The following is a 1,153,433-nucleotide window of genomic DNA, read 5'->3' on the forward strand; positions in this document are numbered from 1 at the left end:
GGGGAAATAGAAAACACAAAAACTTTTCGGAGATGGGGGAGTTTAGCAGAGATGCCCCATTCCACCCTCTGGGGTGCTCAGATCTCCCGCCCTGTGGTCTTTCTGATGAGCTTCCTCCAAACTCTTGCAGAAGAAAGCCCCCTCTCTGCCCAACTGCTGATAACAGTAATCATGGTGACAAGTAGCTGCTCCCACAATGCATCACTCTCCTTTGTCTCCTTCCTCTGCAGAAGCCACCCCTCCATCTGCCTGGAGACCCCTTCCCTGGTCTCCTTACCCACCCCTGTCCACCACCATCAGCCTTGGAGGCAGTCTCCAATACTGTCTCCCACAGGAAGTCATGACTGTGCCCCTGTCTGTAGTAAGAGCTTCCCTAGTGGGTTCCAGTGGTGCCTTGTTCCAATCCCTGTGGTGACAATGATCATACTGTTACACTACTACCCCTTCCAAACACATTTCGTGCATTTTTTTGTGTTTTTATAAGGGTAAGTCACCACCCTGTTGTGATAATGACCACTCTGTCCCTATTGCTCCATTTTGAAACATTTTTTTTCATATTTGAACATTTCTAAAATCAGAATGTTTTGAAAATAATGTGTACATTGAGTGTGTATGTGATTTTTTTTTCTTCTAAAAAAAGGGTGTTATTATGTTGAGAGCATACCTTAAAATCAAATAACTATGTTTCAGGTGTCTTGCCTACACACTCCCAGGGAGCAGGAACTGTATTTTAGTCGCCTGTGCATCTCCATCCCTCAGAAGAGCACTGCCATGTCAGGTAGTCACTGACAGGAGGAGGTGAGAAATGAGAATGGCTTAGTCCTTTCTCTGCTGCTGTAACAAGTGATTACCCAGAACACTGAATTACCTCTGAGCTCTAAAGCTGGGGAAGCTAATTAGGGTCAAGGTGCAGCCAGATGCAGTGTCCGATCAAACCATTGTCCTTTTCTGTGATAGTGTCATCGTAGGCTGTGTCTATGGCAGAAGGTAGTAGAGCATGAGAGAGCATGCTCTCCTACGCCCCTTTTTACAGGAATGTGAGTCCATTCTTTACGGCAAAGCCTTCATGACCTAGACATCTCTCTCCAATGAGGTCCTAGGCCCAAAAGTTGGTTTAAGAATGTTTCCAGTGCATGAATTTAGGGTGCATGTTGAGACCACAGCAAGGGAGGAAGACAGGGGAAAGGGAGGAAACCCTAAAACTTAGAAAGCTCCTTCACTTACCTATTCCATCTCCCTGGAGGGTACATGGGGCTTCTCGAAGAGTTCCTCCTTATCACTCCCTACATTTCCCTGGGGAAGAGGATGTGAAGACAACACAGAAGTCACATACCACATGGGACACACTCCTGTCATCTCAGGAGGCTCCCACAGGCAGGTACAATCCCAGTCACCGTCTCTTGATGGCTTCAAGAAAAGAATCGGGACTTTCTTTTTACTGCTACCTGAGACCAGACCTAGGACTCCACGCTTGCTGCTCAAGCCCTCTACCACTGAGCTACATCCTCTGGGGGCTTTAATTCACTTCTTCTCTCCGAGATCTTTGAGGCCTGGCATTTGACTACCTTGGAAGCTCATTTTTAAAAGCAGCAGCCGTTTATCATCTCATCTCAGTCCCTTACGCAGTCCTTCCCGGATTCAGGAAACAGTGCCATCAACCCTAAAGCCACCAAGGCAGAGAGACATTCCTGATTCTTCTTCCCTCTGAGCCCCACAACTGGGCTTCATTCGGTTCAGTGCCGGGGCCACGGATGCTACATCCTCAGTCAAATTCAGCCCTTCAGCTGCTGCCCCTTTCCTAATGGCCTTACCTTCGCACACAATCCCCTTGGCCTCTGTACTCTTCCCTCCTCCGTCTGCTGCCCTTCCACACTTCGGACCTCTGCTTAAACTTTATTTCCTTCAGGAAGGCTTTGCTGCCCTGCAGTTTTAGTTCAGGGCCCCCCGGCGCCCACTTCCCCAGCTCGATGCTGTCTCTGTCATGTCCCAACGCACCACGTCTTGTTTGCTCGGCTACACCTAAATGATATGGGGACAGGGAAAGAACCTGCTTCACTCATAATAGCTCCAACAATGGGAGATACTTAATATGTGTGTCTCGAATTATTGCGTTCGATAAAGGAACTGTGAACTTGATTGGGCAAGGCTTAATTCACTGGCAAATCATTTGGCTGGGCGCTGTGAGGCATGAAGAGAAGGGAAGAGACCAGCAGCTCTGGAGGTGCAGGAATGGAACGTAGGTCACCCCCTCAGGTTCAGCATCTCATGAGGCTCAAGCTCTTCAACTGAGAAATGAAGATAAAACGCATCGTCTAGGACTCCCACAAGCTCAAAGGAGAGCGTGCACAGCGGCACGTTTCTCAACAGCTATGACTTCTGTCCAAATGTATCCATGGTCTCCTAGTCTCTGAGCGACCTCGCCCTGGCTGCTGCAGCTGCAACAAAGGCCGTGGGGCTCTGCCTGAAGCAGCAGAACTCACAGGTACGGCAGCACCATCTCTGCCCTTTCTGCTGTATCATACCACAGCCCTGCTTCCAGAAGTCCTCATGGAGGCCCCTTCCAGGACGCTGTCTCTGTCTCGGTGGAGGGTTTAATGATCCTGAAGGCCTGGGAAATACACTGAATTAAAAGACAAAACAGATAGCGTTGTGCATTTTAGTGAAACGGCAATTAGGAGCAGCAGCCACCATGTACTCAGGAGGGCAAAGAGAGACGAGGAGAAACGGGATAAAGTGACCTCATAAAGACACTTAATTTCATTACCACCAGACACCGTTTCCCATTATTGCTCTTGGTGTTTAATGGTTTTATGATTCCATCTATCGATGCTTAGCTAGTTCATTAACCGTGCTGCTAAAAATACAATTATCTCCAACAAACCTTTCATCACTAATAAAAGGAGGTGGGGTAAACGCCATCATTACCAGAAAGCAATGGGGTGGACACATTGGTATAGTAATACCTTGGCCCCAAACTAAGACTCTGCCTCCAGTTCAAAAGTGAACCAAGCAACTTCTTTGCTTTTTTTTAAAAAAAGAAAACTTACTCCAACTATCCTGTTTGGCTGATTTTGCACATCCAGTTGGCACTGACTTTGAGGCAGCTGAGTAAGTCTACCTTCAAGTTAGGGATGAATCTGAGATGTGAGAATCTACTGAATGGCTTATTCACTCATCAGGTATCTACGAAGCCTTTCCCGGATAGCATGAGACAGATTCCAGACACATAAAAGAGGCACAGGGCACATGGATCCCAACTTCAGAGAGCCTAAAGATGAACAGAGAATACATCTGTACTAAGATTGGAGAAGCAAGCTCTGGTTATTGAGCTGAGGGTCAATATCTATCCGTGATTTGGAACAGAGGGGAGAAAGTGAATCCTGAGTAGAGCAAGAGATGGGTGTGGCTTTTCATCTCACTTACCAGAGAAGCCCAAATCCACACAATAACCTTCCATACGTAGTATGGTGGTTTGAATGAAAATGGCCTCCATAGACTCGAAGAGAGGAGCACTATTAGGAGATGCGGCCTTGTTGGAGGAAGCAAGTCCCTGGGAGGTGAGCGTTGAGGTTTCAAGTACTCAAGCCAGGCCCAGTGTCTCTCTCTTTCTGCTGCCTGCTGATCTGGATGTAGAACTCTCAGCTCCTCTCCAGCACCATGTCTCCTTCCTGCCATGATAAAAATGGACTAAGCCTCTGAGCTGTAAGCCAGCTCCAATTACATACTTTCCTTTATAAGAGTTGTCATGGTCATGGTGTCTCTTCACAGCAATAAAACCCTAGCAGTCGAGGGTCTGGTCTGCCCTCCAGCCACTTTGTCTTTACCTCTAAGGGGAGCTAAAGTGGAGGAAGAGAAAGCCAGTGCATATAGTCCAGGTCTACAATCCAGAGAAGCCAGAGGAATGATAGAAGTCTGCGTAAAGTTTTAGGCAATCTGTTTGCCCCAAGGGTATTATTTATGAATAGAATGTGAAGCATTTACCTCTAGGTTCATGTGTGAACATTTGCTCCCCAGCTGGTAGCACCATTTTAGAAGGTTATGGAACCTTCCAGACATTACTGATAGCTGGAACAAGTAGCCTTAAAGGCAATGCTTACTTCCAGTGCCAACCCCAGTACTCTGCCTTCTGCTTAGCCAGGATATGAGCAAGCCACACGAAATCTCATCCCCACCATAGCCCAAGCTGTTTCTGCTGCCATACCTTCCTTCCACAGAGCTGGGAGCCCATCTTCCTAAACGTGTCATGCTAGGTTTCTCAGTCATGGTGGCAGGGAAAGTACCTTCTACAAAGGAACCCCATTTACTCTCCTAGAGCCCAAACCGTGGTTGGCAACCATGTACTACTCCTGGCCCCGACTCCTATGGTTCCCATGTTCTCTGTGTGGGCATCTTCACTCTTCCTTGGTGTGGCAGTCACTGCACGTTACCTGTCTCTGTCTAGAGTGCTCCTTCCACCCTCTGCTCCCCTTCCTGTTGCCTCCTTCTGTATGGGTTTTCCTGCCATTTGAGCTAGAGTGTGGTTTATGGTGGTGTTTCTGCTGACAGTCGCCTGCGCTGAGATGCTGGCTCCCAGACGGTAGGCATCCCTGCTTTGCTCGATCTCCAGCACCACATACTCCCTGCCATTTAAATGGTAATAAGTATCTTTTGGCCTGCTGATGTTATCAGTCCCTGTCTCCCAGCCCCAAGTGTACCCTCTGGATACTGTAATGCCAGCATCCTTCTGCCAGATAACTCCGTCAGATGATCTCTCAATAAAATTCTGGGGGAAGGTAAGAGACTAGAGAACAGCAGGAAGCCAGTGTTGTCCAGCTGTGTCCATTCACTCCCCTGTTCACATCCTAAGGCAGGGATGTTGTCTGCATCTGCCCAAGTCTAACAAAAACAGAACCTCTCTGCACAGAGTTCCTTGTGACCCATTACTCAGAACCCCTGCATAGCCAGTGCTCCCTGTAACCCCTACTCGGTGCCCCCAGCTCCTTATAATGCCTCTTTCTCCTTTTGCTTCTCAGCCCCAGCTACTGTAACCACTTCCTATGGGAAATAAGCTCTGGGTCACTTTAAAACGTTACTTTATCATCCAGGTTTCTACACCTACTCATACCATCACTAGGGTTAGACTCCCTGTTTGACATACCCAGCGTGGTTTCTATATCCCTGACTGCATCCTGGTGGATGTGATGAATCCAGAGGGGATGCAATGAATCCTGGCAGAGGGGAGAGTCAAGACATCAGCATGGCCCAAGGGACCCAGACAACCTGGGGGAAGGGCAGCACTCCGATGGATAGGATTCTACCACTCAACGCTGAGAGGAAGCTCTAAGGAGTACAAACCGGTCCACCAGTAGCCAGCAGCCAGCAGTCAGGTGCAGGCTGACCACCCTTGATGATGGACTGACACTGGCTCTCCTCCCTCCCTCCCTCCTTTCTTCCTTTCCTTCTGTGTGCAGATGAAATGTGATCACGTGATTGGTCAGTTTCCTGTCCCTGCCCCGATGTCTTGCTCTTCAGGCCATGAATGCTCTCCCTCAGGAATCATAAAGTAAAGCAAACCCTTTCTTCCTCAAGTTGCTTTTGGTCAGAGTATTTTATCACATCAACTCCATGAGCAGTGTGACTCAGACACTCTGACCTGGGGATACCTCCCAGGCTTGAGGTTAATGGCTGGCTCTCTGCTAAGCCTCTGCTTGCTGCCCAGAAGGAGCACTGGGTGGGTTAGATAGCTGTGCTCCCAGGATTCCAGAACCCCTCGTCCATAGGCTGTGCTTCCCATGTCAATGAACATCCCCTTCCCTGTAAACAACTCCTGGATTCTGTAATTACTCAGGAAATGTCATGTTTGCCTCTGTGCTGTTAGTAGAGCAAACAACTCCACACCAATGTAAATATTTTTCATGGCGCCATTCCAGCTCTCTGACGCATGTGCTTCCAGATGCTCACACAGGGGATGGGTGCACAGCATCATCTGTTAGGAGATGCGCTCACAGGAGGCTGCCCAGAAGCCAGTGCCACTCTGCTGGGAAGTCTAGACTGGTTCCTGCATTAGAACCCATGACTTTGCTCTCTCACTAGAGACTGCTCACCCTCTGTGGATGTGGAAATCATGAATTGGTGTTCCAGTAGTTTTCACAGCAGCCCTTAGTGCAAGCGTCACAAGGACAGGAGCAGCAGAGAAGCGAGTTGCCTTCAGGCAAGTCACTGGACTGCACTTGCCTCTGTTGCCTGATCTGTAAAATAAGAATATTGATCTCGTTGCCTAATCAAAATGAGGTTACTGTCATGAGTTACTGCCCTCTGAGCCAAGCAACTGCCATCTTGGGAGTTCATCTGTGCCCCTTAAAAAGATCATTCCAGTCGGGCTGATCGACAGTTTATACTACTCTCCAACAGACAAACAGATCTTAAAAAGTGCATTGTGGGTATGTGATGGAGTTTCACACAGCCATGGGGAGGGGGGAGACACACAAATGATATCATCTGAAGAAACATGAGGAGAACTGGACACTATCATGTGAAACGAAACAAGCCAAAGTCAAAAAGATAAGTATGACATGTTTCAGAGTGGAACCTAGATCGAGCATACATGTATACGTACTTGATATGTGAACTGGATATATTGTATATCATATCTATAATATTGTAAGTAGTATATCATGTCATATATCATATGGAGGTAGAAAGAGAACCATGGTGAGGAGGAAAGGGAACTGTGGGAAGCAGGAAGGAGGACAGAGTAAGAGAGTGGGAGAGCCAGCACAAGCCAAGTACAGTGACATCATAGATAGATAGATAGATAGATAGATAGATAGATAGATAGATAGATAGATAGATAGATAGATGAAAATGTCATGAAGTTCAATATTTTATGTGTTCACTAAAAAATTATTTAAAACAAAATAGGTCCAAAGTAAAAACAAGCCAACAAGCAACAACAGAAAAAAAAATTCTCATCATACACATTCTAGTGGGATGACAGGCAGTATGAACTCTCAGAAGCAGCTTGAAACTTCCAGAAAGCTTTCAAATGCAGAACTGAGCCCAGGCCATGTGGATAATAGCAAGTGCCACATAGGCCTAGGCAATATAAGAAAGGTTGCTAAGTAGGCAGGCAAGCCAGTAAACAAGCACTCTCCTATAGTCTCGCTTCAGTTCCTGCCTCCAGGTTCCTGCCTCCAGGTTCCTGCCCCCAGGTTCCTGCCTAGGCTTCCCTTGGTGACGGACTGTAGCTATCAGCCAGAAATCCCTTTCTTACCCCCAAGTTGCTTTCGTTCAGTGTTTAATTAAAGCAACAGAAAAGCAAATTAAAACAGTCTTGAACTTAGCAATTCCACATATAATTATAAAACATCATCAAGAAAATATAATATTATGGCAGTTTGGGGTTTTTCATTTTGGTTTTACCCTGTTTGGGGGAGGTGGTGTGCTGGCTAGTTTTGTGTCAGCTTGAAACAGGCTAGAGTCATCTGAAAGGAGGGGACCACATTTTTTTAAAAATGCCTTCATAAGATTGGGCTGTAGGCAAGACTATAGAGCATCTTCTTAATTAGTTAATTAGTTTCTTAATGATGTGGGAGGGCCCAGCCTTTTGTGAGTTGGGCCACCCCTCAAGTAGTTGTTCTGGGTCCTATAAGACAGGAAACTGATCAAGCTGTGGGGAGTAAGCCAATAAGCAATACTCCTCCATGGCCTCTGCTTCAGCTCCTGCCTACAGGTTCCTGCCCTGCTTGAGTTCCTATCTTGACTTCCTTCAATGATGGCGAATGATGGGAAACTGTAAACCAACTACACCCTTTCCTCCCCAACTTGATTTTGCACATAGTGTTTCATCATTGCAATAGAAACCCTGACTAGACGTGGGGTTGGGTGGGTGGGTTGGTTGGTTGGTTGGTTGGTTGGTTGGTTGGTTGGTTGGTTAGTTGGTTGATTGGTTGGTTGGTTGATTTGTAACAGCACAATCCTAGAGAGAATCCAAAGGTCCACAATGCAGAACTCTTTAACTCAAGAGCTCCCACCCACACCACACAATGAAACAGAAAAGCAGAGTCTGCCATGTGAGATCCCACACATAGCACAATTGTCAGTGTGCATTTCTAAGTGATGCTCTCAGAAAATGCACAAGACAGTGGCAGTGTGCTGTGACTTGTGTGGAAAGAAAACACACATGCACCTACATTCAGTGTGCAAAGAATCTGAAAGAACCCACAAAAGACCCCTGTGAGGCTGCAGGCAGGTGACCTGCCCATCTGACATAGCTGTGGACAGAGAATCAACCTTTACTCTATCTCTTTTTGTGCCTCACACTAAGTTTATATTTTACTTACTAGAAAGCATCCAAGGAATAAATAGCAAAAAGTTTAGCCCAGCCCTGAATCTCAACCTTTCTTGATGGTTTGTATCCTTTCTACCTATGTCATCATACTTTATGACCAATAGATAGCATTTTCTACATTTCACTGTGAGCACAAATTCATATAAAATATAACTAACATGCTTGAATACATATCTTATGCCAACCCCCATGCCTAATACTTCCCATGCATTATTTCTTTATGGCCTCTGGCGGTAGTGGCAGTTATAGCCCAATTCCACAGTTGGGGACAGGGGGGAATGGAGGGCGCAGTAAGAGCACCAGGCCTAAAGCCACTAGCTGCAGGCTGGACACGTCGTCTGATTCCAAGGCTATTTGACTCCTGTTTCCAACTGCCTTCAAGTTGGCGTTAACTGCCTTGCACCATTGCTCACTTTGCCAACCCCCTCAGCACCCCACACACAGTACCTGCAAATTTAGGGAGACCTCACTGGTGCTTTTTGAATGGGTGGCTAAGTGAGTGAACAATGTTCCTACCACAACAACCTGAACACTATACTTCTAGGTCCTGCGCATGCTGTTCCCAGACATAGAGAGGAATGCAAAAGAATAGGACTGCTTATAAATAGACATAGGTTTCAATTACTGCCTGGAGAAAAATATAAAGCAGCAGTTTACCAGCCTAACAACGATGAAGGGGCTGGCGGTTTCACACAAGAAAGGATAGTCTTAAGCAAAGGTGCCATAGCTTACACAAGATCCCAAGAACCTAATCTGTCACTTCCACATAGAACACCTTACATTTTAGTGCTTGGAAATGTCAAAGAACCAAATGCCCGGTCCCTGCCATACAGAACCCACAGGTTCCCTCCAAAAGCAGCCAGAGAGCTACACAGCAGGAATCACATCTGGGACCCCTCCTCTTTCAGCAAGGAAATGAAAGGTTCTGATATCCGTGACACACCACCATCTCACATAGCTGATGTATTCACCTATATGTCTGTTTTACAGACTTACAGCAACTGCACCTCAGGCTTCCATTGACGACTTGAACCAAGGCCACGATTCTCGTCTTACATGATTTATGTGGGGTTTAAATAATAAATTGCATGGATGTTGCTCCAAGTAGGTCATTAAATAAATCAGTGTATAATTTATATAAATGAACCTAAATCGTGGAGTAGAAGGATTTCATTAGAAAATCTATCCTGTGGGTAGCTAAACAAGAAGAGAGGTGGGAACACGGCTGTTCTGGAAAAGTCCCTGTACCCATGTGCAAAGTCCAAGTACCCTGTACCACAGGGCCATTCAGGCCTGCTGCCCACTAACATTTCATCCTTCGGAAAGATGGGCTTCCACCTCTAAGCTCCCAATCTTGTAGCACAAGACAATACAACCACAGAGACTAAATCAGCTCCAGGCCAAGCCAGCTCCTTACCATATCGGTGGCAGATCCCTGGATCAGAGAGGATGCCTTGTGCATTCTAAATGAGAGAGCCCCTGTGGTGCTTCTGCTGACTGCAAGCACGTCTCCTGCTTGAACACAGGCCAGAAAACAAACCCATGAATCTTCGACTGCCAGGTGTATTCACCTTGCCATGAGCAGATGTCTGCCTGATGTTGCTGACTGCAAGCTAATGCAGCCCCTGATCACCCACACAGAACACATTCCAGCCTCCTCCTCCTCCTCTTCCTCCTCCTCCTCTTCTTCCTCCCTCTCTTCTTCCTCCTCTTCCCCCTCTTCTTCCTCCTCCTCCTTCCCCTTTTCTTCCTCCTCTTCCTCCCCTTCTTATTCCTCCTCCTCCTTCCCCTCTTCCTCTTCCTCCCCTTCTTCCTCCTCCTTCCCCTCTTCTTCCTACTTTTCCTCCTCCTCCTCCTCCCCCTCTTCTTCCTCCTCCTCCTTCTCCTCCTCCTTCTGCTCCTCTTCTCTTCAGAGGTATAAATGATGGAATGATCCAATAGGTTAATCTAATTACACCAGATTATGCTCCTCTGTACCCTCACCTCATGACAAGAGCACCCCCCTCCCCCGTATCATCACCCCACAGAGAAAGGGACATTGTTAACCTAAGCCTCCATCACCCAGGACTTGGATCCTGAAGGCTGACCCCTAGCCTAGATATTATAGGAACAAGAATTTCAAGGGAGAGGAGAGCATCCTACGCTCCCCCTTTTAAAGGAGCTTTTGGTTTTTTGAGGCAGAATCTCACTATGTAGTCCTGGTTGGCCTAGAACCCACTTTATAAACCAGGCTGGTTTCAGACTCACAGAGCTCCTCCAGACTCTGCCTCCTGTGTCCTGATTTCACAGTGCACCACCAGACTCATTTAATCCTCCATTCTTTCCACCATAGTTTCAGAAAGATCAATAAGATGAACCTAACAGTGTAAAAGATGAGCACAATATTCCAACAAAGTCCTCATGGAGAGAGAGAGAGAGAGAGAGAGAGAGAGAGAGAGAGAGAGAGAGAGAGAGAATACCTTGTGACTCCACCAATCCCATTAGCTCCCACCTTAGTTAGGGTTTCTCTTGCTGCAATGAAACACCAAAACAGTAAACTGGGGAGGAAAGGGTTTATTCAGCTTTTGCCTCCACATCACTATTTGTCATCAAAGGAAGTCAGGGCAGGAACCTGGAGGCAGGAGCTGATACTTAGCCATGGAGGAGTGCTGCTTACTGGTTAGCTCTCCATGATTTGCTCAGTCTACTTTCTTATGCAACCCATGACCACCAGCCTAGGGATGGCATTGTCCACCATGGGCCCTCCCCTGTCAATCAATAACTACGAAAATGTGCTACAGGCTCCTCTGTAGCTGAACTCACTGAGGCATTTTCTTAACTGAGGCTCCCTTTTCTCAGATGAGTCCAGTTTGGGCCAAGTTAACATAAACTAGCCAGCACAGCACTAAACCTATTTCCTTGGCTTTTGTGTGGTGTGTGTGTGTGTGTGTGTGTGTGTGTGTGTGTGTGTGTGTGTGTGTGTGTGTTCGTTTTGGTTTGGGGAGATTCATCTTGGTTTTGTTTCTTTTTGTTTTTGTGTGGTGTTTTGCTTTAACTTTCATTTTGCTTTTTGTTTATTTGAGATGTTATCTTGAGTCTGGCAGTCTGGCCTCCAACTCCCTGTGTAGCAGATGACCTTGAACCCCTGGTCCTTCTTTCTCTACCTCCCGAGAGCTGGGGTTGCAGGTGCGCACCACTGAACCCAGTTTATAGTTGGGGTTTTTTTTCTTGTTGTTGTTCTGTAGCACTGCAGTTCAAAGCCCAGGACCTCAAGCATGCTCGGTTAAGTGCTCCTACCGTTGAGCCTCAGGCTGCAGCGGCGGACCCCACCTGCTGCCCTCTCTGATCCAGGTTACCCTCCCTGCACCACTTTCCTCCCTGATCCCTGCTCTGCGAAGACTCATCCCTCCTCCGCTTGCTCCTCCGCGCGCTCATTTTGGCATCTAAACTACGCTGGCACCCCCGGACCCCTGCCCAGCTTACCAATTTTCTCTTTTCCAGAAGACATACAGGGGTGCTTTGTCTGTGGTCTTTAAGGAGCCTCATCGCTCCCTGTGCCTGCCTGACGCTCTTCCCTAAAACACGCCCACAGACGTCGCCATTGGTATTGCCATGGTGAGCCTGCTCCAGCCACAGCCCTGCTCTAAGCATCTGCCATGCATGTCCCGCTTAGATGTTTCAAATGACTTACCCTTTCTGCAGCACCCATTCCCTCCTCTCCAGTGTTCTATGACCCTGCCTCCTGCTAAGCGCTGCTCAAATCCATTTTCCCTGGAAAATTCTCCTGGTGAACCTCATCCAAGATTTCCAGCCCCAGCTCAGTGCCCCATTCCTACAGCCAATTACTTCACGAGGGCACGCTCAGAAACACCAATCCAGGTACAACTTCCAGATGTGTGTCCTGACTCTGAGGGTCTTCAGCAACAGAGATGCAGCAACTCGGTCTACAGCATCCGTGGGAGGATGGGAGGAACTTTGCAATACAGTACATACTCAATAAATGTACTGACTAATACAGATGAAACCCTAGGCCCAAACCCCCTCCACACAGGCCTCTAACTGCCCCCCTGAAAATTGCAGGCATCGTGAGCTCCAGGCCCTCCACCTGCTCCCAGCCTCAAGCCACAGCGCATCGTTGTGTGACTGACTCAACCCTCTGGTGATCTGAGTGGGAATCAGGAGAAAGGCAGAGCTAAGGGCTGCAGGGCCTCATCTCAAAAGGTCAGGCCTGTCACGGACTGCACCATGTGAAGGCTCTCAACTAAATCCCCAAAGCAGGATGGGAAGAGCCTTGGAGAAGCCCTGGCAGCAGCTTACCACGGGCCCTGTACTTCCTACTACAAACCCTTCCCTGCCATCAGCTTCAGGGGCCTTTCCTGTTCCTACTTGATCTCCCTCCCCATTGCTTTTAACCCTTGTTCATTAGACTCTTTTTTTTTTTTTTTTTTTATTAACTTGAGTATTTCTTATATACATTTCAAGTGTTATTCCCTTTCCCGGTATCCGGGCAAACATCCCCCTCCCCCCTCCCCTTCCTTATGGGTGTTCCCCTCCCAACCCTCCCCCCATTGCCGCCCTCCCCCCACCAGTCTAGTTCACTGGGGGTTCAGTCTTAGCAGGACCCAGGGCTTCCCCTTCCACTGGTGCTCTTACTAGGATATGTTCATTAGACTCTTAAGGTCCAAAGTCCCACGTGTTAAAGGCTTAGTCCTGTGGTGCTCCAGACTGCTGGAGGTGTGTGTGCTCTTCGGAGGGAGGCTAGAACCCCTGCCCTGCCTGCCCCATGAAGTGAGCAGGCCTCTGCTTCCACCCACTCCTACCACCATGTCCTGACCTGTCAGGAGCCAAGATCTGACAATGCCCAGCAGCTGAAACCCAGGAACAGAAGGTGAGGTGAGCTCTCCCTGTCTTCATTATTAGTTATTTCTTCTCAGCAGTGCAAGGCTGGCTTTACAGCTCTACAACTACCTTTCTCAAACATGGAAATGGGAAAAATCTAAGCAGCTCAGCTGATGTGTGTGTGTGTGTGTGTGTGTGTGTGTGTGTGTGTGTGTGTGTGTGTGTGTCTGTCTGTGTGTGTGTGTCTCTGTGTGTGTGTCTGTGTGTGTATGTATCTGTGTTTGTGTGTCTGTGTGTGTATGTGTGTCTGTGTTTGTGTGTCTGTGTCTGTGTGTCTGTGTGTGTGTCTGTGTGTGCATGCTTTCTTTTTAACCAAAAATAAACACTCACATTCACTTAAGGTTCATAATTTATGCCCAGATCTATATAACTCTTACTTACCTCATTGAACATATACAATTCCCTTAGGTAAATTACCACCACTACTCCTGTTTTAAAGAAGGGGACTGGGGCTAGAGAGAGTAAGTATCCTGAGTTTGTAAGTCTTTCTAAAGCTACACAAACAGAAGCGGTGTTGTTGGGATTGGGATTAGCTCACGCTGAAGACATATTTCTCACACATTTTGCTGCCTCTCGAGATGGTAGGAGTGCTTTTCCAAACAGTAAAATGAGCCCTGCTTAGACAGTAGCAAGTCAAGGTGTCAGCAGAGGGGAGGGTGGCCCATTGAAAAGAAACTAAACACAAAGGGAGTTCAAGATTCCTAAAGACCACAGGACTGGAGAGATGACTCAGCAGGTAAGGATGGGTACTGCTCTCTCAGAGGATCCAAGTTCGGTTCCCAGCACCACACCAGATGGGCCTGTATCGCAGCAACTCCAGGTCTAGGAGGACTCCAAGCCTTCAGTTTCCTTGAGCACCTGCACTCTGGTTCACAGATGTACACAGGTACATGCACAAGTCCACATAATTTTAGAATAATACAATAAATATTTTTAAAAGACATTAGTAACATTTACCAGACTCTGGCCCATCCCAACTGCTATGTCCCCAGATAAGATAGAACAGTGGGTTGGTGGAGACTGGAGGTTTAAATAATAAAGCTGCAGAGATTAGCTTTGAAAGCAGCCCTGCGGTGCTTCGAGAGTGGAGAAAGGGATCCAGCAGTTGGACTTTACCTCCACCACCATCATCATCGTTGGTTAATAACACTCTGTACCTGTTGGATGCCATGTATGTGATATGGATAATCTAATTTCCTGGGGGTGGAAGGGAGTGTATGTCTTCATTTCCACATGGGGTGGTGCATTCATGCAGAAGCCAAAGGAGGGCATTAGTTGACCAATTGATTGGCGCAATGTGGGTCAGTGGTGAGCACAGCTGCAACTCAGAGGAAGGTTTTGTGTACCTTTTATCACTCACAATCTCATTCTTTTAAGATGAGATCACCACTTTCATCTCGGCTGAATACCTGTGGAGCTCCCAGGATCCTCCTGTCTCCTCCCCACTGCATGTGTTCCAGGCCCACATGGCCATTCACTTTTATGTAGGTGTTAGAGATTCAAACTGAAGACCTTATGTTTGCACAGCCATTTCTCTAGACCTGGTTTATCTAATTTAATCCTCACAACAACCCAAGAAGGGGTATTACCAACCCACCTTCAACAGGAGGAGGAGACACAGAAGACTGCAACAACTTTCTCCAGACTCCACAGCAAGTGGACAGAAGGACAAAGGCGAAACCCCCATTTACTGCCTCTTGAATGTGGGTCTACACAATCCCAGAGAGGATTTCATTAGTCAGCATCTGAGTGGCTTGAAGCTCCCAACACAGGCTCAGGACATGGATGAGCATGTAAAAACACCTCCCACAGAGGACAGAAGAGACCTGGGTCACGTGTCAGCCAAGGACAGACCAGAGGGAACAAAGCAGGAGGAAGAGTGTATTCTGGCATCAGCCTGTAACCCAGAGGCCTCTGAAGGGCCAGCAACACCTGGAGACAGAGCATTGAGTCCTTTCGTCTCCCATTTGCCACATACTGGTTTCATCCAAAGCTCCTCTCAAATAGTCATTGAACTGTGGGAGCAGAACTCTCTCATAACTGAGAGTTCTCAAGATCAAAGCTAGCTCTGGGGTCTAGCAAAGAGCTTGAGCAGTGAAGAGGAGCAAACACAAGCATGGAATCCTGATATGATCCCCAACACACATGAGAAAGCAAAGGCCAGGGGTGGGGGGACTATATGCACTTATTACATCCCGCACTGGTTAGGGTGGGAGGGAAGCTGAATCAAGAAGATCCCTGAAGCTTCCTGGCCAACCAGCAGAGGCCAATCAGCAAGCCCAGGTCCAAGGGAGAGAATTTGTCTAAAACCAAGGTAGATGGCTCCTGAAAAATGAGCCTAACATGTGTACACATGCGCGTACACACACACACACACACACACACGCACACACATGCACACACATATACACATGTGCACACACATTAACACATGCACATACACATACATACATACATACATACATACATACATATATACATACATACACACACACGCATATACACACCTCAATTTTGTATTTTTTCTTCATGCTATAAGAAATTTTTGCCTTTGGAGGTTATTTGGCAAAGCATCTGAAAACCTACCAAGAGAAAGGTCTTGAATTTACGCCTATTTCCACACCTTAGAAGGAATTGTCATTTCAGTAGGAAAGGCAGGCATGAGAGCTGATTGTAATGCTGGGTGCAGGCTGGGCTTGATGGCTGCACGAACGGTCTGTTTGCATTAGGACACAGGCCTGTTAAGCAGGGTAAGTGCTGATGACTGCATAGAAATTATAGTGGAATTTCAGCCTGGAAGATTGAAGTTGTAATTGATCTCCATTTTCATATTCTTTTGGAGATTGCCGTAATATAATTATCATGAAAAAATTCCACAAATACATATAGAGCATTTGCAACATCAAATTGCTGTGCCAGTATCTTAAAAAGTATGCCAGGTTGGTGGTTCAATAATCCCCTGCTGTCCACAGAGGACATATTCCAAGACTCCCAGGGGATGTCTGAAATAGCAAATGGTGCCAAACCCTGCGTGTTATGCTTGTATCCATACATAAGTATCATCCACTTATAATTAAACAAACAACAACTAGTGATAAACTAAAGCAATAATTAATACAATATTGAAATATCCATCATTAGGCAAAGTACCTTGAGCACAGCCCTGTGATGGGACCGATTGGTAGGGAGCACATGGCTACCCAGGACACGGGATAGGTCACAGGCCAGCTAAGAAGGAGTGGGGAAACATGGGATTGCATCAGACCACTCAGAATATCACATGATTTAAAGTAAACTGTTTCTTTCTGGTATTTCCCTTTTAATAGTTCAGACTGCTGTTAACCAGGGAAAGTTGACACCACAGTTTGTGTTGTGGTCAGTGGCACAGTACAAGGAGCTGCCCTTTCCCATTTGGCACACATGAGAGCTACAAGGCTTCCCTTTTTTGTCTGTAGCAAAGCCAGAGGAAAGACCACCCAGACTCCCCTTCTTTGCTTCATGTATGAACCACTGACCTGCTTCAGCCCCGACTGTTCAGCTACAACAGTAGGAGCAAAATGTTTGTTAGCGAAGCTTGAGTTGTACCTGGGGATTCGGTTCAGTTGGTAGCATGCTTGTCTAGCGTGCACATAGCCCTGGGCTCAATTCCCAGAGCCTCATAAACTCGACACGGTGGTATTTACCTGTGATCTCATCTTTCTGGAGATAGAACAAGAGGATCAGAAAGGCAAGGCCATTCCTAGCTATATAATGGATTGAGGACTAGCCTGGGCTACACAAGAACATCTCAGAAAAAAGAAAACTTGAATTAAGTTTTTTTTTCCTTTTCCCCAGGTCCCTGATCTTAGGCAATTCTAAGTCTGAGCCAGCAGACAGCCCTTCAAAGACATTGTGTCCTCCAGGCAGATCATGTCTAAGCCATTGTCACGATCCTGTCAACACACAGCCAGCTCCCTCCAGCCTTGTTCCCTCCTCTGTGAAAGAAATGACATTTGGCCTAACTTCTGAGACACTTGTGTGTACTGTGGTCAGAGCGTCCTTCCTGTAACAGAAGGCGCTCTCCATCCCCACCCCAAATCCTTGCAATAATTCTTCAAATAAAGCCAAGGTTGCATTTTAACAGCCACAGGTACCCGTGAATGTGCTTGGCCTGTGGGAAGTGGCACTTTTCGGAGGTGTGGCCTTCTTGGGATAGGTGTGGCCTTGTTGGAGGAAGTGTGTCACTGTGTAGGTGGGCTTTGAGGTCTCCTATTGTTCAGGCTCCGCCCGGTGTGGAAAGAGTCTCCTCCTGGCTGCCTGCAGATGGCAGTCTCCTTGTGGCAGCCTTCGGATCAAGATCTGCATCTCAGCTCCTTCAGGACCATGTCTGTCTGAATGCCGCCAGGCTTCCCTCCATGACAATAATGAACTAAGCCTCTGAAACTGCAAGGCAGCCCCATTTAAATGTTTGTCTTTATAAGAATTCCCTTGGCCCTCGTGTCTCTTCATAGCAGTGAAACCCTAAGACAGTAACACACCTTGCTGCAGCTCCAGGACCAAACCCTGCAGGTCACTCCTGTGGCCCCATGAACACAGGCTAACGAAGCCTTCCTTTGCCTGTGCTTTCATTTTCAAACCACGCCTGCGGGTTCACACCCCTGAGTGTCTGATTGACTAAGCCCAGGTCACGTTCTTGGGCCTAGAACAGGAAGAGATCCCTAGGTTGTCATCCTAGGAATGAAGCAGTAGTGCATACCCCATCGACATCACTCGCAGATGAGGGGGGGGGGGGGCTGCTGTAGCTTCCTATCTAGATCCTAGATTTTTCTTTGCATTTCAGTCTTGTTGTGAAATGATTTTCACTTAGGCCATGATATTTATAGAAAACTCACAAGTGATGATGAGCTTCTAAGGGCTTTCCAAACCAACATGTGCGTTCACAGATGACTCTGCCACCCCACCTCCCTTTACCTCTTGCCCACACCTTGCCCTTTGACGGATCGGCCCAGGTGCCGAGACACTAAGGATTTTTTTGTGAACCAGTGAGTTCTTCAGTTCCTGACACTCTTCCCACAAGCCGGATCCACTTGTCACAGAAGATTCGAGCCCCACGAGGCAGGAGAAAGAGAAGACGTCAGCATTCACTAGCCAGTTACCTGCTACTGCCGGGACTTCCGCCAAAGGCCGGTGGGGATGGGCAATAAATTGTTGTGTAACATGCCAACATGGCAGCTGGTGACAAGGCGTTAGAGGAAGCCACCAAGCATGGGAATTTCAAGGAGCCCTCAGCACACACCAAAATGAGAGCTATTGCAAATCCAGGTGTTCGGGTCTAATTGCACGAAGCGGTTTGAAATGTTAATCTGCTCTGACAAACTTTTCTCCTCTCCTGAGGAGTGCAGAAGAGAGACTCTAGGCCAAGACTTATCAGGGAAAAGTAAATGCCTTGTTTCCTCATTTGCTTACTCCTTCCAGGTCGCTTGACAGTTTTTGAGCCATAGATTCACAGACCTAGGTGACTAGAATTGACCTTGAAGGCATAGCTCTATGTCCTGCAGGAGGCTGGCAGCAGTCAAACTGTGCCAGCCTGGCCCCTGGCAGGGTGAGTGTATGCTTCCAGAGACCTGTCCAGGGATGCCTCTTGTGTGACACAGCAGCCAGGCGTGCCTGCAGTTTGCCCACGGGCTCCCTTTAGTGCGGGATGAGTTAAATATACCTGTTCGGAGAAGCTGTGAGCCTTGAGCATTAAGGGAACTTCAGAGTCAGACACACTGCCTTCTACTCTCGTCTATGCCCCTGCCAACAACGTGACCTGGGACATGAACTATAGTCTAGATGCTGTGACACCCCCCCCCCAAAGTCTGTGGTTAAAGATTCTATCCCCCCGAGAGGTGTTATGAAGGGCTGCTGTGCGTATCTAGAAGGAAAAACCATGTAGCAAGTCCTTGGGTTGTTGAAAATACACCCTTGAAAGGAATTATGGGACTCCAGCTCCTTCCTGTATGTCCGCCATGCTTCCTGAAGATAGAATGAGCTGTTTGCCTTTCCATGTGCTCCAGCCATGATGCTGTGCCTCCCCGCAGGCTCAGGCCTGGAGGTGAATCCATCTTGGATTGGGACCTCCAAGACTGTGAGCCAAAGTAAAGCTTTTATCATTAAAAACTCGTCATCTCGGGCGTTTGCTGACAACAGTGGAGGGCTAACCATTGAGGCACAGGTCTTTACCTGCCTATGCTTCTTGGAGTCTCTGTTTCCTTCTCTGTGGGAATGGGGATCACCCCACGAACTGCTGTGCCCAGATGGTAACAACCCCAAAGACCAGCAGGACCCACAATTCCTATGTAAGCACAGGAGGATCTTTATTCGAGCTCGAGCTCGGGACACCCACCTTCCTGTTGGAACAGGAAGGAGAGTGCACACCAGGTCTAAGTGAGGGGAGTTTATAAAGGAAAGCTCCACAGACAGGGATGGGGGTGGGGGTAGGGGGATGGGCAGTAGGGGGAGATTCCAAGCCTTGGCATTACTTCAGAGGGTAAAGGGATGTCGGCCTTTAAGCTAATTGGTTCACAGCACCTGGTTAAACCACAAGGAGGCAGCATACATCAAAAAGGGGTACCTTGACCTGGGAAAGACTTATATTTTCTTTGCCCACTCTCTTATCAGACAGCTGCAGCTGCTGTGTTTTTGCAACTGACAGGGACATTTTGTGATTTTTCTCAGACCTCAAGGGAGGGGGCCGTGCCTTTCTAAGGGCAAGTTAACTTAAAATGGGGTCTTAAGATCAAAATGGAGCTAATTCTGCTACCTCAGTCCCTTCCTCATAATCTGAGGTAAGTGTCAACTCAGTTACATAGACAAAGCACTTACATGAATTTGTGACACAAAATAACCAAGTATTCTCTATAGCAGGTTCTTTTTCTACTCCTCAGACATTGTTTCTAAGTTTTTGGTTTTTGTTTTTTTCTTCGAAGCTGAGGACCAAACTCAGGGCCTTGGGCTTGCTAGGCAAGCGCTCTACCACTGAGCTAAATCCCCAACCACTTCTACGTATGTTTAAACTTCCTTGGTAAACATACAGCTTGTTATCCCAATACAAAGTTACCATAACTGGCTTCTGCTGGGGTAAAGAATCTAGGGGAGAGTGAAATGGATTACGGGTGCCCTTTCAAACAATCCACCTCTACATAATACCGTTGGACAACTCCCAGGACAGAGAAAATGGGCAGAACCCAACAAACCTCCAAGGCCACAAGCAGACTGTGGTGTTTACTTCGTTACAGAGACTTGTAACAGGACTCCCCCGCCTGCTTGCACCGCCTCTTTACCCAGTGTCCTCTGTGGCTTAGAAGATGCTTTCCAGGGAGGATGATAAAATAGGAGATGTATGGATTTGCCTCTGCTCATAGAATCTTTGTTATATTTCTATTCGGAGACAAAATGAACAAGGAACAGAAAACCTGGGTCTCTTAAGCGCTGGAGAGCTTAGCCGACTACCCCTCCATGCCCCCCCTGTGCCCCACTGCCCAGCAGTCAACAAAACAGAATGGTTTAAAAGGCTAAAGGGAGCTGAGGGCTCAGCGAATGAAGTACTGGTCGGACAAGCATGAGTCTGTTGGTCCAACCCCCAGTACCCACATAAGAAAGCCTGTTCTATAGTGTATCTTGTGGGGATATAAGCGATCCCTGAGGCTCCCTAGCCAGCCAGCCTCCCCTACTCACCAAGCCTCAGGGCCCAGGGAAAGACCCTCTATCCAATAAACAAACAAATGGAGCCGGAAGGAAGGCTCAGGTAAAGGTACTTAACGTGCAAGCCTGACAACTTGAGTTTGAGCCCAGAGACCCATGTAAACATAAAAAGAAAGCCTACTCCGCAGAGTTGCCCTCTGACATGTGTGCTGTGGCGGGCACGCCCACACATAACACATCCTGCGTGCACCCACGACAGTGTTATTTTAAAATGAGGCAGGGGGACAACGCCTGAGTAACCATAGCTAGGGCTCGCTTCCGCCTTCACATGCACATGTACATATCTGTGGGCATGCGTGGACACACACAAATACACACACACACACACATACACACACACACACACACACACACACACACACACACACACACATGCATGCCACAAGGAAATTCATTCACACAAATACTGAGAACAGAAAAAAAAAAACCGAGGAAGCCCAAAGATGTCACAGTGAATTAAGTCACTACTGACAGCAAACAGCACCATCCCTCCAGGGCCACAGTGAGGACAGAGTCATTTTTTCAAATGAATTCCATCCCCAAATTAGTATCTGGAGACCTGAAGCAGGTAAGGGAGCCGCTGGAGAGGCCTCTGAAAAGGGAGGCTCTCTGGAGACTTGAAGGGTTCATCTCCCCAGCATTCGAGAAAAATCACAGTTCTCCCGGAAATAAGCAGGGCTCCCTGGCGTCCAGCAGAGGGCTAGCCACTCTGGCTGCACGTGAGCTCAGCCCCTTTCGTCACTTGTCCTGTTGCTATGACCAAACACCTGACAAGAAGCAACTTACAGTAAAGAAGATCTACAGTTTGAAGGGATACATTCTTCCTGTGGAGGGTAAAACATGGTGGCAGCCCCTTCCACAGTGGCAGCTACTCCGGCAGGGATCTGCACTTGCCCACATCTTATGATGGCTGAACACATAGTAGGCACACAACCTAGAACAGTCCTTTCAAGCCACAGTGCATGTGAGTGCAGCAAAGACCTAAAAAAGTCCTTCAGCAAACAGACTTCTTCAACCCACAGGCACCCCCCCAACTCACTTTACCCACTCCTACCCACAGGCCCTCTAGTACATCCCCACCCCTGAGTCCACTGAATTCTAGAAAAGACCAAAGAACACGCACTGTGGATTCAGTTTGGCTCATGTGACAGTTAGGAGTCTTCACTAGTTCCTTAGCCTACAATACAGTTCCCTAGACAGGAGCAAGGCCCAAACCACCCGTCATGGACCTGACTGTGAACAGCCAATTCTCTGCCAAATGCCTTAATAGTCCCTGGACAGTGGAATCTTCCAGAGCCCAGGATGCAAGAACTGAGAACCATATTGAAACCCTAGGAATTCCTGACATTGCATCAAATTCATCCCACGCTCCCATCTGACCTGTGCTGGGGAATCTAAGACGACCTGCTCCTTAAATAGCCAACCAGCCCTGCAGAGACATCTGAAACATAATGTCACTAGGGGATGGCCTTAGAAGAGGCTTCCAATATCCGCCCAACTTTGACCTGCACCCCCACCCAGCCACACCCGACTAATGCAGCGAACTTCCTCATAGCTTCAGACGGAATTTTGTCTTTGTTTTTGTTTTTTAAGTTGTCCTTGGACTACATAGGAATGGACAGAAAGGAGTTTAAGGCACAAAACCAGCAAATCAAAGGGCATGCCTGGCGTTCCCTTCTGTCTTTGTGACATCTTCATTGGAAGCAGAGAGTGTAGTTCAGAGAACACTGACAGCTGCAGACCCTCCGGCAGGAGGCCGGAAGCCCACGGTCCCTCCAAATGGCAAATTCTGCTGTTCCCTCGTCACCTACAGTGGCCCGCAGGCTGCCACCTGGAGCCTTGCTGACCTTTGTTCCCTTCCACAGACTCAAAGGCAGCGAGGCGTGTTCTGCTGACACAGGTGCCACGCCAAGGAGCTGGGAAGGTGATACAAAGTAAAAAAAAAGATACAAAGTAAAAAAAGTAATCAGTAATGCGGGAGTAAAGGGTAACCGGAACAGGAGCCCTTCTCCCCTCTAAAACATCCCATCCTCCTAGCAAGAGTTTAACTGCTCTACCTGGAGACACAAAACTTGTACCACTGCCCTGCAGAGCCACAGCAGCTGTTTAGTCCTGTAACTCCCCCTGCCTCCCCTTCCTGCTCCCTCTGCAGCCCTTCCCAGCCAGTTCACCCTGTACTTCCTGTGAGGTTTAGTCCCAAGAATCCCTGGATGTGAGGAACTCTTTAACCCTAAATGGAAGGTGTGGCTCAGTTAATAGTGTGCTCGCCTCACCTGTTTAGCACCCTGGGTTCTCTGTCCCAGCATCCCACAAACCAGGTACACATGCCTGCAGTTCCACCACTCGGGAAGTGGAGGGCTTTACAAAGTGTTCAAGTTGACTCTACTTAAGAAAAATCATAGCCAGGCACGGTGGTGTGAGTTCGAGGTCAACCCCGGCTAAGTAGCCATACCTTGTTGAAAGTGGGGGAGGGACTTAACAGGGAGAGGAAGCAATAACATCGAAGTGAGGAGTGTGACACTGAATGAACGTTGGCTCTCAGCAGAGCTGGTCTCTGAAGCATGAGTGGGTTGGGTTTGGTTTGGTTTGGTTTTTTGTTGGTGGTGATGGTTGCATGCGTTTGTTCGTTTGTTTGTTTGTTTGTTTGTTTGTTTGTTTGTTTGTTTTTGCCATTCACCAGCTTCTGTCAGTTGCAGAAGCCAAGGACCTGATCCAAGTTAGGAGTTTAAAAGCTTGTGCACCAGCCCACTTGCTGCTTCTGTGGGCCCAGCCTCTTCAGCGTTCGTCACTAACCCTTTCTCTGATCACAGGACACCGGGGGACCTGGTCCCAGCTTCAGCAGACTTAAAAGGACCCCTTTCTCACTCACTATGTGTGGAATTGTTTTCCAGCAAGCCTCTCAAGTAAAGCCACCCCAGCCTGGGAACCCAACATCTTCTCTCCCCTGTTAACCTCGAATCATTTCAAAACAGAGTCAGGAAAAACAATGAGTTCTCTCACAGCCTTTGTGTCCTTGTTTCTTTAGTTTTAACTCAATCATTTTCACGTGATGGATAAGTGCACGAACATAATAGAGTACACACCACTTCGTGCAACGCCGTGGCCATTCTACCTGTGTTGGAGTTCATTGAAATGTATAGAGCTTGGGACAGGGCAAGTGTTTGAGTGGCTATGTTAATCTAGCTGGACGATGTTTCTACTGGTGAATTCATTGCAATAAAGTAGTTTTTATATTCTAAAAAACAGAAAAAAAAAGTAACTGTGCCATAGGAATATCAATTCCAAAAACGTTCAGGAATCAAAGTCCTCTTAAAGAATTGTCATAGTGCACATAACAGAATATGTGTGCGGATGTCAAAAGGATGAATTAGATCGGTAAAAGCTGAGACAAAAAATAATCTCCAGGATATACTATTTAGCTTGTGGCAAAAGTCCAGTTGCCCTAAGGGGACAAGGTCATCCCCTGCCTAGCAAGGAAAGGCTACCCATTAATCACCGGAACTAACGCTGGCAAAGCGGGCCTCTCGGCTGACATCCAGATCCAAATGGTTAAGCACAGTGACACAGGCTTTGGGGATAGTTTTGTTCCAGGAAAAATCAAAGCTGTTTCCTTCTGAACAGAAACCTGACCACGGTCGAAAAGAATAAAGACAGGCCCAATTTTTGGCGTGTATTTGTGCTTCTCGGGGATAGAAAGCAGTTGACTTGAGATCAAAGCCAGAAGTTTCTAAGCACACGGAGGTGGGGACTATGCAGTTTCATGTGTGTGCATGTGTGTGCATGTGCATGAATGTCCTTCCCTTGAGTGCCATGGTTTTATAAGATTTGTTCTTAATATTAACTTACTTGAGTCTCTTTCTCTTTCTCTCTCTCTCTCTCTCTCTCTCTCTCTCTCTCTCTCTCTCTGTGTGTGTGTGTGCGTGTGTGTGTGTACCCTGTGTACACAGATACCCTCACCAACCAGAAGAGGCATCGCTTGGCCATCTGAGGTATCTTACCAGCCTCCAGTCATATTTCCTTCTTTCTACATCTCTTAAATTAAAAAAAGAAAAATTAAAAAACCCAAAGTCTAGGCGATCCCGTCCCTAGAGTGGAGAGACACAGAGAGCTGCCATGTTACCTGGGTCTAAGTTTCAAATGGAAGTTGTCCACCCCCCCAACCCCCACCCCCGGCAGGGGAGATTCAGGGAGTGAGACCCACAGCAGGAGTGCTTCAAGAGCCAAAGCTTTCCCCTTTCCTCGAATCCAAATATTCTTCCAGCAATTCTTCTGTGCGAGAAATCCCACGGCTACCTCAGCAGCGCAGGACACGGACTGCCACACGCTCACTTTGGACCATGTATATTCTCTAATCTTTGCCCAGGCAAACGGGTGTGTGGGATCAAGACCGTACTTCCCAATATGCCTGCTAATAGCTATGGAGAATAGGCCAAGTCAGAAGAAAAGTAAGGGCTGGTGAGGTAACTCAGTGAGTAAATCGTTGGAAGACTCTGCTATTAAGGTCGCAGTCCACACTGTATCCTGATAAGGTCTCTGAGCTTGGTGCAAAATGGAGGCCTCTCTTTCTCAGCAGGGCTTCCTCTTCTCTGGCTGATCTTATCTGGAGAGCATCTCTAAGCTCAGGTGACCTTATCTGGAGGATGGCCCTGCAGGGAGCTTCCTGCAGGTGCTGCATGACTCAGTCCCACTCAGTACTTCCCAGCGTATGGTAATTAGGTGTTGTGTTATGACCAATCAGTCCTCCCCACCCTTGACCCCCGAAGAACCTCTGAGGACACTCACGTCATCTATGGCCAGATTACAGGTTCAACTTTCTCTCTCCTGATAAGAGCTTCCCTAGCAGGTTCTTAGAGTTCCTCTTCCTGCAAAGGAAGCATTCCCAGGCCTCCACCCTAGGCAATAATGTATGTCTACCCTGAAGTCCCTCTCCGCTCTCCAAGATCTATATCGCCCTTGTTCAACCCGAGTAAAGTCGAGCTGCCTAGCTGAATCTGAGCTGAAGTCAGTAAGTCAATCCTCAGGGCTGACAGCCAACAGCCCCCAAGGATAAGGGAGGGCCACCAGTAAAGTCACTTGCAGATTTCCTGAGTTCAGTTTCATGGGATAGAAACAAGGGCTGGAGGTCTTGGGGCTACAGATCACTGGGTAAGTGCTGCTGCTTCAACTAATCAGAAGAGAGCTGTGTGGGTAAGCACAAAAGCACAGCTATTTTAAGAGTTTTAATACCAAACACTTGGGAATCAGGGTAGATGGATCTCTGTGAGTTCGAGGCCACCCTAATCTACAAAGTGAGTTTCAGGACAGCCAGCCAGGGCTACACAGAGAAACCCTGTCTCAAAAGGGGGATGGGCTGACTTTTGTTACCATCTTTTAAATGCAAAAGTCTCATTGTTGAAAAGACAAAACTATAGTTTTGGAAAACACACGATCAATTGCTAGGAGTTCAGGTGAAGAGGTTTATAAATACGAAGGGGCAACGTGAGTTTGTAGGACTAAAGAAATAGTTCTGTAACCTTATACTGGTGTGACTCCATGAATGTGTGGAAAAAACTCATATATTGAAAGCTCAAGTTTACAAAACGGGAGCTTGAATTAAATTTCAAAAGGTCTCTGTCTCTAAGATAATTTCTAAGGTGTCTAAAATAAATGGGCCCATGGGGTAGTTCATTGCAAAACTAACAAGGGATATATAGCCACTCCTTCTGGGTTCTAAGAATCAGGAATGACAATACCTACACCCACAGAGCCCACTGTGTCCTTCAGAGATGGCAATGAGAATGACCTCTTAGGTCATGGGGTCCAAGTCACTGGTAACAGCTAGACAAGAGCAAATCCCAAGAGCTGTTAGATCCTGTATGGGGCATTTTCTGTACATGTGATTCATGGGAGAACTTCAAAGTAAACAAATTTAACCAACAGAAGAGAAAAGGAAAACATGTTTGTTCACTCTATGCAGTTGACCATAAGAATCCTCCCATCACTCTTCCCATCACTCCCATCACTCCTCCCACCGCTCCTCCCATCACTGTCTCATCATCACTCCTCCCATTATCACTCTTCCCACTAGCACTCCTCCCATCACTCCTCACTTCATCACTCCTCCCATTGTTCTTCCCACTGTTCCTCCCATCACTCCTCCAATTGCTCCTCCCATTGCTCCCATCATTCCTCCCTTCATCACTCCTCTCATCGCTCCTCCCCTAACCCAAATAAAAGGAAAATGGAAGCATATGATCTGAAATAGATGCCCAAAGACTTCCAGTGACTTCCAGCAGAAACAAGGAGTTAGAAAAGAAACTAGGACACAAGAAAAGACACTCCAGGAGTGGTGAAGTTTATAATTTAGACTACTTATCAGCCCCCCCAAGGACCTCAGCCACAGTTCTGAGAGATGATTCTCGAGCAAAGTCCAGCTAGCCACTTAAAGCACCCTCCTTGTCTTGCTAACCTGCCTCTGGACTTTTTCTCCTTCATTCTAGGAACTAAGAACGCAAGTACTCTAAAAGTAGAGACTAGCCCTCAACCACCAGAATCAAGAAATAGATAGGCAGGGGGTTGTCTGGCAGTTAAGAGCATCAGCTGCTTTTCCAGGAGACCTGGGTTCAATTACCAGCACCCAAGAAGTGGCTAACAACTGTCTATATCACCAGTTTCAGGGGATCTGGTGCCCTCTTCTGGCTGCCATGGGTGCTGCATGTACATGGGAGGCAATCGTACAGGTGAGATACCCACAGACATTAGATAGGAAGGGAAAGAGAGGAGCAAACACACCAGTTCCACAGTGGAGTGATAGCGCTCCCAGAAGGTTCTCAGCAGGCTGAGCCCAGGTCCCACTTGAGCTACCAGCCACATGCTGCCTGACTTCCCCCAGCTCCTTTTCACACATAAACCCACTGCTCCCAAGCCCTTATTATAGGCCCGGTCTCCAGTAACACCAACTAAGACACACAGCTGGGCTACTCTTACCCCTTGCACCCCGAGAACCATCTTGGAACATAATTAGGCATTTCCATCAAATGCCGCTGACCGGAAAAAGTGAAACCTCTTAATGTCAGTAACTAGGCTAAGGGACTTCGACGGCTTCTAATTAGGAGGCTGAGGCTATTTTTCGTTGCCGCTTCAGGAAACTGCAGATTTCCACTTCACACATGCACGGTCCTCCAGCTGGGACTGCCCAGGGCCCTCGGCTATAACCAGCAGTCCTGACCACCTCTCTCATCTGCCCTGTTTTGTGTAACAAGCCCCAGGAGACCGACGCTCTAAGCCTTGCAGTGACCATCAGAGGGATGGAAACTCTATCACTGATGCAGGAGGTGAAAGGGCTTTGCAGAGCAATGTTTACCCACATCCAACTCCAGCCTGGCACCAGGTGGCACCTCCGTCCTCCCTCCCTCGCCCGTCTGTTCCAGCCCATCGCCTCCCAGCCGCAATTGCTCAGGTTACAAAGCATCAAGATGGAAACTTGCCACTTGATTAAGATAAAAATAAAATAATCAAAATATGTACCACGTTCCTCCTCAGAACAGATGGCTGGGGAGCTTACCTCATATCATGGAGCATCAAAAATGAATCCGAGGCTCATCTTCCCGCATAATCAAGAACGTGCCCGATGTCTGTGCATCAGTCAGGCAGGAGTTGGAGACACTATCTATTGGCGAAGGTTGAGAAATGACAAGGAAGCCGTTCGTATCACAAGCCACTCACTCAGTCTGTGGGGTGACACTAGTCTACATCAGACCTCCTGTCAGTATGTGCGGAAGGCTACGAGCATGTGGAATAAATGACAGATGTTCCTAGAGGGCCCCGAAGCAGCCCTTCATCACATGGATCCACTAATGCTTCTTCCAAAGAGTGTCCCCCACTACTTTGTGCTTTTTATCTCATGGAGACATCCCAGTCTAGACACTTTTCACCCCACCCCAGCGACAACACCCAAACCCATTGTGCTACGATTTATGTGTTTGCGTGTTTTCACTCCCTCGAGCTCCTTGGAAGCAGGGAACATTTCTTATGTGACTTGATAAGCCAGGGCCTAGCAAAGACCTAAATCAATGTTTGGTGAATAAATGAATAAAAATAATCAGAATTATTCAAAGAGTCTCTTAGTTTGTCTGGCTTCCTCTGCCATAGTCATTCCATTCCACTGGGGCACCAGCTTAAATCTTTTCAAAGCCTTCAATAAGACAAATCTGTCTGTGCTATGAAATTATTTCTAAAATATATGGAAAAGTAAAAAAGAGATACAGAATAATGTGTACTAAAGACATAGATAATTGAGTTAGAATGGAGAGATAAAGCAAACACACACACACACACACAAACACACACACACACACACACACACACACACACACACATTCAATATTCTTGAGCTATCCAAGGAGTACACAAGGAAGTCTCTCTCTCTCTTTCTCGGTGCACACATGTGCACATGTGCTTGCGTGCATGCGTGCATGTGTGCATGTGTCTGTGTATGTGTCTGTGTTTGTGTGTGTCTGTGTGTGTGTGTTCCTCAATATTCCCAAGATATCCAAGAGAGTGAAACAATAATTCAGAGAAGGGTAAGGTAAAGGGAAGGTAAAGAAGTCTGTTTTTTTTTATTTACATATCTCTCTGGATCCATAATTTTAACCTTGCATATGAATTTCTCCTTTTCAATTTAAACACCAGTTAATAATAATCATTTTAAGAATCACTACTTAATGCTCATCTATTAAAAACAATGACTTCATGAAGTTCTTAGACAAATGAATGGAACTAGAAAATATCATCCTGAGTGAGGTAACCCAATCACAAAAGAACACACACGGTATGCACTCACCGATAAGTGGATGTTAGCCAAAAAGCTCAGAATACCCAAGATACAATTCAGGAACCACATGAAGCTCAAGAAGAAGGAAGACCAAAGTGTGGATGCTTCAGTCACTCTTAGAAGGGGAACAAAAATACTCACAGGAGGAGATATGGAGACAAAGTGTGCAGCAAAGACTGAAGGAAAGGCCATCCAGAACCTGCCTCACCTAGGAGATCCTTCCCAGTTACAGGCACCAAACCTACACAATATTGTTGTTGCCAAGAAGTGCATGCTGGCAGGAGCTTGATACAGCTGTCTCCTGAGAGGCTCTGCCACAGCCTGACAAATACAGAGGTGGATGCTCACAGCCAGCCATTGGACTGAGAATGGGGTCCCCAATGAAGGAGTTAGAGAAAGGATAGAAAGAGCTGAAGGGGTTTGCAACCCCATACGAACAACAATACCAACCAACCAGAGCTCCTGGGGACTAATCCATCATCCAAAGAGTACACATGGACTGACTCATGGCTCCAGCTACATATGTAGCAGAGGACGGCCTTGTTGAGCATCAATGGGAGGAGGAGCCCCTGGTCCTGTCAAAGATCGATGCCCCAGTGTAGGGGAATGTCAAGCGGGAGAGGTGGGAGGCAGTGGGTGAGTGGGTAAGGGAGCACCCTCGTAGAAGCAAGGGAAGGGAGATGGGATAGTGGATTTCTGGAGGGGAAACTGGATAACATTTAAAATGTAAATTTAAAAATCCAATAAAAGGGGAAAAAAAGAATCACTAGTTAAATGACTCCCTTGCTCAAACATATTCAATATTTTCCCGTTTCCCTCATAAGTTATGCTCTTAAACTCCAATAAAGGGTTAATAAAGGTTGATTTACTTACCTTTGCTTGATTAAAACTCTCCATTGACCCTCTCATGAGTTAGGCACGTCTCTATGCCATAGGAACACATGTATCATCAGGGCTGTTCACAGATATCCCAGTTAACCTTTCAGCTGTGGGGCAGGATTTTATTTCTCTGCTTCTCCAGGGCTAACAGTGTCAAACCTCTACACGGGCAGGCAGTGGTGGAAGCATGAAGAGCCTACAGTAGACAACTATTAGGATGTGTCCTTGGCCCTTGCCTCCTGGCATCTGTCCATTTGTGTGGCCTCCTCTCCTTGAGCGTAGGCTGATCCTGGCAGCTAGTGTATAAGGAACAGACCACAGCAAAAGCAATGCTCACTCTTCCTCCCTCTCCTCTTCCCCCTTCCCACATCCACACTGATCCTAATGAAGGTCACATAACAAGAAACTACAGTTGCCCTCCAGCCTTGATGTAGTGAGTCCTGTCAATGACCAGGTGCATGAACTTGGAAGTGGATCCTGAGCCCAGTTGGGACTTGAGATGATCATGTCCCCAGGAGATATTTTGACTGTGATCTTATTAAAGAGCCTGAGCAAAAAATCCAGCTAAACCACCTCCAGATCCCTGACTTCCAAACGGCGACGTGGTAGTCTGTGTTACTTAAAGTCGATAGTTTTATGCTATTATGCTGTACAGCAGTAGAGTCCCTGCCCCTTGTTCTCCCCTTGATGACTATACGTTGGGTAGTCAAGGAAGTCGTCTTTTACTGGACATGGTGGCCCATGCCTTTAATTTCAGCACCTGAGAGAGAATTGAGCTCAAGGTCAGCCTGGGCTACACAGAGAGACCCTCAGAAGACAGAGCAAGAGTAAGAAAGCTCATGTGTTTGAACAGACATTCCTAAGAGAACAAAGGGATGACTTAGCTGCTTTCAGTGTTAGGCACCAGGCCAGATGCTATGTGTTCGTTTTTTAACTTTCAAACCAGCCTCAGCCTCTATTCTCCTTACTTTGCAAATGAGCAAACTGAACACAGAGATTAAGTAGTTTGTCTGAGACTGGGGTGCTAACAAAGAGCAGGCATAACAACAGTCACAGATCTGCCCCTTTCTAGAGCCCATCTCTGCTGCACTGGCACATGTGGACCCTACCACGCCGGTACACACAGAACCCACCAGGCTGACACACAGAAATGGATCTTCAGGGACAAAGATCATGAGGAAAACCTGGCATCAGGTTCTAGCTCTGCACACAGCCTTCTTGCTCACAGCTCCAAAGAGAAGGTGAGGAAGCCACTCACAGACCGCTTTCTCCCTCAGCTGAGGCCCATTCTGATCCACCCTTGAGAAAGGTTAGAAGTTGCTGGAAGCAGTGCCTAATGAGAAGGTGGGGGTCATGTTTCAGTGGATGCCCAGACTTTAAAGACAGCAACCTGGAGCATTAAACCAAGCTTCGGTCCTTCTGAACTGAGGGTCCATGGCCTCAGCGTTTACCCATGAGATGGTTCTTGTCTTCAGACCCCTCTGGTAGGGGTCAAAAAAACACTGTAAGAACTAATGGGCCAGGAGCCAAGACATCTCCCACGTGACTCCTCTCCCCAAGCAACACCTAACACTCCAAACCCACATTCCTCAGAATCTCCTCAGTATTTTGATTCAAACCCACGATAAACTTGTGGGTTCAACAAAAGAAGAAATTGGTGTTTTAATACAACACATTATGGCACCTTTAATTAACCGCAGAAATAGAAAGAGGATATAAAATAGAAAGATTAGTTTAAAATCAACACTGTGCTGGTAAGGGCAGCTCGCGATTCCATGAACATTAATTGCTAGGTAGTCTCATTACTGATTAAATAAGAAATCTCAAATACCATTAAACAATTGTGATTAAATGCACGTCATCCTAATTGAATGTGTGGTTTATTGCCTTCCTCTGGATCGGCGGGTCACCTTCCTATTTTGTGCCTTTGAAAAGGGCACATCTAAGCGGTAACAGCATCGTGCCATTACTTCTGAGACCCTGAAACCCTCAGAACTGTATCCTAAAATATGGCTGTATGTGCAGGTGGGGAAGGAGGGTGCCCCACAGTAGGGAATCTGAGATAATAAAAAATAAACCCCATTTTATGTCACAGCCAGGTACATTTTCCTCTCCTCTCATTTCTCAGCTCTGGCTTTACAGTCTGTCTGTCTTTGGAGTCATTTGAGAACTGGGGGAGTCACTCTCTTCGTGGTTTACAGAAGGGCTCTGCACCCTGCAAGCTCGCTCTAATGAGGCAAAGACTGTGGGGCAACAGGAGGCCTCAGGTCTGCTCTCTTCTCTAGACAAATGTCTGCTAAATGTCATCCTTTGGGGTTTTCCAAACACAAGGAGACTAAATTGGCCATTTACTCTTTGGATCCGAGCTTTTTCTGATTCATACTTCCTGTGGTATGGTCTCTCCTACTCTGGCTGTCCCTTGGCTAGGACTAAGTACCAAGATGAAGTGGGAGAAATGTCGTTTCATGAATGCCTATGGGCTGTATTGTCCCATGTGATACACTATCCTGGGAGGCGTCTGCACAGCACCAGTCCCAGCCCCAGAACTTGAAAACAATTGCACAGTAAATTGTTCCTTACTGATGAGATGGGGTGGGAGGGACAGGAGAAAGAGGGAAGAGGGAAGAGGGAGGGAGACAGGGAGGGAGAGAGGGACAGGGGGAGAGAGAAGGAGAGGGACAGGGACAGGGAGAGGGGAAATTCTAAATTTCAAAGCTGGTGACATCACTACTCTACTTCAGGTAACAGCTCAAATTTCCCCACTTCTGGAACCTTCCCAGCCTCTCCCTCTCCCACACTCTCTCCCTCCAGTGGCAAACCACACTGTACCTCACCAACTTTCAGTAGACACCACTGTGTTTGGCCTTTGTAGTCTGTTTCCCCCCTGAGATGCTCTTCTCACTGGTGGGGAATTTGTTTCCTATGGGTAGAGCTGCCTTGCCACCAGGGGTCAGTCAACAGCATCTCTTGTGCTGGATACCAGCGTTGTGCAGTCTAACAGTCTGCTGGTGAGTACTGATTGGTGGATGTGGATGACCAGGTGGTGCCAGGAGAGAGAGATGTAGGCATAAGGATAATGAGACTAAAGTCATCCCCAAAGGCTGTCTACAGACTGGCCTAGGCAGGGAGCTGTGCAGGTGCCACAGTGATAGATGCTGAACCTAACACCTAACTTGGCTTAGAAGAGGCGTGAGTAGGTGACTGAGAGAGGGAGGGAGGGAGGGAGAGGGAGGGAGGGGGAGGGTTGGAGGGAGGGATGGAGGGATGGAGAGATGAAGGTAAGGGAGAGAGGGACCAGGAGGGAGGGGGAGGGAGGGATGGAGGGGAAGGGAGGGACAGAGGGATGGAGGGAGAGTTGGAGGGAGGGAGGGGGAGGGAGAAATGGAGGGGGAGGGAGGGATGGAGGGAGGGAGGGAGGAATGGTGTTAACTTTATCTCTGCATGCAATATTATACAAGCATGTAGCAGAGATGGTCCAAGGGCTGTGGGTGATGTCAACTTTAATTAAGACTGCTTGGTAAAGAGCAAACAAGTTTGTGATAGGCTGGGAAAGCCGAACAGAATCTGCAGGGGAGCTGGGGCCTCCTTAGGGTAATTGGAGTTCCCAAAATAATAAGACTGAGGTGGCCCTGGGAAGAGACAGAGAAGGAAGTGGCTGCATCAGCTTCCCCACTCCCCACTCTGCAGCTGCAGCTCTCTCATCTCTGGGTCCCTCTGCCTCCCTCCCAATTCTCAGAAAGAACAAGACACAGCCAGGCTGAGAAAGAACGTGCCCGGGTCACTCTTTTTGTGTAGGTAGACACAGACAGAAAAGGCTTAGGCTGAAATAGCCGTTGCTGCTTTCCTGGCCAGCCTTCTGGGGTGGAGAAAGCCTCTGCACTTCTGTGAGCCAGAAATAAATGATGGAGGAAGGACGGCTCGATGGACAGCTGCTGCTAGGTGCTCAGGAAGGAAGCCTTTCTTCCTGAGCCTTTCCGTTCTTCCTCAAGTGCGAGACAAAAATCAATAACTACTCACTTCAGATTTACAGTGTTCCCAATTTGGAAGTTCGAGTTTTAAACCTACCTTAAATATTCTGCCCAGGGCCCTAAGTCTGAGCACAGAATGTTCTATCCTGCAAACAGAGAGGGTCTGACTGAATCTGGATGCTTCTCCAGGGTAGAAAATGAAGTCAGGAGAAGGATGAGACAAGAGGAGTGCTTTGTGTACAAGGGTGTACAAGGCTAGCCTGGGCTGCATAGGAAGTTCAGGACAGCCTGGGCTACTTAGTGAGACATTACAAAAAAAAAAAAAAAAAGGAAACCGTTTTGGAAGTCAGAGGCCCTGGTGCATTCCAGTTCCAAAGCCTTATTTCACTTCTGCCGTGCATCACAGGTCAGGAGGCGTGACAAATTATCTTACCTTTATCTAACCTTTGCTGGACCCAGTCTTGCTTCGGGGTTTAACTTTAATGTGTGGCTTCAGTTTAATAGCAAAGTGGTTCTCTTAAAAATGTCAGGTGATGAAATGCTGAGTCACAGAGAAAAGGGGAGGGCTGAGTAGAGATGAGAATCACTGGGGGGTGGGGTGGGGTGAAGAGGGACGCCACACATCCTCAGTCTAAAGAGAAGGAGACAGAGCTGAAGTTCAGATCAAATTTAGGAGGTGGTGTTCAGCCGCCAGGGGACCGTTCGCTCTGCAAGACGAGAATGAATTGAATAGGATGATCCACCATCACTTGAGATACTGTCACCCAAACTGTAAACACAGTCGTGTGTATGTGACAGTCAACACTGTGTACTTCACAGCTGACTAAGCTGTACCAAACAGAACCAAAACTACGAAAAGAATCAAGCAAACAGCGTCGGGGATGAGCAAGATGCTACAGCATGGCCGATGAGCCCTAGAAAGTTCGTCTGTTTTTCTGTTGATAATTGTGTTGTCTTTATAAGTGAATCCAACTGCACGGTAATAATCGACCCAAGCAGAATCATTAATGAATCCTGAACTCATCATGCAAAACAACAGGGAGAAAAGGGATGTTTGTATCGTACTCATTCATGAAATGCACAAGAAAGACTAAATTAAATTTTTTACCCAGCTAGAAGGACCTCGACTTACACAGGGAGGGAAACCCTTGCCTCAGGAAGAATTTTGGTTACTGAGGAGAAATAATAGAATGATCAAAATTCTGTAGGGTATTTGGCAGAGCAGTTATCTGTCGCACACAAGGCCCCGGGTTCAAGTCTCATCATTGCATTAACAGGATGTGACATCATATATGCGGTACCTCAGCGCTCGGGAGGTAAGGGCCAGGAGGATCAAATGTTTAAAGCCAGCCAGGACTATAGAAGACCCGGACAGTAAGAAAGAAAGAAACAAAGAAACGGAGAAACAAAGAAAGAAAGGTGGATCTAGCTATGCAATAAGGCATAAACCACGGGGTTTGTATCCCTCCTCGTGTGTGAGAGATGCAGAGACTCCCAGATTCACAGCTCTGGAGCTTCCAGAGCTAGTGGAAGATGAAGCCAAGTGTTTTCCCACCAGCAAAATCAAGCCAACACCTGCACGATGAAGCTTCCTCCCATCCTCTATGAAACACATTTGTCTTGTGCCTGTACCAAGAGGTAAGATGGCGCAGTGTGCACTAAGTGTCACTCACTGTCTGGGTGTGCCGCAGGGCATGGCTGTGGTGTGCAGGAAGGGTCATCGTGGCCATCCCAGCGCACCCACCTGGACCTCACACTAAGTAAACCAGCTCCACTCCAGAACAGCGCATTTGAAGTCTCTGCTCAGACTCTATCTCCCTGTAGGATTTCTTCAGACCCCGGGTGAGCCTGGGGTAGGTGAGAGTCCTCTGTAAAAGACCAAACAAGCCCCACAGTTGTTAGCACAGCACAACCCTCACGGGTGAGGTGCCAGGTGCCTGAGCCTCCAGATCCACTCATCAGCATGTTCCCTGCTGTCAGGCTGCAGCAGGAGACATGATTTCCATTTCTCATCATCAGCCTGGTTCCACCTTGCATGCAAAGGCAAGGGCTTCAGATGCTCGCCCGTGACAGAAGAGGCAGCTGGGAAGTGGGCTGCCCACCTCCAGGGCTCCTTTACATGGAGACGGCCTGGGAATCTTCCAGGTGCCATTCCCATCCAGGCTCCTGTCAGAGGGAGCTGTCACTCATCCCCACCCACTACAGTCACACCCACTGCAGATCACTTCATACACACAAAACTTACTCTCTGTCCTAAGAAGGGTCAGAAGGCCATGATCCTGTGGACCCCATGCTCTGTGGCTCACAGGCCATCAGGCAGCATGTTACCGTGGCTCAGTGCTAAATCATCTCATACAGATGACATGCTGGATCTTCAGTGAGAGCTTGTTTCCAGTGTGGCTTATCCCGGCACTGAGGCTGGCAGATCTCTGTGTACACCAGGCTAGCCTCGTGTACACAGTGAGTTCCAAGCTAGCCAGGGCTACACGATGAGGCCCTGTCTCAATAAAGAAAGGGGGAGGGACTTATTTCTAATCTCCCTCGTAACATAATTATTGACGTTGAGCGGAGCAGTCTCTAATGCTGGCACTTTGGCCATATCATCTCAGGTCACAGGGTTGTCCTGTAAGGTAGCCGTCTTCGTGCCCTGTGTGTTAGGACAGTGCTCAGAGAAATCAGAGCACTTGCTCAAGGGCACACGTCCAGGAGGTATCAAGGTCAGAGTCAAATGTACTGAGTGCAAACAGCAGACTTTTGCATCTTCACTGCCTCGCTCCCTCTTGCCTTGTAAAACCCCAGTGGGACTGACACTGACCAATGGGCCCCTGGACACAGCAGGTCCTAGAAGCGGAAGCAGCCAGGTTTGTTTGGTAGCAAACTCAGTGGCAGGAGAAAGGAGCTTCGTGCAAGTTGTAAGGGATGGTTTGTTTTTTCTAAGACACCTAGTAAAACGCATACCGTTTTGGAAGCTAAGCCAGGTGACACTAAGTGTCCTGCGGGTGGTCGATGTCAGGGAGGTATGGTGGTCAGATTATCTCCCTTTTACTGGAGATCCCTGGAGCCACAGCATCACCTGGGAGCTGATTCCTAGTACAGAATCTCAGGCGTCAGAGAAGAACCTGATGTGTAATGTGATCCTCAGGTTCTTGCCACTGGATCAGCAGGAGGTGACCACCAGCTGCTGTGGGGAGAGCGTGCAGCCTGGTTGGAATTGCCTGGGAAGCTTTGAAAATCCCAGCAGCCGAGCTGCAACCCAGCTTCCTTAAATCAGCCTCGGTGGGAATGCCACGCAAGGTCCCGATTTCAAACTTCCGCTGCTGTGCGACTGTTAAGAGAAAGAAATCTGATGACAGGGGACCCAGGTTCAAATTCTGACCCTGTTTACTGACCATTTCACCAAGGGCAGGTCCCCTCGTGTCTCAGGGCTCCAGGGTTCTCGTGTGAATAGAAGTGGTAATAACCATGTCTAGCCCACATAAACCATAAGCACCCCCATAAACTGTGAAGAGCTGTCATGGTGGTCCCTACGCTTCTGGCCTTCTGTGTCACGTTTCCTGCCAAACCAAAGGAAGAGAGAAAGGCCTTATATCTTTCCGTTTTGTCATCGGTCATCATCCTAGTTGAACTCACAATGTCGCTGGAAGGCTCAGAGGAAAAGAGTGAGTCGTCATCTCCTGGAAGTGTCTCACTTGGTGCTCCGTGAGTCTCCTGCCTGTGGCGGTCCATTTCATTTCCCTCCCTCGTCCCACAGTGTGTGAGGCAGTGAACCAGAGAGGTCGGACCTCACAGGCTTTGCTGTCTGATGGGCCAATAGCTTCCAACTAGCAATTCATGTCCAGGACCCCCACCAGCATACTCCACGTGTGGACCCGGGCCAAGAACTCTTCTTCGGTTTCAAAACTGTCTTCCTTCGGTCCAAACTAGATGGTTCACTGAGAGCTGAGGTGGGAGCAATATGCCGGAAGAAGCCATGGAGACCATCTGCGTGCTTCTGCCTGCTTCTCCAGCATCTCTTTCTAACGTCGCCCGCTGCATATCCCTAGCCGCCATTGAAATCTTGTTAGGCAGTGACAAGTATTCCACCCAAAGTCAAGCAATATGGAGTGTCTTCGACTCGGGTATGAAATCACGTGATAAATGGTGAACAAACGGGGAAAAAACAGCCATTGTTACCCATCTACAAGTTCAAAGCTGAGATTTGTGTCCATTTTGAAAATGATCCATGGGGGCTGAAGATGTGGCTCGACCACTGAGAACACCGGATTTCAGGTTCAATTCTCAGCGCCTGCGTGTTGGCTAACAACCGACTGTAATTCCACTTCCAAAGGCTCTAATCTCCCTCTCTGGACTCCACAGACACTGAATGCAGAATGTGTAAGCTAAACACCCACACATATAAAATAAAACATTTTTAAAAATGTTTAAAAGAAAATTACCCACGCCTTGGAGCTTTACCTGAAAGGCAATGTCAAGAATAAAATCCAAGGCAAACATTATTATATATAATATACTATATTTAAATATAAGTTATTATATTAAGTTACATATTATAATAGAATAAAAATTAAACATTTGCTAAACATGATTATTAGCAATATGCATGCATTTAGGAATTGCTACATCAATCTAATTAGCGTATGAATTACCTCACATGTTCAGATCGCATGAACTTACTTCCCCTTCCCAAAGACCTTTTAAATGCCATCCTGTGGTCTCTTTATGAACTCAGTCACCTTGGGTCTAAAGCACTGTTCGGCACCTGGACTATTTCACTTAAGCAGCATCTTCCATTTCATCCACATTGCTACAGGAACCAGAGTTCTCCTTCTTTTATGAGGCTGGTCAGTATTTCACGCCTTAGCCAGCCAACGACTGACTGGAAATTTACGTTATTCTATATTCTGACCGTTACAAAAAGCTGCACGATGAACACAAGGATGTAGACTTCTCTTGAACATGCCGGCTTACATCTTTTGGATATGAATGAAATTGGTAAATAATGTGCTGGCCCTGTGTTTAAGTTTTGAAGAGCGTCCACATGGTTTTCCAGAATGGCTGTATTAATTTACATTCCCGTCGGCATTATGCGTGAGTTCTAACCTATTCACATTTTGTTGATACTTTTCCCTCCTCCTTCTGATAATAGCTATTCTAATGGTGTGGGTGACGTCTTGTGTGATGACCAATATGCAGCTTAACAGGTTTAAGGGGAAGCTCAGTTGAAAAACTGCCTCCATCCCATTGGCCTGAGGACCTGCCTCTTGACTGTGAACTGATGTAGAAGAGCCCAGCCCCCTGCTGTCCTTAGACAGGTGGGCCTGGGATGTATTAAAAAAAAAGGAGTAGCTGGGGGCTGTAGAGACGGTTCAGTGGTTAAGAGCACTGACTGCTCTTCTAGAGGTCCTGAGTTCAAATCCCAGCAACCACATGGTGGCTCACAACCATCTGTAATGGGATCTGATGCCCTCTTCTGGCGTGTCTGAAGACAGCTACAGTGTACTTATACATAACAAATAAATCTCTTTTTAATATAAATAAATAAATCACCTGACCTCCTTGATGACCCGCTGTAGGCAGTAAGGTGAAGTACACCCTTTCCTCCCCAGGTGGCTTTTGATCATGATGTTTATTAAAGCAGCAGAAAAAACAAACCAGAACACTTAATTTGCATTCCTGATGGTTAGCTCTTCTCATGTGCCCACTGGGTGTCTGTAAGTAAAAACAGAATTTATTAAACAATCGAAAACTGTCTGTGAGAAGCCATACCTGAGTAGACTGGATATGGTATGCATCCCAAGATGTATTGTGGGTGACAAATATTGTCAGGACGGTCTTATTTCATGGACTCCACAGGGTCTGTTTTCTATAAGCTAATGATTCTGAAAGGGTGGAGGCATGCAGTCAGCGGCATCTGACCACCCCAGTGTGCCAGGGAGCTGTCATGGTAAGGTTGTCACACACAGCCCGGGCTTCGGTGGACTTGGTCTCAGCTGTGCCTGTTGTGAGCTCCTTAATTGAGTTATGTACGTGGTTGTGATCACATGTGAATTTAATTGCCACTTAAAACGTCTTTTAAAGGATTCCGCTATGGTTTGGCATTGAAACAAGAAGTTACTGAGCACAGAGAAAGGTGTAGAATTAGAGCAGCAGGGCATAATTTGGTATTCCTGGAGCAAAGCCTGTTAGTGGAGTCATGGTTGGAATCCACCCTTTGGGGTTTTGTGGGGTTTTTTTAATTGAGGAGAAAATACATGTTTTACAAGACATAAGAAAGGAAGCTATTATGTGTTATAACTTATCTATATGCAGATATGTCACATACGCATATATGTGTTCATTACTTGTCAAACAAAGCAAATAAAGACAAAAGATACTACCCTCGAGAACGGGTGAAACTGATCGAAGTGACCGTGGGATTGATTTAGCAATTTCACAGGGCTCTAATTATAGCATTATGCCATAGATTGCACTATAGTTATGAGTCTATGTACAAGCAATGAAGGAGCGTGCTGTCGAAGCACATGCAAGGCAGGTATGGACATTCATGTCAACTCAGGAGTCAGAGGACAAGAGAACCATGTGAGCCTAGGAGTTTGAGGACTGGACTAAAACTAATTCAAAGTAGAGATCATCCTAAAATATTTCAAATTAAATTACAAGACAGCGGTTTCAAAAATATAATCAATACTAGAAGCATTAATCACATTAGAAACTAATTGTCAGAAGACCACGGCAACAGAAAACAAAAACAAACAAACAAACAAAAACGTCAGCCTAAGAATCAGGTTTCTGAAGAAGAATTCAGAATGGGAAAGAGGAGCAACAACTGAAGGTTTAATAAAAAAAAGAACACTCCAGAAATAAACATTAAGGGAGGCTATGAAGAAAGAAATGTTCACCAGGTACCAATAACAAAAACAAGAGGAAGGTGTCACTGTTAGTCCCAGTTACTTAGGAGGCTAAGGAAAGTGGATTGTTTGAGCCCAGCCATTTGGGTCTAGCCTGGGCAACACAGATAGGCTTCCCACTTCAAAAAAGGGTGAGGTGAGGTGTGAAGGATGAGGAAGAGAAGACAGAGGGGAGTCAAGCAAGAGTTGTGTCTGTAAATACTCCAGCGAGTTTCTTCATTCTCAACAGCAGCAGTAATGAACAATTCCATCTGACCTGACCGAGACAGAGAGCAGGGGTGGGGGGATGAAGGGGAGGATGAAGAGGAGGAAGAAGAGGAGGAGGAAGAAGAAGAGGAGGAGGAGGAGGAGAAGGAGAATGCAATCATAAAAAGTCATAAAGGAATTACATCATACTGGTCCTGGTTCATTTCTCCAACAATAAAGCTACTGAGCTCTGACAGGGAAAAGATACAGAATGTACTCTCCAATAGGCTCCAGTGTTTTAAAAGAAACCACATTCAGAACGCCTGTCACTCACATTTTCTTCAAATCACTTTGTTAATTTACACTTCACCTTCCCAGGTCACAAGTTAACATTAGGAAATTTAAAAGAAAGGAAGGAAAAAGGAAAGAAGGGAGGAAGGAAGGAAGGAAGGAAGGAAGGGAGGAAGGAAAGAAGGGAGGAGGGAGGGAGGGCGGAAGGAAGGAAGGGCAGGCAGGTGGTAGAAGGATAAGCAGTGGGCATAGGATCCAATTCAACATAGAGATCAGTCACGTGATTGTTAAAGTCTGGTTGCAAGACAGAGTAATTTCAAAATCATGCTAGAATGAGAAGCCAAATAACACCAAAAAACTGGTTAGATAGTAACTCAGACCCCAAACGCAATAAGCTTCGTGCAGGCAGGAGACACAGAGTAAAGTGGAGACACACGGTCTCTTCATTCTACCCAGCTGAGGGCTGAAAAGTAACGACTATCAAACCCCTTTACTCTTTAAAAAAAAGAAACATCGGGAACAGCATACATTTATTTTTTATTTTATTCTTTAGTAATTTAGACACGAATACAATGTGTTTAGATTATATCCACCCCCATTCCTCCTAGACGCACCCACACCAATACACACACATCAATGTGCACACATACCTCCCAAATTCACACGCTCTTTTTTCTTTTAATGGCCCACTGGGTCCATGCTGTGCTGCCTGTGTGTGCAGAAGTCTAAGGTGCCATTGCTGGAGCATAGGCAGCATTCCATGGCCACACCCCTTGCATACATTACATAGGAGAGCAGGGGCTGGCTTTTAAAGTGACACTAGGCCTCTGCCACAAGGTATTCCCACCCAACAGACAAGAATATTTTTATTTGTTATGAAAAGAAATGAACATTACATTCCTTGAAGAAATCTGCATCTTTACCTAAAAGAAACCCATCTTTACTTAGGCCTGGCTACCTGTGGTGGTTTGAATGTGCTTGACCCAGAGAATGGCCTTTGGGGAGTAGCTGTGACCTTATTGGAGGAAGTGTGTCACTGTGGAGTTGGGCTTTGAGACCCTCCTCCTGGCTGCCTGGAAGACAGTCTTCTCCTGGCTGCCTTCAGATCAAGATGTAGAACTCTCAGCTCCTTCTCCGGTACTATATCTTCCTGGTCACTGCCATGCTTCCCTCCTTGACGATAATCGACTGAACCTCTGAACCTGTAAGCCGGCCCCAATTAAATGCTATCCTTTATATAAGAGTTGCCTTGGTCACGGTAGGATTTCACAGCAATGAAAACCCTAAGTAAGATACTACCTTCTTTGTAAAGATTCCTGAAGCTTGCTATCAAGGGACAGCAGAATTACTGGTGATCAGTGTGGCCCCTTCCACACCTGCGGGCAGATCCACCTGATGCCAGGTTCATGACGGTCCATGTTTGTCTTGTCCAGTGTCATCCGTAGCACATCTCCCTCAGACTGCAGGGACAGCTCTCCACAGTAGCTAAGGTAACACTCAGGCCTGACATTGGAACAGGTAGCAGACAAGAACCATCCCAGTAGGTAACATTTGTTTCCAATTTTACAAATGAGTCTGAGAAAAAAATTATTTTTTTCAAAATTACTACAATGAATGGCAGGGAGGAATCAATTTCTGACAAAGTTCTTCAGAGCCTACCACACCATTTCCCTAATCCCAGAAAAGAGAGAGTGGAGAACAAGTCGGTAAGTTATCGAAGTATGAGAACAGGGGCTGCCTTCTTCACAAAATAATGAGATTAAAGCAAAAGCATCAAACGGCCCACACTGTCCTCAGAGCTCACCAATCCCCCTCAAACCTTCGCAGATTGGGTAGCGGCTCCTCCAGGGCAACCAGCTTTTTAATAAAAAGGGTCCTGACCCTCCCAGGCAATGTGCTGGTCTCCAGTTCGCCTGCCAGGGACCAATTAAAGGGCCGTCCATCCTATTAGCATCTGCAGTAGCTATACTAACCTTTCTCTTGCCTAGAATGGCTTGACTAAGCCACTGACTCACCCTGAGAAATCTAAGCTCTAAGGGTCTCTTTGCTGGAGTCTTAAAGAAAGGGCAGTATTTCTGATTTTAAAAAAAAATCTCCAGGGGTTTCTCGTCTTTTTAATCTTTTTTCCTATCCCCCACCCTCCCCCCACCAAACAATTCTTCACACCACAGCGTACTGAGGCAGCAGTGTACGAGGATCCTGGCTAAGCTCAGAGTTATCTAGCCCATGACTTGCTTCCCCCAGATCATAAGGACTAAACCAGGGTGTGTCATGCCCTGCTGATCGATCTAACTCCAGCTCCCAAGTCAAGCCTCAAGACGCATCGGGCTGCCTTGGATTGCACTAGAGACCGTCCTCGCCCCTAGGGCCCCTTGTCCAGGGCCCAGGAGAGGAGCCGCGCCCATCCCAGCCTTGGTCCTGTGTCCTCGCTGCTGGGGCTGCAACTCGGCTGCTTACGGGTCGCTGCTGCCACCTGCCGGCTGCCTATCTAGAGGCGCGCTCTCAAGGAGGCCCTGGCCCTGAAAGGAGGGGGCTCTCCTGGTAGGAGCTTCCTGCAAAAGGAGACATATTTCTGATCCATCCAGGTCATTCGTACTGCCCCTGCAAACCTCAAACTGGACGTGCAGTTGTGTGTGCCTGTGCCTAGCTTCTTCTGGGTTCCTTCCAGAGGCATACCCCTCGCCCTTCCTAGCCCAGATCAACCCCTAAAGACCACACACCTGGCATCAGGTACCTCATAACCACCAGGACTCACAAATCTGGGTAAGCTAGCCCTTAGCTGAGACATTCTGGGGGCACGAAGAAAGGCAGACAAAGATCTTTTAAGCCAAAATGCAAATGTCAGAATTCCCCAGAGCAGAAACCAAGAAGCTATTAATTAATACTGTCACATGTTCCCCAGATATCCCCAACAGTAAGGCAGCGTGGTGACCCATAGAGTAGTAGATCTGAATGACCTTTTTCACACACACACACACACACACACACACACACACACACACACACACGGCTCTGCCCTTGTAGTAGGAAAGATTTTTACCAACCTGCCCAGCAGACTCAAAACTCACATGGGTCTCCTACCTAGTTAAGCCAACTCTAAGACATCTGTGTCCTAAAGACTGAGTAGCCACTAGAAAAAAAGAAGAAAATGTGTACACTGGAAGGGATGGCTTCATTTCATTCTTAGTCTCAGCCATGTTGGAATGGGATGTGTGTGGCTTGTGAGTCCTGCCGAGCTTCTCGAACCCTGGAAGTAAGTTAGACACTGGCTGCCTCCTCTGTTCCTACACTTACTTTCCAGGTTTCTAGCACAAGCGCCCTGCTCTCTCTTTCTGTAGATGCAATGAGACCGCATGCTTCATGCTCTTGCTGCTGTGTTTTATCCACGAATTCCTTCTTCAGCCTTAAGTTGCTTTTGTCTGGCGTTTTGTGAGAAATGTAACCAGTATACTGGCTTTCAGTGACCCCTGAAAACCCAGCATCATGAAGATGTTATTAAAAGGCGACATAGAATCTGACAGTGAGAGCACGAGGCCTCCTAAGCTGGAGAATCATTTACATGGAGTCGTCTTAGTCGTTTTCTGTGGGGCCTGTGGATTCACTGCGGGACCCAAGCCCCTCAGCTCCAGGTTTAGGAACAGCATGGCTACTCTTACTTGTGGTCTCACCTCTCTCCACACTGCCCAGCTCCGTGCAAAGACCTTCTCTCTTCCTCTGAACAGGCCAGGCATCTTCCCACCACAGTATGCTCTGTCCTGTCACTTTCTTTGCCTGGGTGGCACTTCTCCAGCTTTTAGCAGGCGTAAGCTCTTAGCCCTAGGGCCTCGATCCCAGTACAACCACCCTACCCACCCTGAAGCCCACTAGGGCCCAATACCCAAACATTGTCCTCAGATCAGCCTGCCCATGCAGGCCCCCTCACTGTCTGCAATGAGCCTGCTTCTCTCTCGGCTTCCTTGTTTTCTGTCTCCCTGAGAGAATGTGTGCTTCATGAAAGCCATAGCATGCAGGCCAGCAGTCTGCAATGAGATGACTGTTCTGTGAGTGAATGCAGTCACCCCACCCGGCTCAGACAGATAAAAGATATGAAGACTGTTCTCCGCATGTCTTATCCTCTGCAGTCGTCACAAAGGCCTTTTAAAAATAAATATTAACGTTGCTTAATAGACAAGGAGTCAGACACGCAGAAATGCTAGGCTTTCAAGGCTGTGTAGCTGAGCTGGGGGTGGGGAGGCAAGAACAACGCTTTAGAGATACATTAACGTATTGTTTTAGAAAATATTTTGGATTGGAACTAGGGAGATAACTCTGTAAGCCCTTTCCTTGACAGCCCGAGGACCTGAGTTCAAGCCCCAAAACTCACATTAAACAGCCAGGTGTGTTAATGTGTCCTTGTAATCCCAGTGCTGGGAAGTAGAGATAGGTGGATCCCTGAGGCTCGACTAGCCAACCAGCCCTGCCTACTCTGAGAGTCCCAGGACAGAGACCCTGATGGATAATACAGGAGGAATGGCACCTGAGCTCATCCATTGGCCTGCACGCACACACACACACACACACACACACACACACATGCACACATACACTCACACATGCATACACACACATGACATGCATACACACATATACACATACATTCATACACACACATACACACACATGCATACACACACATGACATGCACACATCATATACACATACATACACACATACACACATACACACACACATATGACATGCACACACAAAAGGACAATATTTTAAACCATGGGCAGTGCTTCCCAAGTACCGTCTGTGACAGGCCCTCAGTAAGATTGGTAAGTGGGCTGACAGTCAGTGTCCTTAGATTGGCATTGTCTCCTAACACCTCAGCCCCTCTGTGGACAGCAGCATGGGGGTACCCCTTGGAAGGCCTAACCCTGCTAATGGCCCTAGAAGTAGCTGGTACCACGGAGGCCTCTGGCCGCACATCTTCTAGCCTGGACCATGTTCCCTTTATACTTAACAACAAGTGTGACTGGCATGGCTGCTCTAGCCGCTGTGTTCCTGTTGATTGACAGGCACACACTGGCAGACACAACTGCAGGCGGTGACCTGGCAGGGACCAACCATGTGCCCTCTGCTGCGTGGGATGCTAAGGAGTCACGTGTTTAGGCAGTCCTTCAGTAGGACAGGGATTGTTGGGGACCTCATCTGCAGGCCCCAGGGGATTAGGGTTGCCTTGGCCCTCTGGGAGGAACTGCAAAGGAGATACACAGACCAGGGTTCCAGTAGATGAATAAAGTTTAGGACACTCACACAAAATAAAGGTTTAAAATGGGGAGACTGGGGATGTAGCTCATTGGTAAGCATGGCCCAGTTTGTCTAGCATGCGTGAGGCTTTGGGTTTGATTCTCAGTACCACATAGACCTGACGTAGCAGTGCCCACCTGTAATCAGCACTTAGGAGATATAGAGGATCAGGTTCAAGGCCAGCCTAGGCTACTTAGTGAATCCAAAGCCACCCTGGGTGTATGAGTTAATTCGAAAGATAGACAGAAGGAAGAAAGGGAGAGAGGGAGGGCAGGAGGGAGTGTTTCAAATATCCTACATATAACTGGATGCTGGGACTCGTCTAGCCACAGTATAGTGACCCGTGTGGGGTCTGTCTCTCTGCTGAGACTGTGAGCTGTTCACATGACCTAACAGGTGCTTGGCAGACACAATCAGCTGGGCTTTGGCCTCTGTGCAGAAGAGTGTTCATAAGACCCCAGACCATAGAGATCATCTCATGCAAAACATGGGGAGCCTGCATCCGGAGATCGCTGTTGTGAGAAGGGGTAGCCTGGAAGAGCACAAAGACCAAAGTAACAAAGACTTAGGAAAGGCTAGCCGCCTCCCCGAAGGCCTCCCTCACTCTGAGGCTCTGAGCCTGTATCTCCAACTGTTTAGAACAAACTGTCCATGACTTAGCATCATCAACCTTCACCCCAGGTCAGAGGACCAGCTTCACCTTGGCTCTGCACCAGGTCATGGTGACCACCTCCCCCACACACTGCCACAAACTCAGCCTTCTATGTGGCACAAATAGCTTGTCAGGGAGCTCTTAGCATGGGACTCAGGACGGAGAAAAAAGTACTTGGGAACAGAGGAGACGGCCCTGTCCTCATTTTGCCTGCTGCAGAGACCTGGCACTGGGAAGCCTTGGTTGCAGGCCTTAGTCAGCATCTTCTGCCATGGGGCCTGGCCTCTTCAGAAGCAGGAAACCTGTCAGTGTAGGACCTGAAGAGGCTACCTGAGGCAGGCCTGAGAGAGCAAGGCTGCAGCTCAGGGGATGGGCAGACTTCACCACAGCATGCAGAGGACTGGCTGCAGAGTGGTTACAGAGGGAGCAAATGTTTCAGGAACTCCGGATGACAAAATGTCTGCATGCACAGAGAACATGGAAAGAAAAGAGAGTCGGCAGAGGGAGATAAAGCCAAGCGCTTTATCTTGAAAGAGATAGAAGAGAGAGAGATGAAGTTAAGAACTTAATGAATTTGGAGGGAGGGAATAGATAGGTTTTTATCATCAATTAGAGTTGCCAGGGTGTATGAGGCCCGCGAGAGAAAGAGGATTATGGAAGGTAACTAGAATGTTCTAGACCTTATCACGAAAGACTGCAGACCCAGGCCCTTTGCTTTCAGCCCCCAAACTTGGGTCACCTGAGTCTGAGATCCACAGGCCCCAACCACTCAGTTGTCAGCAATCCGAGTTTTTGTAGTCTTGTCTAAATAAAAGTTAAAATGAAGGCCCAATACCACTGAGGTTCCTCTTCCCATGTAGACACCAGTGAAATCTTTCCACAAAACCACCAACCTGCAGCAAACTTCGTCATCCACACTTCATGATCCGACTCTGCCTCTCAGCTCCCCTGAGCTACTTGGCCACAGCCAGATCTTTCCATAGCCCACCTTTGCACAAGCTGGTCCTTCTCTCCCGACTCTAGACTCACCCTTCTTTTAAAACCAACCCACCCCACGCCCCCACATCTCCCCAGAGACATCGCTGCTTCTGGGGAGTGAACTTGCTTTGAGTCATCTGGTCAAGACGCACCTCCTTCATACACAGGGGCTGCTCAGTAGGCCTTCGACCACAACAGGAGGGAAAGGGGCAGTGGGAAAATGACCCCTGGGTAAACAAGTCAATTGGTGGTGAGATCCGATGCTGAAATGTCTTAAAGTATAAGGAGTAGGAAAGGCAGAGAGAACACAGTGAGCTGCGGACATCAAGAGTTCAGAAGAAGCAGAAGCTACCAGAAGCACTGGCAAGGGCAGGAGACAGGGCAAGAGAGAGCTCAAAGGAACCTGCAGAGAGAAGCCTGCTCACTTGCCTGGGTCAGGATCAGTGCAAAGACTTGGGACTCATGCTGTGGAATCTCAGGTCTGAGGCACGGGACCCTATCCATCGTCTCTGACTTCATGAGCTGCTGTGAAGGGGACTGTGGCAAAGAATTTACCCTTGTTCTAAAAATCTTCCTGAAGCTAAATTGAAGGCTTTTGGATTAATAGCGTTGGTGGAAATTTCAAGACAGCCAAGTATTGATTAGGTCATGTGGTTATTAGTAGTCACTCTTGTGACTCTATAATCAGAAAGAGTAAGCCGGACAAAGAGAAATAGAAATGTGTGATTTGAGGGCACCAGGAAATGGAATGGAGCTAGGCCCAGTGCTCTGGGAAATAAAAGATGTAACAAGAAGCCAGAGACCGTTTGCTGAAAACAGTGGGAACTCAACTGGTGTCAAAGAGAGATGGACAATCAGGAGGTGCTAGAAATGGAAGCCTCCAGAAGGGAAAACCTTGCTGGAGTTTCTGGGAATTGTGCTAATTGTCACATATGCAGCAGTGTTCAAATCTGGCATACGAGAACTGGGGACGTGGGGGGCGAGGGGCGCACTCTCACCAGCCACCATGCAGAATCATTCATCAAAAAGAGATCGCCAAAAAGCTAGATGGTGGGCTCTGCATTTGTAGTTCTTCAAGCCACAGCTCAGCACATGCCCTTGAGCTGTGAAGAAAGCTTACTGTGACCCGCACAAGAATGGGCCAATGAAGATGTACCCGTGAGGATGTACCCATGGGGATGTGCCCATGAGGACCGTCAGTTTCCCCTAAGCCAATGACTGTCAACTGTTGATGGGGTAGGAGCCTGTCAGCTTCTCTAATAGTCACTGAGGGATGACTCGGTGGGAAGGAAGGGATTTCCAGGGCGTAAGAGGGTGAATATACTCACAATGCATTGTGTATGTATATGAAACTGTCAAGAACGAGAAAAAGGAAGGCCTTTGGAGACAGAGAAAGCGTCTTGTTATACGCCCAGGTAGCCACTAGAGGGCGAAGCTACTTCATGAAACATTTCAGCAGCTCAAGGGCGTACAAGGTTAAGAAAACCACATTCCATACACGCCACAAAAAAAAAAAAAAAAAAAAAAAAAAAAAGCTTTCTTGGGCGTGGATGGATTCCACAGCATATTTACCTATAAAATTCTATTCTTATCTTGTGCTTCCGTGATGCTAAATGTCATATCTCAGCGACACGGTTTCTTAGAACCAGTTTTACTGCCATCCTAATCTCAGGCATCAGATAAAAAGAATTCAGAGGTCATGGGCTATGATGAAATGTAGCACAAAGAAACACAAAAGCAAATTCTGCCTACGTTAGACTTCACAAGTCTGGAATCTTAGAACACTAAGACATAATCTCAAAAAGTGTTACTGTGAGAGCTGTCTCTGTTACTCCACCTTTCTCGGTCTCTCTTTCTCTCGATCTCTCTCTGTGTCTGCATGTGTATCTGTGTGTGTCTGTGTGTATCTGTGTGTGTGGCTGTGGCTGTGTGTGTATGTATGTTTGTGTGTCTGTGTGTGTGTCTCTGTGCGTCTGTGTGCCTGTGTATGTGTGTGTATATATGTGTGTGTGTGTGAGTGTTTATGTATGCACAAGCCGTAGCACAAATGTGGAGCTCAGAAGACAACCTTGGGGAGTCAGTTGCTGCCTTCCACCCTGCAGCTGCAGGGTCTCTCTCATTTCTGCTGCTGTGCAGACCCCTGGCTTCTGGCTGGTTCTCTTGTCTCCACCTCCATCTCAAAGGAGCAATTACCAGAACTAGAGGTCCATGCCACCACATCTGGCTTTTTATGTGGATTCCTAGGGTCAGACTCAGTTGTCAGGCTTTCAGGGGGCACTTTTACCCACTCTGCCACCCCCAGGCCCACTGAGCCACCCCCAGGCCCACTGAGTCACCCCCAGGCCCATTGAGTCACCCCCAGGCCCACTGAGTCATTCTCAGGCCCACTGAGTCATTCCCAGGCCCACTGAGCCACCCCCAGGCCCACTGAGTCACTTCTAGGCCCACTGAGCCACCCCCAGGCCCACTGAGCCACCCCCAGACCCACTGAGCCACCCCCAGGCCCACTGATCCACCCCCAGACCCACTGAGCCACCCCCAGACCCACTGAACCATCCCCAGACCCACTGAGCCACCCCCAGGTCCACTGAGCCACCCCCAGACCCACTGAGTCACTCCCAGGCCCACTGAACCACCCCCAGGCCCACTGAGTCACTCCCAGGCCCACTCTGCCACCCCCAGACCCACTGAACCACCCCCAAGCCCACTCTGCCACCCCAAGACCCACTGAGCCACCCCCAGGTCCACTGAGTCACCCCCAGGCCCATTGAGTCACCCCCAGGCCCACTGAGTCACTCCCAGGCCCACTGAACCACCCCCAGGCCCACTGAGTCACTCCCAGGCCCACTCTGCCACCCCCAGACCCACTGAACCACCCCCAAGCCCACTCTGCCACCCCAAGACCCACTGAGCCACCCCCAGGTCCACTGAGTCACCCCCAGGTCCACTGAGTCACCCCCAGGCCCATTGAGTCACCCCCAGGCACTGTTAAGAATCTCTTTATTCTGTGTTTTCATTTCAGTGACAATCTAAAACCTTTTATTTAACATTTGGGATCAAGCAGATGTCTACCTTAAAACTAAATCCAGTACCTGAGTCTGGGGCATAACTGCTGTGCACCCCGATGAGAAAAGACACCACCTTCTGAGCTTTGAGAGCAATGGTTCACATGGAGGAGGCCCCCAAGCCAGCATGACTGTCTAGACGCCAGCAGAGCAAATTATAAAGGGGTATCAATCCCGTAAAGTGGATGTCATCTGCCTGAAGATTATAGGGCTTCAGTTTTGCTTTTCTCTTTGGATTTGTGAGGATTGTATTAAAGCCATATTCATGTAAGTGTACATATATAATATATAAAGGAGTTACAGGTTTAAGTACAGTCAATGTAGTGATTTTAAGTAAGATTAAGAATTTTTGGTGAAAAGATGGACTTCACTGATTTTTTTTCTACTTAAATGACAAGATACTGACTTTCCAGTTTTTGAGAGAAACAGACTTTTTTCTGCCTTTATGCTCTCTCTGGTGATTTTTGCAGGCCCTCCTGGGTTCTGTGATTATTATAAAACAGTGCAATGCAAATACCACAGACATTTTACCAGACAGCTCAGCTGGAGTGTGAGTCAACGGTTAGTGCTGACTCAGTCCCGCTCCTGGGAAAAGAGCAGAGAGCCCTACTGTGTGAGTCTGGATGACCCCGAAGAGACCCTGTGAGTAACTCATGTGTCTTGTGATCACAGAACTTCATGACAGGAAGTTGAGAGAGTGAGCATAGAAACCCCTGGGTGGAGCTGGCAGGACATCCCACACAAGTGCTGAACCTGGATGTGAACGAGAGATGGTTCTGATGTCCAGGAGGAAACAGCTCTGTGTATACAGCCGGGAGTGTGCTCCGGACACAAAGCTTGCCAAGTACAAACTCACATAAGGGGCAGAAAGGGGGAAATGTAGCTGTGAAGATTTGCATGTGCTTGGCCCAGGGAGTGGCACTATTAGAAGGTGTGGCCTTGTTGGAGAAAGTGTGAAATGAAAGTAAGTAATGAAAAAAGGGAAGTTGAAAAAGGAAAAATACAAAACATTTGCTCTGAGCATTAAAGGGGCACCCAGAAGTGCAATGGGGCTGACTCCTGTGTTCAAGGATGTTAAATTGAATTGAGGGAGTAATGACCTTGGGGCAAGATCCCACCCAGCTAAATTAGCTCCAGGCAACTTAGTACAAACCTTTAGTACCAGGAGACAGACACACAGATCTCTAAATTCAAGCTCAATCTACAGCAAGATCCAGGACAGCCAAGCTTAGGCAGTGAAGGAGTTAGAAAAGAGGAAGCTAGTGATAATGTAATGGAACAAGGGGGCCATGTTCCAGCTCCTGCAAGCAGCAGAACTCAGCAGCTTCAGCCATGTGTCTCTGGCTTTATACTCAAGAGGAGAAGGAGACTACTGGGACAATTGATGCTGGTTACCTGGAGCTAAGAAAGAGATCAGCATCTCTGAGGTGAAATCTTCTGGGAAGTGTTTTCTGAGAGCTGTGTTCCGAAGATGCCAAGGTTGTACCTGGTGCTGCGGCTGGACTTGGTAATGTGTAAGAGTCACCCAGCTGGTACTGGTTTTGAAGGCATGAAAGGGTCATAAAGAACAGCTGAGGCTGGGCACCGTGAAAGGCCGTGGAAGGCCATTGGTGAAGGTGCACCCTTGGATGCAATTGATGGTCCAGGACTGAAGGGGTCAGGCAAAGGAGTTGAGTCTTGACACCATGAAGAGAGCCTAGGAGAGGCTACTGGTGAAGCCTAGATCCAACAGAAGACCCCAGTGTATTGGAGACGCCAGTACCATGGGATGATCACCAAGAACAACAACAACAGTGGAGTGTGGATCAACCTGAAGTTAAACTGCTACAGAGGGCAGAGCTGGCCCTGGGTTCGGTCCCCAGCTCCGAAAAAAAAAAAAAAAAAAAAAAAAAAAAAAAAAAGAACAGAGGGCAGAGCTGGAGAAGTGAAGCCAGCCCTTTGGAGGACCAGGTGTGGATCCCAGACATTGAAACAAGCTGTAACGTTGAAGCTGCCTTGGAGACCCAAAGATGTTAAAGATGCCAGAGCCACCGGATCTCTGCTGAGGAAAGCTGCTAACAGGGAGAAAGAAGTGTATTGTAGTCAACAAAGGTGAAAAAGGAGTTGGAGATCTGAAGACCGCTTTGACATCAGACATGAGATGCAGAGTTTGGAGTGTGCCCAGCTGGTTTCCTGTCTTGCTTTGGGGACTACAGTTAAGTGATTGGATGAATCTCAGAAGAGACTTTGAACTTTGGACTTTTAACGTTGTTGGTACTGCTATAGACTATAGGGACTTTGGAAGTTGAACTAAATGGACTTTTTTATTATGCTAAGTTTAGGTATGGCCTCCAATGACTCCTGTGTTTAAACCAGACTATGGAGGCCAAGGAGTAGAATGTGATGGTTTGCATATGCTTGGCCCAGGGAGTGGCACTATTAGAAGGTGTGACCTTGTTAGAGGAAGTGTGTCACTGTGGGATGGGCTTGGAGACCCTCCTCCTAGCTGCCTGAGGATGCTCACTCTGTTCCTGGCTTCCTTCAGGTGAAGATGTAGAACTCTCAGCTCCTCCCGCACCATGCGTGCCTGGATGCTGCCATGTTCCCCTTGTGATGATAATGGACTGAACCTCTGAACCTGGAAGCCAGCCCCAATTAAATGTTGTCCTTTATAAGACTTACATTGGTAACGGTGTCTGTTCACCTCAATAAGACCCTAAGACAGTAGCTTAGAGTTATGGTCTGCCAACAATTTTGCTCATTAATTTCCTCAAAGAATTTTAAGGGGAAGGGGCGTGTTCTTACAGCTTTAAGTTACTATCTGAAATCTTTCCAAATCTGATCGCTTACAAGAATTTATATGCCATGATGAAACCCATTTTGTATACAACCTCTTCCAAAAAAAAATGTAAAAGTGGATGTAATGTCTATAAAATTCATGTTTTGAAATAAACACTGTTCTGTTAGAAACACCCAGTGAATTCTAAACACCGAAGGCATTGATATTCACAAAGTAAAGTCTGAAGAATTTCCTCCTAAACAGAGAATGTATTTTCCTTCCCTCCATTAACCTCCACTTCCATTTCCTGGAACCCCTCCTCCTACAGATTTGTATCCTGGGTCTTTTTTTAACACTTGTTTTCCCTTTGCATTATGTATACATGTCCACGACTGCGTGGGGACAGGAGCACATGAGTACAGGTTCCCTAGGAGACCAGAGGCATTGGGGTCCTCTGGAGCTGAAGTTACAGGAGATCGGACCTACCCAGTGTGGGTGCTGGAAACCAAAGTCAGGACCTCTGCAAGAACAGTACATATTCTTAACCACTGAGCCATCTCTCTAGCCCCTATACTTGGGTTTTAAGCATAAAAACCTTTTATTGATCACATTATTAAGCATGAATTCCTACAACAAAAAGCTATCAGTCTTACCTTTAATTTCCTGCGTCCCTGGGCTGTATTAACTTTCTCCTCAGACTGAGAGATTATTACCTTACCACTGATCTGACAAAATGAACAGCTGTTGAGATTTAATAACCGTTACACAGAAACACAATGGTTGGTAAATATCACTCGGTATGTAGCTCCCTCAGGCTTAGGACTCTCCTTAGCATATACTCCTAAATGAATACCATTGACGCCAGGCTGGGAGGAACTTGACGTCACTGTTTTCCTATCTTCTCTAATATAGGAACGAAGGAATGGCGTTCATAGAAAGACAGAATATCGATTCAAAGAAAGCTCAAAATTTCTAACTCCTTTCATGAATGCCAAAAAAGTCACGATGCAAGGCAAGTGGATGTCACATAAAGAGTAAGAACTTCAGTGGCACAGCGTCGATCACAAGAGCCGTTCACTTTCTCAGCAGAAAAGACACCAAAGTCAGGAAGTTCTCTGACTCTGGGACGATGTACCAATAAGATCAGAGATAAACGAACTCATATAGTTTTAATACAAAGATAGACTTAGAGATGCTGGGAAAGTGGGGAGAGGGACTCAGGCCACAGATGTCTGGGAAACCATTAGACATCCGTACACATTAGTGAAGAAGGAAATGAGAAGTCCTTCCATGTCTCACTGTGTGGTGATGGCTAGAACGTAGCAAGCCTCACTGTGGGGTAACTCCTAGAACCTACCCTTAAGTAAAGATTCGGACATGGACCGCAGTAGGACACTGTATGTGAGATTTCACGTAGGCGGGGGATACTTATATACATACATACAGTATCTGAGGTACCTCTGTGCTTAATACCAAGGCGAGAAGGGCACAAACCAAAAGAGGGGAATGGTTTAGATACCATACCAAGGGCATGATCTGATCTGTAACAGGAAATCGATACACTGAACTCCAAAACATCTAAATTCTAGTTATTTATGATAATACTATCAAGGGAACGGGAAGAAGATAGGTCGTGCGTTCGCGTAACCATCTGATGAAGGACAGGTCTCAAGTGTGTAACGGATGACAGGCCAGCATTTGCCTCCTATGAATGAAAGGACAGAGATAACAAATATGAGACCTTGTTTCAAATAGGAGGTTGGAAGAGCATCACAAATCAGATAGGACCGCTAACGAGAGCAGAGACTGCGGGAAGCCCAACACAGACGCAAACAGTGCTCAGCTCCCCCAAGCGGCACTCAGCTCCAGTGCCAGCTCCACAGTTGGGCTGGGAAGAGTGTCAAGTCTAATCCACAGGGTAACCCAGGCATCCCTGATGGAAAGAGAGTGACTGGCTCACCCACAGGACATGCGGGCATGGCTGAGGGGTTCATTTAATCACATGGAATGTCCCAGAGGGCTGTGGCCCAAGTACTGTCTTGAGAAGGAACACAGATAAGATTGTATAAGAAACAATCTCAAGTCAAGAGCGTGAAGTCACCCGCCACGGTCCCTGGATCGGAGGGAGACAGCTATGCAAGGCAATCCTGCATGAGGGAAAGGCTAGACCCAAACACACGGTAAAACTGGAGTGCCTGGAGGCTACAATGGTGGACAGGTCCTCAATCGGTGGCCTCCTTCCACTTTGTGGAAGATTGAAATAACTGCCACCAGATTGATTCTGGGAGCCAGGAGTCAGTGAAGGGTGTGAACTCCTTGGCAGGTAGCCAAACGGCTCCCATTCCAGCACTGGGAACTCCTACGCTGCAGTCCAAATAGGCACTCCTGCAAGTAAAAGCCACGGTGGGTGTCCACCAAGGTTAGGAGAGAACCAGGAAAAGACTGGCCCCAAAGTCCAAATGCCAGGCAATATCTGCAGGGGAGGGGAGAAGGCCAACAGGCCACTGTTGTTGAAGCTCCATTCTATGCTTGGTACCCACCAGCCCCTTGCTTTCCACTCCAGTCCTGATAAGGAAGGTAAGTTCCCAGTAACCCGGACTCAGTGACCCCACCCGAAAATGTGCAGCTGTGAACACCTGTTATGGTGACTAATGGCTTTTTTTTTTCGCTTCCGTAACTTGCTTATGCAGATACCCAAAGATTGTTCTGAGTTTCCTCAATCACTTAACTTGATAGAGTGGAACAGCTTAAAAACAGTGGTTTTCCTGCTTAAAAGCCCTTTCCCACACCCCTCCTACCCGGCAATCTCAAATTGGACTCAGAGATTGTTCGTCCTGCAGCAGCTAATCAATAAATCTTTTAATTATAATTGGATTGAGCCTGTGGTCTTTTCCCTGGAGTCACAAACTCCATAATAACCACAACCACATTTTAGCTAAAATCCAAAGGAAGAGTTGGATGGATTTAATACACACACACACACACACACACACACACACACACACACACACACACGTATGTATATGTGTATGTGTATGTGTATATGCATATATACATTAAATGTAATACTAAATCTCTATTGGCCAATGGCATGCTCAGAGATCTCTAACATGAAGTTTTCCCTAATCCCTATGTCCTCCCATATGTGTGTGTGTGTGTGTGTATGTGTGTGTATGTGTGTGTATGTGTGTGTATGTGTGTGTATGTGTGTGTATGTGTGTGTATGTGTATATGTGTGTATGTGTGTATGTGTGTGTATGTGTGTGTATGTGTGTGTATGTGTGTATGTGTGTGTATGTGTGTGTATGTGTGTGTATGTGTGTATGTGTGTGTATGTGTGTGTATGTGTGTGTATGTGTGTGTATGTGTGTATGTGTGTGTATGTGTGTGTATGTGTGTATGTGTGTGTATGTGTGTGTATGTGTGTGTGTATGTGTGTATGTGTGTGTGTATGTGTGTGTATGTGTGTATGTGTGTGTATGTGTGTATGTGTGTTTGTATGTGTGTGTATGTGTGTGTATGTGTGTGTATGTGTGTGTATGTGTGTATGTGTGTGTATGTGTGTGTATGTGTGTATGTGTGTGTATGTGTGTGTATGTGTGTGTGTATGTGTGTATGTGTGTGTGTATGTGTGTGTATGTGTGTATGTGTGTGTATGTGTGTGTATGTGTGTATGTGTGTTTGTATGTGTGTGTATGTGTGTGTATGTGTGTGTATGTGTGTGTGTTTGTATGTGTGTGTATGTGTGTGTGTATGTGTGTGTGTGTATGTGTGTGTATGTATGTGTGTGTATGTATGTGTGTGTATGTGTGTGTATGTGTGTGTGTATGTGTGTGTATGTGTGTGTGTATGTGTGTGTATGTGTGTGTGTATGTGTGTATGTGTGTGTGTATGTGTGTGTATGTGTGTGTATGTGTGTGTGTGTATGTGTGTGTGTGTATGTGTGTGTGTGTGTGTGTACATACATATATGGAATATGAAATGGAATACAACAAAAATCCCATCTTTAGAGAATCCCACAAACTATCCAATGGAAGTTTGTGACTAAAGAAGGAAAATTCAATAAATCAAAGTAAATACTGACACTTCCAAGAAATAACAGCAGCTCTCTGGTTTGAAACATATGTGTAATTAAAATATGTGTCAGCAAGGCTAAAATAGCAGGAGGTAAATTGACTTTAACACAATATACTGTCTACAAAGGGGGCTGGAAAGATGGCTCAGTGGTTAAGGGCACAGGCTACTCATCCAGAAGACCCAGGTTTAATTCCCAGCACCCACATGGCAGCTCACAACTGTCTGTAACTCCAGTCCCAAGGAATCCAACACCTTCTGGCCTCTGCAGGCCCAGGCATCTGTATAATGCACAAAAATTCATGCATAGAAGGCTAGTGAGATGTTTCAGCCAGTACAGTGCATGCCTTACAAACACAAGCACCTGAGTTCAGTCCTCCAGAACCCCATTATGTAAAAACTAGACTCGGTGGTACACAGATGTTATCCCATCACTGGGGAGGTAGAGAGGGGAGATCCCTGCAGCTCATTGGCCAGCACACCCTACTCGGCAAGATGGAGGCCAATAAGAACCCTTGTCTCAAAATAAGGTAGACAGTGTTTCTGAGGAACGATGCCCAAGTTTTTCTTCTTATCTCTATATAGCATACACATGTGCATATGCACCCCACACGCATAACATGTATAGGATGATGTCATTATGCAGGTGAAGGCAGATATGAACAAGGCCTGTCATTGGACGAGAAGGAAGAATGGGCGGGTGAAAAGTTTTAGAGAGGAGGAACAGCCAAGAGAACATGGAGGCGGATGTTAAGATTCCTCTCTGCACATTTACAGGTTGTTACAAATATTCTTAAGGGATGGATGTGTACAGGGCTTTGTATGTCTAGGTGGGCAATTACATCTTATCACTTGGATCAGAGATTATTGTACTGTGTGTTCTTTCATGTGGCGATTTAATTGAATTCAAGAGAGAGTGTGGTGGCTGCAGACATTGGGCTGCCACAGAATTGGGATGTGTGTGTGTCTGGCATGGTGGCCACCTGCCTTGGGAACTAGACAGGTAGAGAGATTGTTGCTGGGCTCAGAGAGAGTAGCCATCCGCAGTGTGATAGGGGATGGAGCAGAGCAGGTGAGACGCTTTGCTGACTGAGATGAAAATATCAAACAGATGTCAACGGTGCAGATCTAGTGGGGTGGGGATGGGGCAGAAAGGCATTTATTTTAATTTTATGGCAACACACATGAACATACAGACAGAAAAATAAAAAAGGAACATTATAGAATACTTGCCTCAAAATAACCTTAAATGTAATACTGCATCTCTACTGGCCAATGGCATGCTCAGAGATCTGTAACGTGAAGTTTCCCCTAATCCCTAAGTTGTCATATCCTTCACAATTGGAATACATATGCTCTGTACTGGATTACAGTATACTTACAGTAACTTGTTTAGATCTCTGTGGTGTGTTAACCAAAGGGACGTTGTGAATGGAGAAAGTCCATAGTAACATTGCACCAAGTTCCCAACAGCGTCTACTCTACAATACTTCTTAGACAAAACGGGGAGACCAGTCTGTCCTCCCTGGGACACCGGGCAGCTCAACCAGTGTTAAACTGTCAACACCATTAAAAATCATCCAGTGCTATTCCTTTATGTTTTCATTGTGAGCCCTCCTGATGTTCATTGCCCTGTAAGTAAGGGAAGACATTGGGGTGTGAGGTAGTGTGATTCCCTAATTGACAGCTGTTGGACTCTCCCTAGCTGCCCCACGCCCTTGAGCAAAAACGAGCAGCATTCAGACAAACAGGAAGACTACGCTGGCCATTTTGAACACTCTGCTGACCCCTAAAGGAGGGTATGTGCCCATCACAGCCTCGGGCTCTGCCTCCTGAAGGCGGGGCTCCACACAGGACTGATTTAAGCTGTTTGCACTGAACTTTTTAACTATCACAAGATTTAGTAGACTTTCAATGATGGAAACCACTTCCACCTAGACCAGAGAAAGCACTGCCCCAGGACCCAACAGGGGAACACTATGGGTGACGCTGAAGGACACGTTTGTTACAGATATGAGAGTCATTTTCATGTGCAGTGTGCTGTGATTGGTACAATCTCTCTCCCCCTCCCCTTCCCCCTCTTCCCCTCTCCCTCTCTCCCCCTCCCTCTTCCCCCCTCACTATACCAGCAGGTTTCTCAGCTCAGTTAGTTACCTACTAGACCACCACACACACACACACACACACACACACACACACACACACACACACACACACACGGTGTTGCAATGTCAGGCCACAAAATGCTCCTCTTGAGTGGTCAATTCTTGGACTGAGCTGGAACAACAAAGGAAGAAGCAGCAGGTGGCAGGGGCAGAGGAGTGGCAGCAGCCATGACAGCTGGGCGACAGACAGAATAAGCTGCAGCGGTGGTGGTGACGGGGCAGCTAGATGCTTGGTGCCTAAAGCAGATCCAGAGCTGAGCAGCTGTCAGATTGACCTGCAAAGGCAACAGGAGGTAGCCCACCACTTGACAGCCAAGCAAGGGGCGTCCGGACAGTTCCAGACAGGGCAGGAATAAAGTCACAACCAAAGTAGAAGGGTCAGTGAGCTGAGGCTGAGAAAGAATGGAAAGATGTAAAGACCCAGGGAGGAAAAACTTCAGACCCTGATCCCTAGAAGAGTGTAAACCAGAAAGCTGTGAAACATTTAGGACTGGGCCTCAGACACCCTAGTCTTGGGAACCAGCTGTAACACTGGCTACCGTCAAAGGCTAAGGAATAACCATAGCCAGGCCTGCCAAGAAGCAGAAACACTGACAGCCACGTGGGATTCTCGACTCCTTAGGCCCACACAACAGGTGCAACACATGCTAAACTAAGGGTTCTTGTGGCCTAGGCCTGCACAAGAGCTCTCTACCACTTCAGCTGAGGATCTCCATGTGCAGGTCATTCATGAGTCTGACAGTAGAGGGCGCCACCAGCTGCCTCTGCTGCTCCTACCTGCCGCTTTGCCCACCCACAACTTCTCACTGACAAAGGACTCCTGCCAGCTGGTCTGTAACACTCCCAGCGACTAAGCATGGCTGAGTAATGCCCTAACTGTTATGTAACCTGTGGTTTTTACATTGTTACTGCACATCAGCCTTTTCGAAATCTTCTCTGAGAGTCACATTTGTACAAGTTATAAAAATAATTACCTTTCAAGTCATGTGTAATATAAAAATCAAAGTCTTCGCATCAAACTTTTGTAACATGTTGTGGTCCATGGACAATAGGCTCCCTTATCTGTAGCGGTTAGAGTGAGGATGTAAGTAATCCTAAGTAATTCTGTCTAGCTGATCTCAATCCGATTTACATCATTTAGTTGCAACAAAGTTGTAATAACTATTTCAACAAAACATGGAAGACTTCCTCAAGAGTAAGCCAAGGAAGAGCTGATACTCGCATGCATCTCTGCCTACTGAATTCCCGAGTTCATGTAGCAAAATCTGTGAGAGAGCCAGCGAGGTGTCCCCATGGGAAAAGTGCTTGTGTGACATGAGTCTGATCCCCAGAACCCACATAAAGGTGGACGGAAATGACTGGCTCCACAAAGTTGTCTTCTGACTCTACACATGTGCCATGGCACATGTACACACATGCACACACCACACCCACATCATCATCATCATCAACACCATCATCATCATCACCACCACCATCAGCACCATCATCATCACCACCATCAATACCACCACCACCATCATCATCATCATCAACAACAACAACATCAACTCCATCTCAAGATTTATCCGTCAAGGTCACTCAGGACAGTGGAGTTTAGCTTCAGGCTCCATTTAAATCCTTTAAACCTTAGATCTATTCAGCACACTGCCTGGGTGTTCATAGTTTCCTCAGTTAAAGACTTTCAAATAGGGTAACAGAGATCCTTTTTTATAATTTTTTTAGACTAACATTTCATAGCAAGAATAAATAGACAAATAACGATAAGCTTGGATCCATACTGACGTCTTCACAGAATCCAACTTCAATTCACTGGAAGACACTTCCTCCGTAAGCCCATTATGTCTCTAATCCGTGTTAACTCACACCGACGCACCTACACCTCGAGCTGTCATATCAAAATACAATTTGAAACATATTTCCCCTATCCGTTTGCATTTCTGAAACACTCATAATTTACCCTCCAACTTTTCATAAGAGAAAGACAAAATCAAGATGGCTGGGACAATTTTAAACAGACAGGTGTTTTGTTGAATGTTAGTGCATTTGCTATGATGTGTCCCATCAGTCCTGCGTGCTACTGAAAACAGTGATTCTGTGCCCTAATAATTTAGACTCGCATTCCATGCAATAGCTACCTCCCACTGCTTTGGGTGCCTACAGCATCCATGAGTGTGTTAGAAGGCTCTGATGGGACAGGGTGTGAAGGGACACATTAGTAATCCCAGCTTTCAGGGGGCTGAATGGAGAAGACTTCGAGTTCCAGGGTCCCCGAGTGAGACCCACACCCACGTGATAGAAGGAGAAAACTAGCTCTCATAAATTACCCTTGACTGCTACGATACACCATGACCCATGTGCCTGCCCTGCCAACCCACACGCCACAGAATAGAATTTAAAACAATTACTTGGCACTGCCTTTCTAAAAGTAGAACTAAAGAGAAATTTTATTTAGTAGTGCCTGGGACAAGATTGTCATTTTTCAGGGCCAGTGATTTTGTGGAAACCGTGAGATCAAAGAAACAACTGAGATGTAAGTGAATTCTTTGCAGCTCTACCCACTCCTGCTGCTAAGTACAGTGCCCATGTTCCAGGAAATACTCCGAGATCACCCAAATCCTCTCGATGTGAGCGAGAGTTTCAGCCTTATTCTAGCCGAGTGGCAAATCCAAATACCACTGGCAGGCTTGCAAGGGTGAGAGCAGAAACAGCTTTCCCCACGGGGTCTCCTGGGAATGACATCGAATGGAATAACCCAAGCAGAGACAGAACAGGACCGTTCTACACCACCACCATGGAGTGTCCACCTCCCTCAGAAGGCAATGGCTTCTAAAGCTTACTGACTCATTCACCACAGTACGTTACTGAGTGCCTCCCATGGGCAAGGCACTGTGAGAGAAGCTAAGGAGTGTGAGGTCGGGAAAAGAACAAGATAGATGTGGCTCCTGTCTGGTCAGGAACGCCAACGTGAAACAACTGTTTACATAACCGTCTGCTTTGTTGTAGGTACAGGATGTCATAAAATCATATAAAAGAGGCTCTGATCCACAACACGTGTACTTACTGGAACGAGAAAAGCCAAAGTCTTGCCAGACCCAGTTTTGGCAGCTCCGAGCACATCTTTACCTTGCAAAGCCAACCCTATGGTCTGCTTCTGTATCTCTGTTACCAAGCGGTATTGCGCTTCTTGCAAACCTGGCAGTGTGGAGTGGAGAGTGAAGCTTTAGAAAATTTCTGTAGGATGGCTTTACAGGCTAAGCCCTCTGTCTCAAAGTTTCTACATTGGCAGGGTGTGGTGGTGCAGCATGTCTGTAATCCCAGAGTCTGGGAGTCTGAGGCAGGGGACCACAAGCTTCAGAGCTACAACAAAACAGAACTTGTCTCAAAAGAGGAAGGAGAAGGGAATAAATAAATTTCATTTTTAAAATTCAAAACATACATAGCATGCACTGCCTTGAATATCTACATCCAGAATGTTAAAATAATAAAGTGCCACAGTGATTGTGGAGGGAAAATCCACTTTGGTCATCCTTCAAGGGCCAGTTTAAGAAAGAACAGACATCTATAAAACAACTCCCACACCTAGGCTCAGGAAACATTGAGGAAGAAGGGGAGAAAAGAAGATAAGGAAGTTTGCTATGAGATTGTCAACTAGTGATGTCAGAAGCCACACCCATAAAGCCTCATCAACATGACTACCTACACATGAGATGAAGAAAAGGGCAACAGTAGACATGCTAAACAGAAAGGGGGAAAGCCCATGGGGCCTCAACCTTACACAAAGAGCTGCAGGCAACTAACAGATGCTGAGAGTGGGGAGATCGTCTTCTCCAGGAAAGAGCACACAAATAGGTTATCAGTAACAAATGATCAGCATACATACATACATACATACTTGTATGTTACATACATACAAGTGACATACAGACTGAGTGGGTGGTATTTAGGAACATATGCATATGTATATATGCATTTAACAATAATTAATGAAACAAGAGGCCATGAACTTGGAGGGTTTGGAGGCAAGAAAGGGAGGAGAGGAATAATATTATTATATTATTATAAAGAAAAAAAATAAGAGGCGAAATGACTTCAAGCCACAGCCCATGGCGAGAATGACTCCATGATCACACCTTAAGGGAGAACAAAATTGAAATTAGCTGAAAATTTAAATTCTGACAGCACACATCTCTCAAAGCTCCAAGAATGTTTTCATGCTTGGTAATTCCTGGTTGATAATTTAACCTGATAATTCTTAACTGAAGCATGCTGAAGGAGGGGCAATGTTTTAGTTTGCTTTTGTTGTTTAAAAAAAAGTGTTTTCCTCCCCAAAGCAACTTGGGGAGGAAAAGGTTTGTTTGACTCGTGTGTCTTGGTCACCATCCATCCATCCTAAAGGGGATCCAATGCAGGAACTGAAGCAGGGCAGGAACCTGGAGGCAGGAACTGAAGCAGAGACCATGGAGGAACACTGCTTGCTCTCAATGGCTTGCTCAGCTTGCTTTCTTATATGATCTAGGTTGACTTAAGACACCCAAACATATATACACATACCTACATTGATGTGGGCCCCTCCTACATCCAGTAATGAAGAAAATGTTCCCAAAGACTTGTAGACCTGTAGGCCAATCTCAGCTTGGACATTTTCTCAATTTAGGTTCCCTCTTCCCAGATGACCAGGCTTGTGTCAGGTTAACTAAAAACCTAAGCAGCCCAAGCATTCCTTCAGAACAACCCGAATGTTCAGGCTGCATGGAGGCTGGAGGCAAAACCGTCACGTCACTCATGACCCATCAAAGGGGGAAGCTATGTGGGTAGTGTCTATTAAGTTATACTGTAGGTGATATGGGGATGACCGCTGAATTTCATTGTACAGTCTAAATATTACCTTTTCCACAATTTTCCTTAAGATGTGGGAAGGGTCTTCTTTTTATCCAGCTGTCCTTGAACTTGAGAGTCAACTAGAAGATGCTCTTCTAAACAGACATCAGTAATTGTTCCTCCTTCCATGCACTTGTGGTGCCGCCAGCTAAGGAAATGTCTCCTGGAGCAATGAAATACCCAAGGGAAAAAGCATAGGCAGTCAGCTCTTAGGTGCCCTGTGGACATAGCACAGGCAGGTGACAGGGGGGTTATCAAAATAGAAAGTCCAACAACCCTCCTAAGGCCTGTTAGCCTCTTAGAGGGATAGTCAGAGAGATCAGGATTGTTCCAGCACAGCCAATCATTCATTGTGCTACAGAACTAAGCACACAATATGAAAAGAGAATACCGGGGCAGGAACAAGAAGTTTTAACTGCTGTGCTGCCCTAGAATGGGTTTCAACAAATCATGACTGAACAGTTCCAATCTAATTTGCTGCCTGGTTTCAAAAGCTCACAGAAGCACAGCTACAACTGGTCACGTAGACATCATCATAGGTGTGGCAGGGTCTATAGCTCACAAAACCTAATGTTGAGTATCTGATCCTTTCCCAATCCCCACCACCATCACTAGAGGATTCCATTCACAGGAATACTTGAAAACCACAGCAGAAGATAGTCCTGATCACCACGAACAAAGTCACACTCTTTCCTTTCTTTATCCATTTCTTAGAAACAGCGGGACAACCTCCAGCCCTGGCACTATATATAGATAGACATAGACATAGACATAGACATAGACATAGACATAGACATAGACATAGACATAGACATAGACATAGACATAGACATAGACATAGACATAGACATAGACATAGACATAGACATACATAGACATAGACATAGACATAGACATAGACATAGACATAGATATACTTTCCTCAATAAGCTTAATATCCAGGTCTCTCTCTCTCTCTCTCTCTCTCTCTCTCTCTCTCTCTCTCTCTCTCACACACACACACACACACACACACACACACACACACACACACACCATAGAACAGCCTCAGAAATACACCCCACAGATCACTTGCTTCAGGGACAGTGGTTGACCAGCTGGACGTTCACCTCATCACTCAGAAGGCCCTCATTCCTCTCAGCTGCTCCCAGTGAATGCCTGAGCTCAGCAGCTGTAACTCTCTCACTTAGGCATGGCCCAAAAATATTCCATAAAAGTCTAGGGACAACTCCTAAGTGGCTGGCTACGTTTATCACAGTGCACGGTTATAATGGTTGGTATTTTATTGTGACTGATCTCTTACTGCACCTAATCTTAAGTGAACTTTATCACAGGTGTTTCTGTATCTGGAGAGAAATGTGGGATTTAAGGTTTTGTGTCTTCACATTTCAGATCTCCACTTTGGTCTTAAAATTCATTCTTTGAAGTATGGAAAGGCAACTCCCCTACCGTTGTTCCATTGCTGCATGGGGGTTGGGGTTAGGAGGTCAATTCTTTAGGCCAGTTAAATTTAATGCCATTTGTTTGAGCAAAACAATGTATGATTCACTTGTTTCTAAAACCAGGGAGGTCTGGGAATAAGATTAGACAGCCCTTGGAGGAAAACAGAACTGAGCCACTGAACATGACCCAACTGGTCAACCAGCCAGTTAATGCAGCCTAGTTTGTTAAATGTTGACAGTTCAATCAGCTCTGTGGCTACAAAGATCTCTGAAGGCATCCTGACCTTGTATTAATATTAAACTACATTTTGTTTGTCTTGTTGGCCCAGAGTAGAAAGTCAGTGCACGCTATGGCCTCCTACAAAACTTAACACTATCAACTGAAACCAGAGTCGCCGTCAGCCTGGTAGAAATGGTCTTAAAATTGAGCTCCAAGGATTAGGGGTAAAACTCAGATGGCAGAGTGCCTTCTTGATGAGCCTGAAGCCCTGGGTTCTAACGCCAGCACCACATAGACCAGACACGTAGGGCACACCTATAACTCCAGCACTCAAGAAGTGGAGGCAGGGGGATCAGAAGTTCAATGACATCATCAGCTACATAGTACTGCATGAGACCGTCTTGCAGAAAGAAAAGGAAGGAAGGAAGGAAGGAAGGAAGGAAGGAAGGAAGGAAGGAAGGAAGGAAGGAAAAAAGAAAGAAATGTTAAACTAAATGCTTGATACTTCAGAATATGGAGAGGACTGTCAACATTTTCCAGAGTTGGTTGGCATTTTGGTCTTATACTTGCCAATGTGGAAAGTCTGCTTCATGTAAAATAAAATAAAAATGATCATGATAATTATAACAATAATGACAGAACTGTGTTTAAAACCATTTCAGAAACTATAGGAAGTCCTGTCTTAATCATATGCCAAAATTCATTAGAAGATTTTTGATGAAATTCACCAAATCCAGCAGCAACTTTTCAAATCAAGTTTTCTAACACAATACAATCCCAAGATGATTGATATTCGAAGCTGAGGAATTGTGGTGGAGAAATGGCAAAACCCTCTGTTTTCCAGAGCTAAACCATTCCCTTTCTCAAAGAACAGAAGCTGCCCTACGGTAGAAACACCGTCATGGGTAGCATACAAAGATTTGAATCTGAGCAGAGGGCCACAGGCAGCACGTGCTGTGATTATGGCGTAATGGTGGCGTGTACAGTGCAAAGAGCGTGTGTTGACCGTCCAGAGACGCAGTGCAGCCCTGACGCAGCATGGAGCAGCACAGCCAGGCACACTGAGATCCGCTGCATGCTTTTTGGGTTAACTTTTGACTGCTGTACTTAGAGGCTCCTTTTACTGTTCCCAGGTTCCCTTCACCTCCACATGCGGCTGTGCAATGGGCCACAGCCTATTTAGGAAGCTAGACTAGACCAACAGCCAGCGTCCTAACTGGCCTCTCAGGCTCCAGGACCCTCAGATCTTGAATGACTCCCCTGAGCACTGGCTGCCTCTGTAGACATTTTTTTATTCTTCCTATAGTGAGTGTTCAATGCAAAGGAGACGTAAGTACAGTTCTGCAGGTCCCAAGTCCAAAAAGGGTTTCACTTTGCTGAATCCAAAATGTCAGTAGGCCTGAGTTCTTTCTGGTGACTCCAGGGGAAGCCCCATTTCCTCCCCTTCCCCATTTTCCCTGGCTGTAGCCTTTTTCTTTCTCCTCCCTTTTCTCCCCCACCACACCACCCTCGTTAAGAGGTCTCATTACCTCACTGTGTTTCCCAGACTGGCCTCAAACTCCTGGACTCAAGATATCCTCCTGCTTCAGCCTCCAAAGTAGCTGGGACTACAGGAAAACACCACCAAAGGCCAGCATCATCTTTGGTCCTTAAGGACAGAGATGCCTGAAAAAGTCCAGGGTCTCTCACAAGACATGACTGTGGCCCTTCTCCTCTTCCTCTTTCCCATATTAGGGCACTGGTGATTATGTCGGGGCTCACCCCGTATCCTTTAAGATACTTTGATTGGCAGTGATAAATCCACTAACATCCAACACCTTCATAGGTTCCAGGGATGAGAAAGAGGCCATCACATGAGGCCATTATGTGTGTTGTGTGTCTACCACATATAACAGTCTCCAACACTAATTAGAATTAACCACTGTGATGGTTTGTATATGCTTGGCCTGGGGGCTGGCACTGTTAGGAGGTGTGGCCTTGTTGGAGTAGGTGTGTCACTGTGAGCGTGGGCTTAAGACCCTCACCCTAGCTGCCTGGAAGTCAGTCTTCTCCTAGCAGCCTTCAGATGAAGATGTAGAAATCTCAGCTCTGCCTGCACCCTGCCTGCCTGGATGCTGCCATGTCCGCACCTTGATGATACTGGATTGAACCTCTGAACCTGTAAGCCAGCCCCAATGAAATGTCTAAGACTTGCATTGGTCATGGTGTCTGTTCACAGCAGTACAACCCTAACTAAGACAACCACCAAGCCCTGTTCAGTACATTCCAAGGAATATTTCCTCCCTGGAGAACACCATGGGTTTCCTCTTCCTTTTTCATTTTCTTTTGCAAATCATCTCCACACAGTGAAGTCGTCATCAAAGACCAAGCTCCACTCATGGTCATCACAGGAGTGACATAGAGAAAACTTCAAGCTTTTCCCCCTCACCACACCGTCCCCTAACTCCCTGGGCTCCATGCTTCCCATTCATTATGATACCTTATACATATTTGCTATTACAGCACTTGTCAAAATGTATCAGCTTCAATGTCCTCTTAAGTGCCTGGGGACCCGGTTGTGTAATCATTTTGCCATGCGTATTTAAATAAACTTCGATTAGCACTTGTCAAATTGTTCCCATTTCTCTGCATCAAGTTGCTCACCATTCCTCCAACAAGGCTATGCAGCGCCATCTGTGTGTGTGGCCCCTTAACAGGTGTTAGGCACAAACAGTAGCATCCGAGGCAGCCAACGGTGAGGGTATGCATCGGTCACCTACAGGGTACAAATCTGCTCTTCCAACGCGCGTGCTCTAGCCCTGCCTGCTTGGCAGCTGCTCAGATCAGCTGAAAGAAAAAGAGAGAACTTGAAGGAAGACAATCCTTCAACTTAGTAATTTGAGATTTACTTTTACTTTTTAATTATGTGTACATAGTGGGTGGGTGCAGGTGCCTGAGGAGTCCAGAAGGCAACAGATCCCCTGGAACAGGACTTAGGAGTGTCAGAAACTGAATTCAGGTCCTCTCCTCTGCAAGTTCAGTATGTATTGTTAACTACTAGGCCGTCTCTCCAACCCCATTTTTTTTTTCAGCAAATTCAACTGAGTATATAAAACATAGTGGTTTGAAGCTCTAGTGTCCTTCAGACCCAGACTCCTGGTCATCCTTGCTGTATCTTGAAGATTTCTTCCCCTGTGTAATGGGAGCAAAATCTTAGAATGAGTTTGTGAGGAACTGGCAGGTCAGACATAACAGCAAGGCTCTGAGGCTGAGACAAGGAGGGCCTGGGAGGGGGCTGCTTCTCCTCCATCTCTTTGCGAGTGACAAGCCACGAGCATCCTTTCTGGAACCAAATAGTCTTCTTCAAGGCAAGGTGATGGAAGTTCACAGAGGCAGGCCACAGGAATGGGCACTGTGTGTGTGCGTGTGTGGGGGGGGGGGGTGTTAAAGAGGAATCCAGAGATGGCTCTGTGGATAAAAGACCCGATGGCCTGAGTTTGACCCTCGACTCCACAGCCAGAGATGGTGTCTCACATCTGTAATCCCATCACTCCTGAAGTAAGATTGAAAGTGGAGACAGGAGGATTCCTGTAAAGTCACATGGGCCAGCTATGAGCTTCAGTAAGAATGCGGGCCACCAGAGTAACAGAAATAAGAGATACCCTGCCTCGACAAGGTAGAAGGAGAGAAGAGCACCTGAAAGCTGTCCTTTGACCCTTCCGATGCCTGCCATGTGTGGGGATGCAACAGACACACGCACACTATATGTATACATCATACATATCACATGTATACACACCACACATCATATATACTACAAAGAGCTCACACACACCACACACACATACATAGCGTACGTACGCATACCACACACACACACACACACACACACACACACACACACACACACACATGAAATAAAATTATATTTTAAAGAAAAGAAAAAGAAATCTGGAAGAAGACAGCCTGCAAACCACTGAGAGAATAGAGGGAAAGGTCATGGGTGTCTACAGCTGCTTCTCCAAGCAGAGGTAGGCAGACCTATAGCCAAGAGACGCAAGGAGGAACTTGGCTGCCCAATACAAGAATTGTTGGACCAAGAGCTGATGGGACTGACGCAGGCCATCATTTGGGTGTGAAATAGATGGGGCCTGTTACAGGAAATCACCATTGTCAACTTGGCTGGATCTGGATCACAGCCGAGATAAGACAGACCCACACCTCCGGGTGTGACTGTGAAGGCGGTTCCAGAGAGCAGTTAACTGAGGGGGAAATTTCACCTTAAATGTGGGTGGTGCGCAGGAGTTGGAGGCCTGGGGGGGAATGAGGGAGGAAAGGAACCGGGAGGGTTATTTCCCTTCCTCTGCTTCCTGGTTGCCTAGGACACTAGCTCGGCTCTGCTTGCGCAGCGTCCCACTGACCTTCTGAAGCCCCGAGGCAAAATAAATCTTTCCTCTGTTTAAGCTGTTCTGTTGGGTATTTCATCGCAATTAAGCAAACGTAACTAGTAAAAAGAAACCAATACAGGACATGAGAGGGCTTCGGCTGGATTTTGTGGGAAGTTTTTTCTCAAGCCTCTGAGGTCCTCCCCACCTCTGAGAAGTGACCTTGGGCCCCCTTTTGCGTGTGGCTTCATCGGCTGTACTATAGTCTGCCACTAGGGGGCACAGCTGCTCCAAAAGAAGTCGGAGCTAACGAGATTTTTTTTTTTAATCATTTATTTTATGTGTATGAATATCTTGCCCACATGCATGTGTGTGCAACACATGCATGCCTGGTGCACACGCAGGCTCAAGAGGTGTCTTATTCCTAGAATAAGCACTGGGTCCCCCTCCTCCCGTTGCAGAATCCTCCAGTTAAGTGTAACAGCCTCCAGCAGCAGCAGCAGCAGCAGACAAAACGCTGCAGGTAAGATGAGTCGTAGGAAGCAGCCTGCAAATATACCCAAGTGTGCTGAGGATGTTTGAGTCATAAATGATGTGAACCCAGTCGTACAAACAACGGTGAATTACTTATTAACAGCACGCACTGCCGACTGCTGGAGCAGCATCCATCGGCTGAGCCCACCCACTCAGAGGACCATTAGCACACCAATCCTGGTGGCCCATTCGATTGGGGGCGTGACCAAAGAAGTATGGCCCTGACTGAGAGCCTTTGAAGCTGTTGACTGGGCAAACATTATTCTCTTCCTGGAATAATTGGAGTGGGGTGCAGCATCTGCAGGAGAGGGCAAAACTGGGTCCAATGTTCTCAGCAGGGGGTAAATGCAAACATTTCTTCCTATGTTTAGCTTCTGAAGAACCAGCTTTTTGTTCGCAACTGCCGAGTGTAGCAAGACTGTGGCAGGTATGCATGGCAGGAGAAACATGGTTTCCTCGACCGACATAATGGGCATTGAAGGCGCGGGGCAGGCCTTATTGTCCACCAGGATTGTCTGCTGCAGCACTGCACCAACCTCTGTGGCTTCCTGCAGGAGCGAACTCCTTTTCTGGGAAGTTCATCTATAAAGAATCAAACTTAAGCAAGTTGACCCTTTTGGCTTAGTACTCAATAACAACAGGAAATTTTTTTAAAAAATTAATTTTGGAAAAGAAAAAAAGTCATTACGTTTAAAAACAAAAGAGTGCCCAGGCCTGGTGATGAACACCTTTGATCCTATCACTCAGGAAGCAGAGGAGCAGAAGCAAGAGACTCTCTATGAGTTCAAGGCCAACCTGGTCTACAAAGTGAGTTCCAGGATAGCCAAGGACTCTATGTAGAGAGAGCCTGTCTCAAAAAGCAAACAGCCAAAAAAAATCTCTACACTGGTCACAATCAGAGTGGTAACCGATATTTTTAAGGCAGGGTTAGGGAGATGCTCAGTGCTCAAAGGTCAAAGGCAAAAACGGCTCCTCCAGAGGACCTGAGTTCAGATTCCAGCTACCTACATCAGCCTGCTCACAACCATCTATAGCTCCAGTTCCAGGGGATCTGATGCCCTCTTCTGCCTTCTGAGGGGGTCCAAACTCATGAGTGCCTACTTTACACATATACATAACTTCAACAATAAAATAAACACATACATATAATAGGCACCATAGAATCACCCAGAATCCAACCACGGAGTAGAGGAGGTAAAGGTGTGACCAATTGAACTGGGCAAGATTGCACACATCTATAGTCCTAGCACCTGTGAGGCACCGGTAGGCCATCCTGCTTTATCTGGATTACATAGTGACACCCAGCCTCAAAAGAGAAGAAAAGAAAAATCTAAAAGGGGCGGGTGGATGAAGAGGCTCTTAACCATCCCGTAGAAGTTCCAGAAGAAGATGGAAGGAAGGTTGAAAAATCCTCCCGCCCACTTCTAATCCACTAGCAGATTTTCTAGCCTAGCCCTTCCAAAAGCACTCCAAGTTAGGCAAGTCCTTCCCACCTCAGGTGCCACCCTGATTTCTGCCACTACTATCTCTTGCCATCTGTGTGATTACCAACCCCTTACTGTCTGGGGTCCACACAGAAGCCAACATGGTTGCTTAGAACATAATTCTGTTCACAACTCTCTCTTCTCTAAGGCCTCTAACACTGTTCTCACGTTAGAATGAAGTCTGGGTCTGTTTATAATTGTTAAATCCAAATTTTAGGGACTGACAAGATGGTTCAGCTGTAAAAAGTAGTAGCTATTCTTCCTGTCCTAGTTAGGGTTTTACTGCTGTGAACAGATGCCATGACCAAGGCAGCTCTTATAAGGACAACACTTAATTGGGGCTGGCTTACAGGTTCAGAGGTTCAGTCCATTATCATCAAGGTAGGAGCGTGGCAGCATCCAGGAAGCCATGGTGCAGGAGGAGCTGGGAATTCTACATCTTCAACTGAAGGCTGCTAGCAGAAGACTGGCTTCTAGGCAGCTAGGATGAGGGTGTTATAGCCTACACCCACAAGGCCACACCTACTCCAACAGGGCCACACTTCCTGAGGACCTGGGTTTGACTTCCAACTCACATGGTGGCTCACAGCTGTCTGTGACTCCAATAATGGAGGATCCAGTGTCCTCCTGTGTGTTCTTCACACACATGGTCACAGCCACAGATGCTAGCAAAACACCCACACACAAAATAAAATAATAAAAAAAAATTAAAACTACTTGATGGACTACTTGGTTGGATTGAGAACAGTTGTAGTATATCCACAAGGGCAAGTCCAGATGATTAGACAGCTCTGACCTAATGAATGGTTTAATCTACTGATGAATTGAAATTCTGAATGAATTTAGGAACCAATGAAACTGAAAGGCAGGGAGTAGTTGGAAGAAGTCGGTCACTGAGGACATGTCATAGGGGACTTGGTGTCACCTTGGCCCCTACCTATTGTACTTCTACTCTGAACCCTGTCTGCTATACCTGTCATGGTAGACTGAAACCGTGAGTTAAATAAATCATTCCGCCTTTACATCATTTGGCTGAGGTATCTGATCACAGCGAGGAAAAAGTAACTAATACACTACACTCTCCTGTTTCATCATGATCAGGCTGAGGCAAGTGCTCCCTCACCTCTGGTCTAGCCCACCGGGGTCCAGATCTGCTGCTCTGACTTCCCGGCTGCTCCTCCAGCCAGCAGTGACTCTCCATCTCAGGGTATATGCCACTGGTTTTCCTCTGCCTGGAGGAAATAGCGTCCAAATCATTTCGAGAGTTCCGTCACATCATCAAGGTATCTGCCCACGTACCCCTTCACCAGAGAAGACCTTCCTGTCCTTGTGTGTAAGCAGCCCACCCCAGGCCCGGTCACTGGCATTAGGAATCAGAAGAGAGACTGAATGGCCTCTTAAGTAAATGCTGTTGATCTAAATGGTTACCCACAGAAGAAAATACCAGAGTCTTCTCGGCCACAGTTACCAAACACAAAAATTAATCTCCGATAAATTCAAGACCTAAATGGAAAGTAAAATTTCTAAATTTTAAAAAAACGTGGGGAGAGGAGGCTGGGCTACAGCTCAACTGTAAAGTGCTGGCCTAAGGCACAGGCCCCGGGTTCCATTTCCAACACCGTGTAAACGAGGCTCCACAGTGCACACCTATAACCCTAGCCCTGGGTAGGAAGACCTCATTGTCACCCTGGGAAACACAAGACCCTCTTCACAAACAATTTAAAGAAAGAAATCGCTTTCTAAAACATCATTAAGAAAAAAATTTTTAAACTCAAAACAACACTGACTACAAAAATAAAGATTAGAAATGTGATTTGTGTGGGAAATAAAATGCTTATTCCAAAATGTATGCACGAAGAAAAAGCAAAAGAAAAAATAAGCCACGTGAATTGTTTTTTTTAGTTTCATTCGTGAGTACTGTTCTTAAATCATCTCCCTCCTCTTTCCAGCTCTTCCTGTGTCCACCCCACTCCTTCATGAATTGATGAGTTCTTCATTAGCATTTTATACACGCATCGCACACACTCACAGACACATGTATGTGTGTGTGTGTAACAATACTAATATAACATCTCTCTCTCACACTGAGTTCACAACCGTTGCTCTGGTTAGCAGCAGGCTTCCCGGTCCTCTGGCTCTCACGAATTAGCCACATTTTAAAAAGGTATAACTCAGAAAAGTTTAGTGTTTCGTATCCAAGTAGAATAGCAAACAAAGGTATGAGCCTTGTAAAATGGGAACCCAGACAACGACATCGCCTGGCAGAGAACGCACAAAGCGTGCACTCACTCACGCGAAGGAAATTCGCTTTAAACAATGAGATCCTACTTTGCACAGGATTTCCAAAAACTGAAGTCTGACAGTTTCAAGAATTAACGATGCCGTCGAGTGCTACAGTCGCTCCTGGGAGGAAGTGGCATGGAAACCAGAGCCCTGAAAACTGAGAAGGAGCTTTCGATTTGAGAAGCTGGGGGAAGAACTTCCAAGAAGCTTTCTGAGGAACCAAGAGAAGAGCCAATCGGTTCATCAGCCACAAGAAGCAAAATATCTCATGCTGCAGAACAGAATGAGGTGGTGATACAGGGTGCAGAGAAAGTCTGAAACTGGATGACAGATTCGTGACGGATGAATGGCATTGCTAGTGACATGCCCATCTAAGCATGTCCCTCCCCACTTCCTCATTCTGCATCTCATAGAGCCAGCAGCATCCAGGTGACATCAGACCTGAAGCTTAGTCAAACGACCTAAAGGATCTTCCTTACTTTACAGAGAGACTCCGTACCATTCGGCCTTAAAGAATGGAAATCCTATTGGCTGTCGTTGTTTGGCTGGAACTGAAAGGCGTTGTGCTCAGTGAAATAAGACGAGTATCTACGACGAACGCCGCACATTCTCTCTCGTGTGTGGAAGTCACAAGTCCGGCTGGGTGTCATGGTGCACACCTCTAAACTTAGCACTCAGCATGCTGAGGCAGGTGGACAAAATTTTTGATGCCAGCGTGGGCTACAGACTTACACTAAAGAAGAAAAATGAAAGTAGTTACTTGATGGGGAAATCATGATTTCTAGAATCTTGGAAGGGGGGATCTTACAAAGCAAAGGGAGACTGGATTTCAGGTTTGATCAATGCATGCTGTATGCAGGTGTTGGACTATGCATACACAGATTCACTAATCTGTACAGTTGATATGCATTCATCAAAAATGCAATAATTTTTTTAATTCCAAAATCACAAATTCAAAACAGTTAGGCCTGATGCAAGTGAAGGAGCTAAGACAAGGCACCACTGGCTTCACAATAAGTCTGTTTCTGGATCTATTCGTCATAGGCTGCAATAGAATGTTGTTTGCCCGTCTATACCACTGCCCTGGATGGTCCTGTTTGGGGGGGGGCAGTTCTGTTTTGTTCCCCACTCAGCACAGTAGGTGAGTCTCAGGGGCTAAACTACAGGCACAGACACCACAGCCCAACGAAGCAAAAGTAAAGCCTTTGGGACTGGTCTCCACACTGCTGCCCTTTCTCAGACCCCTGGCCGCAGGCCCTGAGCTCGGCAATGCAGAGATACCAGCATCGTTGCTCCTCACGTAAGTCTGCATAAGCTATGTCTTCACCCGGCTGCATAGTGACCAGCAGCTGTGTGGAACAGATCAGGAGGGCCCAGGCCCTTACTGCAGCTCCAACACGGACTCTATGCTACCCAAGGGCACCCTGAGGTCAGCCCAGCCACCCACCACGGGTTTGATGGGTTTATTGTTTGTGGTAACTGTCATGGTTATTGCTTTCAACCCTGGCTTTGGGTCCGAAGCAGGGAACTCAAGCTCTGTCCCCTTCCAAATTTGACAAGAAGATGGGGTGCTGTGCGTTGTGCTTCCACATTCCTGTTATTCCGAAATTAAGGTACACAAAATAAACTCGATGAACACACACAGAGATGGAGTCGTCACTTCCTGGCCTCTTGGCTAAGAGCAAATATCAAGATATGATTCTACAAATGCAGACGCCCCTCTCCCAAGGACAAGATCCTTGAGGAAATCACTGAGGCGCCTGTTTCCTCCCACCTTAACCACTAGCTATACGGGGTGTCTTGCTCTTGTTAACTCTGGGAAGGGCTGAGTGAGAAAATAATCAAGTAAATGACAGCTGATCTACCCAAGGCCCTGGTCATTTATTTGTTTTACAATGTTTATTGTGAACAACATGCATTGTGAAACAATGCATTTAAAGTTGAGTGCCAGGAAGCAATAAGCAAGACATGTTTGTCCAAAAAATTGAGGAAGTACAGAGAAAGGGCTTTGGCGTAGACTTGGGGCCAGGAGAAAAGTTTCAGGGACATACCGAGTTGAGCTGGTGGGCCAAGGTGAAGCTAGGATTATCTCGGGCAGTGACACCTGAGACCTATGTACCAGTGTCCTTTGGAACTTGAAACCAGGCTGGAGGAGAGGCACAGAAACACAAAAACTTCCTTACCACCCATCTGTTCTCTGGCCTTTCACCTCCAGGTCGCACACCCTATAACTAACTACCCCCCACGGTTCTAGCCAACAAGGAACCAGGAACCTAGAGTCTCTGGGTAAATTGTTGAGTTCAAAGGCAGGCACCACCTTCCCATTCAGTATCGGAATCTCCAATAGTGAACATTGCTCCGTCCTCCAGTGTACTGAGACCCCTCTAGCTTTATGCCCCATTTCGCAGCTGCTTTCTCAACCTCCTGAATCACGAGGAGTATGATGTCAATCCATAGAGGTCCTGTTGGTTTGATCATTAAACACAAAAGGGTCGATCATTTCGTCTACATCCTTAAGAGTTGGGTGCCAGAAAACCATAAACTAGCAAGATTTGTTTGTCCAGGAAACTGGGGAAAGTACTGAGAAAGGGCTTCGGTGTAGCCTTAGGACCTGGGAGAAAGCTTCAGGGACATACCACTGAGTTTCTGGTGGGTCAAAGTGAACCTGGGAACATCCTGTTACTCAGGGGGCCAAGAAGTCGAGCCACGGGATTTCTGTTGGTTTGACTAGTGAAACAGGCGCAGCAATCGCTTCATCTACACCTCTGAGAACCACAGCATTCCTCTGTTGACTTTTTTTCCCGCTAAGTTATTTGGCTGCCACTTCCTGTTAGTGCAAAGGCAGAATCTAGCTTCTACTCGTATCCCTCTGGAGGAAACAGGGCAGAGTTCTGCATGCCTCACATTTGATAACATCAACAGAGTCCCCTCTTTGCCCCCTATCTCATACCAGGAAATGGCCAAACACATCCTCCACTCAGAACACTCCTGATGGCTTACCCTAAGGCAAACGTTGGCTAAGACAGAGATATACAGGAGAATTACGTCAGACCTGGAGTCACTCACCAAGGCAAGCCAACCCTGACTCTCACGGTGAGGGTGAGAAAGCTGATATTTTCCCCAAGATGACTCAGTGGTTATATAAAAATATAATTTCCATACGTTAATCTCTGCTATAAGACATGACTCTGCTTTTTCTGTTCTTAGAGAGATAGAGATCCCTGAGGCTAAGGCACTGAGGCAGCTGACCAAAAGACTAGATAAAGTTTATGTCACAAGCAGACAGCCTGCTCTCTAATGCTTCGCTAAACATACTGTGAGTTCCCATCCAGCTGCCCTATTTCGAAAGAGCACTGGGGGGAGAAGGGGGAATATCTGAGCTGGGAGCTGAAGTGCGGGCATGGGGAAGAGATCTCTTGCAGATGGGAGATGCAGGAAGAGGTAGCCGATGGAGGGTTTATTGGCTCTATTTCAGGTTCTGGATTGTTCTGTAGAGGGCTGCAGAAGGACTCATGCAGGGGCTGTGCCATTAGCTTTGCCTCAGAAGACGTTCTTTTCTTAGTCTAGGTGGGAGACAAGGAGGAGCCAAAGGCAGAGAGAGCAGTTAGGAGACCCTGTTGTGTAGACGGAGCAAGAAGGAGCGATACTAAAAGCACCAAACGCCACATAAAGTGCTGTGGAGGAACCCAGAGTGGGTTTAGAAGTCAACACCTGCCAGATTACTCAGCGCTCTGTGAGATCTCAGACGGCGAAGGGTGGAGACAGCCTCCCGAGTTCCGCAGCTGCCATTTTCCAAGGCAGAAAACAGGAGGAGAAACAGGTTTGGAAAGGAAGTTCATAGCTGCCTTTGAGACACATGCCTTTTGGTCACACACGTAGGACACCCACCTCCAAGGAACAGGTGGGCCTGACACCAGGAAAAAGGTCCGGCCTGGGAACAACACAAACAATTCTCAGTGACGCCGCTGTCCCCGCTTCGTGAATTTTTTAAAAGTAGACATTGGCGGGTGACTTGTCCAAACCTGCAGAGAACGCAGCTGTGGATTTTATCTGCACTGCGCTGCCTGGAGAAGGGAAAGAGGCGGCAGTCACTTCCTGGGAGAGGCAGGAAGAGACGTGCCTCCAGGACTTAGGGTTATCAGGACTCTCCTCTGCAGGCCCACATTCTCAAGGGGGCTGGGGGAAGGGTGGAGTGAAACACCAGCTCAAGAAGCATACTTGAAGCCTGCTCACTATTTCCTTAGACAAGCCATTTTCCCTCTCCAAGTCTATAGAGCTGTAAAACAGGATTACAGAGATGACCCCCATGGCCCCATAATACATACACATACAAGCAAGAACATGTCTCCTTAATTCCTTTTTCTTTATTCTTTCTTTTTTGGGGGGGCGAGAGGGGTGCATGATTTTTTTCCCCTTGCAGTACAGAAGATCAAGAAGCCTGGGCCTTTCTCTAGGCAAGCACTTGACATAACCCCCAGCCTTCCTTCATTCTGTTGTTTTCTTAAAGTAAACCCAAGAATTATGTCTTTTCTAAATACTTTAGTTTTCTTACATATTACATATATTAATTGTAAAAAAAAAATTAGCAATAATGGAGAACTCAAAGGAAGAAATAAAAATCACTCCAATAACAACCATTTAGAGATGGCACCCTAACATCTTGTCGTGGCTGTCTCCCATCTTTGACTATGCAAATATTCTTGTGTCCTCTTCTCTGCCCTCTGCGGAGAAACGGGGAGTAACATCCAGAACCAGCCTCTCTGCTACTCATGAGATGCTGGACTAAATGCTTGCACACAGCCAATCTTCACAGCCACACTGCCCGGGAGAGAGCCGGGGTTCCATTTAACAAGAACACTGAGCTGGTCAATGGCGATGGCGCATTCCTTTAATCCCCACGCTAGAGGAGGCAGAGGCAAGCCACAGGACCAGTAAGGAATGGAGTGGAATCCCTATGAGCCATCTCTGTGCTGTCTTCTCTGCTCACAGTGTCTTAACTTCTCACTTTCAAATACTTGCATGGCTCATTATTACAAATGGCTTCAAGCTGTTGCCCACAGAGTCCCTTTGAGATGTTCTCCATTTTCACCAACTTGAAGAAGGCTGGGATTATCTTCCTCCTCTGTAATTCTCTCCACTCAGCAGTGGCTATTTCTTTAGAGCAAATTGTTGCCCGAGGGGTTTGTGTGTTCTCAACACAGGTGATATATGATATCAACACGGCTGGATGGATGTTCTTCCTTTTACCATGTACGTGTTCCGTTGGTTGGCAACCCTACCGATAATGAGAACTGTCTTACTTGTGCTAATATTCAGTGAAGTCAGGAATAAAAATTTTGATTTCTAGAATCAATAGGGTTTTTTTTTAATAGAAATTCTTGATTCCTGGTGAGACAGAAAATGTTTTCTAAAGCCATTTACCATTTCATAATTGGTTTTAATTAGCATTTACACACAATCCTTGAGGGACTTGGGAATTAAAGGAATGTGGTCTGAGAGAAAGATAATTACTTTCATTCATCTAACAACAACAAAGCAGCCGCCCAACACATACAGGGAAGGTTCTAGCCCTTTCAGGTATTAAAATGAGTATAAGCACGTGAATGCAGGACACCTACACTATACTGAGCGCTTACTCTAAACACCAGGGGAACTGCAAAAGGAGACACAATGTCTATTCTCCGAGAACTTTAAAGAGAGCTGGGAGAGAAAGCACAGCACCAAGGTATTTTAACTTAATTGCCCTCCCATCGCGTGTCCCATGGATGGGGTTTCCCCCTGCTCTATGGCCTGGTTGGACCAACCTTAAAACGCTGTTGTTATCCACATGCCTCTGTTCACATCACCTGGGAGCTCAGAGGCAGGACTGGCATCTAACTCCCAGACATGTCACATCACGTCCGTGACTGGTCTCATAATGCCTTCCTAATTACTCAGTGATGTACACCAGGGACCAGTTGTCATGTCCTCAGCCCACTCCCTGCTGCCCACCCCTGTATTAGTTCACCGTGCACCTGAGAGCACCAGGAGCTCAGGCCAAGTCCTCAGACATTATACAACAGCAACAGACATCAAATTACTGTCGACAGCATTCCCTTCTGTTTGGTTGAACCCATTACCCTGCAGACTCTGGGGATTTCCTCCCTACAGCTGTTGATGCTGCAGATTCTAGGGGATTAAGAGTTCTGGGTTTTTACTATTTCTTATCTCTTGCTGGTGTCCACAGCTCCCTGCCCTTCTGGGATTCCTAGAACTCATGACTATCACGAGAGTGCTTACGAAGGGAGTCCTCGGACCAAGTCCACTTCACCGCCCTCAGTGTCATAGTGTTTTCTCCTTTTCCCTGCTTGACTCATCCAGGTATCTCAGGGCTCTGTCCCTCTGTAGCCTCAGAGCCACTGTAGCCCAGCCAATCCGAGGTCTCCTTTCCTTTTCTCAAAAACAAGTCCCACATCACCACAGCCGGTCCCCCAAGTTTTCCCTTAAGTACTTGCTTAAGTAATGCACTGCCTCTAGGACCAGCTTTGCTGAATAGGCACTTACTTAATTCAAAGTCAGTGAGCATCCCACTGCTCAGAATGACAGAACGTAACATAGGACTGGAGAGGGGAATGTGGTCAGGGAAGGGTGGAAAATACTAGTTGCTACTGCCAGATTCGAACCCCACTTAAAAGTACAAATAAAGATGACTCATGCAGTGGCTCAGAACTCTCTCAGACTCCAGTTCCAGAGGATCTGACACCTGCTTTTGGCTTCCAAGGGCACTGCGCACGTGTACATGGACATACATGCATGCAAAACACCTGTACACATAAAATTTAAAAACAAAAACACATTTTTAAGGGTAACTATGATTAAGAACTAAATAATCAGGTGAACAGGTTTGCCCCATCATCTCCTCCTTTCCTTCTCTCTTGCACCTACTTCTGAGAGGTCGTCAGTACGCAGAGGCAAGGCACCAATCCCTGTTGACAAAATATCGCACTGAAGGTCGGGAGGTGAGACAGGCAGGTGTGTGCGCCTTGTCGGAGGTCCTCTGTGAAAAATAACAAAGGGCCTGAGGTTCCAGGCATACACACACCGCATAGTGACCTCAGCCCTTTCCACTGTGGCACAACCTCCCTTCTGGAGAAGCTTGCAGTAGCAAAGAGACTGAGGACTGTGGAAGAGGGAAGGAAGACCGCCACCAGAGCAGGTAAGCCAGTGCCCAAGTGTGTCAAGTAAAAACTGTAGGAATAGTACATCCCATCCCTTAATGTGTCTGGGGAGAACTCGAAGCTCTCTTACTGATAGCAGTCTCCCCCACCTCCTCCTCCCCCACCCCCACCCCTGGGTGCTGGTGCATATCATAGCCAACACTGACCACAGCAAGGCTGCACTTGGCACTGAGTCCTGTGACCTCATAAGACAGCAGTAGGCACTGTGTGTCTTCAGTCCGTCCTTGATCCAGCCCAGGTCAGGCCTGTGTTCTTCCTGCTTGGAACTACTCTGATCATGTTTCATTTATCTTTCCCTCAGCACTAGACCATCTTCCTTCCTTCCTTACTTCCTTCCTTCCTTACTTCCTTTCTTCCTTTTTTTTCTGTCTGCTCTCTATCTGTCTGTCTGTCTGTTTTTCTTTGGATGGGGGTTGCCTTTTGGCTTTTTGAAACTCTGTAAACCAGGCTGGACTTGAACTCACAGAGATCCACCTGCTCCTGCCTCCTGAGTGCTGAGATTAAAGACATGAGAGACCACTGCCCAGCTTCATGCCTCATCTTTTGATCTCTCCTCCCATATTTCCTTGCCATGTATCCTAGAGATACAGTTCCAGTTTACAATGCTTAAAAGCAAGTACAAGAGCTCGAGAGCTGGCCTAGTGGTCAAGAATACTTACTGCTCTTACAGAGGAGACAGGTTTTGTTCCCAACACCCACATGGTGACTCACACCCATCTATAAGTCCAGTCCCAAAGGATCCAGTGCTCTCTTCTGTCTTCTGGAGGAGTGACATGCTGCACATAGATATGTTCAGGCAAAATACTCGAGAACACCGGTGCCAGCCCGGGATCGATAGCAAGGTTCTTTCTCAAGGATGATGGATGGACAGACGTTCAGATCAAGTATAAGAATTTCTCTTTATGTGTGTTCCCAAAGAAGAAGGTAGAGTGAAGAAAGGGAAGTTAGGCGAGAGGGACTGGCCCCAGGGTGACTCTGACCCCAACCGTCTGGAAAACTCCCGATGCCAATTTCAAATGCTCCGAGGATCAAAGCCTGCTGGGTAAGGTGCTCCATGGGTCATGGCAGCTCTGCTCCAGAGCCTTTAGAAAATTATACAAGCTCCTGACAGAGCTCCAGCGCAGGGAAGAGGTTCCTCACGCTGTGCGCCAGGAGACAAATCGCCTTTCCCCGGTTACCCACTACCGTTTTCTTTGTTCTGTAACTGTTTAAAGACACATAGCCCTTCCCACCTGAGTGGTGTCCCCTCTCGGGACCCCTCCTGCTTTGGGCGTGTCACTTTCCTTTTCATTTCTAATTAACATCAACATGGTTGGCTGCTGTGCTCAACCCTGGAGTCCTCTGGCTTTGTTCTTTGTGTCCATCCACAGAACATGACCTCTGTGGTTTTCTGTCTGCTTTGTTACATCCCCAACCCCACTTCCTCAGCTGCCTCCTCTCTGCCAAACCCTACACCTGCTCTCCCCACTTCTCTGCCTCAGTTTACCAGCTCAATCCACTGCTGTCTGAGCTCACAATCACCCCAGGTGAAGCCAACACCCACCACCGTCAGACTCTTTGGGGAAATTCACTCTCGCCAACCAGGTTGCTCATTCTGTCTGTCACGATAATGCTACTCTGTCTGTCATTGTGGGGTCCCTCAGGGACACTGCATCCACCCATTGCTCAGTCATGGAGTTTCCTGTCAAACAGTGCTTAATACACTGGGCTTGTTTGTTTGTTTGTTTCTGAACACTAACACTCCTTATTGAAGTTTTCCTTGTCACCTCTAACTCCCAGATTTATCTAGTTTGGACTTTCCTCTTGAATGACACATTTGCATATGCAAATGCACATCCTTGTCATATTTACCAAGGTCACCTCAAACTGAACTACTTCAAAATGAATTCAGTCTCCACCCTGGCCCTAACCCTGCTCCTCCTGGGATCCCTGTCTTACTCAGTGGCTCCCATCGCTACTTGCCCATCCAGGCAAACCAGACACCGTGAGTCATTCGTAGCTTCACCCTCTGTTTGGCAGTCTACCTCTAAGATCTACTCTCTGAATAGCTCTATTCTTTTCAATCCGTTCCCAGTCTTAGGCTCTTCCCTGACTGTTGTAATCATTCATCTGGAGAATTACCGAAACCTCCTAATTAGAGCCTCTAGTTCCACAGTTACCTCTTTGGTACTCATTTCCCTATTCATAAGCACTAAAGTGATTATCCGACCCCAGATCTGAATATTACATCTTCTTGCTTTAAAACTCCCTGTTGTCTGTGGATAGGACTCAAAATCTTTGATGTGACCAACAAGGCCTCTGGGACTTGCTCCATTCATTCACCAGCACCAGCACCAGCACCAGCATCTGTCTCTCCTTGTCTGAACATTTACCTGATACTCATCCCCTGCTCTCACCATCCCCTTCTACACCCCACACTTCTCTCTTCAGGAACACTCACCCTTTCTCTCCCAACCTTCAAACCAGCTCACCTACTGTTTATCTAAAAGGCGTCACCACCCTTCCCACACGCCCCTGAGGCATTCTCTGCTTACCTCTACCTCAGCGATGGGTTGCTATTTTGAAATTACCTCTTGATTGACCTGAGTTACAACATCAAACCAAAAGCTATTGAAGAGGAGCACCTACAAGGGTTGGTCGGCACAGTGCCTGACATAAATTATGCCCTCAAAAATATGAAACTGGGTAACTCTGATGGCGAGGATCTGAGGTAGTCTTCCACAGGAAGAGTTGGGGCGCTTTCAGATTTAACCTGGGAAATATGAAGCAGGCACAAAGATAGAAATGAAGGAGGTGTCAGGGCCCTGACTCAGAAGATACTGTCCGTGAGGAATCTAAGGAATCTAGGGAAGATGCTAGCAAATGAGAGAATAGAGACTTGAGTTGTGGCCTCGGCATTGTTGATAACTCTTTTCTCTTTTTCTTTCTTCCTTTGTTTTTACTGTGTAGCCGCCAAACAGGTCTGGAACTTGTGATCCTCTTGCCTCAGTCTCTTGAGTGTTGAGATTAGAAGCATGTGGCACCATATCCAGCTACCCTTATCATTTCTAGGTAGAGCCCTGAGACACTAAACTACAAGGCAGGGCCTACTCATTGCCTAACTCTAGATGCTTCCAGCTCAGACACAGCCAGTATGCCCAGGAACATCTACAACTCTGAATCACAAGCAACACTTATAATCACAACCCTTGCACTTACTCACTCCCTGCACGCTGAGCAAGCGGACGTCACCTCTCTGACACAAGCTCCCAGGAGATTCCTCATTTAGATCATGACAGGGAGTGTCCACAGACTATCCAAGTGGATGGAAGGTACGTACATGTGGACCTGTGAGGACTAGAACTGCCATCTCTCAGCTTCTGTGGAGAAGATTCTCTATCTCTCATACCTACTTTCCAACAGCCTTCCCTACAACCAGAACACAGTGGGGAGACAAGGAAAGGATTGGAGAGGCTGAGACATGAGACAAGTCAAAGAAAACTGAAGCCTAAGACCTCAGAAAATGATGCAATATCGTGAGGCAGCAGCAAAAGAGAGGGGTAGTTAGAGCCAATGATCCCACACCTGCACATGTCAGAAATACGACCCCCACTGCCACCTCCTTGCACTCCTTCCTGCAGTGGTCTTATGGTACAGAAGGTAACACTTCTAGCTGAGAAAAACAAGGGTGATGAGTTGGCATAATTACAGCTAAAAAACCAAACCAAAACAAAAAACCCTTATGTCTATAAAACACAAAAGAAGGCAGGAGTTTGCAGGTAACAAGGGCTAAAGGTATTGTAAACCCCAAGCCAGAGGTCCATGCTGAGGACATCCTACCGACTCTCTGTCCTTCCTTAATTTTTTGACAGCCAAGCCAACTTCTCACCTCCTCGAGGTGTCATATCCTTGCTTTAAAACCCAGGGTTCTAGGGGCAGAGAAGGTGTTACATCCTGGAGGGGACTGAGAAGATTTCTGGGACCTTCAACCAGCCTAGGCCCTGTTCGCTCTCCCCTCCCTGCCCCCCATCTTCCTCTGAGACTGAGATAATGGCCTTTTGTTGACAAAGTTTCACAAGGAAATGGAATTTGTTGTCCTCCTTTCCACCTCCCTGATTCCACCCCATGTCAGCTGCAATAGAGGGCCCCAGCTGGGTGAGCCTCATCCCCACTTCTGTGACTAGGACATGCAGCCCTGACTCAACTTTCATTGCTCAAGAAGGGAAAGAAGCCTTGGAAACTTGAGGTCCCCCTCCAAAGACAGAAGGGGCAGCTTGTAGGCACCACCTCAGTAGAGTCTCTCCAGTAATAAGAAGAAGCGCAAACATTCTTTGAGTGTTTTGTCTTTTCAGATGTTATTTCATTAAAAGCTCCCAGCAAACACGGAGTGGGAAATCCCCTTTATTTCCTCTATCAAGGACACACAGGCAACAGTCACAGAGACGCAAGAACACATCTCCACTTCAGAGCTCTGGCTGTCACCACTCAGTGGCCTTTCTTCTTGCTCTGAGGAGGAACCTCCTCTTTGCATGGATGATGGTGGTAATCCTCTTATCCTCACCAGAGTCTAACTCTCCCAAGGTTAGAAACCACTTCCTGGTGGTGTCTTGGGAGTGACGGCAGGAACATAATTCTAACAAACTAAAACACATTTAATAAGGGTGATAATTTAATAATTTATTGGCCGCTGTTGAAATGCTATTTCAACAGGTCATGGGTTTCCTCTACAGCAAGGTTTTGTGATCACACTACTACTGACATTTCAGGCCAGTTCTGTTTTTGTCACAAGGATTGTTCTGTGTTGAAACACTCCTGACCTCTACCTCCTAGATTCCAGTTGTACTATAAGACCCTGCAGATGTGACAGCCTCAAATACCCCCAGAGGTTGCCAGATGCCCCCTCGGTGGCAAAATTCACTCTCACAGTTGAGTAAACAATAAATAAAATAAAAAAGAGCAAGAAAACTTATTCTCTCTACCTCTAACCAAACAGCTCTCCTTACTCACAGTCAATACATGAAAATTCTTGAAAATGATCATACAAGCCCCAGGTTATCAATTTCAGGAAACCAATACAAATCTTCCTATCATCCTGAACCAATCACTTTCTGTACGTAGGAAATTTCAAGATGGGATGTCACGAGCTAGTAGGAATGTGTAGCCAGTCGAACCTGGGTTCAAATTCCAGCGTATGGTCCCAAGTTGCTCTGTGAAGAGGTGGGGCAAAAATAACAGTCTGACTCTCAGCCCTGCACACGCTAGCTTTGCTCAGTTTCCTGGGTTTCACCTCACCTCCATACCTGCTATGAGGATTAAATACAATGAGTAAAAGCAACTTAAGAACAGCTTGACTCAAGAAGTCTTGAAAATATTCACTTCTTTCCCTCCTCTCACATCTCACCAGACCACTGAGGTCATCAGAAACTTCTGATTTGTTTGGGCTTTTTTCTACCTGAACTAAGCCTGGAAATCTCTGTCGTGGGGGTAAATAGAATCACTGTCAATATATTCCTTCATAATAAGTAACCTATTATCTTTCATGTAAGTTTATTGATGACAAAGGTTACATTAGTTATATTATAAATATTAGTATAATATTGGTGTTAATTCTAAAAGTGTGATACTACACTATTTTTATATCAGTAGAGTATATATGGCCTACGTGAATCAATGCATCTTCACATGTCACCTATTATATTCTGAAAATATTTCACTAATAGGTCTACATATTTGTCTGGCTACCTAGCTTTCTGTCTCTAGAAAGGGTCCTATGTATTCACTATGTACATGAGAATGACCTAGAACTTTTGATCCTCCTGCCTCACCTCCCAATCGGTGCTAGATTATAGGTGTGTACCACCATGGTCAGTTCACTAATTTGCTGAGAAGCAAACCTAGGGCTTCTCAGGGAAGCCCTCTACCAACTGAGCTATATCCTTGGCCAGAGTGATTGATGGTTATTCAAAAATTTTGTGATTATATCAAGCAAAGGTAGACATAGGTTATATAATAATTGTGGTGGTTTCAATATGCTTGGCCCAGGGAGTGGTACTATTAAGAGGTATGGCCATGTTGGAGCAGGTGTGGCCTTGTTAAAGGAAGTACGGCTCTGTGAGCATGGGCTTTAAGACCCTTGTCTTAGCTGCCTAGAAGTCCATCTTCTCCTAGCAGCCTTCAGATGAAGATGTAGAATTCTCAGCTCCTCCCGTGCCATGCCTCCTGGGTGCTGCCATGCTCCCGCCTTGATGATGATGGACTGAACCTCTGAGCCTATAAACCAGCCCCAATTAAATATCGCCTTGGTCATGGTATCTCTTCACAGCAATAAAACCCTAAGACAGCAATGATAGTTATTTGTATAAATAACGCTTTATTAACATTAAAATCATAAATGATTGCTTTTAAATAAAGTTACTCTTTAAATTATTAAATATTTTATACAATATTAAAAAGTATTGTTTAGGGGTTGGGGATTTAGCTCAGTGGTAGAGCGCTTGCCTAGCAAGCGCAAGGCCCTGGGTTCGGTCCCCAGCTCCGAAAAAAAGAAAAGAAAAAAAAAGTATTGTTTAAGTGGAAACCTTCAACCAAAGGACATGCTCAGAATATGACTTTTTGTTCAAGCCCTTCTCGGTGTTTGAGGAAGCAGTCCTACAAATAATCCTGAAATTAGTGTATCAATAACGAATTATATATAGATTATATATAAACATTGCAGCTGTGCATGTGTCTAAAATAGGATCTGTTTGTTATCAGGAAAGTAGATACTTTGCTTGTTCTGGTTCACAGGAGACTCGAGCTACCACACACAGTGATGACATCTGACTGCTCCTATACAGTACCACATCAGTACCGAGGGAAAAGTGACACTTGACCAGTAATGGCAAACACTCGTAGCCTTTAAACCAATAAAATGAATCCAGGAGTCCTCCTGTGATTCAGTTCATCAAATGATACATACTGGAGACGGTTTGAGGCTAGACTTGGCTGGCTTTCATACACGAGTGTATGCACATATCACACACCTCTTGAGACAAGGGCTTCTCTTCTTATCTCAGGGTCAACAGCAGCACTGAACGCAGAGACACTTGGCAAATATTTGCCAGGATGAATCCCATCCTTCCTTTGTATGCTTATTCTCCCTACATTTCTTCTCCCTACACTCTTTTTTTTTCTCTTTTTTTCCTTTTTTTTTCCTTTTTTTTTTCTCCCTACACTCTTAACTTTATTTTTTTTTCTTTTTCTTTTTTCTTTTTTTTCGGAGCTGGGGACCGAACCCAGGGCCTTCCGCTTGCTAGGCAAGCGCTCTACCACTGAGCTAAATCCCCAACTCCAACTTTATTTTTTTTTAATCTGGTGTTTCTCTAAGATATTCAAATACTGCCAGTCCTGGTTAGGGTTTTCTGTGAAAAAAACACCATGACCAAAAGCAAACTGTGGAGGAAAGGGTTTATTTCAGCTTACAACTCACTGAGAGAAGTCAGAGCAGGAACCTGGAGGCAGGAACTGAAGCAGAAGCCGTGGGGAAACACTGCTTACTGGCTTGCTCTCACAGTTTCCTCAGCCTACTTTCTTGCCTGCCTGCCCAGGGGTGGGATCACCCACAATGGATAGGGCCCTTCCACATCAATCATTCATCAATCAAGAAAATGCCAGATAGACGTGCCTATAGGCCAGTACTGTGGAAGCAGTTTCTCAACTGAGAATCTCTACCCCCAAATGGCTCTGACATAAAACTATTCAATGCAACTACCGGAATAGTTAGTTCATAGGCTATTGGAAGATCAGTATATTCTTCAAGAATTGAAGTGAGCAAAGCCCCCTGGGAAGTCTCCTTCCTTGGATTTGTGCCTGGAGAGGAGCCTCCATCACAACCTTGTCAATACCCTCATTAACTCACAGCTCAACCTGGCCGTCCCAGTGTACACCACATGGACCGGTTTGCCATGTATTTTCTCAGCGTGAAGCTTTCTGCTTGAACAGCAGGGACGGCACTCTTCTGGAGTTCCTTGATAAAATGCTATGTTTTCCAGAGACATTTCTAAGCCTAGTTGAACAGGAACTAAGAGGAGCCTGGCATTTCCTTCCCCTGGTACAGGTTTGCTTAGCTCTGGAAAGTGCTGCGATGGGCTTCTCTTACATTCTTACCTCTCAGGGAAGAGGCCACATAGAGCTAGCCTTGTTGTGGTCCAAGCACCCTCTCCCACCCTAACTTCTGTTCCTCCTCTGTGAGAGACATCTTGCCTCCTTCCTCTTTAGCCATGACTTCTCTTGCCCTATTTCACTTCCTCATCCACCAACCCACCCTCGCCAGACCACCAGTGTCCTCAACACTCCAGTGTCTGCCTTGAAATGAACGAAATCAACTTCTTCTTTTGGGGAGGTGATGGAATCTAACCACGAGAAGACAACCAGGTAGTGTATACCCTTCCTGAGACACAGCCTTCCAGGTCCCCGTTAAATGCCACCCATGCCTTTACCACAGCAACACAGGGCATTTGTGAACACTACACGGCACAAGGCAAACTTTTTAGGTTTCTGGTTTCTAGACTATGGGATATCAAAGGCCTAGATGTGGCACCAATTTTTTAAAAAATTTTTCCAAGTAAGGGCATTAATAAACAGTTGAAATGAGTGGAAACCCTTTCACCTACAATAGATATGATTTCATTTAGAAGGGGCTGTCAGACAACATCAGAAAGCTGAGGTATAGCATCAACTGATCAACCCTGAAAACATTGTAACAAGAACTCAATAGGTTATAGTTAGGAACAGATATACAGATACAAATAACCTAATTTCCATGCAATAACACCTGGTAGGAAATGAGGTCACGAATTTAAGAGAGCAAGGGTAGGAGTACACAGGATGGTTTGTGGGGAGGAACGTGTTATAATTAAGTAGCAATTTCAAAAATAAACAAACAGGAAAACTGGGGTGGTAGAGACAGCTCAGCAGGTAAATCTGACTGGCGTCAAAACTGATGCCTGCCTAGAGTTTGGCTTCTAGGATCCACGTGGTAGTGAGAGAGTTAACTCCACATTCATGCCATGGTCTGTATGCCCACACAGATACATACACACACAATAAGTGCAGGAGAAATAATTTGAAATGTCAATAACCTTTAACTCCAGTTGTTGAAGTAGAGTTCCTTCAGACTCTCACCTCAACACCAGTGTTGCTGCGCTACAGAACCTGTGAGATTGCTCAACCAAGACCAACTAATGAAGACAAAGAGGTTGAGACTTCTGCTTTACAGGCAGAAATTGTCCAGCTGACACTATTGGTTATCAATACTCTCTACTCAAAGAACTCTTCCTGTGGGAACTCATTTCAAAGTCATCAGACATTCTAGATAAAATCAGATGAGACAGTTTCACAGCTCCAGGTACCTACATCTGAGAAGGAGTCACACATCAATCTCATCCCTAACAAACAAGTTCACAACAGGGTATTCTAGAATTGGAGCATCCAAGGCCAATTTGGTTGATAACCTTGGCACCACCACCACACCTGGAAATGCCTTTGAGGAGACGTGGCAGGCTGGTGACAGCGTCTCTGTGATTAGCCTGTTAGGTGATGGTTTTGATTCTCTGTGTTCATTTGCTGGGAAAGGATCATGATCACCAAACAGGATGATGAGCTGAGAATTCTTAGCAGGGGACCAGCCACAGTGAGGACCTGCATGCAAGACTGTGTATGGGTCATAGAACTAAAGTTACCCTATCTGAAAGAAGCCCAGATCAAAATCTGGCAGGAAAGGAGAATAAAGGAGATTGTGAAGAGACGTCCTCAGGTTGTTAGCTGTCCCATTTCCTCTCTTCAAGGAGAACAAACAGGATTTTAAAAGTCAGTGGTGATGAGGTTAAAGAAAAAGAAAGAAGAGGACAGAAGGGGAGAGGGGAGGAGAGGTCCTCTGATGTAAACCTGAAAGAGTGCTGGTTCTGAGGAGGAGGAGAAAGGAGGAGGAAAGGCAAAGAGAAGAGGGTGATGAGAAAGATCTAAGGGAAAACACACAGATCAGGAGGAACTCAGAAAAACAAAGCCTATTCTGACCAGAAATGCCTTGACACTAAGTGCCCTGCATGCTGCAGGAGCCTGGCCCACAGTTGGGAAGATCCTCTGGTGGTGGACATCTTTTCTGTTGAAGGACGGTTGGAATACTCAGTTCTGTTGTTGTTGTTGTTGTTGCTGTTGTTGTTGTCCTAAGATGTTATCCTCTTGATCCATTTGAAAATACAAGGAGGAGGAAGAAGAGGAGGAGGAGGAGGAGGAGGAAGAGAAGGAGGAGGAGGAAGAGGAGGAGGAGGAAGAGGAGGAGGAGGAGGAGGAGAAGGAGGAAGAGAAGGAGAAGGAGGAAGAGAAGGAGGAGGAGTGAGAGGAGGAGGAGGAGGAGGAGGAGGAGGAGGAGGAGGAAAAATCCAGTATTAAGCTGTGTGTCCACATTGTGTGTAACTGTAAGGAACCAATTCTTTTGAGCCTGAATTTTGTTAGAAGAGTGGCGGGTTCCAAGGAGTTCCCTGTAAAGAATTCTCATGAAGAGCTGGAAAACAAAAAAACAAAAGAAAGGGAAATTTTGAAAGTTGTCAGAAATAATTTAATGGGAAAATAAATGCTTAGAATTGTCCACAGGAGTTGGAGAAGACAAAAAGGGACTAAGAGTTTTGTAAGCATTTCTCTAAAAACGTGGAATTCACCGAGACTCCTAAAGTCAGAGAGTTTCGGAGCTGTAATCCTGTCTCTGACTACACACCTAATTCTGACAGCGAGAAGCACCAAAATGAAGGAAAACCAGAAACATGTCTATTTTATCACAAGGCTAAGTCAGTGTCTGCAGAATCACCCCAAACCGTGGCTTAACAGTGATCTGTACTTCTGAGCTCATTGATGTGCAGTGTGCTCAATGGCTGAAGAAATCTAAAGGGAAGACCTTAGAGTCAGTCACCAAAGAGGACTTGGATCTTCCAGAAAGATGGAGAAGACAAAACTAAAAGAGCAAGTGTGAAAACCTCTACATGATCACCAAAGATCCCGTGGCTGGGTGAGGGGGAGATCACGGCAAACCAATTGCTGATGTCCCCATGCTATATTATAAACAAGCATGGATAGATGGACAGCAATGAAGGGTAACCAGGCAAAAGAATGTTTGGCAGAGCTGACAGGCTGACAAGGCTGTGGAGAGCCTCGCGCCATCTTACTGCCTGGAACTGCCTTCACGTCCATTGACTTCCGTGTGGAAGATCCCCAGACTTCTGCTGACAAGCCCCACAGGCTGGTCAGACCTGCTCTCAGAATGAGAAGGACAACCTCACTGTGGACGACTGAAGAGTGGCAGCTTTTGAAGGGGACAACACATCATGCATGAAGGAGGAGACTAAGGTTCTCTGAGAGAAACCTTATACACCTGTTCAATGCTTACCTTCACTCCCTCTGACACATTTCCCAGGATGCATTGTTCTGGTTTGTGCTAGCCTCTGAGGTCCTCTAAGGCAGATAGGATTTCTTTCTTTCTACTTTTAAGCAATACCTCAAGCCTTAGGCAACAAAGCAAAGCTAGTGACTTTTGTTTTCCAGTTTTGCCTTGACTTATTTACTCTTAAAATATCTGTAGCTTATTCTTCTTAGAATTTTATGCAGTATATTTTGATCTTATTTATTTACCTCCCAACTCCTTCTTTGTTGTAAAGTCTTTCTTCATAGATTTATTTTATTTTATGAGCATTTATACCTATATGTATGTCTGTGTATAACATGCATGCCTGGCGCCTGTGGAAGCTGTAAGGTGTCAGACTTCCCCTAAAACTGGATTTACAGATAGTTTTGAGCCACCATGTGGTTCCAGACCCTTTGTTGTAAAATTTAGTGTAAGGTCCTATTTATCCTGTGCTCCAAAGTGTTTTGATACTGATAGATTTCTTGGTAGATCAAATCTTTTGTCATCAACATGTTCTGAGATATATCTTAATTTTTAGAAATAAAAATAACTGTTAAAATGGTTTGAGTCTCATCCTGTCAAGTCTTCCGTCTCCTGTGGCTCCTTCAACATGGATTAGTTAAACTGAATGGAAGAAGCATGGAATAAGTTAAACTGAAACACGTTAGTGGGAGGGCTCCCCCACAGCTTCTCTTCCACAGTAAAGTATTGAGGAACAAAACCCTAACTTCCCCCATGACCTGTAAAACCGGATGAGAAGTAACTGAGCCAGGCTGATGAATGGAGATGTCCTGTCCAAGTCAGTCTGTTTTAAAAGGCAAATACAGTTAGAGGGAGGGTGGGGAGGGAGAGGGGGAGAGGGCAGACTGGGGAGAGAGAAGAAATAAGCCAGAACAAAGGCAGTGAAAAGTTGCCTGTTTTGAGTCAACAAGACCATCTGCATTCCTTTTGAAATCTCCCTGCTTTGCTCTGGTGTCTGTCACTCTACAGAGACAAGTGAGGAGCTTTCTAGGCTCTCTGGAGCTGGGGCCAGCCTCGAGTTTGATAACTGACTATAGCGTCCCCTGAGACATCATCCCCTAATACCCAACACCAAACCAAGGACCACCGACACAAACCCAAGCATCTCATCCTATGTCCCACTGTGCACTTAAAGCACAGTCATGTAAATTGAACACACAGGTGCGGTCAGAGAAATCCTCGGGCAAAGATGTGACAACTGACTGTTGTAACGGTAAACTTTAAGGCCCACAGGTAACAAGTAGGCTAGGCAAAAGTCTTCGATGTAGGAGAAACACGTGGTTAGTTAAAATACACTGCATTTTGGCTACATCTGAATAGAAACTGCTAAGCAGATAAAACACATGCGCACTATTGAACCAGGAGAGCCATACAGTAGAGGATCTGTATAGTATGGAATCTATACCATCGGGGACCTATACAGGAGGGAGCTATACAGTAGAGGACCTGTATAGTGTGGGAACTGCACAGTAGAGGAACTCTGGCCAGTAAGAAGACACCAGGATCCATGTACTCTTCTGCTTGAGCCAAATTCATCTTTCTGTGCTGTTTCCTCAGTCATACATGACAATTATCTCTTAGGAGAAGATGAGGTTAAATTTTGTAATGTGACATCTAATAGTGAACTCTACTGGGGAATGAGAAGTCTAGTCTGCGTCTCCTAAACACTGGCCGCTGACACCCCTGAAGCACAGAGGATGTGCTCAGGACCTTGGAACGTACCACCGGAAGGCAACAGTGAAAGGCACGGTTAAGCCAGCATCTATGAACTTGAAGGTAGAGGGTCTCTGGCCCCATCTCCTCTGGCCTTTTTCCCTAGACTAAACCGTGACCTGCCATGGTGGTTTAAAAAAATATAATAAAAAGCTACCACGGGGAAAGCCTCACTTGCAGCAATCATGTTGCATTATTGCCTTCAAACCTGGATGGCACCTCCCCCACCCCCAACCCCTGCAAACGTGGTATGCTAATAGGAATCAAACAAAAGGCTCTGGAATTAACTCAGGTTCTGGAAGCCCCAGGTTCTCTCCCAGGCCTGCGCTCCTAACCACATCATAAGCACACTATAGACATACTTAGGAGACAAGATCAAAACCCCTGGGGCGCCTCAGATCAGCAATTCCTGCCTTCACCACTGGTCACTTCTGCTAGACTTAAGGGACTCTCCTTTTAAGCTTTGACCTTGGGAGGACAGGGGCTTTCAGTTCCCTGACAGTGGTCTTTCCCAGTGGCACTAGTGAGGTACTGCCCCAACTGGTAAGCTTCCTATAGAAGAGAGGGAGGGGGACAGAGGGAAGTGGGAAGGAGAGAAAAAGCAAATTAACATTTCAAAGCTTTTTAAAAATACTGTTCTAACATCCTACTGACCCCTCAAAGTAATTTTCATTTAATATTCATAAAAAATGAAAACGTAGTTTTCATTTAATATTCATAAAAAATGTCCAGAATTGGTATTATCACCCAATTCCCAGAAAAAAGGGACTGGAGCTGGAGAGGTAACTTAGGGTAGGACCCCCTCTACACTTAGCAAGCTCAAGGTCCTAGATTTAATTCCTAGCCCCTACCTCACCCCCTAAAAACATGGAGACTAAAGGTTTTTTTTGTTTTGTTTTTTAAGATTTATTTATTTATTATATATGAGTACACTGTAGCTGTCTTTAGACACACCAGAAGAGGGCATCAGATCTCATTACAGATGGTTGTGAGCCACCCTGTGGTTGCTGGGATTTGAACTCAGGACCTCCGGAAGAGCAGTCAGTGCTCTTAACCACTAAGCCATCTCTCCAGCCCGAGACTAAAGTTTTAAATAGGATAAAAAACTAAAACAAACAAACAAACAAAACCAGTGTTGAATACAACACTGGATACTAAGTCCTGTTGTGATCCATCGCCCCAGCTCCCTATGTAGCTCACAGAATGAATAAATAAAAATGTGTATTGAGATGAAATTTTCAGGCCATAAAATTCACCCTGGTGGGCTTTTGGCTCATTCTTAGGACTTCAATGACGACATCATCACCGGTTCCAGAACATCTCCGTCCCTTCCAAAGAAGCTGCAAGCCAATTAACACTCACTTCACTTCCTTCTCACACCTTTCCCCCAGGCCTGACTTCCTGCTTCCTGTATCTGAAGAGTTGCCTATTCTGGTCATTTCACAGAAGGGAAATCAGACAGTGCGTGGCCTTCTGTGTCAGCTCCTTGCACAAAGTACGACCTACCCAAGGTCTCTCCACTCGCAGTTCGTGAATCCACACTTCACTCCCACTTTGAAGTGACAGTCCATTGAAAAGATAGACCACGTTTTCTTTATTTCTTCATTATTTATTCAAAGTCAATTTTTGGAGCTACTGGGAGTAATTCTTTTATAAATGCTCATGTAGAGATTTTTGTGGGGAGTCAAGGTTTTGATTCCTTTAGATAAATGCCCACGAGTGGAGTTCCTGATCCATACAGTAGTAAACTCTCTTTAATGGACTAGATGCCAAACATCTTCAAAAGGCAGCCACATCATTTTATATTCCTGCCAGAAATGCACAAGTGTTCAGGGAGGGCCTCTATACCATACCAACCATTGAAAATGGTTGCCCGGGGTTGGGGATTTAGCTCAGTGGTAGAGCGCTTGCCTAGGAAGTGCAAGGCCCTGGGTTCGGTCCCCAGCTCCAAAAAAAAAAGAACCAAAAAAAAAAAAAAAAAGAAAAAGAAAATGGTTGCCCATCTTATGGGCACAATTGTGCCCATATCCAGGTTCAGCCATCCATCTGCAATAAGACAAATAAAACAAACAAACAATCAAACAAACAAATTAAAAGTTAGAAAGGGATATTTACCGAACTGTAAACACAGACTTGAGGGGTCAATGACTTTCCTTGTCTTCCCAATGTGACCACATTGAGTAAATCTCCCTTTCCTGTTTTCCATTTTTAATTAGCTCTTATTGGCTCATTGAGGGCAGGTGACCAGACCTGATGTGGGGCAAGGCTATGACTTCCCACACCAAGTTTCATACCATTATTGTGGAGTCTGTAGTGTAGGATGTCCTAGTGGGTTTCATTTGTACTTCTCCAATGACTAATCCGGCTGAGTGCCCTTCTACACACATATTAGTTACAACTGTCAGCTATCTTCTTGGAAGAAAGTGTTCAAACTCTCTGCCCATCTATAGACACACACACACACACACACACACACACACACACACACACACACACACACACACAGAGTGAGAGGGGGTATTGAGAGAGAGAGATTATATCCGGTACATAAGATTCATAAATATTTTCTCCAATTATGTGAGCTATCTTTTCTTTCCTTTATGTTGCCCTTTGAAAAACAAAACATTTTAGTTCTGATAAAGTCCAATCTTTTTTTTTTCTTTTCCTACTTTTGTCTTGGGTAGCACATCTAAGGAGCTATTGTCCCAACCAAGGCCAGAAAGATTAAACATTTTCTACAAGTTTCCTAGTTTGACATTTAGATCCAAGCTTGGTCCATCAAGAGTTAATGTTTATGGCCCAACTTCATTCTTTTGCATATGAATATCTACTTATTAACAACATTAAAAACACTGCTTGTTCTTCCCTCCTTGAACTTTTTTTTCCAACATCGGTTGATCGGGGTCAGGTTACGTGACTCAGTGGTACAGAACTTGCCCAGCCTGTGTAAACCCTGGGTGTAAGTCTAAAAACCAGAAACTACCAAGTAAGTCATCTGCTCATAAACACAAGGCTTACTTCTACTCCGTTGGTTGATCTGTGTGGCTGGACGTAGGTCATTACCGTCCTCTCCCACAGGAGCTTCTTAGCGAGTTTTAAAGACAGAAAGTGTGACTACTCAAACTGCACTGTTTCGTTCTCCCCAGACCACTTTGGCTGTTCTAGTTGCCATTTTCAGTATAGAAACCTTGCACCCCTCTTGTTGACTCTATTCAGGTGAGATCTGTTGTCCAATCTCAGTAGTTTTTTAAACAATTTATTATTAGAGGCTGGCCTAGTCAGTGCTCAATTGCTGTGACGAGACACCATGACCATGGCAACTCTTACAGTTTCAGGGGTCTAGTCTATTATCCTCACAGCAGGGAGCAAGGCTTCACAGAGGTGCCGGAGAGAAACTGGGAGTCCTACTTCTGGATTGGCAGGCAACAGGAAGGCACTGGGCCTGGTTTGAGCATCACAAGCCTCAAGCCTATCCACAGTGGCACACTTCCTCCAACAAGGCCACACCCCCTAATCCGGGTCAAGGAGCACCACTCCCTCACACCAAGCATTTAAATGTGTAAGACTGTGGGGCCATTCCTATTCAAACAACCGCAGGGACAGTCTGTGGTGGCTTGTGCCTTTAATCTCCCCACTCAGGAGGCAGAAACAAATAGATGTCTGGGAGCTCAAGACCAGACAGGGCTATAAAGTGAGATCCTACCTCAAAAATCAACTAATTTAATTTACTATTGGAATTTTAACTGCAGAACTTCTATTTGGTTCGCTTATGTTTTTAAAACAGTTCTGTCTGTTCACTATAACTCTTTATTTGATCAGACCCAATGTTATGTACCTTCCTTTAACTCTTTAGACACAATTCCTAAATACTTTAAATACCTTAATATATTATCTATTAAATTCAATAACTGGATTCATCAAGTACACTTTCTGCTTACTGATAAATTTATCCTTCTTTCTGGATCATATTTCTTTTCATAGGTATGTGTTGAAGTTTGGTTCATTTGCTTTTGTTTTTGTTCCAGTGCTGGGAATCAAACTTGAGGTCTTGTGTAAATTAGGCCCGCTTTCCTTCTATCAGTGAGCTATACTCCCAGCCCCATCTCCGAGCTCTCTGTGGAACTCTAAACTCTAGACCCCCCCACCCCCACCCCCGCAGCTGTTGTCTGTTATTCTTCCTGGCTCCTGAGTTTCTTGAATTGATTCCTTGAGACTGAATTCCTTAGCACGGGTGGCCCCTGAGTCTTCCTTTAGTTAACTTAGTTGTGGACTAGTGGACAGAAGAAATTCCCTTCAGTATTCTAAACAAGAATCCTCCCAGGCTTCGCTGAATGCTTCCCTCCCTCTATATTTGGGTTATGTCTTTCGTGGCCAGCCAGGCAGTTTTATGTCTCTAACCTTAGCCTCCTCTTCCTGTCTGTGAGAGTCTGTGTGTCAAAGGTGAGAGGGGTTTTCTCAGTGCTCGCTTTCCTAGTCTAACATGTAGAACCGTGCGCAGGCACACCCTAGCTTCCCAGGAATTGTTGCAGCATTCAAAACTCTTACGCTTTTTTCTTTTAATTCAATCTCTTGGCCCCACATGGAGTCAGTGCCTCATGACAATGCTTAAAATCCCCACTGTCTTTGACCAGCACCCTATCAATAAGACTGTCCATAGAGAAAGTTCTGAATCCAGTCAAATGGTTATAAGTTCTAAGAAGGCAATTTTACAAGCAGATTCCAGGAACGTCACACAGACCATTCCCAGAGACGTGGCTATTTCGGAAGACTCCACACCTTGACTGTCCGTCAGTTAGTTACTAGTCTCCTGGTCTCCACAGCTGCTGTAGTAGATTTGTCAGTTTCCGTGGCTGCCATGGAGATGAGGTTAGAGAGTGTGTCTAGACAAGCTACAATGCTATTGTTTCCAATACGTTTCCAATGACACTCAGCCACTCTTTTTCTTTAAATACGTTTCTAGATTATTTGAAAGCCTTTGGTTAATTTCTAAAGGTTTCTGAAAAGCAGATCTTGATCATTGTCGTGGATATTCCCATGGCTAATGTTGAACAGATTTTCCAGAGTTCCTCAACCCAAGACCCCATATTTCTCCTAAAGGGACACTTAAAAATATGACTGTGATTCAGCCCCTATAAATGCTTCAGCAGGTAAAGGGTGTTTGCCACCAAGCTTGATGACCTGAGTTCAAGTCCTAGAACCCACTTGGAGGAAGGAGAGAAGCAATTCCCATGAGTTCTCCTCTGACCTATACACACACACTCGGGGGTTTGAGGGTTGGGGCATACACAAATTAACTAAAAATTTTAAGAATTATTGCCTTGGTCCTATAGTATTTTCATTTCTTTTCTCTTTACTTCTCCTACTTCTCCCTCATCTCCTTCAGTGGATAAATTATAAAATTTTAGGAGGGGTTGGGATATTTAAAAAAAATACTTCCCAACTTTTCAAAATCATTTCCCTGTGCTCTGGCACTGTGGAGGGAAGTTTCAGGAACAATGGGGACTCAAATGTTTCTTTCCAAATAAATACATAAAACTGTAGGCACTGCAGATGTGTCTCCATTGGTAACGCCTGCCTAGCTTTCAGGAAGGCCTAGATTCAGTCCCCAGTGCTGTTTCAACTAGGTGTGATGGTACACCCTTGTAATCCCAAAAGCTGGGATGTTGATTGAAGCAGGAGGAACTTAGGTGGCAACGATGACTCAGTAGTGAAGAGCTCAAACTGCTCTTGTAGAGGACAGGAGATCCATTCTCAGAACCATGTCTTAAATGCCTATAACTCCAGTTCCAGGAGATCTGATGCCTCTGGCCTTCTAGGACAACTGCTCTCACATGCACAGACCGCACCCACTCACATGAACATGAAATCTTGAGTGTGGTTGTTCACACCTCTAATCCTAGCATTCAGGAAGCAGAGGCAGGCAGATCTCAGGGACTTAGAGGGAAGCCTGGTCTACATGGTGAGTTTCAGGCCAGCCAAGGCTACGTAGGAGAACCTGGCTCAAAAATTAAATGAATTAAAAATTCAAGGTTCTCCTCATGTACAGAGGACTCAAAGCAAGCCTGGAACACATGCAACCCTCTGTGTAAAGAATAAGTAAGTAGGGCCGGTGTCCAGGCTGTGACTGAAACATTTGCCACTAAACCTAACAGCTTGAGTTCAATCCTAATGGTCCATGTAACGGAAGGAAGGAAAGACTTCAGAAAGTTGTTCTCTGACCTCCCACTATACACCACACACACACACACACACACACACACACACACACACACACCACACACACACCACATACCACACATACACACACACAAACACACAATGTGTCCTGTGCAACCCCTCCCCATCTCCCTGACCACCACCACCACCCCCACTGCAGAAAATCAACAAATGTAATTTAAAAAAAATAGGTAAATAAATATCCAGTTTTTCCAGCCCTGGGCTAGTCGTGAGAGGAAGAAGAAACTAGAGGCACATCAGAAACAGCTATGCAATGTTCTGAGATAAAAAGGACACCCATGCCTGAGTTTCTGACAGAGAAAAACGGGCCTTCCAACCAGACCACCTACGTGGTAATTACTCAACTGTGGACTTCCACTTTCGGCATTTACCACTCCTCACCAGCCTTTCCCACTTCTTCAGATAGTAGGTGCTGAGACCGGGGGGCCTTGTCAGATCATTTGGCCAGTCCTCTTCTTGAGCAAAACTGGAATTGGTAGAGGATTGTTGGTCACAAAAGTGGAGGCTGGGTGATTCATCCCGAGTGATGTCTTGGGCCAAAGAAGGCAGTATTTTCAGGAGGGAGGGAGAAAGAGAGGGAGGGCGATTTGCATGCATGACCTCACCTAGAAGCTCCAGCCCTAGAGCATATAAACAGGAGCCTGTCACTCTTAGTCTTACTACTGCCAGGTCCTGCAACCCAAACAGACCGGAACCATGCCTGCACTCCGCACCTTGCTGCCACACCTGGGGCTGTTCCTGTGCCTGGCTCTGTGCTTTTCCCCTTCCTTCTCTCTCAGCAATAATGAGTCCTGCATACTTTACGATCAAGTCTACCCCTCTGACAACTTGATCAACGCTTCAGCTGAGGAGGTCTCTGGTGAGAATACAACCTACACAGGTGAGTCAAAGCCACTCGTTCACCTGCTCTTTGTTCTTCGTGGAGCGTTAACCAGGCCCTCCATTTGTGGGTGGACATGATGGAAAATGGGGAGCAGGGATTGATATGGGGAGCACAGTGGATCGGGCGGACTATTTCTATAGCTTCCTGTCCATAACTGAATCGAGGTGGTGTAAGCTGAGCCCCAGGCAGACCACACCCCGGCAAGATACGGCTGCATTAAGGGAACGTTATGTTATTTTTTTGAGGGAATTCATTGCAGTCTTTTCACATCCACTTGACAGAATGAGTGTACCCTGCAGGACAACAGGAAAGATGATTTGCCCTTAGTGTATGGGCAAAGCCACGTAAGCTAGAGGAAGACATCAGTAGCACACCTTATAAGTGAGGGGCCTGAAAGGCAGAGATGTTAAAGGACTTGCTGGGGACCCCTGCCAGCAAGGGGCAGAAGCTCTTTGAGTCCTGGTTGTTCAATCTTAATCCAATGTTTTTCTTAGAAGTATCTGGAAAGTATTTCATAACTTTCCCTTTTGGGATTCAACAAACCAACAAGTTAAAAACACGTTTGCTAATTAGTCAAACCTGTTAGTCAAGGAGTACACTTTCCTACCTAGCTTTATTTATTTATTCATTCAGTTTTTTTTTTAAAACTTCAGTTGATTTTTAATTTTTTTTTTTTACTATTTTAGTATGTGCACCCTTCTGGGGGGTGTGTGTGTGTGTGTGTGTGTGTGTGTGTACACTCGCACAGTCATGCGCATATCCTGGCACTCTTGAACAGGCCAGTGGTAGCTTTGTGGAGTTGTTTCTCTCCTTCCACAATCATGTGGGTCTGAGACTTGAACTCAGGTCACCAGGTTTTCACAGCAAGTGCTTTACTCACCAAGCCCTCTCATCGGCCCTGCCTCCTCCGCCGCCACCCCCTTGTTCCAGTCACAGAGTTGTGGAGACAGAGGAACTAGACGTACATCCACATTATAACGCTAACACGTGCTGGATTCTGCTCTAAGGGGAAAATGTTATCATTAACTTCCATTTTCCAGAGGAGAAAGAAAGTATACAGAAGGCAAATTTTTACTCAAGGTCACTAGAATGTAACAGAACTAATATTTGAGCCTCAGGAATGTAGTCAGAAGCCAGCGGCTTTCTTAGCTCCTGTGCCACCCTTCCTCTCAGTCTAAGCAAACTGTGCAGAGGTCACTATGGTGACTGCCACATGCGTGATCTGCAGGAGTCCTAGCCTGGAAAGTGAGCCATCGCACCATACCTCCCCACTCTGCTGCTCTCTCCAGTTTCCTGGCGACTGTCACTAAGCAAATGCTCCTGCTGTAACAGGACTATGTCCCATTCCCTGGGGAAGTGGGTCTTTTCATATCGGAGCAGGGAAGATAAGTCCGTAATTCAAGATGAACACTAGGTGAGTACGTGTATGAATCCATTACCGAAAGGGTGATTGCAGGCCCCTGATGTGAGATGGCAGGAGACAGACAGGCCTGCAGCTGAAACGGGAGAAAGAGAAGTCTACTGGGGAGAGATAAGATGAAGACCTGGGAGCCTTTCTGAAAGGAGGGAGGCCGGAAGGAGAAAACACAGGACAATGGGGGAAGGTGGGGGAAGGGCAACTCCACAGTGGTCCCAGAAGCTTGGAGAGAAAGAACTTAGCTTCCTGAGTGCCTAAGCTAGCTTTGCTCTTTATCAGATTCAATTTCAATCCAAGATGTGTTTGAGCTTTGAGGAAAATCTGACTTGTACTTTAAATTGAGGGTCAAACATCCTCTGTCCATGGAGGTGAGAAGAGGCAAATTCCACACCTACAGGCTTTACAAATACCTTTGTGGAGTGCTGAGGCCGGGACTCAGGCTTTCTGGAGACCCGGAGTCAGCCACCTTTCTTTGCTTTGGTTTGAAATCCTTTACCATTTCAGTGTAGTGTCAACGCTGGCAAATCACGTATAAACGGCTTGGCAGATCCTAGAAACAGTACAGATTAGCCAGCCTCTCAGAGGGCTCACTCCACCCCACCCTACCCCCCCCCCCACCTGTTAAGGAAAGAAGCCTGCAATATTTACACTGAGACACTGAAGAGTCAGCCTCTGCCCCATTGTGCACTTCCCCGGACAAGGATGTAATTTATTACTTCCTCAACTTTCCAGCTTCTAGAACAGCGAGTTCCATTGGATAAAGGATTTTTTTTTAAGTGCTAGAGACTGAACCCAAGGCTTCCAGCATGCTGGACAAATGCTCTACTACTAAGCTAGTGTCCACCCCAGCCCTGTCGGGGGGCGTTAGAATCAATGAAACCATAAAATATAATTAGGTATTCAATTCTCTAGAAAGGGTGTGAGTATTTCAAATGTGAGGAGGAAAGAGGCTAAGTTAGTCCAGAGGGAGTGTTGTGAGAAAGATTTGGTTGTGGAAGTGAGTATGTAATGAATGCTAACCTGGAAGGAAGGCTCCAGACAGGCACCCAGACATAAGCAAACGCCAGGCCCAGGTGTGGGACAGATAGGAACCAGGTGCAGAACAGCTGGGGGCGAGGGTGGGGGAGGTCGGAAACAGCAGCTGTCCGTAGAGTAGAAGGCAGACAGATGAGGAAGGCTGGACTCTTAGGTTCCTGAATGCGTGCTGGGTACTATCATTGATGTTGAAGAGACAGGAATGAGAAGGCAGGAGCGTTTAGATTCTCTAGGTGGACAGGTTTTATGAGGAAATCTGGTCTCACTGCTGAATGGTCAAGGCATCCAAGGGAGATTGAAGCCACAGATCCAGAGACCCCAAGTGGAAGGGAGGAAGGGAGGGAGGAAGGGAGGAAGGAAGGAAGGGAGGAAGAAAGGAAGGAAGGAAGGAAGGAAAGAAGAAAGGAAGGAAGGAAGGAAGGAAAGCTGAGTCCACCTGAAAGGGGAAGCTGAAAAGGAGACAACAGCTGGAGAGCCAAGAGGATCCCTGGCTATCTAGATGACTCCATTGTACATCACCTTCCTTCCGCCACACCACCATGCAGAGATGTAAGACAAAAGTCAGTTCCTCTCTGAGTGAGTCAGAACGTGTGGGATTCAGGTCAGCTGACCTTCCTGGCAGAGCAAACCAGGGCGAGGAAGCACAACGCACTGAAATTAGTAATAACAATCAGTTTATCTGATACGAACCACGGACGTTAGCGTCTTCTCTTCAGTGCTAACAGTACTGTGAGGGACAATGTGGTTTCCAGAAATACGGCAAGCACAAAGTGGGAACTTAAAAAAAAAAAAAAAAGCATAGCGGTCAGAGACGTAACTTAATAAGCAGACCGCTTGCCCGGCACATACAAGTTCAGGTTCAATGTTCTGCATTTTATAAACCAGGTGTGGTAGCATATACCTTCAAGGTCTGTACGCAAGACGGAGAATTGGGAGTTCAGGGTCATCCTCAGTTAATCTGATGAGATCCTGTTTCAAAACACACAAATTGTGTCCAGTGGCCGCTGAGCAAGAAGCCAGGATGTAGAGGTGACCTGTCTTGCTCCTAAGTACCAGAGCCAGGATGCAGATCCAGGACTGTCTGACCTGCTACGAGATCCACTGGCTTTGCTTTAGAAGGAGTTTCAGATGACTAAAGGGACCCAGTATTGAGGAATTTATTCATGCAGGCTCTGGGAGGGGAAAGAAAAATAGACACACTAAAATCTGCACGTGTTGAAACTAATAAAATGTCAGCAAGGTCCCCTGTAAGTGCAGGCAGGCTGGGTCATAGACCTCATCTGAGTAGAGAAAAACCCTAAGAGGTAATTTGGTCCTTAGATTAGGACCCTGTGGCTCAGACCTCAGTGTCTCATACCTAATCCAACCCCTGTCCTACCCAACCCCCTCCTTCAACAACCCAGAGGATGAGCATTTCTGGGGTCAGGAGCAGGCCTTTGGTTTTACTTAGCAACAGTCCTCCCTTGCATCTCTGGAGCACTTCCCAGGAGACCTCTGAACTCTTGGGGTGTCCACCTTTGAGGAGAGACTTAGCTCTTCACTACTAGGATCTCTTCCCCTGTAGCAAAACCAGGGCTAGAGGATGTTCGGGCTCGTAGCTGCTGTTCACTGGAGATTATTTGGAAAGAAAAAGCATAAAGATGCTTTATATTACACATTAAAATCACCAGTAGCCCAGGCGGGCTTCAAGCTTCCCTGTAGCTGAAGAGGACACTGGACTCACAGTCCTGCATCCCTCACCTGGAGTTACAGGCCTGGGACATCCTGGGTCCCCAGTCGGGAGCTCTGTCCTTTCTTTGACAGAAGTGGGAGCACACCATTCACTCTCCGCAGCTTCCCTTGCTCGCACACCACCGTGGTTTCCGCTTGGCTCACACTGACTGCTTCCTCGTATCCTTTCCTCCTAGTGACAGTCCCTGTGAACGATTCAGTCAGTGCTGTGATCCTGAAAGCTGAAAAAGACAACAAACCAGTGGGCACCTGGAGCGGAGCATACGAGAAGTGCAACAACAGCGTTGTCTACAACTTGACATCTCTAAACAACTCAGCCTTCCAGACAAACTGGACCGTTCCTAGTTCTGAGGACGTGACTAAAGTCAACCTGACGTAAGGACTGCTCTCCTGTCACTTTGGGCTTTGGAAAATTTATAACAGGTTTATATGGTTTTGCCTTAACCTAGGACTAAAACTAGACTGGGTGTGAGTGGAAAACCCTGCAGTGGCCCTTCACACACAAACACACGCACACACCACACACCACACACACACACACACATACCACACACCACACACACACACACATACCACACACACACATACACACACACCACATACACACACACCACACACACATACCACACACCACACACACACACACCACACACACACACACACCACACACACACACACACCACACACACACACCACACACACACACCATACACACACACCACACACACACATACACACACACACCACACACACACACACCACACACACACACACCACACACACACACACACACCACACACACACACATACACACACACACATACCCACACACACACACACACACACACACACACCCCAATGCTCTACATAATCAGGAAGAGTGAACACTTTCTTTCAAGTTGTCTGTATTCAAACTGAAGAATATTTTAAAAAAACAAAACAACTTTTGTTAGCATACAAAACAATAGACTCTCGTGACATTTTCATCTCCATGTCATTATGCTTTCCTCCTGCTCACCCGCGTTCCCTTTTCTTGCTGCTCGTTCCTTCAGTGATCTATCTTCCTGCAAATTGCCGCTCCTCCACCTTCACATACACACGCCATATATAATATATTAAGTATATTTAATATGTTATTAATAATAAATAATTATATCGCAATTAAACATATTGATTAACAATTATATTAATAGACTGAAAAATTAAATATATCACCACATATATAATTGGAATGAACAATTGAATATTTAGGTGTATATAACATTAGTGGATAATCATTTGCTAAACACACACTCATTTGGGAAACCGGTTGCTAAGAGACAACTGAGTAATTTCCTCCTGTCATAAAAAAATATGGATGCCCTAAGGTGTTGAGAAGAGGTCACCTAGAGGTTACCTGTATCCTTTCATAACAAATGTCTCTCACTCTGAGGACCTGATGTTGACTTTAGAAACCAAGTGTTGGGAAGAACTTTGTGCCCCAGAAAGGGCAACCCTGACAATCAGCTGGTCCGCTGTCAGCATCCTTGTCTCTGTGGGAGTTGGTGATGCTGTCAAGCCATTCTTCCCTCTCTTGCCACACTCTGGAACTAGCCAGGCTCCATCGGCTTTGGAGGAGGAACGATTGTGCCCCCAAAGTGATGAGAGAAAGCAGAATCCAGAGGGAGCTGCTTTTATCAGCCCTACCACGACAGCAGTTGTGACCACATTATGCTGGAGCACGTTCAGTCTGCAGGGACACAGCCATGACAATCTACATCATCATTACGTAGTGAAGTCCCACCTTCCGTGCAATCCACGTCCTCACATGCACACTCACTACGGTACACCATGTTTGTATACACTCATGCCCTTGGTCCGCAAAACTGATTCAAGGGGACGGGATGCAAGGAACACCACCACGGACGGCACTATGCTCAGCGGGGTATAAAAATGATGTCAAAGGTCTCTGCCCCTGGGATTCACTATGGTGAGGCTGGGGAACCCATCCCACACACGTGAGTACTGAGGTGAAATGCTTCCTTTGCTTTTCCTGAACACGTAGGTTCAGAAACAGTTCTGTTACACTCTCTCCGGCTTTCCTCTGCTTCTTCGTACACATCATGACTCTGGCTGACTCCTTAACTCATTACCTGAATATTCATCAAAATCTGTGAAGACCCTAAAAATGCTACGAACATGAAGCCGTTGACTGTTGGGTTCACTGCTATCTGCTCACACGAAGCTCAGCGACTGACATACAGATTCTGTCCTTTCGTTAGTGGCTCCCTGGCTGTATAGACAAGGGGCTAATATTCCACCAGGCTCGTTGGTTTAATAACAGAACAAGCTCTGAGGATAATTTAATGGGGATGGGCGATGGGAGAGCTGTTTGGAGTTAAGACCCGGAGGGGTTCTAGTCAATATGGACTAGATCGATAGTCAATGATCTGCTCTATTGTGCTCAGAAGAGATTGACAGGACGGGGTGATCCAGAAAGGCAAGCAAAGGAGTGGCTTGTGAGCTGCACAGACCAGGCCCTCACCGTGTCTCTTACTGATTTGTTCTCCAGGATCTTCATTGTCATCAACCGCACAGCTACAGTGTCATCTGTGAAACTGGAGCCAAGTGAGTTCTATTGCAAATCTCTGTAGATTTGGCGTCAGACTCAAGCAGTCTGGAAAGTTATTTTACTCACATATCAGTTGAGTTTCCCACCGTCCTGGAACCTATCTGAGATTTGTTTCATGTTGTGCGGAAAACAAAAACGCTGTCTAAGATTTGTGCCATTTTTCACAAATCCCATGATCCAAACGCCTGCTTCAACCAGGGGATGAGTTGGGGGGAGGAGGATATCTCCGTTCAGTTCCAGATAGGCATCAATATGAAAAGTCAACCTTATTCTCGTTTTCCACACAACGTGAAACCCCCTCACACAAGGCCTTCACATGGTCAACTTTAACCAATCAGTTTTTAAGGGAATTATGGGGGCGGGGAAGGGGGAGACGGAGGCCACTAGCTACACAAAAAGAGTTGGTATCAAAGAAATATCATTATCATTAGTGCTTGTGAGATTGTTTCTATTTTTGTTTTTCTTTTGGAAAGAGTGGCTTGACCCTAGCACCTTGGCACAAGCTAAAAACGTGCACATCCCTAGGCTGCATCATGACTTCTTCATGAGTTTTTTTTTTTAATTTTCTTTGTCTTTGTCTGTCTGTCTCTGTCTCTCTGTCTCTCTGTCTGTCTCTGTCTCTCTCTTTCTCTGTGTGTGTGTGCGTGTCTGCGCATGTGCATGTGTGTTCACAGATCTGCATATGTCTGCGTTTGTGAAGGCCATTGGACAACTCACCTTGTTCTATGAGACAGGGTCTCTCCCTGGCCTGTGACTCAACCAATAGGATGGTGATTTCAGGGATCTTCCTTCTTGGTCTTCCTGGTGCTGTGATGACAAAAGCATGTACCTCTACACCTAGAATTTTCACGGGGGGGGGGGGGTTGGGGAGCTCAAACTCAGATCCTCAAGCTCATGTGAAAGAACTTTACAGACTAAGCCATCACCACAGACCTTCCACAAGTTTCTAATCGCCTCAGCTAACTGTGGTCACCAGCAGGAGTTTTCACCATCTTTCCCCAGGGCACAGACCCCAGGCCCACACTTTCTCTGGGCTCCATATCCTTCTCTCTATCCCCCCCCCTTTTTTTTTCTTATTTCTGGGTAAGACACCAAAGCATTCAAAACTGGAATTCAGAAAGGATGGTTTACTGGCCTAACAACACAGAGAAAATCCACAGCAGAGTGAGGTCTGAGATTCTTCATTTTACCCGTTTGTCTGCTTTTTCTTAGAATTACATTAAAACTAAAGAGATAATGTTAAGGCAGTTTTTATTGTAAGATTCAGCCAAGAGCATGTGTGAAGACTTGGATTCATATCTTCAGCATTGGGGGCTGAGGGGGGTGGGAGTAGAGACCCAAACAAGAACCATTAGTCTCTCCCAATGTCCAAATCCCTAGCCTTCCTCGAGAGCCATAGAGCACTAAAAGACACACAGCGTGCTGCTGGGTTTTCCTGTAAGTCATTTACTACAAAATGCACAGATGGAATAATTATTTCCAACAGCACATTTTAAAGTACTCATGCCTGATCAAACTATTACATAACAGTGTTTCCTGTTGGAGGTTTTCCCTCCATGAGGTTATTATTTTCCTCAAGGACATTTTTGAGAAAAACACTTGCAGAAATTCTAATAGAGCAGGAAGTATGTATTTCTAATCAGGACCCCTTGGCTCTATCCCAATAAAATAGAGGTTAAAAAAATCAGAAGAAAGGGCTGGAGAGATGGCTCAGTGGTTTAGAGTGTGATCTGCTCTTCCAGAGGTCCTGAGTTCAATTCCCAGCAACCACATGGTGGCTCACAACCATCTGTAATGGGATCTGATGCCTTCTTCTGGCGTGCATGAAGACAGCTACAGTGTACTCACATACATAAAATAAACACATTTTTTTAAAAAATCAGGAGAAAGGCCAAGAGTGGTGGCACACCTATGTTCCCAGCAGTTAGAGGCTAAGGCCAGGTCACAATTTTAATGCCAACATGGGATACCCAGAGAAAGCCTCTGTCTCAAACAAAACAAAATAGTGAAAGGAAAGAGGGAAACATGGCTGTGCTCTGCTCTCCAGATTCATGGAATGCCAGAACGACACTTGTCCTGGAGAAATGCTAGAGAGAGAAGGCATGGTCTCGACCACGAGGGCTTCCTCCAGCGAGGCAAAAGGATGCCTGGTCCTATGGCATTTTCCTTCTACCTCTTATAACCAAGTTTTAAAGAGGAAGAAAATGTGCATGTGTGTGCCTCTGTGTGTGTGTGTGTGTGTGTGTGTGTGTGTGTGTGTGTGTGTGTGTGTGTGTGTACACACTTGAGAAGAACAAAGGAAAACATTCTGTGCCTTCAACTATGGCTCTCCTTCTTGTGACTAAAGATACAAGTTCTCACTGAACCTAGAGCTTCCTTTTTTTTTCAGCAAGCCCCAGCTATTCTCCTGTCTCTGCCCTTACCCCCAAGTGTTGCTCTACCCAGATCTGGGGTTATAGGCCCCACTCCCAGCTGAAGGCGAGACACCCTTGAAGTGTCTGTGTTCCAAACTCCATGTTTTCTGGCATCAGACAAGTCCCTAAGTGAAGAGCTGGCTCCCTTTGCTTCTCTAAGATCACTGCTGAGCACCAGCACGTAGCCAGAACCTACCTGAGAAACAGTCAGTGACCTGCAAGCCAGAGAAACAAGGTCAAGGATTCAGACAGGGCACCTGCCACTAAGTAAGGCAGAGGTCACTATTCTTGGTTCTGCATGATACTGACTTCTCTCAAGTCCTTGGAATTAGCAAGAAAATTAGAAAAGTGTACTACCTTGGTTCATATTTGCACTACAGGTAAAAGAGTTATCAAGATAGTTGAGGGCAGACTACTTACCTAATAACAGACTCATATGTTTTATAAACTCTTTGGGTCTTTTCTTCTTCTCAACAGACTATATAGGGGCTGGAAGGATGGCTCAGCACAACAGTTAAGAACATATAGTTGCTCCCCCAGAGAACCCAGGTTCAATACCCAGCACCCAAGTGGGCCTCACAATGATCTAAAATCCCAACTGTAGGGAGTCTGATGCACTCTTCTAGCCCCTGAGGGTACTGCATGTAGGTTAATACACATACAGCCAGGCAGGGAAATGCTTAATATGCATTTTAAAAACAAATAATCAAAATAAAATGAAGGAGAAAAGATGGTGGAGACCTTAAGGACAGAGGCTTAGCTACTTTTTTTTGCTTGACAATCTGAACCTTTTAGCTGTCTACAGCTCTCTTCCCTGTGGGCACCGGAGAAGTGTTGATTGATGTTTGCTCTGGCTTTACTGTCTTAAAAAGACTATCATTATTGTGTGTGTGTGTGTGTGTACGTATGCAACTGGTGTGTGAAGGTCAGAGGTCAACATCTTGAGGTCAGTTCTCTTCTTCCACCTTTATGTGATATTGAAATCAATGACAAGTGGTCTTTACCAGCTGAGCCATCTTGCCAGTCTTTAGCCTCTTTCTCTAGTGCCCACCTTCAAACAAAGGCTTGATAAAATTGTTTGATTTTTGTTTCTCCCCCAGAAGAAACTTCAAGCTTGGCCTCTACTCCTGAGAGCCAGACCTCAGCCATGACTACAGCCATGACCTCAGCCATGACTACAGCCAAGACTACAGCCGTGGCCACAAACAGTAGCACAGACGTGACCTCAGACAATAGCACCGCCGTGACCACAGCCAATAGCACCGCCGTGACCACAGCCAATAGCACAGCCGTGACCACAGCCAAGACCACAACCATGACCACAGCCACGACCACAGCCAAAAGCCTGGCCATCCGTACTCTCTGCAGCCCCCTGGCAGGCGCCCTCCATATCCTGCTTGTTTTTCTCATTAGTAAACTCCTCTTCTGAAGGAAACTGGGGGAAACAAATCTCCAACCTCCAGGGCATCCTCCCGAGCTCAAACATACATGAATGAAGGTTTCATGTCCTCAGTCTGCAACTCCACCACCTCGGACCACAGACCTGAGACACTAGTGCGTTTGAGGGACACAAACATTTGCCTGGATCTTTCAGGCCACAAATTCTGCTTTTTGTAAATACTTAGTCCATCCTGCTTGTAACCTGAAGTTCTGACTCTCAGGTTAACATGTTAACAGCCAATCTGAACTTGCGTTTCTTGCCAAAGTATTCCCATGAGCCTCCTGGGTTTGGGGGTGGGGAGGGGAATATCCTTCATTCAAGCTGATTTCAGATTTCTGGCCAAACCTACTCAGGTTACAAAGGACTTATGTGACTGAAGGAAAAAGAGAAATGAGTGATAGTCCTGTGGCTACTAGCACATTCCCACCATGCCCAGACCAGTCAGTAGGTTTCAAAGAGAGAAAATATATGAAAACTATGCCTCAGAAGTCAATGACAGGACACATGACTTTTTTTTCCTAAGTCAAATAAATGGTATATTGAACAAGAGTACTGAACGTGCTAAATTGAAAGATAACCCTCAGTGAGTGATAAAATAGTGTTACCTAACTTTGGTTTTAGAACTATGAATGAGATTGTGTGTGTGTGTGTGTGTGTGTGTGTGTGTGTGTGTGTGTGTGTGTGTGTGTGTGTTCAAGGATAGATACAGGGCTAATTTATCTTAGTTTTGTTTTGTCCAGTCCAAGCTGGTCATTTCTTCCTTGATGATAATTTCCACTAAGAAATGGGCCAAAAAAACCCCAAATACTTGTAATATTTATAGTATACCGTGAAACCAAAAAAAAAGTTACTTCCAACAATAAGCCTGTAATAAGAAATAAAAGTTTTCCTTCAATAATTCCTTTTTCTATACCATCCAGACCACTACCCAGGGGTAGCACCACCCGCATCAGTCGTTAATCAAGAAAATGTTCCTCAGTTTAAGTTCTCTTTTCCCGATGACCCTGGCCTGTGTCAAGCTGACAAAAGTCTAACCAGCACACAAAGTGCTAGTTCCCTCCTAACATCAGTCTCTTCTGTGTGCTGATTCTGTTCACTGCTTTCGTGTGTGCCTCGTGGGCAAGTCTTACCAAAACGTGCTACTCTGAAAGTTGCCTGGTTATTCTGTCCACTTCTGAAGATAAGAAGTCTGAGGGGTCAGAGAACTTCCAAAACCAGCCCTAACCACAGTGCTTAGTACCTGGGCACAGCAGTCCTCCCTTGACCCCAGCCCTCAGGAGGCTGGGGACAGGACTACTGGGAAGCTTGGGGACAGTCTGGTCTCTGAGGAAGTTTGAAGCTGGTCAGGGTTACATAGCAAGACCCTGTCAGGAGGGAAGGAGGGAGGCAGGAAAGGAGAGAGAGGCCACAGAGATGGTGAGGGGCAGGGCAGGAACGCAGACCTGCTCCAAAGACTTGGTTTCCCACATGTTCACAAGGTTTTGAGTTGGCCCTGCCCCATAGCCAGCCAAAATAGGAGCTGGCCTCTGCTTCCCGTAGGGTAGACTGATGGCAGTGTCCCTCATGGCAGATACAGTTACTACAGAGTCAACTGGAGCCCTGACCCCGATACCTCTCAGTGTACGTCTTTGAATTTCTGGCAGTTTATTGTTTTTCTGAATGGAGACTGCCATGTCTTTCATGATCTTTGGTCATTTTCTTTTTTTTTTTTTTTCAGAGCTGAGGACCGAACCCAGGGCAAGCGCTCTACCACTGAGCTAAATCCCCAACCTCTTTGGTCATTTTCAACCCAGATTTCTTTGTTCTTTCAGCTCCTTCTCTGTCTCCTGGAACTCCAGCTATAAGTATGTCAGTCCGTCTGTATCCCACAGACCGTTCTTTCTTTTTTCTTTTCTTTTTTTTTCCTGCTCCTCAAACTAGATCTTTTCAACTGACCTGTCTTCAAGCTCACCAGTTATCCTGCCTTCTCAAGTCTGCATGTGAACTTTGGAATTTTTCTTATCTTATTAGAATATATATATATATATATATATGTGTGTGTGTGTATATATATATATATGTGTGTGTGTATATATATGTATATATATATGTTTATGTATGTGTATGTGTGTATATATATATATGTGTGTGTATGTGTATGTGTATGTGTGTATATATATGTGTATGTATATGTGTGTATATATATGTGTATGTATGTGTATGTGTGTATGTATGTGTGTGTATATATATATTTTTTAACCTGTTACACTTTTCAGCTCCAAAAGTTCTATCCGGCATCTTGCTATAATCTCTCTCTGCTCACCACTGGTTTGTGTTCAGAAACAATCACCTGGCTTCAGTTCTTTGTCACTGTTTCCTTTGAGCACAGTTAAGATGTTGACATCAAGTCTTTGCCTCTTAGGCCCAACGGCTGGACTTCCGTGGGAACAATGTCTGCATTGATTTTTTTTTCCCATTTATAAATTTTTGTTGAAAACTGGGTGTTCTGAACATTACAGTGTCTTGACTCCTGAAAACCTGATTCAGTTGTCCAACTGCTGTTGTTGAACCGCTGGTGATTGTAGCTGCAGACTGCATTGCCTTGGAGATTTTGTTAGATACCAAAATTTAGCACTTTTGCTGAAAGCTGTTTTTTGTGTTTGTTTGTTGGTTCTCTGTTGTTGCTAATAGACTGCAGAATTTAAAAAGTTCTGACTGATGCTGTCATCTTAATGGTTGGTGTGCTGGAGAGACCAGTACTTGGAACCTCTTGTTCCTTGGTTTCTCTTGTATCACCAGGTGCTTCCTGGTGACCGTGCCAGTCCCTGAACAAGTATAGACCTAAGCACTGAACACGAATCATCTCATTCGATCCTTCACCAAGCCGGGGGTGGAGATTCACCTCGAGGTTCCCAGCACTCCAGAGGCTAAAACGAGAGGATTGCCATAAACTTGAGGCCAGTGTAGGCTACATGAAACACCCTGGTCGTCAGTGCAATACCTTGTCTCAAAACAAACAAACAAAAATGAGAGGAGAGAGAGACAGAGACAGAGACAGACAGAGACAGACAGAGAGACAGAGAGACAGAGACAGACAGAGACAGACAGAGAGAGAATAGTCAGTCAGCAAGAAAACAGGGAAGCTGGCTTTTAAAGATATTCTATCTCACTTCGGAGCCTGCCTCTTAATCAAGACACCTTGGGATTCCTCAATAACTCTTCAATTACTAGGGGCTCCCCCACCCAGGAAAAAGAAGCTCACCAGGTCATAGGATGAGCAGGTGTCCCCTGCTGACACACAGCTCTATTCTCTGGCACTCTTTCTCCCAGGACCCACTGCTTGGTACCATCTCCAAAATAAACACTGGTGAATCCTGACCCAGCAAGCCAGGAGCAGTTTCGTATTTACCTTTCGTGGCGCACCCTGTCTTCCTGTCAAGTTCAATGTGAAAATTGTGACGAATACTGACTTTGTCACCGGGTGCAGTCCTGGCAAAATAATGCTCTGAACATTCTTAGATGCAAAGAAATCTAGGTGGAATACAGCCAGGCAGCTGACCAAGAAAATGGGATTAGGAAATCTGAGTCAACAGGCCTGACCTTCTGATAAGTAGGAGGGCGATCATAGACAAACGGCTGTGCCATCTCCTGCCTTGGTTCCCTATCTGTTAAACAATGCTCAACCCTTGTGTCTCAGCTCTCTTCCAGGTCTCACCTTGGGGTTCTCTCTCACAGCCAATCCTGATTTTTTAAAGAAATAAAGAAATAAATCTTTTTTTTCAATTTTTATTTTATGTGTATAAGTGTTTGTCTGTACAAATGTATGTGCACCATATGCACACGTGGTACCTATACAAGTTAGGAAAATGCCAGATCCCTTGGAACTGAAATCATGAATAGTTGTGAACCACAATGTGTATGATAAGGACAGGACCCTGGATCCTCTGCAAGATCAACGAATGCTCTTAACTACTGAGGGATTTCTCTCTGTTAAGGCCTCGCTAACTGTTGGCTGTCTAGGTGGCCATTTTGTGCTGTTACTAGGAAACGTTCTCATCCCAAGTTGATTGCATATTCTGTTATGTTCTGTACTTTGCTGTTCTTGGAAACCAATCACAATAGAAGTCAGGTAGAACTGCTTTGCATGGTTTGCCACAATAAGCTTGGATCCAAACCAACTGCCAGATAGTACTTCCTGTACCTGCGTATGAACTTTTGTGGTTGGACCCCAAAAGGACGCCAACATAAGAGAGACACCTGCACCAATATAAGAAGTCATTCGAAATAAGGGTTTCATTTTGAGTAGGGGTTGAGTAAAGTTTTAGTTGCCAAGACCTCTCTAGGAGGTTCCTCTCTAGGCACTGACATCCTCTTTGGCAGAGACATGTACATGGGTAACTGACATCCTGGTTGGCAAATTAAGACATAAATGTTAGGCGAGGCAAAGCTACTATGGTTGAACACCCCAACCAATCAGAACAGGATAAATGTGCAACAAAGGCATGTTCCTAAGGAAATCCCTATTCCTAAATCCTGATTGGTAGAATAACTTGGCACAGATGTTTGTACACTGTAGTCTTAAAAGCCCTACAGGATCTTGACTCATAGTCAAAGTTCAGCTCCCAAGTCTGACTTTATCCCTGATTGATCAGTCTTGGGGTTTGCTTTCAGTAAACCAGCCCTGGTTGACTGAGATTGGTGTCCAAGCGGTTTGTACGGTGATTCCCAGACCCAAACACTCAGTCCTAGTTTTAAAAATCTCGTCAGGGAAGATAACTAGGTGTTACCTTATGGCACACGTGACTGACTAACCAGGGCTACCAGGAGCACTCTTGCCAAGAGCATGCTGCCAGGAGCACTGCTTTAGACTGTGAAGCAGAGCCCAGGCTGGGAGGAAAGCAGTGTTACACAAGAGGCGTCACCCATGGACTCAGGAGGCAGACCTGAAGCAGTCCAGGATCTAGGGAACCGCCATGCCTGGTTGCTCTAGGACGTGGTTCACAAGCAGCAAGCACGGTAGGCAGCAGAGTTCTGGAAAGCAGGGGCAGCTTCAGCAACAGAGTCCTGGTTTCTTATTTGCACTCGCTCTTCAGATTCTCATTCGTTGGCCAGTGACAGCTTGCAAATGCACGCTCACAGAAGTGAGGAAGCCCAGGGGTAGCACCTTGGTCCCAGGAAGAAGACAAGACAGTTGTCATTCGCTGTTCAACCTTGTTTTCCCACAAGAGTGCTTTGCTTATAGATTTGTGCTTTCTAAAAATCAATAGTTTCAGTCATTGGGAGCAAAAGCATCTACCCCCCATAAAGGATGTGATCCTTCTCTCTGAGAAAGAAAAGAGACCAATGCCTTCCAAACCCAGTTACTTCCAAGATCTTCATAAAGAGCCCCAAACCAGGTTGACGGACCAGTTATTATGTCAATAATTGAAAGCAGATAGAAAACCTAGAATTGTGGATTATTAACCCTTAATTTTTTTTCATCTAACCAAGTGCTAAGATTACAGTGCACCACCATATTAGGCTACTTTTAAAGTAAATGTTTAAAATACTAGTAATTAAGGGAAAATCTGCTCTTTTGCAATATGGGTAGCATGCTTTTTTCATAGATTTATTTATTTATTTATTTTATGTATATGAGTGTTCTATCTGCATGTACACCTACCTGTGTGCCAGAAGAAGGCATCGGGTCCTATTGGTTGTGAGCCAACATGTGGTTGCTGGGAATTGAACTCAAGACCTCTGGAAGAGCAGGCAGTGCTCCTAACTCTGAACCATCTCTCCAGTCCCAATGTATGGTAGCATGTTACGTGGTTAAATAAAACCTTTTGAAGGCTCATGCCCGGGTCTGGTCTCATTTGCTTCTTATCAGCTGTGGGACCTTGTAGAAGTGACTTAATTTCTGTGTGACTTGGCTTTGTTGTATAAAGACCACAGTGACCATCTGATAGACTTCTGTGAAGGGAAAGTGAATTTGTACACACAAAACGCCTGAGACAGTGCTAGCACCAAGGGTACACCATCCAAATATTGCTGTTTGATGCCTAAAACAATGTCAGAATAAATACTGACAGACAAGACAACCAAGCATTGCAAACAATGTAGCTATGCACAAAATGGAGTCTAGAACAAGGGCTGAAATTATAAGAAAGTAGCTACTGCAGGATGTTGTGCCTTTGTCCCTTCCCCCAGCCCCAGCTTTACCTCTGTGTCCCCATTTCTCGGCAGAACGCCTCCCAGTTCTCTGAGTCAGTTCCCAGCTCCATCCTTTTATAGAGAATTCAAAGAAGGGATAATGGGGAAGGAAGATTAAATTGTTCTACATATTTAAGGGCTCATGTGGGAACAGGGGCCCAAGGGAAAAGAGCCAAAGCAGACTTTGGGCTGGGTATTTTGGAAACTGAGGCACAGAGATCAGGGTCATTGAAGAAGTCCTGGGACTTCCCAGAGGCCACTCGGGGTTACAGACTGCATCACCCTTGATGCCCTTTGAGGGGTACAAATGAAAGTGAACATTCTTTGACTTCTGATTGCTGGACTATTTTTCCATGGCTATAATTCAGTAAATCTAGCACATGTGCACATCCTATACTGATTTTATGTCCATCCATACCAATAGGTATAATGTGAGTATATATATCTACTCTTGATAGAAGTGGGAAATAAGTTAATATATGCAAAATCTCCATATTCATTTCTGTTTATACACATAACTCATGCAAAAACAACTATGGGTGGAAGCTGGAGTCCAACAAAACCTAAGGCCTTTCGAGGAAATAAAATATTCATGAAGTACATATTTAAACAACTTGGAAAGTTTTTAAGGAGTCATTCTAACTGTTGTCCTTAGAAAGTGTGCATGTACGTGTGTGTGTGTGCATGTGCATGTGCAAGCATCCACATATGTGTGTGCAAGCTCACTCATGTTTCAAGCAAAAGACACCCAAGGTCAGCTTTGGTTCTTTGCTTATGGGGTGACCTTCAGCACAATTCTGGACACGGCGAGGTGAGGTGGTGCACTGTAATTCCGAAAGTTGGGAGGGAGAGGCAGGAGGCTCAGGACCTCAAAGCTACAGGAGACCCTGTCTCAAAAGAAGAGATTCTTACACTGCTTGAGCCTCAGATTTGTCAGCGAAGTGGAGATGAGTACTACCCTAAAGTCATGAAGTGATTAACTGAAGTATAGCAAATATACTGTGGGAGCAGGGACACAACACTCATTCGCAAGCCATGGTGCCAAATCCTGAACTGTGCAACCATAGGAGCAGCATAGTCTCGAGTGGTAATGGACTCCTAGAGCCTACAGCTTGGTTTCCTTTTCTTTTCCTTTACATTGTATGTAGTCCGTGTATGCAAGGTGGTAGGGAATCCTTGGCAGGCGTATGGTGGTCAAAGGACAGCTCAAAGAAGTCCATTCTTTCCTACAACCATTTGGGTCCCACCGTGTGTGTGTGTGTGTGTGTGTGTGTGTGTGTGTGTGTGTGTGTGTGTGTGTGTAAGCATGTTTGCATGTGTGTGGGCACATGTGAGCATACACATCGGTGCAGGTGCCTGTGGAGGCCCAAGGCTGAAGATATCAGGGATCATCCCTGACTGCTCTTACTGAGGTATTAGCCACTAAGGCAAGGTTTCACAATCAAACTAAAGCTTACCGATATTGCTAGTCCCAGCTTGCTCTGGGGATAGAGCCCATTCCAGATGGGCCACCATGCCCACCTAGTACATGGAATCTGGAATCTGAAAGCCATCCCTCAAGCTTGTCTAGAAAGCACTCTAATGAGCCGCTCCACCCTAAATTTCTCTTTCAAGAATGGAAGCTTGGGCTGGAGGGATGGCTCAGTGGTTACTTGCACCGACTGCTCTTCCAGAGAACAGGGGTGGGGGGTGTATCTTGGCACCCACATAAATACATGCAGGCTGATACTCACACACATACAAGTAGAGAAGCTGGAGCTCCTGCCTTCACACTAGTATTAGAGAATCCGTAAGCGAAGGAGTCAAACCCTTCTTTGCTGACAAAGCACACCGCCTTCAGCTCAGCATTCCACAAGACTCCCTGCTTTCTCTAGGCCAGAAATAGAGATCATCCCGGGCTCACTCTGAAGCAAGCCTACGAGGACAGCTGGAGGAGGACAGGTTGCCATCACTGCTGCTGACGCCTTTCCCCGGAATCCCTCTGTAAGAGGAGTGGGGGCTGCTCAGGCCAGTGTGGGCGTGATGAGGGCTGTGAAGGAGGAGAGACTGAAAACTCCACATTGGTAGTGAAGGACAGAGGTCTGACTCAGAATGGAAATGGAAAACTTCTAGGAAGGTAAAGTGAGAGGGACAAACAGGTTGGAAGGGAATCTTTCTTCGGGGCTGCTCTCTGAACTACAGAAAAAGTATCAAAGTACTCAATGCTCCAAACGGTTCTCAACCATCTACCAAGCCAGGGTCAGGCAAGCTCTCAGAGATAGCGGGTGCGTTCATTGTTCAGTGAGTGAGTGTAGTCAGGCTCTGTGTCTGTGGGTTCCACAACCATGGATTCCACCAAGTACTACTCGACAATACCTTGGAGGAGGGGCTGCATCAGTTTTGAACATATACAGGCTCACTAAACAAAACAGTGTAACAGGTACTCACCAAGACTTCTGTGTTAGGTATTACAAGCCTACAGATGACTTAAAGTCTGTGCGAGGGTATTTACAGGCTCTACGAAGTTTTGGGCTGTGGCTGAGCCATACAGACTTTGGGAGGCAGAGTGGAATTTGTATTATATTCCACAAGTAAGGGGGTGCTTCCTGGGTGCAACATGGGGGAGAGAACAAGCTGTGAATCGCACAAGTGGATGTGTGAGCACCAGAGGAGCAAGTCGGATCCTCTGGAGCTGGAGTTACAGGCATTTGTTAGGCTGTACAAGGGTGCTGGAGAGCAAGCTCCAGTCCTCTGGAAGAGAGGGGTCTCTCCAGTCTCTAGGTCACTCTTTTAGAAAGGTCCTCTTCAGAAAGGAGTGTGAAGGAGAAACAAGTGAAAGCAGACTAAGAGGCAACGTCAGAATATAAGAAAGAAAGGATGGCAGCTGGTTTGGTTGTTTTTTCTTGTTTCTGAAATAGGACCTCACTGTGTGACCCTGACTTCCCTGAAACTTGGTGTGTAAATGAGTCTGGCCTTGTCCTGCCATTCATGGCAGGCATCACCATACCTGCCGTGGTGGCAGTTTTGACTAGGGTAATGGCATCAGAAAGCTAGCACTAGACAATAAACACACATGCATTTGGGAGGTGGAGCTCACAGGACTCTGACAGGTGATACAGAAGTAAGAAGGTAGCATATGTGTGTGGGGTGGGGGATGTCAAGGACAATGCCCAGCTTTCTGACATGAAGAAAAGACTGGATGGATGGTGGTGGTGTTGGAAGACTGGCAAACAAGGAGAAATTAGAGCCCTGTGTTGGGGAAGGCTAAGACTGACACATCTGTGAGATAGCCATCTATAGTTCTGTGTTCAGATAAAAACAATAGGTAAAAAAGAAAGAAAAGAAGGAAGGGAGGGAGGGAGGCAGGGAGGGAGGGAGGAAGAGAAAAAGGAAAGAAGGAAGGAAGAAAGGAAGAAAGGAAAGAAAACAGTCTCTCCCATTTCTCCCAGTTGTTCTTACAATACTCTTATTTAAAATACCTTGAGAAATAAAAAGGAGCTTGCAATGTTGGTTCATGCTTATTATCATACTGATCTTCCCAGGGAGAGATCAAAGGACTGAATGAAGATGAACTTGGGCATAATAAATGAGAACTGTGTCTCTATGAACAAGCCTAGGATGCCAGCTCTTTTTTTTTTTTAAGATTTATTCATTTATTATATATAAGTACACTGTAGCTATCCTCAGACACACCAGAAGAGGGCATCGGATCTCTTTATAGATGGTTGTGAGCCACCATGTGGTTGCTGAGAATTGAACTCAGGACCTTTGGAAGAGTAGTCGGGTGCTCTTAACCGCTGAGCCATCTCTCCAGCCCAGGATGCCAGCTCTTAACACGTGTGTACATAAAACATTTAAGGCCGGAGAAACCTGGCCTTTCACTCCTCTGACAGTGTTCCTGTGCACAGGCCTCTTGCCCACACCCCTCTGTTGCTGACCGTCCTCTCCACAGCTACGTGGAGACTTTAACTCTGAAACATTTCCCAAAACTGTACTGCAGCAGAATCGTACTATAAAGTGAGACTAACAGTGAGGGAAGCTAGAAATATCTAATATTACAGCAGCCAACTGAGTATGATCTGTTTCCCATCTTTAAGGTACTTTTGGTTTCAAGAAGAACTTAAAAATCTAGGAGTTTGAAAGTCTAATCAACTGTGTACGAGCGGCCGCCGGTATACCACTGATCAATACCCATCTGCTTTTGTTTGTTTGGCTGCTTGAGACAGGGTTTCTTTCACTAAAGATCTGCCTGGCTCTGCTTCCCAAGTGCTGGGATCTGAGGCATGTGCCACCGTGCATGCTCCATTTGGCCATTTTTATAACTCATTGGTGGTTGCCACAAAACAATACAAGTGACGGGTAAGCTTATTCATTGTGCTCACGAGATGAGTTAACAAGCCAGGCAGGGTGGCTCATACCTGTAGCCTCGGTGCTCAAGGAGGAACGCCATGAGTTTTGGACCACTCTGGAATACACAGTAAGACTCTGTCTCAAAAAGGGGGAGAGGGGTGGGATGGGAGAAGCATAAATAAATAGCTCAGTCTAGAAGGCACTTGCTTCACAAGCATGAAGACCCATCCCAGAACCCACATAGAAAAGAGTCAGGGGGTTGGGGATTTAGCTCAGTGGTAGAGCGCTTGCCTAGCAATCGCAAGGCCCTGGGTTCGGTTCCCAGCTCCGAAAAAAAGAAAAGAGTCAGGCGTGGTGGCATGCATCTGTAATTCTTGCAAATCCCCGGGGCTCACAGGCCTAGCCTACTTGACAAGCCCCAGTCAGAGAGAGACCTTTTCTCAGAAAATACACTTGAGGTTGTCTTCTGCCTCCACAAGTGTCCTTGCCCTTGTGTGTGCATGTGTGCACGCACACATCCTCAAACGAAAATCCAACCTAAGATATAGTGATTACTTTTTCCCAATTTGTCCCCTAGAGCTTTTGGTGTTTTTGTTTTATTTTGTTATGTTTTGCCATCCTCGCCACCCCCACCCAGGTTTCTTTGTGTGGTCCAGGCTATCCTTGAGACAGGCTGGCCTCAGATTTACAGACAACTGCCTGCCTTGTCCTCCCAAATGCTGGGGTTAAAGGTGTGGGCCACCATGCTCAGCCTTAGAATCATTTATTCTCAAGAACTGTGCTTTCAAGAACTTTCTGTTTCAAACCGCCACAATTCCTTCTGTAAACAGCCACTACCAATGAGACGACTTACGAGGGGAATCGTGTTTTCCTCCCCTTCCAACTTCACTCCTAGTTATCTCTGTGTGAGAGTCTGCCCACTAGCAACGCATGTGCGATCCCTTCCTCTTGAGTACAGGTTAGACCTAACAATCTGCTTCTAAAGAACAGGATACAGAAACAGCTATGAGATACACGCAATGGCAACTCTGACTTTTCAACAGAGCCTCCCTTGTTCACTCTGAGGAAGCAGCCATCATGATAGGAAACGCTTCGAAAGAGGGAGAGCCTGAGGTCTAAGTTCAACCATCCTGAGGAGTTGGGTTCAGCCATCCACTGGCTGAGTGAACAGGGACGTAGATCCTTCCTGGTCAGGCCATGGATGGAACCCTGAACCACAAGTCACAAGCTAACCATCCCTGACTTGCTGGCCCACCGAAACTGAGATAACAGCACTGTGCTGCGTTGAGTCATGGGTAAGCTATGTTATTTGTTATGCAACAGTGGATAACTAACATGCTGGCCCAACAGGCTGCTTACAAGGGTAAAATAATACAAAGCACCTAGGCCAGGTACAGTCACCTGCCTGCACTCCCAACACCCGGGAGTGGAGGTTATGCCCGGTATTCAAGGTCATTCTTGACTACACGGGGAAGCCCAGTCATTTCTAAAACTTTATTTTTGAAACGAGGTCTTAAAACCAGGAAAATGCCTGGCGCCACAGAAAGCACTTCACAGTGCAGGCTCGGTGCTCTTCCCATCTGTATCCCCTGCCGCCGCCACAGTGGTGACACCTACAGCTTCACGGCTAGATTCCTGCCGTCACTTTGCCCGTCACTTTGCGCAGCTTTCTTCCCTTCCCTGTCCTCTGGCTATCTTTTTAAAATATAATAGTGAAACAAAATCTTCAACAACTTCCTATCCCTGGAAGGAAATAGAGTAAGTTTCTACTCAAAGCCCTGCAGGCTGCCCTGCCTGTCCTGTTAGCTTACTTCCCATGATGCTCTCACATGCCACCACTCTGTTAAAATTAACCTCGCAGTAGCTCACGTGTGTCTCGCGTCCTCACCTTAGCAACTCTGCTAACCAACACTTATGCTTTTGCTGTTCCTTGCCTCTCCTCTCCTGGATTCTAGACACCACCTCCTAACACCCACACTAAGTAGCAGCGAGGACTCTCATTTCCCTAAGCTTTCCCAGACCCTATCACCCTACGGTAACCTTTCTTCTCTAAATTAATAACGTTCACTCATTCGGCATTTAAAACCGTCTGATACAGGGACCAGGGGATCCTGGAACCAGTGGAAGAAAAAGACAGATTCCTGAGCATAGACCTCTACTCTACCTTTACATGCACGCCATGGCATATGTGCCCCTAAAACTGAATAAATGTGAAATAAATTATTATGGTTGTGTTAAAAAAATTTTAATCCTTGTAACAAAAGCAGCAGCGGGGCTGGAGAGATGACTCTGGTTAAGAGCACTGGGTGCTCTTCCAGAGAACCTGGGTTTGATTCCCAGCACCAACATGGTGGCTCACAACCATCTGAAACGCCAGTTCCAGGGGATCCGGCAGTAAATGTCCCTGGTAGACACCACAGCCTAAGAAATAAAAGGCCTGGTGCTGGAGTGGTTTACTTCCTTCGCAGTTGTTGGCCAGTGACCCCCATAGCTCCAACCCCCACCCCTAAACATTATAGGATATTGTCATTGCTCTAGGTTACCTCCAAAATTTGATGGTAAAACCCTATTGCTGAAGACGCAACATGATGAGACCAGGCTGGCTCTGACCTGGAAGCTTCATCCCGACTGTCTCTCCTAGTCCTGGAAGGTGCTGTGTTCGCTACCAGAGGGAAGAAGCAATCATTCATCATACCCAGCTGTGAACCCTGAAAGCTTCAAAAATGACTGGCCTGGAAAGACATGCATTGGTGCAGCAGAGCTGCAAATATCCACTAGAGCGGTGAGAGGAACTGTGGTGGTGAATGAGAATGATCCCCATAGGCATGTCTGCATGCTTGGTCCTGAGCTGGTGAACTGTTTGAGATGGATTGGTAGGCATGGCCTTGTTCGAGGTGTGTCACTAGGGCTTTGAGACTTCAAAAGCCCATGCCAAGCCCACGGTTGCTCTCCTCATTCCTTTTTCCCTCCCTCCCTCCCTCCCTTCCTCTCTTTCTTCCTTTCCATCTCCCTCCCCCTCCCCCCCTCGAGACTGCATGTCTGGATGTAGAGCCCTCACTCCTGCTTTCCTGCTACTATGTTCCTCGTCATGATGACAGCATACACAAAGCTTGTGCGGGCCTAAGCCAGACCAAATCCCTGCATGGAGAGGGGAGTGGGTACACAATCTCACCACTAACTGCGGAACAATTGGCAGCTGGTACTTGCTGGGCGAGGGAGTAGCCCTCTAAGAGTAGCCCTGAGTAAATCAACTACGCTCCAGTGGGAAACAACAAACCCAAGAACATTTGGGCGACACAAATTGTTCTTAAAAGGGGGAGGGGATCAAACCATGGAACTGAGAACGGGACCGCCTGAAGGAATCAGAGAAAGGACTGAAAGAGCTTGAGGGGGCTTGAGACCCCATATGAACAACAATACCAACCAACCAGAGCTTCCAGGGACTAAGCCACTACCCAAAGACTATACATGGACTGACCCTGGACTCTGACCTCATAGGTAGCAATGAATAGCCTAGTAAGAGCACCAGTGGAAGGGGAAGCCCTTGGTCCTGCCAAGACTGAACCCCCAGTGAACGTGATTGTTGGGGGAGGGCAGTAATGAGGGGAGGATGGGGAGGGGAACACCCATATAGAAGGGGGGAAGGGGTTAGGGGGATTTTGGCCTGGAAACCAAGAAAGGGAGTAACAATTGAAATGTAAATAAGAAATACCCAAGTTAATAAAGATGGAGGAGAAAAAAGGGGTGGGGAGGGGAGATAGAAAGCTAGGGGATGGGTCTGAGAAGAGTTAGGGGAGGATGAAAAGAAGGAAAAGGAGGAGGCGGAGGGGGAGGAGGGGGAGGGGGAGGAAGAACCTTTAGAAAGCATGTAGTCTACAGATTCAGTTTACAGGTTAGAGAACTAAACCTAAGACGAAGGAGAGGAATACAGCAGTCCTCAACCTTCCTACTGTTGCCATAGTTCCCCCATGTTGTGGTAACCCCGACCACAAAATTATTTTCATTGCTACTTCATAACTGTAATTTTGCTACTGTTATGAATCATAATGTAAATATCTGTGTTTTCTGATGGTCTTAGGTGACCCCTGTGAAAAGGCCATTTGACATCTAAAAGGGTTGCAACCTACAGGTTGAGAACACTGCTCTAAATAGTAGCCACTTTGGGACCAACGCTTGAGCCCCAAAATGTTCTAATTAATCAAATCTAAAAATATATGTCAAGTGTGATAAAATTTTAATAGTTACATCTCTCCATTCATTTGTCTATGTTAACAAAACACAAATATATTATTATTACATACATACATTCACCTTATGGAGTAGACAGAGTTTAACGGGAAAGAAAATAGAAAAAGGATCTTTGGGCCCGCAAGGCTGCTAAGTGAGTCATTGCACTTGCTGCAAAGCCTGCCGAGTTCAGATGCCCGTGGAGGCCAGGCAGAGGCTGGCATTCCATGGAGCTGGTGTTACAAGTTGTGAGGTAGATGGGAACCAAACAAGAGCAGCAAGCGCTCCTCATCTGTGACTGTGTTGAAGGCACAAGTATCTTCAGTGAAAATGGAGACACTCATGTGAGACAGAGAACGATGTGCACACTGACGGTGTATACCAAGACGGATGAAAGCACGGCCTCTACATGCATTCTCCACTGGAGTCCTCAACAGCTCACTGAAAGGAGAGCTGCCACTGTGGGACAGTGTATCAAATATACCACCAACGTCTGCAAACTGCTTGTTCATATTCTCTGGAATTCCAGATGCCATGGGTATCTGTGTAACTCTAACCTAGAAGACTGCATAATAACCAATTTTAAACCTTGTTCAAAACCGTCAGCAGAGAAGAGCTGTACTACTCAGTAAAGCATCTCCTATACACACTCTTTTCCTGACTCATCCTGCGTTGCTCTGGTCAATAAACTTACCTATGTAAGTTGAACTATATCCCTAGTATTCCTCACTATGCTTCCATTATGACTGAATTCTCTAGAATATATTTGCTTACTTTGCACAAGCAGTTGTTATCTGGCATCCAGTTTATATTCTATACGTCTTAAAAACAGGACTCTATATTTCTCTTCAAACCACAATCTCAGAATATTGCCACCTGATGGTTCCTGAGAGAACGCATGCACCAATTATGATTCTAGAAACATCTTAGAAAAATAGACCTGTGGAGAGTAAACAGGACTTTTATTACAAATTTTGACAATGCAATGCCCACTTAGCTAAATGTGAGTATGTTTTAGTTGTCAAAAATGTTATACATGTGTGACACTTTGTATTGATTACTTGAAAGGTAGAATTGCTGCTATTACTTTGAAAGGTACTTTGTGTTTCAAGTCCTATAAATACCATCTAAGAAAGGCATTTCCCCCATTTTATTGATAAGTTTAAATTTAAAAAATTTAAGCTATTTGAGATCACTTAGCAAATAAATTACAAATGGGCCATGACACCAAATACAGATTAAAAAAGAAAATATATATAATAACATATACACTCTAAGATAAATATTTAAAAAGAAATATTTATTTCCAGACTTTGTGCCCCTCTAAGTTTTCTCCTTTTCTTATAATATTTGTATTGATTATTTGGAAATTTTACATCATGAACCCTGAGAACACTCTCTTCCCAATCCTCCCAGGTCCATACCCCCTTAACCATTGTGACCTCCCCCGACCCCCAGAAAAAGATGAAAAAGAAAAAAAAAGCAATACAAATCCAAAAACACATCCAGTTTGTGTTGCCTATAAATTCACTGGAGCTTGATCAAACTCACGGTAGGCAGACTCTTAAAGAAAACTGAGTCCTTCCCTACCTGCATACCACCCCTTCCCCAATCCCCATCTCACCTCCACCAGAAGTCATCAACTGTAGAGAGCTACACTTCACAGTTAGTAAGTATTCTCTCCAGTGGCTTTCTGTCTAAGCTGCTACTTTCTTTTTAAGTGGGTGAGAGTAGGGGTTGTCACAGTTGTCTTCCTCAACTGTGAGTGTACAGTCATCAATACCATCAACAGATCATTGACTTACACATGGTTTCTGAACATAGCACAGACCACAGACATCCACATGGTCTCCATCTGGAGTCAGCACATGCCATGACCCTCAGCATGGTCTCCGGTGGCAGTACAGACCACCACATCAACATGGCCCACCGTTATAGTAGGACCATGAACTAGACATGGCCCTAGGTGGCAGCACAGAATTAAACATCACCAAGGCCTCAGGTGGCAGCATAGGCCACTCACATTAGGATGGTCCCTCACTAGCAGCACAGACCCAGAAATCAGCATGGCCTCAGGTGGAGGCCCAGACGGAGGACATTTATATGGTCTTTGGTGGTACCTTGGGCCAGGAATATCAACATACCTCCTTGCTGCTGTAAGACCACAGATATGCACATGAACCTAAGGCTTTAATGTGGCCTGGGACTGGGGACTATGGACACCAAAGTAGCCCCCAGGGGTGACACAGACCATAGGGAACTTTTGAGGAGGTTGAGTCCAGGTTCTTCGTCTCAGTCTTCCTGTTATTGCTCAGAACCAAGGTGATCATGGGGATAGGGGCACTTTCAGGGACCGAGTGGGAGTGATGCTGCAGGCTGTTGCACACCACCCTGTCAGCCCCGCTTAGCAACGGCAATGACATGTTCCCCATCTACCACAGGCTTCTTTCACGCCCATCACCACAGCTGCATCTCTAGCCCCACTCCTCTCTACTACTCACTAGCAGCTTTGCTCCCTTTCCCACCTCTTCACGGACATTCATTCGCAGTAGTAGCATTACAGACTGCAGTGTGTTATATACATTATGCATAAATATTTATAATGTATATAAATATTATATATAAATTTCCTTTTTTTTTTTTGCTTAGGCAGCTGTGCATGTAAATATTCATTGTAATAAGTCCTTGGTCTGGTTCAAGGTTTCTGAAGCACTATAAAGTAGAAATGCTAAATCATTGTCAAGATTCAGATATCACACTGTTGACAGGGTCGCAGTAATCCTGTAGCTCTTGTTCTGCAGGACCAGCTCCTTCATGTGCTCCAGAAGCTTGTAGATAGGGTAGATATTGGGGTAGGTAGACCAATTCAAAGCCCTGGATGTAGGCCAGATAGTAGCTGAGTTGGTCAGCCTGCAGCAGGCCCTGGCCCAGCAAAATTCCATAACTATTTTTACTATTTATATTATACCAAGAAAAAAAATAAATGCTGAAAATAAGGCAGACAATAAAAGTGGGTTTATTTTACCTTTACATAATTCCACATCAAAACATTTTGCTCAGATGAAATAATTTTTTTTTTTTTGGTTCTTTTTTTCGGAGCTGGGGACCGAACCCAGGACCTTGCGCTTCCTAGGTAAGCGCTCTACCACTGAGCTAAATCCCCAGCCCCAGATGAAATAATTTTTGAAACTTATTTATGTATTTTCTTAAATGTAGGAATGCTTTGTCTGTATGTACACCTACACACCAGAAGAGAGCATCGGATCCCATTACAGACGGTTGTGAGCCACCACCGTCTAGTGGGATTTGAACTCAGGACCTCTGGAGAAGCAGTCAGTGCTCCTAACCACTGAGCTGTCTCTCCAGCTGAAGATAAAACAATCTCTATCTCTAGGTAAAGATCCTCTAAACGGCCTTGGCGGACTGGGATGCATGTCGGAGCAGAGTATATGTTTCACATGTGTGAGGCCCGGGCTTCAATCCTCAGTTCTCCCCTGCTTTCTCACCAAGAATACACTCAGGATGCACTGCGAATTTGCTTCTTAATGCATTTACATACAGACCTCACAATCCCTTTAACGCTCAGGCACACCAGAACACAACATGGAGACACGGGTAGGTGATGACTGCTGTGTACTTTAAAAGGACAAAGAGCTTTTTCTAGTAAGAAAAGAAATTAGCTTTTCTACAATATTAAACCTAAGATCTATTCTCCTTTGTAGACCACAATGTTGTTGTCAGTTTCATACACTTTTACTTTATAGAGAGCTCCCACTGGAAGAAGTCTCTGCAGGTTCTCCCAGATATAGACAGCTACATTTTCTGTCGTGCTGAAGAAAAAGAATGAAAGAAGTTCAAAATTCATATAGTGAACAAAATTTCAAATTTAATATTTATATAAAACAGGAATTCCTGAAACAAAATCTACTGTGACACCAAAATTTTAGAAATCACAGGATAATCACAATGTTAATTTGTTTCATTTCTACTGCCCAAGGCCAGACAGTGACACCCACCTTACAACATCTGCAAAGTATGGCACATCCAGATCCAGGTTCTTGTGATCAAGGGGCTTCATAATGGCCTCCTGCAAATGGAGAGAAGGGAACACCACTCATCTCATTTAGGACTCAAACTCCAAAGGGTTCCTTTCCCCCAAAGTCTCTGAGCCTCCCCCTCTCATTAAGCCAAGACTTAACACTGGCAAGTATTCCTTCCAGGTTCTACAGAGCAGTCTTACACGATTGTGAAACAAGGTCAGACCTAGTTCCCTGTCATGACTGTGTGTCCTCGCCCCTGAATGCAGAAGGAAGAAACCACAAAAACAGAGATAGAGCTCCTGGAACTTTCTAGAAACACAGCCATCATGAGTCACAGTTCAGTCTGGCACTTCTTGAATTCTGTCTACAATGTTACTACAAACCACCTTCCACAGCACAGTGCACCTCCATTAAGACCTGGTCTGAAATGATGGTAATCTTCTAAATTCTGCCCTAAAGAATAATTTATTGATCCTCTGTCTTAGAAAAAAAATAAACACGGAGATTACACTTCCTAATGTTTATATATTCTGACATCCTAATGTTTATACATACTGACATAATGTTACTTCTTGTCATTAGCAGAGATTGTTAATTTTCTTATTCTAAATTTTTACCATGAGCGCTTGTACAAAAACTTAACCATTTGTAAAACTAATTTTCCACCTGGTCTGATTTCAAGAAGATACACTAATAACTGGTTTTCTTCAGTAAAACTGGAATTATATATGTAAAAAAAAGTAGGTCCTAAATCAACTCCTAAATTAGCTAATTTTTAAAAAAATAAATCAAATAAAGAGATATGAATACCAAGAAAATAAATATCTTTGCTCTATCTTGGATCCTTGTTCTGGTCCCAACTTCTCCATCAAAGTTTCTAGCAGACTCTATGGCCACAAGAAGTCATTACTGGTGGGAGTGTGTAATAATTTAGGCTCCCAAAGGAGGAAGAAAATCCCCAAAGCTTCCTAAGTATTCAGTCCTTTGAATGCTGAGGCTTCTCCCTGCTGTGTAAGAGTGCACAGTATTGCATGCATATATTCTGTGCCCCAGAGAATGCACAGTCTCTGTCTTCAGAAATTCTCTAAATTAATAAGCACTGCACTATTCATTCATTCCTTTATTTGTTTATTCAATAATTTTTGACCACTTACTATTCTCTACCTCCCAGAAAAGGTAATGTATATAGTCTATGGGAAATGTGTTATTCACTCATCTTTGTATTTCTAATAATAAATTAGCTTTTTAAAATGATGCAAAGAAATAAATCTGATGAATAATGAATATGAGAAAGTAATTATTAGTAACACTTTTAACAAACATCTGTCAACCTTGAGAACAGAGAACTAGACAAGCAGGTTCAAATGGGGGAAGAATGGAAACAACGAGATCAACAAAAGTTCCCAACTTCGGGAACAAGAAAGACCACATAGGTTAACTGTCCGACGTCCCTCAATTTTAATCCATGGAATGAATTACAACGCAAGAATTTTACAATGATACAATTAAGAAGCTTTTTGGGTTTTTTTTTTGTTTGTTTTTTTCGTTTTTTTGTTTTTTTGTTTTTTTTTTTTCAGAGCTAAGGACCAAACCCAGGGCCTTGCTCTTGCTAGGCAAGCGCTCTACCACTGAGCTAAATCCCCAACCCCAATTTAATGACTACATTCTGATGTGTTGTCTCTATCGTGAATTGTCTCAGTAACTTAGCATAGAGCCACAGTTGGGGCTGCAGAGGTGGTCTGAGGTTAGGCAGCTGGGAGTGCTTGATGCGCTTTCAGAGGACCCAAGTTGAGTTCCCAGCACCCCCAGGGGATGGCCCATAACCACCTGCAACTCCAGCTCCCAGAGACCCAAGGCTTCCAGCCTCTACGGTCACCCAGACTGGTTTATTTATGGGGCTCTGCTCCTTCATTCCTCTCTGCATTCCAATACTTAAGCTTTAATAACCTGACTTACATAATTAAAAGTAAATTTTTAAAGGAAAATATGGTTTTTTTAATTTATTAATTGTACAACATTCCAAGAATGAACAAAAATCTTTAAAGAAAAGGTTTTGTTGTGAAAGGGGTAAAATGTAATAAGAAGAAAAATGCGATTGGCAATGAGACCAGGAAATGAGCATACAGCGTTTCTTCCCATTACTGCAGCACAACTTCAACTGCAAACATTCTGTCACTGCCCCACCCACCCCAACTCATACAGTCAGGTCACCTCAAGAGACGGGTGAACAGGGGGTACTAAAAATTACACTAAGGGGATATCACTAATAAAGCACCCAACAAGGCATTACCTCCATGTATTCTTTGAGGTCAGTCAAATTCATAACCATTCCTGTAACCGGATCGATCTAAGAAAAAAACGAGCGTGAATATCATTCTAGGCTCTCCATGAGGACACTTTCACAAAGCTGGGGCGTGGCTCGTGCCTGCAATCCTGGCACTTGTGAAAACAGAATCAGGAGGATCTGGAGTTCTCGGCTACACAGGAAGTTCAAGTGCAGCCTAGGCTACATGAGACCCTGTCTAAATGTGAAAGACACCTCGAAGATTATTAAAGGCTGTACCACATGCTGACTGTGCTCACACTGCCTCATCCTAGAGACACTTAATATTCTCAGTACAGAAGTACCATGTCCTGCCAGCACCCTTTCTACTAGATGGCTCTTCTCCCCATGTGCACGTGACAGCAGGTCTGGCATGGCAGGAGCTCACCACAGTCACGAAACAACTGAAACAAACACAAGCTTTCCACACACACCCCACCATTGTCTGGAAGGCGGCCCCATGTTCTGAACAAACCCAGCGCCCTTTCCAACACCTACCTCTCCATGAATTGTCACCACAACTGTGAGAAAGAAAACAAAAACAGCAACAAAACATATGACTTTCAACAGATTAGCACATACACACAAGTTAGTCACATAAACATTGATCTATGGTCCCCAAGGCTAGACTTCAACCTTTCTCCAAATATCTATTCCTTTCGTTAAAATCTGTTTATCAATCAATGCAAGACTCAGCCCAGACAGAGGAGCTTGGAGGAAGCTTTGGCTGAGCGGAGAGCATTAGCAGATCCAAAAAATGTGGGGAAACTTCCTGCCTATAAGGTTGGTGTCCCTGGGAGGAGGGAGATGCTACTCAATCTTGTGTGTCCAGCTATGTACCAAACTGACCCATCTCCTCAGCAGGCAAAAACACTCATCTGTTACTGTCGGGAGTGTGTGTGCTCAGAGCATTCACATGAAGTGCTTGGAAATTGGTCAGCACCTTTCAAAGTTTGGGTTTTTCCCCGTTCCACACAAACACCACTAGATATTGCACGTAAGTCCACTGAGGCTGAGAGGTTACAGAGAAAAGGAGAGTCAGGCCCTCTCGAAGCCTCCAGAACACTCCAGGGCCTATTCTGAGGCATTAGCCATGGCTCAAAGAATCACATCCCTTTTCCTCCGACAAGTCACTTAGAATACTACCAGGAAGTTTTATAACAAACTCCTTTCCTGTCATACAATGTATTCCGAAGCAATATGCCCGTTCATTGGCCATTATTTACTCAAAATAATAGTTTTTTGTTTTGCTATGAAGTTTTAAAATTTTTACATTTTAACTAATACATAAAAATATAAAAAAGTCTATATATGAAGGGACACTATTTGATGTTTCAATTAATATATACATAGTATCAAGTTCAAATCAGGCTAGGCATATCTGTGAACTCAAACACTAACTATAATCAAATTTTAACATTAGTTTCTGACCAACATAATTAAAAGGAAACAGTTAAGGGCAGTTTTATTGTGCATTCCAATGGCAAAGAAAAGGCTTTAAATCATTTTGTCGTTGTTTTCTACTGTCTTTAACACAGTAGACAATTGTGAGGTAAACCAGAATGCTTATCCAACCAAGACAATGGCTCTTTGTCTTAAATTCCCACTGAAGGGCTCAGAGCCCTGACACTGTCCAGGCTCCCCACTGACAAACTCTGGATTTACACTCTCCGTTCTTCCTGACAGGTCGGTTGAAGGGCTGGGAGCCCTGACACTGTCCAGGCTCCCTACTGACAAACTCTGGATTTACACTCTCCACTCTTCCTGACAGAGAACTCGTTCCTCGCTCACCTTTATAGTTGTGCCCATGGCCATTCGGATTGTTGCATTTCCCAAACACTTTCAAGTTCTCCTCAGCACTCAGAGATGGGCTGACAAAAGAAAGACAGAGAGCAGTCTGACGAAATTAAGTCCTCCGAATTCCTCCATTGGTTTTGCTTTGGCCTGTGAAAACTCTACAATTTTACTTCAGATGATCAACCGGAGAGATGGCTTGGATCTCATTATCCGAATTTCCATCAAGAACCAATGTGCCACTCTCTAAATAAGCTACAGCACCACATAAGTCACCAAAAGCCTTAAATCCAACCCACTTATTCCACAGCAAGATTTCAACGAATCTTCTCAGTCAGCCCTTGCTCTCCTGCCTTCTCTCTGTCAAGGTTCCCTATATCCCTGGCTGGCCTCAAACTCACTAGGTAGCTTAGCAGGACTTTCAACTTCTGACCCTCTTTGCCTCTGCCTCACAAGCCCTGAGATCTACGTAAGCAAGCACCACATAGTCAAGCACTCTATCTACTGAGCTATATCCCAATTCTCCTCTTTCCAATTCAACGAACACTGATAAGAGACGAAGCAAGGAGCAACGAGAAGCACGAAGACATACATGTCCTCCAGCAGCTTAAAAATGTTTGTTCCTCCTGAAAAATAACCACCTCAGGCTCTTCCTTTAACTATCTTGCCCTTCTCTGCCTCAGCAGCTGCCTAGCGGAAACTTTACCAATGTGTTTGGGGACGCTCAAATCGGGTGAAACTTTAAAACAACTATGCATGGCTGTCATTCAAGACAGAAAACAACTAGCCTAATGAATTTGTGTCAGCCAGCGTCTTATCTTGTGCATCCTTACTAACTCTGCGTGTAAGCTTTGTATTATAAAAATCCCTTTGAGAGGCTGGAAGGGTGGCTTAGCAGTTATGAGTGCTTACTGCTATTGCAAAAGATCAGGGTTCAGTTCCCAGCCAACCCACGCGGCAGCTCAGAACTGCCTGTAATTCCAGTTCCAAGGTATCTGGCCCTCTTTTGGCTTCCACAGACTCCTCCATGCAAGCTGTACACACAGCACACAAAACCACAACTTTTTAAGTTTAAACTCTTTTAAGATCTTTCTTATCCCCCTTTACTTTCTACTACTGCGCACACTCAGCGCACTACAGTTCACAAGACTTTTGCAGATTTCTCACTGCACCAAACTTGGCCACATTTTAAACATTTTAAAGACAAGTGTTTGCTGTTCCCTATAACAGCCCTGTCCCCTAGCATGGGACAAAGCCGTGCCCAGTAAGGAGTGGATGGATGCTATTAGAAATGACTGTTCCCAGATGACGAAATGCAGGTTCGGAGAGCAGAACTTCGAGTAACGAAGCTCCCTTTGAAACCAACCCTGAGGTGCGGTCTTGTGTCTCTGGGATTCAATCACGACTGTGTTGCTCCTTTGGAAAGCATCAAGGCTGGCTTTATTATTTTGGTTAAAGGGGGATGAAAGCTACCCTGTGTTGCACCTGGTAGCCCATGCTCCTGTCATTGTGCCTCTGGATGTAGGCAGCCTCTGAAGGGAATCTCTCCTGAGAGGATCCTCCGGGATCAGAGCTATATCGCCCTCTCCTGGGTGAGGCCCCATAGTGCGACTCCGCACCTTCACCATTTCCTTTTCCGCCCGCCCCAGCTCGGCTCTAACCCACCCGCGTGGCCACGATCCCAGGGACATAGCGGGACAGGCCCCGCAGTGCGGTGACACACGTGGGCACACCCCACCTGTGCAGCCGGTGGCTCGCGCTGAAGGACACGAGGCGCGACAATCGCGCGCGGCGCCGAAGGCCAACCGCCGCGTTCATGGTCTTCAGACCAAAGACCCACAAGCTACGGGTTCCGGCTTCCGGGACCGAGGCCAGCCCGGTTCCCCCGCGGCTGCGCAGTGCAAACTCGGCCCTCCCCGCCGGAAGTACTCCTGGGAGCGGTTTCGGCGCGTGGCACTTTTCGGTCCACCTGGAGGCAACACTGGCGCCCTTCCTGTTCAGTCTTTGCTAGGCTATAAGAACTAGCCTGAGTTGGGTGGGTGAGGAGCCAGAGGCCTGGATTTTAAAATTGCCCAGGATAATTTGTGTCTTCCTCGAAAGTGAAAACTCCATTTTGACAGACCTGGGTTAGAGTAGACAAATCCAATGTCAGGGTGCCCTTATCAGATGCGCTCCAGCCCAGTACCACATTGAGAGTGTCTTTAACAAAAAGGAAACCTTTGCCAAGGATTAGAATTACTCTGCAGGCTGAGGCTGGGGCATCCATTTCAGGAGTTCCGGTCTGTTCTAGGCAACATAGTAAAACACTAGCTTAAGTGGAAAATAAAGGAAAACTTTGACACTTCAATATCCAAGTGAGAGAATGGCATGCAAAGAGACTTCCTCAAACCAGAGGCAGCCTGTTCAGAACCCTCAGAAGGAACAAACTGTTCCTAGTTTTAGATTCCTGGCTTTCGGGGTTTTGAAATGGAAAGGCATTCCAATGTAATCCCCACCGTTCTTGTGCAACATTTACCGGCTCCGGGTTTGCATCCGTTGTCTCAGGAGGTTAGTTTCTATTAAATGCTATCAGTATGGCATATGTCTGTAATCCCAGCCAGCACTGAGGCTGAGGCAGGAGGATGGCAAGCTCAAGGCCCAACTCAAAAGAATAAAATCCTATAAGTAATTTAAATGGACACCTTTGACACGACAGCCCTCACAGCCATCACACATCCATTAATTACATTTAAAAACTAAATTAAAAAATGTTTGCCTAAGTAGCTTTGGCTCTCCTGGAACTTGGTCTGTCGACCAGTCTGGCTTGGAACTCACCTGCCTCTGCCCTCTGCCTCCTAAGTATTGGGATTAAGGGGCCTGCATCACCACCACCCAGTTAAGACCTTAATCCCAGATGCTTTAACTATTAGACACATGCACCTCAGAATAACGTAATGGTCCTTGTTATCTGACAATTCAGTGTAATGGGGCAGCCAAACAAGTAACATGTCAAGCGAAAAATTACCAATTTTGTGCCAGAGAGTAAAAGAAAGCTCCTAAGAAATTAGTCTAAGGTGGGTTTACAGGAGTCCAGCGGATGGGTGAATAGAAAATTCCAGGAGGAAAGAGTTTAAGCCAGAGAAATGTAGAAATGTAGCTTACTTAATGCTTATTAATAAATTCGTGGCTATCTTGGGGTGCATGCAAAACAGAGGAGAGTGTATTGGAAATATTGACTGGAGACCAATTAGTGGAAGAATTGTGACTGTCTTTCTACATATAAAGGAAAAGAGGCCCCACCTTTTGCCTCCAAGAGAAAGGAATGTCCAACTGTTTAAATAACATTTTCAGGCATAGCTGAGTCCTGCTTGCCCAGATAGCTGCAGCTTACTCTCTGGAGCTATGCATACAGGAAAGAAGAGGAGGATGAAGATGAAGAGGTTGAAGACAAAGAGGAGGAGGAAGGGAAGGACAAGGACAAGGAAGAGGAGGAAGAGAGAGAGGAGGAAGCCAGTCCTGGCCATCTTACATTCTGTTCTGTATCTTGCAAGCTGATCCAAGATCAGGCTGCCTCATACTTCTTTTCCTCTCGCTTGTACACTGAACATCACTGTCGTGTTGAGGTGAAGTAAAGGTTCATGTGCAGGAGAGAGATGCATTCAGATATGTGTGCTTCCCAGAAGTCAGAGACCCCATCGACCTACATGTCTAGACAGACTATGTTAAACCTCTGTGTTTTGTCTGAGGAAATGCATGGAATGCTTTTCCCCGTAGACTTCTGTGAACTTCAGGAGACCTATCCTCGAAAGGCTTCCATGCTCCCACATCTGCAATAGCTCTGTCGATGCATCACACTCTGCCTCTCACAAAACATAGCCCTGTATGTTACTGTCATGGTGCAGACCTGCACACCGGGCATTTACGTGTAAGGTATGCTTCACTGAAGAGGAAAGAGTTAATGGGGTTTAGAGTAATCCCTACAGAAATTTATAGAAGAAACTGACACTCCAGGACTGTGCGGTCCAGGACTGTGTGATTAAGTTAACCAAATCACATCTGGAAGAATTTCTTCCAGAAACATGAACAGACAAAAGGACCCTGGGCAGTTTCGCTGGCCCAAGGTTAAAGCTCAGCCAAGGGGTAACGGAAAGGAAAGAGAACATGGATGGCATTTGCTGGGTAGGGGAGCCTGCAGTTTACCTGAATGAGTAAAATTAGCCTTAGAAATGAGACAGTTATATGGTCTCTCCTGCCACCTGCTGCACAAGTAAAGAAGGGAACCTCTTGACTCTCCAGAAAAAAACCTGGAGATTGCTTTTAGCAATGTCCCTCCAGACAGCCACTTCTGAAGACTGAGCTGAGGGAGAGGTGGGGGTGGTGGTGAGCAGTCTGTAAGAGGGAAACTGGAGTGAACTGGCATAGCATCTGCCACAGAGAGCAGAGGAACTCCCAGTTCAGAGGCCACCAGATGTGATAGCTCTGGCTTCTTGTCCCAAACTCCTTAAGGCCAAGGATAACAGATTGACTATGTATGACCTACTACAGACTTGGAGAGAGCAAAGTGCTGGTCTAGATTCTAAGTTAGTGGTTCTCAACATATGGACAACAACCCCTTTGGGGGGGTCAAACAATCCTTTCACAGGGGTCACCTAAGGCCATCAGAAAACACTGATTATAATTTACTTTACATTATGATTCAGAACAGTAGCAAAATTGCAGTTATGAAGTAAGAACGAAAATAATTGTGCGGTTGTGGGTCACCCCAACACGAGAAACTGTGTTAAAGTGTCACAGCAATAGGAAAGCTGAGAACCAACGCTCTAAGTCTACTACTGTCCTTCGCCATTCTGCATTTCTCTTGCCAGGGCCTCCATCACCTACATGATAGTGGTAATAACCTAATTTTAATCTTTCTATATGTATTCCTTCTTCAAAACCTGTGTGTAGCAGGGGATAGCATGAGTGCCACAGCACATGGGTGGGGAGTCAGTTTTCTCCCTCCATCTTCATGAGGATTCCAGGGACCAAATTCACCTTATCAGGCTTGCACTGCAAGCACCTTTTACCTGCTGAGACGTCTTGCCCATTCTGTGTTCTTTTAGCTAGAGATGAGAATATTCGATATATGTTAGACTATCCTCAAAATATTCTCCAGAGATGGCAAGGTGGCTCAGTGGATAAGTATGCTCACTGCACAACCCCGATGACAGATGCTACAATCCTCGCACTCTGATGTGGAGATGGGAACTGCCCAGAAGTTTCCAGGCAGAAGGAAAGGACCTTCTGTAGAAAGTTGTCCTCTGGCCTCCTTAAACACCAATGTCTGCACATATACCCACATTGTCCATAGACACAGTGTAGTAATAAAAAATCATTTTTAAATCTTAAATATTTTATTTATTTATTTATTCATCCATTAATTCATTTATTTTGGAGACAAGACCTCACTATGTAGAAAAGGCTGGCCTGGCCTTAAATTCATACATCTGCCCGCCTCTGCTGGTAAAGGTGGCCTCCACATCTGGCTCTGCAAAAACTTTAAATATACCAATGCTTGCTTGATGGCTTCAAAAAAGAGGCCTAAGACAATAGAAACCCAGGACTGAAGGGACCACTAAGCAATTGAGAACATGCAAACCTGAGTTTGACTTCCAGCACTTGTATTGGTCTCCAGGGATTCCGGTACTCACGTTCAAGTACACACACACACACACACACACACACACACACACACACACACAAATACACACACACACATACACGCACACACACGCACACACACGCACACAAATACACACACACATACACATACACACATACACACACACACGCACAAACATAAATATTTTTAAAAACATATAAAGGGGCTGGAGAGAAGGCTCAGGATTGTTCCTCTTACAGAGGTCATGGGTTCAGTTCCCAGCCCGTAGACAGTGGCTCACGACCATCTGTAACTCCAGGGCATCTGATGATCTCCTGACCTCCTCAGGCACCAGACATACATCTGATACACATACGTATATGCAGGTAAAACATTCACACACATAAAATAGATATTTTAAATGATATTAAAAACATACACGGGGTTGGGGATTTAGCTCAGTGGTGGTGCGCTTGCCTAGCAAGCGCAAGGCCCTGGGTTCAGTCCCCAGCTCCGAAAAAAAAAAAGAAAAAAAAAACATACACGATCATAATTATCTCACAAATTATGTTTTAATAGAAATGTAAAGCCATACATCGGGGTTCTTTTTTATTAATTATTTCACCACTGCTGCAAACCAAAAGCAAACTCAAACTGACAGAACAACTTAAGGTGCAAATATATCCTTGGCCCACAGACTGAGGGGACTCAGTAGGGAGGCATGGAGGAGAAACCCCATCAGCCACAAGGCTGAGAACATGGAATGAAGGCTGTCCACATAGTAGTGGACCAGGAAGCAGAGAGAGAGCATGAGAGAACCAGGGACCTCAAAGGCTGGCTCCTGGTGCCTGTGGGGCATCACCCCCAAAAGTTTACACAGCCTCCCAAAGTGGTGCCACAACCTGGGAACAATCATGTAAAATATGAGCCCATGGTGGTCAGGGTCAGGGTCAGGGTCAGGGTCGGGGCCAAACTACAGTAGCTTTTGGGTGAGACCCACTGGCATGGTTTGAATATGCTTGGGCCAGGGAGTGGCACTGTTAGGAGTTGTGGCCTTGTTGAAGTAGGTGTATGACTGTGAGGGCTTTAAGAAGCCAGTCTTCCACTAGCAGCCTTCAGATGATGATGTTGAACTCTCAGCTCTGCGTGCACCATGCCTGCCTGGACGCCACCATGCTCTCACCTCGATGATAATGGACTGAACCTCTGAACTTGTAAGCCAGCCTCAATTAAATGTCCTTTTAAGACGTGCCCTGGTCATGGTATCTGTTCACAGCAGTAAAACCCTAAGACGCCCACCATTTTCTCTTTTCCATAGAAATGTGCTCATTGAAGCCTTATCTGAGTCCTTCCTTAAGCTTTTGCCATCAGATAGGCACAAATGTGCCGTGGAACCCATAAGGCATCCGCACAGGTACCTCTGCTCGCCCCAGTTCTGTAAAGTTCTTGGCATCCAAGACAAGGAGAAAGTTGCTTTCACCCTAGAAAAAGAACGCAACACTGAAAGTCCCCTCTTCACTTGAATATCCATCTCCATTGGCTGAGGGAGAAAGCATGTCTTCTTACTTATGTTCATATCTGCTCCTGGCACCTACTGCAAAGACTCACCTAGACACTCACCGAACTGGACCAAAAACCATGACTAAAGAAGTTCACACCCTGAAGCAAAGAAATAAAACTGTGCCAATCCTCCTCATAAGACGGCTTTGAGTCTAACAATGTTTTTAGTCAGCGCTTTCAAGTCTCGTAAAATACATGGGAAGTTCTTTTTCCCAAATTAGAAACCCTTACATTTTGTGTTACTTGGGAGCTGGACAAAGATCAGCTTTGTAAATCAGTCTGAGATTTGTGCAGACCTAATTACTGGAGTGCTAAGCTTATGGAATAAGCCCCTGGCAGACATTACTAATTGATCACAGCACTTTTTGTTCCTAAACCATTAAAGGGCTCAGAACCCCATACCCAGGTGCCACTAATAATTGATCAAAGCTTGTCTTGAGGTGAACACATTTGCTTTAAGATTGTCCAGGTAAGGGGCTGGGGATTTAGCTCAGTGGTAGAGCGCTTGCCTAGGAAGCGCAAGGCCCTAGGTTCGGTCCCCAGCTCCGAAAAAAAAGAACCAAAAAAAAAGATTGTCCAGGCAAGTCAGTAAGTAGCGTTATTGAGATCCTAGCCAGGGCTTATGATAGTGGCCTTTTTTTTTTAGGTCAGTTCACTGAAATTTGAAACACAGATGGTGGTCTGAACATCAGGACAGAAGCCAGGTGCTTTACCACTGTGAGATCAGATGCAAGTCGCTTGCAACTTCTTAAAGTGACAAACTCCACGCGTATCCCACAATTCTTAATAATTATCCTAATACATAGGAAAGTGTGTTGTATATAACAAACTCCTATGAAGATATCATGTGGCTATGATTTTACAAATAGGACTTTAAAATGTGGTAAAGTATGGCTATGATTTTTTTTTTTACTTAAAGTGATTTTATTGCTTGTGTGGGCAACAGCATTTATGCCACTAGAGCAGAGGCTGTGGATGACTCATATTTCCAGTTGGGTGCGAGCACCCGCTTAGTTTTTTTTTTTTTTTTTTTTTAATTCTTTTTTTTCGGAGCTGGGGATCGAACCCAGGGCCTTGCGCTTGCTAGGCAAGTGCTCTACCACTGAGCTAAATCCCCAACCCCCCCCCCTCCCGCCCCCCCGCCCCCCGCCCCCCCTCCCCTTAGTCTTATAGTGGCGAGCCAGCCGGTGAATTCTACTCTCGTTTAGAATCGGGCGGAATTTGGCATCCTTATCTTTTCTGTTCCTCTCAAGGTGCTTTCGGACAGCAACTGCTTTCTTAATCAAATGGTAGAAATCCTCAGGGAGATCAGGGGCAAGGCCTTTGGACTTAAGGATTCTCAAGATTTTATTTCCGGTCACAAAACGGACCTGTGCCACACCATGTGAGTCCCTCAGGATCACACCTATCTGGGAAGGAGTCAGGCCTTTCTTGGCCAACTCATAAATTTGTTCCTTTCACATCGTCAGACATCAACTTCAGCCACATGAGCACACTACGGCGGTAGGGCAGCGCCGACTGGGACAGGCCCTTCCCGGGAGCGTGCATGCGGCCCACGATGGCGGAGGTCTGGAAGCAAAGACGGCTATGATTTTTAAAGTGGGGGAAATTACACAGCAAAAAGAAGAAGAGGATGGAGAAGATGTCATCCATAAGGCATCAAAATTAATTATGGGCTGCATCACTACATATCACACTCCAATAAATCATTGATGTACTTCCATGACCAATGATGGGTAAATACACTTACCTGGTTGGGAGTGATCACCACAGAGAGTATAGCCCCACTGTCTTCCTCATCGGCTCCTGGCACCGGAACAAAAACGGGCTCCGAAGGATAACAGCCTTCTTCTCTCCAAACCTGTGAGTTCCCCCCAACACACAAAAGACATCTGACGAAAGGTGAGAGGTGACTGAGAAACACTATCAGAATAAAGTGGACCATCAGCAGAATGATCCCACAGCAAACACAAACCCAGGCTTACTGCATTGGATACAGGTAGGAGAAACGTCTGCTGCCTGTAGATCCCCATCTAAGGTCATTCCCATCAACCTGACATACAGGGGTCACTACAACCTTCACCCCATCATTTCTCCAAAATATGACATCAATGACCTCTTGCTTAGATGATCTGTGATTCTCAAACTTATGAAAATAGCTGAGCTGTTGTAATATTAAAGGACTCAAAGAACCAGGCTGCAAATGGCTCAGTAGAAAGAACACTGTTTACTCTTTCAGAGGACCCGTGTTTGATTCCCAACACCCATATAGCAGCCCACGACTTCCTGTAACCCCAGCTCCAGGGGATCCAATGATTTCTTTTGACCCCTGCAGGCTCCTGTACACACATGGTGCACATAATACACTCGGGTGTGCGCACACACATATGTAAAATAAACAAATAGATATTAAAATTTTTGAAAAAAAAACATCTGAAGAACTACTTTAAACAAAACAGAAATTAATTCAAAAGGCAAAATGTGTCTTAGAAAAAAAACGAGAGAAGAGATTTCTTTACCCTTAGTGTCTTGTTCACCACGTCAACCTTAATCAGAGAATCCCCCACCAAATGTCGAAAACCGCAGCCATAGAAGAAACTATACTTTTTGCCACTGAATCGGCCATAGTTGATCTGAGGAAATTCAATTCCCCCTTCCTCTTCCAGGTCCTCTTGGTGTAGATTTTCAGGAGAGCACCAGATCTAAGAGAGATCCCAAAGGATATAGGGTGGTTGCTTAATTCTCTTTATTTTCTCTTATTTCTCTTTCATTTCTCTGTAAGTTGTGACTAGACCTGAGAACTATGTTCCCCTTTCCATGTTGAGTGCCCGTGTAACGATGGTGTCAGTTGTGACTAAGATCCCAAATGGTCCAAGAAGGAGAGCTTTATTCTGCTAAAGCAAGGCAGTGACATTCCCGTGGGAAAAGCGGGGTTTCCAGAAGGTACAGATGGTCAGGTCAACCTGGAAAACGCACACATCCCACAACCACTGGCCAGCTGCAGAGATCTGGCTCAAGATACAGAAAGTACAATGAGCCACCGTGTCCATCCCACCCAGTTTCTGTGGCTCTTGTGCAAACAAGTTTCCAGGACCTCACCCAAGCTCAGCCAAATGTTATATAACCCTCAGGGCACCAAACATTTGGAGGGCAGCCAAAGAATCAAGTGACGCCTCTAAAATCCAACCTCGGTTTAGTGTCCTCCGTGAGCTTACCTCTCTGTCACCCTGTTTCACGACACTGGCTGAAGAATAGGGCAGGGGTCTGAGGTTCTCTCCCTCGGGGGCACCCACACTGATATCCAAGGGCAAGACAAATCTTCGAGGGAAAGACTTTGCCTTTGCCTTATAGACCTGCGCAGAACAGAGAAATAGACAGATGGGGGGGTCACCCCTAGGATAATAAACAGTGACTGAAATTCAGTCATTACTAGGATCGTGCAAATAATAATTCCAATTCATCCACTCAATAGCTATCTACTGAATACCTACTGCAGGCTAAGTAGTGTTTAGACACTATACATGAAAATTAGATTCTAGTGGTGGGGTCAAAACTACAAAATTAAGTATTTATTAATTAGTATAAAATAAGCAAATGATTAAATAGCCAAAGGTTCCAAGGACTAGACGGTAGCAAAGAAGGTCCCCTTTTCGAGGTCACTGGTTCAGAAAAGAGCCGTCTCAGCAGACTAAGATTGCTCAAACCCCACACATTCTCGAGCAAGGCCAGTGTTGTTAATAATATCAGAATATCGGCCGCGCCCTGTGGGGAAAGAGCACACCAAACCAACACCAACAGGGTTCCATGTGGTGAGATTTTAATGGGGAAGAAGACAAGGGAAGGGGCAAGAGAAAGAAGAGAAAAAGAGACCTAGGGGGGCGGGAATCTGCCTTTTATTTGGAATGTGACATAAGGGTTCCCAGGTGGAGGTGCACATTGAGCCAAAAGGTCAATTGAGCAAATTGAGTCTTCTGGGAAATGTATGGCGGTTGCCATGGCAACAGTGACCAAAAGGTGTCCCTGCTAGGGGCAATTCCTGATACCAACATAGGAAGTAGTCAGAGATCACGATGACCCTATCCCTGCGGCACCATCGCCTCTAATTTTTCTTTTTAAGTAAACAAAAACGGGGGAATGTTGATATTCTGTTTAAGCTCCACCCCAACAGCTACCTGGCAGCAGCCAGGTATGCTCCTCCCCACAGTTGCCTGGCAACAGCCGGCTGTGCCCCACACCATAAAAGGGGCTGCTTGCCCCTTTCTCCCTCTCTTATTCCCTCTCTTATTCCCTCTTACCCTCTCTTTCCCCTCTTGCTCTTTGTTCTTCCCTGTTCTTGCCCTCATCCCCACTCCACGTGCCCATGGCCAGCCACTTTTGCTCTCTTCTACTCTCATTTAACCTTCCACGTGGAACCATGGCGTTTGAGTGTCTTATGATGGGCACGGGCCAACTAACAGCCAGTTTTCAAGACCTTATCTGGTTCCTAGAAACAGACTTCTTAGTCTGTTGTAACTGATAAGAGTAGGAGAGGCCTTGAATGGTACAGTGACTCAGTAAAGACAAAGATATGATTTTAACAGAACACCTGCGAACTAAAGACGTAAATAGTACAGGGCTTCAGTGAAAAAGAAAAATAACTTAACATCTAGTGGTCTGGAACTTCAGGGCCTGCAATCAGCTGTGTAGGCCTGGACACCTACATGCCTGATCCCCAGTAAGACGCTGAAATGAGCAGCCAGGTCTTGAACTTGCCAGGAATATAACAGGTTACACACGGCATCACGACTAGTTCCTTGTGGAGAGGATTGGCTCTTTAAAAATTAGCTTTTATCTTTTTTTTTTTTTTTTTTGGTTCTTTTTTTTTCCCGGAGCTGGGGACCGAACCCAGGGCCTTGCGCTTCCTAGGCAAGCGCTCTACCACTGAGCTAAACCCCCAACCCCCAAAAATTAGCTTTTATCAACATTGTTTTCTTTGGTAAAACTTTGGCCAAACCAAACCAAACCAAACAAAATAATGTTGATAAAAGTTGGGTCAGGTGACTTGAATCAACTGTTCTTCTGAGAAGAATGTAAAAATAAATGAATGAATGAATGGAGCGATCCGAATAAAAATGCCTCCAATAGGCGTTTGGAGGCAAAGATGAGCTAGAGAGATCATGAAAGACATTGAGGTGGAGATTTAGAGGGAAAGAAAACTGGCAGGTGTTACAGGCAACTCTTCCCCTGAGGCTCAACAGAAGCTCAAAGCCATTAGTCATTTGAGAAATGTAAATCAAAACCACAACCACCACCCCACACCCACTGGGGTGGCTATACTTTTAATAATAAAAAGGAAAACAGTCTTGAGGCTAGAACAGTGGTTTAGTGGGTAAAGGCGCCTGTCATGCAAGAATGTGGGCCTGAGTCTGAATTCCCAGAATCAATACAAAGTCAGGGTAAGATGTTTGCTTAGCATATCTGTCGTGGCCCCCACCCCACACCCCCGCTTCTGCTGGGAAATGAGAGGCAGAGAGAGGCAAACACCCAGGAATTGTGATCCTCCTGCCTCAGCCCCTAAAATAGCTGGGATTACAGGGCTGCATCACCAGCACCAGCTTAAACTTGTTTTTTCTTTTAAGACAGGGTCTCACAATGTATCTTCAGCTGGCCTGGAATTCACTATGTAAACAGATTGGCCAGGAACCTAGAGAGACTGGACTGCCTCTACCTGCCAAGTGCTGGGATTAAAGGCATCTGACATCATACCTAGTTTAAACACTTTACAAGAAGGAATCCGTGCACACTAATAAACAAGGGCTAAAAGCCACGTGATGCCCTCAATAGTGAGAAAAAATAAGAAGTGTTGTATCTATCCATGACCAATATTCTTATTAATATAGAAATAAAAAGAAAACTTTCCTAATCTAACAAAATATACCTTTTTAGGGAAAAAAAATCTAGGGCTGGATGTATTGGCACATGGCTGTAGTAATCCCAGAACTTGGAAGACAGAGGCAATAGGACCAGGGTTCAAGGCCAGTCTTGGCTATACGATGAGTCCAAGGCTAACCTGCTGTTCATGAGACCAGTCTAGAGGAGACATCTATTGATAGTTTATGTTTACATGCAATCTGTGTAAAATGTTTGTAATAACTTTTGTCATAGTCAACTAGTATAACCACACAAAACACTATTGCATCATCACCACCATCATCATCGTCATCGTCATCATAAACTACTATCAAGATCATAAGAGGAAGACATGGAGGAACCATAATCATATACTACTTGGGAGGAAGGAAGGAAGGAAGGAAGGAAGGAAGGAAGGAAGGAAGGGGAGGAAGGGAGGGAGGAACAAAGGAAGGAGGGAAGGGAAAGAGGGAGAGAGAGAGAGAAAGAGGGAAAGAGAGAGGGAGGGGGGAGGGAGTCAGTCAGGCTAAGCTGGGTATGATGGTGCACAGCTATACCCAGTCACTCAAGAGATCAAGGAAGGAAGACGCTGCATGTTCAAGGCCAGTCTGGACTACAGAGTTTGTGAGACAGAACTAGAGAGACATTGGATTGACTATTTAACACAAAGTGAGCCCTAAGAACTGGGTACTCTAGTTGGTAATAAGAGATCGGTACTAGTTCATTGACCATGGCAAATGTTTTACAACAATGTAAGAAGCCAATATCGGGCCGGTGAGAAAGTGGTTCAAAGGGATGAAGGGTTTACTGCACAAGCCTGACAACCTGAATTCAATTCCCAGCTCTCTCACACATGCCATATGCATATACATGCATACAATAACAGTAGATAAGACAAACATTTAATTTGGGGAAACTGGGGAAGAGAAGCACTTGGGGAAATGCTCCATGCTTTCTGCTTGTTTTGTTGTTGCTGCTGTTAAAACCCAAGTTTATATGGCTCTATAACAGTCCATTCATTAATATACAGCAAGCAACGTCCTTAAAAGTAAAACATTAACACCTGGCATGGGGACATACACCTTTAAGCCCAGCACTCAGAAGGCAGAGGAGTTCAAGACATTTACCTGATCGAGCTCTTCTCCGGCTTTCCTGAGATTCTGTAGTTGGTAAATGTCTAGGCTTCTCCCATCATCCTCACAGCACAGGTCAATCACAATACAGCCCTGGTCCTCGAAGGCATTGATTTGATGATAGGTAAGAAAAGGCTTGCTGTAGTACACTCCTGGGAGAGGCTGCAGGACGCACGGACATGGCAGAGACACAGTCAGTTCTCCTTCCTTTCCCTTCCCCTCCCCTCCATTCTGTCCCCTTACAGAAATAAAGCTGCAAAGCTCAAGTTAGGAGGATACACAGCCCACTTACAAGCCATTGTCAGTGGGGATAAAGGAAGAAATGTCAGAATACACATGCCCGCCTACATGCCATGGTCAGGGATATGCACCCCCACCTACATGCCATGGTCAGGGATATGCACCCCCACCTACGTGCCATGGTCAGGGATATGCACCCTCGCCTACATGCCATGGTCAGGGATATGCACCCCCACCTACATGCCATGGTCAGGGATATGCATAAATAGATCAAAGATCCCCCAATTACAAGATTAATAGAAAATACTGTTACTTATGATGCTTATTATAAATTAAGTGTCTAATTGAAAAGTACATTCATTATTCAAATACTTTTGTAATGAAATTGGGGTAGGTTAAATTTAGAATGCTATCCCCTTAGAGATAAACATAGACAAATACGATTCCCCCAAATACTACTGGGGAATATGAGACGATAATCAGCCGACATTCATGGACTTCAGTGGGGTAATGGTACTGGCACACGAAGAAGTCCCAGAAGCAGCCATTTTAAGCCCTAAAGTCTTGTTGCAGAAGTGGCAGAAGGGCTCTGCACAAACCGCACCCCTCTGCACGATTGTGGCATGGGAAAACTCATGACCACAGAGCTTCCTGTGTCCTTCTAATTCAATCCATTGAAAAACACCCCCCCCCCACAGTTTCCCAACACACAATGTCCACCGTGCTGATTAACAAGCAGCCATCCCAACCAGCAGAAGAAAATAACACCCTTAATTAGAAACGTCTTTAAAAATAATGCCCGGCAAAGGAGAAAAATCAGCCCCGTGAAAATTGAGCTCCGGGGGGGGTGACATTTTCGTTATAAATACGCTCAGATACTCAGCCTGTCCAGTGTGCTTATCCACCACGTGAAATCGCGTGTTATACTGGGGTTCCCAGCTTATGCCATCGGCGAAGGACTTTCCCCGGATTTTAGAAGTAATTATTTTCCACAGCTTCATCTTTAGAGGCTGTTCGACAAAGACTATGTAGTTTTTTGTCATTCCTAAAAGGTTCCAGGAAACGATAAATTGTTACTTGGCAAACTAGAGAGAGCTGAAGTGTAGCAGGAAGGGGACCCATCTGACCGACTGCGCATGATACTGCTGACCTGAGCAGACGCCAGCCAGCAATACCTCACTCTTTCCCGGCTCAACCGGACACATTTCCTGTTTCTACATAGAAAAGAGAACTGCTAAGAACACTTGGTTTAATGTTCTTAGTTGCTTCCCCCCACCCCCCACTTTAAATTATTTTGGTTTAAGAATAAGAGAAAGAAGCACAATATTAAAGTGTTCTTTATGCTCCGCCCATTTAGTCCTTAATCCTTTTCCTGTACACGCTGGGAGTAAGGACCCAGGAATATTTTGGCTTTCGCAACTTATAATAAATAATAAAGTAAACGTTCTGAATAAAGGCTAAATCATCTCAAAAGCTAGCAAGACGTTATTTTTAAAGGCTGAAACAATCCGTGCAGAATATAAGGTTACACACACACACACACACACACACACACACACACACACATGAAATGGTCAAGATCTTTTCATGTGTTTTATTTTAGGACTTCAACATTGACTAAACATTTCTAGCGACTGCTTATATGAAGTAGCCATGTCTCTTCAAGCAGTCTGCAGGCTAGTATAAGGGATTTATGACTGGATAGAGTAAGTTAACTGCTATTAGTGCAATCCGGGTCTCACTATCATAATACTCTCCTAAATTATCAAGACGACACTTGTCAAAACTAATCTGTCTGATACAGCAACACGAAGGCAGAGCCCAGTGCAGTCGGCCCCGTCTACAGACTCACCAAAGCTATGGTAGTAAGAAGGCTTCATCTTCTCAGAGGAAGCTATAGAACATACTACCTGCGCCCCATGAATCGTCTCCCCGGGTTCTTTCTTTTTTGGAGGAACACGAATAATATTATAGCAAGAACCTGGAGAAGAGAGAATTCTTCCTTTACATTCTTTATTTATACTCTTTATTTACATTCTTTATTTACAAGGGTTACAACGATAACCCTTGCAAGGGCTTGGTATTTAGTGGGCTTGCTGTACTCACTGATAAGTCAACTAATAACGCGTGTTTGTGTAGCTACTCGGTGGGTGAATATTTAAGTGATACTGAATTATCTTCCTGGAATTATAATTTGCAGTGTAAGACGTGATGAACTTGCATAACACGGAATTTCACAATCGTGATTGTTCTTGGGGAACAAAATAACCAGCGATGATTTTTTTTTGTTGTTGTTCATTCATTTACTTTGTGGCCATTTACTGGTCACCAATCCAAACACTGCTGTAAATAAGTATTCTAAACACTATATCCCAAATTAGTGTTTAGAGCAGTACACAGAGCAGGTAAATTCTATTCATCTCTAAAATTCAAATTCTAATAAAACACATGAGCAAAAACAAACAAACAAAAAAAACAAAAAAACAAAAAAACAATGCATCTGATGGCAATAGGAACTATAACGTAACATGGTTGTGTACGGGTGGCCATTCCTGTTTACGGTTACTACACATACAACGGCAGTCAAGTAAGAGATTTGAGAGTATCGGGGAGAAATGCCATGTCGTGATGATGTGAGGTGACCCAGGAGGAGTGATGCGAGGTGCTGATTTTGAAGGTCATTGCTGAGATGAATCTTTTGATTAACTGGATGCAGATATGAGAGAGAAACATGAAGAATGATCCCAAATTGCCGTTAGCAATTGGAAGGATGGTATCGCCATCAACTGAAATGGAGGAGGCTCGTTTTGAGAAAGCGTAGCAGGAAAGATCAAAGGTTTGGTTTTGCAATGCCTGTTGACGTCTCGGTAAAAACACTGAGTGAGCAATGCGTGCAAATTACTGCAGATGTTCAAGGTGCAGATACAGGCGGGTTTCGAGAGATCACTGTGTATATAGGAAACATGCTCTGTACAGTGAGAGAAAGAGAGAGAGAGAGAGAGAGAGAGAGAGAGAGAGAACAGCAATGGATTAATATGAAGAGCACAGTTTTAAGTATTAAAAAAAACTAGGTTAATAAAGTGTTCAAAGGTTTTTTTAAAGAGGATCTTAAACTATCTGAAAAGGATAAAGCTTTGTTACGATTTGCACATTTATTCCTTAGTCCTCTTTCTACACTTTTTAGTTCCTAAAAGTAGAAATTAATTGCAGGTACTTTAAAATTACAATCAGAATTATTATACTTCCCAAATGTAGTATCCCGGGCCTTCATGCTTCCTACACCTACGTCCACACTGAATTCCAGTTCAAAACCTCCTCACTGAACCAGATAATCAAATTAAAAAGAGAAGCATGCCAAGCCTTAGTTAGAATCCCAACGTTGGCAATTGAATTACCCAATTCACTGAAGGTAAACGCTTAGTCACTGAACTATTCTAACTACAAGGCCCCCGAAGGCTGAGGAATGCAAAGTAGCCCTGCCTTGCTCAGCACTTGAATATGGTGTGGCAGAGTCTCCGGGACTTTATATGAACGGGGAGCTGAGGCAGAGGAACAAGCCTAGCAGTCATGACTGGAGCCTGGGTTTCTCAGTGAGATACAGAGGCTCTGCGTACCAAGGTCTGCTGGGGTCTGCAGTAAAGATTCTTGGCCTCTTTTCAGTTCTGCTAAACCAGAACTCCTACAGCTGGACGGAGCCCAGTGATCTACCCTGACAGCAAGCATTGTAGACGATTCCCTAGCTGTGTTAGGTTGAGATTGATGATATGGTGACTATTTTAAAACATATAACTAAAAGTGACGCTTTTCATATTTATACGTAAGTTTCGAAATAAACTGGTTAAAAGAAGTGGATTTTTTTTTTAATGATCAAAAACTGGTGGACGGAACAAAACAGGCACCAACTACTGAGCCACTAGACCCGATGAACTATTTTGTCGAGGAGGATCTCTGCTGGTTCCTGTAACAGTTTCTGAGAATCAATGCCCCTCTGAAAGTAAAGAAAACAAGCTGGGTGGAGGGTCTTAGGGACATCCCATCTGTACCCAAGCCTATGAAAACTAAAACTGTGGCATCTTCTTCATAGACATTCGTGTGTGCAGATGTACACATACAGAAGAGCAACCTGAAAGGCCAACTAACTTCTCGCCAAAGCTATAACACAACTGTTGGAGACAACAGTCTGACTACTAGTCAAGATAGACAGCCATATCTAATACTCCCAGCCAACATACTCTTGTTCAGAGACACGTCTTCTCAAATACAGGAGCCCGAATTTGCCTTCCCTGAGAGAGTGGGCGTACAAGTTTCAAGGCCCTGAGCAAGTGGAGGAAGAAATGATGACTGGGTGGAGACTGGATGTTAAATGTATCAGCATAGCCTTCTGGACCTGGTGATGTAAAACTAATAGGATAGGCTAATAGAATGACTCACAGCAAGCCTTTGTGTGTAAAGTCAGGCCTGGTTTCGGGTCTGGCTTCAGAGACTTGGAAACCGGCTCAAGCAAATGACCTAAACATCCTGGGAGTTCACTGACCTCATCTGTAGAATAGGGGGCCTTCGAGAGTAGGTGTGTATGGATTAAAGAAGAAAACACAGAGAAATTCGCTTATCCCTAGCCTCTTTGGAGGCTGTTTTCTGACACCTTCATGCCTATATTTTAAATATAATAGAGCTTTGGGTAAGTTTACTCCCAGTTATTTCTAAAAACACCTCCACCTTCACATCACCTCTTGGTCCATAGGTGTTCCCCATATTGTATGCTGTCCCGTCTGGGTCATAGTGAGGGTGTGCGGTCGCTCCATTCACAGCAACGAATTTGCTCCAGTCCACCTGCAGGTTTCAGACCACGTGTGACTTGTAAATGATACACAATGGATCTTTAATAATAGCATAAATTAGCAATAGATCACAAACCCTTGTCATCTATGTTGTAAGTATGATCTGAGAAGCCTCCGAGAAATCTAAATCGTCTAAATCCTACTAAAGAAAAAGAAACAGATGAAAACTCCAAACAGTTAAAACCAGCAGTGTCTGTATGGATTTATCTAATATCACAGCAAACTTCAAAATAAGCATAACAATTATAATCAAAAATAAAATTAAAAATTTGCACTGAGGTGGGGAGGGGCACACCTATAATCCTAGCACTTGGGAGGCTAAGGCAGGAGGATCACAAGTTCAAAGCCAGTCTAAAGTCCGTGATAAATTCCAGGTCAAGCTGAACGACAGCGCAAGATACTGTATCAAAAACAAAATGGTCCTGAAGTGTTATTAATTAATGTTTCAAGGCAATATGTGTCTATACGACCTCTAGTCTGACAGTTATTGTGCCTAGGAAGAGTGTGAGCCTGTCAGGGGTATTTCCCTTACACCAGTCCTTGTGATGCTAAAACTGAGGTAGGGATTGGGATTATCCTTAAGAAAAACCAACCCCACAATCCAATCAAGTGATGGCAGAGGGGGCTGGTAACCTAATGGATGCCTTTGCTTGGTGGGAATGGACCTCTGACTTCTTTAGCTGTCTAGATTCTACAAGTACTCTGAATAGAAAGAAAAGTAGGATCTGTTTTATTCACTCCGGGCCCACACATTACCTTTTCTGTTCTTTCCAGTGTTTCAATGTCCACTTTATTCATAAAATTGGTCTCTGTGCTCATGTAGTAATCACCTTTGTACTGCACAAAGTTGACGCTGGTGTTGTCGGTCATAGCTGAAACCAGGGAGCAGACATTGAGCACATTATCTGAGGGAGAAAATATTTCACCCCTCTCTTTCACATGAACACACACACACAAAATGTGTATTTTTCAAGGGCTGGAGAAATGTCTCAAAACTTAAGAGCACTATTGTTCATCCAGAAGACCTGATTCTGTTCTTAGCACCCACATAGAGTGCTCACAACGATCTGTACCTCCAGCTCCATGGGATTCAACCCCCTCTTCTGGCCTTCATGGACACCCATCACAGACACATCAACATAAATAAAAGTATATATTTTTAAAATATATAATTTCCAAGATTTCTATGTGTATAAATACTAATTTAAAGAATGATCATTGTCATTTTAAGGGCTGCTTACTAGGTGGCTCAAACCTTGACATGAAACGTTCAAAGATGCTCTTGCATGGGTCAGGAAGGGCCAGCGTGCCAAATTCTGAGATCACGATTCTATCTCCCGCACTGTTGGCCTTGTATGTATCACTCTGTAGAAACTTGCTCTTGTATGTCACTGTACCCTTCTCCATTTTGAACTGGTGAAGCAAAGCCATTCCATCAAACCAATGATTGTATCTGCAAACGGGAGGAAAGAATAGGAGTTCTCTTCCGAGTAAGGAAAGACGGGTCAAAATGAGTGGAAGAGTATTTCTGCCATCCAATACAAAGACAGTAGAGCCAAGTGTCCCCAGAGCCGCCCACTCTCTCAGAGAACTTGAAATTATGGAATGGCAGTGTTCTGAAGTCCCTGGGCTACAACAGGAAGAGCAACTTGCATCCTCCTGACCCTTACTCTGTGACCTGCCTTTCAAAAATCTACCATGGGCTGTCTCTGACTCTGTTGCCTGTTATTGAATCCCCTTCCCCTACCGGAACTGCTTTGTGGGGGCTGAGTGGGAAAGAATGTGCTTAGTTCTTCTGGGACTAGATGTCCCAGAGTAGGGTGGTCCCCAGGTAGGGCTTCCTCTTCTCTGAGGAGTAAGGGAGGGGGTAATAGGGGAAGGGACTTGTAAGCATGGTACTGGAAGGAGAGGAGAAGGGCTGTAATTAGGATATAAGGTGAATTTTTTTAAAAAATTAAAAGAAAAAGAAAAAAAATCTCACTTTCCAATGGGCTGAAGTAAAACCCTACAGGTAGGCCCTAAGAGTCTGCTCTTGGGGCTGGGGATTTAGCTCAGTGGTAGAGCGCTTACCTAGGAAGCGCAAGGCCCTGGGTTCGGTCTCCAGCGGTCTCCAGCTCCAAAAAAAAGAACCAAAAAAAAAAAAAAAAAAAAAAAAGAGTCTGCTCTTTTCTCTTTGGTTAAGAGGACAGAAAAACCTTGGCATTTCCCAAATCAGAATGAGTTCCCAAACCGAAACATTCATCCTCATATCGTAAATGCGTTAAATTTTCTGTTTACTCTAGTTTTTCTGTTTTACTCTTTGCACACTCACTCCGCCCTCATGGGTGTACTGGGTATTGCCTAACAAAGTGATGAAGCACGGTGAGCAAGACGGTACAAATGCTCGCCACCAAGCCCAGTGACCTGAATTCACAGGTCCCACTGACCCAGCACCCACAGGACGAAAGGAGAGAACAGATCCCTGCATGTTGTCCTCTGACCTACACGCGTCTGCCATGGCACGGGTGAAGATAGAAATTAAAGCACATCAAAACCCTGTAAACATAAAATAAAATAAAAAATGTAGTCTTGTTTTTTCGGGGAAAAAAAAGTTAGCCAGTGTAGTGAACCATTCCGGTGATCTCATCCCCCGGAGAAGTGGATGCAGGAGGATGAGTCCCGAGCCCACCCTGAGCTAAGACCCTGTCTCATATGCTTCATATTGTCAGCATGGCAAGGGAGGCTAATCTCATTGTCTGAAAAGACAATGGCTCCTGAAGTCAGGGCTGGTGTCTGTTCACCCAGGCTCCAGTCAGCATTACTCACAGGAGCCAAAAGGCAAGCAGTTGGAGGTATTTAGTGATGACTGAACCCAAATCAACTGTAGAGGTTCGCTCATGTCACCCCAAGATATGCCACTTTGGCACACTTTTCTGAGCTTGAAACACTTGAAGATCAGCTGCTGCTAGGTAAGCAAGGCAGCCTTCCATTTTCTCTCCAAAAGTGAGAAGTTAAACTCCCTTGTGAGGGTCACTACTGAACTGTACAGTTAAAATGGCTGACCTTTCACCACTGAACTGTAAAGTTAAAATGGTTAAACTGGAGCTTTCACAGGCTGCGTATCTTATCACCTTTTTTTATTAGTGTAGGGAAAAGAAGGACAATGTCCCTCTTAGTCCCATGGCTTCAGGTCCATCTTTATCAGACGCTCATGTTTATGCTGGTTGGGTTTCTGGGTTTCCTCTTCTGTTACCTGTCCCCTGTTCATGAACCACCACCGCCCTAATGTGTCAACGGTAGAGGATTTACGATGTTTTTAATGTCTTGTAGAACACTAATAGTTTTCATTTTTAGTGTGTTCTTGATGATCCTTGCATGTTTGTTTCTAATGTGAACTTTAATAATAAGTAATCTAACGTCCTGTAAATAGCTTGTTGGAATTTTTACTAATATCACATTGTTTTTATAAGGAATGGGAAATGCACCTTTAAAATGCCATCCTTCTGTTCAAGAACAAGAGGTGTTGTTTTTTTCCCCATTTGTCCAGATGTGTCTTTCATCTCTAAGCACAGTGGTACAAACCTGCCATCATGGCACTTGGTGGCTGAGAGTTAAGGCCAGGCTCCACCCTGCTCTAAGTTACTCCTATTGTCATTCAGTGAATTATGAACTGTGGAGATTCATGTCTTAGCACAGCGGGCTCATGACACTGAGGCAGGAAGTTCGTCTTGGCTTCAAGGCTGGTTCAGGCTATATAGCAAGACCACATCTCCAGCAAACAAGAACGAGACCCTCTCCTAAATACAGTCAATCTGCAGCTACTCGGGATGATTTCCTCACCGCACAGTTCTACATCCTGTCACCTTGAAGTCTACTGCTGTGTTTGGTTTTATTGTTTAGTTTGGTTTCTTGGGTTTGCTAACCTACCATCTTGGTGGGGCGGGGGGGTTGACTGATTTCCTTAGGTTTTGGCCCCTAAATCAATACCTTCACTTTAACTGCATTACTTACATTGGCCATTGAGTTACTGAATAGCAGCAGAAACCCTGAACTTCTCTCTACCCTGGGTATAGAAAAAACATCACTGGTAGCCTTACTATTTTAGCATAAAGGTACGGGAACGAAGAGAGAGAGAGAAGATACTATATATTCACATGTATATGAAATCTTGTTAAGAAACTGTTAAGTCCATTTTCCTGTAACATTTCATGAGAAACAAATGGTGAATTTTGACAGGAAGACCTCCCAGCACCTATGAAGATAATTCTATTATTTTTCCTGAGACCAATTAATAATGCGACGCGGGCACATTTCCTAACAATGATCTAGCTTTGCTTTCTTGGATTTAATTCCACTTGATCTTCATGAATTTTATTTGTAACGTTATGCTAGATTCTGTTTGTTAAAAAATAATTCATTGGTATCAAACCGTTTTATATTTTGTTCCTCTGCATATATATTTATAAATATAGTTAATCTGAGGTTTCCTTTCTTGCATTGTCTTTCTATATTGAAAAGATGCTTTCTTCATTAAATCGATGGAGACATTTTCTTCCATTTCCAGTGCCCAAAAATAATTTATAAAGCAATATCAGGCTACCTAATATATGGATTTTTCGTAGAATCATCTTTGAAATAATCTGAGTCTTGTGCTTATATGTGTATGTGTGTGTGTGCCTAATAAGTATTCTATTTCAGCTGCCAAAAGTCAGTCTGCTTAAACTCTTCATCTCTACCCATTCTAGTAATTCATATTCCCTAGAAAGTTATTCAAGGTTTCCAAATGTATTTGCACTGAGACCTATAAAATCCCTTACTTTTTTCCCCTTCTTTTCAGTCTCAATGGCTACTTCTCTGTTCTCATGTTTGTGTATCTATGTTTTACCACTTTTTCCCACTCTGTTATCTATTGGCTTGTGCACTTTGATTTTCCTCCACTTTCCACCTCTCCCTAGGCCTCCATCCTCCTCCCACCTGCTACTTAAGGACCTCTAAAGTCACTCCTTACAGGCCTCTTGTAGCAATCTGCTGGGGCCCCTCTCCGCACTCCATGCATGTATACCATTCAGTGAATACAATGCTCTGTAAGTTAAGATGTATGCAGTTATGAAATATATATATATCTTAAAGATATCCTGAGAATGTCTCCTTCTCTTGGTCCTTGGCCTAGGTCCAAAAGACAGATGGAGAGGCATGATAGGATGTGATGGCTGGGCACAGCCTCTGGTGTTACAGCTGACAGAGGTAGAATGGCACTTGGTGAGGGAAGGGAAGAAAGGAAAGAATTAACTCTTCTGGTACAGCGTTCAGTTCTGTAAAATGAAACGAGCTCTGTGGACGACTGTAATGATGATGGCGCAGCAGGCAGAGAACTTGAAATGCCACTGAGCTGTACCCTTCTCGGCAGTTATGACAGTAAGCTTATGACAAACATATATTGCTCAACTTTTAAAAAGATAATAACCCCCGGAATACATCAAGTCTTTAAAAATACTGATCTCCCTATTTTGTAGCAACATAAGGTTATGATAGTGTGAATGATAGTGTGAATATATATATGTGTGTGTATATATATATATATATATATATATATATATATATATATATATATGCCACAGAACATGTGCAGAGGTCAAAGAACAACTTGCTGGAGTTGGTTCTCTTCTTTGCCATGTGGTCTGCACTCAGCTCCTCGGGCTTGTTAGCAAACACCTTTACTCACTGAGTCGTCTTGCTGCTATGATAGCATAAATTTTCAAGAAGCAGAACCGAAAAATCTACTGATGATTGCAATTCTTTTCTTATTGAACTTGATTTTGATTTTTTAAAATTTCATGTGTACTAGATTGCTTGCTTTCACACATATAGGGGCACCACACGAATGTCTGATGCCTGGGGAGGTCAGAAGAGAGTTTCATCCCCTAGAACTGGAGTTATAGATGGTTGTAAGTTACTATGTGGGTGCTGGGACTTGAACTCAGGTCTTCTACAATAGCCACAAGTGTCATAAACCACTGAGCCATCTCTCCATGCCCCCAAGGTGACTGCAGTTTTCAAAGTAAGTCTATAGAAATAATGGAGAAGACCAGCAGGGAGTAGCCTTAAGTTGCTAACGGTGACTGTGACCGACCCCATCCCACCCAAATAACTTTGCTATAGTTCACTCTTTTTCATACAAAAATTGTCTAACATTTAAAAACGTCACAGAGCAGATTACCTCCTAGCCACAGGCATCTTTTCCCACCATTTCGTATCCCTCTTGGACACACATAGAAACGATACCCTAAAGACCCTCTAGCCACCCATTGTATCCACTTACTGAGTGCTAGCTGGGTACAGGTGACTGTTCAAGTTATTGGGAACCTTTGGATCAGTCGGGAAGCTTTCTGCCCTGGTGGAACTTACTTCCTAGTGGAGGGACACAGCTAACATACATAAACAAAGAAAAACTAACAAGACTGGAGAGATGGTTCGGCTGTTGATAGTTCTTGTTGCTTGTACAAAGGCCATGGGTTCAGTTCCCTGCACCTACATGGTGGCTCAGGATCATCCACAGCTTCAGTTTCTGGGGACCCGGCACCCTCCTACGATCTCTGCGGCACCAGGCATGTCCACGATGCGCATACTTAAAAGTAGGCAAAACAATCATGGAAATAAAGTAAATGATAAATAGGTAATTTGAGAAAAAATAAACAAACCAAGGGCATGGGCACTGGTAATAAGGGTTTGTCCAGTGCCAAAACCCTTTCCCCCCTGCATTTTGGCAAAGCAGAAAACTGGCAACGCAACCAACCTTGGAGGTTTTATGATGAGAAGCCACAAGAGAAGCCACAGGAAGTGTGGTTTGAGTTGACATCAGAACAAAAATCAGTCCCGGGAGATTAGGGAAGACAAGTAAGAAAGCATCCGTGCCAAGATACTGGGGGCACCAAAAGGAGAAACTGAAAAAGGTCCTTGTGACTGGGAGGGTCAGGGTGATAGAGGAACAGGTAGGAGGTGAAGGAAGTTGCCCTTCTTTCAGGATCTTGTGGTGAAATGGCTCAGTCTCACGGAGATTCTTGTGTGCCTCCCTTGGGGCCATAAACCCAAAGAGAACTTCAAATTCATAACTTGAACGGCGAGTGAGGGAGAAAAATGGTTTTAAAGAATACTTTTTTCCCTTCCTCTTGGTAACAATTTCCTTATCTGTAACCAAAGGGAAGCGTGCCAGTAGTCATCACGGAAATGAACGGGAAGGGAGTGAATGCCTGGTCTATAGACTCAAACCACACCATGAAGCCCAAATTGTTACTCTAAAATCTAGGCTTACCTATCCTTTCCAAACTCAAATTTCCCAGGTCCAACTCGAAGTAGATAGCCATTGAGCCATTCAGGAATGTGTCCTCGGACCCGAGCGGAGACAGTGCTCAGCGTCTCCTCCACCGTGGTCAACAGCGGGGCAATGCACGGCAGACTCTGCTGTGGTCCCAACATGGTTTTCCGGTGAATATTCCCCCACGTAGTTCTTCAAAACTGTGAAAGAGAAGCAAAAAGCACACAAATGTATACACACACACACACACACACACACACACACACACACACAAATAAACATGCATGTATGCACACACACAAACAAGAAGACACACATACGGGGTTGGGGATTTAGCTCAGCGGTAGAGCGCTTACCTAGCAAGCGCAAGGCCCTGGGTTCGGTCCCCAGTTCCGAAAAAAAAAAAAGAAAAAAAAAAAAAAAGAAGACAGACATACATACACACACATGCATACACGCACACACACATTGTTACAGGAGCTCCTGTTAACACGCTTATTCCCCCCACAATTCTGTGAACTGGAAGCTTGAGGGAAGTGTGAACATAAACCACATAGTCTCCAAATTCCTCTCTCCTCTTTCTCATTCTCAAGGTACCACCATGCATTCTCCATTCTGAACCATACCAACCCTTGGCCACACGAGTAAAATCCTATCCTATAATCAGGGGATGAACATCATCTCTGTTTCTTCATACTTCAAAGGCTTCACAAGACAGCAGTGCATGAATACAGAGAGGGGTGGTCAAATATAACTCCAGTTATTACAAAGTTCCTTGTAACTTTACCCACAATCCTTTACTTCATAGAAGTTTATCAGTGGTACACGAGTCTACACTAGAAAAATTAACAGATAACTCATCCAAAGACATGAGATCTATGCTCCTTTGGCAATTTGTTTTACAGTATATAATCCAATTTCTTTGAAATATTACATTTACATCACATGTGACCTTTTTATTTCCCCAAATATAACAATTTAGTCAGGCCCAGCTCTTTCTTGTTTTCCCAAATAACACTCGTTTCACCCTGAATGCCCTTCCCAAAGCCTCTCCCTAAGAAAATTATAGCTGAGGATATAGATCAGAGGTAAAGTGCTTCTCTAACATGCACGAGGCCCTGCGTCGGATTTCAACACTGAAAAATAAAGCAATATTAGAAGAACGTCTGGCAGCTGCTGTGGTGGCTCGCAACTGTAATCCCAGTGCTCAAAAGGGAGGAGCATAACGGGCCAGCCTGGGCTACCAAGTAAGCTCCTGTCTCAGAAGGAGAGAGGAGAGCAGTGGGGAGTGGGAGAAGTGAAGGTACTTCAGTCTGTAAGTTGCTTGCTATGCAGCTCCAACACCCACATCAAGAACAGCGATAACAAAAGCACTGGGCACAGCACGAAGCCATGTTATCCTAACAGTGAGGTGGAAGATTCCACAGTTCTTTGGCCTGCTGGTCTAGCCCAGTTTGTGATTGGCTTCAGGGTCAAAGAGAAATCTTATCTCAAAAAATAAAAGGGAAAAAGCAAATTACTATCCACCTCTCACCTTTACATATGCACGCACGCAAATACACACACACACACTCTCTCTCTCTCTCTCTCTCTCTCTCTCTCTCTCTCTCTCTCTCCAGAAAAAGTAAAGAAAACTCTACCTATTGTTCAAGGTCTAACTCAAATGTTACTTCCTTTAAAGAGCATAGCCAGAGTGCCTAGGTTCAAATCTTAAGTCACTTCCAAAGTAAGGTTTTCAACCTCTTTGCTTTTGCTTCTTTTCTAAGTCAGAGAAATAAAAATTCTTACCGTGCTGAAGGTTATAAGTAACCGTGCAAGTTTATGGAAAGCTTTAGAACACAATAGATATCCCTAAAATGTTTAGTATTATTTAACTTTAAATGATCACTACATTAAGATGCGCTACGGATGATTTTCTTTCTCTGAGTTATTTCAATTTTTCAAGGAAGAGTCAGACACTGCTGAGAGACTGAAAAGCTCCCAACCCAACAAGAGGAACTTGCTGCCTAGGGCGTCAGATGAGTCATCCCACTGTCCTATCTCAGTCCTGTCTGAAGATTCTCTGCAACAGAAGTGCAACCCATTCCTCTGTGGTACAGGAGCTGAAATCCGAATTCCTACACTCCCGGCCTCTACCCCATTCCTAAAACATAGTCTCTGGGGTGAAACAAGCAGGGACTGAAAGGTAGGAACGAGAAGTAGTATTCAAGGTCTTAAGAAAATGCTTTGGAAAAAAAAAAGCAAAGAGAAATCTAGACTTTCCTCACTCTTCTTTTGTAAACAGTGGTGAATTTATCTTCTCCTTTTCGATTGAAACTCTGTGATTAAAAAGTAGATTAGCTATTTTACGCGGAGTGAACTTGAACAGCCTGACTAGATACACATGAATTATAAATACTTTGTGTTTTATGTCTTTGCACCATGTGTATGCCTGGTGCCCTCGGAGGTCAGAAGTGGGTGTTGGATTCCCAGGGGCTGCCATTAAGAATGGTTGTAAGCCACCATGTGCATGCGGGCAATCACATCACCTGAATCATTTAGAACAGCAGCCAATGTTCTTAACCACTGAGCCATCTCTCTGGCATCTTCATGTTAGACTCCATTTACATATCTGTTTGCTCTATGCTCCACGTTACTGGCACCGTAATACTATTCGAACTTTTTGTAGTACTTGATATGGCTGCCACCATCCCTTTAGGCCTGTTTCCATTCTTGGCTTGGGAGACAAGCTATGCTAACATTTAATTGCTGTTTTAACTTTGCTGCCCTCTAACTATGCGGCTTCCCATCAGCTTCCTTATTCATTAGCTGGTAACTTTAGGCAAACATCTTAACCCTGTCAAACCTCAAGTTTTTTCGAAGATAAAATAAGGGTTAAGAGAGGTTAATGACTCCTGCTCAGATCTCTCATCAAAATGAAACGCAATGATACTTAGTAAATGTTAATCTCCTCTACTGATCCTTCCCCACTTATCACCACGCAAATGTCAAGGTATAACCTTAGACCTTTACCCTTTAATTTCAACATTCTCCCTTAGTAACCTTGTCTCGACTCTTAAATCCTCTGGTTATGGGTTAGACCTGACTCTCAACTCTTCTCTTCTCTTCTGAATCAGCTCTTCTACCAGCAAACATCTCACTTCAGTGTCTCTGTGAGCACTGAATTCATCTTGTGCACTCTCCTTACAACACAGCTCTTCTGACCACCAGGGCACAGGTCAGTAGGGGAAATTTGAAAAAAGATGACTTCCATGGCTTATGTATAAATTGCTCAGGCTTGAAATTCTGCCTGGGTGACTTTATTTTCATCAGTCTCTCCCCTGGGACTACACATTTTTTTCCTATCCTAAACCCATCTTCCTCAGCACTGGTGCCTCAACTTCTTCCTATGTGTCACTTCCGACTGCCTAACTCAGGCCCTTGACTCTTGACAGCCTCTCAGTTGGAAGTGAAATTGGAAAGAGAAACTCAGTGAGGTAAGTTCCTGGAGCCACTGGACCATCTTAAGGGTTGGAGACTTCAGACAATTGCTTCCAGCTCTAGATACCTCATCAGGACTAGAGATTCTAATTTATCTGGATGAGCAGGGAAGATGCCCTCCCACCAGTGCGATAATATGAAAATTAAATTTCCTACATATAAATCAGACTGCATCATTCATTCCTCCATAACTCACAAATCACTTGTAATTGTTGAAACTACCTGACCAGGAGCTTGAAGACCCCACTCTAGCTGTTCACTCCAGCCTGGCTGGATTGCTCCCTAGTCTCGTGACCATTCTATTCTCTTCACCTAGGATATTTCTCATCTCCTTCAGATGAAATTCACATATGCAATTTAACCTTCGAGTTGCAATTTCTGGGTTGCCTGCTTCTTAAGCAACACATTCCTATTTCCTCCTGCAGCTTTGGACAGCTTTCTGGTGGCCCTTATCTTGCTGTCCTGTGTGATAAAGGCCAGTGCACTTTACAACCTCTCCTAGCAGTACTCTCTGAATACAAAGTCTAGCTATACCTCCCCGCTCCTAGCACCTAACATGCTGTCTTACATACTACAACACTAAGTGGGTAGATAACTTTATAATTGACTGTGCATATTGGTGCCTTTTCTGGCAGTTCGATATTAACCAATTACTGCAAACAAATTCTTGACGTAGTAACTATGATAGAAAGCTTCAAAACAAAACCACAGGGTTTGAGACAGTTCCCCAGAATGCAAATAGGAGAACCAAACATTTGCATCCGAATGCAAAAGCAGTGGTTGTCCGTTGGGAAAAGTCAGAATAGAGAAAAGTCTTTGAGGCCTTCAAGACAAATCAAATCTCTGGACTGAATCCTGCCCCGGTGCGTCACGTTTAGCTGACTGAACACTGGCTGTCCCCACAACGATGAGTACACCAATCCTGTTGTTCGTAAACCAGGCTTTCACTTCTCCCCTGGGGAGTGCTGCCTGCATCACACAGAGACCTTCAGAAGCCTGCTATAATCTTCAGGACCCACGTACAGCAGTCCAACGGCAGACTGGTAAGAAGTGGACCAGGAAAGGAAGTGGGGGGGGGGGTGCCCTACCTGGGAGATGGTACACTGTCACAGAAAGAACCCCTGCAGCACAGCGTCAGGAAGGTTGCTGAGGAAACGCAGAAAGAGTGGAGGAAATATTTAACTCAGTTCAGGGGCGGCAGCTGGTCTTGAGATTTCCAAATCTGCAGCCACTGGCCTTATTAAGTAAATAATGAGCCTGGGTTGTCCCTGGCTCTATGATTGAATGAGACTGGAAGGGAGGGAAGGTGAGGGGTGGAGCCTCAAAACACTGTTAAACTTAGTCTCAGTTCTATGGCAAGTATCCTAACCAACTATAATCTTTGACTTAAAATCAGACCAATAATAGCTTCCTACCTTAACCATCCCTTTTTGGAATTTGCCCCTACCTGTAAAGTCCATGGAACCAGATATATGGGTTCATTATACAACTTCTCTCCTCTGAATGATTCAGACAGAATGAAGTCTCAATTTAGACCAGCAGACAATAGCTCACCCTTTTCCCTTTCGTCTCCTCCCTTTTCTTTTACATTCATTTGTGGTTTTCTGAGGGGGGCGGGGTGGTTATTTTTGGTTTGGTTTGGATTAGGTTTTCAAGTTAGAGTATCTCTGTAGTCCTGGAGCTCACACTGTACACCAGGCTGGCCTACACCAGGCTGTAGATCCACCTGGGTCTGGTGGTATTAAAGGTGACATTCATTAGTTTTATGAAAAGCATTCTCTTATAACAAAGCACAGACAGGACACTATGAATACATGTCACGATACATAATTTTATTCCTTTAACAAGTATCTTTGAGAACCCAAATAACAAATACTGCTAGAAAGCAAAAATAACAAAAAGCAAGATTCAGCACCCCATTCTCGTTGTTGTTCCTTTTCTCTTTTAATTCCAACAATATATACAGAGCAGCTGGAACTCGGAGAGCTCAAGGCCAGCCTGGCTTATATAGTGAGTTCTAGGCCATCCAGAGTTACAGAGATCCTGCCTCAACAAAACAAGTAACTTGATGGAAAGAAAAATTTAAAGTTTACAACCATCCAGGTAAAAAGATACTGCCTAATTTAAAACTACAAATTCCTTGTGGTGTCCTATACTTATATTAGAAAATATACATAGAAAAGACCAAATTGTCTATGTGATAAAAAGTGGAGATAGACATTTTTGGATCCAACTAATGTAGTTATATGTTGCATAGATCATTTTGAATAAAATCAGAGCTTTGTAACAAAGGAGGAATTTTCTTAGTCTGATAATAGATCCTCTAGACCAGCATTTCTCAAACCTGTGGGTCATGATCCCTTTGGGGTTGGACGACCCTTTCACAGGAGTCTTCTAAGACCATCAGAAAACAGTGATATTTACATCATGATTCATAATAATAGCAAAATTATGGTTATGAATCAGCAATAAAAATAATTTTATATTGGGAGTCACAACATGTGGAAATAAAGTGAAGGGTTGCAGCATTTGGGAGGTTGAGGACCACTTCTCTAGACCAAATTCAACTTCCCATTATCATAGGATTGAAGTGGCCTGCCAAAGCCATGTTTAAGCCATGATCTCCTGAGTCCCACATTTCTAATTTCCATATCATCCACCCTACAGCTAAAACTTCTAAATATAATTCATAAACTTTACAAATCAATGTGGTTAATAGGTAAAAAGCCACTTGACAGCCGGACTTGGTGGTACATAACCTTAATTTTGATTAAGGAGGTTGAGGCAGGTACACCATGAATTCACCTGGGTTCCATATAGCATGACACTTAAAAAATAAAGAAATAGACAGGCTATAGTAACTTCCAGCTTTTATTTTTACCATAAGAAGATATTTCAAGCCAAATTTTTATTAGTCAAATATAATGGTTAAAAGTAAAAATAATCAAATGGTAATATTAAACAGCAGTAGCACATTGTTATATTTTATTAAATGTTAAGAAATTGGACAAAATATCTTTATTGTTTTGATGTTCTTCTATAATACCAACCAAGAAAACATTTTAAAACTATCTCAGAAATCATCTGCTATTTAAACAAATATTGTTGGGCATAATCAAATTAACAGAGTCCTCTTCCATAGTTTAAGAAGGGCTAAGCAATTTAGGAGTAAAGGATAAAGAAAAGAACATGTATATAATTTTTAATTTACATTTTTATACAATGTGCCAGATATTTGACCCTCAAAATAAATATTACACACTTCATGTTAATATCTATCTTAAAACCCCTTTGAAATTTAGAAAACGTTACAGTTTAATACATATTTTCTCTAGCAAGAAGAGCCCAGCAGTAACAGAAACAACTTCCAGCTGGTGTAGGCACATTACTTGTGCAGGGTATTTGTGATCACCGTAAACCTCTGCTTCAGGAACTCTCTTTTTTGTACTAGAAAGTTTTCAATAATATTGGCTTCTTTGAAGAGTCCATCTATCTCATCAATGTAAGATGCATCTACTGCTGCTCTTTCACTAATAGGGAAAAAGTTGATATTAAAACAAGTTATAAAGTCTAGACACATCATCAATATCATATTCTTTATAATGTATCTGTTAGCTATTTCATTTTCATTGCTTTGCCCATGAGAGAGCTTCATTAATTTACTAATATTCTTCAGGATAAGTTAAAGCAGTCTAGAAAATATTTTGGGTTATTTAAAACACAGAAAGTGTATCTTATGTACTATAACTTTAATAACAAATTATATAAATTATTAAAATTAAGCCATTGTTCAGGTATAGTGACTATCCAGTAGCTTATAAAGCACCTCATAATACTTCATATTCTCAGACCAATATTTAGATTCAGCCTTCAAATGTATAGTGATAAAATATAAATATGTGAAATATTTATTTTTACTGTAACCCCATTAATTTCACCAAATCATACCATTCTCAAAGAGATATCTGTATAAAATGGAGATAACACTATCATCTAGAGACCAAAATATATCCACTCTGGTATTAGCACTAAAAATGTGACAAATGATGTTGGGACAAGTTAGGGATTACTCCCTTAAAATAATTAACTGATCTATTGTAAAGAATAGAGACAGAATTGTAAAACTTTAAATTTTTAGTTACCAGATACATTTTTAAGCTATATAATTAAATTTTTCACTACTAAGTTTTCAGGAGAAAAGGATTTCTAATAAAAAAAAACTTTGAAAATACCATAATTACTTGCCTTAAAACCTTTGCATATGTAGACAACATCAGATTAATTTCCTTGCTCATATCTGTTCAAAAAACGGAGTAGGTTATAAAATCTACCTTCTGCATGATACAGTCAATATACATAAAATATGCATTGTTTATACATCACCGCTCAAATCCTTCTCCAGAGCTTCCTCTTTATAAAAGAGTCCAGAACACTCAGAGAGAGATGAATCTGATTTCCCAAGAGAGGATACCTGTGGACTCTCAGACAACTGAGGCTAAAAAAAGAAAGAAACTAGATCAATGGTAAGATCTTTAAGACACATATATTCTATTTAAAAAGCAAACTGAGCATTTTTCAGAGGGACTGGGGACATGGTTCTGTACAACAGTTTATCTATCACACTATGGCTCTAGGTTCAACCCCCAGTACTTCAGAATTAAAGATGAAGCTCTATGCTTGGAATTGAGGGCTAGTTCAGTGGCAAAGCACTAGACTAGGTTCCAGCACTGAAAAAAATACCAAGGGGAAAAATACTAGAGATGGCATACCAGTCATTTAAATTTTTATCATCAAAGAAACCTTTAAACACAAGAGACGCCTTCTGAAAATGCTAAGTTTTGTTTAGATTTTGATAATGACTATTAATTCAATAAAAAACAGCCTTGTATCTCATGACAGTGGATATTTTTTATAATAATATGATGACAATAATTTAAACAACAGCCAATTGGTTGCAAAATTATGCAATGTAGACTGGCAGATAGCTCGACAGTGAAAGAAAGCACTCATCACTAAAATCTGAAGATCTGAGTGTGATTCCCAGACCTGCCTGTAAGAATTTTACTCATCTTAGCAAATAATTATGCATGTAAAGTCCCATGTACCAAAAAAGATAAAGACTTACTCTGGTTACATTTAAGGCCACAAGCTACCAAGAAATCCCCACCTAGACTTTTATAGGTCTGTTCTCAGTGAAAAAGTTAAGTGGAGTCAACAAAGTGGCTGCTAGTACAATCCTACCTCTGTGACTATGAGAACACTAAATTCTACTGATCAAGAGCACTTTCTTGAGGAAAAGAAACTTCAGAAATAGATAAAATACAGTAAGAGGCTCCAGGGGCATAAAATATACCTCCAATTCTCTTGTCCTCTTGCAGTTTCTAGAGTCGGGTTTTACAAGGTGGTTTGCCATCATCCTCTGAAGACACAAATCTTAAGTTTAGAGAAATTCCAAATTTAAGTATTAAACCTCTTGTGTTGTGGGAACACTTCTGTTATTAATTACTGTTCTGCTGGTGTGCCTGCTAAACTTAATTTGCCCCCTAATTTATTCTACCTCTCAAAACTCTTCATTAAAAAACCCTCTGGGTCAGTAAACTCAAGTTTTATCACACGGCATCCAAGGACCTCCATCATCTGAGACCAACTTACTAATTGTACAATTTTAACTACCAGCCTATATAAAACGAGCTCAACTAACCTCATTGGTAAGTCTATCTTGTTTCAGCACTACAACATTTAAGATTCTTCTATCTTTATACACTCTTAATGTTAAAATTAGATAGAGCTCCCCTCTTTCTGTCCTTTCTTAGTGGGAAGAAATGGCTGACCACGTTTAAACAAATAAACTGGCCTATCCCAAAAACAAGACCTCTTCATTCTTCTAGTCAGACACTGTTTCCATTGCTGTACCCTTACCTTAACATGCTATAAAACTGCTTTCCCATAAATTCTGAAGCTATTATCCTAGTATCTGAACTGTTAAGGTTCAAACTTGAAAAGACATTAGAACTTAAAAGGATAGACTAAATCTCAGTGCTGAAGGACTATTTACATTCACATTATCTCTTTCTTTCTTTTGGGGGTGGAGGCTAGACACAGTTTCTTCTCTGTGTAGCCCTGGCTATCCTGGAACTCACTCTGTAGACCAGGCTAGCCTCAAACTCAAGAGATTCACTTGCCTCTGTCTCCCGAGTGCTGAGATTAAAGGCATTCCCTACATACCCAGCTCTGTTTCCTTTAAATACAATGAATTGGATAACTGTTGAGAGTCTGAGTACTTATATTAGTATGCCTATGACGGAAACAAAAGCAAAACGCAAATTATAAAGATGCTTCTAAATACAGCACAGTACTTCTGCGTGCCTACCATTATTTTCCCAGTACTAAGCTGAAGTGCAAAAAAAAAAAAAAAAGCACATGTGAATGCACCGGCGTTCCTGAAGAGTATTTCAGAGACACCAACCCAAGGAAAATGTCTCCTTCCCCTTTTAGTTTTCCTTTTTCTGCTTCTTTCCTATTTCAAATTAACAGAATGTATACACACGTCCGACAAAACTTCTATAATTACGTAATTCTGTATTTGTAAAAGTGGTTTCTGTCATAACTTAAGACTCCTGAATAGTCCAAGTCTGAGTTAAACCTGTGTGAAAACCTGAGTGACGGGCGGCCATGGCCATCGCCCTGTGCAGGCAGTAGTTGGTTCAGCTTCGGGTTTTCTGGGACTGAGAGTCACCACATACACTAAGCTAGCCTGGAACTCACTGGGTAGCCGAGGCTAAATTCTAATTCGCAGCAATCCTCCTGTCCCTGTGCCTCGAGTGCTAGACTGCTCCTCCAGCATTCTATTGTTTTCTTTCCAACGCTATTGTCTCCTCGCGCCATTTCCTGCCTCTTTCCCTCCCTCCCTCACATCTGCGACCCCACACCAGGCCCCAGACCCAGAGAGACCGCTCCCATCCCCACTCACTGCTTTCTTTCACACTCATGACTTCCCTGTCACGCGCGCTTACCCTCTTGCCCCACTCGCAGTCGAAGATTCCGCCACGACCCGCCTCCTCAGAGTCGCAACATGTGAGAGCTTCGCGCTCCTTGCGCAGGCGCCGAGGCCGCGGCTCCCAGCAGGCAGCGCGCGAGCCACGTGACAGCCTCGCAGAGCCGATCAGCCTGGAGCCACTCTTCCGTTTATTTCCCGCCTTTTTCTTCCAACTCGGAGTCTTCAAGAAATAGAAAGGTCCCTTCCCACACTGTGGAGAAGGAAGGGTAACCTTCAAAACTGGTCTGTATGAAGGAGAGAGGCATTGCTCTGGAAAGCCAGTCTTGGACCGGGGCCAGGAATCTCAGCAGATGAGCATTAAATATTTCCCACCAGCTCCTCTCAGGAAAGAGCATTCTGGGCATAGTGTGTGATAACACAGGAAACTCGGCCGGTTCCTCCAACCCACAGTCTCTGTCAGTGTCCCTCTTTATCCTTGATGCTATCAAACTCACCAAATCACACCCTTAAAGAAAATAAGTTTATGAACTTAAAAAAAAAAGTCAATTTGGCTGACCTAATTAACCTTCAGAAAGTATTTAGTAATTCACATGGTTCATACATTCGTGACTTACCTTTATTGGGTACTGTCACATGCCGACTTTGACCTGCAGTTTCACAGACAAACTTCCTAAACTCTTTGCAGTTAGTTGACCTGGCACTGAACCAAGTATATTGCCTCATAAAACAAAGGTCAGTGGCACACCTCCACGAAATCCGAGAGCATAATTTTACATTTCAGAAGGCTGTTATTTAACACGTGGGGTTTTGTTTTGGTTTTTTCCTTTTGTTTATTTAAAGGTTAGCATTAAGGCTGGGAAGTGAGCAGAAATAGAGAACATTGGCCTAACGAGAATGTATCTTGCTCGATATGGTAGGTGTCAGGGTACTTGAAAGTTCGTTATCTGTGTTGAAATTTTTACTACCTATATATAGTGCAATAATGGGGAAAAGTTATACATTTTTCATAAAGTTGATTATATTCATTTTACAGGGCTTCCCTGGCCTTGGGTTCATTCTCCAGCACCCATTAACCAATGCATACATGTAAATCCAGCACTGGGGAGGTGGAGACTAGAGGAGAATACATTTAAGGTCATCCTTTGCTACTTTTGAGGCTATCCTGGAATACATGAGATCATATCAAAGTTTTTAAGAAAGTCCCTCATTAGAAGACTATGGGTTTTCTTTCTTTCCTTTTTTTTTTTTTGATATAAACATGAAATAAAAATGTAAGGATTTAACATTTTTTAGCTTTATATTTATATTTATACTTAGTAAATATAAAGTTCTCCGCTCAGTATTTTGTTTTGGTTTCTTGTGTGTTTGTTTTGGGGGTAGTCATGCTTCCTAATCCAGGCTAGATTGGAATTTATAATCGTCCTGCTTCAGTCTTAACTATTCTATATTATTATCACTAGCACTGTTGGTTTTTAAAGCCCATTAAATCAAAAAGTCTGGGCGATGTTGTATTATTATCTTCATACTATAGTATATCTAAACAGGCAATTAATTATTTGGTTCTTAAAATATTTCAAAGGAAAAAGACCTACTGCGTAAATTTTTACCAGACTAAACGAAAACATATTATTGTTGTTGTTGTTGTTGTTGTTGTTGTTGTTGTTGTTGTTGTTGTTTTAATGTTACCTTCATTGTGTAATAAGTGAGTAGTGAGAGGGTATGGAGGGTTATGGTAAGCCAGTGCCTTAGAATCTTCCAAGGACTGTCAACAAGTCAATAAAATACACAGGGTACAGAAATGTATAGCTTACTCTACAGCATAGAAATCAAAGAGCCTTGCATCAAAGTACAGAAATGTACCAATTGTTTCTGTGCATCTCTAGAGCTGGAAGACGCTTTCTGGCATCTGCTTCTGATCTGTTGCTGCGTGTGCTGGAGATTGAACCCAGAGCTGTGTTCTTGCTAGCTGAATGCTCTATATCTGAGCTGATCATTCTGTGTGACACTGCTTCATTCAGTCTTTCGGATCACTTGGGGAATGAAAACTTGTCTAATTTAAACTCGGTCACACTGGTGTTTCTACCACATTCTTTAAAATGTTAGTTTTTCTTCTGGTAATCCATTCACCACGCCCTTCCAGCCATCTCACTGCAAACTTCCTTTGTAATCACAGCTATGGACATGATGGTTTCACTTTAGGAAATGAAAACTGTACCCTGCTTTAAAAAAAAAGAAAAAACCTTCAAAACCACCTTCTTACACAGCATTTTATTTCCTAACTTTAGAAGCTCTCATACTATTTCCGTACTGGCAGAAATAATTCACTTTGCTAATTCCACTGCTAACCAAGCAACAATTTAGCTGTGTCCCAGCAAAAAGTCTCTAAGAAATACTGCTATTATTTCAGGGCAATATTTACACTCTGTTCTTTAGAAATAACACTTTAGAAGATGACCTCAATGAGTTGGTTGCAAGGCTGTATCAGTGAGTTAAAGAAAAGACTTAAAAATCATATTTCGTGTATTTTAAGTCAGAAATTTGCCACCATCCTAGGAATATCAATTTTGTGTCTGTGTTGGGAGACGGGAGCCTGTAGATGTCCCAAGGCTACAATTTGCATGTGGTAGTAAGGGGGCAGCCTAGGATGTCTTTGCTACTGCATAATCCAGGCTACCCAGCCCTGGAGCTTCTGGGGGTCCTCCTGTTTCCATTTCTTGTTTCCTGTAAGTACACTGGGGTTAGATGCTAAAGCTACTACGTCCAGCTTTCAGTCAAATTGTTACTCAAATCTTTTATTCAAAAAAGTTCTAATGGTGGGGCTGAGGAGAGAACTCAGTCAGTAGAGTTCTAGCCACACAAGCATGAGGACCTGCATACAGCTAATTCAGATTAAAAATAACAATAGTGCCTGGCATAGGGCCAGTGAGATGGCTCGGCACGTAAAAGCACTTTCTGCCAAGCCTGAGTTCAGTCCCTGGGACCCATGCGCTGTAAGGACCGAACCTACTCAGGCAAATTCTACACACACACACACACACACACACACACACACACACACACACACACAGAGAGAGAGAGAGAGAGAGAGAGAGAGAGAGAGAGGAAAACAACTTGTAAAATAGTTTATTAGCATAAAGGCTAATCTTGTCATCCCAGCACTGGAGGTCATCAGTTCCCTGGGTCTCACTAGCCCACCAGCTTAGCTAGCCAAATCATGTGTACCGCATGTCCTAGGGAAAGACTCTGTCTCAAAAACCATTATGGATAGTTCTGAGAACAACACTTGAAGTTGGCCTCTGCCTCTACATGAATGTACAATTCCCCTACACCCCACACATATACACACACATGCACACACACATGCACATACAGGAAAAAGTATAATGCTTCAGATTATAATGCTATAGGCATCTCATATGGTAATGGAAAAGCTTTACAAAAGTAGTCACTGAGAAGTAAATCTGAAGGGCTTCTATCAAGGGTCATGTGACACCATGTTGGCCTGGGAAAGTAAAATCCTGAATAAGGTCTTAAAGAGGAAGAAAGAAAATACTAAACAAAAAATATTTTATCCCCCCCAAATATATTTTAGGTATAATGGCTATAGTATAAAAAATTACTGCAGTATGACTATTATTCAGTGGTATTAGATAAAGAAAATTCATGTTGAAATGTGCAAGAGCCTCCAAATCTATAGGCTAATAGAGAAAGGATGCTCTAACTAACCAACCGGATTCATTTTCTTACATTGTATGTACCTGGCTTTCTGAAAGAGGCATGGGTCCATTCCTTGCAGAAGAGATGGTTCATTGAATAGTGGCATTTACAGTAAAGGAAATGCCTTTGTTTTCTAACAGTTTGCATCAAATCTCTCATGCCAGGGGAAAAGAGGCACCATGTGAAGGCGGGCCTGAGGCGTGCCAAGGGCAGTCTCCTCCCTTTGCCTGCCCTCTTCCTCCTCTGTGTTTCTCACAGGCGCAGCTGTACCCCAGGGTGCAGTTTCTCTGTAGCTCCATGCTTTCCGTAATCCTAGCTGCCTGCTCCAGCTGCTGACAGGACTGCCATCTTCTGCAACCTCCAGGATCAGGAAAAAGAAAGAGGCCTCGAAGCTTCCAAATCACTTCCTCTTGGCCCAGGTAAGATGTGTTCCTCTTTATTTGGACACGCTAGCATGACGGTAATCACAGAAGGGACAGAAGCAGACATGAGGTTGTTTTTCTCTATCTTTATTAGATGTGGGAGAGTGTCACTTCAGGACAGAGATTCTCTTTTTCTCTCTTGAAAACTACTAAGGACCCTGAAGAGCTTTTGTTTCCCTTGGCTATTTACCATATTACTGTAATGCACTGTGTTACTGTGTGAGGAAGTAAAGCTGAGAAATTGTAATCTGGTGGGGTTTTTGTAAATAGATCACATGTATCCTTAAATGACAGTTTTTAAAGACAGCCATCTATCCTGGACACTTTACAGCCTTTTGTATATTTGCAAATCTCTTTCATGTTTAGCCCAATGGAAGGAAGTGGGGTTCTTCTCACTTTTTCCTCAGACTGTTGCAATGGTACATGGAATTCGCCTCTAACACTATCTTGTCCACTTGTAATAGTAGGAGACCTAAAAAGCAAACAGCATCCAGGATTACTAGAAACAGCTCGGGCTACTCTGTGAACCACTAAGAACCTCTGCTTTGGAACGTTGAAACAAGCTTTTCTTTCAAGGAAGCCTCAAATCCAAACTCGGTTCTCTCAGAGCAAACAAGAGCTTGTGCAAGGTTGATAATCAGTGAGCTCTGCAGCAGAAGACTTGGGCTGGTCTGTGCCTGGATAATATGATAAGATTCCCCAGCAAGACTTTTATTTCGCAGGGGAAGGGCTAAATAAATAAATCATCTTCTATTTTCAAGTCATATAACAAAACCAATTAAGACATCCTTAATCTCTTTACTTTCTGCCTATTTTCAGCTGGTCAAGTCCTACGCTACGCTCCTTCAGAATATCTTTCTTTCTACCTGCAGTGCCTTCCTATTGCTGTTAACATAACAGTCTGAGTCTTCCATAAAACCCTCCATGTTCTCCTGCTCACTTTAAGATAGGACTGCTCCACCTGCCACCCCACCCCACTCTGTTCCCCTCCCACACAAGGAGGAGGGGAATATGGAACACCCAGTCTTCTTTCACACGTACTCATTCCAAGTGTGTGAGTTTCACTTGACCTTTTTTCATCAAGCCTATATTTAACAGTTGATTAAATATACCTGTCATTAATGATCTAATTTTCTGGTGTGTTCTGCCCCTATCCCGTCTACATCCCACAGACATACGTTTGTCAGATGGAGCAATTGTCAAGGGTTAACTGACTTGCTAAACTGAAATATCACCTGGCCAGTGAGACGGCTCAGCAGGGAAGCCGTGTGTCACAGCCTGCTGACCTGAGGTCCGTCCATGGATCCTTTATAAAGATGAAAGGCATCCCTGACCTCCACACAGGAGCCACCATAAACTCATTACACACACTAAATACAGGTTTTTTTGGTTTGGTTTAGTTTTGTTTGTTTGTTTGTTTGTTTTGAGACAGGGTCTCACTGTGTATATAGCTTTGGCTGTCCTAGACCTGTGTAAACCACGGTGGCCTCTTACAGAGATCTGCCTGTCTCCCGGTGCTTGGATTATAAGCGTGGACTGCCACAGGTGGCTAAATAAGGGTGTTTTTCTGAAAAAGGAACCGAAATGTTGAGTGTTGGTCTTGCTGAAGCCAGGCTGACTTCCCATGTGATTGTGGAGACCGTATCAGACCCAGCTGTCCAGTCCATGCCTATTCCACAGAACTGGAGTTCCACAGACAGGACAAATGGGATCAGAGTCTCTTTCCAAGTTCAAGGCATCTTACTTTTAATGCAATATTACCTTTTAAAACTCCTAGCAATTTGAAAATACTGCCTGAATAATATACTGTAACTGTGTGTTGCCTTCCAGTGGTCCTCAACCTTCTTCAGACATTCCTCAGGTTGTGGTGACCCCCCACCATAAGATCATTTTGTTGTTATTTCATAACTGTCATGTTTCTACTGTTATAAATTGTAATGTAAAATATTTGCGTTTCAGAGGCGACCCCTCTGAAAGGGTGGCTCGACTCTCACAAGGGTGGCAACCCACAGGTTGAGAACCACTGTAAGAGGAAGTGGCTACCGGGGCATTGGTCCCCCATATAAATGGCTCTTTCCTGGCAGCTTTAACTATAGCCTAGAATTGCAGAATGATGGGGCTGGAAAAAAAACTTAAAGTTTGACGTCCAGCTTCCTTGTTTTTCAAATGAGGAAACTGAGATCCCCCACCCCCAAAATTAAGTAACTTGTCCCAGGCAAAATTAGAACTCATGTAACCTAATTTTCCTCATGATATTCTGTCACCTCCTCTCTGCCAAAGGCTTTTCTATGATTTTCAAAGGCTTTTTCTATGATTTTTTTTATTTTGAAAATGTAATTTTTTCCTATACACTCCTGGAAGGCTCTTTATGAGAACATTAGGTGAACGCAGGGGAGATGAGAAGGCTGGCAAAGCACTCAAGGGCCTGCATTCAATCTCCAGAACGCAAACTTGAAAAGCAAACAAACTGTGCGGAGGGTTCACACTCCCAGTGCTAACATGACAGAAACCGTGGGATCCTTGGAGCTTGCTGACCGTCCAGCACGTTCCAGGACACTGGAGGTCTTGTCTCAAAAAATGGGGTGTGGCCAGCAAGATGGTGCAGAGGATAAGAATGTTTGCCACCAAGTCTGGCCCCAGAACTGACTTCTGCAAGTTGTCCTCTAACCTTAGACATGGGCACGTGCGTGTGCGCGCGCACGCACACACACACACACACACACACACACACACACACACGAAATATTTTTTCTTTATTTTTTAAAAGGATGATGGTACTTAATGAATAATACCCACAATTGTCCTCTGGCACACTCATGTGTGCACACACACACATGCACATGTGCCTTCATAGACATTTACACACACATACATGTGCAAGAGATTACTAGATAAAATGTTCAAGGCATTCTTACCCACTGGGAACTGTACCTCATAGATTAGAATTAAGAAAGCAAAGAAGCATGCATGAGAAAGAATCAGGGTGGGGGAAGGGAAGAGGAGTAAGGAAGAGGAAGACTTGACATCAAGATACACTGAGGGCTAACCGGAGTAGGAACACAGTGAAAAATTCACAGTGGATACATAAAATTAGTCAGGAAACAAGGAGAGTGTATTTGATTCATTTCTTTTCTTCTTAGGTCTATTTTATGTTTGCAAATGTACGGTTATTCTCTTTAGACACACCAGAAGAGCACATCAGATCCCATTACAGGTGGTTGCTGGGAATTGAACTCTGAGCCTCCTGAAGAACAGTCAGTGCTCTTAACCGCTGAGCCATCTCTCCAGCAGGGAGAGTATTTGATTAATGTGTTTTTAGGCTTCCATTCTTTCTTTCTTTCACTGGACTTTAGAGGACAGTTTTAAGGACTGTCCCCCAAATAGAATGTATTGGTTGCACTATGGCCCAGGAGAATTTTTAAAATTCAAATGCTTTTCTCCTCCCCAAAGAGATCAAGCTTGCATAAACAAGATCTATTACCTAACTCTCCTCCCCTGGTTTTTTAATCAAAGGAACTGCAAGATCCTCTAAATTAAATTAGGCAAAATCTAAATAAGGTAATAGGAAAATAATGGTTTTAACTTTATAAGCAAAACGAAATAATAGGAATGTTTTCAAATTAAACACTCGATCTAGAGTGGCATGATTTCAGAGCTACTAGTGCAAACTGCTAGCACTAATGCTGGGTAGAAGACGGTGTGCCCTTGTGGGATCATCTGCCTCCACCATTGTGGAGTAAGTTGAACTATTGCTGACCTATCTCAGAAGCTCTCCCACTGAGCCCTTGCTCTAACATCTCTCCCCATTTTTTAATTTTTTTTTTAATTTGGGTACAGGAACTGAGTTACCTAAGCTGGCCTTGAACTCACTCTGAGTTACCCAAGCAGGCATCCTGTCTCATCTGCCCTTGTGACTGGTGTCACAGGCCTATGCCATCAGACTGTAACTGGTGTCACAGTCCTGTGCCATCAGACTGGATTTTAGTGCTATTATTAAAGCAGTATTTTATTACAGTGTGTGCATGTGCATGAAACAGGTGTGTGGGAGTCAGAGCACAGCTTTTGTGGAGTCAGTTCTTTCCACCTTTATGTGGTGTCTGGGAATTGAACTCAGGTCTCCAGATACAGATGGCAAATACCCAGAACCTTCTTACCAGCCACATAATACCATTGATGTCCTACTTGCTTTATTTTCTTTTTGCCTTTTTGAGACAGGGTCTCCCAAAACCCATACTGGACTCCAGTTTACTGCGTGGCTGGGGATAATCTTGAACCTCCTGCCTCCTTTCTCCCCTGGCCTTTACCTACCCTATGTGATTACTGATTTACAGGAACACACCCAGGCTTGAATATTTTCTTAAATGATAACAATGTCACCAAGGTACTAAGGAGCCTTGTTACTATTTGTGATATGAACAATCTCTGGGTATACAAGCAAGATGCAAGAATACAGTCCTAAGGTGACTAAAGCACCACCGTGACAAGGCGTGAGGAGGATGAACTTTTCAAAGCATGGTTAATAACGCCTCACCGTGGGCGGAAAGAAGGCATGCATCCACGTTAGTGGCCATAAACATGTGCACCCTGAGAATGGTGCCTCCACACTGTTACATTTATTACCAAAGAACAAAATAATCATGGAAGCCCGTGGGGTCATCAGAAACCCAGCCCTTTCTGAGAGCTGTGACTACACTTACATCTTGTGTGGTAAATGGTGAAACCTCAAGCCTTGGTCCTCCCAGCCCCCCTGCTCCCCAGCTCTCCTGCCTGATCGCTAGCCCTCCTTCATAGAAGCCCTCCCCTGCCCTTGACGCAGCTGTCCTCTGCTCATGCTGCCCTGAGTGACGTCACTGTGAAAGCTTCTCCAGCAGCAGCACAAACCGGACCCTACAGCATCTGTCCTGTTTTGTCTTGTCCACAGACACGTGAGTCACTGGATGCTGGGAGTTAAGTTTTGTTCAGAGCTAAACCCACAACTGACTCATATTAGCGAGTGATTAAATGATTAACAAGAACTGTGGGAGAGAGTGTTTTGTTTCTTTCTTTGTTGTTATTTCAATTTTTAAAGGGCAGAGCCTCATGCATGCCAGTCAAGGCCACTGAGCCACATCCCTAACCTCTGTTTTTTTGTCACAGGGTCCCATTATGTAGCCCAGGGAGGCTCCTCTCTTAATTCATGATCCTATAGCTTTGGCTTCTCATCGTTGGGATTACAGATGTGTACCACCAGGCCCATCTAGGAGTAGTTCATTAATAACTTATTTTCTATGTATGGATATTTTGCCTACATGCATGCCTGCTGCCTGTGGAGTCCATGAGAGGGCACCAGGTCCCCTGGAACTGGAGTTACAGATGGCTGTGAGTTTCTACGTGAGTGCTGAGAATGGACCAGGGTCCTCTTGAAGAGTAGCCAGTGCTCTTAACCGCTGAGCTATCTCTGCACATCTAGGAGTGGTATTTTTAGGGTAACTGAATCCTTTTCTAAGGTCATTCACCTAATAACTAATTTAATAGTCACTACAGTAAAGTAAATGCTAGTCATTTAAAAATCCAATCTTTGTCTCTTGTGTTTGCTGTATTCCAGGCAAATCGCTTTTGAAAAATATGTCCATTATATACATTAAAGTCGAGAAGACAACACAAGCCGTTATCTCACTAATAACAAACCAATAGAGTCCTTTTACTCCTCCTTCTAAAGTCTTCTATGCTCATATTTTTTAAATCTAGATTTTGCATCTGAAAAAAAATTTGTTTGAATCTGGCTTATTTCACATAAGATGGTGACTTCCAGTTTCAGCCATTTTTCCATCGTTAATGTAATCCATCCTTTTTGCATCTGAATAATACTCTGCAGTGTAAATATGCTACATCTTTATCCACTCACCTGCTGACGGGCACCAAGGCTGATTCTATAACTTGGGCCTCGTGAAAAGTGGCATGAGTAATGCAGATATGCAGGTATCCCTACTGTGTGTGACTTGATCCCTACTGTGTGCGACTTGATCCCTACTGTGTGGCTTGGGTATATTTAGGTGTACACCAGGAGTGATATAGCAAGTTAATATGATAGTTCTATTTTTTTGGTTTTTTTGAGAGACCTCCATTTTTATTTCCACAGAAGTTAAACTAAGTTACATTTCTACCAGGAATGTAGAAGAGCTCCTTTTTCTCTACATCCTCACTAACATTTGTTAGGAACTTCTCTTTTGTCTTGTTTTTCTTTTTCTCGATGATTGGTATTCTGGTGGGGTTGAAATGGAAACTCAGTGTAACTTTTACAAGATTTAATTTTTATTATTTTAGGTTGCGTGTGTGCATGCAGCTGTGGGAACTAGAGTCAGGTCCTCTGCAAGAGCAGTGTGTGCTTTTCCCACTGAGCCATCTCTCCAGCACCTCAATGTATTTTTAATATATATTTCTCTGCTGGCTAAAGATATGAACTTTTTTTCATACATTTATTAGCAATTTGTACTTCTTTTGAAAACTGCATATTCAGTCCATTTACCCATTTATTGACTACAATATAAATATATTTAATAACTATTCACACTTGAATATAAGTAATGAACCTAGATTAAAGTGTTAAAACATCAACCAAGTAACAAATACTTTAGGTTAATTTAATTAAAATTAAGTTTTTCAACTGAGGTTTAATTTCCTTCTTCTATTGAAACTACTTGACCTCAGATTTTGCTAAAAAAAAAAATAAATGTAGAGCACATATTTATAAATACTATTGTTTTAGTCAGCTAACAAGCTGATTAGCTAGAAAGAATACATAAATTCAGACAACACATATGCGCATGCATGCGCTCGCGCACACACACACACACGCACAGAGACAGAGACAGACAGACAGAGACAGAGACAGACAGACAGAGATAGACAGAGACAGAGAGACAGAGACAGACAGAGACAGAGACAGACAGAGACAGACAGAGACAGACAGAGACAGAGACAGACAGACAGACAGACAGACAGACAGAGAGGGGGTAATAAGTTTTAAGTGCTCTCTGATGTGAAAAGGCACATCCTGTCCATCCTGTCCATCCTGCCCTTGGCTCCACTCTAATTACCTGAACATCTAACCAAGGCCGCTCCTCCAGCACTGACATAGAGACCAAGTCTCGACCACAGTCTTGGTAACTACAAACCATCAAAACAATTAAGAATTTTGACTCGGTCACCACCCTGCGTGCTCCATCCATTAAGTGGCTTCACCGCAGGAGACACCAGCTAATCCTCTGGTGTAGGGAAAGTTTGAAGTTTTCCCCTGAAGGTACCATGTTTGAGTCTGCTGAAATAAAACTGTAATTAACAGATTACCAGGAGCAAAGGCTACAGAAGATTAGCAACACACACAGGCACCTGAGCTCCAGAAGCCAGAGAGGAAGTAGGAGTAAGGCTTGCCCGTGGTGTTAAAGGCAAAGAGTGGACCCAGAGTCAAATACAGCTGTGGTAGCACACAAGGCTGTGCCGGTGTACACTTATACTCCCATCCCTCAAGTGGCTGACACAGAAGGACTGGTATTCCAAGGCCACCGTAGGGTAACAGCACCTGTCTCGAAAGAGAAAAGGCAGCAAACAAGACTGAAGGTTTAACTTCGTCTTCTTCAGTGGATCCTGAGTTTAGGGGGCAGGGAAGCCCAGAGGGTTCTTCCGCATGTACTGTAGGAGAGAAAGAGATCAAAGGAACGTGCCAGTGACCTTGGGGAGCGAGCAGGGAGACCTGAGGCTGCTGCTATCACCTAGCCTGTTATTTGTCACATTAAGTTAAATGCAGGAAACTCATTTAATTGGAATAGTTTTTAAAAGCCAAGGAGGTGGATGCTATACAGGGACTTATGTAGCAAACTCATTACATAGCCCTGAACTCCTGGTCCTTCTGTCTCAACCTCACCAGTGCTGTCCAAAAAAACTTTAACAATTTTATGTAGTGTTTTTGTGTTCCTTCTTAATACATTAAGCAACGAGATCTATCGGGGTAATTTCAACGTAATAGAGAACTTAAACCATATTTGAGGACTCCAGTAGCAACCGTAGCCTGATGATAAGGGGGCATTTCTATTAGTGGCAGTGTTGGGGTTACACTGAAGACACTGTGGTGTATTTGCCATATAACACAAGGAGGGGTGCTACATTTCAGCTTAGAAACAGATGAGGATAAACATGTGTGCTTTCTCCCCAAAGTCAGGGATTTCTCATACATAGAGCTCCAAGACAATTCCATGACAAAATTCTGAAAGGCTACACATGTGTAACTGTAGAATAGGGTGAGGGAAAGCAAATTCAAGAGTATTATTTGTTTTTGCAGAAATGTCATATTTATGTATTACTCATTCACAGACATAGACAACCCAGACTTCAGATCAAAAGTTGCTGCTGCCTGGGGAGGGGACCCACCTTTCGGCCATCTCCCACCCTGCCCCAAACGCCAGGTGGAAGTGCCACTTTTTATCACCTCCTCTCCTTTACCAACCAAGTCCTGAACCTTCAGCGTCTCATCTACAGGAGGCCGCTGAGTTTTAAGTTCAGACAGAACCGGTTCCCATTTAAGGGTGTATTTCTAGCATCCTCAGGGAACACCAAACTAATAACTCACTAGTGAGCCATAGTCACCCTTTAAAATATTATTTAATGAGATGGCACTCTCCCCATTCCAATCGCTAATGATTTGTGAAAGAATACAAACACACGTGTTATAGACTGATGCTTCACATTTATCAAGCACCTGCCGTGGTCATCAGCATCCTGGATGATGAATGACGTTCAAATGTGGAGGCTTAGAAAGGCAGCATTAAGGGGCTGGAGGGATGGCTCAGCAGTTATTGGCACTGGGCTACTCTTCCAGCACCCGCCCCCCTGCCATGGTAGCTGGATCCAGCGCCCTCTTCTGGACTCTATAAGAACTGCATGTGGTGCATAGACATGCATATAATCAAAACACCAAATATATAAGACAAATTAAAAAATCTTTTTATTAAAAAAGAGAAGGTCAGGCGTTCATTCATTTCATGTGTACAAAGAGCAGTCTTGGCCTCCTCACAGGTGACCCTTTGCCTTCCCTAGGAACAATGGCTGCCATACCAGAAGAAGGCTCTTGTGTCAACTTCAAAGAAATGATGTTTATTGACAACACACTTTACCTTATACGTAAGTCTAAACCAGCATGACAAATGCAGGGCTCCAATACGGGTACAAGAAGAGAACTCATAAAGTGAGCTTATGCTCCTGTTTGTCATCAAATTCTACTGCAATGTTAATGTCCCCCAAGGTCTCAGTGCCTGGTCCCATCTCAGGGGTGGCACTCTGACAGTGGCTCACCAAGATGGTGCCTGGGGCCCGTCATGAAGATCCCACGAAATTGTGTCATTGAGAAAACCCTGCTTCCCAAAAGAAATGCTAGTCATGATATTCTAGGCCTAGAGTTCTGTGTACACCATTCATGTGAATATACTTAGCCAGAGAGAGGGAGGGAGGGAGGGAGGGAGGGAGGGAGGGAGGGATAGAGATTCTTTTGATTAAGTTTCCATGGGGGATTTGACTTCACTGAAAGTTCAGCTTTCTTTGGAAGCTTCCTGGAAAAGTCCTTAAATATTTTTCCATTTAAACAATAAATTTAAAAGAAAAGTTTGCTGCTTTATTAAAAAATACTCTAGCTATGTATTGAGATTTACAAATCCTGGAGTTTTAGCTCTCTTTATTATTATTATTATTATTATTATTATTATTATTATTATTATTACTATTACTATTATTATTATTATTATTATTATAATGTATGTATATGGGTGTCTCTTCTGCATGTATGTCTGTGCACCACATGTATGCAGTGTCCATGGAGGTCAGAAGCAGACACTAGATCCCCTGGAACTGGGTGGTGTGAGCTGACATATGGATGCTAGGAATCAAAACATGGGTCCTCCAGAAGAGCGCTTACCTCCTGAGCCATCTCTCCAGCCCTGGATTTCAGTTTTATACCTAACATATCTAAGCACACATGAACCCTAATAGGCTTAGTTTTGTGGGATCTTGAATGCTTATCAAATCTGATATTCCTACTGGAGGCCAAAAGAGTCCATCGCTACTACACAGAGGCTAAGGAGTGAGGAGTGGGGACCAGGCAAGTCCCCACTGTAAGTCTGGGGCCAGTCTAATCTACAGAGTGAGTTCCAGAAGAGCCAGACCTATATACTATGTCCCTGTCTACAGAGAGAGTTGGGGGAGGGGAGTGGAAGGAAGATTAGAGCTGCAGAAGGGCAGGAGAGAGGGGACATGTTGAGCTGAACTGTATAATCTAACATACTGTGTTTCTCTTTTCCTCCCTTTAGCTGAAGATAATGGTAAAGTATACATTTATTTTTCTTTCTTTGGAAATTAGAAGGCATTTGAGACACATCCACTGTCAGCAGGGAGAAACTGTCCATAGGGTTGTTTCTAAGGTAGTTAATAATTACAGTTGTATTAAATTCCTACGGTGACAGCATAATAAAGCTGTAACTCCTCGGCTGATAGACTTATAAGTTGTTTCCATCTTATAACTCTTGTCTACAGCACCAGCGCGGGATTCTCGGAGATCTCAGCTGTCCGGTTTGGTTTGACACTGGTTCAATAGACTGACCCAGAACTCACTATATTACCTGGACTGGCCTCAACCTTGTGATCCTCCTGCCTTAGTGTTGTAACAGTGTTAGCACAATGCGTCTAAACTCCCTGTCCAGGATAGGAAGTGGAAATGCCAGGTTGACAGAAGAGAAGGAAGGGTTGGCAAATCAAAGCTTCGGCCCACTACTCGGAGTGCAGGTGGGCTCTGTCGTAGACGCTGGGACACTTTCCCAGTATTTTTCTTTAGACAAGGAGAAGAACTGGTCTAGTGTAGTGGAGCACACGTAGGAGGCAGAGGCAGGCAGATCTCCGAGTCTGAAGCCAGCTTGGTCTACAGAGCAAGGTCCAGGACAGCCAAGACTACACAGAGAAGTCCTGTCTCGAAAGAGAAAAGAGATGGGGGTGGGGGTCAGGGGAGGGAAGGAGAGGGAAGGAGAGGGAGAGGGAGTGAGGGAGAGGGAGAGGGAGTGAGGGAGAGGGAGAGGGAGAGGGAGAGGGAGAGGGAGAGGGAGAGGGAGAGGGAGAGGGAGAGGGAGAGGGAGAGGGAGAGGGAGAGGGAGAGGGAGAGGGAGAGAGAATTCCCTGTAGGGAAAGTATAAAGATCCAGAAAGCAGCAAGACTTGAAGTTGCAGCTGTAAACTGAGACAGTGCTCCACTGGAAAACCAAGTACTGCCCACGGGTGAGCCTGTCATGGGACAGTTCCCACATCTGCATAAGCAGGTTAAGGATTCACCGTACTGACAAGATGCCATAATGAAGTACAATGCGAAGTTAGAAGGGAAGGGCAGGGCAGGAAGGAGACGAGCTAGGGAAGAGCTCCCAGGGGCAGGAGACGGACGGGACAGCATAAGTCAAAGCGTAAGGAAACAGAAGGGTAGGAGGCTGCTCAGGAGAGTAGTTCTGAGCACAGACAGGAAGTTCTGTGTCTCAGAAGCAGATGAAAACAGCAGTTGGCTTGCTTGTTGCTGCATCTAGAGGTTTAGACTGACTCTGGAGAACGGTAGTACTAGGTCTATTTGTTGATCTGGGAAAAACAAAAGAACAAAAAGCCCTAACCATCAATGACTCGATGTATATTTTAGGAGACTTGGAATCAGACCACTTTGGCAGACTTCACTGTACAACCGCAGTAATGCGGAGCATAAATGACCAAGTTCTCTTCGTTGACAAAAGAAACCCGCCTGTGTTCGAGGACATGCCTGATATCGACCGAACAGGTACTTTCCCCCTGCTTACTTATAAACACAGAGATGACCACTATTCTCTCTCCATTTTACTGCCCATACTTTCAAATATTGCCGCCTTTGACCCATCCTTAAATGGAGAGAGAGCCACAGTAGTAAATATAATTCCAATTTCGAGAGCGCCCATATTTTTAGTTGGAAGGAGGAGTTGGGTCCAATACAGGCACTGCAGAGGCCACGTCACTCTGAATCTACGTGTGTATCACTCCTTCCCTTGTTTTAACCGCATCCTCTGAGGAAGAGCCCTGTCAAGTTGGAGGCTTCATCCCCATTGGTTATAGCTAAACACACTGCTGACACCATCCAAACTCAAAATGAAAAGCAAAGCAGAAGCCATAATTTGAAATAAATGAACCTGCCGTCTGTCAGAACACAGAGCACCTCCCTCAGAGGATGGCACGCTCACCGTGTGTCTCAAGATATAAGTTCCAAATCACATGCTTCGGGGCCTGGTTGAATGCATATTTTTGGGGGGGGGGGGAAATCCTATCCTAAGGTTTTTACCTCAGCAAATAGGTTTTTAATATTCTGTTGAACATTCAACAGTTAAACACAGTCTTTAGATTCAGAATAATGTTCTGTTTGAGGGTTGGTTTTGTTTTTGTTTTGGAACAGGATCTCACCATGTATCCCTGGCAGCCTTAAAACTCTATAGACCAGACAGACCTAAAATTCAGAGATCCGCCTACCCCTGCCTCCTGAGAGGTGGAAACAACAGTGTCTGCATCCACACCCAGCAGGGCTCGTGGAATCTTTAACACACTCAAAAGGATATCAGAGTATCTTTAACAGACCCAGAATATCTTTTTTTATGTACGTTGGTGTTTTGCCTGCATGTGTGTCTGTGTGAGGGTGTCAGATCTTGAAATTACCGACAGCTGTGAGCTGCCATGGCCTCAAAGCTGAACTCGGGACCTCTGGAAGAGCAGTGCTCTTAACCACTGAGCTGTCTCCCCAGCCCCGACTCAGAATATTTTTAGCACACTCATGTTGCCTACTCATGGTTCATAACACCTTGTAAGTGTGTTTTAAGGGGTGTCTGGCCAGTGGGGCATCATGTCTGTCGACTGGCCAAAACTGAGTGCAGGTTAGCGATTGGTCGATTAAGGTGGATCTAGCCTTTGGCTAAATTTCTACAGATGCTGATTTGGGGAAAAACTATTGTAAGCAGTGGTCTCACTTATTAGTATTTGTTTCAGCCAACGAATCCCAGACCAGACTGATAATATATATGTACAAAGATAGTGAAGTAAGAGGACTGGCTGTGACCCTATCTGTGAAGGATGGAAGGATGTCTACCCTCTCCTGTAAAAACAAAATCATTTCCTTTGAGGTAAGATTCAGTTTCATTTGGGTTTTAGTCCTATTAATGGACAAAATGATAAAATCCAGGGGTCTTCAGACCAACCTTTTATCTAGAGCGGAGAGCAGAGATAGCCACTGAAATGGATGGTAGCGGGGAACTGTCAAGCCCTTTGGCCTAGTGTGATGATACTTGGTTGTCTAATTTTATCTCTGAGCTGGTCAGAGAGAAGTGACAGCTGAGTGTTTTCTTTTCAGAAAGGGTTTTTTATATCCTAGACTGACTTTAAACTAGGTTTAGAGTTGAGGGTGACCTTGAACTCTTAACCCTTCCATCTCTACTCCCAGATGCTAGGATTAGAGGTGTGTGTCACTGTGCCCGGGCTGATGCTCCGGGTCTCCCACTAACACAGATCCTAGCTACTGTGGCCATAGATGGGGTTTGGATAAGGCCCAACTGCATCTCCTGATGAATCACTCGGGTTTCATAGTTCTCAGCTAGACTTTGAGCTGAAACTTGGTCCTAGATCAATCCTGCAGCTTACAGTCTCTCCTTAGGCTGTGGTTTAGCCGACCCAGTTTCAGAAGCAGATGCTAATGAGAGAGTACTCTATGTGACATCAACGCGAGGCCATACTTGTTCATAAAAAACCATGACTATCAATTCTAACGACTAAGTTGAGTTGAAAGCCCCCCCCCCAACCCCTCAGAGTCATCTACACATCTTAGGGGGACAGGATGCTTTTTCACTTCTGAGATTTCTCCATCAGTCCATAGGATCGTGGCGATCTTTGCTACCATGGAGTGGAAATTAACTCCAAAATATTAGTTCTATGACTGACATGGATCGAGCAGTGCCCATATTTTCTAACACACCCTGAGAAATAGACAAGATGTAAGACTAGGAAAAGCCAGGCGCTGCTAGCAGTTACAGACCCAGTGTGAGGGACCTACAGCTTCCAGACACCTAATCCTGATAGATCCTGGTGTCTGAACAAAAGAAAGAGGAAGCAGCACTTGGCCTTTCTGGGCAGGACCCAGCTAAAGGACTGCACTCAGGACAAAAGTAGAGACTACTGTGCAATGTCACGCTTGGCAGAAAGGCAGAGTCAGGGGCCATAGACTGAGTCAGTACAGCTGGGCTATTGGGAAACCAAGACTCAGTCACAGCACAGCCACTGGGTTTAATCATGCCACAGCCTAGTTCCAGGGTCCGAGGAAAGAGGAAGCTGAGCCTCCTGACACCTCCTGCATCTCGCCCAGAGCTACAGAGCTTAAGGAGGAGGTCATCAGTGTTTTTAGCTACTGACAACGGAGAAAGGCAAGAATGGAAATTAGCCCGAAGAGGTGGCTAATTTTGCTAGAACTTTACTTCATCATTAGCAGACACAGACTCCACTTGGTGGAAGAGAACAGAAGGAAGCTCTCTAGGCATAGGGGAGTCAGGAGGCCTGCGTGCGAGAGAGTGTTCCAGGGTAGAAAAGGTCAGAATGGATGGGAAGAGTGGAAGTTAGGAATTAAAGGTGGTCGGCACTCATACTATTCTATATGCAGAGTGTTTTTTCTTAACTTTTGAAAAAATTAAAACTGTTTTAGGTTTGTTTAGTAATATACTTCTAAAGAAACTTACATATTCAATTTGTCAATATCCTCTTTTAAAAAAATATTTCATTTCGCGCGCGCGCGTGTGTGTGTGTGTGTGTGTGTGTGCGCGCGTATGTATGTATGTATGTATGTATGTATGTATGTATGTATGTATATATGTATGTATTCTGTTTCTTCGGAGGTCAGAGGAAGAGTCAGATCCCCTGGTGCTGGAGTTCAGGCATTTGTGAGCTGCTCCCACGTGGATACTGGGAGCCAAATTGCAGGCTTCTGAGAGCACAGCAGCAAGCACTCTTTTTTTTTTTCCAGAGCTGGGGACCGAACCCAGGGCCTTGCGCTTGCTAGGCAAGTGCTCTACCGCTGAGCTAAATCCCCAACCCCGCAGCAAGCACTCTTAACCTCCGATCCATGGCCCCTGTCCCGGCTGTTTACATCCTTAAAAATTATGTGTTTTGGGGCTGGGGATTTAGCTCAGTGGTAGAGCGCTTACCTAGGAAGCGCAAGGCCCTGGGTTCGGTCCCCAGCTCCGGAAAAAAAAGAACCAAAAAAAAAAAAAAATTATGTGTTTTGTGTTTTCTCCACAGGAAATGAATCCACCTGAAAATATTGATGATATAAAAAGTGATCTCATATTCTTTCAGAAACGTGTGCCAGGACACAACAAAATGGAATTTGAATCTTCCCTGTATGAAGGACACTTTCTAGCTTGCCAAAAGGAAGATGATGCTTTCAAACTCGTTTTGAAAAGGAAGGATGAAAATGGGGATAAATCTGTAATGTTCACTCTTACTAACTTACATCAAAGTTAGGTATTAAGGTTTCTGTATTCCAGAAAGACGATTAGTATACACGAGCCTTATGATAACCTACTCTGTATTTCTATGACAAAATACCTGAGGCCGCATGATTTATAGAGTAAACAAGTTTAATTGTCTCACGTGTCCAGCCCAATTCCTACTCCCTGGAGAGTTGTCCTGGATGCATCACTACATAGAAGAAAAAAGGAAAGGAATCAGCCACATGTGAATTAGCACATGGATGAGCCTTACTTCATAACAACTGATTCTTGAGAGAGGTATTCAACCCTTCCAATGCTGAGGCCTTACACCCTAATCATCTCCCATCTCTTAGATATCTCTCTGGCCACATTATGTGTTATTTAGCCGTTATAACCGTTTCACTGTGAAAAGTTTAAACACATCAACCTTATTAGACAGTTCGTACTGCCTATTACCTCAGCTCCAGCACCTTCTTCTGGGCACCCAAACTCACGTACACACATGTACACATACGTATGTACACACACATCACTCCCGCATTAAGCGACTATCCAGCAGGCAGTTGAGGTCCCAGCGGAGAGACTTCCAGGTGAACTGGCACAAGAACAATGGAAGGTCACCCCACACCCTGTTAGTCCACTGAAACTGCGACTCCAGTGTCCTGATCCTGCTGGCTTGCTGCTTAAGCTTTGCTGCACCAGCCACTAGCCCCTCACTATTGGGGTACCCCCAGGGGACAACGCAACAACCTTGTCATCAAGTTCACAGTGGCTGGCAGGAAGGCTGGACAGCAGGTTCTTTTTGTTTGTTTGTTTAAAGAATTTACTTTATTTATATGACTACACTGTAGCTGTCCTCAGACACACAGAAGAGGGCATCAGATCCCATGACAGATGGTTGTGAGCCACCTGTGGTTTCTGGGAATTGAACTCAGGACCTCTGGAAGAGGAGTAGGTGCTCTTAACCACTGAGCCATCTCTCCAGTTATATATCCACGTCCTGATCCTGTCTACCTTAACATCGTGGTCAGGATCACAGTGTGGGGCCCTTTCCAGGGAAGTTCCAGAGAGTCTTGTGGCTACATCTCTTAATCCAGACTTCCTCACCTGGTTCAAAGGAATAGGGGTTAGGGAAGGAGCAGACTCATAAACCTGGCAGATGGCTGGCCAGAGTTGCTTCTGGACTCTATGGGGGGCTTCTAAGGATTTTAAAAACTTGTGTTGGTCCTGTTCAGCTAAAATAACAGACTGCAGCATGGGAGGGGGCCTCCCATATAGGATCTCAAAGGGGATGAGACCTAAGTATAGGGGGTGTTCCCCGCCCTATATAAGGCATAAGGTAGGAGAGATGCCCAGGCACTACCATTTCAGGGGTTAATTTGGTCAAGGCCTCCTTCAGGTCTGATTCAGTCTCTCTACTTGCCCTGAACTCTGGGGTCTGAATGCACGATGTGATTTCCAATTGGCCCCCAGATTGCTAGAGATTGAGTTACCTGAGAGATGAATGCTGGTCCACTGTCAGATCCAGGCAGGGCAGGCAAACCATACCTGGGTATGATGTCTTCCAGAAGCTTCTTTGCCACTACGCTGGCAGTCTCCTCCTCTGTAGGGTAGGCTTTTACCCACCCTGAAAAGGTATCTATAAAAACTAGCAATTACTTCCTGGTTTTATTTCTGTACAATTATTTCCCAATTAGCCCCTGACCATTGACCCCTGATTCTGGTTCTTGGAGCGGCTCCTTGATTGGGGCCTGAGGAGTTCATGGACAATGTGACATTACCTGACCAACCAAGGGTCCTCAGTCAAATGTTTTGTACCTTGTCCCTCACAGCAGTTCCTTCAGTTTTCGGTGACCAGGTGTGAAGCTTGATGAGTCTGAAGGATGAGTGGCTTAGCAACCTCCTTGGATAGGATGGTGCAGCCCTCCGAGGTCAGCAGCCATCTGAGTCTTCTGTGAACTCCTTGGCTTTGCACCTCATTGTCTTCAGCAGTACATTCATGGATGGCTGGGAGCTGGCGGGTGGCAAGACTACCAGGATGTTGGCAGTGGAAGCCTGGGCAGCCTCCTTTTAGCTTCATCAGCTAACCTGTTCCCTTGTGCTATCTCTGATGCCTGGAGCAATGAATTATGGCCACTTTGAGAGGAAGCCCTGGTGCCTCCATAAAGCAAGTATTCCTTCCTTATTTTTGATGGTTTTCCCTTCAGCGGTCAGTAATCCCATCTGCTTTCAGTAAACATTAGCTACAGCTCCTTTTGTCAGTTTTAAAGCCTGGGTTAGAGCCTTTAGTTCAGCTTGCTGGGCTGAAGTTCCTGGTGGCAAAGCAGTTGCCCATAACAGGGTCCACATCCATTCCTGCCGCCCCTTAATACCTGATTCCACTCTGGATGAAGCTGCACCTATCCGAGAAGTAGATACATTCCACATCTGGCCAGGGTACGTCAGTCAAGTCCGGCCTGATGTTCTAGATGTGCCCCAGAACTATGAAGCCATCATGCTGCCCGTCTGAGGACGGATCAGTTAGCAGGGTGGCTGGGTTTAGGGCAGATAACGGGTTATCTGTTATGTGAGGGGGATGCAAAAGTAGTACCTGAAAGTACCAATCTGGCCTTGGACAGCCCCTGGCTGGGTGAATTCTCGGGCGTCCCCTCAATAGAACAGGGGGTGGCGATAACAAGTCCCTGCCCTCTGGTTATTTTGTCAGCATCCTTGACTAGCAGAGCAACAGCAGCTGTGACCCAGAGGCAGGCGGGCCGTCCTTGGGCCACCGGGCCCAGCTTCTTAGATAAATAAGCCACAGGTCTTTTCCAACGTCCCAAAGTTTGGGTGGACAAACACGCATGCACACACACGCACACGCACACACGCAGACAACACGTACAAAATGAATAAATAAAGTATAACTCATAAGTCTGCAGGCCCCTAGAGCTCTGCAGTCTGGAGTGCCACAGTGAAGTATCTGCATCGAGGGGCAGAAGGCGACATCTGTCACTTAGGCTTTGCTTGTCACTTATCAGCGGCCGGTAGCCTCAGATTCTTGCACGGTTAAAGATTTACTATAGAAGACAGGATACCCATACCTTCCGGCCCAAGAGCAGTGAGGTCACCACCAGCATGGGCAGCACACAATGTACAGAGTCAACACATCGGCCCCGCCTGGCCCTTCCACCCTGATAGCACTGCACGCCCAAGCCTTCCAGTAAGAACCTGGAAAGGTGCCACCCCTCTCTCTCCTGGCACCTTGACATGGGAAGTTGAATGAACCCAGGCAAGGGATCAAACTTGCCCCTATGAAATGAGTACTACATGGCAAGCAACGTGTCATTTACTACACAGATGGCCACAAATCAAATTCTCAACTCAGTGTCCATGGGCAGGCTAAGCGCAGGGAGGTGTGCACAAGTTGCTTAAGGAAGCGAAAAGAGCCTGAAGAATACATGTAAGACAGAGTAGGGTTTCCTCGCTTTTCTAGGTAGTCATTAGGCCTTTTACTACTACTACTACTACTACTAGTAGTATGTTCGTGTGTGTGCGTGCATACACCTGTGATTGTCATTGCATGTTCAGCATGATTCATGTGTGGAGGTGAGAGGACAACGTTTAAGAGTGTACTTTTTCTCCTTCCACCATGTAGATCCCGGAGGTTGAACTCAGATCATCAGACTTGGCAGCAAGTACGTTAGCTGCTGAGTCATCTCGCCTACCCAGTTCTGAACCTCTGATCCTGCTACCTCAGTGCCCCAAGCTCCAGCACTACAGACATGCTCCCACCATGCCCAGCCTGATGATGCGTTCGTTTATGTTTGCATAAAGATCATAACTTTATCTCACATGGGAAGTCATCATGGAAGTACGCGAGAGGAAGACGGCAGTCTAAAAACAATAGTGGGATGAAGGAGACAAAGTTCTCCAGCGAAACAAAGAAATGAACCAGAAGTCAGGCAGGTTTCCTGAAAGACTCAGAGATATCTGTTCTTCTTTTTTCAAAGCTGTTGTTCATTTTGGATTAGAGCCTGTCAGTGTATAGGGAAAATACAATTAAAAACAAAATCTTGGGACTGCAGAGATGGCTTAACTTTTAAGAACACTGGCTGCTGTTTTGCAGGGCCTGGATTCAATTCCCAGCACCCACATAGCAGCTCCAGTTCCAGGGGATCTGACATCCTCTTCTAGTGTCCCTGAGCACTGCACACATGTGGTGCACAGACATACATCCAGCCAAAATGCCCATGCACATAAAATAAAAATAAAGGGAAAATTAAAGGCAAAAGTCTCTGGTCAAGTAAAGGCACTTGCCCTCAGCTTTGATGAGGCTGAGCCCAATCCCCAGGAACCACACGAGGAAAAGAGAGAACCGAGCCCCACAGGTTGTCCTCTGACCACCATACAAACATGGGCCCTCCATTCATGCAAATAAAATTAAAATCATGAAACACATCTTAACCATAAACACATGCTTCTGAGATGAATCATTCACTCATCCTCAATTAAGAGGTCTTCATTACCATCCATGGCTGACTGAGTTTACTAAGTTGTTCTAGTTTCATTCAATCCCTCCCACAGAACAGCGCAGTGGGGTGGTCCTTGTTTACAATTCCAGACCTCAATCCATTAATAAGGGAAGTCAGGTCAGGCTCTCTCTCTCTCTCTCTCTCTCTCTCTCTCTCTCTCTCTCTCTCTCTCTCCTTCCCTCCCTCCCTCCCCTTCCCCCTCCCCCTCTCCTTCCCCCTTCTGTGTGTGTGTGTGTGTGTGTGTGTGTGTGTGTGTGTGTGTGTGTGCATTGAGGCAGGGCCTCCTATAACCCCAGGCTAATCTCAAACTCTACATAGCTGAAGATAACCTTGAGTCCCGGATTCTCTTGACTTTGCCTCTCAGATCCTACAGTTATAAGAATGAACTGCCATCCCCAGACTTACTTAAGATAGTATCTGCTGTAGGTGCTTTAATGCCTCAACTTAAGTCAAGCAGCAGCACAATCTTAAACTGCCTTTGCAGGCATTCAATTACACTTATAAATAATTAGTTTAGAACTTAGATTTTGTTTGTTTGTTTGTTTGTTTGTTTTTGAGACAGGGTTTCACTATGAAGCCTTGGCTAGCCTGGAACTTGTAATGTAGACCAGGCTAGCCTTGAACTCACAATGATCTTCCAACTTCTGCCTCCTGGATGCTGGAGTTGAAGTTGTGAACCACCATGCCTGGCTTATCAGAAAAAGCTTTGCATTTCTAGTGCTCAAATTCTGACCCTTGAACTTGAAGCCTATGTCCTTGTCAAATGTCTGATTTCTCCCTCTCAACTCATAGAACATCCCACTTGTCTGTACCACTAACCAAATAAGGATTCCTGAAGAAATAGGAGTATCCCCCAGCCCCATTTGAGAGTAAAGTTTAACCTTCCTTACAATAAAAAAAGGACTGATTGTTTCCCTTTTTCCATTTTTTTGTTTATGTGTGGTGTTCATATGTGTGTTTACATGTGTATAAGCACAGAAGTGTGTGGATGCATGTGCATATGTGTGCACATGTATGTGCAGGCCTGTAGCTAACATTAGGAACCATCCTCCAAAGCTCTTCCACTTTATTAATTGGGGCAGGCTCAATCAAACCCAGAGCTTGGCAGTATGGCTAGCCATACCAGCCAGCTTGCCCTGGGGAGCCCACTCTCCCTTCTAAAGCTGGAATTACAGGCAGGCCGCAGGGGTTCTGCAGATCCAAACTCCAGTCCTCACATTTACAAGACAAGTATTCTGGTTTTTACCTTTTTTTTTTTTTTTTTTACCACCAACATCTCATTAAGAACCCAGGCTGACTTGGAACTTACTCATTCACTAATTCACTACCCAGGCCAGACAATCCTCCTGCCTCAGCCTGCAGGCACAGACATGTACGACCATATCCACCCAGCATAAGTTAAGCTTTAGAAATGGGCTGTGTGTCAGCCATTCTTGGTTGTCAACTTAGCTACATCTGGAAACAAACTACAATCCAGAAATGGAGGGTACACCTGTGAGAGATTTATTACTCGATTTGAGTGGGTGAACCCACTTCTAGTCCAGACATTTGATCCAGATCTTGGGGCAGGAAGACAGGTGTCTTTAAATCAGATCTTGAGGTGGAAAGATACACCTTTAATCTGGGCCATACCTTCTGCTGGAAGCCGATGGAAGGGGAGGGAAGGACACTTTCCTCTTTGCCTGTTCGTCCATGCCTTGTTAGCAAATCCATTCCTTCACTGGCATTAGAGCCTACTTCTCTGGGATTCCAGAAACTGCTGAAGATCAGCAGAGACATGCAGCCTGTGGACTAAGCTATTTCTGAATTCTTAGACTTCCTGTTCATAGTCAGCCATTGTTTGATTAATCAGGCCACAGTCTATAAGTCACTCTAATAAATCCCATGCATATGTAGAGAGAGGGAGGATTCACTCACAAGTTCTGCTACTCTAGAGAACTCACTAACACAAACTCTGAGGCTTTAAGACAGATGACTGCCAACTAGCTCTACTGACAGCTCACTGGTAGTCACATCCACAGCTCTGTCCCTTTGTTTAAGAGCACAGAACTAATTCATTCCAAATGACCTCCAAATTAGAATTAGATTCATCTCCCCCCAAAGTTTTCCATGTTTTATAACTTTTCCTTTATAGTGGCCTTTAAAACATTCCTGGTCATTCATGTTGGTTCTCAGCACAAAGAGGAAGGCTCCAAGCAGAACGGAGCAGCTCCCGGCACCCTGAGCTGCTCATTGTCTGCAGCTGCCAGATTGAGCAACGAGTGTGGGGATCCCCGATGTCAGCGGAAATGGCCCCAAAAGAAGGCTGCGTTCACATTAGGTAGCTCCACTCTCCCTATGACTAATATTTTTTTTATTTCATAAGCTTCTTGGGCTCTGACTCACTTCTCTATTTAAGATGTTTATTTCTTGGAACACAATGTAACACTTGAGAATTCAATTTCACTTTGAATGATGCTAAAACTCCAGGACAGCCAGAGAAAAGCTTTCTCTGCCTCTGCTTCATCTTTTTGTTTTGTTTCTGTCGAGACAGGGTCTCACTATGCAGCTCAGGCTGGCCTCAGACTCACTCTTCTTGTGTCTGCCTCCCAGCTGCCGGCTGTATAGGCAGGTGCCACCACATCCTGCTAAGGCTGCCTCTTCGGTGTTAGTTCCAAGTGTGGTGCATGCATGCATGTCTGTGCATTTGTGCTGTGTATGTGGGTGCCCATGCACTTGCACTCGAAAGCATGAATGCCTGTGGGTTGTATGTTCATTGTGTGTGTGTGTGTGTGTGTGTGTGTGTGTGTGTGTGTGTGTAACATATGGGAGGGAGCAAATTCCCATCTCACTTTCATGTCTCCTCTCTTTTGTTTTTTGCACTGTGATCCACTGGGTCTCCCTGGGTTTGCTCCCATGGGTTTGGAACAGGGCTATCCACTAGTGCACAGGTCACTCACCAACGGCATTGCCACAACAGTTTTATTGAGTAAGTTTATTAGATGAAACAAAAGGACCTAAATAGAAATCTATTGAATTCTTTGAGCTCCTAAGTGACTGGGGGAGGGGGAATTTAAGTGAATAAGCACAAAACTCTACAGTAAGAGCCCGTAGGGCAAGTGACCATGCAGGTCTATGTGGGAGTGACAGTCAGTCTGAGGGAGAGGGAGTCAATACCAAGGACCACCAACAGAGTTGAGTAACAGCTCCTGTCAAACCATCAGTCACACCCATCTCTCCCTCTCTTGTTTGTTTGTTGTTTGTTTTCTGAAAGACAGGTTTTTCTGTGTAGTCCTGGCTGTTATGGAACTCACTCTGTAGACAAGGTTGGCAATGAACTCAGAGATCTGCTGGCCTCTGCTTTCTGGGTGCTGGGACTAAAGATGTGTGCCCAGCTCAGACCATCTCTTTAGAAGAATATTCAAACCAGAAATATAGTTGGAAAATGTTTTTAAAAATGTTATGTGTCTCTTGCTCTCTTGCTCTTGCCTTCCTGCCTGTTCCACTCTCTCCCCATTTCCTTCCCCCCTCTCTCCACATGCTCATGGCCAGCCTCTACTTCTCTCTCTCTCTCTCTCTCTCTCTCTCTCTCTCTCTCTCTCTTTCTCTCTCTCTCTCATTCTGTGTGTGTGTGTCTTTCTCTATCAACTCCCTTCCCCATGCCCTGAATAAACTGTGTTCTATACTAATATGTATGTATGTATGTATGTATGTATGTATGTATGAATGTATGTTATGTGTATGGATGTTTTGCCAGCATGTATGTCTGTGTACCATTTATGTGTAGTACCCAGAAAGGCCAAAAGAGTCTGATTTCCCCCTGGAATTGGAGATAGAGAGGGTTATAAGCTGCCATGTGTGTGGTTGGGATTGACTCCAGATTCTCTGTAAGACCAGCAAGTGCTCTTAACCACTGAGCCATCCCTCCAACCTATCCTGTCCCTTATTCACATCTGAAGACATGAACTAGATAACAAACAAAAAATAAAAGCTAAGCTAAAAGGTGAAGTAGCTGTGACACAAGGAGAGGAAGAAAAGCATACAGTGAAGTAAAACCCTGAATGTGAGAGCACATGGCTGCAATCTCTGTATGCAAGAGACTTAGGTGAATGGGTCAAAGGGGGTTTGAGGTGAACCTGGGCTACACAGTTGAGTTCATAGCCAGCTTGGACTATGTAGCAAGACCAGTTTCAAAACAGAAATTTCAAAAAGCAAAATTAGGAGCTAGAAATGTGGCTCAGTGGTGAGACCACTTGTTGGTACAGTAAGAGGACCTAAGTTCAAATCCCCAGCTTCCATATAGAAAGGGCAGGACATACCAGTAACCACAGCACTGAGTAAGGGATCCTATGAGCTCACTGGGCCTCAAGACCCAGCATCCTCCTCTGGTCTCCACGTGAGCACAAACATGTTTCTCCTCAAACACAGGCACACAGCTACAAGGTAAACTTGAATACGTTCCACAAATACAGAGGTTAAAGAGGAAGCTGAAAAGCCACGCTCATCACAAGACAAAGACACAGATCCAAGACCATTTATCACGCCAGTGCTTATGATAGAAAATAGATTCAAGCTAGAGATGTAAACAAAAGGATAGACCCATAGATGATGAGCCACACTAGGGGACTTCCTAAACTCGCCTTCTCTGGACAAGCAACTCTATTGCAGAAGATTGCACGGAAGCACTGTCAGAAGTCAGCAGATGTGGATGGGCCTGATGGTACAGTGATGTCATCTTAGACTCAGGCTCCTCTGTGAAAGTCCTCTTTAGCATCCTGATTTGCACTCACAGTGGAAATAGGGGAACAGAGTCCCCCTCTCAAGTTCTTTATCTTATAGATAAAACTATTTTGAAGCTGGACGCTCTGAGACTCAGGATAGAGATGTTGGAGGAAATAGAGGCGGAGGTAGACAAGCCATGCCTTTAGTAGAGTAAAAGTGCAAGATATACTTAGTAGAGTATATCTATTCTGAAGAACACACCAGAAAGAGAACTGGTGCCCACAGCCTTTGCTCCTTGTAATTATTACCAAAGGGCACGAGATTGCCTTCTCCCCAGAGTGGCATGTGATTCTGGCATGAAAGCAACCTTCCCTCCTTTCAGGCCAACCGAGGAGGAAATCCATCCTAATATTACTTGGGAGGCTAGATGGCCCAGTGGTTAAGAGCACTTGCTCTTCTTCCAGAGGACCCAGGCTGGTTCCAGACTCACAAAAGTCTGTAACCCCAGTTTCAGAGGTTCTTGCGCCCTCTTCTGGTCTGCATGAGCACTGCACTTGTAGTGTTTGTGTGTGTGTGTGTGTGTGTGTGTGTGTGTGTGTGTGTGTGTGTGTACTTTTGCATGCACGTGCATGCATACACACACATGAGAACTGCATCAGACCCTCTGTATACATAATATGGCTGTTAGGTTGGTGTTTTCGTGAGACTCCTAACAGTAGGAACGGGTGTATCCCTGACACTTTTACCTGTCCTTGAAACTTTTCCTATTGGGATGCCTTGTCCCAAGCTCCAATAGGACTTTTGGCTTGTCTTATTGTATCCTGCCCTGTCTGGCTGACCTCTCTTGGAAGCCTACTCTTTTCTGAAGAGGAAATGGAAGGGAAGTTGGTCTGGATGAGAGGAGAGGTGGAGGAGAGTTAAGTAAAGTGAAGGAGGGGAAACTGGTTGGGATGTATTCTATGAGAGAAGAATCTATATTCAATTGTAGAAGCTTGAAAAAAAAAAAGATCTGGCTTAGGGACAGGATGCTGACTCAGCGGTGCTTGATCCTGAGCCTGTTGACCTGAGTTGGGTCCTCAAAACTCACAGGGTGAAGAGAGTTGACTCCTGCAGGATGCGTTCCGATTTTCACAGGTGTGTGTCCCTCCTTGCCTCCGAACACATACAAGATAAATAAGTGCTTAAGAATTCTTTTTGGGCCCACAAGAGAGCGCCAGTCACTGTGGCTGGAACTCTGGATGTGCCTAAGGCATCGTCACCATTTATCATTCTCATGGTTAGCTCTGTGGTTAGGAAGCTCTCTAAAGCACTGCTGCCCTCGGTTCCCCTTGGAGCTTTGCACCGAGAAGGCACAGCTTTTCACGTTTACTGGTGCTTTTAGCCCTGTGGTCATTGTGAAGCCCCTACCGTTGGGTCACATTTAACCTTCCAATCGGTCATCAAGTGGAGCCTAAACACTGACTATATAGCCACTGCTGGCCCACCTTGAGTCTGGCCACAGAAGGCCAGCACTTAAAAAAAACATACAGGCAGCCAGCAGCCTACCACAGTAGCTGAACTGTGCCTTCTTAGTTTGTTACTATGTATTGTTTGTATGTGCTCCTGAGGTGTGTAAGGTAAACCGTGGGTCATTTCACCCTCAGCTCTGTGGACCCGGAGGCTCAAGTTCAGGTTGTCATGCTCGGCAGTTAAATGACCTCACCTGCAGAGCCTTCTCGCCCACCTCTATCTTTTTTATTATATTGACTTGCTTTCTAGGGGCATGTGGTTCATGTGTCACAGCATACCTGTAGAGATCATGGGACAATGGGAGCCATCTTTCCACCATGGGAATCCCTGGGATCGAACTCGGGCTCTCAGGCTTGGCAGCAAGTGTCTTTACCCACTGAGCTGTCCCTCCAGCCCCCCTTTAGTTTTTCAATTCCATGACCATTGACCATGCCACCTGACATACTGATACCTGTTGCAAATAGTGCCTGGAAAGCAGATGGCTCTTTCATTTAGACACTGCCTAGCCCTGCCACCCAGTATGGGAGCGAAATGCACAGTGCTGTTCGAGGCTTACAGCCGGTGCATCCAGAACAGACTTAGAAAGCTTGGCACTCACACAACACCCTAATAATAACACAGAACACTACCTACCACTCCACCGTCATACTCTAGTCAGACGTAGGCTGCCCGTCTCTGCCTCTCATGGGTCCTCTTGTACTGTGGCATTCTATGTTGGTGTTCTCACTTGCTAAGCCACACAAACAAACACAGTTCTAATTCAGAGCTGTGGATGTGCTTGCTTTTAATTATTCAGTTTTGGTTTTGTTAAGTAAGGGTCACTATTTAGCCCGACGAGCTGTCTTGGAATCTATTGTGGTCATGTCAGCCTCAAGCTTACAGCAATCCTCCCCCAGGCTCCCAGAGAGCTGGGATCACAGGCGTGTACCACCACACCTGGCCCAACAGTTTCAATGACTAAAATGATATCCAGCCATGCACGGCAGACCACTACTCGGGAGGCTAGTAGAGGGCTTGAGCCCAGGGCTTTGATGGGTAACCAACAAGGCGCCATCTCCAACTAGAACAGAACAAGTGAGCTTTGTGGTTCACAACTACAACTCCACACGTGAGAGGCAGATGCAGAAAGACTGCGGGGTTTGAGGCCACCCTGGTCTCCCTACAGAGGGTTTATCAGCATGAGCCCGCAAGACTCTACTTCAAACAGATAAGCACCAACCAAAACCCAATACTAAAGAATACTAGCAGATTAAAGAGTGCAATGTATAATCATTATATAATATTTTATTTAAAAATTTTGCTTTTCCAGAGTACACTTTCTCATTGACAACTCCCACGGTGGGAAGACAGTTTATTACTTAGTCTTACTTTTTTTGGACAGCTCATTCCTGCACAAGTGAGAGACATTTGAAGAGTAAGTCTGTTTGCGATCTGTCATATTTGAACCCTTCTACAAAGGAGAGCTCCCTAAATTGAACTTCCCGAAATCTAACTTTCCTCAATTTCCTTCCTAAGACTTAAAAACATCAGTAATTGAGGGCATCTCCTGATTAAAAGTCCCCTAGAAACAGAGCCACCAACAGCTGGGGCCACCTGAACAAGAGTGGAAGGTTCCAAACAGAATACTGTTCAATTTCATGCAAACTCTGACTCACGAATGAACAGTCCTCCCTCCCAGTCTGAGGAGAGAAGTCTACTCTTATCCTGACAGCAATTAGCTGGCTCTCCTTAAGAAACAGTGATCAAAGGCAACATGAGCTTATGAAATGTTCAGTTACACCATGAGTCACATGAGCTGGCGACCAGACTCAGTGACAATGGAACTCAGACTCACGAATGAGTGAACCTAATTCCTCAACAAATAAATTCTGAAAATAGCCATGTAATTACAAGACATTCTGCCCACCAACGGATTTATTCTTCATCCCTCCTCATTGTGAGGTGAACAGCATTGATAAAGCAGAGGCAAGGAGGCATACAATCAAAGTGCTACACCAAGAGGTCAGAGCTTCCACAGCATGGCAACCGCTCTGCAGATGCCTACATCGTGGTAATTGAAGTAGCAAAGCCCAGCAAAGGTCAAAGCTGAGACTGCCAAGAGGCCTGCCTTGGTAGCCTTCTGCAGTGCGTCCCCATGAACGTAGTCAGTAACCACTTGTCCAATGCCCCTAATGAAAAGAAAAGTCAAACAAAAGGGCAGTTAGAGGTCATGCAGACAAGTTAAGTACCCCACTCACCCCAAAGAATACAAAACATCCCAAAACACAAAGTCTTTATCAATGACTCCAACAACTGCCTCTCGCATGGACCCTGTGCAGCCACCTTCATGGGTGGGATTATTTCTATGCTTTGATGTAACAGCCAAAGCAACTCATGGTTAAAAAGTGGAAACCAGAGCTGGAGAGATGGCTCAGCGGTTAAGAACACTCACTGCTCTTCCAGAGGTCCCGAGTTCAAATCCTAGCAACCACATGGTGGCTCACAACAACCAGTAATGGTATCCGATGCCCTCTTCTGATGTGTCTGGAGACAGCAACAGTGTACTTACATATAATAAATAAATAAATCTTTTTTTTTTTTAAAAAGTAGAGACCAAAATGCAACAGAGTTGCTAATAGCCCAGCAGTGGTAGTGCCGGCCTTTAATCCCAGCACTAGGGAGGCAGAGGGAAGTTTGAGTCCAGTTTGGTCTACAGAGTGAGTTCCAAGATGGCCAAGGCTACATAGAGAAATCTTGTCTCAAACAGCAAGAAAACAAACAAAAAACTAGAGTTGCTAATGACAAAGAGATCTGTGAACTTCCCTCTGCAGGGGACTGACTGCTCCTCCATGTGTCGTCCTCTTCTCATCTCTAACTACAGCAAATGCCCTACAGAGCTTCACTCTGAAGAGTGACGAGGCATGCAGTGTGTGTCAGGAGTGTGGAGGGTACAGCAGGTAGCAGGTGCCCCTCTGTGCAGAAACAGACATTCTAGTGAAACAGAAGACCACCCAAACCGTGGCACGGATCCTGGCATCCCTAAGGAACAGTCAGGACATGAATGAGGCTGGCGTCTGCCAGTCAAGTAAAAAGCAAGCAAAGCAGAGGCAGACAGCAGAGGCCCCAAGGAAATAATGACCAGGTTTCAGCACAGAGCAGCCTGAGTAAGGGGTGGCCTGACTTTACCATTTTTATAGCAGTTTTATTTAGATGTAACTCACGCCACAAAATTCACCTTTAACAGTATAGAACTGGGCAGTTTAGTAGTCAGCATTTGAAGCACGGCCACTAATGCTAGAGCGTTTTCACATACTTGGGAAGCACTAGCTGTCCCACTCACTACCCACGCACTGACTTGCTCATTGCTGTAGCTGTGCCTATTCTGGCAAATATTTTATACAGTACGACCACACAAGATGTGCCCTGTGTCACACTTCTTTAGAGTGTATTCTGCTTTCAATGTCCACACTGCAGCACACCTCAGAACATCACTCCTTCATGTGGCTGAATAATACTCCACTGTATGACCGTGACACCATACTCCATGCTCTAGTTAGGCCAAACGGATGCTTTCCACTTTTACCTAATTTAAGTAATGTGCTATGGTGTTCTTGTGTAAGTTTTAGTGCAGACATAGTTTCCTTTCCTTTTTTTTTATTACTGCTTTGTTTTTTAAAATGAAATCTTACTAAGGATGACTTTGATCTTGTGATTCTTTTGCCTCCTCCTCCTTACTGCTAGGATTCCAGGCATGCACCACCATGCCTGGAATAGTGGGGACAGAGCGAGGGGCTTACAAATGCTCGACAAGCACTAGACAACTGCGGTACACGAGCAGCTCTGTATATGCACTTACACAATAGACAGGGAAGGGACGAAGGCACAGAACGATACACACAAAATGGAACAAAACAAGGGCAAGATGAATGACAAACGGCAGAGTGCATAACTCGTAACTGAAACATGGTGTTTAAGACCTCCAGATGGCGCTGGTGAGGTGGCTCAGAGGCCAAGAGCACTGGCTGCTCTTCCAGAGGAACTGAGTTCCAACTCCTAGAACCCACACAGTGGCTCACAACCATCTGTAAAGGGGTCTGATGCCCTCTTCTGGTATGCAGGTGTAATATGCAGACAGAATACTAATTTTTTTTTAAAAGGACATAAATTAAAACATTATTTAAAAAAGAAACCAAAAAGATCTTGAGATGGGGAACAAGCCAGATGTGTAACTAGGACACAAAAGAGTGAAGACCAGAGTGGAGGGTCCCCAACACATCTGAGGAATAAGAAGAAAGTCAGTGTGTCTGTAAAGAGCATCTGGAGATGAGAGGAGTGCTGTGCACGTGTGTGCACGTGTATGCACATGTGTGCACATATGTGCACGTGCGGGAGGAGGGTCTGGCTGGGGTGGGGTGTTAAGGGCTCTTGGGGCAGTCTTTTGTTTGCTTTACCTTGGTTTTTTGGGTTTCTTTATATACATGACTTACTTCTGTGTGTTCATTGTTGTCTTACCTACATGTATGTGTTTGTGAGGGAGTCGGATCCCCTAGAACTGGAGTTACAAACAACTGTAAGCTGGGGTTGGGGATTCAGCTCAGTGGGCTCTGGGTTCGGTCCTCAGCTCCAAAAAAAAAGGGCAAAAATATAACTGTAAGCTGCCGTGTGGTTGCTGGGAATTGAACACAGGTCCTATGGAAGAGCAGCCACTGCCCTTAACTGCTAAGCCATCTCTCCAGCCCTTTATTTTGGTTTCTTTTTTTTCTTTTTTCTTTTTTTTTTTTTTTGGTTCTTTTTTTGGAGCTGGGGACCGAACCCAGGGCCTTGCGCTTCCTAGGCCAGCGCTCTAACCACTGAGCTAAATCCCCAACCCCTATTTTGGTTTCTTGAGACAGGGTCTCATACTGTTGCCCTGGCTGGACCTGAACTCACTATGTAACAGAGCTGGCCTTGAACTCAAGATGATCCTCCTGCCTCAGCAAATGCGGATTACAGGGGTGTGGTACCACACTTGAGAATAGTATATTTTTGGGTTTTTTTTTTTTAAGAAGCTCTATTTATTTATTTATTATATACACAGAGTTCTGAATGCATATCTGCAAGTCAGAAGAGAGCACCAGATCCCATTACAGATGGTTGTGAGCCACCATGTGGTTGCTGGGATTTGAACTCAGGACCTCTGGAAGAGCAGTCAATGCTCTCAACCTCTGAGCCCTCTCTCCTGCCTGAGAATAGTAAGTTTTCAATAGAGACAAGGTCTCACTATTGCCCTGGATGACTCTGAACTAGCGGTCTTCCTGCTTCAGCTTCCTGAAACAGACAAGACTCGTAGGCATCTAATGCCACATACAGAGTCTATTCAAAACTCTAAGAATTCTTTTAGTTTGAGTAAGATGAGCTAGGTATTGAGAGAGAAAAACTATCACATAACATATTAACAGGTCACGGGGGCTACTGTGCTGGCAACAAACACAGAGGGGATCAATTAAGGGGGATGAGCAGATTCAGGGCTGGAACACATAAGGGCACATGGGCTGATAATAAGTCACACAGAAAGAGAAGGAGCCAGGTGTGTGTGGTGGGCACACCTGTAATCCCAGGTCAAGGAGGCAGAGATCCCTGAGTTCAAGGACAGCCTAGACTATTTACTAAGTTCCAGGTCATCCAGGGCTGCTGAGTAAAACCCCATCTCAAAAAAGTACACAGGAGGAACAGACAGGGAGGCAATCGGAAACTCGGCTTTATGAACACTGCATTCAAATTGCTTATGAAGATTGTTAAAATTTAAGACAGTAACCAAGCAGATGGATACATGCTAGGCATGCTAGTTGTGGTAGCTTGAATGAGAATGGTCTCTATAGGCTCATATATTTGAATACTTGGTTCCCAATTGGTGGAGCTCTTTGGGGAAGATGAGGAAGTGTGGCGTTGCTGGAAGATGTATCACTGGGGATACCTCTGAGGTTTCAAAAGACTCCCACCATTCCCTCTCTGTCTGTCTCTGTCTCTGTCTCTCTCTCTCCCTCTCTACCTCCTGATTACAGATCAAGAGATAAACTCTCAGCTATAGCTCCAGTACCACGCCTGCCTGCTGTCATGCTCACCACCACGATGACTCTGGACTCACCCTCTACACCTGTAAGTCCCAAATGAACTCCTGGTCACAGTGTCTCTTCACAGCAATAAAGAAGTTGCCTAGACAGAAGTGCACATCTGTAATCTCAGCCCTTGAGGCTGAGTCAAGACAATTTCAAGTTTAAGGCCAGCCTGTGCTACATAATAAAACCTTAATTCAAGGGTTGGAGATTTAGCTCAGTGGTAGAGCGCTTGCCTAGCAAGTGCAAGGCCCTGGGTTCGGTCCCCAGCTCCAAAAAAAGAAAATAAAAAAAAAATAAAAAATAAAAAAAATAAAAAAAAAAACCCTTAATTCAAAAACACTTAATTCCAATAATCTACCCACATACCCAGATTTATTTGGCCACTGATAGTTGTTTGTATGTTTTCAAGTTTTCTACAAGTCTTAAGAATTTCAATCGATGTTTTCTTTCTAAAGACAGGCTTGCAGCAAACAGACCAAGCCGACAATGCAGAGGGATTGTGGTACTTGCCAGTGACTGTGCAGGGTGAGGGCTGCAGCCAGAGAGTAGTCCACCACAGAGCAGGGATTCAAGTACCCAGCTGGAATCAGGCCCAAGAGCAAAACACTGACAACCCTCTCACTGGTCCAGTGGAGAGATGCGGCCTTGGAACCAGCTACAAAAAGAACCACATTCACATGAGTTGAGAAAGAACAAACACTTCAATCACATGATTACCAGAACCATCAGAACGGTAGATAGTATACACAGCAAATGCATCTGGAGCACAGAGTGGGGCAGAGTATCCTCTGTGTCTCTGAGCACAAGACACATTTGCTTATAAGCAACAAGGCAGGCTGAGTATCTGTGAAATTAAGGTAGTTTTTTACTTCAGTGACGCAGGTATCTTATGAGTGTAATTTAGCAATTCCTAATGAAACCCCTTTAAAATAATAATGCTAATAACTGTCTAATCTTTGGGAGTAAATGTGTTATGTATTAAAAACAGCTCAAACCAGAGTGAAAAGAGGCAAAGGTGTAAGGCTACTTTTGAAGGTTACGGTCCTTCTTCTGTCTGTTTACAACTCAGTGTCAAACAAATGAAACATGAAGATGATCGCAGACAGGTCAGAAACAGCAAAGGCTCTAAGCGTCTCTAAGAGGCTATGGACTCCTAGAAAAACCTCTCAAAAGGATGGAGCTCCTGCCTAGCATGTACACAGGCACACACAGCAAAATCTGTGCATACTACTTCAGGGGACTTTCTTCAGCCCCATGTACTCCAGAACCAGTCTGATAAATCTAACAAAGGAATCCAGAAACAAAAACTAGTCAAAACCAAAAAGATTTTAAAAGGCAGAAAAGCCCTACAGGCAGAATTTCTCATCTGTTAAGTGGCTGACTTAAGAACCAAGTAGGACTGAAAGGCAAAAAATAAAAAAAAATAAAAACAGAGATGCTTTACAAATCTCAGCAGCCAAGCATGAAGGCCTGGAATCGTGGCACCCGCAGGCGGAGTCAGGAGGACTGCAGTCTGGAGGGCACAGTGAGTTCCAAGCCAGCCTCACAAGACCCTATCTCAGAAAAATGAACAAACAAAAAGGCAAATCAAAATCATGATTTCAGGAAGATCACTGCAAGTTTGAGGCTAGCCTGGACTACAAAGCAGTTTTCAGACCAGCCAGGACAGAATAAGTATTTCTCCCTCCAGACTTCAGCAGAAATACAGGTCACTCATTAAGTCATGTCTAGAGTATCTAAGGTGGATATCCACACAGTATTTAACCTACGAAATCCCATTTGGTTTTAATCAACCTAAAAAAAAAAATAATCTCAACTATAAATCCAGGACCCAGTCCACAAGATTAGATTTCGTACAGTTGGCTCCTTTCCACTGGCTAAACAGACAGACTTCCCACAGGGTTGTTTTCTTGACAATAATGTAACACATTTTGAAGAGTCAGGCCAGAAGGTTCTCTGTGAACGTAAGTGGTGTTACTCTAACATGTATGCACTGTATGCACAAAGGTTTGTAAACTGGGTCTGTATTTTACTAGCAGACAATGAGAGTCTCCCTGAGAAGAGACACCAAGACCCACCAAATGTATTATTAGCCCAGGTAAAGATGGCCAAAGCCCCCAGACACTAGCAATGCACAACTTAACTCCCTTCCAGGGAGTCCAACACCTTCTTCTGGACCCCTGTGCATCAGGAATGCAAAGGCACAGACAGATATGCAGGCAAAACACCACCACACTTAAAATAATAAATGAAACTGTTGACGAAACAGAGGCAGAGAGAACTTACACTGGTGGCTTGGTGACAGGTGGATGTGCTGGGTGCCACGCCATCCTGGGGTAGGCTGGTCCTGGAGAAATGCGGACACAAAAGCAGGTCTGACCGCCCGGCTTCGGAGTGACAGAGCTGAGGGAAGAAAGGGAGGGTTCGTAAGTACTGCCTAACAGGACCGTGAGTGTGCCACACAAATTAATCATTTTACTTTCTAAATGATTTATTCTAATATGTATGAGTGTCTAACCGACATGTATGTCTGTGCACCACGTGCATGGTACATGCCATGGGATGATAAGCAGCAAACTTAAGTAGCTGTAGAAGAATGCTCTAGTTTGCTTTCTGTTATTATGATAAATACCATGACCAAAACCAACTTTGGGGAAGAAAGTGTTTACTGTGGCTTCCGGTCCCAGGTCACTGTCTACAGCTGAAGGAAATCAGGGCAAGAAATCAAGTAGGAACGGAAGCAGAAATCACGGGGGGAGCGCTGCTTACTGGCCTGCTCCATGGCTCAAACTCACTAACTTTATTATTCAGCCCAGGCACAAGTGCCAGGGATAGGGCTCCCCACAATGGCCTGGGTCCTTCCACATCATCAGGCAAGACACTCTCTCACAGGCATGGCCAAAGGCTAAGCCAGTGGAGACAGTTCTCTTTCCCACTGACTCTAAGATGTATTTCAAGCAGGCAAAAACTAGCCAACACAATCGACAACTGCAGTTACTTCTTAACACTGCTGAAAAATTAGGCAAAGCAAACAAAGGTTTAATGCGTTCCCAGGATGCTAACTACATACATACACAAAAAAAGATAATTTAATATTTTCATCTTTTTTTTTTTTTTTGGAGTCGTGCATGGGCATGTGGGGTAGGAGTGGAGGGGTAGATGGTGGTTACAGGGTTTCACTGTGTAGCCCTGACTGGCCTGGAATTCTCTATGCAGACCAGGCTAGCTTCTCACTTAGAGAGTCGCCTTGCTCTTCATCCCTTGCCCCATGACCTTGGACTTTGTGACTCCATAGAGTCAATTCCAGTAACAGCCAATAGCCAGCCAGTGTTTCTCTCTATAAATCACCAAGTCCTGTTGACAAATCTCCTTAACTTCCCAAGACTGCCTTCTTTTCCTTGTACCTTCCAAGCTCAGGACTTCACCTGCCTGGCTACCACAATGGTGCTTATCTCATCTCCACGACTTGGGTCTAATCTGCTCTCTATCCATCAAGACCATCTACAATGTTACTAACCCTAAATCTAGGCTGAGGCTGAGACTATATAGTCTGGCAACAAGGCTTATGTTTAGCAAGCATGAGATGCTGGGCTCAAAAGGAAAAGACTGTGAGGCCTTGTGGTGCACACCAGCTACTCAGGAGGCTGAGACAGGACAAGTTCCAGAACAGCCTAAGCAACGAAAGTAACAGCAAAAATAAACCAAGATTGTAAACCCATCAAACTTTTCAAACTTACCCCCAACCTGGGCAACACGGAGAGACTGTATTTTCAAAATAGAATAAAATAAATAAGTTCTGTGGCTTAGTTCCATTTTGCCTTTCTAGGCTAATTTCACACTCTGACTTTCACAAATCTTACTGTATTTGCTCCATTTTATCACACCCTGGGAATCTTTATATCCCCTCACTTTGGCTTTTGCTGCTCTGGGTTACTGCAACTGTAATGTAATTCCCTGCAGAATCAAGGCACGTTAGTCTTTCCAAAGCAAGTACCCCAAACTTTCTCTACACTCATTATTAATGTCTATATAGCTCAACAGGTTTTGCCTTACTCTACCTGTACCCCCCTCCACACACATACACAAGATGTTCTTCGAGGGTTGAAACAGTTTAATTCATGCTTGTACACCAGCCTCTTAAGCGCCTGGTATAACGAAAATGTCTGGTTAAAATAGTTATCGAAGCCCTGAGTGATGGTGCATGGTTGTTATGCCAGCACTCGGGAACCAGTCAGGGAGCTACCGGCTAGCTCTAGGTTAGTCTTGTCTACATGGCTAGATCGAGGAAAGCCAGAACTACATATAGCAAGCCACTAAAAACAACTATCAAACAGATTCCTTCCATCCACACACGGATAGGAGTTTGTTTTCACATTAGCCCGGTGTCACAACCACAGTCCAGAAGCGAAAAGTACGAGCAGGGGAGACCAGCCAGGTTGTAAACACTTGGGCCCTGGGCTACCGCGGTCACCGCTGCGTCCGCAGAGGTGCCCCGAGGGCACCAGAGGAAGTTTCTTCCTCTCAAGACGTCCCACTACCCGGCAGTCGAGCCCTCACTCCTTCCTTTCCCCTGCTCCAGGCTGCAGCAAGAACCTTTGATGGCCAAGACACCTCACCTCGAGCTCCTTGGCCACTGCAGAGAACGCCCAGCTTTAAGAGAACCGCCATTTCGCTTTTGAGGGCTCAAGGTCACCCTACGGCCCGGAAGCAGTTATGTCGTAAGTCCCGCCCCCGAGTAAAAGAACGGCGAAGCAACCTCAAGAGTGAACCGGAAGGCAGGAGGTGGTGCTCTGCCACCGCGCGTGCGTACTCCAGTGAACAGATTGACGCTGACCATGGCCGAGCTTGGTGAAGCGGACGAAGCGGAGTTACAACGCCTGGTGGCCGCCGAACAGCAGAAGGCACAGTTCACTGCGCAGGTACGAGGATGAAGAACAGGGAAAGGAGGGTGAGACGCAGATCCCGGGCACTCACAGAGCCCTGGACACTGCAGCAGAGCGGGCCCACCCGATCCCGGCTGCGCCTCCCACCCTAGCGACCGCCCGTGAGGCAAGCGCTGTGTGGGATCAAAGGGTTGGAAAGCAGCAGAAAGATTTGGGCAACAGAAGCATGCGGTTATATTAGCCGGTCGCTGGTTCGAAATAGCAATCGGGATCTCTGGGTTCTGACCTTGGAGCACAGGTGCCTGTAGGCAAGACTCGGTTCTCAACATGGGTTCTGGGTTCGTTGTAGCCTGCTGCCTCTGCATTGGATCATGTGATAATAATGTATTTGGAAGTGATGATCATTATTAGAGAAAGATGAGCTCTGCAGCAATCAGTGTAGACTCAGTTGGTGTGGGACAGGGTTTGGAGTATTTCAGGCATATTTCAAACTAGGATTTTAACCGTTTAATCAAGATAACCTTGGGAATACTGATAGCTATCAAGAACTGACTGCCTACCATTTTATAATATTACTAGTTGCTTTGAGAATTGTGAAAGTATGAGTCTTTGGTTTGGTTTTTCAAGACAGAGTTTCTCTGTAGCCTGGCTGTCTTGCAACTCCCTCTGTAGACCAGTCTGGCCTTAACTCAGGCCCACCTGCCTGACTCCCAAGTGCTGGGATTAAAGGCATGCCCCAGCATCGCCTGGCAAAAGTATGAGCTCTAATGAGAATTTACTGTCTGTAAGGATGCAGATCTGGGGCCATTACTGGTGACAAAGAAAGGGTAGTGATCCTACAATATATTACAAGTGGTTTTCATCAAGTCACAGAATGAGGAACTAAGATATCTCATAGGCTAATGATTAAAAGTTTTTCTCACCCCTTAGGTGCATCACTTCATGGAACTATGTTGGGATAAGTGTGTGGAGAAGCCAGGAAGTCGGCTAGACTCCCGAACTGAAAACTGCCTCTCTAGCTGTGTGGATCGATTCATTGACACTACTCTTGCCATCACCGGTCGTTTTGCCCAGATCGTACAGAAAGGAGGGCAGTAGGCCATACCTTGGAATGACGGAAGACCAAAAGACTTGTTACTAAGCAGACTGAATGGCCAGTGGTGAAAGACTTGTCAACATGTCAGGTTAGCGTCAGGCAGTTACCAAGTCTGTTGGTGTTAAGAAGTAACAAAGCAAATGTTCAAGTGAAATTTTATTTATTGGAATTCAGTAATTCCAAGTTGTATCACACCAGTTAATAAATGTGAAGTCTCCGATCAATTCTTTTTCTTCTAAATCCCAATTTAGGATTCAACATAATCATCTCTAAGGAACACTGACAAGAAATGTTCCAGGACTGGTAATGCAAATAGTTTTCAAAAGTGGCTTTAAACCATTGTTAGGGGATTAGAGGAACCATCAAAGCCTTAGCCTAAGGCATGGATTAGAACAGAAACAATTTTATTGCTTATGTAACCAAGAAAGGACTGAACGTGGTGGGGAGGGGCGTCAAAATAAATCAGGCAAAATGTGCTTTCCTTGGGGAAAAGATAAGTCTGTCAGTATGGAAGGAAGGTAAGGTCAAAACTCAAACTTGGAAGTACCTTATTCTGCAGGACCATCTTCCTGAGTCTGCGCTTAGAATCAGTGCATTTGTAGCACAAAACCGCACTAAAAATGCATGCCCAAAACTACTTCCAACAAAGATATCACTTGCTTCTAGAAGGTTATGAGGTAGTAACTAGACTCTCCTCCACTAAACCCAAGGAAAAGAATATACAATGGGACATTGGCATTTGAGTACTAAAGTAATTAGTGTTTCAGTATCCCAAAAGGCGGCACCTGCTCATAATCAAGGGATAGGGCACATCTGGCCAACCATGTGTTTTAAGAACAAGCACTTTATTAGAAATATGTTCCATAAAGAGCACAAATTTAGTTAGAACTATAAAATGCCACTTCATGGGATGTCAGCATTGTCATATTCTATTGCTGGTGTCTGTCATGCTAACCATGAAGTATCTTTGTATTAAACATGCAAAAAGTAAGGCCAGGGAGGTTAGTTAACCTGCTCTAGAACTCAATCCATTAGTGGCAGAACCATGACCCATAATCTTTTGAGTTGCAATGCATTTCACTCAGTACCAAAGTGACAACCTCAAAACCCTGACAATGTCACTTTATCTTTCCTCTTAATGAAAAGTCAACTCTTCTACCAGCCACTTTCCAGTGGTATTTTGGTTTCTTTTAGTATCAGGATCACAGTATATAGCAGGGGAAAATAATGTTCTTGGTACTCAAAACACAAAGACTGGGAAATGGGTATGTCCCTGAGAAGTGTTTCATTTTGGAATTGATTCAACTGGTTTCAGGGAAAATCTAAAATCCATTAATAGAATTAGAAATGAAAAGGGTAAACAACAGGACTGGGGGGTATGGCTCAATGGTAGAGCACTTGCCTAGTATATGCAAGGCCTTTCGGTTCAATCCCCAACTCGACAAAAAGGGGAGGAAAAAGACATTTAGATGGCTGTTGCCCTGAATCTCTTCAGCATCATTGGCAACATAACTACTTCCTAATTCTTTTCATGTGATAGGTAGGACAACTAAACAAATAATTTCAAACACAAGCCCATTTAGGCAATATACAGCAATGGAACTAGAAAAACATTTACTATCCAGTTACTGTTATGTTCGAGTTATGCTAAATGTAGCTGTAGACCCTCCCTGACCAGCAGGGAAATTAGGCTGAAAACCCTATGTTCCTTAGCAGTCATCTGTAGATATTACCACGAAGAGAAAGGGTTTGTTCTTATAATTATTTCCTCACTAAACTAGATGCCTATAGGGCCCAACTGCAGAAGAACCAAAGCACCAAAGCTGAAGCCAGTCTACCTCCTGTATACACAGCAAGGTCTCCTTGTCAAACCATTCTATTTAGCACTACTGCAGTCCTCCCTTCATCCTGGACTCCTGATTCCCCCAAATCCAACATTCTGATTGGTGTGCCCAGGTCATTACTGAGTTCAGCTTTCTGGGTTCTTTAATTTGCTGTATAGGTCTTCTACCCTAAGTGATTAATTGAAAAAAAAAATAATCTCTTCAAGAAACCTTAACAAAATACCAGATTCCCGATTAACAAAAGGGGATGGAGACTAACAAGCCAAGGTAGGAAAAAGGGCATCTGGCAGGACAACTCTGACCTCTGACCTCAGACTCCTAAAGGAGTCACCGGCAACCCACCCCCCTTTTTAAGAGTCAGTGGGAAGAAGGACCGTGGCTCTCCCACTTAGTCATCCTCTGAGCTCTCAGCAGACTTTGCATCGGTAGCCACCTTCCAATTCCTGCGCTTGCTTGTCCTCTCGGGTACCTCAGGGTCAGGCATGGGAACATGGACATTCTTCTCTTTCTTTTTCCTTTTAGTTTTCTTAGTGTCTCTTTCCTCCATTTCCTCAGAACTGCTAGATGCAGAATCATCTGTCTGAGAAGTATCACTTTCTCCCCCTAAAGGTGAAGATTTCTTAGGAGACTTTTTCCTGGACTTTTTCTTGCTCTTGTGTGGTTGCTTCCTTTTCCTGGCACTAGAAGCTCGAGTTTCCTCTGAGGGCTCACTCGATGAATCTGCTGTTATGTCCGGAGCTTCCTTTTTGTTTTTCTTCTGTTTTTTGTGTGACCGTTTTTTCTGCTTCTTCTTATGGGATTTCTTTGACTTCTTATGTTTTCGGGATTCATGGGCAGATGATTTTACTTGGGGAGATGTTTTTCTCCCATTGGTAATGTCTTGCTGATCACTACTAATACAAAGAAAGGACAGATGAGTGCTCTGACAGTTACCATGGGGCTCATCTACTATTACTACAAAGGTTTGTTTCCTTGTCTTTAACACCCTAACTTGAGCTAAGCATACTGGTATACAATAAAATCCCAATATTTAGAAGGTAGAGGCAGGAGGGTCAGGAACTCAAGGCCATCTTGAGTTATAAGAAATCCTGTCAAAAAAACAAACACCCAATGTGCCTGGCTAAGTTATATATGAAATACCAAACACTACTGCTCCTTTATTCATAGCTTCATTTTCTCTGAATCCTGCCAACCAGGGTCAATTCCAGAAATAATTCCTAAGATTTTAATTGCATATATTTCTGAATAAGAGGATGAAAATCCTCACTATTCCACTGTGCCTCACCTAGGACCTGAATCATCTCTGTGCCATCTACTTCCAACCACCTTAGGTCATACACAGCCATCTGGGTTATCAGATCACTGTTTGGCATAGCTTGTTTTTTATTTAACAATGGCCCCAAAAGACATGCATGAATGATGCTGACAATTTGGATATAGCTGAGAGAAACAGTAGACTATTTCTGTGGATTGATGCCTATATGCAGGTGAGGGCAGGCACAAGATAAGGCAAAGCCTGTGATTGGGCAGTGAAAAAGAAAAGTGGGGACCGAGTTTTTGTAAAGCGGGAGAGATGAGAAGGTAGAACCAAGACGGAGTCAGAGAAGAATGACCCAGATCTGTGTGGCTTTAAATGGCTACAGATAGCTATAAATATTTCATAAGGGACGGAATTTTATAGGACAATTTTTCTTATCTAGGTGGGCAGTTTATATCAATATTAATTGGCTCTGAATTTACTGTGTGGATGTTTTGTGGAGTGAGAATTTACTGATATGAATCTGATTGATAAATTACAAGCTTCTAGAGTTTTGATTTTACCGAGAAACTGGGAATTATGACAATAACCACAGGGGGCAGATGTTGGGAATGTGAGCAGAGTTTGCAACAGAGAGCTGCAAGAAGGCGACCTCTGCTGGGGCCAGAGAGTGGCCAGCAACAATGTGGGACTAGCCATGGAGGCGGAGAGGTCTCCTGAGACAGAGAGTAGCATGGGTCAGAGGTAGCATGGGATGGAAATTGGGAATTTATTGAGTCTGGTGGAGACGATTTGAGAACTCTGGGCCAGAGTCTGCCATTACTGGCTGGCTGAATGAGACCGCTGAAACCAGGAGTCTAGCATGAGATGGAGTTTCCATTTTTAATATTTATAGCTATAAACTTCCTTACAGACCAAAGAAGGTTTTAACATGTACTGTATAATAATTTTTTAAAAAAACAGAATATGGAAGATAGGTAGACAGACCACAAAATGATTATAAAATATGTAAGGTTTGGAACATCTTGGAACATGTTCACTACAGAATATGGTGCAGTTATTTTTTTAAACCCTTATGCTTACAGAACAAACTTCAGTCTGGAAAGATACATCAGGATCGTCTTCCAACTAAATGTTACTCATTTTCTTTGTTTTAGAGACAACATTATGTCCCAGGCTAGACTCAAACTCCTGGACTCAAGCAATCCTGCCTCTCAAGGCTCCTGAGTGGCTGGGACTACAGCCAGGCACCACCATTCCAGGTTCTAGTTAGTGTTTTCAACGGCAAACTCATCCCTTTGTAGATATTAGGATGCTACCAATGGCACAACTTTATATTCACCTGAGGTGTTTGAATTTGTTCCAGTAAGTGCATTTACCTACCTGTCTGTTTCAAACTCTTCAGGATACAACTCTTTATAACCACTGTGACCCCATCTGTAAGGTGACATAATACATGTATTTTATAAAGCAATGCGTATCATTTTTGCGAATTAAAACTAGATTTTTGACTGCATGAATACTACACACACACACACACACACACACACACACACACACACACACACAGAACAAAGGGGCACAGTAAAACCACACAATACCTCAGTAATTGCTCTTTCTATACCACTATCATATCAGACACAGGAGGTACTGTTCTTTACCAGACACTAAAGAATTTATATGCTCTTTTCTTTAGCAGTGAAGTTCTTCTCCCAAATTACTTTATAACAAATTACCAACTCTGGGATACTCTAAAGTGATTTGCATACCAGGTGCAGAACCTGTAGCCCAAAAACAAGCCTGAGTGTTTCTCTCTCTATGGATTTCCCATTCTGGACATACTACATTATACAGAGAGCATGTGGCCTTTGTATCTGACTTCTTTTACCATTTGTAAAGTTCTCGAGGTGAAGCATGTATAATTAGTACTTGTTCCTTCTACCCCCAGGTATTATTCCACTAAAAGGAAAGCATACATTCTGTTTAATGCATTCATCCAAGTGGCAATAGTCACCTCTTAGCCATTGTAAGCACTGCTATGAATAACCACTGACAAACTCTTATGGGGACAATTAGTTTTGAAGATTTATTTTTGCTTATTTTTGTGTATGAGCGTCTTGCCTGCCTGCATATACATGCCCGATGCCTACAGAGGTGGGAGAGGGTGTCAAGTCCCTGAGCTGGAGTCATGGGCAGTTATAAGTTGCCTTGTATGTGCTAGGAACCAAAATAGGTCCCCTACAAGAGCAACAAGTGCTCTTAACCACTGAGCCATCTCTCCAACCCTAGAACAATTAATTTCAACAAATAAGTATCTCAAGCCAAACACCATTAGGGGGTCACAAGAAAGTAATCACAAACCTGTCTGGTATATTGGATTCATAATCATATAACTTCTTGTTCCAGGATTTAGCCTTAAGAAAATCATCTTCCAGGGCCCCAGAAATTTCATTCTTTGACCTCCAGTAGTCTCTCTGACTTTCTTCATCAAAACCATCACTTCTCATCCGACTATAAATGAAAAGAAACAATTTATAAGCAATCTGTGATGTCACTTTATGAAGTAGCATGAACAAAATTCATGGAACATGCTGAGACCCTACCTTTGCACCATATAACATTGATACCAATCACACTCAGCCTAGTACTACACACCAAAGTCCACATACACCAAACACACTCACTTGTAATTCTTTTCTTCTAATATTTTCCTAGCTTTAGATTTCTAGCTTTAGAAATCAGGATTCTGACCTAGCTCATGTACCTATCTTTTATACTTAAAAAGCATATGAAACCCTAGAGATATTCCTAATTACTCATAATACACCCTACACCTTCCAGAGAACAGTCAAGCCTACAAATTCCTTTCTATTCACACTCAAATTATTACCAAGGAGATATAAAAGCCCATGAACCTGGCAAAGATATAAGTGTGGCTTTGAAAAGATGCCTAGAGTTGGAGCTATGGCTAAATGGTTAGGACATTCATTGCTCGTCTGGAAGATGTTATTTCAAATCCTAGCACCCATGGGAGTCAGGCAGCTTACAACTTCAGGGCATCCAATGTCTTCTTCTGGCCCCTGCTGAGCACCCACAGACCCACAGACCCACAGACAGACAGACACATATACATGAATAAAATAATGTTTTTAAGGTGTAAGAGACTAAAGGTGGAACAGTATGACTGACTGAATTAACTATAAGACTCCAGGATGGCTAGAGGTAAAAGTGTGTGCCTGGCAAGTCTGGTGACTTGAGTTCTATTCCCAGAACCTACAGTTGTTAAGAGAGCAAATCCCTGAAAGTTTTGCTCTGACTTCCAAGTGTGCACTGGAACATCCATATACACTCACACATCATACAAAACATTGCCAACACAGTAAGTAAAACAAATTAATTCTGTTTTTGTTTTTGTTTTTTGAGCCAGGGTCTCTCTTTGTAGTCTTGGCTGACCTGGAAACCACTATGTAAATCAGGCTGGCCTCAAACTCAGAGATCGATCTATCTGCCTCTGCCTCCTGAGTGCTAGGACAAAGGTATGACACACCATGCCCAGCAAATCATACAATTTTTATAAGATGAAAGAAAGGAAGGGGGTGTGGGGGAAAGAAACATACTCCAGTAGAAAATCTTAAGTTACAAGTTATTAGACAAGGTTGGATTCCATAAAACCTAAAATTTCAGTAGTGCGAGGAAAATGTTTAATTTCCCATTGAGGATTAGTATAGTCTAGTCATGTTATCACAGCCAGCATTATTATGCTTGGACCTAAATTTAGGACACAAGGAAAGCTTACTGATTTGCAGAACTGAATGCATCTATCCTTAACACACCAGAATGTCTTAAAGCTAAAGTCAGTAATTCTACAAAGACAAGAGCTATACTTCACCTTGAGCTGCTGGGTACTGTGTTCCTTCTGGTCCCCTGGTAAGCATCCTCCATTTGCTTCTCTAGTTCTCTGATTTTCCACATGTCGGATTCCTCCTGAATCTAGATATTTTTAAAAAGAAACAAAAACCCAATCCCTAAAAACAGCTTTTTGCATTACAGAAAACAAACTAACTGAAAGTACAATGTGCCCTAACTATTAGGGTATAGACTAGGATATGCTCTGAAATGTAAATTCTAGTTTCTGTATGGAGTTTAAAAACTGACTATCCAGTTCAATGCAGTAAATCTACAATTATGCAGTAACAGGTTTTGAGCCCTGCAGAGACACACTGATCACCTCATCAGTTTTACAGTCCTACTGCAACCAAAAAATAAAAACCCTCTATGGTTGAGACACAATATGATCTTAATCAAAACAGTAAGTGATCTTTACAGGGAAGTAAAGCAGGCACCATTAGAATATTTTACAAAAAAGCCACAAAACCTTACCAATATTCTTAAAACAATCAAGTTTTCTTTTTGCTTTGGGTTTTGTTGTTGTTTGTTTCTTTGGTTTGGTTTGGTTTAAGACTGGGTTTCTCTATGTACCCCTGGCCTGGAACGCCTTCTGTAGACCCGGCTGGCCTGGAACTCAAGAGATCTGACTGCCTCTGCCTCCTGCTCTGGGATCAAAGGTGTGTCTCCACCTCCAGGCTTGAGACAGAATTGCTTAGTTTCGTTTCTCTTCTCAGTGCAGTACTCTACCACTGGCCTGGCATCCCTTCCCAACTCCTGACTTTTGGTTTTGTTTTGTTTTTTATTGGTTTTTTTTTTTTTTTTTTTTTGGTGGTGGTGGTATTTTTATTTTGTGGTGATGTTGTTTTTAGACAAAACTCTGAATTACTTAGGCAGGAATTCAACTTGTGTCTTCCAGCCTGGCCTCACCATCCTGATGGTGAGATTATAGGCCTATACCATAGCACAGTAGGAACAAATCTGGAAATTCCCTAGGCATAATCTCTTTTTACATTAAGAAAAGGCAGATAAGTAGATGATGATAGATACATTTTATTTACTTATTTTGTGTGTGTATGGCAGTGAGAACAAACAAGAGAGGGAAGAAAGGGAGGAAATGGAGAATACTCATGCCATGGCACACACAGGAATAGGGGAGTCAGAGATAACTTTCCAGTTCTTGATCTCTGCTGCTGCACTGCACGCTCCAGACGGGCTGGCCCGTGAGCTTCAGGCCAGTCCCTCCGTGTTTCCCCACCGTGCTGGGGCACTGGGGTTATATACTTGCACCACTGCATCTGGACTCTCACCTGGGTTACCAGGCTTGCCACAGCAAATGCTTTTACCTGTGCCATCTTCCCACCCATTTTGTTTCGTTTTTAACTTTTATTTTATTTTATGTGACTGGATGTCTTGGCTGTGTACCATGTGCATGTAGTGCTACAGAGGCCAAAAGAGAGTGAACGATTCCCTGGAACTAGAGTTACAGATGGTTGTGAGCTCCATTGAGGAGCTGTGAATCAAACCCCAGCCCCTGTGGAAAGCAGCCACCTCTCCAGTCCCTTTTTGTTTGTTTTCTGCATTCTTGCCACACACAAGCTAGCCATGTACTTGAGCGAACTTCCTGTTTCCTCAGTGCTGAGATTACAGCCATGTACATCATACATGGCTCACATTAAAATTCTTGTCACAAACAGAAACAATGCGACATAGCTACTCGAATTTAGACTGAAAGTAGATGACAACTGCCAGAAGCAAAAGCTTTTATTTCTGAGTCCTCTTCCTATGCTAGGACTACCTTGTGTTTAGCTGTCACAGGTCCCTATGCAACTGGAAGTAGAATTAACATAACTGTGTAAGCAGCAAGAGTGACCGTTACACTTCCAGCCACCTGCTACTCAGGAACAGCGGGGCACAGGTCTATAATTATAGTCACTGTGGAAGTGGTAAGTTCAAGGCCTGCCCAGAATATACGTGAGATCAAGACCAGCTAAACAACAAGCTTAGTGGTTCCCAGTGATTCACAGGTTCAATCCCCAGTACCTAACACCTAAGTACTATGATGCTGGCAGCAATAGGAACGATCAAATCAGGAGTACAGTGTGTTGACGAAAACGGGACAAGGGGGTCTTAATCTTTTCATTACAGGTGCACTATTAGGTGAGTTCTAAGTTCCCAAACTCCAAGTCTGAGTTTTCAACATCAAGCTCCTGTTCATAAATATACTGAAAACCAAAGTGTGTCTCTCATGCTTGTCCTTTGTCATTGTTGTCCCGTCATTATCTCCTCCCCAGTCACAGAGGGTGGTCTGCTGGAAGTCACTCTCATCACAGTATCTCATTACAGTATCAGACAGTCTCCTAGTCTGTCTCCTAAGCTCCGCAGCATCAGGCACCACTCACCCATCGTCTGCTTTCTACCACACATCATGTTGTAACTATCTTCATGATATAGCAATGATACTTTTCAAGCTATAATTGTTTCTTATGCATCTTTGTTATCTCACTACAAAATCCATGGTTAACTGTAAGCTTGCAACAAATGTTGACGGTAACGAGATTGTATTGCCTACCTTATTGTGAGCATCTGTATGCCGGATGACATTCCTCAGGAGGACTTTCCCCAATGGAACCCGTGACATTCTTGAATCTGAAATGAACCAATATTATGCAATAAATTTATTTTTATTAAATTACAAAGAAACGAAGAAATGAAGAAAGAAAAAAAATCACCGAACTAGAAAATCTAAGGGAAAAATTTCCTTTCACCATTATAATACCCGACTATGGTATAAGTAAGGATGAAAGGGAATGATGTAAGGCAAGTCTTTAAAATTACACAAAGCTGCTCAAGATTGTTTCTATGAGCACCGTGTTGTTTAGACCTCTCAATTCTCTGTCAAGTAGTCAAGATCCATGGGGAATTGGTTCCAGAAATCCAAGTATGGGCTGGTAGAGCACTTGCCTAGCATAAGAGCCACCCCTGGATCCAGTCCCTCTGTAACATACATGCACACACACAAAGCAATCCTAGGGTGCTCATCTCTCCCCCAGAATGTATTTGCATATAAACTATGCTCCTGTGTATTTTAAATTTGGACTGTTTTCTCAAGACAGGGTCTTAAGTGGCCTCAGCTAGCCCTTAACTCCTCTTCCTCTTACGGCTGCCAACAGACATGCTCCTCCACATTTAGGAGGAGTGGGGGTATTTAGATTAATTATGATACTTAAAACTATACAAATGTTATGTAAATGTCATGACAGAGATTAGAAACGACAAAAGAGGGAAAGGTCTGTATGTGATCAATACAGATGCAATTTTATTCTCCAAGTTGGCTGCTGTTTTAACCTATGAGGATCCCCAGTTTGGACTCTACCCCCACTTCTCTTTTCAAAATCAAGTTCCTTAAAGCTGTAACCTGCCCCCAGGCCGCATGGACCCAGGCTAAGGATATGTCAGTATACAGGCTAGAAATCAAATCTCGAATTGCCCAAAATTCGCTTGCAACGCTATAAACACGTAGATTTGAACGTATCAAACACCACGTATGACAACAGTTTAAAAAAAACCTGAATTGTAAAAAAAAGTTTAAATGACCTAAATATGTCTACTCAGGGCATTTTGTTTCCTACATTGTACAGAACTTTTCAAAACCCAGAAGACAATGATAGTCACATGTGTAGCTAGCAGGGGCTTGGTGCCACCGTCCCGATGCTCACTCACCCCTCGATCCTGAGGAAATCAGGCATCTTGTTAGTGTGAGACGAAGAACCACTCCATTACAAGATCTCCTCCGACCCAGGAAGCCAAGGAGTCAGGGCTGAAAGGCAGCTCTGCAGCTTCACCCGAGTCCTTCGTGAAAACGCAGCCTTCCCACCGGTTACAGTGCCCTCACCCGAGGCCCAGGCTACGGCTGCCTTCCCCCAGCCGAGCCCGCCAGGCGGCTCTCTCTCCGGGACCCAGGCCAGAGCGGGCGCAGGCGCGGAACGCGGCCTGCGGGCGGACCGGGGCATTCCCCGCTCTCGCTGGGCTGGGACGGCGCCCGGCGGTTCGGTTTCACTCCCGGGACAGAATGGGGACACGGGGCATGGGCACGGCCTTCCGTTGGGCCCCGGGAAGTGTCTAGCGTGCCTCAGGGGGAGCTTGAGGTTTCCAAGGGGAAGTCGGGGAAAACACCCCCATGTCTGTCAGCGGGCTCCCTGCCCCGCCACAGCCTCGGCGCTCTCCGCAGCCTTCCCTCGAAACGCCCTCCCCACACAAACACACACAAACACACCCATACCGTGCGCCGCAGCCTCGCGTGGCGGGGTGGGAGAAAAGGCGGCGGCTTCCTTCCGGGCCGGAAGTCGTGCTCCGGAGAAACGCTTCCCTCCACAGGAGACTCCCACAGAGCGGGCTCGCCGGTCGCCGTGGAAGCTGTCAGGTGCAGGAAGGAAGCCGGCGCTCTCCTGAGAGAGAAGCGGGACGAGCCCGCTGAGGAGCCAGTCCGGCACTGGAGAAAAGAACCGGAACTGGATATAGAGACACCACTCTAATTTGCACTCCCCGGACTCAGTTAGACGGTGTACCGGGCCTGGTTACCATGGTAACTAGAGTCACAGTTTGTCTCCAAACTGAGAGAAGAGGTGCGTTCCCCCACGTTTGGATTAAGTGTGTATTCGTTGTTTATTTAATCTGACTTTACTATATAATTTGAAGACTCTAAATCTCTTTTTAAATTTTGGGCGACATTTCTCTCTTACGGGAGGAGGGTAATGGCGGGATCTTTGACTATTACTTTGAGGTAGTATTTATCAGGTGTTCCAGCTTAAGTATTAGTGTTCTTAATCCTCATCTTTGTTTTGAGAATAGGTGTGGGGTTGGGGATTTAGCTCAGCGGTAGAGCGCTTGCCTAGCAAACGCAAGGCCCTGGGTTCGGTCCCAGCTCCGAAAAAATGAGAGAGAGAGAGAGGGGAGAGAGGGGAGAGAGGGGAGAGAGGGGAGAGAGGGGAGGGAGAGAGAGAGAGAGAGAGAGAGAGAGAGAGAGAGAGAGAGAGAGAGAGAGAGAGAGAGAGAGAGAATAGGTGTATATATACACTACTTGCTCAAGGCAATACAGCTGTCTGTAGTTAGGAAGAACTTAAGCATATTGACTGCAATGCGCCTAGTTTTAACTACTGTACTGCCACTATGTATTTCTCCCCCTTCCCGTCTCTCTGTCCCGTCCCCCCCCCCCCCCAACCCCTCTCTCCTACACTTTCAGGTCTGGAAGGCACCAAGTCAGCCAATATTCCAGCTATTGGAACAACAGTCCTTTCTGTTTCCTCTGTATTTGTGAGGACCAGACAGAAGTACAGGTACAACGTGGGTATTTAGGAAGCGGCTCAGCTCACAGACTGTAGAAAAGCCAAGATTAAGCAGTACGTGTACACTGTTTTAGACATAGGAAGCAAGACCAGTTAAGAGCCTCCCCCAGAACAACTGCAAAAACCTTCCTTCTTCCCTGAAAGAGGAAATAAGGCCATAGCTACCCTACATGCCTTTCTCAAGTCCTGTCTCTCTAACAGGTTCCAAAGGCCTGAGTCATCACCATCATGAAGGCTTCCTCAAAGGGTCTTCTCACCCACATCTCCCAGTTCTGGAGCATGCTCGATGATTTGGCAGAAAATGATCCCGAGCGCTACCGGAACTTCATTCAGCAGGAGCTGAAAGATGGCAAACAGCTCTGTGCCGACCCAGAACCTCAACTCTGTCTACAGACAAAGATCCTAGTATGTGGAGCTACTGCAAGGGAGGAGAGGTCTTCAATAAAACTACTCCGGCTTAACCAGAGGATACAGTAGCCTTTTCTAGCGCTACTTTAACACGAGAGAAGTTTATTAAAACTCTCTCTGAGCAGAAAATGAAACCACATGGAAGATTTCATTGAAGGAGTAAAAATGAGAAATTCATACTTGGTATTTTAGAAATCCCAAATGCAGTTTTATTGCCCTGATAGGTGGAAAAGCAGTGCTATAACGAGTTAAGTTTTTTAAGAAAATATTTGTATTACATTTTATGGGTTGGGGTGGGGGTCAAGAGATTGCATGTGCTGCCTAGGAAGCACAAGGCCCTAGGTTTGGTCCCCAGCTCCGAAAAAAAAAAAAAAAAGAGATTGCATGTGCAAGAAAAGAGGACCACTCTGGGGAGTAGGCTTTCCATGAGGTGAGGAGAGAATTCAGATCATCAGCCTGGAACCAGGGGCTCTTAATCCCATCAAACTGGCCTGGATGCAATGAATGTTTGTTTGTCTCTTTATGTAGACATAGGCTGTCCAGTGCTATGTAGACCAGGCTGGCCAGAACCTCCTGCCTCTGCATCCTGAGTGCTGGGATTAAAGACTTCCTGGTTGTGATTTAATAAGACTCAGGAGCTGGGGACTTTTTTAAACAAAGAACTTACTATTATTAGTTAAATAATGAAGCAGTGACAGGAGGTCCAAAACACATACAGCAGTTGTTTACTTCATCTCCTCTTCCTCTCCTCTGAGAGAGAACAGCAGTTGGACTTAGGATGAAGAGCCAGAAGCTTTGGGAAAATCAAGTAACAAACAAACAAAATGTCTCAGCAGTAGAATGCTTGCCTAGCGTGTGAGGCTCTAAGTTGGATTTGATTCCTGGCATAGAGGAAATGAGTAAGTGAATGAATGAATGAATGAATGAATGAATGAACCAAAACACAGAAAGAACTTCAAATACTTTGCTTGGAACAACTGTGCTTTGTAGGATGTCAGGCACAGTTTTAATATAATCACTGAGTGGATGACTAGAACTCCCTTGGTGGGAGATCTAGCTGAGCGTCAGAGCACTTCCTTTGCATGTAGGAAGGCCTGAAAAAAAGCGATGACTTGCTTTCAGGATATTGTCATCAAATCTCATTTGGCAATATCAAAATTATTCACTTTCTAGAAACCAAAAGAAAAAGTACTTTTTATCAACCTATGTCAGTGGGAAAGGATCCCCGCACCACAATCAGCCACTCATCCTGTACCTATAAGTGTTGGCAGACCAGAAGATTTCCCTGAGACATCAGGTATAAAGAATTAAAGAAAGCATGTGTGGGTTTTTGTTGTTGTTTTTTCCAGACAGGGTTTCTCTGTGTAGCTCTGACTAGAACTCACTCAGTAGATAGGCTGGCCTTGAACTCAGAGATCTGCCTACCTCTGCCTCCAGAGTCCTGAAATTAAATGTGTTGTGGCACCATTGAACAGCTATATGTGAATTTTTTTTTTTTTTTGGTTCTTTTTTTCGGAGCTGGGGATTGAACCCAGGGCCTTGCGCTTCCTAGGCAAGCGCTCTACCACTGAGCTAAATCCCCAACCCCGTGAATTTTTTATTGAACATATTCAAAGACCAGAATTTACTTGGTAGGGATATTCTAATTAAATTATTTCATTTGGTGACTATTAATTGTTAATAAATAATTGAAATAGTCAATAATATTATTTTAAATGTTAGTGTAATGATTTATGAAATAATATTAATAATTACCAACAAATGGGTGTGCTTTATGCACGTTTAATATGATTTCTAATAGTCTGATCTGCTTTTGACTCAAATAGAAATGGCAGCATAGACTTGGAATTTTGTGTATATGTTAGAACAGACACCTGCATCTTTAGGCCAGATCATACAGCTTGAATCAGACCAGGCCTCCCTGCTGAGACAGAGTTAAACTCAACCTGTGCTGTGACCTCACAGTCTTTAATTCATGGTCACCTGTCTCTTCCATGACCTAATGTGCACTATACGGAAGTAAGTTATGTGACATGGAAATTACTATCACTCCTAAAAGGTTGTTAAAAAGTCAGCTTTTTGTGTTGTTCGTCGGGTTGTTCTTCAGGAAGATTTTGGTCATGCAAATGCTCTGATGCTGCCCTCTGCAGGACCCTGTCCTCCCTGCATATCTCCCATCTCCAATCTCCTGCAGCTAGCTTTCTCTCCACATTACCTCTCATTCTCAACCTGTGAAGCTCCTCTCCAGGATATAAAGGGAAGCCATAGTTCCCTTTAAGGTCCCATCATGTTTAGATCTCCATATATTGCATTGTTGTTGTCTAAGGCTTTGTCTTACTTCAAAGCCCTTTCTCCTAATAACCTTTGTGTCGGCTTCCTTTCTGACGAGCCAGTGCTGGCTTACCATAGTGCTTCTGTGATTGCTCTAAGAACACAGGGATGGAACCTGTGCTTTGCAATGTTGCTAACGTGGGTTAGAAGACTGCCGGACAAAATCCTTATAGAATCAAGTTGTCTCTGAATTACACACAGATGCTTGTACCATCATTGATGTTGCCTACAATCCTGGTGTTCTGCAAGCGGCAGAAAAAGACCAAGGAATCAAAGATCAGCTAATTAGGATGGCCATGCGGTGCATCGAGGAGCGACTCCAGCTCACACTTGCACATTCATACCATGTTACTCATTTTAGAGTGAAAGGAAGCATTCAGAGAATGAAAGAAAGGCTGATGGGCATTAAAACTCACTTCCCAAACTTCAAAGAGATGATGAGAAAAGGTAAGTTGATGGATGTAAGCTAAAAATGATTACAGATTCTGGGTTTGTAGCATGCGCATAGTTTTCAAGCCACACGTCTCTAAAAATAATGAGAAGCTGGACTGGAGAGATGGCCCAGTGGTTAAGAGCACTGACTGCTCTTCCAGAGGTCCTGGGTTCAAATCCCAGCAACCACATGGTGGCTCACAACCATCTGTAATGAGATCTGAGGCCCTCTTCTGGTGTGTCTGAAGACAGCTACAGTGTACTTACATTATAAAAAATAAATCTAAAAAATAGAATGAGAAGCTTGGAAGAATATACATTATCCAGAAAGATGTCAAAACCTTGCAGGATTCCCAAGCAAACTCTTTGGCTTGAGGTTCTGGGTATCTCTCTGTGTTTAGTTGAACCAGAATCAAATCCAGCCCCAAACTTCAGATCCAGGCAGGTTATCACTGAGCAGCGTGGCCAGCTTTAGAGCTAACCTTTCCAAATAATGTAACTGCGGCCTCATCAACTGTCTGTGTGAACATTACATATCCTAAAGCTCACAGCCTGATATTTGCATCTCCTTCCCCTCCCCCTTTTCTCCTCAAAGACAACACTCTTGAAAGGATCAGAAGCAGTACTGTGAGTGAACCCAGTCACCTTCCTGAGGTGCTATTGACAAAGAAACAAGTGTCGGCCAAAGGGAGATGTCTTATAGAAGAGATTGCTAGTTCAGAAGTCCAGGTGGAGGCTAAGACACCTGCCTACGAATTAAAGGTTGTAAAGGATCAGAACGAGAAGCCGCTGAAAATTGAGCTGAAAGTCGAGTTACCTGGGATTAAGGCAGTCTCTCTCTGTGAGCTTAGTGTTTCTGAGGTAAGTTAAACAAACACTGTAGTACTCCTGAGGAGGCAGCTCTAGGGGGTTGTTTTCAGGAACTCCTGCAGATGAGAAAAATCCACTGATGACCAGTTTTTTTATTGTTTGCAAGTAACACTTGCACTTGCATGTCCATGAGGTTTTTCTACCATTGAATAACATGTAAGTGCTGTGTAAATTCAGTGTGCATCAACTACGCTTCACCAGAACAGGGACTTAAGATAACTTTAAAGAGGAAGGGTTCGTTAGGGCTCATGATTTCAGAGGTTCCAACCTTGTTCAGACAACTATCTTCACACCTGTGTTGAAGTGTCAAGCACATTGTGACACAAATACATGACAAAGCAAAACCACTTTTCACTTAGGGACAGTACGGAAATGGCCATCATCCCACAATCCACTTTCCAGAAATATACCCAATGATCCAAAGACTTGGCACTAAGTTCCACCCCCTAAAGGTTCCAGCATCTCCAAATAGCATTTCTATGGTGGGAAAAACCACTTGGAGATTTGGAGAACAGTTAAGATCCAACTATACTGAGGCATGGTGGAGCACATCTTTAATCCAGAATTTAGGAGTCAGAGGCAGGCAGATCTCTGTGCTCTTGAGGCCAGCCTGATCTATTTAGTGATTTCCAGAACAGCCAGGGCTATGGAGAGAAAGATCCTGTTTCAAACAAAGACACAAACAAACAAAGACATCCAACCTATACCAAGCTGTTTTGACTGTATCAATTACAAAATAAGAAAATACTCTGCTACATGATTAGTGGAGATGAAGTCACTGTACGCCTAACTGTGTTCCAATACAAGGTAGGCTGCATCCACAGATTTAGAACCAGTACTGTGGAGGGCCAATTATACAGCAAACTTGTACCTATATTATGCTGCAGTAAAGTCAAAGGCTTATAGTAATTTGCTTAGGCTGCATATTACGTAGGCCTTCTCTGCCTCATTAGCTCTGTACATTCAGAAACCTCAGATGTGCCATTCTTTTTTTTTTAAAAAAAGATTTATGTGAGTACACTGTAGCTGTCTTCAGACACACTAGAAGTGGGCATCAGATCACATTACAGATGGCTGTGAGCCACCATGTGGTTGCTGGGATTTGAACTCAGGACCTCTGGAAGAGCAGTCAGTGCTCCTAACCGCTGAGCCATCTCTCCAGCCCCTGACATGCCAGTCTTACGGTAAAGGGAAACAGAAATTGCTGCTCCACGTAGTAGACCTAAAACTCCTATGAACATATAGCATATATCTCTTCTAATTTTATCCCACTGGCCCAAGTACATCAAAACATCAGTAGGACTGGGACTCTCAGGAAGTGATACATACATGGCATAGATGTATAGACAGAATTCTCTTACCTTACAGAAGAGGAGCAGATAATTGGGACATGGTACAGTCTACCCTCAGACTGAGACATTTCCTTCATTCTTCAAGGACAACTCTAATCCTAGCCTCAGATTCCAAAGAACAGGGTCTTTATCACCACAGTCTGTGTTCTCCTTTTTTTAAAAAAAATATCTTTTTTTTTTCTTCTTTTTTCTTTTCTTTTTTTTTTTTTTTCAGAGCTGGGGACCAAACCCAGGGCCTTAGCGCTCTACCACTGAGCTAAATCCCCAACCCCTTAATTTATTTTTATGTTTTACCTGTGTGTGTGTGTGTGTGTGTGTGTGTGTGTGTGTGTGTGTGTGTGTACATTAGATCCCTTGGAACTGGAGTTACAAAGAGTTGCGAGCTGCCATGTGGGTGCTGGCTGGGACTTTGAGAGAGCAACCAGTGCTCTTAACCACAGAACTACCTCTCCAGCCCGCTGTGTTCTCCTTTTAAACCAGACCGATGATATATCAAAACAAGTGATCTGCTGTGAACCCATCCACCATAGAGGGAGAGAGCAACTATAAAAAAAGTCTCACTTCAGAAATGATCCAAAGGTCTAGTTCCTGGGGAGCAGCAATCCTGAAATTGTAGCAACCAAAACCTGTGAATGGCCCACATGAAGATGGGTGGGAGTGCTCTTTGGGTCCCGGTAGAGGGCCCCTTTAGCTACCCATTGTCAGGCCGATTTCAGTTCCATGTGGGGAAGGTTTTTCCTGTTTCAGCATCCACGTTGGCCACACATACAAAAGGGATATCATAGACTGTGTCGGCACTGGATTTTCTGTGGGTTCCCTGCTGATGGAATGTTGAGGGCTGTACAATTTGAAGGCAGTTCCTTTTCCTTTTAGCCCATTGTGCCTGTATGATTGTAGTCACTACTCTACCCACAATTCTTTGCCCAGACTAGCTGCTCCAAACTTTTATCTTTAAACTTATTTTTTAGGTTTAATACATAAAATGACTCGTTTTCATGAAGGCACTTTCATGTCATTAAACTGAATTGCTGCCATCTTAACCAAATGTAAGGATTGGCTGACCTCTCCCTCTGCCTGTCCACGCACGGGCTTTTCAACAAGTGCTGCTTAACCTTTGTCTTAGCCACTGTAGCTAATAGCAATTTCTTATTTTATCCTTGCTGAATTGACTCCATTTTTCAGCTGTTAAGTCTTAGCATTTGGAGGCTGCATATAAACTGGTTAGTGTCTATTCTCCCTCTCTGTGATGCCTTATGAAATGTTCCCAATAAGAATTGACCTTATATCCCCAGTTCTTCTAAAGGCATAAGATAGCTGATTATGTGCATTTGAAATTCTCAGGCGAGCGAGGTTCATTGAGGGCGTTACTATGAAACATGGGTCCTTTCTTCCAGGCTCCAGTACATTTCCTTGCCATCTGACAGTAAATCCGGAAGACAGCCAGTGTTCAGATGCAACACTCTACTTCTGCTACTGTTACAATTAACTCCCTGGCCCAACCTCTCAGACAGGGTTTCTCTATGTAACAGAGCCTGGAGTGCACCACCATACAACGTTAACAAAATGTTGTGTTAGTGAGCAAAATCTCAAGAGTCCACAATTCCAAGTCTCGTGGCACCGACGAGGTTTCCATACAAGTGACTGCACTGATCTACTAGCGGGTTACGATGGTCTGGTATCGTGATTTTAAATCTATTTTTTATTTTTAGGTTGATTTATTGATTGAGGTCTCTGAGATGTACCGATTATGCCTGAATCTTCCAGAATCGATTAATACAGAAATGACTACAGCAAAATTCATAAAAAATAAATCCATATTAATCATTACAATGCCCCTGGCATAAAAACAGTTTATTTGGTGTTTTCATTGTTACAGCTTTTATGAGTTACAGGACATACATTGTGAGCAGGGGTAGTGGTTTTCTGTTTGTTATTGTTTAAGGATCTCACTATATAGCCTGGAACTTGCTGTTTAGATCAGGCTAGCATCAAACTTATAGAAATAAGCCTGCCTCTGCCTCGTGGGTTTAAATGATTATACCACCACACCCAGAAATATATATATTTTTATCTCTGATAAAGGGTCCCAGGTAGCCCTAGGTCAGATGACCTAAACTTGCTACTTGGGTGGGACTGATCTTGAGTCCTGATCTTTCCGTCTACAATCTCCAAGTTGTAAGATTGCCGTGATGTGTCTGTCCACTTTCCAGTTTTCTCAAACTTTGTGGCGTAGAGAGATGGTTAAAAGTGCAGACTGCTCTTGTAGAGGAGAGGGCCTGGGTTTGGATCTCAGCTCCCTGTAAGTCCAGCTGCAGGGATCTGAGGTGCTCTTGTGGTACCAGCACTTATTTGCATACCCCCTCCATATACACAAACATATACATACAACTTAAAATAGAAAATAAAAATCTTGAAAGAGGTCCATAATTTTGCATCAACCAGAAATTTTTAAGACACTATAAGCACAAGATTCCATTTTTAAAGATGTTTATAACTATCTCAAGTAAGTCAAAAAGTCATTTGGGAAAATTTCAATTGTTTGCAAGTGTCTTAAGGGTTTCTATCCCTGTGCTAAAACAAAAAGACCAGAAGCAACCTAAGGAGAAAGGGTTTATTTCAGCTTACAGTTCCACCACACCATCAAAGTAAGTCAGGGCAGAAACTCATGCAGGGCAGGAACCTGGAGGCAGGAACTGATGCAGAAGCCATGGAGTACTGATTAGTGGCTTGCCGCCCAAGGCTTACTCAGCTTGTCTTTTTGTTCTTGTTATCTTTTTATTTTATGTATACCAAAACTCTATTTGCATGTACACCTATAGGTCAGAAGAGGGCATCAGCCCACATTACCATGTTGTTGCTAGGAATTGAACTCAGGACCTCTGGAAGTGCAGCAGCCAGGGCAATTAACTGCTGAGCCATCTCTCCAGCCCCAGCCTGTTTTCTTATGCACCCCATAACTACTTGCTCAGGGATGGTATTGCCTACAACAGAATGGGCCCTCACACACCAACCACTAACTAAGAAAATGTACCAGACTTGCCTGCCTGCAGGTGTCCACCCTGGGGTAGCCAAGCTTGTTGAGCATGCTGAGCTGGGCTGCAGAGAGAGAAGCTTAACCTGGTGGGTGGGTGCCAGCAGGGTCTTAGTCTGTGGTGAGTGTGCAGGTGTGTGTGTGTATGGGGAGCGAGAACTTGTGGCTTTTAAGGTCAAACAAGGAATGAAGCATGATAAGTGTCAGGGTAATACACTCTTAATAGGGTTGACGGTGGGGCAGCGGGCTTTACGGTGCCAGGCTGGGCTGTTCTCATCTGAGGTAACCTAGATTGAAGTCTCTTTCACCCTTCTTCCTCTGTAATCCTGGGCAATTACAGTCCCACACTTAGAACACTTGCAAAGCCTTCACTAACAGCCATGTTTCCTAGAAAATACAAGACTGGAGAGATGGCTTGGGGGATGGGGGTGAGGGAGTTAGAGCACTGGCTGCTCTTCCAGAGGATCTGGGCCGAGTTCCCAGCACCCACATGACTGCTGACAGTGGCAGTCTATAATTCAGGCACAGAGGTTTCATCGCCCTCTCCGGCTTTCAAGGGCACTGCAATAATGTGATAGACAGACAGGGCACTCATACAAATTAAAAAAAAAAAAAAAGATTCCTAAAAGAATATAGTATCACTCAATCATTTAGGGGGAAAAAAAAGAGAGAAAATGCCCCTTACAAAAATCACAACTCACTAATCAACTCTCTACTTTCTTAAAAATATTTTTACATTTATTATGTGTGCCCACACATATAGGCATACACATGGTACAGCATATATGTGGAGATCAGAGAACTTGCAAATTTCTATTACATGGGTCCACAGGATCATCTTCCCAGGCTTGGCCACAAACACCTTGCCCGCTGAGCCAGCTTACCAGCCCCTAATCTCTACTGTCCCCAGCACCCAGGCTCTGTGAGTTACATGTATTCACACTGGAGCTGCGCACACCTGACATCCTAAATTCAATCCCTGTACCTCACGGAAGCAGAGAGCTGTCCTGCCTCCTCACACACATGCACACTAAAAAAGATTTTAAAAGTCCAGCATATTAAGTTGCTCTTCAAACTGATTCCTAAAATACTCTTCTTTGTGTACTTCAGTGAGTTTTATGTTAACAAAACCACATCTCCCTCTCCTTTTAAAAGTGAAATTGTTCAGGAAGGGCATTAATAACGAAATGTAGAAAAGTTTCAATAAGAAGGTTTTTCATGTATGACCTTGTGTGGCCTGTCTGTATACACATGTACCACATGCAAAGCCGGTAAAGGTAGCTTCCGATTCCCTGGAACGAGAGCTACAGAAGGTTGGAAGGTTGTGAGCACCTGTGGGTGCTGGGCCAACCGCTGAGCTGTCATCAGCTCTTTATTTCTCACTCACTGTCAGTGTTTATGATTTTCCAGTGCTCATACGTGGGTTCAGGATGACTACTCCTTTCCTGTCATGTCTCCCAGGCTGTTCTGCTTCTCTTGTGATTCATACCCTGGCAAACTCCACACTCACAAACCGCAGGACTGGGAGTGAGTCTTCTAACAACTGGACCGCACCTTCTGTCTTGGCAGTAGGTGCTATGCCCCATAAAGTAGCTCAGGCTACTGTGTTAGATGATAGCCTGATGACATCACTCATCCTGATGCCTGATGACATCACTCATCCTGCAGTTCTACAACTGAATTGTCACCTGTATTGGGAGCTGACACTTGATATTAATCATATAATGTGAAAGAAACCAGAAATACATCAAACATTAGTTCAGACATACTGAAAACATGTTTAATTTTTAAACAACTGTTCATGACCCAAAACACTATTTCTAACTTCTTTCAGTTACTGAGTCCAGATTTAGATTACAGGTGAGATTCAGTCTTAACTGAGAACATTTTTGTCAAATGACAACCTTTTATTTTTCTTTCAAGAGAACAAAAGAGCATTAGCAAAGAATGAGTCATTTTTCAAATATTTCACATTTGATCAGATTTGGCTCATGCTAATGATGTGCCCCTGTGATAAGCATGTTCTTTCTGTGGTTTTCAGTACTAGAATATCTCCGTGCTGAAGCGGCAGGCCACTGAATGGGCCTGTCTGTACAGAAACATGGCCATTGGAGGTTTGCGAACTATTTGGAGTGTCACTTGTGCACCACATGATAACGAACATTTAGAAACAGATTCAACACCAATGAAACACTTCAAATTTCAGGGAGTGGCCCCCCCATATTACACACAAGGTGAAGGCTATTTAAAGTCACAAATAATCCCAAACATTTATGAAAACATATCAACAGGAAGTCTGCTCCCAATTTATTTTTACCATCCTGCATGTCAGCCCTACGTCCCTCTAACACAAAGGTCAAACATGATAAAACGAAAGAGCGTTCAGGACAGGAATGAGACACCTATCTAAGGTTTCTGTCCACTGGGGTCTTAGGGCTCTTATTTTACATGAGACAGGACTGGGTGAGAAAATGAACACTCTTAATATACACTTTTTAAAACACTTTCTCCAACCACAGATTATGTTGTTTTGGGTATTGTTTCTGTTTGTCTTACTGAGATAGAGACTTGCTCTGCTGTTGAACATCCTCCAGCTTCATCGTTTTGTCTAGCGGCAGCTACAGCACCAGGTGCCTGTCACACATAGCGCTGAGAAATGCCCACTAACATCCTCTCTCTCCTGATCCCTTTCAGGCAATGTCTGGTGATAAATGAACTTTGGCACATATACAACTCTAAAACCATATATTACATATGTACACTTCTCCCATTTATATTCCATAGTCATTCCACAGAGTTCTCCAGTTGAGTAATAACATGATAATTGGGTTCATGTACAGTCAACATCCAGTTCATCTCAGAAGGAAAGTTCTATTTCTACAACTTGTTCATTTCAATATGCATGTTCTTTTATTTGGAGGAAACTGCAGAATTCTCAAGTTATACATTGAAATTGTTTATAAATAAATACATAAAATTTCATTTATACCAAGAAGCTGGTTTATATCTTTATCTTGTGGGGAAAGCTATTTTATTTAGAGATTCATATAAAAATAATAGTTGGTTTGAAGAGGTCTAAGAAAATGCTGACTCTTAAAAGTTTCACTTACTGAGTGATAAACTAAGGTCATGTGACAGGAGACTTTAACTGTTAGATTCCAACGTAAATTCAAACTCCTCCCATAAGAAGTAATTTTCACGACTGTTTCCCTCACACTTAAATAAGTTGAATCAATTAAATCTAAACTCCAAGATCTCATCCAGGTTACTTTTATGAGTCTGTCTGCAGGAAGCCACAATCCTGCCCATTCTATACTCCCAGGAAGGTCTTCTCACCAAAGAGTTAGGCCACATGTCCCTTCACTAGGAGTACACAGCTTTAAACCGATGTGTAATTATTAAAGGGGTAAAACATTTGGGTGTAACTGGCATTTACAAAAGATTCATTTATGTCTATTACAAATAATTTATCTGGACTGACTCAATAATAAAATTAACTAGTGAAACTTTAAAAGAACCACCTGTTTAATAACATATAAATATAATGTCAGCAGAGGAAGAATAGAAGTTCGCAGGGAAATTATAATAACATAGTTACAGGCTTTTCAAGGTACTTTTTGAATTCAGCAAGCCACTGGGCTCCAACTGCTCCATCCACAACTCGATGATCACAGCTGAGTGTGACAGACATCACACTAGCCACGTCAAAGCTAGAAAGAAAAACATTGGTGGGTATTCTGAAGGGAACCAATGAGCCCAAGACAACAGCCGCCCACATGCTGATTCCTACCATAATCCTACCCAGGTAGATTATTTCCCTTTTATAATTTAGAGGACTAAATTTAGATCACTTACATGATGTGCAAACAAACAAACAACAAAATCTAGTTTTTAAATATCTGAGGCAGTTAACCAAACTGGTCTTGAACTTGCTATATAGTTGAGGTAGGCTTTGAACTTCTAACCCTCTTGATTCAGGCCCTAGAGTAGCTGTGATTGTAGATATGCATATGGAAACTGGTTCCATTCACCATTTATCTTTGGCTCAAACTATGACCTTGCAGAAAAAGTAAATACATGCCTGTGAATACAGGTTGCCAAACTACAAAACAAGCCAAATTCTGGGGTTTTTTTCCTATTATGATGTGGAAGTCATTAGCATTTTGCCTTTGACTACTGTCATAGTGCACTGGCAAGGACTCAGTAACAGATCATTTGGTCCAGAAAGCTATAATGCTCACTATCTGACTAAGAAGAACAGGCAGCTAGGTAGTGGTGGTGGTACATGCCTTTAATCCTAGCACTTGGGAGGCAGAGGCAAGTGTATTTCTGAGTTTGAGGCCAGCCTGATCTACAGAGTGAGCTCCAGGATAGCCAAGGCAGCACAGAGAAACCCTGTCTCCAAGAAAAAGAAAAAGAAAACACACCAACTCACCATCTAGAAATCTCAAGAGCACATCTCAACTATGACTGAAGTTAGTAAAATTGAAGTGGCTTCCACTGCATCTCACGCTGTCTTTACTGATTCGACTTAAAGCCATATGTAAAGCTATAATGACATAATGCGATGGCATTCCCAGCCCTCTCCACTTCCCCACTCACCCTTTCTCATTATCTGCAGGGATCAGTTTATCCTCGGAAGCACCAATTGCCAAAATACATGCCTGAGGTGGGTTAATAATCGCAGAGAAATTCTTAATTCCGAACATCCCTAAGTTGGAGATTGTAAATGTCCCACCCTAAAGGAAAAAAAGCATAAAAATAGATTGCATTGTCACCATAACCAAGAAAAAAATTTCAAACATTCTCTAATGGGGCCATGAGAAAACCTTTTATTTGAGTAGGACACACATTATATAAACCAAAGTCAACTGACTGAACCAGCTTTCCCATGCAGTTATGGGACTATGTTATGAAACTATGTTTTCCGGCTTTTCCCATGTAACTCAATCGCTTTGTTTTGAAGACCAAGTATCATAAGATAGAAAATGCAACAAGAGAAGGAGGCTGAGCTTCAGAGTAATGCATGCCTTACAGCTGAGGAATGGCATCCTACCTGGAACTCGTGAGGCTGAAGTTTACCCTCTCTTGCTTTGGAGGCTAAAGAAACAACATCACTAGCAATGGTTTCCAGTCCTTTTATGTGTGCATTAAACACAATAGGGGTGATAAGTCCTGCAGGGGTACTGACAGCAACGCTGACATCAACCACATGATTTCTGTCAAAAAAGAAAATAGAGTCAAACTCATCACCATATAAGACTTAAGAGCTGCAGGGCCAGAGGAAGGGCTCATAGCTGACAGCATTGGCTGCTTGCTCCCCCAGAGGACCCAGGTTCAATTCCCAGCTCACAGCTATCTGTAACTCCAGTTCCAGGGAATCTGGCATCCTCACACAGTCACACATGCAGGGAAAACACCGATGCATATAAACATAAATACACCTTAAAAAAGTAGCTGGAGTGTCTCCCTCAATTCTTCCATCCTGTGCCTTGCCAGAAGGAAGAGGAAGAGGAGAAAGAAGAGGAAGAATAGGAGGAAGGACCACCAAAAAGAACCAGCTTAAAGAAAATATGAATCCTGAATTTTTACTTCATACTATAGGTGTTTAGGATGTAGCTCAGGCAGTAGAACACAGAGTTCCAAGTCTGATACCCAGTGTCACTAATCTCTCTCTCCCTCTCTCTCTCTCTCACACGCGTGCGCACACACGTGCGCGCGCACACACACGCACACACACACACACACACACACACACACAATTTTAGAAGCAGTTGTGCTACTGTTCAGGGATGTCTATCCTATGTGTTAACATCTTGATGTATCTTCTCTTTCACTTATATTTTTTTAAAAAACTGAAAGGGGACGGGGAAGAAATGTATCAGAAGGTTGCTTTCACACTTATCCCCCTTGCTGTTCTTGACTAACACACCAAGTAGCTTACAAAAACACCACCCTAATCAGCATGAAACAAACTGACCTTTCTGGGTTGTAAGTACAAGTACATGGGCTGGAGTAAGTCCTCAAGAAAGCCTGAGCACATGGAAAAAATGAGTGAGAGGAGGGGCACTGAGGATGGGGCTGGCCAGGTGGCTCAGTGGGTAAAGGCACCTGCCGTCAAGCTGGCAGCTTCAGTTCAATCCTGGGAACTCACACGGTGGAAGGAGAAAACGTACTCCAGAAACTTGTCCTGAAGTTGGCCATGGCATACATGTACATCAAAGAGCAGGGGTTGGGGGTGGGATGAGGTAGAAAGGTAGGTAGAAGGGAAATAGAAAGGGTGGGGGAGAAAGGGAAACAAAACAAAAAAAAGCTGAGACACCATGGGAGAGAAACCAGAGTGCCCAGGACTCAGAGGTCATGACTCAGGAGAAACTAAGGGAGGCCTCCCAATCTTTTCTGGAGTAGATCAGCAAGGTCCCTATACCCTGGGCAGCATCTCTGGCTTTTATTTATTTGTTGAAATGTGTTTCACTCTGTAGGTCAGGATGGCCTAAATGTTATCTGTACCCTCTGCAGAGTTTCCTCAGTGAGACACTACATGAGCATTTCTCTGAGCTCCGTGACTTGTCCTGCTGAAGGGGCCATGGGGACCTGTTTGTAGTCAGCTGCCAGAGAAGAGCATCTAAGAGGGGACAGTTATGTGGGTCTAAGGCCCAAGTTCTGAGGCCTAATACGATCTCCAGGTAGATGGAATTAGAATGAAGAATCTAGTTGCTGTCTACAACAAACTGACTGGCTGTTCTCTGAGGAAACGTGTGAGTGGCAATGTGAGTGCATGAGCACAGGAAAGGGGGAAAGGAATTTTTTCTTTTTTTAAAAATATTTATTTATTTATTTATTTATTTATTTATTTATTTAGCAGTCAGTGTTTTTAATCACTGAGCCATCTCTCCAGCCCTGGAATTTTTTTCTTTTAATAATAATTGTAATAATGCTGGGGTTAGGAGGAGGATCCGAATTTGGTTCTTAGCACCTATGTCAGGGAACAACTCCAGTTCTAAGGGATTTGGTGCTTCAGGTTTCCTTGGGCATCTGCATTCATTTGCACACACCCATACCCAGATTCAGATATATAATTTTAAAAAATTAAAAACTAAGTATAAAAGTGCCTACCTACATTCTAGAAAGGGCCAGGGCTTGAGTTGGAATTCTGACACTGATCAGCTTACTAAACTGGGACAAACTACAGAACTCCCTGAGCCTCCAATCCTTCGCGTAAGCCATGGAAGTGAAAACACTCACCTGATAAAGTGGCTCCAAAGACCTAACGTGTGGTACCCAGCCTGTCGCATGCTGACAGAACTTACTGGTGTCCAGGGAACGGATTCCACCCTGCTTCCTGACAGTCATTATCAGTGTAACCAGACTGTTTTACACCAAATCCCTTTTACTGAACCCATCAGTCCCCACACCCCTACCTGCAGTCAGCAGACACAGCTAGCTCAGGTCACTGTGCAGTCTCCAGTCACTTACTGTCGTATAACTGTGTCCATCCAAGATGAGTTTGCTTCAGGAACTTTCAGGCAGGCCAAAGCTGAAGCTTTTATGATGAAGTCATTGACGGAGATTTTTCCTTTACCTTCAAGCATCTGTTAAGCACAACGAGCAACTGGTTTTATTAGCCCGATCGTCTGTCCCACACACTCCCACCCCCCCCCCCCCCAGCCACCCAAAAAGAAGCAGGTTCATTTATCTGCTGACTGGAAGCACAGCAGCAGCTGGACATCATGATTCATGGCATGTCCCTATTTTCATTCAACTGAACCAAGGCAGGGTTCTTTTGTTTTTTTGTTTTGTTTTTTTTTTTTTAAAGATCAAGTGAGCAACAACCACACTAACAAATGTTTGAAAAAGAGGAAGTAGAAAATTCCTCAAATCAGGAGTGAACTGGGGACATACTATCTTTCCAACATAAAAAAGAAGTACTATGAATACCCAACACCAACAAATTACAAAACCCAGATAAAATGCACAGGTTTCTAGAAACAACCAACCAGTAAAGAGTATAAACTCAGAATAGATGAAACTGGTTGTGCAATCTGCTAACATAAACTAGACCCAGACTTTTTTTTAGACAAGGTTTCTTTGTCCTGGAACTTGCTCTGTACACCAGGATGGCCTTGAATTCAGAGATCTGCCTGCCTCTGCCTCTTAAGTACTGGGACAAAGGCCTGTGCCACCACGGCCCAGCAACTAACCCACACTACCAAACATTTAAAGGCTAACATAAATCTTCACCAAGCCTTCTAAAGAACAGAGACTCAATGACCTAACAACTCCCCAGTGTTAGTCTGTCCCAAAATCAGACAAAAACAACAGCTAAAACCTAAACATTACCTTATGAATATAACAGCAAAGCCCTTAATAAAATACTAACAGACCAACCCTAGCAATATAAAGGAAGGCCCATTAGCTATGACCAATGGGCTTCGTTTAAAGAATGCAAGAGTTGGTAACACTGAGGACCAAGTGAAGTGTGCAGAGCACCACGTGCCTATTCTTCTGTCTCCTCTGGAAGCTTAGACAGGAGAAGCACTGGAATCCAGAAGCCTGAGCATCAATCACTGTGAGATCCTTTTCTTAAAAGGGAAAAGTTCAATTACTGTGGAATGCCCTAACAGAACAGAAAGATCACATGACTGCTTCAACAGCCCCAAAACACAAGAAAATTCAGTACAAAACAGAACAAAACAGTTACTGAACTTGGAGGTCCTGATGAGAAAAAGATCTGCAACCTCCCATAATTATCTAGCCTCATACTTCATGGTCCAAAAGTTATTCCCCCTAAGATCACAAGACAGGCTGTCTCCAGGGGGAATCTGTCATCCTCTTGTGGCTAGCCGCTGTAGGAACCTATAAGTACACACACACACACACACACACACACACACACACACACACACACACACACACACACACTTGCACAGATACAAAGCACAGAATAAAGCTTAAAAAGAAAAAGACAAAAAGGAAAGGAAAGAAGGGAAGACAGGAAGAAGGGAAATGTGCTGCACAGCTGAGCCTCGGCTATGGTGAGCGACAAGCACGTGAACAGACTTCCTAAGATCATGGGCAGAGAATTCCATTTCGCCTGCTGGTAAGTCTTCCAAGACAAAAATGTAAGACTGAGGAGAATGGAAGGATTGTGGCAAGGAGCTATTTGGGGTGGCAAAAATGCTCCAAAATTTACCATGGTATTATGGATATATTCTGAAATAGACGAGGGCACTTCAAATATGTGAATTGAACATGGCATTAAAATGGCATGAATATCTCAAAACTCATTCAAACTAATACACTAAATACAATGGATACATTTATCTGTCTTAGTACTTTGATTTTTAAAAATATTTTAGTTGTAGCTGGGCAGTAGTGGTGCATACCTTTAATCCTGGCACTCAGGAGGCAGAGGCAGGAGGATCTCTGTGAGTACAAGGCCAGCCTGGAGTACAGAGGGAATTCCAAGGCAGCCAGGTATATATAGAGAGACCCTGTCTGGAAAAACAAAACAAAAAATGTTTAGTTGTGTGTGTGTGTGTGTGTGTGTACACACATGTACATGAATGCATGTCATGTACCACATGCAAATGGGAGCATGTGGGTATTAGAAGTACCAGATCCCCTGGAAGGAGAGCTCCAGACAATTGGAAGTTGATGTGTTCATGTTGGGAACTGAACATAACATGTGTCCTCTGCAAGAACAAGTGTTCTTAAACCTGAGCCGTCTCTCTAGCCCAGTTCAGAATTCTGACAAGAGTGACCACCATCATCTTCAATCCCTGTGGCCACTCACGAGCTGTGCTGCTGCCTCAGTCATGCAGTCAGTGATGTGCCTCACATGCCCACTCTGTGCTGGGTACAGCATGTGTGAGGCACTGAACAATAAACAAACCTGTGCTCAGGAGTCACTGTGTGCCACACAGCAGCTTACAAAGTGATGTGTGAATGGGGAGGGGAAAAGGCTGTAGATTTAGAAAAGGAAGACCAGTCAAGTCCTTCAGGAGGTCAAGGAGAAAAGCACATGGACACAGTGGGGTCTATATGGAGAAAACACAAGTACAGAGTGTAAAGTCGGAATTCCAAGAAGCAGCAAGACAACCGGCGTGCCTTCAGTGGTGGGTAAAGAGCTCAGAAAGGTCACAAATACCCTGTGAAAGGCCTGTATGCCACTCTAAGGAGCTGATGGATGGGGTTCTTTTGCTCTACTATTTTTTTTAAGAACTTTTACATTTATTCATTTTACACAGTTGAAGATGTTCCTCATTCACTCTCTGCCTCATTTATTTTTAAAGACTTATTTTATGTGCATGCACAGATGTGCGTCCTGGGTGAGCCTGCTGCCTACAGCAATGAAGCACCAAGACTTTGGACTGGAGTTACAGGTAAGTTACCATGGGTGCTCAGAACTGAACCCATTCTCTGCAAGAGCAACGAGCACACCACCAAGCCATTCTCCAGCCCCTCTGCCTTCCTTCTTGAGACACAGTCTCTTGCTGAACATAAGTCACAGATTTAGCCAGCCTAAGCCAGCACCAGGGATCCTGTCTGCACAGCAAAGTGCCTGCTGTTTTACGTTAGAGCTGGGAGCTTCACAGTCATGTACCGAGTACTTCATGGCTCTCAGTCTCCCAGTCTTATTTCCATTTTTACAGTCCTTGACCCTTCTGATTCTCAACCATTAGCATCAGTTTTCTTCACCTCTCTGCTAATCCAAACACGTTACATTTTCCACAGTTTGGCCACATTTGTCTTACAGCACTGTGAATTCCCCAACTATCACTGGTCTCCTTCAACACTCTGCTGAATTCACACAGTTTTACTCAAAGTGTATTTGAGTAAAAATCAAGAGGCAGTTTTATAAAGAGCCTGGTCTACAAATGAATACTGCCACCTTTATAAACCACCTTCCTTCCTGTCACATTTAGTAGTGCCCTAATTCCATCATAAACTCGGCTGAACACAAACTGCTTTTGCTCTCTATCCTCAGAAGTACCTTATGCTGAGCTAAGAGCACATGTAGTGTCTGACTATAAACACATGAATACTATTTCTAAACTACCAAACAGCCCAAGCATCAGACCACAGAGAACTTGCTAGACTAATATCCATCTATGGCAAATGAGCTTCAAATGCTACATTCTCGTCAAGGGTTAACAGAAAAGCCAGAAAAGGTGGTGTACTCCTGCAATCCCAACATTTTAGAGGCTACAGCCTGTCACAAGGTCACTGCAGCCCTGGTTATATGGAGTTCCAGGTGTGAGGTACATAGTGAGACACTGTCCAGATAGTTGCAACAAATCAAAAGAAGTTAAATGAAGTTTTCCCAGGATATTCTCTATTTAACAATTTCGAGTGGCAATAATTTTCTATCATTAACCAGTTTCTAAAACAAAACACATGGCAACACAGCAAAGCTTTCATAGGAAAGACAGAATTTCCAGGTTTTACCTTATTAAGTTCCTTCCGCACCAACAGCACCTCTCCCATATTTACATCAACAGAAAGGTAATAATGAGGTATAGTCTGCTTCGACTGCATGAGCCTCTGCGCAATCACCTGAAACCAGAGGGAATTCAACATCAGTTCTCAGGTGGCACAGACTGTACCTAACTCAGTCTGCTTGCCTCTTCTTTGGCTCCCTGGTAGCTTACCTCACAGAACAGAGTAAGACAAAGGACTGCTCCTCCTAGGAGATTAGCCGAAACAGAGACTTCTTTACCCCCATTACTCAACTGACCAAATCAAAGTTCCTTAAACTAATAATCTAGCATTTTCAACTGGCAAGGTCCTTTTTGGTGTTTTAAACTACCACACACACAACTAAACAACCAGAGTGGAGATGCCCACAGCCCCGGTTGCAGACTTCGGTGGTTCTCTTACTCGACGAATGTTGCTGATGGGGATGTCTATGAAGACACCTGCAGGAGTTGGTGCCACTCTTGGACCCGGGGGAGCAGCTGCTGCAGCGGCCTAAGAGGGAAAAGAAAAGGCTCTCAGTGACTGCTAGATCTTAGCATGTGACATGCTAAAGTGGAACAGCAAAGTTCTGAGGAGTAGCTGGTTCCACAGGAGTAGCTGGTTCAATCTCCATGGAGCAAAAGGGACTCGGATTAGACTATTTGAGAATATTGCTCTTAATTCTTTTACTTAAGAGTTTTAAATCATGTTTTAAGAGGTAGCATTTTTTGAGGAAGAGTATATTCAATGACTAGTTTTTATTGATGTTGTAAAAGAAGTCAAGGAGTGGTGATATGTACCTAAATTCCCAGCACACAAGACGCTGAGGCAGGAAGACTTCGAGTTCAAGGTTAGCCTGCTTCCTCAACATAACCAGAAGAGGTGGGGTGTGGAGGTGAAGAGAAAACAAAGCATTTTTAAATTGAAGAATTAAAGAAAGAAATATAAAACAAAAGGCTGTGGACCAGGATGTAGCTCAGTTACAGGAGTGCTTGCCAAGTGTGTATGAAGCCCCCAAGATTTGGTCCCCACAAGAATAATAATTTTAAGTTGACTGTGGCTAAAACCAAATGAATGAATGAATGATAACTCACAGGAGCAGCCTTAGTAGGCACAAAAGAGTCAATGTCCTTCTTGATGATTCTGCCTTCTGGTCCCGTCCCTGAAGAAACACATGAGTATCACATATGTGACAGTATACCAATGGATCTCCAAGGTCAACACTGTGACCCTGAAAAGACCCTCTCTCCCTCAGAACAGTGGCTTTGTTAATTGCTCATTAATCCACAGAGTTCCCTGGATCAATAGGAGTTCTTCTGTTTGTTGGTTGTTTTAGTTTTTTTTCGAGACAGGGTTTCTCTGTGTAGCCATGGCTGTCCTGGAACTCTCTGTAGACCAGGATAGCCTCCAACTCAAGAGATCCAACTGCTTCTGCCTCCTAAGTCCTGTGATTAAAAGGCGTGTATCCTCCTGACCCCCCCATAGTAGTTCTTTTTAACTATGGTAAATAGTTTTATTCAATTAAATAAAAATCTTTTATTTTCCTGCATTTTATTTTATTTCTTTGCTTTTAAGTTCAGAAACACTGACATAAGAATAATACTGATTATAGCTTATAAATCAAAAAGGGAAATTAGCTGTTGACTGTGGTTATCTTAAAAAGCAAAACAAAGAAATCAAAAACAAAAACAAAACAGAAGCCCAACTCACTGAACCTTGAAACACTCTTATTTGACCATAAAGTACAACCTTTGTGTAAAGTTGACAATTTTCTGAAGAAATAAACCTTTTTTACTTCAGAATAGTATGAATAATGTGTAACACAATGATCTCATTCTTAGAATCATTCATTTCTCATAATTTCCAGGTCTTTCACACCAACTAAAACTATATCAACCCACACTACAAACCAGGGAGGAAATATTACAATGTCTCTAAGAGACTTTCAAGTTCTCTCACAGCCTTAGTTTATTCAAATTCCCCTCCCTCCTCCCATCTTTACCTCAGGGTTAGGGTCTCAGTTTTAGGCTTAGGCCCAAGTACATCATCCTGACTTTGAAGCAAATTCAGAATTTAGTTATTATAATACCTTTTACACTGGCCCACTTCTAGAAAAAAATTGGTCAAATTGATTCATCTTCCCCCATGGCAGCCTTTTAAAGGATTCCTGTTGTGTGCAGTTCTTCCCAATTCCTTTCCTTCGTTATGAAAACAGAGTTGGCTAGAACTGTCTCTCCTCACCAGGAGCTCTAGAACAGAGGTGGCAGGCAGGGACCTCTATTAGATTCCCCACCTTTTAAGCACAGAGAAACCATAACCTCCCCTGCAACCGGAGCTGAGCTTGATGCCACGACCCTCTCTCCCCTCTCTCGACCCCTCAAGAGAAAACCAGCTACCCATCACAGTTAGCGGAATTAGCATGTTTTATTGCTTTGCCAGCTCCCCAACAAAACACAAAGGGTGATCATAAAGCAGTGTGGTATAAAGGGCAGAGCTTTTTTTCGGAGCTGGGGACCGAACCCAGGGACTTGTGCTTCCTAGGCAAGCGCTCTACCACTGAGCTAAATCCTCAACCCTGGAAACACGCAGCTCTTGTTCAGAGCTATACTGTGAGAACAACAGGGCAGTGAGGCAGAAGGTGCACCATGTGCAAACACTCACAACCATGCACTGGGCTCTCAACACCAGAAGCCTCAGTTTCTTCCTCTATAGTTAACGTTTTGGCTAAATTACTATGCCCTTCTATCTGACTTTTGGTTCTTCTACAATGTAGTTTTGTTTTTTTCCTTCTCTTGCTCCCTCCTCCACAACCCCAATAATGAAATAAATACATTAATTAAAATAAAATCCCTGAAATCCACAACAAACACATTCTCTCTTTGTTGGTACTGTCATAAGATAAATATAGATATATTTGGTTTTTTCCCCAGGTTTTTGGCATAAGCCTTCCAAAATCTAGGAAATTCCCCAAGTGATATTTGCTTTTTCCAATCAAACCTCTTTACATCACACTACTTTGTGCTGATGAGGTGACTGAGGGTGGAGCTTCTGGATAAGGGACATCAGTCTTGTTAGCCTAAAGACCAAGTACTTGATTAGTGTGATAACTTTCAATCTTCTTTCCATTCCCCTCCCCTGCTTCTTGCACCAATTCCAACTAAGAGGAGAAAGAGTGGAAGTTGAGTTCAATAGCCACTGACCAGTGATTTATTCAATAATGTCTGTATGACATGTGCATGAAAATAATGCTGTGACATCCTGTGAGCTTCCTACTTGGTGAGGACAGCAATGTGGTGGCAGGATGGCAAGTCCTCAGAGTGCATGCGTGCACTGTGAAGCCCTCCAGAGTACATGGTGCTGCGGTATCTCTCCCTGCTATACCTTGTCATATGCATCTGTACCACTGGCCGAGCCTGAGCTGGATTCTTTACAATATCTATCAGTCATTTTAGCCAATTACCAAACCCATGGAGACCTGGCAATCTATGATTTATTGCTAATGAATTAAACATGCAGGTGGCCCTGGAGACTTGGAAGGAATCTGAAGGAAGAGCTGCCCTCACCTATGGAGTCTCATTCTAACTGAGTCGTTAACATCAGAAGTGAACTGAACCACTGGACACTCAGTTGGTGGTTCTATGGAAAAACTCCAAATACTTGGTGTCAGTGAATCACACAATCCTGGATCCTGAGCTTGCTGAGCCAGGGCCACAAAGTCTGGTTCAAGTCCCAGGACTAAAATAAAAGTGCACGGAAGGAGACTACACTCTGCTGACCCTTCCACTCTTCCTAGCCCTGACCGTTATCTCCACCCCTTCCACCTTTCCTTCCCTTCCCCAAATGACATTTCTCAGGCTGTTAGAATCATCCCCTGCAAGACTTCCCAACAGTGCTAATCTTCCTTCAACACCAGGGGGACTAACTGTTGCTTGGAATAAAAAGTAGGCACTTGATTGAAAGCTCAGAACTGAAAACCTGAAACAGTGTCACAGAAATTTCTAGAAACCCAACAGTCCCCAGAAATTGATCCCAAGCCCTAGGCTACTTCATAATCTCTTTAATGTCAGCCATTCTCAGACTCTCTCTAAACTGATAACCTTAATTTACAGAAAAACACTAGCAAGGAGGGCTTCTTCCATCACCAAACCAACCATCCATAATCTCATTTAAAGCAGATAAACTGTTCTAAATTCTACTAAAGGCCAATCCTACTTCTTTTGATTGATACTCAAGAATGCTGTTTCCTGCCAAATCACTCTACCCCCAACTGTCTCTAATGGACCAGGTTCTCAACGAGGGGACCCCTGGCAACAGCTCAAGATGCTTTCTGTGCCTCGTGATGCTAGCGCTCACACAGTGCTAGACAAGTGCCCTACCACTGTGCTGCAGCCACAGCCACCTCGGTCTGTGCAGCCCAGCAGACCTTCTGGTCCTTCTGCCTCAGTTTTTTGATTATAGGCCTGTGCCAAACGGGCCCAGCTTCTGATTCTTCTCACCCTGGATTTCTATTCTCCCCTTTCCTCCTCATGCTCCATTATGTTCCTCAGACATGTCAAGGTTGTTTGATTCCAGACCGTGGGATACTGGCATAGTGCCCTCTGCCAAAATGCTTTTCTCCAACCCTTCACAAGGCTGGTGCACAGGTGACTCCTTGTCTGGAGAGGAGGTCCTGTATCACTTCCTCAGAAAGATCTTCCTCACCCATCCTAAAAGTCACCACTCCTGTCACTGACCGGTTTGTCACTGAGTCTATTTCTTTTTAGTCTTAAGTCACCTCAGTTCATAATAAAATGCAGAGCCAGGATAGCACATATGCTTTCTCTGCACAAGCACTGTTTACTTATTAATCTTCATACCGTATTAAGTGTTATTTTTATATACAAGTAACAGCGCCAGAAAAGATCACACTGTTAGCATAAGGCAGAGCTGACATTTAAGCCTGAGCATTCTAGCTCTGGATCCCACGCTTAGCTATAATGCTAGACTTTTGTTATTTCAATCACTCCTGTTGGCCAGTGGAGTCAGAATGTTCTCCATCTTATGAACAAGTACCTGATGCACAGATGCTTCTCAATAAATATATGCTTAATAATAAAGCAATCACTTAACCCAGCTGTAGGATGATGTCATTATGCAGCAAGGCAGGTCCAGGATAAGGAGTACCCTATCACTGGACGAGAAGGAAGGGTAGGCAGGGAAAAGTCTCAGAAGGAGGGAGGAGAAAGAGGAGTGAAGAGAATCAAGATGGAGACAACAGAGCACGACCCAGATCCAGATGGACTAGGTCAATTTTATCTTGTCCAGGTGGGTGGCTTATATCTTTATTAATTGGCAGTTAATTTATTGTGTGCATGTATTGTAGACTGAAAATTTAACATATAAATCTAATTGTTAAACTACAAGTTTCCAGAGCTTTGATTTTACTGGGCTACAGGGGATGTGAGCAAAGTTCCTGGCGGGCAGAGACAGTCTGTCTCAGTTCTGGAAGCTGTGCTAGGCTACAGAATGCCTGGGGCTAGTGTGGCATGGCATGGTGCCATGCTAGAAAGGCCCATGGAACACCATATTTGTCAGGCATGGTAATAACCCGCCAAGGGGATAGTGTGTAAAGTGACTGGCATAGAAACAGCTGGAGCAAGTGGCTCCCGCAGATCCTTGCGGAGTGGGAACGTGCGGGTACTGGTAGCCGCCAATCCATTTTTATTTTTACCGCAACACCTAGCCTGCATGAAAACAATACCAAGGTTCTTCAACATATCCCTTTAACAAAATAACCAGCACTGCCACCTCTCCAACAAATGACCTGACTAGTCCAGGCTCTTCAGGCACAATTACTAACTCAGCCCCTCTGTTCTTTAAAACACCTTAAACTTGTCTGATAATAAGCATAGATATGTAAAGAATGCACCAACAAACAGTAGCTTGGTGGTGAGTGAGAACCAGACTGAGGGCAACAACTGCAGATCTGAGGACAGCACAGGGTAGTAGGAAAAATACAGAAATTAAAATAGGACTTCTAATCCTAGCTACTCAGGAAGCTGAAGACAGAACATTGCAAGTTCAGGGCCAGCCTGGGCAGTTTTTTTTATTTTGAGATGCTATAACAAAACAAAGAAAAGAGAGGGGCCTATGTGTAAATATATATGTGTGTTGCAGTGCCTGCCTACTATGATCCTAGGTTCCTGTTTTAAGAACAAAAAGCAACAACTGGGCTGTTGAGAAAGCTCAGTGTAAGGCTATTACTAATAGCCTAATGACCTGAGTTCACCCCTTATGCATAAGGTGCCACACTGCACACAGAGGTCAGAGGACAAACGACAGGAGCAGTTCTCTGTTTCTACTGTGGGTTCCAGGGACAGTACTCAGGTCAGCAGCCGCTAGCACTTTTACCTGACGAGCCAGTTTTGCTTATTGCTACACTCAGTTAACCAAATCCTGAGATGCAGCCATGTCTATAACTCAATATTGCTCAACAAACACATATACTTTTGCCAACACTTAAGCAAGACAGGATAAAGACAAGGAAATCGTAGGGATATGAGAAGGGAAAGGATACCCCTCTCTTTGAAGTAGACAGAAGCCTCTCAACTCCTGAGAAGCAAGAATTCCAACATTAACATCTGCTAAAGCTGATTTTCCTCCCAGTAACAAACCAATAATTTTCTAGGAAGCTCATCAAAAGCCCCATTTATAGAAAAGACTTATACTATAACCCTTATGGCTCCTGGTTTTGTCTATAGAGTATAGTTCCATCCACGACATCTCCCCACAATTCCACTCACCAAGGGGAAAAAAGAGACACCACAGTGGTGTGCATGGCTAATGGTGGCATCTAACTGCAACTCTCCCTGTGTACCCACACTTATACTTGGGTATGTCTGACCTTCTCTGACTGTCTCTTAAAAAGCCCATACTCACCTTTGGGTATGAATTATTATTTCCCAGAGAATATTTCTCTCAATCTCCATCCTTAAAATCTTCATTAAAAGAATCTTTTAATAAACAACACTGTTCTTTGATGTGCTTTTGATTTTTGTGTGAGCACGTTTCTTCTTTTAGTTTTTTAAGACAGGGTTTCTCTGTGTAGCCCTGGCTGTCCTGGAACTCACTCTGTAGACCAGGCTGGTCTTGTACTCAGAGATAGGATTATAGGTATAGGCCACCATGCCTGGCTTGTGAGCATTTATTTTTAATAAAACCTCAACTCAGCTTCATTCCAACAAGTCCCGAAATTCTTTTCTGCCCAAAGCCACAAAGCCTGGGTTTGCCTGAGTCCAGGTCCATAAGATCACAGGAGTTAGCCCCTCAGAGGTCAGAGGGCAAACGTGAGTCACTACTGTTGAAGATTTCCTATGAATCGAAGAAAGTTTGAAAAGGCACACAGATTACATAGGCAATAGAACAAATAGAACACAGTAATGCTTTCCCTACTCCATGAGAGCGAGAGCAGCAAGGATGCCTCCTTCCAAGATGTGTACAGCTGGCCTTACACTCTGCATTTAACTAAACTCTAACTGGATAGCCCCTTTCTTCAGAAAGAAACTTACCTTTAACTTGGGTGAGGTCAATCCCTTTCTCTGCTGCCAATTTCTTTGCAAGAGGGCTAACGAACACCCTTCCCTTTGGTCCAGCAGGAGCGGCTGAGGGGGTAGGTGCTAAAGGCTGGGGGATGGGAGGAACAGCTGCCACCTTTGGGAAAAAAGTTAGAGAGTATCTACTCATCACTGCAAAGATAATCTGACAAAACACATGTTCATATTTTATAATTTAATGATATTTATGCACTTTCCTGGTTTGACTAACATAGAAGACGAATGGCAAGAATACTTTCTGTCAGACACAGAAACAGTTTATGCAAACAAGAGAGGTGTGGAATTAAAACTGACCTAAGTATAACATACTTACTGCCTGTCACTTCTTGTCATTTTCCCCTTTGAGACAATGCAAGCCACTGTGACCTCCCTGCTGCGGCCTCCCAAGTACCTGAACCACAAAACACCTTGCTTCTGGTCAATTCTTTACCTTCACTGAGTATATAATTAACCTGAGTTCTGCTTTATTCAATCTCATTTCAGGATATAAAATGATAGCATCAGGTCCCATGTTTCAAGTACTTAAGGAATGGACCCCACCGTTCCCTGACAGCATCTGAATCAATGAGAGTCTGAGAATGCAAGCTTCCTCTGAGGAAATGCACAGCTCTTCTAACCCCATGGAGATATGCAAGTGTATGATGCTATTACAAGTCATGTCACATCAAGGTCCAAAGTCCAAAACATAGGCTTCATCAGCTACCATCACAAATACCAGAACTAAGAGTGGAAACAGGTCGTTAGTTAAGCAACAAAAGATGTGGGGTGAAACCATCACCTCCTCCCATGGACATGACCATCACACCACTAACAGGACTTTTAACCTAGTTTTGTTCTCAGCAAGGCTTAGGATGGTGGCAGAGTAAAGTACTAATCATCAGGTGGGCAGCATAGCGCGCGCGCGCGCGTGTGTGTGTGTGTGTGTGTGTGTGCGCGCGCTCAGATTAACATGTATTGCCAGTCACTTTCCTTCGTGTAGGATCTGGACCCACAGAAACCTGAGCTATCATCTGCCTGAATGGACAACCCAGGTTCAGAAGTATACTTACTGGGGGTGGGACAGGTGGTGGTGCCTGTGGCTTTAAGCTGGTCACTTCTGTTGGCCTGTAGTCTGCAAATGCTGCTATATCTTCCTGTTTTTCTACTATGATACATAGCGGGGTTCCCAGAGGAACATCCCTTGTGCCTTCAGGGACCAGGATTTTTGCCAGATAACCTTCTTCTTGTACTTCAAAGCCTTAAATAGAAAGAAAATGGTTATGGGACTCAGGCCTCCACCACTCCTACATTCTCACTAGGGTTTCAGGTAAGACATTTTTCATATTCAAACTACTGGTATTGTTTTTTTGGTTTGGTTTTATTTTTTGCAAACTATTTAACTTCTCTGTGCCTCCCTTTCTGTCTTTAACATGGGAACAGGAATAGTAGAGCCATCCCTCTGTCCTGCATCCCTAAATCCATTAATGATTAAAAGTGTACAGGGCTGGAGGCATAACTCGGTAACAGAAGTCTTACAAATTTGCTCAAGGTCCAAGGTCCAATTCCAGTGACCCCACCCCACTGTAGCCACTCATTTAGGGAACTTGCACATACAGACTTTCATCCTTGAATCAGGTTGCTAACATATATTCCAAGGAATGACTGACCATGCAATCCTTACATAAATGTTATGGACTTAAATCAATTAATGCTTTTAAGTACTTACCCTGCACAAAGTATAAATGAAAAATGCAATTAGCCCTCCAAATCTATGAGATCAAAACAATTTGGGGAAAAAACTGCACTTGTGCTGAGCACACATGAACGCCCTTCTGGAGCCAATCCCTTGTGCATATTGACCTTGTCTGTTCTACAGACACAGTGCAGACAGTGGCTCATTCTAAGAGTTACTGGAAATGCCCCAAGGGCGGCCTTATGTGGCACTCACAGGACACTAAGATAGTATCAGCTAGAAGTCAGCGTTACATGGAAGTCAGATTACAAGAACTACCAGCAGGACAGCAGCATGGGACTTCAGCAGTAAGTGTTCTCAGAGCTCCTCAAAGCCTATAGCTGGCATCAGGCTAAGTTTTCCAATGTGATGAAATACACTGGAGTATCACTGGAGTCTCTACATTACCAGGTAAGGTGTTACTCAGCTACGGCCTCTCGTAAACACTGATGATGTATAGAAGTAAAGCCTAAAGCTGGGCGTTTTCTTGTAACTACACCATCAGGAGCCTGAAGCAGGAGGATGGTAGCTCAAAGGTAGCCTGTGCAACATCAGTTCAAGATCAGACTAGATCACACAGCAAAAAGTTCCCTGTAAAGAACTAGCAGCAGCACGGCACGATAATACCTGATTGTTATGGTAGTACTCAGATCTCTTGTGAGTCCCAGGCCATCCACGGTGAGTGAGACCCTGTCTCAGAAACTTACTAATTAATTTAATTCAACTAAAAATGGCAAAACCAAGCTACTGACAAGGGCAAGTTCCACCACCCCAATCTTGCTCTCTGCAGTTATGTACTTCTTGATGGACAGACACATCTCTAAAGATTCCTTCCACTTCCAAACTGGAAATATTCAAGAGAAGATGTGTTGAAGCTGGGCAGAGGAAATGCACATCTAAAGCTTGGCAACAAGCACCTTTGACCACACCAAACCATGGCGCTGGCCCTTGCTTTTCCTTTAAGGCAGAATCATTTCTTCTAATAGCTATGAGGGAATCAGGCACAGTAGTACACGCCTGTAATCCCAGCACTTGAACTTCAGTCTCATCTCAAAGAAAAAAGGAGGAGGAGGAGGAGGAGGAGGAAGAGGAAGAGGAGGAAGAAGAAGAGGAGGAAAGAGAGGAAGAAGAGGAAGAAGAGGAGGAGGAAGAGGAGACAGAGCATGAGGAAGAGGAGAGGAAGAGAAGGAAGAGGAAGAGAAGAGGAGGAGGAAGAGGAAGAAGAGGAGGAGAAAAAGACTATTAAAAAGTACAGTATGTCAAAGAATAAGCTAGTGAGAAGGGGTCTTACTCTTTGATTGGCACTTGCCCTAGGCTACCAAGAGAATGGTGAAGAGCACTGTCTGTGACCACTACTGCCTGATGATGATGTCCTGCTCTGTCACTATGGCATAGATAAGCCTTCTGCTTCTAGAAACCATGGAAGAGTGGAAGGAGTTAATGACACCTAGGATTACAATAGACGCAAGCACAGATACATGACTGCATAGTGGATAAATCAATGAAGGGGCACATGGAACTGTGATACACATGAAGACCAACATCCCTGTCACTTTCAGATTATGAGACTCATCTACACCCTGGGTACTGTTTTCTCTCAGAATTACCTGAAAGGCTTTGGTATTCTCCTGCCCTAGAGGGCGTAACTTTCTTCCTCCTCTCTCTTTCTTTTCCCATGTTAAGACAATGGCAGTTCTGGTACAACTTCTGAGTACCATAAAAATATAGCCATGAGAGCGAACTGGGCCTAAGAATAGACCCTGACATATCCTCCAGCGATGAGTACAGCTCAGAACTGACATGTGTGGCTGTGATGACTTTGCTGTAAAATATGTTCCAGGCAGCAAATCTCAGGACTGTAAACGTCACATTATCACTCACTCAGTTCAGGAAAGGATGGCCATCCTCCTCCTCCTCAACTACCCAGAGCTGAAGAATCTCACCTATGGTGGCCTTGTCGGTCTCTATCTCTGCCAGCAAGTCTCCTTCACTCAGCTTCTCTCCCACTTTCTTTTCCCACCTCTGGACGGTGCCCATGGTCATGGTTGGGGAGAGGGCAGGAAGAACAATCTGCAGAGACAAATGCCACTCATCAATGCTTAACCAGAAAGCACTACACAGAAAAGCATTCAGTGCAGTGAGACCTTGTCACCCATCACAAGTCTTTGTCAATCCTTTTCCCAATTAAAGCATCCTTCAGAACCAGACACCCTAACCCATCCTCTATCCTCCAAAGTGAAAAGCAACAGGGAGACAGGAAAGATTTCTTTCATATGGTCAAAACAACCCCCCTACACACACACACACACACACACACACACACACACACACACACACACACACACACACACACACACACACAGTATCTTTGCAACCAGGTTACTGGTTCTTAATTTCTAATGCTGCTACAGGGAGACAGGAAAGATTTCTTTCATATGGTCAAAACAACCCCCCTACACACACACACACACACACACACACACACACACACACACACACAATCTTTGCAACCAGGTCACTGGTTCTTAATTTCTAATGCTGCTACCCTTTAATAGTTTCTCATGATATGGTTACCCCCAGGCATAAAAATAGATTTGTTGCTACTTTATAACTGTAATTTTGCTGTTATGAATCTAATGTAAGTAGCTGATATGCAAATATCTGATTGTGACCCATGTGAAAGGGTTGTTTGGCCCCTGAACGGGCCGTGACCCATAGGTTGAATGATCTTGGTGGAGACAAAGCACTCTGCTGAATTTGTTGTGTTCTTCAATAAGCATCTTTTCACCCATAAGAAACCACACTTATTTCACACACACACCTAATAAGTGTGTGTGTGTGTGTGTGTGTGTGTGTGTGTGTGTGTGTGTGTGTATTAAATTAAGGGCTAGAGAGAGGGCTAAGTGCTCAAGAACACTTGCTCTTGCACAGGACCTGAGTTTGGGTCTCCATGGGTCAGTTCCCAACCACCTGTAACTCCAGCTTCAGTGAATCCAATCCTGCCTCTGGGAATACCAGCATGCACATGACACACATGTGCACACACGATTTTTAAAAATGAACATTAGAGCTCTTCCTGGAACAAAGGATGAGGTTCAATAGTAGAAGAGTAGCTGACTAGAAGAACAATACATTATATTTTTTGAGACTTTTTAAAAAAAAAACAAAAAACACTCTCTCTCTCTCTCTGCGCGCGCGCACGTGTGTGTGTGTGTGTGTGTGTGTGTGTGTGTGTGTGTGTGTATGTGTGTGATATGCACAGGTGTACATAACATAAATGTCCAGTACAGAAGTCTGTGCTATCTCCCTCATTTCCTTGAGATAGGGAAGTCAACAAGCCTTGCTCTCTAACTCTGTCTTTGCTCCTTATAGCACTATGGTCACAGAAGAGGACTTACCCCCACGATGACCTCTACACAGATAAATGCAGTGTACCCACACACACACTAAATGCATATAAAAAAATTTGTATTTTGGACATGGTTTCTCTGTATAACAGCCATGGCTGTCTTGGAACTCAATTTGTAGACCAGGCTGTCCTCAAACTCACAGAGATCTGCATGCCTCTGCTTCCAGTGTGCTGGAATTAAAGGCCTGTACTACCATGGCCAGCTGATACATATACGTTTTTACTTGCATTCCTATTTATATAATTGTGTCCACTAAATTTGGGTGGCTGTCAGTTATCTGCTATCTTCTTTGTCTTTTAAATAGGAATAGCCTTATAGTAAGGAAAAAAATCATTTCAGTCAAAATTGTTTCTAGAAGTGGGGGAAAAAAATAAAACAAGACAGAAAATTCTTTTCTGGTTTTTTGTTTGTTTTTGTTTGGTTTGTTTTTTGTTTGTTTGGCTTCTGCTTGAGTGCTGGGATTAAAGGTGTGAACCACCACGCCTGCAAGACTTAGAAATTCTTTAAAAATTATTTTCGGTTCATAGTTTCTTTTCTTTGTTGCATAATCACCAGTGAGTAAGTGAAAGTATAAGTGTGTGTGTGAGTGTGTATGTGTGTGTGTATGTGTGAGTCTGTGTGAGTATGTGTGTGAGTCTGTGTGTGAGTCTGTGTGTATGAGTGTGTATATGTGTGTGAGTGTGTATGTATGTGTATATGTGTGTATGTGTCTGTGGGGGGGTGGGGAGAAATATACTCATTTATGTATCTTTACCATCTCAAAGGATTCTTAGGGCCCAATTCTAACACTTCAACACAAAGTAGGATAAAATGGAGAAACGAGGTCTTATGCAATAAAATAAGGTTGCTGAACTGAAAGAAATAACCATGAAAGCTAAAGACCAAGAAAAATGCCATCATAAGGGATTGTTAGCAATAGAAATGGAGCATGATTTCCAGAGAGAAACTGATTCACCCAGAAAACTTCTCATAGGGTTAAGGAAAGGTCAAATCTTTTTTTTTTTTTAATTTATTTATTTATTCAGACACACCAGAAGAGGACATCAGCTCTCATTACAGATGGTTGTGAGCCACCATGTGGTTGCTGGGATTTGAACTCAGGACCTGTGGAAGAGCAGTCAGTGCTCTTAACCACTGAGCCATCTCTCCAGCCCGAAAGGTCAAATCTTAATCCTGTACATTTTACTTCCCACATCAAGACCACACAGGGGGTTGGGGATTTAGCTCAGTGGTAGAGCGCTTGCCTAGCAAACGCAAGGCCCTGGGTTCGGTCCCCAGAAGACCACACAGACACACAGAGGAAAGTTCTAATATCTAATAATGTGATTTAGTGCATGTGCTTTGTCGTCTGTAGACATTTTTCTTCTTTGGCTCTTTTTTCCATTTGTTTGGTTCTATTCTAGTTTATTTTTATTTTATTATTGTTTTTCTCGTTTTTAGATTCTAATATAAAAGAGAAGGAAAAGGTACAGGTTTGGATAGGTTAGGGAAATGGAGAAGATCTGGGAGGTAGGAAACTGTAATTAGATTATGTAAATGAAGGAAAATCTACTTAACAAAACCATGACTTAGTTTCCTAGACGATATTAGGTTCATGATAATCACATCTATGGACACTAGCATTGTTACAATGTCATCCTGTAGACGTATTCGATACTGCTTGTTCTTTTTAAATGATTTATTTTTATTTTACATGCATAGGTGTTTTGCCTGTATGTATGTCTTTGTGAGGGTGCTAGATCCCCTGGAACTAGACTTACAGACAAAAGTAAGCTGCCATGTGGCTGCTGGGAATCAAACCTGAGTCCTCTGAAAGAGCGGCCAGTGCTCTGACCATTGAGCCGTCTCTTCATACTTATTTTTTCTTGTTATTTTCTCATTAATGAGTATTACTGAAATACTTCATCTATGCTTAGAAGTAGCCCACTCTAGGGTTGGGGATTTAGCTCAGTGGTAGAGCGCTTGCATAGCAAGTGCAAGGCCCTGGGTTCAGTCCCCAGCTCCGAAAAAAAAAAAGAAAAAAGAAAAAAAAAAAAAAAAAAAAAAGAAGTAGCCCACTCTAAACCAAAGGAAAATATCTGGGGACTTTCATTCAACAGAGAGCACCTCTTCTCTACTTAAATTCTACTTGTATAGGAAAAAAAAAAAAACATTTGCAAAACCTTTAACATTGTTTGCAAATGAGAAAAACCAAGCATGATCCTGTATCCTGAGCTAAGGCTGAGAAAGGTTAAAGAAACTGTCCAAGCTCACACACTTGGAAACAACGAGAGTACAAGCTGTCAAGCTTCACAGTTAAATCTCTGTGGACTGCCAGTGACGGGCACTTACATATAACAAGTTTTCAGGATGCAATCACCACCCATAAAGAATATAAAGAAGCAGTCATCAGGAGCCGGCACTCAGAAGCTGAGTCTTACCTGCATGTGAACGGGATAGGAGCTACCTGGAGCACTTGCAGAAGGTGCAGCTGGGGCAGCAGCTGGAGCTGCAGCTGGGGCTGGGGCTGCCTGTGTGGCAGCTGTTGCTGAATCCAATGTATAATTTTTAAAGGCCTCAATATCCTGAGGCCTGAAGAAAAAGAATACATAAATATAGAATTTATGAAGCAAATTCAATCCCTAACCTCCCAGCAAGTCCTCAAATGTCTTTAACTTCCGAATTGAGTTAAAACGTTTTAAAAGCACAAATTACAAGGTTTTTTTTCCAACTCACTTTTCAACTGTGATACAAATGATAGATCCTACTGGAACATCTCTGGTCCCCTCAGGAACAAGGATCTTTGCCATATAGCACTCCTCCAAGCTCTCAAATCCAACAGTGGCTTTATCAGTTTCAACCTGTTAGCACAAGGCACTGGCTTAGGTTTGTACTGCCAACATGCAGTTAATTAGAACGTGTCTAGAAATCCACACCAAGATAAACCCACTACCACAGACTTGAAAGAATGGTTTTAAAACATTTTGGGTAGAGGCCAGGCATTGCTAGCATTCAGCAGGCATGGCAGGCCAGCCAGAGTTACATGGTGAAACCTTGTCTCAAACAGTCACTTTAGCTAGCTGCTGACAACTTAGCTGACCAATCATCTCTAATAACTGGGAAGAGGGGAGGGGAGCAGCTTCTTAAAGAGAAAGAAGTAACTACCTACCAGAAGGCTAAGCCTCAGTCTATTGACAAAGCCACTCCCTTAGAATCATCTGCATATTTTAAAACTTACCTCTGCAATTAGATCACCCTCACTGATTTTTTCCCCTTCTTTTTTTTCCCAGCGGGCTATGGTGCCTGCCTGCATTGTAGGGGAAAGTGAAGGTAGTGGAACCTGCAAGAGAAAAAGAAGCATACATTTAAACAGGGATACTCAACTCTCTTTAGTGTGCTTTAGTTTCATCCCACCCAATTCCATGGAAAATATTTACTGAGTCCCATTACAAATTGGTCACTGTTGATACAAAGGGAGTTCTAGCACCCCAGAAATTTCATGACTTTCAATGGCAGGTTGATCCTCCAGTCAGTCTGGTGAATCTGAGAAGCACGTGAGACTTCATAGACCTTTTGCTTATATCCCCAGGCTTAAAGCTCTTCTTTCAACAGAAGAGATCCCCACTCGGAAGGTCTTGGGCAAGGGACCATAATAGATCTGAAAGGGAGTTGGCTGACGGAGGCCTCTCAAGGAGGATTCCCCGCGCCAAGAAGCGGGCTCTGAAGGACAACAGGCTCCGGGGTGGATCACTCACCTTCTGGTGCGGAGGGAGGCTATAAGAGCGGCGGCTGGGCGACCCCAGGAGTTGTTGCAGTATGCGGTTACGTGGGACGGTGGCAGAGCCGTAGCTCCAGCCGCACAACGAGCGGACCCCATAGCTGGGTATCCCACTGCCGCAACGAACTGCGGCGGGGCCGGTCCGCGGGCCCTTCAAAGTTGCCCACCGAGCCCTGAACCCGGCCCTGGGAACAGCACTCTGCACCCTCCGCGCACAGACGCGCCACATACTGCCACCGACCCCACGCCCCAAAGGCTCCGCCGTCTCCGGAGTGACCTCTCCAAGAGCAGCGCGGCTCTGCCGTCAGCCGCGCACTGCGGTCGCGCAGTGTCGTAAAAGCGGCTGCTTGGACTGGCGGGCGGAACGCAGGGCGTCGGCGTGGGTCTGCCGGGGAACTGGTCAGAGACAGCCGGGAGGGACCCGAGGCGGCAGCTCGGATCTACGGTGACGAAGGCGTTTCCAGGCAGTGCGGGGGCAGTGCACGTTTGGTAGAAACGGGAAAGGCCCTAAGAGAGGTGTCGCAGAGGTTGGGAAGTACGGCCAGCTCTAAGGTGGTGGCCTAAGGGACCGAGAGTCGGACCGGCTACAGCCTGCGGTCAGGGAGGCGGTGCCAAAAGGAATGACCGTCTTTGCTTTAAGAAAAAGCTGGGGAAAGGAGTCTGGACGGACAGTAATCCAAAGCTTTAGGTCAGTGGGTGCGGGCGCACCTCCAAAAGTTGGAGAAAGGAAAGGCCCTCGAGTGACCTCCGGGGATTAGAGGGTGTCCCTTGACTGCAGAGCCCGCCCAGCGCAGGCTGTCGTAGGTCCTTAGCCCCCCTGAAACGGGAGCAGCAGGGTTTTCAGTCAAATGATATTAAGGGCAGCCAAGAGAAAGGTACCTTTTTCACATTTCGAGTTAGTCTCAGAGGACTAATTATAGTCCCAATATAAAGATACTTGTTTGTAAAAATTGTTTTATTACCCCCAGATGACCACTGTATCCTCTTAAATAGCGAAAATATTTAAGACATACAGCAGACAAGGTGGCACATTCCTTTAATTATAGCATTCCGGTGGCTGAGGCAGGTGGATCCCTAAGTTCCAGGCCAGTCTGGTCTATATAGTTAGTTGCCAGGCCAGCGTGGGCTACAGAGATTCTTTTTTAAAAGAAAGGTTTAAGATACAACTTTGCAAAAGCCATTGTCCTGCTATTCTGCAGTTCTGTGAACTCAATGGGAAAACATCAAAAACCTTTCTTAAACTATGGAGTAACAATGTAAAGTCAAAAGAAAAAATGGCACCTTAAGCGTCTGAACTGAATCACACCAACCTAGGTTGTTTCTAGATAAGGCTGCCTACACTGAATTCCACCGAGTCACTGCAACTGTGGCTCTGAGGACACCTTTGCACTGCCTTGCCCTCGGTGTCACACAAGGCCAGCCAACACCGCTTGAAACACCTTGGCACAGATTCACCAAGCATGGTGTGATTCGCACTGGTTTTACTGTACAAAGTTTTCTGCTCTCACGTGAACATAATGGTTTTAATTGCAGAAAGCAGACATTTCCCACAGTTATTATATATAAACATTGTAGCAGTATAATCTTTAGGTTGAATAGTTAAGAGTATTTGAATCTTAAAATTGCTGTGGCTTACTTGAATTTCATCGAAAAATCAATCAATGAATTTTGGTTTGATATTAGGACAAAGTTTTCCAGTAAATGTCCACATTTTGTTACCTATTTTTTTAAAAATTGACATGATTTTCTGTATATATGCTAACACACTCAAACTCTGAGCCATCTCTCCAGCCCAACACTGAGCTATCTTGCCAGCTCATGTTACAGATTTAGGTGAGGCAGCAGCCTCAATATTAACAACTATAAATCAAAATATTTGTCAACTTTATGTATTGCAATATCATATATTTAAGTTGTTTTTTTAAACTTGCAGCACAGTTAACACACGATATCTCATTTATAAACCTAAACTATGTGTCCATACTAAAAGAATATCTAACTAAAATGGGTATATACACATTGTAATTTTTTTCAGTCATTAATAATGGAGTTTGACATTCACAAAAATTATTTTCTCTCATTTGTGATCCTAGACTTTTGTTCAAAATCATATATGTCTGCCAAGGACATAGAAACGAAACAAACGGGATTAATGGGAAGGAGAAAGGGAAGAAGAAGAGGGGTAAAGACCATCTGATGTGGCACGAACATCATATAAATAAGGTTTTTCTTTTACTAATCTGTAAGGCAGATCAGGATCCTATGTGTTTCTCATTGTCTTCTGAATTAGCATAGTAGTAAGTGTGCCTGACTTTTCAGTTATCAGTAATGATTTATGTGCAACATTTATGAAATATGTATCCATTGTATGGTCTATATAATTTGAAAGCCTTATCATTTCTGAACTGAAAGTGATATTAAATTAGGAGGAAGCATGTGCTGTATTTATACCAACTTCTCAGTGTACAGATGGTCAGAGAACACCAAGAACACAAGAAGAAACTGGAAGAAAAAAAAAGTTAAAACTGATAGCCAGTATGGTGTATATGACTGTTGATCTGTTGTTCCAGCACCAGGGGGCCAGTTTTAGGCTAGCCTAGACTACCTACAAGTACTCTATCTTTTTTTTTTCTTTTCTTTTCTTTTTTTCGGAGCTGGGGACCAAACCCAGGGCCTTGCACTTGCTAGGCAAGCACTCTACCACTGAGCTAAATCCCCAACCCCACAAGTACTCTATCTTAAAAAAAAAAAAAAATGTTAAAATTGCTCGCCCTTGAAAGAGCAGGTGGATCTCTGTTACAGAGTTCCAGACCAGCCAGCCAGCCAGCCAGCCAGCCAGGTCTACATGGTGAGACCCTGTCTCAAATACAGCAAAGTTGGAAATACGTAATCAGAAACCAAGTGAAAGAAAGCACTCGGAGCTAAAAGTTAAATATGTCAAGCATTTAAATTGGTAACATTAAGTGATAAACGAAGCCAGCTTGAATTTGGGAGAGGCAGCACAGCCTTTAAATTGATCTGTGAACCCCGTATTCATTTCTGGGCTGGGATGGCAGTCCATGCTTATGGTTCCAGCTACTGCCGAGGCTGAAGGGAAATGATTAATAATCTGGAAAAGAAGTAGATAGATAGATAGATAGATAGATAGATAGATAGATAGATAGATAGATAGATTTAGATAACATAGTAAGATGCTGTCTCAAAATAGAAAAATAAATATACATTTCTGACTAGGATCCTCAGCGTCTTGGTGACAGAAATTATGATTCGCACGCACAGGGTTCAGGTTTCAGTTTTAAACACTTCTGAGCTAATTAGGGTTCGAATTGCATTTGAAGACTAATGTTACAGTTTATAACCTCAGGTTCTTCTGTCTATACATTTACATATGATTTCAAAAGAGGTGCAAAATTAGCTAGTCCTTTTTTATAGTAATCCACCTTAAGGATCTAGCTTTCGCTTACATTAGAAATACCAACAGTAAAATACCTCCAGCAATAAAACAGTCCTTATCTCCACCCTCCTGATAATGAGCAAACAAGCTACCAGGGCGGTCACTTGAGATTTACCTTCACTTCATGTAAATGGCTTCCTGGCTGATCTCCGGTAACAGAAAGAAATGAAGATGATGAGGTGGATTTAGTTTGCAAACTCCCTTTTATTCAGAGTGCGTGTGTTTGGTTTTGACTTGTTCACAACTCTGGTACATATAGGCAGTTAAAACACGTTATTACTTTGATAATCGGAAACCTCTGGTATAACAGTCTATGAAAGCACAGTAAAACAGAATACGTGGTAAGAATCTCTGAAAGCCATGGTTACAAACATCCATGTTTCTAAGAAAATAGAACTTTACACATAGGTATTTTAAGCAAGCTATACCTCTTAAGTTTGACAAGTAAGAGTGTGTAATGATGATACTTATGAGTAAGATGAGAATTTTGATTATAACTGGTATGTTGTTCAGTAACTGATATTCTTAAGTTGGATGTAGAACATAAAGATCTTTTCATAACTTAGTTATCCCAGTCAAAAGAGCTGAAAACTCAGTCCAAAAGGAGCACTGGAGTTGCCAAATGTATCTAACGCATCCTTCTATTTAACCCGGGCACAGATCTCATTATAGGCCAGATCGGCACTAACCAGTACTCCTGCCTCAGCCTCCCAAATGTTGGAATTACAGGCATGTATCTATGACCAGGCAGAAGCTTCAGGTACAAACTGTAAAGTGTTCCCAATGATTGAGGGAATTGAGCAAGAAGATGATACTCTTCAGTTTTTAAATAACTAAATTAGCATTTGAGGTCATTTTTAAGATTTATTTTTACTTATGTGTATATAGGTGTATGTAGGAACATTTCTACAGATGAGTACATTTGTTTTGGTTTTGTTTTCTGTTGTTTTTCAAAGCAGAGTCTCACTATGTAGTTCTGGCTGTCATGGAACTTACTGAGTAGACCAGGCTAGCCTTAAACTCAAAGAGACCTCCCTGCCTCTGCATCCCCAGTGCTGGGATTAAAGGGTTGAAACCACTTTTCCCAAGGAAAGAGGATGTCAGCAATGGCAAAATGGACTAGCCCATACCAGTATCACCAGGAAGCAATAGTTTTAAGCCACAAGTTCTCCAAGAGCAGTGGTCTCAACCTACCTAATGCTGTGACCCTTTAGTACAGTTCATGTTGTGATCCCCACCATAAAACTAATTTTGTTACTGTTATAAATCATAATGTAAATATCTGTGTTTTCCAGTGTCTTAGGCAGCCCCTGGGAGTTGTTTGATCCCCAGAGGGGTCACAACCTACAGGTAGAGAACTGCTGTCCTTGAGTTTAGCCAAATAAGATATTATTTAAAAGTGAATGAATTTATGCTTGCCCCTGTTCTGAAGATTCCAGAATTATGGACCGGAATGAGGATGTCTGACCCACTATGTACAGGAATTAATGAAATACATCCTCCGGGAGAGATGCTTGGCCATTTTACTTATGGTACATGAGGCTAATGAACTCCATTCGACCTCTGCTCTGTGTGTAGGCATTGAGGCCAGGCAGGTCCTTTCCCAAAAATGAAAAAAAAAAAAAAAAAGACGATGTAGAGGGCTTGAAGTTTTTTCTCTGATTTAATTTTGGCTGAAAAGTTAATTTCACATAATGTTAAGACTGCTGAAAGGAAACGGACAAGGAAAACCTTATTTAAGAGCAGACATTCAAGGTAAGTTGTATCTGGACTACAGTATTGAAGTTTAGCCTGATCACTTTCATGCTGTCAGATAGTAAAACACTAAAGTTCATGCAACAGAGAAATTGGTGATACACGGACTTTTTAATCCCTCCAATTGACTTGGAAAAAAACGGAAATAACATTTTTCTTCTGTTGGCTTTCACAATGAGTTGTTCTTGCTTATGGCTGACTTTCCTGAACTTTCCTAGTTACAGCTGATGAAAAATTGTTCTTCAAAAGAAGACCAGGGTAGTGTGCATGGAAGACATCAGGTCTTTTTGATCTCATGTCTTTTAGAAGAGCAATCAACTAGAAAAAATAAAATAAAAAAGATCTCCACCACTAAAAGCAGGGAGAATTGGACAGAACAAACTGCCATTAGTATACTCGTAACAAAATAAAGCTTGTTCTGAAACCACAGGAGGCAGTAGGAAGAGAAGGTAGAAAAGCTACTGGGTGTTGTAGAAAATGGATAGAGTACAGGGAACGTGAGATTACACAGAAGTCATTCAAGTTAGAAAAATAGACATGGTTCTCAGACAAAAGCAAACAAGTACAAAACAATTCTCAAACATGGACTATTTTTAAAAGACATGTCTATAAAAAACAATAAGACGTTATCTCAGCGTTCCAAAGAATATGCTGTTCAAATGGCTGAAAATGGGAGACAGAGACAGGCAGGCCCCAGACTGAGCCCTCTGTCCCACTCTTCTGTTTGGCAGTGTACAGTGTGGTTGCAGACTGCTTGAGGGACTGTATAAACAGATAACCATGGCTGACTGGCAGATGGTGCTAGGTGAGTGAATGAGAAAACCCAAGTTAGTGAGGAACCTCTGGAAGTTGAACTCTTTAGCTTCATACTCGGCAATGTTGCAATAAGAAATGACTTCACCTTGAATCAACCCTGCCATTCACAACTCACTCACGCTCCGTGCCCAAGGGTTCCACTGGGCATGGCCCTCAGGGAGCAGCCCAAGCTAAATGTGTAATAGAAAGTAACTCCAGCCGCGAAGGGAGAGGCAGACCAGTAAGTCGTGCTCAGTACTCAACTCACAAACACAAATTAAAGGTCTGTCTCCTTGCAAAGGCGATGCCATGAGTTCGTGTCAAGGGATGTGGGTAACAGCACCTTTCTGTATCCTGGATTCTTAAGGAGCCTCTCGCTTCTCTCATCCTTTTCAAACACAAGGTTTATCTGTTTGGAGAAAAATAAAATGGCTCTAAAGTTAAAGAGTCCCCAGAGAAAACCAACAGCATGTGAAAAATGCCCACAGTGGGCTAAGGACAAGCTGCAGAGCCAGTTAAAAACAGGAGGCAGCCCAAGGTCTGAGTTATGGTTTTGGCGTAGTATAGCACAATATGGGCGGCCCTCTCCCCACCCAGTCAACAAGTCAGTATCGTTCACGTCCAGGCCAGTTATGCATTTAGGCTCTCATCTTTGGTACCACCTCACAAGTCACTCCTGGTTTGCAGTGTCTGCAAAGAAGCAGCAAAGTTGGTACCTCTGCCTTGTCTGTAAGCACAAATGCTGGGCTCTGATTGCTGCAACCATCAAGGCCAACCGACGGACTGATGCTTCCACTCCAGGTTCCGATCATAGCAGCCATGCCCCTACGAGAGAGGGGTCATCCTTCCCTGGTGGTTAAGGCCTTCGGTTTGATGTCCTCAGAGTAGAAGAAAACACTGTTCCCACTGACAAGGAGCTCCAGATGGACCCATATTCCTATGTTTTGGACAGAGATTTGAAGTACCAGATATGCCAGGCACACAAACAGGACTGGCCCGTGACCATCATACTTGAAGAAGCTTCTTTTTGGCAGCACGAGTTAGAAACTTCTCAGTGTCCTCTGGTGTTAGTCCTCTTTCCTGAGAGAAGCAGCCAGGGAGTGTCCAGGTCCAGTTAATTCTCTCTATGATCTTCTACCCAGGCTACGATTTTCCCTTCCCATCCAGGGATGGCATCATCATCATGGAAAACCTAGTTTAAAAAAAAAAAGCCATAATGGAAAAATGCAGCCCAAAATGCGGTATCTGCCTATAATTGGAGAGCCCTACTGGCTGAGGCAGGAGAGGAGCTATGAATTCCAGACCAGGTTGTGTCACAGTGTGATTGATACCCAATCTCAACAAGACAGAAACTACGATACTGGTAAAAGAGGCCTAAGGGCTCTAAGGTGGCCCAGTGGGTAAAGGCACTGTCACATGACCTAAATTCAATGCCAGGACCCACATGGTGGAAAGAGAATCACCTCCTGACTCCACAGCTCATGCATAACACAGACATGGGGGTGGGGGTGGGGTGTAGGGCTAGCACAAGAGAAGTATGTTGTAGTCAAAAAAGCTGAAAGGAGTTGGAGATGGAAGAGTGCTCTGACCTCAAACATGAAGATGCTAATACGAAGTGCGCCTTGCTGGGCTTTGGGCTGGCTTTGGTCCAGCATTCCCTCACTGCTCCCTTTCCTCTTGCAAGGGAAATGTGTATCATGTGCCACTGTTTGTCGGAGGAATGTGATCTGCTTTTTGATTCTGATTTTACAGGGGGTCATAGTTAAGAGATCGCCTTGAATCCCCAAAGAGACTTTTAACTTTGGACTTTAATTTTAAAGTGTTGAGACCCTGATAGACTGTGGACTTTTGAAGTTGAACTGAATGCATTTTTGCATTATGATATGGTTACAAGCCTCTGGAGGCCAGGGAGTTGAATGATTTGAGTAAGAATGCTCCCCTTAAACTCCATACCTTGGAATGCTTAGACATCAGTGAGCGGGACTACTTGGGAAAGATTAGGAAGTGTGGCCTTGTTGGAGTGGGTGTGGTCTTGTTGGAGGAAGTTTGCCATTGTGGGTGGGCTTTGTGGTTTCTAGGGCCCAAGCCTGGTTCAGTGTTTCTCTCCCAGCTGCCTGCAAATCCAGAGCAGTTTTTCTCCAGGTCTACCAATCAACAGAACTCTCAGCTCCTCCTGCACCATGTCTGTCAACACACTGTCATGCTTCCCTCCATGATGATAATGGACTGAACCTGAAACTGTAAGCCAGGCTTACAGTTAAATGCTCTCTTTTATAAGAGTTGCTTCAGTCATGGTGTCTCTTCACAACAATAAACCACTGACTAAGATGGGAACTCAGGTACTTCTGGGAGCTAATTCAGGAGTGACCAGTAATACTCCCAACTTGCTCCTGGTTTCTGTACCTCCTCTTTGACAGTGCCAAACTCGGGATCCAGTGCTTTGAAGTGGTACCGGTGACTCCCTTCTCGATCAATAGCTGCTTTAAAGTCCTTCAGTGTCACCTCCCCCAGCCTGTAATACAGAAGAGTGTACCAAGAGTCTGTTAATCGTAGGCTGGGAAGGTAGTGTGTTAGCTTTAAATCCAGGCCCCGACCAAAAGTCAACAGGCAGAAACAGCATGGCTTCAATCCTAGGTCATAGCCCCTGATAACCCAGGTATCACTAAATAGAGTTTGGGCAACCACTGAACACTAGGAATGAGCATGGCATTACCCATCAGGCGACCCAAGAACTCAGACGCATTGCTTTTGCTGTTATATAACCTGAAAATAAGGTATTCAAAATACAACTCATTAAATAACAATATTAAGTTTTCTCAGTTTCTCGCCTGACAAAATGGCCCAGTTTTCTTAGGCTGATAAAATTAAATTCATCAGGCATTTTTTGTTTTGTTAATTTTGGACAGGTCTCTCTCACTCTATAACCCAAGGCTGCCTTGACTTTGCTAGCAGCGTAGGTGACTTCAAATTCACAATCACGTTTCCACCCCCAGCTGATCAGGTTACATGTAAGTGCCACCCAGCTCAACACCAGCATTCCCTCCATGTTTAGAAAATACGGAAATGCCCTGTGAAGGCTCACGCCTTTAATCCCAACCCTTGGAGGCAGCAGCAAGCAGGTCTCTGAGTTCAAAACCATCCTGGTCTACAGTTTCAGGACAGCCAGGACTACACAGAGAAACCCTGTTGTGGAAAACAACACCCACCCACCCCCCAAAAAAATACAAAACGAAATTTTAAAACCCTCACTTCTATCTAGTCCAAATAAGTAGACTCAAAGAGAGGAGAAACCTAAGAACCTCTCTTGGTAGTTCTTCAGGGTTTATTTCATTTATAAACCTAGAGGCTTAAGCAGTTCGAGGCAAGCACCCTATCACTGAGCTGCACTGGGAGGAACTGTACTGAACTGAACTTCTGGGATGTTTTCCACGTAAATTCTTACAGGTATGACTTGCGGCATCACATAGAGGTAAACACCCATGAATAGTGCCCACGAGGACAGGCTAGAGGTCATGGCTACCAGAAGGAGCTATTTTGAATACTTAAAAAAAGCAAATTTTTCCAAATGTGTGTTATCAGAACAAGAAGCACAGTTATTTTTCCTGTGGTGCAGGCCTTTAATCTCAACACTTGGGAGGCAGGGGCAGGTGGATCTCTGGGAGTTCAAGACCAGACGGGTAAGTGCAGGCCACCCAGAGCTATACAGTGAGACCCTGTCTCAAAAAAAAAAAAAACAAAAAACAAAAAACAAAAAACAAACTAAACTCAAAACAACATAGAGTTGTTATTCCTGTGCCTAGCAATACCTCCTGCTTATCCATTACAACGCCATTGGCTGCTGGGTGTGGCTTTATCCTCAGCACTCAGGAGGCAAGGCAGGAGGACCTCTACTAGCTGGAGGGAGGCCAACCTGGTCTGCATAGAGAGTTCAAGACCAGCCAAGGCTACTAGCCCCCTGCCCCCGTGCCCAAATAACAACAGTCCAAGCAAGCAAACAAAAACCTGCCAAGCCAGGAGCAGAATCTTGAAGTCCTGAGCTCTGGCTTCCTCACCAGCTGCTTCTCAAACACCCCCAGCTGCTCATCGGGCTGTTGCTGAGGGCCCTGTTGCTGAGGGCCCTGCTTCTGTTCTGTTTGTTTTTTACAGTGAAATAATGACATGGGTGTCTCACCTCTTTGGTATATTGACCATGAAGGGCGTGAGTGAGCGGTCCGTGAAGTAGAGCACTTTAGTGCAGGTGTTGCTGACGGCCGGGGAGCTCTGGGAGTGAGGCAACGCTGCAAACACAGAGTTAGGACATTCGATTCCAGCCACTGTTCACCCTCCGTTTACTCAAAATGTCTCCCGAGGCTGAAGCTGCCGAGGTCACACAGCTCCTCCATCAGCACTGCCAAAGCACCACGTCCCCAGAGCATGGCTCAGGATCGGCACGAGGACAAGAGGTGCCTTGGGCATGAGCACAGTCGTGGGGCCCCATTTCTCATTCAGTCCAGGGATTTCTGTCAGAGGAATGCCACCCACTCTACAGCACTGTTGCTAAAGGTCAAGAGGTCAAAGAGTGTTGCCTGCCTGGATTTCAGGGGACTCAGTAGACATCCAGCAGGACCTGTAAACTGCCTACATTCAGATTTTAGAGTAAGAATATTTACATGATTTGTAAAAAGAAAAAACAATTGAGGGACAAAACAGAGAAAACGACTATCAAAGTTCTGATCCCAAGGGCCTGTACATCAGCCTACAGAGGTGTGGTCCTGTGCTGTGCTTTGAGTTTGTTTTGAGACAGGGTCTCCCTATGCAGCCGTCTGACTTAGAACTCGATTCAAAACACCTAAATGACCTTGAACTCAGAGATCTATTTGCCTAACTCTGCCTCCTGAGTGCTGGGATGAAAAGCATAGGCCACCACACCTAGCCTTACAAGTATTTTAGTGTGGGCGTGTGTGGAGATCCGAAGACAGATTTTTGGAGTCAGTTCTCTCCTTCCACCTCATTGGGTCAAGGACTAACTTAGCCAGTCAGGCCCGGCAGAGAGTGCCTAAAGGACTCTACTGGATGATATAGATGGTTCTGGTAACATCCATCCAGTCACCAAACAGGAGCTCTACTAGTAACGGATATGGCGAGAACAATCAGACCAAACATCTAACCATGCTTTCTGGCACTCTGAACATTGTCAACCTCACCTTCTAAACCACACCTTACAGTCAACGGCTGTCAGAGAAGAAGGAAGAGAAAGAGGAGGAAAGAAGAAGAGGGGGAGAAAGAGGAGGAAGGAGGGAGAGAATTCTAGGAAAAATATGAATACCAAACCCCAAATACCTTCATAGGAAAGGAATTTTGGACTTTGATATTTTTATTATTACCTTGACAAATAGACTCTTTTGTTATTAAGCTTCTCTATGAATATGAAAATATATGCGATTTTATAAATGCCTTAAAATCTGATAAAGCATCAGGAAATATGCCTTTAAAATAAGAGTTGGGAAACTGATGAGATGGCTGCCTCAGTCTCTGGCAAGAGAACTGGGTCACCATAACCCACATGGTCCTGTTCCAAGGGTTCTGATGCCCTCTTCTGGCCTCCAGAGTCACTGCATGTATGGTGTCTACAAATGCATAAAAAGAAAAGTAAATCTTAAAAATAAAAGGTAGAGTTGGACACAGTGATGCACACCTTGAATCCCAGCACTTGGGAGGCAGAAAGAGGCAGATCTCTGTGAGTTCAAGCCAGCCAGGGCTACATAGTGAGACCTTGTCTCAAACAACCACAACAAGCACTAGAGGCCTAAAGACCCATTAAAGAAGAATAAAACTGAGTCTTACACCAGGCCTCACACTGTACAGAAAAATGACTCTAAATGAACCACAAGCCTAAACTTAAAACCTAAATACTGCTGGGCTTGGTAACATATTCCTTTAATCCCAGTACTGGGCAGGCAGAGGCAGGTACATTTCTGTGAGTTTGAAGGCCTGTTCTATACAGCAAGTTCTGGGCCAGTCAGGGCTACACAGGGAGTCCCTTAATGTCATTCCCACTTTAGGCATGTTAGACTCCTTTCTTCAGTATCATGGTGAGTACTCAGAGGGGCTGGCCCTGTGAGGGATCAGCCGTGTACTATAATCCTTCTAGAATCTTCCTTAAATGGATAGATTCCTAGCATATTCCACTCCCAAAGGAGGATAAGGCTCTAGGATCCAACTCCTAAATTTTGACTTTATATCTCATTTAGATCGGCTCTACAAACACGTCCCCTCGAAAATCTGCCTAAGGGGTGTCCTCTCTTCTTCTGGTTGCTGTTGGATCTCCACTATATTCCAGCTGCCTCTGGTGGGAGTGGCTGACAGTAGGGGGGCTTGATCATGTCTGCAGGGACAGGTTTGTGGGTAAGAGCACTTACTGCTCTTGCAGAAGGCCTGCATTTAGTTCCCAGCACCCATGTGGCAACTAATAGCTGCCTGTAAGTCCAATTCCAGGGATTCCAATCCCTCTTCTGATCTCCATGGGCAATAGGCACACATGTGTAGGCAAAACACCTATACAAATTAAGAAGCAAAAGCCATGACTAACTGTTACGTGTTTATTTTTCTCTCTCTCTCACAGACAGGGTCTCACGAAGCCCACGATGGCCTCCAACTTCCTGTGTGGCCAAGGATGACCTTGAACTTCTGATTCTCCTGCCTTTACTTCCCCAGTCCTGGGATTACAGGCATGCAGCACCACAACTAGTTCATGCAATGCCAGGGATCAAATCCATGGCCTCGTGCACACTGGCAAGCTTTCTACCAAGTGAGCCACATCGTTAGCCCAATTTTTTGTTTTACTCCAGAATTGTGTTTTCTAACCAAACTAGGGCTCTCTTAATTACTATTATGCTGGCCACAAACTAGCTATGTATCCCAGGCTGGCTTCAAACTCATCATTCTCCTGCCTCAGCTTCCATAGTGGCACTGCACATATGTGAATGGCAACAGGTTTAGCTATTCAAAAAGAATTTCTATCCTACTGTTCTCCTTTGGTGACTCCAACTGCTCACATCTTGATCTGATGTCATTTGATTCGCTCTGCTCAGGCCCGGCTTCTTTCCTGTCCCTTGTTTTTTCTCTCCTAATGTTTACATTTTGCTAATTTCTATCACCACATTTTTAAGTTTGTGGATTCCTCGGTGGCTGTGTTGAGACTACTGAGGCCTATGTTGGAAACCATCTTCATATTTATCTGCTCTTTTTTGCTTGTTTTGTTTTTAAAGATTTCTTTATTTTATGTATGTGACTATACTGTAGCTGTCAAGACACACCAGAAGAGGGCATCAGATCCCATTACAGATGGTTGTGAGCCGCCATGTGGTTGCTGGGAATTGAACTCAGGAACTCTGGAAGAGCAGTCGGTGCTCTTAACCACTGAGCCATCTCTCCAGTCCCAAACTTTTGTTTTTAACCTTTTTATTTTATTTTTTATAATTTCTGACTCATTACTAAAATCTCTCATTGGTACATTTTTATCACAACAATGAACACATTAATCTGTTATTTATTTATAATTCCTGGTCTCAACATACCTGCCACACTTGGGTTTGGCTCTGTTGACTAACCTGGTTCTGGCAGTGGCTTTTTCTTTGTTTTTGGGATGTCTCTTAATTAAATATTTTTTGTTTGGGGGAGGGCAATGGGACAGTGTGCACAAACATGTTGAGGTCCATAGGACAATCTGAAGAAGTTAGCTCTTTCCTACCACGTAAGCTGTCCTGGAACTTGCTCCGTAGACCAGGCGGCCCTGAGCTTAGAGATCAGTCTGTCTCTGTCTCCTGAGTTCTGGGACTAAAGGTGTGTGCCATCACGCCCAGCTGGCCCTCATAATTCTTTGTATCAGCCATCAAGTGTTAAGGCCGTAGATGATCCCAGTACTCAAGAGGCTGGGGCAGGAAGATCGTCGAGCTTGACCACAGTAGCATGACTCTGTCTCAGAGAGGGCAGGGGGAGAACACGTCTCTGGCTGTGGTATACAGTGTCCTCTGCCAACACAGGAGTGGCAACGAAGTAGCTGAGGTTAGGCCTTTGGTTGCTGCTTCTCAAAAGCTAGGGTTAAAGGCCCAGGCCACCACTTCCCTGCTTTCCAATTCCTTTTAGGCAAAGACATGTTGTTTGTGTAACAGCTGTTCTAATTTTTTCTTTAGCTGCATATGCTTTTGATGCCATATCTAGGAATTCATTAATGAGTCCTAAAGTATATTTCTCCTTTTCTGGAAGTTATATAGGTTTTTTTAAAAACATATATGGGGTAACTTGTAAGGATCCCATGTTATAGGACAGTCACTTGACCTAACTCGAATGACTATACATATATGGGTTTATAAACGAACTCTTAATTTTATCCCACAAGCTTACTGTGTTACTTTAAATCTGAAATAAGGGGCAAGAGCGAAACCTCAGCATATGCCAGTCCAGTTTCCAGCACCCAGGCGGTGCACAACCCTGTGTAACTCCAGTTTCAGGGGTTCTGAAGCCCCACTCTGACCTCTGCAGACACCTGCACAACATATGTAGTATGCATAGACACACACACACACACACACACACACACACACACACACACACACACACATTTCAAAGGCACTGAAATAATTGTTTCACCTCGTGAAACAATAGGAAAGGATTTGGCCGGAGCACAGCCAGAGCGGGATGGAGGCACGGCCTCACATACACTGTGTGCCCCCGGATTTTGTAGTGATTTTCAGGGGAATTCTCACTCAATGCTCAGATCTTTCAAGATTAACTCCCTTAGACAATAAAGAAACTTAGACTCAACACCATTAATTAATGTTCTTGTCTGTGGCCATACACTGTGGAGTGGCTACCCCAAGACTGCACTTCAGTTGTCTCTGTCTGATTTTATATTCTCTATTTTCCTGTTCTGTTAGCTTACATTCAGTTTGAGGAACTCCAAGTGCCTTTGACCTTACAAAGAGGACCATCTCATTGGCATCCAAATCCATATCCTGGAAGCTCAGGAAAGGCTGGGATGAGAATAAACTAAAAGTAATCCACACATAGGAATGCCTGAAGTCACGTGGAAGGATCCTGAAGGAGACTGAGACAGCTTAGGCATGTGGAGGGGAGGGGATGACTCGGAATTAGCATTCCAGAATGTGAGGAAAACTGTGGACTCTAGCTCAGCAGACTGCAATGAAAAGTGGCACCAGGTCCACCTCGTGCCAGGCCACATCCGCACAATCTAATACTGCAGGCTACAGGGCGCTCAATGTGCAGCTGTAGTGAAGGATGCTCAGTACACCGTCACCAGGACAGGCTGCTCAGCCTGAAACCAATGGTGGAGAACGTTTCTCAGACTACTCAGGAACGTTAGATGCATTTGAAAAGACAATGGAAGGCAAGGCTTGAGACGCAATACTTAACTAGACAGTAAGAATGTTACCTGCAGCCCAACAGTGAGGATAACAGAATAACTGGGTAGAAGTAAGGATGAGCTAGATGAGGTGATCCATGGAAGGAGGAAGACAAAGACAGGGCCAGAGAGATGTTAGGAGGAAAGACTTCTTGCTGCAAGGCTCAGTGTGGTTCCCGGAACTGACAGGGTAGAAGGAGAGAACTGACCCTTGCAAGGTGTCCTAAAGCTTCTACCTACGCACTGTGGCACATGGGCATGCAAACACACACAATAATAATAAGTGTTAAAGTGTAAAAGAAAGAAAAGAAGAGGGTACATATAGACCTGTTAGTTAGTCTGATAAATGGGGGCTGGAGAGATGGCTCAGTGGTTAAGAGCACTGACTGCTCTTCCAGAGGTCCTGAGTTCAAATCCCAGCAACCACATGGTGGCTCACAACCATCTGTAATGGGATTCAATGCCCTCTTCTGGTGTGTCTGAGGACAGTGTACTCACATACATAAAATAATAAATAAATAAGTCTTTTTAAAAAAAAAGGCAGTCTGATGTAGGAGATTAAAAGACATCCATAGTTAAGGGGCTTCCACAGTTGCACAGGTTCTTAGACTTGATAAGGGGAGGGACACGCTGGCCTGTTTGTGAGGATGGGTGTCACTGGGAGTGTTGGTGGTTGGTCTGGTGCTGCTACATATTCAAATGTTAAATCCTGCTCCCCAGACCTGGTTGCCCCCAGACCTGGTTGCTCCCAGAATTCCCAGTACACCAGTCTTTGTTGTATAAACTTTGCTTCCAAATGTAAAGCTAAATAAAAGCGGCTACAGCCAATTACTGGGGAGAATAGAGGTAGTCGAGTTTTCAATTACCAGGCTGGGTGTCACAAGTAGGGACCATGAGGACAGAGAAAAGAAGGAGGAGAGGGAGAAAGAACAAGGAGAAAGAAGGAGGGAGGAGGAGGCTACCATGAGGCTGGGTGGACCAGGAGCACGTGGCCAGGAGAAACAGACCCTGAGGAGCGGCTGATGGAGCAGAAATTACCCAGACGAGACTCAAACAGCAAGTGCTAGAGGAGTGCAGCTGGGGCATTAACAGTCTAGAATATAGAAAATAGTTAGGGGTAATTCACCAAGTAACTGTGCTAAAGCCGGTTTAAAACATTCACAGGGCTCTGCCTTGATTATTGGGGGCTGGCTGGGTCATATTAATAACTAATAGAACTTATTAAAACCCATTCACATGAAAGTTCTGGATTAACATTCAGATCTCTAAGCAACTATAAACTTAGCCTAATCCTTTAAATGATACTATATGTATGCATGAAATAATTAGTCTAAAAGGGAAGGAGTTATTATTTGAAAAAGAATTTCTAAGAACGTTTAAGTTTACATTGGCAGTTTATATTAACCTTGAATAACCACCAAAGAGGATAACAATCAAATTAGAATTCTAAAGAAGCATGGTAGGGCATGTCTTTAATCCCAGCATTCAGGAGGCAGATTCAGAAAGATCACTTTGAGTTTGAGGACAGCCTGGTCTACATAGGCCTACAAACACCCCAGTACTCCTAGCACATAGGAGACAGAAGTGGGATCAGGAGTTCAGGGTCATCCCAGCTCCATAGTTTGAAGTTAGCCTGGTTTACAATGAGACTCTGTTTCTAAAAACAAAACAGTTAAATAAAAATCAGACTACAGAATAAAACCCTTAAAATATTTGCACAAGTATGAGATGTAAAAATTCTTGTAGAGTAAATTGTGTTCTCAAATTTCTGACTGCAGCATTTCTCTAAGTGAGAATCTGAGGCTGCTGGGAGAGAAACCAATTATTTTAGTTACAAAAATTAGCTGAGGAATCTTTTTTTTTCCTAAGAGTTCTTTGAAATACATTGAATTCTCTTGCTTGTTCAGTTGGTTTGATTTTCTTTCATTTTGTTTTGGAATTTTGTTGTTGTTGAGACAGTCTCACTATGACTGGCCTCAAATTTGTAGTCTTTCTGCTTTAAGCTCCCAAGTGCTAGGATGACAGCATGAACTGCTGTGCCCAGCTTTTATATGGTTTTGGAAAAGCTGCTCTTCTAGAGGACCTGGGTTCAATTCCCAACACCCACAAGGTGGCTCACAAATGTAACCCCAGTTCCAGGGGCGCTGAAACCGGAAGCCCTCTCCCAGCTTCCCCTGGCACCGGTTGCCAAGTGGTACACAGTCGTACATGCAGGCAAAACAACTCATACACATAAAAGACAAATAAAAACGTAATAAAATTGTGTATACACCAAAAAGGGGGAAAGGAAAACTAAATTATACACACAAAGATAATGGCTCTAGTCAGCTATTTGATCTTCATTTAAATTGTTTGGATTCTTTAAAATTGGGCCTGGGTAAAAGAAAAAATGTGAGAAAATTCAAACTTTACTGAACCAAGATTCAAAATGTCTACTGCTGTGAGACTGGCAGGGCGGAGGGAGCAGCATTCCAACCAGGTGAACCAACCTGAGGAAAGTGGGTGCACAGGAACTGGTCCAAACGCACCTCCTAACCATGCCACTGGGCGGTGCAAAGATTTAGCAGGCCTTAAATGAATGGCCTGGACACTCAGACATTTTAAAGAAAATCCACGAAGAATTTGAACTCTGAGCCCCTAGGAAAAACAGACACTTTTCACGTGTTCCATAGGAGACTGGCATGGCCTAGATATATGTTTGTTGCTTTATGGTTTATTCAGTATGAATGTTTTGAACTTGCATAGTCTCCAGATAGTTTAGCCCACATCAGCAGAATCCTCCAAATGGCTGATGGTGGTGACGTCATGAGTGTTCATAATCCTAGAGCTAATGTGACTCTAGTTTGCTTAAGGAAAAAATCATAAAAGTGAAAGAAACACTGCCTAAAAAAGGAGTCTACCCAGAAGCTAGAAATATGGAAATTACAAAATGTCTGATTGGCACAAGAGCAGACACAGTGATCACTGGAATCGAATCGAAGATCTAGGTGTAAAGTCACACTCCTACAAACATCTGATTTTTGATAAAGAAGCCAGAAATACACACTAGAAAAAAAGACAGCATCTTCAGCAAATAGTGCCGGTCAAACTTGTGTGTTTGCATGTAAAAGAATCAAAATGGGTCCATGTTTATCACCCTGCACAAAACTCAAGTCCAAGTGATCAAAGATCTCAGCATAAGGCCAAGATACACTGAACCAGATAGAAGAGGAAGGGGGGGTTGTTGTGGATTGGTTCTAACGCTATTTGTATAGTCGGACTCCCAAAACTACATGAGAACCAGCACATCTGCCTGTAAGAAGCTGCGGGTCCCTGTCCCCAGTTGGCTTGATTGGTGAAATAAAGTGGCAGTGGCTGCAGCCAATGGCTGGGCAGGTAGATGGCTGGGCAGCCAATGGCTGAGTAGGTAGACAGATGAGGGGCTTTCGATTTCCCAGGCAAGGGAGCAGGAGAGGAGGAGTTTTTAGAATTACCATGACAGGGAAAGTAAGTAAGTAAGTAAGTAAGTAAGTAAGTGTGTGTGTGTGTCTTTGTGTGTGTGTGTGTGTCTGTGTGTGTCTGTGTGTGTCTGTGTGTGTGTGTGTGTGTGTGTGTCTGTGTGTGTATGTGTGTGTGTCTTTCATTCTCGAATCCAGAGCATTTTGCCAAGTAGTATCTATCGAGAAGCACCTGCCACCGGCAGGGAGTTGAGAGTGGATTAATAATTTATGGCTTCAGGGGATAGCTTTGAATGCACTGGCACAGGGGGACAACTTTCTAAACAGAACATCAATAGTGCAGACACTAAGATCAACAATTAAGAAATGTGACTTCGTGAAACTGAAAGGCTTCTTCATGGCAAAGACATGGCAGCTACAGAATAGGAAAAGATCTTCACCAGCCCTACACCCAGCAGAGGGCTGATACCCAAAATACATAAATACAGAATAGGAAAAGATCTTCACCAGCCCTACATCCAGCAGAGGGCTGATACCCAAAATCCATAAAGAACCCAAAACTAAATATCAAGAAAACATACAACCCAATTAAAGGCGGGGTACAGATCTAAACAAGAATTCTCAAAAAAGGAGGGGGGGACCTCAAATGGCTGAGAAACACCTAAAGAAACAGTTAACATCTCGACCCATCAGGGAAATGCAAATCAAAACTACTTTTTTTTTTGGTTCTTTTTTTTTTCCGGAGCTGGGGACTGAACCCAGGGCCTTGCGCTTCCTAGGCAAGCGCTCTACCACTGAGCTAAATCCCCAGCCCCCAAAACTACTTTTTGAGATTTCATCTTACATCCATCAGAATGGTTCAGCTCAGCTACACAAGTGGTGTTGAGGATGTGGAGAGTGGGAAACACGCACCCCCTGACGTGGGAGTGTGCAAACTTGAACAGACTCTGTTGCAGTCAGTGTGGCAGTTCCTCAGGAAGATGGGAATCCATCTGCCTCTGGGTCCAAAGGACATGTCACCGTCCCACAGGGACACCTGCTCAACTGTGCTCATTGTTCTCTACTCCTCACAGTCAGAACCTGGAACCAGCCTAGATCCCCTCAACAGAAGAATGGCGTACATTTACATAATGGAATATTACTCAGCCTTTAAAAAGAATACCATCAAATGTGTAAGTAAATGGAGGGAAGTAGGAGAAATCATCCTGAGCGAGGTATCCCCGGCCCAGAAGACAGATATGCTGCGTGTTTGCTTACTGTGTATGTTGGCTGCTAAGCCAGTATGTAGTAGCACAGAGTTAGGTACAGACTAAGGGACTTGAGGGGATGGATAGCTCTCCGTAGGAAAAGGAAACAGAATGGATAGTTATGGATGGATGCGGGGGAAGGATTAGTGAGGGGAGGAGGACAAGGGAAGGAGTATGAGGAGAGAGGAAAACCTAAGGGTCATTTGGGGAGTAGCATGGAAACCTCAGGAAAACTTGCTAAAATATACGTATACGTATATGAAGGTAATTTAAATGAATTTCCAAATAATGGGGGATATGGAGCCACAAACTGGACATCTCTTGTCAACAAACAAAGCTTCCAATACCAAGATTGGGTTACATCTAACTGAGTTGTTGGCCAAAGGGTCCCACGGGAATCCCAAAACCACGCAGGCTGTTGCCACGCCTCTAGGTCGCTCTACACAAACTGACAGCAAGGCCCTATTGCTGAAGACGACGACACCTACACTGAATGTGACGAAGTCAAGATGAGGTCTACATGGGGCCTTTACCCCTGTGTGCTAGTGTCTGTGTGTGGTACAGAAAGGTAATCTGCACCTTACCAGAGGAGAAACAAAAAGCCGCCACCAACAACAACACCCTTACCTCCCCAAAACAAGAAAAGAGAAAGAGAGAGAACCAACTTTCACACAGGAAGGACGTCGAATATCCCAGACATCCTTCACTTACTGGAATTGGGGGGCCAGGAGGCTCGATATTCACTGCTTGCTTGATTTCTGGGTGACCGCCCCCGAACCTGCAAAGCCACAGTGATATCAAGAGTTATTTATGATCGATGGAAGTATTTACCCACAATATTTAAAACACGAAACGAAGCATAAATTATATCCTCTTCTAGAACGTAGGAAATGTGGCATATTTATCTTGGGAGCATGCACAGCTATTAAAGGTTCGCTGGTCTTAAGTGCAAGTCCCAACTATTTTCTCACCCAGAGTTAGCTCCCCTTGGAGGTGGGGAGGCGAAAGCAGCACGGCTCTCGGGACTCAGGTACCACACTTCCTCACGCAGCTGAGCATAAATTACTACACATTCCTTCCCTGGACTATCACACTACATCCAACCATCGGCGCCACTGAGACGGAAGCCCAGCCGGAGCACCGAGTGGGGTCTTGTACTGCGCCATATGAAAGCAGACTCCTGAGACCAGGCTGCCTCAGGGGCTTGCCCAAGCAAGGCATGCAGTATTACCTTCCTTTCCTGTTTCTTCTGTGTCTCTATGACATGCAGACGCTCTATGAGGCTAGAGATTCCCTGCTCCAGGCTGTCAATGGTGTGATGCTGAGGGTCATGACCACTGAAGCTGTTTCGCAGGCTACGTAGAGCATCTCGGACGAGCTGGAGGTCACTGCTCTGTGGCTGAAAGGAAAGTGCAGGTGGAACAGTACAATGTCATATTTCTATCCCCATCCCCAGCCACTGAGCTAAAGAGGATTAAAGGGAAAATTCCTAGGATAGAAGCCTGAGTTCTATGGAGGAAAATCTGCCTCAAGTACCTACTATTCACCCACTAGGTAATGCTTAATTTTTAAAAATTTGGGTACTAAATGCCTCACACGTGAAAACGCCCTTGCACATGTAATCAAAGGCCTGAGATATTTAAAGCTTAGCAGCTAGCGATGCCTGGGGCATTGCTCTCGCTTCAGCTGGTTCTCTAGTCCTAGGAACCTACCCCTCTGTGGGTGGCAGTAGTGGCGGCTCTCCCTGCCACCGGAAGGACAAAGCCATTGCGCTGAGAGCTGTGACTGTTGTAATTTGTCACCTAGAGCATCAAGAAGAAACAAAGGTTGTTAACAGGAGAATTCCAAACCAAGGCACCTCTTCCTTTAGCTTCCTCACTTTCTGGTGTAGCATATAATTACATAACGGTTTCCTACTTACATCAAAAGTGTTGTGTGGGGGCTGAGGACAGGGCTCAGTGAGGAAAAGTGCAGCAAACCTGAAAACTGGAGTCTGATCCTGAGAACCCACATGCAAAGCCAGCTGAAATGTGCACGTGTAAACCACACCCTCCACAGTGACATGGGAGTTAGAGAGTCACACACACACACACACAGAGAGAGAGAGAGAGAGAGAGAGAGAGAGAGAGAGAGAGAGAGAGAGAGAGAGATATGAAGATGTGGTCTCCTTTTCCCCACTGCTGTATCAAGGCCGCAGTTGACATTTGGTCATTGTGAATCAGAATGAATGATATGGCAACCTTGGCCTAGAAGCCCCTGGCTACTCTAGCCTTCTTTTCTTTAAGCAACCAAGAATGCAGAGTGAATGCATCTTAAATCCAACTCTGTGTTAAGTGGCTTAGTAAGACTGTAGTCAGTTGCTTACACAGTTCAATACTCAACAGAGAGGGTCACTGTCGCTTTCACATTTCATTTCTAAGTGTTAGAAGCTAAGTACCACCCTGACCCTGTGGCCTGGGTGATGGAGAGGGAACCTGAAATGTTGAGCAGACCAGGCAAGGGCTCTACCACTGAGCCACATGCCCAGGGCCCAGAGCCTGCCCACAGTCAGTGCCCACTCTGGGGAGAATCCTAGCGTTCTCGGTTACCTCATCTGTGTCTCCTTTCACGCGGTGAGCCAGAAGGACATCTTTTTGCTCTAGCTCCCGTTCTAGATCCACCTGAAAACAGATCAAATCAGGAAAGTGTTTCCTTCAGGCCAGAGGGCCAGGCAGGCCAGTGGTTGATGCATCCTGACCTGCTGGTAACTGGCGTCTGAGAGTTTCCGAAGAGCATCTTCCAACTTGGCCTGCTGCTGTTGAAGAAGGCGGTCCTTCTGTCCCAGATCTTTCTGCAAAAGAGAACCGCAAAGAATATCAAGGCAAACCCAAGGTTATCAAGGGGTTCACACCCTTTTAATGCAACCTAAAAGAGCCCCTGGGTACACATTTCTTCATTCTGTACCCAGGAGGCTTTCCACACAGTAACAGTCTCACGTGGTGCCAGGATTCTTAGAAAGACAAAGAGGGAGCAAACTGCCTTTGGGAGAGCTGCTATGGGCGGGCCTGCCACTGGCTGTTGCCAGGCTCCTGTGCTGTGCTCCTTTCCAGAGCTTTGCTATCTACGCTGCTTTGGGGCTAATGGAAAGATTTCCTACCCGAGAGCAAAGACCGAGCTGAATACAAAAGTGTTCTTTGCGCACTGGCTAACAGGAGCTACTCACAAAAGTCACCTGGAGGGCATTTCTTACTTTATATTCTCCTAAGAGCCGGTTCCTCTCGTCAAGCTTCCTCTGCAGATCCACCTGCAAGGCAAAAAAGAATTCAGTGGCCTGTAGGTATTATGCACAGATCCTCAGGCAAACCAGCCACTTGGTAACCAGATTTAACAGACAGTTACAGTATACAGCACTCGGAGGGTAGGCCTTGACAAAAACACACGCCAGCCCCACGCGTCTTTAACAAAATAAGCAGACTGTACTAACACAATTAGGCCTTAGTGTTCTCCAAGCTGAGTCAAGGACCATCCAGGGTGCTGTAGACTTAGGTGCTGTGGCCTAAGACCAGAAATGAGTCTTATGGGAATTAAAATAACTACAGACATGGAAAGAAGGCACCCCAGGAACAAACTAAGAGAGATTACAAGGGCAGCTCATGCACCATCCCACTTGACTAATGGGTTCTCTGAGGTCAAAGGTCACACATTTAACTCACATTCTGGTTGTGCAGCTCATCCTTATCCATATTTGCCCTCAGCAGCTCTTGCTTGAGCTGAAGAACGGACGTGTCCTGCTGAGTCAACCTCTGCTGCAAGGCATCCTGGGGAATAAGGACACTATTTGACTCCACCCATCACACAGCTGGATGGTACATGTTACTGACCCCTCCACGGTGTGTGGAGCATTGATTGTACTGGCAAACTGGGAGAAGACAGGAAACAACAAGGGCCTCTCCACAAGGACCTGGGCAAAGATTGTTCCCTCCTCTTCAAGACACCATCATCTATGAGGAGAATCACATGCATGGTCCTACTGTGAGAAACTTGGTTTTCCCTCACCCGCCTACATACATGCCTGGCATCACGGGTGTACTATTCAGACAAGGAGTAGCTTCTGAGACAGACAGGCCTAGCTTTATATTAAATGCCCATGACTTCCTACTTGGAGGCACTGTCCTTGAACGTGTGATCTTCCTCCTAGTTTCCTCGTCTACCTCTTGGGTATATAAATTCTCCACCTGACTCAGAGCCTTTTCCTCCTCTCTCTGTCCAGTCCCCATGTCCTAGAGCAGTGGTTCTCAACCTTCCTAATGCTCTGACACTTTAATAAAGTTCCTCATGTTGCGGTGACAACCAACCATAAAATCACTTTTGTTGCTACTTTATAACCACACTAATGTAAATATCTGATATTTAGGATATCTAATATGCAACCCCTGCAAACCCCAAAGGGGTGATGATCAGGTTGAGGACCACTGCTTTAGGCAGGATAGCCTGGCCTTGAATTCATGATCCTCTTATCTTAGCCTCCAAAATGGTGGGACCACAGGCCCCATAGGAAACCCATTTTAAATTATCCAGCTGACAGGACAGTACATGACAGAGGCAAACTAAGATATGCCCGGCACTGTATCCTGGACATTTCCAAGTGCACCAACAGCATGTGTGTTAGTGAGTGACTTAGAGAAAGAGGAGCTGTTACACTCAGTTATCCTAAATGTGTTCAGGGCAATAGCTTCAATTTCCAAAGATTTTATATTTATCTGTGTGCCTGTGTATTTGTGTGTGTGCATGTGTGTGTGTGTGAGAGAGAGAGAGAGTGTTTGTGTATGTATCCTGTGTGTCTGTGGGTATTTGTATGTCTGTGTGTCTGTGTGGTCTCTGCATGTGTCTGTCTGTCTGTAGAGTCCATGTTCTCTGTAAAAGCAGTATACTTTCTTACCCACTGAGCAATGTCTCTGAGCCAAGAACAATCACTTTCTGAGGTCTTTCAATGTGAAATTATTTGCAATGAATCTTCAAGCCTATCAGAAATTTCTCAAACTTAATCAACCAAAGGGCACATTTCTGTTTTGAAATACTTCAGTAGGTTACTAAATATGCTTTGGAAAGTGTTACTTAGTTAGGCTTGGCTAGCCAATGAAGGTATGTGCAAGAAAGAGGGGAACAGTAGAAGCTTTAGATGAAGACTTGGATGTTATGAGTGAATAACATATATTCAAAGTTATTAGCACAAGCATTGTATATACCAGCAAAATAGTTCCCCCAAAGCAGCTAGTCTAAAATACCACCAACAGGAGAATGAGTAAATACATATTTAATTACACACACACACACACACACACACACACACACACACACACACAACTATTATGGGGGCCAAAGAGATGGCTTAGTCATTAAGTGGACTGGCTGCTCTTCCAAAGGACCTGAGTTCAATTCCCAGCACCCACATGGAGGCTCACAGCCATCTGTAACTCCAGTTCCAGGAGACCCAACACCCGCTTCTGTCTCTTTGGTTACCAGACATGCACGTGGTGCAGACATACATGCAGGGAAAACACCCACACACATAAAACAATTATAAAGAAGAACATTATGCAAGTGTAAAGAAACCCTAAAATGGTTTTTACTCCCAAACACACAGCTAAGTAAAGCAGCACAGGGCTCAGCTGTCTTCAAAGTATACTGTTACTTAGGTTGAAAAGCAGGAGAAAGTTAACTAGAATACTGGATAACTGCTAAGTTGCCTCAAGCAGGGAAAACAGGTTGTGGTGACAGTGGTAGGTTGGGGGTGGGGTGGGGCAGAACTAGTGGAAGAACTTCCCCGGTGCTTTTAAACCATTTGAATATTATTAACCACTCCAACATGGTTCCTTTTTCTTTTTTCCTAAAAAGGACATTTTTAAAACTGAGAGTGCTTTCTCAAAGAGCAAATCAAGGTGGCCCAGAGGCAAGTGACAGCACCGTGAGTCACAAGTAGGAGACATAAGCCTCAGCAAAACAAAGATATCTTCCTCAGCCTGACTCGCTACCCACCGCAAAGCCCTTTCCATACCCCCAGCACCAAGCCTGTAAAAGAGCCCTAGCAAAAGCCCAACAGTCCCAAGGCTGCCTGATGCTCTCAATACTCACTAATAGAGCACATTACCTCACAGAGGCTTACAAAAAATAAACCTAAAAAAGACAGAAGGAAAGAATTCAATGTCTTCATTTTACCTTTATCCCCTGTAAGTTTCTGGCTTCTTGTTTGCATTTCAGCAGTTCTTTCTACAAACCAAACATAGTGAGATCAGATGGTGGCTTCTGAGTTGCTTCATAAGCATTACCTCATTCTGTCAGCAAGAAGACAAAACCCAGTTGGCCGATCCATGAAGATTAACCCATCAGCTGAGGCACAAAGCAGATCCAGTCCTGTAAGCAGTAAAGACTGACCCTCTGTCCTCCGGGTACCCAGTGCTGAGATCCCAGGCAGGGAGAAGGCACCCCTCCAGCCACACAGGCTTTCCACATGCATCGATCCTTGTTAAGAGGAGGATGGGATAAGACCATCTGAACCTCCGTCCAAATCTGTGCTATGTTTCTCTCTTCTGCTGCCCAATACTTTATTTTGATTTTATTTAACTTCAGTAAAGGGTTGGCATACTTCTGATTCTCCAAAAGGCTATTGTCTTCTTTTTTTTTTTGACTGAGGCTATTGTTCTTTGTGGTCCAAACAAAAATGAACTTGGCTTTATAATGAGAAATTGAGTAATTGAATTTCCATATATATGGATGCAACTAAAAATAGAGATTTGAGAGAAGCAATGCCTGTTACCGAGACTCGGGTCGCTTCCTCTTGTGTCACATAAAAGATTCATAAGTAGCTGATCTAAAATGGGATTCTTACCCTGGCCTGCAACAGATGGGATCAAACGTTATCAAAAACGCAGGTCTAAGTGTGTACACATGCACATAGGCATTTGTCTGGGGAGATTTGTTCAGTCACAGTGCTCTACCATTGACCTAGAAGAACTCCAGAAAATGTTCATAAAAAAGAACCACACTAATATTAGACACTCTCCCCCCTTTTTGAGGCAGGTTCTCATTATGCAATTCTGGTTAGCCTGGAACTCAGTATGTAGACCAGGTTAGACTCTAAATTATGTACCACAATGCCCAGTGTAGAGTCATCTTTTTCTCTCAATTAAAAAAGGGATCTAGAAAAATTTCAAACTTACAGAAAGATATACCCCAAAATAGAATAGATAACTACTATGTAGGTTTAAGATTAAAAAGGTTGTCATGAGCGACAAACAGGTCAGATGTGTCTCTCTCCTCCAAAGATAGACATGACACGGATAAGGTTCAGGTAGCCCCTGGCACCGCATGCCTATCCCTCTCTAGAATGTCCCAAAGCTGGCACATTCTGTCCCCACAATTATTTTCAAAGGGGAAAATGTACACGTCATATCCTACCTTAAGGTCCTGATTCTCCTCCATACTTTGATCCAGACGGCTTCGGATTATAATCTGAACACAAGACAAGAGACGGCCATGCGTCAGTACTAAAGTTCACTGGCTGTCAGTCAACAAACACTCACTGGGCACCTACCAGATGCCACTCCCATCAGGGGAACACATGCCCTCTTCATACAAGCAAGTGCTCCATTGCATGACATAAGACAATACGGATGAAGCTTACGGCAAGCATGTGTCCTGGAAGGAGCCGATGGAATGGGGAAAGAGGAGCTGAAGCTGAGGAGGACAATGGGAGTCAGACCATGAAGGGCCGATGAAGACATGGGGAATTAACACAATGGTATTTACAAGATATTTATGTTTATTATTTTTATGTGTACCTGCGTGTGTGCCTATGGGTATGTGCTCATTGAGTACAGGAGCCTTGGAGGCCAGAGGCAAAAGATCCCCTAGAGCTGCAGGGAGCCACCTGACATGGGCGCTGGGAATTTAACTCCAGTTAAGTGCTCTTAACTGCCGAGCCATCTTTCCAGCTCCATCAATAAAAAAGTTTATACAGAGGGAAGACAAAATAATCCTTAAATTATTCCTATAATTTCATTGAAAATGGGCAAGCAGAAGTTAGGAGAATCTCGATTCAGGAAGACCCATTTCGAGGCTGCTGGGATGCTGGATGAATGAGGGCCCAAACTGAGAAAATGGAGACAGTGGATATGAGAGGAGGAGGAGAAAGAACTCAGGGATGGTATTCAGGTTTCTGTTTGGGGCATCCGAGTAAACGAGGTGATGTGAGCACAAGCAGGAGGACAAAGGGTCAGTGGCTAAGTAGAGGACAGAAACACTTAGCCGAGGACCCACAGAACCCACTGCAACTGAGCACCGATTAATGAGAAGCTTTGTCCTGCTCTACAACTCTGTAGAGACCTGAACTGGAAATCCATCTATGAGAAGCAGGTACAGAGTGAGTGAAAACACGGAAGGCAGATGGCACTGCCTAGTCACTGTAAGATTGATGAGGACCCAGACAGGAATGCCGAGGAGATCCATATTATGACAAAGAGAAAAGGAAAGTTTCGGGGGAACAGGCCATAACCTGAAGGGCAGTAGGGCCATAGGTTTCTTTGGTCATTACCATATCTCTAGCACTGTGGCCTGGTGTCTGACTCAGAGTCAGCACTTTCTGGACGTCTGCTGATTAAAGCAACAGGGAAACCAGGAAGGAGTAACCAAGAATGCAAACAAACTCTAGGCATCAGGAGAGAGGACTTCAAGGAGGTGAGGTCAGGTGTGAGAACAGCCAGGCCTAGTACCCAGCCAGACATGGAGTTTACCAGCTGTTCCTCGGGATTGACTCCTGGTTCACAGAGGGCCACCGGTCTTTCCTGTTCATCCTCCGGTAGAGAGCCATTGAGTAGCAAGGCCTGGATAAACCACAAAGAGAGGAAAAAACTGAATTCCCTGCCACCTGATTCGGTCTAGAGTCAGGCTTGGTAAGTTCACCACGAATACAAATCATCGGATAAAAAAACACGTTTCTGGAGGAAGCCAGCCGATAAATAACCTCTGCTTGTTTCCAATGGCCCTGATGACACACTGCTCCCTCCATAGGCCCCTCCCCCCAAGTTTAAAGAGTCTCATGTATCCCATAATGGCCTTGAATAGCAGAGGGTGGCTTTGAACCTCTGATCCTCCTGTCTCTACCTCCCATGTGTGGGGATTTCAAGCATCTATGCCTAGTTTACATAGCAGTATGATGAGACCTAGAATTCCGTGCAAGCTACAGAGGCACTGTACCAACTAAGTTACATGCCCAACCCCATGGATCGCTTTTATCTCTCTGGATACACGGACCCTCTGCTCTGAGGATCCTAGACTCAGGAGAACTAATAACAAACCTTCCCTTTGGAAGTGTCCAAACGCATTTCAAATTCAAACTGCCCACATATAGCTCTACCAGCTGAAGGGGGATCTAAAAATCATGTGGAATTTTCTTGGCTGAAAGATTACAGTATATTACAATGAACTGTCTGAAATCCATTGAAAAACAGGGTCTTGGGACTATTTGCTTTTTGTTTGTTTGTTTTAATAGTTCTGCATTTCACCCCCTGAGGCAACATGAATAGAAGAAAGAGCTTTACAGAGATGGCCTCATTCATTTCAACACCAGGCTGTTTTTCATTAGGGCATTAGTGAGTAGAAAAGGGGGCAGATATACCCAGAAGCTCAGGAAGCTCGGGCTTTCAGACCCTAGTACATTGCCTCTCTCAAGAACCCATGCCTAACATTGCATTAATAGTTTGTAATCTCATTCCTTTCCTTCAAAATTTACTTTGAAATTTATTTTTATTATTGATTGATTCTAGGTAAGTCCTCACTATGTAGCCTTGGCTGATCTGGAATTCACTGGCCTCAAACTGAGAGAGATCTATCTGCCTCTGCCTCCACGTAGCATCTTGTTCTGTTACAGTTTATTTTTATTTTTAATGTCTCTGTGTGGATTTCTGCATGTGACTTCAGTGCCCACAGACACCAGAAGAGGGTGTTGGATAGCCTAGAGATAGGTACAGTCACTGCCTGACGTGGGTGCTGGGACGTGAACTCAGGTTCCATAAGAGCAGTACACGCTCTTCCCAGACAAGACATCTTTCTGTTGTGTCTCGTCTCCCCTCTCCCTCCCTCCCTCCCTCCCTTCCTCCCTCCCTCCCTCCCTCCCTCCGTGTGTGTTTGTGTGTGTGTGTGTGTGTGTGTGTGTGTGTGTGTGTGTGTGTGTGTGTGTTCTCAGTCTTGGCAGTCCATGGCTTTGCCTGTGGGGCCATCTCACCAGAATCTTATTCCTAGAGCAGCTTCCTGATATACTTTAGGGCCCTGAATTTACCTCCAGGAGGTATTATGAGATGTTATCAGGTGACTTAAGGGTGGGAAACTGTGTTCTCCTTGTCAGAGTTTTGTTTCAACTTGAAAGACAGCTTCAGAGGAAAAATACAACCTGTCTGAATAAGTAGAACGCAAATTCATCAGATGTGTTGATGGAGAATGTTTAAAATTCAGCCAATGGTTTCTCTACTAAAGACTGACGATAATGTTTGAGAAAATCAAATGAACTTGTTTTTCCCATGGAATCCTGGGGAGAGGGGTGTGCGAGCAGGCACAGTGCCTCAGGCTGCAGGGAACCGCAGAATCGGAGACGCTGTGAAAGCAGTAAGCCTGGCGACTGCTCAGTAGTCTCTAAGGATTGCAGACCAGTAAGTCACAACTCCTCAACGCTGAAGCAGCTGAGGGGTTGGTGGACACTGCCAGCCCTTTTGTACTCCTCAGTGTCACTGGATCCTCGCATCACAGAGTGGCAGTGACTTACGACTCCTCCGTTGGGAGGAAAAGTTAGGCCATTGCCTTTTTTTTTTTTTTTTTTCTTTTTCTTTTTTTTTTTTTTTTCTTTTTTTCGGAGCTGGGGACCGAACCCAGGGCCTTGTGCTTGCTAGGCAAGCGCTCTACCACTGAGCTAAATCCCCAACCCCGCCATTGCCTTTCTGTTTGTCGACTTTCTTTCTTTTTTGTTATTTCTGCTTCATCAGTCACTGAATTTCTCATAATCTAAGGAACACGACTCAAACAGAGCCAAACCGATAGTTATACATGCCTTGCTCAAATAATGCAAATTATTTCAGGGGAGAAAAACCTGGTTAAGTAACTCCACCCCCGGATTCATGGAACACTTCTTATTAAAACAAGAGTAAATCATTAAGTACGTATTACTGGAGTTGCAGAAAGGGATCCAACAGAATGCTTTTTAAACACAGAGCAAGAAGCAGACACCATAAACTTCAGGAATGTTTAGGATGTAAGCCTTCCTCCAATTGGCCTGGGTTCCTGGGGCATACATTATGCAAATCATTTTACAGAAGCACCAATCTCCTTTTTCTTGAGGAACCCTTTGTGTACCCACCCTGTCACTGACTGGGAGCACGCCCTCCACCACCCGCCAGAGCCTCACGCATAATGTGGGCTTTGTTTATGTGTCCATAAATATTTCACAATTCAAAACCGGTGCAGTTCCCAGCACAAACAGAATGGAATATTCCTACGCAAAGTCAGGGTCATCAGCACACTATCAGAGCTCCTCCAAACAGAGCCAATCAGAAAAAGGACAGAGGGTCGAAGGGGTCACGGTGGGCTCTTATGTCAAGTGGGTCAGCCAGTGTCTGGGGGAGATTTCCCTAGCCGATAGCACAGGTATAGAAACAAACGAAGGGCTGTTTGTCCACGGCAAACCTCTGCTACCATAGCACTTGCCTTGGCATCAGGTGTTGGTGTGAGTAGGCAGCCAAGTCCCTCAGCCAGACACAAATGGAAACCTGGTGGCATTGCTACCTTCTTCCCCGTCTGCTGCAGAATTCCTGGGTGACAGTCTCTGCTAGAAGCTGCAGTTGCAGGTCGGAGAGTGCATAAAAGATACCCACCTACCCAGCGGGAGTCAGTCAGAGCTCCCTGTGGAGCGTCCACAAATCCTAACAGCTGGACAGTAAACAAGAGTCCCAAAGTCCACTTAAAACATTCACGACAGGCACATTTCACTCTTTGCTACAACTCACACACAGCTAAAACCAGGTGTGTGTGGTTTTTTTCTTTGCAAACGGATACTACCAACTTAAAAGGAATAATTAGCTAGGGCACCGAGAACAAACTGTGAAGGAAAGGGCTACCTGTAGTCCTGAAATCATTTTCTTGGCTTCCTCCATTTCTTTTTCCAAGTGTTCTTGTTGCTCCAACAGTTGTTCTTCCCATGTGGCTTCCAGGTAGGTTCCTGGGCTTCCCGGCCTCCAGTCTCGGGATAATGGAGAGCCTGTCTCGTCTGCGAAACGAAAGGTGGGACCGTAGTTCATGATGAAGATTTCCGGCAGGCAGGCAGAGTGCAGTGTACTTCAGAGGTTCAGGTCACCTGCCTTCTGAACCCGTCTGCACAGACGCACTGGCTCTCCACTAGGTGGGGTTGTGAGGCACAAAGAACTGGTTGTTAACTGAGGTACCCGGCTCAGGAAGGCACTGTAGGAAGCAGCAGGGCTCCTGCCACAGAGACCTGTTACAGCACACAAACCCCCAACTCTGGAATTAACGTCAGACTTGGCTTCCCCTCATAACCGACTATAATTTTCAAGCCAAATTAACCCTTTCCTCCCCAAACCACTTTTGGTAGTGGTGGGGTTTTTGTTTTTATCAGAGGGGTAAACTAAGACCCTAGCACCCTAACTAAGACAATCCTATTCCTTTCACCCCTTGAGTCATAACTAAGTCCTTTTCACACAACACCATGTGAGTCAATCCTGAGAAAAATTAGCAAAGCGTGCTCACAAAACTTGAATATCACTCCCCAGTTTATTTCCTGGCCTTTAAGACCTCGTTGAACCCCAGAGAAGGGGGATTCTAAAGGGGTGAGGAGGGAGTGGTTGAGTGGGTAGAGGAGCACCCCCTTAGAGGCAAAGGGGAGGGGAATAGGGTGGGAGATGGGGAAAGGGGATGACATTTGAAATGTAAACAAATAAAATTATTAATAATTAAAAAAGAAACAGAAACAAAAAAAACAAAAAAAGAAGAAAAAAACTCAAAAAACCAAGAAGACCTCTTTGCTCCAGCGTCCCTGTCTGCTCTGCACCACTTACAGGCATCGCCACTTACGTGCACTGTGGAGTAGAGGGTGAGCCCTTCAGTGAGCTTCTTTACTGCTAAGAAGTGCACAGTAATCATCTGGGTTTAGGATTAAAGATGTTAACGTACACCTTTAGTCCCAACTCTAGGGAGGCAGAGGCAGGCAGATCTCTGTGAGTTTGAGGCCAGACTGGTCTACAAATCCAAGTATAGGACAGCCAGGGCTCTATTATACAGAGAGATCCTGTCTCAAAAATAAATAAATAAAAAACAAACAAAAAAATTTAATGTAAAGATTAAGGAGTAAAGCACAAAGGACCCGGCAGTATCTAACAGTGCAGGTACTCAATAAATACTGCTCTCCTCCCTCTTCATGGCCTTAAGAGTTTGACTCTGTGGGTGACTCTTGGTCTTTGAGACAGGGTCTCCCAGGATAGTCCAGGTTGGCTTAGAACTCACTAGGTAGACTAGTTGGCCCCAAATTTGTGACCCACCCGTCTCCATCTCCTAGGTTCTGAGAGTATGACACCCCACCCTACAAGTCTACAACTGGTACAAATGTTCGGCAAGCAGAGAAGACTTTCATTTCAGTTCTTCTTTTGCAGGGTTCAGTTTCATTACAAGTGGGCCTCAACCCAACGCTTGCACTTTGCTTTATCCAAGTTTCTTTTCGTGTTTAAGTAGGGGGAAAAGAAAAAGATACTTGAGGCAGACTCAGAAGTTCGAACAAAGAGAACTCTGTGGTTCTTTTGTAGCTAGCCCTGTACTCTGTTGCATGTTCGCCGGCATTTTGGTTCAAACTATGTATTCCTGACTCCAACCTAAGTCAGCGAAGCACCAGAATTATCTTCATGAAATGGGCATAATAGAGCTATTTACACAAACAAGGCTTCTGACTGACAAGGCTTCTGACTGCTCCAATGCCATTTATCTAATTCGTAGGCAGCCAGCTAAGGAGGCTCCGTGAGACTGGTGTGAGCTCTTCTGACAGCCTAATACCAGAACTGATGTTCTGTAAGAGGATAACTACATTAATTGGCTCAAAGGCATTAGAGCCCGCTGGAGCTGATGCTCCATTCACAGACAGTGAAGACAGACATGGTCAGGAGGCTTAGTAGTCAGACACACTAAAAACTTCAGGCTTTAAAAAGCTCCCCTGAAACAACCCAGGCAGGCAGGCAGGCAGGCAGGCAGGCAGGCAGGCAGGCAGGCAGGCAGGCAGGGAGACGGTACCTGTTCTGTTCTCTATTCCTTCAGAGGGAATAATCACAAAATCGGCCTTTTCCTCTGACTGGGTTATAATGGATTCGCTCTTTGCACTGTGAATTGGACTGGGTGAAGTCAGACTGTGATCAAACAAAAGAGAAGAGAAGCAATCATTATGAACCGGTATACAGAAGACAGTTTTCACAGCTCATCTCAGAGCTGTATTATTTACACCATGCCTAACATGATTCCTAGCTCACAATTAGAACAAATGAAATAAATGTTGAATGAATAAATTAAAAAAAAAACTAGTCCTTCCGAGCATTTTTGTTTTTCATGTCATTTAAAGACCTTATTTTTAATTATATGTAATTATATATATGGGTGTGTGTGTGTGTGCAGTGAGTGTGTGTATGTATGCAGTGGGTGGGGGGGTGCAGCAGGGGTGTGCATGTGAATGCAGATGCCTGTAGAAACCAGAACAGTGTTGCGTTCCCTGGACCTGGAGTTTCAGAAGTTGTGAGCCGTTCTAGGTGGGCACTGGGAACTGAACCTGGGGCCTCTAGAAGAGCAGGAATCACTCTTTACCACGGAGCCATTTCTCCTACGCCCTAGGGAGTCTTTTCTATAGTAAGACTGCCTTTAAGCATACTTGATTAAATGAGAGTTACCAGAATAGGCAACAAATCGTTTTTTAAGAATTGTGTGTATCGGCCACTATCAGTTCGCAGACCCACACTGACAGGGTGATGCTTGTGTTCCATTACTTTTGGTGCTGGGTCAAAATCATATTTCCAATAATCTGCGTCTCTGATAAGTAACCGGAGATCATCTCTTAGCTAATCCCAAGAGGACCAGTTTGGGAAAGAGACGGCTGGAGTGGATGCGACGTCAGGATGGGCAGAAGGGCAGGAATTCATCCACAGGTGAGCAGAATATAAGAAGAGTGCGGACTGGAAAGACAGCTGACTGGGCAAGAGCACTGACTGCTTTGGCAGAGGACCCAGGTTCAGTTCTTAGCACCAAGACACTGGCTCAAAACCATCTGTAACTCGAGTTCCAGGGGATGTGACATCCTCTTCTGACCTCCACAGGCACCAGGCACATACGAGGTGCACAGACATAGAATGCAGACAGAACAATCATACATATAAAAATAAACCATTCTTTAAAATAGGAGGAGCGATAGGGCAAAAGGAGAAAACCCTGCTAGTGGCAGCCAAATCGAACATTACTTGATTAGTTCTAACTGAAGAATTATTATCTTTGCCATAGTTTCCTAGTTTTTTTTTTTCTTTTTCTTTTTTTTTCGGAGCTGGGGACCGAACCCAGGGCCTTGTGTTTGCTAGGCAAGCACTCTACCACTGAGCTAAATCCCCAACCCAGTTTCCTAGTTTCAAATCATCTTGAGACACCTTTCAATAATTCTTGGTCTGATGTACCTTTGGGAGGAACTGCTGAGATTTTTCCAGGAAGCAGATTTTAAATCTTCCCATGGACAAGACAAGATGGGAGCATGAGGCTAATTATCTCAGGGATCAGGAGTCTGCGGGGCCCTTTCTCCTCACGCTACACTATGAGAACATCAGCTCTAACACAATCTCAGGGGCTGTGGAGACTATGGCTCTGCCCCCTCTTAGGAATTCTTTCCAAATCCATCACCCAGACAACAGTGAAGTGTCTAGGACTCACTGACCCCCTTAATGTGCCCCTGAAGTCTCACAGGCTAATCCTCACAACCACAAGCAGGAGTTAACATTTCCTCTTCCCAGAAACCACAGAAAAATTAAAGACAAGCACAGCGGAAGTAGCCAGACTTCAAAACCCGTGTGTGGACCAGTGTCTCACAGGTCTCCAGAGCTGACCAACTTTAGTGGAGAGGATCTCAATTGGTGCTATGCTCTCTTCTTTTTTAAAAACTGTAAGAAAAAAAAACTTTAAAGCTTCACACCACTGCAGATCATTGCTTTACCTAAACCCATAGGTGCATAGATCAAACAGGTGAGACAAGTGAGGGGCTGCAAGTAGCTTTCAGAAATGTTGAGTGTTTTCTAGAACCCTCTTTATCTATTTTCACTATGTAGGCAATCTGACCTCCAGTTCAACATGAATTCACAGCCAAAAAGCTGTAAAGGGGCTGTGTTCTTGATAAAAAGGGATTTATGAGTGCCCAGACCCCAGCATTTACCACTTACAAAACTGGGAATCTAGGCGCACAAAGTCCTTGTCAGCTGATCCTCTTCCTCAGCTGACAAGGTGCTAGGACGATAACAAGCCCCACTGCCTGCATCTGGCTGGACCGCAGGAGGGATGTGCGAGACAAACCAGAGGGAGGGCATAGGGGATCTAGGATGCTGAGAAACCGCTTTCCTAAAAGCAAAGACGCATGCTCAGTTCCACCTCTCCCCTCCAAGTGAGCTGCCTCCCATATAAGGGCAGAAGGAGGCGGCTGTCTGGATACCCAACCCCACCGGGGGAGTGGCAGAGCAGCCAAAAGAAAACAACATTTCTTTTTCTTGAAATGAGACTGCCAGGGTAAGGCCACGGAGGTAAGACTAGGAAATTAGATGACCAAGATCAAGGACCTCGGAGGGAGGAAAATCCTGAGGCGTGTGTCAGGGCAGCAGCACCTTCCTGGAAAAGGAAGGAGCTTTTAATCTTCAGCCTCAGGTCAGAGAAAAGTATCTTCATGCTAATTAATTGTAAGACTTGGGCTCCTCCCTAACTAGCTTAAAAGTAATATTTGACAAACAAGTAATCTCTATTTACCATCATAATGCTCTGAGAACTATAATAATCTTGTCAGAGAACTGCTGATTACAAATGGGTCCTATATATACATTTCTTAATCTACTATCTCACCAATATTAATTTATTATACCAGCAAACCCCAACAAAGATATTGCTAAATTAGACTTACATCAATTTTTGAAATGGGTAATAGACGAAAAGGAAGAGTCCTGTCGCCCTTCTAAGTGCCTCCATTAGCAGACATATAGGCTCGGTCTGTGTGTGGAGCCTCGAGTCGGCTCCAAATTCCTAAAATCACTCTATTTTGTAGAGCTAATCCCACACCAGCAGCCTGTCCTCACAGAATAGCGCCCCCAATCATCTCTTGTCAGGGGCCAACCAGGACCCCATCCTGGCCCTGCTTCCCCTCATTTCCCCACCTCAAGAACCAAATTGGCTTCAGCTCACCATTTGACTTGTGTCCCTCCCATGGTCCCCTCCTGGCTCTGGCTTCAGGAAGCCTGCTTCCCTGGGTGAGGTAGGAGGCTGAGCGTCACATCACTCCTAAATTCTGGCATATCCCCCCCGCACCGGAGCTCGAAGAACGGTTCCAGAGATCAGCCAGCCAGCGGAACGGTTCGCCCGGGTCTCCGGAGAAAGTAGGAAAGGGAAAAGGTGGGCGTCCTGTCCCGGGGGACCGGGATGCTCCCTAGGGTGAAGCGCGCTGTCCCGGTAGTTCAGACACCGCCGCAGCCGAGCCCCAGCGGAAGCTGCCTCCCATCGCCCGCGGCTGGTCGCTGGCAGCAGCATCTTGGTCCTTGCGGTCGCGCGGCTCCGAGCAAACCCCCGGACAGCCGCATTTTAACCTATCTCCCTCGGGGCAAGAGGCTCCGGTAGCTCCAGCTGAGCGTCGAGTGGATCTAGCGTGCGGTGCTCCGGCTCGGCGCCGCCTCCCGATCCCTCCCTGCACCCACCCCACTCCCCGCTCCTCCCCCTCCCAGGCTGTCACACGCGGCCAGGCAGCGCTGGGCTTCGACCCAAGCGCTGCCGACGGCTCTGGGCGGAGAGGTAAGGGTACTGGCCAAGGCCGGGGCCAGGGGCGCGGTCCGGACCTGGCGGGGCTGAGGGCTATGGAGCCTGGGGAGCGGCGGGGGATGGGCGGCGCGCTGGCAGAACCTGGTGGATCTGATAGTCCTGGTGCCTAGAAGCCCAGCATCGAAGACGTTGCCGTTCCTCTCTGACCCCTCCCTTCTTAAACCCGCGGTTTCAGGACTGACCTAACCCGGGGATAGGAATCCTAAGCCCTACTCTCCAAGGACTGGGAGATGCTGGCAGGATGGAGATTGGAGCTCTCCCACAACCACCAGCAAACCTACAGAACGCCCCCCAACCCACCCCCACCCTCGTCTGCAGCTCCCACCTTCCTTCCCCTCTATCAGTTCCTGTGTTGCTTACCCCCACCTCCCTTACCCCCTCCCCCAACTAAAGGATTGTTCTGCTTGGATACAGAGAGAGGGCTGGTGGCCTTTTTTCTGGAGCAACAGGAGGATTGAGCTTTGCCAGGGCATCCTTGAGAAGCAGCCAGGGAAGGTGTTTTGACACCACAAGATGTCTATCTTATATTCACAGCTACACTCCATCCAAAGCTGCAACATCTCCAAGATTCCTGGTTTGGGGGGGGGGTCACAGAGCCATTAGGTGGTGATGGAAGTGGGCAAATGGCAGAACCTGCTAAAAGCTCTTCTTTCTTGAGGAATCAGTAAAGAAATAGGCAGAGTGTTGGCTCTATACCAAACAGGAAAATACTCTCTTTTGGCACTGCTAAGACTGTTGCCATTGACCTAATGCAGCCTTATGTCCAGCGTGAGTCCCTCACGCTAATCTCTCTCCTGCTGCAATCTGAGTCCTACCTAGAGCAAGGAAGCAGTCACCCCTAGGAAACTCAAACTCTCTTTCCAATTCATAGACACACTCAGGCTTGGGAAAGCCAAAGGCCAGCAGGCATGCAGGAAGCAATAGACCTCATTATACAACAAAACTGCCTTTGATTCTGTACTGACATAGACAGTCACAGCCACAAGCAAAAGAGCAATGGTTTGGAGTCTCATTAAAAGCACACCTACTGCTTCACGGGAGAGCTGCTTTGGGGGCTGGTCAAAATGCCCTCAAGTGGACAGAGATGAACTTTACAGAAAATTATGGGGACACTACACTGAACACTGAAATGTTTAAAGGTGAATGGTATGTTGTAGATCCATTTCAGAAAGAAAAACTACACCCATTATGTGTAAACATTTTAAAGTGGAGCTGGGCTAGCAGTACGCTAAGATGATAGAAAGAGTCCCACAGGACCTCAATACATCAGCAGACCATCTGTCAAGCAGGATGAGTGGAAAAAAGCAGGAGAAAGAAAAAAGATAGAAAAAGCACATAAGGCACAACGAGACTTAAATAGATCAGACCATGCTGGATTGGAGGGAAAAGTAGGAGGGAAAAGATCATCAGAGGATACATTAACTACAACTCAGCATCAAAACCAACTTCGCAAGTAGACTGGGGATGTGTTTATAGGGGCACAATCTCCATGAGCCAGGACAATCATCTTTTTCTGCCACTACACTTGGCATTGGTCAGGCTTTTATTACTGCAGAGTGTCCTATTCTGGCCTCTGCACTTGGCTCTAAGAGAAGCAGTCGTCCTCTCGACTAGAGTCACAAACACCCATAGCCCACTTAAATGCATACTAATGTGCCCCAATTCTTAGCCCTATAAACGAATGTGGAAATGCTAATGCGTCAGACAGTCGTGCATAATTCCCTTTCTTGCTGGGAGCTTTTTCCAGCCTTCTGTGGCTCTAACTAAAGACTCAGACTCAGCCTGCAGGACTGTGCCAGGGAAATGGCTATCATAAACACTAGCAGCTCATACACAAACACTGGGCTGGACTAGGTACTGAAGGGCCCAGTCACGCCCCCATGTGGTCAGAGCTAATTACTGTCCCTGGGATACTGCAGTTTCTGTGGGTGGGGAATTCACTAATACTGTATCCCATGCTTCTGTCGACACAGAACCCACAGGTAGTGCTGAGAGCTAGCCCTTGAATACCAAGCATAAACTGAGGATGGCAAAGGAGGTTAGGTGCTTTTAGCTTGTCAGTACTAGGGGTTGAATGCAGGACCATCTAGCAAGGCAAGCACTCTATTACCAAGTAATACACACATCCAACGGCAGGGAGCTGAAAAGCCATGGGTGGACAGTTAAGAAGTGGATGAACTCCTGAGTGAATGTGTATTACTGACCCAGGCACTGTCATGTCAAGGACCAATGCCTCAGACCCGTGGGAAACTGGCAAAGCCTACCCCAGCTTGGCCAACTGGTAAAGCCTTCCTCTGGCGTAAATGCAAATGCCGACAGTAGGCAAGTATGAATATTTACTAATGATTGACCAGTGTGTAGAAAAACTAGCAAGTCCTGGATGCTGAATGATGACAGCCTGAGACTGTTCATTTAGAGACCTACAAGACTAACTCATTCTTCCCCTCTATGCTATACCTAAAAAATACATCAGGGGTTCCAGGCTGCATGTAGTAGGTGGTACCACTCCACTAGAGTGTGCACACCTCACCTGACCCAACTTTTTGGCATATGTGTGGATCATTTCTTTAGTGTTTGCCCTTTCTTCACTCCCTCACTACCCGTCAGGTTTCCAGGCCCAAGCCTAGAGGGATATATGGTACACAATCCCACAGATGCCTTCTTGCTTTTGGTCTTGGTACTTGAAGCTTAGAATCCCCCTGAAATGCAGCTTTCTGCCAGACCGTAAAGTTAAGAATGGGAAGCCATGGTTACCTGGAGCAGCTGGACTCAGATGGGGACCTTTGCTGGCCTTCGTATTGCTGCACAAGTGCTCGCACACTCCAGTATGGGTTCTCGATCTCCTCATCCACACTGGCATTCCTAGGGGTGAAGGCGTGGGGTGGGGACCAGAAGAGAGGACAGTATTAGTTAGCTCTGCAGTTCAGGTCAGCTCTGCAGAAAATGCAGATGTCCTGCCACTCAGTCTGCAGTGCAGGCAAGAAGATGAAAAAGGGAGCCGGGTAGGCACACACCTGTCATTCGAGCATTGGGAGGCAGAGGCAGGAGGATCAGAAGTTTGAGACCAGCCTGGGCTGCACAGCAAGATCCTGTCTATAATCAATCAATCAATCTCTCTTTCACACACACACACACACACACACACACACACACACACACACACACACACACACAGGAATAAATATAGAAGGTAAACAATTAAAAATATTGACCTCTTTCTATGTCATTTAAAACCTAGGAGCGAAGGCATTGTCTGTGATACCGTGGGATCATGTTCTCCTTTAACAACTACATAACCCTCAAAGCACTTCCTACCGAGAAGTTTCAAGGCAGTCTGGCCTTATGGATACAATCCCAGGATACAACCTCCCCAAGATGGACTACATATCTCCCAGTGAAGAAAACACACTGTGCCAATCACATATATTTAAGTTTTCAGGATGAGAGCAAATTTCCACACATGGTTCCTTACGTTCTGCTAGCTGCAAAATAAACAGCTGAGAAAAAGAAGGCTCAGCCTGGCTTGCTGCTGTGAGCCCGTAATCCTATCTATTCTTGAATTTAAACAGCAGGAGCCTGACTGGACCACAGACCGAGTTCAAGGCCAGACTGAATAACTTAACAGAACCCTGTCTCAAAATAAGGCATAAGAAGGCCAAGGATCTAACATAAAAGCAGAGGTCTTGCTCCACATGTAGAAGGGCTCTAGGTTCACTCTCCTGTATCGTCAGAGAAAGCCACGTTTTCCTCACTAAGATCTCCCTCCCAAACCTCCAGTCACTTATCTTCACTGCAGTGTGGGGGGCTGTTCAGTTGGTATTTCCATCTACTCACACTGTGATTATCTAAGCAAAGAAATGCCAGAGAGAGGAGCCAGTTCCCCTTCCCCAGACTTTTACCTCTGTCTGTATCTGAAGACATCCCGTCCTGACCGTGACACGTCATGGCACACATCAGCCAGAGCAGCCGCTGCTCCTTGGGCCACAGCGGTGGCACAGTGTGGTTGATGACTCTGCACAGAGGTTCTGGAGTCTCGCCCCTGGCTCACCGTCCTGCTAGAGCCAGGTTTAAAATGAGCTGCCAAGGCAAGGACCAGCCTCATGATAGACTTCAGGTTTCCTTCCACAATATCTACAGGATAAGAGAGATCAACAGGTGCTGAGAGGGAGGCAGGGTAGATGCATTTAATATCTATCGCTGGTACTATGGTCAACCAGGCAGGCAGTCTCCATAGCATAAAGCCATGTTCAGTGAGGGACACAGAAGGTTTAAAAGCAAGTACGGTGAAGTATCACAATAAAATGGTTAGATCAGAGAGGCACAGGGGGTCTTCGGGAGTTCGTGGGGAGTTACCTTCGAGGTATCAAGGATGTATTACTAGAGGAAGTGAGTCCTCAATTGGGGCTGCCTGGGGGTCATGCTTTAGTAGCTAGTAGGAGAAGAATAAGAACAGTCCAGGAAAAGATACATGCAGAGCTCCAGAGATCAGTGTAATAGGGTGATATCATCTGCTAGGAAAGCTATGGGGCACGTGTGGCTGCTGAGCACTTAAATGCTACTACTCAGAACTGAAATGTGCTCTAAGTAAGTACTATAATTAGATATATAGTAAATATCTTACACACACACACACACACACACACACACACACACACACACACACATACACACACACGGGAATGCAAAAGATCTCAGACAGTAAAAAGAAGATAGAATGTGGGGCTGGAGAGATGGCTCAGTGGTTAAGAGTACTGGGTACTCTTTCCAGAGGACCCAGGTTTGATTCCCAGCACCCACATCTGTAACGGATGTTCACAACCATCAGTAACTCTAGTCATAAGGGATCTGATGCCCCTCTGGCCTCTGAGAGCACTAGCACACACACAGTACACTGACATATATGCAGGCAACATTCCTATACACATAAAAATAAATAAAATAAAATGTAAAGTATCTCAGTATTAACTTCATGGTAAAGTGATGGGCATAGTGGGCTAGATAAAATATATTATTAAAATTATTTTCAGTCCTTGTTCTTTATGATGTGGCTTTGGAAACCTTTTAAGTACTTATATGACATGTGTTCTATGCCTATGGTCCAGCACTACGCTGGAGAAAGGGAGAGAGTTGGGTGTGGTGCGAGCCCCAGAGCTCACAGCAGAAGTGAAAGCTGAGAAAAGGGAGGGATGAATGGGTGGGTCCTTTGGGACCAGGGAAGCTATAGGAAAGGTGCTGGAATTTTCTCCAAGTGACTTCCAGATGCACAGGGGTAGGGAGCCCATGATACCTGCTCTTGGATCACCCCAGCTGTGGCACGGAAAGCTGAAGGGAGAGGAAACCAAGGCAGCAGGACTAATTAGGAAACACAGAGCTTCTTCAGGTAAAAGACAATGAGGCCCTGAGTGGAGTCTTCCCTTAAAATAGCCCACTTTACTGGGCCAGATCCCCAAGCCCACTCCACATGGGGACTGGGTTAAAGCTATCACTGCTTGCTGCCCTAGAAAAAAAGAGGGAAGAACACACACCACACACACACACACACACACACACACACACACACACACACACACACGAGGGAACACACGTTCTGAGAAGTGCTGGTTAAAGTTAATACAAGCAAAGGAAGACATTCCATTGTTTGGCTTTATAGCCTTTCAAATGGACAAAGCATGCACAGGATTATTTGATGTCCTCTAGCAGATGCTCTTAATGGTCACTGTTTGCTCACCTGAGTGACTTCAAACACACAGAACACCAATAATACAACATGAAAGGGCTTCCTCCCGCCCTCATGCTCAACAAACCAACCTACAGACAACAGACCCAGAGCTGGTGCTGAACAGAAGCGGATCTAGTCAGTTCTAGAAAAAGCATCAAAAGAAGGAGGCCTCTGCTTTCTAAGGATCCCAGCCTGTGTGCTTCCCTACAGCACAGGCAAAGGGTTGCACCACTAGAGAAGAACACAGAAATAAAGGCTGCAGGGCTCTTTTTGTCTGCATGGAATGGTCTCACAGGAAAAAAAGGAAGCTAAAAAAATAATTGCTTTTTAAGTTAAATGTAGCACATACCTCTAATCCCAGAATGTAAAACAACAGAGGCAGGAGAAACACCTACTTTGCGGAAAGCCTAAGATACAGCAAATTCCAGGCCAGCCAGGGCTACACAGTGAGACCCTCACTGTGTCTTGAAAAAAAATATATATGATAGACTATATATGTACACACACACACACACACACACACACACACACACACACACACACACACACACACACATGCTGAGGCTGGGAGGTATCAGAGCTGTGTCTGAGTTGATCCAGTGTTGCCTAACATTCACAAAGCTCTGGGTTCAGTCTCCAGCACTAGCTGAGTGATGGTGTAGTTTTGTAATCTGAGCACTGAGGAGGCAGAAGCTGGAGGGTCAGAAGTTCAAAGTCATCCTCGTTTCTTCTAGGAAATTGAATGGAAAAAGCATAAGTTATGGTGGTTTGTAATTGTACTTGATCATAAAACCCAAAGAACTCAAAAAAAAAGAAAGAAAGAAAGAAAGAAAACTGCAATCTGTCTTCATCCTTGATCATTTAAACGAGACATTCCAAAATTAATACCTCAATTTTGTCATTTATTCTTATACCATTAATATTCCCACACACATTCAAGCAGACCTATATTCAACTCAAATTAGTGGAGAGCTTTCCCCTCTAGCCAGCTCTCTGAAGCACTGGGATCTCAGCACTCCATCACTGTCTCCATGGAAAAAATGAGAATACCGTGCACCAAATCCTATTCCAGTCTGCTCAGCGCCGCTGGTCAGGGCCACGTGGCCAAGGGAGCGCTCTACCTAGAAGCTGAGTGTTTCTTCCCCGGATTAGGTGCTCACTAACCTTTAGCCGAAGTCTGGTGCATACGAATATTTTTGGAAGCCACAAACTGTAGGACCCTCTCCACATTGCTCTTCATCTCCTGCTGGTTACTAGGACTCAACTGTACTCCGCTCAGTTTTTCTCCTGCTGTTAGGAGAAGAAAAACAACAACATCGACAACACCTAAGATCAGAAGGAAGAACATCGTCACGGTCTCATAACGGCCAGGCTGGGGATGCAAACACTAAAATTCTCTATTAATAAATGAGTGAGTGAAGTCCCAGTGTGTGCACCAGGGGAAGTGGTTGGAGAACGGAAAAATGAAAGCCTTTCAGAACACTTCAGTCTTTCAAATGGAAGCCCATAGTGAGGTTATCTGTGCACATTGATTAATAAAATAAATATTCACTGTGTGCCAAACACTGTTGTGGGCATGACAGAAAGCAGGAAGGTAAACAGAGTCTCTTCACTCCCCATTTATACACGAAAGGTAAACAAGTCAATGTTTAATATAATATAATATAATATAATATAATATAATATAATTTAATATAATTTTGGGGAAGAATAAAGCCTGAGAAAACCAGGACCTTTCTGTTAATATGGTGTTGCAGAGTCTGAGTAAGATGTGCTTATATTTAAGAAGGGCACGTGCCAGACTGAAGAGCCATACAGGTGAACCCCAAAATGGGATGAGTTCAGACTCTCTGAGAGGCAGAAAGACAATATGCTCTTTAGGCAGGAAGTGCACACCTATGACTTCAGCAGTAGGGTGGCTTAGGCAAAAGCATCAGGAAGATTCAGGTTAATCAAAGTCAGCCATGGCTACATAGCAAGTTCTGGGCCAGCCTGGGCTACATGCGACTCTATCTCAAAAGAAAAAAAAAAAGGCCAAATGTGACTAGAGTGGAGTTATCAGAGTCAAGACCCAAGAAAGGCCCTGTGGATAAGCAAGGTGGGTCACTCAGGGCTCTGTGGACCACAGGAACAACCCTGAGTTTTATTCTAAGGGGATGGAAAGCCATCAGGACTTCCACACAGGTCAGTGACACTATCTAGTTTGTGATAGTGACTGTGTATGGATATGGCTCATAGAGGGAATGAAACAGAGACACAATTGGGAACAACCGTCAAAACAGTCAAGGTGAGAGATAAAGGTGGTTGGGGTTTAGGTGGGAGAGGGTGCTGGCCGGAAGTCAGGTGCTGAGCATATTTTGAATACAAAGCTGACAGCACATGTTAAGACCTGGCTGTGATACCAGAGGGGAGGAGAATCCCGGGGAATGCCGTCTACATGCTGTGCTTGATAAGTCTGAGAACGGTAACACTGAAGCGCTCCTGGACAAAGACAGAATATGCAGGTGGGCATCGAGGCTAAGGAAGTAAGGAGCATGGTATGGGTGAGGAAATAAAAGGTTCTGATTGGCTGTAGGTAAGACATTTGAGCAACGGTGGAGAACAGGCTGCTATGGGCGTGCCTAAACCCAGGGAAGAGCTAAAGGCTAAATACACCAAGCTGGGGAGAGAACATGAGGTTTTCTCTTCTCTTAGGTATATGTGCGAGTACATGAGGTGTGTCGGGTGTGCACACGTAGGTGGGCATGGCTGCGCAGATGGGAGAAGCTGCTGTCTTGCTCTGTCACTATATTCTTCATTCCCTTGAGACAGGTTTTAATTTTTTGTTTACTTGGACTAGGGTGGTAGTCAGCAAGAACAGTGATCCTCCTGTCTCCACTCCTCGAGTGCTGGAGTTATAGGTATACTTGTGACCATGCATGGCTTTTTAAACATGAGTAGTGGGGATTCGAACTCCAAACCTCATGCTTGCACACGAATCACAACTCAGTCCTGTTGAGGTTGTTTCAGGCTGGTTAAAACTGGATCTTGGGAAAATAAAAACAGACAGATTCTGCTTCCAGGTTCATGGTCTACCTCTGGGAGTTAACTCTGGCTGCCAGGAGGGAGGATGGGGAACTGTGGCCACTAACATTGATTATCTATCAAGGGAGAGGACATAGAATCACCTAGGAGACAAGTCTCTCCGTTGAGGAACTGTTTATATTAGGTTAGACTCTCTGGCCATGTCTGGGAGAGGATATCTCAATTAAGTTAATTGAGGTGGAAAGAACCCCCTAAACGGGCGGCACCATCCCCTGGGCTTGGGCCCTGGATACAGGGAGAGGAGAGAATGAGCTGAGCCCAGCATCCATTGTTCGCTCCTCTGGATGTGGCTGCAACTTGACCAGCTGCCTCAGAGCCCTGTCACCACTCCTTCCCCATTACACTGGACCTCTCTTCAAGCTGTCAGCCAAGGTAAACCCTTCCGTCTGTGAGCTGCTTTCGTTACAGAGACAATGCAAGCTACATTAATACAGTATTTGTTAAAGAAATACAGGTGGAAGAGCTTTTGGTTTTAATCCTTTGTGCCTAGATTTCCTGCCAGGCCACATGTAACCTGTCTAAATAAAGGAAAAAGAAGATGCTTAAAATGGACTTTGGGTTTTTTTTATTTTATTTTCAGTTATGTACATGTGTGCATGCTTGCGTGTGTGTGTGTGTGTGTGTGTGTGTGTGTGTGTGTGTGTGTGTGTGTGTGTGTGCATGCGTGCCTGTCTGTATGAATACAAGGGCAGGTGACCTTGGAGTCCAAGAGAGGAGTGACCAGAGGCTGGAGTAACAGAACTCTGTGAGCCACCATACTGGGATGGTGGGAGGCAGACTCAGGTCCTCTGCAGACTCAGTGTACACACTCTTAATAGCTGGGCATCTTTCCAGCTAGGAATCTGGAATTAAAACAGAGCTAGGTTTGGACCTCTACCTGGACACTCGTTATGTGAACTCGTGAACTTGCTAAGCCTCGTAAACCATCAGTAAATAGTATTGATCATTCATAATCTACAAATTTGAATTCACAAATACTCCAAAATATGAAGTATTATTATTATTATTTTATGTACATGGGTGCATGTATGTCTACGAATGCTCAGTGCCGAGGGAGGCCAGAAGAGGGCAGCCAAGTCCCAGCACGGGAGTTAGAAGTGACTGACTCACTATTTTGAGTTCCAGAGGACCATGGGACTCAACCCTGGGCCTCTGAAGAGCAGCCAGAGATCTTCACTGCTGAGCCATCTCCAGCCTAAAAATCTGAGGTGTTTTAAGCATTACATTGTTGCTCAAAAGATTCCTGATTTGGGGGCATTTGGATTTTCCAATGCTTAGGTGTAAATGCTCACCTCATTTTTTTTTAAATCCATAATCTGAAGCATTTTTGGTCCAAGAATTTTGAGTGAGGGATATTGTCTGAACTCAAACCCACATCACAAATAAATCAAAATAGCAGACTTGGCTATATTTTTGACACATACTTAAGTTTGTTTATTTATTTATTTGTTTATTTATTTATTTATTTATTTCCTTTTGTTTCCTGAAAACAGAAATAATAATATCTATTATTATTATTATTATTATTATTATTATTATTATTAGGGTGTTATGGCCAAATAAATTCACACAGGTAGAAAACAATCCACCCTAGAAGCTGCAGTTATGACCACCGCATGAGTGCTCAATCATGATCTGTCTCCAAAGGAAGTGTTCACAGATAGGTTGCCTGTTGCAAATCAGCTTCATCCACACCACAGACCTCTGGGGCACCAAGCAATATCAACAGACCAATAACAAATGTTGGAGAACTTATTCTGTGCAGTTGCCTAGGGTTTGTGGAACCATAAAAGCAAATTACAGTGTATCATTCTCTTCAATAGCTCAGTCTATACCATGGCTAATTGCTAGTCAAGTGAGAGAAATCATAGCAAAGCCATGGACAAACATCATGGGTATAGTGCTATGGAACTTACAACATCAGCCCCCAGAAGTGAGGAGCAAAGCCCTTCCATAAAGGAGGTGAGTCCTTTTGCTGGTGACTTTCTCTTTTGGCCTGAATGCTACTCCCTTTCCTGTGTTTTTTTTCCCGTTCTTGTTCTTGTTCTCTCTCTCTCTCTCTCTCTCTCTCTCTCTCTCTCTCTCTCTCTCTGTGTGTGTGTGTGTGTGTGTGTGTGTGTGTGTGTGTATAAGTGCATGCATGTATTTTGCCTGCATGTATATTTGTGCAGAAGAAAGTATTAGTTCCCTTAGGACTGGAGGAGTTGCCATGTGGATGCTGGGAATTGAACCCAGGTCCTCTGCCAGAGCAGCCTGAGCTCAATGGCTGAGCCAACTCTCCAACCCTCCCACTTCTGTTTCATAATTCAGACAACAGTTCTTCTGGATGCCGTCCTCCCCTCTTCAGACACTAATTCTGCTCTGCCATTCCTGCGCCCCTCTATGTATCCCCTCTGCTTCCCTCCATCAGAAGGACAGTAATAACGCAGACCTCACTCTCTAGACTTTCCAATTACACTGGGAACAATGCAGTGCCCGGCACACAGCGTTTACTGGCCCACACGTGAGTTAACCTGGGGCAAGTACTTTAAGTTTTCCCGACTCCATGTATTCTAAAGAAGGAACAACCTGCTCTAAAGGGCGTTTGGAGAAGAAAGAAGTCAGTTCACGTCTACACTAGCACCAGAGTCCAAGGCCAACTGACCAACAATCTCGATGAGATAGGCCAGGATTACTCCATCTCGGAGATCCTGTCGCAGGTCCTGCACAGGCTTCACGGATGGCCTCTTCTTCAGCTGGGCATTCACCCAGGCCACATAGGCCTGTAGCTGTTGCTGGAAAATAAAAGGTGGAGATAAGGGAAAGATGGCATATCAGTCTCATCCCTAGCCTGACGCTGTAATGCAGCTCCAGATGGTGAGGGACAGGACAAGATCTCTATTGGGAAGCAGAGAAAGTTCTTAAGATATCCTATCAGGTCCAGAGCATGCTCTAAAACCCCTAGCTTTAGGTTAACACCCAGGGATAAACTGACCTCTGACTTACTCAATACTGCAGACACAGAGAGACCAACGTTCCCAGGTCGTCACTCCCACCTCTCGTGCTTTGCTTGCTTATTGAGGCTGAGTCCAGGTCCCCAGTCAGGATTCCGGTTCAGTCACTGCGCCCGTAGCCCACCCTAGTTCCTCATGGACTTTATGCAATGGACCGTGACACTCCTACTCATTGATCTTGTGGAACCAGACACAAACCGCGTCCCGAGCACAGCACCACCTCCCACAGTTGCTTCCCTTAGGACCACCAAGGTTTGGTCACCCCACACTCAATGCAACATTCACCCTCCCGAGGTCATAGCCCTAGGATTGCTACAGAGTTCATTTTGATCTGTGTTTCATATTGACAAAGGATCTGATTGCAGAAGACTGGGGCTGAGAAGGAAAAGGGAACCATAAAGTGAACAGGAGCTCCAGGGACAGAGGGGAGTTTTCCTTTCCTTCATACAAAGTTGGGACTCTGTATTACCAGGAACCAATGAGACTTCCAGGTTGGGACATCTTAGGGTCGCTTCCTAAGTCTTACACAGTCGTACGCCTTCCATTTTCCACTTGACAGAACTTGTACTCCACACAGTTAGCCGTTCAAATCTCAAGCTGCTTTCCGGGGCTCACATTAAGTCTTTAGCTTCTCTGCTGGTTTTTGGACATCGCCATTGGGAGACAGCGCTAAGGCGAGCATCCATCAGCTTCTGACACTAGAGGACCTGCAGTGGCCAGCAGGAATTGGGAGGAGGAAGCTAACATTTCCTGAGAACCTGCTATGAACTAACCACCATTTCTGGTGGTGTGTTCTGATTTTTGTGGTACAGAGGAATTGAACCTAAGGCCTGCTGTGTGTTAGCCAAGTAATCCACCCTTGAGCACTATCTACAGTCCTGTTTCTGGTATTCTAATTTGATTACGAACACAGCAGGCCTGTCTGTTTTGCTTTACGAGGTACTTTGTCTGTGCAATAGAAGAAGACCTTGGGGCATCTGTGATCAACCCCTATTCCTCTATGTCCCTGCCATGCTTCAGCCTGTCCAACCACAGTTCCCCAAATGCAGGACACTTTCTCACCACCGTACCTCCCTCTGCCTGCCAATGCTTTTTAAAGTCTCAACTCAAGCACCACTTTTTCAGAAAACCTTCCCTGACCCTCTCACATACCTTAGACTCAATGAGAACTCTTCAACTCAATGAGAACAATTCAACTGCTTCACCAATAACTTGAGTGCAAGCCACGGGACAGAAAAGCTCTCATACCTCTACACAAGCATAAGAACCCGAGTTTGGGTCCTGAGCACCCACATAAAAAACTGGACACAGTGCGTTGTGCACACTTAAAACCCCAGCACTGGGTGTGAAGACAGGCAAATCACAGGAGCTCACTGGCCACACAGTCTACCAAAACTCCAGGTTCAGTGAGAGAGCTTGTTTGAAAAAATAACAGAGAGTGACCGGAGAAGGCATCCCAACATCAGCCTCTGGCCTACACACACACACACACACACACACACACAGAGGCATGCACACACCCCTGTATACATACACCTATACACACACACAACACTTGCAGACACACACCCCTGTACATACTCCTGCATGCACATATCTGAACAGACAACTGAACACATACACCTATACACACACACCTACACATAACAGAACACCTGCACACAAACACACCTGCACACACATCTGTACATGCACACAACACTTGCGCACACACCATGAACATACAAACACCAGCACACACACCTGCTCACATCCCTGCGCGCGCGCGCGCACGCGCACACACACACACACACACACACACACACACACAAACGCGCCTGCTGAAAGAGGCAAGCTCTGTAAGGGTTTGTACAGGTGCTGAGACAGCATTAGTCAAGCATGAAGGCCAAGAGATTAAGGAGCAAAGGAGGCAAAGCGTGAACTCAATAGGCCTAAGGTGTGAAATATGATCTCTGCAGGGAGTCACGACAGTTCACAGTGATTTGCCTCTTAAGTACCCAGTGCTCACAAATATTTGCTTCCTGAGAGAAACATTTGCCGTGTTTCATCAGGCCCATAGCTAAGTTACTGCAGAAGCCCATTGTGCTGTGACTTTTCAGTAGGGCAAGGTAATTTCTTCTTAAGTAACCGCAGCCTTGTCTTGGATGCAAAACTGACCATGGGTTCCAAACTACTTCTTGGGCACATTAACCCCTGCTGGGGTCTTCCAGCAGACAGGGAGCCCCAGCATGGATGATAGCAGTCACCACCTTTTCAAGTTCTGGAGCAAAAGCTATACCAATTCCCTTAAACACATCTTTCGCTCATTTTTTTCTGATTGATTTAGATGGTCTATCTACGATGAAGACTAAAAACTGGGACTCAGAATAAGGTGAAATAATCCATTCAAGGCTACCCAGATAGTGAAACACGAATATGAGATTCAAATTTAACATCCAGGGCAAAGTTGGAGCTCTTCCCACTCCTAAATTAATGCATCTCTGAGCTGTAAGTGATTCTGGTGAACCTCGAAGGATGCTCTTTAGCTTAAAGTGCCCCTCCCACAGGGGCTTCCCAGGTCCCCTGTGCACTACTCCTCTACACTAAGTGGCTCAGTGTGGTTCAGATCAGCAATAACAGCATCCCGTGGGAATCCACCGGAAAGGCAGTGTCTTGGTGTCTCCCAGCTCTACCAGAACTTGCATTTTAATAGGATCCCCTGATGCCTGTATGTGCACCTGAGTGTGACGAACAGCAACTCACACCACAGGTTCTCTCTCCAGATGCATGGCATGGCCAGGATGAGCTGGGATGCAGCTCAGTGCCAGAGTCCCTGCAGTTCACAGGGATTCTTATGCTTCTGGCCTGAAGGTGCTATAGTGTGATGTCTATAAAGGACAGGTGCAGCTCACTAACTCATTTTTCTGTTTTTTATCCCCTCTCTTCTGTCTTTCCTTCTTCCCTTGTTCCCACCAGACCACACCTTTAGTTCACACTGATGGGTCATTCAAAACCCATAAGGATAATTGTCTTTAATTTAATAACTTTTCATTGTGAAATAATTTCTGACTTATGAAAAGGTAAATGTGGGCTGAGGATATGGTTTCACGGGTGGTCAGTTTGCCTACCAAGCAGAAGGCTCTGGGTTCAATCCCCAGCACTATATAAAGTGGGTGTGGTTATGACGTAATCCCCTTCAGGCAGAAGGATCAGAAGTTTAAAGCCATTAGGTACACAGCATGGTTGAGGCTAGCCTAACTATGACATTCTGTCTTTAAAACAAAAAGGGGTGGGCTGGAGAGATGGCTTAGCGTTTAAGAGCACTGACTGCTCTTCCAGAGGTCCTAAGTTCAATTCCCAGCAATGAACTTAGGTTGCTCACAAGTATCTGTAATGGAATCTGATGCCCTCTTCTGGTGTGTCTGAGGACAGCTACAGTGTACTCATATACATAAAATAAACAAATAAATCTTTAGAAAGCAAAAAAGGTTAACAATAAAAACTGCCCATCTGTACTCTTGCCCAGGTCACTAGAGAACCACCACCCAGTGGTCAAAATACAAAACTGCCCTTGACATAATCTGCAGACTTCCTTTGATTTTCTTTCTTACTTTTTTTTAAGGACCCATGTGAGTCCCTGGATCAAACTGAAGCATAGTGCCACCTCACAGCCCTTTAATTATTTTTTTCTGGTTTTCTCATGATGAAATTCAGGTTGTAGGTTCTTGGCAAGAAAATTCTACCTTTTGGAAGGCTTTCTAATTTTTATTTATTTATTTTGAAATAGGGTCTCAGAAGGGTCCCAGGCTAGTCTTGAACTTGTGATATAGCCAAGGATGCTGAACAACTGATCCTCCTGCCTCTACCCCCCAAATGCTGGGATTTCAGGCAGGTGCTACAATGCCTGGTTTTTTTTTCTTATTTATTTATTTATTTATTTATTTATTTATTTATTTATTTATTTATTTATTATAAGTACACTGTAGCTGTCTTCAGATACACCAGAAGAGGGCATCAGATCTCTTTACAGATGGTTGTGAGCCACCATGTGGTTGCTGGGAATTGAACTCATGACCTCTGGAAGAGCAGTCGGGTGCTCTTAACCGCTGAGCCATCTCTCCAGCCCACAATGCCTGGTTTTATGTGGCGCTCAAGATCAAACCCCAAGCTCCATGCATACAGGCAATCAGTCTACCCATCAAATATCTCCACCAGAGAATGTATGGCAGACTTCTCACATCCTGACAGACCTAGAAGCAGACAGAAATGATTTTGGGTGACCTGAGCATTCTTTATACATTAAGAATGTCAGTTTAGGGGCTGGGGATTTAGCTCAGTGGTAGAGCGCTTACCTAGGAAGCGCAAGGCCCTGGGTTCGGTCCCCAGCTCCGAAAAAAAGAACCAAAAAAAAAAAAAAAAAAAAAAAGAATGTCAGTTCCAGGCTGGAGAGATGGCTCAGAGGTTAGAGCACTGACCGCTCTTCCAGAGGTTCTGAGTTCAATTCCCAGTAACCACATGGTGGCTCACAGCCATCCGTAATGGGATCCGACGCCCTCTTCTGGTGAGTCTGAGGACAGCCACTGTGTACTTATACATAAATAAGTCTTTAAAAAGGAGGCTGTCGGTTCCTTGTGGGGGCTTCTGTCATCACAGATTCCTCCCTGTTCGCTCATGGGTTATCACTTCAGTTATGATGGAGTGTTAGGAGGTTTTTGTTTTTAATTCTTGTTAAGCCTCTAAATTGTGAGTCATAGTTAGAAAGTCAAGTTAAGAGATAAAAAGAAAAAAAAATCTACCCATTTTCTCTAGACCACGTATGCTTTCATTTTTACTTTTAGATGTTATATTCAGTTGGAGTTTATTCTTATATATGACGTGAAATTTAGCTCTAATTTATCCTTTCACAAACAGTTAACCATTTGTACAAACACAGTCCTTCTTCAGTCCAGTGATTTGAGATGCCACTCTGTCACATTCTACACAACCCTCAAGTTCTCTATTTCTGGGCTTTCTGTTCTTTACTTGGCTACACCTACCCATGCACCAGCAGCAAAATGTGCTATTCAGAGAGTCTATTTATTAAGAGGCAAAGCCTCACTATGTGGCCCAGAGCTAGGGGGAGGAGGGAAGGCCTCCAATTCACTAGGTAGCCTTGGGTGACCACAACCAATTTAGACCATGACCCTCACAAGGGTGGTGAGGGTTGAGCCCTGGGCCTCACATGCCAGGCAAGCATCTGCCAACTGAACCATCTCCCCATCCCCATGCAATCTATGTTAATATTGTCGCGGGCCAATGCTCTCTCCTTGAAATTTTTCTTGCTGTTTTCCTAACTATTCTTGTCTACTTATTTCTCCATAGAAACTTCTGGTACAACTTCCTAAAAATGACCACTGGGCTTTATGTCTTAAAACATGTTCATAGAGGGGTCTACCAACTCTTTTGTGATTTCTTCCTCATTTCAATGGTTCCTTTTTCCATGTTGGTTTCTGATTTTATATATCGTTGCTTTCTCCCCCTTTCTTCTTGATCATGGTAGTGAATGGTCTGTCTTTGAAATTATTATCTTTACTAAAATACATCCATTGCTGAGGAAGGCAATGAGCGGACTGAATGAAGAAGATGGGATCCTAAACAGAAGCATCACCAGGGAGGGGAGGACACACTCCAGAAACAAACCAAAGGCATGTCAGGAAGCAGCACGGAAGGAAAGGAAGGCCCAGAAGCGATGCCTGAGGACTGGCTGGCGGGCAGCGCCATCGGGGGCAATGGTGACAAGGAGTGAGCAGCGGGCAAAGCAAACAGTTAAGAGAATGGAGGGCACGAGAAGAGGAGAGGCCAACGGGACACAATTGTGAGGTTCAATAAAATGAGTAGCAGAAACTGGGTTTGAGCACAGGGTCGGGGTTCAAGATGCCAGGCGTAGAGCCAGTGCGAGAGCACTCACCTGTAAACCACCACACTCAGAAGACTCTAAGAGCTGTGTGTTTAAGGCTAGCCTGGGCTACACGGTGAACTTGAGGACAGCCTGGGCGACAGAGTTGAGTCCCTCCCTCTCTCTAAAAGAAGAAAGGTTCCTTGTTGCTGCTGTGGCTGCTGTTGTTGTGGTGGTGAGGTAAGGTCCAGATGTGGTTCTGATGAAGTGCTGTGGAGATGTTGGCTGAAGCAGAAGGTCACTAAAGGAACTGGGAATCCAGATCGTCATTAGGATGGAGCCTGAAGTCCTCCCAAGGGAGGAGGAGGAGACATTAAGATGCTGGGGCTATTTTGTATCACGCCCAGATTCATATAAAAAAATGGATAATCAAGCCTTAGGTTAAGTCAGTGATTTTTAAAAAATTAATACCTGGCATTTGGGATGTCTACTACAAATCACGCTGGTGTAAGTAAGCCAAGTGGACTCTAAGCAGCGTGCTTAAGCTGCACAGATGCGTCGGGCAATTCTTACCCCCAGTGAAGCGTCAGACGGCTCTTCTCCAGCTCTCAGCTCCACCGTTTCATCTAACGTGGCAGAGCTCAGCATCTACACTGGGAGGTCTAGACTCCCTGAGGCCTGAGATAGCCACACTTCTCACTTCAAGGGCAGGAAAGACTTTGTTTCTTTGCTACCAAGCACCTGCTGCCGGCTCTTAAAAACCCTAAAGAACAAAGTCATATTTTGAGGACCAGCACAGCACCCACTTCCCCACCAAGATGCTTATCTTAGAAGGGGCTGTGGTGTGAGCCCAGCACTGCTTGGCTTAGCTGCTTGGTTTTTATGCCAGGTCAGGCCCCTCTGCCCACAGCAGAGGGAACACTATGTGCTTTCTTCAAGAGGCTGTCATTCTGCAAGCCCTGCAGTTGCTTTATTTTCTTCTCCCCCTCCCTTTTGTTTTTTTTTCTTTTTTTGTACTATAGCATTTAGTAAATTATAATTTATAGCCAATCTAGTGGTGGTGCATGCCTTTAATCCCAGCACCTGGGAGGCAGAGGCAAGCAGATCTCTTGTGAGTTCGAGGCCAACCTGGTCTACAGAGTGAGTTCCAGGACAGGCAGGGTTACACAGAGAAGCCCTGTCTCAAAAGAAATATGTAGCTTTTATAAAGCTAGTTGTTGGTTTTGCATTACAGAGTGAAGTATTAAACCCTGGGTCTCAACATACTCAACAAACAAGCACTCTACCCCGAGCTATGCCCTCAGCTCCCCAAACCCAAGGGTTTTTTAAAAAATTGTATTGTCTTTACCTACTTGTGTGTGAATGAGTGTGTGTAGGGAAGTTAGGGTGTGTGAACGTGACAGAGCTTGCATGTGGAGGTCAGAGGACAACTTGGAGGAGTCAGTTCTCTCCTTTTCCCATGTGGGTATAGGCCATCTCGCCAGCCCAGATTTTCAGTTTAGTTAGCATAGCTTTTCATGGTGGGTGTTTTGCCTGCGAGTGTCTCTGTGCACCACCTGAGGGTCTGGTGCCTGCAGAAGTCAGAAGGTGTTGGGTCCCCCGGAACTGAGTAACAGATGGTTGTGAGCCATCTTGTGGGTGCTGGGAATCAAACCTGAGTCCTTTGGAAGAGCAGCCAGAACCCTTAACCATGAGCTGTCTCTCCAGCCCCAGATTTTTTTTTAAAGTAGGTCTTCTCTGGTTAGAACCCAGATGTGGGGTTCAGAGCTTAAACCACACTCTCTTTTTCTTTCTCCCCAAACCTCCCCTCCAATTTACCTTCCTCACTCTTGTACTTGGCTCCTTGGAAAACTAAAAAGATTCATTTTAAGTGTGTGTGTGTGTGTGTGTGTGTGTGTGTGTGAGAGAGAGAGAGAGAGAGAGAGAGAGAGAGAGAGAGACAAAGACACTGAGAGATAGAGAGAAGAAGTGTCCACCGAGTCCAAATGAGGGCATCTGATCTCCTGGAGCTGGGGCGTGTTGGAACAAGTGTGTATTCCCAGAGGTGCTAAAATGAGATGGACCAGGTACGTCCCTGAAGTTCCCTGGCCAGCTAGGCTAGGCCACTTAGCATATCCCAGACTAGTAAGGGAAGTTATTTAAAAAGGTGGAATGCACCTGAGGAATGACACCCGAAGTTATCCAGTAACCTGCACACATACATGAAGTGCACACACACATACACACACACACATTCACTTGCACCCACACTAATACACACAACCTAAGTGATGTGCCAAGCAGGCTGTCCATTTACTAGTGAAAAGCCGTGGTAGAAGGAACGAAGGCACCATGGAGAGGGGCCACAGCTCAGGAGCCTGGCAACCAAAACCTGAGCATTTGCTTTTCTCTAAGTCTGAAACACTGTTGTGGCCCTGCCCTCTCTATGGTTTAATTTTTCAGATTTTCCTAGGAGTGTGTGAGTCAGTGAAATCCACTTCCTAGCTCTTCTTGTTCACACTGGGGTTATGGCACTTGCAGCCAGAGTTTTAACAAAAAGAAAGGCAAGACTGGCAGTTGGTACATCTTGAGTCCACAACAGGACAGAGCCTGGCTTTCTCTTGAGTTTCTCTCTTTAACTTGCTCAGGGGAAACTGTAAAGATGTCAGTATCCAGGGCTGGAGACACAGCTCACAGCCTAAGGACACTTGCTGCTCTTACAGAGAGAGGACCCTGGCTTGGTTTCCAGCTCCTAGGTGTCGGCTCACAGCCAGCTGGAGCTCCAGTTCCAGGATCTGATGCCCACTTCTAGTCTCCACAGGCACCAGGCACTTATGGCATATATTATATTTTATATATTACCTACTACATGTTATATACTATATATGCAGACAAAACATTCATATACGAAAGAACAAATGATTTTTTTTAAGAAGATGTCTGTGTATGGATAATTCCAGAAAGAGAGAGTTTTGATGCTAGCTCTGAGTCAGGCCTCAGAGGAAGGAGAAACAGAGGCAGCAGCAGTCTCTGCTAAGCACAGTTTGAGTCTCCCAAGGCCCATCAATTCCAGTCTCTCTCAGCTTCCTCCAAGATACTCCATGTACCTTATAATCTGAGTCCAAACCCTCAGTGTAGACAGTCCTATTCACATCTTCATCTGGTCAGGGACCCTTGACCTTGGAAGCCATCTTGCTGCCAAATGTAACTTTCCCTCTGTTTTCCTTTAGGATCCACCCTTCCTCCCACACAACTTCATACAGTCTGCCTCTGCCCCTCAAGGCCTCAGATCAAAGCCTGTTTCTACGGAGGATTTGTTTGGTTGGAGCTGCCAAGCAGGGAGTAATTTCCACCCAGTGTTCCTAGTGTACAAACCTCAGGACTGGCTGGGCCTGTGACTCCCTGCTGGCCACCTGGAGAGCGGCAAGCTAGAGACAGTGCAGAAGGAGCTAAATGGCGGCAAGAGGAAATTAGTTTAACAGTGACGTCAACTCCCTGTTTAGAACTCACACCCCAGCAGCAGAAGTTAGAAAGACAGCCACATGAAGTTCCTCAAATACAAAGCCTCGGTTAAGTTATAACGGGACTAAATTCAGTACAGAGAAGAAAAAAAAAACCCTGCAATACTGTACTTCTTTTTTTTTATTTATTTAGGTGGATTTTTGTTTTGTTTTGTTTTTGAGAGACGGTTTCTCTGTGTAGCCCTGGCTGTCCTAGGAACTCACTCTGTAGACCAGGCTGGGTTTTTTTTTTTTTGGGGGGGGGGTTCTTTTTTTTCCGGAGCTGGGGACCGAACCCAGGGCCTTGCGCTTCCTAGGCAAGCGCTCTACCACTGAGCTAAATCCCCAACCCCACCAGGCTGGTTTTGAACTCAGAGATCCACCTGCCTCTCCCTTCCTAGAACTGGGACTAAAGGTGTGAGCCACCACCATCCAGTTCTTTTCTATTAATTCTTTTGGTTCTTTGCTGAGCCTATGTTCTTCGTTCATTGTACTTGATGGCCAGTTGGGTCAAAATAAAAGTACCATTAAAATTTCTTCTTCCTCACATGGGCAAGGCCATTCACAGCAATGCCCAGCTTTGTGACCCAAGGATCATATAAAAAAAGAAGAACTAAAGTTTTTCAGAATGATACCATTTCATAAACTTATCCTAATATTTCCATCAATTAGAAGCTCCATAAACAGTCTCCGTTCCTTCATGAATACATGTTACGAGGTTAGTGCTCAATAAATGCATGAGAATGAACCAATTCACCTATTCACAATCAATCAATCTGTAGTCTAAGGGTGTCTCTTAGTTTAGAAACAGAACCTCTGGCCCACCCTGAGCGCTTTGGTACTGGACTCACCCCCTTAGCAACTGTGGCTGATGAAGGCTATGAGTATGACCACTTTAATAGGGATTAACATAGGGGCTAACACAGGAATGCCTTCAGAAAAGCATAAGTCTGAGCCCTTGGTCTCCACAGCCCAGATGAGGCCCAGCTCCGGCTCCCGCTCCACAGATGAAGTATTACTAGCCCTCAAACTCTCTAAACTCTCTAAACCAGGGAGGCGGGGGGAGGTGGCACCTGGCACACTGTGCCCTATCCCGGCTCCACAGCTGGGTCTGCCCATCACAGGGCACCAGGAACACCAGGCTCCCTGATAGCTTTCAGCCAGGGAGCATCTGTTGAGCTGGCACCAGTGGGGAACAAAGCCAGTGAGCTGGGGTGGGTGGGGGTGAGGAAGTCAGGCTGGGAGGCAGGGGCTTTGTTACAGTAAATACTTAACTGGCATTTAATTTCTGTAGCAAAGCGCTGAGGGATTCATTGTGGAAATGGATGGAAGCTTCTTTTTGGCCCAATACTGCAATGCTCCTCCACGGAAAGCAGGGGGAACTGAAGAGAGATGCTCCCGGCAGCTACTCTGCCTGTCAGTTCTCCTCCTTACTAGGTATCCCCTCTACAGGGAGAGCCTAGACAAAGGCTCACACTTTGTTTCTCAGGGACTACCAAGCAGATGAACTCCCTGCCCCCACTCTTCCTTTTAAAAAACAAAACATTTTGTTTGTTTGTTTGTTTATTTGAGAGGAACTTCGTGTGGGCGGCTGTACACCTGTCATGGTGCATGTGTAGAGATCAGAGGACAATTTACAGAGCTCAGTTCTCCCCTTCCACCATGTAGGTTTTAGATAGGTAAGTCAGGTCATCAGGCTTGGTAGCAAATGCCTCTGTCTACTGACTGATCCATCTCACTGCCCTTGCTCCCCCCACTCCCTATTTTTTTCAAACAAGGACTCAAGTGGACCAAGCAACCCTCTGCCTCGACCTGCTGAGTAGCTGGCACTGAAGCACCGTGCTATGGAGGAAGTCACACATACGAGCCGTAGGGTGAGTTTTCAATATATTCCTTTCCTACTTGGAGAAAAGCTGGTCGGTTCACATGGTCAGACAACTGGCTTCCTCCTAACCGAGCTTTTTGTAAGTCCTTCCCTTGGCTTCTGGCCTCTTAGTCATCCACATCCTAACTAGGCAGAAGTTCGCTCTCTCTCACAAGAAGGATGTCTGTTACCACAGAGTTCCCAAGTATGACGCTTTCTTTATCTTCATCGGCTGGTGAGGTCCATTAGGGAACAGACTCTCTTATTTGGCTTCTATTCCCAGAGCCTGGCACAGTGCCTGGTAAACACAGTAATTCAGTGAGCGTCTGGTGAGTGATCGCCTGCACGCGTACATCAGCCAAGCACCGGGAGGAAAATCTGGCCTCAGTGTACACAAAGGTGGATAAACATTGCTTCTTTTCATGGTTTTATTAATTAGAAAGTATCTATATAATCTCCCATAAACATTGCTCCTTTGTGACATTTATGACCTTAAGCCTCCTACTGGGGCTTTTCCAGTAGGTTCTGTCTCTCCCAATAAAATTTTCAGTGGCTGTGTACATTTCCCTCATCTAATGAATGAATAAACAAACGCTGGTTCGCTAAATCATATTATAATCGCAAGTCTATTAAAAATCTCCCAACTCAAACACCAAAGTTTTGAATAAGAAGTTTAGCCCCCAGGAAAAACACTGGCAGAAATTCATATTGTCGATGGCCAATCGGCTTGGACTAGGTGTCGTGGAGCGTGCCTGCAGTTCCAGCACTGGGGAGACAGAGATAGGAGGGTCAGGAATTCAAGGCCATCCTTAGCTGCATATGGGCCAGCCTGGGATACACAAGACACTGTGTCAAAAACAGCAGGGCTAGGGAGATGGGTAAGTTGGTGACGTGCTTGCTATTTAAGCATGAAGACCTGGGTTTAGATGCCCGGCACCTGCATACAAAGCCAGGCACAGTAGCATGCACCTGCAACCTAGCACTGGGGAGGCAGAGACAAGTGGGCTCTCCAGAGCTCGCTGGCCAGACAGGCTAGCTCAGTCAGTGAGCTCCATACTGTCTCAAAAAACAAGGTTGAGGTCAACTGAAGAACACCCCTGACATTTAGGGCCGTATACACACACACACACACACACACACACAGAGAGAGAGAGAGAGAGAGAGAGAGAGAGAGAGAGAGAGAGAGAGAGAAAGAGAGAGAGAGAGAGAGAGAGAGCGCTTGCTTTGAGGCATAAGCAGAATGGAGAAGTAAAGAATTATAGAAAACCCATCATAGTCAAAGTCAGTTTCCAACGACAATAGCCAAAATCTATGGATAACTCACAGTGAAATAACCATATCACCATCGTAGCCAAGGTGAGTTTCCAACAACAGCAGCCATAATCTATGGATAACTCACAGTGGACATTAACCATGTCAGCGCAAGAGACTGCTTTAGCATCACCAGCACGAGTCAATTCCGTGACTTCTTGGCCGGCACGCCAAGGCCAGCTCTCATCTCAGGTGGGAGTGTGTGTGTGTGTGTGTGTGTGTGTGTGTGTGTGTGTGTGTGTGTGTGTGTGTGTCTGAAGAAGATTCTGTCACACACGGTTATATTTAGGCACATATGGAATGAGAAGAGACCAGCAGTAAATAGAGGGAAGCCTTGATTCAAAGGGCAGGGCTTCTCTCTGCTGCTGCTGCTGCTGGCTTTCCTTCTAATTAACCAATTAGGGCCAGATCCCTGCTTCCTGTGGGAGTTTTCTCTGCCGTGGAGAATGAGGTTGCAGCCCTAACCACACAGAACTATAATAAGCCATCTGGGTGATGAAGGATAGCTTCAGATATACTTAGATTATTCCCCGAGAGGTGGCTGAATACATGTGTGGTATTCTTAGCCTCAGTACAAAGACTTTCTCAGAGGGATTAAGTGTTTGCTGACATTATCTTTTAAGTGCCCAGTTATAGTCTTATCACATGACTCTAACAAAAGAGATTGACTATTACTGTGTCTACTAAGAAACCTTGAGTCTGGAAGATCAAACGAGGCTCCTACCAACCATGCCAAGTACTTCCCTCAGACTGCTATTCAGTAGGATGTAATATTTTGCTATTCAGATTACATGTGATGGTATACATATGGGGAATGGAGACAATTTATTCTGCATGTGGATCTATATTAACTAAGGGACCATTCAAGTTTAACCTATTAATGATATTTATATTATTTAGAGGCATAAAATCAAGAGTGCTATTTTCGTTTTCAGAGATCAAATCTACTACGGAAAAAATGTACATTAATTTGCAGAGAGAGCAATTTATGGGATGGGTAGACAATTCCAATATCACAGAGGCAAAGACACATTGCTGAGCTATTCTGAATGGAAGAATTGATTATAAAGTTGTCTGAGTGTTGCTTTAGGAAGACTCCATTACCACCACAGGGGGGAAATACCTTCCACTCTCCTTTCTCCGTGTTTTGGAAGAACTGAATGTTAGGCAGTATTTGTGTACAGAGACAGGGAAATGACAGCCAGGTCACTTTGTTCTTACGTGAGTCTTAGGAGGAAGACTTAGAGATGGAGAAGCAGCAGGAAGTGCAGATGCGGACTTGGCTGTGTGCCAGCTGCCTTCTATTCAGAAGGTAGGTTCTGACGCCAGAGAGCTAGGCCACTGTGGAAAAGGGGAAGAGGCCAGGAGAGGACCAATGAAGGTTTTACCACAACTGGTGAATGAGTAGGATTGACACAGAGAAGGAGCAGAGAAGGCCCAGGGGCAGAGAGTGAGGGAAGATGACTGAGAATCCTGGAGACACTAAAAGAGGTGTGCTTCCTGGCTTTTCTGTGCTCACTTCTGTGTCTGTAGCTCTTTGTTAGCGATTCCCTTACATGTGTTCAGTCAAGAGTGATGGGGGATGAGGAGGCCTGCTGGGCAGGCAGGATACAAGCTCTGCCCTTTAATGAAGGTTGTGACACCCCTCAGCTAAAGGAAAATTCCAGCACAGTTGGTCACACTGGCAGAACATTTCCATTACACTTTTTTTTTTCTGTGTGTGTCAGGAGTAAGGCTGGGGCACAGGGGCCAGAACTGGGGAAGGTTCTAAGGCAGGTCAGAATGTAGGACTTCTTAATTAGAAACAGGGATCAAGGGGGTGGGGAGCCTGTCGTGCAGCTGTAGAAAAAAAAGCCTACATGGAAATTCATGAGAATGGTTGGTTGCCTCTAGGGGAAAGGTTGGGAAGGGGGTGAGAGCCAGTAATGGCACAAAGGCTCATCCATCTTGCCTGTAATGTTAACATTTAAGACAAGAATGGGTTTAGGATGTACCTTAGTGATACGGCCCCTAGTCATGTATGCAAGGCCCTAGTTTCAGTCCCCCAGATACAGGGGTGTTTATATTATCTAACTAAAAAAAAAAGATTCTAAAAATGCAAGGGCTGTCTTAAAGGGTGGAGGAGTGGGGTAGTGGTATGGTAGAGCACTTGGGTAGCATGCCCAAGGACCCCACCACACAAAAAATCTGAAATTTAAGAAATCCAAAGAGAAGGAAGAGGTGAACCGAGGGAAAAGGCAGGAAGCCATGACCATAGCGTATGCCTTTGAGGCTGCTGGACTAAGGCAACCAAAAGGATGAATGAGGAGCAAACAAGAACAGCCTGGGTCACAAAAGAAGCAAATGGAAGAGGTAACCAAATTCTGAGAGAAACTATAGTAGAGAAAATGGAGCCTGCCTGGGTCAATCCTGGCCCACCTTTCCTGTCAAGTTGCAGCTCTCCACTGCAGTTCTCACAGAAGGAATCACATATTAGCTCCTGAAACTGGGCCTGTGGCCCAGGCTGGTCCTCTTTGCCAACCTTGTCCTCCTCATTGGTGGAGAAATCTAACGTGTAGGATTTAGGAGATTCGCACGTGGAAAGGGCTCCTCGTGTAGACCACCCACAGTCTCCTGCCCTCTTTCAAACTTTCTACCAATGCCACGCCACCGCACCCCTCCCGTGACTCATCCGCTTAGCGCCTGAAATAGAGCTCTGTTGCTTCTGTTCAGGGCTTACCCCCAGGATGTCCCTGGAGAGTCCCCGAGAGACGTGGGGATCACCTTTCTTGCAAGGAGATGCCTTCTGAGTCCGTGGTCCTGACTGCCCTTCCCACCTCAGGAAGGTAAACCTCCAGTTCAGGGGAGGCCCACCGCCCTTCTGATGTCCTCGGGTTCGTGCATCTGCACCACGCCTACCACCTTGGCTGTACAACCCCAGCTCCTCAACTGGGCTCCCCGGAGGATGCCCCTCCTCGCCCCCCAGGATTCCCTTCGGGAGATTAGGCGGGAGGCGCGGGGTGACCAAGAGCTGGGGGTGTGGGAGGAGCTGGGCAGTTACCTCATTGAAGCCCTCTTGCAGGACGTCCAGTAAGTTCCCGCGGGTCAAGCAGGCTAGCATTGTTCCTGCCGCGGGGCTTCCCGGGTGGGGTCGCGCCGCCGCCTCCTCCCTCTGCACACAAAGGCGATCGGCTCAGCTCCCTGGGAGCTCTCCGGAGTCCCGCATGCCACTTACTGGAAACCTAGACCCGAGCCAAACTAGCGGCTTGCACTGGGCATGCTCGCGCGCGGGCCGCAGCCGAAGGGGCCCGGCGCTGTGCTGGTTCCTATAGAAACAGCAGGGCGCGCGCTGAGCAGACAGGCGATAGGCGCTCGCAGGCAGCCCCGGGCCGCCAGGGAATGCGGGGAAGCCGTGGGCGCGCACGCAGGCTCCGCACTGGGGTTCGTGGCGAGCACTCACACATGCGTGAGCACACACACACCCGCGCTGACACAAGCGGGTTTGCCAGTCTAACCATATGCTTGCAATCACTACACTGCAGGTTTGGAGGCGGGCGTCCCCGTGCGCGTGCTCGCATATACACGCACGTTACACACACACACACACACACGCACGCACGCACGCACACACACACGCACACACACGTATTCACTCTGCTCACTTAAGGTTGCAAGCACCTCATCACAAGATGGGTGGGAAAAGGAGTGAGTCACAGGATTACCCCACCCCATCCCTGACTCCATTCTCCAGACTAACAGCATCCTTTTTTCCACACTGGGCTTGAGAGTGAGACAACCAAGCAACCTTTTTTCCACGCGGTACTGGAGAACGAAGCAATTTAAATAAGAGGAAATAGAAAAACAAGAAATAACAAAGGGAGTCAGAGGAGAGAGGCTGGGGGGGGGCGCTCTTTAAGTATTAGAATATAAGTAACTGAACAGCACTAAACAAATCATACCATCGTAACAAAAACGGCCGAGACACACCAAGGATGACGAAGGCATTACCACCTGCATCTCTTCTATCTTCTTTACAAAATAACTGCTAAGCGGTAAGGGTGGGCAGGATGACTCGGGATAAAGGCTTTTGTAAAAGCTTGACACCTAAATTCAATCCAGGAGCCTTGTAAAGGTGGAAAGCGAGAACACGATCCACTTGAGTATAGGCACACATCACTCACAGGAGCGCGCACATGAACACACACACACACACACACTAATTAATTGATTTTAATAATAAAATAATTGCTAAGATTCACATGGTGGTATACACCTCTGATTCATCAGAAGTCATCCCTGCTGCATAGCCAGTTTCTGGCCAGCCTAGGCTACACACATTCCTTTTGAAAATAATACACACACATATACAAACACACAGAGACACTAACACTCTAGAGGTTCTGAGTCCAAAGCTACCCCGGTCTATATAGCAAGTTCCAGGGCAGCCGCAGATACATAGTGAGACCTGGTCTCAAACAAAAAAGGAAACCATACTTTGTAAGTGATCTTTAAAATAAAGTTCCCAAAACGCCCTGGTACACTGACAGGTAAAAGCATCCCTGGGTGTAACAGGACCTCTCTTTTGTGACCTGGCTGAGGCCACAGCTTTGATGCTTAGTTTTAAGAACACTATGCATTTGCATATTTGGAGTAACTGATCTTAAAAAGAAAGAAAGAAAGAAAGTCCATTTGACATTGCACTTGTGATCCTAGATAAAAGGGGAGAAATTACAGTGTTAAGACCCAGAGGAGGGCAGAGCCTTGTCCAAGGACACAGCTGGTCGGGGACATGAAATTCAATAATCAAAGAATTACAAAGCATTTTCTAGCCATCCTGGATCCTCCTCAAACTGCATTAGGACCTCAGCAAGAGAAGTCATATTTAACCCAATGACCTCCTCCTTGGGTCACTAGAGAATAAGAAACCCTACCTTGGAGCAGCCTGACTGGACATCTAAAGCTACCCTTCTGACCACAAGAAGCCGGAAGCAGGGTGTCAGCCTGCCCCGAGCCGTGTGCTCGGCTGGTTTAATCCTGCGGGTTCCACTCTGGCTGAAGCTGGAAGAAAGCAGTGACACCAAGTGAGACTCATCCTGAGGGCTCTGTGAGTCAGAAAACCTCTCTGTCCTCCATCATCTAGCTGGGGTGGCTCATCAAGACTCGTCACTGTTGGGGTTGGGGATTTAGCTCAGTGGTAGAGCGCTTGCCTAGCAAGCGCAAGGCCCTGGGTTCGGTCCCCAGCCCCCCCCCCCCAAAAAAAAAAGAAAAGAAAAAAAAAAAAGACTCGTCACTGTTCCTTCAGTTCAAGGCAAAATGCCACCAGGAAATTCACTAACCTATGTTTAAGACGATGGGGCCCTTGATGAGAAGAAGCATAAGACTTGCCATCGAATAAAACCGCACGTGTCACATCCACGTACCTAATGATGCCAAACCAAAGCATTCAGAGAGAGAGAGAGAGAAAGAGAGAGAGAGAGAGAGAGAGAGAGAGAGAGAGACCGAGACCTGCAGGCAGGCATCCGAGGGAGACCTACAGTCATCTATGCTAAGCGACCACTGTTTCTTAAAAACCAGTCTTCGGTGATAACAATGCTGAGTGCTTTGAAGGGAAGACTTACTAAGCAACCAGTTTGCTTATCATTTTGGTCTTTTGAGGTATGGCCTCCGGTAACCCTGGCTGGTCTCCAGCTCACTAAGGTCAGCCAAAGATGACCCTGAACTCCAAATCCTCTTGTCTCTGCCTCTCAAGGGTTGGGATTACAGGCATGTGGTACCACACCTAGACATAACTGACTAAAAACAAAAAAGAAAGTCTGTGCCTTGTGTGTGAAGGTCCCCATTGGAGATCAGACACCAGAAGAGGGTGTTGAGTACCCTGGGGTACAGGATGCTAAGAGCATCCCAATATGGGTGATGCGAACCAAATTCAGGTCCTCTGGAAGAGTGAAGAATGCTCTTAACCACTGTGCCATCTCTCCAGTCCCCATACTGGATTTCAAATCTCCAAAATAGAGATCTCATTTGGCCCGCTACCTTATTTCATACAAGAAAGAGCCAACACCAGGAGCGGTGCTAATGGTCACTCAGTAAATCGATACAGGGAAACCATATCGGGGCTGAAAGATAGTTTGAGGCGACATCTCAATAGTCTGTAGGATAGTGGAACAAAATATTTTTAAATTATATCACCTATATTTAAATGAATTAAATGAGATGGCGTCAACATCTTAGTTGCCTAATTGCCTTAGCTAGATTTCAAGCATACAGTAGCCCTACCTGGCTAGAAGCCACTGTCTTGGACAACATATAGAATATGGAATATTTTCAGGGATTGTACAACTTTGTCTTTGCCATATGCCTCAAATAAGTCCCTTGTCGAGCACCATGATGCCCTCTAGTAGGTTGTTGCAAAAGAAGGGTTATTGCAAAAGACCCAAGCCCAGGCCTCCAAGGGCTTTATTTAGATCTCAGCCCCATGCTGTTGCAATGTCAATAAAGAGCTGGGACAGCAAGTGGGTTAGATTGGAAGTGGGTTAGCACAGTGACTGAGGCGATAATCAATACAATGTAGTGCCCGTACAAGGGATAGCCACAAAGCACTCTGGGAGCTGCAACCCCTTCCTTCCACTGCAGCAAGCCTGGGTGAAGGCAAAGACTGACTGCAGCAAACTGCTTCCCACAGTTCCAGCTCCCTTTTGATTCTGTGTCTGTTGGACCTCGTGGTCCTGCATTATCTTGGCAGCAATGGCAGGTACTTCTTCCACAGACTAAAAGCCGGTCAAATCTCTTAACGGAACAGCAAAATTGATCTCATTTCACTATGTTCCAAGTTCTATATGAAGCATCAAAACGTACATGTTTGATGGTCACAATTACAATGAACAGTTGCTGTTTACATGTGAAGAGAGGTTAGGGAATAAATATTTTTGCTCCTGACCTAATTACTAAGTGGTGAAGCCGGGAACTGAACCTATGGCTACAGGTGCTAGGCAAGGGCTCTGGCACTGAGCTCAGCCCAGCAAAGTACTTTTACCTGATGCCTGCAGCATAGAAGGTACTAGCCTAATGTTCCTAGATGAATGAATGCACCAGTGAAACATTAGAACATGCATTCAATCCATCTATTAATAAATGTAATAACATGTTTGCGTAATTAAGACATTAAGCCTTAAACAAAGCTGTCACTTTGGTGAAAACACTGCCTGTGACTAAACTAAAAAGTGTGAGTTTCACACGTATGAAAAATTTAACATAGCCATTACAGCTGTCGCTCATGATGAAAACACCAAGAACTAAAACTAACAATGCAACAGTCAGTGACCCCTGAAATAATTTCTTAATCTTCCTTTTGTTTCTGCATAACATCTGGGTTCTTTAAGGGCCACACGCTTACACCTTCAATCCACATTTACAGTCAGAGACAGCAGCACAGACACACAGACAGGCTTGTACCCAACAGCCAAGATGGCAAACACACCCTAGCTTCTAAACTGTGTGTGCGTGTGTTTACTCATTACGGTGCAGGGGGCTGAACCCAGGGCCTCGTGCATGCTAGGTAAATCCTCCACTGGGGTACACCTCGTGGTTAAACTGCTCTTTTGTCTCCAGAGTCTTCCCCTTGCCGGTCTATGTTCCTCATAACCATTCTCAGACAATAGATTCATCTTGCTACCCCAGGGCCTATTGTCATTACACACTTCCTTTCTGTAGCACATCAAAATAGAAATTCTTTGTGTCTGGCTCAGAAGGCCTCCCCTGGGATAGCTTCTATTCAGGCTGGAAGGCTCCCAGATTTCCAAGGCTCATTTTTACCTCTGAGTTTTCACACTGACTCTCAGCTTTAAGTGCCCCACATTCTACTCTCCTGTTCCCCATGTCATTAGCATGAGTCCTCCAACCTTTGTTCTCTCCGAAAAACTTCTTTGACCACACTTTTTGTTTGTTTGGTTGTTTTGTTGTTTTGTTGTTTTGTTTTTGTGTGTGTGTGTGTGTGTGTGTGTTGCCTTTTGCCTCTTTTCCTCTCCCCTTTATTCTTTTAGTGCTGAAAATGAGCCATAGCTTTGTGCGTATTAGCTAAGCACGCCACCACTGCCCTCTATGACCTCTTGTAACCACTCTTGATTATAGTCTGTCTTACTCATCTCCATATAACCACGGCTTGTTCCTGCTCCTCCTTCACGTGCCTGCTCAAATATTCCTTAGGCCCTGGTCTATTTTCATTGACAATACCCCCCCCCCATACCTACACGACTAGGTGTGTCTGCCTGATTTATTTTTATTTTTCCCAATAACCTTCACCATCACTGTGGATAGTCCATATTCACTTGTCCTTTTCCTTGTGGGGGGAGTGGGTGGGTACATGTGTATGTGTGTAGGCACTCATGTGCTTGTGTATTCACACAAGTAGAGGCCAGAAGTCAGGTACCACCACCTTGTTTTTTGAGATAAGGGCTTTTACTGGTACTCAGGACTCAGCAATTGGGCAGAGCTCGTAGACACTCCTTGTCGATGCCTCCTGGGGCTGTGATTATAAGAGGACACTACTACATTGGCATCTCTACAGGACTTCTGGGATTGAATTTAGTTCCCTGTGCTTGCAGATGAGACGTTTTACTGAGTTATCCCCCCAGACCTCTTTTTCTTTTTTTTTTTCCCCTCAAGGATAACATCAAACTGGCTATCCTCAGGATAACATCAAACTGGCTATCCTCCTGCCTCAGCCTCCCAGGCGCTGCAATTGAAGGCATCCACTGCACATCTCGATTACTGTTTGCTTATCGTTAACTTCTTGCTCTTAACTAAGTTAACTTGTGCAGGACTTTGGTATGTTTTGTTTAATCCAGAAGTAAGAAGACTTCTCGCCTGGCACACCGCAGATGCTAAATACAAATCTGGATGAATTCTGTAATCCTTTTCTTTTGAAAACGAGAGGGTCAGTGAGACTGGGTGGGTACCTTGAGGGTTTAAAGCACTGGTTACTCTTGCAGAAGACCTAGGTTAGGTCCCCAGCACCCACACGGCGACTCACAACCATCCATAGCTCCAGCTCCAGTCCATGTCAGGACATCCTTTCTGACTTCCACGGACACCAACCACTCATGCTGTGTTTGAGTACAGTAATACATACAGATGACAAAATACTGACATACATAACATAAAATAAGCCTCAGAAAGAGTCAAAGATCAGGCCAGGCATGGTGGCACATGCCTGTAATTTTAGCACTGAGAGGTAGCTGCAGGAGGATCCAGAGTTTAGTGTGATCTCTGAGTCGAAGGACAGCCTAGGCTATCTAAGACTGTTTCAAAAAAACAAACAAACAAACAACAAACAACCCAAAAGATAAGATAAAATAAAATAAAACAAAACTCGAAGGTCTGCCCAGGCCTGACAGTACCTACTGATAATCTCAGCTCCTCAGGAAGCTGAGGAGATTCACATGTTCAAGGTCTCAGTGGGCTACAGAGAGCTGGAGGTTAATCTGGCAATTTAATAAGACGGTGTTTCAAAATAAACAGTGTATTAAAAGGGCTGCGGATGTCGCCCGATGGTAAAATGCTTGTTGGTGCGTATGAGAACCTGTTCAATTCCTGTCACTGGGACAAACAAACAAAAACAGATGAATGCAGAGGTCTAGACCCTTCAGTGCTCTATCACAGTGAGCCTATGACTCTTACTGTATCCTCAAGCCGAGTCTAACGAATGGTACCCTCTTGCATTTTCTTTTCACTTACTCATGCACTCTGTTGTTAAACATACGTTGGCTCCTCGTTGTATGTTTATGTGCCGGGCGCCATTCCTTTAGCAAAAACTGGAAGGAAAGATCCACTTATCTAGACACGTGTCATATACTGAGGTAAGAAACCAGGGTGGAAGGCAGAATGGAGGGCGGAATAGACGACCTAAGAACTCAGCATTAGATGAAATGGACAGAGAGCACAGGGTGGATCTGACAGCCAGAAATGGGCGAAAGGAAAAACGGTAGAATGTTGCCAAAGTAACTACCAGACGGCAGGGTTCAATATAAATCATGGCAGAACAGATTCGCCAAATGATTCAGAAAGGCTGTCTACATTTTTTTTTCCTAAATCGCGTGTCAGGTTGTCTGCCAAACATCCAGTTGACAATTGGACCGAGACAGCGACATCTGGTGGATGTTTGTGGAAATGGCTCAAGTCTCTCAACTAGGAGGATAATGCTCCCGGGCTTCTGCAAGGCCCATCACCACCGGCCTCACCATTACTAAACGCTGGTAAAACCCAGTCTTTCGTTAGGGCTCAGGGTCCTCCCATCTTGGAATCCTTATTCTGATGATCAGTAGCCCTTTGAAGGATGTACACAAAATCTGAAACCACCATTCTTCCTTATTCTGTAAAATGCTCAGGCCTGGATAAATGAAACCAACTTGCTTTGTATTCAAACAACAAGAACCACTTTTGCGTTGGAAAGTAAATCCCAAATGTGCTCTTCCTCCAAATGCATGGCTGTGAGCACTAGGCTTTCTTTTCAATCCCACTGACCATCAGTGTGGTAGGAACTAGACACGAATGGTTCCCGAGTGTATTGCCACACTGATCCATCTAGAGTTATGTTTAATCTTTTTCCTGTGGAGAGGGATTCTGTAGCCTGAAAATGTTCCCTTTTTTATTCTGTTTGAAACTCTAACTGCTCTGGAGAGATGGCTCAAAGGTTAAGAATGCTGCCATGGCAGAGAATCAAGAGTTCCATTAGATTTCCAACCCCCACTTTGATATGCACACACACACACACACACACACAAGCAAAATATTAAAAATAAACTCCTTCATTAAAAGACTATCAAATAATTCTATTATAATGTTTTTTAATATGTAAGTTATATTATTATATATAATAAAGTATTGTTTTAAGGGAAAAATAAAATGCCAATCAGATCCCTTAGAACTGGACTTAAAGGCTGCTGTGAATGCTGGGAATCAAACCTAGGTCTTTTGCAAAAGTAGCCAGTGCTCTTAACTGCTGAGCCATCTCTCCAGCCCCTGGGTTGCACACTTTCAAAGTGATTGGTAGAGAGATTAAAAAATCCAATGAAAAGGGACTGATCGACAGGATGATTATAGCAAATCTGGCCATGGTAGTGCATACTTGCAATCCCAGGTCTTCAAAGGCTGAGGCAGGAAATTTGCCTCACTGTGAGTTACATGGTGATTTTAATGCCAGACTAGGCATAACAAAACTCTGCCTCAAAAGGCCAACCAAGCAGGGGTTGGAGAGATGGTTCAGCAGTTAAGAACCCTGGCTGATCTTCCAGAGGATCCAGGGTTGACTAGTAACATCTATATGCCAGCTCTCAGCTGTCTGTAACTTCAGTTCCAAATGATTGAACACCCTCTTCTAGCCTCTGTCAGCACCAGGAATGTGGTGCACAGATATATATAGAGGCAAAACACCCATACACAAAAAATAATAAAACTAAAAGACAAATATACACATCACAAAGTAAACAATATCAAAGTTTGGGGCTGGAGAGATAACAGCATTTAAGAGCACTGACTGCTCTTCCAGAGGTCCTGAGTTTAAATCCCAGCAACACCACATGGTGGCTCACAACCATCTGTAATGAGATTTGGCGCCCTCTTCTGGTGTGTCTGAAGACAACTACCGTGTACTCATAAAGAAATAATCCTTTACAAAACAATATCAAAGTTTGCATACAATAGGGTCTCATGGAAAACATTTGCATAAATGAAAAGACTAGGATATTGACTAGAATATTCGCAGTTTGCTTCTGGATGGGAGACTCATGAGTTATGATTTTTTGTGGGGTTTTTTTGAGATAGGTTTTCTCTGTGTAATTCTGGCTGTTCTTGAACTCACTCTGTAGCCCAGGCTGGCCTCAAGCTCAGAGATCTGCCTCCCAAGTGCTGGAATTGAAGGCATGCATCACCACTGCCCAGTTTAATCACAATTTGTGAAGCTTCTCAGATGCTCTGTAATTAACATCATTTTTTCCAAAAGTTTTTTTTTTCCAAAAGGAACATTATTTCTGAACAAACTTTATTGAGATCTTTTAAAATAGTGCATATCTACTGATCAGTTTTCCAACCTCTCCCTGGTCTTATGAATCCCAAGAAAAAAGTAAGGACTCAATGCTCAAGTGAGCTAGAATTCCTACAAGGAGGAAGAGCAAGAAGGGAAGGCAATATCCTGTTCTAGGCTCTACACAGATAGCACGGACATTCCTATAAGGTAGGTCACCGCACTCCTGACAATGCACCAGCACTTACAGAGGGCGCTCCAGGCAGAGAGGAGTTACAGACTCTCATAACCACTTGAGTCCCCATCTTCAGATTCCCTAGAAGATCCGACTCAGGGCCACCTGAAGACAGGAAAAGGAGATGCGTGAAGGTACATCGGAGAAGAAAATTCAAAAGCTAAATTAAGGCCTGGAGAGATGGCTCAGTGGTTAAGAACACTGACTTCTCTTCCTGAGGTCCTGAGTTCAAATCCCAGCAACCACATGGTGGCTCACAACCATCTGAAATGAGATCTGATGCCCTCTTCTGGTGTGTCTGAAGATAGCGACAGTGTAATCATAATATATAATAAATAAATAAAATATTTTTTTTTTAAAAAAAGCTAAGTTAGGAGCCAGGTCGCTTCCTTTAGTCTATCAACTTAAGTCATCTTGAAGTATCAGACTTAGGACCCTGATGAGCAGCTAAGATGCTATAATGGCAAGAGAGTCATCCTAGTTGCATTTTCTTTTATCTATGTGTTTGTGCGTAGGGGTAGAGGCGGGCTGGTGACAGTGGAGGTCAGAAGAAGGGATGGACGTCCTGCAACTGGAGCTACCGGAGGTTAAGAGCCACTGCACGTGGCTGTGGGAAACCTAACTCAGGTCCTCCAGAAAAGCCTTGATAACTGAGCCATCTCTCTAGTTCTTCAGTGACACTTTAAAACAATTTTAACTTAGGTTTTCACAGAAATAAGAAGGATGTTTTCTTGGCTCTACTCTCCACCACCTCCCCCAACACACAGTCTTCCCCACACTTGTCCAAAAAACAAACAAACAAACAGACAAACAAAAAACCATGGGACTTATTAAGATAACCAGAAGAAATACCAGATTATCTGCTCTGGGCACATTTTTTATTCATCAGAAACTTCTTCGGGCTGGAGAGATGGCTCAGTGGTTACGAACACTGACTGCTCTCCCAGAGTCTTGAGTTCAGTTCCCAGCAACCACATGATGGCTCACAACCGTCTGTAATGGGATCCGATGCCCTCTTCTGGTGTGTCTGGAGATAGCTAGTGTACTCATACGAATAAAATAAATATTTTTTAATAGAGAAACTTCTTAAACTTACTTTTATTTTTATCCTGGGAAACTTTTAACCTGTCACAGGAAGCATATACATTGAAACTGGGTGTGGGAAGTTGAGAAAGGGTCCCATGAAACCCAGGCTGGTCTCCAATTTTCTATGTAACAGAGAATGGCTTTGAACTCCTGAACATCCTGTCTCCACGTTCTAAGTGGAGGGATCACAGACACACATGCTGCAACTGGTTCAGCATTTAATTCTATGGCAGAATTTGCCTACCCAATTTTATGTCAATACAGTGTTGCCTACAGCATTTTGAACCTCAAAGCTAAGAACCCTTGAAAAGGGTTATTTTGTTTACCCCTAACTAGCACATAGAAAATAAGCCATAGAATTGCCCCAACAATTTGCAACGAGGGTAGTTTTCCAGCCCACCTCTTCTAAACCCACTCGAACTAACGGGGTCGGTGTCAGAGAAAAGGCCTAGCAATTACTTTAAAGGTGGTGATAGTGGCGGCGGCAGCGACGACTACTGAATTTTATGTGATACTACAACCATTGTAAATTAGCGTTGATTCTCTATAAGGTTGATAATAGCAACACTAATGTGTGGTGTGTGTGCGTGCGTGTGCGTATGTGTTGCAATTCCCTTGTCAGTATTCTACTCATCTTCAGGGAATCATCCTCATATTGATCCAACAGGTATATTTGGGGAGAATGGTACGATGGGTTAAGGAAGGGGAATGAGTTACAACTCATCTCCAAGCTCTAACGTCTGAAGCAGGAACTTCACACTAAGACTCTACAGGGTCCTGAGAGGACTCAGACCGAAATATTCTGCGTTTTCCCCTTCGCACCCTCGTCTCTATGCACATCTCTATTTCCGATCTGGAGGCTCAACAAGTGGTAATATTTCTCAGCTACTCACCACTTTTCAGCACCTACCTCATAAATTATCGGCCGGTTTGGTTCAGCATCTTCCTGGCTAGCCCGCACTTTTACGGAGCTGCGCGTTCCTGCTGCCATGGCGACACGAAGGCTTACGTAGGTCGGGCCTGCCTTCCCTGGACAAAAGCCAGCCCCCGCAAGCCTAGGCTAGGCTCCTGCCTTCCAGGCCCCGCCTCCAGTCGACCAAAAACCCGCCCCTACCACTCTGGACCCGCCTTCCAGCATCCGTATCAGAACCCCCTACCACCCTCCGAGACCGTCATCTTCTTGTTCCCACCCCTCATTTAGTCCCGCCTACCGCCCGCCTTCAACCAATAGAAGCTTGCCCTCTGTTCTCAAACTCACACCCCAACCACTGACCAGTGTAGGCTGATAAACCTTACAAAACTCAGCCCCGGGAACAATCAATTACCAGCCTGTTCTACATATTATTTATTGACTGATTCTAAAGGTTCCTCAGACTTGCTAACAGTCTTGCAAGGAGAGTTTCTCCGGGATGTCTTCTGAGGGCTGTTAGTATCGACAACTTGAACTCCTTGCGGCTTAGTGGTTGGAGTCTCATCTCTGTGATAAAGGTTGGAGCCCTTGACTTAGCTATTAGGTTAATTGCCTACAATAGTCCTGGGGCTGTGTGCAAAAGCTCAGAAAACTTTCCCAGAGCGTTTCTCTTCGGCTTTGGGGTACAGGTATATAAATTGGATAGAATTAGTTAGCAGAGTGGCCACATCTGTAACGCCAGCACTAGTAGTAGGAGGTGGGGATAGATTATGATGTCAAGGCCGTCCTCAGCTATGCAGCCAGTTCCAGGCCAGTCTGGGCTACATGAGATCCTGTTTCTCAAAAAAAAAAAAAACAAAAAAACAAACAAACAAACAAACAAACAAAAAAAAAAAAAACCAACCAAGAAATAACCAAATAAACAACAAAAAGTCCAAACAAAATCAAATATCATTAAATAACTCCTATCAGAAACAGCCAGAGTGCATAGAGGGTTCTTGCTGCATTTGAGATTTCAAATAATATTAGGGCTCAAAGAGCAATCTTTTTGCACATAAATATTTTTTGGAACTCAGTCCACCCATAGTTAACCTTACCACAACAGTGGCGAACCAAAAGATTCATAGTGGAGTGAGTGGTGGGGGGACCCACAATTCCAGATGTTCTGGTGTGCTTTAAGATAAATACATGGTCAAGGTCCTTGTTCTCGAGAACAGTAGATTATTCCCACAGTGGTAAAATCATACAAATCAGAACTTCCAAGGGCTCACACCAGGGTTCCATTGTTGCTGTCATACTGAGGTGTGGCCTGGGGGAAGCGAAGGGTGGCGTACTCCGTAGCAGATTCTGAACGCAGGCATTTCACCTTGAGAGAGTGCGGCCGCATTTGGCTGAGCACATGAATGTCTGCATAGTGCAAGTCATTCTCCTCCGATGTGCAGTCTGAACTTTTCTTTTGCGGCACAGACGGGTGTAGCACTCGCTCGTACATCGGGGCCGTTGTTTCATAGTCCTGGTAGAAATCAACAGAATTAAGGGAGGTTCCCACGCAGGACCAGTTAGGCTGAGGTCCCCTTACTATGTTCCTTTGGGAGGCTAGGGAACACAACATGAGTCTCAGTCTCTCTCTCTCTCTCTCTCTCTCTCTCTCTCTCTCTCTCTCTCTCTCTCTGTGTGTGTGTGTGTGTGTGTGTGTGTGTGTGTGTGTGTGTGTGTGTGTACACCTTGGAAGAGGGTCCCTGCGTTCCATCTTGTTAGAGACAGGCTCTTTCTTGTTTGCTGCTACATAAGCCAGGCTAGCAGGCTGGAAAGAGTCCAGTGATTTCCGGCTCTGTTTCCCATCTCCCAGTAGGGATGTGCTGGGATTATAGAAGCTTCTGTTACTGCCTCTGGCTTTTATGTGCATTCTGGAGATCTGAACTCAGATAGTCAAGCTTGCACGGAAGGACTTTACCTTCTGAACCATCTCCCTAACCTGACACAGCAATTTCTACAGATGGTTGAGATGAATCTGTCTCGGGGTGAAAAAGCTGAGCACTGGGATCCAACATCTGAGCCTGAGGCCAACAGAGGCCTACCGTTACCTTCGTGCCATTCTGCCATAACTGTTGCTGCTTCAGGATGTTCAATGTGGGTCTTGTTTGGCTCCCTGTGAGGAAAGAAAGCCAGCTTTAACTTTAATCTCTCTTTCCATCTCTGCTAAGACTGTCCTCTTCAAATGTCTATTGGCGTGGGAGTCGAGCAGATCTCTCTGGCTGCGTGCCTACTTACTTGTCTCAGGTCTACTGACCTATTTCCAAACTCCGTCTCAGGATATCCAATCTGGCCCATTCCCTGTCTTCTGTCCTCCTTGCTCATGAGCCCTCAAACATAGTTTCATGAATATGCAATGACAGCTCATCCTGTGCTAGGCTCTGGGCCATGCTCTGAGAGATAAGGAGGAGTAAGCTATTTCCTCTGCCTTGGGAAATCTACTGTGTGCCTGGGAAGCCATGTGAGGCAACAGACTACTAGAAAAATATAGTGCATGCTGAGCTATACCAGTGGGCCACTTTCAGTCAAGCCATTCTCTCCCAAGCGTCTGCATGAGGTAACTCCTCTGCCCCTGCTGGCTCTCTCTTCTGTTGACCTATGAAGAGATTACTTCCACAGCCTCAAGGGTTTTTTTGTTTGTTTGTTTGTTTGTTTGTTTTTTCTGTATTCTGTTGTAGAACCAATAGATATTACAATTATGTATTTACATGAATCTGCCTCTCACAGTTGGTTTTCAGCTCTTCCAGAGCTCTTAGAACACTCTCCTGGGCCTCGCTTCCTCACTGGGAACCTACAGAACAGCTCCCAGACAACACAAGTGCTCAACTGTATGGTGTAGCTATGAGCAACCAACTCTGTCCCTTGAAGTAATGGGAAAGTCAAGGCCAGCATGTTAGAGGCTAGCCTCGGACCCAGTAAACTAAATTCCTCTCTGTCTTGTCCAAGGTCAAGTCTCTTTCTTGTCTTCTCCTGGGTTTTACTGTCTTCTCTGATTTCCCTTGCTCTGAATACCCTCTCCCCTATTACCTGTCTTGTTTCTCTTCTGGAAAGTCGATGGGCAGCTCCTGTGTGGAGAAACAGATCACTGGTGTGCAAGAAGGACTCTGCACATTCTCCCCTTCGCATTTGCCCCGCCATCTCTTTCACATTCTTGGATGACATCCCCCCGCCATCCCAAAGATTCACTTTGTGCCAGAGTCAGCCTGAAAGCACTTGCCAAAGGTACAATGCCTCTCCTAGATGGATGGTTCTGGAAAGTAAAGCGGTAGAACTGAGATAATCGCACCCAAAATACTGGTTTAGCCAACCAGGCGCGACATGCCAGGGATCTTGCTGGCCTGAAGGTTATTCTGGGCTTGTCTGTCAAACTAATCCCAGTAGAGTCTGAGGGACATCTGCCAAATTATGGAATATATTCCTGGATCCAGAGGCTGCGTCTTCATTGCTATTTTTTTAAGGTGTGTGTGTGTGTGTGTGTGTGTGTGTGTGTGTGTGTGTGTGTGTGTGGAGGGGGGTGTCTTTGGAAACCCGAGACTTCCATTCTGGGAGTCATAGGAGCTGTCACAACCAGGGCTCCCTAGTCAAGGCCCCTCAAAGCTCTATTCCAGTAAGTGGCTACCCTTCCTACTTCCCTGTCCTTGTTTTTAGTTAACAGACGAAGTGAGAGATGCTTAACCTTTAATGCCCTTTGGAGCACTCTGTCTACAGAACTGGGAACATGGACTTTGGGGAGTGACTCAGCAACCTTGCTCCTGGGGTCCCTCGTGGCGCCTACATGTCTATGTGACTGATGCACAGGGAAACAGCCCTTGTCTGAGGAATCAGGGTGAATAGTTTCAAACTCCCTTTGGCTGTCTATTCTTGCTAGTATATTTCCAAATCTCACAAGAGCCCCATCTGTCTGATTTTGCCTTTCCTCAGGAAGTTTCCTTCTCATGGATTAAAGAGAAAGGAAAAGAGAGACACGCAGACATCTAAATCATGCTTACTGTACTACTGTGGGGCAGATTTTTCCACATGTTTGATAAAGAGCTGTTTTGGCATGATTTTCAGTTGTGAAGCAATTTGCTGAGAACCAGGGAGTTGGTCTAGCCAGTCTCTGCCTCTGCTCCTTCAGCTCTCCCTTTGGGTCAGAGCTAGGTCATTGGAAACAACGCCCTGTCCCTTGTCACACTCCTGTTTTCCTGCTTGTTTGTATTGAAGTGGACAGAGAGAATATGGATGGGATAATACATGACCAGAGTCATCCAATTTTAGTGAACAGAGCCTGCTTCTGAGTTGGCTATTACACAGAACTTGGACACAACCCGATAACCATAGGTGACAGAATTAGTTTGAGACTAGACTTAAAGAATCTAAATGGGCCCATCCTCCACAGTGGTCATAAGAATAAAAATGCAAACAGTCCTTTCAGAATGGCAAGGAGGATAACTACCCTTAAGCATACATGCATTTACTGTCTGATGTAGCAATCTCGTGTCCCAGGACAGGACCACACACAGGTAGATATGACTTCTTATTACAGCATCACTGCTTCAAAACAGGAAACATCCTAAATGACCGATATTGATGAGTGACTACGTAAATGGTAGATATAGAGAATGGCAAACCGGGCAGCCATGTTGAAAACGGTGCTGGAAGAACACCTCAGCACGGACAGTTTTCACTGTTTATTAAGCTAACAAAATGGCGTGCTTTGGGGATTAAAAACTATGCGAGTTTCAAAATAATGCGAAGGCTGGCTCAGTGGTTAAGAATGCAGACCGTTCTTGCAGCGAACCCACGTTCTGTTTCTAGCACCCACATGTGGTGCTTCACAACCCCCTTTTAACTATGGGTCCTGAGCACCCAACACCCTTTCCTCAATCCACCCTCCAGATCCATACCTAAAACTTTAAAAACCAACATGGGGACACGTGAAAATGTTCTTCTCTTTGCTATGATCTCTCTTTCATATATAAAAATGACGTATCTATTTAATGTGCACTGGTGTTTTGCCTGTATGTATGTCTGTGTGAAAACGTTGGGTCCCCTGGAACTGGAGGAACAGAGAGTAGTAAGCTGCCATGTGGTTGCTGGGAATCAAACCAGGGTCCTCTGGGAGAGCAGCCAGTGCTCTTAACTGCTGAGCTATCTATCTCTCCAGCCCTTATGATCCCTTTTTATTTTATACTTGCTTATCTTCCAAATTTTCTGCAGTAAATGCTTACTGCTTCTATATCAAAACCGGCAGTAATGAATATTCTATAAGAGAGCTCATCAATTATCATACTATGTTGAAGTCTGGGTTTTTAATATGATATTGCCCATTAAAATCTGTCCAAAATTCTACTAGTATTTCAGGGTGCAAACCAGATTTTGGTTAAACTGTTTGGCACAGTGTTACTAGAATGGGCTCTGGAGTTAGAATGGCCATATCTGACTAACTGTGAGACTTTCAACAGGTTTTTAACCTCTCTGAGCTTCCTCCATGTTCTTAAAAATAAAGTGGACACTGTTAATAGAATCTAAACATCATGGGATTGTTATTAAGGATTAAATAAAATAGCGTAAGATATTAAGCATGACTTCTAACATTTTACGAACATCAACAAAAGGCAGACACAAGACTTGCCTGTGATCCCAGCACTTGGGAGGCAGGGGCAGAGGGATTGCCACAAGTTCAAAGTCAACTTGATCTAAGTAGTGTGTTACAGACCAATCAGGGCTACAGATCAGAACCACCCTCTAAAAGTAAGTAAACCAGGGCAGGGCCGCGTGTAGTGGTGCAGACCTTTAATCCCAGCACTGGTGAGGCAGAGTCAGGCAGATTCTCTTGTGAGTTCAAGGCCAGCCCGGTCTACATAGAAAGAACCTGTCTCTAAAATCAAACGAACAAAAGAAGTAAATAAATATACAAGTTAGCAAATATACACGTATACGCAGGGACCTATTTATTTGTCCAAGTTTGGGTTTTTGAGACAGGATCTCACTATGTAACCTTGGCTATGCTGGACTGGCCTGTCTCTGCCTTTCAATAGCAGGGATCCAAGGCATTCACCACCGTGTTTAGACAAATGTCCTTTTATAACTGACTTCTGCATCTGTCACTTCCTGGTGCTTAGCACATGCTCAGTTAATACTTGTTTAATAACCAAGTAGATTAATGAACTATCAGGCACAGGACTGCAGTCCAGTATTGTTTTCAAGTTTTAGGTGCTTCCCAATGTATCTCACTTCTCTCTCTACAGGCGATGTTTACTTGTAAATAAGTAGTCTTTGAACTCTGCCCCAGTCATGGAATTATGTAGCTAAGAGGCAGCTGACAAGATTAAGCCATATTTGGGAGTCGTAGTGGTGGTGAACACCCTGGGGGAAAAGTTACAAAAACAACAAATTATTCGGTTTTTTTTTTTTATTTATTTTTTGTTTTTACTAGCGTTTGCTCTCTAAAACCAACCTATGATGCAACAATAGGGATTGTATATTTTAAAAAAGCTAGGACCCGGGGTTGGGGATTTAGCTCAGTGGTAGAGCGCTTGCCTAGCAAGCGCAAGGCCCTGGGTTCGGTCCCCAGCTCCGCGGGGGGTGGGGGGGGGAGCTAGGACCCAGTGCAATGACCGGACTACCTGAGGCCACACAGCAAATAGCATGAAAGTTATATTCGCATTTCCAATGGATACTCTTCCTTCCTACTTCGGCAATTTCAAACAAACATTTGTCCAAATGCGGTTGCTCAATCCATGGTCACATCCCTGATTACCTACTAAGGAAAGAATGGACTGTGAAGTCTAGCCGCTGCACTCGGAATCTTGTTTTACCGGCTAAGTTACTAGCCATGTGACAGTCATTAACTTCTCTGAATCTCCGCTCCGCTCCTTGACTGGCTATTCAACGGTAAGACCACTCACTCCCAGGAGTGCTGGGACAATTAGTCGAGATTATAAAGTGACTGCGCAGAAAGAGCACTCGAATGCTCCCGTTATGACGATCTAAGGAAGAACGAAAAGGAGAGCATCAGAAGGAAAGAAGAGAAGAGAGAAACAAGGCTGGCCCACCAGTGCAGCCAATCTCTGGCCACTGTACAGCTTGCTGTGTTTTCTAAGCGTCCTAAGGTGCCGCTCTGTGTTCGACCCAGGACACGGCAAGTGGAGGAAAGCACGGTCTCCAGGCTGTCTGATTCTCAGGGTTTCATATCTACCACTGGAGGCGGTCCCCTCCACCTTTCGGCCCTACTCACCAGCTTCCCCCACAGCACAGCCGGTTTCCCATGGCGGATGTGTCTCACAGGGAGCGCAGCTGGTTTTCAGACATAAAGAGGGTTGCGCATTTCCTGGTTCCTGGCTGAGCGAACCGCCGCGGCTCCCAGGGAGTCTGTCAGTGTCAGATTTCAACAAAGGAGGTTGGACCTTAGAAGCCACCTGGTGGAATGATTCCCAAGTGATTGTTCCCAGCCAAAGGGCAAAGAGACACACGGGCTCCAGGTGAGAGTTATCTCACCTTTGGGATTTGAAACGTCTTTTGATGAAGCTGCAGGCTTCGATTTATAAAGAAACCTGAGATACAAAAGGGCTCTGAGTTTCCATAGGAAATGTCTGTCACTGTATCGCGCGGCCTTTGAAATACACCCTCCATAAGGGAGTAAAGAGTGGTCCCTTATGTTTACCCTATCACACTCAGGTTTGAGTTTCACTGTCAAGGTAATTGGTAATAGATTCATATCTTCTCAGTGTGGGTTTGAATCCTAGAGGCTTTTGGAACCTGAAATGTAGGGAAATGAAATGCTCTTATATTCTCATTACTAGAATTAATGTGTGCATATCTCCTAACTATTTACCGTCTAAATTTATAAGTACTGAATGCATCACCTAATCCTCTTTCTGGTATAAACCAGATGGCTGAGTGATTGGCACGGAGCACTCACTCAGTCACTATAAAATCTCCACTTACCCCTGCTTGTAGCTTCTGCTTCCAATGTCCCAAAATTGGACTCATTCCTCACTGGCTAGAGGCTATAAGGCAGCTAAATGAATTCCCCTTAGAATTGACTATGGTGGTGTATGCCTTAAATCCTGGCACTTGGGAGACAGAGGGATAAGGATCTCTGCGAGTTTGAGGCCAGCCTGGGCTACAAGGAGCAAGTTCCAGGCCTGCCAAGAATTCAAAGAATTTATAGAATTCTTTGAGAATTTCTGTCTCAAATAAACAGAAACAGAACCAAACAAGAAAGAAAGAAAGAAAGAAAGAAAGAAGAAAGGAAGAAAGGAAGGGCGAGCAGACTGGAGAGATGGCTCAGTGGTTAAGAGCACTGACTGCTCTTCCAGAGGTCCTGAGTTCAATTCCCAATTAACGAGAGAAGAGTAGAAGAGGAGAGGAGTAGAGGCCGGCCATGAGCACGTGGAGGGAAGGGGGAGATGGGGAGAGAAGGGACAAAGGGGAAAGAGGGCAAGAGCAAGAGAGCAGAGAAGAGCCAAAAAAAGAGTGAGGAGGGGGCAAGCCCTTTATAGTGCCAGGCACAGCTGGCTGTTGCCAGGCAACTGTGGGGGTGGAGCTTAGACAGAATACCAGCACTCTCCATCTTTGAAAAATTGGGCATGACAGTAACACCTATAGGGCTGTGATAACTGAAGGAGAATGTGTATACAAAGCTTTAGTCCGGGCCTGACAGATGGGACGTCCTCAGTAAGTCTTAGCCACTGTCACTATTATTAATTCTTGTTCTCAGCCAGTTATCAGATGGCAAGGCATTGTACTTTACTATCTCATGTTCCAATCCCTCAGACCATCCTGTATCCTACTATTAACTATATTCTTTTCAGCCTGTAACCTGCTTCCCCTTCCCCATCTCGAAAGCCAGCGATAATCCCCTGCCTCTTACAGGATAGAATTCTCAAAGCCCCTCACAATCCGCTTCACTTCCAGACACCTTCAGCAACTTAAAGGACTTTATACAGATTCTTAGAGGGCCAGAAACTCCACGGAAAAGACAAAAAGCACCCACTACACCTTAAAACACATCAGTCCAAGTGTAGAGGGATTACAAAGGCTGATGAGGATTCTCTCAAAATCTGACCCGGCCAGTCCATATCTGGAATTATTTGAGGCTCCTCATGGATGCTCAGGGTCTATTGTCAGTCTATTACGAGAGAGTTGTGTGTGTAAGAAGAGGCATAGAAAGTGACACAAGATATGGCTCAGTAGACTAGTCACAGCTTTACTAGGGAGAGGGAAGCTTTAGAAGAAATTAGCCAGGGGTTGGGGATTTAGCTCAGTTCCCCAGCTCCGAGGAAAAAAAAAAGAAGAAGAAATTAATCAGGCCTGGTTGTGCCAGCCTGTCGGCAGCCCCATGTGACTGAAATCTCGAGTGAATGTGTACTTTGATGTGGGCTCAGCCTTTTAAATATGGATATTTATGAACGATTGATCAGTGTGTACAAAGACTAGCAACTTCGGCTTCCTCCTCCCCAGTGTTCGAAGCCCAACATAGAGCCTCCTACCAAGACCAACCCCAGTGCTGTATCTAATAAACATGCTGAGGGGATGGAGAGCCTGTCCCAGATTGACTATTTGTCTTTGTGTCTGTCCTTTCTCATTTCCTCAACACTCTTCACTAGGGTTCTTGGGCTTGAGCTTTTAGGATGTTGCCCCTGTAATCTCAGGTACTCTGGAGTCTGAGGCAGAAGGGTAGGCCAGTCTGGGCTACACGGTGAATTCAAACCCAACCAGGCACCTTAGTCAGATTCTGTCCTAAAATAAATGGTTAAGACTGGTCAGTGGTGGAATCCTTGCCTAGCATGTACAAGGTCCTAGGTTTAATCTCTTGTCATATGTGTGTGTGCTCATGTGCGTGTGTGTGCATGCCCCAAAGGAAAACGGAGTGGGCTATTTGTGAAGTTTGAAGTCTCTGCAACTCAAAAAGACACAGAAGCAAGTTGATTAATAACTTTAGAAGAACTTTGATGTTTTGATGGAGTGGAGGTTTGAATTAAATCAGTGATTTTCAAATGTTTTTTTTTGTTTTTGTTTTTGTTTTTTGTTTTTTGTTTTTTGTTTTTTTTACTTAAATAAGGCTCAGGGCTGAGTGTGGGCTTACCGTGTGTGAGGCCTGGCTTCCCCTCAAGCAAATAAGTAGCCCAATTAAGTTCAACTCTAAAGGAAATTAGGAAGCTCTTCCGTTTGAAATCTGAAATGGAGATTTGAAAATATTTTATCATCATTATTGTTTTTTAGATAGAGTCTGCTGCAGTCTAGACAGGCCCTAAACTCATGACATAGCTGAGGATGACTTCGGGTTCCTGGTCTTCCTGCCCTAACCTCTCAAGTGCTGGGATTGGGTCACCGCACCTAACTTTCATTCACTTATTTATTTTTGCATAAAACTTTGATATAGGGCTGGAGAGATGGCTCAGTGGTTAAGAGCACTGACTGCTCTTCCAGAGGTCCTGAGTTCAATTCCCAGCAACCACATGGTGGCTCACAACCATCCGTAATGGGATCTGATGTCCCCTTCTGGTGTGTCTGAAGACAGCTACAGTGTACTCATATACAAAATAAATAAATAAATCTTTAAAAAAAAACTTTGATATAGATTTACAAAAGGTGGCTATTTTTTGTAGTGTCACAGTTGTAGGACTGAAGAGGCAACATACCTCCTTTTCCTTAAACATTTTTTAAACTTTCTGCATGAAGATAAAAGTTTTTTTTTTTAAATCTCATAGCTAATAATACAAGTCAGAAAACTTTTCTCCAGAAGGCTAAAGAGTAAAATATCTTAAATTTTACAGGCCATGCTGTGTATCCTTTCTTTTTATAGTCTTTAAGAATACACAGACACAGACACACACAGACACACACACACACACACACACACACACACACACACACACGCACGCACACGCACGCACACGCACACGCACGGTCTGTAAGTGGTCGTTTTCCAGTCAGGGCTATCACGTATGGGCGTTGTCAGAGACACTTCAGTCTTATGCTCATCCAGAGGTTAGGCTCACTGAGGGTAGCTCATCAAAGGTACCTGTTTCTTACGACTTACATTTACAATGCTTGTCTCCAGTACTTGATTACCCGGTCTGCGTATTGCTTGATAAATACTTACTGAACTACATGCTACATGAAGAGTAGAGTGTAACCCCAGTTGTTTCTCTGAGGTGGGCTTTCATTTCACTCAGTCTCTGTAGGGCGCAGGGGCTCTAACTGAGCCTGCGCCTCTCAGGCAAGCGCTCTATCACTCCAGGTCTTGCTTTTGTTTTTAAAAGAAAGCGATTTTAAAGCCAATAGTCAAATTATTTGAAGAAGAGCTCTTAACTCAGGGGTCCACACACCCTTAAGAGGGATATGAATGGATCTCAAAAACTTTGTTGACAAATTTGCATGTGTGTATTTTTCTGGTAAGAGGACTGATAGCTTTCGTTGGGTTTCAAATAATTTTTTTTAACCCCAAAAGCTAAGAAACAACCACATTAACGAAGGAATTTCAAATATCCGCTATGACATGGAATGCATAGTCATTCATAGAAATATATGAATGACTAAAAGGAACCCCTCAAATCATACACATGTATGAAGCTCTCTTGATTGTAAAGAGCGTGGCTACAGCCTACCCCCACCAGCTGACTTTTCTGAACACACCATACCTCCAGCACTAAAATCACCTCAGCCTTTCCTGACCATTGCCACTACAATATGATAGTAGAAACTGCAAGTCTTAGGTTAGGTACAGTGTTCTAGAGTTCCTCTCTATGGGTTATTACTAAATCAGAAACAATTGCTTTCTTGCTTGAGTCTTCCCTGTACTCAAATAGGAAGGTTGTAGGTTCAGTGATAATGGTGGATTAATGTGTCTGTGTGCCCATGTATGCACACCCCTTCCCTCTCTCAGAGATCTTTCCACGAATATCCCATTGATGTGAGGAGCAAAGCACTCACTCTAGAGCTTCAGGCTACTCTCTCCAGCCAAAAAAACATTTTTCCTAACCCCTACCCAAAAAAGGGCCAGACAGCCTGGAGACCCTTGTTTTTGTGTCCCTAATCGCCAGCTCAGACAGTGCCCTCTGGGCTGTTTGGATGGCCTATCCCCTATCCCTCCCAGGATCACCCTCTCTTTTGTTGCATTGTGAGAAAATTATGGCTAGGAATTTGATCTGGAGCCAGTGTCAGCTTCCGGGTGTGATCTCAGCATCCAAGTGTGAGCTGGGGATGCTGAGACGATAGGCATATTTCACAGTGGGAAGAGCAGCCTATGACTTTCTGCCCACACGGACGCCATTCGGTCTACCAGGTTACAGACAGGAGCAGCACAAACAAGGCCCCTAGATTTTGGTTTATTTAGCCTCACCCAGAATTAAATCGAAGGCTACGATTCATCAAGGGACCAAACCATACACTGTGGACCATGCACCTATCCCATCTCCCAGGAATGCTGCTCCCTCTGGGGTGTGGTGGATTTCTGGAATCACCACGGGAGGTAGACAGGGGATTCACCGGGTTCTGGGTCTGGCAGTCAGGGTTCAACTCTGGCTACCTCTTCCTCTTCCTCGGGGTCAGGAGGTGCAGGAAGCAGGGAGATGTAGACCTCATTGACTTCCGTGTCCAGATGCCGGCCACCCCGCGGTGCCTCCAAGTTAAGGATGCCATCATGGGAGAGAGCAGCTCTGACCCGCCAGGGGTCCACATCTGCAGGCAGGACATAGGTGCGACAGAACTCTCGGGACACGAAGCCGTGGCGGTCCAGACGTTGGGGGTGTCGGGCAGACACCTCTAGCAGGTTGTCCACAGTCCTCACGGTCACCTCATCTGGGGTAAAGTGGCTCACATCCAGAAATGCCTGGAACTTGCCTTCACTGAGCCTGAGCTCTGAGGCCCCTGCCCTGCCGCCCTCCCCAGCTCTGGCGGCCCGGGGCCGAACATAGTAGCCATGGTAGAGGGTGGGGGTCAGGATCTCTTCTGGCAGGAGGCCTGGGAGCAGAGAAAGAAAGAGAAGGCAAGAGGCAGGATGAGGAAGAATGCAGCGGGCACAGACAGGGCTGAAAGGCGATATCTGGAGATATGGGCTAGAAGAGCAGGTGGGAAACTGTAGAGGGGCTGGGAAAGGAGAGGAGATGGTTACGGAAAAAGCGAGCTGGAACTGGAGGACAGAAGCAAAACCAGAAAATACTCTGAAGCGTGCAAGGCCCGGACACCGAAAGCCCTGCCGATCTAAAGTTTGGTCCTGAAGTCTGTTAGCAAGACCAGAGAGAGTCTTGCTTGAGGGGGGAGTCTGGGGTGGGAGATGGCTCACCTCAGGAGTTCACTTAAGCCCCAGGTAGAGTGGAGGCCAGTGAAGCTGGGCAGTGAGCCCAGAATTTCCGGAGGTGGGGGTAGGAAGCATCTGAGCCATACCTTCTCCGAAGCGCTGCTCGCCCAGGCGGCTAGGGTTGGCAAATTCGTACTCGGCAGTGGCTGGGTGGGCGTGTGGCACTGTGCGGCCCGACATGACTGCTGTTGCGACTAGTAGCCCTGATCCCAAGTGTAGCCCCAACAAGATCAAGGCGACCCCTCCAGCTTCAGAGGGAGAGCCAGGACTCAGTCAGAGTGGGGGCGGGGTCTACACCACCCAAAATAGTGCAGAGCGTCTGGGGGATGGGGGAGGGGTGGGAGCCTAAGTCTAGAGTGCAGCTATGAGGGTGTGATCAGCGCAGCCTGGACCCCCTAAGTCCCCTCCTCTGTATACCCTTCAGCTGTCGCATAGGCCTGGAAGAACAGCTGAGGGTCCTGGTCCTAGAGTAAGCTGGGAAGAGAAACTGGTGCGCTGCAGGAGGGCAAGGAGAGGCCTGGTTGGGCCCTTCACCAATTGTACATTCCACATCACCCTTTGTCCTTATCAGTCTCAGGCACTGAGCACATTACTTAGAAAAAAAAAAAAAAAAAGACAATGTTCTATGAGCCACAGAACGTCAAAAATACAAGAAACATTTTCTGTCTTTTTAATGTCAGGGTCTTCTGAACCTAGATCAACTCGGGGTTCCAGTCAGACACCTAGTTCTGACATATTGGTGGTCACAGCTCTCCTCTGGGACTCCACAAAGAGTTAATGTCCCTGGGGCTCAGCCCAGGAAGATTCCAGCCTCTGCCCAGGCCCAAGATAGTTGCTGGCTCAATTCCCCTGGCATGCAAGACTGGAGAGGAGGAGGGGCCCACCAGCAGCTGCTTGGGATTCCAGACCCTGTCCTGGCTCCAGAGAACAAGGATGGGGTGGGTGGGTGCCACTAGGTGTGGACAGAGAGCTAGTGAAACAAGACCGTGACAAGTCACCGGCCAGCTCAGCCCTGCCCCGTGTTTCTCTTTTCTTAGCTCAGTGAGTACTGGGTATGTGTCACCCTGCCAAATCCCTGATCACAAGTCCCCATGAACTGTCGGGGAGCTGGGATAATAAAACCCCTGACATCACCGTTCCAGAAGCTTCACAAGACTGCATATATAAGGGGCAGGCTGTAGCAGCGGCTGAAGGAGTTGACCGGCTAACCGACTCTACACTCATCTAGCCATCATGGACATAGCCATCCACCACCCCTGGATCCGGCGTCCCTTCTTTCCTTTCCACTCCCCAAGCCGCCTCTTTGACCAGTTCTTCGGAGAGCACCTGTTGGAGTCTGACCTCTTCTCTACAGCCACTTCCCTGAGCCCCTTCTACCTTCGGCCACCCTCCTTCCTGCGGGCACCTAGCTGGATTGACACTGGGCTCTCAGAGGTAAGTCTCCCTTGTGCCAGGGCAGGAATACGTATCCTTCCTGGTCTCTCCATTCCTTTGCCCTTTCACCCTGCCTAAGTCATTTTAGGCATGTGCGTGTGCAAAGGTACAGAGAAATGAGGTTACTGTTTTCTTCTTCCTGTGGGCACCTGTTTCTGTTTGATGCTCCTGTTTCCTGGTCCATTTTTCTGTGCATGGTGCCTCTTTCTCCTCTTTCAACTCCTTTACCCACCTCTTTAATAGTCCCAGTCCTGGCAGATTTTATCATCTCAAACTGTAGAGATCAGATAGAAACCCACTCATTCTGGGCTTTTCCTGTCTTCTTTCCTCCCCACTTCCTTTTGATGGAGCTGGATACATCAATCAATATTCTCTCTCTCTCTCTCTCTCTCTCTCTCTCTCTCTCTCTCTCTCTCTTCCTTGGCCTATGACTTTCCGGGTTCCTCGGGGCTGAGACAGTGCATTGACTTCAGTCCATGCCTTAAGAGGACCGCTCTTGGGAAGCCCTGACTTCTTATCTCAGCAGCGTGGGAGATAAGATTAACAGAGGTTGTCACAGATAACACTGTGGTTTAAAAATATTCGCGTGTGAGGAAACAGGAGCTGAGTGAGCAAGGGCTTTGGAAGGACAGAACATTCCAGATCGAGTGGGTTGGAAACTTGGCAGGCAACTGAACAAGAAAAAGGGGGCTTTTGTTTTATAGACAAATGACAAAGCCAGCACTGGGTAGAGAGGCAGCAGATGCCATCCCCAGACCCATTCTTGTGACTAGTCTCCTACTGACCCGTCTTCTTCCCTGTGCCTCTCGGTAAAGTTTGGGACTGATGGATGACTAAGAGGTGTCTTTTGGGTATCACCATGGTGGCTCACATATACCAGTGTCACTAGTCATAAGAGGATTTTTCCCCCAGCAGCCAGGTAGAGGATGGATTACCAGGGCAGGAAGTAAATCTCCTGGACGATGAGCCTTCTCCAGCTTAATGGACATTCTACCATCTTTTCTCCTCCGCCCCCTTGTTATTCTAGATGCGTATGGAGAAGGACAGGTTCTCTGTGAACCTGGACGTGAAGCACTTCTCTCCAGAGGAACTCAAAGTCAAGGTTCTGGGAGACGTGATTGAGGTGCACGGCAAGCACGAAGAGCGCCAGGTGTGTGGACCTTTCTGCCTTCTCTTGTGAATTCATTTAGTGCCCTGCTGGATGCCAGGGACTGCCGCCACCAGCCTCTGAGGCTGGCAGAATTCCAGTCCCCAAACATAAGACTAGATCAGGAGTTATAGATCAATGGCTGGGAAACAAGTTAGGGCTAGATCTGCTGTTAGTGTTGTGGCTGTGCTGAGAGAACTTTCCCCTGGATGTTCCTTTTGATTGCCTTGTCTTGTCCAGTGACGTCAGAATAGCAGAAGAATTCTCAACATTCCCAACCCTCAGCACATCCTAGGCCAATTGAATCTGAAGTTTTAGGGACATAGCTCAGGCATCAACCTTTAAACAAACAAACAAACAAACTCACTCCTTGGGTACTTTCTGTACCCCAAACTGGCAGCCATTGCTCTAGGCACAGTGTGCTGTACATAATGGCTCTGCGAAATGACAGTCACCACGGAGTCGAAGGCAATAAAATCTGTGGCTTTTGAATGTTCAGGATTCCATGCCTCTTCTGCTCAGTTTAATGCTATGCTACTTGGTTTGTCTGCTTTTCAGAGCTTCAGGCTTATGGCTGTGAGGAAGTTAATTGAGATTTGTTTGTGTGGATGCTTGGGGTACTTGGGATTCAATAGGTAACAGGATTAGCATCCACAATTCCTCTTGCATTTTTAGCATTTTTTTTTCTTGACTTCCTAAAAAGGTGTTATGATTGCTTCTTAAAAATTAATGACTTGGGGGGCTGGGGATTTAGCTCAGTGGTAGAGCGCTTACCTAGGAAGCGCAAGGTCCTGGGTTCGGTCCCCAGCTCCGAAAAAAAAGAACCAAAAAAAAAAAAATTAATGACTTGGGGTTGGGGATTTAGCTCAGCGGTAGAGCGTTTGCCTAGCAAGCGCAAGGCCCTGGGTTCAGTCCCCAGCTCCGAAAAAAAGAAAAGAAAAAAAAATTAATGACTTAGGGCCTGGAGAGATGGCTCAGCAGTTAAAAGCACTGACCGCTCTTCCAGAGGTCCTGCATACAATTCCCAGCAACCACATGGTGGCTCACAACCATCTGTAATGGGATCCAATGCCCTCTTCTGGCATGCAGGTGTACATGCAGATAGAGTGCTCATACATAAAATTAAAAAAATCTTAACAAAAAATAACTCAGCTGTGCCGTGGTGGTGCATGCCTTTAATCCCAACATTTGGGAGGCAGAGGTAGACAGATCTAAGTTAGAGGCCAGCTTAGACTACAGAATGAGTTCCAGGAGAGCAGGAGCTCAACAGAGAAACCCTACTTATCTCAAACAAAACAAAAAACAAAAATCAATACCTCGGTTTTGCTCATGATTTAGGACTGGACCACAGTGTCACTGATAGGGTCACCTTATATAATATCAGCAATATTATACTAGAAACATTCTGAGACATTCCTGAGCAATTAGAACAATTTATGGGCTTCCTATAAGATACAGACATACTCGGGGTTGGGGATTTGGCTCAGTGGTAGAGCGTTTGCCTAGGAAGCGCAAGGTCCTGGGTTCGGTCCCCAGCCCTGAAAAAAAGAAAAAAGAAAAAAAAAAAAGATACAGACATACTCAATGCCAAAGTGGGAGTCTAAATTCCATGGTCCAGTCAACATGGATTCATTCCTTTGTGGAAATGCCCTGAATTGTAGTTGTGTCTCCGAATATGAAGATCTATGAAATTCGGGGCTGTTTCAGATTTCCTACACTCTGATTGGTAGGTGTGTCCATCTGGACAGTTTATTCTAGCCTTAAACCTGGACAAACAGCTCTGGACTTAGCTATCTGCATATTTACAGTGTTGGAGGTGAACTCAGGCCTTTCACTACTAGACTGAATCCCCAGCTCCAGATATTTTTTCCCCCCTTAGGGCCTTTTGTTCTAACCCAAGGGCAGGGGATGTCTGAGTCTGGGGCAAGTGGTGGTATTTCCTGCTCTTATTTCTCTCCCTTGCCCTTCATTCTCTCGGATTAGGACGAACATGGCTTCATCTCCAGGGAGTTCCACAGGAAGTACCGGATCCCAGCCGACGTGGATCCTCTCACCATTACTTCTTCCCTGTCATCGGATGGAGTCCTCACTGTGAATGGACCAAGGAAACAGGCCTCTGGCCCTGAGCGCACCATTCCCATCACCCGTGAAGAGAAGCCTGCTGTCACTGCAGCCCCTAAGAAGTAGATTCCCTTTCCTCGTTGCATTTTTTAAGACAAGGAAGTTTCCCATCAGCGAATGAACATCTGTGACTAGTGCCGAAGCTTACTAATGCTAAGGGCTGGCCCAGATTATTAAGCTAATAAAAAATATCGTTCAGCAACAGACCTGCCTCGTGTTTGCAAACCCAGTGTGCTTTAAACCAATCTGCAAACATAGCAGATCTGCTGATCCCCACCCTGTGATTCAGGGGGCTCCGAGGATACGTTTGGTCAGAGTGATTGGCTCCAGAACTTTGTACAGTACAAACCCAGGGAAAACCATTCACTCTCCTGGTATTCCAGTCTTCAGTTTATAACACACTGTACTGGTTAGGACAGAGTCCTTAGGAGTAGACTAAGAAGGGAGAAATGGTGACGTCCCAGCAGGGGTCATGATGAATCAGCTCTGGCTAACTCCACATAAAAGACTTCAGTGCATTTCTGAGATTAATTACTTCACCAGGGGGACACGGTGGCCTTGGTGTTATTTGAAGAGTGTCCTCAGCTAATTCACAGGACAGTAAATAGCTCGTGGGTGGTGACTGTCGAACGAGAGAGCCTCTCGGGAATGGCACAGAGTAATCAACAGATACCTTTTAAACCGAGACCATTCTCTACCAAACATGAAAATGACAATAAGAAATCCAGCAAAAAAACAAAACACCAAAATCAGAAGAACATCTTCCTCCTAAAGTTACTAACCCCTGGGGTGGGGGGAAGCCCACACAAAATAGAAACCCCCCAAAAACCTCTCTCCATTTTAATGGGTCTAGACATAGTTTCTGTCAGATTCACTGAGCCCTGCTACACGATATCTGGCAAGCCTGTAGCACCAGTTCTCATCTCTACTGTAGTTAACTTTAGGTTCACTTGAGGATGTGCCTTTTGAAGATTTTTTTTATTTAGTAATTATTATTTTTTTATAAAACTTGATAAAAAATAGTATTTCCAACTGTACAGTCACTAGAAGTACACAGTTATCCAAAATGCACACACGTCACTTGGCCTCTCCAGCACCTTCGGCTTTCTGTGCCTGGTCTGTTTTGGAGTCTCTGTTTTCTGCAGGATTATTCGCATCCTTACCCACATCGGCTTTCCCCTCCTTCCCTTGGGTTCCTTCTCTCCCTTCTTTGCAGGGGCCATTTTAGGCCTGGCCTCTGGCTTTGGAGGAGAAAGTTTAGCAGACAACCTTGCAGATCTTCTCTGTGGCTCGTCCTTCACCTTGGCTTGGTTTCCGTTAGCTTCCCCTTCAGTCTTTCTTTTGGATGTGGCGGTGGCCCAGACGTTAGCACTGAACACAGGTATGCAGCGGCGCGCGGGTTTGGTCCGGCCGGGGTCGTCCTCACTGCTTTTTCACACTAGCAATTATTATTTTATGAGATGGGGTATGTGTGTGCGTGTGCGTGTGTGTCCCACAGCTGGGGTATAGAGGCCAGAGGAGAACTTGGCAGTCTATTCTCTTCTTCTATCTTGGGTTCCAGGGATCCAACTCAGGTTGTCAAGCTTCTGTGGCAAGTGCTTTAACTTGCTGCACCATCTTGCCAGCCCCACAAGAAATTATCTTAAAGTGAGATAATTGCTTTCACAAAGCATACAGTTTGGGAACTAATCCTGTGTTGCGGTAAAATGAAAAAAAAAAAAAGGTTTCTTTTATACCGCACTAGTGCTGGCACCATAGGGCCACATGGCATTCTGTAGGATATTTTCATCTCAGTCAACAAAGCGTTTCACCTGCGAAGCTCTATCCCATATTGCTACTCTCTGGCTAGCTCAGCCGATAGAGCATGAGACCCTTAATTTCAAGGTCATGGGTTCGTGCCCCATGTTAGGCGCAAATTTGTTACAGTAACCTCTCCAACCCAAAAATAGCCCGTGCAAAGAAAACACAACACTATTAATATGAATACAGGCTCGTGCCTAGATTGGGCAGATTTACCACTACACCACTGTATTCCCCAGCTGTGATATCCCTTATAGCTTGCGGTTTCTCCAGGCTATGTGCCCCATCTTCCTTCTGCCTCCTCCTTTCCCATCGACCCCCTCTTGCTCTCTCTTCCCAACTTTTCTGCTCCACTTTTCCTTCCCCTGCCCAATCACCTGCTCTCACCTTTATTTTACAAGTTAAAATGGGGAGAAGGTTCTGAAGAAGTCACCTGAGTCCTGAGTATGTGACTAGACAGCCCTTCTTGGGGCAGTGGAATTAGTGTCAAAATACAAACAACTCCGGGGTAACCCACAGCAATCCTGATTTTGAAGTTCTTTTTTTTTTTTTTAAACAGTTGCTTCAGGTCTTTTTGATATAGGAGAGAGGAGCTGGGGTAATATGAGCTTTCTGCTTTTAGTTTGTTTGTTTGGTTTGGTTTGGTTTGGTTTCGAGACAGGATTTCTCTGTATAACAGCCTTGGCTTTGTAGACCAGGCTGGTCTCGAACTCACAGAATTCCACTTGCCTCTGCCTCCTGAGTGCTGGGATTAAAGGTATGTGTCACCATGCCCAGCAATGTTTCAAGTCTTATAGGTTAAATGATCCCTTATAAAATCAAAATAGGTCTCCGATAATCTGCTGTCCCATGATCTACTCAGAAAGCCCCTTTCTCTAACACCAGAATCAATTTCTGTGTTTGTGCAGCAATCAATACTGGTTACATAAGGAAATGCTAATGTTCCCTTTTGGTCTGGCCAATGGCAAGATTTGTTCCAGCATTCATTTCACCTTCCAAGCCATGTGCTTCATGTAACAGAAACCAAGGGCAGCCGCAGGTGCTTCAGAGAAAGCAGAGAAATTCCTTCGGTCTTTGCTGATTCTTGAAAGGGCTGTGACCCAATTATGGTAAAAGAGACAGCAAGGAGGTCTACTTGAGATGCTTCTAGGAACTATTTTTAAACTATGAAAGAGGGTTGAGGGAATAGCTAGTGGTAGTGTTGTTTAGTATGTGTGATTGTGTGATGTCTTAGTTCTCATCTTTGACATAGCAAAAATAAAACGCTAAGAAAAAGCTGAGAAGAGAGGTGGGGGTAGGAAGGGTGTGTGTGTGTGTGTGTGTGTGTGTGTGTGTGTGAGAGAGAGAGAGAGAGAGAGAGAGAGAGAGAGAGAGAGAGAGAGAGAGTCCGGGATAAATGTCTACTTTGAAGAAATCTTGGAAATGGTAACTGAAATTCTTTGTCTCTGCATGTGTGCATGAGTTCACATACACATGTGTGCAGGTGTGTTCAGGCCAGAGGTTAATGGTGCTACGTGTCTCAGTTGTTCTCTGCCATAGTTTTGTTTTTGCATGTGTGTCCGTGTGTTCATGTAAACATTTGCATATGTAAATGAGGGTGCGTATCAGGGTGCCTGTGTGTCTGTCAAGGGTCAACCTCTGGTCCTTGCTTTCACTTCTTTTGAGTGGATGTCTTGGTTTTTCCCATTGCGCACTCCAGACTAGCTAGCCTTCCAGCTTCCTGGGATTCTCCTGTCTGGCTCCCCCTTTCCTGTGGGACCTCTGGACTCATAGACACGTGTGCTGTTGTGTTTGGCTTTACCTGGGTTCTGAGCATTTGAACTCAGGTCCTTACTGTGCACATCAAGTGCTTTTATTCTCCCACCATCTCCCCTCATCTGCAGCCTACATCCTATCTCCCTTGAGCCTCTCTCACTGAACCTTAAACTCATAGATTTGGCAGAACTGGCTGGCTAGCAAGCCCTAGGCATGCGGCTTCCTCTTCCTCTCCAGTGCTGGGATGGCAGACGCACATCTCTGTGTCTTTTTTTTTTTTATTTTTTATTTTTTAATGTAGGTGCTGGAGCAAACACTTTATTGACTAATTGACTGAATTTTCTAGACAGAATTACTAAGATTCTATTTACCTGTGACTTAATTTACTCATTCAAGTTGTACAGTGCACTCTCAATAATACATGCATAGACTTGCACATCTATCTCTTCAGACAATTTTAGATTTTAGTACTCAATACCTTACATACATTCAGCTCTAGATGACCATGTGTCTGCTTTATTTACTGATTTGCCTATTTTGGATACTTCCTAATAATATAACCTTTAATATATGGCCCTCCGTGACTAGCTTTAAAGTTGGTTTTGGGGTTTTGTTTTGTTTTGTTTTTAGATTTTAAATATGTTTGTGGTGGTGGTTTTTGAGGCAGGGAGGGTTTCTCAGTGTAGCCCTAGCTGTCCTGGAAGTTGCTCTGTAGACCAGGCTGGTCTTAAACTCTGAAATAGCCTGCCTATGTCTCTGCCTCCTAAGTGCTGTGTGTGTGTGTGTGCGTGTGTGTGTGTGTGTGTGTGTGTGTGTGTGTGTAACCCTGTGCTTTTATACATTCAGCTTCCCGAGAAACTGCCAATGCTTCCACAGCAGTTTGTCATTTTCCACACACACTAGCAGTGTGCACATGTTCTAATTCCTCCATTCCTGCCTCAGGACTTGCCTCTTCTTTTTTCTTGTGCCCATCTAATGAGGAATCTGGCAGTTCCTATTTGTGTTAGTTTTGGTTTGGGAGCTGGGGTAGAACTAAAAGAATGTTGAGAATCTTTGCTCATTCCCAATAGTTTATCAAAGTGAGCAAGAGATACATGGTATAGTAGGGGCATGGATTTAACCAGAGAGCATGAAGTGCCCAGGTATTTTGAGGATTGAAGAACTGGTTGTCGGGTTGGGGATTTAGCTCAGTGGTAGAGTGCTTGCCTAGCAAGTGCAAGGCCCTGGGTTCGGTCCCCAGCTCCGGGGGAAAAAAAAAAGAACTGGTTGTGTGAAAGGGAATATGGATCATGAGGCAATGGAGAAAGGGCTCTACTAAACTCTTCAGGATTTATTTGGAAGGCAACAGAAACCAACACATGTGCATGAGTGCACGCGCGCGCACGCACACACGCATATGCACACACACATACATACACACTAATTAAAATTTAGTAAAACTGGACATCTTATTCATCAGTTAAAGGCAGGGCAGATGGTATTGTTACCTGGGCTCAGCACGAAGAGTGGAGTGAAGACAAAGAGCAGAATTGTTGGGAAACTTCAAGGAAGCGTGTAGGAATGTCAGCTCATGAAAGAACTGGAGAAGTAGTCAGAGAAATGGGAGGGGACAGCTGGCCACAGTGTCGTGGACACCAAAGGAACGACAGCCAAGAAAAAAAGAGATGGGTGGGCCAGTGAGCGGAGGAGCCTGCTCACACAAAGAGGGCCTTACAGACAGGAATACCTGTGGCGAGACCGGGCTCAGATTGGCCATTGGCGGTGTGCATGGCTTCTAGCTTAATGAGAAAAGAGGTTGGAAGATGTGGAGAGGGAAGCCTCCGCAACCCCCACTGTAATCTGCAGCAAGAAGCCAAATGCAGTGTAGACGCGTCAAATAAAACAGTCACTGAAGTAGCCACTGGGTTTGGCAAAATGTCCACTTTCATGGATTGTTCAGGGCAGGGTAGGTTAGGGAAGTAAATGAGAAACAGATTCTTGCCAAGAACGGAAAGAGTTGTCCTTTTTCATAAATGTCAGGTACAGTGAAAACCTAGCATGCATGTTATGTTTGCCCCAGAGAATTTAAATACATTCCTTTTGATATCCAGAGCAAGGTGAGGGGTCCTTGGTCACTCCTGATATTTGACTCTGCTTCAAGATTCTGACCAATGTCACAGTAGAACAGATGCAAAAGTTGCAAAGTTAGGGATGGAACTATTGTTTACAAAGAGGTAATCATCTGTCAAAATAAACGAAGAAATGAATTCTAGAAAACTGGAATTCAAGAAGTCTGCAAGATAAAAATCTACACTTGATCTTAGCCAAAAGGCCGAGAAGCGATAAGATAAAAATCTATGTATAAAATTTTGCTCTGGGTTTAAAATCTATATTTTTTTTTCTTTTTTCTTTTTTTTTTTTTCGGAGCTGGGGACTGAACCCAGGGCCTTGTGCTTGCAAGGCAAGTGCTCTACCACTGAGCTAAATCCCCAACCCCTAAAATCTATATTTAATGATGGTTCTTAAAACACTTAACCTCCCCTGAAGCCAATTACTCACCAGAGGTAGTGGGAAGAAAGGATACAGGAGAAGTGGCCCTGTTTAGAAAGGTTCTTTGGAGCAACTCCCATCTGTGTTGTCTGGAAATCAGCAGTTCAGTGCACAGGTCAGTGGCGGTAGCTCAATCTGGTTCTCTATTCCTACCTTTTAAACCACCCCATAAGTGGCCTGAAATAACAATTGTTCTGTTAGACTTTGTTGTGTAGTGTAGGGATTGCTAGGGCCACTTGGTGATAGCCTAATGATATATACACATGCATATACATATACATATATATTTACACACACACATTTATCTGAGAGAATCAAGAAGAATTAGCTCTTTATTCCAACAGTTCAGCAGAGGTGGATACCAATGTATCGAAAATACAGATGAAGCAGAAAAATTCCAAGATACATATAAATACTCAAAGTAAGTCCTGATTATCTAAGAAACAGATTATCTAAACAGATCTATCACTGGAATAAGATTGAACCAGAAACCAAAATAGTACAACAAAGAAAGCCCCAGGCTATAACAAGGGTACTGCCTCAATCCTGGCTATTCCACTGCCTCATGCAGTGTACTCCATAAACCTGTGTTATTCAGACACACAGACACACACACACAGACACACAGATACACACACACACACACACACACACACAGACACACACACACACAGACACACACAGACAAGCACACACAGGAGAGAGAGAGAGAGACAGAGAGAGAGAGAGAGAGAGAGAGAGAGAGAGAGAGAGAGAGAGAGAGAGCTCTCAAAAACTTATCTTTCTTAACTCATTCTATTAGGCCGGTATGACTTTATTATTTAAAGTCAAAGACAGTAGAAGAAAAGCAATCTACAAATCAACACAAACACACACGCAGAGATTGAAAATAAAATTGCCGGGGTTGGGGATTTAGCTCAGTGGTAGAGCGCTTGCCTAGGAAGCGCAAGGCCCTGGGTTCGGTCCCCAGCTCTGAAAAAAAGAACAAAAAAAAAAAAAAAAAAAAAAGAAAATAAAATTGCCTTAAACAACATTATAGAAATTACAATCTTTAGTTAGTGATGGGAACAACTAGATATCCATAAAGAAAAAGACACGAAACTTAGTCATTGCTTAACATCATAAACAGCACAAACTAATGAGGGTTGGGGAGATGACAGCAGCTCTTTCGAATCCTGTTTAAGGAGAAGTTACAGGCACAGATGTTTCTGGCGACTGTTCTCGTACATTAGACAGGAAAGAGGAAATGGTGCTTGTTGTGTTTTATAAAAAAGAAAGAGTCAGTATATGTTTGGCAGAGGTGCAGTATGGTGAGGTGGAAGGGGGCGCCTCTGTGGGCCCATGCTGAGGTAGCCTTTCCCCCTGAGGTACCAGCCATACGATGGATATAGTATGGAATAGAGTTGAGGGACAGGAGTTGAGGGAGTAGAAGCAGAGAAAGGCAGGGGGGAGGGGGAGGGGAGAGAGGACACAGGAGAGAGGGGGAATAGGGGAAGGGGGAGAGAAGAGGGAAAAGAGAGGAGGGAAAGAGGAATGACTGGGCAGGGAAATGTGGAGATTTGGAGAGAGGGGGGAGGGGAATGGTGAGAGATGGGACAGAGAGGGCAAGAAAGCAAGAGAGTAAGAGAGTAAGAGTGAGGAGGGGGCAAACAACCCCTTTTACTGTAAGCCAGGCATATCTGGCTGTTGCCAGGTAACCGTGAGGCGGAGCCTAGAAGAAATACTAATGCTTACTGTATCACAATTAAGACTGCTGCCTCCCTACATTCCCTGACCTGAACTCACAATTCTCTTTCCATCTTCTGCTTTGCAGCATCTACCTCAAACCAGTAGCTCACTCCAGCATCTTTTTGAATCATCACCAAGACGCTGTGGCAAGTTGCTATACCTTGACCTGCTAGATTTTGTATGCTGAGCTTTGTTTGATGAGCAGATTTCCTTGGTCCTCTCTGTGGAGGAGTTAAGAACTGGCTGTCTCCTCCTTATCATCCTTTTAATATACACAGAAATTATTAAGATGAAAGTGTATTTCTGGGGTTGGGGATTTAGCTCAGTGGTAGAGCGCTTGCCTAGCAAGCGCAAGGCCCTGGGTTCGATCCTCAGCTCCAAAAAAAAAAAAAAAAAAGGAAAAAAAAGAAAAAAAAAAGAGAAAGTGTATTTCTGAGATGTGTTTCAAAATCAAGTCAAAGGAGAAAGTACATGGACATCAAACCATTGATGATGGTACGTAGTGCACAAGAAAGGTCATTAACCTTGTTGGTCTACTTTTATGCCTAAAATTCTCTGTGCTGATAGGGAAGCTGTTTTCTTCAAAGTCCTCTCATCAAGGGTTATTCAGTAAGGACATAATAAAAAGCTCTTTGACTCCAGGAACATATAAACTATGCTGGGCTTCTCAGATTTGCTACTGATGGAAAGTGGAGAGGAGTTTAACTAGAAAAGACATCAGGTCATACTCTCTCTCTCTCTCTCTCTCTCTCTCTCTCTCTCTCTCTCTATATATATATATATATATATATATATATATATATATGTGTGTGTGTGTGTGTGTGTGTGTGTATGTGTATGTGTATGTGTATGTGTATGTATATGTATATGTATATGTGTGTGTAGTCTACATTTCTCTCTCTGTTGCCCTCTGGTGCTGGGGATCCAAGTCAGGGTCCTAAGCATGCTAGGACAAATGCTCTTTGAAGGAGTCCTAGGCCCAATCCTGGTTTTGGTAGAGAGCCTAGGCAAATGCATGTTTCTTAGAGAGCTGGAGATGTGTTTCATGGTACTTGCCTACCATTCATGAACCTTTGGTTTGATTCTGTTTTAAAAATTATTTAATATTAGAGATTATAGTTACAACCTTTCCCCCTTCCCTTTTCTCCCTCCAGAACCTCCCAAATAACCTTGTTCTTTTTAGATTCATATCTTTCCCCTTATTGTCACCACACCACACACACACACACACACACACACACACACACACACAAACACACTGACACCGCAGTTATATACTGTCCTAATTAGGTTCCTACTGATGGGCTAAAACACCATGGGGAGGAAAGAATTCATTTCAACTTACAGCTTTTAAGTTCATTATCCAGGAAAGTTTGGATAGGAACTCAAGACTGGAAACTGGAGGTAGAAGATGACATGGATGTTTACTGGCTTGTTCTCCAATGGCTTACTCAACCTGCTTTCCTAATGCACTCAGGGCCACCAGCCCAGCAGTGGCACTACCCCCCAGTGGGATAGGCCCTCCCACATCAATCATTAATCAAGAAAATACACTTATTATAGGCTTGCCTACAGGCCAATCATATGGAGATAATTTCTCAATTAAAATTCCCTCTTCCCAGGTATGTTTAGGTTTGTGTTAAGTTGATAAAAATTCACCAGAACAGTGAGTAAACAAAAATAGAGGTTTTTTTTTTTTTTTGGTGCGTTGTGCTTTATTTAGTCAGAAAGCATATTAAGAATGATGTTTGAGACTGCTCAGAATGTGCTCCTTTCTACAGTCTACTCCAGAAAAAAAATGAAGCTACATCTTCTTTCTTAGATTCCTGGATCCTAAGATTGGTTCATTTCGGATCATATACACACCAAGAGTAATGAGTGGGTTGAGGCTTTGAGTAGCTATTCATAGAAGTTGACTTTTCTGTGCATTTGTAATGAGGAGGATCCAGCTCAGGTTGATGTCCAGGGAACCAATGAGGCTCTCGTTTAAACCCTATGGGAAGGAAAGACAATGGGAAAACAATCAACGAAGAGTTTAGTGACAGCTCATACCTTTTCTTAGGCCTGTCAAAACTGAGACGAAAGAGAAATTGTTCACGTCATCACAAGTTCATCTTGGGCTTGAGTTCCTTCTATATGCCCGGAGCTGTGATGAGTGCTTAGAGTTAAGGAATAATGACAGGAGTCCACCTACTATGTGTTGATTGTGGCTTTTTGCTGTTGTAGCTTGCATCGTATGTTGTTTCGAAGCAGTGTCCAAACTAGAAAGAAAAAGTAATAGATTGAGAATCTATCTCTGTAGATAGTAGTTGGGACCGGAGAGATGACTAAGCAGTTTGGAGTACTGACAATTCTTCCAGAGGATCTGGGTTCAGGTCTCAGCATCCACATACCAGCTCACAACTGTAACTCCAGTTCCAGGGGATCTGACACCCTTGCACAGATCCACATGCAAGCAAACACACACACACACACACACACCACACACACACACACCATACATACCACACACACCACACACACACACCACACACACACACACACACCATACATACCACACACACCACACACACACACCACACACACACACACCATACATACCACACACACCACACACACACACCACACACACACATACACACACCACACAAACACACACACACACACACACACCACACACACACACACACACACACACGGAGTTTTTGTTTTGTTTGTGGTATGCTTGCCTCTGCCTCCTTCGTGCTAGGATTAAAGGCACGTGCTACCATTGCCCAGGATAAACCTTTAAAACAACAACAACAACAACTAGATTCAAAAGAATCTAGTAGCCTATAGCTAACATCAAGAAGTAAGGGACAGGGGGTTGGGATTTAGCTCAGCGGTAGAGCACTTGCCTAGCAAGCACAAGGCCCTGGGTTCGGTCCCCAGCTCCAAAAAAAAAGAAAAGAAAAAGAAAAAAGAAAAGAAGTAAGGGACAGTGTAACATGAATTCAGTCGCTCTGTCATATGAAGTAGATTAGAGGTTAACCATTGGATGTTTGTTTAGGCGACTGAAGGGCAAGGTTCAGGTAAACAAGTCGAGAGGAGAAGCTAGCCTGAGTCAGAAGACACTGTCCTTCTGCAGATTAACCGGCAAGATCCAAACACAGCAAGAGAAAATGAGATCCACTTATCATCTGATAAGTGACTGGGACTATTCAACTTGATGCTAAAGTGGGTTAGGTGGTCCTGCTGAGGGATGGTCTCTCATCATTCTATAGAGAAAATCTCACGTGGCCAGTGCATTCGTTTTCTAAGAGAAAGACACAGAAGAAGAAAAGGCTACATTACCTGGGAAGGCAAGGGTTTGGGCTGCACAACATTCTTTATATCATATCTTTCCTGGTTCCAGTTGCCTATCAGGGTACGGTCCGAATACGAGTTCTCATTAGTGGTGCACCTCCATCCGTACTGAGAAAACTTGGACATGTTATTCCAGTCTGTCCACACCTCACCGTGACCATCAGCATAAATAAGGCTGCCATAGTGTGGGTTTCTGAGGTAACAGACAAGGTTTTGTCTCTGGAAAAACAGAAAACATAAAAGCTTACCAGAGAGCTGGAAAGTTGTCCCTTTCTCCTCTGCTTTAAAGGTCAATGTGCTAATATGGGCGCACCTTATTAACATGCTACGCTTTTGTTCAAGCATAACTTATATGGGTCTGATTCTTCCTCTTCGAGAATCTGTGCCCACTGGTCTGTCCTGTCAGTCAGCAGCACTGGATGACTGACTATATAAATGCCACCGTCCCACATTCCTTGATCCACATATCAGCATCCCCAACATTGTCTGAACAATTAGCTGAATGTTTTAGTGAGATCGAGATGTAAGAGCTGAGGTACGAGTCTATTGCCTCTGAGAGAATGAAAGGTAAAAAACTGAGTTACCAGATAACAGGATAAACAATTAATGATAACTTTTTTTAGGTCAGCCTGGATAAATTAGCTCTCTTTTTGCCTGACAAAGATGTTCTGTTCACATTCTTCACTTTCTGTGAACATTTATGTATCTTTCCATCTTAAATATATAGCTTATTTCTGTGAAAATTTATATCTTTGTCATAGGTACAAGAACAAGCAATATGTTATCTACTGAACACCATATGTATAAAGGACAGATGCTGTGTTTTGTTCATTGTTTTTACATATCCTCCCAAACAATAGTTCTTTGCCCACAGCAGACAGTAAGTATCTGTATTTTAGACTGTTGGCAAGCAACCAGAAGCCCAACCTTTTGTTACTAAGTAAGTCTGGTCCTTGGTCTTAGGAGCAAGATGGTACCTGTATTATTGATGTGTAACTTGATGGTGAATACAGTGATTTGCTGGAAATTTTCAGAGAGCAGGGATTTTTATATGGCAGTTCCATGTTCATTAATGTCTCCAAACCTGATCTTTCCAGTTCTGCTAACAAAGGTGTGCAGATCACCACAGACAGATGGTCATGGTTTGAGAGACACAACCCGACTGCCTTTCACAGGCAGGCAAACCCAATACCATAGCAGTGAAGGATGGGACTGTAGGTGACTGTCCTCACATCATCTACCTTTGTGAAGGTATGAGCCTGATGTCACCACCAGCAGGATGACTGGGTATGTGGACCCAGAAAGCCCAGCAGGCCTAGTGTTTAGAGGTGAGGCTGACCCACAGTCTGAGAGGACAGCCATGCAGTCAGTTGTCAGGGACATTTGATCAGTCAGTCACTAAGTCCTGCTGACTTTTGAATCAGTCTGCTACTTTTCATCTTTATGGCCAATTTGCAGTTCAGATCACTGTCTCCTTTTGTCCCTTGTACTGCAAACAGCCTTTTATTGGGTTTCTTTGTCATTAACCTTGTTTGTGACTAATCCTTTTTTCCATAGGAAGAGTGGGATTTTGAAAATAAATTATATTGGCTTCCAAGTTTAAATATCTTAGTGGTTGTTGTTAGAACACCTGGATTTTAAAAAATGATTTATTATATATATGACTACGGTGTAGTTATCTTCAGACATATCAGAAGAGGGCATTGGATTCCATCACGGAAGATTGTGAGCCACCAATTGATTGCTGGGAATTGAACTCAGGACCTCTGGAAGAACAGGTTAGTGCTCTTAACCACTGAGCCTTCTCTCCGGCCCATAACACCTAGACTTTTAAATTTTACTTTATAGGCTACCTAGACCACTTTTGACTAAGAAAACGACAAAGTTAGCAACTGCCACAAACAATAGGTAGGGAAGTCAGCTTCCTGGAGAGTTCTCCTTTTTGAGTATGTGAATTACTGATTGAGGTCTGTGCTCAAACTTGGTGGGACCACTCATGGGAGAGTTTAGTCTACAGGTCACTTCCCCCCATATTTCTTTGCATATCCTTGAGCATTCTGACATATTTTCTATGGTCTTTAGAGACCAGGGTGGGTGCTTGGGCTGGGAATCATTGCCCAGCGTTGTGAGGAAGTGGAATACCTTATCATTCTTGGTGGCTGGGAATCATTCAGTTTTCAGTTAACTACTGCCAGACAGACACGCCCCATCTCCTCAATGTTAGGGTGCTAGATCTTCTTTTCAAATGTGATCTTGGGCAGAAAGTTGGTTTTTCTGAAGGCCACCTGATCAGGATTGTCAAGAACAAAAAGCCCTTACCAAATCAATAAGGTAGCTTCAGTGTTTTTTTTTTTTTTAATGAGTTCAAAGTTTTTCACTTTACATTTTGAGAGCTCTTATAAAATTCCTGCATCAGCCTCCTACTGGCTGCCATACTGGACTTTTAGTGGCTTTCTATATTCTCAGAATAAGGGTTAGGTTATTAAATGGTTACAACACTATTTGGCCCGGCCCCTTTTTAACGCTACAATGTCACCTGCTATTCACTCTCCAGCCAACTGTGTTCAGCCAGTCAAACTTTTTTTCACTTTTATGAACATTGTTCCTTCTGTCTTTTTAATTCTTTTTATCTGGATAAAATGAGCTCCCCTCCCCCAATCAACTTTTAGTTCAGGCTGACTTCAGGGAATCTATACCTCCCTTCCCCAACTTGGTAGAGCTTCCCCTTGTGTACGGTTCATTTATAGTGTCCCGAATTCCTGCATTCACGGTAGGTACACACACCATTCTATTTGAGTTGCCTCTTTTGCTGTGTCCATTTGTCATCTTGACAGTAGGTAGGTCAATTGTAGTCCATCCATATACCTCCTAACTGCTCTCACAGTGCCATGGAACAAAACAGGCGTTCAAGTTACTTCTTGAAAATAGGATATACAAACACCTGGAAATATGATGAGTAGCTGAGAGAACAGGAGGCAGCCATTTCAGGAGATAATACAGTTCCAGAGCCCTGTGCCTCTGGAATACGCAGGACTCGCCTCACCCCTCAGTTAGTGACTGTTAATGTGACCTCAAGCAAGGGTGGCGAAAACACTCAGGGCTGTCCGTGTACGACCGTCCGTGCACTGAAAGGAAAACGAGCCTTTGGAGGCGCACGAAGGTGAAGGGGCAAGGCCAAGAGCTCCATTTCACTTTTACGCTTCAAGTTCCCCTAGCAGGGACTCTATAAATGTTTATCCAGGTAACTACAAGCTGTTTGTGCGTCATCAATTAGTGCCGGGTGGAGTAGGGAGGGGGAAGGTGAGGTCTATGAGAAGGAAGTGACGTAAGAATGTGCGCCCTAGAGATCGCCGTAAGGGAGCCGGAGGAGGCCATGGTTCCTAGGCGCCTCCTGTTGGTTGGGGAGGGGAATTTCTCCTTCGCCGCTTCTCTGATCGACGGCCTGGATCCCGACGTCAGTGTTACCGCTACCGGCTTCCAACACCGGGCGGATCTGGAGGGAGATCCCGTAGCTCTAGAGAACCTACGGCGCCTGCGCGAACGAGGTAGCGGGTCCCCGCCCTCCGCGAGGCCCCGCCCAGACCGTGGGGGTGTGGCTCGCTTGAGGAATGCGAGTGCACCTCCTGGGAGCGCTCACGTGGATGCATTTGTGTGCTCAGGCATGGGCTGGTCTGCGTGGTTTGCGGGGTGGTGGTGTTTGTCCAGATTACAGATTTTAAGACTTTTGGTCTACATTTCACGCCTTTAAACTTTGTCAGGTGTTGAAGTGCGTTTTGGTGTGGATTGCACCCAGCTAGCAGACGAGAGGGAGTTTGATCGAATTTATTTCAATTTCCCGCACTGTGGACGAAAAGCTGGAGTAGCTAAGAACAGGGAACTGCTTGCCAAGTTTTTCCAGAGGTGAGGAAAGACGAGTCCTCGCATGGAAAATGTTTCCAGGTGTCCATAACCAAGTTATCGTACACAGACTTTGTGGTTGGGGAAATAAGTTGCTGGGATACATGAGGAAAGAAGATAAAACCCAGAGAAACCCATAATCTTGTCTTAAAGAGATACATATAACCCTAGTTCTTAAAGTACAAATAGGCGTTACGAGGAAAAGGGCAAGATTATTATTTTTATTTTAAATTAGTGTGTGTATGGGTATGGTGGCCAGAGGACAAAAGTTGGCCCTCCTTCCATCCTGGCTTGGTGGCAAGCACCATTACCCATTGGTCACCTAGATAGCCTCAAATTGTTCGTTTAAAAAAAATTATGGATATGGGTGTTTCGTTGGGATGCATGTCTGTGCAACATTTGTGTGCCACCTGCCCAGGGAGGTCCCATGTAGAGGGCATTGGATCCCCTGGGACTAGATGTACTACTGATGGGTGTCGCCCTCATGGGTGCTGGGAATTGAACTTCTGAACAGCTAATGCTCTTAACTGCCGAATCCTCTCTCCAGCCCACCTCAAAAATGTCTTTAAAATGCAAAATAGTAAGAGTCATTATAGCTTGACTACAAGCATGAATTTAAGAGCCACAGGGCCTGGGTTCAAATCCCAGCTCACCATTTACTAGTTAAAACTGTCGGCAAGTTTAGCCCTTACCCGCCCCCCCCCCCCAATCTATAAACTGGGGCTGCTAATAGCTGCTTCTTAAAATGATTTTGAATTTAAAATAGTGCTTTACATCAGTATACCAAACTGATAGTGGTGGAAGGCCCCACTGGGCTATAGGTGTTGAGAAACCTTTAGCAAAGGCAGTATTTTAAGTTAGGGAGTTGGAATATAGACGAGTTGTGTGGATGGTGATTATTAAAGCCAGAGCCTCATGCACGATGACATAGTGCTCAGCCCAGCCCTGACCTGTAGAATAGGCAGAGAGCATAGTGGGGAGAAGCAATGCAAATGGTGAATTCTATACAAGAGCTTTACCGACTCCGGGCCTTTCTGTGGCACACAGGAAAACAAAGCACAAGCAAAGCTGGTGACTAGTGTTGTTGTGGGGGCACTGGTAGACTTGTTATGTGCTTAGGTTTACTAGAGCATGGCAAATAAGATTAACTTTAGTTATGTCAGAGTTAGACCATGTGTGTATTGTTCATTCCTTTGGTAATTTCTGTTTCTGATAACTTCCTGGTGTTTGTCCCTTTTAAGCTGTGCTGATGTCCTTGCAAAGGAAGGAGAAGTCCATGTGGCACTGTGTAGAGGACAAGGTGGAACTCCTGCTGACAAGCCCCAGAGAGAGTGGCACAACAGTTGGCAAGTAGTTGCCATGGCAGCCCTGGGAGGGCTCATTTTAAGTGATGTGTGTCCCTTTAGCTGTGAGGCTGTGCCAGGATACAAGTGTACTGGGTATAGGTAAGTAATGCCATGGGCCTAAACCGTCTCCCCTTTCAGCTTTTGCATGAAGCATTAAAAAATAATTAAAAGCAGACCTTTTCATTTCCAATTTCCTGATGTAATGGAAGCCTTCATATATATATATATATATATATATATATATATATATATATATATATATATACATATATATATACACATATATATATACACATATCTATTAAATTATATCTATAATCTATATATATGTTTGTATGTATAAACATATGAATATATTATATATGTGTATATATAGTTAATTTAACCTAAATTAAATATAAATATATAAGGCTTAAAGTTATTTGTTCATTTATTCTGGCAGGAGTCAGGATAGGCCTTTTCATATAGAAGGTGCTTTGACCTATATCTTCACCCAGAGCCTACCCTTTGAAAGCTCTCGGCCCAGAACATTCAGAGTCAGACTGGAGGACCGATGGTTTTACTTTACAGAACCAGAAGCCCTTCTAGGAAAGCTGAACAGGTAATCTTGCGTGTGTTGACATTTTGCCTGCATGTCTGTGTGAGGTTGCCAGGTCCACTGGAACTGGAGTTATAGACAGGTCCGAGCTGCCCTGTGGGAATTGAACTCAGGTCCTCTGGAGAAGCAGCCAGTGTTCTTGACCTCTGAGCTGTCTCTCCAGCCCTGCAGTTAATCTTTCATTTAGCTGGGAATCTCTTCTGTCCCTAGTTGTCCCATGATTGTCTAATGGTTACTGCATTTTGAATGTATGGTAGTGATGTTGGTTCTGTGGGCGCTTGCCAGGCTGTTACAAAATAGGGGTGGTAGCAGATTATATGTTAATTCTCTGGCCTGGGAGTATAGTTCAGTGGTAGAGTAACTTGCCTAGCATGCCCAAGACCAGAATTTGCTCCTGTAATTGAAAAAAAAAAAAAAAAACCAAAAAATCAAAAAACAAAAACAAAGCCAAACAAACAAAAAAACCCCAAATATTAAAAAAACCCAAAACAAAAACAATCACCCCAAACCAAACCAACATGCTATTTCTCCATATGACAAATGATTCATTTTCAGGATCAGTTTAAGGATACTTGTTTTCTATATAAGAACAGATGACTTTAATTCTAGCACTTATAATTATTATTGTCAGTGAGAAGTTATTTTATGTGTTTAAACAGGCGGTTCCTTGAAGCACCTTCCTGTCATCCTATCAGAACCATCAATGAGAAACTCATTGCTGAATTGGGCAAAACTTTTCCCTTAAAAAGGCTGAGGTGTCCCCTCCCTTTGTTGTCACAGGGAGGCCCCAGTGTCCTCCCTCCAGTAGCCTGTGACCTTCTGCCTACCTTTTGGATTTGTCTACATGAAGATAGCTCATGTTCTGAGCTCCTGAATGGTGAAATAACAGAAGACATGGAAGAAATTCCTGACTCAGGTTCAGAGTGTACCCTTCCCAAGAGTCCTGCGAGAGATGGCTGCAAAGCCGCTCAGGAAGGAGTCTGTGAACAGGTCAAGCTCCGCCTCAGGCCTTCTCTTCTTGTCCACGCTGAACCTGTCATCCATTCTCCAGAATTCCTCCCAGGCTCTCTGTACGTCCTCAGTGGACCTGTCTTTCGGAAGTGCCATATTTTACCCTTTACGATGCCAGCATTCCACGAGACTTTATTCATCCTTGGGTTTAATAGGAATACGAAGGAGAGCTGCCTTCTGCCACTGCTGGATCACCTGAAGGATACTCTAGGTAACTTTCTGACCCAGACGTTGCAGGAGGACTCCAGTTTGAGCACGTCAGTGGATTTTGTCCTTCAACCAAATGGAAAGGATTATGTAATTCATGTGAAGTCTCTTGATTTTGGCCCAGATTGTACTGAGAATCTTATTATTGGGTCTATTGTCACATCCACGATTGTTAAACACAAACACCAGTGTTTTGTGTTTGTTTCTATAAATTTGGACTTATTGGTTATGCTTGCCTATGATATTTCTGATTGGAGAATATTGTGGACTTTTGATAACCGTTTCCTGAAAAGATTTGCCCCTGGGAAAATAGAACACTTTAAAAGCTATTCTCTTTATCCTCCATGCTATGTGCATGATGTTAGTTTCTGGTTAGATGAAAAGAACACATTTGATGAACTGGAGTTTCACACTGTAGCCCGAGCAGTGTCCCGGGACACTATCGTTTCCATACAGTTCCTCGATCGTTTCCAGCATCCAGAGACTCAACAGGTCAGTCTCTGCTACAGATTGACCTATCAGACTTGTGATAAGGCACTCACCCCACAGCTGGCAGCAGCAATGCAGTCCCAGTTCAGGAAAGAGATTCAAAGAGAGCTCCACGTTTCACCTCGATAGGCTGCAGTGTATGTTGTATGTGGGTGAAAAAGAGCAATTTGAAGCTTGCTCCTTTCCAGACTCTGGTGGGTTGTTTTGTTTGTTTTGTCTGTTTTGTGTCTGTTTTTTTTGTGGTGACCCAAGTATTGTTGATGGACCCTAAAGATTTTATACCATTTAAATGTATAGATGGGCCAATGTATAGGTGATGGTGTGCTTTGATTCTGGTACTCAGGGGACCTGTCAAGGCTACATAGTGAAGCCTTGTCTAAAAAAAAAAAAACAAACCAACCGAACAAAAACACCCCTACAACCCAATGGCTGGTGACTTTATTGTGCTTCAGTTTTTTGATCTCGAGTAATGACTGAAACAACAAACAATATAAGAATTTTGTACTTTAGCTGCTCTCTTGCTGAAGAGGCTATGGAACCTGTACATCTCGTCACGTGTATTTAAATATATATACCATATATACATATACCACATTTCCAGTTCCTCTTTCTGGCATGTGTTACACATTTGAGATTATCACTGTGAGACCGCTATTCTTCATCCTTGGCTGTTGAAGTCATAGAACCCAAAGTGTCAGAACCAGGGCTGGCATTTGCAGACGGTCTGACCAAGGCTCTGCTCTGTTCACATCCTTGCTGCTCTCTCCTCAGTCTTCATCAAAGGAAATACGGATACATGTGTGTCCTACTGATTGGATGTGGGCTGGTAATTAATGACTGTATGGGAACTGACATAAATGATCTATCTCCATTTTTAAGATACAGGAAGTGGCATCGTAACCCTTGGGGACTTCATCAAGCTCAGTGTTTCCTCTAGAATCCTCTATGCATGTATCTCTACAGTCGGCAGCACTGCTGTTAGGATTGGGTGAGCAATCACCTAGAGTTGTCTTTGTAAAGTAGCTTTGGGAAAGGCCCCTGAGACCAAGTCCAGACCCCTCCCCCTTAAAAAACAAAACAAACAAACAAAAAAACCACTCCCAACAAGAGCTTTTGTTCTTTTTTCTTTCTTTTTTTTTGTTTGTTTTGTTAATGTAGTGAGAATAGTATGTGTTTGTACTCAGTTCCCATAATGGAATACAGCTCCATTTATTATCCAAGCACTTTGGGCCTTGGCTTCCTTAACAGTGAAAGCAAGGAGGGTGAGAGAATTAAAAAGCACGTATGTAAAAGCTACCTCCAGCCCCGTTATAGCAGTGTCAGTGACATCTGCCTGCTTTTATTGTCTGCATAGCATTTCTTCAGGTTTTCACTTCTCAGTCTGAATTCTGGCCTCACTGGTTTGTCTCTCAGGAACTATTGGCTGCCTCCATCACTCTCAACTAGACAAGGCACGGCATTAAATGTTGAAGTAACCTTTTAGAGACCTCTCCTTGGGTAGGCAGTTGTGCTATGCCTCCTCACACTACATTGTAGCTTTGGCAAGGTGGAGTGCTGAGAAGTGGAGGATGCAAATTAAAGGAAGGAAGAATATCCAGCATCAGAAGTGGGAGGGCTAGCGAGTGCTGCTGCTCTGGTCTTCGTCCCAATTGGTCCACTGACACAATATTTCAGTTTTTATTGCGCATGTCAAGGATTTTTGTCCCTCGGCGGACACCGTTTCCCAGCCAAGCAATGTCTGCGCCTTCACTGATTTCGTAGCGTGCAGAGTTCTATCCTTTCCCCGGTACTAGGCATGGCGAGCCGAAGGGCCCGGCAGCGCCTCAAGGGCGGCGGTGGCGGCGGCGGCGGCAGTGGCGGCGGTAGCGGCAGCGGCGGGGACGCGGGCCCAGCCGCGGAGAAGCTACGGGAGTTACTGGGCAGCCGAGAGGCAGGCGTGGAGCCGCGGCCAGAGTGCGTGTGTGGCTGGAGGGCGTGGCCGGCGGGAGGGTCGGGCGGCTCCAGGGGTCTCGGCCGCGAGCCGGGGTCTGCACTCGTCTGCTCTTTGCTGCGGGCCGTGGATCTGCTCTCCACCGGGGTGGGTGGGTGGGTGGGGGTGTCTGCTCTCTGTCGGCGGTCTGCTTACGCAGTCCGGCTCTCTTACTCCTGCCTCTTGTGAGAGCGTCCGAGTTCGCGTCGCTCTTCTCCCCTCTGCAGGTCCTTGCATCTTTGCAGCGAGGGTCTGCCATGCTTCAGGTTCAAACCTACATGAGGAGGCTTCGCGTTGGTAGAGTTAGCCGAGCCTTTGTGGGAGCCTTTGGCAGGAGAGTATGCCTCTTATACCCGAGTCTCACTGCAGTTTACTGGTTTCTTCCTCCCTCTGGGCCTCCAGCTCTTGAACCCATCAGCCTCCTTGCTGGTAACCTGTAGGTTGTTAGCATATGGGAACAGAGAAGCTCTGCACCTGCACCTTTTATTAGGCCTCATTCATTTGAAGGAGGAAGAAATAAAGTCGTCACAAGGAATGACTTTAAGGAAGAAATGGAGAGTGAGAGCATTGTGGTCTTCATGTGAGTGATTAGCTGGCTTGAGGCGAAACAAGCCAAGGTGTATGAATTAGTGTGTACCTCAGAAGCAGGAAGTGGAAGGTGTGATTGAAAACGCAATTCCTTTTTCATTCTCAAACATAACAAAGCCTTAGTTCTTTTAAGTGAATGGCTTTATTGTTTTGCTGTCTTTTGCCATTCCTGTCTTTTCTGTCTGGTTTTAGTGTCCCCTAGCAGGCCTTCCTAATAACACTAATGATTTTGCTTTTTCCTTCTGGGCAGGTCTGGAAATAAAGCAGGGCAAGTCTGGGCCCCCGAAGGATCCACTGCTTTCAAGTGTCTGCTCTCTGCAAGGTTGTGCGCTGCCCTTCTGAGCAACATCTCAGACTGTGATGAAACATTCAACTACTGGGAACCAGTAGGTGATCTCCTTGGCTGGCTTTTAGTTTTCGCAATCCGAGGGATCTAACCCACAGTTTTGGGCAATCGAAGCAAATGCTTTACCACTGGGCTACATCCCTAGCCCCTAGTTCTGGGATTTGGCCTTTGATCTTGATTTGGTACTTCGGACTAATTAAACGTGGAGAATGTTAAGTGTGGAAAACACTAAAGTCAATTGTTTTCACTTTTATATTCTGAAAAAATGTTGATTTGTGTTTGTGATGAGGATTATAGTTCACGGTCCAGCAGCTCAAATGTAGGCGACTCCAGCGCCAAAGCAGACTATGACACCCGTCGTGGTGGCACAGGCCTTTAACCAGCCATCTAGAGGCAGAGGCAGGCAGCTCTTATGTTCTAGGCCAGCCTGGGTTACATACATAGACCCCGTCTCAAAATAAAAATAATCTGATGCCCTCTTCTGGTCTCCACAGGCACACAAATGCTGTCACTCATGCAGATATGCACACATTAATAGCATAGGTCTAAAAAGAAAGCCCAAATTGTTGATTTGATTATTATTGAAGTCTATGACTGTTAGCTGACACTCAAAGGTCAATGATCTTCTAAATGGTTTTATAAGTCTTAAGTAATGCTTGTGGATGTAGGTTTTAAAGCTAACGATCACTCCAAAAGTTGAGGGAAGTAAAACTTGAGGCATTTTCCTTGTGCCTAGATCCCATTTCCTAGACAGAAGCTACATTCTTCCAGCTTTGAAAGTTTATTTCTTCTTATGTTTGCCAAAATAATTGTGCTGGCTAGTTTTATGTCAGCTTGACACAGCCAGAATCATTAGAAAAGGAGCCTCAATTGAGAAAAGGCCTCCATAAGATGAACTGTAGGGCGAGCCTATAGGGCATTTTCTTAAGTAGTGATTTGATGGAGAGGGTCCAGCCTACTGTGGGTGGCACCATCCCTGCTGGTAGTTCTGGGTTCTATAAGAAGCAAGCCGAGCAAGCCATGGGGAGCAAGGCAGTGAGTAGCACCCCTCCCTGGCCTTGGCCTCAGCTCCTGCCTCCAGGTTCCTGCCCTGTGTGAGTTCCTGTTGTCACTGCTTTCTATGATTAACTGTCACATGGGACTGAATTCCCTTCTATTGGTCTCGTCCAACTTCAATGCGGTAGTTTTTGTTTTATTTTACTATATTTTATCTTGATGGGTTTTTTTTTTTTTAAGTGAATGAATGAAAACCTAGCAACTAGGGTAAAGGTTAACAACTGAACTGTCGTTTTTCCCTACCCAGAGAGGGAAAATCGGTTTTGCCCGATAAAGTGGCACTGGGTATATCAACGTCTCCAGGACAGGCCTCATGTTCAGGAATAGTGACCAACCTATAACGGACCCCACAGTTTTGTTGTGTGTGCTTTGATTTGGTTACCATTTGGTGTTTGTTTGTTTTTCCTTTCTGGGTGGGATTTTATCTTGTTTTCTTGTTGTATTGAGTCTTTGTTTCTTTTTTGAGAAAGAATTTAAAAATGGGGTGAATAGGGATGGGGATAGGATCTAGAGGCACAGGGGAGAGGAAGGATATGATTAAAATGTATTCAAATTGGAAAGTTGTTTTAAATAATAAAAAATATAATAATAATAATAATAATAATAATAATAATAACACAGAAGAAGGAATGAGCCCTTTCTTCAAGTTGCTCTAGGTCACAGTGTGTCATCACAGCAAGCGTGGCCTTCACGAGGACAACAGTGTTACTCAGACTCCACTTGCAGTGCTGTTTCTTGAGCTTTTTGTTTGTTTATGGTTTTTCTTTTTTCTTTCTTTTTTTTTTTTTACTGACTTCCTATTACAGAAAGTTTGGAAGTTACCAGATCACAGTTCGTATCAAAAAAACAGAGGATGCTTCCTGCGTATAACTGAAGGAAAATAAAAGCTACAGTTTCTCTGTTTTGGTTAAACATTATTTTAAGAGAATAAATCCAGTAAAATTTTAGCTTCTTGATTTAAAAATATGAGGTCATGTGTTTCTTTTCAGATTTTTATTTATTTTATGTTTATGAGTACTCTATTGTATGTACACTTGTGTGTCAGAAGAGGGCATCAGACCCCACTACAGGTGGTTGTGAGTCTTTGTGTGGTTGCTGGGAATTGAACTCAGGACCTTTGGAAGAGCAGTCAGTGCTCTTAACCTCTGAGCCATCTCTCCAGCCTCAGTGCTTCTTTTCTTATTCATTAGTTACAGATGTTAATGCTCGTCATTTTGTGTTTAACAATTTCAACACAGGCTCTTCACCTGCAAGCCCTCTGAAGGGGCTTTGCTAGCATAACACATGTGTTTCTGTTTTCAGACACACTACCTCATCTACGGGAAGGGGTTTCAGACGTGGGAATATTCCCCCGTGTATGCCATCCGCTCCTACGCTTACCTGTTGCTGCATGCCTGGCCAGCTGCATTTCATGCACGGATTCTGCAAACTAACAAGGTAAGGGCTGGCTGACCTGGTGGTGCACTCACACCCATCTTGAGGTAAGTCTTGGGGCAGTTTGAAAAGGGAACAAAATCTGTTGATGGCCAAGAGGCTGAGTTCATTCTTTTCTCTTTTCATTTTCTTCTTTGAGATGGAGTCTTGCCATGTTCTGCAGACTCAGGTGCTCCCTTCCTCCCCCATTTCCCAGGTTACTGTGTCTGTGGGCGGTTGGACCCAGCTGGTTTCTTTTTTCCTCTTCTAAATTGTGTATGTATGGTCATGTGTGGATGTGGGTCTGTGAGCCATGTGGAGGTCAGAGGACAGTCTCTTAGATTCCATTCTCCTCTTCTATTCTTCTGATTTAATGTCTTGGACCAAGCTGAGTTTGTCAGGCTTGTGCAGAAAGCACTCTTTAACCTGCTGAGCACCTCACTGACGTGCCTCTTCTCCGGAAGCATTGTTTGTGCTGTCGTCATTCACCTACACCAGTAGAACAGCTTTTATTTAGTGTACATTGTGTTACGTGATGCAACAGTGGCCAAGCCTGGTCTGCCTTCATGCCTTACAGTTCTTTGAGGGAAAAGTAGGAGAAAAGTACAAGGCAATGGGGTAGCATTTTAAGAAGGTCAAACGTAAGTAGAGTGCTCAAGACCACGCTCAGGGTTAAAGTTTTTGACAGTGTGTGTTTTGGTATGAAAAATTTTTTTAAGTTTGTTTTGTTTGGAGTTCACTAAGTTACTTGAATATTTAGGCTTATGCCTTTTGTCAAATTTGGGAAGAGGTGTGTGTGTGTGTGTGTGTGTGTGTGTGTGGTTGGTGTGTATGTGTTATGCATGTGTGTGTGTGGTTGGTGTGTTTGTGTTATGCGCATGTGTGTTATATATGTGTGTGTGTTTGGTGTGTATGTTGTATGTGTTTGTGTGTTTTGTGTGTTATGTGTGTTTGTGTTATGCATGGCGTGTGTATGTGTGTGTGTGTGCTCACATGCAGTTCTGCGGGTCTGTGTGAGCACATGTGCCTGTGCACATGTGCAGAAGCAGAGGAGATTCCAGGTATCTTCCTCTTTTGCTCCCTACCTTAATTCCCGGATACAGGGTCTCTCACTAAACTGGAATCTCCACTTTACCTAGGAATGGTCACTGAGCTCCTAAGAGCTGTCTGTCTCTGCCTCCTGATGCTGAGGTTACACATGGCCATCCACACCTGGCTTTCACATGGGCACCATGCCTGAGAGCATGTCTTCTTGCTGGTATGGTGTGTTCTCTTGGTTCTGGGAGGTTTTTAACTGTTACTTTTAAGTGTGTGTGTGTGTGTGTGTGTGTGTGTGTGTGTGTGTGTTTGTGTGTGTTTCTGTTCGCATGCGCTCGTTCGTTCATATGGGTGCACACCTCCTGCCTGTGGAGTCCAGAGATCAGAACCCTTGAAGTTGTAATTACAGGTTGCTCAGCTGCCTGACATAGGAGCTGGGAATTGAACTCTCATCCTCTGGAATAACAGCCCAAACACTTAACCACTGAGCCGTGTCTCTGGAACTGCCTTTGTAGATTGGAGATCTAAGGATGAGAAAAAGGCCAGCATTATTTTTCATCTAAATTAATCTGATTATGGAGAGAGAGTGGGGTGGATTGAATGAGACTGAGAAGTAGGAGGAGTCCAAATCTGTGTACAACCCAACGGGATTTAGTGCTGTGGGGTTTGTTCATGTCCTCCCCCCTCCCCCCACAAGTCTTTGGAAGGAAGGTGTGGTTACAGTTGCACTTTTTCACAATGGTCAGAGGGAAACACACAGAAAGTGGCAGGTCACTGTTTCTCCCTCTCTACCAGGTATCATGTTTCTGGCCTTGTGGGTTTTGCTTTTGCTTATGAACTTGCTAAAGGAAAAATAAGATGGAGGGAGGACTCAATGGAGAACCAGCAGCTTGAAGCACATACAGTTTCTGTTTCTAGTTGAGTGGCCACTTCGCATTGAACTTGCTGTTCCCAGAGCCCTTCTGTCACTGTCACCTGAGTATGTGATGTGAACAGCACATGCTCCAGTTTCATCCTGTGGCTGTGTATATATTCTGAATAAAAGCCACTTGGAGGGAAAAGGGGATATTTGGCTTATACTTCCAGGTCACAATCTGTCATTAAGGAAGTTAGCTCAGGAACCCACTCCGAGTAAAACAGAAACCATGGAGAAATGCTGCTTACAGGGGTGCTCCCTGGCTCCTAATCAGCTGGCTTTCTTGTTTTTGTAGACAAGGCTTGTCCCAAAGTCACAAAGATCTCTCTGTTTCGGCCTCCCTAGTGTTGGCCACCATACCTTTCTAGCTAGCTTTCTGTACAGTCCAGGTCTATTTGCTAAGGGATAGTGCTGCCCGTAGTGGGCTGGGCTCTCCTACATCAGTCACTAGTTGAAACAGTCTTTCATAGGTCTGGCCTCAAACTAGTTTGAGTAAGGCAGTTCTTCAAGGGAGGTTTTCTTCCCAGGCCATGCTAGGCTATGTCAAGTTGGTAATAAAAACTAACTGGGATACATGTAAAGAATCCCTATGTAAAGAATACATAGGGAGGGGTTGGGGATTTAGCTCAGTGGTAGAGCACTTGCCTAGCAAGCGCAAGGCCCTGGGTTCGGTCCCTAGCTCCGAAAAAAAAGAAAAAAGAAAAAAAAAAAGAATACATAGGGAGGATTTCTGTTATTATTCCTACTTCAGTCGTTTCCCTGTTAGCTCTGCCAGCCTGAGTTGATAGGGACCCACTTGTAGCTTGTAGAGCAGTGGCTCTCAGCCTGTGGGTCTCAACACCTTTGGGGCTGCATATCAGATATCCCATATTAGACATTTACATTAGGATTCATTACAGTAGCAAAATTATAGTTATGAAGTAGCAATGAAAACAATTTTATGGTTCAGGGTCACTACAACATAAGGAACCATATAAAAAGGTCGCAGTGCTGGGAAGGTTGAGAATCACTGCTGTAGTCGGAACCCTACTTCCTAATGCTGGAGATAGGGTGGGGTGTGGGTGAAGGGCAGGGTATAATGCTTGGCACTCTACTCTGGGCTGCCTTTCCCCCTTGCTACTCCCTTGGAGTATTCTCTGCTCTGGATCTGTGTGTGAATTCCTCTGTCCTATGCACGAGTGGGACCCCACACCCAGGCCCTGGCTCTGGTCTGTGTAGCCTTGAAGCCTAGCCTTCCTGTTTGTCACCTCTGACTTTCCCATGTATCTGAGCTGCTTCCCACTGTGGATGTATCCCCTGGATTAGCAGGTGGAATATTCCTCATGTTTTTGTCACTCAGATATCCCTTTCTGTAAATTACCCTTTCACATCCTTTGCTTCCTTTTATTTTATTATTTTTAGTGGAGTATACTTTTATCTTTATTTTATTTCGACAGATTCTTACAAGAAGGCAAAGGCACAGAGCTTCCAGTTTGCTTCTCTGACCTTCTCTTGTTTTTTTTTTTTTTTCCGGAGCTGGGGACAGAACCCAGGGCCTTGCGCTTGCTAGGCAAGCGCTCTACCACTGAGCTAAATCCCCAACCCCTTCTCTTGTTTTTAAATCAGGTTTCTCATTTACTCTTAAGATGGGCTCTCACTTCGTAGTGGTGTCAGCTACTTACCTTTATCCTGTTGTGTATGGAAGGGGAGTTATGCTGGAAGGATTCAGTGTGCCTAACATACCGTGCTCTGTAGCATAACAACTGATCAAGGGACTGGAGGGGTGGCTCAGGAGCACTAGCTGCTCTTCCAGAGGATGTGGGTTCACTTCTCAGCACCCACACAGTGCTTCACAACCATCTAACTGCAGTTTCAGCGGTCTGATGCCCTCTTCTGGCCTTCTTGGGCACCGCATGAAAGTGGCGCACAGGTATGAACTCAGGCAAAACACTCATAAAGTAAAAATAAGTAAACCTTAAAAGCCATCAATTCAACCCTTATTGTTATTCTTATTAATCTTTCGCCATTATGATAGAACTGGTTAACCAGTATTACAGACACGTAGGAGACAGGAGTTAAGCACCTCAGTCCCCACCTTTCCACATGCACGAAGTTTCCAGAGCTGTAATGCTGATGCATTTTGTAAATATTCAGTGTTAAAATTTTATGGCTTTTTGCTTTGTGCTGTTGTAGCCAGATGAGGTAGCTCACGTGTACAGTCCTAGCACTTGGAAGACCGAGGCAAGGGGATTACTATAGGTTTGAGGTCATCCTGTGATCCACAGTGAGTTTCAGACTAGCCTGCACTGCAGCGTGAGACCCTGTCTTAGAAGGGGAGAGGGAGGAGAGGGAGACCAACAAATGAGAGCACTGATCAGCCTCTTCATCGTGTAGCCAGAGTGTTCACGCTTGGTTAGCGCTCTCTAAATTAGAGGTAGCAGGACTTATAATTGGACATTTTGTTCCTTTTACTAAATTAATAGTTGCTGCAGTCGGTGTGCTTATGAATGGAGGCTCCCAGCCCTCTTCTAGTAGAAGAAGTGGGTACACTGAGTCTGGGGATTGGAAACTCCGTGTGGTTCTCAATAAACTCAGCTCTCGAAGAGGCTTGTACCAGTTCATAGCACAGTTCACTGACAACAGCTGAGTGAGACCTTTTCATCTACATAAGCTTGCCGGCTCCTGTTGCTGACCTCGGTTTCTTAACTCTGGGTTTCTTTCAGATTCTTGTATTCTACTTTTTGAGATGTCTCCTGGCTTTTGTGAGCTGTGTTTGTGAACTTTACTTTTATAAGTAAGTATCAAAACTCTACATCCAAAAGTGCCAGGGGCCCCTAGCAGCACGGATGCTGTGCCAGTTCAGGCAGTGCTCCTCCTTCTCCCGGTTCTGGCTGAAGGGCTCCTCCTTCTCCCGGTGTTCTGGCTGAAGGGCTCCTTCTCATCTGAAACGTAATCGAGGAGGAGAACCAGCCTCTGCTCCCCTTGGCATGTGCTGATTGTACTTTTCGGTACATGCCGTACTGGTCCTTGTAGCGTTTAGTAGCGCCTTATTTTTGACTCTCCGTGTCGGGATGGTTCCTCCTCCCCTGGAGTTGAGCTCACAGAGACTGTCATCAGGAGGATTCTGCTCCTGTTTGCCCTGGGCACATTGCCTCAGATCAAGTAGCCCTCAGTTATTGAATATTATCGAACCCAATGCATTTAAGTAGTCCAGAATAAAGTAGCTGCCTTTTAAAACATGTAACACCTAAAAACCATTTACATTTAATAGTGCCTTAACATATTAAAAGATCCTCAGATGTGGGGCTGGAGAGATGGCTCTCCAGTAAAGCGCACCAGCCGCTCTTTGAGAGGACCAGGGTTCAGTTCCCTGCACCCACATGGCAGCTCACAACAGTCTGTAATTCCAGTTCTAGGGGATCTGACACCCTCACACAGACATACGTGCAATATACAGGAAATTAAAAAAAATTAAAAAACCAAAACCAATAACATTTTAAAAATCAGAAATTAAAAAAAACAAAAAGATACCCAGACTTAAGGATCATTATAAAAACTCTTTATATAGCTAGATGTGTCAGATTAAAATTAATTTTTGGCTTTGACTCTGGCTAAAACAAAAGTAAACAGAAAACCAGTGTTTCTGCTGGAGATTTACCCATAAATTGGTTTTCGTGTGGATTTGGGCCTTAACTCAAATTACTCATGGCATCTCCTAAGTCCCGTGATGAGGATTCATGGTAAGTTGTCCTGGGTTAGGGAGGCCCCATACGTCATGTAAAAATTTCTCTAGAGAATTGGACTCTTAATCGAAATGACAAAAAAAATCATCAGGGATGAAGTTGTAACGCACAAGAAAGTGTGGGAAGTAAGTCTGGAAAAGTGGCTGTGCGGAGAGCACTGTCTGCACGTGTGCGGCGCTCTGGGCTCAGGCTCCAGGGTGGCGAGAGACAGAACGAAGAGGCCAGGATGGGAGCTCCTCACACACAGACCAGAGGAACTGTAAAAAGAGACAGGGCGCTGAGGAGCCAGCAGAAACAGCAGTCAGTCTAAAGGTTGGCCTGTGAGCCTTGATTTACTAGCAGTTAATCAAGTGAAGACAGTATTTACTGCGTGTAGAGATGTGGAAGAGGGAACTGAAACCATAACGAACAGCAAGAGCCTCCAGAAATGACCAGGCTAGTGGGACAAATGGAGAGAGACCCTAGGGAGAGGGTGCGTGCATGTGTGTATATGCAGCTGCAGCAAAATTCATGTAATACTGATATTTAAAACTCAGTAGGTAGCCTAAACAGATTAAAACTGCGAGTAAATAGAGTAATAAAGTGAAAGATTAATTTGAAGAAGTTTGCTAGCAATAAAGAAGAGATGAGGAAATACAGAGGAAGTAAGATGGAGAGGGTATTTACACCTGATCCAATACAGAGAATGAGAAAAGGCAGCTTTCCAGAGGCGGTGAAAATTGAATCCATAGACTGAGTAAGCCTTGCTTTTTAACCTGTAAATAAGGAAAGTGTATAAAACACCAGAGATTAGAGAAACCATCTTAAAACCGACCTGGAACTAATAGAGTAGTACCTCTAAGGACCATGAGACTAATAGGACTTCCCAAGAGCTGGAAGACTCGGGGTCAAAAGCCATCAACAGCATCAGAAACAGAAGTGCTTCATAGTGCTGAGTTGGGGCTGGAGGGTGGCCTCGTGGCTTTGTGCCGTGGTGTTTAAAAATTAATGTGCATAGAAATTTTAATTTCATGTATGTCTGTGTACTTTGCATGTGCCTAGTGCCCTGAGAGGCCAAAAGAGTGCTGGATTTCCCAGGAACTGGAGTTACGGATGGTTGTGGATCTTGGTAATTGAAATCTGGTCTTCTGGAATAGCAGCTTGTGCTTTTAACCATTGGATCGTCTCTCCAGCCCCAGAAGGCGCTTGACATGTTTATGTAGCAAAGCCAGACTCCTCACTAAAGCCCATGATCTTCCTAGCAGTGGACTTTTGGCTGGGTTTACAGTATCAGGCATGGATTCCTCCTGTGAAGGAGGACTCAGATTCAGTCAGAAAGTGCTTGGTTCACTCCTAACAGTTATGCCCCTCTGGCCGCTGTGGACCCATCTTGCCTGGCAGGTTTGTACCACAGCATATAGGGTCCACTGCTGGAGAAGACCATCGATGACTTTCTCCTTCAGCTGTCTCTAGAGCGCCTTCCAGCACTAGGGATGCCAGCCGGCAGGGAGGCAATTTCCGGGTTAGTGCTAGCTCGATTTCAGTCCTGCAAAGTATATGGTGCCTTCAGCAATAGGGTGTTACCGAGTCGTGATGGGAATATGGTTACTGGAAATAGCATGGGTTGTTCTGGGGACCTGTGACCTCCCTGACTGGTGACTCATAGGGAAGTGTGCCATGTCTGATGTTGATATTTTCATGTAATAATCCATGTTTCTGGGAACAACATTGTCTATTTATGCAAGATGCCTCTGTTGAAACCTTATTTTTTTTTTTTTTTTGACGAATAGGACATATTTTGATTACCTTGCACAGCAGTAGGTTTCCACAAGTTATCACACATTTCTAGTTTTGCTTATTCTGCCCCTCCTCTTCTTCATCCCTGCCATCTTCTTCCCCCATCACTGCTTAAGCCTTTAACTCCTCATACTATTCCTCTCTGCTTTTGATTTGTTTTGTTTTTGTTTTTCCAGACAAGATTTCTCTGTGTAGCTCTGGCTGTCCTGGAATTCTCCCTGTAGACCAGGCTGGCCGCAGACTGGGAGATCTGCCTGCCTCTGCCTCCCCAGTGCTGGGTTAAAGGTGAGCTCCACCACCAACCTGGCTTCCCTCTCTGCCTTTATATCACCTGTGCTGAGAACGTCCTCTTACCGAACAAGTGCTAGGTGCTTTACTAAGGATTTTCTGGTATTAATTCTCACAGAAACTTCATGTAGGTGTGGCCACTACCCTCCCCTTACAGATGGCAGATTATATATCTAGCCACCGCTGGTAACTGCCTGAAACCAAGATCATGCCATTTCCCTATTGGTAGTAGACATAATTTTAAATATGGAGCTTGTCTTGAAGGAGGAGCTCTTCTTCTGTGCCAGGAGTAAGAAGCTGTTTCTTATACACATGAAATTCCTAATGAGTTTTAAGCCCATATCCTCTTAAGTAAGGAGCTCTTTTTGGTGTTAGCATAAGAGACTCAGGTGTCTTGTACACATGAAATTTTTAAGGAGTCTAGACAGTTCTGTATTTTACATTAGGTCCTTAGTGTTATTTCCCATATCGGCCTCCATTTCTTCTTTGCAATGTCTGTCTCTTAATGCCCACACTATTAACGGTCTTTATCTTTCTTCAAGGGCTGTGTGCAAGAAGTTTGGGCTGCATGTGAGCCGGATGATGCTGGCCTTCCTGGTGCTCAGCACAGGCATGTTCTGCTCATCGTCTGGTAAGCACCGACAGTCGAGGGGTAGTGGGTTTACCAACCTTCTGTACAGGCGCATCGATGAAAGGAAGCACCTGCTCTTACAGCATGAATGCTGGGTGGTCACTGTCTGCTTCATCACGGTCAGCAGACGCCTCAGATATTTCTGTTCTTCTGTGATCCATATTGGCAGCTAGCATGACATCATCGTTTATCATCTTCCCATGAAAGTTGCATCTCACTTGTAAATGCTTGTTTGTTTACTTTGCTAATCCAGAGTTGTATGTGCAGGAACTTCCTGCGAGCATCTTCAGTCTTACAGTGTCAGTTGAGGCACTCACGCGTGCAGAGGCTTTGCTATAGAGCCTTTGGAGTGGACCCTTGCTGAGTGTCTTAAGCCTCACTGCCTATCCACTGGGGTTCCTGCTAGGATCAGCTGCCTTTTCTGCCTGAGGGATGGTCCTTTTGAAGCGTGACAGCCACATTTTTGTCTAGAGTTGTTAGGAAGAGTTAGGTTACTGTTGTTGCAGAGGCCTAGCGTGCGTTCAGACTGTGGCATACCATGTCAAGGTCATGGTGAATAGGATAATCAAGGGGCTGTGCTAAGGTCAGAATCTGACTCTGAGCCTTGAGAAGACTTCCTGGAATGTCTGAGGAGTGCAGGGGTGAACCAGGGCATCACATCACATATCATCAGCAAAGGTGCTGAGTCTTTTGATCACATTCACTGCATGGAAATGAGTCTGAGGTTTCTGGGGAAACTGGATTTTTGTAAGCATTACATTTAGGTGTAGGCCAGAAAAGGAATGGCATGTGTAGTGTTGTGGAAGTTACAGCCTTGTGCACTCGAAAAACAGGTGCGAAAAAATAAAAATGAGTGCGTTTTGTCTTTTGAAAAGCACTGTCTCCTGACTGCCCATTCTTTCCTTTCCTCTCCATATTTCTTTCTGCACAGGGTCTCGTGTAGCCTCAGACTTGTTGTACAGCCAAGGCTGCCCTTGTACTTCTGATCTTCTTGCTTCTACCTTCTGAGGGCTGGAGTCATAGGTGCGCGTCACCATGGTCCTTGGACTTGAACCCAGGGTTTTGTGCACCGTAAGCACTCTAGCAATTGAGCCACGTCTCCAGCCTTCCTGCTTGTTTCTAATAGAGTGTTTTCCAAAACACGTTCATAATTATTGGCATTTTGTCCTGCAGGTGAAGTTTTTAAAGTCAGCATTAATCTCAGGCTCTTGTTTCTTTCTCCTCCTTTACCCTGCAGCATTCCTTCCTAGCAGCTTCTGCATGTACACCACGTTGGTTGCTATGACAGGATGGTATATGGACAAGACACCCATTGCTGTGCTGGGAGTAGCAGCTGGAGCAATCCTCGGCTGGCCGTTCAGTGCAGCTCTCGGGTAAGAAACCAAAGTTCTTCTTCTCTGTATCACTGGGCATCTGGTCATTCCTAATGTTGGATACAGATTGCCACAGCATCATCTGGAGTTAAAGGAAATGAGTTGATTTACAAAGACGGGAACAGAAGCGTATTGTTCACCCATGTGATTTATTCTAATGAGAACGACTGCTGGCGTCCTGATGAATGCTAGGTGTTACAAGCATTACCAACCCTTTGCAGAGCCTTATTTCTAAATCTCAGAACTCTGTAAGGAAATACAGTAAGACTAGTATTTTATAAATAATAAAACAGACACTAAGATGTGGAATAATTTGCCCTTCAGATTCTGCTTGCTTTTTCACATGCTTTGCCAGCCCAGATGAATTATACATATCAGCATCACTGTGATATTTTCATACACATATGCAATGTGTTTCAGTCATGCCTCGTGTTAAACTCTTGTCCTCCTCCCTCCTTTGAATCCCAAGCTTGCTGCTGTTTCCAACACTGCTCCATTCTGTGCTGTGCGTTTTCCTCATCACCCAGGATCGAAGTGTTTCTCTTTGTCTTTCTCTTCCTTAAAAAAAAAAAAATGTATGTTCAAGTGGTACATGCCTATCTGTGCACACATGTGTGCAGTATTCCTGGAGGCCAGAGAGATGTGTTAGATTCCCTGGAACTGAGCTGCCATGTGGCTCCTCTGGGAGAGCAGCTCATGCTCTAACCCACTGCGGTGTCTCTCCTGCACCCCTACTCCTCTGTTTCCACTGCTTCTGGTTTGTGCTAACTTAACTTGACTATCCTAGAGAGATGGCTCAGTGATTAAGAGCGAGCCTGGGTTTGGTTCCCAGCATCCATGTTGGATGGCTAACAACTGCCTATAACCTCAGTTCCAGGGGCTCTGCCACCCTCCTCTGGGCTTTGTAGGTGCCAGCACCCACATACATAAATACACATTATATAGGTAATTAAAAAAATAGATCTTGGGGCTAGAGAGATGGCTCAGCAGTTAAGAGCACTGACTGCTCTTCCAGAGGTCCTGAGTTCAATCCCCAGCAACCACATGGTGGCTCACAACCATCTGTAATGGGATCTGCTGCCCTCTTCTGGTGTGTCTGAAGACAGCTACAGTATAGTTGTGTACATAAATAAAAGATCCTAAAAAATAGTCTGGTTGTTACTGAGGTTATTTTAAATATAGTATTCCATGTTTTAAAAAAGTACCTACCTGTGGGGTACAGCTCAGTGGTAGGGTGTTGGCCTAGAGTGTGTAAGATAGCAGCATGTCGACTGACAAAGCAGACTTAATGAGGTAAAAGGCGTTTCTGGAGATTGGGCCTCCAGTTCGCTCCCCCGTAGCCACTTTGAGGGCAGGTGTGATGTGGTGCTTCTGCTCCTGTAATTCTTGTGCCGGGGGAGACAGATGAAGTTCTAGAGCATGGGCCAGCTAGCCCAGCAGAATTGATGAACTCCAGGACCTGTGGCTGACCCTGTCTCCGAGAGTGAAGTGAGGTAGCTGAAGGAGAGTTGGCTTAGCAGTAAAGACACTTGCTGTGCAAGTCTAAGATCTGAGTTTGATCCCTGGAGTCAACATACACGTGGAAGGGCAGAACTGACTCCTCAGTGTTACTCTCTGACTTCCATACATGCCATGACACGTGTGTGTATAGACCCCCCCCAACACACAAGGCATGACGTGTGCCTACAGAACACCCCACAGTAAATCATTTACAAGTTAAGATCGATCGATCTATCTATCTATCTATCTATCTATCTATCTATCTATCTATCTATCTAAAATAAAATCCTCGTTAATTTCAGAAGGGACAGAGGGACAGGGCAGTGTTTGTTTATGAGGCATAGGATAACAAGTGTACATGAATTTATAATGAATGTAGCTCATATGTCCAAAACATACAGGTCAGTGTCGTTTGTCCGGCAGTTCAGTGTCTGGTTTCTTGTCCATCTGTGGCATGTCCCCTCTGATGGGTCCGAGGGAAGACCAGCTTATCTTTTAGAAGACATCTTGGGACAGCCGTTTTGTTCTCTGCTCAGCGTGTGTGTATGGCTCTGTCCTGAGTAGTTGGTGCTGTGCTCAGGGCCTCCCTTTGTTTCTCTGTTGAACAGTTTACCCATCGCCTTTGACTTGCTGGCCATGAAGCACAGGTGGAAGAGTTTCTTCCTCTGGTCCCTGGCGGCCCTGGTTCTCTTCCTGGTGAGTCTCCTTTGGTCTGGCTTTGCTCTCATGCTCTCAGCAGCTTCTGCTGTGGGGAGGGAGGCATCAGGGGGCTCATTTTTTTTCTTTTTGATCCCCAAGTTTCCCACCAGTGTCCTGAGGACTTCGTCTGCTGTTTTTCCCTCTGCTTCAGGTGCCCGTGGTGGTCATTGACAGTTATTATTATGGGAAGTTGGTGATTGCCCCTCTCAACATTGTTTTGTACAATGTCTTTACTTCTCATGGACCTGATCTTTATGGTAAGGCTTTACAAGTTTCATAATTGTAATCCAGTTCTCTCATTTCATCAAGTCCACTGTCCTCCCTCTTGCTCTTTCTCCTCCTCCTCCCCCCTCTCACTTTTCCCTCCTCACCCTCCATCTTCCTCTCTGGGCTTCAGCTGTAGCTCAGCCGGCCAAACCTCCTTCCCTGAAGAAAAACTAACTTTGGATGCGAGTAGAGTCAGCCAGAGGGAGTGAGTACATCAGCTGGTTTAAGATGAAGAGAAGGCTGACGCCTGTACTTCCTCTGGGAGGTAGTCTCCACATAGCCAGGTAGCTCGTCTCTTACCCACCCCACTCCAGTCTCCTCCTATTTGACCTCTGAGGGCATCTGAGCTGCCGAGAGTTACGGACAAGGAGTCAGAGGTTTTTCTGGATCAGCCGAGTCAGTGACTACTTTACCAGTGAATTTCCCCCGTGAAATCAGTGTGGTTCCTTTTCCTCCAATCTCCTAGGTCTCTCCAGAGCATTGCCTGTATTTAAATGTCCTGGCTTTGGTAGGAATCAGGTTGATGTTATCTCTGTATCTCAGGTAAGCTTCTGTGTCTGGTGTTTGCTTTGGGAGCCTCTAGATGTCTCCCTTCAGCTAGGGACAGTTTGCGTGTTTTAAGTACCTTTTTTTTTTTTTTTTTTTTTTTAGGTTATTTATAAGATTTCATTTGACTCCAGTCAGTCCAGACTGCATGGTGAAAAATCCACTTACATGTAACCAATTAGAAATATATTCATTCTCATCGCTTCTCGGCCTTTTGGCTAGATCAAGTGTAGAAATATATTCATTCTTTATAGGTGAATAGATTAGTTTGTGTTACTTTTGAGAGACTGACTTCTCCGTTTTCATAAATGGGCCCTTGTATGCTTTATAGAACTTTTGTGAGAAAATATGAAAGTGGTGCATTTTTTGTGTGTGTGTATCCCTTTAAATAGCTCTAGAAGTAATCAGGCTAGTAGGGACAGCAGGGATTTGATGCTCCTGGTTTAATAGGGGCTTGGTCGAGGGCCCTGTGCTAGATTTGGGGGACGTAGTAGACCTGTATCCAGTCTTTCTTGGATACGGGCATCTGCTCACCATTTCACCCAGTGTTTGGCTGAGAAGAGTCCTAAGATTTTGTGACACTTTATTTAATTTTGTTATTTTGGATGTAGAGTACTGGTTAGTCTCTCAGCAGTGGCCAAAACTCTCTGGGGATCGTCTCCACAACCGTGGAGGCGATCGTGTACCTGTAGGTACTGTAGGGAGCTGGCCTTAAGGGCCCCTGCATAGGAGTTGCCAAAGAACAGAGATTCTGTTCTGACCAGAATTTGAATTTTGAGTTTTGGTTTTTAGACAGAATTTCTCTGTGTAGCCTGGGTTATCCTGGAATTCTGTAGCTCAGAGGTCTTGACCTCGTGCTCCTCTTGCCTCTGCCTCCTTCAGTAGATCCTACTGTTGACACCATAGCTGCCAACAATTGTTTTAAAAGTCTGATTTGCGTTCTTTAAGAGTGTTAACTTGTTCTCGCCTCAGCATGCCTCTTGCAAAGAGAATACTCCTAGCCTAGCCTTAAGTTGGAACTCCTTGGGCATTGTAGTTTATAGTAAAAAGGCATCAAGAAGGAAGGAATGATGGTTGGTTTCTAGAGTATCAGTCAGGATCCTTGTTACTGTTATGTCTTAGAACTGCTTTAGAGGGATAGAGTGCTGACTTGGGGTTTTTCTTGACACCGAATAAGAATAGCCCATATAAATTAGTTTAAAACACTTGGTGGCTGTCCTTTGGATCAGTATTGGTGACCAGCCTTTGTGGGCACTTTGCTGCTGTGACGTTATCAGGGAGGTAGAGTGCTCTTATCCTGGGAGCTCCGGCTTTTTCGTGAAGGCTCCACCCTATTTTGTATTCTTCTTGCTATTTTACAAGAGTTTCCTGTTTGAAGTGCCTTACTAGCTATTGTAGGCACCTGCTTCACCTGGAAATTAAAAGTTTATTATGGTGATAGTGTTTTGCATGTTCTTCATATGTAAGAACACAACAAGCCTGCTTATCCTTTTTGGGTTAATGTGTAGTCTTCAGTTAAAGAAATATTGAATAAATTACCTTTGAGTGCTTGGCTCTCATCTCACACAACCTGCTGGTTTTTTTTTTTTTTGGTTCTTTTTTTCGGAGCTGGGGACCGAACCCAGGGCCTTGCGCTTCCTAGGCAAGCGCTCTACCACTGAGCTAAATCCCCAACCCCACAACCTGCTGTTTTATAAGACTGCCAACACTGTGAGATACTGTGAGTATAACACAGAAGATTATCTACTGTGGGCAGACTGTCACAGGGACAAGGCCCTCTGGTAGAGTCAGCATCAGTGTGAATCTGGAAGAGCCTGCCTTAGAGGAGCGGGGGCAGGACTCCTGGTTCTCATGTCTACCCTGCTTTGGAGGAAAGGTAGAATGTTAGGATTGGCTTGCTTGCTTGTTTGTTTGTTTGTTTTAGATGCCAGGGATAGAAACGAGGTTTGGGACATACCAGACAAATACTCTACACTAACCTACATTTGCAGCCTAAATACATGGTTGATGGTTCAGCCATGAGCAGGGTGACTTGACAGTCTTTGTTAAATTGTAAGCATGGAAATAGCCTCTATTGTTTCTGGTGTCAAAGGGGTCCTCCAAAATTTGTTGGCTTAAATAGCATTTAACATTAAGTTTTGCTTTGTGTCTGTGGGTATTTTGCTTGCATGCACGCCTGTCTACCAGGTAAGTGCCTGGTCCCTTCTGAGGCCTGCGGTGGCCAACAGACCCCTGGACTGGAGTAAACAGCCTGACGTGGGTGCTGGGATCAAACCCTGGTCCTCTGGAAGAGCAGCAAGCGCTCTTAGCCACTGAGACAGCACTCCAGTGTTAAATAGCATATAACTCCAGGCCTGAGGTGACCCCTTGCTTTTAAAACCAGTGGACAGAGCCTGCCCACCTCTCCCAGGTGTTAATGTGAAGTCTTAGCCTTACTGAATTAGCTATTACCTGGGAGAAATTTTACACATATTATGGTCTTTTTGTTAGAAAAATTATGAGCTAGGCGTTATTTTTATTTCTTGATGAGGACAGTGAAATTGAGATAGGGAGGAATGTGCGAATGATTAAGAAAACAGCAGAGGGGCTGCAGAGATGGCTCAGTGGTTAAGAGCACCAACTGCTCTTCCAGAGGTCCTGAGTTCAATTCCCAGCAACCACAACCATCTGTAATGGGATCCAATGACCTCTGGTGTGTCTGAAGACAGCTACAGAACTCATGCATAAAGTAAATGAATAAATCTTAAAAAAAAAAAGAAAGAAAGAAAGAAAGAAAGAAAGAAAGAAAGAAAGAAAGAAAGAAAAGAAAGCAGCAGAAATGGATGGAAGCCCGGGGTTCTCCTGCTTCTGTATGCCTGTGCTTTTTTCTCCACTGAAAATATCCTTCATAAAACTCTGGGATTCGGTCATCAAGGCTACAGCATAGGCTCATCAAAAGGAGGAGTGTGGGGCTGGAGAGGTGGCTCAGCAGTTAAGAGCACTGGCTGCTCTTGCAGAGGACCCAGGTTCGGCTCCCAGTTCGTGCACATGAAATAATAAAAATAAATCTGAGAACACGAGTTGCAGGACGTAAAAAGCAGGTCTAACCCAAAGGACAACTGAGAAGTTACACTTTTGAATTTTGGCTGAAGATGGTCAGGAGCCCTGGCCGATGTGAATGATGGAGGGACTGAAGAGAGGACACTGGGTTTTCTCCAGACCTGCGCTTTGCACGTTAGGTCAGGGTCCCCTACACTGTTGATGTTTGTCACTGTCCCTCCTGTTACCCCAGGGAAGGTTTCAGAAGGCAAGGTGAGCGATTGCTTTTGTTACAGTGCCCACCATTTTCTATTCTTAAGCTGAAGTTTGATGCTTCATGGGGATCTGATGGCGCCTGCTTAGAGTTGACTGGCATTCTCTGCTCTTGGTTATCTTGATTTCTTGGTGGTGCCAATGTGACATTTGTAAGAAGAACAATTATTAGGTTCCACTGTTGTATAAAATTATAAGCCTTTTCAAAAAAGGTTTCCCATCATCCAGTCTGTGGATCAATAAGCATTATTCCTTCTTTTAGCCTCTTTGAAGATTTTCTTATCTCATTTGAGTGAAAGGAATTGAGGCACTTTCCCTACAGAGGGAGAACTGGTGAGTCACCCTGCTGCCAGCCTGCTGTGCCCTTCCCCCCCACATGTTCAGCCTGTCAACCTGAGGTGTGCTTTTCCTGCACTGTCAGTTTGGAGCTCAGCCTTATGAGCACCAGCATGGTAACACTTGAGGTGGAAGCTGGCCCTCCGTCAGGGCGTGCCAGCCATTGACTGGGGGCACCAGCTAGCAGAATTCACGTTCATCTTTTTTTGTTCCTTTTTGCTTTTTTGTTTGTTTTGGGTTTCTTTGTTTGTTTGTTTTGTTTTCGGTCAGTTGACCTTTCTTCAGTTTTGGCTTTTCCCCAGTGCTTGCTCCATCGTTCAGGGAAGTAAGCCTATTAGGAAATGTGCACTGACTAGCTGGGAACTTGATACATGAGCTCATCAAGATCACACAGGAGGTATGCCGCAGTGAGCGGTGAAGCCACAGTTGCATGAAATGGGAGTGCTCACTGAGAGCCTCCGTATGAGCAAGCATCAGGGAGAAGGCAGCCTCCCTCCACTGATGCTTAGCATCATGGCTGCCAGAGAAGGACCCCATCTTCTCTGGCTCGTCTCTCTTCTCCACAGTCCAGGTTTCTAGACTTTTGTTAGGAAGTGCAGTGCGTCAAAGGTTGCCCTGTCTCCTCATGCTGGAGAGAGTGGATGCTTATCTCTCAGGAAGCTGGGTCCTAAAGGATTCAGTTTAGAAAACATGCTGATACTAATTGAAAGCCAGAGAAGACAGTTTTCTGCCTTAAAATTGTAGTCATCCAGAGTGTTCAGCTCAAAGATAAGTGGGGGAAAGAGGTTAAAGATGTGCTGAATGAACTGCTTGAGACAGACTCCATTCCTCACGTTTAGGTGTCTTTGAGATGGCACACAATTGAACCAGGCCCTTCCTCAGTGAGCCCTCCAACTCCTCCAGGTGTTGCTGGCATTATGATTTTAGTTTCTGACCTTATTTTTACTGCGCAGGCCACAAAGCGTCAGGTTTCTCTGCATGTTCGCTGCCTCCCGATTACCCTTTTTAAGCAATGCTGATTGCAGGAAATTGCTATGGCGCAAGTCGGCTGTTACAACACACACTGATTAAAGCCCACGTGTGTCACTCACAGCCTTATCGAATTAATCGTACTGAGGGGCAAGCAGATCAGAAAACAGCTAAGTGTGCAGGGAGGGGCAGGTTCTTACCATTCAAGTTTAAGGATTCTGAACTACAGGATAAAAACTAGTGTGAGCTACGTGTTTCAACCATTTTGCTTCTTTCTGAATCCTTTGAGTTCTGAGCAGGTCCTGGATCTCTGATCATAATCCGTAGCCGGGGTTGGGGTGTGGACCTGTCGAGGCTGGAGAGATGGCTCAGTGGTTAAGAGTGTCTGTTTCCTGGTACCAAGTCAGGCAGCTTTAACCACATGTACCTACACTGGTAGGGCAGTCAGTCTCAACCTTCCTAATGCTCTGACCTTTAATACATGTGTGTATTATACATGTGGTGACCCCCAACCATATCATTGTTTTCCTTGCTACTTCATAACTGTAATTTTTCTAATGTTATAAAGTATAAGGTTAGTATCTGAAATGCAGGATCTCTGATATATGACTTGTGAAAGCACCATTCGACTCCCAGGTTGAAAACCACTGCTCCAGGCATCTGATGCACTCTTTTGGCCTTTATGAGTACATGCGCGCACGCACACACACACACACACACACACACACACACACACACCCTGCTAAGCTGTTGCTTTTTATTAAATGTATACATAGCTATGGTGTGTGTATCTCGTTCTACTGAAGACTGAACCCAGGACTTCATGCGTGCTAGGCAAGTACCCTACCACTCAGCCGTATCCGTAGACCTGCCGCTGAGTTAACTTCCTCTTATGGCGCCCTCTGTGTGTGACTATAAAATAGGAGTTGAACTTTTCAAGGGGCTGCATAGCTCCAAGCAAGTTTATCTGTTGGTTTTGATCATTTGGTCTACATACTTAATGCAGAACTTGAAACCGCAGTTAAATTCACATAATGTTTTATGATTTTTTTTAGCTCTGTGTATCTCTGTGCTCTTAAGCTACGATTAATATTAGAAAGTGTTTGTCCCATGTGGGCATGTGTTTGGGAGTCGGCACAGCAAACAGTTGAGTTTGTAGGTGCTGTCGTAACAGAACACTTGGGACACGGTGATGAAGAGCAGAGACTTGTCTCTCCTGCAGGCTGGGAGCTCAGAGCCTGGTGAGGGCTGAGCCTGTGCTTGTGCACTGACCCCACATTGCTGCATCCTTCAGAGGACAGATCCGCATCCCTGTGGTAGAGGAGAGGATGGACTAACTTCCCGTTGATGGGGATAAAGTAAAATAGTCCAGGCCCAATAGTGCGCACTCCCAGCACCTTAACCAGTCTGCCTTTCCATCTTCTGCTCCTACACTGCCTGTGCCTGGGTGAGCGCTGAGGGAAGCGTAGGCTCGTGGGTTTCCACTCAGTTGGGTGTTGGGTTGCCAGTGTTATTGAGCAGGACAGAGTAAGGAAGGGTCAAATGCTGTACCAGGTGCTGAAGGCATCACTAATGATCTCCCATCCGATTATCCCCTCAGGTACAGAACCATGGTATTTCTATTTAATCAATGGATTTCTGAATTTCAATGTTGCCTTTGCTTTGGCTCTTCTGGTCTTGCCACTGACTTTTCTTATGGAGTACCTGCTGCAGAGATTCCATGGTGAGTGGTGGAAGGGACAGTTGGTTTTGGGGAAGAGAAAACAAGTAGCAGGTTGTGTAGTAAGTGGAAAACCTGCTTAGTTTCCATTTTCTCTCTATGGAAATGGTTGAATGACTGAGCTTCCAGTCAGCATTTGTAGATTGTATGAATTTGTAGAGTATTTGCTAAGGTTTGGTTAATTGTTTGAATTAAATAAGCTGGGACTTTGTAGCCTCTTAGGCTGTGGTTCTTAACCTGTGGGTCACATCCCCTTTGGGGATTACATATCAGATAGCCTGCATATTAGATGTTTACATTATGATTCATAACAGAAAAATTACAATTATGAAGTAGCAATGAAAATAATTTTATGGTTGGGTGGTCATGGTCACCACAGCATGAGAAACTGTATTCAAGGGTTGCAGCATCAGGAAGGTTGCGGACCACTGTCTTAAGGGAGGAGGTCAGCGCGGTAATGCTGTCACTGGGAAGCAAAGACATTTAGAAAAGGCTCAGGAGAGTAGCCTGACCTGGGTCTCACAGCTGCTGTGCTCTCAAGCCATGGAGCTGGATTTCCCTTCCTGCACTGTGGAGGACAGGTCTGAGCCCAAATCCCTGAGAACCTAGGCAAGATTTAGCTGGATTTGATGCCCGATGGTTGATCTTCCCTGCTCACCCCTTCAACTGCTCTGGCTAATGGTTTAGAAAACACGAGCTGTCTAGACAGTGAGGGGCTCTGCACTCATTTAAAAAGATTTAGACAATGAATTGGGGGATGGGTTGGGGGGAGTTGGGGGGGAGAGGAGGGAGTTGGGAGGGAGAGAAGGGAGGGGGATGTATAGCACACATGTAGAGGTCAGAGGACAACTTTTGGGGGGTAGGATCTGGGGATTGAACTTAGCTTGTCCAGCTTATATGTTAGTGGCCCAAGGTCAGCAGCGTTTCCCTCCAAAGAGTTCTGTACTGGCACCAATGGTCTGGGGAGCTAATCAGTCAGACCCTGGGGGCTCTTGCCTTCCCTGTTATAGACATAATGAACAGCAGGGGGCGCTGTGTGCCCACCTCTTCTTAGCATTCTGTGTGCACCTCTCTGTCCACAATGTTCCTGTATTCACGGCTCCCTCCCTCCCTCCCTCCCTCCCTCCCCTCTTCCCTTTCCTCTCTCCCTCCCTCCCTCCCTTTCTTTCTTTCTTTCTTCCTTCCTTCCAGATTCTTTAGGTACATGTTGGTTCCAGTTTTGTGATTGGAGTAGATGCATTTTATGGAGAAAGAGAGAAAACATAACCAGGAAGCTTCCTTTAGAGTATTTTATGTTTACTCTGGAACAGTGTCACTGAGCATGGTGACACTCCAGAGAATAGGGATTGGAAGTCAGTTTGGGACAGCAAAACAAAACATAGCAGACTGGACTGGGCCTGACAAGGAGTTCAAGAATTGAACTTTCCCCCTTTATCCATGCCTACTTTACCAAACCCACTGGTGTGTGGATAAAATGATGACTCAAAACATGGTTTGGCTAGTTTGAGGAATCCTGAGTGCTAGTGGCCGGCAGGACACATTACAGACAACATGTTTTTTGTCTTTCTCCAGCTAGAATTTATTAAGCTCTCTTATCCATTAACTGTACTTCCCTTGTGTTTTAACCAAAATCTAGCAAGTTATACCTCCCTCTAAGCTTTAGACCTCTGGGGAGATCTCAAGGAGTGTGTTCCTTTCTGTTTGGTGTCTCCAGACCGTTAGAATGAGGGTAGATTCCTAAGCTGAGACATTTTATGGGATGCCCTAGGACATAGTATCACGTTTAAATAACACAGAATTGAAATGGCATATATCTTTTTTTTTTTCATGTGATGACGGAATGTTTTTCTGTCTTGCAGTTCAGAATTTAGGACACCCATATTGGCTGACCTTGGCGCCGATGTACATTTGGTTTATGATTTTCTTCATCCAGCCTCACAAAGAGGAGCGGTTTCTTTTCCCCGTCTATCCACTTATATGTCTCTGTGGCGCTGTTGCCCTCTCTGCACTGCAGGTGAGTGTCAGGGAAAGTTCGTCTGCCCCATTTTGTTTGACTTACTAATTGCTTGTAAAACTTTAAGGGCAGGTGAATGTCTGTGAGTTACAAGCCAGCCGTCGCTCTGGGACAGCCAGGGCTATTCGGTGAGACCCTGTGACAGTCAGCAGCAACAACAAAAACACTTAAAGACCAATTACGGGGTCTGGGGATTTAGCTCAGCAGTAGAGCACTTGCCTAGCAAGCGCAAGGCCCTGGGTTCGGTCCCCAGCTCTGAAAAAAAGAAAAAAAAAAAAAGAAAAAAAAAAAGAGACCAATTACGGAGTGCAGCTCTGTCTGTAACATAAAACCCATACAGAACACTCTGAAAGCTCTGTGGGTTAACAAGACGCATTTCACTCTGATTGCCAGCTTGGTTTATAACGTTTGTTTGTCTCCTGTCAACAGGCTATATTTACTAATGCTTTAACTTATCACATGGGCCCACTACATATGATGGCAGTAGGGCAGACTAACCAGAATGTCAGAGTCAGATGTGGCGGGGACTTAGGGATCATATCAGACAGTCAGCAGTATGGGACAGTCTGTAATCCTAATTTAAAGCTGGTCCAGGTCAATTCTCTGGTAGGTAAATCTTACACTTGTTAGATTCTGTGTTTATGACCTAAACAGTTTAGAACTCTTTCTTGCTACCATTTGCAGTTGTCAGCTAGAAAAAAAATAGAACAATAGGGTTTTTTTGTTTCTAACATTTAATGAGAACTCATAAAGTGTGAGTTCAGTTTTTCCAAGTATATATCTTTTTAAAAACTTAATATTGACTCTATTTGAGTTTTACATTATGCTCCCAGTCCTGTTTATCTCCTTGTCCTCTCATATCTGCCCTTTGCTCTTGAAACCACCCCCCCCCCAGCAAATTAAACACACACACACACACACACACACACACACACACACACACACACCATAGAAAACGTCTCATGGTAGAAGCTGTAATATGTCACAGTGTGTCCCACAGTCTATCCCTCTGTCTACACATCTTCACTTGAAAATGCTCATTGCAGTGAGCCTTTGGTCTGGCTTCCACACTGGATCCTCACCAGGACTCCTCCTGGTTATCCTGTTGTTGCCCTGTGTCATGGAGATCCTGCAGCTTTGGATCATCAGGACTGCTCTTGCATGCATCCCAACTGTTCACAGATGATACACATGTTGGGGTGGACTCACTCAGAGCCCTGGATCTGGGCTTGGGTGGCAGCTAATCTGGTCAACCCTCTGGCTTTCCCTTATCTGCACCACCAGGTGAGTGCTTCAGCTCTGCCCAGACTAGACCATCCAGTGCTGCCACACACGTGAGGCAGGGCCAGCTCTCCTGACTTTCGTGGGGGGTCGAGGGAGGAGAATATCACCCCCATATTCATGCCACCAGGGCCAGCTCCAGTGCACTGCCTGGGAGAGGTGCAGGGCCTGCTCACTGAGTGCTGCTGCCGGTGAGCAATGAGAGATGAGGCCAGCTCTCCAGAGAGTCTCATGGGGTGGGGGTGGGGTTTCCCAGCAGCTGCCCAACCAGGGACATGTCATGTTCACTAGTATAATATGACCCACAGACACCAACCCCAGCTTCTGCATAGCCATGGAGCATGGTCCTCAGTGGCATCTCAACCTGGGACCTCACTCTGGCCCTGGGAGGGAGGGCTGGCCATCCACAGCAGGCTCCTCCTCTCGCCCTTGAGTGTCCAGTTCCAAGTCTCTTCACAGTGCTCAGGCTGCTCCACTGTTTCTTCCCCATCCGTCCACCACACACTCACACATTGTGGTGGGTCCTGCTGCAGGCTGGCCCCTGGGTGATACATTCAGTTTGCGTTGCATGGCGTAGTGGCAAGCAGGTGTGTCTGCCTGTCTGTGCCATGTGCAGGAGGGCAGGTGTGTGGGTGGATGGCAGTCTTTATGTCTGTCTTCCTCCTCCCTTGCTGTGCTGCGTGGTGGAAGGCAGGGCTTTGTGTGTCTATGGCCTCCCTGTGCTGTGGGGCCGAGGGCAGGTCTGTGAGTGTCTTTTCCTGCCCTCAGTGTGGCTGAGCACAGATTTCTGTCTCCTTCCTCCCGCACTGTGCTGCCTAGATTTGGTTTGCCTTGATTTGATTGTTGTGTGTCCTAGGCATGAAACGGCCTTGGTCACTAAGTCAGGCATCAAGTTAGAACACACAGAGGACTGCCATCCGCTCTGCCCCTGACTGATACCAGAGCACCACCACCACCAAGGCGTTTCTGCCCATCGCCAGGGCGTCCAAGTGTGTATCTTAGTGGCTTTAGCATATTTGCAGACGAGGAACCACCAGTTTAGGAGATTTTATCCTCTCAGAAGCCCTCTGCCCTTTACCTGTTGCTCCCACCCCTTTGTCATGGTGTTTCTGTGTCCTCAGTGCACTATTGCGAGTCTCCTGTGTGTATGAATGCGTCTGGCCTGTGCATCCCATGTGAAGTCTAAAACACATGTTCTTTTGACTTGCCTCCTTGTGTGGCGTAATGTTTTAAGGTTTGGTATCTTAGGCTGATATTACAGAGTAATTACCATGTTTATAATTTTCCTTTTGAGATGGAGTCTCCCTGTGTAGCCCGGCTAGCTTGGAATGTGGTGTGTAAAGCAGGCCGGCTTTGGGTTCACAGAGCTCCACCTGCCTCTACCTCCCTCAGGCCGGCTTTGGGTTCACAGAGCTCCATCTGCCTCTACCTCCCTAGTTCTTGGATTAATAGTGTATACCACCATGTCCATCATGGCAATAGTTTTAAAAGATAACTTTATAAAAGTATTCCTTCATGTGAGATAATTTAAAAAAGGCTGAAAGCATCTCGTCTTGTATAGCAGCACCTTGCACTTTCGCATGTCACATCATATACCAAGTTTACTGTGATCGTAATAAGCTTGCCTATAGTGTAGATTATGTTTAACTTTTGTTATAGTATGTCAGTATTGCCATATCTAAAATACTGGTCTTACTCAGACATTTTCAAGTAAGCCATTGAAGGCCAGGTGTTGGACTCACATTGATATGCTACACTTGAGAGGCAAAAGCAGGAGGATTGCAGACTACCCTGAGCTACAGAGTAAGAGCCTGTCTTGAAAAGCCGAAAGAAAAAAATTAGAACTTTCTGCAGTAGTGAAACCATGCGCATCATTTTCCTCTGATGCTAGAGGTCATTCTTGGCAAGTTGGCTGGCTGGGCTGACTCATGGATGGTGCTAAAGAAGTTGGCTTTGGACTTTGAATTTGGAATGGGCACCACACCAAGTGTCTGCAAATGCTCAGGCCCTTCTCACACCCGTTGTTCTGCTTCTGCCTCCCCAGTGTTTCTGTGATGGTGTGTGCTGTGTGTGTTGTTTCTGTGATGGTGTGTGCTGTGTGTGTTGTTTCTGTGATGGTGTGTGCTGTGTGTGTTTTTTCTGTGATGGTGTGTGCTGTGTGTGTTGTTTCTGTGATGGTGTGTGCTGTGTGTGTTGTTTCTGTGATGGTGTGTGCTGTGTGTGTTGTTTCTGTGATGGTGTGTGCTGTGTGTATTGTTTCTGTGATGGTGTGTGCTGTGTGTGTTGTTTCTGTGATGGTGTGTGGCTGTGTGTGTTGTTTCTGTGATGGTGTGTGCTGTGTGTATTGTTTCTGTGATGGTGTGTGCTGTGTATGTTGTTTCTGTGGTGGTGTGTGCTGTGTGTGTTGTTTCTGTGATGGTGTGTGGCTGTGTGTATTGTTTCTGTGGTGGTGTGTGCTGTGTATGTTGTTTCTGTGATGGTGTGTGCTGTGTGTATGTTGTTTCTGTGGTGCTATTTATCTTCTTTATCAATATGTTGTCTTTCCTTCTAGAAATGCTATCACTTTGTGTTTCAACGATACCGCCTGGAGCATTATACCGTGACGTCCAGCTGGCTGGCACTGGGGACAGTTTTCCTGTTTGGGCTCTTGTCGTTCTCCCGCTCTGTGGCTCTGTTCAGAGGTAGATGTGCTGGGAGGGTCTTCACCCACACTCACAGAGAGCTTTGCTATAGGGTTTACTTGTGGCATGTAGTTGGCTTATGCTGGGAAAAGGCTGTTCCCAAAGGGAAGTCAAGTTGACTTGATCGTGAGTGGGATGTGACCTCCGCACCTCAGCACTAAAAAGGAGAGTGCAGTTTCTTTTTCATGTCACGACATATTTCCCTCCAATAGCATTAACCCCACCCCTTTTATGTAGTTTTAAATAATTTTATGTGTATAGCTATTTGGTCTGAATGTATGTGTACCACATAGGTACCTACTGCCTGTGGAGGCCAGAAGATGGCATTGGATTCCCTGGAACTGGAATTACACACAGTTGTTCCAGGGATTGAACCTGGGACCTTTGGAAGAGCGACCAATGCTTTTAACTACTGAGCCATCTCTCCAGCCTCTTTCCCGCCTTTAAAATGGCTACTGCTAATGTATAACTCACACACACACATACACGTATACACAAACACACATATATACTCACACATATATACACACAAACACACACACATATACACAAACACACACATACACACACATATATATACACACACATACACACACATACACACATACACACATATGCACACACATATACACACACATACACACATATACACATACACGCACATACACACACAAACACACACACATTACACACATACACACTCATATATATACATATACATATATACACGCACATATACACACACATATACACACATATACACACACATGTATACACATACACACACATATATACACATATACATATATACACGCACATATACACACATACACACATATATGCACATACACATGCATATATACACACACATACACACACATATACACACATACACACATATGCACACACATACACACATATACACATATACACATACACGCACATACACACAAACACACACACATTACACACACATACACACATACATACACATACACACATATACATACACACTCATATATATACATATACATATATACATGCACATATACACACATATACACATATACACACACATATATACACATACACACGCATATATATACACATATATACACGCACATATACACACACACATACACACATATATGCACATACACATGCATATATACACACATACACATATACACACATATACACATACACGCACATACACACACAAACACACACACATTACACACACATACACACATACATACACACACATACACACACATATACATACACACTCATATATATACATATACATATATACACGCACATATACACACACATATACACATATACACACACATATATACACATACACACGCATATATACACATATATATACACGCACATATACACACATACACACATACACACATATATGCACATACACATGCATATATACACACACATACACGCACATACACACACAAACACATACACATACACACATACATACACACACATACACACACATATACATACACACTCATATATATACATATACATATATACACGCACATATACACACACATACACATATACACACACATATACACATACACACGCATATATATACACATATACATATATACACGCACATATACACACATACACACATACACACATATATACACATACACATGCAAATATACACACATATACACATATATAATAGATATATAATAAAAATTAAAACTAAGTTCTTATGGTTACATATTTCCTAATAATCATTATTGGAATCATAATATGCCCAAAGAATAGAAAATAGAAATGTATAGAAAGAACAAGAAAACAACTTATATTTGGCGAAATAAAGTTTCCACTGTGGTGGTAGAGCAGGCTCCCTGCTGCACAGGGCTGCTGTGGCCTCACACGCTAGATTTCATGTAGGTTATAGGGATAGTAACATGAATTAAACGCTAGAACCTTTTCTTTGGTTTTTATGAACTCTTCTTCCTTTTAGGATATCATGGGCCCCTTGATTTATATCCAGAATTTTACAGAATTGCCACAGACCCAACCATCCACACTGTCCCAGAAGGCAGGCCTGTGAACGTTTGTGTGGGAAAAGAATGGTATCGATTTCCCAGTAGCTTTCTTCTGCCTGACAAGTAAGTTGTCCTTTAATTCATAGTATTTCTGTATGTGTGGAGGGTATGTTTGTGTGTGCGGGTGTGTGTGTGTGTAGTGTGGTGTCATCTTATATTGCTCTTTGCTGCTTTTATTTGTTTTTGTTTTTGAGACAAGGTCTCACCGTGTGGCCTTGGCTGGTTGGCCTGGAACTTGCTATGTAGATCAGGCCGCTCTCTAACTTACCGAGATCCACCTGCCTCTGCCTCCAAATCCTGGGATTAAAGCAGTGCACCACCATGCCCAACTCCGTCTTCTTTTTTGGGAGAGGGTCTTTCTTGATGTACCCAGAGCTCAGGGTTTTAACTAGCAAGCCCCCTCACCCCCAGAATCTTTCTGTGTGTCCTCTCTGCTGCGCTGGGGTTACCAGTGCCGTGCCCAGCTTTTATTTGGGTGCTGGAGATTCAATCTTCGGTCCTCATGTTTGCATAACAAGCACTTCATCCAAGCCCATCTTCTGGAGGGCACATATTTGCCGTTCTACCATGGATATTAAGCCACTCTAACAGTGCGTATGAGACCCTGGCAAGAGGGACAGACCTAGAAAAGATTATTTTCCATTCAACAGTACATTTCCACACTGATTTATGTAGGCAGCAGGGAGAGCTGTGATTAAGATGTTCCAGTGTCCTGGGTTAGATGTGGCAATATGCAACCCTGGGCTTCTGTGGCTTTCCTATTTGGCCTGTGTTAGGTGAAAAAGAAGTCTGGGTAAGAGGAGTGGTGTTGCTGACTCAGCAGCCTATCAGTCACTAAGGATTAAGGTGGAACTTGTCCGTTAACTGTTGGCCTTGCCTTTGCCTTGTGTATTTGAGACAGTTTTATGGCTGAAGACCTTTCGAGGATTACCCAGATGAAAACAGTCTTGTAGTGTTTTCCTGGTGGGTGTCCTATTACTGTTTTCTGTGCACCTGAGTTGGGGAGTTAGTGGCATTCTGAGACCCTCCTGTTCAGTGGTGGGCCATCTGCTTGTCAGTTTCGAAGCTGAGATTTGAGTAAAGGGATTGAGAGACCTTTGGTTGTAAATTTCTTGGTGGCTTCAGACTGACTTGTGACCTCTGCTCCTGTCCTGACTGAAGTTAGCAGAAATCATGTTTTCTTCAAGTGAGATGTTTTCCTGGTGATCTGGGGTGAAGGGTTGTGTGTTAAGCAACATGCCCACGATGTGTTCTTTTCATTCTTCTTGTTTGTGTCTCTGACAGTTGGCAGCTTCAGTTCATTCCATCAGAGTTCAGAGGTCAGCTACCAAAGCCTTTCGCAGAGGGACCACTGGCCACTAGGATTGTTCCCGCTCACATGAATGACCAGAACCGAGAGGAGCCTTCCAGATATGTAAGGGCTGCCAGCCTTCTCTTGTTTCCTAGAGAAACCTTCACCCCAGATCTCTAGGCATTACTACTCTGCAGTGCTGACCAAATGAGCGTCTCAGAAAGTGGTTTCTGAGAGTGAGAGATGAAGTGATATGTGCACGGAGGGAGTCAACAGCATCGTCTCCTTCCAAGTCACTTTAAATATCTATGGAAAGCATACAATTCAATTTACTGAGAAAGTTCTGAGGGGAGCAGGGCTTTCTCATGCGAGCGTCTTGAGCTGAGGACATTGAAACTCACATCTTTCCTGGTTCTGTTGAAATACTTGGTGGTGAAGTTCTAAGTGACTGGGTTACCTTTGACCTCCCTTTTGCACTGTTGAGCTTTTAGCACAGGAACACCCAGAAAGGCTGTTCCCACAGTGAGGCCCATGGAACAGTCGCTCTCAGTGCCACAATCTTCTGTCTCCCCGCCTTTGCACACTCCAGAGTCCTGTGACTTTTATTGGCTCCTTTGAAAGATAATACTTTTGACATTTGATACTGGTAGGATCTCTGATGTTAAAAAAGGTGAGAGCTGGCCTTTAAGATGGCTCAGTGAGAAAGGCAAGCATCGTCCTCTGTGGTGCCATGGGAGTGAGTGTGTAAATCAGTGAATAAACTTTACAGTGGGTGATAAAGATCCCTTTCTTTCTCATTAGTAGGCAGTGAAAGACCACTGGCAAAATGGTTGGAAGGCACTGTTTTGGGGCAATCTATTACTAAGTAGGTAATAGCTTAGATGTCTGTGTGCTTAAGTTAGGTTCTCTTGTGTACTCCAGGTACACATAATGAGACCTCTCCTTAACTTCCGAAGCAGACTGCTGTCACAGCAGGCCAGGTGTCACCCGGTTCAGGGTGGCTTAGGATCTGCCCTGTGTGAACATCCTGGTATATGCAGTGCTGGGAATCAGATCCAGGCTTTGCACAGCCTGGGCCTGGCCCTGCCAGCTGACCTCCATCTCCAGAACTCTTTTATTTAGCACAAGGTCTGGTTTTTAGGCTTTTCTCACAAATGCTCTTAATCTAAGGATCCCTTACAGAAAGCTTCAGTCTGCCCAAATCTTTCTCCTTCCTTACGGTTAGCATCCCTACCCTAGTTCTTCATCTCAGACTGTCTGTGCCCATTGCCTTTCCTTACCAGTGTCTCTTCTTGTGTGGGTAACCCTGCCTAAGGTACTTGTCTCCACCTTATGCTATCAGAATTCTCGTCAATACGAAGTGCACATGTACATCCATGTTTAGCAGGCTTTCTGTTAAGAGCATGAAATATTTGTCTGCACAGCCAGTTACTAGCCTTTACTGCATGTTTCTGGTTTCTTTGTTCCATTTTTTCCTGAGGTGCCCAAGTGCTATGATGTGGGTGACTGTCCCTTGTCCCTTCTGTGCTCATCACGGTATATAGATAGGGTAGTAACCCTAGTAGCTAGCCAGGTGGTGTTATTCTAGGAATTACAGTTAGTGTTACTCTGCCTGTCTGCAGGCCTGCCTGTCTGTCTCTGTCTCTGTCTGTCTGATTTTTGAGACAGGTTTTCTCTGCTATGCCATTCTGATGGTCTTAAAACTTCCTATGTAACTCAGACTGGTGGATCTCTAACTCAGATCCACCCGCCTCTTGAGCGCTGGGACTACAGGCCTGTGTCATCGTGTTTAGCCTTTTGCCAGTTCCTTTTCTAGCATTCCCCAGTGGGTCTATGAAACTTTGGACTTCTATAATTTTTTTGTACACACATCTGTGATAAAATGTAATTCATAAATTCGGCACATCAAGAGGCCAATGAGAGCTGGGCACTGTGTACACCTTCAGTCGGAGCACTAGGCACCAGGACAGCTAGAGCTGTGAGACCCTGTCTTGAAAAACCATCCCCCCTAAAGTAGAAAAATTGTACACTATAATAAAAATGAGTATTTTGGGGCTGGAGAGATGACTCAGTGGTTAAGAGAACTGACTCCTCTTCTAGAGGTCCTGAGTTCAATTCCCAGCAACCACATGGTGGCTCACAACCATCTGTAATGGGATCCAATGCCCTCTTCTGGTGTGACTGAAGACAGCTACGGTGTACTGATGTACATAAAATAAATCAATCTTTTAAAAAAAAAAGAGTATTTTTTTCAAAATATTTTACTGTACTATAAATTTTAATTAAAAAACTCTTAGCCCTAAAGTAGAAAAGTTATAATAGTACACTATAATAAAAATGGGTGTATATTATCTCAAAATATTTTACTGTATATACATTTTAATAACCTCATATTAGAAATTTTTTTCTTTCATCGGTAAGTTGAGAATTTGTCTTTTTTACTTAAAGGAAAATTTTGTGGCTTCTTTGCCTTATCCAAATTATCAACATCATTTCCTTTATGCTGAGGAACCATTGCTGAGTAAAATTAGAGTTGCCTGAGTGTGAACACTGATATGCTGTGATGCTGGATCTGATAACCAGGATGCTACTTTGAGATTAATGGGCGGGTGTATAAGGTTTGGAGATCCAGGACACAGAAATATTCAGGTGCTCAGTGGAACTCTGAGATCTCATCATGGGAGATGTCTTCGTTTGGGCTTTAATTAATTAATTAGTTACTTATGGTGTGAACTGACACTGTGACTGTCGCTACTCTTATAAAGGAAGACACTTAGTTGTGACTGGCTACAGCTTCAGTCCGTTATCATGGCAGGACATGGCAGCAGCAGGCAGACGTGGTGCTGGAGAAGGAGTTGAGGGCTCTACACCTGGACTAGCAGGCAGCAAAAGATAACTGAGACACACTTCTTCAACAAGGCCACACCTCCTAACAGTGTCACTGTCTATGGGCTTATGGGGGGCCATTGTTTTATTCAAACTGCACAGCAGACTTCATCATGATACTTAGCAGTGTGCAACTGAGCACTTTATGAGTTGTCTATTTCTGGAATATTCTGTTAATGAAGGCTATTGAAGCCATGAAAATGAAACTTTAGAGGAGGAGGGGAATGGGTTAGGAACCTAGGTAAATGAACTTTTCAGCCTAGGGATAATAATGGTGAGAGTAAGGTGGATATAAAATTTATAGTGGTTGATTCTGGATAGATCATGTTTTTATATTTCCTGCTATCAGACATTGCTACATATGATTATGTGACTCTACAATAGCTTTACCCTAGACGGGGAAGTTTTTATAGTGCCAGTCGGAATCACCAAAATGCTGGCCGTTAAGAGCAAGGACAGGCAAGCCTACGTATCTGCTGGATGCTTGGTACAAGCCTGTGCTTATCCACGTTCCTACAGTTGAGAGTTTCCCACAAACCCCTTTGTGCTGTAGCTTAAGTCAGTTTTCATGTGTGCTAGGGAAGTGCCTTCCGCAGCCAGTCCGTGCTCTTTGGACCTCTGGGAGTTTGTAGGAGCATTTGATGGCTTAACATTGATTCCACATGAGTAGGACTAGAGGTTCATCTCTTGGAGCTGCTACTTAGAGATTTGTTTTCCTGGCAACAAAAAACACATTTGTTGTGTAAAATAATGACGTCAAGTTATGGCCAAGAAAAAAAGCCATTTTGTTGCCCAGAGACCACCAGTGTTATGGTTTTAGCGTTTCTTCTCTTTTACCCTTTAAAGCTTTTGTCTTTTATTTATGGGAGATCAAAGGACTACGTGCGATTCTCTCCTTTCCGTGGGTTCTGGTGCTAAAGCTCATGCTGTCAGGCTTTACAGCAAGACCTTTGCTTGCTGACTGGTCTGTTAGCTCTGTCTCTTTTTCCTTCTTTCTTATGTATTTTCATTTAGATAGCAACAAAATAGACTTATTTTAAAGGTTTTGGTCATGTTTATTTAAGAAAAAGTGGCAGAATTCTGAGTGTAACAGCCAACACCTTTACGTAATTGACGGAAGCACACGCTTTCCCTTGCCCACGCTTTCCCCTCAGCTACTTGCTCATGTGTCATCTTTAGAAGAAATAGATTGGTCAATAAAGTTTTCCCGTTCACCAGTTGGGACAGCTCTGTTATAAGATGGCATAGATTAGCTAAATGTCATTGTGAAAGTAAAACCCACAAAATCGATGGGGAATGGGATGAGGGCCACAATACTTAAAACACTTCGTTAATAAGAGGTCAATTGGTGGAGCGCTTGTCTGGCATCTACAGGACCCTGAGTTTGGTCCCTAGTACTACATGGTGACACATCGTGGTAACTTGGAAGTCGGAAGTTAGAGGGTTAGCTCAGGGTCGTCCTTGGCTCGCACATTTGAGGTAAACGTGGGATACATGAGATCCTGTCTCAGAAAGAAGAAACACGATCTGACCCCAGGAAAGACGTAGCACGTTCATGTTTGCTGGATGTTTAAAGGCCGCACCTGTGGTAGTGGCTGTGGGACTTGTCTGTAAGGTTGAGACAGCATTTGCCACAGTGAGGGGTCCTGTGAGACCTGGCACAGCACCAGAGGTGCATCTGGGAGAGGTGGCTCATCTCCCAGAGCTCAGGGGGCAGGAGATATGGGTAATTGCATGGTCTGTGCACTGATTGATCGGTTCAATGACATGCCGCTTTCTGCATTTGCTTAGCATTTCTTATGCATAAGCAAATCTAATAATCAAATTATGCTCAAAATACTCCTCATTATCTTCATTGTTCTGGTATGAATTTATATCTTCAAAATGAGTATCAAAAGAGAAGCCCTGTACTGGAGAGATGACTCAGCGGGTAAGGTACTTGCCACTAAACTTGATGACCCCAGTTCCATTTCTACTTCTACCCACTTGGTAGAAGCAGAGAGCTGATCCCTGCAGATTGTCCTCTCTGAACACACACACACACACACTCACTCTTTCCCTCTCAATGATAAATAAATGCGTCCATCCATCTAGTCTGTCCATCCATTCATCCATTCCTTCATCCATATATATACATTCATCCATACATTTATCCATATACCCATATATGCACGCACACACCTATATACATATACACAAGCATACATATATACATACATAAATACAAAAAAATTAAAAACAAGCTGAGAAGCGTTGTTCGTGGAGTCGCAATTCTCCCGACTCTTTTCTGCACACAGGACGTGGGTTTGGAGGGAGCTTAAGGTATCGATGTCAGACTCCCCATCTTGTGGGTGAAGGAACTGAGGCTCAGGGTCGCCGTGACTTGACACAGGGTAGTGCTGGACGAGAAGCTTGGTCTCAGGATTCCCCACGATCTCACACCGTAGGTGGGTGTTCCCTGTGGTGGTGAGCATTCTTTGATGCAGTCTGACTCGAGAGCATAAGTAGCTGAGCATTACCTTTTAATTTTTAAAAAAATTTTCATTTTCTGAAGCTCTTTTTCCTTTGTGCTAGGTGCTTGCAGCTGATAATATATTTATCAATAAACAGAAATAACCAGGATCCTTCGTCCTCTCTTTCTCTCGGCATTCTGCTGACCTTCCTGGATCCTTAGTTGAGGAGAAAATAATTTACCCTGTTGGTTTTCTGGCTGATTGTTAACCACTCTTGGTTATCAAAGTAGGTGTTCACACTGCTGTATTCATGCTGTAAATAAATTGGAAGAAGGGAAGGTACTAAAACCCTAGTTGAACAGCATTCAAAATACTCCAGAATTATTTCTGTTCTATCCATGGTATTGACATTTAAAATTGGCATTTTTATCATTTGTAATGATTGGGTGAATTTTTAACCTGTGATTAAAAATTCACAGTGTGCTAAATTTTTGCTTGTGGATTTAAAAATTTGGTCAGTAAATATGTACTTAGCAAGGCAAATGCATACTGAACAAGGCTGTGTGTGGGACAGAAAAACTGTAGGCAGCCTGTGCCTGGCTTTAGAGTTCGACTGGAGCTGTCCTGGTGAGGAACTGAGGGCTTGAGCAGTGGAGAGCATGGTGTCTGCACTAGCCCTGGACCTCGCCCTCGCCCTCATTCCCCCCCCACCCCAACCACTTGCTCTTCAGAACTTAGTCGGGCGGTAGAAACAGAAGGAAGTCCCAGAAGGCATTTCTCTCCCTGAGCCAGCTTTTCGGAGCCATTGCTTCATTGTTAGTCTGGTTTTGTTAGTTTGAACATTCTTTCTTCCTTTTGGTTTGGCTAATGGCTGTCCATCCTCTCTTTGCCAAGAACTACCTCTGTCTTGTTGCTCCTTTCTGTTGGTTTCCTCTTTTATTAATTTTAGGTCTGATATTCTTTCAGTGGACTGATTTTAGATTTGGCCTGTTACTTTCTAGAAACATTCAGTTGTATTGTTGACACTGTTTTATTTGATCTTTGTCTTTTTTTTTTTTTTTTCTTCTTTTTTCGGAGCTGGGGACCGAACCCAGGGCCTTGCGCTTCCTAGGCAAGCGCTCTACCACTGAGCTAAATCCCCAACCCCTCTTTGTCTTTTTACTCTTGGTACCTGTGCTGTAAAATTTCCTCTTAGAATTGCCATTGCTGGATCTTTCATCTTTCTGATAAGTGGTGCTTTTGTTTCAGTTTGATTTTAGGAATTTTAAAATTCCCTCCCAGTAGTGCTGTGCACACTGCTGGTGTAGCAATCGGTCTCATCAGATGTGAATGCAAGAACTCACTAGTGAGATAGGCCAGGGGTACAGTAGTGGCCCAAATCAACTGCTTTCCACTTGATCCACAGCCCATTTCACAAGACAGAGCTCATGCCTGGGGCTGGTCATGGGGCCACAGCCGGTGGCTAGGTAGGTCATGGGACGTAGGGGGAGAGCCTACTGCTATTACTATGCCGTGTGGGCATAGTGTTAAACTGACTAATGACTTACACCCTCTACTCAGATAGTGTACCTCTCACTCACCCGTTAGTGAAGTTTATTTTCTTTTCAGTAATGGATGTTCTGGTACTTGTTCAGTAGACCAGGCTTGCCTCTGTAATTGAACTTTTTGGGCTACTTTGTTGGGTTCTTATATCTGCTACCACTCTCTACCCCAATCCTTTCTAACCCCCCAACATTAGGTAAGCAAGGAAAAGATTAGAGGGGAAAGGGGCAGAGATCTCTTTAGACTACTCACTGCTGATTAGAGGTGTCAGTTACTAGGGGGCCAGTCCAGTCTTCTTCATCAGGATATCCATCCAGTGATCCAGCAAGCAAGCAATAGCAAAAGCAGCAAATGCAGTAATAGCAGGACCAGCGGCGGCAGAGGCAGTGGGGACCAGCAGCATTTGGGGCAGCAGCAGTGGGGGCAGCAGCAACAGCAGCAGCATTTGGGGCAGCAGCAGTAGGGGAGCAGAATGGGGGCAGCAGCAACAGCAGCAGCATTTGGGGCAGCAGCAGTGGGGGCAGCAGCAGCAGCAGCAGCATTTGGGGCAGCAGCAGTGGGGGAGCAGAGTGGGGGCAGCAGCCTCCACAGTCCCTCTCCTGGCTCTCACATTTAGACCCTTTCAAGAGTCCCCAGAATTCCAAACATAAACTATCTGCAGCTGGCAGAAATCATGCCCCTCTTGGAGCGTGAGACAAATCATAGTCAGCCACTGTGGACAATCTGAAACAGCCCCATATCTCATACCTAGAATTAAAACAAAAACATAATTGCATAATATAACTGGGTTTTTGAAGAAACCAAAATTCTCACTACAGGCCTCAAACTCCACAGAAGTCCACAAAGTCCACAGAACTGCTTTCCTTTGGATTTTTTTTCTATTCTATATTGAAGTCCCCCTCCTCTCTGTTTCTTTGCTGACTCTCATCTAGTTCTTGGATTTATTTTGCTTATTCATGCCTTCTTTGAAGTAATTGGTTGCTTAAAAAAATTATACTTTTGAATTCTTGGGCCAATATTTCAACCATTTTGATGTCCTCAGATTAGGTTTTGGAGAGTTAGGAACTTTTGGAGAAGTCATGTTGCCTTGTGTTTCTTACTTTGTGTTATGGTTTGTCTATTGGGGTGGATACTTATCCTGCCTTTGTGAATATTCTTGCTGTGATCAGCCCCTGCTTCTGCCTTGGGAAGGGCAAGCAGACTGCAGCAGCAATGCTGCTCTCCAAAGGAGAACAAACGAGATGATAAAGGTGGGAGAGGTGCAGTGAGGGAGGGGGACACGTGCTCAGCAGTGCAGGAAGGAGAGCTCTGCTGTGCCTGGGGCTCTTAAGATAGGTGAAGGGATTTCAGAGTCCAAAGTAAAGGACAGTGAAGTGCCTGTGAGAGGAGCTTGTAAAGAGGAAGTTCAGCCGTGGGAGAGCTGACTGAGCACTGTCACAGGGATAGGTAGATGTACGGGATTGACACTCAAATGGCTCACATGGCAAGAAAAGCGAGTGACCTTTCCGACCTGCAGAGCCCAGTTGTCATTTGTCAGCAGAGTCTGCCACCGTGGTTGTCTGCCTGTCATCTAACATCTGTCATCATCTATTTATCATCTACCTATCTGTCATCTGTCAATTTGTCGTCCACCAGTCAGTCTACCATTTATCAGTCTATCATATCAAGAGTGGTGCAAGCCCAAAGATCTCCAGTGTTGCAGCTTCCCTGCCCAAGCCAGATAATTCATCAGCTCCTTTGTGAGGCTCCTCGGGGCTCCAGTTAACAGGCTGAGGAGCACGACATTGCTTGACAGTGTCCCAACCTGAAGGCAGTGGTGAGTTAATCTGTCAGGATAGCGATGGCAGAGATTGATAAGAAGCAAAGTGCCTTGACAGTTGGCTCTTTGATTGCTCAGTCTCTTGGTAATTTGGCATAGTCTGCATTGTAGCTGTGGGAAAAGTCTACTTTTTTCCAACTTTAATCCTTGTCTTGGATATTGTAGGACATTGGATTTCTATTGTCACATTCTCTTATACTCATACAGATTTTTTCTGCAATCGTTTATTAGAGATTCTGAGTGACATTAGAGAAATAAGATCTGTGATATATGTGGAGATGCTTTCTGATCCTTCTGAACCTTGCACTGGCCCTCACCAGAAATCAGTGTTTACTGTATGTGTGTTACTGTCATTTCCGGCTGACAGATGCCTGAATGCAGTCACACCCTTCTACGTTGGGACTTGGGAGATTTGGCTCAGGCTGCTGGATGTACAGCAGGGGATGCCACCGAGAATAGGTTGGGCTATTTCCTTCATAGGACATTCTAGTGGGTATAAATACACTTGATATAACTTGACCATCGATAACACTCGACCATTTCGGGAGATACCTTCGCTCAGTCTTTAGGCTTTGCACAGCCTTTCTGTGGGCTTGAATCTGTTCCCTGGTGTGTACAGCCTTTTCTCTCGAGTGCTCTCTTACTCTCATGTACTTCATCTCTTCCTTCTTCCCTCCTTCACTCTGTCAGGGGTGTGGGATGGGAGTCTCTTGAGGCAGGACCTCACTTACAGCATAGTGTGGCCTCAAACTGCCTCAGCCCCGAAATGGACTTTCAGGCATGTGCTACCACTTCTGGCCCTCCTCTCCTTTCTCTTTCTCCCTGTGTCTCTTTCCTCTTCCCTTCCCCCTCTTAGTATGCAGGGTTTTGTTTTTCTGTTCATTTGTTAAATATTCATTTAGTAAATATCTGCTGTGTGATTTAGAGCACGAGAGTGAATCAGATAGACTCCAGCTTTTTGTAAAGTTCATAGAAATGTTACTGTTTGTAGATAGTTGTGAAATGTTGTGAGGAGTACTTGATGCTATGAGAATGTGCAATCTGGGGACTGTTCTAGTTTTAACATCACTGAAGTCAATTCTCCCTCCTTCTCCTCCTTCTCACCTCTTTCTCCCCTGCAGGCTTTTTTGTTTAACTGAGTATGTATGTATGTATGTATGTATGTATGTATGTATGTATGTATGTATGTATGTATTTGTGTGTGTGTGTGTGTGTGTGTGTGTGTGTGTATGCATGCGTATGCACGTTTGCACACACCCAACTTGGGTCCTCTGCAAGACGAGTGCTGTTAACTATTGAGCCATCTCTCCAGGTCCCTAGTGATTTTTGATATCATTTAGTGGATGCTCCTGATTCAGTCATGGGCAGTCAGTGGCTCCAGGCCTCCATTTTCCTGCTGGGTTTAACTTGGCTTGGCCATGGGTGTCAGTCAAAGTTGAAACTGGGACATTGGAGCGGATGGACTTTTGCTTCGGGTTCTCCGTTACACCCCCTTTTTTGCAGCCCACCAAATGCTCCTTTGTTATTTAAGCCGTTGGTGTATTTGTTCAGAGTTGATATGATTTGTTCAAACATTTCATTAGTTTTCAGTGGCAGTGTGTTCACTTTACAGATGAAGAAATTATATAAAAGCCTTAAATGAGTGTGGAACACATGATTTGTGTGACCTCAGTGAAACTAAGTCTAACTCAGCCTGTTGCCTTAAAGTTCCTCAGTGTTCTTTAAAGTTCCTTTTCTTTTCCTTTCTTTTCTTTTTTTCCTTTCTTTTCTTTATTTTTCCTTTCTTCTCTCTCCCTAAACACCAGAAGTGGTTTTTCTGTGTATCCCTGGCTGTCCTAGAACTTGCTCTGCAGACCAGGCTGGCCTCAAACTCACAGAGATCTGCCTGCCTCTGCCTTCCCTGTGCTGGGATCACAGGTGTGCACCACTGAGCTTCTTTTCTAATAACTTTATCTTCCCTTGAATGAAGAACCTGCCTGATTGTTCCTAAGCCCTGCCCCTGGAGGCCCTTGACCTGGGTTTTAAGTTTTCAGCAACTATTTTCTAAGGGATATGATAAAGACTGAAGTTTTTAAAAAATGCATTGTTATCTTTATATGGCATTGCCTTGATACCTTTCTAAGACCTCTACTTAGAATTTAATTTACTTAGGATTTCCTGAGGGATGATTCGGTGGGTGGAAGAGCCAAGCTGACTGCCAAAAGGATGATGATAGTTACCCTCTCAGCCACAGGAGACTGCACCAGTCGACCTCGTAATTAGACCTGTGGTGTGCTTGGCAGGGGAAGGTCAGACTGTAACCATTCAGGCTTGGACTGCCTGTGGGAAGGTGTCTAAACATGAGGTCGTGAGACCCTCTACTCCTTGCTGGGTCCCCTCAGTAGAGGCATGGTGTTGGAAAGCCTACGGAAAATTGCTTCATGTTCTTACAGTTGCCCAGGAGCTGCAGAGTGGGTGTTCAGACAGGAAAAAAAAAGTCACTTCCTGAAATGTTTATGCAGAGGACCATTTTTAGAGAGTTATGTGGAATGGAATTGGGTCTGACGCCAATCTCAGTGTGTTTTCTCTCCCCTGGAGGAATGGCCCATATGTAGAGACAGATGTAAGACTAAAGTCTTTCTTACATATAAATAATCCTGGGGGAGAATAGGAACAGTTCTGTGAGGTAGAAGTTGGAAAAGAACAGCTTGCTGCAAGCCACTGAAAACCAGGTTGCTCTTATATGCACGTTAAGAAGTCTTTCCTCACATTTAACCTGTAATCTGAATGTACAAAGTTTTAATATACAGTTAATTGTTTAAGAGGACATACCTGTGAAGCCATTTCCTAAGACAGGACTAGAATGTCGCCATACCCAGGGGCTTCCCAGTGATTCCTCTGTCTGTCCCTACATCACCGATGAGGTAGCCTGCTGACTTTTATAGTGATACTTTTCTTGCTTTTGTCTTTATTTTAAATTTCTTTCCATTTATGTACTTATATGTGTGCACATATGTTGTTGCTTGTGTACATGAGTGAGGGCACACATGTGCCATGGCATACATGTGGAGATCAGAGGACAACTTAAGGAAGTCAGTTCTCTGCTTCTAGTTCTGGCTCCTGGGTACTGTTCTTAAGTGCCCAGGCTTGGTTGTAAGTACCCTCACACACTGAGAGGCTTGGTTTTAAGTACCCTCACACACTGAGTCCTCTTCCCGGTCTACTTGGAACGTCTTTGAATTGTCCTAAGGATACAGGTATTTTTGTTAGATATGTTTTCGGTTGAAATTATATGAAATTATGATTTCCTTGGAAACCATATGAAATGGTTACATGATAAGAAATACAGATGTTCTGTTTTGGTAGATCTACCAACAGTTTTCTAAAACTTTTGTAATACCTTAATGTTAAATTGTCGCTTTATATTGTGTCCGACATTTTCTGATGTGATTTTTTTTTCATTGTGATTTAACTTAACGTTTTCTGCTTACTAGTGAAACTGAGCACTTTTTCATTTGTTCATTTAGAGATTTTGAAATACCTATTAATGTGTACTACAGCTCTGAGGGAAAGGCTTCCTTCCTCAGTAGAGGTGTTGCAGCTCTGAGGAGAACACCTCATCCTTAGGACCATTAGAGAAGGTTCAAAGTAGGGCTGCCAGGGAAGGTGTCCTGGCAGTTAGAAGCCAAGGAATACCACAGAGTCACTCTACACAACCAACCTCACACAAGAGAGACTCAGCAGGGTGCCCCCCCACCCCCCACCCCCCCTGGTGAGAAACAGCAAGGAACTGAGCAGGAGGTCAGACCTTTATAGGGCTTCTTGGGCAAACCAGTTTTCCAGGTAGAAACTTTGAGGGTAGGGATTGGTGGGATTTCAAGCTGAGCCCAGGGTGTAGTCCCTGAAAGATAAGCCTCAGGAACTCTCAAAATGTCTGCACCTATCAAAATGGTGGAGCCTGTCAAAACAGGCATTTCCCACCTCAGCCTGCAGCTATCTACAGTGGCCACACCACCTTTCTAGCCTCCCCAAGCAACTCGGCAGTGATGGTGTTTCACCAAAGCTGCCTGTAGCTAGGAAATTCTTCCCGTCCCAACCCATGGGCTCAATGCAGGGAAAAGAGTGTGTGTGTGTGTGTGTGTGTGTGTGTGTGTGTGTGTGTGTGTGTGTGTGTGTGTGTGTGTGTGTTTGGGGGTGGGGGGCATCAACCCTTGAGCAGAAAACCCACCAATCCCTGAGCATGGAAACCCCTCCAATCCTTGAACAGGAAAACCCTCAAACTCAGGACTTGAAATTCCACCAATCCTCACTTTGGAAATTTCTGCCCTGAAAAGCTCCACCCCCTAAGAAATTTTATATAAGCCCTGCCCTTTATGTAATCCCTACTGTCTGGTCCCGGAAGCAGAGGCAGCCACTCCTGGATTCATCTCTCCAATAAATTTCTTTTATGAGATTTGCTTCCTGGTGTGACTCTTTGATCAGATGAAGCCAAGAAGCAATAAAGGGAAGAAGTGAAGGGGGAGTGGGGCTGAGGCTCCTGAGCTCCTCAGCCCAGCTGGGGATCCCCCTCCCCTGGGAGCTGCACTGTCTCTGCTGAGGAGGCTTCCTCTCAGAGCTCTGTGTCTCAGGATGCCCTTCCATTGGGATACCTTCTCCCCTCAGAACTGTTTGGTTCTTCCTGGGCTCCCAAGTCCCATGGCACCTTTCCATCCAAGGAGGGACCACTAACACAGGGATTGCTAGGATTTTGTGCTCAGGGATTGGTGGTTCTTGGTAGGTTTTTAAACCCAGAAATGGGCTTGGATCCTTTATTCTGCAAAAGTAGCTTGCCCATTCCTTGTTGGGTGGTTTCTTTTGTTTCACTGATTGACAGGAGTTCATCATATATACTATGAAACTTTATTTCTTGATGTCGTCTGTTTTCTAGTCTGTGCATATTGTCTTTCATAATGGTGATTTTGATGAACAGGCCTTTTTGATTTTTAAGGTGGAGTGTGTTTATAGTCACCTGTAGGTCCTGGGGTATCCATGTTGTGAGCTATTGGATGGCTGCTGGTATCCTGTACTCTCCTGCCCTTCAGTCCTGCAGCTGTACTTCCTCAGCTGTTCTGAGCCTTGCTGTGGAGACAGTTCTCTCTATGCCTCTGTCCATTCTATTGACTTCTTGCAGAAGCTCGTGCTGCATTGTTCTAAGGTGCAGTGTAGCCTTTGTCTTCCTCAGGAGAGTCAGGCTTCCTCACAGACTGGTACCTCTGTTACTCAAGCCCTCTAGAGCTCTAGGATCAGATAGATAGAAGGAAGAGAGCAGTGGTAAGCACAAGACAGGTTTTCTAGAGATAAGCTGTACTTGAGTAGGCTTCCTAAGTGTCTATGGGCTATAGGGACTTAAAAGCAGACTAGCTGCAGACCACCCAGTGTCCACATGCCTATCTGAGCAAGTGTGCGCTGTTCCCAGGAGCCTCGGTGATAGCCCGTGTGTTGGGTAAAGCACAGGTGCCTGTCCCTTCACCACCTTGAGGGACTTCTTAGGGTCTGCAGGAATGCCACAGTGCCTGACGGAGAGCTGACCCTTTCCCTTTCAGATTGACATCAGCAAATGCCATTACTTAGTGGACGTGGATACCATGAGAGAAACGCCTCGGGAGCCAAACTACTCATCCAACAGAGAAGAATGGGTGAGCCTGGCCCACAGGCCGTTCCTGGATGCATCTAGGTATGTGGTTCGGTTGTGAGAGGAGTCTAATCAGTCGTCAAAGGAGTGCTGGAGCCATCTCGAGAACTCTCATTTCCTTTTATTTGGCCCCAAGGCATCTTACACTTTTGTCCATGTGTACTGAGAAATGTTAAGAGTTTCTCTTCTGAGGCCTCGGAATGCAAGTACTTTCTATTATTATCGTAATGAAAGGCTCTGAGTAGTACAGGTAGGTCTACTGTGGAAACTCAGTAAGGCTTTAGTTAGTTTTGATGACTGATTTTAACTGTCTTAGCTGAGCATTCTGGCATTGCTAACAAGATTAACTGTGCACCTTGAGGACCCTGATGTCCATAATTTTCAGAATCAAAGCTCAGCAAGTACTGGGTAGGACTTGCTTGGTTTTGTTTTGGTTGTTTGAAGCAGGGTCTCCCTTTGTAGCTCAGGGCTGGCATGGAGTTCAGTAGGTAGACCAGGCTAGTCTTGAACTTGTGGCTATCCTCTTGCTTTAGCTTCCCAAATGCTAGACTGCAAGTGCGCTACATCACGCCTGGTAGATCTAGTGAAGATTTTAAACTGGAGAGCCAGGACATGGCTGGCGCTTCAGAAGGATCTCAGAATTAGCGGTAAGGAGAATGATGGGAAGTGTGAATTGGAGGTATGAGCGTGCTTGTAAGTGTGAACTGGAGGTGTGAAGGTGTTTGTAAGCCCCTAGACTGAGGGGCTGAACCTGAAGACAACTTATTCCTCATGGTCTTGGAGGCTGAAAGTTTAAGGCCAGTGTGTTAGTAGATTCTGGTGTGGATCTCTATTGTTGTAAAAATATAAAAAAATAAAAAATGTATGGTTGTCTTTTATCCCCCACTAAATCCGACACCGCGGTGCCCCAGGATATCTGCTGGATATCTTAAGTCTCAGTCAGCAAAGCGTCTCTGCTCCATCCCATATCACACTGCCAAAGGCCTCTCTCTGAGCCTGACAGCAATCTCTCTGCCTATCTAGTTCCCAAGGCAGGTTTCCATGCCAGAAATATACATCCCAACTCCATGATAGCCCAGACTATCCGCCCCACACTCCATTACACTTAAATCTACACATGAAAGGACACACACATAACCTTTGACCCAATTGATAAGATATAATTGCCCACCTAAACATACAGAACCCAGTACACATCCATCCCTTAAGAACATTAATAACAACCTGTAAATACACAGAGTGGAATCTTTTAACGTCAGCTTCCATTTTCCCTCCACTGTGACTGCCCTCTCTGTCCCTCCTGTCTTTTCCTCTTTCCGTTCCAGTTTCCTCCTCTTCCTTCAAACTTTTCTCCCACCCATCCTTCCTTCTCATCCAATGACTGACCTCCTTCTATCTTGTACCTGCCTCACCTGTGACATCACCCCACAGCTCTCCTGTAGGTTTCAGATAGTGACTTCTCTTACCTAACATAGGGAAGAGGGTAAGACAGTTCTCTGTTCTCTTCAGGGAACTAACCCCATTCTGGAGAGCTCTGCAGATGTGGCTGAGTGACCTCTCAGAGCCCTTCCCTCCACACAGCACCACACCAGGGATCAAATTATTAGAGCACAGGAAAACAGTTTTGTTATGTAGCCTTGGCTGGCTTCAAACTCACAATTTTCCTGCCTCTGTTTCCCAGCTGCAGGGATTACAGATGTGATCAGCACATGTGTTGCATCGTGAGTCGAGGGGCTGCACACATGTCTGTAATAGCAGCTGAGTAAAGCGATTACAGACTGACTGCCTCTTGTTTAATACTGGGACCAGCAGTATCTCACATGTCATATTTTGGAATGCAAGAAACAAGTTTTAGTGGTACGGCACTGAGAAAGTTTTAAGCTTTAGATTGTTCGGGTTTCCAGTGATAGCCACATGCACATTTTGGGCAGGTGAGTTTTGTCTTCTCGAGGTCCTCACTGAACATGAGATGGCTGAATTGTGTGGTGTGAGTTTGTTTAGCTGAGTAGGAAGCTGTTGGTGTACATTCCTGCCAGGCCAGAGTGAGGTTGGTCTGGCTCTTTTCCTTTTGTCTACTGATAAAGAAATAGGAGGAATGTCTTCTTCTTTGCCTGTTTGGCATCTGTAAATCTGTCTGGATGAGGTGTTTTTAGAAGCCTCTGGACCACCCCTCCCAGTCTCCCCCATGCCCCCTTCTCCTCTCCTCTGCTCTCCTCTCCTCTGCTCTCCTCTCCTCTGCTCTGCTCTCCTCTCCTCTCCTCTGCTCTGCTCTCCTCTCCTCTCCTCTGCTCTCCTCTCCTCTCCTCTGCTCTCCTCTGCTCTCCTCTCCTCTGCTCTCCCCTCCCCTGCCCTCCCCTCCCCTGCCCTCCCCTCCTCTGCTCTCCTCTCCTCTGCTCTCCTCTCCTCTCCTCCTCTCCTCTGCTCTCCTCTCCTCTGCTCTCCTCTGCTCTCCTCTCCTCCCCTCCCCTCCCCTCCCCTGCCCTCCCCTCCTCTGCTCTCCTCTCCTCTCCTCTGCTCTCCTCTCCTCTCCTCTGCTCTTCTCTTCTCTGCTCTCCTCTCCTCTCCTCTGCTCTTCTCTTCTCTGCTCTCCTCTCCTCTCCTCTGCTCTCCTCTCCTCCGCTCTCCTCTCCTCCCCTCCCCTCCCCTCCCCTCCCCTCCCCTCCCCTCTCCTCTCCTCTCCTCTCCTCTCCTCTCCTCTCTTCTCTTCTCTTCTCTTCTCTTCTCTTCTCTTCTCTTCTCTTCTCTTCTCTTCCTCCTCTTTCCTTTTTTCCAGTTCTGGGGCTTGAACCCAGGGCCTTATGGTTGCTAGGCAAGTGCTCTGCCACTGGCCCTCTTTCCAGCACATTTGGCTCATTTTTTCATTTTTAATTTTATTAATTATATCTCAGCTTCCCCTTCCTCCTCTCCTCCCAGCCCCGAACTCCCACATCCCCTACCCCTATCCCACCTAAATTAAAATTCTGCTTGTTCATTGCTGATTTGTAAAAAAATGATTGACTTTAATATGTTAATTTTTAGATTCTATAATGTAATTGTTAATTATTTCCAGGAAATTTAAAAATTATTTTAAAACCCCAAACTATTCTTTAAAAAGGTAGATGAGAAAACACATGAGCCATGTGCTGATGAGAAGACTCTTGTTACAGCTAAAAGCAGGTGACGGGGAAAGGTGACATGGGGGAAGGAAGGAATTGCTGTAGCATTGCCATTGAGTTAGACGAGGGAAGAAACTCCACAAGTAAAGGCTCAGGCCGTTGTGTAAGACCTACCTGCTAGAGCTTTCTGCATGGCAGGGGTGGGGTGGGGTGGGTGGTCTGTCTGTGTCTAATGTCATGGCCTCAGGGCACATGTGCCTCTCCAGCTAATGTTCTTGAGGGATGGTTTGAAGTTTTATATAATCTTTAACACCATCCTTGTCATCATTATCTTTTTCTTTTTTATTTTATTTTTTGTTTTTCCTTGAGACAAGGTTTCTCTGTGTGGGTTGCATTCTTTGTTATTAATTGTAAGTGGGATCATACAATGTGTACGGTTTTGTGTTTGGCTTCCATAAGAGTTTGTATGAGGAAAGTCTCCCCAGTTGGTGGCGCGGTCTGTGACGTTTTAGGAGGTGCAGCCTTGCTGGAGGAAGTCCATCACTGGAGTGAGGGGGTGGTCTTTGAGAGCTGGAGTCTCCTCCGTCCAGCTGTTGTTGTTTTTCTGTGTGTGAATGGAAATGGTCAGCCAGCTTCCCCCTCTGCTGCCATCATGACTCTACCTCTGGAACCATAAGCCAAAACAAGCTTTTTTTTTTTCCATAAATTACTTTGTTCTCAGCAACAGAAACTAGCTAATGCAGCGTCTTTCATCCAGCGTGTTTCTAAGGTTCACTCAGGCGATAGCATGCACTGTCCAGCCTCAGGCAGAGTGTCTGCTGCTGTGGAGAAACACTGTAACTGAAAGGCAGTTGGGGAGGAAAGGGTTTATTTGGCTTATACTGAAGGAAGTCAGGACAGGAGCTCAAACAGGGCAGGATCCTAGAGGCAGAAAGCTGAGGCAGAGGCCATGGAAGGGTACTGCTTACTGGCTTGTTCTGCTTGGCTTGATCAGCCTGCTTTCTTATGGAACCCAGGACTGCCAGCCCAGGGATGGCACTGTCCACAGTGGGCTGGGCTCTTCCCCATTGACCACTAATTAAGAAAATGCCTTACAGCCGGACCTCGTGGAAGCATTTCCTCAACTCCCACTGCTTCCTCTCTGATGACTCTAGCTTGTGTCAAGTTGACACAAAACCAGCCAGTTTATAGCCCTTGTCCCTTCCTATTGCTGACCATGTATTTTTTGTTATCATTTCTTCTTTTGGCTGACAGACTTTTGGTTGTTTCCACTTTTTGGCGTTATGAATAATGATGCTGTAAACACATATGTAGGGTCGGTGATCAGAAACCACAGCAGAGCAACAGAGACTGAAAGGGTGAAGCTTTCTGTGAGAATCTTACTAGTGGGCATGGTATTACATTGATAACAAGGGAGATGGGAAGGAATTAGGGGTGAGAGGTTGTGGAAGGTGGCAGGTTGTTAATGGAGGAGCATGCTAGGACAGAGAAGCAGTAGCAATGGTGTTGGGGTCTCTGTTCAGTGCACTCCCCTGGTGCCCAGCCTCTGCCTCATAGACTACAGGGGTGAGGGGTGTGGGGTGTGGGGAGGGGGTTGTGACTTCCGGTGTCAGGGCCTTTGCCTCCTAGAAAACTGGGAACTTCATATTCTGTGTATACAGTTTTAAGTTGGGAAAGCTGTGACAGTGAGACCTGGCTTAGGAAAGATCTTCCTCTCGGAGGATGCTTTCAGGATGGTGTTAATTCACCCTTTCTCCCTCTCTCCCTCCCCTCTCCCTGCCTCCCTCTCTGTTCTTTCTTTTTGTTTCATTGTTGGTTCTTTGTTTCCAAGACAGGGCTCTGCCTGACTGGCCTCAAACTAACAGATCCACCTGCTTCTGTCTCCCAAGTGCTGGGATTAAAGGAGTACATCACTATTCCTGGAGAGTTTTAATTTCTTATAACTTGTGTGCAGGGGTAGATTTTTTTTAAAAAAGATTTATTTATTTATGTATATGAGTACACTGTAACTATCTTCAGACACACCAGAAGAGGGCTTCAGATCTCATTACAGATGGTTGTGAGAATTGAACTCAGGACCTCTGGAAGAGCAGTCAGTGCTCTTAACCACTGAGCCATCTCTCCAGCCCCAGGGGTAGATTTTAAGATGATGTGGTAAGATAAAAATCCATTGGCTTCTGAATTGAAGAGGTCTGATTCTTACAGAGAGACATGGTGTGCTAAAAGCGTAGAGTTTGATGACCTGTGACTTTAATCTTGGCTTCTTGCTGTTAACCCAAACTCTCACATCCGTAAAACAAAGGTGTCATATATATTTTGTAGGGATTAAATGAGAGGACTGTGTGAAAATACTTTTAAATTAAAAGCACTCTGGCAAGTTAAACCTTTAAGTAAATTGACAAGCTCTGCAGGGTTCTGGACTATGCTGCCTTTACATTTCTTAAGTACATTTGCACAGTTTTACTTGATTCATTTTGCAACATTTCTTTTTTTTTTTTTGGTTCTTTTTTTTCGGAGCTGGGGATCGAACCCAGGGCCTTGCGCTTCCTAGGTAAGCGCTCTACCACTGAGCTAAATCCCCAGCATTTTGCAACATTTCTTGCTGACAGAGTCTAAATAGTCTAAATAGGACCTCAGCTGTCTGAAAGGGAAGCAATCAGGCTAATTTGAGTGCCAAAACATTAAAATACATACTCTCAAGAGAATGTTACTGGAGAACCTTTGCAGGAGAGAAGCAATGTAAAGATTATTAGGGTATCTTTGTGATTGGAGCAGATTTTTAATGTGCTGGACTGCTGTGGCTGAGTGAGGAAGGCCATTCTCTGTTAAATGGTAAGGAAGGTAGGCCTTGGCTGCTGGACTCTGGAGACATGATTCGCCCACTGGGAGGGAACATGGCAGCCTGTGTCCTCTTTTCTGAATTGACTTCTCTGCTTTCCAGAGGCCTAGAGACTCCAGGCTTCTAACTGGAGCATCCAAGCAGAAGATTTCAGTGACCAACTTGTAGTTCTGCCATGTAGGGCTGGTTCTAGCCCCAGCTTCCAGACTTTGAACCTCTCATCACATGGCTGTGCTTATAAGGACTGTCAGACTCATAGGAGATGGGATCGATCTACCTGACAGTCTCACTTAAAAGTTTTTCCTACATGTGTGCACTTGTGTGCTTGGTGCCCTCCAAGACCAGAAGAGGGTGTCAGATCCCCTGGAAAAGAAGCCAGTGATTTTAACTGCTGAGTCATCTATCCAGCCTCAAAAGAAAATGTACAGATTTGCTATCCTATAGCAGGCTCGTGTTACATACTTTATGAAACAAGAGGGTTTTTTCTTTAATCTTTGAACTAGGACATAACTGCTACTTGTATAGAATAGCTTGGATGTGAGTAGATGTAATACTTCCTCTGAGTCCCGAGAGGAGTGAAAGAGAGTGCTGGAATAAATCAGGAGCTCAGGGGTGACTATGGAGCCTCGGAGCCTGGTGGGAAAGCCTCTCCAGTTGTTGTTGTTGTTGTTGTTGTTGGCCTTCTGAAGAGTAGGATCTGTTTGCAGGTTTGGAAATGGTCTAAAAGCCCTGCACTGCTTGGTTTAGTGCTCTACCTGTAGGCACTCCTCATAGGCACTTCCATTTTGTTTGCATGGCTTCCCATCTGTGCCTCTTCCCATTTTAGAGCATTTTGGAGCCTCATCTAGCTCAATTCTAGACTTGCATGATTAGAGGCTTCAGTAGTCTGGGGGAATTTAGGCAGGGTTTCAGACTCCTGCAGATTTAATTACAGGTGAGGAGCAGAGGCAGATTGAACCAGCAGCTGGCAAGGTAGAGTAGGGGCCCTTTCTAGTCAAAGGACCTCAATTGTAGCCAGGTGGGGAGTGCATGATAATGTTTGCTGCTTTGTTCTTTCAGTGCTGGCTAATCTAGAGAATTTCTATAGGCAGTGTGTGGCCTTTTAATTACCCTTTAAAAAGTAAACCCAGCAACTCTGAAGCCTGAAGACCAAACACCTGTTACACCTGTATCCGTTTGTGTCCTATGTGACAGGGTGGTCTGGTTGATGGGAGCCAGCATAGGCAGAACTATTTCTTTCTCTAAAATACTAAGTTCACCAGAGTAAGTGTTGCGAAGGGTGGGTTAGTTGGAAGCTTACTGCACTGTAACAGTCACCCACCTTAAAGCTGTAAGAGGAGACCACAGCTGGCTCATCCGGCCAGCTCTTCCTCAGGGTCTGTCCTGCATTGGCCATGAGCTGATAAGCTGAGGCATCCCCACCGTCTTGCCCACACCTCTGGCCGCTGAGACTAGCGATTGGCTAGATCTCAGAGGAGGCCATCACCCAGAATTCCGTGGTTTTTCCTTTTCCTTGGGGCTGAATTCCATTGCTTTCTGATCTAGCCTTGGAAGACAGAAAGTATCACTTTTCCCTCATCCAGCTCTGGTGGGAAGCCAGCGACATCCCTGCTCAAGGGGTGAAGAGTAGACTCGTTCTGCTTATGGCACAAGTGCCAAAAATGTTTGGACATGTTACAGAATCCCCAGAGCTTGTTTAATGCCATTCTCCTTCTAAATTGAGTTTTCAATTCAAAGATTTCTTACAAGAGGGAAAAGGGCAGCCCCAAAGGTCATTTCCCCTTCCTACCCAGGTGGAAAGGATTTGACGAGCAGCAGTTGGCATGCTTCAGATGGCATCTGGTCTCTTGGGAAGAATCAGTTCTCCACATGACCAGCGAGTGGTGGGCTCCAGTCCTCTTCCTGCTTGCCAGGCACAGTGGTGCCCTATGTTGGTGCTGAGGACACCAAGAAACAGGAAGGGCAGAATTCATGTCCTGTTACACTTAATCAGCTCACTGCTGTCACAGTCTTTCATTCTCTGTCAGCTTCTGCCTGCTGCCTCCCATTCATTCCCTGTTCTCGCCCCTAACCCCCCACTTGCCCCCTAGGATACTTTTCCAAGACCCCCATCTAACATAGCTACCCTTGGCCAGATTTGGCTTCAAAACATATTGTATGTTGCCTAATGTCTTAGTTCCTTAATCATTGAAATCTGCTGACATTTAGGAAGAGTAAAAAGAACAAACCTTTTAATCTCTTGTGGAGCCCAGAGAGCTCTGCTTTCTCCTGTTATGGGATGAGTTCTCTAGAAAGACCCATCCCCACATCTCCTCACTGAGCGAGTGCTGTGGACTGAAGAGGGGATTCAATGGCCCTGACATCATCAGTTTTTGTCCCAGCTTCTTTATGATTCTCGGCACATTAGACGGTCTTAAGTATATGACTTGATGGGTTTTACATTCTTTTCATTATTTTTCCTTTTTTATCTTATTTTTTATTATTTATGTGTGAATGCATGTATGTATGTGCACCATGATTTGCAGGAGGCTGAGCCACCTAGGATAGATGCTGGGAACTGAACATAAGCTCCCCAAAAGAGCAGCAAGTCCTCTTAGCTGCTGGGCCACCTCTCTAGCCCCAGGCTCACTTTCTTAGAGCTGGCTTTATGTAATGGCGAAAGCAGAAGGGAGCAAGCAGAAGGGAGCAAGACAAGGGCCTTGTCAGAGGCCTTGTACCTTAGTGAAATAAAAATTGTTCCGGCAAAGTGTACTCATTGTTTACTTCAAAACGTTAATGCTTTCCAGAGTCCTTTTCTCGAGATGGTTTCCAGTGCTGTTCTGCCACACGGATAAGGCCCCGGTAAGAGTCTGAGGGGCAGGCTGAGGCTGAGACACTGTTGTGTGCTTGCCTGTATCTCAGTCGCTACCAGAAGGGAACAGACTGAAGAGAGCCTCCCCCAACCCTTGGCAGGACCAAAGGTCAGAAGGGTCCACTTGCCTAATAGCAAGTCTTTCCCAACTCTGCTGTTCTGAATATTGGCTAAAGGTGACTGGTACAGAGGCTGTGATCGTTGTGCCAGATGCTGCACACATGAGGGCATGATTCACTGTGTGCCCGTGTCACAGAGCTGCGTGTTCATCTGTGCTTCAGCAGGCTTCCTGATCTGAGTGGTCAGCACTGTGGCCGTACTTCCCCACATGGTCCGAGTGCTGGATAAACTGCTGAAAGTTGTGTTACACCAGTTACATGGTCAGGGCAACTTGGCAAACTCTGTGAACTAGAACCTGAAGGTCGTTTGGCCTCTTAGAATACCATTTTTCTTTATCATGGACACTGAAGCAGTTGTACTGCCATACCGAGGGCTGCTGTAACTCCGTCCTTCCTGACTCCCACACGTGCAGGTTCTGTTCTGCTCTGCTCTGCCTCATGGATTTAGGACTGAAATGTTTGAGAAGAAAGAATCTATTTTTCCTTTTGAAGCTTCGTTTCCTTGTGGAAGATGAACAGTAGATGCTGGGGAAGTAGACTAGATAAGATTTGAGAGGCCGGCATTTCTTCCGTTTGCAGAATCTCGAGTGTTTTCCATAGGAGAGTTCTAGAAGCTGGAGATGCGGCATTGTGTCCTCTCCCTAGGGCGGGCCCTCCAGCGAGCACAGCGTGTTAACTGTGCTGCTGTGTCCACGAGTGGGAAACGGGAGTGTGACTCGTCTCTGCACTGCTTACTGACCGTAAAGCAGTGTCCTCACCCATGTCCTGTTAAAGGGTAGTAAAGTGCCCTTATGCTTGCCCAAAACCAGCCTAGTGAATATTAGCATTGCTCAGTAAAGGATAGTAGGTGAGTATGACTGAATCATGAAGGAAAACCCAGATTGTCTTTAGATCTGAAGGTGCTTTGAAGGGCCAGTTCTGCACTGGGCGGTGTGGGAAATGTCTGAAAGTGCACTACAGGGAAGAGGAAGTAAGGAACAGCTCCAGGAAGTCCCCAGTGGGGTTGAATAACAAGGCTAAATGTGGTTTAAGGTTTGAGTGAGGGCCGAGTGGTTGGACGGATGACTGGTGTGGACAGGGAGAAATGTGAGGGAAATCTGAGTGTCAGGAGGCCGTCTAAGCTGACAAATTGACTCCATATTTCCACTTGTGCTGGCTGGTGGTATCGGGGGTGGGGGTGGGGTGGGGTGGTGACTAGCTGCCAGTCTGCTGTTCATGTCAGCAAGTGCAGATTTAAGTCTCTACAGCAGAATGCTCTCTGACCCTGATAAATGGGACAGTAATTGGATCAGAACACATTCTGAGCTGTCAGCTAGTTAGACCGAGTGGATGACTGTTCTATGCATATCTGTTCCATTCCTGCACTGCTTAAGAGACTCTCTTCTGGGGTAGAGTGGGTTTCTATGATGGTGACACGTATCTTACATCTTGTTCCTTACAGATGCAATCATAGTCAACCTACCGTCCTTTGTTGAGCAACTCTAATGTTCAACACGCGTCACACTGACATTCATGGGTCTTGCGGCATGAACTTTGATGGGCATCACTGTCTTAGTTGTGATCGTTCTGATTTATGTTTCCACACGTGTGAATGGGTGCACGACTGCAGACTCCGTCTTCCAGTGCTTAGCTGTTCTTTTGTGTATTTGATTTTACTTCCTTCAGAAACAATGTAGTATAACAAGTCTTCCTTAACAGTTAAAGCTACTGCAGATACTAGTGGTTAAGAAACTAATATAGTCAGGGATTCCCTTCTTTCAATGTCAGAGCAGATAAAAGAAGGAAGAAATGCAGAACAGCAGCTGCTGTCAGACAAGGGGAACTCCAGTCAACTTGTTCTACAAACTGAGTCAGATAGCCACAGACTCGTCCCTTCGCAGTTGAGAGGTGGGCATGCATATAATGATAGCAGCTTCTGTCTTACTTCTGGAAGCCATCAGCAGGGGGGGCTCTGTGTGGTGGCTGCAGAAGACCTGTGTTCTCAGGATGCTCAATGCTGTGCTCTGATGAGACCCTTGTGTTTTCTCCTTTTACAGTTGTGTGCTCAGGTTTACCTATAAAAGTCTCCTCACTGAGTGCTGTGTTTAGGATTTAGTGCTAATTTTTCAGTGGCCCACACCGGGTGAATACCGCAAGTTGGGGTGACTCTTGATTGACTTCCTGTCTATCTTTGACGAGTTGCTTAACCTGAACCACAACTTCCTGGACTTGGAATTCCTCATTGGGAAAGGACTCGTCTGTTACCTACCCTTCATGTCTGCATCTATGCTGTTACCTGACGGCCCTCAGTATGGCTGAGCTCAGCTGAATTCTTTCCTGCGATATCCTTTCCCCACTTTCTTTATCTACCTGCCTGTCCTCCACCCACCCATCCGTCCTTCCAACATGCCTGCTGTTCATCACAGAGTAGTTCCAGGCATAGAGAGCACATCCTCAGTCCATGAAATCTAGATGAGGGAATAAAGGGGCATTCAGCAAGCTGATACGTTCATACACATTTGAAAGACACACTGAGAAGACCTGGCTGTACCGGAGCCAGAGGACCACGCACCTCCAGTGAGGTGCCTCAGATGGAAAGATGTGTACTGAGTGCTTGCTCAGCCCTCTCCAGTCCTCAGCGGTTGGCTTCTCCTCTGAACTTGCGTGCCGGTGCTTTAGTAGTATATACGCTAAGTTATAGCTTTGTGCCATTCATGTTCAGATACAAATGCGCACTCAGTGAGACCCTTAGCCCATCTCGAAGAGAAGATGATGTGTCTGTGTGGCAAGCATGCAGATCTTCATATAGAGTTGTCATATTGTTTGCTTGTTTAGTTTTTGAAGAATTTGAGGTTTTCAGGATGGCGCCTGGTAGTGCACATCTTTAATCCCAGTGAGAGGCAGGTTGATCTCTATGAGTTCCAGACCAGCCAGGGCTGCTCAGTGAGATGCTGTCTTCTAAATTAATTAATTAATTAATTAATTAATTTCTAAATTTGGGACAAATTTGTCTGTTCATTGTAAACGTTATAAATAACATTTTGCCAACTTTATATGTTTGAAATTTTCTGGTATAATAAGCAGAAAACAAAACAAATTATTTATGAAGCATGGAAACAAACGGACAAGTCATCATAAAGTAACAAAGTCCCCATGATGCATGCTGCCTATTCTGACCGATTCTGCTCAAATCGCCTGTGCACGTGGCTGTGGGCTTACCCTCACTGGCATGCGTGTTTCCTCTTTCCGCACTGGTGTTAGGCACAGTCAGACTGCATAGTTTTTGCAAACATGGCTGTTGAGTTGATGCCCAGGCTTGCATTCTGACAGATCACATTAACTGTTCCCGTTTCCCTTCTCGATTCTTTTCCTTTGCGGTCCTGAACTGTAGGAAGCTCACATACTCTAGATGGCAAGCCTCTACTGTATGGGTCGTAGATATCTTGTCCTAGGCTCCTTCCTCTTTCTTATTGTTCCAGCTTGCTTTTTATACCCAGCAGTAATGTATAGCGGGCCTTCCATTTCAGTCTTGTCAGTGCTTTTGGTGACGTATGTTCTGTGTGCAGCCAAAAAGTGTTCTGAAATATATGGGCCTCTGTGGTGTTACCTGTCAGCACACCAGGAAAGTGGCCATCAGCATTCATGGTCTTGGTCCAGTAGACCCTGTCTCTTTTTATGTTTTTTATTTGTTTTATAAATTATTTACAAAAATAGGAATAGGAGGGTAATGAAAGATTCATTTGAAAATATAATAAATGGGGGCTGGAGAGATGGCTGAGAGCACCAGCTGTTCATACAGAGGACCTGCACTCTGTTCTCTGCACCCACATCTTGCTTCACAACTCTCCATAACTCTAGTTCCAGTGCCTTGTTCTGGCGTAGTTGGGCACTAGGCATGCGCGGGATACATAGACACACATGCAGACAGACACTTGTACACATAAAAATACACTTTCAAAAAAAGAAATAGAATACATGAAACTTTCTCCATATTCTTTTGGTTATGGATACACACACACACACACACACACACACACACACACACACTCACACTCTCTGGGTGTTTTTGTTTCATTTCTTCAGACAAGGTATAGCCAGTCATATAACTCTTGGAACTGGCCTTGTAGGCTGGACTGGGCTTGAACTCAGAAGGCTCATTCTGCCTCTGCTTCCCAAGTGCTGCCGTTAAAGATGTGTGCCACCGTGCCTGGCCATATATTCTGAATTTTTATTCTGTATTCTCCTTGTTGGGAACATACACATATTCAAGCATTACTCCTGAGATGGATACCCCAAATTACAGCCAGCTGCTGTTGTGCATGAACCCGATACGTCCATCTTGAAGTCTGGTAGGTTTCAGACCTGTCACTAATGAAATCCAGCTCATCCTTGCTCGTGGCTCTCCTCATTCTTGCTTCATAAAAAGAGCATTTAGGTATTTTTGAGAAACCTTTGGTGGTTCACAAACCTCCATTGTTTCTTAATTCAAACTTTTTTTTTTTGTTTTGTATTTAGAGTTTAAAAGTCAATTAGACCGGTCAGCGATTTTTAAATGTCTCTGTCATCTATGTTCCTCTGTTGTATCCTTCCCTTCAGCCCGTCCACTTACGACATTTTGGAAAGTGAAAGAAGGGCACAGGGCGAGTCTCTTTATTGTACTGGGAATCGCCCAGGGTCTGACTGCCAACATTGCATGATGCCGTCCTTCCTGGTGAGGGCTAACTGGGTAGAAAGAACGCTGCTTCCTTTTTGTGCTAGGAGCTTATTGTTTACTGATCGATTAGTTATTAATCACATTTACTATGTGTTTTGTGTGTTATGGGGGGTGCACATGAGGAAGTCAGAAGACAGCTTGTGAGTTCAGAAGGGAAGTTTGAGGAATCTCATCCCTTTTCCTACCATGTGGGTTCTGGCCATCAGCCTCAGGTCACCAGGCTCAGCAGCAGGCGCTGACCCAATTCTCAGTTCTTGAGTTTGAGGCCATTCATCTAGCTCACAGCCACCTGCAGACCACAACGTGAACTCTGCTTGCACATCAGTCTCCCTGTTTCAGTGGACATGTGCTGTCTGATTCTCATCTGTGTGTGTGTGCATGTGCATGTGTGTCTTTGAGGACCGTGGAGTGTCTTCCTGTGCCGGTTTTCCTCTTAGGACATGAGAGATGGAGTATTGAGATAAGGATTCTGACCGGTGCTCTGTGGGGATATAAGTGCCTCCAGTGGTTCCTTCTGGACTGAAAGGGGCTGCAGAGCTGACTCTGCACACCCTGAGCTGGCCCAGGGCTTGAGGCCAGCCGAGCCTGTGTGACCTACTGAACAGGAGTCGTCTCTGTTATGGCCACTGACCTGAGGGAATGGGTGCTGACTTTAGACTTTCTGCTCAGAGCATCACTTTATCTGTGCGTTGTGAGCAAAAAGAGGAAATTAACTTTTGTCTGAGCCAGGTGCATCCTCTTCCTGTTTACCCTGCTCCCAAGAGCCCTGCTTTATCCCCAGAGTCTCCTCTAAGCCTCTTTTCTCTACCCAAGCCCTTGAGCTGTTGGCTGCTGACGTGAAGTGTGTCTCTGTTGAGCACAGGCACTGCCACCACCTCAGTTGGTAAGTATCTCTAAGAGGTGTGTTTGCCCAGTGTGATACCATTGTGTGCAGGCATTGCAGGAGTCTGCCAAGCCCACAGGTAGGCTGCCAGTGCAAATGCCACGTCGACCTGACATTTACAGGTTTAGAATCTGGAAAAGGACTGGCCGTGGACACCCTTTAGCTCTCTCATTTCCAGTATCAGTAACTGAGCCAACTTGGATTTTCAGACTGAAAAATTCAGTCAGGAAGTAATACTTGATGCCTTTGAAGCTGCCGTTACAATCTCTTCAGGAAAGGATAAATCTGTAGGCTGCAGGATGAGCCATTATGGTAAAGCTTGCAAACTCTAAACTCAGACCTGGATGAGACTCTTACATGAGGCTCTTATCAGTCACTCTACCACCTTGAACAGGCTGCTGATCCCTGCGTGAACCTGGGCAAGCTTAAACTCTGCTCTCCTTCTGTGAAGCCAGGGTCAGTGCCACTGTCCTCATATATTTATCAGACGGAGTAAACACATTTAAAAACAAGTCACTCTCTAGTTCTCACACATCAGTCATGAGTAGAATTTTCAGGAACATTCTGTGCTCTCACACTTGGGCATAGACGAACTGCTCAACTGAGGCACTGCTGGGATGTTGCGCAGGTACCCAGGACACAGTTTTCCTCTCCTCTCAGGAAGACTCAGAACTGGTGGAGCATTTGGCATTTATATGATTGTCCTATAATTCCACACTTTGTTCTATATTTCTAGAGTCAGAAATTATTTGGGTGTTAAGAGTAGATTTCAGTCATTACAGCCTTTGCATTCCCTGTAACTTCTCTGTGTCACCTTCGTATGCAAACTGCAGACCCATAGCTCATGTTAGGCTGTGCAGACTTATTAGGGAGAAACTTTTTTGGGGGGGCTTGAGTAACAAAGTGTGTGGTCTGTTACTATGATCTGGTACCTAAATAGTAGACTTTTCTGTATTCACACAAAACATTATCCTTGATATAGTGCTTGGTTTCTTTTAATTATTTTCAGAGTGGTCAGTAAAATGGTGTAATCTCTCCCCTTCCCTTTCTTTTCTCTTTCAGGTCTTCCAAGTTGCTTCGGGCATTCTACATTCCCTTCCTGTCAGATCAATACACAGTGTATGTGAACTACACCATCCTGAAGCCTCGGAAAGCAAAGCAAAGCCGGAAGAAAAGTGGAGGTTAGCACACCCCTGTGGCTCCAGTGGACAGCCTGTGTTAACTAGGGGCTCCACTGAGCTGACTTCCTCCAAGGCATCATATGCTGTAATAAAGGTCGTCTGCCAAGAATGCCAGATCTCCGGTGCTCTGAGCTCGTCATGGTGTATCTCAAAGTCTAATCAAAGTCATGCACTTCCTGCTCCTGTGTCTCTTCTGCATGTGAGCTTTCTGCAGATAGGCACAGTCCTAACTCCTGGGGAGGTACACTGCCCCACTGCTCCTTGTTCTCCGAGTAGTTCTTTACTAGAGCGGAGAAGAGCAGAATGTGCTCACGGGAAGAGCTGAGAATCCTTGACTCGGTGTGTGCTAGCCTTTTCCACTTGCTGGCTTGGGTTCTGAGAACTCCCAAGCCTTCCTTAGGCTACGTGGTTTCCCTACCAAAGCTGTTTGGCAAATGCCAGTGCTGAAAAGAAGCTCAGCCTCATTGCCAGCCGGATGTCCTTTACCCGCCAGCAAGACACAGCTTCTAAAGCGTCCACAGGACTAACACCCTGTCCCGAAGCTCAGGAAAAAGGCGACCACTGAAGAACTGTGACCTAATCATATTATTTATGATGCCTCTGATTTTCCTTTTATTTTCTTTAAAACTGGTCTTAATTATATGGCTTTTTGGGAAGCGTTGTAAGATTTTTTTGATGTTTCAGCATGCTATATCTTGAATTCTAGAATCTGTACAGAGACTGTAATCTGTAGGGCATCTTTGGAGGAAAAGTGATCAACAGACTTGGTGACAACACACTTTAAAGTAGTGGAGGCCATTTTGGGGAAATTAAGAATTCCTTTTTGTAACATGATAGCCCCAGTGAAATGAAAATGCTTTACTTCGGTTCTGCTGCAGGGTGTCCTCTAGTTGCACAGGCGTTGTCAAGAGCAACCCCAACAGGTGGGCCTGCCTGTAACATCACCTCTTACAGCATGGCACAGCCCGTAAGCCATTCCCGTGTCTCATTTGATCCTCACAAGTATTGTGAGGAAGACCTACTTCACAGACTCGGAAACAGATGAAGGTGCAGGGGTGACGTCTCTCCAGTCCCGTGTGTGGGCAGTAGGTAACATCACAGCTGTCTGACTTCTCATGCTTGCACAACTGCCGTTGCCTCTCCACTCATTGATGAAGAAAGTGCTGCTTGAAAGGAGGATGAGGTTGACCAGAGAGCCAATTAGCTGTCAGTTCTTGGAGTTCTTGGAGTTCTGTGGCACCTGTGGTTTAGCCTTTCTTCTCAGCACTATGTGTTATTTCTGGCCCTTGCTTTGGAAGTCACAGGGTCTGCTGTACAGTGTTCTTGTCCCTGTGGGTCATGTTATTCCTTAAGGGTGTCAGGTTCTAGCAGTACAGAGAGGAAGATCTGATTTCCACAGTTTCCATTTTTTCCTTTTAAAGAAAATAACTTTCTAATGTGAACCAGTCCCAGTGAAGAAGACAGAAAATCATGCATGTGAATGAGTCCTCTTGGGGGTTCTCCTCTAAAAGAAAATCTGCTTGGAGATGAGTGAAGCAGAGGTGAGGTGGTGGGCCCAGATGGACAGAGTGACAACTGGATAGGAAAGATAGATTTCAGCCCTACTGTGTGAATGATCCCTGAAGTGTCATTTTCAGTGTTTGGTACTGAGTGTGATGTGACTGAAGAAGTGAGAATGTTTGAAAGCCACGGCACTGCAGGATGACTTGGCGATGGAGCTCAGTAGAGAGCTATAATCCGGGGGTGTGGCTGGGTGGTAGAGCATGTGTTTACCATGTGCAAGGACCTGGGTTCCATTCCTAACATATGCAGACATACACACCTACAAGTGGTATCAAATTGAGTGATTTGATTATCTTACATACCTGGAAAATGTAAAGATCCCAGTAGAGGTGCCTGACATCAACCTAGGCCTCTCCATATACACACACGCATGCACACATACATGCACATATGCAAACATAGGTCCCCTGGATGCAGAGATTTCTTGGAAACATCGGTTCCTATCCCTTTGCAAATCTCACTCTGGTTTTCTCCATTCTGTTTTCTGCTGAGCGCGTGGTATATCTCAGACAAGTGCCTTTTAGCAGCCCACAGAGTTAGCTTCACATGGGAAAAAGAAAGGTATCTGATCCACGGCTCCTGTCTTCCGCAAAGGCTGTTGTATTGCATGGGTACCGCTGCCCCAGCACCTAGACTAAGTACTTATCTGTAGATTGTTGCCATATCTGTAATCTACGTACGGCTCATAAAGGCCTTTGATAGCAGGACAAGGTAATGGGCATGACTGTGTTTACCTGGCAAATCTAGACTTCTCTGACCTCTGGCACTAAGTCGGCCTTATTTGAACCTAAACCCCGTGACTCTGAGTGCCAGTATTGACCCAGTCTAGGCAATAGGAATCCATTTTCAAGGTCTGACTCTTAACCATTTTCATTATTTGATTAAAAAAAAAGATGGTTTTTTTTTAAGATTTTTTTTTTTTTTATTATTTATAAGTACGCTGTAGCTGTCTTCAGACACACCAGAAGAGGGCACCAGATCTTATTACAGATGGTTGTGAGCCACCATGTAGTTGCTGGGCTTTGAACTCAGGACCTCTGGAAGAGCAGTCAGTGCTCTTAACCACCGAGCCGTCTCTCCAGCCCAAGACAGGTTATTTTAATCGCTTGGGATAATTGCAGAAAATTGCAACCTGTACTCCTCATTACTGAATTCAGGCATAGTAGCAGGTGTGATTTTAAATCAAGGTCGTTATTGATCACAAACTTAGGTCATATTTTCCTAGTCTGGCATCCTGGGAAAGACCTTTGAAGTCCTTTTGTAAGATACTAGGCAGCCACTTCACCAGAGGGAAACTTCTCAACGTATTGTGCCTGCTAGGGTCCAGTGAATGAGACTCATTGTGCTTCTGTAACAATCTGGCTAATACCAGCCATCTTGGCTTTTAGTTTTATTTCTTTAAAGAGGAAAGGAGGCAATTATATGTGAGTCTGCTGGGCTCCCACACAGAGTCCCTCAAGTAAATAGCTGAAGTGGGTGTGTACTCAGCTTTAATGGTCTGTAACAGGAAGATCAAGGCTTCTGTGAGGTGTTGACTGGGTTTCCGGGCTTCGCTGTCGTATCCGTAAATCAGAATGTTCCTTTAATCTTCCCAGCCTCCGTGACCATGCAATTCTTGGTGGAGATGACATGAAGAAGCAGCGCAGTGCTGTCTGACACCAGTGTCATCCAGTTCTTTCCTCTTCCTGGTCCTTGTGCTTTATTTCACACATCCATATTCGTTGCATACTGACTGTGTTCTTGTGAGAGAAAACATTAATACATTCGACAGTTTAGTTCTTTTGAGACAGGCTTCTCTGTGCAGCCTGGCTGCCCTGGAACTCACTCTAGACCAGGCTGGCCTCGAACTCAGAGACCCACCTGCCTCTGCCTCCCAAGTCCTGGGATTAAAGGCGTGCACCACCATCCCAGGTTCCACCCCCCTTTTCTAAGGCATGTGCCACAGCTCTAGGCTCGGCTTCCCTTTTCTTTAGGTGACTTTTTTCTTTCTTTTTTTAGGTTTATTTACTTATTATATATAAGTACACTGTAGCTGTCTTCAGACACACCAGAAGAAGGCATCAGATCTCACTATAGACAGTTGCAAGCTACCATGTGGTTGCTGGGCTTTGAACTCAGGACCTCTGGAAGAGCAGTCAGTGCTCTTAGCCACTGAGCCATCTCTCTTTAAAAGGCAGGTGACCTTTTTCTTTTGCATTCAGCTCCTAATCTTCCTTGGGAATTGGAATGAGAGCAGCTGCCGCGTCCCTCTGCCGCTGCCCCAGTTCGTAGATGACACTCCAGGTCAAAGGACTGAGAAACTTTGGGGAAGAAGCCTTCTGGAGTCACAGTGAAAGTAGGTTTGCTCCTCTCAGGAGAAGCAAAGCACAAAAGGAATGTATTTCTGAGCACTGTGCTGGAAAGACAATGTGTGGTAGGCCCAGCTTATCTCACGTGTGCGTATCTGGAGTACTCCGGTCTAGTTTTCATAAAAACCTCAATCCAGTTACAGCTGACATTTGGATAATTTCCCGCTTTGGGGAGGTGTTAGATTTCCTTTCATTCTTTATTATTTTTTTATTGCCTAGCGAGTTTTTAATGCCATTTTCTTGTCGCTCTTCACATTCAATCTTGTCACGTGGTTCTGCATCACTACTTTTAATTTCTCTTCACACATGACCCCGTGTGTCCTGAGACTTAATTTGACTTATTTCTTCTATGTTATTTGAGATGCTTTTATTAATTTAACGCCAGGTGGGAGCAGGCCACTGCAGTCATCATTCTGTGTTGTGTAGGACACTGCTTTTCCCCTGTCCGTCTGCTTCCTTATCTTTAGAACCATGTCCAAGAACCACTCTCCACTTCAGACCTCTCTGATGACTTCCTTTTCTGCCCTTTATTAGGGTCAGGCAACCTGAAGCAGAACCCTTGTCAACCTGCCTCAGTGTTGATTGGCGGTGTAAGCTCAATGCTGTTGTAGTCCAGAGCTCAGGGGCCCCGTGTTTTTAATCCCATGCATGTTTATTGACAACTAAGAAAAGTAAAAGAAACCTTTTCACTAACAGGCAGCTCTTGCTTTCAGTTTGGCACGGACTTTTAATTTTTATTTTTCGAGACAGGGTTTCCTTCTATAGCCCAGGCTGGCCTGGAGCTCAGTACGTAGCGGAGGCCAGCCTAGGATTCACAGCATTCTGCCTCCACCCGCCAGTGTTGTGATCATCAGCGTGAGTCACCACGCCTAGCATCTTGGTCTGAATTCTTAGAACAGAAAATATAACAAATTACAAGTCTTGAGATCTCAAAGGGCGACTTTTAAGTAAGCCTATTAGTGTGTGTGCGCACGTGTGTGTGCGCGGGTGTGTGTGCGCGGGTGCGTGCTGTTCTGAACTCCAGGCTTTGTAATGAGAGCACATTCCCCAGGGTTGTGTCTAAAAAGAGCCACAAGGCCCTTCATGAAATACTTATATTTTTATATTTCCTGATTTTGGAGGGCCAGACTTGGCACAGGTCACCTTTGGGACGAGCCTGGCTCAGAAACCTTCCTTGTGGGTGTGAGGAGCTATCAGGTCCTTCCTGTCCCCTGTCCTGTGTTCAAACCTGCAGCCTGGTTTGTTGTCACACATTCAGGTCAAACATTAAGTAGCAAATAATATTTAAGCTGGAAGCTGCCCTGGACCTCCCGGCTGTGGGATTCCACCCAGATCTGAGACTCAAACAAGTTCAAACTGACCCATCTGAGCAATGGGATGGGAAACTCAGAGAAGGGACGTTAGGGCCTGGCGCTGGAGAGGCAAGGACAAGTGACCATTTCCTGTGGGAGCCTTGTAAACGGAGCAGTGTGTGTTCAAATGAGCAATTTGGGTGTTGTAAGTGAACATTTCATTTCAGAGTTTTTTTTTTTTGGTCTTGAAATTTAAGTGCATCTTGAATTATCTTTAAAATCAAGGTAAGTGGGGACCCTTGTTGACTTTTGGTTTTGTTTATACTTTCTGGACTTCTGTAATTTCTTACATGCAGGTAAGAAGCATAAACTAGGCAGCTTTTTGATGGGCCTTAAGAGCCCGTTGAAGGGGACGGGCAGATTTCCTCAGTGTGGGGCTTCTCAGGAGCCTGTCTCACCGGGTCCAGACTGCCCCTGCAGTGAGAAGGGCTCTGATTTGCAGAAACGGTGGAGCAACTTGCTCCCTTAACCTCCAGTCAGTCCTTTAGCTCGCCAGTCAGCTGCATTGCCAAATACCAGTGGGGCCTCTTGGTTTATTCACTGACTGTTTTAGAAGCGTTGTGCCCAACCCCGGAGAAATCATAACCAATAAAGCAGCAGTTCATAGCCAGAGCTGCACATCTCCCTCACCGGTAAGGAGTTAGTGACTGGGCGAGCACAGGTATTGCCATTTAGAAAGCTCTAGATGGTTTTCCTAGGGTGAGCCTAGAGTTCAACCCCACTGCCCTTGATAACGGCTGGGTAAGCATCACATTGAAGACCACAGCTAGTGAAGGCGAGTGCTAATGTCCTTTTCTAACTGCACCCCTAGTCTCAGGTTCATATTTGGGCCTCTCCCTTCGCTAGGCCTTACCTGTCCTGTCTTCTCTGTCCTCTGTCCTTTTTATCTGGAAAAAGCAGTTAACAAATGCGACACTAATGCACAGTAATGGAGCCTACTTGTCTCCTATAAGGTTCATTCTTTCCACTTAACACATCTCTAGAAAAAAACAAAAATGTTATCGTCTGTGGATTTATGAATTAGGAAAAGAAGGTTTGAGTAGGCAGACTCCACTTCACCCCAGGCTCGGCCCTGCTTTCCTCTTCAGGATCCGTGATGAGCAGGACCTTTGGGGTAAAATGTGTGCCATCTTCCCTTCTCAAGGCTCAGCCTGGAGCCGGCTTGGCTTGCCTGTCAGACACACTTAGCTTTCCTCTGGAGCCGAGTCCAGGGAGACCTCATTTCCTTGTCTTGTTACAGGCTGCAGACAGCCCCTTTGCAGCTGCTGCTAGCTGTCCCAGGCTTGAGAGCAAAGGTTAATCCCACTGAGAGAAGTGACCTGAAGCGTGTTCACTCAACCACTAAGAAGACACCAAGTACCACTCAGGAGCTCGTGGTACCTCTTTCTTGTTTATAAACTGCGTGTCTCTTAAGTTTCCCTGGAATCTTCTGTAGGGTGTTCCCATTCTCTCCAGAGAAATACTTGTGAAGATACATAGTGTGTCTGAGTGTGTCATTTGGGAGAGAATCTTAGAAACTTTGCTGATGCTGCCTACTCACATTTTCTTGGGCAACTTCATAGTTTGTGATGACTGGGTGTTCAACAGTGAGTGTTTGTGTGTGTGCACGCGCGCGCGGGCGGGTATACAGTAATGGAGATTAAATTCATTGCCACACCTTTGCTTCAGTTTTATCCTTCCGAGGGCTTAAGCTGTCCTGTCTATATAGCCATCATGGAGAATCACCTGTTTCCAGCAGAGGGCGCCCCACTCTCACTAAAAATCACAGAGTTCATTTCCCTCCAGGAACTTAGTTGACTTGGTAGTTGCTGTATTCCCAGCATGTGTTGAAATATCCCAGCCGAGTGCTTTGAGACATGTCCTTATATTGCCTCGTGCATTTCTACAGCTGCAGATGTCTCCTACGTAGACGAATTGCCCGCCGCACCCACGATCCCCCAGTTGGTAGGCAATCTTGTAGGTTGCTACTTCTCTGTTAGTCTCAATTGTATTTGGTATGTCCGTGATTATATTTGTAGGTAATAAAAAACAGTGTTCTTGAAGAGGAGGCTCTCTTAAGGGGCAATTACCCGCTACCTGCCCATTTTTTAAGCATGCACATACAGCCAGCCTTATCACATATACACTCCTAACCCTACCACTGTTGACTTGCCGATGCTGACACGGGCAGTCTGGAGGATATATGAGTTTCCTGAGTCCTCGTCTTCTGATGCCAACATGTCATTTACAGCACAGTAGCTCAGTGGAAGGTAATGGTGTTTAGCAGGGTGTGAGTCTTGTGCAGTAAAAGGCCTTAGAACACCTTTGATGATGATTCCTCACACCTAGCCTAGCCCACAATGCAGAAAGCAAACATTTGCAGAAGGAAGGAGCTGTCCCATTTTAAACGTGCAGGTAACTATTACAGGCAGATTCAGGGCTTAGACAGTCAGCTACATCAGATAGGGCCTGAGTATCCTCTCCTCAGATGTGCCACCTGATATTTTCCTAGCTTAACCCTGTAGACACTGAATGGATTGAGGCTGCTGTTTTGTTTGTGGATTGGGGAAGGGTTTTTTGTTTATTTTAGAACCCTCTAAATCATCAGATTGAATTTGTGGAAAAACATTAAGAGTAGCTAATAGTAAAGTGTGGGCCTGTAGCTCAGTTTAGAGCAGTCCTTGTACATTGCCTTTTTTCTTGTAGATGGGTTAATTGATACTCATAGATCCTGTACCCCTCTCCCATCCCTTCTTTTGTCCCTCCCCTTGGAATCCAGCATGGGTGTCAACTGTGCTAGCCATTACTCTGCTACTGAGCTCATTGCCAGTCCACCGGGACCCACTGGAAGTCTCCATCCTTCACCTGCACTGGTGCTAGAATGGAGATCCTGTAAGAACAGATGAGCAAAAGAAAGATCCAGTCAAGGTCAGCACACATTTTTGTAAACCACTTTAATCCCTTCGGTAACCACAGTCTGGAGTTTGCAGACAGCACCCTCAGTCTTTGTTGGGGCTTTCCTAGAACATGTGGACCCCAGCTAAATCTAATCTTACAGTCAGATCAGAGAGGGAGCAGCTTTCCTGAAGCCCTAGAGATCAGTATACATTCTGGTTTGTGATTACAAGTCTCAGCTATATTTCTGCCAAGTTATGAGAGGCATGCGCAGGGGATCTTGGCACAGGTCCTTTTTTAAGACTGGTGACTCTTCTAAACAGTTCTCCCGAGCACCTCTGAAAAGAAAGCGAGAAGGAACATCAGCTGGGGTGGGGGTGGGGGGCAGGAGGGTGACATCAGGCCAGAGCACCCTGGAGAGCACGAACACGTGAAAGTTACTCCCGCTCTTTGCAAGATCAAATCTCTGGCTGGGAACAATTGTACAGGCTGCCTGCCGAGGGTTACTACTAATGCTAGGCCGAGAATAAATTGTGATAAGAAGCTGGGCTCTACCCTGCGGGCACAGGGGAACTGAGCAGAGAATAGATGGGTATCTATGGATGCCATAGGTAAGACCAGCTCAGGGAGGCTGCAGTAGGGCGATCGAGCCCCAAATGTATGTAACAGTCTCCATGTTTCAAATTCCAAAAGCTTAGATGCAGTGAGTCTAGCAACCAAAAAAGGGTATTATCAGGAACACGGGAAAATGGATGATATTTGAGTAAGATGTGAAGTTTGTGTGTGTGTGTGTGTGTGTGTGTGTGTGTCTGTGTGTGTGTGTGTGTGTGTCTGTGTGTGTGTCTGTGTCTGTGTCTGTGTCTGTGTGTAATAGATCACTGGCTGGCTTCAGACACAAAGACATCCACCTGCCTATGCTTCCTGCGTGCGTGCTAAGGTTAAAGGTGAATGCGGTGGCTGGATTCTTCTTAAGATTGGCTGAGGGGCTGGGGATTTAGCTCAGTGGTAGAGCGCTTACCTAGGAAGCACAAGGCCCTGGGTTCGGTCCCCAGCTCCGAAAAAAAGAACCAAAAAAAAAAAAAAAAAAGATTGGCTGGAACTCTTGTTCTTCCTATTTATACCCTCCAAGTGCTGCGCCATGGGTGCACGCTGCCACATCGTGCTCTAAACATCGGATGGATGTAATCTTCTGAACAGCCACACAAATCAACTGGACAGGCTACAGTCACACAAACTAAGACTCACAGAGTAAGTAATTCACTCAGCATCATACAGCTGGCAACTGGTAGAAATGGCGTTGCAGCCTACAGCATCCCTGGCCCCAAGGATGTCCTCTCAATGGTCATAGGTAGTACCCTACAAAGACCTAATTAGACCAATCCTTTGATTTGCTCTCACCGAGAATTCAAGTGGTGTTTTACCCTAGAGGCCCAGGGGATGAAGGGTGGAAAGACAGCCGCCATGCTCCTGAAACCAGGCCTTTGCTGTCTGCCCTCAGCTAAGTCCTGTGCTCGCCGTTGGAGTACTGCCGTCTCAAGGAGGGGAGGGGGACTTGCCACCAAGAGAAAAAGGTAAAAATCATGAAACTGTGGGGGAAATATTTGCATTCCTGAGAATGAGATGGTGTTCCCGAAAACACAAACTGAAGCCGTCACTAGAGCCACCATGGAAACTGCTACGTGGTAATGAATGAAGCATGGACCCGGGAGTCTGTGTACAGGGTCATCCTGCTGAGTGAAGGCCCAGATCTGTTTTATCCATAGGTCCCACATCCGTAGATCCAAACGGAAGCTTTCTGAACAGACTTCTTTCCCTGTCATTATGCCTAAACAGGCAGAGCATTGAGTGTGTCAGGGAAATGACCTGGAGATGATTTGGAACACACGGCTGGGTGCAGACTTTACACAGGCACCGAACCACTTCACAGAAGTGCCTTGAGCTTCACCGTCTTTTGTCACAGAGCTGTGTGCTGCAGCCAAGCCCTTGGCCGATGCTAAGGGATGGCCATCTTGGGAAGGCACCGTGCGGCTCAGCTCCATTCACAAAGTGAGAAATTCATCCCCTTTCTTGTTGGTGCTGCTGGTGAGACACAAGTCTAGGTGTGCTATAACCCACAGGCCTCTCTCTGCGCTAGCCAGTGGACGAGGTTGGGACCAGCATTGTGCCTGAGGAAGAGGCAAAGGGCCTGTTGAGGGTGACGATGCCATTCAGGCTTCCTTAGGATTGGTCCTTTTCTGTGTGACAGAGAGAGCTGTGATGGCCGTGGATTCCTCCAGCCTGTGTATTCATATTCTTGCTGTGGTATTGTGCAGTTCACCCTGGGTGAGTGAGCTGCTGTGTGGGTGTCAGAGCTCTGGTTCTGTACTGAGACAGTCTCGTTCCTTCCATCCTCAGTCTAGACTCAGCTGCTGCCCCTGGGCTCCCTGGTCACTAGTTTTTTTGTAGTGTGTGTGGGAAGTGGAGAGGAAGCTAAGCAGCCTTGAGAGGAGATGGGGAATGAAAGTAGTTCATCGCCACAGGCTGTATTGGTAGACACGGCAGGCTGCCAGGAATTAATTTTGTAATCAGGCAAAACCCATAGCCAGTTGGAAAGAATTGCTTATTGATAAGCAGTTAGGATTATTATTTGCTTTTCCTGGACAGAGGTGGACTCCAGAGAGTTCAGCTTCCCCCACCCCCCTCTGTGCCAGTGCTCCTTGCCTGACCTGGTGATTGTCTTCCCAGATAAACCCCTTTTTTTTTTTTCATGGAAAATGTTTGCATTTAATTAACCTCTGAAGTGGCTTTAAGCCACCAGAACACAGGCACCTCCAACACCCTTCATCTTCTCCTCAGCTCTTCTGCTGAAGAATTTGGCCTTCACCATGACAGGTTGCTTAGGGAGCTTCCCCTTCCCCAGAACTTTGTAGTAGCCTGATCGAACAACATCAATGATGGGAGCAGCTCCAGTCTTGTTTTTTGCTGCATTGACCCGTGTCTGCTCGCTGACCAACGTCCATAATTTATCCAGGTTGACAGTTGGGCAGAAGCTCTGGTTCCTCTTCAAGTGGTAATGCCTCATGCCAGCTTTGCCGAAGTAACCAGGATGATATTTGTCAGAGTTGATCCTGTAGTGATGCACGCCTCCAGCATTCCCTCGGCCTCCTGGGTGCTTGCGGTGCTTACCAATGCGACCGTGGCCGTGGCTCACGTGGCCCCGGAGTTTCCAGGTCTTCCTCAGTCTGGATGGCATGGCGGTGGCAGAAAAGAAAGAGCCCAGATAAACCTTTTAATGAGCTTCAAACATCTGCCACATTAGAGTCTCTGGAGAGCCCTGGAAGATGTCTGGCTCCAGGTTTAGGAATTCTGACTCAGTAAGTCTGAGGTAGAGGCCAGGAATCTGCACAGGTATCACTCTATAGCCCTTGCTGGTCTGGAGCTCAGAGAGATCCACCTGCCTCTGCCTCCCGAGGGCCGGGATGCATTGCATTGTTTTCTTTTAATAAAGCACGTGTGTGTGGTGAGGCCTATGCGAGGGCGTCTTGCTCCATCATTCTCTACCTCGCTCTGTCTACCACTTCTTCTGTTAAGACAGCCAGCGTCTCTCACTCAACCCAGGGCCAGGCTGGCTGGCAGGCAGCAAGCCCCGTGTTTACGTAGTCAGTGCTTCCCCCCCCCCCCCCCCCACTGAACTTCCTAGTTAACCTAGTTAACTTCTCATTTTCATCCTGTAGATTAAGTCCAAAACCTCGAGCAGGTGAAGACCATGCTCTGTCGCTGAGCTACACCCACAGGACATCCATGGCCCTCAGTAGATGTCAGTAGGTCAGATTCCCCCAGTGCCTGCCTTTGGGCTTGGCCCCTCCTTCTCCCTGCCATGGCTCCTTTTCGGTTCTTTGTGGGAGGGTTTATTAGCCTCTCTGCTTTATTACCTGCTCTGTTCTCACAACTTCAGTTACTGCAGTAGGAACCAGGTGGTTAGCTCTGTTTTACAGGGGTGAGGGGGTGGAGAGTGTGACTGAGGCTTGGTGAGAAGGTAGGTCACGGTGAGTCAGAGACAGGTGGGAACTGAAGTCTGGCCTCCGGGACTCTCAAACCAGGCAATTTCTAGGCTCTGTTTCCTCAGTTTGTGATTTCATATTTAATCATAGTCATTCCCTAGGCCTCCACTCATTGTGCTTGGGCGAGCAGATCACAGCTGCCTCTGAGGCAGCCTAGCTTAATGCCAGTGTGCCAGGTTTATAGGCTATGGAGGGGTGGGGCTGACTAGTCTTCTCTCTGTGCTGGTGTCTCTTACCATTTTGGAACACATTTTAGATCAGGGCCTAAGGGCCTAGAGGGGGATGGAGCAGTGTCTGCTGCATGCTAGGCAAGTGCAGGTAAGACCGCAGGCCTGAGCGACCCACCCACGCCTGGCTGGACCCATCAGTGTCTCTCTCTGAACGCTGGCCAGCCTAGAGCTATCCGTCCCCACCTCTGCCCCCTAAGCACTGAGATTGTGGGCAGCCCCTGGGTGTACTTTCTCTGGGAGTTGAGGGGACCTGGAGCTCACTATGTAGACCAGGCAGGCTTTAAATTCACAAAGCCCCACCAGCCTCTCTGTCTTCCTCATGCTGGGATTAAAGGCATGGACCTTTAAACATGGCTGGCTCCACTTTTAAAGAGAAAAAAATAAAAAATCCCAAGAACTCGGTCAAGTTATTAAATGTTACTTAAATTTTCAAATATAAAGCGATATTATATTCTTTTAAAACTACAGTCTTTAAACGTCTACAAAACCAGATCTACAAGTTAAATACAAATGAAGCCACAAGACCAATATTATTAAAATCAACAATGTTGATATTTTTGCAATTCAATATGACAAATGTGTCTGATACTTAAGCCAAGTCTCGCTTTGTGAGTCTGGGCTCGCCGGCTGAAGCTCACCTTCTTTAGGGTTGGGCACACTCATGCCTCGAGTTTCTTCATTTTCTCACCACGTTTAGAAACACTGAGACTATAATTGCTTGATGCCCTTTAGCTTTTATTTTGTGCACAAAAACATATTTTTTCATTTAACTGCCACCTCTGTTCACTTCTTACGAGCCCAGAACAATAAAAGCTGTGTTGAAACTCACGCAAATACAGGTGCTGAAATCGTGTGGCAAGGCTGATTCAGGTAGTTCTTGGGGGCCAGCTAGATGGCTCAGTGGATAAGGGTGTGTGTCACCAACTCTGACAACCAGAGTTCAGTCACTGGAACCCACTTGGTAAAAACCCGCTCTGCAAGCTGTCCTTTGACTACTTGTTCAGCGGCTCCTGTGTATATAACACACATACACATTTTTTGTAATTAAAAAATAGCCACCCCTGCGGTCCAGACCATGCCTTAAATGATTTTTAAAAGTTATCGAAATGAGCGCCTTTAAGCATTCATTCGTGTACAGAAGTTGAAAAACAAAACCAAACAAACCCAAAACTGAAGTCTGTTGGTTTTCAAGCTTTGAATATGAAAGACTAACTATCTCCCATCTTCTAGTAGGAGTCCCATGCTTTAAAAAGAAAATAAAAATCTTACCTAAGTTGCATTTATTAATGACAATTTCCTTAATGCACAAAATCGTGTCATCTGAGAACTTGGACAGAGCTTCCAATCTAAGTTGCTTATATCTAAGTTGAAAAGAGAGATAGTCACTTTGTGCTGTTCCTTAGGGTAAGTGGAAAATTTCCATTAAATTCTGTGTGAAAATGCTCAGACCACCTTCTCCTGGGGCCCTTTAAACTCCTGGAGGTTTAGGGAGGCCAGTTTCCATCCGCACTGAATTGGGGAGAATAAAACTGGGCCCAATTACGCTAGGTTGTTGTGTTTCTTGGTAAAGGAAAAAAAAAAAAAAAAAAAAAAAAAAGACAATACAACAGAAGGCGCCATTCCAGTACCACACTGAAAAAGAAACACGAAAACAAGAGAGCAGCATGTTTTGAACAGCTTGCGTGGAAAAAATATTGACTGGGGAGTTTGGACAGCACGGTTCATTTTCTCTCACCGCCCTCATTATTTGTCTTAAGGAGCAGGAGCCAGCCAGGATTCTGGCAAACAGACCAGAGGAAGATGTGTGTGTGTGTGTGTGTGTGTGTGTGTGGGCTTGTCGCCCAGGGGGAAATAAAGGCCGAGACCCAGCGGCTCAGGGCCAGCATTAAGTTGGGGGTGGCGGGGGAGGTGTTAAAGCTTCTTCCTCCTGGCCGGTCTTTGAGTTCTACTGAGGCTCAGCACCCATCATTAAGGCCCCTCTCCTTCAGAGCACAGCAAGCAGACGATGAATCCCTGCCCTTGTTTCTTTCGGCTGGGGAAAGGATGCAGGGGTTCCATTGGTTTTTTCAGCCCTCCCTTCTTCTGGAGTTCAGACCTTCAGTTCCAGCAATGGGGGTCAGGCCGGAGCCTCCACGCGCAGGGAAAAAACTTGACTCCATCGGTTCCTCAGAGCCGTCGGATTGGATTTAGCCCCGCCTGCTTGTGTGTGGGGCGTGGCCTGAGCGTGGGGCGTGGCCCGGGTGCTGGGCGTGGCCTGGGCGCGGGGCCTTCGGCGGCGACCAGCCAGAGGAGAAAGAACATGGCGGGCGCAGCAGGGCCAGGGACCGTTCCGGGGGCAGCGGGCGGAGATGGAGACGATTCACTCTACCCGATCGCGGTTTTAATCGACGAGCTCCGCAATGAGGACGTGCAGGTACTAGGCTGGGCTGGGGAGCCGAGGCGAGGGCGGAAGCGCACATGGTAGGGAAGCTGGAAGGCCGGCTCAGCCTTAGGGACGACCCCGGGGTGGGAGAGTCGTATTCAGCCTCGGGACCGAACGGGACCAAGGCGTGGGGCGGCGGGTCCGCGGTGGTCCCTCTCAGCTCCGGCTGCCCTCCCTCGACCCTCTGGGGCGGTGGCGTCCATCTGCTCCTGGCAGTGGGCGGGGAACCAGTTCGCGCCTCGGGTGAACGAGCGCTGACGAGTTGCGGGGCTGCCCGGAGCAGGGGAGCGGCCCGGGGCCAGGGTTCCCTTTGAAGTGCTGCGGAGTGTCTGTCGTCAGGCAAACTAGCTGGGCTGGTAGGGTGGAAAGAGCTCCGCAGCTGATTAACCCAGATGAGAGGTGCATCATCAGTTGTGATGGAACTTTTCCCTGAAAGGGAGGAGTTGTACTTAACCGTTTCACCTGCTTCTTTCCGTCCAGAGTTCTCTCTTTAAAGAATCTCTCACTGTCCGCGTGTTTTCATTCATTCATTTCTTCCCCGGCCCTTCAGTGTTCTCCCTAGGATAGCTTCTGGCTAATAACGTGTTAAACGGTCCTTGAGTTTTCCTAGGAATGAGATCTAAGTGAAAGTCTCATTCATCCATCCTTGTATACTGTGTCCCAGTCATCTCACCTATTTGCTTCTTTGACCTGAATTGCAATAATCGCTTTGCTTTGTTCTTCCTCCCACTTTATTTTTAAAGCTCCGTCTCAACAGTATTAAGAAGTTATCAACTATTGCTCTAGCACTCGGGGTAGAAAGGACTCGAACTGAACTGCTGCCTTTCCTTACAGGTATGTGTCCTTTGAAAGAAACACGCCCCATTTCCCTTTGGCGCTCTCTCTCTCTCTCTCTCTCTCTCTCTCTCTCTCTCTCCTCTCTCTCTCTCTCTATATATATATATATACATATATATATATATATTTATACATAGTTACCTGGAGTATTGATAAGTACTAGATTGAGCAGGTGTGCAATCCTTCTTCAAGGTGTACAGAAGTGCTACATACAGCTAGACATACTCAAACAAAAACCGTATAGTTAATGGGAAGGTAATTGATGTGAAATGTGAATTTCTTTTGAAATGATACTAGTGTTTTGCCTGCGTGTATGTCTGTGTGAAAGTGTCAGATCCCCTGGGACTGGAGTTAGAGACAGTTGTGAGCTGCCATGTGGTTGCTGGGCATTGAGCCCTGCTCCTCTGGAAGAGCAGCCAGTGGCCTTAACCAGCAAGCCATCTCTCCAGCCGCAGGACATGAATTTCTTAGTAATTCTGTGAGACATTCAGGAAGACTTCTGGTTTAGAGGGGGAAGACAATGCTTTTAGGATTCAAGTTGCAGCAGCCTTGTGAGTACCAGCTCAGTGGCACTTTCCCCCATGGGTAACCAACTGTCGTTCTTTTCAGATACAATTTATGATGAAGATGAGGTGCTGTTAGCTCTTGCCGAGCAGCTGGGGAATTTCACTGGTTTGGTGGGAGGCCCTGACTTTGCCCACTGTCTGCTGGTGAGTACTTGTCTCTGTTCTGCATGCCTTTGGGAACTTTGTAGGACCCGCAGTGCCTTTATTAGCTGGTGATAGACACATTGCAGCTTTTTATGCAGCTCTTATGGGCAGAGGATAATAATGTAGTTGAGTGAATAATGTAGGTGCTTTAGTAATGATGACACTCAGTTCTTATTCTATCAGCCGAATATAAGAACTCATTTCTATCTCTACAGACTTACCAGTTTAGCGATGCGGAGGGAAAGAACTTGATTTGGTTTCCCCCTTTTCTTTTGTTTGTATTTTTTGAGACAACCCTTGTTATGTAACCTTGGTTGACTTGGAAGTCTATTTAGACCAGGCTAGCTTTGAACTCGCAGAGAACCTCCTGCCTCTCTCTCCAGATTGCTAAGATTCAAGGTATGTACCATTATGCTGATGAACTGGGCTTTAAAGAATGACTAGAAACTGACCAGCTAGACAAGGCAGGACTGTCTGTTTAGGGGTTTAAGCATTGCGTATTCAATTCTGGCTCCCGTGGTTCCTAGCTCTACCTTGATGGTTCTGTAGAACTCCAGACATAGGTGGATAATAGGTAAGTGGAGACTTGTAGAAAGCAACAGATTTATATACAGGTTGTCATTTTCTCCTCAAAATATGCCTCTTGGAGTCATATCACTAGCTACCTAGCTATACAAGGCCAACCTAGAAGAGAGCTTCGACCTTAGTGATGCTATAGGCGTGTATGCTAGGCCAGTGCTCTCTCACTGAGCTGCAGCCTAGCAGGAGAAGGCCTCCTTAAATGCTCTTTTCCTCCCTCAAGGCTAGGCTATTAGTCTTGTAGGCTTTGCATCCATCCCAAGTCAGTCTTAAAAGCACATTCATGTGCTAAGCACTTGTCCCCAGCTAGTGGCATTGTTTTGGGGTTTCTGTTCTTGGACTCTTTTGTCTCCTTGCTGTAAGGCAGAGAAGCTCTTCTTTATTACTGCCACATTGTGCTGAGGCTCATGGGGCCAGGCCATGATATGAACCCTTGAAACTCAACCAGAATAAATCCTTTGTTTCTGTTAGCTGTTTGGGTTCACAGCAATGAAAAACTCACTATGTATACACGTTTCTCTTGATAACTTCACTCCATGCACGTTGGAATGTTCCTTATAAGCCCACCTCATTGTTGCCCTAAGACGTTGGCTACAGGCATTATCTCTAGAGAGATACTATTTAGAATTTTCTATAGGAGCCCATGTAAGTCTGACAACTTCATTTTGTATCAGAGAGGCCTTGCCTGTTACAACCATCCCCTCGCCCGTCACCCTTGCTCTAACTTGATGTCTCCCCCATTACAGTGCAGGCTCCTTTGGAGCAAGGTGCCCTGTGTGCTCGTTCAGCACAGCAGCAGTCTTTGATGGGAAGTGAGTTTCAGGCTGCACGGGAGTGTTTTGAGCTCAGAGCTGACAGAGTATAAAACCCGGGGCTAGTGAGCAGAAGCATCTCGGGCTCAGAAACGGGCACTGGGAAACAGAATTCAAATGAAGGGACAACTCCTAAGCCATTTCCCGGAGGTTGGCCATCTCCTGTGGTAGTTCTAGACTGTGTCACAGTAGGCAGGGGACAGATCGTGAAAGACTGACTAGTAAGAAGCGGTGTTTTTTCAGGGGACCTCTGACACACCCTCTAGGAAAGCACAAAGCTCTCTACTTTTTTGAACCACATTAGGCAGCACACTTCTTCTTTTCAAGTCCCAATCGTCTTTCTTGGTCAGTCTGCCATGGAGTTTTGTTCTAATTTCACAGCTTTAGCTTCTGCTCAGTCAAGTGGGATCAAATACAAATTTAGAAAGGCAGCTAGAGATTCAGAGGAGCAGCCCGTCTCCACTGTCCACCAGGCCGCATCGCTAGGTTACTGATGGGCCAGACCTTGAACCTCCTCTTGTCCTTTATGTCTCTGGATCTGCAAGGTCACCACTACCTCTGCATTTGTTTCCGATTGTCTGAAACTCCCATTCTTTGGCTCATGGAAAGATTCTGAATACATTTGGGGGGAAAGTGGTGTAGTCAGCTTTTTATTGGTTAGGAAAGTTGGGGCTCTTGAGCTCTCCTGGACAGGGTTGTTCACACCTCCAAGAATGGTAGGATGGTGCAGGGAAGGGCATGGACTCTGTACCTGACAAGAATTGACCATGCAGTGTGGCACCCACGGCTGGCCGTGGTTTTGGACTGGTTCCTAAGGAAGTAGCAAACTCCTGTCTCAATGTGGCTGCAAAGCATTTCAACTCCAGCTCCAAATAATCGTGATTCTGTGTCAAGTCTCTTCCACAGTGTCATTTGTAGACACCATCTGGGAATTGCCATCTGGGACATTCCATCTTGGCTTTTCTACAGAAGTCGTGTCTTCAGGTTGGCCACACCATATGTTATCACTGTGTTATCTGAAAGTAACCATTTGGTATGATGTAGTTAACATTCTGGTTATATGTACCGTTTCCCTTCAGTCACATAAAAGGTGGCATTCTGTGTCTAACCTGATTTAGTAAGTTGTCATCTCTGGTTTTCCTTTTCGATCTCTGCAGCCTCCTTTGGAAAGTTTGGCTACGGTGGAGGAGACTGTCGTTCGAGACAAGGCTGTGGAGTCCCTGAGGCAGATCTCCCAGGAGCACACTCCCGTTGCCCTGGAAGCTCATTTTGTACCCCTGGTGAAGCGCTTAGCAAGTGGGGATTGGTTCACATCTCGCACATCTGCATGCGGTTTGTTCAGCGTTTGCTACCCCAGAGCTTCAAATGCTGTCAAGGCAGAGATCCGACAGTAAGGCAGTTTTTAGTGTTTGGGACTCACAGCAGGGTTTACCCAGCTCTCTGTTTCCAACAGAGCTTCATACGAGGCTAGTGGGCTTGGCGATCTTTTCCATGTAGTTACATATACTAATGGCTTATTTTGTTCATGCGCATGTGCAAGCATATGTGTGTGTGTGTGTTTGTGTTTGCGCGCGCATACATGCATGCATGTGCGTGCATATTTCATGTGGCAGCCTCTGGTGTTGATCTTCAGGTACCTTTCTTCCTTTTCTTTGACTCAGGGTTTCTCATTAGCCTTGAATTCACTTCATAGGCTAACCTACCTGGCCTGCACACTTTTGGGGGACTGCCTGCCTCTGCCTCCCATCTTGCCCCTCTAAGGTTATAGGCACTCCCACTGTGTTCAGCTGTGTAAGAGGGTCCTGGGGACGATGAGTGGGCTTCATGCCCGGGAGGTAGACACTTTCCTGTCTAAGCTGTCTTTCTAGTCTTTTCTTACCCCTGTGAGTAGAAACCTAGTCATTGATGTTTATAAGAGACTGAAAGGTACTTGGTGCTTGCTTGCCCATGTGTATGACAGGAAGTACCTTATTTTATGCTGCAGGCACTTCCGTTCCCTGTGCTCGGATGATACACCAATGGTGCGACGTGCTGCTGCTTCCAAATTGGGTGAATTTGCAAAAGTTTTGGAATTAGACAGTGTTAAAACTGAAATTGTTCCATTATTCACGAATCTGGCTTCAGATGAACAGGTAACTGGAGACCTTTGATGCTAATGTAGGATTGTTTTGCAACATAATACTCAGTTCCTACCTGGTGTTTCTTTCTTAATTAGGCCCCACTTTTCTTTGTTAGTAGCTGTTAAAAGGAAGAGTTGGAGAAGAATTGGGTTCCATCACTAGGAAGCCAGGGCTGCATCAGGGACAGGTGTCTTGCAGAATTATGGGCTCTGTTACATATGGAGATGAAGCATTTCCTGGAATTCTGACTTTGTTAATTTCTGCATTAGAGTATGGTTGTACTGCACACAACAGTGACCTTAAATCCAAGGGTCTGGGTTTCCTTGGTGTAGAAATGAGAAAAATTGGGAATTCCTAAATTCTTTAATACAGTTGTTTGTCAGTACAGAGTGTGGGGATGGTTCTAGGATCATGTAAGAGTGCTTATCTTAGATTTCAGGTCCCATATGTAAAATGGTGTACACAATCTCCAGAACACAGACACTCAAGGAAGTGGAAGTCCAGCTAGTTTATGAAGCTTGGTTAAGGCTATATGTAGCTAGTTGAGTGTACATAGGCTTTAGCCACAGCACGGGGGCCGGTGTGGTTTCTTTGTGCTGGGATAGGAGTAGGCAGGCGTAGAATCTTTATTTGGAATTTAGCTGGTAATATTTCCCATGATGTAATTTGGCATTTTCTTTTGTCTCCTATACTTCCTGTTTGCAGATTTTAAAAATTTTTTTATTTATTTTTTTGATGAAGGCCAGCCAGGAAATGCTTTGAGGGGCCTATAGTTCCTATGAAACTCCACTCCCATGGTCCAAAAGCAGCCAGAGTATGGGAACCAATGGGCATGAAACTTACCCATGTCCTAGGTGGGAGCTGGCTGTGAGCATTTGGTGCTCAGAAAATACTCCATGTATTTTATTTTGGAGAAATGGAAATACACTGTGCTCCCTCTGACTGTGTATAGAAGACCTGCTCCTGGCTTACCCGTGGACAGAAACATTAAGTACCTACATATATATATATATCTATGTAAGGCATGGTTCTTATGTTAACTGCTGTGTTAAAGGCAGACAGGGTCCTTACTCTCATGGAACTTACATTATAATGGAGGAAAACAAACATGATAAAAATCAGGCATAAATGTTATAAAAATCAATGTAACACAGTAGAACACTGGCTGCTAGTCAGCAGAACTCTGAAGAAGTGACAGGCAGGCAGGAGACAACTAACATTGGAACATGGTGGTTGAAAGAGTCCAGGGAAGACAGGAGTGGAGAAGGAAGGTGGGAGCAGATCATAGCCCAGGGAAGACTTTGCAGTTTTGATTTTCTACTGTAGACTCAGTGAGGCTGTACGTAGATGTGGAGAAGAGGTGTGGTGTGTAATTTACATTTTTGAAAGGTCATTCTGTCTTATGAGTGGAAACAAAATTGTAGGACGGATAAGAATAGAAAGAGAAGGCCAGGTAGGTGGCATTGATAGGAGCCAGGCAAATGATGAGGGTGCTTTGTTGTGTGTGTGTGCTCTATTGTATCACATAGACAGCAGTTTCTTGTCCCATTTTTCCTTTGGTGCTCAGAGGATTATATGTCTAAAGTTTTACTTTATCTGATTTTCCTAAGTCTGCAGTCATGACTTCTAATGTCTGACTGAGCTTTAATTTAGTGTTCTACTTACTCAGAAGACATCCAAGGGTCCCGCTTGGCGCCTAGCAGCTCTGTACACAGAGACACAAGTTAGCTTCCGCCTTTCTGTGCACACTGGAGCCTGACTGTGTCACTTGGCTGTCACCTTGTCCCTTGTCCCATCTCATGCTGCTGTGATCAGCTGGAAAGAGCTGTCATGGTGATCTCCTTTGTCCTTTAAATTCTTCAAATGTGTTATTAAGTACTTAGGCAAGGATAATTTTTCAACTCCTTATAATGCTTTGAATATAGCATAGTTTAAAAAAATTACTCTTTATATCAGATGTGGGTAAAATGTTTGCCTGATCAACACTCAGAACCCATGGAAAGGTGGAAGGGGAAATCTGACTTACGGGTGTTGTCTTCTGACTCCCACACACATTATTAACATACAGTAAATAACATTTAGAGCATCTTCTTTATGTTAATAAAATCTTGGTGCTGCAGTCAAGATAATTTAACCAGATTACCATTTGTGGTTTTCACATGCCAGACTAGGCAAAGGAAGAAGTTATGCAGCCATTTGAAGACTTCAAGCCACAGCATCATATCTTAACTAGGGTTGCCATTGCTGCCATGACCAAAAAGCAAGTTGGGGAGGAAAGGGTTTATTTGGCTTACACTTCCACAATGAAGAAGTTCATCATTGAAGGAAGCTAGAACAGGAACTCAAACAGGGCAGGAACCTAGGAGGAACTGGTGCAGAGGCCATGGAGGGGTGCTTGCTCCCCTCCCCATGGGCTTGCTCCCCTCATGACCTACTTATCCTACTCTCTGATAGAACCCAGGACCATCTGTCCAGGGATAGCACCGCCCACAGTGGACTTGCCCCACTCCCATAAATCATTGATTCGGAAGATGCCCTACAGGCTTGTGTACAGCTTGATCTTCTCTGGCATCTTGCCAGTTGAGGCTCCCTCCTCATGGATAACTCTAGCTTATTGTCCCATTGACAACTCAGCAGCACAGTGGTTTTTCTCTCCCCTGCTTTCTGAAGTAGTACCTGTGGCAGAAATCTCATACTGCACTCCGTGCAGCATTTCAGCAAATTGACCAAACAGACTGTTTTTCTCTTTAGGATTCTGTGCGCCTGCTAGCTGTAGAAGCGTGTGTCAGTATTGCCCAGCTACTGTCTCAGGATGACCTGGAAGCCTTGGTAATGCCTACACTTCGGCAAGCAGCAGAAGATAAATCTTGGCGGGTTCGCTACATGGTGGCTGACAAATTTTCAGAGGTAAAATGTGTTGGCATTTCAAGGATTAAAAACCTCAAAGGCATTTGCCCCACAGATTTTCTATCGGACACAGCTTACAAATTCTGTTGAATGGTTGTGAATTAAAAAAATAAGAGAGCCTGCTTAGTTTTTCCATTTTCATTACTCTATGATGATTGTACTAAATTTTGTTTTTACTATTTTGTTAGTATACATTACACCTGTATAAATTGTTTCCTAGCTCCAGAAAGCGGTGGGCCCTAAAATTGCACTCAGTGACCTCATCCCCGCCTTCCAGAGCCTCCTCAGAGACTGCGAGGCCGAAGTCCGAGCAGCCGCTGCCCACAAAGTAAGAGGTGAGACTGGCTGTGGAGTCCTGTGACTTTGGCGTTGTCCACTCACTGTAGTTTGGATGGCGTTTTGCTAAAGTAGGACCCAAAATGTATAAACCAGAGAAAAATGAGTCTGTGCAGCAACATTTCCCACTCTGATGCAGTTGTCATGGTAGGAAGTCTGGCCTAGTTTTAATTCATAAGACGCTGCAGACAGATGATACCAGCATGCGGAATGTGGCACTGTCCTCGAGAGCTGAGGAAGGTCCCATAGTTGAGATCAGAGGACTTTCAGCTCTGCTGTGAGAAGTAGGCGTATTGCCCCACAGAGGTTGTTTGCTTGGACTTATGATTTAACTTGGAAGATGTGGTTAATTGTCCTTGGCTCCTTGACAGCACTGTGTTTCCTGTTTCAGAGCTTTGTGAGAACCTGCCCACTGAAGGCAGAGAGACCGTGATTATGAACCAAATCCTGCCCTATATAAAGGTGAATGTGACTTCATTTTATTTTGTTTACCCTACCTATGAAGCTCTTAGCATTTAAAGAAGAAAGAGGCATAAATGAATCAAATGCATAATGTGTGAAAATATTTATAGTTGATTTGTGCATGTTATACTTGTAAAGCTTGTGGACGCATAGTCTGTTACTCCAGACGGCTGGGTCGGCCGCTCTGCTGACCAGTGCTGCTGTGGACTGCTTGGGAGGTGGTGTGCAGGCTTTCGTTGTCTTTAATTTTTATTCTGTTTTAGGAATTAGTGTCTGATACCAACCAACATGTCAAGTCAGCCCTAGCTTCTGTAATTATGGGATTATCTACAGTTTTGGGCAAAGAGAATACCATTGAACATCTTCTGCCTCTATTTTTAGCTCAATTAAAGGATGAGGTGAGTCTGGCTATGAATCCCTTTGCTTTGGTGTAATTGATTTGATAGGATCTTGTTTCTTCTCCTTTTCTTTTTTTCTTTTGGGTTTTTTGAGACAGGGTTTCTTTGGGTAGCTCTGGCTGTCCTGGAACTCGCCACTCTGTAGACCAGGCTGGCCTTGAGCTTAGAGACCTGCCCGCCTCTCTGCCTCCCAAGTGCTGGGATTAAAGGGACTGGAAAGCTTTGGTTTGGTGATTTTGCTAAGATAGGACCCAAAGTGTGAAGATGGGGCGGGGGAATCATAGTTTAGATGTTTGACAATCCTTCTCTTTGGGTATAGGGTTACAGGTTTCCCCAAAACTGGGCACAAGGAGTAATTAAAAACAAACCCAATTGTGTGTGGTGGAAAATGCCTTTAATCCCAGCACTCTGGAGACAGAGGCAGGTGGATCTCTTAAGTTCAAGGCCAGCCTGGTCATAGACCAAGTTCTAGGAGAGCCAGGGTTACTTAGAGAAATGCTGCCTCTAAAACCAAACCAACCAAGCAACCAACCAAGAGCGGCTGGAGAGGGAGCTGCATGGTGAGCTGCATGAGCTCTTCCAGAGGACGTTGGTTTGCTTCCCAGCATGAGCTAACAACTGTCAGTGAATCTGGTTCCGTGGGGTCTGAGCCTCTTCTGGCCATTGCAGGTGCCAGGTCCACAGAGCATAAACATGTTCATGTAAGTCATGAAATACGTCAGTCTTAAACTAGCCTGAACTACCTGCTAAATGTTTTATGTTATATCACTGGTTCCTTATAGTTAAAGTTCATATATCTTTGCTTAAACAGTATCTTTTTACTTATGTTTAAAATGTAGCTTCAGATATTAACATTTAGTGGCCTGAGGTGTGGCTCAGCAGTTAAGAGGCCTGCTACTTGTAGAGGACCAGAGCTCCAATTCTGGTGTCCATATTGAATGGCCCATAAGTGCAACTCCAGTTCCAGAGGATCCAACTCCCTCGCTGGCCTTCATGGGCACCCACACATTTGGGCACACATGTACACTTTACACAGACAGTACATACATACAGATGAACAAATGATGTGAAAGTTAGTGTCAGGCATGATCGGAGTGCTTTGGATATGCCATTCACACCCAGCGGGCTTGAGGCTGACTCCTCATGCAGAGGAAGTGAAGCACAGGGATAGACATCTGAGGTCTCCCCGCGCAGGGGCAGACCTAAGACTTGAGTACATAGAACTGAACTCCAGGGCCTGGGCTTTTTACCATCGCATAGACTTTATGCTTAATTATTAATTAAAAGTTTTTTTTTTCTATTCTTTTTTTGGAGCTGGGGACCGAACTTAGGGCCTTGTGCTTGCTAGCAAGCGCTCTACCACTGAGCCAAATCCCCAACCCCTAATTAAAAGTTTAAACTTTATTATTGTGTGAGTGAGTGTGCACTCGTGTATACATACAGAGCTCAGAGGCTATCTCTGTGGAGTCTGTTCTCTCAATCCTCCTTTATACGAGTTCTGGGGATTGAATCCAGATTGCCAGTTTGTGAGGCAAGCCCCTGTTCCTGCTGAGCCTTCTCACCTGCCAATTTGTTAATTGATTTTTAAATTACAAAATCATGACTTTTTACTGATACTGTGGTTACGATTAGTGACACTGTGTTTTGGATTACCTGTGTACTTAGCACTAAGGATTTCTCTCTGCCGGTATTCCTCTGGTCAGTTCTGGCCCTCAAGTCCATGGCTCTGTGCAGGCTGGACAAATGCCTTTCTCACAGCCTCACTGCAGCTTACCCCACCTTTTAAAACCTGAGCCGAGACTTAATTTCTGTTTTCTGTTTTGGTTTGTTTGTTTTTGTTTTTTTTTCAAGACAGGGTCTGTCTGTGCAGCCCTGGCTGTTCTGGAGCTCATTCTGTAGACCAGGGTGACCCCCACCTTAAGAGATCTGCCCTCCTGTGCCTCCCAAGTGCTGGGGTACAAGATGTGGGCCACCCCCCAGCTTAGTACTTTTCATTTGAAGTTCTGTTTAGCACTTTTTATTTTCTCATGCTAGGAGAGTACTGGGCAAAGCAGCTAATTTTCACATGGAGTCTCTGGGGCTTGTGTGTTTATTGTAGTGTCCAGAAGTTCGTTTAAATATCATCTCCAATTTGGATTGTGTGAATGAAGTGATTGGAATCCGTCAGCTCTCTCAGTCTCTCCTCCCTGCCATTGTGGAACTGGCTGAGGACGCCAAGTGGAGGGTCCGCTTGGCGATCATTGAGTACATGCCGCTGCTGGCTGGCCAGCTGGTGAGTACCGTGCCGGGGAGTCCAATTGTGGACTTACGGCGAGTGGGGGCTCAGGTAGTCAGGCTGCTGTGTCTCCATCAGATGCACTGGAGTAAATTCTTGTGGCCTGCAGGATGCTTTTGTGTTTGCTTGCTTTTTCAAGACAAGGTTTCTCTGTGTGGCTTGGTCATCCTGGCTCTCCCTGTAGACCAGGTCTGCCTACTCTGCCTGCTGGGATTAGAGGTGTGTGCCACCATCTCAGAGGATGGTTTTTATTTTCAGTGGTGCATTATGGCCTAACAGGAGGGTGGTCCAGAAACACATTCACCTTACTGCCTCCTCATGATAAAGGTGTAGAATATGTAATTTCTTTATTAGTTTTATTCTAATAGATGTGAGTAGTTAACATTTCAAAGCTGACTCTACTGCACACCTTTCCCTTTTTTCTCAGTAGGGGAAGACGAGGGCAAGCTTGTTAGCCTCACCCCTACCCATGGTAGCTCTTAGACAGTTAACTGTGGGGTGGTTTCTGTGGCTTCATGGTGCTAGTTATTAATTAGACACTTGGCATTTCCTACGAGTTGGATGAAGGGAGACCTGAGTAGTTTCAGAATGCTCATGGATCAGTTTACTGCTGACATTTCTGTACTTTGCCCCCCAACCCCAGTGCCCTGCCCTGCCCAAAGGTTCATTTCCACTCCTTTCGGATCACAGCACATGGGCGGGCTCGTATTTTCTTGACCACTGCACCATTACTGATTTGGGTGGTTTATGAGCATGCGTCTTGTAGATAGCCATGTTTTATCAAATCTGAAATTCTCTGTTCCTCAAAATGAAGGGCAAAGATCCTAACTTATCCATGTGTCAAGTGATGTCATCTTATCATGTTTCTTCACCATCCATTCCAAATGGGGGTCATTTTCTGTTCCTCTGTCATCTTCTGTGTCACTGTCTAGAGTGGAAAGCAGCAGTGGCTAATGATGGGCTTGCTAGGTGGAACGAAGCCCCTGTGTGGAAGGAGGTGGAGGAGGTGGATTGTGTTTACCATTTCTTTGAACCTTACCCCACCAGACCTGGAAAGTCTCCAGGGCTGCCAGCAGTATGCAGAAGAGTGTGGAAAGAAGACAGATGTCGTCTTGGCTGGTTAACACCTTCTGGCCGGGGCAACATCCCTCAGTCATGGACACTGGCTGGGGTGGCATCTGTCAGTCATGGTCACTGTGTCTTTCTCTCTAGAACTGGAGTTACAGTTGTGAACTGCCATGTAGGTGCTTGGAACCAAAACCAGGCTTTTTGTAAGAGCTCAAATGTTCTTAATGGCTGGGCCATCTCTTGCCTCCATATTAGTATTCTTAATTTTTCTTTTTGTGTAAACTTTTAGTCAATAACATTTTCTCATGACTCTCCAGCCCAGCTCATAGGCCTGATGAGTAAATACAGAGTTAAACCACAGACTGTCTAAAGGAGATCACAGGGAAATCCTCAATCTGGAATAAAAGTAGGAGTCTGAGAGCTGATGCTGTGGGCGAAGTGCCTGCCAGATTTGGTCATGGCCTGGTGAAGCCGTCCTGTGTAAACACAGAACCCTTGTTGTTGGTCTTTCTTTACATACATCGTCACTGGTCAGGAATGTCTCAGACGTGAACCAGAAAGGAAGGCACCAGTTAAGTGTGCATCCTGGGCTTACCTGTGTGGTGTGTATGTCCTATGGCAAGAGGTCTTCGTTTGTTCCCAGCCTGTGTGGGGACCACAGGCTGAGAGTCAGGCGCCAGCTATCACTTCTACCTTTGTCCTGCACACTGGTGCCTGTTTTTTCTCTCTACTGCCTTCTCTCATGCTCTAGAAACACTGTCTTCTGTTGGTGATCTCTTGGTGTCACTTGCTGCGTGCTCAAGGACTTGCTAACTAAAAAGGAGAGATGAGAATTACCAAGCCCCTCAGCAGCTATTTTTCTGGGTAATTCACTTTCCCATGGTGTCTAGATTTGCTCTGCAGACTTCTTCCTGTGCTGTGCCTGTTCTGCTCAGCCCTGTGCGTGTGCATGTGTAGTTCAGTTCTGCCTTCCATAAGCTTGGCTGGCATCACTCTCGCCTGGTTTTGCCTTCTCTGATAGTATCATAGTTTGTAATTCTATGCTACTGTTTTTATGGCTCTTTTGTGGTTCAGCTTATGTGCAAGTGTGCCCTTAGCTTTTAGGTCAATATTGTACAGTGTAAATAGAACATCTTGTCCTAACTCTGGAAATGTTTACTAATGGAATCTTCTATATCCATAGGGTGTGGAGTTTTTTGATGAAAAGCTGAATTCTTTGTGTATGGCCTGGCTTGTGGATCATGGTGAGTAGACAAGTTAAAAACAGATATTATGAAAAAAAACAAACAAACAGATATTATGGGAAGTCCAGGCTTCTGCATGTTTGTGATGTGCACACATGGCTGTTTGCAGAGGAATCCTGTGGGACACACACTTTGCCTTGACAATGTAATGCTGAAGAAAGGTTGGTGAAGTTCCACTGGCTTTCCCCGACTCCATAAACATTTACTTAATCTGGGACAGGGTCTCACTGTGCAGCTCTGGCTGGTCTTCTGCCTGTCTCCTGAGTGTTGGGAGTAAAGACAGGTTCAACCTGGCTACAGATCTGACATTTGTACTTCTGTTATTTTCTGTTTTCAATGTGTTTTCTGGGCTGAGTAGCCCTGCCCTCTCTACCTCTTGAGACGGACATTTCCTCCAGAGCCAGGGCTTGCAGCTGACCTGTTGCTGTCGGCGTCCTGGGTAACTGGAGACCAGGCTGACAGATTGGAAAGGCCTGGGTGGAAAGGGTTGGCTACTCCAGCTTTCTCAGATGAAGTACTCATGTGCAGTAGGAGTTGGGGACATGTGCGTACCCTGAGGCAGAGCCAGGGTTTCGGTGTTGTGAAAGGAAAGCTTATTGTCTCTTCTTTGCCAGCTGCTGCTGTGCGGAGAGTGTGAGCTCAGGACAGTTCCAATTGGTCAAGAATGCTGGTGATGCCTCAGGGCAGTGTGTGCATAGATCTCTGTCTCCCTGGTGGCTGAAGGCAGGTGGGGCCCTCTGCACCGGGTCCTAGCCTTAACCGCTTCAGTCCCAGGGAGTGCCTTCAGTTCCCATGTGATACGTCCCATGAGCTTTGGGTCCGTGTTTGGTGTGTGTCATAAGCATCCTGTTGTGGTCTCAGTGTGCTGCGTATGCTTTATGTACTGCTTGCTTATAGTTGGGTACTTGTGACTGGGTAGTTGGGAAAGAATAAGAATATCCTTCTGCTTACACTTGCAGGTGACTTTGTTAAAAGCACATTTGCATCATGTGTACGAGTGTAAAAGGAAGGTTGTGAAGCCATGTATGACAATGTGTTAGGGCGCATGTATGGATACATCTGTGCTTTTAAATGACAGTGTAAAGACCTCTTTATTCCTTGTTTTCTCAAAAGTTACATCTTTAGTGATCATTTATTAAAAAAAAAGAAAAAAAACAAACAAAAGAAACGTGGTAACAAATAGGAAAGCATCTTTAATTTTTCTATTTTAAATCATGTGTAAGAATGTGTGTCTGTATATGGGCTTGCACTTGTGCTTGAGGGGCCTCTCGGAGGCTGAAGAGGGCATCGGATCCTGGTCAGGAGCTGAAATTGTTGTGAGCCCTCTGGCTTAGGTACTGGGAACTGGAATCCAGTTTTCTATGAGAACAGTATATATTCTTTACCACGGAGGCATCTTCCAGTCCAAGGAATTTTGTTTTTATTTAAGAAAGTTTTCTTTGGGTACGTGTTCTTGTCAGTGGCATTCCCAGAGACCTTTCTATTATTATTACTTCCTTTGAATGCAGTTAAGGAATAGACGGGCCTTTTTGTCCCTCACATTTTGAAGGACCTTTAGGTTCCAGTATTTCACAAGTTGAGAAATGGCACCTGTTCTGTGTAGGTGATGGCTATAGGGGACCCAAGTGTCCTGCCTCCTTCGTTCCTTCCAACTTGGGAGTTAGTAGGGTGGAGTTTATGTAATACAGCAGCAACACACAAACTGGGGACTGCAGGGTTCCCTGATGCAGTGGGTGGGTGGCAGCTGGGAACATCCCCTTCACCTGGGCTTCCTGAAGCTTTTGCGATTTAGGTTAGATTTCTGTAATTGGAAGAAGAATGCTGTTTTTCATGTAAGTGGTGCACAGTGAGCAGTGAGCAGGTTTTTTGGGACACATCCCCCTCACCCCTCCCTGGCATGAAACTGCTGTAAGATCAGTGTGAACAGTCTGGAGAGGCTGAGGGGGTGGGCATGAAGGCTGTGTTTCTATCATTGGGCAGAGTGAGAAGGAGGCAGGGCTCAGTGAGGGAAATTTGAAGTTCCAGATTTGTTTTCTAAGTGGTGGGTATCTCACTTATTAATTTATCTTTTATAGGACAAAGATAAGTATTCAGTCAACGTTAGTGAGAATTGATAGATACGTAAAGAAACCTTTCAGATCAGCCTAACCTTAAAGGGAAAGACAGACACACAGACAAAACAAGGAGTAAAAACTTGGGAAAGGCTTGCATTCCTCTGAAAACAGAAGGGAGAGGTGCCAGGAACACAGTAGGCATCTGGCCAAGTAGAGTTCAGTGCAGTTGAGGTCTTGGTCAAGGCTCAGTCTGTGGTTACTTTGGCAGTGGAACCCTGCCACATGGCATTGTAGAAAGAATAATCATTAAAACCGGTAGCTTGGAGCAAAACACAGGTGCTGCCCATTAGTTCCCCTTTACTCTGTGTGTGTGTGTGTGTGTGTGTGTGTGTGTGTGTGTGTGTGTGTGTGTGTGTGTGTGTGTATGCATACATGCATGTGAGTGGTCTGTCTTCCTATATGTCTACAGGACAGAAGAGGGCATCAGATCTCATTACAGATGGTTGTGAGCCACCATGTGGTTGCTGGGAATTGAACCCAGGACCTCTGGAAGAGCAGTCAGTGAGCCATCTCTCCAGCTCCATTAGCTGCCCTTTAAAGGAAGAATGGAGGAGAGGTCTGGAGCAAAGATTATGTGTGTGACAAGAAAGAGCCCATGTGTGTGTAGGGTAAGGCACTTGACTTGAGCTTGCCCTGAGGATACTTCTGGGCATCCTGGTGTGTGTTTCTCTGCAGACTGAAGTCTGAGCATTGGCTGTTCGAGTACAGCTCCTTGTCTCCTGTCTCTGTGTTTTCCTGTTCTTAGTCTTTATAGCAGGATTTGAGTTGGGAAAAGTTGACTATCTCTTATCTTTCTGGAAGCTTGCATGGATTGTCAAGGATTGGGGCCTTGGCGTTTGGAGTTTTTGTGCTTGCCAGGTGAGAGAAGGAACCAGTAACCTGTTCCCTTTGATTGTTATCTAAGTGCAAGTTTTGAGTCTTACCAAGTCCAAAGTGAAGGGGAGCCAGGCCTTTCTGTGTTCAGGGCTGCCCAGAACAACTCATTTTGAGGGTATAACAACTCAGACTTCATGGTTTAGTTTTCTGAGGTCTTTGATAAATTACTATGAACGGGATTATTATGTGCTGACGCAGGCACACTTTTCTTTTTTTTTTTTTTTTTTTTTTTTTTTGGTTCTTTTTTTCGGAGCTGGGGACCGAACCCAGGGCCTTGCGCTTCCTAGGTAAGCACTCTACCACTGAGCTAAATCCCCAGCCCCCACACTTTTCTTAATTAACACAAGCATTTCCAGTGGGGAACAACTTTGATTTGCAGCTGTGGAGGTGACAATGGGGACCTGTGTAGGATTTCCTCAATATCCCTCTCAGCTACTCTCTGATGCCACTTGAATAATCTTGCTAAAATCCTCTTTCGATGCTTTTGAAGTCTGTTGTGTTAGAAATGCTCTGTGGTCAGGGCTGTCCCTGAAGTCTCAAGGGTTTGGCTCTTTCCCTTGTGTCCTCGCTCTCTTCGCTGCACTCCGAGGTCCCACACATCCTCCAGTCATGGAGGGCAGTGCACTCCTCTCTTCCCAGAGTCCCTTCTTTCCGCTCAGCCTTCTCTGTCCAGTGATGACTGTGTGTGACGACTGTCCTCTGTCATGTGACTGTCTGAAAGCCTCGTATTCATTCTCTGATGGAATACTTGGTCTTTGAGGGAAGGCATCTATCTGCTGTCGTCTTTGTGTAGCACATAATAAATACCTAGTGGGCAGCTGGGTTTGTTAATGGATGATGCAGGGACCCAACCCTCCGTCCGTTTCCTCGGTGGACACAGACACTTATGACAGACTGTAATAGCTGGCGTCAGCAAGGCTGTCACCTAAGTATGCGTAAGTTAGGCTTGCACAGTTTATTTGGGTCTGTGTGCTCTGGATGAAGTAGGTAATGTGTAGAACAAGCAGCCTGAAGATGTTCTCTTGTGCTCTCCTGCAGTCTATGCCATTCGGGAAGCAGCAACCAACAACCTCATGAAGTTAGTCCAGAAGTTTGGTACCGAGTGGGCCCAGAACACCATCGTCCCCAAAGTGTTGGTAATGGCAAATGATCCGAACTACTTGCACAGGATGACCACCTTATTCTGCATTAATGTGAGTATTCCCTGGGTTACTGCTAAGCTCGGGCTTTAAAAACATGTCTTTGGTTATTCATGTTCTAAGTGTCCGAGTGAGCTGTGGTATGTTAGAGTGCATTTCTTATTCTGATCAATTTGAATAATTAGAGAAAATGTTGATTTAAAATTTTGGATCTGGAGCGATGGCTCTGGACTGTGCCAGGTGATTCACCACTGTCCGGAGCTCAGCTGGTGCTGAGGACTAGACTGTCTGTCAGCAAACATCACCCTCCCAGAGCCACACATCTATAGCGAGGTGACACTAAGTATTTCAAGTTCCAGTTTGTTAGAAGTTACAGTTCGCCGTATGCAGAGCTCTTCCTTCTGAGCCACTTCATGTTCCTCAGATGCTCAAGTAGGAAACACTTTTCTGTTGGTCAGCTACCTTCCCTTTAAATATGAGTTTATTTCTCTAGACTTGGGGCACATTAAGCAAATTTTAAATGTGCCATCTTATTTATTTTTCTAGGCCCTCTCTGAAGCCTGTGGTAAGGAAATAACCACTAAGCAAATGTTGCCTATCGTGTTGAAAATGGCTGGAGACCAGGTGGCAAATGTCCGCTTCAATGTGGCTAAGTCACTGCAGAAGATTGGACCCATTCTAGACACCAAGTAAGGCTTCAGTGTCGCCAGCTGTTGGTTTGGAAGAGTAACCTCCTGGTGGGGCGTAACCTCAAATAAGTCCAGCGGTTCTTCTTTGCCTAGGATGCGGGCTTATTCAGAGAATAGAATTTAGCCCTCAGTCTTAAGACTGCACGGTTTGACTTTTGCACCTACGTTCTGGGTGTGTCTAGATCACTGCCCAAAAGCGAGCACATTCCTCCAAGAACTTCTTTAGAAATTATGTGATGTGCTTGTCATGTTTGTCAGTGTTTAAAAGTATTTTCATTTTAAATTTAAAAATTGCAATAGCGCAAGCCCCAAGTTTGATTCAGACTGTATTGTATTGAACTCTGCCCTCAGCCATCCTTTTCACTGTGACTTTTGACTTTCAGCGCCTTGCAGGGGGAAGTGAAGCCGGTGCTGCAGAAATTAGGTCAGGATGAAGACATGGATGTCAAATATTTTGCACAGGAAGCTATAAGTGGTATGCATTGTGTTTTGTGCTAGGCTCTGGTTGCTGGGGTGCTTCCCTCCATAGTGTGAGCGGGGGTGGGGTGGGGTGGGGGGGCAGTGCCTGCTGTGCTGGCCCATTTGGTTAGCTTAGGAATTTCTTGGCCCCTGCTGGGCTTGGTAGCACACCCTTGTAATCCCAGCACTTGGGAGGCGGAGGCAGGAGGATCCCGGAGTAGAGGAGCCTGGGCTACCTGTGACCCTATCTAAATAAAGGGAATTCTTGGCCCACTGAGCTCTGCTGAACGAGCAGGCCATCTCCGTTCCATGTGTAGGGTGTTGAGTGTTTCTGGCAAGAGCAGTGTAGTTTGGACTTGAGGCCTGACTGACTACCGCAGCAGAGTGCAGGGCCGCAGCAGCAGCTCAGACTCAGGCCTGCCACCGTTGCATGCTAAATGTTCAAGTGATCCCTCATGAACTTTCTGTACCACTAACATGATTTTGTTTGGAATTTTCCAGTTCTTGCCTTGGCATAAAGAGGAACAGGAGGGAAAAGCCTTTACTAAATTCTTATCACAGATCTCTAGTCAATGTGTTCTTACCCTGGGTGGAGAAAAATGGAAACCTTCAAGATCTCATCCAAGCAGATGGCAACAACATAGAAGAAATGAGATTTCAGTGACTTGACTCTTTCTAAACATGAACTCAGACTGGTTTTACCTCTCTGGTGGGAAGCTGTAACGCTCTCTGCTGACCAGTTGCTGACACTCCCTCGTGCAGTCATCCCTTGGGCTTCTCCCAGGGTTTCTCTCCAGCACCATTGAGGCTCCTGCCTCCTCCCTTTTGAATCAGGCCCCAGCCACTTACGATTCCAGACAGAGCCTGGATGGATTTGGACCCCGACACGGAGTGCAGTGAATCTCTTACTGTTTACACGTATCTGTGTGGCTCTCCATCTTCCCAATGTTAAGAGTAAATGGCTTAGAGTAACTTACTTTAACTATCTCCTTGGAGAGAATATTGAGGTTTGACTGTAGTGAAAGCCACGTCCTCCTGGTTACGATGGTCCGCATCAGCATCTCACTTGGAAGGAGATGGGAAGGCTAACGAACGGCTGCTCTGGTCTCCATTTGCTCAGTTGGACTGTAATCATGTCATGCAGAAGCCGGAAGTGTCTTGCTGCTAATGTGTGATGTTGAAACAATGTCAACGGCTCAGCACTGCGACTGCCTTCAAAAGCTCGTAAGAAACTTTAGTGCCTCCCACCGAGTCGTGGTTCTACTGTTTCATCGTGAAGCGTTGTCTCAGGGAAGTGCAGGGTGCACTGGTCCGGGTTTTGCCTCCAGCAGGGTTAGTGGGCATCGTGCTGACGCGACACTGCACTGTGCACTGAAGTTTGGTTGCTCAGTGTTTCCCTGTGGTGTGGGTGACGCTAGAACATTCTTCTGCTTTTACAGTAAAATTTCATTAACTTGTCCAGAAATTTAAGGTGGCAGGTCAAGCTGAAGGGTTTTCCAGAGCAAATTGTGCTTATGGAAGGCTGCCGGACACTAATTTTAGGGCGTATCTCCTTATCAGTGGGATGCCTGTGACCAGTCCCCCTGCTCTGGGCCTTCCAGGAGCAGCTCTGACACATCACACCTTTTCTGAATATTTTTCTGGATAGTTTAAATGTTTCCATCTGACTCCCTGTCTTGAGTGGACCTAGTTAATGGGGTTTTACTGCAGCCAGTTTTACTCAGTACTCTACTCGTACCACGTAGTTTGGTGTTTGCATTTGGGTTTCCGAATTGTTGATTTTACTTACAAATCCTTTTAGATATAACAAGCCCTGTTCTGTTTTGTGAAGGCCCAAAGATACCTACAAAACTTTGTACATTAAACAGAAGTTACCTGAAGCCAAGTTTGTGTAAATGTTTTCAAGTTTCTCTATTTAGAGAAGCAGGGCAGACGGTTCCCATCAGAGGCCTTGTGCCTTCATTGTAAAGTGCCGGCTACTTAGTTTCCATTTTTATGTTTTCTAGGACCAAGGTTTGAATATTTTCCTAAGCATTTGGTGCCTCACATCACTCTGCTGTAAACATCTAATTTCACAGTTGCTCTTTTCATCACCTGCAGACGTGCTCCTCTTAAATGAGTTTTATATTTGAGAGATGATTGTCTTGACTGTGGGAACAGGCATTGGGGCAGCTGCCTCACCTTTGCTTGGAAATGCCACATGGTACGCTCGGGAATAAGCCACTCAAGTGTCCCTGTCCCTCTCCCCCAGCCTTGTGCATTGAGCTTTCTGCCAACAACTACTGAAGGGAGAGACAGTGGACCCTTGATTCTTAGATAAGGTCACACATCATGCAGAATCTGTTCTGGCCGCCATTTGAGGCTTCACTGTTCTTCCTGGTGTAGGCAGTGAACTCCCTCGAGTTACCCTGCATAGCAATCGCTCTTCAGCTTAAATCTGGCCATTTTCTCTATATAATAGCTTTTATACCTGATTTCTCCAGGAGCTCTGTGGTGCAGGCTTGGTCTGTTCAGTCCTGTGTTGTACCTCTGCCTGGGCCAGTGTCTGGGATATATTGTTGGTGCTTCATAAAACTGAGTTCACTGAGTGGTTTCTAAAGGGTGTCCTCTGATGGGAACAAAGTCACCAGACTGTCTCACTCTCTCATTAGTACAATTAGTGACTTCTTTGCTCCCAGGAAGCAAGAACTTCTGGTCCAGACCAGTACCCAGCTCCAGGAATTATTTTTCCTTTTTGACAAGGTTCTCTATGTAGCCCTGGCTATCGTGGAACTCTACATAGACTAGGCTAGCTCTGCCTCTGTCTCCCAAGTACTGGGCTGAAAGGCATGCCGCTACCCCTGGCTTGAGGGATTATTCTTTTGGAATTGTCTGGTTGTCTTGAACATTGCTACTGTTTTACATCTAAGTAGTTTATACCATTGTTCAACTTGTTAGGAAAGGGAAAAGCCAAGACAAACACACACATCCTGTGTCAATTAAAAGTGACCCATTAATAGTGGAGTTCACTTTAGTGATTCTCTTCTCCATCATGAGCAAAATATTAGACTTGTGCGTCTAATGTGCTGCCAATGAATAGGAGCCTGAAGATGGATTTTTGTTTCATAAGGATAAACAGATTAATGTGCTATTTTTTTTTTTTGAATGAGGCCTTGTAAAAATAAAGGGCAACCTTCAGTTCACGGAAATACCAAGCTTGACTATAGTGATATGGGCCTCAAAGTAGGAGTATGTTTGCTGGAGGACTTTTTATTCAAGAGACAGCATGACAGGTCTCATCTACGTATAACACCCAGAAAAAGCAGGGTGTCTTCCTAACACCGCTGAGCTGACCAGAGTTGTTTTATTAACCTCCGTGCCCCCTGTGTTCCTCACAGAATCCTTGAGTCCATCACACTGGGGACGGTGGGCAGAGCCTCCGTGCCCCTGTGTTCCTCACAGAATCCTTGAGTCCTGGCTGTCCTTTCTCTGGAATGTCAGCTGCAAAGACGGTCCCCAGCCCATGTTCTCACTGCTCTCCTCCTCCTTTCTGCCCATTTCCTGGCTTGTCTTTCTCTTCCCTCACAAACCTTCAGTCTTCTTCTGTACCTAGAATAGCCTTTACTGTTCCTCATCTGCCTCTGTGGGCCTGCTGTTTCCAGGAAATAACGTCATGTTCAGTTGACATGGAAATCTGGGGATGAAGCACTCACTGGGAAGAAAAGCCAAGCCATTTCTTTGTTGGGAGTTGTCCTTAACTGCTGTGATCAAGTCTGAAAGGAGCTAGGTCTTCTGTTGGCTCAGGGCCCTCCCTGCAGGCTACCTATGACCAAGGTGTGGGGGAACCCCCAGTTAGATCCCAGGGTGTGACTGGAGCAAGAAAGGTACTGGCGAAGGCTGGCTTTCTCTGCACACTTGTGCAGAAGCTTGTGTTGTGGCCCACCATGGTGCTAGGGCAGCTGAGGGCATCATAGCTGGGAGGCACAGGTGGCTTGGGAGGGATGTGCCCTGGTCAGGGACGGTCACAGCATTGCTGTCTATATCTCCAGTGGTGGCACAAAGGCTGAGGAAGCTAGATTTTCCTGTGAAGGACAGTGAAGAGCCCAGCACCCCTGGGGTTGACAAGAATTTCTTCCTGAGACCCCGAGTGCCTGGAGAGGACACTGGGAAGGTAAGTGCCCCTGAAACTTGGGGCCAGAGCCCTGTTGCCGCTGCTATAGGGAGTCACAGCAAGGTGGGCAGAGCAGCAGTTCCCACACCTGCCCTGGCTCAAGGGTAGAAGAGTGTAGAGTCCTGCTCTGTTCTACTAACTTTGTGGCGTGGTGGTCTCATTCAGATGTGTGGTTTGGGGTCTTGAATCTTCCACAGTCTGAGACGAGACCCGTGTAACCAAAGGGTAGACTGGAAAAGCTGGTAAACTTTCTTCACAGGCTGGGAAGTTATCGGCATGGTTCTATTTAGGGACGAAGAGTCCATGCCTGATGTTTTTTTTTCCTGGATGTTCTACAAGCCCATTTTGCCTTCTACAACCATGTGAAGAAGATGCAGAATTCTCCTTCAGCAGTCACCGGGGCCCCAGCTGTGTCCTCGGGGCCAATGATAGAAGGGTGGCTGTGATGTAGGAGTGGACGGTATGAGCTGCCTGGTACTGCTACCAGGTTAGATCCAGTGACTGCAAGAGGTCGGCACTCACACACTCCAGTGGATTTGTGTGATTATCCACTGACAAAAAGGGTCTTTAAATTACCTGGCTCTTCACTTGACACAAATGGAGGCCAAGCAATGTTTCCTGCTCTGAATGCTTGCCTTTCTGTGTCTGTGCACACTGCTGTCCCCTGCCTGAGTTGGCCAGCTGTCTCTGGTTTCGGCAGTCCCACCGGTGCTGTGTGGTGGGAGAAAGTGCTGGCCGAGTGCTGCTTCCAAAGCCTCAGCAACCTCAGCCTGGCAGATGATCGAGACGCCAGCTCTTCACGTCCCTTTGACAGCTCTGTAGAATTTCACTGAAAGGGAAGACCTGGCTGGAGTAGTAGAACTGATTCTTAGGGGCCCGAGCCACACCTTTCTTAAAAGGAGCTGTTCCATTTTCCAACATACTCAGGACCACTTAACTCAGGAGCTGAGAGCCCTTACCACTGAGACATCTGCCCCCTGCCACAGCTGACTAAGTCAGCTCTGAAGAACTCTGGCTGAGGACAGCGTTAGCTGTCATTTCCTGAGCTTCCTTTACTGCCACCCCTTGTCAATCGTTTAACCAGATACCTTTGCGGCACATGTTTACCTTGGACACATTTGTGGTTGGGAACCTTCCTCAGAAGCCAGCTGTGCTGTTTCTCTGAGGCTGCAGCTCATTTTATCCACAAAATTCCCTTCTCTGTGACTCAGGGAGCCCGCCTTGCTTTTGTTTCACTTCTTTCACTTCAAGCAAATGCTCTGGGGGCAAAATGGAAAGGACTTTGCTTTTGCTGGGCAGTGTTTCACGTCAGGGACCTAGAGCCAAGTTAGTGATCCAGGAAGCCATCCAGTTGCAACCCAGAAGTTGTTCTTAACCCTTTTCTATGGTGTGTGCCAGTTCACTGATCTGTCCTCATAAGGAGAACTCTGGGAACTTAGTTCTTGACTGGCCTCAAAGCCCTAATGGAGTCATCTGATGTCATAAGGCTGTGCCTGCTGCTTGGTCCAAGCAAGCAGCCCAGGCTTCCTCCTGGTGAAGGGTGGATGTTGCTTCAGTGTCATGGAGAGAGGCTCTTGGAAGTCTGCACAGTCTTTGTGCTTGATGAATCATATTCTCAAATGCAGGAGCTGCCAGGGAACAGGCTGGGCCACTGATCACACTGCTGCCTCCAGGTTGGCCCAGCCACTCCCTCCAGGGTAGAGGTTGCCCTCTGACCACAGCTGCTGGCAGGACTGTCAGGCGAGGGTTAACAGTGGATTGGTTTATTGACTCATGAAGGAGCTGTCATGTGATTTTAATGAAAACACTATTTCCCTGACTACAGTGATGTCAGTCTTGTTGTTGAGGAAGGAGCAGCTGTGAGGGACATTCAGTCTCCTCACTGAGCCCAGGTCTGGAGACTCAAATCCAGTGAAACATCCAGAAATAATTGGGTGCAGACACTGTGTTGAAAACCCACACTCCTCTTCCTTTTCTCTCTCCCTGGACAGTCTGTCCTGTATAGACACTGAGCAGGGCCCAGTCCCTGCACGGAGTCTCAGCTAAGAGTCCACCTTCCCCGTCGCTGGCTTGCTGTTTTCCCTGTTTCTTCCACTTAGTTTCTGGGCCCCTAAGGTCTCTTGGTCTGTGTCTCCTGGCATTTGTCCTCTTCTAGGATCTAAGCCAGCACTTGGTGACCTGAGAGGAAGTTCAGTTCTGGTAGGCAGTTGGTTTATTCCCCAGACTGAGAGATACATGGCTGCCGGAGGATATGAAGGGCAACTCTTAGGCCCTGGCTGTGGCTGCTTGAAGGGTAGGGGTTTAACTGCCTGGCTAGAGGATTAGTCTTGAACCCCAAAAGACTAGAATTCAGGAGGCCCACCCAAGTACAGTCAGAGGACGGCTGCATATGAAAGCCCAAGGAGGTTCAGTCATCTCCAGAGCACCCTAGCTAAGGAAGTTGGATCCCATAGGCTACTGATAGGTTAGAGGTAAGCATAGAAGTAAAGGGACTGGTCACAGGCCAGCTAGAGCAGGTCCCTAGGCTCTGGTATCCTATGGCTCCCTGAGGACTGAGGATTGTCTGTGCAGAAAGACTCCCCCAGGCTTTCTATATGCATGAGTTTAATTACTTCAAAGACAGAGAGGAAAAGGCTGCCTAGACAGGGCTTGTGCCACTGTGACCAAAAAACCTGACTAAAGCCACCTAAGTGTTTAGACTGGTTCACAGCTTGAGGGGACAGTCCATGGTGGATAGTCACATTGTGTCTGATCACATCGGTGAACACCGATTCCCTGCTTGGCTTCCTTTTCTCATTTTATTTATTCAAGGCACCCACCTATGGTGTGGTCACCCACATTCAGGATGGCTCTTCCCTCCATACTTAAACACTTTTGGAAACTTCCTCACAGACAGATGCTGAGTACTTCTGTGATTCCAAATCCAGTCCAGGGGACAGTTTCAATGAGCCCTCAGATTCTTAGAGCCGGTCTGACATCGTGGCACTCATGACCAGTGCTGCCCAGAACTCACTGCCAAAGCTTCAGAGATCTCAGGGCTAAGTTGCCAGTGAGGGTAATCATCTTTCAACCAGTGAGACAAAACTCCACAGGCAACTGCATAACCATTTTCTACCCTAGGGTCAGACAGAGTATTGTGACAAGCAGCCAAGGGCAGTTGGTGGCATCTTAACATTTCCATGTTAAAGGGAGGAGCTGATTCAGGCTGTTCCCATCTCGGATGGGGACAATGAGCCCTTAGTGACCTGTATAAGTTGGTGGCAGGCCTAGGGACTAAGGACTCAGTCCAGATTTGTTGCTGCCTCCTGCTCTGTCTCTGGCAGGGAGGGGTGGCACTACTCACCTGCACTGCCTGTCTACCCACCGGGTTGGACTCGGGAGCCAGCCTCTCCTTTCCCAAGTCTCACCTTACACTGGCCCTTCATTTCCCGGGACCCCTCCAACTGCCTGCCTGCCCTTTGGCCCTCACTTTGATGACTAATTTGGGTTTCTGTGGTGACCTGTAGTTGCAGTGGGTCTCAGGCTGGACACAGGCAATGAACTGGATCCCTTGCCTGGCATGCTTTGTAGGGAGGCTTTGCCTTCCTCTTACCTCTGCTGTACCCCATCCCATCAGCTTGGTGGGACATCTTGGGGGTCAGAGTCCTCAGGCACTCAGTCTCTGTTACTCCATCGTTGGGGAATGAGTAGGAGGAAGAGAGGAAGAAGCTTTCAAAGCCTATCTGTGGAGGGAGTGACTCAGTTCCAAAGGTTCAACACCCAACTGCCTCATTTTCTCTGGGCTTTGAATTTTCTGACCTTTCTGCCCAGGCAGCTTTGGGGGCTTGGCGCCGGGGCAGTCTGTGCCTCTGCAGTCATTACTCACCCACTTAGGTGCTTTGCTTGTTTTACCCCCTCATTGCCAGCTGAGGTCAGTCCAGCAGTCCTTGGGAAATCCTGTCAGAAACATACAAAGGGAGGGAGCAGGGCTCCCTGGCTCTGTAACCATAGATACAGAGGAACTCAGCAAACAGACTCCTTCGGCCGGCCGGGGCAAGCTCCCCACTCCGCCTGACCTCTCAGGCTCAGCCTCAGTCATCTGTGGTCGCATTCTGTGCCTGGATTGTGGCAGGTGTGTCACTGATGACAGCTCCATGTTTGAGGTGCAGTTGTATCCGGTTTACTCAAGACCCATATCACTGGATTCTATGTATCGTATTCATTGCTCAAGAGCTGTTTAGCCTGTGGAACTCCTGGCTGGAGGCACAGTGGAAGGGCAGAGCTGTGCTGTGACGAGCCCGAGGTGGAACAAGTGAGGTCTGTGTGAGAGTTCCCGTGTGGCCACACAGCTCCGGACACTTAGTGCATAGTGCTTGTTTAGGCAAACAGTTCCTAACACTGGAACAACACAGGCAGATTAGCGTGGCCCCACATAATTATGCCATGCAAGCTCATGACGTGGTCCATACATTATGGGAGGGATGGCAAGAGGGGTAATACGGTGGATATTAGGGAAGAACTGGACATGTAGGTAGGTATGAAGATGTCAAAGTAAAACCCATCATTCCATACACTAAAAAAGTTAAAAACATTCAATACCAAGATTAAAAAAAATAACTTGAGTGGTCAAAGCCAGTCTTGCTCCTGGGAACTGCAGGCTGATCTTGGGTTCCTCCTTTCCTGGACCCACTTGCAGGTATGAGCACCCCTCAGATACAGGTGTCACTGTCAGAGTAAGGGCTTTTCCCATTGGCCCAGGGCGAGCCTCTAGATCCTGGATGTACTCCTCTAGAAACTGAGCTTCTTTCTGTAGGTGAGGTTTCTGGGGAAGAGTCCAGAGAGCTCCCTGCATATCCAGGGACTCTGATCCCACAATTCAAGGCATGGGGAAGGGAGGAAAGGACCGCTCCTAGGAAGGAAGCCTCAGCTTGTCAGCACTGGCCACAGGATGGCTAGAGGTTTTGGAAATGTGCTTACTGCTGCCTGCTGTGTTCCCGAGCTGGTCAAGCAGAGGCCACAGGGTAGTGCTCTGGCCTCTACGGCCTACTCTTTATTGTTCTTCATAGGGCTTTCACTTGGCATGGAAGTGAAGGGTGTCCTTAGACTTTGGGGAGGCTTGGGTGATTACCTATGAGAATATTACAATGATGGATTCATTCAGTGGATCAGTGGGCAAAGGTAAAGTTTGCTAAGCAGGCACTGAAATTGGGGAAAGAAAAGAAACTTGTACTAAATTCTCTTCCGAAGAAGAGCTACTCGAAGGTAGGTCAGAACTGTGCACACTCGCAGTGAGGGTTCTGGGCTTCTAGTCTTATACACACCCTCACATCCACTGGGCTTGCCTCAGTTTGAGAGCTGTTGCAGTTCTGTTCTATATAATATTGGCCCAGGGGAATGGCTCAAGTAATGGAAACCAAATCCCATCTGCACTCACTGCCAGAAAGCAGGATCTGATCCTGCCCTCTTACTTACTTAGGCCTTACAAGTCTAGCTTGGCTAAGGGGATTATCCAGAACTCCAAGGGCAAAAGGTTATTACCTAAGGATGTCTGTCCTTGTGAGAAGTTCTTGTGTGTGTGTGTGTGTGTGTGTGTGTGTGTGTGTGTGTGTGTGTGTCGTTCATGTCCCATTCACAGACCCCAGAAGTGACACTGACTAATAACAGCGCTCTTTGCTGGCCTTCCTGTATTACTTGCTCTGGGGGAGCTGAACTAGAGCACAGTGTGCTTGTCTTTGTTCCTCTTCCTGTGCAGACTGCAGTGATGGCTTTGTCTTGACACTACACCAAGAGCATTAACCGGGCTCAGTGAGGCCCTGACGCTGCAGGCTGTGCTTAGCACTGTTTCCATCAGCCATCTGTAGTGGCTAACGTGTACTCAGGCAATTTAGGGCGAGGTATTATTTACCCTGCTGACGTCAATGAGAACATATTATCCACTGTCTTTTCTGTAGCTTGAAATGAGCACCAGGGCTCAGAGAACACAGCCACCTTCCACAGTTTGAAAACTCTACCCACTGCTCAGTGAGGGGTAGTCCTTCCTATACTCATATGAGTCTGATATTCATATCACAAGGCTTTTAGAAAACAAGGTGTTTTTTATTTTAATTCAGGAGGGTTGGAAACATAAAAACAGTACATTTTCCTTGCAGAAAATTACTCCATTTACATAACCATTTGGTACAAAGATCATTTATTAAACTGCATTTTAGGCAATTCCTAACAGAGTGACAGGTGACACTTTGATTTTTCACACTGGAGCTATTATGATTTGCACACAAAATACCAAAGCTGTTGAAGTTGCCAAATTTCTCTTAGTAATTAAAAAGTACAAAAGAAAAAACTGACTACAGACAGATTAAGTAAGTCACAGAGCGAGTGAATCCAGCTGTTCTTTCTGCAATAAGCAAACGGCCTTGCCTTTCTAGAAAGTGCAAACAGTCTCTAGCACTCTATCACAGCTGCAGTCCCCCAGAGGCCACCCTGTAGGTAGCCCCCTTCCTGCTGCTTTCTCCTTTTCTCTTTCTCAAACCATGAGTAGCACTGAGGGTGCCTCACCACTTGAATTTCCGTGACTGAGCAAATCCTGGAGTGTAGGCATCAGTTATCTGTACTTGGAAATGCAACACTATGCCATCCACGGGATGTTGTTTGTACTTCTATTTTTAAAGCTACCCTTACTCGCCCATTTTGGTTCTGAAAAGTCCTAGCATTCTACCATCAAGCATGTTACCATTCTGTAATCCTGAAAGTGTCGAATAAGCCTTCCTACTTGTCAGGACTTAATTGTGAAGAAATTCAATGGGCATAGTGACATATTCCTTTAACCCCAGCACTTGGAGGCAGAGGCAAGAGCATCTCTGAGTTTGCGGCCAGTCTGCTCTACGGAGTGAGTGCCAGGACAGCCTGGGCTACACCGTGTTTCAAAAGAAAAAGGTGTTCTAGTGCCTTCCCTTTAGGATAAAGGTTGAGTTCATGATTCTCTGGGCGTCTATCTTCTCGAGTCGACTCTGTTGGTCCCTTTCTGCCCTTTGGAAATAAAGGAGGGGCATGTCCTTCCAATATATACTTATAGAAAGGTGTCTGTGTCTCCCTGCGCAGTGCAAGTCACCCAGATGGCTGCAGTTATCACTCAAGAGCACTTAGAGCCAGGCATCTATGGAGGCTGCAGTTGTGGGGGCAGGGCTCCAACACAAGCCAAAAGCCAGGCAAGGAAGGAGCTTGACCCTGCTACCTCCACTTCTGAGCTCTGTGCCCTCAGCTAAGTCATGTATCCTTAAGAGCTTTGCTTTTCTCAGAAACATGGACAGACTCTCTCTAGCTAAGCTTACAGAAGTGTTGAGGGATCTAAGCAAGCACTCGGAAGTGCTTGGTAAATTGCTGTGAATATGGGCAGGCAAGCTGAGTAAACGGGACTCGGACTCGTAAGAACCACACTTGCCTAAGCTGTCTGTCAATCAGTGCAGACATTTGCCCCAATTTGCTCACATAAAATGTGGACAGATGATGTGGTGCAACTAGGAATGCTGGGAGTCTTCCAGAATCAGCCAGGCTGTTGGAACCGGTGAAAATGGCTCAAGCAATCAGCGAGAAGGTGTTGGGAGGCCAGAGACTCCAGGGCCCACAGAACCTTTGAAGGGTCGGTCGGTATCTCACTCACATGCCAGGGAAATGGTGGGAAAGTCATGGAATCTCTCACTTCTCTGAGCTCCCGAGCCAGGGAACCAACAAAATGACAAAAGTCCCTGCCTGGACAATGACTCCAACTTACTACCTGTTCTCCAGTTTCTACCTTTGATGTCTAGGCACAGAGAGAAGGAGCGGCTTGTGTGGCTTCCAAGGAGGCAGTAGCAGCGGCCCAGCTTAGGGGCACAAACACAGCAAAGGTCAGCCCTGGCACAGGGACTCTGCGACTGCCACTTCAATCACTGTCATCAAGGGACACTACACACTGTCTCTAGAGGAGGAGGAATGTGAAAAAGTCACCTGGGCTATGAGTTTTCTGTAAACCAACAGGGAACTTAACTCACTGTTGGCATGAGTGTAATCCAGACTGGAGAAACTCTGATCCTGATAGATTTAAGAAGCAGGCTTGATTAGAGGCTGGAGAACCTGTAGAGGAAGGAGAGCCCAATGGGTCCCATGTCCTGAGCTGCTGGCACACCTGGGGTCCTTGATCAGCTGGCCTAGAAGCTGCTGCTTTTAGCTCCTTCAGTTTCTGGTTCACCACATGGTCTCTCTCCAGCCGAGAGCATACCCTTTCCCCAGTCCTAGTAGCCCTGTCTTAGGTGTGGTGCTCCTAGGGTATAGGTAGAGGGGTCTGTGATGACTATCCTATTTAACAGAGCTCTGGGGCAGGGCAGAGGGTGCTACTCCACAGGGTGAATTGTCCAACAGGGGGAAGGAGGGGAGCGTACAGAATGGGGGGTCCTGTAACAATGCAGTAACTCAATTACAAAAGTTAGGAGGGAGCATGAGAGGCAGAGGTTGAAGTCCTCCCTCCCTCCCTGACACCAGGACCCAGTTTAAATATTTCTGAGTTCTCGATTTCTGGGATAAAGAGACCTTGGCTTCCTTTTTCCTAGGATGCAAAGCAAGAGGAAGGGCTTTGTTCAGACCAGCTCTTATACCTCCCATCACTTCCAAAGGCTTTCCCTGGGCCCTCATTGTCTCCCACTGGGTAGATTCTAGAGGGTTATGGACATACAGAACTGCCCCCATCTTTTTTCCTAAGGTGGCAGAGTTCAGGCAGGCCATGTCAGGGGCAGGATGAGGGCTGGTGCTGGTCAGGCAGCTCCCTGGGAATAGAGTGGGACCCCATATCCGTTGCTTTTCTGTTGTATTAACACCCTCTCTTTGCCTTACAGGGACCAGCATGTCAGTTGCATGTAAATACTAGAGACACACTTGCCCAATCGGAAATTGCAAAACTAAAGCATTTCCCCCAAAGCACAGAGTAATAATACCTACGGATAACAAAAGACCATAAGCAAAAAATAAAAGAGTACCACACATATTGCACTTTTTGCTGAATGAAAATTTTACCTCATGTTTGAATCACCAGTCTCTTTGGAGAGGCTCGTTTACAAGATAACAAAGCTAAGGGTTACTATACAGTAGTGTACACACTGCTGATGTGAACCGACAGGCAAACATGTCAGTATTTCAAAGCTGCCTCTCCACAAGAGTGGGCCTAAGCCGCCTTAGTGTTACTTTAGTACTTGTGAGGAGAAACGACTTGCAAGCTTCCATGGGTCACTAGTTAGGGGCAGACACAGAAACAATCAGATGAGCAGAGAGCTCGTCTACTCTCACCAGCCTCCATCTCATGAAATAAAGGTAGCCGTGGAACTAGGGATGTCTACTTGAAACTGAGGAAGGAGAAAATGGGAGCTTACGACTGGTTCCAGCTGGATGATTCTTGGTCTTCACCAGGCGACTGTCCTCACCTCCTCTCTGTGTCAGTGCCTAACAGGCTTGGCCGCTGATGAGGTTCCCAACTTCTCTCTGCAGCCTTTAACCTTCTGACAGCCTCTCCGCAGCCCCTCATCTGTCGCCTAACTGTCCTGCCATAGCTGCTAGGTCTCCTGGGCTAAGCAGCTCACAGCCTGTTGGGGGGCAGGGGTTTATGCCAATCTGTTGCGGTCTGTTCCTGCAGTCCTGAAATGAGCGGCCCCCATTTTCAATCTGGAAGGCATTTTCATTTTGTCAATATTACAGCACTTCTGCAGTATATTTTGGGAAAACATTCTCCTTCAGTCTAAACAAATCAAGCCCCGCTTTATAACTTGGCTTATTTTGCAAAGCTTTAAACATATCAGAGATCTTAATGAAATGATCTCTCCAATGAAATCATCAATCTTAAGCACGAGGAGGAACAGAATCAATAAAAGAAACACAAGTTATCCTTACTGGATTTTCAGTTACTAAATCACAAAAACGACAGTCCCTCCTGCTATCCACTCCTGCTGTAACCCACAGCCCAATTCCAAGCAGAGTGCATTTCCAAAGCAGCCTGGCACCAGTGGGGCGCCCAACAAGTACAGTCTCTGGACAGCCTCAAGACTGCTTGAGTCACCAACACTGGCAGGGGCTGGGCTGGGCTGTGGGCCAGGATGGCTCTCCGGAGACTTCCCATGCCTAGTCTTCCCTTGCCTGCCTGGACACTTACTACAGAGAGGAAAGGCAACTTATAGGTGTTTCTAGATGCAGCATCAGTGAAGTAGCTCTCTTCTTGTGCTTTAAGGAAGACGCTTTGTGCTTAGTGCATTCATCTGCTGATTGGACAAGCCACTCTAAAGAATAGAAATTATAATTTTTATAAATAATACTGAGTTTGTAACACCTGGATGTCACTGTGCAAACGACAGATTACTAGTTACTTCTAGATATCTGGTTGACTAGGTATAGCATCTATTTTTCAGAGTGAGTTAAAGGGTTAAGCTTTTCTCGTAAATGACTAACACATCTGTGGTTCTTTTAATATTGCTATAATACCTGAACATTTCGTACAAATCAAAACTAATGAAATTAAGAATTCTGATCCCACATAGTGAGAACAGATGGAAGGAAGAGCCTTTGGATTTAGGAAGGACACAAGTGGAAAGCTGGGTCCATATGGAAAAAACAGTGTGGTGAGGTGGGGGAAGGCACACATTACCACCTCACAGGGCACACAACAGTTCCTTTGTTGTGCATCTTTAAAAAGGTCTAAACCCTATATGAAATTTCCCAGTGTGCAACCCTCCATAAGCTCGGTACAACAGAGTGGCAGTCAAAGGAACCACTATAGCAGAGCAGATCGGAGGTCCTCCTGGAGCCTGTGCAGGAGGAGCCTGGCTTCCCAGCTCAGGGCCTGAGTTCCTGTTGCTCCCTGGTTTCTGCTTCAGCCTCCACTGGGATGGGCCTCCTGCTGTAGCCCTGAGCACTCTAACCACAGGCCATGGGGCACTTTGAGAAGGCATTATTGTGTGCTCCCAGACAGGGTTTCAGGGGTCAGGACCAGCTGCTACTCAGTGTCCTGGAAACACAGCTTAGGCGCTGCTACTTTGTGATGGTCTTGAGGACACCCTGCACCAATACCTTGGTATGCCTTGAAGCACTTTGCTGTTGTTCGGCTTGGCTTTAGGGAAATATATTGCCTTTCCCTCCTAGTATGTGATATATACAACACACATTTTTCTTGCTTTTACCAAGCCAAATGAACCTTTGGTGTAAAACCTAGGTCTATGCTGTCACTTTATGCAAACATTTGTTGGTTCCTCCTTTGAGAGCTTGCTCTACTCTACCTAAGGGCATGCACTCCAGCCTCCAACTACATTCTAGCCCTTGCCACAGAAAATTCTGTGGTGGGACAGAGCCAGGAGGAACATCTATCCTAGTCAAACCCTGATTCCAGTTTGGAAACTTGATTTTTCCCCGTTAGGGAAGAGGGGAAAAATAAGTTTTAAATTTAAATGGATGGAATAAAAATCGAGATCCGGTCTGCCTGCCTTCACTAGAGCCACCTCACTTCCTGTGCGGGGTTAGCTCACCAGGACATACCCATTGTGTTGTGGGTCCACGGCTTCTACCATTTCATAGTCAAAGAGTCCAGGGAGCGCAGAGAGGGCCTCCTGAAGTCCTGAGCTCCTGGGACACTCTGCCCCTGTGAGGTTGCTCTGTTGGGCTCCGTCCACAGGATAGTGACAGGAAGCAGGATAGCTTGGTGCAGAAGAAGTGGTGCTTGGCAGCCCACAAGTCTGATAGGAGAACTGTAAGGAGGCTGGAGTAGCTCCTGGCTGCTGTGGTGGAGGGGGTGGGGGTGGGGGTGGTGGCTGCTGCTGCTGTTGCAGTTGTGAGGGTAAGGGAGGTGGAGCCCGGGGGCTGGGCGTAGAGGGCAGGGGCTGCAACTGCATATCTGGGTATTGGCTGAGGAAAGAGCTAAATCGCATCTGCTCAGAAGAGGGTTCCAGGACAGGGCTGAGGGCCTGGGTCAGGCTGAAGGATGGGGGCTGCTGAGGTGTCGGTGCAGTCTCCGGGTGGGGAAGAGCCAGCTGCTGAGTTGGTCCAGGGTAGGAGCGCTCTGCTATCTGCATCTGATTAAAATACGCTTGCAGCTGAGACTGCTTCTGCAGGAAGAGTCGCTTCTGTTGGAGCCTAAATTGGCAACACCAAAAGATTACTTTATATCTTAGGTGAATGTAATTTCGCTGTAAATTCAATACCAGGCATCAACTCCACTTTCCTTTTTTTTTTTTTTTTTTTAAATTTGAGAATCTTACATAAAGTCCAGGCTGGCCCTAAATTTGTATTCCTCCTGCCTTAGTCACAGGAGACTAAGGGATTCTAGGCTCCCTCCATCACACCTGACACCCCCACCTACTGTTTCTCTCTTTTTTAATAAGGGGGAAGAAATCAGAGTAAGAATTAACCACTGTGGGGTTTGGGCTTTGCGCCTATCTGACTGACCCCTCTGATGTAAGGGAGCACCAATACATTTTTTTCTTTCCTAATTACTATGAAAACTACTCAGAAAGAGAAAACATCTCGGCAGGGTGATGACTAGGGCTGTTTCACGTTGGGTGACCGTCTTTTACTGGTGGGAGCAGTGGACATGAACAGCAACAAGGGGGAAGCCTCATCACTGATTTAGGCACTGCTTCTGAAAGCTTAGGACTGAGTGCATCCCAGAAAAATACAAGGAAATGGCAGAGTGCATAGGGGCTGCTGCCATCTGGCTGGCTTATGCCCTAGGATTCTCAACAGCCTCATTACCACTGGCAGTTTCCACGTACCAGTGCACGGTCCTAGCAGAAGCATTCTCCAGACTGCCATGAAAGGAACTGACTCCACAGGCCAAAGACTTGCTTACCTGTGTTCCTGTAGCTGCTGTTCCAGGCTTCGAGGTGGTTCTTTACAATACATCGGACAAGCATTCTGGGCCTTTGGCAGAAGACTGGGCTTCTGGAAGGTCAGAAAAGTAGTAAGAGCCTAATCACACGCTATCACTTAGGATGCAGCTGAGGTGACAGCATCACCCTTTGGATGCCTGTCTGGATAGTGTATCCAGATGTGGCCTCCAGAATCCTGAGTGAAAGCAGGGATACTTGCTCACTAGAACCCTGGAAGAGCATTGGGTCACAGGCCTAGGCATCTAGTTCTTGTCTTCTTGTTTTCCACTTATAAAATTCCAGGACTGGGATGTTCACGGAGAACACTGAGAAAAGCAGACTTAGTTCTTGACAGGAAGGCCCAGTGCATGTTAAGTGATTCATTCTGAATGGGATCTATGTCAGATCATTTTTTTCAGATCTTTATATACCAGAGTAGACAGCCTTGCTAAAATTTTGTAGATTACAGATCGCATCTTATTATTCACAAATATAAAATTATCTTTTTCTACTGCCCACATAGGAAATAAGGCCTAGTTTGAAGATGTTTCTAGAAGCCACTAATATAGGATTAAATTTACCTGCCTATAAGGAATAAAATTTACAGCTACCTTACATAATGCAAAGCAGGCTTCTACGGCAAAGTGAGCCAGACTAAGGAAGCTAAGGATCCCACCTGGAGTCGGTGCTGCAGGTACGGGGTTTCCAAGCTTCGCTGTGGTGAAAGCTGAGGGTGCATGCTGGCAGAGAGGGCGGAGACACTTTCCTGCCGCTGAGAGATCTCCTCCTAAGGAGCAAGGGAGGGGACATCTCAATTTCTATGTGAGAAAGTTTTAGTATCTTTGCAAATGACTGAGTGGGACCCAGACTCCATGTGACCTAACACTTAGCTGTTACCTAACTAGTAGGTTGAAGGTTGCTTTTTCAAAGAATCTATGGTGTTATCTCCACTCAACTATTACCTCATCAGTGTTAGAATTAGAACAGAATCTCCTGCCTGATACTAGAAGGTGCTTGCGTACATGTGGGCCTAGAATACTGCTGTACATTGTACATAGTATAGAATACTATAGTACACTGTACGTAGTATAGAATACTATAGTACACTGTACATAGTATAGAATACTATAGTACATTGGATGCATTCAACATTGGCTCAAGAAACAGCAACATTTATCACATTTTTAATGTGACTCACGCTCCTGTTCAACAGTGACTTCACATCTAGAGTAGTGGCAAGAAGCTTCGCAGCCGGGTGAAGTTCATCACGGTGCTTGTGTGTTTACTCAAGGGAGACTGAGAATCAACCACATATAAATCTGTCTGCTCTGTGAACCAAACTAGATCGAACCTGTATAGGCCTCTATCTGGTGCTGAGCATCTGAGGGCAGCATGGCTGGGTTTAAGCTGTTAGTAACAGCAACAAGAAAACCTGAGACTGTGGGCTTCCCATAAAGCCCACTTAGTTACAACTAGGAGGAAGCTAACTGAAAACCACACATCTGTGGGAGAGACATGCTTGGAAGGGCCTGTACACCCACCTGAGGGCAACTGCTCGAAAGGTCTTGGAGCTGAGGAGCAGTCGATGTTAAGGTAGGGTCTGCATCTGACCTAATTTGCTCATACAGCAATTGTACTTTGTTCAACTCCAGAATTCCTTTGGTTCTAGCAAGATTCTGAAGATGCTGTCTAAATGCTACAATTCCTGCAAAGTAGAAACATCCAACAGTTTAAGCAAAGCAGGCCTTTTAGTTATCATGCGTTCACACACGCATGGCAACAGCTTTCTCCCACATCCTGACTGGAGTTTTAAGCCACCAAAGAGGGCCTTGCCTTGCGTAAGGGAAGTATCAGACGCTCTGCGGCCTTCTCGGAAGCTCACAGGGGACCGGTTATGGGCTTCACGCCTCTGTGAGCTCAGAGCCTGCATGGCTGGGTTGGCAGGTCTGAGGCTTATGAAAGGAGTCATGCGAGGCGATGGCTGATTGGCCAACATGATGTCCTTCAGGGAAGGGCTGTCTTCTGGAAAGTTCAGGTCCCTCTGGGCAGACCCCATATCATACTCAGAGTCCACACTGTCAAGGGAGGGGCTATCACTCATGGAGAAAACTTTTCCTGAAAAAAAAAAAAATTACCCAATCCAATAGCATCTTCTTTAAATACACAGACAAAAGCAAGACAAAATGGCAGTCTCTAGTCTTGACAGCCCCAATCTTTCAGGAAAATAAACAAGAGGACTAGAGTACTTCTTTTCAGCCTGGAAAACAGAACTCACCTCATAGAAGAGTTCTTTTCAGGGTTGGGGATCCCAAATTCATGAGACCTGCAGTTTAATCTCCAGGACCACAAACAACCGTCCATCCATTCAGGATGCTTTTACTGGCTAGTTTGACTCTCAAGGTAAGCCTATAGACGTTACAGCTGTAAGATCCTGGCCCTTGAAGAGCCATATTCCCTTATGAAGCACACTGTAGTCAAAGAATCCTGGAGTGGGGGAAACAACCCAGAGGCACTTCATATTTATCTCTGTAGCTGCTGAGTAGATCTAATCTGCAAAGTCCATGGCATCTGCTTCCATAGAGGAAGAAGATATGGAATGAGCAGACCACTATTTCTTGATGCCAGAAGTACGAAAACGATGCTGTAGGGTCTAACCTGGTGCTTCTCTAATATCATACCTGCCCTGGGCAACACAACCAATTGGTTAGTCACTTCTGACAGAGTGTGCCGTCGCTGCCCACTGCGTGTGGCCTGGAAAGCTTCAAAGGCCTGACTGGGGTCTTCCTCGGCCTCTCCTTCTGTCTCCAATCCTTCATCAATGGAGGTCTCCATCATACTGCTGGGCAGGGACTGGCATCCCTTCCTCACCAGGACAGGGGGTACAGGGTCAAGCAGACAGCCATTCACCTGTCAGTGTGAGAGGAAAGCTCAGTCACTGCTCTGCCGAGAAGCACCCACAGCAGAGCAGTACAACCTAAGGCCAGTGAGAAGTCAAGCAAACACCGAAGTGTCTGTGCTCATTGCCAACATCAGGCAGCACACGCATCAGAAATGAAGGTCTGCAACTCCAGCACTCAGAGACAGAGGCCCACGAGGACCCGAACTGGCAGTGCCACTAGGTTACTCTTCATCATCACTGTTACGATAAACACGTGTTTAGTGCTTTACAGATGATAGGGATGCACTGTTTGAGGCTTACCAGTTATTTTTTAAATGAGGGAAACAGAAGAGAAAAATGAGCTTTTTTTCCCTTCTAAAGCAAATGTCTCACAGCTAAGTGAGAACAGTCACTGATATTCTAGTTTTCAACCACAGAACATACTGGTTCTGAATATACTTTTATGTGCATAACTTAAGTAGTGACCTATTTGATATTTTGTTTTTAAACTGGTTCTAATCTGCCTGAGGAGTGGAAAGTATGACTTTGTTGTAGACAGCAGATACCACAAAAATAATTGAAAAAAAAAAAATCAAATGGCAAACAGCCAAAACCTTCCATTATAGGATAACAAATGACTCACAGTTCAACATTCCAGCAGAAGTTAGTAAGCCCCAGTGCCTAGGATCCTAATCCTTTAGTAGTTCACACATCATCTACAGTGCCTGTCCCATAGGGAGCTCTGCACAGGTCCTGAGTGAGCACACTGCCTTCCCACACAGTTGCCAAGCAAACCACCTAATGGCCAGCAAAACAGCACACCAAGGGGAGTTGTGGTTTCAAGTTCTGGCTGGTAAAAGCCCCAAAGAGCAGGCAATTATTTACCTCATTACTTTAACTATTCCCCTGTGGAAATCAATCCGTTCTCTCCTATGAATGGCTGCTCACTCAGGAGCAGCCAGAAAAGGAGTCAGTTCTCTGTGGTCCTTTCAACTGGAACGCGCTGGGTAGAGCTATTGTTTCCACTGAAGCAGGCAGAGTGCATATATATGAGAAGTGATGCAGGACTGCCCTATGCCAGGCACAGGATTCTTTCCTCTTACAGCAGTCACTGGAGGCACACAAGGCCCTTTCTTTGGAGAGGGAGTAGGGGGACTCAGCCTTGTGTGCTGGGAGGAGCTGAGTCCACAAGCATCTTTGACCAGAGCCTTCCTGTTGGTAAGGTAGCTGATACATGGTAGATGCCTTCTTCCCAGACCATGCCAGTGTCCTCATGGCACCAAACACAGGATCTGAAATCTGGCCAGCAGCTGCCATTCTATTCTTGGTCCAGTCCCAGATAAGTTTCTCCTTTGTATTTAATAGTTCTCTTACAGAAAAGAATGACCAACACCTCTTATTCTAGACTTCTTAGCTGTCTCTAGTAAGATAGTGTGCTAAGGCTCTCTAAGATTTTAAAGCAATCATGTACTGAGCACCCTTACACATGCAGCCTCTGGCAAAACGTACTTCCTACCCTGCAGCACAAGCAATGGAACAGGCTCTTTATTATTCCTTAATGTTGAAGTCACACAGAACTCCTTTCCTGAGGTATTCAAACCACCCAGGAGTCCCTGTAAGTTTATAGTCTTAAACTGTTACCTTTTAAACTTATCTCATTTAAAGTTGGAATTGTGTCTGAATTAAATCTTTTTCCAGGTATAAAACAATGGTTTGAATTTTCAGTGATCCGACTTTTCATCTAGGAACAGTTAGAAAATAATAATGGCTGAATAATGAGTAAGAAAACCCAGTGGTGTGTCTCAGTGTTAACACAGTCAGTGTTAACATGGGTGAACACTTTTGACCACAAGTTCAGGTTTCCTGAAGCAGCTGACCGTCATGCTTTGAGAGGGTTTCTATTGCTGTGATAAAACCTGGCCAAAAGTAACGTGGGGAGGAAAGAGTTTATTTGGTTTATATATCCCGGGGCATAGTCCATTGAGGGAAGACAAAGTAAGAACCTGAGGGCAGGAACCGAAGCAGAAGACATAGAGGGATGAATACCGCTTATTAGTTTGTTCCCATGGCTTCCTCAGACTGCTATTTTAAAATAAGCCCAGGACCACCTGTCCAGGAGTAGGACTGCCTCCCGTGAGCTGGGCTGGCCTCCATCAATCATAACAAGAAAATGTTCCGCAGACCTGCTCAGACAGGCCAATCTGCTGTGGGCATTTTCTCAAGTGAGGTTCCCTCTTACCAGATGACTCGACTCTGTGAAAGTTGACAACAAACTAACAAGGACATGCTAAGTTACTGAGGGATTCGATGTAAAACAAATCCAGGTATGCTTCCCTTTTTGATGTATTTCACTGTCTTCTTGTAAGAAAGAATGACAAGAACTCATGCTTCAAAGCTCCTTAACCATCTACTAAGGCAGTTTATAAGGTTGTCTTACTAAGTGACATAGGCTGCTCGAAGTAAGAAATTATGCTCTAGAAATATTCTAGTCATTAAATGACAGCACCCAGGAGGCCAAGGCAGGAGGGTTAAGTGTCTGAGGCCAGAAGGATAGACATCAGAGAGCTTGTTCCCAGTTGCCCCATGGGTGCACAGGAAAGGCAGTGTGATGTCTAAAGAAAAGAGTGAGAAGGTCTAAAAAACAGGAAGACTTCATAATTTCTTATGAACCAGCTGGAACTAACTCTATCTTGCTCTCTCGTCTCCAGTACTAAGAGAAACAGAATTTCTGTTGTTTGGGATACTCAGCCTATGGTACTTTGTGGGTATTTTGTAGTATTACATGAGGTTCATACAGTATACAAGCATACTATGAGCTACTGAGTCTGTAGGAGAGCAATGGACCTTATTAACTGTCTCCATGCCCCTGGCAAACGTGGCACACACTGAGCAGGTGCCGGAGCTCAGACCTAAACTTGACCACTGACAAGTTAGTTGTTTAGGCTCTACCCAAGTCCCCTCAACCCCCATTTGTAAAATAGTTGTAAAGTTGTTAGAAGAGTCAACTAATATAATTCAGAAAAATACTTCCTTTACAATTCAGTACACTTTGTTGCTATTTTTTTTAAACAAAGCAGAGTGCTTTTCAATAAGAAAGCACAAGAATAAAACTGCTACACCTTTTTCCTGCCTGAGGCAAATTAAACAGGTGAAGAAGGAAAGAAAGAAACTACTCCAATGCTAGATACTTCTTTTTAAAGATGGCGTCCCTGTGCGCCCAGAGCACCTCTGTACCTATGCTCTCCCTCATTCCACTCAGTGCTGGATCTATGTGCACCCGCACACTCTGCTTAGAACCCTGTCCTTAAATAATAGGGCAGGAGAGCTGGACACTCAGATGTAAAACTATTCACCATAATAAGCCTATTTAAAGATGCAAGAAAAGGGAATAACTGTGTGCAAGAGGGGAGTAGTTTGAAGAGGCGGTACAAAGCAGTGGACTGCGTCGTAATCGTTAAAGCTCATGCCTGTAAAGACTACTTCATGACATAGGAAACAGTCTCACGATACACTGTTAGACACAGAAGATAAAAAATTACACATAGTAGGAAATAATTTTAATAATCTTTTCACCTGCTGAACCATCCTACACCTTACCTACCAATTTATAGTCTGACATCAATCAAACAGGTAATCTTTGAGTAGTAAATTATAGTTAAATTAATTTTATCGTTATTCTCTTTACACTGTCATACATGATTTTCATGACTGGCTTTATTTTTATGTTTTACTTCAAATTATAATTTATAATTTTAAATCCAGAAGTGAAAGTGAAATTTCTCCCCAAGGCCCCTAAAGCTTAGCACCACGGAGTCCGGTTTGCTTTCCAGCTTTCTCTCATGTGTGTCATGCACAACGCAGTTACCACGGTGCAATCATACACACAATGCCTCTGCTACACTTGCATTTGCTTTTCCCCCAATAACTTATTTTTTATTCACTTTATAACCTGATTACAGCCACCCATGCCTCCTTTCCTCCTAGTCCAGTCCTTACAAATCGCTTCCCCTCCTTACCTCCTCCATTTCTCCTCAGAGAAGGAGGAGCATCCCTTGGTTACCACCCCACCCTGGGACATCTAGCCCCAGCAGGACTAATCAAATCCTCTCCTGCTGAGGCCCCATTAGGTAGTTCAGGTAGAGGAAGGGGATTTAATGGCAGGGAACAGACTCTGAGACAGACCCCACTCCACTTGTTAGGGAACCCACCAGAAGACCAAGCTGCACATTTTCTACAAATGTGTAGAGGCTACACTTGATTTTCAACCAGCTAGTAAAGGTGTGAACTTTTTGGAAACCCTTCTATTATAGTCTTCAATAGTATTACAGATGGACTAAAATGTGGGTACATGGGAGATTCACTCTACACAGTTTGTGCAACTGTCCTATCATGGGCTCTATGTCCTTAGGGTCTCGATTACTGCTCAGAAAAATGCCTTCCCCTCCTGCCCCAGAAAATCCAAGTCAAAGTTTCAAGTCAGACTCCTTCAGTGATTTTACTAACATTTGAGGGAACAAGAGGTGATGTTTTTAAACGTATCTCTAATCCTTGATTGCAAGCAGAAATGGAATTATTAATGGATACAGCTATGATAATCTTTCAGAAAACAGCTGGGCTATAGTGAATGTACATGAAGTCAAATGAACAAAGAAACTGAAAGACTCTTTGGTGTATGCATTTATGGGCCTCAAAGAAAGGTCGTCGAAGGATATAACAAAATGGTCTGCAGTCAGTCTTGCAGATGTTTATGGCCTGCTCTGAGTTTTGGGGTGGCAATGCCAGAGCTGGGGTCAGTTCCAGTTTGACTCTCATTTCTACAAATGTGAACATACCATCTAGCAATGTCTATATCCTCTGCAAACCATTTCCTGTCTGTTTCTTAGTAACTATAACAATCACAAGCTTTAAAAATAGCTTGCCCTATATATTATAGCAGACAGTGCCCAATCTGTGTTTTGGGCCTGGTGCCCTTACAGGCAAGACTTCAAAACACTGTATTTTAATTTCTTCAAGAGAATTAGATCATAAAAACGAATTATGCTGCCCTATTTTATGTCTAAATGCTGAGCATGAATTTCTCACTAATGTGTAATGCCAGGCAAACACAGGCACAGAAAGCAGACTGTCCACAGGAAGGAGACTCGTCTTTAGGGCTGGATGCTAACTATTCCTGTTCACAAGTCGGCTCACTGCCTGCTGTGACAGCCTGGTGTGCAGCTGCTGCCACCACTGCCCCACAGAGCCTGTGCAACTAAGGAACTTGGTGACATCCAGAGGTCTTAACTGGATGGCATTTGCCATCCCATTTCTCGGCTCCTAAACCTTTTATGGGCTTGGAGTTCTACCTTCTGAACCCCCTATTCCCACTCCTCCCTCCTCTCCTATTTCACGATCATTCCCATATTTTAGGCCCTGCATCATTTCTGTCCTGGACCCGGGCTTACCCTCCCACTGTCCTTGTTCCCTAGCCTGTCTGCTGGAGAACCATCCAGGCAGTCTTCATGACTAGTATGCATGCGGTGTCCTTACTCAGGTCTTCGTGTCTGACTACTCTATCAGTTTCCCACCCGATAATTCACCATGTTCCACACCTGCAACGCTGCCCAGAGAACTAAATTGCTTGCTCGCTGTTCAAGTGAACAAGCGAACACACACATTTTAACTTCTACAGTTTTCCTCCCCATGGCCTTTCCTTTTCCCTACAGCAATCCTTCCCTTCACTGACGATACCCCACCCTAGTTTCCAGCCATATGAATAACATTCTACTTTGCAACTCTAGTTCTGATAGTTACCCTCAAATTTTCCTGATCAAGTATAAAATCAATTCCCCTGCCTCTCTCTAGGCTCACTTGACTTACATCTCATCATGTGATACTCATCAGTTTATTCAGTAATTGGTATGCTGTTTTAGTTCTATACAATTTTTGTTAGATCACAGTCTAGTAGGGTATTAGGCAAGTTTATGTCTGATTCTTGTTTTTGTTATCTAAATAGACTCAAATATGGGAAGACAGTATTTGTTGACTATTTAAAATCTACCCTAAACCAGACAGATTATGTTACTTAATTGTCATAACGGTCTCCCAAAATACATATATAGAATGTAGTTTTATAGAGAGAAAATGAAATTCACCCTGCCTGAATTCACACAGCTTGGTGAAGCAGTCTGAACACACCCTACATTCTTTTAGGACATTGTTCCTATTAATATGATCATCTCTATAGCACTTGGAACTGAGTGTGTACCACTTACAAGTCAGAAAGAATCCATTGCATGAAAGAAGCGGTCACCTTCCATTTTCTAAGAGTCCACTTTATGCAATACACTGAATACAAACTAAACCCTTCAAGCATGCCCAGGCTGGATGCAAAAGATGTTTATTCAGTCAAAAAGAGATCTTGCACTTTGTATTCACGGTTTGCTGTGCAGAAAGGACACAACAACAGAGTGTAACCCAGCACACTAGGTAACACTTTACTTGTAAAATCAGAATCTGTGAAGAGTCAGCCCTACCTCCTGACCTGCTCATGCACCCAAGCATTTATGAAGAACCTTAAAACTTGGGAGAGAAGAGGGACTGGTTAGGGAAGGAAGAGGTGGAGGGCTTCTGTGGCCTGGAGCTGTTACTTAAATGATGAGAGCGCATCTGTGAACGTTTTGATGCTCTTCACCAAAGCAACATTCAACAAAACCACACCACACCACTGCCTCACACTGAGGTCTCCAGCCGCCCTGCAGCATCGCAAGCGCCACCGGTACCTTTGGCGTGTCAACACACTCTTCCTCCATAAAGGCAGCTTCTGCTGGACAGCTGGATGCTGGAAATGAAAAGGCCTCCACATTGGATGCCTGCGGGAGGAGGGTAGACCGCATCAGCCTCAGGTTCGGTGGATGCAAGGTCACTGGTAGCCCCACGGTTTGTGCCTGAAGATATGGTAAGAACAGAACAGACAGTGTGGGAGCAAATATGCTCATTGCTCTTAGAACAAAAGAGTTATCTGCTGGAACTCCAGAAAAGACTTGATTGCGTGCATATGTGTGTGCGTGCACACATATGTGGTAAACATTGAATTTGAAGTCTCACTAATCAGATACTCTCAAATAAATTATACAGAATTCGGTTCCTGTCTCATAACAATAATCTTTCACACAGGCAACAAGATAGCCTTAGTAAGGAATCAAAGAATGAATGGCCTTTGTCTCAATTCAATAATCTATATTTTTTCCTTTTTCTTTTTTTCGGAGCTGGGGACCGAACCCAGGGCCTTAAGCGCTCTACCACTGAGCTAAATCCCCAGCCCATTTTTTTCCTTTTTTAAATATGCTACCTGGAAAGATTAAAAAAAGTGGCTATAGGAGCGCAACAAGGAGGCACAGATATACACAAGCCCCACAGCTGTACAATATTAGTTATGAATTTATTTTCTTCCCTACTTCCCCTCCCCATGAGAAGAGGAAGAAGAAAGAAGTGGCTACCCAGGGTGACAGGAAGGTCCCCTTCTTTTGAGAAGATGCAGTCTGAGTACAGCCTGCTACAGCAACAGGAGAAATGCCTATTGTTGCAGAGTTCCACTCCCGAGACTAGCCTGCTTCGCAGAGCTCAGGTCTGTTTCTGTCTGCCTTTCTTATAGACTCTGGGCCTATTGCTCGTCTCTCCTCGTAAGTGATGGGGTATCAGGTATATGCCGCCACACTTTGGCTTCCTGTGAGTGGTTCATTCCACTCTTCGGTCTCCTTGGCTAGTGCTTTAAGTAAACAAGGATTAACAACTCTCCTAGCCACAGCCTTAAAACTGGCAGAATAATTCCTTAGATATGCTTTGAACATAATAGACACTGTGAAACATCCAAGAGGGAAATCATCATACTAGACTCCCACAGGAAGAAACATGGCCTTGACTTTCCCTGTTACTGTTATGACAGAAGATACAGGATGGTGACTGCTAAATTCAGACAAACAAAGGAACAAAACCATATAAGATTGTAATTTCTTTTTCAAGGCATGGGTTTGATTTGTGGATCTATCACTTATTATTTCCATGACAACTTAAATCAGGCAATCTAACTTTCTCTGAATCTTTTCTTTACTCATAAAAGTGGGTGTAATACCCACTTCACAGTGAAGTTAAAGGCTCAAAGGTAACATGTGGAACCCTCAGCATCATAAACTCTCCTCCTCCCAGACCTCAAGTGACCCCAAGGACAAAACAAGTAGACAGGAAGACAAACGCAGTTTTGGAGTCGGCCAGTGTTTCACGGCTTCCAGCAGGAATTTCAAGTCGATTTTTGCTGTTTGTTTTTGTTTTTGACAACAGGTTTTCTCCATGCAGCCTTGGAACTCACTGTGTAGTCCAGGCTAGCCTGGAACTCATAGAGAACCAAAAGTTGAAACTGACTGGAATTCACAGGAAGCCAATACTGGCTACCTCTCAATTGTTGAAGACATACACCATCATGTTCAGCTAAACTGATAATTTTTAAGGAGAGGGTATGAAGTTTTGAGTATACTTAAATTACACATTGTATAGGATACATTGTGATACTAATATCAGATATACCGCATGAAGGAAAGAATAAAACAGCAGCAAGCCGTCAGTGGCCAGTGGATGGCAAACACCGTGCTGTGCACTCTCTGAGCATGATGGGCGGGCATCAGCTTCTTGCCCATCGTTTTTGCTTTGTTGTATGTCTTGGGAATCTCTCTGGCTACCACACAGCACACTTTCATTTCCTAATAAATGTCCATTTGGTACATTCCCACTCTATCACCAGCTTTCAATTAAAGGGTAAAATAAAAGTTTGACTTTTAGTTCCCCAATTTCTTAACCTGTTCCTTCCGTCTGAGAGCGGGGTGGGCCTTACCTGAAGCTATTACCCTGGAGATGAGATGCCACATCTGATCACAAGGCTGTTCTATTTCTATCCTGTTTCCCTAAAGTTCTTTAGGGTGAACTGAGCTGTATCAGATTAAGCACATCACATTTTTCTTGACAATCCACCCTTCTTCCCTCCCTTCCTTCCTTCCTCCCTCCCTCCCTTCCTTCCTTCCTTCCTCCCTTCCTCCCTTCCTTCCTCCCTTCCTTCCTTCCTCCCTTCCTTCCTTCCTCCCTTCCTTCCTTCCTCCCTTCCTTCCTTCTTCCCTTCCTTCCTTCCTTCCTCCCTCCCTCCCTCCCTCCCTCCCTCCCTCCCTCCCTTCCTTCCTTCCTCCCTCCCTTCCTCCCTTCCTTCCTTCTGGAGATAAGGTCTTATTTTGGCATTCTAGCTGGCACTGATATTTTAATCCACCTGCCTCAGGCTCCACAATGCTAGGATTCTAGGCACACTGTTGTACCTGTCCCTTCCACACATTTTACATTTGACTTGGACTGCAGAAATTGACCATGAACTTGGATTGAAGAATAATGTTTTGGTGTGATACTTCCTAGGCAACAGAATGATATGTTTTACCAGTCTATGTGAGCTGACTGTCTTTCAGAAGCTGAGATGTGGCATGGTTGAGTAGTTAACAAGGACCTACAAAGCCCAGGATCAATCTTCAGCACTGGGTAAAAACTGTCCTTTTTTATCAGGAAGGACATCAATCACAAATTACAAAGGTAGTAAGAGAGTGTTTGTTGTTCCTGTTACCCTTCCTGGCCTCTGTTACAGGCCTCTGTTACAGGCCTCTGTTACAGGCCTCTGTTACAGGCCTCTGTTACAGGCCTCTGTTACAGGCCTCTGTTACAGGCCTCTGTTACATTGGCAGGCTGGTATTCTCACAAATGATGTAAGACACTCAGGGCTTCCTCCTAATCCATGTGCTTAGAGGGCACAGCAGGAGGTAGCCATCTGTTAGCTTAGAAAAGAGCTTGTGGTAGAAACTCACTGAGAGCACCAGATCATGTGCCTTGAGCCTCAAGAACCACTGAGAAAGTAAATGCTCATCTGGTATTTTGCTACAACTCAAACAACTGAAAAGTAAGCTTTGTCCTATGATTGTGGAACAACCTACTCAGCAGTTAAAGGAGACGACTGTTTCATTGTCATCTGCTTAGAGCTGATATAAACTTGAAGTAGGAGTGTTGTAAAAACTTTAGAGTTGATGAGAAAAAGGTAAGAGTTTTCTTTTCCTACATGGTTGTCTGACATTTCTGGCATGATTCACAGTGAATGAAAGTACTGGCCACCTACCTACACTGAGCAGCTCATTGTTGTCTACAAAATAATAAGGGTACTCCATCACTAAACTACAATTGCCTATGAGCAAGGGTTGGCTCCTGGCTACTTCAGGGGCCTCAGGAGCTGTACAGCCCTTGCAGATGGGAGCTGTACTTTGCTGAACTCAACTGTCCCCGATAGGTTGACTGGTTTTATTTTGGCAGCAATCTTTTTTGGGGGGAGGGGAGTAAAGATTTATTTATTTTATTTTATTTTTTATATGAGTACATTGTAGCTGTCTTCAGACATACCAGAAGAGGACATTGGGATGATGGTGAGTCACCAGGTGCTGGGAATTGAACTCAGGACCTCTGGAAGAGCAGTCAGTGCTCTGAACTGCTGAGCCACCTCTCCAGCCCTTGGTAGCCATCTTATGAAGGAGGCACCATTTTCCTTTTATATTTACGAACATAGGATCTCAGAAATTCTTAGTGAGCAAAATCATTCATCTCTATATAGAACTTAAAGTCTGTGTGATTCTATAGTGTGTGGTCTCTGTAGTAGATCATACTGTTTTCTCAGTTTTGTTTATTGCAAAGTCAGGGAACAAGTGATCTATGCTCTCTTTAAACAAACCAAAAAAAAAAAAATCAGAGAATTAAAACAAAGATGCTCTATTAAAACTTTTATATCTAAATAAATAGAGAAATCAGTTTTTTAACAAGGCACACTAAAACACAGAGCAGGGAACATTTCTTCAGTTGTGGGTCCTCCTTCTTGGAGGGTCCAGAAGGCACTGTGAACGAGTTAGTAGGTAAGCTGGGAAGCCTTCTATTAGAAGTGGACACATTTGAAATATAGCATGCACAGTTTGATGCTGACCTGGCCAATGTGTGCCATGAAAAGAATGTGTGGTGTACTTGGCAGTAACAAAGTCAGCAAGCAAAAGAAGCCACATTAAACACAAATTGAGATATCCAAAGCCTTTGCTTAGCACATGGATAGGAAGGGACATCTTATACAGTAACACATGCACATGCGGGGCAAGAGCTGTTGATGCCGCCCCCCGTCCCACTAGTGAATGTCTATGAGAACGAAGAAGCTTAGCTGAGAAAGCCTGTTACTACAATAGGGCACCCTCTTCCTACCCTTTGTATGGACACACTTGTACACAGGAAGGAAGTCACTACAGCCCACTGCTATCAACACAGCTCAGGAAGCCTTTTGTTCCCTTCCACTCTTGCTTAAAAGCAGTGCTATTCAATTTGAAGATTCTCGTGTGCTTAGAAATACTCTGATCCAAAAAATCTGGAGCTACACTGATGTAGTATTCCCTCATATTTGCATTACCACATTATTTTTAAGATATTAAAAATATACATGTATATAATTCACCTGTTAGAAATCAGGAATGTTCATCCCCATCCCTTCCCGCGTTCTGTTGAAACCAATGCAAAAAAACTCTTCACGTCCCTGTACATCAAATCCACTGATCTATAAGTGTTGCTTACAGAAGCAGAAGCATCCTGACTGGAAGAAGCTCTCCTTTCCCAGCCTCTACACACACAAGGTCGAGAGCTCTCAGACTAACCACGGTGTGCTCAGGCTTTGAGGATGGTGAGGAGAACGTCATGTCTAACTCTGCTGTGGACAGACACTCATCACTTGCTATGTATTATTATTCTTGGGCCTCACAGATATCCGCTCACATTGTCACAGCACTTAGTGCACAGAGCGAGGCACAGAATCTGCAGTTTGCTCTGGTGTCCCTGCTTTTAACCATTAAGTGCAGCCACACCTCCAAATCAGAGCCAATCTCACATGAGGTCTGTCTTTCTTGGCCTTCACTCCTATTTCTCCCAGCACCACATTAAATCTTCTGCATTCTGCATTTCACTTAGTATGAGAATCTTGTAAGCATTTCTCAAAAATTTCTGCTCTTCCAAGGCTGAGCATAATGGCACATGCCTTTCATCTCAGTACTTGGGAAGGACAGGCAAGTAAATGTCTGTGAGTTCAAGGACAGCTTAGACTATATAGCATATTCTAGGCCATCCCTGTCTCAAAACAGCAATAAACAACCTCCTGCCCCTGGCTGGCCTTTCCTAACAAAGTCATCCTTTCCACCTCACAGACTAACTATAACTACCTCACGGTCTTCAGAAGCTCATTACACTTCTTCACTTATAAGTTATCCCTGGCACTTAGAGCTTTTCACAATATGGCTTCCACTTACTTCTCCAAATTTTTATTTCTGTAGACTTCAGTACAAATGGGCTGAATTAATAGGAACAAGACGTACAGCAGTCCATGTGAGCAGTTGTGTCCATCTCTGGGTGTCTCCTCTCTAGTCATAATGTTTTCAGTACTGCGTGTCTCTTTGAAGTTTCACAGCTTCACGAAGACTTGTTTTACATGTCATTCTCTGAGCCTCTCTCTCTCCCTTGCCCTCAGCTCTTCAGCAGCACTCATCTTTCTTTGAAGGACAATGATTCTGGCTGTACCTTACTTTGCTTTCTACAAAACAACTCTGAGAACCACGATGATGTATGTCCCACACATTCAAACCCTTAGAGTGCCAATAACAGCAGCTTGGACACTATAAATTAGTAAAAAACTCCACCAATGAACTAAAAGTACAGGCCAGTTCCAGTAAGTCTCAATATCAGTAAATGATTAAAAGATAAAATACCGGGGTTGGAGATTTAGCTCAGTGGTAGAGCGCTTGCCTAGGAAGCGCAAGGCCCTGGGTTCGGTCCCCAGCTCCGAAAAAAAAAAAAAGAACAACAACAACAACAACAAAAAAAGATAAAATACCTCTTAAAGAGCTGAAAATAGAGTTAATCCTTAAAAGGAGAAAGATGCTAAAAATTTTGAGAATCTAGTGAATGACAGCAGATAAAACTCTAAAGAAAAAAACTGTAGAGGATGAGATTCTAACTTTTTGTACCAAATGATAAAAAAATGTGTCCAACATAAAAAGGCACACACATGAGACTAGGGACTACATGGGCTGTTGTTACCTTGGCAACTGTTTGTTCAGCAATGGTGCTAGGCCGGCGCTGGCGGCCATCAAGTCTCTGCTCCACAGGAAAACTGCTTCTATGTGATTTCAGACGTTCCACCAACAAGAAATAAATGGCAGCAAAGTGATTATAGCTCTTGTTTTGCAAAGACTGAAAGAGAAAACAGGTACTGAAGAGAGAATTGTGAAAACCAACAAAAGGGTCTATACCTTTTTAAAGAGAGGGTACAATCATGAATCCTGAAAATGAAATCACAAAACCTTTTCTTTCTGTCTCATGTCTTCTAAGAAGGGAAGAACAGTCTTTGCCATGATGTTCAGCTCAAGGGCACAAGACTAAGTGAGCCCTCTGAGATCCATTCACATAAATTTCCACAGTAATTTTGGCTTAAGATTTTAGAGGTGTTATTTTCATTAACATAATTTTAGACACCAAGGTACTTAAAAACAGTAGCGAAGTGTACCTCTGAGCAAAAACCTTTCTAGAATTCAGACAGAAAGACATACACTTCAGGTCTCTAGATTAATCAAAGGTGACATCTTTAAATAACTGTTTGGTCCTATTTCTTTATTAGGGATCCATTAATTTTTCTGCATGAAGAGAAAATGTCCTCATTGCCTCAAGCACAGTGACTGCCAGCGCTGTGATATGGCCCATCTCACAGCGGGACCTAGGTGTAAGGTTGATCAACTCCCTGTGCCCGAACTTCTAACTCTAGAGCTTCAGCCAAATTCAAATCACAGAAAGCTCTGGTGAATGAGCAAAGCCTTTGCAGACTTTCTGCTGATTATTTTGGGCTGGAGAATGACATCTGGACGCTAGATGCAGAGACAGTGTGTCTGCATTCTTAGGTAATCTGTTCCTCTTGTTTTTGCAGCTCCACCCTTTGGAAACCTTGAAAATAAACTTGCTTCCCAAAATTTTCACATTATTAGTCTGCCAGCTTTCCTGGGATGCCAGTGCTACAGAGAAACAACTTCTTTTTTGGCTTCTGATTCCACCTGATAATCCACTGGGTGCTGTATGGGGGCAACATGGATCCACAAACTCTCAGTGAGAACAAAGAGCCACAGGCCAGAGGGACCCTGTGAAAGCTGCTGTCCAGGATCTACTCCATGGATAAGCATGGAAAAACGTCACTGAGTGCATAATGCACAAAGCTCTCGAGAGAGCAAGTTTGGTTTTGCTCATGGCTACCACAGGTGACAGGAAACAGTCTCCTTAAGGCGCTGTTAGCTTTGGTGGGGCTGTTGTGCAGGTTATATGTCTGTTCTATGAGCATGCTGACTATTAGGTAGAAAAGAAGACAAAAAGAAATGTCTAGGTTTATAGATTTCTTGGTTCTATAACCATTAATATTTCCCAATCACACCAGCTTGTCTGTTTTCTCTGGTACTCCTCAACCCCACTAGCTTGTTTCAATTTCATTCCTTCCTTTGGGCTCTTGGCTCAGCCCTTAATCTTGCTCCATATATGCAGTCCATATAAACTATTCTAATGCCAATATGAAATCCATGTTTCACTTTGGAAGAAACTTTCTACTCTGTGTAACCTCTCTGTCCTTGAACCCAGAGAGATCTGGATTAAAAGTGTGTCCCACTATGTCCAGCCTCCTGTATCTTGTATTTTTAAGCTTCAACCTTGGCCTTTTCCTAATTCTCTGAAATTCTTTTCTTGGATGTTTCGGCAGATAAAATAAAGGAAGGGGTTCAGAGACTGAATAGCAGCAACTAACTATAAAAGACCTGACATAGCCCTCAGGGCACCCTGAGCAGTAAGCCCAGGCACTGGGGATGGGGGTGCTGAAAGACTAGGAACGTGTGGTCATGGAGCTTCAAGCTCTGGATGCAGGAGAGCATTTAAACCTCTGCAGACCTCTCATCACTTTACCTCAATAGTCTTCTGCTGATCAATCCCAAGGCTGTGCATCAGTCGCAAAACCTGTTCATTAAACTCTCCAATGGACGGCTCGTTTTCCTGTTCTTGTGGATAGAGAATAGGCCTCTGTACAGGAACCTCTATGAGCATCCACTTGTGTTCCTTGATTTGAGCTATGCTTAGCCGTTTGGAAGGATCTAGGACCAACATCCTTCTAATGAGGTGTTCACAATCTATGGAAAATACAATGTTAAAAAAGTCACATATATCACCTTCAAGCACACTTGCATGGCCCATGTGATTTTGCACAACAATCTTTGTACCCTTCACTGGAAAGCAGAAGGACAAATGAGCAAATTAACACATGCATGACAGACTGGTCAAATCCAGATGCTGAAGAAATAATTAAGAAACAGAGGTGAGAATAAGTCTATCTGTATGCCAAAAGAATCTTTCTAGTGAATTTCTCAAATGATCTAGTCACAGACTTAGATTTCCACTAAGGAAAAAAAAATTAGGCTTCATTCTGAGAGCAAGTATAATGAAGCGATCCTTGGTCGTGCTGAGACGTGCTCAGTGCAGCTAGGCGGTGAGTGCGTGCTCTTTCCAGTGAGCTGCTGCTTTCTCTCAGTGTAGTCAAGGAGCACGCACGCTGAACTGCTCTGATTATACTACGTACGCTGCAGCTGAGCTCTTCACCACCCTCCTCCAACCCAGCCTCCTGCCACTCACATCTCTCAGGCTCTATGCTAAGTGCCTTGTGCAGAGTAATTTAATCATCCTCATGGCATCTCTAGGTAGGAACTACTGTGAACTCCACTGTACCGATGCATGGCCAATGAATGGTGAGCTCAGGACTCCACCCAGGCAGTCGTCTGTCTCCAAAGCCCATGTGACCTAGCTTTCCCAAGAAAACTAAAGACACAACTAAAGAGTAAATCAAACTGCTGTCTATATGACAGACCTAAACAAGACAGGCAGGGACCGTGGCATTTCAATTACTTCACCAGAGTTCCACCAGTTGACTTGAATTGAAAAACCTAATTTTGAAGACCTAGTTCACACATAGAGTAACATGGTTGTAAGCCTGTCTCCATAGAGCATTTTTATGTCTAAAATACACTGGGACATTTATAGACCCAAGCTGAATGGGAGGACTTGCTGCTCTTAATCTGGGTAGCTTCTGTTCTCAGTTACAAGGGGAAGGCTGGAACTTGTCTCGACTGCATGGAGGCTGCTGCAGAGCTCCATGGCACTTAAGCTGACTCAGTCATTTTATCTGGTACCAAGCTCTCAGTGAGGAGGCGCTGGCTAGGACTTCATGCAGTACACATTCTGTAATGCACAACTAATACACGGAACAGCCTGTTACCTTCTGACATGAAATATGGAATCCGGAATCTTCCTTCCAAAACTCTCTGTCTCAAAATAGGGAGAGTTGGTCCATCAAAAGGCAGAGCTCCACAGACAAGGACATAAAGAACAACTCCCATGCTCTAGGGAAGAAAGTGATACAGTCATTCACAGGGAGCACTTCAAACACTCTGATTCCCTAAAAATCACAAGGCTCTTAAAAATCACATGGATTGATAGATTCCTGTCTGAATCTGTTATATTTCAAAGTTTGAAAGTCTTGCCTCCTGTGATAAGATTAAGCATAATAAATACCAAGTGGTCTGAATTTGATCACTTTGCTTACTATGTTACTTCAAATTATTGCTGACAATTGGATGACAAAACCTGTCTCTAGAAGTTCTTTCCTAAGGGTCCATTTCCAGATGCTCTGACTAATGATAGTCTATTGGATGGGGAAAATACTACCACGATTCTAAGATAGGCCAGAGTGCCAACTGTGAAAAATACATGTAACCCATCAAAGCAAAGCAGTACCCATATATCCAGCTGTGGTCCTTCATATTGCTGCCCTTCAAAGACTTCTGGGGCTGCATATGGGGGGCTGCCACACCATGTTGCCAGCAGTTCACCAGTTTTAAAGAAATTTCCAAAGCCGAAATCTATTGGGATGGAAATAAATGTTACTTTTATCTCTGCTCTCCAACTGCACTGCCCTTCTGAGTAATCATTTTTATAATGTGGGACCCCTATGACCATGCACCCCTTTTTCTTTTTGCTGAAATATCTATTTGTGTGAACAACCACTGTGAATTTAATTATTGTAGAACATAAGTTGTTTGATGATTACTAACAAACTTTTTTAATTCTGAGGGTTCCCCCCCCCCTCCGGAGCTGAGGATCGAGCCCAGGGCCTAGCAAGCGCTCTACCACTGAGCTAAATCCCCAACCCCAACAAACTTTTTAAAAAAAAAAGATTTATTTATTTATATGAGTGCACTGTAGCTGTCTTCAGACACACAGAAGAGGGCATCAGATCTCATTACAGATGGTTGTGAGCCACCATGTGGTTGCTGGGGATTGAACTCAGGACCTCTGGAAGAGCAGTCAGTGCTCTTAACCACTGAGCCATCTCACCGGCTCCCAAACTTTTTGTTCTACAAAGTCTATAAGAGGCAAATGGATAAAACCTAACTAAGTAAGTAGCAGCATATAGCAGCTTTGGGGCAACTGAGAACCTAGTAAATAATAGCTCTTTAAATGTTAATCTATACATCCCACTCTAGGCAGATACCCATCCGAGTGCCTCACAACAAATGATAGCCTATGGTCTGCTACAAGCCACCTGTCACCACTATCACCTATATGCTTATTTACAGAGTACAGAGGCATGATACTCGAAACACTTGTAACCCTTCCTCCTCCTAATCTCAGTCACACTGAATCTACAGTTTTGGTACCTAGAATGCACTCTGCAAACACTGTACACAATGCCTTCCATATGCATATACATACAAGCTTTCAGTGTCCTTTGTCATAGATGTGTTTGCCCTTTTGATAATACTCAAGAAACAAATCCTTACTGTTATCCAAGTTAGTCCCATACTCTCTTGTACTTTGAGTCTTGAAATTAAGTATCTGGCTCTCTACTAGTGCATGCAAAATATTACATGCATAGGGAGCTTGAGCAAAGACTCAAAGAGGAGTGGACCCAGTCTCTACTGTGAGACAGACTGGCTTTGGGGTCAGGGTCAGCCCCTGTGAACCTTAGTCTCCCGGCCTGTAAAGCTGCACTAATAAACATGCCCAGTAGCTGCTCTTATGAGGCACCATGTGCTAATGTAAACTGCGGCTTTATTTGCACCTTGAGACAACACGCATTAGTCCCTTGGGGAAGACATTCTCTCAGCCTGCTGACATAAGAGCAGTTAGGCAAATAAAGAAGACAAGGGTTTCTGGTCATTTTGGAAAGCGGTGTCCCACTGCAAAGATGGACGTGATTGGCACCCCGTCTTCATTTGCTCGCATATAGCCCACCAGGCACAAATGTGGGGCTTTTTCCTGCGTGCACTGCCTCTTCTCTACTGAACCTTACGCCCCTGATGGTTTTCCTTCTTTATAGTTAGATCCTTGTGACCTTTTTCTCAAGAAGTTAATATAGTAGTGTTTCACAGAGGCAGTGCTGACAGTTCAGATCTGGGCTCTGGACATTTACGCCTTTAATCTCATTATCCTCACTTCACCTTATCTGGGCAGGTGGATTATTCTCACTGGTGCAGATGGGAAACCCAAGCTTCAGAGAAGTCAAATACCTCTCCTATGACACTAGTCAGTTCTACTTCTGAATTTGTAGTTATTACACTCCGTCATGAAGTGGCTGTGGTGACATGGTTACAGTCACTGTGTAGTTAGACTATTTATAAAAGATAGAATCAAGATCATCTCCCAACACTCGTGGGAATCAGCGAGGCCTCAGCAGCTGAGTCATGTAACTATCTCTAATCTAACCAGTTACAGACCACAAGTATCGCAGATTAGAACTCCTGGTGTTTTCTGCTGCGTTTTGAAAGATGACTGACCTTTATCTTCCTGACAACAAAAATCACTACTGCTGTCATGATAAATAACATGATTTACCAGTGCCCAAGGGCTACTGCTTTAGGAACAAAAAAGTCATATAAAGAGTAAATAAGCTTTTGCTGATTACTGCCTACTGGAAACACCAAGCGGAGAGATTTCTATTGGTCGTTGGAAGAAAGTAATGGAACAGAGCAGAGGGTGAAACGCAGCTGGAGCAGCTACAGTGCCGCTTTGGATTCAGCAGGTCTGAGCTTCCGCCCCTCTAGCCAGCTCTGAAGTGATGCTGTGAGTTTGAGCATCAAGGAACAGACGATAGCACAAGTGGATTAACTGTTGGCCAGTACTTACTGCTGCAAAACAATAATTACTAAACATTTTCAGTGGTTTGTTTTAAATTAAGGAGAAACTGGTAGTCTAGGTTATTCTTTTTAAAGACTAGCAAATAAACAAACCCTATCTTTTCTTTCAGCCAAGAAAAAGTAAATAATTTTTATGTATCACAACTCAGGCAGTTTTAATCTTTAACAGTGTGTTATAATGTCTAATTTATAATTTTACAAAAATTCTTGGCTGATGAGAGGCCAAGCCTTCTGACCTGCATTCAATTCCCAGGACCCAATGGAAGCTGAGAACTGATTCTTCCAAGTTGTGCTTTGATCTCCATACTTGTACTTTCCCTTCCTTTTTCAGGTTCAACACACACACACACGCATGCACACACCAATGTGATTTTAAAGATTAAAAATAATTCTCTTGCTGAGAAGCAGACTAAGGGTTAAATTCCATCTTTCTTAAATGACCAGTAGAATTAGGCTGTTCTGCCTGATGACAGGGTACACACACCTTTGTAATTATCATAGGAATGAGGAAGACAATCATAAGAAATGTTGACAAATGACAGGTATGGGTGGGACAGGACAGGCTAACTCATCACACAGACTGCAACCCCATTAGCCAACACTGAGTTAAATGCATATTTTGTTGCCCATCAGTGAGAAAAAGCATCATTTACCGCCAATCATCAGTTACTGTCTCACAGGAAGGCACAGGAGAAATCACCAAAGCTGGGACAAAGTGTTATCCTCAGACCAGAGTGAACCATCTAGAACCATCTAACTGACCAATCAGGGATAATCCTTAGCCTCCATGGAGAAGGGGTGGGAAGAACAAAGTCAATGAAGGCCCATGAAGGTCTAATGACCTGAGCGAACCTGCAAGGCAGGGCTGACACAGATGGATGCCATCATGCTTGCACTGCAAGGCTCTCTTCCCATTCCTATGATACCAGCAGCAGGAGGAGAATGAAAGGAAGAAGGGCAACAAATATCTTCGGGAAACCCCTTTTCATCTCTACCCTTTCTCATTTCTAGGGCACAAGTCTGAAGCTGTACACACGGAAACATTATCCCAAGGTCTTTTAGTAATTTAAAAGGATTTGTTTTTATTATTTTAAAATATTGTGCATGTGCATATGTATGTATGTGCACATGGTGCCTGTAGAGTCTAAAGGAGGGTGCTGGCTCCCTTGAAGCTGGAGTTATAGGTAGTTGTGAGTTGTCTGACAAGGTACTGGGTGCATTTTGCTGCTGAGCCATCTCTCCAGCTCTGCGTTGTACTTATTTTCTGAAAACTTCCTCCAAGTAATTATATTTGAATCATCAGGTATTTACTATAAAATTTTCAACATGTGAAAGTTGGAGACTAAAACTAAACATAACTTAATGCATAATGGTCATTATAAGTAAAATAGCCAAGATGGCCAGGGACAAACAGTGCTGCCAGGATGGGATCTGCTGAAAGCCATGTTGTTTTGTTTCAGCCTTTCCCAGAATGTCCCAAGTTCCTATTTCATGAAAGGGAGGCCTCATGATTGAGACAACTTGAACACAGCCTGTGGGTGAACCCTTGCCTCTGCACTGTTGTTAAAATAATAAGCTAAAATTAATTTCAGAGCCATGCTTCTGTAATTATGGAAACTAACCATGATTTATCTTTTTATTTGTCTTTTAAATATAGGTACATTTTAAATGAAAACATGATTTGTCCTTTTCAACTTTAACATAAGTGGCTTAAAAAGCACACTTTTAGCAAATTACAGAAATCTTTTTTTTTTTTTTTTTGGTTCTTTTTTTCGGAGCTGGGGACCGAACCCAGGGCCTTGCGCTTCCTAGGTAAGCGCTCTACCACTGAGCTAAATCCCCAGCCCCACAGAAATCTTAATAAGCAAAAGAAGTAGGGAAAGTTAAAAAATTGAGCAATAATTTTGTCTTTTTTTTCTTTTGATTTCTTTACATGGAATTCCATCTGTCCTGTGCTAGATCTCTGTAAAAGTCAAGAATTCTGAGATATTAAAAGATTATGTCCTTAAAGGTAAGCAGAGCCATCAAAAGTTATCAGATCGATTGATAAAGAGCAACTATTTGGTGAAGGATCATTTAAAAGACAAGCTTCTAACCTGGCCTACTTTCTGATCCACCAAGCTCCTGCCAATGGTGGAGCAGTGCATCTCTTAGCCCTCACCAGAGATGCTTCTTTTTACAACAGTGAGCAATGCAGAGATCACACCTGGTCGATATGCAGAGGGTGAGAGACTGTTGTAGAGTGTCCAGCCTAGAAAGGGCCCCTGCCTTCAAAGCTCAAGGATCATCCTGGAAGGGAGGAGGACGCTGTAAGAGACAGAGGGAGTGGACCTCTGCAAAACAGTAGTTACTGGGCACGATAGTGCTGTTACACACATGAACCCACAGAGGCCGGGACTACTTGTACAAGTCCTGTACAAGATCAAGCTGGCCAAAAGTCCACCATGCATGGAGGAGGGACTGATGGTTGCTGGGGTAGGTAGAGTCAGTTTTCTTTGGCAATCTAGCTTCTAAGAGGCTACTATGCTCCAACAGTTGGTCCTATAACCATGCACATATAGCAGCACTAGGTAGACTCAATGGGTTAAAAAACAAAACCAAACACACAATGCTGGGAGGGAAAAGTCATATGGAGGATAGATAAAAAGGGGCTAGCTGAGTGTGGCAGTACACACCTTTAATCCCAGCACTTGGGAGGCAGAGGCAGATGGACTTCTGAGGCCCGCCCAGTGTACAGAGTTCTAGGACAGTCAGGGTTATACAGAGAAAGCCTTTTCACCCCCTCCCCAACTCCTCAAAAGAAAGAAAGGGATGGATTTAATCAAAATACTATATAAAATTCTCAAAACAACTAAAACCCTTATAAATACTCAAGAGAAAACCTTTTAAAAACCACATCTAAACTTTATAACATGTGGAATCTTCAAGATCTGACCCTGACTACCTGACCTATCAGGAGACATCGAGAATAGTCTAAGGTTAACATGTGACTTCCCTGAAGGTGGTCCATTGTTTTTGTTTGCATGGTCTGTGATGGGTGAACTCTAAGAGGCAAGTCCAAAAGAGACTTGCTTTCAGGCTTGCTTCTTGCAGCTGATGTGCTTTTCCTGTCATTATTAAATTAATATAACAATTCCTAGGCGTTAGCCCACCCTACTGGGCAGATCAACAAAGATGTCTTGTAGTGATACTATGTAGAAAAATTGATGATTTCATAATTCCTAATAATAATTCTATAGAATTCTTAAGTTTATACAAGTAATTTTGAGTCTTCTGTTATATGAAAGCTGTAATTAGGGCTCTGTAAACCTTCATGTGTCACAAACTAATTGCTCTAAGAGAGAAAGCAGACCTATTTACAATCAGGGAAAGCATTCCTTCTGGACTGGGTGTGAAACTATTATTTGATAACTAAAGGCCACATACTGAGAATGAACAATTTATTGTAGGGCAACGACAAAGAATAAAATATTATCTGGTTTGTCTATACAAAACCTCAAAATTAATAAGACACTAGGGAGATGATTTGCCTCTTGACAAGACCATGCTCACTTAGACATAAGAATTATTGTTTTAAACTCTTAATGAACCTGTGGAACTAATGTCAGACAGTGAATGTTTAAATAACTAGGGAACACATGTAAACATCTCTGTTGTAACTCTATTCAATTTATGATTTGTGAACTTGTGAACTTTTGAAAAATAGTTGCTTAGAATATCATGTGATCATGTATCCTGAAAAAGTATAAGAACCAGGAACAATGAGAAGGAGAGAGGAGAAAAAAGGAAAAAGCAGAGAAAGCAGAGAGAGCAGGCAGGCTTCTTCTTACCATGAAACATGCTCTTTCTGAACACCAGGTTTCTTTCTACTGACCAGGACAGGACTGTTTCACACTCAATAAAAAGGTTGGAGTTTATTTTTCATTCAGAACGAGGGTGTTCATTTTGTGCTGGCACTTGTTCAGTGAAACCTGCTTGTGGGAGCTTTTGCTCCATCCACCAAATATATATAATATGTGTGTGTGTGTGTGTGTGTGTGTGTGTGTGTGTGTAAGTATAGGTGTATGTATGTAAGTGGAGACAGGCAGTCAGGTACAACATGAATGTGTGTATGAATGTGTGTATGAATTTGTGTGAGTTTATGAATATTTACCTATGTAAAAGTTTTTTTTTCTTCCTGTGAGCATAATTTTCTTTTCCTGGTTCACAAAGAGTTAACTGCTCCAGGCCTCCCTCTCACCTGGCCAGAGAGAAAGTTGAGACTCCCAGGCAATAGAGAAGGGAATTATAACAATCCTTACTTAACTCCCTGCTGCTAGCGGGAATTAATTACCAAATGTATATCTGTCTGTCTATATGTGGGCATATTTAAGAGTTAGAAGAGTTCAGAGTTTCTCGATAGGCATTCTTGCCAGTGCCAGATTTAAGTTTTGTTCTGTCAGTAGTACTGAGCCCAGGTGTCATCAGGCCTGTCTGCTGTCAGCAGGACGCCAATCACAGAATACTTCCCTGCAGCTGCCTTCCGGAGAGAACACAGGAGAGAACCTGTGTTGTGTTCTGGCAGACTCCCCACGGGACCAGTCCAGGCTCTTTCCCGATCAGTTTTCACTGACCCTTGGTGTAGCCCACTAGTTGGAGAGAACTCTGAAGTACTCTGGAGTCCTCAGACTAATGGAACACGAAGCTCACTTAGTGACGCCTCCTGAGCACTAACGGGCATATCATGCTTTGCAAAGAACAAAGGAATGGCCAGAGACCTCATTTGACTTGGAGAGCTGCTGCAGATTACCCGTGTGGCATAACAGGTTATTTAACCTCCCTGCATTTGGTTTCCTCATAAAACAAAAACAAACAAAATATCAAAACACCATAAATAAACCTGGAGGTAGCTAGGCGGTTTTCAGAGTGCTGTGAAGATGGATGACTAAGAATTCAGCGGATTTCCTGAAAATAGCAAGAGCTTAATTCAACTGTCACTATTGAACAGTTTTAGATACCCGGCATTTTACCTGTTTTCTATATAGTTAAGAAAACCCCGAGGCTTCCACATTCGAAAGCAAAAATAAAAACAGCAAAGCCCAACAAAGCGCAAGCCTAACTGCTGGATAGCACTAGGCACTGTGCTGGCCTGCCTGGATTTCAGGCAGAGTTATGGAAAACACAGACAGCGCCTGGTTATAACCTCTGCATTTTGTATTTACAAGGTTTTTTTTTTTTTTTTTTAATGTGTGTGTTTTACTCGGGATGCTTTCTTTTGTGCTTCCAGTGATAAATACTTGGAAAATCACGGTGTGATTTTTAACCCCAGTCTCTGCCTAACAAGACCCCCAGGAGCCCTGCTGGTGATAAAGGGGTACATAGGTAAGCTGAACTCCTGGCTTCTGACTATAGCACTAGGGGTTAAAATAAAGAGTGGGAAGAGGGCTTCCTTTGTAAAAGATAATTTTAAGGCAGTTGATGCTTTTAAGAAGAAAATGAAAAAAAATCAAAAGTTAGAGAAGATTGGAAAAAATAAGTAAAATAAATGATACCAAACAGAAAGGCCAATAAAGTGTGTGTGTGTGTGACCCCAAAAATGAAAATAAAACACACAAAAGACATAATCATGGAAATAATTACCATGTATTGTGTTTTCACAACAAAAAGTTAAAAATCAGTAGGTAGACTGACACACATTCTCTTTCCCTCCCTCCTTCCCTTCCTCTCAAAACAGTGCAGCTGCTTTGTCCTTAAACTCACTGAGTCCAGTAAGTATTTTCCCTAACTAGTGAACAGATGACTCTCACATGGATGTCTCTGTCCCTCCAGCAATCTTGGAACAAGTTGCCACAACTTGCCACTGTGCCAATATTTTAACTTATGCCTTTATTTTCTAAATCTCCCTTCCCCTCACATCTTCAACCTCTACTGGTTGCTCTGTAAGGACCCACATGCTTTTCCCAGAACTGTTCCACACACCAAGTGTGTGCAGCTCTGTGTGCAGCTCCCTTACACCCTCAACATCATTGCCGGAGTTTGCGGACATGCAGGTAATTTTGCTATCCCAGTACCACCTCACTCAGATGAAGACTATATACCTTTCCACAGCTCCAACTCCCACTGACTACGAGATGATCTCAAGTCTCTGACATTCCAGACTGTTCTAGTGTTTCTGGACACTGCTCCTCCTCTGAGGCTTCCTTTGCCCACACTGAGCTATGCTCTTCCCTACCCCAGTCTCATCTGCCTGACCACAGTATCCTGCTTCTGCATTTTTGGCAAGCGGTTAACTCATCTCCCAAGAACAAGATCCCTCCTGATGCTTCTGCTCTAGCTGGGAAGCAGTTACCACTTTGTTAGGTGGTTCAGGGAATTGATCCCAGGGCCTGGCCTATGCTAAGCAAAAGCTCTATCACTGAGCTTTATATCACCAGCTCTGTACATATCATTTTTTCTGTATATTTACAACCTGAGGTATGACTGACAAATTTAAAAAAACCACAATGTAAATTCTGATATACATATATGCTGTAAAATAATTTATACATATCACATATTAGCATAGCATAATGCCTGGCATGTATTTTTACCAAATATGAGTAAGTTTTGACTCCGTGAACTAAGAAATAAATATTATCAACTTTAATCCCAGCATTTGAGAGACAGAGACAGGTAGATCTCTGTGAGTTCAAGGGTAGCCTGCTCTACATAATGAATTCCAGGCCAGCCAGGGCTACATATCTCAAAAAGGCAGTATCTCAAAAGGCCAAGATTAAAAAAAGAAGAAAAAAAGAAAGAAGCTCACATCACCAAATTTAAAATGTTTTTCAATTAAACTGGACATAGTAGTTCATGCCTATAATCTCAGAACTGGGGAAGCAAAAGTAGGGGAATTTTAAGGTGGCTTGAGCTACCCAATGTGCTTAAGGCCAGCCTGGGCTACATGAGCGCAAACACCTGCTTCAAAAACAATAAAAACAAACACAGCAAGACAAAACACACACACACACACACACACACACACACACACACACACACACACACACACAGAGAGAGAGAGAGAGAGAGAGAGAGAGAGAGAGAGAGAGAGAGAGAGAGAGGTCTCTCTGTTGCTGTGTTCGGCTTCCATCACCTTCTCTGTCTCTTTCTGTCTTCATCACTGGACCAGCACTTCTGACCCTCTCCAGCTTTCTAATCGTGTCATATTGACAGGCAACCAGTTTACAGAACCACTCAAGAAATTCAGAAGCCACTCAGACCCTCCAAAGTACAGCCCTGTTACATATTTTCTTTCTTCACAGTCACACAAAGGACAAAGGCCTGACTGCCTGCAGGGCTCTTTCCAGGCTGTCAGGACAACACTCTCATCAGATCACTTCCCAGGCCAGCACAGCCCACTGACCTGCTATTTTGATATTCATGCTGTTATCCAGCAGGAGATTTTCAGCCTTCAGGTCACGGTGCACTACCTTCCGGCTGTGGCAATAATCAACAGCAGACAGAATTTGCCAGAATTTTCTTCTGGCTTCAGATTCATTTAACCGGCCATGATTAGCAAGATAATCTGTAAAAGAAGAGAATATTTAGAACTTTCACAAAAATAAAATAAGCTCAATTTTAGTATTCAAGAAAAACCCTTGACTCATTTTTTAAATGAAAAACAAACACACAAAACATGTTTCCCAGGTTTCCTGCCTTGGGAGAAGTAACTCTGACTAAATTTCATAGGTTCAACATACATTCCAAGAACCCAGTATCAGATAACAGCAAAGGGTGGGACAATATTCACACCAAGTAGTAAAGTAAGCTTTATTTTTTTTTTCTGCCTGGGTGTACTGTGCTAATTTGCTAAAATTATATAGTTTTATTTAAACACAGCATGTTTAGATGAAAGTCTTGCAAGGCAAACAGCATGAATGAGTTCTCTGACACGCCAGAGAAGGGACAGCATAGGCATTACATTCACGCAAGACTTAGAAATAGCTTCAAAAATTCAAACCCCATCTACCAAAGAAACAATTCTGATCTACCTAAGAGCAGATAAACTTGTTTTCATCACTGCGCCCAAGACTGAAAACCGTCTTGCAGGATACAGCTGCTGTCTGTGTACAGTGTCACAGTCTTTATGAAAGCAGTCTGACTGAACAGTAATTCCACACTAACTATGTACATGGCTTCAATAATCTGAAGAGATGAAAACCTTGGGGAGAGGACCAATATAAATCTTGAAAAACAATTATTTAAAGTAATTTTCTTAAGTAAAGACTTATATTAGTGGCTTTCTTAGGATTATTATTTCTATGATGAAGCACTAGGACCAAACACAGCTTGGAGAACAAATTTATTTGGTTTACATATCCTGAATCATACTACACTGAGGGACTAAGGTAGGAATTCAGACATGGCAGAAACCAGTAGGCAGGAGCTGATGCAGAGGCCATGAATGAGTGCTGCTCACTGCCTCGTTCCTTGTAGCACCCAGGACCACCAGCCCTCATCTCCACCGCTTATAGGGCTTTTGGTTTGTTTCTTTCTTTGTTTTGTTTTTTGAAACTTGTGCCGTTGGCCCATTACCTTCCAAATACTGCGATTATTTCTTTTTAAAATCCATTTAAGACTTCACAGTTTACAAAGTATGTTGATGCCATACTCTCTTATGTCCTATAAACCTCTATGATATGTTTTATAATTCCCACATTATGAGCATCAAAGTGTAAGATAAGTAGAGTTCAGTACTTTAGCTGAATTTGTTTAACTTTAAGTGAATGACTTCAGTTCTGGTACCATAACCTGGGACTATTTTATTATCTCTTCTAGACCCTTACTGAAATCTTAACCATCCTTTCAGAATCTTGCTCAAGTGTCACATAACCCTTAGTAGTCCTGTATCATTTTGGGTAAACAGACTCTCTCTTCTCTGAGTCAGTCATTGTTCCAACTTGTTGTGATTACTGTCAAGACAATGTATAAAGGAAACATTGAAATGGGAACTTGTTTACACTTCAGAGGGTTAGTCCATGATCACTACGGTAGAAAACTTGGCAGTCAGCAGGACAACAGTAGCTGAGAGTTCACACCTCTGAACCACATGCTCATGGGAGAAAGAGGGAGACTGGGGCCTGATTTGGCCTTTTAAAATCTCAACCTGACCAGGAGTGACACAATTCTTCCAACAATGCCATACCTCCTAATCTTTCTTTCTTTCTTTCTTTTTTTTTTTTTTTTCCGGAGCTGGGACCGAACCCAGGGCCTTGCGCTTGCTAGGCAAGTGCTCTACCACTGAGCTAAATCCCCAACCCCTCTTTTTTTTTTTTTTTAACATTGCTTCTCCTTTTAAAAATTTTTTTAAATGTAATTTTTTAATTGGGTATTTATTTACTTACATTTCAAATGTTATTCCCTTTCCCGGTTTCCTGTCCATAAGCCCCCTATCCCCTTCCACTCCCCTTCTTCCATAAGGGTGTTCCCCTTCCCATCCGCCCCTCCCTTAATGCCCCCTCCCCGACAATCCTCTACAATGGCGGGGGTCCAACCTTGGTAGGACCAAGGGCTTTTCCTTCCACTGGTGCCCAACAAGACCTTCCTCTGCTACATATGCAGTTGGAGTCCATGCACAGTCTTTGGGTAGTGGTTTAGTCCCTGGAAGCTCTGGTTGGTTGGTATTGTTGTTCTTATGGGGTTGCAAGCCCCTTCAGTTCTTTCAATCCTTTCTCTAATTCCTCCAACGGGGGTCCTGTTCTCAGTTCTGTGGTTTGCTGCTAGCATTTGCCTCTGTATTTGACATGCTCTGGCTGTGTCTCTCAGGAGACATCTATATCTAGTTCCTGTCAGCATGCACTTCTTAGCTTCATCAATCTTATCTAGTTTTGGTGGCTTTATACATATGGGCCACATGTGGGGCAGGCTCTGAATGGCCATTCCTTCAGTCACTGCTCTAAACTTTGCCTCCATATTCCCTCCTCTGGATATTTTTGTTCCCCCTTTTAAGGAGGAGTGAAGCATCCACATTTTGGTCATCCTTCTTCTTGAGCTTTATGTGGTCTGTGGATTACATCTTGGATAATTCGAGCTTATCCGAGAGGATATTGGGTTAATATTCACTTATCAGTGAGTGCATACCATGTGTGTTTTTCTGTGATTGGGTTACCTCGCTTAGGATGACATTTTCTAGTTCATTCCATTTGCCTATGGATTTCATGAAGTCATTGTTTTTGATAGCTGAGTAGTACTCCATTGTGTAGATGTACCACATTTTCTGTGTCCATTCCTCTGTTGAAGGGCATCTGGGTTCTTTCCAGCTTCTGGCTATTATAAATAAGGCTGCTATGAACATAGTAGAGCACGTGTCTTTGTTATATGTTGGGGCATCTTTTGGGTATATGCCAAGAGAGGTATAGCTGGGTCCTCAGGTAGTTCAATGTCCAATTTTTCTGAGGATTCTCCAGACTGATTTCCAGAATGGTTGTACTAGTGTGCAATCCCACCAACAATGGAGGAGTGTTCCTCTTTCTCCGCATCCTCGCCAGCATCTGCTGTCACCTGAGTTTTTGATCTTAGCCATTCTCACTGGTGTGAGGTGAAATCTCAGGGTTGTTCTGATTTGCATTTCCTTGATGATTAAGGATGTTGAATGTTTCTTTAGGTGCTTCTCAGCCACTCCATATTCCTCAGCTGAGAATTCTTTGTTTAGCTCTGTACCCCATTTTTAATAGGGTTATTTGGCTCTCTGGGGTCTAACTTCTGGAGTTCTTTGTATATTTTGGATATAAGGGCTCTATCTGTTGTAGGATTGGTAAAGATCTTTTCCCAATCTGTTGGTTGCCGTTTTGTCGTAATGACAGTGTCCTTTGGCTTACAGAAATTTTACAGTTTTATGAGGTCCCATTTGTCAATTCTTGATCTTAGAGCATAAGCCATTGGTGTTCTCCTAATCTTTCTTAAAGAGTCCACAAACTTGGAAACAAATTACATTCAAACATATGAGCCTGTGGGGGTCATTCTCATTCAATATACCACAAAGCTCCTTATCACACATCATACTCTGAAACATTCTAATTCTCATGCATGTTAGCTATCCCAGTGTACACAGACACACTGCAACCTTAATGGTAACATACTGTGCTTTGAAAATACACATACCTCTAAGCATTTGGAGAATACAAATCAAGCTTTTCTCTATTGTAATCTCTACAACACTTAGCACTATACAAACACCATAAAATTTAGCCTTTTTTAAAAATAAAATAAATCTTGCTTTATTTTATAAGAAAAAAAACCCCATAATTATCTTTTCTCCACTTTTTACATAAGAACATTTACTTTCACTTTAAGCTTTACAGAGCCTCCCTTTCCTTTAGTTTGTTTTAGACTCATATTTCTCATATTTAATATAAGTATGGCAAAAACTGAGGGCTCAGGCATGGTGTGATGGCATTTACCTCTGACCTCAGCTCTTGAGTGGGGTTGGGAGGATCAGGATATAAGTTCAAGGCCAGGCCTGGCCATAGGAAGTCCTGTCTCAATCCCATTCCAACACTTTCTCAAAAATGAGGAGAAACCAGGCTGACAGAATTAAAAACCTGTCACAGTTGCTGATCATGTGATTGAACCTGAACAAAACCCAATCTGTATAATTCTCCATTTGCTAATCCAGAACTAAGAATTATAAGAGCATTCTTCCAAGGTGGTATAAAGATTTTGTAACGCTCGGTACGGTATAGATGCTGACTTACTGTTACTGAGGCTATTGACTACCAGGGTGGAAGGCTCCACCTTCCTCTTCTGCCCCCTGTCACGGTTGCTGTGCTTCCCACCTCACTGAATTGCTTTAGAGTCAAGTGCACCCTCCACCCTCACCCCGCCCTGCCTAAAGCCATGAAGAACTTTCCATTATACTTCACACTTAGCTCTTCGCCAACAACTGCCTCCCCTGACGCTCTATGTTTTCTTGGTCCTTCTCCATTTCTTTCACTGACTTGCTCTCACTCCTTTTCAGACTACAAGAAGCTACCACATTATAGTCTAGGCCTTCACCTCTTCCTTCTTTCTTTAAAACAACATTTTATTTTTTAAAAGAGATTTATTTTATTTCCTGTGTGTATGCCAATGGAGACCAGAAGAGGGTGTCAAATCCTGGAGCTGAGATTATGACTGTGGGCTGCTGTATAGGTGCTAGGAACACAAAACCTGGGGGGGATTTTGTTCATCACCCAGGATTTTAATATTCTCCAGATTTGTCAGGTATGGTTTTTCAACATTTACTGGTTTAATTTCCATTATTCACCTTTCTCTGGGGTCTGACTAGACCAGGTAGACCAGGCTAGCTTTGATTAACTCACAGTGGTCCTTTGGTCTCGGCCTCCAGGCTGTGGCATTGTACCCAGCTCACATTTTTCTCCCATGGCAATGTTAAAGACCGAGCTTTCCCCTTTCCTTCCTTCCTTCCTTCCTAAGTCACACCATCATGTTCTAGGCACTTTAACATCTCAACCTCATTCCACCTTAAAAATTCTAGTCATTCCTGCTGATCCCTTAAATAAGCAAAGCTAACCCCTTAATAAGTTCAAGTTGTGTAGACCTGTGTAATATTACTGATTTCTCATTCTGCTCTGATAAATCTAAATTTCAGCACACAGATTCTGGTACACAATAATAATTAAATACATGTTATCATCACTATCATTGTTACTGTACAGTGAGATCCTTCCCCCCACCTAGAGATAGAATAACTTTCCTAGACTCAAAGAAGCAGGAAAACCAAGCCAGCTGAGTTTTCTCAAGTTATAAGAATGTTAAAATCATGGTATAATTATTGGTAAGCTTCAAAATTTTCAATTAGAAGCTATGAGTATTCTTTCAAGTTAGAGCTGAATAGTATTCTACAAGATTAATGTTTGAAATGAAACATTTAATGCTAAATTAAAAAGATTTAATGTTAATACAGTGTCTCATTAACGTCTGCCTGCCACCTTGAGGTGTGGGTAGGCTAAAGATACGTAGAGAGGCTAACTGCCATATGGCCTGCCCACTGCAGGCACCATTATGATGTGAAAGTATGCGATAGAGAGATGGAAAGAAAGAGAAGTGGAATGGCTTGAGAACTATGAAGAGAGGTGGGACTAGAGACTTAAGGGTGGTGATGTGAGTAGCCTGCACTGCCACCAGAGGCCATGGTGAAGTCCTGACTAGTGTTGTCGGTCACTAAGGGCCATGGCTAGGTGCATGGCCATGCAAACATCCCTGGTCTATGGCTGCACAGAGATGCTCCTGTCCCTCAATAGCCGTAGCACTTGGAAGAGCGGGCCTGCGCCTTGCACCTTGCCTGGGAAACAGGAGATCTGGCCTTGGATGTCCCAGAGCTACCACCCAGACCAAGTCCAGGCCTCTGAGCTGGCTCACCCCAACATCTACCCCATCTATGATCGGCTGGAGTGAGTGAAGAGCCTGTCCTGCAGATCCAAAGCAGCAGGATCTCCCTGACACAGGCTATCTGAGAGGAGTCTCGGGAAGAGTCCAGTATTGATAGTGTAGCAGAAGCCAGAGGCCTCAAAACAGACCAATGACTCATTGCAATAAACGTGTGCAAGTAAAGATATGTGGGCAAAAGGGTATTGTGTGCTACACTGTGACTCCTAATGACATGCTGGGGATTCATAGATTGGTGCCTTACTCAGCCATCATCAGAGAAGCTTCTTCCTGTAGCATATGGGAACAGATGCAGAGACCCAGAGCCAGACCATGTGCAGAGTGAGAGACCTTGAAATACTCAGTTCTAAATGAGATGTCTCCATCAAACCCCTCCCCTTGTGGCTCAGGGAACTTTGTGGAAGAGAAACTAGAAAGATTTTAGGAGCCAGAGGGGATGAGGGACACCAAGGAAACAGGCCTTCTAGACACATCAGGGCTAGCTAGCCAGATACGAACTCCCAGAGACTTCTGCGTAGGTTTGCAGGGGTCCTAAAACTGAAAGAAGTGGACATATGCCTCCATCTTTAACCCAGGAGCTATCTCCAACTGATAGACACTTAGAAGTGAAAAGTTAGTTTCCTCTAAACCACTTTTAAGGGTAGGCCTCATGCCCAGCAATACGTGGCCAACACAAAAATGAACTCAACAGTATCTCTGGAGGTTCTTTGTTTTATGTTATGTTAGGGCATTTTCTTTTCTTGTTTTTTTTAAACTTTCTGGTACTGTGTTTTTATGGATTCCTGTATGTACTAATGTATGCATCTCTGTAGCTATGGATTCCAATATGTACTAATGTGTGTGTCTCTGTACCTATGGATTCCAGTATGTACTAATGCGTGTGTCTCTGTAGCTATGGATTCCTGTATATACTAATGCATGTGTCTCTGTACCTATGGATTCCTGTATGTACTAATATATGCCTCTGTATGTGTTTCTTGTGCTTCTTCTTTGGGTCTTTATCTTTTTGTTTGTTTTGTCCTAGTCTGATTTATTTTTATTTTATTTTGTTTTATTTGTACCTTATTTTAATATTATTCCTTAGATGCCTGTTTGTTTTCTAAGGTAAGACAGAAAGGGGGCAGCTCCAGATGTGGGGAGGTGGGGAGGACTTAGAGGAGTAGGGGAGGAGAAAACTGTAATCATAACATATTGTATGAAAGAAAGCTATTTGTAATAAAACAGTAACAGATAACTAACTTTGGTCAGAAATTGCTGGCCCACAAATTTACAAAGATCTGCTAGTCATAGCTTCTCACTCTGTAAAGGAATAATGCTCCCAGGATACAGCTGCAGCAAACCTCACCCTTCAACAGGCGATCCAAACCAGCTCATCTGTACTTTTCAAGAAGATTTAAAGATTTATAGTTTTTCTTTTAAAAAGGACCTGTTTTATTTACAATTATGCACATATCTATGTGTGTTTGTGCACTTTTCAGTGCAGGTACTCAGAGTCCAGAAGGCACCAGGTCCCTAAGCAGGAGTGGCAGGCAGCTACAAGCTGTCTGATGTGGGCTCAGGTCTCCTTGGCAAGAGCAAGCAAACTAAGAGAACCGAGCCATCTCCTTGTTATCAATTCTCATAACCAGATCTTATATTTTTCCCAAGTTATTTCCTTTAACTAGCATTTAAATATTAAATCTCCTGTTACTATTAAATCAGGACTCCAGTCTGTTAACTTAAAGGAAGTTCTATTAAGTAAAATTCAAAAAATCATTTAACAAATTAGATGTACTACATGACATGTGACTTCTAATAGAAGAAAAACTAGGTGTCGGTCTTGTGTCTAATTAAAATAGTCTAGCTTACTTAATCTTACATATTGGCTTATAAAATAATTTATAACATCAAATTACATTCAACTTTTAACATTGAATTATTTGTGAATATCAAAGCACAGATTATAAACCTCATTTTATTCTTTGTGTTTTTATAAGCACGTAATCATTTCAAAGGAAACTTGCTGCCTGTGGTGACTCTGGCAACTTAACTGTGTTCCGCATTCCCAGTTAGGCTGTTCACATCTGCTACTCTTCAGTTTTCCTAGTTCTGAAGTTCTACTGAAGAAATGAACTGTGTGCTCCTAGGAAGTTAACTAGTTTTTAGTTACACACTTTACTTGTTTGTAATTTAAGACAGCGTCTCACTACGCAGGCTTTGCCTAGCCTAGAACTCATTCTGCAGACCAGGCTGGCTTGAACTCTAGAGATCTGCCTTCCTCTGCCTCTTGAGTGCTGGGATTAAGGGTGTGTGACACCATGCCCATCTAGTTACACAGTTTTTAATTTATAAGTTATTTCCAACTGACTTCCATGTTCAAGTATTCAACATTAAAAGCAGATACTCATTTTTTCAAAATGTATAATCCTTACACAGAAATGAAGTTAATAATATAAAAATCGATATCAAATATAAGTTCAAAGATTTTTTAAAAATAAAAAAGGAGTAACATAAACTCCTAACTTTCTATAAGAAAACCCCCAAAGAGAAAAATTCTAGGGCCAGCCACAGCTTATTTTGAACCCCGATTGTATGCCCCTGTTTTGTGACAGTGGCAAGTTATTTAGTCAATGAGTTACTCAGTAGTGGAACAGTCTCTGGATTAGACTGCTCAGCACATGAATTCCAACCAAATGGCAAACAACAGGTTCTCACTCCAGATACCCTCTTGGCTTTGGCTATCCACAGAATTTTCTTTACTCTGTTGCACAACTCTAGCAGTTACCATATAAAATACATATTAGGAAAGCTAGTAAATGAAGGCTTGTTAAGATAAACATGTACAAAGAATATAACAATGACTCAATTCCCAACTACATGGCATAGATTTTTTTAAAAATACTTAAATTATCTTAGCTATGAATCAGAATAAAATCAATTATGTGAGCATGAGAAGCATAGCAGTACAACAGTGTAAAGAAGACTTAGAACTCTTAATTGTGTGGTCCTTAAGTCAATCTCAAAACATAATGCTTTCTCTCTCATTGTGGTGGTTTGAATAGGATTGGTCCTCATAGTCATGAATGGTTGAATGCTTGGCCCATAGGGAGTGGCACTACTAGGAGGTGTGGCCTGGTTAGAGTAGGTGTGGCCTTGCTGGAGGAAGTGTGTCACTGTGTGGGTGGGCTTTGAGATCTCATATACTCAGGCTATGCTCAGTGTAGAACACGGTCTCCTTTTGCTGCCTGAGAAACAAGGTGTAGAACTCGGAGCTCCTTACCAGCACCATGCCTGCTTGAACTCTGCCTTGCTTCCTATCATGATGATAACGGACTAAACCTCTGAAAATGTAAGCCAGCCCCAATTAAATGTTTTCCTTTACAAGAGTTTCCTTGGTCATGGTGTCTGTTCACAGCAATGGGAACCCTAACAAAGACACTCACAAATCAAATTAAAATGAAAGCTGAATTGCTATGAGATTAATTTTGAAGTTAAAGAGTAAAAACCAGAGTAAAAACCATCAATTATTAATTTGTTGTAGAAATATCTGAATAACTTCTCTTGTCAAAGCACTGGGTACTTTGTCTTCATTATGCCTATGTAAACAGAGAAGACAAGAATACACAATAAAAATGGCAACTACAGAGGTCCAACAAGTGTGAGTGGTATAGCGCTATCAACTGGAGACGACCAGAGGGAGGCCACCCTAGACAGCATGGCCAGGAGGGGCTTCTATAAGAAGTTCCTAGTCCAGCTGTGGGAGAAGCATGCCAGAGAGCGGACACATGAGACCCAAGGAGAATCAAAGGCAGTGCGCCAGGAGCAAGGAGGGGGTGCCACGTGATGCATCTGAGCCTAAGGAGGAACTCTATATTTTACAACACTGGAAGACTGTGGGAGGGGTTAAAGTCATCATGAGGCCTGATGTGGTTACATTTTACAAACAAAAAATAATTCAAAACTTCTGCACAGTTGCAAACATGAAAACAATGTAAGCAGCCCTGCAGAACTTGATAGCTGATGTGGAGTCACAGGGAAATTCAGTAACCAGTGAACACAGATTTCCAGTTCATATGAGAAGAGAAGGGTTAGCAGTGAGAGCCTCAATCAGCACTTCAAGACAATTACAGAGGAGCACTCACTAAGCAACGCTGCCTTGTAGACAAGATGAGATAGTGTCTGAACACCGTAACTCTCCATGTAATTCGAGGGGTAGCTGGGTGTGCTTACTGATTGTATGCAGTAAGGTTTCATTATTTCAAAGCTGTCTCTTAGGCAGCAATTTTTTTAAAGGTCACTAATGTGGGAAAGTGCTATAATTCATATTCGATAATGATATCATCTTATTGTTACTTAATAGTCCACACCATTCCCCAAATTGGTATTTTTATCCCATTTATTTTTATCATCTCTATAGGACCTGAAAATCTGTCATAAATCATTTCTGAGTAATGTATTTGACTGGACTGATAAATGAGCCATTCTAGACTGTATTGATGTGCTGTGCTATTTACTCAACTTATGGTAGTGTTATAATAATATTTATAAATGCAATCTGGTCACACTTCTAACATTTCTTTACACAGATTAATACATTTAGATAGCTATTTTGATATGTAATTATTTCTTAAGAAGGGAGGAAATGTACTCTAAACATTATGGTTATCAAATCATGCAAATTTTCATGCAAATGTCAAACTAGGAGAATAAGACACTGATGAAAGAAACATATTAATTTAACATTTGATCTCTGTATAAAAGTGCCTGAAAGACAAGAGCCATTGTTAATAGACACTTGAGATGTAAGCCATTGTCATCATTCACTCACAGATCAAAGGGCAGCATACACACACACACACACACACACACACACACACACACATACACACACACACACACACACAGACAGACAGAACACACACACACACTTTTTCACTGAATTGGTTGGATGGATGAGGCCCTGCTGGGCTGGTTTATTCAGAAATGTGCATTGGTAAGTTAAGATTACAGATTGAGCTAGAAGAGCAGGAACAGTTTTTCAGTGAAAGAATTGCAGTCGAATTAGCAGAACAGTACATTAAGGTTCTTGGGTTAAAAAGTAGTTAACGAAAAGTCAAGCCCTCTGTTTAAAGCCGTGGCTTCACTGTTATAAGCCGTATGCTTACTGGGGTTCCACACAATCAGTATTGCAAGAGTGACAATGTGAAAGGAGAGACCACAGCAGTGCAACAGAAGGGCTAGCTGGGAAACACAGACATGCCAGTTAATTCTGTCAAACCCATAGCAAGATTATGACCGACACAGAGCACAGTTACCCACTTCCTCATTGGGTGGGATACTTCTCCTCTCCTTTGGTCCTGGCCATAAGAAATGTCTGTGATTGGCTTACTTTGCTTCTACCATCTATCACAAGAAGAATATGCCCAGAACAAAAGGTGTGGCACAGAGCTGAGCTCATTATGAAATGGAATCTTTGCTCTAACATATAGATAAATAGTTGTTGATGTAAACCTCTGAATTTGGTGTTGGATTTTATATAACATCACAGAATTATGACTGGTATGATTCACAACATTAGAAAAGACATTTGCTTAACTACAAAAATCACTTAAGTTCAACAATAAAAGGCACTGAATAAGTTTTTCCTAAAATTTATAATTGTATTGTGTCCCTTAGCTATAATACATACTACTTCATTATTTACATAACTAAGTGATATCCTTAGATATCAAAACCAATTTGCTTTAAAAAATTCAGGCAGGGAAATGTTCGTGAACTATTATATGAGGAAAGAGACAAAAACCTAATCCTGCTTCCTCTTAGAACAAGGTCACTTAAACACTTTTTCAAGCTACTTTGCTATCTACTTCCTGTTTATTTCCAGGTTCAGTGGTGGAAAGGGGCATAATTTATTAGGCAAATTCTAAAGAATAAAGTGCTTCATTCCAGAAAGAAGGTAAGAAACAGGGATTCTTCCTGGCTAACATCTAAGACATACTGAGCAGACATCCCTAAAGCACACTGATCAGTTAAAACCACTGGGCTATGTTCTCAGCTCTCAAACCATAGTTTAGAAGCTTTAGTTTCTAAGCACATCTAAATAGCATAACCTCTAAGTTTACCTTTAATTCATATTAATACTTCAATGGATCTGAGCTTTGTGAAGAAACAGCCAAGGCCTGCAAATTCCCCTGGCTGTAATCTAATTAGTCCCTCAAGTTTCAGTACAACTCCCCCAGGGTACATATTTAGTACTGAGAGACATTAGACGCACCGTTGGGGCAGTTCTAAAACCACTTTTCATTAAGCAGTGAGGCTAAGAGGACAGAATCCTGGGTGGAAAAGACCCATTACTAGAAGCTAGAAGAAAACATCAGATCAAAGAGGTTCACAGAAAGGACAAAAGATAAAATGATCCAATTAGGGAAATGCTGAGGGATCTAACACAGGCAGGGAGTCTGTGCTTTCGCCCACGATAGCATCAGAAACTAAGTAAGATCTAGCATATCATGAAGCCACTGTGCAGAGGGAAGGAAAACAACCAAATTAAAAGAACCTTGTTGTCATTCAATAAATGTCCCCTCTTAACAGCAAAGAGGAATTGGTCATGCTTATGCAACCTGCTGGTCTTATGACCTTGGTGATGATGATTCTGACTATGGGAACAGGTACTAAAATAAAAACTTAAAGGTTCTTTAAAAAGTTGGTTAGATGAGGTTCTACTGAGACAAACACATAAAAAACATTTCATGGGGTTGGGGATTTAGCTCAGTGGTAGAGCGCTTACCTAGGAAGCGCAAGGCCCTGGGTTCGGTCCCCAGCTCCGAAAAAAAAGAACCAAAAAAAAAAAAAAAAAAAACCAAAAAAACAAAAAAACATTTCATTAAAATAGACCTAGGTGTAAAAGGCTAAGAGAGACCCACTAAAAAAATGTTTCACTGAAACAGACACAGGAGAGCGGATGGTCTACTAGACCAAACACATAAAGGACACATGATAAAGGATTCTTTACTATCGGCACACATATACTGGTCCATCTTATATTACAAAGTTGAGCTACGATTGTCGGAAGGCCATAGAGTAAAACACACCAAAACCTTCTGGTGCTGTGCTGCAGTCTGTTGCTGCCTCTAAGGACCTATGCTGACTGGATGCATGTGCAGAGGCAAGAGTGGTGCTGAGGCAAGACAGTAGAGGACACAATGTTTAGAGGACATAAACACAACTCCATGGAATGACGGAGACAGAGCTTGGCTTGCTAGTACAGCTAGCTGTGCAACACTTGTGGGTCTCACATCTTTGCTGATCTTCACTTCCCTGAGAGCCACAGCAGAGAACTTCTCTTAGTTCTGTCAATGAAAATAAGACCTGGCTAGAAGCAGACAGAAATGAACCATGAGTCACAATAAAGAACATACTCAATGGAGGAGTTCTTGCCTAGAGTGCACAAGTGATTTACTTCCCAGCAACTCGAAAATATTAATAATGGAGGATTAACTACATCCTTGTTTTCTCTCAAGTTTTTATGTATGTATTTCTTCTTTGGTCTGTCAGCCATTGTTCATTCACTGACACGGGTACACTGTTGCTTAGCACCATCTGTCAGCTGTCTGCTCACCAGGCCCTGCACTCCAAACTGAACACAACCCAAACAGAACTCCTGGTCATTTCCCCCAAGCCTGCACCTTCCCTATTCTTTATGACATAGCCCTATATTACTTTATTCCTAAAATTAATCATTAAACTTTTTTCTCTTTCTCAGTCCAATTTTTTGCCCAAACTATTCAAATAATTCCACCTAGTTTTCCTACTTTTGTTGCCCCTCCACCCCATCTCCCACTCCTGATGTGACAGCCACAGTGATCTTGTTAATCTTTGGCTTCTATTCTTCCATTAGCTTAACATACTTACCACAGTAAAGCTCTATACATGATGAAACACATGCTTCAATTAGCTTGAAATTTCATTATGGAAAACACTTGGCATCTATTCTCTTTCCTTTGAATCCAATGTAATTTATTTGTATGTCATAACATCTAATACTGATAGGGAACTATTGCCTTTCCCAGCGATCTTAAACATTATATAAAAATGTGTTACAACAAATAGGTTTTTTTCTCCCTGTTTTAATATATAATTGACACAACTGTCTTCGTCACTGTTCTGTTCCTGTGACCAAATGCAACTCTTATAGAAGAAAGCATTTAATTGGTAGATTGTTTACAGTTTTAGAGAGTGAGTCTATTAGCACCATGGGGAGAACATGGCAGCATGTAGGCAGGCATTGGAGTAGTAGCAGAGAGAGAGAGAGAGAGAGAGAGAGAGAGAGAGAGAGAGAGAGAGAGAGAAAGAAACTGGACCTGGTGTGGACTTTTGACACCTCAAAGTCTATCCCTAGTGACAGGCTTCCTCCAACAAAGCCACACCTATTCCAACAAGGCCATACCTCCTAATCCTTCTAATCCTCTCAAACAGTTCCACTCCCTGGTGACTTAGCATTCAAATATATGAGTTTATGAGGGCCATTTGTATTTAAACAGCCACACACAATAGACAAGTTAACTATTTGTGACGATTAAACTTGATTGTCAACTTGGGTGGAATTTATACTCACTGTCGTAATAAATCTCTAGATAAGTCTGTGGGGTATTATTTAGATTCAGTTAATTGAAGTACGGGCCCAGCCTACACATAGGCAGTACCATCCCATGGACTGGGGCTCAAGAATGAATGAAGAGGGGAAAGTGAATATACGTAACAGTTTATCACTCTCAGCTTCCCAACAGCAGATACCTGAAACTTCTATAGCCAAAACCTTCCATGCAGAACGGCCTGAATCCTTGAGCTGTGAGACAAAACAAACCCTTCTTTAAGTTGCTTTTATAGTTTTGTCATGGCAATGAGGAAATGAATAAATACACTATTGAAATGTTATATTTATATGTTTTTTAGGATACAGGAACATTACTTTTTTTAAAAAATAATAACATAAGCTGAGTTTAGAAGCCACCAATTTACAATTATATAAGCTTAAACAAGTAGTTTAAAAACATTTTCCTAATATATTTTTGTGTGCGTGCATGCATGTGGGTGTACAAGCCACGTTGCATGTGGAGGCCAGTAACAAATTAGAGGGATGTTAAGGTTTGGTCTTTTGTTGTGTATTGTACTGTTAAATACTAACCTCTAAGGCCTGGTTGCCCCCAGGGACAAGAGATGATGCTATGTAACCTAACTCCTCAAGTCATCCCTGATTGGTAAATAGAACTGCCCTCAGCCTATAGCAGCGCAGGAGATAGCCAGGGCTATTTGGTTCCCAGGCTTGGAGTTAGAGGCAGGGACCAGGAATGGGAAAGAGAATAGGTGGAGAGAGGAGAGAGGTCATGGAGTAGGGAAGTGAATCATAAAAACAGGGCCATGAGGGCTGTCTAACTGTAGTTAAGAGTAGCCCAGATGGAATGCATCTAGTTATAACTTGGGGCTAGTGATAGGGAAGTAGACAAAATAGTATGGTTAGCAGACACCTGGCCAGCTTTAGTGCCGAGTAAGGCTTATCATAAATATGAAAGATGCTTCTTTCATCTGGGAACTGAATAACCAAAGGCAGGTAGAAATTCCCAACTGAGATTAAATATCTACCACAACAGAGGAACAGAGGAGCCATCAGTTCTCTCCTACCATGTGGATCCTGGGGATTGAACTCAGGAGGTCACCCTTGGAGGCAGAAACCTTTACCCACTGACCCATCTTGCCCAGCCCTAAAAAAACAATTTTCCTATCTGAACAGCTGATTTAAAGGTTTTTTTCCCTTTTCTAGAAAATGTATCTTAGGGTCTGTGGTGGCTATTCTTGATTATCAACTTGACTACATCTGTAATTACTTAGAACCCAAGTGGCTAGGCATGCCTGTGAGGATTTTTTTCTTAATTAAGTCATTTGAAGTGGGGAGACTTCTGAGGTGAGAAGACCCACCTTTAACTGGGTCATACCTTCTGCTAGCAGCCTGTATAAAGGGTGTGGAAGAAGGATGCTGCTCTCTCTGCCTGTTTGCTCTCATTGGCAACTCCATTTCTTTGCTGGTGTTAGAACCTACTTTTTTGGGATTCTGGTATATACTGAAGACCAGCTGAGACATCCAGTTTAATGTACTGAATAGCTACTGAATTCTTGGGACTTCCATTGGTAGACAGCCATTGTTGGATTAGCTGAACCACAGCTGGTAAGTCACTCTAATTAATCCCGTCTTCCCACATTCCTCTATTGAAACCTAATACAATACTACTCTATCAGACAATGGGCGGGGGAACCCACACTACTTTTCATCTTACCAAATGTTTTTAAAAAATTCAAAAGCTTGGTGAATGTTTATCGAATGAACGTAACTGCTAACCACTCTGTAATTTTAGATCGACACATCCCGTTCTTCTATACGTAACTTCTACATGGAACAGGAACCTTGCTACCTGCCTGCTTTATACCTCCCATTCCTGCTCCTGCTCCTACACCCAATCTATCCTGACATCTGGCTCCCCTTACTATATGTCTACGGTAGGACTTTCAATGGTAGCGCCATCAGCATACACTCACACTCTAGACAGCTCCTCTTCCTTTTCAGACTACCAAAACACCTGAGGTTTCCTCGGTGTTTGATATATGTAATATGAAATACAAACTAAGCCCTCATCTAAACACTGACCATGACCACAAACTGGGTTTACATCATTATTTTAAAACATATTTTTCATTAAGAAAATATTAGTATTCAATATTTAGTAATCATTACATGTGAAAACTTCCATATTTCTAATAGAAATAATATTTCTATTACTTGTGGTGCTGGGCATTAAATTAAACCCAGGGTCTCATACAAGTGCTAAACCATTATTATCTGTAATAAAATCTGTTTCTTGTCTCTAACATCTGATTTGAGTGCTAATGTAATCCTAGAGATTTGTTACCACATGCCTGTAATCCTTCCCACACGCTCATTTTAGCACTGTAAATCACTTAGTTATTTAGAAAGTTTGCTCTATCCCTCTTTTTCTTCCAAAAATATAAAAAGTTTGGCATGGTGGCATACAGTGATCCCAGAACTCTGAAGGTGGAGCTTTCTACTGGGTTCCAGGCCATCTCAAGCAACACAGATACCTTATCCTTACAACAAAATAATAAAACCAGACTGAATCAAATAGTCTAACAAGATAACGACTGTACTTGGGTTCTGTGACACAAATCATTAACATATTATGATTATTTCTGTCCTATTATTTTATGCCCTTGGCTAGTATTACCTCCAATATTTGCTAAATAGTTTTTCCCAAAGATTTATCTTTTAAGTTTCCTTTTTAGGCCTAATATGAAATTATAATTGCAGACTGTTCCAAGAATTAGAAAAAACAAGTAAAGTTTTAACTGGAACACTACAAAGGTATTAGTCTGATGTAAAAACTATGACCAAGTCCTCAAACTAAGAAAGAGGCTCACAATTATAAATTTAAGTATTTAGATTTTCCTTAGTGTCACAAAACAAGATTATTAAAATTAGAGGTTAAAAATTGTGGGGTACCCACAGTTGATATTAGGAAATCTGTTGTTGGCTTTTAAAAGCACACAGTACTTTAAAGAACAATTTTTCAATTATATGTTAATTTACTTATTCTGTGCATATGTATATACATGGTGTGCTGCATGTGGAGGTCAGAGGATAACTTACTTTTTATAATCTTTTAGTTTTAAATATACCCATTTACCAAAATACAAGGGCTGGTTTAACTTAGAGCATCCCTTTTAACCCCATAAAGATCTCAATTAACTTTTACAAAAGATCATGAACAAAGAAATACAGCCATACTCTAGACAGGGTCTTGGGGGACCTCTGAAACTAACTCCCATTCTTTGTCAGATTACAATTTATCAGAAATCCTGAGGCAATGAAAACAGCTCTGGGCTTACTCCATCAGATGAGCTGAGATCTCTAGTGTCTCCTGCCTGAAGATCTCCATGTGCTCTAGTGCTAGTATACACTGGGGAGTCCATGAAAACACATAACCAGGTTTGCTTTAGCATCACAGGAGAGAGCCTATGTCCAATGGGCCACGAGGGCAAGTGCAGTCACAATTGAAACCAAGCTGTTTGGAACTCTCCAAGGTTCTGACACCCAGTGGTGCCCTATCATCCCGGGAAGCAGCAAAGGGAAAACTAAAGTCCATGGCAAACAGAATAGTGCTCTCTGCCCATTTCTGAATCTCATCTCTCATGACTCATATTTAGTTATATACCAACCTTGCTTTATACTTGCCTCATGGCAACCTGGTACACTACCAAATCCTGTCAAATTCCTTAGATACCTGAATCTATTCTTTTCTCAAACTGTTTTAGACATCCACTATTTTAGAATTAGAGTTCAATAAGTTTTAGAAGAGAGCTTAACTTCAATTTGATTGGCACAGCAGTGCTATTACAACTGGAAAAAAATTATAAAAATCCCTAGGCCTGCTTCTTCCCTTTTAGAAAGTGTACTAAAGGCCCCAAGCTTAGGAAAACAGACAAAGTAAGTGCGGTATCTATCAGCTGTAGTAACAGGTTTCCCTCTCTAACATGCCCATTTGAGTCCAAGCACCTAGGCCTTTTTGAACTGAGAAATAAGAGGCAGCCCTGCTTGCTACCACATTTGTCTAACAAGGTGTATATGTGAAATGAGGATAGGGTATAGGGTAAAATAATGTATCAAAGAAATGTCAGAATCAACCCCCAAAGAACTCTTGGCTATATCTTATTCATCTATACTCCTATCTGTTCAATACCAGTTGACAGTGAACCAACATCATTTTCCCATGAGGAGACTTAGCCAGAAGATGTATTTGTCCCCAAGAAATTTTATAAGTCTTTCAAAAATAGTCTCATGGAGGGGGGGGGGGCAAAGCTATAGAACTAGCCAGGCACTAAACTGATTAGGAGTTTTAGCACAAACATGGAGGGAGAGTAAAGGCATTGCATGGTGTTTTCCTGAGGGAACAGAGGCTTGGAGGGGGGGGTGGTGGTGGTGGTGGTGGTGGAGGTGGCGGTGGCGGCGGCGGTGGTGGTGTCATACTATACTTGCAGCACAGGCTGCACAGTTATAATGCTTAGTTTCATTGAAATTCCATGCCATTGCCACTCAGCTGTATGGATGTGGGGAGGCTACTTTCTTGTGCTATGTGTGGTTTCCACTATAAACTACAGAAAATTATTTCAAAAGGTTTTATGAAAGATTAAGTAACTAGGGTAAAACCCAGAGTACCACGTGACAGATACCTATCTATTCTTACCTTTAAAATTCACCCTGAAGTTGACTGCTTACTATCCTCTGCATCACCACTTCCTGGTGCAAGCCATTGCCACTTTATGCTTGGGCTTTGGTAATGACTCCAAACCTGTGGTTCTCAACCTGTGGATCATGACCCCTGGGGCATTAAGCAACCCTTTCACAGGTTACCTACATTATGATTTATATCAGTAGAAAAATTACAGTTATGAAGCAAGAATAAAAATAATTTTGTAGTTGGGGGTCACCACAACATGAAGAACTGTATAAAGGGTCACAGCATTAGGAGCATGAGAACCAATGCTGTCTCTTTTCAGCCTGTTCTCCAGTCTAAACACAAGTCAGAGTGGTTACTAAGAACTAAGTGTTACATCATGCCATTCCTTGGATCAAATTCTTCACTGGATTCAAGTTGCACTCAGTACAAAAATTTCAAGTCCTTACTATGTTCTCTTAGACTCTACAGGGTCTAAGTGGTGCTCATGCGTCGTCTTCCCTCCCTATCCCTTGGGCCATTCCTACACCAGGCATCCTGGTTTCCTACTCAAAGTCCTTGCTGCTTGCTCTCTGTGTTTATTAGCTCACAACTGTTTCTTCCTTAGTGACTCAAGTTGGTGCAAATCCAGTCCTCAGGAAGGCTTCCCTCTAACTCTACTCTGCTGATCCTACTTTTCCTTTGCTGACTTCTGCTAGCATGCTTCACCACTAGCCATGTCTGTTTCTTTGCTCTATCTACTTGCCGACATAAATTTCAAGAGGATAATGATTTTGAGGGGCTAGGTTTCATCCCCCACCCCAGATTCCTTAGGTCTAGAACAGTACTTGGCACAGAGTAAAAGCTCAATAAAAATTGTCTGAGTTAGTTACTGTGCCTAGGATGTGTTCTTTATGCCATATGATTCCAACTGCTTCCCATTCTTCTGTTTGCTGTCCTTCCTACATGCTGCTCCATCCCTGTACCTGACACACTGCTTTCATAATGTAAGTCCTCTGCTTATCCAAGCAAGTTCTGGGTGTTCGTGGAAGATCTTATGGATGCCCATGACCTGGGAGATTAATGAGTTTGGAAAACTCAAGCTAAAAAGCACCTTTGTCGTTACTGGGGGGTTTTCAGCCTTTAGTTTATCAATATACAGTGATTATCTACTAGTGATATTAGAGTCCTTTGAAAGAACTAGGTCGAGGACTGGCTGGACATGAAGCACACCACAGGAAATACCAGCTCACAGAAATATCTGTCCTTTTCAAAAGTGGTCACTGGCTGGGAGTGGTGACACATGACTTTAATCCTAACACTAGGAAGGCAGAGGCAGGCAGATCTCTCAATTCTAGGCAAGCCTAGACTACACAGAGTCCTAGCCCAGTCAGTGCTATAAAGTAAGACCTCTCCAAATAAATTGAATAAATGAATAAATAAAGTAATTATCAATCCCAGCGTGCTATAACCCTCTATCCTCAGTCCTCATAAAGCCAAAGCAGAAGCCCAGTGTGCTACAAGCCTATAATCCCAGTCCTCATGAAGCAGAAGTACAAACACACAAGTTTCAGTTTAGTCTGGGTCACACATAGGGGATCCTATCTCAAAAAAATCAAAAACCAACAAAACAAGAACCAAAATAACAATGACAATAAAACCAAAATAAAAAAAAGGAAAGTAACCACTGAGGCTCTAGATGAACCCTAAAAGACCTTGGTGCCCTTCCTGCATCCTCTACACTGTGTGGCTCCTCCTTCTTACCAACAAGGTTTACCAAGATGCCAATTGGGAATGGATTTGCCTAGCAGAAGCGATGCCCTGGATTTAATCCCAAGACCATCAACTACCCCTGCTGACTTGCCTAAAACAAGAAAAAAAGAGCACGCCCAAATTATATTATTACATGCATATAAAATTGCATGATTATATATTATAGATCTTTGAAAAGAGTTTCTAACCTACTTTAATTTTTCTTGTAGCTTTTTCCTTCAGAGTTCTTTTTGTTTGCTTTGATAAAGGGTCTCTCTACATAGCCCTGAACTTGCTAAGTAGATGAGAATGTCCTGGAACCTACAGAGATCGGCCTGCCTCTGTCTCTCTCCCTTAAGTGCTGGGCATAAAGATATGCACCACTACACCTAGCTCTACTTCATAGTTTTATTCTTTAGTGAGGTTGTAGTTTGGATATTTGGCTTATATACCAAAGTGGTGGGGGAAATACAGATACTCAGTACTTTTAGACTCATCCTTATAACCACTGTGCATGAATTTAGCATGATGCTGACCTTGCAAAGACAGACTCTCTTTTCTAGAAGTTAATCCTGAAAATCATATTAGATAACATGGATTAGATAGTAAATATATTAGGATGAAGTTTTAGAAAATTATGTCTTGGGCTGGAGAGATGGCTTAGCCCTTAAAGGCTAATATGTCTCGTTGGTACTATCCCCTTGTCTGGTGTGCTTACCATGAGCAAAGGACTTTGCATAAATTACAAATTTTACAAAACTGTCATGTAACTGATACTTTTATGTAAAAAGAGTAAGATGCATTATTCACTAAACCAATGCTTCACTATGAAAAAAACTTCTATAGAAGAACTATGTCTTAAAGAATACAGACAGTAAGCTAGAAATAAAGTGTCTTTAAATCTAGCACTTGGGCAGAGGCAGGCGGATCTCTGTAGGTTTGGGGCCAGTCTGGTCTATATAGTGAGCTACACAGTGAGACTCTGAAGATGTAAAAGAGCCTATTCCCGTCACACGTCAGTGGCACTGCACACCCTTTTGGGAGGCCTCACTCATAGTTCAAAGCCGCCCTGACCTGCACTATATACTATATACTATATACTATATACTATGTACTATGTACTATGTACTATGTACTATGTACTATGTACTATATACTATATACTATATACTATATAACCTGCACTGGCCAGCTTCATGCTATTATAAAACTTCTGAAATAACTACTTCTGGCTACTTCTACCCCAGTTTGAGTAACCCTTTGCTTTGAGTCCCTTGACATTTTAGTGAGAGAACACTGAGGAGGAAGCTGCTCACCTTGTGGCAGCTGGAAGTGAAAGAGAAATAGGAAGGGACTAGAGACCCAACATCCCTTTTCAGGGCACGCTCCCAGTAATAGTGGTACCTCTCACAAAGCCTCATCTCCTAAAGACTCCACCAATGCCCAATAACCCATGCTAGGCACCAGGCCTTTATCATATGAACTTTGAGGGAAGCTTATCCAAAGCATAGCACACATTATACTATTCCTATGTATTAAATATATACTGTATGATACATATGCACACACCTGACCAAACGATAATTATAGTACACTGTCTTTTATACTGGTGAAACTCTAATTTTCCCCAGACAACATTCCCACAGTAACTTTCCCTTGGAAAGAACACATTAGGTGTAGTGTCACCTGCCTGTAATCCAGTACTTGAGGAGGTAGATATAGGAGAATAATAGGTCAAGGTTATTCTTGGCTACCCAGTAAGTATGAGGCTGGCCTAAGTTATATGAGGCCCTGGAGGGAAAGGAATAAGAGAGGACAGGATGAGGCTGAGGAGGGAAAGAGTGTTGAGAGAAAAAGACAGGGTGGGGAAGGAGAGACTAGAAGAGAGAGACAGAGACACAGAGGCAAAACCAGAGACAGAGACAGAGAGAGATGGAAAAGATACATCATTGCTTTTCTGTCCCTCTATTTAGGTAAGCCTTCATTTACTCATTTACCTCAGAGAAAAATGACTGACTCAGCGAGATGAACCTGGTCAGTTCCAGGGGCATGCTATTTTCTTTGCCAGTACTGGGCTTAGGGATGGTGTGTTTTGGTGTACTCACGATCTCTTATCAGTCCTTGAACACAGACATATCTCTAACTACAAACCCAGTCAACAAAACCTGAGACTTTAGAAACATCTCACTTTTGAGAGAAAGTCAAAGGAAACAATGGTCACTTCCTGCTGTAGGTATCATTAGCAGGGACACTACCAAAAGTTATAGGTAACACTGAGGATGGCAAAGTGAGGGGATTTAGAAGTGGGGTTCTTGAAAACATGGCTAAGTGTAGTATTATTAACTAATTCTAAAGGCTGCCCTTACTCTGGCCTTCTTACTGTGGGAGATAAGACATTTCCTCACACCTCAGCCAGTCTGAGTCAGTTTTTACTACTTGAGAGGAAAAGCTGCTCAATCAGAAGAGACACTGTGAGCTGCTTGAAAAGGAAGTTATGCTAGGTAGTGGTGGTGATGAGTATCTTTAATCTCAGCTATCCCAAGCAGGGAGATCTCAATGAGTTCAAGGCCAGCTTGTTCCAGGACAGTCAGGGTTACATAGAGAAGCCCTGTTTCAAAACCACCAACCAACCAAAAAGCAAAGCCAAACAACAAACAAACAAACAAACAAATGGAAAAGAAAAAGGGAGCTAGTTGCATTATATTTTTCTCTCTCGGGAAAATGAGAGACAAAGAGGAAGCTGTCAGTCGTAAAGAAACGAACTAAGACAGTATATATAAACAGGGAACTTGTAAGTACAGACAGGGAAAAAGCTGGGAGACAGGAGGACAGAGGACTAGAGCATCAAGAAAGAAAGGCTGTTAAAAGAGCAGGGCCATTCCTTTAGGAGGTGTCATTTGCCTTTCTAATTGCCAGGAAGCCACAGCTAAGGATGCCTTGCTTGCCTTGGAATTTTCCGGAGACTTCTTGATACCCCTGTACTGTGCATCCCATAAAAAGCTGGGCTGGAAGTGTTCATAATAACACAGGGTACAAGGAAAGAAAGAAACTAATTAAGCTAAAGTTTCACATGAAGATTAAAGCTGAAGGAGGTGAGGGATTTTAAAATGGCTTAAATGACAGTACATTGTGACAAGGAAGACTACATAGACATTTAAAAAAAGGAAATGGTTGCATAATTAGTGACTGACTCACTGACCTTAAAAGAGAATAACAAGTACCCAAGTGTCAGAGATGGTCCCCAGACAGCAAAGGGTTCTGCACCAGCATGCACATCTCGTCTCCAGACCACACTTTTCCCTTTCATTCTTATGCTTTTGAAGTCAGCCACAGCCTGACACCTCTCTGCAGTTGCCTCCCATCTGTGTCTTTTTTATTCACTTCCTCCTTTCCAGTTAAGCTCTGTCAATACTATCTCACATTAGTTCTCATTAAATTCACCCAGGTTCCTGACAGGGTATCACTATGACTTCAGATCTTCCAATACTAATACAAATGAATCTTTCTCAAGAACAACTTCAAGCATGTAATTTCTCCATTTAGAAACTCTGCATACTCTTCCCTGCCTAGGAGATGAAGTCAGCACAGGTTATCCTTCGTCTAGTTGGCACAGAGAGCCTGTAGCACACAGCCTCCCTCACTCTTGAATGCCCTTCTTTCTCTTTTCCTATTCCCATCTCCTCCCACCCCCACCTTCCCCCCACCACCTGCTACAGTCAAGCCGAGCTGCTTTGTTCTGCAGTCAAACCTCCTAATTCTCAGTCTCTGTAGTTTGCTCACTGCTACCTTCATTGAAACTCCCCCCCTCCCCCGCCATATGATCTCACTGTCTTTGTAGGAGTTACAGATTTCTGAAGCAGCTGTATATTCTACTCTGATTAATAAGATCAACGTATGAACAGATTGAAAGCAGAAATATGAAAAATCCCTAAAAGGTTTCAAACTCTCCAATACTTTACCAAAACAGGAAGAACATGACGCCTAAAAGAAAATTTACCAAAAAAGGCAGCATCAACCCAAGTACTATCCAGGGATATATCACACATTAAGCAGAACACATGCTTTCAACAGCCTTTCACGTTTCAAATCAAACACCATCTCATGCAAAAAATTCTTCCTTGCTCTTTAAGTTTGCTTACTGAGACAAGAGTAGGTCTTAGATACTCTAAGATATTTCAAAACCAATACACACAACAAAAACCCTCTCTTATTTTAGCCTCTACTTCCCATCATGATAATGACTAATTTGCCCCTGAATTCCCAGGAGACATCTTGATAACCCTATTCTGTGCATCCCATAAAAAGGGTTGGACTCTGAGTGTCCCATCATTTACCTAGGCTACATGGAGGATACTATTTAAACTAGATTTCCCAAGAAAGAAAAATCTGACTTATAATGAGGCAGAGGAGGGAAAGGGGTGGTGAGGGAACAGGGAGGAAAAGAGAGACTAGGAAAGAGTGGGAAACAGACAAGATACACCATGGCTATTCCTTTCTTCTATCTGTGACTAGCAAGTCCTAAATGCTCAATAAACATTCACAAATTTATTATGAGGCCATTGGAAAACAAAAGAATACTGAAGTTTCGTTTCCTATCTTCAGACTAAACCAAGAAAGTCCTTTTCAAGCTTTACTCTATAGAGGGTAATTTTTTTTTTTTTTTTAAAAAGCGGCACTTCCTTTTTTTTTTTTTTTAAGGTTTATTTATTTATTGTATACATTATAGCTATCTTCAGACACACCAGAAGAGGGCATCAGATCTTATTATAGATGGTTGTAAGCCACCATGTGGTTGCTGGGATTTGAACTCAGGACCTTTGGAAGAGCAGTTGGTGCTCTTAACCACTGAGCCATCTCTCCAGCCCTAGAGGGTAATTTGTATTAGTTGAGATCTAAATGCAGCATAAGCTATGATCTGTAATTCAAGTGTTGCAATTTATTGTCAGTGTGTTGGTGTTGAGAAGTGGGGCCTTAATGAGGTGAATAGATCAAGGCTCCTCTCTTTTGAACAGGATAAAGGCCCCAAGAAAAGAAGCTTCCTGTAATCTTCAGTCTATGACCTTTTCTACCTTTTGCCATTTGAATATTCAGATTAATTCCAACTAGGGTATGAAAGGCAGATCTCTTGAGTAAGCTCAGGACTTCCCAGCCTTCAGATATATGAGAAATAAATTTCTATTCTTCATAAGTTACCTACTCAGATGTTATACCATCACAAAACAGACTAAGACAGACTAGGAGAACACAAATAATGTGTTATTATATTAATAAAGGTTCTGAGATATTAAACCAGAAAATTGAATGGGAACAAGGCAATTCATACCATGATTCATTTTATTTGGAATGTGAAAATTGATAGTAAATATCATATATTATATGTAAATAAAAACACAAAACAAAAATGTGGAGGAAATTTAGCATAATAAGGGAACCAATTTCAGAAACGAACTAAATGGGTCATTCTGCATGATGAATTGCTGTCCCTGCTTCTTCCCACTAACTTCAATGAGGTTCTCTAGAAGGGGTTTATACCATTATTCTTAGAGCCCTAAAGAGGAGTTGAAGTTGTGAATATGTATAGGTAATGGATAACAACCAGCCTGAAGCGACTTAAGAACTAGGCCACTAGTATCCTTATGCTAGGGCCTTATTTGTTATCTGAACAAAACTGTCTTCATATAAGTATGTTTAGGGTATGGAAATGTCTTGGTAAGTTAAGAAATTATATATTCTTATCCCAGCACTTAGGAAGCAGAGATAGGTAGATCCCTGAGTTCAAGGCTAGCCTGGTCTACAGAGGGAGTTCAGGGACAGCTGTGGATACAAAGAGAAAAACTGTCTAGAAAGAGGGGGGTTGGGGGGGGAGAGAGAGAGAGGGAGAGGTTGTATACACTATTAGCAACAGGAAAATACTTAAAATCAATATAAATATGAGACAGATTTGGCCAAGTCTTAGTTCAAATCAATACTTCTTAATGTTAAAGAATCAATTCTCTCAATCACTTAATAAAAAAAGTTGTCATAGCACTCTGCCAGGCACTGAAGACAGAAATACAAGTAGGAAAAACTCTTCGGCTCCAGGAGTTCAGAGAAACAGAACTGTATTATATAGTTATGTACCAGCATGCATAATATGGAGAGGTATATACAGGCTGTGAGGGCATAGAGATGAGAATTCTACCTAGTGTGTATAAAGAGAGGCCTCTCAGACCACTGTTCCTTCAGAGTCTAAAGTTCTAATCATTACACCATAGAATGAATCTTTTCTTGCTGTTCTTTTCAATAATGTCTAAACTACTGCCACTGTTGTTAAGAGCCTACATACAAAGCCAAAATAAAGCCCGCTCTCTACACAGACCATTAGTTAGTACAACTTAAGCAGTTTGGTGCTATAATGCTAGCACTGAGGAGGCTAAAGCTAAAGCTACAGAGTAAGCTTGGAGTGTTTTAGTCTATGTAGTGAGGCTCTGCTGTCTGAAAACCAAGAAACAGTCTGTGAAACTAACTCTCAACTGTCATTGAACTATATTTGAAGGATCCCCTGACAGATGTGATTAATGCATTGTAGAATAATATCTCACGTAGTCTGATTTCTTGATTCCTCTCAAAGGAATGGCTGTATGTATTCTGTAATCAGATTTCATACTCAAATTATCTTCTGAAGTATTTACATCTTCAATGAAAAAGAAAACATGTCCGGACCTTGGGGGTTTCACTTCATGTTTAACAGGCATATTTTTTCTACATGAAGCGTTTACACAATGGTCCTCAACAAGTATGAACTGATGGATTACAGATTCTTAATACGACACAACAGATGGATATGGTTAGTGAAACATGGTGAAGATTGAGGAGGAGAGGCAGCTGATGACAAGCAGAAAACTGTACAATTCTCACTTGCATTTATATGTGGGAAACTAATTAAAAGCTACTTAAGATGCCTGACTTGAAATTGTACAGAAACACTTTAAAAAGTCACTTTTACTCATTGAACCATGTACATTTTAAAAATGTTGTCTTAATTTGAAATGTCATAATTGGATATTTAGATAGAACTTTGAGCAATCAAGGTTTGTTCAGTCATCACACAACTGAGTCCCTGGAAATAAATAAGGCAAGAGGCAGTCTTCAGGGTCTATTCTGATCCAACAATCTAACAGAGGGCACGTGCTACTGGAATAAAGCTTCTGGAGTGTTTAAAGTGCAAAGATTAAACACTTGGTGCAAAAGAGGATCAGGTGACAGTTAGATCTGACGTGTAAATTAATGGTCTGCAGAAAAAAGGAAACCAGCCTAAGGAATTTTTCTGTTTGTAAAACTGACTGACTTGATAGAGCTTCCGAGAGCTTTCTGTCCTCTTCAGATGCAATTATGTTATAATGAACATTGAAACTCACTACAGAAATTCACTGAGGGAGTCACAAGATCATTGTGTTAACAGCAAAAAAATATTTACTAACAGATTTTTATTATAATCATGTTATAACTAAATAATCTCTATTTTTGCTTTTCTCATAGTTTTTACTCAAATTATTCTTAATGATGGATACCATCTTAACATTGATTTTCAAATTTGAAGTCACATACATACAAGTCCCCAAAAATGGCCAGTCAATAAAATGCAATAGAAGAAGAGGACATCAAAGAGGTGTTCACACTATAAAAATGTGGGTTATTCCAAGTGAGGGCAGGCAGACTGAGAAGGGAAAGCGGGGCTCACAAACATAGACTATGATGTTCAGGCTGTCAAAGTCTATCTAGGAAGTACTCTACCCCCGTGGCTAACTCAATAGTTTCAAGGGAGCTAATCGACTATCAAAGATTTGTATGCCTTAAAGACTGACAGACTAGGAGAGGAACAGGAGGGTAGAGTATCCAGTCTCCAAGGCACAGTTTAGTCAAGGAAAGAGATGTAGCTGAAAGCCAGTGCTCCAGCACTACGACACAGAACGAGCATGGTTGTTAGAGCAGGAACAACTAGTCTCACATCCTGTTTGATCTAGCTGGAGCTAACTTCCTTTTGGAAGCCTGACCTAATCTAAAGCCCATCTCCAGAGTCCTCTACAATCTCCATCACAACCAATACTACCCAATAATGCAAATATTATCAGTCTGTGTGAAGCAGACCCACCCAGGATCTTTGTCCTTCTACTTACCTCACTTTCCTTGTCTTTACACATTTAAATTAGATAGCAATAACATAGTATGAGGCTCTCACAGTTTAGTGTCCTTAAGAAACTTTAGGAAGTGACTGAAATGCAGAGCCCTGGATTCTATTATACACTACTGCAATTAATATATATATATATATATGTATATATGTATATATATTAGTTACATTTAAAAATTTTATTATTTATTATATTGCTACTTTTTATCTATGTGAGGATATTAATAACATATCTACCTGAAAGAGGTTTAAATGAGATAGACACACAAACTGATAAGAGTACCCAGCACTCAGCATTCATTCAATAAACGATTACCTACTGTTTTTAGTATTATTAGTGACAATTTAAAAATTACATTTCCTAACCAAGGACATTCTGAATCTGGAGGGTTCTGTTTCTTAAAGAACTAACATTAATCAGATGTCTACTTACATGAATTCATGATACTTTCATTCATAAATATATATACATACATATATATGATCCATATTTTTCATGATAACTTGCTTTCAAATGGCATGGTGTCAAAATGGAACACAAAATGATACTAACATTGCGTCTATCATCAGGACTCTTGGCAAAACTGCCAACTGAGTAATTTGATCTTGGTGCTCTACCAACTTCTGCTATACCATACCCACACCCCATCTCTGAACATATGCTTTCACTGTTCTGATCGAATGCAAAGATGTTAAAAATCAGAAGCAATTTGGTCATAACTTTCCAAAACCATCAATTTCCCACAGGTGCAGAGTATGGAAAAACAAGATTTAAAGTTGCGTACAAACACACATAAAGCTGTTTAAAACCACTACGAATTGTATCACTTTACAAATGTACAGATGGATATACAATTGTATAGACAGGGCCATATTTATTCCTCTTATTTCTGTATGTTTTTGAAGTTACACTTAATGAATCTGATAAAATTTCAAGGAAACCACAAAGTACCCTATACAGTATTTTCAGCCATGTGGTTAGGAAGAACACATATCTGCATAAGAATCTGCTTTGGCTCCTGGGTACAGCTTATACTATATTTGTATAACATTTCTATAAAGTTTCTAGAGTAGAAAAATTACTTCTACCAGGATCATCAACCTTCTAAAAAGTAATCCTGACCAGGTAATATATCTCACACTGGTAAAGCAGGAAAATCCCACGACTCATCATACTAATGCAAACTTAACGAAAATGAAGTACTTGTCACAGTGTGACACTGTGGCACTCAAACAATGGATACCATTATAGGCATGTAGGTATATTAATTATCTTTTTTCTAAAAATCACTAAAATGTGGGGGTTAGGGAGATACTTCTGTCAGTAAAGTATTTGCAATATGTGGTGGTTTGAATGAGAAGTGTCCCCATTCAAAAACAAAAGTGGGCATTGAGAACTTATCCCTAGTTGGTGGTGCTATTTGGGGAGGTTTTAGTAAAGCAGCCTTGCTGGAGAAGTGCTTCAGTGAGGGCACTCTTTTAGATTAAAACCTTCCTGCCATTTCTAGTTCACACTCTCCATGCTTGGGGTTCAAGATGGGAGCGCTCAGCTGTCTGCTGCTGCTGCCTGCTATGCTGTCCCTACCATTATGGGTTTGAAATCTCTGGAACTGTAAGCCCAGATAAGCTCCTTTTTTATAAGTTGCTGTGGTCATATGCTTTATCATAGCATCATAAAAGTGACCATGTAAACAAGAGAACCTTGAGTTCAATCCTTAGAACCCACATAAAAAGCCAGGCAAGTTGGTGCATATTTTATAGTCTCTGTGCTTATGGAGGCAAGGACAGGTGACTTGCTCCCTGGGCCTTGTCTGTTAGATAGGGAACTCCAGGTTCAGTGAGCTCTTTGTCTCCAAAAAAAAAAAAAAAAAAGACTGCTCCTGAGATCTTCACATAAATGCATACAGATATGTACATATAAGAAAATATTGCTACAGGTTGCTATAGTAACAACTCAAATTAAAACCATCTTTATTTAAATTTAATCAGTTAAACATTCTTACACCTGTAAACATTTCACCTAAGTCTAAGTAGCTTGAGGTAACTGAGTAATATAGCTCTACCTTAAATTCTGACATGTTTTTAAAAGACAAAAGAGGCCAAATTAAGGCAGCCAAGATCACTTCATTCTCACATGTACAGAGTTAGGAAATACAACAGTCTCTCTACAGTGAAACTCATGACACTGTTTCAAGAAAAATCCTTCTGGCTGCGACTAGCCATATCAGAGGGCTTTCAGAGTAAGCATGAACATGAATCTCACTGTGATTTTTAGCTCTGTTAACTACTACCTTGATTTGCGGCTTTTAAAACTTTTTTTCATTTACCTTATATAATTTTATGAAATTCAGTTTTCATATTTGAATCATAAATTAACTTGGAAAAATCAAGAAGCAACATATTCATTAAAAATTTACATTCTGAGGTTTTAAGCATTAGACACCTAAACAGGAACAATGAAGTGTTTAAAAATGACTAAGAACAACCAAATGTAGTATACTTAGATATACATGTGCAGCTTTTATTTCCTCGAGACTAATGATTATTGGAAATATTTTATAACTCCACATGACATTCTGTCACCCTTACTTCTGCAATGAATAAGCAGCAAGTATTTAAACACTACTGAGCACTTGTGTTTTTTAGGGGACATGAATTTGAGGGCATGGGCACTGCTGCCATGCCATGCCTGTGGAGTGAGAGGGCAGCTCTGTGGAGCTTGGTCTCCCCTTCTACCTTTACCTGGGCTCCAAGGGTCACACTCGCATCACTTGGCTTGTACAGCAGGACCCTTTACCTGTTGAGCCATCTCACTGACCCAGAAATATACTGACTTTCAGTGAAGAGGTTAAAATTCCCTTCTTTCTAGGGTTTAAAGAACAACCAGCAGAATTTATTACTTGCTGCCAATTACATTTGTGTTTTCCTCTAAAAATCATGTTTTCTTTGACTTTTAAAGAAAGTTTTTTAACAGATGGTTTAGGCAAGTCACAAATTGAAAATTAATTGCTTGTAAAAGATAATTAATTTGCTAAAGCAAAGATCCAAAACTTAATTAAATTAAGAATATTAAGCTATAATTTTAATTCTTTAACATAGATACAACAGGAAGATAAAGGTTATTAATCCAATATTTTATGGGGGGATGACCTATATATTAAGAGTCAAACCATTCAGGACTATTGACAGTGTTGGCAAGATACTGTATTTGTCTATAACTCAGTGTGTTTGCTAGTAAGTTACTACAGTTACTTTCATGCATCTCCTCCTCTCCTAGATTTAGGTAGATGTTCAAGCATTCTATGATTGCTGGGGGGTAACTTAAAATCTCGTGAAAGCACTATTGTGGAGAAATGGCAGTGTTAGCCTCAAGGAAGAAGTTGGAAAAGGAACCAGTGAGCGCCTCCTTCCCTATGCCCACCATCAGCATGCATTGCCACTATCATTTGGGCTCCAAATGAGCACAGTAACAGAAGGACAGACCTACAACTGTACCATGTGCCACCATTTATAAAATGCTCCGACTTACATTATCTTGCACAATCCCTGTGGATGAATAAATGCTCACTCTCTGTTGCATTATCATGACATGAGTATTATTAATCCCAAGTACATAAGCACATAAGTGAACGGAGATAATTACAATGATCCCTCGGTATCTTATTGAGTAACTCCACCACAATAGCATTATAAATGTCTTATATTCAAATCTTTTTACTTGGATATGTTCATCTGTAGACAAGATGTTACCTATGCTAGGGAAAATAATCACCATGTACTTGCAGTAGCAATGCGTCATTTTAGAGCACAATGGTCACCAACCAGTATACAGTGTTTGATTAACAGATCCAAAGTCAGAGTATAGACAGATACACGGAATATGTGCAAGGATCAACAAAACGCTGCACTCACAGATGGAGAGACAAATGCGCAGAAAAAGAATGAAACTATGTGATACTCCCCAACCAGCCTGAAATATAATAGGCTCTTCAACAGTGGGGTTGACAAGCTACATAATGTATCAATTATAAAATATGTGGAGTCTGACAATTTAGCAAAGAGTAAAAAAGTATTCTTTTTTTTTTTTTTTTTAAATTTAGAACACGCTGACTGGGAGGCCATAATTGGAAATCAGACATATATTTTAGCAATAAGGTACAGTTGCTACAGTCTGGACCATTTCCAAAAGAAAAAAAAAACTAGTCTAAAGTATCTCTACTATAGAGCCGTTTCACTTTCCCCAAATAACAGCTTTTTTTCCTAAAAGTAAAAGCCACAAATGCCTATGATGAAGAAATTTAAGTATAGAAATACCCAATGTAAAGTCACAAGCTCCACTACAACCAACCGTATCTCTGATTCCAAACCTTGGCCCATGTTCATAAGAAAAGCTTATATAGAAATAAATAAATATAGTATAATATATTTACTAAATATATATAGTAAATAATATATATATATATTAATTAGTCTAAATTGTAAAGGTCTGTATGCCTTCCACCAAAACAAAATTCTTATATGGAAACTGACCTCCCAATGTGACATATTAGAAAGTGGGCACTTCTGAGAGGTGAATGGGTCATACCAGCACAATTCAAGGATTAGCATCAATATAAAATAGATCCCAGAGAGCTACCTCCCCTTCTACAGTGTGAGCACACAATGAGAAGATGGCCTACTAGGATACTAGCCCTTACCAGACACCGTAGGTACCTTACCTTTGGATTTACCTGCCTCTAGAACTGTGTGAGGAAATGTATTTTCACTATTCATATTACCCAGTCTAAGGCATTTTGTTAAAGTAGCACAAAAGAATTATACACGACTTTAATAAATACTAACATATATTTAAATCACAAATGCCATTAGTTTGTTTTTTAAATTTCCTAACAGTTTATCCTTTAAAATTTAAAAAGTATCCTAAAACCCATCAAGCTCTTTCACATAATTCTGTTCCTATCCACTCATTCATTTATATTTTCTACTTTAAAGTAACAGTAGTGTAGGTAGCCTTAAAGTGCATTAGTTAACAAAGAGGTCTGAGATTAACAAGGCAAATTCTTTATATAGTGTGGAAGCTAAACCTCATGACTATTTGAGTCAGCTTTCCTGTCTTCATTTTCTATAACACTAGGCAACTGTATATTTAAACATATATGTTTGGAAATAAACTAACAGGTGAAGGTACTGAGTTTCGTTATGAGCAAATGTGAGCCAGCCAAGCAGCAGAAACGCTGAGAGCAGTCTCTTAGAAAATGAGAGATGTGCCGCCACTGGTTTTTTGTTTTTTTAGTTCCTTTGGGAAAACAAAGATTTTCTGAATTTGTCTGATACTGTGGCAGACATTAAGTGCACTATCTTAGTCTAATGTAAATAGTTTTCTATTTTTCTCTTCAAAATATTGCCTAATCTCTCAAATCTGTAAGTACTAATTTTAAAAATGAATAACTTTTGAATAGTTTATTGAGAAATAATATATTCAAAGAAAAGACGGCCTGACAAACATGAAACACAGAAGCAGCCGCAGCAATCCCTCAGTTACTGAGGTGCTTTCTCGGGTCATACATTTTGCTGGTGCCCAGGGAACTGAAAGTGAGTGGGACAGATCCTGCTCTGGAGAAGTCATTGTGCAGCAGGAGAAAAACATAAACTTGTTTTATAAGCAGATGACATGAGGACAGAGTGAATGAAGAAAGGCCCCTTTTAACTAGAGGACAGATGAGGCTTTATAAGTGAAATGAAATGTGACTAGAAAATGGGGGGTTTGCTTCGTTAAAAAAAATGGGATTGAGGTAATTCTCTACAGCTGTGAAAATAAATATGTATATTTGGTCTCTGTGCCCAGTTTCTCACACAGGTCTCCTAAAGACTCCTGGAACTCCTCTGTGATAGGTGTATCTTCCTTTCAACCATATAGATTTTATCCTAATGAGGTGACTCTGGTCAGTTTCCAGAGATCTTCAGGATGAGGCCATCTGCCAAAGGTATCAGCTATGATTAAAGAGTTTATATTTATAACTTCATCCCTACCTCTAGGTCTTAAAGAGAAGGAAAGAGAGGTTAGAGATTGAGTTAATCATCAATGGCCAATGACTAAATCTATTGCCTTACATAATAAAACTTCTCTAAAACCCACCACATGACTATGGGCTATGGGGGTTGGTGCACACACACCCAGCAGGAGGTGGTATGTTCAGAACAGGCATATAAGTAATGTACTACCTCCCCTGCTGACCTGACGTTAGACACCTCTTTCATTTGGGTTCATTGATTGTACCCTTTATAACAAACCAGGAAATAAAAGCAAACTGTTCTGCAGTATTCAATGAGACATTCTAACAGATTACAAAACTTGAAGACTTGCAGTCATGTTGGACAGATGTTCCGATGATTAAGTTCTATTTATGACTGTGCTACACATGAAGACAATCATGTGGGTAAGCCCTTTGACTTGTGCAGTCTCACGCTAGCTAACTGTGAGCAGATGAACTGAGGATAGTTAGCTGGTGTTGAAGAACTGACTAATTTGGGGAGGTGAGGTACTAAGTCATCAATTCACTATAAGAAGGGCCGGGAGTAAGAAACCAGCCAGAAGGGTGATTATACAGACAGACAATTATATGGAGAACAATAGAGCATCCAAATTGACTTGAGAAAGAAAAAGAGATTAACATTTAATAAGTGGAAAGCAATGTGGTATTATTTACTCATCCCAGATACCAACCATTGTACAATTGTACAATTGAAAATCTGAGTTTTTTTTTTTCCCGGAGCTGGGGACCGAACCCAGGGCCTTGCGCTTGCTAGGCAAGCACTCTACCACTGAGCTAAATCCCCAACCCCTGAAAATCTGAGATTTTAAAAAGTTAAATAACTTCTGAAGTTACTTATTGTTCAAAGACAAAACTAACAAATGTAGCTTTGCAGATCTTAATTGGGTTTATTTGCAATTCTAGAATTGGTTAGCAGTCTGAATCCAAATAGTTTAGAAAACTCCTGCTCTACCACATGGGAAGGTTATATTTATAGCTAAGAAGAGGAAGTGACCTATAGAAGACAGAGGTGAAGCAGAGAGGCTGAGTAGCTCCAGTTTGGGTCTGTCTATGAGAACACGGTATTAGAGCCCTGCAGCTTCATTGCTTAATTACCCTTAAATACCCTTAATTACCCACCTTTATCACTGACTTCCCCCGCACAAGGCCAAGCAATGACTCTCTCATGAGCTTCACCACACATAGCACCTCTCATGTCGGGTCAGTGACAGTTTTCTAAATTGCTTTTCAGGAGCTTGGAGATTGCTTTTGTGTAATCAAGCCAGGTAAAGAAACTGACCCCTCACCAGGACCTATACATGTGTTTGGTGAGTGATCATTTCACATTGTTGGCCTAAATACACTCACTACTTTGAAATCGGGATAATGACGCTGTTTTCTGAACATGTGTCATGTGAAGGGCCACATAGTTTGATCATTCACCATTAACATTTCACCAATTACTTTATCCCTCTCCAGTCCCTCCAATCACCTTCCCCATATCCTAGAGCATCTTGCTTCTTTGTCACATAAACACTCTTAAATCCTGTGAGAGGAGGCAGATCTGAGACTTTGGTCTTCTGTCTTTTCACATTTGCTTGCCTTGTGAATAAACTCTCTTGTGAAACTTGAGTTGTAAGTTACAGTCTGCTTACACATCTAAGTTGGGTTATAGTTCACTATGAATAGGGAAACTGTTAGGGCAGACTCAAGTCAGATACACAAGGGGTTTTAAATCAAACTTAGCACTTTTCAGTCTGTGGCTGAGTTAGAATAAGAATCCAAGTCTGGGATTCCAAAGCCTATTGTCTTTCACATAATACACAGAGGGAGTGAATAGGAACCAAAACTGTAGGAACACTTGCTCTACACTAAAGATCTTACTTAACTGCTATGCCAATTCAGGACAAGGGAGGAGACACGTTCTATTTATTTCATGAGCCAGGGAGTGAGTGAGTGAGTGAACGGGCAAGTGAGTGTGGTGTGTGTAGGTCACGGGATAACTTGCAGGAATCAGCTCTCTCCTAGTGCCATATGGATTCTGAAGTAGTCAGGCTCCCAAGATTTTTCTTTAAGGAAAAGAAGTAGTAATTCAAGTATGTTTTATATTAAACTGACATCCATACATAAATAGATTGGTAAGGGAAATGATAGAAATAAGAGATTAATTAGATGTTAATAATAAACTGGAGTGAAAGAATAAAGGGTGAAATTGGAGTTATGGCAATGGGAATATAAAACAAATCAAGATGGCAATGAGAAATATCTCACAGGAAAAATCCTGTAAGAATAGACACAGACTAAGGAAGGATGAGTTAAATCCTTAACCTTACAGCATAAGAACCACTCAGATCAAGGAGAGAATTCTGAGTACAGCAGTATGTTTGGAAGAGAAGAGAATGTGCTCAGTGTATAATCTCTTTTCAGTACCATGGCAGACAGAAAGGATCTGAAGGTCAGGGAAATTTCAAGGCTTCAGTTGAAGACTTGAAAATCATTGACTAAAGGGAGTGACGCCTTGGGAGAGGTGCTCACAGGGAGAATGCCTAGAGCTGCTTTCCCAGAGTGAGAATGGTGGGAACTTTGAGAGTCAGACTTAACGGTAGAAAGATAGGCAGAGAATGCATTTCTGAGTGCTCATGCATGTGTGTGTGTGTGTGTGTGTGTGTGTGTGTGTGTGTGTGTGTGTGTGTGTTTTCTAAGTTTCAGGTTGTGCAGTCAAGGTAAAATGAGTGTGAGGGCTTAAATGAAGCAGGCAGATTTGATCCTTCCTTCACTGGTGTTCACAGATACATTACTGTACTGAATCTAACTATCCTGCAGCTATTGTCTCTGCGTGTCAGTCACTGACTGTCCTGATTTCCTAAAGGACTTCCCACATGTTTTCTACAACACTCACCACAGGTATCGTATCAGAGTTGTTTTAAATTCTCCTTTGGCCAGTACTCTCCTCCTCAACTGGCCAGTACTCTCCTCCTCAATGTTTAGCAAAGAAGCCTAATATTTTTCAAATGAAGGGCCAAATAAATGACTCACAATGGGATGAAGAAGCAAAGAAAAAATGTTTTATTATTTAACGTTTTTAATTTGTTAACAATAAAGACAATGTTTGTATCTTTTTAAAAATCCTGATATTTAATAGAAAGTGAATCTATTTAAAAATTAAAAATAATTGAATGCAGATGGGGACAAAAGAAATTACTTTGCTGTTTTGAGATGAAAGACTAGGAACTGGGTAATTTCCTTATATATCAAATACATGAAATGAGAGAAAAATGTATTAATTAGTCAGTTATGTGGAAAAAGTTGATGGGCTAAAACCAGAACACTCCATAACCTACAACAGACCAACTGAACTGAAGAGAAAAACCAGAGGTTAAAATCATTATGGAACTTAAATGATTATACATATGAAAAAAAAATCAGGAATAGCACTGGCAGTGTTTAATATGCAAATGTATTTAGGAACAGAAAGGGCCAAGGCACCACGACAGTAGCATTGGTTGAAGAGCACAAAAGACAGAGCCAAGCACAGCAGTCTGTCTATATCCTAGAGAACACACATGTGCACAGACAGAGGGGGTATATGAGTCTCGCTGGGAGTAACGCATAGAAGATTTCAGAGTAAACCCTAGGCCCAAGGAGGCTGCCTAACTGAGGTAGGAAAGAATGTAACAAGAAATTTCAATGGCAAGGCACAGACTCAAAGGAAGAATGAAAAAAACTAAGAAATGCTAAATTCCACTTCACATAGAAAACAAACTCCACTAATGAGAACACCACCCACATAAACAAAGTTAAAACATAAATGGAGTAGGATTTAAAATAAGAATGCTTGACTTAACATTTATAGCCATGACCTAGACTTATCCTCAGAACAACTAGAAGACTGACCAATGTATACCGCGAATCTTAGCGGAGAGACACTGGAACAGTCACGAGCTCTGGCTCTTCTACAGAGAACTACTGTGGTAGTTTGAATGAAAATAGCTCCACAGGCTCACAGCGAATGGCACTGTTGGGAAGTACAGCATTTTTGGAGGAAGTGTGTCACCAGGGGCAGGCTCTGAGGTCTCAGAAGCTCAAGCCAGGCCTATTGGGTCTCATTCTCTTCCTGCTGTCTGTGGATCCAGATGTAGAACTCTCAGTTCCTTCTCTAACGCTATGCTTGCTTGCATGCTGCCATGCTTCTATCCAAGATGATAATGAACTAAGCCTCTGAACTGTAAGACAGCCCCAATGAAATGTTATCTTTTTATAAGAGTTGTCATGGTCATGATGTCTCTTCACAGCAATGAAACCCAAACTAAAACAACGATCCAGATTCAATTCCTGTATCTACAAATGGCTCATACCATCTATAACTCTGGTCCCAGGAAATCTGATGCCTTCTTCTGGCCTCCCTGACACCATGCATACACATGGTATACACAGACATACACACAAACAAAACACCTATACACAGAAAATAAATTAAAAACCAAAACTACTAGTCTTAGACCCTGGATAAAAGGCAACAAAGGATTCTGATTCATGAAAGGGAAGAAAAAATTTAGTGAGGCCTACAATGACTTTTCTGCTTAGGGTAGACTTTACCAGGACAGGGATGCCATTTTAAACAGAACATGTTCCTACTCTTCATTAGAAGATAGGACCAAGTTCTGAGGAAACTGGTATGCAGAAAACCACTAAGGCCAGAAATCTGCCTGTGGTTCCAGAAGGTCTGTATAAAATACTAAAACACTGGACTAGGATGAAAGTCTGTAAAACTGGCTAAAGAATGACTGTGGTCAGGAACTCATGACACAAGAAACTCCAAAAGTTGTACAAGGTGAAGCTGAAGTAAAGACAATCAGTTGAAGGAAGGTTTAAGAAGTAATTTCATTCCCATATCTCCGTTCTCACGCAACTAGGCATGTATCCTGATTTTTAGCATAGTTCAATTCTAGAGTCTTATTCTCTTGAGACTAAAACAGTGCCTCCACATATACGGACCTCACCCACAAATGGGGAGAAAGAATATTATCTTATTAATCATGGTACAGTGAACACAGGCATGTTGGATCCTGACATGCCCCAGACTTCTTCACTCATGAAAACTGTAGCTGCCAAGGTCCTCTAACTTCTAGACAAAAGACTGGAGGAATCTTACCAAATAGAGAAATACTGGGAATCCCCAACATAAGAATGCAGCCAATCACCTCAATAAAACCTATAGTGCACAAAATCCTACCCACTGGTTCACTTTCCAATCACTGTTACAGTTCCTGGCTTTTAAGTAGAAGGAAACAACTGAACATGTACAATAAATGTAAAAGAACTTGCAATATAAAACACATAGACAAAACCAGATCACAAATAGAACCAACCCGGAGGCAAAAGAGAGACTATCTAGTGAGAAATTTTTCAAAACTTCTCAGAGAATTAAAATAAGACAATATAGAACCATTAGGCAAGAAAAGCTATTTTTAAAAATAACTGAAGAGGGGTAGGCTGGAGAGATGGCTCAATGATTACGAGCACTGACTGCTCTTCCAGAGATTCTGAGTTCAAATCCCAGCAACCACATGGTGGCTCACAACCATCTGTAATGGGATCCAATGCCCTCTTCTGGTCTGTCTGAAGACAGCTACAGTGTGCTCATATACATAAGATAAATAATCTTAAAAGCGAAAAACAAAACAACAACAACAACAACAACAAAAAAAAAAAACAAAGAAAACCAACAGGGAACAAATTAAGCTTTTCAGTTTAAAAGTACAAACAAAGCAACAAAGATTAAAAGATAAAGTTTATGAAAGGCTAAGCAAAAAAGCAGACCAGGAGGCTTGGTGTCTGAGAAAGGATCTGGCTGAAGGAGCAGACTGTTCTGAAAGGAACCATCAATGCACAGGTTAGAGCAATTCACCAGAAACGAAGAAGAGATTTCTAGGTTTAAAGGATCTACTTTCAGTCCCAGTTCCAGTCAGAATGCTCACTCAAAGGCACAGCATTTCAGAACACTGAGGATGAAAAGAATTTGAGCTTAAAGGCAGCAAAACTAATTCACAAGAACCTTCATTAACTCATTGATTCACCAATGCAGCCACAGTACCTAGAACACTGCCTAACCTAGACCATGCCCACAATAAGTAATCTATCACTTGGACTCAATAAGGTAATGGAGGCAATGGAGGCAACATAGGCAATGGAGAATCTGCAAATCAGACTATTCATTAAGAATAAAACAAAGACCTCTTATTTCCAGGAATACAGTATCTTTAGAAATAGTAGCAGACTCTTCTGAGGAAGCAGAAAGAACTTTTGCTGCTGCAGGGATAAAAGGCCCCTAGGTAGACTACTGCCTTTCATTTTGTCCTTAGTAGGAAACCCACCCTTTTCAGCAGACACAACCATCTGGTTCTCTCTTTTTATAGATTCTCCCCCACCCTATTAATACAATCAGATTCAAATTACTTAACACAGTAACTCACTTGACAGAAATCCATCCAAAAGCAATCAGGAAACATGTAAAAACAGGCTGTCAGTGTCTTTGAGTCCTAGAGTCTGGCTGAAATGGCTGTGACCAAGTATAAGGCCAGTGCTTTTCTCAGTCCATTGTTGCTGAGCTAGAGATGCTGGACCTGGGACTAGCTTACCACCCACACACCAAAGGTCAGCCTCTAGCCATAACTAAAGGCAAGCTGCCAGAAATTAGGAAAAGATAGTTGGAAACAAGCTAGGAGCTAGTAGGATAAGGAGATTACCTTTTAGAAACTCATTTATTCAGTTGCAATCTATTAAGCTTATATTTTCAAGCATGTGAAGTTTCAAAACATCTAACTGACGGTCAAATTTAGTCCATTCATCAAATATATGTTCAGAAACGTAATTTCCCGAGATTTACAGGTATCTGTTGTGTTTTATAGAAATAAAGAGAGAGGGAATCTGAGTCATGGCATCAAATACTGTGTTTTATAAAAATGTACAGAGAGAAGAGATATGTTTCGTAGATGGTGTGGTAAGGCTTGGGGGAAGGAGGTGCCTCTGCGGGGCCCATGCTGAGGCATTCCTTCCCCCTGAGGGACCAGCCACAGGCCGTTATAGTACAGAATAGAGATTATTCAGGGCATGGGGAGGGGAGTTGAGGGAGTAGACAGAGAAAGGCAAAGAAAGAGGGAATAGAGGAGTAGAAGCTGGCCATGAGCATGTGGAAAGAGAAGAGGGAGAGGAATGGGGAGGGGGGCAGGAACAAGATGACAGAGCAAGAGGGAGAAGGGAAGGGGGAAGAGAGGGGGGGGAGGGAGAGGGAGAAGGAAGGAGGGAGGGAGAGAGGCAAGCAGCCCCTGAGTCAGGCACACCTGGCTATTGCCAGGTAACTTTGGGGCAGAGCCTAGACTAATGCCAACAATATCAACTTTTCAGTCCTGCAAAACTGACTATAAATTCCTCTAATGCAATGGTCAAGCCATTTCTATTTTTTGGGTTTAGTTGTCATTGTTTGATTTTAAATCTCCAGCTCAGTACCAATTACAGCACTTGGGAAAATCAAACAGCTCAGGTTTTTGCTTGTTGATATGTTAAGGAAGATGGGTACACAAATGTTATGTAGCTTGCCCATGGGTGTTTACATCAGCAGTTAAAGGTGGAACTAGAATTAGAACACAAGACCTTTCTCTGGGCATTTTAAATATTTGCCCAATTTAAATAAAAGCCAGAGGAAAGGCCAGTGACCCCTCAATCAGGATCCACACTGGGGTTTGCAGAGTTCCTAGTTTTTCTGAATGCCAGCTAAATTTACATATAATTCAATTAATTTTGACATCTTTAAAGATCATTGTTTCACACCTCTAATAAAAACTAAAAGGGAACTATCCTAAATTTTCTAAGGATAGTTTAGTCATATCTCAACATTTGCACAACCCTGTAGCTTTTCCACACTGGCATCTATAATAACCCAAATTCGTGAAAATAACATTTACCCACAGATCTATGTGCAGTCAATAAAACTCAAAGATCACATAGGATCAGATAGGATTGGAAAGGAAGATAGGAATGGGCAATTATAACACTAATTTTTTATTTGATACTGAATTCAGTGGGAAGGTACATAAACATTCTAAGTAGAAAAACAACAGAGGAGACTGGTTATGGTTGAGGGATCATTTCAACAGTAATGCTGTAACCTAAGAAGGACTAGTTGAGAGGCAGAGACCCTAACCTGTTGAAGTAACTAAAATGAGAGATGGTGAAGGTTTAAACTAACCCAATGGAGGAAAAACTAGAGATGGAGGTAAATTTAAGTAAGGGTCCCCAGGGACCTCAATTAGGAAGTTTTTAAAAACATAAATTAGAGTCACGGTGACTACGTGACGTGAATACCACCTTCAAGTTTACTAAAAGAAAGCAAACGGGATCACTGATTTAACATTATCTTTAGGCTATTAAGATAGTAATCAAGGCCAAGAAGACTGTCTCTCTGGCTCTCTGAGGAACTGTCTAAAGGTATTCTGATGTAAACAAAGCCCTTTTCAATTATCATAGCTGGCATCTCAGTATGTTACCATTGAAAGGGAAAGACAGGAAATGAATCAATAAACCCCAGGCACAAATTCAGCCTGAAAAGACACAGCATATCAAGGGGCAGAAATCTGAAAACAAAGGCTATGGGTAATTTAATTACCAGGCCGGAATCTGCTGACTGCCGGTTTAATTGTTTGAACAGAACCCAAATTGTCTGCCGAGGCAACCGCTCTATGATTTTTGCACCATTTACTGCACGTGACTACATGGATAAGTAAGAAATAGTTCTAAAGAATGCTGAACTCGTGAATAACTTTCACTAATCACACCTTTAACTGCAAAGGAAAAAAACAACATCTTTTAAAGCAAATTCATTTACTATTGCCTATTATAGGCTCCTGAGAAAATGGTATCTACTAGGTATTTTAAGAACCAGAGAATAAAGCTACTAGTGTTAAATGTACATGTTCTCATTTACCATAATACCCGAAAAGGATATTTTAAGGGAGGTGTAGGGAGTCAGAATAAGGTTAAATATAAGGTGGAACTATCACTAAACACCAAGAAACTGCCTAGGATTCTAGAGGAAACCAGTTTCTCCCCTGATTCAGTTGGTATTTCCTCATTCATGTTTATCTCCCCAAGAGTAAACACTCCTTTCAAAAGCTGAACAAAGAACTGCCTGAGACTACTTAACTGGCAGCGTCTCCTCGCTTCCCTGAGTAAATACGGCCCACAAAGGCCAAAGTAGACACGACACTGCTCACTCACCGCATTTATAAAACGGTTTGTACTGCTAAGCCCTAACCAGTTCTCTAACAATCTGTTACAGAAAAGGTAGACATGGAGCGCAAGAGATGGCCTAGCTGGCGGGAAGACTGCATGCCACGCAACAAGTCCTGTCTGACCCCAAGCACTTAGGGGGTGAAGGCAAAGACCAGAAACTAAGGTGATCTTGAGCTACATATAAGCTCTAAGCTACAAGAGACCTTGTTGCAAAACAAACAAAACAGTGCAGAGACTGAGACAGCTCAGTTAGTCAAGTAGTTTCTGTGCTGGCCTGAGGACCCCCAACATCCACATAACAGGTGGGCATGTTAACACTTGTTGATCTGCAACCTCTGTGCAGAAGGATGACAACAGGCAGGATGCTGGGCACTCAACTGGCCACTGTAGCCCAGAGTGACCTCTAGGTTCAGTAAGAGACTCTGTCTTGAAAAGAAAAACATGGTGGAGAGTAAAATAAGAAGATACCCAATATTAATTTCTGGCCTCCACTTGTGCACAGGTATACACATACATACACCATATACACGAAACTCAAACATAACAATAATAATAAAATACAATAGCAACAAAATAATAATAATGTAGATTAATAATAATGAAACTAGTTTTATAGATACAGTACCAATATGAGTTGTACAGGAGAATAACTTAGAATGCTTTTCTATGAGGAAATCAATGTAGACAGAATCAATTAAGAACAACTTTTGATTAGATAGAACTTCAATTAGTTTGAAAGGAATAAAGTAGTAAAGGAAAGGCAGGATGGAGAAAGCAAGGAAAGGCGGGAAGGCTTGAAAGACATAGATAGCAAAGGGCTTCCAGACCAACATTAACACAAAAATGAAATCTGTATGTTCTATTTTGAGAACCAGTAGAAGCATCAGAAAGGTCTTGTGACAGATAAACGGATCTAGCTATGAGATTTTCATTATACATCAGAGGTGATAAGGGCTTTTATTGTCTCCTGTCTCTAATGGCAAATACTTGCCAAGTTCTATAACCATCCATGGTTGCTGCCTATGGTAGAATCTCACACAGATGATAAGATACAAAGTGTACTTTGGTTTTATTTTTTTGAGACATAAACCTGACTGTCCTGGAACTCACTACATAGACGAGGCTCATCTCAAATTGAGAGATCCACCTGCCTCTGCCTCCTGAGTGCTGGAATTATAAATAGGCGTGTGCCACCATGACTGCTTCAAACTGCACTCTTTGTGTTCAGATTCCTGCCTAGCAGTGTCGGTAAGGTTTATTTATGTGGTATTGTATGCTTACGAAGAACACTCCTTTTGCCTTCAGAACCATCTTCCTTTGCATTACATAATACCACAGAATTCTGGATACATCATCCCATTGGTGGACACTTTGATTGTTCTTCCTTTGGACATTATAAAAAGGGTTGCTATGAACATTCCTGGACAAGTCACTTGTAAGAACACTTGCTCTTTTCCTGGGTAAACACGTAGGAACAGAGCTGCCTCACGACTGGAAAAAAAGCATGCTTACTTTATAAGACATTGTTAGTATTCCTAAGCAGGCACACAAATCACACTTCCACCTGCAGTGTCAAAGTCTCAGTTCTTTCATTCAGTGTTGTCCACCTCTAAATTTAACCATTCTAGTTGATTCAGAATGCTGCCCTCCTGGGGCTTTCAATCAGTATCTCCCTAATAAATACTGTTTAATACCCTTTTTAGTGAAGGATCTTCACTTTAGCTCCAATCTTTGGCCCCCTGTAAGGCTACTCCATTTTATGGTTGCAGTTAAACTCACTTTTGAATTTTGTTATCATATCTTCAATCAATGCCTACTGTCTACATCAAATTAAATTCCCTGACTATCACCTCCAACAACATGTTAAATCTAACTCCTCATTTTCACTTGAAGCCAGACCTACAGATTGCTGTCAACAGTTTCACCACTATTTTTCTCTTGTACTTGCTTTAAATCCTCAGTGAGTCAGTAAGATCTCTTGGGGAGAAGGTGAAGTATAATTACCGGTAGCAATGGCTCTGGGATTGCTTCATTGGCTCATCGAAGGCTAGTCTGTCACTTGACTGTTGTATGACTCTAGAAAATTTCCGAAGGTCTCAGAGCCTTCCTTATCAAGATTTTTCTTTTAAGATTTAAATGATCAGATTAAGTACTTCAGCACCCACCTTAGGAATGCTCAACAAAAATCAATTGTCTTATTTATAGACTTGGAAATATCTCAGACTTAAAATCTTTCTGTGTGATCCTAACATCTACCATCTTACTCAGACCTTCCCTTTGTTTCTTCCATGTAAACACACAGTCTTTTAAACCCCTCTTCTCCCTGCTCATGTCAGACTGCACACCGCTACTGGACTATCTTCCTGAAATATCCATCAACTGCAGGCTGAAGGACGGTCCCTCCAAGAAACAATGCTAATCCCTTATTCTAACATACAAGGTCTTCTACAACTGGTCTGTACAGTACAGTCTTTCTTAGCTTCTTTCTTTCATACTTCTTTTACATACAGGGGAAGCATTCATAAGGCATTCAAAATATTGTACTTAAAAGACCTAGAAGCAGAAATGTAAGAATGGATATAGAAGTGAATGGAAGAAGAGTAGGATACAGAAGTAGAAATGAAGACAGACAGGTAAAAACAGCAAACCTTGGAAAATTAGTTTACTCCTTACACTAGCATATATTTTGCAAAAATTATAATTTGGGAGATAGAAACAAAGGGAAGAAGGGAGAAGAAAACAGAGGATGGGGAAAGGAGAAAAAAGTTGATTGACTAAAGCAGGTGGCTTAGTCTGCAATTTGGTTGTCTGTATTAATGATTATTAATAAGCTATGCAAGGATTAGCTGGGCATAAGAACTCAGTTGATGGAGCTAACCTAGTAACTGGGGGACATGAACGCTATTAACACACTTGTAATATAATAGAGATGCTTCAGGAAGATGGGTCAGCATAACTGAAGTGGGCTGGACTTGGGAAGAAACACGGATGGCAAACATGAGGGCTTCACATACTCAGATGTGAGGTGATGACAGCCTAGACTTGGGTGACAACTGCAGAAACAGAAGATTCAACACTACAGGATCTGCTGATGGACTAAATACAAAAGCGAGAGTGAAAAAAGATGAAATAAAAAGGAACAGTACATTCTCCCAGCACAGAGTAGGACTAAAATCATACTTGTAAAGGTAAATGGTGATCCTAAAGTCTTAAGTCTAACTGATAAACCTAAAATGCTCAAACACATATTCCTATACTGTTCTGATGTGTTCTGCTTTATTACATCTCCAGCTGACTTAACACATTTTTGGCTTAATTCATTTGAAATCTCACACATATTTTTTCACTATTTAATAAATGTTGCTCAAATTGACTATTATCACATATAGAAGCTACATGAAAATTATTCTTTTTCTTAAAACAGTTTCTTCAAAACTAAGTTGTCCCAGTACTTACTGAGTACTAGGACTCTACCTTGCTTTCAAAATTATTCCCTCTCCATACTCACCTCTATTAAAGCAACATAAAAATGAAGACAACTACATGACTCTGTATTTTAGAAAGACACTGATCATGGGTAGTGGTGCATGCTTGAATCCTACCACTGGGAAGGAGGCAGAGTCAGGAAAATTGGTGAATTGCAACTTTGAGACCTATGCTATCCGTGAGGCCTTGCCTCAAACACAGAGGGGGGGAGGGGGGCACAGAAAAACATCTAATTCTGGAGACCTTGTACAACAAACCAGTTAAACAGCTGTATCCTACAGACAGGGAAGAAGAGGGATGAGGAAGCCTAACAAGCAGAGTTCAAACCACCCAGAGAGAGGTACAGGGGATGAAATCAACATTGACATCAAGGATCCTAGCTTAGCACATGATGAAGCTGAGTTTTAAAAAAAGAGAGGAAAAATAGTTTTTTGTGAGAAAAAGACATTGAGTCCTGTCAGGCTACAACCCGCATGAATGACAAAGCCAAAATAAATAAAAATAAATTGTACTAAATGGTCTCTGATTCCTCTAGAGTCTTCCATTCTAAACAGTCAATATTATCCAAGGATTTCATCATATTTTAAAATTAAGTTCTATTACTCATTGGCTTCAGAACTCAAATGAACTGTACCAGAGTGGAAAAGTTAACTAACACTGTCCAACTTCTCTATCTAAAACAGATTCTTCTTTTCAGAACTTAAATTGAACATTTACTCTAGACAGCCAGATAGTTTATATTAAAAATAAACATTTAATGCAAAAGTTCACAAAGTGTGCCTCAACTTGTATACTAGTGAGTGTGATACAAGCCTATTTCAACAATCTCAACAGCAAGAAAACTTGAGATTCTCCCCCTTTTCATAAAGATGATACTTAACATGTAAAGCCATTTCTAGTTTATTAAAACTACAGGTTAAAGCCATAAAAATATAGTTGGGCAGCAGTAGTAGCACATGCCTTTAATCCCGGCACTCAGGAAGCAGAGGCAGGCCAGCCTGGTCTACAAAGTCTCAGGACATCAAGGGCTGTTACACAGTGAAATCCTGTCTTGAGGGGAAAAACGACCATAACAGAAACCAGACAACAAAATCACCCACCCCCCCCAACACACACACAACCCTTTAAAAGTGCACAAAGACCTAAAAAGCCTTCTCTTGACTTCACTAGCCCTTAAAACTATCATCACATTTCTCTCCTTGAAAAAAGTTATCTATTTTGCACTCACTATTTTCTTCTATTTGTTCTTTAAGCACCTTTAGTCTAGCTTTTGGTCCAGATGCTCTTCCAAAATTGCTCTACAAAGTGGTGATGTAAATTTCACTCTTCCCTGTTCTTGGTCTAGCAGCATCACCTGACATAGATACCTGCTCATCTTCCGCAGACTATGTAGCTCATGTGGTTTGAAGCAAACCCTTTTCTCTTCTTTCCTCCTCTGTCTCATCTGTTGCTTTCTCCTCTTTAATTTGAGGGCCTTGGAAACTAGACCTTGGTTGCTTCCATAATTAGACACACTACTTTTGTGGTCTCTACCTGACAAGAAGTCGAATTGATTTTACTTTCAAAATATATACTACAGGGCTAAAGGGAAAATGACTCAGCCAGTAAAGTCCCCACTGTGCAAACATTAGCACCTGAATTTAGATTCTCTGCACCAACATATAAAATAGGTTCAGTAGAGGATCTGAGTTTTAGTCCCCAGGACCCATGTAAAATCCTGGCATGGCAGTATACATCTATAATCCCAATGGTGGATCTCTGGGGCTGGCTGGCCAGGCAATGTAGCCAAAACAGCGAGTACCAGGTTCTGTAAGACCATGCCTCAAACTTAAAATGGTGTAGAGTGAAGACACTTAATGTCAATCTGTATCTCTACATTTACACATGTACATTACACACACACACACACACACACACACACACACACACAACTCCCTATACTACTTTCCATCCTGAACAGAGCTGTCGGCAACTACTTTAACACTGTCCAGCCAGATCTCTTGTCTCTGTACCTCCCAGCTACAGTCTGCTTCAAAACAGCAGTGTCTCAGTGATGATTTGAAGGTGCTGACTCAGGCAGTCACCTGACTGCTTAAGTCTATTTTATTTTATGTATGGGTGTTTCCCCGCTCATATGTCTACACACCACAAATGTGTCTGGTGTTCAAAAGGCCAGAGAGGGTGTCAAGATTCCCTGGAACTGGAGTTACGATTGAACTGCCATGGAGGTACTAGTAATTAAACCAGGGTCCTCTAAGAGAGCACCAGTTGTCATAACCACTGAGCTGTCTCTCCAGTCCCATGCTGAAATCTCAATGACTACTGAAAACCTGTGGTTAGCCAGTCTCCTGAATGGATGCAAAGCCCCTAAGTCTGCTCCTTACTCCTCCTCTTATTTACCTTTGTGACTGCATCTCCCATTAGGCCTTTTCTTTGCTCCCTCTTGCTCCCACTTCCTGCTTTCTTCTCTCCAACCATGCTGGACCTTTTTTAATCCTTGGACATACGGAGAACTCGGTGGCCTCAGGGACTCTGCATTTGCTCGTCTCTCTCTCTCTCTCCCGACAATCCTCTTTACTCCGTACATATAGGACTGTGTTTGCAAATATCTGTTCAAATTGCAGGGGGGTCTTCTTCGACCACCACTCTTTCACTCCCCATCTCTCTATCCTTTCATGCAAAAAGGCAGGGAAATATGAGCAAAACAAAAGAGAAACAGTAACCAATCAGAAGTGATCCAGAGCTGACAGATATGGTGGAGGTTAGGAAACATGAACGGAAATTATTGTAACTGTATCCCAGATATTCAACAGCTAAATAAAGACATGGAACATACAAAAAGAGACACACACACATACTCCTAAAAATAAAGGGTTTCAATCAAGTTGTAATTTACTCAGTGTCTGAGGTGAAAAATACATTTAACTAGGAAAACAGATTAGACATTGCAGAATAAAAGACTAGTGAACTTAAAGACACAGAAAGAGTAACTGCCTAAAATAAAACATAGGGAGAAAAAAGAAAAAAAATCTACTGAGCTGTGGGACAATTTCAAATAGCCTAAAATACACTGGCCTAGACTCTGAAGCAGAGGAGAAAGAGATGGAACAGAAAACCAGTTAAGAAAACAGTGGCTGAAGGATTTCTAAATTTAGTGAAAACATTGTATTTACATGTCTAAGCAACTTGTGAACACTAAGGCAAAGAATCTTAAAGAAAACTGCAATAGCATTATGAAATTATTAAAATCAGTGAAATCTGCCTCCAGTTCAATTCCTTTATACCAGACAAAAAAGAGACTATTTTTAGATATACAAAGACTGAAGGATTTTATCACCTTCACTACAAGCAATACTAAGAAACTCCTTCAGCTGAAGGGGTTAGCAACCCCATAAGAACATCAATACTAACCAACCAGAGCTCCCAGGGACTAAACTACTACCCAAAGAGTACACATGGACAGACCCACGGCTCCAGCTGCATATGTAGCAGAGGATGGCCTTGTTGGACACCAATGGGAGAAGCAGCTTGGTCCTGCCAAGGCTGGACACCCTCCCCGCCCCAGTGTAGGAGAATGTCAGGGCAGGGAGGTAGGAAGGGGAGTGGTTGGGGAGGGGGAAACACTCTTATAGAAAAGGGGGATGGGATAGGGGGCTTATGGATGGGAAACTGGGAAAGGGAATAACATTTGAAATGTAAATAAAAAAATCCAATAAAAACTTGCTTTATAAAAAAAGAAAGAAACTCCTTCAAGCAAAAGGAAAATGACCTTGCATGAAACTATATATCCACACAAAGAAATAAAGGTGAGAATATTTATCTATACAGAAAAATGTAGAAATGCTAACTTCTGATAAATAGGATTTTAAAAAGATTGAAATCGGGGCTGGAGAGATGGCTCAGCAGTTAAGAGCACTGACTGCTCTTCCAGAGGTCCTGAGTTCAATTCTCAGCAACCACATGGTGACCCACATCCATCTGTAATGGGATCTGATGGCCTCTTCTGGTGTGTCTGAAGACAGCTACAGTGTACTCACATAAATAAATAAATAAATAAATAAATAAATAAATAAATAAATAAATAATTCTTTAACAAAAAAAAAAGATTGAAATCTCTGCTAAAGAGGATATACTGCTAAAACAAAAACAATGCTATATGTTTTATAAAATAGGCTCAAATACAATATGAGAAAACCATGATGGTCAGGCAAGGCAAAACAGAAATATATTATTTTAACGTTCTTTTACTATGTTAGGGGGAAATATTACTTCAAGATAGACTTGTACATGAATGTCCACAGCAACCTATGTATCATATCCCTAAACTGCAAACAGCCAAACGCCTGAAAGCAACCCACTTAAACTAAGGTTTTACAGCTACAGTGAAGCCTAAGAAGCCACGAGGTTACACACAGATCACCACTGAATCCCCCTAAAACTAAAGCTAAGCCAAAGCAGGACTCAATAGTCAGAATGTAAGAAGTAAAAAGAAATAAAATAAATTCCTCTTGAAGGTGGCAAGTTTTTCCCTCTCTTTTGCTTTCTAGTTGCTAATCCAAGTGAGAAAATTAAGTACTTTTAATACCACACACATACGAATAAGTTATATTCCGTATTTTAACTTACCTAGTTAGTCTAAAACTTAAAATATTATCAATTCTTAAATAATTAGAAAAATTAATTTGAAGTACACCATTTATGCAGGCCAGTAAGTTTCTTAAGTTCAAAAAAAATTAAAAAAAAAATAAAGGAAAAAACTTACCAAAAATTTCTCCGTTTTTGGCATACTCTGTCACAAGGTACAACATACTTTTGGTCTCCATCACCTATTGATAAAAGATCCCACATTAGTCAGGCAGGAAGGACTACTTTACCATACTATAGAGCTGCACAAATTAAAATTATAAGCGAAAGAGTAAGTTGTGAAGAGTTGAGAAGTCAGAACCATTTACAGGCTTCAGTATATACTCATGCCATTCTTTTGGTAGATATTAGAATCTTGTTCTAAGTGTGAGTCCATGGTCCAGAAGTAGCAGCTGCTAGTCCCTGCTAGAAATGCAGAGTTTCAGGCCTGACTGAAGTACTACTGAATTAGAACTGACATTTTAACAAAAGTGATTCGTGTGCACATCAAGTGTAAGGAGGGGAATAAGAACTTCTGCAGATTTTCCCACTGCCTCGTCACTTCAGTCTGCGTGCTGTGTTATCCAGGCTGTAGTCGAGCTGAGCCAGTACAACCTGATATCCATGTTCTTCTCTACTGTTCTCTATCTAATAGTTACAAGTTACTGTAATCTTATTTATTTTTTAATGATTTATATATTTTTATTTTATGTGGATTGCTGATTGCCTTGCATGTATGTTTGTGTGAGGGGTCCTTTGGAACTGGAGTTGCAGACAGTTGTGAACTGCCAAGTGGTTGCTGGGAATTGAACCTGGGTTCTGTGGAAGGGCAGCCAATGCTCTTAACCACTGAGCCATCTCTCCAGCTTCCTGAAATTATAAAGCTGTTTATTCATAAATCTACTGTTTTCATTTAAATTAGCTTCTCTAGGTTCAAAAAGAAAGTATATCATTGTTAGCAATTTGAATTTTAGAACTATAGGAATAGACACCTAACTTAGATTCAAGATAAGCAATGTTTAGTAACCGTTGTAAGTGGCACAACATACACATTCTTACACACTTTGGAGGTTTATCATAAGTTGATGGTTTCCAAGTTTTTAAGTTGAAATTGTCAAACAATAGCATTGTTTATAATTATATACATGTACATGTGTATATAAGTATATGTACATGTGTATGTATACATAGAGAAAGAGGGAGAAGAAGAGACAGAGAACAAACTATGTATGTGTGCCCTGTATAAAATGCACTCGAGGACATAATAAACAAAACTAAGTTTTAAAACCTTTTCTTACAATCCCAATACGTTTGGGTAGCCCACCTGAGTGCAGTGGTGTGACAGCCAAAACTGGCCTTCTGAGCAGGGATCTGAGCTTTGATGCCATTCCTACGACATTATACACTCGCTGAGACTGCGTTCCTAATGTGATGTCCATCAGCTCACAGAGCTTCTGAAAACAGACTGAGTACAGCATACATGGCTGCACCTATCACAGGGCGTCAAAGCCACAGGTCCGGCTACCAGGACCTTCCAGTTTAAAAAGTCATTTTCGATCGAAATATATGGTACATTAATCAACAGAAACTTTTAAAGATAGTTTGTTGATTATTAAATATGAAATACTACTTTAAAAATCTGAGAAAACATTCCTTTTAAAACATATAGCTTAAACTCAGACACAGTTTACAAAATTTCTTAATAAAACTGATTTTTAAAAAAAATTTACTTTTATGACTCATCAAAACAATAAGAAAAGTTATGACTCTAGGTATTACAAAGTTTGCCTCTATGTAATATACTATTTTAGCCTTTTTATTTCATAAAACATAAACATAATCTTTTCAAATAAACCATGTGTACGACATCCTTATTTATGATGCAACTACCTTTGCAAACCAGGCAAGTTTAGGTATAACTGCCAAATTTTAAAATAGCTAGCTCATAGTCTAAAAGACAACTTTTATATTATTAGTTATATTACCAAGTAGTGTCCTAGTTCCATTTTTACAAATTTAAATATATAGAAAGGGATAGACTTAGCATCAGAAACCTTTTTAAAGTACACTAGGAAACCTAGCACACAAGTAAAATCACAAGACCAGGCATTTGGATGTGGAAAGCATAAGGAGAGACAGGGGTAAGCCGTACCTGATACAGTTTAATTATGTGAGGATGGTCGAGCATTTTCATTATTTGTACTTCTCGGTAGATTTTCTCAAGGTTTACTGCATCCAGTTGAGATTTGTCTATTATTTTTATAGCCACCTGCAGTCCAGAAGACACATAAATACAATTAATATATAACACTCAATAGTCTCCAGGTAAGATCATCAAGGAATCTCTGCCGAGCCTGATGGACTATCTGCCAAGAATGTCTCAGAAGTGCAGTAATAAGGACAGTAACTTTGCCAACTGCATAACACTTCCTAACTTTACAAGATACTTAAATGCATTTTATCTCATGTATCATTCAATTTTGTCAAATAACTGGAAGAAGCAGTTCTAGGAGCTGATAAAACAGAGATCGAAAAGGTATTACATATTAGCGCATATTAGCCTGCATGAGGCCCTCTGTCCAAATCACCAAGCCCTTCTTAGCTCCAGCCCCCAAAAGAAAGACTAATCAGCAGGCTCTAAAGCTCCAGCAAATTAAGGTGGCTGAGGGGACAGATGGACAAATACGACCTCAATTCTTCCGTTCTAAAATCAACTTCCTTTAAATGTTTAAAGTTCACTCACCATACATGTACTGTATGCCAAATACTATAACTAGGATACAGAAACAAATCAAATGGGATTCCTCTTTTTAGAGAACTTACCATGTTTGTAAGGGTGAGATGATTAAAACTGGTTTTAAGAAAGTGTTGGAATTTCTCAAAAGCATACTGAAAGTCCCCAAATTACAAAATGCTGTTTGAGTTAAAGGTAGGTATAAATTTAGTTTTTCTGCATAACTTTTACTTGTTAATAGTTCTAAACCTAGAACAAAAATCTGCATGATCAAGAGGCCAAGAAGGCCAAAACTGATTCTGTTAATCGAAGGACCTCTTTTATGTTAACTGAATCATTCAACTGTCTAACTCTTGATTATACACATGCTCTCTTAAAAATAATACTCCTTCCACTAAGGAGGAAAAGCAAAACTTCCTCTCTAATGTAGGAGAGGAACATACCAGATAAATCAGAAAGACTGCTATCACTCAAAACCCTATATAAAGGAGCTAACCCCTCAACCACACATTCAAACAATGTGAATTTAAAACGAACAAAAACATGTCATTTTCACTTTTATATTAGCAAAGATTGAAAAGTAGATACCCACATGAACCTTCTTGGCCTCTTGATCATGCAGACAATATTTCGTAGAAATTCTATATGAATATAAATAAGGCATAATTTTTCTAGAAAGCAATTTAACAGCTTTTATAAAGGACCTTAAAAAAATCACATATTCCATTAAATTTGAAGACTCTGATGCTGAAAAAGAACCTGACAGGAACAGTCTGAATTAGTGACAAGGATTTCTATATAAATAAATTAAATGTATCACTTAAAAATGAAAATATAAGCAGTTGAGAATAATTTCATGACCATTAGAGAAGTAGTGCAAAGTAACTCCTCACTTTAAAACATTTGAACAGCAAAAAACAAGGCAATTAAAAGAGAAGCAAAGTCACAAAAAGCAATTTACAAGAAAAATGCAAGTAGCTATCATGTAATACTACAGTCACGAAGACATACAAATGAAGAAATGTTGTCCATTGAGGAGGGAGAACCCTATAGAGTAGTACTCCTCAAAGTGTTTCTCCTAACAGGAGTTATGGGTACTGTTTTTGCAGAGGAGACTGTGTCCTTGAGAGAGGTAATGGATGGACTCTTCACCTAAGAATTCCACCACATTGAAACTGCTCTGAGGAAACAATCGGGTATGCAAATGTACGCAAAAGAATATCCTCTGGAACACTCAGAGTACTGCAAGAGAGAAAGCTGAACTTTACGCTTAGAAAAGCAAATGAGTTAAATACAATGTGGTAGTGACATGCAAGATGTCTCCAAATGATGTTCTGAACCTGTGGGTTGTGACCTCTTGGAGACTGAATGATCCTTTCTCAGGGTCACCTATCAGATGCCCTGCATATCACATTTACATTACAATGCAATATAGCAAAATTACAATTGTGAAGTAGAAACAAAAACAATTTTATGTTGGGGGTATCCACTGTATTAAAAGACTGCAGCATTATGAAAGTTGAAAACCACTGCCTTACACACAGTGCGCTTGCGCTCTCTCGCGCACTTACTCTCTCTCTCTCTCTCTCTCTCTCTGCATTTGTTTCAAGTTTTGCTTTATACTGAATAAAGCTGCTATATACAAATGACACATTCCATTTATGGACATATGCATTAATTTCTTTAGGGTAAATGCAGATGATTAAAGGCTGACTCTTGTTGTATGTGATACGATTTAAAGCTTAAAAAAAAATCTCCCAAACTATTTCCAAAAGTTTCCCTTATTTTCTATTTGTTAGCAATTGCTAAAGAAGCGTTTTGTTTTCCTACACCTCATCAATCTTGGTTTGGACCATCTTTACCATTACAGTGGATGTTTTTAGACAGTGTTTTTTTTTAAGACTTGGAACTGTTTGTTACTAACAAGTGAAATACAAGAACATAGGTTATATGTACAGTGATATCAATTTTATTTCAAACATACCAAATACAAGTGAATTAGGAGGCTCTGCACCACCATCTCCTAAGTTTTGAGAGTAGAGGTATGAATGCCTAGTTTCTTCTCCAAGCTTTTTCCCAATGGCTATAATGAGTAGGCCTGAGTCCTGTAACTGGGTGAAACTGGATATTCTGAACTTTCAAGAACTGAAAACATAAAAGGATTGTCACCAATTTAATTTACCTAAGATGCATCTCTCAATCTGTCTAAAGAACTTTACACATTTTTAAACAAACAGTTTTCAATGAAATGCCCCTTTGCCTTCCAATATTTTAACTATTATAACTGATATAATAACTGAATATTTTATGTGAATATTTAAGAAACATACAGAAATCATTTACTTAAAAAATATAGATGTAGGAAGACAGGTAAAGGTCTATTAAAAAGGAAAGGGAGCTATCATAAGAAATTCTATAATCCATTTGATGCAAGGAAGTGAAACTTTAATCATCAGTGGACTAAGAATCAAATGTCATCATGTGAATCCAAGGAGGTCAGGTTCATGATTTCCAAATAAATGTTTTCATAATTGCCTGGTGCCAAGATAGAATTCCTTAGAGGACTTAAAATCAGAACACATTAAACTCTGTTAAAGGTAAAAATTTCTACAGAATAGAGAAATTTACACAACTCTAGGTCAGCTTAGTGGGTAAAATCACTTGCTGTATAGGCTTGATGACCTGCATTCAAATTCCAGGATCCATATAAAGGCAGAAGGAGAGAACTAAATCTACAAAATTGTGCACATGACCCTCCCCACCCCCGCCTCTCTCTCTCTCTCTCTCTCTCTCTCTCTCTCTCTCTCTTTTTCTCTCTCTCTCTCTCTCTCACACACACACACACACACACACACTCTAAATTGAAGATTTATACAACTCTTACTGTGAATATTTGTTTTCTTTTCCCTGATAAAAGATGTAATTTTAATAATAGCAAAACAATTCCAATTATTACTTGCCTAAAGACCAAGAAACTAGAGAACAGTCTAATAAAGCACATACACAGTATGGCAAATCAAAGTCCTGTTTTAACACACAGAGAAAGATCATATCCAAGCCTATTTAGAAATGCAGTGGTTAAGATATTTGGTGACAGGTCCTTCTACTGCACATAGTGAGCTACATCTTAAAACCTGGAGTGTTCCTGCAGCACAAGACTAATATCAACGCTACTGAACAGAGCTACAGAATGTTAAAGAAAAATATAAACCAACTGTATTTAAAATACCTCTTAGTGAAACACTGCGCTGATGGTTTAACACGCCCTTCTTTTTGTCTCTACTCTTACTATAAAAACATAATTTTGGGGGTTGGGGATTTAGCTCAGTGGTAGAGCGCTTGCCTAGCAAGCGCAAGGCCCTGAGTTCGGTCCCCAGCTCCGAAAAAAAAAAAAGGAAAAAAGAAAAAAAAAACATAATTTTGAACTTTGTTTTTGGAAAGTGTTAAGAAATTCTACACTTTCTTTTTTTTTTACAGTTCTTTTTTTTTTTTTTTTTTTGGGTTCTTTTTTTTCGGAGCTGGGGACCGAACCCAGGGCCTTGCGCTTCCTAGGCAAGTGCTCTACCACTGAGCTAAATCCTCAACCCCTTACAGTTCTTTTTTTTTTTTTTTCTTTTTTTTTTTTCTATTTTTCGGGGCTGGGGATTGAACCCAGGACCTTGCGCTTCCTAGGCAAGCGCTCTACCACTGAGCCAAATCCCCAACCCCGAAATTCTACACTTTAAGGTGGTAGTCTGAGAATCATGCCTGAACATCCAACTCCCAGAATACACACAGAAAACTTTTTGGTGCACAAAGGCAGTTTTCAGATGGCCTTTGACAGTCATTCTGTGTCCAGGTTCTCTCAGGGGTAAGTAAGTAGCCTAATTTCTACAGGCCTCTTTAATAAGGTAACTTTTAGAAACTTCTCCCAAGTTTCTGTACATTTTTCTTCATATGACTATTAGGGGTAAGCAACACAAGTATGGAATTGAGGAAAAGTCAGTTATCTGTATAGGAAGGGATCTGAAAACAGTGAAGACTATCTTTGGATACTGGCAGTGTAAGTAGTTATTTTCATTTATGCATATTTTAAAATTTTTCAATAGTAAACATGACAGATTAATAAAAAACTCTTGAATGTAAAAGTTATACCTTCTCACTTAGAAATCCCTCTAATAATTAACAGCAATTTCTTCTCCCAAAATCATTTAAAATGCAGGCACAGACTTACATACACAATTGTGTTCCCTGTCAATTGTTGAAAACTGGAAATGATATAATAGTCAGTAAGAGAATCATAAGTAAAATGGGTTATCTACACGGTTGAACACTTAACTACTAAAAGACTGTAAAACAGTTATATATGGCAAACAAAATGTGAAATGTGTGAACACACATATTCTATGTGTTGTTACCTCTAAAACACAAATGCGTTGAGAATACTAAGTGGCAATGTGACATGCTAAGAACAATGTACTCCCACAATGGAAGAACTCTATGCTTGTGTGCTATGTCTTCTTTAGTCCTTACATTTGCTATACTGAACATTCTTTAACAGGAAACAGAGCATTTAGAAGCAAAAAGTAATTTTCCTAGAATTTTACTTAGACAAAAACCAAAAAGCAAACAACCCACTCCTGAACTGACTACATAGTTAACTAGAGGGGAAAGCTGCTTCCTAATATAGTATTAATAAAACACTACTCAAGGGCATTCACAGAACAGAAAACCAGCAACCACTACTGCCCAAAATAGCTTAATAGCTTAAATGGTGTTATTCTTTTCCCATTGTGCTAATTTTACAAAATTAGCTTCTGTAATTCATAAGCCAGCTTACAGAGATTTTTTATGAAGTATATTAGGAAACTGGATTCTACCACCCCCTTCCCTTCCCTTTTGTGTGCAAAATTTACACAGAGATCTAGAACATGAATACTGCTTCAGATGACGTAAGTACATTTCTTAGTGTTAAGACATTTGATAGATTAAGCCAAAATTAATGTCTCTTTTGTATACTAATTTTTTTCCTAAAAGGGAAACAGACTTCTCCAAAGAGCTACAAAAATATAACTTATTTTTTACAAGTGATACAGAACAGAAGATAAAGAGCCATTAAAAATAAACGTATTCATCACATAGATGTTTAAACTAAGTCCTAAGATTTGTCTCAGGGACTGTCAAGATAGTCAGAGAGTAATGACACTTGCTGCTGACCCTGATGACTTGAGTTTGATCCCCAGCACCCACACAGTCGAAGAAGAGAAACAGCTCCTGCAAGTTGTTCTTCTACCAACACACACGCATGTATACACACAAATATATACAATTAAAATGATTCTATTTTTAAAAACTGCCCCAGGATCAAACTTGAAGGAAAAAGAGATCTCCCAGTTCTAAAACACATAAGCCTACAATGTTAAAATACAGTACACAATGGAACTTCCACAGCACTAAATATAATGGTATTTTGCTAATAGTTTTCTTTATACTATTATTAACTGTTATCACCGTAATTATTGTAGTATGTTAAGCAATGAGAATCTAAAATAATGTAGAAGAGTTGAATATTTCACTATTTTATTTACAGTTTGCATGGTGGTTCTATTTACCAAAGATACAAATACTCAGTAAATAAAAAGCAGTTGTCTCTAAAGAAAAAAAAACTTACTGAAACATATTATTAGAAACTGAGTCAGTGCTTTTACTAAGCAAGTCTTCATGTAACTGTCTTATAAAACTTCAGAAAACCATTTTGCAAACTAAAACTTACAAAGACTTTTAAGTATAGTAACTACTAGACCATTTCCCCTTTCTATGTCTTAGTATCAACAATCACAAAATTACCACAAAATGCTCAGCCTTACTCATTGTAAAAAACAGAAAAGCACAAGGGAGGAGGAACCTATAGAATAAAGTATAGCTTTTAACATAAAATAATTTTATACACACAGACTACACACACACCCTTTAGCAAGAGGGTTCATGCAAGAGCTTTCATGATCTGACAGGTGTCTTCAATCACGAATGTTACTAATCTGACAGGCATAGGCAGTGTTGCTCCACAGTGCCCCCTAGCCGGCTTCCTAAAAAAAAATCAGTTTGAAAGGGACACCCATCAGAGTTGTCACCCTCCAGAGAAAGTGTAAATTGCCATCAGCTCCACCGAAGCAGCTCTCAGATCTCAGATACAACTTTAAACTCTGACAACAGCTGACTACTAAAGATTGCTAATGAGAAAAAAATTGTATGAACGGATTTGGTCTCCAACAATGTAACCAATGTGACTCTCTCTGTAATGTGCTATTTTTGGCAGTCATTGAAAAGTCATAAATACACCCATTTAAGATACTTCCTTTTAATTTAACATCGGAGTAAAGGTATAACATTTGGCCATAGCTCTTTACAAAACTGAAACAACTTTATTCATTAAAAAAAATGCTGGGATCAGATTAAGCTATGCAAAATTTTGGTAATGTCAATATGCTTATCATTACAGGCAATCTAGATTCGTAACACTGGTAAAATCGTAAAAGGAAAAATTTTGACCTTGGTACTGATGCCCTAAAGAAGAAAGATTTAGGTGGTATGTCGGGGATTTGTGAGGCTAAACAAAAATGAAGACGTGTTAGACATACCCTCCTTCTTTATGGAAATGGACATGAAGCAAAACTTTTAAGTACAACTGCTAAGAGAACAGTAAAGCTTTTAAATGCCCTTCACCTTACGTAAGTCATGGGAGGGGGGCGGCGGGGGGGGTTCTACATTCAAAGGTTAGAACGTTCTTAAGAACGTATTAGGGAAAAAAAACCCGAAAAGGATGAAAACGGAGGAGAGAAACTGGAAACCGGTGAAACTCCAGTAGAATCACAAGGCAGAATATAGTACGTCAAAACCACTATGTTGTAGTCTAAGAAATGGTAGTGTTGCGATCGTTTTTTCCAAGGTATTTAATTTGCACGTCTTAAAATAGAGACCCCGAGGAGAGCAGCTTGAGGCAATGGAAGGAAGAGGGTGGGCTAGGTAAGAACAGAGACTTGGGGAGAAAATATGTGCGGTGCCTTAGAATGTACCACGGAGGGGGGATGCTGGAAAGTCAATGTCAGGAAGCCAGTTGAGGGCTGAGTAGAGTCCATCTGATGTGGCTTAAGGAATGTGTGCTCCGAGCCAGCATGCACACCTGGTAAAGGGACAACCCCAGAGAACGGTGCAGGGCTGAGATGACCATTTTTAACAGCTCTATTGTCTGGTGTATTTGCTATAGCCACTGCAAGTGCTCAAGCCAGTCAAGGCACCGAATCAGAGACTCTGCGGGCCCAAAGCAGAGAAGATGGACAGCGGTCCGTCCGCACCGGTCCGGTCTGCGGCACCCCCTTCTCGCCGGACAGAGAAGGACACTAGGTCCGGGCCGCGCTCCGCGTCCGCCGAGCCCGGGAGCTGCTGGTCCCCTTCTCCGGCCGGCGACATTGGTCCCCGTGCGGCCCCGGAGCACCGAGACTTCCCTTCCCACCCCACCCCCAGCCAAAAGCCGGGAAGACGCGGAACTTGTGCTCGGGAGCCGAGGCCACAGACCAGGTTCCCGGGTGGGAGACTCGGGACGGAAGACTGTGTGGCTTCCCGGGGACACCCTACACACACTCGACCTGCACCCCGTGGTCCCCGCAGTGCCAGGCCCGCCGTTCCCTACCCGGGGCGCAACCACGCCACGCTCCCGCCGAACCCCGGGGCCGCACCTCCGTCTTGGTGATCCGGTGCCGCCCCAGCTTCACCACGGCGAAGTTGCCCTTGCCCAGCGTGCCCTCGATGTCGTAGAACCCCACCCGGACCGGCCCGCGCTGCAAGTGCCTCGGGCCATCCGCCATGACCATGCTTGGCCCCCGCTGCAGAACACGACGACGGGAGCGTGAACGAAGGGGCCGGCACGAAGCGGCGCGGAGCGGGCAGGAGGGCGTCGGGCGGCGCGCCTGGGCTCTGGGCGACGGCCGCGGCTCTCGCCCGGGCGCTGCTTCCCTCCCGCCCCACAGGGCCCAGCCAGGCGCGCGCCGGCGCTGACGTGCGCCGACGTCAGGGGGCCGGGGCAGGGGGCGGGGGCGGGCCTCCATCGGTCACCATGACTACCGCAGCGCCGCCGACGTCGGGGGCGGGAGGGAGGGGCGGCACGCGGGTCGGGCAGGCACGAGGCTTCCGGCCGCTGCAAGGCCTGACAGGGCTGAGGAGGGCGTCGCGGCCGGGGGCGGGGTCGCCGTCTGTCCGCTCCGCCCTGCTCCTCTTGTCTTCCAGCAGAAGCGCAAGAGCGAGCCCTGGTGGGCCGCGCCGAGGATGCACTGGGAGCGTCTCCTGTAGGGTCACCCGGCATTCTCCGCCCGGGCAGCCCTTCCCGCCAAAACCTCTCCCTCAGCGGACTGCAGCGCTAAATTTGGAGCCCGAAGAGCACCGTGGCTGAGCAACGCACTGCTCACAGCCTCTTTTCTTTGTGTTCTTTTTAGCTCCCTTCTCGGTACTATATACGTCTTTCCACTTTTTGACATCTCTGAGGATTTCTATTCACAGCAGTCAGTCACTTGCAAAAAAAGGAAAAAAAAAATGCCAGCGCTGAAGAGATGATTAAGTCCGGAATTCGGAACTCCTAAGAGGCTTTGAAGCCTGGAACTTCTGCATCATAGGCAGAGTTTTGCTTAGTTGAGCCTGTCTCTGGGGAGAGGTGACCCTGTATTATCCTAAAAGGCTTTGGGAACTTGTAAACGGTTAAAAGGTACCTAATCCGATTTGTTTCCAGATGATGGAGCAGGCTGCTAGAACGAAGGGAGTTGCCAACGTCGCACAGGTAATGCTAGAATTCTAATTATAACCCATCACACTGGTCTTCCGTATGGTGGACCTAAGTAAACAGCAACATTTTAATATCTTGAAATATATTATGTGTGTCCAGACCTTGGTTCCTGGGTACCCATTGTCCATTAAAAGAAACTCAATTCATTGGAAGTAATGACTGAGTCCAAGGCAGACAGGGCAATTCTAAGATGATCTAAGATCTTATCTGAGTAAACAAGGGGATCTTTTGTATACGACAGGAAGGATATGTCAAAAGAGAAGACAGTTTGAAGGGACCCACCACTGACAAATCTGAGCCAATCTAAATATCAAAAAGAACAATTTTAGAAATACACTATAACATATTACTTTTACATTTCATTTTGTGTAGAAGTCAGAGGACAGGGTGTGTGAGTTGGTTCTAGCCTTCCACTGTGGCCCTAGGGATAGTCACTGTAGGTAACTTGATCCAATGTGCCATCTCTTAGGCACTACATTGCTTTTTTGTGTTGTCATTTTGTTTTGTTTTGTTTTGTTTTTTAAACAGCGTCTCACTATGTAGCCTTAGGTAACCTGTAACTTGCCACATAGGCCAGGCTGGCTCATACCTAACAGAGATGTCTCCCGAGTGCTGAGATTAAAAGCAGGTATCACCATTCCCAACCCACATTAAAAACTTAAAAGGAGCCCATACCTCATATTTTCACTTTAACTTTTTAAAGACAGGCTCTCAGAAATATGATATATGTGATAAGCCCTACTAAATCTCTATTCCCACCCACCCCCTCCTCTAACTGAGGAAACTCAAAACTCAGAACTGTACACATGCTAGGCAAGTATTGTAGCACTGAGCTATGTTCCCGGGAGGGATAAATGAGAGGAGGACGCAAGTAGAAATTATCAAATCACCATTTTGTGGTTGTTATAGTAATAATTGGTTCAGAAAAGAATTATCGATAGGTGTTAAAGTCAGTGGGTGAAATTTGACTGGGGAATGGGGTATTTATACAGTCTCAAAATACCTTTGGATTTTGAAAAATATCATTGGGAAGGGTTACCAGAGGCTAACAAATTCCAGTGAAGAAGTCTGACAGGCGCTTTCCTGATGAAATGATCCAAGTTACTCGTTGGACTAAAGTAACACACAAGGTCATCTGATCCGAGGTACCCAGGAGACAGCTCTGAAGTGTACATATTCTGTAAAAAGTAAAAGTACATATTCTGGGAAAAGTTTTCAATTAGCAATAATCGTGCCTTGGATAAACCTCATTGGCTATGATACTGCCACTGTGCAATCTGTCACAAAGGAACAAACCAGAAACATGTAAACTGCGCAAACCTACCCCCTAATTATTCTGCACACTTAAAGATGCCATTGTCCTGAAAGAAAGGCTGGGGAAGAATTTTAGATTTACGGTCTTAAGAGACATGCCACTACAGGTGCTAGAAAAACATGGTACCAAGGAATACTATCAGGGCAGTAGTTGAAAATGGAATTGGATGCATATTAGATAAAAGTATTCTTCCAATGTTGATTCCTTTAAAGATTTATTTTACTTTTAGTGATGTGTATGTGTGGGTATTTATGTGCACGTATGAATGCAGACGCCCATAGTGTCCCCAAAAGCGATTATAGGTGGTGTTGAGGCCCTTGGTGTGGGTGCTGGGAACTGAACTCAGGTCCTCTATAAGCACAGTACTTCCTTTTAACTCCTGAGCCATCTCTCCAGCCCTTAGTGCTAGGTTTCTTGATTCTAATCATTGCACTGTATTATGAAAGAAAGTATCCTAATTAAGAAATACACACTGACGTGTCGATGGATAAAAGCTTGTGATGTAGGCCACTTGTCCTCGAATAGTTTAGCAAAGGTAGAGAATGACGAAGGTGGGAAGTGCTAAGCTGAATCCAGGCAAAGGGCAGTTCATTGTTGTTCTTATGACTCTTCTGTAGGTTTGCTTTTTCATGGAAATTAGTATATATGCGTTTTATAGACACATTTTACATTTAATTAATTTATTTGTGTGTATGTGTGTGGTGTGTGTGTTCCAAGCACCCATGCACCACAGCAGGTGTGTAGAGGGAAAGGATTACTTTCTGTATTCTCATTCCACTTCTCATCAGCCTTAGTCATGGAATATCTGCCCCCTCTCTGTTTATGTATGTTACTAGGTGTGTGTGTGTGTGTGTGTGTGTGTGTGTGTGTGTGTGTGTGTGTGGTGTGTTGCTAGGAATTGAACCCAGGGCTTTGTATACGCTGGCCAGATATCTACTTCTGACCCACATTACCAACTCTGATCACTTTTAGTGCAGGGCTTGCTGGCTGCTAAGCTATCCACTGCTCTTTGTGTTTCGATCTTTAATTCTCCCCAATAGTTCTGTGCCTGGTTGTGAGGTGTGTTGTTTTGTATGGTAGGGAAGAAATGAGAGAATGCCAGAAGACTGACACAGACCTCTAGATGAATGAGAATGGTATGTGAGGTGCCTCTGACTAGGCTAGAAGCCCACATATATACCTTAGTTCAACGGTAACTCCTAGTTTGATTCTTACATGTTAATTGTTCTGGGGGGTGGGTTCCTTTGGGAATCAATAAACGCTACTTGAATTCCAGAACCAGAAAGTATACACAGACTCACTAAATCAACAACCTCCTCTTTAAAGGGCACCTTTTAATCAGAAATTGACTCATTTCTATCTGATTATTTGGATCAAATAACCAAGCCAACCCACCTACTTGCACAGTCTGGGGATAAGATCTGGTATGAGTCCAGAAGAAAAAGAAACGACTAGGAGAGGGTACCAAAAGCTTATTTATTTTTTTAAGGAAACCAGAGTTCAGTGTCAGTGTACTGGTGTCTACAGGATAGAGGAAGAGAGGTCAGAGATCGGAAGGAGTATGTTAAACACCAATTTTGCCCATATAGAAATGCAGTGAGTGTGCCATTAAATGTGAGTAGTCAGTTGTAGATGTCACTCTGAAGAACTGTGTGTAGGAAAATTTATAGTTCTTCAACGCTGGACTTGATGATTCAGCTTTATGTCTCTGTTCCAAAAGATGTGGTTCCTGAGAGTCGTTCACTATATATATTAGCAATTATTAGCTCCTTTTAGTTATGGTAATATTTATTTGTGTGTAGGTGCTTGTGTATGGGTGAGTACATGATAGCATGCATGTGGCGGTGTGGAGGTTAGGGGACAACTTGGAATGTTGTATCTCTCCTTCCATCATGTGTGTGAGTCCTGGGATTGAACTCAGGTCATCAGGCTGGGCAGAAAGTGTGTTGACCCACAGAACCATCTCTCCTGCTCCACTTTTTATTTTTCTTTCAAGATAGGGTTTCTCGGTGTAGCTGTGGCTGTCCTGCAACTCACTCTGTAGACCAGGTTGGCCTCCACTCAGAGATCCATCTGTCTCTGTCTCCCGAATGGTCAGATTAAAAGTGTACACCACCACCACCCAGCCCCGCTCCACAGCTTAACAATTATTAATTTCATCTATCCCGCTTTCTTCTCCTCTTCATCTCCTTTTCTCTTAATGTGTACCCAGCCTCCAAGGGTAAAACAAGAGGGTGACAGGCGAGCAGAAACAAAAAGAAAAGAAAGGACTCTGGCAGCCACTGTCTCAGCTCTGCTTTTAGAGTAAGTGAGGTAGAACAGCTGCATTACCGGGTTTTTTAATGACATGACATTGCCAACGCAGCATCCCCAGATGCTGCTGCGAGTCCACTCTATTTATTATCAAGGTGAGTGGAGTAAGTGAACACTTCTAGATGTAAAAACACGAGCATACAGAAAAGGAAATGAGAAAAGTGTGGAGAGACTGAGAGGAGTTAAATCTGTAACTCAATTAGCATCAATAAAATCAACTTACCCAGGAGGAAGGAGAGGAGCTGGCAACAAGCTAATGAAGAATGCTGTGAGTCTGAGCGAGGAGCAACTCCATGGCTCGCTGTGGAGTGCACACATATTTTTGCTGGAGTAAAGCAGCTTGTGCACTTGGAAAACAAGGAGGATGCCAGCTATTCCTTGATGGTGAAGGTCTGTGTTGTTTTCTCTTTGATCATTTCAGGACCAAAGGCAGGTCAATATGCTGGGAACTTAGGATTGGACTTAAGTCACATCAAATTTTAAAAAAGATGCTTATTAATTACAGTTGCTTAGATGACTCTACTAAGGAAAGAAAGCAGGTTACAATGGTAAAGTCAACACTACACTTTTTAATAGCAATGATGAAAATGCCTGAGGAAATCCCAATCTTTAGCCCACGCCAATTCCAAGGACTTGTTAATAAACAGTAAAGGTGTTTGTGAAGCAACCATCAGTCAGGCGGGTCACTGGACATTTTTGAAAACCTTGTTGAAGTAAAATTACCTTTTATTCAAAACTATATATTTACTATGGACAGTTTGCGGCTTTGGGTACATTCATATTTATATGGATAAAACCCATCAAGATGATCAAAGAAATGGCATGTCCACATCTCCAAACCTTTCCCCCACTTCCCTTTTGTAAGAAGTAAGAACACTTAACTAGTCTCCTAAAATTTTCATTATGGTATTCAACTGATCTCCAGAACATATTCCTCTGTGTAACTGAGCATTATGCCCAGTGCATACTACTTCTTTCCCCTTCTGCACAGATGCTGTCAGCCACCGGCCAGCCTTGTTTCTGCAAGTCTCACTATTTTAGATAACTCATGTGCGCAATATCCTGCATATCTGTGCTTCTGTGACCAGCCTTTTTCACTTGGCATAGGATCTGCTGGGTTCTGCCATGCTCCACACAGCGAGATTTCCTTCTCTTTCAAGGTGGAGGTAATAATTACTGTGTGCATCACATTCTTTCCCATTCATCTTTTAAAAAGAAGGCCCATTTTGTATTTGCTTGTGGGGAGTGGGTAGCATTGCGTACCAAGGCTTTCTGGGAGTGGTCAAAGTATGTGAAGTGAGAGGATAACATTGGGAACTTGGTTCTTTCCTTCTACCATGTGAGGTCAAACTCAGGTCAGCAGGCTCAGGCTTTCCCTGCTGAGTCGGCTCACTGGCTCTCTCTTATCTGGTGATAGATGGTTAGGTTATTTCCGTATCTGGGCTGTTGTAGATGCTGCCGCAGTAAATGTGGGAGTGCAAATATTTGCCCTCTTGATTTCCGCCTTTTAGATAGATACCCAGGGATGATATCATGTAGTTGCTTAATGGTATGTGTCTGAACCTACATACTACTTTCTATAATGGCCATATTATTGGCATTCTCATCACCGGTGTACAAGGATTAAGATTTCTGTACATCTCTCCCCTCTCCACCCCCTTATGTTCTAACAGACACCTGGATGTGTTTGAGGTGATATCTTGTTGAGGGTTTTATGTGCTTTTCCTGTGCCTAGTGAAGTTTAGCGTGCATATGTGTGTGTGTGCTCTTCTACCATATGGGTTGTGGGGATCCAATTCAGGTCATTGGCAACAGCGGCAAGTGTCTTTACCCACCGAGACATCTCATCATCCCATACTCTTATATTTAAGTCAGTTTATTTGGTTTGTTTTGCAATGGAATTGTAGGGAATTTCAAATACATTTTGAATACTTACTTCTTACCAGATACATAGGGTACAATTTTTTTCTCCTATTCTGTACCATGATTTTTCATCCTTTTATTATTTCCTTTGCTAGCCATTTAGATTTCTGTAGTCCTGCTTGACAATTTTTGCTCTTGTTGCATTTTGATATCACACCCAAGAAATCATTGCTGGGACTGTTATCAAGAATATTTCACCCATGTTTCTCTACTGGGTTTTATGCTTTAAGGTTATATATTCAAGTCTTAAGTTCACATTGAGTTTATCTATTTGTCTGTCTATCTATCTATCTATCTATCTATCTATCTATCTATCTATCTATCTAATCTATTGGTTTTTTGAAACAGGGTTTCTCTGTGTCGCTCTGACTGTCCTAGAACTCACTCTATAGACCAGGCTGGCCTTGAACTCAGAGATCCACCCACACCTGCATTCCAAGTGCTGGGACTAAAGGACTGTAGTCCTGTGCTACTACACCCAGCTTTGAGTTTATCTTTGTGTATAGTAAGAGAAAGCACCACTTTCAGCGTCTGTCTGTCTGTAGCTACCTGGTTCCGATACCATCTGTGGAAGAGACTTCCTGTGTGCTCACTGGGCACTTTATTGAACATTAATTGACCAGACATGTGAATTATTTTTAGATACTCTATTTTGTTCCACTGGTCTCTATTTGTTCTTTTGACAGTATTAGTACTGTTTTACTAATTTTAAACTCAAAGTTTGGGACCTCAAGCTTGATTCTTGTTTCTCAATATTGTTTTGGTAATCCAGGGTCTTTGTGACTCTGTGAATACACATTCTTCCTGAGTACTCATGGGTCATTCCCCAAGATAAATCACCCTTCAAATAATAAAACAAGTCTTAAAACATTTAAGAAGATTTAAGCATACAAAGTATGTCTTCCAGCCACAGTGAGATTAAACTAGAAATCAGTAACAAAAGGAAAATTATAAAATTTTTAAATATCTGGGAATAAAACGATAACTTTCTAAACAACCAGTGGATCAAAGAATAAAATTGAAATTAGAAAGTATCTTTTAAGATAATGTATTTTTATGTGCATGGGTATTTGCCTCATGTGTATGTGCATCACAGGTATACCAAGTATGTGCAGAAGTCAGAAGAGGTCATCAGATCCCCTGGAACTGGAGTTACAGAGAGCTGCCATGGAGGCACCAGGAACCAGACTCTGCTCCTCTACAAGACCAGCCAGTAGTCTTAATTCTGAGCCAGCCCTCCAGCTCTAAGATTAGAAACTATTCTAGTAAAAAGCTATAAGGTAAGTAGAAGCTTGAAAACATGTGAGACAAGGGAAAATGAAACACAACATACTAAAACTTAAGGATTTCAGCAAAGCCATCCTTGGAGGTAAGTCTTTCGGTCCTTTAAAGAATGGGTAGTCACGCCTTAATTTTAATATTTATAATCTTCATTTTAGTTATGATGTATTTTCTCTAAATTGAAGTATTTGTAGCCTTTTATTTTTTTACCTTGTGCTTCTCCAGACTCCAAATTATTAATGTCTTTCTTGGAATATTTTTCTTAAAAGTCAGCATAGGTGGACAGGCCTATACTCCCAGCAGCCAGGAAGCAGAGACAGGAGGATCTTAGGTTTGAAGCCTCCTAAGCTACATAGCAAGGCTCTATCAAAAACAAAACAAAACTTTTTCTACAGAGAATTCAGTAATATCTAGGCATTGCAGAATATTGGCCATTGAGTGGTCCTTTCTCTGATCCTGCTACTCATTTAATTCAGACAACGAGTATTTTCTAGTCTTTCCCCCTTTCTCTTAAGAGTGTATGTGTTTGAGGATCTGTAAGGGTCCACAAGTATGTGTCAGGAGGTACACGTGTATGTGCACAGGGGTGTGTGTGGAGACTGGAGATCAGCTTTGGGGGTCACTTCTCAGGAGCCGTCTACGTAAGTGTCTTTTGGTATAAGGTCTCTCACTGGGATCTTGGGCTTGCACATTATATCAGGCTGGCTGGCCAGTGAACATCAAGAATCCCGTCTCCCATCTCCCAAACACTGAGATTACAAGCATACTACCCTATCTAGCTTTTTATAGGGCTCTAGGGATCAAACTTAGGTCCTGACATTTGCTAGGAAAGTGCTTTGCTCACTTGGCTATCTCTCCAGCCCAGTAGTTTTCTTTTTTGCAGCAACATCCTACAGTTGAAACAAACAAACCAACAAACAAAATTAAAACAACTATGTCTTTTAAAATAAGTTATTATTGTACTGGGCCATTTGTAAATTTCATGCAATCAATTTTAAAGTGGAAATTCTGAGTTAAAATATCACCTTGTTAATTTTATTGTTTTTTTTTAAATAATAGAATTACTTTGATTCTTTACCTTTCCATCTCTAATAGTACCTGTTTCCTCTCTCTCTCTCTCTCTCTCTCTCTCTCTCTCTCTCTCTCTCTCTCTGGTATGTATGTGTGTTTGCATGTATGTAGGTGCATGTGCTCATATGTGTGGCATGTGCAGACGGAGACTGGCTTCTCTATCTCTGTCTCAGTCCGATGCTAGTTCACGTGGCCTGGTCTTTAGTTCCATGTTTTTAGTTTCCACTCTTGTCCACCGTGGTTATTCCACCATGGTTATTAGTCTTCTTGTCCACCATGGTTATTAGTCTTCTTGTCCACCATGGTTATTAGTCTTCTTGTCCACCATGGTTATTAGTCTTCTTGTCCACCATGGTTATTAGTCTTCTTGTCCACCATGGTTATTAGTCTTCTTGTCCACCATGGTTATTAGTCTTCTTGTCCACCATGGTTATTAGTCTTCTTGTCCACCATGGTTATTAGTCTTCTTTTCCTCAATAAATAACTCTTACGTCTTACATGGATTTATTTTCCTGACCAAGTACCACGTATTGATATACATAGGCTTCATAGAAATTGTTACATCAGGGTCTTGGGTTAAGGTCTATCATACCCATTTTGTAGATTTATAAACAGAGATCCTGAACAGTAAAAGAAGTATGAAAAACCTTAATACAGCATACTAGATTTGTACTATCACTCTTGGTACAGGTAGGTTTATGACTAGATTGGTAAGCAGGAAGATAGGGCAAGTCCTGGGCCAAGTTCAGTGCTCGACACTAGACATCTTCCAGTTTAACTTCCGTGACTCATGCTTTACAGTCACTTGATTTGGTTTTTTCACATCCCACAAATTCTGGGAAGATGCTATGTTTTTACGGCAGGGCTAAGATTTAATGAGGCTCTTGAGCCTCCTACAGCTGGTGTAGGTTACTCAGGTCTTAGCCACTGTCTCCTTCGTTCTGTCTCTTTTCATTTCCTAATCTTTCAACTCTACCAAGTCACACATGTCTTTGAAAGTACTTATGTCTTACTAATTTTTGAAATTCCTAGGGTTTTTATGTATAACTCAATAGATGCCATTGAGTTTCATATTTATTATACATGTGTGCTGGTACCGGAGTGGATGCCAGGACTACAAGCATGAAGAAGACCCCATTTCAGTCCGTGAGAATGCATGGTTTTGAGTTGACACTGTATCATGAATGCTGCCCTACCATGAATTAGATAGTAACATCACAGAAGCTGTCTGCACTCTCTCTGCCTTTAGGATCTCTTATTTAGTATTTCAGAGGATTATTGTCAGAAGGGTATGGATACATATCCCAATAATTTCATTTTTGTTTTTTGAAATAGGGTCTCTCTGTGTAGTGTTGACTGTCCTGGAACTCACTCTGTAGAACATGTTGTCCTCAAACTCACAGAGATATGCCTTTGTCTCCCAAGTGATGGGATTAAAGGTGTGTGCCACCACCTCCCAGCTCCAAATGTTTTTAATGTAATACACCGAGAGCTAAGGAGAACTCAGAGGGGATGCACTTTGTTCAGTTCATTGTTTGACAAGAAGGCATGCACTATATAAATAAAAGCTGAATTGGGGAAAAAAAAGAATTGTAGAGGTCTAGTAAAGCCAGATATAAAGCGATTCGATGAGCATATAGAGACAAAGAAAAGGAGGGGGAGAGGAGGAGAAAGGAGAGGAGGAAGAGGAAGAGGAAGAGGAAGTGGAGGGTGGAGGAGGAAGAGGAAGAGGAAGAGGAGGAGAGCGACAATGGCCCTAAAGGTAGCACAAGGCTGACATGCTTAGGCAACACTGTCTTTTTGGAAGACTCTCAATGTCATGGTGAGAGTGTCCACAGAGGAAACTAAAAGCTACCTGGAACGAAGTCATGAACGAAGTCTCATTCCCTCCTAGCCATACAGTGGCTCCCAAACTCCTTTGTAGAAAAATCCCTAAGCGGTGCCTGGGAAGAAGCTTCTGAAGCAATCATGAATTGTATGGAAGATGTGAAGGATGGGAGACAGGGAAAAGCTGAAGATGCTCCTACACTGCTGACAGGCGCGAACAACTACTGAGCTTCCCATTTACTGCTCATTCTTCTGGGCCCTAAATAGATAAAGATAGGATGTAAGGCCGCAACCCCCCCTCCCCCCAAACATATAATGTATTTAGACATTCGTCCCTTAAATGTTTTATAGAGGGATACAATAAAAGACCATTAAATAACTTAGAAAGAAATCAATAGATGTGTCTGGGGTAAAATTGATTGTGCTGGGAACTAAATGTCTTAGCCATTTGTAAACTTGAGATACTAGTAGTCTGGAGAGTGAAGAGAAGGCAGGGATCCTGCAGAAGGTATTAGCATTCCTGGGTGAGCAAATAAAGGGAATTGTTTTCCACCAAGAATTGAAAGGAGAATGAACAGAGAGGGAGACACCTTGGAGACCAGGGGGAAAGAGCATAAAGGGGGAGGGCTGCAGAAGAGAATGGTTTCTCTCCCTCTCTTCCTTTCCTCATTTGAATCAAGATAAAAATAGAAAGGAATTCCTTTGGCTTGGCTATAAAGAGATAATTGATGATCATTGCAAAAGGTTTCAGATCTGTGAAGGCAGAAACCAAAGTGGGTGAAAAGGGAGGGAAAAAGCAGTATAGACTTCCCAGCAGTGTAAAACTTTTTGTAGAGCTGGGGTGTGACTCCAAGGTGACATGCCCAATGGATATAAAGCCTTGGGCTCACTGGCACCAGGACCACAAACAAGGAAAAGAGTGGGTGAAAAATGTTCATCTTTCAAAATATAAGTTAAGAAAAGGAATGGGCACTGGGGAAAATTTCCTGAACAAAACACCAATGGCTTATGCTCTAAGATCAAGAATCGACAAATGGGACCTCATAAAACTGCAAAGTTTCTGTAAGGCAAAGGACACTGTCATTAGAATAAAACAGCAACCAACAGATTTAGAAAAGATCTTTACCAATCCTACAACAGATAGAGGGCTTATATCCAAAATATACAAAGAATTCACGAAGTTAGGCTGCAGGGAGACAAATAACCCTATTAAAAAATGGAGTTCAGAGCTAAACAAAGAATTCACAGCTGAGGAATGCCAAATGGCTGAGAAACACCTAAAGAAATGTTCAACATCCTTAGTCATCAGGGAAATGCAAATCAAAACAACCCTGGAGTCCACCTCACACCAGTCAGAATGGTTAAGATAAAAAAACCTCAGGCGACAGCAGATGCTGGCAAGGATGTAGAGAAAGAGGAACACTCCTCCATTGTTGGTGGGATTGCAGACTGGTACAACCACTCTGGAAATCAGTCTGGAGGTTCCTCAGAAAACTGGACATTAAACTACCTGAGGACCCAGCTAATACCACTCCTGGGCATATACCCAAAAGATGCTCCAACATACAACAAAGACACATGCTCCACTATGTTCATAGCAGCCTTATTTACCCAGATACCCTTCAACAGAGGAATGGATACAGAAAATGTGGTATATCTACACAATGGAGTACTACTCAGCTATCAAAAACAGCGACTTCATGAAATTCATAGGCAAATGGATGGACCTAGAAAATATCATCCTGAGTTAGGTAACCAATCACAAAAAAAACACACATGGTATGCACTCACTGATAAGTGGATATTAGACCAAAAGCTAGAATTACCCAAGATACAATCCTCAGATCACTTTAAGCTCAAGAAGAAGGACGACCAAAGTGTGGATTCCTCAGTCTTTATTAAAAGGGGGAAGAAAAATATTCATAGGAGGGGATATGGAGACAAAGTTTGGAGCATAGACTGAAGGAATGGCCATTCAGAGCCTACCCAACCTGGGGATTCAGCCCATATATATACAGTTACCAAAACTAGACAATATGGATGAAGCCAAGAACTGCATGCTGACAGGAGCCTGATATACCTGTTTCCTGAAAGTCTTAGCCAGAGCATGTCAAATATAGAGGCAAACACTAGCAGCTAACCATTGAACTGAGAACGAGATCCCCATTAGAGGAATCAAAGAAAGGATTGAAAGAGCTGAAGGGGTTTGCAACCCATAAGAGCAACAATACCAACCAGAACCAACCAGAGCTCCCAGGAACTAAACCACTACCCAAAGAGTACACATGGACAGACCCACGGCTCCAGCTGCATATGTAACAGAGGATGGCCTTGTTGGGCACCAATGGGAGGAGAAGCCCTTGGTCCTGCCAAGGCTGGACTTTCCAGTGTAGGGGAATGTCAGGGTGGGGGAGGCGGGAAGGGAGGGTCGTTGGGGAGGGGGAACACTTTATAGAAGAAGGGGAGGAGGATGAGATAGGGAGCTTATGGATGGGAAACTGGGAAAGGGAATAACATTTGAAATGTAAATAAAAAATATCCAATAATAAAAAATAAGATAAAATCCATAAAAAAGAGAAAAGGATGTAGAAGAAATGGGAAATTTGCTCTTCATCATTTGTTGTTCCCAACATTAGACAGGTTAACATTTTTGGAATGAGGCAACATGGGAAAGTTGAAATAGGGGGGACTGGAGATAGTCTGAAGCAGGCAGGGAGACTGAAACAGAAGACTGCAGACAAGAGAGAACTCACCTCCTTTGATGCCAGTGGGGAAGAGAAGTGGGGACAAGGTCTCTTCCACTACCACCCCATACCCAGTTAAGTGGGTAACTTACAGTGCAGAAATTCAATCTTGGTTTTTATTTTCTCTGTGATACAGGAAGTGGATTATCAGCAGAATGTGGTAGTAGTAGGAATTCAGGAAGCTTTAGATGAATTGTCAGCTTTGAAAATTGCTGATTATAGGATTGGAAATTGATTAGGACCCATAGAAAACTTTCAGGTCCATAAGAAGTTCCAAGAAAACATAGTAGCAGCAAGGGAACACTGAATTGATAGGATCAGTACACATGACCATGGAGTGTTTTGCAACAGTGTTTGGTAGCTTACATGTCTGACTAAAATACTGCTGGGGTTTGCTGGACATGCTTCAGAATGTCAGAGGAACAGGGGAGTTGAAAACATTATCCTGTTGTCTGTGTGAAGACAGGAGTGAAGGGAGGGTAGAAAAATTGTCTCAGTTCTCATTTTTACCTTCAGTGGTTAAAACCCCTGATGTTCTTTCAGAGGACTAGTGTTCTGCTCCAAGTACCTACATTAGACTGTCTGTGCTTCCAGCTACAGAGAATCCAGCGGCCTCCTCTGACCTCTGTGGGCACCCACATATATGCACTCACTTACACACACACATGCAAAAACAAGCATTTTAACATGGCGAAGATAAGGAATAAGACTGTGGATGACACTGAGCACCGATTAGATGAGGGTGAGGAGATGGAAGGTTTTGAGGAATCAAGTTGTGCTGTCATGTTTAGCTTAGAAGTTGCTTTATGTATTGATGAGACCTTGTGGGTGACATCAAGAATGAATGACTGAAGAGGAGAAGTTGCCTCATTCTCCACAATTTCCATCACTAACCTGATGCCCAGAAGGAGAAAGTCCTTATTATGTATGTGTTCAAACACTGAGTAAAAATGTTCCCTTTCTGCTTCCTAGTGTATCTTGTAGTTTCCTTCTCTCTTACACACTTCATCCATTAATTATAATTAAGGCAAATTCTCTGGAAAAAAAAGTGCTACACAATAAAACATTGCATAATAGAGATTCTGGCCTTGTTTGAGGTCAAGATATTTTCCTCAGGAAATGACAGTTCACTGCAATGTGGAAAATCTGTAGGAGCTAGCCCGGGGATAAGAGAGACTTACTGGTGAAAACACTCTCTGTGTATCTTTTCATTTTGTTTTATTTGGGTGCTTGGAATTGAACCCAGGACTGTGTGCATGCTAAACACTTTTCCATTGAGCTAACTCACAGTCTTCTGCGTTTCTTGCAGTAGGAAAAGCTGAGACTGCTAATAGTGAATGATTAAGAGGGATGGGCCGAGGAGGTGGCTTAGCCATATACATGAGGTCTAATATGTTCTAAATCATGAAGAGCATTGTGTGCATGGACTGAAATGGGAAAAGTTGACATAATTGCCATTAGCTGGTAAGTGCTAATAGGTAAAGAATTTTTATAGGTATATGATTTTTACATAGTGAGTTGTGAAAGCTGGGAAGGTTATATTGCTAAAACATTTTCAGTACCCTGCTACTTTTCGTCCATAATTTTTATTCCTTTGGAGTAAACAAGGAAAATGGAAGAGCCTTCTAAAACTATTAAAATGGATACCTGAAGATGACTTCTAAGTTTCCTTCCTTTCTGCCATTCAGTTTTCGCCCAGTGGAACTGCCATAACAAAATACCTTAGGTTAGGTAATTTACAAATAGAAACTTGATGCAGGCATGTTGATGTATTTTTGAAATCCTAGAATTCAGGGAGCTGAGAGTCAAAAGCATTATGAATTCAAGACTAGCTTGGGATATATAGGAAGCCTATCTTAGAAACAGACTTCTTTTTAGCTTTAGAGGCTTATAAGATCCTGTTGCTAGCATATCTGGTGTCTCGTGAAGACTTACCTCTGCTTTATCAATTCCTCTGCAGGAAGTGGGAGAAAGAAGAGGGATCTTTCTCTTGCCTCTGTCTAGGAGCATTGATCCCATTCATGGCTCTGCCCCTGTGACATGTTCCGACAGACCCCACATGTGAGTCTGGGGGACACAAGCAGGCACAGAGTCTTTAGCCGATGATGAGAGTGGGAGGCTCCTCGAGGTAAACACAATTGAGGAGGCCCTTGGGATACTTGCTTTACAACTTTGTCTGGGGCAACTCTATGTAAAATCGTGAATTTTTCAAAAATTGATCAATCTTGGAGGAACTCGTTTTGAACTGATTTGTGTGTGTGTGTGTGTGTGTGTGTGTGTGTGTGTGTGTGTGTGCCTATAACCTGAGGCAAGAGGCTTCTGTGGAAATTGATAGCAGAGGTTCAGACCACTGGCATAAATGTCATAGGATAACAAAAAGGCATTTCCAATACTAATAGGGACTAACTGACCTTGGGCATTTACTCTCCTATTGCTCCTGCCCTTCCACCCATGAGGAATGGCAATTTAAAATCTAGCAGGGCCTTCCCTCCAAGACTGCTTCTCCTTGGGCATGGGGATTTGTAGGGTTATGATGAGTCTAAATGTGGGGCTGCAATCTGAAGAGTTGTAGTGATTTGAGGCCTAGCCTGAGAAATGCTGGTAGCCTGTCACACCACACGGAGCTTTCCCGCGGTGTCTGTCCTTCCTCCCTCTTGAGCTCTCTAGATGTTAACACACATTGGCATCTGTTTTCTTTTTTTGGGGGGGGGTGTTTCCCCATTCCTTGGACACAGTATCTGAAACCAGCAGAGAAATGTATATTTACAGGCCAAGAAATAAGGCACAGCTACTTCAACGAAAGCATCGACTGAGATGATCGATGCCAGCCAAAGCAACTATGTTGGATCCATGTGAACAAATACAATGGCTATTTGAAGAAAGCATTAAAAACCGATCATTTGCAGAGAGCATTTTATTAGAAGCCATTTGAAGATGTAGTACCTGAAAATGATGTTTGTTCAGAAATATAAAAATAAACTCAGGCTAATAGAGAGCGCAGCAATTGACCTGTGTCTGCATGCAGTGGCATGGAAGACAAGTGGGAAAAGAAAGGACTCTTCAATGAATGGGCTTGTGAAATTATAGAAAAAATGATATTGACCCTACCTCATATTATATTAGATGATCTATTCTCCACATAGATTAAGGAAATGAATGTTAAAAGTAAAACTTTATGAGCTTTAATAGAAAACATAGGTGCATATCCTTTTAAATTTGTAGTAGGGAGGAATTTATTAAAGACTTCCACACAAAACCCAGGGCTAGTAATGTAACTCAGTGATTGCTTGCTTGCTTGGCCCTGGGTTTGATCCCCGTGTCTGGAAAAAAATAGTGGAAAGAAGGGCTGGAACTGGAGAGATGCTCAGAAGTTAAAAGCACTGGCTGCTCTTTCAGAGGACCTGGATTCGATTTCCAGTACTCACATGGCTCCCAGTGTCTGTAACTCCATTTTCAAGGGATCAAACATCCTTTTCTGGTCCCTGTAGGCACCAGGCATGCAAATGGTGCATAGAAATACATGCAGGTTAAGTACCATACACATAAAGTCAGAAAAATTAAAAATTAGTATTTTTACAAAGAAAGGCTAATTACAGAACTTACTGGGAGAATTCTTCCCTAGTATGCATGAAGCTCTAGGTTTAACCTCTAGTTCTAAAACTATCTTAGTTACTTTTCTGTCGTTGTGATAAGACACCATGACTAAGGCAAGTTTTTAAAAAGCTTATTAGAGGCTTATAGTTTCTGAGGGTTACAGTTGTTTACCACAATGGTGGGGAGCATGGTGGCAGGCAGGCAGGCAGGCAGGCAGGCAGGCAGGCAGGCAGGCGTGGTTCTGAAGCAGTAAGTAAGAGCTTACTTTTTTTTTTTTTCAAAGCAGGGTCTCTCTTCATAGCCCAGGCTGGCCTGGAACTCTCTAAATAGCACAGGCTGGTCTTGAACTTATGGAAATCCACCTGTATCTGCCTCTTAAGTGCTGGTATTGAAGGTGTATACCACTCTGCCTGGAGAGAACTTACGTTTTGATCCATGAAGATGGATCTCAAGCATGAATCAAAGAGACTTAACTGGAAATGGCATGGGCTTTTTAAAACCTCAAAGTCCTGTACCAGTGTGATACCTCCTCCAACAAGGTCACACCTTCCAATCCTTCCCAGTTTTTCCAACTGGGGCCCACACATCACACATGAGCCTATATGGGCCATTATCATTCAAACCACCACAGAACCTAAACCCACTACCTGGTTAGTGACTAACACTTTTTCACAGCATTAGGGAGGCAGAAGTAAGTGAATCATTGTGAGTTTGAGGCCAAACCAGTCTACATAATTCCAGGTCTGGCAGGGTTACATAATGAGATTGTTTCAAAACAAAAAACCCCACATACCAGAAAAGTATGAAAAATATGAATAAGTCTGAATAATATGACTATATTAATATTTAGAAGTTTGAAATGGCAAAAATCATCTTATCAAGAGGTAAAAGGAGAAAGCACGAGCTGGTAGAGGATGTTTGTAACCAAGTTTACCAACAAAGAATTAATAGGAAGATTATGTTCTTTTCAAATCAATAAAGCACAGCAACCTGATAAAAAGTGGTAAAAATATTAATAGAAATTTAACAGAAAAGAAAACTTGAGACTCATAAAAATATGTGAGTCTGGGGCTATAGTCGAGTGTTTGTGGAGTGTTCATGAAGTCCTAGGCTCAACCCCTGTGTGCCATAAACTGGGCCATGGCAATGCTAGCCTGTAATCCCAACACTTAGGAAGTCAAGGCAGGAGAGTCAATAATCCAAGATCATTCCCTGCTACATAAGTTGAGGCCAGCCTGGGATGCATGAGATCTTATCTCAAATACATGCATACATACATCATACATACATACATACATACATCATACATACATGTGTATGAGATGATCAGCTGCATTATTGATTGGGAAAGGAAATTAAATCACAAAGCAGGGTTTTATAGCAAGTCAGTTGGCAAACGTTAAGAAATGTGACAATATCTAGTCTTAGAGAGACTACGAATTAGCAGCATGTCTTTTGTAGCACTCGTAAAAGTGTTTATAGACAAAACCACTCTGCAAAGCTTGACATTATCTATTATCAGCCATTTCTATATCCCATAGCACAGGAAATGCTGCTTCTGTGCATTTACCCAAGGAAACCAGTGTTCAGTGGGAAGCATGAACAGAAATGTTCTTAGCGGCACTGCTCCAAAGGGAGACACATGATCTACTTTAACAAAAATTTTTTATTAATGGATACGTGTTTCTGTATAAGTTTATGCCACATGTTTGAGGGCACTGGGGAAGCCAGCAAAGGGCATCAGTTCTCCTGAACTTGGAATTGTGTTTGGGAGTCACATGACGTGGCTGCTGGAAACCACACTCTGGTCCTCTGGAAGAGTAGGAAATGCTCTTAACTGCTGGGCCATCAATTCAGGCCCCATGACCTACTTTAAAAAATAAATGTTAAAAACAAATGAAGTTAGACGATATAATATTTAGGAATATAAATACATGACAGAGCCATAACTTTAAAACACAATATAAAAGCATGTGAGAAGAAAGAGAAGGTTGAGGACTAGATTAGAGGAAAGCATAGAGGCACGAGTAAGTGACGTGACGACGTTGATGTTCTGTTTCTTGGACTGGTTGGTTGTTTTTTATCGGGTACTTGTTTTAATAACAGTGAGGAGAAACATAATTTATAAGTATGCATATTTACCTGCATTAATATATAAATAAAATTGGCCATGATTGGGCCTGTCACAAATCGATGATATTCAAGTTCGTGCATGTGAGCATAGCTTTTATTTTTACTATCAGCTACCATTGATCCACCCAATAATCCTTTTACGACTTACTACTGTGATCCACTTTTTACAGATGGATCAAAGCTTAGTGAGATAATACAATTTGCTCAAGGGAATGAGGCAAGCATATGGTAGAATCCAGAATCTGAATCACATCTGCTTAGCTCTAGGGTCTGCTTTTAACAACTAGGCCAATCATCTAGTCTCTAAGCACATTTTACTCACTAAAATTACCACCAGCAACAGTAATTTTATTGATAAATAATACCTTTAGATATGTGAAAATAAAAGTTTATCTAACATTGAAACATTTCGCTATATTGTGTGTTGTATTGTGTTGAGGAATTTACATATATGTGGCACAATGGAAAAGCTGTGTTGAGAGTCACATGTCTTATCAATGAGTAATAAAATATAATTGTAAGAGAGCTCAAGTTAAGAAATGTCCTGTACTGTTAGGTCAAGGGTGATTTGTCACCCAGGTCTACACAGCGTTCCTCTTTCCTGTGTCTCCACAAAACATAGAGATACAGAGAGAATGTTCACAAGCTTAGAGTAGTTAGAAATTTGTTATGTTCCTAATTTTCTTGGGTTGAGACTTCATCCAAATACCCTTTGGTCTAGTTTCTTCTTTAAAGAATACTGAATGTGAAATCCATGCCCTCTCTGCTAGACATCCTTATCTACTGCCCTGAAATTCTTCGTTTTGTTATTTTATAAGATAGTTGCTATAAGAGAGAAAAGCTTATAGTGAAGAATGTGCGTGTGTGTCTGTGTGCCTGTGCATGTGTGTGTGCCTGTTCGTGTGTGTGTGCATGTGCATGTGCCTGTGCATTGTGTGTGTACTAATTGTCAGCAGGAACACAGGCTTACAGACTGATATAGTGAACTGCACACAAACTTTGGAGAATAGCATTGGTGATATCGTAATCAGCATCAGAATCCAAATCTCCAGCCTTGCCTTTGCAGGGAAAGATCAGTTCCTTCAATTTATCAGATTAAATGTATTTGGTACTCTGACAGATTATCTTATTGGACATATCTCTATACTTTTCTCTCCCAAGGATTGTTTTCTTTTCTTCTTCCTGTGTTTACAAGTCAAATCTATTCATCAGAGTAAAATGAGGATCTCTGAGGGCAGAAATCACATTTAATTTTCTGTTAGCTCAGACTCCAACTTCCAAATACTGCATACACATGATAAATAGCAATTATGCTACTTAGCTACCCTTCTCAAATTACTGCATCAGAGCAGCAAACAACCTCAGTCAGGAGCCCGAGGAAATCCAAATCATAAGGACAAAAGAAGAAGCTGACCATGCACCAGAAGACCAAATGCAGTAATTTTATTGTGGCCATAATCACTATATGACTAGAAATGTAACAGGAAGTAATGATTCCAAAACGTTGAAGTTCAACAGTTAGGTTCAGAAAACATCTATTAAAGCTATTTCCCTATTCTCCCACCCCCACATTTTCAACTGTTAAATATTGAAGAAGGATATACAGTATGTTTTTTATATAATATGTTTTTATGTTTTTCAACTCTCACTGTACTTGACCAAACACTCCTGAAAATATTATGAAGCAATTCTGAACATCAAGAAGCTAGACAGGTGGTAGCTTTATGGACGGGGTCAGGAGTCTTGGGATTGTGGCTTGGGTTCTCCACTTAGTAGTAATAATCGTTAAGTTGCTCAATTTAGTTTGTGCCTCCATTTCCTTATTTTTGAAAAGATGATAATGATCACTGCATTCTTCACCAACTCAGTGGGAAAACAGATGGTGTAAATCCATTGTACCTTAGTATATGTAAACTACAGATGGTGTAAATCCATTGTACCTTAGTATATGTAAACTACAGATGGTGTAAATCCATTGTACCTTAGTATATGTACTCTTCTAGTGGAGAGGTTACAAATCACATTAACTTGTACTATTCCAGAGTATCTGCAGACAACAGACTTTGGAAAGCTCTCAGGCTCAGGCAGGCAAGACCTACTGGGTTCTGGAGAGCCTCACACATCACAGCCCAATGCCCCAGACACACACACTGTCAAGAAATATGTAAGTTCTCTTGTTCAGGCAGTCAGTACCAGTACAGCATGGCCATAAAACTTAAGTATCCCTTCTTTAACACTGTTTAGGCCTCTGGAGAACATTTTTCCACACTTCTTGTTTTATGTCCTCAACACAGCAGGTGGCTACATCTGTGTGTTATAAAGGTTTGTGAGTTGTACCATTTTCAAAGATAAGTCCCATGCTACTTTGATGTGTAGAGAGCATTTGAATGATGAAAGTGCTTTGACAGATGGAAAAACAAATTAACCAATTTTTCAAATCCTCTCAATAAAATCAATAGATTTTTTTCCCCCTCTAAGGGAAAAATTTTCATAGCAGTGAGTACACTTAAGATTTTTTTTTTTTGCTTTTGTTCTTTGTACATGGCGACTGAAGAAAAATTTGTAATGTTAAATAGCTCATATTTTTCTTTTTTAAAATGTGTTTGTGTGTGTGTCTGTCTATCTGTGTGTCTGTGTGTGAGTGTGTGAATGGCTGTCACATGTGTGAGGGTCCACTGAGGACTAATCCTTTGTAGTTGGAATTACAAGCAGCTGAGAGCTGTCTAATATGAGTTTTGTGAACCAAACATGGGTCCTGTGGAAGAACAGCAAATGGTCTTAACTGCTAAGCCATGTCTCTAGCTCCCATGTTTTTCTTAAATTGTAAATATAAAGATGTATTAGTCTCCTCATCCGAAATTGGGTGGTTTAAACAATTGAAATTTATTTTTATACAATCCCGAAGGTCAGAAACCCAAGATCAAAGCACCGAGGACTGTTTCTTGCTGAAGCCTGACTCACTTGCTTTCAGCTAGCACCTTCTTCCTCATGTGACCTTTCTTCTGTGCATTGTAGAACGCTCCAGTTTCACTTCCTCAAACAAGGACACAGTCTTGTGAATTAGAGTCCTGTGCTTGTGATCTCAGTTAACCTTAACTACTATATATGCAGTCACACTGGATGGAGGTTATGGCTCCAACACAGGAATTGTGGGAGTAGAATTCCTTCTGTAACTAACTAAAGGAAGAAACATCAGAACAATGTCTTTGCATTGGCAAATAGAGAGAAATAAAAATTTGAGGAGTTATTTTATCTTTTGAAACTTCTTGACATTTAATTCAGTGTTTTAAAGTTCTCATTCAAAGATTTTAAGTTTAATATTTTGGTATTCATTTTAACTTGTATTTTTCCTTTTTTTTTTTGTTGATCTTGTTGTATAGCCCCAGGCTGGCTTCAAATATAATTGATTTGACCTTCCTTAAACTAATTATATAATCCAGTGGGAGCTAGAACTTGAAGTCCTCCTGGGTTTGACACCACCCATCTCCTATTCTGTATTTTATTTTAATCAATGCTTTTGATGAATATTTTAGATGAGCTGTAACTTTTAAAACAATATATGAAAAATAATTTCCCATTAAAATTGTATACTTAGATGCATACATATACATGGGTACTCTCACACACATCTGTACTCATGAACATGCACAGATGCCCACAACACATTTTTATGCATTTAGTTTAGTTTACATTTTGATGAAAATATAGCTTTATAAATTTGACTGCACTTACATTTCACTATTTTATATCATTACTAGTTATAAAGCAAGCACAAATTATATCAAACTCTTGATTATGACATCTTATTGGTTTTTCCAAAAAAAAAAAGAGCAAGGATATTAAATGTTCCATACATATTGGTTGAACGAGCAGTGCATTTTCTATTTAAGGGTATGAATCGACTTCAGAGCAATAGAAACTGTATTGTGGAAGTGATTTTTCTCAGATGGGGAATATGAAGGATCATGATTAGCGGAGGGCTTTCAAAGCCTTCATTAAATATAGTCACCTTCTGCTATAACAATTTCCCTTTATATTTGTGTTCCTTAACAAAAACAGGCTATGAGACTTGAACAGATATTTAAGGCACATTTTGTAAAAATTGTTTCTCAAGAATTTTGCTTTTGGTGACTTATTCAGGGCTATGTGTGCAAAGATATATGAACTTGCCCACTCTGTGTGTGTGTGTGTGTGTGTGTGTGTGTGTGCATGCGTGCGTGTGCACATGGTGTATGCAGCTTGCATTTTTCTCTGTCTGTACTTCAGTGGAAAAGATTAAGAAGCACTGGGAAAAATAATAAACAACTGCTGAGGACAAGAAAAGTTCAGATTAGAATCTAGGGAGGGCCTAAAAGGAAATTCCAAAATAACTCCTCCAATTGAGAGGAATGAGGCATATGCCACATTGCTGGTGTAATTGTTGGGTTTGTATATGAGAGTAAAACAGGCACAGAAAGCAAAGAGCACATTCTGGTTGTGTTCATTTGCTATTTTTGAGACAGATCTGACTTCTGTTCTTCATGCTTCTGCCCCCCTAAGTGTTGGCATTGCACACATGTATAACCAAGTCTTGTTTTATGCAATACCGGGGATCAAACCCAGGTCTTTGTCCAAGCTAGGCAAGTACTCCAGCTGAGATACTCAAGCAGCTCCATTCTGTTCTTGTGTGCTTGTTAATTGAATCATTTTTCTTTACTGAGAGGCCCCATCTTAGACAGCCTATTTCCTAGTGCATGCTGGTTTTGTTTTTAGCAAGAGTGGAGGAGAAAGTGTGGAGGGCACAGCACAATCTTGTGGTTCTTCGGAAAGCAACAAGGAAATATTTCTATGATAGCAAGTGAGTAATTCCTTCTTCATGGAGATGTGTAGTTTGAGCTCTAAATTTCCTCAAAGTCCTGTGAAGCCCTGTGTGAGTCTCATTGCCCTTTCTGTTCCTCTGTGCTCTGTTTTTAAGAGAAAAGTTGGAGTAGTGAGTGGACAAAAGAGACATTAGGTCCTGGTGCCTTGTAGCAATGGGTCCTAGAGCAAGTTGGTTAAACTCGTGTGGGCCTCCTTGTCATTTGTGAAGATTGAGAGTTTTGGCCGCTAAAGAAGGCTAAGGCTTTAGGTTGGTTGTCTTTCAGGCACTGTCATATGTTTCCCAGGCTGGCCTCAAATTTGGTTTATACCTGAGGATGACATTAAGCCTCTGATCCTCCTCCTTCTACAGGCGCTCAGGCACCACCACACCCCATTTATTTGGTGCTGCACATTGAACCCAGGGCTTCAGTCATGCTAGACAGGCACTGTACTAACTGAACTACATCCTTAGCCCCATATTCAGAATTATTTTTGAACGTTTGCCATTAAACTTTTCCAATTCTGTTATAACCCCTTGTAATATGCAATCTTAGTGAGATTTTAAAAAATTAACCGTATGGCTTCTAGGAACTTACTTGTGTTAATGACTTAGCTTCTCTGAATGTAAATATTTTGCCTACAATTTTGGTTTTCAAGTGGAAATATTGATATGAATGATGTGTATTCAATTCCCCCCCCCTTAGTTTGCTCCCTGAAAAGCCTACAAATGAACACTAAACCAGTAATAGCCAGTTTTCCCAGCACTTGAACACTGAGGTGTCTACGTGGTCCTATGTATTACCTTTCTCTAAAACTAAAGCGTATCATCAATGCTGTAGTATGCCACTGGATTCCTTCCTCAAGGCAGAGGTCTTGATCTCTAGGTTTCTGGGAATACCAGTACCTGATGGTTCTTGTCTTGAGGTAGGAGAATTCCACTCTCCTTGGGCTGTTGTGGCAGGAGTTAGAGCCCTTTAAATATAATTATATTACTATTAAAGTCAAGGGGCCTTTATCATAAGCACTTCTTTTAATATTTATGTGACTTTTAAATAAGCCCAGGGGTCGGCAGCCAGGGCAATTTGACTCCCTAACTGATACCTGTTGTAGAAATCTTTAATCTTGGCCTAGGGTTTCTACCCAACCTTGATCATTTGGTTCCTGAATAAAAGACATGCAACTTTTATTATTTATAATAAGCCTTAATCAGCACTAGAACAGGGAAGATCTCTCTCATCTATGCTATTGGAATCTAACTCTCCTATTGAAAACCACTAGTTATTATTGACTATGTTTTGTGGGGGCTGCTCTTAGCTCCAGTCAGCTGGCCCTCGGGGCCATGTTTTCATGAACTCATAAACTCATGTCAACATCTTTCTTTACCAAGCAGAAATAACTTGGGACAGGGTTACATTGGTCTATGAGCTAGGTCTTGGGGGCCTACACTTAGCATTATAATATACAGCAAGGCCAAACCTCAACAGATAGCTGTTAGACTGTCCTCTGTGCCCTGGCTGCCTTGAATGAGAGCATGTCAAACAAGCAGACCTCATACACCGCTGCTCTGAAAACCCACAGACACCTTTCAGAAACTACATGATAACTCCAGTTGCTGCCTAAGGACAAATCTAGTGAGAGCTCTCCATTAGTTATAACTATTTCAAAACAGTTTGTATCAGACTTTTGTTATCACAAGTCTCAGTGAATTCTGGACAAGCCTGTGTGTCATTTCCACTGGTTCCAGAGCTTGAACCTTGCTAGCCCAGCAGGTCTGTGATTGCTACAATTCATTTTCAAATGAGATTCCTGTGGTGGGAGCAACTTATTTACTCATTTGCATAAGGCACTGTGCTGTGATTAGTGTAAGCACAGCCTTATGAAGACTGCTATAATTGGTGGAGACACCCTTACTGTATCCTCTTTTCTGTCTATATGAACACTGTTAACTCAGTATATGAGAGGCAGCTGGGCGGCAGCTTCCTATGCTTGTACTTGATGTTACCACATTAGGCCAGATAAAAGGCTTTTTTTTTTTTTTGATTAGTTTTGAGTTTTATCATTTGTGAAATGAGCTGGTAACACAAAGGAAGGAAGAAAAGAGGAAGGAAGGAAGGAAGGAAGGGAGGGAGGAAGGAAGGAATGAAAGGGTTGACAGCAGTGACAATAGCCATGGCAACAGGAGGGTAACTAAAGCAGTCCAGAGAATTCTAGGGCAGAGATGGTAGAGACAAAGAGGACTGTGAAGAGTTAAAGATGAGAAACTGGTTTCTTGATTGCTGGAAGATTTCCAGGGACCTTGCAAATTTGCCAGAGGTTCAAGACACACTAGGCTCACATGCTGTAATACAAACCACTGTCAAGGGCTGGAATGCTGCTGCAATAGGCCTGAGTTGTAATACTTGCCTCTGTATAGTGGAAGACTCTAGCATCTGAAGTCTGTCCAAGAACTGGAACTAGAAGGTGTCAGCACTTGGTGTTGCTTGCTACTATTGGCTGTCCTTACTCACAGCTGTTAAAAGCTATGGATTACAATAGCTGCCAAGAGCTGGAGCTCCTGGTCATTAAAGCCCAGAGAGATAAACCTGCAACCAGAATGCCTATATCCATGAGTAATCTGGTTTTAAGACTTGGAGAGAGCAAGCAAACACACACACACACACACACACACACACACACACACACACACACACCACTCTTAGGGCTTATTCAATGGGCTTTCCCTTGGCCACTCAAGGGTTTGGGGTTGCCAGCACTGGAAGAGAGAGTCTCCTTGACTACCAACTGTTTGTATCAGTATTAGAACAAAAAGAACTCACCCAGATTACTGGTAACAATCTGAGTCACTGTCTTAGTGTTGCCCCAAGGCCAAACTGTCTTAGTTTCTGCACTATTGACATTTTAGATAGTACATTCTTTGTTATTGGGACCATACTGTACCTTAAAAGATGTTTGACAGATACCAGGACAATCCAACACCCAGCTTCCACTACCAGAAATCTCTCTCTTGCTGTGATTGAGAATTTCTACTACTAGATGGCAATAGCCATCACAGTTAGGGTCTTCCCTCATATGCTAGGGCAGCCCACACGGAATGACTGATTAATGCACATTGCTTCAAACTCTTTTGCTTCAGGACAGAAAAGCTTGCAGTGTTATTTTGTGGGATTGTTATTATTACATTGTGATTCAGTTCCTCTACTCAAACATATTTTTGTCTTTCCTCAATAGGTGTTGACTCTAGAGGAATTCTCTAATGAGTTTCATGCATCTGAATACTTAAGTCAGGTCTTAGAGAGATGGGTCAAGGGTTGCTGTTTTTCCAGAGATCCCCATTTGCTTCCCGTTCCCAGAATCCATACTCAGCAGCTGACAGCTGCCTTTCACTTCGGCTTTGGAGGCAAAGCTCCCTCTGGCTTCTGTGGGCACCTGCACACATGTGGCATACATACACACAGACACAAAAAAATGAAAATAAAATCTAAAAGAATAAAATATTCAAATCAGTCTATTTCATGGAGAAACTCAACATGACACAGGGCTTCTTAGGGAAATTATTGATTCCACTTGGAAATAGGAAATATGCTATATTAAGCTTAGATAATCTTGTGATACCAGAAAATAAGGAAGGTATCCAATTGGATCTAAAGACTTAATTGCATCCAGCACCAGATTCTATATCTTTTATTTTGCAATATATGTAACAAAGAACTTAATTGAATTCAAAACAAACTCAAAGTTGCTACCATTACTTTTGTTCATGTTTAATTATCTTCAGGCAGTGAAAGCTTATATAAATTGACTCCTGAATCTTTCTGACAAGACTCTAATGCTTTTGGATTACATCCTGCCCCCTTAAAATATGGGTGTCATTATTTAGCCCTAGCTGGCCTGGAACTCACTACATAGAACAGGTGGCCTCAAGCTCACTGTGATCCTCTGCATCTGAAATTCTGAGATTAAAGGAGTATGTCCCTAGGCCCAGCTAACACCTGGCACTATTAAGAAAACAAAAAGGGGTTGGGGATTTAGCTCAGTGGTAGAGTGCTTGCCTAGCAAGCACAAGGCCCTGGGTTCGGTCCTCAGCTCCAAAAAAAAAAAAAAAAAAAAAAAGAAAAGAAAACAAAACAAAACAAAAAGGTAGAACTGTCATGCTTGACACTACACAAGAAATGAAGTCATACCTCTCACACGGGCTACTCACAACCTACTTTCTGATTTTAAAAAACTTTTAACTTAATCGTTATTTATTTATGAATTGGTTCTTTCCTTCTACCATGTGGGTCATGGAAATTCAACAAAGATCATCAGCCATGGTGGCAAGCACCTTTACCGGCTGAGCCATCTCCTGGTCCCCATTTCTGATTTTTATGATACTGATAACTAGGTGATGGCCTCACAGATTTGATAACAAATCGAGGCACTAGCTGGCTGTTCTTGGTAATGTCTTGAGTTTTTTCTAAAAACCTTCTATCTTCCTTGGAGAGTTCAGTTGTTCTGAAGTGTGCTATCCTTTGGAAAAATAGTAAATGTAAAAATTAATGAACCCTTTGTGCCGTTTCTCTTTTCACTCTTGGTAACTATGGAAGCTGGGTGAAGGGCTCTTTAGGCCCACTTGTTCTTCTTCCTAGTTTTCTGTATGTTCTTAAATTTCCTTAATAAAAACTAAAACAGCAATGGGGCCTTTACAAAGTGTCAAAGAGATGCTCCCCAGGGCTTTCCTACAAAAAGGAAGGACTTAGTCTAGTGTGGCAGTCTCCACACCTAAAAGGCTACCCAGAGACTGTTCTCAGTTTTAAAGCCCAAGCAACCAGTACAAATGACAAAGTTCTGCTATTTGCTGCTGAGGATCAAGGAAAGTTATCTTTTGTGGTCATGAGGCTTGTGTTTTTTTGACCTCACTGGTGAGATTACAGCCCTCCATGTCAAATGGCAATGAAAGGAACTAGAGTTTCTATATCATTTGCTGCATTTGGAGCCTATGTCAAAAATAGACTCAAAAGCCATGGCAACTGAGAAATATTTATTTTAATCAGTTCTTGAGAAGCAGATGTTGGTATATAACTTTAGGATTGGCTTCTACAGCTTCAATATTGGCAGATCTGATTCACGACAAGGTCCTACAACTCTCTCTCTCTCTCTCTCTCTCTCTCTCTCTCTCTCTCTCCATTCCTCCTTCCCTCCCTCCCCCCTCTTTCTTTTTCTCTTCATCACATGTTAACTTACTTTATAAACCGTTTGGGAAACAAGATTTGCTTCCTAGGCAATTCCTCTAGACTTTTCATGGCTTTGTCATCATTATTATTTGTTATGTGTTCCTATTAACTGTAGAAGGCGCATTGTACCTTGTCATGTGTATGCCTAACAAGTACTTACTAATATACAGTGCACAGAGTATTCTAGACATTCTAGAAGGATACAAAACTGAGTCAAACGTATGCTCTGAACTTACTTTCAACTCGATAAAGAAGAAAGCTGTAGTCTAGGCATTGTTAAAAACTTTTTTCCTTCATGTTGCTGAATTAAGAGAGGCAATACAGGGTCTATGGAAGACCTTATGAGGCAGTAAATTTAAAGCTGACTTATTAAAGATTACATACAGAGTCATCCAGGAAAAGCGGAAGGAGGCAGAGTATATACTTAAAGGAGAGAGTGCATCAGGGACACAGATTCCTAGGGTCCAGGAAGAGACGTGGGAGAAGGGAGTTAACAGGACAAGCCTACATCTAGTTTCTTTGCTAATGCAGAGACTTGATCATCCAGAGTGGATTGTACCCTGGAGACCAAGTTTCAAGATTATACATAAGCTCAAATAGCAACTTGTTGATCTGTAGTAAAATGAATATCCTGTTGACCAGAATACCTATATAACCCAAGTGTTTTCTCCCAGATATTAGGTTTATAAGAGAAGGCTGCTTCACAGTTCTAGCATCAGAATTGGAATAAGGTGTATGGTCAGAGATCTTGGTCTATGATTTCCATTCTCTTGTCTGCAGCAATGCAGTATGGGGCAGGGATTGCTTGGGAGGACAGGCTAAACTTGAAGGCTTTATTTCTTTGAGGTACACGCTGGTCACCATATTTATCCTCTGACTGTTTTCAGTGCTATTTGGTTCTAATTGTTACTTTTCATTTTATATATTTAGCCAATCACCAAGTCCCAATAATTCTTCTTTCTTAATATCTTGTTAGTCTATTTCTTTTGTCTATTTCTTTGCCACCCTCAATCCCTTGTCTATACTATGACATAACTTCCTAGGTGGCTGTGCCCTTCCTCCTACTTTTGCTTTTCTTCCATCTCTTCACACTACAGAGCTGAAGATCTTCCTGATATTCATAACTAATCATGAGACACATGATTAAAGCAGGTATGTGTCTTCTGACACATAGCTTTGGGATCGTATCAGTTGTGGTCCTGATGCATAAAAATGGGATTTGTCTCACTTGGCTCAAAGGAAGAGACTTTAATCTATGTGATCTATGTAGATATCTAGACAATTAGGGAAGCAAATTGTGCACAGGCAGGTGTCCAGATTCTAGTAGCAGTGGAGAGCTGTTAGAGCTGAGGGGACAAGGAAAAGAAATAGTTTTGGATGTCCTAGTTTGCTTTCTGTTGCTGTGATAAGCACCATGACAAAAAACAATTTGGAGAGAAAATGGTTTCTTTGGCTTATACTTCCCAATCACAGCCCATCATTGAGGGAAGTCAGGACAGAAACTCAAGCAGAAGCAGAGGCAGGAACCATGGGGGAAAGCTGCTTAATAGTTTGTTCTGGCTTGTACTCAGCTAGCTTTCTTATAGAACCCAGGATCACCTGTTCTGGTGTAGCACCACCCACAATGGGCTGGACCCTCACATGTCAATCAACAATGAAGAAACCCCCCATAGACATGCCCATAGGCCAGCCTGATTGAGGAATCCCTCAGATAACTTTTGGTATGCCAAGTTGACAGCTGAAGCTATCTAGGAGAATGTTGGAGGGTCAATGGATGGAGCTTTATTTAGTTCCAGAGATGTAGCTGTTGTTATTGATATGAAGGGAATGGGGAAAGAACTACCTTGACTACATGCCTGCCTGCTTACAGAGGGCCTGCTCTAGCTTCCCGTTGCCCAGTCACATGGGGAGCCAGATGGTAAGGAAGTTGGGTAGTGCAGTCCGCTGGGGACAGGGCAAGAAAGAAGAGGGTAGAAAATGGATCTGTGTGCGGATATGTTGATATGGCCAAAGACAAATACACAGCACAGGGCCGGAGTTCAAATTCTGCAGCGAGGCTTTGACGCCATTTATTGCCTATTTCTTGCTTGATAGTCTTGTTCTGCATAACCCCTTCAACATAGCTTTTTAAATTATGGGATGAAACTTGAAATGGAGTTACATAACTGGATTTGGGGATCATGAAAAACTTGACAACAGTAATGTCAATGTCCAAAAATTAATTCAAAACCCAGTACATAATGAACCTGAGGTGTATTTGGCAGTGCTCACCCTTTTGGATCACATTGCCTTGGTTCTGAACATATGTGTACTAAATTTACACTGTGCATGCTGTCACACCACATAATTCCATGAATGCTGCCTGAAACAGCCCGGTGATTTTATGGCTGTCAAGGCTGAGAATGTCATTCACATGGATATCTGATGCACAACTGCAGAGGTATATTTAGGATCATTTCAGTGTTGGAAGCTCTGTCCTAACCTAAGCCAAGGGTGAAACACCTCAGCTCACATTTGAAATTTGTGTATGAATTGACATGTTTTTACTGTACATACTGTACATACATAGCTTAATTTTAGAAAACAAAAATTTAGTACTTTTAATTCATTTTTTATGTTAGTGTCATCTTTGCATTGTATTGTGTTATATATAATGTTTGATTTTTTTTAAATTCTACTTGCATTGCCAACTTAAGTTTCATTAAAAATGTTTGGTTTTTTGTTGTTGCTGTTTTTTGCAAGCCAAAATGTCATCCTGCAGTGTAGCTTTCAAAAAATTTTAAGATTTATTTATTTATTATATACATGAATACCCTGTGGCTGTCTTCAGACACAACAGAGAGGGCATTAGATCCCATTACAAATGGTTGTGAGCCACCATGTGGTTGCTGGGAATTGAAATCAGAACCTCTGGAAAGCACAGTCAGTGTTTTTAACCACTGAATGATCTCTCCAGTCCCGGCTTTCAAATTTTTGATTATAGAATGTTTCACTCTGTAAAATTGAGAGCCTCCAAGAACTTTTGTTTGAGTTAAATCTACAAATATTTTATGTTAGGAATTTATTAATGTACATCTTAAGAAAATAACTATTTTTTAAATAAAAGAATTAGGTGAATCTTGGCTTAGGGTTAAGACAATTTCCAACATTTTTTAAAGATTTATTTATTTATTATGTATATAGTGACCAGCCTACATGTATGCCTACAGGCCAGAAAAGAACATCAGATCCCATTATAGATGATTATGAGCCACCATGTGGTTGCAGGAATTGAACTTAGGACCTCTGGAAGAACAACCAGTGCTCTTAACCACTGAGCTATCTCTCCAGCCTCCCAATAACTTTGGAAATGATCCCAAATATACTTCTACCATTGTGTACTAGTTTTTATGTGAATGGTATTCTTAGCATTGATGAATATCATCATCCTACCATCAGATTATAAAATCACAGTGTCAATTATCTGGAAAATATTGAATATTCTTTATATCCTATAGTTTCAAATGTTCAGCCAAAGTTTTGTACTTATGTAAAAATTAATAAGCACATGCAAATTTCATCTCCAATAAGTGGTAAAATTATATCCATGCCAAAGAAATGTTTTAAAACAAATTAGAAGTTATTGTTTGTACAGGTTTGATTTCTATACCTATCTTATATACCTAAATGCCTGTGGTTGAGTAAAGTAAGAAAAGGGCTTACAAGCAAAAAAGTTGAAGCTCTGCTCTATCCAGCTTCCTGAGCTCAGTAATACTGGACTGCAGAAACCCTCAGAGCAGTCTCAGAGCAGTCCAGAGCATGCTTTATTGACTGTTATCTGGCTCCTTACTAGAGTGTTGTCATCGAGAGACTGGAGACTTATGTTTTCTACGGTTCACATTCCCAGTGTCTAACAGAATGACTGTCATTTATAGAACAGGTACTCAATACAGATTTTTTAATTCACTGGATAAATATATCAATACCATTTACTCTACTGCGTCTATGGGTCTACAGTCAGAGTAGGCCAGTAGATCATGTCTTGGTGACATTCAAGAAAGTTTTCAGATTTTGTCTTATGTGTATGAGTAGTTCACTTGCATGTATGTCTGTGTAACATGTGTGTGGAGATGTGGCAGAGACCTGAGGAAGACATCAGATCTGGAACTGGAGTTTCAGACAGTTGCGAGCTGCCATGTGGGTATTGAGAATTGAAGAGGGGGACCTTTGGAAGAGCAGACAGTGCTCTTAACAGCTAAGCCATCTCTCTCCATCCCTCTTGGAAACATTTTTTCCCAGTTACAAGTCATTGTCTAGGTACAGGTTGATTCTCAATTAATCTCGTCATTTCTAGGACGTTTTCTCTATTCACTTCCGATAGGCGAAAAGGACAGAGAACTTGGCTATAGAGAAATAAATAAAGAACATTAGAAGAGAGAGCTTTCAAGGAATGTGTAATACTTAACTGAATTTGACTAATGATAGGACTTGTCACATAAAGATGTAGGGAAAGAGCATTCTTGTTTAAGGAGAAAGGAGGAGCAAAGTCAGCAATAGGCAAGTATGTTCCAGGTTTGTAGGGAGCAGCAACCTGTGAATTTTATTAGGGAAGTGGTGGTGATTCAGATCTAGGAACTGAGAAATGACATAAGCCACTGCATGCTGAACTGAAGGATTTGAACTGGATTCTGTAGATAGTGTCAGTTTAAAAGACAAACAGTGGGAGAATCTCAAAAGAAACTACTACTACTACTACTACTACTACTGCTACTATTCCTACTACTACTACTATTGGATGAGTAGGGATTTGCAACTCTGGAAATAAGTGCTGTTGCAGGCCTGTAGACATTTCAGAAAAGGCAAAGGGAAACAGGGGTTTTTTAAAGGTAGAGTGAAAGAGCTAAGCAAATTGTCTTGAAACCATTATCCTTGACTACCAGTCCAAGGTTGAACAGAAAATTGTTGGGCAGATGTCTTTATAGAAGTATTTGTGTAAGATTGTGGTATTCAGAGAGTCCTTGCCATAGCTTTTATGATAAGCAGGTATATACCAGAGCTCTCTTTTCAAGGCCTCCTAACTCTGTTTTACCAAAGTAAGACATACATGATTCCATTTTGACTATGACAATTTTCATGTGGTTCTAGGTCAGAGGGAAGAGACTCAGGTATTGGTCCATGTAGGATATGTATGGTAACCTTAGAAATGTTCACCTTGTACCTATTATGAGAGACATTGGTCTGCAATGTAGAGCAGGCTGGGCCGGCTTATCTCATGTTCTCTACCACATCATTGCTGACACCTGATACTCTCCCTGTTCAGGAGCAGTGCTGATAAAAGCTCACTATTTTTGTGGGGTCATTATTAGACTTAGAAAAAAGCAGAAAAGTGTGAATTTATTTGGAGTATGACACAGAAGAAAGTCTGATTGATAGGGAGAAAAGAGGAGGTCCAGAGATGCTAAGAGCACATTGACAGCTAGATGGATTAGTCACCCGAGCAAGCCATTTTGAGAAATCACACACACACACACACACACACACACACACACACACACACACACACGAAGGAAATGGAAATCTTGTCTAAAAAGAAGACACTCTTTTGTTGAAAAATACAAAACAAGTCTTTTAAAAACATAAGCTGACATATAGGTCAGAACAACTTCCTATAAAGTAACTCTTTCCATCAGATCTCTCCGCCTACATGGGACTTTGTTAAAAAAAAAAAAAATATATATATATATACATATATATATATGTATAGTATTCTGTAGAAAGTGATTCAATCATTACATTGTTTTATTTTTTATGATGATGATTTTGTCTATATCAAAAACTTACATCAGCTAAGAGATTCTATGTTGACTGGTTTTAGTGGCAAAATAAGGAAAACACAATGGAAAGGACAGTTGGAGAGTGGAGAGTTAACCCTGCTGTATTCGCTTTTTCAGTTCAATGAGCATATGTGTAACATACATAGTAAAGAGCTAGGCACTGCTCTAACATGTGTAACATATATAGTAAAGGGCTAGGCACTGCTCTAAGAGCAAGAGGCCACTGCAGGATAAATACAAGTGCACTATGGTGGCTCATGGCAATGGCAGTGACTTCAAAGACAAGTTCATCTGGGACTTTGCAGGGGCTCTGACATGACGAGGAAGCCTTTGTTAAGGGCTGAAGGAGATAACAAGGTAACTTGCTGGTCTGTAAAGAAGCCTGGGAATCCTGCACAGGCAGGTGGGACTTTGGAAGACTCTTGGGGCGTATGAAGAGTCAGTAGTGTGCAGGCTCCTCCTCTGTGCCACAATTGCCTCTTTGATGTACTTCAAAGGCAGCAGGTAATGCACAGTGACCTTTGCTCCTTTACAGGTGGGTTGTGAACACTTTAGGATAGGGCTGTATTAACCTTTGTGTTTACAGGGTTGGAAACACTGAAGGTATTTAAGACACGCATATCAGTGAAAAAATGGCTGGGACATTGCATAAAACAAGTGAGTGGTTTCCCCTTGCACTTCGGAGAGGAGAGGTTGTAAATATTTCAAAGAGCGATGGCACCCCAGTTGGACCCACATCAGGACACACAGCTTAATTATCTGTGGGGTGATTTGTAGAACAGGTAACAAAACCAAAATCCCCTTCCTAGCAAGGCAGTTGACCCTTGATCCAAGTAATCTCTTCCTTGCAATATTGTGAGGATTAAGAGGAGGTGGCTGAGAAGGAACTCTCAGCACAGAGATATCTCTCTGGGAATCAGGATGGCCTTGTTCTTCATGATTCACCCCAGCCCCCGGAAGAGAGCAGATGTTAGGTAAATGCCCGAGAAAATACCAGTGTTCAGCTTCACGACACTCGTGACTGCTCCTTGTGAGGAGGAACTCAGGAATTTCTGAACTTTCTGCCTTACCCACTGTAGAACTTCCCTAAGCAAGAGGGACTGTGGGTCATTTCCCATTTTTGTTTTAAAAACTTTTTGATGGAAAGCTTTTAAAATCAATAGATGTCGTCTCCTCATGACGTTTTCATACATGTGTCTCTCTGTGCTTTGTTCTTTCCCTCCCCTGTGCCCTCTCTCCTCCCCATCTAGCCAGCCCTTTTCTTCCCCCACAAATAGTCTCCCTGTATGCTGTCATATCGTAGTCTGTTGCCCTTTCTAGCTCGATATTCCCCCATTACAGCTCTTCACCCCTCTTGGTTCATTTTCTGCTTTTATGATGTACATACACTTTCAGGTATATAAAAGCCAGGAGATTAATGCACTGATCCACCGTGTATCTGTTATTTTACAAAATTATCACCAGTATTCAAATCTTGCTTCACTTCTCTTCCCACCATAGTTACTGCTTTAAAACATGCTTTAAAAGAAATGTCAGAAATTGCACCATTTTACCATAGACATCTTAAAAATGTTAACTTTTAAGGAGTAAACAAGTGTCTGTGTGTGTGTGTGTGTGTGTGTGTGTGTGTGTGTGTGTGTGTGTGTGCGCGCGCACATATGATATATGTGTACAGGCCTACGTACCATGACACACATGCAGAGGTAAAAGGAAAACAACTGTGCAGTTAGTTCTTGACTTCCATAGTTATGTGGCTTCCAGGGATCAAGCAACATAGGCTGTAAGACTCATGCAGCAAGTCCCTTTACCCACTGGGATATGTATCTCTGACTGGTAAGATCTTTTCTTTAAATGAAACAAACAAGAAACAAAACAAAAATTAAAAATTACCCATCATCACTCTTAATGGTAACACAAATATGGCTTTAATTTTTTTGCCATCCTATATTCAGCTTTCCCCAGAGATAGCAGCTCTCGGTGTCTCTGTTCCTCTCTCTGTGTCTCTCCATCTCTCTCTGTCTCTCTGCTCTAAGCCAAGGGTAGTGTCTGTCCTAGAGGGAGTCTGTGGCACTATGGCAGGTGTGAGATCTCCCTGGGAGGTAACATTCTCTCAGTTCTGTTTTATCATTCACTCAGCAGGCAGCTCTGAGTCCACAGCTGCTGACAGCATGGCAGCCTAACCAATAGGGCTGGGCCTGTCTCTGCAGGAAGGAAGGTTTGGGGTGACCTGCAGGTGAGCCTGTTTCAGCACAGTCTGTTTACTCTTACATATAGTCTTGATGGATAAGGTTAGGTTGACATGGCGAGGAGCTGTGTGGTAGAATGCTTAGTACAGTTAAGAAAAAGCTGTGTTGTCCTGAACAGTAACTCTAAGGTGTATAGGGCTGCTGTTAGCTCATGTTTAACGAGCTCTTATGTGCTGTGTTAGTGATTTAAGCTGCCAGAAACAAGTATCACAGCTGGAAGAATTGAGCAAAAGAAATCTATTTTTTTCTCACAAAAGTTTAGAGTTTAGAAGTCCAAGAACAAGACAGTAGCAGGTTTGGTTCCTTCTGATGGTTGCAAAAGACTCACTTGTCCACAACTCTCACTCAATTTCTGGTGTTTTGCAGGCAATCTTTGCTCTCCCTTGGCAGGTAGAAACATCACTTGGCTCCACTTTGGTCTTACCATCCTCCTCTTCCCATGTGCACAGCCATCTCCAAGTGACCCTCTTGAGGATGTGTGCAAGTCACTGGAGTTAGAGTACTGTCTGAACGTCCCTCTTATTAACACCTTCAGCGACTTTTTTAAAATTTAGTTTTAATTAATTTTTCCTTTAGTGACTTTTAGAAATAAATTTCTCTTTATTTATTTAGACAGTTTTTTTTTTTGAGAATGTCATACGATGTGTTTTGATTGTGTTTACTCCTTCCTTCAAGCTTTTCCTGGACCCACCCCTACCTCACTACCTCCCACCCCCAAACCTGATGAGGCCAATGTGTTTTGCCCAAAAACTCTTGGGTGTAGGGCCTGCTCTGAAGAGTGGCTAATGTACTAGTGGTCACACCCTTAAAGAAAAAACCAGAATCTCCCTCTTAAAGCAGCTATCAAATGCCAATACCTCCAACCAGAAGTGGGGCATCATGCCTACTTCCCCCAATGGGGTTTCTTCATAAGAGTTTGGATTTTCAAAATATGAAAAATTTAAGGTATATACACGAATCAACCCAGAAGGTATACCAAGTACACATTTGTGTGTGTGTGTGTGTGTGTGTGTGTGTGTGTTTGTGTGTGTTTGTACGTGTGTGTACATGTGTTTGTGTGTACTTAAGTATACAGGTGAGAAGCCAGAGCTTGAAGACGAGTGTCTTCCTTTATTGGTCTCCACCTTAGTGTTTTTGAGATGACGTTTCTGGCTGAGCTTGGAGCTGATTGCCAGTAGGCCCTGGGGTCTGTGTCTCCCAGTGATAGAGTGGCATTCATTGCTAGGCCTTGCCTTGTCTTTGGGTGCCGTGATCTGCACTCAGGCTCTAATGCCTGTAGGGAAAGCACTTTACAGGCTGAACAATCAATCTCCCCTGACCCTACTGTCCTCACTTTAGAGGGAGAAACTGAGGCTTCCAAAAGGAAGTTGTTTATTGTTGTCTTTGTATCAGATTAAGACGGCACAGCCAGAAGTGGCAGAAAGAGGCCTGCGAGCCTGGACACCTGATTGAGAACCTGCGATTTTAACTGCTTCTTTTTACTGTATTGTCTCTCCTAGCCTTACCAGGCCTGCCTGCTTCTTACTGTAGATGTAGGAAGTTGACAGAAACTGATGGCATCTTACTACTGCCATCTGGTGGTATAAAAAGTTAAAGCAGCCCCTAGTTTCCTGACTAAGCCCTTAGTGCATTGGTGTTTCTTACTATTACTGTCGAGCAGTTATAAACTGTTGTGAAAACAGAGTTTAACAAACAGTACAACCCTAACTTTGAGCTCCTTAAGGTAGACTAAATTTTCTTATTAGTATATGGAAATGCTATCTTATATTCAAGTACCTATTTGAAGGTTATGGTCCATTTAATAAGCCCATTATGTCTAGAAAACTTTATAACTGGCCTTACTATATTTTGGGAGGCTTGTTTTTCCTCATGTTCTTGACCTGATAACTCATTCTGGTCACCTTTTCTGATGTTCAGTCTCAAGACTCTCTGGTAACTTACGATTAGTTAGGAATTAGTAACCGTTTACTGGTCTTCAGGAGAAAGAGACAAAGGTCTGTAGAAAAATGACTTTGCCTCTGAGGGTGCAATTCCGTGCAATTTCATATTTGTATCTGTCTCTGTTATTATGAGTGTCTTACTACAAGTTCAGGAGGCTGTCAAATGCTCTACAGAAGCTATTACAATATTGAAATAAAATGATTTTGGAGTTGAAAGACACCTTGATGTTTATTCTAGATCACACAACTCATTTGCATTTCCAAAGGGGAAAGATGGGGAATATTGGAAGAAAGGTGTCACTGAATTGGATATTGCAGGCTGGCTCATCACAGCTCCCTGCCAGAACCTGGGGCTAGGTACTGAGGACGGTTCTATTAGGAGTTCATTTACTTTTGTCTTTGATCAAAGACTGTTAGATGCTATCAGCCACAGCCTGTATATTGACTTCAGATGCATGGGTAGCATAGTGTGAGTCATGGAATCCATGGCTATAGAAATTATGTTTGTAAATGGTTTTCCAAAAATAATTTCTAACAGAGGAGAGATTGCAGGTACAGTGCATCCCTGTCCCCATATCACACGAGAGAAAGTGGTCAACCTGATAGTCCATTGTCCTTTATTACTTCACTGTGTGCTTTCTGGGAAGACATTCCCAGTGCCAAGAGGCCATGTCCTCAGGGCAACGCAAAAGTTAGGAAGTTAGCACTGCACGTTTTTGACATTTAGTCCTCAGACGTCATCCACATTTGTTCCCATCTTCTCCTTTACAGGAGAAAAGGGATCCATTTCAGGATCTGGTCACGCTTGGAGCCATCACCTTACTGTCCTCCTATTGCAGCTGCCCCTGTCTCGCTTCCACCGTCTTTACCATCAGAGTTCAGGTTTGCCGTCCAGGTAGTTTGTAGATTGTCCATCAAATTGTTGTTATGCAAGGCCTCCTTATGATCAGCTTGTACACTGTGAGACAGCGTGGATGTGATGCCATGTCCCTCTCACCACACCACAGTGTGAGGTCTACAATCTCAGTACACTTCGTCGTCCACAGAATTCACATTCATCAGGTGACTGAGGTGGCTTTGCCTGTTGGGTCACTTTTGCAATCAATGATCTTTACCTGAAATCATGTAAATATACCATCTACATCAAAGTTTTAATTTATTCTTTTATTTTGTATCAGCATATGCCCATGTTTTCCCACTTTACCCATTGAGTCACATTCTCTTTGTTGGTTTTACTTTCAATGATTTAATATTCAAATTAATCCTCATTACCAAAGGTGGATCATTACGAGTTGGTGTCTGTGATCTGCTGATTCTTTTTTTTTTCTCTCTCTCTCTCTCTTTTTTTTTTTTTTCCGGAGCTGGGGACCAAACCCAGGGCCTTGCGCCTGCTAGGCAAGCACTCTACCACTGAGCTAAATCCCCAACCCTATCTGCTGATTCTTAATCAGTCTTGCTTGGTGGTGGTGTAAAATTTCCCAAATGAACATTCTCATTCCCAATCTCTTTAAGTTTTAACAATGGTATTACTTAACAGTACAAATATACAATGTGTACTAGTCAACCAAGGCAATAAATATATTTTTATCATGACTTTGTGTTTGCTGCCCTTGAGCTCCTTTCTCATAGTTATTCATAAATACGTTATAGGTCATTGTGATATCCGGGTCCTCATTGTTCCTGTAGAACAATAAACCTGTTAATTCTATCTATGTTTAGATACCCATTATTTCCTTTTCATTACTTAAGTAACTCATATTTCTTCTGCTTCTGTCCTTGAGTCATCCAGTTTCATGGAGTACTGGCTTATTTAATGGAAAACACACATATACATACACATATAAACATACATATATATGTATACTCAGTACATAAAATTCCACAATGACGGCAGCACTGTTTCGATTCCCCTTGCACACAACAGGACCTGTTCCAGTTTCCTCCCTTCTGGTGACCGTGGCTGCCTTCTCTGATAGTGAGAAGCCTGCCTCTCCTTTTCCTTACTAGGTCGACTCTTTTCACCAGTCCTGTATACAGTCAGTTTCCTATGCTGCTGCCACCCATCCCCAGAACAGCACATACTGTCTGAGCCCAGAGAAGAAGAAGCTCTGAAGCAAACAGAGCTCATTTTTACTTTCGAAAGTATTTCCAAGTTGGACTTTTCCAAGTTTAGATGTTGGGAGAATGAAAAAAAAAAAAAAAACTCCCCTGAGGCCACATGCAGAGGAAGGGCTGTAGACACAGACTGACTAACATTCTGCTTCCTGCTTTTTATTGACTTTTTTTTTCAGGGGTGGGGGTGGGATGCAGGTTGGGAATTGTTGATGTGCAGGCCAGCCTGGGGCTTCCATACAGAGGCTTTGAGAGGATCCCACCATTTGTGTCTTTGTGATTGCCTGCACAGATGTACAGAGCAAGGAAAACAGAGCCTAGAGGTAGGCTTTCCAAGCTCCCTGGTCACACCTTAATCCTGACCAGGGAAAGCACCAGCTCTTGAGCGTCAGTTGGAAGCCACTGGCTTTCTCTGAGGGTCTGCTGTGCAGCAGCCCCTTGGGTGAGGTGCCTTGGACCAGGCTGAGCTGGACGAGGTTCCTGGATAGGGAGTGCAGCCAGAACTTGGGGACCCAGAAGGAACTTGTGATGCTGTGCTTGCCCCTAAGACCTGAGCTGAACCTTCTCATAAGCCTTCTGAATATCGTCTTTGTAAGACATTGGAGGCTTTTCCTTCTCTTTTTACATTCTTGCTGGTTTTTTCATATGTCTTAGTAATATATTTCATTTTCTACCCATCCACTCTCCTTGCTCCTCCCCATTCTGTCGGGGGAGAATTCATAGATGTCATTGGTCACAAATCTACCCTCCATACTTGCCAAAGTCACTAACCCACTTTCAGAAGGGTTTATAACCATGTTGTCATAGTCACAAGACGTGTCATCGGGCATGGCTTCCCCAGAACACACCCGGAAGGAGATGTTCTTCAGATCTGGCCGGGGCTCGGCTAAATCAGCTTCACTTTGTTTTCTGATGACATTGTAAACTTCTAGGTCAGGGCTGTTCTCTTGGTGAGGAGTGGGCCAAATGGTGTGCTGCTCCTTTGTGGGAGGGTCTGTCTGTTCCCGTTTTCTGGAAGAAGAGAACCAGGCTGAGTATCTGGGACCAGGGTCCTGAGAATGTCCCTGTTCCTATTGAAGTGGAGGAAGTGACCTGAGGAAGTCAGCTCGCTCTGCTTCTCACCTACCTACCCCAATAGGCTTTGTGCATCAGGTAGGAGACACCCCAGAAGACTGCTCTACTCATGGTCTGTTTACTGTCGTGAGTTTGGGTTTCAGGACTCCTTAGAGAATGTGGGGCCGGAAAATAATAGGAAAAGAATTACACTAAACCAAGCCAAACCCTAACCAACTGAACATTAAAAACAAAACTCATCGCTAAGCAAAATTAGCCATATTCTACCATAAGTATAGACAAGAGTGAGATTAATAATGTCATCGATTCTGTCACCAACAGAAATCACATTCCCATACCACATGAGTTATTAGAACTGCTTTGAAATATTTTGGGTTCACCTCTACTTCAATATTATAATTGTGCCTACCACTAAAAATCACTAATAAAGAAACAATACATCTTGGGAGATATTTTTGCTAAACTCTGCAGTAGTTTAATTACTTCTTTCTATCAATGCGTTTTGTTTGTAACACTTAAAAATATTGTTTAAGGGACTGGGGATGTAGCTAAATGTATACTTGGCTGGCATGTGGGAAGCCCTGAGTTCCCCAGACCACTTAAAAAATAAGGAAAGAAGGAAAACAGGAAAGAAGGACACACAGATGAGAGAGAGTATGCCCCCCAGTCCTGGCAAAGGGACAAATGCATTTAAAAGTGGAAATCAAGAACCAATTGTAGATAAGTCATTGGAAAATATATCTGTAATTGTTTAACTGAAGTCTATTTTAAATGCAAGAGAACTACCAACAAAAATGATTATAGATGTGACTAATACTTTTGAGTGTTTATTATATGCTTGTTTTATATATATATATATGTGTGTGTGTGTGTGTGTGTGTGTGTGTGTGTGTGTGTGTGTGTGTGTGTGTATTCATTGCTTAAACTCATAATAATAGTTTGAGGGGATTATTGAAATAGGTCCTGCATTGGAATTTTACAAATGTATTTCAAACTGCTCATCAAAGTGAGTCTAACTTAAGTTGGACTGATTTTTCTGCTGTAAAAGAGAATGCTAACCTCCTTGAGTGTCTGCCTTGATGCTGGGGAACAGCAGTGTAACAGAGAACGGTTGCATGTACTTAAAATACATGAGCACATGATCCAGATTACATACAGATGCTGCCTATGCTACTTAGTTTAGCTTCTTTGCTACAATACACTTCTGAAATAATTTAAAAGAAAAGTCAGTTTAAAAGAATTTGGCTGATTCATTGTGAATAAAGTGGCTTTGTATCAGATACTTCCCAGAATCCTTTGGAACACACAGTTTTCATGTGGCCCATTAGTCATTCCTTACTCAACAAACATTTTTGGAATGAGGACCTACATTTAGGAGAACACTTTACTGTGTGATCCGTGGGTGCACAGGAAGTGAATAACACTGTTTTACCTTCCACTTTGCTTAAAAGTCTTCCATGCACACAGAGGCGAGAGGGCATGGGGCTGCTATCTTAATCTTACTCAGCACAGATGCTCAGAGAAATGCTGTTAGTTTGGCACGTGGACCTCGTGTCCTGCCAGAATTTACTCTCAGTTCTACAGTGGTCCTTCTCTTGGAGTTGTCATGGCTTTTAATGATGTCAACCAGGCCTCATCTGAGTGCAGAGGGAGCAAAGGTTTGCATGATGAAGGTTCTACTTGCCTTCTACAGATCCAAACCCAACACACAGCTGAAGTGACCACAAGTAGGAGGAAAAGGGGAATACTGGGAATTAGGATGTAGGCAAGATTCAAAGCAGCCTCTGAAAAAGAAAAAAAATCATATATTAGCTTGGTGATCTCTCTCTCTCTCTCTCTCTCTCTCTCTCTCTCTCTCTCTCTCTCTCTGTGTGTGTGTATGTGTGTGTGTATTTATATAGACTCTCAGTGTCAGAACTGAATCACAGTAAAACATTTCATTTCCTTTTAACAATGTGATAGAGCTTCCAGCTAGGTATGAATACTAAATGATTAAACTGAAGCACAGAGAAAAAAAATTTAAGTTGCCCAGTGATGAAACCACAGATTTCCATCTTGAAACTCAAGGTAGGAGTGAAATCGAAAGGTCATTAGAACTCCAGCGTATCACCCCAACTATCTTTGATGATGCAGGCTCTAGATGTTATCTTTCTCATTTCTTCAGTTTGATCTACTGATGAATATTGATCCCAGATGGTATGTATCATGTCTAGGGTTATTTCACTCTTGTTTTTCTACGTCTATTCTCCCAGCCTCTGTCCTACCCCACCTCCCATGTCAGGAACATTCCTAAGTCTTTGCCTTTATAGAGACAGGATGGACTTTCGCCTCCTGTCCAGTCTTCTTTCCCTCAATTGTCTTAGCCTAGCACCCAATGCACATCTCACTGACATGACTTGCCGTTTAGTACCGTGTTTGCACTGTCGCAGATGCTTTGCCTAATTCCATTTTTTAGGAGTTGTATGGAGAGGAAATTAGGAAATGTAGCCATGGGTGATTTCTAGTCAAAGGAGTTCATTATCTACTTTTCCCAAGTACCTCTGCGTTCTTTGGTGTCTATTTCCAGAGTTTCTTCTGGAAGTATGGGTGCTGCTGGCTCAGTTGCTTCACCTGAGAGAGATACACATGGACTTGAGAACTTGAAGGAAGGTGCTGTAGTCCAGACATGCTCTGAGGTCTTGCCACATGTAGAGTGGGATGCAAGAAAAGAGTAGCAATGTGACCAATGCCATTTATGAATACAGCAATGTACCAAGTGTTAGATTTGTTGTAATTGGGGTTTGTCTCCATTGTTTGTGTGTGTTTCTGTGTGTTCTGCGTATGTGTGTGAAAGAATGTGCATCTGTGTGTTTTGTGTGTGTACACAGGCTAGAGGTTGATATCAGGTATCTCCTGCTACTGTTCCCCACCTTGGGTTTTGAGACAGAGTCTCTCTGATCATGGAGCTTGAGATTCAGGTAGATTGCCTGGGAAGTAAACCCTGTCCCCCCCCCCAGCAATGGGATGAAATGGGAATATCACTGTTCCAAGCTTTTTGACACGGATTCTGGAGATCAAACTCAGGTTTTCATTCTTGAGCACTTTACCTACTGAGCCACTCCCCCAGACAAGTCTTTATATTTTTGGTGAGACCTTTGTTGCCAATGATTGGGCACCAAAGCAGCCAACAAGCAGTTGGAGTTGAGCAACATAAAGGACTAAAATGCCTGGGGAAAGGTACAATGACTCACTGCTAAGATCGTAAATGACCAATTAGGCTCATTTCTTAGCTTATTTGAATATATTGATTGACTATAATGATGGTGATGATCATGGTGATGATGTTGATGATGATGATGCAGCATCCAAAATGGAATTTTCAAACTATAACTTTACAGTTTTGACAGATGTGGATAACAGTGGGCAGAAAGTGAGAGCTATGAGCTAGCTGCCACAATTGGATGTGATAGATATCTGTCCAGCTTGCCTGGGAAAACACCAGTGGTCTTCCTGCTGAGCAATCTGTTCTAAAGGCATGGTTCTAAGTCTATAAGGAGGGCTGTGAAACGTCCCAACGTAACCCAAATTTCATATGACAGACTCACCTCCAGGACTAAGAGAGGGTGTTGTACTTGGTTTATCTGCAGCAGCAAAAAAACACAATATTTTACATTTTTCCTCCATCTTAATGAAATCAGCTAGTGTAGCATTAATCCAATGAACTCTAGTATCACTATATTAGCCATTATTAACAGATATTGCAGGTAAGTTCCTTAAATCAAAGAATTTGTTGCACAGAAATATTAGCCTTCCTTCAGCTTTAGTTCAGTGATTTTTTTTTAACCATTTAAGAAAGTTGATCTTAGGTGTTCCAGATGTACACAAGAGTAGAACGCTTGCTTGAATATTGAGCTCCTGTGTGCCTCCACCTTATCAGCATGGAGCTATGTGGGCTCCAGCATTGATACCTACTCCCTGACTGCAGTTCCTGTCTGGGATTGTCTTAAGTGGTCCAAGATACTTCATCGGTTCATACCGAGGCCATTTCAGAGAGCAACAAACACTAGGTCTGTAAGATGTAGAAGTCAGTGAAGGATTGGCCAGTTTCAAGTCAGAGACTCGTGATTGACTTTGAGATACTTAAAATATCTCCAAGAGCTTCTAAGTCAGATGTTTCTGCTGTTGCCTGACCTTGTATTGTCATGGGGGTCTCTTATGCTAATCAGATGCCTGGAATTCACAGGAGCATGGAGGTTTTAGTGAAACAGTTGTCAGGTCCAGATATCAGGAATTTCATTCAGACAGGAAATAATGATTGACCTTCTTTCTTTACATGTGTGTGTGTAGATATGATAAAAGTCCATTTATTCACTGTTAAACCATAGCCACATAGAATACTATGCAATACTGGAGACCGTTCTAAGCATTTTATAAAAACAGTCTCAATCTTGATAACAGTCTTAGAGGGGAGACTTACTATTATTGTTCTGATTTTGTACACGAAGAAACTAAAATACAGGGGTTTAAATAACCTATTTAAATTTTATAGCTAATAATTAGCTAAGAGATATTTTAACTAGCTAAAGATGACATAATCGTGCTACTTAGTAAAGACAATAAAACAAAACAACAAAAATATGAAAGAATCTAGGTCAGTTTTTAATCTTCTGATATTCTGTGATCACCATATCATGTCTACATGCACATAAGTAAAGAAAGATTAATCATTCTGACCACTGACATTGTGGCCACGAGCATAGAACACATCTGTTCACAGTGGTCATGAGCACAGCACATCAGTGCACAGTGGACATTATTTCCTGCATGGTATCTCACCTCCGATGATTTCTGCCTCATTTCTACTGAATGTTCCTGTCTCTTTAGCATACAATCTGGGTAGGATGCCACCAATTCCATATGATCACATTCTGAAATCTAGTTTTAGACACGATCACTCACTCTCACAGCCCCTTACCAGTGTTTCATAATGTTAGGAGGGTGTTGGACCATGCTGTGGGAATTACAGAACTAATTTTTCTTTAATTCATTAGTGGCTAGAAATGTATGCCTCCAGACTTGATGACCCGTGTTCAGGAAAGAGACAGGTAAGTAGGCATATAAACACTCTGTATGTGAGGCAGTCTGAATCCTCAGAGGCTTCCAACAGGACTTAAAATTTTTGTCTTGAAATCATTACAAATTTATAAAAAATTTTGTAAGACTGTACAAAAAAAATCTGAACATATCTTTTATAATCATTTTGCCATTTGTCTACTTATCATTTATATCTGTAAACACATATATACATGTGTTTACATGCATACATGAACATACCTAACTTCTCTTCAGAGAGTAAGTTCCTGATATGACATGGGACCCCTCTATTACTAATGACTTTGATCTTAAAAATAGAGTGCATTCTCTTTTATAAACATAGTATAATGGTCACAGCCAGGGAATGGACATTGATAAGTTGCTGTCATTTAATCTACAGACCTAATTCACTGCCAACTGACACAGCTACACTACACCTAGAACATCATTAACATCATGGTTATCACCATCCTCTTAGGCTAGGCTATGCTCTGGGGTGACTTGTTGTATTTAGTTGTTAGGAGAGAAGGTGATGCTTAGCTTGAAACCTGAAGGGTGATACTGAGCTGGCTGGGGAAGGGGGAAATGTTTCAGGCACAGGAAGTAGCAGATAAGAAAGAGCTTTCAAGAAACTGCCCCTGAGTTCAAAACTATTGGAAAGGAGGGAGGAGAGGAGCTGAGAGTGCTGAGAGGTGAGGAGAGAAAAGGAGGCAGGGCCTTATCATGAGGATAGCATAGTAAGTCCTGTACAGTAAGCTGAACGAATTTATCTGTGGGTATATGACTTTGCAAGGGTTAAGTGTTAGTGCTTCTCCATGTGCCGCCTGCCCTGTATAAGATCTCATCTGTCTTTGGTGTCTTGTTTGTCTTAGCCAATGGGAATCAAAGACAGGGATCAGAAGGTAGGGCATGCAGAGGTCATGGCACTCTTCATGCTCATCGTCCTGTAGGGATGGTTTGTCAACGGCTACACTCTGTGGCTTCTGCTTCTGTTTTGAGGTCCCTTTCTCTGCATCTTGCTAAAATGATTCCCTTGCTTTGTCCCTTTAAGCTGAGGGGTGTAGTGCTTCCAACTGCAGATAGACCCTGGACACTTTATCATCTCCTGCTCCTGGTCTACACCACTGCAAACATCCTTTTAGTATAGTCTCTTTATTAAACTCTTAGGGTGTGCTGTCCTTTTCACCCAAGAACTCAGTCAAGCTAATTCAGGTAATAACAGAAGCTAGAGGTAATTTGTGTCTTCTTAGAAAGGAACCAAGTTTAAGAAAAATATAAAGGGATGTTAAAGCAAATTTCAAAATCTCTCATTAAGAAAAGCTGTTAAAGAAGCTAAAACATTTCAACCATGAAGCCAATAGAATTTAATAAACAAAAACAATGGAAAATGTAAGTTAATGTATAAGTAGTGCTTTCTTCTGCTCTCTGAGATGTCCTCCTAAAGGAGTCTGGGGCTCTGCAGCCTTTCTACTTTAGCCAACTACATGTGGTGGGGAGAGACAGGCCATTGGGAAGAGGTCATCAGAGGCTAGAATAGGTGAGGAAGACATCTTCCAGCACAAAATTATCACCACAATATAATGTGGTTCAAGCAGTTAAAAATGGCAGTAGTATTCGGTTCCCAACTGTAATGGATACAACCAGCAAGTCATTCTACTCCTGCAGGGAAAGACTGTGGAATTGGGACTAAGCGGTTGGCTTCAGGGAAGTGAGAAGCTTTAGAGACAGATCAAGGATGAGTTTATGTTTAATTCTAAGTCAATTTTAATAAAGGAGTCTGGGAACTCAGCAGAGTAAGAACAAGTAAGGCTTGTTCTCAATTCCAACTCTGCAGATCTGGGAGCAAATTCAAGCTAAATTTGCAAGGCAAATATGAAGATGCCAGTTGGCTTGGGGACTTTTAAACGTATTGAAGTGTTCGCTGGGTAAGACTGCAGGTGACGTTGGGATATTTTGTCACTTGCCTTCTCATTCCTATGTTTCTTTAAATTCCAAGAAATAATCTCACATGGCTGCTAGAGTAACTGTCAGCTTATTCCAGGCTCCCACAGCTGACTGCACACGAAATGGGTGAAGGTCTGTGCCTGTTCACAACAGAAGCCTTTACTGGGCGGTCACTTAAGTCTACCTTCTTATCCTAAGTAGATTTGATCCTTCCCTTTCTCAGCCCTTCTGTTGCATCTGATAGCCTCTCCTTTGATAGAACTATTTCTCAGTGAGGAGGCGTTGTTATGCTTCCATTGAGAAGAATTCTCAAAGTTTAATGTTTCTGGCATTTGCATCAGGCTTTCTCAGTGAGTATAGAACAAGTTCTTGGTACAAGCAGCTGTTTGTGAAATGGGGAAAGAGGTTGGAAAATTAGCTATCTAGTTGGGGGAACGAGTCATTACCGTCAGAATATTTGCAAATGAAATTCTTCTTCGTGTTGCACCGGTCGTCATTCCACTGGAACATATATGGGCCCCCGATGCCCGGAGGTGCTGATGGCTGATGGTACATGACCACGCAGACCTCGCTCTCACAGGAAGGCTCATCCATATACCAGTTCCTGAAGGAAAGGGAATGGACAACAGAGACCACTGGAGAAACATAGCATAAGGCTTGAGTGTCCTTTTGCTTTTTCTAATCAGGTATCATTGAACCATAAATGTCAGATTCTGCTTCTGAACATGACACAGAGAGATGGAGGAATTGAAGCACTGCCAACAAGTAGAGACACATGCTGTTGATCCAGTGTGGCTGTCACAATCAATCACCTGACATTTGCCACAGTCTCTCTGCAGGAAAGAATATATTATGTTCTTAGTTCTGCAGAACAATTATGAGGCATAGAAGCTGGCATGGAGCTAGTCTGGAAGATCTTAAGGCTTGTCTTCTTTTTTGGCTTTATCTGTTTTTACAGAGATTGGACATATGAAGAAGAGAGATGGCATATGTCACTCAACGCTGGCTGCTTTCCTATCTCCCTCTGCCACACCAGCCCCAGATGACCCAAAAGAAGAATAAGAATCTGAGGGAGATTCTCCAAAATCTAGAGGCTGCCAAAGTACGAGAGGGGCTGGGGAAGGGGCAGGGGGCAACCTGGGTTTTGTTAGTTTTCAAGTCACAGGCACAGGATCAAGGAAACAAGCCCCTTTGTGTCCACTATGAAGTATCTTTCTTTTGCCCCTTTAACTCTTTGAAAAGGTTCATTGTCACCTTAGCTTTATGATCCAGTAGTTCCTGGAATTGAGTGAGTAAGTTTTCAAGCACTTACCCCACTTGCCTACTGAGGGTTGGGCTTTGTAAGTTGCCCAAGTACCTGGGCTTCGTAGGTTTCCTAAGTACCCGATAGGCTTCTGCCAAGGGCTAGGATCCACTTCTCAGACTATCTAGACAGTCTTCTCTGCCTATGTCTTCCCAAGCCCCTGCTCAAGAGAATTAGCTAAGAGACTTATCTTCTGGTAGTACCCCCATATTACTCTGCTTTGGTCCTGTCTTACAGTCTGCAAAATGAAGATCCTTTTTTGCACCTACTGTGTTGAAAGAGTTTCTTGAACAGCAGCCGAATTCACAATAAAGCTGTGGACATGATTATGCTGGAACATCTAGGGTCTCTTGGGAGAAACTGGGCTTTGTGCCTCATCAGTTACCTGCAGCCTAACTGGCCTTCCCTACAGCTTTATGGATTTATGTTGCTTCATGTGAGGGAGAGAGAGAGAGAGAGAGAGAGAGAGAGAGAGAGAGAGAGAGAGAGAGAGGAGAGAGATTTATTGATTGATTCCTGGAAGAATATTGTTGGATTTGAGCCCATGTTCAGACTCACAACTCACAGATAAACTCGCAGAGGCCAGATACCTAGGAAGAAAATCCTACAATTCTATAGCAGGTGCCTATTGTAAGAAATTCCTCTATTCTTTCTCCAGAAGGAGTTTTGGCAAGTTAACCAAATAACCATACACTTGTGAAAGGGACATGCCTAGATATTGCTGGAATTGTTAAACATGGGGTATGAATTGGCATTGATGTCATCAAAGCCATGTATCAGAATGGGAGCACGTTGGGGCAAGGCATGTAATCAGTCTCCGTGAGACCTGACCAGTGGACGTTACCCCAGTTCTAAAATATATGAATTGGCTCTAGCTTTTCATTTGCTGTTGTAAGACTGAGTTTATGTAGTCCATCCAGTTGGCCCTTTAGCCAGCTCAGACAAACATGAACTTGAAGTTCTGAACCTCTGGAGGAGGGTTCCTAATATAGGTCTGTGTCCTCCATTTCCTATTTTTTAGGAGTTGCTGGGGTGGAACCCAGGGCTCTGAATAGCCCTGTTTAGTAGATGGTATAGTTCTGCATTGGCTCCTTGGGCTAGTGTAGTGCAGAACGTCAAGCATACACCTCTGAGATGTGTTCCCCTCACCAAGAGCATTGTGTCCAGAGATAGACAGCAGGAAGCAGTGATGTGTAGGGCCTGACAGTGCAGAGTGGTGCCTCCTATCCTATCTCTGCTGAGTTCCTTGTCTTACTCCTGAACAACCCAGGCAGATCCCAGAGGACTGCATAAGAGGAGCACACCCAACCCTGCAGAGCTTTACATGTGGCTGACGTTCTATAAGTGATAGGCTTGCTTCAGAAGTATGCAGGTCTGGTTACCACGTTCTAGAGGCGCTGAAACAGCTCATGTTCCTCGGGAATGGGCAACAGCACATGGTTATAGTTTAATACCTGGATTTCCTATGGATTGTGAAGAAAATCACATCGGCCCATTATACTGCTGAAGAGTGTGCCAGTTGCACCAGATGAATACGAAAGAATTTAAAACAAAAAGGATGGTATTTTGGAGACCTTAGTAAGACTCGTGCATTCCAGAAGGTGGAGAAACACCATGTGAACTGTCAGGACCTATCATTTCATTGGACTATATGGATATCTAGTGATCTATAGAATGCCAGAACAGCCCTTTCCAATTAAATAATAAACTATTATATCATAAAATAATTTGAAGGAAGCATAGCACTTGGCCAGCCCTTTTGGGTTCCGGAGGCTTCTTATTTCTCACCTGAGAGCATCACTGTAGTATGACAGTATGACCAGTTTTGAGTGAGGTCAAAGCAGAAAGGCACTTTACGGCTGGTCTGGGCTGAAGCATTTCTTATAACTCAGCTCACACCCCAGTGCATGGAAGAGTCCATTGTGACTAGTTGATACAGTCAGCTCAAGCTCGGTTCATGGGTACATTTGCCAAGTGCAATCAGACAACCTGACATGACCGCGAGCTTTACTGCAGCTGCACTAAGAGAAGGCCTTGAAGGCCAGTGACAAGGGGACGGCCCTGAAACTGGCTAGAGCTTTAGTTAGGATACTTCATTAGCCACTTTGTATGGTAATAGAAGTTTCAGACATACAACATTTTGGGGAAAGCATATGCACAATAACAACCAATGAGAGTATAAAAGAAAAAAGATGAAGCCGGGAGACAACAACAGCTTGAATAAAGCAAACCGAGCTAGAGAAGTGAGCGTGAACTCTGATAACTTCTTATCATGTGATAAGCTCACCAGGGAGCATCTGCCACAGTATTTGCACTAAACCATCAGGGAGCCAAAATGAGTGGACATAGGTGAAGGCGGCCACCTTTTCTTAGCCAGGTCAGTGGTAGCTCAATAGATAAGTTATGGAGGCTCTGAAGGGCTCAACAGCGTGGTTTGCACATAGCAGGACTGTTGTGGCTGTGACTGCTGACAAGGACCCAGCCTTCCAGCATCAGAGCAATATTAAGACTGTTGCTAACTCCAGCCTGAGAGGTTCATGGTGACTCTAGAGATGCCAGTAGGCCAGCCACTGAAACCAAGAGGGTAGGGATGATACTTGGTAGCAAATTAGCCACATTGGACCCTGAAAGGGATAGTGACTCATTTTCATAGAATAGATACATCTATTCTTAGAAATAGATACAAAGAATAGATACAAAAGCATTGAGTTTGCTTTTTCTGCCTCCGAGTTTTAGTCAGATCCATGACCCAAGGGTGTAAATAGTATTTTAATCTATTAAAATAAGACCCCACATACAGTCTCATCAGGAAAAAGACCTATTTTGTAGCAAAGAAGATATAAGACTAAGCCCCCGATCATGGGAATTACTTGTCAGATTACATAGGATATCATCCCCAAACTGCCAGTGCGGCTCATGGACAAGCCTATTGAATACAGCTGAAGCATCAGCCTGGATGTAATTGAATTTTGGAGAGGGACATCATGTTTCAAATACTGTAAAGCACCAGGTTCCGTAACTCTGTATCTCTACAGAGCCAAGGGATAAAGGCAGCAGCCCCTTGGCTGGGTACCATCCCCACCTGTGGACTTTGTATTTTCCATCTCTGCAATGCTATGATCTGGGAGTCTGCAGGCACTTAGTTTCCAGAGGGGACTACTTTTGGTAGGCGACATACCAAGTGTCCAACTGAGCCGTAATCCATGGTTGCCACTTGTGGGGGAGGTCTCTCTGTTCAGAGATCAGCAGACAAAGGGAGATGTCAGTATCTCGGGCAGGAGGATATTTACATAGGAGGAGCTGGCTTGCTGCTGTATGTTATTGGTAGGAAGAGGCCTCCACATTATATACTTCATTTTTCACATCCCGCTTTTGAAAGTCAATGGGAAAATACATGAACTCTGGGCTGAGAAGTGCAAGTTGACTGGAGGCTCACATTCTTCAGAGCTGATGGTCTGGTTATGCTACTTAGTGAGCCATTGAGACCAGCAAAAGGAGTAGGGTATGTTATGGGACAATGAAGATGCAATGCCAGCTAGTGTCACTTGTGGATCTAAGATCATCTTCATTGATGAGAAATATTCTTCCTACTCTGAACCTTCCTTTTCAAAATTTCTTCCAGGAAGAGAAAGCTGTTGAATCCGAGGGGAGCTTCTCTTACAATTTATGTAAAGATAAGATCTGATAAATATAATCAGTATACAGTGAGAGCTAGCATGATGTCTTAGTGTAACAGTTACACTACCTTCAACTATCATCTAAAAATATTTATTTTACATGTATAGGTGTTTTGACTGCTTGCACACTGTGTACCATGTGCATGCAGTGCCTGCAAAGTTGAGAAAAGTGCTCTCCTGGAGCTGAAATGTTATAGACAGTTGTGAGCTGCCATGTATGTGCTGGGGACTAACCTGGGGCTGCAGCAAGAGCAGCCATTGCGCTTAACTGCTGTGGTACCCTCTCTCCCAAATGGATTATCTCTTCATCTGCCTATGTTTCCCACATCATTGTCTAGACAACTCGGTTTCTCTGTTGGGAGCCTGTGTTAAGTCTTTTGCTTTTTGTCTTTGAAGCCTTTGTATTTTATCATTTATGTATTAAAATTGACTTACAACTCTTTATCATACAGAGATTAACTTTTTGAAGATTGTTCCCTGTAGGTTGACGTTGTTATGTAGGTGAAGGCAGACACAAGATAAAACAAGGCCTGTCACTGGGTGAGAAGGAAGGATGGGCGGGAACAAAGGTTTAGAAAGAGGAGAAGGAGCAGGAGCGAGAGGAAGAGAGGGGGGGAACATGGTGGCAGATGTTAAGATTCTTCTCTGTGCATAGATACAGGTCATTAGGAATATTTTTAAGGGATGTGTGTGCATGGGATTTCACGGTGTCTAGATGGGCAAGTTATATCTTATCAGTTCGATCAGAGGTGTTTATGGGGTGTGTTCTTTCATGGGGTGACTTAACTGAGTTCAAGAGAAGGTGCGGTGGTGGGATGCACCAAGCCCTCCATGGAATTGGGATGTGAGCCTGGTGTGGTAGCAACCTGTCAAGGGAGCTGTGAGTGAAAGCAAAGCAGCGTGGCAAGGAGCCAAGCTGGAATGGCTCACGACTGCCCGGGTCAGAGAGTACCATGAGGCCAGCATGGAGCTTCTGAGATAAAGATACCCCGCAGTGCAGGTGCTAGCGTAGGATAAAAGGGTTAGCCAGTTTTTTAATATTTACCAGGACAGTTCCCTCCTCTCCTGTGTTGCCTTACAATGATGACATTTTAAAAGTGTTCTTCTGTGTCCCTGTATCTTTAGGAAGAGATGATAATAATGTCACTGTGGGGTATCCGTGCTCATCAGGGTCTTGATGCTGTGAGTTTAAGAGTTTCCTACAAACTGCAGTTTTCCAGTTTTCTGAAAGTCTCCACCCTTGGTCAGTTGCTAGGGTAAGATACTATCTCTGATTTTTTTTTTTTTTTTTGTCATTTCTAACTATTCCCTGTGGTTTGGAGTCCTACCCTGGTCCCACCTTAGGAATCGTCAGTTTGTCAATACAGTCTTACCTCCAAGGGTAGAAGAGTCAGAAGCACAGACTGTCAAGCATGGCAAGCCATTGGAAAACATCCGCTGGGCTTCACCCTCCTCAACAGCACACTCTGGGCCCAACTCAAGGCTGCATTTGCCAACTTCATTATACCGCTTTACTCAGCGGTCACTCTGTTGCTGCCACCACGGCTCTGCCTGGACCTTCTCATGAATCTGACACCATGGGTCCTGCTTGTCTCTTTTCCGAGCTCTGTCAGGGATTCAGCTGCTGTGGGATCCACATGCTTACCTGAACTGTGACAGGCTTCCATCTGTCCAAGCGTAAAGGTCCTGGCAGGCTGTGCTGTTGTGCTGTTTCTCCTCCAACCTCTTGAGGCCAATCCAGAAATCACCATCAGATGCCTGGAGGCTTTCAATGAAGTTCTCTATCAGCCTCTGCTCATCTGCCGTTTCTATGCTGGCTAGCTGTCCTCCATCCTTCATGCAGGCTTCTTTCGCTTCCTCAAAGTTCCGTCTTTGAGAGGTGTCATGGAAATAAATGACTCTGTAGCAAGGCCTCCGTGTCCCTTCCCAGCAGAACCGCTGCCCTAGAGAGAGGGGGAAGAAGGAGAAAGAGAAGGCAACCTGTTTCAGTGCTCCAAGAAAGTATACCAGAAACATCTGAATGAAGCTGTCTCTGGGAGGAGTTCTGATTGTCCATCTGCGGACTGTTATCACCCAGGCTATCTAGGGAAAATTAGTACTCTTTGCCACACAAAGTTAAAGTGATTTAAAACGCTGTTGCCTGTATTGTACAGGGGACCCATGTTTTTGTTCCAGTGCAGATTTTAAACAGAGTAGGTAAATATTTACGACTTCACTTGATGTGTATAAATAAGACATTCATGCTCTTAGGGAGTCTTGTGGAATTATGGGGCTTTGGATAAGAGTTGCTGTTAAGTGCTTCCTTCACTACAGAGGGGCATTCTGAAGTCGGTCCTGGATTCCTCTACCCTGAAGTCCCCTGTCTCTGCAGTAGAACTACCTTGCTCATCTCCAGTGTGAGCAGAAGCTAAGAGCATTCATGGTAGTCAGATCTCCGACCTAAAGACAATAGCTAGAGTTTACAAAACTTTTTCCATGTCCTGTTAGCTACGGTAAAGGTTTTATAATTTCCTTTGGCCCTCATAACAGTCTTTCATGTCAGGACTGTTTATAAGAATAAACTGAAGCTCACAGAAAGCAATTTGTCATAAGCTATCGGAAGCATTGGCAGAGGCAGAATCCGCATCTGAGTGTAGAACATACCAGAATCAATGTCCTGCCTTGATGGTTTCCCACTCCCCGGAAGGCTCAGGTTGCCCTGGGAGCCGATCTCTCATTCGATTGTCACTTGAAGGATTGAAGACTGGATCAGAAAAATGGATGAGGTTCCACTGCATAGCAAGTAAGTAGCAAGGTGTTCACTAGAACAGGCTTCCCTAGCTTATGTCTGGATGACTGAAGTCTTGCTGCAGCCTAAACACATCCCAGTCACCCCTCTGTTCATTGAGCACTTATTGGGGAAATCCCCCTTGCCTGGTGTGTTAGGTATTGAGAATACTGAAATGTCAGTTCCTAACCCACAGGAGCCCATAGCACGATTCTGGATCTAAGGTACAAAATGAAAACCAAGTTTCCAATGAGGGGACTCGCCCTGTAATAAAAGAGCCAAACTTCAGGCTACTGGTGTGAATTGTCATGGAGGGGGGCATAAATGATTTCTTATTGCCAGACCTTCTGAAATGTTTTCATTTCCTCAACATGTATTTCAGTCCAGTAGAAAGACAGACAATGTTGACTGTGTCCAATCTGTCCAGCACACAAGTCACACACAGTGCTGTCTCTGAAGGAGCAATACAAGGCTCTCCCTAAAACTCCACACTTCGATAAATCCTCAGTGTGCAAGGAGCTGGGAGCATCTTCTACTGCCTCCCTTGTTACCAGTAAGAGGTTTCCAACAGGGCAGGCTCCCAGGGGATGAGGAAGGCTCAGAAGCTGGGCTTCTCACCAGGGATGTGTTCCAGAGAGAAGGAGAATGTAGGCCTTGGAGGAAGGCAAAGGGCATGAGCCTTCCCAAACCTGGCACAACAGAAGCTGGCATTGATTTTACTAGTGGTCCCACCTTTCCAGGCCAGACTGCCAAGAGAAAGCTTAACACCTTGATAGAGTTTCCTGTATGGTCCGGGCTGGCTGCATATGTCTAGTGTGTGCTAGTGAGTTCTAGGGAGTACCAGAGCTTGGAAGGAGGCCCAGGACCCATCTGGTTCCCCTGCCTTCAGGAAGTGTCTTTCTTTTCTCATTTGCAGGAAGGGGAAGGGCAGGCAGGAGGTCTCCTGTCACAAAGTGCAGAGCCATGCAGCCCTTACCCTTTCAGCAGCTCCCAGCAGCTCCTCTGAGCCTACACCCCCTCCCCCACCTCCTGCCAGTTCCCTCCCTCCACTGCCCTCCCTGTTCCAGGCATTCTGAAACCAAAGTTAGATTTCTTAAATTAGACCCACAAGCTAGAATACAGTGGACATTCCCATTCTCCTCCATCTCTTGGCCAAAGGGAACCTGATTAAAAGGTACTGACCTCCCCTCACCCCCCAGTCCCTCCTCCAGCCCTACATGCAGACCTAGTGAAAGGAGAAAGAACTCAGAGCACTGTACCTCCTCTGGGGTCCAAGCTGCAGTCACACACACACACACACACACACACACACACACACACACACACACACACACACACACACACAGAGGGAAGGAAGCAGAGAGTCATTCTTGGAGCCTGGCAGGACTGGTCCAGCACTAACTAGGCACCTTCCCAATCTCCAAGGGCTTCCAGGCCAGCCACCCTCCCCTCAGAGGAGAGTAACAGGTACCATTCCCACAGCCCTGCAGGTCCAGCACTGACTGCCTCCACTTCAAGGATCCAGGGAGCAGGGTGCTCAAGGGGCACTCACTGGAGCAAGTTTCTCAACTTCCCCACCCAAGCTACATCCTCCTTCTCACCCCTGGTAACCCTGGGGAGAGAACTGACTTCTAGCTTTGCTGGGAACCCAGGATGGCCCCAGGCTCTGGAGTTGGTTGCATTTTTGCTCCTGGAAGCAGTGAACTCAGGAAGGCTTATTGGATCCTGGGGTGGATCTGGGGTCCCAGTACACAAAGGGGTGCAGTGGCCCTGAAGACAGTCTTCCCCTGCTGAGGTTTACTGGGCGCATCAACCCCAGGTACTCGGGCACCAGCCTTCTCCTCAGGACCACACTCACCGCTCAGCAGGTGACCCTTCGAATCCCTCGGTTTGGCCAGCAGCACCGCCAGCAACATGGCCTGCAGCGCTGCTCCGGGTTGCATAGCTGGACTCCAGTGCCTCCTGACACTCCGGGACTAAGGCAGAGAAGTGGGCAAGTCGGCGACTGCTTTGGACAACTGCAACCAAGGAAGCTGCATCTCCCAAGGATCCAGACCCCGCACTGGGCGGAGTCCAGGAGGGCTCAGACTGGTTGGTTGCTCCTCCACCTCCTGGGACGTCACTGCAGGGAAGGCAGCCCCTTTGGCTGGCCCGCCCCCAACGTCCAGTGCTCCAGTCTCCAGAAACTGCAAACTCAGGGGGAGTAGCCAACGGAAGGGGCCGCTCTTTGCAGAGAGAGAGCGCTAGCTGACTAGGGAGATTCTGAGTTTGCCTAAGAGTAAAACCCCGCTAGTTCTCAACTCCCGGAAGGTAGAAAGCAGGTACTGTGTCTTCTCACAGTATCACCTCTTGACCTCATCACCACCCAGCTCGAGTGGACCAAAATAACAAAACCCCTACTTACACCACAGCAAACTTCAGACCACAGCAGCATCTGGGAAGGAACTTGAGCAAGGGAGAAACAGATTCTCAGGCAGGCAGTGTGACCTCCATTTCAGCTTTGGCCTGAGGGAGACCTCCAGCAGAAGCCAGATCTCAACCAGAAAGCCATTTTGCTTTGTGTAGGACACATATTGGGAGATAGGAGTGCTTTGGTGGAGTTTAGCGTTTGGTGGACATAAAGAAGACTCCTGTAGCCAAGAATGATCCTATTCTCCCTACACAGGAGTTCATAAGTAACCTAAGTGTATGGTCCCCTTTACACTCCCACAATAGTTGTGTTTACCTTTGTGTTCTCAAATACATTCACGCAGTAGAGCCAGTCTCCTATCAAAAATCTATTAAGTAGAAAGCTGAGTTCTTTGCCCTTTCTGGTACACTATGGTATTGTGAGGCATAGCAGAAACCACAGCTGCATTAGAGCCCTCTGGATTTAGGTCCTACTTTGCACGTGTTTACCTATTTATCTAACTTTTCAGCAGAGCAGTCAGAAAAGCAGAGAAGGGGCCTGAGAGATGGATCCGTGGTTAAGAGCAGTCCTTACTCTTGTGTAGGACTGGGTTCAACGCCAGCACCGGGTAGTGGCTCACAATCAACTGCATCTCCAGTTCCAGGGGTTCTCCTGCCTTCTTCTGGCCCAGAGTGCACACATGGTGACTCTGCACACATACATGCAGGGAAAACACCCATAACACACAACATGCAAATAAACAAATGTTTGAAAAACGAAGCGGTACGTGCTGCAGTTCTAGACAGGCCTGGGATTTAAAGCAGGAGGGGTAGGGAAGGATGTGTCTCAGCTCCAGCTGAGACTGTAGCAGAGTTGTGCAGCTGCAGAAGCCCAGCCCCAACAGAGGACCGGCAGCCCTTTCCTGTGTTAGATTATCTCACAGCAGCCATTCTTTCTAGAATGTCACCCCAGCAAAGCAGCTGTTGTGATGGTAGGACCCTGACGTGGTGCCTGATGTCCCATCTGAAATGCTGCATTTCCTCGGTGTCTGTGTGGCCGTTGGCAGGTCACTTTCATCATCATATTTCTTGATGGCATTAATCACTGCTTTAGGAGTTTTGTGATGGTTTGTCAAGACAAATAACGAATGAAAAGGTGCAGTTATATTTGACTTAATGTCAGCTTAAGTGATTTATTTCTAACATTACAAGATCTGTTTCACTCAGGAAACTACCACGTGGTTTCCAATAATTGTGTCTCGAGTTCTCCTTTCGACACTCTGACTTTGGTCCACATTGGGGCTTTGTCAGCATATGCAATTAACTGAGTGTAGTGGCATACAGTAAGGACCCCAATACTTCCCACCTCCCAGGATGCATATCTGTTAGATTTGTATGTGCTCAGCCCAGGGAATGGCACTGTTAGGAGGTGTGGCCTTGTTGGAGTAGATGTGTCACTGTGGCCGTGGGCTTAAGACCCTCATCTGAGCTGCCTGGAAGGCAGTCTTCCAGTAGGAGCCTTCAGATGACGTAGAACTCCTAGCTCTGCCTGTACCATGCCTGCCTGGATGCTGCCATGCTCCCACCTTGATGATAATGCACTGAACCTCTGAACCTGTAAGGCAGCCCCAATTAAATGTTGTCCTTTATAAGACTTGCCTTGGTCACAGTGTCTGTTCACAGCAGTAAAACCCTAAGACAATACTCTTTATTGTGATGATATTGTTCTCCTTACTAAAAAGGTAGTGTGTTTCCCTACACCATGAGAGTTGATTAGTCAATGGAATAAACTAGGACTTTGAGCCTACAGCAGAAAGACCCTTTCCTGTTCTACTTATCCTCTTTTGTCTTCTGAGAGGAGCATGCCTCAGATATCCTACTGGTCCAGGAATGTCCCCAAGAGGGTGGTATGTGAGGCAGGGCTGCCTCAGTCCAGACTTCTTTAAGTGGCCTGGACTCAGACCTGTCAGAGCCTGAGCTGACCTCGTATGAACTCTAAAGATTGCTCTGGAACTCCTTGTTAAGCAGTACTGTTGTAGTAATAACGACCTGTTATTCCTGCCAATGCAGGCATGTGTCACTGTGGGATGGCCAGTTGACAAGAAAACTTATAATGTGTAATTTTTCGTGGAAAAATTTCTTTGACCCAAGATCCATTGCTCAGCTTGATGAGCTCAGAGTTAATTAAGAAACCAGTTAAAAATTACAAGTTTTGCATTTTGGGATATTCACACATATATACTGAGATTATTTTGGTGATAGGACATAATTTTGAACCCAGAATTGTTTCCTATACATCTTATAACACAGCCTGAAAGTAATGTTCTGCAATACAATGTGATTTCTGTGTTTTGTGGGGTGCATATATGTGCCTCTGTGTGTGTGTGTGTGTGTGTGTGTACTTATGCATGATATATGGAGGCCAGACACTGACTTTGGGTGTCTTCCTCCACTTCTTATTTCGTAGGTACTCTACTTCTCATATTATTTCTTGAGACAATATCTCTGCTGAATTTGGAGCTCACCAATTGTCTAAATGAGAGGGCTAGTGAGAGCCATGTCACCTCGACAGATCCTCCAGGCTCTGTCTCCAAGTCTGGGGTTACAGGTGCTGACCCTGGATGTCCAGCTTTTTATGTAGATGCTAGGGATCCAGGTTCTCATGCTCATGTGAGAGGCACTCAGGGCCACTGCACTGTCTCCTTAGCACCGTCTACAATACTTTAATGTGTCTGCTTATTCAGGTTTACTAAAGCACATCTTCTCCTTGTGATGGTATACCAGCACTCTAAAACACTTGTGAACTTTGGATACTCAACTTCTTTCTGATTTTAGGATTTTGGGTGATGGCTGCTTAACTTGTCATGTGTTTACACGGGGGATTATAATCCTAGGGTAAACCAGTGCTTGGCCTGTGGAGCAAACTGTCTTCCTTTTGGCAATGAAAGAATCCGTAATGAGTGTGGGATCCGAGGAAAAGGTACTAGTAATGTGATTTAAAACTTCAGGCTTCGACGACCTGTTGTCAGTCTTTACCAAGGTCACCTGTGTGAGAAATACTTCACTGTGACAGCATACAGACGATGTCTTCTATTCTCGACATGCAGAAGGGACAAATCCTTCACTGGTTGCTCTCCAGTGTATGCAGAGGTGGGCTGTCAATAGGGTACATATGACACGGCTGGCCAAGTCCACTTTTCAGAGACCCAGCAGTAACCCACCTGTGGCTTCGGGCCTGTTCTACACATGGGAGAAGCCAAGTTTTGGAAAAGGGGTGTTTTTAGGAGAAGGCTTTAAGTTTTTAAGAATGTTTGTTTTATTATTTTTACAAATAGTACCCACATCAGGGCTCATATGGAGTTCCTTATTCCTGTTTATTTTTTGTTCTTTTTTATTGGATTTTTTTAAATTTACATTTCAATATTATTCCCTTTCCCAGTTTCCTGGACATAAGCCCTCGTCCTGTCCCTTTCCCCTCTTCTATAAGGGTGTTCCCCTTATTCTTATTTATTCATAATACAAATAAATATATACATTGTGGAAACACACTTCAAGTGAAACAAAAACCAGGAATTTGGGATGATTAAGAGGAGAAAGATGATTAAGGCATGATGTCAGACATAATAGTATGCAGTAAATAAGCTAGACACAAATATTCAGTAACTGACAAAACACACTTGTCTGTAGTCTGAAATTTTAGTTTCCTCTATTTTTACATGAATGTTCAGTAATTGTCAAATTCCTGGGAAACTACACATCATTTGCCTACTGATCCTGATGGAGGCATAACTTGCTTTAAGGGTGTACACACGTCAGTCACTTGCTACCATATGCCAATCAGATCATTCCAAGGCTTTGACTTCTTCTTGGTCCTTCAGGTCTGACTCTGATAAAACTTCCCTGTAGGCAACAAAAAGAATCAGTTTCTACATCCACAAAAAATGCGGTCCTCAGAGTCACAACATGACGGGAGCAAGACTTTTGAAATTCCCCAGTAGGTAGCATTGTGGATTCTAAATGTGTATTAAGGCTTATGACCACGTATGAGACACATGGGAGAGAAATGGTAATTACATGGGGAGTGTGATGTCACAGGCAGGAACCATGGTCTCTTGCTGACGGATTGTACTCCTGAGAGTTTATCATCAGTGACTGACTTGATAACTATTTCCCTTTCCTCCATCCTCTTTGAAAGTGAAAGCATCACCAGGGTGAATACTAAGTCTATTGCGGTTAGATCATTATCATGCTCTACTCTCTTCTAGGAAGGACACAGATTATTCCAAGAAGGTCTATTGAGTGAGAGATTGTAAGCCTGTATCAGCATGTGTAGAAATTTGGGGCAGAATGGACAAAATTTAAGAAATGTTTGTATAAGTTAACGGACAATATTAGTGGCATTAATGTCCACATTGGCTAATACTTAACTATATGCTATTCCAGATTATATATATATATATATATATATATATATATATATATATATATTTCTGAGTCCCAATATCCACTTAAATTGGGCAATCCAATTTTTCCTGGTGCTTACAGTATATTTACAAGCACAGAATGTGCTATTGCCAAAAGGATGGTACACACAGGATCCTTAAGTTTGGAGGGAGATTTCATGGTGGAATGGAAAGAAACCCAGGCTTCAGGACTGATGAGAATACATTATAAAAAATTAAGTGAGGATTTAAAATTACCTTCTTAACCTTGACTCTGGATGATGGAATTGAAATAATCTAGCCAGCAGATAGCTAGGTCTATGATAACGGGGCTATTAGCATTCACTTTTACAGGGAGGAGGAGATCATAAGACCCTTAGGAGTCCTTTAAGAAAACCTTTCTGGGATTCTATGAAATACTCCCTTGGGCCTAAATGTTAAATTCTGTAAGAGGAATAAAGCTTGTTTGGAAAGCCAGGCATGGTTGTACACCTTTAGTCCCAGCACGTAGGAGGCATAGGCAGAACAGGCAGGCAGACTTCTGAGTTCCAGGTCAGCCAGGTCTACAGAGTGAGTTTCAGGACAGCCAGGACTACAAAGAAACCCTGTGTCAAAAAGCAAATAACAAAAAGCTGATTTGAGATGGGACTTTATTTCATTGGTACCATTACTTCTAAATCACTTCTGCTTTAGTAAATGATCCCAGTGAACTCTTTATTTACTAAAAAGTTATCTGTTTAAGCTGTAAAATATTGAACTTGTGCGCAAATCAACAAGGATAGTAATACAATATCAGTAAGAGTGCATGCGAAGCCTGAGGCACCCAGACATGTTTGTGCTTTTGAAGTAGCAGTCTTTATCCACCATGTGGGTCAGTCGGATCGTGTTCTTTCTAGACTTTCTTCCTTCACTTGTAGGAAGTCAGTCAGGTCATCCCACATAAGTAAAGAAACGAAGCTGTGGAGCATTGTGTGGAAATATAGCCAGGTAATTGGTTTTTAAAAATCTATGCAGACATAATCACTCTTCTTTGAGGATGTTTGCTGACTTAAAAGAGTCAGCCTCTAGAAAACAACTTTCCAAGCAAATGGTCGGAAGAAGCAAGCTGGAGTAGCCATTCTAATATCAAATAAAATCAATTTTCAACTAAAAGTCATCAAAAAAGATAAGGAAGGATACTTCATATTCATCAAAGGAAAAATCCACCAAGATGAACTCTCAATCCTAAATATCTATGCCCCAAATACAAGGGTACCTACATACGTAAAAGAAACCTTACTAAAGCTCAAAACACACATTGCACCTCACACAATAATAGTAGGAGATTTCAACACCCCACTCTCATCAATGGACAGGTCATGGAAACAGAAATTAAACAGAGACGTAGACAGACTAAGAGAAGTCATGAACCAAATGGACTTAACAAATATTTATAGAACATTCTATCCTAAAGCAAAAGGATATACCTTCTTCTCAGCTCCTCATGGTACTTTCTCCAAAATTGACCATATAATTGGTCAAAAAATAGGCCTCAACAGGTACAGAAAGATAGAAATAATCCCATTCGTCCTATCAGACCACCATGGCCTAAAGCTGGTCTTCAATAACAATAAGGGAAGAATGCCCACATATACATGGAAGTTGAACAATGCTCTACTCAACGATAACCTGGTCAAGGAAGAAATAAAGAAAGAAATTAAAGACTTCTTAGAATTTAATGAAAATGAAGGTACAACATACCCAAACTTATGGGACACAATGAAAGCTGTGCTAAGAGGAAAACTCATAACTCTGAGTGCCTGCAGAAAGAAATAGAAGAGAACACATATCAGCAGCTTGACAGCACACCTAAAAGCTCTAGAACAAAAAGAAGCAAATACACCCAGGAGGAGTAGAAGGCAGGAAATAATCAAACTCAGAGCTGAAATCAACCAAGTAGAAACAACTAGGACCATAGAAAGAATCAACAGAACCAAAAGTTGGTTCTTTGAGAAAATCAACAAGATAGATAAACCCTTAGCCAGACTAATGAGAGGACACAGAGAGTGTGTCCAAATTAACAAAATCAGAAATGAAAAGGGAGACATAACTACAGATTCAGAGGAAATTCAAAAAATCATCAGATATTACTACAAAAGCCTATATTCAACAAAACTTGAAAATCTGCAGGAAATGGACAATTTCCTAGACAGATACCAGGTACCGAAGTTAAATCAGGAACAGATAAACCATTTAAACAACCCCATAACTCCTAACAAAATAGAAGCAGTCATTTAAGGTCTCCCAACCAAAAAGAGCCCAGGTCCAGACGGGTTTAGTGCAGAATTCACTAGTGCAGACCTTCATAGAAGACCTCATACCAATACTATCCAAACTACTCCACAAAATTGAAACAGATGGAGCACTACCGAATTCCTTCTATGAAGCCACAATTACTCTTATACCTAAACCACACAAAGACCCAACAAAGAAAGAGAACTTCAGACCAATTTCCTTATGAATATCGACAGAAAAATACTCAATAAAATTCTAGCAAACCGAATCCAAGAGCACATCAAAACAACCATCCACCATGATCAAGTAGGCTTCATCCCAGGCATGCAGAGATGGTTTAATATATGGAAAACTATCAACGTGATCCATTATATAAACAAACTGAAAGAACAAAACCACATGATCATTTCATTAGATGCTGAGAAAGCATTTGACAAAATTCAACACCCCTTCATGATAAAAGTCCTGGAAAGAATAGGAATTCAAGGCCCATACCTAAACATAGTAAAAGCCATATACAGCAAACATGTTGCTAACATTAAACTAAATGGAGAGAAACTTGAAGTAATCCCACTAAAATCAGGGACTAGACAAGGCTGCCCACTCTCTCCCTACTTATTCAATATAGTTCTTGAAGTTCTAGCCAGAGCAATCAGACAACAAAAGGAGGTCAAGGGGATACAGATCGGAAAAGAAGAAGTCAAAATATCACTATTTGCAGATGATATGATAGTATATTTAAGTGATCCCAAAAGTTCCACCACAGAACTACTAAAGCTGATAAACAACTTCAGCAAAGTGGCTGGGTATAAAATTAACTCAAATAAATCAGTAGCCTTACTCTACACAAAAGAGAAACAAGCCGAGAAAGAAATTAGGGAAACGACACCCTTCGTAATAGTCCCAAATAATATAAAGTACCTCAGTGTGACTTTAACCAAGCAAGTAAAAGATCTGTACAATAAGAACTTCAAGATTCTGAAGAAAGAAATTGAAGAAGACCTCAGAAGATGGAAAGATCTCCCATGCTCATGGATTGGCAGGATTAATATAGTAAAAATGGCCATTCTACCAAAAGCGATCTACAGATTCAATGCAATCCCCATCAAAATACCAATCCAATTCTTCAAAGAGTTAGACAGAACAATTTGCAAATTCATCTGGAATAACAAAAAACCCAGGATAGCTAAAACTATCCTCAACAATAAAAGGACTTCAGGGGGAATCACTATCCCTGAACTCAAGCAGTATTACAGAGCAATAGTGATAAAAACTGCATGGTATTGGTACAGAGACAGACAGATAGACCAATGGAATAGAATTGAAGACCCAGAAATGAACTCACACACCTATGGGCACTTGATTTTTGACAAAGGAGCCAAAACCATCCAATGGAAAAAAGACAGCATTTTCAGCAAATGGTGCTGGTTCAACTGGAGGTCAACATGTAGAAGAATGCAGATCGATCCATGCTTCTCACTCTGTACAAAGCTTAAGTCCAAGTGGATCAAGGACCTCCACATCAAACCAGATACACTCAAACTAATAGAAGAAAAACTGGGGAAGCATCTCGAACACATGGGCACTGGAAAAAATTTCCTGAACAAAACACCAATGGCTTATGCTCTAAGATCAAGAATCGACAAATGGGATCTCATAAAACTGCAAAGCTTCTGTAAGGCAAAGGACACTGTGGTTAGGACAAAACAGCAACCAACAGATTGGGAAAAGTTCTTTACCAATCCTTCAACAGATAGAGGCCTTATATTCAAAATATACAAAGAACTCAAGAAGTTAGACTGCAGGGAGACAAATAACCCTATTAAAAATAGGGTTCAGAGCTAAACAAAGAATTCACAGCTGAGGAATGCCAAATGGCTGAGAAACACCTAAAGAAATGTTCAACATCTTTAGTCATAAGGGAAATACAAATCAAAACAACCCTGAGATTTCACCTCACACCAGTGAGAATGGCTAAGATCAAAAACTCAGGTGACAGCAAATGCTGGCAAGGATGTGGAGAAAGAGGAACACTCCTCCATTGTTGGTGGGATTGCAGACTGGTACAACCATTCTGGAAATCAGTCTGGAAGTTCCTTAGAAAGTTGGACATTGAACTACCTGAGGACCCAGTTATACCTCTCTTGGGCATATACCCAAAAGATGTCCCAACATATAAAAAAGACACGTGCTCCACTATGTTCATAGCAGCCTTATTTATAATAGCCAGAAGCTCGAAAGAACCCAGATGCCCTTCAACAGAGGAATGGATACAGAAAATGTGGTACATCTACACAATGGAATATTACTCAGCTATCAAAAACAATGACTTTATGAAATTCATAGGCAAATGGTTGGAACTAGAAAATATCATCCTGAGTGAGGTAACCCAATCACAGAAAAACACACATGGTATGCACTCATTGATAAGTGGCTATTAGCCCGAATGCTTGAATTACCCTAGATGCACAGAACACATGAAACTCAAGACGGATGATCACAATGTGAATGCTTCACTCCTTCTTTAAAAGGGGAACAAGAATATCCTTGGCAGGGAATAGAGAGGCAAAGATTAAAATAGACACAGAAGGAACACCCATTCAGAGCCTGCCCCACATGTGGCCCATACATATACAGCCACCCAATTAGACAAGATGGATGAAGCAAAGAAGTGCAGGCCGACAGGAGCCGGATGTAGATCTCTCCTGAGAGACACAGCCAGAATACAGAAAATACAGAGGCGAATGTCAGCAGCAAACCACTGAACTGAGAACAGGACCCCCGTTGAAGGAATCAGAGAAAGGACTGGAAGAGCTTGAAGGGGCTCGAGACCCCATATGAACAACAATGTCAAGCAACCAGAGCTTCCAGGGACTAAGTCACTACCCAAAGACTATACATGGACTGACCCTGGACTCTGACCTCATAGGTAGCAATGAATATCCTAGTAAGAGCACCAGTGGAAGGGGAAGCCCTGGGTCCTGCTAAGACTGAACCCCCAGTGAACTAGATTGTTGGGGGGAGGGTGGTTTTAGGGGGAGGATGGGGAGGGGAACACCCATAAAGAAGGGGAGGGGGAGGGGTTAGGGGATGTTGGCCCAGAAACCGGGAAAGGGAATAACATTTGAAATGTAAATAAGAAATACTCAAGTTAATAAAAAAAAAGTCAGCCTCAATATCAACGAAGTCAAAATTCTATTGCTTCTGCAACTGTTCTCTGAATATAGCAAGAGAAGAGAATACTTTTCACAGCCCTGTTAAATTTCCACAGATTCTTCTAGAAAATTTTCCTGGTCCCGTTCTTACGTTATTCCATCACTGACAGGCTGATGTCGTCACATTACTTGCTGGGGTCAAAGTTGGTCATCTATAAGACTTAGGGACTCACTAAAGATGGTGGGGTGATCCTGGGAAGGTGGAGCTGGGAGGGTGTGAAGGCAGCTGAGAATGCTCCCCTGGGGAGGGACAGTGAGGATACACAGAGGCTCCGTCGTGCCCACACATCTCATAGACATGCTCGAGTACAGTAAGAACATTTAAGGCAAGAAAACTAACACATTGGTGCAAGCTTTTAGAAGATACGTTGGTAGGAGACAACAAGTTCTCTTTAAAGACATTAAGTTAAAGATGAGGACGTTTTAGGAAGTCAACTTACTCTGATTTGGGCATCTTGGCCTTAGGTTTATAAGGTAATGAAATCAGTTCTTTCTAGAAAAAAATAAAAAAGGAAAATGTTTACTTCTGAAATTTATCAATTTGAAAACAGCCTAGGGTAAAAATCATCAGTGTCTAGAAAGACCAGCTTCTTACATCTGAAAACTATGTTTTCTGTCAGATATGTTCAGAAAAGAATTCGAGGCCCATTCAAGAATGCATCCATGTTTCTAGTGAGTTATTTTTTTATAAAGGTTTTAATCACTTGATTCTTATTATTTATGGTCTACAAAGATCAACCACTGTGAAATCATTAGCAACGAAGTAGCCTATGTTACTAGCCTACAACTTTATGCTGTGTGAATAATAGATTCTCTGACAGTTATGCCTTCTTTCTTCTGCCACCAGAGTCACAAAACTTCTGGAGATGTCTCTAGCTTATGGCTTGTCCAATTATTTAGTTTCCATGTTTTCCAGTCTTCGATGCATAGAGGACTCAAAGCATGAGGGTATTGATTAAAACGCCAGTCTGCCAAACCTCCGAACATTCACCACAGACTACGCATGCCATCAGACAGCTATCCAGAGCTCCACCATCATTCTTACCAAGATCCTCTCTTCTCTTTGTTTCCTTAAAAGTTGGAGAATCTCATCTCTCTTCTTGGCCTATTTGAAGAAAAAGAGAAAAGTGACCCTGTTGACTTAACAATGAACCCTGTCTCTGTAGAAGGTAGATTTTCCCCCTTTCTTTTGGTATTAGAAGGATGTTAAGATATGTTTTCCATAATGAAAGTCTAATAATCTGATTTTGATTTGAAGTGTACAGATTTTATTTGCCCATAGCAACCAACTTCTATTTAGATCTTACCATATGAACTGTCCTAAGAGCTTTAAAACATTTCATTGTGATTTTAACAATTCAGAGAATGGACACCTTCCACTCATCTTGACAGATGGGGAAACTGAAGCAGAGAAAACAACTGACCTAAAGTGTCTGATTGGCAGATTGGATTTGATCCCAGATCTTGAAGACAAAATCTGAGCTATTGATCACAAAAGGTAATTGATACTAAATGGCAGTTAGATATAGGGTCAGGAAACCAGAGATTGCCCGAATGCAAAACCGAAGACTACTTGTACTGGAGAATAAAGCTTTTTCCGGCACCTCGCCTATATTGTTGACCAGACAAGTGCAGGGTAAAGGACGTTGCTTAGAATGAGGCTAGAAGACAGAAATACAAAGTAAGAATAAAACACTCTCGTCAGTCTGTCCATTTGAATGTATTGTGCATCGTACTTGGGCTGCTGTTTCAAAGTGGCACTTATTTCTTGCTTTGAACAACACTTTGTCTTGCAGTTCTGGAGGCCAGCTGTCCAGGTCCAAGGGGTCTGCAAGGCCCCTCAGAATTTGTTTTATGGGCCTCCTTTTGGGGTCTAGTGGTTGGCTGGCTCTCTATCCTGTTCCTTGGTTAATAGAATTATGGTCTCTGCCTTTGCTGTCATGTGGCATTCTCCCTTGTGTATCTGTCTTCACTTAAAAAAATCTGTTTACCATGTCCATTTTAACGTTTTTATTAGCATATATTATACATAATGTGGTTCCTTTGATATTTTCATATGTGTATATAATGGATTTTGCTCACATTCACCCAACACAACCCTGGGAGCCTCCTTATTCCAGTGTGATTCCATCTCAACTAATTTATCCATATTAACCGAATCTCCAAATCAGATACCGTTCCGAAATACTGAGGGCTTGGGATTTTTTTAAATGTGCATTTTAACTTATGATTACATTGCTGTGTTAGTGGCTCAACGAGCCACAGTTTGGGCTTGGAAAGAGACTTCGGGCTTATGGAGGAAAATCTCAAGTGAGTGTGTCTAGCACACCACGATGGGTTTTGTAGAACATGCCAGAACAAAACTGGGTATGTGTGGGGACAGGGATTCTGAGATTTAGAGATGGTGAGTCTCACTCTGTAGCCCTGGTCAGCCCAGCCCTGACTGCACAGCATGTTGCAACTCACTCTGTGCTCTCCTTGCCTCACTTTCTTCGTTGCTGTGAATCTCTTTCAGAACCTTATTATCTTTCTTTCCTTAGTGCTCAGGAGTGGCGAGTATGTGATTCTTCATGAATTTCTGCTGCCTTGTATTGCTCAGGTCACAATAATGGATGGAATCCTTGTATTGTGTAACATACAAATAGCAGCCACATATAGACCCCCGAGTTTTAGAAAATGAAATTAAAACAATGAAACAGTGGGTAGATTTAGTTGTAAACTCCTCCTTCAAGCAAAACTGTATAATTCTTCTCTGTGTAACTCTTGAGACATGTTAGGAGAGTTGAATTGTCACAGGCTTCTGGTATGAAAAGATGAATTGAAATTTAAAAACAGCAGGACAAAAATATATTCACTTTTTCTTGGATGTTGGGTCCTTTTTATCAGAATAGATTTTAATAACTAATTAGTTTTATAATGTACAACCCCAGGCCCAAAGATTTGAAATGAGATTTGATTTCTGCTTTCTGAACATGTTTCCTGGGAATGGATAACAAAACTACTGTAAACAACAGTGTCCTCTGAACAAAATGTTGTGACCTATTCTAAGAAATCTCTTCCAGGAAAGCTAAATGCTATCCAGTGGTGAGGAGAGAGCCTTTCAGTTTACCTCATGAGTAGCTCACTTTCAACCATGTTTTGGATGGGTTATTTTTTGGAAGTTTATATTTATAAAAACATCATGACAATGTAATTAACCCCTAAAACAATACTCTAAGGGGATCATCATTAACATTTAAAACATTAATTTTTGTTAATTACATATATACTTATATTTATGCTATTCCTGAAAAAATAGCAGGTAAAACTTAATTACATGAAGTTAAAATATAATAATATATAAATTCACTGTGCATTGGGTGCTTAATAGATTTTTGTGTCTCTCTGGAGTTAAAGCATTTAGTTCTCTCTTCTTCTCAAAGTCAGACAACTTAAGTGGCCACATGGATTAATGAAATCAGATGTGTTTGGGCTTGAATCCCAATTTTGCACTGAGATTAATGACAAGTAGTATCTTAACTATGGCCTCCAGCTCCTTCTCTCACTCCTTTCAGCTCTGACCACTAACATGGGCCAGAGGTTTGTTGCCTTGGATAAATCAAAGGAACACTTTCCTGAATCTTATTTCTCTTCTAGGAGGAAAGTTGTGCAAGCTGGAGATGATAATAAACGTTTAATATGGTGGACGGCAAATGCTGAACACTTAATAAGTTGTAGCTATTGGATATCATTATCATGAGAGAAAAGGTTCCTTTTGATCCTCTCAAAATGTAAAGAATGGGAGGGGAAAGAGAAGAGAGAGAGGGCTTGAGACACATTTTTACTGAGTAATTTCCAGGCGTCAGGCGGAGTGTCAGTTTAGTTTCACAACACTTACTCTTCCTTACACAGAAAACTAGATGTCCTTGCTCAGCGTCACTAAACCTAGTAGTGACTGGCAAAGCTCAGGATTCGAACTTGTTTCTAGGTGGAGTTGACTCCACACACCACGCTAGGTGCTAGAGCTTTTGAAAGAGGGATGGGGCAGGAGGGAGGGAGGATGCCATTCAGGCTTCATTTCAACAAAGAAGAATCAGCATCAACTACTGTGGAGAGGATAATTTGTTATCGCAGAGAAATGTATGCTGAGGTGTGTGTGTGGTGGGCCTAGGCATCAGGCCCATCTAATCCAGTCTGCAGTCATCCTTGATCAAAATTAATTCACTTACACACGGTACTTTGCAAAAGCATGGTTAAATGGTAAAGACCTCATGGCAAAGTTACATGGTAATTACAAACTGCAAAGATCATGACTAATATAAATGAATTATTTGTGATAGGGGTTTTGATTATACTAACTAAAGCTGGGAATTACACTTCAAATTACGTAAGTCGAATCAACGTTCTATGGTTTTCCAGAGATTAAGAATGTGATCTTAATTTTCTTAAGGTGCCATCATTTACTGTTTAATTCTGTGCCTATGCTCAGGACTTAACTAGGGATTTTTAGTTCTTGTCCTCACAGAGTCTTAATCCTTGTTAGACCAAATTTCACTCATATGTAACGAATGCAATCTTAAGGAAGGTAAATGTGATTGGCTTAAGGTACAATTATGACTAAAAGAAAGAGCCTTCATAGCTGGACTTGATTTCAAAAGGCAATATACTACTCTCAGCTTCAGCCATGAGCTTGCCGTTCTCTGTGCCTGCCAACTGGAACGCGCCACACAGACGCTGTGTTTGATGCGGGGTGAATTTATGTTCACTATCGTGTAAGGTGCAGAACTGTTGGTTCTCAAACGATCTACTGTGCGCTTCAGAAGACCAGCGGAAAATCAGTGGAGGGTCTTTCTCTAGAAGCAAGCCGGGTTTTGAAAGCAGAACTAGCTGCAGTAGTCCACGGGACTGGATGGGTCTGTTAGGGGTTATTGATCAGAGGAAGAAAGAATGCTGACTGAGGGGAAAGATGCAGAGCTAAGACCGATCCAGACTTCTTGGAAATTGCTTGGTCTTGGCTCGGTTTCCCTGCTCTGGCGTATATAAGCTTCATTTTAAAAATAGCAATTTAATAAGATGAAGAAACTTAGCAGTCATTCCATAAGAGAGAATCAATTAAAAAACTTTAAATACAGATTTGAAAAAGAATGTATATTTCAATTAAGTATGATTTTTTTTTGTTAATGAGTAAAATATTTTTATTGACTCTGGTATATATTTATTTTAGTTGTGTTACATATATGTAAATAGAAAACCAATAATGATTGTCTGAAGAATATAATTCTTATTTTAAAACCTTCACTCACAGCCAGTTGTGGTGGCTCATGCCTGTAATTATCACTAAGGAGGATGAGGCAGGAGGATTGCTGTAAGTTCCAGGCTTTCTTGGGCTAGAGAGTAAGACTGTGTCTCACATCATTCCCTGACCCAAAAACCAAACAACCAACCCACATGAATACACAAATGAATGAAGGGCAAACATGGTTGTGTATTTTAAAAAGACTGCTTTAATATCACTTTTCTCTCTGTCTGTCTCTCTCTCTGTCTGTCTGTCTGTCTGTCTGTCTCTGTCTGTCTCTGTCTCTGTCTCTCTCTGTCTCTGTCTCTGTCTCTGTCTCTCTCTCTCTCTGATTAGACTGAAAGTTTTCTGCAAGGGCTAAATTTGTATCTTTACAACATATTTTGTGTTGGTAATTTCTACTGGTAGTGCCTAGCATAATGACTGACATAAGTAATATGTTTTGAATAAATCTTGAACAATTTTCCAAAGCAGAGTCTCCTAACCTTGCATTCATTATTCATTTTATTCTTTACAGCTTTGCTTGGCCCTTCTTGAGCTTGGAATTGTGTATTGGCTTTGATCTCTAATTTGCTTATATCTCTTAAGCCAACAGCATTTCAGTTGCTTCTGGACAGCATCCTATAAAGTTTAGTTTAGCCCCATGATCCTTCACTTCAAGGGGGTCCCCCTGTGTCTGGAGTGACACCCAGACAATGCTCAATTCAAGACATACAAATATCCTTGCCCACACCAGCCTCTGTCATATCTTCTAAGCAATTTGCCATTAGAAACCTCAGTGACCCAAAACATAGAAAACATTCTTGCCACAGCCAAGAGCTACCTTTTATCTTTGGTGAGTTCTTGGAAGTACAAGTGATTCAAATGGCCACGGGACAAGCTGCACTAAGGGGGTAACTGTGGTAAGACGATGTGGGGAGTTGTGGTAGGAGAAGATGCCTTTGTAAATTTAAACTATGATTAGACCTATCCTAGAGTACACTTCATTGTTACTATTTGCATTAGTTGTGTTCTAGAAAGTCATTGCAAACGATGGATTAGTGACTATGAAACTTGTTCTTAGGTCACTGATAGCCTTTGCTTACAGGATTTCAACTTTGGAACTATATATAGCCTTCTTTTATGTGTGTTTCTGCTTTAAAGTATACTGTTGATTTATTGACATAGGACTCATGGCTAATAGCATGGTAACTCAGGCCTGAGCAAGGCTCATAGGATGTGTGCATTGTCTACATAAGTCATGGTTGTTTTACACTTAGTGACATTAGGCAACACTTCAGTACATGGAAGCTATTTATAGGTGCAAAGTTACACATAGAGGGACACACACATTCTACATATATGCATATATACATACGTGTGTATATATGTTTATAGCACACACAATAGTACTTGTGACAATATGAGTTGAAACATGAAGGCAGAGGATCATAATGTGTGCAGCAGATTTATATGTTTGACAACTCAAAAATTTAAACTGCTTTGTGCATGTCTTCAAATAATATATCCATTTAAAACGACCTTTTTGCATCATTTTACATCCAGTAGTTTTATTTATTTTTATATTATAAGTAGACGGTTAATGTGAGTCCTTACCTAATAGTTTAAAATGCTTCCACTTTGTCCTACTGGTGAAGTACATGGCAGACAAAAATCTTTGAAAAACAGAATAGAGATGCATTTGAGTGAAAGCCCTTCATAATTCTAGAGATGGATTTTTATGGGGCCAATGCATTCAAATGTTTGACCCCACAGCTGTTTCTTTCCCAAATGTGTTTTCATGGACTCTAGATGGGATAGGAAGACTGAGGCAACTTTTGTCACCCCCCAAATTTTCCCTAATTCTAAATAATTTTTTAAAAAATGTGATATTAAAGATAATTCAGAATGAGAAGAATGTACTAGTCTTTCATCATTTGCTTCCAAAACATTTCATGGACATGCTATGCGATCTGCTTTTATGTTCCAGTTGCATGCTGGGATACAGGAACGGCAAACTGTGATGAAGGAGTCCTGCAATCCTATTGTCTTCCTTTAATGGTAGAAAAATAATTTCATAAATATTATTTTACATTAAGTCAGGCAACACTATTACTAGGATCCTTTAGATTTATCTGGGAGGCCCATTCTTATCACTCTGACACATGCAAGGATTTTCTTCTATCAGAATGTTCCAGCAGCACCCCTAAGGACACCGTGTTATCTTTCATTGCCTCTTTGAAGCTGATGTAATGATTCTCAGTGTCCTTTTTTACTACTGTGGAAGTGTAGGATGTTAGACAATGATGTTGAACATTTTCCATCTCACATCGTGAGGCCTAGGAAACATGAGGCTTCTAGGGTGGTAAGAGTAATGCCATCATGATATTACTGGCTTCTGACTCAAGCAAGGACCATGTAACAAACTTCTGGGGAGAGCTAGGTATGGTCAGTATTGATTGCATAGGATGTATAACAGAATGACTGAAAACCCATTCCCAGTGAAGAGCCTGTCTGGGATGTTGTATGGTGAACACATTTTCCTCTTAAAAGCCTTTGGTCTGCATTCTCTCCTGATAGAACTGCTTTAGATGCACATTCCCAAGACACCTCCTATATATGTGCCTGAAATATTGTTCCGACCTCTTCTTTACTCTCCTAGCAAATAAATTACTTATAATTCTTTTCATAAAGAGATAGTCAGCTAAAGAGCTTTCTTAAGGTGGCAAAACTAGAAAGCAAATTAGTTTTATGATTTCAGAGAATTAGCTGACTATTCATTTATTATAATGTTTTCAGACTACTTAAAACTCTCAAAGGAAAAGTAATGGTCCAGTGCAGTGCTATAAGCTTCCTTTATGGACACAGCAAGCCATTTAATCTTGACATGCTCAATTGTTTTTGATTTCCTGCCATTGATATCCATCATTGGAATAGTAGTTGTGATTAATAGCATTTTGTCCACTAACAGAAAGCATTTATAATGTATACCTGGGAATATTCTAAATGGAGAGTAACATTAAAGGTTAAAGACTTAGTCACTGAAACCATCAATATCTGTTGGGAAGAGGGCTGTAAAGCCACTTTCAGAGAGACGGGAGATGAACTTCCAGGTTTCCGTCAGTATTGAGAACATAGCTGAACAATCCTTCAAGAGAATTCATAGGGAATGTTTTTCATCCCCTTAAGATGAAACATACCTGAATAAACTTATTGATGTTTATGTTTACAACATGGAAAATTCAATTAAATAGGCAATGTAAATATTTTATTAGCAAAATCCCCACCCATCTCTTCTCCCATTCATTTTCTATCATTAAACTACAAATCATAAATGGTGGTAGCAACAGTGCAGGGAAGGTAGGGTAGACTCAGAAAAGCAGTTGTATCCCAAACTAGATTCTGTTTCAATGTTTAATGGTGCCACATTCTCTCACATGGTATTGAGACACATGAGATAAAGGCAAAACTGACCAGACAGGAGATGTGCCTGTGCATTTGGAAGTATTTTTGCAAAAGATTTTCAACACAGAAAAGTTTTGGAAAGAACTAAACTTGGCCCATTGTATAGCTGATGGCATGGGAACGAGCATAGCTGGGGTCCTTGTCACATACATGGGACCTGGGGTCAACCTCCAGGACCCAAACTATACCAATGCCACCAACAACAGCAAACAACACTGTATATATGTAGTCATTCCTCCAGTGATTAGATTAATTATGCAGATTATATGCTTATGGGCTAATGGACAAATCCTGAATTTCAACACCCAGAAAGACATTGGGTTAAGCAAATGAGACATGACTTCTACCTCTTACAAGTGACAGTTATGGAGGGTAGACTACGGCCACGTGCTTTACATAGATTGTATCAATTCTATGAGGTAGGTATTTTAAAACATAATTTCTTCTTTGCTATTTGATGAAATTGATTATGATCGAGTTCAAATATGTTGCTCAAAGTCACAGAAGCAGTAAGTGGCAGAGTTAGGCTACTGATCCAACCTGTGATCTCTAAAGTTATGGTCTCTGCAATTTAACAGGCAGAGAAGCATGGGTGATTGCCAGAAGTACAGATCAGAGTCCTTGAGCACTCTGGGAGACCATTTCTGACTTTGCATTAAGCACTGAGAAGGCAGCCGCTCACCCAGTCAGTTTCTAGGTAATCTCTAGGAAAACTTTTCAGAGGATGTTATGGGAGTCAGATCTTGAAGGCAGATGAGGAAGACATTTTAATGACCAGAAAGTGTATTGCAGACTGAAAAAACAATCTTCGAAACTCAGTGGTTTTGGAAGGTTTCTTCAGTTCTTAACTTTAATTTTGACCTTCAATGGGATTTTTTTGTTGTTCCTGTCACTATGTAGCCAGGAACTTGCTATATACACTAGTTTGGCCTTGAATTTACAGAGATCTGCCTATTTCTGCTTCCCAAGTGTTGTGTTAAGGACATGTTCCACCACACCTGGAACACACGCACACACACACACACACACACACACACACACACACACACACACACACACACAAAGGGGGGGTGCTGGGATCATTTGGGGTATGCACTCTGGGAGAGATGCAGCAGCCACGAAACCCAGCTTATCTTACACAGCTGAACGAGGAGGGAGGGTTATTATAGGAACCTGAACAAGGAGTCAGGTCTAGCTAATCTTGGTAGGGAGGTCTACTTAGGGCCGAAGTCTCAGATTGTAAACATCCAGGAGGAGGAATCAGTGAGCCACACTTTCTCAATACCCTGCCAACAAGGACCAGGGGAAGGCTTTCCTATTGCTATGGGTCTGAGGCGCTGCTGTCCTTGGCTTGTCTGCTCTCATATCAAACAATTTACTGGGAACTTCATTTGCTCCCGGAAACCTCCTAAATGGTGGGATTACAGGGCGTATTTGTATCCCCAGTTTAATGAGCTCTTGTTCTGTCATAGACATATGAATATCATAAGAATACATCATGATCGTTGGCTGCCTCCTCCCGTCCTATCTGTGTAGTCCAGCATCTAGTGCACTACATGTGCTTATCAGTAAGTATCTGGAGCTGAGCAGTTAAGACATTAAAGGAGGACACAAGGCATGGCAGCTGCTCTGTGCTTACTTATATCGGGTCTGCAATTAGTTATATCTTGTCTATAATATTACAGTTCTCTGTAAGTCACGTCATTCTTACTGTTTGAAAAACAGCTGATAGGGGCTGGGGATTTAGCTCAGTGGTAGAGCGCTTACCTAGGAAGCGCTAAGGCCCTGGGTTCGGTCCCCAGCTCCGAAAAAAAAGAACCAAGAAAAAAAAAAAAAGAAAAACAGCTGATAAAATTGGCTATTAAGTTTGTCTTTAACCTTTATTTCTAACTCTTTCCCAAATGAAGCACAGTGAAGATTGAAATGCCAAAAGTACCAAAGCAGTCGAATAACCTGGAAATCACTACAGTTCAGGCTGACCTCAAATAATGAGTCTTTCTTCTGCCTTAGCCTCCCAACTGTTGGGATTACAAGGATGATTCATTGTTCCTGTCTCAGAGGTGTGTGTGTGTGTGTGTGTGTGTGTGTGTGTGTGTGTGTGAGAGAGAGAGAGAGAGAGAGAGAGAGAGAGAGAAGTGAATGAATTAAATCTACAGTTTCATGCATGCTAGGCAAGTAAGTACTCGATCACTGAGCTAAACTCCCAGCTCTAATGAAAATTAGACTTAAAAATTCCCTATCAAACAAAGAGAAAGATGGCCCATTGAGTAAAGGCATTTGCCACAGAGCCTAATGACCTGTGTTTGACCCCAGACACCCACGTGGCAGAAGTACAGAACCCAGTCCCACAAGTTGTCTGTCCTCTAACCTACACACATACACCACAGTGCGTGCACACACACACCATTTTAAAAGTAGATAATCCCGCAAAGAGTGAGGAGATAGCTCAGTGGGTAAAGGCACTAGCCATGAAAACCTGACAACCCCTTTGATCCTGGAACTCCTGTTAAGGGCCAGATGTAGTGGTACCCATCTGTAACCACAGCAAGATAGAGGCAGAGACAGAATCTTCTGGAAACTGAGCAGCCAGTTGGCCTGAATAGCCAGTACCAGAAATAAGACTTTCAATAAGGTTAAAGCTGAGAACTAACTCCTAAAAATTGTCCTGTGGCCTTGACGTGCATGCAGTGGAAGATGTGCCCACATGCACTCTCTCACACACAGATATTCTTCTTAAACTTATAAGATTATTGTGTAAATATATAGTATATAATATTATTTGGGGGGGCCTTTGGGACAGGGTCTGGTACTAAGATTCTAAAAAGAGAAGTAAATGGCAATTATTTTAAGCATTTAACTTGTTTGGAATAATCACCATCTTCAAAGTGAATCGTTGTGGTTAGAAGAGTCAAGTGAGTTAATTTGTAATTTATGTACAATTCCCAGTATGTTCTTCAGAGTTTGCCAATATATTCAGTGATTAAACACATTAGGCCAAAGTAGTCATTCTATCTCTGCCTTGATGACTGAGGAACAGTTACTGGAATAGAGGTTATCCATGAACCAAGCAAAGGGTCGCTATTAATCATGGCATTAACTGCGGAGTTAGAAGCTCTAGTTGTATCATGTGGCTGCCAAACTGAGACTTCCGGACACCCGCGTGTTTACTATCAGCTTTTAGTCAAACGGGGCCAGATGACACTCTTGCTTTGGTTCACTTGGCTTTGACCTATTATGACAACAACTTTACCGTTTTAAAAGTATTTTTGTTCCTAGACTATGGTATGGTTATGTGTATGGTTTGGGGGTTTTTGAAAAGTGAATCTATTGATTCCTGTTCTTGATGTTCCTGTGAGCTTTGGCAGAGACTGAGAATAGCCAAAGTCAATAGAATATAGTTTTCTTTGTTTGTTTCTTCCTTCCTTCCTTCCTTCCTTCCTTCCTTCCTTCCTTTTTTCGTTCTTTCCCTATCACTTAGCTATCTCTAGCCCCCGTTAAACTTTATTAAAATTATGAAACAGTCTCGCCAGGTTTCCCAAGCAGGCCTTGAACTAACTCTACATCTCCACTTAGCCTTGAATGTTTTGGATATTTGTAAATTAAATATCCTTACTATGTGTTTATTATTTAATTTACATCTTTGTGTATGCATACATACATGCTTGTGTGCCTCTGTGAGTGTGTGTGTGTGTGTGTGTGTGTGTGTGTGTGTGCGCACTCGTGCCCACAGAGGCTAGAAAGATGCATTAGGATTTCCAAAACTCGAGTTACAGGCAGTAATGAGCCATCTTTTATGGGCACTGGGAACTAAGTAAGCTTGAGTCCTCTGAGAGAACAAGTACTCTGAACAATTGAACCATCTCTCCAGCCCCAAGAAATTCTAAGTTCTTAATTAAAATTCTAATAAATAAAGCTTTTCAAGGCTGAGCTAGCTGAAGTAACATGCATTTTATTTGCATGTATTTAAAATGTCCTAAACAACAACAACAACCGATATTCATCAGCCCGAGGCAGAAGTGTAATGAGAACCAGAAGAGACTAAGCACCAGCTCACCTTTTGGAGATAGTTTGCTTTCTCTTCAGATTCCTGAACCTTTTGGGCTTTAGCAAAGAGAATCTCTTCCTCTAGAGAAAAAAGCCATATTTAATCTGAAATAACTTCATCATAGTTCTTACAGTTTTGACATAAACTGTGAGTAGGTAAGTAGAGTAGGAAGGGAATACAAGTACATACTGTCTTGAAACTTTATAATGATTAGTAAATAACTGGAGGCTACATTAATTATTCAGGACCTGAGGAACCCTCCCATCCCTTTACGTGAGTACCACAGTGTAAATGTTTACACTTCTAGAAATTCTAGGATAATCTGGGAAGTCTATCTATAAAAGGGCATTAGAACCTGGTACTTACTGTTGTGATCAAAGGGAAAGGGCTTGACAGAATTTCTCTCTAAGAAATACAAATGGAGAGTAAGTTATTGGAAAAGCTGACACGAACAGTATTTTAATTTCTATACCTATTAATATTGAATAAGAACACTTAATACATCCTTGGCTGAAGGCTTGTCAATCAGGGAATGGGGTTCCTAAATTAACTCTGCCAACAACTATTTCTTGGGCTTTCAACTTTGAACTTAATTTAATGTAAATGCTTTCCTAATCTAAGCACCATTTCCTTAAATAAACCCATACTCTTTGCCAAATAAAAGCCACCACTTAAGGGACTTTTAGAATTTTTTTTTTAAAGTTTCATTTTATTTATATGAGTGCACTGTAGCTGTCTTCAGACACACCAGAAGAGGGCATGGATCCCATTACAGATGGTTGTGAGCCACCATGTGGTTGCTGGGAATTGAACTCAGGGCCTCTGGACGAGCATTCAGTGCTCTTAACCGCTGAGCCATCTCTCCAGCTCTAGAATGTGATTTTATATGTAACAATGAGATCCTTTACAGTGGAGAATTGCAGCAGTTTGAGAACTGTTTATGTATTTACATATACCTATTACCGCTTGTACTTCTCAATTGATTCTTTGACAATTAGGCTGGGCAGTTTCTCCTTCCAGGAGGCAGGCAGCCTTGCTACTCACCGCTCACAAGGACTTTAGAGTTCCGCGCCACCGGTAGCCTCTGACTACTGCCTCGGGTCAGCACCAGCTGAGATTCGGTAGTGGGGTACATGGACGCCCCGAGCCAAAACTGCTTAGCCAAGTTGGCATCCTGCTCAGAGCAGCCAGTGAACACAAGTAATCCAGGGGAGCAGATTTCCTGCGGTTCCTTCCTGACGCTAGGACAGCCTCTGGGCCCCGTTTCCATGGTGACTCAGGACGCTTCCCTTAGCTCTGGCGCCCCGCCCCCACTGGAGAACGGTCGGGTTGGTAACTGCCACCACCGGAATGCCTGTGTTTCTTCCGTAGGAGCTGGAGTTCCTCGAGGGCTTGTGGCCTATCTGCAGCTGGCTTCTGTCGAAGTCACAAATTTCGGGGTAGTCAAGCCTTAAGAGTAAAAGCCTCAACTTTGTGATGTGTACAATCCTGGAGTGTCTTAGATCCTCAACCAGCGTCCCCTCCTCCCCCAAATAGCCCAATAATGTGAACTTTAAAAAGCGCCTGCCTCTTTTGGACAAGATTGCCAAGGCTCCCTCCGCACTCAACTCGGGAAGTTCTTGGGTCTTCACTGATACATCTGCATAATGTCCTAGTCTAGAACTGGGCCGAGAGGTACCCATGGATACAGCTTTTGTGATTTAAAACCTCTTAAATCTTTTATTACAAATCTTAGGAAACAAGCTGGTTTTAAATAATGTTCACTAATTATTCCCACCACAATTTGCCTAGAGAACTGTTATCACCTTAAAAATATACCCCGTAAAGGGGGCTGAGTTCCCCCACCCCGAGAAAAATGAAAACATTGAACACACCCTTTCAGGTTCACAATTATGTGTGAGACGTTACCCTGGAGATTTTGTCTGTATAGCAACTGACCATTTAAATTACTTTAGGGGGTGACAGGAACTGAGATGGAGATCCTAAAGCCAGTTTTTGGAGAAGGAAATGGACACGATAGCTGAAGATTTTCATGGCGCTTTATTTTTTAGAGTGTTATTAATAAAATATAGTGTCAGGTAAAGTCCAGAGATTAATAATCACAAGTCAATATAATGACCAAATCAGCTAAGGGGTAATTATTTCTATTTTCCAATATATCTAAAAAATCACCAAAAATGTACCCCACACATATTGATACATTGTATACTTAGCAGCTAAGGGCTAGCGTGTTTTTTTCTCCTAAACTACTAATAGGTAGTAGATGGTAAGGCTATTTCCCTGTGGCTGTCCTCACCAAAATGATGCACAGGAGGCTCTGTCGGAGGAATTTCAGTCTTTTTACCTGGCTGTGTGGTTAGTGATTGGTACTATTAGCAATCAGCTAACTACACTGCCTAGTAACTAGACTCATAGAAAAAAGCCTGCAGTCTTTGGTTGGTGCTCTCAGTGGTTGTGACCAGCAAATCCTCAGCCAAGCAGTGGTTGACTCTAGTCGCTGCCTTGGTGACAGCTTTCTCAGAAGTGGAAAACAGGCAGTGAATCACAGCACGCAGCAGGAACTGTTCTGGGGGGCTCTTCCTGGCATCCTTTTTTTTTTAATGTTAAGGCCGGTGTATACCGATCCTCTTTACACATCACCGAAACGTTATTTTTTTTTCCCCTGGCTCGTACACACAGGTAGCCAGCCGAACGGTCCCTAAAGGAAGCCGCCGGTCTCCGAGGGTTACTTGCACTTAGACCTCGTGCTCCGGGCCCCTCGCTGACGCATCCTGGCTCCGGCCTCCGCTTTCTGCGGAGTCAGTGGGGCTGCAGCCGCCGGCTTCTCCTCCCGCGGGCGGCGGGTGATGCTGTGCCTTGTTTTGATGGCAGTGGAGTTAGTGATTGTCAGCACCGCACTACAATCAGCTAATTACACTGCCTACAAACCGAGCACCGGGCGCCCGCCGCGGCAGCTCCGAGGGTCGGGTCCCTCGCCCCCTTTCGCCACGGTCGACAGGCGAGGGCGGCGCAGCGAGAGGTGCCTCAAGCTCCCGGGGCCCCTCCACAACCCGCAGGGCCGAGAGCGACCCCAGGTGACCCCCCAGGCGCCAGGGCCCCCTATCCCCGCAGTCCCCGGAGACCCTCCCGCTCCGCCCCAACCCCAGGGCATCGGGCCGGAGTCCTGCTCTCCCTCACGCCGGGTCTGACCCGTCTCCGTTAACTTCTCCACGGCTTCCAGACCCAACTCTAGAGCCGGTTCGGTCCAGCCCGCGCGCCCTGCAGCTCCTACTGGCCGAGTGACCGTGGCTCTGCGACCAACCGCCCTTGGAACCCCGAGGCCGAGGGGGCGGGGCGAGTGGGGGAGGGGCGGCAGAAGCTACCAGAAGGGGCAATGGGCGGGCTCCTGCAGAGCCTCCTGGGAAGGGGCCCGGGAGATGAAGAGACAGATTCTTGAGAAGTTTGTCTTCATACTGTACTTAATACTACATTGAAGAAAGAAGCGCAAAGACCTACATCCATCTCTCCTTCTTTATTGCCCAAGGAGCCCCAAGCCTCCTCACTGTTCATGCCCATCCTCAGAAACAGTTTCCCAGGCATCTCATCTCGAGCCTTCCTGCATTAGCAGGCCTGGGCACTCTTACCTGCAGCACTGCCCTTGCCAATACCCGAGTTCTTTCTTAGGACTGACTACCTCTTACAGGGCCATGCAGTGAGGTGAGGGCCGCTCTTCTGGTCAAACATTGAACCAATACCCTTGTTGGTAGGTCAGAGTTGTGGCCCTTATAAGATCAAAGTCATAGTTTTGGTGATCTCACCATGAGCCTTGAGGACATCCATTCCTGCTTCCGGCTCCTGTTTTATTTAAAATATTTGTTACATACTCAGCACCTAAAGGGCATTCGTTTTACCACCCATCAGACAGTCTAGGTGGCAACAAAATGTGAACACGTTTACTATTCCAGACAGTATGAAGTCGCTAAACTGATAGGTTTTTCCTAGTAGAAACGTAGGGGAATGAGGGTGGGAGGTGTGTCAAGAGCTAACAGAGGAGGTGGGAGTTCAGATCCTTGAAGCAAGGGTAGATCTGGACATTAAGAATGAGGTTTGTGGAAGCCCGAGAAGCTATGCCTTGTGGCAGTTACGTTTTCCTTGCTCTTGACATCTGATGATGGGGTGTGAGTTTGCATATATTCAGAATAGGAGGCGCTGAGGGGGCAGTGGCAGCATTTCTGCACCATCTCCACTAATATTTCGTTAATTTAATCTTTCTTTTTAATTAATGAGCCCAAAGAGGACATACAATATTCTCTGATTGCAAACTTTGTGGAATTCAGTAGGAAGTAGCCATCCCAGACTGTGGTCTTCATGTATACTGTATAATACTCATTTGCATTGATCCAAAAGGCTTGCACTCTATAAGAGGAAATTTCTTAGCTATACACTGATACCTGTAAGCCCAGCAAATGATCTTGTAGATGCCACTAATTACATGAATGTTCATCAGGAACATTCAACACAAATTCCAACGGCAAACCATTAAAACACAAGCACTTCCCAAGAATAAACTTGTGTATATTTTAACATTATCTTTGAAAGTAAAAGACAGAATGGTTTTTCCTTCAAAATCATAATTTGTTTCATGAAGACTTAAGTGAAAGGAATCAAGAATGAGGTAGAAAATGCCAGATAATTATAAAATTAACTTATGAAAGACACTTGTAAAGAACTATATCTTGTATTCAGTCTTCCTGTATTTGGGGAAGGCATAATGTGTGCTACAAAAAGTCATTTAAATGTTCAAATATAAATAAAACTAGTAGAAATAGTCTCCAACCCATTAACACTGTGAAGAGTTATACATTTTAGGAGGACATCATTATAAAACCATTTATTTTGCATTTTGCTCAATTTTACTCTATAATGCTTCCACCTAGCTGAGGGGTTTTCCCCTCTGATTATTAGTTGCATCTTAAATATCTTACCTGAGTTTTATTTCTGCCATCCAAAGCTATAATCGCATAAGCTGTCTTGACATTTAGACTGTAAACATTTTTTTTTCTTCAATGGTAAAAAGCAAAATGATGATAAGAAATGTGTGCGCTCTAGTTCTGTTAGAAAACATCAGTAGGAAAGAATGCCTGCTCTTAGGGTGGCTGTTGATTCCGGCCTGCAGTTACTAGAGAAACTCCAAGGATCTCATTGCATCTGCTGGTCATGCCTGGGCATGTCGAGAGACCAGGGAGACTCATGCTTTAATCTAAGTAAGAATGCCTGTGGTGTGGTTAAAATGCCCAAACAGAAGATTACATTTCGTTAGATAGGTCCAGGAAGGCACCTTGAGAAGGAATTGTTAACTGCTTTAATTTCTGGGCTTTTGTTGATCTGGGAAATGGGGTTGGACCTTTGAGGAGATGGTAGGAAACCAAGAAGAGTATCAAAAGCCAGAACTTCCTATGTGAATCTGATAAATGTATCTTGGCTTAATTTATGACTCCTGTATAAAAGATGACTTCCTCCTGTCAGCACACACAAACACATCATGTCTACATGAGCTCTTGATGCCACCTCCCTACTGCAGGTATCTCTGCAGCATTTCGAAGGTTCTTGTTAGGGAGGAAGGAGTGAAGGACACTAATTAGAAGGCAATGGACTTCAGCAGCTTCTTCTAAAACATTTTAAACATGCATACTTCCCCAGGAAATAAAACCATGTTTTTATGCAGACTATCATGTCAGATGACCATACTAATATTCATGATAGTATTCATGGTAGTAGGAACTAGTTTATATTGACACTAGTCAATTTAGCCTTTGAATAATTACAAATCAATGAATCTCTTTCATCACAGGGGGCTTTGGTCTGAGCTAGAATGAGCTGCCAGCAGCTCTGGTTCATTAGGAAGAGTTCTTAATTAGCTTCTTGCTTACTTTTTATTGATTGACCAATAGTGCTGCTTTCAGTATCAAATGTTCTAACAATCTAACAAAATAACTTCCTAATTCCGGTTGTTGGGGCTGTTCTTACTCCCTCAGAAACAATTCTTGAGTATTTCCTATCTCTATGAATCAACGGTCTCCAGAGATGTGGTGTAATCAGAGGGATGGACAGCTTGTTTGCATAGATAATTAAATAGTTAAATTATGTTAATCACATTAACAATCATATTAAAGTATAAATTATGTTAATGCATAAAATGCTTAGATAATACATTTACATCACATAAAATATATTGAATGTATAAGTACTTAGGTTGGTAAGTGCTTGAAAAATCTTGAATTCTCGTGCTAATTCTGTTATTGTCAACATTTGGGGAAAACATAAGAAAGAACACCAAAATATGGGACAAATAGAGGGCATTAACTGGATTATTGTAGTGGGTAGGTGTGGAAAACTAGACATGTTAGCATAGGGACTTTGAATATCATTCTTCTGACTGGAGAGCTTCTGATGTATACAAAGTGTATGTTGGTTTATGGGGATTAAAGTATCATGGGATTACAGAGGAGGCCAAGCTTCAGTGGAGGAGATGATTTTTTAACAAATCTAGATATGGAGTGATAGAGGACATACAGAATTTGTGAAAGAGAATGTATAGGATTTGGTGTCTGATTAACAAGTTAACAAGATGAGTTGCCAACTCCCAGGGACAAGTTTGAAGAGCTGAGGGGAACATAGGGTCAGAGGATGTTTATAACGAGCTTGGGTCTAAGCAAGGCTGGGTTCAGGCTATGGAAGAACATCGTAATGAGGGTAAGTATTTCAGCTGGAATTCTGGAAAGAAGTCAGGATTAGAAGGATTAGCAGTTTTCTGCAAATGTGAAAATTAAAGTCAAAGAGTCAGATGAGGTCTCCAAAGGGCATGGTATCGTATTCTTGTCTGTTATGGTTCACTGAGGAACAATGAAGTAGGCGATCTACAGTGGAATGCCTTCCCCTCCTTTTTTAAAGCTGGGATTGAACCTAAATACATGCTAGGCGAGACGGTCTTCTCCAAGGTGTATGCAGACAGATGAACTTCCCTGACCTGTAGACTGGCTTCTGTCACTTAAGCAGATCTCAGGGAGATTTCCTGGAAAAATCTTTTGGAAAAGTAATTTGGGGGTTTCAGAGCTGGTTGTCTGAGTGTGCTGCTGAAGAATTTATTTTCCTTAAGAGGTCTAGCATGTATTCTTAACTGTAGGAAGCCCAAATAGGAAACTACCTGTCAACTAATTGATTTACAAGCATGAAAACAGTATCTGCCTTTCTCACGTATTCACTGCTATTGTTTTTACTGTCCTCATTTAGCCCCTTTGATTCCTGCACGAAACATGCATATAGTTTAACAATTATATAACTCATCTCTTTATTTCCTCTAAACTCATAATGCGTATCTCAAGTAGTCCATTGTGTTTATGTGTAGCTGAACTTAACGTTGTCTTCTCCCCTCTCAGCTCAACCACAGCATGTTTAAAGCTCAAGCCTACCTCCAGGAGAATATCCCAAGGTCCCTTTAGCTCATCTTCTTTCTTTTTCTTCTTCTCTCCTTTTGTTTTTGGACTCAATATATTCAGTTTATAGTTAGTATCTTCCATTAATAAAAATATCAACCACCAACACTTTTCATTACGTGATTAAGACAACATCCAATGTTGTCACACAGACACATTGATTGCGTTAGTGTACATTGTGTGTATACACAGTTCCTCACACTCTAAATTGCTTTGATTGCCCTGTTTTGGTTTTTTAACTTACAATTTGGGAATTATGTTTCAAAAATTATTGGAATATCTTTCACTGCAGTTTGAATTCAATGAAATTGGGTTTATATAGAGAGTATAAAATAATTCATTGTTTTAGGAATTAATGCTTCATATTTTGTTACCAGAGATAAGCTTTCACTGACAGTGAATTTTTGCTAAAACATTTATATTCCACCCCCACTCTTATTAGCAGGGACATGCATTTGCAAATGAATAAATGAGCCTAGAAATATAACTTTCAATTTAAGGAATGGATGTTAAAGACATTCAATAGGAGCCCAATATGGTGGCACATGCCTTTCATTTCAGTACTCGGGAAGCAGAGACAGGCAGATCTCTGTGAGTTCAGGCCAGCCTGGTCTACATAGTAAGTTATAGGCCATCCAGGGCTATACAGTGAGACTCTGTGTCAAAAGATTAATTAGAGCTGATTATAATTGTGTTCAATATTTCATAAATCCATCAAATTTAATGCTCAGTTTAGGTATTTTTGAAAGTACTTTTCTGAAGTAAAATACCTGAATGCCTATATTTACTGAGGTTTGATACATTATAGACAAGATGCACAATCAGCCTAGGTGCCTATCAATGGATGAACAGAAAATTATTTTATATATACATATATATATAACAATATTATATAGTCCATATATAATATATGTATATTACATATTATGCCAGAAAGAATGAAATCATGGCATTTTCAGGGAAATGGATAGAAACTGGGAATATCATATTATGTGAAATTAGCTAGACACAGAAAGACGTGGCAACTAAAAAGGAGAAACCTGAGAGAACAGGCAGTTTAAGAGGTGTGGGAAGGGTAAAACACTTCTGTGAAACACACTGATTTGTACAATTTGCTTTAGCAATTATAATAAAGTTCACAGTCCTGTCTTAACCTACTATGATCGTAAATAAATTTAATTTATAGATAAAGTTTAATTAAAATAAAAAAAAGTAGGACCAAATCACACTTCACTTGTTAATAAAAGATTTATTATTTTGATGTGTGTGTGCATGTGCATGTGTGTGCGTGCATGTGTGTGCGTGCGTGTGTGTGTAAATGCCACGTGTGTGGGTGCTTCAGAAGGATAGAAGACTACATCCAGATCTCTTGGAGCTGGGGTTGCAGGTGACTGTAAGCTGCCCAACAACTTGGGTGCTGGGGACTGAACTCGGGTCCTCTGCAAGAGCACCAAGCACTCCTAACTTCTGAGCTAGCTCTGCTGCCTCAATGCTTAACTTTTTAATTGATGCATTTTGGGGTTTGACTGTACCTTGCCTTGTCAGTCAGGCTGAACTCAGTATTTTAATATGGAGAAATTGAGTTTTGGAAACGTCTTTGCACAAGGCCGTTTTTGTGTTCTACTCCACAAAGGAAAGTGTATCTCTCATACCACCCCATTCTTTCTGATCATTGTTATTCAAAGAGCCTGGAGCGCCCTTCCCCCACATTCTGTGGCACCTACCCAGGCTTAGCCATCTTATCCAAACACCTACAGTCAGAATACCAGGATTATGTTCTATGGATATCTAGTCTGACATTTTAAAAAAGAATTCCTTAAAAGACAGAATCTTAAACAGAATCTTATAATGGGAACTTTAGATATTACACATGAATGGTGGACAGATTTTTTTTTTGTCCTTTAAATTTTAGCATTTTCTAGCTCAGAGAGGTTAAAAGTGGGCATGGTGGTTCGTGCCTGTTATCTTAACACTTGGGAGGATAAAGAGAGAAAGATCGCTGCAATTTGAGGCCAACCTGATCTACACAGTAAGTACTGAACCAGTCAGGGCTACATAAGGAGATGATCTCAAACCAAACCAAACCAAAATCACAAAATCTGGCAACCGTGAATTAAGAGATTTGCTTAGGCTGGCCCATGTTGGATCTAAGCTCTTATTAGCTCTTCTTTATAAAATTATTTAAGGTCACATTTATTTATATGTGTGGGCATATGTAAACTATAGCACACATGGCATGGGAAAGTAAGAGGAAATTATGGTCCGCCATCCTCTACCTTTTACCATGTGGGTCCTGGGCTTTGAACTCAGGTCGTCAGTCTTGGTGACAGGTGACCTTACTTACTGAGCCATGTCATTATCCCCCTCACATCCTTTCAATAGACATTTAGTACTGGGCATTCAGTTGTCACTGGACATTCAATTTTAGTCTTAACTAATCAGTGTGTTGTTTTGCCCTGACTTCACTGAGCTCCTCATTTCAATATTTCCTTGGTTACTAAGGACTTGGAGCCATTTTGAGAGCATCCCATTTTGAAAACACCGTACTCGAACAATAGCCCATGCATATGTTTGTTTTCCTCCTCTTCCTTACAAATCTGTTGGAAGGGAAGGTGGAGTTTTGTGTTCCTTTGAACTTCTTGACGCACAGCAGTGTCTCATGTTAGTGGGCAGCTGGTAGGAAACCTGCCAGTGTTGGGAAAGCAGAAGAGGCAGACGTCATCCATGTGAGGGAGGAAACAGAGGTCCGGTGTTTGAAGCCATAAGTAACTGAAGGGAGTATTGGGTAATGTTTATTCTCTATTTGATTGTTCTCCCATGAAATATAAGTACATTGTCATTATATGATTCTATTCACACCTTCCAAGGCCTGCTTGGACCTGTTCAGAAAATAATGTTAGGGGAAGGCTCAAAACCTCACCAGTGCGTGTGCCCCACCGGCTCAGGGGTAGCCAAACAGCATGTCATCTGGGAAGGAGAAAGCAGAAAAGAATGATTAAGCACAAGGCATCACTAATTTAATAATGCAAACAGAAGGCATTTCCAAAGGCAAAGAGCGTGTGTTTGCTAATGTCTGCCTTGCCTTGAATTGAGAGGCAGGTTCTACTTCAGCAATAACGTGTGAAGTCTGAATGTTTAGCTTTGCCATTTCTAACACAATTAAAAACTCTGTTTGCAAATGCTAGCCTGGCAAATGGCAAGAGAAAACGAGAACGGTTCGTGTGAACTATAATAATCTCAAGGCGTTGTAGGGTAATTAGCTATGTAACATAAAATTTAAAATCTCCCCGACAGCAAGGTGATACTTGCGTTAATGGCCGTTTCCTGTGCTGTACGTTACAGCAGTCGGGGAGCTTTTGGTGTTGAGAACTGGTGTCTCTACAGTTTTATTCAAATGACTGACAGCCTGGGAGAGCTGTTGCTGCTGTTGCTTCTGGACATTCTGCGATCAGTCTCCATAAAATTTGAATTTCTGGAACTTTAGTTAGGCTATCAACCTTGGAAAAAAGTGACACACTTCACCGAGTTGAGTTGGTGTTTGCAGATCCTAATAGTCATGTCGGTGTAGAAACATGACACTTAATTTTACCCACGTTTAAAGGGGGAACACACTGTATCGAATATGAATGGTCTTATCTAACATGGGTATTGTTTTGTAGAAACTAACGAAGTAATCCCTAAATTAAACACAAATACTAATGCATGGGTGTTTGCTTATTTCCAATTCAACCACAGTGCCAGGGGATAGGAAGCAGTCTTCAGAGTTTTTAAGCACAGAAGCACAGAAGTTTGGGAGCCTCTGTCACAAGTAAAGAATGAGAAATATACCATAGATGACCGAAATAAGCAAGCTACTGAGAGGGTGGAAGGTCATATAAACCCCAGTTTCACTTTTGCTTTACTTTCATACGTTCTGGACATGGTAGACATATGAATACCAAACTGAATTAACCTTAGGTGGTCATTCTTCGATTACAAGGTACTCAGGCATCTATCTCAGTGGTCCCTGTGTATCTCAGTGGTTCCTGTATTTCAGTGGTCTCTCTCTATCTCAGTGGCCTCTTTCTATCTCAGTGGCCTCTTTCTATCTCAGTGGCCTCTTTCTATCTCAGTGGCCTCTTTCTATCTCAGTGGTCCTCTACCATTTACATTTTCATACCTCTCACGCATCAAGTATATATTAACATGTAGGACAATTCCCTAACATCTGTGTTATATCTTAATCCACCACGACCAAGTTTGACACTCACGCCACTCCAACATGCCAGGAGCTATCCAGGCCCACATTCTATTACCACTAGTCATGAGGTATTTATTCCAGCCAGGCTGTGAGCATATAGACCCGAATTGCACTTTCTACTCTGCTTCTTCAGAACATGCCTAGTACCAAATGTCTGAGACTGAGTCCTGTAAGAACCCACTCTGAATTGGGAGATGTAGGTTGGAAGCCTCAGGGAAGTGAAAAATACAGACTTGGGTAGACAGAGACTCCATCAGTGACAAAGTGGCATCAGGGGCCCTGTCCTATTTTCTGGGGAAACCATAGAGATACAAGTCTGGCCCTTCAGAGCTGTTGCAAATTGAACCAAAGGGGTCAGCATTCATAAACATTGAAGAGAGTAGGCAGCTTAGATTGGGCACCAGCAATCTTGAGATTGTTATCTATTATGAATACTGGGGTTACTTAGAACAAGGGGGCCATGGCTGGTTAAAATTCCTTCCTCTTTTATGAAACTATTATTCTCTTAGCAGATTAAGAAGACGTTGATGGATTTGGAAAGTAATTGGCGAGATCTTCATTTTACTCCCAACTCTTTCCACTGCATATGACTGACTCGATTGCTTGAAGAGAAGGAAACGGCAATTGGAAGAGGTAATGCCCAAGGCTTTGTCAAAACTTTGCCCAGTCTTACTCTGTTCACCTTGTATCTTGGAAGGCACGGGGGGTATTCTTATTAAATGCACAAACGACAGAAAGCCAGAAGAGATAGTCGATGAAAGACAAAATCTCAATTCACTGTAGCATTAATGCAAGTTTAACAGGTGCACAGGAACTACAAGGTCATTGGCTGAGCGCTTGCCTAGCGCGTGCACGTGGCTCTGAGCTCCCCTCTCAATGCTTCAGATCAGTTAACCAACACAGTGAAATATGATAGGACAGCTGCAATGTGAAGCTTTCTGTTCTACCTAGCTGATGTAGCACTAAAAACAACAGAATAAAATAGGTATAAAATGATTTGTATTTGTTTTTAAGAAAGTCTGCAACTTTGAGCGTTTTATGCCAGGCAGTCATCCATGCAATACTCTACACACAGATCCCTATAAAGACACAGTCAAGTAGCGAGCTGAAGCAATGATATCTAACACTTAGAGAGTGCCTACTGAGTTCCAGGTGTTGCTCTAAGCATTTCATACTTAATCCTCGTGATAACCCCTCAAAGAGGGCACTGCCATGTTCTCCTTCGTGTCCTTGTGGGAATGGAGAGGCAGAGTGGTGGAATCACTTGCTAAAGTCAGGCCCTGGAGGACTGGGATCCAAACCCACCATGTTGATTTTATAGCTGCTTGTGTCTTCTCTCTACCCTTCTTCCCTAGTGCTCCCCTGCCAGCTTCTGGCCAGGTGTAATTAATTACCTACGGTAATTAATCCTGACAACAACCCTGGGAGCCTGCATTTAAACCTCACACTCACTGGTAGGAGACTGAAAATTATGAAGATTGAAACCAGTTGTCAAGATTATGAGAATGAGGGTTTTGCTTTGTGACATTTTCCTCTCCCTCTCCCCTCCCTCTCTTCCTCCTCCCCTCTCCCCTCTCCCTCCTCTCCTCTTCCCTCTCCTCCCCTCTCCCCATTCCCCTGCTCTCTCCTCTCCCCTCTCCCAGTTCTCTCCTCTCCCCGCTGTCCCCTCTCCTCTCCCCCCTCTCCCCTCTCTCTTCCCTCTCCTCCCCTCTCCCCTCCCCCACAACTTATCAATGGTGTTCAGGAAGAGAAAGGCTCGACAAAACTAGTAGCATCTCTGACAAAAGAGGACTCACCCGACGCAGTGTGAGGGAGTGTGTGATGTTGGAGCATCAGGGGAAGGCCACCTGATGGGAGTTGTCACAGTTGTCAGGGCAAGGCTGACAGCTGTCCGTATCAGCTTGACACACCTGGAGCATTGTGAGCAAATACTTTCACAGAGGATGTGAGACTGTCACACGGTGTGATGTGCACCCATATGTGAGCTTGCTACACTGCACTTTCTGAGCAGTACATCCATAGGAAGACATGGCATGCCGGATAGCTCACATTTAGAATATCCCCTTGTGGTAGAGGATTTCTTGCAATCTGTGTAGTTCCAGTGTGGTTGTGTAGGCACAACATTGAGATGATGGATTTGTCTCCTTACAAGGTCTGGCTGTTATTTGGAGCTTTTTGGATATGAAGTAGGTCTTCTGGTTAGAGAGTCAGTTCTTTTTCACTGTTGAAGAAACTGACCACTAATTGTGGGTTACACACACACACACACACACACACACACACACACACGCCCGTGAAATTGAATATGAAGAATCATCTGGAGGAACTGGTTAAGTATTGAGTAGTAGACTATACCTTGCCTTTAATAGACCACTTAAGTAGATCTGAGGTTAATATCTAAGAATCTGATTTTCTGACAAGCAAATCAGTAAGCTTAAACCAGGAGTCTACTAATTTACTCCTTGAGAATGACTGAGAATCAACTTGTCTACTCATTCTACAAGTGAACATTTGATTAAAAAAAAAAGCCAGTATGTAGTCAACATAAGGATGGGTAACAAAATATTGGCTTAGGTTTTTTTTTTTAAATCCAAGAATAAATTCTTTACTTAAGTAAATAAATAAATTATTAAATAAATTCTTTACTATGTTGGCAAAGATGAAATTATTAGAAAGTATGCTGTATAGAAATGGAGAAGACTAGATCTTTGCTATTTGTCATAAGTTGTCACATTTATTAGCAAAACAGAAAAAAAAAGTAAATCAATTTTGAAAATCTTTGAACCCTTTAGAGGGTGGTCTAAAATTGCCCTGGGGGGATCAGATGAGTCCTTGGAAAAGCCTGTGATTATCCTAGTGGAGAGATAGCACCTGTGTAGGGCGAGCAGCCAATCAGCCTTAACAGCCAGGCATATATGGAGCAGCCTCGAACCTCCCCAAACAGGTGTGGGTCGAGGTTGGCAGCAAGTAATGTAGCTGGTACTCTAACCTTGGACCACTTTTTGTAGAGACCAGAGAAATCTTGATAGCAAGGGTAATGCATTTTTATTAATCTTTAACTGTGCGGTTTTGTAAGTCGCAGTTTTCCAACAGTGGTCCTCTGAAGCCTGGATATTTGACTCTTTGTAAGTATGTTCTTAAAAGGTGGCTTGCACCACCACCCTCCACATTGGCAGCTTGGTACTTAGGTCGCTTCTTGATTGGTGAAGTGCTCTAAACTTTAAACACACCGTTTCTCTTTTAGAAAAGCCTGAAGACTCCAAGACTGAAGATGTATTTATTCTGTTGTGTTGATAGTCTTAGTTCCCTGGGGACTTTTTCCCCTCTCAAAAAAAACAACAAAAACAAAAACAAACAAACAAACAAACAAACAAACAAACGATTTAAGTTTAAGGCATAGAAAATCTCCAGCTGGCAATTAACTCTTGCTGCTAAGTTAAACCTTGGCGCCTCTGTGATCTTGCCTTGCTTTCTTCCCATGGCTTCAGGTCCCTACCCAGACTGCTTTGGAATCATGAGAGATGAAATTGCAACAGCAGTTTTTTTTGTCACAAGACTGGCGAAAAAGCACGAGAAACTGAGTACCCAACAGATAGAAACCTTCGCGCTGAAGCTGATGACTGTCTTGTTTGAAAAGTACAGAGGTCACTGGCACCCTGACTGCCCTTCTAAGGGGCAGGCTTTTAGGTGAGCGCTCATGTAGCATGGGGAGGGAGGAATCAGTCACGGATAGCATCTGCAGGGAACACAACAACTTGTGTTGCCTGTCTTCAAGTAAGGGGGCTTTGATGGGCTTCTGTTGATTTGTCTGAACTCGGCTTAGGGAGGCGTGATGGGTGATGTATAGGTGAGTGCCACAGACCTGTGTAACTAGGTGCCTTAGAGAGTTTTTCATTTGTTTGCCAAAAAAAAAAAAAAAAAAAAAGACAGTGAACATCTGGTGACCTAACAATGTGACACCCATTCTGGCATGCTGTCCCACAAGTTAATGAAGTTTTACTTTCATTCGTAAGCTTGCAGGGTAGAGGAGGATTTGAAGGTGTGGGTAGGGCAAGAGCTATGTCCGTGATGTGTGACTTCTGCTGAAATATTCGTCAACATGCCTTACTTGCCCTTTCTTGCTCTGTCTCCTCCTCAGGTGTATCAGGATAAACAACAACGAGAATAAAGACCCTGTTTTAGAAAGGGCTTGTTCTGAGAGTAATGTGAATTTTTTTCATCTGGGACTTCCAAAGGAGATGACCATATGGGTCGATCCCTTTGAGGTGTGCTGTAGGTGAGTAATTTCATGGTCGTATGCTTGGTGTCCCCAGAAACCTGAGGTGGTTTAGCCAGCTCTGTGTACCTTTAGAAAAGATGATGCCCAACACATTGGCTTAGCAACAAGGACACTATTGGATCATAATTTCCGGTGCAAACTTTTACTGCATTTCCATTAGAAATGGTTGACTTGGCAAGCACAAAGGCCCTGTAGTGTATTTGCTGTATGACTTGGGTCATTGCAACCCATTGCATACTGTGGGTTTACAATTTTTAAGTACCGTAGGAAGCCTCCAGAAGTCAGAGCAATCCTCTAACACGGTGGTCAATTCAGTCCATTGATTGACCCAAGAGAAACAAAGAGGATTTTTTCGTTTTCGTCTTTTCTTTCTGACCAATTAAAGGATATGGTTACAGGATCTGCCCCTAACTGTACCATCATAGGAGCTTCGGGTTACAATATCATTCAATATGCTTTTTTTTTTTAAAGAGCGAGGACCTTTGAAATAGAGATAGATTTGTGAGTTGCATCTCTAAATGAGTATTTTCTTTCCCTACTTAGGTATGGTGAGAAAAAGCATCCCTTCACAATTGCTTCTTTTAAAGGTAGATGGGAGAACTGGGAATTAGCTCAGAGTGTCAGCTGTGCAGTTAACAAAGCCACAGGAGACTGCTCTCCCAGCGCATCTTCTGATGAGGAGAGCTGCGGCAGGGAGGCCCAGGCCATCCCCAAAGTGAACAACCCCAAGAGCATCTACCAGGTTGTGTGCAGTTGTGTGCAGTTGTGTGCAGTATACATACCTTCTCTCTGTTCTAGAACATTCTAAAAGGAGCAGAAACCAGGGAAATGCTAAAGATAAGTCCTCTTCCTGGCATCCGTATTCAACAGAATCTTTTCCGTCTCCCTACCCCTTGAATATTTTCGCCCCTTGGCTGAGTTCTTGAAAGTAACATGATCTTTTGTTGCCCTATTTCTTCACAGGGCACTTGAAAGCAGCTGGGTTTCCTTCTACATTAACTTCAGGTTAAATCATACTATTTAGTGCTTTGGGTTTTGTTTGTTTTTGTTTTTTCTTTGTTTTTTAAAGTTGGAAACTTCCTAAATAGCCCAGGCTGGCCTGCAGTTTATGATCCACCTGCTTGAGTTCTGTGAACAGTGTGTACCTCCTCACACCTTTCATAGGTTTTATTAAAAATGAACCTAGCATCATAGGTGCCTATTTATATGCTGAGCCCTGTTTTCTGTTCTCTCTGGTGACTTTTTTTTTTTTTTTTGCTTTTTTGCTTTTCTGAGAGATAAGTCTCACTAATTTCCCCAAGAAGGCCATAAACTTTTTTTATCCCCCTACCTCAGCTTTCTAAGGCTTTACTATAACACAGCTTAAATGTTTTTAGTTTTATTTAAGAATTCATTTTAGGTGTTGGAGAATTAGCTTAGCAGTTCAGGGAATGGCTGCTATTTCAGAGGACCCAGGTTCCTCCCAGCAACCACGTTTGTGGCTTATAACCAATTGTAACTCCAGTCATGGGTGATCTGACACCCTCTTCTGGCTTCTGTGGACCTCAATGGGCATCAGGCACATACACGGTATAGATACACAACTCCAGCAAAGCGTACAGATACACAACTCCAGCAAAGCGTACAAATACACAGAAGAAGAAACATCATCTTTCAAAGATAGAGAAAACTTAGTGATGATCCTCAAGGCATGTAAGATGCCGGAAATCTCCTATAGGTGATGCTTTGATTTCTTGGTTTGCAATCCTCGTGCTTTCAAGGGACTTCCCTTCTGAGAAATGGGCATATAGTCTCAAGAGCTGCCTATCAGTCCAGTGATCTTCATAAATTGTTTTTCCTGTCTTTTTTTCATTCCCAGGTTGAAAACTTCAAACCGTCCTTCCAGCCGTGGCTCTGCCTCCCCCGCAGAAAGCATTTGGCAGATGGTCATGGCTGCCTCCTGGGGGCTGCTTACCACCCAATGCCCAAGAACTCTAAGTGGTGCAGGCATGCTGGGCATCGGGTGGACAGGTATCACTGGGTCAACACACAGTTGATCAGTGGTCAGACAGCACCAGGCGAGCTTGGAGAAGAGGCCTTGTCTTCCCGAAAGCAAAAATGAGGGTAGAGCTAAGAAATACTCCCAGTAAAAAAACACAACAAACAAAACAAACGGCTGCTTCGGGGATGTGAGCATACAAGGCCACCCTTGCACACAGAACTGCTTCAGGGATGTGAGCATACAAGGCCATCCTTGCACACAGATTGCCACCTGACTTTTAGCTACTTTTAATTCTCATTTTACTTTATGTAACGTTTTATGAACACTAGTGAATATATGTGCCAAGTAAAGTGATAGAATGAAAATATTGCCTGTGATAAAATAAAATGAATTTTAGGAAGAAAGACTTGAAATAAATACTCTTGTGTTTTTAACAAACTCCTAGTTCAGTTTGTTGCAAGAAAGTTTTAAGTCTTATTCCTTCCTTAGTCCTTGTTTTAAATGTAGATTTTTCAACTAAGGAAGATTGATCCTGACAGAAAACCCCTCTGGACTCAATCATTTTTGGTTGTAACCAGTCTGTTTTATAAATCAGGTAAGAACTTGGAAATTTCAAAATAAATCCCTTTTTATGTTTTTTGAAAAGTTTGACTTATGACTAAATGTATGTTAATAGACTTACTGATATGATCTATTTTATAACAGTGATACTTGCTTCTTATAAAGTCTTCAAACTAAGCCGAGAAATGCACTACTGAAATAAGTAAAAATTCCTATTAGCTAGCCTCATGTGACCATTAGTAATATTAAACGGTGGCCATGTTGCAGATAGACTCTGCATATATACAGATTTAAGAATGGTATCCAGGGCTTCCAGATGGCTCAGTAGGATAAAGGGACTTGCCGTCAAGCCTGTCACCTGAGTTCTACTCTCAGGACGCACATGGTGGGAGGGGAGAATTGACTCCCAGAAGTCGTCTTCTGATCCCCACATGCCTACCATGTCAGCTACATGCCCTTGCCCAAACATGTAAACTTCAAAATCTTAAAAGAACACAGATAGGTAAGGGACCCGTCTTAGAGGGGCTACCTACTCAGCATTTAAGTCTGGTTTTATTTGATGTTCATGAAACAACACACAACCCTAACGTGAAGTTGAAAGTGGCTCTGAAATGACTCAAAGCTTTTCCACACAAAGTGAGTTTTATCCGGAATCCAACCTTGTGTTAGTGCGGCACGTAAAGCTTTTATTGTCCATATCTGTTTGTTGCTATGACTACCATCTGAGTTAGGATTCTGAACTTTTGGTCATGTCACTTATTTACAATGTCTGTGTGTCCAGTGTGTGTGTGAGCATGTGTGAGTGTGCGTGAGGGCGCAAGTGGCCAGGTGTGCAAGAGTGGGTGCACGTGTGTGTGTTGTCTCTCTCTGTTTCTCTGTCTCTCTGTCTCTCTGTCTCTCTGTCTCTCTGTCTCTGTGTGTGTGTGTGTGTGTGTGTGTGTGTGTGTGTGTGTGTGTGTGTACACTTGCTTGTGAAGACCCAGGGCTCAATTGCTCTTCTCATTTTCTGAGACAAGATCTCTCATTGAACTTAAGAGCTGCCTGATAGACTAGATTGGCTGCTTTGCAAAGCTCTTGTTTCCACCTCCCCAGAGGCAGGGCTTGGAGGCTCATGTGGTGGTGCCTGGCTTTTTAGATGGTATTGGGGATCTGAACTCAAGTCCTCATATTTGCACAACAAACACTTTGGTCATATCCATCTCCCTAGCTCCCTCCCATGTCATTAAAAAATATTTAAAAAATCATATGTTTGCGTGTTGGCCTGTGTACCAATTGTGTCCCTGGTGCCTGTGGAGGCCTGTTCTGAGCCTCTGAGCCAAAATGGATGGATACCTCCATTTTGGGGTATCCAGCTTTGTCCCTTCTACAGGATCATCCAAGCTGGGCGTTTTGACCATTTACACTCCCCCGTAGAGAGGCAGGAGATTCAGAGACCCACAGCTCAGTCTCCAGTCACTCCCTATTGTCTGTCAGGTAGAACACTGCCCTTTTTTCGTGACCTCGGAGTTGTTAGAGTTTATAGGCAGGGGACGATTAGGGGGGAGAGCCTCCAACTACATGGGCACAGGGATGCCTTCATCTCTGCTGGGTAATGCTTTTCAGGTGTGGTCTGTTGGGGGAGGAACACCCATACCCCTGTAAGTAACCCTTCCCCTATGCTCTGCAAGGAAGCCTAGTGAGCACCTTTGTTTCGAGTGAACTTTGGCGGAATCATGCCTCACCTTGTCTTTGGACTTAGGAAAAGGGTATATGTTGCTTATCCCTTCTGGGAAGGAATCTTAGCAACAAGGCCACACAAGAAGGCATCAGATCCCCTGGATCTGGAGGCACAAATGGCTATGATCTGCCATGTGGGTGCTGGGACCCAAACCAGAGTCTTCTGCAAGAACAGCTTGTGTTCTTAACTGCTGAGCTATCTCTCCAGTTAGGCCATGTCACTTTTAATGTCAAGATGTAATGTTTATCTCCTTGCCTGGGACAGTTACTCACTGAGATCTTCGTTTATAATTCCATCCTAAATGGCTCTGTGCCTGCTGAGAGTCTTTTGTATAAAGTCTATTAGTTTGTTAGACTTTAAGAGACTTTTCGTACAGAGTGCTTATAGGTGTGATGTGAATTTGACTGTAGGTTGGTTTGTGGTTTGTTCTTTGTTTTTTATTTTAGTCTTGCAACTTCGTTTTCACCGTGCTAATGTTGCTGGCAATGCATGTTGAAGGGAGGAAAACCCAAAAACCTCAGGCCAATTCGATTTCTCAGAATGCTCCTTGCCATGCACAGAAACTCTGCACACTTTACTTTCTTAAGTATCTGTTTCATCCACCGATCTGGAAAATTGATTCTCTGCACTTAAGTGTTTCGGCTAGCCCTCCTGTATCAGTTCTTCTTGGAACATTGGATCTGCAGTTAACTTTGTAAGGCATCATCTTTTCTGTTGCTGTGACCTAGGCGACTTATAAAAGAAAGCATTTAGTTGGGCTTGGGGTTCGGCTGTTTTGACTCCATGATGGTGAGGGAAGGTCTGGGAGGCAGAGCAGCTGAGAGTTCACATCTCAAGCAGGAGGCAGAGAGCACCCTGGGGACAGGCAGGGGGGTTTGGAAACATCGACCTGGCCTTCTATAACACACCCCTCCTTAAGGGCCACACCTCCTAATTCTTCCCAAACAGTCATCAACTGGGAATCAAGTCTGTGGAGACTATTCTTACTCCCCCCACAGTACAGCACTTTGACCTGTATGCATGTTGCCCTTCAACCATTTCCACCATCTTTGTATAATGGATCTCTCTATTTCACCTGCTTATGTGACCACTTAAATCTTTTATTTTTCTCTAAGCCAGATTGCCCAAGCCTCCCTTCTGTTGGTCTGATTCTCAGTCTTGTTTCTATGCTATTTATTAGTTCTGAAGTATTTTGGATTTTGTGACTTTCTTTATAATCTACATTATGTTTTTAACCGTCTAGTTATCAAGTGTTTCAACCATTTTTTTTTTTTAAAGTACGAGACATGAGAATAAGTTTTCTTCTGTGGCCCAGCTTAGGACTTCTAGTTCATTGGATTCTTTTGTATTTTATGTTAATCTTCTTAGTTGTAGTATTGATGTAATTACCGTGCTGGCTTTTTCCTCATTCCTGTTTGCGGTAGCACAGGGAGGATGGTTCCTTTTGTCTCCTACAAAGTCTATTTGTCTTCAGTGCGGGCTTAGCTGCCATAGTTAATCTACCTTCCTATAGCCTGAAAGTGTTGCTGTTAGAGTAAACCAGGCTCTGTTTGAGTTTTATTAAACTCCAGTATGTGGTCCTAACCGTAAGGACAGAGCTGTGTGTTTGTGTACTGCTGTGCTCTGTTTCTCGTATAGTGGCAATGACCAGAAGGACTTGGGATAGAAGGGATTTCATCTTACAACTTACAGAGCGTTATGAAGGGAGGGCGGGGCAGGAACCTCAAGCAGAGATCAGAAGCAGGAACTGAAGAAGAGGCCACCAAGGAAAGCCACTTCTCTCAGGCTCACACTCAGTTACCTTTCTTATGCTTTCCTACGGCCACCAGGAGTGTGACAGCACCCGCAGTGGACTGGGTCTGCCCCATCAACCATTAATCAACAAAATGCCCCACAGACTCGCCTATAGGCCTGTCTGAAGGAGGCCTTTCCTTAATGCACATTCCTCTTCTCAGTGACTCTAGTTTGTGTCAAGCTGACAGAAAACTAGCCAGCATGTATCCCTCCAAGTCCTTCTGGGTAGGTCTGCCTGGGACATAGTCTTAGCCATTTATGTGACAGTGTTGTCTTTGTCCTCATCTCTAGAGACTGGTTCTACCAGCTATAGGGTTCTGGGTTGTCTCCCCTCCTGCTCACCACCCACCCCCAGCTCTCCCTAGCTTTTATGGTTTCTTGTGAACGATTTGATATCATTTTGTTTCCCTCCATGGGCCATTTTCTCTGTCGGGTTTCATGATTCTTTGCTTTGCTCTTGGTTTGCATATGTGTACTTGTAACACGTGGGTTTCTTAGGGCCTATCCTGTTGGAGATTCATTACACTTCAATTATGTCTCTTGCTAAAGTTGCTCATAGGTTGGTTTTTGTGTCTTTGGTTCCTTTGCTGTCTGGAATGCAGGATGTTTGGTTTTGCCCCCTAGGTCTCTGGAACTCTCTTCTCTTGTTCATATCCCATCATTTATATTGTTCTATCCAACAATCCATGGTGGCTTTCCCTCTGCACTTCCTGTGGGCACTTTTGACGGTGGTTTAATGCAGTGAAGCAATTATCATGTCAAAAGTCTTGGCGTCTGTCCTGGCCCTTTGGATAACGGTGAGCAGACTTCTGCTCTGTTAAGGTCATTGCTTAGCCGCAGTGTTACTGACTACGTCATCTCCAATCTTGGAACAAGGGCAGCAAAGGAGTATTTGTGGACTTCGTTGTCATTTCTTTACTTAGGTTTGAAGCTCCTTTCCATTCTGCTGCCTTATCTATATTTTCTTCACACCCCCCCCCCCCAATTTTAGTTGTGTATTTTTTGAGGTGTATGAAGAGTAATATCTATTTCCTGAAAGTGGATGTTCATATACCCACTTTAGAAGTGAAAACGAAAAAAGTGACATGTGTGTGGGATATGGTATATACGTGTGGGGTATGCTATATACGTGTGATATACACATGTGAGTGTGAGTGTATGCACCTGTGCATGTACATGTGGAAGACAGAGGACATCAGGTATTTGAACCTGTGCATGTACAGGTGGAAGACAGATGACACTGGATATTTACCTCGGTTCCCTACTTGTTGCCTTGAGACAGGGTCTCTCTCTGACTTGGAAGCCCACTCACTGTTTAGGCTTCCCTGGATGGCTGCTGAGTTCCTAGGATCCTGTCTCTGCCTCCCAGTGCTAGGGTTACAGGTATGCATGGCTATGCTGGGATTTTTATGTCAGTGCTGGGTATTTGAACTTGGGTTCTCATGTTTGCTGTTACCAACTGAGCCATCTCTCCAGCACCCAAAACGATTTTTTAAGAATTGCACTCTGGAGAAAGGATCCTTTTTGCTAATAGTTGGTAAACCATGATGTTTTGATGGGACTGTGACCTGTCCCCCTCAGGCTGTCATGTTTGAACACCTGTTCCCCAGCTGGTGGCGCTGTTTTGGGAGGTTATAGAAGGTGGGGTGTGTTTAACATGGCTGGATTGATGGGAGAGAGGCTTTAAAGGTATAGCACAGCCCTGTTTCTGTTTTGCTTTCTGCTTCCTGGTTGGCTGCCATGATATGTTTGGCCACCTCACGGCACTGAACCAACCACTCCTACTGCTGGGCTTTCTCTCTGATAAGCTGAAGTCCCTGAAACCATAAGCAAAACAAATCTTTCCTTCTTCCTTAAATGGCTTGTGTCTGGTTTTTGTTATGGCAATCCTTTTGATCTATGTCTGCTGAGTTTTCTTATCTAGTATCTGGTTGAGAGGATACACATGACTGAATACAAGCCAGTTCCCTCAAGGTCACCAACACCTCAGTCTTTCAAAAAGGAACTGGCTATGGACTTGACTTAGCAGTAATTACAGGTAATGCAAGTTGGAAGGAGAATGCTATCCTGCCTAGGGTCTATGGCCTTCCATTATGAAGCACGCACTTACTGAAAGCTGGGAGCTGTTGGTGTATTAATGGAGATCTGATGGGGAGCCCAAAGAACTGGCCAGAGAATTAATGTGATCGTGTTTCAGGAGGTGCCTTGTTCAGCCAAGAATGAGGAAGAATTCTGCACTTCTTTGACACGTCTCCCAGGGCTTATGGACTCTGGGCCTTACTATCCTATGGAGTCTTATGTCTGGTTTAATTGATCTTTACTTTGCTCTTTTGGGAAATGTATTTCATAATTTATTTGAGAAACTAAAGTTTTTGAGGATAGGCACCCAATATAAATCAAATCAAAAGCTTCCTCTAAGTGCCAGAGTTCTTAAATGTTGGTTGGAGAATGCCCACTTCAAGCTTGGCCTGGTGGGTCATACATGCAATCTCAGTTATATAGGAGACTGAGGCAAGAGGCTTACAAGTTTAAGGTAAGTTTGGAATGTGTTTCTGATGGCAAGTTAAAAGCCTATGGGCACAGATCAGGGGTACAGCACTTCCTGAGCATGCGTAAGGCTCAGGGCCAATCTCCAGTACTGAAAAATGATGTCTCACTCATGGAAAACATTCGAGAACAATTCATAGCTCATGATTATGGGCAACTACCATTCTATTGGTTTCAGCGTTTTGAAAGCAGCAAGTGACTTTAATCAGAATGGCAACTAATGTGGCTATTTTAAAGCTCTCACACTGTCTTAGTTACTTTTCAATTGCTGTGATAAAACACCATGACCAAACTTGTAGAAGAGTTTATTGTAGGTTTACAGTTTCAGAGAATTAGTCCATGACCACCATGGTAGGGGAGCATGGGGCAGTAGGCAGGCAGGCAGGCATAATGCTGGAGCAATAGCTGGGAGCTCACATGCAGATTCACAAGTATGAGTTAGAAAGAACTAGCTGGGAATGGTGTAGACTTATGAAACCTTAATGCCTGTTCCCAGTGACACATCTCCAACAAGATGTCCTCCTGTCTTAGTCAAGGTTACTATTGCTGTGTTGAAATGCCATATCCGAAGCAAGCTGGGGAAGAAAGGGTTTATTTGGCTTACACTTCAATATACATCATTGAAAGAAGTCAGGACAGGAACTCAGACAGCTCAGGAACCTGGAGACAGGAGCTGAAGCAGAAGGAGGAGTGCTGTTTACTGGCTTTGCTTAGCCAGCTTTCTTAGAGAATCCAGGTCCACCAGCTGGGAGATGGTGCCACTCACAATGGGCAGGGCTCTCCCCCATCAATTGCTAATTAAGAACAAGCCCTTCGGCTAGATCTTATGGAGGCATTTTCTCAATTGGTTCCTCCTTTCAAATAACTCTACCAACTAAATGGTTGTGTGTCATTAAACTAGCCAGCACACCTTCTAATCCTTCCCAAACAGTTCCGCCAACTTGGGGCCAAGCATTTAAATATATGAGCATGCAGGGCCATTGTCATCCAAACCACCACACACATCAGTCCTTACTTTGCACGATGACTAACCTATTTAAATAGAACTAAGTTCAGAGGACAGCTTGATCTCCGACCCAATGGCAACACCGGTGGAAGGAGCCAGAGATGCTTCTGAGTCGGTGTTCTTTATGGCTTGATTTTAAAACTCTTGTTAAACCTTAATTATAAATCGTATGAGGTCTCAAGTATCTCAAGTTGGATCTTGAAACGGAGTTTGACCATGTAGACCAGACTGGCCTGGAGCTCATGACTTTTCTACCTTGGCCTCAGTGCTGAGATTACAAGTATGTGCCACCACGCTAGGCTTCCAGCACTTTCAACTTTCTCTGCAGTAATTTCCACTAATATTTCGATTTGTTGAACTCGGGGCTAAATGTAGAGCTACACATAGACAGCCCTTAATTGTGGCAAAAGATCTGCAGGATGAAATTTTGAATGAGTAATGCCTGATGTGAGGCTGGGGATATAGCTCAATTGTTGAGTACGTGCCTCCTGTGTTTAAGGTCCCTAGACTCAGTACTGGAAAAACAAAACGAACAAAACCAATGAACTTACTGATTACTTAATATTCACTAGTTACCCAAATAAAATGTGTAGAGGTTTATTATTTGTTTTTTTGGTGTGGGGCACGCACTGGAAATTGAACTCAGGACCCTGTGGATGCCCTGCCACTGACCTCCAGCTCCAGTCCTATTGCATAAAGTTTTAATCTCTTCCTAGTCTGCCTTCTTTCCATTGCTGAGGATACTCCTTAACTGTTACTACATTAAAAAAAATCTCTGCTATTCATCTTGCAGTGCAATAAAGAGAATTATCCGAATGGGGAAAGGCTTGAATTGCAGCCAGTGGATCTGTAACTTCCTCAGGTTTTAAGTTTGGAGTTTGTATTTCTAAGTTTTCTTGCAATCATTGCAAGTACTGGTGGTCCCTGTCCTGACCTTTAACTCACCCTGGAAACTTAGCTTCGGATGGTATCTTACTGCTTGGGGTGCTTCAGCCAAGCCCTACAGAGAATTCTGTCACATGGTCTCCATCTTAAATACATTGACATATAATCTATATCTTAAGTACGTCGACACATGGTCTACATTGTCTAATTGACATGTTCTCAGAAATGTCCCTATACATCATCTACTTCATGTTACTCAGTGGTAAGAGATTTTCCTATTTCAGGAAGTGGTCAGTCATATCTTAACAAGTAGCACACTAGGTATAATTCTTTCAGTCATAAAAACATCAAGTTTGTTTCTTCTGTGACAGACACTATGCTATACATGTGTATGACTTATGCATGAACAGATATTTTCAAACCATTTACATTTCTCAGATGTTGTATTGAATATTTTTCCACTTTCTAGGTCTAAAAATAAAACAGAAGAAGTTACTTTTATCTTTAAAAGGTTCATAAAATTATGAAAATTAATTTCTAGAAGTCAGAAAATAGGGAGCTCAGTGGGAAATAGGCAAGATATTCAAACACTTGAATATTCACACTTGAAACACTGAGTCTTGATGGTGGTTATTATAAAATGAAAGTTCAATATCTCTCCCATATGCCACACACCCAGAAGCATGGATGAATTACAAAAGATGTAAAATGCCAAATATTGATGGGAGAGACACAGATGTTGATGGGAGAGACGCAGGAGTCTCCTGCTATTTGCAGCAGAGCATGGCTTGTCTCTTTGGAATTCTAGTTAGTATTTACTAAGGGGGGAAAGTCAATTCCTTGGGGTCCCACTCCTGCTGGAGGAGACATTTGCCGTTGATGGATGCTGAAGGAGGGTCACTCTTCCGTGGGGGATGTAGCCACTGGTAAGTTGCTCATGTCCCAGTTGATAGTCACACGCATGCATATGAGAAGCACTATTGAATTCAGGGTTATTTAAAAACATAAAAGAAAACATGAAGTTGGGAGGGGGATGGCGAGGAGGGGGTAGTGGTGTATGTTGTAAAAATATATAAAAAATTTCAAAGGATAACATTTTTAAAAAAGCATTCCTGGGACCCAGAATTTCCCCTTCTAGGTCTCTATAATCTTATTTAATTACACAGGGTCACTAAAAGGTGGTGTGGACAAATTGTAGTAATTCCTATCTGGAAAATGCCCACATATGTATCAATAGTGGGATGAATAACTACATAATGGAATTCAGCAAAGAGAACCTATATATGCCAAAATACAGGTGAATCTCAAAGCTGAATAACAGAAGCAATAAAAGTGACTTGCCCTTTGTGACTGTTCTATCAATTTCATGAACACACACAGTGTGTTAAGTTAGAATGGTGGTTCTCCTTGTGCACAGGTGACTAGAGGATGCAGAATGTTTTGGAAGGTCATTCTGGGTGTCAGTATCAGGCCATTCTTGTAGACGAGCTATGAAATATAGTTCTTTTACCCATAGTAAAGACACCAGTGACTTCCTTATTCACTTTTTTTGTGTGTGGAAAGCACTCCTATTATGTTATATGTACACCCCAAACTGGAAACAACGTGTCTCATCCATGAACGGGATTTATTTACTTTTAAAGTTGTATTAACATTTTAACAAAATTATAAAGGCAGTCTTCAATTCAGGCATTAGAGATAATTTTAAATAAAGTAAATTGAGGCCAGGACTGGAGCCAGTTATTTCTGCAGGTAACCAGTATATGATCCTGGTTTTGATTAGGTCACGACATTAGGGAAACAAAGACATTGATGTTCTTCTCTCTTTGTTAATATTTTCATAGATGGTGTAAAATAGTAATTTTGGTGATTTGGAATCAACTAACTTTGGAACATAAGGGCTCACAGAGCCTGGACCACCAACCAGATAGCATGCATGGTCCAGACCTAGTTCTCCTACACACATGTAACATGTACAGCTTGATCCTCATGTGGGACCTCTAACAGCATGAGCAGGGGCTGTCTCTGACTCTGTTGCCTGCCTTTGTCTAGCCTTGGCCTAGATGGCTTTGTCTAGCCTCAATAGAAGAAGATACAGTCAGTTCTACTACAACGTAATATGCCAAGGTGGGTCGATATCCATATCCGTAAATACCTTCTCTCTGAGGAGAAGAGGAGGAGGTATGGGGGAGGGGAGAGGGAAGGGTTGGGAGGGAGAAGGGGGGGAAGTTTTGATTGGAATGTAAAATAAGTTAATGAATAAATAACTTATGTTATAAAATCATACAAGGGAAATTTATTAACTTTTAAAGACTTTATATTTTGGATTGGGGTACAGCTTAGGGGTCTGAACACCAGCTTAGCAAGTGCAAGGCCCTTGATTGGTCTCCAATAGCACAAAAAGCCCCTCATATTTTAAATATCTATTAATAAAGACAGCTTCTTACAAATCAGTAGCAGCTGAGCAAGAAGGCAGTGGACCCCAGCCATCTTTTTCTCTTTCATTGATCGAGCTATCCTTGGTTTCTTTTTCATGAATACTTACCCTGCACAAGGGCGATGGAATGAACTCTATGATCTTTTGGGTCCTTTGTAACTCTAAGATCTAAGTCTACTATTTGTTGGTACTGAAAGGGTTCTTTAAGTAACAACGTGCTTTAAACCATACCACTATTAATTCTCAGTCCGTTTATCTGCTGTTATGTCCAGTCATAAACGCTGCCCTAAACAGACACCAATACACTGAACGTATATGGTGAGGTGTAATCCCAGGGCTGTCAATCAGCAGTTAGACATGGCATCTCACCTTTTCTTTGCCGCTGAGTCCAGCTCTTCATGTTATCATTGCTTTGCAGAAAGAATGCTTTTAAGGAAATGTTCCATATTGTTGAAGAGGAGAAGATCTTTGTTCTTCTTAATATACTGTAGAGAGTGCGGAGGATGGTGTTAATATCTTTGCTCTTAGTTTTAAGTACTCTTGGGGGGTTGGGGATTTAGCTCAGTGGTAGAGCACTTGCCTAGCGAGCGCAAGGCCCTGGGTTCGGTCCCCAGCTCCGAAAAAAAGAAAAAAAAGAAAGTACTCTTGGATCTGCTAAATCCGAATGTGAACCTAGTAGGACGGTATGTGTAAAATTCTTAGCATAACATTGCTCCTCCTCCAAAACAATTGCAGATTGGATAACGTCAGATTGGGCGTAGCCTCAGATTCAAAGGAAATATATTAGTCAGTACACCCACAGTCTAGTAGATGGGCTGAATCAGAAAATAAAACCAACTGACATCCTTGATCTCGTGTAGCTCACCCTGAAGCAATGGAGGAAAAACACAGAAGAAAAGTTCAAGTAGGTAAACTTTGGAAAGTGATGGAGGAAAAAAAAACAAAACCAAACTAGGGCAGAGTAAGGAAGAAGTCATGAATGAGTATAAAAGGCCATAAAATAGGATAGCATTTGAGGGCGTCTGCTCTGCACTGGGGCTGACAGCATGGCTGGGGTGGTTGCATTGAGGCTGTCCTGTAAGCAAAGACAAGACAAAGGAGATGGAGTCCTGTGTTTTACCTCCTTGGACCTGGCTTCTGGAGCTCAGTTCCACTTGAGATTTTGGGGTGCACCATTCCTTGTTGTGTGGGCGTTCCTATGTGTCCTATAAGCAGCATCCTTGTGGTCGACACACTATTTGTCAATAGTACTTCCTTCCCCTGAGTCATGACATCAAACATGTCTCTGACATTGCTGAATGTCATATGGTGGACCAAAGTCATTCTTGTTCAAGAAGCCAAGCTATAGTGGGAAGAACACTGCAGACAGAGGGAACCCTTCAGAAGCAGTATACACCACATGTTTGGAGTTGGGTAAATGAAGTGGGAACAGACTGGTAGGTGAGGACAAGAAGGGGGATTGGCTCCTCCCATTTATTTAAAATGAAACGGGAAGTCATAAAACAATTTTGAGAAGATATGTTTTTTTTCTTCTAAAAGATCCCTTTCCTGTGATGGGAATAGACTGAAGAGAGAGGCAAGGATGGTCTTGGGGAGGCTGATTGCTATCAAGACATCCAGACAATTAAGAGATCCAGACAAGAGATGGTGATGGTACTAAGTGGTGGCAGTGCCATTCATTGAAGAATATGTTCCGGAGGCAGAACAAGACTCTCCTAATGAGTGGGCTGTGGAGTATACAATACAAAGGGAAGGTTTTGTGGAAGCTTTGATCTGAAAAATCTGAAGAATGGAGGTGCCGTCAACCAAGATGAACATGCTTTTAGTTGGATCACATTTGGAAAGATAAAAAAAAATGGGTGGTTGACATGTTTAGTGAGACTTCCTAGTCATGTGGGTGCAGACAATTACTTAGCAATCTGATATGAGTTGAGTTAGGAGACAGAAATGTCCACAGGACTGAATTATGGTCCTCTAATTCTGAGAGGTCAGAGAGAAGAAAAGATACCAGAAAGGAGACAGGAAGGAACAACCAGAAACGCGGGAGGAAGGCCAGAGGATGCACAGTTCTCTGGGAGCTGAGTGAAGAAATGTATGGAAGAGTGAGCATAGGGGTAGGTGCTTCTGAGGGACAGGGACAGAGAACTGAGGACTCTTCTACAGCAGTTGGCCTATGGCAGAGTTCTGTGGCCAACTTGATTGGATTGAGAGTTCCAAAGACATCATCAGCCAAGCACCACACTTGGGGATGTCTGCAAGGGCAGCTCTAGAGATCAGTGTATCACAAGGCTCTGGCCAAACCAACGGTTTAACTCAGTGGTAGATTCAAAAATTTGAATTGGTTGTTGGGAGCTGATGTAATTGCGAAATGCTAGGTTACTTGGAGGAAGCATGCCCTTGAAAGGTATACCTGAGCCCCTCTCCTTTCCAGTTCTCCCTCCTATGTGCCATGAAGAGGGCAGTCTCAGTCGCAGGCTTCTGTTGCCTAGCCCTGGGTCCAAAACAATAGATCTGCAGTCATCTTCTTGTAACGTCTTTGGTATGCTTGATGACATTACATAGTGTATGGTAGAGTCAAAGAGACCTGCCTACTATCTTGGTGGGCTCTGTAAGAGGGGATACTAGTGATTTAGGAGGCTCTGGTGTAGATAGCAGTGAATGTAGTTTTTTTCTCTGGATATGGGGTGTTCACTGTATAGCTACTACCACAATGGGAGTTGTGGTTCCTATTGGATAACTGGATTCTCTTAAGGCACTATTGTTGCGAGCTCTACTACTTATGAGGGCCTTGGTCTGGCACTATGGCCTAAGTAGTAACGAGGGGCACATTTCTGTGGTGCTCACACTCTGTCCTGACAGCAGTGTGCAGTCAGACAAGATGTAGGGGTTGGGCAGTGGTGGGAAATCTATAGGTAGGGTGGCAGCTGGAACTATGGTATTCCTTTCTGCTGCTGCTGCTGGATGCTTGGTATTAATGCATTCTTGGCAATGGGACTGTGGCTGTTGCCAAGGCCTTTTTTTGGTCTGTGTTTGCAGCTGGCAAGGAAGTGGTTAGAGCTGTGCTCACCTGTTCTACCCTACTCTTCCAGGAAGTGCCAGAGAACTCCTTAAGCCCCCTCTTGCGCTCTGCTAAGATGGCGAGGCCATCAGTGTAAACCACAGTATTGCTTCCCTGCTTAACAGTAACAGGATCGGAAAGGGTGGGAGATACCTGTCTTCAGTCCAGCACCACCACGTGTTCGCTTGTGCTGAGTGCTCTGATGTGGTTCTAGATTGGTGACGCCCTCCATTTCTCTATGTTGCACCACTGCCCCCTACAGTGCAGGGTCCCCAACCATGCAGGTTCTGATTGTAGTTATAACACTGTGAACTGTGCCCTAGTTCTTTTCTCTTTTACATACTTTCTTATTTCAGAAGCCAGCAGTCAAGAGGTTTTGGGTTTTTAAAGAGATCTGAGACCTTTAAATTATTAGAAACACTTAAAGACTGTGAGGCCTTTTAAAGTTGTACTGTACTTTTTATGACGTGAGCATGAGATGTGGGGGGCAAACAAGAAAGGAACTGTTATGGTTTCACAGCATTATACTTATGAGCCACATTGACAAGGCATAGACTTATGATGGTTAATTTTGGTTATCAACGTGACACACCTGAGAAGATGGAATGGCTTCCATGAGACTGGGCCCATGAGCACGTCTGTGAGACATTTTTGATCACTAACTGATGTAAGATGCCCAGCCCACTGGGGACCATGCCATCCCTGGGCAGGCAGGCCTGGGATGCATGAGAGAGGTAGCTGAATGTGAGCCTGAAAGCAAGCCAGTAAAGAACATCTCTCCACGGGGATCTACTTTCACTCTCCAGGTTCCTGCCTTAGTTTCCCTTGACCATGGACTATAACGTGTAAGCCAAACTTTCCTGAGTTGCTTTGGTCATGGTGCTTGGTATAGCAACAGAAACCAAATGTGTCCAAAGTGGGGCTACTGTGTGTATTTCAGATTACCAAAGCTATCATAGATCTGCAGTGTAGTCTTCCTGTAGCATAGTGCAGGGTGGGCTGCTGGCTTCTGAGAGCCATGACACTCTCCAGTAGCTACAGTTGCCCACATCAGCACCAACAGAGTTGGTAAGGTTTCCCCCTATGCAGCCAGCGTGGCAGGTGCCTGAGACACTGTTTCTCGTACAGTGCTGTTGCCTAAAGTCTCTCCTGTTCCCAGGCTCTCTGTTGCTTCACTGTTGTGCTCACCTTAAATGTAACTATGTACCTGTTTCTTTGGTTCTTTGTGGAGGAGGAGATGGATTCTAGGAGCCTCCATTGAGCTATCTTATATCTCCAGGATCTTTTGTTTTTAATCCGTAAAAGGATTATGAGATACTATTTTCACAAAGGTCCTTAATAATAACATATTGTTAAGGCTGCAGTCATGTTTGCATAGAAAACAGTGCATTATGTTTGGTTAAGTGTGGGATAATTTCCCACTTTCATTTAGTCTCTGAGTCACAATGAGGTTACAGTAGACTTCCGCTTATTTCTTGATAATGGGTGGTGGCGACTCAAACAAATGTTGGAAATATCTCAACGGGCCATGTACCAAGTCCTTTTTCTTTGTGAAGGAGTTGATTTTTAACTAAGATCACATTAAAATTAGTTACCTCTTCTGATGACTCTCTTGCCAAGCAAGGCTCAGGCTTCCTCTCAATGAGCTTAGAGAGGAGGTCTCTTTCTCTCTCAGAAATGGGCTGCTCTTTTAACAGGAGAGCAATTAGGTTTTGATCAAACTTATTGTCCCAGGGAACTGCTGACATTTGCAATGTAGTAGTAAATGCCTCCTTGAAGTAGACTCTCAGCCCCTGGTCAAGGAAGAGAAAGGACAGATGAATGGGACTTGGGAGTAGTTGTTATTAAAGCTTCCAAATGATGGCTGAAAGGAAAATGGAGTCTGAGACAGTCTTCACCTGCCGTCTCCCTAACAATTCCAGTGAGTTTTATGCATCAACAGTGTCGTCACAAAGCCACGATGCTGTTCTTAGAGCTAGTCTGCATTTCAATCAGAACATGCATTCTGTCATATGCTATCCTACAATGTCTGACCAGGAAAATCCTTTCCCCAGACAATGGGAACCAAAGGCCACTGATGGGTCTCCAATAGATCCAACATATTGCAAAGCATACAGCATTTATTACCCTGGGGAATGATGACTGAGTCACAGAGAAAGAGAAGGCTCAGTACATGTCATAACTACCTGATAGAACAACTCCAGAAATCTGGGGTTGGAGTCCTGGTTAAAGTCCCCAGTAGCGATGTGGGCCAGGCAGTGGATCAACAGCAGAACAAAACTTCCCACAGAGGCCAAGCACTCTCTCTCAACAAACAGGGTGTTTTCAGTGCTCTGAGTAGGAAAGATGCCCAAGCACAGATATGTCAACCTCAGGAAAATTTCCATATTTCTCAGTTTACTTAAAACAAGACTCCTTGGGTTCAATGATAATTTACTGAAAGGAAACCTCAGAGGTGAAAAAAATGTATTTTAGTTCAACATTGAAAAATAATTTAGCCCACTTTCTCTCATTTTTTAAAAAGAGTTATTTATTTATCTTGTGTATACAAGTACACTGTAGCTGCCTTTAGACACACAGGAGAGGGCACTGGACCCGTTACACATGCTCATGTGCCACCATGTGGTTGCTGGGATTTAAACTCAGGACCTCTGGAAGAGCAGTCAGTGCTCTTAACCGCTGAGCCATCTCTCCAGCCCTTTTCTCTCAATTTTTAATTTTTTATTTTTTACTTTCACTTACTTCCTCTTCCCCCTCCTCCCTCTCTCTTAAAATATGTATTTACTTTATGTATATGAGTACACTGTAGCAGTCCTCAGACACACCAGAAGAGGGCATCAGATCTCATTACAGATGGTTGTGAGTTACCATGTGGTTGCTGGGAATTGAACTCAGGACCTCTGGAAGAGCAGTCAGTGCTCTTAACCACTGAGCCATCTCCCCAGTCCCTTTCTCTCCATCTTTTATTTTTATTTTTACATTCACCTACTTACCCATCTCTCTCTCTCTCTCTCTCTCTCTCTCTCTCTCTCTCTCTCTCTCTCTCTGTGTGTGTGTGTGTGAGAGAGAGAGAGAGAGAGAGTGTGTGTGTGTGTGTGTGTGTGTGTGTGTGTGTGTGTGTGTATAAGTCACAACTTAAGGGAGTCACTTCTCCTCTGGGGGTCACACTCAACTTTGTCTGGCCTGGTGGCAGCACCTTTACCCACTGAACCTTCTCAACAGCCCATCTCTTAATTTTTTTCATCTTCCCTCTGACAGAAACCAGACTATTAGAAATTCAGAACCAAGCGATTTATCTGCCCTTCTTGGTGCAATCTAAGCAGTGTTTCCCTTAAGCAAGGCCTTTTCGGCTTCAGTTGAATAAGGATTGCAGGAGAGATGGTATCATCATTAGAGCCCATTCCAGAATCTCGGCTTCTGTGGGCTGTGGATGGGGCAGGTTAGGCGAGGCAGGCAGTCCACAGACCACAGATTGAGAGTGACTGCCTCGGAGGGTCTCAGGGTTTGTCCTTTTGCTTTTACTCTAATCAGGTTCTCAGATCACTTATGAGGGAAGTTGTCTGAGATGGCACCCCCTCCTTTATTCCCTCAGGAGGCAGCGGGTGGTATGGAGAAGCCTACGATGGTTGGAGTCACTCAGATTGCTGCAGGGTGGACTAGTTGAGGTTAGGAGGATGCGGTGTGTGTCACAGACACGGGAATGTGAGTCTCAACTCTCGTTAACACTTAGATGGTTCTGTGACATCTCTAGGCCTCCACTGTCCAGTTATAAATGGAGACAGAGAGTCCCTGTCCTGTAGTGTTGCTGAAATGGAAAGCAGCACAGTGCACGTAAGGCACTTGACAATTTGTTCCTCTCCTGTGAGAATCCTGGCTGTTTTCCCCATTAGTGAAATGGAACTTAATTCTTGCTGAGTTCATAGTTTCTTTGTTGGTCTAATGAAATAATGCTTCAATGTATTCTGAATGATCACTTATTGATTTGGGGGGTTCCTATTAAAACCCTTTAATGATACACAACTAACCAAGTGTAATCTGTTTCTGGGCCTCATTGACTTGCTGTCCCTCCTTAGAATGGGTTACGAGGGGACTGCCATCGTTGCTTAAAGTTCACCATCAGCTTAGCGTTACCAAGAAGGAGCTTCCACTCTATGTACTCGAGGAGCTACTGAGGCAGGAAAGATGTAGGGCCGTTTCTGTAGGAAGTTATGATTGGGCAAGAGACCCTGAAGCTGGGACCATGACGAGAAATAGTAGTTTGGAAATGCCAGCTGTACAATGGCAGAGGTCCACTAATGGGCTCAAGGCCATTATGCTTCTCGGGGTACCAGCCAGGACACTGCACTTTGCTGATTAGAAAAGCTCTTACTCAGTGACATTTATTATGTTTTAGTTAAATGGCTTCCCCCGCCAAAGGGGGAATAATATTCATTAGGACTTAAGGGAGAAGAATGTTTTATAAAATCTGTTCCTTTTGCTTCTCCGTGTCCTGACTAGATCCCAGAATTCAATAGTCCATGTCTAGGGATAAATTTATATCACCTGATAGAAGAAGGAACCTTGGAAGGCATTTCCAGAGGCCTCCACGACAGGCAGACAAGAAGCAATCTGTAAGGTGGTTTCTGGAGCCTGTAAAGAGGGACAAACACAACCTGGTACCACCGTTTGCTGAAGAGTTTTCTCAGCTACAGGTCACCAAGTACAGTGGGAGATACACACACTGGAGCATCCGTTCAAATTGTGAGAGTGTCCAGGGAAAGGGGAATCAAAATGCACTCTAGGAGAATGGACCTTTTAGCTAGTCGTTTATATTTCGACCACATATGATTGATATACACAACATCACCAATCATCACCTCAGCCCTCTACTTCCAGACTGGCAGGCAGACCTAGAGCTTGCGATCATATTGCCTGGATTCTAACCAGGGTTCCACCTTCCTGGTTGTGATCATGGGTAAGTTGATTCAACCACTCTGTGTCTTTCTATCTCCATGTGAACATGGGAAATGTAACCGCATTGGTGTCATGGGTTTTGAAACAATCAAGTGAGCTACCTCGTGAAAATTGTCAACTGTTTCTGGCATCTAGACAGTCTCTGACTCATTAATGCACCGAGTGTTTCAATTTTAGATTGCTGACGTCACACCCATGAACTGCCTCAAGGGAGGCACTTTGCTGCTTCGGGGGCTTCTTCCTGGAGAGAATTCGTTGCTGAGTCTTTTCATGGCCACCCTGACCTCCACAGCTTCTTGGGAGACTTCTAGAAACAGACTTACCTGAAGCTGGGGAACCAGGAGGTGCAGGACAGAGCAGCCATACTGGTAAACCAAAAATTCCCAGGCAGAAAGCTTCGTGGCATGCACAGTTTCCAGCTCTTCCTGTGTTGTCTCAGTCTTCAGGAGATTTTTCAAAGGGTTTTTTTGTCCTGTAGAAATCAATACAAATCAGTGATGATTTCATGGATTTTCTTCATACGGCAATGATAACGTCGTCAACCACAAAACATGACAATTCAACTTAGAAAAATGTTCACTCCATCCATCTGTCTATCTGTCCACCTGTCTATCCTCCAGTGGAGTCTGTGCCCATCCACAGAATGAACCCTGGTCAATAGGAACAGAAGACCTAACTTTCCTGCACAGGAAAGTTGGCAGTGGTTTCCTCTATTTTAACATTTGGATCTCTAAACGTGCCATGTTCAGAAACGTGTCTGGCAGACAGAAAACACTTAGTAATGTTGGATGTATTCAGATTTTTGCTCGTCTATAAAACCCTCTCTAATGGGTCTTTACATAATTTCCCTAAGTGGGTGTATGTGTAAGTGGGACTTTAGACATGTATTGTCTTATTCTCAGGAGGACAGTCGGGCAGCAAATGGAATGAGGAAAGCAGAAGTCGCTGTAAGAGAATCTTGCCCATGTACAGGCTGTGTATGACCCTGAGAGAGTCACATGCTTCTGAGTTTAAGAAATGTGTAACAGGGGGTTGGGGATTTAGCTCAGTGGTAGAGCGCTTGCCTAGCAAGCGCAAGGCCCTGGGTTCGATCCCCAGCTCCGAAAAAAAGAAAAAAAAATGTGTAACAGAATCAGAGTTAGGGTTTCTGGGGGCAAACAAGACAGTACACCCAAGAATGCCTTTACAGTGGTTGGAGAGGGTAATCTTTGTATGAAGATCTGTATCTCTGCCTATACTTCTTGTTAGTTTTTGTGAGAGGAATCAATCAGATTGATCAACCTCCAGAATCAGTAAACATTTCCTGGCAAGGACCAGGTAGTATATAATTTAGGCTTTGATAGCTAGGAGCCTCAACTTGAGTTCAGAGTAAGCGCTTTTTATCTTCATGCTAGGAGACAGACCTTGTTCTCCACAAGCTTATCCTGACTTTGCTGATGTTCACTGATCTGTCTTCCTGCCCACTCACCAGAGTATGGTGCCTGTATTTCTTGGCACTGCCTCATAGTGCTGGAAGGTTTTTGTAGGAAGCAGGTTGAGAGTGAGATTCCGGGAAAAGGCTACCTGAATTTCAGCTGAGCTACACATTAGCAAACTAACTACTTGACTGCTTAATTATTGGCCTATACAGAAGCTTCAGTTTTCTTACCTATAATGTGAATATTAAAAAAAACCCCTAGTTTTCTAGGTTGTAAATGACTTACCATAGGTTTAGAACAGTGCACGGCGTTGTAAAATAGCCCTCACTGGCAAAGTGATCTGGATGCTCGTTTTGTGGGAAAAAAAAATACTCTTTTCTTTGGTTGTCTTGTTTTTATCCCTGTGTCTCACCTTTCCCACAAACTCCAATTTACTATGTTGATTGCATACCAAGGTTTAGACTCAGTGTTTGGAAGGTAGAACACCTTTGGGAACTGTCTTCTAAGAACTGGTTATAGTTCAATGGTACTATGATTTCTGACCTGCTATGTTTTATATGGAAAAATCCCTTGGGGTCTGGGGAGGGTGACTGGCAAGCAGTGTCCATATTTCTTGGGTTCTCAGTTTTGAGGCATGGAGGTTGTGCTATCGTTTACTCCGAGTGCATCACAATAATCTTCAAGGGAAAGGAGTTTACCTGGTCTGAGGTGTATTCGTCCTTGTAGTTCAGCTATTTCCCTGGAGTCTTGGGGCCAGGTATCTATTTTCTTCATGATGGAGAGTAATGGTGGAGTCCAGATATTGTCGACTTTGTCTGAGTCTGAATATGAGAGAGTGAGAAAGAACATAGTAATGTAGCCAAAGCAAAAGAAGATTCCACGAGCCAGAACTGGTCGTTCAGACGTGTAATTCTAGCTGCTTGGGAGGCAGAGATGACAGGAGGATCACAAGTTCAAGGTCTGCCTTGGCTACAGAGTGAGTTTAAGTCCACAGTCTGCACAGTTTAATAAAACCTTGTCTTAAAAGATGGTGAAAAAAAAAACAGGCTGGAGATGTACTTTGGTGGTAGGGTTCTTGTCTAACATCGTGTACAAGACCCTAGGTTAATTCCAAGTACATTTAGCTAGCTTTCTTCTCTCTTCCTGTCTCCCTCTCTTCTTAACCATTCTCTCTGCCAAATATGGCATTATGTATGACAGGCAGCCTCTAAGATGGCCTCAATGACCTCTCCCAACATGTGTTAACTCTGGTGTGATTTCCTCCCCTTGAGTGTGGGTTGGATTTAGTGACTCATTTCAACGGAATAAAACAGGATGTGATGGAATGTCACTTCTGGGATTAATGCACAAGGAACTATCAAAGCGTTCCATCATGCTGGCTTTCACTTACTGGCCTGTTTTATTTGTTCTGAGGAAGCAGCCGCAGGCTGAGCTTTGCACTATCAAGTCTTTGTGGTTAATAGCCTTGACCTGGGGAAGATCTGCCCGTAACCTCAAGGGTGAGCATAGAAGTGAACCTTCCCCAGGTCAAGCCTTGATATATTGCTACCCTGGTCAGTACCTAGACTGCAGGCTGCATGAGACCGAGCCAGAGGCACCAGGTAAACCTTACCCAGATTCTGACCCATGAAACTATAAGCTAAAAAGAGTTCACTTTAAGAAGTTTTGATATGTTGGAGTAGTTATAGCAAACCACAGCAGAAACAGATAACTTACATATCATGGTTCTCTGTGTCTTTCCTAATCAATTTACTGTGGCCTGCTGCCGTAGTCCCTGGAGCCCTAATTACAGTATTGGGAGTATCAGAACATGGTCAGGGTTGTCAGAAGAAGAGGAAGGTGGGCAAGGGACCAGCCTGACCTCCTCCTGGCCTCTGATCTTCCAGCTCTAGATGACAGCCTTGATCCTCTACGAGCATTGCAGTGATGCCTCTCAGGAAAGGGACCAACAGAGGACAGACAGCAGCCTGGTTCCCGAGAGATGTGGTGACTGTTCCATAGAATCTCTCTCCGGGGTAATTCTCCAAACACACAGGAGTTCCCGAGGCCTTAAGCTAGGATGAAAGCAAGAGCTGAATTCCATGCCTGGATCCTCCATCTTCGTAAATCCACAGTTCCTATCAAAGATAGAAACTCATATTTTTGGCCAAGTCCAGAGGACCAGTACCTGGATATGCAAGAGCTGGAGACGGCTGAGCTCCCGGTGATACTGAAGTTGACCAAGAGCCCTGGCCAGGAAGTTCTGTCTGTCCCTCACCACCTCCTGAAACCCATCAGAGAGGTGCTGCACTACCTAGAAGAGAGGAAACACAACACTAAATTTAAATTTAAATGTTTTATTCTTTCTGCTTGCTCCTCTTTGCTTGTCCAGCGTTCTTTGCCCCCACCAATCCCAGAAAGTTATATGGCCCTGAAGGACCTGACAGTAGTCTAGAATGTCCTTATCCCATGGGACCCTCTTGCCAGCCTCAGGCCTCACCATCCTCTGATGATTGCAGACTTGTGGGCTATGATTCTGACTCTGCTGTAAGCACACCTCCTCCTCTTGGCCTTGAAGCCTGAGGGACACTTTCCTGAGTTTTTCTGAGGCCTGCACTAAACTGTGTAGGACCTTCCGCATAGCCAGGACCACTTGCGACTCCTCTTCCCACTCTTTTCTGTCTGCTGCAAAGGGCAAAGAGAGAGGTCACATAGCAACAGTTACTAACATAGGAGGAGAGAAGAAAAGACAACAGTTTTATTTGAGCCAGTAGACCCCTCAGGTGTGAGCCAAGGCCTAGTGGGGATCTGGAAGAGATGAGCACATTCGGGTGGTGGAGGGGCTCCTTGTGCTCCCTGGCAGTGATGGATAAAGGTGCCACTCATAGGACTGGTTACTCACCTTGAGAAAGCAAGCACCATTCTGTGATGCTGAGAATGCTCAGGACTCTAGCTCGCCGTTCTGTCTCCTGCAGGCAGCAGGCCTCTAAGGCCGCACAAGCATCCTCAGCAGCCCTCAGCTACATGGACAGAAAGCACAAAGGGCTGAGTCATGGAGAGAAGGCAGGGCTCTAAGCTAGGCTACCTCATGCCAGCCTCCCCTTTACCTTCATACAGCTGAGGGACTTGGGGTTGACTGAGATCTAGAGCCTGGTGAGTTTGGGGACTATGGCGGTTTGAATGAGGTTAAACCCCATAGGCTCATATATTGAAATGAAATGCCAAGTTCTCCCCACTTGGCAGAACTGTTTGGGAAGGATTAGGGGGTGTGGCCTTGTTGGAAGAGGTGTGTCATGGGGCTTTGAGGTTTCAAGACTCATGTCATTCCCAGTGTGCTTTCTTTCTGTTCCTTCCACCGTGCCTTCACTCTGCCATTGTGGACTCTAACTCTCTGAAACCATAAGCCCAAATAAACATTTTCTTTTATAAGTCACCTTGGTCATGGTGTTTTGTCACAGCAATAGAAAAATAACTAAGGTAGAGACCGTTTCTGCTCTGAGACGGATTCTGTTCTTGTGATCAGTAGAGAAACAAGGGCTCTTGTTAAGAGGACTTATCTGGTTTCTGAAGGAGTGGGGATGGCGGGATAGCACTGTAGGCCTTACCTCCAGCCTGACTTCGTGGCCTAGGTGGAAGCGGAGCTCCTGGCTCAGGTGCCACAAGTGTTGTGCCAGGCGCTGTTCCTCCTGCTCCTGGAGCTGCCAGTATTGCTGACGGGCCCTCAGCTCCCGCTCCAAGAGGTTCTGCTGCAATGTCCACTGTTCAGGCTTTTCTAAACACCCACAGGCCCCATGGCTTGGCTGTAGACCCCCAAGGCTCCTCAGTATGCCCTGAGCAGCCTGACTTGGTTGGAGATGGGAAAACAACTCCACACTTCTCACCAGCTCCCCAGTCTCTCTCTCCATCTAGCCTCTAGTCTCTGTGCTTCTGCCCCAATGTTTCTCCCGGGAAAGCGAGGGGAGGAAGGTAAGGACGGAGAGCATTAGCTACCACCTCAGCCCCTAATCTGGCTCCCTCATACAAATCTGGGAAATAAATGATGTTTGGAAAATTTAATTTTCCTGGCCCCTATCACAAAAGCTTTCAACACTATCCATCTTTGTGTCTGAAACTGTAACTGGGCTTAAAATGTATGGTAAGATACTAAGTTACTTTTATTTTGATGGAAATCTTCCAAGAGCTGAATTACTGTAGCAACCTCCTGACGGGGCTTCCTGCTCTGGGCTGGCCCCATTCCATCCATGCTTTGCACAGGTGCCAGAGGGAAATTTCTAGAACGCTGATTATATATAGGCATAAAAATGTCTGGAAGGAGGTGTGACAACCTGTTAACAGCAGCTGCATTCGGTGGGCGAGAATGGAAGAGAGGCAAGTGGTGTCTGCAGGGCCTTGACGGTGGGTACAGAGGGTGTTGGGGGGGAGTGTCCTTTGCTTCTTCATTTACATAATTTAAAAATGTAGTGGGTTTACCCATAACTTTATGCTAGTCCTCATTTTTCAAATTTGACAGTTTAAAAGATAATTACCCTAGGACATTGCCTATGTACTTAGAACTCTTTATTGGGTCCATGTGGCTTTCTCGGCCCACTTCTTAGCCTCTCAGCACAGGTTGCTTGAGATTTACTTCCTGCAATCCCCACTGGCCTCTCTGCTTTCTCCATCCTCCTTCTGGGACACTTCTGACCTCAAATCCACTCTCTCTGTTTGTCCTGCTGTCCTGAGGCCGAGTGGCTGGAGTGGCCACTCCATGCCTCCCTGAAAGTTTTAGCCCAAGCATTCTCTCTTTCTGTAAATCTTCCTTGAACTCCCCTCTGTTTTATTCCAGTGCCCATTGTCTGAGCTCATTTAACATCCTCATCACCTGTAGTCAGGGTCTGAAACACACAAGCAAACAACAAGAAGGATACTTGCCTTGTATCTCCACCCCGCCCACAGCGCCTGGAACCTGGAAGTGGGAGGCGCTCAACAGGTAAATGCTGAGTGAGGGAAGGCATTGAAGAGGCCCCTTGAACATACCAGCTCCGGGTCTCCCGCTCCACGCGGCAAGGCTTCCAGCACCTGCACCACAGGCACCACCACTCTAGCAGAGGGGTCCATTTGAACACCAATGACAGGGCCATGCTCCCCAGTTATGGGATCTATGGCTTGAGCCCCAATGGAGATTGGGACAAGACCTGTGGGATCCCAAAGCCACTGCTGGCTTTCGTTACCAGATATGGGGGAAGGAAAGAAGGACCCGTAGTCACGGAAAGAAGGACGCGTAGTCACGGGAAGAAGCCCCAGGACCTCCCTTTAATCCTGTTCCGAGCTCTGAGCTGGAGTGTGTGGTTGGCTTCCATTGTGCTTACCTTTGAAAGGACCTAGATCTTTCCCGGAAATCCATGATCGCTAGGTTTGTCATCTTACTTTGGGTCTGTTCTAGCAGAATCATTAGAATGCCCCCCTCCCTTGGCTTGTGTCAGTGGATCAGGGCCACCTCTCCTGAGCTTTGCAAGGCTCTCTCTACCAGGGACTAAGCCACATTCCCGATCCCCTGGAGCTTTAGGGGCTCCATGTTGCCTTTCACCTTTACCAGCAGCTTCCTCCATTGTGCCGGCCAGGGGTGTGGTAGCACCAGAATCCCCATCTCGATGCATGCCCAAGATGGGCACCATGAGCCCAGAGCCTTCAGGGTCTGGGATTTCCATTCCATACAGAGCTGGCACCCAGAGCTCTGTCCCAGGGTAGCACATCATTCCTGATATTGAGAGAAGAAGAGTTGGGGTTAGGCAAAACCACCTGAGTTTTTTCCAGGCTCCAAGTGCTCCAAGTCCCTGTCCAGAGAGGCTGCTGTGTAAACATGGCCTATGTTTCCTTTGGGCCCCAGGAGGCATATTGAATTCAGAAGGGAAGATGTGAGGTTAACATGGCCTGATTGGTATCAGAAAGGCTTCCAAGCCACACTGAGAAGAGGGATGGAATGAAACAGAAACTCGTATTCCTGAGTGCCTAATCACAATATGTCAGAATCTGAGCTAAGAACTCCATATAAATTATATTTTATTTGACCCTTTGACCCTAGTCTATGAATTACTGTAATTTTATCCCTCATCTTAAAGATGTAAAACAAGGTCAACGAGTTAAAGGGTAGGTATTCAAAGTCCAGTCAATTCTAACCCCAAACCCTGGGTCTTTTGGGTGTGTGTGTGCATATGTCGCACCATGGGCAGATGGAAGCTTCTAGAAAGAGTGAGATGTGAAATAAACTCCAGGAAGATGCCATTCTTACTTCCTCTTCCTGCCTTCCCCCCCAGTCCCTCACATTAGGGTCATAGGGAAGAGGTAGAACACTAGGGCGTCTCTTTTCCTCAGTTTATAGATGGGAGGAGAAGACTGTTGTGTGGAGGACGTAGGGGATTCCAGCCTTGGGCCTGACTCTGTTGCCAAGTATCTGGAGGAGCCTTGCTGAGCAAACTACTCAACTCCCTGACCGTCAGGATCCCATATAAGAAGGACGACTTGCTGGTTATGTACCTAGGAACCTTATGAGATAACAAGACTGCTCGTCTCTTATTTTGGCCACACATGTGCAAGGCCAGTGGAGCTTAGGCGCGAGGAACTAAAACATGGAGCCATTCTGGGGTTGGGATTTCAGGGCCCAAAGCAACACGCACCTATCTGGCCACCGCTGGCTTCAATGTCACGCGCTGCCGCCAACTGTCTCTCCAGCCTCCGAGCCTGGTGGAGGATGTGGTGCAGACTCAAGGCTAATGCTTGCTTCATGCCCTTTATGGCAGACTCCAGCGGTTCTTGTGCCCTGGATCCCGAAGTCTCCCGACACTGCTGGAGCATCCTGATCACTTGCCTCTGGGCCACCAAGACATTGGCATCCAGCAGGGCCTGGGACCCCCCTGCATGGGCTGCTATCTGGCCTGCCTGTTGAGAAGCTCCCAGGAGCCGCACTGTCTTCCCACTCAGCGGCTCCACAAAGCTGTCACCAGGCATCAAGAGGCTCCCTGTGGCATCTCGAAGCCCTCCTACTGCAAACACCTGACCTGGAAGCAAGACACCTAGAGGGTTAGGTGGGAAAGAGACCCGAGGTGGTAAAAACATGCAAGGCATCAGGAAGAAGGAAGGCAGGGCAGGGCCACAGCATCACCAAGGACAAGAAAAACGGGAGGCCATGGCACTGACAGCAGGAGCTGCCTGCCCTCTTGGGTTTACCTCTACTGTAAAATGACCTTGGGGGAACAGTGATAGAGGTGGAGAGGAGGAGAGGGAAACTTCGAAGAAGAGGGAAGTTCGGAGTGGAAAGAGAGGACGGGGTATCGTTTCTAGCTTGGCCAGAGCATGAAGAAGATGGGAGGCTGGGAGAAGTTGGGCAGCTAAGCCAGGCAGGGGCAACAGAGTAGAAGGTGCTGACAGTTTCCAGGAGACCTGTGTGTTCATCCAGCCCAACGCCTAGGATTGGCACGATGCCTCCTGTGACTGGGTCCTTCATGGGGCCCCCCAACTCCAAAGGGGCCATCGTCTTGGTGAGAGGATTGCAGTATGTCCCTCCGAGAGTGAGCCACTGCCTGGTTTGGGGGTGCAGAGTCACAGCAAGCACAGGCACCTCCATGCCTGTGATGGGGTCAGACATGAGAGCCCCCAGCTGTGATGTTCTTCTTGGCTGTAAGATGGGCAGGTGAGTGTCTGGAGGGCAACCTGTGACAGGACTCGTTGGATAGGGCATGTAGGGGAGAACGGTGACCTCTGATGTTCGGACGTCACCTGGATTGGGAGACAGGGAGGCGTTAGCAACCCCCCATCTGCTGCCCTCTGTGCCCTCTCCCTGTTTTATAGATCATGGAAGAGAATTGCTGTAGAACCTACCCTCACTCATTGAACAGCGCTCTCTCTCTCTCTCTCTCTCTCTCTCTCTCTCTCTCTCTCCTTTTTCTTCCTCTCCTCCTCTTCCTCCTCCTTCCTCTTTCTCCTCTTCCTCTTCCTTCTCTTTGTTTTTGACAGTCTCTCTGTGAAGCCTCTCTGGCATTGAACTCACTATCTAGACCAGGCTGGTCTCAAATTACAAAAGAACCACCTGCTTCTGCCTCCCAGTTGCTGGAGTAAAGGCTTGCACCACACAAATCCAGTGGGAGTAGGAGGTGAGGAGGAGGTGTTCACTAGTTTGCAGGTCAACAATACCCCTGACTAAGGACAGAGCTGTACTATCTGTGCACTCATTCTCGAGGTCCCCAGGGAGCACTGCCCAATCTCTGAAGTCCAAAATAAAGTTGGGGCTGGTTAGTGGGCCAGGGTCTTACCAGCATTAGTGTCAGTAATGGGTATCAGCGCTGAGCTCAGCAGATCATATCCTAGGTGTCCAGCCTCAGGCAGCACGTGCCCAGTGTCAGGGTGGACGAAGTAGCTGGGGGGTATGGGTGCTATGTGGCCACTTGTTGGGAGTATCATCATACAGCTGGGTCCAGGGACCATCAACTTGGTGACAGGATTCACAATGATGTCCTCAGCACCTTTTTGAGGACCTGCCGAGGCTGCAGGAAAGCAAAGGCTGCCTGCTGGGCCTCTCCTGAGGTGACAGGGGAAGGCTAGGAATCTTGGCTGGTGACAGGAAGAAGTTAGCAAGAACTTCACCCCAACCTCACAAGGATGGTGCGCCCCAGATGGTGGGGATAGTGCTCCCCAGATAGTGGGGATGGTGCTCCCGAGATAGTGGGGATGGTGCTCCCCAGATAGTGGGGATGGTGCTCCCCAGATAGTGGGGATGGTGCTCCCCAGATAGTGGGGATGGTGCTCCCGAGATAGTGGGGATGGTGCTCCCCAGATAGTGGGGATGGTGCTCCCCAGATAGTGGGGATGGTGCTCCCCAGATAGTGGGGATGGTGCTCCCCAGGATAGAGGCTTTTTTTTTTTTTTTTTTTTGAGTTGAGTTGAGTTGAGTTGAGCACTGGGCTTCACCATTGTAATGTCTTCAGCCTGCAGGCTGGGTAAAGGCCCTTTGGGGAAAGGTTTGTGTGTATTGAGTGAGATGGGGCTGCAGATTTTCAGAACTCACTATGCTTTTAAGGGATATCTTTTCAAGGCAAACCCAACGTTTTCCAAACCTGACTGTTCACATTTGTCTGCCAGGTTTTCACTTTCAAGAAGTGTCACATGGTTTGCAAAGCTGTCCTTTGCGATGACTTCCTTCCTCATCCTCCTTATTTCTGAGCTCCCCTCTTCTTTTGTGTGGGGCCATTGACCAGGAGACCCCTCCCATTCCCAGGGTTTCCCACCTGCTTTGCAACCCCCCCACTTCTGCCTCTGCAGGTGTTTTAGGGGTAGAACTTGGGGTTTTGAGGTGCCTATCATCCTGAATGCAGGGATTTAGTTTCAACATAGGAACTGCCTCCCCATAGGTCCTAGATGAGGCCAAGCGGGGCTTACCCGCCTGTAGCAGCTCCGCCCCTGTGCCAGTGTCCAGGAAACCCCAAGCTTTCAAGCGGTGGCCTTCTTGCAGCATGGCCTGGGACAAGTGGCCCAGCAGAGTGTCCAGCTGAGAAGTCACCCTGCAGAGACACGGGATATGTCAGGGCTGGTCAGAGTTCAGAGACAATGAGAGATGAAAAGGACACCTCATGTAGCTACTTCTAGGACTCTGTGAAGCCACACTTTGTCTTTCCCCGGTTTGCATTCCGTACTCTGACTCAGGATAACCAGGTACATACTCTCCAGGACTTTGCCCAGGCTGGGGGGACCTCTCTGGGTTAGCGCTTGCAGATGCTTTCAGCAGCCATTGAGCTTCCATCAGTGCCGAGCAGAAAGAGGCCCACTGGTCCTGCCTGGTGCGGAGGTCTTGGTGAAGGATCTCCAGTTGGTGAGCCAGGCTTGCTGCATACTCTCCCGCCAGGCTTCTCCTCTGCCGAGACTCTTCCTCTGCAGCCCTGGTCACTGCCTCAGCAGCCTGGGTCAAAGACACATTGCCCTGTTTACCTGTAGGGGTCCAACCCCAGGGACATCAACTTTGGGGGAGTTCCAGCTTCCTCTGGAACTTCAGAGTGTTCAGGGCAGGAGTGAGGGTGCACTGGGGAGGGGGTTGTTTGGGACTGAAAGGGCACAGAGACTGGCTGAGAAGGTGTGAATTCAAAGTCCAACCTCTTGTTGTTTTCTCTGGGTTAGAATTTGGTTAGTGGAGGTGCAACGCTGAGTACCCCACAGCTGCCGGAGGGAACTGGCTTCCTTAAGAAGTTTGAGGTGGAGGACTTTGAGCTGAAAGAGAGGATAGAATTAATCTTGACCGCCTTCCTCGAGCCACCAGCTTTTTACTATAAGCTTAGAGCGCCATCTGCTGCCAATATCTGGAGAGACGCCAGAGGACCGGCCTCGGAAGAAAAGGATAAAACTGGCCAAGAATAAAGTTCTCCCCTCAAGACTCCAAGTCAGTGCTGGGGATCAAATCTCATGCGTACAACACGCCAGGCAGATGCTGTCACTGAGCTCCTGGCCCAGTTTTGATACTTAGACTTCTAGTGCATTGACTTATTTCCAATGTCTGTCACTGAAGACCAGGGATAGGAATCTACAACAAGACCCCCGATTTGGCCTTGCTATGTTCCCTTCCTTACCTGTACATTTCCTAATATGAATCATAATTTAATCTGAAAATTTCTATCTTCTCTACTTTCTTTTCTTAAGGCTCTGTGTCCCATTCACCTCCCCCAGTCTATTTCCAGCCCTGCTTGTCTCTGCCTGCCTTGAGCACCTTTTGGGGCTTCCAGTTACCTCCTTGTTGGTTTGGCTGAGATTGGCCGTCACTGTCAGAGACTGCCGATGTAGGATCTCAAAGAAGGCCTCTGTGTCAAACCATTCGAGGTCTACCTGGTCCTCCCAGGTCCCACCTGTGGGGGTTTGCGGTGGGTGGAAGTATGATTAGGCTCCCCAAATGCAGAGCTGACACACCGTCAGTGTATCTTCTTCCAGGTTCCCAGAAGATTCAGTCTGTCTACTGAAGGCATGGGCTTTATATGAACCACTGGTGTTTCTAAGGAGCTTGACGGAAATGCACAAATGCTGTGCCTGACCACCACCTTGTGGAGTCAGAAGGCCATTGACCTCCCTCCCCACTGCCAGGAAGCTTTATGCATATTGAAGTCTGAGAGGCACAACTTAATCCCACCACTTTGATTGGCAACAGTTAAAAGGGGAGCATCAGCAGGATGTACACAATGCGCTTTGCAACTTGTTCCTCTGGGTGGTGGAACAACTTAACTTGTAAGAATATAACACACCCTCCATGCTGACAGTAAGGGCAGTCTACTGAGTACAGAGATAATGGAAGCAGCCTGGGGCCAACTAGCCTTCTCTCCAAGAAAAGACCCAGCCATTTTATCTCACAGCCACATTTGCAGGTCTCTGGCCACTGTCCTATGAAGGCTATACACTGTAATACTGCCATAGGACTGGTGGATAGACATTAGATTCTTTCCCTGATTGGGCCAACCTAAAAATAAATCGATTTCTTTCATCAGCCTCGGTTTCCTAATTTCTTTTGGAATACAGGAAATCTGGGGTGGTTGGTTCCGCATCTGTGTGTCAGTCAACAGTGGCCTTCCCCATTTCTTAATTCAAGTACTTTGCATCTGGTTGTACTACGTTTTCCTTGACAAATGTGTGTTCAGATGTCTCTTTCCAACTTGACACTGTATTCCTAGTGTCTAGCAATAAGTATACAGTAGCCACTTAATAAGTGCTCTCTGTGAGAAAAAGCGAACGGATGATGGTAGAAACCGAGCAAAGAGTAGCCTAGGAAGATGAAACATGGCAGAAGCTCGCCAGTTGGATTTGGGGCTCAGCCCTTGGAATCTACCCCAGTTTGTCACTCACCACGACTCCCTTCAACTCTGAGGACCTCACAGTCTCGGGGAGATTGGCCTCTCCTCACTGAGGTCATCCCAGTTGTTGGGGAGATGTAGACGTCAAGGTTATATCTTTGCTGGTGAGTCCTGAAGATGGGGTGTGGCGCAGCCTTCTGAGCCCAGCCGAGGCTCCTACACTGGATCTACAGGGCACACCATGGGGAGGGGCAGAAGAAGGAAGCTGAGAGGAGTCCTTTCTGCAGGAGTTCCTCTCTTGGATATGGCTTGGGGGTATCTCATCTTCTTTTTCTTTCACCCATGAAAGTCCCTGTTCTCTGTAGCTGCCTCTTCACCCCTTCCCTACGCTTGCATGGTTGTGTCTCACAAGCTCAAGTCTTCTCAGATGTTTTCCTCTTCTCAACATTCCTATCGGCTGCTTAGAAAACAAAGCCTTTCTTAGTCGTCTTAGCCACAACGGAGCTAGAAAGATGAATTGTTTTAGCCTTATCTTTGGCCACAGAGCCTAAGCTCCAGTCACAGGACTCATACTTGGTCCCCAGAGCGAGCCAAAGACTGGTGCTTTGTGTCTTTGAAACATTGCTGCTAATGCTGTCATCTCTTGATATCCACAGGGACTGGTTCCGGGACTTGCTGTACCAAAACCCACAGATGCTCATACACACCTCGTGACGTATTTCTGATCATCTATATTTCTGTATATTGCCTAGTGCAATGTAAATACTTTGTAAACATTTGCCCTACTATATTGTTTAGAGAGTAATGGCGAGAAAGTCTGTGCCTGTTCAGTATAAATGCAATGCAATTCATTTCGTGTGTGTGTGTGTGTGTGTGTGTGTGTGTGTGTGTGTGTGCGTGTGTGCGTGTGTGTATGTATGCATGTGGAGGTCAGAATCAACTCCACATGTCGTTCCTCAGTTGCTGTCCACCTTGTTTTATGAGTCTAGGCCTTTAACTGGGACCTGGGGCTTGCTGACTTGGCTAGGCATGCTGGCCAACAAGTCCCAGGGACATATTCATTGTCATCTCCCCAAAGTCAGGGTTACAAGCATGTGATACTATGCTTGATTTGACATGAGCGCTGGTTTTTATAAATTCATATATAACTTTACATCAAGTTCAGGTCTTTATGCTTGCAAGGCAAACACTTAACCTACTAAACTATCTTTCCAGCCCTTCCTGAATGTTTTGTTTGGTAGTTGATTGGATTTATAATACTTTTTTCTCTGGACTTTCTAACCCCCTTACTAGTATAGGAACCACAATCTTCTGGGTCTCTTTCAGAGATCATATCTCCTAGAAAGTCTATCCTGACCTCCCAGAGAGAATGGTCAACCCTGTCTTTGTCTGGTCAGGGGCCTGTGTACACGCTTCACCACAGATCTGTCATGTTTTGTTTTTGTGTATATTCTTTCTTGTTAGGCATGGCACTGGTGGCCCAAGGCCTCTGTTCATTTCTTCCACCTCTGTCTCAGCAGCTATTTTAAGGCCTCCTACAAGCAGGACTGGAAGCAAGGGGCTGGCAAGATGCTACTCGTAAGCTTTACTCACCAACAGAAGCAGGCAGAGCCCTAGAAGCAGCAGCATCCCCCCCAGGAGTCCTGGCCAGTGAGCCTTCTTCACTGGCTTGGGGATCTTGGCAATGCCAGTCTGGATAAGATTCCTGGGTGTCGTCAAGGCAAAGGGCCCATCCGCAAAGCACCGGCCCCCAGGTGGTAGAGTACGAAGGTACTAGGCAGAAAGAAGTCTATTCAGTCTTTGTGTCACCACTTGTCAGAGACTGGCAGGAGGCAGAGAGGCAACCCCGGCATATCAATATTAACCAGATAGCCATTCAGCCTTGGGGGCTGGTGGGCAGAAGTTGGGTTTTCCTGGGAAATCCATTCATATATGACGACTCTCCATCTGGAGGGAGGTGGCTGCATGCTCTGGCACTTGGTCCACAGAGACAGAAGGTCTCTGTCTCACAGGATGAGATAGTAAATTGCTGTGTGACACAGACAAGGTAGCCAGAAGTGTAGTGGCATAGCGTGTAGCTCCTAAGGAGAGGTTACTGTGTAGATTGACCTAGGATGTTCAAGGATGAAAGACAAGTAGGCAGGGCAGATCAAATGGATGGTTGTGAGAGACAAGCAAAGGGCCTAAACCAGGCAGTGTACTATGCTCACACACACTGAGCATTCATCCTCACAGATCACTCCTCCTAACACATCATGTGTTGGGCTACTATGATGGGAACCTCGGCGAACCCCAGACCGTCTCTTAGGGTTATGAGAGCCTGAACGTTTGATTATGCTAGATCGTCCCTCTCTGCCATTGTTTTTTGTTTTGTTTTGTTTTTTGAGGGAAAATGGTCTTAGACGAAGTCTTAGATGAGGCAGACTGTTATACACTAACCATCTTCCGGTGCCGGTTGCTACTCAGATAGAAGACGTAGACTCCAGGCAGCTGGAATTGCTGCAGGAAGAGGCTTTGCTCAGAGAGCTGGGACTCCTCAGCCAGGGCCCGGAAGCGCCCCCAGTCAAACTGCTGCAATGTGTTGTAGAAGTGGCCCCTGGGCATGGAGAGAGTGGGGCATGTTACCTTTCGCAGGTAGTGCCAGATGTGTGTCCTTTGTGGTATAGGGCCGTGATACTCTGGGTACTCACAGGTCATATACTGGGTAATGCTCACGAGACACCAGGAAAGCCAGTGTATCATTGGTTTGGAGGCACACTATAGGGTTCTGGATACCCAACACGTCTCCCGAGTATGTGGAATTGAGACCCGGTGACCAAGGGTAGATCTGATGTTCATCTGTTAAGTTCCCTAGGGAGGATTCTGAGCATGAGACTCAGCAGACACTTTCAGATGACCCTGAACTATAGCCTGGGATAGGGCAAGGAGGGGGAGGAGAGCCTACAGTGAGGCTGAGAGACTCACCTGGCCCCTGGTCTGAATGCTTCAGATCCACGAGAGGCAGGCCCAGTAGGTGCAGAAGCTCAGGGCCTGGTCTGATCAGACCCTGGAAGCCATGCTCTAGGCCAAGACAGAAAACTTTGACCCAGTGGGCACTGGGGTGAGACCCTTTCCTACCACTAAGAGTCTACCCTCTAAAACATGGAGGTACCAAGGTTCATTTGCAGTTCTCAGGGAAACCTTAGTTAAGTGTTGCCCACCACTCCCCAACTTCTGCAAGAGGGCAGAGTATGCAAACATGCAAAATATTAGGTTTACATGTGTGTAGTACTGGGTCATGGTGTCCCCATGGCCTCTACCCATTGAACTCTCTTACCATTCACCTTGATCACATACAGAGGCACAGACTTTGTCCCTTGGTCCAAGTTGCAGGGATGACCCACGGCACGTGGTGAGGAAGGCTTGTCCAAGAGGTAAAATTCCTAGGGATGAGGGTGTGAGGGTTTTAGACAGGGACATTAGCTCTTTCCTGAAGACACCAAGAGGGTTGGTAGGAAGGCGTGGAGAGTCTCCTGGGGCATTTGGAGGGATGGAGGGAAGTGGTGTCATAGTAGATCTAAGAAATCCTTGATTAGAAACAGCCTTGGATCATGTTCTCCCAGACATGTATCTCCTTAGCATACACAAGGCCTGCTTCATCTTTAATGAGGTTATGAGAGGAAATAAAACTGTCCAAAGGGCCCTTTCTCTTGCTTTGGAATCTTAAATATAGGGCAGGTTGCAACATGATGTGAGCTGGTACAGTGGCCTCTGGGACTGTTCCTGCACAGTCACCCCACACAGTCCATCTCTGGGGGCAGTTAGTCGCACTATGACAATGTCAGGACAGCGTACCTGACTTCCAGTGCCTTCAGGGATGGCGATTCGTGGGATGCCCTGAGCACAGCTGAGCTGCAGGATGTGTCTCTGCTCTCCTGAGCAGAGGGTTCCACACATTCCACTCGGTTGTTGTCCCCAGCACAAGCAGAGCCCCAGGTGTGGGTCATAGCCATGAGCCTCTCCCGGTGTGGGACAAACCTGAGCAAAGATTCTGGCTTCTTAGGGATCCTTCCCTGGAGGAGGGACTCCTTACGGGTCTTCAGTTTTTTATATGAACTATGTCAGACCACAGAGTACAGCCTTCTCTATTTCCAGGGAGGGCCTGGTAGAACGATCCAGATTGGGCTTGGAACAGTAGCAAGGAGGTGTAGGAGGAAAAGGTGTGCTGTGGATTTGGTCTAATACTACTTATTCTGTTAATTTGGTCCCCCAAATTGCATGAGAATCCTCACGTCTGCACATAAGACACTGAGGGAACCTGCCCCCAGTTAGTTTTGACTGGTAGACAAAGCTGCCAGCGGCCAATGGCTGGGGACAGAGACAGAAGTGGGACTTTAGGATTCCTGGGCAAGGAACTTAGGAAGGAGTAAGAAGAGAGATAACCACCATGCCGAGAAAGGAGTAGAGACCATGTTCAAGGTGTGCCAGACAGAGAACAAAGCCGTCATGTAAGTGCTGGGGAACTCAGTCAAAGAGGGTTGCAGGTCTGGTCTAGGGCACTCAAACAGGTTTTAGTAAGTAATAACTCAGGAATATCGAAGGGGAATGTGTTAGCCATGTGGAGATTTGGAAGTGGCCCAACCATTAAGCTGTTTAAGGCATATTAAAATATAAGAGAGAGAGAGAGAGAGAGAGAGAGAGAGAGAGAGAGAGAGAGAGTATCTTTCATCTAAGAACCCATAACGTTGAGGTGGGTAGTGAGGGGTGCCACTGTGGCCATGCACCACTGCTGCCACTCCCCTCAGAGTCCACCACTGCTGCCCCCCATCACCACCACCAATAAATAATCTATGAGCAGCCCCTACCTCCTGGGCACAGTGGTCGTCCCATTGCTCTTTGGTCAGACATATCCCCTCCTGGTTCCAAGTGGCTCCATTCCTGCAGATCTCATGTTCCCTCTGGACACAGCCCACTGGTTCACCAATGTCTTCATGGCCGGGGAGGCAAGGGCACTGACCATCACTGGGCTGAAAGTAAGGACGTGTGGGAGGAATCCCATCTCAGGTTGGCTGGTTAGTACTTGGTAGTGATGGGTCACTCATGGCCCTTAGGGTGTGAACATTTCTGAGATGTACCAGAAGAGAGGGCAGGAGAGGTGAAGCGAGCAAACACAGGTTGGAGTGGCGTGGGGGCACGGTTACTGGTATCCTATCGTTTTAGTTAAGAAGACAGGAGGGTTTCGGTACTGGAAGGGCTTACAAGCACATTTGCTGGTTAATAGGAAAAATTCAGGTTGGAAGGGCTTGGGCGAAGGCATGTTTTGAGCGATCGTGGTAGCTAATGACATTTCCTTCCAGGAAGGTAACTATGTTTAGCAAATTAACTAACTAACTAACTAACTAACTAACTAACTAACTTACTATCCAACTAACTAACCTCACAGAGCAACCAGTTAAAATCAAATTTCTGATGTATGGTGGATGCTTTTTATTAGTCCCATGAGACACTAGAACACTATCCACTATTTACCTGAAATTCACATTTAACCCTGTACCTTACAACCTTTCTCCCAAGTCCTTTGGAAACCCAAGCCTCCATTGGTCAGGTTACACCTGAGCTAAGGTGGGAACGAGACAGCCCTGGAAATGCAGCCTGCCCCTGGTCCCACTGCTAGAGGACATACCTGGAAAACTCGTCCAGGCTTTTGGCAGACACAGGTGTCCTTGCCCTCCTTTGGCTGGGTGGCCTCAGAGCCGCATGGGAAACAAGCATTCTGGCCATGCCAGGGGTTGAAGAACTCCGAAGGGCAGAGGTGGCAGACAGGGGTAGTGTGGGGACCCATTCCAGAGAGGAAGGTTCCAGGGGGACAAGGGGCAGGTGTCGCCCTAGAGCAGGACCTACCTATGGGGTCGGGTGGGGGTGGCAGGAAAAGTTAACACCCAAGAGCTATTGGTCCCTGTGATTTCCCAGGGCTCCTCTTCCCCAACAAGTCCAGATATCTTGTAGAGTCATTAGCTCCCCTCACAGCTCTCCCCTCTCCTCAATTTTACACCCAAACTCCTCTGTACAAATTTAAGCCTCTATACTCTGGGCATCCCGGTGGGTCCAGCTCTGCTTTTGCACAGGCAATCTCACCCTGACAGTCCTGAGGATGCTCTATGACCAGGCATGTGGGGCTCTGGAGGATGAAGCAGAAGACAGCTATGAGGATCGGTACCTCTGGGAGGGTCCCCGAGAAGAGAACCTTCATCTTCTGGGCAGGGGTAACAGCAGCAGAGGGCAAAGCAGATGTGGGGGTGGGGGAGGCGAGGCACCAAGGAAGGTTTCAGGCAGAGGTGGAGAGGTAGGGGAAGCAGTGTGACAGACAGAGTGATGGGCATGAGGAGAAGACAAGGTCAGGGTGCTCAACAGAAGCACAGAGTGACCTGGGCTCAGGACGGACAGCGTCTGCCTCCGATAGCTGTCAGTCACTGAATAATTCATGAAGATGAAACTGAGATATGGTCCCCTGGGCAGCCTTGGCCAGACAGGGCAGGTCCACGGATCCTTTTCTCTTTCTCTCCACCTTTCCTCCCAGAGCTACGTGAAGCAGCGTGCTTATGATCAGGCACAGTGAAGACAAGGGTCGTTCCAGCACTTTCCTTTCACAAGGCCAAGTAGTCAGCCTCCTTTAAGCATTCGGTGTGCAAAGCCCACAGGAGCTATGTTGAGGGATTAGAGTTTCTGCCTCTGCTGCACAGCACAGAATGCAGCACACACTCAGAAACCCCTAGGGAGCCATCTAGTTCTCTCGCCCTCATTTACAGTGAAAAAGTCGGAGCCCCATTCTGGACTGAAATCCAGTTTTAACAGATCGGTGACAGCAGTCAAGTGCTCCTAGACCATGCATACAGGAAATCACGAGAAACCGCAAAGCAGCCAGAGTCCCTGGTGCAACCAGGTGATGATACCCCAGAGAAGACACTCAGTGGATACTTTTGAGAAAAGCAGGCTTTCGAGAGTAGAATGATTCATTGCTTTATCGCTTATAAAAGTGATAGTGGGTGATACTGCCAGCTTTCTTCATGGCTGTTGTGAAAATCACTGGTCCCCACAAGTCCACAAGTATCTGGAGAAACATAAACCCAGATCAGGTTCAGTGCTCTTGTGTGATGTATGGTTGCTCAGAAGCCTTCAGAAAAAGTCAATATATCATGTTGCAGTGAGGCCTAATTTAAAAAAAAAGGGGGGGGGGTGAGGAGAAGGAGGAGGAAAGAGGGGAGGAGGAGGAAGAAGAAATGAGTATCTGGTTTGATTTGCTCTGTGCTATTCATCAATGTTCCCTTTGAATGATTGATTGCTTTTAAGAAGAGATCTGCCCCTTGACACCCAGAGAAGTGACCCCAGTTTGAGGGAATTCCACTCACTTAACCAGTTTTGGTCTTTCTATCAGAAGATATATCTAGTACGTTATCTATTTTCCAGGCTTCTTTCTGGGCATGGCGATATTTAAGAGAATGTCCCAGAAGCTCAGAAGGGTTGATCGTTGGATGCTCTTTTGCAGTCAGGGCTGGAAAGCTAATTAAGAAGTAGAGAAGGAAAGGTTCCTTGCAGAGACACATTTGAGCGGGGAATTTAGGTTACTGGGAACAAGTGGTCACTGTCACCCAGGCTGATAGCTTCCTGTAGAGTCACTGCTTTGCAGAGCCCCCCAGTCTGTGAGTGTCCCCGGATAGGCACCTGACTCCTTTCAGCTGCTTTTCAGCGGAGCGGCTCACCCATCCTGCTTTTGTCTTACCAGTAGGTGGCACTGTGAGCTTGCAGGAATCCGTGAGCTCGGCATGGAAGAAGCCGTGGGGTGTAGGGGTGTGTGTGTGTGTGTGTGTGTGTGTGTGTGTGTGTGTGTGTGTGTGTGTGTCCTTTAAATGTTTAAGCAGATACTCTTTTGAGTGCATTCAGAGGTGGTCACACTAACTCATCCTGGCTTTTACTCCACCCTCCCAGCCCTGTTTTGCAGACTCAACTGTGTCATGTGGTCCTTCTCTAGCGTCAAACTCCTAAGGGGGTTTAGTACTGGACCTGTCGTTTTGTCCAAGTTGTCTGATAGCTGGTCACTGCCAGGCCTACCGTGTCTCCTCTTGTTCCAACTATCACTTACTTCTGTCTGTCTGTCTGTCTGTCTGTCTGTCTGTCTGTCTGTCTGTCTGTCCTCTATTCTTCCTTCCTTCCTATTGTGTTCGTTGCTTGTTTTTTTTTTTTGTTTTTTTGTTTTTTTGTTTTTTTGTTTTTTTGTTTTTTTGTTTTTTTTTTTGAGACAGGGTTTCTCTGTGTAGCCTTGTCTGCCTGGGAACTCATTCTGTAGACCAGGCAGGCCTGCAACTCAGAGATCCCCCTGCCTCAGACTCCCGAGTGCTGGGATTCGAATCCTGCACCAATTTTAAGTGCCTGGCTTCCAATTATCATTTCTGCCATTTTCTAACGCTACGGTTTGTTTCTGGCGGTGTTTTGGGTTGTCTCCCTCAGCTTTGATTTCCCGTGGATCTACAGTAGCTCCACAGGCTGGGGACTTCTGAACTTCGTGATCCTGGAAGTCACCGAGACACACATATTCTTTCCTTTGCTTTTGTAGTTAAGTTTTTCCTGGAATATGACGCCAAGCATGTATTTCGATAAGATTAGTTTCTAAAGGACAATTTTAGATTTACGGAAACACTCAGAGTTCCCATGTGCCCCACTCCCAGTAGTTATAGCTGCTGGACGAGCGCTTTAGCTAATGGCCACACTTGGTTTATACCACCTTGTCTATTCCAGGGTCACACGTGATATTAGTCATGTCCCTGCCTCCCTGTAACTGTGAAAATTTCTCAAGAGTTTCCTTACTTTTGACAATCTCAAGAAATACTCTGTAAAATGGGCCTTAGCTAGGATTTCTTAGAAATCTCTATAGTTGTTGGTCTGGAGTGATGTTTTATTTTTTAGAAGACCCTGCAATAAAGTGGTTTCCTTTATAATGCAACAAAGGCACACGCTATGAACACAGCAGAACAGTTCCTGTGCTGCCTTTGGCCAGCTGACTGTTCGGCTATCTCACTGAAACTCCTCCCTGGCCATACTGTACTTGCTGGAAGAGAAGGAGCCTCTGAGTGGAGAGCTTTGTTCCAACTCTCGGAGGGAGAGCATGTCTAAGTTGTTTGGGAATCTATGTGTAAGGTTTGTTTCTTCTTTAGTCATTTAATACTTTCAACTGAAAGGCACTTCTTCTTCTTGTTTCTTCAAAATGATCCATGTTGACCACTAAAAACTCTTTCAGTTGGCTAGAGCGTTCATTTGACCCACTCCACAGTGTGTGTGTGTGTGTGTGTGTGTGTGTCTGTCTGTGTGTCTGTGTGTCTGTGTGTCTGTGTCTGTGTTTGTGTGTGGTGTGTGTGTCTGTGTGTGGTGTGTGTGTGTCTGTGTGTGGTGTGTGTGTCTGTGTGTGTGTGTGTCTGTGTGTGGTGTGTGTCTGTGTGTCTGTGTATGGTGTGTGTTTGTGTGGTGTATGTGTCTGTGTGTGTGTGTCATGTGTGTGTCTGTGTGTCTGTGTGTGGTGTGTGTGTCTGTGTGTCTGTGTGTGGTGTGTGTCTGTGTATGGTGTGTGTGTGTGGTGTATGTGTCTGTGTGTGTGTCTGTGTATGGTGTGTGTGTCTGTGTATGGTGTGTGTGTCTGTGTGTCTGTGTGTGGTGTGTGTGTCTGTGTGTCTGGGTGTGGTGTGTGTGTCTGTGTATGGTGTGTGTGGTGTGTGTTTGTGTGGTGTATGTGTCTGTGTGTGTGTGGTGTGTGTGTCATGTGTGTGTCTGTGTATCTGTGTGTGGTGTGTGTGGTGTGTGTGTCTGTGTGTGGTGTGTGTCTGTGTATGGTGTGTGTGTGTTGTGTACGTGTCTGTGTGTGTCTGTGTGTGGTGTGTGTGTGTCATGTGTGTGTGTGTGTGTCTGTGTGTGTGTGTGTGGTGTGTGGTGTGTGGTGTGTCTGTGTATGTGTCTGTGTGTCTGTGTGTGGTGTGTGTGTCTGTGTATGGTGTGTGTGTCTGTGTGTGGTGTGTATGTCTGTGTATGGTGTGTGTGTCTGTGTGTCTGTGTCTGTGTGTATCTGTGTGTCTGTGTGTCTTTCTCTCTGTGTGTGTGTGTGTGTGTATCTGTGTGTCTCTGTGTGTGTCTGTGTATGGTGTGTGTGTCTGTATGTGTGTGTCTGTGTGTGGTGTGTGTGTCTGTGTGTCTCTGTGTGTATCTGTGTGTCTGTGTGTCTATGTGTCTTTGTGTATGTGTGTGTGTGTCTGTATGTGGTGTGTCTGTGTATGTGTGTGTCTGTGTGTGATGTGTGGTGTGTGTGTATATGTGTGTGTGTGTGTGTGTGTGTGTGTGTGTGTTTGCCCTCCTCCCCCTATCTCTCGTGCGTATGCACCTCCTTACTTTTTTTGGCATCACAAGATCTCAAGCTCCTCTTGTCTATTTCCTGCCATAGCCATTCATCCAATCAGCCATCTCCCCAAGGAGCTTGGGCTCCCTTTAAGGACATTGGTTCACATTCAGGGGTCTGGTTGATGGGTCTGCATTGGTCTCTTAGTTTTTACCCCACCTTTCCTTCCCCTTTCTATTAACTCTTCTGTCCCCAGACCATTAATTATGGAGGTTTCAAAGATTAAATCACTCCTTCAACTCAACAGCAGAGTCCCGAGTCTGTACAAGCACTTATGAGATAAAGGCAGTGAAGTGGAGTTCACAGTCGAGGCGGGAAATGGGTACACATGACTAGCCCAGATGCAGGGACAGGATTCCTCAAGGCCTGGGAATCCCGAAGGAGCTAGTGACTAATTTGGACTATGCCATCTGGGGAGTCTCTGAGCCAGAAAGATCATGCTGTGGTCTCCACATCCTGTTTTTCAGTTTAGGACATCCCTCTAAGCTGTAGCACCCCACCATGCTCCCTCGATGACGAGAGCAGTCACCATCGATGCTGAGGTGGATTCTCTCTTTCCCACCAGGGCTTCTTTCTTCCCTCATGAAGTTGGGCAGACCCGACTCTCCTCTCAACTCCCCCGAGCCTGAGAAATTCACTTAGAACTCACTTATTTAAGTTAGATTTGGGCACATGGCAGTTTGTTATTATCTTCTTTATTCCTTTTTTTCTGGCGTGGCTTAAATACTTCATAATAAGATTCAAAACATAATTATGAAGAAAAAAAGAGAAAAAAAAGGTCTTATGTCCCCGACATGTGAGAAAGATGTCTTCAATGATTAATGACCGACAAAGTAAGATTCTGGGATTTCTGAACCCTGATCATATGACACTTTCTAGCTTCTGCACGGTGTCCCCACTTGGAGAGCAGGGACCTCCCTGCCAGACAACTGCCATTCCCAGACTGGAGCCAGGGAGCATGCCGCTGGCTTGAGTCTGCTGAAACCTGTCTGCTGAAGTGTTGCTAGGTGCTCATGGGACTCAGTACCCAGTGATACAGAGTGCTCTGCCCCCCGGTAATCCTGTCTCTACAGTTCAGTCAACCTGAGAGTGACACTGTGGCAACCCTTGATAACAGGAGAGACATGCGACTAGAGCCATTTAGGAAAGTCCTGGGACTTCAAGTCTAGACCAACTGTCTACCTTGTGTCAGTATCTGTGTGTCCATCCTGAATTGATTCAAGTCAATTTTTTTTAATCTCCCAGTCTAAAGCCATCCTCAAATAAGTAGTAAAAAGGTGATTTTGGGGTCTTATAACAGTGAAGAGAAAGCCAAGGTCTTGGGGCAGCTGAGGAGATAAGAGGCAGGCTGGGCACTGGTTCAACTAGGGATGCTGTACTAGGCCAGAGCAAGGGTAGGTTGGATGTTAGTTTGATTCTTTGGGAAAAGTATGACAACAATACCATGCCTAGCACATACATGAAGATTGGTAACAGTAATTTATATTTACAAGGCTAGGCTATGCAGTGCCCTGCACTGTTTTTAGGGCTAGTGCCCCTGAGAACTTTAGAAGATGTTTTCAGTGACCTACGAAGTGAGATTCTGGGATTTCTAACAACTTGTAGCCTCTGTACAGTTCTTGTGACTACTCTCTCTGGGGGCCTTAATATACTGTGTAAAAGACCCTTATTGTCTGGAGACCGTCATGCTCGAGAGGGTTCCTAGCTGAGACAAGAGTTTAGCTGTCCCTATTAATTTGGAAGCCATGAATAGGAGACACTTTCAGGCTCTTAGGTTTGTCCGTTCATCAATTGAAGGTCACAGGGTAACCCTCATCAATGAAATATAGAAAAAGGCTGGCCCAGGTGAGCCCTGATCAGATTTCTGCACTACAACATGATGAGACATAAGAAAGGGTTGTTGTTTGATGCCTGCTAGGATATAAATAGATAGCCAATATTCAGGCCACCCGACCCAAACCAAAAGCCTGAGGGTACCTACCAGCATCCAAATTCAAGGCAAGAGACAGGGAATCTTGGTTCATTCTGAAAGCAGCCTGACCAAGCAACTGGAGTGAAGACAGAACGTGCTGAGCATGTTGGTCCTGGAGGCTGTCATTTTAGGGTGCCCTGACTCACCTGGTGAGGCCTACAGGAGCAAACAGGAAAGCTGACTTAGAAATAACACTCAGATACAGGAATCATTGTGCAGGAACGGAAGGGAAGAGTTTGGGAGGGGAAGCATGGGGAGAAAGGGTAGTCACAGGAAGAGGAAGATCAGCTCCACTCTTAAAGAAGGAGCTGGATTTTGGGAGGAGGATCTGAAGGTGTTTCCCAAGTGTTTCTTGCAGGGTCTACAACTGTGATGGGCAGCCTAGAGGGTCTGTCTGTGGCAGTGCCAGGACTGGTGGTGCCTTCTCCCTGGCTCTAGCTGCTCTTCTGATGCCTGGCTGTTTTTAAAGAGCCCCGCTGGATGTCCAAATGATCTCACACACAGCGCAGGTGCAGGCTTGGCCCGTAAACCACAACAGCAAGGGGCACTGGGTAAAACCTCAGGGAGGGAAGGGGGTGGTGTGGATAAATGGTGATTATTTGTTTAGCATCATTAGCAAGAGTCCCAGAACCCTGCAAAGCAAAGCAGAAACTTTTGTATTAAGGAGATTAAACCTTAAACTCAGCTGAGAAGACTCTCCTGTATTGAGTGGCTTTGTTGTGCCTGGCATTGTGTGATTATATGCAAATCTTGGAGAGGCCTCTCTGGGGTCCTGACCACAGAGGCTTAGCTGCATGGCCAGGGGGAGCGTGCAGCAGGGGCAGTCACACACATTTATCAGGCTGTATGGAGCACATCAAGTGGGGAAGTCTACATCTCCTCAGGTTCATGGGTTTGGGGGATTCAAAATTATGCTTAACATATTAACCAGTTTCTGATGGATCACTAGAAGTTAGGGACAAAGGGGGCACTGTGAAAGTGTAACTGGAAATTCATGGCACCGTCCAGTGAGGATGTCCAGTAAGGGTCTCATATCCTCTTGCCCACATCTCCTATAGCGTTCTTTGGTATTTTCTCTTTTGAAATTTAGAGGGATGTGTGTGGTCTCCAAAAAGGTGGGGGGGCATGTTTTGCTTTCCCTGTTTCCATTTCTCTGGGTGTCTGACTTCGAATCCCTAGTAGCCAATATATTGATCAAGGAAGTATTTGTTCAATGCTCATTCTTGGCAATGTAGAGTATTAGGTGCTGGGAGAGGCGGTAATGAGAGATCTCTGGGAACAGAGATGAGCGAGACACTCCTGGAATCCAGAAATTATTAAAACGCCCGGTAGGATTTAGTAAGCCCTGGAAGAATGACCAACTTCTTAACTAGGACTCACTGAAGGGTCCGGAGGTTTCACAGAAATAGAAACACTCAGAGCCAGGCTTTGAAAGTTTAGAAGTCATATGCAAAGAGTAAAGGTGTCATAGGAGCCAGAGATAGGATGTGGGCTGGCCCTGACCTGGGTTACACTGTGTCGGGACTCTGGACACACGGGAGTTTGTGTACATTACCAGTCAAGTTCTCGATTTTGTGTTAGAAGTGGCAAACCGGAGTAGAAGAATCTTGGACTTAGGGATTGTAGGAGCCTGTGTCAGCCTCTACAAAACTGCCATTGGGGGGCTCCTGGAGAGTTCTGTGTTCCGCCTGTTGGGTGCCTCTTCTGCTGAGGGGCAGCGGCTTCCCAGCCTGCCAACAGGGTTGGCTTGGACATCTATCTCCAAGCCCCATTTTGAAGGGAGCCACGGAATTGGCCAGCAGGATCAGCAGTCATGGCCATTAGATTTCTCTGTTGGGGACAACGGGTATCCCTGAGGTCCCGTGGGGATGAGAACAGAGAGAAGTTGGTAGAGTGAGTTTAGTTTCTTACCTACAGGACCTGTTACTCAAGCCACGAAAGGCCATTGAACGGATCAGAAAGCCCTACAAGGCTGACTAGGTCTTACCAACTCAGCTATAAACTAGCAACTATCAACACAGGGGACTTGGTAGAGCCACGGAGACAGGTAGTTGACTGGGAAGCAGGGGTGATTATGGGAGGTCCTAGTTGTGACTCCAATCTCAGGCATGGGTGCTAAGGACATCCGATGTTCTCGGACCTTGGTCTCTTAAGGTAGTTGAGTTGGTTCCTTGGCTAGGGATTAGTCTGGAGAGGGAGAGAGGAAGATAGAGAGAAAAAAAGAGGGAGATAGAAAGGAACAGAGGGGAAGGAAGAGGGGGGAGGGAGTCAGACAGACAGACAGACTGAGGCTGTTCTTCCGAATGAGCAGACTAGGTCCAGGTCAGAGCATCCATACTATGGACTGAGACATATTATCTCAAACATTCCCATTCCCCAGGGAGTCCCTGGCCTAGGATGGACTCTCTCAGGATTTTAAAAGGCTGAGGGTCACCCTCCTTCTGCTGAGGCGTTCTGAGGAATGGAATCACTTCTGTTTTCCACAGCTCAGTGATCAGTACAGCCTTTGCCAGAAGTTTCTGTGATCGGGATCTCTGAAGGAAATCACTTTCTTAGAACCCAGTGTCCTGTCCCTTGCCCCATCAGAGGAGCAGCTGGTTTTTGTAAGGGTGGAGGGCGCTGGGGGGGGGTGGGGGCTGTGCTCCGGCAGGACCAACGCCAGGCAGAAAAAGTTCCAGATGATGGCAGAGTTGAAAAGAATTCTGTAAAGATATTGTCTGTGACTTGGGTTGGATAAAAGGCGCCGGCAGACGGGGCTGTTCACCTGCTAGGCTTTTGTTCGGCCTTGTGGCGCTTGCTTGCTACACAGCCCTTGGGGTGGGGTAATGCTGGGGAGGGCACGCTGTCTGCCATCTGCAGGAGAAATACAACAAACACCCACACGCGAGCCAACGGAAACTCTCAGCAAAACAAACATCGAGAGGAGGGTTCTGGGCAGGAGTGTGTGGATGGGCGGGGCAGGCAGGAGAGGCGAGAGGGCACCTGCCAGGGATGGGCTGTGGCTGGGCTGGCTGCCCTGATTAAGGGTCAGACCGGGCTGCTAAGGCCTGCCAGGTGAAAGCCTTTTTATTTAGTCACCATCTTGGGCTGCAATGCCATGAGTTGGTATGACTTCTGATGCAGGAAAAGCCAGTGTTACTTTTGTTCATCTCCAGTACGGACAAAGACCAGGCTGCCGGGTTTGCAGTGAGCATGCGGGGGTGAGCTTGGAAGTGAACAGTTGTGAATTCAGGACCTGGCAGTTGTTTCAGTAGATACCTCTTGCTTCCTATCTATAAAATGGGCAGATAAGGCCTGACTTAGCTGGCTGTTACAGGAATGAAAATAGTAGCGATAGATCCCCGCCCACTGCAAAGCACTATGGGAACGGTGATTCTTTGTAGCTATTCTTTATGTCTGACCATTTAGATCTTGTTAAGTGGTCTGAGTGCTTGTTCTTGGCTCGTGAGACACGCGCCATATGGACATTTCTATCCACTGGCCAGGGTAAGAAAGGATTTGGGAAGTCCCAGAGAAGAATAGGTCTTGGACTAGGACCTGGCTTTGAGGCTGGGTCAGCAAGGGAGGCGAGCCAGCACTGAGGTGGGTAGATGGGATCCTATCAGGCTCTGGCCAGCTCTGGGCATCAAAGATCTGCTTCTCCCCTTTCTCTAGCATCTGCTTCTCAAGTGCAGTGAGTGGCAACCAGCCGTGTGTCCACAAACCTGTTAAGACAGGGAAGGAGCTTGTTTGCTCTTCCCAGGGCCCAGCCTGGTGGGCTGGACTCAGAAGTATTGTGTTACTCAGCCAAAGAATTCCTTTCCTCGCCTCCCTCCATTTATAAAGTGGAAACAAAACCCCTAAGCAATATGCACTCCAGGCCTCGAGCCAGGTCCTCAAGTGTCATTTCTGGGTACAGCCTGCTTCCCAGGCAGGGTGCAGCCTTCTGGGGAAAACAAGAGTTCTTTCCCCCTTTCCCACCCAAGATGGTGTTGGAGGGCATTCTCCAGTTCCCACCCATTGCAAAGAGGCCCTGGATTCTTTGTCACTTTGCCCTTGAACTTTTCTCCTCTAAGGTCTGTCTGACTGAGCCCTCGAACTCCCTCTGACCCAGTGGTGACAAGGGCAGGGCTGCTGGGGCTCAGCCACATCCCCAGATGGTGCTGGTCTACTCTGGCAAAGGGAATCACCCATGAGGAACTCCTGCTTGTGAAGCCTGTTGCTCTCAGGTCTGTTTGCTTTAAGAAACCGAGATGGCTTTTGGTTCCTCGAGGGCTTATTGTACTAGAGTTCTGGACAGAACTAGGTAGCCCCAGGAGAGCCTGGGCAGCTCTGGGTCAGCCTTTCCAAGCTCTGTCTCACTGGGGAGTCCTGTGACCAGGGAGAGTCTGAACGCTGAGCTGTCAAGTGACATTTATCCTGTTGCAGCCGGTTCAGGTTGGTTGGTAGAGTAAGAGTCAGATGAGGTAGGTCAATGAATGTACAGTTCAGAGGCTGGCCTTGCAGGACCCGAGAGCTGCCTGGCCTCTTCGTTTCTTCCTTGGTGGAGAGCTCTTTTTCTGTGTGGAAAAACATTGCTAGGATATATGAACTTGAGTCTGCCACAACTACTAATCCACCGTGGAAAAACCATCTCGTGCCTTCATGCCTCAGTTTTTCAATTTGAAAATAAGGAAATAAGATTGGATGATTTTCAAGTTCTCTTCATCTATACTACTATACATTTCAAAACCAATTTCATTCCCCTGCAAATGTAGAGGATATTTAAAATAAATCATTGTCATGTTTATACCTTGGGCTGAATATAATTAACTGGGTGAAATCACAAGGCCTTTTAGAATTATTTCTAGGGCAGTCAGATATAGTGCTGGTAATAAGATTCAGTTTCTGAAGAATGTTGAATGTTTTGAGGCAGTGTAAAAGCAGTTTACAGTTAAATTTGGCCTGCATTTTTCTCTTGTCTCCAAATATGTCTCCAAGTAATTCTTCCATCTGGAAAGATAAACCCTTACTGGGGCATGTCTTGAGTTTTCTTTAAATCAAATATTATTTAAAATTTGCGTAACAGAGTTGGCGATATACCTCCATGGAGGAATGCCTGCTTAGCGTGTGTGAGCCCCCAGCACTCCTACCAACACCACACACAAAATACTGGACAGCAATTTAACCGTCTCTGTGTTTTTCAGTGTCCACACCCTTTCCTCAGGCATCTGCGGAGCAGATGTCATGGCCTGACCCCTCCACGTGACCCTATGCCTTACTGACTAGAATTCTTTGAGGTCAAGGCTTTCCTGGTATTCACCCCTCCTTCAGGCTCCACTTACAGTACTGGCTCACACTGAGGCTCAGCCAGTGCTTGTTGAATGAACGGAATATCAAAGGGGTGAGCAGTCAGTGCCCACGACACTCACCACTGAGTCATCCTCTAGTCTGTTGCTGCTGCCCTCTGACTCCACAACACTCACCTGCTTCCCATCCAGCCACGCAGGCTCCGGCTTGGAGAGGTTCCTGATGTTCAGCTCTATGGCCTGTCTGTGTCTCCCACCCTAAATCCCAGCTATGCTTTGCAACAGTGTTGTTTCCTTTCCTTCTGAGGGCTGCGTGGTTTATGTTCCAGGCTTGCCTTTTGTGAGAGGTCTGATCTTAGCGTCCTGGTTGAATACTGGACAGAAACTTTGAAGTCAGCCCGTTAGTTTTCTTCTCGTGCTTCCAACATCTTTCTCATGACAAGCCCCCATCGGCTGCCAGTTTCACTCTTGTCCAGATCTAGTGTCCCTCGTCCTGCATCTTCCCCTTCATCGGTCCCTTCTCTAGATGTCAGGCCTCTCTGCAGTGGGAGCTGCACATTCCGTGCATCTATCTGTCAGTGTTCTCATGAAGCAGAGAATGTTTATTAATGTGAGAACTTTGCATATTTGAGCTTAGGTAGGGGGCATCATCACTTAAATAGATGGCAGAGGTCGCCTCTGGTTTTGGAACCAGAAAGCCCTGGGTCTAAATTCCATTCCTACTGTCTACCAGCAACAAACGTTTAGGAAAATGACTTCTCTGAGTCTTGATTTCCTCTTTGATAAACCTTGTCAGCAATAGTACAGACCTCAGAGCCTTTGTCTGAGGACTCATGCATTGCAAACTCAGTTCTTGGAGCAGCGCCTGACATGTCAGGGGCTTGTAATTCCTCGGCCGACATTGGCAGAGAACACAGGGTTCTGGACTGACCACAACAGTATGAGCTGCCCTGACTCTGTCCGTCCCCATTCCTTACAACATGCGCAAAGACCCTTTCTCACCATGTGGGTCAAGGTGTAAGGACACATCGTAACTCCAGGTAGGCCCTTTAGTTTCTTTCCTTCCTGAATTTGAATCAGGCACAGATGCTGAGGAAACATAGATGAGAAGGAGAGCAATCCATGCCTGTGTGAGCTGCTTTTACATATAGGTGTCTGCTTTCAAAAATGCAGCTAACCTGGCGGGAAGCAGAGACTGAAGTGTGTGAGAGATTGGAAAGCAGTATTGAGTCCTTACGATGAAGGTCTGCCTGGGATGTGCTCACTCAGGTAAGGCGGGCCTGTCTAACAGTGGTTTAAGGGTTCTAAGGGGGAAATAATATAATTATATTCTAAGGTCAGACATACCAGAAAGAAAGCAGATGCTCTGAACTGGGCTGGGGAGACGGCTCAGCAGGTCAAGTGCTTGAGGTGCAAACATGAGGACTAGAGTTTGAATCCTCAGAGGCCACTTGAATGCCTAGAGAGGACAGTAGTCCCTTTATAATTCCAATACTCCGAAGGGAGGGACAGCAGATCCTAGCACAAGCTGCTTAGTCAGACTCGCCCAATCAGAGAACCCTGGCTTCAACTGAAAGAGCTCATCTCAATGAGAACGGGAGGGGTCCAGGGAGACAACCCGAAGTCAATCTTAGGCCTCCGTACACACGTGTAAACACGTGTGTCCATTCTCCATGAACGGGAATACATGCATACATGACATACATACATACACATTTAGTAAAAAGGGTTTTGTACTCATAAAAGCCACAGTTTTAATCTTTATTCTGCTTCTTAGAGGCTGTATGACTTTGAATAAAGTCATTTAGGATCTTTGAACCTATTTCTTCGTCTCGGTTCTTTTATGGAGATCAAATGGGGACATATAGTGTACATTTCTTTGTTTTTGAGGAGTAATTGTAGTGATTTGAATGACAATGTCCCCTGTAGTCTTGGGTATTTGAATGCTTAGTCTTAGGTTGGTGGTGTTGTGTGGGGATAAGGTTATGGGGAGGTACAGCCTTGCTGAAGAAGTGTGTCACTGGGGGCAGGCTTTTAGAGGTCATAACCTTTGCCTGCTTCCAGTTCGCTTACCCCACTTTGTGATTGTGCTTGAAGATGTGCTCTCTAAGCTCCCTGCTCTGGCTGTCATACTCTGTCTGTGATGGACTCTTACGACTCTGGAACTGTAAGTCAAAATAAGCTCTTTTATACATAGTTCCTGGTCTGGTATTTCATCACAGAGACAGCTAAGTACCTAGTGTGATAGTGTGTGATACAAAGCACGGACTCTGTAAGATACCTTTTCAATTTATTAATTTTTTTATTTTATATGCACATGTTTGTGTGTGCATCCCTATGTGTGTCTGGTGCCCCATGATGTCAGAAATCCCTTAGAACTGGAAGTAGGGATGATTGTTAGCCACCGTACGGATCCTAGTAACCAAACTCATGTTCTCTGCAAGAACAAGTGCTCTGAAGTGTTGATCTCTCTCTCCAGACCCAACTAGCTACTGTCCTTACTATTGTGTAGCTTTTCATGTTAGAACAAGGAGTGTTGTTAAGCTCTGTGCTCGCCAGAAGGGGTAGGATATGGACAGACTAAGGGTGAGATGACTTCTAGATGAAGGCAGCGTTGGAAATGGCGACAGGGAAAGAGGAAGATCCAAGAAAGAGTTGGGGTGGATAAGAGGGCTCAGATGTCTTTCAGGAGTTCAGTGAAGGAATTGTCTAGGAAGACGCAGTGGAAGTAGGTGGGGCCAGCGAAGGGCATGTGATATTGGGCATTGCCCCTCCATGCACCACACTGGGCCAGGCTTGGTGCCTTTCTCAGCAAATGATTACACATTGCTCTTGGATTTCTTGGCTTCATTGTGTGGCTTTGCTGTGTGGCTTATGATTCCTCTGCTGCTGAGTCCCGCTAATCTACTGCCTTTTGTTGCTGCTGTTGTTTTTAACTGTCCCCTTCCCCGTTGCCTCTGCCCCCACCCCCCTTGGCCCCATGAATTCCTAAAACCATCTGGTTGAAACCTCTCTAAAATTGTCCCTTTTCCTAGTACTTTCAGCTATATCAACACATCCGAGGATTCCTTATCAATAGTGTCTATTATGGAGAAGATAACAAAGTCTGTACCATCCAGTGTGACTTCATCTGTTGTTGTGGGTCTTTGAACAAGTTACTTAATCCCCAGGCTCCACTTTCCCAAGCGTAATAGCTTTTGTGTGGTGTTCTAGTTGTCTGATCATTGTCTCTCAGCTCAGGGGCCTGCTCTATCGTCTCAGCCCCATGTTTGCATTTTACCCTTCCTTGAGCATGATGCTCACCTCTGTCAGGAGACAGGATGCTTCATGCACTTGGTGTTTCTAGTGGAGAATGACAGGATTGTTCTGGAATTAGATAACAGTGATGTCTGTACAACACTGGAAGCTACTTCATTACATGATTTAAGTGACGAAAATGGTGGATTTTGTGCAGTCTTAATGTAACCTCAGTGACAATGTAAGGAGGACTGTGGAGATGACTCAATAGTTAAGTGCTTGCCTCTCAAGCATGAATACCAGAGTTCAGATATTCAGAACCCGTGTCAAAGTTGGGAAGTGGTAGCTTGCCTATAATATTAGTCTTGGAAGGTAGAGACAGGGCCCAGTTGCCTAGTAAGACTAATCACATCTGGCTGTAGATTAATTATATCTATCTGCTCAGCAAGTTCTGGGTTTAAATGAGAAACCCACTCTCAGTGAATGGTAGAACAAACAAGAATGACTCCTGACTGAGACCTACAACCTTTAGCTCCTTTAGGAGAGAACAGAAGTTCCTTGGCTAGAGACACTGTCAAGCTCTCTACCTCAGTAGGACCTGCTGAGTCTCACGGGGACTGCAGGAAAAGCATTAAGGATGATTGGCAGGATCCGGAAACCTGCTGAGAGACTGGTTTGGAGAAGAATGTGGAGATATCAGATGGTGGTGGAGGCAATTGGATAAGGGTATAGACATGTAATAAAGGAGTTCAATTCTTTATTCCTTCCTTGTCAGCTCTCTTAGCTAAGGCTAGCCTTTCCATCTCCCTCTCCCACTCCTGCTGTGTTAGGGGTATACATATGTGTACCTATGTGTCAAAGGTAGAGGCCAGTCTTGGATGTTGTTCTTTAAAGACAATCATCCACCTTTTTGTAAAACAAAAAAAAACTTATCTATTCTTACACACACACACACACACACACACACACAGCATTTCTAATCTATATGCTCTCAAACTCCAGATACTTGTGGGCAGCACCAACTTAAGAGATTCTATTCTGAATATCTCCCTGACCGTGTGGGTTAAGAAAAGAGAATCTCTGGTCAAAACTCTTTCCCTGTAGCTCTACCTTGCTTTGTCATGGCTACGTGCTTGACCTTGTAGAACACGAGTTGATGATTCTATTGCTGTGGGACATCTCTCTGCTGGGCTGTGAGTGTCCTCAGCCGGGAGGGTTAGGGACAGGAGAATCATATGACTGGTCAAGTGATGCCATTCTCATTATTGCTGTCTCGGGATGCTTTAAGGAATATGTGTCTATGCAGAAGGAAAGAGACCCCGGGCTTTTCTGCTTTTAGGTCTCTCAAATTTGATGGGTCCCTAGTGCTGTGGGGTCCTTAAACTGCAAAGACATCCTATGAGGGCTCCCCTCGACCTTTCCTTAGATGCAGCTACCAAACGTGTTTTTCATCTTTATTAATCTTCCTCTCTTCTCACGTTTCTCGGGTCACAGCTGCATTGTTATCTGATGGGCTTGCTGCCAGCTGCATGAAGCCTGACAGGTACAAAGAGTGGATTAACTGCAAAGGACTATCTATTAGAAAAAGTCCCTTTTTTTTTTTTTTTTTTTTTTTTTTTTTTTTAAGTTTTCTGTTGTCTTATGTGGTGTTGGCCATGTATTGCCTGCCTGAGATAAGAGGATTGTTCTGAGTGTGATGAGCAAAGGTCTGGGTGAGCAGCCATGGCCTCCCTCCTTGCCTGCTATGGTTCATCTCCTCAGGACTCTTTTGGGAGGTCCTGAGGTCTATAACCAACCAAGCTACCTTTCTTCTAAAGGAGGAGGAGGAGAGAGAGAGAGAGAGTGTGTGTGTGTGTGTGTGTGTGTGTGTGTGTGTGTGTGTGTATTGTCTTTACCTTTTTTATTACCTTCAGAGCTAGAGAGGAGTAGAGAACAGATCATTGGTTAATTATTTCACTTTAGCAGTTTGTTTTGCAAGGGTAAAGAGTAGGTGGGAGTTTGGGTTAATAGTTTTGTGAGAGAAGAGAGACATTTCACGTAAACCTTAGAGATAGGCAATCTTTTTCTTTTTACCTTTTTATGATGAAATGCTGCTACCGACACAATTTAAGGTCTCAAAAGAAGTTAACTTGTTTGTGGGGAGTTGGCTTCACTTCTGTTTCTGAGGCTTCACTGATGGGTCATGCATTGAAGAAGGCCATAAGCCTAATAACTAACTGTTCTGGCGGGAACACTTAGGCTCCGGGATAGCCCGGAGGGCCTGGTCTGTTGGTACACGTGCACTCTGAGTCATCTCTGGGGAGATACCAGCTTTCCCACCTCAGCCCAGGGGCATGGGGTGGTTGAGCCAGGCCTGCCCAGGCATGCCTGTCTCTTGATGTAGGGAAGAAGGTAAGAAGTTATGGGTGCTGGCAAGAAAGTAACTTCTGGTGCAGTGATGGTCATTATTTGGAAACGGGGCTCTTCTAGCCTTTCAAGTAATGGGAAAAGCTAAGGAGTTAGGGTCTCTAGAAAGTGAGGATAATGTCACTGTTGGACAAGAACTCAAGGTAAAATGCCAGCTCTGCAAAGAACATTGGTGGTGGGAGCCCATTGTGCACCTTCCTCACAGGTGCACCACACATGTCTAAGGCTGTGTCTCCCATCACAAGATCATATACGGCCCAGGCTAACCTTAAATCCCTCAGTGTGACTTCAGATGAACTTGAATTTCTGATCTTCCTGTCTCCACCTTCCAAGTTCTAGTATTACAGTATTATTTGGGACCACAGGCAGTTTATGGGATGGCAGAATTTAAACCCAAGGCCTTGTACATAGTAGGCCAGCATACTGCCAACTGAGGCATATCCCCAGTCATAGACATGTTTTCTCGACCTTGTGTTCCATGGAGGGAAAGCTAGGGCCTCTGGAAGTGAACTCAGGTTTCTAAAGAGCTTAGAAAGGGGTAGTGGAAGACAAAGTGCTAGGGCCCCAAGAAATGATTGCTTACACGTCAGCCTCCCTCCCCTTGTTGCTTGGTTACTTACATTCTCTTCCCCCAGATTTCTGAGCTACCTTCCAATGGATGGACCACCCTATGCCTCACTGGTAGGTCAGACTCTGAGTGTGTGTAACAGATCATCAGGTCCTCTGTCATTCCAGCATCTTCTTGATTCCCTTATGATTGGATGATGTCACCTTGGCTTGAGCCCAGCTCAGTTTCATTACCCCCCATACCCCATCCTCTACATCTTGCCAGCTCCCAAATTTAGTATACTAGCCTTCCTTAATCAAAGAGATATGCAACCCCAGCAGATTCCCCAAACCACAAGGAGTACTCAATCTATATATTTTCCCTTCCTATACCTTTATGCTAAAGTTTAATTTATAAATGAGGTATGGTGGGTGACTAACAGTAAGTGATAATGTAATTATTTATAAAGCCATTATAGTAAAATTTTTGTGGGTGCTTTCTCTCTCTCATAATGTCTATGATGAGATAAAGTGAGGCATCATGATGTATCATCAGGTTGATATGTAAGGGTTATCTCCATTTGAAGCATGTGACACCAAGACCGTCAATCTGATATCTGAGATACTAAGTGTATAATGGGCAGAGCCCATTAGTATGTGGCTGGAGTGATGTTCTGGACAAGATGGAGCAGGATGTTGTAAGATTCTAGCAGGGTACTCAGACTGTATTGGGTCAAAGGTAACTGATAGCACAGACAGCTGAATCTTGATAATGGGGGATTACTGTAAAGTCCACTTGAGCAGCACTCAGTGCCCTTGGTACCGAACTGTAAAATTTACCGTGGATAGGAGTTACCCTAAGGTTAGCCACAGTGCCTCCATCTTCCCTACAACCACGTGCTCTCCTGGCCGCTTCTGACTGTTTCACAGTGTTTGGTTGGGGCAGCAGAGACTAATGTTTCTCCCCGAGTCTTTGGGCTTCTTATGTCGTGGTTTTTGAAACCAGGGAAGCTGTGAAGGGTCTTCATTGTAGCTCAGCACCTAAGGAGGGATGTCTGGCTCTCTGAGTTCCTACCCTGGAAGGATTCCAGGAAGAGTTAAGACCTCTGGGACTTCTGGATCCAAGGCCTTTCCTTTTGATCTTAGCTTATACATCTTTCCGAACATGGTACTTTGCAGAAGGACATATGCACCACCATCCACCTGAGCTCGTTCATGTATGTGTTCAGACATATACAGGTGTTGGGGCTTTTTTTTTTTTTTAGGATTATCTGGATACCAGGGTTCTCTGAGAACAATGTATGTTATATTTCATATAGTTACTTCTGTTGATACATCCCTGGATGTTCTCAGCTTGTGTTTGGTTGTGAGCAGTGTTTTGGTATTCCTTTGGGAAAATGTAAGCCAGCTCTCTAGAAAGCCATCAGCATAGCTGTTTAGCTGTTAACTGAGTTGCTCAGCACATTTGATTCTATGAGCTTGACGTATTTTGGACCCTAAAAATCATCCCATCAGTATAGCCCAGCACTGAATTAAGGACCTATCCTAGCTTATAATGTCAAAATTTTCTCCATTCCCCACTTTTGACAAGATCTTACTTTATAACCCAGATTTGGTTTCCAACTCACAGCTCTCTTGCCTCAGGTTCCTCAGTGTTTGGATTCCAGGTCTGCATCACCATGCTTGGCCTTTATTTCGAGTTTAGTCTTGTCTGGGGATCCCTAGCACGTACAGAGAGGACTCTGGCTCCTATAATCTTCAGGATGAAGCTATGCGTATTTGAGAGTAGTAGATTGTGGGCGAGCATGAGGTACCCCTGAAAACTACGTTTTCTAAGCAGTGAGTAGAGAGAGCCTCATCCCCCCCACTGTCCCTGGGAGCCCCCACCACATGAGCTGTCAGTAGGGGGAGCCCCATTACTTATGGTGGCTCTCCTAGCAGAATCTGGGTGAAGACTGTGTTTAGAGGTCAGAGAAGTTAGTGGGCTTTACCTTCTTCAAGAACATCCCCTGATGTACACTGAAGAGGATAAACCAGGAGTCAGCAGTACAGGGACTAGGCTAGAAAAGAAGTGGGAATCCACTGCTGTGGTATTTCTTAAATGTCCTCCACAACACCATGTGCCGAAGTCATGGTCCCCAATGTGGCAGTATTCAGAAGTGGACCTTTGAGGGGCAACTGGATCATGAGGGCTCTGACCTGGTGAATGGAAGAATCCATTGATGGGTTCAAGGCTTAATGAATGTTCAGGAGAGGGGCATTTGTTACAGAGGCACATACTCTTTGCTTCTCAGCCGCCATGAGGTGGAGGCTTTACCAGCTCTGCGCTTTCTGTGTTTTACAGCATAGATATCATTCATGGTGTGACTCAGATGGGAGCCTATAGGGATGTCCTGCCTCTCTGAAAGCATGAGGCTAAATGTTACCTCTGTAAAACACTTGGCTATCTCTGCTTGCTAGAAGCAAAGTCCTCTCTTAAACTGCCCAGTTTGGCGTTTGCACATCCTGATGGCCTCAGACAAAAGGCTGGGTTTACTCTCTGTTTCTAGGCAAAGTGAGGTAGGTAGGTGAGTATTCAGGTCAACATATCCTTTTATATCATTACTTCCTCTCCCTTACATACGTCCATGGCTTCCGTGCTCTCAGATAACAATGAGAGTCTTTGTGTCAGTCAGTTTTTCATTGCTATGACAAAAATACCCACGGAAAACCAACAACAAAGAAGGGAAGGTTCATTCTGATTCATGTTGTCAGAGCTTTCAGGCCATGGTAACTTGGCCCCATGGGCCCCTTGGGTCTGTGGTGCATTGTGTTGGAAGGATGTGGCAAGGAAAGGTACTTACTTATGGAAACTGGGAAGCAGAGAAAAGAGGGGCCATGGATGAATATGTCCTTCCAGAGCACATCCCCAGTGACCCACACTCTCCAACTAGATCCCCTCCTAATCCTCCCCACCCCCAAATAATGCCACCAAGTTATAGATCCATCAAGAACTTAACTTACCAGTGAGGTTAGAGCCTTTGTAATCCAAAAGCCCATAAGCTGGTAACTAACCCTAAAACACTAGAGCCTTCAAGGGACATTCCTTATTCAAACAATTGCAACCTTCTAGAGAGTTTACAATGCTCTCACTGAGAGATACGTTCTTCGGATCCATCTGACATGCATCTCCAAGATCCCTTGATTTTGTCACACTCTTTCAACCTTAAAGCCTTTGTGCATGTCCTTTTTTCTGGAGCTCATCTTTTAATTTAGACACTTCCCATTCACCTTCCAGGCTCCAGTCTAGGTGTCAGTTTTCTAAAGAAGCCTGACCTTCTAGGTTGGGTCCCACCCCCCAGCCACCCCCTTCCTGTTACTCTCAACTTTCTTGATAGCACATGCTGCACTTATAAACATTTGGAACTGTGCAATTGAATATTTCTCTCCCCTTTGAAAGAATGTAAGCTTCATTGGGGGAAGAGCATGCATATCTGGGGTTTACCCTTTTCTATACCCAGTATAGTGTCTAGCACACACTGAGTACCGGACAAGATGTTTTGATTGGTTGTTTGGTTGAATGAATGAATGAATGAATGAATGAATGAGTGAGTGAGTGGGATCACCAGAAGGCTAGTGCTAAATACTCTTCTGGTCTTGTGAACACAGATTCCTCATGTTGTGTAGATGATGCTCTTCTTATCAATCAAAGGGGAGGACAATAGATATTACAAGTTGTTCTCTGTATATCCCCTGTGACTTTTTTTTTTTCTTTTTTTTTTTTTTTTCGGAGCTGGGGACCGAACCCAGGGCCTTGTGCTTGCTAGGCAAGCGCTCTACCACTGAGCTAAATCCCCAACCCCCCCTGTGACTTTTGAGACTCATCTCTTCTGAGAGATGATCATGGTCTCATCTGTCCTGTCTGTTCCAGAGTCTCTACTGAGATAGAAACAATCCCCCACTAGGCCTACTGCCTGGTTTCTATCAATCCAATATTTATCTGAAAGAGAAAAAAAAAGTGATTTTCTCCAGGCAAATTGCAGATATTACCTGGCTCAGGAAGATGTGATGGTGCTGATGGTCTGGCTTACACCCAGAGAGCTGGCATCTCAGTTCAGCGTATGCGGCACTGGTGCAGTTTCAGGATGGGCCCACCTGAGATGGTCTTGGGGTAAGCTTCAGCATCACCCAGGGAGGTCGGCAGCTGCTTTCAGTAAGCGCTCCAGGGCTTTCTACCGTGAGGTCTACTCAGGTGCTGCTGAGAAGACTGGAGACTTTCTTTTCTTCAGATAACTGGGCTGTATCTTAGGTGCTGGGCTCTGAGCATCTCGAGTCATTTCAGTTGTTCATTGTGGGCCTGCCTCATTCCCAGTCACTCCGCCAGCAGCTTGCCTCTGGGCTTTCTTGCCCTGAGTCAGCAGTATCCCCCTCCGTTGCCTTGGCATTGTGAAATCAAGCTAAGCCAAGCCCGATTACAATGCATCAGTTCATCAGGGAGCCCACATCCTGTAATCCTTTCCAAAATGGTGCTCAGCCAACTGTCAAGCGGTCGTAAAAAGCATCTGAGGCAGCTGAGGATTCAAGGCTTTGGACAAGCCAACAGCAAGAGCCACAGGAAGGGGAGGCCATGCCACTGGCTGATCTCTTCATGCCTACGTTGGTTCTGTTTGCTTACCATGTATCTGGCTGGCACTCTGAAATCCACCAGCACTGCTTGTTGGTGGCCTGGCACTTCTCCACAGAGCCAGTACACCGGGCATTTGGAACTTTCCTCTGTGTTCTGCTGATGAGTTTTGAGAAACAAGCCAGTAGTTTTCTTTGGAGATAGTCTCCATCCATATCATTTTTCTATCACAATCTCTAGGGAGAGATGTTTGTTGACTACTCTTGCCCTTGTCTTAAACAGAGGTATCTCAGGTAGCCCCACTGCTCTGCAGAGGGGAATGGTCCAGGCAGTGTACAGATCAAGCGTGGTGGCAAATTAGAATTAGGTTTGGTCATTGGTGTGAATGGAGGGTTTTTTTTTTTTCAGTCTCTTGGCTCTGGGATTGATTGGTTCTGTCTTTAATGTCCGTTCCCTGATACTTCTTCTTCTTCTTCTTCTTCTTCTTCTTCTTCTTCTTCTTCTTCTTCTTCTTCTTCTTCTTCTTCTTTTTTTCTTTTCTTTTTTTCCGAGCTGGGGACTGAACCCAGGGCCTTGCGCTTGCTAGGCAAGTGCTCTACCACTGAGCTAAATCCCCAACCCCTCCCAGATACTTCTTGAGCACCAGTGTTGACGTCTTTCCTTCCTCTTTTTCTTTCCCTCCACATTCCCTTCCTTCCCCTCCCCTTCCTTCCATTCCCTTCTTCAACAGTCTTGGTGTGCAGCCCATGTTCACCTCAAGCTTGACACAGTATCCTACACACAAGGATTATAGGTATGCTCTACCATACCTGGCTACCAGTGTTGATTTCCATATGGGCCGAATTGTGTCATTTTCTCCCCACATTGTACATTGAAGATTAAAATTACCAGAACTGCCAGACTATGATTACACTGGGAGATGGGGTTCTTTAAAGCAGTAATAAAAGATAAACTCATATGAGTGGTCCATAATCCAATATGCATAATGTCCTTGTAAGAGGAGACTAAGTCACACACGGATACAGAGAGAGGACTATGTAAAGGTAAAGATGTGAAGATAGCTGCTGTCTGCAGGCCAGGGAGAGATTCTTCAGAAGATGCCAATCCTGCTTGACACCCTGTCACATGACAGATAACTGTGCACATCTCTTTATTCTCTGTAACTGATAGGAAGTAATTTCTTTCCTGAAGCTACCCGGTTGTGGTATTTTGTTTTGGCAGTCCTAGAAAACAAACAAAAACAAACCACCCTCTCCAGACATGATTGAAGGTTTGCAGAGGGCCAAGAGAGCACTGGGCTAGATTTTCCTATTTCGACCAGTTTCTCCTTGAGATCTCAAGATTGGTGGTATTTCTCTGGCTTCTCTGCCCTTTTCTGTCCAGGCAGGCAGTCATCAACCTTACCTTGTTTGGGTAGTTAGCTGAAGTGGTCAATAAATGCAGTCTATCTAGTCTGGTCTTAGTTCCGTCTGTGAAAACCACGTAACAGGGCCCACAGAATGTCAGTATCACCAGCATGGCAGGTCCTGTTTTCTGGAAGCTTGTGTTTTACAGGCAGTGTGGTAGGCAACGTGATAGGGGTCTGCAGAGAGAGGGGAACACAAAGCAGGAGAGCAGGAGCCTGCCTGAGGGGACTGGAGAGATGGCAGATGTGCCTGATATCGCTCAACACTTTGAGAGCAGGATCTGGGTCCTGCTCACCATCCTGCACCCTTGGGTACTCTCACACAGTTCTTCACACAGAGGAAGTGATTATCTAGTATGCCAAGTGACTGAAGGACTCTCTTGAAGTTCCCTCCAGACTTCTGAGTCCATGAGTCTGTGATCTAAGAAGCCCACGGCAGTCAGCTGATGGTGCCGCAGGAGGGCGGTGTGCAGACCCCAGATGTGGAACAGCGCAGTATGCCATGTCATTTCTGAACAATCAGACTGGAAACAAGGGAGGCGGTGTACAGCGAGCCCCCACTTCTTAGCTCAGATTTCTGGGAGGATCCTGAGGCATAACAACAGGAACCTGGACACTGTGCTGGCTATATCTATACCTCTTTACAGCCTCTAGCTCTTAATATAGTCACATGGATGGTCAAAGTAACATCTTGCTCTCCGCAAAACGAGGGTTGGTCAAGCTCCTCACAGCTGTTTCCCGCCCAGAGGAAAGCCCCTAAGTTCCCAGGCTGTGTAAACTGTGTGCTTATAAAACACACCTTGTGTCCTGAGTATGTCAAAACACCTCTTGTGCACAAACCTTCTGATTTACAGCTGGTTCAGCAGGGGTCCTAGCAGCTCGGGAGCAGGGAGCGGGGTTAAGTATGGGCAGGAGAAAAATTCAGTGCCAATCAAGAGTGGCTGCTTGCAGTAGCATCCTGAGTGAGGTAACCCAATCACAGAAAAACACACATGGTATGCACACATTGATAAGTGGCTATTAGCCCAAATGCTTGAATAAATGCACAGAACACATGAAACTCAAGAAGGATGACCAAAATGCGAATGCTTCACTCCTTCTTTAAAAGGGGAACAAGAATACCCTTGGGAGGGGATAGGGAGGCAAAGTTTAGAACAGAGGCTGAAGGAACACCCATTCAGAGCCTGCCCCACATGTGGCCCATACATATACAGCTACCAAACTAGATAAGATGGATGAAGCAAAGAAGTGCAGGCTGACAGGAACCGGATGTAGATCTCTCCTGAGAGACACAGACAGAATACAGCAAATACAGAGGCGAATGCCAGCAGCAAACCACTGAACTGAGAACGGGACCTCCGTTGAAGGAATCAGAGAAAGGACTGGAAGAGCTTGAAGGGGCTTGAGACCCCATATGAACAACAATGCCAACCAACCAGGGCTTTCAGGGACTAAGCCACTACCTAAAGACTATACATGGACTGACCCTGTACTCTAACCTCATAGGTAGTAATGAATAGCCTAGTAAGAGCACCAGTGGAAGGGGAAGCCCTTGGTCCTGCCAAGACTGAACCCCCAGTGAACTAGATTGTTGGGGGGAGGGCAGTAATGAGGGGAGGATGGGGAGAAGAACACCCATATAGAAGGGGATGGGGAGGGGTTAGGGGGATGTTGGCCTGGAAACCCGGAAAGGGAATAACAATTGTAATGTAAATAAGAAATACCCAATTTAATAAAGATGGAGAAAAAAAAGGTGGCCGCTTGCTCTGGAGACTACCCAAATTGACACAAAACTGAACTTCAAAAAGCTGTCAGACATTGTGAGCTTTTGGAGAACAAATTAGATCCAGACACCATTTAAAGCCGAGTGGCTGGCCTTAAGCAGCGACCCCAGGGAGTAATTGCTGGCTGCCAGTCTGGGTACCCAACACCAGAAGACTCAGAGGCAGCTTACTGCTCCCCATTCGAGGGATTCCAGGATCAGATAACCCTTCTTTCTGGCTGGCATTTTGAAATACGGAGCAGAAAAGTTAAAGGTCCTTGCTTGTAAGAAAACAGGAGCTGGAGGGAGGAGGTCCCTCCTTGCCCGGGCTGTGTGGTGTCTTCTGACGGGCTGTTTTGCTTCACGCTGAGCTGAGCTCACCTGGGCAATGACCTTGTGACAAGAATATCAGGCAGAGTCCAGATCAGCAAAGAGGGCAGGAAGAGGAAGAGGAAGAGGAAGAGGAGCAGTGGGTGCAGCCATGTGAAGTAGTGACTGGCAGAAGCCCTACCAGAACTTAAGCTCGCTTTGAATCCTTCAGTCAGATCTGATTAAACTTTAACAAGGAAACCTCTCAAGTCTACCACAAACAAACAAAAACAAAACCAAAAAAGCTGGTTTCAACCAAAGAAGGAAGACAGACATCCTGAAGCCATCAGATGCTCTTCAAGGTGTTAGACCCTTTCTCAGCTACACTTAGGGTCAACAGGGCAAGCCGTGTCAGTGCCCATGGTTGTTTATTGGGATTCTGGAAAGTGTTGGGGGTCCTACAATGGCTTTTACGGTAGTAAAAAATGAGAAGAATGACTACTGCTGGTGGAACATTGGTTCTGGTCAGACCCCACCTTAGGTACAGAGTGTCTCCCTTAGTCCCGTACAAGACCATTTCTGTCCCCTTTCTACACACGAGAAAACGAGGTGCATTCCTTGTTTCTGCAAGGTCACAGAGAAGATGGTGGAATGAGAATACAGTTTGAGGAGAGCGAGGGCCAGAACCTGTGCTGACATGGTTCCACTTCTCTGCACTGAGGAGACACCTGGGCTCCGTTTTCAGGGGTCAGGCTCTGCTAAGAGGAGTCCTGGATGCTAGAACAAAAGGCTGCTCTGGGCTTATGGGAAGCACCCCATCTTATTCTACTCTGTCATGCGACTCCTTCTCAGACATGTTCTTCAGGGCGTTACATCAGGTTCCTTTGAGGTCTGAGTGAGTGGATTTTGGGGGGCACTAAATGAGAGTCATATGTACTTAGTATTGAATGCCATGGATATGACTGAGGAGAGGAGAAAAGAAGAGAGGGGAGAGGGGGACAGAGATTGTGACTTAGTTTAGTACATTGGGGACCAGGAAAGGAAGTGACAAAGGCCTGGTAGGACAGTTTTTGCATCTCCCTTCTCCTCTTTTCTAAACTAAGATAGATCTTATTCCTATAGATGTCCACACCTTTACCCCAGAGCTGTCACTCCCCCTGCTTCTGGCCTCACGATCTGGTGGATGTGGTATGAGCCTGCTTCTCTGGTTTAGGTAACGGAGGCTGCTGGACTCACCACCATGAGGCAGTCCTCAGGTCACATGAGGCCACAGCCACACCAGACTCCTGCTCTCACCAATGCTTACTACAAAGCCCACCTCTGCTTTTCTCTCTTTTCAGCCTGACCCCAGAGCCCTGGGCCAGGCAGCCTTGATGTTTCTGAGTAAAGAAACAACCTCCCTCTTCCTTCACCCCTGTCCTTGCACACAGGGCAGTTTTAATCTCCCTCTAGGGATGTCTCAGGAGACAGGAGCACCAGGGTGAACTGTATCGGCTGCCTGTTTACAGTCAAGGGCTTTGAAGAGGAATGGAGGAGATAAGGAGCTTTAGAGGAAAGAGGTGTGATCAAGGGTTTCTTTCTTCCTGCGTTAAAGGGATGAGCCAGCTAGTCTCACAGAACAGGCTAATTCTTCCTAAAGACCTTGGACGTTTCGTAACCTTAAGCACTCTTACTCTCCCAGCCCCATCAGCTGGGAATGCAGAAGAGTCTTTAGCAACCTCAGGTTTCCCATCTCCCCTTGGGAGGTGCAGGCTGTCAGGGCATGCGGATAATTTTTGCTTGGGGAATCTTAGGAGAAGAAAGGGAGGCCCAGAGGCCTTGATCTTGTCCTATGCTTTGGGAAGTTATGTCTCCCAATCCAGTGGGCCTGAGCTCATTACAAACGCTGAAGAGGGGTGGGATTCTGAGGAGGGGCCCTGTGAAATGGGAACTTGGCCTGTCTTCACTTTAAGGGCTGCTGGGAGAGACCCACAAGCCTGTGGAGATCTTATCTTCTCAGGAAGGGGCAGGGAAACAGCAGAGCAGAGCAGCAGCCTAGACAAGAACACCAGCTGGTGCCTTCACACCGCACGCCCACGTGCGGTGGATGAAATTGCTGTTTCCCATGAAGATGAGAGAGGAGAGTGCAGGAGGGATTCCCTGAAGCTCCGTGGGGGCAGGCAGGGGCCATGAGGACTACCCATGGCAATGGACCCTGCCTGGTTACCTCAGGAGAACACCGGGGGTCCCACCTACCCTCTCTTTCAGGAAAAGGCAATCCAGCAATATCCTGTGTCTACTCCTTCTCCTCCCCCCCACTCTTCTCTCTCCTCCTTTGGTTTGTTTTTGAGACAAGGTCTAACGTAGCCCAGACAGTCCTTGAACTCGCCAGGTAGGTGACGATGGCCTTGACCTTGGGATTATTATGCCTCCTGAAGCTTATGAAATATATGTGGTATAGCCTCCCTTGGCTCCCGGAGATCCAGTTAAGGACAGCCCTTACCCACAGAGCAAAACCAACCACAAGAAAAAGAGAAAGTTTAAACGGCAGGCAACACACGCACACGCAAATTACACACAGGAGCCGTTACAAATGGTACATGACTAATTGGCAAACGAAAGACATGTTCTTTCTCAGTTTGCTCCCACACTGACATTTTGCTAAACGGATGGAGCAGCCTGCACAGCACTGCGGTGGGGGCGGGGGAATGGTGGCCCGTTTCAGTTAAGGCAGCTTCTTGTGGAGGGGCTGCCTGTTTTTATCTTCTGTTACAATGTAAAAAGATTTGTCTTTTTTTGAACTGGATATAGTCCTAGCTTGGCTACCTCTCAGAAAGCTCTGGCTCCATCACACAGGTTCCCTCCCCATCCCCCCTTTCATTACCGAAGCTTCTGTTGTTTGCTGAAGCATTGATAGAGGCCATCCATGGTTCTGGCCTTCAGGATAGATACCACTATCTTCTCTTTCCCCTCTTCCCTCGGGTCACTGGGTTGAATGCCTATAGAATCCTTAACAGAAAATGAGTCAAATTTGAAGCTAATTAGTTGGGAACAAATCCCAGCTTTACTATCCTCGAGTGATGGTCAACCTCAACTTCCTCAGCTAGAAAGTGGGTACAAGAAGGATACTGTTAACATATGATTGCTTTGAAACTCAGACCAGACCCTGAATACCAGTGTCAGGAATTGTTTTCAAACTTGCACGTGAATTCAGATCACCCTAGGTGATGTGCTGTTTAGACAAGACTGTTCATGCCATGAAGGGAAAGGGAGCCGCGGACAGAAAGGCTGACTTGGCATCTGTCTGCTTAGTGACCAGAAGAGAGAAGAGTATGTCAACTGGAGGAATTGGCAGGAGTGGAGATCCCCAAATTGGGACATAAGTGGCCTGGTCAAGAGATAGCACAAGATTATTGTGGCTGGAGCAGAGTGGGGAGAGGACAGAAGGACAGAGTCAGGAGGATGCCTGGCAGTGGAGAGTATGAACCCAGAGAGATGGGAAGCCACGAGGATACACTTAGGCTTTAGAACCCCTCTCTAGCTACTGTCTGTAACAGAACAAGGGTGGAGGCTAGACCAGGCAGGAAGGGGTTAATGTGGGGGAGAGGGTGACATCTTAGGTGGTGGTAAAGGAGAAAGACTAGGAGGCAATTGGGTTGTGATTTGAAGCAGAGCAATAGAATTTTCTGATAGATTGGGTACAGATAAAAGAGAATCAAGGAAGAGTCTAAGGTTTTTAGCCGAGAAGCTAAGATTCCCCGTTATTTGCAGGAGCTTGTTTAATGGAGAAAAGGCTCTTAATGTGTCTTTGTTTTGTGACAGTCTCCCTCTCTACGTAGCCCCAGTTGCTTCTAAAGATCAAGTTGCTTCTGCCTCCTGAGTGTTGGGATTACAGTGTGTGCCAGGTCCAGTCAACATGTGTACTTTTAAATACTTATTTATTTGTATTTACGTGTGTGTGCCCGCACATGCAGGCACACGCACCATAGTGCTTGTGTGGAGATCAGAGGACAACTTGCAGGAATCTGTTCTTTCTCTCTTTCAACTTGTCAGATCTGGCAGCGAACACCGTTATCCATGGAGCCACCTCAGTGACTCCCTGCTTTAGACATGCTCAGGGAAATATTAGTGAGACAGGCAGGGGATGTTCAGTTTGGGGAAACAGCTGAAGTAGGATTGACTTCACTCATCTCTTCTGATTAGCTAATTTCACAGCCAATAAATGGCGTCTGTGAGGTGAGGAGTCTTGGCAGACACCTTGGAGGTTAGGTTTTGTCCTTATTCTCACCATATGCCACCTCTTAGGATGAATTCTGAGTCATGAATAATTGAAGTGAATTGTTTATTTAGGGGAAATCCCTCAGCCTGTGGATATATGGAAATATATAAGAAACCCCAGCTCTGATGTTTTCTGCCAAGGCTTTCGTCTTGGGTCAGAGGGTTCATGGGTTGGATCTGTGCGGCCATTTTAGAATCTCTAGTCACACCCGCCACCCTCTTAGGTGACAGATAAATTGGCAACTGTGTAAATTTGCTCTAGGACGGGCAGAGACTCAGTGTAAACTGGAATGGAGAAAGGACTTCAGGGCTGGAGAGGAAGCCCAATCAGTATAGTAGCTGCTGGCCATGAGGACCTGCCCTGGATCCCCAGAGCTCGTGACTGGTGGAAAGAAACAAAGCCATGTGATAACGTGTATGTGTAATCCTCGTGCTGGAAACGTGGAGGCAGGAGGATCTCTGGGACTCTCTGTCCAGTGGGCAGCATCTGAGTACAACTGTAGTAAAAAATATTTTTTAAAAAAATCCTGTCTTGGGGTTGGGGTTTTAGCTCAGTGGTAGAGCACTTGCCTAGCAAGCGCAAGGCCCTGGGTTCGGTCCCCAGCTCCGAAAAGAAAAAAGAAAAAAAAATCCTGTCTTCCGTCGCGGGGTTCATTCCCGCCTTAGACCACTTATGTCCTCAGATGAAAGACACACACACAGTTTTTATATTGAATATCCCCTATGCAGCGCAATGGCTGGGCAACTGCCTAGCCTCCATGCTTTTAGGATCCACCTTCCTACCGATAACTCCAAGTTACAGCTTACTGTGCTTCATCTGCCCTTAGCTCCAACCAGTCGGCAAAAGGAGACCTCCCATTTAGACTCTCTCCTCATGATGTCTGCTGTGGGTCTCTGCACCGACTTCCCTCTGCTGCCAAAGAAAATTCCTCAAGAGCTTTTGTAAGAAGACAGGTTCCGTACAGTATAAAGAATGGGCGAATATTCTCTGTTCCAAGGATGCCCCTGTTCAGGGAGCAGGGAAGGCTGCCTGAGACCATGCTTTGTGGTACTCATAGCGGGGCTCATTAGACAGTAGCTCAGCAGGTATTAGAATGGACTTGGAAGCAGATCTCTTGGGTCTGAATGGCAGCTAAGCTATTTGCTAGCTGTGTAACTTTGGGAAATGTAGTTAGCTACTCTGTCTTAATTTTTAATCTATAAATGAGCTTATTTTTCAACTCATACAATTTGATCCGTGAGGATCAAACACACATAAACAATTAGTACAGTTGGTGTATGGCACATGTTGTATATGATGTTGGTATATGACGCATGATGTGTATGAGCTGAGTGTTACCAACACATCTGTGCTGTTTATGAGCTGGGTCTCATCACTGCTTCGGTAGAACATTCTGCAAATCGAGGGTTTCTTAATCATGTGGTACAATGTAAGGGACATTGCTTTCTCCTGTCAAATCTGTGAGACAGATTTATTATTATATTTACTTCAGAGAAGAGAAATCTAAGACCAGAAGTCATAGGTGGCTTGAGAATAAGTCCACACTAGTTTCATGGCCAACCAGTATCTTTCAATGACAGTGACCTTCAGATAATAGGCAGCTTGTGCATGCCTAGAATGGGAAAATTGGCTAGTTCAATGGACCCCTGATGACTCAAGAAAGTCCTTTAACTTGGAAATGTCTCCTTGGAAAGAAAGACCAGGTCATCCACACAGGCTGCTCTCTGGATCTAACTGCAAGGATCCAGTCTCTCTCCACCAATCACCCTACATTCGGGGCCATGCCTACTTCCAATGTTGTGTCTCTGCTCATTACACATATATCATTATTTAAATGATGGTATGGTTTTTTTTTTATAATATTCTGTGGTAACACCAAGAAAAGAATAATTATTTATGATGAGGTAGGGTAAAGATATAGTTATAAAGCAAAATAGTTACAATAGCAAATATTCACTGTTTGTCGATGGTTCTAAAGCTTTTTATAAACATTGTTTAAAATACTCCTTGCCAAATATCAAGAGTGGGTAATATTTGCCACAATTTGGCTGAGCAAACTAATGTTCACAGCGGGTAAGTAACTTGCACAGTACTTTGTAGTAGGATTGTGGTGTGTACCTGTGTCACATTATTCATAACACAGAATAACACTATGTAGAGCAGGCTTGCCTCAAACCGGCGACCTTCTTGCTTCTCCCTCTCAGGCAGTTGAATTATAGACCAGCAGTATGATGCCAGCCCAGAAAAGTCAACTTGGTTTTCAACTGGATCAAAGACAAACTCTCTGGGTTCGTGGCTCCAATTTCTTAATGTACAGAGTCTCCATGATAGATAAACCTGACTGAAGTGGGTTTTATTCAGGAAACCATACCACAAATATCCATTAAGTACGTGTACCATCACAGCATGCAGCAGGGTCTGTAGAATGACGTTCAACAGAGGAAGATGATGGTAGCCACACCCAAGAGTTAGAAATCCAGTTAGTAAGATCATACGGGTGAAATAATGGAAAAACATAATGCTTGCATTATGTAATCATGTGCCAACATATGGAATCATTACATACCAGTGATGGGAGCTATGAGAGAGGAGTGGGTCATGCTGTTGACTGTACCTCAGTCATTTGCTCTTGTCCATAGCTCTTGGTGTTTGCAGGGACACCATTGCCAGCCAGTATGGATGACCTGCTTGCTCTTCTCAAGGAGACAATTGCAAGTTAAACAACATTCTCCACCCAGCAGGATTCTCCTGCTGAATCCACCTAGGTATCTTAGTTTCTTCCTATGTTTGCCATCCTCAGTCAGGAGGGAATCTGTGGTCTGCTTGAAGGACTGTGGTAGTAAGGTGGTTGACAGGAGGCAGGTTGCTAGGGCAGAAGGTTCCCTGATGAACTAGTTACTTCTCTTGTTGCCATGACAAAATAGTGAACAAAAGCAACATGGTGGTTCACAGTTGGAGGGCTTAATCCCTTCAGGGAAAGAATGGACAGCCCTAGCTGTTCAGGCAGGGGTGTGAGGCAGCTGGTCCCAGTGCACTGTCTGCAATCAGGAAGCAGGGAAGGATGAACGCAGGTGCTGGGGTCACATTTGTTCTTTTTGTAAACCTATATAATACCTTCTTTTTGGAGAATTTTATACAATGTATTTCATTCATATTCACTCCTAGTTCTCCCTGCAGTCCACTCTGTCTCCTCCACTCCTCCACTCATGTCCTCTTTATAAAAACACTATCTTGCTATACATGTCCTGTTTTTTTTTTTAAGTTTAATCTCGAGCCCCCATCCATGGGGTAGATCTTCCCACCTCAGTTAAACCTTTTAGAAACTCTCTTAGGAATACACACACATAGGGCTATTGTCTAAATTATTTCAAACTCTTTCAGGTTGACAAGGAAGAAGCACCACTTCAGTCCTCTGTGCCTTTTGTGGCACACTCTTCTTCCCAGGGTAGGGTAGCAGTGTAAATAACACATATTTTTTAAAAACTGATTTTTCCTGTTAAAAATCAGTTTCGAGCATTACTCGAGCTGCTACCATTATTACCAGCATCACCAAACGTCACTGAAATGGTTAACAAAGGCTTGAGTCAGGCCACCATTTTACATCTTTGATAGGTTCCAGCTCTTTCTCTTCTAGCTGGGTGACTTTCGTGTTGCTTAATTTCTTTGAGGTTTAGTTTTCCCATCTGTAAAATGAATGTATAAAAGTGACAATGGTGGCAGGATGTTGTAGGGCTGGTGGTGGGAGAGAAGAGAGTAGGTTTTAGTTTTAGGATGGATTTTTGGATCTTCCCCATCTTGAATCGTCTGTAGCTGTTGGATCTGCCCATGATAAACAGGTGATAATGGAGGGGTCTCCATTTTCGACAGTGTAGGTAAAGCAAACCACAGTTTCCTTTCCTTTGTCTCACCCTGGCATAGGGAAGACTTTTTATCTCAACTTTAGCCTTATCTATTAGGAGTCCTCAGAGGAGAACACAGGGCTGGTTGAGGTTGGGAATTCAGAAGCCCAAGTATCACACTTAATTACCTTTGGCATCTCAGGTAGATGTCATGCCCCCAATTGTTATTCATCTTTGCAATGTCAGCTAAACCTTGAGGGTCTCTGAAATAGAGAAATTTGCCATGGTGTGGCCAGACACATACTTAAGAGTTTCATGGATGGTGGACACATCAATGTCAGGTGAGCAGCCATGCACCTCAAGGCTCCTCGCAGAAGTCCTTCCCTGGAAAGATCTTAGAGTGATAATTCAGAAAAGCAAACAGACTTGATCTGATTTTTTTCTAGAGAGTCCTCATTTAAAGTTCCAGTGTGTAACGAAGTATTTGGTTCCGTTGAATTTCTTCACCAAGTCAACACAATTACAGCTTGGAAATGACTGTGTGGTGACATTTCCGATGCGGTATTTCACCTTTTTTGTTTGCCTTTGGCTAAAAGCACAGTCAGACCTTTGTGCACAGTATGGATTCTGAGAGGCCATTGAGGCTTGTGTGGGAGAAGCTTTAAGGCATCTCAGGGGAGCACTGAGTGCAAACACAGCGTGTGCCATCTCGCCTCGAGGCTGGGAAGGCTGAGGGTTTCTCGGCACTAACCTCAGTCTTCCTACATCCTATCCCTGGAAAGATCTGGAAGGCATATCCCTTGGCTGCTATATGAGGCTCAGTCCATTCATCCATTGAATAAATATTTGTTGAGTCTCTCTTAGTGCCAAACCTATTCTAGATGCTGAGCGTTAACAGGAACACAAAAGGGCAGTGAATCCTACTGACATAACTTTCCCTGAGACTGACTGACTATTGCATTGCTCTTCCTGATCAGTCTTTGTATATGTTATGCTCCATATAAGTGTTTTAATGAAATTTACGCTTTCTATACGTCTTGTCATTGTCAGATTTGTATGAATAATATATAACAGACTCTGAGTTATTTTCTTACATGGATGGTATATAGATACAATTACACAGCTATAGCTTCTTAGATTGCGTGTTCCAAGAAGACAGACTTAGTTAGGTTCATCCAATTATCTTTGTTTAGAACCCAGAATACTAGTAGTACTTTTCTTGCTATGGGTATGCATGTGGAAGCTAGGCTAGCCAATCTTCCTGTTTGTACCTCCTTAGTGCCAGGATTAACATTATCAAATGTCCACCACAGAAGCTGCTTTGATGTTTTTGAGGCGAGGGTAGTCCTGGACATTGAAGTTAGGTCTTGAGGCTTATGTGACAATCAGTTTACTGACTGAGCCATCCCCAAACCTCTAAAATATATCCTCTTAGTGTGCTGTTATTTTCTGACTGTGTACTCTGACTTAGTCTGGGAGATAGTGATGGGCATTCTCACAGAAGTCACAGTTTAATTTAGTAACTATGAAAGTAGAGAGAGTGGCGTCATGAATTTTTCTACATTTAATTTTGGTTTTCTAATGTACAGATTTATATCTTACTTGCTCAGCCATTGAGAAGGGACATAGGTATTCTATGTATTAGGCCATCTTCTTGCAAGTGACCCAGTCCTAAGCCCAAGATAATGGGAGTTGTAGTTTCAGGCATAATTAGCACAAAGGATTTCCATAAAATGGGTACCCACTCAGTTAAGCAAAAACGGTGTTTGGTCTCTTTAGTTCTTCCCTCTTTGTGTACCTTACTTGTACACCCCTCTAGGCCTGGAATCTTTGACACTCATCCCCTTTCCCTCCATTAAACTTTCTAGAGAAGCTCAATGATTCCCTCCAGAAGCATATAAATCAATGTTTCTAAGGCCCTCTGCGGAGACCGTTGTCTTTAAGCAGATATAAATATTTTCTTACAGATGGTTCTCAATCCTGGCTGTATGTCAACATTGACTGTGGCACGTTGATAAGATCTAGGGCTCTATTCACATTCTGTAATAGTAACAAATATCCATGGGGGAGAGTGAATCCCATTCACAGCAAGGGTTGTTGCTGGGGGCCTTCTTGGCCTTTAGGGGTTAGAGCTAAGGTGAAACACAGAGTTGGATGAAAGCTAAAGACTGGATGATTCCTGGTCTTATAATCTTAGTTGTTTTTGCTTTAGTGAGCTTTGGTTTCTTTTTTTTTTAAGACCTTACATATTTAATACAGTGTGTTACCCCTGTACAAATGGAAAAAACTTAAGTTCAACATTTCTAGACCAATATGGCTGTTAATTTCTGTACAGTGCCAACTCAACACAGTAAACGGGGATAATTTTTTCCAAAGTTGACAGCACAGCTAAAGTTTCAAAAAATTCAAATTATATATCTGTATATATATATTTATATTTATATAAAAAGACCAATAATAGCAGTGTGTTATGCATCAACAGCAGCAACAGCTTTTCCAGGTTCTGCAGTCATCTGAACAAAACTGTAGAGACATCCAGCACACTCCATTAAAAAAAAAAAGTAAAAAAACAAAACCCGAGAAAACAGCACAGTTCTGTTACTCTTGTGGTACCTGGCACCATTTTTTTTTAAATTGAGCTTTGGTTTCTTTATCTCGGTGCTTTATTAAACACTGGGGACTTAACTCTTCACTACTATCCTGTGCCTAAATAAGCACTAAAACTTAACTCTTAATGCATAAATAAACTCTGGGGAAACCTAACGCTTCACTTTTCTTATTATTTGTGCTTAAATAAGTGCTAATATCCAGTAGTTAGCACATGCTGTTTAGCAGCAGAGAATTAAGTAGAAGGATTTATTGTTAAATAAAGCTCCTTTCTCTGGAGAGTCAGCCAGGAGCCTCTCACTGGTTAAGTGAAAAGCTCGGAACTAGGTAACTCTTTTGCACCTGACAGAAAAAGGAAAGAAGTCACTCACACAGACAACACACACACACCATGTGAAGCAGAGAATGCTGCACCATATTTCTTTATTGCTTTCAGAATTTTTATAGCTTTTTGTCAAAAATTTTCCATGTAAGAATTACCTCAAAGGTAAAATGTTACAAAAAGGGGGAGTTACAGAAAGGTATCAATGACAAGTTCAAAGCAGTGTTTCATTCTCTAAGCTCATTATAAGCTCAAAGCAAAATTTTTACACGGCTTTGCCTTATCATAGTGCACACCTGTGGCTTTATGCCTGGACCTGAATGTTTTTTTCTCGAACACAAATCTGTCCCAAGTCTTTATCTCTTTTTAGCGTAAGTATAAGAGCTCATTGTATTTCTTATTACATAACCTTTACTTACTATTATGAGGAGTGTACACATTCTATTCTTGATTCTAACTTTATTACATCTTTCTAGCAAACAACTAAAACCATCTCTTAAAACTTTCTTCCTAAAATTATTTGAATCAAATCAGCCATTCTATAAAATCACTAATTCATCTAAAAGTATTCCTTCATGAAAGTTCATCTTCATGTTGATCTGCAGGAAATTTGCAGGGTGGTCTGTTGCCCAGGAATTGTTAGACTACGTGATAGTGATAGGAGAGGCAGTTCAATAGCAAGAAACAATTCTGGGATGAAGTCTCTCCAGACCTTGTCTCTCAGAGCTCACCCATTGCAGACCAGGAAAAAACAAAGCAAAACAAAACAAAAATAAACAACAAACAAAAATGAAACCAAACAACAACAAAACCAGTGGGCCATCTTGAGGAAAGTCATCTGTTAGCTTTATGCTATCCTAGATGGCTCCTGATAGGTTATAAAGCATTCTTAAGTATCATATTCTCACTGTGTGTCTCCTGGGTAAATACAATATCAGTACCACTTGGGAAGTTAAAAAATGCAGAATTTCAAACCCACTGAATCAGAAATTCAGGGGTGGAGGCAATCAATCTATATGCATATTATTATAAAGTCCAAGTGAGGAGGCTAGCAATCTGCATATCGTAAAGTCCTGGGGATGGGGTTAGCAATCTGTATATTATAGTCTTTCCCATGGCTCTGATGCTCTTAGTTCTGAGGTCTGGGGACCATTGCTTTAAACCAGAGAACTAAGTTGCATCTGGGACTCTTCAGTCAAGATTGAGGTTAGTATGAAGCTATTTTCCAAGTGTGGCTGGCTACTTAGTTGATGCACACACAAGGCCAACTGTGATTGTTTGTAAACCCGTGGAACTGTCTCAGTTTTACATCAGTCTTAGGGCTCAGAAAGTAGAGAGGAAGGGGATGAATTACCAACTGTGGCAAACATGGGTTTGTTAATGGTACTAATGGGAGGTAGTTAATATGTCAGTGGCCCTAACTACATCCTCTTTCCCTCTCTGTCCCACAAGCCACAGACCACAAATGAGGGCTCTGGGAAGTGCAGAGGATAAAGTCCTGGCAGGGAATGTAAATGATTTCATTTGCTAAGCTAAGCTGTGTGGAGTTATAGATTATGGAATTCCTCTGCGTGGCATTTTTTGAGGGAGTGTGAAAATGTATGCAGATGTGTGTGCAGCTATGTACACACAAATGTGGTGGAGCTAGAGGTTGGTAGTGTCCTCCCAACTTTTTATATTGAGGCAGAGACCCTCACTTGAACCCAGAGCTCATCAATTCAGCTAGTCTAGCTGGAAAGCTTGCTCTGTGAATCCCATGTCTCTCCCTTCCACACACTGGCATTACACTTATGTGCAATCTGGTGATTCAAACTCTGTGTGTGTGTGTTTCTGTGTGTGTGTGTGAGTCTGTGTCTGTGTGTTTGTAATATTTTACCCACTCTGTAGATGCACAGAATTTTTATTTATAAGTTTTAAATTCAAAGCAGTAGTCTCCCTAAACATCAGAAGGTAGTGATTTTAAGACCTGAAAGGATTGTGAACAGGAAAGATTTCCCAACACTTATCTGAAATGCATTTACATTTCAGATCTCTTTAACTAGTACACTCTTTGTATTGAAGATACAGGATGAGTAAGAGAGATTCCATCAACAGCCATGGGGTCTGGGAGGGAGACCTAAGATGCTACATGACCATTTAGCAACTGGCTGTATGCTACGTTGGGATTCAGGTAAGTCCTTGCTGAATAAGGATTCCTTATCTGAAAATTGAAGGTTAATTAGCAACCAGCCAGGTGAAAGGATGCAGGGGAGAGAAGGAGAATGTGAAGAGAAGAACATTCTAGAGAGAGGGAGGAGCACAAGGGAGAACACAGAGAGAGGCTGGAATGGAAGTTCTACAAGCTGTAAGCTGAGTGTGCTGGTCCCTAGAAAGCGTGGTGGAATGTGATAGGAGATGCACTAAGAAAGGCAGCCAGCGTGGACCAGAGAGCCTAGGAAGTTAGATGGAGGATTTGGACCAGGACCCAGGGACAACTGGAAGCCACTGAGAGGTTTAACCCAGTGGAAGAAAATGATGGATTTGCATGAAATATAAATCTCTTGGTTCTATCTTGGAAGCGATTTGGAGGAAGAACTGTGGGTATTTGGGGACAGGAGATGTCTGTCATGCAGATTAAATTTACAAATGTTTGCTTAGGGGAAAAATGAAATGAACAAAAAATTAAAAACGTGTAGTTAGTCTTGTGCTCTTTTTCAGCCTTAGTTTTGTTCCTTTGGATGAAAAAGGTTTCTGACAGCTCTGGAGACCTAGCCAGGGGCATGAATCAATCACCAGGTAGTAACTGAACACTACCTATGTGCCAATCACAATATAAAATGTGGTGCCAGGGCCTGCAAGCTGGCTTAGTAGGATGGCTTAGCAGGTGAAGGGAACTTGCTGCCAAGCCTAAAATCCCAACATTTATCTCCAGGACCCATGCAGTAGAAGGAATGAACAAATTCCTGCAAGTTATCCTCTTACCTTCACATGCATCTCAAGATACACACACACACACACACACACACACACACACACACACACACACACACACACACACACACTCACACATTGTGCTGGATACCCTGGTGGATTCTTGGAAGGCTTTGTATTTTTGCACACAAGATACTAGTATGTAAGGAATAGGAATAAAGCTGCACAGATGTACACTGACGATTTAGTGTGTGTGTGGCTAATTGTCAAGTGGAGTTATGAACCTTCCATAAGAGGGATTAGACGTCATCCTGTGCAACAGGTAGGTCTTGAGTAGAGTTCTGAGGGATCCTGGGATTTAGTAGACCTCTGGAGCACACTGTTTCAGGAGAACTGCAGACTTTGTGGTTGCAGGCACATTATGGTTTAATTTATCTTGACTTTCAGAGAAAGTTGACTGATCCTTATTGATATGGAAAAGCATGTTAGTGACTTTTTTTGTCAAAAAATGGGGCACTAGTATGTGTCCTCTTCTTAACGAGTGACCATGTTCTGCTGCACCTGATAAATTGCAATCAAATGGGGCATGCAGGTAGAATTGTTGCACAGGTGTGTGACATTGATTCCCAAGAGGTCTGGGAAGGGTGGGGATAGGTGAGGTAATTCTCAGAATGGGGAGTGTAGTGTCTTCTGTAACTTTTAATGCTCGCTGCATAACTCAGGCGCTATAGTTCACAGAATATTACCTAGTCCTCAAGAAGTTTAAAAATTACATGTATTAGAAGTGTGTCATTGTAAAAGTCCCATTCTGAAACTCTCAAAGTAACTGCCCCTTAGTGGGGAGACAGTCTACTCTTGTACAGGAGAGAAATGGCACTGAAGGGAACCTTTGGCTCTGAGTTACCCTCAAGTCTAAAGTTCATGTTGCTTCTTGACAATCACTTCTTATCACCCTGGAGAGAGGCTGGTGAGGAGGCCGAGGGCACAGTGCTGAAACCGTCCTGCACTAGAACATGTGATCCTGACCAGACTTGAGATAAGACAGGTTAGTGCCAGTGGGGTGGCTTCTGAGAGATGCCATGGGTTAGGCTGAGGAGACTGTGTAAGAATATCAAGATAATAATGACAGCATGTCTGCTTGTCCTTCCTCAAGATATGGCCTTTAGGTTAAGTCCAAAGGTCTATGGTAGAACATTTCCAACTTTGAAGCTTCTTTGTAGATGCTTATAGGGTTGGGGCAGCCAAAGATGTAGAGACCCCAAAGATACCTAAGGAACCCCACGAACTCCATTTTTACAGAAGTTGGATCTCTTCATTTTGAGGATTTCATGCAATGCAGGCTAGCTTCAACTCTACTGTGTAGCCAAGGATGGCCCTGAAATCCTTGATCTTCTTCTCTCCATCTCCCATGTGCTAGAATTAAAGGCGTGTGTGACTGCTTTGTGAAGTGCTAAGGATGGAAGGCAGGGACTCATGAATTCTGGGAAAGCACTCCATTAGCTGAGGCACATACCTGCCTCTGAACCATTTTGTTTTTTTGATTTTTGTGAATCTGCTCAGTAAAACTTTTTTTTTTTTTTTGGTTCTTTTTTTCGGAGCTGGGGACCGAACCCTGGGCCTTGCGCTTCCTAGGTAAGCGCTCTACCACTGAGCTAAATCCCCAGCCCCTCAGTAAAACTTTTAAAACCATACCAAAATTACAATGATAGAAACTAGCTGAACAACTTTGTTATTTGAATGGCCTTTTCACAGCATCCTCTTTGGGCCCTTGCTTCCAATATGTCTCTAAGAGAGGAGGGCCACAGCGTGTTGGCACTGGGACTTAAAACCTGCACAGTGTTCACAGACCAGGCAATCCTGCTGAGGTTCCTGTGGGCAAGCATAGTGAGCACTAGTGAGAGAGTTTCTAGCAGGACCAAGAACAATGAGCTAGTGTGTGTGCTGCCTGAGGGGCCTGTGGAGGTGACAGTCCACTGAAGCTGTGGAGACATGTTTGTCTAGGCAGGAAGCCATGTGCGACCCCAAGCCAACATACTCTGGCATCTGTCCTAACCACATCTGCAGCAGATCCTCTGGACACATTAAGGAGGACAGGAATTGTGCATGGGCATATCATCCCCGTTCCTTTTAACGTTGTCAATTTCTTCTGTTTCCTGGTTGGGATTGAGAGTATATCCTGGCTTCAGGACGTCTCTACTGTGTTCAGGCCACTCGGAATTCTTACTTCATGAACTCACTGTCTGGGGCCAGATCCTCTGAGACAGAGACACAGAATCCTGATGCATTGGCAGGGTAGGGAGAAGGGGAGAGAAAGGAGAGGAAAATGGGAGAGGGAGAGGGAGAGGGAGAGGGAGAGGGAGAGGGAGAGGGAGAGGGAGAGGGAGAGAGAGAGAGAGAGAGAGAGAGAGAGAGAGAGAGAGAGAGAGAGAGGTGTATCCTAACTGTATCTTATCTATATAGGATAGCTTTAGGCTCTTCATTGATATGAACCAAATGAATGATTGAGATCCTTCCACTGTGATCACACTGTTGGGATACCAGAGTTAGACTTGCATCTTGGTGAGTGAGAATAGTCTTATCATCAGGTGATACCATCTTGACTGTCAGTCATTTGAGGACACATGGATATGCATAAGTATTTGAGGAGAATGTCAGGCTAAGTCCATATGGTGATAATCAGTAGAAATGAGGAGAGGGGAAGTGGGCCAGATATTCAACATCAGTCATATTTCCACATGTAGATAGGAGCTGCAGCTCATAGGAACGAGCTCAGCGTTGCTGCCATGACTTCTTCCTAGTGCCTGGCATTCTTGGGCGTGTTCTTAGAATAAGCTACCTGGGTTAATTTTAACTGATAAAATGACAATCAATGATTGGACACACTCTTAATTGTATGCAGCATTGACCAAGGCATGATATTAACCCACTGAGGAACTATCTTGTCTCGACTTCATGGATGGGGAGGTTGCAGCACGGAGTGCTGAGTACTTTCTCAAGGTTCTGTTTTACTTTCTAAAGCTGGGATTTGAACCCACACCTGTCTGATTTCACACATCACATTCCTAACTACTTTTTGTTATGGAATCTTTTAGATAGCACCAGCCAATCTCAACTATGTTGAGTGTTGCTCAAAGGAAGAGGCAGGTTTTGAGTCTGGATGAAGTTTTCTATGAGGTCACAGAGCTCAGAGAATTACAGCATGATGTGGCACTCGAGGACAGGCACTTTCCATGTTGATCTTAGACAAAGAGTTTGCATTAGTAACTGGGAAGCCTTCCTTCACGGTTTCTCCTTGCAGCCTCTTCGCAGCTATCTCCAAGGCTGGTGGTGGTTAATGAGATTGTTCTCAGAGTATGATGGTGTATCAACATGTAAGACTAGAGTAGAAAAATCTCAATCACGGGAGGAAACACAGGGACAAAGAGTGGAGCAGGGACTGGAGAAAAGGTCATCCAGAGACTGTCCCACCTAAGGATCATCCCATTTGCAGCCACCAAACCCAGTCACTATTGCTGATGCCAAGAAGTGTTTGCTGACAGGAGCCTGATATGGGTGTCTCCTGAGAGGCTCTGCCAGAGCCCTACTGATACAGATGAGGATGCTTGAAGCTAACCATTGCACTGAGCACAGGGACCCCAATGGAGGAGTTAGAGAAAGGACTGAAGGAGCTGAAGGTGCTTGCAACCCCATAGGAAGAGCAACAATATCAACCAACCAGATATCCCAGAGCTCCCAGGGACTAAACCACCAATCAATGAGAGTATACATGGAGGGATCCATGGCTCCAGTCACATATGTAGCAGAGGATGGCATTGTCCAGCATCAATAGGAGGAGAAGTCCTTGGTCCTGCAATGGCTGGTTTCCTCCATGTAGGGGACTGCCAGGGCATTGACACGGGAGTGGGTAGGTGGGAGTGGGAGAATCCTCATAGAAGCTGGGGGAGGGGGTATGGGAGGGGGGAAAGGGGATAACATTTGAAGTGGAAAAACATAAAATATCCAAGAAAAATAAAATAAAAAATGAGTAATATATATATAATTATATATATATATATATATATATATATATATATAAAATTTCAAAATACTATTGTCCTTCAGTGACGATAGGTTACAGGATCTCTCTGGGCACTAAAATTCATTAATGCTTGAGCCCTTATAGAGAAGGGTATAATAATATTCATGTATAATCTATATACATTTTCCCATAAGCTTTAAATCACCACTAGATATTTAGAATACTGGATGCTCTATGAATACTTTCTATGTCATAATAACAAAAAAAGTCTATATATGCTCATTATAGACATACTATTTCTTTTTTAATTTTTATAATGTTTTCATTCTAGTTGGTTGATTCCACAGATCCTGAATCCATGCATGTGAAGGGCTGACACTGTACATTTTTCTGCATGGCCACATCCCAAGACTCATATTTAGTGGTCACCTGGTTTAATATATGCTTCATGGCATCCATGGGACGCTAGTGTTGAAGCCCAAGGATGCTGGAGGCCTGGAAAGGAGCGGGATATTTGAATGTCTGCCATTTGCTCTGATTTATCTCATCAGTTGGAGCTGACATCCTAGCCTCTGGCAAGTGGGGACTTATGGCTGTCCTGGTTAGATTATGCATTTTATTGATATTTGAGAACCATGAATTACTAACCTGGTGTCTTGACCCTGAGTAACCATAGGGGGCCCTGATAACGGGATAGGCCTGGGGAGATCTAGATAGTATCAGCCCATAGTGATGTCTCGTGGTCTCTGTACTTGCTGCTGCTACATACGCCTGTGACTCTCTATGACTGTGTGACGTAATCCATTATCATTTTGTTGTATATTCTGTCTTTTGGTGGTCCAGGTAGGATTGTCCTCAAGAACCAGGATCAAACCCAGTCATGGGATTAGAGAATAATATTACACTTACTCTGTCAGCATGGTTCTTCCACTTCGTGCATGTTAAGCCATCCATAAATGTTGACAATATAGGTGTCCAGAAGAGATAAGATTGACGGAGGCATTTGGTTCACAGGTCTAAGTGCTTAGTTACCAATATCTGTGGCCACAGCCCACACTGGAATGTCTGTTGTCCCAAGGCTCGGAGCCCAGTGGTGAGGGCTTCAAGAGTCTGGGCAGACTTTGCTTTCTGAAAAAGACAGATAAGTGCTCTGGAGAAAGAGTTAAATATGGTAATGATTCTTAGATGCGATCTCAGAACCAGGAGCCCAAGTAGTCATTTAGAACTTGTTAAATACCAACTGTCTGGCCTTGTCTCCACTTACCAAGTCAGAAAGTTCCAGCAGAAATGACTCTGTGCATGATAAAAATCAGAAATCACTGGGAAACCAGAAAGAGGGTAAGTTCTGGGCCTACTTCTGCTTGCCTTTAGATAGCCACAATAGACCTTTTCTCCTTTTATTTGAAGGAAATTGTTGTCTAAGCTGTGCTTAGGGTTGCCCAAGTGTGCTCTGGAGTCTTTGGAGAAAGAGGGAGAGCAGAGATAAACAGAATCATATTAACCATTTAGCTTCATGGCCCCAAAACTCCAGCACAACCCTCCTGAGATATCTGAGTCTCTTGCTCAGTCTCTAAGAACCCTGGTCTCTTTGAGTTAGGTTTCTACTTTTTCCCTGTGAGGACATTCAAGTGATGTTTGTTAACTCTGTTGAACACGGAGTAGTGTGGCTTAATGTCATTGATTTCTTATGTATCCACATCGCTTAACAGGATTTTTAAGAAGCACTGTTCTAAAATTGTGCCTGAGATGTGAGTTTAAGAGCGTATTCTTCCTCCACTACATTCTTTTTTTTTTTTTTTTTTTTTGGTTCTTTTTTTTGGAGCTGGGGACCGAACCCAGGGCCTTGGGCTTCCTAGGTAAGCGCTCTACCATCTTTTTTTTTTTTTTATTTAATTTATTTTTATTAACTTGAGTATTTCTTATTTGCATTTTGAGTGTTATTCCCTTTCCCGGTTTCCGGGCAAACATCCCCCTAATCCCTCCCCCTCCCCTTCTTTATGGGTGTTCCCCTCCCCATCCTCCCTCCATTGCCGCCCTCCCCCCAACAATCACGTTCACTGGGGGTTCAGTCTTAGCAGGACCCAGGGCTTCCCCTTCCACTGGTGCTCTTACTAGGATATTCATTGCTTCCTCTGAGGTCAGAGTCCAGGGTCAGTCCATGTATAGTCTTTAGGTAGTGGCTTAGTCCCTGGAAGCTCTGGTTGCTTGGCATTGTTGTTCATAAGGGATCTCGAGCCCCTTCGAGCTCTTCCAGTTCTTTCTCTGATTCCTTCAATGGGGGTCCTAGTCTCAGTTCAGTGGTTCGCCTCTGTATTTGCTGTATTCTGGCTGTGTCTCTCATGAGAGATCTACATCCGATTCCTGTCAGCCTGCCCTTCTTTGCTTCATCCATCTTGTCTAATTGGATGGCTGTATATGTATGGGCCACATGTGGGGCAGGCTCTGAATGGGTGTTCCTTGTGTATCTGTTTTAATGTTTTCCTCTCTATTCTCTGCCAAGGGTATTCTTGTTCCCCTTTTAAAGAAGGAGTGAAGCATTCACATTTTGATCATCTGTCTTGAGTTTCATTTGTTCTAGGCATCTAGGGTAATTCAGGCATTTGGGCTAATAGCCACTTATCAATGAGTGCATACCATGTGTGTTTTTCTGTGATTGGGTTACCTCACTCAGGATGATATTTTCCAGTTCCAACCATTTGCCTACGAATTTCATAAAGTCATTGTTTTTGATAGCTGAGTAATATTCCATTGTGTAGATGTACCACATTTTCTGTATCCACTCCTCTGTTGAAGGGCATCTGGGTTCTTTCCAGCTTCTGGCTATTATAAATAAGGCTGTGATGAATATAGTGGAGCACGTGTCTTTTTTATATGTTGGGGCATCTTTTGGGTATACGCCCAAGAGAGGTATAGCTGGATCCTCAGGTAGTTCAATGTCCAATTTTCTGAGGAACCTCCAGACTGATTTCCAGAATGGTTGTACCAGTCTGCAATCCCACCAACAATGGAGGAGTGTTCCTCTTTCTCCGCATCCTCGCCAGCATCTGCTGTCACCTGAGTTTTTGATCTTAGCCATTCTCACTGGTGTGAGGTGAATTCTCAGGGTTGTTTTGATTTGCATTTCCCTTATGACTAAAGATGTTGAACATGTCTTTAGGTGTTTCTTAGCCATTCAGCATTCCTCAGCTGTGAATTCTTTGTTTAGCTCTGAACCCCATTTTTTAATAGGATTATTTGTCTCCCTGTGGTCTAACTTCTTGAGTTCTTTGTATATTTTGCATATAAGGCCTCTATCTGTTGTAGGATTGGTAAAGATCTTTTCCCAATCTGTTGGTTGCCGATTTGTCCTAACCACAGTGTCCTTTGCCTTACAGAAGCTTTGCAGTTTTATGAGATCCCATTTGTCGATTCTTGATCTTAGAGCATAAGCCATTGGTGTTTTGTTCAGGAAATTTTTTCCAGTGCCCATGTGTTCCAGATGCTTCCCTAGTTTTTCTTCTATTAGTTTGAGTGTATCAGGTTTGATGTGGAGGTCCTTGATCCACTTGGACTTAAGCTTTGTACAGGGTAATAAGCATGGATCGATCTGCATTCTTCTACATGTTGACCTCCAGTTGAACCAGTAAAATTTGCTGAAAATGCTATCTTTTTTCCATTGGATGGTTTTGGCTCCTTTGTCAAAAATCAAGTGCCCATAGGTGTGTGGGTTCATTTCTGGGTCTTCAATTCTATTCCACTGGTTTATCTGTCTGTCTCTGTACCAATACCATGCAGTTTTTATCACTATTGCTCTGTAATACTGCTTGAGTTCAGAGATAGTGATTCCCCCTGAAGTCCTTTTATTGTTGAGGATAGTTTTAGCTATCCTGGGTTTTTTGTTATTCCAGATGAATTTGCAAATTGTTCTGTCTAACTCTTTGAAGAATTGGATTGGTATTTTGATGGGGATTGCATTGAATCTGTAGATCGCTTTTGGTAGAATGGCCATTTTTACTATATTAATCCTGCCAATCCATGAGCATGGGAGATCTTTCCATCTTCTGAGGTCTTCTTCAATTTCTTTCTTCAGAGTCTTGAAGTTCTTATTGTACAGATCTTTTACTTGCTTGGTTAAAGTCACACCGAGGTACTTTATATTATTTGGATCTATAATGAAGGGTGTCGTTTCCCTAATTTCTTTCTCGGCTTGTTTCTCTTTTGTGTAGAGGAAGGCTACTGATTTATTTGAGTTAATTTTATACCCAGCCACTTTGCTGAAGTTATTTATCAGCTTTAGTAGTTCTCTGGTGGAACTTTTGGGATCACTTAAATATACTATCATATCATCTGCAAATAGTGAAATTTTGACTTCTTCTTTTCCGATATGTATCCCCTTGACCTCCTTTTGTTGTCTGATTGCTCTGGCTAGAACTTCAAGAACTATATTGAATAAGTAGGGAGAGAGTGGGCAGCCTTGTCTAGTCCCTGATTTTAGTGGGATTGCTTCAAGTTTCTCTCCATTTAGTTTAATGTTAGCAACTGGTTTACTGTATATGGCTTTTACTATGTTTAGGTATGGGCCTTGAATTCCTATTCTTTCCAGGACTTTTATCATGAAGGGGTGTTGAATTTTGTCAAATGCTTTCTCAGCATCTAATGAAATAATCATGTGGTTTTGTTCTTTCAGTTTGTTTATATAATGGATCACGTTGATGGTTTTCCGTATATTAAACCATCCCTGCATGCCTAGGATGAAGCCTACTTGATCATGGTGGATGATTGTTTTGATGTGCTCTTGGATTCGGTTTGCCAGAATTTTGTTGAGTATTTTTGCGTCGATATTCATAAGGGAAATTGGTCTGAAGTTCTCTTTCTTTGTTGTGTCTTTGTGTGGTTTAGGTATAAGAGTAATTGTGGCTTCGTAGAAGGTATTCGGGAGTGATCCATCTGTTTCAATTTTGTGGAATAGTTTGGATAATATTGGTATGAGGTCTTCTATGAAGGTCTGATAGAATTCTGCACTAAACCCGTCTGGACCTGGGCTCTTTTTGGTTGGGAGACCTTTAATGACTGCTTCTATTTCCTTAGGAGTTATGGGGTTGTTTAACTGGTTTATCTGTTCCTGATTTAACTTCGGTACCTGGTATCTGTCTAGGAAATTGTCCATTTCCTGCAGATTTTCAAGTTTTGTTGAATATAGGCTTTTATAGTAAGATCTGATGATTTTTTTGAATTTCCTCTGAATCTGTAGTTATGTCTCCCTTTTCATTTCTGATTTTGTTAATTTGGACACACTCTCTGTGTCCTCTCGTTAGTCTGGCTAAGGGTTTATCTATCTTGTTGATTTTCTCAACGAACCAACTTTTGGTTCTGTTGATTCTTTCTATGGTCCTTTTTGTTTCTACTTGGCTGATTTCAGCTCTGAGTTTGATTATTTCCTGCCTTCTACTCCTCCTGGGTGTATTTGCTTCTTTTTGTTCTAGAGCTTTTAGGTGTGCTGTCAAGCTGGTGACATATGCTCTCTCCTGTTTCTTTCTGAACCTCCACTACATTCTTGTAGAATGAATGTGGACTATAGCGTTGCAGTTGTGTTAATATGCAGTGCTGTATCCTTAATTCTAAATGCAGAGAGGTGACAACTGGATGCCCTTGGACACTTACTGACGAGTGAATGGATAGTTGCAGGAGAGAATGAATGGATGGCGAGATGGGTGGGTAAACTGTCTACCGTCTGGGGCTTACTTTTCTTGTAGGGAAGTCATGTGATGTGGTATTTGACAGCTGTGCGGTCAGCTCATTAGATCCCTGGCTCTCTTCTCTATGAAAAATGTACACTAGCCAAGTTTCTTAACCTCGTTATGTCTGCTTTTAGTTATGTGAGATGAGGCTCATGCTTCAAAGATAATTAGAAAAATTGCATGAACTGGTATGTGTAGAGCGCAAGAGTTCCTAATGTAAGCGCCCAAGATTCCCTCTCTGTGTTGGCTTTGGGAGCTAAAACATGGAACGCTCAGAGTTGTTTGAGCGCCGCTACCCATCCCCCCACTTTACTAACCCTTGTCTCATAGCACGCCTGTGTTTGTTTGTGGAATATGTCCTAAGGGTGATTTACTTTAGTTTTAGAAAAAAAGTGCTAATAAAAGTGCTTATTCAATTAACTGATGTGTGTATATTTATCGCTTCCATGGACTCTTCTCTCGTTCATAATAGAAGGCACAAGGCTCAAATGAAGAGCTTTCCTATTCATTATTAATGAAAACAGTAACAGTAGTAATGGCACCCATTTACAGAGCCTTTTCAGTGGGATAGGTATTGTTTACTTTAGTGGCCAAGGGATTGCCTGAGGCAGACGATCTTATATCCAGGTAGTGAATGATATTAAGGTCTGGCTTTGTTTCTGGGCTTACAGACGCCAGGCTTGGCTTACTTCATTCACTGATATCATATTGGTGTTAGCATGGCCAATAAATACTCATGTAGCACATCTGCTTAATTGAATTAATTACTTTGTCTTAGGAGGCACACTTCTTTTTCCTTTGGAATTTAACGACGCCTACAATTTTGAGTTTTTTCTCCCCTCATTCTCATGCCTTTCTTCTCCTTCCTCTCCTATTTCTGACCATCCATCCATCCATCCATCCATCCATCCATCCATCCATCCACTCATTCAGGTTGCTGTCCTTTTAGATTAAAACAAAACACACAGCTTTGAGCTCTCTGGCTGCACCTGTGACTGAAAACCTCTCAGGAGCTTGGCTCTTATGCAAATCTACTTGTCCATGCATGTTGGAACCTTTGCCTTTTGGTAGTAAACCGTCTCTTTGTTCACAAGGAAATGGACTTTGTCTTTATTGTAACTCCCATTTTCATAGTCTTTGGGCACAAATTACAAAATATACCTAGTGGAAATCTGAGTCACTGGCATTGGCATTCGGGGACGAAGAGAAGCTTCCTTTGTGCATCTTCCAACGGCTGCATGATTGACAGGCACAACTGCAATCATTGGACAAGCTGCCTTCACTTCTCTCCCTACAGTTTTCAGCCCATGGACAACAGGGTGTTAGGCTGGTCAGACCATCAGTCTGGGGGAAATTCTCTTGTTTCAGTACTACCTGGAGGAATAATGAGGCTCAGAGGTCTGCGTCTTGCAGTGGGTGGGTCACCAGATCAGATCCTTCAGACAGCTACAGGAATAGGATTGTTTCTGGGAGAGGAACATTTATGAAGCCTGGCTTTCTCCTGTGCATGGGAAGTGGTAGTGACGTGTTTAGCTAGACTAAGGACTATTTCATGCTATGCGTAAGCTGGAGGGTTTTATTTTAACCTCTTTTATTCTTTTGTTGTTTTAGAATTTCATATAATATATCTTTATACTTCCCAAACTCCTCCCATGTCCTTCCCCACCTCCCTTCCCACCCAAATTCATATTTTTCTCTCTCTTAGAAATAATAATGAAAACAAACAAACAAACTGCAATCCCCATTAAAAAATGCTAGGCGTCTGATTCGTGTTGGCTAACTATTCCTGAACATGGGCCCTGGCCTGGAGTATGGTTGATGTACCCAGTGTCACTCCACTGAAAACAATTTGGTCTGTCCCTCTCTCATCAGCTATCAATTTCAGATAGCTTCTTGGCTAGGGGTGGGACTTTGTGCCTACTTTTCCTCTGTGCTGAGATTTTGTCTGGTCTGAACTTGTATAGATCTTGTGCATGCCGACACAGTGTCTGCGGGTTCATATAGGCACCAACTCCATTGTGTCTGGAAAACTTTGTTCATTTGAAATTGCTTACCACCTGTGTGGCTCTTATAATCTTTTTGCCTCCTCTTTTGGAGAGATCCCTTAGCCTTGAAGGAGGCTTGTGATAGAGGCATCTCACTTAGGGTTGAGTAGTCCAAAGTCACTCATTGAGTTAGTCAGGATTCTCTAAGGAGCTGTACCAACAGGATGAGTGTGTGTGTGTGTGTGTGTGTGTGTGTGTGTGTGTGTGTGTATGTGTACAATATACATACATATGGAATTTATTTGAGTGGCTTACAGATTGTGGTCTGAGAAGTCCAGCAATGGCTATCTCCTGATGGAAAGGCCAATGATTCGGGAATTGTTTAGTCCACCATACTGGATGTTTCAGCAATTCCAGTCTGGTGCTGGAGTTCTAGGGAAGTGCTATAAGGATGCCGGCTTTCTGACATCGGTGAACAAATGGCTCAGTGAAGTGGCAAAGCAGACAGAAAGCAGAGGCTTCCTTATCCCGTGTGCTTTCCTATGGGCTGCAACCAGATGATAGGGGCCCATAGGGTGGCTCTTCTGACCCCAAATGATCCAGATTTAAGGTGATTCTCCCACCTCAAATGATCCAACCAAGAAAATCTCTTCAGCACACACAGCTGTTTGGGCTTTTGCTACTTTCAAAATGTGGTTGAGTTGACATTCAAGATTAGTCACCCATGGTCTGTGCGTCAATTACCATGGACTGCAAGAAGAAGCTTCTTTGGTAAGTGTTGAGTGGTGTGTGCATCTAAGGGCATAACAATATGCTGTTAGCAGTTGTTTGGTTGCTGTGTTCATTTAGTGAGATAATAGCAGTATGTCGTTCCCTACAGTCCATGACGTATCTATCAGGGCTTTTGGGAACCATTTATTAAAAGACTTTTTCGTTTATATTTTGTGTATAAGTGTTTCCTTTGTGTGTATGGATGTGTACCATGTGTGGACAGTGTGTGTGCCGGGGGTTCTCAGAGTCCAGAAAAGGATGTTAAATCTCTAGCTACGGATGGCTGTGAAATGCCAAATGGGTGCCGGGAACTGAACTAAGGTTCTCTGGAAGAGCAGCAAGCTCTCTTCACTGCCAAGACACATCTTCAGCTCATTAGAAGTAAAACTAGAGTTTTCATATCAACTTGAACATGGGAACTGTATTTTCCTTATCTTAGCAACCCCAGTATCCAGCCCAATTTCCAACACCGTTTGTACCCAATAAGCACTTAAGAGAAGTATCCTGGAAGATGCATCTCAAAGTTGGCCATTAATTGTGCAGAGTTGGAAGAAGGTACTGTTGGGAATATGCCAAAAAATTAAATAAATAAAGTTCATTATTCAATAGCGAGTGGTAAAAGACTATGCTCCATTGGTGTCCTTTTGGACTGAAAGGACCACACAGTGGACAGAATAGCCTAGAGCCTTTCTGTTTGGCAAAGGCCCCAGTAACTGAGCATCAAAGAGAAGAGCCACCAGGCTGTCTTGACTGTCTCCATGATCATTTATGGCACACCTAGGCCATAGATAACAATCAAAAATCACATGGCCCTTGATTTTCTCATCTGCAAATTGGGACATGGACATTTACCAGATGTCTGTGTCAATGGAAAATTGTCTGGTAGCCATCTGTCTGGTGCAGAAGCCATTCAAGAGCAGCCATAAAGAGAGTTGGGCACTCTCCAGGTTGGCACAGAGGCCAGATTGTTGTGCACAATAAAGGCCTTGCTTCTGAACACTGGAATCAGTCCAGACCATGTGGTCCATTCAATCACCATTTGATAGGGGTATGTGATTTCCTTTCCATAGTGCCTGGTTGTAATGTCCAATTATTTAAGGTGTGACTATACAGGAAATCTCAGTCACTAAATTCATTTTTAGATAAGGAGTCGCCATGCAGCTGTCAGCTATATTTGTAGATGATGGCTGGGAAATCAGAGAGATGAGATATGGTCTGGATCTAGCTGCTGTTTTGATAAGCACCACAGGACCTGTTTCCCTGCCCCCTCCCCTTGGGAAAACAGAAATTGGCAAAGCTTGAAGGGCTCCCTGTTACGCATGAATTTGGTGAACAAAAATGTAAAAGAATCTTCGTTGAAATAGTCTCTTGATTGGAATGTGATGATATGATTTTTGTGAATGGAAGGGTCTACACTATGCTATTATACTCATTTGTTGTGATGGTTACTTTGTTTCCATTGGATGAAGAAACTACAACTGAGAGAGTTTAAACAACTCACCCTGCTCTCGAAACAGGGCAGCCAGATGGCTCTCTACCTTTACAGCAGTATTTCAGCATACTCTGCCATCTTTCATATTGGGAAATTACACAGCAGGATGAAATAACACTCGCTCAGTGGAGAAGTGGGCTTAGCCCTCTCAGTATGGAGCGGAATGTAGGGGATTCCTCAGAGACAGCAATGGAGTTCAGTATTTTGTTTGTGGATTTACCCACTTTGTTTTGGAGTCTATTGTCCTAGCTGGGACTTAGGTAAATGCCACATAATTTAGAATGTGATATTATAGCACTTCTCTTAAATAGGCAGTGGTTCTTAACCGTGGAGCCTCACAAACGCTATTGTGTATCTCCCAAGAAAAACACATGGCTAGCATTTTATATGAGAAATTCATGGACACTCTTTAAAATTATCCTGTTTTACCTACCTCTGTACCCACCTCCAAGGTCAACAAATCTCTCTCTTTAGATCTGATTTTGACAAATTTCCGGCCACATACATAATCTTTAGTCTGCTAATATTTACATTGGTGACAAATCTTGTATTAAAAAGTCATTTGAATTTTCTGTCTATCCAGTATTAATTTCCTGGTTATATGATATTGATAATTTCTGTTCATCTTATCACTGTATTGCTAAGGTATAACTATGTGGTATAGTTTATATAGTTCTTATGGTCAATATTTGTTTCAGAAAATGATAAATACAAAGTTTGGAAATGAATCTCATACAATAGGGCAAATTGTTTTTGAAAAGAATTTGTATTTCTCCATTATTCTAGATTTTGTTATATCTTTTATTAAGTTAAGGAAGTTTGCCTCTAGTTTGATTTCCTAAGAATTATTTTTAAAATTATAAGATAACATTAGACCTTATAAAATCTACATTACACATTAAGGTAATTTTATGATTTTTTTCTCTTATGATTCATCAGTTGTGGTGAGTTACTTTGATAAGTTACCTAAGAGAAAACTGCCCTTGCGTCCCTCCACATTGTGAGGTAAAGCCTACATATCGTGATATACAATGCACATTCTATCGTGATTTATTATTATTTCTGAATACACTGTAGAACTGTGCAAAAGAATACTTAGGAATTTTGAATCTATGCTTAGAAGTTAGATGTCCTATAGTCTTCTTAATTGATAACATCTAGTTTCATAATCTAGTGTATATTAATTTTTATTTGAAAGCTTCCTGTCGGTCTTCCCTGGTCACGACTATGGTATTATATTGTTAGATCTTATAATATTCAAATTAATCTAGAAATGTCTTCTGATTAGTGAATTAATATTTTCACATTCATCATAGTTTCTGTACTATTAGCATGTACCACCTTCTGTTTTCTATATTTTAAGAAACATGCAAAAAAATAAAAAAGAAACATTCTCTTCTTATTTTCCACAGAGATGTCCAAGTTTATCAAGCTTAAAGATAAAATATCTATTTCTGTTTTCATGTTAAGAATGAAGGTTGTGGCCGGCTTATTGAAGGTGGTACTGAAGCTTCTTTTCTGTACTGGGTTATTAATTTATCTATCTCCTTCCAGTTGACCGTTCTTTATCTCAAAATCCCCAATCTAAAATGTCCACAAATCACAAACTTCTTGAATGCTGATGATACCACAAGTAGGGGATGCCATTTCTGGACTCCTGTGACAGACTTAGTACAAGTATAGGCACACTAAAAATATTGCCTAAAATTACCTTCAGGGTATGTGTAAGCTGCAGAACGTGCACAAGGGAGCTTGGATTTCTTATCAAGATAGTTTATTATATGTGCCAGTGTTCTAAGATCTGAAAAGAATCTTAAATTCAAAGATTTAAATTTTCTTCTTTTTCCTCTTTTTCCTCTTAAGAAGCTGAGATCTAAATGCTTTTGGTCCCACACATCTTGGAGAAGGCAGGCTGGGCCTCTGTGTTCCCCTTGGTGTAATAGGAGCTACAGTGGAATTAAGTGCACTCTTGAGTTCCCCTAGGACCTCACAAAACGTTATTACATACGTAACGTGATTAATATAAATTATAGTCTTCGAACTTGTGCAAGTGTGCAGATAGTTTGTTCTGGAGGAATTTTCGTTTCCCAGGTTTAAGGAAATCCCTGTAATAAACGTGGTCCAGGTATGTGATGGCCTTCTGCTCCAGCGTTTCTTGCAGCATCCTCCCAAGGCGACTTTCCGTTTGAGTACTTCCTCCAACAGCGATGTCAAGGTGGGGCTTTGTAGGCCCTGTGATATTTTTGTTATGCTACAACATTTGAATGACAGTTTGACTTGCTTTAAAGAGACAGGTTCAGGGTTCCCTTTAATACTTGACGATTATTTCCTCACTGTCTGAATCTATAATTTCATGGTGAGGAAGGACACTGCCGTAGCAAGTAGCTATTTTTATTGTTTTGTGGAGCTCATGTCGAGTCTGTGGAGAGACAAATTAAAAAAAAAACAACCTTAATTCATGGTGTCAGAATAAGACAACCAAAATGTGAACAACACAGGAAATGCCTTCTGTCCTCTCCTTGGGACTCTGTGGCATCTGGAGAACCAGCCCGTTTCAGAACACAGAAACCGAGATGAGAGTAGTTACGTAGCACTCGTAAGGGAGCACAGCCAGTGAGTGGCAGAGCATTCGGTGGGGACTCACATCTCCTGCAGCCAAGCCAGGCCCAGTGGGTGGAAACGTCTCAGTAAGGCCCAAGGCTCTGGGACACTGCCACCTGTTACTCTAGGCCAGGTTGTGGTATGTAGTCCCTATAGCAGGCCAGCAGGTCCCTTAATCATGCTAATCTAGGATGGCTTGCAGTGAGGGCTGATAATCTATCCAGGAGCTACTCTTCTCTGTTGAAATATTGTATTGTGTGACCTGTTTCTCCTCAAGACCTGCCTTCAAGCAGACCAGCCATTAGAGGTGTGGTTTATAACTTGATTAGGTCAAGTTTTACTGGGGGGGGGGTGGGAAGTTAGCATGTTCTCCATCAAGGCACAAAGATAAAGCCTCCATGAGGTGCCTACAGAGTCATGGGGCAGTTTATCACGATGTAAACAATGGGCACAGTGCTGTAGGAACAGAGAAAAGGGGACTGATAGTTTCAAGGCCAGGAGGTTCCGGGGCAGGGGGTGGGGCGGAGTGAGTCACAAAATTGTTTTTGCTTGCCATGGTGCTATTTGAGTGGGGCCTTGATGAAAGAAGGATTTCTCTTTAGATGGGGAAGACAGGGAGAGAGGCCCAGCAGTGGGTTAAAAAGAGCTTGCAACTGGAGAGAGGGAGGCTCATTGTGAAAGGCTCAAAGCCTCAGCTCTGTGGCCAAAGGGAGAAGGAAGGCTCTTGCTGATGGTGCTGGTGCTGGAACCCAGGCTTACACATGCCAGTCAAGGGCTGCATTACTGAGCTAGAGTCCTTTAGGCAAAGGCTTATAAAACAGGAGGATGGCAGGATCAGACCTAGAATGTATTAAATCACCCTGAGGCATGGTGGAAGGCAAACCAGCAGTTTCTGGACTACCCCAGGGGTTATAGCCGTACAATCTTGACCCGAGAATAACTGGTTCACTGGAATGGAGCCTGAAGTCATGTTCCAGATACACGGTGGCAGAATGTAGCCCCATACTGTAGGCACCGCAGAGGGTGAATCCATTACTCTTTCTCTGAGAAGCTTTCTGTTAGCCACGCTGGGGTCCTAGGAGAGAAGCCTGGTACTCCTCAATCCACAAGTCACCTTCAGGAAATCGGCTCCAGCTTCATTTAAGAAGCCCGAGTGTCTCCTTTTCTTCTTCGAGTGAATTGGTTGCCCCTGTCCATGTACATAACCACTCATCTGAAACTGAGACCCCTTTATTAAAACAATATTATATCTCGCCATTTTGCCGTGGACTGAGGCAAGGGGAGGAGCCGTTACATTTGAAAGTGGAATAAACAGAAAAGCAACACTGAAAGAACGAGGAGGCTGTTTAGTGAGGCTTGAAGAGAGGGCAGGTGTTTCCTCCCATGTTGAGAATAGTGACCCCTGGGAATCGCGTTTCCCGTCGAGCTGGGACCCATGGCGAGGTCAGTCCTGTAAATGGCCCGGTAGTGTGGAACTGTATGTGAGCGCCAGAGAAAGCTCGGTGTTCTCGATATTGTCTTTTGGACCCCTCATTGCTCACGGAGCACTGATCCTTGACCTCATATTCCACCCTTTGTGTTCATGCAGACTCTCACGCTCTTCCTATGTGCACAACACTGTGGCTCTGTGCAAATGCCTGTGGTCTCCCGTGCTGTGTGTTGCTTCGTCCCAACTGGCTGGCCCCCGTGTCTAAAGCACTCTTCAGCCAGTGGGGGGCCTTTGGGGTGCACATAGTGGGGTGACAGATAGTGTTGCTAAAGAAAAAAGTACAGCTCTGCCTGAGGTGGGAGGATGTGATGACGTGGCCCACTCAGCGGGAACTCGGGCCTTTAAAAAGCTGAAGAAACAGCCTCAGAGTAAACGGTGGTTCCACAGGAGGAAAGCACGCCCAGTCACATTAAAGAAGCCAAACTGTCTGCTTCAAAGAGAAAAGGCAACATCCTGTCACAAGCCATGCTCTGGCAAAAATGTAAGTGCTTTGGTTGTGGCTGTCAGAGTCAAGTCAGCAGAGGCAGGGTCCAGGAACAGAGAGCTACTATTGGTGATGGGAGCCCCCAGTCTAGTCAGGGCCTAGCGGGGCTGGGAGGGCTGAGGTGGTGAGAAGGAGCTTGATGGCAAAATCAGCTTGTTGGAGGTGATGCTCATTTTCCAATCTGGGGGAATGAACCAGTGTCCCAAGGTGGGACAGCTCATTGAATCTCCGGTTCTGTGCATGAATCACTGAGGTGACAGAAGGGCAGATTATGATTCATGAGACGGAAACCACATATGATACGGGTTAGGAGCCGTTCTTCACCTGAGGGAGGGCCTTTGCTTTCATAGACCCCATTGCTTTCTGCTTGTTATTTTTCTGTTGGCCCGCTTCTAGCTGAATTCTGCCAGGGGTAGTTCTCTCTGGTGGAATTGTTGGGATGGGATGGAAACTCAGTTGTGTGAAGCCTCTCTCTCTCTCTCTCTCTCTCTCTCTCTCTCTCTCTCTCTCTCTCCAAGCAGCTCTTTTCACTCTCTTCCTTATTCTCTGGCAATGGTTAGTTTTGTGTTCCACTGCAAAGGAGTCTGTGGGTTTATCTTTGACTTTGATTTTTAATCCCTGGACTTGAATGGAACAACCGTGAACTGTATTTTCCATTCTGTGGACTGAAAAGAATCTTGTGTTATCGATAACGGAGGCTATACGGACATTTTCTACAACATTCCTTTCATGAGGTAAATAAAGTCAACTGCAGAGTCTCATAAAAGTGGAGCCTTATTAAGGGTCAGTACTGTTCTTCCTCATGTAACAAGCTATTATCAAGGAGTCCCCCTCTCTTTCTTTGTAAGCCGATTAATTCCTCAAAACTACCTTTTATTAGGTATATCATTCCTCAGTCAAACTTACATGATAATCCAGATTAAAAGGAAAAGAAATCATGGAGTGTTTTATTTATGAAAAGTAATCTGATAATATTGCTCCATTGATTACAGTGACACAATCCTCTTATCACCCACCTATTTAGTCTCTATTTCTCAATCCCAAGTTCTCTGGACTTCATTACTCTCATATATGTGATTCAGAGAAGCAATTTCAACACGTCTGACTTTACTAACCCCATCACTGATATCAGAAAGACTTTTTTATAAAATTAAAAATAAATGAACTGTGATTTGGAGTTGAGATTTCTAACTGCATATTCTAGTTTGGGTAGCTTGGGACTATTCAACAAGGTGACCAGAGCAGAACCTTGTCCTTCTGGAAGCAGAATGGCAGCCAACACCATTGTAAATGCTAGGAGGTGTAGCACATGGATCTTAACATCCTCCAGGGCCTTCAAAGTGCCAATATGCCATCTTGCTTAGAGTGAAGTCATTTGGGTTTTGTGTGAGCCGCTTTTATTTATTTTTTTAAACTCTTAGAGTTTGCATATTTAAAATGGAGTTAAAAATAATCCCACCGTATATAACTGCTCTTTATAAGCTGACGGTGCCACCGGAATGCTGCCAATTGCTCTGCCTTGGCGTTGGCCCTGAGGTACGGCCGCTTGCCTTAGGAAGAAGCTGCCATGGCCTCATGTTGTTACTGCATCTCTCTTCTCCAGTGCCTCTTCAGAGAGGAACAGCTTTTCTTTTTCAGAGTTGTTAGAGGTCTTGCTTCTTGCTCATAAACTCTCTTAAACTGCCCTTTGGGGGCTTGAAGGAAAACAAGAACAGGCCTTGTGCCACAGACCTATCCCTTTACCCTGGTCATATGGCCACCGCCACCAGACTGACTAAGACTTGTGGGAAACCAGTAAAGTCAAGGCAGTGCCAGCACAGGCGAGGTGGGCAGGGTTTGAAATCAGACACTGGGAGTGCTGAAAAGGCACTTTCTTTTTTTCAGAAAACACCCTTCAGGCATGGGCTGAAATGACTGTACCTTGGAAAGAGTTAAGAAAACAATCATATTGCTCCTGTCGCCTCCCGTTGCTTGGCCCATGACTCCTGTTGGTGGACGCAGTGGGAACACAGGCTTTGGTTAGGATGGGAGCACAGCATGACAAAGCTCACAACTGTTGACAACTGTGAGATCCTCTCAGTTGTCAGCTGGATAAAGATGTTGGTCCATCTTCAGACTTACTCCTTAGGTTCTGCATTTGTGGGGCCAAGGAAGTGTTTGATCCCCCTGCTCCCCCCATCCCCCCCTCAAAAAAGGAGCTGATCTGATGCAACTCACAGCAGGGTCTTTATTCTATTCAGGCTAGCTCGCCCATCCCCCCCTTCTCCTCAGCACAACACCATTATACTGGACAGTTTTGGTGGAGGGGCGCCCTGAATATCTGGGGGGGGGAGGGGTGGTAAGTGTGCAAGCATCTAAATGGGAAGTTACTATGGCCTTTAGCATAATTGTCTGGTGCTGGGAGTCTTCATAATTTCTGCTTCCCTCTGCATTGGTGGTTGTTAGGCAGATGGCAGGCTTGTAACCTGGGGGTGCAGGTTTGTTGGGGGAATAACCTGGAGATGCTGGTCTTCTTGGGGATTAGCCTAGAGACTGGAGCTAGGCCTAGGTTTTGTTGGGGGGCAACTTGGAAACTCATGCTAGGTACTAGCCTGTTAGTTTACCTGAGTTCAAACTTTCGGTCTCTAAAATGGAGTCTGAATTTAAGATTTGGCCTCTCACATTGGCCATCCCTGTCTCATGTAGTTGGGAACTAATATGCACAGGCTTGAGTCTGACAATTCTCATTCTTCGTATGGAGATTTGAATGTGTGCCTCTCAAAGCATTGGGGACAATTAAAGTAAGGATTGTAACTGCCTCTGGACAGTATCGTCTGTTCATACCGGGATGCCAGATTGGGTTTTTATGTTAACTGTTGGTTATAGTCCATTATTTTCTGTATGCAAGCAGTCTCCATAAAGTTTGCTCTTCCTCTGCGAGTTAAAAAGATAGGTTCATATACACAGTAATCTGTTTACTCATGGCATCTCCACACATATGTGTCACCATACTTTGTTCTCCTCTACTCCCCACCCTCACGGGTCCTTCCTTTGCTAAACCTATGTGGACACAATTCTTTCAGTGGTTGTCATTAAAAGTCTAAGATAGAGGAAACACTCCACTGGAAAATGTAACTGTAACAATTGAACTTCACATGAGTTAACATGCAACTGTCTGACAAGTTTTAGAGCCATGTGTGCTTAAAGTGACAAAAAAGAAAAAAATCAAGAAAATGGTATAAAATCACGTCGTGCCACTCCAGCACATACGAAGTCTTTGTTTCAGAGGCTGAATTCAGCAAAGCACTAGCCCGCCTAAATGTGAAACACTAACTTCTGAATTTGGATCACACATCTTCAGACAGAATTGACCGATACTACTTGTGTAGAGAAAATAGTTTTTTTTTTCAGTTCAAGGTCATATTTTAAACTCTTATTAAGGTTTCAAAACCATGAGGATTATTTTATCTAGATGTAAGTTCTTACTGAAAGGATGAACTTAGGGAAAACAATGGATGTAGGTGAAGTGAAACTCAAGTCACCAATAAGCAAGCCACAGTAGTCAGTTAATGCTTTCCTTCCTCTAAATGTCCAATCGGGCTATGCCAGCTTCCTTCCTGTGTATCTTTTCCTATACTTTCAACCTTCCAGTCAAAATATTCTTGGCTGATAAAATCTAGCGATGTTTTCAAAGGTCTACAGCATAGGTGTGCCCATATGGCTTATGTGTCGAACCAGGTTTATTGTCTATATTTGCAATTAAAGTTTTAGCGAAACGCAGCTATGCATATATGCATATTTAACAGGGCTGTTTCTGCTGTAGCAGCAGAGTTCTGTATCTGTAATGTTACTTGCATGGCTCTATCTTGCCCTTTATAGAAGTTTGCTCACTTCTGGACTTAGATGCCTGCTTGGTACTTGAGATACTCATTTCCCTGGGTTTCTCCTAGGCTTGTATAGTGTTAGCACCAATGTTAGATAAATCATGCAGACAGTTGAATCGATGTTTTTGTTAATGTCAAGAATCTAGAAATCTTTCTTAGAAATGATGGAAAATGTAAAATAAATCCAATATCACTTGTTGGGAGGTTTTGTGAACTGGAAGACGTGATTTTAATCATTGCTTCTTGTATTACGGAAAGAGCTGTGTGATCGCAAGAGGCAGGGTTAACTGATTTTTCTTTGCATTGACTGTCTCATGGCCCATGGAGTTGGCCATGTTATGTTTTAACTGTAGTAAGTTAGGGGCACCACCTTAGGGACAGGAACTAGTTATTAACTAAATCATTATGCCTTTGTCAGACAACTGGAGCAGATCAGAGGTTTAACATAAATTAGGAACTCACAATTCTCACTAATAGTGAAGTCTACCTTTAGGGTTTAACCTAAGGTTCCACTAGCTAGAAAATATAGTTCTAAGGGTAGTTAAAAAAGACTCAGGGTTATACATATTATATAACTTTTGAAACTTTTGAAGTCTCATGCATAAATTCAGTTCTATTTATAACAGGAAGTAATTTAAACTATGTGGACAACCTCTAACTTTTCTATTCTGTGATACAGCTTTTGCCCAATTAGCTTAGTAAAGACCTTCCTTACTGAGTTTATGCAAAGTCAGTGGTTCTTAATGCTAACAATAAGTAGAGCCCAAAGGAGAGATGTAGAGTCACAGGTTCCTCACGCAGGTGAAATGGGGGTAGACTGGGGAGGATGCGTGTCTCTCAGGCTGTTGTAGTCCCTTTACCTGGGGAGACAGGAACAAGTGTTTACCAAGCCAATGAAAGAGCCGCAAAGGCAGTTCTACACAAGCGTAGGCTGGAGACACTGTGAGTTTATTAAATTCATTTACAGGAGCCTGGGCCACCCCCAAATCTGCATCACTAACAATTTCTACCCTAGCGTGAGTAGTGACCTCCCTAAATCTGCACAGTGGAGCCCCCTTTAGTTAATCCTTTCCTTCTTATAAGCTTTGCCAAGCACCTCCTGAGATGAATTCTCACTGGGAAAGAATTACATACAGCTGGAGGGTAGGGGTCAAGGGTCCAGTGAAGAGTCTAATGACCTTCCTTCTATGGTAGAACGTGAACAGGTTCAGTCTTGTGGAGATCTCATGGACGATCACAGAGGCACTGATTAAAATGGGAGCAGCTGGCGTTATTGCCCAGAAAACACTGTTCCACAACACAAGGATGCAGTTTACTTGGTAAAAGAGCAAGTGGTATTCCTGGTGGGCATTTTCCTTGTCTTCCTATATTTACTAAAGAAAGATGTCAAATATGTATTACTAATTCTCAATATTTACCAACTCAGAAGTGTTGAAAATGGTCCTTCGTTTTGTACCCGTGAATCTGTTCTTTTATGAAGAATAATAAATCAAGGTTGTCTACACTTGTTCCCTAAAGTCTGGGTGTTGGATTTATTAAGAAATTCTTAAATGTTTGCTTTTTAGCTTTCCAAATACAAAGTAGGTGTATCAGGTCCCTTCACCCTGACTGTCCTACAGTAGTTTGGTTTCCAGTTAAATGAAGGTACTGGATAATTTCTCTTGCTATCTAACCAAAGCAAGTTGGGTAATTAATTATGATTGTTAGTATAACTTTCCCTTTATGGCATCCTTAGTAACTCCCCTAGCTCTCTCAGTTTTAGGAAGAACTTCTTGATCAGAGTCACCTTGGATCGATTACCTTGGATGAAAGAACCTTCTCCCCAGTACCATGGTTGTATGAGGCTATGAACAGACACATTATTTCCGCATTTGTGATTATACTTCCCAGTCTACAGATGAACAGGCTTGGGACTTTTCAGCCACTACCTAACCACCATGAACTTAGTCTTTTCCTAGCTAAGGTTAGACAGATTGGACTTAGTCTCTACTTGCTGAGTTTTCTTATGACCCTATTTGAAAAATATATATTTTAAAACAATGGTTTGTAAGTTACTAGAAAGGAGTCTTATGTCTACCTAGAGCAGTACTTTTCAACATTGGCTAAATACTGGGATGTTTTGGAGGAGATTTAAGGGAATATCAATAATTTGGTCCCAACCCAGAGGGTTTAGTTGAGTTGCCCAGGAACAGAAGTTATGTATACATTTAGATGTAGGCTATGGTAGGTGTTTATTACTCTGCTCAGCAGGAGCTAACACTCAATTTCCAACACAACTTGAAAAATGACCTGTGAATAAAGATTGTTTAAGCTTTCTAGGCCTGGGAAATGTTGGGATAAAAAAGAGAGGCAAGAGAGTTAGAAATAGGAGCAGGTTCCAGTCATCTTTTCATTATGCCTTGCTTGCATATACTTGTGCACGCTGAACTTCCCATCCAATAGGGTGACTTCCAGAGATTAAGGAGCTATGAGCAAACCCATTCCTCTTCTTCCTGGGTGATTTACTAGTGCTGACAGCTGAATCTCAGCTCTCTGTACTAGAATTAGCAGAAAGTGCTCAGTCCTTCTGATAGTATTAAATGTCAGTTGTGGGGTACGTGCACTTACTTAGTGCCACTCTGAACATGAAATCCTCCTTTGGAGCACTTTGGGTGATATCTTCTTGTTAATATAGGGATGTGACATAATCAGAATTTAAGTAAAATTGAGGACTATACCTCTCACTCCATGAAAGAAGTCCATAGTAGGCTTCCCAGAATCCTATGGGGTCTCTGTACTGCCAATGATATTTGGGTTTATTTTGTCTTTCATTCTTATGTCTTTGTTATATGACATTTGTCCTCAAAATTTTCTGATTCTTTCTGAAACTAGACCCACTGCATTGATGATTATCAAATCTTGAAACAAGAACAGGGAAAATATCTATCTGTCTGTCTGTCTGTCTGTCTATCTATCTATCTATCTATCAATCATCATTACTGTACCTTCTAACACACAACCTCTTCTGACATATGAAGGCCACGCCAGCTATAAGGGAGAAGAATGTAATTATTTAGATGGGCCTATTGTCAGGTCAAGGGCTGTTAAAAAAAAAGGAAGCAGTCATTGGATGTGACAATAGCCAGTCTTTGCCTTACTTTGTACTATTCAATCTACTTCTCATAATCTCTACATTGTCTGTAACATGGATCCTGTTGTAAGAACTTCCTCACTGATGAGAAAAATGAAGCTTAAATATTATATTAGTAACTTACCTAGGAGATAAAATTCATCTAAAGCAGACCCAAAATATAGACTTGCTAAGCTTCCCAGTCTCCTGCCAGTGAGCTGTGCTCCCTCCCAAGGCCTGGCAGATGTACTTGGTGAAAGGCAAGGCTTTCCATGTTAGACAAAGGTCAACAGTGAGATGAAATATAACAGACCCTCATAACGCATTTGTGATGTGTTTACTTATGGGAGAGAAAGTTATAGTGACTAGGGTTTTTATGTAGAGCCACAAAGGGACATTGCTGCTCTCTGTTTTGAGAAGTTTGAAGACCAGTGTCAGGGTCAAGCAGATATGAGTTTGAGACCTAGACCTATTTGTGTTTTACTGGTTGTGATGCTGGTAAGTCCCTGCTCTTTCTGCGTACCACAAGGATGTGGTTCTTCCTTCATGGGTTGTGGTGGGTGTTTACGACCATGCTTGACAGTAAGTAAACACCCAATGAAGTTCTTGTTACTATTATTGTATTCTCTCATTGAGGACAGAGGTTATGCAAGCTAATTATAGATTACAATTTGTGAGTTGGATATTAATAGTGAAGTGGTAGGGTCCATATGCAAGGCCCTGTAATTAATACTAGGATTTGGGATCAGGGTTAGTGCTGATGGCTAAGGCGAACCATTTGAGACTCACTTATTCATGACTTCCTCATCGGGTGGCATGAGGCATGCGACTGGCAAACTTGTGCTTGTTTTTTTAATTCACAAGTTAATTTGGACTGAGGTATTTATAAGTTGGGTGCGAGGAGAACAACACTTAAAATAGTCAAGAAATAGCACTAATGATACTGAAAATCGAAACACCAATGTGCTGCCTCAGGTTCTTAGTAATGGTTTCATAGTGCTACTTTCTGGGAAAAGCTGGCAGCTAAAGAATTATAAGCCAGAATTACTTTCAGACTAGGTGCTAGTACCCAAAAGGAGCCTACCACCCTTCAGGAAAATTCAATTACCTTTTAATCTATTAGAAAGAATCAAACCTTTACTGGGAGGGGAGATAATAATGAAGATCTTAAAGCCTAAGAATGACAGATGTTGAGGACCTGAAAAAGAAAGGAATGAGAAAAAGAGTAGAAAATAGCAGGTTCTGATATTGGATGAAAGCTTTGTCAGCTCGGGAAAGAAGAGTCTAGAAAGAAAGTCAGCTCATCTTTTCATATGCTTTGCTTCCGTGTACTCATATAGGCGTCCGATCTAGTGTTGGAACTCCTAGAGTAGTGAGGCAAGGGAATAAAAATTTTCTTCAGCAAAGGGGAAGATAGGACCAGTGATGATGGCATGGGGCATTTGTAGGTCATGAAGGCCACATGATGACAATCAGGTTCATTGCTTAGATTCTGGGAAATATTTGGGTAGAAATCCAAAGATGTCTAGGCTGATGCACATAAATCTTGTAATTCCCTCTGTACCTTTCTAATGCTATAACCCTTTAATACAATTCCTCATGTTGTGGTGATTCCAAACCATAAAATTATTTCCTTGCTACTACAGAATTGCAATTTTGATGTTGTTATAAACTGTGATGTAAATATCTTATATGCGGGATAGCTGATATGTGACTCCAAAGGGGCTGTAATCAACTGGTTGAGATCTACCACTCTCTTCAAATCAATTCTCTTGTGAGAGCCCAACATCAAAGTTGAGATGAAGGATCTCTTGGATAGGATGCTTCGAGCTTGGCTTGTTTGTTAATGTCCTGATTTTCTTGCCTCTGTAGGCACTTGCTGGCATCATAATTGTGTCCTAGGGTTCTAACCAGCTCTTCATTTCTTTGACCAAGAGCCCTGATAGCGAGTCACAGGTTCTCGGCTTACAGAATGAGTCACTGTGAGGCAGGCTATCTTGATTTTCATGAAGCTTTGCAGCTGCGAAAGCTATGTCTCCAGTCATGTGAGCTTCTTGTGAATTAGGGAGTAGTCAAATTCCTAAAAAATGACCCAGTGACATATTCATCAGACTTGATATTCTAACAGTTACTCCTTAAGTGTCCCTCATGAAGTAGTCTCCCATGTCCTGAGAGCTACTGGTTAGTAAACCTGAGACTTGTCCCAAAAGCTCATCTTGACTACAAGTTCTGTTTTTATTCATGAGTCAGTCACCAGGACTAACTTTACATGTGGACCAAAACCCTACACTAGTCATAAGCCTTGAGGCTTGGATAGTTGGACCTGACCCTTAAATACAACCCCTGCTGCATCTAAAAATCCTTGAAGAGAGTAGTCGTTATCCATGGATCTCAGGGAAAAATATTTCTTTTGTAAGATTGTCTTTAGCCTTAAAATCCTAAAATAAGGTGTTGCTTAGGTCAAGAAACTAACAGCTGAGTATTCGTCTGCCTCTTCAAGCTACCCAACAACAGAGTTTCTTCCTGAATGATATTAGATAGATCCAATAATTCTAGATTCAGGTCTTTATTTAGTAAAGAAAGATGTATTTCTTTCTTCTACTCCATCCCTTCTTGTGGAGTTGTCTTCCTGTAGAATTTAGGTTTGCAGTAGGATGGTTGGGTGTAATGTGGGACTGATGCTCATACATTCTCAAGGCTTCCCCCACTTTGAGGCTTCACCCGCCCTCTGTGAAGCCCAGGTGTCCAGTGTGTGAGCCAGGACTCTGCCTTGCTCTAACAGGTAATACAACACCTCTGGCCCCCAAACACTACATTCTAGAATTGCATTCCATGTTGCATACATAGCTATAGATAGACTTCATCCTAACCCACTGATATCTATAACTCAGCCTCAGCTATGGCTATGGCTATGTCTTTTTAGAGACACCTACATGTTCCTTAAGGCCTGGCTAATAGCAGTGGCTAACAGCTGAGGTCAGGGCAAGGATAAGCCATTGTACTCTGTCTCTTACCTAACTACTAGCACTCAAAAATATCTAAGATATTTACTCTTAGTGGAAACCTTAAAAAGTCCTTAAATATGCCATAAGCCTCCCCTCCCCATTTATCTGTTGGCTTCTGAAGACAGAAATGTACTCTGCTCAGACAATTTTTTAAAAAACCAAGGCTTTGGTCTCCTGTTTAGGGTTGCTGTCTTTAGGTGAGAGCTTTGGTCCTTCCCTGGTCATTGTTGGTTTCCCTGTATCCTAACTAGGCTTTTCTTGGGGGAACTTTAGGACCACAGACCTGAAAGTGACTTTCAGGAGCACAATTAAGACCTACAAACTACCCGGCTAGGACAGTGCTTTCTGGAATCTGGTATTCAATTTAAGACAAAGCAATGGCTTTCCAGAAGTTGGTCTGGGTGGCATATTGGAGAAAGGAGTGCTGCCACCTAGTTCCTGTCTCCCCTTCTGTCCTCCACTTTATGAAAACTGAATTGAAAGCCCACTAGCAGGTTTTGTAGATAGCAGAGTCCTGGATATGCCAGACATTTAGTCTCAGTATGTAACAAGATGTGCTGAGCGATAGTGACTTTTTACTTGGCACCTATTGTATGCCACATGTGTTAGTTAATAAACAGTCTTTACGACCGCCCCTGATACACACAATATTATTCTCATTTTTACAGGTAGAGAAACTAAGGCTTACACAGTTAAGTTACTTGTTGAGGGTCACAAGGATGATAAGCAATGTAGCAAGCCTCCCAAACTAGGTCTGCCTGGTCCTAACCCTGTACCGCGCTGTATATTAATGCATAGAAGTCTTTCACGGCACTGAATTTCCCTTCCCCTTTCAATTGAAATAGGTCCACCTTATATGGAGGTGGGCTATGAGTTCATCAAGGCTAACTCTACAATGACTTAGCAATCATGGCAAATTTGAGTCTCACAAAGAAAGATACTTAATGGAGATAGCCCTTGCCATGCTAGTATGAGTACTGAGTTTGGTCCCCACAACTGGCATAATGCTGTGTGCATATAATCCCAGTTCTAGGAATGTTGAAACAAGACAGATCCCTCCCTGGTGATCTCGTGGCTTGTCAGTCTAGCTGACAGTTCTAGACCAGTGAGAGACCCTACCTCAAGAAGAAAACAAAACAACTAAGGTAGATGGCATGTAGATTGACATGTGTAACTCTATACACACACACACACACACACACACACACACACACACACACACACACATTCTCCCCCTGTATTCTTTACCCAAGAAAAATTAACATTTACATTTGACATTAACATTTGAATAAAGATTCTGAATCTAGATGATGTTCATCTTATAACAAGTTCTTGGGGCTGTTCTTCTCATAGGCTGGTCAGCCAAGGGCAGACAGCAGTTGGTGAAACACTCCGAGGGGTCACGGAGGGTCTGTCACATTGAGTGTCTTGGCAGAGACTTACTCTCATACTCATGGTATGGCCTGAGCCACTGACCCCAGGTCATTCTCTACACTGAAGAGAGAGCCGTCCACCATGCCTCTTGCCTCTCTCCTCTTTACATGCCTCTAGAGACAGCTTGCTGCTCATTCAAGCATTAACGAGTCAGGTAGAGGCGGAAGTCAGAACTCTTTAGTTCTGAAACAGCCACAGCTTCATTATAACCCACAATTCATTTGCTTGTGTGATGGTTTCGTTAAAGTCTGCTTATACCACCTGAATGGACTGCAAGCTCCCCAAGGGCAGGAACCTAGTCTGATCTGGTCAATAAGTATTCGCTAGATAAATGGTCTTCTAGATGTCTCTTGGTCTTGACCCTGGATTGGAGATGTGGTGTATCTGAGATGGGAACCCTTTCTGCTCTAGTGACCCTAGTTTCTATAAAAGGCAAGCAGATGCAGCTGGTTTCTCAGGTGGACCTATCTGCTGTCATTTCAGTAGAAAAATACCCAAAATAAAACCTTGCCAGGAATTGAGTCTCTCACTTCTTGTCACTCCTCATGTGAGTAGACTTTTGGCTAATTTCTTGTGGAGGGCTCACTGACCTGGAAAACACCCCTTTCTTTTTTTGGAGAATTGGCCATCAAGAGAGACAGGATCACATGGTTCCAGCCAGTACTCCAGCTGAAGGAAGGATGGTTAGGATTGGCCCAGCGACCTTTATATGGCTGACCTTCAATGCCACACAGAGAAAAAAAATGAGACATATAGAGTCATAGAAGAAGGCATGTGGTGAATACAAAATGGGCTATGTTGGAGTCATGGGTCCTAAATTTGATCAATGAGACCACTACTGATGAGTGAAGTCCTTGGAAAGGTCACTGAATGTCTCTTAAGTATCACCTTCTTCGTCACTAAAAGAAGGGATGGAGAGTAGACTGTATCCTTTGTCTACAGAGGTCGTAGTTCAGCCCCCATGATATCATTTATGTTAGAGGATCTGAGAACCACAACCACAGAATTTCATGAAAACGTAGGTGAGGATTTCAGAGTTTCTGGGAGTTATGATAATGACCTGGAAACATATGGACTATTGCTACCCATCAATTCATCATTAAATTGGTGTACATACAGAAGAGGTATTTGCACCAGCTTCCTGTACCCTGCTACTCCACAATAGATCAGAAAGAGGGTGGACAAGTGGTATGCAGGATGCAAATGGCACTAGGGGAAAGGAATCTTGGACAGTGGGGTTTGTGTGTTAAGGAAACTTACCACACAGAAAGCTCCCACACTACCAACCTGTGGCTAGCTTTGCTTGAGGCCATGATGTAGGATATCTATAATTTGAGGCTTCCACAAAGAAACACCCTAGGCAGAAGTTTGGTGAGAATGAGCCATGTATAAGTGAGCTTTCTTGAGAGGAGTGCCTGCTGGGAAGATCTTGGCTGTTGATTCTCTGATCTCTATGGTTTTCATGAGAGAGCATCATGTTTAAATAACTCTGATCTGAGGTTTGGGGTTCTAAGACTGCAGTGACCCCCAGACAGCATCAGAACTGACCCTGGCTACTTTCCACTGCCAGTCTTGTTGCTAGGGGTTCCCTTGCCATGTCCAAGTTTGAGGACTTTCTTAGTGACTGTAGCTGTCCTTGAGCTTTTTCCAGTGGACTTGATTATCTGTGGCTGATGTTGAACACTGCAGGACCATGGAAGGAAGAACATGCTTGTGGGGGACATCTTGGGAAGGGGGCAAGAAAACCACCGATTCTTTCCTCTTGTCTGACGAAGCCAGCTTCAACCACCATTTTGGAACCTCTTAATAGAGACATCGAAGGTCATTTACCAGTAACTTCCTGTTTCTTCTCTGCCACATGTGTAGCCTCAGAAGCAGTATCATCCTATAATCCAAGTGTAGTCCATTTTCTCTCTGATCTTATGAGCAGCTTTTGTAGAGCCATGTTCCCTCCCCTTACCCCTTTCCCATCTCTATTTCTTCTCTGTGTATTATCTTCTCTGCATATTTCTTCCCTGAGTATTATCTAGATTGCTAGAATGTATAGGTGGCATGTTTATTGTTCCCATTTGGAGAGTTTTCTGGTTCAAGCATTAGTGAATAGAATCAGATCCACAGTCACATGTACCCTGGATCATTTTGTCAGTTTACATTAGAAGAAGAAGAGGAAGAAGAAAAAGGAGGAGAAGGAGAAGCAGAAGAAGCAGAAGCAGGAGACAGAGACGGGGTGGGGGGAGAAGAGGGGGAGGAGAAGGAGGAGGAGGAGAAGGAGGAGAAGGAGGAGAAGGAGGAGGAGGAGGAGGAGGAGGAGGAGGAGGAGGAGGAGGAGGAGGAGGAGAAGGAGGATTTAGTGTAAATTGGGTGGGAGAGTCTTTCTGTAGTATTTCAAGTCCTTCTGGCCAAAGAACAAAGTCTTCCTGTTTGGAAAAAAAATCAGCCTCTGTCCATAAATGAAAAGAATACATTTGAAAACTCTGAGAACTTCACCCTAAGAGCACCTGCTGTAGCATTTTTCATAAAGAATGTAAACAAATCTACCCGAACTCATGTTTCCCAGAAGATCTCAGCCATCTCAGGTCAGCAACGCAAACAAGATTCTTCACATTAAAGTGTCAGCAACTTTTCAGATTTTGTTTTCTGTAGAAGCTAGGACAAGTTTGTTAGCCCCAGGCTTAGAGTCCTATTGTTCGACTATTTATTTTGGTTTTGCTACAAGTAAAGAGAGTGTTAGTGGTCTTCCTTCTTAACGAATTCTATTTTCTTTTGGATAATATTGAACACCAGCAGTGAAAGAAAATATTCTGCAGTGGTAATCTGGAGTGATTCAGAGGGTGTCATAAATGGTAGCATGCCATGAGACCTTCTCATCTAGGTGGTTTTTACCTTTCAAAGTAGCCCAATGTGGCTCAGCTGTGAGGCTCTACTAGTTGTGAATTGAAGCTTGAGTAGTCTTTTGAGTTGGGATGGAAGGGCTTTTATAGATGTGAGGACTTTTGTTCTCTGGTTTTCTGGTGATGCAAATCCATGCTTAACATATATTTTTTTTTTTGGTTCTTTTTTTCGGAGCTGGGGACCGAACCCAGGGCCTTGCGCTTCCTAGGTAAGCGCTCTACCACTGAGCTAAATCCCCAGCCCCCCATGCTTAACATATTATATATATATATTTTTTTACAATTAAGGGCAGAGCTCTTAATTGTTGTCCAGTCTGTTTGTTGGCCTAATGACCTATGGGAAATCTCAAGAGGACAATGGCTGACGCAAGGGTCTTCTCTCAGAAAACACCTATTGGACATAGGCTCCTTTAAAGCTAAACTGAAAGCCAAGTTACAGATGCATAGGGCTGGCTACTGGCTCCAGAGTTGAGTAGCATGGGGTTATTAAATAGATAGCTGTTGTGATTCTGCATAATTCCTTAGTGAAATTTTACTGTACTTCATTGAGGAACCTAGAGTGCTAAGCTTGTTTAACTCAATAGAAACAAGTATTCTCTCAGGTGGGTAGAGAGTAAACCTAGATGCGAGTGTGCATGCAGGAGCTGTGGGATCTGTGACCTATTAGCTTCAGCCTGTTGCCCTGTGCACCTTCAGGTGGATGGCAGCCTCGGGCCTCCTCTTCTTGTGAGGTACAGCATATCTGGGTGTGTGGTGGGGGAACTGAAATGCCTTCTGCTGACTGTTTTAACTCCAGATCACTCACTGCTCATTTTGGAAAAGGGGAGCTCTCCTTGTGACCAAATGTATGGGTTTTGCTATCAACGAGGCTTCTTAAAAGTTTATTTTCCTTGAATACATTGGCAACTTATGTCCAATAGAAAAGAAAAGAAGTAAGGTTAACTCCTGTCCAAAGAGATTCCCAGAGGTTCATGTTCAGGTAGACTCATTTTCCATTGTGATGGATTCTTCAAGCCCACAGAAGCTACAAGGGTCCTCAGTCCTCAAGAAGAATGGCAGAAAGCTTCAAGCTTTTGCCAATGTACTGTCCAGAGCTGCAGTTTGACTAGGGAATTATTAAATTCTCTGGTTATCAGTACTCCAGGCTTTCTTCTTTGCCAATAGAGTATTATTTCACGTTTTTATTTTCTTTTCTTCATATACTATTTTAAAAATTGCTATGTTAAATTATTTTAATATCTTGTTTAAAACGTCACAATATTTCAGTGCAATCATTGGAAAGAGATCAGTTCAAGAACTCAGCAGCCCTAAACAATGGCAATCATGACCTTGAACAATTTTTTCTTCTTCTTCCAAATTTCCATAGTGCCGGTGCTGGTCAGAGTTGAAGTCAGGGTGTTTACCGACTCTTGCTTTCCATAGATGAGTGTGAAAGGCCCCGACTGCAAGTTGCCAACTTGCAGATACTCTTGTCTATTGAGCTTCTGAGGGAGATGTCTCGGCGCTTTGGCTTCTGATACTTTGCCAGCACTTTGAAGTGGCATGGTCAAAGCATCCCCACTCTTGATGGAGTCAGCAACAAGGCTCCTCATCAGCTCACTATGGACACAGAGTGGTGGGAGGTTCATAGCTGTGCTGGATCAGTGCTTTGCTGCACATGCTCTCATCTGCCAGGGCACGTCCGTTACTTCTGAGGGGTCCAGAGAGGACCCGATATTGAAGAGTGATTACCCTGTGTTTATAGCATCTCCCCAAAGCCTTCTGGGTCCATAGATTTTAAAACAGCAGAGGGCAGGAAACTTTTACTTCCCAAGATCTGGAAGTGCCCACCATTTCCTGTTATAGCCAAGTGCATAGTGTGTCCAGTTCCAGAGGATGAGTGGGACCTGGAAGCCTCTAGGCCCTTCCAGGAATTGAACATGCAAATCAGAAGTGCAGAGCCTTGTTCCCATCTCGGAGCTGGGCTGAGATATATGTGTCTTGTTACCCAACTGAATTCGAGGGTGACCCTGGTATAAGTGACCCTGGTACTTATACCTTCTCTTTCTTTCCTTTGACTTATGCCCCATTATTTTTCTGAGAGTAGAGTATCTCAGGCTAAGCTTCGTGCCTAAGGAATGACAGGAAGCCTAAGAGGAGGTAAGTGGAGGAACTATCTGTAAAGAAAGCTGAAGTGGTCCTGATGATCCTGAGAAAGGGACGCAGAATGAAGCAGAGACAGAGATGCTCTTGCTGTCTCTCATCCCAGTCTATACACACTGGGTCTGTGGGCAGCACCAGACATCATTCTTGCACACATAGACATCATTCTTGCACACATAGACATCATTCTTACACATGTAGACATCATTCTTGCACACATAGACATCATTCTTACACACGTAGACATCATTCTTGCACATATAGACATCATTCTTGCACACGTAGATATCATTCTTGCATGCACAGGTGAGTTGTGCAAACAGCTCTTGTGCAGGGCTGACACACTCAGAAGGACGATTGGACACTAGAAACATGCCACTGAGAAGTTTAAAATGTGCCTCCATCTCACAGATAAGGAAACTGAGGTCTAGAGTCATTATATAAATCTGGGAATTCTTGAGTAATAAGTGACAGGTCATATTTGAATGCAGCTGTTTCTGGCTCTGAAGTCTGTTGTCATTGCTGCTTTGAGCGAAGATGAAGATGGTCTCAGGGCACAGATACCATGCTGGCTCTTTCTTATGTCCACTCTTATGCCAGTCCAAATCTCCTGTTTGTTATATTCATCTCATTGGTAGGATTTATTGTTTATGTTCTCTAGAATACTTACAATCCATGTGAGTAGGGGCCACATCCACGTGTGCAGAATCACTTTGGAAGAATGAGTATGGGAGAGAGAGTCTCTTTTATGACAGCAGATACTAACATGAGGCCCATCTCCTACTGGGATGCTATAGAGGCTCTAGACGAAGTCGGGGATGAAGTATCAGAGCTCTGACCCCAGTCATCTTCAGAAACACTGTGTAATTTGATACAGACAGACTCTGGGCTTAAGTGGCTCTTCCAAATCATACTCTATGGGAGCAAGACCCTGGGTATCTGCATTTTGCATCAGTTTCTAGTTGGTTCTTTTCCATGGTCAGGGAAGAGACCATGGCATATATAGAATCCTAGACTGAGGTGTTAGGTCCTCACTCACTGTCTGCCTCTGGGGCTCATTCTTCCCCCACTTGGTGGCCGTGCATGGCCTTCAAGACCAGACTATGCTGCTGCTGAGAGCCTAGGAATCTTGCAGGAGGTCTTGTGCAGACCTGAGGCATGGTTGTTATCAATATCAGCTGGGTGTTTACTGAACAAAGTTCAGTCAAGGCAGGCCTGTGGATCCGGGTTGAACAGATACCCTGGCTTCCGGCCTTTGATACAAAGCCTGTGTCTCTGGGCCCCTTATCAGTGGAGGATAATGGGTTCCTTGTGTGAGTCCCAGAGACCATTGCTTCTTGATCTCGGATGCCCTAGATCTTGGCCTACCTGCCGTGGACCATTCCATCGGAGTGGGTAGGTTGTCTCTGATCTCCCAGGCAATGACAAGCCCTGTGCCCTGACTTGGGTTTAATTGATGCTTTTTTGGATTTCTTGAGAAAAGGGAAAGGAAACATTGTCCCAGCTGCTACAAGGTGGATACTCCAGTTCTAGGACACATGAGCCAGCATTGGGTGTTTGTCTCACATAACCAAGGACCTAGCAGCCAGGAATTTTCCCCCTCAGTCAATTAACCCTAGAGACCCAGGAGACATGAGAGGAAGACAAAAGGAAACACATTTGAAAGCACCACTCACTTGATTAGTTAATGAACAGCCATGACTAAACTTACAGAGGGACTAGACATGCCTGGCTCTCCGGGGGGCAGAAACAACACAGCATCTTGAGAAGTTTATAGTTGGAAGCATTTTAAATTCACCTCATCAAGGATAACTAATAATTACCTAGGAGGCTGTAGATTTATTGAATTTGTGGGGCGAAGGGTGAAGCTCAGAGCTAGAACACTTGCCTAGCATGTCTGGGGCTCTGGGCTATATACACAACACCAACAGGACAAGGAAACACGAAAACAAATTGCACCGATACCCATCTGATAAGAAGCTACAGGTTATGGAGATCAGAGAAGTTTGATGACTTCGTGGGATGCTATAGTTAGATTATGACTGAGAGGGGATTGGAATCCAGTCATACCCGGCTCAAGAGTTCTTGGGCTGATTGCCATCCCTTACTGCCACTTATGTGAAAGCTAGTCAGATCTGGATGTGTTGGAGAGGTGGATGTAGGAATTCCATGGCCTGCAAGGAGCAGAGAAGTTGCCCCAGATCAGGATTCTGACTATGAGGAATAGCAGTGAAGGCCGAGAGGTGAAACAGGCAAGGGCATGCAGAGGTGTGTAACCAGGCCTTCTCGCTAGAGCCAGTTTATATAGCATCAGAAAAACGGGGCTCTGATACCCTCGGGATGTCCTGTCACTTTTAGACAAAGGGGAGAGGGCTTAATTATTTGGATATAGTAGGGCCCCAGAATGACTGGGGACAGGAAGAGCCTTGGGAACAATCTCTAGGAAGCCACACAGAGATTCAAGTTCAAGTACAACTTAGAGAGTTGGACAGCAGGGGAAGTGGGCGTTTTGTGGTTGGGGGTATCTGACAAGGGCCATGGGTTAAAGTGACATTCCCCTTTACAGCCACAGCTTCAGAGCAAGCTCCTGCCCCTCCACGGCCATACCAGGGCGTTCGAGTCAAGGAGCCGGTGAAGGAGCTACTGAGAAGAAAGCGTGGCCATACCAGTGTTGGGACAGCTGGTCCACCAGCTGCGGTGAGGAGCTGCTGTGAGCAGTGTGAGTGTGTGTGTGTGTGTGTGTGTGTGTGTGTGTGTGTGTGACTGTGTGTGACTGCGTGTGTGTGACTGTGTGTGTGTGTGTGTGCGTGTGAGGTGAGGAGCTGCTGTGAGCAGTGTGACTGCGTGTGTGTGTGTGTGTGTGTGTGTGTGTGTGTGTGTGTGTTCATGCGTGCATGCACAAAGTTGGATTTGTCAGGGTGGACAGGGGGATAAGGCAAGAGTGTCCTTCTCTGATTCGTGCACCATCTGTGGTGCATGAAGGCAGCAGATTTCATGGAGAAGGTGAACCTGGATGCGGTAAGCTGGTGATTTGTCGGGTGGTCAGGGGAATTCTTGAAGGGCTTCTTGCTTTTATATGTAGGAAAAAAATCTATTGGTGAGGCTTCAGGGAGCCAAAGGTACACACCCTAGTGTGAGTTGAGAGTTCATAAAGTTTCTTGCTAAACCAAAATACAAAACCCTCAAAAAGGCAGGTGGTGATGGTTGAGGTGCGGAGTGGTAGGTTTTATTTTCCCCCATAGTTCTCCTATCTCAGGACCCTGAGAGTCCTTGAGAGGGCTTGCTGCAGATAGATAAACATCCATTCTGGTCTTCTTGTCCCTATTCTAGGTGGTACTGCCCCACCAGCCCCTGGCAACCTACAGCACAGTGGGTAAGAGCTCTCCTATAATAGTCTTGGTGTCTTTGGGGACCCCCCTCTTGGGAAGCCTGCACTTCTGTAATTTCCTTTTTCCCACAGGTCCTTCCTGCCTTGACATGGAGGTTTCTGCTCCCACAGTGACAGAGGAGGGGACATTATGTGCTGGCTGGCTCTCCCAACCTGCCCCGGCCACTCTTCAACCCTTGGCTCCATGGACGCCCTACACGGAGTATGTGTCCCATGAAGCTGTCAGCTGCCCTTACTCCGCTGACATGTATGTGCAGCCTGTGTGCCCCAGCTATACAGTGGTGGGACCCTCCTCGGTATTGACCTATGCCTCCCCACCACTCATCACTAACGTCACGGTATGTCACACAAGAGTAGAGTTCTCTCCACCGATGCTGATAGCACCCTCTCAGAAGACGCTTGGTTTTCTTGTCTATTGATTTCCGTGGTTACTGGGTCAGCTAAGTTCACTGCATCCTCCAGGGTGACTTGCTCTTATTCCTCTTGACTGAAACTATCTATCCTCCACAAAGACATTGTATGCTCGAGTTGTCACATCCTTTACTCCTGTGGGTTGGGAAGATCTGTGGGTTCTAGCCCAAACCTTCCTAGCTTCTCTGGAAGCCGTGGGTCTCAGTAAGTGAAGTTTTTAGCAGATGAAGTATTAGGTGCGATCTGTGTAAGGTCTGGGTTCTTATCAGTTCGATAACATGTGGAGTAGTTGTATACTTAGCAATGGGAACTACTATAATACTTCCAGGTTAAGAACTAGTCATCAAGGAAACTACTTTTGGGTCAGACACACCTGTACAGTAATTTTTTCCCATTTCTTGTTGTAACATCAAGTTACCTGTGTATATCAGTCTTTCCCTTTTTCTTATCAGCTCCGTGCTTAGTACTTTGACCTCTCTGAACCCAGAGTCCTCATCTATTAGACAGGAGAGCCTAACAAGACGGGATCAGATGAGTTGGTACATATGGGACTGTGTTTAGCATAGAGACAGCACTCCTTAAATGTTTGTTATTCGCCTAGTGGCCCTAGTCTGCCAGCAGTGTCAACAAATGAGTGCCTTCAAGTGTCAGGTGGAATAGGAAACCCCCCCATCCTTGAAGAGTACAGGAAAAGAGTTATAGTTTTATATGCTGGGTGGCTATGTCTCCGAAAGAATGGGAATTCCTGACGTGCTTATGGGGAGAAAAAGCCTAGGAAGCAGTGGTGACCAGCGTCACTCTGGGACTATGGGCGGTACAGCTGGAACCTCCCTTTTGGTCTCAGATCCTACCCTGTGCTGGTGGAGCTTGCCTTAGATCCCCATGTCCCCTCTGTTTACCTTTAAGGTCCAGGGGTCACTCCAGTGCCCCTGTTCTCTACCTCAGAGCACTTTCCTGGCAAAGCTTCCCCTGCCATTCCCACCTGGATACTCAACAAAGTGATTTGGGGATGGATCTTGATGCCAGTGAGTAGGAAGGAGTTAATTAATTAAGGCAAATGATTTCCACTGTGAGGACCCGCGGTGGAGGATATGGTGGTTCACAGCCTTCTCACTACTGAAGATTTTGTTCATTATTTATCCTTTTTTTTTATCATCTTCACCTTCCACTCTGAAAGGGTCTGTGAATTGAACAGACTGTATTTATTAAGAAATGATTTGTTTTGTCATTTTGTGAATTAACTCATCAAAGCTGGCTCGAGCTACTGGCTCAGCACTCCTGAGCAGCCGAGAGATAAGACCTGCAGGTCTATCCCTTGGCAAGGAACCAGCAGTTGCCATTGATCTGTATAGGTAGAGGAGTCAAAAGTGAATGGTTTCCATGTGGATTTTTAAAATAATCATAGTAAGGTTCTCTCAGGTCCTGTCTGCCTTCAGGAAGCCAAGCTGGGGAGCAGGAGCTCACCCTGAATGAGAAGAAACCATTTGTGCAGTAGGATTTTTACACACCAGCCTGCATGTTGGGAGTCCCCAGGTCCGTTGTTCAAATACAGAAACTCCAGGAAGCCTTGCTTCTCAAACTGCAGTCCGCGGTACCAGCCACATTAGCATTCCTCAGAGGTCTGACTGGACTTGCAGAATAACAGGCCCTTCTCCAAACCTCTGGGATCAGGATCCATGTTGTGACAAACTCTCCAGGAGGATGATGAAAATTCTTCCCTGAATGACTCTAGAAACTTACTCTTACAATACAGTGACAGCTGGGGAGATGACAGGGGAGGATGGGGGGGAAAGGTGGGGGTTGGATCTGTCTTCTGTCCGTGCAGAGAACTTTCTTATCCATTGGCTTGCTGTGGAAAGATAGTAAGCACATAGGCCTTACCTCACTGGCCTGAGGTTTGTTCGAGTAGCTGATATTTGAATGTGATGTATGGTTTGTAGAATACTTGGGAGATTAGCCCCTGTCCCAGGGAGCAGCTCAGAGACGGGGAGGGGGTTGAGCAGGGACAGGTACCAGGCAATAGCAGGAAGAGGCCACGACTGCAGATACAACAGTGCCCCCAATGCTACAAGAATGCTGGTCTCTCTGTACTGGTCAGTACTAAACGGGCAAGGGCTGAAGGAGCTATGTTAACCCATGGGGATCTAAGGATGTCAAGGATTCTTGGGAATTGTTTTAGTTAGGGTTTCATTGCTGTGAAGAGACACCAAGAGCATGGCAACTCTTTATAAAATAAAATATTTAATTGGGGCTGGTGTCTTAGTTAGGGTCGTATTGCTGTGAACAGATGCCATGACCAATGTAAGTTTTAAAAGTTACAACATTTAATTGGGGCTGGCTTACAGGTTCAGAGGTTCAGTCCATTATCATCAAGGCAGGAGCATGGCAACATCCAGGCAGGCATGGTGCAGGAGGAGCTGAGCTCTACATTTTCACCAGGAGGAAACCAAGAGTAGACTTAGTGTCCTCAGACCCAGCTGGAGGAGGGTCTCTAAGCCCAACCCCACAGTGGCACACTTCCTCCAACAAGGTCATACCTACTCTAGCAAGGCCACACCTTCTAATAGTGCATACCCTATGGGCCAGCATTCAAACATATGAGTCTATGGGAGTCATAATTATTCAAATCTCCACAGTCCACTCTCTGGCCCCTATAGGTTTGTAGCCATAACATAATACAACATGCATTTAGTATAACTTTAAAAATCCCCATAATCTTTCACAGTCTCAACAATTTCTAAAGGTCCAGAGTTCAAAATGTCTTCTGAGATTCGTGCAATCTCTTAACTATAATGCCCTATAAAATTAAAGATGAATAAAAAAAAGCAGATCACATACTTCCAACATATAATGACACAGGACATATAATACTATTGCAAAAGAGAGCACAGTGAAGAGATATTGGACTAAAGTAAGACTGAAAAATAGATGGGCAAACTCCAAACTCTGCATCTCCAGGTCTGCCATCAAAGCACTCTTCAGATCTCCAACTCCTTTCAGCTTTGTTGACTGTGACACATTTCTTTATCTTGGTTCCATTTCCTGTTAGCAGTTTTCCACAGTAGGTATCCCACAGCTTTTGCACCCTTAGGTTTCCAAGGTAATACATACTTCATCTTCATAGTTTCACACATGGCCTTTCTAGGTTTTCATGCTGGGACACCCCTGCTGTACACCTAGCCTTAGCAACTTTCCCTAGTCTCAGAGGGAGAGTCTATAAACCCCATTTTTCTATTCTTAACAAGATGCAAGTTTAGCTGGGTGGGATCTTGCCCTGGAGTCAGAACTTCCTCAGTTCCATTTAATACCTTTAATCTGTTTATTTCCATCAACACAGGATTTGACTCCATTCCACTTCCTGGTGCCCCCTTTCCCCTTGAACCATGCATTTTGTATTTTTTCTTGCTTAGCTATCTCCTGTTCATCAAAACACTCTTCATAAGAGTCAGCCACACAGAGTCTATGTTATACTGTTTTGAGATTTTCTTTTCCCATACAATTAATCTAACTCTCTTCACTTTGGCCTCAGGCAGACTCTTCAGACAAGGGGCAAAAACCAGCCACATTCCTCACCAAAATATCACAAGAAGGATTTCTGGGCAACATATTGAAATAATTCTCCTCTGAAACCTCTCGAACCCTCCCACCCCCACCCCAGTTCAAATAACCCTCAGCACCCCTGTCCTTCATGTTCTTACTAGCATGACTCATTAAGTCCCACTTAAACCATTTGACTGCTTTTCTAATCTTAAGTCCTAGAGTCCACATCCTTCCAAACAAAAACATGGTCAGGCCCATCAGACCAATACCTCGGTCCCTGGTAACAACTTCTGTCTTGTTAGGCTTTCACTGCTGTGAAGAGACAGCATATGGCAACTCTTATAAAGGAAAACATTTATGGGGGCTGGCTTACAGTTTTCAGAGGTTTAGTCTATTGTCATCATGGTGGGAAGGATGGCGGCATGTAGGCAGATATGGTTCTGGAGAAGGATCTAAAAAGTTCTACATCTTGATATACAGGCAGCAGAAGGGGACTGTGTACCCCACTAGGTATAATTTGAGCATAAGGAGACCTCAAAGTCCATTCCCACAATTACATACTTCCTCCAACATGAGGATACAGACTCCAAGCCCACATTTCCTAATAGTGCAACACCCTCTGGGCCAAGCATTCAAACACATGAGTCTGTGGGGGCCACACCTATTCAAACCACCACAGGGGTCCATGTTACCTTTCTGTCTGAGCCAGATAGAAGTCATCTTCAAGAAACAGCTACAAGGCTATGAGACAGGCTCATTATATATCAAGATTATATTTTATATAGTTTAAGTTTTTTTTGCAATTGGAATATATTTTATATTCAATGAAACCTATAAAGCCTTTAGTTTACTCAGCGGTATGACGTCATTATTTTCTGAACCCTCTTTCATGAAAAAGTGAAGCTTCCAAGTTGGGAAGTAGCTTGAGCATATAGTCAGAAGAGGAGAGAGCACAGCTGAAACTTGTCAGGCTTTCTCTTCTAGGAGACAGAGAAGGAGGAGGTGGAACCCTATTAAGTGTAACACCAGAAAAGGCAGGTGGGGTAGAATGGGAGGTCATGATGGGGCAAGGATGCAGGTGGGCACCCCAGTTCTGCTAACCATTGTTCCTGTGTATTTTTTTTGTCACAGCCAAGAAGCACGGCTACACCCGCAGTGGGGCCGCAGCTGGAGGGCCCAGAGCACCAGGCGCCCCTTACCTATTTCCCGTGGCCTCAGCCCCTTTCCACACTGCCCACCTCCAGTCTGCAGTATCAACCTCCAGCCCCAACCCTGTCTGGGCCCCAGTTTGTCCAGCTCCCCATTTCTATCCCAGAGCCAGTCCTTCAGGACATGGATGACCCCAGAAGGGCCATCAGCTCTCTGACCATTGACAAGCTTCTTCTGGAGGAAGAGGAGAGCAACGCTTACGAGCTCAACCACACCCTCTCCGTGGAGGGCTTCTAGGGTTGGCTTGCATCTAATAGCCCTTTCACCCAAAACTGAGATTTAAAAGGAGCCCAGATGGAGCCCAGAAGTAGCTATTCCATAGGCTCCCTTTCTTCCTAAAGCTAAATTGTATTCCTTCTTTTCTCCCTTCTTCCTTCTCTCCACTTCCTTCCACCAAGTCCCATTTCACTTCTTTCTTATTTCTCCTTTCAGTTTTCTTCCTCTGGAGCAGCAAACTATAGTGATATTATGAACAATACTTTATACTGAATGTCACCAAGTCGTGCAGCTCAGGGTTTTCCTTTCGAGTCACATCACTAGGGAAGCGTCCTTCTCTCAGGTGCCCTCTGCTTCCTGGTGGCAGTAGCTTTAGAAATCTACTCTATGACCATTTGCCCTTTCTGCCATTCTGAAATGCATTTCAGTTTTGTTTTGTGTGCCATGCTCAGCCTTGGCCAGATGTGCTATATAAGTAGATGTTTCTGGTGTGGCTAGAGGGGATGGGACAGGACCATCAGGGTAGGTAGTGGCAGTCAGTGAATGATGGACGACAGGGATGAGGAGGAGCAGGACACGGACCTGTGTCTGTGGTTAGAGAGGGAGTTGGGGTGGGGGAAGGCTGAGGAGTGACCTAACAATCAGCTTTGAAAAAAATATCACTTTAATGCAATTTAGGGGTTCGTGATGGTGATTATGAGCTGGCTAGGGATCAATGATGAGTCAGGCCCTCTAATGTGATGCCAGCACTTCAAATACTTTTTGTCAGCATATTGTCATAGCAACAGGAAAAGGAACAGGTGAAGCCTATCAGTGAGGAGGCTCTCACTTAGTCCTTCCACGTGGGCTTTTGCTTCCTGTTGTGACTCACCCAGGGCCATCTTGATACACTGCCATGGCGTCTTCCGCCCACTCACTGTCTGTCTCTGGGGTCCTGGAGTCCTGGTTGGCAGGCCTACCAGCCTTAATTTTCACTTTTCTTTAGTTTTTGGTGGAGAAGCATAACATTTTCTGTTGAGTGATTGCTGTCTTGGGGTGCTCTGCTCCTGAGGTGGATGTGTGTGTCTTTGGGAACTGGCCCACGATTACTAATGATGTATGTCACCATTACATACACACAAGCTTAGTCTATAGAATCCATGTAGAATAACAGACGTTCTAGAAAATGACAGTTTCTTTGATATCCCACCCCCTTTGCTTCCATTTTTAATGAAAACTTAGAGTTACCTGTCTTTTTTCTTTCTTCTGCTTTGTGTTTATTTTAATTCAGACATTTCACCATCTACCTAAAATCCTGCGTATCTTGAATTTCCTGTTATTCCTCTTTAATACTTGGATTGAATGTTACATCTGGATGGTGGGTTTACACTTCTATTGGTGGTTACTATGAACAAGAAAGGGAGCAGGAAGCCTCGGCTTATTTCATTAAGACCCTGTTGCACTTAAAAACACTATTTAAGATTTTCCAGCTACTTTGGGAGTTTGAGATAATGCAGGGGTGGCAATCACAGAGGAGATAATGCTGGGAAAACAAACCAAAACAGCAAAGAAAGTAGTGTGAGTGTTTGCTAGGATTGAATTGGTACCTTGAAACCTCAAGTCTTGGCTGCAGGTGTCCATCCAGATTTCCTCCTGAGTTTTTCTACTCCTATGCAACATTTTCAATAAAGATTTGTCGATGACTTTTCTGTGCCAAAGTGTTTTATTTCTTATCTAGTTAATCCCTCTTATCTCTCAGTAGAGGCAGATAATGTCTAGTTTAGAGGAGGAAGCTTGCAGTAGTACTGATCTTGCAAACTGATCTGTTGTGCTGGAAGGGAAAAGCTGTCCCCACTGTGTCTGTCTGGCAATTTTCCCAGTGAAATATGCATTGGTTGGTGGGTTTGCTCGACAGGGGAGTGAGGGCCTGGAGAGTAGGAGGGAATCTTGTTGGCCTACTGCTCTTCCTGATATCCATGTTGCATGAGTAACTTCCCTTGATGCTTGGTGTCTGGTCTTCTGCCACAGGCCTCCTTGAAGCTGTCAGTCAGGACCCTGTACATGGGACACAAAGAGAGACCTGGGAAGGCAGTCATGCCCACCGTCCTTGCAGCAAGTAACTTTCCAAGGGATCTCTTTTAGAGATTTTGAAAAAAAAAAGTAACTGTATTTATTCATTTAATTAGTTTGTGAGACTACTGCCTTCATCATCAATCTTTATTGGAGTCATTGTTGTAAGGCGTCCACATTATTCTGCTGTATAACTATTTCCACATACCAGGATCACTTCAACAATTGGCACCATTATTTCTGCACATTTATGCACAACTTAGTGGGGGCGGTGGTGTGTGGAACAGAAGGGATTTGTGGAAAGAGCGAGGCCAGATTGGTATTTTACAGGATGCTCATCTGAAGCTATGCACCTTAGTGTGAAAAGGCACCAGGGGCAGACAAGGGTGTGGTCAGAAAAAGCTGACTATGGAGAAAGAATCAAAAGTTGTTATAACAGAGCGACACCAATTGTTTTGAATATCAGGCTGCACTGACCTTTAAGTGGAATTTTGAACTTAAGTTCCCTCTACCCCTTCCCCCTCTCTCCTCTCTCTCTCTCTCCCCTTCCTTCTCTCCCTCTCTCCCTTTCTCTTCTTCCATATGTGTGTATGTATGCTCAGGTGCCTGTGAAGGCCAAAGGTCAATGTCAAGTGTCTTCTTTAATTCCTTTCCACTTTATTATTATGTGACAGTTTCTCAGGGACGCTGGAATTCATGGATTCAGCCAGAGGAATTGGCCAGAAAGTTTCGGCAATCCTCTTGTCTCTGCCTCTTCAGTGCTAGGATTATAGGTGGATGAAGCTTGATTCAGCTTATTCCCAGGGTGCTGAGGATCTGGACTGGGATTCTCAGCCTTGCACAGTCAGTGCTGGCTGACAGCGTCATCTCCTCAGCCTCTATTACCAAGCATGGCGGTTTCTGACATGAGAAAACATAGCTAACTTTTTTTTAATTGTTTACTTAATCTTCGAGAATTGCAGTGAGTCCCTGTTGAACCAGGGTTAATTTGGAGGGCTCTCGGTCACCTGTTCCTAAATACTAATGTGGGTGCTTGTAAATTGATTGTTCTAGCATCTTCCTTAGTGAAACATAGACACAGAATATGGCCCAAATATTCCAAATGTTTTCTCTGCATGTTTGGAGAGAAGCATCCATTAGCCGGTGTCCTTAAACCTGTTTGTCAATTCTTCAACTTTGGGTACCATGGGAGAGGTTTTATTCACTCATTCAACCCCTTACAAATTTATCATTTAACCATTTATCATTATATGTACCAATGGTATAGGTGGTGTTGTTAATGGTATAGGTGGTGTAGGGGTCAATTTCATTTGATTTTAGTATTTTGAATGGATGCTGTAACTGAAAACGATGCCATAGGATGGGATTTTTTTCTTTCTTTCTTTTTTTTATTAACTTGAGTATTTCTTATATACATTTCGAGTGTTATTCCCTTTCCCGGTTTCCGGGCAAACATCCCCCTCTCCCCTCCCCTTCCTTATGGGTGTTCCCCTCCTAACCCTCCCCCCCATTGCCGCCCTCCCCCCCACAGTCTAGTTCACTGGGGGTTCAGTCTTAGCAGGACCCAGGGCTTCCCCTTCCACTGGTGCTCTTACTAGGATATTCATTGCTACCTATGAGGTCAGAGTCCAGGGTCAGTCCATGTATAGTCTTTAGGTAGTGGCTTAGTCATAGGATGGGATTTTTATCCAAACAAAAACAGTGTGTCATTGTCTATGCTAGGTAATTAAGGAAAACCATTCCTTTCCTGGGACGACATTTGAGATGTAAATACATAAAATATCCAATAAAAATGCAAAAGAAGAATTCCTTCCCTTTAGTTCCATGAAAATGCTTTATTTTGAAATTGATGGTGAGTGTCCATTGTTTGCTGGTGTTCACTTGACTTGAAGATTTTACGTCCAAACCTCCCTTTTCAGTATGTGTATACATGTGTGCAGTGTATATATTTCTGTGACTGGGAATGGCATAAGTCTTTTGAAACCTCAAAGCTCAGCCCCAGTGCCAAACCTCTTCTATGATGACCATACCTCCTAATCCTTCCCAAACAATCCGACCAGTTGAGGACCAAGTACTCCAGTTTATGAGCCTACAGGGGGTGGTGGGAGGATTCTCATTCAAACCACCACAGCTTCCTTTTTTTATCCCTTTTAAAATTAAAAATAGATTTTCTGCTGGGTCGTAGTGGCACATGCCTTTGATCGGCATTCAGGAGGCAGAGGCAGGTGGATCTCTGAGTTTAAGGTCAGCCTGGTCTACAGAGTGAGTACCCGGGCAGCCACAGCCAAGGCTACAAAGAGGAAATCCTATCTTGAAAACACACACACACACACACACACACACACACACACACACACACACACACACACACACACTTTTCATACAGTGTGTTGTGATCATAATTCCCCTAACTAAACTCCTTCCAGAGTCTCCCCACCTCATTACCCACCCAAATCCACAACCATTCTTTCTGTACAAGACCTGCACAGGTCTGAATTTTTATTTGTTGAATAACAGAAAATTGGTATTAGTTCCTTACATACACCTCAATAATGAGGCTGTATGCTCCTGGGAGACTTTGTATTACTGGTCACATTTTGCAATTGATGATGGATCTACTTAGATTTTCTGTTTATTCATTTCTAGACATTTGACAGTTTCTTTTAAGTTATCCAAAGTGTTGGCATACCCTTCTCCAGATGGTGAGCTACTGGAGATTAATGACTGCAGAAATAAGGAGAATCGGTCTTCTCCGGGGACCATCTCCCCAAGTGTTGATCTAATACACAATTGTCAGCCCGTGTGAGTGTGTGTGTGTGTGTGTGTGTGTGTGTGTGTGTGTTTGTGTGTGTGAAATAATAATTAAAGAAGAGGTTATGAATTCTGAGAAGGAGTGAGGGGGTAGACATGAAAGGGGGAAATGATGAAAATGCAGTATTCACTTAAAATTCTCTAAAAAATATAAATGAGAAAAATAGGGGCATATGGCAATCTGTAATGATATTTTACATGTCTATGGTGTGAGTTTTATGTCTCCCTGTCCATTTGTGATTTCTAGTTTTCTTTATCCTTTTTCTCTGGTCTCAGAGTTTGTCGCTTTTGTCTCTCTGAAGCACAAGTCCTTAGTTTGCTCATCTGTTGTGGTTTTATTATTTTTTTAATTCTGTTTAACTTATTTCCACTCAGGCATTTATTACTTCTTTCACTCTAGTAACCTGAAGTTTAACTTACTCTTATTTTTCTTGTTGTTCATGATGTGTAGAAGGTGGTCACTCATCTGAAGATACAAGTGATTAGAGCTCCACTCCCAGGCTAAGGAGAAAGGGCTTCTGGGTAGTTCATGAGGGTCTGGAGACCTTGCTAGGGTTAGGAAGTGAGGAGTTGTTGAGCTCATTCCAGGAGTCATCACATACACATGAAGAGACTAGCAACTCATCCTCACTATGCCATGATAACATGCCTGGGCTTAGAGGAAAGATGGGTAAAATGATCTGCTGTTGGCTGCCTACCCTATGCTTCCACAGCTCTCCTCATGTAATCCTGAAGAAAGCTACTGCTTCCAGACTCATTCCCTGGAAGAACCCGTCCTTGTTGCTTACCTGGGATTCTATGTCCTAGGTAGGTAAGCTATGGGTCCACCTGGGGCTCACTTCTTTCAGCTGGACCCAGGGGCTCAGTTATAGAAATAGCGATTGAGTTTTTATATTTTACCTTTTCTTTCATTGAAAATATTTTTTTATGTAATATGTTCTTATTACAGTTCTCCTTCACCCAACTTTTCTAAGATCCTCCACACATTGAATACACACACTTTGAATACATAGAAAACAAACAGGCATCTAGAGGATAATGGTAAAACAACCCACAAACAAAGAATAGGACAAAGCCAACAGACAAACAAGAAAAAGTCATAGGAAAAGCCTGAGAAACACAGATAGATACAGTGGCACACACATTCATACACAAGAGTCCCTTAAAAACACAAAACTGGAAGCCATAGTATTTATGCAAAGGACCTGTGAAGTAAAAACAAAAACAAAAGACCCTGACAGACCATGAGACAGAGAGCCTCCAAAGATGGCCCTGAGTTTGTTCTTGTGTTGGCCACCTCCTGCTGGGCATGGGGCCTTGTGCTTGAGTCGTTTGTATACCCAGGGAGAATTAATTTTTCATTTGCCAATGGCTATCAAGTGGGCATAACTTCTGGGTTAGAGTTAGATATTTGTGGCCACTTATCCTCTTAGGACTGGGACTCCATTTGGTACAGACCTGTGCAGATCATACAGTCTCTGTGAGTTTATATGTATGCTGGCTCTGTGTTTAGAAGGCCTTGTTTCCATGGTGTCCTCCATCCCCTTTGTCTCTTACAATCTTTCCCCCTTTTCTGTGTAGTCCCTGAGCCCCCAGGGGAGGCATTTGATATCGATATCCCATTTAGGACTGTCCAGTTGTGAGTCTCTGTATTTGTTCCCATCTACTTCAGTAGGAAGCTTTTCTTATGATGGTTGAGCAAGGGTATAGCAGATTATAGTTAGGAGTCATTTTATGGCCACATTCCTTTATATAACAGTAGGATTTGGATTTCTCCTAGTTCCCTGCCCTATCTGGTCTCAGGTTCTTGGCCACCAGGTAGTGTTGGGAATGAGTTCTACCTCATGGACTGGGTTTTACGTCCAATCAGATATTGGTTGGTTACTCCCACAAGTTTTGTATATTTCACAGTAAGGTCATCAGTGTAGATCACAGGGTTTGTAACTGGGTTGGCATTTTGCCTTCGTCCTATGGTAGCATGCAGAATACCTTTCAATACATGAATACTAGTCCATTAGGTGTGAATGTTGGGGTATGCTGTGTGAAATTGTGTTTCTGTCCTTCCTTAAGGCATTCTCTGATTGGTTTTAATAAAAATATCTGATGGCCAACTAGCTGGGCAGGAAGTAGAAGGTGGGACTTCCTGAGGAAGAGAAAGGAATTCTGGGAAGAGGGAGGGCCTGGTCACCAGGAGACATGATGGGTGACCTTCCATAGGCCTGGAAAGTATACCTAGCCATGTAGTTGGATGGGGCTGGGCAGTTGTGTTAACTTAGATGAGATAGTTGAGAGTCTGCCCAGCTAAGGCCTGAAGCTTTGAAATGTTAAAAGATCTCTGTATAGTTATTTGGGAAAGAGCTGGTTAAGGAATGACTGCCATTGTATTAACTTCCAGTGTTAATTAATATATATGAACATAATAACCATTTAATTTACACTTAAAGGCTCTAGGAGGGCACCGGTTTGACTTCTTTATGTTCAATGAGTTGTGGAGTGTAGGTATTGCCTTCAGCAATAGGGCCTTATCATCAGTTAGTGGAGAGTGACCAACAACCTTTACAATGTTAAGGGGTTTTCATGAGAGCCCTTTGGCCAACAATTTAATGAGATGTAACCCATTCCCAGAATTGAAGGCTTCATTTGGTGATGTGAGATATCCACTTGGGACTCTGTCTCCCCCATTATCTGGTGATTTCATGTAGAACACTTTTATATATGTATATATTTAGGAAGATTCTACTGTATTAGGACTTCGTGGGACTCTTCAAATGGCCCCTAGCCTTAGTTGTCCTTCTCTGTCCCTTCCTTACCCCCTTTTCTTCCACATCTCCACTTGATCCTCCCATTTCTGCACCCCAACCATCTATAATTAACTATTCTATTTCCCCTTCCTAGGGAGATTCATCTCTTTCCACTCTTTCCTTACTCTCTACCTAGTCTCTATCAATATATAGATTGTAGCTTGCTTATTGAAGAATTAGCATCCACATATAAGCAAATGCACACCATATTTGTCTTTCTGGGTCTGGGTTACTTCATCCAGGATGGTTTCTCTTAGCTCTAACTGTTTACCTGTGAATTTCATGATTTCATTTTTTAACAGATGAGTAATACTCTATTGTGTAAATGTAGCACATTTTAAAAATCTACTCATCCATCAATGGACATCTAGTCTGTTTCTAATTTCTGGCTATTTAAGAATAAAGCAGCCATGAACATGGTTGAGCAAGTGTCTCTGCAGTAGGATGAAGCATCCCTTGGGTATATGCTCAAGAGTGGTATAGCTGAACCTTGAGGTAGTTCTATTCCCAGTGTCCTGAGGAACTGCCACACTGATTTCCATAGAGGTTGTACAAGTCAGCACTCCTACCAGCAATGGGTCAATGTTCTCCGTATTCTATATCCTCACCAGCATGAACAGTCATTTGTTTTATTGATCTTGGCTTTTTAGGCCGGTGTAAGATAAAAATCTCAAAGTAGTTTTGTTTTGCATTTCCCTGATGACTAAGAATGTTGAACATTTACTTAAGTGTTTCTAAGCCATTTGAGTTTCCTCTTTGAGAATTCTTTCTTTAGATCCATATACCATCCTTTAATTAGATTGTTTTTTTATGTCAAGGTTCTTGAATTCTTTATATATTTTAGATATTAGCCCTCTATCAGATGTGTAGTTGCTAAAAATATTTTCCCATTTTACAGCCTGCTCTTTTGTCTCAATGATGGTTCCCTTTGCTTTCAGTTTCATAAGGCTCGATTGATTTATTAATTGTTGTTTTTAGTGCTTGTGTTGTTGGTTTTCCGTTCAGAAAGTATGAATGAATTCAAGACTGTTTTGTACTTTCTATTCGATTAGATTCAATGCATTTCATCTTATGTTGAGGTCTTTGATATATGTGGAGCTGAGTTTTGTCCAGGATGTTAAGTATAAATCTTTTTGGATTCTTCTACAGGCAGTCATTTAGTTTGAACAATACCATTTGCTGAAGATGCTGTCTTTTTTTCCCCCAGTGTGTGTTTCTGGATACTTTATAAACAATCAGACTGAGACTTGAATTTAATTCCATTGACCAACATGTTGGTTGGTGGCAATATCATGATACTTCTACTACTACTACTACTACTACTACTACTACTACTACTACTACTACTACTACTACATAGTAGTACTGTAGTTGCCTCCAGGATCTTTTACTATTTAGGACTGTTTGAACTATCCTAGATTTTTTTATGCTTCTACATTAAGCTGAAAATTGTTCTTTCAATTTCTGAGAAGGATTATGTTGGAATTTTGTTGGGGATTGCATTGAATCTGTAGATTGCATTTGGTATGTGTATTAGGGTTCTGTAGTCACAGAACTTATGGAATGTCTCTATATCTTAACGGAATCTATTGTAATGACTTACAATCTGTAGTCTGATTAGCCCAACAATGGGCAGCTATGAATGGGAAGTTCAAGAATCTAGTAGTTGCTCAGTCCCAAGAGGGAGTTGTTTCAGCTGCTCTTCTGTATAAGCTGGAATCCTGAAGAAGTAGGTCCCAATGGATGTGCTAGCAAGTAAGTCCAAGCAGGGGAAGAAGAATGATTCCTTTTTCTGATGTCCTTATGTAGGCCTCCAGCAGAAGGCATGGCCCAGATTAAAAGTGTGTGCCCTCATTGCCTGGATCTGGAACTTTTGAGCTCAGAGATCTGCTTGTCTCTGTTTCCTGGGATTAAGGGCATGTACTACATTGCCTGGGCCTAAGCTTTTCATGGCCACTACTCCTTAATATATCCAAGTCAAGATCTGGGTCAGAAGTCTGTGTCTTCCAGCCTCAAGATCCAGATCACAGGTGTGCCTTCCATTTCTGGATTGTAATTCATTCCAAATGTAGTCAAGTTGACAACCAGGAATAATCATCACAGTAGGATAGCCATTTTCACTATATCAATACGTCTTCTGATATATTATTTAATTTCTTCAAAGATTTAAAGTTGTTGTTGTACAAGTCTTGATTGGTTAGAGGTACCGCAAGATATTCTACTTTATTTGATTTGAGGCTATTGTGAAAGGTGCCGTTTCCCTGATGTCTTTCTTCGTCTGCCATTTGTATATAGGAAGAGTGCTGATTTTTATGAATTAACAATTTAATTTTTATTTGTATAAATCTCATCTCTTGCTCTTAAATGTTCAGTGTCCTCCAGAAAGGGGGTTTAGGTAGGGAACTGAATAGTAGTTTTTGTTTAATTTCTGTTTTCTTGTTCAGATGCTGAGTTTTATGATGTCTAGACATGAACTATTAAATATTCCTATTTTTGTTACCTTATTTTTTCCTAACAAAACTATATGGTGCCTTTGGTTGTCACCAAGCTCAACCTTCTAATCTTTACTTCAACTATTTGGTGTTCTTAAGATAACTTCCCACCCGTGGGTCTTTAACATGGAGTTACTCCATGATGATTCCTCTCCAATGTCTAGTTCAAAGACCACCTTCCCAAAACCTCTTCCACCATTTGGTCAGTCAGAGTAAATGATTGAATTCCCAAGGCCCTTGGAAGAGGTTTTCTAGTGACCCTAAGAATGAACTATATGAAATTCACCAACCCCTTCAGAACATAGGTTAGACACTGGCTTCTAAACTCTGCAGGGCAAGGACAACCAGCTAATCCCTTGTGATGGTTTGTATATGCTCCGCCCAGAAGTGACACATTTAGAAGGTGTAACCCTGTTGGAGTAGGTGTGGCCATGTTGGATTAGATGCATCACTGTGGGTGTGGACTTTAAGACCCTCATCCTAGGGATTGGGGATTTAGCTCAGTGGTAGAGCGCTTCCCTAGCAAGTGCAAGGCCCTGGGTTCGGTCCTCAGCTCCGAGAAAAAAAAAGACCCTCATCCTAGCTGCCTAGAAATCATATTCTGCTAGCAGCCTTCAGATGAAGATGTGGAACTCTGAGCTCCTCCTGCACCATACCTGCCTGGATGCTGCCATGTTTCCAACTTGGTGATAATAAACCGAACTTCTGAACTTTGATTAAATTGTTGTCCTTATAAGAGGTGCCTTGGTGATGATGTCTATTCACAGCAGTAAAACCCTAACTAAGACATCCCTCAATTCCCCTTAAGTGGTTACTTTCTTCTCACTGGCTTTTAAACTGTAGGAATTCCCTGGATCACCCTGCAATGTCAACTTTTGTTTTGTAGATGGATAGAAAAGTTAAACAGTTCAGCAATTTCCAACTTGCCTGGCTTGGTAGTTTCTGAAGAATCTGGAAATAAATAATTTGCACACTGTAGACCTACCTCCTGGAAGGTACAGATCCTGAAATCCCATTGGAAATGAACTCCAGCTATATTAACAGCTGAGGCCTAGGGTGCTAGTTGGTACATCCCAGGGGTCTTTTAGAAGACCTTTTTCTGTCTTCCCCAAAGACCCCCAAAGCCCTTACAGTTCTTCTCTCTACCATGAGTCTCATATTGGAGACGACTCTTATTTTTTCTTAGAAGATGGGATTAGGGATACGGGCAGGAGTTGAGTGATCTATAAAAGGCCAAGGCACTCTTCAGTCTCCATTCTATTGCTTCTTTTGAGGTTCCTGACAGCACAAATGTACAAGGTCATCTTCCATGATCCCAGAAAGCATCTTATTACTTAATAAACACATTTATAATGGTTACTAGGGCAAGGATCTGTTGTAAATATTCAACTCTTTCACTCTTCTGCATCCTCAAAGCCTTATCTCTGGTGGCTAACTGGCCATGACCATGAGCTACACAGTAATTGAGATAGCAAGTCAAAACTTGTTTTATACCATTTGGTGGACTCAATATTTTTCTCTTATCTACAGTAAAATCCTTCCCCTTAACCATACCATGGAGTGGTCTTCTCAGCAGTTCCTGTAGCACACCCTGTTCACATACATCTGGTGCCAAAACCCATGCATAACATCCTTATGCTCAGCTCTTTCCATCCTTAAAACTCATCCTGAAGGGATTACCTCAAAATGGATTAGATGATACATGCAAAATATGGGGTCTGGGGCCCAATGTATTTTGCAATTAGTGGCTATAATGACAGAAATCAGAACAATAACAGCACAACAACAACACCCATGAAAACCAAAACCATGATCTCTGAGTGAGTAATATATGGAACTTTTTGGATCTGATGAATGAGCAGAAGATTATCTACAATGGTCTTGGTGTATGTGGCACCCTCTCAGGGGTGTCTGTATGTCTATCCATAAGGAATCTCCATGACCCCAGATCTATTAGCTGTTTCAGCATGGAAAGGAATGTTGTTGAGCCAGAGGTCCTACCAGAAGAGTCGTAGCAACTGTCCAGACAGAAACTTTAGCTGGGTGCATTTGTGTCTCTGGTTGTTTTTCTCCATGACAAAAACCTTGTGTTTTGTACAGTCTATTATCTACAGAAGCCACATGGTGATTTTGAATGAGTTTATTAAATATAAAGTAAGCCAAAGTAAAAAAAAGATGATAGATAGAAAGAAAGAAAGATAGATGAAAGAAAGATAGAAAGGAGGAAAGAAAGAAAGAAAGGTAGATAGACAGATAGGTAAGTAGGTGCGCAGATTAAGTGTTGCTCTAAACATTCAGCAGAGATTGACAGGGGAAGCTGTAGATGGACAGTCAGCTAGAGTTTTTGATAGAGAAGGGTCCTCAGCAAAGCAGTTTTCCCCTGAGTGAGAATTCCAGCCCAAAGAATAGCTAACAGTAGAAAGCTAATCATAGACAGGGAGGGTTGCAAACACCCAGAAGAAACTAACTGGGGAAACACTGTGACGACAGCCAGGTGGAGTTCCTAGCTAATAGAGTCTCTAACAGAGCAGGTGTCCCCTTGGATGGGGCTTCCAAATAAAGTACAAATAGCAGCAGACAGAACTTACATCGTTGAATTGGGTGCTCACAATATGAAACAAACTGACTAGGGAAGTTGAAAAAGTCGTGTGGGGTTTCTAGTTAAGCTTTTTCTCCTTGGATGACTTTTCCATGGCTGAACTTCTGACCTCTTTTTCTCTCCACAGGCATTGTTATAGCAGGGGATAAACAATGATAATCTCTTATCTTAGTTAAGGTTTTACTGCTGTGAGCAGACACCATGGCCATGGCAAGTCTTATAAGGACAACATTTAATTGGGGCTGACTTACAGGTTCAGAGGTTCAGTCCAGTATCATGAAGGCAGGAACATTGCAGCATCCAGGCAGACCTGGTATAGGAGGAGCTGAGAGAGTTCTACATCTTCATCTAAAGGCTGCTAGCCTAATACTCACTGCTAGGCAGCTAGGGTGAGTGTCTTCAAGCCCACAGTAATTCATCAGTAAATTGTGGGCCCTACAATCCTTTCCCTGATCCATGACTGATAAGGCCCAGTCCCAGTAACTGTGGTCATTATGATTGCAATGGCTGTGTTGTGCCCAGAGGATGACACGTCTCGGCCCTTCTCCTTGTCTTCCAGCCTTTAATTCTTCTCATCCTCTTCTCTGCAATGTTCCCTGAGCCTCAGAGGGTGTAGTAGAAATTCCTTGTTTAGGGCTGGACCCTCATTTGTCACTTACCTTGGCATCTTAGACAACTATGAGTCTCTATATTCACTGCAAATAGACTTCTCTAATTAAGGCTGAGAGTAGTGTTTGTTTATGGGTAGAAGATATTAAGATGGCAATTCAATTCTTTTCAGTTTAGCTAAACAGCGGTAAGAAGTTCTATGTTGGGCTTTTGACCTGTCCAGACATGAATTATTAACTTGTTTACAGTGCAGGCATGGATTCTGTCCTGTGGAACAGTTCTTAGTCCAAACAGAGAGCATTTGGTTTTCCCATAACAGCTGTACAAGGGTTGCTCAGGTGGACGTATCTTGCCTACCCCATTGGTATCATAGTTCACAAGGTTCACAGCTAGCTAAGACTTACCATTGATCCTCCCAGCCCTGGAAACCTGCATAGCACCTTGAAGCACTTTAAAGAATTGGGTAAAAGTCTACCTGTCAGTTCCAAATTATTTTCTCAGAGTTGTGTGATGTCTTCCACCATAGGGTCATATTCTGTTGTTTGAGCATGTAATGAGGAAGACTGATTAGAATGTTTGAGGAAACTTCCTGACCACAATTCCTACAGAAGGCATCCCATATATGGCATACCTGGCACTGGGAGTTTTGTTTAGGGATCCATTACTTCTAAGGGTAGCAGTTAGCCATGCAGACTATGTCACTTCAATATCTCTCTTATATACTTTAACTGTGTTATAAGATAGTAGATTTCCATATGACTTTTCACACACCCTTCGTTTTGGTTAACCCAGACTCCTTTGTCTCTTCCGCTGTCTCCCATTTAATCTTTTTACCCCCAATACCCTCTCCGGTTACCTAGGACAGTAGTCATCCCTTCCTCATCTTCAGGGAGAAGATAACATTTCAAACTTGTTTCTTTGGTGGAAATGAAGACTGGAATCTTGATGAAGGACCTACTGTGTTTCCTGGACAAAGACATGAGAAGGTTGGAGTCCACGATGACACAGAAGACACTGAAAGGCATGCTCCTCTTAGGTGTTGAAAAGTCACTTTATCCTGATTCTTACCTTGAGGTCTGGGACTCTTGGTTGTCCTTGCACTTGTGTAAGCTCCCTGACTTCTGGTCCAGAAGGCAAGTAATTGTTGGAGGATTCAGACACCAAGGAGCCTTCCCAAGCCCCCTCCCTAACCTACAAGTTAACCTGCTGGTAAGACTTAATGAGTAATGAATTAGGTTCCACAGATGACATTATCATTCCCCCATATACCTTAAATGCTTGCAGGAGACTTGGTTGGGCACCTAAAATTTCATAAAGCTAATTTTGTTGAGGAGAATGGATTTAGATCTTATAGGTTTCAGAGCAGTATTTGCTAAGCTTGCCTGTGACAGCATCTATGGTTGGGATTTGGGGATAAATTTTACTCTTGTAGTTATTTTTGACTCTAGATGATGCCTAGAGAGCTATTGTCAATATTTAATCAGGATACACAGGATTCAGTAATCAAAACCTCACTTAGGACTTGAGTTTGTAGGCTCTTGTTGGGAGCCAAGGAAAGTCCCTGGCATGAGCTTTAAGGCAAGATTACGCATCTGTTTTCTCATAGTCAGCTATGGGGATTCAGATGAATGGGTTGGGCTATACAGTATTCCAGGTCCCTGTGACTTTAAGTGCATGTTAGAAATCTGTAACTGTGTTTGGATAAGAGGGACCATGGCTGGAAAGTTTAGGCCTTACTTTCCAACTTGACCTTCCTGACCCTTCTTATTGTTCCCATTGCTCAGTCTACCTACTACACCCAGCTGGGGTTCAGAGCCAACCAAGCGAAGGCCTCACAGAAATTTGCCCCTGTATCCCTCCAAATAATCTTCCTAGGGATCTGCTCTCCATGGGAGCAGATCTCCTGATTTCAGAGCTAAGAGGATTCCTGCATGCTGCCAAACTAGGGCAGAAAAAGATAGTCTGCAGTAAAACCTGGCTTCTTGACCCATGTGTCCTCTGATTTCATCATCTGAGTGTATAGTTTTGTTTCCTACCCAGATTTCCTGGCAAACATTCTCTGATTGTCCATATCTTCTCTCATGGTATGAGTGTGTGAGCATGGGTATGTGAGTGAGTGTGAGTGTGTGTGTGTGTGTGTGTGTGTTTGTATGTGTGTACACATTGTGCATTATTTGTCTTTAGTGGTATGGGTATAACCTCTCATTATCCCTCTGTTAGAACTCTCGGAGCTGTGATGTGACTCCACCCTCCCCAACAGCATGCTGGATCTCAAAGCACACTTAAGGAACCAGTAATGGCAATAATTATTGACCTATATGTTAGGAGCAAAGGGTTTAGGGCTTTATCCATTATTTCATATTTTCAGGGTTGTTATTTGAGTAACTTAATTTGATGGGTGAAGGTCAAGAGATGTGCACAAGCCCTAGAACAATCATAAGGTCATAAGTTGTTTGGTGATCAAGTTGGGATGAAAACCAAGAGGGACCTGAGTCTGCACTGCTTCCTTGGTTACGGTATGCTACCATTTCTCAGTGGAAAGAACTAAACTAAACTTTAATCATTTATTATTTTTATGTCTTGAGTCTTTTGTCTGCATGTATGACTGTGAACCATACACATGCAGTGCCCATGGAAACCAGAAAAAGGGTTTCAGATCCCCTGGGACTGAAGTGACAGACAGCTGTGAGCCCAATGTCCTCTGGGAAAGCAGCCAATGCTCTTAACCAGTGATATCTCCCCATCCCCAATCACTTTATGTAATAGTCACTACAATCACAAAAGGAATGCATAAATACACTATTCTTTTTCAAAGGTGGTACTCAGAAAAGGCTGCAATGCCCCTGAGGATCAATCCCTACTTCCTACTGATTTTCCCCACCCTGTGAGTAACTGAGATCGTTGGCCCTTATCTAATTTCTCCCCCTCCACTTTAACACACACATACCTATGTGAAGAAAACACTAGCCTCTCCTGCTGTTCTGTGATCCATGGAATCACACATATGGATGCTATTTTGACATTATTTTCCAAGCACAATCCATCCTGACCCTCTTCTCATGCCTCTAAGCAGTTTCTTTCATGGCTTTATACCATAGCCCCACATTTCACACCATGAATGCGTTCTGGTTCCCTGTTTCTGGTGAATATTTATGTTGTAATCCATGATCATGATGCAGATCCTTGGACAGAGCTCCTTGTGTATTTTTAATGAACATTTTTTGAAGGGAAGCGGGATTGCTGCGATAGAGCACGCAAATAAAGAAATTGTAAATGACACTGTCAAATGCTTCTCCAAACTAGTTTTAAAAACTAATAACACTTAAGGGATTGTTACCCCATGTTTGGGGGAAGTCAAGGTCTCTCAGTAGAGGTGAGCGAGCTTCCTGTCCTGGAGGTGGCCATAGTGAAATCTGAGCTGCTGCCTAGCTCAGCCAGAGGCACCTGAACTACAGAGGTGCTCCTGCTTTCTGCTCCACGATTCACTTCTTGCGTGTGACACAGGTCCTGAGACCACCTTCTTCCAAGATTTCTTGGAATCTACAAGCTTCAGGAAGGAGACAGAGCAGCCAGCCAACAGCCAGTCCTGAGCTTGGGGCCAGGGTTTAGCAGCACTGACAGAGCCAAGTTAGGCTTCTTTCCAGCATCCTGGGCAGAAGAAATCAGCCTGAGCCAAGAACCAGGCCACGGCACAGGCTGCAGGGAGAGCACCCACAATCACAGAGGTGGAGTCCTGTACATTTCAGCTGCATCTCCCAGGAACGAGTCTGGACTGGCTTCCATGTTATTTTTTTCTTCCTTTTTGGCTTTCAAGTTATAATAGGTGAATCTCAGAATTAAAAAAAAAAACCCTTTAGCAAATATGCAAATGGTTTTAATTTGAGGTGTAACAGAGGTGGAATTAATACTCTAAAGTGAATGCTTTCTTGTTCCCTTACAACTAAGAGCTCAAAAATCAAGGTTATTATTTTTTTTCCTATAGAAATGGAGCCTTTTGCATCTGGTGGTCATTGTTGGCTGTTGAATAAGGAAGTATTCAAGGAGGAAAATCTTAATAAGAAACTTTTGTTTGTTTTGTTTTTTAATCTCACACCAGTTCCTGTGTGTGTCTATTCGGAATGGACTAGGGCTGTGGCTCTGAGGGGAGCTGGGTAGGCAATAGAGGAAGACAGCCCCAGCCCTGGCTCCCCAGGGCGTATTTTGGTGTTTCCTTGTCTATTTATCTTCCTTCTGTTTGGAGGGACACTCTGTTCTGCCAGGGGAATGGACCCTGACCATGCAACTGGTGTGAAGATAGTGAACGGTTAAAAGCAAGTTTCAGAGTTGGACAGATGTAGATTCGGAGCCCGGTTTCTTCCCTCATATGCTGTACCTTTGATCACTTTATTTAACTACATAAGACTCAATTCCCTGCAGAGTGAACATAAGCAGAATCTGTTCAGTTTTGGCAGGGTGTAGGACACAATGAAGAAGCACACTACCGTTTAAGACTCTACTGCAGAATGTTGAACAGTATTGCTACTACACTGGGGAGTTATGACCCACCAGTGACAGAGGGGGTCCCATTAGAGTCCACATGCTGTGTCTGTGGAGGGGGGAAGTTATATGGAGCTAAGAGAAAGCCCAATCATGGTTCTTAGCTCTGAGGAATTCTAGAAGTAGAGAGAACTACCTTTGATTGGAAAGTGATAGTTTAAATAGAACCAAACTGAGAAATTACCTGGATGAGGCAGGTAATCAGAAAAATTGAAACTCTGGGAAGAAAAAATACTTTCTTTCAGTTTGTCCAGGATGGGACCCTTGATTCTTCACATCCATGGGAGGTGGACAATTTTGTTTTCATTTTATTCAGAGAAGGGTGCCAAGGTCCAGAAACTTGAAGCAAATCATTCAAGGTCCCACAGATAGAGATGGCTAGGGTTTGCATTGGAAATTCTACCATTGAGGGCAGACTGAGCTGACCCTGAAAGAAGGATGGGTTTTGAGAGGAAACAGGGATATGCTTCTGAGTCTGCTATTTCCTTTTTTCCATTAACTAATTTATTAATTCACTTTATATCCTGATTGCAGCCTCCGTTTCTTCCCAGTCCCTCCCTCATGCAGTTCCTCTCCCATCCTCCCTACCCTGTTCTCTGAGAAGGGGGAGCCCTCCCTGCTATACCAACCCACCCTGGCACATGAGATCACTGCAAGGTTAGGCACATCTTCCCTCACTGAGACAAGACAAGGCAGCCCAGTTAGGGGCAGGATCCACAGGCAGGCAACAGAATTAGGGACAGTCCCTGATCTAGTTGTTGGGGAAACTGCATGAAGACCAAACTGCTGTGTGTGTGTGTGTGTGTGTGTGTGTGTGTGTGTGTGTGTGTGTGTGTGTGTGTGTGTGGTGCTGGTGGTGATGGCAGTGGGGACTCTATGTCTAGTCTATGTATGCTCTTTGGTTGGTGGTTCAGTCTCTGGGAGCACTCAAGGGTTCAGGCTAGTGACCCTGTTGGTCTTCCTGTAGAGTTCCTATCCCCTCTGGGTCCTTCAATCCTTACCCCAACTGTTCCATAAAACACCCCGAGCTCCCATTTTGGCAGTGAGTTTCTGCATCTGTTCAGTCAACTGCTAGGTGGGAGTGTCTCAAAGGACAGTTATGCTAGGTTCCTGTCTGCAGCATAACAGAGTATGATTAATGGTGTCAAGGATTGGTTCCTACCCATGGGATAAGTATCAAGTTGGGCCAACCATCGGTTGGCCGTTCCTTCAGTCTCTGATCTATCTTTGTCCCTGAACTTCTTGTAGGCAGGAGAAATTTTGGGTCAAAGGTTTTGTGGGTGGATTGGTGACCTTATCCCTCTATTTTGAGTCCTGCCTGGGTACAGGAGGTGACCACTTCAGGCTCCCTATACCCCACTTATAGGGGTCTCAGTTACAATCACCCTCATAGACTCACTGGAGCCTCCTCCATTCCAGCTCTCTGGCAAATCCTAGAGATGCCCCTCCCCCCTCCACACATGCACCATCCTCTGATTTTCATTCACTCTCCTGCCCTTTCTCCCCAGCTCCCCCCACACCTGATCCTCTTTCCCATTCCCCTCCCATCGTCCCCTCTATTACTCAGGTTCCTCCCTTAATCCACCTCAGATGACTCAAGATCCTCCCTTGGCCCTTCTTGTTAACTTTGCCTCTTTGGATTTATAAATTATATGGCATGGGTATCTTGTACTTTACAGCTAATATCTACTTATAAGTGAGTACATATTCTTTTGGGTTTGGGTTACTTCCCTCAGAATGATATTTTCTAGTTCCATCCATTTGCCTGCAAATTTACTAATGTCTTTGTTTTTAGTAGCTGAGTAGTATTCCATTGTGTAAACAAACCACATTTTCTTTATCCACTCTTTAGTTGAGGGACATCTTTTTTTTTTTAATTTTTCAGTTTCTGGCTATTACAAATAAAGCTGCTATGAATATAGTTGAGCAAGTGTCCTTGTGGTATCATGGAACGTTTTTTGGGGGTATATGCCCAAGATTGGTATAGCTAAGTCTTGAGGTAGAAGTGTTTATTGAGGTAGAACCAATTTTCTGATAAAACACCAAATTGATTTCCAAAGTGGTTTTAGACGTTTGCACTCCCACCAGCAATGGAGGAGCCTTCCTCTTGCTCCACATCCTCACCAGCGGTCGCTGGAGTGTTTTATCTTAGTCATGCTGATGGGCGTTAAGGTGGAACCTCAGTTTATTTGATTTGTATTTCAGCACCAAGAAACCAAATAACCCAATTTAAAACTAAGGTGCAGAGGTAAACAGAGAATTCTCAACAGAGGAAACTCTAATGGCCAAGAAACACTTAAAGAAATGTTCAACACCGTAGTCATCAGGGTGCCAGGAATTTCCCTTCTTATCAGGCTGGGCACATTCCACAGCCAAGTGGCCACCTGGACTACCCTGTCAGGGAAGATGAGCATTTGCATTGCTGCCAACCTGCAACTTTCACGTTTGAAAGGCTTGCCTGCTTCCAAGTGGGTTGGTGCGATGATGTGCTACTGAGGACCGAGGGCATCCTGGGCTAAGTAGTTTTGTAGAAAAAGAATTGGGTTTGAATCCTACCCTGACATTGCTTAAGCCCATCAGTTTGGCCAGGTCAACTTACTTCTTTAGGTTGCTGTTTTTCTTATTGTAAAATGAAAATGGTTAAGAGAAAAACAACTTGTTTCATGTCAATTATTAACTGTTAGAAAAAGCCTGAGCTATATTGACGCGAACTTGATAAAAATCCTTATATGCTTTTGAAAGCTAGGGGTTGTGGCTCAGTGGAAGGGGGATTGTTTAGCATGTACAAAACCCTAGGAGACATATATATATATATATATATATATATATATATATATATATATATATATATTCAAGTATGTGGACACTGGTTCCTGTTTGGGGCAATTTAGGAGGTACGGCCTTGTTAGGGGAAGGGTTTGATTCAAATCTATCACTTACCTGCTTGGGAACCATGTCTCATGGGGGTAGTCATGGGCATATTTCTCACATATTGTGTTCAGGGGTTCATAGAATGACCAAATAGCTGTCAACCACAGTAGCCTGTAGTCTATATGAACTTCGCTCTTCATGCTTCCTATATGAGGAGAGCTGAGTTCCTTCATATTTTCTTTCTCGGTTAACAGCTCCAGGAGACTAGTCTTCTAGGCCAGAAGCACTGACTCTCCTTACCTTCTCTTTCTCTGGGCATTTGTGGTATCTTTAAGAAGTTGCTGATGTTGTATACATTACAGAGTAACTTGCTCGAGACCACTCCTCTAATGCTAAGAGTGAAGTGTCTTCTCAGGATCAAGCCAGGTCCCACTGGGGGCCTTTGGAAGATGCTTGGACCAGGTATCTAGCTTGAGTCGCTGAACTTTTCTTCTGGGTCACCAGTGACTGTTTTATACAACTTAAATTTGTGGGCTCTGCTGATGCCCAGCTGGATATTTGCATAGTGTATCTCTGAGAACAATCTCAGGTCCAAACTTCTCATTTTATGAAAAGTTGGCTGATTACATGAGGCACTGCTGGCTGATTGCCAAGGACCAGATTGGGCAGATAGGCTATTTTAAGATGTAAAAATTCTCTAGGCAGCATTTGTCCGAAAAGCTTTAAGATGGGCTGCCTTGTGTTTCCATGGAGACCTTTTAGGAGGGGAGGGTCTGACTCTATTGGGAGTCACTAGAGAAGCATAAAGCTCTAATTTCAATAATTTCCACATCGGATTCATTTTATTCTTAAATCATGGCTGACTGGCCACCAGTTTTGTAGCCCATCTCTAGTCATAACTCAGAGTTGGGGGTGTAACGGGAAGTATTGGTTAATTGGGGCTGTTTTCTGAGATGCTGAAATCTGGGTGATCACTGAGAGGTGGCAGACCTGTGGACCAAATAGGAACTATTTTCCATTGGAAAGTGAGAGGGAATTTCACAGAGGACAGAACCACTATCCATTTTGCTGTACATAGCTACAGCAGCGTTTCTTCACTTGCTCTTGTCTTTAGTAGCAAGAACATATGGATATTGCCTGCCATTAGTCCCAAGGAGGAAGAAAAAGGAGAGCTAGGGACTCCATAGTTATGTGCACTAGGCCAGGAAGAACAGACCCTTCCCATCCCATTGCTTGTGAAGTTGAGATACCCGTTGGACCTTGCTCAGCTCAAAACTTGAAAGAGACAAGAGATGGATGTGTGGCTTAGGCCTAGGGATGCTTTGATTGGTAGCTTTGGAGGGTGGGGCCTCAAATTCAGGTAGAGAGAATTTGCTGTTGCCTTCCTCACTTCAGTTCCCTTGTAGGGGGTAGGCTTGCAGTGGTAGGCTGCTGTGTCCCAAGGTGACTCTGTGACCCCAAGTCCCTGGACATGGCAGAGAACAGAAGGACAAGCAGAAGGAATTCTTCCAAGGCCATTTTCAGAGAACCCAATCCCATCACTCCATGGCCTCCTCGCCTCTTACAGGCCTTAACATTTTTATGTCGCATTGGCAACAACTAGATGTTGGAAGAGATAGTTAAGCTACAGCATACCCAACTCTGCCATTTCCACAGACACTGCCAATGCCCATCAGGTTTCCCTGGAGAGTCTTTTTTTTTCCTGGGTAGTGGGGATGCATTCATGGTCATTGTCTTGGGTTTTCCCTTTTTAGTTATTTTCATTGATGTATTCATGATCCTTACCCCATGGCTTCCCGATTTTTCTCTTTCTCATGCTCCAATGCTTCCGTTTTCTTTTTATCTCTGGATTAGGGTTCTTACCCATAACACTCTTGTGTCCTTAACAGTGCTTTGAGCCTCCTGAACGTGTCTGAGCACACATCAGCCTGTCTGCTGTGGTGAATTTCCAGAAACACTTGTTGACCTTCCTGGACACTATTGAAAAGATGAGGCAAGCTCATTCCCCTGCCCAGGAGCCACCCTGAGATCTGCTCTGAGCTGGCTGTTGCTTGGGCAGTTCAGGGAGATGATGGCTGCCTTGTCTCTCGGGGACAGCTGGTTTCTGTCCTTAGGCTCGTGACATCAACCACGGCTGCTTGTTTTGGCTGCACAGTTTTTTTTTTCTCAGCAGGAAGAAGTGGTTTGGGGATCCAAGTAGACAAGTCTCAGGTTTCCCCTTCTCAGTAGTTCTTTATCCCTTCAGTGACAACAAAAATCTGTAGTAGCTGGAAAAACTAAACTCATCGTGGGGCCCTGAGCTGCTGACTGAGCCCATCTGAAGAGCAACAGGCCATTGACATGGTGGCACTTTCCTGCAACTCTGGGACCAGGATGTGAAAACAAGAAGGATCAGGAGGTTCAGGCTAGCCTGGGCTTCATAGTAAGACCTTGTCACAAAGCAAATAAAACAAAGCAAAACCAAGCAACAAAACAGGCAATGATTAAGTAATTAATTAGGTGTTAATTCTCTAACAGTATCATTGAGACCCCAAGGCTAAAATCTTGATTTTTTTTTATAACTATATATATTATGGTCCTAATGTAGAGTTGTAAGGGAGTAGGAAAACCATCTCCATGGAAACTTCTAATTGAAACCTTAAGGTTGTATAGTTTTGCTTTTGCTGTGTGGCTTCACATCAGGTACAGGGCTGAGAGCCTAATGACCATTCTCTGGAGTTTGTAGAGGGCAAAGAAGTATCATCTTTATGCTCAGTTACATACAAGCAAACTGAGGCTTCGGAAAGGCTAATTTGCTCAAGCATATATCTTCAGGGGATTCAAACCTGGGGGTAATTTGTGTATTTTTGGATTTTGTCCCTTAATTTTTTTTTCTACCTCCAAAAGAAAACTGTAGTTCTGAACTTTTAGAACGCCTTCAGGAATCAGAGACAGGATGGAGGCAATCTGCCTCCAAGTGAATTCAAAGAAGAAAAACAATGTTTGCTTCACTTTTTGCATCAGGGCTGTGTTAGATTAGGTTAGACCTACAAAAGCATATCATTTTCTTCTGGGCGCTGTGACTACAACGTGAGTTGCTGTCGCCACATGAATGAACAGGTTTGCTAAGAAACAGCATCAGAACCAATCAGGAGCTTGTGGGATCCAGGGCTACTAAGTTAGAATCTGTAGCTGAGCAAGATCCCCAGTGGAGCCCTGTGCACACGGACATATGAGAGGACTCCGTGTCTGAAGATGGAGCCTACACATTTGGGGTTTATTTTTTCAAAGAAGAAATAACTAAAGGGAGAGAGAGAATTCATTCACAGTTAAATACTTCTCTATAGGAGTGCAACTTGTCATTTTAAAACAAATTATCCATGCATGACATGATTGAAGACAATCACCAACTCCCACAAATGGGTTCTTTTTTTTTTTTTTTTTTGTCTTATTTAATGTTCACAGCAAATCCAGGAGATAAATACTATTCTTTATCCTCATCTCTCACAAAGGAGAGAGTGGTATAGACATTAAATAAATTCTTCAAGGTTGACACAACAAGGGGGAAAAAAAATCCATTCTTTTGAACAGTAAAGTTCCTCTGAAAACAAATCCTTGGGCACACTTAAGAACTGCACCTGTGGAACACCGCCTGATTTCAAGCCAATGCTTAGCAACTTTCCAAATTACTCCACAAGATAAGGGCTGGGCCACATCGCAACAAAATATGTAGATATCTGTTTGCACACTGGAGAGGAAAGCAAGATAATGACTTCTTATCAAATACTTACGCTTGATAGCTCCCTGCCTATGTTCTAATTTTTCCATATTTCAGTTTTTATATATCCTTTCTGATTTGGTAGAAAGAATTTCACCCAGGAATGTGAGCACAAGCTCTTTCTTTAAGGAAGATAAAATGAGTCCTGACCACCTTTCCGCCTATAGAGAAGCCAGCACAGATGTTGGTATGTGGTAGCAACACAATAAATGCCCTTTGGATATAGAGCAGCCTGGAAACTTCAAGCCCTTTCTGGAAATTTCCACCCTTCAATTTCTTTTTGGGATTTTCAGGGTGATAGTTCAGGGGCCGGGGAGAGGACTCATTTGCCAAAGATTTGCTTTGTTAGCACAAGGACCTGAGTTCAATCCTCAGAACCCATGTTAAAAACAAACACACAAACAAACAAACCAACAACAACAAAAACTAGGCATGTAAAGTGCACTTGTGATCTCAATAATGAGTCAGAGACAGGTGGATTACCATGGTTTACCAGCTTAGAATATTTATCAAGTTCCAGGCCAATGAAAGACCTTGTCTTAAAAAAATCAAATAAGCTAAGCACAAAGGAGGACAAAACCTGAGGAATGGCACCTGAAGTTGTACTGTCTGTCTGTCTGTCTGTCTGTCTGTCTGTCTGTCTGTCTGTCTCTCTCTCTCTCTCTCTCTCTCACACACACACACACACCCCACATATACATACATACCACACACCCGACACATATATGCACACTTATACACACAGACTATATACACCACACACACACACACACACACACACACACACACACACACACACACACACACACACCAAAGGCTCCATTTGAATTAGAACTCTACAGGTCCCTTTCAGAGACCATGAGAATATCCTACCAGATTTCTTGGGCTCTTTGTATTTACACAGCATTTACTATAGAAATTTCCACTTCAGCATTTGCTGGTCAGCCCGAAGGATCCTTATTCTGCTGCAGTCCTGAGCAGGATAAAGAATGGGCCAGTTGTTTGTATTACTGCCACAGGAGCATTCCTTTCTGGAAAAGCAACCTTTCCTAGGGGAGGAAAGGCTAGACTACAGAGTTCTACAGGTTGATGTTGGCGTTGTGATCATTCAACTTATTGACTTGGGCCTTTGATTCTCTCTGACTCTGGTTCCTCATCTGGAAATGGGATTGTGTCCCATTGATTGTGTTCTAGTCAGCTTTCTGCTGCTGTGATAAAGGGACTTGGGGGGGGGGAAGCTTACTTCACTTTGTGACTGCAGTCTATCGCGTCAGGGCAGAAAAGCAAGGCAGGAACTTGGAGGCAGGAACTGAAGCAGAGACTACAGAGGGACACTTCTCCCTAGCTTGCTGCTCATGTCTTGCTTGTTTTGCTTTCTTATACAACCCAGGACCACCTGCTCAGGAACGGCAGTGTACTGGGCCCTCCCATAGCCATCACTTACCTATCTGATGAAGGCATTTTCTCAGTTGAAGTCTCCTCTTCTCAAATGACCAGAGCTTGTGTCAGGTCGACAAACAAACAAACAAGCAAACAAACAAAACCCCAACAACAAAAAAACAAAAAACCGAAAAAACAAAAAACAAACAAACAAAAAAAACTAACCAGCACAGATGGATATAGGGAGCAGATGAAATGGAGGCTGGTTGTAGCCTAACAGGTTCTGACTAAACAGATGTGGTGGGGGACGGGGTGGCGGGAGGGCACATCAGCAGAGGTAAATGGCAAAAGTAATGAAGACTTTTCTTAGACTTCATGCCATTGACAATACTCTCATCCTTCCAAGCAAAGGAAGTTTTGTGTCCTGATATCTTGGAGAATTTGGGGAAATTTTGGATGTTCTGGGATGTGGGAAGGAGTTTGAATTTCTGGAATGATACCACATGTGCTCTCCTCATGATCAATGCAACCACCAACTATGCAACCAACCAAACCAAACCAAACCAAAACACCTCTCCCACCAAGAATAACATAGGTATTCCCAGGGTGAAACCCATATTCTAAATGTTGAGCTTCTATTTTATTGGTCTGTGTGCTTTTTTGGTTTCTAAATTATGTCCCAGAAGGGTTAGGGCACTTGCCCAGTGTCACAAAGTAATTGGTCAGAGTCAAACTCAAGTTGACCTGGCACTAGGAGTCTAGGTCTGGACTCTATTGCTTTATGTGGAAGTGGAGCTAACTTTTGGGAAGGTGAAGCCCCCGCTCTCTTTTTCTTGGACTGAGAAGGACAGAAATGAATCCTCCATGGTCTTCAGTGGTGGTGGTGGCAGATGCTGTAATGCAGGCGTTCATTGGCTGCTACTTTACCAGGCTCACGGAGTCTTCCACACATGGCTTCCTCCAGTTAATCATTGAGCTTCTTTTCCTCAGCCAAGACCCTGGGGGTAGCAAAAAATGGCTGCCCATCAAGCGAGATGGTGGTCCTCCCTCGTTGCTCCATCTGGAGGGGAAATGAAGGTTTGGAGAATAGCGTCCAAATCCAAGGAAGCCTTGGGTCTTCTGTTTGCCTTCTTATGGACGCAGGAACAGAAAGAACACGTTAGCCTTTGAGCTTGGCTGCCAACAAATGCTTAGAACTTTCCAGAAAGAAGTTTAAAGGAGCCGTCTTGAGATTCTATCTGTCTGTGCCTAGTTCTGCCTGGTAAATTCAGTGGCACAAGGGACAGCGTGCTCCTGGGAGTCTGGGTCCTCACACTGACATTGGAAGCTGGCCTGTGAGTCAAAAGCAGGTTCAGAAAGCAGAATGAGAAACTAATGGAGCTGGGAGCTCATAGTTCCAATCTGCCACAGCCATTTCCAGAGGGGACCCCTTCTCTGCACCCTCCACAGATCCATTGCAGCTCCCCCAAGTTCCAGACTTCAGTGCAGTTCAGAGAAATGTCCTGCGTGCAGTTTTTGATTTCAGTCGAAGGCTGGTATGCAAAAGGATAGACCAAGACAGGTTTGGGAGGGAGCTATCCTGCCTTTCCTCAGACTATATCCCAGGTGCTGACTCAGGGTATGAGGAGCAGGCAGCTAACAGTGAAGGGGGAAACTCCTGTGGCTTACTCAGTGCAGGAAAGTGCAGACAGCACAGCGAAGGTCCCCGGTACCACAGAGTGAGTGAGCCCTCTCACTTGCTGTAAGTGGGAACAGAAGGAGTGTTCTTGGGAAAGCAGGTTAGGAGGTCACACTGACAAGACTCACTGTGTTCCCAGTCTCTAGAGGTCTCTTTGGAATATAGAGCAAGCGGAAGAATGTCTACAGCATTTCAGACCCCCCAACCTCTCCAAGCCAACACTCTTTGATAACAATAACACAGGAAATTGTGCTTACTTTTTGATAAGGCCCACATGTTTCATGACTGTAAGTCTGTCGTCAGAAAGGTGGGGATACAGCTCAGTGACATAGTGACTGCCCTGGGTGCACAGAGCTCTGGGTTCACTTGTCACAGCTATACTCCCAGCACCTGGGAGATGGAGGCAAGAGAACGAGAGGGTCAAAATCGTCTTTGGCAACAAAGAGAGACTGAAGTCAGCCCGAGATGTACGATATACTGTTGGACCCCCAATAAAGAAAAGCAAAAAATGAGGTTGAAATGACTGTTAAAATTTTGTTTGCTCCCAAGGATGACTTAAAGTGGGCACATACTCCTTGGGCACGCTTCATACCAGGGAACCCGCTTTTTTTATTGACCTATAACCTAAAAAGGAGTAGAAGAGTTCACATACAGCAACACAGGTGGTCATCTATCTTCACTAGTGAAGAGTGGTCCCCCTCTTGGGATAAGTCATTCTGCCTTTTGACGCAAATGAGGCTAGGCTTGACTGAACTCCAAGTTCTTTGCCTGGTGAATTAAAATCTTCAGATAGCTTAAAAAAGAAGCAAAAAACAACTGCATCTTATTCAGCCATGAAGAAAAATGAAAACTTCAGGAAAGTAATTAGAGCCAGAAAATAATTTAAATGAGGTAATCCAGGCTCAGAAGGACAAATAAAGTGCCTTCTCTGATGTGTAGTTCCTAAGTATCTGTTAAATGTCGGTTAGATTTCCAGGGGGGACTAAATACAGTGAATGCCTGGAAAGCCAGAAAGAGGTTCATATGAGTAGGACTGGGTAAAACAATAGAATAAAGTGTGTGTGTGTGTGTGTGTGTGTGTGTGTGTGTGTGTGTGTGTGTGTGTGTGTGTGGTCCTGGAGGCTAAAATGTGCAGCTGGGAAAGTGGGACAGGGACCTGAAAAGGAGAAATCAGAGGCGCCATTACCAAAGAGGATATGTGACAATCTGTTACTTTATAATCTAATTTAAAAATTAGGATTTGAATTGGGAATGAATAAAAAATAGCAATTCTGCTTGCACATAAAAGCTGGTGAGGGTGGGACAGTGTCTGTGGTCCACTACACAGCACAGGACCAACGCCAGCTTCCTGAGTTTGCTCTTGCCTTATGGTTACATGAGATAACAGTTGCCACCTTAGGAAGTTGGGCATGGGTACACAAGGCTTTTAAAACTTCATAAGTATAAAACAAGGACTTAAACAGCATTCCTACTCATCACAGGATCCTACTCCAGAGTTGACAATACATTATTGGGGTTCTCTCTCTCTCTCTCTCTCTCTCTCTCTCTCTCTCTCTCTCTCTCTCGTGTGTGTGTGTGTGTGTGTGTGTGTGTGTGTGTGTGTGTGTGTGTGAAGACAATTTTGGTGTTATTCCTCAGGCACTGTCCACCTTGCTTTAGACAGACCAAGCTGTCTAGAACTCACCAAGCTGGCTAGGATGGCCGGCCAACAAGCCCCAAACCTCCTCAGCTTGGGATTACAAGGGCACACTGTCACACTCAGCTTAGGTGTTGATGTTTTTGAAATCTCAGCTCATCAGGATGTACTTCAGTAGTTGGGGTCCACTGAAGAAGATGATCTCCAAGTCCCTTCCTAGTCCTAAATATATCATCAATCGAATTGATCAAAGCCCTTCTTGAACGTCCATGTCTAATATACAAGGGGAGGATAGTTTTGAGTTTATTCATTTACTTATTTTCCATGAAAACCTGAGTGACACAAGCTCCAGCTTCTTGCATGGTGACCACCTTCCTGCTCCATGCAGGCTTAGAGCTTTTGCTTCTTAACTGACGTTCTTGACCATGACTTTAACCTTTGCCACCTCTCACTGGCCATGGTTCCTTTCTGTGAACCCTCTACCACGAGTCTCCGAAATCAGATACTGACTCCACATGAGTTTCTATTGAGAGTGTGAGTGGGAGAGCACTCTGTTCTCTAGTATTAACTTTATTTTTTCTTTATCCAAAAGCAATATCTTACTGGGGAAAAGAAAAGAAAAACCAGAATTAACCATTTTTAACTCCAATAAGATTCCAGAGAGGAAAAGTTTAAACACATAATGTACCAATACATGCCTGGGTTTATGATCCAAAAGGAAAACTCGCTTGAAATATATCTCTCACCGGGAGCCTCCTTAAAGAAGACCTTAGTTCCCCACAGAGGTCCCTGCCTTCTGGTGAGTCCTTAAACAGAACTGATCCTTTGTAAAGTCACAGCCAAATTCCTTACTGGAATTCATTGGGGAGGTGATACTGCTTGCTCTCAAATTAACCCCTCCCCCGGATTCACATTTCTCCTCATAGGGCAATGCTAGAACTCTGATAACTCTAGCAAAACTCTTCACAAAGTACTCCTCAGGAAAACACATACAAGGGAGGGAGGGGTGATTTCAGTAGAAAAGCCCTGGGGTGATGTATGTGTTATTCCATGCCTAATCTACAGGTTAGGGGGCAGATAGGTATCTCCTCCTTATCTAGGTGATAGTTGCTGGAACACACACACACACACACACACACACACACACACACACACACACACACAGAGAGAGAGAGAGAGAGAGAGAGAGAGAGAGAGAGAGAGAGAGAGAGACTATGTATATCTCCATATTTCTCAAGGCCCTGAAGAATGTTTTTTGTCTATATTGAGCAAGACAAACTTTGCTGTCTGGCCTACGAAGCACAGATTTGTGTTTGCGATGAGTCTGATGCTTCATTTTTATGCAAAACTGTATTCAAAATTGTTCATATTTTTAGTCCCTACACATTGACAAAGTCCTGTGGAAGTACAGAGGTTAATATTATGCCGTTAAACCATGTGGGTTCTAAATGGTGTTCTCTGGCCACATTAAATCTATCTCCAAGGCTTTAAGATATTTCACTGATCAAGTTCTGTTCACAAGCAGGTCACCTCCTTACTGTTCTGTGCAAGAGAAGGGGTGGCAGGGTGGGATCACTTTCCAGAGCAGTGTTACCAGTGTGTCCTGTGAGGGGTTAATTGTGCAGGTTCGAGTTCTCTGCACCCAAATCCCGTGGGAGGGAGAGCTAAACCTACAGAGAGGCAGACACGCCTGGGAGACTGCACTCTGCACACACATCTCGGACGCCAGAGGAAAACACCAAACGCCATCTGGAACCCTAGTGCACGGAAGCTCCCGGAAAGGGCGGCACATATCTTCCTGGTTGCTGCCGCCGCAGAGAGCTCGTGGGCAGCACCCCGAGAGCAAACTTGAGCCTCGGGACCACAGGTAAGACCAACTTTTCTGCTGCAAGTGGCCTGCCTGGTGAACTCAAGACACAGGCCCACAGGAACAGCTGAAGACCTGTAGAGAGGAAAAACTACACGCCCGAAGGCAGAACACTCTGTCCCCATAATTGGCTGAAAGAAAACAGGAAAACAGGTCTACAGCACTCCTGACACACAGGCTTATAGGACAGTCTAGCCACTGTCAGAAATAGCAGAACAAAGTAACACTAGAGATAATCTGATGGCGAGAGGCAAGCGCAGGAACCCAAGCAACAGAAACCAAGACTACATGGCATCATCAGAGCCCAATTCTCCCACCAAAATAAACATGGAATATCCAAACACACCAGAAAAGCAAGATCTAGTTTCAAAATCATATTTGATCATGATGCTGGAGGACTTCAAGAAAGACGTGAAGAACTCCCTTAGAGAACAAGTAGAAGCCTACAGAGAGGAATCGCAAAAATGCCTGAAAGAGTTCCAGGAAAACATAAATAAACAAGTAGAAGCCCATAGAGAGGAGACACAAAAATCCCTGAAAGAATTCCAGGAAAACACAATCAAACAGTTGAAGGAATTAAAAATGGAAATAGAAGCAATCAAGAAAGAACACATGGAAACAACCCTGGATATAGAAAACCAAAAGAAGAGACAAGGAGCTGTAGATACAAGCTTCACCAACAAAATACAAGAGATGGAAGAGAGAATCTTGGGAGCAGAAGATTCCATAGAAATCATTGACTCAACTGTCAAAGATAATGTAAAGCAGAAAAAGCTACTGGACCAAAACATACAGGAAATCCAGGACTCAATGAGAAGATCAAACCTAAGGATAATAGGTATAGAAGAGAGTGAAGACTCACAGCTCAAAGGACCAGTAAATATCTTCAACAAAATCATAGAAGAAAACTTCCCTAACCTAAAAAGAGAGATACCCATAGGCATACAAGAAGCCTACAGAACTCCAAATAGATTGGACCAGAAAAGAAACACCTCCCGTCACATAATAGTCAAAACACCAAACGCACAAAATAAAGAAAGAATATTAAAAGCAGTAAGCGAAAAAGGTCAAGTAACATATAAAGGCAGACCTATCAGAATCACACCAGACTTTTCGCCAGAAACTATGAAGGCCAGAAGATCCTGGACAGATGTCATACAGACCCTAAGAGAACACAAATGCCAGCCCAGGTTACTGTATCCTGCAAAACTCTCAATTAACATAGATGGAGAAACCAAGATATTCCATGACAAAACCAAATTTACACAATATCTTTCTACAAATCCAGCACTACAAAGGATAATAAAGGGTAAAGCCCAACATAAGGAGGCAAGCTATACCCTAGAAGAAGCAAGAAACTAATCATCTTGGCAACAAAACAAAGAGAAGAAAAGCACACGAACATAACCTCACATCCAAATATGAATATAACAGGAAGCAATAATCACTATTCCTTAATATCTCTCAACATCAATGGCCTCAACTCCCCAATAAAAAGACATAGATTAACAAACTGGATACGCAACGAGGACCCTGCATTCTGCTGCCTACAGGAAACACACCTCAGAGACAAAGACAGACACTACCTCAGAGTGAAAGGCTGGAAAACAACTTTCCAAGCAAATGGTCAGAAGAAGCAAGCTGGAATAGCCATTCTAATATCAAATAAAATCAATTTTCAACTAAAAGTCATCAAAAAAGATAAGGAAGGACACTTCATATTCATCAAAGGAAAAATCCACCAAGATGAACTCTCAATCCTAAATATCTATGCCCCAAATACAAGGGCACCTACATACGTAAAAGAAACCTTACTAAAGCTTAAAACACACATTGCACCTCACACAATAATAGTGGGAGATTTCAACAACCCACTCTCATCAATGGACAGATCATGGAAACAGAAATTAAACAGAGACGTAGACAGACTAAGAGGAGTCATGAGCCAAATGGACTTAACAGATATTTATAGAACATTCTATCCTAAAGCAAAAGGATATACCTTCTTCTCAGCTCCTCATGGTACTTTCTCCAAAATTGACCATATAGTTGGTCAAAAAACGGGCCTCAACAGGTACAGAAAGATAGAAATAATCCCATGCGTGCTATCAGACCACCACGGCCTAAAACTGGTCTTCAATAACAATAAGGGAAGAATGCCCACATATACGTGGAAATTGAACAATGCTCTACTCAATGATAACCTAGTCAAGGAAGAAATAAAGAAAGAAATTAAAAACTTTTTAGAATTTAATGAAAATGAAGGAAAACTCATAGCGCTGAGTGCCTGCAGAAAGAAACAGGAAAGAGCTTATGTCAGCAGCTTGACAGCACACCTAAAAGCTCTAGAGCAAAAAGAAGCAAATACACCCAGGAGGAGTAGAAGGCAGGAAATAATCAAACTCAGAGCTGAAATCAACCAAGTAGAAACAAAAAGGACCATAGAAAGAATCAACAGAACCAAAAGTTGGTTCTTTGAGAAAATCAACAAGATAGATAAACCCTTAGCCAGACTAACGAGACGTCCCAGAGAGTGTGTCCAACTTAACAAAATCAGAAATGAAAAGGGAGACATAACTACAGATTCAGAGGAAATTCAAAAAATCATCAGATCTTACTATAAAAGCCTATATTCAACAAAACTTGAAAATCTACAGGAAATGGACAATTTCCTAGACAAATACCAGGTACCGAGGTTAAATCAGGAACAGATAAACCAGTTAAACAACCCCATAACTCCTAAGGAAATAGAAGCAGTCATTAAAGGTCTCCCAACCAAAAAGAGCCCAGGTCCAGACAGGTTTAGTGCAGAATTCTATCAAACCTTCATAGAAGACCTCATACCAATATTATCCAAACTATTCCACAAAATTGAAACAGATGGATCACTCCCGAATTCCTTCAATGAAGCCACAATTACTCTTATACCTAAACCACACAAAGACCCAACAAAGAAAGAGAACTTCAGACCAATTTCCCTTATGAATATCGACGCAAAAATACTCAATAAAATTCTGGCAAACTGAATACAAGAGCACATCAAAACAATCATCCACCATGATCAAGTAGGCTTCATCCCAGGCATGCAGGGATGGTTTAATATATGGAAAACCATCAACGTGATCCATTATATAAACAAACTGAAAGAACAAAACCACATGATCATTTCATTAGATGCTGAGAAAGCATTTGACGAAATTCAACACCCCTTCATCATAAAAGTCCTGGAAAGAATAGGAATTCAAGGCCCATACCTAAACATAGTAAAAGCCATATACAGCAAACCAGTTGCTAACATTAAACTAAATGGAGAGAAAATTGAAGCAATCCCACTAAAATCAGGGACTAGACAAGGCTGCCCACTCTCTCCCTACTTATTCAATATAGTTCTTGAAGTTCTAGCCAGAGCAATCAGACAACAAAAGGAGGTCAAGGGGATACAGATCGGAAAAGAAGAAGTCAAAATATCACTATTTGCAGATGATATGATAGTTTATTTAAGTGATACCAAAAGTTCCACCAGAGAACTACTAAAGCTGATAAATAACTTCAGCAAAGTGGCTGGGTATAAAATTAACTCAAATAAATCAGTAGCCTTCCTCTACACAAAAGAGAAACAAGCCGAGAAAGAAATTAGGGAAATGACACCCTTCATAATAGACCCAAATAATATAAAGTACCTCAGTGTGACTTTAACCAAGCAAGTAAAAGATCTGTACAATAAGAACTTCAAGACACTGAAGAAAGAAATTGAAGAAGAGCTCAGAAGATGGAAAGATCTCCCATGCTCATGGATTGGCAGGATTAATATAGTAAAAATGGCCATTCTACCAAAAGCGATCTACAGATTCAATGCAATCCCCATCAAAATACCAATCTAATTCTTCAAAGAGTTAGACAGAACAATTTGTAAATTCATCTGGAATAACAAAAAACCCAGGATAGCTAAAACTATCCTCAACAATAAAAGGACTTCAGGGGGAATCACTATCCCTGAACTCAAGCAGTATTATAGAGCAATAGTGATAAAAACTGCATGGTATTGGTACAGAGACAGACAGATAGACCAATGGAATAGAATTGAAGACCCAGAAATGAACCCACACACCTATGGTCACTTGATTTTTGACAAAGGAGCCAAAACCATCCAATGGAAAAAAGATAGCATTTTCAGCAAATGGTGCTGGTTCAACTGGAGGTCAACATGTAGAAGAATGCAGATCGATCCATGCTTATCACCCTATACAAAGCTTAAGTCCAAGTGGATCAAGGACCTCCACATCAAACCTGATACACTCAAACTAATAGAAGAAAAACTAGGGAAGCATCTGGAACACATGGGCACTGGAAAAAATTTCCTGAACAAAACACCAATGGCTTATGCTCTAAGATCAAGAATCGACAAATGATGGGATCTCATAAAACTGCAAAGCTTCTGTAAGGCAAAGGACACTGTGGTTAGGACAAATCGGCAACCAACAGATTGGGAAAAGATCTTTACCAATCCTACAACAGATAGAGGCCTTATATCCAAAATATACAAAGAACTCAAGAAGTTAGACCGCAGGGAGACAAATAACCCTATTAAAAAATGGGGTTCAGAGCTAAACAAAGAATTCATAGCTGAGGAATGCCGAATGGCTGAGAAACACCTAAAGACATGTTCAACATCTTTAGTCATAAGGGAAATGCAAATCAAAACAACCCTGAGATTTCACCTCACACTAGTGAGAATGGCTAAGATCAAAAACTCAGGTGACAGCAGATGCTGGCGAGGATGCGGAGAAAGAGGAACACTCCTCCATTGTTGGTGGGATTGCAGACTGGTACAACCATTCTGGAAATCAGTCTGGAGGTTCCTCAGAAAATTGGACATTGAACTGCCTGAGGATCCAGCTATACCTCTCTTGGGCATATACCCAAAAGAGCCCCAACATTTAAAAAAGTCACGTGCTCCACTATGTTCATCGCAGCCTTATTTATAATAGCCAGAAGCTGGAAAGAACCCAGATGCCCTTCAACAGAGGAATGGATACAGAAAATGTGGTACATCTACACAATGGAATATTACTCAACTATCAAAAACAACGGCTTTATGAAATTCATAGGCAAATGGTTGGAACTGGAAAATATCATCCTGAGTGAGCTAACCCAATCACAGAAAGACATACATGGTATGCACTCACTGATAAGTGGCTATTAGCCCAAATGCTTGAATTACCCAAATGCCTAGAACAAATGAAACTCAAGACGGATGATCAAAATGTGAATGCTTCACTCCTTCTTTAAAAGGGGAACAAGAATACCCTTGGCAGGGAAGAGAGAGGCAAAGATTAAAACAGAGACTGAAGGAACTCCCATTCAGAGCCTGCCCCACATGTGGCCCATACATATACAGCCACCCAATTAGACAAGATGGATGAAGCAAAGAAGTGCAGACCGACAGGAGCCGGATGTAGATCGCTCCTGAGAGACACAGCCAGAATACAGCAAATACAGAGGCGAATACCAGCAGCAAACCACTGAACTGAGAATAGGACCCCCGTTGAAGGAATCAGAGAAAGAACTGGAAGAGCTTGAAGGGGCTCGAGACCCCATATGTACAACAATGCCAAGCAACCAGAGCTTCCAGGGACTAAGCCACTACCTAAAGACTATACATGGACTGACCCTGGATTCTGACCTCATAGGTAGCAATGAATATCCTAGTAAGAGCACCAGTGGAAGGGGAAGCCCTGGGTCCTGCTAAGACTGAACCCCCAGTGAACTAGACTGTTGGGGGGAGGGCGGCAATGGGGGTAGGGTTGGGAGGGGAACACCCATAAGGAAGGGGAGGGGGGAGGGTGATGTTTGCCCGGAAACCAAAGAATTATTATTAAGTATTAAATAAATTTTAAAAAAATTGTGTAGGTTCAAGAATTTAGCAATGACGAGGAGACGGTGTTTATTTTGATTTTCGTTATTCACAATGTTATTGGCTTTGGCCGTAACCTAATGAGTTTTAAACATTAATCTTTTTAGATTAACACGTTAGTTATAAAAATGCACGTATCAGTAGGCAACTCCTCTCCACCATTTAGTTGTCCTTGTCTATCTACAGAAGGCTCTCACGCATTCCCCCAGCAGCTTAGACTAGCTACCGAGATGTCTGTGCTCTGGGTCGCTGTGTGAGGTAAGAGTTTACAAACATTTACTCCTTCTACTCTCTTTCATCTTACCTCTTTTGGGCTTAAGAGTTGACCCATAATTTTAGTTTCCAGAGGACTTGAAAGTAAGTGGGTACCCATCCAAACTGAACTTCTCACAGACCTCGATTTTAAAAGCCAAGTCTCTTTAATCCTCCCCTTAGCATGTACTTAGCACTTGGTTCTTATTGGCTAATATTCACAGATAGTTCTAGAATAACTGATTAATTCATTCATTTAAATTTCCAATTATAATTTTATTAAACGTCTGTGTGTAGTGTTATGGGGTCCTGTGTCCACTCAGCCATAGGGCACGGCCTGGGGGGGCAGGATTCGGGAAAGGGGAAGTGACTATGTCCTGGGGTGGGTGTCAGGCTGTAGGGAAGCCTTGGTTCACTGCTCCAGGGGTGGGGAAGCGCAGTTTGAGGTGCTGGACACAGTGGGAGATGGTTTGGGGGTCCCTGGGCCTTTGATGATGCCAGGGCCATCTGATTCTCCCGTTCTTGGACACCCAGGCACCCCTGGATGCTTTGGAAGAGCTGAGGACAGAGCCCAAGGGCTGAATCTAGTTCGGGGTAGGGGGAGGCAGGGGAGAGGTAGGAGTGGGATGGGGGGAGGTGGCGGGTGGGGGCGAATGGGGGCTGGATCTTGGCTTGGTGTTTGCTGGGAGTACAGAGAGGCTTCTAAGGGAGATTAGACAGCGGCTCTATAGGCAAAAGCCTTCTCCATTGCTTCCCATGCCAAATCCTCAGAGAAAGAGGCAGTTCATAGTTCCAAGACATTTATTGTCATGGCAGAAAGTGGATGTGTAAAAGCATACCCCACTTCTCAGGGTGGGCCTGAGATTAAATGCCTTTTGCAGGGAGAAGTGTCTGGGAAGGAAAAGTTATTTGCTAAGCTCTCCAAGCCTTTAGGTACCGAATTAGTATGGATATCTGTCTTGAGCCACAGATCATGTCCTTTACCTGTGGAGGGGCTTGGGCGTTGTCCTTATGTGACTGATGGCCACAAATCAATGGAGGGCTGTGACTAGTGACAGGGGCCTGGTGCCCGGGAATCAATTGAAAACTTACCATCCTTTCAGGGTCACCAGGGTTTCTAGCCTTAGCTCAACCAGGAACCAGGCGGCCTTTCACAGTCCTGCATCTGTACTGTATGAGGAGCCAACTAAGATACAGTTCTGCCCTTTAAGCTGAAATTCTAAGATTGTTTTTCTAGGTATGAAGTGTGCACTGAAGAAGCTTTGGGAGTTTGGACCATATCCTCAGGTATCCTGTGTCTAAGAACTCTTACGAGAAGTATTGTGACATGGGACAAAATTTTCATGTCCTTAACTCCAGTTTCATCAGTTATAGAAGTGAGACAATAGGAATCTGACGCTCGAGTGGCTGTGTGCAGATTAATGGGATGATCTGGGAAGCACAGGTTCACAGGAAGAAGACAGAGTAAGTGATTAGCATTGTGTTAATAGGCCTTCCATTAAAAGGCCGGCCATTGACTATGCAGTGTAGACAAAGGGCTATGAAAGGTCTTCCTTGACTATGCAGTGTAGACAAAGGGCTGGGATAAATATATACGCTTGCAGGACATGCAGACACCTGTCACAACCCACACTCACCCTGTCACGCTTTCTCACACTGAGGCATAGGCATGTTGTCCTGTACCCAGGCACGAGCTGATGACAGACTCTGCCAGTGGTTCTCAACCTCCCTAATGCTGTTCCTCGTGTGTTGGTGATCCCCAACCATAGAATCATTCCACTGCTACTTCATAGCAGTAATTTTTCTACTTTGATGAATTGTAATATAAATACCTGATATAGAGGATATCTGGTCTTTGACTCCTAAAAGGGGTTGTGGCCCACGGGTTGAGAACCACTGGTCTAGGCTGTCCTGTGCTGTGGGCAATGCAGCATTCCAGGGCTTCCCTGTGAGCTATGGCAAATGTGTGGGCAGAGGCCATCCACTTAGTAATATGGTACTTGACCTACTGGTCTGGCTTCAAGACTAAAAATTCTTAAATAGTATTTTAAAACAAAGTGAATGTCTGTCTGTCGATATCTGTGCATAGCCTACACACACACACACACACACACACACACACACACACACACACACACACACACACACACACGCCTCTCTCGGAGAGAGGGGGCGGGGGAGAAGACCAAGAAAATAAGAGAGTCAGAAAAATCCTTTGTAAATACTGGAAGGAAATTGATTCATACCAGAATGGTGGAGAAAGAAAAGGAGAATGGACATGGAGGAAGAAGAGGAGGGGGCAAGAGGAGAAGCAGGAACAGGAGGAGGAATGGAATCTAGGGCAAGGATATATTAGCACCAATCACTGGACAATGTTTGCTCCTCTGCTCTCTCTTGGGGACAGCTGCTGAAGCCATATGCCGTGGAGAGTATGAGTGGCTTCGGACTGCGTGAATAGATAGGTATTTGTTGACTTCAGGCCAGCATCAATTTAATTTCAAGCCATTAAATTCTACTTTTATTGGCACCTCAGAAAGGCAGCAATTGTTCCATTTCCATGGCACAGCTATTCTTTGAGGCAGGCTAGAACTTGTCCTGTTTGCCCAAGCCTTAGTGAAGTCCTCAGGGAGAGGAGAGATGGTGTCATTCTGAAAGCACTCCTGTCTTCTCATAAGGAGAAGGCCACCAGTGAGTCAGCCCTCATTCTACCCTGGGGCAGTAGCAGTTTTTATGCTTCACATTGTAGTTTCTTTTGGACAGTTTGATCCTTCTAGGGAGGCCTGATACAGCTGTCAACTGACCTTTGTGTGGGGTTAAATGACTCCGTAGTCTACTGAACGGTATTTCACAAAAAGTGGCTCAAACTTCCTGCCATCTGAGAGTGAGGAGCAGATTGGTGTTCCTTTAGACTCAGCTTTGGGTGCTTACTGTCTCAGAGAACCCGGGCCATTGAATTAAGTTTTCTGAGCCCTAGACTGGTCATGTATGCTCAATGCTGTTACAAAGAGTCAGTGTGACAGTGCCTGAGAAATCTGCCTACGGTATACCACACAGGAAGGACTCAGAGAATTGTAGTTGTACAGTCAACTATTACACTATGTATTGAAAGATGGGGCCTGGGAAATGCACCCCAGATTTCACTTCTATGAACTCCAGACGCCCTGAGCAAACAGGATGAACTGATCTAGTTTAACTGGTGCAGTTTGACTCCACAGAGGTTACTTCTCTCGACTTTGAAAGACATCTGGGCTCCCCACTAGATTGATTGGAGGACTCAGACTCTGAAAGTCAGTTGTAAACCACTCAGACAGTCCTATAAATACCTCTGTGTAAGCATGTGTAAGACATATTTAAGGATCTAAGGCAGGAGGCCAGGAAGAGAAGATAAGCACGAATCTAAACTCAACACTGGGTCCAGTCTATGGCAGACGTCAAGGGAACAAAGTTCGATATTTGCAGAGAAAGTTATAGAGCAGTACTTTGGAAATGCAAAAGCGTTGTCTCAAGGTTGACTCTGCTGTAGGTAAAGTGTGTGCCTTTGGTCACATCAACACTCCATTGACTGAGGCTGGATACGTGGGGTAAGTGAGTCATTGCATTTTTGTCTGATGCTGCTCCAAAACTTGAATCCTTGGTTAACCAAAGCAGAGATCTCCATTCCCAGCATCTCAGCAATGCCCACCTCTCTATTCTGTGGCATCCAGAACGCTTCATCACATTAGAATGATTTTAAATGCACAAATGAGTTACGATGAAGCTATTCAGGTAGAGTTAGTTATTTCCTGGTTAGTTGATAATATTGAAATCAAACAATACTACCTTTGGAAATTGAAAAAAAAAACAACCTGTATTATACAAAGTTATTTATTCGTTTACAAAAAAGTTTGTTCTTTATACTAAGAAGGAAGGCACTGGGAAAAAAACAATCCATACAAAAAAATTTAACAGTGAGTATATAAAATAAGACTGTCATGAGACCAGGCTTGAGGGCATTGTGTCAATTCCCACACTAGCTACAGGGTGATTGAAAATGGTGAAATGTAAACCATATGTGGGGTAGTTTGTGAATGCGTTGAACTGTCATCTAGAAACAGAAACCCCCATGACACATTCCAGTGTGGTTCCTACTAACTATAGCAGGCATCGCAGCTTGTTTCCCTCTTATAGAAATCGCCAGTGGTGGCCGCTGAAGGGGCAAAGTCCATACAGTCCATGCCGGGGTAGGAGAAGAGCTCTGTGGTCCTGAGGGCATCCAAATGTTCTGCTTCACAGGATGCGTAGTAGCAGACCGAGGAGGGGGTGGTAGGGGAGGAGTGGTTGTACTGGGGGTGAGAAGGCCAATGCTGGCAGAAGTAGCCTTCTTCTGGGAGGCTGGAGTATAGGGAATCCAGAGAAGGTGGAAACGTGTAATTTTCTGGAGTATAAGCAGGCAGCTGAGCTGGTGAGTAGCTGCAGTCATAGGAGCCAGAGAGACTGGAGGAATCCGAAGGCGAGCCTGGCATCTAGAGAAATGAAAACCAGGGAACAGGAAGCTCGGTCATTTAGACAGGATTAAAGGAACTGAGCAGTGTGGAGTTACTGGTGCAAAGTGAGAAAATCAGGGCTAAGAATGAGCCTCAAACCCTTAACCTAAGTCCTTGGAAGTAATCTCATTTGCCGATTGTGATTTCATGAGACCGCATCCCAGGTTTCTTTTTCTCCTTCCCGACAATCAATTGCTTTGCTCCACTGCCTTCCTTTGTTAAAACCTTGCAGGGTGTTTTGTTCTTAAACCACAGAATCTCACTGCGTCTCAGGTCACCTGCACATCAGAGCCGGCTGCATGCCACAGCGTAAGCTGCAGGTGGCACCTTGGGCCTTTCTTCATACCCTTGACATGAGGAGTCACGTAACACACAGAGGTAGGTAGAACCCAGGTCCTCATAGGCCCAGCATCTAGAACACCTGAGGATGAGAAACCACCCCTCCTGTCACCAATGTATTGCCCTGCTGGCTACCAGAGATCTACCACATCTTACGCAAGTTTACAGTGGCCAACATTGGAAGCTGAGCAGAAACTGTGGGTTATGTCCTCATGAAGATACGCATGACTATTCTGTACTGTTACTTTCCTGTCATCTCTAAGTTCAGTTTCCCCTCATATAGACTTTTGTCAAATGAAAATAAAAAAAGTATCCCCATTTCTTTTTAAAAGGAAAAAAAACTTACAAACTTTAAAAAAATATATAAACCCCTAAGACACAGAAACAAGAATCTTACTCATTTTAAAGAGAACCCAGTTTTGAACATTTGAGATCCATCAAGAGTGGGAAATCCAAATTTTTTCAAAGATTAGGACCGTTTTGTCTTGTTCTGAGAGGTCTCATGTAGCCTAGGCTATACCTTAACTCCAAATTTAGCTGAGACCAACCTTGAACTCCTAGTCTTCTTGTCCATGCCTCCCAAGTGCTCGGATTAAGGCATTTACCACAGGGCTTTTGTTTTATTAACCATCTCAGGTTCAGATATGTTCTTTTGCCCAAGGCAACCCAAATCAGCCAGTTAGTAGAGCCAGTTCAGTGGTTAAGCCAGGCTCCATTGGAATGTTGGTGTCACATAAGTAAGTAGCCTCAATCCATTTCAAGGACTTAAAGATCTAAGGGCTATTGTTGAAACTACTGGTTTCCAAACGAACAGATGTCTTAACAGATGTTGAAAAAAAAAGAGTTGCACCAGGGGACCTTTTTATTGCCAGACATCCATTTACATGGGAACTCATACTATGTATATTCAAAGGTTTATGCCCTTCACGGTGCCCACACATTGAACTTTAAAATGCTTCCCTGGCTATTTCCTGGTTGATAACATTTGTGTGCTTTCTCACAAACACTTCTACAAAGCATCTCTACTCCACAGTTAGCAAGTACCAGGCTCCAGGGAGGATGTGGATGAATTACCAGGTTATGGCAGAAAGAGGCCACTGGACAGCTCTCTGGGAAATAGTGGGGAGCGATTTGTGCAGAGTTGAGCAAGGGCTCCGGGGGTGTGTCAGTCTGAAGGTAGGACTCGAAGATCTGGTCCAGGCAGCTAGGGTTTTCTTCACAAGAGACACAGGTGGAAAACTCTCGGGCCTGAAAATAACTGGGTGTGGAAGACGTTGGTTCAGGCTCAAAGTACAGTCCTAGAAGAGAAAAGGAAACAAGATTTGCTTGAAAATTGCAAAAATAGGCTCGAATGGAGTTTTCTTCTATTTCTCATATCTAAGGGGGAAGTAGAGGTTGGGAAATTATAAGCAAACACTTTTGGAATTTGGACCGTGTTAGTTGTCTTAGGTTTAATCCAAGTCCCAGAGAAATGAATCTGATCAGTAATGTGATAGTTAGCTCTCAGCCTGGTTAGGGTGAAAGAAAAGAATGCATGTGGCCCAGCCAGCACCTAAATGTCATATTCAAGGAAGAGCACAAGCCTGCAAGCCTCTGCCTTTGGGGCTATAAAAGCATTAACGGATAAACTCTGTCTGTGGCTCAAGGAAACCTCTCTGATGAATTTGTTGGGGGGCTTTGGGGAAACATCTGGTCCTACACTCTTGCTGCTTTCCTAAACCTTTCATGCAGGGACTTAAGTTGTTGAGAAGAGGGTTTTGAGAGATGATACGAACAGCAAAGGGCACGCTAAAATCGGGAGCTTAGAATGCAGACTACGAATCAATAGCACTTTGCTGAGAAGTTTAAAGAGCAAAAGTGTCTTATTTGGGGACACATTAAGACAAGAGTACAATGGGGGAAAATATATGACAGAGAACCAATAAGGATAATCTGAAACAAAGCATTGCCCCTTTCCAGTTAATATGGGTATCCCCAGTGTGTGAAAATCAGCCTTCAAGGTTCAAAGCAGGGAGGTTTAGAGGGAGCCCATTAAAGGTCTCAGGTTCCTGTCAGGGTAGGTTAAAGTGACATATTCGGTGGGAACAGCTCACACAGGTTTCCTTCCCTATGACCTCCTTAAATTCATAGCTGCTGAGTGCCATAGGGAGGACTGTTTATGTAACAGAGTTATTCGTTTGGGCCAGGGAAACTTACACTTGTTTGAACAGCTTTCTGGGAAGAGAGTAGAGAGTGGGCAGGAAGCCCCTGTCGACCACAAGCTAAGTGAGCAAGAGCAAAGGCATATTATCCTGATTACAGCTCACGCTGCACCAAGAAAAGACGACAAGATTCTAAAGCAGACCCTGGTTGTAGAGTGATGCTTGGAGACCAGCATCTGGGGTAACTGTAAAGGATAGAGTCTTGGTACTGAGTAGACAGTTCAGAGTGAAGACAAAACTGTGGCTTTCTTTCCGTTCTGGGCTTGCATGCGGAGTCACCTTCTGATTGGTTGGATTCCAATTAAATGGTGGTGCCTCTCTTAACCCCTGAATCAGGCTCAGAAGGGCTTCTGAGATGGACTTTTGCAAGGGTTTGAGGAAACCGTCCAAGCTGGCTGTACTGACCTGCAGGCGATGGCATGGTGGTGTCTGGAAGGTGGATACTGCTGCTGCCTGTCAACTGTCAAGGCAAGAAGAGGAACTTGAAGCGGAGGGAAGGGCTGTACTTCCCCACTGGGGAAGCTGGGCAGGGGACTCGATGGGGACAGCTGCTTCTGCTCTGCGGTAAGCCTTCATCTAAGGACACTGGACTTTAAACACAGCCTGCATTATATTTGAGATTTGATATTTTTTTTTTGTTTGCTTACTCAGGCGTTTTTTCCCCCCAATATCAGATTCCTTGATAAAATGTTATTAATTTTGATAGAGGTTAATGTAAATCATTTTTTGTTACAGAAATAGGACAATTCAAGGAAAGTCGGCAAGCAGCCTTTCTATTAAGCAATTTATTTTATAATGAGTAAGAGTTAACATTTATTTAACCCAACTGTGACTACAGTCAGTACATTTTCTTCAGGTTTGTATCTACTACTTGGTTTCTTTGTCCTAGGAATTAATTTCCCCTAAAGAAATAAGTAACAATGAGACATTGTTTCTAGATTTCTTGATGAGAAGCTAAAGTAGTCACATTTATGACTTTTTAAAATATAAGAAAAGTTCTTGAAGTATTTAGTGACTCAGAGCCTATAAACGTTTGAGTTCACAGCCAGAAAAACTAAGTTCTTTTCAAACTTCAAAAATAATTTCTATTCTCTATATAATTCACTTTTTACAATTATAGTATCTAAATACTGAAAATGCATGAGGCTGTGCCTTTCAAATATTTAAAGTTTAAAATAGCTTTTGCCGTTTCCGGTTGAAAGGACAATTAGGCTAACTGATTTTTTTTTTCTTTTAGATTTCAGGTGGCGGCTTTAAAGTTTAAAGGGACCATCTAGGCTAGGAAGGGGAGCTCACCACACCTCTCTTGGGTTGCAGGGGTAGACTCAGTCCTGAGTATTGCGAGCACTGCACAGCCAGCCACCAAACAGGAGGTGTGTTAATTTTGAAAACGATCCATGCTGTAATGTCATGAACCAGGAAGCTGGAGGCCTTTACCAGCTCTTTATGCAAATATTTGGCTGCAGCTTGGGCTGAAGGACTTGGAAAGAGGGTTTTGCCCCCCCCCCCTTCTTTCTTAAATCTGCTTCGTTGTAGAGCTTGCTTTTAACCCCCTGCTTCCCCTGATTGGCCTGTTTGCTTGCTTCCCTGTTACCCTGTTATCTCCTTGAGGTATGTTTACAATGTCCTATTTGATATTATCTTTCTGGCCCACAGTTCGCTTTCTACCTCGCTCAGAATACAAAGAATGGCACCTCTCTTATTTCAAACAGCACACACATCCACAATCGACAATATATAAAAACACATTAAGCCTATTAAAGCAAAACAAAAGAAAAAGAGTGGTTAAAAAGAAGAAAGGTAAATTTTATCTTTAGATAAACACTCAAGTTTCTCTTTACCCCAAGGGCAAAGAAGTGGTGTGTGTGTGTGTGTGTGTGTGTGTGTGTGTGTGTGTGTGTGTGTGTGTGTACTGATGATAAGGCTGAAGTTAAAATTTAAAATTAACTGTGCCAGTCTGACACAAATACTTTCTTCTGATAGAACTCGAGACCTGGATATCTACCTCAGTCTATAACTACCGTTCATGATTGGTTTCTTAAAGTTCCAAGCAGTTATTACTCTGACTTCCCAGCAAATTAAGGTGGATCTATTCTTGCTTTGCAGTGCTTGGCACAACTAGTTCTCTCTGGGATTACCGTTTCCCCGCGATGTCTTTTAACACTGGACCAAGTTGGATACAGTCTCTGTTAAACTAGAAAGGTCTGCCTGGAGCAGGCTTATATTATTCTTCCTGGGATATTATCTACTACTCTTGACGACTGGGTACACTGTAGCAGGAGTCCCCAGAATCCCCAAATCCTTTTGTTTGCTCTCAGAAGGAGATTTTACCTCTGGGTCTCCTAGTGAAGTTCTACGTGTATGACTCCTGGAGTCAGGGGCGAGAACTTTCTAGGAAGCAGAGTAGCAGAGTAGCAAGCGGAGTTATGTTCTTAACGTTGGTTCTGAAGGCCTGCCTCATTCTCACAGGGAACTCGGAAAATGCCAAATCGGACTTCCCTCAGGAATGGAGCCTAGTCGAGAGCTGAGGTGAAACCCTTCCTCTTGCCCTGTACTCCGCTACGAGCCAGGAGTGGTCACGACAATGGAAAGAACCCAACAGCCACAGGATTGCTTTCCCAAATGGGATGCTCTGCGTAGAGCCGAAGCTGAGTTCCTCGGAGCGCCAAAACTCCTGGTTCTAGTTTTATTGATGGTCTGGCTATGAGCCATTGAGGTTACTGAGCTCCTCTTAGTGTGGCTGGCTCTGCAGAAAGGAACTTAGAGAACCAGTGCTGAGGAATGATGACCTTGTTTCTCCCTTTAGCCTGATGCTAACCTCAGGACTCTGGATCTCAGCTGCCGTGGAGGAATCCAGATTTCTAATCTATTTATGTCATCTGACCAATTACAATCAAATGAAATAACGAACGTACACAGATACTTTGAACACAGTTCTCACTGTGGAGAATACCCCCTAAGTACTTATTTAACCTTTATACAACCCTATTAGCTTTCAACTGAAAGATTAGGGGAACAGACAAAGACCCTAGTAAGAGGACATGTGCCACAGAGTTACTGAGAACTAAGCCCAGGCCCTCTGGCTCAGAACCTATCTCACCATCCCTCCATAATTTCTCCCTCCTGTTGCTTGAGGTCCCAAAGCCCCACTTATGAAGCCCTACATGGAACATGAACGTGGATCACATGCAGACGATACCCATGATAACATACGTGATTGGAATCATGTCAGACCCTCTATCCACACCTGCACCTACCCACAAGCAATAACAGGTCATGTGCAGAAGGCTCTTCAAATTGAATTTCTCTTTCTTGGTGGACAAGCACGCCTAGTTTACATGGTTCCGAAGTTGCCCTGAGCACTCAGGTAATATATGGAAGGTGTCAGGGTACCTTATGACTACACAGACCAGTTCTGTTATAGTTCCATGTATTCCAGAGACAGAGGCCTCTTCTTCTGGAGACTTCCAGTAACTGGTGATACATGACCTCAGAGACTAAATTAGACTAAATTAGGGGGATTTCTGGGAGAGATCTTTTCCAATGAGTTTACGGGGGTTGTATCTGTACTCTCTCTTAACACTGTAAAAACATAGTTAACCTGTTGGCTGTCTCTCTCCCTTGCAGAGGACTTATGAGAAGTGAGAGATGATTTCCCCCCCCACCCGCCACCCCCAGTCCTGAGGCCTACACCACGTCCCGCATGTTTTTGTGGCTGCTTGTGGCGACCTGGAATGAAGTTTGGAACTCATGTAAGAATCTCTGAGCAGGGTTGTGCTTGTGGGTGGCCTCCACATCTTCCCTGACACAGAGCTGAAGGAGTCCTGAGATAGACTGGGAGGGACACGAGAAGGTGGTGCTTACGGTTGCCCCTGAGGCGGCCTGGTGTGCCCTTCTTTGCTGCAGAAGCTCTTTCACGGTCATCTTCACACGGACGCCTTGATACACTTTAGGTTTTTCTGGGGAGAGGCAATAGGGTCAGTGGTCAGTCCCAAAGCTTGGGCGTCAAGGGGTCAGTGAGGGTTCCCTTTGTAAGGCCAGGATACCCAAGGGCAAGTTTCTGCCTTTGCAGAACTCACAAAGAGAATGTGTTAAAAAAAAAAAGATAACGTTTAAAAACATCCACATTTCTCAAACTAGACAGGGTGAACAAAGGCAGGTACTTGCAGGGTCCTAGTGGGAGCAGTTCCTGTGGGCATCTATGAAGTTAGCCACCCCCAGCTGGGCCCCATCCTCAGGACAGCACAAGTTGTTCTGCTCTGGAATGCAGAGGGAGGTCCAACAAGCCTGCTGTTATTTTGGCTACTATGGTAAAATTTGGGGTTCCAGCTCAGCTTGTGGATCTGGAGGTACTCTTTGGTTCACAACTGATCTCACCGACCTCACCATACTGTTTATACTGTGAACAGCCCCCTTCCATCCTCTGTATTCCTCTATCAGTCCAGGCATGGCTTTTGGGGAGGTACAACCTTTAATTGTGGTGCCCTTGCTCTGGAAGCCAGCCCTTAGACAAGCAGCAGGGGGTCCAGGCAGCCTGTCCTGGCCCTGTGAGGGACTTACTGCACTGACCCCAGAAAAGGGGTCAAGTTTGGGGAATGTTCTCCTGTCGGTTCTTTCCCTTTTTCAAAAATGTCTTTACTTCCTCACTCTCTTTCTCCCTCCACTCTCCGACTCTGTTGCTTCCTTCGTCTCTTCCCACCCCCTCCCTTTCCGGTGCAGGCGTTTCTCGGAGAACCCGGCTGTTGAGAGTTCTCCGGCAAGAGCTGCAGCTCTTGAGTAAAGGCATCCCGAGGCTCCCTAGGACCGCGCGGTCGCCTGGAGGCAGCCCTCCGGAAGGGGCCGCCCCTGAGCCCGCAGAGCTGGGCCGAGAGACCTGGGAGAGCCCAAGTGGCCGGCCGAGCTAGGCGGGGGTCGGCTGGGAGGGACCGGTGACAGCCTGGGGGTCCCGGCAGAGCGCAGTGAGTAGGTCTGACTGGTTGTTAGGCCAGGATAGACCCGGCAGACACACTTTCCGAGTAGGGTTTGACCTAGAAGCCCAGGGTGGCTCCCACTCCGATCTTGACCCTGGAGAGAGCGCCTATTAGTCTCACGGGGAGGGGCGGAGCACAGTGGTCCCTGGCCTAGGCGTTTGGCGACAGTTGGCAGGCCACCAGCGCCTCGCCTGGTTAGTGCAGGGACCGCGGCTGGACAGCAGGGAGACCCCCCACCCACGAGCCAGATCCTGAGAGCTAGGATTCCCAGCAAAGCTAGTGCGCTACTCTTCCCGGTCCTGGGCATCCGTGGTCTTGCTGCAATGCCAGGACGCGCCCACTCCGCTCCTGTCTCCTTTCCTCCCATCCCCATTGACTGGGTCGACTCTGGGATCTGCGGGCAGCGCGGGCGGGCGCGCCTCGGGGTCCACGGGGAGCCAGCCCCAGCCGAGCTCCCTGCCCGGTGCGTCCTACTCCAGTCCAGGGCTCACCGTGAGCCTCTAGCTCCCCCGCGCCGCCGCTTCTGAGCTCACAAGGTCGGAGCCTCCAAATTCCCAGGACGCCAAGGTGGAAAAGTGAAAGGGCAGGCAGGGGCGTGGGGGACGCGATTGTCCGCAGCGGCCTTATGGGTCTCTGGGCCTCTGCTCTAGGGAGCAGGCACCCAGAGGGAGCCGACACAGCGGGCTCGCGTCCTCTCTGGATCAATGCCCGGCCCTGACTCTGATTCCCTGACTTTGTGCCTCTCTGTTATACGCAGGAAAAGCAGAGGAAATACACTTGGATCCAAGTGCCCCTGGCCCTCATGACCCGACCCCTGGAGAAGCATCTGAGTTACCCGACATCCTGGTCAGCCGGAGCTGGGCTGGAGACTGGATGCTGCAGCTGATTCAGAGACTCAGCACCTAGGAAGGCTCCTGTGCAGGGAGAAAGGCAGAGATGCGACATTTTTAAAGTTTCACAAAACACGAGGCAGCACCCAAGTCCCTGGATCAGGAGATACACAGAATTAATGTTTTATACCTTCGGGTATAGGTTTGAGTTTTTTCCCCCTCATGCCAAGTATTTAAAACCTCTAGAAACCCATGATTTGACAATCAATGATTGCGCGATACTTTCAATTTGAATATTCAAAGGCTTAACAAAATGGACTATCTTCTGCAGAAATCCTGCACACAGGCACCCCACAGAGAGTCCAGAGAAACAGGGAGTGAGATCCCTTTGGGTCCTGACCCTTGCTTTTCTCTTATTTTTAAACATTTTGTCCACCTGCCCACAGACAGAGCAGGTGTCCTCAAAGATGCTCTGTGTTAGCCCCTCAAAGGCTTCTCAGAAGCCCCTGCTGACCTAGGCTGCTCCCTGTGGACCACCTGAACCAGGCTGGACAGCCGCAGTGATTCTCACCTGCCCACTCTCCATTTTAAGGGGAAATCTCCAGTTTTGGAGAGTGAACATGGCAGACAGAGGGTGTGGCATAGCGAAGGCCCACTTTGGGCCCGGGTTGCAGGCCAGAGGACAGCTACAGCAGAGGCCTAAGCTTTGTGCTTTGTATTCCTGCCTAGCTACAAGGCTTCCCTGTCTGCATTCTCCCCCTGCTAGGCCACAGACACGGGGGTTCCAGCGGGCAGTCCTTGGACATCAGCTCCCACTTTGTTCTTCGGAGCTGTGGCCCATCACAGCTGTTCTTGGTCATCTGAGATTTCTTTAGGCCAGGATTCCACTGCTGCAGGCAGCAGTCCCGATTCCTATGCTTTGGTTTGTTTCTCTTGTCTAGAGCCCCAGGCTTTTTACCCCATAGCACTTCTGGTTCTTTTAGAGGAAGGGTGTGGATGTTTTTGCTTTTGTTTTGTTTTTTGAAGGCTATGAAGAGGAAGGTAGAAGGAATTTGGAGTCAAACTGTCCTCTTGGACTCCTCACACATAACTTGGGCCCGTGCGACGTGTATTTTTGAAGCATTGCCCGAGTTCCTCTCTGTCCTGTGATTTGAACGATGAAGTGACTGGAGTGATACGGACTGTCAGGTCAACACAGGGGGACAGAAGGGTCCCCTTTTGCAAATAACCAGGACATTTCCAGAAATGCAGATAAAGTGATGGTATAGGCCTCTATTCTTTAATCCCCGAGTTGTCTGAAGTGCAACAAACAAACAACCCCAACAACAAAAACAAACAAAAAACAAAAACAAAACAAACAAAAACGGAAAAAAAAGCAAGCTTTAGATTCAAAAGCCTTCAGAAAAAAATATTTAAAAATTTAGAATATATTGGATATAGTGTATTAGATACAGAGTGTATAACAAACAGCTCAGCTAAGGGGTCTCTGGGGGTGATAAAAGCATGCTGGGTAGACCTCTCTGTCAGGCAGGTAGAGCCACACATCTGGAAAAGGGCCAGGGCCAGGGCCAGGGCCACTTGAAGTAGCATCCTGTGTTAGAGAGTGGGTGAGATGTGGTTGTATTTGGCCCAGCTAGTGTTTTACCAGCCACTGGAGCCTGAGGACCAGACCAGAGAGAGGACCCCGGGATCTGAGGGAAACCCTCTCCCTGGCACCACATCCTTCCTTCCTCTAGCCAACGTTTCCCCTTGCTTTCTTTCTCCTTTCTTGCTTTTAAGATTTCATGGCTGTCCTCTGGCTGTTTTGTTTATTCTCCCTCCTCCGTTTTCTATCCCGTGTTTTCTTCCTGTTGATGTTTTTCTTCATTTCTTCTCTCTCTCTTTTTTCCTCTCTGACTCTACATGTGCCTCTCTTTCCCCTCTTCGGGAGAGCTGTCTCATTCTTTTACACTAAATATTTTTCCTCAGTTCTCCTTTCACACAGGAATGAGCAGAGGTGGCTTGAGATCCCAGTTTTCCCTGGACAGTACCAAGGACATTGGTGCTGGTGACTGGGTTCTCCAGAGAGAACACAGGCTGGGAGACAGGCTCTTTAGAAGCCTGGTGTCTATAGAGAGAACAAAGAGCAAAGAAGTCTGCATCCATTCTCCCAGAAGCCTTTTCCTGAGCCATGGCTAATGTCCTGGGGGATTTGTGTGTTGGTGCAGTTCCTGAGGTTCTGAGTCTGATGCTATTGCTGGCAAATAACTTCCGGAAAAGATTTCCGCAGGCCCATTCAGAGAATCTTCCCTGTGCTATCTATACGGCAGGTCAGCTCAACATTCAGCAGTTTTGGATTCTTGTTCTTGTGACTGGAAAACCTCAGGACAGACATTTCAGAGCCAAAGCCAAGCTTCAGGAAGCAATGCTTTCTCAGTAGATTGCCTTTGCATTTCTCTCTGTCTCCGTCTCTGCCTCTGTTTATCCCCCCTCCCTGTCTGTCTTTCTGTCTCTATGTGGTGTGCATGTGTGTGTGCATGCTTGTGTGTCTGTGTGTGTATGACTATGTGTGTGTATGCATGTATGCATGTGTGTATATGCATGTGTGTCTGTGTATGTATGTCTGTGTGAGTGCATGTGTGTTTATGTGTGTGTGTCTCTGTGTGTGTATGTCTGTGTGTGTGTGTCTGTGTGTGTGTGATATCTAGAGCAACCAGCCATTTTGCCTTGAGATTCCAAATGCCTCTAGAACTGGGTACCCTGCTCTATTGCTTGCTCCTTCACTTCCCCATCCATCCATCCATCCATCCATCCATCCATCCATCCACCCACCCACCCACCCACCCACCCACCCACCCACCCACCCATTCCAGTGTTGAGATAGAATCCAGAGCATGCAGGGTAAGCACTCTACAACAGAACTACACCTCTAGCTCAGAAGAGCGTTTAAATTCTCATCTATTGTCCCTTGGTGCCAGACCTGTGTTGCATAGTAAATGGTAGAAGTAGTGTTCGGACTTTTGTATCAGCCCAAAGTCCTTGCTGGGTTATCAGTGTGTCCAAGGGGCTTACGACTACAGCATACTGATGACAGGATATTCCAGAAACATGGAGTCCTGAAGAAGCAACTGGCTAGTGGTGAGGTCATTATGCTGGTTTGTGGTTTTCCAACTAGAACCCTCTTCCTGGAGCCTTATTGCTTCTGGGATGCTTCCCTGAAAATCCAACAATCCCTGAGGTTGTAAAAATAAAGTGGGTGTGTCTGGCCTTCTGCCACAAGCTCCTCCACTTATAACACTATCTTGACGTTGGGTGTGGGAAAGGATATTGAAATGTTGAGAGGGAGTGCCATCTTGATCAGTGGCTTTCTAGCTTGTAGCTCCATTGTTGGCTTATAGAAAAGTCTGTGTGGAGAAGATGGGTCTCACTTTTGTAAGGCAGATCTTGCTTTTAAATGAGCCACCATCCATAGAGATGTTCGTTCCTTGAGCACCAGGTATGTACCAGGCACAGTAATGAGTACCAGGAGTGCAAAGATAAGTAAGCCTTGGTTTCTGCCCACAATGGTTCTGTTCTCCCATGTGCTCACTACCACGTTCCTAATGTAGATTCATTTACAGATTCATTCATTCATTCATTCATTCATTCATTCATTCATTCACTCATTCCCTCACCATTTATTCAACTACCATATGTTAATTGACTGGTCCAATTCTTGCTTTCCATCCGAACCTTCTCCCCTTAAAGCTCCTGTCCATAGTTTTCCCCATTCTCCCTAAATCAGCTTTTTAGATCTCTGCTTTTCCATGCCACAAACTCAGAAATCCTTCTGTTTGTTACTGATCATCACGAAGTCAGCAGCGCCTGGGGTGAGTAGAATGGGTATCATTAATGTGGAAAGTTGAAAGTTTTTAACAGAAAAAAAAATCGATGGTCTTTTGCATGCAAATGATACTGCACAGCATGAGGGTTTCCCCTCCAAAACAGGGCTTTATTAAACGCAGACATGTGCATATTAAAAGACCTTCAGAATAAGGAAAAGGTGTACTTATTCCTTCCAAATTTGACTATAGCCCCAAACTTTCCTTAGTAATGCAAAATTCTTTTGTCACCTCAATGTTGGGACACTGTTACCGAATGTTGTGGGGAATATCAAGTTCCAAAAGGTTGAATACATAGAAGAAAAAAATATTCATGGGTCCCTGGGAAGCATGTTTGGTCCATGTGAAAATGACCAAGAAGACTTGGAGATGGTGGCTATGTAGTGATGCACACATGGTCAGTTTCTCCCCATAGTATACATTCAGAATTCAGACTTACCTTTAAAAAAGGTAACGATGAGCCAACCTTGGATCGTTTGTTATCTCTACAAGTACCATACCTCACGGCTTGCGAAGTTACTGTTTAACTTAAAACATTTTTTTATTGTACCATGTTTCTAACATAAAAGTGTATAGTGAATGCTGTCGTGAAGAGCTGTGACTACTTCACCAAGGTTGAGAGATAAAAGGGCTGAGTGATCGTACATTTGTGTGGCACTCTAAGTATTGGGACTTCTGGATCCTTCCACTTAAGACTGAGGGGGAAGGTCTATTACTTTTCTGACTGTAGAAGGGCTAATATCTTGGTACTATTGTTAGGTCTGTCTATTTCCCTTTTGGAATTTGGAACTTTTAACCCTGTTTCTTCTTGCAGTCTATCGACGATGCATTGCGTAAACCTCTGTGTTTTATTTGGTCTGAAGTTATTGTTAAGAGATATTTATGCATCACACATCTAATAAAGCATGACACCAATGTCTGAAAATAACTCTGGCAAAACTTACTGTTACTTAGTTTGACCCTGGGAGATTATAGTTCTTGATTTATTATTGTGCTTGCTTTAATCACACCAGAAATATTAAGCCCCAAATAACTAATTTGTTATGTGTTCTTAGAAATACGTCAAAGTATACATGGTTAGTAAAAGATACACCAGTATTCTTTGTACTACTCAGAAGTTCAACATCGATTTTTATTCTTAAAGATGCTTTAAAATACTTAATCATCTATCTTAAGAATGTGCCTGTAAATTTTCAATATTCATCCATAGTCAACTTGTTTTAGAGGCCTGATATCCACAGCCAGAGGCTAAATAGCTGCTCATTTTTGTGGTAGCTTTAATTCAATCCGATGGAGGTTCACTGAGAATCTGCCGGCCCCAAGCCAGGTGAGTCATTCATGACTCCCCACCCCCCTGATCTTTAACTAAATCATCACTCTTTGTCTACAGCAGCTTTCTCAACCTTAATAATTCAACCCTTTAATACAGTTCCTCATGTTCTCCTCAACAATAAAATTATTTTCGTTGCTACTTTGTAACTATTTTTGCTACTGTTATGAATCATGATATAAATATCTGACATGCAGAGTATCTGTTAGGTGATCCTAGGGAGTCTTTTTTTTGTTTTTTGTTTTTTTTTTTAACAGTGCACTCCATTTATTTATTTACTTTATTTATGAGTACACTGTAGCCATCTTCAGACACACCAGAAGAGGGCATCAGATCCCATTACCGATGGTTTTGAGCCACCATGTGGTTGCTGGGATTTGAACTCAGGACGTCTAGGAAGAGCAGTCATTGCTCTTAACCGCTGAGCTATCTCTCCAGCCCGATCCTAAGGAGTCTTGACCCACAGGTTGAGAACCATCGATCTAGGGTGTAGGCAGCTGATCTTTCTAGAGTCAATGATCAGTGAACATGTTGTCTAAGACAAACAGTAGACAGTAACTTGAATAGAGAAGGCACTTTAGACAGGACCCAGCTGTTGACTTTAAAGTTAATTTTGGCAAGTCACTATGATGCCATTAGAGTCTAGGGTGACTTAATCCTTGGGATCAGTTATTATTTTGGTACTTTAAATAGAAGTGACTTTATTCCTGGCTATATTTTTAAATTTTCATATCGAAAAGGTAGCTCTTCAGGTACTTTTGTGTGCACTCCTCTCTAAGCAAGCACCTGAGGTTAGCACTTCTGTCCTCTTTGGGGACTTACTCTTGGGACACTTTAATAGTACCTTGCTATTGTTTAATTAACTCAGCCGTGGAAAGTCATAATGATCATTTAAAAGTATTAAATAAACAAAGTAAAGATGTGGTTTCCTCCTCTCATTCTTTGGGGGTTTGAATTACACCGTAAGAGAATCACAAACACTTCAACAACATGCTATGTGTTTCCAGTGATTCACCGGGTGATTCTCTAGAGGCAGGCTTTGCACGGGCCAATTTTATATTTCACTTAATTTTTATTGCATGAGTTTATTTATTTGTGCATGGGGTGTGGGCATAAGGGGTGTGTGTACGTCACAGTACACTCGTGGAAGTCACTTCTCCCCTTCTTACCATCCGGGAATTGGGGATAAGGACTCAGGACAGCAGGTTTCACCTACTAAGCCTGACTGCTGGTCCTTAAATTTCACCTTTGACTTTGGTATTTTCTTAAGTAGGTTGAACTTGGCATCGCCATTTTCACCCAATTTGAACCGTAAACATGCCCTGAGCCCTGGCATCCTAAAAGAGATGGCATTGTGAGCAGAGCCTCATAGTTTACTTTGGTTCTTCCATGGGAAGATATGAGTCAGAAGGCATCAAGGTGGGGGTTGGGGGCGGGGTGAGGGGGAAGAAGGAGAGGAGAGAGAAGAATGCATTTTTCCCCACATTCTAGTATTGTGCAACTATACTAGGTGTGGTTGATATCCACATGTTGAATAGGAAATAGTGTTTAGTTTCCCTGACATAACTTGGTAGTTTATTTCCAATTTTTAATAAGACATTTCTAGAACAATCAAGAGGACCAAATTAGAATATATGAAAGTGACATTGTCAAGGTAAACACAGCCCTTAAAATCATCCACCACTTGGAATTTATTAGCCTCATTCTTATTCCCTCCCCCTACCATAGGCCAGACAGCCATAATGGCAGTAGATGGAGAACGGGCTGTATGTGTCTTCCTTGTCATAGCTTAACCTTGTGGACAATATGAACCAAGTTAGACAATTTAAGAAGAATGGAGGCACCTTGGTGTGCTCTGTTTCTCTCTGCGTTCCTAGGCCTGGTAGACAGGCTCTATTTGTTTGAGAACCAATGTCTCTTCAGAGTCTTACAAGATAAATGAACAAAATGTTTGAGTAGATAAATGCAGAGCAAGCCAAGATGACGAATACTGAACATAAGAGCCAAGCAAATGTTAGAATCTTAATTTACAGGATCTACATTATACCATCACTACTTAGTAACCGTCCCTGGTGGGTGCTACGTACCCGTTGCTATTAAAACATTTACACAACCAATCTAGAAAACTGACTCTCAGGCCCTCGTGAAGATCCCTAATCCACAGAGGGCCCAGGTTTCTTCCTTCCAGTGTCAGGACCTGATGCTCAAGTCTGAGGATCAGCTGGATGACAGAAGGGTGTTTCAGAACTCCTGGGAACCAGAACAGAGATCTTAAGTGACAGAAGATTTCAGAAAGAACAGCTCTCCTCCGCTGCATTGGGTGATGCCATTTTTCCCAGGTGAGCACACACTAAGTAGAGTGGAGCTTAGGTTGACCTTTCCTTCTGTGGCATACTCAGTGTAGTGTACATCAGGACTGTCATGAGCCTGTTGTTTTGAGAGGTCTCTGCTAGCCACCAGCACTCAAATTGACCAAGTGTTCACCAGTGGATAAACAGATAAAGATGCCCCCCTTTCAATCCTCACTCCTGTGATTTGTGACAATATAGAGGAACCCCAGGGGCACACATTAAATGAAATAATGTTTGAGGTGCCCAAAGATAAGTGTTGTACGATCTCATCCATAGACATTGTATAGATGTATAGAGGTCTATACATTGTATTAACAGAGACTAAGGTGGGGAAGGAGAGGGAGCTAGCAAAGAAGTTGATCTTTGGGTACAAACTTACAGTTAGGATAAGCAAGTTTTGGCATATGACTGCACAGTAGAGTGACTACATCAATGATAACAGTTAATATTTCAAAAAACCTAGAAGAGATGATCCTCCTTATTGGTATTATAATAATTGAAGAAAGGATTTTAATATTCTACTGCCAAGACAGGATAAATGTTTTGAAGCCATGAGTATAATTCCCATGACTCGATCACTGGATAATGTTTGTATAATGTGTAACTATTGTGTTAGTTTTCTGTCAGCCTAACACAGACTAGAGTCATCTGGAAGAAGGCACCTCAGCCAAGAAAATGACCTCTTCAGATTGGCTTGTGGGCAAGTCTGTGGGGGGGCATTTTCTTAGTAAAGGATTGATGTTCGAGGGCGCAGTCCACTGCGGGTGGTGCCAACCCTGACAGGAGGTTCTGAGTTGTAAAAACAAACGCTGAGGGAGCCATGGGGAGCAGGCCAGGAAGCAGTGTTTCTCTTGCTTCCAGGTGACTGCCCTGACTTTCCGTCCTAATAGACTAAGCTGGAGTTTTGTAAGGCCTTCCCAAGCTGCTTTTGGCCACGATGTTTATCACAGCAACAGAAAGTAAATTAGAACATGCATATTGAAGTTCATGTTGTACCCCCACAGATGTATATAATCATTTTATATACATACATATATACATACATATGTCCGTAAGTGTGTGTGTGTGTGTGTGTGTGTGTCCGTGTGTCCGTGTGCACGTATGCACGTGTGCATATCTACAGCTGCCGAAAATCTGCTGTTGAGAGAAAGGAAGTCACCAGTGAGAGGTGGCTATATGCGAAACTCCTCTTTTCTTTGCTGCTACATGGGCACTCTCCAGGGAGGAAGCTTTGAGCACAAGGAAGGGGGAGGCTTTTAACTTCAGCATTTCTGTTCCTAGTCCTAAGCTAGGGGTGGTTTGCTGAGACCGAAAACTCCATCAGAGGAAGACATGTCCGCTAACTGCGGCTAAGTATGAATTCCTACCGGGATTAGAATTCGCACACCCTGACTTCCTAACTGAGGTAAAGAATAAGACAACAACAGAGGACATTTTGGGGACTCTTGTTGTGGTTGGCCCTGAAGTTATCTGTATTTTGATGCTAATTCCACTGCCCCAAGGACAGCTGCCTAGTCAAGTACTCAGGACTCAAGTGTCTTCACCAGAACCTTCTCCCCACTGAATTTGTAAAGTACATGTGAGGGGCAGGTACAGCATAGAAGGAGGCCTGTCTTTGCAGAAGGAAGGATGGGCAGGAGAGAAGTTTGAAGGAAGAGGAGGAAACTAGGATGGGAAGAAGAGAGGTGAGGAGAGAGGGGAGAAGCCATGGCAGATGATGTTAAGATTCTGCTCTGTGTATTTACAGGTTGTTATTAATGTTCTCAAGGGATGGATGGTACCGGGCTTTGTATGTTTAAGTGGACAATTATATCTTATCAGTTGGGTCAAAGGTTATTGTGTTGTGTGTTCTTTTATGTGAGGGTTTGAGTGTAGGAAATTGTGCGGCGGCAAGAGACACTGGGCCGCCGAGGAGTTGGGATGTGTTTCTGCCAAGATATCGAGATACCTTGGGGCACTGCGGTGCGGACCTAGCGGGGTAAAAGATAACTATACTTTTTCATTTTTATATTTTTACAACAGACTCTCTTGGAGAACTGGGCCAAACTGGAACTTTAGAAACCTTGGTAGAAAACAGGAGTCTTGGCTTCTAGAAGACAGGAGGGACCAGAAGGGTCTGAAAGGTATGAGAAGGAAAAAAATGAAAGAGTTGTGATAGGAGGTTGTGTCACCTACGGTCCTTGGTGTATGCACCCCCAATGTCAAGGTGTGTACAGGTCATTTATGACGGGTGTGACCTGTAGGTAACCACACTACCCAGTGGCCATTACTCCGCTCAGCAAAGAAATCCAGACTGCCCAGACTTATTAGAAGCAGATTCATGTTCCTGACATCAGTTTTTTTTTTTTTTTGTATATGGTAAATGCTATACATCTTTTCCCGATAAGCCACAGAGGTCTTTCTTTGCATAGCTGAAAAATTGAGATGACCCTTGCCTGGCAATATGTGCTTTCTCAATGTACCTTTGCCTCTTGGTGTCCTGTTTGCTGCCTGCAACAACCCAGTCTTACCTTCTACACTTTCTTTGAAATACATGAGTTGTTTTTCTATGATCATTGAATGCCCATTGCCTTCAGACACTCTGGTAACTGCAATGTACTCCATTCGTCAGATACTGCCCAGTTTATCTGAAGTTATCATTGATCAACCTTTTATGGGGTGGGGGGGGGATTCTGAAATAACATTTGGACATCCTGGGTAAAACTTTACCTTTACAGAGCCAATCTCCTGACCTCATACTATTTTATCGACCATAAAGCTCTTATATCTGGTGCTATATATATTTTTTTTACTGGGCCTTTACAAGTCCTTGTAATAAGGGAAATGTGTATAATACTGTACACTTTAAAGTCACATGCTATATAAAGTGAGTTTTGTTTTACCTGCTCCAAACTGCATATACCATTTCCTCTCTCTTTTGCTAAATACACATAGTTTATAACAAATTAAAAATTAGACAGGAAAATCATTGTTTTATGATCTACATAAAGTTTTTTTAATGCAATATAAGAAAAATAACCAGTGCCAAAAAAACAATGCTTTAAAGGTAACAGAAATTTTAGAATGAAATGGGTAACCAAAGTTCTAAAGTGGCCTCCTTGTAGAGGGCGTCTCATTAGGATGCGACCCACAAAATATTTGATTGACATTGTAGTGTTTTGTAGGGGTTTTTTACATTGGATAAGAGCAGAGATGTCAGGACACTGACAGAATCGTGCTGTAAACTAAAATCCAGTTCGGAATGAACTAGCACGCCTAGAAGAATCTGTGGACACAGGGTCCAGCTTCTATAAGGATGCAGAAGTCCTCTGGCCTGCTCCTCAGTAAGCTCTCCGGCATTCATAAGAGCCCCAGGCCATACTGCCATCTTCTTTTGTCCAAGGTGAAGGATCATGAAGGGAAGAGACATCTGACCCTTCCTCTGGGGAGAGGGGCCCCACCTTGGGTGGGAGGTCATTTGACACTGTCATGAAAGAAGTGAAGGGGTAAGGAGGTGGGGTGGGGTACCCCGGTGTGTGGTGCAGGTCTTCCAGGGCATGCAGCGAGTAGGGCTGAGCCCCAGCAAGGGACGCCCCCCACCCCATGTTCCTGTGCTGGGTGCTGCTTCCTGACTCCAGTTGGGAGAGACAACTGGTGCTGGGTGGCAAGGTCTGCAGGGCATCGGCAGGCATAGGGTCTGGCTGGCTGGGACCATCTGGTACCGTCTGTTCCCAGGAGTCTCTCTAAGGAAAATGGCAAAAGCATAGGAATTATCCTTTAGTCGATGCTCTGAGGATACAGAGATGCCACCGGACCGAGGCATCCGGAGAAGCCCTGCATGCTTCCGCTGCTGCTGAAGCCTGCATCGCAGGCAGCTTTCCCCGCCGGTGTTTGACCCTAAGCCAGGAAAGTCTGAGTTAATTTCTACCTGAGGGTGTTAGTCTGAGCCCTACATTCCTCTTCACGGAAGCAAGGGAAGGCAGCACTTGTTTCTGGTTTGGAGGCGTAGTAACCCTCCAGTGACACAGGCTCTAGAATGACCTGGGCTTGGGGCTCCCTACTTGCTCAGTGGTGCTTTTCTTGGGGTGGACTGGGTTCATTCACAGTACCATCTACCCCTCCCGACACTGAGCTGCTCATCTGTGGAATGGGACACAGATTTCTTGAGTTGCTGCAAGCCATACATGAACAAAAGTCTGTGAAAGTCCTTGCCACAGAAGAAGGTTAATTCCCGGGCCCACCCTTTTGGTCTAAAATTCCACCTTCAGCCATTCATTCTATTGTGGCAGAAGGCTTTGCAGTTTTCTATAAAAGGACTATTAGAAGCTTTTAGATCTTTCTGAACTTCAGAGGGATCAAGAGAGAGAGAAAAGGGTAGGAGGGCATGTTGTGAGGAAGCTAGAGCTGAGGGACTGGTGAGGAAGTGGAAGAGGAAGCTGGGTCAATCTCTTTGGGGAGCTTATCTAATCCTATCTAGAAATGACTTCAACCTTTGCTCCTTAGGGCTCAGAGGCCTGAAGAAGTCTTGCCTGGACAGCTTGGGGAAACATTTAGCAAACACAATAGTAACAAAATGAATGTAAATTCTCTCTTACAGGCCCCTGCATCAAAACCCTAAACTTCTGGTTGTCTTGGTTGATGCGATCCTTGAACAGGACTTCCTCAGAAGTGCCCCAGCAAAGCCAGCCTGATCCAGCACCTCCAGGTGTGAGCAGAGCAGCCTCAGGAATTCCCAGGTGAGTCCATCTGGCCTCATCTTGGTTACCATGCATGAATGCTGGGCCACAGGACCTGGGACCTCCCCTTCCTCCCTGCACATGAAATAACCATACTCACAAAGACGAAATGAGTTGGGTCGCTGGGGAACGGAGGTGGCAAGAGTGGTGGCAGAGCCGAAGTGCTGAACAGGGAACCCGGCGTGGGCGTCAGCGCCGGTGGGCGGTAGTCCCCGTAGGGCTCTGCCAGGTAGGACTCCAGCAGGCCTGTGTGACTCTGTCCAGCTGAGGACTCACAGGCAAAGGGCTTGGTCACGCTGGACATGTAGAGGTCATTTGAGAACTGTTTGCCGCTATGGAAGTCGGAGTCAGACAGGAAAGACCTCCTGACCCCGTAGTAACCTGACATCACTGGTGATCCTGTAGCCAAATGAAAGAGAAATGGGCCAAGGTTTCAAGTAGGAAGCTCAGAGCACTGCGGTTCTGCATCTGGTATCATATGAAATGATGGTACCCACACGCGCCTGACACCATCGTTAATGGAGAAACCTACATGTCTTCTATGGTATGCGGTATTCCTGTTTCACTGTTGCAAGTTCACTCTGGCTTTAGAGACAGATTCATGTTAGATGTAGAATAACTTCACCTAGAAAGTGATTCATCATGTATCTTTCAGGTCCAGATACTTCTAAGAAGAGGCACAGAGAGTTGTTAGAGAATCCCTTGGTATGGTATTTTGCCCAGCGTCAACTGTCAACTTGACATAGTCAAGAGCCAATTGCTAAGAGAGTCTCAAATGAGTGTCCTTTTCAGGTCAGTCTGTGGGTATGGATGTAAGAGACTGCCTTGATTACTAGGTGATGTTGGGTGTGCCCACTGCAGGAGGCACTATTACCTGGGCTGTATAAGAAAGCTAGCTAAGCGTAAGCCTGTGAGTGAGTCAGCATCTAACATTCACCTTTGCTTTCTGCTCCTTTCCTGCCCTTGACTTCCCTCGATGATGGACAGCAATCTGGAAGCTGAAATAAGCCCTTTCCTTCTTAAAGGGGGTTTTGGTCACGATATTTGTGGCAGCAACTGAATCAAACTGGAATATTTGGAATCTACGCCTTTTGATGGGACTATAAACATCTTTTCACAGCTTCTGAACTACATCCCATAATATACATGACCGCATCCATCACAGACAGCCAAGAGGCTGCTTCTGGGATTTTTTTCCATCCAGTAATATCTCTCTGGGTAAGATGATACACACGTCACTCACTTCAGGCCAGGGACAGGTGTGTTGTCTTTTGATTTTTCTGCACACCGGTCTTCACCACCATGTCTCATGCCCAGCCTGCATCAAGAGATGGCTTGCCCCGAGCCAATATGATTACAGAGGAAAAACAACAAAACCCTCTGACATGGCTGGCTTTGATGGGTCTAGTGTTATTTGCTGCCCCCTTGTGGTCAGACTGGATTCCCTCATTCGCCTCTCCAGGACGTATAGCAGGTTTCTGAAGAGAAAGCTTGGCAGAGTTTTGTTAGGAGGAACAGAGAGAAAGGTTGAAACTGGCGAGAGTTTTAAATAAGAAAAGACTAATGAAATGGTTGCTACACTTGACACTCTCTGACCCTGTAGTCGTCTGTGGCAGGAAATGGATGGTTGTCGAGAATCCGTTTGGGGCGCCGACTCCAGGTCCCTATAATTTATCATTTTTATATATTCCATCTTAGACCTTTTTATAACTTGCACTTGCTTATCTTAAATTGCCTTCTCAGACCCTCACAACTCACTTAAGCTCCCATATCCTCAGACCTTTATACATCTTAAATTTCTTTCTTAAAGGGCCGAGATGTGGAGAAGTTGCCCGCCCCTCTCTTCCCTTCCTCCAACAACAGAGTCCCATTGAGCTTTGTCCTTACCCACCCCACCCAGAAGAGAAACCAAGTTCCCCACCTAAGGTAGTATTTTATGTTTTGCTCTTTACTCTGTGACTTGCTATTGCTATCTTCCCAGGAGGTCTAAGAGCTCGGTGGTGGTAGATCATGTCTCATGCACTTCCTGGTCTGTAGACCCGGGAGGGGAATGCTGCATTCAACATGCCATGCAAATGCATTTATTTGCGGAGCCGCTCAAGTCCCCCACCAAAGCCTTCAAGCACGCTTTTGGCTCACTACACTTTTGTTTTAAATCCACCAATTTCCAACTGGCCTGGAAGCCGGTGAGCCAGTCAGCGAGTAAAATTCGTCTCTGCTTTCTGCTTCAAGTTCCCGCTCTGGCTTCCCTCAGTGATGGATTCTGTGGTGACAGTTTTAATTTTAAACACACTTTCCTGGGAGAGAAATCTGGGCGAATAAAAGTTCATGCCACGAAGTTATATCCCACAGATTGGTGAGGGCGGTGAAGAGGTAGAAGGTGCTTCCAAGGTGGTGCCTTTATATTTCTAATTTCAAAATGAAAACCAATCGCGAAGAAAAGCCCTCTGCTTTCCCAAGTGTATCCATTTCTCCTTAAAAAGGAGAGGAAAATTCTAGAAGGTTGGAGAACCTGCAGAAACCCCTCTTAGTACAAAAGAGCAGATGCAACCAAATTTGAATGGAGTGAACGTGAGGGGAAAATACAGCAGAGACATTTACATCGACTGTCTGGGATGCTTCAGAACATCTTTTCCCGTGCATCTTGGGAAGTGTTAAATCATTTTGGAGTTTGAGGTCTGGAAAGGGATACTGTGTGGTGGGGTTGGGCATGTGTGCACAAGGATGCTTATGACTAGTAAGAGAATTCCTTTCCCATCCTCACAGGACTGCGGAATCCAGACACACCAAAGTGACACAAATACAATACCCAGACTTCACTGTGTGATGTGTAGGAGAAACTTAATAAATGTAGCTCTGACCTCTCATGCTCCCTTCTCCTTTTATCTATTACAGTAGTTTCAACCTTCCTGATGCTGTGAACCCTTTAATAAGTTCCTCATGTTGTTGTGACCCCCAACATAAAATTATTATCATTGCTACTTCATAACTGTATTTTTGCTACTGTATGAATTGCGATCTGATATGCAGAATATCTGATATCGTGACCCACAGGTTGAGAACCCGAGGTGGTATCCAGCCATGATGCCAGAGCTTTAGATGTTTCAACATTAGGCCCAGAGCCTGGTTACTGTTGCTTTTGCCTAGAAGTTTCTTTCAGGCAGGAAATCAAAAGGTCCACTTTGCAAGTCCTAACCAACTAAGTTCAGGATGATTCAATGAGATCTATCTTCACCGACCAGTTCTTTTTTTCCTCAAAGAAGCAAAAGTGAGAATGTGATGTGTTAACAAAACATTGGAAGCTTTGGGCTGGGACGGAGGTGCACAGCATGTGCACAGCCCTGGGCTTGGTGCTTCCCCACACCAGAAAACAAAGCACAAATGGCTCAGTTGCTGCTTAAAAGGGAGTAAATTGCTTGTTGAGTTAAAGGTCTCACCTGGCATCTGGACGAACGGAGGTTGAGAGGAGCTGACGCTGCCCTAGAAGGCAAACAGAAACAGGTGTTTTCATCCTTAGTTACAAGCTTGAACTTAATTTTTAAATCAGGAACATAGTTTTCAAACTATCCTTCTTCCCTCCCTCTTTCCTTCTGTCCCTCCCTTCCTTTTGTTTTTGGGTGTGAATGTGTGTGTATGTTTGGGTGTATATATGTGTTTGTACATATGTATGATGTGTATATGTATGTGTATGTGCATATGTATGTGTTTATATATGTGTATGTGTGTATATATGTGTTTGTGCATATGTGTACATTTGTATATATGTGTGTATGTGTATATATATGTATTTGTGCATAAGTGTGTATGTGTGTGCATACATCGTGGGAGGGTGCACAAGTGGAGGTCAGAGGACATCTTGCAGGAGTCAGGTGTGTTCTTCCACCTTCCAGGTGTTGAATTTAGTTCCTCAGGCTTGGAGGTGAGTCCCTTTACTACTGAGCCCCAACACCGAAGCCTTATCTTAATTCCTAGTAACTGTGACTACAATCCTATTTAGAAATAGGATCTTTCAAGGTGTAATTACTTAAGATGTGGTCATTCTGAATTAGGATGTGCCCCCAATCCCAGATGACTGATGTCCCTGTAAGAAGAGAAGAGGAACTGGAGAGATGGCTTAGGGGTTAAGTGCATTGGCTGCTTTTCCTGAACAGGTTCAATTCCCAGCACCCACACCGTGGTTCCCAACCTCTGTAACTCCAGTCCCTAGGCATCTGATACCCTCTTCTGGCCTCTGTGGGTACTGCATGCAGGCAAAAAATCTATCAACAAAATATAAAATGATTTTTATTTTTTAAAGAAGAGAACGCTCAATGATACAGACACGGTAGGGGTCATATAGAGACAAGAAAAACATGGATACATTAACTTCATGATTGGAGATCAAGGTACCCTGGTGATCACCAGCAGAAAGGAGGACGAGAAAGGGATTCTGTTCCTGCAGCTCCAAGGGACCAGGGCCTGCTCATATTTCCAGAACCAGTGTTTGTCCTGGTTTCAGCGATCTCTTTTGTACTTGTCTGTGCCTATAGCTGCTGTGAGAGACTAATGATACAGAAAAGTAAGGAATGTATGGTTGGGCAAGACGTCGCATGTGGGTGTTGGGGAAGCACACCCAGGACGGGTGATGTGGTACAGACAGCAGAATGAAGGCCTCTAGATGTGTGGAGCCTTCGAATACTGCAAATGGGGGCAGGCAAGTCAGCCGTGCAAGCACCAGGGTGTGAGTCTGGGTTTCCAGAAGCCATGTAAAAACCTGGGTAGGCAGCATGCCCTCACCTTAGGGGTGGGCATTACAGATGGGTGTATCCCTGAAGCTCGCTGGCCAGCTATTCAAGCTGAATTCATGAGCTTCAGGGTTAGTGGGAGAGCAATTGAGGAAAGACATTCAACGGTGACTTGAGACCTCTACCTGCACACATACACGTGTGCACACATCACACATTATACAACGGCACACACAGAGTCTCACATAAGATACAAAAGACAAATATTACAAGAGCAAATGCTAGGTCCAAAATGGCCCCCAATAGAGTCCATGGTGAAAATACCTTCCAAGGAGGTCGAGCATCCTTAAGACCTCAGGCTGAGCTCTTAGCCTAAACCCTCCAGGTCCTGCAGACTCTGAGAGCTGGAGAGGCTTCACAGACTCTCAGGCAATCACCTTGCATGTTTCCAATGCCACACACCCAATGTCCAACAACAGAGAACTCAGTGCTCTGGCTGCCTCCTCTCCTTTTCTCTTGTCCTCTGACTCTTTAATCTCAGCAGAAAGGGGTCTGCTGTCTTTTCTAATCAGCTTTTTCCTGTTCAGAATAGGTTTAACTAATTCTACATAGTTTTTCGAATATTTGAAGATAATCCATTATTTTCCAAATGTTTATGTGTGTGCACACATGTGTATATGTTTACGTATGTATGTGTGTGCACATACGTGTATATGTTTTGTGTGGGGGGGTGTTTAAAGACCAGAAGAGGTCAATCTTGTCCACGTTGATTTATGAGACAAGATGTCATTGGGAGCCTTGGAGATCGGTGACTAAGTGAGGCCAGTTGGCCAGCAAGCCCTGGGCATATTCTTGTTTCTGCCTTCCTGGCTTTGGATGCCAAGTGTGTGCCATTATGCCCAGGTTTGTATGTAATTCTGGGTACTGAGCTCAGGTCCTCATGTTTGTGGTAAGCGTTTTACAGACTGAGCCATTTTCTGAAAAGCACCCCTGCTAACTGTCTCTCTAGTCACTCTATCTACGATAATAAATACTGCAGTCTGGGGGCTTAGCCTTTATTCCACACTTCCGGGAACTGGGACTCCGAGGTCATGGTTTCGTTCTTGTTTGGGTCCCTTTTTGGTTTGCAGTCTTCTCGTTGTGACTTCAAGTGATACACAGAGGTCACGTATCTGGTATATTAATTACCTCCAAGTCTCCACCCCTGAAGACAGCCATGCTGGAGGTTAGGCTTCATCCTGGAAATCTTGAGGTCTCAATCATTCTGTCCATAGCTCTGACTTTGAATTCTGTCTTCCAGGTAAAATATCATCATGCGATCCCCCACTCAGTGGCAGCATTTGTTTAAGAATGAATACTGTAGAACCAACATGTCTGTGTTTGAATCCCAGGTCTGCCTCCTTATTTTGAACTCTGGTTAGAACATAGCCATGAAGTGCTTAAAATAGCACTTGGCATAAACAGCCAGCATATTATAGCAGTCCCCTCCTATCACTGAGGCATACATACACTGTGTTATTCCTACTTCCACATGTTGATCAAGTTTAGCTTATAAGTCAGGTATGGTAAGCGGTAGTTAACAATATAAAACAAAATTAATATAGCATCCTGTAATAAAATTGCCCACATCACTTCTTCTTTGGAGTAATTATTAGTGGAACCAGGGTGACTCAATATTAAGCGCTGAGATCCTGTCAGAGTTAGCCTCATAACTGAGAAGTCTGCCTCCTTTTGCTGTGTTGGGTGGGGACTGAACACATTGCCTGAGTGTTGCAGACAAGAGCTGCACCACTGAGTTAGATTCCCATCCCAAGAAGAAGGCTTCCAGAGACTGGAGCACAGACAGCATTTATGGTGCAGATCCACTGGACAAAGGTAAAATCCATCTCATCTCGGCGTGGTACCTGGTAGAACAGCAGGTAACTGCTCCTCAGAATGGCTACAATGTAAAACATGAATTATTCATCGATGAGATTCTCCACTGAATACCTTAAAACTGCTGTTGGCAGGGAGCAACCCAAACTGTGAATCTATGAGTTGAAGGGATGAGTATAATACAATTTTGCTTTTGAGACAAGGTTTCACTATGTGGTCCAAGCTGGTCTTGAACTCAGTCCTGTGCTGTCCCGTCCCTCCAGCTGGGAGTACTGATGAGTACTGATACTCTTGACTAAGTTAAGTGACAGACAGGAACTCTTAGATACTCAGTGGCCAGAGAGATGCAGATCAGGATCTGTTTGACCAAATCATAGATGAGCTGGATTTGGTACAAGTTCCCATGCAGCCAGGAGCCCTGCTGTTCACCATACCCTCCCTGTTTCTGGTTGTCCATCAGGGTCTCCTCTAGAAGGATTGATTCTCTTGCAGACCTCTGATACCTTCTGACTTCGGTCTCAGCCTCCTTGTCCTTGTGGTGGCATTGGTAGCTGTTCTCGGTACTTCTCTGGTAGAGTCTGATGTTGCCTCCACTTCCCTATTTCTCCTTCCTTATCTTGCTCTGGCCAAGCCGGGTCCAGGATAAAGTTATGAATCAAAGCTCAGTTGGATGCCTGGGTCTTTCTGATATTTGTAAGTCCCGGACATCATCGGTTTCTCTCCTCAGCACCAGCCCGCCAGTCTCTGCACCACACTGGGCTGCAGGCAGGCAGGCTGCTCACTGTGGCTGATGAAGATTCATCTGGCTTCTACAATTCTGCTCTAAAAGTTCCCCCACCTTTCCCGTCCGCCACTACCAATCCTGAACATGCCGCTCCTTTCCTCTCTCTGAATAGCCTTATTACCATGGAAATACCAGTGCTATTCCTGCCCAAACCCAATTTTAATATGAGAGGCTCTACCAGTTAGGACTCTAGTTAATTTTATTTATACTTTGACAAAAAGAAGCCTCCTGCATTCTTTCCTTCTATCTAATTTTATCTTGTCTGCACTGTGGGAATTATACACTATTGCCATTCTTTATGGTCATCTGTAAAATTTTACCGTGCAGACTTAACAAGACCTGCAAACAATGTCTAAAACCTACTGAAAGACAAGAACCCAAGAACATTAATTCTCACTACCATTTTGCTATGGTCACTTTTATTCCTTAACTCGAGCAACTACAATTTAGACACTACCATTGTATTAAGCCCATCTCTGCTGTGTTTACTTCTATGCTTACCTTTCCTCTGGTTAGTATTTGTCCAGACTTTCTATATTAGCTTCATCTTTTAAAAGCAACTTTCTATAAAGTTCCTTAAATGTGTGTATTTTTGAAGTAATTTACTTCAGGTTTTATTTTAAAAAATAATTTCTTTTGACCTTGCTCTTGGAAGATTATGTTTCTGGCTTTACAACCAGAACTTTTGAATATTTAATTTCTTGGCACTTTGAGAACATAAGCTCGCCACCGTCTTTGGCTTCCATAATTCCGGTTAAGAAGTCTGCTGTTGCATATATGGTGTGTGTGTGAGTGTATGTGTGTGTGTGTGTGTGTGTGTGTGTGTGTGTGTGTGTGTGTGTGTGTGTGTATCTTTTCTGCCTTCCAGGATTGTCAATCCAGCTTACATTGTCAAGAAGTAAACCACATCCCTCTTCACTCTGCTTGGTACAGGATGCACTTTGTGTCTTTGTTTTTCTGGGGTTTCATGTCTTTCAGCAGGTTACGACCACTTCCAACCATTGCCTCCTTAAACTTTGCTCTAGTACATCCTTGGAGACTATTCAGATACATCTTGGATCTTTCTCTTTTATCCTATATATTACACAACCTCCTCATTTTCCCTACTTCCACAATTCTGCGTTTCTTCATATTTTTTAGAGATTGGTATAGACTTCTTCAGGTCTTATTGGTTTATTAATTATTCAATTATAATTTGCTGCTTAACTCACACATTAATCTTAAAATATTTATTTGTGTATGCATTTATGCACATGAGTGTGCACATATGCGTATGTGTGGGTGGAGGTCCCAGGTTGATGTTGGGTGTCTTCTTCAGTTACTTTTCCACCTTAGTTTTTGAAACAAGGTCTCTAATTGACCTGGAGATCACTAACTTGGCTAAACTGTAGGCCAGCAACTCTCCTGTCGTTGTCTTCTCCCACTCCTTGCTGTGAAGTTATACAGGTGAGCTATGGTGTTTTGTTTTGTTTTGTTTTGTTTGTTTTGTTTTGGATGCTGAGAATCTGGGGTCAGGTTTTCATTGCAAGCACTTAACTATTATCTCCCCAGATCCACATTGACTTTTTTTAAATTAATGTTTTATAATTTTGTTTTTATAAATCCTATTTTAAAGTCTTCTCTGTGATTTTTGTCTTAAAACACCCTGAAGGGAAGTATCATTTTTTTCTCATTATATGCACTATGAGGCATTGAAGGATGTAAGTTTCTTTCTAGGGTGCGTTGTGGTGGCAGGGGTGAGACTCAGTGAGCACCTCTGATTTCAGGGCCTAGTTCTTCACCACCACTCCAGGCAGTCTTCCAAGAAATTTAATTTGAAAATATAAATAGAAACACACCACTATTTTAGGAAAATTCAGCTTAAAGGAGAGTTAGGGACACTCAGAGAAATAATATAATCATCAACAAGTCCACAGAAGTGTCTGAGGGGCGTGTGTGTGTGTGTGTGTGTGTGTGTGTGTGTGTGTGTGTCTGTGTGTATGTAATATTTTTTTCTTGATTTTTTCCAGTGACATTTCACTTAATGGGGGCCAGATTTAGGCAGGTATCACTTACATGTTCTGCAATTCATAGATCTTAAGTATGCAATTTGATGTCTTTTAGCAAATTTCAATGAACCCTTATGACAGAGTGCCAAAATCATGTTACAGACCATGTAAATGATTTATTAAATTAGTGTGTGTCCCCTCTATGGCCATGCACTATTTGTATTAATCAATATTAAAGCCAATGCTAACACACGCCTCATTAATTCACCTCACAGAACAAAGAAGAGGGGGCCCTGGGTGATTGGGGAGGATTTCACCAGACAGATTTAATGATTAGACCTCACTTTTCTCCATCCCTTTCTTAGATTTCATAGGTTAGGGGAGACTGGCTTGGGCCAGTCAACCTTCCTTCTCCATGTGAAGGGGCCGCTCACTCCCTTTATTCTTTGTTCAATACATTGTATTCACGCAGTTACTTTTTATCCTATCAATAACACCGGATTTAGTATTTCAGAGTCCCTAGCTTTTGACCATGCAAGATGGTATATAATTTTTATTTTGCATACTGCAAACAACAGGATCCTGCAATACCAGGTAGCCAAATTTAGAGGTTTATATTTGAATGAAATTTGCCGATCTGCAACTTCCTGTAGCTAGCATAGCAGCCTCACAGCTGCCCCAAAAGCCCCTCCATGAAAATGAGTTAATTTGAACTAATAGGTCACCGAGGTAGTAAAGTGATAAGATTAGGAGTTTCCTTTGAATACATTTATTGCCATTTTTATGACCCTACAATATTTTTAGGTGCCAGCGTAGTTGGAGGAATACACTGGGATATACGAAGAAAGATCTATCTCAGTGGCATGATGTTTCTTTTGAGCTGTTAAATCCATTAAAAATAATTGCAAAGTTTCTAAAGCATTTCCTTAAACTTAAAGATATTAGTAGTGATGCTTCAATAGTAATAACTATAACCATTTGTGAGTAGGCGGTGTCTCCAAGGGATTTGCAACACTTTACACATTTAGTTTCTAAGAATTATCATGTCCATGCGTGGGAGGCCGGTCAATCTAGTGATATTATATTGAACTTTCTAATATCATATTTTTATCTGAATTTAGATCCATTGTAGGGCACATGATTTTCCACTAACTTTGTTATAAATGTAAAGGTATGCTGATGTCAACCCACGTTACCTTTAAATGGATACCCCTGTTAGATGGGCATACTTCCCTCCCACAGGAAATAAAAACGGGCGTTGAGAATTGGGCGCACTAATGTGATAAATAGGTTGCAGAATCAGGTAAAATTGGATGTATGTCACGTTTTATAGGGTGCCTACAGTACCTCAAACACTTTCTAATAAATATGACTTCTTCTGCAAACCTTGAAACACATTTCACTTACAGACTGGGTATCTGAGCTATCCAGTTAACACTCGGCGGTACGGACAAACACTCGGTGGCGACTAGAAATTATGATTGCGAGCATCTCCAAGGGGCCGATTACTTCACACACTGCCATTTTAGAAAGCGGATATTGTCTCAGGCTCACTAAAGGAGATGCCGACCATAGGAGCAGCTACATGCCCACAATTAACCAGACAGTGAATAAGAGAACCAAGCACGAGACTCCAGCCTCCCTAGCATCACTCTTTGGTGGGTTCTCAAGGACATCGTGTCAAGCAAGTTCTGTGTCCCGGCTCCTCAACAGAATCACGGAGTCATTGGCTGCCCTTGATGTGAAAAACCATCACGGGGCTTTGCAGGCGCCAGGAGAAAACAATCAACTGCTCAGATTAGGACCCACTTGTGAAGATGAACCACCTGTGAGACGAAAACACGGCTACGGTTTCTTGGAAGCTCCTCCCCCCCCAGGAAGTGGCGTCACAGATCTACTCCTGAATTTAGGGTACCGGGTGGTGGTTCAAGTTGACTGATAAAATATGGCTGAAGGGGTCTGTGAGGCTCAGATCTTAGGCTTCAAGGGGCTCTGAAGGTCGTTTCATTCACTACCATTTACTTCCTCGTAAGGAAGGGAGTCTAGCCTCCAGAAGGACGGGAAACTACATGAAGTGAAAGTGGGGTGATCCTGTCAAGAACCAGCAGCACCAGGTACCAGAGAGGCAAGGGAGAGTGCCTCTGGCCAAGCCCCCAGCTAAATGCAACTGCATGGGTGGTCCCCAGAAGACAGCCAATGAAGCTTCAGATGACCCTGAAAGCTGTAAGAAATGATACATGTTTTATACTACTAAGGCCAAGTGGCTTCTTAGGCAGCTTGAAGTAGCAGACACATAGCCAGGAAAAGGTAGCCCATGAGATACAATGGCTTGTTCCTACTTTGTACAGATGGGAGGTTAGAAGTAAGGTTAGTTAGTGGGCTCAGAGACTGAAGGTGAAGGGAGAAAAGAAAGCTCCCTGGCGCAAGGAATCTTAAGAGCTGAACCCAGAGGAGGAGAGGCTTGGCTTTTCTGCAAGGAACAGAAGGGAACCTGCTCCTTTGCACTTCCTTTGGTTGATTCCATACAAATATACTGTGCCCCTGTTGTGCTCTAGGACTGTAGTAATTCCAGAAACACAAAGAAGACACGGGTTTTGTAGTCGGCATATAGATCCTTAGGACAATAGCTATACAAATGTGGGTGTAATTAGAGCAGTATTTAGAATAAGAGTTGAGGGCAATGGAATGAGTGCTCCTTGTAGCTGCTTCCTGAGAGGCATAATGAATGTGTCACTCACTTTGAGTGACAACTTTTATAGATGTGCTTTCGTTCTCTTCAAATTGTGTGCTAAGTGTTCTCACCAGATGTTTACCATTAATCGTTCAGATGATGCTATAAGGTATCTTCTGGTTTATAGATTGACCTGTTCAAGGTTACCCGACACAGCCTGGGTTCTAATCTAGATCTGTTTAACCACAACTTGGTGTAGATGGAGAAATGAGGACACAGATGAGAGTTGGGGTGACTGACTGTGTCATCATATAGATGGCACCTGAATCCAGTCCGAAAAGATGAAAGGAAATCACCAATCAGGTTGGAGAAGGATGTGTTACTGTGGAGAAAACCAAGGCTTGGGATGTATGCAATAGCTTGTCTGAGTTGTGGGAATACAGACAGGAAGTGTGAAGACAGGAAATGATGGAGAGGAGCTGGAGGAAGACACAGGAGCTCGGGTACAAAGGGCCATTGAGCTGTGCTAAGTAAGGACTTGGACTTTGTCCACAAGTGGGCAATGAGTCTTCAAGAGTTTCAGTGGTGTAGCCATGGTGAAAATGCTATCCTAGAACATGGACTCTGATAGTGAAGCCATGGGTCTGGAGTTGTTGGTAGAGTGAGTGTATAGTGGTTGGAGTCCAGTGAAGACCTGATGCTGAAGGTCTGGCAGGGTGTCACGAGGCTGACGGGTCACACTTCTGTCTGCAATCTGTCTGTCATCCTTTTAGAAGCTGTATGAAGATGGCTGATTCATGCCTCTATGTGCTGAGAGCTGTCCTGGCCATCTGCCCTGGCCACCATACAGTCCCCAGGGCCTTTTCTCTTTTGTTCACCATTGACTTCCTTCACACTGACACTTGTTTACAGAGGCACCGCCACATCTGCCCGTCCCACACTACAGAGTGGAAAGGCCTGTAAGTTCTTCCATGATCTAACTTAATGGTGCACTGTACATGTCTGCTCCTATGCCAGCAATAATGTTTAATTGAGGACGGAATGGTGAAAACCCCTTATGAGCCCTTATATTTACAAAGCCTCGCTCTGTGTCGGATGTCTTCACCCTTGGTAACCTAGGCAACCGTGGGGACTACATTGTTGATGTAGAAGGAATGATTGTTAAAGCTTTCAAAAGCACAGAGGAAGAGGAGTGAAGAGCAAAAGCCATGTTAAAATTCTGAAGTGAAGAACTTATTATGGAAACACAGGTTTACCTTGTAACAGCCTGTGCAGCTAGCCATACGTGATACATTTTGAGGTCAGTGAACTTGTTACATTAACTTAGGTTCTAACCAGCAGTTGCAGCAAACATCTGTAAGAATGTATGTGAAATTGACTTTGGTGGTGCAGTGTGGGGAGACTTCCACAGATCTCTACTGTAGTTTCCTGACACTTTCATGTATATGAATACACTGTTCCGACACATTGGAAGAGGGCATCAGATCCCATTACAGATGGTTGTGAGTCACCATGTGCTTGCTGGGAATTGAACTCAGGACCTCTGGAAGAGCAGTCGGTGCTCTTAACCGCTGAGCCACCTCTCCAGCCCTTCCTGACACTTTCTACTTATGTATTCTCTTCAGCAATTGCACAGTGGGTTTCCTTTGTAATTAAGGCAACTAATTAACAAATATTAAAACTAATGTCATCTTTATATCTTTATGGTTAATTTCATGTTTGATAAAAAAATATGATTCCAAACATCTCCAGTTTCTGAGCCGTGGACTGTTTTATGTCCCTTGGAAAGTTCCCATGATTACAGAATTCCAACTTTTTGACGGTTTCTTAAAATTTTTATTTTAACAGCTCTCCTGCTTGGCACAAAATTATGTCCAGGCTGTCTCTGTGATTACTGTTGCCTAAGTTACAAAATGAAACATATTTTTCCACCCCTGCCTCTTGGTGTGCCTTTGAAATGCTGTTTCTATTTGCGCAGCTAAGTTAGAGCAAGGAGAGCCACTGGGAAGCATTTTGGCCAGTGAAGGGATTGCAGAACTGCAGCCCCGCCAGATGGAACAACCATGGTTGTTTTGCTGTAAAACCTGATTATTTTTGCAAGCTGCATGAAAGAATTCTCCACCAGGAATGATTTTAAATTTCATGACATTTTAAAAAGAAAATTCCACAGAACCAATAGAACAGCTGAGAAAATAAGTTCCCTATGAAAGGCTTGCTTTTATTATTATTTAAAGTTTTTTTTTTTTTCTGTAATTGTGCAGGAGCAGGTGGCTGGGTGGGGTCCACAGAAAGCTCTGGAAGTGTGGTTCAGTTCTCCAAACAGGGCAGGACAGTGAGCTAATTAAAGTCAGACAATAGGAGGTCTGGGAAGCCTTAGAAAATAAAGCATCCATTCAAATGAAGGGCAACTGTAGATGTAGAACGTGTGTCCCTAAATTCAAATATTGGCATTTTGTGTGCATTTACAAGGCATTGAGTTCTCAGAACATGTTGTTTTGTTTTTTGTTTTTTTGTTTTTTTATTATTTCTGGGCTCATGAAGGGACTTCTTAGTGATGCTAAGAGGCAACATTCCTTGAGAACAAGGAAAAGGTGTGGGAAAGATACTCTTCGATTAGATGTGAGTTCCCTCTAATAAGAACTTGCAGACAAATGGGGAGTAAGAAATGGATTTGTCCGTGGGAAATGTAGAAAAAATAGTAAGGTAAAAATGAAGTAAATGTGTTAAAAATTCAAGTTTTTTCAATAGCTTTAGTAACCAAACATGAGGTGTTTCTCAATATATAAGACAAAAATCATAAAAAAAATAAGAAAACACAAACAGTAGCAAGCCATTAAACACGCAGTAGCCATGTGATGACAGTTCATTGTGCCTTAGGCAAAGGTGATATCTGACTGAAGCCAAAACTCTCATAGGATTGGTTCCAGGTATGAGGTTTGCAGAGGTGTACAGTAAGTTTAATGATTAATTTTAGAAAATCCAAGCAACTCCTGGGCATTTGCTTTGACGGTACACCACTGTCTTCTTTGCACTCATGCCTTCAGAGCTTCGTGTGAAACTTTAGAACCCCTGATTTCCAATGGCATTTGTACGTTGCTGTGTTCTTAGATCAGAGCTATGGATTTATGTGATCGACTCCACATCTCTAAAATGTGAATATTCAGCTTCTGAATTTCGCTTTGCGTTGCTCCTTTCAGCCCACCACTGCTAGTCAGTGGAATCATTAAAGTGCCACCAGAGTTAGAGCAATGGATAAACTGCAAAAGCTTAGCAGGTGTGTGTGTGTGTGTGTGTGTGTGTGTGTGTGTGTGTGTGTGTGTGTGGTATTGATTAAAATTAGAGTTCCATATTAGGAAAGGGTTCCATTCGTCTTTTGCTATAGGGTTCCAGGGAATGAGAGCATTGGTGGTCCACATCCTCCAGTCTTTTCCCATACTTTCCATAAGAAAGTATGGTGTAAGGATGCTGGCTTCTACTTTCTCTAGTTCTATATTTGCTAATGCTGGCTTTTGGGCATGGCCAAAAGTGACTGACACACCCTTCAACGTCCAATGTGATTACCCACACGGGATCTACACCAGATCCACACAAGTCTCCCAACATCCTAGACTGGAGGAGGAATGAGCTCATGGCATCCCATCTCTTTCCTGAGGATGTCTTAATGAATGTATACAATTAATAGTTGGTAGGTGAGAAAAAGAGACATTTTCTTTGTAGTCTAACCATTGAAAAGGTGCCCAAGTACCTGTAAGCCACCCCCTCCCCTATATGCCTGTAAGAAACACTAATGAGACTCATCGAATCACTCAAAAAGGAAAAAACATGAAAGAAAGAAGGGGGACTAATTGGAAAGAGGAGGGAAATAAGTGGGAGGGGAAGGGAGACAAGAAAAGAGAATAGGGTGGATCTGATCAAAATATATACATGTATAAAATATCACAATGAAACTCATGTACAATTAATCAATATAAGCTAATCAAACATCAAAATACAAGTAATGCTCTTTCCTATGTGTAACCGTGAGAGAATCTGGTTACCCTGCAAGTAAGATAACCTCAAGGGATGGGTCTCTAGGGACAGTTGGGTCTCAAGTGAGAGTTGACCCTGGGAATGAAGTTCATGTTTCTTTGAGGAAGTGGGAGCCATATTAACCCCTCAAATCAGAGGGATAGCCACAAGAGGCTGCAGGGAGTATGTAGAAGAGAAAATTAGAGAGAGAAATAGGTTGTGTGAGCCTAGGAATCTTTACACTTGATCTTAGCCAAAAGGCCGAGAAGCGATGCCTAGGAATCTTTAAAAAGAAGGAAGTTTGTGGATTTTTAAGAGAATCGAAGGGAAGCTTCTTCAGTGTCCATGTGTGACGTGAGAGGATTTTGGATCAGGAGGTCCTATACTCTAGGTGTGATTGTGGAGAGACCCAAGAGATCTAGTATTCCAGGGGAGGTAGGGGTGATAAGCATGGTGACTGTTGGTTAGAGCCGATTATGAAATTGAACTAAAGAAAATTGTTAAAAGAAATGAGAACTTTTGGGCATCTGGTTCCTTTTAAGGTATACTGGAACCATAGGAAATGAGACTCTTGGTCTTGGTGGGGCATTCCCTGCGTAGTCTACATACCTGTTGCAATGATAGGGTTGGAGATCACATGTGTATGGTGAGGGGCATGAGATATAATGGGAACCCATCACTATATATGAAATCTGAAGCTTGCTATGAAAAATAGTGGTGACTCCAAGCCTTGTCCCACCTTGGTTTGACTATCTACATTTAAGAAGGCAGTGTAGTCAAGATAGTTGAGGATGTAGCTCAGTTGGTTGAATTCTAGTCTAGTGTGTACAAAAAAATCCTCTCCTGGGCTTGATGCTAGAACTACAAAAACCAGGCATGGGGGTGCCTACCTGTAATCACAGAACTCTGGAGGGATAGCAGAACTTCAGTCGCCCCTACATCATGATATATATATATATATATCTCACATCAGATGAAAGAAAACTCTGGAGTCCCATAAATCCAGGTTCAAATATAAGCTCTGTAGCTTTTTACCCGGTTGTTCATTCTCCCACTTCATTTCCTTTGGGGCTGCTGAGCTCTTGTTGATAAATGAATATAAATTAAAATACAGAAATGGGGATATTTGTAAAGTCTCTGTTTCAGAGTTCAGCAGTAAATAACAGCTATGAGACAGGGTCTCATGTAGCTTTCAGTTCATGATGTAGCTGAAGACAACTTTGAACTCCTGATCCTCCTGCCTCCATTCTCCAGTGTTGGGATAAACAGGTATGTGCCAACTCTTCTTCTTCTTCTTCTTCTTCTTCTTCTTCTTCTTCTTCTTCTTCTTATTATTATTATTATTATTATTATTATTATTATTATTATTGTCATCATTATTATTATTGAGGGAAATGATGAAAGTCAACACAATTGCACCGCCATGACAGTTCTTGTCCAGATATTAAATTCAAGTGTCAAGCTGTTTGTGGGTCATGTGATTATTTTTGTGCTTTGTGTGATTTTTCTGTTTTTTTTTTCCCACATTTCTTGTTAATCCAATTTATAAAACTCCGGTTTACTTTGAGGAAAGAGGATTTCTTTTTCACTTAAGTTTGGCCTTGGAGGTTAGGAATTGGAGCATGGTGTGTGTGTGTGTGTGTGTGTGTGTGTGTGTGTGTGTGTGTGTATGTGTGTGTGTATGTGTGTGTGTGTGAGTGTGTGTATGTGTGTGTATGTGAGTGTGTGTATGTGTGTGTATGTTTGTGTGTGTGTATGTGTGTGTGTATATGTGTGTGTATGTGTGTGTGTGAGTGTGTATGTTTGTGTTGGCGCGTGGGTGGAACATGTTTTTGAGGTCTGTTGAATTAGGAAGAGAAACAGCTCTGCCCATCGGGGAAAGGAGAATACCTTGAGCTGTGGTGAGCACTGATCCCTCCCCTGTGCACCTCTCACACTGAGGAGCCCTAGCTTCAGGAAGTCCTGTCAGGGCAGGAAGGTGCTAGCACATCCTGGTTTGTATCTTCTCCCTGCTGCCTGAAGCAAGGCTTTTCATGAAATAGAGTTTATGATCAAATCCATATTTGAGAGTAGCTAAGGTTTGGGCTATTTAACATTGCAGAGTGAAGCAACTGGAATATCTCGGCTTAGCTGTTCGGTAGCCGTTCAACTGCCTTGACCCACAGAAGGGAAGAGGGTGACACTGACAAGCGTCCAATTAAGCTTGCCGCTTCTAAGACAAGGAGTGACCTGAGCGACCCACAGCTGGCTGAAGATGAGGTACATACACAATGGGATGTTATTCAGCTACACAATGGAGGAAAGCTGTCATTGTGGCAGCCCAGATGGAACTGGCACCATTATGTTAAACGAAACAGGCTAGGAAGTCAAGTACTACTTGTTCTCCATGACATCTGCAACCTTTACAGAGCCATCTCCTAGAGTGGTTACTAGAAGCTGGGAAGGGTCAGCGGAGGTGTGTGTGGAGAGAGGGGAGGGAGAGAGCATCAGAGTAAAAGAGGCAAACTGAAAGTCTCATTGCGCGTTAGAACCAAGCTCTGGCTGGTAACTGTGTCTCCTGTACAGCTAAACGAGGAAACGGGCAGTGCTGGAGGGGGATGGGTATGCCCAGCACACTGTTGATCAAACATTGCACATGTATATTGAATATCACACTGCATTACAAAATATGTATAGTTATTCAGCTGAATCAATTAAAATTAATCCCAAGCAACAAAATAAACCCTATGTCATGAAAATGACCCCTGCTTCTGCCATTTTTCTGTTTCATTCACTCAGAATAAGTATTTTTTTCTAACCTGCAGCGTTAGTGGTTTGACGTGTTTCCGTTACATTAGAAATGGTAGTTACGAGGGTGGGAGGAGCTGGCTTTCCGACCTGCTTTCAGAACACCCCATAATCTAGCATGTGTCTAGGTGAGGTTGCCACTTATTTCCTCTGGTGCTTATCAAGTGGTGCCATGTGTCAGCTGTTATAAGACCCATAAAAGCCACTGCGTGCTGAGCATGTTACGTACCGGGTGCCCTGCAGACACAACCTGATTTCACTGCTGTTACCGTCTGTGGTGGGTATTGCTGGCCCCGTGTCTTCGGGACGAGACTGAGACTCAGAAATCAGGACCATCTCCACGGATGGAGTCTGAGCCTGAGTCCATAATTCTGAAAGACAGGCTCCTGCCTGTTCCGCCACACTGCCATTCATTCAGAAAAACAGGCAGAAAGTAGCAAAACATTAGCCAACCGGGGGAGATTTAGGGCAGCAAACGGTCCTAGTGCAGTGCAAAAGATGTTAAGGTGGAAAACGCCATCTCAGGGGTCCCAGGGGATGTCTGAGAAAGTGTCTCAGGCAGGGCCAAGTTTAGAAGGGCTGTCCTTCTACCCTCTCTCTCACCCCTGTAGTGTGCAGGCAAAATGGTCCACCTATGCCATGTGGCAGACTGACAGGTGGACCTCTCCTTCCCCTTGACCTTTGTCCCCTCTGTGCACCCTGTTGGATCACCCAAGTCATCTTCCTTTCAACCCTAGCTGAAGGCACACCCTCCTCCATGGAGTGCTCACCACTCACCCTGTCCACGCATGTCTCTGTCTGAACCTACACAATGTTCAGGAACAGAGCTATTTTGCTATTTTAATTTTCTTCTTCAAAGAGAACATTTCCTTCCCGTCAACAGAACTGTACCTACCTGGCAACCATGAGTTTAGAGCACAGGAAATCTGGTTCTTACGCTTGTGCAGCAAGCGCTTATCACTGAGCCATCTCCTCAGTCCTCTACTTTATATTATTATTATTATTATTATTATTATTATTATTATTATTATTATTATTATTAATTTGAGACAGAGTCACTTTCCACACTGGCTGTCCTGTGGGCCTCAGCAGTCTGCATGCTCTCTCCTTCCTCCCTGGCCCCGGCCCTGAGGTTCTGAGTGGACACCACCACTCCCAGATTTTACTTGGGTGGATGGGATACAAACTGAAGTCCTCATGCAGACTCAGAAAGCACTTTACCCACTGGGCCATATCCCTAGCTTCCCGAGATTTGTTTTAAGTGCTAAATAGTGAGATGAGACATTTAAAAATTAATAACCAAAATAAAGAGGCTGGAGGAAGAGGATACACTTTTAAAGGTTTCAGCCTTAAAAATGACATCCTGAGCGGTAGTTCAAAGGTGAAGATGTACAAAGTCAGTCAAAAGGTCTGATGCCCGGCACAGGGGAGGTGGTTCATAAAACTGTGCTGTTGGGACCTTTGCAATAGAGATACATTGTAATAGCTCTTGTAATACAATGTATAGAGTAACTGTGTAGAACGATACATGAGTGTGTGTGTGTGTGTGTGTGTGTGTGTGTGTATTTATCTGTGTATATAGTTTAAGATGTTTCACTATGGTAACCAGTTTACTATCTACACGTTATCTCATAGCAGTGGGTTGGTAAATCTCAAATATATAAAATATAATTTACTTAGAAATGAATACTGGGCTTGGGGAGATGGCTTAATTGGCCAAGTACCTGTCCTGAAACCAGAAGGCTTCGATTCTAATCCTGTAGCCCTCATGTAAAAATCTGGGTATGGTGGTGGGATCTTGTAATCTCACAGTTGGGGTTGTAAAGACTGGCAGTTACCCATGGCACCCTGGGCTATCAGCGTTGCACAACTGGTGAGTTCTGACTCAGTAAGAAACAGTCTCACTGAACTCTTAAATCACATTTGAGCCTGTAGCCCTGCAGCCCCAGCACACATGTGTACCCCGACATGTGTACCCCCACAAATATGTGTGCAATACCTGCGCACACACAGAGACAAATACAAATAAAATTGGATGCTGAGATGAGCGGAGTCTTAGGAAGTGGTTCAACTATAATTGCTGACGAAGACATCAAGGCTAAGAAAGGAGAATGCAGTTAACTTTACAGAGACACAGTGAGGGCCTGGAAGAGACCCGGGCAACCACAGTGTTTCTCTGGGGCAGAAGCCTCAGGGAGGTCAAAGAAACTTTTGAGATAACATATGGTTTCCCCCACTGTGTATCTTCCCTCCAACTATTTCCCAGGAAATACAGATGCAAATCTCAGATCTGGATGTCACAGGTTTATGCTCAGTGGAAAGCGGGGTGTTTGTGTGATTGGCAGAGCTAAGCGACACCTGGGCAGGGAACTAAACAAACCTCCCATTGTGGACCTGTTGCAGAGGTAGTCCCCCAAACCTAGCCAGCCAGTGGACACCTGTCCTGTAGTTAGTGTTTCTCAGACCTCTCTCATCAAAGAGCAAACATTCTCAATGACCCCAGGCCATAAAGATTGCTTGACGGTGCTCGATAACCTGCTGTTCAGAGTTTCTTCCACGTTTGACCCACTGCCAGCCTTCGCTCCTCTGCTCACAACGATTTCCCCCGAAAAATGATTAGGACAAATTATTAACCAAGATATAGCCATATCCCAAATGTCCTCCACAGAGACTTAAGCAGCAGATCGAAGTAGATGGATTTAGGACTGGGTAGAAAGAGCAGAGGTGTAATGACTAATATTTGAGAAGCAAACACTTGGAGTTGGCATGGAAGGATCTCGCCATATGAAAGTAACTTTTGTTTTACATTTATTTTATGCATACTTCAAGGCAGCATAATCCAAATATTTCCTCCGTGGAATAGTTCTTGGCATTTCCTTCAGTTAAAGGCTTTCAAAACCGGAGCCAGATATTTCTGTTTATTTTTCCTTGTGTTTATGTAAAATATTAACCCAGACCTTCACCTCTGCTTGGCTATTGTTACTGACTGCAGTGTTTCCGTGGGTGTGCCCAGAACGCTATCACCATATCCACCAATCCTCAGGCAAGATTAACCACTAGAGCCTGGTTCCACCCCCTGCTTAGTCTCCCACAAGGTACTTGCCTACCCTCCCACACAATTGAAATTCCAAACAGCGTTCATTTCATTCTCCCCTCGTGCCAGCTGCCGTGCATTCAGTGACTCTAGATGAATCTTTATGATTGCGTAAGAAAAACTTGATTAGCGAGCAAAATAGTCTGTGAATTGTTGACTGAATTTCAAGACAGAACAGAAAAATTGTGGCAATTAAGCTTATTGCCTTTCTTTTTTTTTAAATTCTGTAGCTAACAGGGTTTATTGAATTTTGTGATGTGATTCTTAAAATGTTAAATGATTAGCTTTTATGAGTTCAATTGGAATAGTGTAGTTGCAAAAAAAAATTCATCAGTCAGAAATCTAATTATATAGTTTTGGCATACCAGATGTTGGCAAGTCTGTTATCTGTCTGCCATCTGTCTGTCTGTCTGTCTGTCTGTCTGTCTGTCTATCTATCTATCTATCTATCTATCTATCTATCTATCTATCTCTTTATCCTGGCAGAAATCCAGGGAAATAGTGAAGAATTACAGAAAATAAAACCAAACTTGAGAAAAAAAAATAAAGAAAATTCACAATTTAAAAATACACAGAGACTCACCATTTGCCAAGCCACAGTATGTGCGGAGGTGAAATAAATGGTGCTTTGGTCAAAATCTTGTTTGATACAAGATTTTTTTTTGCTGTAATATATGATTTGATTCAAAGTGAATCAACAGCAATACACCATAAATTGTTATTTTGACACTCACCAAAATAGTCACCTGGAAAACCTGCTTTTTGTGACAAAGTATAGAAGGCTTGGTCACGTTTAAATTCCTGAGAACTAGAGAGGAATACTATCGCAAACTGTAGTAGCCATTACATCCATATAAGTTTTCCCAGTCCTTATTGTAATGTTGCACAGTGCAACTGTTGCATGGCCAACTAGTGTCACATAGAAATCAAAGCAAAACAAACCAAAGACAGATGCCACCCAAGTAAAACGGTTCAACAGTTACTGGTTCAAACTAAGTCATCGATTCTGTCATTGGGGTCGTTAAGAGGAATCTTCCTACACCTCGAAGCGTATGACTTAACTTTTACAGAACACAAGCCAAGTTTAAAGTCAGCAGTAGAGATATTAAAATGAAAAGGTTTGCTAATAGAGCAACATATTAAATACCCTGAAGGAAAAGAAACCTAAATATCAAAATAATTGAGTAAAAACTCACTTGCAAAATTAGCACACAAATATGCAACTTGGAAATCATGCAGTGTTTTATTTAAGAAAACACTAAAACAAAACTACTAAAATAGTTTTAGAGGGGGTAAAAATCCAGGTCCTTCTGCCAATATGCTAAAATTAGACTCCAGGGGGATTTTGAAGTCTTAAATTTTGAAACACGTTAAAAAGACCATGATTGCGTTAATTAACAGCAGTTCACTCAGCAGTGACATGCCTTTACAACAAGCATTACTGTGGTATGAAAATGTTGACCGTCACCATCTACAGTCTTAACAAGGCTGCTCCAGTCAGGAACTTGAATGCAGAAGGAGCATCTTTCTTAGGCCGTAAGCACAGTTTACAGGCCACTTTTCTCCCTGTGATGACACAATCAATCTGTGGACTTGATGTTAATGAAACATCCATCACCAGCACTGAATCTTTCCCAGGAAGTGGGCAGACACCTGCTAGACCCTAGAGCTCACCTGAGGAGGCCATGGCGGGCAGCAGTTACTTACTGACTCCACAGACGTGTCGTCTGTAAATTGTCTCTAAGTTAATCCCAGTCCACTCTGTTTTGTGATGCGTGTTACTTATGTTTCCATTCATATAAAATGCATAGATTTTTATGATATTTTACAAAACGTTCCTGCAAAATAAGGAACGTGAAAGTTGTTCTTGAGGAAAGTCTTTTGTAAAGGTAGAGAAGTTCAGCTTGTGTCACCCTGGGACACAAGTGGTCAGAAGGAGCTGGCAGCCACCATGGGCATCTGATAACTGCTTCTGGAAGCATATCGGCCGAGGGGACCTAATTTTTCAGCACTCATGCACTAGCTTCCTAGGACAACCTTAACCTATCACTATTAAACAGTGTCCAAAACCAACTGAATGTGCTCTCCTCGTTCTGAAGACCAGCTGCCCTGAGCCTGCCGAGAGGCGGGCCCTGCTATGGGCTCAGTGGGGAATCTCTCCTCTGCTTCTTGCAGGCTCCCTTGCTAGGGGCTCAGTGGGGATTCTAGCCTCTGTTTCCTCCAGCCTTTGCAGCTTCTGGGGCTCCTTGGTGGTTGTCTCGTTGCTCCAGCCTTGCTTTTCTCTTGTTTTTCTCTTTCAAAGCTGTCCTTAGATCTGACTGCATTAAATGTCCACCCAGGTAAATTCCTCTCAAGCTCTTTAATCATGTATCGGTCAATAGGTCCCTGAGGATTGATATGGGATCTTTGGGAGTTCAGTATTTGGTTGGGGACATTAGTCATTGGCCCTTAGCCATAATCATTTGGAAATGTTTTGCCTCATGAGTGGTTTCCTTATTAGATGCCCATCTGAGAACGGAGACTGACTATGCTGTATGGATCTTGGTACTGCTTTTGAAACAGAATCAGAGCCTGGGAGGGAGGGTCTGGGGGCAGCAGGGTGCTCCATGGTTTCTGCTCATTGAGCTACATTTACAGCAGGGATAGAAATAGGCCTAAAGAGTGAGCGCTGACTGACGGTAATATCTTTCTAGACAAATTTCTCAGTATTCTGAAGTAGTAAATGGGTAGTAAAATCAATTCATACAGGTGCTTAAAGTCCAAATACGCTCACATTGGATGCTACACAGTTAACCACTGAAAATTAAACATCACCAAAGTGAGAAAGAAGATTCTAGAATTGAGATGATGCGGTGAGAACATGGAGTTAAGGTTCCATCTACTGCCCCGGGTGGTCTTGTCAGTACCACAGATGGACGTGACTTAACACTACATGGAGTTAAAGTCCTGTGGAGGCAACATAGTTTTCTTTTGCTAGTATTTCTAGCTAATGCTTATTCTCTCTCATACACTTCTCTCTCCCCCTCCCCTCCCCCTTCCCCTTCCCTCTCTCTCTCTCCTCTTTTTTTTTCATGTATCAAAGGTTAGTGTGAGCTTTCCTTTTAAAAGTGGAGTTAAGACTCAGAAAATATACTACTTGCAAATTGTATAGAGTGAAAAGCACTTTTAAAAAAAGAAAGTTACGTGCCTGTGTGTGTGTGAGGGTATGCCACGTGCGTGAGGATGTACGCAGAGACCAAAAGCAAGTGACAGGTGCCCTGGAGCTGAGTTACAGGTAGTTGTGAGCCACTCGACTCACACAGTTTCTGTTGGCTGGGAACCTAACTCCGGTCCTCCAAGCTGTTTCTATAGCATACCATTCCCTGTCTTGTTTTTCAACACATATTTATCCTATTTTCAACCCACTTATCTGTAAAACAGAAAGCTGTAAATGCAAATCTCAGATAACATGCCCATAATATGCGATAACGCACAAAACTACACCTCACTCTCTCTGCACATAAATATAATAGCTATTTTCATATCGCATAGGTGTACAGACTGGTGTCAGCATTCAGTGTAGTGTTTGGCTATATGAATGTGTACTTTTTATGTGTAGGTGTCTTTCTTCCTAGCAGATGTTTGGCTTTTAGGAGACTGTGTATGTGTGCTGTATATCTGGTTCCTGGCTTCTCAGTATGTACTAGGCCAACAGCTCTGGTTTAACTGGATAAGAGATAAGAAGCCATGTTGCTATGTGAGGCTAGGGCACTTGCTCCTTTTTGTAACTCACAATGTACAAGAGAATTGTTATTCAAGGAGAAAGTGCTGAACTGATCCTTTCCCCCTGACGCCACCTCCATAAATGGGACAAGCCCGGGAATCTGTGTTCTAAGATGACATTGAATCACGTGCTTTCATTGTCTGCTGCTTTCAGATCTCATCAGAGACGTTTCCTTGTACAGTGGATGGTGGTTACCATAGAAATTAAAAGCTGGCCAAAGGGCAGAGTAAGTGTGCGTGGACTGTTCAGACACAAATGGGGCATGTATAAGGCAGCTCTTTCCCTAGGGCTTAGAGAGCACTGCAGTAGGTGGGGTGGAGAGACTGTGAGAGCCACGGGTTAAGGAGGGCCATAGCAAAACCGTACCCTTTGGGCATGGTGGGATTGCTGCACTCATACTGCACAGCGGTCGTGTCTGCCTGCACAGATCTGGACAAGATAGATTCACACCCCAGCATGGAAGGGAGAAGGGTTCACAAGGCCTACATCTAACAGGGGAGCTGGGGACAGTGTATGGCTTCTTGGGGAGGGAGAGTCACTTTTCTTTAAGGGTGTGGCTCTGATATGTTGACCGTACTCCTGTGGTCGTTGCCTGGCACCAATTGAGGCAGCATGAATTGGGCTCAATGGATTATAGAAAACAAAAAGAGGTTGTAAAGTCAGGAGGTGGATGGTAGATTTGGGAAGAGTCAGGGGGAAGGAATTAGGGGTAAATATGATCAAAATGTATTGTATGAAAGTCTCAAAGATTTAGTAAAATATTGATGTTTAACTGCTGTAACTGATTAGTTGTATTTGTATTATTTTATTATGTAATATGTTATTATATTATATAATAATATTATATTATATCATTTTATCTTTTTAAAAAAGAAAAACTTAAAAACTAGAGAGAGAAAAAAAGAGAAAAATCCATGACTTGATGTTTATAGGTCTTGTTTATGAAGCCCTTTTATTTTTAAAAACACACATGAATTTACCGTTTGGATGCAGTCTGCCTTGCCGTCTTTCTATATGGCACACCTTTTTCCAGAAGCCATAAACAATAATGCTCTCTCTTATTTGTTTGTATGTACCTATGATACCGAGAAGTGTGAACTCTGTCCTCACACCATACAGACACAAGATCCATTCCCTGCCGCAATGTGCTTACACGCGCCTCTTTTCTACCTAATTGGACATTTCCCTGAGCCTTTTAAAATACCAGGCTTTAAAATTCAGTTGTTTTCTTGTCTGAAGTTGTGGCTGAGCATCCCTGGCGTTTGCACGTTGTAGCTGCTCATTTTGAGTAGATTCAGAAACACCCCCACTCTCTCTGATTCCCCTCTCAGTCTGGCAAGGATATTTATAACACACCCTCCAGATGCTTCTGAGCAGGGCCTTGGAGAAATACTGAATCGGGATGAGGCGAGGAGTCCAGCTGTTCAGATGTCTCTGTGTAAGCTTAGCTCTGATTGTCGGAGTGGAAGGGAAGAGGCTGCTTAAAGAGGGGCAGAGGGGTGTGCATGAGAAGGCGGTCTTGGATACAGAAGTTGATTCTGAAGCCGATCAGTTGGGTTGGAGGAGTTTGCCATTGGAGCAGTGTTGAAAGTGGTGGCAAACGTGTCAGCAGGTATCCGGAGGAAGGACTTCCCTTGTGTGCCCAGCACTAGATGCTGGATGTGGCTGCTCTACTTATTCCTGGTAACCTAATGTCCAGCATTTGGGCTATTGTATCAATAGAATGCATGGCATTAATTTTTCCTATTAGCTCTCGTCACCTTTTGAGACACAATCACAACTCGTTAGGCCGAGAGCAAAGCTACAAGTATAGATGTGACAGACAGACATCGGTGAAGCTTCAAACCTATTGGGATTTATCACAAACCGCATCTCTCAGATAGAGAAGAGAACGTCTATAAGAGGGCAGCAAATTTTCCTTAAGCTCTGAGCCTTTCTCTATGGCGACTGGGGGAATGTGGAAAAGTCCGGACACATCCTGTTTCTACTGTCACTAACTAAAGTAGTCAGCAATTAAGTCACAGAGCTCTGGAGACATTGCTGGTAGCTAATGGACATGCCTTGAGGTGACGAACAGTCAGACAATTTTATGTTATGAGGAACCTGAAGGTCATTTTGGGTGCCTCATTTCTTGTTAGATCGGGAGACTTTTGGAGAGGGGGGTGTTACATACACAGACGTCCCTGGCAGGCCAGAGTTCCCTCTATGCCTCTTCTTCCTATCACACCAGGTACCTTAGTAAGGAGGAGGGCTAGCATTTGTTGGCTGTTGTTTTTGTGACATGAGGGAGTAAACACATTCTATTTCCAGGGTCATATGATCAAGAGCAGATGAATAGAGATGCATATAATATTTTGAAGTGAAACAAACAAACAAACAAACAAACAAACAAACAAAAAAACCATTGTAAAATGGGATGAGCAAGACAGTGGGGGAGAGTGTAGAGAACAAAAGTTCAAGTAAAAACCTTGACACTAGTAGATAAGTCCCCAGAGACTATCACATGGGTGTCCTCAACAGGGAAAGACTGTCCATCCAGGGAAGGAATTAAAAAACAAAACAAAACAAAACCCAAAGTATTTCTGACATATGTCCTAGGTAAAGGATAAGTCTCTTGAGAAAACTCAGAGCCAGGGGCTGAGGTAGTGATGCGTAGGTAAAGGAAGAGAGGAGGGAGCTTGCTTTAGCAGAGGCTTCAGCCTTTAGGGCTTCAAACTGAATTAATCAGGACTTACATTGAGTCTGGAGTTACTTGTCTGTCTGGAGCGCTTTTCTGCTAGGAGATCCTTGACTGTGTGCTTCACTCGCACACCCTGGTAGACACGTTTGCTGTAATCTCCTGGGACTTAAGCAAAGGGAAAAGTCATAGTTAGGCATAGATAGGGTCACCAGGCCAAAGGCTGAAGGGTACAGAAAAGTCACAATAGATAGAGTCACCAGGCCAAAGGCTGAAGGGCACAGAAAAGTCACAATCAGGCATAGGTAGGGTCACCAGGCCAAAGGCTGAAGAGCACAGAAAAGTCACAATCAGGCATAGGTAGGGTCACCAGGCCAAAGGCTGAAGAGCACAGAAAAGTCACAATCAGGCATAGGTAGGGTCACCAGGCCAAAGGCTGAAGAGCACAGAAAAGTCACAATAGATGGAGTCACCAGGCCAAAGGCTGAAGGGCACGGTCCTGTTTTCTCATTAGGACAAGAGAGACTTTGAGTTTCAAGTGGATTCAAAGGAGTTCTAGTTCCTGCTGTTTGATGAAAATTCATCCAAACTCCACAGTGATGGAAGAGATACTCCTCTCTGTCTCTTACGCAGTGGCTCTTCAATGTGACCTCTCTGGTTTTCACCTCTGCTTTGTTAAGAATCACTCCCATAAGATTTACAATTTTCACTTTGGTCACAAGATCAAGGATTGGATGAACTCAGGATAATACCTCTTACTGCACAGGAAGAAGTTAAACATGGATGACCCAGGTTACAGTGAGACTGTATTCCTACTCTGGTTTATCAGTATGGGATGTTTGGCAGAAGGCCAAGTGGGTTGTTTGAAGAAAGTCATCTGTGTTCTGTCTACTACACTAAATGCGTTTGTCTTCGAAGATCTGGTGATTAGAATTGAGGAGTTACTGCTAAGACCCAGGTCAATGTAGGCTGGGTTGATGGCTCAATTAGTTTGCTGTGCAAGCCTGTGACCTGAGTTTGGGGGAAGCCAGGTACAGAGGCATGCATCTGTGATTCCAGCAATGGGGAAGCAGAGACAGGAAGTTCCTCTGGGCTTGCCGGTCTAGCTGAGTCAATGAGTTTCAAGATCAGTGAGAGACTCTGTTTTAAAAAATAGTGTGGAGAATGGTGGAGGAAGATATCCCATGATGACCTCTGCCCTCCACCCACACATGCATGCACTCCCTAACTCAAACACACTCAAAACCAGACCAAGGATAAAGAAGAGTTATTGGTTTAGTTAACATAGTTTTGAGTACTTACTATGTGCAGTTGTTGACAATACTATAGTGCTAGGCTGTTGGCATGAGTTATTTAACAAGTTCTATTTTGTAAATGAAAAAAACTGAGCCAAGTTATTTGCCAACTAATATCAATGTAGATGCAATTTAGACTCAGGTCAGATTGTAACTGAGCAACAAGGTAAAAAGTTTTACCAAGAAGAAATAACAGATAATGGATTTGTAGAGAGACATCTTCCCAAGGTTCTGAAGTTGGTCAGCATTGTTTCAAGCAGTTGTGACGTTGGTGAATCAAGATGGTCAAGTAATTACTGGAGAATCTTCTGCTTGGACCACCCTGATGGTGTTTGAGCACTGAATTAGTGGTTGAACTAGACACAGCTTAAAATATTTTTAAGCTTGAAATTGCTCTGGTCGGTTGGATGGCTGTGATCCACTTTAACTGAAGTGCTGCTGGCTTACAAACAGATACAGCTGGGACAGATTGAGTGTCTCTGTATATGACAGAACATACCCATGTATACATGTCTAAGGCACATGGCCAAACTCTAATCTGCTTGAATTTATAAACAGTCTAGGGTGTATCTGACACACAAATCGATTTGTATTACACAAAGGATGGAATGAGAGAGAGAGAGAGAGAGAGAGAGAGAGAGAGAGAGAGAGAGAGAGAGACAGAGAGACAGAGAGACAGAGAGAGAGAGAGAGACAGAGAGAGAGACAGAGAGAGACAGAGACAGAGAGAGACAGAGAGAGACAGAGAGAGACAGAGACATAGGCAGACACTAGTTACTGGTGTGGAAAAATAAAAATCCTTCAGCCGCATGTTCTTCATGTGTGAAATGATTGTAATTTCTTCTTAACTGACTTCAGGGATTTATAAGGAAAAATAACCAATACATCTGAAAATACTTTGAAGGTACTTAGTTTCATAAAAATACCCGTATGCAGATAGAATGGGAGAAGAAATGTGGTTTCACAAGAATGAGTCAGCTAACACAAATAAAACCACATTCAACATGGTTTCAACCAAGTAAAATTTTTTTCACTGGTCCTTTTTGATCTAATTTTGATAAGTTTTGGCCTACGTATTTTTTAATTAAGGAGGATAAAAATGCTTCTTTTAAGTCACTGTCTAATACAAAGCATGATTTGATCTAGAGTAGATTATGTCTTATTTGTTTATTTTTTGGAAAAGCCTTAGGCTATATTTATTAATTAGTTATTTATCCAAGATTTGCTGTGTGTCAGTAGAAGCTAAGAAAGGATACTATCTAGTGGAGATGGAAATACCTGAAAATAATTACAGAGGAAATGTGCCAGGTACAACAATAGAAGTCTGTCTAGAGTATTTAGAGAAGCCCAGGCTATATTATTGCTTTGTGGGGACAGGGAGAGTGGGAGCTGGGAAAGGCAGGATGAGATCTGAGTGTAGGCTTAAAGAAGGAGGTTGGGGGAGAGTGATTGCAAGGTGGACCATCCCAGGTGTGGAGAGCAGGGCAGCAAAGGTCTGGGAACAAGAACTGAATGAGGTATGAGAGAGGAGGTGGCCAGAAGGGAAAATGAATAGCATTCAACCATGATGTTTTTGGTGCACGGAAGGAGCTAGGATTTCATCCGGTCGGCAACGAGCCATTGAAGACTCTTCAGCGAGGGCAGTATGCTTAATTTGCATTTTAGATAGACTCTTCAGGCAACAGCATAGAGGGTGGATTTGACAACCACAAAGCCACAGGGAGATCAGTTTGGAGAACTCTAGAGTAATGAGACTACAGATCATAGGGCAGGTAGGAGCTCCAGGAGCCCATGTGAAAATTATTTAGATGCAAGAGAGTTTGGAGGGGGGGATGGAAGGGAAATTTCCATGTTTCCACCATTGCTCTGGGATGTAAGTTTTAGAGCCATCATGACACTGATGACACACCAGGAAAGAGGAAGTAACCACTCGAGGGAATGTTTGAGAGGATCTCATGATATGACACATCGGTAATCATGATCTGCATCTGGCATACTGGGATAAACAGGTCAGGATATTCTAAAGAGTTGAGACAATTATATTGAAAACCCTCTGATACGTGTGTGTGTGTGTGTGTGTGTGTGTGTGTGTGTGTGCAATTATTGGCATGTATTCATAATACATACTAATAACTTTCATAAAGGTCACCTTCCCCTCATGCCCTTCTTTTCACCTCTCACCTTGCTATTTCCTTTCCTTCAGTCTTGTTGCTATTTTCACATCACATATAAGAATAAATGTCTGTACCTATAAAAAAAAATCTAGGATCTGTAAATGAGAGAAATATGCAACATGTATCTGTCTGAGCTCAACTTGCTCTCCTTAATACAATGATCTCCAATAGTATGCATTTTGCAGCAAATGACATAATTAATTTTTCTGAATAAAATTCTAGTGTGTATCTGTGTATCCTGATGCACAGGCCTGGACTAGAAGATTAACGATAGAAGCCAGGCTGCACTCACAGTTGGAGAGGTTTCACAGGAGGAAGAGAGAACTTTATCAAGAAGATAGGGAAGATCACTGGGAGGAGAGCCAGTAATAAATGGTGGACAGAAGTACCAAGACTTTAGGGGCAGACATTTCAAGAAAGAAAGATGTAGCATCTGCTCTCTGATGTAGTAGATTGATGAGGACAGAAGGGCAGTCCTTGCTTTCAGTTTAGTGGTTGGTGTAAACCTTAGCAAAAGAGATTCTGTGGGGAGCCTAGAAGTCAAATGAGGCTGTTAAGGGAGGGATGGAGGTGAGGGGAGTAGGGGTAATTGTTCTTGAGGTTTGAAGGTAAAGAGTGGTAGAGGTTGGATGATGATCACAGAGAAGTTCCGAGGCTGCTTGGGTTTCCCATCTCTGTATGTGTTTAGGGGCAGCAAAGAATTAAGGATAATTGAATAAGAAGAAAAGAGTCAAGTTTTTTGAAAGAGGTAAAAAGTGCTAGAAGTCAATCTTTAAAAAAAAATAAATTCGGATAAAAGCACATGTTAGTTCTCGACCTCTGAGAAGAGAATAAAGAGAGGTCACATGGGACAGGGTGATGAAGTCAGTTGCACTGTGAAAGAAGAGTAACCCGCAAAGGGAACGTTAATAGGGATCCTGATGGTGGGAATGAAGGAGTCAGAGCCAGGTAGAGAAATCCAGTTGAGAATAAACATCCTGTAATGTGATTCTCACTGTGCAATTCCTGGAGCTTCAGCATCAGCAACTAGGAACTTGTCAGGGATGAGGATTCCCAAGCCTTACTCTAGAGTACCGAGTCAGAAACACTAGGACTGTGGCCCAGCTCTTTAGGTGATTCTGATCTCCTCAGAAGTGGCAAAATCTTGACTACACACACCAGGGAGAGCTGTATGATTTTCCTGTGTGTGGTGGGATGTGTACATGTTGGAGAGGCAGCCCTAAGTTTGGCAGTCATCATGGGCAATAAGAAGGCACTCTGGATCATGGACGGCACAGACTCAAACATGCTTGAGAAGGACGAGGGGTCTGGGCTGGATTCCCATGTGTTTGCAGACAGTCTTGATTGACATTGCTTTTCTCTGAAGGACTTTTACACTGGTTATTTGTATCTGAATTAGCAATTTCCATTTTACTTGCATGCCAAAAAGCCTATGGCAAACATGCGTTTTGTAAATAGTTTTTAAAATAATCATATGACAGCTAGCAGCTGAATGGAGTTAGCAGACAGAAAATAACCAGATCAAAACTTTTGAAATTTTGTTATCAGTCAGGTGTGTGTACCTATGGGCCTTGACTTAGTGGAAGGGTGGAGTTTTATGCCACAGGGGATATTAAACAAGTTTCATACACACAGCAGGATCCCATTTTAGTGAGCTCAGTGAGACATCTCTCCATGTGAGGGGAGACAGAAACAGAGCGCACTTTGGATGTCCAAGCAAAGGTTTGTGGGAGGGCATGAGTCTGAGTGTGTACTTAGTGTGTTCATAGGTTAGGAGGAAAAAGACCGTGTGGCTAGCATACATGTGTAGGCAAAAGAGAAGAGACAGGAAGGAGCCATGGTCATGTAGAAGGGTAAAGCATCGGTGTGGTTTTACTTTGTAATTCATTCATTAATTAAATAGTTTGTAGTATAGTGAAAATGTGTGTGGATGTATGTGTGTAATCGCGAGGGAATGTCTGGTCTCCTACTCTGTCTGTCATTCCCTTATTCTTTTGAGACAGGGTCTCTCATTGAACCTGGTGGCCGGCAAGACCCAACAACCCTCTGCCCCTTTGAGTGTTGGAGTTAACATACGTGCAGGGCCATTTCCTGCTTTTTTTTAAATGTGGGTGCTGGGGATTCAAATTCAGATCCCCATCCTGCATAGCAAGGACTCTTAGTTATTACGTTTAAATGGGTCTGTACTTAGGAGAATTTCAGTGAGCCCAGGGTTCTAACCTGAGCTTTAGACTTTAGTATCCATCTCTGTGTGCATCTCCAGCAGATGAGCTCAACTTGTCCAAGTCCAAATAGAAACTGTCTTCTCCTCCTATTTACCAGGAAGCTTACCTCCCTTAGTTGATGACAATACCAACCTCACTGCCTTTCATTCCTAAAGCTCTACAACCACACCCTTAACTCTCCTTCCTCTGGCACTCCACAAACCCTAGTTTAGATGTACATGGGGATGCTACCCATGGAATCGGTAATCGCGACTCTCTTTATTTCCAGAGGAAATACTTTCCTCTCACGGCAATTAGTCTAGTAGACTGCTAATGCAGTGGTTTTCAACCTGTGGGTTGTGACCCCTTTGGGGGTTTGAAGCACCCTTTCGATGGTCACTTAGGACCATTAAATATACAGATATTTATATTATGATTCGTATCAGTAACAAAATCACAGTTATAAAGTAGCAGTGAGAATACATTTATGGTCGGGGTCACCATAACATCTGTATTCAAGGAAGTATATTCAAGGGCTGAAGCATTAGGAAGGTTGAGAACCACTGCTCTAATGGGTTCCCTGCTTTCATCTTTCATCCCTGCCCTGGTCTATCCTCACAGCGGTCAGAGCAGGGGCGCGGGGTGCGGGGCGCGGGGTGCGGGGGTGCGGGGTGCGGGCTGTGGGGTGCGGGCTGCGGGGTGTGGGTAGGGGTGGTTCTTTTAAAAAAAAATCCAGCTGTATTCAGAGCCCTACAGCACTTCCTCATTTCTCCAGTCTCTGATGACCCTGTTTCCTGGCTCCTCTCGTCTCATTTCCTAAGACCCTCCTCCTCTGCACTCGAGTGCAGCTCTGTAACGACCGAGAGTGCTTTCACCTGAGGATATTGCTGCCTCTGAGCTGGAAGGTTAGCTCCTCTGTCCTTTGCCCCTTTACCCCATGGCTGACCTCCTTGTCTTCCTCTGTCCTTTACCCTCTGACCGACTGCCCTGTCTTCCTGAGTCCTAGTGTGAGGCCATCTCAATAAAAGCATTTTAAATGTTGCACCATCCCCTTAAGGCATTCCAGATTCCTCTTCTGTACTTTTATCTCCATTTAGGACTCACCAGTTTACAAAGTCCCACTATTTAAAAGATTATTGTTCGTTTTCTGCTCCATTCTGCTACAAGGGTAGAGCTCTCACTAGTACACCCTGATGCCTGCGACTTGCACGTTCTGGGCTTTTAGGTAAGTATCTGTTGAAAGGCTTTTTCACTGCTGCTGTGAATACTCATGGGAGTGCTGACATAATCAAATGGATCTCTGTACTTATATTACTGATCTGGTGAGACGGCTCAGTGAGTAAAGATGCTTACCGCCGGCCCTGGAAACCCAAGTTCAATCTCCAGCCCCCTTATGGTAGGAGGGAAATGACTCCTATAAGCTGTCCTCTGACCTTCACGTGGATGCAGCACCATGTCATTCCCCCTCGACCCCCCAATAGTGCACAGGCTTAGATGTAACTAAAAATTAAAAATACACCAAAAGCATATAATGTCGTGCATTGCTTAGTGATGGCAACATGCCGTGAAAATGAGTTGTCAGTTTCATCCCTGTGCAAACAGAGTATGCGTAAGCAGATCAAGGTGGCTCTGGTGTCACTGGGTGGCAAAAGGCTATTGGACAACTGTCCTTTATGCATTTGGAAATTGACTGAAACACGTGCTGCACATTTGGAAAATAAAATGGAAGAAGTCACTGAAATGTTCAACAGAGAATTATGACCACTGTCATAGCTTTGGAAGATTTGAAAAAAAATATTTGAAGCATTAATCCGAGAACGGGTCCGAGCGTAGGTATAGGACGAAGATACAGAGGAGGAGTCATCATGACACAGCAAGAATGACAAAGGACAGATTTAAGAGGGCTTTAAAAGTGACAGGCACACACACACACACACACATCTGCATATGTATACACACAAACATACAAATAGCGAACTATGAAGGTTTGGATAGGGAAAGGACATTTTGAATATGTTGACTCTGAGGTTGTGGGGATATAATCAAATAAAAGTGAATGTGTCCTGTAGATAAAACAAGAATTTAGATCTGGGTTGACACTGTATGTCTTGAACACTTTTATAGTTAGGTCCGTGGAAACAATGCTCTCCATAGAGGCACTTGCAATGAGAGGACATAGGATATTTAGTCGCCGGTGCTTAGAGCAAGAAAGATCCACAGAAGGGCTACTGTGGGAAAGGCCCAGAAGCACAGAACAGCAGCGTGGGATCAGGATGAAAGCACCAGGGAGGCGAAAGAAAGAGGGAGGCTAGGGAAGAAAGGATAACCAGCAATTTCAAATGCTTGGTGCCTAGTAGGTGCTCAATAAATGGTTATTGTATGTATGTGTGTATGTATGTATGTATGTATGTATGTATGTATGTATAGTCGTGCATTGTTTAGTGTGGTAGCATGTTGTATACACACATTCGTATATAGATACAAGTTGTTGAGTTATCTAGATCTCCCTCATCTATCTATATAGATGATAGATATAGATATAGAAATAGAAATAGATACTGATAGAGATGTAGCACTTTAGAGAAGCTGGGGTTGATGAACCTAAGAAAGTCCAGTGGGATTGCCAAAGTTCTTAGAATTTGGGCAAGAGTCACTTCACAGGACATGGAGGTGAAGCCCTCAGTTTTGAGTGTCATGGGAGCAGGCCTGGTGAGGAGACAAGAAGAGCCAGATAAACAAGCTTTGTAGCCTCAGCACGGCAAGGTGAACATCTACTTTGACAACAGTACAGATGAGTGCATTAAAACTTCAGCACATCGGTGGCGCTTAGCATACATTCTTCAAATCCTGCTTGGGATAGCTTTCTTCCTTCGGAAGAGTCTAGCTTCCCTGTTTTGGACAGAGTGATGCTCAGGGTTCATGAATGTTCCCGGTGTTTCCCCCTCTCTGTGTGCTGTGTCTATGTAAAGAGTCTACACCTGGGTCAGCACAGAGAGCCAGAGAGTTTTTATTCAAATGCTCTAGATACAAACTTGCATTCAGATCGGTTGTTGGGAAAACAAAGATGAGTGTTTCCAGAGAGCAAGAAAGAGAGCGCAAGCAAATTCGTCAGCGGGAATTAATTTATCCTTTAGAATTGGGAAAGAAGTTGGCACTGCAGGGTTGTGACTATGAATCTGTACTCAAATGTTTCTGTCACACTGTCCCCTGGTTCCCTTTTCTTCAGAGAATTTGATTTAATGGTGCTGTTGTTTACATCGTTTTTCAAAATTACTATTTCAATCAAACTAAGCTTATAATCCTAAGATTAGTTTAATAATTTTTATTAATAATTTAATAATTAATTTTGTGATCCTCCCAAAGCATTTTTACTTATACTATATGTATGTATGATATTTGAAACATGTCCTTATTTTAATATTTTAATGACTTTTTGAGATATATTTTCTTGCTTTTGAATTCTTTGGAGAGGCTAAGGAGGTGCTGGTGACAAGAAGTAGGGAAATGAGATGATTTGGTGAAAGAAACAAAGCAGACCTCCCCAGCAACTTCGGCAAAGGGGCTCCAGTCTGAGTTCTGTAACCTGACAACAGCACGAGGCAGTCAGCAGGCACAGCTCTCTGAGTTATAGTTCCTCAGAACACTGCGTATAGTTCTCCAGTCAAAGCAAGAATACCCAATGGGTAGACTACTGATGGACAGCCTGTGTGCTTGTCCCAGATTCTGACTGTGAGAGAGGTACTGATGTCCAAGACAGCACAGCAATAATATAGTGTGCTTGGTCATTGTCTGGATTAACTGTCCCTCCATCTTGTTGAACCTTTTCCTCATCCCACCCCCTGGCCCTGCCTGCCTCTCTGAGGGGAAGGTAAATTCTCTCTCAGAACCACTGCTGCTGCTTGCTGCACATCTGTGAGAAGCTTACAGTGTGTGGCTCTGCTTCTGGTCTGGGAAGAGGAAGCATTAGCTGTTTTGCCAGGAGACCACCAGAGCTGAAAAGTTTCAAAGTCGTCAAGTCCAGAAAGGTTCGCTTTATTAATCAGAAAATGAGGCCAACAGCTCATGACATCATCAGCTTAAAGTAAAGATGGGACATTTCAAACAGGAACAGTCAAACTACTAGATGTGCTAGGATTGTGTGGAAGTCATTTCATCACACTGTGATGACTCACTACCTCTCTCATCTGTCTCTTGCCTGCTAGCCTTTCCAGGGTGAGCCCTGAGCTTTCCTGCTAGTTAAGGCCATGTCGTAAGTCGACAGGTGCCCTTGAGACCTCTATCCTACTTCCTAGGTTCTGGGATCAGATTTGAAAGCCATATAGCACTTAACATGTATCAAGTCATTGTTCAAAGTACTTTATGAAGAATTTTAAAAGTATTTCTTCTATCATTCATCAACACTTAATATGGTTAACATCAAGGCATCTCAGATTTGTTCTTGACCAGGTGGATTCTATTCTACGTCAACACTAGCACATACCGGTTCAGGATGAACAAACTAGGAGAGACCTATATGTACTCTGCATTCATGAAATGACTCTCAAACCTCTTTCTTATCATACATTAGCAGAATATCCAAAGATGGCCCAAGCCCTGTACACATGTGGATCTTTCTTTCCTTTCTTTATAATTGAAAGTATAATTCCAAGAAAGTACTACATTTAAAACCAAGTTCCACTATTCTTGAAAAGGATGTGCTAGTATTCAGGTCACCATTTTGTGAGAATCATTTGAGTAGATTTCTTGCTCAGAACGAATAGCCACTTAAAGCCAACACAGCAAAATCAAATCTACAAGCAGTACATTGTGACTAGAGTTGTAAGACCACCACCAACGGTTGGCTTCTGCCTTTGTTCTCATACTTGTGTATGCTCTAGCTAGATAGGGCTATTGCAGTTTTATGTCAGATGATGTTAAGACTATAGTCAGAATGAAGAATTAGGGTTTCTGAAGATTGTTTTTAATTGTAGTAATCAACTCACCGCTGTCCATCCTGGGTAGTGCCACAGTGCCAGGCCTCTGAGAAATGTCCTTAGCGAGGGGTCCTGATCTCTTGGATAGCTTAGCCTGCTCCTGGTGGGAAGACTTCTGCACACTGAGTGATGCTTCTGAAGTCACTTGCTTTAGATTTGATTAAATGCAAATCCTTTGGTGTATGTTTCTCTCCAATTTGCATCCCCAATGCAGATTATATATGAAGGTACTTTTCCCCTTCTCTAAGGATTTTTATTCAGTAACAACGAGTTTCCATTAGGAAACAACTCTCTTAAATGTTTGTTATGGAAACAAGGTGGCTATTATTTGCTTCATGAATAGCAGTGGTGTTTTCCCATCTCTTCGATTAGGGGTTGGCTTTAAAAAGTAGTGCGTTGTATGAACAATTCCATATTGCCCAGTTGCTGCTGTATTTGGGTTACTTAGACTGTCTTACTTAGACTTTTAAAATCTGGACACTTTTCAAACACAGTTAAAATGTTAGGAAGCTATTTTTATTTGCAAACAAAATCTCAGACCATTTAAATACATGTAGATCATTTTTAATTTATAAACAAATGTGTGTGCTACCGCAGAGATTCACACATCAAATATTCGTAAGCTGCCTAAAAAGTCTCTTCCATGTAGCCCTGAAGCTAATGAAGTTCAAAGCAGTACCTGGAGAACCATCTCTAATCAAACCTCTTCACTGAAAATCTTCTTGGTGCTTGTTACGAGTTCCTTTGGAGAAAAATGGAAAGACAACAGAATTTAGGTATTTCAGCATTTCCTCAAGCATCTTTAAATATCCACACAGTTGCTGCTTGATCTGGTTTTGATTTTTGTCTTCTCTTCTAAACAAGGCTAGGACTAGGCATCTTCTGCAATTCTTCCCTAGTCATTCTAGATTTGCACAAGGGATGTTTCATTGGTCCGCACAGGCATCGTCCGATGCTTCTCAAGGACCTGAGCAAGATCAAAGGAATCTAGAACAACTGTTTGTCCTAGGGCAGTGGTTCTCAACCTTCCTAGGGCTGTGACCCTTTAAGGCAGTTCCTCATGTTGTGCTGACTCCCCAACCGTAAAATTATTTTCATTGCTACTTTAAAACTATAATTTTGTTACTGTTCTGAATCATAGTATAAACATCTGCTAAGCAGGATATCTGTGATGTGACCCCTGTGAAAGGGTCCTTTGACCCCAAAGGGGACCCACAGGCTGAGAACCACTGTGATAGATACTTTGTAAGAGAATGAAGAGGTTCTGAGAGCATAAGACTTTAGGTCTGTTACACAGGCGAGACAGCTGCAGATGAAAAGAGCTTCTGGAATTTTCTGAGGTGCAAATTTGTATACTCTAAGTCAGTGCTCATTTTTCTCCTGGGATGTACCATTTGTGATTTCTGAATGTCTAGGAGAGAACCAAAAAGGGCAAAACTTGTCTTGATTTCTCTGTTTCATGACTGCACAGATCCTTGTGACTTGTATTCTTCCCCAAGCAGGGGAAGTCTAGCAACCATACGGACTCATCTTGTGGACTCTCCCAGTCAGTAATTCATAGTCATATTGTTATGAATTTGTTCCTGTAGGGTCCTTAAAACATCAGACTATTAAAAGAGCCTGGATTAATTGAAAAATTCCAACCAGAGTATAACAATCTTAACACAGTTATGGGTTCCTACTGCTGACAGAACAAAGACCAACCTTCTTAGCAAGTTGTTAAGGCTATCCGTGATCTGAATCTATCCTTTCTTCCTACCTGTCTATCATTGCTTTCTTCCAAACATCAGTTTCTCCTGTGGATTTTGGGCCACTTTTCCCAGAATCACTTGTCTATGCCAGACTTCCCCAGTCAGAATAGTAGGTGGTTGTACCTGGTAATTTATCCTGTAAAGAGTCCCTTCCATATGTTCTTAAATCCAAAGGGCTGATGGCTTCTACAGTAGGTATCACTCAAATCACTCAAATACTTGTTTTATTTACTTATTTTTGAGAGGTCTATTGTATCCTAGACTGGCCTTAAACTTCTGGTTTTACTTCTGCCTCTCCGGGGATGGGATTACAGGCATGTACTACAGCTGGGTTGATGCAATGCTGGGATCAGACCCAGCTTTGTGCATGGTTGGCAAGCACTCTACCAGCTGACAAATCTTCAGCCCTGCTCAGCGTTGCTCAAGGAAGCTGCAGCTTTTTGTATCCTCTGCTTTATTTATAGTAGTCTCGAACCAAAGCACTCTTCCCGCACATGGTGCCCAAGACAGTTCTGCAGAGATCTTAATATTGAGCCACAAATATACTTTTTGTCTCATGGTTTACTTGCATACACACACACACACACACACACACACACACACACACACACACACACACAAAGATGATTTTACTGATATGAGAACTGTAGAAATGCTGTCCTTTCTTGTGCGTGGTTTGTAATACACCCTTTCCCTTTTCCCTTCTCCCTTACTTCCTTTCCCATTTCTTCTCCACAGCCCCATAACACAGAAAACCAAACATTCAACTAAAAACCAAAAGCCCAATGAACCCAAGGTGTTTCTGCTTGTGTGGCTCTACCTCACTGCAGCCTTAGTCCTGAACACCAGACATACATGCATTATTACACTGATGGTTTCATACAACGCATGCAGTGCCCATGAGGGCTTCCTGAACACTTCAGATTCCAGATTATTATTATGCGTTACTAAATAAGGTGGGTTTTGATCTATACACAAAGTTTCTGTTCTTACACATAGCCTGACCAACATTTGGGGAGCTCCCCCTCCCCCCAGCCCGTCCTTTTAGGAATATGCCCAGGGTTGTCTTCATATATTTCTAGGTGTGTAGCATTGATGTGTATATGTGTGTATATGACAGATGTGTGTGTGTGCTCATGGAGATCAGAAGCAGGTGTCAAATCCCCGTGGAGTTTGTGAGCCACCCGATAAGGGTGCTGGGAACTCAACGTGGCTGCTCTAGAAGAGAGCATGTTTTCTTAACCCCTGAGTCATCTCTCTAGCCATGACACGACACTTCTAATGACAAGTTTATCCTAATGTACTCTTTAAAAAAACGTTTTGACACCATACAAGATTTTTAGACAACTTTCATTGCAATTACAAAGACATAGCTAGGGTGACTGTCTGTCCAGGTTTCCTGGGGCAGCCCCCATTTATATTTATCACAATGTGTCACCTGGTGTCCTTCTTTTAACCTCAAAAGAGTTTCAGTTTGGAGAGTCATGTGGTCAGCCACCCGAGGTAGCCACACAGTGACGCAGGCAGGGACAGCTACATCTTAGCTGCTAGTTAGAAAACAGCATGACCTCTATCTTGGGAATGAGGAAACATGAACTCATATGTAGCTTAGAGCTCATGAAATAAGAAAATCTTCATAAGATTTCTTAGTTCAAATGCTGATGTCCCCAACTCATTTTTTCCAATAAGAAAAACAAGGTAATTTCCATAGGTCACTCAGTGTTTGTTGGGCTTGTCTATAAAATGGCCCTTGAGCTTGAAAGCCAGGGTGACATTGCTGGTTCTATTTTGGGAAGTTCTGGAAAGTTAGGAGTTTGGGTCTTGCTAAAGGATATAAGTCACTGCAGTGTAGATCCATGTTGACTCTACTCCCTTCTGTCTCTCTTCATCTCCTTCCTGACTACAACAATAAACGCTCTGCTTTATCATTCCCACTTCTAAGACCAGGGGCTGCAACAAACTCTTCCCCACTTCAGTGTTTCTGTCAGATAGTTGATCATGGTGATGTAAAAGTTACTACACTGTGTGTGTGCAAGAAAACAGCAAGAGGCATGTCATTGTGGGCTGACTGCTGTGGAGAACACAGTACTGAGCGAGGGACCAGAATGTAGAGTGGGCAGTGTCCCTTGTCTATAGGTACTTAAACTTCAGGGACCTGTTTATCATTTAACATTTTTTGTGGTTTTGATAAACATCAAAATCTCTCCTCTCCTAAATGTTCAGTGTCCTGGTTTCATAAGCATTTATTTCCATTGACAATCCACGTTGCAGTCCATCATTGCAGGGCAATCAAGGCAGCGGGAACCTGAAGCAGCTAGTCACATCCCATCCACAGTCAAGCACACACACACACACACACACACACACACACACACACACACACACACACACACAGAGAGAGAGAGAGAGAGAGAGAGAGAGAGAGAGAGAGAGAGAGAGAGAGAGATGTGCTGACTCAGTACCCAGCTAGCTTTCTCTACTCATGCATTCCAGGGTCCCAAATCAGGAAGGGTACTGCCCGCCTTTAGGCTAGGTCTTCCCACACCAGAGAAAGCATTCAAGGTAACTCTTCATAGATGACTGGCCCAGTTGATCTAGACAACCCTTCACTGAGACACTCTTTCCAAGTGATTGATTCTGGGTTGTGCCAGGTTCACAACCAACCCGCCAACATGTTCAGGAAGCAATACTTTCCTTTCCATCCTTTCTCCATTTCTTCCTCTCTCTCCTCTTACTTCTCCTTTTGCTTGCCTTCATTTTCTCTCCCTCTCCCCTTCTTCTAGAACCTCCTCTTCAATTTTCTAATTATTGGTATGGTTGTCAACTTGACTACATCTGGAGTTAACTAAAACCTAAATGGTGTCCCTTATCATGCTCCAGCCTGCTTTCCCTTTCCTGGCTTGTGGATTCCTTCATCTTCCATCATCAGCATTTCTATTCAGTCCACCCTAGTCATCCTACAGCTCTGCTGTCTACTCTCCAAAAGGAGCCCCAAATGACTCCCAAGGCCCCTAAGTGAAGACTAGGTCTCAGCCTGGTATCTGGGTCCTCCCCGGTGACACAGTGATGCCAGATGTTTGCCTGGTGGCCTGTATTATTCCTCCTATTGGCTTCCCACACTCACCTCCATCTCCAAGCGCCACACCTGGTTCACAGCACTTTCCAGTGCTGACAGCCTCTTCTTGTCCCTCCCAAGAGCCTGTCCTTTCAGTTAGGTCTCGTAGAGCAAGTGCCCCCTGTTCTCCTGGATCAAGAGTTAACCCCCCCCCCATTTAATCTCTATAGATGTTTCTACTGTACCTAATTTTCTTGGTGGAACTGTATCCATTCACTCTCTTGGACTTCCTACTAGATCATGCATCCTAAGGATGAGTATACCTGTTGCCAGTGGAATGCAGGAGGTGTTCAAATATTTAATGTGAGAAAATTTCTCTAGATCAAGGTGAAGAAAAAATTCTCTAAAGGATTGTGCTCAGATAAACAAAAACAAACGGCTCACCACCTTTTCTGAACTGCAATTAGAGAGGGACTTTTAGATCCTGTAATCCAGGGCTTCTTTTTACAGCACCATAACTTGTTCAGGAAGCACAAACCAAATGACCCTTTCAGCACAGACAAAGTAGAGCTCAGTTGTTCCTTCTTCTCTGGGACTCCAGTCAACTGTGCATAGCAAGTAAGTGAAGACCTAGGGGTAGCCCTGTGAGCCAAGTAAGTTTAGGGAGAATTCTTTTCTGTAACTTTTTATTGATTTTTTTTGTAACTTTCACATCATGCACTCCAATCCTACCCACCTCCCCATCCCTTTGCATCTGCCCTTTGCCCTCGAAAACCCTACCCCTCAAATAAGAGAGAATAAAAACGTCTTGTCATGGAAGCTGTAGTGTGGCACAGTGTGTCCCACAGTGTACCCTGTTACCCACACTTCTTCACTTGCAGATGTTCAGTGCAATGAGTCATTGGTCTGTTTCTAGGCCTGTGGTTTCTGCTACACTATCAATACTGGAGCCCCACCCAGACTCCTCTCAGATTTTCTGTTGTTGCCCTGTGTCATGGAGATCCTGCTGCTTTGGATCTTCAGGAGCAGCTTAGGGAGATTTTCAGTGGACTGAGCTGTTTGTTATTGGGAAAGAAAGAGAAGCACACACACACACACACACACACACACACACACACACACACACACGCACTCTCTCATTCACACTCAAAAGTGGGGGAGGGAAGGAGGAAGGGAGGGAGAGAAAGAGAAAGAGAGAGAGAGAGAAAGAGAGAGAGAGAGAAGAGGGAAGGATAGAGACATACAGGAGACAGACAAGAAAGAAGGGGGAGAGAAGGGAGTGAGGCAGGAGACAGAGAGAAGGAGGGAGAGAGATGAGTGGACACACACACAGAGAAAGAGAGAGAGAGAAAGAGAGAGAGACAAAGAAAGAGAAAGAGAGACAGAGATTAAGAACGAGTACCTTTTAACTATGGCAGAGGTCTGACATGTAACTAAGAGTCCAAAAGTGACTGACCAGTAAGACTGTATGGCCCCTAGTGAAACTAGGCTTTCAGTTCAGCTTAGAAAACTTGGGAGAAAGCAGTGCCCCAGTCCAGGTAAGAGCTACCTTGAAGAATAAATGCAAAGATGAGAAAAAGAAACAATGTAGAGGATGGGCAGTGTCTGCCATCAGGATGGATGAGAACAGGAAGGAGAGAGAAAATTGTCTTCACCCTAGATTGGCCTGAAAAGGAAGAATTACGCCTTTCCCTGCCTTTGTCTGAAAGGTGGATTTTCCAGAGCCTGGGGTGTGACAAATCCCGGGGACAGATGGGAACATCTGAAGGCTCATTCACGGGAAACTATGGTGCATCCGGATCAGCTGTTAGGTACAAATCCAGCTAAACCACCCAAGATTGGCTTTACGGTTTAACTGCCTCATCCCCATCTGACACTAAGTCAGGAACGTACTTAGAGTTCTAGAAACTGTATTGTATGCCTGTATCCAGTTCCCTCAGGCTGTATCTCCCAGGTATCTTTAATAAAGCTCCCCATTCCCATGCCCCATCCAGATCGTCATTCTGGTAGAGTCCTTGGGACCCACTGACCTGCCCTTCCAACCTTCCCCCAAGGACATGGGATTGACCTTAGAGCTTCAGCCCCGGATGAGTCACCTCAGCCCTGCTAGGCCAGGTCCCTTCAAGGTGCTCCTTAAACTGTGTCAAGGGGCAAGGTTAATATTTGCCAGCACTTGAAACCACAGGAAGAGGGCCCTTTCTTCCCTAACACATTCCAAATAAGCCTCACAGAAATCTGTGCTCTGCCAAGAATGTTTTTTTTTTCTGGTTTGTACCACTCCCACCCCCGCTGCGTTAGCAGTGTCTGCATGGACTTACTTTCCTGTAGATGCTAAGTAGGGTCCACAGATATTCAGGATGATTCTAAGCTTGAAGTGGTCTATGGCTGAACACCCTGTCAGAGGAAATGACTAAGGCATGGGGTTTAGAGTGCCTGTTTCTATCTAGTCCTTGCTTTGGGGCCGACATATTGGGCAAAATTACAGTCCTGGAACAAGTTGGCATTTACAAAAAAGGATTATCTAATGGTATGCAGCTATCAGCTACAGGGAATTGAAAAAAACCAGCCCTGAACTTGGGGTAGGTTTTGGTTTTGTTTCTTCTTCCTGCTGTGGAAGATGTTTCTCCTGAGTCACATCTGCATGTACTTCCAGCGTTAGCCACAAGGTGACGCCTCAACTCTATACGTAGCTCACCGGAGGGCTTGCTTGGCAGCTGGAAGACCTTTCTGATAACTGCAGAGACACGGAGGGTGTGGACGCTTCCTTTAAATTCTGGAAACCAACCTGAGTGGTCCATCGTGAGTGGCTGCAGGAAAGGAAGGCATTTCCCACCGTTCACTGCTGAGTACCCCGCCCCCTTTCTCTACTGAACGAAGGGAGAAGACTGGTAACCAGATGGAGCTGTTGAACTCCGAAAACAGGACTATCATTTATTAGCATGCTCCAAGTTACAGACTAGATGGAACGGAGCAAACTCCAGCCCCCGAGAGGCTCTGGCTTATCGTGGGGACACTCACAAGATAGCATCTAGCCTTTTCTCCTAGACGGAGCTCTGGTATGATGTGCCTTCTTGCCTTCTGGTCAGGGACAACCCTGCATTTGACGAACAATCTAGTATGGGAAGAGCAGCCTGTTCTTTGGGTTTGAACTTCTTCCAGCTGACCCTTGGGAGGCAGAAGCTCCTCAAGATAACACCCAAGGCTGGCTGCTCCAGGTTCCCCCTGACCCTTGCCCTTACTCCTCTTGCAACTAGTGCACATCTAACTGGCAAGTTTTTCTTTTTACATAAGCGCGCATGAGCACACACAGACACACACAGACACACACAGACACACACAGACACACAGACACACAGACACACACACACACACACACACACACACACACACACACACACACACACTCACTCCTGCTTTGTTAGATATATAACCCTTGAGATCACTTCCTTTGGAAGTATTCATGTAGTGTTTCCTCTGGCCAGGTACTGTGCTTGTTGGTTTCGAATGTGGTGAGACACCGCTAAGGAATGCATCTGCAGTTACAGCCATAAAGAGGGCCCACTTCCTTCTGTATGTGACAAATTCATCCGTTCCTGGAGTTAGTATGGGTGATATTCAAGTGAGCAGAGAGGCATGGAGTGCTAGATGTCAGGAGTCAGCTAGTGTGAACCACATCATAAAATGGCCTTCATATTGCCCCACTGTCTCTTTGGAACCCACATTGGGCCTAACCTGTACTTTCCTTAGAACAATTCTCTTCCCCTTACAGCTTTGTGCTTTGGGGACCTCAGGCTGTCCTTCATTTAGTGTCTTGCTGACTGATTGTTGGAGCAAAGTAGTGGCTAGAGAATGAAAGAGAACAGAGTCCTCACTCCTGTCCCAGGAATTCCGAATGTGCCCCTCCCCCCATGGGTCAGAGGAGGGTTCTGAAATCTTCCGTGTGTGTTTCTTGCTGCTTAGTGGCTGTTAGCTTTTTTAGCTGGGGAAAAGGTTTGCACCCACCTTTAATCCCAGCACTTGGGTGGCAGAGGCAAGCAGAGTTCTGTGTGGTTGAGAACAACCTGGTCTACAGAGAGGGTTCCAGCTAGGGCAACATAGTAACTCTCTTCCTACAGAGAATAAATTCTGTGGCACATAAAAGAAAACCATGCGGTCTCTCCTTCATTCCTGATGCACAGATTTGCACTCTGGGTTCTGTGGTGGAAACATTTTGTCCAATTTGTTTATTTTTAAAGCCTTTGTATGTTTCTGTTGAAGCTTGCTAAAGAACGTTGTTGGGTGGCTCCTCTCCTAATGTCCCACCATAGACGCCAGGGGCTGTAGTTGAAAATGATAGACAGCAGCTACCTCCCATGATAGAAAGAGCTGCCTGGCTTTGATGACCCTAGGGCCCCTCACCCAGGCTTAGAAGAAAGCAGCAGATACTCCATCCCCTTCCTCTTTTTGCATCATTCTTCCAAGCCTCAGCAAGGAAACTAAAGAGGATGGGACTGTGTGTGTCCATCTAAAACCTACTGTGTCAGAACCCAGAGCCAGTGTGGAGGAGTTTAAGGGGGAGGCTGGAGGGGAGGACATGGTCCAGTTAGCTCCTCCCACGTAGATGGGATTAGCATTCTTATTAGTTTGCTTGAGCTCCGAGAAACTAAAAGGCCCCCATGTCCTGTGCCCTTCAGTCTTCTGTCTGGCATGTAAGTGGACAGTGTTTACCTCTCCTGACACACGGGGCATGAAGAAGTCCCTCGGCAGACACTGGTGCTTGAACTTGGATTTAACCAGCATCTAGGACTGTAGGGAATAAAATTCTATTAATAAGTTAGCCAGAGTAAGGCATTTTGGTATAGCAATGCCCAAATACAAAACTGGGGGTGAAACTGGGAGAACTGGGAGTGAAAACTGAGCATGTGGTTTTCTGTTATGTCTCATCTTTTCTGAGTATGGGGCAAGCCAGGTGAGGGAAGGCTCCAAGACAATACAGAGTGCACCTTGGCCCTTGGTTGGGTGGCTTGGCCATCTACCCTTTATTTACTTGAGGAGAAGAAGGCTTTTGGAAGATGGGAGGGCTAGATTAGGGTATAGCTGAGACAAGGATACAGATGACTCTTGTGTCCTCTTGCCCAAATGCTTACTTTACTTGCTTGGTCATTGGACACCAATAGTGACCTTAACCCTGCCCAACTACAACTCCCTCTTCTGCTGTCTCTAGATGACATCAGTTTACTCCAACTCACAGAATTCTCCTGTTTGGCCATGATGGCTGTTTTGTGTGTTACTCTCTGCATTGCATCCTGTATGAACATTTTCAGATTGAGTCACAATTGTTTTCAAATCATCTTCTTTCAAAGAACACGGCATCATGGGTGGATAGGGTTAGATTTCTTTTTAATTGATTGGAAAACATAGCTCAGAAGTGTTAACTAGTGTGTTTTCTGGGTCTTTCTCCCTCTGTGGTTTTGCAGTACGCAGGCTATCTTCCCTTGCTCAGTTCAAACTAAAACAGACATAGACTCAGGACCTTCTGGCTTCATAGGATAGAGGAGGCTGTGCTGTGGCCAATGTTGAGTTTCCCACTATTAAGGACCAGGTAAACCTGGAGTTAGGAGAAAGGGAGGAGGGGTGGAGCAACAGTGGAATGTTGGGAGTGAGGAAGCTAGCCCTACCGTGTCAAGGATTACAGATGGAGGTGGAGGCTGGTCCTCACTCCATCCACTGTCCATGCAAAGCCTGCTGTTCACGGACCTGGGAAGTCTCTGAGGATTTTGGTTTGGTATCGGTGAGAGAGGAGTGCCACAGGAACCCTAAGTCCCTGGCTGAGGTAGAACTGTTTAGAGCTGCTCAAGATCATGGCATTTCCTTCTAGGAAGCCATGGCAGGATGTCCGTCATCACACGCTTCAGTGACGTCACCGTGACTCTTCAGGTTGACCTCTGCCCTGGATCATTCTGGGACAGCCATGCCAGCTTTGGTGTGGTCAGTGGATGATTTCACTGGAAGCTCCATGGTGCCCAATTTTGTAGCCCCCAATTTTGTGATCTAGCCTGAATTCATGCTTGATTGCTTTTGTTGAATTTGCTAGTTCCAGTAAATACAGTATATCTACAGATATATTCTCAAGTAGTCAAGTCATTGGCATTTCTTGAATTAATTTTAGGGTAAGAGTTATACTTCTGCACTAATGCGCATTACAGAATGTGGACATGTGTGCCTCTCATTCGGGGTCTTCATAGCTGGAGAGTAATCTACAGAATTAGCAGGCTTGAATTTAGCTCTGACTTATGACTCGACTGTCTCACTAACTGTTCTGGGTCCCTGGATCGGTGCTTAGTCTATAACACAGACAGAGTAATTAAAACTGAAAGTCCAACCAAGGCAATGGATGTTATTAGTAAGACGAGACACAAGAAAAGTATAGAGAAATTTAAGTTAATAGCCAAGAGTGGAGTCAGCTGAGGCTATGGAGTGCTCACAAATGGGGCCTATCATGACTGCCCTCTGAAAGACCCCACAAGCTGCTGAAAGAGTCAGATGCAGATATGTGCACCCAACCAATGGACAGAAGCAGCTGACCCCTCTGCTTGAATTAGGAAAAAGCTGGAAGACACTGAGAAGGAGGAGGGCGACCTTGTAGGAGGACCAGCAGTCTCAACTAACCTGGGCTCCTGAGATCTCTCAGACACTGAATGATAAGAGGCCCCCAACCCACATACAGCAGAGGACTCAGTCAGAGAAGATGCAGCTAAGCCTCAAGAGACTGGAGGCCCCAGGGAGTGGGGAGGGGTAGGGTGGAGGTGGGGGTGCGGGGTGGGGACATCCTTGTGGAGACTGTGATGAGAGAGGAGCTATGGGATGTGGAGCAGTCAGAGGGTAGACCAGGATGGGGATAAAATCTGGATGTAAAAAAAGATCAAATAGGGTTGGGGATTTGGCTCAGTGGAAGAGCACTTGCCTAGTAAGCGCAAGGCCCTGGGTTCGGTCCCCAGCTCCGAAAAAAGGAAAAGAAAAAAAAATCAAATAAAATAAAAAAGGAGTGGTATCAGAGTCATATATCACCTACCCAAAGAATACGGGGCTAATGTGTGGAAATTTTATTTTAATTAAATGTTTTATTTATTTATGTTTATTATTAATTAAATGTTTATATTTATTTATTTAGAGAGTGTATGTGTGTGTGTGAGTGTGTGTGTGTGCCTGTGTGTGTGCGCGTGTGAGTGTATGTGTGTGTGAGTGTATGTGTGTGTGTGAGTGTATGTGTGTGTGTGAGTGTATGTGTGTGTGAGTGTATGTGTGTGTGTGCGTATGTGAGTGTATGTGTGTGTGCGTGTGTGAGTGCATGTGTGTGTGTGAGTGTGTGTGAGTGTGTGTGTGTGCATGTGAGTGTATGTGTGCATGTGAGTGTATGTGTATGTGTGTGTGTGAGTGTATGTGTGTGAGTGTATGTGTGTGTGCGTGCGTGTGTGCGTGCGTGTCACATGCACATATACCATAACACAAGTGTAGAGGCCCAGAGTATGTATAACCTTGGGAGAGTCAGTTCTTGCCTTCCAGCATGTGGGTTTAGGGGATCAAATGAATTAGGTTTGATATAGAGTGCCTTTGTCTAATGAATGATCTTATTGACCTGTCTGTTTGTCGGTCTGCATGTCCATCTGTCTTTCCTTCCCTCTCTCCCTCTCTCCCCCGTTTCCTCCTACTGTCATCTCTTCCCCCTCCCCTCCCCCATTCCTCCTCCTCCTCTTCCTCCTCCTCCCCCTCCCCCACTCCTCCTCTTCCTCCTAACTTTCTGTTACTCTGTCTTGTTGCACAAGAACAATCCAACAGGGCTGTCAGGGGTTTCAGGCGATCTCTAAGGATTTCCTGTGTTCCTTACAGTAGGAAAAGCAAAGGTAGCCATGGAGAGTCCATGTTGTGTGTTGCAGTGGGAGCAGCCTGTTGGCCCTGAGAATCGGGACTGCTAAGGTTCAGCCTTGGGGGCAGATGGAGGATAACACCTACTTCCGGGGAGCTGGTGTGGGAAGAGTTCTGTAGGCAGCTCCTGGAAGACCCTAGGGAAATATCTTTTGAGTCTTAAAAACAGTGAATCCCTAGAGAGCCTGAAGCCAGGGAGCAGAAACCGGCGCTGTGAGCAGCGGCCTCTGACTCAGTAGGCTCAGTGCCTGCCTTTGGCTTCAGCCTACATGGTCCCAAAGACGTGACTCTGGAGAGACTTTGCAGTATGGTGGAGAAAGAGCTCACTTTCTCCTGCAGCCTTGGGAGCCTTCAGTGAGGGTGGGGAAGGACTGAGATGGGGGAGGACTGAGGTGAGGGAGGACTGAAAGTGGTGGAGGACTAAAAGGGGAAGGACTGAGATGGGGGAGGACTGAGGTAGGGGTACTGAAGGCCGGGAGGACTGAAGGTAGGAGAAGATTGAGGCCAGGGAGGATTGAGGGTGGAGAAAGGTGAGGCTAGGGGAGGACTGAGGGTGGGGAGGAGTAAGAGTGGGGAGGACTGAGGGTGCACACACAGCTTTCATCATCAGAATGTTTGAGCGAAGGAGCATCTTTGGCATCTGTGAAGGAGGCATTTGCTTTCCTCAATATTTGGCTTTCTTGTCTGTAAGATAAGAAGGCTAAAAGCTAGCACGCCATTTTGGTTCTTTGTTTTAGGTTGTTTTTTTTTTTTTGTAAACCCTTTGAAACTTTTTAAACATAATTATTTTAATTTATTTTTGAGAATTTTATGCATGAGTGAATTGCATATTTACTTAAAAATAAGTTTTAGGTGTATAGATTACTTAGTATAGTGATCCCCAACATCTCTAACTAGTTTCCTTCTTTTAACATCTAATATTAATGTGCTGTATTTGTTACAATGATGGATTTACTGTGTGACTGACTGGAGTACACATTTAATTCTGATTTTCATTTTAGATGTTCTCTTTCTAGTCGAGGGAGCAGACATAGCTCCTTGAGTTCTACTTGCCCATGATGGACAAGACTTTTCTTGGCTGTGTTTCTCCTCAGACATCCTTCTTTACAATGGTCCTGTGAATCTTGAGGACAGCTGCTAGGATTTTGCAGAGTATCTCTCAATTTGTTTTTATCTGATACTTTTCTCATGATGAGTCTGGAGCATTTAGGGGTGAGAGGATAGGAGGAAGACAGACCACACAGAGAGCAAGGACCAGTTTCATGACAGCACATCATGACTACGTACAATCATCTCTCTGAGGTTCCATTTAGCATTGATTCCTTCTGAAGAGTCTCACGTATTCTTCAGAAGTGGCTATCTGTGGCCACTCTTAAAAAGCAAGGTTGTACCCTCCTCCTTAAGGGTGGAATAGCACCATAAATTATTTGGATTTCTGCAATGGAAACTTGTCTCCTCTCTGACATTTATTTATTTAATCAGTATCAACTTTACTTATTGGACAGTTAGCAAATACTTTGTGCTAATGATTCCAAACTCTCTCACTGTGTTACTCAAATTGTAGAGGTTTTCTTTGCACAGTGATTCTGTGCCTCTGACAACCTTCTCTGTGTATGTGTCTGTATGTTTGTATATGTGTATGCACATGTGAGCACATGCATACATGTGTGTATGTGTGTACATGTGTACATATGTGTAGATGTGTGTACGTGTGTACATATGTGTACACATGTGTACACATGCACCTGTGCACACACTCATATGTGTGTACTTTTGTACACATGTGTATATGTGTGAGTACATGTATAGATGTCTGCATGTGTACATGTGTACATGTGTACATGTGTGTACATGTGTACCTGTTTACAGGTGTATATGTGTGTACATGTGTCTGTGTATTTGTACGTGTGTGTGTGTATGTGTGTACATGCATCATTTTATTTGTTTATGTCTTATAAGAGTGCCAAGTGTGCTTATTGCTCCTGCACTCCCTCAGTTGTATCTCTCTGTGTGAGCATTTGTGACTGTATTAAGCTAATCATGAGCTCAGACCATCTCTCTAACCCATGACCACACACACTATTCTCATCTCCTTCACAGTTACTCACCTGTAAACTCCAACATACCATGCCAACAGTCAACAATCGTTTCTGTATCTACCATCTACTTACTTAATTGTTCATTTCAGGCATACATACATAGTGGTTTCAAACTTGTTAACTCATAATTCTATGGGAAACATCTCTGTCAATCAAAATGCTGTGGAATCCTTTTTCATTAGTCTCACACAGGCCATGGTGTGCTTTCTGTTTCCAGAGAGGTTGTCTCATACTTGCTGCTAGAATGTTTTGTTACATGGTATACTTCATCAGGAATTCTCTTCATTTCCTGAGTAACTTTTCAAAAAAACCCATCTGCATACATTATGGCTGTCTTTATGTTAGGGAGTTCTCTGGAGCTTTATAAAAGGCATAACATCATGTGTCTACAATTTTATTATCAGAATATTTATACTTCCCTAAAATCTTCTTCAGCCTGCACACATTCCCATAACTCTTTGACAACTAGTAATATATATTTACATTTAAAAGTTTATTTTAATTATGTGTATGTGTCTGTGTGAGAGTTTGTACACAGAGGCAAGAAGGAGGTATTGATTCCTTTGGAGCTGGAGTTGCGAATGGTTATGAGTCACCCAACATGAGTGCTTGGAAGTGTGTGTGTGTGTGTGTGTGTGTGTGTGTGTGTGTGCCTGTGTGCCTGTGTGTGGTGTGTGTGTATGTCTGTGTGTATGGTGTGTGTGGTGTGTGTGTGTATGTCTGTGTGTGTGTTGTTTGTGGTGTGTGTCTGTGTGTGTGTTGTGTGTGTGTGTGGTGTGTGTGTGTGTATGTCTCTGTGTGTGTTGTGTGTGTGTATGTTTGTATGTGTGTGTGTATGTCTGTGTGTGTGGTGTGTGTGTGTATGTATGTATGTGTGTGTGTATGTCTGTGTGTGTGGTGTGTGTGTGTGTGTGTGTGTGTGTGTGTGTGTGTGTGTGTGTAATGTTTATGGAGGGCTTTTCAGACTGGCTCCTTTGCTGGGAGTGTGCATTCATGAGGTGCTTGTGTCATTTTGCTTTTGATATCACAATTTTCTTTTGTTGTGTGATCAGATCCTATTCTATGGATTTTTCAGCTTATTTATTCAACCATTAAAAGAGATCTTGGTTTCTTCCTGGTCTTTTTGGCAATCATAAATAGGACAGTTATAAACATTTGTGTTGTGGTTTTTATGTGAGCATATTTTGAACTCATTTAGATAAACATAGAGGGTTGTATAAGGCTCTATTTGGTTTTTCCACAAACCCAAACTCTCTCCCACCATGGCATTTGTGCCAACAATGAAATGAGACTTAGTTCACATCCTTGCCAGCAACTTGTTGTCAGTTTCTTTGTAATATTTTAGCTATTCTAATACGTGGTGTTTGCAAATGATGATGAGAAATATTTCATATGCTTATTTACTAGATATATTCTTCTATAATGTATTTATTAAGATCTTGTCTGTTTTAATGTATGTAATGAATATAAAAGTTCTTCAACTATTTTGAACACAACTTCTTCAGTGTATGTGTGTTTTAAAAAGATCTTCACCCAATGTATGGTCATTCTTTAATTTTCCAATTTTCACTAGAAGAATTTTTTACTTTTACCAAATTCCAGCTTATTTATTTTTCCACGAATTTTACTTTTGATGTGTCTAAAAACTCATGATAAAATTCAATATTATCCAATTGTAGCCTATTTTTCTAGACAATCTAAAGATTTGTATTTTAAATTTAGACCTATAAACTAATTTGAGTTCATTTATTATTTTTTATTAAATTATTTTATTAATTTAAATTCCAAATGATGCCCTTTTCTCAGTTCCCCTCAGAGTTCTTCATGCCCTTCCCTTTGTCTCTAAGAGAGTACTCCCCTACCCACCCCCTCACCTACCCACTCACTCCTACCTCATCCCACCCCTAGTTCCCCCTTCTGTGGCCCATCAATTCTCTCCAGGATTAGGTACACCATTTCCCACTGAGGCCAGACAATGCAGTCCTCTGTGACATATGTGCTGGGGGCCACAGACCAGCCCATCTATGATCTTTGGTTGGTGGCTTAGTCTCTGGGAGCTCCCCGTGGTCTGGTTAATTGATACTGTCAGTCTTCCTATGAGGTTGCCATCCCCCTCAGCTCCTTCAGTCATTCCCCTAACTCTTCCATTGGAGCCCCCAACCTCAGCCCAATGGTTGGCTGTGAGTATCTGCATCTGTCTCAGTCAGCTGCTGGTAGAGCCTCTCAGAGGACAGCCATGTTAGGCTCCTGTCTTTAAGTACAACATGCTATCTGTAATAGTGTCAGAGTTTGGTGTCTGCCCATGGGATGGATCCCAAGTTGGGCTTGTCACTGGATGGCCTTTCCTTCAGTCTCTGCTCCATTTTTGTCCCTGCATTTCTTTTAGACAGGAACACTTCTGGGTCATACATTTTGAAGGTAGGTGGGTGGCTACATTCTTCCCCTGGGGCCCTGTCTGTCTACTGGTGGTGGTCTCTTCAGGTTCCTTCTCCCTACAGTTGGGCATTTAGGCTAAGGTCATCCCGATTGAGTCCTGGGAGCCTCTCACATCCCAGGTCTCTGGGACTTTCTAGAGGATTCCTCTTCTGCCTCCTACCCTTTCCCCCACAACTGCATATTTCCATTAATTCTCCTCACTTTCTGGGCTCCCATCCTTTCTCTTTACCTACCTACCTATGTACCTTCCTACCTACCTACCTACCAAACTGCCTCTACCTCCCAAACTACCTATCTACCTACTGTTTTCCTTTCACTATCCATGTACTTAATTATTTGAATGCTATCTGTGGAAGAGACCATCTTTTCATCATCAAATTATCTTTCCTTCTATGTCTAAGTGCAGCTGATTGTATCTATATGTGAGTCTCATTCTGAACTCTCTCTTCTGTTCTCTTGCCATCCATTCTGATCCAGGTTTCTATTCCTTCAACAGTAATTGTTGACTTCATTATTGTGAGCTTCTAGGTACAACACAGGCTACTTCTGTCCTTAGTACAGAATACCCGAGTCTGAGGTACTTATTGATTGATGCTCACTCTCTGAGATGAGCTTTTATTTTGTTCTCTCACCCTGTATGAATAGAAAGCTCAGAATCCTGCTGAGTGTCCGTGTAGTTCTGGGCAAAGCTTCACTCATTGAGTCATTTCCAAGGACACTGAGAATCAGAAATAAGGCCAAGTTTTAACAAAATCCCACACAATGCATTTTTAAAGATATGCACTACACATAAATATGAGTTGAAACTCATAACAGAAATTTTGTTATTTCCGGTCTGACTGTGTCCCTTTAAATATTAAAACTCCATCCAACAAACAGGCCTTTATAATTCAATGTAAAACATAACAAATGAGTTACAGGGCACTGTATTCTGGTACAAAATATAGGAAAGGACTCGTTTGTGTTTCCTTTCCTTGGTATTATAGTGATAAAACTAGACAAAGTAAAAGTAGTTATAAATAACATTTATTTTCTAACATAGTATAAACTTTATCTTGCTTTAATAACATTATAATGTATCAATTACCAGCCATTTCCCAGTGTTTGAAGTTTTTCCAAACTGTGGGTCTCACACTACATCAATTACACTTTGCATTGTAGAATGCAGTCATAATTTAAAGAATTTCCTCTCTTATCTAATTTTATGTCTGGGACAAATTACGATGTGCACTCTCCCGACATTTTCCCCAAGGTTAGATCATGTCATGGGCATTCTCAGGAGGCATTCTCAAGCTCTAGTCTCGTGTATAACTTCTCTTGTTTGCTGTGGGAGAACTGTCATTAGGGATTTACCTGAGCCAGAGGGATGACTCCACAGTTGTTGGTGCTTGCTACTCATCCTGATGGTCCAGGTTCAATCCCCAGGTCCCACATGTGGAAAGGGAGACTGGGTTTTGGCAAGTGGTCCTCTGATCTACACGAACATGCCACCTTAATCCAAATAAATAAAATACAATAGAATAATTTACCCAAATTATCCAAACATCTCAAAAATAGTATTTGTGCTTTACTCTGATTATTTTTTGTGGTTTCCATTTCAAAAAAGAATGTAGGTTTTTTTTTATTTGCTTGCCTTGTACTTTAAGTACAGAAGTAAATGCATTTTGCTAGGGGAGGGTGTTGATTTAGCATTGATAAGAGTTGGCTAAATTTCTTTTTCTCCGAGTTATTCAGACGCAGAACTAAACAACACTAATCTCAGTCACTCAATTCTGCCAATGTATCATCAAAATGATCATAGACAATGAGTTGAGTTTTGATAAAACTGTAGCTGTAAAACCCTCCAGGATTTAGCCTTGTGGAAATTATTTGCTGATGGGTGACTAAGGAAGTAAACGTCTCCTGAAAACGTTCTCTCAGTTTGGAATCTAAGTGGGATCACGCAAATGTCAGCGGGCAATGTAGAAAACGCTGTTGTGGATTTATTGTGGATTTTTGCTTTTTCTGTCAGTGTGTCTGTTAGAAGTCCTTTCATAAAATTTCCTGAATGTCAGAATTTGACCTAAGAACTTTTCAAGACTAGGAAAGTCCTGACGTCTGTTTCCTTCTGATGTTTCAGAAGAGGAATCAAGTTAAGGGCAGATCCCAGAAGGGTTCATATGCATCCCCTGAAATCAATGTTCCAATTCCTGGAATCATTCACCTCTGACTTAAAGATGCGGCCCACACATCCTCTAACAACTGGATTACTTCAGAGCATTGCAGATAGCAGGGAGACAGGGGAAGAGCTTAAAGATGGACTCAGGTGCTCAGGTTTACAAGATTCCCCCATAGAAGAGACCCCGGCTTATCAGTCACAATGTATTTAATCTTACTTTCAAATAATTTAATTTTCTAGGCCAAAATGGGTCAGCAGTAGCGAATTCAAAATGGAGAGTAGCAAAGCCCTCTGGAGGCTGAGAGCCTAGACATAAAAGGAAGATGTACGCTTGAGATCTACACAATTGGAAACCTCCATCCAGTGGCGACAGCTGGGTCGTCAGCTTTTAGGCTCACATCGCCATTGCCGCGTGTGCCCGAATTGTAAAATGTGGACGGAATCGCTCAAAAGCCTCGTGGTAATGAAGAGACATTGCTGAAATGCATTTCTTTGTGGGTGTTACTCAGGCTCAGTAGGACTGCTCAGATGAATGTAGAGAAGGGAGGTGTTCCAGACACACATCCCGTAACTGTGTGGCATCCCAGAGTGTGTGGAAAGCTACCACGGCTTCCACTTTCTGAAGACCAAGGCAGATGGGATGCTTGGGAATTATAAGAAGAAAATTAGATTAATCTATCTGAGCTTGACCTTAGGTCAACAGCGAAACTTTAATCATCCTGTGTCTACTGCCTTCAGAAAGGAGGGCAAATACGCAAATGTATAACAGCTTTCCAGAAACTGTTTCAATCCAAGTAGTTGAAAGTAGGAAAAGTCTTGGCACTTAAAGGCGTAAAATTATTTGAAACACTTCATTTCACAATGTTGAATAAATACAGCGTTACTCTCCCTAAGTGAGGCCAGGTGTGGAAACAAATTGCTTTTTTTTTTCCGTTGAACTTTTTAGAGGTTTGTATGTGAAGATTATTTCCATATAATACGCAGTGTGGTGGGTATTTGACTGCTATTTGGTACTTGTGGTCAGTACTAAATGCTTGAGAAATGTACCTTATAAATGCACCAGTTTCATGCAAATTTTAATCTTCAGTGGTGTCTAATTCCAATAAAAGTAACTGAACAGCTGCCAAACATCTTTACATCTTTAATATTTTTCTACATAGACAACATTTATACTGCTCGGGGATATTTGGAATTCTAAAGTTATTCCAGGTTTCCACTCTTGTTGCCAAGAATTAGCTGAACACATTTTTTCTTCAAAAAATTTTTACCTGTTACTCAGGTTTACTTTTGCTTTGTTTTAAAGTCCTTACTCTCCTTCTAAAAATGTGTTAGTTTTGTGCTCGGCATAGTGGCACCCGCCTTTAATCCCAATACTCAGAAGGCAGAGATAGGCAGATCTCTATGAGTTTAAGGATACTAAACTTAAATACATAGTATTTGAGTATTAAGTATTAAATACTTAAACTGGTCTATGTAGTATGCTCCAAGACAGTCACAGCCTTAAACCCTGCCTCAAAAAATAGTTTTATTTTATGTGTATGAATGTTTGCATGCATGTAAGTGTGTGCACCATATGTGTGGATGATGCCTACGGAGCATCCGATTCCCCTGGAACTGGAGTTATAGATGGTTGGGAGTAGCCATGTGTGTGCTGGGAACCAAACCCAGCTAGCTCACCTAGAAGAGCAGCCAGTGCTCTTAAGCCCAGTCTCTCTTTAAAGTAACAGATAAAACACAAGAGGTACAGATGTCTACCTGTATAGCAGCGATCCCACTGCCACCTTTCTTGTTCTAAAGATAGCCCTTATCCAACTTCCTGTTTATTCCTGTTTGTCTATGTACTTCTACTACTGTGTGCTGCTATGCCGATAAATCGTCAACAATACTCCATTTATCTTTTGATAGATGCTTACATGTTTTTGCTCGCATACACTGTACTGAAATTAACTTTGAAACATTTCTCATGTCTGTGGGCATATGTTTAAAAAGCAGCATTTCTGGGTATTGTTTATCTTAACTAGATGCCATACAAAATTGCCCCACACGGTCTGTATAAAGGTCCAATTTTGTTACTGCTTGATGTCTTGCATCTTATATAAAGTTTGTATCACTAGGCTCATGGTTTTGAAAACTGCCACTCCAGTAACTATTGGAATGGACAGGCTTTGTGTTGGTGTGAATTTGAAAGCCACACTGAACATCTCTTTGTGACTTTGCTTCCTTCAAATGGTTGTTGAACCCCAGCTAATGATAATTAGTTGAAAATGTCTAGCATGTCCACAACCATGAACTGAATTCTTTTTTTTTTATCTTTATTAACTTGGGTATTTCTTATTTACATTTTGATTGTTATTCCCTTTCCCAGTTTCCAGGCCAACATCCCCCAACCCCTCCCCCTCCTTTTCTATAAGGGTGTTCCCCTCCCCATCCTCCCTCCATTACCGCCCTCCCCCGAACAATCACATTCACTGGGGGTTCAGTCTTGGCAGGACCAATCACGTTCACTGGTGCTCTTACTAGGCTATTCATTGCTACCTATGAGGTCAGAGTCCAGGGTCAGTCCATGTATAGTCTTTAGGTAGTGGCTTAGTCCCTGGAAGCTCTGGTTGCTTGGCATTGTTGTTCATATGGGGTCTCAAGCCCCTTCAAGCTCTTTCAGTCCTTTCTCTGATCCCTTCAACGGGGGTCCTGTTCTCAGATGAACTGAATTCTTAACACCAAACAAAGCAAATGATGACCACACGTTGAGAGGCTGTCCATAGTGACTAGAGGCAGAGGCCACAGAATTCTGAGGGTCAAGAGTATGTGCAAACTGGCTTTAAATTACCAGTGGGAACCTCAAAGCTCCTTCCAGAAGTATGTTGGGCTGAGAGGGGGTCATGGGACACCAATGTGTTCATGGAGAGAGCCAGGTTAACACGACTTGGGCAGTAGAAAGTATTAGTTACAAATTGGGAGAAACAAGTTCTTGGGGAACAATGTAGAAACAGAGCATGTGGAAGGTAGAGCTTGAAAAACTCTTGAAAGCTAGCGCAGGAGGCTGGAAACCTACTGTGAGGAAGCTCACTCTTAAGGGCATGCTGTCTGCAATGGGGAGAAACTAGGCAAGTTTGCCGGTCTTATGAGAGTTACCACTTCCTCAGGCATCCGATCCTCTATGAGGTCCAGCTGTCTGTAGCCCTAGAACCTGGAGCCAAGATTCCTGCTTGCAGTGAGGGGTTACAAATCAAGTACAGAATTTGGAAGTAAAACTCACTCAGAAGCTTCTCTAATATCTAGCCTTTAAATATCCACATTTAAACTGTCTCTGTGAGGTACTGTTGTTTGTTTTGTTTATGATTTTTTCCCATGATTTTATAAAAGAGTATCTGACTGGAAAATATTTTCATTATTTAAGTATAGCCTTGCCTTGGTGCTACCTTCCATGCAATCGATTCTGAATGAAGTGTGGGTTGTTTGCTTTCGCGCCTCGCACAGAGCGTTTCTTTCATGCACATTTACCTACAGTCAAACTGACACCCTCGAGCGATATTTATTTGTCTTGATACTTACAAAAATCAAGTTTATACTTTCTACTAAAATTCATGCTAGTGGAAAAAAACACATTTTCTTTTGTTGTATAGCTTCAGATAGGTGACAGCAAAGCAACTGAAGCTTTAAAAAAGGTCAGAATCATAATTTTTCTAGTCCAGCATAGTACCCATAATTTTGATGGGTTATTGAAGCCTTGTCAGGTTTCTCAAGAGGCAGAGATGAGTTCAGATAAAGGAATTAAGACTGGAACATCTATGTCTCAGCGCCCCATCAGGCTATGAGGACTGTGCCTTTGTGAGTGAAATGAATGCCCTTGTGAACACAGAAAGGCTTGTGGGAGCCTCCTACCCTTCTGCCTTGTGGACATGCATTCACACCTCCAGGGTGCGCACAACAAGAGATAGCATCTTTGAAACAGGCAGCAAGCCTTCACCACATACCAATTCTGTTGGTGCTGTCAAGCTGGACATCCCAGTCTGTCAGAGCTAAGTTTAGCTTGTTATGGATTACCTGGAATATGGTACATTGTTATAGAAATCTGACGAGAACAAGACAAGCCACAGATCCACCGAATCTGAGATCCCATGTTAGAACTCAGCTTGATACTGTGAAGACAGTTGAGCTCAAATGTGTGATGCCAACATGGCTGTCTTTAAATTCCTCATAATTCAAAAAAAATTCAAAAGAGGAAACGAGATTGGAGAGGAGAAGTCACAACAGGAGTAATGTTGAGTAGGGTGTATGAGAGGGAAGGAAAATCTACAAAAATACTTTGTTCAAAATGCCATGATGACTTTAAATGCTAATAATTCTTATTTTAACTCAAGATGAGATGTCCATAAATGTCTGGCTCCTTAAAATCATTTATAAATCAATACTTGAAGCATGGTTTCAGTTGGTATAAATTAATGGTTATTTCATGGGAGCATATATCTCAGTTTGAAAGACTAAATGTTTTAGAGAAGTGTGTCCTTTTAAACTGATGTTAAAATTTTGCTTATTTATGCATGTTGGCTGGTAAAGAAGGCTATAATCTATATAACCACAGAGGTTAGGCATAGAGTGAGGGACTGGGGTGGGGGATAGATCTCCATAGGAAGGGGAAATAGAATGGGTAGCTATGAATAGATGCAGGGAGTGGGTGGGAATGGGAGGATCAGACAGGAAGGAGTAGGAAAGAGGGAGATTAAGGAGAATATGGGGAGGGATAGCTAAAATTTAGGTCCATTTGAGGGGTTGTATGGGAACCTAAATCAGTACAAGCATCCTATAATATACACATATATGAAGGCAATCTAAATGAAATCACCGAACAATGGGAGAGACAGGGCCCCAACTAGACAACTCTTGTCAACAAATGAAGTCTCCAGTTCTAGGAACAAGTTACGTCTAATAGAGTTGTTGGACAAAGGGGCCTCATGGGGACCCACATACAACTCTGGCTATCATTAGGTCTTCTGGTTGCTCTCCATCTACTAACTGTAAGCCCCTGTTTCTGAAGACAGCACGTACCCAACCCATCAAACATGGAGAATACATTGAACTGGTATCTACCCAGATCCCTCATCCCTATGGGCTAGTGTTCATGCTACTGGAAAGTATGCTGCACGCTACCACAGGACCATGGTAAAGACCAATCCAGCTGCAAACCCTTCACAGCCTACAATGATACCCTGCCTGCAAGATTCACAAGCACAGTGTACAAAGCCTGTGGGAGTAGCCAACCAGATATCTGATTGGATTTCAGGCCCAGGCTGTGAGAAGGAACCCATGCCTGACACGCTCAGGTGGTCATGAACCTGAGACTAGGTAGACCAGGGACCTAGAGGAAAATGAAAAAAATAATGTTCTGCTAAAGGAACGATCCAATGACTTCCAAAGACATTCTGCTGTATGCAGTTCAATCTCTTGCTCAGACACCCTGCAGGAAACATGGAACACAGAGGCCCAGAGCTAGGCAAAGTAGAGTGAGAGACCATGGAGTGTTCAGTCTGAATGAGGCGTCTCCACCAAATTTCTCCCCTCAGGGCCCGGGGAACCCTGCAGAAGAGAAGGCACAAGATTGTAAAAGTCAGAGGGACTGAAACCAAGGAATCAAGACTGTCTAAACACAGCAGCCGATGCACATACGAACTCACAAAGACTCTGGTAGCATGCAAGTGACTTGTACATGTCTGAGTCTGCACAAATCTGGGCCTGATGGGGTCCCAGCACTGAGGTGGGCGGAGTGGACATGGGTTTTTGTAGGTCGATATCATTATACAGGTGAAGGCAGGTACAGGATAGAATGAGGCCTGGCATTGGATGAGAAAGTAGGATGGGCGGGAGAAAAGTTTTAGAGAACACCGGAGGAGGGGAGAGCAGCCAAGAGAACATGGAGGCGGATGTTAAAATTTCTCTCTGCACATTTACAGGTTGTTATGAATATTCTTAAGGGATAGATGTGTACAGGGCTTTGTATGTCTAGATGAGCAAATTATATCTTATCTAGGTGAGTGGTTTATATCCTTATCAACTGGTTGTAAGTTAATTGTGTGGATGTATTGTACATTGAGCATTGAACATATAAATCTGGTTGTTGGGTTCGAGTTTGTTGAGTCATGACTTAACTGGTTGTTGGGAGTGTGAGCAGAGTCCATGACAGAAAGCCATGCTGGGTTATAGAATGCTTGGGGCTAGCGTGGCATGGGCCACCCTAGCATGGCTCACAGAACTAGATGTGTGTATCAGGCATGGCAACAAACCACCAAGGGCACAAGTGTGTGAAAGCGGCTGACAGAAAAACAGAGCACGCAGATCTGCGTGGAGTGGGAACTCGCAGGAACCGGTCCTGTGCTTTTTTAATTATACTGCAACACAGGTTCCCACTCCTGCCTCAGAAGCTATCTTTAGTTGTTTAACTGCTTGCAAATAAAAACATGGTTTCCTCCAATGGAGTCCCACTGGGTATAGAAACTACTCTGTAAGAGCAGGCCCCACACCCAGCAGTATATACGGACAACACATACTGAACGCAGTGTAAATATTGAGGTACCTTGTATTAGAATGCTTTGTCAGTTTTTCTTAAATATATAGATATATGTTGTGGTTTCCAGTTTTGTGTTTTTATAGGATTTCTGTGTGTGCAAACATGTGTGTCTCTATATCTCTGCATGATTCTTGTGTATTTTCTTTGGCTTTTTTTCTTGGTTATTTGTTTCGTTCTATTTTGGTTTCTTTCTTTTTTAAATCTTATCATCATTTTTAGATGCTTGTTTGTTTTCTGACAAGAGAGAGAATGAATGGATGGATGTGGATTTGGATGTGAGGAAAAAGTAGGGAGGGTCTGGGGGGAATTAGAAGAGGGAAACCACAATCAGAATGTATTGTATGAAAAATATCTACTTTCAAAAATAGAAAAATAAAAATTGAAAACATCAAAAATACAATAAAATACCAGTACTGATAAACTAATACAGATTTGTCAGCATAGGAGTTTTGGGTGTCTGTCACATGGCTTGACTGTGTCATGTTAGCTCCCTCTATGGCATCTACAGTGTTTTGAGAGACACAATTCAGTCTTAACTATACCTGAATATCTGTTTGAACAAGCTCTTCTATGGATTGCACTACATTTTACTCAGGGTTTAGGTTTTGAGCAATCATCCTGTTTTATTCTTTGTTATTTTCTGCGAGCTCTAAAGCTGCAGTGACACGGACCTGATTAACCAGTGGTTGTGGGTTCTTAACTTACTGCGTGAGCTTTAACAGATGACTTTTAGCCTCTTTTCTGAGCTAAAATGCTCTCTCTCTCTCTCTCTCTCTCTCTCTCTCTCTCTCTCTCTCTCACACACACACACACACACACACACACACACACACACACACACACGGTATACTAGGGACACAAAGATTAATAATGACTAGGCCATAGCCTTGCATACCTCACGGTCTAGGAAGAGATGTGAATATAGCCATTCCTTTCTGCTGCAGAGTGGGATACTTGGTATTGTAAACGTGGGGAGATAGGCCGTGCAAAGGAGATAGGAATCTACTCTGTTTGTTGGGGAGTGTGCTTTGAGCTAAGCCTTGTAAAGGACTGTAAAGGCATTGACAAATACACAGGAATGAATTTCTCCAACTATCCAGGACCTGCTTACTAATTCAGTATGATAGGACAGAGCTCAAGGGGCAGGGCTGACAGAAAGTTAGAGCGATAATTTAGGGGTTACAGTAGTCGGCTATTGCTATTTACAGATCCAACTCCAAAACTTAGCAACTTAAAAACAGCTGGTGACTTCATGGCTTCTGTGAGTAGTGACTTAGGGAATGTCCTTGATGGATGATTGTGGCCCAGAGCTTCCTTGCATGAGGTTGTATTAAGATGTCAGCCTGGCCTGAAGTTGCCTGTGCATGTGACACAGCCAGAAAGTCTGCTTCCATGGACTCTCACTCACAAGTCTGCACAGCTTAGCACCGGCTTGTGTCTGGAAAACTGCATTTCTCATGCCTGTACCACTCTGGAGGTCTGTTTGGGTATCTTCATGATACGGTACCTAACATCCCTTGCAGTGAAAGATTGGAGGAGATAACACAGTATATCTTTTATAGTTTGTCCCTGGTGTCCCATACCTTCACTTTATGATACTTTATTGGGCACACAGCTCAGCCTTATTAACATAATAAAATGTGAAGATCAGAGTCACTTGAGTTCATTGTGGAAACTGACTACCTACTTCAAGGGCATATTGCCAAGTATCCTGTCTACCTAGGTAGTTTTGATTAAACAAAATTCTGAGGGAAGCAGTAGAGCCTCTATTTAAAACAACACCTATGAGAACAATAGTACATGCTATAGAAAATTCAGAACAAATAAAGAAAGCCATAGTCTGGTAATGCACAGAGGACCACTATGGAGATTGTTAGTTTATTTGCTTGATGTTTTCGCCTGCTGATAAGACTTTATGTATTTTTTTCAGTTTCTAGCATAGCGAAATCCACTCTTGTATAATTACAAAATTAACAGAGAGATTTTAAAAGCAGAAGCTGAATTGGGATATCTAGAAACGAGTGACAGAGAACAGTGAGGAGCTAGAAAGGATAAGACGTTGGACAACAGCGTTAGAGAGACTTTACATCTGGGACTCAGACAATCAGATGGCTAACCAGGTGTTCAGTGTAGGGGAAACATAGCAAGGATTTGGTAAAATTTCTAATGACATGGATGTGTGTGGAGTAGTTACAGGTCTGTGTTCGGAACAGATTAGAGATGCCTGCAGGACATACAGACACCGCGGCTGTCCAACAGTTAGGGAAGGCATCAGTACAGAGGAAGAAATTTAAGACGCAGAAGAAAGAAAGTAAATGATAGGAGTGAGGTTCTGGAGTGGACGCGAGGGGTGGGGCTTCAGGGCTCACAGTGCAGAATTAGCTTTGGAGAGGGAAGGGGGAAAGTATCTGACACTGAGCATCTGCAAGTTAAGTCTCCTTCAATATCCATAGGAGGTAATCCCAGGGCCCCTTCCCTGATGTGCAGATACCCAAAACACTTAAGTCACTGATAAAATAAGGTGGATACCTGCATGGAACCTGCGCACACCTTCCTGTATGTTTTGAAGCATCTCTAGATTACTGCTAGGAAGTGTACACGCTCTCTAAATTGCTGCTATCATATGCTGTCTATGGAACGTTGACCAGAGCAAGAAGTCTGTGCCTGTTCAGTTTCACACCCCCTTCCCTTATTCTTCCTGAGCACGTTTTATCTGTGACGAGTTGATTCTGTAGGCATCAAAGCTGCAGACGCAGAAGGCTTGCTGTCCTAGGTATTGAGTTCTTGCCATCTCATTTAATTCTCTCATCATGGTGGAAAGTGCTGGTGGTGGCTTCCTCTAAGCGGTATGGGGCACAGGTTCAGTGTGGCCGAATGGCTTTGCTGGGATTACCCAGCTAGTAAATATTATAACAGAGGTTCAGACCCAGCTCTGCTTACTGATAGTTTGAAGGCCCAGCACCTTTCTTGCCCTCCACACCCTCCACATCCAGTGAAACAGACACAGCGGTGTGGTGCTCTTCTGCTGTACTGGTAGGGGGTTCCACCTTCACAGCTGAGCCTTCACTCCACAACGACTCTAACTGCAATAAAGACCATACCACCTATCTTCTTTGCCTGTGGATTGCATCAGACTTGGACCTCCAAGCCTATCCTGCTCTACCGAGAAAGGCTCACTAAATGAGTAAGGAGGTTTTCAAACACTTTGGGTACATGTAATCTGGCTCCAGTCTTCCCACTAAAACTAAATTTTAGGTGGATGTGCTCTGCAGGGGTGTCTATAGTTGATCCCGTGGGCGGGACATCTGAGAGATTCACACCACCAGGGCCTTTCTTCTCTTCCTGCAACACACAGAAACAGCGTTTCTCTCTCTGACATAGGCTCTTCCTCTTGAGGGGGTGGGGGAGGATGGGCACACTGATGGATTCAGTTGGAAGTTTCTAAAGGAGGATTCAAAGCTGTTGGAGATAAAGAGGGAAACGGAGACTAGAGGTTGGTAGCAGGGCGGAGGGCCTTGCATTAAATGAGAAGACTCAAGGGCAGTGCCGTGGTTGCCTACACATTTGTGGTGGTGCTGGTTTGCATGAATGAGGAGTGGGCTAAAGCCTGGGGAAATAGCATGCATATAATATTAGTATATTCAAAGACCCTGGGCTACCTGGAGGGTCGGGGCCTCAGGGTTCTTGTCGCTGAAAGGTATCTGGATAATGAGTGCTTCATAGAGGAATTGATAGGGGACAGTCGCTGAGTATCTTTAAAAAAATGGGGTTATGCCTTTTGCAGAAAGAAGAATCTGGTTAAGGTGGAGAGGATAAAACATCACTGAGGAAGCACCCAGGATCAACTCTTTTCTGAAACAGCTACACACATGGAGAGGATAGCCAATGGGATACCATTGCTTAGAACACCAAATACAGACTTAAGTCCTTGGCAATGGCCAGGAGGTGACAGTGAAATAGAAGTGTCAAAGCAGTCATAAGGATATGGACCTGGTGTTGCCGAACATTACCATTCAGAGAAAGAAAAGAGCTTACCGGGTCTGTGCTTCTTCAGGGAATCTTAAGTGGTGGCAGTTAATTTACAATGGCAATGAAGTGTGTAGACTGCAGTTTTCTGTGCTGGCTGCATGTGTACCATGTGTGGTTAAGGGAGATGGGGCACAGAGGACAGACTGTCAGGACAAAAGTAAATGCATGGCAGAGGGTTCCCTATGGCACGCTGCTGTTTCCCCCAGTACATGTCAAACTGTTAGGTCCTTAGCAGTCAGGGCCACTGCTGGTTTTTGTTGAGCAGGCTGTTGGGAAGAGAGTCTGTGATAGCCTCTGCCTTCAAAAGACTTGCTATCCATTTGGGTGGACAAAGCTATTGTGCCTAAGGTGAGAAATTATCTATATAGGGTTTAATTTTAGAAGGGAGATGGCATCAGGAAATTCTCAAAGGGGAGATGTTATGGACACGCATGGGAGATACTGTGTACAAAACGGACAAAGAGCTCACCAAACCATGGTGTTTCAGAAAGCTGTAGGGAGGAAGGTCTCCAGCACGTAGAGTCCCTGTCTTCTTCAGACCCACCCTTGCTGACTCTGGATTCCAGGACACTACCAAAAAGTCCTTGATGTCTTTTTAGACTCAGCCCAGAGGAGATGCAAGCTGGAACTAAGAGGTTTGAAGGAACTGCTCAGTGTTTGCTACCCAGCAGCTCTTCTTCCGAGGCTTTCTGGGCCATGGGTGGTCGGTGGTTTAACCAGACATCCATGTCCCACAGGCTGAGGAAACCTTCCCTTCAGCTGTTGGTGCTACTGAAATTCTGTAACGTCTTGCCTTCCTTGTTCTGTGGTACTGATGGTTGACATTGCTCCTGATAGTGCTAGTACCTGGTGTTTTGCCTGCTTTGTTCCCCTTAACACCCACTCTGCTGTGTCCTTAGCCCCTTAATAAATACCACAGATACTGCTTGAACATGGCACCTACTACCCTAATATGTATATGTATATGTAATGTGAATGTGTATGTGTATATATGATTACATGTTTCCCAATGTATGTGAGTAGGTCTGTACATCTGCATTAATATCTATATATCATGCTCTTCTTTCTTCAGATTTCTCTTGTCAGCTTTATGCTCAGCATTTTTTTCCAACATCTCTGAGTTGAACTTGTATACAGGATAACATTTAGCCTATCCCTTTGCTATCACGCAGTCACAGAATCTCCTAGAATCCAACCTCCTCCTTCATACTGTTGCTTCTACAGACCTACAGGGATCTATAATTTATGGCTCACTCATACTTGGCCTCTTAGAATGAAAAATGAAGTTTAACAAGGTCTCAAGATAAAAGAACTCAGAGGTTCAAGATGTAACCATGGCAACACTGGCACAAATGATGGCAATCAGATCTGTGCCTGTGTCTGTTATTGCAGAGGTGAATTAGGTAGAACTACGATGTCAACCAGAGCCATCTTCTTCATTGAATCACTGAGAAATCAGGACTTGGCCCTAAGTTTGTCCATGGATCCAGGTCAAGTTGCAGTCTTGGTAGCCTTGTAAGTACTCAGACCCCTTTTTCAATGAGCATTGTTTCTAGAAGAGTAGTTGCTCTTAAGATGCCCACAAAGCGATTGCAGACTGGTAAAACCATTCTGGAAATCAGTCTGGAGGTTCCTCAGAAAATTGGACATTGAACTGCCTGAGGATCCAGCTATACCTCTCTTGGGCATATACCCAAAAGATGCCTCAACATATAAAAGAGACACGTGCTCCACTATGTTCATCGCAGCCTTATTTATAATAGCCAGAAAATGGAAAGAACCCAGATGCCCTTCAACAGAGGAATGGATACAGAAAATGTGGTACATCTACACAATGGAATATTACTCAGCTATCAAAAACAACGAGTTTATGAAATTCGTAGGCAAATGGTTGGAACTGGAAAATATCATCCTGAGTGAGCTAACCCAATCACAGAAAGACATACATGGTATGCACTCATTGATAAGTGGCTATTAGCCCAAATGCTTGAATTACCCTAGATCCCTAGAACAAACGAAACTCAAGACGGATGATCAAAATGTGAATGCTTCACTCCTTCTTTAAATGAGGAAAAAGAATACCCTTGGCAGGGAAGGGAGAGGCAAAGATTAAAACAGACACAGAAGGAACACCCATTCAGAGCCTGCCCCACATGTGGCCCATACATATACAGCCACCCAATTAGACAAGATGGATGAAGCAAAGAAGTGCAGACCGACAGGAGCCGGATGTAGATCGCTCCTGAGAGACACAGCCAGAATACAGCAAATATAGAGGCGAATGCCAGCAGCAAACCACTGAACTGAGAATAGGTCCCCTATTGAAGGAATCAGAGAAAGAACTGGAAGAGCTTGAAGGGACTCGAGACCCCAAAAGTACAACAATGCCAAGCAACCAGAGCTTCCAGGGACTAAGCCACTACCTAAAGACTATACATGGACTGACCCTGGACTCTGACCCCATAGGTAGCAATGAATATCCTAGTAAGAGCACCAGTGGAAGGGGAAGCCCTGGGTCCTGCTAAGACTGAACCCCCAGTGAACTAGTCCATGGGGGGAGGGTGGCAATGGGGGGAGGGTTGGGAGGGGAACACCCATAAGGAAGGGGAGGGGGGACGGGGATGTTTGCCCGGAAACCGGGAAAGGGAATAACACTCGAAATGTATATAAGAAATACTCAAGTTAATAAAAAAAAAAAAAAAAAAAAGAACTTCTGGAGGAATTACCATTCTTGACCCTATGCTGTATTACAGAGTGATCATGATTAAAACAAATGGGGCTGTTTTAACTGGAGGCCAGCTTGTAGACAAATGCAAATTAATCCATTCTTACCTTGTACAAAGCTCAAGTTCAAGTGGATCAAGAACCTCTACATAAAACCAGACACACTGCAACTAATGGAAGAGAAAGTGGGAAGGAACTTCCAACATATAGGCACAAGGGGAAGTTTCCTGAACAGAACATCAATGACTTATGCTCAAAGATAAAGAACTGACAAATGGAACTTCATAAAATTGTAAAACTTCTGTAAAGCAAAGGACACTGTCATTAGGACAAAAGAGCAACCAACAGATTGGGAAAAGATCTTTACCAATCCTACATCCGATAGAGGGCTAATATCTAATATATACAAAGAACTTAAGAAGGTAGACTCCAGAGAATCAAATAACCCTATTAAAATGGGATACAGAGTTAAACAAAGAATTCTCAAATGAAGAATACAGAATGACTGAGAAGTACCTAAAGAAATGTTCAATATCCTTAGTCATCAGGGAAATGCAAATCAAAACAACCCTGAGATTCCACCTCACACCAGTCAGAATGGCTAAGATCAAAAACTCAGGTGACAGAAGATGCTTTTGAGGATGTGGAGAAAGAGCAAGACTCCTCCATTGTTGGTGGGATTCGGAGCTGGTACAACCACTCTGGAAATCAGTCTGGTGGTTCCTCAGAGTTTCTCTTTCAGTTTGTATTTCTTTCACAAATGAATGAGAGTCCCTGTTGTATGTTCAGAAATGTAGTCTATGTTCTGAGTTATGTAAAAAAAAAAAAAAAAAAAAGATGCCCACAAAGCTCTAGAGCCTCACTGGTTCTTCTTGTACATCCCCTTCCTTCCTTTGATATTTTTCCTTTTTTTTGTTTAATTTCTGAGCTTGATCCTTCATGAGCTTCTGACAGACTCTTTAAATCACAATTTCTTTTCTCTCTTGCAGCTTCTGTAAACATTTTCCCATAATTTTCAACAGAGTCGCACTCAGGAGCGATATTGACCAGGATGACTGTGCCCAGGTGCTCAGGCATCTCACTATGGCTGGCTTGTTTTGTTGGAATAATGGCATATAAGTGAGCAGATCTGAAGTTCAATTGCATTGCCATGTCTTGGGCCTAAGCCTGATTTGTTTCTCTTAAATTATACAAGACAAAAGGGTGGGTGGGAATCATGTTGGCTTACAACAGAGTATGAAGTACCTGATATACAATCAGTGGTCTTTACTGGGCTTCTCCTTCCCCATCAGTAACATACCTTAAAGAAAAGTATATATATATATATATATATATATATATATATATATATATATATATATATATATATATATAAAGCAAATTGCATGTGTGTAAAATAGGCTTGTATTCTTCAGCTCACAATTTTAATATTTACTATGGCGAAGTCAGCCAATTATGATTAATACGCTCTGCTTAAATAAATACAGAAATTTGAATTGGAAGAGACAGGATGAAAGCAGGCAGTGGATATGGGCTTGGAGAAGCCTTGTAGCTAACTAATTAAGTCTAGCACTGACAGATCTGAGGTCAGCACCCGTTCTCTGAGTCCCAGCATGCAGAGAAGTTTCATAGCCATTGGGCTAGCTGACTACTGAGCCCCGTCTGTCTCTAATGAATCTGTGTGACCTGGGCCTAGCAATATCTGCAAGTCAAAGCTTCACTCTTGGGCTCCTCGCAGACCTACCTCAGCAGAGTCTATGCTCTTCCGAGACCCTCCCCTGACTCAGTGCCCAGTAAGGTTTAGGAGGTAGTGATTTGGAATGCTACAGTGCCAACTTGGCTACATGGTGGAATCAGTCAATGTTTCTAGTGTTTGGGGTTTCATTGTTCTCAGGCCCTTTCCAGATCTCCAGTTCTAGGGTTTTAACATCTAACCCATAAAGGAGAAATCCCACTTAAATAGAAAAGTGAATTGTGTCATTTAGTCATGTCCTTTGTGCCCCTAGAAGTTGAGGAGTAAACTGGGTAGTCAATGAATGCATTGCATGAGAAATGTGTGAGTCATCTTTCTCACACCATGAACAAAATCCCAGGACTCCAGAACCTAGTAAGCTAGAGAGAGAGGAAAAAGTGCGGGGTTCTTTTGTTTTCCAACATTATGTTTTATGTAAGGTCACATATAAAGAACAATGACGTTTTCCTCCCTAGCTGTCCTGGAACTTGCTCTGTAAGACCAAGTTGGCCTCAAACTCAGAGATCCGCCTACCTCTGTCCCCTCAGTGTTGAAATCGAAGGCGCGTGCCACCACTGCCCACACTTTTGCTTTCTCCATGTTGTGTTTTAAAATCTTCTGACTTTTATGTAATAAGTTCAGTGAAAGTAAATAAAAAGCGATAACTAATTACAACTTGATGGAAAGGGCACTGTGGGAAGTGGAGGGGGTAATGAGGTGCTGATAACTGTCTATGGACAGTCTGCTGTCCCATGGTGAAGGCCTTTGGTATCAGAAGTGACATCTCAATCCTGAGGCTTTTATTGCACTTTCATTGACTGTCCTCTCTCAAAGGTCATCGGTACAGCACGCCCCCTAAGCGGGGTGACTCTGTGCTCTGTGAATGCTTGCTTTCCCAGGTGAGGGACTCTAGAACAGTTTCTAGTCATGACCCATTTTCACTTGAGAAATTTTACCTGACTCCAGGGCCATAGGTATATGTGATAGGTACTACAAATAAAACATTTACTGATAATAAACCTTAAGGGAGTTTTAAGACAATTCATTTTTATTAATTTTTAATTAATCATTTATTTATTTACATCCCAAATGTTGGCCTCCCTTCCCATTCTCCTTCCCAGAGTTCTTCACCCCTCCCCCCATTCCTGTCATCTGCAAGTGTGCTCCCTCCCTTTACCCCCAACCCTTGCTTGGGGTTATTTAGTCTCTATGGAGACTTTCTACAGGACTCTAATTTCTATAATTCTTTGAAATATATATATATATATATATATGTATATATTCATTCCTTGGCTTACATATTTGTATACACAAACACACACATATAATTTTATCAGTTATAAAGGTGAAAATGGGGCTTCAGAGATTCCTCAGTGGGTAAGGACACTTACTGCTCTTCCAGATGACTTGGTTCAATTTAGCTCATTCCTGCCTGTAACTCCATTTCTGGTGGCATTCTGCACTCTCTGGTCTCCAGGAGCATTTGCACAACGTGATACACATAAACTCACGTATCTATCTAAGTCTAAAGCAAATCTACGAAGCCAAAAGCAAATTTAAGTTTGCATGCTAATGCGATTGATGTGGTCATTTTTAAATAAAGAAATTAAACCTTGGCTGAATTTTTGATCTTGCAGGATGGATGTAGATCATTTTAAATGCTTTTCAGAGTTGACTGACATTCTGACTTATGCCTACAATACTGTGCCATATAAATGCATGGTTTAAAAAAATGGCAGAGGTATCTTTAGGGCCATTTGAGAAAGAGTTAGAAACTAGAATGTGTCCTGATCTCAAGACTACACAGAGCATATTTTAAAACTGTAAGTGAATTCAGAAACTCAAGTAGCAATTTTTAAAAACCATACTTTCTAACATAGTCCAATCCAAATATACACGAACTCAATAGCTCCACTTTGAGGAACAGAGATAGGAACGTATTAGAGGCCTTTTGTTCTCCCTAAGGAAGCCTCTGTTTGTGTACGACAGCTGAAGGTATTGTAGGCACAGTAAGAACGCTGTAATCCACACCCTAAATCTGGGCTGTTTCATGATGTAAACCACAGGTATGGTTTTTAAAACAGAGGCTGTGGTGAAGTTGAGGGAAGCGACATGGGTGAGCCCCACCAGAAACACCTCAGGCTCTCCATATGCTTGGTTCTGGAGTAACCTTTGGATAATACATGCTCTGGAGCCTTTCGCTGATCCAGTTTTATTGTGGCTCTCACACTCAGCCCTATGACCCATATGCAGTAGTGACATAGTTTCAGGTGATGAGGCTGGGTCACAGTGAGACTCATAGTCCTCATTGCTAGTAATGCTCTCTTCTAATAAAGGCTATCTTTCAGTCAGGGGGATGTGTCTGTAATTTCAGGCAGCCTTTTGGATGGGGGAAATTCTTAATCATTTTCATTTCATAATTTTTGGTATTAACTATAGTTATATATGTATGTATACTATATATAACTATATATAGATGTATGCATACATATACACATATAACTATATATAGATGTAGCCTATGAATGCAGTGATATTTAAAGGTTCCCTCTTTCCAACTTCTTTCCATTTTTAGGTGATGTATATAAAAGCTGAATAGGAATTGTGATGAGTGATGAAAGTAGCTATTTTTACCCAAGCTGGAAATCTATTTTAAGTAGAATTATTACTGGAAAAAAAATGGACATTTCTCTCTGGAGCCCACTCTAGGAATCTGTTCATGCTGTTGGCTGACGTCTTCGGAGGAGGCATATAAGGGTCTATGTAAACAAAAAGAACTGAGGTCTGTCAGCTTCAAGGCCTGTTGGTAGTAGGTATTTTCAGTCTTGGGTCTTTTTTTATATCTGTATCATCAAATGGGTGAATAAAATGTGTTCTGGCTATAGAAAGAAAATTACCTCATTGGGTAGAGTGATAAAGTGGTGATTTGAATTTATTTTCAGAATATCTATAATATCATGTTCCAAACTCCCTGTGCTCAGTCAAGAAGAGGTTCAAGTGCGACTTGGGTATTGAATTACCAACTGGCCATGATCTTAAATCAGAGATACCATGTATACTGTATAATATTAATAAAAACTTTAAAAGGCTGGCGATATAGCTCAGTGGTTGAATATCTGCTTAGCGCGTATAATAGAATGTTCTGGGCTTGACCCCTCAGCATCAAACACACAAAAGTTTTTAAATTAAAAATATAGCTAAAAAGGGCTGGTAGGGCTGCATAAGGTCCTGGGTTTGGTGCTTGGCACCACAGAAACTGATGTGGTACACGCCTGTCTTCTCAGCACACAGGTCTGTGGGAGCAAGAGTATCAGAAGCTCATGCACATATACATAGTGTGACTAGCCTGGGCTACAGTGGTCATTACCAACAAACAATCAAACAAACAAAACCAGTACCAGTCTTTGGGGTGCCTGACGTGTCATTGCTACTCATGGCTTATTTTCAAAGCCTCCATGATTAGCATCGACTGGTTAGCTTGCGTGACCTTGACTTTCGTTGTCTTTGTCATCGCTGACCTGAAGACAGACAAACAAAAAGCACACCAAATGAGAGAGAAAGGCTAACCACCCCCATTTGTTCACTACTCATTATATACACACACGTGAAATGATCGTTACACTTAAAATATATGCAATTAAAATAATAATTAAATTATATCTTTAAAAATCTCCCAATGTCTATTACCTGTAAGAGCAAATAAAGCTGTAATGAGACTTGGCGGCACCCTGGAATGTGTCAATATGAATTTTGCAAGTGTTAAAGCTTTAACCAATGGACTTCGCGCAACTAGATCAACTCTTTTCCCACCCCCTTGTCCCGTGTTTTTCTTTAAAAGTGTACTTAATATCCAAATGCTATGCATTTCCTTTCTCTGTGTAGATGCTGTGGTCCAGAGCTGTGCTTTATTTGCTCAAAAGGAGCTTAATATCAGAAGGAAAACATAGGTCCTCCCACCCTTTGGATCTCCTTTCTCTGTGGGATGAGTGGGTTATAAGGTTTGCCCAGGAAGCCTTGAGGCACTTCAAGGGTGGAAACAGCTGGATCTGTTTGTCTATCAAAGGAAAATGTAACCAAAACATATGGGGGGGATGCAGTTTTCAAGATGGGGATGATTCTGAATCAGAATGACTCCTAGTGTTCAGTTTAAACTTCTGCAAATTCCTGTTGGCCGGGAGACTTGAATAATATAGTCGCTGATCTAAACCATCTGTCTTCAAAGATACTCAGGCTGTCTGAAGAGACTAAGTTATGTTCTACTAGGAAGGTTCCAACTGTACCTGCAGTCAGGTCTGTGGCTGGATACAAATCAGTCTTTAAGCTTTGGGAAGTCTCCCAAGACACTTGATTTTTGGAAAAGTACCTAAAGCAAGCACACTATATATTAGAGAGAATAGCAATTATTTATTGAGTGTTTATTATGCACAAGGAACAATATAAAGAGATTTAAGATGGTCTCTGTTTATATCCATTATTCAAACCATAACTCTTATCAGAAATGTAAGGCAATAATCGTGAGTCTTACCTCTCTTTGTCTACTTGTATGTAGGTTTGAATCCCGTCCTTAGCACCTCAAGACTCCGTGCTCAGGACTGTCTTTGGAGTACTTAGATGGGTGACAGATACACCTGTGCCTTCAGAGCCATTCCACATGTTTCTCCTAGGGCTCAGTTTTCCTGACTGGGTGAATGTACATGTTTATACAGGTTACACATCTTTACCTGTATAATAGTAGCCTGGTGGTTGGCTAACAAAAACAGTTTAATTACTCATCTATCTGAACCACAGACCTCTGTAGCAAAATCTCATTTTGGGGGAGACCTAAAGATGTCTCAGCGAGTAAAGGCACTCGCTGCCAAGTCTGATGACATAGAACCTATACTATGGAAGAAGTGATTCCTGTACATTGTCATTTGATTTCCACACATGCGCCCATGGCACTTATTACCCTACCCCCCATACACACAGAGCACATGCACATATTTTAAAAACTTATTCCCATTTCATAGTCCATGAGAAGATTAATTTTATTAAGCCCACTAGAGGTCTTCGGTTTTTGTGTAATATTACTATTTCATGTTGCTTGCTTCTACGTGATTAACACTGACCCCTTGTGTGGATTTTGCTGTCATTGGCTTTGTTATGGTTTAGTAAATTACCTTTAAGCATTGATACTGAGATGTGGTGAGTTCTCTGCAGATTGGCTTTGGGGATGTGTTTTCTGAGCCACAGGCACCAATGCTCTGTTAACCTCTAGATCACTGGACTCTTTAATTTGATGGTGTATTAGTTTTACCTCATTGTCTTTTTATATCTAAAACTCTATTTTTTATACAAATATATATATTTAAAAATATATTATGTACTTATATATTATATATTAACATAATATATAAAATATATAAATAAGATAAAAATATATATTTCATGCTTCAAAAAGGGACATGTTTCACATTTGTGGAACCCCAGTTGTTTCCCCTAATGTGAGTTTCTAGTCCATTATTTTTAACCAACTAGAATTTGTATCAAGAGGTAGCCATTATTTTCACTATTTACAGTTTTCAGCTCTGAGATTATGCATAGATTCCCACCCCATGAGATGCAAGGCAGTTACATTTGTGTTCTTTGACATCCTTTGCACATGTGCACACTGAAGTCTCGACTCACCGAACACCGTCAGAAACAAACGAGGCTGAGCAACTTTGAGTGATCGTTTGAGTCTCAGTGCACTCATTCAGAGTTCAACGGAGCACTGAAGTTCTTTGTTCTGATTCTGTGGTTGTGACTTCTTAGGATGCCCCATTCATACCTGTCTAGTCTCACTCTCTATTTCTCTCAGCATGCTTTCTTTCCAATCTAATTTCCAAGACTGAGCATTCTTCACAGTCCTCTTTAAGGTCTTCCATTCAGTTTTGCTTCCATTTAAATTCTCTTCATGTATTTTGAGTTCTTGCAGCATCTGTATTCTTTTACCTTTTAAGTCCTCATCACACCCTTCTCTTGAATTACTGACTTTTCATGAGTGGTATCAGATATTGCATGCCTTGTCCCTTGTTGTCAATGGTAAGCTCTTTTGGAGCCCCAACAATGAAACTATACCCCCTTTGCAAATTCTTCATATCCTGTAATCATCACATGCTCATGGGAGACATTTAAAAACTACACTTTGGATGGACTTCACTTCTCTTAGCTTCTTTATGTAGATTCAGAACCACCCTTACAAGTCTCCTTTTTTCCCCTCTCTCTTTTGCTTGTGAAAGATTCTGGTCCATCATTCTCTTTTTGCCTTTCCACTAACTTTGCCTTTTGGTCTTCACTTAAGTAAAATAGGCTTAAAACTTCCTGCGGTACCAAGAGGGTTAAATTAGATAATGTATAAAAATGCCCAGCTAAGGATGGGTTCAAAGTCTCCACATGCGTGGGCTCTCTTCTGCATTCTCCAGACTCTGTCATATCTTACGGTTTTTTTTTTACCCCTTGATGAACTTATAGTTTTTATAAAGGTCATGAAAACATTTTGAAAAGGTTACTAATGCTATGGAAAAAATAAAGAGTGGAAATGTGTCAGGAAAACTCTCTTCATGTTCAAAATTTGTACCTTCCTTTCCCCACGTAGTCTCTGCTGCTGGTCCTCTCTCTTCTCTCAGCTGCTCCTTTACTGAATCTCTCTTGTGCTGTGTATGTTTAGCATCATTCCGTCATTCCCTGTCATCATCCCTGCAGTGTCAGTGCCACTTGGGTTTTAGCTTATTTTTCTTATTCTGCATGGATCTCTGTCTTCAGTTAGGCTCATACTGCATAATGACCATAAAAAGTAAGCTGGACCCACAGAGATACCTGGAACACCCAGAGAAGGGTTTCAACAGCAGCAGGGGCCATGTGTACGTGTGTGTGTGTGTGTGTGTGTGTGTGTGTGTGTGTGTGTGTACACATGTGCACACATAATGTGTACATGCATACATTCTGAGTTTGTGTGTGAATGTACATATGAGTATATGGACATGAATATGTGTGTAGCTAACTATAACAAGAGGCATTAGCAACCTCCCTGTTTCATAGTGGGCTCCCACTCTGATCCTTATTCTTTATTCTTTCATTCTCGCCTCTACCTTTGCTCCAATGTACTTAAGAGCATGAATGAGCTCAGGACCAGAGCACTGGATTCTAATCCTGATCCATCATACAGTGCTGTGAACGTAGGCAATTGTTTTAACCTGTACACCTCCACATTTTCCCCTTGGAGAATGGAGCTTAAAAGTAGTGTGGATTTATTTCCTAGTTTCATAAACACTAAAACAATGTTGTAAAATCATTACAACTATGCACAGTAAATAAAAACTCAAAAAACCCTGTGTGTTGTCAGGATTAGTCATCCTTTAATTGTCAGAGCGATGTTTCCTTTTATTTATTTATTTTCACAAAATTAAAAAATAGATTATACCGCTTGTCTTCAGACTGAAAACTGCTCTGCTTGTTGGCAAGCCCATGACTCAGCAGACACAGAGTGCAATGCAAGGTTCTCTGATTTTCTGGAACCATCCACCAGCCGCCACGGTCCTCACTTCTTACCGTGAACTTATACCCTGAGCCCCCTCCATAGACAGCAAGTTGCAGGTTATCTCTACTCCTGACACACAATTCACACACACACACACAAACACAAACACACACATGCAGACATACACACAAACACACACATGCAGACACACATACAAACATACACACATACACATGCACGCACACACACACACAAACACAAACACACACATCCAGATATACACACAAACACACACATGCAGACACACATACAAACATACACACATACACATGCACGCACACACACACACATGCAGACATCAGTTATCACTTTTTACCGTGGCCTTGTACCCTGAGCCCCCTCCATAGACACCAAATCGCAGGTTATCTCTACTCCTGACATACACATTCACATACACACTCATACAAACACAAACACACACACATGCAGACACACAAACACAAAAATAAACACACACATTCACATACACACTCATACAAACACAAACACACACACATGCAGACACACAAACACAAAAATAAACACACACATGCAGACACACACACATGCAGACACACACACATGCAGACACACAAACACAAACAAACACACACATGCAGACACACACACATGCAGACACACACACATGCAGACACACACACATGCAGACACACACACATGCAGACACACAAACACAAACATAAACACACACATGCAGACACACACACATGCAGACACACGAACACAAACATAAACACACACATGCAGACAAACATACACACATAAATACACACACATGCAGACAAACACACACACACACACACACACACACACACACACACACACACTTTACTATCCTAGAGATCCTCCTCATACCTAGAAAAAGCTTTACCTGTTTCTAGGAGGAATAAGTAAACATTTTAAAACTCTTCATTCAAGCCACACACCCTGATGCCATTCACAATTTTGATATTTTTGCCTTTCTTTGTACTCTTTCCTCCTCCTGGATACTTTTCTTTGCATCTACCCATGTATTTACAGGTCTTCTCTCTCACTGTGGGATATTAAGTGGTTAGCACTTTCTTGTGAGTTATCTCAGTCAGCAAGTGAGAGGCCATCAACTGCAGAACTATGTGTTCAGAATTATGCTACCCCTTTATATGTGTGACATTACTTGATCCTTTTTTAAAAAAAGGTATATTTATTTATTATATATAAGTACACTGTCGCTGTCTTCAGACACACCAGAAGAGGGCATCAGATCTCATTATGGATGGTTGCGAGCCACCATGTGATTAGGAGGCTTGAACTCAGGACCTCTGGAAAAGCAGTCAGTGCTCTTAACCACTGAGCCATCTCTGACTCTTGAAGTCCTTCCTTTGATGGAACTTTTCCTCCTTTATCCTCACAGTACCACATGGCCTCACTACTTTCAAGTTTGCATTTGAACACACCTACTCATTAAATTTGTTTATGGAACCCAAATCAATACATCACTTCTGTGGTCACTTGTGAAAACACAGAGTGGTAAAAATTTGAATCAGTCCAATGATCCAGTCCTGGTTGAGATCAGAAGAGGTGATGCATTGCCTCGTGGTATAAGTCTTTTGCTGTAAATGGGTGCTCTGCTCACACTCCATTTAATATTATTTGTTCTTTGACATTTTTTGCTTTTTTTTTCTAGTATATTTTTAGAATGTCCCCAGGTATTGTGGTGATTTGCTATTTTGTGTCCTTATTAAATACAAGAAGGCTGTTATATAGCTTATGGAATAAGTCACGGGTTAGATCAACAGTTCTTAACCTGTGTGGGTCATGACCCCTTTGGGGGTTGAACAACCCTTCACAGGGTCTGTCTATCAGATATTTATATTATAATTCACAACAGTAGCAAGATTACAGTTATGAAGTAGCAACAAAAATAGTTTTTGGCTAGGGGGGTCACCACAGTATGAAGTCTATTAAAGGATCGCAGCATTAGGAAGGTAGAGAACCACTGTACTAGACTATCTTGAGCTATGAGTTTTAGTGCTGTTGGCCTGTGGCTCCATGTTAACGAACCAATATTCTAGGCCATGCAGAGAAAGGAAGGGGAAACTGGCTGATATGGACATGATGCCACTTCCCAGAGCGCTAAAGCACTATCTCTGGATAATGATAAAGCCACGCAGGAGATAGAAAAGCAGCTGGACTTGTGAATTCAGCAGAGTGGACACAATGCTTGTGAGGCTGGAAGCCAAGGCAATTTGTAGACATGCTCTGCAGGGTCAGGAGAATGCGAAGCTCTTCTCGGCTAGGATTGCATGGCTGCCGCACATTTCCGAGAGACAATTCAGTGTGAAAGCTGTTAAACTTGCAGATGGTAAGAGAGTTTAGAAAATACTTGCAGATTCTTATATTGGAAAGGATCATGGGCAAGTGCAGGTTTTCAATGCTGATGAGACTGGTTTATTTTAAAAGGAGATTGGCCAATGAACCTATATTACCAATGGTGCTTCAGTTGATACAAATGTGACCAAAGTTCCCAGTAACCTGATGTTTTGTTTCCCTTAGGAGCTACAGTGTTGGTTAATTTTGTACACACAATAGCTTTGTAGACCACAACTGCTGTCAATAATGCGAATTGTCTGAGCTTTGCTTGGAACTTTTCAGTATAGACTTTAGTACCTTGTATTGAAGACATGATCCTATATGGCCCCCCTCCAATTGTTGCATTATTTTATATACTCATTTAAAAATTCCTGCTCTCAAATTTTAGAGGATTTATTGGAAGACTCTTCTCCAGAATGCAGGGGGGCACAAAACAGAGTAAGCAACTTGTCATCCAGTGAGGAAGACACAAACAAGGTTGTCACAGTGACTCAGAAAGACAGAGAATAGGGCTTTCAATTCTTCAAGGGATTAAATATAGTTCAGTAGTTCACAACCTAGAAATTGGATGACTGTATCTATTGCTTAAATAGCTAATAAGTTTAGGCTACGTCATGGCCTCATAAAGTCTTTGCCTCTCTATAGCTGGTTATCTGTCTATCTTTTTAAAGGGCTCTAATGCGATTTGTATAAATATTAAGACAATTGCTCTATATTTTTTATGTGCATGCGTGCGTGCGTGCGTGCGTGCGTGTGTGTGTGTGTGTGTGTGTGTGTGTGTGTGTTTCAAGAGGAAGAAAGGCCTTCAAGTAGTGGTTCTCAATTTTTCTAATGCTGCGACCCTTTAATATAGTTTCTCATATTGTGGTGACCCAACCATAAAATTATTTTCATTGCCACTTTATAGCTGTAATTTTGATACTGTTATGAATCATAATTTTAAGTATCTGATATATAGGATCTCTCATATGCAACCCCTGTGAAATAGTCATTCTACTCCCAAAGGGATTGTACCTCACAGGTGGAGAACCACTGCCTTAGAGCATCATTTTGTAAAGTTGTCAGCACAACAAACAGAGCAGTGCTGATCCGGGCAAGGTAGGTGAGGCCAAGGATGACTGCCATAAATCCTCCATCAACTGCCTACCTGGTGGTAATGCTCAGCTTAGCACCTTTGCTAATGTACCATGCAAAAGCAAGAAGAGTGCCCTTGTGAGCCGGGTGGGAAGCCATGAGTTTCTCCTTCCGGCAGGCTTGGCCACACCACACCAGGTCTAACTAATGTTTGTGGTTTGGATGGAAACTTTGTAGTCAGATAACAAATGAGTCACATTCCTTTCCATTCTTCTTTTGGCAAGGAGTGAATCTAATTAGTGATCGCTTCAGCCATTTCACATTCTTCTGCTAGTCTATTTAGATGAAGACTTTAACATTTGCTGGGAAAGTGCTGGCTGATGTTCAACAAAGGCTGCGTCTTTTCAGCTATCCATTTTTACCTTTTAAAGGAGATTAGACAGAAACATTCATTTGAGGGGAGAAAGGTGAGTGGAGGCTGAGTTAGCCTTTAGAGTTTTCTTCTCAGTTTCATTGTGTGGACTTTAGTGTCATCCACTAGGCCTCTGCTGTGACTCCTGGACCCTTCTAGACTCATTGGTAAATCTTCTCCTCTCCTCTGTCCTCAGGACTCTAAGCCTCGGCTTTGTGATTGTCAGTGAGAAGGCTCTGGGGCAGACACATCCTTCTCTCCTGCTATTCTGGGTGCTGCAAAATAAAAGAAGTCCTGGGCCTTGAGGAAGTAAAAAACTCATAAGCAAACTGACTGTAATGCTTTGGCCAGTAGAGGAATCCACATACTATTATGCGGGGACAACAGACGTATACGGCGAAGGGTAACTGCTTTGCCCTTCCCTTCCATTCTGGGGCCAATCGCAGGCTGCTCTTGGCTTTTTCTCAATTCTTTTCTTTGTCTCCTGGAAGGGAACCTCCCCTTCTCCTCCATTTCTCTGCATCCCACTTGGTGTCTCTGAATGACACCCAAAACCTGGATGTCATCGCTGAGTCTTTCTTTGTGGGGATGGCTCCTTCTACCATCATCTAGGCTGTGACCGAGGCCTTACTTGTTACAAATCTCATCCCACGTGTACTCTCTTCTCCTCAAAGGCTTGTCAACTTAAAGGCAGGACAATGCTATTCACTTCCTTTACCATCTTCCATGTGTAGAATAGAGGCTGGAGACCATGCGTTTACTCCACAGTGACTTTTGAAGTACAGTTTTGCTGATATGGCCCAATTTTCATATCTACCAGACACTGAATTGATAAAAATAATTCATATAGACCCATAATACTACAACACTCTTTTCAACCAGAAATTATCTTGTTTGTGAGTTTCAAGGCTGATCATTTTTTCTTTTAAATTTGAAGCAAAATACCTTCCAAGGTTTAGAAATGAAGCCATTTAACCACGTTATCTCTGACAGTTCACCCACTGTGTCTATTTGAGAAGACGCTCCAAAAGAAGGTTGTGTCCCACCATCTACTAACAAGAGAGATAGAAGAAAATGTTCCCTCAACCTTTGATATTTGAAGACAGGCTCTTAGAGACGAAGGGAGATTCACAGTTCATCTGACTTTGGTCTCTGGGAAATGGAGAATGATCCACGCGTTCTTTAAAAATAGTTCCTTATATTCAGTGCCTTCCTCCAACAAGACTTCCATTCATCTCCCCGAGGGTTTCTGAGGTCTCTATTAGTTTTTTAAAAGGCGTGGCCTTCATCCTGTATTAATTGTTCATATTTCATATGTGTTTGTGTATTCTCTCTCTCTCTTTCTCTCTGTGTGCGCGCGCGTGTGTGTGTGCATGCATGTGTGTGCGTGTGTGCATGTGTGTGCATGTGTGTGTGTTTGTGTGCATGTATGTGTATGCATGTATGTGTGTGCACATGTGTGTGTGCATGTGTGTGTGTGCATGGTGTGCATGTGTGTACTACTGTTTTTTTTTAACCTATTCATAAGTATCCTACAGGGGGATGAACTGGTAAGATCAAAATTAGAGCTATTTGCTACTATTTTCAACACTGCATAATGAAAGGTTTGCTGAAGAAAGGGTTTTAAATTACTGCTTTCCATGCCATGTTCTTTGTGAGTAATTTGAAAAGGATATGAATTATACGTTTTATTCTTTTCTCGGTAAGACAGAAAATTTTTCTTTTGAACAGAATCCTTCGTTAATTTTTCTGTGTATAGAGGCCTTCATAGAATATCAGATTGGCGATCCACATTTTGTATAGTTCTATACTGTCAGATTTCTTTAGCAAGTCAATTAGAATGTTCTTTTTCCTTCTTTCAGAGGAGTCTCTAGGTGCTAACGACCCAGAATTGTTGAGCTGTGGTGTTCTCAGACACTGGGTCTGGGCCCATCGCTGTTCTCACCTGGAGAGTAGGGAGCCTTCTTTTCTAGGCAATAAAAGCACTGGGAGCCAACACAGGCTGTGGGGCTGCTCCTGTGGACCAGACTCTCAGTTTCTCTATGCAGCCATGGTTGAAGGACAAGTCAATTTTGTTGCAGAGTTATTAAAGAAATGTACATGTGGGTGTGCGTGTGTGCAGGTGTGTGCATGAGCGTGTGTGTGTGTGTGTGTGTGTGTGTGTATGTGTGTGTGTAGTCTGAGGTTGACCTTAGGTGCCTTCCTCTATAGCTTTCTCTTTCATTTTATGAGACAGTCTTTTACTGAATCTCTAGTTCACCATTTTGGCTCCATTGGCTGGCCAGCGAGCCCCAGGAGGCTGCCTGTCTACCCCTCTCCATCCCAGAGCGGGGGGGGGGGGTTGTTGCAGGCTTACACTGCTGTAGTTGGGATGTGAGTACTGGGGAATCCAAACTCAGCTCTTCATACTTGCACAACAAGCGTTTTACCCACTGACCCATTTTCCCGGTCCCCAGAAAGCAATTTAAAAATGGTTCCTGGGAACATTAGTTCTGCACATTTGTACATGGAATACCCTGTGTGTATACACATTTCAGACATACGAGGCACACGCTCTGCTTTCTCCCTGGAGAAATGAATTCAGTATGTGATGCTGCATTAGGACCATTGTGGAATCTCACCTTTGACCAATATGTTTGCTCATGTTTCTTTGTCATATGCCTAGGAAATTTCTATCACATGTTCCTTTTCCTTGTATTAGCATCCTTTATTGTTTGACTAAACACAACTGGGGAGATTCTGGGAAAGGGATTAGAAAGCAGGGTTCAAAATGGCTGCCGGGAAAACAGCTTCTCAGGGATTTATTCTTAAATCTGGCTTTTCAAGTCCTGATGGTTTTATCTGGTAATCTAGCAGGGCCTGGCATATAATTAATGTTCAGTAACATTTCTGAATGGGAGAATACATGCATCCTGAGTTTGTAAATGCCAGGATTTCCCAAGCTTAGTTCTGGGGCTGGCTCGAGTTGCAGTCTGAAACTGACTTTTACCAATTAACTAAAATCTTTAACTAGTTATTTTTCTTCCATGTTTAAGAACCACAGCCCTATGAACTCTTTATCTCTGGAAGCTGTGGCGATAGACTCTTTTGGGTGGTATCTCATATCATATTCTGAAAAGATTTTGTGTTTGGAGGTAAATTGTTTTGAGGCTCACTTCACAGCTTAGAAGTCAACACTTAAATTTGCAGGCTATCTGACAGGAAGATGTAGCACGGATGTCAGAGGAGATCACTGGGAAGAAATGGGATTTGTTGTTGAGCAGAACGTCTGGTTGAGGCTGGCTCCCGGTGTACACGTGGTGGTAAGATGGAGGACTTCACAGTGCTCACAGCTGACCACAGCAGGCCTATGACTGTGTCATCTGTCCAGGTCTACAGCATAGTTGGACACTTGTTATAGGAAGCTTAGCTAAGAGCCTGATTTTTCGGGCTCTGAAATGTAGAACTGAACAGATTCCTTTGGTTGAATGTTCCTGTTAAACATGTGTTTTCTCCTGTGGCTACAGAAGACTCACCTTAGCACTCCCAGGTCTTCAGGTCATATGACAGAAGACTTGCCCTTGCTGCTCAGGATTCCTGTGTATTATGGCTGCCTATTTCTCTCTCTATCCTCCCCTTCCCCAACCCTCTGTGGCCCCTTCCCTCCCAGTGTCAACCTCTGCTCTACACACACACACACACACACACACACACACACACATGTGAGTGTACCCACAACTCACCTGTATACCCCCATACACCACCACACTATGCATACACACCCCACATATACATACACCACATAAACACATACATACATATGTTACCCCACCCCTCACACCACACATACCACATACACACACCACATATACACTACGCCTGCACTATATGCATATACATACTACACACACACACACACACACACACAATCCAAACATGCACAGACCCCATACCTTATAATATACATACCACACGCACACACGTCACATAGACACACACCTACATACACATACTATATACTCTATGCACACATAGAACACACATATACCATACACACACCACACACACATGCGTACTCTTTCTCATATATCCGTCTAGTTTTCTTCCCCTCTGTCTCTTCCCCCCTTCCCCATCCTTCCATCTTTGTTCCTCCCTCCATTTTTTTCTCTTGCTTATTTTTTTTGGGATTTGATCACTTTCTTTGTGTGATTCCTCCCTTCCGAAGGCCATTGCCCATGACTTATTAAGCCCTTTTATTTTCCTTTAAAATTACAATTGAGATACACTGAAGGATTCTTAATCCCTTCCATTTTTTAAAATGAAGACTGTCTTAAGATTTATAAATCCTTCTGAGGTGATCAAGCTTAGGGACTGTGAGATACTACTCACCCATTGTGAGAATCATCTTGGTTAAACATTTATAAAGATACTTAATGTCCTAAGTTTGGACTATTAAAAACATTGAGGATAATAGGGAAACAGGATTCAATTGGACTCCTAGAAAGACCCAAAGTGACCGTGACTTGGATGACACAGGTGAGTTTTTCTTTAATAAAAGAATTCTAGTGGCAGGCAAGGCTAGCAAGGACTTGCACGGTGACTCAGGAACCTGTCCTCCTGCCTTTCTGCTTTACTAGCCTCATGTAAGAGGTAGTCGTTCTTCTCTTGATGTTATTTTTATAAGATGTTGCATTGGCTAGAGTTTTTCTTCTTTCCTTCCCTCTAAGTCAATTCCTTTTAATAAACCATATTCCATGATTCTTTATTTTTCATTTATTATTATTTTTATTAGATATATTTCTTTATTTACATTTCAAATGTTATTCCCTTTCCCAGTTTTCTGTCCATAAGCCCCCATTTCCTCCCCCTCTCCCATATGGGTGTTCCCCCATCCACCCCCCTTACCGCCCCCTGACGTTCCCCTGCACTGGGGGTCCAACCTTGGCAGGACCAAGGGCTTCCCCTTCCACTGGTGCTCAAACAAGGCTATTCTCTGCTACATACACAGCTGGAATCCTGGGTCAGTCCGTGTATAGTCTTTGGGTAGTGGTTTAGTCCCTGGAAACTCTGGTTGGTTGGTATTGTTGCTCTTATGGGGTTGCAAGCCCCTTCAGCTCCTTCAATCCTTCCTATATTCCATGATTCTTAACTCCAACTCCTTTGGCCTCTCCTGCCTGTAACAGAGGCAGTGTAGTTAGAGCTGGGGCAATCACCACACTCACACAGGACACTGCTGCCTTACAATGGACAAACCAAGGAAAGAAGAGAGAGAGAGAAAATAACAGAGAATCTCTGTTTGGATGTATTTTTCTCTTCATTGTTGTTTAGGAGATATGACTGGGTCTCTATTAATAGCATACAGAATAGCACTGTCACCATTTCTCATGAAGCATTATCTTACTTGGAAGAGTCATGATCCATTTGTCCTTGGGTCATTGTCCATGAGGTTGTGTGGTCTCATGGGCTGGAGAGAATTGATCAGCGCTATCGCACTCTTCCCCCAGGATGGACGACACACACTCAGGAGGTTGTTGGTTGCAACTTTTCCTATGTTTTAAATATAATGCACACCACACCTAAGCTGCACCACTTCAATAATGTTGCATCCCAATTGATTCTTGACACGATTCCCAAGTCAAGGTGTTTTGAATTTTTTAAACAAGATTTTTATCTTTTGAGTACAAACAAGACCCAGAGCTTTCTTGGAGCTCATTAAAGTCCAAATGTGAGTTTTCACCATTGAAAACACTATTTTTTTATTTTTATTTTTATTTTTTTATTTTTCTTTTAGCAGATAATAGAAGATGGGCCAGTGTTGTTTAGCTGAGAGGGCTGTGTTCACCCCAATGGCAGATGCTCAGGGAGAGAAGCAAGAACCTTCCTGATGCTACCTTTGGTGACATTTGTTGGGGTAGTTTTTATTTTTGCTATATATGTATGATGATGGGTTCAAAGCTCAAAACCGTGAAGAAAACCTAGGGTTTAAAGACTACATGAGAGCTGTCATCTATGGTGACTTCATGAAGATCCTTGGATTCCAACCTGGTGATTTGGGGGGGGGACACTTCCCAGTTCACAGCTCTCATCACTTGGCTCCCAAATGTGTGCCCTAGCTTATAATGTTTATATGATTTTTGTATAAGATAGAGAAGGAGACTCTGCTAGGCAGATGGGAGAAAAAAGGAAAGAAGAATCAAAGAGTTTTCTTTGAAATTGCCTTAATGAAATTTAATATTGTATATGATTATTTAAATTTTTAAATGAAAAATCAAAAGATGACATATCTTTCATAGAACCCAGATATATAACGGTTGAACTGTTGGCCCATTTTCAAGGGTTATTTGAAATAAAGAATACAGGAAAAATGTGTATAATTCTTCTCCTGTGGCTTGGATCATGGTTTGTCCTTTAGGTATTTTTTTGTGGTGGAAAGGGTACCCAGGGTAGGAGTGATGAGGCAGTGGGAACTTTAGAGGTCGGGACCTAAGGAAAGGCTGTTAGTTTATGACGCTCCACCTTCACAGGGGTTAAGAGGCCCTCTCAGGACTGCATAACCTGTCTTGGGTACCATGCACATATTCTAGTTTCTACCAAAGGGGGGCTGTTGTAAAAGAATGGGCCTAGGCCCTCCTCACTGTGTTCTTCCTTGCTTACGGACAGTATGTACAGAAACTCTTCAGCCATCTTGCAGCTGGTTCTCTGCCATCTTGTGATATAGCCAACAGGCCTTGATTATACTTGGTGGTTAAACTTCTGCCTACCAGGGTCAGCAAAACTGACCTCTTCACTTCACGCTGCCCATTCTCAGGTATTTTGTTATAGCAACAACACATAATGGCTAAGACACATCCATTCCTTCACTTCTCCTCCCGGTTAGTCCTGGTAAAGACCTATTTAGCCTAGGACGATGACCCCATGGCCTCCCTTCTTTGTGCCTTGTCTGTATACAAGAAGGAGACACAGTGGTGAATGGTAAAGAATACAGATTTTACAAGGACTTGCCTCTGTGCCCCTTTTAAAGAAGTTAAGTCCTGTTTGAGCACGGGTGGCATTACAGCGTGGGAGGACATGGGTTTCTGAAGAGATGATTATTATTTACGTTATCCCTGCGTGAACCCAAAGGAAGCAGCATGGAGGAGGTTGGGCCCAGCTGTGAGGAGCAGACTTCCCTGGTGAGGGCTGCTAGGACACTGACTGAAGCTCTTTTTTTGTTTGTTTGTTTGTTTGTTTCATTGTAGCAAACATTTCACTATCCCAGGTTTTTCTGCCTTTCTGGAGAAATGTGAAGATCATCCTAAGGGCTCGAGTAGGAATTTCTTTTAGCACCACTGGTGAAATTTCCACTTTATCCAGCCAACTATGAGCCATCCGGCTTCCGGGCTGCACAGGAAGTTGTTTCTCCCTTTGGCAGTTTGCACACGTTCTCTTGAAGGCTGGACTGTGTTAGCTATGGGAGCGGGGTAGCAGGGCAGAGAGCTCAGGGATATAGATGAAGTCGTCATGGAGTACTTGCAAACATGGAGGTGGCAGATACATCAGCAGATCTCTGTTCCTGTCCACGGAGAGAAGAGAGCAGAAGGCATGCAGTTCCCATCCCTTGTCGTATGAAGCAGACCATGGTGGCAACGGAAAACCTGGAGCTGAATGCTATGCATAGCTAGCTTGCCAAACGCCACTTTGTTGTTATGCTTCTTTAACATTTTAAAATTTGCATTTGTAAACAGAAAGATGCAATAAAATATATATAAAGCATATGCACAGCACCAGACCATACTTTAAAAGGAAAAACAATTTCCTAGGCAATTTAATGAGGACCGTAGAGTCACAAACTTTATGTATTTTATTTAAAACCTTCACTGGAAGCCATCTCACAAATATGACATTCTGTGAGTGATTATTTTGATTTGACTTAAAATTAATTTGTCTATTTATTTAAACTCTAAATTATGCAGAAATAAAGACAGGGAGCCTGCATCATCCTCCACTGGTTTTTAGTATGAGTTTGTGAAGCATTTGCAGGATATCACATGTGATTTCTCCTCTTGTTTTAACTATCCAAACAAGGTTCTGGATAGGCCCTGGTGAAGCCTGCTGGTTAAACTTCTGTGTACCAGCATTCGGAGCAAAACTATTATTGTAAGTATCGTAAGGACTATTATCGTAAATACAAAGGAATGCCTTGTACATAGACAGTTTGTGAGTGAGTAAAGCACACTGCTCCTTCGTTAAAAGCCCTTTGCCATTCCTTAGAGAATGGCATTAGTGAAACATACCGTTGTGTACCAGGTTTTCTGTTGACCTCAGTCTGATGATACCAGGATAAAGGAGCACGTCAGAGGTCACTGTCATTCCTTCGGACCAGTGAGAAAACTTCAATTCAGAGCTTAGACAGTCTGACTTGCAGCTGGTAAATAGCAAGGACGAGCAATTAAATGACTCAAAATTTCTGTGCTTTTAGTCTCCATAGATTACTGGTGTGTGTGTGTGTGTGTGTGTGTGTGTGTGTGTGTGTGTGTGTGTAAAAGAGAACATGTGTGTATGTGTGTGAAAGGGGAGGTAGAGGGAGAGGAAAAGGGAGAGGAAGAGGGAGAGAGAGAGGGAGAGGGAGAGAGAGGGAGAGGGAGAGGGAGAGGGAGAGGGAGAGGGAGAGGGAGAGGGAGAGGGAGAGGGAGAGGGAGAGGGAGAGGGAGAGGGAGAAGGAGAGGGGCTTCGTAAGTACTGCACACAGGCACACACAGAGTGAAGTATCTTAATTTTCAGTGATTGTACCCAGCTATAGTACAAAACATCCAGTTCTATAGTCAGGCCCCATGGTTATTGGATTTTTATTTTTTCCTCTTTTCCAGCTGCCTCTATTGCCTCTGATTTTGCAGCATTCACTTTATGTCACATTACTTGTTCTGGAAGATTCCTTGAAGGTGGGAGAAAACCTCTCTGAAATGAGAATATAAGCTTTAGTGAGAGGCTGCAAGGTCTCTTTGCTTCCTGTTGGGGAACTGTCTTGGGTTTGGTCAGTCATCCCTCATGTCTACCACACAGTTTAGAGAGATCTGAGTGAGTTTGATAATGGTAAGTATTTGAACCCCTACTTTTTCCTGCACTTGGCAGCAGGCTTCTAATTCTTCACATGGAAATGGCCAGTGGGATGACAAACAGAACAAAGATGACAAGGAATTTCTTGGCAGAAGCAGTGGCCCAAAGAACTGAAACAGATTGCACTCTAGGGCTATGCTGCTCCCAGACAGTCTAGATAAAGTAGCTGCGATGAGGGTATGTTTTTCCAGGGAGAATCCACTCAGTCTTTGCTTTGTAAGTGTAACTTCCTGTAGCTGTGGCCATTAGCCGCTGGACAGAACAGAGCATGAATGCTCTTTCTAAATGACAGTTTTCCTCCTCTGTTCCTCTCACACATCTGCACTAAGACAAATGATTCTCAGGCATATTGTCCTTTTACCTGTTCTGCAGTCTAGGAGTTGACTACAGGGAAAATGTAGTAGTACCTTTGTGCCGCTGTTGTTTGTAAATTGTTACTGAGAACCCCTGTGCTTTAGGGTGTAGCTTGGCCATGTGCCAGTTTCAGCTTGTTGTTTCTGTCCACCAGCAAGACCTGCAGGGCTCTATGTCAGGGTGGGGGTGGGGGTCCCTGCCTCTGAGGAGGAGTGGAGAGATGCTGAATACATTTCTGCAACTTTCTTTAGAAGAAGATTGCCTGGGCAGATTGGGCATCTTCCTAGTCGGGGCCAGTAAAGACAAGATCACTCTAAGGAGCACCCTCAGTCACAGTCCTCGTTTTTTGGGCTTATCCAAAGATGCTTCCTGTTACATTGCTTTCTCTCATGACTCCTTGGTTTCTTGGCCACCAGAGTGATAGTTTCTTAGGGACACAGAGAAACTTGATGTTGATAGAGAACAGTAGAGGATCAAAGAGACACAGAACATAAAGCGGAGAGGACTAACTGCAGAGTTTCTCGATGAAGCGGGGAGGCTGTCTCTGCAAGGGAAACCCAGTGTCCAGACATGCCCATGTTCTGAGCATCCATGAGCCAGCCATTACATCTGTCTTCTCTCTGTGTCTCTGTGTCTGTGTCTGTCTGTCTGTCTGTCTGTCTGTCTACCTGCCTGCCTGCCTAGCTACCTGAAAGCCTGCCTACCTGTCTATCTCTCTTCCCCCGCTCTCTGTATGTGTGCGTAGTTTTAGTGGATGCATATGGAGGTCAGTGTCAGTCATCAGTTTGTTTTCCTCAATTGCTTTCCACCTTATTATTTGAGACAGAGTCTCTCACTGAAACTGGAGTTCACCATTTCAGCTACCCTGGCTGGTCCATGATCTTCTGGGGCCCAACAATCACTGTTGATGAGGTAATGCGTGTGTACACCAGACCTGGGTTTCACACAGGTGCTGGGTATACAAGCTCAGGTCCTGAGGCTACACCACATATTTTACCCACTAGTCTTTCTCTCTAAGCCATTAGGCTTTATTATTTTTTCTTTAACAGATATATTGAAATATAATTTACATATAGTAGTCTATGCACTTTTAATGCCTGAAGTCAGTGGGCATGTCATAGGTGCATACCTATAAAATTGTCACTGCTGTCAAGATAGGGGGCATCTGAGATTCCTGGGGTTTGAGTTTGTTCTACCTCACCAGTCCCATGCCCATCTGGTGGCACTGTCCACATGCCCTACAATCATGTCCATTTCTGTTGGAGATCGGTTCTAATGCTTTGATTCAAAAGGGAATCTGCATGTACAGGTGCTAAAAGTCCTTTTTGCCAACTGGTTTTTGATCAGTCAATAAAGATGACAGCAGCCCATGGCTGGGAAAAGGGAGACAGGGAGAGAGCCTTAGAGTTGCATGGGCTAGGCGACAGAGAGAAGCAGGAGAGAATCGCCATGACTCAGGGAAGGAGGATAGGATACAGGAGCAGCAGGAGGTAAAGTCACTGGTCACTTCCCCGATTGTGCCTGGGGTAGCAGGGAAAGCTTTAAGAGTGCATAGCCTTTGAGGTAGCCAAGGCACTTCAAGAGTAAGCTAACAAAGTGGGGTAGCACAAACTCAGATTTTCTCTTACCCATTTGGAAACTTAGCGTTCTCATCCTCATCCATTTTCCTAAGCAGTCAGTGACCAGGTATGTTTCATTATGAATTTTCCAGCATTTTATACTTATAACTTTATAAATTTTATAATTGTTGGTATCCCTTCAGCATCATTTTAGTAGGATACGCTCATACTGTCACAGGTGCAATAACAGCACATTACAATTGGTGGGACATTACCAAGCCATTATTAGATGGATATTTATAGAACAAAATAACTAGTGTAGAAGAAAATAAAGGTCTCTAATGGTCTTAGCATACACCTCAAAAATTAGTAAAAAGAAGAGAAAATGAAATCCAAATAATGAAGAAGAAACAAAATATTAAAGATCTGGAGAGGGGTTGGGGATTTAGCTCAGTGGTAGAGCGCTTGCCTAGCAAGCGCAAGGCCCTGGTGGAGAGAAGTTATAGGAATTTAGGAAACACATAAATTAAATCAAAGTTGAGCCTGTATAAGGTGAATATAATTGATGAGAGAGAAGGCAGGTACGATCAATGTCACGGGCGAGACAGGTGACATTTGTAAAGATTCCACAGAACTTAAAGAGACAAGGAGTTGAATGTACATTGAGGTGGAAACTTCTGGTTTCTTTGGAAAGTCAGTTGGGTAAGATGGTGTTTTCTGGGGGCAAACACAAGAAGAAGTGTTTTCCTGAAGCAGACACAAGGGAAAGGATGTTTCACTGAAGCAGACACAGGTGAAGGGATGTTTTGCTAAAAGAAGCACGTGAAAAGACATGGGATAAAGGATTCTTCACTAACAACACTCATGTATTTTATTGGTCCACCTTACATTACATAGTTGAGCTCCATTTGTCAGGACTCCATAGGGCGAAGTGCACCAAAAACATCTGATGGTGTATTATAGTTTCTTAACAAATTTTCAAAAAAATATAACCTATATCCATGAGTGTGTATGAGTATGTAAGTGTGTGTGTGTGTGTGTGTGTGTGTGTGCGCGCGCGCGCGCGCGCGCGCACATGTGTGCACACATCCAGGTGTTCTAGTCTGATGTGGTTTCACAGGAATGTAAGCTTGATGACTCTTGTAAGGAAATAATGTTCCTGAACTTGAAAGTTTTATGTAGATTTCTATGACATGACATTAATTCATTGGACCACCTGTTTGAAGACTTCTAGAATCTGAATGGACCCTCAGTGGCTTAAGCAGAGCTACTGCAGCATGGATGTCATTTATACTCAGACAATGTATGTATTTGATAAGAAATAACTAATTGCTTTGTGAACTTTTCTTCCTGCCATGGAAGTGGGTTTAGTGCTCATTAATAAGAATGTGCAGACACAGAGTAAAAAGAAATAAAAATATATTGAAGTCAGACTCCAACAAAATCCTGCATCTTTATAAAAATGTCAGTAGCATTAAAAAAATTGCTTTGTAGCTGAGGAGATGGCTCAGTTAGTAAAATGCTTGCCACACAAGCATGGGGTCTTGAGTTCGGATCCCCATTGCCCTCTTAGGACTGGCATGGTAATGTGCATCTGTTTTCCCAGTACTTCGAGTCAGAGACAGGAGGATTCCTGTTACTTGGTGGCCAACTAACCTTGTCAGTGAGTTCCAGGTTCAGCTAGAGACACTGCCTCAGAAAATCATGTGGATGGACTGGATGGATGGCTCAGCACTTAGGACCACTTGATATTCTTGTGGAGGACCCAACTTCATCTCCTTGTGCCCACCTTACAGGCCTCACAACTGTCTGTGACTCCAGCACTAGGAGATCTGATGCATCTGGCCTCAGTGAGTACCTGCACTCATGGGCATATCTGCACGTGCGTACACACACACACACACACACACACACACACACACACACACCCATACACATTATTTAAAATAATTAAATATAAAAACAATAATAAGGCGGAGGGTCACTAAGGCAGACACTTCACTCAACAGGAGCTTCTCCGATGTACATTACTTCTCCCATGCATGTGTGCATGCACACACACACACACACACACACACACACACACACACACATACACACAAATGTTTCTGGTTTGTGCCCATGGTTCCCCAGTGATTCTTTGTAATGGTCCACTTTTGGCGTGATGAGTGCATTTGTCTCCTCCCTAGCACTTGCTTAGAGTGATTTTCTAAAGGGAAGTTTCCACTTTCTCCCCAATGCTCTGGTTTCCAATCGTCTTTTGTGAGTCGGGCACTTCACTTCAAAACTCTTTTTTTTATAACTGATTTTAATTACTGGTGACAACTCCAGATGTCCTTCTCTCTGGCACAAAGACTTGGTTGGGGTAAAAATCACAGCCAGTATCTAATAAGAACACCCTGTTATGGCTCAAAGTTAACCATTCAGGAACAAATGGAGCTGTGAGCTTACAATGCGACCCACTTACTCTTTTCATCCCGATTCCAGCAGTATTTCAAAAGCAATTCATTTCACAGGCAGGTGGTATGGTGATGGAGGATTATGCAACATTGCTTTGTTAGCGTTTAAAATCTTTAGGCAATGAATGTCTTTGTTGTAGCCCAGTGGTTAGCATTACATGGCTTGCAGGATGTAGCACTTAATGATTATCTATCATATAGTTTATTCCCCCAGACTATACGCTAGCTTTTGAAATGTTAAGCCCATGACTATAGTGTCTATCTGTTAAATTGTTCTTACAACGAAATGATGTATGCTCACCAGAAATCAACCTCTTTCCCTTTCTTCCCTCTTCCCTCCTTCCCTCCCTCAGAGCCCCATGGCATGCCCTTCCATTCTGTGTGGGCTGGAGCTAGGATCTTTTTAGCTCTCAGATGATCTGGGCTCCCCATTGGGACAAAAATCAGTTGCATCCGAAACACTGTGGCCTCCTTATATGTCTCAGACAGGAGACTGCCGTGCCCATTCTTCACCCCCTGCCTGCACTTGCTACTTAGTGTACTTCTATTTGGAGGGGTCTTCTTCAGAATTTTTTAAAGAGCATTTTTTCCATCATTGACGTCTCAGCTTAAATAGCGTCTTCCTCTAAGTATCAAAGCATCTGGCTTACATGTGTAGGTAAAGCAGCTGACTGACTCCAGCAAGGAGTCAACAGGAGACTGAGTCAAGCCAATATCAATGAGACGTCGACACTCACAGACTGAGGGCTCAGAATCCCACCCCCACACATCCCACTCCTTTCTAGGCAGTAGTGACTGCCCATTTTCCCTATTAAATGGTCTGTTTGGGGTATAGTTAAAAGCAAGGTAAGATTAAAAACTCCTACCTAGGCTTCTTAGTCACAGATACCCTGAATACACTATTAGGTTATGCAGAAAAGATAGTAAGGCAATCTTCAGATCTGAAAGGGCCACAGTATTAGGTATAAAAGCTATGCCCTGTTATCAGCTGCTCTGGTAGAGAACTTCCTGTGCGGCTGACCTGGCACAAGGGCTTTGTATTGGCTCCTAAATGCTGCAGTTCAGCACAGACTCTAACTCGTCCAGTTGCCACTTTTGTGAACAATGGATCTCTCCAAGTTCTTGACATAGTCTCGACCTCCATGCCCATTTCTCCCTTCGTGTCACCCTCTTCTTCATTGAGAATTTGTGGGATGTAATTTGTTACCCAAATAAGGCCACGTGCTTACTCTTGTGGTTTAAGTGTGAAATGTTCCCCAGAGATTCTTGTGTTTGAACATTTGAGTTCCATGTTGGCACTGTTATTTTGTACAGTCGTAGAAGCTTAAGGAGGTAGAGTGTCACTGGAGGAAGTCCATCCCTGGGGGAAGGCTTTAATGATTTATCAGGTCGTATTTCTGCTTGCATTCCACTTACTGCGTCACCAAGACCTGAGGAGGTGTGGGGTCCCAGCTGTACACTCCTGTCCCATGTCCCAAGTCTTCCATGATAGGCTTGTTAAACAGTGGCTATGTTGCTTCTGGTCATGTGTCTGGGCACAGCAACAATAAAACAAACAACCACACTTGTTTTTTAATTGGAAAGAGTACACAGAAAGTAGGTTCCTGGCTTCTTTCATGGGGGTAGGACTCCCAAATGAGGACAATTTCCAGCCATGTGAGGAAATATCTAAAAGTACCAGGAGCCACAAACCATAAGAGTCAAATGAGAGATGCTTCTCTCCTTGTGGGCACTGACTCCAACCCAAGCGTCTGTTTTCATCTGCAGCATCTCTCCATCAGCTGAACACTGGGCTCATGCTCACATCCTTACTAATTAGGCTTTACAGATCTGTTCTCCATTGGTATCAGCCAGGATATCCTGGCTGTGATAAGCGTAGTGTTCATATGTATGTATGTACAGCCTCAGGCATGTGGTATGGAGAGCTGTGAAGGTTTGTCTTTCCGAGAAGCCAGCATTCATTGATCCAGGCAACATGCTCTGAATACATCATCTGGGAGCTCTGCATCGAAACAACAAATCCATGCAAATATTCTAAGTCAGGAAAACTGAAGACCAGGGAGGTCAACTAATGGATCCAAGATTCTGGGTTCTCAGCGCTTGTTTTGATTACCTCATATGTTGTAGTTCTTTCTCATGAGGTTATTTGAGGACAATAGAGGGTTATTGAATGTTATGAACACAATTCCAGTAGATACCATTTATTCTCCAGACTCCTGAGGGAAGATGTGTTAGACTACACAGCTCTGGGTCTTCTGACACCAGGACATGTGACTCGTCTCTGTGCAGGTTTCTATCTCTAAACCCTCAGTGTCACAATATACTCCCGATGGCATATCACTTCTGTTTCTAAGCTTTCAAACGTGCTTTTTCCCTTTGAGTTAAGTGCCTGTATCTGTGTGTGGTTCACAAAGTCAAAGAGGCAGGCTGTACTTCTCCAGTCACCTCTGTTAATGTCTACGGTGTAATGTCGGTACTTATCTGTCTGTGGTTCCATGGACAACTCTCCAGATTTTGACCTGGCAATCTTGGTGGATGTACTGGTTAGCATTTTCTTACCATACCAACAGAATGCCCAACAAAATTAACTAAGGAAGAGAGATTTATTTGGTTCATGTTTCTAAGTTATTAGTCTCTCTTGTTGGGGAGGGGATGGCAGAACAACCAGTTTACCTCATGGACAATGACAAGAAGAGGCAAACAGGAATACAGGAAGGGGCCAGGACAGGGTATGCCTCAAGTGATCTACTTGCTCCCACCTCTGAAAGCTTCTAGAACCTCTCAAAAACAGTACCAACAGCCAGGAACCAAGCTCCAAAATATTGGCCTGTGGGTGTTTCCTTCCATACTCAAGCCATAGAAGTGTCTTAGTTTGTTTGTGCTGCTCTAACAAAGTATTGGGCTAAGTAATTGCTAAGGAGCTACATTATTTCCTTATGGGGGCTGTGAAGTCCAAAGTCAAGGTGCCAGCAGGTATGGTTGTGTGAGAAGGGCTGCTCTGTTTCCTTGATGGCCCATTAATGCTGGGTCTTGTGTAAGTGATGCATTCTGGGTCATCTGATAGGAGACTGTCGAGGGGTAAGTGTTGGCATATCTGTTTTCTTATTTTGTTATGTTCTCATACCTCTTACCTTTCTAACCTCTATTCTAACCCAATCTCTTTCAAAGCCCAGGCACTAAGTAAGAGAGAAAGGAGGCCAGGGGGGAGAAGGAGCATGGACCTCTTTAGACTACTTCCGGCATATTAAAGATGTCGTATTTCTTAGGGCCGGTCCAATCTTCATCATCAGAATATCTCCAACTTCTTGTCAAACTACAACAGCAGCAAACGGGAACAGCATGGGGGAGAGTTGCCACCACTGCCTTCTTCTTGTTCTTCTCTTGTTCTTCTTTCTTCTTGTTGTTCCTCTTCCCCCTCCTCCCCCTCCTCCTCTTCCTCCTCTTCCTCCTCCTCCTCCTCCTCTTCCTTCTCCTCTTCCTCCTCTTCCTCCTCTTCCTCCTCCTCCTCCTCCTCTTCCTCCTCCTCCTCCTCCTCCTCCCCCTCCTCCTCCTCTTCCTCCTCCTCCTCCTCCCCCTCCTCCTCCTCCACTTCATCCTCCTCCTCCTCCTCTTCCTCCTCCTCTTCCTCCTCCTCCTCTTCCTCCTCCTCTTCCTCCTCCTCCTCCTCTTCCTCCTCCTCCCCTCCTCCTCCTCTGCTTCCTCCCCCTCCTCCTCCCCCTCCTCCTCCCCCTCCTCCTCCTCCCCCTCCTCCTCCTCCCCCTCCTCCTCCTCCCCCTCCTCCTCCTCCCCCTCCTCCCCTCCTCCCCCTCCTCCTCCTCCTCTTCCTCCCCTCCACTCCCTCCTCTTCCTCTTTATTCTCTTCCTCCACTCCCTCCTCTTCCTCTTTATTCTCTTCCTTCTTTTTCTTCACCCCTCTCCAGAGTCCTCAGAATTCAACTATCTGCAGCTGGCAAAAATTCTGCTCCTCCTAGAGTACAAGACAATCATAGTTAACAGCTGTGGACCAACTGAAACCGCTCCATATCCCACACCTTGGATTAAAACCAAAACAGTCACACAACAGGGCTGGGATTTTTAAGAAACCCAAACTCTTACTATAGACAAGTGAAAAAAAAAAAAGGACTAAGTTTTTTGCGAAGCTACTTTTAGGAGATGCTTAATCTCATTCATGAAAAAAAAAGCTATCATTATTATCTTAGCATTTCTTAAAGCCAACATCTTAATACCACACTGGCTCATTATGGTTTAATACTTGAGCTTTGGATGGGACCACAGCAGATGGTAATAGTAATTTTTATATCGTGCAAACTGAAAGTTAACAAGGGAATAGAAAAGATGAAGTAATGCAACATTTATCCATTCATGTATTTCATTAAATATTTACTAATTGCTATTTATATATCAGGCACTAAACTAGGCATACTTTATCGTTTTTTTTTTTTGTAGGATAGGTTTGAGATGCTTTAATTCTAAAGCTCCATCAAATATTTGCTCTCAAAACACTAGTGTCAGGACAAACCATGACATCCATATGCATGAAGCTGAATGCAAAAAGCTTTATGTACTGTATATTGAAGATTCAATTTAATACAGTCTCTCATTGTGGTTAAAGCTTCCCCAGTGGCAGGTGGGCTTAGGACAACGTATCAGCATGATTTACAGATCACAACATTTGAAAAGTTATGTAATGTACCCTTGTAACTGGAACATCTCATGTGTTAGAGCCAGGCTGTAACCATAGTAGTATACCCTCTTAGAGGTGTAGAGTCTCCAAATTTACTGAGACCAAGTTACTTGTTTCCCCCTGTCTCTAGGAGCTCAAGGGTGGTTGCAAGAATCTATGTATAACAAGCTCGCTGGCTGATTATGACACTGTATTTTGAGAAATGTTTCTGTGGACTCTACCAATTCAAACTGTAGTGTGTGATAAACGACAAAGCCCCAGAAAGCACATCGTCTTCCAGGATGGGGATGGAAAGCTGGCCCATCCCTGTTAGCTTATTTGGATATGATTTTATTTAAGTACTTCAAGTTAGTTTCCTAAGTACATTCAGAACACCGTTTTATTGTGTATTGGTAAACTAAGGGAAGTTGCCTTCATAGACCAGACACCTCCCTGGCCCCAAGTTGTTAGTCTTGTATTTCTAGTTAGACAATCTTCCATTGTCTTATACTTCTAGTTAACAACATTCTTCTAGCTGGCCTCGAGTATCGCATACAGGGTTGGTTTCTCAGTCTTCGTGATGCATTTTAATCTCTGGATGGCCTCTGGATTCTTTGTTAGCTCATTAGATAGGGGTTGAGGAGGTGGGCACTTTATTGACAGTTTCTTTATCTAGGGAAAAAAAGGTGATCATGAACAATTTTTATTATTGTCCTTAACTCAAAAGATGAAAATATGTTTATTTTTACTCTGCTGACATTCATTTCTTTTCTAAGAACCACTAGGAGTTTGCAGCAAGGTATTGCATTCTTTAATTTGTAGAAACATTTTGGGAGTTCTAGGGGAAAACCCTATGACCAGGTCTTATCCATAAGGAGATTTTTTTCTTTCCTAACTCAGGAAAACCAACATTAATTTACTTCTTGCTGACAATTGAAACAGGGTTGGGAAGCTTTTCAACTTTTAAAGTAATAGACTCAGTGTAGATTAAATATTGCTCAAACTCAGAATGGTTTAGGATTAAGGGTCACAAATAAAATAAAAAACAAGGCTAAATCTGGCCAACGTTAATACAGACAGTATGAATGGTATAACAAAACTCATTATGTGTTAAATGATCTAAGTCCTCTGACTAGCATTAGAAGATTGTCCTCAAACTGAATATTCAATAGGTAACATAATGAGTGAGGGTATAACGGGACATTATGTTTAAGCCAGTTAGAAAATTATAAAAATTTATGGGCAAGCAATGTACAAGTGATTTTTCATAAAAATACCCTGAGTTGACAACTAGATTAAATGGAAAAACATGTAGGAGATTGGAAGGGAGCCATTGTGAGTGGAAAAGTACACACTGAAACAGAAATTAGTGTCATGAAACACGAGGTAGTTGGAGGAGTTGGATGTTACCCAAAGGCAAGCAAAGAACTCCCTGCTGCTGCAGAATGAGAGCAAGGAGACACATGGTTGGCAAACAAAGGCAGGCCCAGAGGAGCTGGCTCTAGCCACCTAGGTGCACACGAGCCTTTCTCATAACGGAAAGCCACTGCCAAGCACTGATGACAGTATTTAGTCATTATATCCTACATTCCCACTCTTATCTTCCTGACCTAATAATGCCTTAGCAAAATATTAATAATCCTCACTCAGTATGAGCTGTTGAGACTAAGCCCCAGTCAGCAGCAACCCTGCCAGTCTATAACAATATTTACTAACTGCTTGCTTGACTGCTTGCTCTGGAGTTTTGACAGGGGTTGGTATTGACTTGACTAGATTTTCATATTTATATCTATTTTTCTCCACTCTTTTCAAAAACCAGAATAATATTGGCTGCTCTTAATTTCAAATTATGTGCAACTCCATAAGGGAGAGATCTTATCAAGTGCTGGTGAATATATGGCAGAACTGACTTTCATACAGCTGGTGGATTAAAACCACTTCGAAAAGGGTTTATCAGTGTCTTAGAAAGAAAACCCACACTGACCATCTGGTCCAGCCATTGTACGCTAAGTTATTTACTAAGGTAATTGAAAACACATCCCTTCACACAAAACGGGCATACAGATGTTTACAGTGGTTTTCACTTGTAGCTGCCAAAACCTGGAAGGAGTCCTATGCTGTGAGTCCAACTAAACAACATAAAAGAAAGAGCTACTGATACTTGGCAAGTGATTCTCAAAATCAGTATGTAGCAGGCAAAGCCAGAGGGAAAGAGAGAGCATATTGGTTACTTAAAATTCTCAAGAAACCGTCGCTTCAGAAACTAGTTCAAGAACTTCTGGCAGTGTGGACAGGGGAAGAAAGGAGTCACACGAGTGTACAGACTTCTGCAGACAGACATATGTCTTGACTTTGGCAATGGTTTGGGGAACATGTTTATATGTCACAAATCAACAGGTTGCAAAGTTTAAATATCTTCAGTTTACTGTGTGTTAATTATGCCTCAATCAAGGTGAGTGGAAAGTGGAAAGAAATAACTAGAAACTTCCAGCATTTGCATCGAGAAGAGAGAATGGATGTCAGAAAGTAACATACTGTTATTCAACTCAAACTGGACTGCATCCCAGTTGATCTAACAAAAATTGAAAATGCCCTAAAGCAAATTGCACTGAATGACCTAACATCACAGCTTAGCACCACAGTGCTCTGTGGAGTATCTGTTTTCTTCCTTATAAACCTGTGGTTAACCATGAGCTTCAGCTCCCAGAACCATAACAGAGAACACAGCTATATCATTAGCCTGGGAAAACATGAATATTGGAAATTCAGAGTGCAATTTCTAGTGAAGGCCGTCTTTGAGAGTATCATAAAGTTGAAAAGCTTGTCCCATTGTAAATGGAGACTGTCTACATATGTGGGTGACCAGTACCCACAAAAGAAGAAAAATAGGGCTATTGTTGTTGTCTCTGCTCAGACTGATTTAATCTATATCTTTGTGAATAGAAATAGATGCATGGGAACCCTGATGCTTGTGAAACTTCCTTGCTAAGGCAATGTATATTTATTGGGTGTTGTTTGGGCTCCAGGATGTATACCTGCCTCTGGTTCTTAAACTTGTGATCATAGTTTTAAATGTGGATTCTGGCCAAGATAATCAAAAAGTTTGAGGCTAGTACCAGGAATATACATTTTCTAAATAAAGGGCATGATGAAAAGGTCAGAATACTCTGCTTTATAATGTAGCCAGGAAACAAAAAGGATGTCTCTTCTTTTAGTGAACTATTAAGTCTACTAACTAGTGCCTCTATATGACACCAGCTGACTAACTTACCCAAATGCGCCTGTCAACCTCATTATATGCTGGATGAACACTTTTAATATGATTTCATCTACCAGAAAAAAGTCCATCAATGATAGACATACTTTTCATAATGTTTGTGGTACTAGGATCAGCCTTTGAGGCTAAAGATTATTGAAATCTTTTTGGCACCAGAGATTGGTACCTGGCCCATGTCTGCTGTGCATTCTTATTCAGGCACAATAACCCTGATAAGTTCATGCACTGCACTGGCAATTCTTTTTCGAATGTGGGTTGGTTCAGAGACTAAGCATTTGAAGTACAGATACCAGAACATACTAGAAATAACCACTACAAGATGTTCTGGAACTGAGCTCTGATATTAGACCAACAGATATTGGCAAGCATTCTTTTATTTGGTGAAACAAATAAAGCACTGAAATCTATTATACTCTTTAGTCAGGTTTGAGGAAGGGGAGAAACCCAAAAAGAGAAAAGAAAGAACATTTTCTATGTTTTACAGAGACATGAAAGTAAACGCATTAAAGGGGTCACTCATTGTTCTTGAGCAATTTCCTCTTTTCCCTCCTCCAGCCAAACAGTTGTAACATCCATGGTACTGGATTTATCAAGATAGAGTGTCTCCGCCAATTCCAGTCTCTTCTTAGCCTCTCACCTGACTGTTAGCCAGTGATAGCCCACAGCTATCAAAGTATGCCCTTCTGATCAGCAGGGGAGATACCACTCTGGAATATGTCAGAAAAGCAAAGCCAGATGCTTCTCTCCAACCCCCTGAATCTAACTCTAGAAGGCGGAGCTTAGCAGCCTGTTTTAATAGCCATCTTCCCTGGTGATGACGACACGTGGTAAAGACTGGGGCTCTTCCCTTATCACTGTTTTAGTCTGTCTTCCTAACTGCAATCATCTTGCCTACTTGTACTGGACACAAAGCATAGATATGGACATGTTCCCCTTTAGCACATAGGCCTCCAAGCCCCTCATTGTTCATACAGTAAGATGTATCACCTACTGGACTTCATGTGCTGGGCAAAGTAAATATTCAGGGCATGAGTGATGAGTGGGTACACGGCCACTTCTGTGGCCTCAGATGACAATGGTCTCCACCAGCTGTCCTGAACCTTTGTCACACTTTAGATTTACTCAAATACTACTAAAAACCATTCCATCCTAGAACCCCGAGGAGGGATCTCTATGAGTATGGTCTTTCATAGTTTTTAAAGCCCACTGATGTAAGGACAACCTGGAAATGAGTTTTGAGTTACCCTAAAGCTCTTGCCTTCTTGGCTAGTTTGTTTTACAGTTGGTGTCACTTTGTCCCCAGCTGTAGCTGCCAAGGCCCAGCCCCAGGCTCTGCCATTAATCTTGTTCTTAGACAAAGCAATGTAAGAAGCAGGGATGGGGGGTGGGCAATAGCTGAGCTGAGTCAGCATTGTATCAAAGGCGGTTTTACATCTACTCCTTAATGTTAGCCTTGTGTTCAGAAGGCTTCTCTTGTCTACTTTCTAAACAGTAATGATGAAGAACAGATTTAAATCTCATGTTGCAGCACAATCTCTCCTTGCAACCCTTCAACATGATTCCCTCCTCCTAGGGATTAAGAGCTAACTTGACATGAAACAACTGCTTTCTCCCTTCCCTCTACCCTCAGAGCCATTCACACTTTGGTTTTCTGTCTCCGCCACTCTTCTCCCTTCAGCTCCCTTTGCTCCAGCCACATGGAGCTCCTCGGTTTCTTGGGTGTACATGACCTTTGTTCCTGTTGATCATCATCCCTGTAACCATGCTCACCTCTTTGTAGATAACACAGGTGCTGACTGTTGTGTTTTACAAAACAGCAATATAATGTGGCATGGCGGCAGGAGGGAGCATCTCAGTGGGCCCACCGTGAGGTGGCATTCTCCCCTTCCCCCAACAACCAAGCCAGGCCACAGACCTAGTATAAAGAAAACTTATTGGCAGGGGAAGAGAAGAGAGCCTGGAAAAGGGTAGAGATAGAGAAAGTGGGTAGGGAGACATAGAAGGACAGAGAGAGACAGAGAGAAAGAGGCCTGCTGGGAACATGCAGGAGAGAGGGAGAGAATAGAAAGAGGTGTGCAACCAATCCTCTTATACCCCTGGTGATGAGGTAAGCTATTGCTAGGGTGCTGTTGCTAGTTTTCTGGGGGGAGCATAGTGCAATTGTCTGCATGCCAATATTTCCTGATTAAGGCTTTCTGGGACTACTCTATTTCAAGTCACTAGCACCCTTTCCTTCCTATATTTATTTATGGTGATTGGTTATCTATCTCCAAGTGCAGACTGCAGCAGTAGAGGAGTTCGGATTCCTACCTTGCTCACTGTATTTCCAGTGCTCAGAATGATTCCTATACATAAGAGTTGCCCACTAAACACCGATAGAATGATCAGGCTGCTCGTCTTGTAGTCAACTTTAGAAGTAGACCTCTGTGTTTTTCCCTGTGCCCATTTTCCTACCAAGGTAGCTCCTTGTGTTCCTACAAGATAGGGTGCCTGTTTGTCTCTGGCCACACTGCACAGGGGTTAGTGGGCTCTTCAGAATGGCACTGCAGCCGAGTTGTTCATGCTCACTGCCAACACTGCCAGTTCTGCCTCGATCTCTACGTACGTCCACACTGGCTCCATTCAATCTGGGCTATTTCCCTTAACTGCTGCAGATTGCTGGGAGTCAGAAAAAGGCTACCCTAATTCTAGAGGAGGAAACCTGGTGATCATGTTTCCAGTTCATTCCAATTATCTTTTTAGCTCTAAACTCCTATCCTGATAGATGAAATGTTATGTATAAAATTTCATTCATCTATCCATCCATTCCCTACTGCCCTTGAATATATGCTCTAAGAGGGAAAAGGTGCTTCTATTTTTTCTTTATTGTTATTTCTCTAGTGCCTAGAAGAGTGGTTGACACCTTGCAGTCGCACAACATATAACTTTTTGTTGGATGGCTTTTACTCTGCTAAGATTTGGCTGTCACCAAATTCTCAAGTCTGGAAATAAAGTATAAGAAAAAAATACAAATGACCTAATGAACAGGGTTCTCAAAAGAAGAAATGGTCATGAAATATTTTTTAAAATGGTCAACATTGTTAGCTATCAGGCAAAGGCAAATAAAATGACTTTAAGACTCCATCCCTCCCTAGATACAATGGCCATCCTCAAGAAAAAAGAGCAACAGCTGCAGGCAAGGATGTAGGGAAAGAACAGCTTCATTTGAGAGTCCAAACTAGTACAACTGCTGTGGAAATCAATATGAAAGGTTATAAATGGGTAGAAATAGAACTAGCATGTGACCTAGTGATGTCCCAAAAGACACTACAACCTATCACGAGACACTTGTGCATCCCTGTTTACTGCTGCACTCGTCGCAAGAACAAGAAATGGAATCAGCTTAGATCTCCATTGAGAGAGAAGTGAATAACTTCTGGTGGATAGCTCTGTGCATGCAGGCTGTCAGGTTCCTTTCAGAGGAAATACCTATGTTTGATAAGCTTCCTTCAGGCGTGGGTTGTCTGTGAGTCTAGTGGAAATGAATCAATAGCATATTAGACATTTTTAAACAAAAACACACACCCAACAAGCTTATGTATTTGTTTATTGATGCAAACCTGACCCCAGCCTTGGTAGGAACTCACTATGCATTTCCACTAGACGCGACAATATTCATAACTGGGGGTTCCATGTAGTCTGTAACTCCGCACATATGTCCTTTGTAGAATCAAAGTCTTATGAAAAAAATGTGAATTGAACCATAGTCTTTGTCATTTCTCATTTGTGGGGTTGCCAGGCATTTCATCAGACTTGTATGAGTAACTTGGGGGTTACGGGGATAGAGGGTTAAAATACTTCTCTAGAGAGGAGAAATCTGGCATAGTAGGGCACCAGGAAAAAGCAGGAGGATGTGACATTGATGGCTTTGTATACATTATAGAAAACACCACCAGAGCTTCCCTGCATCTGGGATCCTATGCCTTTAAAGACTTAGTTTTCATTCTTTCTTTTCAAGAGGAAAACTTCTTGGCAGGTATTTAGTGGTACTTGGGGATTTTATCCTGGGATCAGATCTCTTTCTCTCTCTCTCTCTCTCTCTCTCTCTCTCTCTCTCTCTCTCTCTCTCTCTCTCTCTTTCTCTCTCTCTGCCCTCCATTAGAAAATCTCATCTGGGAAAGGACAATAGATTACTTTGGAGCTTGACAAGCATAGGGTTAAGATGTTTTGCACCACTTTTATTAATACAGCTAAGGCAGGCCAGAAAGGGCCAATTTATTGACGTCAACCCCTTTAACCCCGATCTGCCCAAATGACTCAATCATCGACTGGGCTGGATCTTGTTCCCTCTGGGAATTTTGAGGGGGGTTAGAATTAAATTACCACCACTCAAACATTTTGTATTTGTTTTTGAAAGAAAACCTCATCCAAATGTCCTCTCCTCTCCTGGAATAGTGCAAAGAGATCCTTGAACAAAACCCAGCTAGGTGGCTAAGAAGCTGTCTCCCACCAAGCCCTCCATCTTTTTTTAAAGTATCTATTACTGAGAAGCTGCCTTCTCAAGTCCTGACTTGCTCAGGGTTTAATTACCAGCAGCTTCTCAATCCTTTCCTGCTGGGTTTCAGGCTCATTAGTTCAGGCAGGATGGGGGTTTGTACAGTGGCTTTCAAGTGTCTTCCTTGTTCTACTTGCCCCGTCGTGGCCTCTGGTCTCTGGGTTTTACTTCTTGTCTTTTATACCTTTATTCTTGAGGAAAATTAATCACTAAAATAATGTCTGAAAACATAAGTGCATGCAACACTTTTGCCCAACTATGGGCAATGCCAGTCAAAATCTCAAATATGCTCACCCTTTAATCTAGCAATTCCACTTCTGGAAATCTGTTCTACAAATGGGTACCCAAAGATGTAGACATAGAAACGCTCATGAAGTGCTATTTCTAATTTCAAAAGAAGAAAAGGAAGAAGAAAGAGGAGGAGGAGGAGGAGGAGGAGGAGGAGGAGGAGGGGGAGGAGGAGGACAACAACAGCAGCAACAACAAAACCCCACAACCAACTTAGGACTTGTATGCAAAGTGCATTAGGGAGAGGAAAGCTCATCTCTCTCCTGACCTGGAAGATGTGTGACTGTTTTTGACTAAATATGATGATGAAAGGCAGATGTGCCATATTGCACAGTGTGCAGAAAGGTAAAGAGCGTGTGCATCGTCCAAGTACAGAAAAGACTGTTCTGTGGCTAATATGACCTTCAGGCCTATTGGAATTGGGTAGGACCCATAGGAAGAAGAAATAGAGTTGGGGGTGGCTTTGAATTTTAATTTAATGTGTTTATTTGATGTCAATCATGTATAACTTGTATAATGCTATAAAATCAAATTTTTAATATTTTCCACCTAGGGAACTTCTGTGGAGAGGCAACGACAGATCCATCAAAGCCCACTTATTAAGCTACCCTGCCTGTCAGTGATCGACTGCTATGACCAGGTATGCTATGGCAAACATTTCTTTCAGTGCTGCTTGATCCATTTAAATTTTTACACCTCCTTTCTGGGCTACCCATTGCTATGTGTTTGCTTACCCTGGGTACCAATTTTTAGACTGGCATATGTTATCTGAAATCCAGACATACCCAATTGATCACCTCTGTCCTGTGTGAACAGTCAGGGAGCCCTCTCCTTCCTCTCTTACTAACCCAGAATCAGCAGACTCCACAGCTGTTGACCATGAAAAAATTTAATGGCCAATACCCAAGTCGGCTAAACAAGACCACCCCTCAGTATCTTTCCTTTCAGCTACATAATCCATGACTTGTTAGGGAAAGCCTAGCAGAGACACCCCAAGACCTTTAGGCTTTGGCATAGCCCTATGTGGGTCCTTTTGCTCCTGTGCACCTCTCCTTTTGGCTGAACCCTCTGCTATTGGAATTTATCAACTCCCATGATCTCTTTGGGACAGGTAAGTAAAACATTTAGGTTTATTCTTTCTAACATAGTGGTTTTGTTACAGAATGCTTCTTAGGGGTTCTTTTGCTGGACCAGGAGAGGAATCACAGACAGACTCCCTTTTGTATTGATTGCTATGGGTCCCAGAGATTCATGGGCCCAGCTTTTAAACCCAAAGACTCTATGTTTCTTTGTCTAGACTTTCAAAGAGCACAGAGTACACTAGGCCAGATTTATAGCTCTTGAATGTCAGGCATCAAAATCCTTGTCTTGATTTTATCCCTTGGCATCTTCTTCAAGCTTTTCTAGTATCCTGGCCTTACAGTAATTTTCAGTGTTTGTTTTTGGTTCTTCATAACTCCTTACTTTCTCTGGTCTCAGCTTCTAGCAGATTCTCTCCTTGGTGGATTTCTGAAGCACTTTAGCTGCTGTTCTAGTGTGACAGCTTTGGGGTGTTCAGGTTCCAGTGATGCTCTGCACTCCCAGCTTCCTGAGTGGAGTGCAGTCTCCATGGTTGTGGCTAAAAGCACCAGGCTCTCTGTGCAACCAACTCAGCCTGCTCTAACCCTGACCAAGATCACAAGGAGACAAGAGATGTTATGGAGACCTTCACTGAAACCTAATGCAGGAGCACTGAAACCTTGCACGGAAGGAATCCTCCTAGCAGACAGGAGAAGATTAAATATAGTCTGTATCTCTATTCAGAAAAGGGGATTCTGTCTAATTCCATCAGCCTTGCATAATGTTCTGACCAGTACCAAACCTTACACATCATAACCTGTTTTGCTGACTCACTGGAGAGTTCCTCTTCTGCAGGCCTTGCTTGAAGACTGTTAGTAGGTCTGCAATAGCTGTAGATGGGGCTGTCTGTGGCTCACTAAGGGTTATTAGTGTTGGAGTGATGTTCTCAGCATTTCGTGGTGGCAGGTGTGAGCAGCTGTGTCTGGAACGAGGCCTCCTGCACCTGTAGCTCATGTCTTGAGGAACAGCTTTTGGTGTCCTCTTCCTTGTGGTTAAGAGTGTAGTTTCAAGAAGGTAATGAAATGTTTTCAAACATGATGACACAATGACAGCTTAGCCAGTTGTAAGAAGACAGGGTTCTCAGTTGATGGCTGCTGGCTCAAGGAAGTAGGACACAAGGGACATATCTGATAGATATTGACCACAGGGCCAGAGTGCTCTGATTCCAACAGATTAGGCTATTGAACAGAAGCCTACCAAATACGTACCCTCAGAAGTGTTTTTGTGACTCTCTTAAGTGTCTAAGAGTCCTTCTTGTATGTCCTGATACATCAGGAATCTATAGAAAGTGAATAGATAAGGGCTGTGTCTGGTTGTGGATGCTATTGACATAAGACAAACTCTGTCTTAGGCCTCATACACAACAGGGTCTAAAGAGCAGGTGTTGTAAATTTGATGTCACCACTTTGAGTGAAAATGGTGAGTGATAATTTATCTCTAGTGATCACTGAATCATGTTCTTATTTTCACTCCTTTCCCCTTATTAAAAATAACCCAGAGGGCAAGCTTTATTTTCAAAATTTTCTATGTTTATTTATGATTATTGTGTGTGAGGGTAGCTATGCACTTGCCACAGGCTGTCCAAAGAGTTCAGAGGATAACTTTTAAGAGTCAGTTCCTTCCTTCCATTGTGGGTTTAGTGGATCAAATTCAGGTCATGCCAGTCATCAGTCCTAAAGCAAACTTCAGTACAGTAGTCAACAATGAGGTGATTTGAGGATGCTCTCCTAATATAGGAAGTGAACATAATAAAGAGACCACAGACCAAGTCTTCTGGACAGCATTCTTTAATGTGTGTTGATTTGTGGGAGTCCATTTAATATAAAATACTGATCATCAGGAGTTGTGCTTCATGTAGCATAGCATATTCATTCATGAATGCTGTAGGGAGGCTAAGTAAGCCCTTGCTCTTGGGGAAGAACTTACATAATCACTTGACTGAGTTTTGCTAAGTTATAGCTCTGCGGTAATAATGGGAATTTTTCGTGTGGTCCCTGTGGGGGGAAATGCCAATCTGGTTGTCTTTTTGAAAGAGATTTAAGAAGCATATACTCATGTTTTGTTTGGGGTATTATGGGAAAACTCTTATGGTTACCTTACAGACTAAAGCGCCCAAAGCCATTCTTTTGATAAAGCTATCTTTGCTGGTACTGAGAGCATGGAGGGTGGCATTTATATTGCCTTTCCCACCCCTCTGGAGTAGAGACAAATGATTCTGTTTGACATTATTAACACTTCCCCATTTTCCTTCCTGTCAGGGAGCTATTCACATGATCTCACTTTTAGGAGGTGGAACCATGAAGCCCTATCACTAGATTTAGCCAATTGACCTATGTACAGAAATAGTGCTCTTTACTCCCAGGTTGACATTTGGGAGCAAGTATGAAATATCTAAGACTCTCTTCCTCCCCATTGAGGAAAAAGTCTTGTGTAGACTCAAGACTTGATGGAGTCATAAGATTGAAGTGGCCTAGAGCTATCTTCAAGGGTCACTTAGGAATGGATGTTAGATGAATAAGAAATAAACTTGTGTTATGTTAAGCTCCAGGGATTCCAATTAATTTATTGTTTCAATATATTCTGGCCTACTCCAACCTATATTGCCTCAAACCAAGGGCATCCAATTGCAGATGACCCTGAGTGAAGTGGCTGTCCCTGAAATGACGTATTCCTAAGCTCCTCTTAACAGAAGAGCCCATATTGAATGTCAGCAATCCAGTTCATCTGAGACTGCTACCTACATTCCAAAAAGACGAGTATATGGGCAGAGTACATTTCACCAAAGGTGATCCAGTTCTCTTAGAAGGGAGATCAGGGTCTCTCTCTTAGAAGGACTGGTATTGGTCAGAGCCAGAATCTCTCAGACTTATCTCATCATGGTGGTGATAAGGAAGCTATTATTACCAGAAGCTAAAAATGTCTTTGAACAGTATTAATAGCTAACATTTATCAGAACGTATAAATATGTGAAATGTCTCATACCTTTTCAAGCTTTTAGTGAGACCTTCCCTGACCACACTGCTTAAGTAGGAATTCTTACTATCTCATTTCTCTGCTCTATTGTCTTCCTTAGCCACTCCCACTACTTATAGGACCTGCTTTGCTTGGTTGATATATTATGGTTTGCTCCTCTGCTTGAACATAAGCTCCAAAGATCAGAAATGCTTGTCTACTTATTACCCATGCCTTGAAGAATTTGTAGCTTGTGGTAGGTGTCTGTTGAATCTGTTGTTCTGTGTAAGGAGATGGAGAATGTGTACTTCATTGGAATTCTATATATTGGATGAGGTTGTGGGTCAAGTAGGGGATTTAATAGGGCTGCTCCCTTGAAGCAGAAAATAGTGATTGACTGACCTGAAGTCCTCAGATAGGGGGCACAGATGAATGAGTAATGAACCATCTATCCAAAGTCAGCTTTATTTTGTCCTTATTTCTCTCTTCATAAGTATCCTGTAGTTTTCTGTCATGTCCTTTGTAGGTGAGCCCCAACCAGGAATGACAGTTTATATTAATTTCCATGTAGCGGAAACTGGTGTTGGAATATAGCAATTGTTGAGAGAGGTTCTAGGTTCACTGCTTAGAAGCTGTGGAACTTCTAGGTTGTCTCTTTTCTTTAACACTCTCCTGTTATTCTCTAAGCCAGAGAGTCTAACGTGGACTGCCTTGCCCAAGGGTTCTTGCTCTCTGATTCCTGTTGGGTTCACTCAATGGACGGTATCAACAGAGACTGGGAAGGGAGTAGCTGGGATATGGGAGGGGTTAACTCCAGTGCACACGCTTCCTTGTTGTTGCTTCCTTGCCTCCCTGGCATGGTAGTGGGTCCTATTGGGTGGATCCTTTTCTATGGCTCTTGTTCTCCTTGGAGTACAGGAACAGCATTCCTCTACAGCAACTCCTCTCTACCCTATTCAACCCTAGAGAGCTAACAGCTTTCAACTGTTAATTTCTGGATACTTGATCATTTCTTATCAGCTCCGCTGTGTCTATTGGGATATTGACTGACATAAAACCTAAAACAAGCCATTTGTATGCTCAGAGCCTTACTTTTCTTTTAGATACAATATAGAGCACAATACCTACTAAAATGTATGCGTTCCCCAGTAAAGATAGGAGCATGTGACAGTTTTTGTTTTTTCTCATATGAAGTCTTAGAACTTGGAGCATTGACTGCTAATGGTTGGTTGTATCAAACAGCAAATAGTTACTCTTATTCTCCAAGTTGTAGTAACCTCCATGGGAGAACAAAAGTGGGTCTCCATGAGCTTTCCAGAAAACACTCTGCTATGCACTACGGTTGATCACTAGAAATGAGAGCACGCTTTGTCCCCTAGTAAATATCTTCAAGAGTTACTTTTCTCATTGCTGTGATAAAATACCTGGGATCCTAAGAGTTTAAAAAGGACAGTGCATCACTGCTGTGAAGGCATGACAGCAGGAATGTGAGGCGGGTGGGCACATGCTATCCTCAGTCAGGAAGAAAAAGCAGATAGGAGGTGCAGACAGAGCATTAAACCTCTTAGCTATGCACTTTCTTCAGCCAGGCTCTATCCACTAAAGGCTCTACAACCGTTCAAAATGGTACCCTCAGGACCCCCTTAGGGGGAATTAGAGGAAGTATTGAAAGAGTTGAAGGAGTTTGCAACCCCATAAAAACAACAATACCAACCAACCAGAGCTTCTAAGGACTAAACCACTACTGGGTCATGGACTGACCCAGGGCTCCAACTGCATATGTAGCAGAGAATAGCCTTGTTGGGGCACCAGTGGAAGGGGAAGCCCTTGGTCCTGCCAAGGTTGGACCCCCATTGCAGGGGAATATGGGGGAGGGCAATAAGGGGGATGTATAGGGGGAATACCCATATGGGTGAGGAGGAGGGGAGGGAATGGGGGCTTATGGACAGAAAACCAGGGAGGGGAATAACCTTTGAAATGTAAGTAAAGAAATATATAATAAAAAATATGGCACCCTCAGCTGGGTACCAAATGTTCAGCGATGTGAGCCAATAGGGACATTTTTCTTTCAAACTGTGTCAGCTATTGTACTGCTACAGGTAATTCTTACTCACAATGGCCATAAGGCATGGTTACCAGTCCTAAGATCTGACAAAGTGTTTGCCCACAATTGGTCTTAGCTAGGCAGAGCTGGGATCTAGCCATGTCTCACTCATGTCCCTCTGTATATAAAGCCAAAACTCTTGTCATCCTGGCTGAGGCTCGACTAGGGCAGCTATTCCCATTTCCTTGCAACAGGATTCTCAGCTCCCTAAGTGGTCATATATGAGAATGTGGCTTTTCTTATTTTCCACCATCACCTCATTATGCAAATGAGTCTCTCAATAACAAGTCTCTGATATATAGGCTGAAAGGGGCATTTCTGTGCCTTGGGCTAGGCATGCTTAATTAAGCTGTGGGGACTTCAAAGGAAGGCTGTAGGATTCATCAAATGCTGATTCTTGTCAAGAGCCACACAGAAGGATGACCAAGAAGAGGAGAGAGTCCTGAAAAGAGGGAGGGCTGAACTGGGGTGAGGGAGAGGGGCCTAGAGAGCGTTTGGTGTGTGGAGGTGGGCAGTCCCTACAATAAAGGTGAAAGCAGGAAGGAGGCTTCTGTGTCTCAGTGAGTGATAGGGTTTCTGATTATAAGAATCATGGAGAGGGAGTAGAGTTCACGGAATCCCACAGGCATCAGGAGTGTCTGTGCCAAGGGTTCCGCTAGAGAGGCTGGGTGCAGAACTCCTGATGAGAGGGAGTTCAAACTGGCATTTTCATTAGCTGAAATTCTTGGAATAAATAAAAAGTTTTCTCTTCTCCTTCACATTCATAATCATCTTTCATGAGGTCTTGGAGGAGTGACACATACCTCTCAAGAAGTTGCATTTTGCAAACACTTGTTCATATTTGATCATATGAGAATAAGAAAAGGCAGTTATTTAGTTCTTCCCTTCCTCCCACCCTGAGACAAACAGACTCTGTATGTGTTAATTTTGAAAAAGAACCTTGCAGTGCTCCTGTTGACTAAGAGACCCACAGGGCAGCTGATGTGGCAGCTGCCTCTCTGGGAGTTGTTTAGGAGAGTGAAAGTCTGGACACAGCGGGAGAATATTCAGGGAAGGATTTCTGTTTTCCACCTGACCTGTCCTGATTCTATTTTCATATTCATTCACATTGAATAAAATACCTGTAATATTTTTCTATTTATCCTGTGTTAGCTGAGGGAACTCTGTTTCTTGCAAGTCAGGTAAGTATTGATTATCTGATTGTGTCTATAATAGAAGACACATTCCCCAAGTCACCTTATGTTTTCCAGGTTTTCCTTTTCATTCTTTCCTTCCTTCCTTCCTTCTTCCTTCCTTCCTTCCTTCCTTTCTTTCTTTCTTTCTTTTTTCTTTCTTCCTTTCCTTCTTTCTTTTTCCTTTCCTTTCCTTCTTTCATTCCTTCTTTCTTTCCTCCCTCCCTCTTTCCCTTCCTCCCTTTCTTTTAAAAATTTCTTAGTTCTTTTAGAATTCCACACAGTGTATTTTGAGCATATTCACTCCATCCACTAACTCTTCCCTGATCCATGTCCCTTCTCCATTCATCCAACTTTGTGTCATTTTTTTCCCCATCAAGACCAATTTGTGTGGCTTGAGTGTTTTTGTATGTCTTCTATTGAAGCATGGTTGACTTACTAGAGTCTATGTTCTTAGAGAAAACCAACTCTTCCTTTCTCAGCAGCTAATGATTGATAATATTTCCTGGGCTTGGGGTGGCATTATGTGCATGCACCCCTCTCCATTCTGGGATTCAGTCTGGCATGAGCTTCCGTAGACCTGTGGGCGCTGTCACAACTGCTGTGGGTTCATATGTGCAGTTGTTCCGTTGTGTCCTTATGACACGGTTTCCTTGTACTCATCCACGGCCTCTACCTCTTTCGTTCTTTTTGCCTTCTGTTCTGCTTTGGTCCCTGAGCCTTGGGAGGAGGGGCTTGGTTCTATTTGGGACTGAGAATTGCAGTTACTTGTTTTTGAACTTCAGTCAGTTGCGGTCTGTGTTAATCAACATCTATTGTAAATAAAAGCTTCTCAGATGAGGCTTCAAGATGCACTGAGCTATTGGGGTAATGGGTAATTTTCCACTTTCATGGATGATTTTGCCAGATTGTATCTATCTCTGGCTCATAGAAGGCTAAGGTTTAATTAAACCTAAGTCTTTTCCTTAAGTACTTCAGTAAGAATTGCTCCACAGAGCACATTTGTGTGCTGCAAAATCAACTGGGACTTTGAGAAAAAGGGGTGAGTAGGAGGAGTATTCACTAAAACAAGTGTAAACAGACTTAGGCTTGAGTGTTGGGCAATCCCTACTCAAAGGAATGTTCCTTCGGTTTGTTCTGTTGTCTGTCTCACTAGCTCATCATGCTCTCCTTGCTTCTCACATTTTTTTATGTTTGATTTCTTGTACCCTACACACACACCACTACCAATCAGCCATTAGACTGGATCATAATTCTTTAATGATCATTTTTAATGTCTTAATTCACAAGTGCACTTAGAGTCTCCGATTCCTGCCAAATACATTGCTATGAATTGAATCATTGTTGCCTCATCTACCACTATTCCTACTTCAAGGGTGAAGCTCTCTACCTTACATAAAAGTATTTGGAGATCTCTTTTCTCTTCTTTTTCTTGCCCCTTCCTCTTGTCTCATTCCCCATTAAATCTCACCACATGGAACCATGAAAAAAAAGTATTTGGAGATGAGGACCATGGATGATAATTAGATTTAAATAGAATCATGAGTGTGGGACCCACATTTTAAGACCAGCGTCCTTGTAAGAAGAGAGTCTAGAGATCGCTCCCTCTACCTGTCTTCCTCCTTGGCACATGAGGACACTAAGAAGACACCATCTTGAGTTCAGGAAGAGTTTCCTCTCGGGGATCCAGCTGGGATGACACCCTGATCTTGGACTTCTTGACTTTACATCTATGAAAAAATAAATATGTTTTGCTTAAGCCATCCAATCTCTACTATTATTTATGGTAGGGGATGCTGTCATGTTTTGCAGTAGCCTAAACATTCTATGGTGTTATGTATGTAATTTACTCATGGAAGTTGATAGCATTATTTATGGAAGATGTGCTGCTTTGTTTTTATCAGTTTGATTCAAGCTAGGCTCATCTAGGAGTAGGAAACGTCAACTGAGAAAATGCCTCCTTCAGATTGCTTATAGGTTGATGTGGAAGGGTCTATCTAACTAGAGGCCTTGTGTTGTGAACAAACACATAAGTAAACAAAACCAAGTTGAGTGGGCCATGGGGAGCAAACCAGGTAGTAAGCAGTGTTCTGTGGTCCCTACTTCAGCTTCTACCTCCAGGTTCCTATCTCAACTTGTGCCCTCAATTCTCTTTGGGATGGAATATATCTAAAAGTAAAATAAATCCTTTCTCCTCAAGTTGCTTTGGGTCTTGGTGTCTTATCAGAGTAATAGAAAGCAAACTAGAATAGAAGGTTTTATTTTTCCAAGGAGTGATGGTTTTCTCCATCAGCTACTATAAGAACTGTTACCAGTCTTGAGGCTAAATTTTTCTCTCATGTATCTCCACTTCAGTCTCAAGAGATTACCAAATAAAGCCCCCCAAATGGTAACAGTGTATCAAATCTTATAATTATTTCCTTCATTGTCTGTGTTATAATGAAAACCCTGTGGCTTTCAGGGTCAAGGGGTGATTTATAATGATCCTGTAACTGGCAGGGCTTAGATGACAGTCTTGACCTGATGCCCAGGGACATCGATTGGAATAAATTCTTTATCATACCAGTTCTTGTCTGGGCACATGAGCTCATGGCTGACAGAGATGGCATCATGCAGTTGATCCCTAGACAGTATGAAAACTTTTCTGATGAAAATGTCAGAAGTGCTGAGGGTTGATAGCACCGGCATCTTCTCATGCAGCTTTATGAACCCCACATAGCTGGTCCTGGAAAGGTGCCCCTACAGCTCATCCCTCTTGGATTTCATTTGATATGTAAGGCCAGAATTGAAGCATAAAAGAGGTCAACGAGGGGCTTCTTTCTGGCAGCCCCTTCTCAGATCATGTGCTCAAGGCTTGGAATGAAATACTTGAAATGTCTCTCAAGGTCTTCCATTAGTCTGAATTATTTTTAAAGGGAAGGGAACTTTTCTGTCCTGCATCATTAACATTCTTTGTCATTCTCTAAATATTTATGAAACTCTTAATATCTCCTAGTGCTCTTGGTAACAAGATCATGTATCTAAAAAAAAAAAAACGGGTTCTGTGACTTATCTGAGAATCTTGATAAAATAAATTCCCCAAATCCCTTTTTAATTAAAGAAGAATCAGAAATTCATTGCACCCCACGCTAAAGCATACTTCCTTCCTAGGCATTTGCTGCTGTTCTAAGAGTCCAGAGGAATGTAAGAATCCAGAGGCAGGGCATTTAGTTTTTATCTAGGTCAGGCCTAAAAGACTCCTCGTGGGAAGCATGAATTTCCTGTCTTAACAAAGACGGAACGATCACCAACTCTTCTGAATTTGTAAAATAGAACAAGGTTTTGGGACAGCAAATCAGAGCTGTCACAAAAGCCAGCTGGACAATCCCTTTTAGGAAAACAAAAATACAGGATCTTGAGCTAGGAAATGAGAGTTTGGGCCTTGGCTCTGGGGCTTGGGCATGGTTTCCTGCTGTTTGTATAGACAATGAAGATTGCTGTCCTCATGAAACTGTCCTATAGGCTTTCTGTGATAGGACAAGTTGTTGGAAACATATAGGGGACCTGATATATAGGCTCTGACTGCATTCAATAAAGCTCTGTGCCTATTGACAGTGTGTAGATAGCCTGGGTTATTATAAGTTTTGGCCTTTTGTAAGTAAAATGTTATTTGAAGGAGCTTGATTTAAAAATAAATAATAATGGGATTGAAATTACAAAGGACCAAGAATTAGCTATCTGATTAAGAACACATTTTACAAACACATTCTTCTCCCAATGGAATGGTAACACATGGTCAAAGTCACTAATGGAGCTACAACTCAGCAATACTACAACCGACTTAGATTCTGGTTCTAAGATGTGGCTTGGTGAAGGAAGGTGGTTCAGGAATGAGGTTGGAATGTACTGAATACCGTGGAGAAGGCCTTACAAAGAGAAAAGACCATATAGGGTACACATATATATTCAAGTCCCCAGAGTCACTGATTCTCGTTACACCCAGCCATGATTTAGAACTGCACATAATTCTTTCAGACTTCAGACATCTACTTGCACTCTATAAGGAACAGTGAAAGAATCTTAGTCTTCTACATCAGAGTCCAAAACTGAGTGAGAAGGGTCAAGTGGTAAGTCACCTCCACCCCTCGGCTTACATAGGCAGCAAAATGACTGGATCCTTTGCTTAGTCGGGAACACTTCTTGTTTTATGACTTCCCTGAGATAGAACAGTAGGTACTACAGATAGCGTGGTGCGATGGATTAGAGAATAAACTTGGTAACCAATAAAACATGCTCTGTAACTTACTAAGAGGCATTTGAGAGAAAGGTAGCATAACCTTTCCATGCCTTAGTTTCCTTTTCTTTAAAGCAGAGATCTTACTGATTCTGCCTCATAGAGTTTTCAGGATGAGTCAGATTATTATAGATAAAATATTTAAACAGTGGCCACTATATAGTATCTGTCAGCAGCTGATGACCACTGTGATTACAAATCCTGGCAAATCGCTTCATTCATCCTGGCCAGTGAGGGTACATCTCTGGTGCTGGGACCCAGCAGAGATGCTGAAAAGGTACCCGCCTACCTTGCTGAGTTTTGGATGCTGGGTAGCAGCATTTACAGAACTATCATCATGGTTGTCAACCAGAAGTCACCATTGTAACTGTTGTTCCATTAGCCTCAGTTTTGCTCATTGCAGTGACAGAGTGACCATCTCTGATAGAACTTATGACACATTGTTGCTTTGCTTGCAATTTAGTGTGACTCAGGTGGCATAAAGGATTTGTCTTCTGTTGAGCTACTAAGTATTTTTATTTATTTTTTTATTAACTTGAGTATTTCTTATATACATTTCGAGTGTTATTCCCTTTCCCGGTATCCGGGCAAACATCCCCCTCCCCCCTCCCCTTCCTTATGGGTGTTCCCCTCCCAACCCTCCCCCCATTGCCGCTAAGTATTAAGAACTCTTTTCATTTTGTATTTGGGACAGGGTCTTACTAAAGTTGCAAGTCTTGAACTTGTGATCCTCCTGCTTCATCCATCCTAGGGAGTGTGGGCAGGAATTACTAGACTTGGGTAGCAATAGGTTTTAAGCTTCTGTACATCAGGGTATGGATTCTGCTTCATATTAACAGTAGAAAGAGAATCCTATCTTTGCCGAAGGGAAGTACCATGTCTGCCATGTTTTCCAAAGTGCTGATATTATAAGTACCTCTTGTGCCTAATGACTGCTGGGATGTTATCCTGATGTCCTAGATAGGGAGTTATAGGGTACATAACTGAACCCATAAGTGGACCCTGAGCACCTTTTTCCAGATCTCTTGCTGACTGTTATGTCTCAGGCTGAAATTTAGCAGCCCATACTTTCTTTCATTTTCTTTTTACCCTCTACTCATTATTGCAATAAAACAGAATAAAACAAAACAAAAACATAAATGATAGAATGTATCACCCAGCTGTCCCATTATAGTACCTGTTAATTTGAGGGGTTTGAATGCAAATTGGTGAAACTGTAGAACTCCTTCAGATAGGCAAGGTAAATCTGAATACTGGGAAAAAGACTGTACTTTAGCCCTGTAAAGACATTAAGTTATTACCTGATAAAAACACATTTGACTTATTTTTCTTTGGATAGTTTCAATAAATTGTCTCATGAAATCTTTACTGTGAGATAGATCCTGTTACTAATACAATTTTATTAAAAGGCAGCTTTTTTTAACCATAACAGAGTGAAAATGGAGAACACTGATGAAGAATGTCTCTGCTTCCAAACACAATGGTTATTTAAGAAATTGCTTTCCACTTAAACAATATCCAAATATCACAAGGATAAAAACATACTAAATTGTTTAATAAAATGAAAGGTACTGTTCCAGGTGGGCACAGACACTTTTGTGTTGCCCTTCCCCCCTCTCCATGACCCATTAGAATGACAACAGAAATTTTTTAAGGGCACACATTTACAAGGCATAAGACCATGAGTGTATTGCTCTTTAGATTGGAAGCAGGAGTTTGGAGGAATGAGATGGGAACTGACTTTACTGACCCAAACAGGCAGAAATCTAAGCTTGTGGCGTGGACAGCCAATAAAAGCAAACAGATCCAATCTGCAGAACTCCGAAAAGGCTCAGGAATTTGAGACCACAGGTATCTGGAAAAGTAGGAAGCGTAGCTCTGGCTGAAAATAGATGGATTAGTTGGAAATCTCATTTGTCTTAGCTGTTAGATCTCCAGGTCCTTTTTTCCAGGGCAAATGTCCCTCTATCCTCTGGCCAAGGATTTGAAGGATTTAGCTTCAAGGAGGGTGAATCACAGGGTTCACCGAACTGGAAGAACTGCATTCTTCAGATGAGATAGAGCCACTTGTCTGACAATAGGAGGAAGTAGGCAGTAGTCAGTAACCTGCAGTGGAAATTCTAACCTAGAACTAGTTCTAGGTTCCTGCCTAGTTCTAACATAGGATCTCTCAGCTTCCTGCGTGAGGCCTGTGGAGCTTGGAATCAGCACCTTTATCTTGAGCCCTGAGACTGGAAAAGATTCTAATGTGGGAGACACAAGGTCTTCCACAACTGTGAACTTCTATAGAGACCATGTTTATGATCCCTCAAAAACACAACCGTGTCTTTATCTTACCATCTGGTAGTGAAGCCCACTGGTCAGAGATCCTACCTAGAAGCATTTAATTTCAGTCAGGTACCCACAAATTACCAGATGTTTGCAGAAAGACCTCAAGTTATAGATAGAAAATGAAAGACTTTTAATATTCTCAGAATAAAAGGAAAACCTGCCCATAAGGAACAAATTTCTTAGGTATTAAAAATAATAGCACAAATTAAACATTCTTAGAATGTTTGGAAGCTTGGACAGTGAAGCTGAGAAATATTTCAGAGTATGTATCCCAAAATTGTGTATGTTGGGGAGGAGGGTAAATACAAGAGTATGGATGGGTAGTTGATATGATATCATGTATAATAATAGAAGTTCCAAGAAGGAAATAAAGAAAATATGATTAAGTACATATTAAAATATTTCCCAGAACTGTAGGCATTAACCTTCAAAGCTTCCTTATTGGACAACAAAATAGGATATGAAAAATATGAGTTCAAACAAAGAAAATAGAAAGTATTTTAGGATATCAAAGATGAAGACATCCTAAAGTCTCCAGAGAGGAAGACAGACAATTGCAACTTGAAGCATTTTGTGATGATGTGTGAGGATACTTGAGACTAGATAATCAATAAATTAATAAGTGTTTATTTGGTCCTGGAGGCTGATTAATCTGGAAATGTGGGAGAACATTGTATTTGATCACCTCATGGCAGTAGACCAACAGGGCACAAGAGTACACGCCCAAGAAGGGACTGAAGTCCTTGAACCTTTTCTGTGATAACAAGTACTGTCCTATAATAACATTAAACCAGTGTAGAGCTCCTGTTACCCTATCATCCATACAGCCCCACTTCTAACACTATTGAGTTAAATGATTACGTTTTCAGCACATGAAATTTGGGGATACAGTCAAGGTAACAATCATTGGCATGGGAATGATCAGGAGTCAGAGTAACAGTTTAGAAAACAAACAGCAGACAGCTAAAAAGTGATATATTTATTTAGAGTTGTGGGTGTGACTAAAAAATGAATTGACATAAGAATAATGTTAATTTATGATCTAAGGAAATTATAACTACATAGTAAACTAGAATAAGAGTAGTTGCTATGAAGAGGCAACTAAATTATGTTGGAAGGCTTAAAAGATAAGATTTATTTTCTTAAGATTTATGTAGGATTGGTCTTAACTTCTCCCCCTTAAGAAAGATACCATATCTTCACTTAGAGTTTTCACTGTCTACTTTTGAGACAGGGATGGCAAAGTGATCTTTTGGTTCTGTTCTTTTCAAGTGTTCTCAATGTTAATTGTCAACATACCAGCATAGTATGATTTAACTCCATCAACTTAAAAACTAGGATTTTGTACCCAGCCAAACTGAGCAACCAAGCATGAAGGTAAAAGAAAGGCACTTTAGGAACTACAAATTCTTAACACTGAGTGCTCAAACATCCCTTTTCAGGAGGCATTTGGAAGATGGATTTCTCTAAATTTAGTGCATCATCCAAAAGAGAAGGTAAAATGACTTGAAAATTAAGCATTTACCATAGGATCAAGATATGAGTCTGCAAGACAAAATGGAATGAAATAAAACACACATGGGCTTCCTCTGTAGTGGAACTTGGCTGTTAGACTTGGAAATGAGCAACAGTTAGAGTAAGCCCAACAACTGGATTCAATGAGGAAATCAGTAATTCCATCAAACAAACATTACAAACTAGAGAGTACTCTATTGAACTACACACACTGGGCTGTTTTATGTAGTCATAAACTCTAAACAGAAATGGGCTGGAGAGATGGCTCAGGGTTTAAAATGCTACCTCCTTTTGAAAGAACTGAAGTTTGTTTCCCAGTCACTGTTACAACAGCCTGTAACCCTGGCTCCAGGGGATATGGTATGCTCTTTTGGACTCTGTGGGTGGCATATTCACACATGCACACACAATTCAAACCTGTGTTTAAAAATCTATATAATAAATATTGATCCACACAACAGAGTGAAGACTAGCAGAAGACAAGCTTACAGTGGATCCTTGATTTCCATGGATTCTACAGCTGCACCATGACAAATGTGGGATCAAAAAACCTTTGAAACTAGTGGTATCTATAATGAGCACACACCAAAGTTCTTGCCACCATTCTCTAAATAGCACAGTAAGGTGAGTATTTGCACAGTCTTTCTGGCAGCACTTGAAGCGTGGGGTAAGGATGTGTATAGGTTATATTCACAGCTGAAATACTATGCTATTTTATAAAAGATACTTGACTATCTTCAAGACCCAGTGTTTTGTGGGATGTGGGAACCTATTCTCTGTGGGTACTAGAAGATGTTTATATATTTTTATGAGAGTGTGAGGTGTACAGACCTAAGAATTAAATTCAAATTTTACACAGAAGTGCTCAATAGAGTGATGGCTCTTAGCCTTCCTATTGCTGCTACCGTTTAATACACTTCCTCAGGTTGTCATAAAATGATTTCCATTGCTACTTCATAACTGTAATTTTGCTAGTGTTATGAATCATAATATAAATATCTGATATGATGAGGCCCTAGTGAAAAATAATCGTTTAACCCCAAAGGGGTCACCACCCGCAGGTTGAGAACCCTACAACAGACAGTTTAAGTTTTAAAAGAGTATAAATAAACAGTATAAAAAACCTATTTGGAAATGCAGAAGTAAATGCCAGAAACAACAACAACAACACCACCACCAGAACAAGGGGACAGGAACAGTTTCCGAGCAGTGAGGATGGGGAAGCAGATATCAGGGGCAGGGATTGCCTTCTAACACAGCACTTAAATAAGAAATAAGAATAAACGTGACACCAAAGACAACAAAACACCCTCTTACTATCTGACTTGATGAACATCCTGCTCTATAATTCTTCAGAAATTAGAAAATCATCACTTATTTGCCAAGTATCTAAATGTCGAGGAATTGGAAGCTAATTCCAAAGTGGTAAAGCAAGAAGTTGACTGAATTTCCCATTCCTTTACTAAAAACCATTCAAGGATACATGCAGCACTACTCAGTATACTCAGAAGGTCATTCAATAAATATTTTTGAATGAAGGACTGGAGCACAAGCCGCAAACGTTCCAATCTTGTAAAATAACGAAGCTGTACCTTTCTCAAGTATGAATGTTTTGGATTATGTACCGTCTGCTAGTTCCATGCTCCTTACATGGGGTCTGGCCATACATATGGGAGATACTTGTGAAGCGTTTGGAAGGAATTGAAATTTTTAAGTGCCCTAGAGACCTGGTGGGGCCAAGAATGAAAGGCGGGGTGCTTTCTGTGGACTTGGTGCATTTGATTTGTCACTTTCCGTTGGAATGAAAATGAAATTCACAAATTCCTAGAGACTTTTACTGGGAGTGAAATTCCAAGCTTTTATGGTCCTCATCCGTAAAGGAGCTTACTGGACTCCATGGCTTAGATTACTGACCCACATCTGGAATCTTGATGGATCCATGGTTTTCCTCATAGACTGTAAATCACATCCAAAATGAAATGTCTTTTAATCTAGTCCAGTTCCAGCCACTTGTGTTTTGTTAGCAACTAAAGAATGTAACTTAGACATAAAAGCCTACGCACATGCCTGTGTCTGTGTGTTCATTATTCCCATTTTACATTTCAATTTCTTTTGTTTTTCTGTAACTGAAATCTCCCTCGGCATGTATTGATGACACTTGTGATAAAGCTATCTTCCTTCTAGTATCCTTCCCTGCTTATTTTCAAAGGCAAAATTTAACTCATACACAATTACTAGTTTGGGGTGTGTATGTGTGTGTGTGTGTGTGTGTGTGTGTGTGTGTGTGTGTATGTGTGTGTGTGTGTGTGTATGTGTGTGTACATATATACATTACATTCGTAAACATGTGTGTGCATGAGTATAGAGGCTGGAGATCAGCCTCACGTGCTATTTCTCAAAGTTGCTGTCTACCTTGTGTTTTGAAGCAGTGTCTCTCATTGACATGAAGCTCACCAAGGGTAGGCTTGCTGGCTAGCACATCCCCTAGTCCTTCTGCTTCCACTGGCCTAGTTCTGGGTTTACGCACATATTCCACACACCTGGCTTGTTAATGGGTTCTGGTGATTCAGCTCAGGTTCCTGTGCTTGTATGGCATGCTGTCTACCAAGGGTGGCCTCTCCCGACTTCTACTTAAATAAGTATCAGAAGACATGGGCGGAAACATTGCCATCTGTATCATACGAGCCTATGGGCTGATTAACAGCTTCGGTTCTAAGTATTTTATTCATCGGAACTGACCTGGTTCTTTTCTATTTATTTTCTACTGTTGCTTTGGGAAATTGTCATGGATTTGGTGCATCACAACACTTTATTATCTTGATTGTTCTTTAGTTAGGGAGCCCAAAATGGTTGAATAGAGTAAACTCAAGGGATGCATCTTGTTTTTATTTCATTTTCTGGGCCTTCTAGAAAAGAATGCCTCTTTGCTTTTTATCTTCCAGAAGTAGCTCCTGTTACTCGGCTCATGGCTTCTCTTCCATCTTCAAAGACTGAACCACCATCTTTCTCTCTCTGCCTCTCTGCCAATCTGCCCCCCTTCCGACTCACTCTATCTTTAAGATATTTTGTTATCCTCTATCTGCCATTTCTTTGACTCTGTGAGGTGCCAACAGGTTCTGAGGTTCCCAACCTGTTTATTTGGATGCACTGCTCTGTGACCTATGATCGTTACAAAGTTACAGAACCAACCGGTGATACTTGTTTCTACTTGGCAAGTAAGAAAGAAGTGTTGAGTTCCGGAGGTCTCTAAAATGATACTCACATAAATCATTATCAATGTATTGTCATACTTTTAAACACTGTAGAAGGATGTATCAGTATTCTTTTCTGTGCTTTTGATTATCATAGGCATGCTTTTTTAGATTTTCTTTTCTTTTCTTTTTTTCTTTTCTTTTTTTTTTCGGAGCTGGGGACTGAACCCAGGGCCTTGCGCTTGCTAGGCAAGTGCTCTACCACTGAGCTAAATCCCCAACCAAAATGTGTAGCCCCTGCTGGCCTCGAACTCGTGATCCTCCTGCCTCTGCCTCCTTCGGCAAATCCTACCGGCGTGCGCCACCACAACCGGCTTAGCTTTTCTTTCTCACCTCATTTTAGCCTAACTATATGTGCTTCCACATCTATGTAGCATCCCGTTAGAGCAGTGGTTCTCAAGCTTCACGGTACTGCCACCCTTTAATACAGTTCCTTGTGTTGTGCTGAACCCCAACCATGAAATTTCGTTGCTGCTACTAACTGTAATTTTGCTGCTTTTACGAATCATAATGCAAATATATGTGTTTTCTGATGTTCTTAGGTGACTATCATAGTCAGGGTTTCTATTCTTGCACAAACATGACCAAGAAGCAAGCTGGGGAGGAAAACGTTTATTCAGCTTACACTTCCATATTGCTGTTCATCACCAAAGGAAGTCAGGAATGGAATTCAAACAGGGCAGGAACCTGGAGGCAGGAGCTGACACAGAGGCCATGGAGGGATGTTACTTACTGGCTTGCTTCCCCTGCCTTGCTCAGCTTGCTTTCTTATAGAACCCAAGACCACCAACCCAGGGACAGCACCACCCACAATGGGCTGGGTCCTCCCCTTTCATCACTAGTTGAGAAAATGCCTTACAGCTGGGTCTCATGGAGGCATTTCCACAACTGAGGCTCCCTTTTCTGTGATAACTCCAGCTGTGACAAGTTGACACACAAAACCAGCCAGTACATGACCCCTATGAAATGGTCATTTGACACCCCAAAGGGGTCATGATCCACAGGTTGAGAGCCATTGCATTTATATGGTGTAGGCCCACACGCCTCTCCAGTCTGTGATAGTCTCCCACGTTATGTAGCTTTTATTTATTTATTTTTTTGGCTCCGCTGATGCCATCGCATCAGGGTGACTTTCCTTGGCCATTGTTTCTAAAGGTACAGCACACCCCCTTTGTTTTTCTTCATAGCATTTGTCAATAGTCAGGTCCATGTAATATGTGCATTATTATTTATCTCTTTTATTAGAATATTGTCTCCGCAAAGACGTGCTTTTATTTCGTGTGTTAAAATAGGCCCTCAATAAGAATGTCCCCAATGAATGGAGGAACAGCAAAAAAACTTTTTAAACAAGGAAAGCCACTACCTTCAATAAATACACTCACTGCCCATTTGTAAGTGTAGCTGCACATATTTAATTATAGATTAGAAGCCATTACGTGCATGCATGTATATATTTACAAATGTGTAAATACTAAATCTTATGTACTTTCCCATCTTCTTAAGGGTCTTCAGAAAAATTAATTTTAATTGCTATAAAAAAACTAATGTTTTTACGTATTATATTATTACACTGACTGGTGTACTGTTAACTAACCACCCTTCTATTTCATGTGCTTCAGAATATTCTTTGACCCTCTATTGTTGAGAGATCACTGTTTGACAGGGAACTTAAACTCTTTGTCCTCATCCTCTTGTTACAACGAGAGTATCTGGATTATTACTACTGTTCATGTAGTGTTAGCAAAGTGACCAGACAATGGCTGCTTTGGTAGATTTTTATTTTCCTATATTTTAGTTCCTATTTAAGAAATTGCTATAAAAGTAATGTTTCATTGTGTATCTGTTGTGATTGATACTTTCTTCAATTGCACATTTTTTTCATTTATAACAATAACATAACCAAATCAGAGTAAAGAAACAGAAAAAGATAAGAAATACATGCGCACGTGCGCATGAAAGACAGAGAGAGAGAGAGAGAGAGAGAGAGAGAGAGAGAGAAAACGAACATAATATACAAGCAAAAGACCAGGAAGGTAAAAACAAACAAACAAACAAATAAATAAAACAAAATGAAACAAAGGTCTATAAAAATATCATTGAGCTCACTTTGTGTTAGCCATCCACGGCTGGGTGTGGGATGTACCCTTCCTTCCTAAGTGTAGTCTGTATACCCAGTGAGACTCCATTGGCAAAAACTAACTTTTCCTTTGCAAGCAGGTGTCAATTACAAATAGCTTCCTGGTTATGGTTGGGATCCTCTCTGCACTCCCCTCTCCCCTCAGCCTCAGGAGCCTGTCTGACTTGAACATGTGTGGGCCTCATGTGTGCTCCTGCAGTCTGTGTGTTCACATGAGCATCAGTCCTGCTGTATCTGGATGTCAGTTTCTGTGGTAGCATCTATCCTCTCCAGGATTTGTAGTCTTTCTGCCTCCTCTTCTGAATAGCTTCCCCGGCTCTGAAGGGAGGGGTTGGATGAAGGAAACAACCATTTAGGACTAACTGTTCCAAGATCTCTTAGTGACTGACTGGTCCTTTTTATATTATGTTAGGACAAGTATTCAGGAATTGGGTTAATGAGCTGGAGTGGTATAAAATAAATTAAGTTAAATCCACTTGCAACAACTATGCATATCTTGGTTTTAAGTATAAATTCCCTTAAAGAACAACAAACAACATATATACTATATTCTTTTAGGAGAAATTGCCTCTTAGCAGTTGTTTCATCTAGCATATATAATTTGTATTGTTTCAGAAATATTTTTCTTGGTTCCAAGTGATCTTTTAAGGTTCTTTAAGGCTTAAATTCTTTTCTTTGCGTTTATACTTTAAAAATGTTCATAATTTTGTTCAAATCTGGGAATGGATTCCCAGTCCCTTCTGGAATGTGGATCGTTCATTCATTTTAACTCCGGCTCTCCTTTGAGTCTCTTAGAATTGTGTCCAGATTATTTCCTCTGAAGAATTTTTTTTTAAACGTTGAGAACTCTTTCTAATTTAACAGTTTTTCTTAAAAATAGATACATCATCAGTGTGTTGTTACACTTGTCTCTGTCTTTCCTGGTCTCAGTTTAGCTATTGCACCTGTGCAAAGTGGAGTGGAAGTTATTTATGTCTCTGCCCTCCGCCGGGAATGCATGATTCCTGACATTTTAATTCCCTTAAGCATAAAAGCAGATAGAAGGGGGGAAAATCAGACTTTATGCTGGGGACTGAACAGATTGCCTACCGCGGTTAGCAGTGGATGCCATCCCCCGCATCTTCTTTCTGAATTAGAAATACAATTTTATAGATGGTGTCCCCAAATGACCAGTTACTTTGTCTTTTAAATCGAATTTCTTAGGAAATTTTGCACTGGGGGTTAAAAAAGTCTTAATTGGTTGGCAGAATGGCTGGGAGTGGTGGAAGGCTTTGGAGGCCTGCAGATGTGAGCTGGTCAATGAGAGCTGCGTGACTTCGAGCTTCTGCTTTGCTCTTACCCGTCAGTACCTGAGCTGCCAATGGATGTACTATTCTCTAGCTCAAATGCTGGTGTAAGGATGGGACAAACTGAGGCATGCAGAATACATGCAAAGTGCCAGTCACATGGTGAATGCCAAAGTGTTACCTGTGATGACAGCGACGGGAAACATAATGAGATATTACATGCAAAAGTGCAGACATCTTGATGCCTGCTGCTGCCGACTTAACAGATTTCCTCAGGCTTCCCAAGGCAGAATCTCAGCCCTCCAAGGGTTTAAATGCTTAATTGAATTCAGAGGTATTACTCAGTAGTGGTTTTAATGTCTGCATCAAATTATGACATTTGAACGGTCCCTAACATAATAAACGGGATTCTAACATAGTTACACTGGTAATTTTATTGACGGAAGAACAGAGTTCACTTGCTCAAGATGATTTAATCATGGCATCATAAACTGAAAGATAGGATGGGGTCATTGCCATCTCATCCACGGCACCTTGGCCTTAGGAGATGGAACTGGTTGACAATAAAGGAGAGCTTTCTGTCTGGTGGAACACATCATTCAAGCCATGCAACCCCAGTACCTAGAGTAGGAGAAGCATTGTACACGGAGCCTCCAGCTATGGAGATTGTAGGACACAGTTTGGGCTATTGAGGTGCTGTCTTACTCCCCTGGATTTGAATCCTGGCCTGTAAGTGATACTCTGAGGCTTGTCCTGATAGACACTGACATTTGTGATACATCACCATCCTACTCTACTGGCTACAATTAGTCTCTGCTTAGTCTGTTATCATTTTTGTCAAGTTGCCTGGGACCCCAGCAGGTTGTCAGCAATCTCTAACTGAAGGTTTACCTTTTGGTTCAAGGAGTCTCACTATTTTTTCCATGTTTCTCTCATCTGCCACAGTCTGGTTCTAGGCCAAGCCACCAGATGCTCTGAGACCCTTGGAAAATTTCATGCCAAGTTGTGTGCCTAGGATTTCTCTGTTGGTATCAGGTCCCACAATGGTAAGAGCACTGCACACGAGCCATTGGCTAGTCTTTGCTGGCACAGCATCCAGACTTTCCCTTCTGGAGTTTGAGCTTCCTGGAATCCTTTTCCCCTCTTGGAGTACTCAGTTCTGCTTGAGGAGCACAGTCATTTCCACATCAAACTGCCTTTTCAGCTAACCTGTAAATTATGTATAGAATTTGTTCTGCCCCAGCCTCTTCCTAGCCTATACCTGGGGCTCCCTTCCAGATTTCAAGGTAGCATACTTTTCTGACTTGTGTTCTCTAAGTCTATGTTCATGTTTTGGTACTTTTCAGGGTTTTTGATTATCTTCAACATCTTTATTGTAGTCAAAAAAGGACAATCATATAAAGAATGTCTATAAATACAAAACTGTGTGTGTATGTATCTCTGTCTCTGTCTCTCTCTCTGTATGTGTATGTATGTGTGTGTGTGTGTGTGTGTGAGAGAGAGAGAGAGAGAGAGAGAGACACAGAGAGAGAGACAGAGACAGAGAGAGACAGAGAGAGACAGAGACAGAGAGACTATAAGGGGGCATGATTTTTCAGAGTAAATATTATGGATTTTTCTCAATTATTTTATACCTATTCTTAATGTAGAGTAGTATTTATAACAGAAACCACAAAGTACTCTATAAGTGGCTTAACCCTGGCAAAGATCTGAGCTTTCCTGAAAACTTGGGCAGGATGTATTTATTGGAAATATGGGAAGATATCATGGAAGGTAAGGCACTCAGAATCAGCATGCATTCTAGTGTTGTAGTTGATGTGTTTAGGTGGTTTGTAGAGGCTAGGGACCAGATCATGAAATGATCTGCTGTAAATCCTGAAAGATGAGTTAAACAGCAGAATTCCTTCTGTCACAGTGGCTGTGTCAAAGCTTCACAATGTTTCCAAAAGAGTTTTTTTTTAAAAAGTAAACAACACTTTTAGTTTACCTACAGTTATCCTTATCATTCAAGGTTCTAGATGGTGTATATTCTAGCTGCCAGGAAGCCTCCGTGAATGGTACGTACCCCAGCTATGTTGGCCACACTGCCTCCCACCAAGGGCTTGCGTTTGACGGTGACTTGGCCAGTCCATCTATAGGGGTCTTCTCTTCCCCTCAGAGGTTCTGCTCATCATATTGTGAGAAGCCCTTCAATGCTGTTCTTTTTCTGAGATCCTCCCCAGCTTGATCATCTGGCCAAGCACAGCTAAAGAAACAGACCAGGGCAATGGAATGATCTTGGAATGGGAGTCGAGGACTTGGGATTTATTTCTGTTTTGCTAATCATTTCTTCTGGGTCTTCAGAAAATGAATTTCCCAACCCTGGATAAAGTTCTGTGTAGCATCATCATCCTGCCACCTGGATGCTTAATATTTAATCAGCTTCAATAAAGGTTTGTCTCTCTGCTTTTTTATTTACTGTCCTAAGTATAAAGATGATGTCGTCAGCAATCTTGGGATATTGGAGCTACAACTCTTCGAAATGCTTTTGTGACAATTTTATTTCATGGCAAATGACATTTATCTCTCAGTGAGGTACCGAAGGATAGGAGTTGGATTTACATTCTGCTTTTTTGATGCCTGTATTTTATTGACTACATTAAACTTCACATTTAAACACAGCGGATGGCTACAATTTATTAGGAAACTAAATGACAGTGACATTTGATTCAGGCAACTGAGACGGAAAGGTTACATTTGCATGATTCCGAGTCTCAGCTTTTAGTTTTAAGTTCTGAAGGGCAGCGGAGCTTTCTCTAGTCATTAACCCATGCAGAGTGCGTATGGATCAGAGCAAAATCTGTTTGGAACTAGGGATGACACTTGCCTCTCATAATTCTCAATGAATAGCCCATACGCAGCTGAGTGGAGCAGGGCTGTGGGAATTCTCTTCAGCCACACGAGTGGAGGAGCTGCTTCCAATTGATTGCTTTCTCTCAGTCCAGGCAGCCCACTGGACCAGATCTCCAGTGATGTTGGTCATTTCCCTCTGATACTTTGCCAAACCTTCACCACGTGTCTCCAGCCACCTATATAACCCTATGTCTTAGTGAGGGTTTTACTGCTGTGAACAGACACTATGACCAAGGCAAGTCTTATGAGAACAACATTTAATTGGGGCTGCCTTACAGGTTCAGAGGTTCAGTCCATTATCATCAAGGCAGGAACATGGCAGCATCTAGGCAGGCATGGTACAGGAGGAGGTGAGAGTTCTACATCTTCATCTGAAGGCTGCCAGCAGAATACTGGTTTCCAGGAGGCTAGGACAAGGGTCTTAAAGCCCATGCACACAGTAACACACCTATTCCAACAAGGCCACACCTTCTAATAGTGCCAATCCCTGGGCCAAGCATATATAAGCCATCACACCCTAGCTGCATTCATCTTAACAAGAGACTCTCATACATTTCAGATATGTAGAAACATCCGCTAACTCTGTGTGAGGCACAGTCAGGTGATTACAAATGGCAAACCATCCTTGGTGCTGCTAGGATGAGCAGCCAGCCGGCATAAGGTCTGGGATCGCACTACCTACCACGTCATCCCTGAATCTGACTATGGTTTGTCTTGCTATTTAGAATAATCAGTTGAGTGTTGTACTCTCCTTCTCTTTCACTTTTGCCCTTTTTTACAACCAGGAAGCTTGTCTACATACTTACCCAGGCTTTTGTTGCTAGGCAGAATATTTCTTTCCCAAGACCCACCTTCCACTAACACATGTGATCTCATCAATTGACTTCCCAGGGCCTTGCCTCTTCTTTTGTGCTTTTAACATCTATCTGCCTATTGGACCCCTTTCTCCTCATTCCATTTTATTGATTTCTTCAGCTGTCCATCTGCCATATAACTCTAGGGTGTCTTTCCATTCTCCTTTGTCTATTTAGATCTGTTTTCTCATTGGGACAAGGATTGCACAAGATTCAGTTCTTTTTTGTTGTGGGGCTGGGGATTGACCTCTGGGCTTTGTGCGTGCTAGGCAAACATTCTACCACTGAGCTCTATCTCCAGCAGATTAAATTCTTTATAGATATTCGTTGATGCTGTTTGTTCAGCTGCAGTAATCTGGACATTTCTCTCTGTGTACATGTTTTTAATTCAGTGTCACCATCATAAGCAAGAGTGGAAAGGATGTGTTTTCTCACTTATCCCACTGAGATGAAACTCAGTCTGTGGTTTCCTTTGACCAACAGAAAGCACACAGAAGTAAGTGCTTGCCACTCCCTGTCAGTCTCCAAGAAGTATGGCATGCCTCTGCTGCCCCCCGATTCCGGGAATGGACAGAGAGAAGAGCACACACAAGGTAGCCTCCAGTCCAGGAACACAAGGAAACACATGGAGTGGGAGTGAACAATTCACAGGCCTGCATCCAGCCCCCACTGAGCTCACCCAATATCAACTTAAATTCAAGTTGATCTCTACATATGCTGAGGCAAGAAAGATTCTCATTAGAAGACATCAAGAAGTCTGATGTGTAGTTGTTTGTATAGCATCGTTTCAGCAAAATCAAACCAATACACTGCCCCACCATTTTTTTCATCCTATAGATATTTATTGCACAGAACATCTGTATTGACATTTGTAATAGGAGCCCACTGCAGGTCAAATGCTAAAATAAGACAAGACATGTTGATGTTACAGTGTTGGGGGTATGGGTCATTGTACATTTGGTCTAGGTGACCAAGAGAATTTTCTAGAAGGAAATACTGAATGACACATGAAAGACAAGGAGACATGCAGGGTTTGCACAAGAATAGAAAGGGCAGAGGGCTATGGTGGAAATGAATTCGGCTCATTTGTCTCACCAATCACCCAAAGCTGTGCACTGGAAGCTAGAAATAGAACCAAGGCTGAGTGAAGCAGGGCAGCCAGACTGAGAAACATGATGACAGTGAGGAGAGGCAGGTCTGGCCTTGCTGGCCACCTGTCTCAGGCCTCCAGGGTAGAAGTGGGTCAGACTGGTTTAACATGTGGCTAGGCAGTGAGTTGCATATTCTGGTGAGCTGGTTGTAGGTAGTTCTGACTTTATTATCATCATCACCCTCCCTTTTATTTCTTGGGCCAATGTTTATCTCAGCAAAAGATGTGTGATGCACCATTTTCACTTGATGTAAATAACTACATTTTTCTCCTACTTTCGTGTGTGTACACGCCTGCATGTGCATGTACTCATGCTGGCAAAAGCCAGAGACTGACACTTGGTGTTTTCCTTAATCGCACTTTTTCCTTTTTTGAGACAGGGTCTCTCATTGAACCTGGAGGTCAATGATTAGGAAAATCTGATTGGCCAGTTAGTCCTGTATCTCATTGTGTAGGGATTCTTGTGTTTCTGTTTTTTTTCCAGCAATGGGATAACATACATGCACCTCCACACCTACCTTTCATTGCTGCTGCTGCTTCTTCTTCTTCTTCTTCTTCTTCTTCTTCTTCTTCTTCTTCTTCTTCTTCTTCTTCTTCTTCTTCTTCTTCTTCTTCCTCTTCCTCTTCCTCTTCCTCTTCCTCCTCCTCCTCCTGTTCCTCTTCCTCCTCTTCCTCCTCCTCTTCCACCTCCTCTTCTACCTCCTCCTCCTCCACCTCCTCTTCCTCTTCTTCCTTCTTCCTCCTTCTTCCTTCTTCCTTTCTCCTTCTTCTCTTTCTCCTTCTTTTTCTCCTTCTCCTTCTCCTCTTCCTCCTCCTTTTGTTGGCCCCCCCTCTCACTTTTCTATCCAAAGTCACATGCACACATGATGGTTGAGACATGGTACCATGTATCCCAGGGAAGCCTTAAACTTACTGTGTAGCCAACAATGACCTTGAACCTCTTTTTTCCACCTCCCAAATGCTGAGACATGGGGCACCACAAACAGTTCCAGCAGTTCTGGGATTCAAATTCAGGGCTTATGCATACTAGGCAAGCACTTTAACAACTGAGCTAATACCAGCCTTCCTTCATACAATGCTTAAAGTGTCAGAGAATTATCGAAGACTGGCCATATTCATGAACAACCCTCTCAAGAGGAACTGTTCCCATCCCTTCATGTCTTACCTTCAAGTCTCTAAATAACATAATGATTACTACTTCTTGGTTTACTACTTTTAGGTATTTCTTATTGACTTCCCACAGCTGACTAAGGAAACGTAAGTCTACTTTCTACTTTTTCTATCAAATGTGCTTTTTTATGTTCTGTTCTGTAATCTATTCCTTTTAGTATAATGGCATCATAGTTTTGCTTAGGTTGGCATTCACTATTGGGAATATGTAAGTACTGAATCATATAGTAGGTGCAATGGCCTTCCTTTTCTGTGAGGTTGCTTCCCAGACAGCCCCCAATAACCTCTGCTTACTAATATCCAAAGTCTGTGTATTCCTTCTCCTTGTGTATGAATCACTCATTGACTTGTGTCCAGCACTTAGAACATTGCAGAAGCAATAGATGCCATTGTCAAGATTTGGCTCTGAGACAGGAAGACAACACTATTGACACTTAAGAGTGGTAGGCAGATTTCTAATGATGCCTCACTAAATCACTATCCTTTGACTAATAACATTAATCTTAGACCACTGTGAAAGATTTTGCAGATGAAACTAAGGTTAATAATTAGATGATATTGGGCATGTCAATAGGCCTGGGATCCTCATATCAACCTTTAAAGGCAGCAGAAGACAAGAGGCAAGTCAGGCAGAAAGGGAGATTAAAGAGACAAAAAAGATCAGAAGGACTCCCCTTATTGTTGCTGGTGTAAAATTGAAGAGAGTTGCCAGTGTGTACATGTGTCTGGACTTACAAATTGAATATGACCTCTGGCAACTGCCAGCAAGGACTCAGACTTTAGATCCAGAATCTCAAGAAAGCACATTTAGTCAGTACCTGGAATGATCCTGGAAGTGGATTCTTCCTAGTGTCTTCAGGTGAGAACACAGACTGGCTGACACTGATATTTAGAATCAGACTGTTTTCACCTCGACTTCTGGGCCTTGAGAGTACTGAACTACTATTATGTAGCAATTTCCTCCAAGCTTCAAACATTCCATTCCACCCTAAAGAGAAGTTCCTTACACAGAAATTAAACAACTCAAAACAGTTCAGGAAGTTCCTGAAACCTGCCAAATTCTCTAGGCCTCTCCCAGGACTAAACAATAAAGGCTGCTGAGAGTCCCAAGCTAAGCCACCTGTAAGAACCAGAGACTAGCTGAGCTGCCTGGGAGAGGCACAGAACAACTGAACTACTAGATGAGGACACTCTCTAACCTGTTTACCTGTCCACAGGCTGTGTGTGCAGTGTGCTCCAGTTTCTCAGGTTTGTGAGTTTGGCGATAGAACTCTTGTCGCGTGCCCAACGTCTCGCCAGCAAGAACGACGCTCGGACACCAGGATCCTTCTGCAGCAAAGCGTTTATTGCATCTTGAAGAGGAAGAGACCCAGGGCCCAGAAAGGCGCTGCTTATAAAACCCTAGCACGGCGCGTCCACGCCTGATTGGTCGCTTACCCATGATCTCACTGGCACACCCCGGGGTGGGCAAAGACTTGGCGAGAACACACTCTTGCACATGCGCACACAGCTAGTTTCCTGAAAGGAAGTCGGGCTGGCACAGCAGAAGCCGGCGCCATCTTGTAATGGCGAATGCTGTCTCGGCTTTCCACAAACTCTCATTATTAGGTTTGGTGATACAACCCTCTTTGAGTCATTTCTGCTCCTGTAAGAAATCCCAGTAAAACTCATTTGTTCACCTAGTGGGTCTGTACTTTGGTCTGCCATAGGCTTACTATCTGAGGCATCTCTCCAGGGGAAAAATCTATCACACAGCAGCTACTGAACATGAAGTTATTTTTAGGTTGTAGAGTTTGATAATTTGAGAGTGATAGAAAACAAATACATTGTGGAAGTCAGCTAAATTATTTACATACAGAGGGAATCAGGAAAATATCAAGCTTTCATTGTGATATAGGCTGGGTGATTGATTGAAAATTCTCAGAGGACTGAATAAGAACTCTTACATGCTGAGGATGCTACCCGAGACAGACACTGTTCCTGTTTTCATGGAATAAACCCTGGTTATAGCAGACCATGCATGACTGCTGATTAGTTTTGTGTTCCATTCTTTCAAGTTTACTTATAACGAGGAGGACATTTCATCACAATTTAGCGCGATGCTTTTAGGAAAATTCCAGGATTATTTATCAAGCATTTAATGAACATTTTCTGAAGCCTAATTCCCCTGGGCCAAATGTTTGACCAGCACAGCTTAGGTGAAGAGAAGGCTACTGAAGCAAGGCACAGCACCTGTGTTCCACGATATGCGCAGGAAGAGAAGAGAATGGGAGTGAGGGGCCAGGACTGGGTTTCTAGAATATTTGTTAACATGCACTTAGCTAGATGTTTTTCATCTAGCACACACCAGCTATAAAGAAGACCATCTCTTCCTCTCTTCCTCTCATTTCTGATTCCAGTACAAATCCCAGGCAAAGGTAAGAATGTATTACCCTTGAACGCTGTTTAAATTTTTATTTATACTCATAAAGATCATATTAACTGTTTGGCCTTGAGCTGGACAGATGTGTTTGCTCAGTAGCAGAAGATGAAGGTCCCCTGAAAGACTCCGTTGCTTATTTTCTTTTGTTCCTGAGCACTGTGATTTTCTGACATGTGTGACTCCCAGAGCCACTGCATTGCCGTTATTCATTTACTAATTTAGTGAGGGACCATTTGCTCAGGGGAGCCCTGGGTGGATTTTAAAAATAACTAAACATTCCATTTTTCCTGATCTTACAAGAACAACAAAGGAAGCTGTTGGTTTTATTCATGAAAATAGCTGGTTTGAAGTCAAACTGATTTCCTTTATATATGCATATATATATATTTTTTAATGTGCTCTGATATTTTCTATGCTTTGTATACTGTGTTCTTTTGCTAAATATTGCTGCATCTGCTTTTCTTCTGAGGAGGCCAAGAGACCATGAGCACAGCTTCACACTGGTTGCTTATTAACCTGCTCAAGAATCAATTGCCCTATACCTACTCCCATGGGAACTCTTGAGGACATAAACAGGAGTATGAAGGAGACCTTTTAGGTCATCAGTTTAGTTGAGGGGAAACATCTAATGCAGTCTTAGGTGGTGATGGATAAGAAAAGCTCTTCCATTGAAAGCACTTGGAAGATACTACGACAGCCTTGGTAACAAACAGAATCCAGGCAGGAAAAAAAAGTGTTCCCTTGCAAGGGAGTAGGAGGGCAATAGAATTTCTAATAGAATTACTGCAATCAGGAATTCATTAGGATGAGCCAGACAGGAACTGGGTGTGAAAGTTGGATGGGCAACTGTGTATAAAGATACTGTGTTAGAAAGAAAATATAAGCTAATTTTGGAAAACTTTTTAGTGGTTTGTAAATAAGAATTGGGTATGTCTACACTGGCATATGCCTTCTCTAAATCTTACTACAATGTAGATGTCTTACCTGTATGAGGCTAAAAGAACATAAATGTGCAATATTTAAACAGTAAAAAAGTACATTTCTCAATGCTGTGAAGTTCGCAGAGTCGGCCCTGGTGGTTAGACGCGCCTCCCACTTAATGCCTTCGAGACAGAGACATTTTTCATCTTGGGACCCCTTCCCCCTTCATCATTGACCAAGGGTTCTATGCTAGCCAGGTGTGAGAACTTCAATGTATATGGAGCTCTCAAGCTCCAGGTCGGAAGCAGCCCATGTTACTTGCACCACTCTAGTGATCCAGATGCCTTTAACTCAAGGAAAAGCTAAGAGCGACAGTTTGACTTTGAAGGTACAAGGAAGAACCTTTCATCTCCAAGGCCGAAGTCTTGAACGAAGTCATAACCTGGCTCAGAAACTACTAGGGGCTTCTGTTTTCTACTTAGGTTCTTCTCCAATTAGAACATCCATTAGCTGTTTAATAAAGGCAGTGTAGTCCAGGATATCTCACGACTGTCCATGTTTACTGGGTCTAGACTCTTTATGACAACATGTCGCCTTGAATTTTGGTAGCTAAAAAGGTTCATATTACTTCAGGTACAGTTAAGCAATAAAACCAGAATGGAATACATTTTTCCTTATCATCCAGATAAAGTAAAAGAGTATTATCAGGTAGCTCTTCTAATATTTTATTAATCTATTTGCTTAATTTTGTAGGTGTCATGGGTAAGAAAGCTAGCTACATTTTTGACAAAGCCAGCATAAATATTCTAAGCCAATTTTCTGCTGAGTGTTACTGTGAGATCTGGTATAGCACTGAGCACATAGTAAGTATTCAACTTATGCGTAATAGGGTAAAAGAGGTTTCCATCACCTGCTTATTCCTTGAACACAGTGGATCCTCTCCACTGATCTGTCTTTGTAGACTGTAGCCAGGTGGGTTCTTGCAACCATTTTTCCAATTTAGCACAATAAAAATGTCCAGTGTCTGTACTATTACTTCCTAAAATTATGGATTGTGACTTCTTTTCTCCAAATGTGTTGGCTTTTCTGCATTTTTCCTTCTCCCGTTTCTCTTTAGTTTTTGAGCAGTTGTAAGCCTCTCGTGGCACAATCTAAGTTTTATATGAATATGTGCTGGCATTTCCAAGTTCCCCATCCTGTCCTTATTAGGGCTCATTCGAGGTCATACGCAGCAGCACTGATCGATATGGGGGCTCAGGTGGGAAGTCTCAGGGGTCTCACTGTAGGGACACCACGTGGAGAGTGTTTGAGTTCTCCCTCGGATAGGGATCTGTGCATTAGACACCATTTGGATGAATTTTATATTAAGGTCTCATTTTAGAGTTTGTACATGGAGAGTCATAAACAATTGAACACTGGTAGCATGGCGGATTGTTGTTTCTGGTGGGTGGTGCGGACCAGCATCTGAAGGCTTTGATTTCCTTCTCCAGGAACTTAAACTGTATTCTCTTGAGGCCTGTATCTTGATCTTTGGGCTTTGCCTTTCAGCTCACTCTTCATTTTTGGCATCTGTTCTTGCTTTTTTATGCTTAACCGTGTATTAAAAACATCTTAAAAAATATATTCTCCCAGCATTTCTATGGGCTTGGAGCAGGCACTGGGATTTCCCACTGTGGAGGACACTGTGATGCATGGCCCAGGAACCCCTTCACCGAAGGATTTGTTGACCCAGCTGCTGGCAGTGCTGTCTGTAGATAGGTTCAGCTGTCAACCCTTCAGAGGCTGTTCAGCTGCAGAGATCTTCCTCCTCCAAGGTCATGTCCCTTTCTTTCCCTGGGCAGTCCACATCCAGCAAATGATTAATGTAGGAGTATAAAGACTCCATCTCCTTAGACCACTCGGGGCATCTGTTAGAATACATTCTAGATCTGAGAACTGTGAGTTCGGTCAAGGCAGTCACTGATCTGAATCCCAACTTCTTGCTTTGCCTGCTCTTGATTTCACAGGCATTTATTCCAACACTAGTCCTGAAGAATGGCCTACTCTGTGCCACATGCTCTCTGGACCTCTGGACATCACACCAGTGCCCTCTGCATCAACCTCTGTCTCCTACTTTAGAATGTATAGGATGTATTTTGTTGTTGATGCTAGTCGAACATCTGCCAAGTCTGAGGTTCCTCAGCCTATCTTTGTGTGACAGATCTATTTATAGAAGACCTTGCCCACTTCTCAGTTTAATTGATTTATATTTTGTTTCAAGCTATTTAGATCATTTAACACTGTTTTACTTTTCCTTTTTATTAAAAAAATATACAGTGTACTCTGATCATGGTTTCCCCTTCTCCAAGTGCTCCCTTATCCTTCCTACCTCTGTCCCTTCTTTATGTCCTCTCTCTCCTCTCAAATTTGATAATTTTTGACTGGATGTTCCTTCTCTCTTCTAGCTCTCTTCTAGACATTTTGAAATTTGACACATATTTCTTGTCCCACATATTGAATAAAATGTCTGACAGGAAAGACTCAGAGTCTTTCTCGTAATACCTATTTAGGATACAGGACCACTGTTCAGATCTTATTTTAAGTAGCTGAGAATCTATACTCATATTTTACAGCCTTTCTTAGAGGGCACCAAGAGAGGCTTCACCAAAATAAATGAACTCATGAAATTAAAATTCACTGGTTATGGAAATTCTCCCAATTAATAACTTTATCCAAAATAAAATCCAGGCCTAGTGGTATAGGCCTTGGATCAAGACTGTTAGGGAGGCTGAATCACAGTGGAGCACTTGCCTAGTATATACAGTGCCCTAAATTCTATTTCTATTACCCCCTATCTTGAAATACACACACACACACACACACACACACACACACACACACACACACACACACACACACTCTAGTGGGAAAGAGAAAGAGAGGGTGGGGAAGAGCGAGGGAGAACATATGTGTGAATTTAGCATATGTTATTTCCAGTGAACATAATGACTCTCTATTCATTGCTAAATGCTTACAAAGGCTAAAGTTGATATTATTAGTAATTACAGGATTAAAAAATTGTTTCATTTGTCATATCCTGAAAATTAATCATGTATATAATTCTAGTGATTAATATTTCTATTTTCAGTTTATTGTTTTTATATGCATTTGTATCTACACTGTAGGTAAAAACCTAAGTATATAGAACAAATTTATAAAATAAAGTTAAATTACATAAAGACTAGATTATTTAGATATTTACACAGCTGTCCAGGTATCAAAAAATGTAGTTTATAATTAAATGTTTTATTTATGAATATATTTTCTTCCTCAACATTGAGCAGAATGTTCCAGTAATGGGACAGAGTGTCCACTTCTCCTCACTGTAAGGATTCTTGCTTGCTTCTCAACTCTTAGCTTTATAAAGTTCCCTGACTTCTTCGAAGAGAAATCAGGGAAGAGGGGTAAAAATGGTCTTACTGCCTGGTGTGTTGATGATTACTGGGTGGAACCCATGGACTGTGACCAAGGGGGTGTGTGCATGTATGTATGTGTGTTTATGTATGTTATGCATATATGTGCATACACACACACACATACACACACACACACACACATACACACAAACATCTATGCTGGTCCATGTATGTGAGAGCATGTTTGTAAGGAGGTCAGAAGTCAATATCAAATGTCTTTCTCAGTTGCTTGCCACCTTATTTTTTGAGACAGGCTCTCTCACTGAACCAGGAGATTACAAATTTGGGTAGCCCAGCTGAACAGCAAGTCACAGGGATCCTTGTCTCCCTATTCTCAACACTAGGATTATAGACACATGCATTTTTACCCTTTTGTAGGGAGCTAGAGACCTGATTCAGGTTCTCATGCTGTGTGACACTCCACCCACTGAGCCATCTTCCTGTCCAAGCCCTCATTCTAATGAATATCATTTCTTGAGTTCATGGAGGCAGCACCACCATTGGAGGCCTCAGATGGGGATTTGTAAGAAAGTTCCATGCTTTTTTCTATAGCTGTTCTTCATTCTTCCCTCAGTCCCTGGACCACTGCAGTCTACCCATCCGTCTACTGTAGGTCATCTGCCGACGAGACCCTGCGGACGAGTCAGCATAGTTTCCTGTTCCATCTGATGCATGAGATCCTCCCTCTCTTTCCCAAGTGGGAGATAATGTAGTCAGCTGAGGGGGCCCCTTCTCCTCCATCTTCTGGGAAAGCTTCTGTGCCCAACTTTTCATACCCATGTCCCCAGCCTTCAGGAGATACACATTGATCTTTGAGTAGTGTCTGGACATCTCTAGTCACATTTGATTGTAGGTGAGGAGAAAATCCTTCCCCTCACTGCCTCTCTAAGGATGCTGAAGTGAAGCAAACTAAATGACTGGATAGCTCTCTAGAGATGTGTGTTACCTAAATACTCTTTACCTCTGATACCTGTATATTCATGAGCTGAGTGTCTGGGTACAACTAAGGGCCGCTTTTCAGTACTGAGCTGGTCCAATTGAAATATTCAAGGGTGATTCTTACTTCTTACCTTTGTGTAGTCCCCTCTTTAGGGGGGAAAACCCACTAAGGCCATTGGTTTGTAATTCACAAGAGAATAAGCCTACCTAGGCACTAGATATAAATTCCATTAAATGTACACTAAATGTAGTTACATTAAAACTACATGTATTTAACCACAGATTGTATTTTAACAGAATCAAATGTCGAAGTGATATCTAAAAGTAATTAATATGCTAACAGTAAAAAATAACCATAGATGACGTCATTATTTTTAATAGTTTTGAAAGCACCTTAAATGAGATTATAATTGACAAAATACCATTTAAGACCATTCTCTAAAAGATCATTCAGCCAGAAGTTAGTAAAGAATTAAAAATGTAATAAATTGGTGTATGTATATGTATATGACAAAATATTGCACAAGTGTGGAAATTCTATAGTGTGAAGAGATTCACTGCAAAACTGACATAAAATTGTGTTCTTATCTTCAGTGGCAGTGTTTATCAGAGTGAAATGCCTGCTAATTTCTATATGTGCACTGTCACAATTCTGCTACATGTCTGTCATAGACAGAGTAACACAAGCACCAAATTTTCCACTGACTACTGGTGTGAAATTGCATTTTTATTTCATTGCCTTGTGCTTCTCTATGTTTTCTATCTGTACCTCAAAAAGACAGTAAGGGAAAAGCCGTGCACCCTCGCTTTCACGGTTACTGTCAGATCAGGCTGTCTGGAGGCTCTCAGTGAGTCAGGCTAGCTCCTTCCAATCCTTCACTAGTTAATGAGGGGTAGGAATGGTGGGTAGTTAAAAACAAACAAGGGAGCAAAGCCTGCCTAGAAGATAGTAAGGGTTACATGAGGAGAGTGCTTTAAAGAAGACAGCCTGGCTTCCCACTGCGATTCTGCAAACTGCTGTATGTTTGAGTTCCCCCAAGAGAGCCCTGCTGCTTAGCAACTACCACATAAAGTCATCTTTCTCTTCTTAAAAAAAATTCCAGGCTATGCATGACTTAAATGAAGATGTTCTAGTTCACTGGAGCCTGGAGAGCAATTTACTTGGAGCTGTCTTTGGCATTTGTGCCAGGCACATCAACAAACGGAATGAAGATGCTGTGTCCGCCCTGTGTCTTCATCTCCAGCCTGTGGCGGAGTGCAATGAAAGGAACAGCTGTTCTCCCCAGGACTTATTTCTCTCTCCTGTAGAAGGAAGTGCTCTTCACAGAGAAAATGCCATGCAGAAGAACAGTGTGGGACTTGGTGACCCTAGCCAATTTTTCATTGTGACAGCTAAGGGTAGAGTAAGGGGGGAGGTGGAGAGGGGGCAGAGTAGTACACTTGGGGTTATTACAAGGCACCTCACCCCAAGATTATTCTTCTGTTTGTCTCCAGAGTGAATCCGTGTAGCCACTTTCTGAAAGCTGACTCTGAATGATGCCTTCCTTTTGTTATCGTCGTTTAACCCCAATGAGTAGGTATGTCCAATAGAATTAAGCATGGCCCTGAAGCCTCCCCATTCTTCAGATCTGCTCTCTGTGTGCATACATACCCATATTATGGTTTTTTCCCATTTTCATTTATGTGTGGTATTCATGTACATGTACTTGTATGTGTGAGGCAACATGTATATGTATGTATGCATGCAGGTATGCATTATTCTTAATTGCTCTTCTCCCTTAGTCATTGAGGGATGGTTTTTCCTTTTTTCTAAACTATTTTTCTCTTTGAGTTTCATCCATTTATACAATGGATTTTAATTACTTTACCCTCATCCTTTTTCTCTCATCCCTATCCCTCTCTCAGGAGAACCCCTTGTCTCAATAAGTCCCCTTCCTGTTTGCATGTTTTGTTTAATATGTGCCCCCCACCCCGGACTTAATTAGATTTTCTTACCTGAGCACATATTCACTGGGTCAGGGCGACTTGCTAGTAGCTACATCACTGGAGAAAGTGACTCTTTTAATCAAATCCATAGCTCATTTATAGATAGGGTTAGTCTCCCTAGCCAGCCCCTTTGGAGGTCTCTCTGCCTCTGCCTTTTAAAGCTGGAATTACATGGAAAGCTGCCTTTCTCAACTGGTATTTATGTCGCAGTGATTGTGCCTGATGTTTCTTTTACAATGGTACACGTTTCCAGGCAGTTTCATAGGACTTTAAAGGGGATTTTTCAGCAATTGGAAATCAGTTCCTCTGCTTGCAAAATGTGTAAACATACAAGCAACCCATGGAGAATTACCTCCCAATAGCCACTCATTTTAGCTGGATTTAGATAATAGTGTTTAGAAGTGATCTGAGGGCTAGGGAGATGGCTCACTGAGAAAAGTGCAAGCATGAAGACTTGAGTTTCAATCTTCAACTTCCACATAAATGCCAGACCCAGAAGTAGATGCCTGAAAACTCCAGTACTTGTGGGTGGAGGGAGGAGGTAGAAACAGGTTAAATCTAGGAGTTCACTGGCCAGGTTACCCCGTCTCAATGGCAAGCTCCAGGTTGCATAACATATCTTACCTCAATAAATAAATAAAGTGATTGCTATAAAGGAAGGTACCTGAAATCAGCTTCTTGTCTCCATATTTATAGTTGTGTATGTCTACATAACATATGCATACATCTATACACATGCACACACCACACACACACACACACACACACACACACACACACACACACACACATGCATACACACACTGGCCACAAAGGAGTTACTGAACACCATTTATTTCAAAATGACCGTAAGGGGTGGCATGTGGCAGAAGGCTTACCCAGTGTGAATACAGCCCCTACATCAGTCACCACCACCATAAAACCTAAAACCCAAATCAAATGAAGGCTGAAGTATTTTATTTTTTAAAGAACTTTTTAAAATGTCCAGATTATTGCATATTTTCTATATTTCTTAATTTTTTGTTTCATATTGCCTGTTGTTTGAAGCTTATTAGTAACATGAATATAAAAAAATTTAGTTAGAAAAGGGAAATAGAGGTAACCAGGGTTCTCCATCAGCATCAATGAAGAACTGGGATAGCCAGGCTCTAGCCAGGCATATGTTTGTTTGCCTTCTCCTTAGTTATCTCCTCATGTGCTCAGTGCTCTCAGCTGGACATAGAGGCAGTCTCTCCTTTACAGCTCAGGTCTTGTTTCCCTCCAGTACGGGCAAAGAAAGACTGGGAGAGGGGGTGGTCAAGAGAAGTTCTCGGCTGTGCCTCTCTCAACAAAGAGAAGATCAGCAAAGACTTGCGACCAACAAGCATTGTATTGCTAGCTGTACAAGCAAGCCAGCCCCTCCTCTGACACAGTTCATTGAGTCCTATTTATACTCAAAATGTCGTGTGTCCTCCACAGGTCTTGCCTTAGCACATGTCTTGTCTCAGTACATGTCTTGTCTCAGTGCGTATCTGGTATCTGTCTCAGTCTGTTCATCTGTCTCAGCTAACATCACTCTGCCAATCAGCCTGAGTCTACAGAAGGGACAAGAAACTGCGGCATACCAGCAGAAGATTTTTTGGTGCATTTCTTTCTATGGAGTACCCACAAATGTAGGTCAACTTCACACTGTAAGGCAGGCCAATAGATGTGTGCCATTAGCAAAGAATCCTTCATCATGTGTCCTTTCATGTGCTTGCTTTAGTAGAACATACTTTACCTGTGTCTGCTTCAAGGAAATGTTCCTTCACGTGTTTGTCCCAACAAAACACCTTCTAAAACAACTGACTTTCCAAGAACCCTTAAGTTTCCACTTCAATAGTCTGTGCATGTGTTTCAGAAATCTCCTGCAGCGGTGAGTTTGAGAAAGAAATAATCCAAGCTGAAAGGTCTGGTTTTGATCTGTATAGTTAGTCATCATGTTTAGAAGGGCCGATGTTCCCATGGCTTCCCAAAGCACTGCGTTTACATGACCACTTGTTTCCTGTACCAGTCACCAACTCTTGATGATTACAAACGAATCCTTCTACTTTGCTGGCATTCTTGCTCCTCGTATTTTTGGGTCACTTTGCTACCCACAGGCTTTAGACTGAGACTTTATTTTATCTGGGATGTGACTTGTGGTCCCTGTGATTGGGAATTGACACTTAGAAACAAACAAACATTCAGAGGAAATGGAAAACAACTTGAAAGGATCAGTGATTTTTCTACTTCTCTATTTAAAATTTATCTGATTTGTAAATGCTGGAACCTACTATAACCAGAGAAATTGAAATCAGTGATGAAAGTGTGAATGGATACCCAACAACTAGTCAGTATAATCAGTAGTGTAAAACACCCAATACCAAAAGAAATGTAAAATGGAATTTCCTTAGATTTTTACAACTTGATACAAGATTAAGTAAGAATATAATGTTGAAATTTAACACACACCCAAAATATATGATGCCCTTAAAGGACATTCAGCATTAATTCTGTCCTATTCTATAGGATCTTGGTAAACTTTGATTTAGTATTTCCCAGGATTAACCAATAGTGGCTATAGACCAGCAGATAGACTTAGAAATGTGGTTTGGATGTTTTCTCAGAAGTACAGTTAGTGAGGTCAGGGATCTATATTGAGGACCCAAGTTTGAGTTAAACTATCATTGAGGTAATTCCATCCATCTTGATCAGTGAGTCAGGATCATGGGTCACAATGCAGCTTAGGCAAAAGGAAAATAGCTGGCTTGGCCCAAGGCCATAAGTGCTTTTACATAATTAGACAGAAAGTGTCTGCCCTTGCAAGGTGAGACTATTCATCTATTTCTTATGCACAAGACACTGTGTACCATAAATGTATTCTTCATCCTGACTGAGATGAGTAGAGCATAAAAAAGAGCTAAAAAGGAAGAGTGAGAACAGGATGGGGGGGCAGTTCAAAACATAGCTATTCATTCACTAGTCATTAATTTAGCTTTCTTGTGCCTTTAGGATTAAGAAGGAGAAAAGGAACTAATCTTTCAGAGCTCACAAAACTAATATATGTAAATGGATAAAATCGTGTTCAACATCCAGTGTCTGGTGCCAACATTAATTTAATTTTAGCACTTATAATGATTACAACTGGAACTCTGGTCAGCAGTCTTAAATAGACCTGTATTGTTTCATATCAGACACTCTCACAGCAAAGGTGAAGACTAGAAAACCCAGAGGGAATACTGATCGTTACTATAAATCTACCAGGAAATGCTACTGCTGCATTTCAGAATAGTTAGCCTTATAACTTAGAAAAGTGTTTCATGTAGGTGTTTTCATCAATGACAGCGCCTTACTGTCAGTTTGTTGAGAGCCACCAATAGCCTTGGCAATAGTCTGGGTTGTTTGTTGGTTCCAATAGGACCCCTTTGGCTGAGAACTACAGATGTCCAGTTGGGGTCCTGTCTCTGCCATTATTTTGTGATTTCATTTATATATATATATATATATATATATATATATATATATATATATATATATATATATATATATGTGTGTGTGTGTGTGTGTGTGTGTGTGTGTGTGTGTGTGTGTGTGTGTGTGTATATATATATATATATATATATATATATATATAGTTTCTACTGTATTAGGTTTCTATTAGAACCCTCAAACAACCATTAGTTTAGCTATCCCTCCACATATTCCATTCCTCATTCTTTCTTTTCCTCTTCACGTTTGATCCTCCCATTCTAGTCTCCCCACTACTATCCATCCATAGCTCTCTATTTCCTTTTCTAGGAAGTTATGTTCCTCCCCCTAACCCCAGTCCATTACTCTCTGCCTAACCTCTGTGGTCATATGTATTGTGCTTGCTTATCAATGACTTAATTGATAACATCACATATAAACAAATACATACAAAATTTGTCTTTCTAGGCCTGAGTTACCTTATTCATGATGATATTTTCCTAGTTCCATTCCAGAGTGACCCCTCCCCCCAGTTTGAGTCATTGACCATGGAGAAGTTGAATTGGTGCCTACCTAGTGCCTTTGCCCTTGCAGACTAGCATTCACGATACTAGTCTATACTAGTACCTACATTTTACATACTCTGTATGCCACATAAGAAGATAGGTAAACTATAACCAAGCTACAAACCCTCTGATCTCTGAGGGTAATCTATTTGCCAGCTATGCTGGTGCAGTAGTGATACAAAGCTTATGGGAACAACCAACCAATATCTGATTTAGGTTAAGGTCTACCCCATGAGATGGACCAAACACTGCTTGTGTGGCCAAGAACCCGAGACTAAATAGGTCAAGAACCTGTGGGAAAACCAAATCCTACTGTTCTACTAAAGGAACAGAACAATAAAATGACTCCTAATGACATTATTTTTATACTCATTTTATTTTTATACTCATAGATCCATGCTTTCCAGAGCCATCATTAGAGAAACTTCCTCCTACGGCCAATGGGAACAAATACAGAGATTACCCCACCACCACCAAAATATGCAGAGTGAGAGACCTCAGAACACTGAGTCCTAAAAGGGATAACTCCATCAAATCTATCCTCTTAAGAGAAGAAGGGTTGGAAAGAGGCTAAGGTGAGAGGGAGCAGAGAACACCAAGATTCAGTGCTTTCTAGACACATACAAATCCATAGAGGCCGTATCAGGATGCACAGGGCCATCTGCACCAGATGGGTGTTCAAGGGTTGAAAGCAGAAGTGGACTCATATATCCATTCCTAACCCATCCCTAGCTATCTCCAATTGATAGCCACTTGCAAATGAAAGTTTAGCTCTGTCTAAGAGAGTCTAATGGGGAAACAAACTACTCCTAAGCAAAGGCTCCATGCCTAACAGTAGATGGCCAACAGAAAACACGCTCAATGGCGTCTTTGTGAGATTCCTTGCCTCATAGTATTAAGTAAGGGTGTTTTTTTTCCTCTACTGCATAGGTCCTTTGTATATATTGGCTTCTGGTTTTAGGTTTTCATAGAATTCCTGAATCTGAAAATATGTATGTCTCTGCTTCTATAGGCATATACTGTTTTTTCCTTGGCTCTTTTTCTTGTTTGGTTGTTTTGTATGTCATTTTATTTTATTTTTTATTATGTCTTTACCTGCTTGTTTTCTAACAGGAGGCAGAAAGGACATGGATCTAAATGAGAGGGGAAGTGGGAAGGAACTGGGAAGAGTAGAGGGAGGGAAACTGTAATCAGAACATATTGTATGAAAAAAAGAACCTTATTTTCAATAAAAGTAAAAAAAAGAAAAAGTTTTATGATTGCTATGAAATTACAGATAAAAAGCAAGAGCAATGTAGAGAGACATATTGATCAATTCATTTGTATTTTTCATCCCACAGGGTTTAAGAGCCCAGAACATACTGTGTGCAGATGACATTAAGGAAATATTGGCTATTGGTTTCTTTTCATTCAAGCTTTCATGAAAAGTAGATATACAGAATGAATATTTACTGATTTAAAAAATTATTGAATACTTATTTATGTAAGCTTCAAACTTCTCCGTTATTTCTTTACACCTACAGAAAATGTAGTTCTCGGCAAACAAATCTTAGCTTCTTAACTGCCCATCAAAATGATGTCATCGCTTATGCTAGAGTAGACTGATTAATCCAAGCAAGATGAATTACTTTCCATTACCTAAAGAAAATAAGATGTATTCACTCACTCACGGGTTCCTAATTTAGTCATCTCTGTTCTCAGAAATATTATGCTAAGATCTATGCTTCTAGGAACCTTCAATGTGAACAAATTTATGGTCACTTAAATAAAGCAATCCAACAGAAAGGGGAACCACTCAAAACAACCCTAAAAACCAATGCATTTCTTGCTGTGGCTGTAGAAAGCTAAGCTGAGGATGGATTCGGCACCAAGATTTCAACTACTACTTCAGAAGTGGTGCTGAAGATGGTATTTGTCAAGACAAGGGTATCAAGGATGCCTTCACGAAGAAGGATTTATTAAATGGAAGTCAGAGCATTTTCTGTGTAGGAACTGCTTACTGATGTAGGTTAAGAATAGGAGATTCTTTTGATTCTGCTTTTGAAATTGCCCCATGAGTCAATTTCTGACTCATGTAGCCACTAGGATACTAAGAGACAAGAATGAAGCCTAGAGTAAGTAACTGATGCTATTTCACATGTGTGAGGCCACACCGAAGAACATGTTCATCCCAGAGTGTGTTACTGTCTAAAGGACTCCACTCATGCTCCATCAAAGGAGGCTTAATGAAACCTGTGAATGAGGATGCTTCAGAGAATTTAGCAGAGCTGTGGATGAAAGGGGAAACCCTGAGCTGTTTGGAGAAAGAGATGGTTCTAGAGTGAAGAGATGAACTTAACTCCTCTGTAGGAGATACCTGGTCCACACTGGATGCTTTGAATGGAAGATGCCTAAAATGTCCTTGTTGAAAGTGGCTCTGGACTTGGGGATCCAATGGTCCAAACATTTCCTGGTCTTCCCAGGCTAGCAAGGCCTGGAATACCCCTTATGAAAGCTCAAGTAGAACATATGCTTTTGTTCAGTTTGGCCAATCATGTGTTCTTTTCTTCCAAGTATTAGGCATATATATGTGCTTTGTTGTCAAAGGCATCATTTGGTTGTTTAAGGGAACCAAGTCTGGGCTCTACTTCTCATGGCACTGTCAAGACGCCCAGCTACCCCAGAACTCACGTTTTCATCTGCCGGGAAACCCTTTATCTTTAAACTCCCTCACTTTATCTGTGAGATTTTCAAGAACATTTTTTACTGCAGTTCAGTCATTTTAAATACCAATTTTCTAATGTTTTAATCTTTTCATTTTTGATTTCCATGACGCGTTCTTCCTCAGCGACTTTAAATGTTGCTTATATCTCCTTTGTCAGATTTAATATAGGCTTAGTAATGTAGAGAATATGCAAGGAAAGATGTAACCCAGAGATAGAAATGAGCTTTTCTTTCTTTTGTTTTTATTGGATATATTTCTTTATTTATATTTCAAATATTATTCCCTTTCCCAGTTTCCTGTCCATAAGCCCCCTATTCTCTCCCTTCCCCCATAAGGATGTTCCCCCATCCATCTTCCCTTACCCCCCACCTCCTGACATTCCCCTGTACTGCGCGTCTAACTTTGGCAGGACTAAGGGTTTCCCCTTCTACTGGTGCCCCAACAAAGGTATTCTCTGTTGCATATGCAGTTGGAGCCCTGTGTCAGTCTATATATAGTCTTTGGGTCGTGGTTTAGTCCTGGAATCTCTGGTTGGTTGGCATTGTTGTTCTTATGGGGTTGCAAGCCCCTTCAGCAGAAATGAGCTTTTCAAAACCCTTGTCTAAGTGATCCCTTCAGTGGCCAGCCACCAATTAATTTGTAAAGTATGATTTTATTATATTCTTGTTGGTAATACCAACAAGGAGAATCTAGTCACTTCTCTTTTTGCGTCAAGGCTCAGAGTTCCAAGTGGTTGATTTCAAGGATGACCCCATCAAAGACAATCCTTGTCATTTGTCTTTCTTGTCAGAATGATATGAGTTTACCATAAAATGTAACTTCATAATCAAGAGCAGAACAACCTTGTACCAGCTTTTCTTTGCCTATGTTAAGGACTATTGAAAAGTTCTTCATGTGACCATCTTACAATTTACCCTTTTCCCTCAATTACTGTCATCCATACTCCCATGCAAGGACAGCATGACTGTGCACAATGTTTTCTCATATAAGTCTTCCTGGTTATCATCAAACCACATGACACCAGTGGCTGTTACAATGTAGCCTCAGATTGCTAGGATTCTGATGGCTATAACATACTCCAAGTGACACATAAGCCAGCCCAGGATGGCGAAAGGAATGGTAAAGCAGGGCTCCACACTATGCCCTTTCTGTTGCAGGTATAGAACTGGGTTAATATTGAGTGGTCACCAGGTGGAAAGACCAACACTGTTGACAGGTGTGTGACCTGCTTTTTCTGAAGGAGATGGATCATTCATATTTTATCATACTTGTAACCAGAATGTCTGGTCATGAAGACAATCTACTAAAAGACTCTTTAGCCACATCCCAAAGTACAGTTGGTTCTGCTTTACTGAATCCCTTATTTACAGCCTTAGGGATATAAGCCATTCTGAAAATGTTCCTACAATATTTATTTCTCTAGTAGTATCCAGCCCAGTTCATTCTTAGTTCACATGTGTGGAAATCTGGCATTAGGACCTATGTCTTCTCTATTGCTTCTCCATTCCTGAAAAGATAGTTATGGAACATTACACAAGAAAGGAAGACAGAGAGACAAAAGCCAATTTAACTCCTCATTTAGCTTATTGTAACACCAGAGAGGAGAAATATTAGTGTAGATGGGAACAATTGGATGAGGCCTCTTCCAATATGACATTTACTATAGAGTTATATGGTATATGGACATTTACTATATGGACAACTTGATTAATTTGAAGAAACATCCTGTTACAGTGTCTGCCTTTTCATTCTGTGTTCACCACTTGACTAGCAATGTGCCTTTGGACACATTTGCTTTTGTTCCAAATAAGGATACTTCAATATTTAAATTCATTTTAATCCATAATGGACAGATATACATCTAAACATGATTGTGTATATTTGATAGCAGTAAAACTGTTTAGGAAGGAGTTAAATGCTCTATCAATATAGTTCCAGCCAAAAATGTCTATTGTGTGTTCTTTCCTGCTTTAAAGTTTGCTGCCCATGAAGTGTCCTTTAAATGTGACTTTATTTGATGTGAATTTGTTTGATTAAACTTGGTGAACATTATAAACATTTATTGAGTACTTGGTGTTTGTCAGAATCTTTGTGAGATGCACCAGGCACTGTCCATAAAGGAACTTGCTGCTTTGGGAGTGAGACCCAAGCACATAAGCAGTAGTGGCTATGTTCTGAGCATATCAGAAGAATTAGGTATAGCAATCTTGGGCAGCCTACCCAGTATGCTTTGGAATTGACATTTAAAGCATCATAAATGTTGCTATGAATACAAAGACATAAGGACACACCAGGTAGAGGAGAAAACATCAGCAAATGTCTTAGGTTTTTAAAGACCTTTTGTAAGAGCACAGTTCTCTGAGCAGGTTCGAGAGTGCTAAGTAAGAAGAGTGTGAACAGAGATGGCTGCTGGTAGCAAATGGAAAAGTGGTGAAAGGTGAGGCAGAGGTGCTTGGGTATAAAATTCCAAGGGTAGTTTTTTTTTTTTTTGCACAAAAATATCAAAAATGCTAACTTAGTCTTGATGAGCCTGAGGAATCTGTAATATATATGGAGCATACTGACTTTCTAGCATTTTGTAACCAAGTGTCATAGACTTACTGATTTAAATAATAGAAATGTATGTTTTTGTGCACCGTGTAAAGATTATCCTTGTCTTATTCAAATGCTGATTTCTACACCTTGCAGGTACAGGCCAGACTTTGGTATTGCTATTTTTATGAAGCTTTACCTGTCTTAGTGTCTTGTAACATTCTTCTCCATCACCTTCTGATTAGGCCACAAAAAGCAGATCAGCCAATTAGCTGGACAGAGGATATGGGAAGGCTGGACTTCTGGTTCCTGCCAGTGGTCCCAGGGAGAGAGAAGTAAGAGAAGGACAATGAGGAAAGAAAGTAGAGAGATCAAGTGCAGAGACCAGGAGGAATCTTCAAGAGGTCATGATGAGAAAACAGACATGACCAGAATGAACCAGGGCAAGACAAATTTGGCAAGTAATAGGGCATTTGTCTGGTATTAACAGCCTTAGATGGTTAGAATAGCTCAGAACCTGCCCAGCCTAGGCTTAGACCTTGTTAATAAACTTAATTGCTCTTTGTGCCAATTATTTGGGAGCTAGAATGGGAACAAATAAAGATTTCATGCTTAAATTACAGACTACAGAAGTATTTCTTCACAGTTCAGAGGCTAGCAATTCAAGACCAAAGTGTCAACAAGATAGATCATGGCCTTTAGGTGAGTTCCATCTGTCTCAGTCTTTGTATTATCTGTGTCTCCATTTCTTCTTGCTCTGAATTCTCAGTCATAATGGATCCACTGTAGTGTTGCCTGGTGATATAGGTAAGCCTTTCACTTTCTTTCAAAGAGTCTTTCAGTCCTCTATTGTAGAGTTTTCCCATATTAGGTAAAAACCACAGGGCTTTTTCTCTGTAATAGTAAATTATGGGTTGGAACTCTAACACCATCCCAGATAGCAGCTCTGAGGAATTGTCTAACTCTTTCTGCCTTCCATGGTACATCCTAGCACAGCTTTCTTTAGGAACTCACCTAGTGGGAAGACCTTATCCTTTCTCTGAATTATCAGATTTCATTTATAATTTTTATGGAATTGAGCTCATTTAGCATCTTGAGACTTCATAGCCCTTGATTAAACTTAAAGACATGTTACCTTATACCTCTTATCATTTGATAGCCAAATTTTACATTTTTGTGACATATTACTTGATTGGATTACACATTTAATATAAAATTGGATTTGGATCAGATTAGAGATTCTGATATTCTGGGAACATCCTAACCACCTTCTTACATCTCATCTTGTGTTATATTCAAATAAGTCTGATCTTTCATGGAGTATGAGATTTCAACAGGGAAGCAGCATAAGTCCCTTTAAATCTTTAGATGAAGCCACATACCCTAAGGATAAATGTTCCTTGATGGTATGTATACTGTACAGAGCATTCCAGAATGTAGCCTGTGAGAAGACGGTGGCTCCTGCAAGCACAGGCAGGCTGACAGAAAGCACTTTTACAGGACTTTGACCAAGTCCCATACTTTTTCTACAGATACCACAGTGGTTTCTGTTCTTTGAAAAAACAAAAAACAAGCCTAAGAGAAACACAGTGCACTGTGCCCTTGCTCTTTCTCCTGAGTCACAGAGATCTTCAGTCTACAGGGGGAAGACTCCTGTTGGGAAGAGAGTGTGGGAAAGAAAACTCTCAAAGCTCTCCTTTAGGGAGGCAGGTCCTTGACACTTTGGACCAAGCAGAAGAGATATGGCCTAGGTTTGTACACTCATTGATGGCATCGGTGGGCAAATGTCATTGTCATGATGAAGAAAATTAAAATTCCTCTAAAAGCCATTGTACACTTCCTTGGGTATTTTTATCACTACATTTTTTCAGGTGCTTAATAGCAATCATCTGTTATTCTGAGTTCTTGAAATTATTTGAAGATAAATGGGGACTTTCTTAAAGAGAAAATTGGGAGCTAATAACCTTTGGTATAAGTGCTTGCTCTACATGCGAACCTGGACTTTTTTTTTTTTTTTTTTTGGCTCCAGGATCTCAACATGCTGCTGGTGAGACCTCTAAGGCTTTGTTTCTTTAGCTTTGGTTCAGTTTTGATGACATTTTGTTTTCAGGGTAATTCCCTTGGTGGCTTTAGGGTAGGGCTAGGAGCCAAAAGTTTGTTGATCTTTCAACCAGTGGAGAGAAACTCAGGGATTCCTCCACAGGATACACGGGGACTAGTGCAGAGTGCAGACAAAACAGGATATTACTTTCTGATTTTGTTACATGTGAGAATTTCCCAGAGGGCTCTCACATTGCTTCTCCTAAGTAATCTGCATGGCAAAGCAGCCCCAGACAAGCCCCAGGACCTCTCTGCATATTAGCATAAGTGGGTGTTTCCTAAAGAAGGAATTCACAAACAGGAAAAAACATGGAAGTTTCTGGAAGGAGAAATGATGAAAATATGTATCCATGAAAAATATTTGAGCATAATTTTGAGTGGAATGGTATAAATTTATGGGCATAAGCTACTTCTTTGATGGGGGAAGACACATTGTCAGCTCATTGTACAGGAAAATGGTCTCAAATGCATTGCCAGGGGCCATCATTCTTATTGTATTAATTATGTTATACTTGGACTGTCTTACTTTATTGTTGCTGTTATAAAGCACCCTGAAAAAAATATGACGTAGAGAATGGAGGGTTTATGTCAGCTCATAGTTTGAGGTGATGGAATATCACTATTACAGCAGTAAGAGATTGAGGCAACCGGCCATGTTGCTTCTGTAGTCAAGAAAGAGACCAACGAAAATCATGCTCTACCAGTCTTCTTTCTTCCGTCATGCAGTTTAGAACCAGATCCCAGGGAAACATGTCACCCTCTTTTAGGGTGGGTCTTCCCACCTCCAATAACCTGATTCCCTCACAAGGATGCCCACTGGCCAACTTAATCTGAACAGTAGCTTACAGGTTCTCCTTTCCCAGGAAAGTTGAGATCTTATTAAATTGAGAATTGATATGAACCCACCATACAGTCTGCCTCTGATTTTTTTGATTCAAGTTAACAATGTTATTGGTTTTACCATGGTACAAAAGTATTCTGTAGAAATTGTACTATGGAATTTAAGTGTTCCCAGGCTCCCGAAGTGTGGCACTGTGCCCCTTATCATGCCGGGCAGTGGCAGTGAGCTACAGATCAATCAACCACAGTCACAGAGGAGAGCAGCTACTGTTCTTCATTACTGTGTGCCGTGATAAAGTCAGCCCTTTATTAAGAAACATGTTTTGCTAGATAATTTTCTCCTAATTGTAGGCTAATATAAGTGTCTTGAACATATTTGAAGTAGACTTTAATGTTTGGGTAAATCAAGTATATTAGATTCATGGGGAGGGTGTCCCTGTGTGTGAACATATATGATGAATGTTATTCAACTAGAGAAAGAATGATGAAATTAGATTATACTATGCTAAGTGAAATAAGTACCTCATCAAAACAAATGCTGGAGATCAGATTCATCAGTAAACCCATAGTTCAAAAGGTGGAATGATAGTGACAGAGGCAGGACATAGACCGTTAGATGATACTGTGGAAAACAGCACAAGCTTTGAGTTATCAGATGAGCACATTTTGTTCACCATGGGTACTGATGGATACATTAGTCAATTAGACTATGACAATCATTATCTAATATATACAGAGTCATTGTACACTTAGAATATATATCATGTTTAGCATCATTCAAATGTTTTAAGATTTTGAAAAAGAGAATGGTGGTGGCATAAGCTCCTAATCCTGGCACTTGGGAGGCAGAGGCAGATGAATTTCTGAATTCAAGGCCAACCTCAATTTATAGATCAAGTTCCAGGACAGCGAGGGCTATACAGAGAAACCGTGTCTCAAAAATAGATAGATAGATGGATAGATAGATAGATAGATAGATAGATAGATAGATAGATAGATAGATAAACAAGCAAACACATTTGAATGTTATTCTTTTGGTTGTAGGATAGAACTCTGTTCCTTGTTATCCTCAAACTGAGTTCATTGCCCCGTCTTATCCTGATTTCTCGTGTAAGACAGGCTGTAGCCACACTATGGTTTCTATGGTATCTGAGCTCTCTCCACTTGTATAAAAGACTTTGATCATAGAATTCTATCTAAAATGTTGTCCACCAGATAGTTTTCTATTCTTGAGTATCTACTCAGATAGTTTCCTGTGAAGCCTTCTGTCTCCTTAGTCAAAAGGCTTGGCACATAGTAGTCTCTTCATATGCTACAGATGCAAGCAGTCCTCTCATTCTCTTGGGATCTCCACAAGCACACAGCTTTGTCAGAGCCTGCAAGCACCGTTGTTCTTGTTTCAGAATTTTCTCCTTTACTTCCCTGTTTTATATACCTTCTGCCTAGTAGAGTCCTCCAAAGAGTACCTGTTACAGGAGTAATAATTACCATCAGATGACTAAAGGCTCCAAAAGAAGTCACAAATGTGAACTACAGAAAGATGGGGAAGACATGCTGGAGAAGGGAGCACTTTCTGTCTCTGAAGGAAACTATCTACTTTCCCCTGAGCAACCATTGTGAGGCAGGAAAATTTAGATAAAAAGAGAAAGAAATGCTGTAAACCTAGAGTTTTGTGTGAACTCTGAATTTTTAAATATTTGGCAACCAATATGAATTTTTAAAACCATTATGTGGGCCAAGAGAAATATGGCTGTCAGTTTTCATCTTGCTAGCTGCTCAGGTGACAAATGTGCCCTCTACTAGATGACATCCTATTTCTCTTGGGACTAGGGTGGCCCTCGCAGGACTTGAGGTTCACTCAGAATAAGGTATTCTTCTCTACACTCTGAAGAGGACACCGCTGTCCTCTGCATCATTTTTGTCAGATGCTTTATACTGTTGACAAGCTGCCCCTCCCCAGAACTCCTGATTGGTGTTAGGGATTGGTTTTAGCACTATTCAAAGCTGAGAATAGCATCCATTTCCTGCACCTGCCTCTCTGGAAATCTGGACAACACCACTTCAAGTAGGGCTATGATGAAAATCACAGATGATACAGCAAAGGACACCAAGAAGAGACTCTATTCTGGAGGGCACCAAAGAGTTGATTGGGCAGTGCCAGGAGGGGAAGAGGTTGGGTATATTTTTCTTTGCAAGATTTTCAACAGGATAGCTTCCATTGACAAAGTGGGGATGATTCCAGAGTCAGAAGACTGATCAGTATATCTCAAAATTCTTAGAAACCCACCTTAATCGGGGCTGGGGATTTAGCTCAGTGGTAGAGCGCTTGCCTAGGAAGTGCAAGGCCCTGGGTTCGGTCCCCAGCTCTGAAAAAAAAAAGACACCCAATTAATCATAATTTTTAATGGAACATTAGGAAAAATTGAGGACAAGAGAAGTAAGAGAGACTGTCTAAGCTTCTAAGCAGTTGTTGCTTACAGAACTATGCCCAGGTCCTCACGTCAAGCTTGCTCTGAGTACACATTTCTCCCTTTAATCTTCCAAATATATGCATAGCTAGTGATTACAGCAAGGGCCTTCCTGTTGCAGTGATGGATCACGTGATGGCAACTAATGACAGCCCCTTCAGGGAGCATGTCTAAAGAGAGTACTCAACCCAAATGAAGTATAATATAGATGGGGTTCATAATACCACAGTGAAGCAAATTCTAAGTTCCTCTAACTTTATGCCATGTCATAATTAAGAATAAATATGCAAACCTGGAACCCTCCACTGAGTAAAGATTTTATGGTTTGTTGTGCTGTGACCAGTCGTTAGTGTAATTAGGCTAGAATTTCTGCCTGTGGCATTGCCCTGTCACAGTGAGGATAAAGCAGAAGAGGAGTGACTAGAAGTGGGGATGGGGACACGAAGCCTTAGATATGTCCGTGCCTGGAAGCAAGCGTGTGTTCCCAATATTAATGAGAGAGGGTCCCTAAATCTCAGCTATAGTGGGGAAAATCTTGTTAATGCTGACAGGAGATCAATCATGCTCTAGCTTGAGTCAAGCTCATTCTATAATAGAAAGTGCCTGAGGGTCACTTGGTGCCGTTGGAAGTACATTTATTTTAGCGTTGTCTACGGTATCATCTCAACTCCTCTACAACATGCTTTGCAATACTCTCTTACCCCACTTGTGGCCTGTGAGCACAACTCAATGAAAAGAAGAGGCTGGGATGAGCTTCCTGAGGACAGACATACACATGATATTGCTTGTCTTTTGAATTAAGATCTCTAACCACTTGGCAGGAAAGAGATCAGTCAGCAGGGTTCCTGGTCCAAAGCAGGCATTGTGTAAAATCCTAAAATCCTAAAGTAAAATCCTAAAGAAGACCCACAGGGGAGAAGGAAAAAACAATGTATGCATGCACACACACACACACACACACACACACACACACACATCCACACACACAATAAATGTAAAGACTATTTTTAAATGATAAATAATTCATCAGAAGGATAGAAAGAACTCACTGTTATCATGACTATAGCTTAATAAAGGATACTGAATAAAAAATAGCCAAAGGAAGAGACGGATAGGGTAGAGACTCAGAATGTTATTTTGTTATCCTCTGCCATGGGATTAGTCTGCAAATGGTGTTGCCACCCAAGCCTCAGAGTCTTTATTGATACCTTATTACATAAGCATGATAGAATGCCTAAGTTGTTGAACTCAGCTTTCATGTCAACTGACCCCAACTTAAACCGTGAAAATGAACCACGAGTGACCTTAAAAAAAGAGAGTCTGCTTTAATGTAGTGAAACATTTAAGATTAGATTTATTTATATCATTTTATGTATGGGTGTTTTGTATGTATGGCACCATAGATATGCTTGGTGTCCATAGAGGTCATAAGAGGGCATCAGATTTCCTTGAACTAGAATCAAGGATGGTTGTGAACCTTCTTCCTATGTTTGCCGAGGATCAAATTTTGATTCTCTGCAAGAGCATCAAGTACTCTTAACCATTAAAACATTTCTCTAGCTCTTAGTGAAACTTTTAATAAGTATTTAACTGTATTCACACAGTCTCTTCTTCCAATTTGAATTAAATTAACAATCTGAAGCTAATTTATTTTTTGAGGAAACACAAGATTTTTCAATCATGACAAAAGAGGTAAAGACTGTGTCTCAGATACCTTGCTGTCATTGGTTTAATCTAGGTAGGGAGTCATCAATAAGAGACTCAGCTGAGTGGGCAACACCCCAACATTTGCTGGACACATTCTGTCCTGGGTCCTCTGACAAGAGCCATTTGTGAGAGGCACATATGGTAGCCAAGTGCACTGACCACACACCACAGATACCACACTGCTTTCCCTCGCTGGCTCTTCTGTGAGATCAGTTATTTCTTCCAAATTGCTCCATCTGGCAGGGAGACAGCCATAAGTAGTTCACACAATGTTAGGGGCATAAACTAGAGGAAAATATTTTAATTTGTTTTGAAAATACAATGTGGGCTACATCACAAACCAACCAAAACCTTTGTGTGACCTGCCTTGGGGCCACATTCTAACTGGATGCCTCTGCTTGGTGCTTCTTCCTTATTAGACCAGCATTTTTCAGAGACTTATCTCCAATCTCAGAAATGAGCGAGGACATTAAACATGATAAATGCAGTCCCAGGAAACCATATATCTAAGAGACTCTGCAATATACAGCTCCAAATATATTTGCAATTACCTAGTGGAACTTAATTTGAACTGTGAGATTGGATAGCAGGAAGATTTAGCCTCCCCACCCCACCCCCCTCTTTTGAAACATTGCCACGTCAACTTTTGGTAAGAGGAAGCCAAGACTGTGTGGGCTCATGTGCGGATTGGCTTCAGCGTGGCGTCCTGAAGAGAGGGCAAGGGTTCAAGTTCTTCTGTGCTATGAACCATCTGTATAACTCAAAACCAGAACTTAACTCTTCTGGGCCTCAATAGACCGTTCTGAGGACAGAAACTAGGATAATAGCACAGGTTCATCAGGGGACACAATGAATATGGAATGAGAAAAATAAGCAGTTTGTAAGTTCACAATGCCAGCCAATCACTGATGGCATGAGGCTTCACTCGAGGAAAGCCCAAAGGAGCAGACCCTCTTGCTTGTGAATGATTTCCCTTCCTTGCTTCTTGACGTGAACTTCCAGAATTCCCAGAACACAAAAGCCTTGGATTAAAGTCAGGAGATCCTAGAACACCACACACATGTATAATGCATGGTTCTAGAAAAGGGGGATCATTAAGGGAAAGACCGCCCTCCCCTCTGCATTTATTCTCTTCATTGCTTAATGATGATGATGATGATTATATAACAGTGTGCTGGGATGGCCTCTTTTAGATACAAAGGAATATTCCAGAATAGGTTGTTTAGACTTTGAGGGCTGCTTGTAGGGCCTATTTTTGGCACTCTGAAGCCACTATCAGTTTAGAAGGATTCAGTCAGCAGCCATGGATGCCTGTGTAGATAGAACGCTGCACATTCCTTCTCTCCAGACCTATCTCCACTTCTACCTCTCCTGTGTCCAGGAGAATCAGAGGGCCTCAAAAGGACTCAAGAAACACTTTGTGCTATGCTGGAGGAATAGGGATCCCATAGGACTAAAGTATGTACTGTTGCCAGATAAGTCGATCAGGCTGAGCCAAGAGGAAGCAGGAGTTCCCCCTCCCTCAGTAGAACAAAGATGAAGGAATGCCCAGAAACTAGTTTATGCTTATGGAGGACAGCATGGACCTTGAGCTTTTCAATAATTCTGCTTTAAGAATCATGCGATCCCAGTAGGAAAACTAAGAGCTGTCCCCAGGACAGAACTAGCTGAGGTCCATCCACGGCTCATGAACTGTGAGCCTATTTTGTTGTCAGGGAAATTGGAGTGTAAGAATCCTGCCCCAAAGTACCCAGTGGGAAAGTAGTTAGCAGGCCCACCACCAGGACCCAAGGTAGCTTCTCAGGTCACATCTGTGTATTCCGGAAGGTGTCTCTGGTACTTTCTCTTTCTTCCACTGAATCTACTTGTAACCTTTAACTGCATGACCAGAGACAACCTGATTGGGAAGCAGAGACTCCATGGAAGGAGAGAGAAGCAGTTGTTTTTTTTTTCACCCTTCTGCTGTCTCCTGCCTGAGCAGCTAGAAAAGGATCAGCCTTGATATGAATATGGAAATGTGTGGTATTGACCTGGAGGTCAATGTTCATGTCACTCAAATGACTCTTCTTATGGATGACAGTGAGTTGAAGATGCCTAAAAACGGCAACAAAAAAATGTATGTTTTTAGTGCTTATGCTTACCTTTAAAAGAAGTTTCAAGCCAGCCATGCAGCATGAACTTGTAATCTCAGCCCTTGGAAAGCTGAGATGGGAGACCAACTTAAACTGCATATGGAGACTCCATGTGTATCCCCAGCACCCATCAAAAAGCATCTTCCTTCATTGTTATCAGAGAACATATCCACAGAACATCTTCTTCAGAAGAGGTTAGTGCTTCCATTGTGAGGCTGCTTTTGTGAATGTGCTCCCTTCAGCCCATTGCGGTGGCCAAGTGAGTGAGTCTGTCCCACCTCCCTTGTTCTGCTGCAAGCAACACAGGCTGCTCTTAGTCAGAGGAGACATTTGGGACTAAAACATAGGACCCCCTCCCCTGTCTGTAGTTTAGCTTTTGTTAAGCAGGACAAACTCATCTAACATGATTATTTTAGGTAACCAACTATTGTTATTTAGAAAATAAAACATACTTATTTGTAAAGTACAAGGTTCTACTATATGAGTCAAGCTACGTTTGTTGATTATAATGTGAACTTTATACATTGCCATAATTTTCTTATCCGCCCCTTCCTTCTGAGAGTTCACGTAAGTCAGTAGAGCTGGACATATATAACTTCTTGTATGTCAATATTTTCTTGTATTCTTTTTTAGTCCCTGGAATATTGACTGATTGATTGATTGAGGCAGGGCAAGAAGCTTGCTATGTAGTCCTGGCAAACCTGGTACTGCTATATAGGCTGGGCTGGCCTTACACTCCCAGCAATCTGTTTGTCTTTGCTTCCTGGATGATGTTGGGAATACAAGTATGTGTTTCTATGCTTAGCTACTTTGGGGTGTGTGTGTGTGTGTGTGTGTGTGTGTGTGTGTGTGTGTGTCTGTGTGTCTGTGTGTCTGTGTGTGTCTGTCTATGTCTGTCTGTGTATGCTTAGATCTTTCTAGTGGAATATTAATTTTGTTATTGTATGGTTTCCCTCTCTAGACTAAGCTACATTTAATTAATTGGTTATAACTTAATTGTTTCGGTTGAATTCTATTTTAAATTCTATTATTACCTAAATAGGAAATGTAAAAACCAGTTTCTTTAGTCTCCCACCCAGTGTTTTTAACCATTCAGTCTAAATACTTATTTAGTTGATCATCTGGAATACACATTGTTTTTGATTTTGTATTTGATATAGGAAGTTATACCTTAGTCATCAGAACTGGGAAATGGCCAGAGATAGAGAGACAAAGGGGCTGGTTCAGTTAGAAGATAAACAGTCCTAATATTTATGATCTAACAATAGACTCACGAGGCAAAAGTGAGAGGAATGTAGAAGAAATAGACACATCTATGACTGTCATCGGTACATTAAACTCCTCTGTCAGAGGCAGCTCAGCCTTCATGGCTGCCTTGTCTGGCCTCGCTGGGAGAGGCTGTGCCTAATCAGGCAGAGACTTGGTGTGCCTGGGTGGGGAGATTCCCAGAGGCCCCCCACCCTCTCAGAGGAGAAGGGGAGGGGTTGGGGGTAGGGATTCTGTGAGGGGAAGACTGGGAGGGGTAGCACCTTTGGGATGTAAATAAATAAATTAATTAATTTTTAAAAAATTCACCTACCATCAGCTGACAGTTACAGTGACAGCAAATCCGGAGGGATGAATTGTATGTATTAGTACCGCTGCTCAGTTGTGTCTAACTGACGTTCGCATGTTACTACTTCAGTCAACAGTGGAGCACATGGCTGTGCCTATGTTCACACTTACCATCACAGTGGACTAATTCTGAGAATGCACCTCACACTGAAACAGACAGAAGCCTGTCCAGAAGTCAGAACAGAGTGCACACTGCCCAACCACAGATTTAAGAGAGCAACCAAACGCAGAGTGATAGCTGGAAAATACCCCAATACTGCAATTATGTAAGACACTTCTAAGTAAAACATAGGTCAAAAAATCTCTGAGAAGTGGTTTTGCCGAGATTTGAATTAAAAGTAAAAATACAGCTTATCAAAATGGATAGGACAGAGTGAGAGAAGCTTTTAGCACCTTAGGAAAGAGTTAAAACCAGCAACTGAACTGTTGCCTTATGTAGCTAGGCAAAGAGCAAGTTAAATCCAAAGAAAGCTTAAGGAAGAAAGTGACAAAACAAAACAAACAAACAAAAGAGGCAAACAAACAAAAACCAGAAAGAAAAAAAAAACAAACAGAAAATAGAAAAATAAGTTCAGCAAAGTCAAGACACCGAGACTTAGAACAGATCTGTAACATTGATAAATCTTAGCCAGGCTAAGAGAGGCAAGTTACACATATGAAAGATGAGAAAGCATCACAGTTGTCTCTGTGGATGTGGAAAGGATCGGGAAGATTCTGTAAAGCCAGCTTCTTCTGGCTGTGCTGCAGAGCCCGTGAGAGGCTGTGTAAATTAACATAGTGGTTGTTAACATTTTGGTAACAATGAAAGTTTTTCTGAACACACAATGACCAAGATTAATTCAGAATCATGTGTGCAGTGAGTCTAAGGTATTTCTGACAACTCTTGCTTCTGTCAAGTCAGCGGCCATGACCGCAGCTTGGGTCCGGAGGCATGAGCATGCGCGCTTTGCCACGTTTGGGACTCCATGCCATCCAACAGCAGTCAGGCGGCGCAGGACACTTCAGGTCACATCTGAGGCCCCTGCACTTACACTCGGCAGTGCCGTTATTATGATACACGTCTCTGCTTTTATGGAGATGTCCTTTTTATACGGAAGACTTAATTTTTTCATCCCTAGCCTTTAAGCATCCAACCAGGGTTTCTTTGGGTTGGAGAGGATTGTTTTAAGCTGTTTGACTTTGGAAAATGGCTGTTTGGGTTTCTGGCTTCAGTTTCATAAATGAAAAGAATTTCTCTCTCAGTCGATACAATTTGCAACAGTTTCTGAAGTGGCGCCCTACACATACTTCTTTCCTTTTACACCGTGCCTTTATGCAGAGTATCATTATCAGCAATGAAAATGGAAATATCAGTTAACTCAGAAATGTTAGGTATGCTTTAGGTCCTTCGGTACTCAAATCTTCAGCTAATATTTTTTATGAAGATACAGAACATGTATGCCATGATTCTTACTTCTTTAATAAATGCTAAAATCATACCTGGAGAGATAACCCAGCAGTTAAGGACATCTGGTGGCCTCACAAGCTGTCTGTAACTCCAGCTCTGGGGAAATCTGATGTCATTTCCTGGCCTCTCTGGGTGCCCATATACACTTAGACAGACACGCACGCAGACAAGTTAAAAATAAATAAAGCTTTTAAAACTAAGTGGTAAAGTTATATGTGTACCAAATACTGTTTTAAAACAATGTTTATGGTTAATCATCAGTAAATCATTTGATTTTTATACATAGTTTATATATTAAAATACTTAGGCTCATGAAAAATTCCTTAGGTAAACCGAAAGGCCATAAATGGAAACAAAAGCCCTCTTATATAACAATCTATGTGTACATAACTTAAGCCAATGAGAGTACGAGCCCCCCCCACACACACACATTTGTAGCAAATGTGCAGCCTGGTCTTCGTGTGGGCCCTGTAACATGTGAAACAGAGGCTGTCTCCGACTATTTTGTCCACCATTGGATCTCCTTCCTCTAAGTGGACAGCCTAGTTGGGCCTCCGTGGGAGAGGATACGCTTAGTCCTGCTGGGACTGGATGTCCCAGGGTGGGGTGGTACCCAAGGGAAGCTTCCCTTCTCTGAGGAGAGGGGGAGGGAGAAGTGGGAGGAGAGGTGGGCTGAGATCAGGATGTAAAGAGAATAAGTACATGAATTAATTAATGGTAATAAAGGAAATTTTTATTTTAGTGTTTGAGGTAATATAATTATGTTCTCATCCCCTTCTCTTTCTCCTAGTGATGCCATAAGCGCTATGTCTGTAAAGTCTCATCAACGTGCATGCTTAAATATGAGCTAAACAAAGACAGCAGCAACCGACATGCTAAAGTAGGAAGGGAAGAACCCAGGAGGCCTCAACCCTAGACAAAGAACTGCAGACAACTAAGGAATGCGGAGGGCAGAAATCCCCTTGCCCGGGGAACCACACACATCAGTAGGTTATTGGGTACCAAACGGTCAGCCCTGAAAATATATACATAGAAACATACGGACCGAACAGGTTGTATTTATATATTTAGGAATTAGTCTCTTATATAATTAAATGACACTTTCCTTCCAGGTATGGAGGTTGTAATTCTGCTCTAGTGTTAAAAGAGTTTACTCTGAATTAAATGGAAACTGTCAGTTATCTCTTATTGTCTGTTTCTCCCTGATTATCTGGCAATAACATGTTGTTGTTGTTGTTGTTGTTGCTATTGTTGTTGTTGTTGTATGGCTGCTTGGAATGAAGACCATATGTTGCAAGTGTCCCTAGGATATTCGGTTCTGGAGACAGAGAAAGACCTCAAGGATAGCAGTTGGAGTAAAGTCATGGATATGAAGGCTTGATTTGAATTAGGTTCAAAGAAAGTGGGATATGAGTAAGAGCAGAGACAATAAAGAGTTCCTTCTAGAGCAGAGAAAATGCATCTCATTCAGATGAAATCCATATTGACATAAAGTTAGCCATCATGAAGTACACAGGTAGGTGGCACTTTGTACACTAAAGATGCTGTGCAAACTGATGTCTCGTTAGTTGTCAGGCATTTCTATCACTGTAGGGTAAAACACCAACCTCATCAAGCAGCTCCCCGTCCACCTTCCACTCCCACAGACCCTGGCAATCGCCCATTTGCCTTTGTGTCTGTGAACTTACTTATGCCGAGGCCTCATGCAAATGGAATCTGAAAGATTTGTTCCCCTGTGGTTAGGACCAGAATGAAGCAGCAGCTGTTTTGAGACATGGAGTCCTGCACCTATCAGCCAGCCCTCCCCACTCTTTCTACTTTGGGTTCGAAGTTGAAGTTCATGCCCCTTTCAGAAGGTTTTCAAGTATCTTTCTCCATGGTCACTTCAACCGTCGTCTCTCTGGCATCCTTATGTACTTTCCACGTCTCCGCTCTTCTTTGTGCCCAGCAACTTTCATCTAGACTGATGAGACTAAGTAATCTATATTAAATATACTCAGTATGATTATATATAGAGAAACCATAAAGCATAATGATGAGAGAATACTTCCAGTGCCTTTGCGTGCCTTCAGAACATGTTTCCTGTCCTCTATAGTCTGGAAATGAACAGCACAGACCACAAAGTTCTCTATACCTACGGCTTTTCAGAAACACTGAGAAAGGTATTGTTACTGCGTCTCCATTTTATAGATAAAAAGACTGAGGCTGAAAAACTAGCTCAAGATATAGGACAGGCATAGTGAAAGTGTTAGTTTTATTTTAAGGCCTGGCATCCATAGTGAGGGGAGATTTTATCTGGCAATTTTGAAGGCATCATGGCGGAAACAGCTGTGAGACTTTCATCCAAGAGAAATGTGCATGGGAAGAGCAGAGGTGAACTAAGAACCTGGGTGTGTAGAGCACTTATGATGTGTACAAAAGGCGTCATTCAGGGCAGTGGTTCTCAACCTTCCTAATGCTGTGTCCCTTAAATACAGTTCCCCATGCTGTGGTGACCCCAAACCATAAAATTATTTTCATTTTTTACTTCATAATTGTAGTGTTGCTATTGTTATGAATCTTAATGTAAAAATCTGATATGTGGGATATCTGATATGTGACCCCTGAAAGAGGGTCATTCAACCCCTAAAAGGTCATGATGCACAGGCTGAGAATTACTGATTTAAGGGGAAGAAGGAAAAGGTTACAATGGACCTCTGCATACAATTATGCATACAATTCATGCAACTTCTCTGGCGTCAACAACAGCGCTTCACTATAGAAAGTGACAGTTATCTAAGCTATTAAAAACATGTCTTCTTTTATGTCTATTTGAATATTCATATCTATGCTAATTTTTTCTGCAGGATTATAAATGAGGATTGAGATCAATTTAGCTAAATGCTAAGTAACTTATATCTTTGAATTGCTCATATATTTTGTGAGTGTGTGTATGTATGTATGTACGCATGTGTATGTGTGCATGTGTGTGTGTATGTGTGCATGTGTGTGTGTGTGTATGTGTGTACATACATGCATATATACAAGCATGTAAAAGCCAGAGGTCAACCTGAGATTGTTTTTCAGAAGCCATCTTTCCTTTTTAAGATTTATTAATGTTTTGTATGTATGAGTGTTTTGCCTATATGTATGTCTGTGCACGATACATATGTCTGGTGTCTAGACAGACTAGGAGAAATATTGGATTCTCTGCAACTGGAATTACAAATGGCTCTGAACCACCATGTAGGTACTGGGAACCCAACCCAGGTCCTCAGGCAAAGTCTCTCACATGGGACTTGTTGCTTGCCAATTGGGCTCAGGTGGCTGGCTAGCAAGCCTCAGGAATCTGTCTGTCTATTTCTGACACCATACCTGGTTTTCGCACCATGGGCTCTGGGAACCTAGCTCCTCACGTTACATAGCGACCTCTTGAACAACTAAACTAACTCCACACCCCACCCTTGGGGACAGTCTAATCCACATACCACACGCCTCAACTATGGTAATTATTTTTCTTGTTCCTGTCACCAAGTATGTGATGAAACCCAACTTTAAGATGTATTTCTGCTCTCTGTCTGAGTGTTGATCATGATAGGGAAGGCATAGTGATTAGAGGTTCTCAAGGCTGCACTGGGTAGATCAAGAAACAGTGGAACAAGACCCAAGGCTAAGTTGCAAACCTCCAGGCTGGTCATGAAGAGACACACTTCTCCAGAGATGCCCCACCCAACAAAGGTTCTACACCTTCCCAAATAATGACCACCAGCGGGGATCCAAGTGTTTAAACATATCCAAAATGTAATACCACTGATTTAAATATTGGATTAAGTAGCTTCTAACATCTCTTTTTGTATAAAAGCCACTCTTCAAAGAAATCCATACACACTATATGTGCTTGCCATTGCTCCTGGGCTCCTCCTTCAAGCTTTAGACAGCTGATCTAACCAAAGAATATCTGACTGGATTTCCCAAGTGAGGTATTTCACATAATGTTTTTCCCACTCACCTATAGATTTACTTACTGCAGTGCAGTAAGTTATCTTCAATCAGAAATAGTAACAGAAAATTCCAAAAAAAATGTACAATTTAGAACTTAGACATTTTAACTCATTAAGTGTATTAGGTCTTTTATTAGATATACTGTATGTATTCTCCTTCTCTGGTGAGTATATAGAGCATTAACATTGAATCCCGGGAGATGTATAATTAATATAATAAAAATAAAAGGTAAAAGCAACAGAACAAATATAACACATTCCTTATTTATAGTGTCATATGATATTTCAAAAATTCTTCATGGCTGTATACATGTGAGTGTGTAGTTTTTATTCTCCTAAGATTCATATGATGGTTGATGATGATTTAGTTAAATAATCCAAAATGGCAAGAAATTTTTAGCTGTACTATTTATATGTAGACTCTCCAATAATAAACTTCAATAAATCTCTCTGTCTAAACATCCAGATAATCTTTAAAAGTTAGAGTGAGTTAATTTTATTTATTTTCTTCTTTGGTAGAAAATTTCAGCCACAACAGAGGTGGCATACTGAATCCTTCCTTGTGTTTATCCAGCTTTGATATCAACATTTTGCTAGATTTATTTATTTATTTATTTATTTATTTATTTATTTATTTATTTATTTATTTATTTTTTGGTTCTTTTTTTTGGAGCTGGGGACCAAACCCAGGGCCTTGCGCTTCCTAGGCAAGCGCTCTACCACTGAGCTAAATCCCCAACCCCTTTTTGCTAGATTTATATGCTAGACTACAATTCTTTCTGTTTGCATGTCACTATGGAAATTTTAGGACAAGTTGCAGATTATGAGCGTTATGTTGTCTAAGATATATATATATATATATATATATATATATATATATATATATATATATATATTCCACATGAAAGTGATTTGTTCCCTCATCAATTTAATAAAATAACAATTTTTAGGGGCTGAAGAGACAGCTCAGTAGTTGAAAGTGCTGCCCACTGCTCTTGTAGAGGATCTGGGTTTGGTTCTCACCACATCTGTAACTCAAATTTCAGGGGAATCCAACGCTCACTCCTAGCTTATTTTGGCTCCCGACTACTTGTGGTACACATAAACTCATGCAGGAAAACACATATACAAAGATAATAGATTCTTTAAGATTTTTAAAAAAAATACCCATTAGACTATAAGGATACTTGTCACAACTACAAATGTATCCTTAATATCGCCAATATACAAGTCATATTCAAAATTCTCTATTAATCTTTATATAATTCCTTAAATTTAAGACCTGGTGCTTACATAATATATTTTAAGACCTTAGTTTCTTATTAAATTTAATTGTGTGTTCATGTGCTCATGAACCTGTTTGTCTCAGTGGTCCGGTTGGCCAGGGTTGTTGGATCACTCCAGAGCTGGGGTTGCTGACAGTCGAGTGCTGAGACCTGAACTTGAGTCTCCTACAAGACAGCAGTGCTCTTAACAACAGAACCATTGCCCCAGCTCATGACTGTAGTTTCTTTAAAATAGATCTCTGCCTCTCTTTAAACTATTCAATCATTAGAGACATTAAAATTCAGTCTAGTAGGATAGTTTACACTCTAGATTAGATGTATTGATGTATTTTTTGCTTGGCAGGATTGTGATCGGGTCTTTTTCCTACAAGGATGTGCTGAGGTCTTCACATTACCCTCACCACATATCATGAGACAGGCAATATTTGGCTGTCTCACTTTAGAGATGGGATTTATATTATTTCCAGTGATTTTAGGTAAACCCCACCAGATGTATTTATTATTCCATTTCCACCTCTTCCCTTGTAATTTTTCATCCACTGATGTAAAAAGTTGATGATTAATTCCCAGAGTTGCTCAGTCCTTTGACTAGGTTTTACTTTGAAGTAGGGTGTTTATATGTCACTGTTTTAGCATCTCTGTCTGAAAGTCCCTACCTCTAGACCAAATCAAGTTCAGTTATTACTGACTTGCATTTTTCTCAAGTGAGACTTCATAAGTTATAAATTGCTCATGATTTTGAATAGTGTGTAGAAGTCTCATACCATCCAATCATGGGCCTAGGATGTGAATCATCTCTTTGTTCAATATATATACACAATGTATATGCTACCTGCCCCTTAGCCACAGGTATTGGTTACCATGCCAACAGAGTGGCCATCCTGGAAATTTGACTATATTGAGGTAAAGAGCTTTCTTTTTCTAAGTGAGAAAACAGGAACCATTTCAACTCCATAAGGAAAGAGAAGAACCGTATACTGAGGTTCCTAAACCTATACATACAATAGTGTACTTTGAGATAGAATATAGCTTTTGTTATACTGTACTATTGCAGTTTTTCTATCAGTAACTGTTAATTTCCTACTGTTCCTGGTTTATTATATTACTGTCTTAATTAATAAGAGCAAATGCGTCTATGAACCCCCATGCACCATGTTTTGGGTTTTGTCTGTCTGTTTGTTTTATGTTCACACATTTTCGTTGTCTTGGGTAGGAGTGGAATTGCCCAGACCCCATGATAACTGTTTTGAAGGACTGTCGCACTTCTCAAAAATAGCCATACCTACCACTTGATACCAGTGATTAAATGACACTGATTTCTTTGCACGCCGGATGACACCATACTGCTTGTCTTTAACGGCCAGGCTAGTCGGCAGTATTGCACTCATTTTTGAGTTCCTAATATTTTCATATGTTTGCTAGACATAGCTACTCTGGAGAAATTTGCTATTTTGTTTATTTGTTTTTTAATCCTGAAACTCGACTGTGGGATTCTTTGAAGATCCTCTGGGTAGAAGTTGAAAGAGTTTGGCTGAAAACCGCCAATTATAAATGTCATTGAAAGTCAAGAGTCAGTGCTTCTCAGGGAAGATTGTGCCTTTGCTCTGACATAAACAACTGAGTAGGCTCCATAGTTGCATAAATGAAATCTAAGTCCTGATTCCCTTCACTGACTGGGCAGGTTTTTTTTTTTTTTTTTACTCTGTGCTCTAAACAAAGTAGCTGGGTTCCTTGGGTTCATGTAAATTCCTGGGTTTGTTTCAGTCAAAGCAATTTCTTGGCAAACTTTACTTTTGTTTATTTGCTGGAAGGGCGGGTGGGGAGACATGTTTCTTGGCACTGTTTGCACCTTGCCTGAGTAGTGGCTCATTTTGATGGATGGTGTTTGTGTTTGTCTTAGAACTATGTATGAGAGACAACAGAGAGAAAGGAAGCCAAGTGGCTGCTCTGAAAGAGGTTTCTAATTTCTGGGCTTACCCAGTGCTGCTTTGGAGCCCAGATACCCAGTGCTACGCTGAGTTGGCCAGTCCTCTCTGCACTGTGAACGTTGGAATTGAGGAGATTGGGGTAGCAACATTGGAATAGCACTGCTGATCACAAAATTGCCACCCGCATTAGCTTGGGAAGTTCTTTCCACAGCATTAAGGCTGAAATCCAAGGATTTCAATAAAAACAAGGAAAGAAATTTAAAGAGCAGAGTAGACAGCACATGGTGACTAATACAGAATGCTGTGATGTTCTCAGGAGCAACTGTGAGTCACTTGGAGGAGAGGAGCTTGAGTTTTCCCACTGATTCTGAGACATAGTATCTATCCCTTACAGGCTCATGTGACTACAGTTGAGCCCATTGGTCACCCTGACAGGGAAGGAGTTGAGTCAAAGGCTGTATATCAGCAACTGATTGATTGAGTGTGGTTACCTTATAGACATGTATTGTTTGATCACCAAGCTTGTTTGCCTATAGCAAGACATACATTCTTTGTTTTAACACTGGATCTACGCAAATCACACATGGATAGTCTCATATATTCATATATTCTCTCTCTCTCTCTCTCTCTCTCTCTCTCTCTCTCTCTCTCTCTCTCTTTCTCTCTCCTTCCCTCCCTCCCCCTCCCCCCTTTTGGCTCCTGCGAGTTATTGAGTTACTGAGTCTTTTATTAAGCTTATAAGAAAACACCTTTTTGTTTCCGACATTCTGTGACTCAGACGGGGCTTTGGTAACAGAGGTTTTAAGCATTCCAGCCCAACTATGGAAGTAGGAAATTAGCCAGCAGTCCCTTTAACTGTGGTGGGAATCTCATTAGCCAACCTTCACCTGTGATCATTGGTGGCACCTGCTAGTTTGCTCCCTTTTAACAATACCATTTTGATAATGAATAGATGGAAGAAGAATGAGAAACTCCAGAGAAAGGATCAAAATACATATGCTCCAAGAGTTGGGTATGCCATGTGAAGATGGCCTGGCCCCCTCACATTCAGTCCTGATCCTAAGCTCCAGCTTATGTCGGCTGCATCTCTGAATGTGTCCTTTGTGATGGGTGGTAGTTCAGATAGCAATGAGCAGATGTCAAGGGGTCTCCTGGGTTTAGATACTTCCCACATATATATCTTTTATGTATTTACACGCCCATCACGTTATAAATAGTATCGATGTAGATTCCCACATCCCAGCTCTGTGTGCACCTACCCTTTCTACTCATCTTCCAGATTTAGAGTCTACAGAGTTACATGGATTGAGATAGGAAGCCATAGCTCAGCTCACTGTGCAGTCGCATGATAAACACTACAGGGATGTTCTCAGAGGAGAGGTTAGGTGTGGACGTGTTTAGGGTCAGTAGCACATGAAAGGCATCATCAAACTGGCCTAGCATAGGTGGACATGGCAGGCTGCCATGAGCCTGGTCTCACAGACTCAAATCATAGCCATGGTCACACGACAAGGAGCAAGAACTGCAGTCTCTGATCAAGACCTCTCTGGCTCCTGGGGATGTCTGTGGGTTCCATTAGCAATGCTGCACTTCAGGAGAATGAAGAGAGTTTAGGAAGTGTCTCAGCTAAGTGTGCAAAGTCCAAATCAAGAATAAGGAAAAAAAGAAAGTCAGATACCTTCTTTAGCAGAGTTTGGCCAGAAAAAGTGGAAATAGTTTATACGACAAATAGAGTTCCTTGTCATAAATATATCTTGTAAGAAAATGTTAGAAAAAAATACCACTTTTTAGGAAAGTGGAGATACAGTATTTGAGTACAATAACTAGGTATCTTGGAAGAACTTGGAGTGCTTAAAAGATTCATATATTCCAGTGACTCATGTCCCTCTTACAGATATCTCCCTGAAGGCATGGGCTTAATGCAGGAAGCTTGTGGACAATGTGAACATATGCTTCCCAGAGCTTAGTTAATAATTTCAAAGAAGGTATTCAATGCTGAGAACTTTGGCTGATCACAGCCACTAGGGTGGATGCTCAGATATTCTGCAGTAGCTGCCAGTCACTAAGAGCTACAGCGAAGGGACAGAAATTAATTGAGCAAACAAAAATGACCAGGCAAACTCCATTCTTATTAACGAGTGCTGCTGTTTTCTCACTTCTGGGACAGTTGACCAGCTGAGAGCAGTGTGTTATACATGCATCTGTCTATAAGAACCTCTCTTATAATAAATGGATGGTTGGCTTTTTTGTCATTCCTTTGCTCTAGGATGTATACTTGTTCTGTTTATTAGGATTTTCATGTTTCATGCTTGGGGGAGTGGAATGTTAAACCTTATCTTAGGTAGGGTTTCTACTGATGTGGTAAAACATCATGACCAAAAGCCACTTGGTGAGGAAAGGGTTTATTTCAGCCTGGAGTTCCACATTGCTATCTATCACTGAAGGAAGTCAGGATGGGAACTCAAATAGAATAGAAACCTGGAGGCAGAGGCCATGGGAGAATGCTGCCTACTGACTTGCTTCCTATGGCTTGCTCAATTTGCTTTCTGATAGCATCCAGGACCACCATCCCGAGGGTAGTACCATCCACCATGAGCTGTGCCCTCCTACATCAATTATTAATTAAGAACAGGTATCACAGGCATACCTACAGGCCAATCTGATAGAGCCATTCTCTCAATTGAAGTTCTGTCCTCCAAAACAAATCTAGCTTGTGTCATGTTGACATGAAACTAGCCAGCACAAACTTCCAGTACTCTTCACATGGGAGCAAAGCTGAGTCTATAGAGAGATGGGTGAGGACTTAAAAGATGAGTGTGGATGCATGCAGAAGGAAAGACACAGGTGTTGACCACTCAATTGTGAAATGATTAACAACTTCAGAGCCATATCCAAGTCCGGAGCTTATAAAGCTCCAGTACAAAGTGACTACAAACACAAAGGGTTGACTTCATATGATTTTCTTGAGCAGAATTGGTGCCATCCAAAATGGGAAATTGTACTCTTGGTAGTGGCATCAGTATCCCTGAAGTAGACCGAATGTGTTGTGGGGTGGAGACTGGTGTTAGGATGGTGTGCAGCCCTACACAGCTGGCAGCCTTGGCAGACGCACAGTGGGTAGGGCTGGTGGGAGCCATCAACACAGTGGATCCTTTGTTATTGGTGGTGACAGAAGTCATCATGGCCGTGCTCACGAATGGAAGATCAAAGTGGAAGGAAGGTAAGGGCTAAGAGCCAGCCAAAGAATGAGCTTGGACCTTCCCACAGGTATTTAAGAGGAATGTCAAGACTTTGGCTTTCCTAAAGGTTGAATGTAGGATTTTTGTTTTCTTACTACAATCCTATTTTGTGCCAGTGTGGCCTGGAAAAAACTCAGATGATACTACAAAGAGGGAAAGGGGTTGGAACCCCAACTAACACCCTGTTCCTCGTCTGGTTTTGATTGATGCTCTCTGTCTCAGGTCAGTTAGAGCTTGGCAGGGGGAGGGCCAGGTAGTTTTCTTGGATTCAGATGGGTAAGCAGTTCTTTTGGCTGAGTGTAAGAAAGAACTCTGGAACCAGCTGGGAAACGTAGAAATTCCAAACTCTGGTAACACCAAAGGAAATTCTTGGAGTTGGGAATGGAAAAAAAAAAAGGAGTCAAATCTCCTGGGAGCATTTTAGCTTTAGGCTCTTGAGACAGTGGAGTAGATGAGAGGAGGATGAAATCTGACAGGAGGGCAGTTGAGTTAAAGAGAAAAGCAGGTACAATTAAAGGGCAGTCAGGCAGGGAGCCAGGGAGAAAAGTTTGTGGAAACTAGAATGACATGGGCTATATACCAGACAAAGAACATACTATGCTTACAGATTAAAATCCAGGGAAGAGCTGCTTAACTCGGCTCTTAAAAGAAATGCCCACTGGCCTGAGGATGTGGTTGGTAAAGTAGTTGCTTACCGTGCACATGACCATGAGTTTGACCCAAGCACTGCGTAAGCCAGATGTTATGGGTCATGTTTCTAATCCAATAACTGTCGAGGTAGAGGCAGGGAGGTCAGAAATACAAGGTCATCTTTGCCTTCATAGTGGTTTAGAGGTTCTGTGAGACATCTGCACGATGACAACGCCTCGCCTCAAAGAGCAAACAAAACCCAGGGGAGAAATGAGGATTAAATAGAATGTGGCAGGGATATGAGAGAACAGACTGACTTGAAGGATAGAGGAAAGTATGACATTTGGCTATAATGAGATCTCTGTAGGGAAGCCAGATCACTGTAGAAATTCACTGAGGTCCCCTCCCCCTCATTAGCAACCTAGTACAACCCCAGCACACAGTAGGCTCTTAATGGATATTGATAAACTGAAAGCTTTTTCTCACATCATATGTTTGCAGATAGAGTCAGAAATGGGGTTTCCACAGGGCATACTCCTCCTTTATCTGAATCAGTACCTTTAAAAATATATTTTAGTTCTAGGATATATTTTTCTCATTTTATTTTGAAAGATAAACATTTATATCCATCATAGTTCTCTGGTTTTTAAAAGCTATAGGCTGAGACAGTTCAGCCTCTAGAGTTTCTGGGCTATTTGGATTCCAGCGCTTAGCTTGAGCCACTGACAGAAGCACACTTACTTACCGGTTTAGCATTGGGAGTTGGTGCCTGTGAAAGTGGCGTGATGGGGCAAGAGGGAGACTATTGCTTGTGCTCCTCCTCATTTGCTCTTCTACCCACTTCCTGTTTACAAGTGTAAATGAAGGGCTGAGGTGAGTGAGAGAGGATCACAGCCAACGTTATTTTTCTGTGCTTTCTGTGTTCCAACTTCATGTCTTAGTAGACAAGTGACTTAAGTCCGGGTCTCCAAACTGTCCACTCCCATATGAACAAATTAAGTATTAAGTCATCACGAAGGAAGTAGTAATATCACGGGATCCAGATTCATCTGTTCCATATAACCTTGAGAATGTTGTCTAACTTCCTCTAGTATTGGTTTCCTCATCTGTCTAATGTATTTGGAGTAAATCAGCTCTAAAGTCCTGGTTGACTCAATGTTTCTCATTTCTACTCAGAGATTTCAAAAAAAATCACATTTTTTGTTTGTTGACCATGTACTGTGGCTTTGAACTTTATTCCGAAATGGAATAATCTCAGTGATAGGGTTGGAAGCATCAGGATAGGGTTCAAGATGGAGAGAGTTCTCTATAAAGGAGAACGTTCACTCCAGAACTGGAGATGAAACACACATATGAGGCTGTGAGTTAAATCTCTAACAATGTCCCCAAATAAGGAAATAGTAAGTAAACAAAACCATCTCCATGACCTATATTCTGAATATTATGAGGAAAGGAAAACCTAATGATTTTCTCATAACACACACATGCACACACACACACACACACACACACACACATTAGTAATGTGGTTTGTATTTAAAGTATCACTTGTTCATTGACTAAATATTTGCTGAGCATCAACAACATACTAATTTTCTTTAGCTAAGACTTGAGTTATAGTTCATAGAGTTTCTAAGAAACAACTTAGGTTGTCTTTCAGTGATTTCAATAGAGTGTCATAATTTGTAGAAAGATGAGTTTATTTAATGAGTTAGCAGCAGAGTGTGTTCTGAATATTGAGAAAAGAGAATAAAAAGACTTAAAGAGACTTGGAAATATTAAATAGAGCTATTTAAATAAAAATTTCCTTAAATAATAGAGTTTAATAAAAACTCTACATATGTTCATATGTATGCATGCATTATATATATTTATGAGGTGGTGTTGAGAGCCATTTGTTTTGGATACTAAATTTGGAGCAGGATCTCCATAAAGTAAAGCCAGGATGTTGGACTAAGACTTATCTAGGAGAGCTAATTAGGACTCTAATTGCAAATGACAGAAAACTGGCACCAGTGTAGCTTAAGCAACTAATAGATTAGCTGAAGAATTGAAAAGCCCATGTGCCTAGCTGTCTATAGTAAGATTTATATAGAGACTTGGCTGCTGTCAAAAGGATAATGATGTTTCTCAGTTCTCCTTCCTCTAGGGTGTTTCTCTTCTGAAGCAAGCTGTAGTTTCTCTAAGTAGAAACTCTCCACTCTTTCTTGTCACTCTAGCAAAAGCTTTGCCATTCATTCTGGTTGGTCTTGAATGACGTATGTGTTGATCCTTGAACTAATCACTCTGGCCAGAGAGAAGGAAATAAATCTATTGGCTTCAAATCACATATTCCACCTGTGTCATTGTGGGCCAAGCTGTGGAAAGGATGTCTCTTAGAGAACAGTAGGGAAGCCATCTTTAGTAGCAGGGGAAATAAATGGGCATTAGGAGTGAAAACTATAAAAGTTACTCCCTGAGAATTTCCAGGAAATATCCTAGAAGAAAAAACCCAGAAGTGAGTGTTTCAAAGGAAATGGTGATTGGATGATCAAAGGGCTTCCTGTATCTGAGGCAGGAGAGAAACAAAATAGGACAAAGAGATGTTGAGAGAAAAGCTTCTGCAAAGTTATATGCATTGGAATTAAGGGAATAGAAGCTGTGCTGTGGTTGGAATTCAACTATCAGGGAGAGGCAGTTATGATAGAAAAGCTGATTATGGAAGTGCTTAAGCCTAGGCCTCTCTTGCAAACTCTGTGTCTTAAACAAGGGCTTGTGTTTAGATGGTTTATTTTGAGATGGGATCCAAGGGAATAAGAGTGAGAGAACAGGGATCATGAAGAAGAAGTGGGATTTAAATGGAAGGACATTTCAGAGCATCAGTTATCAGTTCAGTGCTCGATCCCGATGGGATCTTCTCAGGACTATTTGCACAAATGTGAGGCAGCCAACCTGAATGACAAGACAACCTCATGACTGACAAGAGGGGAGCATCTTACCCCATAGTTGCTACTCTATTCGCTCACCGTTGGCTCTTGAGTGTAATTCTCTCATGTTTAGGGACCATACAGGAATCTATACATAGTATTTCTTTTAACTCTACTTCAGTTAAGTCCAGAGTATGGATCTAAGAGGTTTTGCCCATCAATGTGGGGAGAAGCCCAAGCGGAACTGGAACAAAGTTAAAGTTGAGAACAGGTTGAGACCTTGACAAACATGCAGCCTTATTATGTACACCTTGGGATCTTATGCTTTGTTAGTGAGCCACATCCATTGTTAACTAGCTCCAGTTTCTGCAGTTTTGTGAGTTGTTGGGACAAGGCATGATTGCCACCACTCCAGAAAGTTCCAAGGCTATAACACAAAGTCTGCTCTGATTACAGTCCACACCATCGCCCAGCAGCTCTATCGGTGCAGTTTGCTTATAGAGGTGAAAACTTAAATTTCCATCTTAAAGTAGTTGAGTTTTTCACTTGCTTAGCCTCTTTGGAGTTTAGATGGTTCCTTCCTTTGTCATTATTGATTGACATAGAATTGGATTTGAAGTCACCATAATGAACCTTCCAAGTTCTCTACTACAATGCATGACAGAACACTAGCCTCTCACAGTAGTTAGACTTGCATCTAATCACTGTTATCTTTTCTTTGTTTATTGGCTCACTGATGTGAGGAACCCATTGAGAGTGATAACTTGGAGTCCATAAACATCTCCTAGTAGAAGTCTCTCTTCACTCAATTCCAATTGTTAAGACATTGAATCTGGAAGCATGCCAATGGATGAGGGCAAAAGCAAAGAAATCCATAGATGGATCCATGAGATGGCGCTTTGAAGGGCCAATTTTATATTTATAAAATAAATCCCTTTGTTTTGTGACATAACATTCTAGATATTTGATATCCAGCACTGTATGTCAACTAGTAGTTTAATATGTTTAGCTTATCTTTAATCTTAAATATCTTATTATACTTTATATATGGTGTAATAAATATGGTAGATAGCCATCTTAGGACCAGTCTTAACCAAGCCTTAGGTAGAGCATCATTATTCTAGGCAAGCTGAATCCAGGTGGTAAGGATCATGATGAAGCTAGTCTCCTGTGACTGTATGTTTATTGTTACAAGTCTGAAAAAAAAAACGTTGTGCAAGGCCCATTGCTGCTGATAAGGCATTCTAGAAGTCCCCTGCAGAAGTTCTAGCAGAGACACTGAAGCAGGAGGTATAGATTCATTCCTTGAAGAGCCTCCATCCTCTCTATCAGGATGAAGGACTGTCCCTCTAGGGCTGTGTCCAGTGACTGGCTGGTTTCCTCATGGCTGATACTGTGTTGAAGACTTAGAGTAGCTTATGCTGATGCCAATTTGGACACTCACCTCTGGTAATAGCTGGGTCAATCTTAGAAAAAGGGATTCTGTCCTACTGGGCATAGCTTCTAGAACACATAAATAGCCCATTCGATAAGCACTGCAATGGCTTCGTGAGAAAGGCTGTCTGACGTCCTCATAGCAAGTTATCTTCTTTACCTGCATGTTGAGTGGCTTTTTTCTGGTGGCATTACATGAAGAAGCAAAGTTCCACACATTTAGTGGTCCTTCCCATTGGCATGCACATATTACTCCCTGCAAGTTCCCTGCTTCCTGCCTTTCCGTCAGTCTTCTTGAAGACTCTAGTCAACCGAAGAAGCCATTTACTATTTTTTTCTCAACATTCAGCCACTCCTTGCCAAGTAAATATCTATCCATATGAATTTCAGCTCTACTAATAACCAGGACTTCCTTTTGACACTGTCCACACAAGTTATGCCCAAGTACAGCTGTGGTCAACAGTAGTTTATCTTAACCAGTACCAAAAAAAATTATGCTCACTGGGCTCATGATGGGAGGGTAAAAGCAGAAAATCTGCTTCCCATGTTCTTTTCTTATATGCCATTGTTCACTGGGTACCCCTCTGTCAGTGTAGCAGATGTAGGAGACATGGGCACCTTTTCGTTTGGGGCTCATGGCTGTGCTTTTTGTCCTACTCTGGATCAATGCACAGTCTTACCACTTTCTAGTGCATGTGTGGTGTTTGACTACTGTACCCACACCAACTTCTGATACATTTTTAAACCTCCATGCCATGAAAAATACCTCTAACCATACCAGAGCTTATAGCTTAGAAGACTCTTCTAGTTCACTGACAAGGAAGAATGTCCTAGTTTTGGAACTCCAAGGTTCTCACAATGACATTGACAGACACTGTAGTTAGCACCTTTTTGGATCACACTGTCTTTAGTGTTTCTAGGCCTACTGGCTCATAGGCCTAAATCATACACTTATATTTGCACAAGCAAACGGCCATGAAATCAAAGGGTGAGACATCATTGGCTGGTGCTAAATTTTAGGAGGATTTGTCAGGAGGCAGCTGATATTGAGGAAAGCACATAACAACATGCTTAGCAGCAGAGATGGACAAATCACAGGCTTTCATTATGTGGAGTCCATACCAAGAGTGCAGTACTGGATTCTAAAGTTGTATTATCATCAGCAAATTAATATAGCCCAGGTCCTTAAGGAGTTTTGCCTAATGGGGGAGACTTGTATTAAGTTATTATGCAAATGAGTATAAAGTTGCTCCTTTTCCTCCAGATTGCTAGCCTTCTAATCTGATTCTATCTTCCAACCCTAATTGCTTAAGTTCTTGACACAGACTTACCTACCAGTTGTTTCTTGCTGTTAATATCCACCATTGATCTGGATTGTCGGTGGTAGACTAGAAGTAGCAGGAACAATGTTGGAATGGTTCTCTTGGGACTCAAGGCAGGAACCTGGATGCAGGAACTGAAGCAGAGACCATGGAGGCTTGCTCAGCCTGTTTTCTTAGGGAACTCAGATCCACTGCCCAAGCACAGCACCACCCAAAGGAAGATGGGCTCTTCCACATCAATCATCAATTAAGAAAACACCACACACACTTGCCCACAGGCCAGTGTGATGGTGAGAATTCCTCAACTGAGGTTCCTTCTTCCCAGCCAAATCTAGATTTACATAGTGTCAAAAAAAAAAAAAGGAGCAGAAGCGAAACAAGATTGGAGTCTCAGGGCTGCAGAGGGCTGTTTCTGGCTGCCCAGTCAGATTGCTAAGCAGTGAAAAGCAAAATAAACAAGCAGAACTCAAGAGGGCTGTTGTTGAGCCATGTGTGCCCTGCAGGCAAATTGGCTAGGGTGGGAAGACAGCAGGACTCCTACAACTACTGCCAAGGTGCATCCTTCAGGGATATAGCTAGGTGCTCAGTGTAGATGGATCTGAAAAAAATACAAAACACAACCAAAAAAACAACCGAGCTTTCAACACAGGGAATGGTGCTGGTCCCCTTGTGCTTCATTTGAAAGCAAGAATGTGGGGCAATAAATATTTTTGTTCTGCTACATGTGGATATCCAGTTGAGCCACTAACCAGAGAACATACACAGGCTGGACCCAGGCCTCCCTGCACATAGGTAGCAGATGTGCAGCTTGGTCTTCATGTGGGTCCCGAACAACTGGAGCGGGGCTATCCCAAAAGCTGTTACCTGTTTGTGGGATATGTTCTAGCTGAGCTGCCTTGTGTGGCCTCAGTGGGAGAGGAAGCACCTAGCCTCGAAGAGACTTGAAGTGCCAGGGTAGTGCCCAGTGACTTAGAGGAGGGGAATTTGGGGGAAGGATTGTGACGGGGGTGACTAGGGGGGAGGGGCAGTGAGCAGGATGTAAAGTGAATAAGTAAAAATGAGTAAATAAATATTAAAAAAAGAAGACAAGAGGTAATATACAGTGTACAAGTTCTTGGGTCTCAAATTCTATTGGAAGAATCTCCTCTAGCATCCAGAGCTGTTTTTGAGATGATCATGAGAGCTGCTACACTCACTGTGATTGTCTTCTCCCACACTGCAAGATGACCTGGAAGTTGTGTTGTTGTGGGTAAAGAGAATAGACAAGTCATAGGTGATTAAATTTGAAAATTGAAGACATCAGATCCAGAGGCCAGTAGTTATGGTTTGAGTGACCTTCATGGATTAAGTTAACTAATTTAACTAAATTCTTGTTCTCCTAACTGGCAAATAAACGTACTAATGTCACTTACCTTGCCTCCATCACAGAAAGGTCATGAATAGTCACTGAAATAAAAGTCTTTTGAACAATTAAATGTGATTGTTTAATTAGATCTGATAAACTAATTTGGGGTATTTAGCTAGCCATGTTAGCAAGAAAAAAATATTTTTGTGCATGTGCTCAGTCTATGTCCAAGTTTCTTCATCTCTCAATGTTGGCTCCTGAGAGTTCCTAGTGTTGCACTGAACAAGGGAATGTTAGTCCTCTGGCCTAGCAGGACTCACTCTGTGCCTCTGTGCTTTCCTGACGCCTCTGCCAAGTATTCACAAATGCACTGAGAGGGTCCCATGGTTACCATGGTTTCTCTCACTTAGGATCTGCTGCTGACTTGCAACTCATCACTCCTCCCAGAAGGGAAAATCTCTCATTCAATTTACTACTTCCTTTTTGTGGCTTTGTAACCACCAAACTCTTCTGATGGTTTGTCATTCTTCAATATTTCTTCTAGGCAATTCATAAGCACCACTAGAGAGGGAATCATTCTTCTATTTAATTTAGGTGTGATTCTTTTGAGATCGGGTCTCATCATTGGACCAAGACTGGTCTTCAACTCCTATGTAGCTGAGGCAGGCCTTGAACTTCGGCTTCTTTGTGAGTGGATTACAGATCTGAGCTACTGGACCCAGTTCATTTTCATACTTTATTATTTTTAAAATTTATTTATTTATTTATTTATTTATTTATTTATTTATTTATTTATGTGCATGTGTTTGTGTATGTGTGTGGTCATTAAGGTCAGAAGAAAGGATCCCGTGGAGCTCGAGTTCCAGAACGTATGAGCTACCTGATGTGGGTACTGGGAATCACACTTGGGTTCTGTAAGCGTTGTAAACCTTAACCTCCGAGTCTTCCTTCCAGCCCCATTCCCGTGCCTTAAGTCGTGATCTTTTACTGCATCTTAGCACACTTTTCCCAGTTACCCATTTAATGGTTGTGGTTTATATGACTTTTTTATTGCTTACTTTATTTATTTACATTTCAAATTCTCCTTCCCAGTTTACCCTCCAACCCCCCTCCTCCAAATTGTCCCCTCTCTCTGCATGAGGGTGCTCCCCACCCACACAGTCCTGCCCCACCACCCTAGCATCCCCCTACGCTGGGGCATCGAGCCTTCACAGGACCAAGGGTTTCCCCTCCCATTGATGCCAGACAAGGCAATTCTCTGATACATATGCAACTGGAGCCATGGGAGCTCTGAGGGGTTGATATTGTGGTTCTTCCTATGGGTTTGCAAGCCCCTTCAGCTCCTTCTGTCTTTCCCCTTAACTCCTTCATTGGGGTCCCCATCCTCAGTCCAATGGTTGGCTGCAAACACCCACGTCTGTATTGGTAAGGCTCTGACAGAGCCTCTCAGGAGACATCCCTATCAGGCTCCTTTCAGCAAGCACTTCTTGGCATCAGCAAGTGTCCGGGTTTGGTGACTACATATGGGATAGATCCCCAGGTGGGGCAATCTCTGGATGGCCTTTCCTTCAGTCTCTGCTCCACTCTTTGTCCCTGTATTTCCTTTAGACAAGACCAATTCTGGGTTAAAATTTTGTGAAGGTTGGTGGCCTCATCCCTCAACTGGGAGCTGTGCCTAACCTCTGAATATGGTCTCTACAGGTTCTCTCTCCCCTTTGTTGGGTATTTCAGCTAATGTCATCCCCACTGGGTCCTGGGAGCCTCTTGCTCTCTGGCATCTCAGACTTTCTGGTGTCTACAATCAGTTCCCCATCCCCCATTGCTACACACCTCTCTTCAATTTCCTGACCCTCTGTACATCTCTCCCATCTCCTCCCATACCTCATCCTGCCCCCTTTCCCTCTCCTTCTCCTGTCTTCCTCCAAAGTCCCTCCTACCCTCAACCTCCTGTTACTATTTTGTTTCCCATTCTAAGTAGGACTGAGGCACACACTCTTTGGTCTTCCTTTTTCTTGACCTTTATATGGTCTCTAACTTGTATCTGTTCTCAAATATAATCCCTACCCTAAATGTGAATTTGCTCTTACATTAAAGGTGGGGAAAATCTTACCATGGATACTCTATGGAATTCCCAACAAGTCCATTGCGTATTCTTGGAACTTACGTTTGGAATATTTATTATGCCTTTAAACCTCTTGCTTCCAGTCCTATTTGTTTCCAAAAAGATCCAAATTGGCTTACAATGATTATTTCTGAAGTGGAGATGCCACAGTAGGAAAACCACACACATGAATAGACAACCTGGGAAGAACACATTCAAGAAACAGGAATATCATGGTTCTTGCATTTGTTCTAGAAGCAAAGAGAGAAAACATGAAAGACTAAAACTCAGCTTTTAAAACCAATATGAAGTAAGTGCCAAGAGCCTTCGTGACCATTGTATTTCCCTTGCAACTAGCTGGGAAATTTCTGGACATTTCCTAACTTTTCAGTGTCAGGGAAGCTATTCCAGGTTCCTTATCTGTCATTCAGGGAGCTGTGTGGAGGTGGGAAAATAATCCAGTTTATAAATTGGCTCTGAGAATTCAGTAAGGTGTTTATGAAACCCTAGCAGCACACTTTGCACATTATAAACATGTGTTAAATAGTGCCTGTGTTTTCTAGAACATTCCTTTGGGAAGGTGCCACTATCTACACTTCACAAATTAGACACCATCACTTGGCTGTGTCACTGGTATGTGAATAGTTCTGATTCTAACCCAGGGATCACTCACAAAACCTCTCTTATCTTCTGTATCTGTCAGCTTTTGCCAAATGTGGCCTTTGCTTTTTTAAGAACAATGAACACCACCGTGTCCATTTCAGGATGCATTTGTCTGGGGCAATTTCTCACTCTCCACAAGGACCTTCAGATTTACTTTGGACTCTAGCTCTGAGAAATATTTCTGTAAGGCGTTAGATTTCCACTAAGTTCATACACACAGAGGAGCAGCTCCTACCCCCACCCATGCACCTGACCCACACTGGTCACACAAGGAACCCACCCCATCTTTCAGGAATGGATTTATTGGCCTAATCAGAGGGGTATTTTCCTGACAGAAATAGACTTCCTAGTCCTCTATGATGCCCTTCCCTCTGTGTCCTCCCAAATGAGGTGAAAAGAAACATTTACCTCACTCTGCAACAGTCCCTAGTTCCCAGGCTGCCCCCCCTTGTTTGGGTTCTCGTTTTCACCTCCTTGGCAACAGGCTCCTCCTAGGCGTTCTGGGCTCTTAGCCACAGGATTCCAGGATGTTCCTGGCAGGCACGAGAAAAGGGCCAACATCCCCTGGCTGTCTCTTTACTAGTTACTCTGCTAGTTTACTCTGTACACATTCTGAGCTGGATTTGGAATGTGGCCACCTAGGATCCATGGGCTCTACCTCTGCCTTGTCCCTCCGGGCTTTAGGTTCTGGCATGGAATTCTAGAGGGCACGAGTGAGCTATGGTACCAGACTACATCTGTTGGTGTGTGTGTGTGTGTGTGTGTGTGTGTGTGTGTGTGTGTGTGTGTTTTCCATCAGCTGCTGCTATAGGCTGTTGTTGGCCAGAGTATCTCTCGGTTGAATAACTGAGCCTGTATAGCTTTAGCTTTGAATTAAACAGGTATAATTGACTTAGGACAAACATTCAAACCAGTACTGATTATAGTTGGATTCTCACATTGTAGTGTGTGGATTAGTTACTTAGCTCCTTCCTGGGACTAAAGGAAGGAAGGCTTATTCTGGCTCACTTCTGATCGTATAATTCATCACGGCTTGGAAGGTATGGTGGTAGGTGCTGCTAGTGGCTGTGGTGGTGGCAGCTTGCTTACATCTCACTGGATTAGGAAGCAGGAAGAGGACCAAAGAGCATGGCCATGAAAACCTCAAGGCAGCAAAGCTTCCACTTACCACAGTTTGGTCCCGCCTTCTAAAGGTTCCATAACCTTCCAAAACAGTGCCACAGCTGGTGACCAAATTAGTCAAACATGTGAATACACGGAATACATTTCACACTCAAACCATAAGTAAGTATATGTGCCAGGTGGCTTTATGTTGCCTTGATATACAATAGAGTTATGTGAGAGGTGGGACGCTCAACTGAAAATAAAAAGTGCTTCCATAAGTTCAGATTGTAGGCAAAGCCTGTAGGTCATTTTCTTAATTAATAATTGATGGAGAAGAGCCCAACCTATTGTGGGTAGGACCATCCCTAGGTTGGTAGTCCTAAGCTGAGTAAGACATGAGGAGCAAGCCAGTGAACAACACTCTACACTGGTCCACGCCTCCTGGTTCTTGCCTTGGCTTCCTTCAGTGAACTGTGGTTTGATTCTATAAACCAAGCAAACACCTTTCTAAGTTACTTTTGGGCATGGTGTTTCATCACAGTGACAGCAGCCTTGAGTAAGCCAGTGTATAAAACACAGCTTATTAAGAAGACGATGAGGCTTAAATCCTCATTTAGATGACTCCCACCAGGCCAATATTCTTTTTTAATAGAATATGCTTGGGTGTTCTCTCTCTCTCTCTCTCTCTCTCTCTCTCTCTCTCTCTCCCTCTCTCTCTTTCTCTCTCTCTCTCTCTCTCTCTCTCTCTCTCTCTCTCTGTCTCATTGTGAATAGACACAGTGCTTTGCAAACTTTGCAAAATTTTGTAAAATCATTATCTTTTCTGCTTAGTTCTTAGATTTACAGCAATTTTTCCAGGTTAAGCACTAGTTCCTAGTACCTAAGCATCTCGCCCTGTTCACAGAAGTATACTCTCTGCTTTCACCAGTGGTCCTGAATGACAAAACGGGTTCTGATGTCTTAGTTCAGTGTCCCATCTTATTTTCCAGCATTTTGATTCAGTCGGATTCACAGGGACTTGGACTCACTGCATGTTGAATTGTAATGTTGGATTTTTCTCTTTAAATTCAAGGCAGATATGGGAAGTTGAGTTTGAACTGAAGCGAATGAGGAGAAAAAAAATGCACTTTCCGACTTGAAATTATTTTCCAACTCCACAGGAGAATGAGTTTCCACTGGTGCCTGATTTTGTGTTATCATCAAGCATGTAGAGGGGAAGCTCCTCTCTGAGTGCACCCTAAAGCTGTCTTCTCTTTCTTATATTCCTCACTAGTTCTTAGGTCTCTCATTTCAGTGGCCCTGGGATTCAGTGCCTGGCATCAGAGTGTAGGATATACAGAGAGATTCTGGAGTGGCAGATCCTGGCTTTGGGTCTCAAGTGTGCCAGTCACCAGGTCAGTGATGTTAAAGAGGTATCTTCTGTTTCATGACCATCACTTTCTCATTGTAAGGTGGATGCAATCAGCTCATAGCAAGGAGGGAAATCCTCCAAGGAGATAATGTGAGTGAAACACTTTGGCCAACTATAAACATTTGACAAGTATTGGTTGCTTTTGTTTAACTTTTGATTCCCTCAAGTCTATCTACCTACCTAACCTAGCATGCTCTATTTCAATATAAAAATTTCTATCTTCTTTATCCTGCAGCACCTCTTGCCAAGTTTACAGTTTGTGAGATCAGTTGGGCTGGAGAAAGACTAGCAAAGCTGGAAAAGCAGATATATGGCTCCGCTGATAACACCTCCCATACATGACCAAGGCAGGGGCTACATCCTGAGGCATTATGATTCAGGACCTTAAGATATGGACAAGTCCCAGAGAAATCACTATGGCTGTCATTCACCTTGGAGAGGCCAAGGACATATGTAGGGCTTCAGCTCTACAAGCAGTGGAGCAAGGGAACTAAAAGGAATACTGGGGTTTAGGGCTTTGTATAGGAAATCATCTAAAAAAATTCATGGTTAACACAGATTGGTTAAATGTTCTGGAAAGGATTAAGGAGGAAGGGAAGGAGGGAGGGAGGGAGGGAGGGAGGGAGGGAGAGAGAGAGAGAGAGAGAGAGAGAGAGAGAGAGAGAGAGAGAGATCAACTGGGCCTAGCTCACAACTTTCTTGGTATGTCTGTTACTCTGAGCTTCATCAACTCCTTTCAATAAAACTTAGTAACATTCTTCTAAATCACTCCAGGAACCTAGGAAGCTACTGATGGAATAGTCAACCAGTAACCCATTCTTTTTTGAGGAATAATATCTTTGTGTACCCCAAACTGACCTAAAGCCTTCTTTGCACCTGATTCTTCCTCTAAAGCACTAGGATTATATGCCAGGCAAGAATCCAAGTATTTTATTTGGAGTTACACCTCCCTACATAATAGCACTTTAGTCTACCAGATATAGTTCCGAATCCATCACATACGTTAACTCACCTTGGCAATGATCTCAGTAAATATGCACAATTTCATTTTTATGGACAAAGAACCTGAGGCAGAGAGAGGTTAGGTAGCTTTCCCAAGGTTGCACAGTCTATTAGAGACCAAAGTAAGAATTAAATCAAACCATTTGGCTCCAGTCTTAAGGCATTAGTAAAAGAAAAGCAACAGTTTGGGTAGGTACAAATAAAACAACTTATTTTTAAATCTTCCATCTTTTACTCAATAAAGAATACTTGGAATAGCCAGTTTCTAAGTTGTATAGACCTAATTATATTGTGTGGCTATTATTATGAGCAAAGGTACTATATTGATATTATAAAGAGCAAAAGTAAGCTCATTAGAGAAGAATAGGAACTTTTCTCCCACCAATCAATGGTAAATGGAAGTTGTGTGGTATACGAATTTTCTCCTATGGCAATTTTCTCCCAAATGGAGGAAGGAAACTCGTTAAGACTCAGGAAGTAAATAAAACTTACAAGGCTCAAGAAGTAAACCTAACCAGTCCACAAAACTAACAAAACTTAGAATATTAACACTACTTTACTGCTGATGAGGAAAGGCATTGCCACCTGTGCTTCCTGCAAGTCTTGTGTAGGAAGTTCCAGAGATGAGACTTTTTTGATCCCTCCCATGCTGGCTGAACTAGAATTTTCAGTGACAAAGCTGCGATTGATTCATACATGCTCCTGTCAGTAACTATGCTCATGCTCCTGTAGATAGCCCTGATGCACTCATTGGTTCACTTATACTTAGGATTATTTCTTTCGTCTGTCTTTGGTATCCTATTTAAGGTGTATTCATGCTTGTTAACATCTCTGCAGAAAATGTCACAAAACAAGGTGACACTTCCTTTCTGCCTTGGAGCACAGACTGTTCATGTATATGTATCTATCTATCTATCTATCTATCTATCTATCTATCTATCTATCTATCTACCTATCTATCTATCTATTAATCTAATCTATCTATCTGTGTTTATGTGTGCAATTTACACATGTTGCATTGATCTATAGATCTTCTGATTAGTTAAATATCTATATTCCCTATATTTTGAGTATAGAGTGCCCTGTTTTGGTGGTTGTTGTACATGCAGTATAGTATTCTAAAATTTGTCATGAATGGTTCAGAATCTCCTCCTGCTGGAAGCAATTGCTGACTGGGGTTATTTTTTCCCACTAAACATACTGTGGTAGGAAGGGTGATCATGCTTATGTGTGTGGTCTTCTCCCTTCTATTAGCTTATGATAAGAGCATTGGTAGTTGAGACAATAGCTCATTCTGGCATCTTATGTGACTCTAAGAAGTTAGTGTTCTTCTTCACACTCTGTTTCTTGTTATTTTTAGCTTTACTGTAGGTGACCCTGGTCAATCAGGGTTCTCTAGAGGAACAAAACTGGTTATATACATACATACATACATACATACATACATACATACATACATACATACATACATTCTATACCCACACACATACTCTTTCTCTCTCTCTCTCTCTCTCTCTCTCTCTCTCTCTCTCTGTAGATGTACACACACACACACACACACACACACACACACACACACTTTGAGATTTTGGGATTTTAATATTCCTATCTCAAGAGATCCATATTTAGTTGGTCTTCCCACTTCAAATTATTTAATCCAGGAAAGTCCATTACAGGTGTATCTATCTGTTTGGACTTTAGTTAATTCTACGTATAGTCAAGTTGACAACCAAGAGTAGCCATCACATACCCCATCAGGACACTTGTGGAAACATGTTTTTCTATTCATTTTGTGTTTACTTTCCTTCAATTCTGTAGCCTTAGAATTTCTCCTGGAAACAGGGTGAGTTTTTACTTGTTCTCAAGACTCAGGACCTAGCATAGCTTAGCTCAGGATGGAAATACATCCAGATTGCTCTCTTGATCTTTTAGTGGTAACTTTGAGTATTTAATCTTATTGTAACACACACATTATTTTTAATTCTGAAAGACTTGTACTTTGTTAAGCTACCTACAATTCTCCCCTCCCAGTCTGTCTTTCTTGTTGGTCCCCTTCCAAGTTTATTAACTAAAAGAATCTTATGAAATTCTTATTCTTTCAAATGAGTCAATTAAGATAAAAGTTCAGAATATCACTGTCCTTTTGGAGGAAAAAAAGTACTAGCATGCTATAGTAGTTGGCTAGAAGTACAAAAAATTATAGTGTGCCCTTCTAAGTATCAATTTTCTTTCTAAATGTTTATTTTTCTTTTGTTATTTTCAATTGTTTAAATTGTGAAGTTCATACTCAAATATGGTACTTTGCTAAAAGTGGAATGACCTTTTCTCCTATTCTAACAACCTTAAGGGCTTTGAGCACAGACCATTATCAAACAGAGAAAGGTGTGTAGTCAAATAAGTGGCTCTTGTCACTTGGCTGGAAAACCTCAAAGGCACCTGCCTTCCTGCCTTCCTGCCTTCCTGGCCAAGTGTGCAAGTGTGTATGTCTATACACACACACACTGTGTGTGTGTGTGTATTTTTCCTTTTATGTGTATCTAATATAGGGAAGGCTATTTGTGTTTTTCAAGTAAATTCTCCTTTTCAGTTTCTATGTAGAAAAAAAATCAAGTTTCTGCTATTCATTGTCAAATTTCCTAACTAGTGTATTCATGAAAGTACTAGGGTCCCCCAAAATAAGCTCCTGGAAGCCACAGAATTGAGCTTCGAGCCCAACTTATTAACACTCAATTTTTTTACTAATTTTTGGCCTATCTCTTATACAATACTTGAGGCCAAGTAAATCTACAATAATCATGTCATCTTTGAAGGCTGGAAGAAGTATGTCTAAACTGAACATTACTTCACAATTCTTGGGAAGATGAAGCACCAAGAGGTGCGCCTTCACTATGTCTTAACTATTCAGAGGAAAACTTCACAGTGTAGTCGTTCTCTCAACATACCAGGGATGTTTCTAAGAGTGTCACCTATGTTAACTCAACTCTTACAATACCCTCTTTATTAGATCACAAAATAGACCCAAAGTGGCAGTGCCAGTGACTCAACCTCCACCTGAACTGGGTTTTGCTAGAAAACAGAATCCTAGTGCATTTCTCAGAAGCCCTTAATGGCTGGCTGGCTGTTCCTCACTGTAGCTGTCAGAACTCCTAGACCAACAGAGTCCAAACACTAATCATTGGCTGTTTCAGATCTAAGCAGCCTCTCCCTGTCATCCACCCACATAAAGCCCAACAAGCTTTTGCAGCTACAGGCTGTGTGCTGTCTTCTACTGTCCAAGGCAGTTGGACAGTTTCATTTTATTTGTACTAACCTGCTATTTTTTTCATACTCTGTTTCATACTCTGTTCAGTAGGTTCTTGCTGTTCCTTCTTATTTTCTTCAGTATATGAAATAGACTCAAGCACAAAGAGATTATCAGTCACACAGCAGATCCTTGGGAAAGACCCAGCAACAGTATTATGACTAAGAGCTGAAACAGAATTTTAATGTAGTCCAAGTAAAAGTGGCATTTGGTGTTCCAATATTCTCTGTGTATGCATGTGTGTTTGTGTGTTTGGGGTAAGGTATCTGGTCGGGAATCCAGGTGGTTAGGTCCAGACAGCCCTGTAAACAGATATAAAGCAGTGATAGTCATCTAGGTAGAGCCCTTGCCCTGCAGTTTGGGATCTGGAACTAGGAGTCCTTTTTGCCACCCATTCCCAGATCAAGAACAGCAGGATGGCACAAGCTTGGATGTCAGACATGTACATAGACTTGAGAAATCATTCTGAAAAATTATTCACATGTAACTTTGCTTATGTTTCTTACAAACTCCATGTCTGGTTTCTAAATTACAACTTATGGCTCATTGCCATCACCTCACAGAGTCATGGGCCCTGATATGAAACTTAAACGTTGTGAGCCCTGTCAGGCAGCCTATATGCCCTTACCAACAGATAGCTGTTTTTGTTAGTAACAATAGTAACTGATACTAAGTGATGATGTCGAGGCTTCCGTTTTTCGTCTCTGCCCTACAGGCCATCCTATACCATCTGACCTCCACTTTCTGACCTGCCTCACCACATAACCTCCCACTCACACAGGGATTGCTCTGCTTTTTTCCTTTTTCAGCCTCATTTCACAAGCACCATTAGCACCATAGCACTAGTTGGAAAGACTGAGAAATGGTAATTTATTCATTATTTGTCCACCTGGAAGAATTAGCATTTCCTTGATTCCCCCCCCCCCATACCTAGAGTTCTGCCAGAGTGACTGCACACATCCCCTCTTGACCACCACAGTATCTCTATCACCCAGGCCCATGCTCTCTGCCTTTCCTCTCACGACAGACTTCATCCAGGATCACCCAGTCAATTAGCTAACTCTAGACTCAAAGACTAAACTCACTAGTCTAAACTTCAGTTCCAAATTCAGTTTTTCTATGAGCATTTGAAAAGAATGAGACCAAGAAGAGACGTTTGGATTCTAGAGAGAGGGAAAATAAACCAATCAACACTACAAGAAGGTTGTCCTATTTTAGGAGAATATGTGATTTTTCATTAAGCTTTTGAAAATCGATCCAAGATAAATACCACCACCATTTGGAACCATTGAAGGGACAGTTAAGTGTGTATTTTTCCAAGCCTGAAACTGTCCAGACATGTTTGAAGGAAATGTCAAACACAAATGTATTTAATGGTCTAGCTCTCCTGATACTGCCCTGCACAGTTCTCGCTCTGTGTGTGCTGTGGAAGATGCAGACTGCCCAGATCCATAAGTGGTGGGCACATCCTTTCATTTTGCTCATTTACCAAAAAGAAGTATCACAGAACCAGGATTGTTCTGAGTGTGTCCATCTCTTCATTTCTATATGTGCTTTATTGCACACTCATTGTGCACTACACAGGCTGCCAAGAGACTTTGCCCAATGAGATTAGTTGTATAGTACGATATTTCTTGTACCTGTAGACTCTAAAACATAGGGATAAATGGCCAGGCACGTATCTCCATGTTCTGAGACTAACTTATCTGGGACTCTTGTGCTATCATATCCCTTACTCCAGAGAACTGCTAACATTATTACCTAGATAATATCAATAGATAATTTGTCAAATTATTGTCTCCCAGAACCTTTCCTTGAAGAATGCCCTCACATGTTCTTAGGATGGTGGATAATGAATTCTGCACATGAAGGCCTTGCTTCTTTGGCTTCAATGGTTAATATTTGAAAAGCTTTAATAGTTGCTCTTCTTTATAGCCTAAGACAACCCCCACACTGGAAAAGAGATGACCTATTACTGCCAAAAGATACAGTTGTAGTCAAGGGAAGATGCAAGTCTTGGTCCATAAATGACCCCTCATTCTGAGGTGCATAGTTATGGGCTCCAACATGCATGGACTGGCCTAGAGATTGTGAGTGGAGTCACACCTGCACACACGTGGGTTCAGAAAAAAGGACTGATTTGATGAATAGAGTGAGAAATGTATTGAAAACATTTTAAAAATGACAGACAGAAGGAGAAAGTGATAGTAGACAGTAATGTGGAGAGAAGGAAGCAGTATGGATAGAGGGCAAGGGTATCGGATAGGGTTAAAGGGGCAATAAAATGTCCTGAAGTGATAGGCAACCTGCTCCTGAGGACGTAGGTGCTTTCTTCCCCATCTATAGTCCCCCAGACTTGAGTAAACTTTGTTATATACTAGAGTGACTTGTATGGCTGGTTTCTGAGTCAAAATAGAAGAATAAAGTTACTGTCTCTGGAGTCCATCCTGTTCTCAGCTTACAAATTCCTGTTCCTTTAAGACACGAGCCCTTCTGGTCTGGAAACCTCTGACTTTTCTCACCCAACCTTAACCAAAGCTCCTTAGATTTTGCCTAGCCTCACTCACATATCAGGCTTAAGATTCTTTCTCCATTCTCATTTTGGCCTTCTGATGTCACAGTCTTTGCTAATCCTGCAGTCTACCTAGCTCCTTCTGTGGATACTCAGAGTGAACCTCTCCAACGTGATCAGCCTGAGGTCACACAGGTAGCACTTGACCTATTGCTTGTATGAGTCTGCTGACTCTTGGTGCAGTGCACACTCACAGCCTAGCCAGGGGCTGTGACTCCGTTGTAACTCTGGGGGTCTGCAACAGCCCAGTGTCTAGTCAGATCACTGGTAGTTTTCATTAGATGAGTTGTCTGAGGAATCAGAAAGGTGGAATCTGCCCAATCCTGGGTCTAGGGTATCCCTCCCATGTATCTGAAACCTGAAGTTGTAGGGTGCCTGACCAGGGATGCAGATGTTTCTAGAAGGTACACCGAGGGAAAGGAAATTTATACCAAGGGGGCTCAAAAACACAATGAAGATGTGCTCTTTGAGAGTTCTTTAGGAGTTGAGTTTCTTCTGGTCTGACGTGGGATTCATTCTTTTAAGGATTTTTCTCCTCCTAACCTTGAATACACTAAGCATACCAGTGTCCAAGAGCTGAGAAAGAGCTCTTAGAAAACAAGGACAAGAGAGATTTTGCTTCAGACCAGAGATACAGATGATCAGCGGAGGAAAAGGAGATTGCAGGCTCTGGTAGATACTGTGATGGTGTCAGGACATCTAAAGTGGTACCCAGAAACAGACTGGAGACAAACATCCTCACTATGGACCCTAGGCCATGTGTGTATTCCAAGGAAGGCCAGGAGCAGAGACAATGGAGTCAGAGTAACTCCCACAGCCTGTAGGTAGAGATCAGCCCAGAAAAGACAAGGAGGTCTTCAGAATGTTTCCTTAGCAGTTCCTTTGACTAAGTGCTTGAATTCAGCCTGCATGCATCTGAAGAAAAAGCTAAAGAGATGGAACCTTGTCCACATTCAGGAGGAGATGACCACAGGTCCTGTTCCCTTTTCTCTCTTCCTCTACTCAGGTTGGAATGAACTCTCCTAGGATTAAGCCTACACTCTGCTGTTCACACGTTTTTCCAGTTTGAAAATATAACTCCTCCTAGCCTCAACTTCCTCTTCTGTCAAGTTATGACAATCAGTGCCCAGACTTTAGAAAATGGAAGACCGTATTCAGTGGGAAATACGCATGAAGGATGCAGCAAGTGCTTGGACCACACTCCAGTGCCTATTGGCTGTAGTTATGAATATTTTAGAAGAATATTTTGCCAGGCCCACATTCCAAGTGCCCTGAAGCACCCAGAGATTTTCTAGGTTAGACTTCTTCAGTTATTCGTTTGAGTTCTGGTAGTGATCCTCTACCATGATTCCTAGTAGAGCCTTCTAGAATTCTCATTGCTAATTCTGAGACTTAACTGGGCTCTGCCTACAGGACCTGATCCCGTGCACTTGTCCTCATGATTTCAATGCTAGTGTTTTCTTTCACCGTTTTAAGTGTGCCTTGTCTTAATGTTGACTTGACCTTTGTTCATACTGACCCTTGGCCCTGCATTCTCTCCCTTCTTGTATATGTAGCCAACTTTGCTCTCTCTTCATGTCTTGGCTGAGAAATAATTTATCCAGAAGAGATTTTATATTCCTCATCCTGACTAAATCCTTTCAGATGCTCTGTTATGCCTGACTATTCACGTCGTGATCCTCATACATACATAACAGTTGCTGGCTGTTCTGCTGTTAATTTCTGTTTTTTCTCTTTAGTAGATGCAAAACTCCATGAGGGCTATGGTCATGAGTCCTACTGTGGCTGGTCACAGAGTCTAAAAATGCTTCACACTTGTATCTGTAACATTCCTAATCATTGTCTGCATGCTGTTGGCTCATTAGCTCGTGTGTAACTCCATTGAAAAGTTTCATGAGTGTGTACTCGTTTTACAAAGCAGTGGGGTTCATAATGATGTTTTTTTTCAAGCATATCTTATACATTGACTATATTCATTCCCCTTTCTCTCTCCCATGTCCCTCTGCCCCCTCCCATTCTTCTTCCTAAATAGTCTTCCTACAATTTTCTTGTCATGTGTGTGGGTATGTGTATGCATATAATTTGCTTCCATATTTTACAGGAAGTGTGCAATATTTGTCTTTATGAGCCTGGCTTACTTCACTGTCTTAATTCTAACCACTTTTATGAAACCAATATAATTTCATTTTTATAGCTGCATAAAAGTCAATTGTACACAGACAGCACATTTGCCTGGTCCATTCACTTGTTCACGGACACCTAGGCTGATCGCATGATAAGACTGTAGTGAATAGTGACTAAACATGGATCAACTGGTGGCTCTGTAGTATGCTGGCTTAGATTCCTTTTGGAGCATACCCAGGCATGGTATATGGTTGAACCTCAACTATATGGTTGTTCTGGTTTGAATGTCTTGGTGGCTTCACTAGTTTCCATCACCATCATCAATACATAATGTTCCTTTCCCCTGACCTCCCTCAGGCAGACAAGAGTGAAATGGCAAATACCCAGTGTAGTTTTGATTGTATTCCCATGATAACTATGGGCAAATAACTCTTCAGTTCTCCCTTTTCATGTTTGGTTGAGACCAAGACAAATATAAGAGGCTGATATTTTCTACAGTAACAACAACAACAGCAGCAGCAGCAGCAGCAACAACAACAACTCCTTTCCTTTATATAATTAGCCTTTTTAGAGAAATGATTCATACTTTTAGAAGTATAAAATATAAATGTAAAGAAATAAAAATCATTACAAAGTCCTTTTTCTTATAAAACTATAAAAATCTCTCTTTTTATATACTATATTGTAACCTGAGGTTTTTTTTTTTTATTTAACAATGCGTTTGGACATATTACAATGTTTAGAAATATGTAGCATATTTTAATGACATGTATTAAATATTATTATAAAAATGCGTTTAATTCCGTAATAGTTGGCATAGAGATTTTTCTGTTTTATTTTTTTAATATGGTGAATCACCTTATAGCAACTCTCTTTGTTCCTAAGTGTGTGTTCATATCTATGTTTTCTTCCTTTGATTAAATTCTTATGAATGAGGGGCTAGAAAGATGGTTCAGTGGTTAATTCAGGAGCTTTTCTTCTTGAGGTCTTGAGTTCAATTCCCAGCAACCACATGGTGGCTCACAACCATCTGTAATGGGATCTGATGCCCTCTTCTGGTGTGTCTAAAGACAGTGACAGTGTACTCACATATATAATAAATAAATCTTTTAAAAATTATTTATTATAAAAATTCTTATGAAGGAACAACTATGCTCAAGGACAGTTTTCAGAGTTGTTTTGTGTGTGTGTGTGTGTGTGTGTGTGTGTGTGTACACTGCTGAACTGTACCTGAGGTTTCAGGAATGTATAATCCAGAGTATGGTGGGAATCTTTTCTGGATCTTCTACAGTACTGGTTCTAAACCTTCCTAATGCTGTGACCTTTTAATACAGTTTCTCATGTTATGGTGACCACCAACCATAAATGTATTCTGTTGCTATTTCATAACTATAATTTTGCTATTGTTATGGATCATAATGTAAATATCTGATATGCAGGGTATTTGATAGGCAACCCTCAAAGGAGTCATGACCCTCAGATTGAGAACCACTGTTCTAGCATGTTCTCTGTGGCAGAGCTCCTAGCCTATGAGACTGGCTTAGTAAGGCCATCTTTTCAATCCCTCTAACCAGATAGCCATATGTCTCAGGGTTTCCATTGCTATGAAGAAACACCCTGACCAAATCAACTCTACTAAGAACAACATTTAACTAGGGCTGGCTTACAGGTTCAGAGGTTCAGTCCATTATCATCAAGGCAGGAGCATGGCAGCATCCAGGAAATGCTGAGAGTTCTAGATCTTGTTCTGAAATCAAACAGGGAGAGACTGACTCTCAGGCAGCTAGGAGAAGAGCTTTAAAGTCAACCCCCACAGTGGCATCTTCCCTCCAACAAGGCCACAGGTAAAGTGTCACTCTCTAGGCCAAGCGTATTCAAACCACCACACCATAACACTCCCTTCTTGCCCCCGCTTCATTCTCACCTTTCTCTCAATGAGATAGTAACTCTTTTCTAATGGCTGCACACATGCTCTATTTAAAAAACAAGCTCAATGTGCTAAAATCTCTTCTATAAAGGTGTCTAGCCACTCATGTAATTACTCTACAGTCCAATTATCAGTGAAGATTCTCATCTATCAGTCTGACAATGTTCAATATCTAGCAATGGAAAAATTAGACCCTTTCTTCAAAAAAAACCAAGAAGCAGTATTTCCATAAAACAAGGCATGGCTACCTAGTGTGATCCCACCTTTCCTTTAAGAGTCAACACTAAGACAGCGTCAGAGTATTTGTGATATTTACTCCAAATGCACTTAAATCTCTTAGTGCCATTTGCAGCCTAGCACTTCTGCTAAATCTTTTTCCTGTAGTATCAGTCTTCACAGTCAACTTCAGAAGTAGGTATTTTTTTAGTTTACATGTGAAGAAAGTGAGGCTTAGAGTCATCCATACACATACATACATGTGCGCGCGCGCACACACACACACACACACACACACACACACACACACACACACACCTATTGAAAACTGACTGACCACTGCATTTAGCTGTCTGGTGATATGTGTAGACCTGATAAGATTGCTTTAATTGGAACAAATTCTTGACCAAATTATGTTCAGAAAAAGATAGGAAAAATTATTTAGAATTTATGATTGTTTTATAAAATGTACATTTAAAGAGGTTTTTTTCTAAAAACGATGGGAGAAGTCTAGGAAAGTTGGAGAATATCGAGAAGATGGGGTTTCTAAAAACTCAGGATAAGTGCTTTCTGTGAAGGGACTGGATAAAGGCCATGCACAGAAACACAGAAGTGAGATACACCTGGAAAGAGGTGGAGGTAGGAAGTGGTGGGAACTCTCCCTTCGTGTTCTCATTTTACTAAGGAGAGTCGCAAGCAAGGCGTGTAACTGAGATGGAGAGTGGGAAGTGTTCTAGTTTTCTTCTCTGGTGATGTGATAAAGCACTGGTCAAAAGTGTCTGGGGAGGAGAGGGTTTATTTTGCTGACGGGTTACAGTCCATCATCAAGGTAAGCCAATGTAGGGACTGAAGCAGAAGACATGGAGTAAAGCTGTTTATTGGCAATGCTCAGCTATCTATCTGATAACAACTTAGTCACACAAGTATAGGGATGGCACTGCCCACAGTGGGCTTGTTCCTTCTCCATTAATGAACAATTAAAAAATGTCCCCTGTGTGCATGCCCATGGGTTAGTCTGATGGAGGCAATTCCACAGTTGAGGCCCTCTTTCCTGGGAATGTCAAGTTTACAACCAAGATTAGCCATCATGCCAGGGGAAGGGGTTGTGTTGGATGGTGGGGTTCAGGGATGTTTGAAGAGAGCAGAGGGATGACTTGATGAGGTGGGAAGTGAGATAGAATGAGGGGGTATAGGTGGCTCTAGGGCAATATTAAAGCCCCATTTGAAGATGGTACTCATAGTATGACAGTGTGTTTTTTCCCAGATAGGCCAGGAGGTGGATATAACTAGTGTATCATTTAGCTAAGCAAACATTTCAAGAGAGAGGCATACAAAAATTAAGGGTATATGCAAGGGAAGAGTGGTACGTGACCATGAAACATTAAACTCATTAAACTGCATAATGGGTAAAACCAGTCCATGGAAATGAGGCAAGGTAGTGAAATACTTATAAATAAATGTACCAAATGATCTGATTGAATAGAAGTATCGGTGGATGCAGGTGGATGGTAACAGTCAGAGAGCAGGGTAGGGGAAATTAGTTATAAATTAAACAGTCTTCAAGGCCATACAATGTCATGTTGCAGAGCTGGCTGAGCCTAGATCCCACCTTAGTACCTGGGCAGTGTGGTGAGAGATGATGTTTCCACTCACAGAAGCACAATTGGTCTTAATGTATCATTCATGCAAATGAGACCCCATGACTTTCTGTGGGTGAGTATTTATAGCTTCTCATGAGAACAGAAATATGAAATTTTGCCTCCCCCTCCCACTTCTTACGGAAATAGCAACCAGTTCAGATGAGCTGGGTTGGTTCCACAGAGAACATATGTTTGGCTGTGAGGGGGAAACAGACAAAGCCAGCTAATATGAAACCATGCTATCCCTCATGAGTTGGAGATTAAATGTCACTTTGTAATGTTGTGTCTGTGTGGTTCTTGCCATGAAGCTGATCATTACCATCCCAACCCCCTATCTCCCATATGGGTGATTGGTGAGGGTACCTACCCTCATTCTCTAACAGCAAAACAGTGGCCATGTCTCAGTCTTGTGTTATGTGTGGAACAGAATTAAATGGAAAACAGACCCTGAACTGCACTGAGTATGTGAGGCCTACTGATGACAGGACTAGGAATTTTGAGAGTAAGGCCGGACTCCCATATGCTGACAGGAAGGGTATTATCTCTGAGTTCCTTGACTATATCCAGTCATCACAGAGAGCTGTGTGTCCTTCCTTTAGCAGCCAGTCTTTGTCTCTGTTTCTGTCTCTGTGACACATTGCACACATGCATGAATGCATGCACACAGGCAGATAGGTGCACGTACATATATATATGTATATATGCACCTGCATGCACACACACATATTTACACACATACACACACACACACACACACAGAAAGAGAGAGAGAGAGAGAGAGAGAGAGAGAGAGAGAGAAGCATATTTAGGTTTTATGAAAGCTATATGCCTTGAGACCATAACCTGAGTTTTTAACATTGTGAGAAAAATATAATATTCATTCTGCTGAGTGTCTGTGGTCATTTATGTGAAAAGCAATAGTTACAAAGACTGTGAATCTTGGATGTTTTGACTTTTCATCTTTCATGTGATTATGTAATTTGATAACTGCTGCTTCTTCATTTCAGGTCTCTGAGGTAATATAAATGAAGCACTGATTGTCTGTCTGGGCCATTCTTCCCTGTAAGCCCTCAATGAAAGGAGCAGGGTTCCCTTCAGGAGATGTGGATGTGTGGCTTCTGTCCAAGGGGAGTTTTGTGCTTCATTGATTTCAAATAAATGTGTGACGTAACTACAGACTCATAATTTAGTGATGGGATTATCTAGAAAAAATAGAGAAATGAAAATAATGCAGTGTAAATATGTCTATGTGTGCATATGTGTATATTTATGTCCATATATATGAATTTAAGTACATATGAGTATCTGTGTACTTTAATATGTACAATGTATGAATGCACGTGAGTGTGTGTGTGTGTGTGTGTGTGTGTGTGTGTGTGTGTATGTGTGTATCCTGGTATGTGCTATGTAGTGGTGAGCAGAGAGCTTAGATACTGAAGGAGACTAATGAAAGTAAGGTACGATTAACAGTGGTAACAAAATATACAGGAGTGAGAACGAGAGATAATTCTAGAAGTATCCACCTAGCCCTTTTCCATACGGAGAATAGAACAAATTAAAGAAAACAGAACAAACACTGTACATCCTACCCATACATGAGAAATTATTTGTCCAATCCTGGATGACTCAATGATGAAGCCAATGTCTTTAGAAACAGTCTGTCAAGCTTGTCAATGTACTTGACTTCGTGTGGGGAAAGTGACAGTTTGTATCAAGAATCTCACAGTAATCACCACTCGCCAAGCAAGTCATGATACTATGCCAAGGTCCTTGGGTTGTGGATTGCCCTGGTGCTGTTTGTATTTTGATACTAATTCTGCTTCCTCAAGAGAGGCTGCCCTAAGGAGGAGTATAGATCACCACACACTCAGGTGATTTCAGGTGAACCTTTCTCCCATTTTAACTGGTCAGATAAAGGCTAGAGCCTGTGATTGGGCAGTGGAAGGAAAAGGTGGGGCTGGGAGTTTTAGAGATGGTGAGAGAGGAAGTAAGAAGGGGAGATGAGGAGATGGAGGAGAGAGAGGAAGGCAGAGGAAGAGGAGGTGGAAGGAAGATGGAGCAGAATGTAGCAAGGGATCTCATAGTTGGGGACTACAGTAGTGCAGTGGTAGATCTGCCCAACCTAGGAATGCAGTTTATAAATATTATAACTGAGTTCTGGGTTCTTTACATGAGCTTATCAGGGCTGGGGATTTACAACACCTTTAGGCTCAGTTTTCTGGTTTGTTGTTTGAAACTGTCTCCCAGCATTGCCACTGAGTTATGGACCTTTCCGTTTCAGCCTCTGAACCGCTATGATTGCAGTTGTACACTAATGAGTTTAGACGCTATGTACGCATCCGTGTTATACTCTGCAGTAACTGTAAGAGAGAGAAGATGCTTCCGTTTGTAAGTGAGAAAGGTTGTAAGAATGAGAAATGAATCACTCACACATACTGCAGCATAGCCTCCAAATAGCCTTAAACCCAGGACCAGCTGCCCCCAAAGACAAGCTCTTGTTTTTGCCTCCACCACACCTACTTCCCTTGTTTATTTTTAATTCTATTCCCATGCTCATAATAGCTTCTTACTGGCATGTTCTATAACACTGAGCCTTTGGATGATAGCCCAGACATCAGAAACTTCTACTCTGTCTGTCTCTCATCACACTTCCCTTGAATTAAAGAAAACTGCAAGACTCCATTCCAGTGTATAGGCTGTAGTAAGAATTTACTATGTGACATTGTAAGGAGTTGGGAATTTGTTTGACTCTTGGGATGGGGCTTTCACAGGACTTCTGGCCACAAGATGTGAGTGTTTTTTACTGGAGTTGAGTCTTGTCACTTCCTTCATTATGTTGTTTTTGTACTGTGTTTTTCTGTACCTTGAATATCCAGTGTACAGGTATATAACTTAGCACATGGCAACTCCCTTAAAAACACTAGTGGAAAAATTTTATGATGGCATCAAGGAGTGACCTGGGATCGTAAGGTCTACAAACTTTCTTTTTAAAGTTGCTTCAGGTAAGTTTTATAAGATGTGTATTTGTGATGCAAATACAACTACAAAATATCTGTAAACTAAATTATTGATTATTGATGGCTAGTGATGCCCATGAAAACCAATGAACCAAATAGATGCATGAAAAGCACCATCTCTATCCAGCCACCCATCAAACTGTCATTCTTAAGATCCCAATGATAGCGATGATGATGTTCATCGTCCTTGTCGTTGTCGTTGTCGTCGTCGTCATCATCATCATCATCATCCCCCCCTATAGTTTCATTTCTTCTAATGGCAGGCTTTTCTTCATAACAGATAATATCTGTATCGGTATACAATAATATGTATCACCTTATTGGAGTAATGATTCTGATACTTAATTATAGTTCTAGGTCATTTGTTCAATTTTCTCCTTCTTAAGTCACCATGCAGTATCTAAAACAATTTAAGTTTGATTATATATTTCCAAAATACATTTATTCTTTGAAAAGCCATACATGTATATAATGCATCCTGATTATTCTCATTCCCACTCCCATGCAATACCTCCCCACAAATTCCTCTCCCATATTCATATCCTTTGGTTTTGTGATCCATTTAATTTACCCAGGATCCCCTGGGAGGACATGGGTATAGAACTACCCATTGCAGCATGGACTCAACAGTGGCTATGCAACTGAAGCCAGTGATTCCCTCTCCCCTAGCAAACATCAGTAGTCAGTAGTTTCATAGGGAGGAATAGTGTACTGTGAGCTTCTTCCCAATCTGTGAGCGATCATTGTCAGGGCCCAGCCTTGTGCTATTTTAATGATTGTTGTGATGTACATTTAGCACTCAACATATGAACAGCTGTGAGTGGTACCCTTAGTAGAACATGCCAAACTAGTGATGCGGAATAGTGTCCTCTGATAAGGAGCATTTGTTCATGGTAACAGTCTTATAGGGCTCATGTTGAGTTTAATTAATAAAATGTTTGATTAAGGACATCACCCTTACTGTGGTAGTCAGCAGCAGTGGTGACATTGACCATGGCTCTTACAGGTGACCATTTTATCCCTAGGCCACACATATTCAAACTACAACAGTCTACTCTCTGGCCCCCACATGAGTCCATGGAGGCCATACCTAATTATAGCATAATGCAAAATACACTTACACCAACTTCTAAAGTCCAAATAGTCTACAGCAATCTCAACAATGTTGCAAGTCCAAAGTTCTAAGTCTCTTCTTTGATTCATCTAATCACTAACTGTAATCCCCACAGCGAGAAGACAGGAAACAAGCTAGGCAAACCCCAAACTCTGCATCTCCATGTCTGATGTCAAAGCAGTCTTCAGATCTCCAACGCCTTTCCATCTTTGTTGACTACAACAGAATTCTTTCTCCTGGGCTGGTTCCACTCCCTGTTACTTGCTTTTCTCATCAGGTATCCCACGGCTCTGGCATCTTTAGTGTTTTTGGGTCTCCAAGTCAACTTCAACTTCACAGCTTCTTGTGTCAATATCTGGGACCCACATATCTTCTGGGCTCCTCCAAAGGGCTGGCATCATTTCTCCATCTGTCCTCTGTAGCACTCCAGGCTCCTGTCCACTGCTGCTGTCGCTCTTGGTGGTCATTCCATGGTACTGGCATCTCCAATATACTAGGGTCTTCTGCTACAACTAGACTTCCACAATAGCCTCTGACAAGCTCTCTTCCTGGTGCCAAGCCTCAACTTCTTTGTATGACTCCTTCAGTCCTGGGTTGTCAACTGCATCTGAGGCTGTACATTCACCAATGGCCTTCCCTGGCCTCTCACAGTGCTAAGGCTCAGCTCTCTCCATGACCCCTTCATACCTTTAAAACCAGTACTACCTGGGGAACTGTTACACATTACCAAGTTTGGCTGCAGCACTAGGAACAACCTTGGCTATCTCTGGAATAGCTCCTTTGTGATTTCAGAAATACTTTCCAGAAGATTTCACCTCAGTGATGCTAGTCTCTTCTTAATCATCACTAATTTTTTTAGCATCAGATAACCAGCATCAATTGTACCAGTCGTCCTTTCTATTCTTGACTCAAAAGACAGAACCATGTGGCCAAAGCTGCTGAGTTTCACTTCTTGGATGTTTCTGTGAGGTTTTATTTTCTTTCTGTACTGAAATGTGGGCTAGCAAAATGACTGGGAAAAGCCCATCCTTAGTGGAGGTAGGTAATTTTGAGAAGCCCCATTGTAAAAGAAAGCAGAAGAAGATGAAAATGCTTTGTCTGACTCTTCCCTCTTGTAGGATACTTTCTCCTGCTGCTGCAGGATTTAAACTACATAAATAATTACATAAGATTTCTGCTTTTTCAGATTTTGTGATTTTATTGTGAAATGCCACCAATAGATTCATGTGCATGAATGTTTTATCCTCCGTCGATTGTTCCACTTAAGAAGATGTGGACTCTTAGAAGGTGGAGCCTTTCTAGTGGAAGTGATTTACTGGATGCAGATCTTGAAGTCTGAAAGCCCCTCTGGTATGTCTTCTGCTTCCTGAGAAACGTGGCCTGTCACCATGTCTTCCCACCACACCCTCTTAAACTGTAAGCCAAATAAAACTTTCTTCCCTTAGATTGCTTCTTGTCAGATTCTGTAGTCAATCCAGTGGGAAAATATGTGATATACTACTATACATATCATGCAGCTGGAAATTAGAAAGGATTCTCACCAAAGGAAATTTCAGCAAAAATATAGAGCTACATATGCATGCTTGAGGCATGTGGCAATTCTTCTATGACTCAACATTGTTAGCAAAAGTGAATGGTATCTGATTATCCTGTTGAAGAGTCAAATAAAGTGAATAAGGTGGTTCAAGTATATACACTGTCATTTTCAGAAGTCACACTTTCTGTAGCTTTGTATAACTCTCTTGTTTGGGGTAGTTTGGTTGATTACAATCTTTTTATGCAGAGGGTAGGCATTTGTTGACAGTGAAGGCCGATTTGAAAATGGTTGGTGTCTATTCAAAGAATGAGATATTCTCATCAGAGAGAGAAACTTTGAAGTGCCAGTCAGAAAATGTCAACTGTCATTTGCCTGTTCTGAGACAAAACCATCATTGTACCCATCATTTGGAGATGACCTCAGAGGTGATGTAGCTGATGCTCCCAGTGCCCTGCATACATCCCACTGAATCTTGGCACAGATTTCAAGTTTTTACCATCTTCCTCTTGTTCCCTGAGTGTCCTCTTTGATTTGCCTCCACCATAGCTGACTAGAAAAACTGAGATTTGCTACTTCTGAGAGCCACTAGCTGATACCTTGTGGGAACTGGCTTACATTTCCCCACTCTCTTGTTCCTTTGTTGAGTCATACATTATCTTATCTTAGAATTTTCCAGAAGGATTAAGCTTTAGTGGACTATGGTGATGATTTACTTCATGACACATTCTTGGTTGGTTTTCATCTCTTCCTAGCCTACTTCTGTTTTCCTACTAATGTTCCTGGGTCCAACTCCTCAATAAATAACTTAGACTTGAATCTTCATTACAAGGTCTACTTTTGAAGAAGCCCAGTTAAGACAAAGGTCATTAGCTGTTCTCATTACAGGTTTTCTCACTTTGGTCAAACCAGAAGCTTAGATAAAGTTCTGTTGTTATAAACCAGTGTTGAAAATCTAAACACCCACAGAAAGGAGGGAAGTTACATAAATGGGAGAAGCGAGCTGGATGGAGATGCTAACCAGATGGTACCGAGCCTGTCTCAAAAAGCCAGCTGCTCTGCAGGCCTGGCCAATTGTTGCCATGTGGAAAAGTAGGCCCAACTGTGACCACATCAAAATTTTCATAAGAAGCCATAAATCCATATTTTCATGTAGAATCTCTTAATACATAAATATTAGCCACAAATTTAGATGCTTTTCTAACATTGAGCTAGCCAAATAAAACACATCTGTGAGCCATTCATGGTCTAGGGGCCACTAATGCAACTTGATCATAGACAGGGGCTACCCTTAGCTACAAAATCTTAGATATATTCAAAGGAATGGGAATCCTGTTTATAATGCCTGTCATGCCTGTCACAGCCATTGTCACATCCAGGTTCTAGCCTTAGCTCATCCACAGATAGTTGTATCCAGCATTGCATTAAATACAAGGCAGAGAGAGAGAGAGAGAGAGAGAGAGAGAGAGAGAGAGAGAGACAGAGACAGAGACAGAGACACAGAGAGAGAGACACAGAGAGACAGAGAGAGAGACAGAGAGAGAGACAGAGAGAGAGAGAGAGAGAGAGAGAAGAGGAGAGGAGAGGAGAGGAGAGGAGAGGAGAGAGAAAGGGAGAGAGAGAGAGAGAGAGAGAGAGACCCAAGTGGAAAGAAGAGCTAATCATGGACTTGGCATTTGATTGTGGATCTGGCTTAATATAGTATTCTGAGTGCCAGTTGGAAGGAAAACCACTACCCGAATGCATGACGACGTGTGCTATCACAGGGAGTTTAAATGGGGTGGAAATGTTGTGAGTTTAATAAAATAGAACTGCTGTGATGTCCACATATATATGGGTCTCACTGAGAACTCTTCCAAGGATGTTGTGATGTCAGATGTGTGTGGCAGGCCCCATTCTCTTAGCACCCACATTTGCACTGTTTTTAAGATAGAGGTGATTGGAAACACGTGTGTTAACAGTAACCACATAGTAAGTGGGATCAGGAAAGTGTGCAGGCCTCATTTTGACCTTCATGGTCCTAATCCAACCCTTCTCTAATGTGGGAGAGGAGAGGAGCTGAGGGTTACATAATTTTTCTGCTCCTTATTGCTCCTTCCTGTCCTCCGCCATCTTTTTTGTTCCTTTTTCTCCTCATTGTTCCTGTTCTCTCTCCTCTTCTTCCTCCTTCCTCTTGGAAATAATTGGAGCTGCCTTCCATTTGACATGTAGGAGGCAAAATGAAAATATAATAAGAGTTGGGCCCATGGAATCCCAGCTCCTCCCATAAGAAAAATTAGCATCTTGTCACTTTAAGTTTTTTTTTCTTTTCTTTTTTTTCCGGAGCTGGGGACCGAACCCAGGGCCTTGCGCTTGCTAGGCAAGCGCTCTACCACTGAGCTAAATCCCCAACCCCATCACTTTTAGTATTATGTGCTGACCAGACTCCCTTCCGTAGGGTGAATAAGTGTTGGGGGCCCGATATATAGCATGCTCGGAAATTATAATGAATAAATAAAAGTGCATTACATCCTTGAATGTTGTTAAATGAATAAACCTCATGTGTCCTGACCACCTACACACACAATAGTGCTAACTGAGACTCTGGCTGTGTGACTTCGCTTCATTAATGGTAGTCATTTCACAATGTACATTTAGATCAAAATTTCACCGCACATTTGTGCATAATTTAACTGTGCAAATGAAAACTAATGACGTGACATTGGCTTAAAAGAAAAACAACTTTGGGAAAGAAGGGCTGTTATCAAAATAACTAAACAGTGCCTTTCCATCAGTTGCATCAAAGTCATAAAGGACACAGAGTGGCTTAAGAACTCTCTTAGGCTAGAGGGAACTGGGAGACAATTAAATCCAACATGGGATCCTGGGCTGGATCCTGAAATCGGAAACTGACTTTAAAAGACTAGTTTGCTAAGTAGTTATTGGTGAATTTACTTAGATTTGACTATGATATTATAAAATGTTGACATAAGATGAATGTAACATTTTACATGAAAAAATATACACCAAGAGGTATATAAGTAGTATGACTTATCAGTATTTATGTGTACCCAGACTTACCAGAAAAGAGGGGTTCTTACTTATTTTTTTTGTTATTTGATAATTTTCTACATGCTCACAATCTATTTCTGATCTCCAGGAATAGAACACTATTCCCATTATGTTTTATTCATGGAGCTGCTAACCTGATATTTTCATCAAGGAAAAATGAGAGACTTTGTCTCAAATATGGTCAAAGGTGAGAACTGACACCCAAAGCCCTCCTCTTACCTCCCCCTGGGTGCTGTGACACATATGTCCCCCTACAAAAATAAAAAAAATTAAAACGAGTTTTAAAGAAAAAGATTTAAAATGTCCCCAATAAGCTAACCAATAAATATTTAGAAGATTCTCCTTAAAACATTGTTGGCAATACCAATAATCTAGAGGAGTTTTTCATTATTGTTTCTAATGAAATGTATCAGCATTTTTAAGGTCTGCATCACTCCATGATCCAGTGTTTTCTCTATAATCAATGTGCAGTTAAAAAGCCACTTAAAATGCAAGAACAATTGATGGGATTTAATATGACATAGCACAAAGTTTCACCTGTATGGTTCAAGTTCTGCCCTCCAACCAACCCTTAACTCTCACTTAGCAGGGTCCTAGTTCTTTTTAATTAGGCATCCCTGTGAGGCTAATTTTATTCATATACTTTAATCAAAATAACATTTAATAAGCAACTGACTTCAGAACCACATACAGGAACCTAGGCATTCCCTGTGAAACCAGACACTACAAGAGACTTGTGAAAAGCTTGCTATCCTAACTAATGTTTGGGTTAAAGATAAATACGTATGGATACTCAGTTCTCAATACCATGAAAGACAGACACAAGCGACATGAACAAAGCTCTGGGGGTCCTGAGTCATTTTTTAAAATGTGAGGGATTCTGAGGCCAGAAGCCTGAGAATTAGCACAGTGTATACTTTTTGTACCTTTTTTGTTCTACTCAATTTTAGGGAAGGAAGTAATCATTGTTTTGGTCAGGGAGACTATTGATTCTTACCAATCATTTCTTCTTAGTTGTGACCCATAGGGCTTTGTAGCTCCGGAAAGCAAATGGGTATGCTGGCCTCTGCATAGGGTTAATTCTCTCAGATATTCTTTCCAGGAATATGAAGTATGAGCTTGACCCAAACTAACCTGAGGTGGGAGTCTCCTCCTCCCTTCACAGATCTACCACATTTGCTTTACTTGATGTGATATGCCCAGTTTCACACTGTGAATCTCATCATCAGAAACAGTCCAACAGCACGCTCTCTAGTTTTCATCAGGCGGAAACCACGGGGCTTCTGAGAATCCAAGTCAGTTCAGGTCCCTAAATATCACAACATAATTAGAAAAATAAGTCATAATAAAAATAGGTCACAAATGGCTATGTGATGCCAGGCAGGAGCCTAAGTGCTCTTCTGAGACTGTCTAATTTAATCCTCAAAGTAAGGGTTAAAAAATAATAATTCCTACTTATCAGAGGAGAAATGGTGACTCATATCATGTTCAATAACATTGTCAGTAAGCTGAGGAGCTGGTAGGGTTGGTGGCGTTGGTGTAAGTGTCATAGGAGGATGTTGGAAACGCCATAGAAAGTGGCATAGGCACTAATTGAGTGATGGGGAAGGAGTTCAGGTGAGTCTGGAATTGAGTTGGGCCAACAGGGAAAATGGTAAGCTATTGGCTGGAGGATGATTGACACTTTTGGCCTATTGTGTCTCACAATTGGCACTTTTGGACTATTCTGGATCATGATTGACACCTTGGCCAGTTGTGACTCATGATGGGTACTTTTGAGCTATCGTGGTTCATGATTGGTACGTTTGGACTATTCTGGATCCTGATTGGCACTTTGGACTACTGTGGCTCATAGTTGGAAATACATTAGAGCAAAACATAGGGAAAGTGGAAAAGCAGGTTGAAGAGTTGATACTTTGTTCAAGGAGGGTGGTATCCTTAAGGATTTTGCAAAGAGAAGCGGGATGCTCCAAGCTGAGCCTAAGGGAGATAGCAATAGGCACAATTAGACATCTGCATCTGTTTAAGCCACAGAGCTCAGGGCTGGAACTCTCACTCCAAAGGAATTCCCAGTGATTTCATTTGCACAGCCAGAACTCCTGCCCTGTTTGGCACTAGGGTGTTGTATGTGGCTTTGTTTTGACAAACCTTGGCCATGACTCCTTAACATGAAACAGAACTTGGGGTTGTGACCCTCTGCAGCAGGGTGCTCCCTGACTGTCAGACACAGTTCTCAAAGACAAGCCTTCTCTCAGCCATGACCTCCTTCTCTCTGCCTTTCCCCTTCAAATGGTGAGTGTTAACCCATTGAAATCTCCTTTGAATGCCCAGGGTAGGTGTGTTATAAGGAAGGGAGGTTTGCTAGTAACCTTAACAAGGATAGAAATGGAGAAACATGAAGTCTTGTCATATCTACCTGTAGCCATGTAGGCAGGCTGGATTTTTCACCTCCCTAGAGATAATTACAGACTCTTTTGGGAAATTAAATTGGATGTTACAGAAAGAAATATCATTATTTTTCTGTATACCATTTGCATCTGGGACTTAAGGGACAATATATAAGCATTTTATTACTCACGGGAGTTACAGTGGTTTCCACTAACACAAGTCACATAAAAACATTTAAAAATATAAATGAATTCTTTAGAAATTAAAAAATAGACATTCAGGCATAGTAGTCACACTGAGTAATCTCAGTGATAACAAGAGAAGAGAAATGGAAGACTATGTAAGTTGCAAATAGGTTCAGAAATGATTTATTTTTAATTGACATATTAATCATACACATTTCTGAAATAATCTCAAATTTTAATATATGTCAATAGTATGGTATGATTAGATCAGAGTAAGTGGTGTATCCTTCATATAAAGTATACACATGCAAATGCATATATACATGCATCCTCTGTGTGTGTGTGTGTGTGTGTGTGTGTGTGTGTGTGTGTGTGTGTGTGTGTGTGTAGATTTGGGCCAAAAGTCTCCTTTACTTGCTACTTTAAAATGTACAATTACTGGTTATCAATCATGGTTATTTACAAATATATAAAGCACTAGAAAGGAATTTTTTAGCACAATCTCACCCCTAACTATATTTTACATTCTTTAACCTTTCCAAGCTTGTGGCAACTACTGTTCCACTCTCTGCTTCTGTGTGAAATGACTGGGGGTGACTAACATTTTTACTCTATGTGTTGTAAGTGACAACACAACATATGATGTTTATCTTTTCTATGCTCACTTGTTTTACTGAACACAATATCCTCTAGCCCCACCCATATTGCTGCAAATGACAAAATTCCATTTCTTATAACCATGTACTATTCTATTGGCAGTAGTTTGAAATGCAGCATCGTGTACGTCCTTGTCTGTCTACCTAGACTTATTGCCATATCTTGGCTACTGTGAAGGTTACTACAGTGAATACAGGAATGGAGTCATCTCACTAACTTTCTGGCTTCACTCGTGAACCATCCAGGATAACTTCCTACATGGGGTCCACCTACATTCATGAGTTTATAGATTCTCCAGTGAGATTCAACTGAATACCCAGTTAATTGGTGGGTAAGGGGTACCAGAAAGTCAGTCTGGCCCACTAGATTTTTCCTTAATATATAAATTTATATTTAACAGCCCAATAAAACTAATGAAGAAGAAAAATATTTTTCTGGGTAGGGGAAATTGTAACTAAAAGACAAAAAAAAGAAGAAAATTCTAGCTTTCGTATGGGAACACTGGCATCTTTGCTGTTCTTTATTGATTTACAACAGAAAACTGATTTATGAAAAGAAAATAAGGCAGAATGTAATTAGAAGCAGACAAAATATATCTATTTAGGATATGTTTTTAAGAGACATTTACTTAAACTTAAGTAATTCAGATCTTTCAGTGAAGTTTCTAGTTGGAAAGTTTTGATTTTCTTTTCCAGAATACAAGATCTTTGTACAAATTTAATACACACGTGGTAATTTCATCTTCTTGTCACTAGATAAGTTTTGACAGTGAGTTTCTAGTTGACAACTTTGTCAACTGGCATCTTGGTGGGTAATTCCTGAAAAAGGCTACAGGCTTAAGTGATTTTCAAGTTTGAGTTGAACCTTCTCCAAGTGATTTTATTTTTATCTTTTTAATCCCTCTGCCATTTGCAAAAACCAAAAACAAAGGTGACATCAATGAATTGGAAAGCCTGCTTCCTTTACTTTATTATTTTATTATTACCAAGGCATTGAGCAAACATGCCTTATTTGATTTTCATTTTCAGCCCGAATCTGGCTTGCCGATGACTAATTGGGAAATCTGGGCAGATGCCATGAAAGTGGCAGCCTGAGAAATCAAAGCTGACACAGGAAGGGACTGATGATGTAAGGGACACATCAAGTTGTTTGTCTAGCTTGATGTACCAATAGAAGCTTCTAGCTGCCTGGCAGCATGGTGAGCAAGAGGCTGTGTCAAAGATGATAGATAGCCGACTGGATGGGAAAGAGGGTCCCAGCTTCAGGCTGGTGACTTGTCCTTTAGGTGAATATTAATATTTATTGGTTCCTGAGAATCTAAGGTTTTCTACAAAGCACGATCTATTATAAGCCATCTATGTCATGAAAGAAGAGTGTCCCCATCTTACTGTCTGGAGATAAAGTTAGGCGGTCATGATCTTCACTCAGATTCTCATACTGGCTTGGTGTCCTCATTAGCTTTTCTAACATTCATGATGCTGGACAAACGAGTGCCGCAGAATGAGTAGCAGTGGTTGGCGAAGACAGTAAAGAAAGTAAGGATCATAGATAACAGGGATAGACAGGGGTGTGGAGGCTTGAAAGGGCAAGACTTGTCTGAAGCATGGCATAGGCAGGGAGAATAGACTACAGGAAGGGACTCAGGCAAGATGAGGTCCTCATGAGTGGTATAGACTGGGTAATACGAATCCTGTGAGCCAACCTAAGAATGGTTTTATTCCTGTGGCTCTTAATCAGCAAAGGATTTTGCAAGTAGAGGTATAGAAATTAGTGCTTGATTTTAGAAACTTGAATGTCTCTATGTGGATGTCCTGATGGGAGTTGTCAGACAGGACCAGATCATTGCTATAGACCCTCTTAGCCTAACTGTGATTCTATAAAAACATTTTACATTTGTTAGAAATTAAAGAGATTACTAAGTGACCTAAGATATCATGGTGAAAATATTTAGGCGGTTGGCAAACTCTTGCTCTGTATGTTCTTTCCAAAGGAGATAAACTTGAATCCTTTCTTCCATCCAACATATTCCCTGCCTCAGGAAAAAATGCCCGAAATGTTGGGAATATGCACTCCACCCGTGTTTTTTGGAAAGGCTAGTTTCTTAATTTCTACAGGAGCCAATTTTTAATTCATAAGAATTTTCTTAGAAAATAAGTATCCCCAACGTTTTCTTTCACTGTGATTTCACTGGGAATCTATGCACTAAAGTATGGACTTCGGTCTGGATAGAGTCGGGTAGAGAGTGGAGTATACACGGTAAAAATGTAGAGATACCATAAGGCAGGGTTTCTACTGAGTCTTGTAAATTTGAAATTTCTCCTGAAGGTAGTAAGAAAAAGAATTTCTGGAAAGAAGCCACACCTTAGATTAAACTTTCTACGTGGTGCGTTAACTAACTACAGCTTTAGTACTACAGCTGTGTAAGGGCTGGACTATTTCAGGACAGAGCCTAATTATCATTCACCTTGGGCTATCCTTAGACACCTTAGTTATCATTCCTCACCCACCTCTGTATGTGACCTAACGTCTCTGTGTCTATGAGGTGAGACATTTGGAATCTATTAGTAGACCTATTGCTTCCACCACAGCAAAGGCCAACAAGTACCATCTGAGCCCTATAGTAGAACTCTCCCCCTTTTTGTCATAACCTGTGTACATGATATTTCTACCGACGCATTTGAAAATGTAGATCTTGGGCTAGAACTTTCTGTTATGTGACCATAAGAACATTAAGAGACAGTTATCACATTGGGAATGTCCACATGGATTTTGGAGTAACGTAAATCTGCATCCCCAGGCCATGGTTGTTCATTTAGCTCCAGAATAAGTGGTATTTTATCCCATTCAAGCTGAAAGCTGTGTTTGTTGCATTGAACTTTAGTTTCTTGGAGGCAAAGGAATGACCGTAATCACATTTGAGTCTTAAAGACCACTCTCCTTACATATTGGAAGGGTGTAATAGAACAGCTTTCTATGGCTGCCCGTACTCTGAATAACGCTGCAGAGACCTTTATATTTATTAGAATCCAGATGCTCAGCTATTCTGACCTGACAATAATAGCCTGACCTATTTCCTAGCCACGTGGCCCCCAACTTGCCATCTTAGTCTCCCATGGCACCTCCTCCATCAATGTCCATGTACCGATGACTGACTCTTTGGTCCCCATCTGAGACCCCATTTATGTCTGTGTCACTGCATCTCTGTCTCTCTCTGTCTATGTGTCTTTGTTTCTGTCTCTGTCTCTCTCTGTGTATCTTTCTCTGGGCCCAGAAGTCCTGCCTTTTCCTCTCCTCCCCACCCACTGGCTATTAAGCACCTTATTTAACCAGTCAGAAGGTGATGGATGGAGAGCAATGTTTACAGAATGTTGAGTTCAGAGATGCTCCATAATAATGACAACACCAAAGTCAGACGTCAACCAGACTTCTGGAGGCACAGAAATCAGCCCTTGAATACCATAGTTCTCAAAAACATCCTCCAGCAAAAGTGATTGTTAGATGTGGGCAAGTTGGAAGGAGAAGGCTAAGTACAAAAGGGTATGAACATTCTTTAGAGAGAGGATATGGGTCTAAATAGGGCAGGCCGAACTGGAGACAGGATGAAGGGAATGGATTTGAGCAGTATTAACAAGTTGCATAATGTTCTTTATGATGGAGAAAGGGGAGACAATGTTGGCTCTTAGTCCTGTTTGAACTAGTGACTCAGGGGTATTTAATGAGGTAGGGGAAAGCCAGCAAAGAGTAAGACAGACCAGAAGGTCCACTTTGATCTCACTGAGTTTTATTTGTTAGATGAGTATTTCGGCAGGAAATCTGATAGGTAATTACTGTTTGGATCTGGAGTTCTGGCTATTAAAATTCTAGATTCTTTTGTATTTAGATAATCATGGGAGTCAATTTGTATGTGGAATATTTAACTTTCAAAAATTTACTAATATCATTTAAGATAGGAAAAGCTGCCCTCCTTTTGAATATCCTGTACCATGACTCTCTAAGCCACAAGAGTCTATTTTATTCCATATTTAGGATCCTAAGAACACTCATTTATGCAGTGGCTGCTTCCGCTTCCTCTCCAAGAACTCAGAGGTTTTTGACCAAATTACCTTTAATAATCTTGGCCCACAGTAGCTTATGTTCTTCCCAGCATCTCTTCTTCTTTAAATTTAATCTGAATAAAGCTATACAAGACGCCCACATAAAAGTAGAAGAGAATACAAAACAATAAAATCAGAACATTTAGTTTCGGGCAGAATAACTGAGGTAGATTTTAGGAGGGGTATTATTTGAGTTATCTGATACTTGATTTAAGCTAGATTCTTCCCACTCACCATTTAATTAATTCGCCTGTTTGGCCTGTCCTGACACGGTCAGAACTTATTTAGCGTCTCTTGTTCCCAAAGATCAAATTGCTTTTCTAAAGTACATTTGGTTTCTAAAACTTGGCATCTCTGAACTGCTGGTGCCCATACAAAGAGCACATACATATTCCAACAATCCACAGATTGTTGGTCAGAAGAGGCATCAGTTGTTGGCCTCTGAGAGGAAGGGCACAGCAAATTTCTGCACAGGGGGGGAAGGGAAGGAACTATTATTATACTCAACACATCACAGACTTCTCCATTCATAAAGGCACAAGCTAGGCTCTGTGGGCCATTCAAGCGAGGATGCTGTGAAGTTGGGTCTCCTGGTGACACTTTGCCAGGCCTTTCTTCACATCCTCGCTGCAGTAGAAGGGTCTCAGTACCCTGGTTTGTTAACCTTGACCTCTGCTATCACCATGGAAATGCAACACTGTCAGAAGAACTTCCTCTGTCAGAAGTATCCTGCCCTATATAAGAGAAAATAGGAAGAGGGGAAACAAACTAGAAAAATCCATTGTCCATTTCAGGTCATTATTAAGCTTTTTTCTAAAGGGGGGAAACACCAAACAACAACAACAACAGCTCTTCTAATTTCTTTGAATGTTTGGTATGGGGGTTGGGTTATGAGACAGGGAGAAAAAGAAGCCCTGCTAAGAATTGTTACAGCAGCTTTAGGTATTCTCTGACTTTTGCTTTGTGGAATGGACATGTTTAGGGAGCTGAAGCATACGTGTGAGATATTCAAATGCTTGAAACAGTGACCATATCCTTCATGCTCTATGATGCTCAACTGGGGCTACAGGTTCCTATGTAAACAATTAGCTATCAGTGTCTTGTGGCAAGTTTCTATACTGAGGTTGTTTATATAGAATGAAAAGGAACTATAGGGATCTAGCTTATGGTTTCCTAACCTGAAATTTGTATATTCTTGGATCTATATGTGTAGTGTGCTATGCACCTCATAGCTTTTCTCAGTTTCTCATGAATTTCAATATTCAGACAAAATTATGTTGAAGCTCCCCTGCCACTCTTAATATGCTAATGCCCTGGAACACAAGGATTTTTGTTCTTTCATTTCCTTCCTTCTACATGGTCCCCTTTCTTCTACACTTTTGTCTTTAGTATCATATCTCTGTACTCCTCACCAATCAATAGAGCTTAAATCCTGTGACTTTATCATGTGTTTGGATGAGGTTTAGGAATAGAGCATCTCCATATCAGAAGCATGATGTAGTCAAAGAATAGAAATGCATTTGGAATTAGCCATAAGTTCACAAGATCAGTGATTAGGCAGATTTTTTCAAAAACATCTTTTAAGGTTTTGGTCATCAATTAATTCAAGTGCTTCTTGGTTTCACAGCAGTCAGGACCTGGACTATTCTTAGAATGCATTCCTTAGTCTGTTAGTTGCCTTGGCAACTTCTTGTCTCCAAGAGTAGATGTAAGGAAGCAGCTTTGGCTCTGGGACCAGCACAGGAGTGAGCCAGGAGACTCAACCCTTCCTATTGTGGAGGTGAACTTGTGCTTTCATGTATGATGTTTCATTATAAGGTTACTGTTTGTTCTAAACCTTAAAGTCCCCCAGCAACAGATCTAGAAAAAAACTTACATGGACATTGGAGAGAAACATGGAGACAGTTACCAGTCCTGGGATGTTCCATTTTCTCTTGTATAAAAAAGACAACCACAATAATTTCTCTTTAAGGAATATTATTTCTTACAAACTCTAACCCTGACTCTAGCTTTCTGAGTCCACCACACAATGCCCATTGCATAATTAGATGCATATATAGAGAATAAATGGAGGTGGCTGCTTCTGTCTATTTGTCCTTTATTTAACAAATAGTAATATTTGAGCCTCATTTACTACCTCTGCTTTTTCACATGTCCTTGACCATAGCACATCACCTAGTGGGTCCACTGAAGCCACAGTTAAATGAGCTTCAGGAACCAGGGACTACAGGGCAGTGTGCCCAAGAGTTTTCTAACATTAACTTCCATAGCAAAATCCTTCAAATCCCATTAGAAGCTTTTAACTCATACCATTTTTATAGGATTGGTACAAAAGTGGGATTCTAAATTCAAATTGCCATCATTCAAATCTGTGCTATACATTCTCAAATTCAGTGACAAGGTGTGGGTGTGCGTTATATTACCATCTTGATAGATAATTTGTGCTCCTGAATTATTTCATTATCAGAAAACCTCTGAGGCTAAGAAATTGGGAAGTGACCTCGGTAGACAAAGGAGCACGTTCTTGCCAAGTAGAGAGATTCCTAAGGCTTCTGAGCTTCAGAACGCACTGGGCTCGCCTGAGTCAGGTGCTATGCTGCCTACGGGCTGCAAACATGATGGTCGTGCCCAGGATTCCAGCAGCAGCAAGATACTGAAGATGAAGAATGGTTGATTTTCTGGATTAAGTTTTCTTAAAGAACTTCTGTGATTTGTGTTGCCACTGGAAACCATGTTGATGTCTATAACCCATGCTGCCACTTGGAGGCCATGTTGATGTCTGTGATCTGTTCTGCTCAGAAATCTTCTTGATGTCCAAGACCTGTACCGCTGCCAGCTGCCATGGGCAAGGAGGCACCTGATAGAAGACTCAGAAATGGGAATGAGAGATATTGATGGCCTTGGTGATAAACTTCCTAACCCCCAAAAGAAGCAGTCCAGGCATGAAGCTATTGAAGAGAATCCTTAAATCCTGTGAGAAATCCTTAAATCCTGCCGAAGCGTAGTTCTTCACAGTTGATTGCTTTTGCTGCGGTTTGGGGAAGGACTCAGTATCTTTAAGGGGTTGGCTACTGGGAGTTTGACAAAGCTCCAGTGAGTATATTGGCAACACAAATTGAAAACCACCAATGACAATACATTGGCAAAACACCAATGTACATAAAAATAGATTATTTAGAAAACTTACTCTCAATAGACAGGAATTCTGAGTATATGTAAAAAACCATTATATCTTACTTTTACATGTTATTAAGATACCAGAGTATGTTAATATATAAGTCTTCACATGTTATTAATTATGCTGATGAATTACATGAGAACTTAAAATGCCATGGATTTTATGGGGAGATCTTGAAACAAAATGACTGAATTAGCATTTTGAGTTTGCTCTCTATTTTCTATATTTCTGAGTTCCTCACAAATGAAGCAATATGCAACAAAACTAAAGACAATAGAAGGTGACAAATGGCTCAACAGTATCATGAAATCAGGGCTTTGCTGAATGATAAAATGCCTGAGGGACTGAGCCATGTTGATTCTTGTCTAATGTTCATTAGGGCCACATGCTTAGTGACCTGGACTCAGAGACCACAGTCACATGAGTTCCAATATATCAAGCTCTAGACTGGAATGTGACTGTGTGATGACAATCTAATAGATAAAGTAACAAATCAGTTATTCCATTGCACAAATGCCATTAGATTGAGAGTATTGTCCCAGTCAAGAGATAGAAGTAAACGGAACCCTGGCCACTGTGGCTGTCAAACTGTCAAGGTAATGGACAATTCAATTGTTTGGGTCACAAAGCCAGAAGTTTCTGGGAAGGAAGAGAAGAAGTTAGTGGATTTTCCACCATCCCAGCAGCTATTATCACAATAGATAGTTCACAGCAGTCGCTTCAAATTTTCTATTTATTTTTTAAGTCCCACGTTCTCTAGTCTTGCTCTTGACATACAGATTTACCCTCAACCTACTGAGATCAAAGCTGGAAAACGCAAGTTTGCTCATCCTAGTCAATCTATATTCCCACCCTCTTCTTGCAGTTCAGGACACCATCCCTGCTTGCTACTCTGCAGCCAACAGCCTTGGTCTCTTCTCTGAATACCCCATTCTCATTATTTCTCACCTTTAAGTATATCTCTTGTTGACCTTACCGCAAACCTCTGCAAGCCAGTTGGCTTCTATTCTAAAAGTTCCCTCCACTTTGGTTTATTCTAAAAGTATTAGACTAACTCGCTCTTTGCTTCACATGCTGCTGCCCAATACCCAGGGACATTTTCTTTTCTCTTTACTTAACTTCTCTTGTTTGAATATCTGTTCCTTTAAAATACATACTGAAATTTAATTTACAATGTAATAGTGTCTATATTAATCATTTCATTGGGGCCGCTGAGAAATGATTGTATCCCTAAGGATTCCATTCTCAACATAAGTTTATCAACTGAAAAGGATGGTAGGTCTCTTGACTTTTTCTTTTGCCCCTTCTATCAGGAGAGGACACTGTATCCCTCTATGCTAGAGGAAATAACAACCAAGGTACCATCCTAGGAACAAGGACACACTGCTCACCAGAAATCAAACTTGCTGGTCCTTTGATGATGGATTCTTAGTTTAAAGAATTATGAGATATAGATCTCTGATGTTTATAAATTACAAGGTTACACCACACAAAGGGCCAAGACATTGACACTTTACTTTCCACTTCTATGAATACAGATTGTCATCTAAATAATCTTGTCTTCTTCTTCTTCACCTTCCCTCTCTCATTCCATCCATAATATTATGATCATCAATCACAAAGTCTAAGCGGATATCCTCAAAACTGAACTGCTCCCTGCCATTGACGGCTAGATACCTTTCTACTCACCTTTCCTGGACTCTGTGTCAGTTCTGACTCTCACTCCTGCTCATTATGTTTTAGTCCATGGTTGCAAATGATCATTTATCTGCCAGCATCCTTCCTGCACTAGCCACACTGCACACTGCTGCCACAGAGGCCAGGGTCTCATTGCTTCTTCACTGGATGAAAGGAACTCATTCTTCTGCTTGTTCCTCATCACCCTCAGCAGCCTAATGTTGCCTCATTATCTACACAGTCACCTGCCTATAATTTAAAAGAAATTATAGTTCCCATCTTCTCAAACCTTTGCTTACTTTTCATCTTTACACTTTGACAAATGTTCTTCTTGTTAGAGTTCTCTTTTTCTTCCATTTATATGAAGACTCCAGATGAAACAATATTTTTTTGGCTTTTTCTGTTTTTGCCCCCATGAAAATATCAGTGCTCCCATTGTCATACCACCCTTTCAGCTTTGTCCTCAGCTCATTCAAAAGGCACTTGACTATGCCCTATAATGTCTTATAGATTATTTGCACACACATATTCATAAACAACTCTTTCATTTATTTTGTCTCCAGGATATTTTGGCCTAGATACAAAGTTCCAGCCTTCAGTAGACATCTTCCTGGCTGCTCTTTTGTCATTAACATCTGTTGAGGATCCTTCATCATGATTCTCACCCTTCTGCTAACAGTGTCTCTCTTTTTCTTTAGGGATCACCATATTTCATGCATTTCCCCATCTTTCTGATGTGATTAAGAGTTGTATCCTCTCTCAGTCAATAAATAGTTTAGAATGTGTGTCAAAAGGTATCTTAAAATTGACATAAGGTAAGTAAAAATAATATGAATTATTTGGCTCACTGATACCTTTTGGAAAGACTGAATTGTGTTACTGAAGCAAATATCCCTGATACTATCTAAGTTTTTAGTTTTTTTCAAAGCTCTTGGGGCTGGTCAATGAATGGTGATAAATTTCTTTGCTTAAGTTAAAGTTTTGTCTGTTGTTTGCAATCTTTCCAAATCTGACTAATAGAGTATTATATTCCCCAAATGAGAAGTTATCAGAGTACATGTGTACATATAGAATAACTATGTTTTCTTTTTCTGATACTGGTGTCCTGTCCTAGAGCCTTAGCAATGGAAACGTTTTATTTATTCTCATTAACCCATTATCAATGTAGGGTAGTCTCTAAGTTTTAAAGACTTAATGGACTCAGACAACTTTCTACTGATTAATACACCAAACAGCAGATGTGCAGGAATTGAGAGTTTCAAAAAATAACCAGTGTCTCTAAAAGTGGGGTAGAGTCCCGGTGTTCCAACTAGCAAGCATGGAGACCAGAGAACCTGACACCAACACTAGAGCAGAGAGATAGGACACAAGCCAGGAATGTGACCCACCAACTATTCTGATATATAACAAATAGGGGCTTCATCTCCAGAAGAGGGTAATTTTCCTTCTCCTGGCTTCTATTGGTTGCCTATAATTCTTTGTCTAGTGATGGGACTCTGAGAGAATTTTCCACTTCGATGACAGCATGTCTATCAAGAGTGCCATCATCTTACTCTTACTTATGCAGCCATTTCTATGAAAGATTGTTTCACAGAAGACTTCCTGGTTCTGCCTCTTAGATTCCTTCTGCCCCCTCTTCCATGATGTTTTCTAGCCATGGATGCAAGAGTTGTCCTGTAGAATACTAATTAGGGATAGGCTCCCCATGATCTGTTGATCTTTGCATTGTGCCCGGTTGTGGTTTTCTGTGATTATTTCCATCTGTTGTAAAGAAAAGCGCCTTTGATGAGGGGTGGTAGCTATATTTTTCTGTGGCTATAAGATAATATTTAGAATGTGATGAGGAATTATTCTGGTCTAGAAAAGTGATAGTAGTAGATTCTTCCGCAAAGTTCATGATCTCACTAGCCTCAATAAATTTGCAAAATTTCAAGTACCAGACATGATATTCCTTCTTTTGCATGAGCCCTACATCTAGCTGTTATTACTTACCATGTAGATACCAATTTATTTTACATCTACGGATATCTTACTATGCTGATAGTTCTTGTGGTTCATGTGTGTTGCAGCTGAGTAAGACTGGTAATTGTATACCACTTTGGGCAGCTTGCACAATATTTTTCTGGTGGCATGGCAGCAATGCCAACTGAAATCAGAAACAAGATAGGGCTGCCCATGATCCCCACTCCTTCTGAAAATAGTGATGTAAGTACTACCAGGGCAATAACAGAATGGAAGGATAATACAGAGATACAAATGAGAAAAGGGAAAGCCATATGGTCTATGTTTTCAGATTATATGGTTATATATATATATGTATATATATTTATATAAAATATTATAATTATACATATATGGTATTCCAAAAAATCTACCAGAAAACATCTAGAAACAGTCAACAATTTCAGCAGAGAAACAGGATACAAAATCAATACACAAAAAAAATCATCAGCTTTTCATACACCACCAAAAAACATTGAAAAAGAGATCATGGACATGCTTTTATTTACAGTAAAGTCAAAAATGTTAAAAATATCTTGGAATAAAGCCAAACAAGGAGGTAAAAGACTTCTACAGTGAAAACTTCATATCTTTAAAGAAAAAGATCAAGACATCAGAAAATAGAAAGACATCCCATGTTTATGGAAGGATAAAATTAATATTATGAAAATGACCATCCTACCAAAAGTAATTTCCAGATTTAATGTAATCCAAATCAAAATACCTATGACAGAAATAGGAAAATTTCCTAAAATGCATATAGAATCAGAAAAGACTCTGGGTAGCTAACAACCCCAAGCAAATGAATCCTAGATGGATTGTTATACCAGTCTTCAGGATATATTATAGAGCTATCGTAATAAAAACAGCATGGCACTGGCACAAAACAGACACTTCTACTATTGGTAGATGATAGAAAACTCAGACATAAGTACTCATTACTAAAGCTCTTTGATATTTGACAAAGAAGCAAAAACATATACTGGAGAGAAGACAGAATCTTCAGCAAATGGTTCTGGGGAAACTGGCTGCCCACATGAAGACGAATGAAATTAGACTTGTGTCCATCACCCTGCACAAAAATGAGATCTAAGTGGACCAAAGACATCAATTTGAAATCTGAAACACTAAAGCGCAAAGAAAACATAAGCAAAACACTATTATGATATAGCATAGGGAAGGATTTTCTAAACAGAACTCCATTTGGCCAGATATAAAAATAACACTTGACAACTGGTCCCTCTTGAAACTAGAACATTTCTGTGCAGCTTAGGAAACAGTCAACAAGGTGAAGTAGGAACACACAGAATGTTGGTGAGTTTTTGACAGCTATATTTCTAACCCAGAATTAATATCCAGAATATGCAACGATCTCAAAAAAGCAGACACCCAAGGGAACTAATAATCCAGTTTTTTTTTTTAAAAAAAAAAAAGGAGCTTGGGATCTAAACAGAGAGTTCTCAATAGAAAAGAAAGTTAAAAAAAATAAAAGTAAAGATGTTCATCATCTTTAGTAATCCTGGAAATGCAAATGACAGCAACTATGGGATTTTATCTAACACCAGTCAGAATGACTCAAACAACTAACAACAAACACTTTAAAGATTGTGAGGAAACTGGAGCCTTCATTCACTTTTGGTAGGATGCAAATTGATGTGGTCACTCTGAAAAGCAGTGTAAAGAATCCTTTAAAAACCAAAAGTAAATCTACCGCCTGACCCAGCTACATCACTCCTTGGCGCTCATGCTCACAGGCTTAACCATCTCCTCCACAGACACTTGCTCAGCAGTGCCCACTGCCACCACATTCACAGTAGCCAGGAAATAGAAGCAACCTTGAAGTTGGTGAAGTGCCTCCAACAGACAAATGGAACCCAAGACATTGCACCGCACTGGAGAAAGAACACCTACTCTCTGCTTCACCATTTTTAATCTGTCACTGAGACTCTAATCATGTAATCTCAGAAACCCATTTTAATCCATTGTCCATCTATTTCTATGATGTATTTTATTTGTTTCTTTCTTGATTATAATTCACATGGATCCAAATTGCCTTCTGTCTCCCCACATAGGAATCAATGTGTTCTAAAACATTATCTGGGAAAGTCACACTCTTATTATCTTATATATTTTCATTAATAAAACATGAGTTGCTGTGTGTGTGTGTGTGTGTGTGTGTGTGTGTGTACGCACAATTGCACACATGTGTGGGCGTGTGTGCTTTAACAGGACAAAAAGGACAAGAAAAAATGAAGAGTGCTACAAAGATAAGTATGTTAATTTACTTGACTAATATTTGAACTTCCACTATGGCTTCCTGTTCACTTCCTGTTCATCCTGTCTGTTTTCAGTCTCACTTATCAAAATAGTTAAATCGTTAAAACTTACCATGTGCTGACAGTGTGTTAAGCTTTGTACTGATTGACTCACTGAAATTACCTCAGTCTTTCACATCTGCCCAATAAGTCAGGGCCCCTTTCTTCATTTTATGTAAAATATAACTAAGACACCACAACATGAACCCCAATGAGACACGGGTCTGAGGGTAGCAGCTGAGCTGAATTTTTAAACTCTTTTCTAATTCAGAATAACAGCATATGGGCATTGCTTCATTAGGAGAAAAGACCAGGAATTCTGGGAGTGATTGAGATGCAGTTTGAAGAAGAGGTATCAGCAAGAAGTATAGTCAGAAGCACCTACTATCTACCCTGAACGTTTAGACGCTTCCAAAGCTCCTGGTATACAGAGCTCACTTCTCTGTCCCTTGGCTTGCAGCCTAGAGCTTCTGGTATAAATAACATTCTTAGTCTTGAGAATTTACACATAGACTCCACAAGTCCCCTCTTCCCATCAGGTAGAAAACTCTGACCCAGAATTCCTGTCTAAAAGAACTGCAGTGACAAAAATGGAGACGAGACTGAGGGAAAGGAGGTCCAGTGACCAACCCACCTGGGGATCCATCTCATGGGGAGACACCAAGGCCTTACACCATTACTGATGCTGTGGTGTACTTACAGACATGAGCCTAGCATGGAGGCCCCCTGAGAAGCCCAATAGGCAGCTGACTGAGACAGATGCAGGTATTTACACCCAACCAATGGACTGAAGTCAGGGACCTCTGTGGTTGAATTAGGGAAAGGCTGGAAGAAGCTGGGGTTGGGGGGCAACCCCAGAGGAAGACCAGCAGCCTCAACTAACCCTGAGATCCCTCAGACCCTGAGCCACTAATCAGGCATCATACACTAGCTGGAACGAGGCCCCCCACACATATACAGCAGAGGACTGCCTGGCCTGGCTCAGTGATGCCCCTAACCCTCAAGAAACTTGAGGCCACAGGGAATGGGGAGGCCTGGTTGGAGGTGGGGGTGGGGACATCCTCTTGGAGACAGGAGGGAGGAGGAATGAGATTAGGAATAGTGGGAGGGCGGACTAGGAGGGGGAATAACGACTGTACTGTAAATAAATAAATAAATACAATATAATATTTTTTAATTTAAAAATTAAAATCAAAGGAATTCATATAGAAATTTACCCCAGTACTCATTCTTTTTATGATTAAAAACTCCTTTTAGTTTCTAGTTTTAATTGCCTTTTTTTATTTCCTTAGAGTTTGTACTCTTCGAAACTTAACTACAGACTAATCTTTTTAAAATGTTTTAATAGTCATTGTCCTTAATAATCTTATTTGTTTAGAAATTTGGGTAATTGAATTTTAAAGGTATCTACTTTCTACACCATTTTCCTAAAAGTGCTTCCATTTTCTCTCAGTGAAACGTGACTTAATTTTATTGAGATAATGAAGTAGATTGAGTACACGTGTTTAAATTTTATGCCTTTGTAAGACATATAATGTGAACTTTAGCATAATGTGGAGGAAGAATATTGCGAAGTATGACTGACTCCTCATGTATCCTTCAGTTCTCAGTAAGGTTGAGGGGGCAGAAGCAGCTTGGACAGAGTGAGGCGAAGCTCATAGTGTGAGGCAGGGCTGTATGGAGTCAGAAGGGAGCTGATCTTTCATCATCTTTAGCAGGTCAATCCTTGGCTTTACTCAGTAGTGACAGGAAGTGGCTGGAATGCATCACCCCAAAGAGATATTTCTAGGGCTTGTATTCTGTATCGACTATGAGTTCGTGGCAGAGGGATAATGGAAGGTTTTGAGAAAGTCTTGTTAAAATGGTGTAGCAAATTATTAAAATATTGTTTTAATAATTAGTTATATTTATAAGCATAAATATGAAAACAATGTTTTGATGCTTTGCTATACCATTATACATTTACTATATAAATATATTATAGATTTGCTATGCAATTATATATATATATTATTTTGTATATATTTATAAATATTTATAAATCATTTATATTATATATATAAAACACTGTAGTTTATATTTGTAATAATGTTTGCAGAACAAATATTTAGCATATTCCCTTGCTGTGTGTAACCTTGCCTCCCTCTCTCAGCCTGTGAGCCCCATCAAGACCTCCTTGGCATCAAAATGGCTACATCAAAATAAAAGAACCCTTCTTAAACACAAAGGCTTTTATCAGTGTGGGACTGTATTTGTGTTCCAGGCTCAGGTACTTTGCAGGTCACTTAGTTGCCTGTGTGGCTTTGGGATGAACTTTGTCAGTTTTCATTTCTTTATCCAAAAAAAGTAAATTACTAGTATGGAGTTTGAAACTGTTGTTACTTTGAGAAAAGTGAAATGTAATTCCAGCCAGACAAAATTCCAGTTTGACGGTGGGTGGGATTGGGCATAAAGTCCCCCCCTTGGCTAAGGAACTGCTGGGAACGGATAGCTGCTGGGAGAGGATGAGTTAGTTTTCTCTAAGGGAAGGTCTACCACACTCCCAAGAGTCTATGTGCAGCACAAATTGGACACAACGAGCTTACCAAAAACTGAAGATACAGAGATGGCTTGCTATGGAAGGGGTGGATCTGGGAGGAGCTTGGAAGAGGGTAAGTGTGATAAAAATACAATGTATTAAATTACCAAAGAATTAATACAAATATTTAAAATTCCTTTGAAAATGAAACGCTGCAAGAGCCAATATACGCCTCATTAAATAGTGGGGAAGAAGTAACGCTAAGGTCATATGCCTTTAAAAGAACTTCCTAAAACAGAAAGTTGGGTCTCACAAAAACATCTTTAAAACATCACATGTTTTATAGGGTCAAAGGGATCATATATCTCAGGTAAACTATTGGCCACATGGATTTCAAAGAGGTTAAGTGGGAAGAGAAAGCAGAGGCCAGATATTTCGAGTCTGAACTAACACTGAACAACTCATCAGATTTACAAGGGGAGGGGATGCTAGTAAAAAGAGATCTTCATGTCACGCTCGCTGGATTCCCAGACTAGAGCCCTGTTTCTGAGTCAGAACGAAACATCAGCATTTTGAAATGCAATTGCTCAATAGAGCCATGTGTGATTCTGATGATTCAAACTCACCCTTGAACTCGGTGGCATCCTGACCTTGTCTCAGGAAGACTCGTTTGTGGCTGGAAGCTGGTGAGCAAGTTAAAGGCTTAAAGGCTTAAGGATGAAACATAGTGGCTCCAGCAACAAGTTTGGAACACTCTATGAACTTTTTGGGAAACAAGATAATCTCACAAAATTGCCCTGTCTGGTGGCTACATTCCTGAGGCAAAGCAAACAAAGAAAGCACAGAAGCATGCCTGTAGGAAATTAAAGGTGGTTTACAACTAGCTGGATGATGAGCATGGTGGTGATGGTGGCGGTGGTGATAATTTCTTGAGTATTGTAGGGAGAAAGAATGTGTTTGGGTTCTAGAACGTAATGTTCTCACTCCTGCTTCCAATTTTGGTATAGTCCTTTTACCTCAAGAGAGAAAATTCGTGGGATAGTTGTTTCACTTTGAGTCCACATCCTTTTGAGATAGTTGAAGGGTACCCAGTTTATACTTGAAGCTGGTACAGGTATTCAAGATATCAAGCAAGCAAGACAATACCGAATGGTGTGTGAATTTTAGAGGAGTAATTTGCAATGGATAGACCAGCATGGTGAATAATTGGATAAGATAAAATAAAGAAGAAAGAGAGTTAGAGGTAAATCTTACACGGAGAACATTGAGCCAGAAATCAGTATAGCATAAACTATCTGGGCAGGAAAATAATAAAAAGGCTACAGAGATATTAAGTCAGGATTGGGATAGGATGATAGTAGAAGTTGAACTGAAATGATAGCCTTGTAAGTTTAGGACTTAACTGAAAGGAAAGAAAAGGCTTCATTGTTTGTCTTGCTTTGTTTTCACTTGTTGGGGTGGAATATAGTAACTTTTTCTTTAGAAACACAACTTCAGTGCAAGAAGGAAATTTAATCAGTTATACTAGAAAACTATGGGCTGGAGGCTATTTCAAAATATGCTATATCACTTAAAGTCAGTAGCCTGTACCCAAAACTAGGGAGACAATATAGTCAAAGAGAAGAGGCCAGATTCAAATTGTATGCGGAGATAGAATAGCATGTATGACTTGACACAGGCCATGTGTAAGGATTCTGCCTGGGGTAGCAGAGAGCACTGATGATGTCCTTGTTCCCAGCTCTGATGATACAGTAGATGGTGGTACTAATATGAATAAACTGTATTTCATGTTATACAAGTGTTCATTTTTACATGCTGCCTTGGAAAAGACAGAATGTAAGAGCGAGTCACAAGGAGCTGTGAGACCAGAGAAAGAGACAAATAGGTCTAGCATTGCACAAAGTGCAGCTTACTGTGGATTTATGAGCAAAAGTATGTCCTAGGGAATAGCAAGAGAGGTAGATTTCTGGAACAGAAAGTTATGGGGGCAATGACTCAAATACTAGGCTGAGGAGATTGGCTATGAGTGGATGACTTGGCGTTTCTCAATAATTAGCATGTTTAGTGTCAGCTAAGAAGCAAAGGGCGGCAACAGTGCCTGGTCCATCACGTCACACAACTGTCTTTATGACTTTGTACGACCAAGGTGGTTGTATTCACATCAAGGTGGGTCCCTCATACATGTTTCTGTTTATATACTAAAAAGAGAAAATAATTCAACTGATGTGTGCTATGTGGGGAAAAGAGGAGATTAAAATGGCATTTGGTTTTCCCCATTCCCGGGGTAGAAGCTACCTAGCTATTCATAGCAATCTGGTATCACCAGTGTCTTCTGGATGCAGCTAGAATATACATCCTAGCTTCTTATTCAGGAAGATATAGCCATGTGGTTGAGTTCTAGCTTCTAAATTTTATCACATACTCTTTCTAGTGCCAGTAGAAACCCCTCCGAACCTCAGGGATGAGATAAAAGAATTCTAGTCACCTGCATTCCTCCCGCAGTATGCAGAGGAGCCTTTCACCTGATCAGTATTGTTACACAGGTAACACTAGGCATGAGCTGGGAGCTGTTAGAGGCATTACTGTCCCACGTTATAGTCTTCTGTTCATTTGTCACTTGAGTGCCTATTTATTACCTGGTACTAATTATTTTCCTGCTATACTTTAGGTTCTGGGAGTGTAATTTAGAGAAAAAAAATATATAAACTTTTGACCTCCAGGAGCTTTTACTTGAGGGAAAAGCACAGATTTGGTGCTGCTTGATATAGCTTGATGTAGCCTTTAATTACATGAAAATAAAACCTTTAACTTTGAACTCTTGCTCCCTATAAACATTGGATGTAAAGCCCATGGTCGGGTCAATGTTCACCATTAGCTATGAATATCACAGTGCAAATGGCTGTAGAGGATAGGAACCTGGCCTTGAATTTTCATCAGTCTACGCTGTTAGAATTTTGTCCCCAAATCATTATGTTCCTAAGGATGATGTCATTGGAAGACTGTGCAGGACCTGCTGCTCTCTGGGAGAGTGTTGTAGAAGAATACTTTCCTTGTTGGATGGTGTCAAGAAAACTCTTGCAAGAACTGATAGATTGGAGAAGAGGATGCGATTTAAATGAGAGTAAAAGATTAATCAAGTAGAAAGAGTAGTGGATGGGGCAGGTTGAAGGCTTGGAAGTTATGAGTAGAGACAGAGTCATGCCCAAGACATCTTGGAAAAATAGATGTAGTTTATCCCTGTGACACAACAATCTGTGGAGGGGTGGGGCTAGCTGCATTACAGATCTTAGGAGAATATAATATGTCAAGAGATTCACAGCATGAGCATGGCCTCTTGTAGGCATTTTATCAGAATACATCATCTTTGCAGGAAAAATAGGTAGGCCAAAGGTCATGAAATACTGGAGGGCCACTGTCACAAAGCAACCTTTCTCTTGGGATCCTTAGACACCTGTAGCAAATGTACTGAAAGTATAACATGGGAGGTCTTATATCTTATCAAAGTCAAAAAAGAGCAAATGTCCACTGCCAACATGCCATCTTTAGCTGTGGACACATTAGACTACCCTAGGGGGCCTGGAAGATGAGATGTGTACACTTAGATTCTGAGGACCACACTCTTCCCTTACTGTTTCTGAAAAGTGTCTATTGTCTTGTCTTACTTCCAGGTTGCCCTCTCTGCTTTGTGCCTGTGCTTGAGATGTGGTCTCTCAACTTTCTACTACTGCAGCCATGTCTGCCACATGCCACCATGCCTTATTGTCAAGAGGAATTCTTATCCATCTATATATAGTCTTGGGCCAAATAAACTCTCTCTTCTGTAAGTCACTTTGGGTCATGACATTTTATCACAGCAGTGGTAAAGTAACCAGTGCAGCTAGTCATTAAATAAGATCGTTGGTGGTTGGTTTTGTGTCAACTTGACACAAGAGTCTTGGGAGAGAAAGAAGCCTCAGTCGAGGGCATGCCTCCATGAGATCCAGCTGTAAAACAATTTTTCATTAGTGAGCAATGGGGGAGGGCTCAGCCCATGGTAGGTAGTGCCATACCTAGACTGGTGGCCCTGGGTTCTACAAGAAAGCAAATTAAAGCAAAGCTGTTTATAAAGCTAGTAAGCAGCAGCCCCTCCCCATGGCCTCTGCATCAGCTCCTGCCTCCAGGATCCTGCCCTGTTTGAATTCCTGACCTGATTTTCTCAGAGATGAACATCAATGTAGAATATAAGTCAAATAAACCCATTCCTCCCCAACTTGCTCATTTGTCATGGTGTTTTGTTACAGCAATAGAAACCATAGCTAAGAACAATCTACCCAGGATAACTTTTTGTAATTATATAAGAACCTTAGTCCTGCCTGTAACATCTCTTCATCTTATCAAGCACATTGATTGATGTCTGTACTCCTAGCTCTGTAGAACTTGAGGTATGAGGAACATGTTTGAGACCAACTTAGGCTACATAGCAAGACCCTGAGTAAAAAGAGTAATTTCTCACTTTCGTCATATATGATTATTAATCATGGGTATGGTGGTCCCAGACAGTCCTTCATCTTCATGGAATTTGCTTTCACTGGAATAGACACTTCTACTGCAGCTGGTTTACAGTTGTGCTCAGCATGAGGAGAGGATCTTGAAGGTCACATGAGCATCTGTCTACCACAATAAGTATGGATATAATTTTTCAGTTGACAAGGGTTCCTTGAGCACTCACCATCTGCTGGGCATTACTAGTTTATATTTGAAGGCAAATAAATGCTTTAAAAATAAAGCAGAATTTGGGTTGCAGGGATCATCATAGAAAGTTACTTAAAGCAGGGTAATAGATATTGGCTTAATGGAGAATATAATATCTTGACAAAAACCTTTAATAGCAGTTGCTTGTCCTTTGCCTGTGCTGAGAGAGCTATGCAGATGTTGCTGTATATTACCTCTTTAGAATATCTTTATTTTTGTAGACCTACTGAAGGAAATATGTTTTATATTTGCTTATTAGAGACTGTGCATCAATGTGATCCCAAAAGCAAGGATCTTGTGGGCCAAATGGAAACCTTCGGGATTTCAAGGTGGTACACAGAGCAGAAATGTGTTGTGCAAATGGGACCAGGACACTGTCATCCTGTGGTCTTTTTAATGACTAAGTATGATACTGGACCCCAGCAAGGCGTATTGCTTATTGACTGACTGTTGGATTTCATAAACTATGCTAAGAATATAATATGTTAGGCTTTGCACTAATGGTGATTTCAAAGAAGAATAAGATATACTGTCTGAAGAATTTGTATTTAATTAGGATAGATTTGTTCATGGATAATTTAAATTATGGCATCCTATTTGATAAATAATTAGTATTTTATTACAGAGAATGTTAATGCCATTTCTTACATATACTAATGGGACCATTTGGTCAAGAACTTGAACGATTTCTAGAACATCTTTCTGAAGATGCTCAGTATTCTACACACCCAAGCTGGTGTTGATGAAATATTCATGCTTGGCCACACATGGCTACCTTGAGCTCATATAGGGCAGAGGAAATTATGAGTCAATGTTGTCCCTTGATCACAGGACACTAGAGAGAGCAACAGCCAGAATTAAATATTGATAGGACAGAGTTTGTGTGCAGCACAGCAGCACAACAAATCCCATGCTTGGAAAACTAGGATGCAGAGGCTCGTAAGCTGTCTCCAGTGGTGTGTGCCAAGGGTAATGTATGAGGACAGTCCTGAGGGACCTGTCCTTTGCCTAGACCTTAAGAACAATCCCACAGTAGATGACTATGACCGACATGCTTGCATACACCAGGGACCAAGCCAACACTGTCCCTTATGTGTTGCTTGGAAGTGAGCCACCCTACAGTTAAATGGCTTAAAACAACAATTATTTGGTTAGCGTGCAGTTGTGCAGATTGGCCTTAGGTAGGCAGTTCGTATCTAAGTCAGGTTGAGGGGTTGACATGAGCTGGAAGCTGGTTGATAAGGCAACTGGGGATGTCTGGTTTGAAATAGTTTAGTCTATGGACATAGCAATGGCAGGAGGTTCCCTCTTACATGCTCACTCATTTTCCAGGGAACTTTTCCAGACTTACTGCAAAGTACTTGGAGGATGCTAAGGGTACCCCCACACCAAACTCTCTGCACCAGCAGCGATGGAGTAATTGTTAGTAACCAGTTAGCCAAAATGAACTGGCATACAAAGGGAAGTGTGCAGACTCTGATAAATGCCAGCTCTATTTTGTTTATGAGCTATATGCCCTTAAGTAAAGGTTCTTCAATGTAAAATTGTCAAAAAATTGTGACTATTTTATATGAATCTTATAAAGGTTAAATTACATTTTGTAAAGCTTGGTACAATATCTGGCTTGTGATACATTTTAATAGATATCAATGACCATTATTATTATGACCATATCCTTATCATCACAACATCTCTATCATTCTTCATTTTACCTTATCACTACTACCACCATTGCTTTTTCTTTCTAATATTGTCTCCTCAGAGCTGAAAACCTGAAACTAACCTTGGGATCAGATGATCCTTTGTTGAGACCACTGTCATCAGAATGGCTTTGAAATAAGTCTTTGAAATTTGTATTTCATTCATTGTAATTTTAATTTTTTAAAGTTTATTTTTAATAAATTTTTTAAAATGTTTGAACCTTTCTTTTAGACCACCACCTACCAGAGGCAGTGGAAAAGAAAGGATACAATTTAGAAATTGTTTTTTGGAGGAAATATTATCTGTGTTGTCAGGAAATTAACAGTTCAGTTTATAGGTCAGCAGCAGCTCAATCTACTCATAAATACTACAGATATACCAGCAGTCTAGTTTGATAGAGTTGACATAGCAGCAGTGGTGGCACAACCTAACAGAGACAGCACAAGTTAGCAGGAGGGATCAGGGCCAACAGGAATGCCAGCAGAAGTTTTCAGCTGTGCCTCTTTCTCTAAGTGAAGATCAGCTAGACCAAGAAGAGTTTAGCTATATGAGCAAGCCAAGCTCTTTTCACAGTCTGCTGGGTCCTATTTATACTTCCTTCAACCATCACATGTCTTCCACGGGTCTTGTCTCACCACATGTCTTGTCTCAGCTTGTGGGTCTGACTTGGTAAAACTCCACGTGAGTCTGTATCCTTTGAAACCACTCTGGCATTTAGCCTGAGTCTTCAGAAGTGGCAAGAAGTGACAGCACACAATCAGAAGATTTTTGGTGTGTTTTTCTCAAGAGTCCTGACAAAAGGAGCTCAACTATACAATGTAAGGCATACCAATACATGTGTGTCATTAGCAAAGAATCCTTTATCATGTGTCCTTTTATGTGTTTTGTTTAGCAGAATATCTTTTTACCTGTGTCTGATTTAGTGAAACATTCCTTTATGAGTTGGCCTTAGCCTTTTACCTGTGTCTGCTTTAGAAAAATGTTCCTTTACACATGTGTTCCCAGAAAAACACAACTCTTAAGTTTCCCCTTTAATCTACCTACATGCATTTATATTTCTAGAATTAGTATTATTTGGTCAAGTATTTATCTATCACAAGTTAAAGTAGTATTAGTGATGAAAATAAGTGCTTTTTCCTTTAAAAATTTGAGCTATCCATTATCTTTTGATATGATAATATATAAGAAGCCACAAAATTCAATAATAAACATAAATTTTGTTCTTTTTGTGAGCCTCATGAGTCTGCTTCTTCTGTGTACTGGTCTAGACTGATATCAGATGAACAGTTAGATCCTAAGATCAGCTCATAGTGAGTTAGAGGGTTAACCCTAGGTTAGTCTCATTTGTGACAACTAACTTCTAATTTACACAGCCTCTTAGGTCCCAACACATTGCTCAAATTTTTATTTTAATATACCAAAACTTTTTATTATAACATATCAAGAGAAGATAGAGACAGATAGAGATAGGGTTATAGAGGTGCTGTAGCAATGCTAAAGATGATGATGTTAGAGATGATAGACAGAATAACTAGAGAAATGTAGATAGAGAGACTCAAAGCCATTGACACATTAGCCAGGCTCAGGAATGGTACAGACTTAGTTGTACTGCTTCCCATTGGATAAAATTTGTCACATGGATGGAATAGATTACCTATTCCATAGGATTCTGTTATGGAAAATAGAGAACTAGAGTCATTAATATGATATCAATCTGTCTTAGCACCCAAGTGTATAAATATATCACTAACATTTCTTCTACACATAACCTTTCCTGAAAGCCCATATTCAGGAAAAGGGTGTGGTTTTATTTTGTTTTCTTGATTTTGGATGGTTGCTGTCTGTCTGTCTGTCTGTCTGTCTGTCTGTTTGTTTTGAGAAAGAACTTAAAGTTGGGTGGATAAGGAAGAAGTGAGGCTCTGAAAGGACTTGGGTGAGGGGAAATATAATCAAAATATGCACATAGTCACTCTTTTTTATCATATTGTTGATATCAATGACTTCATGGTCTTTACCCAGTTTTCTACTTAAGAGTTCATTGTCCTGTATTAATGAAGCAGTGATATTTCCCCTTACTATTTACCTGTACCTCCCCAATGAGCTCTTGGTGGTTCACATCTATAGGATGAGTACTAATCTTGGATGAAGTCATGCTTCTGGCAGCGCAGGTCCTTCTTAGACATGGTTTATATTCTATATTATCAACAGGTGGTCTATTTATAAGCAGAGATGGATAGTCTCATCAATTCAGGTGAGAGGTAGAGACACAGAATTAACCAAAAACAATACTGTATATTGAGGAATACAGAAGTGTCCCCTCTTATCCAAAGGGCATTCTAGTTCTCAAAACTAGAGGAGACACTTATTTCCTTAAGAGAAATTCCTGTGTTATCCTAGACAATTTGGGGGAGGTTGTAAAAATATTTAGGAGTCTGGACTTCACAAGGGGAGGTAGCATGGTGATTGTGGTATTCATGTGTGTCTTATCCCAGTCCAGGCCAGTCCATCACTTTTTCTGTTTCTCTTTCTCTCTTCCTCTCCCTCTCCCTCTCCCTCTTCCCTTCCCCCTCCCCCCTCTCATATTCCTAGATACTATGAGATGGGGGTTTCCCCTACCACATATTCCCATCACAATGTGTATAGGGCAAAACAACGATAGAGCCTTTAGGAACTGTGAATGAATACATTATTTTTGGTATTTTGTTTATTTGTTTTGGGGTGTTTTATTTTGTTTTCTTGATTTTGGATGGTTGCTGCCTGTTTGTTTGTTTGTTTTGAGAAAGAACTTAAAGTTGGGTGGAAGAAGTGAGGATCTGAAAGGACTTGGGGGAGGGTAAATACAATCAAAATATATTTAAATTTAAACATGTTTAAATCGTAAAAAAATACATGTAAATAAATAAATGCTAGGAAACAATTATGTCAGGGAGAGAAAGATGGTTTGTTGATGCCATATATGGTGAGAAAATCAATGTATCTCATCGTGACTGAACAAAATGTCTGCTTTGAAAAAAAAAAGAAACCGTGAACCAAAATAAATAATTCCCTTTAATTCCCTTTTGTTTGGGTGAAGTATCTGGCCACAACAGTGCAAGAAATCAATATACTCTCTCTCCATCCATGGCTAGTAGTAACAAATTGGCAGAGTATTGAAGAGCTTTAGGAGGCCTGAGGCACTGACTGTGAAGTGTCCCTGGAGATTTCAGTTTTCCTTAACTACAAGACTAGTAAGATATCATCATACTAATACAGATTAGAAAATAGAGATCCAAAACCAAAACCTCTAATTTTTCCTAAGTCAATCAACCAAGCAACCGTTTATCTATATATGCACCCACAAGCTTCCTCTCAGATTCCAGACAGAGGTGACTCTTGGAAGGTGCAGCCTCTCTGTGGATTTCTATATAGCCTGATGGACCCAAGGCTTGACTTAAAGCTATGCTGAGCCAGTCCTGAATAGGACCAGCCTTGGAACAGGTTGTATGGGAGAACTTTGTAGTCAATAAGTCAAATATGTGGTGTGTCTGCTGCGCAGTCTGTCTTTCTGTTCAGACGTGCTTGTACCTTCAACTATTCCAACAGCAATCACAGAGATAGAGAGTGGCAAAGAATGCCCAGCACTTTCCTATGTCTGTGACAGACTGGTGAGGAGATGTACAATGATATATACGTCAGTGAACCTTTTCTACTGCTTTTTAAAATCTTAATATGTTCAGGTATGGTGGCTCATACTTGTAACACCAGAGAACTCAGGAGACCTACATAGGTGTACATTGAGTATGAAGCTGTCTTGGGCTACATAGAGAGACCTTATCTCAAAAAAAGTAATGAATTTGATGACATGAAAGAATTCATGGTGAAATATGATTAATACATTTTAACATTATGTAGCCATTCATTTTAAGAGTAAACTTTCAATTATCTGTACCATTTGAGAGAAATGAGAATTGTATGTGACATGTGATTCCAGGACCTACTAGATTATACTTCCTTCCCTGTGAAATAAAGGTGTTTACCAAAAATAATTGCAGGATGTCACTTCATTTGATAGTAATTAATTTACTGAATATTTCCATGCCAAACAATGTGTTGTAAGTAGGGATATTGGCATAGTCACTAGCTCACGAAATTGAGTATCTTAGAAAATACATTCAGCAAGAAACCTAAACTCAAGATTTCAATGAAAACTGTAAGTAGCCATGAGAACACCACATAGGAAATCACAGTTATTCTTAGAGAGACTGGAGGTCTCCTCAAGGAATACTGTTTGGTTTGAAGCCTGAAGAGAAGTTTAGAATGTTTAGGTGATTAGACTGGCTAAAGTGGAAACCCGTGTTCACTGCAGATGAAAGGGTGCCTGTGGATGCTTAGGACTGAATGAAGTTTGACTGGAGTGAGGAGAAATTCAGGACCAGAGTACCTAAGAAAAGTGTGGCCCATAGCCACAGAAGGTTTTATTTCTATTTGCTATTTTGCAATTGTTATTCAATCCCTCCTATGTTGTTTACAGTAAGTTTTTTACAAAGAATTTTTATCATGTTATCTTTAACACTTTAGATAGCTGTAATGGTCATATAGGAACACACACACACACACACACACACACACACACACACACACACACACACACACGCCTCTGTACCAGGCTATGTCCCCTCTCAATATGGTGGCACTATGTATCTATTTCTTGATGTCTCCCTGTATCCTGTGTATTTTGAGTGAGCTCCATATTCAACAGTGGGATTCTGGGAAATCTTGCCTTACACTCAATTTGTTATCTGCTTTAGCAGTTTTCAACTTATATATATATGATTTTTCCCTAAGATTATTGAATTATTGTTAAGGGGAAATTTCATAAGATGCTATGTTGAATGTTTTCTGCAGCTATAATCATTAGAATTTACAACGTCCTACTCAAAAATCAAAGGAAATTCTGAACCAACCAAACAGACCCCTCTGGGTGTTGTGCTGAGTCCCTTTCCATTAAATGCAAAGTGTGTGCTACTCTGTGTGCCTTTATGTCTTTGATCCCTGGGCAACAGTACTTAAAGCAGAAGAAAGTGGATGACTGAGGTGGGTTTCATTTTCTTTAGTAGTTATTTAGTTTCGGTTAGTATTTCTGGGTTTTGTCTTGTTTTTTGAATTTTAATTCACACTTTATAATATTTACTGGAGATAATCAGAATTGTAGGACTGGGGTTCTCGCTCCATTCTCTTTTTGCTGTTATTGTCTTTCTGTATAGTTAATTACAGTGGTAATTCTTTTTCTTTTTCTCCTATCATGTCCTGTGGTTATAGCCTGTAAAATAAAGCTGACAAAAGATAAAAAAAAGTTCATCAGCATGTCCAACACACAGCACACACCACACACCACACACACACATACATACACACACATATATACACACTCACATACACTCACACACACATACACACACATGCACACATACACACACACATACATACACACATACACACATACACACATACACACTCACACTCACACATGAGACTCTGTGATAGGTAACACGGAGTGTTGGTTAAAATTTGGAACATGGATACACAACATAGTGGAGAGTGGTTAGTGTTTTGAGAAGCAGCGCATATCAGTGAAATAATGGCATGTGGCTTTGAGGAACAGGAATTGGGCCCTAAAGCAAATAAACAGGAAGTATGATAGTTTCCGACTCGGTACGCTATGTGCATGTGGGAGAAAGCTAAGAAGGAAGATTAGAATTGTTCCCAGGGAAGGTGTTTATGACGACTGAGGTTTTGTAGGAGGCTCTGTTTTTAGTCAGATAAATTTCAAGGACCCAAATACTTCACTAACATGCGGCACATCCCAGCACTCAGGACATGATGACAGGGTATCATGGGTTCTAGGCCAACCTTAAGTGTATACTGAGATCCTGTCTAAAAAAGGAAGGAGAAGAAGCTGGAGAAGAAAAGAAGAAGGAAGAGGAGAGAAGAGGGAGGAGGAAGAAAACTCAGATACTTTCTACACAAAATAATTATGTCAAAGCAGCATGGGGTAACTTGGGGAATCTTTGCCAAGACCTGAAGCCATAGTCCATGACTGTATTCAGTGTCTCGCATGTCTTTCATGAAAAAGAGGTTATTTGAGGATTAGGAAATCCATTCTGCTTTGTTGACAAATAACGGTGACTGGCTTATCCTCTGTTCTACAAGCTGCACAGCAGCAGCCAGTGTGACTTGCTCGCTTCTGTCAGGGTCACTGAGAAGTTCTAGACCTAGAGTGTAGACTGGGAGACAGTGGGGGGAGGGGCTGTTTTTCTGTCTGATTTGAATCAAATGCTGTGCTGTAGTTTATTAAGTATTAAAAATGGGCAGAGAAGACCATTAAAAATGGTGCACTGAAGCTCCCGGAAGGGGCGGCACAGGTCTTCCTGGTTGCTGCCGCTGCAGAGAGCCCCTGGGCAGCACCCCACGAGCAAACCTGAGCCTCAGGACCACAGGTAAGACCAAATTTTCTGCTGCAAGAAAGCTGCCTGGTGAACTCAAGACACAGGCCCACGAAGATCTGTAGAGAGGAAAAACTACACACCCGAAAGCAGAACACTCTGTCCCCATAACTGACTGAAAGAGAGGAAAACAGGTCTACAGCACTCCTGACACACAGGCTTATAGGACAGTCTAGCCACTGTCAGAAATAGCAGAACAAAGTACACTAGAGATAATCTGATGGCGAGAGGCAAGCGCAGGAACCCAAGCAACAGAAACCAAGACTACATGCCATCATCGGAGCCCAATTCTCCCACCAAAACAAACATGGAATATCCAAACACACCAGAAAAGCAAGATCTAGTTTCAAAATCATATTTGATCATGATGCTGGAGGACTTCAAGAAAGACATGAACACACTTAGGGAAGCACAGGAAAACATTAATAAACAAGTAAAAGCCTACAGAGAGGAATCGCAAAAATCCCTGAAAGAATTCCAGGAAAACACAATCAAACAGTTGAAGGAATTAAAAATGGAAATAGAAGCAATCAAGAAAGAACACATGGAAACAACCCTGGATATAGAAAACCAAAAGAAGAGACAAGGAGCTGTAGATACAAGCTTCACCAACAGAATACAAGAGATGGAAGAGAGAATCTCAGGAGCAGAAGATTCCATAGAAATCATTGACTCAACTGTCAAAGATAATGTAAAGCGGAAAAAGCTACTGGTCCAAAACATACAGGAAATCCAGGACTCAATGAGAAGATCAAACCTAAGGATAATAGGTATAGAAGAGAGTGAAGACTCCCAGCTCAAAGGACCAGTAAATATCTTCAACAAAATCATAGAAGAAAACTTCCCTAACCTAAAAAAAGAGATACCCATAGACATACAAGAAGCCTACAGAACTCCAAATAGATTGGACCAGAAAAGAAACACCTCCCGTCACATAATAGTCAAAACACCAAACGCACAAAATAAAGAAAGAATATTAAAAGCAGTAAGGGAAAAAGGTCAAGTAACATATAAAGGCAGACCTATCAGAATCACACCAGACTTCTCGCCAGAAACTATGAAGGCCAGAAGATCCTGGACTGATGTTATACAGACCCTAAGAGAACACAAATGCCAGCCCAGGTTACTGTATCCAGCAAAACTCTCAATTAACATTGATGGAGAAACCAAGATATTCCATGACAAAACCAAATTTACACAATATCTTTCTACAAATCCAGCACTACAAAGGATAATAAATGGTAAAGCCCAACATAAGGAGGCAAGCTATACCCTAGAAGAAGCAAGAAACTAATCGTCTTGGCAACAAAACAAAGAGAATGAAAGCACACAAACATAACCTCACATCCAAATATGAATATAACGGGAAGCAATAATCACTATTCCTTAATATCTCTCAATATCAATGGCCTCAACTCCCCAATAAAAAGACATAGATTAACAAACTGGATACGCAACGAGGACCCTGCTTTCTGTTGCCTACAGGAAACACACCTCAGAGACAAAGACAGACACTACCTCAGAGTGAAAGGCTGGAAAACAACTTTCCAAGCAAATGGTCAGAAGAAGCAAGCTGGAGTAGCCATTCTAATATCAAATAAAATCAATTTCCAACTAAAAGTCATCAAAAAAGATAAGGAAGGACACTTCATATTCATCAAAGGAAAAATCCACCAAGATGAACTCTCAATCCTAAATATCTATGCCCCAAATACAAGGGCACCTACATACGTAAAAGAAACCTTACTAAAGCTCAAAACACACATTGCACCTCACACAATAATAGTGGGAGATTTCAACACCCCACTCTCATCAATGGACAGATCATGGAAACAGAAATTAAACAGTGATGTAGACAGAATAAGAGAAGTCATGAGCCAAATGGACTTAACGGATATTTATAGAACATTCTATCCTAAAGCAAAAGGATATACCTTCTTCTCAGCTCCTCATGGTACTTTCTCCAAAATTGACCATATAATTGGTCAAAAAACGGGCCTCAACAGGTACAGAAAGATAGAAATAATCCCATGCGTGCTATCGGACCACCACGGCCTAAAACTGGTCTTCAATAACAATAAGGGAAGAATGCCCACATATACTTGGAAATTGAACAATGCTCTACTCAATGATAACCTGGTCAAGGAAGAAATAAAGAAAGAAATTAAAAACTTTTTAGAATTTAATGAAAATGAAGATACAACATACTCAAACTTATGGGACACAATGAAAGCTGTGCTAAGAGGAAAACTCATAGCGCTGAGTGCCTGCAGAAAGAAACAGGAAAGAGCATATGTCAGCAGCTTGACAGCACACCTAAAAGCTCTAGAACAAAAAGAAGCAAATACACCCAGGAGGAGTAGAAGGCAGGAAATAATCAAACTCAGAGCTGAAATCAACCAAGTAGAAACAAAAAGGGCCATAGAAAGAATCAACAGAACCAAAAGTTGGTTCTTTGAGAAATTCAACAAGATAGATAAACCCTTAGCCAGACTAACGAGAGGACACAGAGAGTGTGTCCAAATTAACAAAATCAGAAATGAAAAGGGAGACATAACTACAGATTCGGAGGAAATTCAAAAAATCATCAGATCTTACTATAAAAACCTATATTCAACAAAATTTGAAAATCTTCAGGAAATGGACAATTTCCTAGACAGATACCAGGTATCAAAGTTAAATCAGGAACAGATAAACCAGTTAAACAACCCCATAACTCCTAAGGAAATAGAAGCAGTCATTAAAGGTCTCCCAACCAAAAAGAGCCCAGGTCCAGACGGGTTTAGTGCAGAATTCTATCAAACCTTCATAGAAGACCTCATACCAATATTATCCAAACTATTCCACAAAATTGAAACAGATGGAGCACTACCGAATTCCTTCTACGAAGCCACAATTACTCTTATACCTAAACCACACAAAGACACAACAACGAAAGAGAACTTCAGACCAATTTCCCTTATGAATATCGACGCAAAAATACTCAATAAAATTCTGGCAAACCGAATTCAAGAGCACATCAAAACAATCATCCACCATGATCAAGTAGGCTTCATCCCAGGCATGCAGGGATGGTTTAATATACGGAAAACCATCAACGTGATCCATTATATAAACAAACTGAAAGAACAGAACCACATGATCATTTCATTAGATGCTGAGAAAGCATTTGACAAAATTCAACACCCCTTCATGATAAAAGTCCTGGAAAGAATAGGAATTCAAGGCCCATACCTAAACATAGTAAAAGCCATATACAGCAAACCAGTTGCTAACATTAAACTAAATGGAGAGAAACTTGAAGCAATCCCACTAAAATCAGGGACTAGACAAGGCTGCCCACTCTCTCCCTACTTATTCAATATAGTTCTTGAAGTTCTAGCCAGAGCAATCAGACAACAAAAGGAGATCAAGGGGATACAGATCGGAAAAGAAGAGGTCAAAATATCACTATTTGCAGATGACATGATAGTATATTTAAGTGATCCTAAAAGTTCCACCAGAGAACTACTAAAGCTGATAAACAACTTCAGCAAAGTGGCTGGGTATAAAATTAACTCAAATAAATCAGTTGCCTTCCTCTATACAAAAGAGAAACAAGCCGAGAAAGAAATTAGGGAAACGACACCCTTCATAATAGACCCAAACAATATAAAGTACCTCGGTGTGACTTTAACCAAGCAAGTAAAAGATCTGTACAATAAGAATTCAAGACACTGAGGAAAGAAATTGAAGAAGACCTCAGAAGATGGAAAGATCTCCCATGCTCATGGATTGGCAGGATTAATATAGTAAAAATGGCCATTTTACCAAAAGCAATCTACAGATTCAATGCAATCCCCATCAAAATACCAATCCAATTCTTCAAAGAGTTAGACAGAACAATTTGCAAATTCATCTGGAATAACAAAAAACCCAGGATAGCTAAAGCTATCCTCAACAATAAAAGGACTTCAGGGGGAATCACTATCCCTGAACTCAAGCAGTATTACAGAGCAATAGTGATAAAAACTTCATGGTATTGGTACAGAGACAGACAGATAGACCAATGGAATAGAATTGAAGACCCAGAAATGAACCCACACACCTATGGTCACTTGATTTTTGACAAAGGAGCCAAAACCATCCAATGGAAAAAAGATAGCATTTTCAGCAAATGGTGCTGGTTCAACTGGAGGGCAACATGTAGAAGAATGCAGATCGATCCATGCCTATCACCCTGTACAAAGCTTAAGTCCAAGTGGATCAAGGACCTCCACATCAAACCAGACACACTCAAACTAATAGAAGAAAAACTAGGGAAGCATCTGGAACACATGGGCACTGGAAAAAATTTCCTGAACAAAACACCAATGGCTTATGCTCTAAGATCAAGAATCGACAAATGGGATCTCATAAAACTGCAAAGCTTCTGTAAGGCAAAGGACACTGTGGTTAGGACAAAACGGCAACCAACAGATTGGGAAAAGATCTTTACCAATCCTACAACAGATAGAGGCCTTATATCCAAAATATACAAAGAACTCAAGAAGTTAGATTGCAGGGAAACAAATAACCCTATTAAAAAATGGGGTTCAGAGCTAAACAAAGAATTCACAGCTGAGGAATGCCGAATGGCTGAGAAACACCTAAAGAAATGTTCAACATCTTTAGTCATAAGGGAAATGCAAATCAAAACAACCCTGAGATTTCACCTCACACCAGTGCGATTGGCTAAGATCAAAAACTCAGGTGACAGCAGATGCTGGCGAGGATGTGGAGAAAGAGGAACACTCCTCCATTGTTGGTGGGATTGCAGACTGGTAAAACCATTCTGGAAATCAGTCTGGAGGTTCCTCAGAAAATTGGACATCGAACTGCCTGAGGATCCAGCTATACCTCTCTTGGGCATATACCCAAAAGATGCCTCAACATATAAAAGAGACACGTGCTCCACTATGTTCATCGCAGCCTTATTTATAATAGCCAGAAAATGGAAAGAACCCAGATGCCCTTCAACAGAGGAATGGATACAGAAAATGTGGTACATCTACACAATGGAATATTACTCAGCTATCAAAAACAACGAGTTTATGAAATTCGTAGGCAAATGGTTGGAACTGGAAAATATCATCCTGAGTGAGCTAACCAATCACAGAAAGACATACATGGTATGCACTCATTGATAAGTGGCTATTAGCCCAAATGCTTGAATTACCCTAGATGCCTAGAACAAACGAAACTCAAGACGGATGATCAAAATGTGAATGCTTCACTCCTTCTTTAAATGAGGAAAAAGAATACCCTTGGCAGGGAAGGGAGAGGCAAAGATTAAAACAGAGACTGAAGGAACACCCATTCAGAGCCTGCCCCACATGTGGCCCATACATATACAGCCACCCAATTAGACAAGATGGATGAAGCAAAGAAGTGCAGACCGACAGGAGCCGGATGTAGATCGCTCCTGAGAGACACAGCCAGAATACAGCAAATATAGAGGCGAATGCCAGCAGCAAACCACTGAACTGAGAATAGGTCCCCTATTGAAGGAATCAGAGAAAGAACTGGAAGAGCTTGAAGGGGCTCGAGACCCCAAAAGTACAACAATGCCAAGCAACCAGAGCTTCCAGGGACTAAGCCACTACCTAAAGACTATACATGGACTGACCCTGGACTCTGACCCCATAGGTAGCAATGAATACCCTAGTAAGAGCACCAGTGGAAGGGGAAGCCCTGGGTCCTGCTAAGACTGAACCCCCAGTGAACTAGTCTATGGGGGGAGGGCGGCAATGGGGGGAGGGTTGGGAAGGGAACACCCATAAGGAAGGGGAGGGGGGAGGGGGATGTTTGCCCGGAAACCGGGAAAGGGGATAACACTCGAAATGTATATAAGAAATACTCAAGTTAATAAAAAAAAAATTAAAAAAAAATGGACACCATTCACCTAATTTACCTCAGGTGGTACCATCCAGCTTGTAGCAGACAGGAACTCTAATTAGAAGACAGAATTCTACAGAAAAGCCAAGAGAAGAGATTATGAAAGGAGGCAAGATGTTTTTTTTATCAGTGCTTATATAATATCTGGGGGAATGTCCAGCCAAACTATATACTTGTTTAACCACAGAACTACTGACAGCCTGCTCAGAAGGCAACTTCTCCAAGACAGAAAATGTTTTCTTTTTTTTTTTTTAGCTTTATCTTTTTTTTTATTAACTTGAGTATTTCTTATTTACATTTCGAGTGTTATTCCCTTTCCCGGTTTCTGGGCCAACATCCCCTTAATCCCACCCCCTCCCCTTCTTTATGGGTGTTCCCCTCCACATCCTCCCCCCATTACCACCCTCCCCCCAACAATAACCTTCACTGGGGGTTCAGTCTTGGCAGGACCAAGGGCTTCCCCTTCCACTGATGATCTTACTAGGGTATTCATTGCTACCTATGAGGTCAGAGTCCAGGGTCAGTCCATGTATAGTCTTTAGGTAGTGGCTTAGTCCCTGGAAGCTCTGGTTGCTTGGCATTGTTGTTCATATGGGGTCTCGAGCCCCTTCAAGCTCTTCCAGTTCTTTCTCTGATTCCTTCAATGGGGGTCCTGTTCTCAGTTCAGTGGTTTGCTGCTGGCATTCGCCTCTGTATTTGCTGTATTCTGGCTGTGTCTCTCAGGAGAGATCTACATCTGGTTCCTGTCTGCCTGCACTTCTTTGCTTCATCCATCTTGTCTAATTGGGTGGCTGTATATGTATGGGCCACATGTGGGGCAGGCTCTGAATGGGTGTTCCTTCTGTCTCTGTGTTAATCTTTGCCTGTCTCTTCCCTGCCAAGGGTATTCTTGTTCCCCTTTTAAAGAAGGAGTGAAGCATTCACATTTTGATCATCCATCTTGAGTTTCATGTGTTCTGTGCATCTAGGGTAATTCAAGCATTTGGGCTAATAGCCACTTATCAATGAGTGCATACCATGTGTGTTTTTCTGTGATTGGGTTACCTCACTCAGGATGATATTTTCCAGTTCCAACCATTTGTCTATGAATTTCATAAAGTCATTGTTTTTGATAGCTGAGTAATATTCCACTGTGTAGATGTACCACATTTTCTGTATCCATTCCTCTGTTGAAGGGCATCTGGGTTCTTTCCAGCTTCTGGCTATTATAAATAAGGCTGTTTTTAGCTTTATCTTAATTTTATTTTTTCCTCTTTCTTTTTTATTGGATTTTTAAAAATTTATTTACATTTCAAATGTTATCCTCTTTCCCAGTTTCCCATTCATAAAACTCCCTATCCCCCCCTTCTTTTATGAGGGTGTTCCCCCACCCATCCACCCATCTCTTCCTGGCTTCCCACCTTGACATTCCCCTACACTGGGGGGTTGAACCTTGGCAAGGGCTTCTCCCTGCCATTAGTGCCCAACAAGGCCATCCTCTGCTATATATGCTGTTGGAGCCATGGGTCTGTCCATGTGTACTCTTTGGATGGTGGTTTAGTTCCTGGGAGCTCTGGTTGGTTGGTATTCTTGTTCTTAGCTCCTTCAATCCTTTCTCTAATTCCTCCAATGGGGACCCCATTATCAGTTCAATGGTTGACTACAAGCATCTGTCTCTATTTGTCAGGCTCTGGCAGAGCCTCTAAGGAGACAACTATATCAGGCTCCTGTCAGCATGCACTTCTTGGCATCAGCAACATTGTCTGGGTTTGGTGGCTGTATGTATATGGGCTGGATCCCCAGGTAGGGCAGTCTCTGCATGGCCTTTCCTTCAGTCTCTGCTCCAAACTTTGTCTCTGTATCTTCTGCTATGAACATTTTTCTCCCTTCTAAGAAGGTCTGAAGCATCCACACTTTGATCTTTCTTCTTCTTGAGCTTCATCTGGTCTGTGAATTCTATCTTGGATAATCTGAACTTTGGGGCTAATCTCCACTTATCAGTGAGTGCATACCACGTGGGGTTTTTTTGTTTGTTTGTTTATTTGTTTTTGTGATTGAGTTACTTCACTCAGGATGATATTTTCTAGTTCCATCCATTTGCCTATGAATTTCACGAAGTCATTGTTTTTAATAGCTGACTAGTACTCCATTATGTAAATGTACCACATTTTCTGTATTCATTCCTCTGTTCAGGGACATCTGGGTTCTTTCCAGCGTCTGGCTATTATAAATAGGGCTGCTATGAACATAATGGAGCATGTGTCCAGAAAATGTTTTCTGAAGAAGAGTAAGGGTGAAGCTGGCATGCTGGAGCTGAGGAATCCCGTCATGTTGAGCAAAGCTTCAGAGTGCTCTGTTCTTATTGAGATCTTATTATTAAATAATTCTTAGTTATGTCCTCCTTTAAATAAATATAATAGAATTTACCACTGAAAAGGGTAAAAAAACAAAATACAATAGAAATCATCTTAATATTTAAAAGCATTCTAGTTTTTTTGTAAAAAAGTAAAGTGCTATATCTTGATAGTTGTACCCAAATGTTTCTATTTAAAAGCATAGGTATATGTCAGATAATAGAGACCCATATTGTATACATATAATAGAGACCCACATATATGCATTTATACACATACACACACACAGATACACATGGACACACAGACACACAGACACAGACACAGACACACACACACACATATTTTGGTTATGAGGAAACAGATGTGGGAGCCACTCAGGATGTGTGTGTGTATACATACACATAAGTACATACATACATGCATATATATATATATATATACATATATATATATTGTGTCTCCACACACATATATAGCTATATATTTGCATGGCTTTATTTTTTTTTACATTTTATTTTTTTATTAACTTGAGTATTTCTTATATACATTTCGAGTGTTATTCCCTTTCCCGGTATCCGGGCAAACATCCCCCTCCCCCCTCCCCTTCCTTATGGGTGTTCCCCTCCCAAACCTCCCCCCATTGCCGCCCTCCCCCACCAGTCTAGTTCACTGGGGGATCAGTCTTAGCAGGACCCAGGGCTTCCCCTTCCACTGGTGCTCTTACTAGGATATTCATTGCTACCTATGGGGTCAGAGTCCAGGGTCAGTCCATGTATAGTCTTTAGGTAGTGGCTTAGTCCCTGGAAGCTCTGGTTGCTTGGCATTGTTGTACATATGGGGTCTCGAGCCCCTTCAAGCTCTTCCAGTTCTTTCTATGATTCCTTCAATGGGGGTCCTGTTCTCAGTTCAGTGGTTTGCTGCTGGCATTCGCCTCTGTATTTGCTGTATTCTGGCTGTGTCTCTCAGGAGCGATCTACATCTGGTTCCTGTCGGTCTGCACTTCTTTGCTTCATCCATCTTGTCTAATTGGGTGGCTGTATATGTATGGGCCACATGTGGGGCAGGCTCTGAATGGGAGTTCCTTCAGTCTCTGTTTTAATCTTTGCCTGTCTCTTCCCTGCCAAGGGTATTCTTGTTCCCCTTTTAAAGAAGGAGTGAAGCATTCACATTTTGATCATCCGTCTTGAGTTTCATTTGTTCTAGGCATCTAGGGTAATTCAAGCATTTGGGCTAATAGCCACTTATCAATGAGTGCATACCATGTATGTCTTTCTGTGATTGGGTTAGCTCACTCAGGATATTTTCCAGTTCCAACCATTTGCCTACGAATTTCAGAAAGTCGTTGTTTTTGATAGCTGAGTAATATTCCATTGTGTAGATGTACCACATTTTCTGTATCCATTCCTCTGTTGAAGGGCATCTGGGTTCTTTCCAGCTTCTGGCTATTATAAATAAGGCTGCAATGGACATAGTGGAGCACGTGTCTTTTTTATATGTTGGGGCATCTTTTGGGTATATGCCCAAGAGAGGTATAGCTGGATCCTCAGGCAGTTCAATGTCCAATTTTCTGAGGATCCTCCAGACTGATTTCCAGAATGGTTGTACCAGTTTGCAATCCCACCAACAATGGAGGAGTGTTCCTCTTTCTCCACATCCTCGCCAGCATCTGTTGTCCCCTGAGTTTTTGATCTTAGCCATTCTCACTGGTGTGAGGTGAAATCTCAGGGTTGTTTTGATTTGCATTTCCCTTATGACTAAAGATGTTGAACATTTCTTTAGGTGTTTCTCAGCCATTCGGCATTCCTCAGCTGTGAATTCTTTGTTTAGCTCTGAACCCCATTTTTTAATAGGGTTATTTGTTTCCCTGCGGTCTAACTTCTTGAGTTCTTTGTATATTTTGGATATAAGGCCTCTATCTGTTGTAGGATTGGTAAAGATCTTTTCCCAATCTGTTGGTTGCCGTTTTGTCCTAACCACAGTGTCCTTTGCCTTACAGAAGCTTTGCAGTTTTATGAGATCCCATTTGTCGATTCTTGATCTTAGAGCGTAAGCCATTGGTGTTTTGTTCAGGAAATTTTTTCCAGTGCCCATGTGTTCCAGATGCTTCCCTAGTTTTTCTTCTATTAGTTTGAGTGTGTCTGGTTTGATGTGGAGGTCCTTGATCCACTTGGACTTAAGCTTTGTACAGGGTGATAAGCATGGATTGATCTGCATTCTTCTACATGTTGACCTCCAGTTGAACCAGCACCATTTGCTGAAAATGCTATCTTTTTTCCATTTGATGGTTTTGGCTCCTTTGTCAAAAATCAAGTGACCATAGGTGTGTGGGTTCATTTCTGGGTCTTCAATTCTATTCCATTGGTCTATCTGTCTGTCTCTGTACCAATACCATGAAGTTTTTATCACTATTGCTCTGTAATACTGCTTGAGTTCAGGGATAGTGATTCCCCCTGAAGTCCTTTTATTGTTAAGGATAGCTTTAGCTATCCTGGGTTTTTTGTTATTCCAGATGAATTTGCAAATTGTTCTGTCTAACTCTTTGAAGAATTGGATTGGTATTTTGATGGGGATTGCATTGAATCTGTAGATCGCTTTTGGTAAAATGGCCATTTTTACTATATTAATCCTGCCAATCCATGAGCATGGGAGATCTTTCCATCTTCTGAGGTCTTCTTCAATTTCCTTCTTCAGTGTCTTGAAGTTCTTATTGTACAGATCTTTTACTTGCTTTGTTAAAGTCACACCAAGGTACTTTATATTATTTGGGTCTATTATGAAGGGTGTCGTTTCCCTAATTTCTTTCTCGGCTTGTTTCTCTTTTGTATAGAGGAAGGCAACTGATTTATTTGAGTTAATTTTATACCCAGCCACTTTGCTGAAGTTGTTTATCAGCTTTAGTAGTTCTCTGGTGGAACTTTTGGGATCACTTAAATATACTATCATATCATCTGCAAATAGTGATATTTTGACTTCTTCTTTTTCGATCTGTATCCCCTTGACCTCCTTTTGTTGTCTGATTGCTCTGGCTAGAACTTCAAGAACTATATTGAATAAGTAGGGAGAGAGTGGGCAGCCTTGTCTAGTCCCTGATTTTAGTGGGATTGCTTCAAGTTTCTCTCCATCTAGTTTAATGTTAGCAACTGGTTTGCTGTATATGGCTTTTACTATGTTCAGGTATGGGCCTTGAATTCCTATTCTTTCCAGGACTTTTATCATGAAGGGGTGTTGAATTTTGTCAAATGCTTTCTCAGCGTCTAATGAAATGATCATGTGGTTTTGTTCTTTCAGTTTGTTTATATAATGGATCACGTTGATGGTTTTCCGTATATTAAACCATCCCTGCATGCCTGGGATGAAGCCTACTTGGTCATGGTGGATGATTGTTCTGATGTGCTCTTGGATTCGGTTTGCCAGACATTTGTTGAGTATTTTTGTGTCGATATTCATGAGGGAAATTGGTCTGAAGTTCTCTTTCTTTGTTGGGTCTTTGTGTGGTTTAGGTATAAGAGTAATTGTGGCTTCGTAGAAGGTATTCGGTAGTGATCCATCTGTTTCAATTTTGTGGAATAGTTTGGATAATATTGGTATGAGGTCTTCTATGAAGGGTTGATAGAATTCTGCACTAAACCCGTCTGAACCTGGGCTCTTTTTGGTTGGGAGACCTTTAATGACTGCTTCTATTTCCTTAGGAGTTATGGGGTTGTTTAACTGGTTTATCTGTTCCTGATTTAACTTCGGTACCTGGTATCTGTCTAGGAAATTGTCCATTTCCTGAAGATTTTCAAGTTTTGTTGAATATAGGTTTTTATAGTAAGATCTGATGATTTTTTGAATTTCCTCTGAATCTGTTGTTATGTCTCCCTTTTCATTTCTGATTTTGTTAATTTGGACGCACTCTCTGTGTCCTCTCGTTAGTCTGGCTAAGGGTTTATCTATCTTGTTGATTTTCTCAAAGAACCAACTTTTGGTTCTGTTGATTCTTTCTATGGTCCTTTTTGTTTCTACTTGGTTGATTTCCGCTCTGAGTTTGATTATTTCCTGCCTTCTACTCCTCCTGGGTGTATGTGCTTCTTTTTGTTCTAGAGCTTTTAGGTGTGCTGTCGAGCTGCTGACATATGCTCTTTCCTGTTTCTTTCTGCAGGCACTCAGCGCTATGAGTTTTCCTCTTAGCACAGCTTTCATTGTGTCCCATAAGTTTGGGTATGTTGTACCTTCATTTTCATTAAATTCTAAAAAGTTTTTAATTTCTTTCTTTATTTCTTCCTTGACCAGGTTATCATTGAGTAGAGCATTGTTCAATTTCCAAGTATATGTGGGCATTCTTCCTTGATTGTTATTGAAGACCAGTTTTAGGCCGTGGTGGTCTGATAGCACGCATGGGATTATTTCTATCTTTCTGTACCTGTTGAGGCCCGTTTTTTTGACCAATTATATGGTCAATTTTGGAGAAAGTACCATGAGGAGCTGAGAAGAAGGTATATCCTTTTGCTTTAGGATAGAATGTTCTATAAATATCCGTTAAGTCCATTTGGCTCATGACTTCTCTTAGTCTGTGTACATCTCTGTTTAATTTCTGTTTCCATGATCTGTCCATTGATGAGAGTGGGGTGTTGAAATCTCCCACTATTATTGTGTGAGGTGCAATGTGTGTTTTGAGCTTTAGTAAGGTTTCTTTTACATATGTAGGTGCCCTTGTATTTGGGGCATAGATATTTAGGATTGAAAGTTCATCTTGGTGGATTTTTCCTTTGTTGAATATGAAGTGTCCTTCCTTATCTTTTTTGATGACTTTTAGTTGAAAATTGATTTTATTTGATATTAGAATGGCTACTCCAGCTTGCTTCTTCTGACCATTTGCTTGGAAAATTGTTTTCCAGCCTTTCACTCTGAGGTAATGTCTGTCTTTGTCTCTGAGGTGTGTTTCCTGTAGGCAGCAGAATGCAGGGTCCTCGTTGCGTATCCAGTTTGTTAATCTATGTCTTTTTATTGGGGAGTTGAGGCCATTGATGTTGAGAGATATTAAGGAATAGTGATTATTGCTTCCCATTATATTCATATTTGGATGTGAGGTTATGTTTGTGTGCTTTCATTCTCTTTGTTTTGTTGCCAAGACGATTAGTTTCTTGCTTCTTCTAGGGTATAGCTTGCCTCCTTATGTTGGGCTGTACCATTTATTATCCTTTGTAGTGCTGGATTTGTAGAAAGATATTGTGTAAATTTGGTTTTGTCATGGAATATCTTGGTTTCTCCATCTATGTTAATTGAGAGTTTTGCAGGATACAGTAACCTGGGCTGGCATTTGTGTTCTCTTAGGGTCTGTATGACATCAGTCCAGGATCTTCTGGCCTTCATAGTTTCTGGCGAGAAGTCTGGTGTGATTCTGATAGGTCTCCCTTTATATGTTACTTGACCTTTTTCCCTTACTGCTTTTAGTATTCTTTCTTTATTTTGTGCGTTTGGTGTTTTGACTATTATGTGACGGGAGGTGTTTCTTTTCTGGTCCAATCTATTTGGAGTTCTGTAGGCTTCTTGTATGCCTATGGGTATCTCTTTTTTTAGGTTAGGGAAGTTTTCTTCTATGATTTTGTTGAAGATATTTACTGGTCCTTTGAGCTTGGAGTCTTCATCTCTTCTATACCTATTATCCTTAGGTTTCATCTTCTCATTGAGTCCTGGATTTCCTGTATGTTTTGGACCAGTAGCTTTTTCCGCTTTACATTATCTTTGACAGTTGAGTCAATGATTTCTATGGAATCTTCTGCTCCTGAGATTCTCTCTTCCATCTCTTGTATTCTGTTGGTGAAGCTTGTATCTACAGCTCCTTGTCTCTTCTTTTGGTTTTCTATATCCAGGGTTGTTTCCATGTGTTCTTTCTTGATTGCTTCTATTTCCATTTTTAATTCCTTCAACTGTTTGATTGTGTTTTCCTGGAATTCTTTCAGGGATTTTTGTGACTCCTCACTATGGGATTCTACTTGTTTATTTATGATTTCCTGATATTCTTTCAGGGATTTTTGTGTCTCCTCTCTATGGGCTTCTACTTGTTTATTTATGTTTTCCTGGAATTCTTTCAGGGATTTTTGCGATTCCTCTCTGTAGGCTTCTACTTGTTTATTAATGTTTTCCTGTGTTTCTCTAAGGGAGTTCTTCACGTCTTTCTTGAAGTCCTCCAGCATCATGATCAAATATGATTTTGAAACTCGGTCTTGCTTTTCTGGTGTGTTTGGACATTCCATGTTTGTTTTGGTGGGAGAATTGGGCTCCGATGATGCCATGTAGTCTTGGTTTCTATTGCTTGGGTTCCTGCGCTTGCCTCTCGCCATCAGATTATCTCTAGTGTTACTTTGTTCTGCTATTTCTGACAGTGGCTAGACTGTCCCTATAAGCCTGTGTGTCAGGAGTGCTGTAGACCTGTTTTACTGTTTTCTTTCAGCCAGTTATGGGGACAGAGTGTTCTGCTTTCGTGCGTGTAGTTTTTCCTCTGTACAGGTCTTCAGCTGTTCCTGTGGGCCTGTGTCTTGAGTTCACCAGGCAGGTCACTTGCAGCATACAAGTTGGTCTTACCTGTGGTCCCGAGGCTCAAGTTCACTCGCGGGGTGCTGCCCACGGGCTCTTTGCGGTGGCAGCAACCAGGAAGACCTGTGCCGCCCCTTCCGGGAGCTTCAGTGCACCAGGGTTCCAGATGGCCTTTGGTGTTTTCCTCTTGCGTCCGAGATGTATGTACAGAGAGCAGTCTCTTCTGGTTTCCCAGGCTTGTCTGCCTCTCTGAAGGTTTAGCTCTCCCTCCCACGGGATTTGGGTACAGAGAACTGTTTATCCGGTCTGTTTCCTTCAGGTTCCGGTGGTGTCTCAGGCAGGGGTCCTGCCCCTCCTGGGCCCTCCCCCACGGGAGCCCAGAGGCCTTATACAGTTTCCTCTTGGGCCAGGGACGTGGGCAGGTGTGGGCAGTGTTGGTGGTCTCTTCCGCTCTGCAGCCTCAGGAGTGCCCACCTGACCAGGCGGTGAGGTCTCTTTCCCACGGGGTCTGGGAGCAGAGAGCTGCTGCGGGCCAGGATCCGCGGGATGGCTTTATTTCTTATGCATACACTCACACTTACAGATGTACATACATGCACAGACAGAAGGATATGTTAGCAAGGTGCCACTTAATCCAGGTGGTACCCATCTCAGTTGTCTTTCAGTTTTCACCTGTATTTGAAAAAGAAATCTCTTAAAAAGCACTCCTGAATAACCTCAAGGCACCGTGCTGTATCGTCTGGGTTGGCTGTGGAGAGTGAGGCTTATGAATCTCAAGCTAATCTGATGGAGGGAGGAGGACTCAGAGAAGTCTTTTCTGTGGAGCTAATGGCTGACTGAACTATTTTGTACGTTAACTGACTGATGCTCCCATGAGAATAGCCCAATGTAGATTTTGAATATTTTTAAGGGAAAAAACAAGGCAGCAAGTCTTGTTGCATAGTTCCAGAGAAGGCCATTCCCAGTTGTGTCATACAGTATTCCGGGCCACCCAACCATGAGGAAACAGATCTGGGAGCCGCTCAGGATGTTTGGCTGCAGAACACACATCGTTAACTCTGCAGGGAGATTCATATGGCGGAGATAGGAGACATGAAGCCTTTGCAGGGAGGAATGAGGTATGAAGTCAGCTTTAAATGGTTGCGTTGAAAGGTCCCTCTAGACTGTGTCAAGTGTTCTGATTTTATGTTGAACAGTGAAGGATTTTAAGTGAAGGTAGGTCAGATTAGAGCATCAAAGAGAACACTCAGGCACAAGATTTGAGTAGATGGATCAAATAGTAGATATAGGTGGACCATTTGGGAGACTGTGGCAGAAACTCTAGTAGAAAACAACGAAGACCCAAATGGAGGCACTGGGACTGAGTTGAGAATACAGAAAGTGTAAGTCAGCTTTGTATTGTGACAATTACATACCTGACCCAGCTACTTAGGAACTCAAGGAGTCTATTTAGCTCCACTTGGGGTCTAAGATCATGTGTCTTCATTTACTTGGCTCTCTGGTTAAGACAGGAGATGGTGGCATATGATGGGAGGAGCATGTAGGAACAAGTAGTCCCAAATCAAACAGGAGCAAAGGGGATAGAGAGGCTCTTCCTGTCCCCTTTATCCTGCTCCATAAAACTTAAAAGATTTCATGACAGCTCCATCCCAAAAATACACTACCAACAACCCCTGGACATCTAAAGATCTACCTCCTCCCAAGGCTGCTTCCAAGTACCAATACCCCAAAGACCAAACCATGGATCACAATGTACCTTAGAGGGACACTCAAGCCATGCCTAAACCATAGAGTAAGGAAAAGGCAATGAGTAAAGAAGAAGTAATACAATTTTAGTATCTACGTCCCAGAATATTTCCTGGCATGAAGCAGATGTTGTACAAACTACTGTTGAATGAATGACACCGCACTCTCTCAGAGGTTCAGGATGGGAATTAAACTTAAAGACCATCAAACAGCTTCTCTCAGCATGACTAGATTTTATCTTAGTATATTCTCCTTTACCCCTGACTACCCAAAACACTCAAGGGTACAGTAACTTGGTTGGATTACCTCTTCCCTTCCTTGTGTCCTAGTTAGGTTTCTGTTGCTGTGAAAAGGGCTATGGCTCAAACACAACTTGGGAGGGAAGGCTTTTAGTTCAGCTTACATCTGAAAGTCTGTCATGAAGCTATACTGTCACCTCCATGTAGGGACCCTGCTGCTATACAAATGGCCTCAGTGGCTCTCTGAAACCATGGAGGAAGATTTTACAACTCCTGTCATCTTGTGTCTTTCATCATGGTGAAACCAGAACCATGTAGTTGACACTGTCAAGTTCACTGATATCATTCCTAAAAAGCTGTCATCATCTCATTTATAGACTCATTTCTCGGATATCAAATGTTAAGAATACAAAACAACAAAGCTTTGGGATTAATGCACAATCTCAACCAATGGATTCTTTCAGTCACAGACATTGAACAAAACTAAATGCACATCTTAAAAACACTGACAGTGAACTAGGGCTGTAGCACAGATGGTAAAGTGCTTGTCCAGCCTGCACAAAGCTTTTGATCCCTAGAACCACACCGAAGGGGGATGGAAGGATATGTTTGAACTCCCATCATCTAGGAACCATCAGAAACTCAAGGTCATTCCTGGCAACACAGTGAGTTCAAGGTCAGCTGAGGCTATATGAAACCTTATCACAAAAACAAAAATTCATCAATGAAGCAATAGGAATGCTATCTGTTAATGTTTTAGATTTCATTTAGATATGGTCTTATGTAGCCCAGGCTAGCCTTGAACTCCTATTGTATCTGCCTCTATCTCCCAAGTGCTGTGATTATAGACATATACCACCATCTATAATATGCTTGGATCAAACTCGGGGCTTTGTTCATGCTTATATAGCAGTGAGTTAGTCCTGGTTTCAAAAGTAGTCTGTCTTTAAGGGAAATAATTCTTTAGAGGTCTTAGAAAACTAGGAATAAGACTGAAATTTATTCGTATCTATTAGAGATTTTCCTAAGTAAACTAAGAAGTCGAAGTTTGCAAAGAGCTCTGCGGTAAGTCTGGGCTCCTGAGTTATAGTATGAGGACTACATATAGAAAGGTAAGTAACGCTGTGCCCCAGATACTGACCATGTCCTTCCTTAAGGACACAAACGAAGTAGAAGATGTGACATTGCCAAGTTTGTTCCATCCTTTTGAGATCTTCAAATAATAAGAAAAATATAAGAGCAAGAAATTTGGAGGCAAGATAAGCTGCTTTAAAAAGCTATCCTTGCTGTCTTGCATATATACCAATGAATCTCTTATTTAATTAAAGTAATTTGACTTCCCAAATTAGCATATGCACACTGCAATTTCTGATTGGCTGGAATGTAGGCTATTCTCGGATGATCTGGCACAGCTCTGGGTAGATTGAGTGTATACCTTTAATTGAATTCCCTTTTTATTTTTAAATTCCAGAGCAGAAGGGGCCTGGCTACCAGAATAACCACACTTCCCAATAAGAATTTGAGAATGAAAAATTGACATAGCCCATCATTTATTCAATATGAGCTTATATCAGTCCTCTGTGCTATATATCCAGATTGGAAATGGGAGCCTGTTTTTTGTTTTGGTTAAAATGTGACTCTTTGATGACTGTTTCCTTAAAATTTGTGAAAGATATCAATGACAGTCACTGTTCAATTATCAGTAGGTATAGATGCAGAATCAAGTATAGGATAGATTGATAAGGTTGAGAATTAGGGAAATGTAATCTAGAGAAGCAGTGTAGTGAATAGTCAAGTGGCTTTGACGAGTAAGGTTACAGAGGCTTTGTCATTCAGGAGAGAGCAGCACTATTAGAGGTATTGAAAGATGAAAGCAATGAGCTACAGAAGCCAGTGCTGGATATTCTTGCTACAAAGCATGTGGAATTCAAAGAATGAGAGTGAGGAAAGGAGACAGAGGAGGAAAGGAAAAAGGAAAGGAGAACGCACTTTAGGGAAAGATGAAGTCCTGTAGAAAGGTAGGAAAAGGAACTAAAATAGAAACCCCATATGATGACTTCTAAACAACAGGCCAAACACCATAGAAAGCTGATGACAGGGGATGGGGAGTCTCGCAGCAGAATTCAGCCAGTGTTTACTGAGCACCTATATAGTGGACAAGGAAAGTGACTGTGAAACAGGAAGAGTAAGGAACACAGACAGATACAGGTGCTGTCATGACATAGGGGAGTAGTTCTCTCTGAGATTAGTTCAGAACCCAAGCATGGCCTGAGGACTGCAGGGATGCACCTGCATGAGCTTGTAGAACTCCTCAAGGTCTTGTGCTTGCAGAGCGGTAAGAAGCACAGCGCTCTAACTCCTCATGTACCTCATGCCTTATAACGAAACTATACAAAGGAACAACTGGGAATGGGCCTATTTTGTGACTTTTATTTTTACCAGGCACCGTCTTTCTCTTCACATATATCCTATGGCCTAGTGCATCAGAGGAGCACTGGCCCATCCTGTCTGTGGGTCCTCGGTACCTAATTCAGTTCCCTATTGCAGCACTGGACTTAACACAAGAGTAGGATTAGCTATTTAATGAGACTCCTTTGAACAAACATTGTTGCAGCATTCTGTTTGTTAATCTTTGTTGATTCTAGTAATTTTGAGACATTTAATCTTTTCTGTGAATGTGTAGCTTGGCTTTGTTTTTGAGAGAGAATATGTAGCTCAGGCTGGCTGAAGTCACTGTGTAGTCCAGGCTAACCTCAAACTTATGATTACCCTCTCAAATACGGAGATTACAGGCTTGCACCACCAAATCCATCTGATAGTAAATAATTGTAAAAGTGAATTTAATGAGTAGGTCTTTTTCTTATCCCCGTGTATGGCAGGGTAACTGTCATGTGGTTAAGCTGTTTGCCTGAGATCCACAACTGTCATCAGCTGCTCAATCTCATAGATACTTAAAACCTCTGAAGGTAATGGCACCCTGACCCAGCTTAGAGAGGAGAGGAAGGCAACTTCCAGAAATCCCCATGAATATCATTACTACATAAATGTGCCTGTGCTAGCAGCCCGCTCAGGTCTGGGTTTGATTATCATCACTTTCTTCCTTTCCTCCTCCTATCTTTCCCTTAAAATAAATTTTTTGTTGATGACTGCTCTTACATGACTGTCATACAGGCAAATGTCACTAGAAAGCCTTTCCTAGGACAAACAAGTGTTTGGACTGTGGCCTCAGAAGAGAAAGAAGCTGGCAATGCCTTTGTCTTACACTTCACTGTCAGAGAGGATGGTAATGGATGTTCAGAAGTATCCCATGACACCTTTTCTCTTTCTCTGAAGTTACTTAGTTGAGCACAACTTGGGAGAGAATCCATCCTTTCCCATGCATGGGTCAGTCTTTGGCCAATGCTGTCAGCAATACACGCTGTAGTCTATGTGGTATAGTTGCTAAGCCCTGTGGGAATTTTCAGTGTAAAGGCATTGAGTTGGGGACTACAAGCTTCAGTGGAATTGCGTTTCACACAACCTCTCCAATACCCTAAAAAGAAGAAATGTTCTCTCCTCCCTAAACCATTCTGAACTTCTTGGGTATCTTTGGAGTAATTGAGCAGGTATTGACAGCAACCATGAAACTTATGCCCTTTCACATTATCATAATTTTAAAAAGATAGTAATCTGCAAACTGCAAACACAAAATTACCTGGGGCATCTGAACTACTATGCTGTTTCTCTAAAAGACAGTTCTGTGGAATAGCACTGAGTACTTCTCTCCATCTCCAGTTGTCTGCCACCCCAACACACAGTCCAATGACGCAATGGGCATGTCTCCTCTCCATCTACAATATACCCTACCATCCCAATACGCAGTCCAATGAAGCAATGATACCCCCTCCAACTTGATCGTCATTAGATGCAGAAGCATGAGGGAGGAATACGAAATCCAAAACTACAGTGTTTGCAATCTTTAGTTAGAATGAATTCTTAGGCAGAATATTCTTCCCATTGAGTCTATCAACAAAGATGGCCTTAGTCATGATATCTAATGTCCCCAAAACTCAGAACAAACTTTGAAAGGAATGAGGAAGGCGAAAAGGTTATAAGTTTACTTCCTTAGCTCTTATTCCTACTAATCTGTGAGATGATCCAGTGCAAAAGATTATGTGTATCATGCCTGTGACTGAATCCTAGTTCTAGTCATGATTACCAGCCTCAATTAAGCAGAAGGCATGCCATGGTTTTACTGTAAAATCAGGGAACACAGATAATATTCTCATCCTTCCCAAGTTCCTTTTTAAAAGCACAACTCCCTGTATACCTTAACTGTGGAGTGGATATCTGGGTCTGCACAGGCAATGTGTTTCAGTGGAACTTACAAAGCATGACAATGCAAAAGAATATCATTGCAAAATTTCTCTGAATGGGGGTAAAACATCTCAGAAATTTGAACTACCTAATTAGTTTTCTATCACTAGTATATCAAGATCTAGAGCTAAGAGGCCAGATCTGGGTCACAAGTGGGTGGTATGAAACTCATTACAGACACAGAATTCAGACTGGGCTACATAGGTTAAGCATAGCTTTAAAGTAACAAGGTATATAAAATCCAAATCTTATTATGTTAATGATATTCAGAATATAGTTTATCTACTACCCTCACAAGGTTTGCCCCTCATCCTCATAAGTGCCCACTCTCAGTGTCTCAGACATTTATTTCCATGCATAGAAAAACAGGACCATTTTGATGCCTTATTAAATCCCATGGAGTTTCACCAATTACATCTGAAATGTGCCTATTCTTATAGATTAAGTGTTTCAGGGGCTCACCCTTTCCTGTAAACTATCTCTGAAGATGCGCCTTGCTTAATGACTGTTCTCTCTCATCTGGGTTACAGCATCACCTTCCTAGGAATTCTTTGCCCTACCTTCTCCTGGCTAGTCTCCCAATCAAGGCAAAGAATCTCATGAAATGTATATTTTCTTCAGTCCCTTAAATAGAACTCAATCACATTGAGAATCAAATTCAATTAGCCTGGCCTAGAATTCCTTGCGCTGTGCTAACGTCACCCCACTTTCCCACATCCTCATCCTTTACGCCTTACCAAATGGACTTTATACACATCCGGCAATAGTAGAAAGTGCATTCTTCTCAAAGCACACAAGGAACATTCTCTAGGGTTGGTCGCAAAACAAGTCATAACAAACTTAGAGTCTGGAGAACATAGTTTCATGGAAGTAGGTATCAGTAAGAATAAAGTTCAGAAAACTCATAAATATGTTAAAAATTAAACATAATCCAGGGCAAGATATGTCAGAAAAGAAATGAAAAACATAAGAAAAATCTTGAGACAAAAAGTGTAAATAGGTTTAAATAGAAGACGCCGTAATGTATGGGAGTATAAAGGCATCAAGACCTGTTCTAAGTGGGAAGCTTATAGCAATATATGTCTGCATCGGGATGGAAGGTCCCAAATACACAACTCAATATTAAATGTCAAATAAAAAAAAGAAAGAAAAAGCATAAAATCAGTAGGAAGCAGAAAATACTGGGTGTCAGATAGAAAAAAATTTATGCAAGAACCAGAAGAGACACAGAAACCTTGCTAGAGAAGCTAGCGCTAAGATCAATGCCTCAGCGCATCTTTAGCTAAGGTAGGAAGCTCATAGAGAGTCAGAAACTGAGGAACAGGAATTACAACAGATGCCACAGCGATACAAAGGAGACCACAGACACACGTGTGAAGACTTGTACGCGAACTGGGGTACCTGATAGAAATGAATAAGTTCCTTGTGACAGACAGCCTACCAAGCCTCAGTCCTGAGACAACAGGAAATCCAAACATACTACCAGTAATGGGTAAAGAGGTTAAATCAGTAATGAAAAATCTCCATCAAGGCATGGCTGCACATAGTTGAAATCTCAGCACGCCATAGGCTAGAACAGGAGAGTCAGGAGCTCAAATCACTCTCAGACACTACTGTGTTTGATGTCATCCAGAGCTACATGAAGCCCTGTCCAACAGGACTTTTTCTAAAGAAGGATCTCTAATTAAAGACAAAGATAAACCTAGAAAATGATGACCTTACTGCTGAATTCTACCAAGCACTCTAAGAGAATTAGTACCAGTCTTCAAATGCTCCCAAAAACTTCAGGACACTGAGGTCATATGATATGTGTGCTCTGTGGTGCAGCCTGAAGCCATGTTGATGATCCTGAGCTGTGCTGCCACCAGGGACCATACTGATCTGAGTAGCTTAATCTGCTACCCAAGTCTATGGTAATGTCCAGGACGTGGGCCAAGACGAAGCATTCACACTATCCAGTTTCCCCAACAGTAAGGTGTAACAAACATAACCACAGAGGTTATGTCGAAGCTATCAGTGTTCTAAAAATTCTGTGTTGAAGATTCTAAGTTGTTATCAAAAATATTTAAAACCCAGCCTAGGGTTTCTACCCTGCCTTTGGTAATTGAGTTCCTGGATAAAAAGTATTCACAGCCTTTATATTTTAATAAGCTTTAAGCAGGACAGTAGCTGTGCAGTTGCCTACCCTCCATGCTGTTAGAATCAACCTCCCTATTGATAACCTCGAGTTATTACTTACTATTTACTAGGCTCCATTTGGGCTGCTCTTAACTCCAATGGGCCAGTCTGCATGGCCCCCTTTTTTATGGCTCAGCTAATCCTTGGTAGCTTTTCTTTTCTCCTCTCCTGCACATTCCTCCCTCTTCTTCCTCTTCTCTGACCTGAGCCCGCAAAACCTCAACCCTATCTATATCACTTCTTCCCAGCTCTTGGCTGTTGGCATCTTTATTTACCAATCACAATTAACTTGGGGGGGCAGAGTCCCAGGAGTTAGTACAGATTCTAGGTCTTGAGGGCTCGCACTTAGCATTAGAATAGTCATTAAAAGACAAAAACCCCAGCACTAAGTCTATCATACTATGACAATGGAACACAGAGCATCACTTAAGTAACAGCATTTATCCTAAAAGGAAATAAATCAAGATCTGTCTTAGAAAATGTACAAAAAGAAAAAAATGAAGAGAAAACATACCATACCATTCATAGAAGCTGAATTGATTGTGAACCTGGGTCCCTGAGCTTTTGACCCTTTCTCCTTCCTATGGACCCAGTGACCCAGGAGCTGTTCTAACCTTCTTGGCCTTTGCCTAGCTTTGCGTGTTAAACAGAAACAGCAGATAGACCACCTTGGAAAAGATGAGCTACTGTGTAGCTGGGGTCCAGTAAGACAGGCCAGGAGGATATACTGGCCATGTACTTCAACTCAAGGACCACAATAATAACTAAAAACCAATGGCCTAAAGTCCTTGTGAGATTTCAGACAGGTCTGTCTCCCCTTTCTGTTTCCATTGTAAACTTATTTGTGACCTCCCTGTCATCACTTGGGTCTTTCCAGTTGCTGTGTTTTCTAGGCCCTGATCATACCTCGGAGCTTCTTACATTGACCACTCCTGCTATCGTGGCTGGGCACTTGGCCTACCTCCCCAAACCTGTGCCATCTATGGAGATACAACTCCCATCTTCTGCATAGACATGTGGTGAGAACTGTGCAAATTCTTCAAAGTTAAAGGGTTCAGTTTGTTCAACGGCCCTGGCCTATAGACAGTTCTCCAAATGTTTCCAGCCCCCAGAGATTGATCGCAGTTATCTAACTTGTAAGGACACGCTTGCTCATGAGAGAAGGCCTTTCTCGTTGAGAAGGAGCCTAAGAGTCAAGGCTCTGCTTTCTAAGGGGAAGTCTGTGCTTTGACTTTTGGCTGTAGACAGCATCAGAGGAATGAAAAGAAGCTTCAAATTCTTTCTAGGCTGGGAGCACAGCAAAGGGTTCCAGTTGGGCTTGATTCAATGCTTGGATATGTTGATAGATATCAGATAGCTCCGTGGATGCAGGAATGCCTTCCCTTTATCCTTTGTACTTAAGGATAAGCCGTTAGTGTGCTAGGCCTGAATTTTATGTACATTGTGGAAAGCTGAGTTGGAACTTGGGGTCTTGTGATTGCGGGACAGCTTTGGGAAACAACTGTAGGGGTCTCAAGTTTGGAAATTGACCCCTTTATGTCCTTTCTCTGCTTTAAATGGAAATAGTTACTGACAGACCCTCCAAGTAGACATCTGTGACTGCTCAGAGCTGTAATGGTGCCATGACAGTGAAACCTTGGCAATAGTTCTCCGGAGGCTTGATTTGGGGATCTAATAGAGCCAATTATATCATGGCTGTCTCTGTTCTTCTCTCACAGAATCTTCAGGCCTGAAGGGATCAGCAGGGACTCAAGGCCAGAGGTGTGGCATTGAAACACCTTTGTGAAAGTTAATGGAACTGCAGCCTCTGAAGTCCTTAGGGAACTCACCTTCCTGTCAGTCTCTCTGTATACAATCTCTCTTCCATTCATTAGGTGTACACTGCTGGGTTGCATATTGGGCATAAGCCTTTGTTGTTCCTTGGGAGATGCCCCTCACTGGGACTTCTGATTTTTCCCTGGAGTCTTTCTCACAACACCCTTCTCCCTTTGCTGGATTAGTCACAAAGCTTATGCTGAGAATCAGTAAGGCAGCCCCCGAGAGGAGGTTAGAAGCCTGTGAAAGATCTCAAGCTGTGCTCCCTAGAAATGGTCCATTAGAGCTCTCAATAGTTATCACAAGAACATTGCAAGCTGTTCTCATCATCTGTACTTCAGACACATTGAGTGGTAGCAGTGGTGTGGGGCCTGTCTGATGCCCCCTGCCTGTGTCCTTCTGGGGTTAGGTCTTGGGGAAGGGTGAACAATGTCATTCTCCCCTCAAAGCAGCCTTTGCTAGAGCAGGAGAGTGGTGCTTCTTCCTCACAATGGAAAACCTGCTTCAGTCTCTCATTTGTCCATTTGACCCCAGGGTGGATCACAGTTGGTTTGAGATTTTCATTGTATATATTCATTATAATAATAATAATTCTTATTATAATAATAAGAAGAAGAAGAATATTATAATAAGAAAAAGAATGCTTCATCTAAGGATATCCCCCTTTCTCCTCATTCCTATGAGTCCTCTTTGATCCCCTAGTCATTTTTGTTTCTTCATTTTTACATGCATGATTTCTGTGGAAAATTAAATTAGCCCTTTGGTGAAGATTGTATTAAATCTGTAGATCATTTTGGTTAGATAACCATTTTCACAATGTTGATTCTTGCAACCCATGAACATGAACTGAACCACACTATTGATGGATATTGCAAAATGCAGAAACTGTAAAGCTTTTATTCTTAACACTACTATGCTAAGTATTGTAATGTTTCAGAGTCCTATTCAGAAACTCTCCCTCTGTGTTATCATTTTTAAACCAAAGTCAAAACTATTAACTGGCTTCAAGAATTCTCTAAGAATTATGTTTCCTACAACACCTGACATTTGATGGGTACAGAGAGAATACATTGATTGTATGAATAAATACATTAGAACATTAAATATGCTACATAATAACAGAAACACATGTCAGAGTTAAATTAAAGTTATGAACACCATTAGAAATATCTGAGGGTCAGGAAGCGTAGATAATCAGCTATTAGAAATATAAGTCCTCATTTAGCCTGCCTTGTGGCATATGTAATGCCAACCCTTGGGAAGCAGAAACAGGAGATTCTTGAGTTTGGAGGACCAACCTGGACTATATAGCAAAAGCTTACCATCAGCTGTGTATGTTTATAGATTCAGAGGGAGAAGAATGAAGACTGACCCTCCCACAAGAAGCCTGCCTGTGATGTGGCTCATGGTGATATCCATAGGTACCATTCACAGTTATTCTCTATGATAATATTTCAATATCTCCCTCATCACATCAAGGAACCCGTGAGGCCAGGGGTTATGTCTTATTGATTATTTTTAATCTACCATATTTGGAAAGACTTGGAATGCAGACCTCTGTAATATGTAACTGAATTACCAAGTACAAAATAGTATTTAAAAAGCAAGGTTCTTCAAATCTCAAGATGTTCTCAGCCCAGCCGCTCCCCAGTATTCACACCACGATGAGGTCATTCTGTTCTGCTCCACCCTACAGAAGTCACCTGTCCCATGATAGCAGCTCTCTCATGCCATCTGATTCATGAGGCCTCTTACCCGTAAGCTAATCCTGGACTCCCTCCAAAAGTGACCTTGATTAGGAAATGTCTACCCCAGGTAATGTCTCAGCTTGTAGAAGTCCAGCATAGTGGCTCGTTTCTTCTCAGAATGTGTGAGTTCTTGTTTCTTCTCACTGCCCCAGATCTGTCTTCACCCTTCTCCATTGTCCAGGTTCAGAGGTCAGGAAAACATGGGATTTTGTCTCAATTTCTATGCTTCCTGACAGAACTCTGCATTTCTGTGATGATTTGGAGGTCATACAAAGGCATGAGGTCTGCTCCTGCTAGTAGTGGGTAAACAATAAGGGTTGTTACCATAGTTATTATGGCCTCCTGTCTCATCAAACTAGTTCTACTTCCTTTTGTTCTTTGTCTAATTAACATCAAGATTGAAGGTTCTTCTCAATTTTATTTGAGAAAGATACAGTTTTTTTTAATACATTGTGATTGGATTCCTCAAAAACTGTGTATCTCTATTTTATCTTGGTATGTTTTAGGCATTTATTTTATAAATAACTATATAAATTGTTTTTAAATAATAAAAAAACAGCTGTTTAACTATACTATGAATTCTTTAAAGATGAATGGCCATTTTATTTGTTGTGTAAAATCTAGCAGATATTTTATTAATGTGGTAGGAAGGATAAAGGAAGGCATGACGGAGGGAAAGAAGAGAGGGAGGAAGAATAAAGGAAGAAAGTAAGGAAGGAAAGAAAGAAAGAGGACCAGGAAAATGTAAGCCATATTTAAGTCTTGACACAATTATATCGTTCAATTTAAGATATATTGAGATGGTTGGCAAACAATTAGATTTAGGCAGTAAATGCCCAAAGTAGGTAAAGTTACCCGCTTGGCAGATTCAGCACATGCTTCGGAGTTAAAAGCATGGCAGTGGCTAAGTTTGCCTTGAGAGGATTCGAGAACAATAAATCAGGGAAAGATTGGTTCTGGAGATACATTGGTATCTAAAGAGTAGACAAAAGAATATTCACCCAGCAAAGGAGAATATGGGTTTTTCCTTGACCATAGGTATTGTTCCAAACTCTCTCCCTATGACCTGAATCACTAGGATTTCAAGATGCAGAACATTCCATCTCTCCTTCAACTGGGTTAAGTAAATGTTATTGAGTCATATGCCAAACAGCTGTGTCCTTCTCCGGTCCTGTTCCTCACCAGCATTCTGCACGAAGCTTTGGCTTTTGCCAAGTCACTCCACCCTCCTGGATTACTCTGTTCTCCTCCTCTTCCACCTCCACATTTCCGTCCTGGAGCCTTTGCCTTATTTAATATTCTCCAGGCTTTATTTACCCAGAGTCCATTTGCTGTCCAGCACTTTGCCCAAGATCCCTTCTCCACAGTCTTCCTCAGTCATTCCAGTTCATGATGACATGGCTGTCCTCCAATGCCTGTGGGTTGTTTCCTTGTTAGTTCTTATGGTGTCTTGCTGGCTCGACTGCTGCTCCTTTGTGAAAGGTGCTGTGCCTGAGACACTCGGGTTGACATCTGTTACCTGGAGAGGATGTACATAGGCTTACCCAATGCATTCTTCCTGTTTCCTCTGTAGGCTTCAGGCTGGCCTGGGAGCAGAATGCCAACCTTGGCCTGTACAGGCTGGTGTTGTCAGGATGAGCAGGATGGCTATTGAACACGGAATGGCCTCATGTGACCTGAAAGAGTTTAAGCAGGATATATAGGACCTGGTTTACATATAGGTAACTCACCCAAACCTAAGGTTTGCAGAGGTTCACCATAATGTCCAAAACAAGAAGATACTGGAGAGCAGGCAAAAACAGAATATTGATAGACAAAAGAGCCTGTCTTCCTGCTACCTACCTTCTTCCTCCTTTCCTTCTTTCTTTCCCTTCTATCCTTCCCCTCCCCTCTTTCTTTCATACTGTCTCATGTAGGCCAGGCTGTCCTTGTTCATATAGTATAGGTTGGTATTTGAATCATTGTTTCTATGACTTCCACCTCCTAGATGCTAGCGTTATATCTAGATGTACATTGCCACCATGTGTAGCTAAACCAATCTGACTGTTTTCTCATGAAGTAATCTCAGTCATATTTATAACACCAACACCTTCAAATAGCCTCCTTCTTGACAAGGAGTCTCACTTATGTTGCCTAGGCTAGCTATGTAAGCAATACTGGCCTTGAATTCCTGATCCTCTTGTCTCAGCCTCCCAAGTTCTTGGATTACAGCACTGCACCCTTGGGGTGAGTTGGTGCTCTAGATAGAGACAAATTGAGACTGGGGCACTGCTAATCCTGACCTTCTAGAATCTGCTACCAATACAGCTGGTGACAGATAGGATCTGAGCTGGGGAAAAACAATATAGGGGCAGGCCCAAGTGGGGGTGTGCTGTCAGTCATTATGAAAACCGGTGTGTACTAAATGAAGCCTGTGGGATGAAGCTATCCCCAAGGACTATGAGGGCATTTTCACAGTGTCTTGGATGAGAACAAGCAGCTCTCCTCTGCCAAGACCCAGACCACACACTTGGCCAGATCTCTAATGAGTTCATAAAACTGTGGGTGTTCCCAGTGCTTGATAGAAACCCATTTTTTTTCATTTCTTATGAAAATTCCTTGTCAGTCTGCTGGTTTATGCCTGTCATTGGAGCACTTGAGTGGCTGATGCAGGAGATCATTTATAGGCTTCAGGTCAGCCTGGGGTACTTAGTAATTTCTAGTGTCGTCTACAAAATGAGAATCTATATCATAAAATTAAATAATGAAAACTATAAAGACCATATCAGAAAAAAAAACCTGTCAGAATAACAGAGAAAACACACTTGACCAGTGACAGGTCTGGTCTGCCCAGAGGAAGTGACATTGCTGAATAGAAAAAATGATTAAGAAAATAAGGGACACTAACCGTAGCCTCTATTTTCAATAGCCCAGGTAACACCATTGTTCTCATTTGTCTGTTTGGGAAGAAGAACAGAATCATGGCTAAGAACCACAGGATGACACGGGCTTATTCTCAGTCCCATCTCTGCCGTTTCACATATGTAAAGCTTTCCTGAGGTCTACAATATGCACATGGATGTAGAGAGCTGTGTGGGCAGACAGGAGCTCTGCTGTGTCTAAATTTACAGCATTCGGTGGACTGAGAAGGGAAGGGAGGAGATGGAGTGGTAAACACATATTCTCCAAGATAACATCAAGTAGCAATATTAATAAAAAGAGCAAAGTGGTGTGCCCGAAGGGGGATGGGTAGTCAGACAGGACTCCGGGTGGTGATATGTCCTAGGTCATAGATTGGTTACTTGCTCTCAGGGGATATTTGACTTTTCTGGAGTTTAGTTTGCTTCTTTACCACGTGGCTATGCTAACAGTACATCTCAGCCTCACTTAGGAAGAGTATAGCCACACCAAAGCTCCTGGAATACTGTGGATAGGAAGTGGTGGCTCCTTTTTAGTATCAGGTCAAGGGACATATGTCAAATCAGTCCTGCTTGCAGGGAATCTCCTTCCTGCTGACGTGTTCCACCTTGAATTGATATTGCTTGTCTCCAAGTCACTGCTCTAGAGAGCTGGATGTTTGCAGAACTTGCTCCTATTTTTAAACTCACCTTACTCCCCCTCCCACCATCTCCTGGGTCTTTGATGGTTATAGAACAAAAACTCTGAGAACATGCTGCTGCCTGGGCTAGGGGTGGGGAAGAAGAAGGGAGAGGACACAGATCCTAGTGGAGAGAGAGAGAGAAGGGGTGTGTGTGTGTGTGTGTGTGTGTGTGTGTGTGTGTGTGTGTGTTTGTGTTTGTGTGTGTGTGTATGTGTGTCTGTCTGTCTGTCTGTCTGTCTGTCTATGTGACATGAGAGTTCAGGAGTGTGGCTAACATGCAGTAAGTTTTCAAAGGTGCTTTATTCTAGATTCTTTTCTTCCTCCACCCCAGGACCTGTACTTCCTACCATTATGTTGATTCCACATGGATTTTTAGCTCCTGAGGAAGAACAGCTTTATTAAACTGTTTATTCTCTTAAACAGCTATGTTTAAGGAGGTTGATACCAAGAGCTGTGAGCTTATCATATCGCATCTGAGCTGGAGTGGCTCTGCAGCCATGGTGTGACTTTGAAAAGAACTCTGGGCACCAGGCAGGTGGAAATAAGTGTGTGGGGTCAAAAGGTGCAGACACAGGTGCACCAAAATTCTCTGCCTACATCTTAGGACTTCTAGAACATATTGAGGGACCTCTTGGATTAGAATGAGAGGTAAATGAGAAAATGCTGTTGTCAGGGGACAGAGTTGTCCACCTCTGCCTTGAACTCTGACAAAGAGGGCTGCATGTGGATCCCCCTGTAAGCTGATAAAAAACATGAGGAGTTACATGGATTTACATTCAAATATAGCTCCACCCTGACTTAGAGGTTAGTATGTTTTCCTGAGCCTCTCCGTTTGCCTCTCTGATGGGAGTCTATTGCCCTCCACCTAAGATTGCTTACATGGGTTGAAGGGACATTTACTGAGCCCTCCCAGGTACTGCCAAATGATTCAGTTTCCCATAAATTCAGAATGTTGTCAGAATAGCAGTACCCAAATGGAAAGGCAGTGGAAGGTCTAGAGATCCTACTGGACATTTACAAAAGGTAGTTTGGTTGGGACTTGGCTCCTATTTCATCGGGTCCTGAGGGATGTGTCCTGAACCTACAGGAAGGAGGTGATCCGTTCTAAAGCAGAAGATCTCTGTCCCGAATCACTGTATTTGGAGTCTGATGGAGTAGCACAGGCTGATGATGTATGTGATAAACATGATGATAAAGGCTTCTCAGTTATTACATGCCTGGCAGGAAGGAAAGTGACTAAGGCACGAGATAGAGAGAAGTTGGGTCTGAGGACTAAATGAGATTTTAAGCTTAGATGCTTCCTGCTATGTGGACAGTGATCAATGACTAGAATCTCTTACTGTTCTTACTGTTTGCTTACCCCTGGGCCAGGCACAGTGCTGGCAGAGGCATCTCCCAGTTCTCAGCCCCTAAATGCTGAGGGTAGGAACAGTTCCTCCCCTTCATTCCTTGGTTGAGGGGAACAAGCTGGACATCACCTATCTGAGAAACGAGAATGGCAACAGTGAATGAGAGACCCCAGGACTGGATTGGATCACTGAACACTGTCCATTTTCCTCTATGTTGCTTGTCTAGAGAAACCTTTCATGAAAATAGAGTTCCGTTTCTTAGAATTGCAGGCTGTAGGAGCATAAGAGCAACTTAAAAGAGGTAAGGGAGGTCTGGTTCTTTCCTGATCTGCTGGAGGCGCTATCCTGGTTTTCTGAGTTAATACTGCTGAAGCCTGGCAAGTTCTAGTCTTGGTTAGGGGTGTGCTGCAGGGGCTGATCTCTCCTGGGTGGTAGTGGCCTGGGGCTTTGGTGAGAGTGTGTGCTGCACTGCAGATGATAGTCAGGTGATGCTGTGAGTGTTGGTGGTTAAGCACCAGTTCCATAAAGAGATCTGTGTGGTGATGAGCGTTCTCTCTGCCTCTCTCAGTCTCTGCCTCTCCCCGCTCTGTCTCTGTATCTCCCTGTCTATCTGTCTCTCTCTGTGTGTGTGTGTGTGTGTGTGTGTGTGTGTGTTTTGGTACCACAAATCTATACATGTGAGAAAACTATACACACACACACACACACAAACACACACACACACACACACACACACACCAATGAACTCTGCATAATGTTGAAAAATAGTACCAATTCGCTATGTAAAATGATGTCTTTGGGAAAATACAAAGGAACTGGTTTGGTGGCTTTCTGAGTCTATGTTTATCTCAAAATTAGTTATGTTTAGTGGGTCAAGCATCAAATAAGGAGGCTTTTGTACATTCTTTTGTTTCTACTTGGTGGACTTGAGGAAGAAGTGAATTAGTAAATTCATGTAAAATTACTGGAGTCAATTAGGAACAGGAGCACTTGATTGTAATCCCAACCCTGACAGGTACAGGAAAGAGAATTAGGAGTTCAAGATCCCTCCTTACTACATGCTATGTGCAAATCTATCTCACAAAAAAATTCAAAAATTAGAACAATTCTGGCAGATGTAAAAAAAAAACCACAATTAAATTATTTCTACACCTTCAGACTCACTTTATTCCCTGTAGAACTAGTCTTCAACTGGTCTAGTCTTTTTACTGAACTCTTTGGGAGTGCACCCTACCCCATTCTGCCAATAGCCGCATTTCTCCATCTTTAATTGTGCACACATCGTGTATCATTTCTGTTAGAGCAGACAGGTTCCCATGGACCTGCTTAGTTGGCTAATGTACAAAGCTTCAGTTAGCAAGAGTTTTATTTTAGTGACCTCCTCTGTAAGCATCCTAGAAGCAGGGCACCAAGAGAGCGAAGGTTCACAGAAAACTTATGACACCCCAGGGAGGGTACAACCACTGCCTTCCATAGCAGGAGAAGCATGGGGGTGTCAGCACTATCATTTCGTACGCACTGTCCAATTACTTCTCCTTTATGCACACCACAGTTGGATTGCTTGGCCTCAGCACTATACTATGCTGAGATCAAAGAGAAGTAAAGTGTGTTCCCTGCTCAACAGTCTTTTGTGGGAGGTATATAATTTTGGATTTATATCCCAATTCAGGCTCCTCTGTGCTTACAGCAAAACACAGATATGTTTAAAAAACACAGAATAGTTTCAATCAAACTTCCTATAGTAGGTGACCATCCTGGGGCATCTGGAAGAAATCATGGAATTGGAAAGATGAACCAAGAGGAGAGCAAGGAAGTAGGGGACATGGCAAACAGTGGCCTGGAAAGTTGAGAGATGACAGCTTAGGAATGGTTGGTACAAGCCTTCTCCCCAGAGATTGAAAGAGGAGGATTGACAAATGTTATAAGTCCAATTAGCTTGAGAAATTCTGGTTTAAATAAGAAAAAGTCTGAATGGATATAGCCAGAGGCATCTGGAAGAGTCCAGAGCAGGGAGAGAAGGTCATAGACTGAACAGGGCTATGGGAGGGGGTTGGGCAGAGTGAGGGAAGAAAGAAGAGAGGGGGCCGGGAGAGAGTACATATGGCCAAAATGGCGAGGTTATATAGAAATGAAAAGCTGTGGAGAAGAAGGCATGTTGAAAAGAGCTAAGATGAGTCAGGATGCCAGTATGGACTCTTTAACAGGTACTTGCAATGCTGAGAGAGCCCGGGGGCCAGCATGCACTTGGATATGCTAATAGGCACCATAGTTAGCCAGTTGTCCCTGGTTTCTTTTGGACCAGATGTAAACCAACTGTTTTTTCTGCAGAGTATCTCATAGTCTTTGGAATGTTCTCCTGTATTATGAGTTTCACAGAAGAGTTACATTGCCCAGCCTCATGCCATAGACCTAGATCCTTTGATGGGTATTTTGTAGGAAACTAATACTCTAAAATGCACTGGAGAAACACTGGGCTATTCAGATAGGCTCTGACCACTATCAGTGTGGCCAGAAAGCATCAAGATCATTTTAATATGCCAAGTTATGGGTAGTCCTGCCTTTTCTAGAAGCTCGTGCCTAGCTGTTAAGTAATAGTAGGTTCAGCTGATTCTTCCCCAGTGGCTATGTTTGGGCAGCACCTTGTGAGACTTAACTTTATTCTAGCATGTGGCCTCTGGTAATTGGATTTGTGCTGGTTTGGGCTCAGTTTCTTCATTTGTCACCAACTTACCTTCTCAGAGATTTTAGAACCAGAGACAGAAATGTGTAGCATGAAGGCTTTGAAAGGCTACAGTGGATAATCTCTGCACTGATTATTCAAAGCGACATGGAAACAGAAATAATCAAACCTTGAAGTATAACCCAGAGTGGGGTTTCCATGAAATTTCACTGTATTTTTTCTATTGTTTAAGAATATGGCAGATGATTTGTGTGTGCACGCACACACACACACACACACACACACACACACACACACACAGAGAGAGAGAGAGAGAGGGAGAGAGAGAGAGAGAGAGAGAGCGCTACAGTGAACAGAAAGCACTCTGGAATAAATTCAAGTCCTGGAAATAAGAATCATAACAAATCATGAGTTCAGTTCTTGACTCCTCATCTCTTCTACCCCCACAGTACTCATAAATTATTCCAACCAAGAAAAATATTTCTCCTATGTCTTAAGAGGAGAATTTACTGCCTCTGCTCTACATCAGCTCTGCCTCGATTATCAGCTCACTAAATATTTATGGTGTCTTTTTCAAGGTATGAGTTTTCTGAGTTCAGTCCCTAGGGCACAGTGCCGATGAAGTGTGGAGTATTTCAGCTCCACGTCTCCTCCGTGCTTCACTGATGCAGGCTCTGAGCCATCTCTGCCATCATAGATTTCATATTTTATGCTTAAACGTCCTTACCTTCTCAAGAACGTTAAGGAAAAATTAGTATCTCCAAGCATAGAAGGCATGGCATTTAACAAAGCTTGTAATATAGCCCTGTAGCGTTGAGGTGAAACCTTAGGTGGTGAGTTTAGAGAATAGGAGTGTAAACTGATCTGGCTGAGAGTGGATCATACCAGACACATTCCTAGCCTGAAAGTCGAAATCATTTCTACCCTCTAACATGTCGTAGATTCAGCACTAAGTTGGTATGTTTGAGAACTCGCCAT

At 43.4% G+C, this 1,153,433-nt stretch overlaps 27 protein-coding genes, 6 long non-coding RNA genes, 3 other non-coding genes and 2 pseudogenes across 134 annotated transcripts; 13 read left to right on the plus strand and 25 right to left on the minus strand.

The window, feature by feature from the left end:
* The first annotated feature begins 103,423 nt into the window (after positions 1-103,423).
* On the plus strand, positions 103,424-114,847 carry Plet1 (placenta expressed transcript 1). 2 transcript variants are annotated; one of them, NM_001014209.2, is made up of 4 exons: positions 103,424-103,646; positions 108,009-108,207; positions 110,384-110,439; positions 113,958-114,847. In NM_001014209.2, exons 1-4 carry the CDS (start codon positions 103,463-103,465, stop codon positions 114,284-114,286), a joined length of 768 nt encoding a protein of 255 aa, NP_001014231.1. In that variant the 5' UTR covers positions 103,424-103,462; the 3' UTR covers positions 114,287-114,847. The 2 variants fall into 2 exon arrangements, with proteins under 2 accessions (NP_001014231.1, NP_001380796.1); NM_001393867.1 differs by having other exon boundaries at positions 113,961-114,847.
* Positions 114,848-132,018: 17,171 nt separating this feature from the next.
* Pts (6-pyruvoyl-tetrahydropterin synthase) lies at positions 132,019-139,050 on the minus strand. 3 transcript variants are annotated; one of them, NM_017220.2, is made up of 6 exons: positions 138,921-139,050; positions 137,180-137,259; positions 135,887-135,909; positions 135,356-135,412; positions 133,042-133,112; positions 132,040-132,855 (listed from the first exon to the last, which is right to left on the minus strand). In NM_017220.2, exons 1-6 carry the CDS (start codon positions 138,998-139,000, stop codon positions 132,732-132,734), a joined length of 435 nt encoding a protein of 144 aa, NP_058916.1. In that variant the 5' UTR covers positions 139,001-139,050; the 3' UTR covers positions 132,040-132,731. The 3 variants fall into 3 exon arrangements, with proteins under 3 accessions (NP_001396444.1, NP_001396445.1, NP_058916.1); NM_001409515.1 differs by lacking the exon at positions 135,887-135,909 and having other exon boundaries at positions 132,019-132,855; NM_001409516.1 differs by lacking the exons at positions 135,887-135,909; positions 137,180-137,259 and having other exon boundaries at positions 132,019-132,855.
* Positions 139,051-143,355: 4,305 nt separating this feature from the next.
* Positions 143,356-168,382, minus strand: Bco2 (beta-carotene oxygenase 2). 2 transcript variants are annotated; one of them, NM_001127712.1, is made up of 12 exons: positions 168,322-168,382; positions 163,751-163,953; positions 157,704-157,915; positions 157,219-157,334; positions 156,352-156,454; positions 153,477-153,605; positions 152,509-152,669; positions 151,379-151,546; positions 147,578-147,715; positions 146,882-147,064; positions 146,113-146,223; positions 143,356-144,283 (listed from the first exon to the last, which is right to left on the minus strand). In NM_001127712.1, exons 2-12 carry the CDS (start codon positions 163,912-163,914, stop codon positions 144,170-144,172), a joined length of 1,599 nt encoding a protein of 532 aa, NP_001121184.1. In that variant the 5' UTR covers positions 163,915-163,953; positions 168,322-168,382; the 3' UTR covers positions 143,356-144,169. The 2 variants fall into 2 exon arrangements, with proteins under 2 accessions (NP_001121184.1, XP_038937374.1); XM_039081446.2 differs by lacking the exon at positions 168,322-168,382 and adding an exon at positions 165,542-165,690.
* Positions 166,857-194,060, plus strand: Il18 (interleukin 18). Of its 10 annotated transcripts, NM_019165.2 has the most exons (9): positions 166,857-166,970; positions 167,188-167,229; positions 168,112-168,276; positions 178,206-178,366; positions 187,439-187,522; positions 188,701-188,712; positions 190,058-190,192; positions 191,419-191,552; positions 193,711-194,060. In NM_019165.2, the coding sequence occupies exons 5-9, from the start codon at positions 187,444-187,446 to the stop codon at positions 193,933-193,935; spliced, it is 585 nt and encodes a 194-aa protein (NP_062038.2). In that variant the 5' UTR covers positions 166,857-166,970; positions 167,188-167,229; positions 168,112-168,276; positions 178,206-178,366; positions 187,439-187,443; the 3' UTR covers positions 193,936-194,060. The 10 variants fall into 10 exon arrangements, with proteins under 10 accessions (NP_062038.2, XP_038936868.1, XP_038936872.1 ...); XM_039080944.2 differs by lacking the exons at positions 166,857-166,970; positions 167,188-167,229; positions 168,112-168,276 and adding an exon at positions 183,186-183,294 and having other exon boundaries at positions 178,228-178,366; XM_039080940.2 differs by lacking the exons at positions 166,857-166,970; positions 167,188-167,229; positions 168,112-168,276 and having other exon boundaries at positions 172,644-178,366.
* On the minus strand, positions 169,447-174,380 carry Tex12 (testis expressed 12). Of its 2 annotated transcripts, none has more exons than NM_001191106.2 (5): positions 174,247-174,343; positions 172,587-172,666; positions 171,617-171,728; positions 171,479-171,530; positions 169,447-170,763 (listed from the first exon to the last, which is right to left on the minus strand). In NM_001191106.2, exons 2-5 carry the CDS (start codon positions 172,647-172,649, stop codon positions 170,619-170,621), a joined length of 372 nt encoding a protein of 123 aa, NP_001178035.1. In that variant the 5' UTR covers positions 172,650-172,666; positions 174,247-174,343; the 3' UTR covers positions 169,447-170,618. The 2 variants fall into 2 exon arrangements, with proteins under 2 accessions (NP_001178035.1, XP_008764560.1); XM_008766338.4 differs by having other exon boundaries at positions 170,087-170,763; positions 172,587-172,652; positions 174,247-174,380.
* An 11,814-nt stretch (positions 194,061-205,874) lies between the features above and the next one.
* On the minus strand, positions 205,875-215,426 carry Sdhd (succinate dehydrogenase complex subunit D). The gene is made up of 4 exons (NM_198788.3): positions 215,316-215,426; positions 212,986-213,102; positions 211,210-211,354; positions 205,875-206,793 (listed from the first exon to the last, which is right to left on the minus strand). Exons 1-4 carry the CDS (start codon positions 215,365-215,367, stop codon positions 206,628-206,630), a joined length of 480 nt encoding a protein of 159 aa, NP_942083.1. The 5' UTR covers positions 215,368-215,426; the 3' UTR covers positions 205,875-206,627.
* A 95-nt stretch (positions 215,427-215,521) lies between these two features.
* On the plus strand, positions 215,522-216,902 carry Timm8b (translocase of inner mitochondrial membrane 8 homolog B). Its single transcript, NM_022541.2, has 2 exons — positions 215,522-215,618; positions 216,513-216,902. The coding sequence occupies exons 1-2, from the start codon at positions 215,535-215,537 to the stop codon at positions 216,678-216,680; spliced, it is 252 nt and encodes an 83-aa protein (NP_071986.1). The 5' UTR covers positions 215,522-215,534; the 3' UTR covers positions 216,681-216,902.
* Nkapd1 (NKAP domain containing 1) lies at positions 216,822-228,080 on the minus strand. 4 transcript variants are annotated; one of them, XM_006243024.4, is made up of 6 exons: positions 227,948-228,080; positions 226,238-226,314; positions 223,670-223,770; positions 222,142-222,291; positions 221,164-221,217; positions 216,822-219,415 (listed from the first exon to the last, which is right to left on the minus strand). In XM_006243024.4, the coding sequence occupies exons 2-6, from the start codon at positions 226,304-226,306 to the stop codon at positions 218,911-218,913; spliced, it is 879 nt and encodes a 292-aa protein (XP_006243086.1). In that variant the 5' UTR covers positions 226,307-226,314; positions 227,948-228,080; the 3' UTR covers positions 216,822-218,910.
* On the plus strand, positions 228,056-236,250 carry Pih1d2 (PIH1 domain containing 2). 10 transcript variants are annotated; one of them, NM_001191793.1, is made up of 7 exons: positions 228,056-228,290; positions 228,908-229,001; positions 229,212-229,415; positions 230,592-230,715; positions 231,951-232,196; positions 232,777-233,042; positions 236,113-236,247. In NM_001191793.1, the coding sequence occupies exons 3-7, from the start codon at positions 229,239-229,241 to the stop codon at positions 236,245-236,247; spliced, it is 948 nt and encodes a 315-aa protein (NP_001178722.1). In that variant the 5' UTR covers positions 228,056-228,290; positions 228,908-229,001; positions 229,212-229,238. The 10 variants fall into 10 exon arrangements, with proteins under 10 accessions (NP_001178722.1, XP_006243091.1, XP_038937376.1 ...); XM_063265447.1 differs by having other exon boundaries at positions 228,154-228,290; positions 229,212-229,665; positions 236,113-236,250; XM_006243028.5 differs by having other exon boundaries at positions 228,230-228,315; positions 236,113-236,250.
* A 4,071-nt stretch (positions 236,251-240,321) lies between these two features.
* Positions 240,322-265,732, minus strand: Dlat (dihydrolipoamide S-acetyltransferase). Of its 2 annotated transcripts, NM_031025.1 has the most exons (14): positions 265,342-265,603; positions 264,825-264,926; positions 264,323-264,447; positions 264,028-264,178; positions 260,141-260,267; positions 257,536-257,723; positions 256,442-256,583; positions 249,989-250,056; positions 249,318-249,407; positions 248,886-248,993; positions 244,911-245,026; positions 242,491-242,653; positions 242,037-242,173; positions 240,322-241,144 (listed from the first exon to the last, which is right to left on the minus strand). In NM_031025.1, the coding sequence occupies exons 1-14, from the start codon at positions 265,591-265,593 to the stop codon at positions 241,015-241,017; spliced, it is 1,899 nt and encodes a 632-aa protein (NP_112287.1). In that variant the 5' UTR covers positions 265,594-265,603; the 3' UTR covers positions 240,322-241,014. The 2 variants fall into 2 exon arrangements, with proteins under 2 accessions (NP_112287.1, XP_063122274.1); XM_063266204.1 differs by lacking the exons at positions 240,322-241,144; positions 242,037-242,173; positions 242,491-242,653; ... (2 more) ...; positions 249,318-249,407; positions 249,989-250,056 and adding an exon at positions 250,077-251,143 and having other exon boundaries at positions 265,342-265,732.
* Positions 265,733-269,002: 3,270 nt separating this feature from the next.
* Positions 269,003-342,380, minus strand: Dixdc1 (DIX domain containing 1). 11 transcript variants are annotated; one of them, XM_063265745.1, is made up of 21 exons: positions 342,091-342,380; positions 340,108-340,199; positions 315,008-315,137; positions 310,444-310,569; positions 307,460-307,691; positions 306,315-306,422; positions 299,763-299,875; positions 297,590-297,738; positions 294,221-294,310; positions 292,887-292,940; positions 291,648-291,698; positions 289,145-289,249; positions 288,682-288,735; positions 288,190-288,282; positions 288,041-288,112; positions 287,165-287,254; positions 286,684-286,851; positions 286,164-286,230; positions 275,540-275,645; positions 273,772-273,880; positions 269,003-272,560 (listed from the first exon to the last, which is right to left on the minus strand). In XM_063265745.1, exons 2-21 carry the CDS (start codon positions 340,162-340,164, stop codon positions 272,483-272,485), a joined length of 2,052 nt encoding a protein of 683 aa, XP_063121815.1. In that variant the 5' UTR covers positions 340,165-340,199; positions 342,091-342,380; the 3' UTR covers positions 269,003-272,482.
* LOC120094337 (uncharacterized) lies at positions 303,177-307,107 on the plus strand. 2 transcript variants are annotated; one of them, XR_005488652.2, is made up of 2 exons: positions 303,177-303,533; positions 306,799-307,107. It is a non-coding gene; the product is annotated as an uncharacterized LOC120094337 (long non-coding RNA). The 2 variants fall into 2 exon arrangements; XR_010054380.1 differs by having other exon boundaries at positions 303,396-303,533; positions 303,736-307,107.
* Positions 342,381-342,501: 121 nt separating the features above from the next.
* On the minus strand, positions 342,502-349,491 carry C8h11orf52 (similar to human chromosome 11 open reading frame 52). Of its 3 annotated transcripts, none has more exons than XM_063266160.1 (4): positions 348,866-349,130; positions 345,151-345,188; positions 344,175-344,239; positions 342,502-343,603 (listed from the first exon to the last, which is right to left on the minus strand). In XM_063266160.1, the coding sequence occupies exons 1-4, from the start codon at positions 348,940-348,942 to the stop codon at positions 343,358-343,360; spliced, it is 426 nt and encodes a 141-aa protein (XP_063122230.1). In that variant the 5' UTR covers positions 348,943-349,130; the 3' UTR covers positions 342,502-343,357. The 3 variants fall into 3 exon arrangements, with proteins under 3 accessions (XP_063122230.1, XP_038938092.1, NP_001103029.1); NM_001109559.1 differs by lacking the exon at positions 348,866-349,130 and adding an exon at positions 349,343-349,491 and having other exon boundaries at positions 342,509-343,603; XM_039082164.2 differs by lacking the exon at positions 344,175-344,239 and having other exon boundaries at positions 348,870-349,137.
* Positions 349,492-354,424: 4,933 nt separating this feature from the next.
* On the minus strand, positions 354,425-356,000 carry Hspb2 (heat shock protein family B (small) member 2). 3 transcript variants are annotated; one of them, XM_063264802.1, is made up of 2 exons: positions 355,498-356,000; positions 354,425-354,912 (listed from the first exon to the last, which is right to left on the minus strand). In XM_063264802.1, the coding sequence occupies exons 1-2, from the start codon at positions 355,589-355,591 to the stop codon at positions 354,620-354,622; spliced, it is 387 nt and encodes a 128-aa protein (XP_063120872.1). In that variant the 5' UTR covers positions 355,592-356,000; the 3' UTR covers positions 354,425-354,619. The 3 variants fall into 3 exon arrangements, with proteins under 3 accessions (XP_063120872.1, NP_001399119.1, NP_569115.1); NM_001412190.1 differs by having other exon boundaries at positions 354,425-354,792; positions 355,498-355,686; NM_130431.2 differs by having other exon boundaries at positions 354,425-355,074; positions 355,498-355,686.
* Positions 354,670-360,317, plus strand: Cryab (crystallin, alpha B). Of its 3 annotated transcripts, none has more exons than XM_039080879.2 (4): positions 354,670-354,809; positions 356,554-356,845; positions 357,873-357,995; positions 359,976-360,317. In XM_039080879.2, the coding sequence occupies exons 2-4, from the start codon at positions 356,645-356,647 to the stop codon at positions 360,177-360,179; spliced, it is 528 nt and encodes a 175-aa protein (XP_038936807.1). In that variant the 5' UTR covers positions 354,670-354,809; positions 356,554-356,644; the 3' UTR covers positions 360,180-360,317. The 3 variants fall into 3 exon arrangements, with proteins under 3 accessions (XP_038936807.1, XP_038936806.1, NP_037067.1); XM_039080878.2 differs by lacking the exon at positions 354,670-354,809 and adding an exon at positions 356,254-356,463; NM_012935.4 differs by lacking the exon at positions 354,670-354,809 and having other exon boundaries at positions 356,316-356,845.
* An 831-nt stretch (positions 360,318-361,148) lies between these two features.
* Hmgn2-ps2 (high mobility group nucleosomal binding domain 2, pseudogene 2) lies at positions 361,149-361,546 on the minus strand (annotated as a pseudogene).
* A 7,272-nt stretch (positions 361,547-368,818) lies between these two features.
* Positions 368,819-374,567, minus strand: Cfap68 (cilia and flagella associated protein 68). 3 transcript variants are annotated; one of them, NM_001134636.2, is made up of 4 exons: positions 372,248-372,487; positions 371,259-371,489; positions 370,120-370,186; positions 368,819-369,918 (listed from the first exon to the last, which is right to left on the minus strand). In NM_001134636.2, the coding sequence occupies exons 1-4, from the start codon at positions 372,338-372,340 to the stop codon at positions 369,770-369,772; spliced, it is 540 nt and encodes a 179-aa protein (NP_001128108.1). In that variant the 5' UTR covers positions 372,341-372,487; the 3' UTR covers positions 368,819-369,769. The 3 variants fall into 3 exon arrangements, with proteins under 3 accessions (NP_001128108.1, XP_038937883.1, XP_038937882.1); XM_039081955.2 differs by lacking the exon at positions 372,248-372,487 and adding an exon at positions 374,212-374,567 and having other exon boundaries at positions 369,613-369,918; XM_039081954.2 differs by lacking the exon at positions 372,248-372,487 and adding an exon at positions 374,055-374,546 and having other exon boundaries at positions 369,613-369,918.
* A 35-nt stretch (positions 374,568-374,602) lies between these two features.
* Positions 374,603-379,410, plus strand: Fdxacb1 (ferredoxin-fold anticodon binding domain containing 1). 2 transcript variants are annotated; one of them, NM_001401039.1, is made up of 5 exons: positions 374,603-374,815; positions 375,029-375,170; positions 376,409-376,612; positions 376,956-377,114; positions 377,771-379,410. In NM_001401039.1, exons 1-5 carry the CDS (start codon positions 374,644-374,646, stop codon positions 378,945-378,947), a joined length of 1,854 nt encoding a protein of 617 aa, NP_001387968.1. In that variant the 5' UTR covers positions 374,603-374,643; the 3' UTR covers positions 378,948-379,410. The 2 variants fall into 2 exon arrangements, with proteins under 2 accessions (NP_001387968.1, NP_001101615.2); NM_001108145.2 differs by lacking the exon at positions 376,409-376,612 and having other exon boundaries at positions 377,807-379,410.
* Positions 378,214-449,944, plus strand: Alg9 (ALG9, alpha-1,2-mannosyltransferase). Of its 7 annotated transcripts, none has more exons than NM_001394348.1 (15): positions 380,537-380,771; positions 381,626-381,761; positions 384,080-384,214; positions 388,847-388,917; positions 392,473-392,561; positions 393,799-393,934; positions 396,043-396,130; positions 396,285-396,390; positions 403,143-403,265; positions 405,122-405,276; positions 409,109-409,238; positions 411,253-411,400; positions 412,622-412,751; positions 426,890-427,020; positions 442,521-443,295. In NM_001394348.1, the coding sequence occupies exons 1-15, from the start codon at positions 380,614-380,616 to the stop codon at positions 442,642-442,644; spliced, it is 1,860 nt and encodes a 619-aa protein (NP_001381277.1). In that variant the 5' UTR covers positions 380,537-380,613; the 3' UTR covers positions 442,645-443,295. The 7 variants fall into 7 exon arrangements, with proteins under 7 accessions (XP_038937796.1, NP_001381277.1, XP_038937793.1 ...); XM_039081869.2 differs by lacking the exon at positions 380,537-380,771 and adding an exon at positions 380,786-380,895 and having other exon boundaries at positions 442,521-449,944; NM_001394349.1 differs by lacking the exon at positions 380,537-380,771 and adding an exon at positions 380,923-381,367.
* Positions 449,945-450,820: 876 nt separating this feature from the next.
* LOC134480165 (uncharacterized) lies at positions 450,821-457,333 on the minus strand. Of its 2 annotated transcripts, XR_010054379.1 has the most exons (4): positions 457,142-457,333; positions 456,316-456,407; positions 455,876-456,056; positions 450,821-451,114 (listed from the first exon to the last, which is right to left on the minus strand). It is a non-coding gene; the product is annotated as an uncharacterized LOC134480165 (long non-coding RNA). The 2 variants fall into 2 exon arrangements; XR_010054378.1 differs by lacking the exon at positions 450,821-451,114 and having other exon boundaries at positions 455,766-456,056; positions 457,142-457,257.
* On the minus strand, positions 453,562-454,008 carry LOC108351703 (60S ribosomal protein L27a-like). Its single transcript, XM_017596028.3, has one exon. It carries the CDS (start codon positions 454,006-454,008, stop codon positions 453,562-453,564), a length of 447 nt encoding a protein of 148 aa, XP_017451517.1.
* Ppp2r1b (protein phosphatase 2 scaffold subunit A beta) lies at positions 457,325-490,297 on the plus strand. Of its 4 annotated transcripts, XM_017595626.3 has the most exons (17): positions 457,325-457,459; positions 458,212-458,302; positions 458,915-459,015; positions 461,564-461,796; positions 462,391-462,538; positions 465,278-465,433; positions 465,654-465,768; positions 466,161-466,231; positions 466,495-466,629; positions 468,728-468,901; positions 471,156-471,216; positions 475,245-475,399; positions 475,892-476,034; positions 476,418-476,509; positions 480,522-480,643; positions 488,425-488,505; positions 489,487-490,297. In XM_017595626.3, the coding sequence occupies exons 1-17, from the start codon at positions 457,346-457,348 to the stop codon at positions 489,577-489,579; spliced, it is 2,085 nt and encodes a 694-aa protein (XP_017451115.3). In that variant the 5' UTR covers positions 457,325-457,345; the 3' UTR covers positions 489,580-490,297. The 4 variants fall into 4 exon arrangements, 3 of the variants coding, with proteins under 3 accessions (XP_017451115.3, XP_017451116.3, NP_001020589.1); XM_017595627.3 differs by lacking the exon at positions 489,487-490,297 and having other exon boundaries at positions 488,405-488,511; NM_001025418.1 differs by lacking the exons at positions 480,522-480,643; positions 488,425-488,505; positions 489,487-490,297 and adding an exon at positions 476,995-478,373 and having other exon boundaries at positions 457,344-457,459.
* Sik2 (salt-inducible kinase 2) lies at positions 486,698-586,492 on the minus strand. Of its 8 annotated transcripts, XM_056984537.2 has the most exons (17): positions 586,161-586,283; positions 580,433-580,593; positions 577,867-577,983; positions 575,854-575,917; positions 523,085-523,246; positions 513,302-513,426; positions 512,784-512,907; positions 511,424-511,644; positions 509,531-509,683; positions 503,131-503,295; positions 496,170-496,398; positions 495,325-495,606; positions 495,033-495,196; positions 494,168-494,278; positions 493,473-493,564; positions 492,164-492,757; positions 486,698-490,306 (listed from the first exon to the last, which is right to left on the minus strand). In XM_056984537.2, the coding sequence occupies exons 2-17, from the start codon at positions 580,466-580,468 to the stop codon at positions 490,246-490,248; spliced, it is 2,700 nt and encodes an 899-aa protein (XP_056840517.1). In that variant the 5' UTR covers positions 580,469-580,593; positions 586,161-586,283; the 3' UTR covers positions 486,698-490,245. The 8 variants fall into 8 exon arrangements, with proteins under 8 accessions (XP_056840517.1, XP_056840515.1, XP_063121520.1 ...); XM_056984535.2 differs by lacking the exon at positions 580,433-580,593 and having other exon boundaries at positions 503,131-503,220; positions 586,161-586,492; XM_063265450.1 differs by lacking the exon at positions 580,433-580,593 and having other exon boundaries at positions 486,698-490,914; positions 503,131-503,220; positions 586,161-586,492.
* Trnap-agg89 (transfer RNA proline (anticodon AGG) 89) lies at positions 582,079-582,159 on the minus strand. Its single transcript has one exon. It is a non-coding gene; the product is annotated as a tRNA-Pro (tRNA).
* Positions 586,493-586,543: 51 nt separating the features above from the next.
* On the plus strand, positions 586,544-637,352 carry LOC120094336 (uncharacterized). Of its 2 annotated transcripts, none has more exons than XR_005488650.2 (3): positions 586,544-587,251; positions 593,905-594,088; positions 636,671-637,352. It is a non-coding gene; the product is annotated as an uncharacterized LOC120094336 (long non-coding RNA). The 2 variants fall into 2 exon arrangements; XR_005488651.2 differs by having other exon boundaries at positions 586,555-592,051.
* Positions 588,405-588,537, minus strand: LOC120094545 (U4 spliceosomal RNA; annotated as a pseudogene).
* Positions 626,110-645,582, minus strand: Layn (layilin). Of its 8 annotated transcripts, none has more exons than XM_039081959.2 (8): positions 645,318-645,565; positions 642,338-642,635; positions 636,159-636,316; positions 632,280-632,315; positions 631,234-631,305; positions 630,380-630,479; positions 628,393-628,632; positions 626,110-626,624 (listed from the first exon to the last, which is right to left on the minus strand). In XM_039081959.2, exons 1-8 carry the CDS (start codon positions 645,400-645,402, stop codon positions 626,621-626,623), a joined length of 993 nt encoding a protein of 330 aa, XP_038937887.1. In that variant the 5' UTR covers positions 645,403-645,565; the 3' UTR covers positions 626,110-626,620. The 8 variants fall into 8 exon arrangements, 7 of the variants coding, with proteins under 7 accessions (XP_038937887.1, XP_006243111.1, XP_008764550.1 ...); NM_001191997.1 differs by lacking the exon at positions 626,110-626,624 and adding an exon at positions 644,719-644,735 and having other exon boundaries at positions 628,241-628,632; positions 645,314-645,402; XM_006243049.5 differs by having other exon boundaries at positions 626,110-628,632; positions 645,318-645,562.
* A 3,947-nt stretch (positions 645,583-649,529) lies between these two features.
* Positions 649,530-671,472, minus strand: Hoatz (HOATZ cilia and flagella associated protein). 3 transcript variants are annotated; one of them, XM_017596027.3, is made up of 6 exons: positions 669,587-670,947; positions 668,909-668,947; positions 668,552-668,622; positions 656,824-656,883; positions 656,219-656,271; positions 649,530-649,747 (listed from the first exon to the last, which is right to left on the minus strand). In XM_017596027.3, exons 1-6 carry the CDS (start codon positions 669,810-669,812, stop codon positions 649,690-649,692), a joined length of 507 nt encoding a protein of 168 aa, XP_017451516.1. In that variant the 5' UTR covers positions 669,813-670,947; the 3' UTR covers positions 649,530-649,689. The 3 variants fall into 3 exon arrangements, with proteins under 3 accessions (XP_017451516.1, XP_063122468.1, XP_063122469.1); XM_063266398.1 differs by lacking the exons at positions 649,530-649,747; positions 656,219-656,271 and adding an exon at positions 662,650-662,708 and having other exon boundaries at positions 669,587-671,472; XM_063266399.1 differs by lacking the exons at positions 649,530-649,747; positions 656,219-656,271; positions 668,552-668,622 and having other exon boundaries at positions 669,587-671,472.
* Mir34c (microRNA 34c) lies at positions 670,876-670,952 on the minus strand. Its single transcript, NR_031849.1, has one exon. It is a non-coding gene; the product is annotated as a microRNA 34c (primary transcript).
* Mir34b (microRNA 34b) lies at positions 671,394-671,477 on the minus strand. Its single transcript, NR_031848.1, has one exon. It is a non-coding gene; the product is annotated as a microRNA 34b (primary transcript).
* Positions 671,478-671,874: 397 nt separating this feature from the next.
* On the plus strand, positions 671,875-686,952 carry Btg4 (BTG anti-proliferation factor 4). Of its 4 annotated transcripts, XM_006243035.5 has the most exons (6): positions 671,875-672,238; positions 680,767-680,887; positions 683,743-683,941; positions 684,393-684,530; positions 685,077-685,275; positions 686,392-686,952. In XM_006243035.5, exons 3-6 carry the CDS (start codon positions 683,769-683,771, stop codon positions 686,632-686,634), a joined length of 753 nt encoding a protein of 250 aa, XP_006243097.1. In that variant the 5' UTR covers positions 671,875-672,238; positions 680,767-680,887; positions 683,743-683,768; the 3' UTR covers positions 686,635-686,952. The 4 variants fall into 4 exon arrangements, with proteins under 4 accessions (XP_006243097.1, XP_006243098.1, NP_001388023.1 ...); XM_006243036.5 differs by lacking the exons at positions 671,875-672,238; positions 680,767-680,887 and adding an exon at positions 682,234-682,406; NM_001401094.1 differs by lacking the exons at positions 671,875-672,238; positions 680,767-680,887 and adding an exon at positions 683,197-683,379.
* LOC134480166 (uncharacterized) lies at positions 678,781-682,158 on the minus strand. The gene is made up of 2 exons (XR_010054381.1): positions 682,051-682,158; positions 678,781-678,981 (listed from the first exon to the last, which is right to left on the minus strand). It is a non-coding gene; the product is annotated as an uncharacterized LOC134480166 (long non-coding RNA).
* A 6,469-nt stretch (positions 686,953-693,421) lies between the features above and the next one.
* On the minus strand, positions 693,422-747,065 carry RGD1562811. 7 transcript variants are annotated; one of them, XM_063266331.1, is made up of 33 exons: positions 746,530-747,064; positions 731,054-731,200; positions 725,066-725,748; positions 724,324-724,818; positions 723,506-723,667; positions 722,496-722,678; positions 721,978-722,083; positions 721,626-721,721; positions 721,352-721,511; positions 721,101-721,257; positions 720,255-720,434; positions 718,714-718,888; positions 717,613-717,728; positions 716,986-717,099; positions 716,559-716,794; positions 716,278-716,399; positions 715,155-715,385; positions 714,286-714,621; positions 713,523-713,903; positions 712,436-712,606; positions 711,886-712,043; positions 710,475-710,615; positions 709,772-709,889; positions 709,370-709,554; positions 709,058-709,183; positions 708,752-708,944; positions 707,589-707,711; positions 705,796-705,944; positions 705,062-705,148; positions 702,706-702,852; positions 702,115-702,312; positions 697,831-697,946; positions 693,422-693,708 (listed from the first exon to the last, which is right to left on the minus strand). In XM_063266331.1, exons 4-32 carry the CDS (start codon positions 724,480-724,482, stop codon positions 697,866-697,868), a joined length of 4,791 nt encoding a protein of 1,596 aa, XP_063122401.1. In that variant the 5' UTR covers positions 724,483-724,818; positions 725,066-725,748; positions 731,054-731,200; positions 746,530-747,064; the 3' UTR covers positions 693,422-693,708; positions 697,831-697,865. The 7 variants fall into 7 exon arrangements, with proteins under 7 accessions (XP_063122401.1, XP_063122402.1, XP_063122404.1 ...); XM_063266332.1 differs by having other exon boundaries at positions 693,422-696,001; XM_063266334.1 differs by lacking the exon at positions 722,496-722,678 and having other exon boundaries at positions 693,422-696,001; positions 746,530-747,065.
* A 35,892-nt stretch (positions 747,066-782,957) lies between these two features.
* On the plus strand, positions 782,958-809,961 carry Pou2af1 (POU class 2 homeobox associating factor 1). Its single transcript, NM_001109599.1, has 5 exons — positions 782,958-783,069; positions 802,083-802,213; positions 802,847-802,889; positions 802,977-803,242; positions 807,987-809,961. Exons 1-5 carry the CDS (start codon positions 783,054-783,056, stop codon positions 808,299-808,301), a joined length of 771 nt encoding a protein of 256 aa, NP_001103069.1. The 5' UTR covers positions 782,958-783,053; the 3' UTR covers positions 808,302-809,961.
* A 39,419-nt stretch (positions 809,962-849,380) lies between these two features.
* Pou2af3 (POU class 2 homeobox associating factor 3) lies at positions 849,381-858,260 on the minus strand. 4 transcript variants are annotated; one of them, XM_039082367.2, is made up of 5 exons: positions 858,057-858,260; positions 856,460-856,554; positions 853,001-853,055; positions 851,469-851,692; positions 849,381-850,034 (listed from the first exon to the last, which is right to left on the minus strand). In XM_039082367.2, exons 2-5 carry the CDS (start codon positions 856,517-856,519, stop codon positions 849,660-849,662), a joined length of 714 nt encoding a protein of 237 aa, XP_038938295.1. In that variant the 5' UTR covers positions 856,520-856,554; positions 858,057-858,260; the 3' UTR covers positions 849,381-849,659. The 4 variants fall into 4 exon arrangements, with proteins under 4 accessions (XP_038938295.1, XP_017451518.1, NP_001386239.1 ...); XM_017596029.3 differs by lacking the exon at positions 858,057-858,260 and adding an exon at positions 857,243-857,381; NM_001399310.1 differs by lacking the exon at positions 858,057-858,260 and adding an exon at positions 857,156-857,297.
* Positions 852,036-890,394, plus strand: LOC103693092 (uncharacterized). Of its 13 annotated transcripts, XR_010054172.1 has the most exons (9): positions 857,416-857,553; positions 858,323-867,341; positions 867,959-868,059; positions 870,513-870,651; positions 871,057-871,195; positions 871,307-871,443; positions 871,772-871,869; positions 872,462-872,577; positions 888,803-890,394. It is a non-coding gene; the product is annotated as an uncharacterized LOC103693092 (long non-coding RNA). The 13 variants fall into 13 exon arrangements; XR_010054168.1 differs by lacking the exons at positions 857,416-857,553; positions 871,057-871,195; positions 888,803-890,394 and adding exons at positions 852,036-853,159; positions 853,833-853,968; positions 855,065-855,962; positions 856,223-856,347 and having other exon boundaries at positions 858,323-868,059; positions 871,639-873,632; XR_005488164.2 differs by lacking the exons at positions 871,057-871,195; positions 888,803-890,394 and adding an exon at positions 873,418-873,632 and having other exon boundaries at positions 871,639-871,869.
* Pou2af2 (POU class 2 homeobox associating factor 2) lies at positions 869,077-909,781 on the minus strand. Its single transcript, XM_008766355.4, has 5 exons — positions 909,678-909,781; positions 899,081-899,190; positions 874,089-874,131; positions 870,752-871,050; positions 869,077-869,658 (listed from the first exon to the last, which is right to left on the minus strand). The coding sequence occupies exons 1-5, from the start codon at positions 909,685-909,687 to the stop codon at positions 869,257-869,259; spliced, it is 864 nt and encodes a 287-aa protein (XP_008764577.2). The 5' UTR covers positions 909,688-909,781; the 3' UTR covers positions 869,077-869,256.
* A 64,170-nt stretch (positions 909,782-973,951) lies between these two features.
* LOC120094149 (uncharacterized) lies at positions 973,952-994,636 on the minus strand. The gene is made up of 3 exons (XR_005488171.2): positions 994,513-994,636; positions 990,674-990,792; positions 973,952-974,288 (listed from the first exon to the last, which is right to left on the minus strand). It is a non-coding gene; the product is annotated as an uncharacterized LOC120094149 (long non-coding RNA).
* Positions 994,637-1,153,433: the final 158,797 nt, after the last annotated feature.

This window comes from Rattus norvegicus, chromosome 8 (genome assembly GCF_036323735.1).
Source record: "Rattus norvegicus strain BN/NHsdMcwi chromosome 8, GRCr8, whole genome shotgun sequence".
Taxonomy (NCBI): Eukaryota; Metazoa; Chordata; class Mammalia; order Rodentia; family Muridae; genus Rattus; species Rattus norvegicus.

Coding starts and splice junctions, on each gene's coding strand:
- Ppp2r1b (XM_017595626.3), top strand. CDS start 457,346: ATGGCGGGCGCAGCAGGGCCAGGGACCGTTCCGGGGGCAGCGGGCGGA. Junction 466,232..466,494: donor AAATCCTGCCCTATATAAAG/GTGAATGTGACT, acceptor ATTCTGTTTTAG/GAATTAGTGTCTGATACCAA. Junction 475,400..475,891: donor CCACCTTATTCTGCATTAAT/GTGAGTATTCCC, acceptor TTATTTTTCTAG/GCCCTCTCTGAAGCCTGTGG.
- Dixdc1 (XM_008766295.4), bottom strand. CDS start 330,964: ATGCTAGCCTGCTTGACCCGCGGGAACTTACTGGACGTCCTGCAAGAG. Junction 288,283..288,681: donor GGCTCTTAGGAGAATATAAA/GTAAGAAATGCC, acceptor TCTCTTTTGCAG/AAAGATCTGGGACAGAAGGA. Junction 286,231..286,683: donor AGAAGAAACAGGAAAGGAAG/GTAATACTGCAT, acceptor GTGGCTTTGCAG/GTTCGGGGGCGGTCACCCAG.
- Sdhd (NM_198788.3), bottom strand. CDS start 215,367: ATGGCGGTTCTCTTAAAGCTGGGCGTTCTCTGCAGTGGCCAAGGAGCT. Junction 211,355..212,985: donor CCTGTCACCAAGCCACCAGT/GTAAGTTCTCTC, acceptor TTCTTTTTGTAG/CTGGTTCCAAGGCCGCATCT. Junction 206,794..211,209: donor CTCACCCTGCACAGTCACTG/GCAAGTACCACA, acceptor TCTTTTCATTAG/GGGCATTGGACAAGTGGTTA.
- Timm8b (NM_022541.2), top strand. CDS start 215,535: ATGGCCGAGCTTGGTGAAGCGGACGAAGCGGAGTTACAACGCCTGGTG. Junction 215,619..216,512: donor AGGCACAGTTCACTGCGCAG/GTACGAGGATGA, acceptor CTCACCCCTTAG/GTGCATCACTTCATGGAACT.
- Pou2af2 (XM_008766355.4), bottom strand. Junction 871,051..874,088: donor TCCGTTCGTCCAGATGCCAG/GTGAGACCTTTA, acceptor ATTTGGCTACAG/GATCACCAGTGATGTCAGGT. Junction 869,659..870,751: donor ACCCAACTCATTTCGTCTTT/GTGAGTATGGTT, acceptor CATTTTCCTTAG/AGAGACTCCTGGGAACAGAC.
- Plet1 (NM_001014209.2), top strand. CDS start 103,463: ATGCCTGCACTCCGCACCTTGCTGCCACACCTGGGGCTGTTCCTGTGC. Junction 108,208..110,383: donor GTGACTAAAGTCAACCTGAC/GTAAGGACTGCT, acceptor TTTGTTCTCCAG/GATCTTCATTGTCATCAACC. Junction 110,440..113,957: donor ATCTGTGAAACTGGAGCCAA/GTGAGTTCTATT, acceptor TTTCTCCCCCAG/AAGAAACTTCAAGCTTGGCC.
- Dlat (NM_031025.1), bottom strand. CDS start 265,593: ATGTGGCGCGTCTGTGCGCGGAGGGTGCAGAGTGCTGTTCCCAGGGCC. Junction 264,448..264,824: donor AGGGTGATCTAATTGCAGAG/GTAAGTTTTAAA, acceptor TTGTGCTAACAG/GTTGAAACTGATAAAGCCAC. Junction 245,027..248,885: donor TGCGGAAGGAACTTAATAAG/GTAAAACCTGGA, acceptor TGTGCTTAACAG/ATGCTTGAAGGTAAAGGAAA.
- Layn (NM_001191997.1), bottom strand. CDS start 645,402: ATGCAACCCGGAGCAGCGCTGCAGGCCATGTTGCTGGCGGTGCTGCTG. Junction 631,306..632,279: donor ACCCTCTCTTAGTCCTGGAG/GTGAGTCTGTCA, acceptor TATCTCTCTCAG/GTGAAGCAACTGAGCCAGCA. Junction 628,633..630,379: donor TGGGTTTGGATCTGTAGAAG/GCAAGTAGAACC, acceptor CTCTTCTTCCAG/AAAACGGGAACAGACAGACC.
- Alg9 (NM_001394348.1), top strand. CDS start 380,614: ATGGCGAGCCGAAGGGCCCGGCAGCGCCTCAAGGGCGGCGGTGGCGGC. Junction 409,239..411,252: donor CTCTGTGGCTCTGTTCAGAG/GTAGATGTGCTG, acceptor TCTTCCTTTTAG/GATATCATGGGCCCCTTGAT. Junction 427,021..442,520: donor CCGTTCCTGGATGCATCTAG/GTATGTGGTTCG, acceptor TTTCTCTTTCAG/GTCTTCCAAGTTGCTTCGGG.
- Hspb2 (NM_130431.2), bottom strand. CDS start 355,591: ATGTCGGGCCGCACAGTGCCACACGCCCACCCAGCCACTGCCGAGTAC. Junction 355,075..355,497: donor CGAGCAGCGCTTCGGAGAAG/GTATGGCTCAGA, acceptor CTCTGCTCCCAG/GCCTCCTGCCAGAAGAGATC.
- RGD1562811 (XM_063266331.1), bottom strand. CDS start 724,482: ATGGGTCCCCACACTACCCCTGTCTGCCACCTCTGCCCTTCGGAGTTC. Junction 721,512..721,625: donor GCATTCAGACCAGGGGCCAG/GTGAGTCTCTCA, acceptor AATCCTCCCTAG/GGAACTTAACAGATGAACAT. Junction 715,386..716,277: donor GGCGGAGCTGCTACAGGCGG/GTAAGCCCCGCT, acceptor GCTTTCCTGCAG/CCTCGGCAGGTCCTCAAAAA.
- Pou2af1 (NM_001109599.1), top strand. Junction 802,890..802,976: donor GGCAACCTACAGCACAGTGG/GTAAGAGCTCTC, acceptor TTTTTCCCACAG/GTCCTTCCTGCCTTGACATG. Junction 803,243..807,986: donor CACTCATCACTAACGTCACG/GTATGTCACACA, acceptor TTTTTGTCACAG/CCAAGAAGCACGGCTACACC.
- Cfap68 (NM_001134636.2), bottom strand. CDS start 372,340: ATGAACATGGAACTGCCATATAAAAATCCCTGCTCTCTGAAAATTTCC. Junction 371,490..372,247: donor GTTACACATCAATAATACAG/GTACCATCTTGC, acceptor CTGTTTTTCCAG/AGACAAAACCTTGTCTGTTA. Junction 370,187..371,258: donor CCAAACCCTTGCCTTCCCAG/GTAATGTAGCCT, acceptor TTTTCTTTCTAG/TTTGGACACTGCTTCGAAAC.
- Tex12 (NM_001191106.2), bottom strand. CDS start 172,649: ATGATGGCAAACCACCTTGTAAAACCCGACTCTAGAAACTGCAAGAGG. Junction 171,729..172,586: donor AGAGGACAAGAGAATTGGAG/GTATATTTTATG, acceptor TTCTTTTTTTAG/CCTCAGTTGTCTGAGAGTCC. Junction 170,764..171,478: donor ACATATGCAAAGGTTTTAAG/GCAAGTAATTAT, acceptor TTTCCCTATTAG/TGAAAGAGCAGCAGTAGATG.
- Fdxacb1 (NM_001401039.1), top strand. CDS start 374,644: ATGGTTCCTAGGCGCCTCCTGTTGGTTGGGGAGGGGAATTTCTCCTTC. Junction 376,613..376,955: donor TACAAGTGTACTGGGTATAG/GTAAGTAATGCC, acceptor TTATTCTGGCAG/GAGTCAGGATAGGCCTTTTC. Junction 377,115..377,770: donor CTTCTAGGAAAGCTGAACAG/GTAATCTTGCGT, acceptor GTGTTTAAACAG/GCGGTTCCTTGAAGCACCTT.
- Bco2 (NM_001127712.1), bottom strand. CDS start 163,914: ATGTTGGGACCACAGCAGAGTCTGCCGTGCATTGCCCCGCTGTTGACC. Junction 156,455..157,218: donor CACTGGAAAGAACAGAAAAG/GTAATGTGTGGG, acceptor TGAAACCTGCAG/GTGGACTGGAGCAAATTCGT. Junction 147,716..151,378: donor CCGGAGAAGAGCTCGATCAG/GTAAATGTCTTG, acceptor TGTTCTGCGCAG/GTCTATAAGGCAAAGGCAAA.
- Btg4 (XM_006243035.5), top strand. CDS start 683,769: ATGAGAGATGAAATTGCAACAGCAGTTTTTTTTGTCACAAGACTGGCG. Junction 683,942..684,392: donor TCTAAGGGGCAGGCTTTTAG/GTGAGCGCTCAT, acceptor TCTCCTCCTCAG/GTGTATCAGGATAAACAACA. Junction 684,531..685,076: donor CCCTTTGAGGTGTGCTGTAG/GTGAGTAATTTC, acceptor TTCCCTACTTAG/GTATGGTGAGAAAAAGCATC.
- Il18 (XM_063265003.1), top strand. CDS start 187,384: ATGTGTACAAAGAGCAGTCTTGGCCTCCTCACAGGTGACCCTTTGCCT. Junction 190,193..191,418: donor GCCTGATATCGACCGAACAG/GTACTTTCCCCC, acceptor TATTTGTTTCAG/CCAACGAATCCCAGACCAGA. Junction 191,553..193,710: donor ACAAAATCATTTCCTTTGAG/GTAAGATTCAGT, acceptor TTTTCTCCACAG/GAAATGAATCCACCTGAAAA.
- Pih1d2 (NM_001191793.1), top strand. CDS start 229,239: ATGAAGGCTTCCTCAAAGGGTCTTCTCACCCACATCTCCCAGTTCTGG. Junction 229,416..230,591: donor GTCTACAGACAAAGATCCTA/GTATGTGGAGCT, acceptor TTCACTTTCTAG/AAACCAAAAGAAAAAGTACT. Junction 230,716..231,950: donor AGATTTCCCTGAGACATCAG/GTATAAAGAATT, acceptor AATTACACACAG/ATGCTTGTACCATCATTGAT.
- Sik2 (NM_001427328.1), bottom strand. CDS start 586,295: ATGGTCATGGCGGATGGCCCGAGGCACTTGCAGCGCGGGCCGGTCCGG. Junction 577,984..586,160: donor ACCGGATCACCAAGACGGAG/GTGCGGCCCCGG, acceptor TCTGGACTGCAG/GTGGCTATAAAAATAATAGA. Junction 495,607..496,169: donor GGTTGTGTTGCCCAGGGCAG/GTATGATATTAG, acceptor TTTTTTTTTCAG/GAAAAGTTTTCTCCATGAGT.
- C8h11orf52 (XM_063266160.1), bottom strand. CDS start 348,942: ATGGCTAGTAACTTAGCCGGTAAAACAAGATTCCGAGTGCAGCGGCTA. Junction 345,189..348,865: donor GTCCATTCTTTCCTTAGTAG/GTAATCAGGGAT, acceptor TTCTCCACACAG/GAGCTGCCCATCGACTTTCC. Junction 343,604..344,174: donor TATGGCAGAATGGCACGAAG/GTAACGGTAGGC, acceptor GATTTCTACCAG/GACTATGAAACAACGGCCCC.
- Pts (NM_017220.2), bottom strand. CDS start 139,000: ATGAACGCGGCGGTTGGCCTTCGGCGCCGCGCGCGATTGTCGCGCCTC. Junction 137,260..138,920: donor GCGAGCCACCGGCTGCACAG/GTGGGGTGTGCC, acceptor TTCTTTTGTCAG/CCCATCTCTGAGTGCTGAGG. Junction 132,856..133,041: donor TACTTTGCAGATGTTGTAAG/GTGGGTGTCACT, acceptor CTTTTTCTTCAG/CACGACAGAAAATGTAGCTG.
- Hoatz (XM_017596027.3), bottom strand. CDS start 669,812: ATGGAAACGGGGCCCAGAGGCTGTCCTAGCGTCAGGAAGGAACCGCAG. Junction 656,272..656,823: donor AAAGAGAAGAGAGGATCTTG/GTAAGAATGATG, acceptor ATTTTTTTCTAG/AAAGAACTGATTTCATTACC. Junction 649,748..656,218: donor GCCAAGATGCCCAAATCAGA/GTAAGTTGACTT, acceptor TGTTGCCTACAG/GGAAGTTTTATCAGAGTCAG.
- Pou2af3 (XM_017596029.3), bottom strand. CDS start 857,381: ATGCCTTTACTCAAGAGCTGCAGCTCTTGCCGGAGAACTCTCAACAGC. Junction 856,555..857,242: donor AGAGTGGAGGGAGAAAGAGA/GTGAGGAAGTAA, acceptor GCCTCTCCCCAG/AAAAACCTAAAGTGTATCAA. Junction 851,693..853,000: donor CACCATGCCATCGCCTGCAG/GTCAGTACAGCC, acceptor TTTCTCTTCTAG/GACTGTACTTTGAGCCTGAA.
- Cryab (XM_039080879.2), top strand. CDS start 356,645: ATGGACATAGCCATCCACCACCCCTGGATCCGGCGTCCCTTCTTTCCT. Junction 356,846..357,872: donor TTGACACTGGGCTCTCAGAG/GTAAGTCTCCCT, acceptor TTGTTATTCTAG/ATGCGTATGGAGAAGGACAG. Junction 357,996..359,975: donor GCAAGCACGAAGAGCGCCAG/GTGTGTGGACCT, acceptor CTCTCGGATTAG/GACGAACATGGCTTCATCTC.
- LOC108351703 (XM_017596028.3), bottom strand. CDS start 454,008: ATGCCATCCAGACTGAGGAAGACCTGGAAACTCCGGGGCCACGTGAGC.
- Nkapd1 (XM_006243024.4), bottom strand. CDS start 226,306: ATGTCACGGGTTCCATTGGGGAAAGTCCTCCTGAGGAATGTCATCCGG. Junction 222,292..223,669: donor ACAGTACCCAGCAGCTCAAG/GTGAAGTATAGC, acceptor TTTCATTTATAG/TCGGATGAGAAGTGATGGTT. Junction 219,416..221,163: donor GAAGAGTTTGAAACAGACAG/GTAGGTAAATGC, acceptor TCTTTGTATTAG/TAGTGATCAGCAAGACATTA.